Source organism: Rhinoderma darwinii, chromosome 3 (genome assembly GCF_050947455.1).
Source record: "Rhinoderma darwinii isolate aRhiDar2 chromosome 3, aRhiDar2.hap1, whole genome shotgun sequence".
Lineage (NCBI taxonomy): Eukaryota > Metazoa > Chordata > Amphibia > Anura > Rhinodermatidae > Rhinoderma > Rhinoderma darwinii.
Window position 1 is genome coordinate 307,570,466 of NC_134689.1, and position 1,121,777 is coordinate 308,692,242.

General features: G+C 40.3%; 1 protein-coding gene and 1 non-coding gene across 9 annotated transcripts; one reads left to right on the plus strand and one right to left on the minus strand.

The window, feature by feature from the left end:
• The first annotated feature begins 336,718 nt into the window (after positions 1 to 336,718).
• Positions 336,719 to 966,459, plus strand: NTRK3 (neurotrophic receptor tyrosine kinase 3). Of its 8 annotated transcripts, none has more exons than XM_075858201.1 (18): positions 336,719 to 336,926; positions 337,713 to 338,306; positions 517,865 to 517,939; positions 538,904 to 538,975; positions 618,070 to 618,138; positions 648,433 to 648,587; positions 650,699 to 650,841; positions 659,765 to 659,906; positions 661,524 to 661,820; positions 662,958 to 662,981; positions 663,532 to 663,602; positions 666,355 to 666,457; positions 770,386 to 770,574; positions 863,767 to 863,897; positions 906,818 to 906,990; positions 936,041 to 936,290; positions 959,128 to 959,286; positions 962,520 to 966,459. In XM_075858201.1, the coding sequence occupies exons 2-18, from the start codon at positions 338,065 to 338,067 to the stop codon at positions 962,703 to 962,705; spliced, it is 2,481 nt and encodes an 826-aa protein (XP_075714316.1). In that variant the 5' UTR covers positions 336,719 to 336,926; positions 337,713 to 338,064; the 3' UTR covers positions 962,706 to 966,459. The 8 variants fall into 8 exon arrangements, with proteins under 8 accessions (XP_075714316.1, XP_075714314.1, XP_075714318.1 ...); XM_075858199.1 differs by having other exon boundaries at positions 336,719 to 336,906; XM_075858203.1 differs by having other exon boundaries at positions 336,719 to 336,906; positions 936,041 to 936,284.
• Positions 573,889 to 574,042, minus strand: LOC142751140 (5.8S ribosomal RNA). The gene has a single exon (XR_012882721.1). It is a non-coding gene; the product is annotated as a 5.8S ribosomal RNA (ribosomal RNA).
• Positions 966,460 to 1,121,777: the final 155,318 nt, after the last annotated feature.

The window sequence follows — 1,121,777 nt, forward strand, 5'->3', positions numbered from 1 at the left end:
TTTCGGATCCCAAACTTCCCCAGTACCTCCCTTAAAGGGAACCTGTCACCAGCATTTCACCTATTGAACTTTACTTCTCCCTCACTGGCCGCTTCTATAAAAAGTTAATTGCCATTATCCCCGCTCCTAAACTCCTCTTCCGACTGTAAATATCGGTCTGCAAACGTTTTGCGCCTTTTATCGTAATTATGCGGTGTCCCTTTGTGCGCACACACCAAAAGAGGACATCAATGCACAAGCGCAGGATTTTGTGTGCTGGGGGAAGGCGAGGAGCTGTCAATCAAAAGTAAGGAGGCGAAGTAAACTTGGAAAGACTTGAGGAATGAAGATATGACTCTTTCCAAACGAAGATTTGACTCTTTTCAAATGAAGATCTGACTCTTTTCTGCTCATTAGCATACGGTGTGGGAACACTAAAAAGCTAAATACAAAAGCTACAGAGCCGACTAAGAAGACAATTATAGGTTATATTGAAATGATTTTTCACCCACTACCACCAGGTATACTCGGTTTAATAGGTGAAATGCTGGTGACAGGTTCCCTTTAAGTACCCCCAATGAACCCGATCAAATGCCTTCTCCACATCCAGGGTAAGAAGCAGAGAAGGCATCTGCCTAACCTCAACCTCAGAAATAATATTTAAAAACCGTCTGGTACTATCCACTGTTTGTCTCCCTTTTACAAATCCCACTTGATCAGGACTGATCAGCTGGGGAAGAATATCTGCCAGTCTACAAGACAAAATCTTTGCGTAGATGTTTAGGTCTGTATTTAGCAAAGAAATAGGTAGAAAATTAGAGGGGACATCCGGGGATTTACCTGGCTTAGGTAAGGGGACCACAAGGGCCTTTAACATTTCAGAGGGAAATGCTTCATTTTTAATTACCTCATTGAAAGTTTTAACCATATAGGGGGCTAAAATAGTTTTGTAAAGTTTAAAATATTCACCAGTTAGCCCATCAAGCCCAGGGGATTTATGGGCTTTAAGTGACATTATAGCTTCAACAATCTCTCCCTCCGTTATAGGTATAGAGAGGCTTTGTAGTTGGGTCTGAGAAATAGAAAGGAGATCTATTTGAGCTAAAAATCTCATAATATTATCTAGTTGAGGCTGCACAGTAAGAGGGTCATTTCTTAAATTATAAAGTGATTCATAATATTCGGCCAAAGTGTTAGCTATCCCCCTGGGATCCATTATACGTTTTTTTCCCGCATTATACATAAGGGGGATTCCAGATTTTACATCCCTTGTTTTAAGTTGCCTAGCCAATAATGCCCCAGCTTTATTACCACTCCAATAAAATGTCATTTTTAATTTTCGTAGGGCCAAATCATATTTATAAATATTCAGCTCATGTAATTGATGAGTAAGCTCCGAAATTTCGGCTGCCTGTGCTACTGAGTAAGAATTTTTATTTCATCTATGTAAAGTGCTTAGCCTAAGAAGTAGCTGACTTTCAGTATTTTTTGTAGATTTTTTAATAAGTGGCCTCTAATAGTTGCCTTATGGGCACACCACACAGTAGCATCTTTGACTTGACCATTATCATTATAAAGAAAGTATTCTTCTAACTGAGATCTAGATTGAGAGGCATATTTAGGATGACTGAGGACAAAATTATTTAGTCTCCATACAGAGTCCTGCGGCCAACTGAACTGCTCTTGTATAGACAATGATATTGGGGCATGGTCAGACCAGTCTAAACATCCTATCGAGACAGAGTGGATATGGTCTAAAAGAAACGCCATTCTAAGGCTGGGTTCTCACAGTGCAGATTTGCTGCAGATTTTGACAGAATTTTGTAAGCCAAAACCAGAATTAAATCCAAGAGAGCAGACCTATAAGGTGTCTCCCTTCCTATAATCTGTTGTCCACCTCCTGTTGTCAAGTGAAATCTGAATAGTTACAGAGCAGAGGAGATGGACTGCAGGAAGTGGAGGCATGTCTCTTCACAGCCTGCCCATAGTAGTGAGGGGGAGGAGGGAGCAGGGAGAGTGAGGACACACAGGTATGCTGCCCATAGACGTCTATGGAGAGGAGGGAGCAGGGGGAGTGAGAAGGGAGAGAAGACATCACAGACACTGGTGCCCATAGAAGTCTTTTGAGGGGGGAGTTGGAGCAGGAGGAGGGAGCAGAGTAAGAGACAAAGACACACACAGGCGTGCAGCAACTGCTGGTAAGAGTTATATGTCACCCCAGTGCTGGATTCTCAGCTACACTGCTCATTACTGCTATATAATGTCCTATAGTCTGCTGCTGCTGCTGCTGCTGCTACTGCTGCAGGATGCTCTCTTCTCTATTTGTTCTGTGTATGGTAGACATGACAGCAGTTAGGCCCCACCTACTAGCTCAGAGAAAACTGAGAATTAGAGATAGAACCTGCAGAGGGGACAACTGCTAAAAAATGTCAGATACAAGTCTTATAATGACCCGAAATAGTGTTATTCCTCATCTACACACATATGACAGCTCCTTCTGAAAAGTCACCTGAACAGTTAGGTACACTTTAAGAAAAGGGGATTTTATGACGCAAAATAGTAGATTTATGCTCTAAAAATTTTGTAGGATTTACACGTATCACCTTAAGCATATGGCATTATCAACAATGAGTACAACATTGTATTGAAATGTGACAACACATCTGACTGCCGTTCAATAAATAGTATAGAAGGCTGTCTTACATGCTATATTGTCGGTATAAAAAGCAGGCCCTAGTTGTTATTTGCTACATCTACTGTATATATCCTTGGAATAAATAGCATTAGTTTTCCTTTAAGAAATTACACTAATGTGATAATAATGCCTAAATTGGCATTTAATTCTCAATGTGTAAGGTGGTTGAAGGCTTGTTTTGGTGTATGGCCTTGCAGGTTTGTTACAGAAGAGATGGGACAGATACCAGGAGCTTTTGGCAATGAAACTATACCAGGCCGGAGTTAACTTCACACCCATCAACGCAGGCAAACAAACACTTCTCACAATTTAAAAGGCACAGTCTTGATAAAACCCCGGTCAGGAAAGTGGTTGATGGCTTGCTTTTACTTGTCTCGGACAGACCCAATGGCACTCCTCCTTTATGCCTAGGGCATATTTGGTGGGTTCAGGACTACTTACCATACAGCCTCGTGCCCGTAACCCACCACAGCTTACATGACAACACATCCCGCGAGGAAGCTCCTCTCCCTTTAACCCCTTAATGACCGGGCCATTTTGCACGTTAATGACCAAGGATTATTTTTTGTTTTTTCACGGTCGCATTCCAAGAGTCGTAACTCTTTTTTTATTCCGTCGTCATAGCCGTATAAGGGCTTGTTTTTTGCGGGACGAGTTGTATTTTGTAACTGCACCATTTTTGGATGCATATAATATATTGATTAACTTTTATTAACTTTATTTTAGGAGAGAATTGAAAATAAGCAGCTATTCCAGCATTAATTTTCACGTTATAAATTTACGCCGTTTACTATGCAGCGTAAATAACATGTTAACTTTATTCTATGGGTCGGCACGATTACGGGGATACCAAATATGTAAGGGTTTTATATGTTTTCCTACGTTTGCACAATAAAAAGCCTTTTAGAAAAAAATTACTTGTTTTTGCATCGCCGCATTTCAAGAGGCGTAACGTTTTTATTTTTCCGTCGATGTGGCCGTACGTGGGCTTGATTTTTGCGGGACAATGTGTAGTTTTTATTAGTACTATTTTGGGGTACATAGGACTTATAGATTAACTTTTATTTTATTTTTTATGGGGGGAATGGGAGAAAAGAGAGAATTTTGACGTTGTTTTTTGCGTTTTCTTTGGACACCATTCATCCGGCGGTTTAATTAATATGTTCATTTTGGGCCAAAAAAGTAGTTTTATTTGACTTTGACTGTAATTATTTTTTATTTTTTTTCACAAACTTTATTTAACTGTTTTACATTTTTTTTTTGTCCCACCAGAGGACTTCGCTATGCGATGTGCCGATCGCATATATAATGTTTTTGTATACTTATTATACCAAAGCATTATTGCCTGTCAGTGTAAAACTGACAGGCGATCTATTAGGTCATGCCTCCGGCATCGCCTAACAGGCAGATGCTGAAGGCAGACCTGGGGGTCTTTGTTAGACCCCCGGCTGTCCTGGAAACCCGACGGCGACCCGCGATTTGTTTGCGGGGGCGCCGATCGGGTGACAGAGGGAGCTCCCCCCTCTGTCAAACACATTAAATGCCGCTGTCACTATTGACAGCGGCATTTAATGGGTTAAACTGCCGGAATCGGCGCGCGCTTCGATTCCGGCAGTTGCAGCAGGAGCCATGCTGTGTATAACAGCCGTGCTCTTGCCGCTGATCGCGTGGGTACAGTCTCAGTACCCGCGCCATCACAGGACGGATATATCCGTCCTCCTGCGCGAACTAGCAGCTGCTGAGGACGGATATATCCGTCCTTCGGCGTTAAGGAGTTAAACACAACTGGCTCTAGGACCTACAGACTCAGGCCCAACTACTCGTGCTTGTCATACACATGTAGCTTCAGCAGCTCTCTCCAGCACTTTGTGTACAGCTCTCACAATAGCCAGGCTCCTCCACTGTTCCCCCCAAACACTGAACACTCACTGGCAGGAACACTGCCCTTTTATACAAGCAGTGCCTCCCCCAACGTCAGAATGCGGAATAGCAATGATGAGTAGTCTTGGCGTGGTTATGGCGCAGCAAACTAACTAAGATGGTGAACGGGCCGTTCGTCCCGGGGCAAAATACACCTAAAGCACGCCAACCATCATCCGCCAATCCTGTACAAATAAATATAAAGTTACAGATGAAAGCAGCACAAGACAACACAACACGTCTACTTTCTGGCACACCACTCCTGGGGAGGAAAAAAATTGCATAAACAGCATGACTCGAGGGCACAGTGCACATTATTAGGCGCCATCACTACCAACATAAATATTAAATAAAGCAAAGTCCCCTTTAAGAGGTGTAGAATATATTATGTATTTAATGGTTAGAAAAGTTAAAATAATAGGAACACGTCACAGACTAAAAATACAGTAGTTACATTATACTAGTTAGCTCTACATTTCCACCCACTGCTGTTTTAAAGGTTATGGAATTAGTTTCAAATGTTAAGCTTTACAGATCCTGTTTTTTCTTACACATTATGAACCAGCAGGGAATGAGTGACACCAACATTTTTTCTTATGATAAATTACATAATATTCTTGAGATCATATAATCTATCTGAATTTCTTCTGGTAATTTGATAATTTATTAAGGAAACCCCATTGTCTAAAATAGAGGGACTGCATAATCCCCAATAACAGTTACTTAATAACATTTGAGTCCTGACATGTATTGAGCTCCAATACTTCAGAATGTAGTGGACCGTGGCGACAAACTGTAGGATTGGGACATACATCTTTGATTTCCTAATACCCTGCATACATTAAGTGCAGGTCACTGTATGCCTACAACATTGATCAATTGAATGGGCCACACTCCGCTTTAGTCATTGTTTACAAGGAGTTAATGAGCACTAAGGATGAAACCTGCTGATCAATAACAGAAATCATTAGATGGGGAAGTCCACTAATGGGGTTTTCTGTAATTCTGCGAAAGGCAGTTTTCCAGTCATATTCAGCAGCATGATACAGAGTGACTGGGTGACAGGGATGATTTACTGAACATAAACTGTCACTTAATCCTCTATAGCCATAGTGACATTGTCCTGAAACATCAGAGGTGTTAAAAACCATTCTGTGGCTCCAACATGTTGTCTGGTACATGTACACCATGCACTCTGCTGACTGTCCTGTCATCGCCAGCAAAGTAAATAAATCAGTGAAACATAATCAAAATAAAATCATGTATTTTCCTCCCACTTCCTTGGAAGAAGTGCCAAGTGTTTCCCCAAGAGACCCCTCTCACTTTCTGCATGGCTGATTTACATTGACACAGAATAGCACTGTGAGCACAGGGGAGTGAGGACAACTTGTTGACAGATCTATTCTTAGAACATCTGTTTAGACGGGTGCATTTACTTGGAAACTGGGGATGGGAGGGGGTCTCTGGTTTGTAGGAAGCAGGGGGTCACATTATTTCCCAACTTTTACATCTTCATCAGCATGGTTTCCTCTCTGTATGATGCTTCTGTGTACAATGTAAAGAGCTGCATTAAAGCCATAGGGAAGGCATAAAGGTATTTGTGCAGTCATGTACAATGCAGAGAACAACAAGAATGTAAATCAGGCAGAAAGTATTGTTTGCTGCTATATAAAGGCATAGGAAATGATTAATTGCTTCATTTAAAATGGTTCATTCTTGGAACGTTGTTTCATGGGTTATGCAGCACAGCCTAAGGTATGCAATATGTTAGCATTGTATACAGAAGTAAATATTGAAAGAAATCTGTTTGTTTTGTGACAACATCCATATCAATAGCATTGCTGCTAATTGTCAGTATCTTGTATTAACTAGCAGTCAAAAACGTGTTCTGAAAAAGCAATAGACAATATACAGCTGAGATTAGCAGGCTTCAAAGAGGATCCTTCGCCAGATATAACATTACAAACTGCATACATTATTAAATATATCTCTTAGACCTGATGAAGCTGGTGTACTTATTTTGAAAATCCATATAAGAATGACTGTATAATCCTTTCTCAAGTTTTCTGGTCTAATATTAAAAGGAACATTTTATGAGACCATGTACATGCATGAGACCAAGTATATGCATGATGTCATCTAAATCTCCTCCCACCTAGAGCTGACAAGCATCTATAAGTGTCCATCCTCCCCCGCAACATGCTGAAATCTCACACATGCTCAGTACAAACTGCAGTAACTCTGGCTCTGCATTAAAAGAAAGCAGCAGATGGAGCTAGAACTGAAGCTGTAATTTCACACTAAAACTGCTGCTGGAAGATGGACTCTCTTACTGCAGAGCCAGGGAGACTGCCTCTTGTACTGAGCATGTGCAAGACTTCATGCTTGGTGCAGGGGAGGACACTGAGAGGAGCTTGTCCACTTTAGGTGAGAAAAGATTGAGATTACATTATGCATATACTTGGTCTCATAAAATGCTTATTTTAATATCAGGCAAGAAACCTTGAGAAAGGATTATAAAGCCATTTTGGCATTGATTTTCTAAGCAAGTGTATTAGTCTCATCAGGTCCAAGAGATTTATTTAGTAATGTATGCAATTTGTATTGTGAAAAGTTCTAGACAGATCCTCTTTAACATATAACATCTCTGCTGTTCCCTAGACCCATACTTGCCATCAGTTCCAATTTTCAAGAGACTGTCCCACAAACCAGACCACAAAAGGGATGTTTTTGGACAATTTTGGGGGGCATTCCAGGGTGGAAGAGCTGGTCCTTTTATATAATCTAATCATCCTTCTAATTTAATCTTTGAAATATTAAATCTAAAATACTGCTATAGCCTTGAGAATGTAGTGTGTATGTAAACCCCTTTTTAAATGGATATTTCAGGTTTAGCAAGTCAAGATTACAGGGGCAAACACAGGATTCCCCCCGATTATATTTACTTTACCAAATTTCTACATGTACTGTATTACACATTTTTACATGGGGTAGTCTTGGGGTTACTAATAGTATTTCTGTAATATCCCTGAGGGTCTAGTGCGTCTTAGTGGTTAATACGTAAAATCTCTGGCAGTCTATAATTGAGAAGCAGATAATATGGCAGTCTTGAATGGTGAAGGAGTTAATATTGATATCCATTATCCATGATGTTCTAGAATGATTATGGGTTCATATCTATTATCCCTGGAGATCTAGGGTGGTTTAGTGGTTTTATTCTATCTTGTCTCATACTACATAGAAAACTCAGAAATATATTAAGAATTCTTACTGTATATATGTGTCCCATTAGCTCAGCCATATCCCCCAACATGTTCCTGTCTGTAAGACAACTGACTGTAGCAGGAGCCTCCTCCCTCTGCTCTATCTTCTGTAGCACAAAAAGTTAACCATTTACTAGCCGAAAATGGGAGATCAGCAGGAAATTAACCTCTGCAGGATTTCTAGAGGGCAATATTATCTCTCTCTTTTTTCACTTATTTCTAGGTTGAGTTTTGTTTTTTTAGTGAAAAAATTCTGTCTGCTTGTGTTGTCTTAATGGGGACTGCTACAGGTCCCCATTAAACCCAATAATAACTCAATATGAATTGAGTTTCCCCTAGTGGTAACATAATTTTTGCATTCTGCTCAATGTTTTGTCCTAAACTGCTGCTGAAATTTCCTCATGGGTTATTTTTTTTATATAATGGAAAGTTAAACAATTTTCACATTTTCTTACTTTGTTCATTTCTCATGGCTTTAAAGATCTCTCATTTTGATTACTCCGTCATTGATTACTTGGAGGGGATAAAAATCGGTCCTGGTCATGTGATGGTAACTGTACCTGAAATGATCACATTCATTAATCGTAGTGCCGTATATCCTCTACACACTGTACCTGAAATAAGTCCTGCATCTGTGGGTCCATCACTAGACCAGGACAGATTTTTATCCACTGGAAACAAACAATGAAGGTTCCTATTGAATGATTGCAATTAGAGAACTTGAATGTCATGATAAATTGCTACGGAAAGTATATTAGAGAATTTTATACCTTTTAAATATACAATGAATAACCTTTATTTGCTAAAACAGTAATACCTCTCTATGCTGAAAGGGGTACCCATATTTAGACCCCTCTTCTATGAGCTAAAGTCAGGAGCTGCATCTCTCTGAAGGACAGCAGGTGTTCATTGGAAACAAAGCTTAGATGTGAGGAAAAGAACATTTACACAATGACTCCCCCAGTGATAACAGTTGATCACAGGGTATACCAGCAGGTTAAATCGCTGCGATCAGCTGCTGGCAGGGGGACGCACAGCGTTAAATAAGGTTAATTGAACAATGTAAATCTTCTCTCATTCTGTTTGCATGACAGTTATACAGTGTAATCCGAATTAAAAGCATTTAAATGCATAGTATTTATGACAGAAATGCTGCGTGTATACCTTATTAACTGAATTAGTAATGTCGCATAACATAACGAAATAACTTGTATAGTGTAGACTCTGCTGCCAGAAAGCAGGAAGACACAACAAAATGTATTTCTTGAATACCTATAATTATACGTGAGTACTAATCAAATATCCTAAACGGAATGAGTACCACAAGGTACAAATATGTACCATGGAAAAATATAAATACTTTATTACAATGATCATAAAAACATACTGGCCATCAAGACTTAAAAGCAATTTAACAAACAATTAAAAATGAGTATGGAGATACAATGGGGACTACACAAGTAACATGCAAATGACATATAAACATAATGTGATGAGGCAAAGTACAAATAAATTCATTCAAGAGAAATGTATGTACACTGGGTAGGTTACAATAGTACAGGAATATCATAAGGATAAATACCATCAATGAACTGCACAAGAACAGACCAGTGATACACAAGAATATTCTGAGCAATATTTAAACATAAGTCCAATATTGAAGTACATGGAATAAAGAGAGAGTTATAACCAACATAAAGGACCAAACACCTGTACCGACCCGTTTGTTGCATGGTGAGCCACAAAGCAAACTAACTCCACACACAACGCCCCGACGCGCGTTTCGCCGTCAGCTTTCTCAAGGGGTCAAAATGTATTTCTTGCTGGTGGCTCGTGTTTGTAACCACCAGAGACATCAGCTGTTTTGCCACATACAACTATTCTCTTTTTTCCTAGTACTATTAATGTAGACAGTATATCAAGACAGAATTGGGTAGAATGTCCTAAATAAATGAAAAATATATCTGTATCATTGTTACATAAATTTCAAGACTGAAATAGATCTCAATGACTGTCACCTAGGTATAAATTGATGAAAAATGGCTTCTTCACTCGTTCTATTGAAGGTAATGCCATGGAGGTGAGCCAGAGTTAGATTAATATGTAACTAATCTCAATTTTTTCCATTGTGCAGTAGAAGGTAGCCTACAGGGAAAGTTCCATCGGGATATGATTTGTGCAACATCAAATCACTTCTTTCCATGATACCGGTATAAACAGTGTCTTCAAACCTGTTGGAATTGCAGTAGAATGCTTCATAACAGTAGTAATCAAACACGATTTTTTATTCATGAACCAGACTGCCGTTTTAAAATGGCATGATTTTGTCATCCATCTGCTCTCTGTAATTTTCTCTCTCTCTGTCCATGTGCTCTGCTGATATTTATCCTGCTTATAACTGGAAAAGCTAACATAAAATTTGTAGCAATTTTAAAGGGAGGCCAATTTAGGGACAACATATTGCTCCTATGTGAAATAGTATCTGGCAGTATTTAAACATACTGGATATAAAGCTTTTTATATGGATTTTGCTTTCTTTACTGCGGATTCACTTACTCGGGAGAATATTATTATTATTATTATTATTATGATTATTATTATTTGCAGTAAGAAAAGTACTTAAAGTTACTATATAGGTTTAAAGAACATAGTTACATGTGTATTTTGGTTCAGGTCTAACAAATGGAAATTTAGGCAAATAACGACTAGAGGATGCAAAAAAAAAAATTAGGTAAACCTTGCTGTGTTCAAGCCAAACAAACAAAATGATGCCCAGTTTCAGCTTGATAAAGGGCTACAAATTATTTAATGTTTCGTTGCAATACTTACCTTCTAGGACTTACGGCTGGTTTCAAATAAAACATTTAATACGCATTTATCACTGGAAGTGTTTTCTCTTTTGTGTAGTAGATTGAACAATATATAAAAATCATGCAACTCTATTTTATAAAAACATTGGCCCACATTACTAAGGTTGGGTTCCCACAGTGCAGATTTGCTGCAGATTTTGCATGTATTTTTTAAGCCAAAACCAGGAACGGAACCTAAACAGAAGAAATATATAAATAAAGGCCTAGTGGGTTTAACTTTACACAGAATGTGCATGGATAAAAAAAAAACTACATTTTAACAGTAAGTAAATCACAAAGGTGATCTATATCAGGAATTATATTAGATTAGCATGAGTTGTTTAAAAAGTTAGCATCCAGAAGTCTCTTCTTCTCGTCCTACTACCTGCCCTAGTGACCCTATCCCCTCACATCTCCTCCAGTCCCTCTCCCCAGCTGTCACTAGTCACCTGACTAAAATATTAGACCTCTCTCTTTCCTCTGGTATCTTTCCCTCCGCTTTTAAACATGCCATTATAAACCCATTACTGAAAAAACCAACTCTTGACCCATCCAGCGCTGCTAACTACCGACCGGTCTCTAATCTGCCCTTCATCTCCAAACTCCTGGAACGCTTGGTCTACTCTCGCCTTATCTGCTATCTCTCTGCTAACTCCATTCTTGACCCCTTACAATCTGGTTTCCGTACTCTACACTCCACAGAAACTGCCCTTACTAAAGTCTCAAATGATCTCTTGGTGGCTAAATCGGACGGGAAATCCTCTCTCCTGATTCTTTTGGATCTCTCTGCAGCCTTTGACACTGTAGACCACAAACTCCTACTTAACATGCTCCACTCTATTGGCCTCAAGGACGCGGCTCTCTCTTGGTTTTCCTCCTATCTCTCTGACCGCTCGTTCAGTGTGTAATTTGCTGCTTCCACTTCTTCTCTTCCCCTTGCTATCGGAGTTCCTCAGGGATCAGTCCTAGGTCCGCTGCTCTTTTTTCTCTACACAGCTCCTATTGGACAAACCATCAGCAGATTTGGTTTCCAGTACCATCTCTACGCTGATGACACCCAATTATATACCTCTTCCCGTGACATCACCCCTGCTCTAATACAGAACACCAGTGATTGTCTGTCCGCTGTCTCTAACATCATGTCCTCTCTCTATCTGAAACTGAATCTTTCTAAAACTGAGCTCCTTGTGTTCCCACCATCTACTAACCTCCCTAAACCTGATGTCTCCATCTCTGTGTGTGGCACTACCATCACTCCTAAGCAGCACACCCGCTGTCTCTGGTTTATTTTTGACTCAGATCTTTCCTTTACTCCTCACATACAATCACTTTCACTCTCCTGTCATTTTCACCTCAAAAACATCTCCAGAATCCGCTCTTTTCTTACGGAGGAAACCGCCAAAACTCTCATTGTTGCTCTGATTCACTCTCGTCTTGACTACTGTAACTCATTACTAGTCGGTATTCCCCTCACTAAACTCTCCCCTCTCCAATCTATCCTCAATGCAGCAGCCAGGCTCATCTTTATGACCAACCGCTACACCAACGCCTCTAATCTGTGCCAGTCACTGCACTGGTTGCCCATCCCCTTCCGAATAAAATTCAAACTTATTACTCTCACCCACAAAGCTTTCCACAGTGCTGCACCTCCTTACATCTCCTCCCTCATCTCTGTCTACCACCCTACTCGGGCTCTACGTTCTGCCAACGACCTTAGATTAAAATCCTCCATAATCCGAGCCTCCCACTCCCGTCTCCAAGATTTCACTCGGGCTGCACCCGTCCTCTGGAATGCGCTACCCCAGACAATCCGATTAATTTCCAATATCCACAGTTTTAAACGTGCCCTGAAAACACATCTATTTAGACAGGCCTATAACATTCCCTAATCTGACTCCTTTCCATGGCCCTCCTTTTAGATTAGTCATCAGAATAAGATTCCCTCACACTCCTTCTCTTCATGTCCGTCATACACGGATACTGGCTGGTGACCGGCTCATGCAGCTTTATGTTACCACTGCATGTGTATAAAAATGGCCAGACCATTGTACCGAACAAACACTATTACACTTTGTGTCTCCCTTATGTCCTCATAGATTGTAAGCTCTTGCGAGTAGGGTCCTCACTCCCCAGGTTTGAATTGTAAATGAACTTTGTCACTATGTAATGTCTGATCTTGTTTGTTTCATGTCCCCTCTAAATTGTAAAGTGCTGCGTAATATGTTGGCGCTATATAAAGATTATTATTATTATTTTACACTTCCCTGGTAATTACACAAAATATAAGTCCCAATCCCTTAGGAAGCTGTAGATGTGTATTAGATGCAGAGCAGCTAGAAATGCTGTGTGTAACCTGCATATTTTGGGTACTTTCCTTCTATCTGCATAATTTATTTAAATGTTTATTTTGTCACTTTAAGGCCTCCTTAACACACAGAATTTTTCTGGCGTTTTAAACTGCACCAAATGTAAGATGCGGTTTTTTTAAGGCGTTTTTAGTGACTTTTTTGTGAAATTTTTATTTTGGTATTATTTTGTACATGCTTTTTTCTTTCAGTTTTTGAGGTCCTATAGAGAAGCCTTTGGAAAAAAATGCCATAACTAGGGCATGCTGCGTTTGGAAAAAGACGACACTATCCACAAGAGTGCCTCAAAAACACCAAAAAACAAATGGCAGTTGTGTATAGTGCATTTGATATTTAACTTTAGACTTTAATGTAACATCTGGCCGCAATTAAAACTGCATGAAAAAATGCTGCAAAAACCGCCATTAAAAACAACATGAAAAACGCAGTAAAACGCTGTGTGTGAATTCAGCTTATCTGTGCGGAGTCGACAGGCTCCTCTGGGTGTGGAGCTGGAGAAATGTGCTCTGACCAAGCAGCTCGCTCCCTCTGGCTGCTCTCTCTCCCCTCTCACAGCAAGTCTCACACACATGCTATGGCAGAGAGACTGTAATTTGGTGCCTCTCTACCTCCTCGATTTTCGATAACTCATCTTGCTGCTACTGAAAACAAGCTTTTTCACTGATTGGGGAGATGGGGGGTAAACAATCACCAAGTTCTCTTGTCTCAGTTGGTAAGGGTTGTGGTGGTGTCAAGAAACAGAAACTATTCAAATCTTTATTATGGGATATCCTTTCCTCTTTGTACACTTCTGTTATCATTTTACAGATGACTCCATCACTTGTCATCATGGAGCAGAAATATTGTAGCCCCAAAGAGTTAAATTACAAATACAATTTTGTTATAGTTGTGCTTTGCTCTTAAGCAAAATGTCTTGCTTATAATGGAAATTTACCGTACAAATTTTCTTCCTTATGTTGCAACTTTGATGCTTGTGCTTTTGTACATGACACACATATTTAATTAAAGTCTTTCTTACCTAATCACCAACATAATTATAGAGTAAATGCACAATAAATAGAAAGCTATGTTAACAGTAAACACGGGTAGATATGCACTATGCAGTGAAAAAATGATTCGTTATTAGTATAATTAAGTCTTTTGTTGTGTTTCTTAGTTAATATACTGCTGTAAATGAAGCTTTGTCCTGCGTCTACTGTATAACTGTTTACAGTACTGAATGTATACTTAGCATTTACAATTACAAATAAAAGGAGATACAATGTAATGAACTAGCAAAATACCACAAGAATAAGCACAGGATGGAAGGGCATGGAGCGAATAATGGCAGGCTACATGGTGCCATATAATTTTTGAGACAGCAGTGTATGGAGTAAGGACCATATTATCCGACTCAATACAAATAGATGGATGCTATCCGTGGCAGCACATAATTTGGATCTGGACGGTTGTATTTCCTGATTTGGTTCTGGACTGTTGTCTGTTTAGTTTAGTTTACTGTTCCAGTTGTAGCGTAGGGGTTGGCAAGAAAATAAGAACCCTTGACATGGGTTGCGAGCTTATGTATATCTGCCCTTTTTATATTTTAGCTATATTTTTTAAAATTTTTTTTGTTGCAGTTTTACTTATTTTAATATATATATTTTTTTAAGGCCATTTTCTTTTCTTGATGCAATATACAGGGCAGAAATACAAACCAATACCTCTTTATGGGTTGACAATAAAACATTAATAAAGTGAAGTGGCTTTTCAGTCACCCATTTTATAGATTGTACATGTAAATGTATTTATCTGTACAATGGGTTAAAAGAAGTACTTGAATGAATGTGGAGTCCTGCTTCGCCTTTTTTGGTCTTTGCTTCATATGACGCATACTACACATCAGACATACTCCACATGCACAATCCCAGCACACATACTCCACATGCACACTTACACCACACATAGAAAATGAACATTATAAACTTTTTTTTATCTTAAATTCTGCAATGTGTCAATATAACAAAATAATAAAAAAAAAAAATTAAAACTCATTAAATTCACGAGTACCAGAGTCTTGCTGCGGTCGGGGACCAGCCTCCCCCTGGTGTATACACCTGTACTGTTGAGGCGATGGCCCAGGCATGCCGTAAGGTGGCCTATCTTCGCTGAAAAATGACATAGAACTGACGTATTGATGATGTAGGCTAGATTGTTGAGGTGTTCTGGGTGGTGGCGGTCCATGGTCAAAGCTGCTCCCATCACCCGCCCTCCGATGGTATTGTACGGCCTGGTACGGCTCTCGTGGCTCTGGGTGTGTGGCGAACACCTCTACCACACCTAGCTTTGTGGACTTGCACCTGATCTGCCTCTCCAGGAGCACTTTTCTAAGATAATGAGCTAAGGCCAAAAAAAGTGCCAAATTGTGGTGCAGTTTTTCGGATAGATTGAGCGCTGAGGAAAACTGCAGTGAAAAAAATACAAAAGCCTGGCTCCTGCCAGGCCGGCCCTCTGGGATGAGGTTTTATCCCCTTGCAACCTATGAGGCACCAAGGCGGAATCCCTTCGTAGGCTGGCGCAAGCCATTGGCGTCATTGCGCCGGCATGCACAGGTATTCTGTTACTGCATCTTGTAGTCTGCAGGTGTAACGTGTCATGTAGTCTACAGAGTAGCAGAGCATGAAGCAGCCTCCCTGCTCTACAATAGTATTTAATTGTATTTGCATAATGAGGATGCAAATACAATTGAATGTGGCATTCGCCCGGGGCACCATGCCAATGCCCGATGCTAGCTAAGCCAATAGTATGTAAGGGCCTTCCAGCACTGGTCACAGGGGGTGTTTCCATGCAATTTGAAAGCCCCCGTGCGTGCGCCCCTCACTGTAGTAGCAGGGGCACGTGTAGTTAATTACATAGGTTACTACAGTAGATAGACGTGGTAATGTCTCTCCTATGTGCTTCTAACATGCAGGATAATCCTAAGGCTGGGTCCCCATGGGTCAGATACGCTACGTAAAAACTATGCAGTGTATCTGCCCTGGGCCCCGCCGGGTATTCCACTTAAATTGAAGGTAAAATCCACATGCACAAATGCGTGCAGATTTACATTGCACATACTGTGCAGATATCTAGCTGAATTGTTATCTAGACATCTAGGCCGCGTTTACACTGTGCGGATACGCTGCGTAAAAGCATGCAGCGTATATGCCCTGTGCGCTGCAGGGAATTCCGGGTGAAAAAGTGCACTAAATTGTGGTGCAGTTTTTTGGCCAAAATTTTTTGTAGATGACACTTTATATTTATAGGCACAAAGGAGCAATTTAGGAGCAATTTGCAGATACAGCATACCTGATCCGTTACGGATTTCATCCACTTAAATTGAAGGTGAAATCCACATGCAGAAATGCATGTGTATAGGCACAGAGGCGCAATTTAGGACAATAAAGCAGTATTATACCTCAAGATTCACTAGATCATAGTCCACTGTGGTGCAGTTTTTCTGGTAGAATTTCTGCTGCAGAAAGTAGCGCAAGAAAAAAAAATTCCATACCCCAGACGTAATCACGGCAAAGCGTCCCTCCGTTGTCTGTGCAGTCCGGCCTCCTGGGATGACATCGCAGTCCATGTGGCCGGCGATTGGCTGCAGTTGTCACATGGGATGAAACGTCATCCCAGGAGGCCGGACTGGAAGAAGAACAGAAGAAAGAGTGGCTATGACAACACCGTGGTGGTAAGTATAAGCTTATTGCAGCAATTCCGCCGCAAAAGTCGCAACACTTGGCTATCTGTTGCAGGTTTTACATCCTCTTTGAATTCAATTGAGAAAACCCGCAACAGAAAAGCAATGAAAACTTAACATAAATTGACATGTTGCGGATTTAAAATCTGCATCACAGGTCAATTTATGGATATTTTTCCGCAGCGTGGGAATGAGATTTTCTAAATATTATTCACTTTGCTGCTACTGTAAATGCTGCAGAACTTCCACACAGAATTGAGTTTACGCTATGTGGGAACCCAGCCTTAGGGTATGTTCACACATGGCAGGTTAGATGGAATTAATTGTAGAAAATCTGCAGAGTTTTACAGTAGCAGTAAAGGAGATTCGAACAAATCTCATCCACATTCTGCAGACAAAATATGCTAAAAAAACATTCAGAAATTGACCTACAGTGTGGTATTTTTATACACAGCATGTCAACTTATGCTCCCGGAATCGCTGCATGTTTGTTGCGTGTTTTACTCCATTGATTTCAATGGGGAGGTAAAAGTAGCAACAAATAGTTGTTAGGGTATGTTCACACGTAGTCAACAAAAACGTCTGAAAATCCAGAGCTGTTTTCAAGGGAAAACAGACCCTGCTTTTCAGACGTTTTTTTACCAACTCGCATTTTTCGCTGCGTTTTTCGTGCCGTTTTCGCGGCGTTTTTTACGTCCGTTTTTGGAGCTGTTCTCATTGGAGTCTATGAGAAAACAGCTCCAAAAACGTCCAAAGAAGTGTCCTGCACTTCTTTTGACGAGGCTGTATTTTTACGCGTCGTCGTTTGACAGCTGTCAAACGACGACGCGTAAATAACAGGTCGTCTGCACAGTACGTCGGCAAACCCATTCAAATGAATGGGCAGATGTTTGCCGACGTATTGGAGCCATATTTTCAGACGTAAAACGAGGCATAATACGCCTCGTATACGTCTGAAATTTGGCCGTGTGAACATACCCTTAGTGTCATAGCGAAGGCTCCTATTCTTCCCAGCTGTTCTTCGTGTTGCTGGCCTCCGGGGATGATGTTTCATCCCATGTGACTGCTGCAGCTAATCACAGGCTGTAGCGGTCACATGGACTGCAGCATCATCACAGGAGGCCGTACTGCACAGAGAACAGGTTGATGCCTTGCTGTGGCAACGTCAGTGAGGTAGGTATTGGCTTTCTTTCTTTTTCCAACTCTGTTTTCCCTGCCTGCACCACAATTTGGTGCGGTTTTTCGTCCAAAATTCCATGCTTGTTCTAGGTTGGATACGCTGCGTACTTTTATACAGCGTATCCGACCTGCGTGAACATACTCTAATACCGATCACATCTAATTTCATGAACGTAAATTTGAAATATGCATCTAAACACAACACATACATTTCATAAATAAAAGGCTACAAAGGTTTACATAGTCTTCAAAGTTTATGGGCCGGGCAATGATGTGAAAAAGTGATTTGTACACAGCCCAAGGCCGAATTCAGATGACCGTAGTATATGTCCGTGTGACGGCTGTTAAAACAATGGCCATCACACGGACGCATGTATTTCAATGGGGCCGTTCACACGACCATTGTTTTAACGGACCGTGTGAAGGGCCCGTTGAAATATAGCACATGTCCTATTTTTGTCCGTTTTCACAGATCCGCCGATAGATTCAAGTCTATGGGGATCCGTGAAAACGGGTCCTGCACAGGTGCAACTCGGACGTGACATATGGCTGTTTGTCATGTCCGAGTTTGCACTCATTCGTGTGAATCTGGCCTAAGACTGTCATGCGTGATAACTTCTCATAAAATCTCATAGCACTACATATCCAGCCAGAAAATTCATCATAGAATTTTTATTTTATTTTTTTGCATTATGATTAGTCTGCATTCAGTAATCTCCAATTAATAGTATCTGGAAAAACAGTGAAAAATTAATTGAAGGGAAGAAGTAAATCTAATATGGTGTGAAAAAGTCTTGATTTGGGACAGTTGTAAATTATGTAGACATGGTTATGTATCATGGGCTGGATGTTTAAGGTATCTGCTTCGATCCACCATGAATGTAACAGCCAAACTGATCTTTCATTGTAAAGTAATGTTTATACTAATACATCTCTCTGCCATTACATAGGTTATCTCTTTCTTGTAGAAGAAAAATAGTCTACAAAGCTGTCTAGCATTCTCCTTTTTTTCTACATTTGTGCTCCCAACCTACTCATGATCTTAACCAGTGTCAATCAGCTATCATCCTCCATTATCAAATTGTCTCACTCCTTTTGCCAGCACCTTCTGTGCTGCATACATCCTAAGGAATTATTTGCCTTAGGCCTCATGCACACGACCGTAGCCCGACCGTAGCCGTGTGCACGGCCGTGATTTTCGGGTCGGCCGGCTGCGGACTGTCAGCGGACTGTCAGCCGCAAGCCGCCCGCACATGCACATGGCCGCGGCCATTGTTTTCAATGAGCCCGGACCGCAACTCCGGACCGTAATAAGACATGGCCGTACTTTCTGCGGTCCGGGCTCCCGGGCCGTGCACGGACCGCAAAAACTACGGTCGTGTGCACGGCCCCATAGAAAAGAATGGGGCCGCAATTCTCGCGTGTATTTTCGGGGGAATTGCGGACGCAAAAACACGGTCGTGTGCATGAGGCCTTACTCCTAACATCTATAGCTGTAAGAGTAACTTGAAAGCTTATTTGTCACAAAATTACTGCTTCAATCCATGACCCACATACAGGTTCTTCCCGCAGCTTACAAATAGACTTAACTGGTTACCCATACTTCTTCATCTTCTTTCAACTCAGCATAGATACAAGCTGGGTAAATAGTTTATGCAGCTTTATTTATATTCCCCACATGAGAACTTGCTGGTTTACTGGACAAATCAGCATTTTGTTCCAATGGTGTCACTCTCCTCAACTCCTTTAGATTGAAAAATCTTACAGAGTCAAAGTTCAGCTACCTTGAGATTTACTGCATTTTGAACACTCTTAGTTGCCTCCCTTCAAACCGCTAATGTGTGTTTGGTAGGTTATCAGAAAGTATGGCACAGATGGAGGGCAGGATGATTATAGGATCAGACCACACCGGTTTTGTTTGTAGTCTGTGACCATAGAAACACTTAGGTCTGCATAGGAGCTGTAGACACTAACAATACTATTTGCAAATTGCAAAGTTGAATTACTTTTATTAGTAGTTGTATTAAAGCAACAAAAATGGTTGCAAAGGTCAGTCTCTAAAACAATATTTAAAGTGTATTATCTCTGACTGTCAATATGATTGGGTCTCCTTCATTCCCCCCGCCAAATTTTCCCTTAATAACCGGGTCAGTAACTCGTCAGGGGTCTCCCCCTTTTTCTGTAATTTTGGGTTTAATCCACGGTTCTCCTCCGTTTCACCTGGTAGTTCCAATAATCCCGAGGTAGATGTCGTTCATCAGGAACTGTTCACAGTCTGGGCCCAGGTTCAGAAGAACCTAGAGGCATCCCAGAGCATACAGAAGACTCAGGCAGATAGAAGACGTTCTGCTAACCCCTTGTTTGTGGTCGGGGATCTGGTGTGGTTATCTTCTAAAAATTTGCGCCTTAAAGTCCCGTCCCAAAAATTTGCTCCCGATATATAGGGCCGTACAAGGTCATTGAAGTCCTTAACCTTGTCTCCTTCCGACTGGAGTTACCCCCGTCTTTTCGAGTACACGACGTGTTTCATGCCTCCCTCCTTAAACGCTGCTCCCCATCCTTGGCTCCCTCGAGGAAACCTCTGGCCCCTGTTCTCACCCCTGAAGGGGTAGAATTCGAGGTGGCCAAGATTGTGGACAGCAGGATGGTCCAAGGCTCCCTCCAGTACCTGGTCCATTGGAGAGGATATGGGCCTGAGGAGAGGACTTGGGTACCCGCCCGGGATGTTCACGCTGGGGTATTGCTCAGGAGGTTCCATCTTCGCTTCCCCAATAAGCCAGGTCCACCTAGAAAGGGTCCAGTGGCCCCTCTTAAAAGGGGGAGTACTGTAAAGGATCTGCCAGACACAGCTTCTGTGTCGACGCCCGTGGGTAATCAGTCTGCACCTGCTCCTAAGTCTGAGAGAGTGACATGATCTTCTACCAGTCAGGCTGGGAGGCTGAGGAATGGGAGAGCCTATCACAGCCTGGCCAGACGGAGCTAGCTCCCGCCCTCTGTCTATTTATACCTGCATTTCCTGCTCCTCCTTTGCCTGTGATTCTTTTCTATTTCCTGGCTCTGCTGCTCCTGCTATGATTATTGACCTTGCTTCATTTTTGACCCTGGCTTTACTGACTACGCTCCTGCTCTGCGATTTGTACCTCATGCACTCCTGGTTTGACTCGGCTCGTTCACTACTCTTGTTGCTCACTGTGTTGCCGTGGACAACTGCCCCATTTCCCTTAGCTTCTGTGTACCCTTGTCTGTTTGTCGGTCGTGCACTTATTGAGCGTAGGGACCGTCGCCCAGTTGTACGCCGTCGCCTAGGATGGGCCGTGGCAAGTAGGCAGGGACTGAGTGGCGGGTAGATTAGGGCTCACCTGTCTATCTCCCTACCCCGTCATTACACTTATACTGTGCTTCTGAATATATTGTGCTTTAGGTATATTCTTATATTTATCCCACCCCCACCCTCCAACCTAGACTCCCTTTCCCCTCCAGCTGCTGATTGACACTTTTCTCCCTGTTACTAGGCACATGGAGAAAAGTGGTTGGTTCATAAATATATGAATATACTTGGACTCATACTTCCACCGCGTGTCTGTCACTTCTGTATCCTAATCTCAGACAGGGCAACATAAATATCTGATCGATTCGCTTTAAACTATGTTTTGACTTATTTCATCACAGTTTGGTTTGGTATGACAACGATGAAAGAAAAGTGTTTACTATGTAGGGTGGCTAAAACGCCTGGTGCCATTATTGGTTGCAATGTTTTGAAATTAGCAAGTATTTAAAAGGATCTCTGTACATCCGTGAGCTAGAAAGTGAAATCTACGTTAACCATGAGCTAAAGTAGATTTGCGCCATCATTTTATACCAGTTTAAATTTGTCAGGCCGTCAGTGGTCCCAGACCCTTCCACTAAGCTCAGCCTACTTCTTAGAAAGGTGTTGTAAGTGGCAGAACCGACACAAAAGTCTCAATTTTGACTGAAAATTGTGGCTCTTGTGTTGTTTGCAAATTTTCTATGCCAGAAAACTGACGATGAAAAGTTAATAAATTCCCCCCATAGTATTTTGGGGTTATAATAACTGAAAATCTGATTTGACCATGTAATGTTTACCGCGGTCTGAAGAGATTTGTTCTATCTCAATGATAGTTGTCCACAACTGGCTAACTGCTGAGAATTGCAAAGCTTTATATTTGAGCAATATTCTTATCATTAAAATGTGATTCCTGCAGAAAAATAGAACACTTCAAAGTGTCCTTTCTCATATTATTCCTAAATCCGGTGATTCGCATCAACCAATGATGATTTGGAAACAAGCAAGGTCGCTTTGGTACACGATGTTCTGATAAAAACAACCTGTCCAGCTCTGATTTCAGAAATCTCCTTTCTATAAAATATAGCTGTTAATTTTTTGCTGTGCTTTGTTTCTTCCAGTGTGGCAGAGCCTACGTATTTCCTAAAGGGAAAGAAAAATATATGTACTCAGTACCCACATGCCTGCATGATGACAATCTGTTGTGGGTTTAATAAGCTTGCAGATAACAAATTAACATTTTCTTAATGAACTGTTAATAAATGTATTTAAGCTCTCATGGTATGATGAACAGGTTCATTAAAAGCAATGTATCATTAATACATATTTACTGGAAATGAAAATGCATATGTGTGCACAGCCTGCATGGGGAAGTCACATAGATACACTATTGTCTAATGTGTAAGGGAGAATCCAGACTACAAATGTCAAGGACAACGATGATCAGGCAAGTTGGATTCCACATACACAATCCTTATGTTCTGACGGGAGATAATCTGCTGCCAGAGCTGTCTGATAGTGACTTGTTACATTCCCCTCACTGAAATAATATGGTAGGTTAGGGGAGATAGCGGTTGGCTGACAAATATCTTATGTGTATGACCAGGTTTAGCCATAATATATTGTTAGATAAACATCTCAACTAGAGGAAAATAATACAATTTAAAGAGGACCTGTCAGCTCTCCCGACGTGTCTATTTTAGCAAATACTTGTAGTCCTGCCTTATGCCATTACTTTGTGATTTCACCAAGAAATTTCTGAATAAATTTACAACTGGGTGTTGCCATTTCCCTTGACAAAGGGGCATGCTCCGACACAGTCTAAGGCCTCATGCACACAAAAGTATTTTTTCCCTCCCGTAAATACTGGCGTAAATACGGGTCCTTGGTCACATGTATTCGACCCGTATTGCACCAGTATTTACGGACCCGTGCCCGTAAATACGGATCCGGTGTCATCAGTATTCCATCCGTATTTACAGGCACGTATTCGCTGCAAAATTGCACTGCATTAATCGGCAGCCCCTTCTCTCTATCAGTGCAGGATAGAGAGAAGGGACAGCCCTTTCCGAGGTAAAAGTAAAAGAAATTCATACTTACCCGGCCGTTGCCTTGGTGACGCGTCCCTCTCTTGACATCCAGCCCGACCTCCCTGGATGACGCGGCAGTCCATGTGACTGATGCGGCCTGTGATTGGCTGCAGCGGTCACATGGGCTGAAACCTCCCGGGAGGCCGGACGGAAGGAAGAAGCAGGGAGTTCTGGGTAAGTATGAACTTCTATTTTTTTTACACGTTGATTTATATTGTGATCGGAAGTCACTGTCCAGGGTGCTGAAACAGTTACTGCCGATCAGTTAACTCTTTCAGCACCCTGGACCGTGACTATCCACTGACGTCGCCTAGCAACGCTCCCGTAATTACGGGTGCACACATGTAGTCACCCGTAATTACGGGAGCCCCATAGACTTCTATGGGCCTGCCCGTGCCGTAATTACGGCCTAAAATAGGACATGTTCTATATTTTTCAACGGCCCGGGCACCTTCTCGTAAGCATACGGGGAGGTACCCGTGGCCAACAGAAGTCTATGGGCCCGTAGTTACGGGCCGTAAATACGGGCGTTTTTACGTTCGTGTGCATGGGGCCTGAGACTGTGAGCACTGAAGTGGATAGGGACAGATTTTGCAGGAACACATCAAGTGATATAACTAAAGGCTCATGGTCTCTGGTGCAAAAGTTCCACTTGGACCACCCCGATGCAACTTTTCTTTACGGTCGCCATCCTTGGCATGTACTTATTAAAGCTGCATCGATGGGACTCTAAACCACTTCCTGACATTTGACATACATGTACATAATATTTAGGAGGGGGGTGAGTACAGATGTAGCTGTCTTTACCTTGACTTCTAACACATTAAATAAATAGTGGCTAGATCGCTTATCTTGACTTTTTCAATTACTTTTCAATGGCTTTTGTTGTGTGATATCACTCTGCAGCAAGTTATCAGAGTCAAGTTAAAGATGGCTACATCCGTATTGAGCGGGCTCACAGGACGCACCATATGCCATGGGTGTCTGCTGTATATTATAGCTGACACCCTGCTTTACATTAACTCAGATCCCGGCCATTTCCCCGCTTGGATGCAGCCGGTAAATCCCCCCTCTGTCAACCAGTCGGGCCCCTGTGACACAACAGGGCTTAGTAAGAGATAGCAAAAAGCGCAATACATAAAAGTTAGGTCCAGAATTATTTGGACAGTGACAGAATCTTCATGATTTGGGCCCTGCATGCCACCACATTGGATTTGAAATGAAACAACTGAGATGCAATTGAAGTGTAGACTTTCAGGTTTTATTCAAGGGGTTGAACCAAAATATCCTGTGAAACTTTTAGGAATTGCAACCATTTTTCTACACAGCCTCCTCATTTCAGGGGCTCAAAAGTAATTGGAAAAATTAACATTACCATATATAAAATTTGTTTTTTAATACTTTGTAGAGAATCCTTTGCAGGCAATGAGTGCCTGAAGTCTGGAACCCATGGACATCCCCAATCGTTGGGTTTCCTCCTTTGTGATGCTTTGCCAGGCCTTTACTGCAGCTGTTTTCAGTTGTTGCTTGTTTGTGGGTTTGTGGATCTTTCTGCCTTATGTTTTGTCTTAAGCAATTGAAATGCATGCTCGATCGGGTTGAGATTGCAGAATATTCCACTTCTTTGCCTTAAAAAACTCCTGGGTTGCTTTCGCAGTATGTTTTGGGTCATTTTCCATCTGTACTGTGAAAAGACGTCCAATCAACCTTGCTGCATTTGGTTGAATCTGAGCAGAAAGTATATCCCTGAACCCTTCAGAATTCATCCGGCTTCTTCTGTCTTCAGTCACATCTTCAATAAACACTGGTGACCCAGCGCCTTTGGCAGCCATGCATGCCCATGCCATCACACTGCCTCCACCATGTTTTACAGAGGATGTGGTGTGCTGTGGATCATGAGCCGTTCCAAGCCTTCTCCATAATTTCTTCCTCCCATCATTCTGGTACAGGTTGATCTTAGTTTAATCTGTCAGAAGTATGCTGTTCCAGAAATGGGCTGGCTTCTTTACATGTTGTTTGGCAAAGTCTAATCTGGCCTTTCTATTTTTGAGGCCGATTAATGGTTTGCACCTTGTGGTGAATCCTCCTGTATTTGCTCTCATGAAGTCTTCTCTTTACGGTAGACTTAGATACTGATACACCTAGTTCCAGGAGAGTGTTCTTCACTTGGATAAATGTTGTGAAGGGGTTTTTCTTCACCATGGAAAGGATTCTGCAATCATCCACCACTGTTGTCTTCCGTGGACATCCAGGCCTTTTGGAGACCACGAGATCTCCAGTGTGCTCTTGTTTTTTCAAGAATGTACCATACTGTTGATTTGGCCACTCCTAACATTTGTGCTATGTATCTGATGGATTTCTTCAATCAACTCCAGACCTTTTACCTGCTTAATTGATAATGGATTAATGAGGGAATAGCCCAAGCAGCCCATTAAATAGCTTTTGAGATAATTGTCCAGTTACCTTTGGTCCCTTGAAAAAGAGGCAGATACATATTAAAGAGCTGTAATTCCTAAATCCTTCCTCAAATTAGCATGTGAATACCTTCAAATTAAAGCTGAGTTTAAACTTTAAGCCCATATTGATTATATAACTGTATATTCAATATGTTTTGGTAAACCGCTAAAATGACAAAACGTGTCACTGTCCAAATAGTTCTGGACCTAACTGTATCAATACTGTATATAAGTATTGCAGTCTATTGTGCAAGTGATCTAAAGATCGCATGTTCAAATTCCCTCATGGAAGTAAAATACAATTTATAAATTAGTTAAATAAAGTTTTTAGGAAATATATAAAATAAAAGAAATGTTAAAAGTTTCTTTCTTTATTTCTCTAAAGCAAAGTAAACAATAAAATAACAAACATAATTGGTTTTGCTGCGTCCGTGAAAGTCCAACTATTATAATATAACATTATTAATCCATGGTGAACGCTGTAAATAAAAATATATTTTTTTAAAAAAGTCAGATTTGCTGTTTTGGTTACTTCACCCACCGAAAAAAAAAAATAGAATGAAATGTATTCAAAAAGTCACATGTATCCGAAATGGTATTAATAAAAACTACAGTTTGTTAAGCAAAAAAAAAAAAAAAAGCCCTCACACCGCTCCATTGATAGAAAAATAGAAAAGTTAAAGGGTCTCAGAACATGGCAACATAAAACTATTTTTTTTTAACACATGTTTTTAGTATTAACCCAAATAATAAAGTTAACATGCAATTTTTACCGCTTAGTGAACTCTATCAAAACGAAGCCCAAAAAACAATGGACGAATTCCACCCACATAATAATTGTTTTACGTTTCCCTAGTACATTATATGGTACATTAAATGGTGCAATTAAAAACTACAACTCGTCAGGGGAAAAACTGTGAATAGAAAAATAAAAAAGATGTGACTTTTGGAAAGCGGGGAGGAAAAAAACAAAAAATGCATGAGACAGGAAGAGACTAGGTAACCTATCAATGCTGCACTAGTAGCCAGGGGCCTTTCTATGGTCTTAAAAGTTCAGGGGAAAAAGCCCCAAGACGTATTTGTATAACTCAGTTGCTAAGCTCTATGTATGGCAGTATACCTTAAGTAATGCAATTACCAAATAATGGTAAGTTACCAGTTTTACACTGTGAAAAGTAAATACAGTACAGTTACATCAAGTCACTTACTGGTGATGTCTTCTCAGATTGGAGGCATTCATTTTCGCGTTTCTTCTCTATCTGGGCCCAGACTGCCACGACAACTTATCCCAGCCACGACTCGTCTCTGCACATAAACCCACCATCCTGCTGCAACCCTCAATGCCTCAGTGCACCCTACAAAATAATAGTGCCCCATTGTGCCGCACACAGTACTAGTACCCCTTTCTGGGCCCCACAAAGTAATAGTATCCCCATATTGCAGACCACATAATAATAATGCCTTCTCAGTGCCCCACAGTAATACTGCCCTCCCTGGTGCCCCCACACAATAACCCCCAAGTAATAACTGCCTCCTTTGTGCACCTGCACAGTAAAACAAATCCCCCATTGTGCTTATACAAAGTAATAATGCCCCCTTTTGCCACACAGTAGTTGTGCCATTCTTTGTGTCCCCATAGTAATCCCATTTTGTGCCCCCCCCAAAAGGTAATAGTGCTCCCTTTGTGCCCTCAAAAGGTAAAATTTCCCTCTAGGTATTAATACCCCCTGACGTCTGCACAGACAGACTGTGGGGTCTGCCACCACCTACCATTATTTCCTGACTGTACCCTTACTTTTTTATGTTCCCCCACCAGTGCAAAGGGGCAGCCTGTGCATCCTGAATCCTCCTTTCCTGATACCGCAACTCCAGAGCTTTAGAGAACCAGAGAGTTGGAGACAGGGAAGGAGGAATCAGTATGCACAGTATGCAGAGGGGGCTTGGCTAAGGGGCCCAGTCACAACTGCTACAGCCCCTATAGTTATGCCACTGCCAAAAGGTTGGCCCCACCATGTAAGTGGAACTAGGGTTGACGCCTCCCCTGCCCCCTACTCATTTGGACACATCCCCAACTGGTAATACCCAGTTGTATATTTTTTTATACATTTGTAATTGAAATAACAGAAGAACGACACAATGCAGATTTCTAAGAAAAGATTCGTTAGAATCGTTATTTTATGGGAAATGCAAGTATTTACTAAAATAGACACGTCAAGAGAGTTGACAGGTTCTCTTTGTAGACCTGCGTCATATACTACATAGGTGAATTCCCTATGCATCTGTAACGCAAACAGGGAACAATGCATAAATAATAATAATTCACTATAAACAATAAAACACATTATAAATTTGGAATGGTTCTTTTCTGTAATCTATAAATAGACTTTTCATTTGGTGACATTGCCTGGGTGTTACTAATGGAGCTTCCTGCCCCTCGATCATTGCAATGACATCCCCTCATTTAACATAAAGCCTTAATTACATGATCCCCGCATTGTTTAGACATGTCCCCTGCCTGGTGATTTACAGACCCAGGGCACTGCTCATGCTGGCACCCTCTGTGACAGTGCTTGTGCCTTTCATGTTTACTTACTATTCCCACCACATCTAAAACTGCACAACTCCAATCTGTCACTATACATCTTCTACCAGACAAGCAAGCGGAGAGAGTCAGCATAAGATGGAGGAGATTCTGCAGAAAGTACATAACTTTTACTAATTTCACCCAAAATAATGGAAGAAATCAAAATTACAATGCATGGCTTCACCAGTCCGCGTACACCATCACAGTGCAGGGGACTGCTATCTGCTGTTTTCTACCATACTGTATTATTTATCTAAATAGTTGTTCACTTCCATAAGTAAGCAGCTTTTTAAAATAAATCTAAGTTTCCAATGTGCCCATAGTTGCCGAGTAAGAGAATCTTTGCTTTCTGTATGAGATTTTGTATTGTTTTTAAAGACATTACATTCTAAAAATGGTAATGGAAAAATAGCAATATACACCTGTAGTACCAGTAAGTATTTCAGACTCTGCAATGCACCATTTACTTGAAAAATGAGACATTAATGCAAAACTAGTGCACTGAATTCAGCATGCTAAAACTATTCCAATTCTTGTTTTTTTCTTCTTGCTTTTCTGTCCTGTGTGTATGCATTTTATTTAGACCTTTTAAATCATCTATGTGCTAATCATGCAGCGTTAAGCACTCTTAACTCCGCCATTATGAAACATTACAATACTCTCCAAATATTTTATCTCATGGTTGGATCTATTTTAATACAGTTATGTTTGTTTATTGCATTATTTAATAGGCCCAATCAGAATATGAAATAGGATTCATCTGATAATGAAAATAAATATTTTTGAGTAGCTATTAATTTCATGGCTTTATACACAATTGGTGATGACCAGACCTTTCTTGTATTTTTTTTCTTCAGCTCTATTTCAACTTGTTTCTTTGGGGCTAATGATGAACACACAACAATTAGTGCTGATATTGGAAAATCTATGCTATACTTCCGTTCAAATGGCCCAAGTACAAGCTCATTGATAGAATTATTTAATCAGAATTGGGAAAATCATTGTCTGACATGCTCATAATTTCAGTTGTCAATGGATATTGTTGTGTGTTCATGCACGCTCTGAGTAAGTCACATAGTGACGAAACGCGTCAGAGTGCCGTTAATTCCCTAACGTTGCAAATGCCGGGAACTTGTGGGTTCAGCTGTAGCCGCCTCGATGGACACACACGCCGTTTATGCTCACTGGATTTGGCCGTATCCCTGGCCTCAACTTGGCAACCATTTCAATCACTGTGGATACAATTTGGATATAATAGCTTTGATGGACACACATGCCACGTATGCTCATTGTACCAGGGCCTTGTTCATTGGCCTAAACTTAACCTCAACTTGGCAATCATTTCAACCGCTGTGAAGATAAAGTAATTGAGACCAACCTATAAACCAATCCGCTGGCTGGACTTACTGGATAATTATGCGCAACCTATGCCAAGCCTGCCTTGATAAGGCATCATCATGGCGATACGTATATGGTTTGATTGACTTATGTTCTTGTTGGAAATATTTAGTCCCTTTGACATGCAGTTGAGCCTTGAATCCTGGGAATCGAACGTATCCGTTGTGGCATCAGGGGGGGTAATGTGAAGAAGGTCCTGGCACAGAAAGAATGTAGGTGGATTGTGCAACTAGGATCTATGGCACCGGCTGGACTTAACGAACAGCTGAGTTTTGCACTTTTCTTATGACGAAACTGTAACCGCCACACTACCAGCAGATCATTGTTTTATGACTTTTAAAATGCGAATTGTTTGTGTGTTTAGTTTTTAATGCATATAATTTTTTAGTAGGTATGAGATATACTGACCAGTATCCAGCAAAGGCATCCCTGTACCTTGACTAAAGCCCTGTATAATTGGACGACCCACTATGTTGCGAATCTCGAAGAGGATAACGTATACCCAGGACCTGATCTGTATAATTTGTGTATGATCCTGTTCTCACTCTTGCATAAGCACTCTTCTGTTGCCTGTTTGTTTACAGACAACCCTATATGACTGTCTATTATGGAACAGTCTCTTATATGAAAGCATTTCACTTGTAATCTGTTTACACATTCTTTATTTTATATTTTTCATTTTTATTTCTATAGTTGTATCAGCACTTTAGTTGCCTGTCTTATTTACAGACAACCCTACATGACTGTTGCTCTTGGCAACAGTCTCTAATTTATTTATTTTTTGCACTCTTAAGCCATTTATTTATCTTATCATTCTTTTTTACTACAAAAAACTATATTTTTTTCCATTTTTTTCTGTTTATGGTGTTTATTTGGTATATGTTGTTTGAAGATTAATGTATTTCTGACATGGAGGGTTTCTATGCTACTGAATGTGTGGCACAGTTGTGTCTTTAATTGACATATCAGATCCACATATTGATTTATATATATACACTCTCTCCATAGTACTCCTGTAGTCCAATATATACCATTGATCATTTATTTATCCAATCTAATAAGGTTATTTTTAGGCATTATCGTTTCAAGAAATAAATGTATCCCTTTTGTTCAATATTATGCAATATGAGCAGTGTTTCTGTTGAAATCGGCCCCTAATGGTACAAATAACACCTGTTGGTTTTAAAATGAATCAGATATATTCATCTGTATGTTCTGGTTATTCCCATTAAATTGTGAAGATACAGAGATCATGCAACATTAAAAGGGTTATGAAATGCTCTAATTGACTTACCTGCATATAGTGTTCTGTTCTGTCCAATCGGGTGCGCGCCTCTGACGTGTGCGACCGGGACTGGGTGAGGCCACGCCCGTCTCTCCTAGAGTGCAGTGCGCATGTCCGGATCGTTTGGTACGCGACCAGAGACCGGATTTGCGCCGCAGCACTGGAGGACGGAAGTGGGGCATGCCACACTTCCGGTTTCGCCATCGGATGCGCGCCAAGTGCGCCTGGCCGGGACAGAATACTGATAGTTTACACCTGATAGGTAGGGTATATAGGGTGCCCTCTGGCCTAACATACTACATCCCCTTGAGGAAGCGGACATTCCGCGAAACGCGCGTTGGGGCGCACACAGTGACCACCAGGACTCAGCCCAAGGACTCTTTATGGGTAAGACCACCTCAGTAATCTTTCACATAGGGTCTTGTTCAGACCCATTACCAGGGCTGCCATCAGGAATTTCTGGGCCCCATACTGCCAATGAGTCTGGGCCCCCGCCCCCTCGTTATTAGGAGGGGGGGTGAAATGTAAAGGGGCAGGAGGTAGGGCACATTAAAAAGAAAACTCTTTGGAGGAGCAGGGCAGAGACAGGAGGTGGGTGTCGGAGGGCAAAGGGGAGAGACTAAGTGCCAGGGCTGGGAGAACTGAAGGTAGCAGTGTTAGCCAGGGGGGAGACGCAACCTCACAGGGGCTCTGTGGAGTGACAGGGAAGAGACAAGAGACAGCGGCTCTGTGGGGGGCAAAAAGGGAAAGTGAGTGTGTGTGTGTGTGTGTGTGTATAGAATCTGTCAGGGTGTAGGAGGGCAATATAAACAAAAATCATTGCACTGAAGCCCTATACACAGCAGAGTCACTCACCAAAATGTAGTCCCTAAGATCTCCCACCGCCACGGGCATGTCTGGATGATGCTTTTGCATTCTCTTCACACGCTGCACACACGTTATCTGTGTAAAAACCACACAACAAAATTAATTCAGACACCAAACCAGAAAAAAATTCAGATCCTAGACCAGACCTGTTAGGTAATTCAGACACCTTTCCACCAGACCCCTACCTGTGGCCAGAGTTTAGCATTTAGACTTTTATCTACAGGGGAGTGTGTGTGGCGCTATCTACAGGGGGCAGTGTGTGGAGCTATTTACAGGGGGGCTGTGTGTGGAGCTATTTACAGGGGGTTGTGTGTGGAGCTATTTACAGGGGGTTGTGTGTGGCACTATTTACAGGGGTGTGTGTGGCACTATCTACAGAGGGGGGTGTGTGGCACTATCTACAGAGGGGGGTGTGTGGCACTATCTACAGGGGGGTGTGTGTGGCACTATCTACAGGGGGTGTGTGTGGCACTATCTACAGGGGGGTGTGTGTGGCACTATCTACAGGGGGGTGTGTGTGGCACTATCTACAGGGGGGGTGTGTGTGGCGCTATCTACAGGGGGGGTGTGGGGCGCTATCTACAGGGGGGTGTGGGGCGCTATCTACAGGGGGGTGTGTGTGGCGCTATCTACAGGGGGTGTGGAGCGCTATTTACAGGGGTTGTGTGTGGCGCTATCTACAGGGGGCTGTGTGTGGCGCTATCTACAGGGGTGGTGTGTGGCGCTATCTACAGGGGTGGTGTGTGGCACTATCTACAGGGGGTGTGTGGCACTATCTACAGGGGTGTGTGTGGCACTATGTACTGGGGTGTGTTTGGCGCTATGTACAGGCGGGTGTGTGTGGCGCTATGTACAGGGCTGTGTGTGGCGCTATCTACAGGGGGCGTGTGTGCTATGTGTATTTTTTTTAAATTTAACATTACTTTATGTTTTTACTTTATTTTTTTAAACTTTAATGTACTGGCATATATCTATATACGGATAGTACACAGGCAGTTGTTAGGACAGACCTGAGTATGCCCTAACAGGAAATATGGTAAGACAGCCCTGGGGTCCTTCATTGGACCTTGGGCTGTCTGCCCATATATGGTATGTCCCTCAATTGCGTCACAGGGATTCCTGTGACGTGATCCAAGGGGCATCCCCCCTTCTTATTTTCCCCTGAATGCTGCAGTCGGCTTTGATCGCAGTATTCAGGAGAATAGCGGCGGAGATGAGAGGTTTCTTTGATCTCTGCCTTTATAGGGTGGGACTGCGGCTGTGTAATACAACCATTGCCCCGCCCCGCACGCGGTCAGCACGAGGTGATGCGGGCGGTGCTGCACTAATGAGCGGCGGTTCAGGCACTGAAGACAGAACATGTGGGGGTGTTTTGTAGTGCGCCCGCCATGTTCTGTTTTCAGTGCCGCCGCTCATTAGTGCAGTGCTGGCCGCATCACATAATCCTGGCGGCGCGCACATGTCAGGACTCCGGAGCAGGGCCGTGACTGTATTACACAGCCGCAACTCCGCTCCCATACATTCATGTATTACAATATTGAGCTGTGCGGTCGCACAGCTTAGTATCGAAATACATGAAATAACGGTATCGAACCGTTTGGGGGTGCACAGTATCGAAACCGTATCGAAGTTTTGATGCATCGTGCATCCCTACTCAAGTGCAATCCTCCCTCCATTATTATCTCCTTCCCACTCTAGCATCATTTCCCTCCCTACCCAATGCCATCTCCCTGCCCCATTATCATCTCCCTGCCCCATTATCATCTCCCTGCCCCATTATCATCTCCCTGCCCCCATTATCATCTCCCTGCCCCCATTATCATCTCCCTGCCCCATTATCATCTCCCTGCCCCATTATCATCTCCCTGCCCCATTATCATCTCCCCGCCCCCATTATCATCTCCCTGCCCCCATTATCATCTCCCTGCCCCATTATCATCTCCCTGCCCCCATTATCATCTCCCTGCCCCCATTATCATCTCCCTGCCCCCATTATCATCTCCCTGCCCCATTATCATCTCCCTACCCCATTATCATCTCCCTGCCCCCATTATCATCTCCCTGCCCCCATAATCATCTCCCCGCCCCCATTATCATCTCCCTGCCCCCATTATCATCTCCCTGCCCCATTATCATCTCCCTGCCCCATTATCATCTCCCCGCCCCCATTATCATCTCCCCGCCCCCATTATCATCTCCCTGCCCCCATTATCATCTCCCTGCCCCCATTATCATCTCCCTGCCCCCATTATCATCTCCCTGCCTCATTATCATCTCCCTGCCCCCATTATCATCTAACTCTACCCCATCCCCATAGAAAGCAAAACTCTTCCCCACGTCTGTATTAGTTTACACTGCAGCATAGGATTGTATCACTATCAGCTCCACGACGGCTCTTTTCTCCTGTCCTGTGTAAACAGAGGGAGAAGACAGGTTTATTGCCACATGTTACACAGGACGGGAGATAAGAGCCGTAGAGTTGATACAATCCTATGCTGCGGTGTTAACATAATACAGAGGTGGGGAAGATATTTACTTTCTATGGGGGCAGGAGGAGATCTTTTCAGGAGGCTCCGGGCAGCAGCAGCCGGACACAGACATAACTTAGTACTCACTGAAGACGACGACTGCTGCTGCTGCTGGACGTATCCTCCAAGGCTGAGCTCATAACTCCCGCTGCTGTGATGTCTCCTCCCCGCACGCTGTCAGCTGTTGTGGAGGAGGAGGGGCGGGCACATCTCACTCTCCAGCGGGCCCTTACGTTTCATTCTGATGTAATGAACGGGCCCCTGCTTCGTGATGGGACCTGTTCCTTTCACCGAAATGAAATCGTAAGAGCCACACTGCCGTGAGTATATTAATTCCAGCGGCAGAGTGCGGGCCCCTTTTTTTAAAATTTATGCCCGGGCCCCTCACTGCAGTACTCCCAGTACCCCCCTGATGGCGGCCCTGCCCATTACCTTCATCTCTTGATGTCTGTTTTTGGGACCATTTATGTCCTGTAAACAGCATCTATGTATGCAAACAAACCTAACTAGTTTTATGTTATACTGGTGTTAGTCCTACCCCAAACCCATACTTTATAGGTTTATTATACTTACCTTGGCTTTCCTGACTTGTCTCTATGTCATTCTGTGATTGAGTTCTCCTACTCTTATACCGTTTTTTAAATGTTTGTTCATTGTGTATATTTAATAAAGTTTTGTATTGATACTTTTGGAATATATTGGCTATAGACTCTGTTTTTCTCATGTTTACAATTGAACTGGCTCTAAGTCTAACCATTGTGAAAATAACCGTTTGAGCCATGTTATGTATTTCATGTGGATTTGTCATCTTGTACCTTCTACACAGTTTGTGTCCCTTGTGCAATTGGCATCATTACCATTTTTTATTTGCGGATGACACTATTAGTGTATTTTCATCCCACATGGTATTATACCATTTAGGCTGATTGCCTTCAGTTTCCAGTTGCCATATAGGATTTATGTACATTAAATCCAATTGTTAACATGCTTTATGCATATACTTGACTACTAATATTATGTGCTTGCGAAAGACACTCTTTATGTGTAGCATATATTCATGTGCGTAGTATATTTTTATGCAGGTGACATTTTTTACTTGTGTTTTGTGAACCATGTTATATTTCACCCGCCGAGCTTGTGATGTCCATGTTTGTTATTTTTGGATGCAGGATCACACATGGTGATATTTTCTCATTTTTATCTAAATTTTGGCTAATAAAATATTTGATATTTTTATATAAGTGCCAAGCCGAGTGCCTCCTCTTTTACCAGGGTTTTTCCTATCCCCTCTTCCCCCTTTTTTGTATTTTATAAATTGCGTGTGTTTGCTTGACTTCTAACATGCTAGATAATATCCTAGTGATTTATTCAATAAATACACTTGAAATGACACAGAGAAATTAGATAATGCAAATAAATGTTTCTTTACTATGCTCTATCTATCTATCTATCTATCTATCCTATCTATCATCTATCTACACAATACACAAGAAAATGGCGACAGCACTCTGCGAACACCAATGCCGCCTAAAACACTATATATAAATAAATATGCATTGCTGCTAAATCTACTTACAATAGTGAGGTTCTTAGCGCACATTTTGATCAAATTGTGTGAGCCCACCTGCTACGACAAGGCAACCACACTTATAAGGTGGATCTCTATACTGCTCATACACCCTGTTCTGGGGCTAAGCCTGCAGAATATACTTGGGGATGGTAGGAACCAGCATTAAACTAATTAAAATCACCCTAGGGCAGAATGGGAGGAGTGCAAGATCAAAAATTAAGGCAGTCACTACTCCCACATTCCAGCAAAATGAAAAAACGTGTATACAGGTGAAAGTACACCTGTGTCTGCAAAACAATACACAAGAAAATGGCGACACCAATGCCACCTAAAACACTATATATAAATAAATATGCATTGCTGCTGAATCTATCTATCTATTTATTTATTTATCTATCTGATCAAAAAAATCAAATGATGAAACAGAACTCAAGGTTCTAGACAAAAAAGTGGAAGTCATAGAGTTGGACTGAAATGTTGCCTAAATGTGAATAAAGAGACTTTTTTTCCCACTGTAACTTTGGGGTGCTGCCTCATCTTTGGAGGTTTTTTTATTCTGCTGGGAGCCATGGGAGGAATTGCACCCCTAATGCAATGACTGTGTTGCTTTTTTTGAATGTTTACTGTCTATCTATCTATTCTGCTAAATGGTGAAGGTACACATCTCCTATCTGTCCATGCCTGTTTTTATGTAGCATTGAATATGATTCATTTTATAGATGTAGGTCTAACAGAAAGGTGAGTCACCTGTTGTACAGGTATAATGTTAGTGTAGGAACCCATGTGAATGGCGTTGTATCTTATTGTTCAATTGTATTTATTAGAAGAGAATTCTGTCCTCCATCTTGATCATTCTCTGATAACTATATGTCTCATTATTATTGCATCATTGCCCAGGCATCACATAGAGAGATAAGGTCAGACCACGTCTATCTGAAATTTTAGTTATATAGATCTTTCCAAATTTCAGGAGGCACAGGAAAATACACTGGAGAAGCTGCAGAGCCTGTCCTATGCAGCAGCATGCATGTTACAGGCAGTGAGCATCTCCAACACACTGCCAGGAGTGGCAGAGATGACTATTTGTCAATATCTCCACATCATCTACAGGAAACAGGAAGAAGCCTGGAGGAGACTTGGAAAAAACTGCAGAATGTACAGGACTATTCCGATATGCAGTTGTTACCAAGTGTATTCTTAAATCAGAGGCGTAGCTAGGTTCTCCAGCACCCGGGGCAAAGATTAAGTTTGGCGCCCCCCCCCCACCAACCTCTTTCCCGACATCTCCTTCCCCCTCGCCGTGTTTGTTTTCTCTACCAATCGACGTGTCATTTATTTTTATGTAACGCGAGCATAAAAACATTTGTACATTTTACAAGCAATATAGTTCTATACACAACACCAGAACCAAGTTCACTACATATATACAACACCAGCACAAATACAGCTCAATTTAGTGCAACCCCTGCCGTATAGGTGTGTACGGCGTAAAACTACAGCTCCCAGCATGGCCCAAACTATGATAAGGATATGCTGGGAGATGCCGTTTCACAAAAATAAATCCTATCATAATCATACCACCCATCATCTCGCTGCAGATCATACAGTGACTACAGTGATGATTAGAGGCAGAATAAACATTTACATTAAGTGACTCACCGATGACGTCTCAGATTCTAGTTCTTTTTCTCCATCCGGTCCAGACCTCTATGGTGGCTTCTCCCGGTCACAGACCATTTCTGCAGTTTGCTGCTCAGATGTCTTCAGCTTCTCACTTTTCCAACATTTCTGCACCTATAAATAAATATAAAGTTATCATTATACCACACACTACACCCCTAAATATAATAGTGCCATACACTGCACCTCTAATTATAATAGCACCATACACCGTGTCACACACACCCACACACACACACACACACACACTGTGCCCCCTGTAGATAGTGCCTGCCATAGAGCCCCCTGTAGATAGTGCCTGCCATAGAGCCCCTGTAGATAGTGCCCCCATATAGACCACCCCTGTATATAGTGTCCCACAAATAACTCCCCCTATAAGTGCTCTACAGATAGCCCACCCCTGTATATAGACCCCTGTAGATATAGCCCACCCCTGTATATAGTACTCTACAGATAGCCCAACCATGTATGTAGCCCCCCTGTAGATATAGCCCACCCCTGTATATAGTGCTCCACTAGATAGCCCACCCCTGTATATACTATATACAAGGGTGGGCTATCTGTGGAGCACTATATACAGGGATGGACTATATGTACAAGGGGGCTATATACAGGGGTGGGCTTTCTGTGGAGCACTATAGGGGGAGCTATTTGTGGGATACTATATACAGGGGTGGGCTATATATACAGGGGTGAGATATATCTACAGGGGGACTATATCTACAGGGGGACTATATCTACAGGGGGACTATATCTACAGGGGGACTATATCTACAAGGGGACTATATCTACAAGGGGACTATATACAGGGGTGGGATATCTACAGGGGGACCAGATCTACAGGGGGACCAGATCTACAGGGCTGGGCTATACACAGGGGTGGGCTATACACAGGGCTGGGCTATACACAGGGGAACTATATCTACAGGGGTGGGCTATATCTACAGGGGTGGGCTATATCTACAGGGGTGGGCTATATATACAGGGGTGGGCTATATACAGGGGTGGGCTATATCTACAGGGGTGGGCTATATCTACAGGGGGCTATATACTATATAGCCCCCCCTGTAGCTATAGCCCACCCCTGTATATGGTGCTCCATAGATAGCCCACCCAGGTATATAGCCCCCCTGTAGATATAGTCCCCCTGTATATAGCCCACCCCCTGTAGATATAGTCCACCTGTATATAGCCCACCTGTAAAGGATCTGCCAGGCACAGCTTCTGTGTATACGCCCATAGGTAATCAGTCTGCACCTGCTTCTATGTCTGTGAGACTGACTCCATCTTCCACCACTCAGGATGGCAGGCTTAGGAGTGGGAGAGCCTATCACAGCCTGGCCAGACGGAGCTAGCTCCCGCCCTCTGTCTATTTATACCTGCCTTTCCTGTTCCTCCTTGCTTGTGATTCTTCTCGTTTGGTTTCCTGGCCCTGCTGCAGCTACTTGAACTATTTGTCCCTGCTTCATATTGACCCTGGCTTACTGACTACTCTCCTGCTCTGCGTTTGGTACCTCGTACACTCCTGGTTTGACTCGGCTTGTTCACTACTCTCCTGCTCAGCGTTTGGTACCTCGTACACTCCTGGTTTGACTCGGCTCGTTCACCACTCTTGTAGCTCATGGTGTTGCCGTGGGCAACTGCCCTATTTCCCTTAGCTTTGTGTACCATTGTCTGTTTGTCTGTCGTGCACTTACTGAGCGTAGGGACCGTCGCCCAGTTGTACCCCGTCGCCTAGGGCGGGTCGTTGCAAGTAGGCAGGGACTGAGTGGCGGGTAGATTAGGGCTCACTTGTCTGTTTCCCTACCCCAACCATTACACCACACCTGTAGATATAGCCCACCCCTGTAGATATAGCCCATCCCTGTATATGGTGCTCCATAGATAGCCCACCCCAGTATATAGCCCCCCTGTAGATATAGTCCCCCTGTATATAGCCCACCCCCTGTAGATATAGTCCACCTGTATATAGCCCACCCCCTGTAGATATGGTCCCCCTGTAGATAGCCCACCCCAGTATATAGCCCCCCTGTAGATATAGTCCCCCTGTATATAGCCACCCCCTGTAGATATAGCCCCCCTGTAGATATAGTCCCCCTGCATATAGCCCACCCCCTGTAGATATAGCCCCCCTGTAGATATAGTCCCCCTGTATATAGCTCAGCCCCTGTAGATATAGCCCCCCTGTAGATATAGCCCCCTGTAGATATAGTCCCCCTGTATATAGCCCACACCCTGTAGATATAGTCCCCCTGTATATAGCCCACCCCCTGTAGATATAGCCCCCCTGTAGATATAGCCCCCTGTAGATAGACCCCCCCCCCCGCAGATACAGCCGCACACTTCTATTACAGTTAAAAAAATAAAAATAAATATTCAAACTCACCTTATTCCCGCTCCCACGCCGCCCGGCAGCCATGGAGACCTGCTCTCTTCTGCGCAGGTCTCCAGGGGGTTGAACACAGCGTCTATGAAAGGCGCTGATTGGCTGGGCAGGATGACTATCCCTGTCAGTCAGCGTCTTTCATCGACGGAAGCTTCACTGGTACAAAAGGTACCAGTTGCTTCATTCGTGGAAAGGCGCTGAATGGCCGGGCACGGAACGTGCCTGGTCATTCATTGCTTCTAATTGTACCTGTGTCCTTGCAACACAGGTACAATTATAGTGCAGGAGGAGGTGGCGCTGGCGCCCCCTCTGAACTGCGCCCAAGGCACATGCCCCGCCTGCCCCCCCCTAGCTACGCCCCTGCTTAAATTGTTGCTATGCAATGACCCAGGCACATTTTATTAGTCAAAAACCCACAATAGAAAGCGGTGGCATCAGACATCATAATTACAGGTGAGAATTTGCATAGAAAACAAAGTTCTACTGGAGTATAAACCTTTGATGGGCGCTTTTTTTCATTTAATAAACAGGTCAGTCAGTGTGATTGGTGTAACTTTATAATTAGTCTTTATTAAAAATTAGTTTGACTTTTTTATATACAGCTGCTCTGTATTCTGTATACAGAGCAGATGTGTATAGCGCTAAATCCTATTCCCATCAGGTCTGCGGGACCGACGGGTTCAGTGTTAACGGGTCCTGCGGGTCTCTGACACACAAGATCCACCTGTTATCCATCACATCTAAGTTCATATCTTGGATGTGATAGATCCATGCAAGACCCAATGTCATTGAACCCGTCAGGTCTGCGGGACTGATGGATTTAGGTCTATGGCTGCTCTGCATAGAGAATACAGAGCAGCTGTATGTCAAAAAGTAAAACAAATTTTTAATAAAGACTAATTAAAAAGTTACACCAAACACACTGACTGACCTGTTTATTAAGAAAAAAATGTCCATCAAATAACATTTAAACCTAAATGCCAAACTCATCTACAGTGGCAAAAGCAATGGAGTGAATTTAAGAATGGCTGTACGACAGCATTATGGTGTTAAAAAGTCGCAAAGTATGTGACGTTTTCCTTTTTTTATAAGTGCCCTGACACTTTAAAAAAAAAAAAAGTGGGTGGGACTTAGCATAAGAGAATGGGGACAGCCGTGGCTGATAAATTCACTACAATTTACACCAGAAACGGGTGGAAGTCATAGCGGAAATCTACGCCAACTTTTAGCTGGCATAGATTTCACTTTCTGACCTACAGACAGCTGTGACAGATGTGACAAATTTATTAAGAAGGGTGCACCTCTTAAGAAAATAGATGCTATGAAACATCAGTCTTACTAAATCTGCCCCAATTATTTTTAAACACTTAACATAATACAAATTTTATTGAAAATGGCTCATAGAATTTGATGTAATCCTAATTTAAGTCATAATGATACACTACTTTTATTTAGCAAAGAAATCGTGCAGCATTAAAAAGCATTAAAATTCTTTGACCCAAGTAAAATACCTTTTTTGGAGAGGACTCATTCTTTGCTTGTATTTTGAACAAACATTTACTTTGCATCTCAGTAGATAAACCTTCAGCCTAAAGTAGTCTAAGGCTATGTTCACACGGAGTATTTTGGGGGAGGAATATCTGCCTCAAAATTCTGTTGGGAACTTTGAGGCAGATATTCCTCTCCCTGCACGCCGATTTTCGCGGCGATTATCGTGCCGTTTTTCGCCCGCGGCCATTGAGCGCCGCGGGCATAAAACAGCGAGAAATACGTTTTCTCTTGCCTCCCATTGAAGTCAATGGGAGGTCAGAGGCGGAAGCGCCCGAAGATAGGGCATGTCGCTTCTTTTTCCCGCGAGGCAGTTTTACTGCTCGCGGGAAAAAGACGCCGACGCCTCCCATTGAAATCAATGGGAGGCGTTCTCGGGCCGTTTTTGCCGAGTTTTGCGACGCGGTTTCCGCGTCAAAAAACTCGGCAAAATACCCCGTGTGAACATAGCCTAAATCTGACAGTACAATACTGCTGATTGATGTCAGTGACTAATTCCCCTCCCTCGCCAGCTCTTAGTGTCATAGTGACTTAGTGTCAGCGGGGGAAGGCGCTAAAAGCTATCTGCAGTACGATGGACGGCAGTGTAGTCAGTGGTCGATCTCACTCTACTTGCTCAGGATAAATTATTTTTATTGGTGGTGCACTGATAGAGACCTGGGTAAGCCAATAACATTGCTTGCCCTGGGCTTTTTCAGTGAGTGCGGAGGTTACCGGATGGCTAAGATGTGGAATGGAGAATATCAAATGGCAAATTATAATATGGGTGGTTTTTATGACCCCCTCAGACAAATGAGGAAGTCCTTTTTCCCGCCTATTCAACCTGTGCAATGCCACTATATTTATATCACATAAAATGAAAAAAAAACAAAGTAATGGGGCTGACGCTCATAACCCAGTGAAAATTGTGGAAATTTTTAGGTCATACTATATGATATTACGGGTCAATTTACTAATATGGACCCTCAGTACCTTAAGATCGCATCAATGTCTACACTGCTGAAATGGCGTACCCTCTTTAGGTATAGACTTTAGAGAAATAATGGAGGGGGACTTTAGAGACACCGAAATAGGGATGGGATCAAATCAACCCCCTCTGGAAAGAGCCCGGGACCCGATAGCTTTACTTTAGCATTTTGCAATTTAAACCACCCATTTATTTTATGCAAAGCTAAGACATAGTCATTGTCTTTTAACCTTCATTAGTGATTCTTCTGTATGCACATATGTAATCACAGGCTTATTATCAGACTGTGCATTTATTTATAATATATTTATTAGATGCTACTAGTATTTTTTTTTTATTCTTGCTGATTAGACTCTATTCACATCTGCGTTAAATTTTCTGAAGTACAGATAGAACAAAAAAAAACAGAAGTGCCGAATCTATTGCATCACTGAAACTAATGACTTTAATGGTTTCTGTCGGGTTTCCATGAATGTATCCATTGTTATAGCATGCTGCACTTTTTAAACCGGAACTGCGATGGATGCTCCTAATGAAGCTTCCGACGCAGATGGGAACTGAACCTTTAAGGTGTTTTCCCATGAGAGTCATTTATGGCATATCCACAGGATATGTCATAAATGTCAGATAGATGCGGGTCCCACTTTTCACGTGACGTCTCTCCACCTCTAATTTGACAGTTTTTGTGTATTTACTTTTACCTGTATTTTCTTTCCAGAAATTCCGTGATCAAAGCACTGGTATGGAGGTAAAACGTATAGCCAACATTAAACTACCTTTCAAAGTACTACAGTATCACCTACTGATGTCGACAGTGCTGAGAATCTTCCCCAGTATTGTGCCTGGGTCTACACAACGTTACAAAGTTAGCATACTACCTACTGCTATATGGTGGTACTTTACAACTTGGGAGGTGCTGCACAATAAGGTGCTGTGTTTTTCTTCTATTTAGAGATATAATCTAGGGGTTTAATATCTGATGTCCAGTGACCGGAACCTTCAAGAGATGAGCCTATCATGTGCTAGCATCAGGATACATTTTCAGTAATATATATATTGCAATATGGAAAGTATGGATCATTATCCAGATCATATTATTGAGACCAGATGTTTGTGAGGAATGATACAATAGCTATCATTAGTTTATTTACAGATGTTTATTTACGTTGGGACGAGCTTAATTACTAGGTAGAGGGTCATATATTTAGCTTTATTTCCTGTTCTCTCTTTTCACTGTCTCCTGAAGAACTTTCTCTAATTTTATGGACTCTAAGAGGAAGGTTTTTAAAAGGTGTGTGCCTAACATAGTGCTAATGGCAAACATTGTATTTCTGATTTTTATAAAACTTGTAAACGGGATAGTGTGGGGATGTATAGGATTATATAAATGCCTAAGCCTTTCGTGGATACAAAATAAGAGTATTAAATATTTGCACTTGGAACAGTTTTCTAGATGAAGCAGGTGCTGCAGATGTGTCCATTAAGCCATAGATATGTTAACTAAAAGTTTTGGAGTCCTTACTGTCAAACTATGAAAACGTTTGTCAGAAATCCATCCTCTCAGATTGTCATCTTAGATTATTTTTACTGTGCATTGTATGTAAGGGTATGTGCACACGATGAGAGGCTTTTACGTCTGAAAAGACAGACTGTTTTCAGGAGAAAACAGCTGCGTCGTTTTAGACGTAAATGCTGCTCCTCGTATTATGCGAGGCGTCTGTGACGCCTGTAATCTTGAGCTGCTCTTCATTGACTTCAATGAAGAACAGCTCAAATTACGTTGCAAAGAAGTGTCCTGCACTTCTTTGCCGAGGCATTCAATTTACGTGTCGTAGTTTGACAGCTGTCAAACGACGACGCGTAAATGACAGGTCGTCTGCACAGTACGTCGGCAAACCCATTCAAATGAATGGGCAGATGTTTGCCAACGTATTGTAGCCCTATTTTCAGACGTAAAATGAGGCATAATACGCCTCGTTTACGTCTTAAAATAGGTCGTGTGAACCCAGCCTAAGGATGGTAGATGCTGAGTAGTTTTATGTTGAAGCACATCAAATAACTACTGTATAAGGGAATATATATAATATATATAATATATAATATATAATATAATCCTGTGCCAATAGTTTATTTTCTTGCAATGGCTGAATGAGGTGTTGCGCTGTTTAAGGCCCCATGCACACGACCGTACAATTAATCCGTAGTTACGGACCCATTTACTTCTATTGCCCACGGACACCTTCCCATATATTTACGGGAAGGTGTCCGTGCCGTAGAAAAGCTCCGCAAAAGATAGGACATGGTCTATTTTTTGCTTTTTACGGACTGTGCTGCCATACTTTATATGGGAGCACGGCCCACAAATGCGTGTGGCTGTCCGTGGCCATCAGCAACCAGCTGTGCCCGTAATCACGGACAGTGATTACGGGCACGGTCGTGTGCAGAGGGCCTAAATCTGCCGCTTAGCAGGACAAAAAAACTTGATAGCTGGGACTAAGTATAATTATTATTGTTACTAATAGTAGTAGTATCGTTATTCTTGCAAATAATTATTAGCCTCTGATCACACAGATCATGACTTCCACTTTACAGATATGACAGATCCATTATGAAACAGGCTGTGGCTATAAGTGGTGCAAAGGTAGCAGTCGCAGCCCGGCCCTTTTTCCAGAGTGGGCCCAGAGGCTTCTCTGCCACATAAGATGACACCAGTATTATACTGTGAATAGCACATGATTGGGGTAGGGGCTGTTCTGGATTTTTTGCATTAGGGTCCAGATGCTACAGTTACACCTCTGATTTTGATATACTTTATAATGGATTCGCATCCTAGCTGATTTATAGTTTTTTTCATGTCTACATTTATTTTCTACAGCATAGAATATTTTTAAATGTTTTTACCCCCCCCCCCCCCCCCACACACACACTTCTGGTGTAAATATATTGATAAACCTTCCCAGTGTTCTTACAGAAGCAAATCTTAGGGTAATGTTAACAGTAGAACATGTACCAGGGAATAGAGGGTTAAAATAATTTGCAATAAGCTTCTCCCTGAGACATGCATGTGCACGCAAACCTGGCATAGATAGCTATTATCAACAGTCAGAAATTTGCTCAGTTTGAGATGCTATGTCAGATCTAATCTCTCTTATTTATAGAAGTCTCCTAGTGTGGTTTCTGGATAGGTGCCTATCTTCACCTCAAGTAAAATGGGAAGGGGATCTATAAACCTATTGAGGAAGACCATTGGAATGATATGCTATAGAGAGTACCCAAACTATCATTCTCACCTTTATTTGTTATATAGGGTATACAGAACTCCAGTGTTTTTCATTAGAGATGAGCGAACCGGGACAACCGAACCCGGTTTCGGTCCGAACTTCCGGAAAAGTTCGGTTCGCAGCGAATCCGAACTTCACCGGGTTCGGCCGAACCCGTTTTGACCGAACCCGGTCAAAAATATTATACAAATCGGCAGCCACTTGTCTCTATCAATCACTGATAGAGAAAAGAGGCTGCTGATTAAAAATAAAATAAAAAGCATTTCATACGTACCTGGTCGTTGTCTTGCGGACGAGTCTCTCTTCTTCCTCCAGTCCGACCTTCTTTTCTGACGCGGCAGCCTGTGATTGGCTGCAGAGGCCTCTGCAGCCTGTGATTGGCTGCAGAGGTCTCTGCAGCCCGTGATTGGCTGCAGAGGCCTCTGCAGCCCGTGATTGGCTGCAGCGCTCACATGGGCTGCATCGTCATCAAGGAATGTCGGGCCGGATGTCGCGAGGGACGCGTCACCAAGGCAACGGCCAGGAGACCGGACTGGAGGAAGCAGGGAGTTCCCGGTAAATGTGAACGTCTTTTTTTTTTTACAGGTACTCTATATTGTGATCGGTAGTCACTGTCCAGGGTGCTGAAACAGTTACTGCCGATCAGTTAACTCTTTCAGCACCCTGAAGAGGGACTATTTACTGACGTCGCCTAGCAACGCTGCCGTAATGACGGGTGCACACATGTAGCCACCCGTCATTACGGGGCCTCATGCACACGACCGTAAAAACACCCGTTATTAAGGGTCGTAATTACGACCCGAAATAGCGGGCCCATAGACTTCTGTTAGCCACGGGTACCTTCCCGTTTTCTCACGGGAAGGTGCCCGTGCCGTTAAAAAGATAGAACATGTTCTATTTTTTTATTTTACGGGTCGTGCTCGTAATTACGACTCGTAATTACGAGCACGGCCGGCCGCTTTTACGAGCCGTGCTGTCATTATAAGGGTATGTTCACACGACAGCGTCCGTTACGGCTGAAATTACGGGGATGTTTCCGCCTGAAAACATCCCCGTAATTTCAGCCGTTATGGCATATGCAGGCGCTTGAACGCCGCGTCCATTACGGACGTAATTGGCGCTGCTATTCATTGGAGTCAATGAATAACGGCTCCAATTACGGCCAAAGAAGTGACAGGTCATTGCTTTCAATGGGCAGATGTTTGTCAGCGCTATCGAGGCGCTATTTTTGGACGTAATTCGGGGCAAAAACGCCCGAATTACGTCCGTAATTAGTGAGTGTGAACATACCCTGTGTTCACACGCACTAATTACGGATGTAATTCGGGATTTTTTGCCCCGAATTACGCCCGAAAATAGCGCCTCGATAGCGCTGACAAACATCTGCCCATTGAAAGCAATGGGCAGACGTTTGTCTGTTCACACGAGGCGTATATTTACGCGCCGCTGTCAAATGACGGCGCGTAAATAGACGCCCGCGTCAAAGAAGTGACCTGTCACTTCTTTGGCCGTAATTGGAGCCGTTATTCATTGACTCCAATGAATAGCAGCGCCAATTACGTCCGTAATGGACGCCGCGTTCAAGCGCCTGCAGATGCCGTTACGGCTGAAATTACGGGGATGTTTTCAGACGGAAACATCCCCGTAATTTCAGCCGTTACGGACGCTGTCGTGTGAACATACCCTAAATTTTATAGCAGCACGGCCCGTAAAATAGAAAAATAGAACATGTTCTATTTTTTTAACGGCACGGGCACCTTCCCGTGAGAAAACGGGAAGGTACCCATGGGTAACAGAAGTCTATGAGCCCGTTATTGCGGGTCGTAATTACGACCCACAATAACGGGTGTTTTTACGGTCGTGTGCATAATGGGAGCACGTCTTGGAAAAACGACCGGCTGCCTGTGGCCGGCCGTGCTCCTCTCCTGAAATACTCTGTGCTGCCTTAAACTCTGTGGACAGGTCAGGATCCTGTTTCTTTTAAATGCTGCTAGGGAACCCGCTCGATCCACTATATAAGGCTGCGCTACAGTGCAGCATTTAAAAGAAACAGGATCCTGACCTGTCCACAGAGTTTAAGGCAGCACAGAGTATTTCAGGAGATGAGCGTGCAGATTCAGTGCTGCTGTGAACTCTGCTCTTACCATTACGTAGCTCTCAGTCTGTTACCTCTCCTCCACTCCTGTCCTCAATAACACCTTCACATGATTGGCAAGTCACCACCCCGCACAAGATCCGCACGCTCATCTCCTGAAATACTCTGTGCTGCTGTGAACTCTACTCTTACCATTACGTGGTGACTTGCCAATCATGTGAAGGTGTTCTTGAGGACAGGAGTGGAGGAGAGGTAACAGACTGAGAGCTACGTAATGGTAAGAGCAGAGTTCACAGCAGCACTGAATCTGCACGCTCATCTCCTGAAATACTCTGTGCTGCCTTAAACTCTATGGACAGGTCAGGATCCTGTTTCTTTTAAATGCTGCACTATAGCGCAGCCTTATATAGTGGATCGAGCGGGTTCCCAAGCAGCATTTAAAAGAAACAGTGTGTGTGTTTGGGTATGTGTCTTTGTCTGTTTTTATATGTGTGTTTGTGTTTATGTGTGTTTGTGTATATATGGGTGTGTTTGTGTATATGTGTTTGTGTATATATATGGGTGTATGTGTATATGTTTGTGTGTAGATGTTTGTGTGTGTGTTTTTGTATATGTGTGTGTTTGTGTATATGTGTGTATATGGGTGTGTTTATGTGTGTGTTTGTGTATATATGGGTGTGTTTGTGTATATATATGGGTGTATTTGTATATATGTTTGTGTGTAGATGTTTGTGTGTGTGTGTTTATATATGTGTGTGTTTGTGTATATGGGTGTGTGTATATGTGTGTGTTTATGTATATGTGTGTGTGTGTGTTTGTCTGTTTATGTGTGTATGTGTGTGTATATCTTGTTGTGTTTGTGTATATATGTGTGTGTTTGTGTATGGTTGTTTGTGTGTGCGTGCGTGTATATATGTGTGTAGGTGAGTAGAAGTATTGTTATTGTTCACATTGATAACTGTTTTTTTATGTTGTTGCAGATTTTGATGTACCGATTGGACTACGTCTTCGATTCGTTGGACTACTGCGTAGATCTACGTTTTTTAAAAATTTTAATAAAATGGTTAACGAGGGTTTTGTTGGGGATTTCTTATTTCAATAAAAAAGAATTGTCTTTGTGTTTTTTTTAAAACTTTATTAGTGCCTAGATAATGGCAGTTGGCTGATTGACAGCGTCCATTATTAAGGCGGTACTTAGTGTTAGCCGGTGCAGAGGCTAGCACTAACCACCCATTATTACCCCGGTACCCACCACCACCAGGGGTGCCGGGAAGAGCTTGGTACGATCCAGTACCCGACCATCTGTTGTGATGGTCGGGTACTGGGGCGGCCGTAGGCTGGTATTATGAGGCTGGGAAGGGCCAAAAACAGTGGACCTTCCCACCCTTGTAATGCTAGGCTGCTGCTGCTGTGTTGTATCGGGCTGGTTATAAAAATGGGGGGGACCCCACGTCGTTTTTTTTTTGGAATTTAACAAATTTAACAATAGACGTTGGGTCCCCCACATTTTTAATAACCAGCCATATACAAGGCCGCAGCAGTCTGGCATTACATGGGTGGGAAGGGCCACTGGTTTTGTCCATTCCCAGGCTAATAACACTGTGTTGTATGTGGCTGGTTATGATAAATTCGGTGGAACCCCATGTCTTTTTAAAAAAAAATTAAAAATAAATAAATAATAAAAAAAAAATGACGTGGGGTCCCCCCCACTTTTATAACCAGCCAGATACAACACAGCAGCAGCAGCCTAGCATTACAAGGGTGGGAAGGTCCACTGTTTTTGGCCCTTCCCAGCCTCATAATACCAGCCTGCGGCCGCCCCAGAACCCGACCATCACAACAGATGGTCGGGTACTGGATCGTACCTGGCTCTTCCCAGCACCCCTGGTGGTGGTGGGTACCGGGGTAATAATGGTGGTTAGTGTTAGCCTCTGTACCGGCTAACACTAAGCCTCGCCTTAGTAATGGATGTTGTCACTCAGACAGCGGCCATTACTAAAGTGGTAGTAATAAAATTTGAAAAAAAAAAGACAAAGATATAGATAAAATATTTTATTGAAATAAAGCACCCCCAACACAACCCTCATTAACCATTTTATTGTAGAAAAAAAAAACGTCATCGAAGTAGTCCTCGAAACCGACGTAGTCCAAACACCAAACCTGTAAAAAAAATAAAAAATGAAATAAAACATGTTGTAAGCTTAGATTCAGTTTAATGTGTGATACTGACTGTTATACCATGTATAGAAGCCTGCCGTGAAGTTGACTTTGATACAGGGCGCCAGCAGACAGTATCATACATGGCCATACAGACATGTATACAAACAAACATACATACATGCAAACTATCATACATACATGCATACACACACACACATGAAACCATACATACAAACATGCAAAGATACATACATATATACAAGCATGCACAAATATACATGCAAACATAAATACATGCAAACATAATTACATACATGCACATATATATAAACATACATGCAAAAATAAAAACATGCAAACATACATGACAACATACATACATACATACATACAAACATGTATACATACATGACAACATACATACATGACAACATACATACATACATGCAAATATACATTCATGCAAACATACATAAATGCAAACATACATACATGCAAATATACATACAAACATGCACATATATACATACATGACAACATACATACATGACATACATACATACATACATACATAAAATGCAAACATACATACATACATTCATGCAAACATACATGCAAATATATACATGCAAATATACACATACATGCCAACATACATACATGCCATGTATGTACATACATACATGCAAACATACACACATGCAAACATACATACATGCAAATATACATACAAACATACATGCACATATATACATACATACATGACAACATACATGCATACATACATACATGACAACATACATACATACATGCAAACATACATTCATGCAAACATACATTCATGCAAACATACATACATACCAACATACATACATACATGCAAACATACATTCATGCAAACATACATTCATGCAAACATACATACATACATGCAAACATACATTCATGCAAACATACATACATGCAAACATACATGCAAATATATACATGCAAATATACATACACACATGCACATATATACATACATGCCAACATACATGCAAACATACATGCACATATATACATACATACATGACAACATACATACATACATACATACATACATACATGCCAACATACATACATGCCAAAAAAAAATAATAATACGTTCATACTTACTTTCCTCCTGTCCGGGCTCCAGCGATGACGTTTCATCCATGTCGCCGCTGCAGCCTGTGATTGGCTGCAGAGGCGGTCACGTGGGATGAAGCGTCATCCTGACGTGCGTGACCGCCACTACAGCCTGTGATTGGCTGCAGCGGCGAAAGGGATGAAACGTCATCGCTGGAGGCCGGACAGGAGGAAAGTAAGTACGAACGTATAATTTTTATTTTTTTATTACATTTAAATTGTATTTTCCGCGCGCCGAGCATGTACTGTCAAGGTTGCTGAAAGAGTTAGTGCAGCCCATTAACTCTATCAGCACCCGAGACAGTAGCATGCTCGGCGCACGTAAGTGACAGGTTCGGTCCGAACTAGTTCGGTCCGAATCGAACTTTTTTGTGAAATTCGGCGAACTAGCCGAACCGAACTTTTGAAAAGTTCGCTCATCTCTATTTTTCATGATATTAAAGTCAGAGACTCACCACTGCCGTAGATGTAAAATTAACCCAGGTACTCTGCCTCACATGATGTGAGAATGACGCGAACTCCAATGATCCTGGTCGGCAGTTTTAGAATATGTTCAGGATGTCTCGATTTCTGACCATGTCAAACTAGCGGCAGCTAGAATGCTTGATATGACTAAGAAACTCATAGCACAACACTAGATTACCGAACAGTCAACAACCAACCAAGACTTTAACCCCTTAGTAAAAAGCCTATTTTAAGCCTTAAAGGGAACCTTTCACCAGCATTTTAGCTATAAAGCCAGCAATACCTGGTGAAAGTGGATGAAAAATCATTGTCATCTAAGCTATAAATATGTTCTAAGTAAGCTCTGTAGCTTTAGTATTCAGTTTTTCAGTGGTCCTACACCGTATGCAAATGAGCAGAAAAGAGTCAAATCTTCATCTGAAAAGAGTCAGATTTTCATTCCTCCAGCATCTCAGAGTGGACTCCACCTCCTTCTTTTTGATTGACAGCTCCTTAGCCAGTCAGGGCCAGACAGTTGGCAACGGTGGGCGGGGTTAAGAAGCTGCATCCCAGAGGGAAAAATAATTACCATAAAAGGCGGGAAGAGTTTAAACGACGATATTTACAGACAGAGGAGGACTTCAGGAAAGAGAACAGGAACGAACTCTGGACAGCTGCGGCCATTGAGGGGTCAGGCGAGTTTAACAGGTAAGATGTTGATGACAGGATCCCTTTAAAGGGGTTTTCCCATCTTGGACAATTATTGCATATCCACAGGATATACCATAAAAGTCTGATAGATGTGGGTCCCACCTCTAGAACCCGCTCCTATCTCTAGAACGGGGCCCCCTAAACCCCGTTCTAGCTTTCTCAGCTTCCGCTGCCTCCCGGCCACATCCTAGTTAGGTGGTCGGGAGTACCGGAAACATCCGAGCTCACTGAGCTACGCTGTTTCCGTAATACCCATAGAAGTCAATGGGAGTTATGGAAAAAGCGTAGCACGGCGAGCTACGCTGTTTCCGTAGCAACCGAGTTGCTACCTCTTATTTCTTTTTTACACTTTTACTAACTAAAACCATTTTTTAATGGGAAAACGTTTTTTTAACTGTAATATTTATTCATAATTTTTATTTAACATTTATAACTTATTTGTTTGGTCCCATTAGGGGACTCCACTATGCGGTCTTTTGATCACTGCTATAATGCTTTGGTATATTTAGTATACCAAAGCATTATTGCCTGTCTGTGTAAAACTGACAGGCAATGCCTAAGCGTATGTGCACACGATAGTAGGCATTTACGTCTGAAAAGACAGACTGTTTTCAGGAGAAAACAGCTGCCTCGTTTCAGACGTAAATGCTCCTCCTCGCATTTTGCGAGGCTTCTCTGACAGCCGTAAATTTTGAGCTGCTCTTCATTGAGTTCAATGAAGAACGGCTCAAATTACGTCTGAAAGAAGTGTCCTGCACTTCTTTTGATGAGGCTGTATTTTTACGCGTCGTCGTTTGACATCTGTCAAACGACGACGCGTAAATGACAGGTCGTCGGCACAGTACGTCGGCAAACCCATTAAAATGAATGGGCAGATGTTTGCCGACGTATTGTAGCCCTATTTTCAGACGTAAAACGAGGCATAATACGCCTCGTTTACGTCTGAAAATAGGTCGTGTGAACCCAGCCTAATAGGCATATAGTCAGGGCAGGCCTGGAGGCCTTTGTTAGACCCCCGGCTGCCATGACACCCCATCGGAGGCCCGCGATTACATTTCCTCTGTAAACGACTTAAATGCTGTCACTAGTGAACGCAGCATTTAAGGGGTAAACGGCCGCGATCAAAGTAAACTTCAATCGCTACCGTTGGAGCAGGAGCCCGGCTGTCATCAGACAGCCAAGCACCAGCTCCAGCCTGCACGGGACACCCATGCAGGACTTAGACTAGGCTGCCGTGAAACGTTGGCGGCGGCCCAGCCTAAGGTCCCCTAGTGACCGCCATGAAAAGGCATATTGGCGGTCATCAAGGGGTTAAAGCAAAAATTATCTGGTTGTTTCCCATGGAAAAATATGTATACCTTGAAAGGAAAGCCATGGCCACATTTGAAAAAAATATGGGCCTCTTGGTTAAACACACCAGCTCTAGCCCCTTCCTCACTCATTAGAGAAATGGAATAAGGGCACGGCCAGTCGTGGTGGAATTGCTGTGGAATTCCGCTACGGACAGTCCGCAGTGGAATTCTCCAGCGGACGTTTTTTTACAGTGGTTTCAATACATTTTTAGGCCAGTTAGTTCAGACGTGGCGGAAAACTCTGCTGAGGATCATAGGCTGCGGTGCGGAATTTTCCCTCCGCAACATGCACTGTCTGTTGCGGAGTAGAAGCGGAATTTCACTGCGGATTTTGGCCTTTGCAATGCAAAAACTGAAATCTGTGGCAAGTCCGCTGTGTTTTCTGCAACGTCTGAATTACCTGGCAAATATGCAAATGTTGGTGCAGATTCGTTGCATAATTGCCCCAAATCTGCACCAACATTTGCAGCGGAAAATCTTTGCCAAGTCTGGCCGTGCCCTTAGGGGTAATCTAGGTCTTCAATTGACTAAGTGATTAATATCTGTCATAGATATTTTGACTGTACAAGCCTTCTTTTTATAAGCGGCTATATAAGAAATTAAGTACCTAGGACGACTAACACTTATTGTTAGGACTCTTTCACAGTATTTGCCTCACAAATACTGAGGCAAAATACTGATCAAAATACTGCTGTGTGAAAGAGATCTTAAGGTAAAGAACTCTTTTGAACTTTTTGTAGTGCATTACATGTGAATGTTCTGTTTGTGGGGAGGGGGTTTGGATAAGGTTTTGTTTCTGTATTAGAAAAATAGAAAATCTTGTAATGAAAATTACATCATTTAACCCCTTAGTGTCTAAGCCTGTTTTGGCCTTCAGGACCAGCCCCATTTTTGCAAATCTGACATGTGTCACTTTATGTGGTAATAACTCCAGAATGCTTTTACCTATCCAAGCGATTCTGGGATTGTTTTCTCGTGACATGTTGTACTTTATGATACTGAAAAATTTTTGTCATTAAATTCAATATTTATTTGTAAGAAACGCCAAAATTTAGAGAAAATTAGCAAAAATTAGCATTTTTCTAAATTTTAATGTATTTACTTGTAAAACAGATAGTAATACCACACAAAATACTTACTAGTTTATATTTCCCATATGTCTACTTTATGTTTGCGTCGTTTTTTGAACATTCTTTTATTTTTCTAGGACGTTACAACGCTTAGAACTTTAGCAGCAATTTCTCATATTTTCAAGAAAATTTCAAAAGGCTATTTTTTCAGGGACTAGTTCAGTTCTGAAATGGCTTTGAGGGCCTTATATATTAGAAAGTCCCCATAAATCACCCCATTTTGAAAACTGCACCCATCAAAGTATTCAAAACAGCATTCACAAAGTATTTTAGCCCTTTAGGCGTTTCACAGGAATTAAAGCAAAGTAGAGGTGAAATTTACAAATTTCATTTTTTTTCTTCAAAAATTCATTTGTAATAAATTTTTTCTGTACCACAGAAGGTTTTACCCAAGAAATGCAACTCAATATTTATTGCCCAGATTCTGCAGTTTTTAGAAATACCCCACATGTGGCCCTAGCGCGGTCATGGACTGAAACACAGGCCTCAGAAGCAAAGGAGCACCTAGTGGATTTTGGGCCTCTATTTTATTAGAATATATTTTAGGTACCATGTCAGGTGTGAGGAGGCCTTGTGCTGCAAAAACAGTGGAAACACCCCAAAAGTGACCCCATTTTGGAAACTATACCCCTCAAGGAATTTATCTAGGGGTATAGTTAGCATTTTGAACCCACAGTTTTTTTGCTAAATTTATTTGAATTAGTATGTGAATGTGAAAATCTACTTTTTTTGTGAAAAAATTAGGAAATGTTAAATTTTTACAAGGAATAAAGTAGAAAAAACACCAACATATGTAAAGCAATGTCTTCCGATTATAGCAATACCCCATATGTGGTAATAAATTGCTGTTTGGACCCACAGCAGGCCTCAGAAGAGAAGGAGCACCATTTGGATTTTGGATTTCTGATTTTGCTGGAATAGTTTTCAGTGCCGTGTCGCGTTTGCAATGCACTGGAGGGAAGAAAACCGTGGAAACCCACCAATAGTGACCCCATTTTGGAAACTATACCCCTCAAGGAATTTATCTATGGGTATAGTTAGCATTTTGAACCCACAGTTTTTTTGCTAAATTTGTTTGAATTAGTATGTGAAGATGAAAATCTACTTTTTTTCTGAAAAAAGGTAGCCATTTTTAATTTTTACAAGGAATAAAGGAGAAAAAGCCCCCCAACATTTGTAAAACAATTTCTCCTGATTACGTAAATACCCCATATGTGGTAATAAACTACTGTTTGGACCCACACCGGGGCTTAGCAGGGAAGGAGCGCTATTTGGCTTTTGGAGCTCAAATTTTGCTGGAATGTTTTTGGGTGTCATGTCGAATTTGCAAAGCCCCTGAGAGACAGAAACAGTGGAAGCCCCCCATTTGGGAAACTACACCACTTAAGGAATCTATCTAGGGGTATAGTGAGCATTTAGGCCCCACACGTCTTTTGCAGAATTTATTAGAATTAGGCAGTGAAAATTAATATCAACATTATTTCCACTAAAATGTTGAATTTTTTCAATTTCACAAAGGATAAACGAGAAAATGCACCCCAACGTTTGTAAAGCAATTTCTCCCGAGTACGGCAATACCCCACATGTGGTCATAAATGTTTTTTCATTAGAAAGTAATTAACCCTTTACGAACGGATTCATGTTTTGCTTTTTCGTTTTTCCTCCCCGCTTTCCAAGAGCCACTACTTTTTTATTTTTCTGTCAATAGAGCGGTGTGGGGGCTTATTTTTTGCGGGACGAGCTGTCGTTTTTATTGGTACCATTTTTTGGTACGATGCCATATCGGTGGACATAAACGGCTGTTTGGGCACGCTGTAGGGCTCAGAAGGGAGGGACGCCATTTGGCTTTTGGAGTGCATATTTTGCTTGGTAGTAGCTCTGGCGTTTTGCTGGTATTTCAGTTTATAATGTTGGGGCACATGTAGGCTGGGCAGAGTACATCAGGGGCATAATAAGAGGGTATAATAATGGGGTAAATAAATAATAATCCACAGATATGTGGCCAGTGTCGCACTGATAAATGGTGCCCGATCTTATCCACTTTTGGAACACTCTGCACATTTTGCATCGCCATAATCTGGGAGCCGGAACTTTTTTTATTTTTTCACCACCGGAGCCATGTGAGGGCTTATTTGTTGCAGGACAATCTGTATTTTTCATTGGTACCATTTTGGGGTACATGCGATTTTGTTGATCACTTTTTATTCAATTTTTCGGCAAGCCAGGTGACCAAAAACCATCAATTCTGACAATGATTTTTATTTATTTTTGACGGTGTTTACCCTGGGCTATAAATGACTATTATACTTTATTCTGCGGGTCGGTACGATTACGGCGATACCATTTGTATATACGTTTTTTTATGTTTTGCAGCGTTTGAGCAATAAAATAACTTATTTAGAAAATAATGTATTTTCTGTGTCACCATATTCTGAGAGCCATAACTTTTTTATTTTTCAGTCAAAAAAGCTGTGTAAGGGCTTGTTTTTTGCGGGACGGGTTGTAGTTTGTATGGGTACTATTTTGGCGTACATGCGACTTTTTGATCACTTTTTATTACATATTTTGTGAGGGGTGGTGACCAAAAAATAGTGATTCTGGCATTGTTTTTCGTTTATTTTTTTTGCGGCGTTCACTGTGCGGGAAAAATAATATTATAGTTTTATAGTTGGGGTCTTTACGAACGCGGTGATACCAAATATGTGTACTTTTTTTTTACGTGTTCATTTTTTTTCCTATAATGAAAGACTTATTATAGGAAAAAAAGCAGTTCTTGTTTATGTCACTTATAACTTTTATTTTTACACTTTTTTTAAAACATTTTTATTCTTTTTTTTACTTTTTTCACTTGTCCCACTAGGGGACACTTAGACTTGCAGCTCTGATCGCTGCTGGAATACATTACACTACACACGTAGTGTGATGTACTCTAACTGTCATTGTGACGTGACAGTCACACTGACAGGAAGCCTACGACGACCACCCTCGGGGTGGTCCTCATAGGCTTCTGTACATGGCAACCCGGAAGCCATTGTCTGGCGTCCGGTTGCCATGGGTACCATCGCCAGCCCCCGTGATTTCACATGGGGGCTGCCGATCGGCGCTAAAGACCTTAATTGTGGCGTTCAAAATCGAGCGCCGCAATTAAGGGGTTAACTGCCGATATCAGCGGCGACAGGCCGCTGATCGGCAACGGGGAGAGCAGGGCTGACACCCTGCACAGTTAACCGCCGCTGCGGTGTAGCGCCGCGCGGCGGTTAACTGTCAAAGCACTGACGTAACTGTACGTCAAGGTGCGCGAACTTACTGCTCACCATGACGTACAGTTACGTCATGGTGCGTTAAGGGGTTAAACAAATACATTTGCTCAGTCCAAACAACCAAGTGTTAGTATTCGAGGAGCCAAGGCTTAGCACTTTGGAGTGTAAGGGCACATTCAGACGTGGCGGAATTGCTGTTGAATTCCGCTGCAGACAGTCTGCAGTGGAATTCTGCAGCAGCCGTTTTTTACGTTTCTTTCTATACATTTTGAGGAAAGTTAGTTCAGACGTTGCAGAAAATAACTGTGCGGAAATTAGGCTGCAGTGCAGATTTTTCCCTCCGCAGCATGCTCATTACATTGCGGAGAAGAAGCGGAATTTCACTGCAGATTTTAGCCTTTGCAATCCAAAAACTGAAATCTGTGGCAAGTCCGCTGTGATATCTGCGACGTCTGAATTACCTGTCAAATATGCAAACGTTGCGTAATTGCCCCGAATCTGCACCAACATTTGCAGCGGAAAAATTCTGCCACGTCTGAACATGGCCTAAGGGAAGTAAGTTTAGCAAGGGTTAGAAATCGAAATAACCTGAGACTTCAAAATATTTAACATAAAATTTCAAGATGCCGACCTGTTAATGTCTTATACGAGATAGATAGATAGATAGATAGATAGATAGATAGATACGGAGACAACTGAGCGATCCCGCTGTGTATAAGCGTATCCCGCAGGTTCCTAAATTTGAGATCAGCAGAGAGATCAAGGTGATTCTAGATAAGGCGAAATGTGGTGGTATTATTGATGAACCCGGTTTTGTATACACTCCCTAAAATTCATAAAACGTTGACAAACCCCCCAGGTCGTCCTATTGTGTCTGGCACAGAATAAATTTTTTGCCACATAGCCATATTTCCGGACAGAATTCTTAGACCGTATGCCATAGAGGCTAGCTCATATATCAGGGATACTTCTGTTTTTCTGAATAAACTCGAGGGTGTCACTGTACAGACTAAGAAAAATATTTTACTTGTATCCTTTGATGTCACTAGCCTGTATACTGTTATAGATCACACTAGGGGGTTAAAAGCTGTAGAAAATTTTCTGAATATGTCCAGTTTTTCATCTGATTGTTGCATATTTCTTTTACAGCTACTGAACATCATACTGAGACGTAATAATTTTTTATTTGGGGATGATTTATTTTTGCAATTACAGGGCACTGCAATGGGGTCAAACATTGCCCCAATGTATGCTAACATCTTCATGCGTACCTTGGAAGAAACATATGTCTATACATCCCACCATTTTGAACATGTAGTCAAATGGTGGCGATATATTGACAACATCTTTTTGATATGGACCGGAGCCCTTGCAATGTTGCAGGAGTTTCACACTTTTCTGAACTCAATGGATGATGGGGTTAAATTCACACTGGTTTACTCAGACACGGAAATACAGTTTCTTGATGTACTAGTTAGGATCAAGGATGACATTTTCACCACTGTGCTCTTTGTTAAACCCACTGACTGTAACAACCTGCTCTTGTTCTCTAGCAGTCACCCACATAAGATGTTAGAGAGTTTACCCACCAGTCAGTTGATGCGGGTCAAAAGAGTTGTTAGTGATGTAGTCACCACTGAGAAAACACTTGACATGATGATTAATCGTTTTAAGAGACGTGGCTATCCGACGAGACTATTAAACAAACACAGACTAATGGTGGGTGACTTAGATAGGAATACACTCCTTGAATCTAGAGGCCCACGATCTGGAGCGGACCGTATCCCTTTTGTCTCAACCTATACTGAACGGAGTAATGACATTGCTAATGTCATCAGACGTCACTGGCCTATGTTGGGCAATTGTCTCCCTCAGGTTACTGAATTCACTAATCAACCGCTATTTTCATATCGTAGACTCCCGAGTCTTAAGGACAAACTAGTCAGAGCGGACACTGGTCCGATAAAAATAAAGAAGCAAATGTATCTGACTAAACCCAAAGTTGGCTGTTTTCCGTGTCTAAGTTGTGTCAATTGCAACTTGATGTATAAGGGATCCACCTTGGAGCACCCCACTACAGGTAGACTGTTCCAGATTAGACACTACCTTACATGTAATAGCGACTTTGTGATCTATGTTCTCCAATGTCTCTGCAAACTCCTTTATGTAGGCGAAACCACTTTGGATCTTAAAACTAGACTCAATCAGAATAGGTACACTATTAGGAAGAAAAAACTGGATCTTCCTGTATCTAAACACTTTACTGACTCTGGACACACTGAACAACAACTGAAATTCTGGATTTTAGACCATATCCCTCCACTTAGAAGGGGTGGTGACAGGACCAAGCTCCTGAAATTAAGGGAGTTACAATAGCGATAGCGAGGCTCGACTCTCTTAACCCGTTAGTGACCGGCCCATCGTGTTTCTACGTCGGTCACTAACAGGCTTTATTTCGATGCCATAGACTTTTTACGAACGCGGCATCGGAATAAAATAGCGCCGCCAGGGGGAGGTTTAGCTCCCTGCTCTCAGCTGCCAGAGGTAGCTGAGGGCTTGGAGCAGTGACTGGGGACCGCTGTTTGCGGTCTCCATACCGGCGATCACCAGTATTCAACGAATACCGGCGATCGCCGTTACAATAAATGTGCCCATGCAAATAATGATTTTATCTCCTCTCACCATGTATGTTTGGTGAGAGGAGATAAAAAAACTGCTGCTTAGGCCCCCTGCTGCCTCTGATCGTGTCTCCCCCCCCCCCCGTGCCCCCCGTCCCTAACTGCCGGGAAAAAAAGAAAAATGGCGCACGCATGCGCTGTGAGTCTAAGGCAGCTATTCTGCCTGTACATAGAAACTGATCAGGGACCCTGATAATTGGTCCCTGATCAGATGGTCACTGTGATATACCTATCACAGTGACCATAGTCCCATATTTTCACAATACAGCACAAGATTTGTGCTCTTTCCCTCCCTCCTCTCACTGTAGTTGATCTGTGAGAGGAGAGAGAGAAATACTATAGAAATCTTGTGCTGTATTATACTGTAAAATACACCACATACTTACTCGCCAGTGTTCCGATATTGTCCATAATCACCCCAGATTACCCGTAATCACCCCAGATTACTGGTAATTACTTGTTATCTCCGTAATTCTCTTTTTTATTTTGCTGAATTAGTTTTAGTTGCTGTAATTAACTGCGGTTTACCGTATTTTTTTATTTTTTTCCGTTAGTGTTGTGTCTATATTATATAAAAAAAAAAAAAATCCACAAAAAATGTAAAATACAAAAAAATAAAAATGTACTTGTTAGTTTAGTGTTAGAAAATAATGAACCGCAGAAGCCGCAGAATGTTCTCTGCAGAGCAGGCATACGCCATGCTATGCTCTAGCGGTTCCGGCAGTGATACGGACACTGCGTCAGAAGCAGAACTTGGCTCAGAAAGCGACACAAGTTCTGCTTCTGCCACTGGACCCCCCAGCCCTATGGTGGTGGACGCAGCGGTCACCGGTGAAGCGTCAGGAGCCGGGCCTAGTACTGCAGTCCCTCCCGCAATGTGGGATCCTGCAGTTTCTTTCTCCCCCCAAATTCCGCCATTTACAGCCACTCCAGGCATCAACTCTGATGTCACAAATTTTACCCCCTATAATTTTTTTAATTTGTTTATAGGCGATCAGGTCCTGGAACTAATCGTCCAGCAGGCGAATTTATACGCCAGGCAATTTGTCACCCAAAATCCCAGTACTTACTATTCCAGAGGATGGATCCCCACAACCGTCTGTGAAATGAAACATTTTTGGGGAATTACACTAAATATGGGGATAGTAAAAAAAACTTCTATCCGCTCTTACTGGGCTACTAGCGCTATCCATAACACCCCTGTATTTGCTGCTGTCATGACCCGAACGCGCTATGAGACACTAATGTGCTTCATGCACTTCTCGGACAACTCCCAAATCCCCCCCAAGAAGTGACCCAGGCCATGATCGCCTCAACAAGTTGAGACCCCTCATCTCCCTCCTATCTGAGTCTTTTCTAAATTTGTACACCCCAGGCCAAAAAATAGCGGTAGACGAGTCCCTTATGGCCTTCAAGGGCCGTCTATCGTTTCGCCAATATATCCCCTCCAAAAGAGCCCGATACGGAGTGAAACTCTATAAGGTGTGCGAGAGCAGAACGGGCTACACCTGTGCCTTTTTTATATATGAGGGCAGGGACCGCCACCTTAATCCCCCAGGATGCCCAGAGGATATTGGCATTAGTGGGAAAATTGTCTGGGAACTCATGGTGCCATTCCTACAGAAAGGGTACCATGTGTACACCGACAATTACTACACCAGTGTCCCCATGTAGAAGTCCCTCCATTCTGCGAATACAGGGGCCTGTGGGACGGTGCGAAAAAATAGAGTCGGCTTCCCTCAACAGCTGGTGTCCAGGCGACTAGTAAGGGGTGCGTCACTCTCATTCACCAGTGACCAGTTGCTCGCAATAAAATGGAGTGACAAAAAGGACGTGTACATGCTCTCCACCGTGCACGAGGACACCACAGTGGCAGTGAGAGAGAGGGGCGCTACCTCTGATAAGAGGAAACCGGTCTGCGTGGACTATAACAAGTTCATGGGGGTAGTCGATCTATCTGACCAGGTCCTACAACCGTACCTGGTCAGGCGCAAAACTAGGGCCTGGTATAAAAAGGTAGCGATCTACCTTATCCAGATGGCCACTTACAACAGCTATGTGCTGTACAAGACCCAGGGAACGCTCAGTTTCCTCCAGTATCAGGAGAAAATTATAGAGCACCTCCTGTTTGACTCCCCCGCACCTGGAGACTCCTTTGAGTCAGAGAATGTCAAAAGGCTCACTGAGCGCCACTTCCTTCACCCCGTCCCTGCCACTGAGAGTAAGGAATACCCCCAAAGGAGATGCCGGGTGTGCAGTAAACACGGAAGGAGGAGGGATACCCGGTTGTACTGCCCCATGTGCCCTTCAAATCCAGGCCTGTGCAACTACACCTGTTTTGAGACCTACCACACCGTTTCTAATTATTAATTTTATCTATAATTTAGGGAACACCAAAAAGGGTGGGGTGGGGAGATTCTTTTTAGGGAGTCAATTTAATTTATTCATATTTTATTTTTCGTTTCTGAGCTTTCCAAGGGAGGGAGGGATTCTCACGGGGAGGTAGTAAATTATTTATTTCAGACTGTAAAACAAATTTTCCCCTTTTTTGATTTTTTTTTATACATTTCTTGGACAATTAAATCCTGGACTTGATCACTCACAAATGAATACTGTTTATTGTGCAGGAGCCCACATTTGTCTATTCAGAACATGGACCCCACAAGTGTTCTTGAAATAAAAAAATAATGTGGGCATTGCATTTATTAGTAGATAAATCCAACACCTGCGGCCCGTGCCGCCCCTGAATTAGTGGAAGTCGTGCATTTTAGCAATGGTTACAAGAATAAATTGGGGATGTATTTCCTTTTTCTTATGACTATGTCCTGCCACATACAGCTGTTACATTCCTAATTCTGTACCGTGATACGGGCATGATATTTTTTTTTTGGAGGATCTCTAATAATCGAGCTGTTCCTTATCAATACACCATGGGCTTTGTTACGGTTCTTCTGGAAATACTGACATAATTTTGGGGATTAGTGATCCTTTACTGTTCCTATAGATGGTTTTGGACACTGTCCCTTTATATATTCTGTAGGTGATTGGTTGTTTTGTGCACATAGGGGTTTCTACCTTGCCGGGCAGGGGCCTGTTATGGTGTACCGCGTCACTTGGCACATTCGTCCCTCATAAGGATTGATGGAGCTAAAGAGACGTTGTACAACCAGTCACTGAAAAAAAAAAAGCTCGTCATGACAGCCCTGCAGGTGTTCTTCTATCTAGTGAACAGACTCGAGTTTGCAACATAGTTGGATACATTTTCCTCCATTTGTTTGACGATATTGCCCGTCACTCCAGTACAGTTTATTTTTTCCTCTCTGACTGATTTTATATTAGGACAGAATTCTGTCCACAATGACATCATAATGGCACCAACTGCTTCTTCAGCAAGACATAGTCATAAGTACAGGCAAATACGTCTATAGCGACATGTATCCATTATGAATACACGGCTTCACTTCTCTTCTGTATGCCGCACAAATTTATTAATGTGGCATATTTCTAACAAAATAACCTTCTACCACATCTCCTCTATTTCATGTGGAAACGTAATAAGAGTTTGGAGAAAACATTATATACCCATAGTGTCTGAAATGATACCCATTATTTCCTCCTTTAAAAAATTTTTGGTCCGCATGCCCACTACACCACTAGATGAATACCTTTAGGGGTTTAGTTTTTAAAATGGGGTCATTTCTGCGTGGTTTTTTTTTTTTGTTCAGGCAGCTCAATGCCTCTAAATGCATGATATGGGGCCTAGAATTTATTCAATTGTGCCCTGAAAGCCAAAGGGTGCTCCCTCTCTTTTTGGCCCAGCCACACGTCTAATAAGCAGATTGGGGCAACAATGAGAGTATTTTTGAAAACAGGAGAAACCGGGTGATTGATTTTGGGGTGTGTTTCTTCATTTTCATGTTCGCTTTACAAAGAAATCGGTCTTCAAACTGATACTTTTATGAAAAAAGTGAAGTTTAATTTTTTTTGACCTGCTATGCATTAAATTTAGCAAAAAACTGTGGGGTCAAAATAATTACTATACCACTAGATAAATACCTTAAGGGGTCTAGTTTTCTAAATGTGGTTGTTTATGGGGAGTTTCTATCGTTCTGGCAGCTCAAAACCTCTCCAAATGTACATTGGGGCCTAAAACATTTTCAAGCAAAATAGGAGTCCTGAAAGCCCCCGGGTGTTCCCTTCCTTTGGGGCCCTGCTGTGTGTCCAGGCAATGCATTAAGGTCACAATGGGGGCATTTTTGAAAACAGGAGAAACAGGGTGATAGATTTTGGGGTGTGTTTCTTCATTCTTATGGTCGCTTTACACAGAAATCTGTCTTCAAAGTGATATTTTTATGAAAAAAGTGTTTTTTTTTTTCCACCTGCTATGCATTAAATTTAGCAAAAAACTGTGGAGTCAAAATACTCACTACACCCCTAGATAAATACCTTAAGGGGTCTAGTTTTCCAAATGGGGTAGTTTATGGGGAGTTTCTATCGTTCTGGTAGTTCAAAACCTCTCCAAATATATAGTGGGGCCTAAAACATTTTCAAGCAAAATATGAGTCCTGAGGCCTCCGGGTGCTCCCTTCCTTTCAAGCCCTGCTGTGTGTCCAGGCAATGCATTAGAGTCACAATGGGGGAATTTTTGAAAACAAGAGAAACAGGGTGATAGATTTTGGGGTGTGTTTCTTCATTCTTACGGTCGCTTTATACAGAAATCGGTATTCAAAGTGATACTTTTATGGAAAAAGTGATTTTTTATTTTTTTTCACCTGCTATGCATTAAATTTAGCAAAAAACTGTGGGGTCAAAATACTCACTACCCCCCTAGATAAATACCTTAAGGGGTCTAGTTTTCTAAATGGGGTCGTTTATGGGTAGTTTCTATCGTTCTGGTAGTTCAAAACCTCTCCAAATATACAGTGGGGCCTAAAACATTTTCAAGCAAAATATGAGTCCTGAAAGCCTCCGGGTGCTCCCTTCCTTTCAAGCCCTGCTGTGTGTCCAGGCAATGCATTAGAGTCACAATGGGGGCATTTTTGAAAACAGGAGAAACAGGGTGATAGATTTTGGCGTGTGTTTCTTCATTCTTATGGTCGCTTTACACAGAAATCGGTATTCAAAGTGATACTTTTATGGAAAAGTGATTATTTTTTTTTTTTCACCTGCTATGCATTAAATTTAGCAAAAAACTATGTGGCAAAATACTCACTACACCCCTAGATAAATACCTTAAGGGGTCTAGTTTTCTAAATGGGGTCATTTATGGGTAGTTTCTATCGGGGTGTAGTTTGCAAAATGGGGTCACTTGTGGGGGTTTCCACCATTCTGACACCTATGAGCCTCTGAAAACCTGGCTTGGTGCAGGAAAACCAAATGTACTTCAAAATGTATAAAATTATTACTAAACTTGTAAGTCTTCTAAATTGCTCAAAAATTGTTATTTTTTTTCAAAAGTGCTGCCAAAATAGAGTAAAGAGATGGAAATATATATTTAATAAAAAAAATTGTGCAGGGTGGGCCATTTATATGGATACACCTAAATAAAATGGGAATGGTTGGTGATATTAACTTCCTGTTTGTGGCACATTAGTATATGGGAGGGGGGAAACTTTTCAAGCTGGGTGTTGACCATGGCGGCCATTTTGAAGTCGGCCATTTTATATCCAAATTTAGTTTTTTCAATGGGAAGAGGGTCATGTGACACATCAAACTAATCGAGAATTTCACAAGAAAAACAATGGTCTGCTTGGTTTTAACATGACTTTATTCTTTCATGAGTTATTTACAAGTTTCTGACCACTTATAAAATGTGTTCAAAGTGCTGCCCATTGTGTTGGATTGTCAATGCAACCCTCTTCTCCCACTCTTCACACACTGATAGCAACACCGCAGAAGAAATGCTAGCACAGGCTTCCAGTATCCGTAGTTTCAGTTGCTGCACATCTCGTATCTTCACAGCATAGACAATTGCCTTCAGATGACCCCAAAGATAAAAGTCTAAGGGGGTCAGATCGGGAGGCATTTCTTCTGCGGTGTTGCTATCAGTGTGTAAAGAGTGGGAGAAGAGGGTTGCATTGACAATCCAACACAATGGGCAGCACTTTGAACACATTTTATAAGTGGTCAGAAACTTGTAAATATCTCATGAAAGAATAAAGTAACGTTAAAACCAAGCACACCATTGTTTTTCTTGTAAAATTCTCGATAAGTTTGATGTTTCACATAACCCTCTTCCCATTGAAAAAACTAAAGTTGGATACAAAATGGCCGACTTCAAAATGGCCGCCATGGTCAACACCCAGCTTGAAAAGTTTCCCCCCTCCCATATACTAATGTGCCACAAACAGGAAGCTAATATCACCAACCATTCCCATTTTATTTAGGTGTATCCATATAAATGGCCCACCCTGTACTGTATGTATGTACATATGTGACATATTGCCGTTAAAAATAGGGAAAAATGATAATTTTTACAAAATTTCTTCATTTTTTCTATTTTTTTATTAATTTCTGTAAATCGTATCAGTCTACTTTTACCACTAAAATAAAGTACAACATGTGACGAAAAAACAATGTCAGAATTACTTGGATATTCAAAACTTTCGCTGAGTTATTCTCTGATAAAGTCACACATGCCAGATTTAACAAATCTGGCTTGGTCATTAAGGCCCAAACAGGCCCGGTCATTAAGGGGTTAAACCAAAAGGCTTGAACGTGGACTTTGCATTGGGTGGATTAGTGTAGATCCTCTAGACACTGGTCCTCATCTGTGGTACGAGTTGACATCTTTTTCCGTATACTTGACATGATAACTGAACTTTACTTATTTGATACTAATCATTCTCTTTTGTATTATAGATGAAGTCACATCTATCTGGATATCACTCCTGTGGACTCATTGAATCACCGCTATGTATCATCTGTATGGCTGGTCACCCTGCGATTGTGTTTTATTGTACTAATTTTCAAATTATTTGGTTGCCATCTATACCTGAGTGAGTTATGAGTTGGCTAGAGGCATGCATATCCTCCTATTGCTTTGACCCATTATGACATAATTGCTCACTAGTAATGTCCTTCATACACACTTACTGTTACCTTTGGGATTTTTGCGAATGCACTAAGACACGTATGTGTGGTATCCACGCATACAAGTGCCAGTGCTATCCCCTGGTTGGTGGTTGGTGACTGCTGATAGCGGACAAGCGACCTCCTCCCGTCCCCTTATTCTAAAAAGAATGTGATCCCCCTTCACTAGACTGCAGATGCTCAGTGTCTGGGTCCTGGTGATTTATACGCTCCGGTGCCTACCTTCTTGAGACTATCCTCAGCTAGTATGCATCCAGTAATTGCTATTAAAGTCTTTTTATAACATTTGGGCGCAGGCACAACGCTGCGCCAGTGTTCTTACCCTCTTTGCTAATATCCAAGATGACGTCCGCATTACCCAGATGCACAGTATGCATGCGTGAATTTGTGCTTCACATCCGGGACACCGTAGTACTTAGCTATACTTCCGCGCATGCGGAGTAGCGCTTCGTGGACGCCACCATTGTGGTTTGGTGATCGTGTCTCCTCAGGTGATATCGTTTTTAAACTAATGCCCCCTCTTTTTTTCTCTACGATTACACAGGTGTGTGTATCAATACTTATTGATACTTTACACTATATTGCACGTTTTTTGAATACAGTTACACTCAATATTGTATCGTTACTATTGTATCTATGTTGTTCCTACATGGATCTATCACAATGCAATTCTTATACTAATTTTATATTTTGACACTCTATGTACTTAATTACTGATTTTGTATTTGCTGATTGGCACCTTGTTTTATACTGCTGTGTGTTCACATGTCTTTTGCTTGAGAAAGGCTCTAGTGGATAGAGCTGAAACGTCGCACGTGGGGCAATAAAGTATCCTCTTTTTTCACTTAAACTACGGTGTCATATTCTATTACAGTAGCGCCAGCATAATCGTCAAACCAGTCCCCAGTACGGCTCAGGTATGTGTTACAATATCTAAATGTGGCTGTTTCTACCGCTTAATACCTTGGTACTCTTACTGTTCTACTGAATGTTTTAATGTGCCTGTGAATGTACTGTCACATTATGTATGCTTTCAAACTTAGGGGTAAGTCTTGCCCCACCGTTTCTAGTATATGGTTTTCCTACATACATAACCTATATGCTACCTATAGTTACTTACATCTATAACTTTGAGATATTGCCTTAACTACCTCCTAGATAACTGTGCACCTGAGACATCCACCCCATGGAACGTATAGAATTGAATTGATATTTTGCTAATCTTGCTAAACTGTTTTAATGTGCCTGTTAATGTACTGTTACATTATGTATGCTTTCAAACTTAGGGTATGTGCACACACACTAATTACGTCCGTAATTGACGGACGTATTTCGGCCGCAAGTAGTGGACCGAACTCAGTGCAGGGAGCCGGGCTCCTAGCATCATACATATGTACGATGCTAGGAGTCCCTGCCTCTCCGTGGAACTACTGTCCCGTACTGAAAACATGATTACAGTACGGGACAGTTGTCCTGCAGAGAGGCAGGGACTCCTAGCATCGTATATAACTATGATGCTAGGAGCCCGGCTCCCTGCACTGTGTTCGGTCCGGTACTTGCGGCCGAAATACGTCCGTAAATTACGGACGTAATTAGTGTGTGTGCACATACCCTTAGGGGTAAGTCTTGCCCCACCGTGCCTAGTATATGGTTTTCCTACATACATAACCTATATGCTACCTATAGTTACTTACATCTATAACTTTGAGATATCGCCTTAACTACCTCCTAGATAACTATGCACCCCATGGAACGTAATGAATTGAATTGATATTTTGCCACTCTTGATTCACTGACACTACCATTATTCACCTGACGACCATGCAATGTTATATCAAGATGGATCAGATATATTAGATTCTTCACTATACAACTACATGTAGCGTCAGCGACATATCTCTAACACTTGGTATCCACAGAGTACATTTCACTGTATGGGCCCACAGTTCCAAGATGCTTTAACACCGTATCTTCCTTTTTTATGGTAATTGTACCCATTCTTTGTATATATTTGTTTCAATACGACCTTTGTATGAAACATCCTATAATTTTGTATTTCTGTATGGAATCTATATAACATGCTATAAATACCTGTATATATTTTCTTAGTGCCCGACAAAAGTCTTACGACCGAAACGTTGCACATGTAGCCTCTGGTATATACTGCTAAATGGAAAAATAAATAAATCTACGTTGATCACTACTAATGTGTGCCGAATACAATTCTTTTGACCTATAACTGGGTTGGGACCCTATTTCAAGCACATGAGGAAACTGGTGCTGTCTGAACAAAACCACATGGTTAATAATGACACAGTCGGCTTGATTATGTCATCATGCCGACTGCGCCATTACGATGGATGACGCCGTCTGGTCTCTGACCAGTCCTGCGACGCTGGAGGAAGATGCGGGAACGGGGACAGGCGAGAATGTTTTGTTTTTTTCTCTGCAGCGTTGGGGGCAATAGCTATAGGGGGCATTATCTAGATTGGGCATTGTAACTGGCGCTATCTAAAGGGGACATTATCTATAGTGGGCATTGTAACTGGTGCTATCTACAGAGGGCATTGTGACTGGCGCTATCTACAGGGGACATTATCTACAGTGGGCATTGTAACTGGCGCTATCTACAGGGGTCATTGTGACTGGCGCTATCTACAGGGGACATTATCTACAGTGGGCATTGTAACTGGCGCTATCTACAGGGGGCATTGTTACTGGCGCTATCTACAAGGGGCATTGTAACTGGCACTATCTACAGGGGACATTATCTACAGTGGGCATTGTAACTGGCGCTATCTACAGGGGGCATTGTAACTGTTGCTATCTACAGGGGGGCAATGTTAGTGTGTGGTGTTTTACTTTACAGTGTTTGACACAATTTCAGGAGCACAGTGTATAATACTATTTTACAGGGGCACAGTGTATAGTACTATTATATTCAGGAGCACAGTGTATAGTACTATTATATTCAGGAGCACAGTGTATAATACAATTATACAGGGGCACAGTGTATAGTACTATTATATTCAGGAGCACAGTGTATAGTACTATTATATTCAGGAGTACAGTGTATAATACTATTATATTCAGGAGCACAGTGTATAATACAATTATACAGGGGCGCAGTGTATGGTACTATTATTTTAAGGAGTACAGTGTATAACACTATTATATTCAGGAGCACAGTGTATAATACAATTATACAGGGGCGCAGTGTATAATACTATTATATTCAGGAGTACAGTGTATAGTACTATTATATTCAGGAGCAGAGTGTATAGTACTATTATATTCAGGGGTACAGTGTATAGTACTATTATATTCAGGAGTACAGTGTATAGTACTATTATATTCAGGAGTACAGTGTATAGTACTATTATATTCAGGGGCACAATGTATAGTACTATTATATTCAGGAGCACAGTGCATAGTACTATTATATTCAGGAGCACAGTGTATAGTACTATTATTTTCAGGAGCGGAGTGTATAGTACTATTATATTCAGGAGTACAGTGTATAGTACTATTATATTCAGGAGCACAGTATATAGTACTATTATATTCAGGAGCACAGTGTATAGTACTATTATATTCTGGAGCACAGTGTATAGTTCTATTATATTCAGGAGCACAGTGTATAGTACTATTATATTCAGGAGCACAGTGTATAGTACTATTATATTCAGGAGCACAGTGTATAGTACTATTATATTCAGGAGCACAGTGTATAGAACTATTATATTCAGGAGTACAGTGTATAGTACTATTATATTCAGGAGCACAGTGTATAATACTATTATACAGGGGCACAGTATATGGTACTATTATATTCAGGAGTGCAGTGTATAGTACTATTATATTCAGGAGTACAGTGTATAGTACTATTATTTTCAGGAGTGCAGTGTATAGTACTATTATATTCAGGAGCACAGTGTATAGTACTATTATATTTAGGAGCACAGTGTATAATACTATTATATTCAAGAGCACAGTGTATAATACTATTATACAGGGGCGCAGTGTATAGTACTATTATATTCAGGAGTGCAGTGTATAGTACTATTATATTCAGGAGCGCAGTGTATAGTACTATTATATTCAGGAGTACAGTGTATGGTACTATTATATTCCTGAGTACAGTGTATAGTACTATTATATTCAGGGGTACAGTGTATAGTACTATTATATTCAGGAGTGCAGTGTATAGTACTATTATATTCAGGAGTACAGTGTATAGTACTATTATATTCAGGGGTACAGTGTATAGTACTATTATATTCAGGAGTGCAGTGTATAGTACTATTATATTCAGGAGTGCAGTGTATAGAACTATTATATTCAGGAGTACAGTGTATAGTACTATTATATTCAGGAGTACAGTGTATAGTACTATTATATTCAGGGGCACAGTGTATAGTACTATTATATTCAGGGGCGCAGTGTATAGTACTATTATATTCAGGGGCACAATGTATAGTACTATTATATTCAGGAGCACAGTGCATAGTACTATTATATTCAGGAGCACAGTGTATAATACTATTATATTCAGGAGTACAGTGTATAGTACTAATATTCAGGAGCACAGTATATAGTACTATTATATTCAGGGGCACAGTGTATAGTACTACTATATTCAGGGGCACAGTGTATAGTACTATTATATTCAGGAGTACAGTGTATAGTACTATTATATTCAGGAGCACAGTATATAGTACTATTATATTCAGGAGCACAGTGTATAGTACTATTATATTCAGGAGCACAGTGTATAGTACTATTATATTCAGGGGCGCAGTGTATAGTACTATTATATTCAGGGGCACAATGTATAGTACTATTATATTGAGGAGCACAGTGCATAGTACTATTATATTCAGGAGCACAGTGTATAATACTATTATATTCAGGAGTACAGTGTATAGTACTAATATTCAGGAGCACAGTATATAGTACTATTATATTCAGGGGCACAGTGTATAGTACTACTATATTCAGGGGCACAGTGTATAGTACTATTATATTCAGGAGCACAGTGCATAGTACTATTATATTCAGGAGCACAGTGTATAATACTATTATATTCAGGAGTACAGTGTATAGTACTATTATATTCAGGAGCACAGTGTATAATACTATTATACAGGGGCACAGTATATGGTACTATTATATTCAGGAGTGCAGTGTATAGTACTATTATATTCAGGAGTACAGTGTATAGTACTATTATTTTCAGGAGTGCAGTGTATAGTACTATTATATTCAGGAGCACAGTGTATAATACTATTATATTAAAGAGCACAGTGTATAATACTATTATACAGGGGCGAAGTGTATAGTACTATTATATTCAGGAGTGCAGTGTATAGTACTATTATATTCTGGAGCACAGTGTATAGTACTATTATATTCAGGGGCACAGTGTATAGTACTATTATATTCAGGAGTACAGTGTATAGTACTATTATATTCAGGGGCACAGTGTATAGTACTATTATATTCAGGAGCACAGTGTATAGTACTATTATATTCAGGAGTACAGTGTATAGTACTATTATATTCAGGAGCACAGTGCATAATACTATTATATTCAGGAGTACAGTGTATAGCACTATTATATTCAGGAGTACAGTGTATAGTACTATTATTTTCAGGAGTGCAGTGTATAGTACGATTATATTCAGGAGCACAGTGTATAATACTATTATATTCAGGAGCACAGTGTATAGTACTATTATATTCAGGAGCATAGCGTATAGTACTATTATATTCAGGGGCACAGTGTATAGTACTATTATATTCTGCACAGTGTATAGTACTAATATTCAGGAGCACAGTATATAGTACTATTATATTCAGGGGCACAGTGTATAGTACTACTATATTCAGGGGCACAGTGTATAGTACTATTATATTCAGTGTCACAGTGTATAATACTATTATATTCAGGGGCACAGTGTATAGTGCTATTATATTCAGGAGCACAGTGCATAGTACTATTATATTCAGGAGCACAGTGTATAGTACTATTATATTCAGGAGCACAGTTTATAGTACTATTATATTCAGGGGCACAGTGTATAGTACTATTATATTCAGGAGCACAGTGTATAGTATTAGTATATTCAGTAGCACAGTGTATAGTACTATTATATTCCGGAGCACAGTGTATAGTTCTATTATAATCAGCACAGTGTTATTATGTTTGGAGGCAAAGTGTATGATACTATTATATTATGAGGCACAGTTTATGATACTATTATATTTAGTGGCATCATGAGAAATTTAATCTTCATTTATAGGTGTGGAAATATTGGAAAAGTGAGGCGCTGAAGAAATCTGAGCTGCAAACTGCAGAAATGGGCTGTGTGCGGAAGAAGTCTAGACCGGATGGAGAAAAAAAGAGAAAAAGAGAGCGAAAAATAATCTGAGACATCACCTGTGAGTCACTAAATGTAAATGTTTATTCTCCCTGTGACTGATCAGTACTGTAGTCACTGTATGATCTGTAGCAAGATGATGGATGGTAGCATTATTATTTTTAAATAGCAACTCCCAGCATAACCTAACCATTGTTCAGGCTATACTGGGAGCTGTTGTTTTATGTCGTACAAATTTATACAGCAGGGGTTAAACTGAATTTGCAAATGATCTCTGTACTGAACTGTATTTGTTCTGGTTCTGTATATATGTGCTGAGCTCGGTTCTGTTTCTGCATATATGTACTGAGCTGGGTTCTGGGTCTGTATATTTGTACTGAGCTTGATTCCTGGGTCTGTATATATTTACATCCTCTTAAGGTAAAAGTAGATGTTAAAATCTACTTTTACCTTAAGAGAAGGTAAATATATACAGTAAAAACTAAACCCAAAAAACCATGGAGGAATCTCAGTTTTTTCCAATTCACCCATTATATGGTACTTTAAATGGTGCCAATAAAAACTACACTTCCCCCCCCGCAAAAAAAAATCCTTCACACGGCACTCCATTGACGTAAAAATAAAAAAGTTATAAAGCTCCTGACCAGTTTAGTGCCTCAAAATATTCTGCTTTCTCTCTTCGGTATGGTTCATTCTGCTTTTACAGCTAATTCAAAACTGTGCCAGATCTGTGTCCGCCTAAACAGAAATCTGCAAATATATACGGTAAAGCGTCTTCAAAGTTCTGGGGGGGGGGGTCATGTTACCCTTAATCCGCCCCTGCATGAATGGATAGATATTTTATGTCTATTTCTAGTGGTGTTGGCTTTGTATATTGCATTATATATTACAGCATATCAAGAGGGGCATATACCAAGTACAAAAATATCTGCCACCTGACACCGTGAGTCATGATTCTTTAATTGGGCTTACCTGGCAGTAAGAGCAGCCAACAATTTAGGTGGCAGAACATGACATGCAGTAATGCAGACTTCATTATAACCAAGGCTCCACTATGAAGAAGCATTTCTCTTACTACTTAAAGAGGCTCTGTCACCAGATTTTGCAACCCCTATCTGCTATTGCAGCAGATAGGCGCTGCAATGTAGATTACAGTAACGTTTTTATTTTTAAAAAACGAGCATTTTTGGCCAAGTTATGACCATTTTCGTATTTATGCAAATGAGGCTTGCAAAAGTACAACTGGGCGTGTTGAGAAGTAAAAGTCCAACTGGGCGTGTATTATGTGCGTACATCGGGGCGTGTTTACTACTTTGACTAGCTGGACGTTCTGATGAGAAGTATCATCCACTTCTCTTCAGAACGCCCAGCTTCTGGCAGTGCAGATCTGTGACGTCACTCACAGGTCCTGCATCGTGTCGGCACCAGAGGCTACAGTTGATTCTGCAGCAGCATCAGCATTTGCAGGTAAGTAGCTACATCGACTTACCTGCAAACGCCGATGCTGCTGCAGAATCATCTGTAGCCTCTGGTGCCGATGTGTCCTCGCTCGTCTGACACGATGCAGGACCTGTGAGTGACGACACAGCGTGATCTCTCGAGAACACGGCTGTGTCTGCACTGCCAGAAGCTGGGCGTTCTGAAGAGAAGTGGATGATACTTCTCATCAGAACGCCCAGCTAGTAAAAGTAGAAAACACGCCCCAATGTACGCACATAATACACGCCCAGTTGTACTTTTACTTTTCAACACGCCCAGTTGTACTTTTGCAAGCCTCATTTGCATAAATACGAAAATGGTCATAACTTGGCCAAAAATGCTCGTTTTAAAAAAATAAAAACGTTACTGTAATCTACATTGCAGCGCCTATCTGCTGCAATAGCAGATAGGGGTTGCAAAATCTGGTGACAGAGCCTCTTTAACCCCTATCCGCACCAGGACGTAACTGTCCGTCGTTGCGGGAGGTTACTTCCCGCACGAGGACGTACAGTTACTGAGTTAATCCCTGTGCACACTGTCGGCGACAGTGTGCACCGGGAATCGGGAGGTCAGCTGTCGCCGACAGCTGACACTCCCCTCTTGCCGGCCAGCAGTCCTTTGCCGCTGATTTCGGCGCATTAACCCCTGAAATTCGGCGATCGGGTGCAATCGCCGAATTTTAGGGGTTTCTAACATATCGGCAGACCCCCGTCCGAAATAGCGGGGTCTGCCGATAGTTAGTATGGCAAACGGAAGCCAAACAATGGCTTCCGGGTCTGCCATGGACGGAAGCCCATCAGGACCAACCTTCGGCTGGTCCTGATAGGCTTCCTGTCAGAGTGACAGAAAGTCACTGTGCCGTTCCCGATGCACACTGTCGGCGACAGTGTGCATCGGGAACTTGGAGATCAGCTGTCCCCGACAGCTGACACTCTCCAGTGTTGCCAATCAGCGGCTCATCGCCGCTGATTTTGGCAATTAACCCGATACATGCGGGGCTCGATTGCGATCTCCGCATGTAGCGGGTTTGTAGCGCATCAGCAGCCCCCATGCAATCGTGGGGGCTTCTGATGCTTGTGATGGCACCCGGGGCCAGACAACGGCCCCCAGGTCTGCCATGTATGTCAGCCTATGAGGATCAGCCTCTGCTGATCCTCGTAGACCAACTGTCAGAGTGACTGTGACGTCACACGGACAGTTGGAATACATTACACTACCTAGGTAGTGTAATGTATTCTAGCAGCGATCAAAGCTGCAGGTCAAAAAAAGAAAGTGTAAAAAGTAAAAAAAAAAGTTAATAAAAATGTTTTATAAAAGTGTAAAAATAAAAGGTTTTGTTTTCCTATAATAAGACATTTATTATAGGGAAAAAATGAAAACGTTAAAAAAAGTACACATATTTGGTATCGCCGCGTTCGTAATGACCCAATCTATGAAACTATAATGTTAATTTTTCCGCACGGTGAACGCCGCAAACAAAATAAACGGAAAACTGTCAGCATCGCTATTTTTTGGTCACCACCCCTCCCAAGATAGAGAATAAAGAGTGATCAAAAAGTCGCATTTACCCCGAAATGGTACCAATAAAAACTACAACCCGTCCCGCAAAAAACGAGACCTCCCACAGCTTTTTTGACGAAAAAATAAAAACGTTACGGCTCAAAATAGCGTGTCCCAGAAAATAAATTATTTTACAGAAACTTAATTTTATAGTGCAAACGCTGCAAAACTTAAAAAAATCTATACACATATGGTATCGCCACAATCGTACCGACCAGCAGAATAAATTAAAATGTAATTTATTGCGCACGGTGAACGCTGTAATAAATATAGAATTTAAAGCACCAAAATCGCTGTTTTTTGGTCACCTTAGCTCTAAAAAAGATCCTGAGGGGCCAAAATGCTCACTATACCCCTAGAAAAATTCCTTGAGGGGTGTAGATTCCAAAATGGGGTCACTTTTGGGGGGTTTCCACTGTTTTGGTCCCTCCGGAGCGTTGCAAACCCGACATGGCACTGAAAACCAATCCAGCAAAATCTGCGCTCCAAAATCCAAAAGGCATTCCCTCCCTTCTGAGCCTTGCTGTGGGTCCAAACATCAGTTTACGACCACATATGGGGTATTGCCGTAATCGGGAGAAATTGCTTTACAAATTTTGGGGTGCTTTTTCTCCTTTATTCCTTGTAAAAATGAAAAAAATCTATGTTTCCACAGAAAAATAGGTGATTTTCATCTTCACAGACTAATTCCACTAAATTCTGCAAAAAAACTGTGGGGTCAATATGCTAACTATACCCCTAGAAAAATGCCTTGAGGGGTGTAGTTTCCAAAATGGGGTCACTTTGGCGGGGTTTCGACTGTTTAGGTACCACAAGACCTCCTCAAACCTGACATGGTGCCTAATATATATTCCTAAAAAAAGGAGGCCCCAAAATCCACTAGTTGCTCCTTTGCTTCTGAGGCCGGTATTTCAGTCCATTACCGCACTAGGGCCACATGTTGGATATTTCTAAAATCTGCAGAATCTGGGCAATAAATATTGAGTTGTGTTTCTCTGGTAAAATCTTCTGTGTTACAGATTTTTTTTTATTACAAATGAATTTCGGCAAAAAAAATTAAATTCGTAAATTTCACCTCTACTTTGCCTTAATTCCTGTGAAACGCCTAAAGGGTTAAAATATTTTCTGAATGTGGTTTTGAATACTTTGAGGGGTACAGTTTTCAAAATGGGGTGATTTATGGGGACTTTCTAATATATAAGGCCCTCAAAGCCACTTCAGAACTGAACTGGTCCCTGAAAAAATAGCCTTTTGAAATTTTATTGAAAATATGAGAAATTGCTGCTAAAGTTCTAAGCCTCGTAACGTCCTAGAAAAATAAAAGTACGTGAAAAAAAATGATGCAAACATAAAGTAGACATATGGGGGATGTTAACAAGTAACTATTTTGTGTGGTATTACTATCTGTTTCACAAGCAAATACATTTAAATTTAGAAAAATGCAAATTTTTGCTAAAATTTGACGTTTTTCACAAATAAATATTTAATTTATGGACCAAATTTTTTCACTAACATAAAGTACAATATGTCACGAGAAAACAATCTCAGAATCGCTCTGATAGGTAAAAGCATTCCGGAGTTATTACCACATAAAGTGACACGTCAGATTTGAAAAAATCATCTGTGTCCACAAGGCCAAAACAGGCTGTGTCCTAAAGGGGTTAATGTATAGTACGTAAATTACAACAAATAGCTTATATATGATTACAGCATTTCTGCAAGTGATATAAGAAGTGGAAGAAATTGTGTTTATACAGTTAATCATATTGCATAACCTTACATATTATGATAGTTCCTTATCATAATAAAGATATGTATTATGTGATTCTTTACAAAAGATTTACATAATAAATATGTTCTAAGAAAGTCCAACTGGAAGTACAAAAACATTTTGCTATATAAACTTTAATGCTTTGTAAACTAGGTTGAGAACAATTGGTAACAGCCTTCAGTAGTTGTAACTGTCCTTGGAAATGCAGTCAATTAACTCAACTAAAACCGATTCTGATATCAGAATAAAACAATTAAATTTGTGATATAAATAATATGTTTTTTTAGCAAAATTATATGAGACGTAAATATGTTTATGTGAAAATGAAAGTGTAGTATGTGGGCGGGGGGGGCATTTTGAAGTAAATTATTTCTATAGAGATCTTCTGGGTATAGAATTTAATCTCTGTCACAATATGTTCTGGACTGATGAGTCAAAGGTGATTTTATTTGACTGCCTTAATGTTTGTTCCAAAGCAATGCCCTTGAAAAAAATAATATTGTACTACCTGTAACATTTATACATATACCCATTTAGGTATACTAGTAGGGGCTCTGTGCAGGGACATAAGTTAGTAGGGCTTCTGAAAGAGGAAGAAAGAAGCAGTCGGAAGACACAAGGTAACATTGGTGCAGCATAGGGCAGGCGAAAATGCAGAAAAAGTAGAAGGGCCCCCATAAGGGTAAAGGAGCAACACCATGGGGGGAAACAAAAGATTGCAGGGATTCCTGGGTAAGGGGAGGATAGACACCTTAGAAGGTGGGAAACAGCATGTGACACACTCTGTTAAAGGAATGGCAGGGAGGAAAAAAACAACTATTCTGGCTTGGGCTGTGTAGGGGGATAGGAGAGGGGAAATAGTGGTTGCCATAAAAGAGAAAATTTTTTTTATAATCCACTATAGCTGTTGCCTGTACAGAGACAGAAAGGCAGCAGCCTCAGAAGTACTCCCTAAACTCCCTAACTCGCAGTCTACCCTGCGTTCCACTTATTCAGCACTCAACAGCCTGACACAGACATGATGATGACTCACTGTGTCAATGTCAGAACTGCTGCTACTTTCTCTCTTTCCAGGCCAGTCACGGCGGTCCCAAAAATGGCAGGCTTACTTCCACTACTGCTTTTGTGCCTCCTCATCTCCTCCCCTCCTTACGCATAGCTACACAGTTTATGTCAATATAAAGGAGAAAACTGGAGTAAAAGAGGTACAGTAGCGGGGTGAAAGCGGCATGTCATACAAGTCACTGACTGTCTGACTATAGAGCACCGACACTGCAGTTCCTTGTTTACTTGGAGGTGGGGGGCGGACCATCATGTTTTTTCTTTGATAGAAAGAACGGGCCTCCCCAACCTCTACACAAAGTTCACATTGTGCTGCCTCTTTTAACAGCGTTCTAGTGCTGCAAAAATTGTGCCCCCACACACTAAGGATGCCCCCTTAGTGCCCCACATGGTAAAGATACCCCCTTAGTGCCCCACATAGAAATAATGCCCCATTAGTACCTCGCTCACAATAATGATGCACTTTTAATGCCCCCTTCAAAGTGATGATGCCCCTTAGTGCCCCTTCACAGTAATAATACCACATTACTGCCCCTACACAGTAAGGGTGCCCAATTAGTGCCCCCACATAGCATTAATGTCCCCTTAGTGCATCTCTCAAAGTAATTTGAAATAATAAAAGTAATAATCACCTAGCCATGTTCCCACAACAAATGAGGCAGCTAAGCAGGCGCAATGACGTCATGGCATTGCGCAAGCCTGCGCTCAGTATATATATATATATATATATATATATATATATATATATACATATATATATATATATATACATATACAGTGAAGGAAATACGTATTTAATCCCTTGCTGATTTTGTAAGTTTGCCCACTGTCAAAGTCATGAACAGTCTAGAATTTTTAGGCTAGGTTAATTTTACCAGTGAGAGATAGATTATATAAAAAAAACAAAAAAAACAGAAAATCACATAGTCAAAATTATATATATTTATTTGCATTGTGCACAGAGAAATAAGTATTTGATCCCTTTGGCAAACAAGACTTAATACTTGGCAAAACCCTTTGTTGGCAAGCACAGCAGTCAGACGTTTTTTGTAGTTGATGATGAGGTTTGCAGACATGTTAGATGGAATTTTGGCCCACTCCTCTTTGCAGATCATCTGTAAATCATTAAGATTTCGATGCTGTCACTTGGAAACTCGGATCTACAGCTCCCTCCATAAGTTTTCGATGGGATTAAGGTCTGGAGACTGGCTAGGCCACTCCATGACCTTAATGTGCTTCTTTTTGAGCCACTCCTTTGTTGCCTTGGCAGTATGTTTCGGGTCATTGTCGTGCTGGAAGACCCAGCCACGAGCCATTTTTAATGTCCTGGTGGAGGGAAGGAGGTTGTGACTCAGGATTTGACGGTACATGGCTCCATCCATTCTCCCATTGATGCAGTGAATTAGTCCTGTGCCCTTAGCAGAGAAACACCCCCAAAACATAATGTTTCCACCTCCCATGCTTGACAGTGGGGACAGTGTTCTTTGGGTCATAGGCAGCATTTCTCTTCCTCCAAACACGGCGAGTTGATTTAAATCAAAGAGCTCAATTTTAGTCTCATCTGACCACAGCACCTTCTCCCAATCACTCTCAGAATAATCCAGATGTTCATTTGCAAACTTCAGACAGGCCTGTACATGTGCCTTCTTGAGCAGGGGGACCTTGCGGGCACTGCAGGATTTTAATCCATTACGGCGTAATGTGTTACCAATGGTTTTCTTGGTGACTGTGGTCCCAGCTGCCTTGAGATCATTAACAAGTTCCCCCCGTGTAGTTTTCGGCTGAGCTCTCACCTTCCTCAGGATCAAGAATACCCCACGAGGTGAGATTTTGCATGGAGCCCCAGATCGATGTCGATTGATTCATATTGTATGTCTTCCATTTTCTTACTCTTGCACCAACAGTTGTCTCCTTCTCACCCAGCGTCTTACTTATGGTTTTGTAGCCCATTCCAGCCGTGTGCAGGTCTATGATCTTTTCCCTGACATCCTTAGAAAGCTCTTTGGTCTTGCCCATGTTGTAGAGGTTAGAGTCAGACTGATTCATTGAGTCTGTGGACAGGAGTCTTTTATACAGGTGACCATTTAAGACAGCTGTCTTTAATGCAGGCACCAAGTTGATTTGGAGCGTGTAACTGGTCTGGAGGAGGCTGAACTCTTAATGGTTGGTAGGGGATCAAATACTTATTTCTCTGTGCACAATGCAAATAAATATATATAATTTTGACTATGTGATTTTCTGTTTTGTTTTTTAATATAATCTACCTCTCACTGGTAAAATTAACCTAGCCTAAAAATTCTAGACTGTTCATGACTTTGAAAGTGGGCAAACTTACAAAATCAGCAAGGGATCAAATACGTATTTCCTTCACTGTGTGTGTGTGTATATATATATATATATATATATATATATATATATATATACTGAGCGCAGGCTTGCGCAATGCCATGATGTCATTGCGCCTGCTTAGCTGCCTCATTTGTATTGGGAACATGGCTAGGTTATTATTACTTTTATTATTTCAAATTACTTTGAGAGATGCACTAAGGGGACATTAATGCTATGTGGGGGCACTAATTGGGCACCCTTACTGTGTGGGGGCAGTAATGTGGTATTATTACTGTGAAGGGGCACTAAGGGGCATCATCACTTTGAAGGGGGCATTAAAAGTGCATCATTATATATATATACACTACACTGAGGTTGACCTTGTGATTTAATGTATCAACCTGTTCTTCCTTTTTATATTGTTTTGTTTATTTCTTGCTATGGTTTACTCTTTTGAGTACTCTATAGAGGTCCATTAAAATGTACATTCTATCGTTATGACATGCATATATGGAGAGACCCCCCGTTTTTTTGTTATATATGTTTACTTTGATCTTCTCAAAAAAATAAATTATTCCTAGTACCTGAAGAAGGTTACTAAGACCAAAACGTTGCACTCCGCCACTGGCATTAAGTTAAATAACAAGAATAAAAAATCTCTACTCCAATTGGTGTGCTGTAAACAATAATGTTTCTGTTTACTGATCGCAAACATAGATCTTAAAATTGTGAAGAAGAACTAAGACTGCGTTTACATCTGCGTCAAGGCTTCGTTCCGACGTTCCGTCAAAATTTGCAGCTCTGATTGGCTGCAGCGGTCACATGAGATGAAACGTTATCCCAGGAGGCCGGACTGGAGGAAGAAGCAGGGAGTTCTGGGTAAGTATGAACTTTTTTTTGTTGCGGGTTTTTGAAGGAAACATTAGAAATCTATATTTTGAGTGCCGCGCATGGTACACACTGTCCAGTGGTAGTCACTGTCCTGGGTTCTGAAAGAGTTACTGCCGATCAGTGCAGCCCCTTCTCTCTTTCCAGCACCGATGGTTTAGCTCTTTCAGCACCCTGGACAGTGACTACCACTGTACAGTGAGTACCATGCGTAGCAACGCTCCCGTAATTACGGGTGCACACACGTAGCCACCCGTAATTACGGGAGCCCCATAGACTTCTATGGGCTTGCCCGTGCCGTAATTATGGCCTGAAATAGGACATGTTCTATATTTTTCAATGGCTTGGGCACCTTCCCGTAAGCAAACGGGAAGGTACCCGTGGCCAATAGAAGTCTATAGGCCCGTAATTACGGGCATTTTTACGGCCGTGTGCATGGGGCCTAATTCAAGGTTTCAATGTTGCATTTATTACTTATTGACTTTTAAAAATAAAAAAGCAAATACAAAATATATGTTCTTTTTATGTGTTATAATGGTTGCACAAACACTTATTTTTCTTACTGCAAGTTTGATAATTAATGTTAAAGAACTCATTATAATGTTAAATATTCAGAATAATATTCCAAAAAGAAAAGACAAATGCATGCACTATACTCTCTGTTAAAGATAATCCTTCTGTGCTGAACTTAAAGGGGTTGTCTCACCAGACAACGCTTATGTATATTCTCTAGTAAACCACTTATGCCCTTCAAAGAGGGGGGACTCCATCTGCTCCAGACTCTCAATGTGACAGGGCCCAACGCATTACTGCATTACATGGCCGGCCATTCATTTGTTCGCCGGGGCTTAGATAAGCCAGCTCCTTTTAAAAAAAGTTATTATCTTCAGGAGACAATCCCTTTATAGACTTGGGGCCCTCTTACACGGCCCGACGTGGGCCGTGTAAATGAGCACAAATCAATGAGACAGCTCGTTTATCGGCACTCGTTTGCTCCTTTCACAAGGAGCTATGTATGTGGACGAGGTCTCAATACTACAATCGCTCGTCCCAACACATTTCTATCATGTCGGCAGCACATCTCCCTGTTTACACAGAGAGATGTGCTGCCGACAACAATAATATTTTCGGTTTCATAAACGATACAACCAACCGATGAACGAGACGTTACTTGTTCATTGACTGATCATTGCCCTGTTTACACAGGCCAATGATCGGGAACGAGCGTTCTATGAACACTCGACTGTGAATGCTCGTTTGCCAGATAATTGGCATGTACAAAAGGGCCTTAAAGCAACATATAGCTAATTTTGATAAAAATGTCTTACATATAAGGAAACCTAAATATTTTAAGCAAACGTATAGGGACAGTATGATACAAACCTTTATGTCTCCAAGGAAAGCATCACTTAAACAGGCTGCTTAGAGTCAGATCACCATTGGATGTTTAACAGGTTCCCGACCGCTGGCCGTATTTATACGGCCAGCGGTCAGGGTCTCTGAAGTCCGCCGTATAGACTATTTACGGCGGCACTTCAGAGACTGTGCACGCGCGATCGCGTGCACACAGCTCTGTGCCCTGGCTGTTGCTAACAGCCATGGGCACTGGGCAGAATGTCAGGGGTCAATCTTTTGGCCCCTGAACATCTGATCGCTGTGACAACCAATCACAGCGATCACATGCATTTCTGCATAGAAAACAGTGTGCACGCGATCGCGTGCACACAGCCCTGTGCCCACGCTGTTACCAACAGCTCTGGGCACTGGGCAGAGTATCAGGGACCAATCTGATGGTCCCTGAACATGTGGTCGCTGTGAAAACCTATCACAGCGACCACATTTGTTTTATTTTGACTTTTCTGGCAGTAAATCTCCTGCCTCTTTTCTTCTCCTCAAACATTGTTTCAGTTTGAGGCGAAGAAGAGACTCGGGAGAATTGCTGCCAGAAGATTACAGTTACAGTTACACAAAAAATACAGTTACACTCTAAAACATTCTCTGTATAGATAGATTTCTATCTATCTATACAATCTATCTATCCATCTATCTTTTTTTCTATATATCTACCTTTCTATCTTTTATTCTATTAGAATAGGCAGGTAGGGAGTATATAATTATATATATATCCACATATATATAATATATATAGCAATAGCGGTTTATTTTTTTGTTAGTGGTAGTGTAGATATATATAGCAGTTAGTTTGTGTGTTTTATATAAAAAAAAAAAAAAAAAAAAACAATTTGTTTAGTTAGTGTTAGTGTTAGTTACGTTATGGCGAGAAAGTTGTTTAGCGCCGAGGAGGCATACGCCATGCTGTGGTCTGAGTCGGAGACCGCATCAGAGATGGCGTCCGAGATGGAACCTGTTTTAGGTAGTGACGATGACAGCGTCACTTCAGGTTCATCTTCAGGGGACGTTGTCCCTGATGCAGTTGAAACTGCAGAACTTGAAAGCGCAGGGCCAAGTAGCGCTGTAGCACGGGACAGCCTGGTCCCTTCAGTCCAGGCTCTTGTATGGGCACCTGCCCCATCTTTTGGGCCTAGAATCCACGGATTTACTGCCACTCCTGGCATAACCGTGGACAATACAAATTTTGTCCAAATGGATTACTTCCATTTATTTATAACTGACAACATCCTAAATCAGATTGTCCACGAAACAAATTTATATGCCACTCAATATATAAGGCAGAAACCTTCATCCACCCATGCCAGAGATTGGACGCCCACCAATTTGCTGGAATTAAAAAAAATTTTGGAGCTCACCCTAAATATGGGTATTGTCAAAAAGCCCTCCATTAGGTCTTACTGGTCAACAAGACCCGCCCAAGCCACCCCAGTATATTCTGCAGTAATGCCCAGGTCTCATTATGAGACAATAATGAGGTTCCTCCACTTCAATGACAACGCACAGGCCCCCCCAAGTACCGATGCAAACCGGGATCGGTTGTTCAAAATAAGACCGCTAATAAATTCCCTGAATAATTTATTTCTGCAACTCTACACCCCTGAGCAGAATGTAAGTGTGGACGAATCCCTCCTCAACTTTCATGGCAGACTTAGCTTTCGCCAATATCTACCTTCAAAAAGGGCAAGATATGGCGTTAAGCTCTACAAATTGTGTGAAAGCGGGTCAGGATATACCACCGCCTTCAGAATTTATGAAGGGCGGGACCGCACAATAAATGTTCCTGGATGCCCCCCTGATCTTTACACCAGCAGTAAGATCGTGTGGGAGATAATGCAGCCTCTGCTTCACAAGGGGTACCACCTATACTGTGATAATTTTTATTCGAGTGTGCCCCTGTTTAGGCATTTGCATGCTGCAAGGACTGGGGCATGTGGTACCATGCGCAAAAACAGAATTGGTTTTCCACAGCAATTAGTGGGGAAGCGCATGGTAAAGGGGGACTCCTGTGCTTATGCATCTGAAGAATTGCTGGCGGTCAAGTTCAGGGATCGCAAAGATGTGTATGTGCTAAGCACGATTCATACCGCAGGAACAGTGGCAGTGAGGGAAAGGGGGGCAACATCGGACAAGCACAAACAAGTGAGCGTGTCCGAATATAACAAGTACATGGGGGGGGGGTGGATTTAAGCGACCAGGTTTTACAGCCCTATTTAGTAAAACGCAAAACTAAAACCTGGTACAAAAAAGTGGCCATTTATTTGTTACAGGTGGCCATCCACAACTCATTTGTGCTCTACAAAAAAAACAGAGGCAGAGACACGTACCTGGATTTCCAGGAAAAAATTATTGAAGGCCTCATTTTTTATGTTCAGGACACCCGAGAATGCCCCCAGTCTGAGGATGTCACGCGACTGACTGAAAGACACTTCATCAGTCGGATTCCCCCAACACCAACCAGAAGCAACCCTCAGAAAAAGTGCAGCGTCTGCAGAAAAGACGGGCACCGCAAAGATTCCCGATATTTCTGTCCCTCATGTCCCTCACAACCAGGCCTGTGCATTGAACCATGTTTTAAAAAATACCACACTGTTCTGCATTATTAGATTTTAGTTAATTCGTTGAAAATATATTTGCCCTACATTACGTTTTTATTTTTCCCCTTATTTTACTCCAAGGGTGAGGGAGGGAATGGGTGGGGGGTGGATGTCATGTTTGCATATTCTCTAAAGTTCATCTGCTGGAGAGCTCCATTTGCATAAACCTGCAATTTCTTATTTTAGAAAACCCAAAAAAATAAATTCCCATTATACCCCTAGATGAATATTTTGGGATTTCTGCTTCAAGAGCAGATATTTTGGAAGTGTTATAGAAACTCTGTTGAGTTTTGTAAAACCAGCTTTGAAAAAAAGCGATTTGTGAAATAAGCTTCTTCTATCGTCCGCCCTCCTACTTCTCTATGTGATAAATAAGACACACATATTTGGTATCCGCATGCTCAGGAGAAGTGGAAGAATGTGAAAGGAGATGAATTTTGTCCGTGGTCTATACTGTGTGTGAAAAATGCCCATGTAAACTGACGCATTTGCTAAAAAATTGCTAATTTTATTTTGATCCATCTTATTCAAGAAACATTCAGAAGAAAACTGGACTGTCTAAAAATATGATAAACCCCTTGAAGAAAACATTGTGGGGTCTACTTGCGTGAATGAAGTAATTTATGGGGTGATTCTAATGTTTCAGCAGCATTAGGCCCCCCAGAAAACAGTATGCGGCTATAAAATCAAATGCAGAATTCCTGGACCGAAAAGGCCAAAAAGCCTCCTTTTATGCCAAGCCCTGGCACATGCCCGTGAATAAAGCACACATATTTGGTATCCCCATGCACAGGAGAAGTGGAAGAATGTGAAATGCGATGAATTTTGTCCGTGGTCCATTTTGTGTGTGAAAAAGCTAGCATAAACAGACACATTTGTTAAAAAAAAAGGTAATTTTATTTTGTTCCATCTTATTCAAGAAACTTTCAGAAGAAAACTGGACTGTCTAAAAATATGATAAACCCCTTGAAGGAAACCTTGTGGGGTCTACTTGTGTGAATGAAGTCATTTATGGGGTGTTTCTAATGTTTCAGCAGCATTAGGCCCCCAGAAAACAGTATGCGGCTATAAAATCAAATGCAAAATTCCTGGACCGAAAAGGCCGAAAAGCCTCCTTTTATGCCAAGCCCTGGCACATGCCCGCACAGTGAATAAGGCACACATATGTGGTATCCCCATGCACGGGAGAAGCTGAAGAATGTGAAAGGAGATTAATTTTGTCCGTGGTCCATACCGTGTGTGAAAAATGCTAGCATAAACTGGCGCAATTGCTAAATTCTTGCATTTTTTTCCAATTTTGCCCACTTTAGAGAAAAAAATAAAAATGATATATACTGACAAATGCCACTAAAACAAAGCCCTATCTGTCCTTTAAAAAGAGTGTAAAATTCAAAGATGAACTTTATTCACCTGCTGAGTTATAGTCATCTAAAGAAGCGCATAGCAAAATTGTGACATTTGCTCTGGTCATTTAGCTGTAAAACAGCCTAGTCCTTAACCGGTTAATAAAGTGGACCCATGAACTATACGAGTTATGGGATTAGGGGCACCTAATACTGAGCAAAGCTGAAAACATTTTCTGTAATGTTTAGATTTGTCTCCAGTCTGCAGTTTCCGCATGGCCAAGTCATAATACTGACAACTCTAATTCCCGACTTGGTTTGTAATGTGACCACAAGTCTACTGAGAATGGAGAACCCAGGCTATGAATTCATTGCAAATAGTCTTCTGAACCTTATTCATATGGTAATAGTTGAGTCACTAAAAAAGCTAAGCCTGACTTGAATCATAGCTGTGATGTGAGGGACTCTATTCTGGTGCCAATCAGGTCTCTAGAATCTTTTCTTCAAAACTGCCGTTCCATTGTTTTCTGCCTGTTAATCTAGGGGAAAAGAGAAAGCTGAATGTTGAAAGGCCTGCCAGAGAATTCTAGTAGCGATTTCACTTGGGTTGCATAAAAAGCTAGATATACAAGCAAATAAACACACAGGCTTAACCCCTTCCCGCTCCTTGACGTACTATTACGTCATGGCAGCTGTATCGTTCGTGCTCCATGCCGTAATAGTACGTCTCGGGAGTAACGGCCGTTTCGGCTGTCCTCCCGACACATACAGGAGCTGTGACGCTGCTGTCTTGTTCAGCAGCTGTCACAGCTCCTACAGCGGGGACTGATCGCTGTGTCCCCGCTGATTAACCCCTTAAAAGCCGCGTTCTATAGAGATCGCGGCTTTTTAGGGGTTAAGCTGCCATCACCGGCCTGCTACGCGATAGCGGCCGGCGATGGTGACTATGGCAACCGGACACCAAACAATGGCATCCGGCTATGCCATAGACGGAAGCCTAGTGGGTCCTGACAACGTCAGGACCCACTATGCTTGCTGTCAGTGAGTAGCTGACAGTTCTAATACACTGCACTACGCATGTAGTGCAGTGTATTAGAATAGCGATCAGGGCCTCCTGCCCTCATGTCCCCTAGTGGGACAAAGTAATAAAGTTAAAAAAAAGTTAAAAAAAGATGTGTAAAAATAAGAAAATAAAAGATTTAAAAGTAATAAAAGTAAAAATCCCCCTTTTTCCCTTATCAGTCCTTTATTATTAATAAAAATATATAAACAAACAAATAAACTATACACAATTGGTATCGCCGCGTCCGTAACGGCCTGAACTACAAAATTATTTCATTATTTATCCCGCACGGTGAACGCCGTAAAATAAAATAATAATAAACCGAACCACAATCACAATTCTTTGGTCACTTCACCTCCCAAAAAATGGAATAAAAAGAGATCAAAAAGTCGCATGTACCTAAAAATGATACTGATCGAAACTACAGTTCGTTACGCAAAAAATAAGTCCTCGCACGGCTTTATTGATTGAAAAATAAAAAAGTTCTGCCTCTTAGAATAAGGTAACACAAAAAGTGAATGATTGTTTACAAAATGTATTTTATTGTGCAAACGCCATAAGACAAAAAAAAAACTATAAACATCTGGTATCGCCGTAATCGTATCGCCCCACAGAATAAAGTGAATATGTCATTTATAGCGCACGGTGAACGCTGTAAAAAAAAACGAAAAAAAAAACAATAGTACAATTGCTGTTTTTTAGTCACCGCGCCACTTAAAATAGAATAAAAACTAATCAAAAAGCCGCATGCACCCCAAGAAAACTACAATGCATTCCTCAAGGGGTCTAGTTTCCAAATTGGGGTCCCCAATGTTTTGGCACCACAAGACCACTTCAAACCGGACATGGTGCCTAATAAAAAAGAGGCTTCAAAATCCACTGGGTGCTCCTTTGCTTCGGAGGCCGGCGCTTCAGTCCATTACTGCACTAGGGCCACATGTGGGATATTTCTCAAAACTGCAGAATCTGGGCAATACGTATTAATTTGCGTTTCACTGATAAATCCTTTTGTGTTATAAAAAAAATGGTATAAAGAGGATTTTCTGACCAAAAAAAAATGTAAATTTCAAATCTACTTTGCTCTAAATTATTGTGAAACACCTAAAGGGTTCATAAACTTTCTACATGCTGTTGTGAATACTTTGAGGGGTCTAGTTTCTAAAATGGGGTATTTGATAGGGGTCTCTAATATATGGGCCCCTCAAAGCAACTTCAGAACTGAACTGGAACCTAAAAAAATAAATAAATGAGGCAATACTTCGCTTCTTACATTATACTGATAATGAGCCGTGCCCACCCCGAGATGGCCCCATTTTTGACCGTTTGTATAAACGGAGACCCCAATTAGACCGTTCCAGTGCCCGGTTTTCCCAAGCATACACCCCCGAGAAGTGTATTTCTATTGATGAGTCCCTGGTACATTTTAAAGGGAGGGTTCAATGCCGCGAGTACCTGCCGGGTAAGAGGGCAAGGTATGGCGTGAAGATGTATAAGCTGTGAGAGTGCATCAGGGTATACCTACAGGTTTAGGATATATGAAGGAAAGGCCACCCCCAAACAAGACTGCATCCTGGACTACAATAGGTACATGGGAGGGATGGACTTGAAAGATCAAGCCCTGAAGCCCTACAGCGCCATGCGGTGTGGTATAAGAAGCTGGCCGGGCACATCATACAGATCGCATTGTACTTCATACATGACTTCGCACTAGAAAATCCCCAGTAGGCCAAATGGTGGTCCTTTCCTTCTGAGCCCTCCCATGGGCCCAAACGGCAGTTTATCACCACAAATGGGGTATTGCCGCACTCAGGACAAATTGGGCAACAAAATTTAGTCTTTTATTTCTTGTGAAAATAAGAATTTTTGAGCTAAAATGACATATTATTGGAAAAAATATATATTTTTTTAATTCCCAGCCCAATTCAAATAAGTTCTGTGAAGAAACTATGGAGTCTAAATGGTCACGTTACCCATAAATGAATTCCTTGAGGGGTGTAGTTTCCAAAATGGGGTCACTTTTGGTGGGTTTCCATTGCTTTGATACCTCTGAGGCTCTGCAAATGCGACATGGCACCCGAAAACCAAACCAGCAAAATCTGTTCTCCAAAGAACACACTGCGCTCCTTCCCTTCTGAGGCCTCCCATGGGCCCAAACGGCAGTTTATTGCCACAAATGGGGTATTGATGCACTCAGGAGAAATTGGGCAACAAAATTGAGTATTTTGTTCCCTGTGAAAATAAGAAATTTTGGTAAAAAATTACATCTTATTGGAAAAAATGTCATTTTTTTAATGTCACAGCCCAATTGAAATAGGTGCTGTGAAAAAACTGTGTGGTCAAAATGCTAACAACAACCATAAATTAATTCCTTGAGGGGTGTAGTTTCCAAAATGGGGTCACTTTTGGTGGGTTTCCATTGCTTTGATACCTCTGAGGCTCTGCAAATGCGACATGGCACCCGAAAACCAATCCAACAAAATCTGGACTCCAACAAACATATAGCGCTCCTTTCCTTCTGAGCCCTCCCATGGGCCCAAACGGCAGTTTATCACCACAAATGGGGTATTTCCACACTAAGGACAAATTGGGCAACAAAATGGGGTATTTTGTTCCCTGTGAAAATAAGAAATTTTGATCACAAATGACATTTTTTTGGAAAAAATGACATTTTTTTCATTTCAGAGCCCAATTCAAATACGTGCTGTGAAAAAAACTGTGCGGTCAAAATGGTAACAACAACCCTAAATGAATTCCTTGAGGGGTGTAGTTTCCAAAATGGGGTCACTATTGGGGGATTCCTACTGTTTTGACACCTCAACACCTCTTCAAACCTGGCATGCTGCCTAAAATATATTCTAATAAAAAAGAGGACTCAAAATACACTAGGTGCTTCTTTGCTTCTAGGGCTTGTGTTTTAGTCCACGAGCGCAGTAGGGCCACATGTGGGACATTTCTAAAAACTGCAGAATCTGGACAATACATATTTAGTAGTGTTTCTCTCGTAAAACCTTCTGTGTTACAGAAAAAAAAAATGAATAAAATTGAAATTCAGCAAGAAAAATGAAATTTGCAAATTTCACCTCCACCTTGCTTTAATTCCTGTGAAATGCCTGAAGGGTTAAAAAACTTTCTAACTGCTGTTTTGAATACTTTGAGGGGTCTAGTTTTTAAAATGGGGTGTTTTATCAGGGTTTTTTTTATACATAGGCCCCTCAAAGCCACTTCAGAACTCAAGAGGTACCTTAAAAAAAAGTCTTTTGAAATTTTCTTAAAAATATGAGAAATTGCTGTTTATGTTCTAAGCCTTGTAACGTCCAAGAAAAATAAAAGAATGTTCAAAAAACGATGCCAATCTAAAGTAGACATATGGGAAATGTGAACTAGTAACTATTTTGGGTGGTATAACCGTCTGTTTTACAAGCAGATGCATTTAAATTCTGAAAAATGCAATTTTTTCAAAATTTTCTCTAAATGTTGCAATTTTTCACCAATAAACACTGAATATATCGACCAAATTTTACCACAAACATGAAGCCCAATGTGTCACGAGAAAACAATCTCAGAATCGCTTGGGTAGGTTTAAGCATTCCGACGTTATTACCACATAAAGTGAAATATGTCAGATTTGAAAAATGGGCTCTGAGCCTTAAGGCCAAAACTAGGCTGCGTCCTTAAGGGGTTAAAGCTGTGGTGCAGAGCAACAGGAAATAGCTTATAAATGATGTATGCGAAAGTCGGTATATCAGACTTTCTGCATTATGAAAACATGAAAGACTTTAACTCTGAACAGACATTTATTATTTAATTATGCAAAACAAATATTATATCAAACAGCATTTTCATGCAGAAAGGATGCATTCATGAATTCAGATAGGTTACATAAATGAATGCAGTATTAGGAACGATTAAAAAAAAAAAATCGCCGCTATGACCATTTTCCTAATCATAGACCAGCCTCTAAATGGGAAAATATTAAAATTTTTGCAAAGCTGCATAGGAATGATAGCATCAGCATATAAGAAATTATGTTTAGGGCACGTTCAGACGTGGCAGAGTTTTTCCGCTGCAAATGTTGGTGCAGATTTGGGGCAATTACGCAACAAATCTGCACCAACATTTGCACATTTGACTGGTAATTCAGACGTTGCGGATATCACAGGGGACTTGACACAGATTTCAGTTTTTGCATTGCAAAGACTGAAATCTGCAGTGAAATTCCAGTTCTCCGCAATGTAAAGAGCATGCTGCGGAGGGAAAATTCTACACCGCAGCCTCATTTCCGCACAGTTATTTTCTGCAACGTCTGAACTAAGTTTCCTAAAAATGTATATAAACAAATGTAAAAAATGGTTGCTGCAGAATTCCACTGCGGACTGTCCGCAGCGGGAATTCGACAGCAATTCCGCCACGTCTGAACGTGCCCTCATACTCCATTCTCCTCTCCACTGACTTAACCTCTGCCTGACAGGAGTAAAGATCTTGCCTAAGGGCACGGCCAGGCGTGGCGGAATTGCTGTGGAATTCCGCAGCGGACAATCCGCAGTGGAATTCTCCAGCAGCCGTTTTTTACAGTTGTTTCAATACATTTTGAGGCAAGTTAGTTCAGACGTTGCGGAAAACTCAGCTGCGAAGCATAGGCTGCGGTGCAGAATTTTCCCTCCGCAGCATGCACTGACTGTTGCGGAGAAGAAGCAGAATTTCACTGCGTATTTCAGCCTTTGCAATGCAAAAACTGAAATCTGTGGAAAGTTCCCTGTCTTTTCAGCAACGTTTGAATTACCTGTCAATGCAAATGTTGGTGCAGATTCGTTGCGTAATTGCCCCAAATTTGCGCCAACATTTACAGCGGAAAAACGCCGCCATGTCTGGCCGTGCCCTTATTCTGGATCAACATAATAAGTGCACAGTAAGGCCATGTTCAGACGTGGCAGAATTTTTCCGCTGCAGAAGTTGGTGCAGATTTGGGGCAATTACGCAACGAATCTGCACCAACATTTGCATATTTGACAGGTAATTCAGACGTTGCAGAAAACACAGCGGACTTGCCACAGATTTCAGTTTTTGCATTGCAAAGGCTGAAATCTGCAGTGAAATTCCGCTTCTTCTCCGCAACACGCTGCGGAGGGAAAATTCTGCACCGCAGCCTATGGTCCGCAGAAGAGTTTTCCGCAACGTCTGAACTAACTTGCCTAAAAATGTATAGAAACAAATGTAAAAAACGGCCGCTGGAGAATTCCACTGCGGACTGTCCTCAGAGGAATTCCACAGCAATTCAGCCACGTGTGAATGTGCACTAAGACCTCCTACTAGCAGGATGCTGCACAGTAGGAGACGGACCCCCCTGCAGCTCCACACTAAGCAGCTATCAGCACCCCATTAGCCACAGTATGGGGCTCCATATAGCTCGGTATTTTAAAGATATTTAATACACCCGATGGAACATGGATCAATTTTTTTTGTAGGGTTCATATAGAATCCAACATAAAAAATATTCCGTATACCTATGAAATTGGAGGCATATGAAGGTACAGTAGGGCCCATCAAAGTCTGTAGGTCTAGTATTATGTCTCTGTTCTACTCAGAGGGTTTACAGAACTGTAATAGAGACTCTGTATATAATATTTAAATAACATCATATTTTGATGTCAGAACCTAATAATTTTAATAATGGAGCTATATTGAAACTGCTCATATCTCGCTGCAAAAGTGTTCTTAGGGCTTATTTAGACGAACTTGATATACGTCCGTGCAACGTGCGTGATTTTCACGCGCCTCGCACGGACTTATGTTAGTCTATGGGGCTGTGCAGACTGTCCGTGAGTTTCACGCAGCGTGAAAGAAGTGCTTCCATGTGACGCGTGTGATTCGCGCAACAGCAGTAAAAAGTATGAATGAAAACCGAAAAGCACCACATGCTTTTCTGTTTACAAACATACAAACAGTGTCATAATGATGGCGGCTGCGCGAAAATCACACAGCCACGCATCATACGCGGCTGATACACGGAGCTGTTAAGTACCTTTTGCAAAACGCAGCGTTTTTTGCGAGTGCAAAACGCACACGCTCGTGTAAATCCGGCCTTAGAGGAAATTTCTTCTCATGCGCAGCTATTTAAAGAGTGTCTTTAGTAGCTGCAGTGTATATTATGCAGTACTATATCCCAGCTGCGGAACATCAGAATACACACCTCAGCCTCTGCAGACTTTTCTTTTAAAGGGGGTTCTGCAGCAGCTAACATGTGTGTTATGAAAAAATATTTTAACTCTTTTTATAAATGATAAAGAATATCAGTAGTCCAATCAGGGTTAGGGGATACAATATCTCATATACATTGGAGAATTCCTGTTTATGTAATTCGTAATATTTTAATGTAACTTAATCAAAAATTAACTTCCCTCTAAGTTTAATTTAGTAAATAAAATATTGATTTTATGCTTCTACCCAATCTCAAGTTTCTTAGTCTTGGAAATCCGGAACAAAATGTTATTGGGGCGGAAAAAAAAGCACAAATCCCTCCAGTGTGAAATAACAGAACAGTAAACTTACTTGCATTGTTTTAATTTAACAGAAAGTAAATGTTTTAGATAGAAAAAAACAACATTTTACGTTTTAGTATTCATTTGAGTTCACTTACAATATAATGTCTATTTTGATGGGTACTTTAGAACGCAGTGAAAAAACCTCAAATCCTCGTATTTCTATTATTATCTTTCTTATTTGATCCAACTACTTTTTATTTGAGCCAGACATTTGCAGTGCACTTTTTGTCCTTATCTGACATGTTATACTTGGTCATTATTTGTACGTAGCTATGACTCTTCAGTTAATATTAGCCCTTTGTGTCAGTTCACACGTTGCGTAAATACTGAGGTTTTTTTTTGCAACGCAACTTGTTTGGGTATGTTCACACGGCCTATTTACGGACGAAATTCGGGCGTTTTTGCCCCGAATTACGTCTGAAAATAGCGCCTCAATAGCGCTGACAAACATCTGCCCATTGAAAGCAATGGGCAGACGTTTGTCTGTTCACACGAGGCGTATATTTACGCGCCGCTGTCAAATGACGGCGCGTAAATAGACGCCCGCGTAGAAGAAGTGACCTGTCACTTCTTTGGCCGTAATTGGAGCCGCTATTCATTGACTCCAATGAATAGCAGCGCTAATTACGGCCGTAATTGACGCGGCGTTCAAGCGCCTGCACATGCCGGTACGGCTGAAATAACGGGGATGTTTTCAGGCTGAAACATCCCCGTAATTTCAGCCGTAACGGGCGCCCTCGTGTGAACATACCCTTACGGAAAATCCGCAGCAAATACGGTAGCAGCAAAGTGGATGAGATAGAACAAATCTCATTCACACGCTGTGTAAATACTGAGCGGATAAAACGCTCAGAAATTGACTTGTGGTGCGTAAATATATTCCGCAGCATGTCAATTGTATTTGCGTAATCGCTGTATATTTGCTGCGGGTTTTCCCCACTGAATTCAATGGGGAGTTAAAACCCGCAACAAATAGCAGTTTTTGCTTTTTTTTGCAGCGGATTCGCACCGATTAAACTGCAAAAAAACGAAACTCTGAATAAAAAAACCCACTATCCTTACCTAAGAGTCTGTGTTCCTTCTTCCAAGCCAGCCTCCTGGGATGATGCTTCATCCTGTGTGACCGCTGCTTCAGCCAATCACAGGCTGTAGCGGCGGTCACATGGATGAAACGTCAACCCATGTGGTTGGCCTGGATGATGTCAGAGGGCCAGTATCCAGGTATGACACCATCCCATGTGACTGCTGCTGCAACCAATCACAGGCTGCAGCAGTCTCCTGGGATGAAACGTCATTCTAGAAGTCTGGCTGGTTAATGCAGCAGTTTTCCACAGTGGACATTCCAGGAGAAAAACTGCATCACAGTTTGGTGTGCTTTTTCGTCCGGAATTCCCTGCGGTGGACAGGGCGGATACGCTGCTTGCTTTTACGCAGCGTATCCACCCCATGTGAACACGGCCTTGCTCATTAGGGTATGTTCACACGAGGGTGTCCGTTACGGCTGAAATTACGGGGATGTTTCAGCCTGAAAACATCCCCGTAATTTCAGCCGTATCGGCATGTGCAGGCGCTTGAACGCCGCGTCCATTACGGCCGTAATTAGCGCTGCTATTCATTGGAGTCAATGAATAACGGCTCCAATTACGGCCAAAGAAGTGACAGGTCACTTCTTTGACGCGGGCGTCTATTTACGCGCCGTCATTTGACAGCGGCGCGTAAATATACGCCTCGTGTGAACAGACAAACGTCTGCCCATTGCTTTCAATGGGCAGATGTTTGTCAGCGCTATTGAGGCGCTATTTTCAGACGTAATTCGGGGCAAAAACGCCCGAATTACGTCCGTAAATAGGCCGTGTGAACATACCCTTAGGCTGGGTTCACACGACCACATTAACGTCCGTAATGGACGGACGTATTTCGGCCGGAAGTCCCGGACCGAACACAGTGCAGGGAGCCGGGCTCCTAGCATCATAGTTATGTACGACGCTAGGAGTCCCTGCCTCTCTGCAGGACAACTGTCCCGTACTGTAATCATGTTTTCAGTACTGGACAGTAGTTCCACGGAGAGGCAGGGACTCCTAGCATCGTACATAAGTATGATGCTAGGAGCCCGGCTCCCTGCACTGAGTTCGGTCCGGGACTTCCGGCCGAAATACGTCCGTCCATTACGGACGTTAATGTGGTCGTGTGAACCCAGCCTTACAGTGAGAATATATTAAGGCTTTTATCAGGATTAAACATTCATAACTTCTGAACTGATTGTGGAAGTAACTAATAAGAGACTATTACAACATAAACATATAAATAATATATAATAATACGCAAGTATTTATAGTAAATACATTTAATAGATTCTTTTTCACGTACCAGACTCATGTTAATAATTGAAATGCAGCAGAGCTCTCACTGTTTGTAATCTAACCCCGCATTGCCTCAGTATCAAACATACTAATGCATATGTTCATTGCTGTGATTACTTAGCATGCATGGGATATGCAGATGGTAGAGAACTGCAACACTTTAATTCTCGGGTAGATCATCTTGAGTTTACACCATGTGTTTGACTGAAGATTAACAACAGAAATCCCTGCTGCTAAACCTTCTGTGAAAAGAGCAGCAGAGGCAGACATTCTGAACCAGGGATTATGGACAATATGTTTGACATACCGTAACTTAAATGGAAGGATTTTAAATGACCCCCCCCCCCCCTTCCTTTCTCCAGAATGCTCAGTTTACACTAAGGAGGCTCACTAGTTTTAATCCTTTGTTGATTAAATGAATAGGAAGTACACAGAGTAGAAACAAGCGGGCAAGACTCTGTGGTTGGAGTGCTGAGAGCCTTCTTGACATTAACTCCTGTGTTGTTGGAGGCCTGCCGCTGCATTGCCAACACATACCATGCAATTTGTGCAAAGCACACAGCACTTAAGTGGCCAGATGTAGAGAACCCTGTCGGATTAAGCTAATGAGAGTGGCAGGTGTCATGATCCTATCCTGTAGGTGCCAACGATGCCTGCAATGAACTGCACCAAAATCATCTGGCTTAATCTGCGGGATGGAAGAAGCTTCTTCTTTTTCACTGTTACTTGTTTTGAAAGATGTGAATTCATTTTCAGTGTTGTTGCACATCATACGTCTTAAGAACATTTCTTGTCTCCTGGTTCTATGTTAAACTACAACAGCCACTATACTTTATTTAAGGAGGATCTGTCGCTAGTTTAGTAATGCCCTTTCTCCTAGCTGATCTAATAGAAGCTGTTACATTGATAATGCTAGTGAAAATAGTGTCCCAAAACATTTATTATTTATTAAGTTATGAGCTTTTTTCTAAATATGTAAATGAGGCTATACTAGACAAGTGGGAGGAAACACCAGCGATTCTCCTGAGGCGGAGCTACCTCACAGCCTCTGATGCTGTCCTATCAGCATGAAGCTGCTTCACACAGTATGAGACACATTCTAGAGGGAAGGGATCACTTCAAAAACCATATCTCGGCTGTCGCGTCGTGCGGGGCCGATGGGATGCAGAAACCCACAAATAATTTATTTTCCAGTACCATTATATTGTACGTTTAATGGTGCCATCATACAAGCCCTCATACAGCTATGTCGATGGAAAAATAAAAAAGTTTTGATTTTTGGAAGGCGGGGAGGAAAAAACTAAAATTGGCTGCTTCTCCAAGGGTTTAACCCCTACCCACACGAGACAGTAACTATATGTCATCGTGGGAGGTTACTTCCTGCACGAGGGCATATAGTTACTGAGTCAGTCCCGGTGCACACTGCGACAACAGTATGGACCGGGAATCGGGAGGTCAGCTGTCACTGTGTCGTTCCCGATGCACACTGTCGGCGACAGTGTGCATCGGGAACCGGGAGGTCAGCTGTCCTCGACAGCTGACACTCCAGTGTTGCTGATCAGTGGCTCGTCGTCACTGATTTCGGCAATTAACCCCTTAAATGTGGCGATCGATTGCGATCGCCGCATATAGGGGGGTTTGAAATGGCAGGCGGAGGCCAGACAACGGCCTCTGGGTCTGCCATGTATGGAAGCCTATGAGGACCAGCCACTGGCTGGTCCTCATAGACTTACTGTCAAAGTGAATGTGACGTCACACTGATAGTTGGAATACATTACACTACCTTGGTAGTGTAATGTATTCTAGCAGCGATTAGTGCTGCAGGTAAAAAAATAAAGGGTAAAAAGTTAAAAAAAAAGTTAAATAAAGTTAATAAAAATGTTTTATAGAAGTGTAAAAATAAGTTTGTTATCCTATAATAAGTCTATTATTCTAGGAAAAAAATTTAAACGTTAAAAAAGTATACATATTTGGTATCACCGCGTTCGTAACGACGCAAACGATAAAACTATAATATTTTTTTTTCCCGCACGGTGAACACAGCAAACAAAATAAATAAAAAACTATGCCAGCATCGCTATTTTTCGGTCACCATCCCTCCCAAGATATAGAATAAAAAGTGATAAAAAAGTCGCATGTACCCCAAAATAGTACCAATAAGAACTAACACCTGTCCCGCAAAAAACAAAACCTTCCACAGCTTTTTTGACTAAAAAATAAAAAAAGTTATGGCTCTCAGAATGTAGTGACACAAAAAATAAATTTTATAGAAAAGTGATTTTATTGTGCAAATGCTGCAAAACATAACAAAAACTATATACATATGGTATCGCCGTAATCGTACCAAATTTCAGAATAAAGTAAAATGTAATTTATTGCGCACAATGAACGCCATAAGAAATAAAGAATTTAAAACGCCAAAATCGCAGTTTTTTGGTCACCTTAGCTCTAAAAAAAAGTAATACAAAGTGATCAAGAAGTTGTATGTACCATAAAATTGTACCAATAAAAGCTACAGCTCGTCCCACCAAAAATAAGCCCTCACACCGCTCAATCGACCAAAAAATAAAAGTTATGCCCCTCAGAATGTGATGATACAAAAACTTTTTTTTTTTAACAAATAGTCTTTTCTTTGAAAAAGTAGTCAAATATATAAAAAAAACTATATAAATTTGGTATCACCGTAATCGTATTGAGATGCAGAATAAAACTAAGTTATTGTTTTTACCGCACGGTGAAAGATGTAAAAACAAAACCCAAAAACAATGGAGGAATCATTTTTTTCCAATTTCAACCTGCAAATAATTTTTATTCAGTTTCCAAGCACATTATATGGTACTTTAAATGGTGTTAATAGAAACTACACTCCTCCCGCAAAAAAATAAGCCCCCACACCGCTCTATTGACGGAGAAATGAAAAAGTTATGGCTTTTGGAATGTGGGGACTGAAAAACGAAAATGAAAAAAACAAAAAAGTATCAGTCCTGATAGGGTTAATTAATTTCCAATAAAAAAACATTTATGACCACATATGGGGTATTGCCATACTCTGGAGTAATTGGTTTTCAAATGTTGGGGTGCTTTTTCTCTTTTATTCCTTGTGAAAATTAAAAAATTCAACATTTTCACGGCCTAATTCCACTAAATTCTACAAAAAACCTGTGGAGTTAAAATGCTAATTATACCCCTAGCAAAATTCCTTGAGAGGTGTAATTTCCAAAATGGGGTCACTTTTGGGGGTTTTCCACTGTTTGGTCCCTCCAGGGCGTTGCAAACGCGACAAGGCACCGAAAACCATTACAGCAAAATCTGCACTCCAAAATCCAAAAGGCGCTCCTTCCCTTCTGAGCACTACCGTGAGTCCAAACATCAGTTTATGACCACATATGGGGTATTTCCGTAATCGGGAGAAATTGCTTTACAAATGTTGGGGTGCTTTTTCTCCTTTATTGCTTGTAAAAATGAAAAAAAAAATATATGTTATAGCAGAAAAGAAAGATGATTTTCATCTTCACAGACTAATTCCACTAAATTCTGCAAAAAAAACTGTGGGATCAAAATGCTAACCATACCCCTAGAAAAATGGCATGTAGTTTCCAAAATAGGGTCACTTTTGTTTTTTTTATTACTGTTTAGGCACCACAAGACCATTTCAAACCTGACATGGTGCCTAAAATATGTCCTAAAAAAAAGGAGGCCCAATAATCTACTAGGTGCTTCTTTGATTTGGAGGTCGGTGCTTCAGTCCATTAGAACACTAGGGCCACATGTTGGATATTTCTAAAAACTGCAGAATCTGGGCAATAAATATTGAGTTGTATTTCTTGGGTAACACCTTCTGTGTTACAGAAAAAATGTATTACAAATGAATTTTTTCAAAAAAAATGTAATTTCTAAATTTCACCTCTACTTTGCTTTCATTCCTGTGAAACGCCTAAAGGGTTAAAATGCTTTCTGAATGCTGTTTGGGGGTGATTTATGGGGACTCTCTAATATATAAGGCCCTCAAAGCCACTTCAGAACTGAACTGTCCCTGAAAAAATAGGCTTTTGAAATTTTCTTGAAAATATGAGAAATTGCTGCTAAAGTTCTAAGCCTTGTACCGTCCTAGAAAAATAAAAGGACGTGTAGAAAAAAAACGATGCAAACATAAAGTAGACATATGGGATGTTAACTAGTAACAAGTAGATACATTTAAATTGAGAAAAATGCTAATTTTTGCAAATTTTCTCTAAAATTTGAAGTTTTTCACAAATAAATATTGAATTTATCGACCAAATTTTTCACTAACATAAAGTCCAATATGTCACGAGAAAACAATCTCAGAATCGCTCGGATAGGTTAAAGCATTTCAAAGTTATTACCACATAAAAAATACATGTCAGATTTAAAAAAAAAATAATCTGTGTCCACAAGGCCAAAACAGGCTGTGTCTTGTAGGGGTTAATTATGTTAACCACAACATCAACACAAGAAGTAAAATAAAAGTGAAACATAGAAACAACTAATCAAACGTTCAATGACAGGTGTCGCTTTTCTAGTCAAGGATAACAGTACAGTGCCACTATACAAGCACCAATATATCTAATAACTAGTATAGAAAACCCAGGTTTGCTAGCAAAATCAATGATGATAAGTATTTGCAAAAAATGTTATAAAAAAATCTGTGTGTTTTAAAACCTAATTCCCAAAATTTTAAACCTAAGAAAAATGCAGAAGCGTTTGCTGAATAATAGATTATTCACCTAGGGTAAAGGACAAGGACCTCCATCCATTTGTTACCCTATAATGTAGTAGATGTTACCTGCAGTCCTGTGTAACACCACAGATAACACAGTGATAACTCTCTGAGTACAGATAATGAAGATGTTACCTGCCGTCCTATGTAACACCACAGATAATACAAGGTGATAACTTTCTGAGTACAGATAATGTAGTAGATGCTACCTGCAGTCCTATGTAACACCACAGATAACACAGTGATAACTTTCTGAGTACAGATAATGTAGATGTTACCTGCAGTCCCATGTAACACCACAGATAACAAAGTGATAACTCTCTGAGTACTGATAATGTAGATGTTACCTGCAGTCCTATGTAACACCACAGATAACACACAGTAATAACTCTGAGTACAGATAATGAAGTAGATGCACACACAGAAATATATACACATACAGATACATATATAGGCACTTAGACACACAAATACACACACACACACACACAAAGACTCACATACACACATACTGGAACTTATCCTCACACAAACACAGTGACAAACAGACAAATAGAGGCAGAAACAGCAGACAGACTGAGCACTCACATCTCCTTCCTCACAGGCTTCTTGCAGGTCGGACTGTGGGCGGAGCTAACTGTACCTCGGACACCACGTCCTTGCCAAATATATATATGATATCACCATAACACCATTATTCTGCTGGTCAGTAAAAATTTATAATTTATTTATTTTATGTTTTACGACTCTTCTCAATAAAACCACTTTTTTTTAACTGTATGTCATGGCGGGTGGAGAGTAGTATAGGGCAGACTCAGGAGCTGATCCTGCTTCATAAGCAGCGAGTGTCAGCTGTGTATTACAGCTGGCACCTCGCTCCAATGGCCGGGATCAAAGATAACTCTGATTCCGTCCGTATAACCACTAAAATGCGGCAGTCAATAGTGACCATGGCATCTAAGCCATTATACTGAGGGGGTCCCCCTGTGCCATCCCATTGGCCCCTCTGCAATGTGAACTAATGAAGGTTCCCAGGACTTCCATGTTAGTGAAGGCTAAGGCAGGGCAAAATAGGATACTGTAAAAACGGCATTACATTGCAGCACATAGGTATTGCAATGTATTGTACCAGCAAACAATCACATGCTTACGTCCCTTAGTGGGACTAATAAAAAAAGTTTATGAAAATTTTTAACAATATACATAGAAAAATATATTTAAAGATTTAAAAACTCTTATTTTCCCATTTTGTACATAAAATAATGTCAAAAAAGACCAAACTATTACAATCTATAATATTGGTACAATTTCGGGCAGTGCTATTAACCAGAGATGTGCGCCGATAATTGCAGGTAGATCGGCGCTAGTTTAAAGGCCCTTTACACTGGCCAATGTAAACAGCATGGGGATGAACGAGCCCAGTCAAAAGATTGCTTAGGGGCCCAGTCTTTCCTAGTTATGCCTCTGGCTACATACATTAGATAAAAAATAAATAATTGAGTTTGCAGATACCATGGGTTACATGTTAAAGAGGGTATTGATTCAAAGATTTCAACTCGCATTAATTTCATAATTTATGAGACGCCAATAAATTGGTAATAACGTCTCCTATTAGATATTCTAATAACCTAGAATTCTCTTTTACAAAACTCCTTTTACACTGTGCTTTATTTTTTGCATATTGTAAATGAATATACCTAAACATACAATTTACTGGAATATTAAATTCCTCCCTCAAATATTGGAAAGATTTTAATATGTAATTCACAAATAATTGTTCATATATACCATGCTTAATACAAAGTTTTTCCCCTGATTCTTTATATTTTTAGCCAGGATCTTGCCTGTTTTTGCCCCTTTCACTAATTATTTATGCTCTGCATGCCGAAGAGGAGAATCCTGCTCCTCAATCTTTATCCATCACACATATAAAGGCAGCAGCAACATGAAGGACATCATACAGCAGTAATGAGCAGTTCCGGTAAGCATACATCACTGGGGTGAAATATAACACTTACAAGATTGCTACAGTAGTGTCTATATGTGTCTCTCTGCCTCTTTCTCTCTCTCTCACACACACTTTGCTCCTGCTCCCTCCCCTCTCCCAATAGACTTCTATGTGCAGCTGTAACCTGATCCTTCAGTGTCTTTAAGGGACAGATTTAGCAGTAAATTCAGAGTGAGTGAACAGAAGAGAGGGAGAAGTTAGGGAAGGAGCCTGCTACTTGGAGCCAGATATTAGAAAGTTAGGAAAGAAGGGGAGACAGTGGCGCTCCTCAGGGGCGATGTCGTTTAATGTACAATCTGTACCTTGAGAACTTTTGTCTAATACCACAAGACTCAAAAGTCGACCTATTCTCTGGTAGTAGGCATAACATCAAAGGAACCAGCGGTCGTGAATCTATATGGTAGCAATGTATACTGGCTGCTTCCTACTGCGATCCCTGGAAGAATAAATCCCTGTCGTGGGGATGGGATTGAATGCAGGGGGAATCAGAGAAAAAGTTCATGCAGTCTTTAGGTGACGGCGCCAGGCTAGTAAGAAAAATTGCAATATGTAAAATGTCTCTTTCTTTATTCGTGCAGACTACGCGTTTCAGGACCCTTCGTCAGGTCAGGTATAAATCGATAATTGATAAAAGATAGAGAAATTTTATACATATTGCAATTTTTCTTACTAGCCTGGTGCTGTCACCTAAAGACTACATGAACTTTTTCTCCGATTTCCCCTGCACTTGGAGAAAGAGACGATTTTCTACCTATTACTGAGCATAGGGAGAAAAGTGTCAAGAAAACTAGAACCTACCCTGATGTAAAGTCTCTCTTAATGATGTATAAACGCTGGTAAGTATGCCCCCCTCAACCTTCTCCCATCCCATGTACATTTTAAGGGTATGTGCACACACACTAATTACGTCCGTAATTGACGGACGTATTTCGGCCGCAAGTACCGGACCGAACACAGTGCAGGGAGCCGGGCTCCTAGCATCATACTTATGTACGATGCTAGAAGTCCCTGCCTCTCTGCAGGACAACTGTCCCGTACTGTAATCATGTTTTCAGTACGTGACAGTTGTCCTGCAGCGAGGCAGGGACTCCTAGCATCGTACATAAGTATGATGCTAGGAGCCCGGCTCCTTGCACTGTGTTCGGTCCGGGACTTGCGGCCAAAATACGTCCGTCAATTCCGGATGTAATTAGTGTGTGTGCACATACCCTAAGAGATAAACTGTATTAAAGATATGTTTAATCAAAACAAAAAAGAATGAGGAACCCCTCCCAGTTTGATTGGTATGCTCCATAATAGCAATCATCTGATCTCAATACTAAGCCCGGGAATTATGCATCTTCGGCGTGAGAGAGTGAAAAAAAGACAGAAAAAAACCCCCAAAAATCCATCCTATAGACTGCAAGTAATCCAAGACAAATTACATTGCTACGCTATTAACCCCTTCCCGACATCCGCCGTATATATACGTCGCTGCCGGGAAGATGTTCCCGCAAAGCACCGTATAGATACGGCGCAGTGATGGTGCGGGCTCAGGAGCAGAGCCGGCACCATCACCGTGGGGTGACAGCTGTATTATACAGCTGGCACCCCCCTGTAACTGCCAGGACAGGAGCTATTCTCCGATCCGGCAGATTAACCCCTCAGATGCTGCGCTCAATAGAGCTGGGTTGCTGTGGCTGTGGCAATCGGACGCCAGAAAATGGCGTCCGAGTCTGCCTTGTATGGGAGCCGATGAGGACCCGCCTGCGGCGCGTCCTCATAGGCTTGCTGTCAGTGAATAACTGACAGCGCTAATACACTAATACACTGCACTACGTATGTAGTGCAGTGTATTAGAGTAGCGATCCGGGCATCAGGCCCTCAAGTCCCCTAGTGAGACAAGTCCAAAAAATTAATAAAAATGTGGTAAAACAATAAAAACACACACATTTCAAATAAAAATAAAGCTAAACTGACTTTTTTCCCATAGTAAGTCTTTTATTATGGGAAAAACCGTAAAAATTAAAAAAACTATACATAATTGGTATCGCCGCGTCCGTAACGACCCAAACGACAAAACTATTATGTAATTTATCCCGCACGGTGAACGCCATAAAAAAAAACATGAAAAACAACGCCAGAATCTTTGTTTTTAGGTCACATCTCCTTCCAAAAAATGCTATGAAAAGTGATCAAAAAGTCACATTTACTCCAAAATAGTACTAATAAAAACGACAATCCGTCCCGCAAAAAAATAATCCCTGACACCGCTTTGTGCACGCAAAAATAAAAAAGTTATGGGTCTTAGAATATGGCGACACAGAAAACAAATGATTTTATAAAAAAAGTGATTTTATTGTGCAAAAGCCACAATACATAAAAAAAACTAGTGATCAAAAAGTCGTATGTGTTCCAAAATGGTACCAATAAAATCTACAGCCCGTCTCGCAAAAAACAAGCCCGCACACCGCTCAATCAACTGAAAAATAAAAAAGTTATGGCACTAGTAATGCGGTGATGAAAAACATCTCAATGCGCAGGCCGGAGGGGAACATTCCTTCAGTTTCAGGGCCCTAGTATTTAGGAACTAGGAAAGGTAAGGGACATAGCACATCCGCTGGAAGCGAGGGCGCCCGTATTATGCCAGCGCAAAACGTTCCCAGCAATATTTCCCAAACTACGAAGGAGAAAATGTCCCCAAAAGGTGCAGAGCGTTATAAAAGGGGGATAAGAAAGAAAAACGTTTATCAGTGTGACATCGGCCTGTGCATAACGGATCGCTTCACATCGTAACACACATCTATGGATAATTGTATTATTTACCACATTATTATACCCTCTTATTATTCCCTGATGTACTCCGCACAGATTACATATGCCACCACATTATAAACTGAAATACCAGCAAAACTCAAACAGAACTATTACCAAGCAAAATCCATGCTCAAAATGGCGGTCTTTCCCTTCTTAGCCCTACAGCGTGCCCAAACAGCAATTTATGGCCACAAGTAAGGCATTACCATACCCGAGAGAACCCGTTTAACAATTTATGGGGTAAGATTCTCTAGGGTCACAACATATTGTGCGGTGAATGGGCAGATCAGTGGAGACATTGCAATTTTCACTTTGCACCATGCACTGCGTATTAATTTCTGAAAAACACCTGTGGAGTCTAAATTCTCACTACACCCCTTGATAAATGCCTTTAGGGGTGTAGTTTCTAAAACGGGGTCACTTTTGTTTGGTACATCAGTGGTTTTGCAAATGCAGCATGGCGTCCGCAAACCATTCCAGCAAAATCTACGCTCCAAAAGATAAATACCGCTCCTTTTCTTGGGGTGTTACCGTACTCGGGAGAAATTTCTTTACAAATGTTGGGGTGCTTTTTCTTCTCTATTCCTTGTAAAAATGAAAAATGTTGATCTAAAACTACATCTTGTTGGAAAAAAAAATATTTTTCATTTTCATGGCTTAATTCTAATTAATTCAGCAAAAAACCTTTGGGATCAAAAGTTTCACTATACCCCTAGATGATTCCTCAGGGGGTGCAGTTCCCCAAATGGAGTCACTTTTGGGGTGTTTCCACTGTACTAGTACTACAGGGGCTCAGCAAATGTGAGATGGCGCCCAGAAACCATTCCAAAATCCAAATGGTGCTAGTTCCATTCTGAGCCCTACCGTGTGTCCAAACAGATGTTTGTGACCACATGTGGGGTATTGTTTTACTCGGGAGAAGTTGCTTTACAAATGTTGCAGTGCTTTTTCTCCTTCAGTCCTTGTGGAAATGAAAAAAAAATACCTAAACCTACATTTTCTTTGAAAAAAAATGTAGATTTTCATTTTTACGGCCTACTTCCAATAAGTTCTTTAAAACACCTGTGGGGTCAAACTGCTCACTGTACTCCCAGATAATTTCCTCATGGGGTGTAGTTTCCAAAATGGGGTCACTTGGGGGTTTCCACTGTTTTGTCCCCTCGGGGGCTTTGCAAATGCGACATGGTCTCCGCAAACCATTCCTGCTAAATTTGAGCTCCAAGAGCCAAATGGTGCTCTTTCCCTTCTAAGCCCTGCCGTGTGTCCAAACAACCGTTTATTACCACATCTGGGGTATTGTTTTACTCGGGAGAAATTGCTCTACAAATGTTGTGGTGCTTTTTCTACTTTAGTTCTTTTGGAAATGAAAAAAAATTAGCTAAACCTACATTTTATTTGAAAAAATGTAGATTTTCATTTTCATGGCCTAGTTCCAAAAATTTTTGCAAAAAAACTGGCGGGTCAAAATGCTTGCTACACCCCTAAATATTTTTTTTCACTTTTGGGGGGTTTCCACTGTTTTAGTTCCACAAGACCTGTTCAAAGCTGACATGGTGCCTAAAATATATTCTAATAAAAAGGAGGCCCAAAATCCACCAGGTGCTTCTTTGCTTCGGAGGCCGGTGCTTCAGTCCAGTAGCACACTAGAGCCACATGTGGGATATTTCCTAAAACTGCAGAACCTGGGCAATAAATATTGCATTGCATTTCTTGGGTAAAACTTTCTGTGGTACAAAAAAAATGGATTCAAAATGAATTTCTGGAAAAAAACAATGAACTTTGTAAATTTCACCTCTACTTTGCCTTAATTCCTGCGCAATGTCTAAAGTGTTAATAAACTTTCTAAATGCTGTTTTGAATACTTTGAGGGGTGCAGTTTTTAAAATGGGGTGACTTATTGGGGGTTTCTAATATCTAAGGACCTCAAAGCCACTTCACAACTGAACTGGCCCCTGTTAAAATAGCATTTTGAAATTTTCCAGAAAATTTGAGAAATTGCTGCTAATGTTCTAAGCCTTGTAACGTCCTAGAAAAATAAAATTATGTTAAAAAAACTATGCCAATCTAAAGTAGACATATGGGGGATGTTAGTTAGCAACATTTTTGTGTGGTATAACTGCCTGTCTTACAAGCAGATACATTTAAATTGAGAAAAATACTAATTTTTAAAAAAATTTGCTACATTTTGGTGTTTTTCACAATTAAATACTGAATGTATCGGGCAAATTTTGCCAGTAACATAAAGTCCAATGTGTCATGAGAAAACAGTCTCAGAATCGCTTGGATAGGTAAAAGCATTCCGGAGTTATTACCACATAAAGTGAAACATGTCAGATTTGAAAAATGAGGCTCTGTCAGGAAGGTCAAAAGTGGCCAAAGAGGGAAGGGGTTAATTGGAACATTATTGTCAACCAAGGCTTAACCCATCCAGCCAAAGGGCAGCATCCAATAGGTAAGAAAATAACAGTGTCTTGTCTTTATATATAAGCCAAAGTCTTGCTGGAATCAACATTGCATATGCGATGTTAGCTTTTCTCAGATGTCTTTTAACCTCTTTATATCTGGCACAACTCTTGAGTTTCCAAGTATTAGTCCGTGTTTTAACATAATCTTAGACCTGTAATATGAGAAATTCTCCAAGTCTCTGACTTTCCTAAGAATTGTATACCTGTCTTTTGAGCTCAGAAGTTTAAATATAATAGGCCTTGGATTGCCATCTGGGATAGGCTTCCTTGCAGGGATTCTCTTTGTCCCTCACCAAAATAGACTTCTGACAGCTGCTAAAGCTTTATATACAGTTTGTCAACCATCAACCCTTAATAAAAAAGCAATACAGTTTTTACCCAAGGCGGTTTCTTGGATTCCAATGCACCTTATGTTGTCTCTGCAAGACCTATCTTTGAGGTCATTAATTTTTGTCCCCAACTCCTGATTTGAAGATATAACTTTTCCATCTCTTTGTTGTTTTTAGATGTAAGATTCTCCAAATAGGGGATCCACCTCTTTGAATCGATCATTTTTCCATAAACTTGGCCATGTCAGCTCTTATTAAATTCAAGTTTTCTTTTATTTCTCCATCGTTAGACAAGTCCTTTAGTCATCAATTACATTTGTTTACCGCACATAGTATATCCCTCAGAGCAGGGGCCTCAGCAGTCACATCCTTGGTTGTTGCTGAAAGTAATTGTTCAGAGTCTATCTCTAAACCGTCCATCGGATCGCATACAGATCCATTTCTCCAGTTGCTTCTTCACCTTCCTGACCTTTCTTGCCCATACCAATATTCCCACTGTCAGTCCCGTCGCTATAAGGGACTCCAGGAGAGTCTTTGGATTAGGATTACATTTTTCCTGTTGTCAAGAGAGATTTAAAATATCTGTCCATTTTTTTACAGGGTATCTCCCTTTGATTTCTGTGGTGAGATCGACTGCTGCAGCTTACATATCAAGGACATCACCATTTTTCGAGAAAGGGAATGATTCAGCAATGAGCCAAACTGTACCCCCTGGCTATGCTGCAGATATTACATGTGCCTCAAACAGATATGCTGTAGAGTATTTTAGGTAGAGAGCAGCATCACTCTCCCTCTCTCTCACACTGGTAGCGCAGAACGCGGCCACAACATCCTTTCACATGCTCCTCCCCAATCATGCTGATTTTTAAGAAGGTCCCATTTAGGAAGGTTCTTACCATTGAGCCTGTAATCGACAGAGAATTCAGTCCAATTCTCACAAACAAAAGCCTTTCCTTCCTGCACCCTAATTTCTAAGCCACTTATTTAACGCCCTAAGCACCCACTGTTTTTCTAGTGGCACTGGTAGTTTTTCTGAAAATACTGGATTTGAGTTTCTCTCTTAGTATCCTGAAGTACATTTCAAGAATCTTCCATCTCCTGATGCCTTTGTCATTGGTACGATGTGTACTGATATGCAGTTTACAAGCTGCTCGTAGTTTCCGAATTTTCTCGTGTGGGTGTGTCCCTCCCAGTAATACATGCTGGATGTAAGGTCTGTGGGTCCAGGATGATGCTGCCTTCACTAGATCTCACCTCCTTCTACAGCACATGAGGGATCTCTTCTCTCTTGTGCTGACAGATACTGATGTTGATGAGCATTAGATTTCCCCCTCCCTCCCCTGCAGAGATTGGGGGTTCTCCTCTAAACTCATACACAGCTTGTGGGAGTCACCCTCTCTTCCCTACAGACTGCCAATTAAGACTCTCCTCACTATCTACACTCTAATACAGTTATGTTTGTGTGATCTGCCCTTCCTGAAGATTTGGATGCTTTCTTCCCTCTCCACACTCCTCCTCACCCTCCCTACTGGTATCTTTAATATTTAGAAAATTAAGGTAGAAAGCCGACACAGCCATAAGCTGTTGGATCTATGGCAGAAGCAGGCGAATAGGCAGCAACAAAATTATAGGAAAGTTTTAATAAAGGCCATTTGGAAAGGTGCTTAATTTTAATTAAATAAATATATATATATATATATATATATAAATATATATATATATATATACCCACACACACACACACACACTATATGGACGAATGTAGTGATTTATGGTTTTTCATTCAGTCTAATTGAAAAAGGGGTATAAAATAATAATAATAATATTCTTTATTTATATAGCGCCAACATATTACGCAGCACTTTACAACTTAGAGGGAACATGAAACAAACAATATCAGACATTACATAGTGACAAAGTTAATTTACAATTCAAACCTGGGGAGTGAGGACTCTGCTCGCAAGAGCTTACAATCTATGAGGAAATAAGGGAGACACAAAGTGTAACAGTGTTTGTTCTGTACAACAGTCCAGCCATCTTTTATACACATGGGGTGGTACTTAAAGTTGCATGATCCGGTCACCAGCCAGTATCCGTGTATGACGGACATGAAGAGAAGGAGTGTGAGGGAATCTTATTCTGATGACTAATCTAAAAGGAGGGCCATGGAAAGGAGTCAGATTAGGGAATGTTATAGGCCTGTCTAAATAGATGTGTTTTCAGGGCACGTTTAAAACTGTGGATATTGGGAATTAATCGGATTGTCTGGGGTAGCGCATTCCAGAGGACGGGTGCAGCACGAGAGAAATCTTGGAGACGGGAGTGGGAGGTTCGGATTATGGAGGATTTTAAGGTTGTTGGCAGAACGTAGAGCCCGAGTAGGGTGGTAGACAGAGATGAAGGAGGAGATGTAAGGAGGTGCAGCACTGTGGAGAGCTTTGTGGGTGAGAGTAATAAGTTTGAATTTTATTCGGAAAGGGATGGGCAACCAGTGCAGTGACTGGCACAGATTAGAGGCGTTGGTGTAGCGGTTGGTCATAAAGATGAGCCTGGCTGCTGCATTGAGGATAGATTGGAGAGGGGAGAGTTTAGAGAGGGGAAGACCGACTAGTAATGAGTTACAGTAGTCAAGACGAGAGTGAATCAGAGCAACAATGAGAGTTTTGGCGGTTTCCTCCGTAAGAAAAGAGCGGATTCTGGAGATGTTTTTGAGGTGAAAATGACAGGAGCGTAAAAATGATTGTATGTGAGGAGTAAAGGAAAAATCTGAGTCAAAAATAACCCTGAGACAGCGGGCGTGCTGCTTAAGAGTGATGGTAGTGCCATGCAGTCTGACTCTACAATCATTTTTTAAAGAATAAGTCATTCTAAAGAGCTCACTGAATTTGAGCATCATATAATAATGCTAATTGTAAAGAAACATTTGCAGAGAGTGCAAGAGGCTGAAATTAAAATTTACAATCGGTCTGTAAAAGTGAGGGATTTCAGTCCTGGGGAAATAATTCTTATCTTAGTACCCACTGTAGAAAGAAAGATCTCGGCCAAGTGGCAAGTCCCCTATGAGGCTGCAGAAAAGGTTGGTGAAGTACACCAACCAAGCAAAAGGAAGCCTTTTTGAAATTGAACATGAAGATTTGATCAAGTCCTGTGAGGCAGTGTCATCTGAGGTTAAAAGTATGCTTTTGACCTGAGTATAATCAAAGAGTCTAAAAGTGAGTGGGTAAGCCCAACTGTCCTAATTTCAAAGCCCAATGGTACGTGGATGTTTTGTAATGACTTTAGAAAATTGAATGAGGTTTTGAAATTTGGCGCTTATCCCATGCCCAGGGTGGATGAACTAATTGCGAGGTTGGGTAACGCAAGGTATATAGCAATGCTTGATTTTACAAAGGGTTACTGGCAAATTCCATTAACAGATGAGGCGAAAGAAAGACCGCCTTTTTAACCCCGAATGCATCGTGTCCACTATGTAGTGATGCTTTTTGGGTTGCATGGAGCCCCTGCTACTTTTCAGAGGTTGATGGACCTGATTTTGCAGCCACATCATGACTATACCGCTGCCTTCCTTAACAATCTGGTCATTTTTAGCGCAGATTGGAATGGCCCCTCTGTGAAGTCCAGGCCATACAGGATTCCATAAGTGATGCAGGCGTGACAATCAACCCTGACAAAGGCGCATTGAGGTTAGAAGAAGCCAGATAACTTGGGTACATCATTGACAGATGGTTAATCAAGCCACAGGTTAACAAAGCTGAGGCAATACAAAACTGGCCTAGGACTCTGACAAAAAACAGGTCAGGGCTTTTCTCAATATCACTGGCTACTATCATAGTTTTGTGCCAAGTTTTGCCTCAATTGCAGCTCCATTGACTGGTTTGACAAAAAGTGGTAAGTCAGTAATGGTGACGTGGACCCCAGAGGAATAGAAGGCTTTTCAAAGCCTAAAGTGTTCTCTATGCTAACAGCCAGTGCTCATAACCCTGGACTTTAGGAAGGAGATTGTGGTTCAGATGTATGCTTGTGATGCAGGTTTGGGCATAGTACTGTCACAAGTTATGAATGGGGAGGATCATCCGGTTATTTACTTGAGCAGAACGTTGACCTCTGCTGAAAAAAAATATGCAATTGTTGAGCGTAAATAGTTTGCAGTCAAGTGGGCACTTAAATTACTGAAGTATCACCTTCTTGAAAGAAAGTTTAGACTACTGTCAGATCATGCTCCCTTGGCATGGATGAAGCAAAACAAGGAGAAAAACGCAAGGGTGACTGAGTAATTCCTGTCGCTTCATCAGTCAACACCAACCAGAAGCAACCCCCAGAAAAAGTGCCGCGTCTGCAGAAAAGACGGGCACCGCAAAGATTCCCGATATTTCTGTCCATCATGTCCCTCGCAACCAGGCCTGTGCATTGAGCCATGTTTTAAAAAATACCACACTGTTCTGCATTATTAGATTTTAGTTAATTTGTTGAAAATATATTTGCCCTACATTACATTTTTATTTTTCTCCTGATTTTACTCCAAGGGTGAGGGAGGGAATGGGTGGGGAGTGGATGTCATGTTTGCATATTTTCTAAAGTTCATCTGCTGGAGAGCTTCATTTGCATAAACCTGCAATTTCTTATTTTAGAAAACCCCAAAAAATAAATTCCCATTATACCCCTAGATGAATATTTTGGGATTTCTGCTTCAAGAGCAGATATTTTGGAAGTGTTATAGAAACTCTGTTGAGTTTTGTAAAACCAGCTTTGAAAAAAGGTGATTTGTGAAATAAGCTTCTTCTATCGTCCGCCCTCCTACATCTCTATGTGATAATAAGGCCCACATATTTGGTAAACACATGCACAGGAGAAGTGGCAGAATGTGAAATGGGATGAATTTTGTCCGTGGTCATTTGCATTTGCTAAAAAATTGCTAATTTTATTTTGATCCATCTTATTCAAGAAACTTTCAGAAGAAAACTGGACTGTCTAAAAATATGATAAACCCCTTGAAGGAAACCTTGTGGGGTCTACTTGTGTGAATGAAGTAATTCATGGGGTGTTTCTAATGTTTCAGCAGCATTAGGCCCCCCAAGAAAACAGTATGCGGCTATAAAATCAAATGCAAAATTCCTGGACTGAAAAGGCCAAAAAGCCTCCTTTTATGCCAAGCCCTGGCACATGCCCGCACAGTGAATAAGGCACACATATTTGGTATCCCCATGCACGGGAGAAGTGGAAGAATGTGAAATGGGATGAATTTTGTCCGTGGTCTATACCGTGTGTGAAAAATGCTAGCATAAACCGACGCATTTGCTAAAAAAAAGCAGATTTTATTTTGTTCCATCTTATTCAAGAAACTTTCAGAAGAAAACTGGACTGTCTAAAAATATGATAAACCCCTTGAAGGAAACCTTGTGGGGTCTACTTGTGTGAATGAAGTCATTCAAGGGGTGTTTCTAATCTTTCAGCAGCATTACGCTTCCCAGAAAACAGTATGCTGCTATAAAGTCAAATGCAAAATTCCTGGACCGAAAAGGCCAAAAAGCCTCCTTTTATGCCAAGCCCTGGCACATGCCCGCACAGTGAATAAGGCACACATATTTGGTATCCCCATGCACGGGAGAAGTGGAAGAATGTGAAAGGAGATGAATTTTGTCCGTGGTCCATACTGTGTGTGAAAAATGCTAGCATAAACTGACGCAATTGCTAAATTATTGAATTTTTTTCCAATTTTGCCCACTTTAGAGAAAAAAAAAAAAAGAAGATATATACTGACAAATGCCACTAAAATAAAGTCCTATCTGTCCTTTAAAAAGAGTGTAAAATTCAAAGATGAACTTTATTCACCTGCAGAGTTATAGTCATCTAAAGAAGCGCATAGCAAAATTGTGAAATTTGCTCTGGTCATTTAGCTGTAAAACAGCCTAGTCCTTAACCGGTTAAAAAGTCTGTGGCAAAACTCAGACTTTCTAGATCTATTAATGTCTAGATCTATCACTGTCAATGCAGTTAAATAAGCAGTTTTCTTTATCAAGGATTCGTTCACATCTGCGTCACGGTTCTGTTCTGACGTTCAGTTGGAGCTTCCCGTCAGAATTGAACCCTGACTGAAACAAACAGAAACCGAAGGTGTCCGTTTGCATCCCCATTGATTTCAATGGTGATGGATCCGCAGCAAATGGTTTCCGTTTGTCTCAGCTGTGCAAGGTTTCCGTCGTTTTGCCGAAATGAATAGCGTAGTCGACTACGGTACTAATTCCGTCAAAACGACAGAACCCGACGGAACGTCAGAACGGAACCCTGACGCAGATGTGAACGAAGCCTTAGACTTATTTTTAACAGCATCAATGACGGCTATAACATTAATCCATTTATATTTTATTTATGAACCACTTCTCCAGATCTTTCAAACAATTTAAACCTAATCAGTACCATAAATGAAAAACTTTTTTAAAAATATATTTCTATGTACTATAAAAGGCATGTGCTATTTTATTATTTGTGTTTTTCTGTCCCTTTACCTATATTTTCATTTTGTACCCATCCACGCCACTGTTACTGTAGTCTTCTCAATGAGGGCTGCCTCTTCAGTTACTGGGAAAATATCATTTTCTGTGTTTTCATCCACCAATTACTTGCTCTCTTGACCTGTGCCCTACCTCTATCTTTTCTCACAGTAAGTAGAGTATTGCCATATGTTCCCGCTGGACAAGCTAAGGGTTACAAATAATATACAACTTAATAAAGACTAAAGACAATGCCATTGATTCTGTAAATCCAACATGTGTCGGATTAAAAAAATAAAAATAAATACAAGATAGAATTAACAGGAATCTAGAATATTTGTCAAACTGTGTTTTTATTTTTTTGGTTGATCTATCTCCTTTCCCATTCTTTGTATATACTGTATAGTATATGTATTAGATAATTGTACATCAATAAGGAACAATAAATAAAGGTTTTATAACTTTAACTTCATCAACCATAACATTTTGTTTTAAGTGTGTTTTCAATTGTAGCTGAAATCAATGGCAGAACTATTATTTTTTTTGCAAATCCTCATTGGGTCATGAGATATTTAAACTATAAACCCCCAAATATTTTTGTGAATATAAACAATATTGCTACCTTTCCCAGCAACACCCAACTTAGTATTGCCCGAAAGAAGAACCACAGTCATAACCAACAAAAAGCATAATGATGTAGCACCAATTTTTCATGAAATATTCACACAAGTAGATACTAGCAGTGCCGATGTAAGTACACAATAGGTAATGTACAGTGAAGGAAATAAGTATTTGATCCCTTGCTGATTTTGTAAGTTTGCCCACTGTCATAGTCATGAACAGTCTAGAATTTTTAGGCTAGGTTAATTTTACCAGTGAGAGATAGATTATATTTTAAAAAAAAACAGAAAATCACATAGTCAAAATTATATATATTTATTTGCATTGTGCACAGAGAAATAAGTATTTGATCCCCTACCAACCATTAAGAGTTCAGCCTCCTCCAGACCAGTTACACGCTCCAAATCAACTTGGTGCCTGCATTAAAGACAGCTGTCTTAAATGGTCACCCTTATAAAAGACTCCTGTCCACAGACTCAATTAATCAGTCTGACTCTAACCTCTACAACATGGGCAAGACCAAAGAGCTTTCTAAGGATGTCAGGGACAAGATCATAGACCTGCATAAGGCTGGAATGGGCTACAAAACCATAAGTAAGACGCTGGGTGAGAAGGAGACAACTGTTGGTGCAATAGTAAGAAAATGGAATACATACAAAATGACTGTCAATCGACATCGATCTGGGGCTCCATGCAAAAACTCACCTCATGGGGTATCCTTGATCCTGAGGAAGGTGAAAGCTCAGCCGAAAACTACACGGGGGGAACTTGTTAATGATCTCAAGGCAGTTGGGACCACAGTCACCAAGAAAACCATTGGTAACACATTACACCGTAATGGATTAAAATCCTGCAGTGCCCGCAAGGTCCCCCTGCTCAAGAAGGCACATGTACAGGCCCGTCCGAAGTTTGCAAATGAACATCTGGATGATTCTGAGAGTAATTGGGAGAAGGTGCTGTGGTCAGATGACACTAAAATTGAGCTCTTTGGCATTAACTCAACTTGCCGTGTTTGGAGGAAGAGAAATGCTGCCTATGACCCAAAGAACACCGTCCCCACTGTCAAGCATGGAGGTGGAAACATTATGTTTTGGGGGTGTTTCTCTGCTAAGGGTACAGGACTACTTCACCGCATCAAAGGGAAAATGGATGGAGCCATGTAACGTCAAATCCTGAGTGACAACCTCCTTCCCTCCACCAGGACATTAAAAATGGCTCGTGGCTGGGTCTTCCAGCACGACAATGACCCAAAACATACAGCCAAGGCAACAAAGGAGTGGCTCAAAAAGAAGCACATTAAGGCCATGGAGTGGCCTAGCCAGTCTCCAGACCTTAATCCCATCGAAAACTTATGGAGGGAGTTTAAGATCCGAGTTGCCAAGCGACAGCCTCGAAATCTTAATGATTTACAGATGATCTGCAAAGAGGAGTGGGCCAAAATTCCATCTAACATGTGTGCAAACCTCATCATCAACTACAAAAAATGTCTGACTGCTGTGCTTGCCAACAAGGGTTTTGCCACCAAGTATTAAGTCTTGTTTGCCAAAGGGATCAAATACTTATTTCTCTGTGCACAATGCAAATAAATATATAGAATTTTGACAATGTGATTTTCAGTTTTTTTTTTAAATATAATCTATCTCTCACTGGTAAAATTAACCTAGCCTAAAAATTCTAGACTGTTCATGTCTTTGACAGTGGGCAAACTTACAAAATCAGCAAGGGATCAAATACTTATTTCCTTCACTGTATATACATAGCCGCCAATTATTTGTATTACTTTATCGACTATATTTTCTGTTTAATGAATTTGTACAATGGTATAAAATTGTTACGCGGAGGTTTTCCATAAGGAAACAATGAAGAGAAATAAACCCAAAAAGTCTACAGTAGTTGTGCTAAACAATCACAGGTGTAGTTCTTAAAAAAAAAAAAAAAAAACTGACCAGGAATAAAGAATTCTGGGCCTTTTATATTTATTAGTTAGATTAATTGAAACTCACAAACTGTGTGGGGTCAAGGAAGAAGAAAATAATTATATGCTGACAGGAATTCGGAGGGTGGAAAAACGTAGCTTATCCCTTGGTGGCTGCAAACAAATCAAGTACCATTCTTACTGTAGCATTCGGGAAACAGGAATCATCACATGATCATACTTCAGTTCAGACAGCATTGGAGCCATTGACTCATGTCATCCTTTGATTTACCTCTGCTGTAATCTGTCACTTGTGTAGGTCTTCTCTAAATATAGAGAACATAAGTCGTTTTGAAATGCTTATTGAGCAATATAAGATACAGGGCTCTTATGCAATCTTTACAATGAAAGACCTTCTAGTATCTGATGACATACAAGTGCCTTGGTGTTTTTATCTTGTTTTATTGCATTGCAAACTGGAGTTAAAATGGATTTGATTTTACGTACAGGACCTGAGAAAATAGTACAAATTGTTACAGTGGAATTAAAAAGGGTGTCCAGATGTGCTAAGCTAATAAAGACATACCCCAAGAGACTTGCATCTGTAATTGCTGCAAAAGGCTCCACAAAGTATTGACGTATTGAGAAGAATACTTCTGTGGAAGCGGTGATGTGAAACGCACGTTGCCGTGCGGCGAGGTGTGATTTAAAGGATGTGGGACCATGGGCAGGCACGAATTTGCCACTAGGGGTACAGTGCCCAGTACATCCCCGACTGCAGGAAAAAAAAATTCCCCTAAAAAAAATTAACTGAGGCCTGACTGACTGGCAGTCAAGTCACTCATGAGGGGAAGAAGAAGGATGAGGTGGCAGAGTATCTCTTAGTGCTCTGCCCAGGGACTCTGGAGCTTTGAAATCTCCTGATGTCACTGTCCATATATGGACAGTGACATCAGGAGCTTTTCCAGGGCCAAAATCTCCTGGGGAAGAGCCTCTATTAGCGCTCTGTCCGTGGATTCCAACTCTGGGGAAGACCATCATTGTCCATATATTTCCCCAGGGAAGAGCCTCTACTAGCACTCTGCCCGAAACTCCAGCATTACTCCTGACGTCACTGTGCATATATGGACAGTGACATTAGGAGATTCCTATCGCTGGATTCCCCAAGCAAAGCACCAGCTAGCGCTCTGCCAAGGAACTCCAGCATGTATGGACAGTGACGTCAGGAGCTTTCCCAGGACCAGAATCCCGGGGCAGACACGCTACTAGTGCTCTGCCCGGATACTCTAGCACTGCTTCTGACGTCACTGTCCATATATGCGAACAGGGCATTAAAAAAAACTTATATAGTGGGTTATAGGTGTTTTTTTTTTTTTCATCTGTAATGATCTGCAGTGATGGCCAGGCACTGGAGCCGGCACAGGCTGGTATCATTAGGCTAGGAAATCCCAAACACCATGGCCTTTGGCAACCTGGTAATGCTAGCCTGCTACTGCTATGTTGTAACTGACTGCACCCCACGTCAGTTTTCTAAAAAAATAAAAAAATTGATTAATTGGAATAATGGGAAAGTCCAAGATTTTTGGAATTTCCAAGCCTAATAATACCAAAAAATAATTTCTTGAAATAATAAACCCTCACACAATCCTCGTTAACCATTTTATTGTGATAAAAAAAAAACGCATCATCAAATTAGTCGAACAACTGAACCTGTAGAATAACACAAACACAAAAAAAAATTGTAACACATAAAAAAGCAAAGCAATTATCATACTTACCTTTCCTGAGTCCAGCACTGGAGCCGCAGTGTCAGCAAACAATGCTGTTTCCGTAACTTTAGGAGTTATAGGGGTGTCAGCACTAAAATTCCCTAGGGCAGCATCAACTCTAAATATGGCCCTTACCATGGGTAATGTACCTTTCTGATTTCTTGGATTACTTATCCACTAAGTGGTGCTACACTACATTGAGTAGAAAGCAGAGTAGTCATATTTTGATGTTGGTGATATGGTATTGGTATGTGACAGTCTCTACTCCAATTTGTGCCATGAGTTCAATTTCTCCTTTTTTCACACCTGTCATTTTTTGGATTGATTCCTAATTTACCTCATGTTATTATAAAACAATTTTAATTGGTATAAATAAACGTTATGGCTTTTTTTATTTTTACGTGTGTAGCCTATTACTCCTTATTTGCTTTGTAGGTGATACATTAGGAGTAGGAATTGTAGCAGAAAAAAAGTTTAGATCCAGCGCAAAAAAATGAAGAGTTGTTCACGAATATGTTAAAATGGAATCTAGTTCCAATTTTATTAAATAAACGACATAAAACAGGGAGTCTTATTCCCCAGTGGGTAAGGTGGATGTAGGTAGAAGAAAAATGAATGCGTAGCCTACGCGTTTCAGACGATAGCCTCGTCCTTAGTCATGGCATATGATGTTTTGTTCCGCCATAAAATTACCATCCGTATTACAGTTTCGTCTGGCCCTATGCATTTCCCCAACTAGGAGTAGGAACACACATGGCGTAAACACTGCGGATTTTCCGCAACAGATTCATTGCGGAAAATCTGCAGCGTATTACAGTAGTAGCAGTGTGGGTACGTTTTCAACAAATCTCATCCCCACAAAGCGGAAATAAGCTGCCGAAAAAAATGCATATAAATTGACCTGTGGTGCTGTTTCTTCATCCGCAGCATGTCAAGTAATGCTGCAGAATCCCTGCTCTTCTGTTGCAGGTTTTCCACATTGAATTCAATGGGGTGCTTAAAGAGGCTCTGTCACCAGATTTTGCAACCCCTATCTCCTATTGCAGCAGATCGGCGCTGCAATGTAGATAAGAGTAACTTTTTTTTTAAAAAAAAACTAGCATTTTTGGCCAAGTTATGACCATTTTTATATTTATGCAAATGAGGCTTTCTTAAGTACAACTGGGCGTGTTTAAAGTTAATTCAAAAAAAAAAAAACAAAAAATATTTTCCAAAACATACCAGGCACTCTTTGGGATAAGAATAATTTTATATACATTTTTATTAAATTCCATATAAAAATATATTTTAAAGATTTTTCATATATAAATATATCTCTTTCCTCTTTTATCCATAATACAAAGATTTTTTTATAGGAAAAGAAAAGGGTTTGAGAAAACACATTTGTTTCAAACTAGATGTACATAATTTAAAAAAATGTCTCCTGGCCAGGATACCAACACAGACTTTTATAACATTACTTCCATTAATTTATCCCCCTCTAAACACAATGACATGTCATGATGAGATATCTAGGTAATAGGTGTTCTATACATAAGCCAAAATCAGACCCATATAAGAGATTAGCTATAAGAACCGGTTCTGAAGATTTTTTATCCAGACACCATTGGTCTCCATTCACACTTGCGCTTTTTTCTTTTTACTCCTTTTCTAATTTTGGTCCGAAACCAACAGAGACAGTTCCTCTTGTGTGATAGCAATGCAATTGTATATAAGGAGTTAAATATTCATCTTTAAATCTTCCTATACTCGGGGGCAGCCGAGATTTCACCCAAAGGTGAGCAAATTTAAGCAATGGAGCACGCTCCTACATTTAAGATTCGTAATCCTGCTATGCTGGTATCCACGTTAAATTTTTATTCAGACACCATTGGTCTCAGTTCACACTTGCATTTTTTGCTTTTTCCTCCTTCTTTTAGAATTTTGGTCCGAAACCAACAGGAGCAGTTCCTCTTATATAATAGCCATGCAAATATAGATAAAGAGTTGAATACTCATCTTTATGTTGATCTCGCAACTCAAGGTGGACTGAAAGTTCACTCTTTTTCACTATGTTCCTCCTCCTGGAGCAATTGTAGAGTTAAGGCAGATTTTAAAAAATATATCAATCGGGTTTTTCACCCCTTCAATCTCATCATTGGCAGATCACAATTCCCACATGGAAGGTTCTCCTTATATCCACTCCATCCACGGTCAATCCTTATGTTGAATAGCTTGGATCTTCCTATACTCAGGGGCAGCCGAGGTTTCACCCAAGGTGAGTAAATTATAGCAATGGAACACACTCCTCATTGGAGAGTCGGTATAGTAATATGCTGGTATCCACGTTGGTTTTTTCTGGCAACACTGGAGACTGCAAGACGAGGCAAGGTTGACATCACTACCTGCCAGGTGTAGACTAATTGATCAGCTGACATGTTTCATTGGTCTCCAGTGTTGCCAGAAAAAACCAACGTGGATACCAGCATATTACGATACCGACTCTCCAATGAGGAGTGTGTTCCATTGCTATAATTTGCTCACCTTGGGTGAAACCTCGGCTGCCCCCGAGTATAGGAAGATCCAAGCTATTCAACATAAGGATTGACCGTGGATGGAGTGGATATAAGGAGAACCTTCCATGTGGGAATTGTGATCTGCCAATGATGAGATTGAAGGGGTGAAAAACCCGATTGATATATTTTTTAAAATCTGCCTTAACTCTACAATTGCTCCAGGAGGAGGAACATAGTGAAAAAGAGTGAACTTTCAGTCCACCTTGAGTTGCGAGATCAACATAAAGATGAGTATTCAACTCTTTATCTATATTTGCATGGCTATTATATAAGAGGAACTGCTCCTGTTGGTTTCGGACCAAAATTCTAAAAGAAGGAGGAAAAAGCAAAAAATGCAAGTGTGAACTGAGACCAATGGTGTCTGAATAAAAATTTAACGTGGATACCAGCATAGCAGGATTCCGAATCTTAAATGTAGGAGCGTGCTCCATTGCTTAAATTTGCTCACCTTTGGGTGAAATCTCGGCTGCCCCCGAGTATAGGAAGATTTAAAGATGAATATTTAACTCCTTATATACAATTGCATTGCTATCACACAAGAGGAACTGTCTCTGTTGGTTTCGGACCAAAATTAGAAAAGGAGTAAAAAGAAAAAAGCGCAAGTGTGAATGGAGACCAATGGTGTCTGGATAAAAAATCTTCAGAACCGGTTCTTATAGCTAATCTCTTATATGGGTCTGATTTTGGCTTATGTATAGAACACCTATTACCTAGATATCTCATCATGACATGTCATTGTGTTTAGAGGGGGATAAATTAATGGAAGTAATGTTATAAAAGTCTGTGTTGGTATCCTGGCCAGGAGACATTTTTTTAAATTATGTACATCTAGTTTGAAACAAATGTGTTTTCTCAAACCCTTTTCTTTTCCTATAAAAAAATCTTTGTATTATGGATAAAAGAGGAAAGAGATATATTTATATATGAAAAATCTTTAAAATATATTTTTATATGGAATTTAATAAAAATGTATATAAAATTATTCTTATCCCAAAGAGTGCCTGGTATGTTTTGGAAAATATTTTTTGTTTTTTTATTTTTGAATTATTGCTCTCCGAAACGGCACCGTGCTATATATGGATTGCATATTTGGGATTTCTATTAGGTATGGTTTATAACCATTTCTTGTGTTTAGCTCGTGTTTAAAGTTAAGTACAAGTGGGCGTGTATTGTGTGTGTACATCAGGGCATTTTTACTTGTTTTGACTAGAAGTGTATGATGCTAACGAATCAGCATCATCCACTTCTCTTCGTTAACACCCAGCTTCTGGCAGTGCACAGACACACAGCGTGTTCTCGAGAGATCACGCTGTGACGTCACTTCCTGCCCCAGGTCTTGCATCGTGTCGGACGAGCGAGAACACATCGGCACCAGGCGACAGAGGCTACATCGACTTACCTGCAAACGCTGATGCTGCTGCAGAATCAACTGTAGCCTCTGTCGCCTGGTGCCGATGTGTCCTCGCTCGTCCGACACGATGCAGGACCTGGGGCAGGAAGTGACGTCACAGCGTGATCTCTCGAGAACATGCTGTGTGTCTGTGCACTGCCAGAAGCTGGGTGTTAACGAAGAGAAGTGGATGATGCTGATTTGTCAGCATCATACACTTCTATTCACAACGCCCAGCTAGTAAAAGAAGTAAAAACGCCGAGATGTACATACACAATACACGCCCACTTGTACAGAACTTTAAACACGCCCACTTGTACTTAAGAAAGCCTCATTTGCATAAATATAAAAATGGTCATAACTTGGGCAAAAATGCTCGTTTTTGAAAAAAAAAAAGTTACTCTTATCTACATTGCAGCGCCGATCTGCTGCAATAGGAGATAGGGGTTGCAAAATCTGGTGACAGAGCCTCTTTAAACCCACAACAAAGTAGTGTGTGTTGCGACATTTGCGGCAGAATGGCATCGATTCAACCGCAAAAGTCGCAAATAAGAAAAAAAAAATGTTATACTTAACTGCTTCTCCTTAACTCCGGCCTCCTTGGGTGACGTTTCATCCCATGTCACATGGCATGCAACGTCATTCCAGGAGGCCGGACCACGCACAGAAGAGAGGGAAGGGGTAAGTATGGACATTTTGGGTTTTTTTCCGGTGCTGCTTCTTGCATTGGAAATTTTGCCTGAATAAACGCACCAGAATGTGTGCAGATTTTTGGACAGAATTCCATGCGGTGTTCAGGGCGGATGCACTATGAAGCTTGCAGCGTATACACCCTGAATACGCTGTGTGTTCCTAATCTAAAGTTTCTAATTATTGTTTGTGTCACAGTAAAAAAATATTTTGCATTTTAACATTGTCCATTTTTTGTTTTTTGATTTTTGTTTTTCATTCACCGCCTTCTATGAAACATAACTTTTTTATTTTTCCATCAATGGAGTGGTGTTAAGGCTTGTTTTTTTAGTGGGAGGAGTTGTAGTTTTATTGGCACAATTTAAAGTACCACGTAATGTAATGGGGAACTGAAAAAAAAAATTCTATGTGGTGTGGAATTGGAAAAAACTGTGATTCCTCCTTTTCTTTTGGGTCTTTAATGGTCAATATGATTACAGCAATACCAAATTTATAGAGTATTTTTAATGTTTTACTCCTTTTACAAACGCAAAGCCATTTGTTAAAAGAAAAAATTGTGTTGTCATATTCTAAAAGCCATACTTTTTATTTTTTTTTTGCCGATTGATCGGTGTGTGGGCTTATTTTTTGAAAAATAAAGCCAATTGAGGGACAACACGAGCTTTAAGCAAAAAACTCAAACACAAAATTTATTAACACAAAAGATTAAAATTGCAAATATAATAAAATAGAGCGTACAACCTTCACAGAAAAAGAGGGAGAAAGAATAAGGCACGGTAGGTGAGATGGGGGACAAAGACTGTGTCAAGGTCCTACATATGAGACGTGCAGTTATATAATTGATTAATGCATCCCAGCACAGGTAAGTCATAATGAACATAGATTATCCAGATAGTAGCCAAATGTCATAATACACAGGTACAAATGCATGGTATGCTATGTAAATACATATAAACCCTAAGTGGGAAATGCTGACATAGTACAATGAAAGAATATACCAGCGCCGGAGAAGGACCGGACCCACATACACCGCAGCGCACCCGACGTGCGTTTCACCAAAGCTTCATCAGGGAGTTCCTGGCCATTATCGGTGTTCCTGGCCGTTAGTCCCGGGTGTCAACTTTAATTCACAGCTGACACCCGCAGCGTATGGAGTGGGCTCAGCGCTCCATACTTCTGTCCCTGCACCATGACGTACTGGAACGTCATGGTGCATTAAGAGTTTAAAACCTGTAGACATGTTCATGTTGTGTAAATCAAATTGTATAAACCCACCAAAAATCCATTTTAATTCAAGGTTATAATGCAACAAAAGCGGAAAAACACCAAGGGGATGAAAAATATCACAGGGCACTACAAACAGCAAAGCCTTCAACTGACCATACACATATAATAGCTGTCGGCAGAATGCTCATTCAGTCAACAGCTATTTCTGTAAACTCCACCATAAGCAGGGAAGTTTGGCTCGGCCGAACATGCATGTTTATTTCACAGTGTACAGTAGGGGAAGACACCTCTGGAACTTCTAGCTTATTTATAGTGGGAAATCCAGCATGAACGATTCCCCTTTCTCTTGGCATCTGCCATAGAGGGGACAGTCGGGAGGTTCCCATACAAATGAGATAGTTAGCCGATCCCGTCAATATGAGCAGGTTCAGACGACTTTCATCTTGTGTATGGTCAGCTTTAGTCCAATCACTGTATACAATAAAATACCCTATATCATAACCAGTAGCTTTTACTCATCATCTCTCATTTGATCATGTTGATGGCATCAGGGAAGCATGGACACTGCCTCATGTCATTTGTTATGTACTGTAGGTTCTGGTGGCCTTTCTATAACTGGTGTCAGGATCTCTTGTGTGATGCTTTTAGGTGTCGAACAATGACATGATAATTTTAATGTTATAACTTTTTCCTTTTCTTGTCTTTGTTCCTGAATTTTAGGTCCTGTTGACCATTTTTTGATGATTTATGAGTCTATTTGGAGGCCATTTATGCATTCTAGATGAACATCTGCACTATTACCTTCTCATCAGATGGATGGATATAATTAAATAAATATTTTGTGGCTCTTTTCTTTCTTTTTTTCTGTATTATCTGAATTATATATTCAGTTTATAATAATTTATTTCGTTTATATATGTGGTCATGTAGGCATGCCATTAATTTTTCATATTTTTTCTTTTTATACTGTTGGTTTCATATGTATGGGCGTAGGGGTATATTGCACATTGCACATTTTTATGTGTTTTATGTGTTTCATGTATGCATGCACGTACTTCACACACATATATATGTTTTTAACACAAAAATAGGATCTTCCTCGATATATATGTGTGTACCTCTTTTTGTACATCCGGGTTTGTATATACTCATATGTATATATGTGTATATATAGTTTTTCACATTTATTCACATATATTTTTCTAATCACTAGCAACTAAACACACAACATAGAGAATAAATAATGAAGGATTTATAATTCTCTTTTATAATTTATAATTTTCTTCTATGATCTTCACAAACATACACTAATTTATCATTCACAATTTACTTTACACACACTATTTTCATTTTTTCATATACTTTTGGATATATGGTCGATGTAGCACTATTTTTATTTATTTTTTATTTTATTTTATTTTTTTATTTTATTTTTTATTATTTTTTATATTTAAAATATTAATAAATTTTAGTTTTTATAATACAAGTTATGTGCATGTGTTGATATGTATGTGTGTATATTTCTTTATATATGGTTATATGTATATATGCATATTTTACCTACATAGTGTAATGATTAATTTATTTTATTGTACATAGTAAATGTGTTTTGTATGTTATGTATTATTTATTTACTTCGCAAATGCATTACCTGTTTGTCACATATTTATATATATATATGTATATATTTATATATGTATATATCTTTCGTATATATTGTATATTCATTCACTGTTGTCTTTGTTTTTATATGTACACATGTACACTATATATTATGAAATAGGGAAAGATTAGGGATAGGATATGTATTTTCATATCTGTATACAATGACATATAATGATTCTCAAAATGTGATGACATGCATTTACATTCTGAAACTGGGATACACAGCAGTGTATCTACGCACTTGTCTGTAGCTCCGATGTTTCTTTGTTGACATCCGCCAGATCATGTGACTTCCACGGCTGATTCGGTCATGTGACCGCTCAGTTCAGCTGGTCAGGCAGTCTACTTGCGGGTTATGTTTTGTCCCGATCATCGCCTGCGCATGCGCAGGCTTTTGACCTTCCTCATCTTGAACTCTGTGATGTGTCATGCATGTGATGTGATTGGCGTCTCGAATGCCTCGCCACTTGCCTCATTACTTTGGTCAGCTGTAAGTGATGAGGCTACTTACCAGCTGCGTACGCGATTGGTGCTCTATCTGTATAAATTCCTCCTCTTAGCTCTCTGGCACCACCCCCGGACGAAGGCTTTTCCGCCGAAACGCGCGTCGGGTGTGACGCCAGACAGCAGGATAACATACCATGGGTAAGACTCTTACATGTTACTCATACACCTTCCTCTATACCAGTTTGTGGATGGGCTAGGTATTTCTGCCCTATCCCTTATGTTTATAACCATCTACTATGATCTAGGACTGTGTATACTAATTGAAATTGATTTTTCAGTCCCCTTCTGTGTTATCCTTTTGAATATAATACCTTTATATTTATACACTGTGATCCATACCTGTCTGGCTTCCAAACATTTCCACACTGTGGTAATCATCCTTGATTTTAATGTGTGATATATGTTTTATGTTTTGTATAAATAAAGATCATTATGTTTATTAGTCAAAGCTGTGTATTGACTCCATTTTTTAGGTTTAGGTTCTGGTGGATCATGTAGCGCTGGAAAGATTTTAATGTGTCAAGAAAAACATTTATGAACTGGAAGTAAAATAAATATTTAGCTATGATCTGAATTACTGTGTATGATGACTCAAGGATAGTCAGATATAAATGAAAGTCGGATAATAATACTTTAAAGCATATTGTATTAGAACGTCTAAGGAGCAACAATAGAACCTTGAGATTATTATAGTGTAGGCTGGTGTAAATATCACAAAGAAGAAGAAACTTGAGATAATCCTTACGTCTCTAGGCACCTGCAGCTAATACTAATGAGTCTGAACACCTATACAGTTTGATGACCTCTGATCTCAGCACTGCCAGTCACTAATGTATTTCTTCTAAGCCCATTCAACCAATCAAATCTATTGTGTTTCATGCCACCTGCAGATGTTCATTCGATAACTATCACGCACACACGCATTAGAAATAAATAACCAGAGATGTCAGTCTGAAATCTTTACTAATTGGTTTCTCTAACTGTGAAGCATTTGTTAACTCTTGTTGTGCTTTCATGTTAAAGTTTTCTCCAGCTTCTTATGTACTGTGTTGAAATCAGGTCCCCAAGTTCTGATAATGGGAATTGTTCCAACAGGAGGAGCAGTGTTTGGCTGGATTTCTACCCCTATCAAAAATAATTTTAATTAAAAAATAATTTTAAGTATATGAAGCCATTAACTTAAACCCAGACTGTGTGTTAACTGGACTGCGCTTTGATTCTCAGCACATCTGAAGGTTCCACTAATTTAGTTTTGTCGCTATGTAATGTCTGATTTTGTCTGTACACATACCCTCTGAATTGTAGAGTGCTGCGGAATATTTTGGTGCTATATAAAAAAAGATTATAATTATTATATCTGCTTAGCTAACACCAGGACTACAGCACTGCTAAGCTCCGCCCATTCATTGTGCTAAGCCACACACCCTTGAACGGCTAAGCACGCCATCACCTGACATGACTGAAATGTAGGAAAACCCTCTCTAAGATTCTCGTACTCCTCAGCTTAGCATTGGAAAATGACTATAGGCTAAGTTGAAATGACTAACTACTGTTGGCTCTTAGGCCCCTCAACCGTTTGGGCCCCTGTGCAGATGAACCAGCTGTATCGGCGGTTTGCTCACCTCTGCCCATATGTATTTGGAAATGAAAACAGACAAGTACCCTCCAACTAGCAATAGTCATTCAACCTCTTTGACAATTTTTGTATCCTCTTTAATCTGATTCTGCCAAATTAAACCTTATTTTGTTTGACTCTATGAAAATAAGCTGATTGATGTGCAACCTGAAATTCCAAGAAGAAAAAGGGTTATTTCATATTGTGTTTTAGCCATTTTACACATCAAAGTTAGCAGTTTGTACTGTGGTGCATTACCCAAACTGCATTCTATATTTCACAGTAGGGTACAGTTACCATGAATCACTTGTATGTATATTTCACATGATCACCAATGAAAGAATATATTTGTCCAGAGGAAACCAATTCACTTCATAAGGGATTAAAAGAGAGGTTACAGCCAGAAATTGACAAAATGCCCCATATAACTCAATTGTCAGAGTTATCAGTGTTGCTGCACCTGTTAGTTGGATGCAACTCTTAACACTCAAGAGTGGATAATCATAGAGGGCAAGATACACAGTGGAATCGAGCTCGTCTCTTTCAAAGCCAGAATATCTGATCTTAGGTAGCCATTCCTTTTATTGATATTGTCACTCCACACCAATGACAGAATTATCCTCCTAAAATCTGCTGCGGCTAGACTTGCACTCTCCTCTATATTGTGTTCAGGCAACATAAGGGCTGTTTTTTTACTACAATGCTTCTTGAACAGTGTGACTTCCACCTCCTCCACTATACTTTTCCCACTGCCATATATAATAGAATGTGAATAAGGATTCTGTGTGTTATGGTCAGGGAGCTTCAGGGACAAACAATTACTAGATTTTATTGATTATTTCAATCGATGCAATTAACTCAATAGGGTATTTCCATCATGCCTGTCATGATAAAATAAGTGCATTGAGCTTATCTTTTGGGACATTTTCAAGCCTGGATTAAAAGACTTGATGCATTTCTGCTTCACTGCAAATTTATCAACATAGTCTCTAAATCTAATAAAGCAATATACACAGATGGAACATGAAATCCGATATAGTAACTGAAATGATTTCTAAGACTAGACAGATTAGCTTGAAGCCGGGACATGCAGGATCTATATTCTTTTGGCTAAATGAATACAATAATGGTTTTAGGTGACAAGTCTTGTAATATCAGACATTCAACTTCCTAGAGACATCATCACCTACATGCCTTTACTCTATTATATTTAAGAGTAATATGATTGCAAATGTCTTATTTTCTTTGTAGCTTGAATGTTTATTAAAGTGACCCTCTGGTTTAAAATGGAAACTTGTCCTAATACTTAAAGAGAAAACATAACTTATAGCCTTTTTTATTTCTGTCTTGTTTCCGTTCTAAGCTTCCTTATACCTTTTTTTTTTCACCTGTCATGGCTACCATACCTTCAGACTACCCTATGCACACAGTGGTATTTAGTGTGCCCGAGTAGTCTAAAGTAACTATACTAAGGTTCGTTTTAGAGAAGAGAAGATTGGATTTGGAAACTTCTGACAAAACCTAACAAACTTGATCCAAGTTGTGACATGTGTCTTAGGTGGCTTGGACATTGCTCATAAACCCACTGATATGATATTCATTGCTGCATTATATAAGAGGCACTTAGGAGAAAGAAAGAAAGAAAGGTTATATTGCAACAGAGAAGCCAACTTGGCACATAGATTTGTATCTGGTGAAATATCTGCATGGAGAAGAAGGAGAATTTCAAGAAATAAACGTACCTAGACTCGAACTTTGGACTCCCCAGTAATGATTTAAAGACTTAACCAATATGCTTAGAAGAGTTGATGCTTGCTCTAGTTTTGCCCAGTCATGTTTTTTCTAAACCTAATGATTAGTTAATAAATTGCACTTTCAATGAATTGCAATTCACAATAAATGTTGCCTTATAATAACCCAGAGCCTAGTACTTCCTGTGCCAGATTATTCAACTTTCCTGAGCGTATCTAATATTTTTCTCCTTATGTACCGAACCTTGGATTATGTCTGGCAATGGCTGATCTCTCTACTTGTGTACTGAACCCTGCATTACATCTAACCACAGCTAATCCCTATACTTGTGTGCTGAACCTTCATTACATTGGACTCTAATTAAGAACTGTGTCGAACGCCCCTCCTATTGGATTACAGGTCTGAGAACTATCATCATTACAGAGAAGTTGGAAGACTAAAATTGAAAAAGACATCAACAACATATCAGGCTCAGAATAAAGTATAATGGTTTCTTCTGAGAGTATGTATGGCTTAAATCTGTGTTGATGCATAGTTAATAACCAATGTTCCTCTGAAAATACTTTACTCATGGCTTGAAGTTTATGGCATGTCGTTGTTCTTCAAGTTCATGAAGCATAAGGAGTTTTTTAAGTTGTGGACACCACAGATTATATTTTTCCTGGAGCTTCTTCAGTGTTCTATAGGCATCTGTCAAAATTAGAAAATGTCCAGAACAAATAGTATACACAACAATGCACTCACTCTCCCAACCTTCTACAGGTTCACCATTGATAGCAATTATATTACAACAATTTCACACAAAAATCGCAGTAAAACATCACTAAATCGAAAAACAATGTTAGCTTCATTATAAGTGTTTACAAATTATGGAGATGATCAAATGAGAAGTATTTAAAGGAAATGTTCACCTTTGGGGATGGAAGGTGAGAGCTAGAGATGAGCGAACCGGGACAACCGAACCCGGTTTCGGTCCGAACTTCCGGTAAAGTTCGGTTCGCAGCGAATCCGAACTTCACCGGGTTCGGCCGAACCCGTTTTGACCGAACCCGGTCAAAAACATTATACAAATCGGCAGCCACTTATCTCTATCAATCACTGATAGAGAAAAGAGGCTGCTGATTAAAAATAAAATAAAAAGCATTTCATACGTACCCGGTCGTTGTCTTGTTGACGAGTCCCTTTTCTTCCTCCAGTCCGACCTTTTCTGACGCGGCAGCCTGTGATTGGCTGCAGAGGCCTCTGCAGCCTGTGATTGGCTGCAGAGGCCGCGGCAGCCTGTGATTGGCTGCAGCGCTCACAAGGCTGCATCGTCATCAAGGAATGTCGGGCCGGATGTCGAGAGGGACGCGTCACCAAGGCAACGGCCAGGAGACCGGACTGGAGGAAGCAGAAAGTTCTCGGTAAGTGTGAACGTCTTTTTTTTTACAGGTACTGTGATCGGTAGTCACTGTCCATGGTACTGAAACAGTTACTGCCGATCAGTTAACTCTTTCAGCACCCTGAACAGTGACTATTTAGTGTATGTGCACACACACTAATTACGTCCGTAAATGACGGACGTATTTCGGCCGCAAGTACCGGACCGAACACAGTGCAGGGAGCCGGGCTCCTAGCATCATACTTATGTACGATGCTAGGAGTCCCTGCCTCTCTGCAGGACAACTGTCCCGTACTGTAATCATGTTTTCAGTACGAGACAGTAGTTCCACGGAGAGGCAGGGACTCCTAGCATCGTACATAAATATGATGCTAGGAGCCCGGCTCCCTGCAGGGTGTTCGGTCCGGTACTTGCGGCCGAAATACGTCCGTCAATTACGGACGTAATTAGTGTGTGTGCACATACCCTTACTGACGTCGCCTAGCAACGCTGCCGTAATGACGGGTGCACACATGTAGCCACCCGTCATTACGGGGCCTCATGCACACGACCATAAAAACACCCGTTATCACGGGTCGTAATTACGACCCGAAATAGCGGGCCCATAGACTTCTGTTAGCCACGGGTACCTTCCCGTTTTCTCACGGGAAGGTGCCCGTGCCGTTAAAAAGATAGAACATGTTCTATTTTTTTATTTTACGGGCCGTGCTCGTAATTACGACTCGTAAGTACGAGCACGGCCGGCCGGCCACGGGCAGCCGGCCGCTTTTGCGAACCGTGCTGTCATTATAATTATAGCAGCACGGCCCGTAAAATAGAAAAATAGAACATGTTCTATTTTTTTAACGGCACGGGCACCTTCCCGTGAGAATACGGAAAGGTACCCGTGGGTAACAGAAGTCTATGAGCCCGTTATTGCGGGTCGTAATTACGACCCGCAATAACGGGTGTTTTTACGGTCGTGTGCATGATGGGAGCACGGCTCGGAAAAACGAACGGCTGCCCGTGCTCATCTCCTGAAATAATCTGTGCTGCCTTAAACTCTGTGGACAGGTCAGGATCCTGTTTCTTTTAAATGCTGCTAGGGAACCCGCTCGATCCACTATATAAGGCTACGCTACAGTGCAGCATTTAAAAGAAACAGGATCCTGACCTGTCCACAGAGTTTAAGGCAGCACAGAGTATTTCAGGAGATGAGCGTGCAGATTCAGTGCTGTTGTGAACTCTGCTCTTACCATTACGTAGCTCTCAGTCTGTTATCTCTCCTCCACTCCTGTCCTCAAGAACACCTTCACATGATTGGCAAGTCACCACGTAATGGTAAGAGCAGAGTTCACAGCAGCACAGAGTATTTCAGGAGATGAGCGTGCGGATCTTGTGCGTGGTGGTGACTTGCCAATCATGTGAACGTGTTATAGAGGACAGGAGTGGAGGAGATGTAACAGACTGAGCTACGTAATGGTAAGAACAGAGTTCACAGCAGCACAGAGTATTTCAGGAGAGGAGCGTGCAGATTCAGTGCTGCTGTGAACTCTGCTCTTACCATTACGTAGCTCAGTCTGTTACCTCTCCTCCACTCCTGTCCTCAATAACACCTTCACGTGATTGGCAAGTCACCACCCCGCACAAGATCCGCACGCTCATCTCCTGAAATACTCTGTGCTGCTGTGAACTCTGCTCTTACCATTACGTGGTGACTTGCCAATCATGTGAAGGTGTTCTGGAGGACAGGAGTGGAGGAGAGGTAACAGACTGAGAGCTACGTAATGGTAAGAGCAGAGTTCGCAGCAGCACTGAATCTGCACGCTCATCTCCTGAAATACTCTGTGCTGCCTTAAACTCTATGGACAGGTCAGGATCCTGTTTCTTTTAAATGCTGCACTGTAGCGCAGCCGTATATAGTGGATCGAGCGGGTTCCCCAGCAGCATTTAAAAGAAACCGTGTTTGTGTATGTGTGTGTTTGTGTATATATGTGTGTTTGGGTATGTGACTTTGTCTGTTTTTGTTTTTATATGTGTGTGTGTGTGTATATATGGGTGTGTTTGTGTATATGTGTTTTGTGTATATGTTTGTGTATATATGGGTGTATTTGTGTATATGTTTGTGTGTATATGTTTGTGTGTAGATGTTTGTGTGTGTTTTTGTATGTGTATATGGGTGTGTGTTTGTGTGTATATGTATATGTGTTTGTGTATATGTGTTTGGGTATGTGTGTTTTTGTTTGTATATGTGTTTGTGTATATGTGTTCGTGTATGTGTGTATAACTGTGTGTGTGTGTGTTTGGATATGTGTGTTTTTGTTTGTATATGTGTGAGTTTGTGTATATGTGCGTGTTTGTCTGTTTATGTGTGTGTGTATATCTTGTTGTGTTTGTGTATATATGTGTGTGTCTGTGTATGGTTGTTTGTTTGTGTGTGCGTGTATATATGTGTGTAGGTGAGTAGAAGTATTGGTATTGTTCACATTGATAACTGTTTTTTTATGTTGTTGCAGATTTTGATGTACCGATTGGACTACATCTACGATTCGTTGGACTACTGCGTAGATCTGCGTTTTTTCAAATTTTAATAAAATGGTTAACGAGGGTTTTGTTGGGGATTTCTTATTTCAATAAAAAAGAATTGTCTTTGTGTTTTTTTTTTCAAACTTTATTAGTGCCTAGATAATGGCAGTTGGCTGATTGACAGCGTCCATTATTAAGGCGGTACTTAGTGTTAGCCGGTGCAGAGGCTAGCACTAACCACCCATTATTACCCCGGTACCCACCACCACCAGGGGTGCCGGGAAGAGCTTGGTACGATCCAGTACCCGACCATCTGTTGTGATGGTCGGGTACTGGGGCGGCCGTAGGCTGGTATTATGAGGCTGGGAAGGGCCAAAATCAGTGGACCTTCCCACCCTTGTAATGCTAGGCTGCTGCTGCTGTGTTGTATCGGGCTGGTTATAAAAATGGGGGGGACCCCCACGTCGTTTTTTTTTTGGAATTTAACAAATTTAGCAATAGACGGGTCCCCCACATTTTTAATAACCAGCCATATACAAGGCCGCAGCAGTCTGGCATTACATGGGTGGGAAGGGCCACTGGTTTTGTCCATTCCCAGGCTAATAACACTGTGTTGTTTGTGGCTGGTTATGATAAATTGGGTGGAACCCCATGTCTTTTTTAAAAAAAAAATGTAAATAAATAAATAATTTAAAAAAATGACGTGGGGTCCCCCCCACTTTTATAACCAGCCAGATACAACACAGCAGCAGCAGCCTAGCATTACAAGGGTGGGAAGGTCCACTGTTTTTGGCCCTTCCCAGCCTCATAATACCAGCCTGCGGCCGCCCCAGGGCCCGACCATCACAACAGATGGTCGGGTACTGGATCGTACCTGGCTCTTCCCGGCACCCCTGGTGGTTTTGGGTACCGGGGTAATAATGGTGGTTAGTGTTAGCCTCTGCACCGGCTAACACTAAGCCTCGCATTAGTAATGGATGTTGTCACTCAGACAGCGGCCATTACTAAAGTGATAGTAATAAAATTTGAAAAGAAAAAGACAAAGATATAGATAAAATATTTTATTGAAATAAAGCACCCCCAACACAACCCTCATTAACCATTTTATTGTAGAAAAAAAACCGTCATCGAAGTAGTCCTCGAAACCGACGTAGTCCAAACACCAAACCTGTAAAAAAATAAAATAATGAAATAAAACATGTTGTAGGCTTAGATTCAGTTTAATGTGTGATACTGACTGTTATACCATGTATAGAAGCCTGCCGCGAAGTTGACTTAGATACAGGGCGCCAGCAGACAGTATCATACATGGCCATACATACATATATACAAATATACATACATATATACAAACATACATACATATATACAAGCATGCACATATATACATGCAAATATACATACATGCAAACATACACACATATATACATGCAAACTATCATACATACATGCATACACACACACATGAAAACATACATACATACAAACAAACATGCAAAGATACATACATACATATATACAAGCATGCACAAATATACATGCAAACATAAATACATGCAAACATAATTACATACATGCACATATATATAAACATACATGCAAACATACATGCAAAAATAAAAACATGCAAACATACATACATGCACATATATACATACATACATGACAACATACATACAAACATACATGACAACATACATACATGCAAACATACATACATGCAAACATACATACACACATGCAAACATATATACATGCAAATATACATACAAACATGCACATGTATACATACATGCCAACATACATGCAAACATACATGCACATATATACATACATACATGACAACATACATACATGCAAATATACATACATACACACATGCACATATATACATACATGCCAACATACATGCACATATATACATACATGACAACATACATACATACATGACAACATACATACATATATATACACACATGCAAATATACATACATTCATGCAAACATACATGCAAACATACATACATACATACAAATATACATACACACATGCACATATATACATACATGACAACATACATACATACATGACAACATACATGCAAAAATACATACATGCAAACATACATACATGCAAATATATACATGCAAATATACATACAAACATGCACATATATACATACATGCCAACATACATGCAAACATACATGCACAGATATACATACATACATACATGCCAACATACATACATGCCAAAAAATAATAATAATACGTTCATACTTACTTTCCTCCTGTCCGGCCTCCAGCGATGACGTTTCATTCATGTCGCCGCTGCAGCCTGTGATTGGCTGCAGAGGCGGTCACGTGGGATGAAGCGTCATCCTGACGTGCGTGACCGCCACTACAGCCTGTGATTGGCTGCATCGGCGAAAGGGATGAAACGTCATCGCTGGAGGCCGGACAGGAGGAAAGTAAGTACGAACGTATAATTTTTATTTTTTTATTACATTTAAATGGTATTTTCCGCGCGCCGAGCATGTACTGTGAAGGTTGCTGAAAGAGTTAGTGCAGCCCATTAACTCTATCAGCACCCTGGACAGTAGCATGCTCGGCGCACGTAAGTGACAGGTTCGGTCAGAACTAGTTCGGTCCGAACCGAACTTTTTTGTGAAATTCGGCGAACTAGCCGAACCGAACTTTTGATAAGTTCGCTCATCTCTAGTGAGAGCCATTCTGGTATGACATTCCTCAATTATCAACATTGTCACGAACACCACTCCCGGCACACGTGACTTGGATGCTACTGTAAAGGGGAACTCCGCTTGTCCAGTCTCCCTAGTACACACACCTATCGCAACAGGCTAATAACGAGTTAAAGCGTACCCCAAAACCAGTTCACACATCCACACAAAACGCTGCCACCACTTGCCGTATTAGGCCGACAAGAGCCTCCTCCTGGTAACGCACACGTTCACCCAGGCACACACTGAACCTAAATAGCATTCAACAGATTATGCTTTTCCTCTTCGAGGTTGTGGGTAGGTTTAGAGCAGCAAGGAACAAACTTATTAATTTTAAGATTTTATATACGAAAGTACAGTGCTTACAAAAAAGGTTACAAAAAATGATGTAAATAAAATGACATACATATAAGCAAAACAGTTACAAAATAAAAGAGAATAAAGCAAAGAATAACAGACCTCTTACGTATTGGATAGGTTAGAGATCCCGCTGAGGAGAACAGCTTGAATGTGGACAGAACTGCAATGTGGTCGCATCTCCTGTGGTCTGACACTGTGTATTTCTTGGTATACCACTATAAAGGGTCCAAACAAGACCCCTCACCCCTCCTCCTGGTCAGGTGGAAGGAGGATGGCTAATTACATGCAAAACAGGGAAAGTTGTCGGACACAATTCTAATCGGTCATAACTCTTTATATGAATCTCGTAGCGAGATACCATGTCCGACAAGTTCCCGGGCATATTTTAACCAACCCTGGCATACCAAACATGACTATGAAATATTAATAATTGTAACCAACATTCAGTTCTGGGGTTTCTCATGGCCGAGAATCCCTGCGCTTGAGACCCAAGGAGCGTCTGAGGTCCTGGATCATATACACCTAGCTGGGTTATATACAATATGAGTTATGACAGGGGGGGGCTTTGAAGGATTATATTTCTTTTGTCCCATACAGCCATTTCTGTAGACATGTGGGTGCTGGAGCCTCTCTGTCTGGCTTCCAAAGTATTGATTATATGAGCACCCAGGTGTGATGGGAGCCCCACAGAGACAAAGTTGGTCCTGGTGTTGTCATGCAAACTAATTTGATTAGGTCTCTGGAAAAGGACATCCTGATTATCCCCCACAGTCAGGGACATTTACCTGATGCATGGGCTTTAAAACATAACTCATGACACCTCTCCCTTTTATAGATGGCATGGGAGATTTATTCACAACCTGAAAATAAGGAAAATTACATCCCCAGAGGACTGGTTTATCACAAACATATTATATGAATGGATAACAGCAACATTAAAAAAAATATAAAAGGAAAAATAAACAGAGGTCAAATAAAATTAAAACATGGTGATGGAGTTAAAACCAAAAGTATGGGTGGGGCGTGGACTGACTGTAAATGGCGCCGGTCGCTTGAAGTGTGAGCTCCGACTTATTTTCCTCAACTAGCAACACAAACCCGCTTTAGTAGCTCCATTTGGCTCTCCTGCCTCCACTAATATCCCGACTACATCATGCCTCGTGGTAAAGAGAGATGGGTTAACTCTCCAGCAAAACTGAAAAGTTTTTCATCAAGGGGCATAATCCTGGAACTTCCTCCTCCCTTGTGGCGCCATCTCAAACAACAGTTTTCCCTGCATCCTCAGGAGGTCGGCTATCCAAAATGTCAGGACCTGAGGAAAGGGGTGAGCACTCTGATTCTCCTTTGGCTGTTATGCAATCTATGCTCAATCCGCTACACAACTCATTGCTTTTAGACTTTAGAGCTATGATAGCAGACATAACAAGAGAAATTTTAGAGTTAGGGGACAGAACGTCTCATATTGAAACTAAGATACACCACTTCACATAACGAACTGATTGATGTACATACTGTGCTAGAAGAGGAGGTGAATCAGCTTAGAAATAAGATATGTGAATTGGAGGACAGATCTAGAAGGAAGAATGTCCATATTAGAGAGATTTCTGAATCTGTTCCTGAGGCAGAGCTTGACTCATACTTCCAGAAATTGATGCAGGCTATGTTACCTGATCTCAGTATGTGAGACCTCAGTGTGGACAGAATTCACAGGATTTCCAAACCTAAACATCTGGCATCCTCCGTACCTAGAGATACCCTGGCTTGGGTTAATTTATATGGCCCTGTTCACACAGAGTTTTGTGACTAGTTTTTTGGTGTGGAAACCGCTCCGCAAAACATGTCAAAAACCGCCCGAAAATGACTCCCATTGATTTCAATGGGAGGCGGATGAGTTATTTTACCGCGAGCGGTAAAAAGGAGCAACTTGACTTATCTTGAAGTTTCCGCCTCCAAAACCCCATTTCAATCAGTCAGAAATGGGAAAAAAAAAAAACGCCACTTAGAGTGTTTTGACGAATTTTTGTCAAACCAATCTGCAAAAAACGTCTGGAGCAGTTTTTGCAGGAGGAATTTTCCTCCTGCAAAAAACTCTGTGTGAACACAGCCTATAAGACCAAAGATACACTTTTGCAGCAACTGAAAAGAAACCCTCGTATGCCTGAAGGATACGGGGACATCTCAGTTTAGTCAGACCTATCGGCTGCTACTTTGGCGCGTAGAAAATAATTCTCCACTGCGACCAAGATCCTGAGGGAAACTGGTATCCCTTTATAAATGGGGATTCTCTGTAAAGCTAATTATTCATAAGGAAGGATCCATGTTCACATTCAATACTCCAGATCAAGCTGAAGAACTCATACACACATGAAGACTACTACCGCCACAACTCAAGTCATCTCCTGTTAAGTCTCTTACTGCTAATAAGGTGGATGCAGAATGGGCTACAACCTGAAATAACTTTAATTTCTTTGAGGATATGTCGGACTTTGTACAATATTTTCCATTGGAAACCGCAATACCCGCATTATACTGATGGTCATTAGTGTTTGCTGGTTTCTATGCCTTTTAATTTTGCCGTTAATGTTATGTTTCAATGTTCTTTGTCAGCTACTTATGCTACTAAAAGATATATCTTTAGAGCTAACACTCCTTTTTTGATCAGTAATCCTATGTCAAGACCATGGTGATTAAGATCTTGTCCCTTATTGTGAGGGGATTGATTTCTTCATTCAAAAGGAGCCTAATGTGGAAAGAAATTGTACAGTCTAAATGTGATATTGTATGTATTCAGCTAACACATTTGTTGTCCACAGATTGTTTTAGGCCCTTTTACACTTAAAAGAACGCTCGTTTCCGATAAATGCCATGTGTAAACAGGGCAACGATCAGCAGATGAATGAGCAAACGCTCGTTCATCGGCTGATCATATTACTTTAAATGTGCAAAATATTATTGTTGTCGGCAGCACATCTCCCTGTGTAAACAGGGAGGGGTGCTGCCTACATGTTGCAAATGTATGGACGAGCGATTGGAGTAACGAGCGCTCGTCCCCATACTAGCTCCTCTCGTTGATCGGCACTCATTGCACCGGCCAAAATTAGCGGGTGTAAAAGTAGCTTAACTCATAGCCAATTTCCTTATATTGTGCACTCCACAACTGACACCAAAAAAGCTGGGGTGTGTATTATGGTGAAAAATTCTTTCGTTTTGGTGGATGATCATACATTTATTACTAAATAGGGGAAGGGAGGAGAGGAAAAGTGTGTGGTCTCATAATATAATATATAACTTTTAAAACGTTATTATATTATGAGACCACACTCTTTGCCTCTCCTCACTTCCCCTATTTAATCATACTTACCTAGGTGGCGCACACTAATGTGGTCTATCTCTCACATAATCTATTGTGTGATTTGATTGGTGGCCCCTTTCCTTATTACTGATCATACTGATCATACATTTATTAATCGCCATGGCAGATTTATAATTTTAGTCTGTACATTAAATGGCCAACAATTTACAATTTTATCACTATATGATCCAAATAGGGCCCAGACTATACTTGTTAGTATGTTACTTAAACATGTTAAAGAACATGAAGTGGGTAATTTGATTATGTGCGGGCATTACAACGCCCCTGTCAAACGAGAGCTTAACGCTCTTCTATTCCTAAATTGGAGAGGGAAGAGCTAGGTCGTCTTTTTTTAGAAGAACATTTACACGATGTGTGGCGCTATCATCACGCTAATGAAAGGGATTTTACATATTTTTCCCCTAGACAAACATCTTACTCTAGGATAGACTATTTTATAGTCAGACCTTCTTGTTTATCTATCTGGAGCAAATCGTCTATAAAAGATGTAACTTGGGCTGACCACGCCCCGATAACACTTACAGTAGAAGAGCAGTTTTCGGTTTACCACCTTGTGTCTGGCATCTCAACCCCTCTCTGCTTAAATTGCCCACCCACAAAGAAGAAACGTTAGCTCACTTGCGAGAATTCTTGAAGATTAATGACAATGGGGAGGCATCTAATGAAACCTTGTGGGCTACTCACATGGTATACATACGGGGAAGGTGCCCTATAATAGCGGCGTGCCAGGGAAAAAGAGAGTACACTCTTAATGCAGCAAATTGCTCAGAAAGAACTCGAAAATAAAAGATGTCCTTCTTAGACTTTGAGCAGTCATCTCATGCAATTACGTACTAAATTTTGTTCAGCATTGCTATATACATATGAACGTAACATGAGAAAATGTAGAACCAAATACTATGCCATTGGAGATCGAACCGGTGACCTTCTAGTGAATAGGGTAAAAAACCAAACTGCTAAATCTAAAATGTAATCTCTTGAGGACTCTACTGGGACTAAAATCAGACATCCGCATTGAAATTGCTAATTGATTTGCTCAATATTATGCACGTTTGTATAATATGCAATCAGACCCACAGACTTATCAACCCTCCTCTACAGACCCAAAAAATTTCCTACCCAATTTAAACCTGCCTTCAGTTTCACAAGACCATCTTGAGTCCTTGAACGCTCCTTTTATGTTAACTGAATTCGAGAAAATAATTATATCTAATGCTATTGTAAAGGATCTGCCAGGCACAGCTTCGGGGTTAACTCCCAGAACTAATCAGTCAGCACCTGAGAATACATCCCTGAGACTGACTCCTGCTTCCACCATTCAGGCTGGCAGGCTTAGGAGTGGGAGAACCTATCGTAACCTGGCCAGACTCAGCTAGCTCCCGCCCTCGGTCTATTTAAGCCTGCACTTCCTGTCCCTCGGTGCTTGTGATTCTTTCCTTGTGGTTTCCTGGCCCAGCTACAGCTCCTGCTATTTTTGTTCCTGCTCCATACAGACCCTGGCTTACCGACTACTCTTCTGCTTTTCGTTTTGTACCTCGCACACTCCTGGCTTGACTCGGCTCATTCACCACTCTGGTTGCTCACGGTGTTGCCGTGGGCAACGGCCCTTTTTTCTTGCTTGTGTTCCTTTGTATGTTTGTCATGTTTGTCGTGCACTTACTGAGCGCAGGGACCGCCGCCCAGTTGTACCCCGTCACCTAGGGCGGGTCGTTGCAAGTAGGCAGGGACAGAGTGGCGGGTAGATTAGGGCTCACTTGTCCGTCTCCCTACCCCCTGCTCTTACATAATCACAAGCCCATACCTAGTCTACCCCTGGTCCCTGACACCACTATGGATCCCCGTGAGACCCTGGCTCAGCAAATGCAGGGTCTCTCCCTACAGGTCCAGGCCCTGGCTCAGAGGGTCAACCAGCCTGATGCTACCCTGGTAGTTCCCCTCACCGCACCTCTTGAACCCCACCTCAAGTTGCCCGACCGGTTCTCAGGGGACCGGAGGGCTTTTCTCTCCTTTCGGGAGAGTTGTAGGCTTTACTTTCGTTTAAAGCCTCATTCCTCAGGTTCTGAGAGCCAGCGGGTGGGTATAATTATGTCCCGGCTCCAGGAAGGGCCCCAAGAGTGGGCCTTCTCCTTGGCTCCTGACGCCCCTGAACTTTCCTCCGTTGATTGTTTCTTTTCTGCTCTCGGACTTATTTATGACGAGACTGACAGGACTGCCTTTGCCGAGAGTCAGCTGGTGACCTTACGTCAGGGTAAGAGACCTGTTGAGGAGTACTGCTCTGACTTTCGGAAGTGGTGCGTAGCTTCTCGGTGGAATGACCCTGCCTTAAAGTGCCAGTTTAGGTTGGGTCTGTCGAATGCCCTGAAAGACCTGCTAGTTAGCTATCCCTCTTCTGACTCCCTAGACCAGGTTATGGCTTTAGCGGTACGACTTGACCGACGTCTCAGGGAACGACAACGTGAACGTTTATGTGTTTTCTCCTCCGACTCCCCCATGAGGCCTCCCGAAGCTCCGTTGCTTCGTTCCTCCCCGAAAGATTCAGAGATACCTATGCAACTCGGGGCCTCCGTGTCCCCCCAACAACGTAGAGAATTCCGCAGGAAGAATGGTCTCTGCTTCTACTGTGGGGACGACAAGCATCAAGTGAACAACTGTCCTAAGCGTAAGATTGCAGCCAGAGAACTTCCGCGTCTAAGTGATCATCGGGGAGGTCACTTGGGCGCACAGGTATTTCCCGTAAATATGAAACGTACTAAGATCTTGCTTCCCTTTCAGGTCTCTTTTGGTGGTAGGTCTGCTACCGGCAGTGCATTCGTGGATTCAGGGTCCTCTACTAATATCATGTCTGTGGAATTTGCTATGTCCCTTGCTATGCCTCTGATTGATTTGCCTAAACCTGTCCCGGTAGTGGGTATCGACTCCACTCCTCTTGCTAATGGTTATTTTACACAGCATACCCCTGTTTTTGAACTCCTTGTTGGCTCCATGCATTTGGAGCAATGCTCTGTACTGTTGATGCAGGGATTATCGTACGATTTGGTTCTAGGTCTTCCCTGGTTGCAGTTGCATAATCCCACGTTTGACTGGAATACTGGGGAGCTAACCAAATGGGGTAATGAATGTTGTACGTCATGTTTTTCTGTTAATTCTATTTCTCCCCCTAAGGAGGCGAATACGCTACCCGAGTTTGTTCAGGACTTCGCTGATGTTTTCTCTAGGGAGGCCTCCGAAGTGTTACCTCCTCATAGAGAATACGATTGCGCTATCGAATTGGTACCAGGACCTAAGCTTCCTAAGGGTAGGATATTTAATCTTTCTTTTCCCGAACGTGAAGCTATGAGAGTGTATATCCAGGAATCCCTGGCCAAGGGTTACATTCGTCCCTCTTCTTCTCCGGTAGGTGCTGGGTTCTTCTTCGTGGGGAAGAAGGATGGTGGTCTTAGGCCATGCATTGACTACCGTAGCCTGAATAAGGTCACGGTAAGGAACCAGTATCCCCTTCCTTTGATTCCTGATCTCTTTAATCAGGTTCAGGGGGCCCAATGGTTTTCTAAATTGGATCTACGGGGGGCGTATAACCTTATTCGCATCAAAGAGGGGGATGAGTGGAAGACTGCGTTTAACACGCCCGAAGGCCATTTCGAATACCTCGTCATGCCCTTTGGGTTGTGTAATGCCCCTGCGGTCTTCCAGAATTTCATAAATGAGATTTTGAGAAATTACCTGGGGGTTTTTCTGGTAGTGTACCTTGATGACATACTGGTGTTTTCCAAGGACTGGTCCTCCCACATTGAGCATGTCAGGAAGGTGCTCCAGGTCCTTCGGGAAAACAAACTGCCAAAACCGAAAAATGTGTGTTTGGGGTACAGGAGATTCCATTTTTGGGTCAAATCCTCACTCCTCATGAATTCCGCATGGACCCCGCCAAGGTTCAGGCTGTGGCGGAATGGGTCCAACCTGCCTCCCTGAAGGCGTTACAGTGTTTTTTGGGGTTCGCTAATTATTACAGGAGATTTATTGCTAACTTCTCGGTCATCGCTAAGCCCCTTACGGACCTCACTCGCAAAGGTGCTGATCTCCTCCACTGGCCTCCTGAGGCGGTCCAGGCTTTTGAGGTCCTTAAGAAGTGCTTTGTCTCGGCCACGGTGCTGGTTCAGCCCAACCAAATGGAGCCATTTATCGTGGAAGTTGACGCATCTGAGGTGGGAGTGGGGGCTGTCTTGTCCCAGGGTACCAGGTCCCTCACCCATCTCCGCCCCTGTGCCTACTTCTCCAGGAAGTTTTCGCCAACTGAAAGTAACTATGATATTGGCAACCGCAAACTCTTAGCCATTAAATGGGCATTTGAAGAGTGGCGCCACTTCCTGGAGGGGGCTAGGCACCGGGTAACGGTCCTTACCGACCACAAGAATCTGGTTTTCCTAGAATCGGCCCGGAGGCTAAACCCGAGACAAGCTCGATGGGCGTTATTTTTTACCAGATTCAATTTTTTGGTTACCTATAGGGCTGGGTCTAAAAATATTAAGGCTGATGCACTGTTGCGTAGCTTCATGGCCAGCCCTCCTTCGGAGGAAGATCCTGCTTGTATTTTGCCTCCAGGTATAATCATTTCCTCGATCGATTCTGATTTAGTCTCTGATATTGCTGCTGATCAAGGTGCAGCTCCCGGGAACCTTCCTGAGAACAAGCTGTTAGTTCCCCTGCAATTCCGGCTAAGGGTACTTAGGGAAAATCATGACTCTGCACTATCTGGCCATCCAGGCATCCTGAGTACCAAACACCTCATTACCAGAAATTATTGGTGGCCTGGGTTGCCTAAAGACGTTAAGGCCTACGTTGCCGCTTGTGAGGTTTGTGCTAGGTCCAAGACTCCCAGGTCCCGACCAGCGGGCTTACTGCGTTCGTTGCCCATTCCCCAGAGACCTTGGACACATATCTCCATGGATTTTATCACCGATTTGCCTCCATCCCAAGGCAAGTCGGTGGTGTGGGTGGTGGTGGACCGCTTCAGTAAGATGTGCCACTTTGTGCCCCTCAAGAAACTACCCAACGCCAAAACGTTGGCTACCTTGTTTGTCAAACACATCCTGCGTCTCCATGGGGTCCCTGTCAATATTGTCTCGGACAGAGGGGTACAATTTGTTTCATTGTTTTGGAGAGCCTTCTGTTTGAAGTTGGGGATTGATCTGTCCTTCTCCTCTGCCTTCCATCCTGAAACCAATGGCCAAACGGAGAGGACTAATCAATTTCTAGAACAATACTTAAGGTGTTTTGTCTCTGACTGTCAATTTGATTGGGTCTCTTTCATTCCCCTCGCCGAATTTTCCCTTAATAACCGGATCAGTAACTCGTCAGGGGTCTCTCCTTTTTTTTGTAATTTTGGGTTTAATCCACGGTTCTCCTCCGTTTCACCTGGTAGTTCCAACAATCCCGAGGTAGAGGTCGTTCATCGGGAACTGTGCACAGTCTGGGCCCAGGTTCAGAAAAACCTAGAGGTGTCCCAGAGCGTACAAAAAACTCAGGCTGATAAAAAACGTTCTGCTTACCCCCTGTTTATGGTCGGGGATCTGGTGTGGTTGTCGTCTAGGAACTTGCGTCTCAAGGTTCCGTCCAAGAAGTTTGCTCCCCGGTTTATTGGGCCGTATAAGGTCATTGAGGTCCTCAATCCTGTCTCCTTCCGGCTGGAGTTACCCCCGTCTTTTCGGATACACGACGTGTTTCATGCCTCCCTCCTCAAACGCTGCTCCCCGTCCTTGGCTCCCTCGAGGAGACCTCCTGTTCCCATCCTCACCCCTGAGGGGGTGGAATTCGAGGTGGCCAGGATTGTGGACAGCAAGATGGTCCAAGGCTCCCTCCAGTACCTGGTCCATTGGAGAGGATACGGGCCCGAGGAGAGGACTTGGGTACCCGCCCGGGATGTTCACGCTGGGGTATTGGTCAGGAGGTTCCACCTGCGTTTCCCCAGTAAGCCAGGTCCCCTTAGAAAGGGTCCGGTGGCCCCTCATAAAAGGGGGGGTACTGTAAACTAATCAGTCAGCACCTGAGAATATAGGCAAGGGATGCTGATAGGCAATGTCTTCTGGTCCCTAAAAAACGGAAAGAAGAACAGGTCACAAGACTCATAGGTACCTATGATTCCAAACAAAATGATATTATGCAGATACTGAATAGGTATTGGCGTATTCTCAGTTCTGATACAGATCTGGTAGATCAAATCACACAGAGGCCGTCTGTCACCTATCGGAGAGGGAAAAATATAAGGGACAGAGTCATGCACAGCTGTTTTGACCCCATTTCACCTAGGGGCACGTGGCTGGACAGACAAATACCAGGCACCTTTAGGTGTGGTAGTTGTAAAGCCTGTGATTTCATTTTTAAAGGTAATAGCTTCACTAGCGTCACCACACAGAAACAATACACTATTCGGGATTATGTCAATTGCAAGACTGCGGGAGTGGTCTACCTAATCACATGTCCATGCCCCCTTAACTATGTGGGAAAAACAGCACGACAATTTCGTCGCCGTATTAGGGAGCATGTTGGAGATATTGTCCATGATAGGGACACCCCAATATCTAAGCATGTGCATGCCAAACACCAAGGCCAGGCAGCATGTTTAAGGTTTCAAGCTATTGAACTTGTTAGACCCCCCAAAAGAGGAGGTGATTGGGATAACCTGATTTTACGCAAAGAAGCACAATGGATCCACAGACTGGAATGCATACATCCAGCAGGTTTAAATGAGCAGACTAATTATACATGTTTTATTTAACACTCCGTATGGACGACCTATCTCCCTTGGGTTGACCAGGGGGTGGGTGAGTTCATTTTTGCCTAACACATGTAGGTTTGAGATGGCCCTATTGGTCTGCCGTTTTTTAACGGCGATCGTCTCTCGGTCCCCCATGTCATGAGGGATCGTATTTCCTTCCACCCTACATGTGATTAATTACATTTTTAGTTGCTTTGTGAGGTAGCCTACTTGCGGTGTTTAACTGTCCCGCGAGATTTACTTACAATCCATTATCGTGTAGCGCTTACCTTCTCCTATTTTGGCAGTCTGGGCGAATTGTCCCTGACTTCTACTGCGCCTGCGCGTGCGGCTTGATGCGGCCGATGATGACCCCTGGTTGTCAGCTGACGGCGGGGGGTCACATGGGCAGGTGTCACTAATCGTGAGGGTGTGGGGATTGGTCAGTTCATGTTTGCCGCTAGAATACGAGGGGTGGAGTTTAGCGTTTATAGTAACGTAGCGCCTGCAATGAAGTATGCCGTTGACATCAATACGTGCATCTTTGCCGTGACGCACAGCAGAATATCTGCTGTTAAAGGATTCTATCGCTGGTGTGAAGGCCAGAGTTACCATTATACGGACCCCTGAGGATGAGTACCTGAAACGCGTAGGGTCGTTGTACTGTTTATGGAATGTTTGCATTGGGGATAGTCATATCGTGTTACACCCAGCACTAGGAGACCCGATCTATTCGGACGCCTGTGCTTTATTTTGGGATTGTACTACTGATGTGCCCTGGATATATGCTGTTTCCAGACATAATATTGTTATAAACACCGAGTTAGATGTATCACAATGACTCAGTGTTTTTTGTTTAATACGTTTTTTAACAATCACGGTGGGGCTTATGTCACAGTGGTGTGTTACCCCTGTTTTTAACTAGTTACTAATTAAAAGGTATTTTTTACTTTATTGTTACTTCAGTGAACTATATAATTTACTCATATTGTGGGAGCACAATTAGATTTCTATCAAACTAGACAGTGAAATCACAGTCTGGGCCCAGGTTCAGAAAAACCTAGAGGTGTCCCAGAGCGTACAAAAAACTCAGGCTGATAAAAAACGTTCTGCTAACCCCCTGTTTATGGTCGGGGATCTGGTGTGGTTGTCGTCTAGGAACTTGCGTCTCAAGGTTCCGTCCAAGAAGTTTGCTCCCCGGTTTATTGGGCCGTATAAGGTCATTGAGGTCCTCAATCCTGTCTCCTTCCGGCTGGAGTTACCCCCGTCTTTTCGGATACACGACGTGTTTCATGCCTCCCTCCTCAAACGCTGCTCCCCGTCCTTGGCTCCCTCGAGGAGACCTCCTGTTCCCATCCTCACCCCTGAGGGGGTGGAATTCGAGGTGGCCAGGATTGTGGACAGCAAGATGGTCCAAGGCTCCCTCCAGTACCTGGTCCATTGGAGAGGATACGGGCCCGAGGAGAGGACTTGGGTACCCGCCCGGGATGTTCACGCTGGGGTATTGGTCAGGAGGTTCCACCTGCGTTTCCCCAGTAAGCCAGGTCCCCTTAGAAAGGGTCCGGTGGCCCCTCATAAAAGGGGGGGTACTGTAAACTAATCAGTCAGCACCTGAGAATATATCCCTGAGACTGACTCCTGCTTCCACCATTCAGGCTGGCAGGCTTAGGAGTGGGAGAACCTATCGTAACCTGGCCCGACTCAGCTAGCTCCCGCCCTCGGTCTATTTAAGCCTGCACTTCCTGTCCCTCGGTGCTTGTGATTCTTTCCTTGTGGTTTCCTGGCCCAGCTACAGCTCCTGCTATTTTTGTTCCTGCTCCATACAGACCCTGGCTTACCGACTACTCTTCTGCTTTTCGTTTTGTACCTTGCACACTCCTGGCTTGACTCGGCTCATTTACCACTCTGGTTGCTCACGGTGTTGCCGTGGGCAACGGCCCCTTTTTCTTGCTTGTGTTCCTTTGTATGTTTGTCGTGTTTGTCGTGCACTTACTGAGCGCAGGGACCGCCGCCCAGTTGTACCCCGTCGCCTAGTGCGGGTCGTTGCAAGTAGGCAGGGACAGAGGGGCGGGTAGATTAGGGCTCACTTGTCCGTCTCCCTACCCCCTGCTCTTACAGCTATGCATAAGGCTCCAGGCCCTGATAGCCTTCACAATGGCTATTATAGAACATTCATAGATGTACTTACACCCTATTTGCTGAGTCTTTATGTCTCCTGGCAAGAAACTGGTAATATTTCTAAGATGGTATCTGAAGCCATTATTTCAGCCCTGTCTAAACCGGGAAAACCTCCAACTAAACCCGAAAATTTCAGACCCATAGCATTGCATCCAGTAATTTCTACTTTTTATTTCCACAGATCAGGTGGGGTTTGTCACGGGCGGGCAGTCTAAAGATGGAACAAGGCATATGATAGACTTTCTAGAAGTGGTTGAGCTGTCCAGGAACCCTAGTGCATTCTTGTCTCTCCACGCTGAGAAAACATTATAGGGTAGACTGTGGGTATCTGGACGCAGTTCTTACAAAATTTGGTATTTTGGGCTCGATTAAAAAGCTATTATGGCTCTATATGTTATAAATATTTCAAAAGTTTTAGCATTTGGTTTCCTGTCATCAGGATTTGATATTAGTAATGGTACTCGTTAGGGATGCCAGTTATCTCCAGTAAATTTTGCTATGATCATGGAGCCCCTGGCAGAACTCATTTGTTCTTCTAAGGAGATCTCGGGCATACAAGTGGAGGAACAGTTTCATCATTTGGGTCTGTATGATGATGATGTTATCATCCCCTTTACCAAACCGGATTCTTCCATCCTGGCTATAATGAGAGCATTGGATACTTTCTCTAAAGTCTCATATTATAAGTTAAATGTTTCTAAAATCCTTATTTTATTTCTCTTTTTGCCTTGCTGAAGGCAGAAATATCCCTTTGTATGGGTTGAGGAAGGCCTCCCATATTTGGGAGTTGAACTCTCTTTCCCCACTATTTGTTTAGTGGACCGTAATGTCAAGTTACTGATAAAACATCTCCAAGGAGAGTTAAAGAGACTAGCTAAATTAGATTTGTCTTGGATAGCTAGGATTCATACTTTTAAAATTATATATTTGCCAAAAATGTTGTATGTTATGAGATGTCTCCCTTTTAAGTTTTCTAGACAACATATACATATGTTACAATCTCTATTAGATCAGTTTGTTTGGGCTAATAGACATCTGAGAGTATCTCAGAATATACTCAATTTTCCCCTTAAATCAGGGGGTATGGGAGTTTCTAACCTCTCTCTTTATCATAAGGCCTCCTTGATTGACGCATTGCGTGATTGGTGGAACCCCATCTCCGATCACAGATGGGTACAAATTGAAAAGACCTTTACTAAATATGACTCTACTAGGTATCTTTTAAAGGCGGAATGTTTGAAGCTCTCTGAATTCCACTCCTCTCTTTCCTCTATGTGGACTACTTTATATATTTGGAGAGACTTGGTGAGAAAAAAATATTTGGTTCATATTCCCTTTAGATATATCACCATTAAGAGTTTTTGGAGTATCATATTCCTTACTCCAATCTACAGTATTGGATTTAGAAGGGAATTGATACCCTAGCTAAACTTTTTAGCATTTCAGTTTTCAAAACATTTGAAGACTTAAGTCGTGAAACAGGATTGCCTAAGTCTAAATTTTACCAATATTTGCAGATTCGACATGCTCTACAACACTGTCAGGCTAGCTAACTGCCTTGACCTGTACAGAAGTTTATATTAGGTAATAAAAATTGCACCAAAGGCATGTCCATTGCATATAAATGGTTAAATAACCTGGGAGGGGAAGTGTAAAGGGTTTGCCTGACACAGGTTCCGTGTCGATGCCCGGGGTTAATCAGCCTTCATCAGCTCAACGGTCTGCTAGAGTGACGCGGTCTGTTTCCACTCAGGCTTGCAGGCTGAGGATAGGGAGAACCTATCACAGCCTGGCCTGACGGTTCTAGCTCCCGTCCTTGGTCTATTTATATCCTCACTTGCAGCATGTTGCTTGCCTGTGATTCTCTGGTTTCCTGGCTCTGCTATTCCTGAAATTTCCCTCATTGACCGCTGTAACTTTTTGACCCTGGCTTGCCTGACTATGCTCCTGCTCTGTTTTGCTACTACGTAATTCGGCTCGTTCACCACTGCCTGTTGCTCACGGTTTTCCGTGGGCAGCTGCCCCTACTTCCCCTTTGCGTCTGTGTGCCCTTGTCTTGTGTTGTTTGTCTTGCACCTACTGAGCGTAGGGACCGTCACCCCGTGAACGCCGTCACTTAGGATGGGCCGTGCAAGTAGGCAGGTACTGAGTTGCGGGTAGATTAGGGCTCACCTGTCGTTTCCCTACCCCGTATCCATTACATAATCACAGGCCCTATACCTTTTCTTACCCTGGTCCCTGACTCTACTATGGATCCCCTTGAGGCCCTGGCTCAGCAAATGCAGTGTCTCTCCCTACAGGTCCAAGACCTGGCTCAGAGGTTCAACCAGCGGGATGCTACCCAGGTAGTACCCTTCACCTCACCTCTTGAAACCCAACTCAAGTTGCCTGACCGATTCTCAGGGAACCAGAGGACTATTTTCTCTTTTCGGGAGAGTTGTAGACTCTATTTCCTATTATGACCCCACTCCTCAGGTTCTGAGAGCCAGCGAGTGGGTATAATTAGGTCCCTGCTCCAGGACGGCCCCCAGGAATGGGCCTTCTCCTTGGCGACTGACGCCCCTGAACTTTCTTCTGTTGACTTTTTTTTTCTGCTCTCGGGCTCATCTATGACGAGACTGACAAGACTGCATTTGCCGAGAGTCAGCTGGTGACCTTACGTCAGGGTAAGAGACCCGTTGAGCAGTACTGTTCTGACTTTAGGAAGTGGTGTGTAGCTTCTCGGTGGAATGACCCTGCCTTGAGGTGCCAGTTTAGATTGGGCCTGTCGAACGCCCTTAAAGACCAGTTAGTTAGCTATCCCACCTCTGACTCTCTAGATCAGGCTATGGCTTTAGCGGTACGTCTTGACCGAAGTCTCAGGGAACGACGACTTGAACGTTCTGGTGCCTTCACCTCTGGCTCCCCTATGATGGCTCCACAGGTTCCGCTGCTTCATTCTTCCACGGAGAACTCGGATGAACAGATGCAACTCGGAGCCTCCGTGTCTCCCCAACAACGTAGAGATTTCCACAGGAAAAATAGTCTCTGCTTCTACTGTGGGGATGACAAGCATCAATTGAACTCCTGTCCCAGGCGCAAGAATAAGCAGCCGGAAAAACTTCCGTGCCGAAGTGACCATCGGGGAGGTCGCTTGGGCGCACAGGTATTTCCCGTTAACATGAAGCCTAATAAAATCTTGCTTCCCTTTCAGGTCTCTTTTGATGGAAGGTCTGCCACCGGCAGTGCCTTCGTGGATTCAGGGTCTGCTGCTAATATTACGTCTGTAGAATTTGCCATGTCTCTAGATATGCCACTAATTGATTTGCCTAAACCTGTCCCGGTAGTGGATATTGACTCCACTCCGCTTGCTTGTGGTTACTTTATGCAGCATACCCCTGTTTTTGAACTCCTTGTTGGCTCCATTCATTTGGAGCAGTGTTCTGTGTTAGTGATGCAGGGGTTATCGTCCAATTTGATTTTAGGCCTCCATTGGTTGCAGACGCATAATCCCACTTTTAACTGGAATACTGGTGATCTTACTAAATGGGGTAATGAATGCATGACGTCATGTTTTTCTATTACTTTGGTTTCTCTCGCTGAGGAGGTGATCACTCTACCTGAGTTTATTCAGGACTTTGCGGATGTCTTTTCAAAAAGGCCTCCAAAGAGTTACCTCCTCATAGAGAGTACGATTGCGCAATCGACTTGGTACCAGGAGCTAAGTTCCCTAAAGGAAGGATATTTAATCTCTCTTGTCCTGAACGTGAAGCCATGAGAGAATATATCCAGGGAAGCCTGGCCAAGGGTTTAATTCGCCCCTCTACTTCTCCGGTAGGTGCTGGCTTCTTCGTGGGGAAGCAGGATGGTGGTCTTAGGCCGTGCATCGATTACCGAAGTTTAAATAAGATCACTGTAAGGAACCAATATCCCCTTCCTTTGATTCCTGATCTCTTAAATCAGGTTCAGGGGGCCCAATGGTTCTCTAAGTTCGATCTTTGGGGGGCATATAACCTTATCCGGATCAGAGAGGGGGATAAGTGGAAGACTGCGTTTAATTTGACCGTTTGTATAAACGGAGACCCCTATTAGACCGTTTCAGTGCCAGGCTTTCCCAATCATACACCCCGAGAAGTGTATTTCTATTGATGAGTCCTTGGTAGATTTTAAAGGGAGGGTTCAATTCCGCGAATACCTGCCGGGTAAGAGGGCAAGGTATGGCGTGAAGATGTATAAGTTGTGTGAGTGTGCATCAGGGTATACCTACAAATTTAGGATATATAAAGGGAAGGACACCAGTATTCAACCCCCAGAATGCCCCCCCCCCCCTTACTGGGAGTTAATGCAAAAACTGTGTGGGATTTGATGCACCCACTGCTGGACCAGGGTTACCACCTCTACCTGGATAATTGTTATACCAGCGTCCCACTCTTCAACTGCCTCTACCTGGATCATTTTTATACCAGCGTCCCACTCTTCAACTGCCTCGCTTCCAGAAGTCATGAGGCACTGCTAGAAGAAATCTGAGAGACCTCCCTAAGACTCTGCTTGGGCAAACAAGAAGGGGTGAGAGCAGGGCACATTCTAGCAGCAACATATTGTGTGTCAAGTACAAGGACAAGAGAGATGTCACACCAGTACCCATGTACCTGTACGAGGTACCAGTACAGAGACCCCCAAACCAGACTGCATCCTGGACTACAATAGGTACATGGGAGGGGTGGACTTGTCAGCTCAAGTCCTGAAGCCCTACAGCGCCATGCGGTGTGGTATAAGAAGCTGGCCAGGCACATCATACAGATGGCATTGTACAATGTGTACGTGCTACGTCGATGTACAGGTCAGACGGGAACTTTCCTGGAATTTCAAGAGGTGATTATCAAGAACCTAATCTTTAGGGTCCAAGAAGGGGGACATCCCTTAGATTTTTAATCTAACCTGATGCACTCCACACAGCTTATCCCCCTCATCTTTCCCTTCTGAGCCCTGCTGCGTGCCCAGGCAGCTGATAACAGCCACATGTAGGGTATTGTCGTACCCGTGAGAACCAACATTACAGTTTATGGGGTGTATGTCTCCGGTCAAAATGCTCACTACACCTCTAGATGAATGATTTAAGGGTGTCGTTTTTAAAACGGGGTCACTTCTTTCGAGTTTTAACTGTACTGGTACCTCAGGGGCTTCTGCATACATGACTTCGCACCAGAAAATCCCCAGTAGGCCAAATGGTGGTCCTTTCGTTCTGAGCCCTCCCATGAGCCCAAACGGCAGTTTATCACCACAAATGGGGTATTGCTGCACACAGGACAAATTGTGCAACAGAATGGGGTATTTTATTTCATGTGAAAATAAGACATTTTCAGCCAAAACTACATATTATTGGAAAAAATAAATTTTGTTTTAATTCCCAGCCCAATTCAAATAAGTTCTGTGAAAAAACTATGCGGTCAAAATGGTCACAACACCCATAAATGAATTCCTTGAGGGGTGTAGTTTCCAAAATGGGGTCACTTCTGGTAGGTTTCCATTGCTTTGATACCTCTGGGGCTCTGCAAATGCGACATGGCACCCGAAAACCAATCCAGCAAAATCTGGACTCCAAAGAACAAATAGCGCTCCTTTCCTTCTGAGCCCTCCCATGGGCCCAAACGGCAGTTTATCAACACAAATGGGGTATTGCCACACTCAGGACAAATTGGGCAACAAAATGTAGTATTTTATGTCTTGTGAAAATAAGAATTTTTGAGCTAAAACGACATATTATTGGAAAACATTTTTTTTTAAATTCCTAGCCCAATTCAAATAAGTTCTGTGAAGAAACTATGGTGTCTAAATTATCACATTACCCATAAATGAATTCCTTGAGGGGTGCTGTTTCCAAAATGGGGTCACTTCTGGTGGGTTTCCATTGCTTTGATACCTCTGGGGTTCTGCAAATGCGACATTTCACCCGAAAACCAATCCAGCAAAATCTTAACTCCAAAGAACACACAGCGCTCCTTCCCTTCTGAGTCCTCCCATGGGCCCAAACAGCAGTTTATCGACACAAATTGGGTATTGCTGCACTCAGGAGAAATTGGGCAACAAAATGGGGTGTTTTGTTCCCTGTGAAAATAAGACATTTTTATAAAAAATGACATCTTATTGTAAAAAATTACATTTTTTTCATTTCACAGCCCAATTCAAATAGGTTCTGTGAAATAACTGTGCTGTCAAAATTGTAACATCAACCATATTTGAATTCCTTGAGGGTTATAGTTTCCAAAATAGGGTCACTTCTGGTGGGTTTCAATTGCTTTGATACCTCTGGGGCTCTGCAAATGCGACATGGCACCCGAAAACCAATCCAGCAAAATCTGGACTCCAACAAACAAATTTCACCTCCACTTTGCTTTAATTCTTGTGAAATGCCTGAAGGGTTAAAAAACTTTCTAAATGCTGTTTTGAATACTTTGAGGGGTCTAGTTTTTAAAATGGGGTGTTTTATCAGGGTTTCTAATTCATAGGCCCCTCAAAGCCACTTCAGAACTGAACAGGTACCTAAAAAAAAGGCTTTTGAAATTTTCTTAAAAATATGAGAAATTGCTGTTTATGTTCTAAGCCTTGTAACGTCCAAGAAAAATAAAAGAATGTTCAAAAAATGATGCCAATCTAAAGTAGACATATGGGAAATGTGAACTATTTTGGGTGGTATAACTGTTTGTTTTACAAGCAGATGCATTTAAATTCTGAAAAATGCTATTTTGTTTTCAAAATTGTCTCTAAATTCTGCAATTTTTCACCAATAAACACTGAATATATCGACCAAATTTTACCACAAACATGAAGCCCAATGTGTCACGAAAAAACAATCTCAGAATCGCTTGGATAGGTTTAAGCATTCCGACGTTATTACGACATAAAGTGAAATATGTCAGATTTGAAAAATGGGCTCAGCGCCATAAGGACAAAACTAGGCTGCGTCCTTAAGGGGTTAAAGACGTTAGGGCCTACGTCGCCGCTTGTGAAATTTGTGCTAGGTCCAAGACTCGCAGGTCCCGACCTGCGGGCTTACTATGTTCTTTGCCCATTCCCCAGAAACCTTGGACCCATATCTCCATGGATTTTATCACCGATCTGCCTCCATCCCAAGGCAAGTCGGTGGTGTGGGTTGTAGTAGATCGCTTCAGTAAGATGTGCCATTTTGTACCCCTCAAGAAACTACCCAATGCCAAGACGTTAGCTACCTTGTTTGTCAAACACATCCTGCGTCTCCATGGGGTTCCGGTCAATATTGTTTCTGACAGAGGGGTACAATTTGTTTCATTGTTTTGGAGAGCTTTCTGTAAGAAGCTGGAGATTAATCTGTCCTTTTCCTCGGCATTCCATCCCATAACTAATAGCCAAACTGAGAGGACTAATCAGTCTCTAGAACAATACTTAAGGTGTTTTATCTCAGACTGTCAAAATGCTTGGGTCTCCTTCATTTCCCTCACCGAATTTTCCCTTAATAACCGGGTCAGTAGCTCGTCGGGGGTCTCCCCCTTTTTCTGCAATTTTGGGTTTAATCCACGGTTCTCCTCCGTTACACCTGGTGGTTCCAACAATCCCGAGGTAGATGTCGTTCATCGGGAACTGTGCACAGTCTGGGCCCAGGTTCAGAAGAACCTTGAGGCATCCCAGAGCATCCAAAAGACTCAGGCAGATAAAAGACGTTCAACTAACCCCCTATTTTTGGTCGGGGATCTGGTGTGGCTATCTTCTAAAAATTTGCGCCTTGAAGTTCCGTCCAAGAAATTTGCTCCCCGGTATATAGGGCCGTACAAAATCATTGAGGTCCTCAACCCTGTCTCCTTCCGGCTGGAGTTACCCCCGTCTTTTCAGATACACAACGTGTTCCATGCCTCCCACTTGAAAGCTGCTCCCCGTCCTTGGCTACATCGAGGAAACCTCCGGTCCCTGTTCTCACTCCTGATGGGGTAGAATTCGAGGTAGCCAAGATTGTGGACAGCAGGATGGTCCAAGGCTCCATCCAGTACCTGGTCCATTGGAGAGGATACGGGCCTGAGGAGAGGACTTGGGTACCCGCCCGGGATGTTTATGCCGGTATATTGCTCAGGAAGTTTCATCTTCGGTTCCCCAACAAGCCAAGCCCACCTAGGAAGGGTCCAGTGGCCCCTCATAAAAGGGGGGGTACTGTAAAGGGTTTGCATGAGACAGGTTCTGTGTCGACGCCCGGGGGTTAATCAGCCTTCATCAGCTCCAAGGTCTGCTAGAGTGACGCGATCTGTTACCACTCAGGCTTGCAGGCTGAGGAGAGGGAGAACCTATCACAGCCTGGACTGACGGTTCTAGCTCCCGCCCTTGGTCTATTTATACCCTCACTTGCAGCATGTTCCTTGCCTGTGATTCTCTGGTTTCCTGGCTCTGCTATTCCTGCTATTTAGCTGATTGACAGCTGTAACTTTTTGAACCTGGCTTGCCTGACTATTCTCCTGCTCTGTTTTGCTACTACGTACTCTCCTGGTTTGATTCGGCTCGTTCACCACTGCCTGTTGCTCACAGTTTTCCGTGGGCAGCTGCCCCTACTTCCCCTTTGCTTCTGTGTGCCCTTGTCTTGTGTTGTCTGTCTTGCACCTACTGAGCGTAGGGACCGTCGCCCAGTTGTACGCCGTTACTTAGGACGGGCCGTGCAAGTAGGCAGGGACTGAGTTGCGGGTAGATTAGGGCTCACCTGTTGTCTCCCTACCCTGTATCCATTACAGGAAGACAGGAAATTACCATATGAGCTTAAATGGGAACAAGACTAACAGATTCATATCTCTGTGATTAATGGAGAAGAGCTTGTGAGTGGTCACATCCTGTTTTATTAATCATATCAAACAGGTGAAAGAAATATACTTACTTTGGTATTTAAACCCTTCTAGGTTGGCACATATTATATTCAATTTTGTGTTGGAGACAACGTGCCCAAATTAGAACGTTGGATCATATGTGGTGGTTGTGTCCTCAAGTCCAACCATTTTGGCATGGCACCTTTCAAGTTATTTCCTTGGTGGCTGGTCGCACAATATGACCTAGCCCGAAAATGGCTTTATTAAATATTAATGTAGCGGATCTATCCAGAGACATTCGCTGGCCTGCAGCACTCATATTGACATCTGCTTGTCAGTCCTTAGAAACATTGATGCCAAGATATCTAAATAGTTCCTTTGTTTCTAGCCCCTTAATCCCTGTATAATCTTCTCCCTGATCTATAGGAAAAAGTACTGATTTTTGCCAATTTATTTCCAATCCTAAAATTTTTCCAAATTTCTGTATCTGATCCATAACTCTAGGGAGGGAATCTACAATGTTTTCCAAAAACATCAAAATGTCATCCGCATATAATGCGATTTTATCTTCTATCCCACGACATCCGAAACCAATTATCTCTTTGTCTTGCCAAATTTGTGCAGCAAATGGTTCAAAATATAATGCAAAGATAAGGGGAGAAGGTGGACAACCCTGCCGGGAACCCCTGGTTATGGAATATTCCTCTGTCATACCCTGATATATAAGGACTCATGCCCTAGGTAACTTATACAAAATCTTTAGCCACTTTAAGAAATTGTTAGCAATGTCAAATCCCTCCGAAGTCTGCCATATACACAAAATCTTGCTTTGGAGTGTTATGTGTCTCTTTTCTGATTTTTTTGTATGATGTAGCTGTCATTTTGTTTTTGTTTTATATTTTTCTTTTATTAATAAAAACCTAATTGAGAAAAAAAATATATATATATATAGGTACAACATAACTGGCTTCAGGCTGGATTCATATTGTGCATTTGGGTTGCTTACAAAAAACACATCTTTTTAAATACCCACATTTTCGCAAAGTGACTCAGCTGTAAGCTTATGACCGTTAAATTGAATTGAAAACCAGATTGGAGCTTAAACACCTGGTAAAAATAAACAGGTATTGAAAAAGATGCATGCATTTTTAAGGTGCGTTCTTGGAAGCGTTTCAAAATGCAGCAAAAACACACAATGTTAACCCAGCCTTAGAATTGTGTTAAAACTGGTATTACCAAATTGTAATGTATCTAAATGATGACAGTGAAAAAGTACAGTAAAGCATGTTCTTTAGATGTCCCAGCCAATTGCTGAAAACTATATAAAAATGATGATTCTAGCACTAGCCTTTGCCTCCTTTTACTCAATATGGTAAGACTATGCTAAAATGATCTAAAATATACAGTAGACTGGAGAATATGTGAAAACTTTACTGCAAACCCTCTATTCCCCTTTTTGTACAATATAGTCCATTTTCTTAGACAAGACAAATGGTTTCTGCTTAAAAGTCTCTAAGTAGTTAATGGCGGACAACCAGTGAAGAATCTCATCATTAATTGCCTTTAAACCGATCAATCAACCTGTGCTCTATTGACAAATTTCTTGCTTCTAACTATATCTCTTGTTATAACCTAAATTAAATCATTTCCAAACACACTAAATAATTCCATAAACATTTATTTTTCTTAAATTAATGAATGTTTTTTTCTATCATCATGTACCTATCCACCCCAATATATATATATATATATATATATATATATATATATATATATACATATATATATATATATACTCAGCAAGAATTATGTTATTTAGTTATTCCTTTCTATCTGAATTCTTCTCATGGCATGGGTCATGTGACCACACTCTGACCTAATAAAATCTACAGCAGTTAATGTAATTGAGAGTCAGTCTCTTCACTTCCTGATTTATGGAATGTACCAAACAGGTTTTCCACAGAGGGAATACAGAAACTGTATCTAATTACTGATGAGCAGACACAACAGTTATTCGTCAGGAGGCTGAGCTGCGACCTCCTTCATTATACATAACTGTATGATAGTTACGTATCTGCTCATCAGTAGTTAGTGACAATTATTTTTATATCCTTTCTGTAGAAAACCTGTTTGGAACAGTCCATAAATCTGGAAGTGAAGAGGCTGACCCTTATCTACATTAACTGCTGTAGATTTTATCAGGTTGAAGTGAGGTCACATGACCCAACTGAAGAGAAGAATTCAGATAGAAAGGAATAGCTAAATAAGGTTATTCTCGCTGAGTATATATATATATATATATATATATATATATATATATATAAATATACACTACCATTCAAAAGTTCAATGTCGCTTAGAAATGTCCTTATTTTTGCAAGAAAAGCACAGTTTTTTTCAATGAAGATAACATTAAATTAATCAGAAATACACTCTATACATTGTTAATGTGCTAAGTGACTATTCTAGCTGCAAACGTCTGGTTTTTAATGCAATATCTACATAGGTGTATAGAGGCCCATTTCCAGCAACCATCACTCCAGTGTTAGAAGGCTAATCGATGATTAGAAAACACTTGAAAACCCTTGTGCAATTATGTTAGCACCGCTTTAAACAGTTTTGCTGTTTAGAGGAGCTATAAAACGGACCTTCCTTTGAGCTAGTTGAGAATCTGGAGCATTACATTTGTGGGTTCGATTAAACTCTCAAAATGGCTAGAAAAAGAGAGCTTTCATGTGAAACTCGACAGTCTATTCTTGTTCTTAGAAATGAAGGCTATTCCATGCGAGAAATTGCCAAGAAACTGAAGATTTCCTACAACGGTGTGTACTACTCCCTTCAGAGGACAGCACACACAGGCTCTAACTAGAGTAGAAAGAGAAGTGAGAGGCCCCGCTGCACAACTAAACAACAAGACAAGTACATTAGAGTCTCTAGTTTGAGAAATAGACGCCTCAAAGGTCCTCAACTGGCAGCTTCATTAAATAGTACCCGCAAAACGCCAGTGTCAACGTCTACAGTGAAGAGGCGACTCCGGGATGCTGGCGTTCAGGGGAGAGTGGCAAAGAAAAAGCCATATCTGAGACTGGCTAATAAAAGGAAAATATTAATATGGGCAAAAGCACACAGACATTGGACAGAGGAAGATTGGAAAAAAGTGTTATGGACAGACGAATCGAAGTTTGAGGTGTTTGGATCACACAGAAGAACATTTGTGAGACGCAGAACAACTGAAAAGATGCTGGAAGAGTGCCTGACGCCATCTGTCAAGCATGGTGGAGGTAATGTGATGGTCTGGGGTTGATTTGGTGCTGGTAAAGTGGATTTTTAAAATGAAAACACTCCAACCCGATGGCCTCAATGATGTCTCTGAGTCCACTCTGGATTAGCAAATGTCTCAATTACTAATATAGTATAATCTTATCATTTTCATTTTTATGTTTTATTTCAATATATGACATTACATTATTATGGCTTTACTGTTTTTTGACCCGCACTATTTGGTTCAATTTACATATTTATATATATATATATTTTTTTTTGCAACTTTGTGTTATGAATTATTAGTGTTTCAAATTTTTGCTTAATTTTAAGTTTCTCCTGCAACATTAGTGGTTGTTTCCGCAACTGGCACATACATGTTTTTTATGAATATATTCAGGTTATATGCCCTTGGTCGTTATTAAGTATTAATAATATATACTGTTAATTACCACTTACCGTCCTTTACAATTATATATTTCATCATTTCTTCATCATTTTTTAATTTAATTTTTGTTATTTCGTTCTCTACTCATTACTATTTACCGGCTGCCGACTTTACTATCTGCTTCACAGTGTATCATTATACCATACCTGATTCATTGGTTCACTAATTTCATATACAATATTTATATACATTGTTGTTACTCTCATTCCCTCATTAATGTGCATATTTATGTTTTTGGATTCTAAATTTATATATAGGACATCTCTTTCTTCCAAATTCGTTGAGCCACTAATTATGATTATGTTTTACCGGCTTTTGCCGGCACATTTGTTTCGTGTGTATAAGGATAATTCTTTAATTGCCTCTCTGACATTCCTGATTATTATGCCAGTATGCTGACCATTTATATATTTTTTACTTATTTTATTATATTCTTATTTTGTTCATAATTGTCTTATATCTTGCATTTTACCGGTACTCGGGTTTATCCGTTTATTTCACGGACAGCCCTTCATTTAGTTCTGCATCTCTTGTGATTCATTTGGTGCCACCAATTTCTTGTTCTTATTGTTCCTCAGCATATGAATTTTATCTTTCCTGTTTTATCATTCTTGATTGTTTTTAGTATGTATTGTTCATGTTTTCGGCCATGGTCTAACCTTTGAACTCTGACGTCACCAGAACGCCCTGCCCTCGTTCACATTGGCGGGTTTTTTCTGACTTTAGGTTTCTATTTAAACAGTGTTGTTTGTGTTCTCATTCATGACCTGATGAAGATGCCGGTGCGGCATTGAAACGCGTAGTCATTCACAATAAATTCAATTTTATTCAACCATCACCAATTCATCATTGATTTATCATATCATTCCGAAGTTGCTACTTCGTTTTCATCTGTGTGCAGCAGCGCCTTTGCAGACTCTTTTTTTCCAGCTCACCCGGCTTAGTATTTGCGGTCGTTCATCTTGGATCACCGGCTTCGAGTCCCGGCAGCAGCAGCACCATATCTCTCCATCGCTCAATTTTCATTGCTTTAAGGTGAGCATCACTCTTCTTAATTATCCATAATCATTTGGGTAACCTGCACTATGTGGCGCCGTGTTTCGTTTTCTCTCATCGTGCTGGTAAAGTGGGAGATTTGTACAAGGTAAAAGGGATTTTGAATAAGGAAGGCTATGACTCAATTTTGCAACGCCATGCCATACTCTGTGGACAGCGCTTGATTGGAGCCAATTTCATCCTACAACAGGACAATGACCCAAAGCACACCTCCAAATTATGCAAGAACTATTTAGGGAAGAAGCAGGCAGCTGGTATTCTATCTGTAATGGAGTGGCCAGCGCAGTCATCAGATCTCAACCCCATAGAGCTGTTGTGGGAGCAGCTTGACCGTATGGTACGCAAGAAGTGCCCATCAAGCCAATCCAACTTGTGGGAGGGCCTTCTGGAAGCATGGGGTGAAATTTCTCCTGATTACCTCAGCAAATTAACAGCTAGAATGCCAAAGGTCTGCAATGCTGTAATTGCTGCAAATGGAGCATTCTTTGACTAAAGCAAAGTTTGAAGGAGAAAATTATTATTTCAAATAAAAATCATTATTTCTAACCTTGTCAATGAATTGACTATATTTTCTAGTAATTTTGCAACTCATTTGATAAATATAAGTGTGAGTTTTAATGGAAAACACAAAATTGTCTGGGTGACCCCAAACTTTTGAACGGTAGTGTATATGTATATAAACCTAATGATAAAAAAAACTAGAGTTCTTCTTTAAAAAGGACTCAATATTGCCTGCTGCTGGGTAGGCAACTACGCTTGTTGATGATATCTATAAGGATTCAAACAATTTTGTATTCTTTCCCTGATCTCATAGGACCCAAGAAGGAGCCAACGTTGCGGTACTGTGTTGAAAATGGCATATTACAGAATATAACACCTACAAAAACACACATGCACAAAACGACTTAACTAGGCTATTGTTGGGTGACTTCCACGTTGGGGCGTAAAGTGGTGATCCATTGTGCTCAGATTGTTGAGTGGTGGGACATCAGTACTTAGGTTTTACAAGTGACTATTTCTTTACATAGGTTAGTAGGTTTGTAGACACTAAATGCCACGTTATGCAGCTCGGGTTTAGTGTTCTGAACCTGCCCACGGAAAAAAAACAAGTATTTTAGGAATACAGGTATGTCCTTCCTTACCTTTTCTCATATCTCAACATATCCTGTGATGTGTGGCACGGTGTGGTGTTATAGGTAATATCATCAAAAGTAGGTTATTAAGAGGTCAGTTCATAACTCCTTCTGACACAGAAGATACATCTGATTTACCTAAGAAATGCAGATCTTTGGCCATCAAAGGACGTCCACTGTCTGACAAATGTTTAATTGGCCCTTTCCTCACCAAGGTGCGAGATGTGTTGATTAAGAATTTGTCACCAGGGCCTGTATCTAGCCTTAGATAGCATTCTCACCCAGGGTTAGAAGTAATTGCCCACACATCCTGACCAAACATCTAAAGCTATGCAAATAGATGCCTGTGGTGTGTCTGCCATGTGGACAAGGAAAGCATAGGCCATTGTCACATGTTTCAAAGAAAATATGATACATCAAGGCAAACCCCATCATAATTGATATTTGTAGTGACCCACATAGCTAGTTATGATCAGGGGAAATAGCCCTCATATATATGTCAAATTCACATCCCTACACCCAGAGGAACTACCTAGAATTAGCTGTAGGCTAAAAACATGGGCCTATTACAGTGGTGTTTGATATGCCCTGGTTGGTAAAAATCTGCACAGGTGAATGCAGGTAATATTATATTTCTAGGGGATTCCAGCAAGAACACCTGACCACTTTTATTATTTCTCTATAGAAATACAACTGTGTAATGGGAGGAGTACACTTCATTATCATATGAACAGCCTCCTCTCAGTGACATCACCAGCTAGGGGACTGGGGGAAAAAACTGGGTTTAAAATGCCAGGAGAAGTGAGGGCCGGGGTCAGTCGTTGGGGATCCATATCTCGGTTGGAGTGACTGCCCATATTTTCAGCTGTCCCCAAAGCCAGGATATCACTTCTGTACATCAGTAAGGTTTTGTTCTGTTTCTCTTATCCCTTTTATTTTCATAAACTGTTTGAATGCATTGTAACTGTATGTATATTTTTCATCTTTTAATCTGACAACTTCTTTGTAATGCACTGCACTATTGTGTATTAAATTTGAAATATTAATAAGTCTCTTCCTTGCAGTCTTACAGAACTTAATCTTCCGAAGGTGAGGAACGTTACCTGTATTTTATGTTCCATTTAGATAACCTGTGTTATTGTAACTGGTGTTAAGGGAATATAGAGACGTAGGCCCCTATTGCCTAGATAAATATAGGTGGTGGTAGCATACTGTGGTATCAATTATTGGTGTGTTGGAAACCTATGTGAGTAATTTAGCATAATCCTGTCTTCTAGAGTAGGTGGGCGTGGATTTATGTGGTAAATTAATAAACTCAGTAGTGTAATTCATCCCTGTGTCGTGACCTGCGATCGGCGATCGTCACACACGGGATGACGAGCTTTGAAAGAAATCATGACTATACTCGTTCACTATACTCTGTCACGAGATGTCTGTGCTATGTGTCTATGTGTGGCCATCCAGTGGTTGTGATATTAATTGCAGCCTATCGAGGGTTTTGCTGGCACGTCACAATATTGTATGGAAAGAAGTTCTTAACCAAATTAAAGCAAAGGTAAGGGTGGCGACATCTGTAGTTTGGAAAATAAATTACTATATACCGAGAGATGAAGGGAGAGGAGTCCAGCTGCATGAGGCGCTTCACTGCATGCAGTGTACCGTTCTCTGCTTCATGTGTGCAATGATGCCGCTCCCAGGCTCATCACTGTAAATTGTAAGTTACTTTAACCAACTATTCCCAAAATGGGCATTTGCCCCTTTGCCCCTTTTGACTTGGGTATTTCAGCAGTGTTATCCACTCTGCATGTATATATATATATATATATATATATATATATATATATATATACAGTATATTACAGAATAAATAATCACCAAAAAGTCCATTGATTCAAACCTACATAAATAACTTTTGTAATTCATTTTTTAATGTTTTTTTTTTTTTTCCTTAATGTTTTCATTTTTGGCTTCCCCATGATAACACATCTTGCCTTGAGCAACTTGTTCAGTATTATCCTAGGGAAATTGTTTGGATGCAAATCTCCATTCACATCAATGTCCACATCTTTATATTCTGCTATTAAATCTGTTGTGAACATTTACATACATGTAGAATTGCATATGACAACGTTCAACAGATGAAGTGCAGGAATTGTTGTCATGGGGACAAAAGCATAGAAACTGTTCTCACTGACAGTTAAAATGAGCACCTTGTAACTACGGTATTGTGTCACTCCTTTCATTCTATTTAGATTATAGGCTCATTTGGGCAGAAGCCTCTCTCCTTTTTTCTTATTGTTTGTGCACTTGTTTTGATTATTTGTTATTTTACTTGTTTGTTACTTGCCCCAATTGTAAAGCGCTGCGGAACATGTTGGCGTAAAATAAATAAATATTATAATCCTTATTATAGTTTTATATGAAAGTGATCTGTAGAAGCGTTTTTTCCATTTTCTCCAGATGTCACAGCCTACTTTACAAATCTTCTTTAGCACTTTTCCCAATTGCATGGCTTCTATTTCTTGACTGCTATGGAGAAGTGGTGACCAGGTGACATGGGGCGCTTAAAGCGTTGGCATGAAATACACTTCTGTGTCTTCACAAGACTTGTCATTACTGATTTAAACATTTCTAACTAAAAAGCTATGCTACTTATTTTTTTCAGATTCTCTATAGATTTCCCTTGAGCAATCCCATCTCGGGCTAGAACTTCTGTATGTATCAAATGTTCTTAAAAAATTCCCTGTACACGCTTTTCTTTTATCCCAACTCAATTAGCATAACAGTTTGTTATGCGCTAATGAATGACAGGCTGGACGCAGTTATCTGAATATTACCACTTAGCACCTGCAGGCAGAAAAGTACAGCAGATAAATGAAAGAACTTCATGATTTGAATATTATTTGTGTCATTTTAACATCATGCTGCGGAGAAATAAACCGCCTTGTGAACAGGGAAACCAAACAGAATAATCACTGAAAACAATATGTATAGCTCACATAAAAGAAGACTTGATTTATGAGAAGGAGTTATGCAAAGAAGTGGAAGATCTAACCGTTGGATGAGCTATGTCTCTAACCCATAATATAAATTAAGTCAAAATTCAGAAACCAATCAAATATATGGACAAACACATAATGCTAGAATGATCATAATTGTGTAATTATGTATAAGACCAGAAGTCCTCAACATTTTGTAGGTTGTGAGCTTTTTTTGAATACAACAGAGCCACACTGAATATTGAAAGGGCCTATAAAAGATACAACCAGGTAAATTGGCTTGGATCCAAGTGTTGTCATTGACATGGTTTAGACCAGGGGTCTCAAACTCGGCCGGGTAAGTGGGCCGCATATAGAAAAAATGGGAAGTTGACGGGCCGCATTACTTTCAAATTTGATACAATACAAAATAATTGTTAATCAATTTGGTATTTGAACTACTATAACACTATATTACTAGAATAATAATACTACATTACTGTAATAATAGCGCTAGGTTTAAAATTTGAGATTTCTCCACGTGCTTATTTCAACAATCCAGCTTTCCAGTTTAAGTGTCGCTAAATGCAGTCTGGCGGCTCAGTTAGCACACATGTCAAGATTGGGCAGCCCCTTTTTAGATAGTGCCGCAGTGCCCTCTGTGGATGCTGCCGCAGTGCCCTCTGTGGATGCTGCCGCAGTGCCCTCTGTGGATGCTGCCGCAGTGCCCTCTGTAGATGCTGCCGCATTGCCCTCTGTGGATAATGCAACACACCCCTAGACAGCGCCCTCTGTAGATAAGGCCACAGTGCCCTCTGTAGATAAGGCCACAGGGCCCTCTGTAGATAAGGCCACAGCGCCCTCTGTAGATAAGGCCACAGCGCCCTCTGTAGATAAGGCCACAGTGCCCTCTGTAGATAATGCACTACACCCCTAGATAATGCCAGTGTCCTCTTCAGATACTGCCACACACCCACATGTAGATAATGCCACAGTGCCATCTGTAGAGGCTGCCACAGTGCCCACTGTAGAGGCTGCCAAAGTGCCCTCTGTAGAGGCTGCCACAGTGCCCTCTGTAGAGGCTGCCAAAGTGCCCTCTGTAGAGGCTGCCCCAGTTCCCTCTGTAGAGGCTGCCCCAGTGCCCTCTGTAGAGGCTGCCCCAGTGCCCTCTGTAGAGGCTGCCCCAGTGATGTCAGGGGCTTGCCCAGAGCTGGAGTCCCGGAGCAGAGCCGCTTTTGGCACTCTGCCTGGGATTCCAGCTCTGCTCCTGACATCACTGTCCATATATGGACAGAGATGTCAGGGGCAACCCCACAGCTGGAGTCCCAGGCAGAGCGCTAGTAGGCTCTTCCTGGGACTCCAGCTGTGTGCTCCTGACATCACTGGGACTCCTGCTCTGGGGAAGCCCCTGACATCATTGTCGATGTATGGACAGCGATGTCAGAGGCTTCCCCAGAGTCCCGGAGCAGAGCCGATAATAGCGCTCTGCCCGGGACTCCGCTCTGGGGAAGACCCTGACACACTGTCCATATATGGGCAGCGATGTCAGGGAATTCCACAGAGTCCCGGAGCAGAGCCGATACTAGCGCTCTGCCCGGGACTCCGCTCTGGGGAAGACCCTGACACACTGTCCACATATGGGTAGCGTTGTCAGGGAATTCCACAGAGTCCCTGAGCAGAGCCTGTACTGGCGCTCTGCCCGGGACTCCGGCTCTGGGGAAGCCCCAGACATCGCTGTTCATATGTGGACAGCGATGTCAGGGAATTCCAGAGTCTCGGAGCAGAGCCGATACTAGCGGCTCTGTGTCCCGCGGGCCGCAGATGACAGCCCCAGGGGCCGCGGGCCGCGTGCTTGAGACCCCTGGTTTAGACCCTAGTAGCAGTTCTTGCAATGCCATGACATTCCTGGTGCCACTCCTGTGTTCAGCTACATACAGTTGGGAGCTACATGTAGGAGGCCCTTATACTTGTCAACAGAAACGGACAATAGAAAGGGGGTTAAACTAATTCTTATTAAAAATTGGAGATTATGAGTGTTTTGAGACACATATGGCTCCCAAGCCATTGGTTGTGGAACACAGTATTAGACCAACAGGTGTACTTATGATATATGACTAACTGAGGGTGTCAGGTACCTAACAGGCCTTCATGAACATTCATTATGTCAACTACCAGATGTAATTTTACAATTTTAAAATGAAATATAGCATTCTCCTTATTAAAGTACAGTATTAAAAGAGATACTCTAAGTTTTACATAAACTAAATACACTCCTCATCATTGAAATGGCAAAATCAAGACGGGCGAAACATAGGGTTATGCAAATAGAGGAAGTAGAAGGTGTCGCTGAGATCTGCAAATGATCAAATTTTCAAGCATCTACCTCCAATCTGTGGCATGTGGAAGCGCAATTTTAAAAGAAAGATTGAAAGCAACATTATTTAGCCAATATGAAACCTCAAAAATCGAATTAAGTGGTGTGGGATGATTGTTTGTCGCCTCCTGTTCATCAAGCCAGCTATCACCACTTGGTTTATTACTCTGGCAGAACGATACGCGCCTAGGCCAAGATGTCAGCACTGTTGTGTCCCAGACGTTGGGAGAACAACAACGAATGGGAATGACAGCAATAGGTACACAGAAGTGAACTTCTGCACGGACGGATTGTCTGATTGGAAGAATGGTGCATATTGATCCTTCTGTACTGCAAGGGAAATTGGACGTCACATCCTAAACCTAGGGCGGAAACCAGTGTCAACACAAACCATCGGAAGGCGTTTGCACAACATTGGGCTACGAGTCAGACGTCCAGCTACAGGTTTTCCATTTACCACACACAACCGCTCTCAAAGGCTATCATGGTGCACAGCAAGACGGTAATTGAGGCTGGAATGGAGGACTATCCTCTTCAGAAATGAGTTCCGCATTTGTCTCGGATGCAATGATAGCCCAAGATTGGTCTGGAGACCACGTGGATAACGCCATGAAGAGACCTTCACAAGGGAACGTCACACCGGTCACCAGGTGGCATAATGTACGGTAGCCGGACCCCTCTAGTCTTCATTTCAGGTATACTATCAGCTCGGCATTGATTACAGCTTGCATTGATTTGGTGGTGGAACGAGTGGTATGGCCATTTCTCCAAAGTGTCCCAGAAGCCGTTTTTCAACAGCAAAACGACAGGTTGAATGTTGCTCGTGCTACTGTGAGCAGCCTGCGTGGCCTAAAAATGCTAACATGGCCTGCCGCGTCTCTGAACTTGTCTCTCATTGAGCACATCTGGGACACTATTGGTCGGCAATTGCAAAGGGAGCTGCCAGCAGCCAATCATGATGATTTGCGTGCCCAAGTGCATTCAGCATGGCATAACATTTCTCAGGCAACCATTACTAACCTCATTGATAGCATACTAAGGCATAAGTGCATGTATTTATGCGCGTGGCGCTCCTACTCAATACTGAATAAATCAAGATGTGTGGAATATTTTGTTTCCATTTTTTTTATTATTTGTATATCATTAACATGTCTATCAATTCTGTGATTTTTCACAATTCCAAAACTTTTTTTCTTCTTGGTGTTGCAATTTCAATGTTGAGGAGTATAAATAAACTAGTAAGATACTCTATGTGAAAATGTGGTAATTTAGAATTTACCTAGGGTACTGCAGCCACAGGTAAGAGTTTTTTGTTTCTTTTTTATTTATGTGCACAGAGATGTAATTCTGGAACAAAACATACGCTTGGAAGCACCATCTAGCAAGTGATGTCTTCACATACTGCTGGCTGTGATTACACAACACTACATGGGATCTGTATTCACACTAAATAGCCACTTTATTAGAGACACCGGCCATTTCACGAAAAGAGCTTCTTTGTATGGAAATGAGAAAAGTGGCCCTGGAGTGCAGCTTAAATTCAGGTGAGCACGTTTTCTGTGGATGTTTCAGTGGGAATCCATATTATAATGGAAAGAATTATCGATCTAAGTTACTTGAACGAGACATGGTCATCGGTGCTATACAAGTCTGGGCCAGTATTTCAAAAACTGCCAAGCTTGTGGGCTTTTCGCATGAAACAGTGTCCATAGTATACCAAAAATGGTGTGATCGAGGAAAAACATCCAGCGAAAAGGAATGCTGTGGACGTTAACAACTCGTCGACAAAAGGGGTCAGAGGAGAATGTCAAGAATCGTTCTGATGAACAGACGGTGCACAATCAAGCAAATTACAGCTGAACACAATGCTGGTGCTTCAACTAATGTGTCCAGCAACTCGTCATTTTTTAGCACGGATGGGCCATAACAGCCAACGACTAATTTGCCATTGCTATCTAAGGAAAACAGAAAGGTAAACATCCAGTGGGCAGAAGAGCGCAAAAATTATATCACTGAGCAGTGGAAAAACATTGCCTGGTCAGATGAATTCAGATTTATGTTGCACCATGCTGATGGGAGGTTCAGAATTTGGTGCAAGCAGCATGAATCGATTAACTCTTCCTGTCAAGTGTCAACAGTTCAGGAGGATGGTAGAGTAATGGTCTGGGGAAGTTTCTCTTGGCACACCCTGAGTTCTTTGATTCCTGTGGATGGACATTGGAACGTAGGGCTTTCCTAAGCATTGTGGCCGACCAAGTTCATCCCTTCATGGCAGCTAGAAGGATACTAGCGGCAACTACTTGCAGCAGAAGCTATCCTGTCCGCATAGCTCAATATTCTTGCCGAACGATTTCTACTCCTAGTAGAATCTCTGCCATGTCGAACTGCTGCGGTTCTAAAACCGAAAGGAAGTCCAATGCGCTACTACATGGGTGTCGCTAATAAAGTGGCCATATATATAGTGTTTATTTTCACAGTGATATAGATTTATACAATATGATCACATCCCTGTGGATGATGTAATTGTGTATCCACATGTCACATATAGTACTGCTACTCAGCTATATAGTATTGGGTGTCTATACCAAGAGTTAGGGCCTGGCCTTGACTACAACCTCTGTACCACCTATAGCAATATCACAATACATACATGCATAAAAATATCTATAGGAGCATGATACTGTGTATGCATAGGATCAATGTATGCACCTTGTTTATGTAAATTAATGTGTTGGTTTTTAAAAGTGTTAAAATGTTTTGTTAAATAATCTGCATTTAGGAAAGAAAAACTTCTGAGCCCCCTAATGTGCCATTCAGACGTAGCGGAATTCCGCTGTGGACAGTCTGCAGTTGAAATTTGCAGCAACCTTTTTTACCTTTGGTTTCTATAGATTTTTAGGTAACTTAGTTTAGACATTGTGGAAAATAACAGTGCAGAATTTAGCCTGAACCGTGGAATTTACACTCCTCAACATGCACTGTCTGTTGCGGAGAAGCAGCTGATTTTCACTACGAATTTCAGCCTTTGCAATGCAAAGACTAAAATCTGCGGCAAGTCTGCTGTGATATCCGCTACATCTGAATTAAGGGTATGTTCACAAGTGCACGTCCATTACGGCTGAAATTACGGAGCTGTTTTCAGGCGAAAACAGCTCCTGAATTTCAGACTTAATGGCATGTGCAGGCATTTTTCGCAGCGTCCATTACGGACGTAATTGGAGCTGTTTTTCTATGCAGTCAATGGAAAACGGCTCCAATTACGTCCCAAGAAGTGACATGCACTTCTTTGACGCGGGCATCTTTTTTACGCGCCGTCTTTTGACAGCGGCGTGTAAAAAAAATTACCATCTGCACAGTACATCGTAAAACCCATTCAAATGAATGGGCAGATGTTTGCCGATGCTTTCAAGCAGTATTTTTGGCCGTAATTCCAGGTGTAAAACGCCTGAATTACGTCCGTAAATAGTGTGTGTGAACATACCCTAACTGTCAAATATGCAAATTTTGCTGCAGATTTGTTGCGTAATTTCCGCAAATTTGCAGCAAATCTGAAAAGGAAATTTTCCATTACGTCTGAACATGACCTTAAAGTGAGCAATCTTCAGCTAAAGGACATAACCATGAATTTCTGTGCACATGCAATCACCAGGATGTACCAATACTAGAATACCATAATAAGGACATAATTGTAAGTTCATTTCTGGTAAGGGGTTTAAGGAATTATTTATAATGTAATTCCTAAGGATGGGAGAAATGTTTCATTTTTACTTCCCTGTATTCCAACAGCCATAACTTTTTTCGTAGAATCATAAGGTCTTGTTTTTTGTGGAATGTTTTTTAGATATTTTTTAGGCATTATTTGTGGTACATTGAAATTATCTTATTTTATAATAGTGGCGTGCCTTCAAAAACTATTCTACTATTATACCTTTCACTAGGGACACCTATTATATGTTTTTTTTTTCTTTTTTGTGATATTTGTTTAGCATGAATAATTGTTCTAAGTGTTTATTCAATTTTTTACATTTGTGGTTTTATTTTTTTATATTTACTTTATGTTTATTTAATTTTATTTAACTTCTTTTTTTTGTCCTGGTTGGCATTCGTTAGTGCATATCTAAGGTATACCCTAACATTCAATATCATAGGAAAGTCCTGTAGACGTTACTTAGGTCCCAGGCTGCCATGATAAAATAGTCAGCTCTGCGAAACACAATGTCGGAGATGACGGGTAAAAATAAAGTAGCCCCCGCCATTTGTTTCTACTCTTTAGATGCCGTACTCATTATTGATTAGTAATCAGTATTTGTGGTAAGGGGTTAACTAATTGTAGATAATGTAATGTGAAGGATGGTTTATTTGCTTATATTCTCTTTATGAAATTACATTATGAATTATCAAGCAGGATGCCGAATTACTAAGATATGTATTATGTGAAAGTGATTATAATAATGTTGAAATGATTTAGTTTCGTGCAGCAGCCATCTTGTCTGGAGTTCCCATCTTGGTTCTTTTGTAGTGAATAGGAAAGTCATTGTTCCTTTAATACAAGTAATGTTGATTTCATATGTTTTATCTTTCACCTTGGCTCCCATACGAAGCTTGCAGAGAAGGAACAGGGAGTGAGAAGGGAGGGTGGCAAATATGCGTGTGGGAAAGTCAACCCCATCTCCACGGGAACATTCTGCCCAAGAGAGATAAGGCCACCTGCAAACCTGATGTGTGAAGAATTATAATGATGTATCTGGAATGTATTGTATGTCTGTAATTGGCTGAATAAGAAATATTGTCACATTGTCTCTGATTGGTTAACCTCAAGCCTACACCCTTTTTGAATGATAGTATTATAGTTTGAGTTTGGAAATAAACCTTCAGAGGAGTATTTTGAGCATATCAGCAGCGTCTGTGTGTTTTCTTCTCCTCTCTCGATATATATCGGTGAAATATCCTAATTAGGATGCTGAATAATGGGGCCTGACATGAGAGTCTGTTTGGACTCGTATAAATTTCTGTCTAATATATTTTGAGCCATTGATTTCCACGACAGTAATTATTATATACATCAGCTAGAGTAACCCCATTGCTTGCATGAACACTCTGTTTACTTTAAAGGATCCTTATGTAATTATCCCCAAGTTAACAAAGGAAACAGACAGAGGACATTCATGATATACCTGTGTTAGTACACTTGTGTGCTTTTTACAGGAGGTTTTTATTTTTGTTCTGCAACTGATGTAAACTGATTGAAACATTGATGACAAACAGTACATCATGCACATGCATCAATGTCTTTTAATCCATCTCCCATTTAGCTAAATAAAAAAAACAAAACAAAAAAAAGGGATTCTTTCTAAAAAAAAAAAAAAATTGCAACAGGATTGATTAAGACAACTGTGCAAAATTCTGTACATTGGCATCAGTTTCAATCTCACATAAATTCCCCAATGGCAGCTATTCAGAGTAGACAGTGGTTGTCCATGTAATACATGGACAACTTGAGTCCGCTAGAATGAAAGTCCCTGCTTGTCAGCAGCTCTCCACTCTGGGTAGGGGACAAATTTCTGTTAGCCCTTTATTTTGTGCACTTCTTTGTACAATGCTGGATTGGGCCCCTACACAGACATCTAGATCTGTGAGGGTATGTTCACAAGGCCTATTTTCGGCCGTTTTTCGGGCCGTAAATGGTCATGTAAAAAACGGCCGCGAAAAAGAAGTGCAGGACACTTCTTGGGACGTTTTTGGAGCGGTTTTCATTGACTCTATAGAAAACAGCTCCAAAAATCGCGAGTGGCTTAAAAAACGTCTGAAAATCAGGAGCTGTTTTCTCTTGAAAACAGCTCCGTATTTTCAGACGCTTTTGAGTTTGCGTGTGAACATACCCTTACTGTTATTGGAAAATGAAAAAAAAATCGGTTCTCTGATTTTTAAAAAATCTGTGATGTCATTGATGTCATGAGATTAGCTGTGGCAGTGGTGGCTGCCAACATTTTATCATTAAACTCACTATGACTATGCAGGGGATTGAATCTCATTAGCAGGAAACAGATTCAGCCATTATAAAGATACATTATGATACATTAGTTAGCTAAAATTAAAAACAAAACAAAAGAACAGGAAATAAGCACAACATAGTTGTTTTTTTAAATTATTATTAATTTCCCTTTAAATGTACACTGATTCCATATATTTACTGATTCCATATATGTTATAGTGAGATGCTCTGTACAAATCATTGGTATTTTCCCATTATTTTCTCTATGGAAGCAAAACATGTTTATGCGCTATTCAAAATGTCCTAATTTACATGATTTGTTCTGAAATGTTGAGCAAGATGAAGGATTATGAGTCGCTTTTCAGCCAAAAGAGCATCAGAACTGACATTTTAAAAAAAATACACAAAGCGAGACCATTGATTCTCTGTTAGTGAAGGTGACCTCTTCCAGCGGTGACAACCTTCTATCAGATAACTTGTAAGTGGCAGGCAAAAGGCAGGCAACGACATCAGCAACTTGACACAATTCTGACACATTGTAAGAGAGCGTTTTGATGTGGCCTTAGAAGTGCGCTCTACAACGACACACACTGGGGTAAGAAATACCTTTTTCTATTGTCTGTAGTGTAAAAGATTCTCATTATACAATCGCTAAATGTGTTAACAAATTAAGCAAAATGAACGAAACACCCACATTACCTAATACTGATTATAGCTTTACTTTAAAAAGTTGGAATAAAAACACTATAATTGTACAAGGTATAGATGTGTCAAATGCTGCACTGTGCACAGTAAAATGATAATGGCACATATCACATCTTATAAGTATGGCAATAATTGAGTGGCACATTATGTACTGCTAAAAGGATCTGCTTACTGGAAGATAGAGAGCTATATATCATCACATAATAATTATGCACAGAGTACATGTTGTTCTGTTCTTAGATCGTCAATATTATTCCACACCTTTACATTTCGGAGCATGATATGGCTATAAACATCTTTACAAAGCAATGGCCAGTGGTTATACTAATGGGGTGTTAAAAATACCCTTTTATACAACTCAGCAGAGAAATACACAACGCTCTGGCTTCGCTGAAATCTTATGTCAAATTTATATCATGTTTTGTCATAAATGACTGGGGTGAGTACTAACTAGTCTAAGACACATCATAGCTTTTCTAGCATGCATACACCTTCAGTACAGAAATACCCTAAGATAAAATACATAAATAAAAAAATTCATGTAGACAACTAAATCAATCAAAGAACGGTGACAAGTATTCTTATGTAAACATATCTGGCATGAAATCTTCAGGGAAATGTATGTAAATGTATGTGAAGTATATCAAAGGCCATATTGTGACTCATTTTCGAATATCAGTTCCATGGAAACAAGAAAATATATATTAGATTACAATGCTGTTACTGCTCGCAGTTTACTAGCAACAGATATGTTTACTGGTGCATAGAAATGACACCTCAGGGCGGGTTCACACATAGCGGAATTTCACTTAAATTCCGCTGCGGACACTCCGCAGCGTTAATCCGCAGCGGAGCCGTTTCTCCATTGACTTTCACTTTAATTTAGCAGTGTTCGTTTACACGATGCGTACAATTCCGCTGCGGAGCATAGGCTGCGGAGCGGAATTTGGTGTCCGCAGCATGCTCTGTCTGTTGCGGAGCAGTGGCGGACTGGTTGCGGACTCATGGCGGAATTTCTCCATTGACTTCAATGGAGAGTCAAAATTCCGCAATGAAGTCCGCAGATCTTATGTGTGCTGCGGAGCGTATTGTTTTTACTACCATGACATTTCTTCATTCTGGCTGGACCTATGTATTTCTAGGTCTACAGCCAGACTGAGGAAGTCAATGGGGCTCCCGTAATGACGGGAGCGTTGCTAGGAGACTGTAAATAGTCACTGTCCAGGGTGCTGAAAGAGTTACGCGATCGGCAGTAACTGTTTCTGCACCCGGGACAGTGACTACCGATCTCAATATACATGTATCTGTAAAAAAAAATATAAGTTCATACTTACCGAGAACTCCCTGCGTCTGTCTCCAGTCCGGCCTCCCAGGATGACGTTTCAGTGTAAGTGACGGCTGCAGCCAATCACAGGCCAAGCACAGGCTGCAGCGGTCACATGGACTGGAGCGTCATCCAGGGAGGTCGGGCCGGATGCCGAAAGAGGGACGCGTCACCAAGACAACGGGCGGTAAGTATGAATTTCTTTGACTTTCACTAGGGAAAGTGCTGTCCCTTCTCTCTATCCTGCACTGAATAGGGAGAAGAGAAGCACTTTTCCTGCAGTCCGCAGCGGCCAGTCCGCATCAATTTTCTGCACATTTTGTGCAGATCCGCTGCAGAATCTGCAACGCAGATTCTGTGCGGCATTGATGCGGACAGTTGCGGAGGAATTCCGCCATGTGTGGTCATGCCCTCACTCTACTAAAAGCATATTATCATGTGAAATGTTTACTTTCCTACTTTGAGATTTTCTAATTTTTATAGACAGAAACATATTACAAGTAGGTATTATGTTAGGGACAATTTCCTTTATACCACAAATTGCTCCTGGGCAATGCTGCAAAATCTTTTTACGGTCACCCAACCATCATGTGCCATTTCCCTGCACCAAGTCCCTGCACCCCTTATAGTTATGTCCTTGATACCCAAACTTCTAAAGATGTAAAGAAACGTTGCCAGGTACTCCTTCTGTTCTGTTATATTGGCAATATTCACCTCTTGCAAAAACACAATAGGACATATTTACTGTTATACCTATATACTGTTGTTCCCTTGTATGGTACTCCAGTATGTCATTATAGTGTAGAATGCCGTTTGCTGAATACAGCACAGCTACTGACCTTTGCCAGGTTGTACTTAGTGTAGTTCACCACCACATTTTTGCATGAAAAGGTGAAAAACATAATAAAAAATTTGCACAGCTTGCGGCTTGAAAGTCATGCCACTTGTATCATGCAAAAATGTCTAGTGGACAGAGCTGAAACGTTGCACAGGACAATAAAGTACCATTTATTTTTCACTTGATTCTGCGGAGTGCTGCTCAATTTTTGATCGATCTCTCCCTCTCCCTCTCTCTCTCTATACGTACATATATATATATATATATATATATATATATATATATATATACTTTTTGATCAAAATGTGCACTAAGAACCTCCCTACTTGTAAGTAGATTAAGCAGTAATGCATATTTATTTATATTTAGTGGCTTAGGTGGCATTAGTGTTCACAGTGTGCTGTCGCCATTTTTTTTTCTGCTGTATATTTGCAGTCACAGGTGTTCTTGCACCTGCATACACGTTATGTATCATTTTGTTGGAATGTGCTGTTCAAATTTTTGTTGTGTTTATGTGATTCATATTTGTGGGGTTAGTGACTGCCTCCATTTTGTTCTTGCACTCCTCACATTCTGCCCTGGGTGATTTGAATTAGTTTAGTGCTGGTTCCTACCATCCCCAGATATATATGTAGGCTTACTCCCAGTTCTGGGTGTATGTGCAAAGTAGGTCCCCACCTTACAGAGGTCGCTTTGTCGTGGCAGGTGGGCAAACACTTTTTGATCAAAATGTGCACTAAGAACCTCCCTATTTGTAAGTAGATTTAGCAGTAATGCATAGTTACTTATATTTAGTGGCTTAGGTGGCATTAGTGTTCGCAGTGTGCTGTCGCAATTTCTTTGTCTGATATATATATATATATATATATATATATATATATATATATATATATATATACAGTGAAGGAAATAAGTATTTGATCCCTTGCTGATTTTGTAAGTTTGACCACTGTCAAAGTCATGAACAGTCTAGAATTTTTAGGCTAGGTTAATTTTACCAGTGTGAGATAGATTATATTAAAAAAAAACTGAAAATCACATAGTCAAAATTATATATATTTATTTGCATTGTGCACAGAGAAATAAGTATTTGATCCCCTACCAACCATTAAGAGTTCAGCCTCCTCCAGACCAGTTACACGCTCCAAATCAACTTGGTGCCTGCATTAAAGACAGCTGTCTTACATGGTCACCTATATAAAAGACTCCTGTCCACAGACTCAATTAATCAGTCTGACTCTAACCTCTACAACATGGGCAAGACCAAAGAGCTTTCTAAGGATGTCAGGGACAAGATCATAGACCTGCACAAGGCTGGAATGGGCTACAAAACCATAAGTAAGACGCTGGGTGAGAAGGAGACAACTGTTGGTGCAATAGTAAGAAAATGGAAGACATACGAAATGACTGTCAATTGACATCGATCTGGGGCTCCATGCAAAATCTCACCTCGTGGGGTATCCTTGATCCTGAGGAAGGTGAGAGCTCAGCCGAAAACTACACTGGGGGAACTTGTTAATGATCTCAAGGCAGCTGGGACCACAGTCACCAAGAAAACCATTGGTAACACATTACGCCGTAATGGATTAAAATCCTGCAGTGCCCGCAAGGTCCCCCTGCTCAAGAAGGCACATGTACAGGCCCGTCTGAAGTTTGCAAATGAACATCTGGATGATTCTGAGAGTGATTGGGAGAAGGTGCTGTGGTCAGATGAGACTAAAATTGAGCTCTTTGGCATTAACTCAACTCGCCGTGTTTGGAGGAAGAGAAATGCTGCCTATGACCCAAAGAACACCGTCCCCACTGTTAAGCATGGAGGTGGAAACATTATGTTTTGGGGTGTTTCTCTGCTAAGGGCACAGGACTACTTCACCGAATCAATGGGAGAATGGATGGAGCCATGTACCGTCAAATCCTGGGTGACAACCTCCTTCCCTCCACCAGGACATTAAAAATGGCTCGTGGCTGGGTCTTCCAGCATGACAATGACCCGAAACATACAGACAAGGCAGCAATGGACTGGCTCAAAAAGAAGCACATTAAGGTCATGGAGTGGCCTAGCCAGTCTCCAGACCTTAATCCCATCGAAAACTTATGGAGGGAGCTGAAGATCCGAGTTGCCAAGCGACAGCCTCGAAATCTTAATGATTTACAGATGATCTGCCAAAATTCCAACATGTGTGCAAACTACAAAAAAAATGTCTGACTGCTGTGCTTGCCAACAAGGGTTTTGCCACCAAGTATTAAGTCTTGTTTGCCAAAGGGATCAAATACTTATTTCTCTGTGCACAATGCAAAAAAATATATATAGTTTTGACTATGTGATTTTCTGTTTTTTTTTTTTTAGATAATCTATCTCTCACTGGTAAAATTTACCTAGCCTAAAAATTCGAGACTGTTCATGACTGTTCATGATTACAAAATCATCAAGGGATCAAATACTTATTTCCTTCACTGTATATATATATATATATATATACACATACACACACACACACACACACACACACACACACACACACACACACTGAATGGCCACTTTATTTAAGACAACTGTCCTTTCACTATTGAGTTTTCCCTGTATGAAATTTACACAAGTGACCCCAGAGTGCAGCATAAAATCAAGTGAGTACATTTTTGAGCGATTTGAACGACTTCGAATGAGCATTGGTGCTAGACTAACTGTCGAAACTTGTTGGGTTTTCTCATGCAATGGTGTCGAGAGTACCAAGAATAGTGTGATCAAGAAAAAGCATCCATGGAAAGTGGATCCTGTGGACATCAACAACCTGTCAACGAAAGGGGTCAGGGGAGGGTGTTAAAAATCACTCTGACAAACAGGAAGTACATAGCCAAGCAAATTGCAGCTGAATTCAACACCGGTGATCCAAATAACATGTCCGAATGTATAAGCTGAGCATTGTGGACAACCATGTTTATCCCTTCAAGGTAGAGGTTTACCCTATGGCTGAATGAAGCTTTAACGGCAACTGCAAGATCCTATCCTTTTCACATGGGCCAATATTCCTGCAAAACAATTTCAACACCTAGTGGAATCTATGCCACGACAAATTACAGCGGTACTGAAAACCAAAGGAGGTCCAATGCACTATTAGATTACTGTCTAATAATGTAGTCATTCATTGTATATGTCTAATGTATTTTATTTTTTTATGTTGTAGATAATTATTTTTTATTTATAAAGACTTTCCTGGGGAGGTCATATTTTCCTTCCTATACTGTTTGTGTAGACAGTATAGCAGGCTGTGTGTGCTTTATGCTAGCTGAAATGAATGGGAATTGCTTGACAGAGAAAACAGTGTCATAGACTATTACACAGGGCAGATACGCTGCATAAAAGTACACAGTGTATCCACCCTGACGGCCGCAGTGAAAACTGGAGTATTAATTTGTTTACAAAATGGTTCAAATAAAAACTTTAGATAGAATTATTTTCGGATAATGTATTCCCTTTATCTTCGGGAAATAAAAAAGATAATCATATAAATCATTAAATATTTTACCAGCATAAGTTCTAAATTAATTCAAGAAATATCTCTCAAAGAACAGTTTTATAACATCTTCATCATTTGGGTCTTTTAAAACAGGAAACTTATATTCTATTCATCATGACAACAGGGTAATGGCAGACTTCTCCGCTGATATACTCCTCTTCGTATATTCTTCAGGCTGAATGATAAAACTGGGAATTTCCATTCCAGGCACCATTAGCAGAAAGTGAGTTAAATATAGCGCTTTCTTAAAAGCTCCTGTAACTCTATGAAGAAATAAGATTTTAATTTGTTGCTTTCCCATCTTACTATAATATGGACTTAAATTTGAAAGCTTGAGGTCTGCTGTAATTGGTTATGTCATTGGAAATTAGAGAAAATTCTGTGATTCTCACTGTGATTTTCATTTATCCGGACCTGTAAACGTTCCTTTCCTTTTACTTTCTCATTGTATTAGACTGTGCAAACAGTATATATCTGAAAAATCCATAAAAGAGCGCAAAGATAATCTTCTGCTCCACATCTTTGAAAAATTTCCCAGCCTCTATGTCATTATGTTTAAGTAGCCTCTTGCCATGAAGTTAGCAGCACTACATGGCCAAGGGTGAATAGCTTTTCCAGAATATAAAGAGTGATGCATAAACAAAAATATGTATCACAATACAGGGCAATGAATAAATTAGATATTTCTAACTTCAAGCTGAATAAAAGCAGGTTCACTGGAGGCAAAGTTTGCACAAGAAGAAACAGAAAAACTATTTCAACTGAAGAGAGAAGCTTCTTCTGTTTGCTCTGAGCTCTTCTCAGTTTCAAAGTGATGTGTATGACTGTTTCAATACCTAAATCATGAATGTTACAGGAGATCAGTTAGTGACATTACATTACAGTACAATAAACTTTACGGTTGACAAAAGTATTAGTGTTCCACCAATGATATATCACAAAGAATATACCATGAGCTGTAGTATTGTATTATACGTCATTGTCATAGTGACAACTTAATCTGACAAGGAACGGAAATAATAATATTTCAACAAAATACATAAAATAAAAACATCAAAACAACATATTTATGATGGAAAATGGAAACACGGGGGGAGACTTATAAAAAGTAAGTAACAGAAAAATTGTCCTTTCTACCCACAGCAACCAATCAGTGCTGAGCTTTAATTTCTTAAACTGGTCTGAAAAAATGTGCGGTATGATTGGTTGCTGATATTGGACATGTGGAATGAAGGTTTCTTAAATCTTGTCCTCAGTATTTGCATATAAACTATATGCTGTCTCTACTTATTTAAGCAGAAAACATTTATACACAACTGCTGTGCACCGACGTAGAGATGTTGCAAACACTTTAAGAGCTTATACGCATGGCTACACTTTGTTCACAGACTTGTATATTGGCAATACGGATACATAGGACTATGGCCGCCATCAGGGCAGTACTGCTGGTATTCCAGTCAGGGGCCTGGCCACAATGATGAAAAGAAGGGGCCCGCCCGCTACTTTAAACATTTAATTGAGGGCCCCAGCACTAGTTACTTGGAGAAAGGAACCAACCCTGCAATGTAACAGGCCATTTTTTGCTTTGAAGTTACTTACGCTGGGGCCCTGAGAGGAAGATGCAAAAGCTTCGTATGGAGGAAACCACCCACCAGACAGGGAGGACGGAGGAAGAAGAAAGAGCTGGTGTAAAGCAGTGACACACTGCTCCCCTCCTGCCTGCAAATTGTACCAGGCAGAAGATTCCTCCAGGACAGGTAAGAGTAAGAAACTGTAATGTTATGTGTGGGGGAGGGGATTCTTTACAAATCGTTTTTGTGGGGAGGGGGAACTTAACTGTAAATGCTCTATGTTGGGGAGGGGATTTTTGTTTAAAACGTTTTTGTGGGCAGGGGCAACTTAACTGTTAATGCTATATGTGGGGGAGAGGATTTTGTGTAAAACGTTTTTGTGGGGGAGGGTGGGACTTGGCTGTCAATGCTATGTGTGGGGGAAGGGATTCATTATTAATTTTTCTTGGGGAGGGGGAACTTAACTGTTAGGCTGAGTTCACCCAGGGTGGAAATGCTGCGTAAAAGCACACATCATATCCGTTCTTTGCACCGCAGGGAATTCCGTGCGAAAATCTACAACAAACTGTGGTACAGTTTTTCTCTCGGAATGTCCGCTGCGGAAACTGCTGCATTCAGCCGGCCTGCTAGCATGATGTTTCATCCCAGGAGACAGCTGCTACAGTCTGTGATTGGCTGCAGCAGTCACATGGGATGAAACATCATCCCAGGAGGCTGCGCTGGACGGAGGAAGAAACACAGACTTCTGGGTGAGTAGTTTCATTTTCTGCAGCGGAATTGCTGTGAACCCATTGCAAAAAATTTTGTGCAGAAATTCCACAGCATTTACAGTAGCAGCAAAGTGGATGAGATTTTGTAAATCTCATCCCCACGCTGCGGAAAACATACGCAGCGTAAATGTTAATAACTTGATCTGCGGTGCAGAATTTAATTTTCCGCAGCACGTCAATTTATGCTGCATTTTTGTTGAGTTTCTGTTGCGGTTTTTACCCATTGAATTCAATGGGGATGCAAAACCCGCAACAGAAAGTCAAGTGTTGCAACGTTTGTGGTGTAATCTCAGCATTTACGCCGCAAAGATCGCAACTCCGAAAAAAAAGGTGTAGCCTTTAAATAGTTTTGTGGGGGAGGGGTGATTTCACCTTAAATGTCGTTTCGGGAAACTTATTTAGCATATATTCCATATATTCACAGGTTACGGTCATATTGCGTTTGTTTTTTTTTTGCAGAGTTATTTGCAAAACCATGGCAAATGAAATGGTTATAAAGCAATTTTACAAAAACTGTGATTTGACCTCGACGTATGAAAAGACCCTTGTAGTTTATTTGTGTAAGATAAGACTTTGCTGTAGATGATATGCGAGGGAAAAGTTCAGTTATAGTTTTTGTGCAGGGTAGGGTATATTCAGGGGTTGGATTCAAATTTTTAACAACAGGTTCCCTGTTTTTCGGACAAAGACATACGCGCCGTGGGGGTGTTTTGTGGTGTATCATGCCATTGAAAATTATTCTAATAATAAAATAAAACAATTAGGATATTCCAAATACCCCCTACATTAAAGTGGACTCTAAATAAAGAAATTCCCTGTCCAGAATGCTTTAGTGTGGATTGCCACACTATGTATATAATTACATAAGCATACAGGCCTACCCACACATTATATTAAACTCACCAATTACGTATAGGCCTATATGGGCACATTCAATATCCTAAGTGTGCTCAGCCCATTTAGTTAGGCTGTGCACATGAGAAGGGTGGAGGATAGTGCGGAGCACGCAGTAAGCCGCAACAACTCTCCCGGCTAATGCACAGATACGGTGCCAGGAGCAAGCTCAGTACATATATACAGCACCAGAACCAAGCTCAGTACAAATATACAGCACCAGAACAAAGCTCAGTACAGAAGTACAACACCAGAACCAAGCTCAGTACATATATACAAGACCAGAACCAAGCTCAGTACATAAATATAGTAAAGAGAACAAAGTTCAGTACATAAATACAGCACCAGAACAAAGTTCAGTACATATATACAGCACCAGAACCAAGTAAAGAACTTATATACAGCACCAGAACAAAACTCAGTACATATATACAGCACCAGAACCAATGGCAGTACATATATACAGCACTGGAACAAAGCTCAGTACATATATACAGCACCAGAACAAAGTAAATAACTTATATACAGCACCAGAACAAAGCTCAGTACATATATACAGCACCAGAACCAATGGTAGTACATATATAGCACCGGAATAAAGCTCAGTACATATATACAACACCAGAACAAAGCTCAGTACATACATACAACACCAGAACAAAGCTCAGTACATATATACAACACCAGAACAAAGCTCAGTACATATATACAGCACCAGAAACAAGCTCAGTACATATATACAACACCAGAACAAAGCTCAGTATATATACAGTAGTCCTTCTCAATAAATTAGAATATCATCAAAAGTTAATTGATTTCAGTAATTAAATTCAAAAAGTATCTCTCATATATAATATAGATTCATTACACACAGAGGGATCTTTTTCCAGCATTTTTTTCTTGTAATGTTGATGATTATGGTAACAGTTAATGAAAACCCAAAATTTAAGTCACTTTCACAAAAATTATTTTTAATACCGAAATGTTGTCCTACTAAAAAGTATGTCCAGTATCTGCCTCAATACTTGTTTGGTGCTCCTTTTGCATGAATTACTTCATCAATGGTGTGGCATGGGGGCGATCAGCCTGTGGCTCTGCTGAGGTGTTATCAATGCGGCGTGGCATGGAGGAGATCAGCTTGTGGCACTGCTGAGGTGTTATGGAAGCCCAGGTTGCTTTGATAGCGGCCTTCAGCTGTTTTGCATTGCTGGGTCTGGTGTCTCTCATCTTCCTTTTGACAATACCCTATAGATTCTCTGTGGGGTTTAGGTCAGGCGAGTTTGCTGGCCAATCAAGCACAGTGATACTGTGGTTATTAAACCAGGTATTGGTACTTTTGGCAGGGTGGGCAGGTGCAGAGTCCTGCTGGAAAATGAAATCTGCATCTCCATAAAGCTTGCCAGCAGAGGGAAGCATGAAGGGCTGGAAATGTCCTGCTAGACGCTGTGCTGACTCTGGACTTGATATAACACAGTGGATCAAGACCAGCAGATGAAATGTCCCCCAAACTATCACTGACTGTGGAAATGTCACACCGGACCGCAAGACACTTGGATTGACGCCTCTCCACTCTTCCTACAGACTCTGGGACCGAGATTTCCAAAGGAAATGCAAAATTTACTTTGTGAAGTTTCCACAGTCAGTGATGAAGCAACCTGGGCTTCCATAACAGCTCAGCATTGCCACAGGCTGATCGCCTCCATGCCACGCTGCATTGATAACACCTCAGCAGTGCCACAGTGCCCCCATGCCACGCCATTGATGCAGCAATTCATGCAGAGTCGGAGCCCCAACCAATTATTGAGGGCATAAACTGCACATACTTTTCAGTAGGACGACATTTCGGTATTAAAAATCATTTTTTAAATTGGGCTTATATAATATTCCAATTTTCTGAGACACTAAATTTTGGGTTTTCATTAACTGTTCCCATAATCATCAACATTAAAAGAAAAAAATGCTGGAAATAGATCCCTCTGTGTGTAATTAATCTATATAATATATGAGAGACACTTTTTGAATTGAAATATATATGTTTTGAGCTTGATTGTTCTGATATAAATGTACTGAGCTTGGTTCTGGTGCTGTATTTATGTACTGAGCTTGGTTCTGGTGGGTATATATGTATTGAGCCTGGTTCTGATGCTGTATTTAACCTCTTAACGCCGAAGGACGGATATATCCGTCCTCAGCAGCTGCTAGTTCGCGCAGGAGGACGGATATATAAGTCCTGTGATGGCGCGGGTACTGAGACTGTACCCACGCGATCAGCGGCAGGAGCACGGCTGTTATACACTGCCTGGCTCCTGCTGCAACTGCCGGAATCGATTCCGGCAGTTTAACCCATTAAATGCCGCTGTCAATAGTGACAGCGGCATCTAATGTGTTTGACAGAGGGAGCTCTCTCTGTCACCCCATCGGCGCCTTCGGGCCGTCGGGCTTCCATGACAGCCGGTGGTCTAACAAAGACCCCCAGGTCTGTCTTCGACAACTGCCTGTTAGGCGATGCCGTAGGCATGACCTAACAGGTTGCCTGTCAGTTTTACACTGACAGGCAATAATTCTTTGGTATACTAAGTATACCAAAGCATTATATATGCGATCGGCACATCGCATAGTGAAGTCCCCTGGTGGGACTAAAAAAATATATGTCAATCAGTTAAATAAAGTTTGTGAAAAAAAAAATTACAGTGAAAATCAAATAAAACTACTTTTTTTGCCCAAAAAGTGGTTTTATTTAGTAAAAGTGTCAAAACAAATCACACATACACATATATTATATCCCCGCGATCGTAACAACTTGACCAATAAAATGAACACATTAATTAAACCGCCGGATGAACGGCGTCCAAAAAAAACGCAAAAAACAACGGCCAAATTCGCTCTTTTCTCCCTTTCCCCCCATAAAAAATTAAATAAAAATTAATCTATAAGGCCTATGTACCCCAAAATAGTACTAATGAAAACTACACATTCGCCCGCAAAAATCAAGCCCCCATACGGCCACATTGATGGAAAAGTAAAAACGTTACGGCTCTTGGAATGCGGCGATGCAAAAACAAGTAATTTTTTTCTAAAAGGCTTTTTATTGTGCAAACGTAGAAAAAACATATAAAACCTCTACATATTTGGTATCCCCGTAATCGTGCCGACCCATAGAATAAAGTTAACATGTTATTTACGCTGCATAGTAAACGGCGTAAATTTATAAAGTGAAAATCAATGCTGGAATAGCTGCTTATTTTCAATACTCTCCTAAAATAAAGTTAATAAAAGTTAATCAATATATTATAAGCATCTAAAAATGGTACAATTACAAAATACAACTCGTCCCGCAAAAAACAAGCCCTTATACGGCGAAGTCGACGTAATAAAAAAAAAATTATGACTCTTGGAATGCGACCGTGAAAAAACAAAAATTAATCCTTGGTCATTAACTCTCGCTGAACCATTGAACTGTACTTTCCGGTTTGGCCAGCTGCTATCCCCGCTACGCGGTACGGCCCAGTGGGTCCATACCCCGCATCGTGACAGTACGCTCTGGCCATGGACCCCGCTGGCCAATTCAAGGGCTTTTCACCCTCCCAAGCCATGCAGGCGGATCTGCTGGATCTCCGAGCTAGGCAGGACCAGCTCCTCGTGGCCGTGGACTCTATGGCGCAGCAGCTAGGGACGCTAGTTGCCTCCATTCCTGCTTCTATACAAGTTCCTCAAGCCGACCCTCCTATTGCTCCTCCTGGCAGTTCCTGTACGGACCCTCGGTTCTCGCTGCCATTGCCCTCTCGGTTCGATGGAGACGCCAGTGCTTGTCGAGGGTTCCTGAACCAATGCCACATTCATTTTACCCTGCACTCTCGGGCATTTCCGTCAGATGGAGCCAAGATCGCATTTATCATCTCCCTCCTGACCGGCAAGGCCCTGGCATGGGCTAACCCTATCTGGGAACGTCAGGGACCCGAGAACCGAGACTTCCAGGAGTTCGCACAAGTATTCCGAACCGTTTTTGAGGAGCCAGGGCGAGTCTCATCAGCCGCCACCGCCATCTTCAACCTTCGCCAAGAGGACAACTCCGTGGGCGAGTATACTATTCAGTTCCGGACTCTGGCAGGAGAGCTATCCTGGAACAATGAGGCATTTGTGGCATCCTATTGGCATGGTCTGTCGCCCGAGATCAAGGACGAACTGGCTGCTCGAGACCTGCCTCCCGAGTTGGACGACTTGATTCTGCTTGCCACTCGGGTTGACATAAGGCTGAGGGAGAGATCCCATGAGGTTCGTCAGGAGCGCCGGCGCCCTAGACTGGCACCCAACTTTCAGCAACCCCTCTTGCCTGCTTCTATCGCTTTGCCCGAGGTTCCGATGCAAGTTGACCGACTAAAATTATCGGTCCAGGAGAAACAGCGCAGGCGCACCTCTGGACTGTGCTTATATTGCGGCCTCTCTGGCCACGTCGTGCTTCTGTGTCCTCACAAGCCAAAAACCCCAGCGCCTAGGCTTGGTTGGAGAGACAACCCTGGGCGTCAACACATTGAAGCAAGAACTCTCCTCCAAACTATTTATCCCTGTAACCATCATTGCTATCGAGAGGTCTCATCAGGTCTCCGCATATCTGGACTCCGGCTCTGCAGCCAACTTCATCTGCCAGGATCTTGTGGATCTCCTACAGTTGCCCACTATCCCGCTTGAAAGGCCGTTGATCGTTGCCTCAGTGGATGGACTGCCATTACCAGACCCAGTTGTGTCCATAACCAAGCCGTTGGAACTCCAAGTGGGAGCCCTTCATGCTGAGATCATCTCTCTGTTCGTCCTGTCCAAGGCCGTCAACCCCGTGCTGCTGGGGTTGCCTTGGCTTCGTCTGCACGCCCCCGTCCTGGATTGGAACTCTGGAGAGGTTCTCCAGTGGGGCCCGAAGTGTCTTGACCGCTGTCTGAGTCACATCCAGGCGCCACAGCCCGCTCCTCTTCAGTCGTTGGCAGGTTTGCCCCTCTGTTTCTCCATGTTCGGCGATGTCTTTAATAAAAAGGAGGCCGAGACCTTGCCGCCACACCGGGCATATGACTGCCCAATTGACCTGGTTCCGGAATCGTCTCCTCCTCGTGGTAGAGTGTACCCTCTCTCCTTGCCAGAGACCCAGTCCATGTCGGCTTACATCAAGGAGAACCTGGAGAGGGGTTTCATTAGTAAATCTTCATCCCCGGCCGGAGCAGGGTTCTTCTTTGTTAAAAAGAAAGATGGATCATTACGACCTTGCATCGACTACCGAGGCCTAAACCAGATCACGGTGAAGAACAGGTATCCTCTGCCTTTAATTTCTGAACTGTTTGATCGCATACGGGGGGCAACATTTTTTTCTAAACTGGACCTGCGTGGGGCCTATAATCTGACCCGGATTCGTCAAGGTGACGAGTGGAAGACTGCCTTTAATACTCGTGATGGGCATTACGAATACTTAGTCATGCCCTTCGGCCTGTGTAACGCTCCCGCAGTATTCCAAGAATTTGTCAATTACATTTTTCGTGATCTCCTGTATGTTTGTGTTGTGGTGTATCTCGATGACATTCTGATTTTTTCCCCAGACCCAGTAACTCATCAAAGTCATGTCCGCCAGGTGTTGCTCCGTCTAAGAGAGAATCGACTTTACGCCAAATTGGAGAAGTGTGTGTTCGAGAAGAAGTCTCTATCCTTCCTGTGCTACATTATCTCAGATCAGGGTCTCAAGATGGATCCCCAGAAGGTAAAGGCCGTCCTGGAGTTGCCACGCCCCCAAGGCTTAAGGGCCATCCAACGCTTTCTAGGATTCGCCAACTTCTACCGACTCTTCATCCCCAACTTCTCATCTTTGACAGCACCTATCTCCACCCTCACTAAGAAAGGTATGAATGCCAAGATGTGGACTCCGGAGGCTGAAGCCGCATTTGAATCCTTAAAGAGAGCCTTCACATCTGCCTCCATTTTGCACCATCCGGACGTATCCTTACAGTTTTCGTTAGAGGTGGACGCCTCCTCGGTTTGTGCTGGTGCACTGTTGTTCCAGAAAAGACCAAAAGGCAAGGCGGTGGTATGCGGCTACTATTCCAAGCTGCTTTCTCCCGCAGAGCGTAACTACTCGATTGGGGACCGGGAGTTACTGGCCATCAAACTGGCTCTGCAGGAGTGGAGACACCTACTGGAAGGCGCGGTTCACCCTATCCTGATCTTCACGGATCACAAGAATTTGACCTACCTACAGACGGCCCAGCGGTTGAATCCTCGTCAAGCCAGGTGGTCGTTGTTCTTTGCTCAGTTCCGGTTCGAACTCCACTACCGTCCCGCCGACAAGAATGTGAGGGCCGATGCCTTGTCTAGATCTTTCGAAACTGAGGACGCCATGGAATCTCCACAGAATATCATTGACCCATCCTGTATCTTCTCCGTGAATCCCCTGCAAGTCAGGACTTTTGTGCGTCTGGTTGACCGAGGAAGAATTCTTCGCTGGGGTCACAGCTCTAAGCTGGCAGGTCACGCGGGTGCTCGTAAGACCCAAGATTTAATCACCCGTCAGTTCTGGTGGCCCACGCTGCCCAAAGATGTCATGGACTTTGTCTCCTCTTGCACAGTCTGTGCAGCAAATAAAGTTGCTCACTCCAGACCTGCGGGCCTGCTCCAACCACTGCCTGTGCTTGTTGCCCCGTGGCAACATGTCGCTATGGACTTCGTCACGGATCTTCCTCCTTCTGCGAGTTGCAGTGTGATCTGGGTGGTGGTGGATCGATTTTCCAAGATGGCTCACTTCATCCCGTTGATCGCTCTGCCGTCTGCTACGCGGTTGGCTGACCTCTTCATACAGCACATCTTCCGTCTGCACGGATTGCCCCTGCATATTGTCTCGGACAGAGGTGTCCAGTTCACCTCAAAGTTTTGGAGAGCACTCTGCGGGCTTCTTGGTGTGAAATTGGACTTCTCTTCGGCCTATCATCCCCAGTCCAACGGGCAAGTCGAGAGAGTTAACCAGATTATGGAGAACTACCTACGTCACTTTGTGTCCAGGCGCCATGATGATTGGGTGCAGTTGCTCCCATGGGCAGAGTTCTCCTATAACAACCACACCAGTGAGTCGACCACATCCAGTCCATTTTTCATCATCTACGGCCAACATCCTCGTATACCTCTTCCTGTTTCTACAATGTCCCAGGTGCCTGCAGCCGACTCCACCTTCAGGGACTTTCTACAGATATGGCAACAGACCCGATCTTCTATCCTCTTGGCGGTGGACCGCATGAAGAGAAAGGCAGATACAAGAAGACGGGCGCCTCCGCATTTCCTTCCAGGGACTAAAGTCTGGCTGTCCTCTAGGAATATCCAGCTGAATGTGCTGTCATGCAAATTTGCCCCGAGGTTCCTTGGTCCCTTTGAAGTCCTGCTACAAAATAACCCGGTATCCTACAAGCTGCGGCTCCCCCCCACTCTCAGGATTCCTAACTCCTTTCACGTCTCCCTGCTAAAACCGATGGTCCTGAACCGCTACTCCAGGACTCCTAGTCCCACAGTGGTTTCTGCCGGCCCATCTGGGACTTTCGAGGTAAAGGAGATTGTGGCTACAAAGAAGGTGGGAGGAAGGACATTTTATTTGGTGGACTGGAGGGGGTTCGGCCCAGAAGAGAGGTCTTGGGAGCCAGAGGAGAACATCGATGCCCCTGTTCTTGTGAGGAAGTTTCTCTCTCGCTCTGGTCCCAAGAAGAGGGGGCGTAAGAGGGGGGATACTGTAGCGTCTATGGCCACGGCCCGTCGATCGGTCGTTAACCCCGACGGCCGTGGCCATGGACAGCTTACCTGCCTGCAGCGTCATCCCCCAGTCAGGCGCCGGCACTCTCTTCCGGATTCCGAGTGTCTCCGGCGGGTGCGCGCGCCCGCGCGTGCACGGCCTTAAAGGGCAAGTGCGCGCGTTTTTTGTAAAAAACTGTAATCTGGCCCAGGATGCCCTGGGCTATAAAAAGGGCTCTGCCCTCTTGCCCTTTGCCAGAGCGTTGTTAGTTTTCCCGTTGTTCGTCTTGCTTATGGTCTCCCAGTGAATTCCAGCCTCCCAGTGTACCTTGCTCCTGTAATCCGTATCCCGTATCCTGTTTCCGTGCTACCTAGTGCTATTGCCGTGCTGTGCTACCTACCGTGCTGTGCTACAGTCTACGCTATCCTGCTACGCCTCACCGAACGACTTCCCACCGCCTGGTTCTGGACGTGCCCGCCTCGCCACTGCCTACGATTGCCTCAGGTACTCTCGCTGAACCATTGAACTGTACTTTCCGGTTTGGCCAGCTGCCATCCCCGCTACGCGGTACGGCCCAGTGGGTCCACACCCCGCATCGTGACATTAAGCTCTGTATATACAACAGAAGAAAGAGCAGCTGATGTAGCCGGTGCCAGTGCTGTTAATATATCAGTTGATGTACTGAATTGGATGAATGTAGATATGGTCCAAGCTAAGTAAAATATAATAAATGTGCACAAGGCTCCGGGACCAGATGGGTTACACCCTAGAGTTCTTAAAGAACTTAGTTCCGTTATTTCTGTCCCCCTCTTCATAATATTCAGAGATTCTCTGGTGACTGGTATAGTGCCAAGGGACTGGTGCAGGGCAAATGCGGTGCCTATTTTACCCCGGGTAATTATAGACCAGTAAGTTTAACATCCAACATGCGAAAAATATTTTAAGGGGCTATTGAGCGACCTATATATAGGATGTGACAAAAAAGTTGTATATAAGTGGCAGCCAGCACGGTTTTACTAAGGACAAGAGTTGTCAAACCAACCTGATTTGTTTTTATTAAGAGGTGAGCAGAAGCCTAGACAGAGGGGCTGCTGTGAAAATAGTGTTTTTGGATATTGCAAAGGCATTTGACAGTGTGCCTCATAGATGTCTAATGGGTAAATTAAGGACTATAGGTTTAGAAAGTATAGTTTGTAATTGGATTGAGAATTGGCTCAAGGACCGTATCCAGAGAGTTGTTGTCAATGATTCCTACTCTGAATGGTCCCCGGTTATAAGTGGTGTACCTCAAGGTTCCGTGCTGGGACTAATATTATTTAACTTATTTATTAATGATATAGAGGATGGGATTAATAGCACTATTTCTATTTTTGCAGATGACACAAGCTATGTAGTATTGTTCAGTCTATGGAAGATGTTTGTAAATTGCAAGCTGATTTGGACACACTAAGTGTTTGGGCATCCACTTGGCAAATGAGGAATAATGTAGATAAATGTTAAGTTATGCATCTGGATACCAACAATCTGCATGCACACTAGGAGAGTCACTTGTTGAGAAGGATCTGGGTGTTCTTGTAGATCATAAACTAAATAACAGCATGCAGTGTCAATCAGCTGCTTCTAAGGCCAGTAAGATATTGTCGTGTATTAAAAGAGGCACAGATTCGTGGGACAGGTGTAAAGGATCTGCCAGGCACTACGTCTGGGTATACTCCCAGGATTAATCAGTCGACACCTGAGGCCAGAACTCTGAGACTGACACCGGCTCCCACCAATCAGGGTGGCAGGCTCAGGAGTGGGAGAGCCTATCGCGGCCTGGTCAGTCGGAGTTAGCTCCGCCCCCTGTCCATTTATACCTGCCGTTTTCTCTTCCTCTTTGCTTGTTATTCTTCTTGGATTCCTGGCCCCACTGCTGCCTTGCTCCAGCCTGCTTCTGCCGTGCTTCTGCCTTGCTTCAGTTCCGTTTATCCTGCTTCGCTCTGCCCCTGGCTTGCTTCCTGCTCCGTGCTCCCGTTTGTATACTCCACTACATCCTGATCCTGACTGGCTCATTCACCGCTCCGTTTCCTCGCGGCGTTCCGTGGGCTACTGCCCCTTCCCTTGCTTGTTCCCTGTTTGTATTCCCTTGCACTTAGACAGCGTAGGGACCGCCGCCAAGTTGTACCCCGTCGCCTAGAGCGGGTCGTTGCAAGTAGGCAGGGACAGGGCGGTGGGTAGATTAGGGCTCACTTGTTCCCTTCACCTCCTTCCTGCCATAACATAATAACAAGCCCATACCTAGTCTACCATTTCTTCTACGCTGACGCTATCATGGACCCCCTTGAGACCCTGACCCAGCAGATGCAGGGCCTCTCCCTACAGGTCCAGGCCCTGGCTCAGAGGGTCAACCAGTCTGACGCTGCCTTAGTAGTACCCCTCACCTCACCTCTAGAACCCGACCTCAAGTTACCTGACCGGTTCTCAGGGGACCGTATAACTTTTCTCTCCTTCCGGGAGAGTTGCAGACTTTATTTCCGCCTAAGACCTCACTCCTCAGGTTCCGAGAACCAGCGGGTGGGTATCATTATATCCCGACTCCAGGAAGGGCCCCAAGAGTGGGCCTTCTCCTTGGCTCCTGACGCCCCTGAACTTTCCTCCGTTGATCGTTTTTTCTCTGCCCTCGGACTCATTTACAACGAGACTGACAGGACTGCCTTAGCCGAGAGTCAGCTGGTGACTTTACGTCAGGGTAGGAGACCTGTTGAGGAATACTGTTCTGATTTTAGAAAGTGGTGCGTAGCTTCTCGGTGGAACGACCCGGCCCTAAGGTGCCAGTTTAGGTTAGGATTATCTGACGCCCTGAAGGATCTGCTGGTTAGCTACCCCTCTTCTGACTCCCTAGACCAGGTTATGGCCCTAGCAGTACGACTTGACTGACGTCTCAGGGAACGTCAGCTTGAACGTTTCAATGTTTTCCCCTCTGACTTCCCTGCGATTCCCCCCGAGGCCCCGTCTCCTCGCTCTTCCACGGAGGATTCGGAGGTACCTATGCAACTCGGGGCCTCCATGTCCCCTCGACAACGTAGAGAATTTCGCAGGAAGAATGGTCTCTGCTTCTATTGTGGGGACGACAAGCATCTACTGAACACCTGTCCCAGGCGCAAGAATAAGCAGCCGGAAAACTTCCGCGCCTAAGTGATCATCGGGGAGGTCACTTGGGCGCACAGGTATTTCCCGTTAATACGAAACGCAATAAAATTTTGCTTCCCTTTCAGGTCTCGTTTGCTGGCCGGTCTGCCACTGGCAGTGCCTTCGTGGATTCTGGCTCATCTGCTAATATCATGTCTGTGGAATTTGCTATGTCTCTAAGAATGCCTGGCCAAGGGTTTCATTCGCCCCTCGACTTCTCCTGTAGCTGCTGGCTTCTTCTTCGTGGGGAAGAAGGATGGTGGTCTTAGGCCGTGCATTGATTATCGGAACTTGAATAAGGTCACAGTAAGGAACCAGTATCCCCTTCCTTTGATTCCGGATCTTTTTAATCAGGTTCAGGGGGCCCAATGGTTCTCTAAGTTCGATCTACGGGGGGCATATAACCTTATCCGCATCAAGGAGGGGGATGAGTGGAAAACTGCGTTCAACACGCCCAAAGGTCATTTCGAATACCTAGTCATGCCCTTTGGGTTGTGTAATGCCCCTGCCGTCTTCCAGAATTTTATTAATGAAATTCTGAGAGATTACCTGGGTAATTTTCTTGTAGTGTACCTTGATGACATACTGGTGTTTTCCAAGGACTGGTCCTCCCACGTGGAGCATGTCAGGAAGGTCCTCCAGGTCCTCCGGGAAAATAATCTGTTTGCGAAGACCGAAAAATGTATGTTTGGGGTACAGGAGATACAATTTTTAGGTCAAATCCTCACTCCTCATGAATTCCGCATGGACCCTGCCAAGGTTCAGGCTGTGGGGGAATGGGTCCAACCTGCCTCCCTGAAGGCGCTACAGTGTTTTTTGGGGTTCGCTAACTATTACAGGAGATTTATTGCCAACTTCTCGGTCGTCGCTAAGCCTCTTACGGACCTCACTCGCAAGGGTGCTGATGTCCTCCATTGGCCCCCTAAGGCCGTCCAGGCTTTTGAGACCCTCAAGAAGTGCTTTATCTCGGCCCCCGTGCTGGTTCAGCCCAACCAAAGGGAGCCATTTATTGTGGAGGTTGACGCGTCCGAGGTGGGAGTGGGGGCCGTCTTGTCCCAGGGTACCAGCTCCCTCACCCATCTCCGCCCCTGTGCTTACTTCTCTAGGAAGTTTTCGCCCACGGAGAGTAACTATGATATTGGCAACCGCAAACTTTTAGCCATTAAATGGGCTTTTGAAGAGTGGCGTCACTTCCTGGAGGGGCCCAGACACCAAGTAACAGTCCTTACGGACCACAAGAATCTGGTTTTCCTAGAATCTGCCCGGAGGCTTAATCCTAGACAAGCTCGTTGGGCACTATTCTTTACCAGATTTAATTTCTTGGTTACCTATAGGGCTGGGTCCAAAAATATTAAGGCTGATGCACTGTCACGTAGTTTCATAGCCAATCCTCCTTCTGAGAAGGATCCTGCTTGTATTTTACCCCCTGGTATAATTGTTTCTGCCACTGATTCTGATTTAGCCTCTGACATCGCGGCTGATCAAGGTTCAGCTCCCGGGAACCTCCCTGGGGACAAACTGTTTGTCCCCCTGCAATACCGGCTAAGGGTACTGAGGGAAAACCATGACTCCGCACTATCTGGTCATCCTGGCATCTTGGGTACCAAACTCCTCATTACCAGAAACTATTGGTGGCCTGGGTTGCCTAAAGACGTTAGGGCTTACGTCGCCGCTTGTGAGGTCTGTGCTAGGTCCAAGACCCCTAGGTCCCGACCTGCGGGCTTACTACATTCCTTGCCCATTCCCCAGAGACCTTGGACCCATATCTCCATGGATTTTATCACCGATTTGCCTCCATCTCAGGGCAAGTCGGTGGTGTGGGTGGTAGTAGACCGCTTCAGCAAGATGTGCCACTTTGTGCCCCTTAAGAAACTACCTAACGCCAAGACGTTAGCTTCTTTGTTTGTTAAACACATTCTGCGTCTCCATGGGGCCCCAGTCAATATCGTTTCTGACAGAGGGGTACAATTTGTTTCCTTATTTTGGAGAGCCTTTTGTAAAAAGTTGGAGATTGATCTGTCCTTCTCCTCCGCCTTCCATCCCGAAACTAATGGCCAAACGGAAAGGACTAACCAATCCCTGGAACAATATTTAAGGTGTTTCATCTCTGACTGTCAATTTGATTGGGTCTCATTCATTCCCCTCGCCGAATTTTCCCTGAATAACCGGGTCAGTAACTCGTCAGGGGTCTCCCCGTTTTTCTGTAATTTCGGGTTTAATCCAAGGTTCTCCTCCGTTTCCCCTGGTTGTTCCAATAATCCCGAGGTAGAGGACGTTCATCGGGAACTGTGCACAGTCTGGGCCCAGGTTCAGAAGAACCTAGAGGCGTCCCAGAGTGTACAAAAGATTCAGGCTGATTGTAGACGTTCTGCTAACCCCCGGTTTGTCGTCGGGGATCTGGTGTGGTTGTCGTCGAGGAACTTGCGCCTTAAGGTCCCGTCCAGGAAGTTTGCTCCCCGATTTATTGGACCTTATAAGGTCATTGAAGTCCTCAACCCTGTATCCTTCCGTCTGGAGCTGCCCCCATCCTTTCGCATACACGACGTCTTCCATGCCTCCCTCCTTAAACGCTGCTCCCTGTCCTGGTCCCCCTCGAGGAAACCTCCTGTTCCCGTTCTCACCCCTGAGGGGGTGGAATTCGAGGTGGGCAAGATTGTGGACAGTAGGATGATCCAGGGCTCCCTCCAGTACCTGGTCCATTGGAGAGGATACGGGCCGGAGGAGAGGACTTGGGTACCTGCTCGAGATGTTCACGCTGGTGGAATTGATCAGGAGGTTCCACCTTCTCTTCCCCACTAAACCGGGTCCTCTTAGTAAGGGTCCGGTGGCCCCTCATAAAAGGGGGAGTACTGTAAATGATCTGCCAGGCACTACGTCTGGGTATACTCCCAGGATTAATCAGTCGACACCTGAGGCCAGACCTCTGAAACTGACACTGGTTCCCACCAATCAGGGTGGCAGGCTCAGGAGTGGGAGAGCCTATCGCGGCCTGGTCAGTCGGAGTTAGCTCCGCCCCCTGTCCATTTATACCTGCCGTTTTCTCTTCCTCTTTGCTTGTTATTCTTCTTGGATTCCTGGCCCCACTGCTGCCTTGCTCCAGCCTGCTTCTGCCGTGCTTCTGCCTTGCTTCAGTTCCGTTTATCCTGCTTCGCTCTGCCCCTGGCTTGCTTCCTGCTCCGTGCTCCCGTTTGTATACTCCACTACATCCTGATCCTGACTGGCTCATTCACCGCTCCGTTTCCTCGCGGCGTTCCGTGGGCTACTGCCCCTTCCATTGCTTGTTCCCTTTTTGTATTCCCTTGCACTTAGATAGCGTAGGGACCGCCGCCAAGTTGTACCCCGTCGCCTTGAGCGGGTCGTTGCAAGTAGGCAGGGACAGGGCGGTGGGTAGATTAGGGCTCACTTGTTCCCTTCACCTCCTTCCTGCCATAACATAATAACAAGCCCATACCTAGTCTACCATTTCTTCTACGCTGACGCTATCATGGACCCCCTTGAGACCCTGACCCAGCAGATGCAGGGCCTCTCCCTACAGGTCCAGGCCCTGGCTCAGAGGGTCAACCAGTCTGACGCTGCCTTAGTAGTACCCCTCAGCTCACCTCTAGAACCCGACCTCAAGTTACCTGACCGGTTCTCAGGGGACCGTAAGACTTTTCTCTCCTTCCGGGAGAGTTGCAGACTTTATTTCCGCCTAAGACCTCACTCCTCAGGTTCCGAGAACCAGCGGGTGGGTATCATTATATCCCGACTCCAGGAAGGGCCCCAAGAGTGGGCCTTCTCCTTGGCTCCTGACGCCCCTGAACTTTCCTCCGTTGATCGTTTTTTCTCTGCCCTCGGACTCATTTACAACGAGACTGACAGGACTGCCTTAGCCGAGAGTCAGCTGGTGACTTTACGTCAGGGTAGGAGACCTGTTGAGGAATACTGTTCTGATTTTAGAAAGTGGTGCGTAGCTTCTCGGTGGAACGACCCGGCCCTAAGGTGCCAGTTTAGGTTAGGATTATCTGACACCCTGAAGGATCTGCTGGTTAGCTACCCCTCTTCTGACTCCCTAGACCAGGTTATGGCCCTAGCAGTACGACTTGACCGACGTCTCAGGGAACGTCAGCTTGAACGTTTCAATGTTTTCCCCTCTGACTTCCCTGCGATTCCCCCCGAGGCCCCGTCTCCTCGCTCTTCCACGGAGGATTCGGAGGTACCTATGCAACTCGGGGCCTCCATGTCCCCTCGACAACGTAGAGAGTTTCGCAGGAAGAATGGTCTCTGCTTCTATTGTGGGGACGACAAGCATCTACTGAACACCTGTCCCAGGCGCAAGAATAAGCAGCCGGAAAACTTCCGCGCCTAAGTGATCATCGGGGAGGTCACTTGGGCGCACAGGTATTTCCCGTTAATACGAAACGCAATAAAATTTTGCTTCCCTTTCAGGTCTCGTTTGCTGGCCGGTCTGCCACTGGCAGTGCCTTCGTGGATTCTGGCTCATCTGCTAATATCATGTCTGTGGAATTTGCTATGTCTCTAAGAATGCCTGGCCAAGGGTTTCATTCGCCCCTCGACTTCTCCTGTAGCTGCTGGCTTCTTCTTCGTGGGGAAGAAGGATGGTGGTCTTAGGCCGTGCATTGATTATCGGAACTTGAATAAGGTCACAGTAAGGAACCAGTATCCCCTTCCTTTGATTCCGGATCTTTTTAATCAGGTTCAGGGGGCCCAATGGTTCTCTAAGTTCGATCTACGGGGGGCATATAACCTTATCCGCATCAAGGAGGGGGATGAGTGGAAAACTGCGTTCAACACGCCCAAAGGTCATTTCGAATACCTAGTCATGCCCTTTGGGTTGTGTAATGCCCCTGCCGTCTTCCAGAATTTTATTAATGAAATTCTGAGAGATTACCTGGGTAATTTTCTTGTAGTGTACCTTGATGACATACTGGTGTTTTCCAAGGACTGGTCCTCCCACGTGGAGCATGTCAGGAAGGTCCTCCAGGTCCTCCGGGAAAATAATCTGTTTGCGAAGACCGAAAAATGTATGTTTGGGGTACAGGAGATACAATTTTTAGGTCAAATCCTCACTCCTCATGAATTCCGCATGGACCCTGCCAAGGTTCAGGCTGTGGGGGAATGGGTCCAACCTGCCTCCCTGAAGGCGCTACAGTGTTTTTTGGGGTTCGCTAACTATTACAGGAGATTTATTGCCAACTTCTCGGTCGTCGCTAAGCCTCTTACGCACCTCACTCGCAAGGGTGCTGATGTCCTCCATTGGCCCCCTAAGGCCGTCCAGGCTTTTGAGACCCTCAAGAAGTGCTTTATCTCGGCCCCCGTGCTGGTTCAGCCCAACCAAAGGGAGCCATTTATTGTGGAGGTTGACGCGTCCGAGGTGGGAGTGGGGGCCGTCTTGTCCCAGGGTACCAGCTCCCTCACCCATCTCCGCCCCTGTGCTTACTTCTCTAGGAAGTTTTCGCCCACGGAGAGTAACTATGATATTGGCAACCACAAACTTTTAGCCATTAAATGGGCTTTTGAAGAGTGGCGTCACTTCCTGGAGGGGGCCAGACACCAAGTAACAGTCCTTACTGACCACAAGAATCTGGTTTTCCTAGAATCTGCCCGGAGGCTTAATCCTAGACAAGCTCGTTGGGCACTATTCTTTACCAGATTTAATTTCTTGGTTACCTTTAGGGCTGGGTCCAAAAATATTAAGGCTGATGCACTGTCACGTAGTTTCATGGCCAATCCTCCTTCTGAGAAGGATCCTGCTTGTATTTTACCCCCTGGTATAATTGTTTCTGCCACTGATTCTGATTTAGCCTCTGACATCGCGGCTGATCAAGGTTCAGCTCCCGGGAACCTCCCTGGGGACAAACTGTTTGTCCCCCTGCAATACCGGCTAAGGGTACTGAGGGAAAACCATGACTCCGCACTATCTGGTCATCCTGGCATCTTGGGTACCAAACTCCTCATTACCAGAAACTATTGGTGCCCTGGGTTGCCTAAAGACGTTAGGGCTTACGTCGCCGCTTGTGAGGTCTGTGCTAGGTCCAAGACCCCTAGGTCCCGACCTGCGGGCTTACTACATTCCTTGCCCATTCCCCAGAGACCTTGGACCCATATCTCCATGGATTTTATCACCGATTTGCCTCCATCTCAGGGCAAGTCGGTGGTGTGGGTGGTAGTAGACCGCTTCAGCAAGATGTGCCACTTTGTGCCCCTTAAGAAACTACCTAACGCCAAGACGTTAGCTTCTTTGTTTGTTAAACACATTCTGCGTCTCCATGGGGCCCCAGTCAATATCGTTTCTGACAGAGGGGTACAATTTGTTTCCTTATTTTGGAGAGCCTTTTGTAAAAAGTTGGAGATTGATCTTTCCTTCTCCTCCGCCTTCCATCCCGAAACTAATGGCCAAACGGAAAGGACTAACCAATCCCTGGAACAATATTTAAGGTGTTTCATCTCTGACTGTCAATTTGATTGGGTCTCATTCATTCCCCTCGCCGAATTTTCCCTGAATAACCGGGTCAGTAACTCGTCAGGGGTCTCCCCGTTTTTCTGTAATTTCGGGTTTAATCCAAGGTTCTCCGCCGTTTCCCCTGGTTGTTCCAATAATCCCGAGGTAGAGGACGTTCATCGGGAACTGTGCACAGTCTGGGCCCAGGTTCAGAAGAACCTAGAGGCGTCCCAGAGCGTACAAAAGATTCAGGCTGATTGTAGACGTTCTGCTAACCCCCGGTTTGTCGTCGGGGATCTGGTGTGGTTGTCGTCGAGGAACTTGCGCCTTAAGGTCCCGTCCAGGAAGTTTGCTCCCCGATTTATTGGACCTTATAAGGTCATTGAAGTCCTCAACCCTGTATCCTTCCGTCTGGAGCTGCCCCCATCCTTTCGCATACACGACGTCTTCCATGCCTCCCTCCTTAAACGCTGCTCCCCGTCCTGGTCCCCCTCGAGGAAACCTCCTGTTCCCGTTCTCACCCCTGAGGGGGTGGAATTCGAGGTGGGCAAGATTGTGGACAGTAGGATGATCCAGGGCTCCCTCCAGTACCTGGTCCATTGGAGAGGATACGGGCCGGAGGAGAGGACTTGGGTACCTGCTCGAGATGTTCACGCTGGTGGAATTGATCAGGAGGTTCCACCTTCTCTTCCCCACTAAACCGGGTCCTCTTAGTAAGGGTCCGGTGGCCCCTCATAAAAGGGGGAGTACTGTAAAGGATCTGCCAGGCACTACGTCTGGGTATACTCCCAGGATTAATCAGTCGACACCTGAGGCCAGACCTCTGAGACTGACACCGGTTCCCACCAATCAGGGTGGCAGGCTCAGGAGTGGGAGAGCCTATCGCGGCCTGGTCAGTCGGAGTTAGCTCCGCCCCCTGTCCATTTATACCTGCCGTTTTCTCTTCCTCTTTGCTTGTTATTCTTCTTGGATTCCTGGCCCCACTGCTGCCTTGCTCCAGCCTGCTTCTGCCGTGCTTCTGCCTTGCTTCAGTTCCGTTTATCCTGCTTCGCTCTGCCCCTGGCTTGCTTCCTGCTCCGTGCTCCCGTTTGTATACTCCACTACATCCTGATCCTGACTGGCTCATTTACCGCTCCGTTTCCTCGCGGCGTTCCGTGGGCTACTGCCCCTTCCCTTGCTTGTTCCCTGTTTGTATTCCCTTGCACTTAGACAGCGTAGGGACCGCTGCCAAGTTGCACCCCGTCGCCTAGGGCGGGTCGTTGCAAGTAGGCAGGGACAGGGCGGTGGGTAGATTAGGGCTCACTTGTTCCCTTCACCTCCTTCCTGCCATAACATAAGGGATACAATATTACCACTTTACAAAGCATTAGTGTGGCCTCATCTAGAATATTCAGTTCAGTTCTGGGCTCCAGTTCATAGAAAGGATGCTCCGCAGTTGGAAAGAATACAAAGAAGAGCAGCTAAACTAATAAGGTGCATATAGAATCTAAGTTATGAGGAAAGATTAAAAGAATTATACCTATTTAGCCTTGAAAAGAGACGACTAAGGGGGGACATGATTAACGTATATAAATATATGAATAGACCATACAAGAAATATAGAGAAAACCTTTTCCATGTAAAACCACCTCAAAAGACAAGGGGGCACTCCCTTTCATCTTGAGAAAAATAGGTTCAATCTGCAGAGGCGACAAGCCTTCTTTACTGTAGGAACTGTGAATCTGTGGAATACCCTACTGCAGGAGCTGGTCACAGCTTTAAAAAAAGCTTAGATATTTTCCTAGAAAAAAAAAAAATCAGCTCCTATATAAATGTGTAGAATTTTTGTTTCATCCCTTCCCTTTTCCCAAAACCCTTGGTTGTACTTGATGTACATATGTCTTTTTCAAACCATACTAACTATGTAACTATAGCGACCATTGCGACATTACATGAGCGACAATTGCAAAATTAGAAGAGCGACCATTGCAAAATCACAATATCGACCACTGTGACATCACAATAGCGACCATTGTGACATCACAATAGCCGCCTTTGGGAGATCCCATTAGCGACCAATGTTCCATTACAATAGCGAATATTAAGACATCACAATAGTGTCATCACTATAGAGATCATTGCAACTGTACAATAGCGACCATGGGGACATCACAATAGCAACCATTGTGACATCACAATAGCGACCATTGTGATATCACAATAGCAAACAATGTGACATCACAATAGTGAACATTGTGACATCACAAGAACGACCATTGTAAAATCACAATAGCGGCCATTATAACATTATGACATCACACTAGCGACAATTGCGACATCACAAGAGCGACCATTGCGATATCACAAGAGTGACCATTGCAAAATCACTATAGAGACCATTGTAACATCACAATAGTGGCAATTGCGATATCACAATAGCGGACACAGTGACATCGCAATAGCGACCACTCTGAAATGACAATAGCGACCAGTGTGACATCACAATAGCAACCAAGCGATTGGCGATCAACAAGCTGTATAGTCAATTGTCACTCGTTTTAACGGTGTAAGGATGTGTTCGCATCAGCTTTGGTTTCCGTTGAGGGGTTCCGTCGAACCTTTCCGTCGGAGGAACCTCTCAACAGAAAGGCAAACGGAAACCATAGGTTTCTGTTTGCATTACCATTGATTTCAATAGTAATGCTTCTGTTTCTTATGGTTTCCGTTTGTTACCGTTGTGTAAGGTTTACGTTTGTTTTGACGGAATTAATAGCGCAGTCAACTGCCTTTCCGTTGAAGGGTTGCTCTGACAGAAAGGTTTGACGAAACCCCTCAACGGAAACCAACGCTGATGTGAACAGGCCCTAAACATGGGTGAAATCTGCTTGTGTAAGATCCCCAAAGATGAAAGGGCTTTGGGTCTGTTGACATTAGCATCAAGACTTATGCTCTTAGCAGAAACTTGACAGCTTTGATGGGACCATTTTTAAATGTAACATAGCAAACCATGATGGGTACCATTGACTGATAATGGGCGGTCAGGTTTCTTTTGGGATCTGTTTTCCTGCTGCAGGCTACACTATTCTTGCTGTTAAAAAGCCAATGAACCCAGCACTAATGTAAACAGAGCTTGGGAGAGCATTATCAAAGATTAAATAAACTAGCCCTTAGTTGTTCTAATTATGTTTATCTAAGTATGTTCTAATTTCCTAAGATAGTTGCCTGTTGGTTATCAAAACCTATTCCTTTGACCATGGTGGGGAAAGAGAGTGAAAGTTGGTCTACGTAATCTTGTTCACGGACATATATACGGATATATAAACATATTATTTCTCTATAGATGAGGCCTACAGTAAACAAAAATAAAATATGTAACCCCTTAACCCCTTCCCGCTTTGGCCACTTTTGACCTTCTTGACAGAGCCTTATTTTTTAAATTTGAAATGTTTCACTTTATGTGGTAATAACTTCGAAATGCTTTTACCTGTCTAAGCGATTCTGAGATTGTTTTCTTGTGACACATTGGACTTTATGTTACTGGCAAAATTTTCTAGATATGTTCAGTATTTAATTGTGAAAAACAAAATTTAGCGAAAAATAGCAAAATTTTGCATTTTTCTCAATTTAAATGTATCTGCTTGTAAGACAGGCAGATATACCCCACAAAATTGTTGCTAATTTACATCCCCATATGTCTACTTTAGATTGGCATCGTTTTTTGAACATACTTTTATTTTTCTAGGACGTTACAAGGCTTTGTACTTTAGCAGCACTTTCTCACATTTTCAAGAAAATTTCAAAAGGCTATTTTTACAGGGTCCAGTTCAGTTGTGAAGTGACTTTGAGAACCTTATATATTATAAATCCCAAAAAATTCACCTATTTTAAAAACTTCACCTAGAAAGTTTCTTAACCCTTTAGACGTTTCACAGGGATTAAAGCAAAGTAGAGGTGAAATGTACAAATTAAATTTTTTTTGGGCAGAAATTAATTTTTAATCCATTTTATTTGTAACACAGAAAGTTTTACCACAGAAATGCAACTCAATATTTATTGCCCAGGTTCTGCAGTTTTAGGAAATATCCCACATGTGGCCCTAGCGTGCTACTGGACTGAAGCATCAGCCTCAGAATCAAAGGAGCACCTAGAGGATTTTGGGGCCTTTTTTTTATTAGAATATATTTTAGGCACCATGTCAGAATTGAAGGGCTCTTGCGGTGCCAAAACAGTGGAAATCCCCCAAAAGTGACCCCATTTGGGAAACTACACCTCAAGGAAATTATCTAGGGGTATAGTGAGCATTTTGACCGCACAGGTTTTTTTATAGAAATTATTGGAAGTAGGCCGTTAAAATGAAAATCTACATTTTTTCAAAGAAAATGTAGGTTTAGCGATTTTTTTTTTCTCATTTCCATAAAGGACTAAAGGAGAAAAAGCTAAATTTGAAAATCAATTTCTTCCGAGTAAATCAATACCCCACATGTGGTCATAAACGGCTGTTTGGACACACAGCAGGGCTGAGAAGAGAAAGAGCGCTATTTGGCTTTTGGAGCTCAAATTTAGCAGGAATGGTTTACGGAGGCCATGTCACATTTGCAAAGGCCCTGAGGGGACAAAATAGTGGAAACCCCCCGCAAGTGTCCCCATTTTGGAAACTACACCCATTGAGGAAATTATCTAGAGGTATAGTGAGCATTTTGACGCAACAGGTTTTTTGCAGAAATTATTGGAATTAGGCCATGAAAATGAAAACCTACATTTTTTCAAAGAAAATGTAGGTTTAGCAAATTTTTGCTAATTTCCACAAAGACTAAAGGAGAAAAAGCACCACAAAATTTGTAAAGCAATTTCTCCCAAGTAAAACAATATCCCATATGTTATCATAAATTGCTGTTTGGACACCTGGCAGGGCTTAGAAGGGATAGGGTGCCATTTTGTATTTTAAGCTCAAATTTAGCAGGGCTCTGAAGGGAAGGAGCGGCATTTGGCTTTTGGAGTGCAGATTTTGCTGCATTGGTTTCAGGGTGCCTGTGGGACCAAAACAGAAGGACCAAAGAAGTGATCACATTTTGGAAACTGCACCCCTTAATGCATTCACCTAGGGGTGTAGTGAGCATGTTAACCCCACAAGTGTTTTGTAGAAATTAGTGTGCACTTGATGTTGCAGAGTGAAAATTTAATTTTTTTCCATAGATATGCCAATATGTGGTGCCCAGCTTGTGCCACCATAACAAGTCAGCTCTCTAATTATTATGCGGTGTTTCCCAGTTTTATAAACACCCTACATATGACCCTAATCTTTTGCCTGGACATTTGACAGGGCTCAGGAGTGAAAGAGTACCATGTAAAATTGAGGCTTAATTTGGCGATTTACAAAGTATTGGTTCTCAATTGCAGAGCTCAGATGTGAAATAATAAAAAGAAAGTGACCCCATTTTGGAAACTACACCCCTAAAGGCATTTATTAAGGGGTGTAGTGAGCATTTCCACCCCACAGGTCTTTTTCATAAATGAATGCGCTGCGGATGGTGCAAATTAAAAATTAATATTTTCCCATATATATGACATTTCAGTGGCAAATATGTCGTGCCCAGGTTGTGCCACTGGAGACACATAACCCAAAATTGTTAAAAGGGTTCTCCCGGGTATGGCGATGCCATATATGTGGAAGTCAACTGCTGTTCGGGCACGCTGTAGGGTTCAGAGGGGAGGGAGCGCCATTTGGCTTTTGGAGGGCGTATTTTGCTTGGTAGTAGTATTGCTCGTGTTTCCGTTTATAATGTGGTGGCATATGTAAGCTCGGCAGAGTACATCAGGTGGTATAATAATGGGGTAAAAAAACAATAAAACAATCCATAGATGTGTGTTACGCTGTGGAGCAATCCTTTCTGCACAGGCCGGTGTCGCACTGATAAATGGTGTCCTTTCTTATCCCCCTTTTGGTCCACACTCCGCACCTTTGCAGTTTGGGGAATTTTGCTGGGAAGTGTTGTGCTGGTATAATACGGGCACCCTCGCTTCCAGCAGATATGTTTGGGCCCTACCCTTCCTGGTTCCCTAATTTTAGAGCCTTGATAAATCGCCTCTTGAAACATAAGAAATGTTCCCTTTGGACCTGCACAACTGCGTATTTTTTATTTCCTGACTTTTTGGAGCCTTAACTAATTTTATTTTTACTAATACCATTTTGGGGTACATGCGACTTTTTGATAAATTTTGATCCTATTTTTTGGGAGGCCAGGTAACCAAAAAAACTCAATTGTGGCATAATTTTTTTAAAAGCTTTTATACAGCGTTCACCATGCGTTATAAATTACATGTTAACTTTATTCTGTGGGTGAGTACAATTCCGGTGATACCTAATTTATAGCACTTTATGTTTTACAACGTTTTGCAAAATAAAATTACTTTTGTAAAAAGAATGTATTTTTTCTGTCGCCAAGTTGTGAGGACCATAACTTTTAACTTTTTCCTCGATGGAGCGGTATGAGGGCTTGTTTTTTGCGAGACGAGCTATAGTTTTTATAGGTACCATTTTTGGATACGTGCAACTTTTTGATTAGTTTTTATTCCAATATTTGTAGGGCAAATTGACCAAAAAACTAAAAAAAAAACTAGTGTAGTTTTTTACATTTTTTTTTTACGCTGTTCACCACGTGCAATAAATAATATAATATTTGTATAGCTCAGGCCGTTACGGTCGCGGGGATACCAAATACGTATGGTTTATTATTATTTTTCAATAATAAAGGACTTGATAAGGGAAAAGGGCGCTTGTGTTTTATTTTATTACTGGAAACTTTTATTATGTTTTCAAACGTTTACTTTTTTCACTTTTTTTTACACTTTTTTTCAAGTCCCAGTAGGGGACTTGAAGGTCCAGCTGCTTGATTTTTTTTTTCTAACACATAGCACTACCTACTTAGTGCAATGTATTAGATCTGTCAGTTATTCACTGACAGCAAGCCGATTAGGCTTCGCCTCCCGGCAGGGCCTAATTAGCTTCCGTAGTGGCAGAGCAGGAGGCCATTGTGTCTCCTGTTGCCATAGCAGCAGTCGGCAGCCCTGATTGCATGTTAGGGTTGGCGATCTGCTAGCAACCGCTAAGATGCAGTGATCACTTTCGATCGCTGCATCGAAGGGGTTAATGGCAGGGATCGGAGCTTGCTCCGGTTCCTGCCACTACAGGTGTAACATATAGCTGACATCCACCGCTGATGACGTCGGATCAGCTCCTGAGCCGGCGCCATCTTGCCGGCGGCTACAGAAGCCGTTCAGGCTCCGCCGCCAGGTGGGTCCTGAACGACTTACATGCTAGGCAGACCAGGAGGCCAGTATTAGGCGTCTGGTTGCCATTGCAGCCACCAGAGCCCCGGCAATTTAATTGCCGCGGTTCCGATGAGCTGCAAACACCTTAGATGCAGCGATCGCGTTTGAGCGCTGCATTTAAGGGGTTAATGGCAGGGATCGAAGCTAATTTCGGTCCCCGCCATTACAGCCGGATATCAGCTGTAAGATACCGCTGACATGCGGCGATGATGGCACCGGCTCAGCTTCTGAGCCTTTGCCATGCATTTGGCGTATGGATACGGCAAAATGCGGGAAGCACTGTCTTTCCATGGCGTACCCATATGTCAAATGTCCGGAAGGGGTTAATATCGAAGGTATTTTAAGCCTTAATGACCAAGCAATTTTTTTACGTTTTTCCATTGTCGCACTCAAAGAGCTATAACATTTTTAGTTTTACGTCAACATAGCTGTATAAGGACTTGTTTTTTTGCCGGACAAGTTGTATTTTTTACTAGCACAATTTTGGGGTACATGAAATTTATTGATGAATTTTTATTAACTTTTTTGGTGGTAATAGGAAAAAAAACTCTGAAATGTCACAACTTTTTTGTGTCTTACATTTACGTTGTTTACCGTGTGGTATAAATAACATAATAACTCTATTCAGTGTGTCGTTAAGATTGCAACAATACCATATTTATATAGTTTTTTAATGTTTTACTACTTTTACACAGTAAAAACACTTTTTTTTCCTAAATTATGTTCTTTGTGTCATCATATTTTAAGAGCCAAAGCTTTTTTCTTTTTCTGCTGTATTAGGGCTTTTTTTTTTGCAAGACGATTTTTAGATTTTATTGGTACAATTTTGGAGTACATGCGACTTTTTGATCACTTTTTATAAAAAAAATTTGAAGGCAGGATGATCAGAAAACAGCAATTCTGGCATTGCTTTTTTTTTTTATTCTTGATGGCACTCACCGTGCGGCTTAAATGCAATCATTTTGTAGTTGGGGTCGTTATGGACGCGGCGATACCAAATATGTGTAACTTGCAAAAAATGCGGCGTTTTGCACGTGCAAAAGGTCCATAACAGCTCGTGTGTCAGCAGCATATGATGCGTGGCTGCGTGATTTTCGCGCAGCTGCCATCATTATGACACTCTGTTTGCATGTTTGTAAACAGAAAAGCATGTGGTACTTTTCTGTTTTCATTCATAGTTTTGACTACTGTAGCGCACATCGCGCGCGGCACACGGAAGAGCTTCAGTGTGCCGTACACGGTTTTCACGCGCCCATTGAATTCAATGGGTGCGTGATGCGCGAAAAACCGGCAAAAATAGGACATGTCGTGAGTTTTACGCAGCGGACATGTCCGCTGCATGAAAATCACTGACAGTCTGAATGGCCCCATTGACTAACATAGGTCCGTGCGACGCACGTGAAAATCACGCACATAGCACGGACATATTACACGTTCGTCTGAATAAGCCCTTATAACTATGCCTGTCAGTGTAAAACTCTCTTTTATGGCCTAACAGTCATTTACTAAAGGCAGACCTGGGGGGCCTTTGTTAGGCCCCCAGGCTGCCATAGAAACCATCCGCACTCCGCTATTGCATCACGGGATGTTGGTGGGGTGAAAGAGGGAGCCCCCTCCCTCTAAAACCACTCAGATACGGTGGTCACTATTGAGCGCCACATCTGAGTGGTTAAACATGATCGAAAACCACTGCTAGTGGTCTCCGATCGATGCCCTGAAGTCCGAGGCTGTTGCGGGAAAACTTCTTCTGAAGTGCCGACGTGAAAAGGCGGTGCTTCAGAAGAACTACCCCTAACGGCCGACGTAGAAACATTATACACCGGTCGTTAAGGTTAATTGATCCATGAGCCAGAGATCACTCCTTTGGAACCAATTTATAACAAAGGTTATATGGGTAAATCGGAGCATTTTCTATGGTCAGTTGTTTAAGCCATGCTAGTAAGTTAAATTTAGCTGTGGTTCATGGACTCTGGATGATAATAATAACAATAATAATAATAATAATAACAATAATAATAACAATAATAATAATAATAATCTTCAGTATGATCATTTACACATGGTCATTAATGATAGAAAAAAATCTGAATAGATTTACCTTTTAAATATGAAAAAATAGTTCTCTGATCCTTTCAAGTGTTTATAATGTTGAACAACACAATTACTAGTTGTGTGGCTAGGTCTGTCAGGCTGTCGTAGTCAATGATTGATTTATCTATTCGCTTATGGAACAATCTTAGCATTATATATTACTATGAGGCTGGGTTCACAACACCATGTTACGTCCATAATGGACAGAACGTATTTCGGCCGGAAGTCCTGAACCGAACACAGTGCAGGGAGCCAGGCTCCTAGCATCATAGTTATGGACGATGCAAGGAGTCCATGCTTCGCTGCAGGACAACTGTCCCGTACTGTAATCATGTTTTCAGTACGGGACAGTAGTTCCATGGAGAGGCAGGGAATCCTAGCATCGTACATAACTATGATGCTAGGAGCCCGGCTCCCTGCACTGTGTTCGGTCCAGGACTTGCGGCCGAAATACGTTCCGTCCATTACGGACGTAACATGGTCATGTGAACCCAGCCTAAATGTTAGAGTCTGAGGACAGGTAACTGAGTGAAACACCAAACACAAATATTTTGAAACAATTTTGAAATTCAGTGATCCTGATTTATGGACTATGAAATAAATAAGGACTCCTCAAAGCATGGTTGTTATGTCCTTTAAATGAGCTGGAACAAATTGTGCATTTGAATGTCATGTTGTTCAAACATACAAACATAAATGGAGTGATGAGGTCTCTCACATAAGTTGTAAAATGATTTCTGAAATGAGAAGCGAAAAATCTGAGCTTTCACCAAAACAGAACGTGGGTTCAGAACATAAAGCGTCAGTTCAAAAGGAGTTCTTTGTGGCTGATTTTGACAATTTAACCACTTCAGAATCAGTGGCAAAAAACAGCTGAATTGGCCGACATTGATTTCAATGGGATGCAGAGGCGTCTCTTTTCCCGGGTGTTTTTTTTCCACTTTCGAGAAAAAAAACTGCATGTTCTTACTTGACCTCCCTCTGGGAGGCAGAAATCAAGCAATGGGAGATATAAAAACGGTGCTGCGCTAGTTTCTGAGCGTTTTTCACAGCATTTTTTGGCCTGCAGTCCTGGCATTAGATTCAATGGAGGAAGAAATTCTGAGCCACATTTTTTCTACCTGCAAAAAAACTCTGTGCGAACAGGGCCAAAGCCAAAACCAACACACAACAGTCTATACACATCTTCAATCAAAATATATAAATGAGAAGAGGAGCTACCCTGTCAGTAGTATACCGTACATTCTAGTATTATTATTATTATTATTATTATTATTAACCCCTTCCGGCAAAATGACGTGTCTGGTACGTCAGGATTGCAAGTAACTTAGTGCAATCCGACGTTCCAGGCACGTCCTGAAGATGAAGCGGGCACAGAAGCTGTGCTGGCTTTATCTTCAGTGGGTGTCAGCTGCAATGGCGGAAATCACAGTTACCTCCGATCACAGCTGTTTAAGCCCTTCAATGCGGCGGTCAATAGCAACCGCTGCATTTAAGTGGTTGACAGAGGGAGGGGGCTTCCTCTGTACCCCCGCGTCCCCACTGACCTGTGAGCGATGGCAGGGTGCTGATGTTTGCTATGGCAACCATGAACGGAAGCTTGTCATTGAAAGATGACAGTTGTGATACACTGCACTACATAAAAAGTGCAGGGTATTTTACAGGGGAACAGAAGATCAGGCCTTGAAGTCCCCAAGTAAGTGTAAAAAAAAAAGTTAAAAAAAGGAAAGCAAAAAATGTTTAAGAAAAATAAATAAATAAAAGTTTTATGTAATAAAAACAATAATCACCCTGTTTCCCTGATCAAGTCCTTTAGAATTGTCAAAAAATGAAAACAACTATATATAATAATCGACGTACTCGGAACGGCCTGAACTATAAAACTATCATGTTATTTTTACTGCATGGTGAACACCATAAAAAAATGAAAGAACAATTCCAGAATGAATTTTTTTGGTCACCTTGTCTAAAAAAATTTTTAAGAAAAGTGATCACTAAGTTCAAGTAGTTTATACTGCATGGTGAACACTCTGAGTAGTGTTTTCAGCCGTTTTTCGGGCTGTAAACAGCCCGAAAAACAGCCTAAAAATCAGAAGCAGAACGCCTCCAAACATCTGCCCATTGATTTGAATGGGAAAATGGCATCCTGTTCCGACAAGACGTTTTTTACGCCGCTGTTTTTCAAAACGGCCGTGTAAAAAAACGCCCGTGAAAAAGAAGTGCATGTCACTTCTTGACCCGTTTTTGGAGCCGTTTTTTATTGACTCTATAGAAAAAACAGCTCCAAAAACGGCCGTAAAAAACGCAGAGAAAATCGCGAGTAGCTTGAAAAACGTCTAAAAATTAGGAGCCGTTTTCCCTTGAAAACAGCTCTGTATTTTTAGACGTTTTTGATTTTGTGTGTGCAGATACCCTTAAAAAGAAAAAAACAAAATAGTGCTTTAAATACTGTTTTTTGGTTTCCTCGTCTCCGAAAAAATTGAATAAATAGTGATAAAAAAAAAAAAAATATCGCATGTACCCCAAAATGGAACCAAGAAAAATTACAGCTCCTTCCACAAAAACCAAGCCCTTACACAGCTCAATGGAAAAAGAAAACGTTATGACTCTCAGAACGCAATGATGCTAAATGATAGCCCAGACAATTTTTTTTAGGTCCAGTAGTTTTTCACTAAAAAACCCGCTAGACCCCGCAGGTAGACGCCGTAGATGCAGCAAAGATGAGGACACTTTAGGGCCTTGTGCTGCTTATAAGGCTAGTGAAGAAGTCAAATATTAGGCAATACTGGAGTGCAGATATTTAGTATAATACCCCAAAAACCCGGCCTGTGCATGCAGGATTAATTCAAAGAGTACCACACCAATCCATGGATTAATAATTTATTATTCATTCACCCCATTATTACATCATCCTTTTTTGCCCTGATGTACTCTGCCCAGCTTACATATACCCTGATGTACACCGCCCAGTTTATATATACCCTGATGTACACTGCCCAGTTTACATATACCCTGATGTACTCCGCCCAGCTTACATATAACCTGATGTACTCCTCCCAGCTTACATATACCCTGATGTACTCCGCCCAGCTTACATATACCCTGATGTACTCCGCACAGCTTACATATACCCTGATGTACTCCGCACAGCTTACATATACCCTGATGTACTCCCCCCAGCTTACATATAACCTGATGTACTCCTCACAGTTACATATGCCCCCCACATTATAAGCTAAAATACCAGTAAAATCGAAAACAAAACTACTACTAAGCAAAAGCTGCGCTCCAAGAGCCAAATGGCGGTTCGTCTGAGCCAGGCAGTGTGTCCAAACAGCAGTTTATGACCACATATGGGGTATTACTGTACTCTGGAGAACCCGCTTAACAATTTATGGGGTGTGTGTCTCCAGTGGCACAAGCTGGGCACAACATATTGGGCATTGAAATGGCATATCTGTGGAAATAGTCAAAATGCTCACAACACCTCGAGATGAATTTCTTGAGGGATGTTGTTTCCAAAATGGGGTAATTTTTCGGGGGTTTCCACTGCACAGGTACCTCAGCCCAATGCAACATGGTGTCCAGAAACTAATCTTTAAAAATCTCCACTCCAAAAACCAAATTGCGCTCCTTCAATTTAGAGCCTTCCTGTATGTCCAAATAGCAGTTTTAACCACATATGGGGTATTGCCATTACGTAACAAATTTTGTGTTGCCTTTTTTCCTGTAGTCCTTGTAAAAATGAAAAATGTTGTGCTAAAGCTACATCTTATTAGAAAAAATGTAGATTTAAATTTTCAAGGCCCAGCTCTAATAAATCTATAAAACACCTGTGGTGTTAAAATGCCCACTACAACCCTACTTTAATTCCTTGAGGGGTAAAGTCTCAAAAATGGGGTCACATTTGGGGACTGTACTGGTACCTCAGGAAGTTCTGCAAATGTGTCACCCAATTCGAAATGCAATTCAGCAAAATATGCGCGCAAAAAGCCAAATGGCGCTCCTTCTCTTCTGAGCCCTGCTATGTGTCCAAACAGCAGTTTGCGATCGCATATGGGGTATTGCTGTACTCCAGAGAAAACGTGTTACAAACGTTTAGGTGCTTTTTTTCCTATAGTCCCTGTGAAAGTGAAAAATTTTGAGCTAGAACTACATATTATTGGAAAAAATGTCTTTTTTTTTTCACGTCCCAATTCTAATAAATTCTGCAAAAACTCGTGGGTGCAAAATCCTCACTATATCCCTAAAGTAATTCCTCAAGGGGTGTAGTTTACCAAATGGAGTCACCCTTTATGGGTTTTCACTGTACTCGTACCTCAGGGGCGCTGTAAATGCAACATGGTGCCCAGGTATCAATCCAGCAAAATCTGCGCTCCAAAAGCCAAATGGCGCTCCTTCCCTTTAGAGCCCTGCTGTGTGTCGAAATATCAGTTTATGACCACGTGTGGGGTATTTCCCTACTCTGAAGAAGTTGCTTTACAAGTGTTATGGTAATTTTTCTCCTTTACACATATATTAAGAGAATGAAAATGAATGAATGAGAATGAATTTATGAATTAGAATATCATCAAAAAGTTTATTTATTTCAGTAATTCAATTCAAAAAGTGAAACTCATATTATATAGATTCATTATACACAGAGTGATTTATTTCCAGCATTTTTTTCTTTTAATGTTGATGATTATGGCCAACAGTTAATGAAAACCCAAAATGTAGTCTCTCAGAAAATTAGAATATTAAATAAGCCCAATTTAAAAAATGTTTTTTTAATACCGAAATGTTGGCCTACTGAAAAGCATGTACAGTATATGCACTGAATACTTGGTCGGGCTCCTTTTGCATGAATTACTGCATCAATGCGGCATGGCATGGGGGTGGTCAGCCTGTGGCACTGCTGAGGTGTTATGGAAGCCCAGGTTGCTTTGATAGCGGCCTTCAGCTCGTCTGCATTGTTGGGTCTGGTGTCTCTCATCTTCCTCTTGACAATACCCCATGGATTCTCTATGGAGCTTAGGTCAGGCGAGTTTGCTTGCCAATCAAGCACAGTGATACTGTGGTTATTAAACCAGGTATTGGTACTTTTGGAAGGGTGGGCAGGTGCCAAGTCCTGCTGGAAAATGAAATCAGCATCTCCATAAAGCTTTTCAGCAGAGGGAAGCATGAAGTGCTCTAAAATGTCCTGGTAGACGCCTGTGTTGACTCTGGACTTGATATATCACAGTGGATCAACACCAGCAGATGACATGGCTCCCCAAACCACCACTGACTGTGGAAACTTCACACTGAGGCAGAGTTACTAAATGGGCTCTTCAGCTTTGTATATACAACAGAAGAAAGAGCAGCTGATGTAGCCGGTGCCAGTGCTGTTAATATATCCGTTGATATACTGAATTGGATGAATGTAGATATGGTCCAAGCTAAATTAAATAAAATAAATGTACACAAGGCCCCAGGACCAGATGGGTAACACCCTAGATTTCTTAAAGAGCTTAGTCCAGTTATTTCTGTCCCCCTCTTCATAATATTTAGAGATTGTCTAGTGACTGGTATAGTGCCAAGGGACTGGCGCACGGCAAATGAGGTGCCTATTTTCAAAAAGGGCTCTAGGTCTTCCCCGGGTAATTATAGACCAGTAAGCTTAAAGGGGTTGTCCAAGATACCATCATATTTTCAATAACCCCTATAACCCCTTCCCGCACCTTGCCATTAATGCATGTCGAGGTGAGCAGTAAATTCGCGCCCCTTGACGTGCAGTTACGTCAGTGCTTTGACAGTTAACCGCCGCGCTTCGCTACACCGCAGCGGTGGTTAACTGTGCAGGGTGTCTGCCCTGCATTCCGTGTTGCCGATCAGCGGCCCATCGCCGCTGATTTCGGCAGCTAACCCCTTCGATGTGGCGGTCGATTCCGATCGCCACATCTTAGGAGTTTAGCGGAGATCGGCAGCCCCCACTTGAAATCACGGGGTCTGGCAACCGGATGCCAGACAATGGCTCCCGGGCTGCCATGTACAGAAGCCTATGAGGACCAGCCGGAGGGTGGTCGTCGTAGGCTTCCTATCAGTGTGACTGTCACGTCACAATGACAGTTGGAATGCATTACACTACGTAGGTAGGACAAGTAAAAAAAAGTTAAAAAAAGAATGAAAATGTTTAAAAAAAAGTGTAAAAATAAAAGTTATAAGTGACATAAACAAGAATTGCTTTTTTTCCTATAGTAAGTCTTTTATTATAGGAAAAAAAATGACACGTAAAAAAAAAGTACACATATTTGGTATCGCCGCATTCATAACAACCAAAACTATAAAACTATAATGTTATTTTTCCCGCACGGTGAACACCGCAAATAAAATAAATGAAAAACTATGCTAGAACCACTATTTTTTGGTCACCACCTCTCACAAAATATACAATAAAAAGTGATCAAAAAGTCGCATGTACGCCAAAATGGTACCAATACAAACTACATTCCGTCCCACAAAAAACAAGCCCTTACACAGCTTTTTTGACTGAAAAATAAAAAAGTTATGGCTCTCAGAATATGGTGACACAAAAAATAGTTTCTTTTATAAATAAGTTCTTTTATTGCACAAACGCTGTAAAATGTAAAAATAACAATAGTTTCCAAAATGGGGTCACTTTTGAGGGGTTTCCACTATTTTGGTTCCTCCAGTGCATTGCAAACGCGACACGGAACTGAAAACTATTCCAGCAAAATCAGAAAATCCAAATGGCGCTCCTTCCCTTTTGAGCCCTGCTGTGGGTCCAAACAGCAGTTTATTACCTCATATGGGGTATTGCTATATTTGGAAGAAATTGCTTATTATATGTTGGGGTGCTTTTTATACTTTATTCCTTGTAAAAATTAAAAATGTCTATGTTTTTTCAGAAAAAAAGTAGATTTTCATCTTCACATACTAATTCAAATAAATTTAGCAAAAAAACTGTGGGTTCAAAATGCTAACTATACCCCTAGATAAATTCCTTGAGGGGTGTAATTTCCAAAATGGGGTCACTTTTGGGGGGTCTTTACTGTTTTGGCACCACAAGACCTATTCAAACCTGACATGGTGCCTAAAGTATATTCTAAAAAAATGAGGCCCCAAAATTCTCTAGGTGCTCCTTTGCTTCTGAGACCGGTATTTCAGTCCATTAGCACGCTAGGGTCACATGTGATATTTCTAAAAACTTCAGAATCTGGGCAATAAGTATTGACTTGCGTTTCTTGGGTAAAACCTTCTGTGGTACTGAAAAAAATGTATTACAAATAAATTTTGTTAAAAAAAAAAATTTACAATTTTATCTCTACATTGCTTTAATTCCTGTGAAACGCCTGAAGGGTTAAAACACTTTCTGAATGCTGTTTTGAATACCTTGAGGGGTGCAGTTTTCAAAATGGGGTGATTTATGGGGATTTTCTAATATATAAGGCCCTCAAAGCTACTACAGAACTGAACAGGTCCCTGAAAAAATGACCTTTTGAAATTTTCTTGAAAATATGAGAAATTGCTGCTAAAGTTCTAAGCCTTGTAAGGTCCTAGAAAAATAAAAGGACATTCAAAAAATGATGCAAACATAAAGTAGACATATGGGAAATATAAACTACAAAGTATTTTGTGTGGTATTATTATCTGTTTTACAAGTAAATACATTTAAATTTAGAAAAATGCACATTTTTTCAAATTTTCTCTAAATCTTGGTATTTTTTACAAATAAATATTGAATTTATCGACCAAATTTTTTCACTAACATAAAGTACAATATGTCACGAGAAAACAACCTCAGAATCACTTGGATAGGTAAAAGCATTCCGGAGTTATTACCACATAAAATTACACATGTCAGATTTGAACAATTGGCTTCGTCCTGAAGGCCAAAACAGGCTCAGTCCTGAAGGGGTTAATGCATGTAAGTTATAAATGTAAATACATTTGTAATATAGTTACGTTTTCCAAAGCGGCCACGATTCCAGATCCTGCCGTGGGGAACTTGACTGGCAACGTCACTCTCTGCTCTGGCTCTGCCGCTTTGCTGATCTTGAATTCTTTGCCGGGTATACGACACGTCACTTGTGACGTGGTGTATATCGGCTTGTTCTGTTGTAACGCGCATGCGCGGCCCCTGCTGTTATCTCGAGAACAGCAGGGACCGCGAGAACAGCAGTGACAGCGCATGCGCGTTACGGGCTGTGAAGCAGAACAAGCCGATATACACCACGTGACAAGTGACGCATCGTATACCATCCGAGGTCTCTCTGGTACGAGACCGTGTGATCGGGAATGACATGACAGTGGAGGAGGCTGAAAAGGTGATGTCAGAGCTCATGTGAGCAGAAGGAAAAAGCAGACAGAGCGGAGAACAGAAGCAAGATTGCACGGGTAAGTATAGTATGCAATTGTAAATATGTGCAATGTGGTTTTAAATGTACAAAAAAAATAATCTCAGACAACCCCTTTAACATCCATTGTGGGGAAAATGTTTGAGGGGCTACTGAGGGACCATATACAGAATTATGTGACAAAAAATAGTATTATAAGTGAAAGCCAGCATGGTTTTACCAAGGACAGAAGCTGTCAAACCAACCTGATTTGTTTTTATGAAGAGGTGAGCAGAAGCCTAGACAGAGGGGCCGCTGTGGATATAGTGTTTTTGGACTTTGCAAAGGCATTTGACACTGTCCCTCATAGATGTCTAATGGGTAAATTAAGGACTATAGGTTTAGAAAGTATAGTTTGTAATTGGATTGAGAATTGGCTCAAGGACCGTATCCAGAGAGTTGTGGTCAATGATTCCTACTCTGAATGGTCCCCGGTTATAAATGGTGTACCCCAGGGTTCAGTGCTGGGACCACTATTATTCAACTTATTTATTAATGATATAGAGGATGGGATTAATAGCACTATTTCTATTTTTGCAGATGACACCAAGCTATGTAGTAATGTTCAGTCTATGGAAGATGTTGGTGAATTGCAAGCAGATTTAAACAAACTGAAAAGGATCTGGGTGTACTTGTAAATTATAAACTAAATAACAGCATGCAATGTCAATCAGCTGCTTCAAGGGCCAGCAAGATATAAGTATTAAAAGAGGCATGGACTCGCGGGACAGGGATATAATATTACCACTTTACAAAGCATTAGTGAGGCCTCATCCAGAATATGCAGTCCAGTTCTGGGCTCCAGTTCATAGAAAGGATGCTCTGGAGTTAGAAAAAAATACAAAGAAGAACAGCGAAGCTAATAAGGGGCATGGAGAATCTAAGTTATGAGGAAAGATTAAAAGAACTAAACTTATTTAGCCTTGAAAAGAGACGAGTAAGGGGGGACATGATTAACTTATATAAATATATTAATGGCACATACAAAAAAATATGGTGAAATCCTTTTCCATGTAAAACCCCCTAAAAAAACAAGGGTGCACTGCCTCCGTCTTGAGAAAAAAAGGTTCAATCTGCAGAGACGACAAGGCTTCTTTACTGTGAGAACTGTGAATTTATGGAATAGTCTACCGCAGGAGCTGGTCACAGCAGGGACAGTAGATGGTTTTAAAAAAGGCTTAGATAATTTTCTAGAACAAAAAAATATAAGCTCTTATGTGTAGACATTTTTTACCTTCCCTTTCCCATCCCTTGGTTGAAATTGATGGACATGTGTCTTTTTTCAACCGTACAAACTATGTAACTATGGACCGCAAGCAACTTTGATTGATGCCTCTCCACTCTTCCTCCAGACTCTGGAGACCTTGATTTCCAAATGATATGCAAAACGTACTTTCATCTGAAAACAGGACTTTGGACCACTGAGCAACAGACTAGTTCTTTTTCTCCTTAGCCCAGGTAATACGCTTCTGACATTGTCTCGAGGAATGCGACAGTTGTAGCCCATGTCCTTGATATGTCTGTGTGTGGTGACACAGTCCACGCCTTGTGAATTTCTCCCAGATTCTTGAATGGCCTTTTCTTGACAATCCTTTCAAGGCTGCGGTTATCCCTTTTGCTTGTGCACCTTTTACTACCACACTTTTTCCTTCCTCTCAACTTTCCATCAATACTCTTGGATACAGCACTCTGTGAACAGACAGCTTCTTTAGCAATATCCTTTTGTCAATGACTGTCTTCTGGACAACTGTCAAGTCAGCAATCTTCCCCCGTGATTGTGTAGCCTACTAAACCAGACTGTTGGACCATTTAAAAGCTTAGGAAACTTTTGCAGGTGTTTTGTGTTGATTCGCTGATTAGAGTGTGAAACCATGAGTCTACAATCTTCAACTTTTACCCAATATTCTAATTTTCTGAGACACTAAATTTTGGGTTTTCATTAACTGTTAGCCATAATCATCAACATTAAAAGAAAAAAATGCTGGAAATAGATCACTCTGTGTGTAATGAATTTATATAATATATGAGTTTCACTTTTTGAATTGAATTACTGAAATAAATTAACTTTTTGATAATATTCTAATTCATTGAGAAGGACTAGTATACATTGTTGATGGTCATTCTCTTTCTCTTTTCCCTTCAACTTTTCCTAGCATTATTGTCTTTTCTAGTTAAATTGGTGCTCCTATGATATGTCCAGAATAAGACAGCATCAGTCTGGACACTTGTGCTTCAAGATAAAGTTAGGCCTGATTTGGTTGATGATCCATCTGTTTTCTTTTCTGTCCACGGTACTCTTAGGTCATGTTCACACAGAGTTTTTTTGCAGGCAGAAACATCTGCCTCAAAATTCCTTCAGAAAATATTGGGGTAGATTTTGACCTGCCTGCACTTTCTTTGCCACATTCTTTGCTGATTTTTTTTTGCCACGGCCATTGAGCGCCGCGGGCAAAAAACACAGTGAAAAAAGTGCTTTCTCTGCCACCTATTGAAATCAATGGTCAGTGAAGGAACTGCGGGAAGAAAGAGCATGTTGAGGTTTTTTTTCCCCGCGAGCGGTGTTTCCCGCTCGCAGAAAAAAAAACGCCTCTGCCTCCCATTCAAGTCAACAGGAGGTGATTTCGGATGCTTCTTGGCACGGTTTCTGACGCGGTTTCTGTGTCAAAAACAGTTCCAGAAAACTCAGTGTGAAATAGCCCTTAGAAGTTTTAACCAACTCCACAGTTCAACACATATAATAATTCTGTGATGTAATTATTTTGGTTTGGGTACTTGTCCCTGCAGTAAATCTGCACAATACAGTATGCCCTTGTCAATTGGCTGGTATAGTTTACACAGAAAATGACTTGAGGCGCAGCGTAGCATAAGTACTCACGGGGGAAATATTTAGTTCTATGTCTATTTTTACATGAAAGGGGGCAAATAATATTGTGCAATTAAATGATCTTTCTGCTATCTATCTATCTATCTATCTATCTATCTATCTATCTATCTATCTATCTATCTATCTATCTATCTATCTATCTATCTATCTATCTATCTATCTATCTATCTATCTATCCTATTTTAATGAACATCTTAAAATGTGAATTGGCATACAATGACATAGCATGAAATGTGTAAGCGTACATTAAAGATCAGTCACAGGGGTTTCTGGACCTTAGCTCCAGTCTGCATGCTTGATTGCAGTACTGATGTATTACCATTTATACCAAGCTTGCAAACATTCCTATAGGTCACACTGAAAGATACCACTACACCACCTATGGCTAGCAACAGTGAAATAGATATACCAGTTAGAGGAACCATCTCACTGAGAATCCTGTAGTCTTAAATTGCTTTACTGCTATATGATTTCCATATAATCCCGACTTGGCTAACCTGTACAACCGGCTGCCTCTAGTTCTACTGTCCCCACTTTACCTTCATCCAATATCATCTGCCTCATTGTCCCGTTGGAAGGTATTTTCTTATAGCTTGCATCGCTTTACACATACCTGTGCTATCTTATCCATTTTGCAATTGAGTAATGGTGTCTAGTTTCGATTTTATTTTCCATTTTGCCACTTGTGACTGAATAGTCTCATTTTAATGGGCGCTGAGAACTTGTGAAGTGCTCCACCAATCCATAATGTTGGTGCCACAACATTAGCAAACAAGGGAGAGGGAGAATAGTCACACTGCTCATCTCTCTTATGTACCTTCTTCTAGACCCTCAGTTTCCGGAATGGGGTGGGATAGGGTAGTATGAAATAGCATAGAAGTCAGGAGCCTTTTTTTATTTTTTATATAAGTGGCCCTTTCTTCTATATACAGCTATTGCTGATAATTTATGGTATTCATATTTAACATATAATTTAAAGGCTATGTAAAACTTTGAAAGGCATACTTTTAAAATAAAAATCTGTGTGATTGTTGCAACTTTATAATTCGTTTTTATTAAAAAATATTTAATTTTTTTAGATACAGCTGCTCTGTATTCTCTATACAGAGCAACTGTATTGTTTGCTATGACCTGAATCCCACGGACCTGACGGGTTTAGTGTCAGAGGGTCCTGCGTGTCTCTGAACTTAGATGTGATGGATAACAGGTGGATCCTGCGTGCCAACGACACGCAGGACCCGCTAACACTGAACCCGTCAGTCCCGCAGACCTGACGGGAACAGGATTTAGCGAAAGATGCAGCAGCTCTGTATACAGAATACAGAGCAGCTGTATCTCAAAAAGTAAAAATAAGTTCTATTAAAAACTATAAAGTTGTACCAATCACACTGATTAACCTTTTCATTAAAAAAAATAAATAAAAAAAAATGCCTTTCAAAGATTTACATAGCTTTAATCATAATCAGATTATTTACTGGTTTATCACATCTATTTGCTAACCTGATTAAAAACTGATTAAATATTTGAATCCATATATTCCAATTAAAATTGATAAGGAAGAAATCCTTCCACAGTTTCTCATGTTTTATATGTGGTTTTCTCTAATTGTTAGCCTGATGAACAAAAAATAAATAGGGAAGTTCAGCTCTGCAGCATCTCTAAAATGACAATTTAGAAATAGAAAACATGCAGAGTCTTCATTAGGATGTACAGATCAGGTCCACATGGCTTATGACCAAACCACAGACCTTAAATGCTGATGTAGTGACCTGGTTCTGATAAACACCGACTCAGACCGGTAAATGCTGTCACATATTAAGATATTAGTGCATTACTATTGCTAATCATAAAACAGGCTTCTAATGTTCTGGAGTGAGTTTGCAATGATTGATGCAGGAAACCTGTGCCAAGCCACAAAATCCTTTATATATCTTGCAACATCCCAGAAGTCATGTTGCAGAACATCAAACCTAGACACATTGAACCAAATACCATTGACTCCAGTTACATAAAACCCACAGGATGTTTTACTGGATAATAACTATTATTCAGCTTTGATTCTTCCCTCTTTTTTTAAATTTCAGCCTTTTTTATGACTATGGCCGCATGCACTTTAGAGAATTATTACGAGCAAGGTGACTGTAACCATTTTATAACTGAGGCTGTGCTAACTCTAATGGGATTTTCATCATTTTAGACAAATTGCTGTTTTACTCGTTCTAAAATAGAAACTTGTCTTGTAAAAGTAGTCAGAAAAATGACAGATATTTCAATATATGTGGCTGATGTGTATTTACTAACCTGTACTTCAGCAAAAGCTTTGAATTGAATGGTAATGCCACATTAAACTCTTTTACTAGTCAATGTATCAGGCGTATACAAAACTGGGAAAAGTATGATCTACTCTTTTATTGACCTATCATGGCACGCTTCCTCCTGAAAGTCTATGATATAAGGCACTTGATGTAGCTGACAAAATGAAGATGTGATGAATGGGTTAAATAGCTGATGACAATCCACAGTTGTATTGATGCACTCATGAAAATGTGTTATTGTTAACTTCTTAACGACCAGGCCTATTTTGGCCTTAACGACCTGGCATTTTTTTTGTTTTTTCACCATCGCATTCCAAAAATCATAACTTTTTTATTTTTCCGTCGACATAGCCGTAAAAGCCGTAAGGCGATACCAAATATGTATAGTTTTTTTTTAATGTTTTGCTATGTTTGCACAATAAAAAAAATATATATTTGTTTTTGCGTCGCTGCATTCCTAGAACTATAACTTTTTTTAATTTTTCCATCAATATAGACATATGTGGGCTAGATTTTTTTTGCGGGAATATGTGTAATTTTCTTTCGTACTATTTTGGGGTACATGAGACATTATTGATTAACTTATTTTTTTTGGGGGGGTGAGTCGGAAAAAAAAATAAAATTACCAGGCCTATTTTGGCCTTAATGACAAAGCATTCTTTTTTCTTTTTTTATCTTTGAATTCCAAGATATATAACTTTTTTTATTTTTCTGTTGTAATACTCATATGAGCGCTTGCTTTTTTTCGGTGCATATAATATATTGATTAACTTTTATTAACTTGAAAAAAACAGCTATTCCAGTATTTTTTTTATTTTTTTTTGTGTTTTAAATTTACACCGTTCACTATGCGGCATAAATAACATGTTACCTTTATTCTATGGGTCGGTTCAATTACGGCGATACAAAATATGTTTAGGTTGTTTACGTTTTACTGCGTTTGCACAATAAAAAACCTTAATGACCGGGCCATTTTGCATGTTAATGACCAAGGATTATTTTTTGTTTTTTCACGGTCGCATTCCAAGAGTCGTAACAGTTTTTGTATTCCGTCTATATAGCCGTATAAGGGCTTGTTTTTTGCGGGACGAGTTGTATTTTGTAATTGTACCATTTTTAGATGCTTACAATATATTGATTAACTTTTATTAACTTTATTTTAGGAGACAATTGAAAATAAGCCGCTATTCCAGCATTCATTTTCACTTTATAAATTTACGCCGTTTACTATGCAGCGTAAATAACATGTTAACTTTATTCTATGGGTCGGCACGATTACGGGGATACCAAATATGTAAAGGTTTTATATGTTTTTTCTACGTTTGCACAATAAAAACCCTTTTAGAAAAAAATTACTTGCTTTTGCATCGCCGCGTTCCAAGAGCCGTCATTTTTTTATTTTTCCGTCGATGTGGCCGTATGTGGGCTTGATTTTTGTGGGCCAAGGTATAGTTTTCATTAGTACTATTTTACATAGGACTTATAGATTAAGTTTTATTTTATTTTTTATGGGGGGAATGGGAGAAAAGAGAGAATTTTGCCGTTGTTTTTTGCGTTTTTTTTCGACGCCGTTCATCCGGCGGTTTAATTAATGTGTTCATTTTATTGGTCAAGTTGTTATGATCCCGGGGATACCATATATGTGTATGTGTTATTTGTTTTGACACTTTTACTGAATAAAACCACTTTTTGGGCAAAAAAAGTAGTTTTATTTGATTTTGACTGTAATTATTTTTATTTTTTTTCCACAAACTTTATTTAACTAATTGACATTTTTTTTTTAAGTCCCACCAGGGGACTTCACTATGCGATTGCCGATCGCATATATAATGCTTTGGTATACTTAGTATACCAAAGCATTATTGCCTGTCAGTGTAAAACTGACAGGCAAACTGTTAGGTCATGCCTCCGGCATCGCCTAACAGGCAGTTGCGGAAGACAGACCTGGGGGTGTTTGTTAGACCCCCGGCTGTCCTGGAAACCCGACTGCAACCCACGATTTGTTTGCGGGGGCGCCGATGGGGTGACAGAGGGAGCTCCCTCCCTCTGTCAAACACATTAGATGCCGCTGTCACTATTGACAGCGGCATTTAATGGGTTAAACTGCCGGAATCGGAGCGCGCTTCGATTCCGGCAGTTGCAGCAGGAGCCAGGCTGTGTATAACAGCCGTGCTCCTGCCGCTGATCGCGTCGGTACAGTGTCAGTACCCGCGCCATCACAGGACGGATATATCCGTCCTCCTGCGCCAACTAGCAGCTGCTGAGGACGGATATATCCGTCCTTCGGCGTTAAGGAGTTAAACAAAAATAATACATCTTTGCATCACGACATTCCAAGAGTCGTAACTTTATTGCTTTTCTGTTGATGTTGCCATATGAGGGCTTGTTTTTTGCGGGACGAGGTGTAGGTTTCATCGCTAGCATTTTGGGGTACATATTTTTTGGGGGCGGTAGAGAAAAAAGTGATTTGGCCGTTGTTTTTGCATTTTTTTCTGTACAGAGTTCACCATGTGGTTGAATTAATGTATTAACTTTTTGTCGTTATAAACGTGGCGATACCATATATACATATTTTTCAAGTTTTGTTTTTATACCTTTATTAAATAAAACCATTTTTTATGGAAATATATGATTTTAGTTAATTTTTTCTGTTCACCTTTTTTTTATTTTTTCATAAACTTCATTTAACTGTTTTAAATGTATGTGTTTTATCCCACTAGGGGACTTCGCAATGCAATCTTCTGATCGCTTATATAATGATTTGGTATACTTAGTATACCAAAGCATTATTGCCTGTCAGTGTAAAACTGACAGGCAATCTATTAGGCCATGCCTCCGGTATGGCCTAATAGGCATATAGCCAGGTGAGACCTGGGGGCCTTTGTTAGGCCCCCGGCTGCCATGGCAGACCCTTCGGCGGCCGGCATTCACTATTGACCATGGCATTTAATGGGTTAAACGGCTGAGATTGAAGGTTTCTCCAATCTCAGCCGTTGCAGTGGAAGTCCAGCTGTCAGTCACGGCTGGGCTCCCACAGTGATTGTGTGGGCACAGCTTCTGTGTCCACGCGATCACCATCACGTACATCATATACCATCACGTGAAAATGCGGGAGGGGTTTAAACTACATTTAACTGTTTTGAATTATTTTTTTTTAGTCCCACTAATGGATTTGACAATGCGATCTTCTGATCGCAGATATAATGCTTTGGTATACTTAGTATACCAAAGCATTATTGCCTGTCAATGTAAAACTGACAGACAATCTTTTAGGCCATGCATCTGGCATGGCCTAATAGACAGTTACTGAAGGCAGACCTGGAGGCCTTTGTTAGGCCCCTGGCTGCCATGGTAGAAGACAATTGATGAAACATCCCCTACTATTGGTTATGCTTTGTATACAGGGGAGTACATTACTTATATCTGATCAAGATTCTTGACTTTTACAATTACTATTAATACCTGAAAGTTGCTTTCCTCTTTATGCCTCTACATTAAAATCAGTTACCTGCTCAGAGCATATTATTCTCTGGAGGGAGAATGAAAGCCTTAAATTCAATATGTACCCTTAAATAGGTCCAGAATGCTGAAGGAGCCTGAGGTGACCGGAAGGGGAGAATAGGAGCGGTGTAGTGAGTATACTTTTGGGACATTTCTACGCTAGATAACTCCCCCCCATAGATTTGAATGATAAACTCCTGGCTACCTACAGCCACCACTACAGGGAGCCTAGGAACTTACTGCACCTAGCATTCATACAACGGCATCTCAGCCTGTGGGATTTTATCATTTAACTGTAGGCAGGAGATTTGGAGCTCTGTATCAGAAAAAAAACAAAGCTTTAACAATTATAAAGATATACAGTATAAAAAAAAAAAATTTTTGACCTCAAAATGAGAAGGTATTAAAAGGTGAAGATTCACCTTTTTATTTTTTTTATTTTTACTGTATACAAGCCATGTAATGTTTATAAATTGAATATGGGAAAAAAATATCCATTATTTGCCTTTTCCAAATCAGAATAGGAAGCATAGTTAAAACACTATTGCATTTTAACCAAGGTAGTTGTGATGAAAGAAGCTATTCAACTTATGGACTAAAATTACATATGTCATAAAAGAGTAACCAGTGGGGATTCAACTGCTGTAACCCCCATGAAACCCGGGAATACGTGCGCCTAGTCCATGTTCTTGGTTGAGAGATGGGCAAGAATGTGCTATCACTCTCCTTTGAAATGAATATGGGCTACAGAAACTCTACAGTAAGCACTGTTGAGGACATACAAAACAACTAGCAGCAGTGGAGTGGGTCAGTTTCCAATGACATGCAGAATAAATACACCAACGTAACAAACAAGTCTATGGATTGGGTAGTTATTGCTCTAAGGTCAATAGGCATGACAAAGTGTTACAAGTACTGATTTCCCTTATGAGTAGAAAGTGTTGACAAAGTGTGACGTTCTGAAAATGGCACTACGAGAAGTGACTGCTCCCGGATTAGGTTTATGTGTTTGCATATTGTCACTAGGGAATATCTTGTTTTAGAGTGATAGCAATGGTGACCCTGTTTCAGGAGATTTTACATTCATCGAATAACTTGCTTACCCATTTGCCAAACTAATAATCTTTAACTACTCTACAACACACTGCAGCAGGTTTTGTAATTTGTCTGTCCTTTTTTTAACCTTGGACAGTATAACAATAGTTGTAGTCCAATAACTAAATACACACATGTAAACGCCAGATGCAACAAAGAGATTGTTGTAAAAACAGAAGAAGATTCCAACGGAAACAAATTGCCATTTTATGTCTCATGCTCAACGTAAATCAGGTATTTCCAAAGGAATTAATTAAATCAATATCCAACAGTAGATGCTGGCCAAAGCCAATGTGTCACCTGTAGTGTTTATACATAAACATCAATTAAACATTATTCAAATAGCAGACTTTTTCTAACTAGGGTTATTTATGACATTTCAGAAAAGATGCAATAAGTACAAGTAAGTAAACTTACATTTTTATAAGTCTAAGCACGGAAATCCTATAGAAGTGAATGGGAGTTACGGAAACAGCGTAGCATAACGAGCTATGCTTTTTCCGGAACTCGGGAGCTACAGAAACACCAAAGATTGCTGTGCTACACTGTTTACATAACCCCCTTCACTTATATGGGAGTTATGGAAACAACGAAGCTCAGCGAGCTCGGCTGTTTCTGTAACTCCGACCACCGAATCAGAAAGTGGCCAGGAGGCAGCGGGAGCTGAGCAAGGTAGAACAGGGTTTAAGGGGTCCCGTTCTAGGGCTAGGTGGTGGGACCCTCATCTATCAAACATTTATGGCACATCCGGTGGATATACCATAAATTTCCAAGATGGGAAAACCCCTTTAAGTTGAGAATTTCCACCTCAAAAATATTTATACAAATGTATGCAATATAATTATCTGTCATTTACATAGGAGCAACACATTCCACAATGCTTTAATGTACTAATTTCTCTTTATCAAACATAACCGCAAGGACCAATTTTCATGAGCAACAACAGTAAATGACCTATCAATATATATTTTTGCAAAAGTAGGCGATATTAGAAGAGATTGTGATTGAAGGCAACCAGACTCAAGAGAGGTCCTTTTGAAACGTTTATTGAAATAAGTGTCATAAGTACTATTCTCGAGCCGGGTTGCTTCCAATCACAATTTCTCCTATGCCTAGAATTAGCCATTTTCAGTACAGCCTTTTGTCTTCTCCTACATGTTTCTTCAACAGTTGTTTTGGATATGAGGGCTGAGGAGGCCTTGAAGCAGATGCGCCTATCTATGCTACTATTTAGAGATGTATTTATATGAGCACAACGTATCCAGGTGAGCCTATACTTATTGGGGACAAGGTAATCCTGGGGACATCACATGTTATGGAATTACTAGGAGAGCGATTCCCCAAAGGCCGCTGGAAATTAAAGGGAGAGAATGTGCATATAAATCCGCAACCTAAAATCCGCCACAACTTTGATCAACAGAGTCTACGGCTACTCCATGGTATTCGCCAGAGCGCACCGCAATGCGGGATGGTTTTTGCTGCATAGAACCAAGGTGGTTTTAGCAGAGTTCAATGTTGGATAAGAGGTGCAATGCAGGCAAATCTAAACAGGATAACCAGACAGCCAGAGGTAAAATAGAAAGTCCAAATCCATAAGCAAGTGGATACCAGGTAAAGCAGAGGTTAGAGTCAGCCGGGAGCAGATAATCCAAATCAGCAAATAAGGGGTTAACGAGAGACAAGCCGAGGTCAGTATTCCAAGAAGACCAAAAGTCAGAGGTATGGGGTTTAGTCAGAAACTTGATCAAAACACCTGAAGGTAAGGAAAATCACAAGCAAAGACTGAGTGAGAAGGACAGGTATAAATATTAAACCAAATCTGACAGGCAGAAAGATAGAGAAAAGAGATAGGCTCAAGGAAAAAACAGAACCACCCAGAAACCAGAACAGTAGTCATGGAGGTCATTAAAGGAATAGGTATTCCCTAACAGTACCCCCCTTTCTACAAGGGGCCACCGGACCATTAAACCTCGGCCTAGGTTTTAAAGGAAACTTTAAATGAAAGATCTTAACCAACCGACTTGCATGCACTGAATGGGCAGGAACCCACGTTTGTTCTTCTGGCCCATACTCTTTCCAGTGCACCAAGTAGTAGAGAGTACCCCTGACCCTTCTAGAATCCACAATCCTCTGAACCTCAAACTCCATATCTCCTTCTACCTAAACTGAAGGAGGAGGTTTCTTGAGAGGATTAGATGGCGGAATTTTTTTTTTATGGAGAGATTTGTGAAAAACATCATGAATTTTAAATGACGGAGGAAGAGCCAGACATAAAGATACAGGGTTGATGACATCAACAATTTAATATGGACCAATAAACCTAGGGGCAAACTTATGAGACGGCACTTTCAGCCGCAGATTCTTAGTAGAAAGCCACACCTTTTGACCCACACTAAACACAGGACCCAACGTACGTTTTTTGTTAGCATTTTTCTTTTGAATAACTTGCGAGACTTTCAGGTTCAATTGAACCTGAGCCCAAACTGTGCACAGTTTATTTGATTCAACTTGTACCTCAGGGTTATCACTAGAAGAGGTGGAAAATTAACCAAAACGAGGATGAAAACCATAATTACAGAAAAACGGTGAGGTATCAAGAGAAACATGGTGGCGATTATTTATAGCAAATTCCGCTAATGGAAGATATGAGACCCTTTCAACCTGGTTATCAGCAATATAACACCTACGATACTGTTCTATGGTTTGATTAAAGCGTTCAGTTTGACCATTAGTCTGAGGGTGAAATACAGAAAAGAACGATAACTGTATACCAAGTTTCTTACAGAAAGCTCTCCAGAAGTTAGCCATAAATTGTACACCTCTATCAGAGACAATATTTTCCGGAATACCATGCAGACAAACCACTTGATCAATAAATAATTTAGACAATGTTTTGGAATCAGGGAGTTGAGGCAACGAGACGAAATTACACATTTTACTGAAACAGTCCACCACAACCCAAATGACCGTTTTCCCTTCAGAATCGATGATAAAATCCATAGACAGATGAGACCAAGGTTTCTATGGGACAGACAATGGCAGCAGTCCACCCATAGAACAGGTTCGAGGAGTTCAAGTTTGAGGACATCACAAGCAAAGACATAGGAACTGACATCAGGCAAAGACGGCCACCAATAGAGCCACGAGATAAATTTTTTAGTACCCGTTATCCCTGGATGGCCACACAAAACAGAATCATGTAACTCATTGAGCAAACTAAATTTGATCTGAGGAGGTACAAACAACTTCCCAGCAGGAATGGTATGCGGAGCGAGTTGCTGACATTGTTTAATCTCAGTTGCAAGATCAGGTGATATTGCAGAAACCACTATCCCTTTAGATAAAATAGGTTCAGGATGAACGTCAGGGACCTGTGAGGAACAGAAACTTTGAGATAATACGTCGGCCATGGCATTTTTAGACCCGGGTCTGTAGGTTACAATAAAGTCAAACCTGGTAAAAAAAAAAAAAAGACAAGGCCATCCTAGCCTATCTGGGATTGAGTCTTTTGGCTGATTCTAAAAAAAAGGTCCAGTTTTTATGGTCAGTAAGTACTGTAATTTGATGTCTAGCTCCCTCTAGAAAGTGGTGTCACTCTTCAAACGGCCACTTAATTTCAAGAAACTCTCGATTGCCTATATCATAATTTTTTTTCAGTGGTAGAAAATTTGCGAGCACAGGGACGCAAATTAGTCAATATAGAAGATCTTTGGGACAACACAGCCCCCACACCTATTTCTGAGGCATCAACCTCAACAATCAGTAGCGTAGCTAAGGCGGGACAGGGAGGCGGTGGCCCTGGGCCCACTGAGATGGTGGGGCCCACTCACTGCGATGGTGGGGCCCTCCACTCGGCTCTTCTCCCGCCACTCCGCTCTTCTCTCGCTGCTCCCGTCACTCTCACTATGACTGTGCGCGGTCACTCAGTCATTCAAACTAGCAGACGTGTGTGCATGCTAGGCACGCTTCTAACGCTGCCCGCAAGGAACAGAAGAAGCCTGCCTGCGTGTGAGGAGAGGGTGCGCAAGCATTCCTCCCCGATGTATCTCGTTCTGAAATTATACATGGATAATGGCTGCCTTAAACAGGGATGATGGGGATTAAAACAGGGATGATGGCTGGACTACCTATCATGCCTGTATATAACCCCCAACATTCCTGTATATATCAACTATCATCCTTGTGTATAACTGTATATAACTCCCTTCATCACTGTATATAACCCCCATCATACCTGTATATATAAGCCTGGCTGGTATATACAAGGATGATGGAGGTTATATACAGGAATGATGGTGTTATATACAGGGATGATAGTTGATATATACAGGGATGATGGGGGTTATATATGGGGATGATAGCTGGAGCAGCCATCATCCATGTATATAGCCATCATCATCTCTGTACACAACCCCCTATCATCCCTGTATATACCAGACATCATCCCTTTATATAACTGTATATAACCTCTATCATCACTGTATGTAACCTCTATCATCCCTGTATATACCAGCCTGGCTGCTATATACAGGGATGATGGAGGTTATATACAGGAATGATGGCTGGTATATACAGGGATGATGGTTGATATATACAGGGATGACGGGGGTTATATACAGTTATATACAGGAATTATGGCTGGTATATACAGGGATGATGGTTGATATATACAGAGATTATGGGAGTTATATATGGGAATGATAGCTGGAGCAGCCATCATCTATGTATATACCCCCATCATCTCTGTACACAACCCCCTATCATTCCTGTATATACCAGCCAATATCCCTGTATATAACCCCCAACATCACTGTACAATACCCCCTATCATCCCTGTATATAAAGGTATATAACCCCCATCATCCCTGTACACAACCCCCTATCATCCCTATCATGGGGTTTATATATGCCGATGAAAGCTGAAGCAGCCATCATCCATGTATATAACCCCCATTATCCCTGTACAATACCCCCTATCATCCCTGTATATAACCCCATCATCCCTGTACACAACCCCCTATCATCCATGTATATACCGAGTAACATGTTTTTTAAATGTATTTTCTATGAATATATTAAAGTGTTTTTCTATCTGAATTATAATAGTTGCATGCTGTAGACCTAATTCTGAATGTACTTCTAGCCGCTCACCTGCTCTGCTTCTGGGATTTGTATATGATAAGGTTTATGTGATGGATTAGAGCCAATGTTCTCCTTGGTTATATTTGGCTAGTCTACTGCTTTCAAGTATCAAGTTGGTTTGGAAGTGTATCTCCTTTTGATATACCGCTGAACTGTTATTATAGTCTGCTATTAAACTTCTATAGATTAGGATGTGTCTCTGATATTGAGATGGCTGCCATGTCTTCTCCTGTTAATCATTCTTAATGTAATAGTCCCCTTCTTTTCTACTGTTTTGGATAATGCAGGAGATAACCTTTAACCAGTTCAGGACCGGGCTATTTTGAGCCTTCAGGACCAGACACCGTTTAGCCCTTTTTAGCACGTGTTAGTTAACTTAGTGACCAGCCCATTTTAGGCCCTAATGACCAAGCTATTTTATTCGTTTTTCTATAGTCGCATTCAAAGAGCTATAACGTTTTTATTTTTTCGTCTACATAGCTGTATGAGGACTTGTTTTTTGCGGGATTAGTTGTGCTTTTTAATAGCACCATTTTTGGGTACATATAATTTTTTTATTAACTTTTATTAACCTTTTTGGGGGGGATTATAAAAAAAACCTGAAATTCCGCCATTGTTCTATGCGTTTTTAAATTGACGCCGTTCACTATGCGACGTAAATAACATGTTACCTTTATTCTATGGGTCGGTACGATTACGGCGATACCACATATGTAGAGTTTTTTTTATGTTTTACGACTTTTGCACAATAAAAACACTTTTGAACTAAAATTATTTGCTTTTTCATCGTCGCTTTCCAAGAGCCGTGATTTTTTTCTTTTTCCATCAATGTAGTGATTTTTTGGGCTTGTTTTTTGCGGGACGAGACGTAGTTTTGAATGGTTCTGTTTTGGGGTGCATGGGACTTATTGATTCATTTTTATTATGACTTTTTTGGGGGGCAATGGAAAAAAATTGCAATTTCGCCATGGTTTTTTGCGTTTTTTTTTTTACGGTGTTCACTTTGCGGTTTAAATTACATATTAACTTTATTAATGGAGTCATTACGGTCGCGGCGATACCACATATGTGTACTTTTTTTTTTTTTTTACACTTTTACTAAATAAAACCACTTTTTATGGAAAAAAATGGTTTTATTTATTTTTTTAACTGTACTTTTTATTAATAATCTTTAATTCACTTTGATGACTTATTTTATTAGTCCCACTAGGGGACTTTACTGTGCGATCTTCAAATCGCTGATATAATGCTCTGGTATACTTCGTATACCAGAGCATTATTGCCTGTCAGTGTAAATCTGACAGGCAATCTGTTAGGACGTGCCTCCGGCGCGTCCTAACAGGCATATGTCCAAGGCAGACCTGGGGGCTTTTATCAGGCCCCCGGCTGCCATGACACCCCATCGGAGACCCGCGATTGCATTCGCGGGCCGCCGATCGGTGACAGAGGGAGCGCACTCCCTCTGTAAACAAAGTTAAATGCCGCGGTCGCTATTGACGGTGGCATTTAACAGGTTAAACGGCCGCGATCAAAGTAAACTTCGATCGCGGGCGTTGGAGCAGGAGCTCAGCTGTCATCAGACAGCAGAGCCCCGGCTCCTGCCTGCACGGGAGACCCGTGCAGGACTTAGACTAGGCTGACGTGAAAAGGCGTCAGCCTAGCCTAAAGCCCATTAGTGACCGACGTAAAAAGGCGTATTAGTGGTCACTAAGGGGTTAAATGGCTATAACTTATTTATTTGTTGGGCTAACGACGTGATTTTTGCAATGTTTTTTCCGTAGACAATGCAGGTTTCTTTTTTTATCATTTTAATACACATCCTTTTTGCTATTTTAGAATTTTTATTCATAAAGTTTAAAAATAATAGTAAAAAAATAAGCTATTTTAAGTTTCAGCTATTTTTTGGGGTAATAACATAGTTTTACCTCAAAATAGACCTTTTATTTGTGATCGTCATTGTCAACCGTAAATTTTAATATATTACATGTCTATATTAGGGTAATTGAGTCAGCGCTAGCGTTACAACAATGATTGGTGGGGCAGAAGTTTTTTTTGGGCGTGGGTATTTTATGTGTATTTATTATTTTTTTTAAATTGCGCTTTACTTTACTATTTTTTTATTAATATGGTCTGTCCCTCAAAGGTCAAAAAGGACCTTTGGGGAACTTCATATATTTTTTTCTTTCTTTTACACCATGCTTTTCCACTGTAACTGGTGCTGCATAGCAGCCCCAGTTACAGGGGAAATCAGCCCTCTCATAGTGACGATTGTCACTAATAGGGCTGTGCTGGGTCTAGTAAGACCCAGCAGCAGTCTGTCAGTAACGGCACCCGGCGATCATGTGACCAGTCACATGATCACCGGGAGGAATAGAGACAGCGCCGCTGCTGCTGTCTCTATTCCTATACACAGCGTTCATTGAGCGCTGTATAAAAGAGATTGGAGAATACAGAAGCAACGAAAGCTGCTTCTATCCTCTCCTCAGGGTCCCCGGCAGTCACTGACAGCCGGAGACCCGACATCCAGCTGCCCAATCGCTGGGGCAGCAAGTTAAAACCCGAGCAGTAAAAACTCTATGGCTCGGGTTTTAAGGACCCTGACCGCTGGCCGTAAAAACACAGCCAGCAGTCGGCAACTAGTTAAACTAGGCTATACATGTGTAATTTACTTAAGACAGCTTTTTATACTGCTCTCAAACTTTTAATTATCATGGATAATATAGCACCGCATACAGTACATCACTCCTGCTCATTCAGAATGATAACCACTATGATTAGGATGCGCCTCTGCATTTGTAAATATGCATTGGGGGGCCAACTGGGTTGGGGCCCACTCAGATATTTTAAGCCCTCCCTGTGCTAAACCCCTAGCTACGCCACTGCCAACAATAAAAGGACTAGAAAGTTCAGATTGAACAAGTACAGGTGCTTCCATGAAATACTGTTTTAGGGTTTCAAAGGCAGAGACCGCACTAGGTTTCCAATTTACAAGATCAGAACCCACTTTCATAAAATCTGTCAAAGGTTTGGCAATGGAGGAAAAATTATGAATACATTTTTGGTAATAATTAGCAAAACCCAAAAACCCCTGCAGAGCTTTTTGCGAAGTGGGTTGGACCCAATCAAGAATTGCCTGAACCTTAGTGGAGTCCATAAGAAAATCATGAGGACAACACATATTCCAAGAAATTAACTTCCTGAACTCCAAAAAGGCATTTTTCAAATTTCGCATAAAGACAATTTTCCCTGACTTGAAGGACGAACCTTAAATGTTGAACATGAGAGGACCAATCGGAAGAAAACACAAGAATATCGTCCAGATACACAACCACAATACCAGAGGCAATACCAGACAGAGCCAGACATTTTACCAATCTACACTGGAAGAGTATTGTGAACTCTCTGGACACATGTGATTTGCCAAGAGGGTTCAGAAACAATAATCTGCATATAGTGCTGGAGATCAAATGACCCATTCCCCCGTGGTTGATCGGGTGCTGTTTGGTGGTGGGATGGACTACGCCTTGGTCGGGCATCTGTAGTGTTATGAACATAGTACTCTGAGACTGAAAACTTGCCATTTGAGTGCAGTATCGGACTGGAGTACCTTGGGCCAATCAGAGGAAATCTTTTTTGAGGCCCACCCTTCAGCTATATAGAAATTATGCGACCACTTGTGTAGTAAAACCTCCAGTAAAACAAAGACCAATATTACCACCATTCAGTGAACATATAGTGGTATATACCAGTCCTACACAGGGGCTCTGCAGACCATATAGGTTAAAACAGTAAAGTTATATCCACTGACTCACTAGTGACATCTCAGATTAGAGTCGTTCACTTTTTTATTTTCTTCTTCATCTAGCTCGGAAGGTCATAACGCCTTCTTCCAGCCACAAATCACCTCTGCAGAATTTGCAACACAAACATCTTTGTCTCTTGGCTTTTCCAGTACCCTCCCACTTATATCCCACCCTCAATAAAAAACATTTATAGTGCCCCAGATAGAAATAATATCCCCTCTTGGTGCCTCACACTAATAGCACCACCCTTTAGGCCCCTCAGAGTAATAGTGCTCCTCTATGTGCCGCACCCTGCAATAGTGCCCCTAAAAAGTAACAGTGCCCCCTTTTGGCCTCACACAGTAATAGTGACCTTTTGTACTCCTTACAAAGGAATGCCTCCGTATGTGATCCCACACAGTAGCAATGTCCCCCTTTTTGCCCCATACAGTAGTGAGGTCCCATTTGTGCCCCCTATAGTAGTTAGGTCCCCTTTGTACCCCCATATAGTACTTGGGCCCCCTTTGCCCCATATAGCAGTTTGGCTCCCATTCACCCCCTATATAGTAGTTAATAGGCTGTAAGCTAGTATGGTGCACTGTATGCACCCATGTTACTGACACACTCATAAAAGCTACATTTGTGCAATGATAATACTAAGCAGCCACCCCCCTCTTGAATAGTGGAAGTGTGAGTGGGTGTTTCATCAGTATATTGCACCTGTGTGATCTCCCTCATGAGTAAGTATAGCCTATTCAGTGATTTTAAACTAAAATAGTTATTTTTCAGTGATTTGTTCCATATAGTAGTTAGGTCCCTTTTGTGCCCCTATATATTAGTTAGGCCCCCTTAGTGCCGCTTTATAGCAGTTAGGTCCCTTTGTGTCCCCATATAGTAGATAGGTCACCTTTGTGTCCCCATGTTAGTTAGGTCCCCTTTGTGCACCCCATATAGTAGTCAGGCCCTCTTTGTGCTGCCCCCATAGTAGTTAGACTATATAGTTGTTAGGCCCCCTTTGTGCCACCGATGTAGTTGTTATGACCCCTTTGCCCCCCCCCATAAAGTTAGGTTCCCATTTGCGCCAATTAAAAAAACAAAGAACAAAAACTCACCTGACCCCATTCCCACAATGAGCGATGAGGTCCTTTGCTGTGTCTTTGCCCCAGCGCGGTGACGTCATCACGTCACCTGCGCGGGACCCCAACATCCTCTGCGTCCTTTAGTAGACCACAGGCCTTTAACAACCTGTGGGCTACAAGCAGTTGCGTAACTACCGCTGTAGCAGCCGTAGTGGCTGCTACGGGGCCCGCAGCATGAGGAAGCCCGCCCAGAACGCCGGCATGGCCCCCCCCACATGGCCGGAGGCTCCACTAGCAGCCGCTATGGCTGCTACAGCGCGACGCCACTGAAGGGGTTGTTCCTACAAAATACATGCATCCCCTATCCACAGGATAGGGGACACATGTGTGATCGCTGGTAGCGATAAGGAGAACGGGGGACCGAAAGTCCCCTGAAATTCTCCATGACAAACCTCGGACTTCCGGGGTCTGTCGGCAGCTCCATAGAAATGAATTGTGCAGCGGTCGCGCCTGTGCGCATGCATGACCAGCGCTCCTTTCATTTTTATTGAACTGTGCAGACTCCGGAAGTCCTAGTTTTGTCATGGAGAACTTCGGGGGGACTTTCAGTCCCCTGTTCTCCTTATTGCTGCCAGCGATCACACGTGTCCCCTATCCTGTGGATAGGGGACACATCTCTTTTGTATGACAAACTATAGGCCATTTTTTAGGGGGGGTTGGGGGCTGTATGGCGTTACCTACAGGGGGGCTGTATGCCGTTATCTACTGGGGGGCTGTATGCCGTTATCTACAGGGGGGTTTGTGGCTGTGCAGCGTTATCTACAGGGGGGTTTATGGCTGTGTGGCGTTTTCTACAGGGGGGCTGTATGGCGTTATCTTCAGGGCCGCTGTATGGTGTTATCTACAGGGGGGGTTTGGGGCTGTATGGTGTTATCTACAGGGGGCTGTATGCCATTTTCTACAGGGGGCTGTATGGTGTTATCTACAGGGGGGGTTTGTGGCTGTGTGGCGTTATCTACAGGGGGGTATGTGGCTGTGTGGCGTTATCTACAGGGGGGCTGTATGGCGTTATCTTCAGGGCCGCTGTATGGTGTTATCTACAGGGGGGGTTTGGGGCTGTATGGTGTTATCTACAGGGGGCTGTATGCCGTTTTCTACAGGGGGCTGTATGGTGTTATCTACAGGGGGGTTTGTGGCTGTGTGGCGTTATCTACAGGGGGGTATGTGGCTGTGTGGCGTTATCTTCAGGGGGCTGTATCCCGTTATCTACAGGGGGGCTGTATGGTGTTATCTACAGGGCCGCAGTAAGGTGTTATCTACAGGGGGGTTTGGGGCTGTGTGGCGTTATCTACAGGGGGCTGTATGCCGTTATCTACAGGGGGGATGTACGGCTTTATCTACGGGGCACTGTAAGGCGTTATCTACAGGGTGGCTGTATGGTGCTATCTACAGGGGGCGCTGTGTAGCAGAATCTACAGGGAGTCACTATCTACAAAAGGGGGTTGTGTGATACCCAGTGGAGGGGGGGGCCCCCAGTCAAAAGTTTGCTATGGGGCTCAGTCTTTCCTAGTTACGCCCCTGGCTACAAGAATAAGGGGCGGGGCAGGGAGCCAACGGATCTTTGCTCTGCTGCTGGAAAGTAGCTTCTCGGTGCCTGGGACCACTAGAGGATCCTCTGATCCTCCTCTGGGCCAGTCCGACACTGTTTGGGTATGACTTATTTTATAGCTAAAAACTGTGTATAATGGGGCAGACTTATTAATACTTTCTTAAACTTAGACAGGATAAAATTAGACCAGACAGGCAGAAACTTCACCAAATTAATCACATTGGCGCATGTTGTATAATAAATTTTCCGTATCTTGCTAGACATGTTAGACACCTTTCTCCTCCTTAAGCCACCTTATGGCTGGCGTGCTGTACACCAACATTTTGTACCAAAAGAATGGTGCACCCCTTTAATAAATCTTGCACATTTTACGACTCCCCTTAGCAACACCCCTTTTTCAAATTGGCGAGGGAGGTGTAAATATTGTCTAAAAGACATATAGTAAATTTGGTGCTTTTTCAAAGAATTCTGTGACATTTTGCTTTGTAATTCTCACCCATTTTCTTATGAGTTGAGTGAAAGGCAGTTTTACTGTAAGGATTGGCTGGCTATAGGAAAATATTGCTTCTAACATCACTCTAGTACTAGTGGTACAGATCTATAGCTATCCCTAATAAAAAAATGAGACACAGGGGAAAAGGCCACTTCAAATGATCTATTCCATGAACTAAAACAGTGCTCCTTGTAGCATCTATTAAATGAAAGATAGGATAAATGCTAACGTCATTTTATGTTATTCATACTATTATACATTTTATATTATACATAATATACCATCTAGAGACCTTTGCCTTCACCCTGCCCTGACACCAGAGATTTGAACCTTTGTACCTTTACATTTAAAGCTGCAGTTATACAAAAATTTTAGATTTTACTTTCCTTTATAGTGGCTGGAAGAGGGAAAGACTAAGGCCATCATATATCATTCCCCAAGACAAGCAATGTTTTTTTAATAATTTTCCTTTATGTTTATTGTAAAGTTGACTTTTATGCCTGAAAAATAATTATTTGAATTATGCTTGTTGTTTTCAAATGGAAAATTCCATTTTACATGTGTTTTCTGCTCTAAATTATAAAAGTACTGCTGGCAAAATGCAGGTCATGTAATATTTCCAAAATTAGAATAGTTTCCAAGAACCTTTGTTTTTCAGACATAATGCACTCAACATTCCTGCCATTTCTTTAACACATGTTCCTTTTCTATTTTAATAAAAGGATATTCAAGTGCATGTACCTTAAGTACTAACTGTCAGCTCCCTGAGGACATAAGTCAAGAGTAATCATTTATAACATACTCCTTAGACTATACCTGTACAGTATGAACACAATAATTTGGTTGTACTTTAAGCCGGGGCTGGCATGTTACTGGGTACCACATACTGTTTGTGTGGCATTCACACTATTCAACTAGTCCATTGAAGCATGATGCCATTGTTAAATATATAAATACATAATGTTTTTTTAGCTATTTTTTCTAAACATTATTTTATTTTATTGTGCAGTAATAGGGATTCCCGTCTTTGGCATTTATGACATAGCCACAAGATATGCCATAAGTGCCTGGCAGATTTGAGCTCATCCTCAAGCACCATGCATCAAGAGCACTAGTTATTATTAAAACTGTTTCTCAAGGTTTGTAAAGCAGCAAGGATAACCAAACTAGGCATTCAATGGCTCAAGCTATTATGTAAATTTACCTAGCGCCCCATGATTTACTGTCTAAGGCTATGGGGTCCATTGGTTTATTGTCCAAATGCCTGTCCATTGTATAAATTTCTCAGTATGCTGTACCAGTGACTTTTCTAGTACAATACCTACACCCCGGTGTCCAGAGATTTATTGTTCTATCCCTCGATGTTCAGTGGTTTTCATGTTTATCCTAGAATTCAGTGGTTTTGATGCCTCTTCCTTGGCACATAATTTACTGGTATCAAATGGTTTGATGCCCCAGACTGTTACTTGTTACCAGAAATTTGATGTCAAGTCTACCGGTTTGGAGCCCTAGATCCTGGTGCCTGTGCCAGTTGTATGTTTTATGAGTGCAAGAAATTATGATATCGATGTCATCTACCGGGTAATCAGTTTCTTAACCCCTTCCCGCATTTTCACGTACATGCACGTCGGGGAATGCAGTCTGTTCGCGCATTCCCACGTGCATGTACGTGATGGTAATCGCCGCGAGAGCCCAGCTGTGACTGACAGCCAAGATCCCGCTGCAACGGCTGAGATTGAAGAAACCTTCAATCTCAGCCGTTTAACCCATCAAATGCCACGGTCAATAGCAACTGCGACATTTAAATCTATTGACAAAGGGAGGGAGCTCCCTCTGTCACCCATCGGCGGCCCGCGAATGTGATCGCCGGCCGCCAATGGGTTGCCATGTTAGCCGGGTGTCTAACAAAGACTCCCAGGCCTGCTCTTTCTGTATGCCTATCAGGCCTAATAGGTTGCCTGTCAATTTTAGGGTATGTTCACACGGCCTATTTTCAGCCGTTTTTCCGGCCGAAATATCGGAAGCAGAACGCCTCCAAACATCTGCCCATTAATTTGAATGGGAAAACGGTGTTCTGTTCTGACGGATCGTTTTTTGCGGCGTTTTTTACGTAAAAACACAGCGAAAAATGCAGCGAAAATCGCAAGTGGCACAAAAATCATCTGAAATTCAGGAGCTGTTTTCTCTGAAAACAGATCCGTATTTTGAGACATTTTTGACTCAGCGTGTAAACATACCCTTACACTGACAGGCAATAATGCTTTGGTATACTAAGTATACCAAAGCATTATATCTGCGATCAGAAGATCGCAAGGTGATGTCCCCTATTGGGACTTAAAAAAATAATTAAAAACAGTCAAATAAAGTTTTTGAAAATATATAAAAAATGTGAACAGTAAAAATAAAATAAAACCATTATTTTTCATAACAAGTGGTTTTATTTAATAAAAGTGTATAAAAACATGAAAATAACACATAAATGGTATCACTGTGATTGTAACGACACAAAGAATAATGTTAACACATTTATTCAACTGTATAGTGAACGCCGTACAAAAAAAACAACGGCAAAATTGCTTTTTTTTTCCATTCCCCAACCAAACAAATATAATAAAAGTTAATCAATAAGTCCCGTGCACCCCAAAATAGTAACGATGAAAACTGCACCTTGTCCCGCAGAAAACAAGCCCTCATTTGGCGATATCAACGGAAAAATAATAAAGTTACGGTTCTTGGAATGCGGTTATGCAAAAATTTATTATTTTTGTTTAAAAGGTTTTTTATTGTGCAAACGTAGTAAAACATAAAAAAAACCTATACATATGTGGTATCGTCGTAATAGTACTGACCCATAGAATAAAGGTAACATGGTATTTATACCGCATAGTGAACGGCATCAATATAAAAAATATGCAGGAATAGCGTTTTTTTCCAATTCTTTTCCCCCAAAAAGTTAATAAAAGTTAATCAATATAATATATGCACCAAAAAATACTGCCATTGAAAAACACAACTCGTCCCGCAAAAAAACAAGCCCTCACACGCCTATGTTGACGGAAAAATAAAAAAGTTATAACTCTTGGAATGTGAAGATGAGAAAAATAAAAAAGAATGCTTGGTCTTTAAGGCCAAAATAGGTCTGGTCATTAAGGGGTTAAATTAGGAATGATTGGCTATCATATTCCAGCTACCTCCTGATCTGGTTGTGCACAGTACTGTGTAAATATAAGGACAGTATCATGACGTGCCTTGTTCCACCATAGCCAGCAGTCTTTTAAACCATGCCCAAAAATGAAACATTTGGCATTGTTTTCATACATCAGACACAAAGTTTTAACTGACTGACGTACTTGGCAATCATGGACCTGTACAATGGTCAACCTGCATGATGCGGGCAGCGTCAAATCTGTGTTCAGGTCACATTAGAGTGGACACTTTACCAACAGTATTTAACTTAACCCTAAGAAACGTATTATTTTGCGGTTAAAATAGTGTGCTGTTGGTCAATGGTTACCTCATGTATGTTACAGTCATAATCATGATAGGATTTGTAGTCTCTCTTATTGTAAGATGTTAAATAGTTAGTAAAAGGGTAGTGTAAAAATCAACTTTGAGGGTATGTTCACACGAGGGCGTCCGTTACGGCTGAAATTACGGGGATGTTTCAGCCTGAAAACATCCCCGTAATTTCAGCCGTACCGGCATGTGCAGGCGCTTGAACGCCGCGTCAATTACGGCCGTAATTAGCGCTGCTATTCATTGGAGTCAATGAATAACGGCTTCAATTACGGCCAAAGAAGTGACAGGTCACTTCTTTGACGCGGGCGTCTATTTACGCGCCGTCATTTGACAGCGGCGCGTAAATTTACGCCTCGTGTGAACAGACAAACGTCTGCCCATTGCTTTCAATGGGCAGATGTTTGTCAGCGCTATTGAGGCGCTATTTTCAGACGTAATTCGGGGCAAAAACGCCCGAATTACGTCCGTAAATAGGCCGTGTGAACATACCCTGAGAGTGATCTTAAATATTTTTATTTTTTATCTTAAAAGTCTGCTCCTTTGTAGGATTTATTTGCATATTTAAATGAACATGGGTAGTTCACTTCAATAATGCAAAGTATATAGTAACAATTTGTAAAAACGATTATTTTATGTGCAGAACATCAAGGTTCCATATGATTCTCGGTTTGTGGGATTAGATAATTCCATCAATCTTTGAGTTTGGGAGATTTTATATACCAAAGTTTGTTTCAATTTGAGGATGTTGAATTTCAATATGAAGGAACAATGGGTTTAGCTGCATGGGTTTTTACTGAGTACTTTGAAAATGTCAGTGTGGGAGGAACAATGTAAGGAACATCATCCCAGTGAATATTAAGTCCTAAGTATAATTTTAGTTCCATCTACCATTTAAGAATAAAGTAAGGAGGTGCACATTATATTATATAGTTTATATAGAAGTTTAGAAGTTTTTTTTCCATGAAACCCTATAATTCCTTTAAACCAGGATAATGTATACAGTTTAGTGAGCCCAGACTTGTTTGTTGTTCCTCAACATTTTAATGATTCAGAAAATGCAATATAAATACCCTTGTGAACCAAACGTGATAGAGCGAGTATGGATTGATTATGATTAAAGGTGTTGTCCAGGAAAAAAAATTCTAACAAATGTCCCCCTGCCTTGGTTTGCCTTCCCTAATACCCCCTATTTAAATTCTAACCAGTTTCTGTTTGATCTCCATCATCACTGCTGCTCTTTCTGTTTGTTTACATCCCTTGCTTCTGTTCCTGTCTGTTTCCTGTCTTGTAACCCACCATACCCATGATCTCCTGCTGCATCTGAGGAGACAGTTGCACCCCACTTCCTCCAAAGCATCTCAGCTATTTGCATACTGCCACTCCCCTCTATGTTCACAGGTCCTTCCCTGCTCTAATTCCAGGCAGCTCCCTCCCTGCACACTGTCTTACACAGTAATAATCATCATTACCCTTTGTGTGAAGGCAGGGACTTCTCCTGGAGCGGAATCCTCGGCCACATCATCGGCTGCTGTGGCCGGGGATTCCGCTTTAGGAACAGTCCCTAACTTCACTGTCCATATATGGACAGTGAAGTCAGGGACTTCTCCTGGAGAGGAATCTCCGGCCGCTGTGTCCGGGGATTCAGTTTCAGGAGTAAGGGACAGCTCCAGGAAAAGTCATGGACTTCTCCTGCAGCGTAATCCCCGGCCACAGTTTCGGCAACGGTTTAGGGATTCCGCTCCTCCTCCTTCTCACATGCACTTCAGTGCGGGAGCTCCAAGAGTGAAGAAGGAGGAGGAGGAGGAGTGGACGACGAGACAGGAGGAGGAGGGGGCGTGTACTATGATTGATGACGCTCCGTGTCTTTGCTCAGCCAGCACTTCCTGCTGTGTAAAGACACGGCGCGTCATCAATTACATCTACAGGCGGCGGGACCAGAGGAGGCGGAGCTCTGAAGAGCTCATGAAACATCCGCCCGGCCCACTGCCTGTAAATGTAATTGATGACGCACCGTGCCTTTCCCAGCCGGAAGTGCTGGCTGAGCAAAGACACGGTACCTCACAGGAAATAAAAGATTTACCCTGGGAGCGGTCATGTGACAGCAGATCGGAACACGGTAACACTGGCACAGGTAAGCAGACACTATATTAGAAATGTTATTAAATATGACTAATTAAGTAAAAATTTAAATGAAATTTATTCCCTGATAACCCCTTTAACTAAAAAAGAAAAATGATAGGAAAGGTCAAACTTTTTGTGCAGAGATGTAATATCATTTGGTGATACCCATAAGTTCCTCAATAGGAAAATATAATTTGTGTAGTGATCAATGCTCAAGATAATAAATGAATAGTCTGGAAGTAATACACATCTGAGTGGAAATCAGGCTAATGCCTTTTACTATTTCAATTTTCAGATATAAGGGGTCATAGGTAAAGTCTTCACATCATTCTTTTCTTTATAAACTCATCTGGTAATTTCTTGATCTTTGGATAAATACAGAATCAATTATATAAACCTAATAATGGATAAGATAATGTTTATAAGTGACTGAAATATTGTTTTTATAATGTTACTTTTTCATCTTGTACTCAAAGGCAACAGATAGATATTGCAAGTGTTATAAAAAGGGGGAGAGGTTATGAAAACAAGGGATTTGGTAAAGGACGGGAGATGCGCTACAACTAGTTAGACTTAGGAAGCCCCATCTCATTTTTTCCTTGAATGCATGGCACATTTTTCTGTGTCTATAGATTAAAATTAATGATGCTGTCCTTTACTATGAAAGAGTCTGAGCTGGTTTTGCTATAGGCACTGAGAAGGGGACGTGATGGAATACAATGCCCTTTAATACATATCATACTAATTTCTGCATCAGGGAATTTGCTGGATCTTACTTGAAAATGTAAAATAATTATATGACGGAGCTCCTTAATTAAAACCAATAGTATAATATGGGTTCCTGTATAGTAATACAGCATTCAGCAAAATCTCTTTTCAGCACATTTGAGAAACCTTAACGTGAAAACCAGACTGCATATGCAATTGATTCAGGCTATTGACATGGTAATCAACATGGATTATTCAATGAAAATAAACCACTCCTAATACTCTTATTTATGAGATTATTTGATGTGCTCTCTATTATGTCTTTTGAGTCCTAAGGAAATATTTTATAGACTAATACCAAAAGTGACCTATTTGTTAAATGTGCATAGTCAATTTCTAGAAAGCTGTTCACTGCCATCACATGCATTTTTGCATTTTTTTGTATGTTTTTTATCTAAAGCAAACCTTGATCTAGCTGATGGACCTAATGTAGGTTGCAACATTTCAACTGTGAGCACAGTGGGGTTCAGGTACTTTCGTTACAGTGTACATGGCACAAGTTGAAAAAAAATGACTTATCCATACATTGTCCCATTTTCCACAAATATTTATGGCTCTGACAGTTTTTCAAGGGAGTGAATAGACATCTGCAGTACAGCAGAATACCGTATGTACAATAGATACAAATAAATGGTACATGAAAAAGACAGTCTAGACCTGCTGAAAGGTTTCCCCACAGTTCAAGTCGTCAATATCTCAATGAATACGATCATCAATGTTAAAACTGAAAAACCCCTTTGTTGCATATAATGTTTTCCAATACCCCTATGACCCATGTGAAATCAAATTACTCCCTTAAACATAATAACTAGTTGCATCACTGACTGTGGCGAACTCTGGCGCATATGGTGGAAAACTCTCCCAACATATATGTCTTATACACTTCAATAGCCAAACATATACCAAAAAAGGATACCTTGCGTCAACTTTATTGAAAAGTGCAGTTAGCTCCATTCTTTATTAAAATTGTATGTAAAAAAAAATCTGCATGGAAGTCGTATGCTACTGTATAGTCATACTGTTGTATATGTCAGGGTATACTGTATGTTCGGTGGACTGTTTTAAATTAGTCCACAAACATGGTGTAAAGTTTGTCTCACTATAACCAAATTCCTCCTATAATTACTTATCAGTCTTTCAGATCATTGTTTAGGGATATTAGCCCACTTGTCTTTGCAGAACTACTTTAATTTAAACAACTTCTTTCAGGTTCTCAAGAAATAAAGTTGTTAAAAAATATCAGTCGGGAAAAATGTCAAGGTTACTACGCCCTTTGTCTGGCTCTGGGGTTCCATAAAACCCCATGGAGTGATATTGGGGCAGATTGATCAATGTATTTATGACAGTTTTAAGAAGCCACTGCGCCACTCATTCCAACACGTGTGTGCCGGTGTCGGAAAAGGGAAGAGTGAATCTTTTCTGCCACTGTTTAGTTGTACATTGCTAATGAATATTGCATACACTGCACTTTGGGAGGGACTGGTGGGGCGAATGTTGCTCTACTTATTATTTATCTCCTCCATTTGATCCAAATGGAGCAGTCTTCGAACACTGTTGAATCTTCTCAAAAGTAGTCTACCTGCATAGAGGGATACACACCTCAAGGTGATAGTCAAGGGAGGTTTATAAATCCATTATATTTGTTCATTTTAGGGTCTGCACCTTCTCTTTTTTTCTTTCTGAATCGTTTTTTCAGTTTTCACATTGCGGGTAGAATATGTTTCTATCTCATACTGTCTGTCCTCCACTGTAATAGTCTGTCCTCCTTCTAATAGATGTTATATCGTTTTATACACGCACTATATAGTTTATTCAAAGTGTTATAGATATATCATGGAGTTTTAGTGAGGATGGGGTTAGTAAAAAGTCAGGCATGAGAAGAACATTGTGTATGAATGGGGTATTGTGAGAGCTGAGATATGTAAAGGAACAGGGCATTGAAAGGACGTCATGAAAAGACAGAATCTTGAAGTGAAAGCTGTTTAATAGGAATTCTGTAGAGAATTCAGGGAAAACAGAGAAGGCGATGAAGGATCTGAAAGAAAAGAAAGGCCAAGAAACCCAATATAGAGCTTAATAAGCAATATAATAAGATGAAAAAAAAGTATTGCCTTGTAAATGTAAATGTCACATGCACATCATGTTAAAAGAGTAAAAAATTTATTTGGTATTGTAAACTTAATCTATCAAATATCGATCAATTTATCTTTATTACTACTATTGATATTTGTATGTATTTGCTGAAGATTTTACTAGATCTAATCAAACACTACAACAACCAAACAGTCCAAAATAACTCCCTCCCGATAGTATGCCGATAAAGTCAAAAAGAGCGAAAGAAAAGGAGGAGGACAGTTATAACTATGCTTCACCCTTTCCCTGCAATGATCAGGAATACATTTCTAACTATTGTCTTTCGAGAGACAGATTCCATTTCTTCCGTGCCTCACATAATCTTGTCTTTATCCATTAATAATTGCTATCACATATTCTATGGTAGAGTTATTGTTTTAAAGATTGAATCCTGCCAGTCCTCAAAAGTTTAGCTATTGTTGCCTACATAAATGTGATACTTTGTGTATCGTAGCTTCTAAACAATTCATTATTTATTGCACTTGTTTTCAAAGTGAACTAATAAACAGACAAACCCCCCCCCCCCCCACCAGATATGGAATAGGTCCCCCTTAAATTCTTACCTGTACCTTACTTTACACCAACATTTATCTAAACACTGAGAATTTAGTCATCCGAACTGAATTTAAAGGTACAGTGTCATGATTTTTTTTATTATTATTATTAATTTATGTGTTTTTATTTAATAAAATATTATATTGACTTTATTTATTTTTTCACGCACAATGTTTTTTTTTTATTAACACTTTCTTACGGTACTGGGGGCTGCCATGTTTTATTTCATCTGTGTATGTGTCTCTTAACGACACATACACAGATGGAATACGGCAGCTACAGGAAATAGGACACAATGAATGGCTGCCGTCCATTGCCTCTGCCATCTGGCTCTGTACTGTGCAAGTGCAGTTCAGAGGGTCTCAGCAGAGAAGCTGGTTTGTAGGGGGAAAGCCGGCACCATTGTGAAGACCGGCCGCACTGCAGGTAAGGTGTATGTGTCTCTGTCTGTCCCTCTCCCTCTCTCACAGCCCACATTTTGGAGGCCCCCTCGCGACCCCCCCCGCACACCTGCTGTAACTGTGTGTGTGTGTGCGTGTGTGTCTGTGTGTAGCAGTGCTATGTGTGCGCGTATAGAAGAGCTGTGTGTGTGTGTGCGCGCGCACAGCAAAGCTGTGTGCGCGTGTGCGCGCTCAAAGCTGTGTGCATGTGTGTGTGCGCGCACAGCAGAGCTGTGTGTGTGCGCGCGTAGGAGAGTGCGTAGGAGAGCTGTGTGTGTGTAGTGTGCACAAAAGAGCTGTGTCCTATTTTTTTTAAAACGCGTGTGTAAAAAAGAGCGTTGTATGTACTAACAGCGCACTTTACCAATTATGTAAATGAAAAGCGTAATCAAGCATTTTTTTATGCGGTTTTTGGCACGTAAAATGCGCAAAAAAACGCAATGGGCAGATATTTGTAGTCGTTTGCGGCCCGAAAAACAGTCGAAAATAAGCCGTGTGAAAATACCCTTAGGGTATGTGCACACGTAGTGTTTTCAGCCGTTTTTCGGGTTGTAAGCGTCCCGAAAAATGGTTGAAAAATTGGAAGCAGAATGCCTATAAACATCTGCCCATTGAATTCAATGGTAAATACAGCGTTCTGTTTTCCGGGCGTTTTTTTATACCTCATTTTCAAAAAACGGCACATAAAAAGACGCCTGCGAAAAGAAGTGCATGTCACTTCTTGGGACTTTTTTGGAGCCGTTTTCATTGACTCTATAGAAAAACAGCTCCAAAAACAGCCGTGAAAAACGCGAGTTTGATTAAAATACAGCTCCATATTTTCAGACTTTTTTTTAGTAAGCGTGTAAACATACCCTTAGCCTTTTGGTGTGTCCTATAGCTTCTGCCAGCTGCCATTTGTAAAATCATTCCCAAAATGGGAGCTGTACACTGCTTAGCAATTTGAAGACACCTTTTCCCGGCTTGTAGCCAAAAATAGGGAGGGGGGGTGAGATTCCCTCCCACATTTACCAGCTGTGAGTCAGCTTGCTTTGCCTTATTCACCTTGCTGTAATTCTGGGAAGTGCTCCCTCTGGTGGCCAACATAGGAAAACATGTAAAATTATTACCTAATTTTTAATACATCCCACCATGTGGAAGAAAAAAAATACAGCAAAAAAATAAAAAAATATAAGAGAAATAAGTAACTTACTTACAAAAAAAAAGGTTTCATTCACAACACATTCCCTTTAAATACCAGGGATAACATTTTCTCACAGATTCCAAAGGAGGAAAAGACCCAAAGGTTACAGGTTACACACAATATTTCTTCACTACATCTTACGAAAACATCTAATAAGGATGATTGTTTCTTTCTCTTAAGGCCTCATTTACACGAGCGTGTGCGTTTTGCGCACGCAAAAAAACGCTGCGTTTTGCGTGCGCAAAAGGCAATTGACAGCTCCGTGTGTCATCCGTGTATGATGCGCGGCTGCGTGATTTTCGCGCAGCCGCCATCATAGAGATGAGGTAGTCGACGGCCGTCACTGTCCAAGGTGCTGAAAGAGCTAACTGATCGGCAGTAACTCTTTCAGCACCCTCGACAGTGAATGCCGATCACAATCTACACCAACCTGTGAATAAAAAAAGACGTTCACACTTACCATGAACTGCCTGCTTCCTCCAGTCCGGTCTCCCGGCCGTTGCCTTGGTGACGCGTCCCTCTCTTGTCATCCGGCCCCACCTCCCAGGATGACGCGGCAGGCCATGAGACCGCTGCAGCCTGTGATTGGCTGCAGCCTGTGCTTGGCCTGTGATTGGCTGCAGCTGTCACTTGGCCTGAATTGTCATCCCGGAAGGTCGGACTGGAGGAAGAAGCCGGGAGTTATCGGTAAGTCAGAACTTCTTTTTTTTTTTACACGTATATGTATATTGTGATCGAAAGTCACTGTCCATGGTGCTGAAACAGTTTAAGTCTTTCAGCACCGTGGGCAGTGACTGTCTCCTGACGTCGCGTACCCGAACATTTTTTGCCGGGTTCGGTTAAAACGAGTTCGGCCGAACCCGGTGAAGTTCGGTGCGCTCATCTCTAATTTGACACTCCGTTTGGATGTTTGTAACCAGAAAAGCACGTGGTGCTTTTCTGTTTACATTCATCCTTTTGACAGCTCTTGCGTGATTTTCGCGCATGCAACGCAGGACCGTCAGTGTGGCATGCGTTGTTTTCACGCACCCATTGAAGTCAATGGGTGCGTGTTGCGTGAAAAACGCAAGAATATAGAACATGTCGTGAGTTTTACGCAACGCACTCACGCTGCGCAAAATTCACGCATCGTCTAAACAGCCCCATAGACTATTATAGGTGCGTACGACACGCGTGAAAAGCACGCGCGTCGCACGCGCGTATAATACGCTCGTGTAAATGAGGCCTTAATGATAGTACACTTTAACCCCTTTATGACCAAGCTAATTTTGGCCTTCAGGATCAGCCCCATTTTTTCAAAACTGACATGTGTCACTGAATGTGTCACTGAATGTGATAATATCTCTGGAATGCTTTTACGTATCCAAGTGATTCTGAGAATGTTTTCTCATGACATATTGGACTTTATGTTAGTGAAAAATTTGGTCGATAAATTCATTGCTTATTTGTGAAAAACACCAACATTTTACAAAAATTTTACAAAAATTAGCATTTTTCTAAATTTAAATGTATCTGCTTGTAAAACAGATTGTAATACCACACAAAATAGTTACTATTTCACATATCCCGTATGTCTACTTTATGTTTGCATCATTGTTTGAACATTCTTTTATTTTTCTACAACGTTACAAGGCTTAAAACTTTCGCAGCAATTTCTCACATTTTCAAGAAAATTTCAAAAGGCTATTTTTTCAGGGACCAGTTCAGTTCTGAAGTGGCTTTGACGGCCTTATATAATAGAAAGTCCCCATAAATCACCCCATATTGAAAACTGCACCCCTCAAAGTAGTAAAAACAGCATTCAGAAAGTGTTTTAACCCTTTTAACCATTTCACAGGAATTAAAGTATTAAAGATTCTACTTTTTTTCTGAAAAAACATAGAATTTTCACATTTTTACTAAGAATAAAAGAGAAAAAGCACCCCAACATTTGCAAAGCAATTTCTCCCGATTACGACAATACCCAATATGTGGTAATAAACTGCTGTTTAGACCCATGCCAGAGCTCAGAAGGGAAGGAGCGCCATTTGGATTTTGGAGCACAGATTTTGCTGGAATGGTTTTTGGTGCCATGTCACATTTGCAACGCACTGGAAGGACCAAAAGAGTGGAAACCCCCCAGAAATTACCCCATTTTGGAACCTACACCCCTCAAGGAGTTTTTCTAGGGGTGTGGTCACTTTTTTAACCCAATATTGATTTTGCAGATTCTTGTGGAATTCTGGCATGAAATATAACATTTTCATTTTTTTTCACAAATGTGCAATTTCTAGGACATATTTTTTCCAACATAGTACATGTAACTGATGAAACGCACCTCAACATTAATTACCCAGTTTCTCCTGTGTTCAGAAATACCCCCACTTAGGCCATAATCTGCTGCTTGCACACAGTGTGGCCCCAAAGCAAAGGAGAACCCTTTGGCTTTTCAGGACATAATTTTAGCTTGAATGACTTGATAGGCCCCATTCTATGCCTGTAAAGGATTTGAGCTGGCAGAGAGATGTTGCATCCCTAGAAGTGACCCAATTTTAAAAACTGCACCACTAAGGTAATCATCTAGTGGTTTAACCCCTTAAGGACGCAGCCTTATTTTGGCTTTAAGGCTCAGAGCCCATTTTTTAAATCTGACATATTTCACTTTATGTGGTAATAACGTCAGAATGCTTAAACCTATCCAAGCGATTCTGAAACTGTTTTCTCGTGACACATTGGGATTTATGTTAGTGGTAAAATTTCTTCGATATATTCAGTGTATATTTGTGAAAAATTAAAATATTTAGAGAAAATTTTTAAAAAATTGCATTTTTCTGAATTTAAATGCATCTGCTTGTAAAACAGAAGGTTATAACCCCCAAAATAGTTACTAGTTCACATTTCCCATATGTCTACTTTAGATTGTCATTGTTTTTTAAAAAATATATATATTTTTCTTGGATGTTACAAGACCTAGAACATAAACAGCAATTTCTCATATTTTTAAGAAAATTTCAAAAGCCTTTTTTTTAAGGTACCTGTTCAGTTCTGAAGTGGCTTTGAGGGGTCTATGTATTAGAAACCCCCATAAAACACCCCATTTTAAAAACTAGACCCTCAAAGTATTCAAAACAGCATTTAGAAAGTTTTTTTTAACGCTTTAGGCATTTCACAGGAATTAAAGCAAAGTGGAGGCGAAATTTGCAAATTTCATTTTTCTTGCTGAATTTCAATTTTATTCAATTTTTTTCTGTAACACAGAAGGTTTTACCAGAGAAACACTACTAAATATGTATTGCTCAGACTCTTCAGTTTTTAGAAATGTCCCACATGTGGCTCTAGTGTGCTCGTGGACTAAAACACAAGCCCCAGAAGCAAAGAAGCACCTAGTGCATTTTGGGGCCTCTTTTTTATTAGAATATATTTTAGGCAGCATGCCAGGTTTGAAGAGGTGTTGAGGTGCCAAAACAGTAAGAATCCCCCAAAAGTTACCCCATTTTGGAAACTACACCCCTCAAGGAGTTTTTATAGGGGTGTGGTCACTTTTTTAACCCAATATTGATTTTGCAGATTCTTGTGGAATTCTGGCATGAAATATAACATTTTCATTTTTTTTCACAAATGTGCAATTTCTAGGACATATTTTTTCCAACATAGTACATGTAACTGATGAAACGCACCTCAACATTAATTACCCAGTTTCTCCTGTGTTCAGAAATACCCCCACTTAGGCCATAATCTGCTGCTTGCACACAGTGTGGCCACAAAGCAAAGGAGAACCCTTTGGCTTTTCAGGACATAATTTTAGCTTGAATGACTTGATAGGCCCCATTCTATGCCTGTAAAGGATTTGAGCTGGCAGAGAGATGTTGCATCCCTAGAAGTGACCCAATTTTAAAAACTGCACCACTAAGGTAATCATCTAGTGGTTTAACCCCTTAAGGACGCAGCCTTATTTTGGCTTTAAGGCTCAGAGCCCATTTTTTAAATCTGACATATTTCACTTTATGTGGTAATAACGTCAGAATGCTTAAACCTATCCAAGCGATTCTGAAATTGTTTTCTCGTGACACATTGGGATTTATGTTAGTGGTAAAATTTCTTCGATATATTCAGTGTATATTTGTGAAAAATTAAAATATTTAGAGAAAATTTTGAAAAAATTGAATTTTTCTGAATTTAAATGCATCTGCTTGTAAAACAGAAGGTTATAACCCCCAAAATAGTTACTAGTTCACATTTCCCATATGTCTACTTTAGATTGTCATTGTTTTTTAAAAAATATATATTTTTTTCTTGGATGTTACAAGACCTAGAACATAAACAGCAATTTCTCATATTTTTAAGAAAATTTCAAAAGCCTTTATTTTAAGGTACCTGTTCAGTTCTGAAGTGGCTTTGAGGGGTCTATGTATTAGAAACCCCCATAAAAAACCCCATTTTAAAAACTAGACCCTCAAAGTATTCAAAACAGCATTTAGAAAGTTTTTTTAACGCTTTAGGCATTTCACAGGAATTAAAGCAAAGTGGAGGCGAAATTTGCAAATTTCATTTTTCTTGCTGAATTTCAATTTTATTCAATTTTTTTCTGTAACACAGAAGGTTTTACCAGAGAAACACTACTAAATATGTATTGCTCAGACTCTTCAGTTTTTAGAAATGTCCCACATGTGGCTCTAGTGTGCTCGTGGACTAAAACACAAGCCCCAGAAGCAAAGAAGCACCTAGTGCATTTTGGGGCCTCTTTTTTATTAGAATATATTTTAGGCAGCATGCCAGGTTTGAAGAGGTGTTGAGGTGCCAAAACAGTAAGAATCCCCCAAAAGTTACCCCATTTTGGAAACTACACCCCTCAAGGAATTCATGTATGGTTGTTGTTACCATTTTGACCACAGTTTTTTCACAGCACGTATTTGAATTGGGCTGTGAAATTTAAAAAATGAAATTTTTTCCAATAAGATGTAATTTTTTTATCAAAATTTCTTATTTTCACAGAACAAAATAACTCAATTTTGTTGCACAATTTGTCCTGAGTGCAGTAATACCCCATTTGTGGTGATAAACTGCCGTTTGGGCCCATGGGAGGGCTCAGAAGGAAAGGACATCTATGTGTTTGTTGGAGTCCAGATTTTGCTGGATTGGTTTTCGGGTGCCATTTCGCATTTGCAGAGCTCCAGAGGTATCAAAGCAATGGAAACCCACCAGAAGTGACCCCATTTTGGAAACTACACCTGTTAAGGTTCTGCCAGGCACAGCTTCTGTATCTACGCCCATAGGTAATCAGTCTGCACCTGCTTCTATGTCGGTGAGACTGACTCCATCTTCCACCACTCAGGATGGCAGGCTTAGGAGTGGGAGAGCCTATCACAGCCTGGCCAGACGGAGCTAGCTCCCGCCCTCTGTCTATTTATACCTGCCTTTCCTGTTCCTCCTTGCTTGTGATTCTTCTCGTGTGGTTTCCTGGCCCTGCTGAAGCTTCTTGATATATTTGACCCTGCTTCATATTGACCCTGGCTTACTGACTACTCTCCTGCTCTGTGTTTGGTACCTCGTACACTCCTGGTTTGACTCGGCTTGTTCACTACTCTCCTGCTCAGCATTTGGTACCTCGTACACTCCTGGTTTGACTCGGCTCGTTCACCACTCTTGTTGCTCACGGTGTTGCCGTGGGCAACTGCCCCTTTTCCCTTGCTTCTGTGTACCCTTGTCTGTTTGTCTGTCGTGCACTTATTGAGCGTAGGGACCGTCGCCCAGTTGTACCCCGTCGCCTAGGGCGGGTCGTTGCAAGTAGGCAGGGACTGAGTGGCGGGTAGATTAGGGCTCACTTGTCTGTTTCCTTACCCCCATCATTACATAATCACAAGCCCTTATACCTCGTCTACCCTGGTCCCTCACACTACTATGGACCCCCTTGAGACCCTGGTTCAGCAAATGCAGGGTCTCTCCTTACAGGTCCAGGCCCTGGCTCAGAGGGTCAACCAGCCTGACGCTACCATGGTAGTGCCCCTCACCTCACCTCTTGAACCCCACCTCAAGTTGCCTGACCGGTTCTCAGGGGACTTTTCTCTCCTTTTGGGAGAGTTGTAAGCTCTATTTTGGCTTAAAGCCCCACTTCTCAGGTTCTGAGAGTCAGCGGGTGGGTATAATTATGTCCCGGCTCCAGGAAGCGCCCCAAGAATGGGCCTTCTCCTTGGCTCCTGGCGCCCCTGAACTTTCCTCCGTTGATCTTTTCTTTTCTGCTCTCGGACTCATTTATGACGAGACTGACAGGACTGCCTTTGCCGAGAGTCAGCTGGTGACCTTACGTCAGGGTAAGAGATCTGTGGAGGAGTATTGCTCTGACTTTAGGAAGTGGTGCGTAGCTTCTCGGTGGAATGACCCTGCCTTAAGGTGCCAGTTTAGGTTGGGCCTGTCGAACGCCCTGAAAGACCTGCTAGTTAGCTATCCCTCTTCTGACTCCCTAGACCAGGTTATGGCTTTAGCGGTACGACTTGACCGACGTCTCAGGGAACGACAACGTGAAAGTTTTTGTGTTTTCTCCTCTGACTCCCCCATGATGCCTCCCGAGGTTCCGTTGCTTCGTTCTTCCACGGAAGACTCGGAGGTACCTATGCAACTCGGGGCCTCCGTGTCCCCCCAACAACGTAGAGAGTTCCGCAGGAAGAATGGTCTCTGCTTCTATTGTGGGGATGACAAGCAGCACGTGAACACCTGTCCTAGGCGTAAGAATAAGCAGCCGGAAAACTTCCGCGCCTAAGTGATCATCGGGGAGGTCACTTGGGCGCACAGGTATTTCCCGTAAATATGAAACGTAATAAAATCTTGCTTCCCTTTCAGGTCTCTTTTGGTGGTAGGTCTGCTACCGGCAGTGCCTTCGTGGATTCATGGTCGTCTGCTAATATAATGTCTGTGGAATTTGCTATGTCTCTAGCTATGCCTCTAATTGATTTGCCTAAACCTGTCCCGGTAGTGGGTATCGACTCCACTCCTCTTGCTAATGGTTATTTTACACAGCATACCCCTGTTTTTGAACTCCTTGTTGGCTCCATGCATTTGGAGCAGTGCTCTGTACTGTTGATGCAGGGATTATCGTCCGATTTGGTTTTAGGCCTTCCCTGGTTGCAGTTGCATAATCCCACGTTTGACTGGAATACTGGGGATCTTACCAAATGGGGTAATGAATGCTTGACGTCATGTTTTTCTGTTAATTCTATTTCTCCCCCTGAGGAGGGGAACACGCTACCTGAGTTTGTTCAGGACTTCGCTGATGTTTTATCTAAGTAGGCCTCCGAAGTGTTACCTCCTCATAGAGAATACGATTGCGCTATCGATTTGGTACCAGGAGCTAAGCTCCCTAAGGGTAGGATATTTAATCTCTCTTGTCCAGAACTTGAAGCAATGAGAAAGTATATCCAGGAATGCCTGGCCAAGGGTTACATTCACCCCTCTACTTCTCCGGTTTGTGCTGGCTTCTTCTTCGTAGGGAAGAAGGATGGTGGTCTTAAGCCATGCATTGACTACCGTAACTTGAATAAGGTCACTGTAAGGAATCAGTATCCCCTTCCTTTGAATCCTGATCTCTTTAATCAGGTTCAGGGGGCCCAATGGTTCTCTAAGTTTGATCTACGGGGGGCGTATAACCTTATTCGCATCAAAGAGGGGGATGAGTGGAAGACTGCGTTTAACATGCCCGAAGGTCATTTCGAATACCTCGTCATGCCCTTTGGGTTGTGTAATGCTCCCGCGGTCTTCCAGAATTTCATAAATGGGATTTTAAGAGATTACCTGGGGGTATTTCTTGTAGTGTACTATGATGACATACTTGTGTTTTCCAAGAACTGGTCCTCCCACATTGAGCATGTCAGGAAGGTCCTCCAGGTCCTTCGGGAAAACAAACTGTTTGCGAAGACCGAAAAATGTATGTTTGGGGTGCAGGAGATACCATTTTTGGGTTAAATCCTCACTCCTCATGAATTCCGCATGGACCCCACCAAGACCAGGCTGTGGCGGAATGGGTCCAACCTGCCTCCCTGAAGGTGTTACAGTGCTTCTTGGGGTTCGCTAATTATTACAGGAGATTTATTGCTAACTTCTCGGTCATCGCTAAGCCTCTTACGGATCTCACTCGCAAGGGTGCTGATCTCCTCCGCTGGCCTCCTGAGGCTGTCCAGGCATTTGAGGTCCTTAAGAAGTGCTTTATCTCGGCCCCGGTGTTGGTTCAGCCCAACCAAATGGAGCCATTTATCGTGGAGGTTGACGCGTCCGAGGTGGGAGTGGGGGCTGTCTTGTCCCAGGGTACCAAGTCCCTCACCCATCTCCGTGCCTGTGCCTACTTCTCCAGGAGGTTTTCGCCCACTGAGAGTAATTATGATATTGGCAACAGCGAACTCTTAGCCATTAAATGGGCATTTGAAGAGTGGCGCCACTTCCTGGAGGGGGCTAGGCACCAGGTAACGGTCCTTACCGACCACAAGAATCTGGTTTTCCTAGAATCTGCCCGGAGGCTAAACCCGAGACAAGCTCGATGGGCCTTATTTTTTACCAGATTCAACTATTTGGTTACCTATAGGGCTGGGTCTAAAAATATTAAGGCTGATGCACTGTCGCGTAGCTTCATGGCCAGCCCTCCTTCGGAGGAAAATCCTGCTTGTATTTTTCCTCCAGGTATAATCATTTCCTCTATTGATTCTGATTTAGTTTCTGGAATTGCTGCTGATCAAGGTTCAGCTCCCGGGAACCTTCCTGAGAACAAGCTGTTTGTTCCCCTGAAATTCCGGCTAAGGGTACTTAGTGCGGAGTCATGATTTTTCCTATCTGGTCATCCCGGCATCCTGGGTACCAAGCACCTCATTGCCAGAAACTATTGGTGGCCTGGGTTGTCTAAAGACGTTAAGGCCTACGTCGCCGCTTGTGAGATTTGTGCTAGGTCCAAGACTCCCAGGTCCCGACCAGCGGGCTTACTACGTTCTTTGCCCATTCCCCAGAGACCTTGGACCCATATCTCCATGGATTTTATCACCGATTTGCCTCCATCTCAAGGCAAGTCGGTGGTGTGGGTTGTAGTGGACCGCTTCAGTAAGATGTGCCACTTTGTGCCCCTTTAAAAAGCTACCCAATGCTAAGACGTTAGCTACCTTGTTTGTCAAACACATCCTGCGTCTCCATGGGTTCCCTGTCAATATTGTTTATGACAGAGGGGTACAATTTGTTTCTTTGTTTTGGAGAGCCTTCTGTAAAAAGTTGGAGATTGATCTGTCCTTCTCCTCTGCCTTCCATCCAGAAACTAATGGCCAAACTGAGAGGACTAATCAGTCTCTAGAACAATATTTAAGGTGTTTTATCTCTGACTGTCAATATGATTGGGTCTCATTCATCCCCCTCGCCGAATTTTCCCTTAATAACTGGGTCAGTAACTCGTCGGGGGTCTCCCCCTTTTTCTGTAATTTTGGGTTTAGTCCACGGTTCTCCTCCGTTTCACCTGGTAGTTCCAACAATCCCGAGGTAGATGTAGTTCATCAGGAACTGTGCACAGTCTGGGCCCAGGTTCAGAAGAACCTAGAGGCGTCCCAGAGCATACAAAAAACTCAGGCAGATAGAAGACGTTCTGCTAATCCCTTGTTTATGGTCGGGGATCTGGTGTGGCTATCGTCAAAGAACTTGCGCCTTAAAGTCCCGTCCAAGAAGTTTGCTCCCAGGTTTATAGGGCAGTACAAGGTCATTGAAGTCCTCAATCCTGTTTCCTTCCGACTGGAGTTGCCCCCATCTTTTCGAGTACACGACGTGTTTCATGCCTCCCTCCTTAAACACTGCTCCCCGTCCTTGGCTCCCTCGAGGAAACCTCCTGTCCCCGTTCTCACCCCTGAGGGGGTAGAATTCGAGGTGGCCAAGATTGTGGACAGCAAGATGGTCCAAGGCTCCCTCCAGTACCTGGTCCATTGGAGAGGATACGGGCCTGAGGGGAGGACTTGGGTACCCGCCCGGTATGTTCACGCTGGGGTATTGGTCAGGAGGTTCCACCTTCGTTTCCCCAATAAACCAGGTCCATCTAGAAGGGTCCGGTGACCCCTCATAAAAGGGGGGGTACTGTAAAGGATCTGCCAGGCACAGCTTCTGTATCTACGCCCATAGGTAATCAGTCTGCACCTGCTTCTATGTCGGTGAGACTGACTCCATCTTCCACCACTCAGGATGGCAGGCTTAGTAGTGGGAGAGCCTATCACAGCCTGGCCAGACGGAGCTAGCTCCCGCCCTCTGTCTATTTATACCTGCCTTTCCCGTTCCTCCTTGCTTGTGATTCTTCTCGTGTGGTTTCCTGGCCCTGCTGCAGCTTCTTGATATATTTGACCCTGCTTCATATTGACCCTGGCTTACTGACTACTCTCCTGCTCTGTGTTTGGTACCACGTACACTCCTGGTTTGACTCGGCTTGTTCACTACTCTCCTGCTCTGCGTTTGGTACTTCGTACACTCCTGGTTTGACTCGGCTCGTTCACCACTCTTGTTGCTCACGGTGTTGCCATGGGCAACTGCCCCTTTTCCCTTGCTTCAGTGTACCCTTGTCTGTTTGTCTGTCGTGCACTTATTGAGCGTAGGGACCGTCACACAGTTGTACCCCGTCTCCTAGGGCGGGTCGTTGCAAGTAGGTAGGGACTGAGTGGCGGGTAGATTAGGGCTCACTTGTCTGTTTCCTTACCCCCATCATTACAACACCCCTCAAGGAATTGATTTGTGGTTGTTGTTACCATTTTGAGTGCACTGTTTTTTCACAGCACGTATTTGAACTGGGCTGTGAAATTTAAAAAAAATAATCTTTTCCAATAAGATGTCATTTTTGATCAAAATTTCTTATTTTAACGGGAAACAAAATACCCCATTTTGTTGCCCAATTTGTCCGGAGTGCGGCAATACCCCATTTGTGGTGATAAACTGACATTTGGGCTCATGGGAAGGCTCAGAAAGAAAGGACCACCATTTGGCCTACTGGAGCTTTTATGGTGCTAAGTCATGTATGCAGAAGCCCCTGAGGTACCAGTACAGTTGAAACTCCCGAGAAGTGACCCCATTTTAAAAACTACACCCCTTAAGACATTCATCTAGAGGTGTAGTGAGCATTTTGACCCCACAAGTATTGTGTAAAAGGTAATGCGAAGCAGATGGTGCAGTGTGAGATTTGCAATTTTCTATATATCTATGTCATTTCAGTGTCCAATATATTGTGCTCAGCATGCGCCACCGGAGATATACACCCCATAAACTGTAACTTGGGTTCTCCTGGGTACAGCAAGAGGTCTTGTGGTGCCAAAACAATGGAAACCCCCCAAAAATGGAAACCCCCTATTTTGGAAACTAGACCCCTTGAGGAATTCATTGTAGTTTTCATGGGGTGCATGCGACTTTTTGATCAGTTTTTATTCTATTTTTAGGTGGCGTGGTGACTAAAAAACAGCAATTCTACTATTGTTTTTTATAGTATTTTTTTACAGCGTTCACTATGCGCTATAAATTACATATCCACTTTATTCTGTGCGGCGATACGATTACGGCGATACCAGATGTTTATAGTTTTTTTTTAGCTACCATGACCTAATAGTACGTCCAGGAGCGGGAAGGGGTTAAGGAGTGTTTGGACCGCTAGGTTTTCATAGCCGGAATCATGGTATTTAGGTGGTAATTTTTTTACCAAATCTATTATTTTTGGGGTATGGTTGCCTTCCACAGCATATTAACCTGTGAAAGTGCATTTGCCAGTGTATGTAACTATGTCATGCTAACAAGGCAGATGACCAACAAATGTTTCAGTCCAAAGCTGTTCAGAACAGTTAAAGCAGGAAGAATTAAAATTAAAACTGTATTGGACTGAAGGACAATATTTTTGAGAACTGGAGGAAAAAGTTTAGAACTTGATCATGGTCACAGAATGAAAGAACAGGGCTTTATAATGTCACTTCTTTTTTTCAAAGGGACTGGTCATACAACGTCTCTTTAGCCCCATCAATCTCTATATGAGAGACGAACGTGCCAAGGGACGTTGGCACACCATTACAGGTCAATGACCGGCAAAGTAGGAACCGCAAAAACAACCAATCACCTACAGGCAGTGTCCAACACCATCTTTATGGACAGTAAAGGATCACCTATCCCCTAAGATACTGTCAGTTTTCCTGGAAGTATTTTCGGGTTTAACAGGTTGTGCAAAACCTGAACAAAACAACAAAAAAAACCATAATGTATTGTTTAGGAACATCTCATAAATTGAGTAACTTCCAAACATAAAGAACTATGCCCATATCGCCAAACAGTTGATAAGAATTGATATAACAGTTTTATATGGCAGGACATAGTTATAATAATAGGCAAACGCAGTAAAATTATTAAAAAATATATGTATTGAAGGCATATTTCATTTATATGAATTGATGCCGTCAAATAAATAATTTAATTTTTATCTCAAGTATGCTATTTCAGTGATTCCAACTGACCTTAATTTGAAAACTCTACACTTCAAAGTATTCATCTAGGCGTATAGTGAGAATTTTCTTGCATGATGAATAGGCCTGGCTTTGTGGGGAATGTCTCGCATTGGTGGATAGTGTCTCTTCTGATGTGTCACTGTGTGTGGGTATGTGGACCCACTAGGCCGCACCGCCGTAGCAGGGAGGCAGCTGGCCAAACAACAGGGAACCCCAGCAATAAAAACTCCTGCACAAGGGTACCTGGATAGTCCAGACAGTGGCCACAGCTCAGGCACGGATGGAGGTAGGTGTAGCAGGTAATGCCAGACATGGCGGATGACAGCAGGTCACGCCTGATGTGGCGAATCCCACTGGACGTGGCAGATGACTCCGGACGTGGAGAACAACAGCAGGTGCAGTACACACGACTCCAACTAGTAGGCACAGGAACAAGAACACAGCACGGGATACAGGAACAGGTAACAGGGCACAGGTAACAACTGGAACGGGAAACACTAAGGGACCATTTGCAAAACAGACTTGGGATATACTAACAACTCTCAGGCAAAGATCAGAAGGGCTGGGGCCTTCTTATAGTCCAGGAAATCATGTGAGTTGATGATGATGATTGTCTTCATGTGTGCGTGCTGGCCCTTTAAGAGCGGGCACGAGCGTGCGCGCGCACCCTACGGGACACAGTGGACCGGAGCGTAAGTGAGCGCTGGCGTCTCCTAGGATGGAGATGGGGACCAACGCTCACAGATCCATGGCTGCGGGCGTCCGGAGGTGAGTAAACCCGACGGCCCACGGCCATGGACGCTACATGATGCCTTTTTTGGAACACACCCGGCATCTTTTCTGCCACCCATAAAGCGGTTATAATCCAGTACGCAGGCAGGCTTGGCAGTTGTGGTGCTGGAGCCACGAAGTGGAACGTGGATTATGCTAGCCTTATGGACACTAAACAAAATGTGGACATATTTCTTGTCCTTATATTTCACTAGCAGCATATTCTCACTGCACATTGCTTTAAATCAGGGGTCTCAAGCACGCGGCCCGCGGGCTGCATGCGGCCCCTGGGGCTGTCATCTGCGGCCCGCGGGACACAGAGCCGCTAGTATCGGCTCTGCTCCGAGACTCTGGAATTCCCTGACATCGCTGTCCACATATGAACAGCGATGTCTGGGGCTTCCCCAGAGCCGGAGTCCCGAGCAGAGCGCTGGTGTCGGCTCTGCTCCGGGACTACGTGGAATTCCCTAACATCGCTGCCCATATATTGACAGTGTGTCAGGGTCCTGCCCAGAGCGGAGCAGAGCGCTGGTGTCGGCTCTGCTCCTGGACTCTGTGGAATTCCCTGACATCGCTGTCCACATATGAACAGCGATGTCTGGGGCTTCCCCAGAGCCGGAGTCCCGAGCAGAGCGCTGGTGTCGGCTCTGCTCCGGGACTCTGTGGAATTCCCTGACATCGCTGCCCATATATGGACAGTGTGTCAGGGTCTTGCCCAGAGCGGAGCAGAGCGCTGGTGTCGGCTCTGCTCCTGGACTCTGTGGAATTCCCTGACATCGCTGTCCACATATGAACAGCGATGTCTGGGGCTTCCCCAGAGCCGGAGTCCCGAGCAGAGCGCTTGTGTCGGCTCTGCTCCTGGACTCTGTGGAATTCCCTGACATCGCTGTCCACATATGAACAGCGATGTCTGGGGCTTCCCCAGAGCCGGAGTCCCGAGCAGAGCGCTGGTGTCGGCTCTGCTCCGGGACTCTGTGGAATTCCCTAACATCGCTGCCCATATATGGACAGTGTGTCAGGGTCCTGCCCAGAGCGGAGGAGAGCGCTGGTGTCGGCTCTGCTCCTGGACTCTGTGGAATTCCCTGACATCGCTGTCCACATATGAACAGCGATGTCTGGGGCTTCCCCAGAGCCGGAGTCCCGAGCAGAGCGCTGGTGTCGGCTCTGCTCCGGGACTCTGTGGAATTCCCTGACATCGCTGCCCATATATGGACAGTGTGTCAGGGTCGTCCCGGGCAGAGCGCTATTATCGGCTCTGCTCCGGGACTCTGGGGAAGCCTCTGACATTGCTGTCCATACATCGACAATGATGTCAGGGGCTTCCCCAGAGCAGGAGTCCCAGTGATGTCAGGAGCACAGCTGGAGTCCCAGGAAGAGCCTACTAGCGCTCTGCCTGGGACTCCAGCTCTGGGGTTGCCCCTGACATCTCTGTCCATATATGGACAGTGATGTCAGGAGCAGAGCTGGAATCCCAGGCAGAGTGCCAGAAGCGGCTCTGCTCCGGGACTCCAGTTCTGAGCAAGCCCCTGACATCACTGGGGCAGCCTCTACAGAGGGCACTGGGGCAGCCTCTACAGAGGGCACTGGGGCAGCCTCTACAGAGGGCACTGGGGCAGCCTCTACAGAGGGCACTGGGGCAGCCTCTACAGAGGGCACTGGGGCAGCCTCTACAGAGGGCACTGGGGCAGCCTCTACAGAGGGCACTGGGGCAGCCTCTACAGAGGGCACTGTGGCAGCCTCTACAGAGGGCACTGTGGCATTATCTACAAGTGGGTGTGTGGCAGTATCTGAAGAGGACACTGGCATTATCTAGGGGTGTGTTGCATTATCTACAGAGGGCACTGTGGCCTTCTCTACAGAGGGCACTGTGGCCTTCTCTACAGAGAGCACTGTGGCCTTCTCTACAGGGGGCTCTGTGGCCTTCTCTACAGAGGGCACTGTGGCCTTCTCTACAGAGGGCACTGTGGCCTTATCTACAGAGGGCACTGTGGCCTTATCTACAGAGGGCACTATGGCCTTATCTACAGAGGGCACTGTGGCCTTATCTACAGAGGGCACTGTGGCCTTATCTAGGGGTGTGTTGCATTATCCACAGAGGGCACTGCGGCAGCATCCACAGAGGGCACTGCGGCAGCATCCACAGAGGGCACTGCGTCAGCATCCACAGAGGGCACTGCGGCACTATCTAAAAAGGGGCTGCCCAATCTTGACATGTGTGCTAACTAAGCCGTCGGACTGCATTTAGCGACACTTAAACTGGAAAGCTGGATTGTTGAAATAAGCACGTGGAGAAATATCTCAAATTTTAAACCTAGCGCTATTATTATAGTAATGTAGTATTATAGTAGTTCAAATAACTAATTGATTAACAATAATTTTGTATTGTATCAAATTTGAAAGTAATGCGGCCCGTCAACTTCCCATTTTTTCTATATGCGGCCCACTTACCCGGCCGAGTTTGAGACCCCTGCTTTAAATTCTCCTTTTGGCAATGTCTGCCCAGGAGGGTTTTGAGGAGGCCCTTAGAATTTTATTTTATCGTGCCATAGACCACTGTCGCTCTTTCTAAAAGGCACATTTGGAGAGGGATGTGGTTCTAAAAATTGTCTATATAGACGTGATATCCCTGGCCAAGTAGAAGATGTATAAGATCCAAGACAATTTTTCCTCTGACACTAAGGGAAGGGGGGCACTCTGGGCGATCAATTTTGGAATCCTTTCCCTCATAAATCCTGAAGCAATGCGTGTACCCGTTGGAACTTTCACAGATCATATATAGTTTTATTCCATGCCGGGCCCTTTTATTTGGGAGTTATTGACGGAAGTGGAGCCTTCCTTTAATTTAAAACTGAAGAGACTCGTCGACCGCAATCTTTTTACCTGGGGAGTAAATTTGGTCAAATTTTAAATTAAAATGTTTATTGACAGGCCTAATTTTATATAACCTGTCACAATTTGGATCATCGGGGGCGGGCAGCAGGTATTATCTGTGTAGTGCAGGAATTTAAGGATGACCTCAAATCTTTTTCTGGTCATAATGGTGCCATAAAGGGGGGTATTACATAGGACATCAGATGACCAGTAGTCCCTAATTCTGGGTTTCTTAATGTGGCCCATATTCATTAACAGGCCCAAAAATTTGCAAAGCTCTTCTGGTTTTGTGGGGGTCCAAATTTGGCCTTTGAAATAGTAGGACGTGGGATTGCGGGCGAGAAATTGTTCCGCATAGAAATTAGTCTATACAACCATTACATTAATATATTTAGCGGAGAAAAATAATTTAAAAAAATCAAACTCTCTAAACCCTGTGGTCTCTACTTGGATTCCCGAGGATGCGGTAATGTCAGGAACCTGGGGGGCATAATTTGTAGCAGGCATCCATATCGCTTCCCCATCGGGGGAGCTGGTCAGAACCAGCAACTCTTCTGCGCTGCTGGGGGGGTTTATCAGACTAGCTAGACGAAGATGATGTCAGCACGAACTGCATTTCATCCTCACTAGCAGAGTCTGTATCTGAGTACAGCATAGCGTATGCCTCCTCTGGGCTATAAAATGTCTGCGCCATATTGCAGTAATGTACATTACAATGTAACAGATATAATTTTATCGTAACCCTAAAACGCAACTGTCCCTAAGAAAAAAAACATTATTTATAAAAAAAAATGTATATATATATTTTTAAATATTTTTTGTTATATTTTTTATGAACTAGAAAAAAAACTGGCACTCTCAAAAATGTAGGAGCAGGGGGGAACTGACTGGATCACTGCATAAAACTGTCACTGTATGTGTCACGGCAACAGTAAGGCTGGGTTCACACGACCTATTTTCAGACGTAAACGAGGCGTATTATGCCTCGTTTTACATCTGAAAATAAGGCTACAATACGTCGGCAAACATCTGCCCATTCATTTGAATGGGTTTGCCGACGTACTGTGCAGACAACCTGTCATTTACGTGTCGTCGTTTGACAGCTGTCAAACGACGACGCGTAAAAATACAGCCTCGTCAAAAGAAGTGCAGGACACTTCTTTCAGACGTAATTTGAGCCGTTCTTCATTGAACTCAATGAAGCACAGCTCAAAATTTACGGCTGTCAGAGAAGCCTCGCAAAAAGCGAGGAGGAGCATTTACGTCTGAAACGAGGCAGCTGTTTTCTCCTGAAAACAGTCTGTCATTTCAGACGTAAAACCTGCTACCGTGTGAACATACCCTGAAGGGTGGCTAACTGGGTGGATCGTACTGGACACTGACTTGGCTCAATGTTCTCTCACTGGTCAGTGAAGGGACGATCTGGGGGTAGTTAGGGTATCACCTAAAGGAATATGGTGCAGTAATTTAACTGTGGTAATGTGTAAGCGATTTGGGGATTATTTTATCATTACTGAGGCAGGAGAGCTCTGGAGAGATCTGGGAGGATCTGGGGAGATCTAGAAGAGATCTTTATTCACGATTCTTTTACTTTCTGACAGGGCTTCATACACGAACTCTCACAAGCTCTTTGACAGAAATGAGCTTGTCAGAGCCGATGATGAGAAGAATCCTGCCTCTTTTGTTTACCTATGCTGTGATTGGTCATTCAGTTTTGAATGACCAATCACAGTGATCGACGTCACAGGACCGCTCTCATTGGTCCTTTGCCGGTGAGTGGTGAATGTCTGTAGTCACTCGCCGCCGCGATCTTCCCCTTGTCACCATGTCATTTGACATGGTGACAGTTTATTGTCGTCGCGTAACTGTACGTGAGATGGCGGCAAAGCACCAGTTACGTGATTGGGCAGTAAGGGGTTAAATGACAATAACAGAGTTATGGAGTACTGTAGCTGGTATGGTGAGTGCCACTATTATGTGGGTACAGTACGAAGTATTATTTGGCAGCTGTATTATGATATTATATTCAACCTATTTGTTCTATCAACCTGTTAAATTAGGGTGGGTTTTGATAGGACGAAGACACACACAATTTTAGGAAAGTTAAAAGTATCTCCAGTGTTGCATAAAAAAAGTTTGCAGGTTTGTGCATACAGAAATGTAATGCACACTATATTAACAAATCACTTCAAAATCACGACGAAACGGCTATGTGTGGATTCACCATAGGGGTACGGCCACATGGAGTGGCACTGACCCGACCGCGATGCAGCTAACAACTGCACCGGCACCATGTTCTGTGCAGTTATCAAATAGCCTGTTATTGGCTGCACATTGTTGCGGGTAAAACTGTCTTTTACCTGCAAAATTGTGCGGCCATAAAGGATGTATTCATTCATGGCTGCCCGATTTTGCAGGTAAAGGGCCGTTTTACCCGCAACAATGCACTGTCATTAATAGGCTATTTGACAGCCGCACTGAACATGATGCCAGCATGGTTGTTGGCCACATCGCGGTTAGGTCTGTGCTGCTCCGTGTGGCCTTAACCTTAAGCATCATCATCAAATTAAAATGAGGTGCCTTTAATTTTCTAAATATACAACATGGTAGTTTTACAGTAACCCTAGCATTAAAGATTCAGCACTTCCGTTGTTAACCTGAGTGATGTGGCCCTATCTGAGGATTCCTACTCGGTACTATCTAAGGTTGGTTGAACTTGATGGACATGTGTCTTTTTTCAGCCGTACTAACTATGTAACTATGTAACTATGTAAGGGCCTTAATTTTGGCTTAAAAGATGATTTTAAATTTAGCGAGTTTGAGATTAATCTTTATAGAGTCATTAGGAAAATTAAATTGCATAAGTTATTCTCGGATAGCAATACCATACCTCCCAACTTTTGAATTAGGAAAATAGGGGCATTTTAAGCCACGCCCCTAACCACGCCCAATATCCCGCATCAACACATCAAATCACGGCCAGATCCTTCTGCAAATAGCACGCGCGCATTCCCACTGCGGATCTCTGGACTGACTGGATATCACAGATATTATGAATCCGGTTATATCGTCTTTCTGTTACTTTTCCTATCTTGGGTATAACATTTGCTCATCACGGCAGCAGCAGCTGCATGACAAACCAAAAGGCTGAGAACAATGAAAGTCAAGAGGGAGACCCTGTGGTTGATGACCTTTCAATTGACAGGTAGCAGAGTTACATGATGGGGATTTTTTTTCCAGTTGTGTAACTCTGCTACCGGTCAATGGAAAAATCATTCACCAGAGCCCCCCTGTAGATTTCTCCACACACAGCCCCCCTGTACATAGCGCCAGCCACAGCCCCCTGTAGATAGCTCCACACACAGCCCCCCTGTAGATCGCTCCACACACAGCCCCCCTGTAGATTGCTCCACACACTGCCCCCCTGTACATAGCGCCACACACAGCCCCCTGTAGATAGCTCCAGATACAGCCCCCTGTAGATAGCTCCACACACTGCCCCCCTGTAGATTGCTCAACACACAGCCCCCTGTACATAGCGCCAGACACAGCCCCCCTGTACATAGCGCCACACACAGCCTCCCTGTAGATAGCGCCACACACAGCCTCCCTGTAGATAGCTCCACACACAGCCCCCTGTAGATAGCTCCACACACAGCCCCCCTGTACAAGGCGCCAGACATAGCCCACTGTACATAGCGCCAGACACAGCCCCCCTGTACATAGCGCCAGACACAGTCCCCCTGTAGATAGCACCAGACACAGCTCCCCTGTAGATAGCTCCACACACAGCCCCCCCTGTAGATCGCTCCACACACAGCCCCCCCTGTAGATAGCGCCACACACAGCCCCCATGTACATAGCGCCAGACACAGCCCCCTGTTGATTGCTCCACACAGCCCCCTGTAAATAGTGCCAGACACAGCCCCCATGTACATAGCGCCAGACACAGCCCCCCCTGTAGATTGCTCCACACAGCCCCCCTGTACATAGCGCCAGTCACAGCCCCCCTGTAGATAGCTCTAGATACAGCCCCCCTGTAGATAGCTCCACACACAGCCCCCTGTAGATCGCTCCAGATACAGCCCCCCTGTAGATAGGTCCACACATAGCCCCCCTGTAAATAGCTCCACACACAGCCCCCCTGTACATAGCGCCAGACACAGCCCCCCTGTAGATAGCTCCCTGTAGGTAGCGCAACACAACCCCCTTATAAGAGGTAGCCGGCCCTACTGCTGCCACTCTCCGCTCTGCTTTCACTCACCGTCAGAAGAAGGCAGGAGTCTTGCGGCGGCATTCTCACTGGTGTCGATGCCGGCCCGGGAGTGGACCAGTCCAGTCACCTGACCAGTGAGGTCAGATGACAGGTCAGGTGACTGGACTGGTCCACTCCCGTGCCGGCATCGATCCCAGTGAGAACACCGCCGCAAGATTCCTGCCTTCTTTTGATAGCTGCTGCAGTCGTCTGGCATGCAGTGCGCCTGTTAGCAGCGATCAGCTGTTTTGAAACAGCTGCAGCGCCCAGCGGGACATTTTGCAGACCGCCCGGGACGGTGGGACAGCGGTGAGAAACCGGGACTGTCCCGCCGGATCCAGGACGGTTGGGAGGTATGCAATACTCAGATTTCACAGAAATGTATTGGTGAAAGACAGCTAAATATAGGATGTGGAAATTTTATGCTTAATACAAACCTCACACATAAGGATCGAAGATGTTTAAATATACTTCTTGATGTTCCAGAAAGAACTAATGACACAACAGACATGTCCAGTTCAGATTAGGGATTTGTGGGTGCCGTTGCGTCCACTTGGTCCCCTCCCTTACCTGCTGGTTCACCATTGAAAATCTTTTCACTACAAGTACTAAGGGATGTTCGGGCCCTGATTTTTCCAAAAGTCCAACTCGAATTTATCCCAACGTGAATCAAAAGCCCTCAAATAGCTTAGTAACCACAAAGATATTGTGGTAAAACTAGCAGACAAGGGAGGTAACATCGTTGTACTCCCAAAAGAATATTATGTTACAAAATCTATGTGTGAGTTAAATGATGAGGGTGTGTATGAGACATTGTCTAAAGATCCTACACTGATATATCAAAATTCACTGACTGGGTAGATAATGGCATTATTACTGATAAATTTGCTGAGAAGCTATTTTTTTAATTCCCCAAGAAACCGTATTGGTACTTCCTGCCCAAGATCCATAAATCCATGCAAAGTCCTCCCGGTCACCCTATTATAGCAGGGATTGGGTCAGTTCAGTGGCGTAATTACCGCGTTAACAGCTGTTGGCCAGTGGCTTGAAGGGGCCCGTGCCGCCAGCCGACACGCCCCCATATACTCGGTAGCGCTGCAAGCAGCCGTTATGGCTGCTACAGCAGTAGCGCCGCTACTATGAAGCCCGCGCCGCCGAGCCTCCAACAAGTATGGGCCAGGCGACACAGGCCCTCTCATGCCTGTAGGCGTCGCTAGCACCGGAGGGGGCCTCGGTGCTAGCGACAGCCAAATACATGCATTAGCGCTGAATAGCCGGGCATGTTCCGTGTCTGACCATTCAGCGCTTTACAATGATGCTGATTGGCTAGCGGCGCGATGACGTTATCACGCCGCTTCCACGCTTGAAAGGCGCTGATTGACGGGGCAAGCCATTCTGCCCCGCCAATTAGCGTCATTGGACGATGCTCATTCAACTCCTGCAGACCCGCTTACAGGAGAGCAGATCTGCATCGCCAGCGAACAGGAATGGGATCATATGAGTATGTTTCGTTTTTTTCTCATAAAACTGTTAATGGCATTATTTATAGTGGGGGCTCTATCTACAGGGGGCTCGTTTATATGTGGGCCACTATATACAGGGGGGGTCTATATGTGGGGATGTAGGGCACTAGCTACAGGGGGGGTCTGTATGTGGGGATGTGGGGCACAATCTACAGGGGGGTCTATATGTGGGGATGTGGGCCACTTTATACAGGGAGGTCTATATGTGGGGCACTATCTACAGGGTGGTCTATATGTGGGGCACTATATACAGGGGGAGCTATATGTGAGACACTATACAGGGGTGGGCTATATGTAGAGCCCTATCTACAGGGGATATATTTTTTAGGGCACTATCTATAGGGGTGGGTTAAATGTGGCACACTATATACAGGGGTGGGTTACCTGTGGGGCACTAGCAACAGGGTGGCTATATGTAGGGCACTGTCTACAGAGGTGGGCTATACGTGGAGCACTACCTATAGGGGAAGCTATATGCAGGGCATCACGGTGGCTATGGGGAACCATCTACAGGGGGCATGGTGTGTGTGTGTGTGTGTGTGACAGTGTACTATTATAATCAGGGACACCGTCTATGGTGCTATTATAGTTAGAGGTGCAAGAGGTGTTGAGAATCTTAACTTTGTTTATAGGTGCAGAAATGTTTTAAAAGTGAGAAGCTGAAGACATCTGAGCGGAAAACTGCAGAAATGGGTCATGGCCGGTTGAAATCCATCATAGAGGTCTGGACCGGAGGGAGAAGAAAAGAACTAGAATCTGAGTCGTCACCGGTGAGTCACTTAATGTAAATGTTTATTCTGCCTCTAATCAGTATTGTAGTCACTGTGTGATCTGCAGTGAGATGATGGGTGGTATGATTATGATATGATTTTTTTTTGTGAAACAGCATCTCCCAGCATATCTTCACCATTGTTCGGGCCATACTGGGAGCTGTAGTTTTACGCCGTACAAACCTATACGGCAGGGTGGCACTAAATTGAGCTGTATTTGTTCTGGTGCTGTATATATGTACTGAACTTTGTTCTGATGCTGTATGTACGTACTGAGCTTCGTTCTGGTGCTGTATATACGTATGAGATTGGTTTTGGTGCTGTGTATATATGTAATGAGTTTTGTTCTGGTGCTGTATATATGTACTGAACTTGGTTCTGGGGATATATTTATGTACTGAGGTCGGTTCTGGTGCTGTATTTATGTACTTAGCTTGGTTCTAGTGCTGTATTTATATACTAATCTTGGTTGTGGTAATGTATTTATGTACTGAGCTTGGTTCTAGTGCTGTATATATGTCAGAGCTTGGTTCTAGTGCTGTATTTATGTACTGAGCTTGGTTGTGGTACTGTATATATGTCAGATCTTGGTTCTGGATCTGTAGTTATATAGGATATATTTATAATAACAAAATTGCAGGGCAGATGGAATTGTTCTAAATTCATTGTATATTTAATTGGAATCTGTCAGGTAGTTTTAACCCCTTGAACCGCCACCATGCGGTAATACATGACCTGACAATATTTCCAAACATTCCCTTGTATGTTTTTTTCAGATGCAAAGCAAAATTCTTAAAATCCACTTTTAAAACGACACACACTATATGCTAATTACTCTTTAGAGGGTCACGGGGCGGTGCCGCTATCCTGAAGAGTAACATAGTCCTGAATCCAAACCCAACTTTCCATGTTTGAGTGACATCTCCCTGGCTGATGCAACTTTCTCGGATGCGACATTGCCTTGTACACAAGGGGGGGGGCTGTGTGGCACTATACACAAGGGGGAACTCTATGGCACTATTTACAAGGGGGGGGGGCTGTGACTCTATCTACAGGGGGCTGAGTGTGGCGCAATCTACAGGGGTCTGTGTGTGGCACTTTCTACTAAGGGGGGGCTGTGTGGCACTATATACAAGGGAGGTGGGCTGTGTGGTACTATATACAGTGGGAGCTGTATAGCGCTATATACAGTGGGGGTTTTATGGCAATATCTACAGGGGGCTGTATGGCACTATCTACAAGGGGAGGTGGGGGCGCTATCTACAAATGGGGTGTGCCACTGTCTATCGGCGGGGCTATATAGCACTGTCTACAGGGGGGCTGTATGGCACATTCTACAGGGGGCACTATTTATAAGGGGGCTGCTTGTGGCACCGGGGGGGGGGGGGGGCTGGTCAAGAGTATGCTATGGGGCCCAGTCTTTCCTAGGTCAGTTACTGAGCCACTCTCCAGCTATCTTGATTGGGTCTTGACGCCTATTTTGAAAACTGTCCCATCATTTATAAGTGACACTACTGACTTTCTAACTATATTGCATGATTTTGGCTGGAAAGAATGTTTCAGTTTAGCCTCAGTTGATGTCGAGAGCCTATACACCCGCATTCCTCAAAATGCGGGTGTACAGGTCGTAAGACATTAACTGTTGGATTCTGAGAAGGCCAATTTTGGAAACTTTACTTGTGAAGAACTTAAATTTGTACTTAATCACAATTATTTCTAGTTCAACGCGGTTTGATATCAGCAGAGGTCGGGTACGGCAATGGGTACCCCTGTCGCCCTGACCTTTGCCAATATCTTTCTTGCGGAATTCGAACAAAATAAGATCTACAATGTCTATAACCCCTACCTTAAGTGTTTACAACTATACCTGCGTTATATTGATGATATTTTAATTGTTTGGTCTGGTACCCTTCAGAAATTTGTAGATTTTGTACAATATATTAATGACAACCAGGTGAATATGAAATTTACCAGTAAATTCGGTGGCCACTCTCTTGAATTCTTGGACGTCTTAGACACAGCAGTAAGGGGTGAACTCATGACTAACTGTTATCATAAACCTACTACACAAATTCTCTATAGAACTACCACAAATTCTCTATTGAGATTTGACAGTCACCATTCATTTAATGTCAAAAGGTCTCTGCCCTATGGACAGTTTTTGAAACTTAGGAGAATCAATAGTGATGAGACTGTATTTGAACTTCAAACTGAAGAGCTATTTGAGAAACTAACATCTAGAGGTTATACAAATGCAATTCTTTGTAATGCTTAGTAAAAACAAAAAATCAAAACAGGTAGTCCCTATTGGGAATTAAACAGGATATTTAAATTAAAAACAGGAGCAAAAATACCAAAATAGATAAAAGATTTATCTTTTCATTCTGTCATGGCCCTATGAGAAACATTATAAGCTCGGCAATTAGGGAAAATTGGTATATGTTAAAAAATTATCCTCTTCTTTCTGAAGTCACGGCAAGACAACCTATTATTTAATTTAGAAGGTGCACAAATTTGAGAGACATTCTTGTGAAAGGGCGCTTCACACAAAATCCTCCCAAGAAAACATGGCTCAGTGAAGACTTCCCGAGAGGGAATTATAAGTTTTGCTATTGTATGTTTTGTAACCAAATTCGGCGGTCAAGATACCGAAGTTTAGGGGGTTTGACCATGCCTGTAAACAGTATTATTACTTGTAAAACCAAATTTGTGGTATATGTTGTTCTGTGTTCCTGCGGCCTCTTCAATATCGGGAAGACTATTCCCCTGATATATAAGAGGGAACACATACAGGAAATTGTCACAGGGCAGAGACCTCCGCGTCTCATTGAACATATTCTGACTATCATAACTAGAGATGAGCGAACTTATCAAAAGTTCGGTTCGGCTAGTTCGCCGAATTTCACAAAAAAGTTCGGTTCGGACCGAACTAGTTCTGACCGAACCTGTCACTTACGTGCGCCGAGCATGCTACTGTCCAGGGTGCTGATAGAGTTAATGGGCTGCACTAACTCTTTCAGCAACCTTGACAGTACATGCTCGGCGCGCGGAAAATACCATTTAAATGTAATAAAAAAATAAAAATTATACGTTCGTACTTACTTTCCTCCTGTCCGGCCTCCAGCGATGACGTTTCATCCCTTTCGCTGCTGCAGCCAATCACAGGCTGTAGTGGCGGTCACGCACGTCAGGATGACGCTTCATCCCACGTGACCGCCTCTGCAGCCAATCACAGGCTGCAGCGGCGACATGGATGAAACGTCATCGCTGGAGGCCGGACAGGAGGAAAGTAAGTATGAACGTATTATTATTATTTTTTGGCATGTATGTATGTTGGCATGTATGTATGTATATCTGTGCATGTATGTTTGCATGTATGTTGGCATGTATGTATATATGTGCATGTTTGTATGTATATTTGCATGTATGTATGTATGTTTGCATGTATGTATTTTTGCATGTATGTTGTCATGTATGTATGTATGTATGTTGTCATGTATGTATATATGTGCATGTGTGTATGTATATTTGTATGTATGTATGTATGTTTGCATGTATGTTTGCATGAATGTATGTTTGCATGTATGTATGCATGTTTGTATGTATATTTGCATGTGTGTATATATATATGTATGTATGTTGTCATGTATGTATGTATGTATGTATGTATGTTGTCATGTATGTATATATGTGCATGTATGTTGGCATGTATGTATATATGTGCATGTGTGTGTGTATGTATGTATATTTGCATGTATGTATGTATGTTGTCATGTATGTATGTATATATGTGCATGTATGTTTGCATGTATGTTGGCATGTATGTATACATGTGCATGTTTGTATGTATATTTGCATGTATATATGTTTGCATGTGTGTATGTATGTTTGCATGTATGTATGTTTGCATGTATGTATGTTGTCATGTATGTTTGTATGTATGTTGTCATGTATGTATGTATGTATAGATGTGCATGTATGTATGTTTGCATGTTTTTATTTTTGGATGTATGTTTGCATGTATGTTTATATATATATGTGCATGTTTGTAATTATGTTTGCATGTATTTATGTTTGCATGTATATTTGTGCATGCTTGTATATATGTATGTATCTTTGCATGTTTGTTTGTATGTATGTATGTTTTCATGTGTGTGTGTATGCATGTATGTATGATAGTTTGCATGTATATATGTGTGTATGTTTGCATGTATGTATATTTGCATGTATATATGTGCATGCTTGTATATATGTATGTATGTTTGTATATATGTATGTATATTTGTATATATGTATGTATGGCCATGTATGATACTGTCTGCTGGCGCCCTGTATCTAAGTCAACTTCACGGCAGGCTTCTATACATGGTATAACAGTCAGTATCACACATTAAACTGAATCTAAGCCTACGACATGTTTTATTTCATTATTTTTTTTTTCCACAGGTTTGGTGTTTGGACTACGTCGGTTTCGAGGACTACTTCGATGACGGTTTTTTTTCTACAATAAAATGGTTAATGAGGGTTGTGTTGGGGGTGCTTTATTTCAATAAAATATTTTATCTATATCTTTGTCTTTTTATTTTCAAATTTTATTATTACCACTTTAGTAATGGCCGCTGTCTGAGTGACAACATCCATTACTAATGCGAGGCTTAGTGTTAGCCGGTGCAGAGGCTAACACTAACCACCATTATTACCCCGGTACCCAAAACCACCAGGGGTGCCGGGAAGAGCCAGGTACGATCCAGTACCCGACCATCTGTTGTGATGGTCGGGCCCTGGGGCGGCCGCAGGCTGGTATTATGAGGCTGGGAAGGGCCAAAAACAGTGGACCTTCCCACCCTTGTAATGCTAGGCTGCTGCTGCTGTGTTGTATCTGGCTGGTTATAAAAGTGGGGGGGACCCCACGTAATTTTTTTAAATTATTTATTTATTTACATTTTTTTTTTTAAAAAGACATGGGGTTCCACCCAATTTATCATAACCAGCCACATACAACAGTGTTATTAGCCTGGGAATGGACAAAACCAGTGGCCCTTCCCACCCATGTAATGCCAGACTGCTGCGGCCTTGTATATGGCTGGTTATTAAAAATGTGGGGGACCCGTCTATTGCTAAATTTGTTAAATTCCAAAAAAAAAACGACGTGGGGGTCCCCCCCATTTTTATAACCAGCCCGATACAACACAGCAGCAGCAGCCTAGCATTACAAGGGTGGGAAGGTCCACTGATTTTGGCCCTTCCCAGCCTCATAATACCAGCCTACGGCCGCCCCAGTACCCGACCATCACAACAGATGGTCGGGTACTGGATCGTACCAAGCTCTTCCCGGCACCCCTGGTGGTGGTGGGTACCGGGGTAATAATGGGTGGTTAGTGCTAGCCTCTGCACCGGCTAACACTAAGTACCGCCTTAATAATGGACGCTGTCAATCAGCCAACTGCCATTATCTAGGCACTAATAAAGTTTGAAAAAAAAACACAAAGACAATTATTTTTTATTGAAATAAGAAATCCCCAACAAAACCCTCGTTAACCATTTTATTAAAATTTGAAAAAACGCAGATCTATGCAGTAGTCCAACGAATCGAAGATGTAGTCCAATCGGTACATCAAAATCTGCAACAACATAAAAAAACAGTTATCAATGTGAACAATACCAATACTTCTACTCACCTACACACATATATACACGCACACACAAACAAACAACCATACACAGACACACACATATATACACAAACACAACAAGATATACACACACACATAAACAGACAAACACACACATATACACGAACTCACACATATACAAACAAAAACACACATATCCAAACACACACACACACAGTTATACACACATACACGAACACATATACACAAACACATATACAAACAAAAACACACATACCCAAACACACATATACACAAACACATATACACAAACACACCCATATATACACACAAACACACACCCATATACACACATATACACATATACAAAAACACACACAAACATCTACACACAAACATATACACAAATACACCCATATATACACAAAACACATATACACAAACACACCCATATATACACACACACATATAAAAACAAAAACAGACAGTCACATACCCAAACACACATATATACACAAACACACACATACACAAACACGGTTTCTTTTAAATGCTGCTGGGGAACCCGCTCGATCCACTATATAAGGCTGCGCTACAGTGCAGCATTTAAAAGAAACAGGATCCTGACCTGTCCATAGAGTTTAAGGCAGCACAGAGTATTTCAGGAGATGAGCGTGCAGATTCAGTGCTGCTGCGAACTCTGCTCTTACCATTACGTAGCTCTCAGTCTGTTACCTCTCCTCCACTCCTGTCCTCCAGAACACCTTCACATGATTGGCAAGTCACCACGTAATGGTAAGAGCAGAGTTCACAGCAGCACAGAGTATTTCAGGAGATGAGCGTGCGGATCTTGTGCGGGGTGGTGACTTGCCAATCATGTGAAGGTGTTATTGAGGACAGGAGTGGAGGAGAGGTAACAGACTGAGCTACGTAATGGTAAGAGCAGAGTTCACAGCAGCACTGAATCTGCACGCTCCTCTCCTGAAATACTCTGTGCTGCTGTGAACTCTGTTCTTACCATTACGTAGCTCAGTCTGTTACATCTCCTCCACTCCTGTCCTCTATAACACGTTCACATGATTGGCAAGTCACCACCACGCACAAGATCCGCACGCTCATCTCCTGAAATACTCTGTGCTGCTGTGAACTCTGCTCTTACCATTACGTGGTGACTTGCCAATCATGTGAAGGTGTTCTTGAGGACAGGAGTGGAGGAGAGATAACAGACTGAGAGCTACGTAATGGTAAGAGCAGAGTTCACAACAGCACTGAATCTGCACGCTCATCTCCTGAAATACTCTGTGCTGCCTTAAACTCTGTGGACAGGTCAGGATCCTGTTTCTTTTAAATGCTGCACTGTAGCGCAGCCTTATATAGTGGATCGAGCGGGTTCCCCAGCAGCATTTAAAAGAAACAGGATCCTGACCTGTCCACAGAGTTTAAGGCAGCACAGATTATTTCAGGAGATGAGCACGGGCAGCCGTTCGTTTTTCCGAGCCGTGCTCCCATCATGCACACGACCGTAAAAACACCCGTTATTGCGGGTCGTAATTACGACCCGCAATAACGGGCTCATAGACTTCTGTTACCCACGGGTACCTTTCCGTATTCTCACGGGAAGGTGCCCGTGCCGTTAAAAAAATAGAACATGTTCTATTTTTCTATTTTACGGGCCGTGCTGCTATAATTATAATGACAGCACGGTTCGCAAAAGCGGCCGGCTGCCCGTGGCCGGCCGGCCGTGCTCGTAGTTACGAGTCGTAATTACGAGCACGGCCCGTAAAATAAAAAAATAGAACATGTTCTATCTTTTTAACGGCACGGGCACCTTCCCGTGAGAAAACGGGAAGGTACCCGTGGCTAACAGAAGTCTATGGGCCCGCTATTTCGGGTCGTAATTACGACCCGTGATAACGGGTGTTTTTATGGTCGTGTGCATGAGGCCCCGTAATGACGGGTGGCTACATGTGTGCACCCGTCATTACGGCAGCGTTGCTAGGCGACGTCAGTAAGGGTATGTGCACACACACTAATTACGTCCGTAATTGACGGACGTATTTCGGCCGCAAGTACCGGACCGAACACAGTGCAGGGAGCCGGGCTCCTAGCATCATATTTATATACGATGCTAGGAGTCCCTGCCTCTCCGTGGAACTACTGTCCCGTACTGAAAACATGATTACAGTACGGGACAGTTGTCCTGCAGAGAGGCAGGGACTCCTAGCATCGTACATAAGTATGATGCTAGGAGCCCGGCTCCCTGCACTGTGTTCGGTCCGGTACTTGCGGCCGAAATACGTCCGTCATTTACGGACGTAATTAGTGTGTGTGCACATACACTAAATAGTCACTGTTCAGGGTGCTGAAAGAGTTAACTGATCGGCAGTAACTGTTTCAGTACCCTGGACAGTGACTACCGATCACAGTACCTGTAAAAAAAAAGACGTTCATACTTACCGAGAACTTTCTGCTTCCTCCAGTCCGGTCTCCTGGCCGTTGCCTTGGTGACGCGTCCCTCTCGACATCCGGCCCGACATTCCTTGATGACGATGCAGCCTTGTGAGCGCTGCAGCCAATCACAGGCTGCCGCGGCCTCTGCAGCCAATCACAGGCTGCAGAGGCCTCTGCAGCCAATCACAGGCTGCCGCGTCAGAAAAGGTCGGACTGGAGGAAGAAGAGGGACTCGTCAACAAGACAACGACCGGGTACGTATGAAATGCTTTTTATTTTATTTTTAATCAGCAGCCTCTTTTCTCTATCAGTGATTGATAGAGATAAGTGGCTGCCGATTTGTATAATGTTTTTGACCGGGTTCGGTCAAAACGGGTTCGGCCGAACCCGGTGAAGTTCGGATTCGCTGCGAACCGAACTTTACCGGAAGTTCGGACCGAAACCGGGTTCGGTTGTCCCGGTTCGCTCATCTCTAATCATAACGATAATCCTAAAACAATGTCCATTGCGGGCCTTAAATGTATCAAAGTTCATCTGGAGGGAACAAACATAATATGTTCCTCCAGGCAGAAGCAGAATTAATCTTATGAGCAGAGGCTCTTGGCACATTGGGCTTGAATGGCTGCAATGATTTGAGTTAATTTCTAATCTAAATATATATCACTATAGAGATGTAGTGATATATTACATGTGATATGTCCCCATACAGGGAAATTGTAGACCACAACATTAATGGTACATGTCCTGTGATAGTCTGTCTCAAATGCTCAGGATGTGTTACTCTATTTAGAAAGTGAAGGATTAGCGGCTGACTTTAGGACCGCTTGGTCTTATCTATTACCATGATTTGTATATGTTTGTTTTGAGCATAGTATCCAGTCATTGTAATGACGTTTTGAATGCAACATTGTAAATTTTCTGTGCAAAGTCCAGACCACACGCAACAACTGAATTGTTTTTAATAATTTTTATACCTTTTGTACGTTATATTAAAGTTTTCTTATGTGTATATAAGGGGGCGTGGTCTGTAATAACGCCAAGGCCTTGACAAAGCGTGGGTACATGCGAAACAGCCATAGGCTTGTGCTCCACATCCATGCTGCCCTAATTCGTTTTTGCCTGAATAAAATACGAATAACCTGACTCAATGGTGAGTGCCGTGGATTTTCTCTACCTACATTAGTTTTACAGTAACCTGTAAGTTAGATATTGGGCCTCTGACTGTTTTTAATTATTTGATTATCAGAAAACCCAATTTACCATAAAAGCAAATACCAAATATTTAGTGAAGGGTTAAGCTGCACTTTAAATATAAAAATGTAGAGGATTTGATTTGTTAGAAAATAAAATAGAGCAGAATACAAGAGAATGCATCATCGCATTAACATCTCAGTAGTCATCACATGATTACATTTATTCCCAAACAAGCCCTTTGGCCTCATGCTTTTATATGATCATGAAAATCATTGAAAGCATGTAATATCCTTATATGTTTTAATAGGGGAAACTTTACTTTCAATATTATACACATTGGGACACATGCAAATATATATGTATCATTTTCAAATCGTACAAAATGTATTATTCAAATATATTACGTCCTCTTACAGTCTAAAGATATTATTATAATATAAATATTCAAATATATTTTGAAGCAGGGAATACATTATGTAATAACCTATATCCCCCACATTATAATATAATAATGTAAATCTGATATCCTACTAATACTTTTTCACTTCTTCCTCCTGCCAGGCTAGCTTTTCTGCCATTTTTAATACAAGAGGTTATCTGTCAGCACTAAGGCTCAGTGGTTAGCACTCTTGCCTTGCAGCACTGGGGTCCGAAGTTTAATTCTGACCAAGAGCAACATCTGCATTGCGTTTGTATATTTTGTGTGGGTTCCCTTCTGGTTCTCCAGTTTCCTCCAAAAACATACTGATAGGTTAATCTAGAATTCAGACTGAGCCGCAATGGGAACAGGGACCAATATAAGTGATGACAATCTCCGTGAAGCCCTGTGGAATACCGTATGTTGGTGCTATATAAATGAATAAAATAAATTAAATCTGTCCTCTAAATTTAACAAGTTCTATGTTTTCTTTCTTCTTTTATCAAAGATCTGCTTGAGCTGTCAAATCCTTAAGAATTTAAACTCAATAGTGGGAACTAAATTTTAAGAAAATGAATCCTTTCATGTGATGATATATATTCAGATTAAATGTATTATTTACAGACCATAGTCAGAGTAGATTGTGAGCTTTTGAGACAATGTAAAAGGGTTCTCCAAGACATTTTTTACTATAATAAACTTGACTTCAATGCTTAACATTTCCAATCACGTGTTTAAAAATGTTCCTCTCTTACTCTCTTATTAATTAAAACATTAAAACCAAGCTTTTATAGTAAAAGAAAAAAAAAAGTCTAGTCTTGGACAACTCCTTTAGGTTAATTAGGAACAATTACATTTAAGCAATTTCAAACGATGAACCGATATATCGTTATGGCATTATCTTTCAAACCAATAGCAGTAACATGGAAGATACTACAAGCCTGACTATACTTGCTTTTCTATAATCCCCTACCCATATCCATCCTACTCTGCCCTTCATATGTAGCAATGTGCCCTACAGATATATCACTGGAGAAAATAAATTTCTGACATGAACTTTTAAGAGCTGTGTCATTTGGTTTTTAACCCCTTAATGACCGGCATGTTTGTACCTTAATGACCAAGCCAGATTTGTCAAATCTGGTATGTCTGACTTTATCAGAGAATAACTCTGTTAAAGTTTTGAATATCCAAGTAATTCTGACATTGTTTTTTCGTCACATGTTGTACTTTATTTTAGTGGTAAAAGTAGACTGATACGATTTGCGGAAATTAATTAAAAAATAGAAAAATGGAAGAAATTTTGTAAAAATTACCATTTTCCCCTATTTTTAACTGCAATATGTCACATATGTACACACATACTGTACAATTTTTTTAATTAAATATATATTTCTATCTCTTTACTTTATTTTGGCAGCACTTTTGAAAAAATAAAATAAATTGTCAGCAATTTAGAGGACTTACAAATTGAATAATAATTTTATAAATTTTGAAGTACATTTTGTTTTCCTGCACCAAACCAGGTTTTCAGAGGCTCATAGGTCTCAGAGTGATGGAAACCCCCACAAATGACCCCATTTAGAAAACTAGACCCCTTAAGGTATTTACTTAAGGGTATAGTAAGTATTTTGACCCCACAGTTCTTTGCTAAATTGAATACATAGCAGGTAAAAAAAAAATAATTTCACTTTTTTTCATAAAAGTATCAGTTTGAAGACCAATTTCTTTGTAAAGCGACCATGAGAATGAAGAAACACACCACAAATTCTATCACCCTGTTTCTCCTGTTTTCAAAAATACCAACATTGTGGCCCTAATGCGCTGCCTGGACACACGACAGGACCCAAAAGGAAGGGAGCACCCAGAGGCTTTCAGGACTCATATTTTGCTTGAAAATGTTTTAGGCCCCACTGTACATTTGGAGAGTCTTTGAGCTGCCGGAACGATAGAAACTCCCCATAAACGACCCCATTTAGAAAACTAGACCCCATAACGTAATTATTTAGGTGTATAGTAAGTGTTTTGACCCCACAGTTCTTTGCTAAATTTAATGCATATCAGGTGAAAAAAAAAAAAATTCACTTTTTTCATAAAAGTATTAGTTTGAAGACCGATTTCTTTGTAAAGCGAACATGAAAATGAAGAAACACACCCCAAAATCTATCACCCTCTTTCTCCTGTTTTCAAAAATACACACATTGTGGCCCTAATGCGCTGCCTGGACACACGGCAGGACCCAAAAGGAAGGGAACACCCGGAGGCTTTCAGGACTCATATTTTGCTTGAAAATGTTTAGACCCCACTGTACATTTGGAGAGGCTTTGAGCTGCCAGAACGATAGAAACTCCCCATAAACGACCCCATTTAGAAAACTAGACCCCATAAGGTATTTATTTAGGGGTATAGTAATTATTTTGACCCCACAGTTCTTTGCTAAATTCAATGCATATCAGGTGAAAAAAATAATAATTTCACTTTTTTCATAAAAGTATTTGTTTGAAGACCGATTTCTTTGTAAAGCGAACATGAAAATGAAGAAACACACCCCAAAATCTATCACCTTCTTTCTCCTGTTTTCAAAAATACCCACATTGTGGCCCTAATGCGTTGTTTGGACACACGGCAGGGCCCCAAAGGAAGGGAACACCCGGAGGCTTTCAGGACTCATATTTTGCTTGAAAATGTTTTAGGCCCCACTGTACATTTGGAGAGGCTTTGAGCTGCCAGAACGATAGAAACTCCCCATAAACGACCCCATTTCGAAAACTAGACCCCTTAAGGTATTTATCTAGGGGTATAGTTAGCATTTTGACCACACAGGTTTTTCGCTAAATATATTGGAATTAGTCTGTAAAAATTAAAATGTACTTTTTTTCTGAAACAACATAGAAATTTTTATTATTTACAAGGAATAACGAAGAAAATGCACCCCAACATTTGTAAAGCAATGTCTCCCGATTACGACAATACCCCATATGTGGTAATAAACTGCTGTTTGGACCAACAGCAAGGCTCAGAAGGGAAGGAGTGCCATTTGGATTTATGATTTTGCTGGAATGGTTTTCGGTGCCATGTCGCATTTGCAATGCACTGGAGGGACCAAAACAGTGGAAACCCACCAAAAGTGACCCCATTTTGGAAAAACCTTCAAGGAATTTTTCTAGGGGTATAGTGAGCATTTACACCCCACGGGTCTTTTGCAGAGTTTACTGGAATTAGGGCGCGAAAATTAATATCAACATTTTTTTCCACTAAATTGTTGCATTTTCTCATTTTCACAAGGGATGCAGGAGGAAAAAAACAACCATTTTTTATAAAGCAATTTCTCCCGAGTACGGAAATACCCCACATGTGGTCAAAAGTTTTTTCATTAGAAATTAATTAACCCTTTCAGGACTGATCCATTTTTTGCCTTCTTAGGGCACGGCCAGACGTGGCGGAATTCCTCCGCAACTGTCCGCATCAATGCCGCACAGAATCTGCGTTGCAGATTCTGCTGCGGATCTGCACAAAATGTGCAGTAAATTGATGCGGACTAGCTGCTGCGGACTGCGGTAAAAGTACTTCCCTTCTCCCTATCAGTGCAGGATAGAGAGAAGGGACAGCACTTTCCCTAGTGAAAGTAAACGATTTTCATACTTACCGGCCGTTGTCTTGGTGACGCGTCCTTCTTTCGGCATCCAGCCCGACCTCCCTGGATGACGCGCCAGTCCATGTGACCGCTGCAGCCTGTGCTTGGCCTGTGATTGGCTGCAGCCGTCACTTACACTGAAACGTCATCCTGGGAGGCCGGACTGGAGACAGACGCAGGGAGTTCTCGGTAAGTATGAACTTATATGTTTTTTTACAGATACATGTATATTGAGATCGGTAGTCACTGTCCCGGGTGCAGAAACAGTTACTGCCGATCGCTTAACTCTTTCAGCACCATGGACAGTGACTATTTACAGACGTCTCCTAGCAACGCTCCCGTCATTACGGGAGCCCCATTGACTTCCTCAGTCTGGCTGTAGACCTAGAAATACATAGGTCCAGCCAGAATGAAGAAATGTCATGGTAGTAAAACCAATACGCTCCGCACCACACATAACATCTGCGGACTTCATTGCGGAATTTCGATTCTCCATTGAAGTGAATGGAGAACTTCCGCAATGAGTCCGCAACCAGTCCGCCACTGCTCCGCAACAGACAGAGCATGCTGCGGACACCACATTCCGCTCCGCAGCCTATGCTCCGCAGCGGAATTGTACGCAGCGTCTAAACGAACACTGCTAAATTAAAGTGAAAGTCAATGGAGAAACGGCTCCGCTGCGGATTAACGCTGCGGAGTGTCCGCAGCGGAATTTAAGTGAAATTCCGCCACGTGTGAACCCGCCCTTATTTTAGATTTTCACTCCCCGCTTTCCAAGAGCCATAACTTTTTTATTTTTCCATCAATAGTGCGGTGTGAGGGCTTATTTCTTGCGGGAGGAGCTGCAGTTTTTATTGGTACAATTTTTTGGTACATAAAAAGTGATTCAAAAGTTGTATTACATTTTTTTTTTAGAGCGAAGGTGACAAAAAAAATAAATAGCGATTTTGGCGGTTTCAATTATTACATTTTTTTAAGGTGTTCACTGTGCAAATTAAATAATGGTATATTGTAATAGTTCGGACTTTTACGGACGTAGCGATACCAATTTTGTTCATTTTTTTACATTACTTTAGAAGAAAAATGTGAAAAGGTGTTTTGTTTTTTTAACTTTAAAAAAAAAAAATTCTCACTACTAATAACTATAATTCTTCTACACATTTTATTAATCAATCCCCTTAGGGGACTTGATCCAGCGATCATTGGATCGCTGGTACAATACACTGCAATACTAATGTATTGCAGTATATTGTTATTCTTATAGGCTTCTGTAACAGAGCGATCGCTGTACCTGTCCGTTAGTACCGAGGGGGCCTGCTGTAATACACAGCCGACACCCGCAGCGTATGGAGCGGGCTCAGCACGTGAGCCGGCTCCATACATCAACCGCCGCATCATGACGGGCAATTAAGTCATAGTGCGCAAAGGGGTTAATGCGCAGCGGATGGTTCAAAGTGAAAATTGCAATTTTCCACTGATACGCCATTTAAGTGCATAATATGTTGTGCCCAGTTTGTGCCACAGAAGACAAATACTTCATAAAACGTTAAGCGGGTTCTCTCAGGTATGGCGACGCCATATGTGTGGGCGCAAACTGCTGCTTGGGCACGCTGCAGGACTCAGAAGGGAGGGAGCGCCATTTTGCTTTCGGAGCGCAGATTTTGCTTGGTAGGTTTCTGTTTTGGGTTTCGCTGGTATTTCAGTTTATAATTTGGGGGTATATGTAAACTGTGCGGAGTACATCAGGGCATAATAAGAGGGTATAATAATGGGGTAAATAAATAATATTTCATAGATATGTGGCCGGTGTCGCACTGATAAATGGCGCCCGATCTTATCCGCTTTTGGAACACTCTGCACATTTTGCATCGCCATATTCTGAAAGCCAGAACTTCTTTGTTTTTTCACCACCGGAGCCGTGTGAGGGCTTATTTGTTGCGGGACAATCTGTCGTTTTCATTGGTACCATTTTGGGGTACATGCAATTTTTTTTGATTACTTTTTATTAAATTTTTTTGCAATCCTGAGCAAAAAACAGGAATTCTGACACCGTTTTTTTAGGTTTTCTTTTTGCGGCGCTCACCGTACGCTATAAATGACATTTTTACTTTATTCTGCGGGTTGGTACGATTACGGCGATACCATATGTATATAGGTTTGGTCCTTTTTTTTAGCGTTTGCACAATAAAATGACTTATTTATAAAAAAAAAAAATTCTGTGTCACCATATTCTGAGAGCCGTAATTTTTTAATTTTTTAGTCAAAAAAGCTGTGTAAGGGCTTTTTTTTTGCGGGACGGATAGAAGTTTTTATTGGTACTATTTTCGGGTACATGCGACTTTTTGATCACTTTTTATTCTTTATTTAGGGAGCGGTGGTGACCAAAAAAATTGCGATTCTGTCGTAGTTTTTTATTGATTTTTTTTGGGGTGTTCATCGTGCGGGAAAAATAACATTATAGTTTTATAATTGGGGTCGTTACGAACGCGGTGATACCAAATATGTGTACTTTTTTAACGTGTTCATTTTTTTTCTATAATAAAAGTCTTATTATAGGGAAAAAAAGCATTTTGTGTTTATATCACTTATAACTTTTATTTTTACACTTTTTTTAAAACATTTTTATTAATTTTTTTTACCTTTTTAACTTGTCCCACTAGGGGACACTTAGTCTTGCAGCTTTGATCGCTGCTAGAGTACATTACACTACACACGTAGTGTGATGTACTCTAACTGTCATTGTGACGTGACTGTCACACTGACAGGAAGCAGAGGAGGAACGGCCGGAGGCTGTTCCTCCGAGGCTTCCGTACATGGCAACCCGGAGGTCATTATCTGACCTCCGATTGCCGTGACAAGCATCGGTAGCCCCCACGATCACTTCGTGGGGGCTGCTGATGTGCTTCAAACCACTTAAATGCGGCGACGGCAATCCGTCGCCGCACTTAAGGGGTTAACTGCCGAAAGCAGCGGCGATGGTCCGCTGTCCGGCGAGACTGATGTCTCAGCTGTCTAGGACAGCTGTCAACGCGGGTCTGTCACTCTGTGTTTACACAGAGTGACAGTTTGAAATGCGGACGAAAATGAACGTCATGGTGCGGGAACTAGCACCCGACCATGACGTTCATTTTCGTCCTTGGTCGTTAAGGGGTTAATGTCCTTTGAATTTTTAATGATAAGTCCCATTAACATTCTACTATTTTTGGGATGGCTTATCAACGTTTTACTAGTTGGATTAACTACATTCTCTTATTAAATCCCAGGAGTGCTGAATAAGAGGAGAAAATTGTCCACCACATATGTCACATACATTTCTTCATAATTCTCCAGATGTCAACCCAATAGCAAGCTTTGCTCTACATATGATCTCTTCTCTCGCCTATTCTAATCACCCATTTGTTACTCTCACTTTTCCCATGACTCTCCACTCCTGTGAAATGCTTTACTTTACTATGCGTGAATCCATACAAACTGAATTCACTTCATAAAACTGTGAATCTTGGACCTGGGAAAAAATGTTTTACCATCTTCATGGATGAGCAAATGTTGAAAAATTTTATTCTTCACTGATTATCCAAAATGTAATCTATTCTACCATCTCTATTACTAGGCACAGGCCTTCCGACACTCCTCTACTCTTCCAATCTTAAAATACAATCTAAAAACCTGTTATCGGTCATAACATTCACTTCAATACTAACAATCCACCGGTAATTGTAAGCCACGAGTGAATAAGCTCAAGCCATTAAATGCAATATAATATAGTGTGGGAAGATCTTTTTAATGTGACAGTGGCCCCCTTACCTCCTGAGTTGCCCAGGTTGCACATATGGTATGATGGCCCCTGATGTAAACTATCGAAGGCTTCGTACACAGTAGCGTTAGTATACGTTTAACTCTTTTCCGTCGGAGGAAGAGAGGATTGAAAGATTAAACGGAACAGTTCTGTTAGCATTACCATTGATTTCAATTGTTATGGTTTTGTTTTAGTTGCTGTCTGTTTGTATCCGTTCGGTAGGTTTCCCTTTTTTTTAACGAAAACAAAAGTTCTGCAGACTGCACTTTTGTTTCCGTTCAAAAAAACGTAAACCCAGCGAACGGAGACAAACGGAAAGCAACTGAAACAAAAGAATTACCATTGAAATCAATGGTAATTCTAACAGAACCGTTGCTTTCCGTTTAATGTTTTGAACCTCACTTCCTCTGACGGAAGAGAGGTAAACGTATACTAATGTTAACTAGTGTGAACTTAGCCTAATAAGTTGCACAGTGACATTGAGTTTATAAACATTTTGTGTTTGTTTCCATCCCCAATTCTTTTAGTGTTTGATTTTGCAGCTCAGCCTTATTCAAGCCTGAATGGGACTGAGCTGGAGTACCAAACATTGACTATGGAAAAGTGTGCCACTGTTTCAGAAAAAAACTATATTTTTTCTAATCTTGGACAACCCTTTCCAGTGTGTCAGAGCCGACGATAGTAAGGATAGACATGATAGTAAGGGTATGTTCACACGGCCTATTTACGGACGTAATTCGGTCGTTTTTGCCCCGAATTACGTCTGAAAATAGCGCCTCAATAGCGCTGACAAACATCTGCCCATTGAAAGCAATGGGCAGACGTTTGTCTGTTCACACGAGGCGTATATTTACGCGCCGCTGTCAAATGACGGCGCGTAAATAGACGCCCGCGTAGAAGAAGTGACCTGTCACTTCTTTGGCCGTAATTGGAGCCGCTATTCATTGACTCCAATGAATAGCAGCGCTAATTACGGCCGTAATTGACGCGGCGTTCAAGCGCCTGCACATGCCGGTACGGCTGAAATTACGGGGATGTTTTCAGGCTGAAACATCCCCGTAATTTCAGCCGTTACGGACCCCCGCCGTGTGAACATACCCTCAGAAGAACATACCACTCATAAAACACACAAGGAAAATTAATACATTTAAAGAAGCCATGCAAAGGGATAAAAACAAATAAAAATGACTGTATGCAGGTTAGTCACATAATTGCTGGCTGCTATACATCTTATACACATCTAAAGCTGCCTAAGGAAGGATTTATTTTTATATAAAGAAAGGTATGCTTTATTTTATCTTGAAAGAAACGTACAATTGCTTTCACACTGCCCTGATGTAAAAACGAATAATGTTTTTACTACCGAAAATATGATCATTAGTATCATTTCTAAATAAATTCAAGTCGCTCTTTTACAATCTGCTGTTTAGTAAGAAACTTTTAAGAAAATAATTTGAAAGGTGCATTTTTTCCTTATCCTAGTATAGATTTCTCTTTAGGGTATGTTCACACGGCCTATTTACGGACGTAAATCGGGCGTTTTTCCCCCGAATTACGTCTGAAAATAGCGCCTCAATAGCGCTGACAAACATCTGCCCATTGAAAGCAATGGGCAGACGTTTGTCTGTTCACACGAGGCGTATATTTACGCGCCGCTGTCAAATGACGGCGCGCAAATAGACGCCCGCGTCAAAGAAGTGACCTGTCACTTCTTTGGCCGTAATTGGAGCCGCTATTCATTGACTCCAATGAATAGAAGCGCTAATTACGGCCGTAATTGACGCGGCGTTCAAGCGCCTGCACATGCCGGTACGGCTGAAATTACGGGGATGTTTTCAGGCTGAAACATCCCCGTAATTTCAGCCGTAACGGACCCCCGCCGTGTGAACATACCCTTACTGTTCCATTAAAATGAGCAATTATTGTATATACAACATACATTGAGAGAAGCACATTTATACAGAGAGACAGGGCAACATCTTCTGTTTCTCCCAATAGACTGAATACTGTGTAAACTGGACATAACAAAACCTCCTAAAAATCAATATCAACATTCTTTTAGTGATATCCTAAAAATACTTTTTCCACTAGTTTCCACTGCTCAGACACAACTTGTATGCTAATGTAGTCATAAATACAAAGAAATCATGCAGTTACCTACAAAAATAAATCTGATGGTTATGAAGAATATTTTATAGAAGCGTTGAAAAACAAGGATACAGAGGGTAAATAATAATTAATAATAATAATAATAATAATAATAGATACTATGGAAGAAATCGTGAACATGACATTTAGAAGACATTAAGACCCAAAGAGAAAAAATAATATTCTGAAAAAATACTATTCATATAGCCAAAATCAATTTACAGACATCTATCATCAGACAGACCATTTTTTTAGTAGGACATCTATGACAGTCTGTGCAGCCAGAACAGAAATTATATGAGCCTTCGCCTCAATGTTTCTGGTTGGCCAAACAGGGGGGATTTATCAAAACAGGTGGGAAGTGAAATAATTGTCCATAGAAACCCAGCAGATTCCAAGTCCCATTTTTTAGAAGATTTTTTGAAATTGAAAAATGCAATCTGATTGGTTGCTATGCGCCGCTCCAAAACTTTTTCCGTTGCACTAGTTTTAATAAATCTCTCCCAAAATGTGCAATCTTTCAGACCAAATGTGTAATTTGAAGCTCCTGGACCCCAACTCAAAATCTGTAACAGGGTCTGCATCTACCATATGTCATTTATAATACTGGTGAACTCTTATGTGGGAGAGGGGCTTTTGTGCCCCCTCAAGTGCCAAGTCCTGGGAGGAACTGCTACCTCTGCACTGCTATAGCTTTCTGCGGTCATATGCATAAGCCCTAATGATAAAATTAAGAATTATATGAAAGTAAATATTTGTGGACACAGTAAGCCTTAGGCTGGGTTCACACGTGGCGGAATTTCACTTAAATTCCGCTGCAGACACTCCGCAGCGTTAATCCGCAGCGGAGCCGTTTCTGCATTGACTTCCACTTCTATTTAGAAGTGTTCGTTTAGACGATGCGTAACATTCCGCTGCGGAGCATAGGCTGCGGAGCGGAATTTGGTGTCCGCAGCATGCTCTGTCTGTTGCGGAGCAGTGGCGGACTCATGGCGGAATTTCTCCATTGACTTCAATGGAGATTCTAAGTTCCGCAATGAAGTCCGCAGCTGTCATGCACATGTTATGTGTGCTGCGGATGCGTCTTGCTTTTTTGCCATGACATTTCTTCATTCTGGCTGGACCTATGTATTTCTAGGTCTACAGCCAGACTGAGGAAGTCAATGGGGCTCCCGTAATGACGGGAGCGTTGCTAGGAGACGTCTGTAAATAGTCACTGTCCAGGGTGCTGAAAGAGTTAAGCGATCGGCAGTAACTGTTTCTGCACCCTGGACAGTGACTACCGATCACAATATACAGCAACCTGTAAAAAAATATAAGTTCATACTTACCGAGAACTCCCTGCTTCTGTCTCCAGTCCGGCCTCCCAGGATGACGTTTCAGTCTAAGTGACGGCTGCAGCCAATCACAGGCCAAGCACAGGCTGCAGCGGTCACATGGACTGGCGCGTCATCCAGGGAGGTCGGGCTGGATGCCGAAAGAGGGACGCGTCACCAAGACAACGGCCGGTAAGTATGAAATTCGTTTACTTTCACTAGGGAAAGTGCTGTCCCTTCTCTCTATCCTGCACTGATAGGGAGAAGGGAAGCACTTTTCCCGCAGTCCGCAGCAGCTAGTCCGCATCAATTTACTGCACATTTTGTGCAGATCCGCAGCAGAATCTGCAACGCAGATTCTGTGCGGCATTGATGCGGACAGTTGCGGACGAAATCCGCCACGTGTGGTCATGCCCTTATATTATACATTGTTATCCTGACCACAAATAGCCTGTAGCTAACAGATACAGAAAAGTAGATTATCAAATTGAGTATTTTAGGATGACCAGCAGCACAAATCAATAAGAGGATTTTTTCTTCTATCTGATGGTTGAGTACATGGGCTTATTTCTTATCCAACATAATTTCTCACCAGTATTAGTTAAAAACCAGTAAAAACTGGGTGATGAATTCGAGTCTAAGGGTATGTTCACACACAGAATCAAAAACGGCTGACAATGACGGAGCTGTATTCACTGGAAGACAGCGAAAATGTTTTTTGTGGCGTTTCTTGGAAAATGAAAAACAGCTCCGAAAACAGCTCAGGAAATAACGTGCTCCTTCTTTTTACAGGGTGTCTTTTTACGTGCCATTTTTTAAAACGGTGGCGTAAAAAAACGCTCCGTCTGAATTAAACGTCGTTTTTCCCAATTAATTCAACGGGCAGATGTTTGTAGGCGTTTAGCTAGTGTTTTTCAAGGCGTTTACGGCCCGAAATACACCTGAAAACTCTGCGTGTGAACATACCATTAGATTTTGGCATGTTCAATGAAAAAAGTAAAACTGCCTGTCACTAAACTGTTTAGCGCCATTCACACGTTCAGGATTTGATGAGTATTGTGGCATGGATTCTGCTCTAAAATCCTCATCAAATCCGTTAAGATTCCGTATCCAATGCATGTGAATGGAATTTTTGTAACCCCGTTCACATGCGCTTATTTTTGCGGATTCCGCACAGAAAAGTCTTCGGATTAGCCCCACGCAGATAAACCCAAGTCGTGTGGATCCGTGGCACATCAAACATCCTTTCCAGAAATCCGAAAATCATCCTTGGATTTCTGCCGCGGATCCTCCAGTAAATACTGGCAAAGCCGACACGTCTGAACAGAGCCTTAGAAAATATGTCATAAAGAGATATTGAAAGCCGTGTCCTAATGTGACCACAACATTATGGCGATGAATCTTAATGCCGTATCTGGTGCTTTTATCTTGGATGAATTTGTTTAAATGTATTACTGGTTGATGCAATTTGACAACTTCACTTTACAGTCTCTTGCAATTATACTAATCAAGGAACATGATCTTAAAAATCATCTTTCATCATCAGTCCCTAGTTTCCTCAGAATTATAACATTTAACTTGTATGTCAACAGAGGTAACATGAATCTTTAACAAACATTCATTTGCAAATTCTCTGTCATTTCTAACATTCTGTTTGCTTCAATTCTTAAGATTAAAGAGCAGGAGCTGCCAAAATTAAAAAGATTTAAAAATACACCGAGCCACTTCATTCATCTTCTGTATGAAAAATGACAACGGCAAAACCAAATGCATAAATTTTGCACATTTCTGTTTCATTAAGTGTAGATTATATTATGTGGAATATTCAGTGGTTCTGCTGGAGAAAAATGACCTATGTCAGTCAAACTACAGCTTTAGTCAATCACACATTCATTGCGCTTCTTTTTTATTCTGTTTTGTCTTAATTGCTTTCTTGTAGCACAAAACTTTTTGCATGTTGTACAAGAGTTTCCATATGAGAATTTGTTCTCTTTTCTTTTGGACAGGATTCATTAAAGTATACTAAGCTTTTCTACACTTTGACTAAGCCAAGCAAAGGCTTAGCAATCTTTAATGAATCCGGGCCACTGCTGTTAAATATGCTCACTCCGTCAACGTCAAGGTTCGGTAAACAACCAGTGTTTTCAATTAAGAATCTTCATACCAGGCAAAGGCACAGACAACTACAACAGGTTTTGGAAAACAAACTTACTTGGCTATCCTATTAAGCCGAGTTCACACTGTCCGTTTTTGTTGTGTTTTAAGCATGTGTTTTTTTGTTTTTGTTTGGGTAATGTCTCTCAATGGGAGTTCATCAACCAGAGCAAAAAAAAGGATGCTAAAAATGCAACAAAAACGCACAGTGTGAACCCAGCCTTAAAGCGGTTGTCCAGGAATACATTTTATTTCTATTTTAACTTAATATGACATGTACTATTAACTTCATAATATAATGTCTGTTTATATCTTGTGGTGTTACTTACTTCTAATGTGCGTTAACGTGACCGCACCGAGAGTAAAATTTTCACTTCCTCTGCCGTTTAGTGTCTTTGCTCAGCCAGCACTTCTGGCTGAGCTGATGCACGGCGCGTTATCAACTAGGTATACAGGCAGTGGGACCAGAGGCAGAGCTCTGAAGAGCTCATGAAAAAATCCGCCCGGCCCACTGCCTGTAAACCTAGTTGATGACGCGCCATGGCTCTGATCTCCTGGAAGTGCTGGCTGAGCAAAGACAGAGAATGTCGTCTCTGCTAGTACACGCCCCCTCCTCCTCTCTCTCGGCGTTCTCTCACTGTCTGCCCGTCTCCTCTCATCACCCACAGGGATGATGGGGTTATATACAGGAATGATGGGGTCATCATCCCTTTATATAACTCCCATCATCCCTGTGTATTTCCCCATCAACACTGTATATAACCCCATCATCGCTGTGTGTAACCGCCTTCATCCCCATATAGGATGATGAGGGTTTTATACAGGGATGATGATGTAATACACAGGGATGATGGGGGTAATACACAGGGATAATGAAGAAATACTCAGGGATGATGTAAGTTACATACAGGTTATATACTGGGAAGATGGTGTTATATCATCCCTGTACATTACATCATCATCCCTGTTTATAACCCCATCATTCGTGTGTATGACCCTAACATCTCTGTATATAACCCCTACCATCCTTGTATATAACCCCTATCATCCCTGCATATAACCCCCATCCCCCTGTATGATTACTAATGGGTGTTTGTGACAGTGCAGGGAGCTGAAGGACTGTAATTAGAGCAGGGAATGACCTGTGAACATAGAGGGGCGTGGCAGTATGCAAATAGCTGAGATGCTGTTGAGGAAGAGGGGGTAATGTAAGCAGTCTCCCCAGATGCAGCAGGGGATCATGGGTATGGTGGGTTACAAGACAGGAAACAGACAGGAACAGAAGCAAGGGATGTAAACATACAGAAAGAGCAGCAGTGACGATTGAGATCAAACAGAAACTGATTAGAAGGCTAGTAGGGGTTTTAGGGAAGGCAAACCAAGGCCAGGGGACACTTTTTAGAAAATATTTTTTTCCTGGCCAACCCCTTTACCTAGAAGATATAATTTGCATTTCTGAACCCAATTTATGTTTGATTGAATGCCTTTAATACTTGTCGTTTTTTAACTTTTTTTTTTTTACACAAGAAATAGATATACATTAATGTAAAATAATGTAACAAATGATGAACATTGCCTTTCCTTTAGTTAATTTTTCTTTATAACAATTATATAACTTTTTATTGCAGTAAGTGTTTTCGTCAGTTGCCAAACTGCAGTAAATGGCAAAGCATAGAATAAAGCTTTAACTGCCAATACCTGCTAGAAAACCAATGGTGTGTGTCACTTTGTTTAAATGGCTCCAGATGCTATATGCAGTTAGTATTAACAGATGTATGGGTATAAAAACAAGCTGCATTTAGATAACAAAATGGATTATGGATCTGAATATCCTGTAATAGTCTTTCAAAACCTTGTCTAATGTCGAGACCTGTATTAGCAGTAAGCAAACCTGGGTGGATGCCAAGACTCACTGGGCTTGCGGGACCCATGCTGATTTGGGTAAATGGATTGCCATGGGCCTCCTATCTACCCCACCCTAAGCTTGACATTATCTATGCTTGTGTAGCTCAGGGTGAGGTAGATAAGAAGCCCACTGTGACCTTGTTGCCCTAGCATCCTAAACACTTGGAGCCAGCCTTGCCTCATGTCATTTGTTTTGAAGAAGTCTATCCATTCAATTTCTACTGAATATTACTTGTGACAATGGGCATCTGACTATCAGCCACTCACCTATAGTTAGGGCTTTAGTGACTCAAGGGAAGGCAGCTTGTTACATTATTTCTAAAAAAAAGCTAGAAAACATAGGCATAAGAGGGTGCTAAAGATTTTTCTAACACTGCTCTAGTATCAGATGGGTATGAATAGAACAACTCCTTTCAGGCATTGCGATTCACTGGTAGAGCATATCAAGGTATGAGATTTACTGATTTTTGTATTTCCTGCAAAACCTTTTTTTTTATTTTTTTATGTTCACTCAAGTCCAAAACCAAACCAAATCCATCATTAGGTTTGAAAGCAATCACAAAGTAAAAAGACAAATGATATACATGTAATAGACTTTTTTTATTCTTTTTTTGAGAATGTTAAAATACTTTAACGTTAAATTAATGGGTTTATGGTGAAGTGGGTCAGGTGGGCCCACGTGTAATTGGCGGTGTGGGATCCCTTGGCCTAACTCAACAGGTTTTCTTGGCACCTGCACAAAGGGAGACTTTGGTTTATTCAAATAAAATATGTCATTAAGCATCTGTAGTTAGAGCTACAATGATTTAAAGGAAGGTGGATTCATTACGCTGGAAAACATGTCATTAAAACTTTACTCCATAATTTGGAGATACAGGTGTTTATTTCAAAAAGGGGCTTTTGATATTCAAAAAGTTAAAAAAAATTATGGGCATAATCCTAACAGATAAGGAATAAACAAAAGGGATACATTAAAAGGTTCCTTGAGAGCGGTTATCGAGCAAATATAGAGGCGCACATTGAACATGTAAGGCCATTTTTACAATAGAACATCTTCAAATGTTCTAAAAATCCAAAATTTAGGAGCTTGGATAGGATTAGTATTCATAAAAAATACGACTTTCATATTAAAAGTTGTGATGATTAATTATTTAATATATAAGGTTATGTTTATCGTGTACCTTGCCAAGGCTTTTTTAATATTTGAACACTACTGTACGTGTCAGAGAGAGATGCTATGATCCCATAATGCAGGTTTTATTTTATAGTTTGTCACTGTTCAAAATACTTCAATGGTTGTTGAAATAAACTTGATGTGTTGTTATGGACCAAAATAAAAACCTGTCAGCACGTCATTTTCTCTTCTTGCTATTATTTGAAATGAAAATGACTATATAGGTGTTTGAAAAAAAATTCTACAACAACTAATCCAACAAAATAACTCATCTATACACGTCTTGAGGAGAATTGCTAGCAAATTAAGGATACGTTCACATCACGCTATGGCCCTCCATTTGACGTATATGCCAGGAAAAGCTCCCGACGTATACCTCCAGTGGGAGGTTGCAACCTATCCCACTTTTTACTGTATACAGTTGTATGGAATATAATTCTTTTTTTGCGGTATACTGACGTATACCAAGATGACGGAGTCCTAAATGACATTCTTTTGGCTTCCGTCAGGGCATAATTGTATTAACGAGGTCTAGTAAAACCTATAAAGTAGTTTGATAGTATGTGTGCTAAGACTAGAACCATGATGTTCACATACAGATACCATTCGTTGCCCAGATTTTGCCATGTTAAAATAAGTATATATATTTTTTTACTGGTGCTATATTTATTGAATTGGTATAATGACAAATTGTATAACAACACAATTCAAGAAACGTTAAGGGTGGACACATGTGTATGAGTTTTGGAGGGATGAAGCTTCATTCAAAGGGGGAATTTATCAATAGATTTTTGTGCCAGAATTCTGGCATAGAAAAGTGGGTGGGGATTGTATAATTTGCAACTTCTCTTTCCTCTCGCCACTCCTGAAAGTGGAGAGAAAAGTGGGTGGGATTCAGCTGGAAGGGGTGTGGTCAACATTTGGTCCAAGATGCGCCAAATTTATTAAGAGGTGTGCTCTCCGAAGCACTTCAGATTAAGAATGACATATAAAACGCCAGTCCCCATTAATCTTCCCCAAAGTGTTCCTGCAGTACAGTAGGTCAGAAGACTCGCATGACCACCACCAGCACTTTGACACTGCTCATTCCACTATTTATGCCCTAGTCTGCAGGTTACTATTTGCCTGTATTTATTTTTAATATCATAACTCCATCACATGCAGATTTTTGTGTATAATATACTGGAGATTGTCCATACATCTGCAGTGTCCTTGTACTGTACTTCACTGTAATAATGCAATATTTTTTGTTCAGAATGTTTGAACGTAGCATTCTACAAAGAATAATGTCAGGTTATGTTTATTGATTTAGAATTTCTATGAAGATCCAACAGAGTTTTTTTTTCTTTGCAAGCACTTTAACTAAACAATCTTAGTAAAATATGCCATTGTAAGAGCCTTGATCATGGTCATATCTGAACTTCAATAGGAGACTACACATGAGGCAGTTTATTTGTATTTTTTATCTTTTTTTTTTTACATACAACTCAAAACTGGGTATGGGTAAGCTACAGTGGCTACATTTTACCACAAAATGTCAAATATATTTTAGAACATTCATTTAGTGCCTCCCTGTAGATTCCACAATACAGCCCCCTGTAGATAGCACCATACAGCCCCCTGTATATAGCGCCATACAGCCCCCTGTATATAGCACCATACAGCCCCCCTGTATATAGCACCATATAGCCCCCCTGTATATAGCACCATACAGCCCCCCTGTATATAGCACCATACAGCCCCCCTGTGTATGGCACCATACAGCCCCCCTGTATATATTACCATACAGCCCCCCTGTGTATGGCACCATACAGCCCCCCTGTATATAGCACCATACACCCCCACTGTATATAACGCCATACAGCCCCAACCCCCCCCCCCCCAAAAAAAAAAAACTGCCTGTAGCTTATGATTTGTCCCACAAAAGACATGTATCACCTATCCACAGGATAGGGGATACATATGTAATCGCTGGGACTTCCAGCGATAAGGAGAACGGGGAACCGAAAGTCCCCCGAAGTTCTCCATGAGAAACCTTGGACTTCCGGGGTCTGCGTCCGACAGCTCAATAAGAATGAAAGGAGTGACGATCACACATGCGCACAAGCGCGACAGGCGCTCCATTAATTTCTAAGGAGCTGCATGACACAGACCCCGGAATTCCGAGGTTTCTCATGGAGAACTTCGAGGGACATTCGGTCCCCTGTTCTTATCGCTGGGGGTTCCAGCGATCACACATGTATTCCCTATCCTGTTGATAGGGGATACATGTGTTTTGTAGGAACAACCCCTTTAATGACAGAGCGAAGAGATATCTCTCTGCTCCGCCGTAGTGTTCAGTGGCGTCGCTCTGTAGCTGCCATAGCGGCTGCTAGCGGAGCCTCCAAGCCATGGCGGGGCCCCTTCATGCCACGTGCCCCGCAGCAGCCGCTATGGCTGCTACAGCGGTAGTTACGCCACTGATAATAATCTTTACTTATATAGCGCCACCATACTCTGCAACAACAAACAAGTGAAATGACAAGTAATCAAGACAAATGAACAATGTTCTCTCATCTCATCATATTCTAAGATGTGGGGCGCAGGATAACTAGCTTTGAAAAAAAACAGGGTTTTTAAGCCACAGGATGTGAATTTATGCTGCGGAATTGATGCTCTTCAGTTGAAGGTTTTCACTATTAAATTCATTGGGGAGGTAAAACCCGCAACAAAAAGCTATGTGTTGCAAATTTTGTGGCGGAAACACTGCAAATTCACCGCAAAATCGCAAATGAAAAAGAAAAATTATTTTTAATTTGAAATTAACAATAAAGTTCATACTTAGTCCTACAGAGGCGATCCTCCCTTCTGAGCGCAGCCATGACTACGGCTGGGAAAGTATAAACTTTTTTTTTTTTATTTCTGCAGTATATCCACAGCGGACATGCCGCCCGAAAAACCGCACCAAAATTTAGTGCGGTTTTTCAGGTGGAACTCCCTGCGGCTACCTGTGCGGAGTGTGTTTTATCATGTAGTGTGTAGAATGAAGTAGGGAATTTAGAGCTAATTGGGGGAGAATTATCGATGCATTTATGCCAGTTATCTGGGGTAAAGAGGGCTTATCCGGGTTCGTACATTTTTTTTAATGGTTGCAAATGACCAGCATTAAAAAAAATAAGCAGGTCTGAATATATTCTGGGCTTTGATCGGAAGCCTCAATTTATTTTAAAGTCTGAATATACTTTGGGGTGTGAGTCTAGGGTATATATTTATTTTGGGTTTTGATGAAGGAGTCATGACCTGCCTAAGTAGAGTCGTGTGTTAGTGAACCTTCACTTATCCCTTCCTATCCCTCCACACCCACCTTTAGAAAAGACACGTGACACCGAGGTTGGATGTGAAATGGCCACAGCAGCCGTTTATTAATTTCACCGTTTTATAAAATACAATTTAAATCCGAAACATTCGGATAACTAATTAGGAATCCAACCAGAGAATTCCTCCTAATAATTCACATGACCCAACATGGGTCAGAATCATAAATAACAATTTAACGTTAACATTAATCCGAGCAGGGGAAGTCCTTGAAGCCATTTTAGATATTCCTTTTTAAACACCCCGAGTTAGCCATCTGCAACCACCACCAAGTAATTACCTTCAGCCGTAAACCAGCTCGGAGGCACCGCTCACCTCTGCAGATGGCTCCAACCACCAGAAGACCACTTCAAAGGGATAACACCCGATGAAGTCTTCAATCATGTACCTTTTTTGGGGGACGCATACCCCCGATGCGACCCCCCCACCATTTTGTACTGACTGACCTCAAGGACTCCACCCGCCAGCTGCTATGACACCTGGACCTGCTCCGAATGAAAATAAAAACAACATGTTAGATAAGCACACAGTAAAAGCAAAACACTCATAGACGAACTCACATAAAGACCACAAGGGATCAACAAACAAAGGGCGGGAGGGTGGGAGCTTATGCAGGTATATGTTACTCCTCCCGCTGCTTCCGGCTCAATGTCGAAAACAGCGCGAAGCTTGGTAACGGCCCCTAACTCCACCCTGCCTCTAATCCACCTCTCCCTCATAGTTAACCCTTCCCTACTAGGTCTGTCATGGAGGCTTCCCTCCTAAGCCTTGCAGGCTGTGTCCAGCCTCTTCTTATGCACCACTTGTGATTTAAATGCAATTGTAATGGCCGGAAGGAGGTGAAGGGAAAGTGAGCCCTAATCTACCCACCGCCCTGTCCCTGCCTACTTGCAACGACTCGCCCTAGGCGACGAGGTACAACTGGGCGGCGGTCCCTACGCTGTCTAAGTGCACAGGAAAACAAACAGGGAACATGCAAGGGAAGGGGCAGTAGCCACGGAACGCCACGAGGAAACGGAGCGGCGAACGGACAGTCAGGACCAGGACGAAGTGAGTACACCCAAGCGGGCAAGGAGACAGAAGCAAGCCAGGGGCAAAGCAAAGCAGGTTTAAGCAGAACTGCAGCAAGGCAGAAGCACGGCAGAAGCAGGCTGGAGCAAGCAGCAGTGGGGCCAGGAATCCAAAAGAATTACAAGCACTGAGGGAGAGAACAGGGCAGGTAATAAAGGACAGGGGGCGGAGCTAACTCCGACAGACCAGGCCGCGATAGGCTCTCCCACTCCTGAGCCTGCCACCCTGGTTGGTGGGAGATGGTGTCAGTCGAACAGGTCTGGCCTCAGGTGTGGATTGATTAATCCCAGGAGTATACCTAGATGAAGTACCTGGCAGATCCCTAACAGTACTCCCCCTTTTATGAGGGGCCACCGGACCCTTACTAAGGGGACCCGGTTTAGTGGGGAAGAGAAGGTGGAACCTCCTGATCAATACCCCAGCGTGAACATCACGGGCAGGTACCCAAGTCCTCTCCTCCGGCCCGTATCCTCTCCAATGGACCAGGTACTGGAGGGAGCCCTGGACCATCCTACTGTCCATAATCTTGGCCACCTCGAGTTCCACCCCCTCAGGCGTGAGAACGGGAACAGGAGGTATCCTCGAGGGGGACCAGGACGGGGAGCAGCGTTTAAGGAGGGAGGCATGGAAGACGTCATGTATGCGAAATGATGGGGGGAGCTCCAGACGGAAGGATACAGGGTTGAGGACTTCAATGATCTTATAAGGTCCAATAAATCGGGGAGCAAACTTCCTGGACGGGACCTTAAGGCGCAAGTTCCTGGACGACAACCAGACCAAATCCCCGACGACAAACCGGGGGTTAGCAGAACGTCTACTATCCGCCTGAATCTTTTGTGCGCTCTGGGACGCCTCTAGGTTCTTCTGAACCTGGGCCCAGACGGTGCACAGTTCCCGATGAACATCCTCTACCTCAGGATTATTGGAACAACCAGGGGAGACGGAGGAGAATCTTGGGTTAAACCCGAAATTACAGAAAAACGGGGAGACCCCTGACGAGTTACTGACCCGGTTATTCAAGGAAAATTCAGCAAGGGGAAGGAATGAGACCCAATCGAATTGACAGTCAGAGATGAAACACCTTAAATATTGTTCCAGGGATTGGTTGGTCCTTTCCGTTTGGCCATTAGTTTCGGGATGGAAGGCGGAGGAGAAGGACAGATCAATCTCCAACTTTTTACAAAATGCTCTCCAAAATAAGGAAACAAATTGTACCCCTCTGTCAGAAACGATATTGACTGGGGCCCCATGGAGACGCAGGATGTGTTTCACAAACAAAGAAGCTAACGTCTTGGCGTTAGGTAGCTTCTTAAGGGGCACAAAGTGGCACATCTTGCTGAAGCGGTCGACTACCACCCACACCACCGACTTGCCCTGAGATGGAGGCAAATCGGTGATAAAATCCATGGAGATATGGGTCCAAGGTCTCTGGGGAATGGGCAAGGAACGTAGTAGGCCCGCAGGTCGGGACCTAGGGGTTTTGGACCTAGCGCAAACCTCACAAGCGGCGACGTAAGCCCTAACGTCTTTAGGCAACCCAGGCCACCAATAGTTTCTGGTAATGAGGTGTTTGGTGCCCAAGATGCCAGGATGACCAGATAGAGCGGAGTCATGGTTTTCCCTGAGTACCCTCAGCCGGTATTGCAGGGGAACAAACAGTTTGTCCCCAGGAACGTTCCCGGGAGCTGCACCCTGATCAGCCGCGATATCAGAAGCTAAATCAGAATCCGTGGCAGAGACGATTATACCAGGGGGTAAAATACAAGCAGGATCCTTCTCAGAAGGAGGATTGGCCATGAAACTACGTGACAGAGCATCAGCCTTAATATTCTTGGACCCAGCCCTATAGGTAACCAAGAAATTAAATCTGGTAAAGAATAGTGCCCACCGAGCTTGTCTAGGATTAAGCCTCTGGGCCGATTCTAGGAAAACCAGATTCTTGTGATCCGTAAGGACCGTTACCTGGTGTCTGGCCCCCTCCAGGAAGTGCCGCCACTCCTCAAAAGCCCATTTAATGGCTAGAAGTTCGCGGTTGCCAATATCATAGTTACTCTCCGTGGGCGAAAACTTCCTAGAGAAGTAAGCACAGGGGCGGAGATGGGTGAGGGAGCTGGTACCCTGGGACAAGACGGCCCCCACTCCCACCTCGGAAGTGTCAACCTCCACAATAAATGGCTCCTCTTGGTTGGGCTGAATCAGCACGGGGGCCGAGATAAAGCACTTCTTGAGGGTCTCAAAGGCCTGGACGGCCTCAGGGGGCCAATGGAGGACATCAGCACCCTTGCGGGTAAGGTCCGTAAGAGGCTTAGCGACGACCGAGAAGTTGGCAATAAATCTCCTGTAATAGTTGGCGAACCCTAAAAAACACTGTAACGCCTTAAGGGAGGCAGGTTGGACCCATTCCGCCACAGCCTGAACCTTGGCAGGGTCCATGCGGAATTCATGAGGAGTGAGGATTTGCCCTAAAAATGGTATCTCCTGTACCCCAAAGACACATTTTTCAGTCTTAGCAAACAGATTATTCTCCCGAAGGACCTGGAGCACCTTCCTGACATGCTCCACGTGGGAGGACCAGTCCTTGGAAAACACCAGTATGTCATCAAGGTACACAACAAGAAAATTACCCAGGTACTCTCTCAGGATTTCATTAATAAAATTCTGGAAGACAGCAGGGGCATTACACAACCCAAAGGGCATGACCAGGTATTCGAAATGACCCTCGGGTGTGTTGAACGCAGTTTTCCACTCATCCCCCTCTTTGATGCGGATAAGGTTATATGCCCCCCGTAGATCGAACTTAGAAAACCATTGGGCTCCCTGAACCTGATTAAAAAGATCCGGAATCAAAGGAAGTGGGTACTGGTTCCTTACGGTGACCTTATTCAGGTTACGATAATCAATGCACGGCCTAAGACCACCATCCTTCTTCCCCACGAAGAAGAAGCCAGCACCTACAGGAGAAGTCGAGGGGCGAATGAAACCCTTGGCCAGGCATTCTTGGATATATTCCCTCATAGCTTTACGTTCAGGACATGAAAGATTAAATATCCTCCCCTTAGGAAGCTTGGCACCAGGCACCAAATCGATAGCGCAATCGTAATCTCTATGGGGGGGCAACACCTCGGAGGCCTCCTTAGAAAACACATCGGCGAAGTCCTGAACAAACTCAGGAAGCGTGTTTACCTCCTCCCGTGGAGAAATAGAGTTAACAGAAAGACATGACATAAGACATTCATTACCCCATTTGGTGAGATCCCCAGTATTCCAATCAAACGTGGGATTATGCAACTGCAACCAGGGAAGACCTAATACCAGATCAGACGATAATCCCTGCATCACCAGTACAGAGCACTGCTCCAAATGCATGGAGCCAACAAGGAGTTCAAAAACAGGAGTATGCTCAGTAAAAAAACCATTAGCAAGGGGAGTTGAGTCGATTCCTACTACAGGGATAGGATAAGGTAAATCAATACAAGGCATCTTTAGAGACATAGCAAATTCCGCAGACATGATATTAGCAGATGACCCTGAATCCACGAAAGCACTGCCAGTGGCAGACCGGCCAGCAAACGAGACCTGAAAGGGAAGCAAAATTTTATTGCGTTTAGTATTAACGGGAAATACCTGTGCGCCCAAGTGACCTCCCCGATGATCACTTAGGCGCGGAAGTTTTCCGGCTTCTTATTCTTGCGCCTGGGACAGGTGTTCAGTAGATGCTTGTCGTCCCCACAGTAGAAGCAGAGACCATTCATTCTGCGAAACTCCCTACGTTGTCGAGGGGACATGGAGGCCCCGAGTTGCATAGGTACCTCCGAGTCCTCCGTGGAGGGGCGAGGAGACGGGACCTCGGGGGGGATCGCAGAAAAGTCAGAGGGGAGCACACTGAAGCGTTCTAGCTGACGTTCCCTGAGACGTCGGTCAAGTCGTACTGCTAGGGCCATAACCTGGTCAAGGGAGTCAGATGAGGGGTAGCTAACCAGCAGATCCTTCAGGGCGTCAGATAATCCTAACCTAAACTGGCACCTTAGGGCCGGATCGTTCCACTGAGAAGCTACGCACCACTTCCTAAAATCAGAACAGTATTCCTCAACCGGTCTCCTACCCTGACGTAAGGTCACCAGCTGACTCTCGGCTAAGGCAGTCCTGTCAGTCTCGTCGTAAATGAGTCCGAGGGCAGAGAAAAAACGATCAACAGAGGAAAGTTCAGGGGCGTCAGGAGCCAAGGAGAAGGCCCACTCTTGGGGCCCTTCCTGGAGTCGGGATATGATGATACCCACCCGCTGGTTCTCGGAACCTGAGGAGTGGGGCTTTAGGCGGAAATACAGTCTGCAACTCTCCCGGAAGGAGAGAAACGTCTTACGGTCCCCTGAGAACCGGTCAGGTAACTTGAGGTCGGGTTCTAGAGGTGAGGTGAGGGGTACTACTAAAGCAGCGTCACCCTGATTGACCCTTTGGGCCAGGGCCTGGACCTGTAGGGAGAGGCCCTGCATCTGCTGGGCCAGGGTCTCAAGGGGGTCCATGATAGCGTCAGCGTAGGAGAAATGGTAGACTAGGTAAGGGCTTGTAATTATGTAATGGCCGGAAGGAGGTGAAGGGAAAGTGAGCCCTAATCTACCCACCGCCCTGTCCCTGCCTACTTGCAACGACTCGCCCTAGGCGACGAGGTACAACTGGGCGGCGGTCCCTACGCTGTCTAAGTGCACAGGAAAACAAACAGGGAACATGCAAGGGAAGGGGCAGTAGCCACGGAACGCCACGAGGAAACGGAGCGGCGAACGGACAGTCAGGACCAGGACGGAGTGAGTACACCCAAGCGGGCAAGGAGACAGAAGCAAGCCAGGGGCAAAGCAAAGCAGGTTTAAGCAGAACTGCAGCAAGGCAGAAGCACGGCAGAAGCAGGCTGGAGCAAGCAGCAGTGGGGCCAGGAATCCAAAAGAATTACAAGCACTGAGGGAGAGAACAGGGCAGGTAATAAAGGACAGGGGGCGGAGCTAACTCCGACAGACCAGGCCGCGATAGGCTCTCCCACTCCTGAGCCTGCCACCCTGGTTGGTGGGAGATGGTGTCAGTCGAACAGGTCTGGCCTCAGGTGTGGATTGATTAATCCCAGGAGTATACCTAGATGAAGTACCTGGCAGATCCCTAACAGCAATAGGTTATGTAATGCACAATGTAATGGAAGGCATATGTAAAACAATTCTGTGCATCACTTATCACACAGAATCTCCCTGATTTTGTGTAAGCCTGTGCCTAACTGTTCATATGATTGTTAGTAACTGTACACCTGTACATGACTGTCCGTATGAGTATTAGTGGCCATACACATGCCCATAAGTTCCCCTATGATTGGTAATGACAGTGTGACAAGCATGGGAGTACGCCGATCCCTGACTGTCCGTATGAGTGTTAGTAACCACACACCTGTACATGACTGTCCGTATGAGTATTAGTGTCCGTACGCATGCCCATAAGTTCCCCTATGATTGTTAGTGACAGTGTGACAAGAATGGGAGTACGCCGATCCCTGACTGTCCGTATGAGTGTTAGTAACCACACACCTGTCCATGGCTGTCGGAATGGCATGCCTGCCTACTTATGGACCAGTGATTGGGGCACCAGATAGCACTGGAGCCTGAGGTGAATAAACAACACATGGATACCCTGTGCTTGACTCAGAAATATGACTATTAACCCATTCACTTACATCACGGATGCTCCCATTAACAGTTTCACTACCAATGATAACCAAAGATAGTATCATATGTAACAGACGTTTTCTGCTGAGGACAAACCCCAAAAATCTGTGGCAACACGCGAATGAGTTACGTGCAGGTTTTGACATAGCTTTTCCCCAAATTTGACCACAGATTTCACCCTTTACATTGCAAAGAGTGAAACTTGAGGCCAGATCTGCAGCAAAATTATGTGACATATACGGGATGAACATTACGCTGTGGATTTTTTATTTTATTTTTTCGATTTTTTTATATGAATAGGATTTGTGTAAGTTCAATTCACTTGTGTGGGAGGAATTTCTGAAATGTGAATTTTCCCTATTGGAAATCTGCAACGCATCAACATGGGTGGGAGGGTGACGTTATTTTACTATTTGCCTTAGGCAGCAGAATGCCTGGGTACACCCCTGCAAATAACTAAATAGCAAAACGGACAGACTTCAGGAATAAAAAGTGACCTGCTGGAGTCCCTGGGCAAGGACCTCTTCTATTGGATATTTAATCCTTTTCCCATGTAAATGCCTAATCAGCCCCAGACGAGGAAATTACGTGAACAGCTATTCATATGTCATTTTCTGACAGTGGAAGAGAGCAGGATGGGAGCATGGAAGAGGCAGCTTTGTTTTTTTTCTCCTTTGAAAATTTGCACACGTCTATAGAAAGGCAATGTGGCTATTATTGCTAAGGGGTAATGTGGCTGTCATTGTGGTATTCTATCTGTCATTATGATGTAACTGTGGATGTCATAATGGGGACACTGCTGCTGTTATAGGGACACTGCCAAAGAATCATGACGAACGTTTGTGCAAAGTATTTGGGAAATGGTGATTATGTGTGAAATATTTACATGTACTACATGCACCAAATTCACCATCTCCATGATGTAATTTCTTAAAAGTAGACAGGTATACAAAACATCAATGAAGTGCCACATTGCAAAAAGTATCTTCATGAATAACAAAAGCAGTTACTTAAGGCCGGGATCACATGTGCCATTTTTGTCATGTTTTTTCAGCGATTATTAAAGATTTTACCTAAAAATTACAGTGAAACATCTGTCTATTACATAAAAAAACGACATATCAAAATGAGCATCAAAGTTGCAAAAAAAAAATAATGCAAGTGTAAACTCAGCATTAGGCCTTATTTACACGAGCGTGAAAATCACGCGCGTCACACGGACCTATGTTAGTCAATGGGACCGTTCAGACATTCTGTGATTTTCACGCAGCGTGTGTCCGCTGCATAAAACTCACTAAATGTTCTATACTTGGCCGTTTTTGACACATCACGCACCCATTGAAGTCAATGAGTGCATGAAAAGCACGCCCTTCACACAGATGCACTTCCGTGTGCCGCACGTGATTCGCGCTACAGTTGTTAAAGAAATCAAGTAAAAAAAAAGCACCACATTCTTTGCAGTTTATAAGCATCAAACCGCGTGTCATAAGGATGGCATATGCGTGAAAATCAAGCAGCCACGCACCATTCACTGATGACACACGGAACTGCAACGTGCGCAAAACGATGCATTTTTTTGCGCGCACAAAAAGCACACGTTCGCGGAAATAAGGCCTTAAAGTAAATGTCCACATTTAACCTATATCGTCTTTTGAGGTCCAAAGGTCTGTGCTGATTCATTTCTTGATATATCTACAGTATATAGTGGTCAAAGCTCCATTTTTCTGATACAACGCTCCAAATCCCCTGCATAGAGTTAAATGATAAAATTTTGGTTGCCTGCAGCTGCCACTAGCATTACTGCATACAGTTTTATTATTGAGTTTAATGAATAAATTGTATCACATTAGGCCCCATTCACACCCTCTTTCAGCCTACGTTTAAGGTATAAACTGGGAAAATTTCCCGACGTATACGTAAACGGAGGCTGTGACGGATGCCTAACAGTGGCATCTGTCACTGTAGACTATTATGGCATATGTTAAACATATATGTCATAAACTTTCATGTCCCTATTCATGATGCATACTTAAACACATTCCATTATACCCTATGGGTGATGGTTGCTACAGTTAGGCATCCGTCACAGGCATCCATCACCCATAGACTATTATGGTATCCATTTAACGTATATGTCATGAAAAAATATTAAAAATGACATAGCCTTTACGTTAAATGAGAGCACAAGCAAGAGCAGAAACACTTAGGGCATGGCCACACGTGGCGGATTTCCTCCGCAACTGTCCGCATCAATGCCGCACCTAATCCGGGTTGCGGATTACGGCTGCGGATCTGCCCAAAATGTGCAGAAAATTGATGCGGACTAGCTGCTGCGGACTGCGGGAAAAGTGCTTCCCTTCTCCCTATAAGTGCAGGATAGAGAGAAGGGACAGCACTTTCCCTAGTGAAAGTAAACGAATTTCATACTTACCGGCCGTTGTCTTGGTGACGCGTCCCTCTTTCGGCATCCAGCCCGACCTCCCTGGATGACGCGCCAGTCCATGTGACCGCTGCAGCCTGTGCTTGGCCTGTGATTGGCTGCAGCCGTCACTTAGACTGAAACGTCATCCTGGGAGGCCGGACTGGAGACAGAAGCAGGGAGTTCTCGGTAAGTATGAACTTATATTTTTTTACAGGTTGCTGTATATTGGGATCGGTAGTCACTGTCCCGGGTGCAGAAACAGTTACTGCCGATCGCTTAACTCTTTCAGCACCCTGGACAGTGACTATTTACAGACGTCTCCTAGCAACGCTCCCGTCATTACGGGAGCCCCATTGACTTCCTCAGTCTGGCTGTAGACCTAGAAATACATAGGTCCAGCCAGAATGAAGAAATGTCAATTTTAAAAAAGCAAGACGCATCCGCAGCACACATGTGCATGACAGCTGCGGACTTCATTGCGGAAATTAGAATCTCCATTGAAGTCAATGGAGAAATTCCGCCATGAGTCCGCCACTGCTCCGCAACAGACAGAGCATGCTGCGGACACCAAATTCCGCTCCGCAGCCTATGCTCCGCAGCGGAATTTTACGAATCGTCTAAACGAACACTGCTAAATTAAAGTGGAAGTCAATGGAGAAACGGCTCCGCTGCGGATTAACGCTGCGGAGTGTCCGCAGCGGAATTTAAGTGAAATTCCGCCACGTGTGAACCCAGCCTTATGAGTTCATTCCTGGATTAAAATCAGCTGTTTTTTTTTTTTTAAATGTGTGGGGTGCTGGTACCAAGTAAAACCAATAAATGGAAAAGGGTAGATTTTTTATATATATATATATATATATATATATATATATATATATATATATATATATATATTTTGCAATATTTGGAGGAAAAAGACATGGACCGCACAATCCACAATGTATACGTTGATCTGGGCCGCTAGGCATAATTTCTAAACATGAACATGAGGTTCTTAGTTAACATTTTGATCAAACTGTATAAGCCCACTTGACATTACATGGCGACCTCTTTTAAAGTGGGTCCCTACTCTAGCGGTTGCAGAACTGCATGGCGGCCACCATCACCGCAGCACCGCTCCTGCAGAGGGAGCAACCCAGGGGCCCAAAAGCACACATGCCATCAGACCGTGCCAAGCCTCCTTGGCTCTGGGCTACGTCCCCCCACAAATGCAGAAGTACAGCAACAGACACCACCATACAGCACCACAACATGTGAACAGATGGAATAAGTGGCTGACTGAGAACACAAGCAAGAGCAGAAACACTTATGAGGTCATTCCTGGATTAAAATCAGCTGGGGTTTTTTTCAAATGTGTGGAGTGCTGGTACCAAGTAAAACAAATAAATGGAAAAGGGTAGGTTACATATATATATATATATATATATATATATATTGCTATATATACTGTGTAGGGGCACTACAGGGGCAACATACTGTGTGTGTGGCACTTAGGAGACATACTATGTGGGGGCGCTAAAGGGAGCATTATACTGTGTGGAAGCACTATAAAGGGCATTATGCTGTGTGGGGGCATTATAAAGGGCATTATACTGTGGGGGGGCATTATGCTTTTTTATCGGGGATTTTTTTTATGATTATGTGGGGTGACGAAAGAAAATTTTGCACTCGGCGCCATCTATCCTAAGTCCAGCTCTGCCTGTGATGTATGACGGAGGAAAAAATGGCACCTTTTTGGCCTCCATCGGACTTTGGAATAATATGGACACATTTAGCATGTATGCCGGGAACATTTCTGATGTACACGCTAAACGTACATCCCGATGATGTGAACAGGGCCTAAGCATCTTCATAAAAATAGAATACTATAAAGATATATTGCACGAAATGATCAGCAGAGAATTTTGGACCTATGTAGATAACCAAAAATGGTGTTCAAGGGTGAACATTCACTTTAAAATACTTTACATACACTGATCTACAATCTCATCCATCTATAAAAGGATAATTTATTGTTAAACTTGTAAATAGTATAGGCAGTAAATGGTGATCATGCGGTTTGAAGGCAGGATTTTGACTTGAAGGCCTGTACAGTTAAGGGTTTAAGGGAATGAAAAAAAAATCGAATCCAATTAGAAATTAAAATAAAACCATAGAAGACAATGACGTATATTTACATGTCACGTAATGCGATTTGCTTTCACCACTTAGCTATATATTGCAATGTTTCATTGCCACAATTGTGCACTGAAATGTCATAAGCCGTTTGGCCAAATGGAGGTACATAAAGCATAGTACAGTACTTATTTGCATGTTTTAAATGACTAGAGCACAGATTATTCATTCTCCAATAGTTTGTGTTCTTAGAGTCAGTGAAATTATGTTAAATGACCTAAACAATATTGCATTGTGCCCGTCCACATATCATAACGTGAACTTGTATACAAACTGTACAATAATAAGAGTAAGGGTATGTTCACACGGCCTATTTACGGACGTAATTCGGGCGTTTTTGCCCCGAATTACGTCTGAAAATAGCGCCTCAATAGCGCTGACAAACATCTGCCCATTGAAAGCAATGGGCAGACGTTTGTCTGTTCACACGAGGCGTAATTTACGCGCCACTGTCAAATGACGGCGCGTAAATAGACGCCCGCGTCAAAGAAGTGACCTGTCACTTCTTTGGCCGTAATTGGAGCCGTTATTCATTGACTCCAATGAATAGCAGCGCTAATTACGCCCGTAATGGACGCGGCGTTCAAGCGCCTGCACATGCCGGTATGGCTGAAATTACGGGGATGTTTTCAGGCTGAAACATCCCCGTAATTTCAGCCGTAACGGACGCCCTCGTGTGAACATACCCTAACACAATCAGTGATCTTAGACTGCAATCTTAAACCCTGACATTAGGATAGATATAAGAGAACGTAAAGAGGCATAATTCAGACTGACATAAAACATTGCATATCTACAACATTCAATACAGCCTATTGATCTTAATACAGAAAATTATTACAGTAATTTGCAGCGCAATGAAAAGCAAAAAAATCAGTGACCGATGACTTGAAGTTAGTAAGTATTCGTCTTTTATGCTTTTCATCTTGTGACTTGCCGTAACTATTAATTTATCTTATATTGTGCATTGTGCTCAGGGTAATGTTCTTTTTCCATTGAACTAACAAAACCATGGTAAACATGGCCATACCGTGTAAAAGCAGTGTATTATTTGTCACACTATCTCTACACTAGTATTAAAAAGAAAAGAAAGATTTCAGGCACTACATCTCTCTGGCTATTATAATGAGCCAAACAAACATCAAAATACTTTGTTGAGCAGAAAAGTAAATTGCAGCAGTCATTATACTGTAAAATGCTTTATGGCACTCTTCCACTTGCGATCATTATCCTCCACATTAGAACTCAGATGTAATATTATAACTGTATTTAAAGAGGATCCAAACATCATATAACTAAAAATATATACATGTAGAAGGAATTGACTAGTTACACGGCTGATAAGGCGGAGATAAAAACAACAAATATGTATCTCCATTGATTTCAACATTGAATCTTGTTAATCGAAAATAACTTGTATGCATATATATACAAAAAAAAAAAGCAAAGCAAAAGCAGCACCGTTCCTCCAGTGTAGGGTGCACAAGTACCTGTTCAGACACACGACCAATGTCCCAAATACACAGCAAAATCCAATATACAGGTCAGCACTCCAGGTTCAGTAAAAAAATGGATCTTTTTAATCACCACATGCAACGTTTCAGCCCTGCTCAATGGGGCCTTTCTCAAGCCAAAACATTAAAACAGTTAATCACTATTTGGCCGAACTCAGACGAACGTGTGGAAACTCGAAAATGAAAAACTCCAGTTTTTAACGTCGGAGTTGCTCCCGTCTATCGAGGGATCCGTGAAAATGGAACAAAATAGGATATGTTCTATTTTTTAATGGACCCTTCACACGGTCCATTGAAACAACGGGCGTGTGAATGGCCCCATTGAAATACATGCTTCCGTGTGACGGCCGTCATTTTAACGGCCGCCACACGGACGTATACCACGGTCGTCTGAATTCGGCCTAACAAAGTGACTGGGGAGCTATTCTTTGCATCATAAGAATAAATCTAGCCTTTTCTTCACCTGGAAAAAAGATTTTGTTTGTTGCCCCTCCTCCATAAAGTAAGGAACTTATTCAGACTTGCGTATATTGCATAAGTATTTTGAAGCCAAACCCAGGAATGGATATGAAAAATACAAAAGGAGTGCAAATCTTTCCATTCAATTTTTTTTCTGTGTAGGCCCCACTCCTGGTTTTAGCTTATAAATAAAGATGAAAATATGAAAGTGGGAATTAGGGCTCATACATACAAATGTCTGAATCCTGATTTTTATTTTATCAGCTTGCCCTGCTCTCCTTTACCATGCAAAGTAAGTCTGCTGACAAAATAGTGTGAATCTCCCGTTAATAATAATTAAATAATTAACCTGTTCAGGACCAGGCTATTTTGAGCTTTCAGGACCAGGCACCGTTTAGCCCTGTTTAGCACTCGTTAGTTAAATGGCTATAACTCTTTTATTTGTTGTGTTAGCGACATGATTTTTGCAATTTTTTTTTTTATTTTTTTTACATTTTTTTAAAAATAAATTTCCGTAGACAATGCAGGTTTCTTTTTTTTAAATCATTTTTATACACATCCTTTTTGCTATTTTAGAATTTTTAGGCTTAAAGTTTGAAAATAGTAGTAAAAAAATAAGTATTTTTACTTTCAGCTATTCTTTTTTGGTAATAACCTAGTTTTACCCTAAAATAGACCTTTTATTTGTGATCGTCATTGTCTACCGTAAATTTTAATATGTTACATGTCTATTTTAGGGTAATTGGCTGTGGGCTAGTGTTACGACAATGATTGGCGGGGGGAACTTTTTTTGGGGGTGGGTATTTTATGTGTATTTATTATTAATTTGTTTTGCACCTTATTTTACTTTTTTTTAATTATTATTATGGCCTGTCCCTCAAAGGTCAGAAAAGACCTTTGGGGGACTTTATTTTTTTTGTTCTTTCTTTCACACCATGTTCTCCCACTGTAAGGCTGGGTTCACACGTGGCGGAATTTCACTTAAATTCCGCTGCTGACACTCCGCAGCGTTAATCCGCAGCGGAGCCGTTTGTCCATTGACTTACACTTTAATTTAGCAGTGTTCGTTTAGACGAGGCGTAAAATTCTGCTGCGGAGCATAGGCTGCGGAGCGGAATTTGGTGTCCGCAGCATGCTCTGTCTGTTGCGGAGCAGTGGCGGACTCATGGCGGAATTTCTCCATTGACTTCAATGGAGATTCTAATTTCCGCAATGAAGTCCGCAGCTGTCATGCACATGTTATGTGTGCTGCGGATGCGTCTTGCTTTTTTAAAATTGACATTTCTTCATTCTGGCTGGACCTATGTATTTCTAGGTCTACAGCCAGACTGAGGAAGTCAATGGGGCTCCCGTAATGACGGGAGCGTTGCTAGGAGACGTCAGTAAATAGTCACTGTCCAGGGTGCTGAAAGAGTTAAGCGATCGGCAGTAACTGTTTCTGCACCCTGGACAGTGACTACCGATCACAATATACAGCAACCTGTAAAAAAATATAAGTTCATACTTACCGAGAACTCCCTGCTTCTGTCTCCAGTCCGGCTTCCCAGGATGACGTTTCAGTCTAAGTGACGGCTGCAGCCAATCACAGGCCAATAACAGGCTGCAGCGGTCACATGGACTGCCGTGTCATCCAGGGAGGTCGGGCTGGATGCCGAAAGAGGGACGCGTCACCAAGACAACGGCCGGTAAGTATGAAATTCGTTTACTTTCACTAGGGAAAGTGCTGTCCCTTCTCTCTATCCTGCACTGATAGGGAGAAGGGAAGCACTTTTCCCGCAGTCCGCAGCAGCTAGTCCGCATAAATTTACTGCACATTTTGTGCAGATCCGCAGCAGAATCTGCAACGCAGATTCTGTGCGGCATTGATGCGGACAGTTGCGGAGGAAATCCGCCACGTGTGGTCATGCCCTAACTGGGGATGCACATCAGCCCAGTTACAGGGGAAATCAGCCCTCTCACAGTCACTATTGTCACTAATAGGGCTGTGCTGGGTCTAGTAAGACCCAGCAGCAGTCTGCCACTAACGGCATCCCGGCGATCATGTGACCAGCCACACCGGTAAAATCTTTTGTGTTATAGAAAAACATGAAATAAATAAGATTTTCTGACAAAAATAAATAAATATAGGAAGCACCTTGTCAGCGAAACGCGCATTGGGGCTTATGTGCTGGAGCGAGCACTGACCATCACTCTCTTATACTTATGGGTAAGCTGCTGCCATCTGCTTCATTTAGTATACTTTTTGCACTAGCACTTTATGAATACTATCGGTTTTCCTTAGCTTCTTTATCTTCACATTGATTGTTTATACCTTTCAATGAATCTTCAATTATTTAAAGGGGAACCTTTTACATGAATATATAATATGATCAGATATCTGGTAGCATTGTTAGGGCATGACCACACGTGGCGGATTTCCTCCGCAACTGTCCGCATCAATGCCGCACAGAATCTGCGTTGCAGATTCTGCTGCGGATCTGCACAAAATGTGCAGTAAATTGATGCGGACTAGCTGCTGCGGACTGCGGTAAAAGTACTTCCCTTCTCCCTATCAGTGCAGGATAGAGAGAAGGGACAGCACTTTCCCTTGTGAAAGTCAAAGAAATTCATACTTACCGCCCGTTGTCTTGGTGACGCGTCCCTCCTTCGGCATCCAGCCCGACCTCCCTGGATGACGCGGCAGTCCATGTGACCGCTGCAGCCTGTTATTAGCCTGTGATTGGCTGCAGCCGTCACTTAGACTGAAACGTCATCCTGGGAGGCCGGACTGGAGACAGAAGCAGGGAGTTCTCGGTAAGTATGAACTTCATTTTTTTTTACAGATAGATGTATATTGGGATCGGTAGTCACTGTCCCGGGTGCAGAAACAGTTACTGCCGATCGCTTAACTCTTTCAGCACCCTGGACAGTGACTATTTACTGACGTCTCCTAGCAACGCTCCCGTCATTACGGGAGCCCCATTGACTTCCTCAGTCTGGCTGTAGACCTAGAAATACATAGGTCCAGCCAGAATGAAGAAATGTCAAGTTAAAAAAGCAAGACGGATCCGCAGCACACATAACATGTGCATGACAGCTGCGGACTTCATTGCGGAAATTAGAATCTCCATTGAAGTCAATGGAGAAATTCCGCCATGAGTCCGCCACTGCTCCGCAACAGACAGAGCATGCTGCGGACACCAAATTCCGCTCCGCAGCCTATGCTCCGCAGCGGAATTTTACGCCTCGTCTAAACGAACACTGCTAAATTAAAGTGTAAGTCAATGGACAAACGGCTCCGCTGCGGATTAACGCTGCGGAGTGTCCGCAGCGGAATTTAAGTGAAATTCCGCCACGTGTGAACCCAGCCTTACCCTACTTGTACCATAACTGCTCATTATCAGTATAATGTAAGAAGCGAAGTATTGGCTAATTTATTTTTTTTAGGTTCCAGTTCAGTTCTGAAGTTGCTTTGTGGGACCTATATATTAGACACCCCTATGAAAGACCCCATTTTAGAAACTAGACCCCTCAAAGTATTCACAACAGCATTTTGAAAGTTTATGAACCCTTTAGGTGTTTCACGGGAATTTAGAGCAATGTATAGGTGAAATTTACATATTTATTTATTTTTTTCAGAAAATCCTATTTATTTCATGTTTTTCTATAACACAAAAGGTTTTACCAGAGAAACGCAACTTAATATTTATTGCCCAGATTCTGCAGTTTTGAGAAATATCCCACATGTGGCCCTACTGCGGTAATGGACTGAAGCACCGGCCTCAGAAGCAAAGGAGCACCTAGTGGATTTTGAGGCCTCCTTTTTATTAGGCACCATGTCCGGTTTGAAGAGGTCTTGTGGTGCCAAAACAGTGGAAACCCCCCAAAAGTGACCCCATTTTGGAAACTAGACCCCTTGAGGAATTCATTGTAGTCTTCATGGGGTGCATGCAGCTTTTTGATCAGTTTTTATTCTATTTTTAAGTGTACTTTTTGTGTTGCCTTATTCTGGGAGCCAGGACTTATTTTTTGCATAACGAACTGTAGTTTCGATCAGTACCATTTTTAGGTACATGCGACTTTTTGATCTCTTTTTATTCCATTTTTTGCGAGGTGAAGTGACCAAACAATTGTGATTGTAATACGGTTTATTATTATTTTCTTTTACAGCGTTCACCGCGCGGGATAAATAATGAAATAATTTTGTAGTTCAGGCCGTTACCAATTATGTATAGTTTGTTTATTGATTTATTTTTATTAATAATAACGGACTGATAAGTGAAAAAGGGGGATTTTTACTTTTATTACTTTTAAAACTTTTATTTTCTTATTTTTACACATCTTTTTTATACTTTTTTTTTACTTTATTACTTTGTCCCACTAGGGGACTTGAGGGCAGGAGGCCCTGATCACAATTCTAATACACTGCACTACATGCATAGTGCAGTGTATTAGAACTGTCAGCTACTCACTGACAGCAAGCATAGTGGGTCCTGACTTTGTCAGGACCCACTAGGCTTCCGTCTATGGCATAGCCGGACGCCATTGTTAGGTGTCCGACTGCCATAGTCACCATCGCCGGCCGCTATCGTGTAGCAGGCCGGCGATGGAAGCTTAACCCCTAAAAAGCCACGATCTCTATTGAACGCGGCTTTTAAGGGGTTAATCAGCGGGGACACAGCGATCGGTCCCGGCTATAGGAGCTACGGCAACTGCTGTACGAGACAGCAGCTGTCACAGCTCCTGCATGTGACGGGAAGACGGCCGAAATGGCCGTTACTCCCGTGACGTACTATTCCGTCATGGAGCGCGAATGGGATGGTTTCCATGACGGAATAGTACGTCACTTAGAGTTAAGGGCCCTGACCACTGGCCGTAAATACACAGCCACCTGTCAGGAACCGGTTAAACTTTATTGTCGACTCTTGCTGCTGGTACCAGTAGCGCCTTACACACCCAACACAAGGAGTACACTTCTCACTAACCCTTCCCAAGCTACGCCCCTAACCTACTGCACACTATCAGTCATTAGAGACTATGGTTTGCCACTATTGCTCTCAGACAAAGCCAAGAATCAATGATCTAAAAGTGTTGCCACCAAGTCAGCCAAGTAAGGCCTTGCTCACATAGTGCAGATCTGCTGCAGATTTTGCATGCATTTTTTTAAGCCCAAACCAGGAATTGGATCCAGGAGAGCAAAGGTATAAGGCCTTCCTTTATATATTTCTTCTGTTTAGGTTTTGTTCCTTGTTTCGGCTTAAAAAATACATGCAAAATCTGCAGAAAATCTGCACTGTGCGAACAAGGCCTAAGGAGACAGTCACATGCTGCAGATTTTGTTGTGGCGGTTTTTGATTTTCATGGGACAACCCCTTTAAATCTCTATTTTAATCTTTATAGATACCTATGAATTGATCTTCCAAGACTCAGCAATACCACAAGGTTGTGGTCTATTGATAAATACTTTTACCTTGTTTGTCACAGAATTCCTCATCCAGTTGTCTGATGAATGTGGAAAACTTTTCAGCTCTTGTAATAAAAAAAATTAATAATTAAGAGATGAAATGCATCATTTGGTCGCTCAATGATAACAAGTTCACACTTTTCTTATGTTTCAATATTTCTAGTTGTTGTATAGAAGGATTTATGTTTTATGATCACGTTTTGATAGGATTTTTGTGATCATTGATAGGTTTTTCAGCTTCTGACGACTCTCTTCAGATCAGAAGTCCCCCGACAATAAGCTGGTCATGGGAGATTATGCTGCCAGGCCGCTAAGTTGATCCCCTGAGGGTACTTAGTTGTGGTGGCATTTGTTGCCATGAGGTACTGTGAAATTTATGGATTAGTACTGTAAAAATTTGTTGTGTGAAATGTCTTTTTTTTTTCTCTTATTGGTATCAGTTTTTAATACCACAACAGCACTTCTATTTCACTACTGGCCTTTAGAAGGAAGTTATTAAAATTAATGAGGGTGTAAAATTAGCAGAAACATTCAGATATTAGTAAAATTGTGTATGATCATTGGACCATGGTATTTACTAGTCTATAACCTATGTGAAGTGACAGTTACTGATTATTTTTGATAAGGCTGGGTTCACACACTACATAGTGGTAGGAAACTGCACCATTACCACATGTAAAAAAAAAAAAGGAGACAAAAAATGTGTGAAAGCACAAATACATTATTACTGTTTTACTTGGCATCTACTCTGGCTTTTGAAATCCCCATTGCCATATGGGTACATGGTCAAATAAATTGTGTGAATCTTCTAGATCTTATGTTGAAGTATACAAGAGTCATTATGATTGATGGCCTCTTTAATGCCGTCTTATGTTTATCTTAAACATGTCACTTCCTTAATTTGTAAACAATGTGATTTATTTACGACATTTTCCTTATTAATATGTATATTATATATATATATAACTGTGATCTATAAAAAAAAAAAATAGCAAGGAGGCGAAATGTCAATATAATCTTTGCTGCAATGTCCCTAGTGGTGTAGAATGTAATAACATGCTGTTTAATAACATTATTAACAATGATGCTACACGCATTATGTTGTACAAATTTACAACTCCTTTGTAAATTAAGCTTGCTCTTAAGTTGTTGCTATAACCAGTATGGATATTCATATATGTAATTGTGTAAATTGCTAGACATATGGTTATTCAGAAATGTGGCTAGATCTTGCAAAGCATGTGATACCTAGTTGTTGTTTTTTACAACACACACTTTTGACAAAGTCATAGTGCATAGCAAGAAAAAAGAAGTAGGAACCAAAATTTTACAATAGGGTTCTGTATGTAGAAGGCATCGAACAGTACAACAGATCAATAACCTAATTTGTATGAAAAAACTCTGAACTAAACCACATCTCTCCCTGAAGTGTAGTTAGAATGTCATTATGAAGTGCTAAAATATCATATATACATATATATATATATATATATATATATATATATACATACATACATACATGTATATATACACATATATATACATACATATATACATACATATACACATATATATATATACATACATATACACATACATATATACCAGTAATAAGAGTTGTTCAGTCCTCTTACAGCAAGGAAATTGTAAGCAAGTTTATGGGAGAGCCTTGCGACTACCCGATGGCTGCAGTTCCATCTCCCGCAGGGGTTTTCCTCCAGCATCCCTGACTCCTGAGCACCACATCTACCTAATGATATAAGAGTAGGGGGATTCACTATCTACTAAGCAGATTTGTTATACAGGGGAAAAGCTGAATGTAAGTTCTCTATGGGGACAGTAATGCCGTCCATATTACTGGTAAGTGAAACGCTCTGTAATGAGAATCTCTTCTCTGGCTACATAGTAGATTTACTTCACAGTATTGTGTAACTTTCTGATAATTGACAATGCTGTAAGTCAATATTCCAATGAGCTTCCTGTAAGACACTTTATTCTTGCTGTTTGGTTCATGTTTCTAGAAGCTTTTCTACAGTTTCATGGAGTTGCTGCCAGTTCTGCTGCTCACTGTCCCCCTTGCTGTCCCTGCTCCGTGCAGAGGGGGTGGCAGCAGGCTCCTAACTATCTACAATTTATTTATTTTTAAAAATCTCCCCTCTCCCACTTTTGGGGGGTGGGGTACCTTTCTGTTGTGAGCAGAGCAGGCTGGGTGCAGATGGGAGCACGCCTGCCTGGCACTGAAGCTCCGGGGATAGTCCGTGCCGCTGATAATTGGAGCCCCTGCTGACTGCTGCTCCACCAATCACAGAGCTTGAGAGGAGAGAGAGGAGCACTGCAGAAGCGTCACTGTCTAATCACATCACTCATGCAGTAAGTTTATGGGGACTGGGGTGTTATTTGATGTGTTTTTCTTGGCATAGTCATGGGGTACACTACACAAGGGGAGGGGGTTATGAAAATTGAAACCTCTCCCTTGCATCCCTGCTCCTCTTCTGCCTTCACAGCAGTACAGTTCAGCAGTACTCCTCCAGCTGCAGTACATACAGGCTACTCAGTAGTCGGGACAAGGGGGGGGGGGAATCTGTGAAAAGTGTCTAGAAAGGGGTGTGAAGTAAAATGCACTAAAGTGCATTAAAATTGTGCTAAAAATTTGCGCAAAAAAAAACATTTGAAAGCTAAGCCAACCTAGAGCTGGTAAAAGCAAAGTATCTAGAATGTCTAGCAAGATGTGCAAAATTTGCCATACAGTGTGCACCACACTCTTCTGACTGCCTGATTTAAGGTTATGCTGTAAATCTAACCCATTGTGTATGTGTGTAATCTGTGCATAAAATGTGTATGTGTGTGTGTAATATCTGTATACATTGCATGTAATATCGGTATATATTGTGAATGTGTGTGTAATATCTGTATATATTGTTCATGTGTGTGTAATATCTGTATATATTGTGTAAGTGTGTGTAATAGCTGTATATATTATGTTTCTGTGTGTAATATCTATATATATTTTGTATGTGTGTAATATCTGTATATATTGTGTACGTGTGTGTAATATCTGTATATATTGTGAATGTGTGTGTAATAGCTGTATATATTGTGTAAGTGTGTGTAATATCTGTATATATTTTGTATGTGTGTGTAATATCTGTATATATTTCGTATGTGTGTAATATCTGTATATATTGTATTTGTGTGTGTATGTGTAGGTGCATGTAATATGTGTATGCATGTGTAAGGTCTTTATAAATTGTGTATTTGTGTATAATATCTGTAAACATTGTGTATATGTGTGTAATACCTATTTATATTGTGTCTGTGTGTGTTTTGTGTTATATGTGCATACAATTTGTATTTGTGCGTAGTGTCTGTGTATATAATGTATGTGTGTATTATGCACAGTTGTATAATGTGTGTCATATTTTTTGAGTATGAAGGGTGTTGTATTCTAAAACTTTTTTTATTATGTGCATTATGGCATATGATTAGTACTGTATGTCAACATTATTTACATCTACTGTATATGGCACCTTTTGTATGTATACTATATGGTAGCATTATTCATGTGGACAGGGTGTTGGCAATAATCATTGTTTTATGGTAGTATTATTTATGATAGATATTATAATGCAGTTGTGGATACCAATATGTTGGACGGGCCGGCAGAAAATTAAAAACAAGATTGAATTAGCATAATATCAAAAAGGACTATTGTCCTATATTATATCGGCACATTTTTATTAAAAACACAAAAAATACCCTGCTGGTTTGAAAGCAATGGGCATATGCTGCTGGCAAAGGAATTGGATGAGAGGTGTTTATCTAAAAAATAGACAGAATATATTTACCTTTTTAATACAATGCACCCAGATGGGTGAAATATAGAATAAGATATTAACTGCTTTATTGCAATATGAATGAAAATACATTTTATTAATGTGACGTAAGTTTTTTTTATTGCTGACCCTGTTTTGACCTGGAAACACTGATTGAGAATAATGTAAAATCATGGAATTGAGTATGGAATGATGGCCCCTTTAGGAAGTTGGCAAGGTGAAACCATCTGGGTACCAATCGCACTCCATGAGAAGTTTTTGTCTTGTAAGTTTGATATGGAGAGGTTTTAAATATCTGGTTCCATGCAGTCTTCTTGTATTTATTTCCTGATATTCTCTGTATAGAGCTGCTGAGACAATTCCAAAGCAGGATAATTGTGCACAGGCGCTGCGGCGCATTACCTTTGGCGCACTGGAAGTGACAAAAAGTTAAGAACAGCAAAGGAGTTTGAATCTTGACCCCTGAGGGCATCCTTACAAGTAGCAACGGAGTAGACAGGAAGACACCTCGAACGGGTAGAAGACAGGAAGACTATACAATCTAGTGACATGGTGAGAGGTTCATACGATCAAACCATTCAATTTCTACTCTGTGTTACCAGAGTTGAGACATCAATTAGCCCCGTGTCCATTTTTATATTGAAGTGTATTTATTTTATGCAGCATTGATGGTTATTTATTAGTGCTATATGTCAACACTATTTCTATCTAGTGTATACGGCAGAATTATTTATGTATACTGTATGGTGGCATTATTTATGCATGCAGGGTGGTGGTATTATGCATTAGCACTGTATGGCAGTATTTATGTGTACAGGATGGTATAATTTTTTTATATGTTTAAAGGTTGGCGGTATTATTCATTAGCCATTATTTAATCCCCATTCACATCACGTTTTTTGCCTACGTTTAATGGGAAATGCTTGGAACATATATGATAAACATAGGCTGTGATGGATGCCTGACAGTGGCATCTGGTACCCATAGACTATTATGGGATATGTTTACCGTATATGTCATGAACTCTCATGACCTTTTCATGACGTATGCATTAAACCAGGGGTACACAACTCACGGCGGCTAGTACCGGTCCCGTCTCTGCTGGACAGTAACACATCTGCCTGTTCATTGAGCTGTCTTTGTATGAACATCGCTGGGTCTGAGCACTGGAGTGCTGCTAAGTAAACCATGAGCGCTTTCCTTTACTGAAGGTGAATGCGCTTATTGGGTATTACAGGCTCCTGACCCTCATCCACCACAGAGCCTCTGCCACTCGGTGTCCTTCCTGCCCTATTTGCAAAGCCTCTGCCATCTTCTGTTCTACCCGATTCCTCCCACCACAGAGTCCTTGACCTTTTGTCCCTACCTGGTACTCACCTTAAAATTGCCTACCTCACTCTTGGGGGTGGGGAAGGGTCACAGAATTTCAGTTGTATGGAGCCCAAAAATTCTTTATAGCAGCCCTACTGAAGAGTGCCTGTCACATAGACATAACCTGTAACTGTGTGACAGGCACTCGTATTAAACAATGAGCGCTTCCCTCTGTAGTGCAAGAAAAAGCTCATTCTCAGACAGGAGGTTGGATGGCCAACATCGGAAGGGGCCAGAGGTTAAAATGTTTTTATTGCAGAAAGCCTCTTTGCCAGCACAGTCCTGTCCATTATTAATAGTTCTGGCAGAAGGCCCCCATTTTTAATAGTGCCGGCAGAGTGCCCCAATTATTAATAGTTCTAGTGGAGTGCCCACATTATCAATAGCGCTAGCAGAGTGGCCCCATTGTTAATAGTCCAAACAGAGCTGCCCATATTTTTAATATTGCCAGATTTCCCCTATTATTAATAGTTCCAGCAGATTGTCCCTATAATTAGTAGGGCCAGCAGAGGACCCCAATTATTAATAGTGCCTTCACTGAAAAAAAATAATTAAAAGAAATGATGCATTGTGCACGGGCCATCCTACAGGTCTGTAAACAGTTAGCGTTTCAAGCATTCAAAGTTTAATTGCAGCACATTGAAGTAACACAACCTGACAATGCAAACACAAACATCCGTCAGCCATGCACTATTTTGGCCCTAGCTTAACGAATACATGATTAAAATGAATGTGTACAGGGAGGTGACATTATTTATTATTACTGTATTTCAGCATTACTTAGGATCCTAGGATCTTTGAATTTGATTGGAGGTGGAGGAGACGAGCCCATCTTGGAGATTTGGGAGCATTAGGCTGGGTTCACACATTGCATATTTCTTGTGGAATTTCGTTTGCAGAATCTGGACTGAAATTCAGCAACAAGACACAGTACAATCAATGTAAGAGAATTTTTAGCGAACCCCATTCACTAACAGCATAAAAAAATCTGCAGCGGATGTTAGATATGTTGTGGATTTTCAATTCATGCAAAAGATTTCATCCATTGCAATGCAATTGGTGAAATCCATGGCTAAATCTGCAGTGAAGTCCGCCTGTAACACATGCAGAGTTTGGTGCGTATTTCTAGGTTGGTTCAACAGGGTAATATTTAGGCGATGTGTGAAATCGCCTTAGATTTGATAAGCGGGTGATGAGACCAGCCGATCACACTACAGGCACCACAACACTTCTGCTGCATTGTATGCACTCACTGTATTCACTGCTGCTGTTACCTCTGCTTCATCGCTCTCTTCTGCTCTAGCTGCATGATTTCCCTTTGTTGATCTTGCTGTCACTATTGTAAATCACTACTTTACTCCTGAAATTCAGATTTGTAATGTCAAATAATAACGTATGTTGCAGTGGGGTATTTTTTTTTGCCATAATGACCACCAGTAGTCAGCGGATGCACCATTAAACTAACCCAGCCCAAGTGACATATCCGTAATAGAAAAACTAGGACAATGTTGCTGTGTTTATGAATATTACAGTAGTGAATAAATATACCGTAATAAGTTGAAAATAACTAAATTGGGCTTCCTAACATCTAACTTTGATGGACTACCCTTTGAATAGGCCATCAATGTCCAATCGATGAGAGTCCAATACCCAATATCCCGACCATTTAGCAGAAAATGGGGGCAGTGGCACTAGCTTAAGTGGCACAACACCTTCAATGAAGTACCTGACATTGCATTACCTGCTCCCGCATATGTGGCTATATCTGGTACTGCAACTCAGCCCCTTTTACTTTAAGGCTGGGTTCACACGTGGCGGAATTTCACTTGAATTCCGCTGCGGACACTCCGCAGCGTTAATCCGCAGCGGAGCCGTTTGTCCATTGACTTCCACTTCTATTTAGAAGTGTTCGTTTAGACGATGCGTAAAATTCCGCTGCGGAGCATAGGCTGCGGAGCGGAATTTGGTGTCCGCAGCATGCTCTGTCTGTTGCGGACCAGTGGCGGACTGGTTGCGGACTCATGGCGGAATTTCTCCATTGACTTCAATGGAGATTCTAAGTTCCGCAATGAAGTCCGCAGCTGTCATGCACATGTTATGTGTGCTGCGGATGCGTCTGGCTTTTTTGACATGACATTTCTTCATTCTGGCTGGACCTATGTATTTCTAGGTCTACAGCCAGACTGAGGAAGTCAATGGGGCTCCCGTAATTACGGGTGCGTTGCTAGGAGACGTCAGTAAATAGTCACTGTCCAGGGTGCTGAAAGAGTTAAGCGATCGGCAGTAACTGTTTCAGCACCCTGGACAGTGACTACCGATCCCAATATACAGCAACCTGTAAAAAAATAGAAGTTCATACTTACCGAGAACTCCCTGCTTCTGTCTCCAGTCCGGCTTCCCAGGATGACGTTTCAGTCTAAGTGACGGCTGCAGCCAATCACAGGCTGCAGCGGTCACATGGACTGCCGCGTCATCCAGGGAGGTCGGGCTGGATGCCGAAAGAGGGACGCGTCACCAAGACAACGGCCGGTAAGTATGAAATTTGTTTACTTTCACTAGTGAAAGTGCTGTCCCTTCTCTCTAGCCTGCACTGATAGAGAGAAGGGAAGTACTTTTCCCGCAGTCTGCAGCAGCTAGTCCGCATCAATTTACTGCACATTTTGGGCAGATCCGCCGCAGAATCTGCAACGCAGATTCTGTGCGGCATTGATGCGGACAGTTGCGGAGGAAATCCGCCACGTGTGGCCATGCCCTTATAGGGCTGAGCTGCAGTACTAGGATAGGTCCATCCTGGAAAACTCCTTAAAGGGAAATTCTATTTTTTTTAATTAGTTTTTTCAGTAGCGTGAAAGCTACTCCCCAAAATTTCCTACCGGGCAACCTATATTTCTTTATCCAGCTCTGCTGCTCTTATGTTCCCCTTTTAACACCATTTTGCACTGTGTCATAGTCAAGTGCTGCATTCATAATTCTGCAGGCTGTAAATATGAACTCTCTTGTAATTCTTTGCTGGTTCAGTTCAGAACTGTATAGTAATCTAGTGTACAATAAACAAAATAACCCGCTGACATATAGGAGCGCAAAAACACTATGTTTACACCTCGCAGAAATTTCTGTAATTGAAAATTTGTTCCATACATTTGAATGGGGTTATTTTTGCAGCATGTACATGGACTTTTACAAACACCATACAGATGTATAGAAAGTCACAGAAATGTCTGCATTTTTTAAGAGTTTCTTTTGCAGTGTCAGTGGAAAATCAGCTTAAAAAACGCCTCAAATAGTGACATGCTACTTCTTTTTACGAGGCGTATTTTTCCACGGCGTATATGAAAACCGAGGCATAAAAAATGCCTTGTCTGAACTATGCAGCATATTTCACACTGAATTCAATGAGAGCTGTTTATAGGCGTATTGCATGTGTATTTCGAGGCGGATTATGCACCGAACTACACCTGCAATTTGCCTGTGTGAACATAACCATATGATGGATGTGTGCAGTGGTCTCCTGACACAGGACTGTGGCACACACAGAAACACACATATTAAAAGTTGCAAGTAGGCAAAAGACATTCAGAAAAAAAACAATCTGCATCCTACTCTCTGACCATAGACATTTATGGACATCTACCTTGGATAAGTGTCCACAGAATTGTTTGTATATATTCTCAAGTAGACTGAACAAACATTACAGACGTGTACGACTCTGTTCACATCTGCATTGTTATCTCCTTTTTTTGTCTCATCAAAGGAACAGAAAAATGGAAATAATGAAAGTGCTGGATCCGTGACATGACGACACTAATGGCACCAGATGGAACCTATTGACTGTAATGGGTTTCGTTGGGTTTCTTTCATTCTATCGAACAAAATAACACTGCATGCTGGACTATTATGTCCAGGATTTTGGGAGGAATCTGCAACGGAGGCTCAAAACAGAGCCTCTAATGCAGCATAACATGATGTACGTACATATATATATATATATATATATATATATATATATATATATATATATATATATATATATTATTTGTAATTGATGACTACTAAAATAAATTTGTTTACCAGAGCTCGAAAAAACCCTTAAAAACCTTACTCAAAATAGCATCTCTTTTACTATTCTTCTAATACTTAGTATTACTATAAATGTCTGTGTGTTTTGGGATCTCATAACAATATTATTGAATAGCTAGGATAAGCATAAGCAACAACGTTACTATAATCCAACCCAGTAATGCACTTTATATATGCCATTGTCACTTGAACATGGGTAACAAAGCATCAACTCATGCTCCTTATTTAAGATGTTGCCAATTTACAATTGAAGTGAGGCAGCAGTTCTGATTGACCACCCATTAACCGCTGCCACCCTATGGAGAACATATGCAACTGCACCAAACCATAAAGTGTAATAATACAATAATAACATTGTGTCTGGAGTGTTCAGCTATTCTGTTTTTTCAATTCTTTTATCTCTTGATAATGGTTTATTACATTCATAAAAACTAAGATATGTTTATTATTCAGAAAAATATGCAAAAACTGCATTAAAAAATAAACGCTAAAATACATATTTCTGGATAATAATCTATGACCAGATACATCAATGACGTAATCATATTAGCTATTAGTAAACGGTCACGGATACAGGAGAGCATCATGTTTCCATTGACATCCTCCTAATGTATGAATATATATTCTGTGCACTGTATATAATCTGTACAATCTATGGATAAATAAAACGAATGGTGCAGTAGGAGTATAATGCAGACTGTAGGGGGGGGGGGTGGATTCCACAAGTGTGTATGAAGTAGGGGATTAAGATAAAGGGGATTTTTTTTCATGCTGTCCTCCTTTTCATCATACTGCATAGAGAATTAGTTTTGGTGTGAGTGTGTGTGTGCCTGCCACTCTCCTCCCTCTCTCCCTCTCTCTCGCTCTCCTCATCCTGATCACACAGCTTTGATTCTCTGGCTCTCAGTAAACAGCTGAGACTCCCACCTTTTTTTTTCTCCCTTTCCTTTGGACAAGAGACAGCAGTTCGTGTTTGGAGCTACAATCTGCAGGGTCTGAGAGTGGCGTGCACCTGTATCCCCCATTAGCAGGTCCATCTTGTGTTATCATTGTGTGTATCTTTGTGTGTCTTTATATTCTTGTGTGTGTCTTTATATTTTTGTGTGTGTCTGCATCTAGCAAAAGAATCCGAACATTTTATATAGCAGCATCCAAGGGAGCATTGATGAAGGGCACAGCAAATTAAGCATTGCTAGGATCTACTTAGGGTGCTGTGCTTGCCAAAAATGCATCATGCATCTTAATTTGCTTCCTCTAGTTCATTGCAACATGCTGTAGGCTCTCACAGCCCCTGTTGCCTTTCCTTCCCCTTATTTTTTCCATGATACTTGAATCATTTTGGACATTTGCTGCAGATCTGGATGTATCAGATTAATATTACTTGAGAAACATCATGTCCCATCCCCAGTTCCCACGCAGCCTCGTCCACTGTAGACAAATATTCTCTGTCTTTTTTAGCATTCGATTTTAAAAAGCAACAAAATTTGTAAATTCCATGTCTCCCTTCCGTCCGTATCCCATCTTCATTACGGAAATGCGAGCAAGGTAATGATATCCAATGATGAAATAGCATCCTGAACTTTTTTTCTGTACAGCCTTGACTGTGCTCTGCAGAATCCAGGGATGAGGCAGGGAACATCCTGAATGAATGTGTCTCTTGCGGAGAAAACTGTCATTTTTTTATAGGGGAGGTGTAATGTATTTGTCTTTTTTTTTTTTTTTTGCATACATCAGGTTACAAATGGTGCTGTTTGATCTCTGATCTTGTATGTGTATCACTCCCTTTCCCTGATTCCCTCTCCCCGCACCCCACCTCCTCTCTTTCTATTTTTTGCAGGTGTGACAGTTTGAAATCTGCCCAGTAGGTGGGACTTGGTGACTTTAGCACCCGTTTTTTCTGTCTCCCCCATCTTCTATTGCATTCCTCAGAAGTCTTGTAGATCTCCTGGAAAAAAAATATACCAACAATCTGGAATCAACAAGACAGCAGCAGCAGCAGCAGCACCAGGCACTATGCATCTCTGTGGGCTGAAAGCAGTGTGTGTCTAAGCCATTTCAGGATGACTTTAGCTGCAAGAGGATTTTGCATCTGATTGCTTATCAAAAGAAAAGGCGAAGATATCTCCTCATCTTGGTTTGCTTCCCCTTTTCACCCCCCCTTTTTTTGGGGTTGAAAACATCTGTCTGAAATGGATGTGTCTCCGTGCCCTACAAAGTGCAGTTTTTGGAGGATTTTCTTACTATGGAGCATTTTGCTGGACTATATGGGTTCGGTTGTGGCTTGCCCTGTTAATTGTGTGTGCAGCAAAATTGAAATTCTCTGCAACAAAGTGGACAATGGGAACATATTCCCCCTCTTGGAAATGCAGGATTCAACTAATGCAACCACAAGCTTAAACATCACTGACCTCTCCAAGAACATAATCTCAATGTAAGTCTTTCATACCACCCTAAAATTCATATGTGCCATTTGCTCTATGATGGCATGGATTGTATTGTATCCAACACCAGGTTCATAACCCTGCCTTATTGATCCATGTTATCAGTTTATAGTAGAATTGTTACGCTGTGATCTTTATATACTATACACAAATAATCCTCCACTACCTCAATATAGCAATCTGCTTATTGCTTAACTAGAATGGACATAATCTGGTTTTATTGCCTAGAGCCATGGGAATACTCGTCATGATAGTAACTCTTATTATGTTCCATGGGAAAACACTCATATTTTTCTGCTTTATTGTCGCTCTATGTTGGGCTGGTTCTTGATTGGTTCGGAACTGAGATATATTACGCTCAATAAAGTGATATCTATCGTAGCTGTAGTGGCATATATAGTTGGGAAATAACAACAGCACAAAATGAGTATGCGGTAACTGGTTTACTATGAGATGGATCAGGTTGTTACCAACTTATATTTTCCATGTTGTGGAACATAATCGACATTAAGTGACAGAGCCAGCTTTATGTTGGGTATATGCGTAATCTCTAAGTGCATCTTGAAATTTGCTTTAATTCATTTATATAAAGAGATGGACACCCAAGACAGACAGGACGTGCCTTTGCTTCAGAACCACCCTATCCACAGCTAGTGATAACTGAATTGGGGACAATACACTGTTCAGCAGAACCCATTTTAATGCCTTTTTTTGTATCTTGCTGGTACTATTTGGGCAATGCAATTCCAAACTTATATACCAATCCAAAATAATTGAATCTCCTGTGGAGGCATAGAAAAAAGCTCTTCAAAGTTCTTGTTTAGTACCCTTTATCCAGATGCTAATAATGGGAAAAAAAATGACTGGCAGATTGGTAATGATGCAGATAGTTCTTTTCTATTTTCATGTTTATACTGTTGCATATGGTGGAGTGGCAAGGAATTAACTCGTGTGATGCTGCTAGAGGGCCCTGTGGAGATTAAAGAGTTAACTGCTTTTGTGTTTAACCTATTATATGTCCTATCTAAAGCTGTACTATGGTTAACATTCATAATGGCAGATCTACACTTCAAAAGAAAAATAAATCAAGCTCTTGAGTTCGTCATAAAAATGGTGTTGTAATAATTTACCGTGTAATGGCGGTAAAGTTCTTTAAGAGGAAAATATCAACTAGTGCTGGCATTATATAGTGCATGGAAATGCAGTAAGAATTGATGTTTTGGATAAGAATTATTAGTGCATTTTTCACCCACTGACAGCAGCACAGTAGAAAATGTTTCCATGTTCCAACTCCCATTTTCTGAAACCCGGTTGCTAGACAATTCTTGCATTAAAGCCGTTTCTGGTTGGAGGAAGGTTTACTGAATGTCTTGTCGTCAGGAGTTCTTTTTTTTTTTTTTTCTTATTCTTCTCACCATGCATTTGTGAAAGAGCCATGGAGATTTGCTTCTCCACCCTCTCATTTAAAACACAGCATAGTGTTTAAATATTCAGCTCACCAACTAGATCACACACTATAGATAATCCTTAGGAAGTGACGGCGTTATGGAAGTGTGCGGACAGCATGGGAATAAATAAATACCAGTTAAATGTTCAGAGGTGAAATAAAGCAGTATTCATGTCCACCTTGACTTATCCTGGCTCACCAGTATATGGCCCCTGGTTGTTCTTCGTGCCATCCAAGTTCATCTGTCAGCTGTTGCTTCCTCTGCCTCCAAATTGTAATATACTGCATTTTCAGGCATTAGTTGTCTTTGAGTATTGCAGCTTGCTTGATGGTGTGTGAGCAAATGGTCGAATGCCTCCTTACTCGGGGTCTATACATTTGCCATTCCTTAGGAACAGCACATTTAGGTCCATTTGGGCTGTGCAAGACTATTTGTTTCATTTGGCACTCAAGATATTGTGAACACGGTTGCAGAGTGAGAGATGGGAAACATGGAGGGGAGAATACGAAGCCAGGAATGTTGTGCTTGTTACAATGAATTCAGGAATGAGATTAAAAATAAACTTTAAGCAGACTGTAGGTTTTGTCTATAAAAATACATTTAATGGAGATGTAAGAAAAAAGTAATGAAGTAATACATTCAGTAATTTGCTTTAGTTGGTTGTAAATGTATGTATGTGGTAACGTATGTGCTGGATTCTAGTATAACCAGCTTGAACTCACTAAAACTGGGAAGTGACAATGACTTTGCTGGCCAAGTCCCAACAAGTGGCTGATGCGTGAGGAACACAAGAGATATTTAGATGCTTCGGTTAATGGAAAGCCCCAAATTATCTATTCTTATCCTTGCTAAGTACTGTTCTGTTGCCAAAATAACAGCTCTGATAATGATGGGGGTGAATGATGATCCTGATGGGAGTGATGTTGAGGGTGATGATTGTGTAACACTGTTTTAGTGTTGCGTCTCCTATTTTTCTCAAAGGCCTCATGACTTATTGTAGTTTATAGCGCTCTTAATCACTAATCAAAACTGAGAATATAAATTTCTTCATTTATATTCTTACATAAATCATTTACAGTTGGCAAATAGAGTGATTTTGTACAGTTGTATAAATGAAGTCATAAACATAGTGCTAGTCAACAATTTACAATATCCTAAAATAGTGTACAGTACAGTTGTTATTGGAGTGGGCCTTTCCGCCTACATCCCCACCCTGCAGTAGATTGTAACTCCACCCATGCGATAAACCATTTTTTTTTCTAAGAGGTAAATATTTGATCAATGTAGGGCGTTGTCTCTTTGTTTTATTCTTGGCCACCCAACTTTTTGCTTTCCATGCCACACAAAGGCAAAAGAAAATGTTTTAGATCATGCGACTATACGAATTAATTTTTGAAAACTATTCCATATTTTCTTTCATATTCTAGTTCTCTCTCCAAACACTGAAAAATATTGTGCCATTGTTGTGTACAATAAGTAGCAAACACATCTAAACAATATTTTAGTAGATGTAATTTTACGTTCCACTATTTTCTACCATACAGGACATGTGACATCAATAACATTCATGAGACTGAAGGTTTAAAAACTTTTTTTAACTATGGCAACCTAATGTGTCCTGGAAATTTACATCAACCAAACTCCTTAATGGTGAAGTCAACAGAGTCTACAGGGGCAAGTCTTGAAGTATGCCTGTTCTTAGTTGTGTGACTAATATCAGAAGATTCACTATGATGGCCCACTGAAAAATTGGGAAACCCTTCAAGATCTTTCATCCAGTACAGAGTAGTATTCTAGGCCAAATACAAAAAAGGTGACCAGATTATTTATCAGTATACAGCTGCAATGACAAATGGGGGCTAATAAGTCTGCCATTTAATTAAATAAGGAATCTTGCTTGATAATGTGCTATTGAACTATCATGAGATCTCCGGATAACTCTAAAGACCAATGTGAATCATGTTTTATGGTAACTTCCCAATGAGCTAATAGTTTCTTGGATCAACGGCACAACTGAAATGATAAAATCCAAATTATCTATTAAAATCCAAGAAAATGTAAAATCCAATCACGAGAAGCATTCCTAGATGAAAAGAACACGTGATTGAACGGGAGGATTTAGTATTGGCTTCTATCCAATCTTTGGCTAGGAATACCCTGCTGAATTCAGCCTTAACTGTGTGTTGTAGCTGTTGGAATTTAATACAATGGTCACTTGTTTTATGCAGAAGGTGGTACTGCTGTAAATGAGGAGTACTCTCATGAATGCTGATTCTATTCTCAAGAGAAGTGGGCTTCATCACTGCACATGAATGGAAAGTGAGATAGAGAGAATAAGCTTCAACCAGTGTCATTTCTCATGAATGATTTTTTTTCCATGGGCCCCAGCTGAGCCTTACAGCAGAGGTATAACTTGAAGCTGCTGGGCCCTGATGTGAAATCTGTAACAGGGCCCCCTCTTACCTACTCAGGCACTACGGCCTGGGTGCAAATGCTACGTCTGCACACACTATAACTAATGTCTATCTCCAAAAATATGTCTCTGCAACTGCCTGACTGATTTGTGGCCACCCAATCCCCAATTATACCCATATTTCTCACCTTATTTCACACTACAGTGAGTGTTCATACCTTTCTGGCGTAATTACTGTCATTTGTGACAGGAAGATTTGGAGATTTGCCTGAACAATATGTAATAATTTTAAGAAAACAATTTAGTATTGTATTGACCCCATGAATCCCATATCACGCAGATATCCTGCAATGTCGTAAGCAAGAGTCTGGTGACCTACACATAGCACCAGTGTATTTACAAAGTGGATGTTTGATAAAGGCATGAGGCAATAGTAATCAAAAATGGCTGCCAATGTCATGAATATACATTGTGTACATCATGACTAAATAGGTTCATTTTAAAAACTTTGCTTAAAGGGATTGTCCATGATTATAAAAACATGGCTGGTTAATTCCAAAAAACAGCACCACATCTGTCCACAGGTTGTGTGTGATATTGCGCATTCAATGAAGTTGAGCTGCAATAACACACACAATCCATGGACAGATGTGGCGCTGTTTCTGGAAGTAGGTGTCCATGTTTTTCTACTGCTGGACAATCCCTTTAAGCTACATTCTGGCTGCTTTGTTGAAATACAGCATAACCAACATTTCGATTGCTAAAATCAAAGCACATGTACCCAATCCGTTGCTCATGAAGAGTGTTTATAAATTCAATTTTACAAAGTCCTCAGTTAATTAGTCTTCTAGTGCCTGGTTCATTCTTTCTTTGTAGAAATGCAAGGAGAATAACCACAGATACATTTTACTGGATGTGTGAAGTCACAGCTTTTCATTTAAGACAGGCAAACGGAGGCCAGGGTCGCAGTCATTATGAGTGCCATAAACACAGTGTATGATGAACACAGAAAAAAAGTCATGTAGAAAGCAAATGAATGAGAAATAAAGTAGTCTTAACCATACATGTTTAGCACATACATTAGTACATGTTTAACACATACATTAGTACATGTTTAGCACATACATTAGTACATGTTTAGCACATACATTAGTACATGTTTAGCACATACATTAGTACATGTTTAGCACATACAACATTAAAAAATGTTGATGTTTGTATGATGTTCTACTACTCATAATAGAGATGATCAAATGGCGGATTTGATAAAGACGTTGAGCTTTGTTCAGTCATGACGTTTATAGTGATGGTACATGATGCATGTAAATAGTTTTATTACTTGACAATATGGCTGCCTGCATTTTGTATAGTAATGTTTGATCTTTGTTGGGCATCATTTATAAATTTTTATTTTAAAGCCTGCTGAACAACTTTTACATGGTACACCCATATTGAAAAGGCTCTTTCGATAAAGTGTTTTGACTTAAATACCATTAAATGTTGTTTTTTCACATTTTGCATTTATGGTATTTTGCTTATAAGATATATACTAAGCTACAGTGAGATAATAAGATACATATGATTCTAAGCATTAACTCATTGACTTGATTCTGTATCACATATAATATATATATATATATATATATATATATATATATATATATATATATAGTGATCTGCAGTATGAAAAAGCCTATGGGCAGAGGCATAGGTAAAAATGTTGGGCCCAGGACAAAATGATAACATTGCATATTGGCCTTAAAGTCTGCCCGGCAGAGTATACAAGAGTTCACATCTGAGCCATAAACATTAATTACATATATAAATCTATATACTACTTTACATTTTTTGCTTTGTTGTTTGGTACTTGTTTTAGCATAATTTATACTTTTTCTCAAAAATGTTGACCGTTTGTTCCTATTGTTATTAATTCCCGGCTATAGGAACACCTGTAAAAATATCTTTAAAAATCCAAGTGACCTATGTGGATAAAAGCAAACATAAAGCGGTAGAAAACTTTGATAAATAGATCCCTAAATCTCATACTGTAGGAGTGGTTGGTCTAGATTAAACTATTGAATGTTTTGTAATTAGTATTGATAGACCGTAATTTACTTTTTACATCCTGCCGATAGCATAATGCAGAGGTTATTGGAACTTATTTACGGCAAAGGATTACTTGCATGCTCGGAAACTCCTTAAATAGAATCATTTTATTGTAACACAACACTTTAAAGGTTAAGTCACGTTTCATTCAAATAGTTAATTTTGTGTCTCATTATCTAAGGTTTGGCATGGCCTGTTGATCTGTATAATGAAACCTAGCTTATATTAGTCCTATCACTTCAGTTATGTGTTTAGAAGTCTATAATGTGTCACTCTATTGATGTTACCAACCTAAGAACCCACTCTTTTCTGTTGGCTGATGGCAAGACCTTATTGACACTGTGCACCAACTTGGCCCATGTTACAGTCACAATCCTAGTACAAATCTGTTATTTACATCAAATAGTTACATTTTACTGTTGAGCATTGTCTTTATTGTTCCATAAAAACTAAACCCAGTTGCCTTTAAGAGCTGTCAAAGCTGAATTGTAATGCCAGTGTGATTGTGGACAATGTTCAAGTGTCACATATCACTTGCCAATGTCTTTGCCACCACCAATAGGTCGGTCTCAACAGTACATGAACATTTTTGACCCAGAGTTGCTTTGATGTCTGAGAAATATTACAGAAAAATAGTTTCTTCTCTCCAATACATCCAACTGCCATCCTATCACTTTATTAGTCTTCTTTAAGGGTCATGATTTCCAAGATCATCGTTAATCTTTGAGACAGCTCTCATGATGGTTTCATTCACGTCTCAGTTTCTGAGTATTGAGCTGGCTCTATTTGCAGCAAGTGATTCTGAAACATGACTTATTAAGTGACAGCTTTACCATAGCAGATTGATACTTACTACATTTCTTTTGTGGATCTAAATGTATCTAACCACTGATATATTTGACTATCGTCAAGAATTACAACTCTTGTATACAATTTATTCATACAATCTGCAAAATAATACTGTACTAGGTTTCTCTTGGGCTTTCTAGTATTAATAGACTTGGAATTGTCTAATATTTGGTAACTGTTTCCACTGCTTATGGTTAGGACACCTTCTGTGTTGGGAACCATACCGGTCTGTAAAGGATATTATGTCTGCGCCTCAGACTGCTCGGCCATGCTACCAGTCATATAAAGGATATTAAATATTTATATTTAAGCAAAGATACATTATTTAAAAAGTTATATACATACCAGTAAAGAAATGATATATTATGTATATTTCTATTTTTTATTTATTTTTGATTTTGCTTTCCATGCTGAAAGCTTTTGAATGTTGTCTGCTATTTTTAATCAGGTCAGCGAGTGCATCAAGAAGAAAGAAATCATTTATTGTTGATTGATCCTTTGTCTACTAATAAAGCCAATGAAAAGCGTACATGTTCATCTAAGCGTGTGACACAAATTGCAAAATGGAAGGATATCTTTAGGTCTAAACTATGTGGGTTATATTAAATAGGGTATATTTTACATTTTGCTATTTGTTCATTGCTATGACCAGTAATACATACTGTAGCATTGCAGAATCTATTTAAGAAGGACTAGGATTCAATGGTGATTGTGTTGATGGCTTTTTTTTTTACATTTTATATTTACCTCTGGGACTTTAATGATATTTCATCACGTATTACTATGAATTAAAATATGCAATAAGCTTTCGTAGTCCATGCCCATTTGATTTCGAATATTGGTTGCTAGAGTTAACTTTTTGTACAATGCCAGTTTTGTTGTTACATATCATTTCTACCTTATTATCCCAGACACGTTATCTTTGTTAATGTTACTTCTGCCAGTAGATATGGCCCTGTACTATAATAACCCACGAGGTATAAACTCCAATCATAACTATATGCTCAGCTGTATGCCAGGTGCATGTCTGAAGAACCTGCTTTTAGAGTTGAAGAAATGGATGATTAGATTTAATGGGTGGTTTTTGAAGTCAGTTGGACACTTTTATTCCAGATCACAAAATTACATAGTGTTTTTCGTTTCCTTTTTTTATTGTGATGATTTGTCAGCAATGCCTTTATCTATGATTGAGAAATAGAAGAACGGAAGGCTAGTATTTCACAAATGCAAATGTAATTAGCATTTTTTTGTCGTAACCTTGTAAATGAGAATGTACAAATTGCATTCATTCATTTCTTGTCAAGACTGGAGATGGAAGCCATTTTGTCAATATGATAAGGCCAACTAATGTTTTGAATAGGAAATCAATTGTGCCCAGATGGTGGTGCGCTGGAGCCTAAAAACAATGCCTGCATCACCCGTTACTGTAAGTTATATTAACCAATAACTGGAACGGATAATCCTTATAGAACAAACACCCTACAACTCGGCACAATCCTATACGAAGTGCACACATTATTATTTGTATATTTTACAACAAAAGTAAATACTATTCTGATAAATTATGACATACTATGTGACGGTTGGGTTTAGACCCTTACATGGTTCTTAAATGGGTTGTCCGATATAAACATCCGTTTTAAAATGTCTTTTAGGCAATTTCAGCTAATTGATCTCCACCCTTATTTGGAGTTTCATCTATTTGCCAGAGCAGAGAGCTGACATTGGCATTCATTGACACCCCGAGACCAGTGGCGTACTCACCGTAAAGACAGACCACACCATTGCAATGGGGCCAATGGTGAGAAGAGGACCCGGCTCTGAACTCCTCGTGCTTCTTGACATAGAACCATAGCATTTTACTGCAGCCACCACTAGGGGGACCTCAGTACAAAGTCATTTTTAACCGGTTCAGGACCGGGCTATTTTGAGACTTCAGAACCAGGCACCCTTTAGCCATTTTTAGCACTTGTTAGTTAAACGGCTATAGCTTTTTTATTTGTCGGGCTGGCAACATGATATTTGCAATGTTTTTTTCGTAGCCCATGCAGGATTCCATTTTTTGAAAATCATTTTTATATACATCCTTTTTGCTATTTTAGAATTTCTAGGCTTAAAGTTTGAAAGTAATAGTAAAAAAATATGCTTTTTTACATTTCAGCAATTTTTTTTCTGGTAATAATATAGTTTTACCCTAAAATAGATCTTTTATTTGTGACCGTCATTGTCTATCATAAATGTTGATATATTACATATATATCTATTTTAGGGTAAATGGGCCAGGGCTAGCGTTACGACAATGATTGGCGGGGGGAATGTTTTTTTTGGGTGGGCATTTTTTATGTATATATATATATATATATATATATATATATATATATATATATATATATATATTTATTATTTAGTTTTGTTGCATTTTATTTTACTTTCTCTTTTTATTATGGTCTGTCACTCAAAGGTCAGAAAAGTCCTTTAGAGGACTTTATTTTTCTTTTACACCTTATTATTCCACTGTAATTGGGGCTGCACAACAGCCCAAGTTACAGGGGAAATCAGCCCTCTTATAGCAACGATGACCCATCAGCAGCCTGCCACTAACTGAATGACGGCGATCATGTGACCAGTCACATGATCACTGGGATCGGGCACTGCCGCTGCCTCTATTCTATACACAGTGCTCACTGATCGCTCGGGCAGCCAGCTAAAACCTGCACCGTTTATCTACAATGAACGGCGGTTTCCGCATCCATATGATGTAAGATAGCAAGATAATCATACTTTTAACATAACAACTTAACAGTTTATTTTTAAAAAGCAGAAAAGGCAATAGAGTGGACAACCCGATTAATAAAGAAAGTATCAGTAAATATGTCAAAGCTCTCAGAAGGGGTGGCGCCCATGCTAAGTTTTGCTATGGGGCCCGATGATTTCTGTGTACGCCCCTGCCTGAGACACTCATTCATTGTCACTACAGGGCAGGGAAGAGCAGCAGTGCAGTGAAAATGTATTATCTTCTATTAAGTACAATACACGGAGACTACACAACACAACCAAGTCTAATTAAAGTGCATCTCCTGGAGCATATCATGCTATGTAGTGCTCATAGGATAATTAGCAAGTGACATTGCTGTCACTTGCTAATTGTAAATGGGAACCAAATTAGCACAATCTCTCTGAATCAACAATGCTGACAGTGTAGATTCTCTTGAACATGATACCCACTACACGCACATTCTATACTGTAGTATTAGGACTGCTTCTTCTATCCAAGAGTTTTTAATTGTCCTCTTTTTAGCCATAAAACATTTTCTTCATAGGTTGAGGTTTATCCAGCTATTGTAATTTTCTTGTAATTAAAGGCCAATTGCACCTGTCCCATATCTGGTCTATACCAATGTTCTTTATGAATGGTGTTTTAGTAAAATGTCTAAATTGTATCCAGTGTCTTATTAACCTCCAAAGCCATTTCTGAATTTTTTTTGTAACATGAACCGAATTTAAACACGTACAGTACATTGTGCCTAAGGCTATGTGAAAAGTGTAGAGACACTCAATATAAACGATAATTTTGACCTGATTGGTCACATATTGGTGCATATGTATTGAAGAATAGACTATAGATTAAACAAGTGATCATTAAAGGGTTTGTCTGGTTTAGAAAACCTATTGGCAAATACCCTATTAAGGAATTTTGAGTTAATAGATGAGAGTTCCCTGTTCAGAAACCTCATTTCCAGAACAGAGAGCTGCTACAAAGAGAGCTTCTCCTTCTGGAGGGTTGTGTATGTCCATGCATTACATGGACAGCCCATTCATTTCAATGCCTGTCTAATGCTTTATTTCTATTGCAGTGGTGCTGAAAGTAAATTAAATATTTCCTGCTGGGTTCCCCCACAGATCACAACTGATTACAGTCTAAAGTGGACAAACCCTTTAAGGATTGACTGTCCCCTTGTTTTAACCATTGATTGACGTATTTGTCTTATACTTTAAAACAGGAAGTTTTTTTGTTTTTTTTAAAATAAGGTCAAGCTTTAAATAGAACTATTTTTATGTTTAGTCTCACAGACCTAAGATCTACATTTTTATCATTTTTGTTGATGCCCACTAGTCAATGTTCAGCTATGCAATACAGTTTAGTATCCTTGTAAAGACTTACTTACAGTAACATATGGCTGTAGGACATTTGACACAATTGTGGGCATAACATATGTTCTTGATTCAAATTTACTAACATTTTTATATATTTTTTTTTTATTCTTTTATATGAGGTATGACTTATTTCTGGTGTCTGGTGCAGAACTGTACAGACCAGCAGGTTACATGATTCATATTTGTCCTGTAACAGAACATGTCAGTGAAGATTAGCACTCCTTTCTTATACCTGATCATACTAAATTGATAGGGAAAGAATGACATCTACAATATCAAGACAGATAACTGTAAGGAGAATCAAGTAATGGAGTCAAATATCTTAGCGTCTTTTAAATTAAGATGATAATGTTGTGTAGAGAGGTGGATGCTATTCGTATATGGAGATTTCACATGGGGTATAAGAAATGTAATGTGACAGACACAATGTCAATACAGAGACTGCCAGTAATTATTATTTACATTTTTGCTTATTTGTTTTTATTTGATAATATCTCTTAAACTTTCAATAAAAGTAAACATATACAGGTAAAAATAAGTTTATGAATTTGGAAACAAAGCCATGTTCTATCTAAACCAGATACCTAGATCATGTGACTCTTTTGCTGTATTTTCAAATACATGGAATTAAAATGCCAATCTTTAAAGTGTTTAATTGATTCATGTAATTAAAGCTTAATCAATTCAAGTACAAAAAATATGACTCTCTTCTAATAGTTTACTTGTTTTGATTCTACTTTATTTTCTGGATCTGATAGTTTTATCCTCATGACAACCCCTGTCCATATCCCCTATTAGGGCATTTGGAGGTTGTAAGTGGGGTCCCCCCACTCAGAACCCAGTCTATATGTCAGAGTATAGAGCCACTATGTAAGCGTGGCTCCCTCTCTGGCCGACTTGGCTTATTCCTGTATGACATGGTCACCATTTATTTGAATGGCTGGCTCGTAATACTACATTTTAGCTGCCGAACGATACTTTCTCCAGCTGATCACTCGTAGTTCCAGTTGCGGATATTATCAGTGTAAGCATTGTTTATTTACAGCAAGTTTCTATAGATTTGTCCATTAATGGATTATGCTGCATACAGATGTGTATGGGAGATTCATCCTGTGGCTGCTGACTTTGTTGTTATTCTCAGTGGTTTACTACGGCAGGGAGTAGACCAGTGAGTGAAGATATACCACTCAGATACACTGCGGGCCCCAAGCATCTGTTGAATACAACACTATATATCACGTAACCTATACATACAACTAGAAACACTGTGTCGGATACAGAGCAAAATAACGTGTCATGTGTCCTACCACATATGAATTTCTAGAATGGATATGTTTTCTTGCATGAGCAATTCACAATCCTTTGTCAGTGATGCCGCAATTGAAATTAATACATTATAGTATATAAAGTAATATAATAAAGCAAAGTATATAAAATCACCACACTATCAGAGCTGAAACTACAAGGTTGGCAAGTGTGACATCTGCTATGTGAATAGGGAACAGTGACCATTACAGAACCGATATTTACTCACCCAGGTGATCTGACCTGAGTATGTAGTATGAAAAATAGGGAAAATTCCATTAAACCTTTTGTATTATAATATGCAAATGTTCTTGTTTTATGAGGATATTCAACTTATATGTGTTTTTATTTTTTTTACACTTGTACATGGAGCTTGCAATCATCTTTAGATAATCCTATGTCGAATATTTAATACAATGAAGCACCTGTAATTGTGTTCCAATTTTAAGTGGGTGTCAAGTATTGGACTTGTAAGTTACTACCTTTGGTTTAAGCTTACCTGCTGTACATAGTTGTCAGTGTTAGCTACCTAACTGCTTTTTAACTCTGCTCCATAGGAACAAAGTTATGATAAGTGACTGCACCGTAGCTGCATTGGCCAAAGGGATTTTAAGGCTTCGTTCACATCTGCGCCAGTTTCCCGTTCCGACGTTCCATATGAGCTTTCCGTCGGAATGGGACCCTGACTGACACAAACAGAAACCAAAGTTTTTTGTTTCCATCACCATTGATTTCAATGGTGACGGTTCCACTGCAAATGGTTTCCGTTTTGTCTCGGTTGTGCAGGGGTTCTGTCATTTTGACAGAATCAATAGCGCAGTCGACTACACACAACCCTTGCACAACTGAGACAAACAAAAATTAGCACCAGATCCGTCACCATTGAAGTCAATGGTGAAGGAAACTGAAACCTATGGTTTTCATTTGTGTCAGTCAGTGCTCCGTTCCGACGGAAAGCTGTGATGTTGCGTCGGAACGGAGCCCTGGCGCAGATGTGAACGAAACCTAAGATAGTCTAAAATTCTCCTCCTGTACCATCATTTGCTCAGGCTGCAGCTTCGTCTTATTAAACTGTAGCTCCGTCTATTCAGATTTACCGCTAAGTACAAGCACAAGCCCACAACCAGCTTGTCTGGATGTTAGTGCACGGAGAGTCTATTTTAATTATAGTAAGGATGATAACTAAAACAACCGTGGGAAAAAGGGACTATCAGGCCATCTCTATGCATATATTGAGACAAAGAAGCTTCAGTAAGATGGATGGCTGGAGCTCCCCTTTAAATTACTTTTAATATCAAAATGTAAGCCAGAATTGTACTTTGATGATATTATTTGAAGCATATTTATTGCGAGTACTGTTCATTATACCAGAAGGAGAATAATCTCTACTTTGATCAGTAGTGTGTGCTTTAGATAAATTAAGATTTCTCTAAATCATTGACCTTTATGAACAGTTCAGAATCAGAAAATATAAGAATCTTACATTTTAACAAACTGACTTGTTTACTTCTACACAAAACTCAGAAAGCGACAAACTGAAATGATATTAAGTGACAAAACAGAACAGATAATGAAAAAAGAATTTGAATGGACGCCAAAGGGCAGAGCAAGAATTTTATCTTTTTAGTGTTTTACGGTGTGAAAACTTGCCATCCATGCCACAAGTTCTTGCTTGACACTTCTTCGAGTCATAAGGGAAAACACAGAAATCAATGACATATATATATTTCAAGTCTTGCATAATAAAGACACAGTAAATAAATATAATTTGACTGAATCATTTATAACAATAGCTCATAGATAATGGATTTGATAAAGATGCCTTTCACAGCAGATATACATCTTATATACTTGTAAATAATATTGCTGTTGGCATTGTATATAACAATCCTATAATGCATAGCTGGTTGTAGATTTTGTGAAACATCTCAGCATGTCCTGTCACAAATGCTTAGCTTTACGATGAATATACCAACTGTACATATTTTGATTCATTTTAGACAAAATCTTGATTCATTTGTTTATTTAGAAGCTGTTAAAGGGGTTTTGACCATCACATGAAGTAATGGCATATCGCTAAGATATGCCGTCACTTTCGGATTAGTGGGGTCCCATTTCTGAGACCCCCCACCGATCCTGAGAATGAAGGTGCCTTAGTTCTGATCTGGCTCTACACACCCATTTATTGTTATTCCCTGCACAGCGCCGCTCTCGGTCACCCACCGTGCAGGGAACCGCCGCACGCGCCCATTCAAGTTCAATGGGACTATACTGCAGCTCCCTGTAAAGTGGGTGGCTGTGAACGCCACCGAGAAGGGAAAATTTTGAAGGAATGCAGTGCAGTATCCCCATTTGTACATAGGACTGGAGGGGGTCATGGCAGCGATATGTCATCCTTTTATAATTTTATAACTTTATTTCCCCTACTTTAAATTATAAGAATATGAGAAGTCATCGTGTCCCTATAAAAGCATGAGTCCATAGGCCAAGTTAATTTCACAAAACACCCAGGTTACTTCTAATATTCTTTACCAGTTATAGTAGTGGTACATTTTTCCTTATATTCCACCCCCCAGCTGTTGCAGAACCTCTTTTTAATGAGTAAACAGGACATTCTTGTTCGTCATTTTTGGAATAACAACAATTTAGTTCAAAACCTGATATACTATTTTTATGACTTTAATTTTAATACAATTGATGTTCTGAAGCAGCAATATTGTAGAAATATGAATGAATGGGGTGCGGGTGGGAATTAAAGTTTTGTGTTTCTCCCTCTCAATGCTTTCTTTTGACTTGACCACCCCGACATAATGGTGTCATTGTTTTGTATGCTACATGCAGTTTTGTGAATCTGTAGTTACACTCTGTGCATGGACTTCTGCACAATAGGTCTATTCTTTTTCTGAATGTAATTCCTTATCCATCCTTACTAAGTATGATGCAATGATCAAGAGTTATTGAATGTGAGTATTTCAAGCATGTGCTTATGGTCAGAGGCCATATTATGTTTGGTTGTACAGTGCTATATGTATATATGTGTGACCACAATGGAACAAATGATTGTTATAGCTATCAAATCCTATAAGAGAGAGTTGTCCTTAAAATGGGGTCTAAGCATCAGCGGCATCACTGAGGGTTTTATTATAGTGCACAGTAAAGGAATTCAATTCTAGTGATCTGGAACCGGATCATACAGAATACTTGCTTATCCATCACCAGAAAATATAGTGAAATATTGAGATAGTCAAACGCAGAAAATCTCCCAAATGCCCAGCACTTTTAGTTTGTACATCCAGAAGTGGAAAGTATGGAAAAATTCTGAGTGATAACTCATTTGCAGGGAAATATTGCATACATATGCATTTTAAAATGTAATCCTTAAAATTGGTCCCAGAAAATAACCCAAACAATTAAGTAATTAATTATGGTTAACTGTAGGATTTTTTATCTAAAATCTGCCATATAAATTTCCTTTAACCCCTCAAGGATAATGCAAATTTTGGCATTGCGAACAGTACAATTTTTTTTATATTTCCCTCTTTGATCATAACTTTTTTTTACTTTTTGCTCGATGTAGCTGTATGACACTGTTTTTTGTGGGACCAGTTGTACTTCATGTAGGTGGCATTTTTTGGTACGTTTACATTATCGTTTAATTTATATATATTTTTACTTTGGCAAAAATGCAGAAAAAAATCAGTTTCGCTAAAGTTTTCATTATTTTTTTTTACACATTACACCTGTCATCATAAATAATGTTATACATTTGTTGTACAGGTTGTTACGGTCGTGACGATACCAAATATAACTGTAAAAAATGTGCATTCCTGTGTATTTAACAGATTTTTTGTGTTCGCTCACACACTTTGTGTCACACAGGACGACAATGCTTGTCCTTATGCGTCATGCACCCGCCGCTCAGGACGAGTATTCTCGTCCTGTATCGGCAACCAGTTAAATCCATCATGCATAATACAGCAAATGCAATTTTTGTATTCCAATATTTATTCTATATAACTATAATAAGTTGGGTTCAACTAAAATTGATTAAATATACACATAGAGAGAAAAAAGTGCTGGACCAAGCATGTACAAAACATATCAAATTTTATTGTAATTATCAAAAAGTTAAAAAGAAAACAGTCTACCAGTGCAAATCAGCCATGAAAGCGTGGGTGACCACCATGCTACCAAACAGTAAAGGGACACAAGTATTTCATATATAATGCATCAATCTCTAGTCGTATAGATCTGTAAATCCCATACAGTTTCAAGCAGTATGGACAAATGTCCGCCAAACCAACAAGGGAGAAAGTTGATGAATTAGTAGACCGTGTTTTCCCCAAAATCAGCGCATAAAGCATGTGGCATAGGTTAAACATGAGATACACCCACCAAACCTGACGTGCATTTAGCCAACACGCCTCAGACAAAGCAGAAGATTAAAAAATGTAAATCTTGTACTCCGCAATCCAGGGATCAAATGTTCTGTCTAAGATGTGCTGGTATGAATGCATGGAGATATATATATATATATATATATATATATATATATATATATATATACATATATATATATATATATATATATATATATATATATATATATATATATATATATATAATATGTGTGTTTGTGTGTGTGTGTGTGTGTATGAATAAGTGCCTCTAGCCCTTAGTGACAATGCTAGATCTGCATGCCGTGGTCACCTGTAAACCCACTAATGAGCAGCTTGATCATATACTGACCATTACTTAGCAAACAGCTAAAAAGATATATATATTAATGTATATTACACCGCTCTTCAAGGAGAACCCATAAAAAAAAAGCCAATTGAAGCTGAAGGAATACAGGGATCAGCTGCAAACTGGTGCCCCTTCCTTTTACCAATCACTGGGGATCTCAGGAACAGGATCCCTACAATCAGGACAGTCACCCTTTAAGTTCTATGGAAATTTTATTTGACATTTATGAAAATTATGTTTTTATTGTTAGTACTATATGGCCAGATTTGCCCCAGTCAACTGTAAGTGCTATTATTGTGTAGAAAAAAAGATTGGATTCCTCCAGCTCACCTTATCGCATGAGTAGACTTGCGCGCGGGTCCTCGTGTCGGCACACGTATGAAGTACAGGAAAAAACAAATGGATCCAGCGCTGTGTCCTTGAAGTTTGTTTAAAAACGGAAACTATTTCTGAAGCCATGACTAAGGACGCTGCATGCGTCAGAAACGCGTAGGCACCGCTCACACTGCCATGAATCCCACTATTCATTGAGAATATCTATTTGTAATGTTACCTGTTTTTATACCAATTTTTCATTAAAACTTGGAAATAGTTTCCGTTTTTAAACAAACTTCAAGGACACAGCGCTGGATCCATTTGTTTTTTCCTGTGCTATTATTGTGATCGGATTGTGTCTAGGAGAAACAACAGCTGAGCCACCAAGCAATAGACCACGCAAACTCAAAGAGCGTGGCCACTAGTCAAGAACAGTGACCAGGGAGCTTCATGAAATGGGTTTCCGTGGCCAAGCAGCTGCACATAAGTCTAAGTTCACCATGAGCAATGCCAAGCTGGAGTGGTGTAAAGGATATCGCCACTTAACTTTGGAGCAGTGGAAATGTGTTCTCTGGAGTGATAAACCACATTTCACTACCTGGCAGTCTGATGGACAAATCTGGGTTTGGTGATCGCCAGAACACTAACTACCGGAATGCATAGTACATATTGTAAAATATGGTGGAGTAGAGAGAATAGTCTGGGGCTGTTTTTAAGAGTTTTCGGTAGGCCGCTTATTTCCAGTAAAACGTGATATTAATTCTACAGAATACAAAGACATTTTAGACAATTGTATGCTTCCAACGTGGTGGCAACAGTTTTGGAAAGCCCCTTTCCTGTTCCAGCATGACAGGTCCCAGTCCAAAAATGAGGTTAAAACATACATGGTTTGACGAGTTTTGAGTTGAGGAACTTAAGTGGCCTGCACAGTTCCCTGAACTCAACCCAATCGAAGACATTTGGGATTAATTGGAATGTCGATGTTAAGCCAGACCATCTTGTCCCACATCAGTACCTCACCAAATGCTCTTTTGGGTAATTGGGCACAAATTTCCACATATACTCTCTAAAATCTTGTGGAAAGCCTTCCCAGAGGAGTAGAGGATGTTATAGCTGAAAAGGGGACCCAACTCCATTTTCATGCCCATGGGTTTTGGAATGGGATGTCCAACAAGCTCATATAGGTGTTATGGTCAGGCATCCACATACTTAAAACAATTAGTGGTGCTTAGTATTTACTGGTAATACATAAAACATATAAACATTATATATGTTCAATAGATAATGGGTGAAAATATTATGCTTTTCTACCTTCATTAAATGTGGAATGCGATAGTCATAAAGCTCTATCAACTACCCAATTAGTATACACCACAGTACAGAAAAGTCTAGTGAGGGAATGACATCGCAGTGAAAGATTTACAAACTGATACGTTTACAGCAGTTCTGATCCTTAATCGACATATATGTGTGGGAGTGAGCGGGGGATATTTATCTGAAATGCACCATGTACATGTCTCTTTATGCGGCAACACATATTGTGTGCGTGGGACTGAAAACTGAAGAATATGAGATACGGCATTATTTTCTCATAAATCTTCTCCGACCACAATATGAGCCAAGCTTTCCATTACTAATGTTGAACTGAGGCATATATTGTAATTGTAACGCTAGACGGTTTAACAGAATAACACATTTGTTCAATATAAAATACAATATAATTAGGTTAGACAGCCGATGTGGAATTCTCTGTTGTCTTGACTCAACAGATAGGGTAATTATTGGAATGTAGAGCGCATGTGTGTGTCTCTTTTTAAAGAAGTTGGCCTCCGTTTTTGAAGATAGAGACCGCGTATTGTTAAAACACCAAACAGTTGATCAAAGCTGCAAACCACATGTGGCATATGCCAAATGTATACTTGATTCCCTAAAATTAAAGTTTACATCTTTTCAAAAATAAAATGCTAAAACTCTATCAAGATGTAGTTCAGTTGTAGACAAACTATTCTTCAGAACTATTTATTTGCAAAACTCAGTCTTGAACAGTGCAATGCATACATAACTGGTTGTAGAGGGAATCTCCACTGTTGCAGAGGTCTCCTATACTGGTGCTTAGATCAGTTGCTTTGTTGGCTACTGATACGAATTACAAAAAAGCCATAAAGATTAAAAAATCTGTAGTTTGTAGTCAGCTTGTAAGGAGAAGTTTAGTAGGAAACCTCTGCATAAGTGGAGGTTCCCTTTAAACCATGGATAGGTTACTGTTTGTTTACATATTAATAATATTTTTATTATGATTATATATATATATGTATATATATATATATATATATATATATATATATATATATATATATATATATGTTCATATTGTGTTAACAACACTTATCAGTAGTGGTTATATGAGAGAATTAGTACTATATAGGAGTTTTATATATTTACTCATTCTACTATTTATTTCAAGTTAACATTCTCAGGAGACTGTGTTATCATATGCATTCCTTCTATTTTCTATACATACGTCTCGTGTGCTTCCTCCCAATCTGTCACCACCGTTCTTTGTCAGTGCTACTGATCAGTCTTAATGTCTCAAGAGGGAGCAGAGTTGGGAGGAGAAATTGAAAAGAAAAATAATTTAAGGCTTATGTTAGGTGAAGGGGGATTAATGATAAAAAATAATACCCCCCCCCCCCCCATTTTTCCCCTTGAACAAAAAAAATGAATTGTACAGATTTCTTTTAAAATGCCGCCTACACAAAAGGTCTAGAAATGGAAGTAGAATATGTAGAGAACCTGCCACTGAGCCTGAGACTGTGCATAGCTAGGCAATTAAAGAAGTATTTAATTTATGTAGGTATTTCCTAATTACAGCTTAAACAGATGCAAAAGCTCCTTGTATGTAATAACAATTGATAGGTTTATCATGGGTGAGTGCACAGTATTGCATGGTCGAGTTAGATAGGAGAAATCCCATGGGTGACGATCACACGATGGGTTTGGTGCTCCTATTATAAATATATATTTATTACAGTAATTGATGCACACTATAATATCACCTGTAAAACATTGTGTAGTTAATGCTCATCTCACATAAATGTCTTAAAACCATCCTGCAGATTATCCTTAATAGGAAGTATTTCATGAAAATCGCTTACTATGACCTGATTTACCTATTGAGCAAAATCCACCGATATATCAATGACGTGCATAATAATAATAATAAAAAAAACAATAACACACAACTATAAAATAAATAAAACCCAACAAAAATGTATTCAAAATAATATAAATATATTAAAATATTCAAAGAAATAATACGTTCATAAATACATGCACCTTCTCTTAGCCATCATCCTAAAGTTGTGCGCTTATTTTTCTATATGTTTAGCTTATTCTTTAGACAGTGAGAAGTTCTACGTAGGTTATCAAAGTTCTGTAATCTCTAATTCCTTCTACTTATCTTCAACCCCTTATGATTTCTTGTTTATTTAGTGAATCTTTTAGACTTTTTCTTATTTTTTAGTGTGAAGTGACATGATCCATTCTTGAGACAGTATTAAATGTAAAATTGTGATAAAAAAGAAACAAAAGTAAAATGTAAAAATCCCATCACATTCAGCATTATTCTTGTGAGAATGGCTTTGTCTGCAAAACAAAGAGGAGACTTTCACAGGAGTAGCTTAGTGCGTAAACTGTCTATTCAATGTTATGGGATGTCTCTGTGTTCATTTATCAGAGACACAATAAATGGACCCGCGGAATTCACACACTATACACCATGGATCATCAAATTAGAACTTGCCTGGTAAACATAGAGTGAGGGGAAAAAATGTGTCATCTGTTGGGATCCATGATAAATCAGCAGCTATAGTAATGTGTCTGGTATGCTCAGAAATAAGTAGGGGCGACCTCTAATAGTCATCTTAAAAAAAACGTAGGTGGTACCAAGTGCGGTCAATAAATCAGGCCACTAGTAGATTGTGACAGATGAGAAGCGGGATGTAGGATAATACCGGTGAACTAACAAACTGTTTCTCCTTGTGAATATATATTAATAATGCACAGCAATATGGCTGCCTCTATTACAAATAGGCCCCGGTTTATTTTTTTATCTGGAGAAGCACTGCTGTTATCAGGGGCATAACTATATGGTGTGCAGGAGTAGTCGCATCTAGGCCCTGGAGCCTAAGAGGGTCTAAAAGCCCTCTGTCTCATATGAGCAGTATTATAAAGCATGTGTTTTAGTTCTGGGGTCCCTGCTATAGATTTTGCCTTGGGGCCCAGGTACTTCAAGTTATGCATCTGGCTAGAATCTACACAGAGCATATTACTTTACATTGTTGCGGCCCTTTCTGGGCTCTTCGTGCCCCTGCCCCTCCTGTGCTTATCCAATACATACAGCAGGCAGCGTTAGTAAAAAGGTATTGTATTCACCTCCCCCGGTCTCCGGTAGCGTCCCTTCTCCCATTGGCTGGTGTCTGTTGGGCAGTCCTCCGGAGGCAATGTTTTGTCCCATGTGACTGCTGCAGCCTATGATTGAGGAGACCATTATTTTTATTTTAACGGGTTCAAATATTGGAGCACTTACGATTCACAGCAAATTTATTCAGAATTGCTCATCTCTATACAACAGCTTTGAAAAGTTTTTATACATCCCAAATGTCATGTCACAAATTGTAAATTATGGCAAACACTATAAGCCATCTTGGATATAACAGCATGCCTAAATAATAGGGGTTCACTTTCTGACCCACATCCCCTTGTGATTATACTTTTCAAGTGGCCATTTCTTTATATGCATGTATTGTATGTATTGTATTGTAACACTTGAGTATAGAAGTTGTTCTCTGGAAATGAACATAGGACAGCATTTGTCAGTGAATCCAAACAAGTATCTTATCGTCTTAAACTAAAGACTTGGGTTATGGAAACTATGTATATGAATTAGGAGCCTAAACAGCGAGAGGTATGAAGTGGTGTGCGCCTCAAAAAAATGTGTTGCATGTTACTCCAGCGGGCTCAATCGAAGACTGGTGTGTGAAATACCCGTCTTAGTGAATCTGCCCCAGACTGCCTACTGCTTCATGATACAGAGCCACAGAGACCGTGTGCCTGCATACAGGCCCCAAGTACACGTTTACTACTATGATCAGTTACAGGGGTTTCCCAGTCCCTAAAAATTTATGGCCTATCTTGAGGATAAGCCATCAATAGCCGATCGGTCGGAGTCCAACTCCCGGGACCCCCGCCGATCAGCTGTTTTGAAAGGGGACTCGTTTTGGTGGGGGACTAGTGATGACAGCTTGTGTAATTTACAGTCCCTGTAAGTTAGAATTAAAGGAACAGTGTCATCACAAATTATTTTTTTATATGTTAAAGATGTTAGTGCTTTATTAAAAACGTTTATATTTATTTGTGTGTTTGTGTTTTACTTTTTCTTATTTTTACACTTTTTCTTCCCTATGGGGGCTGCCATTTTTTGTTCCATTTCTGTATGTGTCGATTAACGACACATACAGACATGGAATACGGCAGCCACAGTCCCATAGGGACTGCGAACGGCTCCCGTCCCATTGACTTCTGCGCATGCGCCGCTCCCACACAGTCCAATTCGAAATTGGCGCCGTCCGGCGCCATTTTCCTGTGGACCTGAAGTCGCGGCCGGACAGTAATATTACTACTTCCGGTCGCGGCTTCCGGATTTGTGCACTTGGACCAGCGGCAGCAGACGGAGCGGACGGGCCGGAGGGAGCCGCGGCGGCAGGAGCAGGTAAGAGATTTCAATGTATGTTCGTGTTTGTGTGTGTTTACTACTGTATGTAAACCTACTACACTGTGTGTTAGCTCAAAAAATGGCGACACACAGTGTAGGAGGTTACACCGTTCAAACCCCTCGTTTATCCCGGCACTAGCCAGGATAAAGGAGGGGGGGATGCTGAGAGCTCACTAGAGCGAGGGCTTTTTACCCAATTTTGCAATGCTGCAATTTTGGGAATAGCTCCATCTAGTGACCAGAAATGGGAAATATTATAAATTAGAATTAATTTATAATATTTCCTGACTCGTGAAAAAAATAAAAAAAATTTGAACAATGTTTAATCACCCACACACTAAATGTTTAATTTAAAAAAAGCAAACATGTTTTTCTGGCAACACATTACCTTTAAATGGGTTTTCCAGTCCCTAAAAATTGATGGCCTATCCTGAGGATAAGCCATCAATAGCTGATCGGTCGGGGTCCGACTGTCGTGACCCCCAATGATCAGCTGTTTTGAAGGGGGAGTACTGCTTCCCCTTCATTTTTACTTGCTCACTGTGAATTGTCGACACTCATGTAGCGGCGATTCATAGTATTGCAGCCTTCTCCCATTGAAGTGAATGGGAGAAAAGGCTACAATACTGTGAATCGACCGCTAAATGCGTGTCGACGATTCACAGTGATCAGGTAGAAATAAAGGGGAAGCAGCACTCGTATGAGAGCTGCACCCCCTTTAAAACAGCTGATCGGCGGGAGTCCCGGCAGTCAGACTCCGACTGATCAGCTATTGATGGCTTATCCTCAGGATAGGCCATCAATTTTTATGGACTGGAAAACCCTTTTAATACTAACTCACAGGGATTGTAAATTACACAAACTGTCATGACTAGTCCCCTACCCCATCCAACCGTATATTCAGAAGCAGATCCTATACAAATATGCAATATTCCCTCATTATTTACAATCATGTAGATTTCTCATCTTTCTTTTTAATTCACTCACAATACCTACATTGATTATGTTTGCGGAGTCTCAGCAAGTTTAATGGCTGTTGTGTTTTATTTACACCAGACAGATCTTAATCTTTTGTAATGGAATAGTATTTAGCATGTGTTTGGCTTGTTGAAGTTTTTATTATTTGAGAAACTATTTATGGTGGTAATAAAAAATAAAGTTCAGTACAGAAGGTCATACATGTTTGTTATGAAGTCTCCATGAATACAATTTATATTCAAGAAGATGCGCCTAAAATACTATTAGCAAGTGTTTGTGTTTTTATGGAATGCAGATAATCTGTATATCCTGCAATGTCCACAAGAGGGCAGTGCACGGCACAGGAAAAGCACTTACTGTACTGCATTGCATTACTACTGTATACTTGGTATGAGCTTGCTATTTTACAAATCTGATCTGTGATAATACTACTGTATTTTCTCTAATCTAGCAAAAATCTGCTTGAGAGCACAGGGATTCATTAAACCCATACAGACGCCTCACTCCTGGGTCTCATCTCTGCCATAAACATATAATTACAAATGCTAAATAAACTTCAGTAATCAACCTCCACTGTACAGACAGGAAAGACGATGATTTTACTCTTATACATTTGCAGGCACTTTAAAAATTGTACTTTTATAAAGAAACAACATACCATAGACACAAGATTCCCAAAGTGAAGGGTATTAATAATTCAAAACAATCTATTTATATTCTATTTTCATGTAATTTTGCTTTGTAAATATAATTTGGTTGATTGAAATTGTACCAAAAGCTGCTATATTTTGGCAATGGCCCAAAAGATCATGAACAATTTCGATATAATTACACCATTGCTTTTCTTTATTGTACCCAGGGCAGAATATCTTAGAGACAGTAAAGCTTGCTGGTTATATTTATTGTTACTAATTTCAGTTGTCGCTTTTGCTCCTCAGAATTGGGGTATCAGGGGGTGTTAAGAGCACTATTACCCATAATAATCATATTCATCCATAGTGTCATAGGCAGCACGTGCAGTAAATTTAGGTTTAGGCCTCAATCACACAAGTACATTCTGTCCTGCCATATAGTGCCTTCGAATGGCACCGTATTTCGGGAATATTCCCCACTATAGTATTACATGCAATAAAGCATACCCGGATATATTTATTTTTTATTCGGTACAAACCAGACAGAAAAACCTCTGACTGCCTCAGTATGAAATTGGAGGCATACGGAGGTACAATACAGATCCCATACACTTTGATGGGTTCCTTATTATGGCTTTATACAAAGAGGTAATAAAGTCATAGTATGGCCGTGTGCACGAGCCCTTGCATGAACAGTATAAACATTTTTAACTTGATTTCTAATATGTTTGCTTAAATCGTATCTAGTTCCTACGGACTATATGCTGACGTAGGAGAGAAAATATGTATCCTGTTTCTTTGCCTAATACACATTTTAATTGGTTAATTCTACTGATAATATTTATACTGCAGATCTCCTACATGGGTTCTCACAGTTGCGTCTTCCAAAATGTCCATATTTTGAGCCAATCAATACATAGTGATAATGGGATCAAGCGGAGCTCTATATAATATGTACATCTGCTACCAACATCAATCCAGTACCAGACAGCAGAGTTCTTACTACGTAACTGTCACATAAACAGAGTATTTTGAGAGAGTATGGGCTGTAATTTTGCAGAGGAATTGACTGATGTGTGTTTTTTTAGCTTTCAATCAATATGTCAGTGCATATCAGGAATGGTGATAATTGCTTTGGTGAAACTGCAGGACCAAAAGTGGCGGAGCGTAGTAGATTGATGAGGTAATGTGTATACAGATGTAGCAGAGTTACATTTTTCATGTAACGTTGTAGAGCTTTATCATTTGTGCAGAACTAAGACTATGCAGATGTAGGAATGTTGAATTTGTTTCTAACTCTTTAGCACTGCATTGTCCGTGCATGATGAAAACTCCCCGAGTTAGGCAAATTTCAGGCATCAATAATATGGTAATACGGCTACACCCCTGGACCCCCTGTTTTGCTACTCTACTGGACTTAGATAATTCTACTGGACAAGAACCCTGTAGTGATCGGAGGTCCATGTGATGTAGCCTTGGTCTTCAGTTCTGTCATATTCCATGGATAGAATAGGTCAGCATTTACTGATATTCGTGTCAAAACATCAGACACCACAATGGAATCCCCGTTAGAGCCCGTTAGTCAATGGGGTTTGTCGGGCGCTGGTGGTGATGAATCTGGCACCGCCATCATGGTTCACGTTATAACAGAAACCATGACGCCATTGTTAACACAGCCTACAACGCTTACTAATATCCAGCCTTCTTATGGCCATCTGAAATTGGCCCTCCGATCATGTAAAAGTCTACTTGCATTGCTATGTGAATCACAATGTAGTTGTACAATGAGTTGTGCACAATTTCAACTTGCCACCCTGTTAACCCTTAAGTTTAAAAAAGATCATAGCATAAACCAGACTAGAACTAGGTTCAATTGAAAATGTATTTTTAACATAAAATTTCCTCATGAATCCTTGAAAGATTTACCAAAGTCCATTACTCACAGTATATATCTTGTAAAGATTTACTAAAGTTCAAGCAAATCCGTCTTAGGGATGAAAGCCAAGTAAGAAGTCCTGGTTTGTAAATGAGTTCTCAAGTACATACTTCAGACCCAATTAAGCACTGAATGTTAATTGATCTGTTGCGTAACAGGGAGTGTTGTGCTAAACTAAGTGTGAATGTTCCTACGTAATAAACCACAGACCCTGGGATTTTCTGTTAATAGGACTTTCTTTGCTGTCCATGTTATATTACATAGGCAGAAGCAATTCTCAAGCAGTTTTGAAAGATCTAGACATCTGGACTGGGAGGGCGCAGGTACCTCAGATGATGGACAATATGACCTACGCTGATGTCGGTGATTGATTGATTGATTGATTGATTGATTGATTGATTGATTGATTTGGGCTCCGAAACCTGGGACATCCTGAATGTCATAATAATGATAAAACATACCGTGTTCCAGGACTTGTCACCAGCCTCCAGATTTCATGGCTGCTGCTCAAAGTACTGACATAAAGACTGTGTGTCTCTTTCTGCAGACAGGATCAAAGGGGAAAAAGAAATTTAAACACTAAGCGGTGACTGGGAAGCCGCACAGAGAATGAGGATAAATTATATCGCTAAATTGGGAATTTGTCCTCCTTGGATTCATTCAGTGAACTAATCTATGCAAACTGCCGAGTGAATATGCAGTGGAAGGTGATAGAGACATATGATGGCCCCGTGTATTAGGGCTTAATGCTAGGACTGGATTATATAATGAAGAAGCAATCTTGGGTATGTTCGCTGAGAGGAACATATACATTTTATAAGAAGCGTGAGAGTGACAATGTACAGACTTGTAAGGTCTCATGCACATGGCCATATTTCAACTGTTTTCTATGAAGCCATGATAGGGCACTCATAGAAGTGCACAGAGTTTGAGTCATCTGCATGAGGCCTAAGATTCCATCTGTAATAAAGGTCTCATATTGTAGAAGTTACAAGATCCCATGGCAGCTCCTAACTTTAATTATCAGTAAGGAAAATCTATATTGAGCTTCATATAGTAATAGTAAAAGGAATAGAATACATTTTTTTAAATGGATAAGAAATTGAACAGAAAACATTGACCACATGATCTTCTGGCAGTTAAAGTCTTACACAACGTACCTCTAGTCCTTGTTAAAGGGGCGCTCTGACTTCAATTACCAGACTAAGTACCTTAATTAACTGACGAAGGGAACCTGTCACCATAATTTCACCTATTAAACCAGCAATACCAGGTGGTAGTGGATGAAAAATCATTTCTATATAACCTATAATTGCCTTCTTAGTCGGCTCTGTGGCTTTAGTATTCAGTTTTTAGTGTTCCCACACTGTATGCTAATGAGAATAAAAGAGTCAAATCATCGTTTGAAAAGAGTCATATCTTCATTCCTCAAGTGTTTCCGAGTTCACCCCGCCTCCTTACTTTTGATTGACAGCTCCTAGTCTTCCCCCAGCACACAAAATCTTGCGCTTGTGCATTGATGTCCTCTTCTGGTGTGTGTGTGTGTGTGTGTGTACAACGGGACACCGGATTATTACGATAAAAGGCCCAAAATGTTTGTAGACCGTTATTTACAGTCGGAGGAAGTAAAGTTCAATAGGTGAAATTCTGGTGACAGGTTCCCTTTAAGTGTTGCCAACTCCTTTGGCAACACAGCGCATTCACACCACTTTTGGTTGGCCTTCGTGACACAGTTTTATTGCCAAAACTAGAGTAAAAACTATTTTTTGCATTGGAAGATCAGTAGGAGTGAAGAAGCAGGGGCATGTAAATTTTTAGAATGATACAATTTTATATGCAATTCAGGGATAATGAAAAGTTGGGTGACAACCTCTAAGGACTTTGTAATGGCTTCCATTACTGGTTATCCTTTATAAATGACCTTGTAGGAAACCAGGATGAGTCAGAAATTGCTAAATAGAAAACAAAAACCAGATGTAGCAATCCTAAGGCTCTGTTCACATCAGAGTCCTACTTATCCCCCGTTCACCCGGCAAATGCCAAAAGAGTGTCCTTTAGGCATTTGTCGGGCCTGTATACGTCGGCATACTTTTTTTTTTTGTATAGAATACTCTAGTAGACTATGCTATTGTATACAGAGGGATATAGTAAAAAAAAATAGTTTATCACAGACCACCTGGAATCAGCTGATTTTGCCAAGGGAAGTTGCCACCGGCTGCATTTTTCCCTTGCAGTCACAGTTATTGGACAAATGTAGTATTACATGTTTGTTAGTGGCTCTCCGCTCTAGGTTCATAGAGTGCAGTAAGAAGGGGGCCTGCCCAAGCTCCCCCGCAGACTGCTACATAAGGCCCTGGCAAAGGTGCCATGGTGCATACAAGGTCCTGATGCCGGGCAGTAGCAAGGCATTATATTAGATACACTATACAACATCCTGACAATTTGGCCTAGTGTGGCAGTCTGAGGGAGATCTGGGACAGGCCCATTGTGAAGAAAAGAGGAATTATAATTTTTATTTTATTTCCAATCTGATGGGGGGGGGGTCTCTGATTGGGGGTATGGGGCCCAGATCTACAGTATATTGTTATGCCTCTGATAGAGTGGGTCCCGAGAAAGGGGCCCCTTCTTCTATGATGTTCTAAAAGGGCATATGTAATGGGATCATCAAGATAACACAACCCCTTTAAATAAGTAAGTTAACATGAGATAGATAGATATGACATAGATAAATAGATAGATAGATAGATAGATAGATAGATAGATAGATAGATAGATAGATAGATAGATAGGAGATAGATCGATCGATCGATCGATAGATAGGAGAAAAACCTTTATTTATCCTACAAGGGAAATTATCTCATTTTTCACAACTCCTCACATAACACATCAACAATAAACATTGTTCAACATAGTCATATCATACAACAATTGGACACCATACAATACTACACACAATACAATTCCATACATATTGATAAATAACTAATAATCCTTTACACAGACATACAAAGAAGAAACAATGAAGCTGCAACTTAGATTTCTTGTATTTCATTTTACATTTTCCAGTGTACTGTTTAAATGGTGTCATTGGCAACAGGTCGGCCCACACCCTCTGACATATGGAAAAACGAAGGTGTGTTAGACATTTCAACTAAGCAATTATCTCATATTTTTTACAATGAGGTTAGATTTCTTTTTCTTTTTCCTGAAACTGAGAATATAATGTACTTTCCATGTCTCTCCACATCCATACACGGATGTGAGTTTGTAGCTCGTAACACTCATGTGATGCTCTGTTGGGCAAACCTCAGCATTTCTGAAGAAAAGGGATGTATGGTGAAGTGAAGAGGAAGCCATTGAATGGTTCCACCACACACAGACACATTCTCATTAACTCAGTGTCTTGAGTTTTTATTAAGCCTGCGGGGAACTAGGTTAAGCCTAATTGTGTCTTATTTAACTTGGCTTCTTAGAACAACTAAACCATTTGTAACTTGGCCTCAGTCATGAAACTCACACGTTACTTGGCTTAGTATTTTCCTTTATAGTTTTTTCTTCTTGGTTAATGGTTTTAATCACTTGTATTGCTGTGATTTATTCATATACTTTTTAGAAAACATAATCCGGAAAGTTCTGTATTTGTATTGTCTCCCGTGAAGTGATGACAGTCAATTTGTTCATTTAGTGAGCTCCTTTTTGAGGCGGTGGAGGGTGGGGGATACATTAGCAAGTTTTGCCTGCACATATTAAGTCTATTGAAGAAGTACTGGTTGATGTTAAATAAAGCAAAACAAGAACTGCGAAATATCTTTTCAAACACCTGTCACTTGCCTTTATTCCGTCATACTGCTCTTTTCATATCTGTCAAGACAATTGCCTGACTATGAAATCAATGATCTGTTTGTGTCTTCCATGATCCATCATTTCTACTGTGCTTCTTTCTTTTACCTTCTGTTGCTTTTGTGTCTTGGAAGTTTTATTGTCTGTGTTTAAAGTTAGTAGAATATTTTGTCTTTATTATTTTTTAGAAGTTCTCCTGTTTGACTGCTATTATTTTTAGCTTGACATTTTTTACATTTCGCGTTTGCTTGTACGTGTTTTAAGTCTTATCATTTGAAAGGATTGTTAGCGGAGAGATATTTTTTTTTGTTGGAAGGATCTCTGGACCCCACACGTCTCAAACCTGTCCTGCTGGAACACCCCAATCAGTCATTCTTAGTGGGAAACACAGCGGGCATATCTTTCTCCTACTTTTCTCTGATGTGAACCACTCTTGTTTTTAGCAAGAAATATATGCACCTAGCATGTATATATGGCTTATTGATTCATTTGCTTATTGTTAATCCCCCTAAAAAAAAAAAAATCAATTGTGTTTTAATATATACATTCATTTCTGTGGTTTCTGGTATATCTGAATTTGGAAGCCACAACATCTACCATGACAGTCCCCATAGAGATCATCACTGGCACATACATTTGCATTATTATAAATACTCGGTTCGCTCTCTACTACAGCTCTTTTTTTTGGGCCATAGTAGTTCTATTGTACTTACCCCATGGACCATGAATATCATATTATTTCTGATAATCACATCTTTACCATATTTCCAGTATACTCTCTTAAAGTGAACCTGTCATTAGCATTTCACCTATTAAACCAGCAATACCAGGTGGTAGTGGGTGAAAAATCATTTCTATATAACCTATAATTGTCGTCTTAGTCGGCTCTGTGGCTTTAGTATTCAGTTTTTTAGTGTTCCCACACCGTATGCTAATGAGCAGAAAAGAGTCATATCTTCGTTTGAAAAAAGTCAAAACTTCGTTTGAAAAGAGTCAAATCTTCATTCCTCAAGTCTTTCCGAGTTTACCCCGCCTCCTTACTTTTGATTGACAGCTCCTCGCCTTCCCCCAGCACACAAAATCCTGCGCTTGTGCATTAATGTCCTCTTCTGGTGTGTGCACACAAAGGGACACCGGATTATTACGGTAAAAGGCGTGAAATGTTTGCTGACCGTTATTTACAGTCGGAGGAGGAGTTTAGGAGAGCGGATAACGACAATAAACTTTTGATAGCAGCGGCCAGTGAGGGATAAGTAAAGTTCAATAGGTGAAATGCTGGTGACAGGTTCCCTTTAAGAGCAAGTGGTGCCAAGCATTCAGGTTTTCTATTAATGTATATGTATAAAAAGTGATATAATACTGTACTTCCATGGGCCCATTTTATTCAGAAGCAAGCAGAGGGTTTTTTTTTCTCATGGATTTATACGGATTCAATGAGGAAAAAAACATGGCATGCTCCAATGCATGCTGTATTGCAAAGGTAATACCTTTAGAAGCATTGTTTCTAGGGAAAACAGTGCATCACAATGAGACTCTATGCAGCAGCAAATTAAGTGCCTGAGTCCAGAATAAGGACCCATAGGGGGTCTGTGTGCCACCATACAGGGTCCTTATACGCAGCATTTACATTCAGAATAATCAGTTTGTGTATGAGACCAATATTTCTGAGACCGCAGCGTGGCAAGTGTCCAGGTGGCAGTAATATTAGTGATATTAGTGACAGTGATATAAGTGCAGATGTTGCTGTGATTTATTGGTTTATTCTGCTGTTATACAGCAGGCTTTTAAATGTATCATATCATTATATGATGGTGGCAGAATGTTACTTAATGTGTCTCTTAACATCCAGGGTTACAAGGAGCAGTAGAGTCATATTGCTAATGTGTAAAATAATGAACATAGTGAATGGTCTCATCCGTCTGGTACTACAATTCCTAGGCTGGCAGGAATACAGATATTCCCACACTGCTTCCACATTTTATTGCACAAAAGTCATTTTTTGCCTAGTCACATCTGTATTCAACAGCAGTCGGCACAGGTGACCTCCACTTTCCAGAATACCATTTATTATGCAGTTTTTATCTTAGTGTCTCTGATTTTAGACTTGTATTGTCATCCGCTGTGATTTACCATATCTTCAGAATCTATGGACAGAGGTCAACTCAAAAACACAGCATGCATTAAATTGGAGCTAGCTACTGTATATAGTACATTGGCAAAACATGAATCATAGATCTATCCCATTTCTATCCATCTATCTATCTATCTATCATGAAAATTTGCATGTCTACTATACGATCAACATTGGTTTGGGCTGAGTTCACACTAGTGTCTAGAGTCACTTATTAGCTTATTCGTTTAACAACAGGTCCATACTGATTGGACAACTGATGCATAAAATAACACATTTCATTTGCTTTGCAATCTATTTGTCAGTCAAATAATAAAAGAAAGAAAATAGCCTCCTACCACCTTTTTGGGGGTTTGTTTCCCATTAAACTTTATGCAGACAAGATAAAGGATTACAAATACCACTCAAACTACAATCTATAATCCATTTACCATGAAATGGGTTGTCTCATGAGAATCTTATTACTTACTAGGGCATATGGCCTTTATAGAGTATGGTATCCCCCTCTATGAGCCAGAATGAGGTGCCGCTCATAAAAAGCAGCTCTCGGATGGTCTCGTCCCATACATGTATTACATAGTTGGCCATTCATTTCAATACCTGGCATGTAATAGAACTGTATGGGCAGACACAGCTTCCCCTGTTAATAAGGGATGTTTACACAGACTATTTTCAGCCGTTTTCGAAATACGGAGTCTGAATGCCTACAAACATTTGCCCAATGATTTCAATGGGAAAAACAGAGTTTCGTTCCCACGGGGCATTAAAAAAGCCCCTTAAAAAAGAAGTGCATGTCACTCATTGGGTCAATAGAAAAACAGCTCCAAAAACGGCAGTAAATAAACACATTAAAAAACGCTTGATGCATAAAAAACGGCTGAAAATCAGAGGCTGTTGTCCCTTGAAAACAGCTCTGTATTTAACAGCCGTTTTTAGTTTGCCATGTGAACATACCCTAACAGCTCATCATGGGGGTTAGAGAAACCGGGCTTGCAGCAATCATCTGATTGCTGAGTCGGCTCCGATTTTCAAAAAAGCTGTCTCTTGAGAAAACTCCTTTAACCCCTTGCAGCACCATGATGTAACTGTACATAATGGCATAGGTGAAGAAGTATGGATCAGTCTCACTTTGCACTAATGACTGGGTTTAGAGATACCTCGGGTGTTTAACTACTTAGCAACTACAATAGCGACGGCGTCATCCAAGCCGTTAGAAAGAGTCACCGTCACTACATCGCCCCCCCCCCGTGATATGATCGCTGGATGCTGATGGTTATCATTGCAGCCTCGGGGCCTACTGAGGCAGGGTTTATTAGGAGCAAGTAAATAGCACAATACAAATGCTGCAGGGTATTGTACCAGCAATCATTAGATCCCCTAGATGGTCTAGATTAATTTTTTTTGTTAAAGTTTAATAAAGGTTTTAGTTATATAAAAAAAAGTAAGGAAAACCCTTTTACCATTTTTCCAGAAAAGTAATGTAAAAATTAAAAAACATTAACATAATTGATATTGCTGCATTAGTAAAAGTCCAAACTAATATAAAAAAAATTTAAACCGCAGGTTGAACAGCTAAGTAAATAAAAAACACTTTCTATTTTTTGGTCACCCTAGCTCCCCAAAAAATGGAATTAAAAGTGATCAAATACTTGTATGTCCACCACAATGGTACCAATAAAAACTACAGCTCCCCCGGCAAAAGACACGCTCTCACACTGCTCAATCGATTGAAAAAAAAAAACTAAAAAAATGTATGGCTCTTTGAATATGGCGACACATAAAAAAATTATTTGTAACACATTATTTGTAAATGTAGTAATCATAAAAAAATAATAAAAAAATAAATAATATATAGACATATACACACACACACACACACACATACACACACACACACACACACACACACACACACACACACACACACACGTAGCCGACTTTATCTTAACTGGTATCGCATTAAATACACAATGTCAAGATCCTTTATCTTGAGTATTTAAATGGCTTTTCAATGGCTTTTGTTGTGTGATATCACGCGGCAGCACGTTATCAGAGGCAAGATAAAAATGGCTACATCCGTAAATATGGTGTCGGCAAAATTGTATTGATAAAGTCAACATGTAATTCTTACGGTACAGTGAATGCCGTAAAAAAGTTGATCAACTTCAATATGATCGATAATTATATGTCATAGAAGACATCAGAGGGACACAGTAAACGGTGACAGTTGAGCCATCAGTGAAGTTCACTAACCGATTCCACGGTTAGCGCAGAGATGCATCTTGTATGCACAGTGAATGCATAGCAGCTACATCTCGAATAGTAAACACAATTTTTAATAAAAGTCAATTACAAATATGTTTTTTTTTAATCAATACATACATTTAAAAAAAATGACCCTAAAGGGTTTCCATAGCCTTAAAATGGTTATTCACAATTCAGACATTTATGTCATAGCCACAGAATCTGCACCTATATCGAGAATGACCACCTCTCCTCTAATGCCTTATTCACACGACGGTCCCGACCGAGCTCGAGTGTCGGCCGATAAAATCGGCCGTTTTTCCCGGCCGGTTTGCATTAGTTTTGCATCCTTTCCGGACCGGGCATATCTGGACAGTGACATCAGGGGCAACTCCTGAAGGGGAATCCCCATGTGGCCGGTGATTCCACTTCAGGAAAAGCCCCTGTCGTCTGTGTCCATTTATGGACACTGAACGTTACTGGCTTCGCCTGGTGTGGAATCCCCGGTCACAGAGTGTTCAGGGATTCCGCTTCAGGAGTTTCCCCTGATGTCACTGTCCAGATATGGACAGAGACATCAAGCGCTCTGTCCAGGAGTGGAATCCCCGAACACACGGGGATTCCGCTCCTTCAGGGAGCTAAAGTGGGGCTAGCACATAGCAGAGCAGGGAGATACCTCCCTTCTCTGCTATAGTGGCGTCGCTACAGCAGTAGCAGCTGCTAGCGGCGCCATCGGCCATGAGAGGTGTCGCCGGGCCATGGCGCTTTTAAAACAAGCAGGGGAAGGGAGCCAGCGCAGTGCTCCCTTCCACCTGCTGTACACCCGGGCCCTGCCACACAGTGTAGAAACGTACCTCCAGCGTACAGCCATTCGTCCGAATGGCATAAACTGCTCCACCTCACATGCACTCTGCGCTGTGAGGAGAGAGCGAGCGACGGTAGACACGGCCGTCACTCGTGACACATTCCGGTAATGGCCGTGTATTACCCGGCCCCATAGACTTCTATGGGAGCCGGGCGGCCAGGTGAACGGGCAAAAATAGGGCATGCCCCATTTTTTGACGGCCGGTTTTCCCGGCCCGTCAAAAAATCGGTCGTGTGAATAGCCCCATTAGGGGTTTATTGTTCCTACTGCAGCCGGGTGATCGCCGTTTTATGAACGGCCGTCACCTGGCCGGGAAAGCCTGTCATGTGAATAAGGGCTTACTCCCTGCATTAAATAGGCAGCTCAGTAGCCGCCTCAGCATGCGAGAGAAGGTTCAGGTTATCCCCGTTCTCGATATAGGTGCGGGGCCATAATTTTTTCAACATCGCATTCGCATTTTATTTTTCCCCATCAACAAAGTCATATAAGGGCTTGTTTTTCGTGGAACGAGTTGTAGTTTTAAATATTACCATTAATGTACCATATAATATACTGGGGAACTGTAAAAAAAGATATTAATTGGGTGAAATGAAAATTTTATTTTTTTAAAAAAGCGATTCGCCCATTATATTTTGGGTTTAAGTTTTACAGCTTCCTCCGTGCGGTAAAAATGACTAACTTTATTCTACGGGCCAATACAATTACAGAAATACCAAATTTACATTATTTTTTTACCTTTTTATTTTATCTTTACTAAGAAAATTAAGTATTTGCTAAGAGAAAAATGTGTTTTGCGTTGCCATATTCTGAGAGCCATAACTTTACATTTTTTCCGTCGATGGCGATGCGAAGGCTTGTTTTTTGTACCATTTTGCAGAGCATATGACTTTTTGATCACTTTTTATTCCATTTCTTTGGAAAATAAGGTGACCAAAAAACAGCAATTCTTGAATTGTAAAAAATGTTTTTCCAACATCATTCACCCTGCGGTATAAAGAACTTGATATTTTACAAGTTCTGACTTTTAAGGACGTGGCGATACTAATCATGCTTACTTTTTTTTTATTGCTTATAAACTTTTTGTTTTTTTATTGTTTTTATATTTGTTTCTAACTTTTATTGAACATTTATTTACTTTTAACTTTTTTTTTGTACTATAAAATACTTATATATTGCTTTATCTGGCAAGACCTAGGGTATGTTCACACGGCCAAATTACGGACGTAATTCGGGCGTTTTACGCCTGGAATTACGTCCGAAATTACGGCTTGAAAGCGTTGACACACATCTGCCCATTGAAAGCAATGGGCTGACGTTTGTCTGTTCACACGAGACGTATATTTACGCGTCGCTGTCAAAAGACGGCGCGTAAATAGACGCCCGCGCCAAAGAAGTGTCATGTCACTTCTTCAGACGTAAATGGAGCCGTTTTCCATGGACTCCATGGAAAACCAGCTCCAGTTACGTCCGTAACGGACGCGGCGTTCAAGTGCCTGCACATGCCGTTACGGCTGAAATGACGTGGCTGTTTTCTCCTGAAAACAGCCCTGTAATTTCGGCCGTTTCGGTCGCTGCTGTTTGAACATACCCTAAATAATACGGCAATACGATCTGGAGGCGTTCAATAGACCTCCGGCTTCCTAGGCAGCAATCGACATCCCGCAATTTAGTTAAGGTGAGGGGGCGATCGGGGGACAGACGGAGAAGTTAAACAACCGATTTTGACGTTATCTCTGATCCCGGTCATTGCAGATGGGTGTAAACTGTTTGAAACAGCTGGCATCCACCGCGTATGGTGTAGGCTTAGCTCCTCAGCCCGTGCCATGTTGTGATGGCACACAACCGACGTTACTGTATGTTACATGTCGCCAAGGGGTTAAAATAATGAGACATAGCCTTGACAGGTCCATTTTTTTACTGTTTTCTGTGTTTTTGGGTTCCATAAAATGGATCCTTACTTCATAGATGTAAATTGCTGCAGTGTTGAGGCAGAGATTCTGATTGCATCTCCATGTAAATAAATTTGTGAATAAATTTGTAAATTGTGAAAGATTATCATAATTCAAGTACCTCCATTTTAACCCCTAATACACATGATATTTCCTTGTGGATAAGTTAAAATTATTGTTGCTGTCAGCTTCATTTTCTCACTTGGCCTAACACATTTTGCTAAAGTTATCTAACAGATCATGTATTAGCGCACTATGACACAGCGTAGGTTTGGTGACCTGGATAGATCGGTATCTTATGACAATCGCAGTGAACGTGTTGACTATATGACAGAAAGGGACCTGCCAGTTCAGAGGAGCGAGGCAAGCCTCACATTGCAACCTCAACCACACTGTTTCACATCAAAGAGTTGGCCTTGAGCTCTTTAAGTTGGGATGTTAAATGTCAGCTGCCTGCTCAGATTGCAGAGCGGAGGATAAATTATTACTGTTAGAAGCTAAACGGGACCAAGTGCCCTGGTCCTTGGGGTTAGTTGTCTTCTCTCCTTCATTATCACATATGTGTTACATACATTCCCACTGTGGGAGCAATGAAAACAACCATCCTGTCTATGTTATCTACATGTACAATCAGAAAATTCTAAAAAATGCAGTCAACATATGATTAACCCGATATTTAGTATAGACAAAAGAAAATATGCTGTATGTAATGGCTGCTCCCAGCACCGCGTACTCACCAGTTCGTGGCATCTTGTGACTTCTGGCTGGCCGGAACGTCTGCTATCTGTCCTGACCTACGCCTTAGTTTGGACCTTAGTTTGGACATTGCATCTATCCACTTTTTTCGTTCCTGGCCTGTCCAAGTTGGCCGTTGCCAACGTATACTGTTCTGAGGGTAGCGACCTGGGGATACTAGCGGCCAAGTCCACATTCTCCAATGATCAATCACAATTTGCTTCCCCTTGTGTCAGTGAATTGTAGAAAGCAGACTACCTTAACATATTTTTTATATCAAATTGCTGTATTGCAGATAGAATCAGGTTATATTGAGCTCCCACTATACAGTTGAATACAACACATTATTTATAGTCATGTAAGTTTTACATAAAGTGATAACATCACAAATAGCAACATGTGACATCAGCAGGTGAAGGTATAGTGTTTGCTCCCAGACCCAGAAGCTCTAAGCTATGCCTTTGCATAGTATATTCCCACATGGGAATATTCTGCTTTCTTCTACTTAAATATTGTCAGGATATTTGTTTTCTAAGATATACATTTTGAACGGAAAATACCAAAAATAGCCAATGAATGTAACCATTCGTTTGATCTGGTGCCCTTTCATAATACATTTTATGTATGCTGAAATATAAACCTACATATACATTGTTAGGTCACGCAAGGGCATGGTCACAGTCCAGAGCATTACCCTCAATATATTGAAATTCAACTCATAACTCTGCTCTCATTACGGAATAGGGAGCTGCGTATACCTTGCATTCATGATATATTTATACATACAGTGCAGATGAACTAGCTTGCCTGAACATTGGGATATTAAGAAACGGGAAGCAAAGTTTTATTTCGCTGACTGAATGCATTTGGTTAATGCACCGCTGATGACAAGAAAGCCTTCCTCTGTTTGCTATTAACATTGCTCAGGCATGATAAATGCGGCACAACGGCATAATTGTGAATCGAGGATTTGGGGCTTAGGTTTCTTGGCGGTCTATGCAGATGATGATCCAAGGTTTGCTGCTCAAGTGTGCTAGGTATGGCAGAGTTTGGCTTTCACTGCTTGGAAAGTTTCCAGAAGTTTGATTATTGGATTTAAGCTTGCTTACTTTGGAAATGATACCAGCTAGGTGTAGTTGTCTTAATGAGAGCTTTCTGCGATTTATTTCTTCTTATAAACGTGGCTTTTACATTTTCATTCTTCTGTTTAATTAAAGTCAGAATACACTGCACACTTTCACATTACAGCTAAATGATTTTAGAAGGTATTCCAATGACCATACACCGCATTGCCCTACACAGGATGGGCCTAAACAGTATTACCCTACACAGCACCGCCTGGCCCTACAGAACATGATCCTATAGCATAGTCCTACACAGCATGGCCCTAAACTGCATGGTTGTATTGCAATCTGTTATATTTGATTATTATATATAGTACAATACAGTAACATAGGTGAAACGTGTCATCTCAACTATCCTAACAATAGGATAACATTGCAAGGAGTGGATATATATATAATTTTGTGTGTATGTGTCTTAAAATGAGGACAATGTTTTTTTACTTTGTATGAAATCACTTGCCAAATTCACATTGGGTTTCACCATTCCTATTGTTATTATGGATTACCTTTTATCTTTAATAATTTATTTTTGTCTATTCCTATATAACTGGATTCAAATAGTCAGAAATTACAATGGGGTTGTCAGATATACATTACTAATTATAATAGGCTTCATGCACATAACCAAGCCCATAACTACAACCCGCAATTACGGGCACGGCCGGCCGCGGACAGCCAGCCGTTTTTACGTTCTCCCATTATAAGTATAGGAGCACGGTCCGTAAAATGAAAAAAATAGGACGTCCTATTTTTTTCGGCAGGTTTCTACGGCGTGGACACCCTTCCGTACACATACGGGAAGGTGTCCGACGGCCATATAAATTAATGGGCCCGTAATACTTTTTACAAATTTTATAATTTTGGGCCATTCGGTATGTGATATGCAAAGTTTACATTTTACATCATAGAACCATTATTCTCTATGAATTTAGTATTGGTTAACACAGTGTTTTATGTGTCAGAAAGAGTGGTTTCATTTAGAAGGATAGAGTTATTTTGCATAAGCATTGAAGATGTTCGGTATAATTGAACCATTAAAATGTTCTGAGCAGTTAGACAATTTTAGTGAAGCCTTTGACACAGTAACTCCAAGGTCTGGATCATAGAGGTCTGATCACATCATATTTTTATTATTATTCATGTTGTCATTTAAAGTTGTGTGTGTATAACTGATTCCCTCACGCAAGTCCTGAGTATTACAAAAGTTGTCCAGGATTATATAAAAAAAATGGTATTCTACTCTTGTCCATGGTCTATGTCTTGTATTGCGGTCAATCTTCATTTAAGTCAACAGGGCTGAGCTGTAATACCAGATGCATTCCATGAACATGAGTGGTGCTGTTACTGGGGAAAAAACTGACCCTTTTTTTCTAATCCTGGACAACCCCTTTAGCCAATGTACATTTAGTTATTCTGAGACCATTCCTATAGTTGCCTGTCAGAATGACGATATACTGCAATACATTAGTATTGCAGTATATCGTGCAAGCGATCTAACGATCGCTGGTTGAAGTCCCCTACGGGGACTAATAAAAAAAAGTAAAAATTAGTTTTTTTGTGTAAAAAAAATAAAAAAAATATTAAAATTTAAAAAAAAATACCTTTTCCCATTTTCTTCCTAGAGCATAGTTAAAAACGAAATAAATAAACAAAATTGGTATCGCCGCGTCCGTAAAAGTCTGAACTATTACAATATATCATTATTTAACCCGCACGGTGAACGCCGTAAAAAAAAAAAATATGTAAACGCCAGAATCTCTTTTTTTTGGTCACCTAATCTCCCACAAAAAATGAAATAAAAAGTGATCAAACCGTCGCATTTACACCAAAATGGTATTATTACAAACTACAGCTTATCCCGCAATAAATAAGCCCTCACACCACTTAATCGACGGAAAAATAAAAAAGTTGTGGCTCTCGGAATTTGGCAACACAAAATAAATCTTCTTTTTTACACTTAGGATTTTACTTGTAAAAGTAGTAAAATATAGAAAAAACGATATATATTTGGTACCGCCGTAATCGTATTGACCCAGAGAATACAGTTAACATGTTGTTTTAATTGCACAGTGAATTCCGTAAAAACGGTGCACAAAAAAACATGGAGGAATCAATGTTTTTTTCATTTTCTACCCCACAAATATTTTTTTCCCGTTTCCTAGTACATTATATGGCAAAATAAATGGTGCTACAAAAAACTACAACTCGTCCCGCAAAAATTAAGCCCTCCATAGGACTATATAGACGGAAAAATAAAGAAGTAATGGCTTTTGGAAGGTGGGGAGGAAAAAACTAAAATGAAAATCTGAAAAAGGGCTGCGGCGGGAAGGGGTTAATAACAATTTATTTGAGGGTCATTTGGAGACATTTCGGTGGAGAGAGTAATACAAGATTTATCCTGTCTGGAATGGTAGCTTGGTGCAACAGAAAGTTCTAGTAGCTATAATATTCTCCTTTATAGACCCATTCTTACCATTTTTGAGCACAGCCCATGGTCAAACATTCCAAAGGATAAACAGAAACACATATAGAGTAATACATCTAGTTACAAGACGCAGGTCATTTAATAGAGAGTGTGCCAGCAGAGACATAGTAATGGAAGAGGTGTTTGCTTAATTTATTTTCCACTTCACGCTTCCTATAGCTACAGGTAGCTGTGAGCTACAAAAAAATGTTCACACTGATTGCTTTTCTACTTTTCTGATAGAAATATCTACAGAAGAGTACATTGTCCAATACAAGTATTCCCAACTCTCAATGTTTAGTGCTAGAATTGAAGAAACTATTAATGTTGCCTGCTGAATCTAGGACATTTATATTGCTATAAGACATGCCCCTTCCTAGTCACGGCACGGTACAGTTTTTCTGTCGGAGTGTCCGCTGTGGAAAATAGCAAGTAAAAAAAAAAGCCCTTACTTGGCCGTAGTCATGGCGACGCGTCCCCCTGACGTCCTGCAGTTCAGCCTCACATGTGACCGCTGCACATGGGATTGGCTGCAGTCACAGGCTACCCTTCTGCTCCACGGGTGGTTTCTGTCCTCCCTGAGCTTGCCTTAGGACATCTGCGTTAGGTTTGACAGGTGTACCGCAGGAGCAGCTGTATATAGCGCTGAAAGCTCTATCCGTCAGGTCAGTGGGACTGACGGGTTCAGTGTCAGGGGGTCCTGCGGAAGGATCGAGCGGTTACCGATCACATCTAAGTTCATAACGTAGATGTAATGGATAAAATGTGGATCCTGTGTGTCAGAGACACAAGCTGGACCTGCTGACACTGAACCCGTCAGTCCCACTGACCTGACGGATAGAGGTTTCAGCGCTATATACAGCTGCTCTGTATACAGGATACAAAGCAGCTGTATCTCAAAAAGTAAAAATAATTTTTAATAAAATGTATTTAGGAAGTTGCACCAATCCCACTGATGCAATGTCAAAGGTGTACATAGCCTGTAAGTTTCCCTTTCCACAGTATTTAGTATTTTAGTATTAAGTTGTTATCAGAGTCTTATTAAATCCTGTATAATGTCCAGCTGGCTTTATGACAACTCATGTTCTGTACATGCAGAATAGCAGACGGATCAGATGTGAATTATGGCAGCTCGCCTTTGGAGAAATATAGCGAGAAACATAAGCTTGGCTTTTTTTTTTGCATTTTGAATAACATTTGGTTAAATTCTTTTCCACATATTTACCAAGTATGATTTCCCCTTTCAAATATAATGTATTTCATGTCCGCAGATGTGGAACGGAGTCCTCTTTCCTATTAGCGAACAGAGTACCTGTTAGGATATCACCAATAAGAAGACTATACTAGAGTGATGATAATCTGGACACGAATTCCAGCCATTACTCCAGCATTGTATTTGTTTTTGCATGTCGTAGAGCTTTGCCAATTTCGGCTGTAATTAATTATGTAGAGTTCGGTCTTTGTTCAGTATTTAAATAGATTTCTCTTCCAGTCATTGATTTCTTGCCATATGATGGCCACAACAGAATCCAGAAAACTGAGCCCATTAGGTATGAACTCTATATTAGATTATATATTTTTTATGGCTGTCTATCTCTCCATCTGTCCTCCCATCTGTCTCCAGGATAGAATAAGTAAAGTATATCCATACTCTGATTTTAAAAGACAAAAAAGAACATCTAAATAGTCATAAATTACTGCTTAAGCTGAATTTTTAATTCTTTTTTTATGTTTAAAATATGTAAATAAGGCTATTTTCACTTAATTTCTCTATGGGGGTGTAGTACAAAGCATGAGCATATGTTTGTTTTCCTTCATAGCTTTGACTTTTGGTTATTACAGAAGTTTTTTTCCGATATCATACATGTGGTGATGTAAAGTGGCAAAACCCAGTCACAGGTCACTTTAAACAATTTTGTTTTTTTGACTTCTTCACTGTGACTATGTAGGTTAGTCTGTCATCTAGATTTGCAATACCATATAACAATGAGCTAACAATGAGCTGTCAAGTATGACATGACGAATGTATTAACAACATGGTAAGCATAAGTTAAAGAGGTTGTACATCATTAGGAAAACATGGCTTATTTAAAAAAATAAATAAAAGTGCCACACCTGTCTACTGGTTGTGTGTGGTATTGCAGCTCAGTCCTATTAATTTCAATGGAGCGGAGCTGCAACTTCCAGAAACAACCTGTGGACATTAGTAGGACTGTTTCTGGTCAAATTAGTCATTTATCTATAATTCTGAACAATCCCTTTAATGTAGAAAGGAAAAAAGTCATCCTTTTAATTGACGTCTTTATTGATTTTGCTATACTAAGGGTATGTGCACACACACTAATTACGTCCGTAATTGACGGACGTATTTCGGCCACAAGTATCGGACCGAACACAGTGCAGGGAGCCGGACTCCTAGCATCATACTTATGTACGATGCTAGGAGTCCCTGCCTCGCTGCAGGACAACTGTCTCGTACTGAAAACATGATTACAGTACGGGACAGTTGTCCTGCAGCGAGGCAGGGACTCCTAGCGTCGTACATAACTGTGATGCTAGGAGCCCGGCTCCCTGCAGTGTGTTCGGTCCGGTACTTGCGGCCGAAATACGTCCGTCAATTACGGACGTAATTAGTGTGTGTGCACATACCCTTTCTATTGGCACTGTAACTACAAATAGGTTAAACTTGCCAACAGGATCTGTTTGTGTATGAATTTTGCTTATATGACCCTTGCTCGCAAACTAAAACTTTGAAACCATAAAACATATAATAAACCCTCCAAATTTTTTTATTACATGTTAAAATGAATGAGATCAGCAATTTGTAAATATGAACATTGAGTTTCTTAGATCAAATTTTGATGAAACTGTATAAGTCCGCTTGCCACTTCACAGCGTAATTTTCACATTTTCTTTTAACATTCACTTTAAGGGTATGTGCACACGATAACGTCAATTACAGCTGAAATTACGGAGCTGTTTTCAGGAGAAAACAGTTCCTGCATTTCAGACGTAATTGCTCGTACTCGCGTTTTGCGAGGCGTCCATTACGGACGTAATTTGGAGCTGTTCTTCATTGAAGTCAATGAAAAATGGCTCAAATTACGTCCCAAGAAGTGTCCTGCACTTCTTTGACGAGGCTGTTATTTTACGCGCCGTCTTCTGACAGCGACGCGTAAAACTACAGGTCGTTGGCACAGAACATCGTAAAGCCCATTGAAATGAATGGGCAGATGTTTGCCGACGTATTCGAGGTTTGTTTTTAGACGTATTTCGAGGTGTAAAACGCCTCCAATACGTCTGAAAATAGGTCGTGTGAACCCAGCCTTAATTTACCTGCAATTGCTTACTATATGTGAATTTCTACATATGTGTTGTAATAGCTTTTAATTCAGGGAAATCTCACTTTATATATTACGATTACTGATCATTACGTTTACAAAGCAACAAATTATGTTTCTGTCATCTTCTTGAACATATTCAAATGACTTTGAACCTTAAGAGCTTCTTAGCCGTGTATGAACTCAGTACCATGTTGAGAAATATTAATGCCTTTTGTATTAGTTTTTCATTGTCTTTTCAGATTCCATTTATATCAAAGTGTCTGCTCCACTGCTCAGCAATAATTACACTATCCAAAATGATAGAGGGGCTTCCTTTACTTTGTACATGTTTATGTAGCATTCCTTTAATACCAATAAATGACTACACGCTGAGCTCTAATAATCCGTAGGAGAAAGTGAGTCTAATGCGGTGACATAGAGTGGAATGTATGTACTGTTTACACGAACAGCAGAATATTAGACAGATGGGAAGACTGAACAAATGAGGCCATTAGATTATTCACTAGCAGAATGGGTGATATGGTAGCACATAAGTCCTCCAGCTAAACAGCAACATTTATGAAATGATACATGGGACTTAATATCATCTGGAACATATTTTATTAAATAGGGTGTGAGATAACCATGTGTCAAATAGCCATTGGCATATAAGACCATAACAACACATGGCATTACCCTAAACAAATCAGTGGTTTTGTCAAGCAGATTATGGATACAAGAAGCAGGAGACATGATGCAAGTTTGAGCCCAACTAAAAAGGTAGAAAACTTTGGTTGGAGGGGGTGCAGAAGAACTGACATCTCTTATAGCTGTACACCACATAGAGCCATTGCCCATCGCCTGTTATCCAGGATATCCCACCACTCATGGGTCATTGTGCCACTATATAATAATAACAACAACAACAACAATGCAGTTGACTGGGTTTTATCAAGATGGCTAAAAGGTTTGGAGAATGTTTATTTGGAAAAAATGCTTCTTACACTATTGAATTCAGATCTTTCATACTTTTGGGGAATATGATAAAAGAAAAATATAAGTAATGATTTCTATGGACTAATTTTAGCGGAATGGTTTTAGTATGGTGAGTTGTCTTTGCAACTTATAAGCTTAGGCTTCGTTCACATCTGCGTCGGGCTTCCGTTCATAGGTACCGTCAGATCTTTCTGTCAGGGGCACCCATGCAGTGGCGTAACTACCTCCGTAGCAGCAGTAGCGGCTGCTACGGGGCCCAAGGCATGAAGGGGCCCGTGTCGCCCGCCGGCACGGGCCCCCACCATGGCCGGAGGCTCCGCTAGCAGCCGCTATGGCTGCTACAGCGGGACGCCACTGAACACTATGGCAGAGCAGGGAGGTATCTCCCCGCTCTGCCATTAACTGGTTCCCGATCGCTGACTGTATTTTTACGGCCAGCGGTCAGGGTCCTTAAAACCCGAGCCATAGACTTTCTACGGCTCGGGTTTTAACTTGCTGCCCGCGCGATCGGGCAGCTGAATGTCGGGTCTCCGGTTGTCAGTGACTGCCGGGGACCCTGATGAGAGGATAGAAGCAGCTTTCGCTGCTTCTGTCTTCTCCAATCACTTGTACACAGCGCTGAATGCACGCTGTGTACTGGAATAGAGACAGCAGCAGCGGCGCTGTCTCTATTCCTCCCGGTGATCATGTGACTGGTCACATGATCGCCGGGTGCCGTTAGTGGCAGACTGTTACTGGGTCTTACTAGACCCAGCACAGCCCTATTAGTGACAATCGTCACTATGCGAGGGCTGATTTCCCCTGTAACTGGGGCTGCTGTGCAGCTCCAGTTACAGTGGAAAAACATGGTGTAAAAGAAAGAAAAAATATATATAAAGTTCCCCAAAGGTCTTCTTTGACCTTTGGGGGACAGAACATAGTAATAAAAAAATAATAAAGTAAAGTGCAAAAAAAATGTAAATAATAAATACACATAAAATACCCACCCCAAAAAAAAACGTTCCCCCTGCCAATCATTGTTGTAACGCTAGCGCTGACCCAATTACCCTAATATAGACATGTAATATATAAACATTTACGGTAGACAATGACGATCACAAATAAAAGGTCTATTTTAGGGTAAAACTATGTTATTACCAAAAAAAATAAATAGCTGAAATGTAAAAAAGCTTATTTTTTTACTATTATTTTCAAACTTTATGAATAAAAATTCTAAAATAGCAAAAAAGGTGTGTATAAAAACGATAAAAAAAAAGAAACCTGCATTGTCTACGGAAAAAACGTCGCAAAAATCACGTCGTTAGCCCAACAAATAAAAAAGTTATAGCCATTTAACTAACACGTTCTAAAAATGGCTAAACGGTGTCTGGTCCTGAAGGCGCAAAATACATGTATCCCCTCTCCACAGGATCTCCACAGGACATGTATCCCCTCTCCACAGGACATGTATCCCCTCTCCACAGGATCTCCACAGGACAGGGGATACATGTGTGATCGCTGGCAGCGATAGGGAGAACGGGGGACTGAAAGTCCCCTGAAGTTCTCCATCACAAACCTCGGACTTCCGGGGTCTGTGTCGGCAGCTCCGTAGAAATTAATGGAGCGCCAGTCGTGCTTGTGCGCATGCGTGACCAGCGCTCCTTTCATTTTTATTGAGCTGCGCAGACGACGGAAGTCAGAGGTTTGTCATGGAGAAGTTCAGGGGACTTTCGGTCCCCCGTTCTCCCTATCGCTGCCAGCGATCACTCATGTATCCCCTATCCTGTGGAGATCCTGTGGAGAGGGGATACATGTATTTTGTAGGACACACTGTAGGTCACATTTTTTTGGGAGGGGGGACGCTGTATGGCGTTCCCTACAGGGGGGGGAACGCTGTATGGCGTTCCCTACAGGGGGGGGTGGCTGTATGGCGTTCCCTACAGGGGGGGCTGTATGGCGTTCTCTACAGGGGGGGCTGTATGGCGTTCTCTGCAGGCTGTATGGCGTTATCTACAGGGGGGCTGTATGGCGTTATCTACAGGGGGCTGTATGGCGTTCTCTACAGGGGGATGTATGGCGCTATCTACAGAGTGGGGGCTGTATGCCGTTATCTACAGGGGGGGCTGTAAAAAAGGCACTATCTACAAGGAGGGGGGGTTGTGTGACACCCAGGGGAGGGAGGGCCCCAGTCAAAAGTTTGCTATGGGGCCCAGTCTTCCCTAGTTACGCCCCTGAACCCATGAATGGAAACCAAACAGAAACCATAGCTTTCCGTTTGTATTACCATTTATTTCAATGGTAATGCTTCCGTTGCAAATGGTTTCCGTTTGTCTCCGTTCTGTAAGGTTTCCGTTTCTTTTGGGCGGAATCAATAGTGCAGTCGACTACGCTATTGATTTTGCAAAAAAACCGAAACCTTACGGAACGGAAACCAGCAGCAACGGAAGCATTACCATTGAAATCAATGGTTATGTAAAAGGCAGCTATGGTTTCCGTTTGGTTTCCGTTCATGGGTTCCCCTGACGGAAAGGTCTGACATAAACCATGAACGGAAGCACGATGTGAATGAAGCCTTAGATTACACTATTTTCCATCATGAAGCTTCCACTATGACCATTGCATGGTATCGTCCTGGATTGAAGGAACACTCTTTGCAAACCTGATACATTGTGTTATGCTTAGTGCAGGGTCTGAGGGGTGATGTATGACACAGGGATTATCTCTTTGGTGTTAAATCATTGTATCATGCACCACTTTCTTAGGTCTCATGCACACAACCCGTAAGGGTTTTTACTGACTGCAAATATGGATCCGCAAACACGGATGCACATCTGCAGGCGTCCGCAATTGCGGGAGCGCCAATAGACTTCTATGGGCAAGTCTGTGCCGCAATTGCAGACAAGAATAATACATGTTCTATATTTTGCAGCTTATTTCTACGACCCAGACACACATCCGTAAATATTCCTGAAAGTGTCCGTAGCCTGTAGAAATGAATGGGTCTCCAATTTCATCCGTAATTACCTGATCCGTAATTATGGATGAAAACTAGAGTCATGTGCATGAGGCCTTAGGCTGTGCACTAGAGTAAATCAGTTTTGCCCAAAGTGTTCCCGTAATACCAGAAAATTGTAATTGTGCTCAATAACATCATCATTTACGATGTGCTTAGTGTGTGCTTAGTGTGTACTTAGTGTGTGCTTAGTGTGTGTGTGTGCGTGTGTGTATGTGTATGTTGTGATTTCCTATGTTCTAAGCAACCTCTCAATCCATGTACAGTAATATAAGATGTTCTTTCGGGTGGATATAAAAGTACGATTTTGAAAGAGCAAGTAGACTTCTGCTACAATTGGCTGCATGTCATTTGACAACACGGCAAACCCACTGTGTTATGCTTATTACAGGGCATTCCATGTCTCAGCCATTTAAAGGGATAGAATCTGTATGCCATGAACCGCTTCCTCAAACAACAGTGTATCATTTTTGTCAATAGGGTTCCATTAAGAATCATATTAGGCACACTTCACACATCTTAGTTATTATTATTATTATTATGTAGCTCTAGAAGTATACAGTGTAGTGAATAGGCCAAAGAAATGTGATCAAAGAACATCACAAAGTAAACCGTGCAGAGAATTGACACTGAGCTGAGAGCAAAGAAGGGGCAAGGAAGCTTGGCAGGACTTGAACTACACCTTTCTATGTCTTGCTGCAAGATGAAAACAAGTTTTGTAAAAATAGATCTAAAATAAGTTTTCTATCAAAATTTGAGAGAAAAAAAGCCAAATGTCCAGTTACATAGTAGTAAGCACTGGTATATAGCATATACAATAGACCCGTTACAATTAACTGATGATATATGGATATACTACAGATGTGGCAACATTTAACTTGACTATGACAAATTGCTGCAGTCTGATATGAAAAAACAAAAGGTATTGAAAAACCATTGAAAGGGCACATTCAGACGTGGCGGAATTGCTGTTGAATTCCGCTGCGGACAGTCCGCAGTGGCATTCTGCAGCTGCCGTTTTTTACATTTCTTTCCGTACATTTTTAGGAAACTTAGTTCAGACGTTGCAGAAAATAACTGTGCGGAAATTAAGCTGCGGTGCAGAATTTTCCCTCCGCAGCATGCTCATTACATTGCGGAGAAGAAGCGGAATTTCACTGCTGATTTCAGCCTTTGCAATGCAAAAACTGAAATCTGTGGCAAGTCCGCTGTGATATCCGCAACGTCTGAAATACCTGTCAAATATGCAAATGTTGGTGCAGATTCGTTGCGTAATTGCCCCAAATCTGCAGCAACATTTGCAGTGGAAAAATTCTGCCACGTCTGAACATGGCCAAACAGTCAAGTTAAAGCTTGCTACATATGTATGCCTAGTGCCGAGTCCTTGATGCCCAGGCTTATTGAACACTGATAAACATTCCATAAGTGCTCCGGCTTCATTTGAGTTCTGTTTCTATATGAGTTTTCCATCTTCGCTCCTTTTCTATTTTGTCAATCCTTTTGAGGCACAGTACAGGAACTTTCACCATATTCTTCTCTCGTTTTACAGTATTTCACTTGTTGCAGTTGTTTGACCTGGTCTTTGTCTTCTATACGCTTCATATTTATTGTCAATCATATCCAGGCAAACCACAGCTACTTATCTTAACTACTCCTTTAGTTCCCTTCAATTGATTTTTGACCATCCTGTTGCATCTTTCCCTTTTGGTTTTCATGTGCTTCACAATTTTGTCCCTCACTTGAAGTAATTAGTTGATCTCTTTCATGTGTAGATGTTTTCTGCATTATTCTCCTGCAGATTTGATGAGCCTCATAATAGTGGTTTACCTCCCTTGAAATGCCTTGTTGATCTGAAAATCTCTGTATTCATCTTCTTCTTAGGCTGCGTTCATCCTGAGTTTCATCCCTTGAAATGTTTGGTTGTCATTTTTTGTGCCTAGATGATCCCTTCAGCTCTCTCTCCTTTTGAGTTTGGTTGTCTTCAGGATGGGGTTCCTTTCTTAAAGTGGTTAGCTGAGTTCCTTCTTCTTGATGGACTTTTACTCAGATGACTTTTGCATCAGTGTGCTAGATATTTGGCCACCAGGCACCTCTCAGAGTGTGTATATTTTGACACTGTCCATGTTTCACATTTATGTCTTTTTGTCTTGCTAGTGATATTTGGCAATTCATTTTTTTTGTCTGGTATCTTTGAAGATCATCCGAAACATTGCAAATTTTCATTGCGGAATATGACAAAAATAAAGTATTTTTGGGAGCACTCTGGGAAAATGGGGGGGGGGCGACGACACAGATTTTTCATAATCTACAGTGAACCCCATTTATTCTTCTGTTGGTGCAAAAGTGGCCACTTGCCGTGTGGCTGTTTTATGATTCTTCACGCCAACAATACCCGCTTCTTCAGTGATTCCTTGATCTGAATGTGTATGTCTCACTCGTTGATGCCATTCCTTCACAGTTGTGTTTTGAACTACTTTGCACAGGCCTCTGAGTACGTTGTAGGACCAATAAACTTTTAAGGTAATACAATATGTCCAGCTGACAGTTGTCTTATTGCTTTTGGCATCTTTGATGGCACTTCGAAATGTTGGCATGGCAACATGCCATAGGTGTCGACATTTCTGTGGTCATGCATTGGACACAATTAATGCGAAGTACCTTTTAGATACCATTTCTCTGCAGATCTCCTTGATCTTTTCTGCATGTCTTCCAGACAATGGAACAAATAAATGCAATTGTTATAAAGTTTTGGCCTTTAAATTGATACGTTTGTTGCTCGAGTCTTAAGTAATATTTAAAGGCTATGTACATCTTTAAAAGGATATTTTTAAATAAATCAATGTTTTAGATGTTTCAAATTGACTTTTATTTTTTACAATACAGCTGCTATATATCATGTATATATAACCGCTGTGTCGTTCTCTATCAGCCGATTCTGTTAGTTCAGCTTAACTGACGTTCCAACTGAGATTGGGTCCTGCGTGTCTCTAACACCGATTAGTGAGGATCTCATTGCTCGGACCCCCACCAATCAAAACTTCTGACATCACTATGACATGTCAAAAGTTTTTTTAAATGTATAGTTACCCATTAAACATTTGTCATCTACTCTACACTTATGCAAAAACTCCGAAGTTTTATGCACACAAAATACTATAAAATATTGTGAGATTTTATATGACAAATGCTTTGAGACTCTTTGAATCAAATTCAATACTTTATTCCATTCTACTTCACTGATTTTCTCTTATTTCCTCTTCCCATTGTGTCTTCTGATTGAAGTGTATCTTACTTACCCATATATCTTTCAAGTGTTTTTATAATTGTGACAACAAGCCTTTTTGTTTGGCTTTGCTTAACATACACTCTAAACCTCCTTCCTCTACCGGAAAACGTTACTTTTCTTTAATATTTTTTCATATCCATCTTAATTTAATGTACAAAAAGTGATTCTCGTTTGTTAATCCAAATTCCCTTCATAAACTTGAAAATGATTTAAATCTAAGTCCCTAATATAATTGGTGCAAATATTGTATACCCTTCCCAGTCCACTCTTGATACCGTTTTATTTTAATTCCATTGATATAAATATTATATTTTTCCAAAACTTTGTCTTTAATCCAAAAATGTACACCCATAATTGTTTTCATTTTCCACCAATTAACAAATAAGCTGTAGAAAATCTGAATATTTTCTCAGGCTATGAGAGACCCCAAGTCCAAGGTTTTATCTTGGCTTTGACTGAAATAAGCAAATATATTAAAGAACTCTTTAAACTTAGCAGATATAGGTATCAAATTTTGAGCAGCGATAAAATAGAGTTTCCAATTGTGTAAGGATTGTCCTCCTTCACTCACCGGACACTGTAAATATTTTTTTTTACTTATTCTTGCTATTGTAGCCATTAACATCAGTGGAAGGCAGGATAGGAAAGATCTTGATCACTCATTGCCATCTTTTTGCATCCCCCCTGAAGAGTGTGATCGAAGTACAATATTTCAGTTCCAATAATTTACTTAAGCCCCTGTTTGTGAATGTCAGTAGTAGTCCTTTTCTATATGGCATATTGTACTTTCAGCTTAGTGGTCTTTTATATCTGATTGTACTGTTGATCTGCATTATTACGAGCACAATTCTAGTCCTGGATATTCTGAAGGGATTGTGTGGTTTAATTTCCTTAGCATCAACAATACACAATTATACACCTACACTGCAAAATTATGAAAATGTCAACTTTGAGTAGATAATAATAATGTTAACATTTAAGTTTTAGTTTTACTTTGAAGAGGCTGTTAATCGTTCTTTTGTTTCCTGGAATTATGGATTTAACATTTGCGCGGTTTGATTTACACTTCTGTTGCATGAAATGGTAAAGGCAGACTCCCTGGGTATTTTTCAGGAAAAGATCTCAATCCAAAGTTGAGCTAGTTTCATCCACAGAGAAGACTCGAAAACACGTAAAAGAGAAGGCTGTAAAGTCACCTCGATCTCATTAAGAGCTTCACTTAATCCCTCTCTCTATATGAGATGTTAACAGTATCAGATAATTGCTGCATCTTAAATAAGAGTGGATATTTAATGTTTATTACCCAAGGATAACCCAGAAAAGTACAAATATGTGATTATAACACAGCTATAATTTTATTTACAGCCCACATTTTTTAAACTGTCCACTCAAATACAGTTTTGATCTCTTATTTTCTTATCTGAAATTCAGCTGTTTAAATTCTTCTTTTAAACCAAATTGCCCTTGCTGCATTTATTGTCGTCACCACTTCATATTCTCAGTGATCACCCCATCATTCTGCGTCATAAATTATTAGACGAGTAAATCCATTGTATTACAAGGATGAAGTGTCTGGTGATTGGAACTGAACCGTAGTGTTTCCACCACACACTTGGATGTTTCCGATACTTGGATGAGTATCTTTGGCAACTGGAATAAATGGCAGAAATCTTGTCTACCAATCATGCTTCATGTTTTTTCAAGGATATATTTAAAGCAACATTCCAGAAACCCTAAGGACAGGTTCAGACGTGGCGGAATTGCTGTGGAATTCCGCGGCGGACAGTCCGCAGTGGAATTCTCCAGGGCCGTTTTTTACATTTGTTTCTATACATTTTTAGGAAAGTTAGTTCAGACGTTGCGGAAAACCCCGCTGCAGACCATAGGCTGCGGTGAGGAATTTTCAGTCCGCAGCATGCACTGTCTGTTGCGGAGAAGAAGCGGAATTTCACTGCGTATTTCAGCCTTTGCAATGCAAAAACTGAAATCTGTGGCAAGTCCACTGTGTTTTCTGCAACGTCTGAATTACCTGTCAAATATGCAAATGTTGGTGCAGATTTGTTGCGTAATTGCCCCAAATCTGCACCAACCTTTGCAGCGGAAATATTCTGCCACGTCTGAACGTGCCCTTATGCCTAGTGCAAGGCTTATAGGATTATCCTGTTCCTAAATCCCATTTCATAAAACCCTTTTAAGGAATTATCAGTTAATAGAAGAGTATCCACTATTCAGGATCCTCATTTCAGACAGAGTGGAGAGCAGTTATAATGAGCAGTGATCAGATGAAGGCCTGTCCTGTCCAACCCAATGATATGAATGAGCACTGTGTAATGCTTTATTTTTCCCTGTGGTGGCGCTGCAGGGAAATTAAACACTGCCAGGTTTGCCCACATATTAAAGCGGATTGCTCGAGAATGCTATGTAATTTGCTTAATGTCAGATGACCCTTCTAACAATTAGGGGTTGTTGAAAGCGGCGAATCCTTTTAAGGTAGCCGTGTATGGCACGGTAATTCTCTCTGGGTTTTCGTTTAATCACTGTGCCATGCAAAGGGATGTGTCCAATTCTTTATAATCTGTACAACAAATTTGTCTTGTGCAAGGCCTGGTGTGGCAGTGCATTACACAGGGATTTTCTCTTTGGCGTTCTTTAAATCCATTAAGGCCTACGCTAGTAGTCATAAGACAAAGTAAAAGTTTCCGATTAGTACATCATTATTTATGTCTGAATTGACCTCTATAAAACAGTCAATTAGCAGAAAACGGTTTTAATCTTTATCATTGTTAATATCCATCTCAATTTAATATACAAAAAGTGAATCTTTATATAATTGTTGCAAATATTGTATACCCTTCCCAGTCCACTCTTGATACTGGTTTATTTTAATTCCATTGATATCAATTTTATAATATTTTTCCAAATCGTTGTCTTTAATCCAATAATTTACACCTATAATTGTTTTAATTTTCCACTAATTAATTTATAAGCTGTAGAGAATTTTTCCACCTTTTCTTCCATTATATTAATCAATCACAATATTTTTCAGACTGTGAAACACCCCCAAGTCCAAGGTCTATCTTGGCTTTGACTTCACTTAGCATCTCATATAGAGAGAGAGATTAACATTATCAGATGTTTGCTGCATTTTAAATAGGAGTGGATATTTTATGTTTATTATATAGGATGACCCTCTCCAATACAGTCAATTAGCAGAAAACAGTTTTAATCTTTATCATTGTGATATGGTTTTCTATACACAACATGGTCCTTTTAGCTTTTAAATGTATATATTTTTACTTCTCAAATAAATTCTTAACAGTTTTTGTTAACTTCAAATATCAGTTAGAGAAATAGAAAGAATGGAGCCTAATTATTTTGCAGTTGTGTAGAATAAGAGTTAGCATCCAGTTCAAACAATTAAAGGGCCACTCCAGTCAAACATTAAAAATTCTGCTACTGGTCAGTCAGAAAGCTCAACAAGCCCCCAAAGTTTTATTTATTTGAATGGTGCCATTACAGAGTTTCCCGAGTGTTTCCAACTAGACCGCCGCTGAAGCCTGTGTTAACCATAACAATAGAGCTTGGCTGTCCTGATCCGCTGCTTGGGAGTCAGTAGATTAAATATATCCAAACATAATTTTACAACGATAACTACCCCCTACAGAATACCAATAGTATACCAGTGATTCTGGGGCTTGGATAATGTAAAGATGTATAAATACCAAATTTTTCTGTCAGTCAGACTCCATCACGCTTTGTTTTTAAATGACAGTTTTATATTTTCCTAGTCTGGGAGGATTTTAGTTGTGTTTACCTGCCCTCTGATATCTATGTAAGAAGAGAAAATGAACATAAGGGTCACTCAATTACTGGCCTGAAATTAATTTAGTCATGGAGGATGGCAGCCACTTGATTCTGCAATGTAGGAAATATAATACTCCTATCACAAAATACAGGCAGGATAACAAGTATAATGCAAGATACAAAATATAATACAGAATATAAAATTGAACGACAAACCCATGAGGCAAAGATCCCCACACATAAATACTAAAAACCTCCTATACAAAAAAATGCATGGGTAAATACCGCAAAGTACAATGTAGAACATATGTAGTTATAGCCAATAACAGGAAGCAAAGACTTTACAAGGTAAACGTAAGGAACACTTATAAAATTGATGTGTTTGCTAATTGTTTAATTTTTTGACTGGAGTGTTTCTTTAAATAGTAACATTAAAATGTCCAACAAGTCGTGAGGAGCAGTAGCATTCTCCTTAACCCCTTCCCACTGCAGCCAGTTTTGACATTCCTGCAGAGCCTCATTTTTTAAATCTGACGTGTCACTTTTTGTTGTAATAACATTGGAATGCCTTTACCTATTCAAGCGATTCTGAGACGGTTTTCTCGTGACACATTGGAATTTATGTTAGTGTTAAAATTTGGTTTATACCAAATTTATATAGTTTTATATAGTTTTTTTTCGTGTATTGCAGCTTTTGCATAATAAAATAACTTTTTTTTTAAATTATTTTTGTTTCCTGTGTTGCCATATTCTAAGACCCATAACTTTTTTATTTTTTGCATGGACAAAGCTGCGTCTGTGATTTTGGTACTATTTTGGGGTAAATGTGACTTTTTGATCACTTTTTAATCAATTTTTTGGGAGGAGATGGGACCTAAAAACAGTGATTCTGGCATTGTTTTTGTTTTTTTTGTTATGGTGTTCACCATGTGGAATAAATTACGTAATAGTTTTATCGTTTGGGTCGTTACAGCTGCAGCAATACTAATTATGTATCGTTTTTTGTTTTTGTTTTTTTCCAATTATAAAAGTATAAGGGTATGTGCACACGACCTCTTTTCGGCCGTTTTTCGAGCCGTAAACGCCCTGAAAAACGGCTGAAAAATTGGAAGCAGAACGCCTCCAAACATCTGCTCATTGATTTCAGTGGGAAAAACGGCGTTCTGTTCCAACGGAATTTTTTACGTGGCCGTTTTTCAAAACGGCTGCATAAAAAAAACAGGCGCGAAAAAAAAGTGCATGTTACTTCTTGAGCCGTTTTTGGAGCCGTTTTTGTATAGAGTGAATGAAAAACGGCTCCAAAAACGCTGCGAAAAACGCGAGTTGCTAAAAAACCGTCTAAAAATCAGGAGCGGTTTTCCCTTAAAAACAGCTCTGTATTTTCAGACGTTTTTTTAGTAAGCGTGTGCACAAACCCTTATTTTGGGGGTAAAAAAGGCAAATTTTGGTTTTTGGACTTTAAACTTTTTTGTATTTTTTTTATAACATTTTAACTTGTTTTTACTTTTTTTTTCTCCCACTAGGAGACTAGAAGGCTTGTCACATTTATCGCTATTCTAATACACTCCACTACATACATAGTGCAGTGTATTAGAGCTGTCAGTCATACACGGACAGCAAGACTATGAGGACCCGCTGGAGGCGCGGCCCCATAGGCTTCCGTACAAGGCAGACACGGAGGCCATTGTTAGGCCTCCGGTCGCTGGGGTGCGGGTGGCTAAAAACCACTCAGTTGCTGCAATCTCAATTGAATTCAGCATATGAGGGGTTAATTGGCCAGATCGGAGACTAGCTAACATACAGCTGACACCCGGCAGTGATGGTACAGGCACAGCTGCTGAGACTGCACATTCACCACAACATAATAGTACTGAAGTTTGCGGGAACCCCTTCCTGACACTGCCGTATATATACAGCAGATGTCGGGAAGGGGTTAAAACTTGTAACTTGTACACGACTGTAGATTTCATCAATCCGTAAATACTGCCCGTAAATATGGATCCATAGTAATTTCTAGTCATCTGTAAATCATCCGCATGTACAGACCAGTATTCGTACAGTCCGTAGTGTATTTGTAATGCATCCGTATTTACGGATCCGCAAAAAAAAGAAGAAAACCACAAATGATATGCAACATCTGCAAACCTGGTCTTGCCTAGCAACGTTTCCGTAATTACAGACGGCTATGGATGCACATCTTTAGCCGTCCGTAATTACGGAAGTGTCTATAGACTTCTAAGGGGAGTCCGTGCCGTAATTACGGACAAAAAAAGGACATGTTCTATCATCCCCACGGCACGGACACCCATCCGTAAAAATACGGAAAGGAGTCCGTAGCCCATAGAAATGAATGGGTCCGTAATTACGGGTCGTAATTACTGATGGAAAATACCTAAGACTGGATACACACAGATCTTTTTGCTGCATTTTTCATGCCGTTTTTGGAGGCTTTTTTTTATAGTGTGGCCAGATGTTACATTAAAGTCTTATAAAATATAAAATTAACTTCATACAACAGCATTTTGGTTTGTGCTATTTTTACACCAATTTTGTGGCAAATTACATTTTTTCCAAACCCTACATTCTTTGGCTGTGGCGTTTTTCCCTTAGGCTTCTCTACAGGACTTTAAAACGTCAGAAAAAAGCATGTACACAATAATACTAAATTAAATACTAAATTAATACTAAAATTTGTGTGTGAAGTAGGCCTAAACCCAATCTGTGCAGACCAGACAGAACTTACATTGAGGCTGGATTCACACGAGCGTGGCGTTTTTGCGGACGCAAAAACTCTGCGTTTTGCGCTCGCAAAAACCACTTGACAGCTCCGTGTGTCATCCGTGTATGATGCGTGGCTGCGTGATTTTCGCGCAGCCGCCATCATAGAGATGAGGCTAGTCGACGTCAGTAAATAGTCACTGTCCAGGGTGCTGAAAGAGTTAACTGATAGGCAGTTAACTCTTTCAGCACCCTCGACAGTGAATTACGATCACAATATCGAGCAACCTGTTAAAAAAAACAAAAACGTTCATACTTACCGAGAACTTCCCTCCCGGCCGTTGCCTTGGTGACGCGTCCTTGGTGACGCGCCTCTCTTGACATCCGGCCCCACCTCCCTGGATGACGCGGCAGTCCATGTGACCGCTGCAGCCTGTGCTTGGCCTGTGATTGGTTGGAGCTGTCACTTGGACTGAATTGTCATCCTGGGAGGTCAGACTGGAGGAAGAAGCAGGGAGTTATCGGTATGTCAGAACTTCTTTTTTTTTTACACGTTCATGTATATTGTGATCGGAAGTCACTGTCCAGGGTGCTGAAACAGTTTAACTCTTTCAGCACCCTGGACAGTGACTATCTCCTGACGTCGCGTAGCGGAATTTTTTTTGCCGGGTTCGGTCAAAACGAGTTCGGCCGAACCCGGTTAAGTTCGGTTCGGTTGTCCGGGTTCGCTCATCTCAAAGACACTCCGTTTGGATGTTTGTAAACAGAAAAGCACATGGTGCTTTTCTGTTTACATTCATCCTTTTGACAGCTCTTGCGCGAATCACGCAGTTCGCACGGAAGTGCTTCCGTGTGGCATGCGTGGTTTTCACGCACCCATTGACTTCAATGGGTGCGTGATGCGCGCAAAACGCCGAAAGAACGGACATGTCGTGACTTTTTTTCAGCGGACTCACGCTGAGGAAAAATCACGGACATGTCAGCACGGCCCCATAGACACATATAGGTCCGTGCAACGCGCGTGCAAATCACGCGCGTTGCACGGAAGTTTTTCCCGTTCGTCTGAATAAAGCCTTAGAAAGATAACACTTTTTGTACATGCAAGTACTCATAAGGTTATTATTGACGGGCTAAAAATAGAAGACACTGGGCTTATTAGTTTTTCTACTTTTTTTAAGTCACCTGCAGCTCAATGTGTTTGACGGAGAAGATAAAATCATTTTAGCAACATGATCACTACCCGTATACCGCGTTCTAACAGTTACGGTAGCACCATTATATAACTTTGCTGAATAAGACAACAATAGAAGGTAAGAATGCAAATGTCTTGTAGAGCTGGATTCACACAATGCAGTTGAGGTGCAGGTATAAAGGGTTGTATGATATTTTTTTTAAAAAAGGTTCTGCTTTTTCATTTTATTCCAGATACAGTACCTCTGGTCCATGGGCTGTGTCTGAACATTTTCATTTTGAACAAAGCTTTTTTATAATATAATATTTTTCCAATTGAAATGAATGGCAAGTGTACCATGTGCTGCACATATGTATAATATTATGCCACCTTCCTATATGTCATGCCTTATATTACCCTATGTCAGTCATTTCCAAACAGGGTTCAGGGCACATTTGGAACTGCTGAAGGTTCCAACAGAAGAGCAATTTTGTAAATGTCTTAAAACAGATCTATACTTGTGACACGTGTCATAAAATATTTCCCATAGCTTGTCTGACAGGAGGCTTGTCACAACAAAACAGCCATATGTAGAAAATTGAGCATTCACATTACATTATTTTCCGGGATTTATTTTTTTTTGGACATAATGCTAACTCACCAGCAATATTTTAGCAGTGTAGTTTGTTTAATCCCATCTGTTGCATCTATACATTTACATTTTTAACTCTTTGTTCATGGGCAACTGTGACATGGGATTCCCAGTCTAACTTCCAGTCCAGAGCTTTCTTTTCTGTGTAGACAGAAAGTCAGCCTTGCCTGTGTGGAGGACTTTATCTGAACTACAGGTTTATATCATCATCTTTAAAATCCCTCCTGATGTCTCTGAGACATCTCCCCTCCCCACCCTCCTGATTTCTTGACATGCATAGGGTGCTACTGAAGAGATAATTTCTGTCCTATCTAAGGCTCAGTTCACACAGAGTCATTTCACACGTTTTTTGACGCGGAAACCACGTCAGAAAATGCACCAAAAAACATTAGAAAATTCCTCCCATTGATTTCAATGGGAGGCTGAGGCGTTTTTTTCCCGCGAGCGGAAAAAAACACTTGCGGGAAAAAGAAGCGACATGCCCTATCTTCGGGCGTTTACGTCTCTGACCTACCATTGACATCAATGGGAGGCAGAGAAAGCATATTTTGCAGCGTTTTTGCCCGTGGCGCTCAATGGACGCAAGCGAAAAACTCAGTGAAAAACACGGCAAATGTCGTGCAGGCAGATCAAAATCTGCCTCAAAATTCCAAACAGAATTTTGAGGCAGAATTTTCTGCCTGCAAAAAACTCTGTGTGACCAGGGCCTTAGGGTCCAGCTGTTCAGTGAAAAAGTAGTTAATTTCCTACATTAAGGCCGCATTTACACGAGCGTAATATACGCGCGTGCGACGCGCGTGCTTTTCACGCATGTCGTACGCACCTATATTACTCTATGGGGGCATGCAGACAGTCCGTGAGTTTTGCTCAGCGTGAGTGCGCTGAAAAAAACTCACAACATGTTCTATAAATCTGCGTTTTTCGCGCATCACGGACCCATTGAAGTCAATGGGTGCGTGAAAACCACGAAGGTCGCACGGAAGCACTTCCGTGCGAACTGCGTGATTCGCGCAAGAGCTGTCAAACTGAATGTAAACAGAAAAGCACCACGTGCTTTTCTGTTTACAAACATCCGAACGGAGTGTCTTACAGATGACCGAACCGAACTTTACCGGGTTCGGCCGAACTCGTTTTGACCGAACCCGGCAGGAGACAGTCACTGTGCAGGGTGCTGAAAGAGTTAAACTGGTTCAGCACCCTGGACAGTGACTTCCGATTCCAATATACGTGAACGTGTAAAAAAAAAAAAAAGTTCTTACCGATAACTCCCGGCTTCTTCCTCCAGTCTGACCTCCCGGGATGACAATTCAGTCCAAGTGACAGCTGCAGCCAATCACAAGCCAAGCACAGGCTGCAGCGGTCACATGGACTGCCGCGTCATCCAGGGAGGTGGGGCCAGATGTCAAGAGAGGCGCGTCACCAAGGACGCATCACCAAGGACGCGTCACCAAGGCAACGGCCGGGAAGTTCTCGGTTTGTACAAACCTCTTTTTTTTTAAACAGGCTACTCGATATGGTGATCGGAATGCACTGTCGAGGGTGCTGAAAGAGTTACTGCCGATCAGTTAACTCTTTCAGCACCATGGACAGTGACTGACGACGGCTAGCCTCATCTGTATGATGGCGGCTGCGCGAAAATTACGCAGCCGCGCATCATACACGGATGACACACGGAGCTGTCAAGTGCCTTTTGCGCACGCAAAACGCTGCGTTTTTTACGCGCGCAAAACGCACACGCTCGTGTAAATGAGGCCTAACTATCTGCAGTTATACAGCTCTCATGATAAATACACTGACTGTAGAGTAGCTCTCTGTGAGTAATGTTTTCAGAATATCCTTAGTATCCTATGAGATGCTGCTTCACACGGCTCTCTCCTGCTTGTAAGGGTATGTTCACACGCACTATTTACGGACGTAATTCAGGCGTTTTTTGCTGGAATTATGGCCGAAAATACTGCTTGAAAGCGTCGGCAAACAACCGCCCATTCATTTGAATGGGTTTTACGATTTACTGTGCCGACGGTCATTTTTTTTACGTGCCGCTGTCAAAAGACGGCGCGTAAAAAAGACGCCCGCGTCAAAGAAGTGCCTGTCACTTCTTGGGACGTAATTGGAGCCGTTTTCCATTGACTCCATAGAAAAACAGCTCCAATTACGTCCGTGATGGACGCTGCGAAAAACGCCTGCACTTGCCATTACGTCTGAAATTCAGGAGCGGTTTTCTCCTGAAAACAGCTCCGTAATTTCAGCCGTAAGAGGTGTGCACGTATGAACATACCCCAAGAGCGGACATTGAGAAATCTTTCACAAGCAGGGAGTGGAGGAGACTGGTTTAAATTGTTTCACATGGGATTTACGGAGATTCTGCAGTGTGGAGCTGCATCACATAGGATACACTGGAGACTATAGTGTGAAGCAGCATCAGATAGGATACTGAAACTCTCTCATTTGAAGCAGAATCACTTATGATACAGTGAGGCGCTGCAGTGTGTAGCTGCATCACATAGGATACAATGAGACTGTAGTGTGAAGCAACATTACTATAGGAAGCAAAAAAAAGAATTGTAGGGTAATATGGGCAAAAAAACAGCGATTATGCAATTTTTGGGGGGATTTTGTTTTTACAGCGCCTATGAGGCGGTAAAAACTACATATTCACTTTATTCTACAGGTTGATACAATTACAGCAATACCAAATTTATATGTTTTGTTTTAGGTTTCACCACTTTTAGAAAAATAAAACAATTTGCTAAAAAAAAAAAAAATGTGTCGCCATGTTCAGAGAGCCATAACTTTTTTCTTTTTCCAGCAATTTAGCAGTGTGGCTTAAATTTTGCGGGGCAAGCTGTAGTTTTCACCTATACCATTTTGGGGAACATGCAACTTTTTGATCACTTTTCTTAAAGTTTTTTTGTAGAGCTAAGGTAACCAAAAAACAGCAATTTGCATGTTATATATATATATTTTTTTTTTAATTACATTTTTTTTACAGCGTTCACTGAGCAGGTTAAACAATGCTATGTTGTAATAGTTCAGACTTTCACGGACGCGGTGATACCAATTATGTTAACCTTTATTTTTTTAATATTGCTTTAGGGAAAAAATGGGAAAAGGTTTTTTTTTTTTTTAACTTTTTAATATTTCTATTTTTTTCAAACATTTACATTTTTTTTATTTAACATTTTTTTACTTTTTCTATTAGTCCCCCTAGGGGACATGAACCAGCGATCGTTGGATCGCTTGCTTGACATGCTGCAATACTAATGTATTGCAGTATATTGTGATACTGGGAGTCTCCAGGCAGGGCTTCAAAGAAGTACAAAGATGGCAGACCTGGGATCCTTTATTAGGCCCCCAGGCTGTCATGACAACCATCTGCACACCCCGATTGCGTGATTGGGGGGGCAATGGCACGTTGGAGTGGGGCGCTCCCCCGATTCTAACAATTTAATTGCCGCGGTCGTGATTGACCGCAGCATTTAAGGCGTTAAACGGACAGCATCAACGTGATCTTTCATTTCGCCCGTTGCAGTGAAGTGTCGGCTGTATAACAGCCGTCACCCGCTGAGTATGGAGCACGCTCGGCCTGTGAGCCCCCTCCATATTTCCCCTTAACGGCTGTCACATACTAGTACGTGACATGTCGTTAAAGGGTTAATGTAGTATGTGTTTCAATACCTTACCATTTTCAAGATCTTTTCTTGCAGTCAGTGATTAGAAGAAGCTGAAGCTGAAGCTGAGTCGGTCCGATCATCCCCGGATGTCAGCTGTATCTTACAGCTGACACCCTGCTGTAGTGGTGGGGACCAAAGTTAGCTTCGATCCCAGCCATTAACCCCTTAAATGCATCTTAGTGGATGGCAGCAGATCGGCAGCTCTGCCCTGCAATCGCAGGGCTGCTGACTGCTGCTATGGCAACAGGAGGCCTAACAATGGCCTCCTGCTCTGCCTTTACGGAAGCCGATTAGGCCCCGCCCATTCGGGAGCTTTGCAAATGCAACATGGCCTCCGCAAACCATTCCTGCTAAATTTGAGCTCCAAAAAACAAATTGCGCTCCATGCCTTCTAAGCCTTGCCGTGTGTCCAAACAGCCGTTTATGACCATATATGGGGTACAAGAAAACAAATCTAACAATGGCTTGGATAGGTAAATACATTCCGAAGTTATTACCACATAAAGTGAAACATGTCAGATTTGAAAAATGAGGCTCTGTCAGGAAGGTCAAAAGTGGGAAGTGGGTTAAAAAAATTTTTTTTTTACAATCAAAAGGTTAAAAATATAACTGAAAATGTGCTGCTCACACAGTATACTTGCGTCAGTTGGATATAATAATGACAGTTTTAATAAATACTGCCATTTTATTGCAATTCATCTTTCACAATATTTGTGCCCCATGCTCATTATTTTGCTTTCCCCTACACTGCGCCCCACTGTCATATAATAATTTATTTATTATGCCAATATTTGTGCTACATAGTTATCATAGTTATTAAGATTAAGGGCTGTTTTTAGCCCGAAATCGAAAAGGTGTACATGTTTTTACTAAAGATTAAATACGAGACGAATGTTTAGTTTCCAAAAAGCCAGCCTTCTAATTTTTAATAATCAAATTGTGAGCTGACTTAATCAGGCTTTATAAACATAAACTGGGTGATCTGAGATGCCATTCTTTAAATATATTACTACTGTATGCATACTTGCTCCCTTGGGGTAATATTCGCATAAGATAAGCTACTGCTTGCAGTCCTCCCTCACCCTGCATGTTCCCATATGAAAACACAGAGTAGCATAATTATCTGCTTTAGATTATTACTAAGACACAGTATCGGAGGAGTTTACTGGTCTTCTGACCCATAATAAAAATTTATGTTGAGGACGACTGTCAGTTGCCTCACTCTAACACCACTCTCGTCAAGAAGATCTCGCGGGCACTGCCAGTGCACCTGTGAGATGAGCGGCAGGAGCGGGGCTGTATTACACAGCCCTGCCGCAACTGGCGGGATCGGGAAAACTCTTATCTAGGCACTTAACTCATTCAGTTCTGCGATCAAACATAACGTCAGTACTGCACAAGGGAGAGATAATGGTGATTGCCGGTCCTGGAACCTGACAAGGGTCCCCAGGGATGCCTCATGTCATGTGTATGCCCTAACAGGTGCCTGTGAAAATTTCTATGCACAGATGCAATATGCGAGCATGCAGAAGTATGCCAGTGTATTGTAAGTAAAAAATAAAATATATATTTTTTTTATTTGATATATTTTATTTAATAAAATACATATGACATAAAAAAAACACATATTTGCTATCCCCATATGCATAACAACACATCTTTATATACATGTCAATTAACACAGCGATGAACAGGGTAAAAATAAATACATTTTTTGCGTGTAGCCCTAAAATTCATTATAAAAAATTAAACGATAATTTATACATACCATACCATATAATTTAATAAATAAAAAGTACAACATCTCCTGCAAAACTAAGGCCTCATTCAGCTACATTAATGCAAAGATAAAAAAAAGTTGTAAGGCCTGGAATAATGAGATGAAAATTTTTTAAATGTATCTGCTCCTTGAGCTTAAAAATAGCCTGATCCTTAGGCCTTATTTACACGAACGTGTTAAACGTCAGTGGGACGGCTATTGAAACAGCGGCCGTCCCACGGACCTATGTAATTCAATGTGGCCGTTCACACAGCCGTTGTTTCAACGGACTGTGTGAAGGGTCCGTGGGAACATAGGACATGTCCGTTCTTATCACGAATCCCTCCATAGACTCTCAACTATGAGGGATGCGTGACATCGCGTCCCGCAGCGCTGAGCACGAATGCACCTTGGACGTGAAAAACTGCAGTTTTTCATGTCCGAGATGCGCAGCACTCATGTGAATCAGGCCTTAGTAAGAACGCAGCCTTGTTTTGGTCATAAGGCTCAGAGTAAATTTTTCAAATTTGACATATTTCACTTTATGTGGTAATAACTTCGGAATACTGAGGGTATGTTCACACGCAGTGGTTTCAGATGTAATTCGGGCATTTTACGCCTCGAATAACGCCTGAAAAAACGCCCCTAATACGCTTACAAACATCTGCCCATTGCTTTCAAAGGGAATTACGATTTGTTCTGTTGAAACTTTATTTTACGCGTCACTGTCAAACTTCGGTGCGTAATATGACGGCTCGTCAAAAGAAGTGCAGGACACTTCTTGGGACACTTTTTGGAGGAGTTTTTCATTGACTCCATTGAAAAACAGCTCCAAAAACGGTCGTAAAAAACGCAGCGAAAAACGTGAGCTGTTAAAATAACGTTTGAAAATCAGGAGCTGTTTTTGCCTGAAAACAGCTCCGTATTTTCAGACGTATTTGGTCACTACGTGTGAACATACCCTTATACCTATCCAAGCGATTCTGAGATTGTTTTCTCATGAGACATTGAGCTTTATGTTTATGGTAAAATTTGGTCGATATAGTCAGTGTTTATTTGTGAAAAATAGCAAAATGTTGAGAAAATTTTGAAAAAAATGGCATTTTTCTGAATTCAAATGTATCTGCTTGTAAGACAGACGGTTATACCACCCAAAATAGTGACTAGTTCACATTTCCCATGTCTACTATATGTTGGCATCATTTTTTTAACATTCTTTTATTTTTCTAGGACGTTACAAGGCTTAGAACATAAACAGTGATTAATCATTTTTAATAAAATTTCAAAAGCCTCTTTTTTTGTAGGTACCAGTTCAGTTCTGAAGTGATTTTGAGGGGCCTATGTATTGAAACCCCATAAAACACCCTTATCTTGTAAACTAGTATTTACAGTATAAAGTATAAAGTATTCAAAACAGCATTTAGAAAGTGTATTAACCCTTTAGGTCTTTCACAGGAATTTAAAGCAAAGTAGAGGCGAAATTTAGAATTTTCTTTTTTTTTGTCAGAAAATCCTATTTATTCAATTTTTTTTTCTGTAACACAGAAGGTCTTACCAGAGAAATACAACTCAATATTTATTGCCCAGATTCTGCGGTTTTTATAAATATCCAACATGTGGCCCTAGTGCGCTAATGGACTGAAACACAGGCCTCAGAAGCAAAGGATCACATAGAGGATTTTGAGGCCTCCTTTTTATTAGACACCATGTCCGGTTTGAAGAGGTCTTGTGGTGCCAAAACAGTGGAAAACCCCAAAAAGTGACCGTATTTGGCAAACTACACCCCTTAAGGAACTTATCGAGGGGTATATTGGGCATTTAGACCCCACAGGTTTTTTGCTGCATTTTGTGGAATTAGGCTGTGCAATTGAAAATCACATTTTTCAGATAAAAAGGTACAAATTTTTAATTTTGGAGAAAAATCGCCCCATTATTTGTAAAGCAATTTCTACCGATTACGGCAATACTCCACATGTGGTCATAAACTGCTGGTTGGACAAACGGCAGGGCTCAGGAAGGCAGGAGTGCTATTTGGTATGTAGATTTTGCTGGATTGGTTTCTGGGCGCCATGTCACATTTGCAGAGCTTAGGTACCAATACAGGGGAAACCACATAAAAGTGACCCCTTGGAAACAAGACCCCTTGAGGAATTCATTGTAGTTTTCATGGGGTGCATGCGACTTTTTGATCAGTTTTCATTCTATTTTTTAAGAGGCGTGGTGACTGAAAAGCAGCAATTCTAATATTGTTTTTTATTCTATTTTTTTTTTACAGCGTTCACCGTACGCTATAAATGGCCTATTCACTTTATTCTGCGGGGAGATACGATTACGGCGATACAATATGTTTATAGTTTTTTTGTCTTATGGCGTTTGCACAATAAAATAGTTTTTATAAAAAAATCATTAACTTTTTGTGTTGCCATAACTTTTTTATTTTTCCATCAAGAAAGCCGTGCGAGGACTTGTTTTTTGCATAACGAACTGTCGTTTCAATCATTACCATTTTTAGGGACATGCGACTTTTTGATCTCATTTTAGTTCATTTTTTGGGAGGTGAAGTGACCAAACAATTGTGATTCTGGTGTGGCTTATTATTATTTGATTTCACGGCGTTCACTGCGCGGGATAAATAACAAAATACTTTTGTCATTCAGGCCATTACGGATGCGGTGATACCAATTATGTATAGTTCATTTGTTTATGTATTTAAATAATAAAGGACTGAGAACGGAAAAAAGGGGATTTTTATTTTTTAACTTTTTTTATTTTGTCCCACTAGGGGACAAGAAGATAGGAGGCCCTGATTGCAATTCTAATACAGTGAACTACATGCCTAGTTAAGTGTATTAGAGCAGTCAGCTACTCACTGACAGCAAGCATAGTGGCTCCTGACTTTGTCAGGACCCACTAGGCTTCCGTAGATGGCATAGTTAGGCCATTGTTAGGCCTCCGGTTTCCATGGCAACCATCGCCGCCCCCTATCATGTAGCGGGCCGTCGATGGTGGTTTAACCCCTAAGTAGGCGCGATCGCTATTGCATGCGGCTTCTAAGGGGTTAATCAGCGGGGACACTGATCAGTACCCGCTGAAGGAGCTGTGGCAACTACTTTACGAGACAGCAGCTGTCACACCTCCTGTATGTGCCGGGAGGACGGCCGAAAAAGCCTGTGACGTACTATTAGGTCATGGAGCGCGAATGATGTGGTTACCATGACGGAATAGTACGTCATGGAGCAGGAAGGGGTTAACGGATTAATGAAATAGTGAGATTTATGTATAACTACATTCCAGAGATCAAGGCTTGAATGTAGACTGGCATGATTCATTCAAAGTAACCAGCCCCTCTATAGTGGTAATATAGTCCTCTTATTTACCAGTTATAATCAATTCCACTAAATTTATTACCTAAGGGGCCTAAAAATTCACATTAGCATTAGGCCTGATTTACACGAGCGTGTGCGTTTTGCGCACGCAAAAAATGCGGTGTTTTGCGTGCACAATAGGCACTTAGCTGCGTGTGTCATCAGTGTATGATGCGCAGCCGCCATCATTTTGACACTCCGTTTGGATGTTTGTAAACAGAAAAGCACGTGGTGCTTTTCTGTTTACATTCAGAGTTTGACAGCTGTTGCGCGAATCACTCAGTTCGCACGGAAGTGCTTCCGTGTGACATGCGTGGTTTTCACGCACGCATTGACTTCAATGGGTGCGTGATGCGCGAACAGCGCACAAACAAAGGACATGTCGTGAGTTTTACGCAACGCACTTGCGCTGCGCAAAATACACGCACTGTCTGCACTGCCCCATAACCTAATATAGGTGCGTACGACATGCGTGAAAAGCATGCGCGTATATTACGCTCGTGTAAATGATGCCTTTCTCAGGGAAAAGGGTGTTCATACAAAGCTAAGCTATTTGAAAATATTTTGATAATTTTACCAATTTATAGTTAGAACACACACTTTTTGCAATTCTGATTCTCAATAATGTAATATAATTGAGAAGCAGCATTAGGTGGCTTGCAAATTTAGCATCAGTTAAATTGTCCTTATGCCCTGCCCTAGAATAGAGGGGGGGGGGGTCACAAAGCAGAGACCCCCCTATGTAAAAGGGGCTCCTGCTTTGGAGGACTCGAAACAGCTATGTATTACGTTGTTGCTTATTCGCTTAGGTCCCATGTAATAGTGCATTACCTTTGCAGCAAAGACTACTGTAAAGTCACCCCCCAATTTCCCTATGCTGATTGCCAGGGCTTGGGCAGCAGAACCAGCGATGGTCAGCTTATTGCTAGAGTGACTTCATTTTAAAACAACGTTTTCTTCATGAGACGCCTTTCGTTTTGGATAAATATTTTTTTTTTTTAGTTTCCAAAGGAGATTCTGTAAGGTATAGTTTTGCATGTAATCCGCCTTTATTTATCCTATTCCTGATAATTAGAGCTATAAGTAGTGGTAAGTTATTGATAATAGGCTCAAGGACGCTGTATCAATCAGGGCAGCACTTTTATGTAGTCGTATCTAAAGCCTATTAATAATTGTGATTACTGTTACAGCTTTTTATTGGTATAGATAGTCAAGATTTATAAACTTGTATATTTACACAAAGCAAATTACAGATAAAATGTTACCTCTTCTAACACTAACTGCAGAGGTGGTACCTTTTTAGAAAACAGTCATTCTAAATGAGAATTTACTGTGCATCTTGAAAACATGTTGTGCTGAACAGTGATGTCAAAAGATATTGACTGGGCAGAAGGTTGGAACATGAAGCAAGCTGATGGAGCGTCACACAGCCAGCACAGAGATAATTGGTTTCTAATTTTGTCATGGACAAAATGTTCATTACAATCAAAGTGTTTCAGTCCTTGAGAAACGGGGAAAATTAGGTCATTAATGTCCCTTTAGTAAGTGGCAGAATTTTAGTTCTTAAGTAATAGAATGCTTTATTTGTTTTCTTTTTTAATTAATATATATTAATTTGTTTGTCTACATCGTATAACAATGTAAACACATTTTTCATGTCTCTAATCAATGGGGATTTAGCTCATATTTGGGACGCATTTTATGCCACCTACGCTGTAAAACTGTGATCACTTTACTGTAAGGCTGGGTTCACACGACCTATTTTCAGACGTAAACGAGGCGTATTATGCCTCGTTTTACGCCTGAAAATAGGGCTACAATACGTCGGCAAACATCTGCCCATTCATTTGAATGGGTTTGCCGATGTACTGTGCAGACGACCTGTAATTTACGCGTCGCCGTTTGACAGCTGTCAAACGACGACGCGTAAATGGACTGCCTCGGCAAAGAAGTGCAGGACACTTCTTTGCCACGTAATTTGAGCTGATCTTCATTGAACTCAATGAAGCACAGCTCAAGATTTACGAGCGTCTCAGACGCCTCGCAAAATGCGAGGAGGAGCATTTACGTGTGAAACGAGGCAGCTGTTTTCTCTTGAAAACAGTCTGTCTTTTCACACGTAAATGACAGCTAGCGTGTGCACATACCCTAAAGCAAATAGAGGTGTCATTTAAAGTTTTTGCTTTGTTGTCCACAGGTGATCCACATCTCTGAAATTACACAACACTTGTGCAGTGCTATAAATCTATACAAAAGGGCTCATCCACGTGACCATATTATATCTTGTGCAACCTCCAAAGTTGTACGGAGATGTAGTAAGGTAACAAAGGCAGTCTACGGGGCCTATAGTGAGGCATATAGATCTTTTTCTGTTTTCTGATTCATACAAAATTGTCTGCTGTCAATAGTAATGAGCCATTATGGTATATAACAAACATATAGCAACTACTTGGCAACATCCACTGTTTAAATCTGTAAAGGTTGTTATTTGAGGTAAAAAAAACAAATATAGAGCAATATGTTAATAAATATGGTGCACCAGCTGTCTAACAAATCCCAGAAAATGGGATCAAATCTACTCAAAAGGCCATATTCACGGAAACAAGGGGAGGTCAAAATCCAAATTCTCACAAGCCACAATGCTATATAGGGGAGATATCATAGGTGCAAAAATAATGCTGAGCATCCACTCACACACCCATCATCCATGGTGACTGCCTAGTACTGCAACTGCACACAGATAATACGACTTCTTTAGGGTGCCAGTCACAAAGTCATACCAGCTGCATGTCTTATATTCTGATATAATTTTTACATATTTGTATCTTACTGCACATGATACATGGCCCATATAGTACTGGGACTAGGGAGGGATATACCATATTTGCAGAGACCTTGTAGGCAAATTGGTCCACCGCCATCTTAAAAACCATGTTTTAAAATTGCTGGTGGATTACAATGCACAAGGGAAATTGCCATTCACCATTAAACAACTTGCTTGAGAGCAGCTCTGTGACACGTTTCTCACACTCAACAAAGTAGTTGTTAAATATCAAGGTTCCTACATACTTTTCTTGCACAGGGGCCCTCTGGTGTCTATTTCTGTCTGTAACGGAGACGAACTATAAGGCCAAACGAGCGTGTCCAGTTTGCGTCCGCAAAAAAAAGCATATTTCATGCATCTCAGTTGCGTGTGGCATCGGTATGCTTTCTGTGTGGCATCGGTTTTTGACGTTCGTGCTTCTGCACTATTTTTTATTTTTTTCCTCATAATTTGTACAGCAAATGATACGTGAAAAACGGACATCACACCGATGTCGTCCGTGTGCTGTTTGTGTTTTTCACGCACCCGTAGACTTCACTGGGTGACATGGTCCGCAAAAATGGACATGCAGTGAGTTTCACACAACGGACACACGCTGCATGAAAAAACCTGCATATTTGAATAGCCCCATTGATTTACATGCGTCTGCATGCTGACAGTAATTTAAACAGACAGCACCCCGACGTAAAATACGTCTGAATAAGGCCTTAAGGTGGATACCCTGCGACCGCAATGTTATTTTAAGGCTGGGTTCACACGTGGCGGAATTTCACTTAAATTCCGCTGCGGACACTCCGCAGCGTTAATCCGCAGCGGAGCCGTTTGTCCATTGACTTACACTTTAATTTAGCAGTGTTCGTTTAGACGATGCGTAAAATTAGGCTGCGGAGCGGAATTTGGTGTCCGCAGCATGCTCTGTCTGTTGCGGAGCAGTGGCGGACTCATGGCGGAATTTCTCCATTGACTTCAATGGAGATTCTAATTTCCGCAATGAAGTCCGCAGCTGTCATGCACATGTTATGTGTGCTGCGGATCCGTCTTGCTTTTTTAACTTGACATTTCTTCATTCTGGCTGGACCTATGTATTTCTAGGTCTACAGCCAGACTGAGGAAGTCAATGGGGCTCCCGTAATGACGGGAGCGTTGCTAGGAGACGTCAGTAAATAGTCACTGTCCAGGGTGCTGAAAGAGTTAAGCGATCGGCAGTAACTGTTTCTGCACCCGGGACAGTGACTACCGATCCCAATATACATGTATCTGTAAAAAAAAATGAAGTTCATACTTACCGAGAACTCCCTGCTTCTGTCTCCAGTCCGGCCTCCCAGGATGACGTTTCAGTCTAAGTGACGGCTGCAGCCAATCACAGGCTAATAACAGGCTGCAGCGGTCACATGGACTGCCGCGTCATCCAGGGAGGTCGGGCTGGATGCCGAAGGAGGGACGCGTCACCAAGACAACGGCCGGTAAGTATTAAATTCTTTGACTTTCGCAAGGGAAAGTGCTGTCCCTTCTCTCTATCCTGCACTGATAGGGAGAAGGGAAGCACTTTTACCGCAGTCCGCAGCAGCTAGTCCGCATCAATTTACTGCACATTTTGTGCAGATCCGCAGCAGAATCTGCAACACAGATTCTGTGCGGCATTGATGCGGACAGTTGCGGAGGAAATCCGCCACGTGTGGTCATGCCCTAAGTTTGAATTTTTCTACACATAAAATAATTCTCCAGTGAGATTTCTAATTGGTACAAAAGGCGAAAAGACAGTGTAAACAGTCGCAACTGTGTCATGTAACAAAGCGTATCAAAATAGCGAAAGTATGAAAAGGGAAATATAAAAAGAGTGCAATAACACAGCATTGCAAAATCAGGCAGAGGTGACCTTGAGAGGACAAATGCCATAGAAAAGTAGATCAGGAGAGTAATTTGGGAGTCGTGTAGTATGTTAAGCGGTGTTGTAAGAGCTTTGGATATAGACCTCCCAATTTAAGCTTGAGATTCTTCAGTGAAAATTAAAAAGAGGTCCTCTACTTTATATGACCTGATATGCATACAGAGCGATTTGTCCTGAGACATGTCTGGAAGTGGCTTCCAACTGTTACTATAATAGGCACACACTTGAGCAAAAACCCGACCTAAGACGACAGTTATACTTGACACTTGGCGGCTATTCTCTGCATGTGTCTGTAGACTGATTGTGCTCAACACATATTGCTCCTTTCCAGGAAAACGGGGCTCCACAGGAACCCTATTCCTATGTTTTTTATACATAGCATAATGCTCTATATACTAACCACATCACGTAAAGCAGTGGACCGGTTACCTCGTCCCCATTAAAGTTCAAATATTTTTCAGTGCAAGTGAAGATACAATGTATGTGTATAGAGGATTAAACTGTGACACCATTACAACATGATCAGAGCCCCAGCCCATAAGAATTATTGGCCCATTACAAGGTTAAATTCTCTTATAGCATGCGCTGTATCTTTATATAACATCTGGAACATATTTACATGAAAAATAAACCTTTGAATCAATTCAAGAACAAAAAGTATAATAACAGTGGGTGATTTTAAAGCCAAAGGATAATGCAACTCATTTGCTTGCTTTATCTTTGTAAGTCAAACAATATATTTACCCAGCTAGAGGATATTTACTGCCATTGCACTTGTGTGGTTGTGTCTTTCTCTTCCTTATGCTTATTCAGACTCCAGCATCCTAAGGAAGATAGCCTACAGTGACTTTGAAATGGATTTGCCACGGCCCATTAACTTATTCAGTGAATTTAATGTGCTTTTTTTTTTCTCGCAAGCTCCAAGCTATTATTAGGGGGACAGAGATTTATAAAAGCTGTGCAATTCCTGAGCTTTAGTCAATCTTAATAAAACATTGTACAAAACTTCTATGATGCTTTGGTTGCAGGCAATTTGTACAATGATTGGTCATTTTAATTCACGGCTTGTGAACTGTTTTCACCAATATATCACAAGACTGTCCCACATTGCTTAAGGCTTACGAAATACTAGTTTAAATAATAATAGAAACGGCGCAACACAGTATGGTATATGCCTTACACTACAATCTAGAAATTCAAGCCCTCATTATTATTATTTCTGACTATTATTTTTCTAGGATTTTTGTTCTGATGTTGTTTTTGTTTATTGCTAAAGATCTGTGTTGTTCTGTAACCTAGTAACATTGGAATGACAAGGCTGATGACGGCTTGTGAACTGTCATCAAACTCTTCTGTTACCCAAGTAAGATTTACATAACTGTGAATATTGCACAGTTATCTAGATAAGAAAAAACTCTGATTCCATTGGATCATTATCAGGCACGTTCAACAAAGCTTCAATTCAATAAATGGTTTTCTGATTTTATTTTTGAGATTCCACAGAAGAGAATTCTCTAACCAACACTAAAGGTTTTTTGTAAACTTCTGAGCGTCGCAGTCCATTTGTTTCCAGAATCGGTGGGGTTATTAGTATTGATACAGTGTTAAAAAAAAAAGAAAATATATTTTAGTCTGTTGTATGGTTTATCTTTATGACCAAACTGAAATAAGAGAACTAAAAGAGAAAAAAACACATAAGCACGGCGCCACATCGTGCAGATTACCCAGAGGGGGTGATGGAAATAAGAAGAACTTGGAAAGTTAACTTATTTCCGTAATTCAATTCAAAAAGTGAAAGTTATATATTATATAGATTCATTACATAAAGAGTGATCTATTTCCATCATATTTTTCTTTTAATGTTGCCGATTATGGCTAATAGTTAATGTAAACCCAAAATTTTGTGTCGCAGAAAATTAGATTATTATATAAGCCCAATTTCAAAAATGATTTTTTTATACCGAAATTTTATCCTACTGAAAAGTATGTGCAGTATCTGCCCTCAATACTTGGTCGGGGCTCCTTTTGCATGAATTACTGCATCAATGTGGCGTGGCATGGAGGCGATCAGCCTGTGGCACTGCTGAGGTGTTATGGAAGCCCAGGTTGCTTTGATAGCGGCCTTCAGCTCGTCTGCATTGTTGGGTCTGGTGTCTCATCTTCCTCTTGACAATACCCTATAGATTCTCTATGGGGTTTAGGTCAGGCGAGTTTGCTGGCCAATCAAGCACAGTGATACTGCGATTATTAAACCAGGTATTGGTACTTTTGGCAGTGTGGGCAGGTGCCCACAGTGGACCAACACAAGCAGATGACATGGCTCCAAAACCATCACTGACTGTGGAAACTTCACACCGGATCGTAAAACTAAAAGAAAAAAATGCTGGAAATAGATCACTCTGTGTGTAATGAATCCATGTAATGAGTTTCACTTTTTGAATTGAATTACGGAAATAAGTTAACTTTTTGATGATATATATACTACCATTCTCTCGGTTATTGGGTTATTTTAACACCTACACATTTAGCCATGCTAAAAAACAGCAATACTACCTTTTAGGAAATATCCATATTTAGTCAAAGCCAACACTAATCTAATTTTTATCACACCCTGTTTTCCAATTACTACTAGAAACCAGAGCATGTGGCTGCCCAGCCAATCAGAGAGCTAAGCGCCATATTTAAAATGGAAGCAGATTGGCCTCAGTGCCAGTTATAAGTTTATTATCCATAACTAGGCTTATGTATCTCTCTGTTTTTATAATCATTTATTGACTCCTGAAAATATCTCACTTGTTTGACTTCTCTTCTGCTCCGCTCCCTACTATACCACATACTCAGCCTTGCTTGACCACTGTTGCCGAATTCCTGGCTGGTCTGACCTCTTACCCTCCTAATTTATTCTCTATAGTACCTTCTACGCGGCTCTGTTTGAAATCCTTTACCCGACCATTGGCTTTACCGATTAGGTTTACGCTTCATCCCAGGCACCATATCTGTCTAACTCCTATTGCCAACATCTGGGCTGTCTGACCACGCTCCAGTTCCATAAGTCTTCATTATACCTTTCTTGATTTGGTTCTAGGGACTTTTACATTTGTTTTTGCTAACAGAAAACGCACCTCCAACTACACCCTTTGGGTTTAATTCTCCTCCCGCTAGCCATAATCAATGGAATCAACGACAGGACCAGTTAGAGGCATCCGAGTTCCTAGTGCTGTGCTGTCCAATTGTTTTTTTTCCCTGGGTATCCCAGGAATCAGACCATTTCATAACCCACTTCAGTGTGCAACTAAATGCTAGGTTTAAGGCCTTATTTACCTCAATGTATTTTTCGTCGGTGGGTTATCCGTTTTAGAGAGTCAATAGGGCTTTTCACACATTTATGTTTCATTCATGCAGCGTGTATCTGATGCCAGAAACTCACAGCATTCCCTATTCTGGTCCACTTTTGCGGACTAGACTCGCCCTTTAAAGTCTATGGGTGCGTGAAAAAAAAACTAACAGCACACGGACAACATCCGTGTGTTTTTAGTTTTTAATGGATCAGTTGCTAACAATAGGCAGAAAAAAAAGAACAGTGAAACCAGGAAGTGCTTGCATAAAAGAAAAATGGACATGGAAAACGTATAACACACGGAAACCACAAGTACGCAACACAGACAGACATTCTTATGGATGAAAAATGGTCCATTTTTTGCAGATGTAAATCAGACATGCTCGTGTGAATAAGGCCTTTGGGTAATACACCCCTATGGATTATAACCTTTAAAACATTTACAGTTCATAATGAAACAAAATGTAAAGGGATTCTGTACTTTTAAGAAATGTACGTCTCCCAAGTTTATTTTTTATCTAAGGTTTATCTAAGGAGGATCAGATCTTGGCACATTTCCTTATGGAATGTTTCCTTTCTCCCAAACATGATGTGAATAAGGTCTTAGTTGAAAACTTCAAAATTAGTCTTCAACGTCAATAAATTGAACTTGCAGAATATGGACACACTTTATGTGTTCAATATTCTGTCAATGGAGCGGAAAGGGATAGATCGGGATGCCCTACAACCCAGGTGCCTCACTCCTCCATCCATCCATCCAAAGAACACAGGTACTGTAACAGCGCTTTTACACTGTCCAACTTTGGCATTAGAAATGAGCGCCGATCAACGAGACAGCTTGTTGATCGCCACTCCATTATTTCTTTCACAAGGAGCTATGATCAGTATTGTATGGGAATGAGCAATCGTTACTACGATCGCTTGTCCTCATGCAATTCCGTCATGTTGGCAGCACATTTCCCTGTTTACACAGAGAGACGTGTTGCCGACAACAATATTTTCCACTGCATAAACTATACGATCATGAACAGGCATTGGCGAGTTCATCGGCTGATCATTGCCCTATTTACACACGGCAATGATGAGGAACGAGTGTTCATATAAACGCTTGTTTGCCCGATCATTGGCTCGTGTAAAAGCGACTTAAGAGTCGTTTTTGTTCTTCTGATGAAGCCAAGGAGAGTAACCATGGGAAATTGTTTTCCCGTCTTACCATTATTGTTCCTGCTCATAATAGTAACAATTCAATGAATAGAAACTGTATCAGATAATTGCTAGTAATGCAGTTTTCTAATATACAAACAGCAGTTCAATGGAAGTGAACCATTGTTTCAATACGATGGGCAAATAATTAGTTTTGTGAGGTTGAATTGAAAAGTATTGTATGATTTACAGTTATTCCATTATCTGTAAGTATGATAATAAGGACTTTACAAGAAACAAAGACATAATATCAACTTATTTGCATTAGGGAGTCAGCCTTCACGTGTTAGCAATACTTCTTTTTCTGGGAGATGAAGGTTTATTTCTTCCTGATAGAGCCGGTGGATAAATCGACAAGTTGATTTTGTTGTTGTGCTGTAAATGTACAGCAGCTGGAAGGATTAATTAACAGAGGCCTTTACCAGAGATAGACCCGCAGACTTATCTTCTTATTAAATGAGTTTTAATGTAGATTCCAACTCTGCATATTTTAGCAGAAACACAGATGTAAGAAGTTCATATATATATAATGTTCTAGAGCACATTGCAAGTTAAAGGCAGTTAGTGCATATTAATAGAAATGTCAACTTTCTCTTCGTCTTTCTCAGTATTATATATTTCTGATTTGACCCTATGACACATTATTAGTATTCTCTAAACCCAGCACTCTTATAATACAATGTTCTAGTTACTATCCTCTGGAATCCTCTATTTTATTTAATATAACCACTGTCTGCAGGCTTATGTGGTCTAGACCTATTCTTTCTGAGAGATCTCTTTTTTACTATTCTAAACTTCCCTTTCATTTTCTAAATGGATTTTATCTGCTAGATGCTATTATTGGGCTCTTGAGTTTCTTTCATAATACTCCAGGGGTCTTTCTCTTGATTTCCATACATAAGAAAGCTAGTCATTCTGTTGCAAAATATGAAAACCTGTTATTATATCTTAATCCTCACCTTACTTTACTTCATGTGATGCAATGGGCGAGTTTCCATTTGAATGATAGATAGATAGATAGATAGATAGATAGATAGATAGATAGATAGATAGATAGATAGATAGATAGATAGATAGATAGATAGATAGATAGATAGATAGATAGATAGATAGATAGATAGGATAGATAGATAGATAGGATAGATAGATAAATAGATAGATAGATTATAGTTCTAAACTAATGTTCCTGGTATCTTTGATTGGTAGATTCTTATGGTAATAAATGACATTAAGCAGATGTGACTAGGATTACCTATTAGTTGATAGACTTTACTATGTATGAATATCGTTCAGACTAGTGATGCAAAATCCATCGAAACTTTGATACTGTTTGGATACTGTGCATCCCCAAATGGTTCAATACCGTTATTTCATGTATTTCGATACTGAGCTGTGCGGCCGCACAGCTCAGTATAGGAACATATAAATGTATGAGAGCGGAGCTGCGGCTGTGTAGTACAGTCATTGCCGCGCTCCTGAGTCCTGACATGTGCGCAACGGTCAGGATGATGCGATGCGGCCAGCGCTGCACTAATGATTGCCGACACTGAAGAAAGAACATGGCGGGCGCACTGCAAAACACCCCCATGTTCTGTTCTGAGTACCTGAACCGCTGTTCATTAGTGCAGCGCCGGCCGCATCTCCTCAGGCTGACCGCGTGCGCACTTACTGTCAGGAGCAGGGCAATGGCTGTATTACACAGCCGCAGCCCCGCTCTATAACGGCGGAGATCAGAGAAACCTCATCTCCACGGCTATTCCCCTGAATGCTGCGATCAAAGCTGACTACAGCATTCAGGGGGAAATAAGAAGGGGGGGATGTCCCTTGGTTCGCATCACAGGAATCCCTGTGACGTGATTGAGGGACATACCATATATGGGCAGACAGCCCCGGGTCCATTGAAGGCCCCCAGGGCTGTCCAACCATATTTCCTGTAGTTAGAAAATACTTAGGTATGTCCTAACAACTGCCTGTGTACTATCCGTACACAGGCTAATGTACTGAGATATAGATATATGCCAGTACATTAAAGTTTAAAAACTAAAGTAAAAACAAAGTAATGTTAAATTTAAAAAATACACATACACCTTTTTTGCAATATATAATTGGCGCGGCCGTAATAACCTTCACAACAAATTTTTTTGCATCATTTATGATGTGCACGCTGTAAAAAAATAAAATAAAAACTGCTTTCTTTCACTTATTGTGGGGCACGAGGTGTGATGAATTTAACCTCCATGTGCCTCACTTTAATAGTAATTAACCCAATCATGTATCTCACACATTAACCCATTATGACTGAGAAACATGATGGGGTTAATTACTATTAATGTGAGGCACATTCAAAATTCATCACACCTCGCGCCTAGCATCAGAAAACAAAATAACTTTTTTTTTTTATTACGGTTGGCAAAGTATCGTTTTGGGATCGAAATCGCAATACTACACGAAGTATCGGTATCGAAGTCCAAATTCTGGTATCGTGACAACCCTAGTTCAGACAATAAACAACTTAATCTAAATAGTCATTAAATAAATGTGATAAATGTGAGTCTACAATCCCATAATTGATTATATTAAAGGGATGAAGCCCACAAGGGCTAGGAACCCTAGCCACATGATGCCCATAAGGCTAGGAACCCTCTAGGAACCCATAGCCACATGAGCTGTCTCCACGGTACATACTGTATACCCTTGCAGCATCATATGAGTCTTTGCTAAAGGAAGGTGATTTACATGATTAAGAAAAATAAATGCCATATGTAAAAGAAACATGTCACACTGACATATTTTGTTAGACCATGCATAAATTACAGTTTAAACAATATAGTAATACAAAACTAGTACATATGTATGCTGTATATACTGTAGAGCAATCAGAGGTTGAAAAAGTTCCACTGAGCATTTGAAATACTACATTATTGGCCACACTATTGTCATAGTCCTGCTTCGTATAGAAAAAAAGATTTTGTGAACGGAGGCGTGTAAAATTTGGAAATACACTACAAATAGAAAAAAAGGTGTCTTTTGCAAGTGGTCAGGTATCCTTGACATGACCGGAGTCTAGGGGCTCTTTTATACCGGCCAATTATTTGGACAAATGAGCGTTCACAGAATGCTTGTTCTCGATAATTGCCCTGTGTAAACAGGGCAACGATCTGTCGATAAGCGAGCAAACGTTCGTTCATCGGCTGATTGTATCGTTTTAAATGCCGAAAATATTGTAAACAGGGAAATGTGATGCCGACATTATAGAAATGTATGGGGACAAGCGATCGTAGTAACGAGTGCTCGTCCCCATAATAGCTCCTTATGACAGGAGCAAAAGAGCGCCGATCAACAAGCGCCGATCTGTCTCGTTGATCGGCGCTCGTTTACACGGCCCACGTCCCGCCGTGTAAGACCACCTTTAGCATTTCATGTCTTTAAGCTTGCTGATCAACATCTCCAGTGAGATATTTCTGAAACATTGAGACTCAGAACAGGAAAGAGAGACACCAGATTTCTTGCTGTGTATATCTAGTTTACTGAGTGAAAAGGCATTGAAGCATCACAAGCAAGGTCTAAGGAAATTGATAAAGGGGTCGCAGAAGAGATACATTCATATACATGAATCTTCGGCTCTATGTCAATAACTTGGAGACAATAGTGGGATGTTGGAAATGTCCCATCGATAAATTATAGTCCACTGATATGATCAAAGTCCTATGCGTACTGTTGACATTCCTCCCTGGGGAAGAGGAAGGGTGGCATCCTACCACCAAATTCCATAATACGGACATTGCATTTTTCAATAATTAGCTTTTAAAATAAAAAAGGCTACATGATCATTTCCATACATAATGTCATTTGAAGGTTATATAGAGTGCAGCATTAATACATGTTAAGTTTCTTTAATAATAAGCTTGCCTGTGTTCATAGGATACATGATGAAAGCCCTGACACAGTCAGATGTCGGACTCCATTTTGCCTCTTTACTTATCAATTCTGCTTCGCAGGATCCAATTCACCTGTAGCATTATGATTCATTAGACCTGCTCTTAGTACAAAGTGGAAATATAAAAAATGTACAGCAGACAGACTAATTCAAGGCAAGCTGAGAATCCAGTAAAATACACAGCTTTTGACAGTTTGCTAGACTATTCTTTCCCTCCATGAAGTCTTCTAACAGTAAGAGGTAGAATAGACCATTTTTCTAAGCTGCCAGACATCCGATGTGAACACGTATGGTCGAGCCACCTGGGCCTCGGTGATCTCACAGAAGTAAATGAGAAAAACTGAGCATGTAATACTGTATGTGATGAGAACGTTAACTCAAAAAACAAATACCAGCACTTTGTAAACAGCACAGTATTAATTCAGCTGTTGAAGATTCCAGAAGATTACAATTTCTAACAATGGAATGAATTTGGTAATAGATTAAAATAGGTTTAGAAACATATGTCTTTGGGGGTTTGGCTATTTCCGTCAGTCCTATAGACGTTCAATGTAGTTAAGGGTGTATGCTTCACCTCCATTCAAGCGCTTCCTCACTGCTGTAGTGCAGTGAGGAGAAATGGTGGACTTGGGAACCCCATTCTAGTAATTGGTGAGGGTTCCCACGGTGGGACCCCAAGCAATTATACATTTATCACCTATCCTGTGGATAGGTGACAAATGTTGATTGTGTTAAAAAAAAACTTTAACCCCTTCCCAACATTTGAAGTATCCATACGCCAAAGTCGGGTAGGGGAAGTATGGAACGGGCTCACGGAGTGAACTTGCTCCATACGATGCCGGTGTCGGCTGTATGTTACGGCCGACACTTCAGAGTAACGAGTGGGATTGCGCTCGAGCGCGATCTCGCTCGTTTAACTCGTTAAATGCCATGGTCAATAGCGACCGCAGCATTTAAATCGTTAGAAAAATGGGGGCGACCCCTAACAGCTCATTGCGCAATGCAATCGCGGGGTGGTGATGGTTGCTAAGGCTGCCTAAGGGCCTAATGAACGCCCCCAAGTCCGCCATCTTTGTGCTCCTATTAGGCGCTGCCTCCGGCAAGGCTTAATAGAATCCTGTCAGAAAGACGATTTACTGCAATACATTAGTATTGCAGTATATCATGCAAGCGATCTAACGATTGCTGGTTGAAGTCCCCCAGGGGGACTAATAAAAAAAAAGTAAAAATGAGTCAAATAAAGTATTTTTTTTAATGTAAAAAAAATAAATTTAAAGTTTAAAAAAAAACATTTTCCCATTTTCAACCTAGAGCATAGTAAAAAATTAATAAATAAAAATAAAGCATCGTCATTAAAAACTACAGCTTATCCCGCAAAAATAAGCCCTCATACCACTTAATCGACGTAAAAATAAAAAAGTTATTGCTCTCGGAATTTGGCGACACAAAATAAATTACATTTTTTACACTTAGGTTTTTACTTGTAAAAGTAGTAAAATATAGAAAAAACTATATATATTTGGTATCACCATAATCGTATTGACCCACAGAATAAAGTTAACATGTTTTTTTATTGCACAGTGAATTTCGTAAAAACGACGCGCAAAAAACAATGGAGGAATCAGTTTTTTTCATTTTCTACCCCACAAATAATTTGTTTGCTGTTTCCTAGTACAATATATGGCACAATAAATGGTGCTACGAAAAATTACAACTCGCCCCGCAAAAATCAAGCCCACATAGGACTATATCGACAGAAAAATAAAAAAGTTATGGCTTTTGCAATGTGGGAAGAAAAAAACAAAAATGTAAATTTGAATAATGTCTGAGGCAGGAAGGGGTTAAGTATCTATGAAATATTATTAATTTTAAGCAACATTTTGTCTTTAGTAAATGAAGGATTGAAAATGGATGAATTTATTCATTGCTAGTCCAGTAAGTAATGGAAATGGCTTGCAATTATCGGAAACAAATTCATTGGCAATGTAAAAAAATGAGGCACGAGAATAGTCCCCAAATTAATTGTAATGCTCAGTCGCAAATTTCTGCAACAAATCTGTTCCATGTGAACTTACCCTATTGTCTAGTGCAGGGCCCAAGGGGTGGTGCATGCACAGGGATATAAGAATAAAAAAAAACATCAATGGGAGAATCCCTGTGTAATGCATTGTCTCATCTGGCCCGTTACTAAGCATTACACAGGGTATCAGTTTTGCCTGAAGTGTTTCTTTGAGGGCCTGTACAGGCTCTGTCAGACTCAGTGGGTATGTAGATATTCTCCCCTAGATGCAATGTTTCTAGGGGAGAATACCTCCGCACATATGGATCACGTCATGATTTGTTTTCTGTCAGGTTCGTAAGGAATTCGACAAATGAAACCACCATGTGCCTCTGTATGAAATTGGAGACATACAGACAGGGCTGATTCTAGCTTTTCTGCTGCCGGAGTTGAAAATTAACTGGCTGTTCTACATCACTTGCAGCCTCCTCCAACTCTTGCGGATGTGCCGTTGCCATGTACTTCCCTGGCATGTGCGGTGCAGCGATGAAGCCGAGCAGAGTACACCTCACTGCACGGTGCATGCCCAAGTAGCGCAAGGAAATGGCGAATCCAAGAAAGTTGGAGGCTGCTAGTGATGTATAACAGCCAGGGGGATGTCAATCAAGCATGGAAAGTTGGGTTTGGAGGGAGGACTATGTGTCTCTTCAGGATAGCAGCACTACCCCATAACCCGTTAATGAGTCATTAGCATATAGTGTGTGCCGTTGTAAAAGTTGATGTTTGGAAGAAATATTATCAGGTCATGTATTATCAAATGGAGGCGGTTTGAGGTGTTAAAACTACCTGACAGGTTCCCAATAACTATATAATGAATTGAAAACAATTCCATCTGCCCTGCAATTTTGTTATTATAAATATATCCTATATAATTACAGCTCCAGAACCAAGCTCTGACATATATACAGTACCAGAACAAAGCTCAGTACATAAATACAGAACCAGAACAAAGCTCAGTACATAAATACAGCACCAGAACAAAGCTCAGTACATAAATACAGCACCAGAACAAAGCTCAGTACATATATACGGCATCAGAGCAAAGCTCAGCACATACATACAGCAACAAATCTAAGCTCAGTACAAAAATACAACTTTAGAACCAAGCTCATACATATATACACCACCAGAACCAAGCCCAGTACATATAGTACAGCACCAGAACAAATGCAGCTTAATTTAGTTCAATTTCTGCTGTATAGGTTTGTATGACGTAAAACTACAGCTCCCAACATGGCCCAAACAATGGTAAGGTTATGCTGGGAGTTGCGGTTTCAAAAAAATAAATAAAAATCATACCACCCATCATCTCGCTGCAGATCATACGGTGACTACAATAATGATTAAAGGCAGAATAAACATTTACATCACAGGTGACGTTTTCTCAGACTTTAGTTGTTCTTTTTCTCTTTTCTTCTCCATCCGGTCCAGACCTCTATGATGACTTCTCCCGGCCACAGCTAATTTTTGAAGTTTGCCGCTCATATGTCTTCAGTTTCTCACTTTTCAAAAACATTTCTGTACCTATAATTGAAGATTAAATTCTCATGGTGCTACACACTACCCCCTAAATATAATATCGCCATACACTGCATCTCCAATTATAATAGCGCCATACACTGTGTCCCTGATTATAATAGCACCATACACCATGTGCCACACACAAACACACACACAGTGCCCCCTGTAGATAGTGGCCCCCATACAGCCCCCTGTAAAGAGTGCCCTACATAGATCCCCTGTAGATAGTGGCCCCATAAAGCTCCCTGTGCCCTACATAAATCCCCCTGTAGATAGTTGCCCCTATAGATCCCCCTGTAGATAGTAGCCCATGTAGATAGTGGCCCACATACGGCCCCCTGTAGATAGTGCCCCACATATAGTCCCCCTGTAGATAGTGCCCTAGATATAGCCCCCCTTGTAGATAGTGCCCAACATTTAGCCCCCCTGTAGTTAGTGCCCCACATATAGCCCCCGTGTAGATAGTGCCCCACATATAGCCCCCTGTAGATAGTTCCCGACATATAGACCCCTTTAGATAGTGCCCCCTGTAGATAGAGCCCCCCATAGATAATGCCCCTCACACTTTTAAGAGGAAAAAAAAACATTGCATACTCACCTGATCCAATTTCTGCATTGTCCTCTTGCAATGCAGGCATGCTTTCTTCTGAGCAGGTCTTTTGGGGCTAAATGTTGCAAGCGGCGCAATAACTTAATCGCGCCAATTGCATCATTAAAAGGTGCTGATTGGCAGAGCATTGAAATGCCCCGATTGGCAGGGTGCTTTGCCAATGACGCAAGCGGCACAATGATAACATCATGCCGCTTACGTCGTTGAAAGGCACTGAATAGCAGGGCACGGAATGTGACCTGCCATTAAGCGCTTATGGATGTAATTGTATCTGTGTCCTATAGACGCAAATACAATTATAATGCAGGAGGGGGTGGCGACGGCTGGTTTCAGTGGCGTCGCTGCCACCTCAGAGGCAGCAGGCCACCACCTAAGGCAAGAAACTCATCTCGCCTCATGGACGGTGCGGCCCTGAATGCAGAGGTATAGTAAAGGGCTTATGCACCACAATGGAAGCCCTATTATGGCTCCATACCAAACGGAGCTCTAGGTAACATTCAGATTATTTAAATATATGACAACCTATATATTGAAATTAAATATTTAGTTACGTGCACTAAATCGTAATACTTAAAATGTAACATTATTAGACACAGAGATGTTATTCTGTGTACTTATTTCACTGCAGGAAGTCTCCTTCCAGATCATTGTGGACTACTGTTTTTATTGTTGCATTTAGAATGAAATGAGGAACAATGCCTAAAGTTTTCACAGCTTGTCTCTTAAACCATGATGTAAGTGCATAAAAGGCTTTCTGTGGATCTTATCATTTGATTTAACTAGGCTCCTTTCTAAATCCTCTGCCTTGTCCAATTTATCCATCAACTGCTCCAGATGTTGGGTTTCTTAATAGTCTCCAAGTGCATTATTTGACACTTAATTTTTCATACATCCTATGTGAAACTCTCTCCAATCCCTCTTCCTCTCATCATTCAGTTTCCTGATCACATGCCAGTTCTTAAATGGTTTTGAAACATAACCAGCTGGAATATGGAATATTTCAGTTTAACAACAATAATTTTTGAAGACACCCCACCTCTGTTTACACAATGATGTGCCGAATACAAGACAAGTTTTAGGGTTAACCCAACTGGAGTTCATGATAGGAAATAATATATGAAGTTAGAATTGGTAATAATGGCTTGTATCTTAGTCTACTCCTCATTATAGACTTAGTATAGACTCCTAACATCTTACATAGAGCCAGTGACTAATAAATATGTAACAATGGGAAATAAAAGAAGGAAATTAGTAGTCAAGCATAAGAACGGGAAGGATGTGGCCTTACAATACCCCTGTTACAATATACACATACATGTAATTGTATTCTGGACTGGCTTGTTGTACTTGTAATAGGAGCTGGTGGAGTTGTTATTTGCATGTAGCATTGAGTTTTTAATGGAGGCATTCCAAAAACCCAAGAGAAAAGTTCATTTAGTGTGTTCTCCAACTGTGAAAAAATGTAATCGCTTGCTGTGTTTTGAGAAACCATCTTCAAAGATACTCACTGGCTTTGTTAATTGTGTCTCTAGTATTGAACCCAATGGCAATACTTTTAGAACTTTGCTTCCATCCATCAGCATTCCCATAGAGGACATTGTATGGATCTAAGACCTTATCCCCGTCAATGTTGATATCCTAGGCGATTCACAGCAGCAGCAAAGAGGTGGATATCGATGTGGATTGTGATTTTCATGCACAGTCTATTGTATAACAGTGGTCACTAGTGGGACCAGAAGTGTTCATATCAGGACAAAGAAGAAAAAAACTTGATGCCTACAAGGTTCCTGTTGAATTCTAAAGCCTGTGATTCCCATAGGTTAAAAAAGAAAAACAATTATCTATTATAGACAACAATATAAAATATAAACAATTAAAACATTTTAAAAATCTGATTGGATTCCATTGGCAACATCAAATATTTTTTTTGCACAAGTTGTTACACATAACCCCCTAAATGTATAATATTTTATCTCCCGCATAGTATAGACACAATGTACAGTTTTCAACATTATAGTACACAACAAACTAACAATACAAAGTACTGTATAGTAGTATGGCAGAACATTCTATTTAATGTGGGCATGTTTGCCTTCAATGTGGGTTATGTAGGTGTGCAGCTTACAACATTATAGTGATCAAATAATGTAAAGACTATATAAAATGTGAAAATCCAAGGAAAGTATTGAGATATAATAGATTAGTTATTTGATTGCATGCAGATTTTCTTGGGGTTCTTGGAATCCTGTTCTGAAGATAGCCCGGATATATCCTAAAACGTCAAATAATTGTCCTTGTAACAACTCATCTGGGAGGCAAATACCCTTCAAATGCACCTACATTGCATATTTTCCAGGACCTGTATAGTGTCACTGAGACATATTCATCCATACATACATAAATATGAGACATATCTTTATCCATTCTGAAGTGTAGCCAAGAATATATGAATATATTGGCTCCTCTTTTCTTTATTTTATTTCTTACATCATTCCTCATTTAACTAGAAGCACTTCTCAGACACATTGACCGGCCTTTGGTGATTTTTCCAGTTAACATATTCCATATGCTAAATCATTGCATATGTTAAATATTACTTTACACTATGCATGTGATTTGTTAAGTCTATGCTGATGGCAGAAGAAGTAAAATTAAGTTTTAGACTGACATTTTAATTTATGCATTCTGATGTTTTTTAGATATAGAAAATATATCAGTGAAAAATATGACTACTAATAGAGCAGCTTCGTAGACAATAGTGCTAAGTAGACAAGACTTGCTGTCGCTTTTAAGGAAAGTGACCACTAAGTAAAACCCAATATCGTGAAGATTTTTTTTAAATAATTTCCAAGGCAGACAATTTCCTTTTTTTTTTGTTTCATAAACTTAAAGGTTATGTTTTTATAAATTATTGTTTATATTTTTCAAATATGTTCCTACTGCTATAATGTGGCAATGTTTCCCACAATCTTAGTTATCAAACTGGACCATGGTATAGAAAACAATTTTGTTTCTTGCAAAAAATCGACACAAATAAACCAGCTGCTGGACACAGTGCCCAAAACAGGGGCCAGTGGTCTATCGGTGTGCAGTATTAGGGGTGGGGGCATGTCTCAGACTTTTAAAGAAGATCTTTATAGGAAAGTCTGAGACAGTGGCAGCCATTTAGAACACGGTAAAGCAGGGGACCACAGTGTAGGATCATGGATCATTGGAGGTTTGTTGGTAGATCCCAACGGTATAGATGGAATCCACCAACAGTACAATATCTATGAGGTCTTGTTATTTCAAGGACAAGGGTTCAATCTTTCCTTTTAATTGAAGATGCCCTAGGTTGTGCTAGGGGGTTCACCCAAGCTGAACATGCATGTCAGTGGGGGAAACAGGACTGTGAGGGAAATGGTTGTCCTTCAGACATCTAGTCATTCTAACCCATGGCGTATGTTACTTTTAGGATTTATGAAGATTCATAAACTGCATTGTTGTCTTCAATAACATAATGAGTGATGCATGTCCTGAGAAAATCTTTGGAGGAGCCATGAACTCCACTAGTTATTGTATTTAATCTTCTTCAACCGGCATAAGATATATACAGTATTAGATATATTGCCATTGTAAAATCTGTCCCACAATATAGCACATTCTGTTCACCTGTTAACATATAAAGGCAAAGAACCAGCACAGGTGTGAAACCCTTGAATTCTGGCACTACCATTGAACATATTGTAGAATTATCTATTTTCCTGATGGGCCAGTCCAACACTGGTGGAATACTTTCCAATCTAGTTCAAATGGTGAAATTACATCTACAGCAGTGTGTCTTCAGAATAATTTCAAGGTCACTAAGAAGACTGAAGGGTCTGATCCTTTAAAGGGATATTCTCATCACAAAAAGTGATGGTATATCACAGGTTATGCCATGACTTCATGGTGGATGGGGTTCAACTGCTGGAACCCCCACCGATCTTGAGATTGTAGGGGCTGCAGCGTTGATTTTTTTGCAATATGCCATCACTTTGTGTAATAAAATGATCCCTATAAAGCGGACGTGAATAAATATATTATAATATATATAATATATATTGAATTCCAAATATCTGCTGACCATTTCCTAAGAAATATAGGCAAGTACAAGAAAAAAGAATCCAGGCTGTATCTGTCACTCAAGCTGTCTATAGAAGTCAATCCATAGAACAGCTGGAACAAAGTGTGACTAGTAAAATTACCACAGGATTGTTTCAGCTCTTTCCAGCTGAATGCTCTGATGTGATTATACAGACAGACGGGAAGGTCTACATTCGGCTTTCACCTTAACACTATGTTTTGGCTCTCAGCTGTTTGTTTACTTGGTTTTGATGCTGTACATTTAAGACCTTGTTAAATAACCGAGCACTTTACAGATTGTACGAGGGTGATCTGCATAATCGAATACAAGCAAAAATCCTGGAATTTTTCTTGTGCGCGTCTATTCTAATAATTAGCGTTTATATATGGTTGGAGATTCATTTGGTCTCTATAAAAACAACAACATTGTAATTTCTTAATCTGTATACAATAGGCAGAGGTTTAACCCCTTTAAGACCAAGCTATTTTTGGCCTTCAGGACCAGACCCATTTTTTAAAATCTGACATGTGTCACTTTATGTGGTAATAACTCTAGAATGCTTTTACCTATCCAAGCGATTATGAGACTGTTTTCTCGTGACATATTGTACTTTAGGTTAGTGAAAAAATTTGGTCGATAAATTTATTGCTTATTTGTGAAAAACACCAAAATTTAGAGAAAATTTAAAGAAATTATGATTTTTCTCATTTTAAATGTATCTGCTTGTAAAACAGATAGTAATACCACACAAAATAGTTACTAATTAACATTTCCCATATGTGTACTTTATGTTTGCATCGTTTTTTGAACATCCTTTTATTTTTCGAGGACGTTACAAGACTTAGAACTTTAGCAGCAATTTCTCATATTTTTAAGAACATTTCAAAAGGCTATTTTTTTCAGGGACGAGTTCAGTTCTGAAGTGGTTTTGAGGGCCTTATATATTAGAAACCCCCATAAAACACCCCATTTTGAAAACTGCACCCCTCAAAGTATTCAAATCAGCATTCAGAAAGTGTTTCAACCCTTTAGGCATTTCACAGGAATTGAAGGAAAGTAGAGGTGAAATTTACAAATTTTTTTACAAAATTCATTTGTAATACATTTTTTTCTGTAACACAGAAGGTTTTACCTGAGAAATGCAACTCAATATTTATTGCCCAGATTCTGCAGTTTTTAGAAATGTCCCGCATGTGGCCCAAGTGTGCTAATGGACTGAAACATAGGCCTCAGAAGCAAAGGAGCACCTAGAGGATTTTGGGGCCTCCATTTTTTAGAATATATTTTAGTCACCATGTCAGGTTTGAAGAGGTCTTGTGGTGCCAAAACAGTGGAAACCCCTAAAAGTGACCCCATTTTTGAAACTACACCCGTCAGCGAATTTATCTAGGGGTACAGTTAGCATTTTGACCCCACAGGTTTTCTGCTAAATTTATTCGAATTAGTCTGTGAAAATGAAAATCTACTTTTATTGTGGAAAAACTTAGAATTCTCGAATTTTTGCAAGGAATAAAGGAGAAAAAGCACCCCAAAACTTGTAAAGCTACTTCTCCCGATTACGGAAATAACCCACATGTGGTAATAAACTGCTGCTTGGACCAACGGCAGTGCTCAGAAGGGAAGGAGCGCCATTTGGATTTTGGAGCACTGATTTTACTGGAATATTTTTCGGTGCCGTATCGTGTTTGCAATGCCCTGGAGGGACCTAAACAGGGGAAACCCCCCAAAAGTGACTCAATTTTGGAAACTATGCCCCTCAAGGAATTTTTCTAGTGGTATAGTTGGCATTTTGACACCACAGGTTTTTTGCTGAATTCATTAGAATTAGTCTGTGAAGATGAAAATATACTTTTTTTCTGAAAAAACATAGAATTTTCTAATTTTTATAAGGAATAAAGGAGAAAAAGCACCTCAACATTTGTAAAGCAATTTCTCCTGATTACGGCAATACCCCATATGTGGTAATAAACTGCTGTTTGGACCCACGGCAGGGCTCAGAGGGGACGGAGCACCATTTGGATTTTGCAGCTCAGATTTTGCTGAATTGGTTTCTGGGGGCCATGTCGCATTTGCAGAGCCCCTGAAGTACCAGTATAGTAGAAATTCCCCAGGTGTGATCCCATTTTGGAGACTATACCTATCAAAGAATTAAATTAGAGGTGTAGTGAGCATTTTGAGCCCTCAGGTGTTTTATAGATTTTATTAGAATTGGGCCGTGAAAATGAAAAAATTTTTTTTTCCAATAACCTATAGATTTAGCACATAATTTTTCATTTACACAAGCAATACAGGAGAAAAGACACCCCAAAATGTGTGACAAAATTTCTAAGTACTCCATATGTGGTTGTAAACTGCTATTTGGACATACAGCAAGAGTCTAAAGGGAAAAAGCGCAATTTCGTTTTTGGAGTGGAGATTTTACAAAATTTGTTTTTTACTCCATGTTGCATTGCGCTGAGGTACCAGTACAGTGAAAACCCCCGAAAAGTGACCCCATTTGGGAAACAACACCCCTCAAGGAATTCATCTAGAAGTGTAGTGAGCATTTTAACCCCAAAGGTTTTGTAGAAATTAGTGCACAGTGGATGTTGCAGATTTAAAATTGACATTTTCCACATATATGCTATTTCAGTGCCCAATGTGTTGTGCCCAGCTTGTACTACCGTAGACACACACCCCATAAATTATTGTTAAGCGGTTCTCCAGAGTACAGTAATACCCCATATGTGGTCATTAACTGCTGTTTGGGCACACTGCCAGGCCCAGAAGGAGCGCCATTTGGCTTTTGGAGCGCAGATTTTGCTTGGTAGTAGTTTTGTTTAGTGTTTTACTGGTGTTTCAGCTTATAATATGGGGCATATGTAAGCTGGGCGGAGTGCATCAGGGTATATGTTAGCTGGGTGGAGTGTATCAGGGTATATGTAAGCTGGGCAGAGTGCATCAGGGTATATGTAATCTGGGCGGAGTACATCAGGGTATATGTAATATGTGAGGAGTACATCAGGGTATATGTAAGCTGGGCGGAGTACATCAGGGTATATGTAGTATGTGAGGGGTACATCAGGGTATATGTAATCTGTGAGGAGTACATCAGGGTATATGTAATCTGTGAGGAGTACATCAGGATATATGTAAACTGGGCGGAGTACATCAGGGTATATGTAAGCTGTGGGGAGTACATCAGGGTATATGTAAGCTGTACGGAGTACATCAGGGTATATGTAAGCTATGTGGAGTACATCAGGGTATATCTAAGCTGGGCGGAGTACATCAGGGTATATGTAAGCTGTGGGGAGTACATCAGGGTATATGTAAGCTGTGCGGAGTACATCAGGGTATATGTAAGCTATGTAGAGTACATCAGGGTATGTGTAAACTGGGCGGAGTACATCACGGTATATGTAAGCTATGTGGAGTACATCAGGGTATATGTAAGCTGGGTGGAGAGCAACAGGTCATAATAGGATGATGTAATAATGGGGAGAATGAATAATAAAATTAATTATCCCTGGATAGTGACGTACGCTTTGAACCAATCCTTCATGCACAGGCCAGATTATTGGGTGCAGGAGTCGCACTTCTAAAGGGTGTCCATGGTATTGTACAAAATATCCGCACTCCAGCATTTTCTAATCTTTGACTTCACTAGCCCCATATGTAGCACAGACCCCAAAATGTCATCGTTTTCGCTGCATTTACAGGGTCTACAAATGGGGGCTGCAAATGATGACGTGGGGTTTTAGGTGAAGAACTGCTGCACATATAAATTAGTCTGGGCCGTCGTTTTGCATTATTGCGTTCCAAGAGTCATAACTTTTTATTTTTCCGTTGACGAGCTGTGTGAGTGCTTGATTTTCATGGGATGAGCTGTCGTTTTTATTAGTATCATTTTGGGGTAAATGTGATAATGTGATCAGTTTTTATTCAATTTTTTGGGGGGTGAGGAGACCAAAAAACAGAAATTCTCTCGCTGTTTTTTTTAAATCAATTTTTAACGCCGTTCTCTATGCAGTATAAACAACATGTTTCTTTATTCTGCGGTTCGATACGATTATGGCAATACCAAATTTATATAGTTTTTATATGTTTTACTACTTTTACACAATAAAAACCCTTTTTATAAATAAAATGTTTTAGTGTCACCATGTCCTGAGAGCCATAACTTTTTTATTTTTTTGTCGACAGAGCTTTGTGAGGGCTTGTTTTTTGCGTGACACACTGTAGTTTTTATTGGTACCATGTTTGGCTACGCGCGACTTTTTGATCACTTTTATTCCATTTTATTGGAAACAACGTGACCAAAAAAGGAAATTCTGGCATTGTTTTTTATTGTATTTTTTTTTACGGTGTTCACCGTGCAGGATAAATAATATTATATTTTTATAGGTCACGCCGATACGAACGCGGCGATACCTATTATGTCTAGTTTTCGTCTTTTTTTCCATTTTTATCTAATTATAAAGGACTTGATCAGGGACACAAGATGATTATTGTTTTTATTACATAAAACTTTTATTTATTTATTTATCTAAAACTTTTTTTAACCTTTTTTTTTACTTTTTATTTTACACATACTAGGGGACTGGAAGATCTGATCTTCTGATCCCTTGTATAATACACTGCACTTCTTGTGTAGTGCAGTGTATTATAACTGTCATTTTATAACTGACAGTTGAGCCTATTACGTCCTGCCTCGGGCAGGACTTAATAGGCTCCCGTACCTGGCAACCAGGAAGCCATTGCTAGGCTTCCTGGTTGCCATTGCAACCATCAGAACCCCGCGATTTTTCGCGGGGGGCCAACGGGGTACAGAGGGAGCCCCCTCCCTCTGTATCAATCACTTAAATGCCGCTGTCGCTATTGACAGCGGCATTTGAGGGGTTAAATGGCGGCGATCGGACATAACAGTGATCGCCGCCATTGCAGCGGGATGTCAGCTGTATATTACAGCCGACACCCGCTGAGGATGAAGCGCGCACAGCTCCTGTGCCTGCTTCATCCTCAGGGCGTTACTGTACGCCCATTTGCGGGAACGAGCCGCTAAAAAGGACGTACAGTAACGCCCATTTGCGGGAAGGGGTTAAAGGGGGTATTCCCAACACAGACATTTACGGCCTACCCACAGGATACGTCATACATGTCTAATAAATGCAGAACCCTTCATCTGCCCTGGTCAGGTGGCTGACATCTGCCGCATCCAGGCATAGAATGAATAGTTGCTCGACTGTTTCTGTAACTTCCATATCATATAATTTATTTTCCACTTGTATGTGGCGACTGGCCAGGTGATCCCCAGTTTTGGATATAAGGACAATGCCTAGAGCTGGGACCGGCATCTACGGTACATGTATAGTATATCCACAGGATATGCCTTAAATGTCTGAATTGGGAATACCCTTTTAACTTGAAGTTCCTGGGTCTGATGCAAAATATCTAACAGGGCCCCACAATTTTCATGCACTTTATAATAATACTGTACTCTTATATGGAAGAGGAACGGTTGGTCTCCTCAAGCACTAGTTCCCAGATGATACTACAACCTCTGAACTTCATATACTTACCACTTGAAAATGCACACTGCACAGGAACATATTTTTATTTTTGTAAAATAACCTGGCTAAGGCTGTGTTCACATTAGTGTTGGTTTACGTTGATGGGTTTCGTCTGACCTTTCCGTTGGACAAACCCCTCAACGGAAAGCCATACGGAAACTATAGGTTCCGTTTGCCTTACCATTGATTTCAATGGTAATGCTTCCATTGCTAACAGTTTCAGTTTTTCACTGTCATGTAAGGTTTCCGTTTTTTTTGCCGGAATTGATTCCATAAAAAAAGGAAACCTTACATAACGGTGAAAAACGGAAGCCATAAGAAATGGAAGCATTACCATTGAAATCAATGGTAATGCAAACAGAACCTATAGTTTCCGTTTGCCATTCTGTTGAGGGCTTCCTCCGATGGAAAGGTACGAAGAAACCCCTTAACGGAAACCAACGCTGATATGAACAGGCCCTAATGGACACGATGTTATCCTTCTATGGGTATAATAAATAATAAACACTGTTCACATCTGCGTTAGGACTCCGTTCATGGGTTCCGTCGGAGCTTTTCGTCAGGGGAACACATGAACGGAATCCAAACTGAAACCATAGGTTTTCGTTTGCATCACCATTGATTTCAATGGTGACAGATCTGGTGCAAATGGTTTCTGTTTGTCACCGTTGTTTAAGGGTTTTGTCGTTTTGACAAAATCATTACCGTTCGTCGACTGCGCTATTCATTCCATTAAAACGATGGAACCCTTAAACAACGGTGACAAATTGCGCTATTTGCACTGCATCCGTCACCATCGAAATCAATGGTGATGTAAACGGAAATCTATGGTTTCCGTTTGTTTCAGTTTAGATTACGTTCATGGGTTCCCCTGACGGAAAGGTCCGAGGGAACCCATGAACGGAGTCCCAATGCAGATGTGAACGAAGCCTTAAGTCACAATACAGAGATCATAAGCACAGTGATGTCACAATAAAAGAATAAAGTGATAACTGCACAGAGATAATAAAAGAAAGAGATAGCACAACACATGGGTAATGACCAAATTCAAATAAAAACACAGGAATTATATACACAATGAGGTCACAGTGCAGGGATGATGTACACAGTGACAATGACAAAACAGTGAGGTCACAGTATATGTGTAATAAACAATGCGAAGTCATAGAATTATTTATTGCACACAATGTGGGAATAATATAAACAGTGATGTCACTGTCACCATCGTAAAACAAGGATTAAGCACACAGTGACGTCATAGCTCAGAGATGGTGAGTACAGTGATATCACAGTATGGTAATAATGTGCACAGTAATGTTACAGAATATGGATAATGACACAGAAAAGGGATGATTATAAATAGTCATATCATGGCTAAGGAAGCAATGATGTTACAGCACAGGAATAATAAACAGTGCATCATAATACAAGGATGATATCAGAGCACAGAGGTAATGAACTCAATGATAAAGCTGAAGTATAATGCATACAGTCTGTACACTGCAAAGGGATGTCATTAGATAGATATCACAGTAGAGAAAACATGCGACATTTCTTCATGGGGCAGAATGACTGCTGGGCCTCTCAGGTCCTGTGCCAGGGTGTAACCTCTGCACCCACTATAATTACGACCCTTAACAATTGGTAAAGAATATCAGTTTAGTACCCAAGAAGGGAATGTACACCGTTGCAACCAATTTTCTATAATGCACTAATGTATCTAAAATAAAAAAATAGTGTTGATTTAAAATGTCCTATTAGATTATGTCTACAGCTCAATATGCATACACCGAAGGCCCCATGCACGGAGCGTATTCCAAACGAGTTTACTTTTGCCATATCCTGGGCCAATATGCGCCGGCATAACTTTTTTCTATGCTTTCCTATACAGAGACATACAGTAAAAAAAATTTATACCTCATGGTATGATTTTTTTTTTACTGTTGGAACCTATTGGCGACGTATGCAACTGTATGCCTATACTTGTATGTTGCAGCCTGCTGTCAGAGATACATAGTTGGGAATATTCCCGATGTATCTCTGAGGCTTTATTCAGACGAACGGGAAAAACGTCCGTGCAACGCGCGTGATTTGCACGCGCGTTGCACGGACCTATATTAGTCTATGGGGCCGTGCGGACATGTGCATGATTTTTACTCAGCGTGAGTCCGCTGAAAAAAAGTCACGACATGTCCGTTCTTTCAGCGTTTTGCGCGAATCACGCACCCATTGAAGTCGATGGGTGCGTGAAAACCACGCATGCCGCACGGAAGCACTTCCGTGCGAACTGTGTGCTTCGCGCAACAGCTGTCAAAAGGATGAATGTAAACAGAAAAGCACCACGTGCTTTTCTGTTTACAAACATCCAAATGGAGTGACATAATGATGGCGGCTGCGCGAAAAGCACGCAGCCGCGCATCATATGCTGCTGCTACACGGAGCTGTTAAGTGGTTTTTGCGCACGCAAAACGCAGCGTTTTTGCGTGCCCAAAAACGGCACGTTCGTGTGAATCCAGCCTGACAGGGGAAAAAATGAAGTGTGAACAGAGCCTAACTTACATTTGATAGGTCTGCATAGGAGCTATAGGAACAACACTGTAGGATATTTTTAATCAACACGATTTGCAAAGTTGCTTGATATTACTTTGAAGGGCGGATTTACACGAGCGTGTGTGTTTTGCACGCGCAAAAAACGCGGCGTTTTGCATGCGCAAAAGGCATTTAACAGCTCCGTGTGTCATGTTCATATGGTTCATATGCTTTTCCCGCAGCCGCCATTATAAATGACACTCCGTTTGGATATTTGTAAACAGAAAAGCACGTGGTGCTTTTCTGTTTACATTCATTTTTTTACTGCTGTTGCGCGAATAACGCGCGTCCCACGGAAGTGCTTCCGTGTGGTCCGCGTGATTTTCACGCACCCATTGACTTCAATGGGTGCGTGATGTGCGGAAAACGCTGAAATATAGAACATGTCGTGAGTTTTAAGCAGCGGACTCATGCTGCGCAAAAATCACGGACAATCTGCACTGCCCCATAGACTGTCAGAGGTCCGTGCGACCCGCATGAAATTCACGCTGGTTGCACGGACTCAAATCACGTTCGTGTAAATCAGCCCTTAGATGCATTTGAGCAATAAAAAAAAATTCAAAAAGATTTTTATAAACCACATTTTGAAAACAGAAAAATCATTTAAATTTCTCAAATTTTAAATTATGATCTTCCATCTCAATGCCTCATTTTTATTATATTATTTCTTTAAATTTTAGAGCAGGTTTTTGGAAAAAAGCACCCATGTATATTCTAATCCTGGACAATCTCTAATGTCATGTTCAGACGTGGCAGAATTTTTCCGCGCCAAATGTTGGTGCAGATATGGGGCAATTACGCAACAAATCTGCTCCAACATTTGCATATTCGACAGGTAATTCAGACGTTGCAGATATGACAGCGGACTTGCAACAGATTTCAGTTTTGAAATTCCGCTTCTTCTCCGCAATGTATAAGCATGCTCCAGAGGGAAAAATCTGCACCGCAGCTTAAATTCCGCACAGTTATTTTCCGCAACATCTGAACTAAGTTTCATAAAAATGTATAGAAACAAATGTAAAAAAACGGCTGCTGCAGAATTCCACTGCAGACTGTCCGCAGAGGATTTCAACAGCAATTCCGCCACGTCTAAATGTGCCCTAAGCCAATACCAGGACTAAATTCAAATAAGGGTTCACTCTTTGTTTTGGCTTAAAAAGGTATATAAAAAATACCTTGCACTAACCTGTGCAGTATAAACAAGGCCTTACTATGACCATGGCATTTTTGCTGCAGAGTAGGTGAAAATATCCTAGTGCAGATATGTTGAAGAAAAAAAAAAAAACATCTAAAAGGAAAAAAAAACACAAATAAGAAATGTGAAAGTAGCACATTCAATACCCTGCAGTGTTTAGGTCTTTTATGTACTAGTAATACGGCAGCACAGGTGACAGCCAAGCAGCCTGATATATAATGTTGCTGAAATTGGGACTTTAGACCACAAACAGGGGATAGAGACTCACTGCAGCATGAAATGTGGAGCAGGTGATCTGGGAGTTTGCTCTTGACAAGTTTATGTTCAGGTTTTTCAGCTGAGGCTTGCTATGTCATTGGCTTAGTAAATTTTCTTAACCAGCTACCATTTTACAAGCCGGGGAACAGAGGAATTTTTGGAACATTAAGTTCGGCCAGAGGATATGTGATCATTTTTTTTTTTTTTTAAATCAAACTGCTGTAAAAAATAAAGTTAAACCATATGTTTAACAAGGTCCATTTTATGGCCTGCCATCATATTCCTGAAACGGCCACAAGGGAATATCAACCTTCAGATAAAACCAATGTTACTTAAAACTTCATACATTTCTATACATTTATAAGACTTCAAGACAGAGACAGTTTTTTTTTAGTTACTGGGAAATATTTGAAGGTGCCTGTTCATTTAGTTTTTGAGTACATGGTACACTGGCGCCAGGTGTACGGGTTACCTAAGAGTGAATTCACGTGTGGCGTACAAATATGCCACAAAAGTCAGTATTAAATTTCTACTAGTGTAATTTCTTAATACATGCAGATTTTTCTTGGTTTCCAAATGTGGAATGACGATTGTGTATTTTGTGGCATTTTTGCTGCAGATTTGTGTTGCGGAATTTGTGGCAGATTGTATGGCGTCTTGTTAGAATTTAAAATAGGTCACATCCTTTTTTTTTCTTAGGTTAAACAAAAACACCCTTGCTGATTTTACAGCAAAATTGCCATGAAATCTGGTGCGGATTAGGCCAATACGGATTTCAATTAGGAATTTGAACTAGTCTATGAAAAAATCTCACATCCAATACCCGCAAGGGGTGGGCATGCTGCATACATTTATTGTTTGCTGTAGGATGAAATTTTTCCACAGCAGAAAATGTATACCACAAAAATCTTAAAGGGATCCTGTCATCAACATCTTACCTGTTAAACCCGCCTGACCCCTCAATGGCCGCAGCTGTCCAGAGTTCATTCCTGTTCTCTTCTTTCCTGAAGTCCTCCTCTGTCAGTAAATATAGTCGTTTAAACTTTTCCCGCCTTTTATGGTAATTATTTTTCCCTCTGGGATGCAGCTTCTTAACCACACCCACTGCCACCACCTGTCCGGCCCTGACTGGCTAAGGAGCTGTCAATCAAAAAGAAGGAGGTGGAGTCCACTCTGAGATGCTGGAGGAATGAAAACCTGACTCTTTTCAGATGAAGATTTGACTCTTTTCTGCTCATTTGCATACGGCGTGGGAACACTGAAAAATGGAATACTAAAGCTACAGAGCTTACTTAGAACATATTTATAGCTTAGATGACAATGATTTTTCACCCACTTTCACCAGGTATTGCTGGCTTTATAGCTAAAATGCTGGTGACAGGTTCCCTTTAAGTATTTACTCCACGTGTATATTCACCCTAAGGCCGGATTCACACGAGCGTGTTCGGTCTGTGATATACGGACCGTATGTTGGCAGTATATCCCGGACCGAACACACTTCAGGGAGCCAGGCTCCTAGCGTCATAGTTATTTTAATCATGTTTTCAGTATGAGACAGTTTCACCGCAGCAAGGCAGGGACTCCGAGCGTCATAGATAACTATGACGCTTGGAGCCTGGCTCCCTGAAGTGTGTTCAGTCCGGGAAATCCTGCCAACATACGATCCGTATATCATGGACCGAACGCGCTCGTGTGAATACGGCCTTATACACATACCAATTATATGAAAACAATTAAAAGCTGGCTTCACATCAGCATAATAAGTTTACCCCCCATATTATGGCTATAAATCCTGGCCCAACAGCTATGCTGTCCATTTAATACTGTTAGTTCAAGTCATCAGACACTCAGTCTTGCCAGGATTTGCGGCCATAATACGCTCTTGTGAAACCGGCAAAACATTTAGGCTCCCTGCACACAGAACGGAAATGCTGTCTATTTTTAGTGTCGATTTTAGTGGATTACAGTACTGGCCATATGGATAGGATTTGAACAAACCTCATTCACATGCTGTGGAAAATTTTCCACACGGAAATCAAAGCATGCTGCAGATTTTTAAATTGACTGTGAATCTTTCCACATGTAGAGTAGGAACGCACACAACGTATTCAGTGTGGATACACTGCGTTAGGCTGCGCAGCGTATCCACCCTGAACACCGCAGGGAATGCCGTCCGGAAAATAGCACCACATTGTGATGCGTTTTTCCGGCGGAATTTCCGCTGCGAAGTGGCGCTTGAAAAAAAAACATTCATACTTACCCCCTCCCTCTTCTCAGCGTGTAGTCCGGTCCCCTGGAATGACGTTGCAGACCATGTGACGCTGCAGCCTGTGATTGGTTGCAGCGGTAACATGGCCTGCAATGTCATCCAGGAAGGCCGGATTGGAGAAGAAGCAGGGAACTCTGGGTAAGTATAACTTTAATATTTATTTGTTTTAACTTGCGAATTTTGCGGCACATCATGGTGATTCCGCCGCAAATATCGCAACACACTTTGCTTTGTTGTGGGTTTAAGCACCCCATTGAATTCAATGGGTAAACCCACAACAGAAGAGTTGCGTATCCGCAGAATTAAATGACATGCTTTGGTTGAAGTAACCGCAACGCAGGTCAATTTATGTGCCGTGTTTTCAACGGATATTTACCGCAGTGTTGGGACGAGATTTGTTGGACTCTCACCCACACTGCTGGTACTGTAAAACACTGCTTATTTTCCGCAATGAATCCGTTGCGGAAAATCCGCAGTGTTTACGTTGTGTGTGTTCCTACCCGTAACATGCAGATTTTGCTGCAGAAAAATCCACAACAGATCTGCCATGTCTGTTGGTAACCTAAAGGGAATCTGTCACCATTCATTAAAGAGCATTTATGAGATTTTCACAGTATCATGCTTCAGTTGGTGCAAATCTACTTGCTAAACGATGTCTCACCCTTTTGATCTATGTTTGGTGCAGTAGAACTGCGGGAGGCCTGGGTTTGGGGGTCGTAATCTGGATGTTAGAATGTGGCCAATTTATAGGCGTCATTACTGCTTAATTACCTACTGACATAACACATGCAAATTGTGCTGCGGATTCACTGAAGAAAAATTCACAACAAACCGCCACTTGTGTGGCTACCCTGAGGCTGGATTCACACACTGCATTTATTTGTGTTTTCTGTGCCGTTTACACTGCGCTTTTTGCACTTGTTTCGGCCCCAAAAACATTACGCCCAGATGTTGCTTTAAAATCCATAGTTAAATACGAGAGAGCCTACATACCCAGGGTTTTGATTTGTATAGTTTTTGGGGTCAGTGGCGTATTTTTTTTGAAAAGCTCTAGGTATGGCGTTTTTTTCCATAGGCTTTTCTTCAGGACTTCAAAAACGCCAGGAAAACCCTTGTGAAAAATGACATTAAATAAAAAGACTCCACCAAATATTAATGTTAAAAACACTTGGCACATGGCATCTTTTAAAACGCAAAAAAAAAAGTAAAGGGGGCCTAGAGGTTTTTAGCCACTGCTGGCTTGCAGCCTTTGGTCATGTCCATATGATTATATCAGGCAAGCGGCTCAGGACCTTGAGTATACATTACAACTGTTAATACAACATTCAACCCGCCAAGCATGTCTTCTGCAAAAGCACAAATAGCATGAGGTATTAGTTCATACATTCTATCAGTGTATTCACAATTTTTCCCGCTGAGATTATGTATAGCTGAACTGCCATGACCCTGGCTATAGTTGATGCACGGTAGACCATTGGTTAGATGTGATTGATGGGGATGGACATTCACAGTTGACAAGTCAATCAATGAATTTTCAGTCTTAGGCCGGATTCACAAGAGCATGTTCAGTCCGTGATATACGGTCCGCAGGTCGGCCGCATCGTTATCTATGACGCTAGGAGTCGCTGCCTTGCTGCGGGAAAACTGGCCCGTATTGAAAACACGGGACAGTAGTTCCGCGGAGAGGCAGGGACTCCTAGCGTCATAGATAACGATGACGATAAGAGCCCAGCTCCCTGCAGTGTGCTCAGTCTGGGAAATGCGGCTGACCTGCGGACCGTATATCACGGACTGAACACGCTTGTGTGAATCCGGCCTTAAGGAACATCTTCACAATCTCATTCACATATTGCTGCTACTGCTAAGTATACTATGCAGGTGGATCTTACATCCATTGAAAACAAAGCGTATATCAGATCATTGATCCATATGTCTGCGCTGTTCTCACTACAGTATGCATGAAAGTGCAATGTTAGGCCCTGTTCACATCAGTGTTCGCTTTCCATTGAGGGGTTCCATCAGAAGACTGCGCTATTGATTCCGTCGAAAAAACGGAAACCTGCCGGAACGGTGACAAACGGAAATCATTAGCAATGTTTCCATCACCATTGATATCAATGGAGATGCAAACGGAAGCTAAGGTTTCCGTTTGACTTTCCGTTGCGGGGTTCCACGACGGAAACCTCAGACGAAACCCCTCAACGGAAAGCCAACGCTGATGTGAACAGGCCCTTACACAGTGTTCTGTGTTTCCTACTTCTCCCCTTTTGTTATTGAGCAGTTCATGTGGCCACATAGCAGTAAAATAGTCTTACAAGCAAATATCTATTCTTTATTGCATATGTGTCCACATTCTCAAAAGTATAGTCTTCAGTTTAGGTAATATATGGCACAAAATCATGTATCTGATATAGCATATTTACCTTTGTAATTCATATAAATAGTTTGCAGTATAGTAGACTTCATAATTTGACTGAGGAATTAGCTATGCACAGCTGTGAATACTTGTTAAACAACAGGTCAACCCATACTCAAAACCAAGAAGACACCTGACAAGAAGACCAGCTCTCAGCCGAGCCGTCAGTTCAGCTGAACCGACGGATTCGGCTCATAACGAACTATACAGCATCTATGCATAGAGGATACATATGTAGAAGCTATATCATAAAAACTATTTTTTTTAAATAAAAGCCAATTCAAAAATGTTGGTAAGTACCTAAAACATTGATTTATTAAATTTTTTTTTTTAAATGCCTACAAAGGTGTACATAGCCTTTAAGTCATCTCCCTTTCTTAAAGGGCCAGATCTTTTATCACTAGATTAGAAAGTATTTTTTATTTTCTTAAATATGTAACTATCCTCCTATTACTGACTGAGATTTACGATTTCCCAGGAGGTAGCAGGTACTCTTGAAGTCATGGTGTCGACTCTTTAACCAGTATTGTATAAATAAATAGTACTGACACACAGTATTCCACATCACTATTACCGTACTTTAGCCAAATAAAACGCATAAGTGTATGTTCACACGCTTAGCAAAAAACATCTGAATATAAACAGCTCCTGATTTTCAGACGTTTTTAAACCACTCATGATTTTCGCTGCGTTTTTCACTGCGTTTTTTATGGCCGTTTTTGGAGCTGTTTTCAATAGAGTCTATGAAAATCAGCTCCAAAATCGTCCCAAGAAGTGACCTGCACTTCTTTTTCATGGCCGTTTTTTAAAACGGCCGCATAAAAAAACGTCCCGTCAGAACAGAACGCCATTTTCCCATTGAAATCAATGGGCAAATGTTTGGAGGCGTTCTGCTTCCAATTTTTCGGGCATTTACGGCACAAAAAAACGGCCGAAAATAACCCATGTGTACATACCCTAAGGGCACATTCAGACGTGGTGGAATTGCTGCGGAAAGTCCGCAGTGGAAATCCTTTGCAGACAGTTTGTCCATTGGTTCCCACACCTTTTTAGTTATCTTCGTGCAGACGTTGCGGGAAAACTCTGCTGCGGAGCATAGGCTGCAGTGCGGAATTTTCCCTCCGCAGCATGCACTGTCTGTTGCGGAGAAGTAGTGGAATTTCACTGCGGATTTCAGACTTTGCAATGCAAAAACTGAAATCTGTGGCAAGTCCGCTGTGTTTTCTGCAACGTCTGAATTACCTGTCAAATATGCAAATGTTGGTGCAGATTCTTTGCGTAATTGCCCCAAATCTGCAGCAACATTTGCAGCGGAAAAATTCCGCCACGTCTGAACGTGCCCTAATAGACAATAGTGCTAAAAAAATGACATGGTCCTGGATCATTCACTCCATGCAGTTTGCAGATCTTGTCCTGGTGACAGTGTCCATGCGCTGCAAGGTGGCGCTGCAAGGTGGCACTGCACAATATTGCAATGCGAAACTAAAGCTTGCCAATCTCAAATCTTACTGTAGCTCAAAAACTGCTAGCTGTAAGGCCTCATTTACACGAGCGTGTGCGTTTTGCGCGCGCAAAAAACGCTGCGTTTTGCGCGCGCAAAAGGCACTTGGCAGCTCCGTGTGTCATCCGTGTATGATGCGCGGCTGCGTGATTTTCGCGCAGCCGCCATCATAGAGATGAGGCTAGTCGACGCCCGTCACTGTCCAAGGTGCTGAAAGAGCTAACTGATCGGCAGTAACTCTTTCAGCACCCTCGACAGTGAATGCCGATCACAATATACACCAACCTGTGAATAAAAAAAGATGTTCAAACTTACCATGAACTGCCTGCTTCCTCCAGTCCGGTCTCCCGGCCGTTGCCTTGGTGACGCGTCCCTCTCTCGTCATCCGGCCCCACCTCCCAGGATGACGCCGCAGTCCATGAGACCGCTGCAGCCTGTGATTGGCTGCAGCCTGTGCTTGGCCTGTGATTGGCTGCAGCTGTCACTTGGACTTAACTGTCATCCCGGGAGGTCGGACCGGAGTTATCGGTAAGTCAGAACGTCTTTTTTTTTTTACAGGTTCATGGATTTTCGGAGCGGAAGTCACTGTCCATGGTGCTGAACCAGTTTAACGCTTTCAGCACCGTGGACAGAGACTGTCTCCTGACGTCGCGTACCCGAACATTTTTTACCGGTTTCGGTCAAAACGAGTTTGGCCGAACCCGGTGAAGTTCGGTGCGCTCATCTCGAATTTGACACTCCGTTTGGATGTTTGTAAACAGAAAAGCACGTGGTGCTTTTCTGTTTACATTCAGGAGTTTGACAGCTCTTGCGCGAATCACGCAGTTCGCACGGAAGTGCTTCCGTGCGGCATGCGTGGTTTTCACGCACCCATTGACTTCAATGGGTGCGTGATGCGCGAAAAACGCACGATTTTAGAACATGTCGTGAGTTTTACGCAACGCACGCGCACTGCGCAAAATTCACGCATCGTCTAAACAGCCCCATAGACTATTATAGGTGCGTACGACACGCGTGAAAAGCACGCGCGTCGCACGCGCGTATAATACGCTCGTGTAAATGAGGCCTAAAGCTGATTTCATCGAGTACACATTATTAACATGTAAGGACACAGCTTAAACTTACAACCTTGCAAATCGATTGCAGATGTGAACAGCTTGACCTTTTTATCTGCCCCTTTCTTATTTGCTGTAGAACCTTTGACCTTAATTATGATATCACCCGGGCTTTTATTATTTTGTCACCAATCTGGAACATTTTGCTGTCAATGAGATAACAAGTGAGAGGACCACAGCTCTCCAATGGTCACTAGTTAACAGAATAATGTTGTGGGTAAACTTATTGATCTGTGTTTTCCGTTATATAGTTGACAGTGAAAAAATGTCCATCTTGTAGGAATTAAAATATGAGTTCTCTGCAGGCTGGGCGAGATGAGTGGCTACTAGAGACCACCGATGCTTCTTCTCTCAGATATAACAATATAATATCAAACAATCATCACATGAAATCTATTTTCCCCTGATATACAGTAAAGACCCTTTTACACGGGCCAAACATCGGGAAAACGAGCGTTCCAATGAATGCTCGTTCCCGATCATTGCCCTGTGTAAGTGGCAACGATCAGCTGATGAACAAGTAAATGCTAGTTCATCGGCTAAACATATCATTAATGCTGCCATAAATATTATCATTGGCAGCACATCTTCCTGTGTAAATGGAGATGTGCTGCCAACATGATGATGCATGGGGACAAGCGATCGCAGCAACAAGCGCTCATCCCAATGGATAGATCCATGTGAAAGAGTACGTAATTGTGATATATTCGTTGTGTAGTTGTAATATATTAGTTTATAGTCACACATTTTTACGGCTTATATTGGTCAGTGTAAAAAGACCCTAAATCATCTGATGGCAGTCTTTTTCAGTAACATTAGGTTATCGGCAGTTTCTGCTAGACAAAATTACAAATCCGCTCAAACGTAGGGATCCCCACTTGTAATATCTGAATGTGATCATGTCCTGGCACCTTTCTTTATAAAATACAGAAATCAAAGTTTTCTATATTTTATCCGGTTGTCCTTTTTTTTTTTTTAGGAAAACAAGTAAACAAAAGGCGAAATCAAGTAAAAAACAATAACTTCTGATATGTAAAAGATACATGTGAGATGGCCTGTAATCTTGCACCACCACTGATTTCCATAATGAAAGAGCTTTATATATAAGGTAGCATGTAAGTATAGTTTGGGCCCATAGCATAGGCATCGTACTGCAGATCCATACCACACAAATCTGTAATACAACCATTTTAATGGACCCATAATATATAATTAGATCAATGAAGATAAGCAAAAGAAAGAACATGGTAATAAATCCCAAATCCTTTCTTTGGGGAAGTTTTTCCTTGGTATGAAATCTATTCTTTGTATCAGTAATGTATCTGCATCACTAGCATAAATTCAGCTTTAGCCTGATTCTATATTGTCATAAGTAACAGCGGCCCTGGTCTATTTATTCAAATTTTACTTAGGAAACGTTAGCAGGTGAATTAGTATTCATGAGCAGTTCTTAACAAACCTACTACAGCACATGTCAAACTCCACAAGATCAATAATTTGTGTCTATCTCTGTACACCACAGGCACGTGCCCATGTCAATACTGTAAAAGTGCAGATCTATATGAATTCCACATAAAAAGAGAAAATTAGAGAAAATGATGAACTTTGTAGCTGCCGACACGAAACGTTCATCTGTATTTGTTCTGACACCAACGTCATCTCTTTAAAAAAAAACGATAAAAACTTCTTCCACAATGCTGCGAGAGACCGTCATAAGTCACCATTAAGCCACACAAGAAGTGAAAAGGTCATCAGCTCAGCTTTATTGAAATACAGAAATGCCTGTGAGGCAGCTGTAGGAATGAGCCGCTATCCAAATGAAATCCAGTGAGATAGCTGCCATTGTTATTGTGATCAAGACGATGATAAGCCGTCCCTTTCACAATGCATTAAAAATTGTAATTCAGTGATGGATGCTGCTAGACACCAGTACAGTAGCTTCTGCCAAGCTTGTTACCTCCAAGTCCACATGGGCTGCAAGAAAGACTATTTACTACCTGCTTCTCCCTGTGGGTTTTTCCTTTATGTTGTCTGCTTACAGCAAGCTAATGGTTAGACTTTACTATAATTACAATTTATGTGTATTGTGCAGAAGATATAAAAACTGCAGTATATAATTTACTTATTATGTGATGACATGAGAAGTCATGTTTAATAAGGTTTGCTGTGTCACTAGTCATTTGTAATAACCTCTTACTCACCACAGCGCTCGTCTCTGGAGACTAGAGACCTGGAAGAATAAAGGAGAAAAAGAAATACTGTTGTGTCATCTCCTACTTATCTAATATGATTCTACTGCCACTCAACTACTGAATAAGGAATACCAGACATATATTATATGAATATATCACAACGGCATACTTTTTCTTTATGTTATCATATACACGCATTTATGCCTAAAGCAGATTCCTATTCAAAAATGGAAATCTATGCCACTGAACAATCAATTGGATATACAGAGAATAACAGGACAGGCAATTCTCAGCTCCACTTCATAACATTTACTATTTTTCATGTGTGCTTATTATGCAGATAGTCATCAGTCTCAATAGCATGCAGCATATTAGTTGGGAGATGGTCCCATACCTTGTGACCTCAAATCTATCATTCTTGTGCTCCTACAATCCATTCTCAACTCCACTGCCTGGTTATTCCACCTCCCCTCGTTCCTCTTCTGCCTCTCCTTCTCTAAAAGTCCCTGCACTGGCTACACATTACTCAGTGAATATATTCCAAAATATGGACACTGACATACAAGACAGTACACAACATCTCCCCTCCATACATTTCTACCCTAATCTCCCCATCATACCTCCCCACGCATGATCCTAGCAAGAACATCTTTACTCTTCTCTTGTCTGTTCCTCCCAACACATCGTCTCCAAGATTTCACTAATGCATCCCCCACATAGTACCCCAATACAATATCTCCCCCCTTCAGAATTTTAAAAGCAACCCCAAAACTCATCGTTTAAAACATGCTTACAACCTGCAATATCTCTGTCTCCATAATACAACTATATAAGCAGCGTCCACCGGCACCTTCTAACTTCTTCCTCTTTAACAAATATGAGTATAATGATATCCAATCCGTTTGAAGGATTGAAATCCATTCAACTTTTATATTGTTAAAAAATGTTACGAATTTGTCCCTTTAAACATTCTCAAACTTTTTCTCTGGAAGGTTATGGTTACGTGAGCTGCTTGTGTTGCTTGTACCAGTCAGGATGTATATGATCATCATTATGCTTGATTGTAATAGTCTCTATTTAATGTCTTCCTTCAGCACATATGGCGATTACTATAGTAAACAGATACAGTACATATTTATTTTTGTTTGACTTATTTTTACGTATAGCTCATCATCTCCCATCAGCCCGAGGCCTTTAAAGTTCTTCCTAATTAATGGAAGTGTTTATTATTCCTCGGTACACTGATTAACCGCATCCCATAAGTCCTGGTAACAGTGAACGAGTACAGAGCACTTCTATGGGAAAGCTAAATTTAGGCTATGTTAGCACATACAGGATTTGCCAATGGCTAATGATCTATATTTTTAAAAAAATCTGCAGAAAAAATGTGCAACTTTTCTATGCAAAATCCACGGAAATAACGAACATGTCACTTTTTTTCCCATTAGGTGCAGAATGTGAGTGTTAACATAGCATTACAGCATCATGTGGTGGTTTATGTCATATGACATTAATTTGACACAGTGTCTATTAATTACAATACAGCCCCAGTTCCCAGATATTAGCCCAATGGGGAAACAGGTCTAAAAACGCCATCAAAAGCCATCTCAGATGCACCAACTCAGATATGGCTGTCACTTTCCTTCCACCATGTGGCAGAGATGGTCATATTTGGCTTCTTGCGTTACATACAGCATCTTGATTCTGGATTTTAGGACCATAAACAGACGAGGCAATTTGTTTTTATATAACCATAAGGCCATTTTCATTATTTATTTTATCGGTATTACATCCATTTTTTTTGGTCCATAGAACGGAGTTAATATTAATCTATGGATCAATTCACATGAGAGCATAAAATATGCACGTATTTTTTTATTAAACATAATATTTTGCTAAAATTTTTCAAATGGTACAATAAAAGGTAATGCAAAACATTCTAGGCATATCATGTGGTACAGTTAAGATAAAATATGCACGTTTTTTGAAACCGCAGCACTACTTTCTGTTTTGTGAATGGAAAACATCCCTTGAATATGCCATCATAGACGCACCTTGTCAAACCGTGACAGAATATTCAGTCAATTCACAGAAAACTCAAATAGATAACAAAAAACAAACAATACATATAAATTTGGATTACTTTCAACTGTTTGTTGCCTAGCACCACAGACAGTTGAGATTCATAACACTTCACAAGTCTGAAATGCGCGCCTAAGACAAAGTGTTTCACTGATGTTACATAGTTACATAGTTACATAGTTACATAGTTAGTACGGCTGAAAAAAGACACATGTCCATCAAGTTCAACCAAGGGAAGGGAAAAGGGAAGGAAAAATTTCTACACATAGGAGCTAATATTTTTTTGTTCTAGGAAATTATCTAACCCTTTTTTAAAGCCATCTACTGTCCCTGCTGTGACCAGCTCCTGCGGTAGGCTATTCCATAAATTCACAGTTCTCACTGTAAAGAAGCCTTGTCGCCTCTGCAGCTTGAACCTTTTTTTCTCCAGACGGAGGGAGTGCCCCCTTGTTTTTTGAGGGGGTTTTACAAGGAACAGGATTTCACCATATTTTTTGTATGTGCCATTAATATATTTATATAAGTTAATCATGTCCCCCCTTAGTCTTCTTTTTTCAAGGCTAAATAGGTTTAATTCTTTCAATCTTTCCTCATAACTTAAATTCTCCATGCCCCTTATTAGCTTCGTTGCTCTTCTTTGTATTTTTTCCAACTCCAGGGCATCCTTTCTATGAACTGGAGCCCAGAACTGAACTGCATATTCTAGATGAGGCCTCACTAATGCTTTGTAAAGTGGCAATATTACATCTCTGTCCCGCGAGTCCATGCCTCTTTTAATACACGACAATATCTTGCTGGCCTTTGAAGCAGCTGATTGACACTGCATGCTGTTATTGAGTTTATGATTTACAAGTACACCCAGATCCTTCTCAACAAGTGAATCCGCCAGTGTAGCGCCCCCTAGGACATATGATGCATGCAGGTTGTTGGTACCAAGATGCATAACTTTACATTTATCTACATTAAACTTCATTTGCCAAGTGGACGCCCAAACACTTAGTTTGTTTAAATCTGCCTGTAATTCATGAACATCTTCCATAGTCTGAACTATATTACATAGCTTGGTGTCATCTGCAAAAATAGAAATAGTGCTATTAATCCCTTCCTCTATATCATTAATAAATAAGTTGAATAATAGTGGTCCCAGCACTGAACCCTGGGGTACACCACTTATAACCGGGGACCATTCAGAGAAGGAATCATTGACCACAACCCTCTGGATACGGTCCTTGAGCCAATTCTCAATCCAATTACAAACTATATTTTCTAAACCTATAGTCCTTAATTTACCCATTAGGCGTCTATGGGGGACAGTGTCAAATGCCTTTGCAAAGTCCAAAAACACTAAATCCACAGCGGCCCCTCTGTCTAGACTTCTGCTCACCTCTTCATAAAAACAGATTAGGTTAGTTTGACAACTTCTGTCCTTAGTAAAACCGTGCTGGCTGTCACTTATAATGCTATTTATTGTCACATAATCCTGTATATAGTCCCTCAATAGCCCCTCAAACATTTTCCCCACAATTGATGTTAAGCTTACTGGTCTATAATTACCCGGGGAAGACCTAGAGCCCTTTTTGAAAATAGGCACCACATTTGCCCTGCGCCAGTCCCTAGGCACTATACCAGTCACTAGAGATTCTCTGAATATTATGAAAAGGGGGACAGAAATAACTGAACTAAGCTCTTTAAGAATTCTAGGGTGTAACCCATCTGGTCCCGGAGCCTTGTGCACATTTATTTTATTTAATTTAGCTTGGACCATATCTACATTCATCCAATTCAGTATATCAACTGATATATTAACAGCACTGGCACCGACTACATCAGCTGCTCTTTCTTCAGTTGTATATACAGAGCTAAAGAACCCATTTAGTAACTCTGCCTTCTCTTGATCCCCTGTGATCAACTCCCCATTACCATTATCTAGGGGTCCTACATGTTCAGACCTTGGCTTTTTTGCATTTATATGCTTGAAGAATTTTTTAGGATTTGTTTTACTATCCTTGGCCACCTGCCTTTCATTTTGTATTTTTGCTAATTTTATTACATTTTTACAGATTTTATTAAGCTCTTTATATTTTACAAAGGCTACAGCTGTACCCTCAGATTTGTATTTTTTAAATGCCCTTTTTTTGTCATGTATTGCCCCTTTCACAGAAGGTGTAAGCCATGTGGGGTTTAATTTGAGTCGTTTATACTTATTACCTGTAGGAATAAATTTTGCACTATAATAACTCAAAGTAGATTTGAAAATCTCCCATTTATCATTTGTTCCATTATTTGACATTAGTTCTTCCCAGTCTATATCCTGAATTGCAGCCCTCATCCTGGGGAAATTGGCTTTCTTAAAATTAAATGTTTTTGCCCTCCCAGCCTGCGTTTGTTTTTTACAGTATAGGTAAAATGTAACTATATTATGATCACTGTTACCGAGGTTTTCACGAACATTGACATTCCCAACAAGATCTGCATTATTAGAAATGACCAGATCCAACAGAGCTTCACCTCTAGTCGGGTCTTCCACAAACTGGCCCATAAAATTTTCCTGCAACAGGTTGAGGAAATGTCTCCCCTTTGCAGTTGAAGCCGAACCATGACACCAATTAATATCCCGGAAATTAAAATCTCCCATTATCACTACAGTACCCGCCTGTGCAGCCCGCTCCATCTGTTTATATATCTGACCTTCCATCTCCTCAGTTATATTGGGGGGTCTATAGATTACACCAAAAGTAATTTTTTCAGTGTTTACCTCCCTTTCTAGTTCCACCCACAAGGTTTCAACCTCCTCACAGTCTTCACCCACTATTGTCTCTTTCACACTCGCCTTCATATCACTTCTCACATACAGACATACACCACCACCTTTCCTATTTGTCCTGTCTTTACGAAAAAGTGTAAAACCCTGTAGATTTACAGCCCAGTCATGTGAAGAGTCCAGCCATGTTTCAGCAACACCAACTATATCTATATTTTCTTCCAGTATCAAGGCCTCCAGCTCCCCCATTTTGCTTGCTAGACTTCTGGCATTTGTGAACATACACTTTAACTTGCCTGTCAGTTGTTCACTTTTATTATCAGAAATGTGATTTGACATTAATCGGTCCTTTTTATTTACACTGATGTTTTGTAACGAAAGGATCTCCTTATCTTGTTGTCTAGTCCTCTCCCCACATTCTGTTTCTCCCCCCACCAATATAGTCTGACCCCTCTCTAACCTGGCTACCCCTTTTTTTTCTACATTGACCTCCCTCCTCAGCCCTAGTTTAAATACTCCGCCACCCCAGCTAGAATTCTCTCCCCCAGCACAGCGGACCCCCTTCCATTTAGGTGCAAATCATCTGCAGAATACAGTTTGTACCCCAATGAAAAGTCAGCCCAGTGCTCTAGGAACCCAAATCCTTCTCCTCTACACATGGTAGAAGTGAATTGACAGCTTACATTCTAATCAATCACTTCCATAAGATGACTGTGACCAAATACATCCTGCTTGTTATCATTTATAGCAGTTATATAGTAGATGAATGCATCAGGATAAAACTGTGCCGGGCAAACTTCACATAGGAATAACATCCGAGCTTTACAAAAAGATCACACTTTACAGCTGTCTCTTTGTAACGGCACGGTAAAGTAGGTTAAATGACTTGTAGATAATGATGTCATGTAATTGTTACCACACTGTCGTTACCTCATGAAGAAGTAATTACTGCAAATACATACTAATGGAATCCAGTTAAACAGTATATTATTTTTTTTATATATATAAATATATACTTCTTAACATTGAAGTTGCAACACCAAGGACAAGCCATAAGCTTAATCAAATCGAGGATGTAGCAGGTGTCGCAAAGATTTGCAAGTGGTTTGGGATGATTGTGCGATGCCTCCTGTTCGTCGATGTGCCAGTTATCGCCATTTGTCGCAAACTGAGAGGGACAGAATCCTTGAACTAAGAGACCTGGGTTTATCACTCTGGCAGATTACTACGTGCCTAGGCCGAAATGTCAGCACTGTTCAACATTGCGTGTCCCGGAGGTCAGGAGAACAATGAATTGGAATGACAGCAAGAGGTGCGCAGAGTCGAACCTCTGCACGGACGATCGTCTGATCGGAAGAATGGTGCATAGTCATCCATTCTGTACTGCAAGTGAAATTGGACGTCACATCCCAAGCCTAGGGTGGCAACCAGTGTCAACACAAATCGTCAGAAGGCGTTTGCACGACATTGGGCTACGAGCCATACGTCCAGATACAGGTGTCCCACTGTCCACACGCTACCACTCTCAAAGGCTATCATGGTGCACAGCAAGACGGCAATGGAGGCTGGAATAGAGGTCTATCCTCTTGAGCGATAAGTCCCACTTTTGTCTAGGACGCAATGATAGGCAGAGATTGGTCTGGAGACCACGTGGACAATGCCATGAAAAGACCTTCACAAGGGAACATCACACTCGGGATGGAATAATGTACAGTAGCCGGACCCCTCTAGTTTTAATTTCAGGTACAGTTACATTGATTTAGTCTCCAAAGGCTCCCAGAAGCCGTTTTTTAACAGGACAACGCCGGGCCGCATGTTTCTCGTGCTACTATGAGCAACCTGCGTGGCCTAAACGTGCTACCATGGCCTGCAGCGTCTCCAGACTTGTCTCTCATTGAGAACTTCTGGGACATCATTGGTCAGCAATTGCAAAGGAAGCTGCCAGCAGCCAATCTTGATGATTTGCGTGCCCAAGTACATTCAGCGTGGCATAACATTCCCCCAAACAATCATCAATAACCTTATTGATAGCATGCCAAGGCGTATAAGTGCATGTATTTCTACACGTGATGATCATACTCGATACGGAATATATCAAGATGTTTAGAATATTTTGTTTCAATTTTTTTCACCATTTGCATATCATTAACATGTCTATCGATCCTATGATTTCCACAATTCCAAAACTTTTACTTCTTGGTGCTGCAATTTCAAAGTTGAGGAGTGTAAATACAGTATTGTGCAAAGCTTTCAGGGAGTTAAGAAAAAATGCTGCAAAGTAAGAATGCTTAAAATGTGTTTAATAGTTTTTTTTCATCAATTAACAAAATACAAAGTAAATGAACAGAAGAGTAATCTAAATCAAATCAATATTTGTTGTGACTACCTTTTGCCTACAAAACAGCATCAATTCTTCTAGGTACACTTGCACAAAGTCATGGATTTTGTAGGGTTATAGCCAGGTGTATGATTAACCAATTATACCAAACAGGTGATAATGATCATCATTTTCACATGGAGGTTCAAACACACACATCTGTTGTTCGGAGAAGTCTGGCCAAAAGTGGTCTTCATGGAAGAATTGCAGCCAAGAAGCCATACCTTCAACATGGAAACAAGGCCAAGTGACTCAACTATACACAAAAACATAGGAACTGTAGTGCAGAAAAATAGCAGCAGGTGCTCTGGACTGATGAGTCAACATTTTTAATATTTGGCTGTAACAGAAGGCAGTTTGTTTGCCGAAGGGCTGGAGAGCGGTACAATAATGAGTATATGTCGGCAACAGTGAAGCATGGTGGAGGTTCCTTGCAAGTTTGGGACTTCATTACAGAAAATGGAGTTGGGGATTAGGTCAGGATTAATGGTGTCCTCAAAGATTAAAAATACAGGTGGATACTTATCCATCATGCAATACTATCAAGGAGGCATCTGATTGGTTGCAAATTCGTTCTGCAGCAGGACAACGACCCCAAACATACAACCAATGTCATTAAGAACTACAGGGTGGGCCATTTATATGGATACACCTAAATAAAATGGGAATGGTTGGTGATATTAACTTCCTGTTTGTGGCACATTAGTATATAGGAGGGGGGAAACTTTTCAAGCTGGGTGTTGACCATGGCGGCCATTTTGAAGTCGGCCATTTTGTATCCAACTTTAGTTTTTCAATGGGAAGAGGGTCATGTGACACATCAAACTTATCGAGAATTTCACAAGAAAAACAATGGTGTGCTTGGTTTTAACGTTAATTTATTCTTTCATGAGTTATTTACAAGTTTCTGACCACTTATAAAATGTGTTCAAAGTGCTGCCCATTGTGTTGGATTGTCAATGCAACCCTCTTCTCCCACTCTTCACACATTGATAGCAACACCGCAGAAGAAATGCTAGCACAGGCTTCCAGTATCCGTAGTTTCAGTTGCTGCACATCTCGTATCTTCACAGCATAGACAATTGCCTTCAGATGACCACAAAGATAAAAGTCTAAGGGGGTCAGATCGGGAGGTATTTCTTCTGCGGTGTTGCTATCAGTGTGTGAAGAGTGGGAGAAGAGGGTTGCATTGACAATCCAACACAATGGGCAGCACGTTGAACACATTTTATAAGTGGTCAGAAACTTGTAAATAACTCATGAAAGAATAAAGTAACGTTAAAACCAAGCACACCATTGTTTTTCTTGTGAAATTCTCGATAAGTTTGATGTGTCACATGACCCTCTTCCCATTGAAAAAACTAAAGTTGGATACAAAATGGCAAACTTCAAAATGGACGCCATGGTCAACACCCAGCTTGAAAAGTTTCCCCCTCCCATATACTAATGTGCCACAAACAGGAAGTTAATATCACCAACCATTCCCATTTTATTTAGGTGTATCCATATAAATGGCCCACCCTGTATATTCAGTGTAAAGAAGAACAAGGAGCCCTGGAAGTGATGATATGGCCCCCACAGACACTGATCTCAACATCATCGAGTCTGTAAGGGATTACATGAAGAGACAGAAGGATTTGAAGAAGCCTACATCCACAGAAGATCTGTGGTTCTCCAAGATGTTTGGAACAACCTTCCTGCCGAGTTCCCTCAAAAACTGTGTGCAAGTGTACCTAGAAGAATTGATGCTGATTTGAAGGCAACGGGTGCTCACACCAAATATCGATTTGATTTTGATTTCTCTTCTGTTTATTCACTTTGCAAGGCAATAACAAAAGCAACAGTTCCATTGCACAACGGACACTGCTGGCAGCCGACAGAACCCATTGACTTTAATGGGTTCCGTTGGCTTTCTGTCGGGATGTCCGTGATTGTACTGGCGACAAGCAATAGCACAGCATACTGCAATATTGTCTCCGGTAATGTAAAGGATCTGCCAGGCACAGCTTCTGTGTATACACCCATACGTAATCAGTCTGCACCTGCTTCTATGTCTGTGAGACTGACTCCATCTTCCACCACTCAGGATGGCAGGCTTAGGAGTGGGAGAGCCTATCACAGCCTGGCCAGACGGAGCTAGCTCCCGCCCTCTGTCTATTTATACCTGCCTTTCCTGTTCCTCCTTGCTTGTGATTCTTCTCATGTGGTTTCCTGGCCCTGCTGCTGCTTCTGAACTATTTGACCCTGCTTCATTCTGACCCTGGCTTACTGACTACTCTCCTGCTCTGCGTTTGGTACCTCGTACACTCCTGGTTTGACTCGGCTTGTTCACTACTCTCCTGCTCAGCGTTTGGTACCTCGTACACTCCTGGTTTGACTCAGCTCGTTCACCACTCTTGTGGCTCACTGTGTTGCCGTGGGCAACTGCCCCATTTCCCTTAGCTTTGTGTACCCTTGTCTGTTTGTCTGTCGTGCACTTACTGAGCGTAGGGACCGTCGCCCAGTTGTACCCCGTTGCCTAGGGCGGGTCGTTGCAAGTAGGCAGGGACTGAGTGGCGGGTAGATTAGGGCTCACTTGTCTGTTTCCCTACCCCCATCATTACAGGTAATCTTGGCCAGATCTGCGACGGAGGCCCGCAATAGAGCCTCCAACGCAAGATGTGAACGAGGCCTAGCACTTTTTGAAAGCACTCTTAACCCCTTTATGACCAGGCCATTTTGCACGTTAATGACCAAGGATTATTTTTTGTTTTTTCACGGTCGCATTCCAAGAGTCGTAACTTTTTTTTTATTCCGTCGACATAGCCGTATAAGGGCTTGTTTTTTGCGGGACGAGTTGTATTTTGTAATTTGTAACATTTTTAGATGCTTATAATATGTTGATTAACTTTTATTAACTTTATTTTAGGAGAGAATTGAAAATAAGCAGCTATTCCAGCATTAATTTTCACGTTATAAATTTACGCCGTTTATTATGCAGCGTAAATAACATGTTAACTTTATTCTATGGGTCGGCACGATTATGGGGATACCAATTATGTAAAGGTTTTATATGTTTTCCTACGTTTGCACAATAAAAAGCCTTTTAGAAAAAAATTACTTGTTTTTGCATCGCCGCATTCCAAGAGCCGTAATTTTTTTTATTTTTCCATCGATGTGGCCGTATGTGGGCTTGATTTTTGGGGCCAATGTGTAGTTTTCATTAGTACTATTTTGGGGTCCATAGGTCTTATAGATTAACATTTGTTTAATTTTTTATGTGGGGAATGGGAGAAAAGATAGAATTTTGCCGTTGTTTTTTGCGGTTTTTTTGGACGCCGTTCATCCGGCGGTTTAATTAATGTGTTTATTTTATTGTTCAAGTTGTTCCGATTGTGGGGATACCATATATGTGTATGTGTTATTTGTTTTGACACTCTTACTAAATAAAACCACTTTTTGGGCAAAAAAAGTAGTTTTATTTGATTTTGACGGTAACTTTTTTTTTTTTTTAACAAACTTTATTTAACTGATTTACATTTTTCTCTTTAGTCCCACCAGGGGACTTTACTATGCGATCGGCTTATCGCATATATAATGCATTGCTATACTTAGTATACCAAAGCATTATTGCCTGTCAGTGTAAAACTTACAGGCAACCTGTTAGGTCATGCCTCCGGCATCGCCTAACAGGCATTTGCTGAAGGCAGACGTGGGGGTCTTTGTTAGGCCCCCAGATGCCATGGAAACCCGACGGCGACCCGCGATTTCTTTGCGGGGGCGCCGATGGGGTGACAGAGGGAGCTCCCTCCCTCTGTCAAACACATTAGATGTCGCTGTCACAATTGACAGCGGCATTTAATGGGTTAAACTGCCAGAATCGGAGCGCACTTCGATTCCGGCAGTTGCAGCAGGAGCCAGGCTGTGTATAACAGCCGTGCTCCTGCCGCTGATCGCGTGGGTACAGTGTCAGTACCCGCGCCATCACAGGACGGATATATCCGTCCTTCGGCGTTAAGGGGTTAATTTGCAGCAATTTCCACAACTGCCTAAAACTTTTTCCCATTACTGTATATATTGTATAAATATACAGTATGTATGCTACTGCATAATTTACATGGTACACATTTATGCATTTGCAGAATCGTGGCTGCTTCTAGATAGTGATTGGTATCTATGGTTTACTGTATGTTGTTTTGTACATTGTTTGTACATAGCCCACAGTGGGTGGTATCCGGTCGGATTATAGCGTTAAACTATGCAGCATGATAGTAATGTTTTTATTTGGTCGATAACTGATATGTCATAATAAGAAATTGCAGACAGCACACAGACGTTTTTGTTAATAAATGTTCCCAGATGTGTACACAGAACTACACATATCCAGCTAGAAATACAGTTTATTGTTAGGGACAATTAGTGGGATGCCTCATCCACGCTTCTGCGGGAGAAATGCCATCATAGATGAATATGTAGATGATGATTAACTTTCTTATGTGGGACTATAACGGACCTCACAAACAAATGATTAATGGCGGCACATGGAATAGTAGTATAATCTAGTTACTGCAGTAATGGGGGAATTGTGTGATTAAATGGGTTACCCAGTTTAGAAATCCCATTGTCATTTACCGTATTAGCGAATTCTGACTTAATATAGGGGATCCCCTGTTCAGGATCCTCATCTCTTGTCCAGAGTCGAGAGTGGTTACAAAGAGCGTCTTTAAATGTCTCCCACTATTTGGTTCTCAAACGTTGGTAATTATGTTATAATGTAATATTATTCCTGTTACAGGGGTTGGGTGGGAGATAGGAGAAATACATTTATTGTAATTATTATTTATACTGCAAAATGCCTTTAATCTGGCAATGCAGCACAGTAGGACTGGGTTTAAAATGTAGAAAGCACAAAATAAAGACTGAACACAAAATATTCTACTATCACTTAACTTTTTAAGGCCTCCTTCACACACACACACACACACACTTTTAGTTCTGCATTTTAAAATGCATTTAAAAAACGCTGTTTATTTTTTACATAAGTTTTTAGTGGCATTTTTTATTTAGTGTGATTTTGTAAATATCCTGCTGCTCTTGAATTTCTATAAGGAAGGCTGCAGAGAAAAACACCAGTAAAAATCCATACATAGAGCATACTGCATTTAAATAAAAACACTACTTCCCAAAAACGCTACAAAAAAAACTGTGTATGAAGGCTTTCTCACATTTCACTATAGAATTTAAACTAACATCTGGTCACGGTTTTTACAATGCGCAAAAAAATGCAGCGGAAAACACCACTGAAAACCAGTCAAAACACTGTGTGTGAATGCAGCCTAACATTGTTTGTTAGTCAGAGGAATTTCCTAATTAAGGCTATGTTCACACGGAGTATTTTGGGGGAGGAATATCTGCCTCAAAGCTCCAAACGGAATTTTGAGGCAGATATTCCTCCCCCAAAATACTCCGTGTGAATAGCAATGATCGCGCCGTTTTTCGCCCGCGGCCATTGAGCGCCGCGGGCAGAAAACACGCTTTCTCCTGCCTCCCATTGAAGTCAATGGGAGGTCGGAGGCGGAAGCGCCCGAAGATAGGGCATGTCGCTTCTTTTTCCCGCGAGGCAGTTTTACTGCTCGCGGGAAAAAGACGCCGACGCCTCCCATTGAAATCAATGGGAGGCGTTCTCGGGCCGTTTCTGCCGAGTTTTGCGACGCGGTTTCCGCGTCAAAAAACTCGGCAAAAGACCCCGTGTGAACATAGCCTAACTCTCTCGGCTCAGCCTTTTACTTCTGCTTTTGAGAAATTCTACCTTATTTTTTCGTTTTTTGCTTGAAGTTATTGCACAATTACCAGACTTTCTGGACTTTCAAGTTCCAGAAGAAAGGAATTTCACGGTATCATCTTTTTTCTTTCCATAATTATATATAGTTTCATCAGCATTTTACTGTTCAGTGATGATTAATACAAAGGTGTATCTGTAGGAATCTCAAGTTATTTTTTTAGTTTTCCTGAAAAATAGGATAGTTATCACTATCTTATTTGTAGCCTGAGATGGGTAATGACATAACTCTTACCACGCTGTTGTTCCCTTCTCTGCTGTAAGTATAGTCCCAGATGAGTCATGTCTGACAGTATTATTGCTAAAGATACAGCTCATGCTTAGCAACCCATCTGCCCCAGATTATTTATCTCAATGCAGATTTACCAGATGAAGGACAACTTCAACCGTACATTTCTCTATCCTTAACTACTAGTGCTTAACAACACCTACAAAATGTGAAACTTTTTTGTAAGGGTCCTTTTACACCGGCCAATATCAGGCATAAAACCGAGCGCCGATCAACGAGACAGCTCGTTGATCGGCGCTCATTTAATCCTTTTACAAGGAGCTATGTGTGGGGATGAGCGATAATTACAACGATCGCTCTTCCCCATGCATTTCCATCATGTTGGCAGCACATCACCCTGTTTACACACATCTTCCTGTTTACACACATCTCCCTGTTTGCCGACAACGATAATATTTTGGGCAGCATATACAATAAGATCAGCCTATGAACAAGCATTTGCTCATTTATCGGCTAATCGTCACCATGTTTACACAGGGCAATGATCGTGAACGAGCGTTTAAATGAATGCTCGTTTGCCCAATCTTTGGCCCGTGTAAAAGGGCCTTAACTGTAAGGTCACGTTCACACTGTATTTTGGTCAGTATTTTGCTTCAGTATTTGTAAGCCAAAACCAGGAGTGGAATATAAACACAATGTTGTGATCTGTGGGTATGTGGACCCACTAGGCTGCATTGCCATAGCGGAGTAGCAGCTGGCCAAACAACAGTATACACAGTCTATGCAAAGTCCTAGTACAAGAGTACCTGTAATAGTTCAGACAGTAGCAGAGGCTTGGGCACAGATGGAAATTGACGGTAGATACGCCAAACGTGGAGGTTTATACCAGGCGTGGCAGATGACACCAGACGTGGTGTATGACAGCAGGCGTGGCAGATGGCACAACACGACTCCAACACTAGAAAGGGCACAGAAACAAACACAGCACAGAATACAGGATACAGGCAGCAGGGCACGGGAACAATGGGAACAGGATAACCTAAGGGACCATTTGCAAGACTGACATGGGAATACACAACAATGCTCAGGTAAGGAGTAAAAGGGCAGTGCCCTTTTTATAGTCCAGGGTGATATGGGGATAATTAATTAAATACATATGTGCGCGCTGGCCCTTGAAGGCTGGAAATGAGTGCGCCACTCACCCTAGAGACCAGTGCAGAGCTGGGCGGATGTGAGCGCTGGCATCTCCTGGGAGGGAGGCGCTAGCCCGGACATGGAAGTCTGCGGTCGCGGTTGTTTTGAGGGGGGGGTGAGAGAGACGGTCCGTGGCCGCGGACGTTACACACAAAGTATAGTGGAAAGATCTGTACCTCTTTCGTGTTTTGGACCCACTCCTGATTTTACCTCACAAATACTGATGAAAAATAATGAGCAAAATATTGCAGTGAGAAAGTGGCCTAATGTTGTATTTAGTGTTTTTCCCTTTCTGTGAGGGATTCCAATATTTTTGACGGCAAGAATAATGCAGTCTGCAATGCTGTTCTTGCCGTCAAAAAAAAAACAAAGCCTCAACGGAAACCTGACAGACATTGTTATAAGTCAATGGGACCAATTTGAAAACAAATATGTCAAATCCATTATAAATGGAACAAAATGTGAACAGTGCCTTACTTGACTTTCCAAAAGTCTCACTACAGTATATACAATCTTTTTTTCTTGATATTAGCACAAGTAAAAACATATATATAGAAAAAGGACAAAACTGAACATTATCTTCATGCAAACTTGTCACCTAAATATGACCTTAAATGAATATTGTTATTCAGTATATAAGCTTTGTATTCTGTAAAATGAGAGATCTGAAAGTGTTGATGACTTATTTTAGAAAGGGCAAACCCACATAATAGTGAGAAGTAACAAGAAAGAAATTCTCATTACATTTCCCGGATCCGCACTCACTGAGCAGATTTTACATTTAACACGACGGGATCATAGAACGTTTTACTTGTTTCATTGCAAGTGTGGAAGGAAGACACGATTCATCTAGGCAGAAGTTGACTATTTTTACATTTTCTAGTGTGATTCCAATTAAAGGCGTGAGTGTGAAATTAAAATGTGAGACTCTCCATGGTAACCCTAGCACAAGAGGCCTGTAATGGGGGTACCAGCCTCCTGCGCCCTCATGACATGATAGGGGTCGCAGCCCCCTCGCCTCCCACCATCTCCACGAGCCTTAGGTGTCCATTTGTGCTCTCAGCCCCTTCTGGGCCTCGTGTTTTCCCCCGTTTGTGTGACGTCAGGCCGCTTGCAGCAAAGGTTAGACATATGTCTTAGAAACAATGTGTAGAAACCGTAAAGTTAACAATGACCACTGGGGGGCAGTGGAACACAGCAGGAGTGAGAAAACAGACAGGCCATTAGGACAGAAAAAGGGAGGAACAAAAGCACAGATGAAGAGAGAGGGAAGGGGAAATTGGCAGGACCTCAGGAAGAGGAAGGAGGAGGAAAACAGGGAGGAGACTGGGGCAGGAGAGAGGATGCAGAGCGGAGTGGGGACAAGAAAAGAGGACTTGCAGTGTGACAGAGAGAGAGCACAGTGACCAGGCTGCCGCCATTTGTAGGAGAAGTATCCTTGGCTCAACGTTCCTAAAAGAGGACTAGCTGGACATTCACCACAGCTCAGCGGTGTCAGGAGACACAAGGGAAAAGACGTCATCTTCATCAACAGAGGAGCAGAAATCGGAGGTAAGGGTGGTATGCCGCGTGGTAGTGAGTAGCTCTCACTCTGACCCGCGGAGGCGCACGCGGTAATATATCCGCCGGACTCACGCCGTAGCCAAAGGGCGAGGGGCATAGCTTCCACCTTTGGGGATTCCGCAGTGTGAGTGGTAGCACCACAGTGATCCGCGGAGACGGCCCATTCCTTCTTGAGACCCGCCGGGCCGGGTCAGTGAGCGCCAGGCGCAGCCACCCAAGGGCGAGTGGGACTCCCACGAGGGCGAGGGCCCCAGCTACTGAGAGACTTGATTTGAATACTGCATTGTTTCTATTTGGCCTGTTTGAAATTGTGATTTTTCAGTAAACCGTTGATTAGAAAAGAACTGAGTAGTGTTGTGGTGTCCACGTTTAGTCTTACCTAACACGTGGCGTCACGAACAGGATGAGCCAACCAGGAACTTCAGCGGAGCCTGCCATCAGTGCCCCAGCCCCACCCCCAATTCTGTTCCCTATGGGGGCAGCCATGTTAAATGTGCCCAAATATGACGGAAAGAGCGTGACGCTTATGGATTGGGCTGAGAGGCTAAGAGCAGCGGCCCGACTCTACCAAGTACCTCCCCCACACCAAGCGGATCTCGCATTGAGCCTGCTAGAAGGAGATGCTCGGGCAGCAGTAGTAGTCCTCCCAGTCAGTCAAAGAGCGACCCTGGAAGACATCATCGCCAGGCTCGAAACCCTATACGGAGACACTACCTCAGTTACCGATTTACGAAAAAAATTCTATACCCGTAGTCAGCGGGAAGATGAATCTGTCCAACAGTACTCGGTCGCACTCCAACGATTGTGGAACCGACTTAGCAAGAAAGATCAAGAGGGGTGTGCGGCTGTTCCTGACCCGGACAGGGTGCTGCGGGACCAATACGTGTCTGGGTTGAAGAATAGAGCGCTAAGAAGGAGCCTCAGAGACTATATACGGACGGAGCCGCATACCGCCTTAGTGGACGTAGTTCGAGAGGCCATAGAGTGGCAGCGCGAGGGAGAGGATGGTGCTCACGTTAGTGTACACAACTCTACCAAAAGCGGACCACCTCCGAAAATGGACCCCACACCAGAGAGTGCTTTCCTCCGAGACTTTGCCAGGGATGTGAGGGAGTCCATGAGGGAGATGAGAGAAGAGATCAACCAGCTGAAGGCGGCAAGTTCTACCCGGGAGGACCGTCCTCGGCAGAGAAGATTTGATCCGGCCGAAATTCGCCGGTGTTGGGAATGTGGCCGACCAGGACACCTGGCAAGAGACTGTCAGGCCCCTAGGATGGAACGGCCACCTTTAAACTAGAATCACCCGCGGCTGAGGGCCAAGCGGCGGGGACCTCCAATTCCATCGGCCCGAATGATCAATATCACCGTATCGCAGGCAGATCGCCCATCTTACAGGCCCGGATAAAGGGGATAGACGTGAGTTGCTTGTTAGACACGGGCTCTGAAGTTACGACGATGGCAAAGGAAGTGTATGAGAGACACTTTGCGGGGTCTGATGAGTTGGAGAACCCTTGGCTCACCTTGACAGCTGCCAACAACCTCCCCATCCCAGTGGTTGGAATGACCTGGTTAGATATGGAGCTGTTCGGAAAATCAATCCCTAGACAGGCCGTGTTGGTCGTGCCTAACTATGCCCGGCCGGGTGTTCCCGTAATCATCGGCATGAATATACTACGAGAGTTAGACGGACTCCTGTTGCGGGAGATGGGAACCGTCTACTGGGAAAGAGTCGGCGGGAACACCCGAGTGCAACAGTCTCTTCAACAGTTACAGAGAATCTGCCGACAAAAAGAAAGAGTAGCCCAAGAGGAAGGACAAGTGGGTACTATTAGGTCACCCCGAGGAAAACCCCTTCAACTGCCCCCTAGACAAGAGTTAACGCTACCATTGGAGGTGAAGACACATCTACGGTTGAGGAATGCTACTGTGATAGTAGAACCACTTAGCGACGCCTCTCCAGCCTCCAACTGGATGGTGGGAAGGACCGTGTGCCGAATAGCGCGGGGCTGCGCCACCGTTCGGCTGATGAATCTGGATGATGTGGTGACTGTCATCCCTCCCGCCACAGCTCTAGCGGCAGTACATGTTATACGACCTCAAGATGTAACTGAGTCGGAACCCCACGGGCAGTCCAACGAGCCAGAGCCCGAGGAGACAGAGGAGGCTGGAGGGACACTGACCTGGCTGTGGCAACAACTAAAATTGCAGGGGGTGGCCCCCGACCCGGAGTCTGAACAAGCACTACGGGCGCTCCTACAACGCTACTTGACTGCTTTTGCTTCTCACGAGGAAGACTATGGCTGTACCGACGCTATAGAACACGCCATTCACACTAGGGGTGCAGTCCCAGTGCGGGAAAGATACAGAAGCATACCACCTGCATTGTACCAGGAGGTCAAAGACCTAATCCAGAAGATGTTGGAGGGCCAAGTGATCCGGGAAAGTACAAGCCCGTGGGCTGCGCCAATTGTGCTAGTGCGGAAGAAGGATGGCACCCTACGATTCTGTATCGATTATCGCCGACTGAACGCATGCACACATAGGGACGCTTATCCCCTCCCGAGAGTGGAAGAGTCACTCACAGCACTCCGTCAGGCTCAGTATTTCACTACCCTCGATCTAGCCAGTGGGTACTGGCAAGTTCCCGTTCGAGAGGAAGACAAAGAGAAGACGGCATTCATCACACCAATGGGGCTATTTGAGTGTAACCGGATGCCATTCGGGTTGAATAACGCCCCAAGTACATTTCAACGGTTGATGGAACACTGCCTAGGAGACATGAACTTCGAGTCCATCATGATTTACCTAGATGACATCGTAGTGTACTCCAGCACCTTTCCAGAGCACCTGGGTCACCTGGAGGCCGTACTGAGCCGTTTGACGAGGTTCGGGCTGAAACTAAAACCGACTAAATGTCGGATTGCGAGACAGAAGATCAACTACTTGGGACATGTAGTCAGCCCAGAGGGAGTGGCACCTGATCCTAGCAAGATTCAAGCCGTCATGGACTGGCCACCACCCAGCACATCTACCGAAGTGAGAGCCTTCCTGGGGCTGGTAGGATACTACCGGCGATACATCCAAGATTTTGCCAAGATTGCCGGTCCACTCCACGAACTGTTACGGGGGCAGCCGGCAGAACGGCGGGGGAAACAGAGTACATCGGTGGCCAACCGATGGGGCCCGACTCAGGAACAGGCCTTCCAACAGTTAAAGGAGCGATTAACGACTGCGCCCATCTTGGCATTCGCGGACTATTCACAGCCGTTCCAACTCTATACTGATGCTAGCCTGCACGGTTTGGGAGCGGTGCTGTCACAGAAGAGAGATGGAGTGGAAAGGGTGATTGCGTACGGTAGCCGGAGTCTGAGGCCCGCCGAGCGGAACCCCCTGAATTACAGTTCCTTTCGCCTTGAACTCCTAGCTGTAGTCTGGGCCGTTACGGAAAGATTTGCAGAGTACTTGACGGGAAGCCGGATAGAGATCTATACTGACAATAACCCGCTTGCTTATCTACACACCGCCAAACTGGGTGCACTAGAGCAGCGCTGGGTGGCACGCCTCGCCCGGTTTGATTATATAATTCGCTATAAGCCTGGGCGCAACAACGGCAATGCGGATGCCTTGTCCCGGAACCCGACAACGAACCCTGTCGGGGATCAGGATGAAGAAGTGGAAGAGGTGGAGATCCCGCCACTGCGGGTGGCAAGCAGGGTGACGCAACTGGAGGTCAGGAATGGAGGGCCCGAAGTGGGTGAACTGTACAGTCGTCTAGAGCGGCAGGAGAAACAGAGGTCTGATAAGGACCTAAAACATTTACATGGGTGGCTTCTGGCCAGACGGCGGCCGACAGGGTCCGAACGTGCTCAGCTGACACGAAGGGGATGCCAAATTGCAAGACAACAGGAGCGGCTGCTCCTTCGAGGTGGAGTCATTTACCGCCGGCTCTGGATGGCGAAAGAGCAACGAGTCGTGTGGCAATTGGTGTTGCCGATCAAAGAAGTAGAGTCAGTCTGCCGGACCCTACATGAGGTCGGAGGACACTTCTGCGCTGTGAAAACGGAGGCCCTGGTCCGAGGTTATTTCTACAGCCCACAACTGAGTGAGACGGTGGAGCGGATATGCAGGACATGCGCCAACTGTGCTATCCACAAAGGACCAGTGCAGACTACCGTGCCGCAGGCCATACACACGGGGGAACCCTTTGAACTGTTAACAATGGATTTCCTTACCGTCCATGAAGTGACCTCCGGACACAAATACGCATTGGTGTGTGTAGATCATTTCTCCAAATATGCGATCGTCATCCCCACCAGGGACCAGACAGCACCCACCACAGCCAAACTAATATGGACTCACGTTATACGGCCCTATGGGTGTCCACAGAGACTGTTAACTGACCAGGGTCCAAACTTCGAATCACAGCTGATTCAAGAGCTGTGTGTGCTACACGGCATACGGAAGTCGCGAACGACACCCTATCACCCTCAGGGCAACGGGGCGTGTGAACGCTTTAACCGGACTCTGTTGGGGATGCTGAGAACTTTGGGCGACGATCACCAAGAGCGGTGGCCTAATTATGTGGAAGACGTAGTATGGGCATATAATAATACCATACACAGTACTACTGGATACACTCCTTATCAGCTCATGTTTGGCCGAATGGGACGCCTACCAATAGCCTTACTCATGGAGCAACCTGAAGAAAATAGTGGGCGAACCCCGTCTCAGTGGATAGTGGAGCACCAGCGCAGGATTCAGCGAGCTCGAGATCGAGTACAAGCAGCAAGGAGACATGAACAACCCTCGATAACGGCCGGACCCAGCCAGGCCATAGAACCATTCCACCCTGGGGACAGGGTATTGGTCCGCAACAAACAAGCACAACGAGCCAGTAAGTTGGCACCACGTTGGGAGCGAGTGCCCTATGTCGTTATCCGAAGAGCGAGTCCACAACTCTCAGTGTACGAAGTACAGCGAGAAGACGGAAACGGCAGGGTACGGAAACTACACCGAAACTTGCTGAGACCCTGTTCGTTTCCAGCTGAGCAGATGAGGGAGCTGACACCGGCTACGGCACCTGACACTACCCCCGCTGAACCTAGTGGCGAATGGTGGGTAGTGGTCCCGGTCGCAGATGTCCCATCCTCAACAACAGGTGAAAGGGACCAAGAAGAAGGGACGGTACGTTACCCCCGTCGGGAGAACAGAGGGACCTTACCGTCCCGTTACAGGGATTTTGACTGTAGTGCCGGGGACTGCACTATTTCCTCAAGGGAGATGTGTAATGGGGGTACCAGCCTCCTGCACCCTCATGACATGATAGGGGTCGCAGCCCCCTCGCCTCCCACCATCTCCACGAGCCTTAGGTGTCCATTTGTGCTCTCAGCCCCTTCTGGGCCTCGTGTTTTCCCCCGTTTGTGTGACGTCAGGCCGCTTGCAGCAAAGGTTAGACATATGTCTTAGAAACAATGTGTAGAAACCGTAAAGTTAACAATGACCACTGGGGGGCAGTGGAACACAGCAGGAGTGAGAAAACAGACAGGCCATTAGGACAGAAAAAGGGAGGAACAAAAGCACAGATGAAGAGAGAGGGAAGGGGAAATTGGCAGGACCTCAGGAAGAGGAAGGAGGAGGAAAACAGGGAGGAGACTGGGGCAGGAGAGAGGATGCAGAGCGGAGTGGGGACAAGAAAAGAGGACTTGCAGTGTGACAGAGAGAGAGCACAGTGACCAGGCTGCCGCCATTTGTAGGAGAAGTATCCTTGGCTCAACGTTCCTAAAAGAGGACTAGCTGGACATTCACCACAGCTCAGCGGTGTCAGGAGACACAAGGGAAAAGACGTCATCTTCATCAACAGAGGAGCAGAAATCGGAGGTAAGGGTGGTATGCCGCGTGGTAGTGAGTAGCTCTCACTCTGACCCGCGGAGGCGCACGCGGTAATATATCCGCCGGACTCACGCCGTAGCCAAAGGGCGAGGGGCATAGCTTCCACCTTTGGGGATTCCGCAGTGTGAGTGGTAGCACCACAGTGATCCGCGGAGACGGCCCATTCCTTCTTGAGACCCGCCGGGCCGGGTCAGTGAGCGCCAGGCGCAGCCACCCAAGGGCGAGTGGGACTCCCACGAGGGCGAGGGCCCCAGCTACTGAGAGACTTGATTTGAATACTGCATTGTTTCTATTTGGCCTGTTTGAAATTGTGATTTTTCAGTAAACCGTTGATTAGAAAAGAACTGAGTAGTGTTGTGGTGTCCACGTTTAGTCTTACCTAACAGGCCTATTCCCTCATTCACATTTTATAGGTGTATCACCAACATGGCATCCCTAAACCATATCACAATCATAGTCAAGACATCTCATGAGCCTCACTGACAAAAACTTCAACTGCAACTAGAAAAATTATTTTACGTTACATGTAATATCGGAAAAAGGTGAGCAATATGTGGACCCTTTGCAAGAGTTGTAAACCTCTTTCTGGCATCAGACGTTTTCATCAGTAATAAATAACAAGGGAGTACTGGTCGCCAGTAAAGCAGTGAAGTTTCTCATAAACATTGAAAACTCACATCACTCCGTCTTGGCATGGGAGCTTGGCATTTATGCTCCATGTACAGTGTTTACTTTATGGGACCAAAAATGCTAATAAGGAACTGCGTGTGGGTTTACTGCGCTACTTTACAGGCGGAAGTAATGGAGTCAGTTGAATCATTTCATGCAGCTGTGGTTCCAAGTGTGGGTTCACCTTTCCTGAACTTAATCTTAGGCAATCGTATATAGAGCAATTCCCCACGTATATAAGTATTATAAGATTTACTCCCTCTACAAATGGGAGAATTTCAATAATAGACACCGTGGGGAGCTCTAAATTCTTCTCTGTCAGCTCTTCATCAGGTACGGCTGTTTTATGGAAACCTGTGTCTGTGAATTATAGGCATTCGTAAAATAGTTTGCAGTGGTTCAATGTTTAATTCTTCTTATCCACACATGCTGTACATTGTCCCGACTTTTCAAAGGAATGTAAGAGTCAATGTATATTAGGGAATTGCTTTGTATGCAGTATCCCCAGTATTATTAGTGAAGGTTCACCATTAGAGGTAAGATATATTGGGTCTGTATTTTTATAGCGTTCAAAAATGTAACACACACTAGATGCTGCGTTAAATTATGTCCAGACCACTTACAGTATGGAGTCTATGGAGAACGGACGATAGCCCATTGTGGGGCAGGTGCTGATGGGAAGTACTTTATTCTAGTCAGTTTTGAAGTCAAGGGCATACGTAGCGTAGAAACCCATGCAGCTGCTATGGAGCCTCTTAATAGAGTGTGCCCAGGTCATGTTGGTTTTATCCCTTATTTCAATGGGTTGTGAGAATTGTGCAAGGATCCTCTATCCACAGGTCTTGCAATGTTAGCAAACAATGGTTTGAGGAATTAAACATGGACTATGGAAAGGAGTTGGTGGGTTAAACAAGTTCTCCAGTCACAGGTGGTTAGGTGTGTCGTAGTGTTATCCACTATCCTAAGGGGCGGCACATCTTAATACTTGCTATTGGGCCCCCTAACCTTTATGTATAACCCTGGCTAAATTAGTGCAAAGAGGACATAGCATTAGAATACATAACATGTCAAGGCATTGCTACTTTTGCTTGAAGATACGTAAATCCATGTAGCAACAGTTTAAAAAAAATAGCAGAATTCCAATAGTTTTACCATATATATATATATATATATATATATATATATATATATACACTACTTGGTGGAATAGCCCGTAGGTTAGTAACTCTGTAAGGGCACGTCCAGACATGGCGGAATTGCTGTGGAATTCTCCAGCGGCCGTTTTTTACAGTTGTATCTATAAATTTTTAGGAAAGTTAGTTCAAACGTTGCGGAAAACTCCGCTGCGGACCATAGGCTGCAGTGCAGAAATGATATGTTTAATGTTTATACGCATAGCAGTACACATTGTAGTCATAAATCAAGTACCATGTTCAGGAGTAACAGCTTGTCGCCGGGTATATTTTTATAGCTGGTATCTGGCAGTCAGTAATAAAGGCTCTTGCAGTCGTGAATATCTGCTCCACCAGTAAACAAATGTCCATGCTTTAATGTTGCATTGGTAATTCTATATGGGGGTTAGGAATGAAGGGATGGCGCAGCCTAGAACTGATGTCTATAATGAATTATCTACATGTGATAGCCATGAAGTACGTTATAATAACCAATGACTTGATTTTTTAGCCTCTCTCCCTGTCTCAGATGTCTAGATTCTATCTGATTAGTGAGGAACAGGAACGGGCTGCTGAGATGAGCGCGTATCATCACCATCTGTTGTTTTCTGTGTATAAATGTTGGCAGAACATGTCTCAAACATCTAAAGAGAGTAAAAAACAAAATGTCAGCTCACATCAGCAAGAAATACTAATAGAAATTATCAAAACAATATAGATACCTGGCAAGTTGAAAGCTGTGCTAAGTCGCAGCTGTTCATTGTGTTATGTGCGCCAGTTAAAAACTCTCTCTCGAATTACTGAGTTTTGAGCTCGGCGCTCCGGATAATATTGACATTGTAGTCACTGCACCTTCTGACTTTTTGCTTTTACCTTGAATTTATACCACTTCTTCATTCCATTCATTGCTAGGCTAAAGTGTCAGACCAATTGGACAGACTTGATACCTGGAGTCTTCAGATAGGTATCCAGCTGAGCCTTCTCTAACGACTTATATGAAAAATCTCTTTTTCTCAAACTTCTTGTCAATCCTTGAGCATTCTCCACCTGCTGTGCCAACTTTCTTCTGAAAGGCAGCTTGCATTTATATTCTGCGGTTAGTGTGTCCTGATAGTACAATGCATATGCATCCTTCTGTCAGCAAGGCACAGGGAAAAATTGAGACAGAAACTTAATGTTCCTAAATATTTCATATACCCTTCTTTGAGACTTTGATCTGTAGTACAGTGGGGCTCTAACCTTACAAACCGAATAAAAAAAAAATCCAGAATTGCTATTACCTGTTCAAGTCAGATTTTTGTTCTTTAGGCACATGAGTACATTGCAAGATCTTCTAAATAGTTCACCTTTGCTCTACCAATTGGCAAGAACTAAGTAATAAAACTACTTGCATGCCTTCAATACTAAAGCTAGGGGCTTTAGATGCCTTCATAACCTTTGTATTCAGCATACTTAAATTAAGTCCCATCTTACCACATTATTGTTTACTTTTCTTTAAAAAAAAAAACTCTTAGGCTTCCATGTTTTTTCCATCTATGTGTGATCAACATATTGGAAATATTGGAAATTGCATTTTTAAATGATTTTATGAAGATAAATATATAGACATCTAGTATGTCATGTCATGAGTCATGACCATGTCCTCATCATGTGGTGCAGAGACAATCATTTTCAGCATGGCCTTACTTTTTGACCCCCATGAAACGCATGATAAAGTTTGGAGAAAATGAGAAAATACATTGTTTTCACAATTTTATATTATTTGGTGTTTCATAAATTTAATCTTACATTTTTGTTAGTTAGTGGTCTCTCTCTTTATTAACGCTGGATGGATTTGATACTTCAAGTGTAACTCCACTGATGCAGTTACTATTGGGTTAAAGAATATCTTCATACTCCCCCTTTATTGTTGCTCATTCTACTTCATATACAGTTTGCGTCACACTTATCTTACCTGGTAGTCTTTTATAGTTTACAATCCTTATGAGCTTTTGGTGGGGTTGTGCTTATACACAGCAGCCAATCAGAACAAGCAGAGCAGCAATGACCATTTCTGCCAGATCGTTTAGATTAAAAATAATTTGTCAATTTCTTCATAAGGAAATAAAATAACACATTTGCATAAGTATGATTTTGTATTTATTTTATAATTTACTTGCATTATGAAGCATTTTAAATTATTTTTTTGTAGTTAATTGTATATAACTATAAAGAGTATGTTAAGGTATCTACTTTTTTCTTTATTATAATTTTTTTGTGTTGTGCAGACATTTCGTTCCAAACTGTTTTGCACTAGACTTTGTTTACTTGATAAGATCCCCATGCAATAAAATGAAAACAAGAGCCTTCTTCTTGGCACAGTTTTAACTTGGCATTTCCTGGCAACTGTATGTCTAGATGGAGAAAAATGTCCGCAGAGCCAGAGCTCGATTTTCCAGGGAGAAGCATAAAAAAAAAGATTTATTAAGGAGGTTTACTATGTGAAATTGGCTGAACATTTGCATCCTTACCTACTTATTTTAAGATTGTAAAAGTTGCTGCATTGCTGTGTTGTTTCTAAAAAGTTATGAAGCCAAAAATGGTCATGTCATAATGTTTAGATTAAACCTAAAAAATAAAAAAACATACAGCGCATCATTGTGCAGATCACCTAGTCACAGAGTGGTGAAAAATGCAGATGGAATTGTACAGATCTGAGCAAGTTGTGCAAGCGACAGGCACAACCCTGGTGTGTATAAAGAAGATGTGCGTCGGCTGCAGCTGGGCTTCCGGCCGGCAGCCAAAACGTGCCTCCACTAGTAGACAGGATCAAGAAGTAGGACAAAACTAGAACCTCTATCAAAACGCTGCTGACTGTAAATTAAACAGTGGTGATATTGGTATATTTAAGATGAGTTTACTATTGCTACGTATACGTTTCGATGCTGAACTAGCGTCTTCCTCAGGCCAAGGACACATAATCTCCATAGAAGCTGCATACATTGGAGCCATAACAAAAATGTATGAAAAGTTGTACATACCCTATGTTTCCTCTTATTAAGGTTTGCTGAATGCAGCTCACCATCTTCTGAGGCGCTCCAATTCTACTATTTTCTCTCTCTCTCTCTTTCTCGCTCACTCTTTCTCTATCTCTCACTGTCGGGGCATGTTGGGAGTTGTAGTTTCACAGCAGATGGCCAGACACAGGTTCCAAATACTGATCAATGTCCATTAATTTAGTGATTATTTTTATGCAAATAGAGATAGCGTGTGTAACTGTGTGTGTGTGTGTGTGTGTATATATATATATATATATATATATATATATATACATATATATATATCCAGATCCATAGAATTCCCCTGTAACAAAGCTCTCTTTTATTGCCTGCTAAAGTCTTGCAGATACTTGTTTACCAGCTTCTTGAAAGATCTGCAGAACGTTGCTTTCTTCTATATCTTCACTGATCTGTGCATTCTGTACTGACACATTTTGCAAAGACTATTAAACTTGGAGACTGTGGAGACAAGGTATTGTTATTGCTGGAAACATTAACAACAAGCCAACCCCTGGATGCCGCACAATATGATGCTTTAAATAGAATATTGAATTGTTCTTAGACTAAATGTTTTTTTCTTTTATAAAAAACTATTTTAGCTATGATTGAATATAAAAGAATAGGGCTCTGTTCGGAGTTTGAAGCCTCGTCCACTGTCTCGGCAGATTAGATGGAAAGAATAGCCCTGCATGTAGTGCTGTTCTTTCAGTCAAAATGAAACCCCGATGGAGCCCAATGGAACCCATTATAAGTCGACAGGGTCCTTCGGGCACGGTGGTATTCGTCGTGCAATTGATCCAGCAGAGAGTTATAGCTTTTGTCATAAATGGCAGCCACAATGGTAGTGTGAACGCAGCCTAACAGAGTGTTGTGCATGAGACTTACTGTATTATTGCCATAGCTTATAAAGACAACTTATTTATCTGGAGCCTATACAATCCATAATGTAAAGTAACGAAGAATCTCTCATATTATTGTATAGATTGCACTATTACTCATAATGATGTTGCAAAAATCACCTGGTGAATTAAGGGCACGGCCAGACGTGGCAGAGTTTTTCCGCTGCAAATGTTGGTGCAGATTTGGGGCAATTACACAACGAATCTGCAGCAACATTTGCATATTTGACAGGTAATTCAGGCGTTGCAGATATCACAGCGGACTTGCCACAGATTTCAGTTTTTGCTTTGCAAAGGCTGAAATCCGCAGTGAAATTCTGCTTCTTCTCCGCAACAGACAGATTATGCTGCGGAGGGAAAATTCTGCACAGCAGCCTATGGTCCACAGCGGAGTTGTCCGCAATGTCTGAACTAACTTGCCTACAAATGTATTGAAACAACTGTAAAAACGGCCGCTGGAGAATTCCACTGCGGACTGTCCGCAGCGGAATTCCACAGCAATTCCGCCATGCCTGACCGTGCCCTAATAGTTATTTTTTGTTCTGTTTGCATTTTTGGTCCGGGATGCAAGTTCTCTGTTAAATAACCGTGTATGTTTTACTTTTAACTTTGTTATATGTTGTGTATATATATATATATATATATATATATATATATATAGATATATATATATATATATATATAGTTCCCCGTCACATCCAGTCTAATAGTCTAGAGAAGAGGGAAATAGTCATCTCTGTCTATTTCAATGCCTATGTTGCAGAACATGTAGTATTCCCAAACTATAAGGCCCTGTTCACAAGGCATGTATTTGACACGTTTTATGCACCGAAAAACGCGTCATATACACATCTTGTGAACAGGGCCTTATAGTTTGAAGATCTGAGAAATACATCGAAAAACACATGATTTAAGCTTCCCATAAACATCAATGGGAAAGCGCGCTGTTAGTGCATACAATGCGTTTTTTATGCTTCCTTGTTAAGAAATGTGTTGCGAAAAAAAGAAGCATCAGGACAATTCCTTGGCGCATAATACGCGCCAAAAGTGTGCGTTATTTCCATAGTCAATGGGAGTCCTAATTGTGCTTCAAAAATTCGCACTGAAAGCGCGCACAAAAGGCGTAAAATAACACGACAACTGTGTGAGAATTATTATAACCTTGCTCAATTATTGATTTGGGAGCCACATGTCACCTCTTGCATTAAGCTTACGAGATGTTGACTACTATTGTGCACCAATGATATCGGTGATGTCATAGCATTGTACAAACTTGCAGAAGAATTGTCAGAACCATATGACTTGCAGATGACATAGTTACATAGTTACATAGTTAGTACGGCTGAAAAAAGACACATGTCCATCAAGTTCAACCAAGGGATGGGTAAAGGGAAGGGCACATTTTCTACACATAGGAGCTAATACTTTTTTGTTCTAGGGAATTATCTAACCCTTTTTTAAAGCCATCTACTGTCCCTGATGTGACCAGCTCCTGCGGTGACTATTCCATAGATTCACAGTTCTCACGGTAAAGAAGGCTTGTCGCCTCTGCAGATTGGACCTTTTTTTCTCCAGACGGAGGGAGTGCCCCCTTGTTTTTTGAGGGGGTTTTACATGGAACAGGATTTCACCATATTTTTTGTATGTGCCATTAATATATTTATATAAGTTAATCATGTCCCCCCTTAGTCGTCTTTTCTCAAGGCTAAATAGGTTTAATTATTTTAATCTTTCCTCATAACTTAGATCCTCCATGTCCCTAATTAGCTTCGTTGCTCTTCTTTGTATTTTTTCCAACTCCAGGGCTTTCTATGAACTGGAGCCCAGAACTGAACTGCATATTCTAGATGAGGCCTCACTAATGCTTTGTAAAGTGGCAATATTACATCCCTGTCCCGCGAGTCCATGCCTCTTTTAATACACGACAATATCCTGCTGGCCTTTGAAGCAGCTGATTGACATTGCATGCTGTTATTTAGTTTATGATTTACAAGTACACCCAGATCCTTCTCAACAAGTGAATTTGCCAGTGTAGCTCCCCCTAGGACATATGATGCATGCAGGTTGTTTGTACCCAGATGCATAACTTTACATTTATCTACATTAAACTTCATTTGCCAACTGGATGCCGAAACACTTAGTTTGTTTAAATCTGCTTGCAATTCACGAACATCTTCCATAGACTGAACTATACTACATAGCTTGGTGTCATGTGCAAAAATAGAAATAGTGCTATTAATCCCATCCTCTATATAATTAATAAATAAGTTGAATAATAGTGGTCCCAGCACTGAACCCCGGTGGTACACCATAACCGGGGACCATTCAGAGTAGGAATCATTGACCACAACTCTCTGGATACGGTCCTTGAGACAATTCTCAATCCAATTACAAACTATATTTTCTAAACCTATAGTCCTTAATTTACCCATTAGACGTCTATGAGGGACAGTGTCAAATGCCTTTGCTAAGTCCAAAAACACTGTATCCACAGCGGTCCCTCTGTCTAGGCTTCTGCTCACCTCTTCATAAAAACAGATCAGGTTAGTTTGACAACTTCTGTCCTTAGTAAAACCGTGCTGGCTGTCACTTATAATACTATTTTTTGTCACATAATCCTGTATATAGTCCCTCAATAGCCCCTCAAACATTTTCGCCACGATGGATGTTAAGCTTACTGGTCTATAATTACCCGGGGAAGACCTAGAGCCCTTTTTGAAAATAGGCACCACATTTGATCTGCGCCAGTCCCTTGGCACTATTCCAGTCACTAGAGATTCTCTGAATATTATGAAAAGGGGGACAGAAATAACTGAACTAAGCTCTTTAAGAATTCTAGGGTGTAACCCATCTGGTCCCGGGGCCTTGTGCACATTTATTTTATTTAATTTAGCTTGGACCATATCTACATTCATCCAATTCAGTATATCAACTGATATATTAACAGCACTGGCACCGGCTACATCAGCTGCTCTTTCTTCTGTTGTATATACAGAGCTAAAGAACCCATTTAGTAACTCTGCCTTCTCTTGATCCCCTGTGACCAACTCCCCATTACCACTATCTAGGGGTCCTACATGTTCAGACCTTGGCTTTTTAGCATTTATATACTTGAATAATTTTTTGGGATTTGTTTTACAATCCTTGGCCACCTGCCTTTCATTTTGTATTTTTGCTAATTTTATTAAATTTTTACAGATTTTATTAAGCTCTTTATATTTTACAAAGGCTACAGATGTACCCTCAGATTTGTATTTTTTAAATGCCCTTTTTTTGTCATATATTGCCCCTTTCACAGAAGGTGTAAGCCATGTGGGATTTAATTTTAGTCGTTTATACTTGTTACCTATAGGAATAAATTTTGCACTATAATTACCCAAAGTAGATTTGAAAATCTCCCATTTATCATTTGTCCCATTATTTGACATTAGTTCTTCCCAGTCTATATCCTGAATTGCTACCCTCATCCTGGAGAAATTGGCTTTCTTAAAATGCAATGTTTTTGCCCTCCCAGCCTGCGTTTGTTTTTTACAGTATAGGTAAAATGTAACTATATTGTGATCACTGTTACCAAGGTTTTCACGAACATTGACATTCCCAACAAGATCTGCATTATTAGAAATGACCAGATCCAACAGAGCTTCACCTCTAGTCGGGTCTTCCACAAACTGGCCCATAAAATTTTCCTGCAACAGGTTGAGGAAATGTCTCCCCTTTGCAGTTGAAGCCGAACCATGACACCAATTAATATCCCGGAAATTAAAATCTCCTATTATCACTACAGTACCCGCCTGTGCAGACCGCCCCATCTGTTTATATAGCTGACCTTCCATCTCCTCAGTTATATTGGGTGGTCTATAGATTACACCAAAAGTAATTTTTTCAGTCTTTACCTCCCTTTCCAGTTCCACCCACAAGGTTTCAACCTCCTCACAGTATTCACCCACTATTGTCTCTTTCACACTCGCCTTCATATCACTTCTCACATACAGACATACATTACCACCTTTCCTATTCGCCCTGTCTTTCCGAAACAGTGTAAAACCCTGTAGATTTACAGCCCAGTCATGTGAAGAGTCCAGCCATGTTTCAGCAACACCAACTATATCTATATTTTCTTCCAGTACCAAGGCCTCCAGCTCCCCCATTTTGCTTGCTAGACTTCTGGCATTTGTGAACATACACTTTAACTTGCCTTCCAGTTTTTCACTTTTATTATCAGAAATGTGATTTGACATTTGGGCATTTTTATTTACACTGCTGTCTTATAACAAAAGGATCTCCTTATCCAGTTGTCTAGTCCTCTCCCCACATTCCGTTTCTCCCCCCACCAATATAGTCTGACCCCTCTCTAACCTGAGTACCCCTTTTTTTTCTACATTGACCTCCCTCCTCAGACCTAGTTTAAATACTCCACCACCCCAGCTAGAATTCTCTCCCCCAGCACAGCGGACCCCCTTCCATTCAGGTGCAAATCATCTGCAGAATACAATTTGTACCCCAATGAAAAGGCAAAGAAACATGGCAACGCAAACAACACTGCCAGTCCTGTCAAACTAGACTTTTTATACCAGCATAGTTTTGCTGCAACTTGGATTGTTAGACCTTATTTACACATTTAGCGCAGCATGCAGCAGTATTCTATATAATAAGAAAAAAAATGTATGGGATCCATTTTAAAACCGATCACAAATGATTATATCCACTATGGCTCCTGTTAAACATGTGTAAAAAGAGTCAAAATTGGCTGTAAAATGTTCATATATGTACAGTTTATTTTATGGCTAGTAGCATAAATAAGACAAAAAAAAAATAAGGAAAACCTCCACCTACAAGAAATCAAGTATGAATAATGATCAACTGCAAAAAATGTAAAGTTATTTGTAATGTGTACAGCCCTTCACATTGTGCATCTTGACATTTTCCATTTTATTCAGATGAAATATTGGAGGGATTTACGTAAAATAGAAAAGAAGTCCGCTCCCCCTACAAAGTATACATCTTGTAGTTCAATCAAGAAAAACTGTTTTATCATTCTATCATGTTGACTATTGTGTATGAATGTGGCTGGAAGGAAGGTGGTAATGTAGAAATTTATATTCAGCGGTAGCCTGCTGTGATTGTAATTAAAAGAAGAAACAGTCAAATTCGGAATTCTCTTTCTAAAAACAAATGGCAGTGTTCCCAGAAGAGAAATAAGTATATTGGCTATTGGAAACCATTTTGATTTTACATTGACCTAGAAAAATGCTTTCTCTGAAATACAATATGAAAAAACAATATGAAAGGAAACCAAACCAATTAGTATTCCACCAATGTGTGCCTGGATATTATGTTTTTTTTTTTTTTACTTCTGCCTGAAGGTGATTTGTGGGTGGATGGATGTGAAGTTTGGAACATTCCAAATTCTACCCGAACTTCTGAGATGAAGATTGTGCATGAATAAAGCAGAATGAATCATAAATACCCACACACAAGTACTCATAATGTTAATTTAAAGACAAAAAAACATAATTGAAAAATCTCTCCCACACACACAATAAAGAAATTGAAATGTAATTTATGGTTGTCGTTTCTAATGCAAAATGAAAAAACATGATGTATTTACGTTATTGTAAATGATAGAAAAGCTACAAATGAATAAATTGTACAGTCAAGTTTTAATATTTGGGGCAAAGCTACATCAGCAAATTACATTTCTTTTTTTTATTAAACAAAATGGCATTCATTGTGTACAATTTGCTTAAAGTGCTCAAATGGTTTAGACAACCCTATTGGCACCCCCTCAGCGAGGACTGTTAGTTGTCCCTTTAATGTCTGTGTGCTCGGTAAGGAAAACATAGAACCATATCAATAAAGAGCATTTGTCCATAGGATCCATTGCTTTAAAATTATGGTTGTGTTGAACAATATTATTATTATTACCCCTTAAAATAAAACAGCAACATATTCTCTGGAGCTGGAGCCCTTTCATGACCTCCTTTTCTAATGCCACCTCTAGCGTCTTGCCCCCTAGTTGTAATGGGTACTTTCTTTTTATGACGTTTTGCCCATCCATCTCCAGTGGGGCTCACCGTGTAATTTCTCTATTTCATTCACCCACACATACTAGAACATTTTTATATGGTACCTACTTATCCTCTCCTTGATACTGCATATGAGGAGAGCCTAAAATACTCAAAATCAACCCATGCAAACAGATGGAGGGAATGAAAACTCCATGCAGATGTGGACCTGGTTGGATTCAAATGGATGGTTTCAGAGACTCATGGCAACAATGAGGGGCACCGTATATAAATTACTGTTATAAGCTGAGTCCTTGGAAAGTTGTTTGTGCCCAATGACAGATCTGCATCCGATCAATGGAAGCCAGGATCAGGTCAGAGATCCATTAGCAATTTGTCAGTTTATCTTATGGTGTTTTATCTAAAACGACAACTTTTACAGACCAACAAGTCGTTCATAAAATGGCCACCTGATATCTCCAATGTATGGCCAGCTTTAGAAAGGTGTATGTGTTTTTACACATATATGCTCTGGCATTATTATAATGATATTTTATCAAGTAAAACCTTTTTGTTGCCTCTTATCACAAGGCAGCACAAAGAACAGTTATCATGCATGTTGTTACAAGTACATAAAAGTTTGCTTGTCTTGACAGAACTTGGCACATTTTGTTATTTAATGGCAGCAATTCCTGTATTTCTGCAGAAAACAAAAAACCCTGCTGTGTCTTTAAATAGACTCCAATTGGAATACCATTATAAGACGCAGTAGGGGACTAATCTGAGCAATCATGAAGCTAGGAGAGCAGAGGGTAATTTCTTCTTTTCAAGTTTAGGGAGTATTTATATTTTGGTAGGCTACTGGGACAGAAGTAGAAGACAATATGTAGACCTAAGTCACTTTGTAGTTGCTTGTATCTCTTACATAATTATCTGTTTCCTTCTCCCATAACATCAAATCAGTAGATTTAATTGGGATGTGAAAAAGTGACAAAAAAACTACCTGAGAGGTAAAAAGTTAGGATAAAATAGATTTTTTTAATTTATAAGCAGATACAAGGAGAAGAATATGCCGGATGCTGTACTGAATTGTGTCTGGGGAGCAATTATACTAAAGAAATGAATCTAAGGTTTGTGTGACTGTCGGGGTCCAACAGCTAATGATTATCAGTGAGGATTCTGGTACCATACATATGTATATTCTTGTCCTCTAGGACATGTGATCTATTTAAAGATAACCATGCAGTCCCATTTTCCAGACTGTCTTTGGTCAAATAACTTGTGTAAACCACATTGGCACTATTTCCATATCTAAAGCTTGCCATATCATTCGGCAGATATGATCTAGAGACCATCCTTCCTGGTGCTCTATACTTTTATAGTGCAAATCTCTACCACTTATTGGGTATATAGGTTTGAATTGAAAGTGTCATACCAGTTTTAAACATTATGTTAACATCTGAACAATATTTTGTGCTGATATAATGTCATAATAGGTATTTTTAGGGGTTGGAGCTCTGTTTTTCTGATACAGAGCTTCAAATCTCCTATAAATCATAAAGTCCTAGCTACCAGCAACTTTGTGGTGGCTGCATGCTGGTCAGTATCAGAAAAAAAGTAGTTACAACCCCTATAAAGATGTACAGAATTATGAAATTAATCAACACAGAATTTTGGATTGCCAAACAAAACAATGTTTAAAGCACATTTGACTCTTTCCATATGTCCCATAGACGTAAATGGAGAGAGCCACACGTACGTGAACATCTATCCTCATCCTACTCTCCTATTTGCAGCTGCCACTAACTTGTTCTGCACATAGTAGTTACTGGACACTTGGTTCTCCCGATTGGTGGAGGTCACTTCTGTGGATAAGCAATAAATGCATTGGGTCGGAACATCCCTTTAAATAACACTGTAATTTGTTGATGGAGATTACCACAGTCTGTATCAGAGTTGGCTGCTCTGCTGGCTTTTATTTGATCTCTACAATTTATAAATGCAGTTGCCATTTAAAGGGTAACTAAACTTAAAAAAAAACTACTGATGTGTTAGAAGTTTTGATGGGTGGGATTCTGAGTGCTGAGACCCCCACCGATAGTTAAAACAAAGCTGCAGAAGCGCTCGGGTGAGCACTGAGCCGGTTTTGTTTCTGATCGGCTTTTCTCTGAAAGCCGAGCAATTGGTGTACAAGCTGAATAGAAAATCTCTGAGTCGTACAACAATTACCCCGCTTTCTGAGAAAAGCGGATCAGAAACAAATCGGCACAGCGCTCACAAGAGCACGTCTGCCGCTTCCTTTTAGTGATTGGTGGGGGTCTCAGTGCTCAGATCCCCACCTATCAAAACTTCTGACATGTCACTGTGACATATCAGAAGCTTATTGAAGTTTAGTTACCGTTTAAGGCACCATCTTTTCCTCAAACAGTTAAGATACCATCTGTCAGCCAATAGGGTTAATATTATAATCATATCAGAGTTACTTCCTTGGCCTTTTGTGTTATATTCCAATCGGGTGGTAAATCAATTCATTACCTGCCCACTCTACCCTTAACAAACTGCATTTACCACAGACTAAAACAGACTGCCCACACACTGTAGATGTCACTTCATGTTCTAAAACATTATTTTTCTATAGATTTTACATAATTTCTCCTAATTGGAAAGCAGAATGTTTTCCATAAAAAGGAAAGGCAGTGAAACAAAATGGGAGCGAGTCAGAGACATTCTCCATCTTTTGTTTATTAGCAAGATTGAGGGCTTGTGTGTAGCGTGCAAGTTTCCAAGGACATGTTGTATAGTTGTTGTGTTATATACATTTCTTTTATATGTTCAGTTTTGTTTGGAGCATTTCTATGTCCTTGAGAACCTGACTGAGGGTAGCAACAAGCAAATTACAGTTCTGCTTGTAATTCATTATCACTAGACTGACTGTACATTAATTAGCAGATTCTGGATATGACAGATAAGGTGACTGTAAATGCCGGCTATGGTCTTAAAACTGGATTTTATATCCTATCACAGGCTGAAGTATTAATCAGAGCGAGAGAGCAGGGGAGGACTCCGCTCACTCATATTGTGTCCATTTCAGAAATTGGATGTGTGAAATAGAAATAAAATGACTGCATAAGAATCATCATTAATGCAGATTTATAGTCATTTTAAGGAGGTGCAGGAACAGGTCACTCAATATAAAAACTGAAAACATATGTTTGCCATCAGTTCTCCACTCAAACTTGTAAGAGAACAGAATTAATGTGATCACATTCCTTCCACCCCATTATTTTTCAGTGATAGTACAACAAAATAAGACAAACGTTAAAATGACAATACTTTGAAGTTGAGCAAACTAGAAACAATGAAGTGAATGGTTAGCTCTTTTAACCATTTTAAGGTGTTTCATTAAGGATTTGAGCAGGTCAGGACAACCCCCGCTGCCTGGCAATGATGGAGAGAAATGGTGAAGAACCCTGGATGACCCTAGATGATCGAGGCCATTAGGGCATTTGACTATTCTGCCCTTCCAAAAATGTCTTCCCATTCATGTCTGGATTACTGCCATAGATCCCAATGCATGTCAGAACATTAAATGGGAACTCTATGACCTAACCCACGGGGTGAAAATCTAGGAATAGAATCTCTATGTGAAATGTCAGGAGCCCTTCAGCACTGGAGATTTTCAGACAGTAATTTGAAATATCTGGAACAGCACTTACAATATTGGGCCTTTGATTATGAGGATAGTTTCAGACATTCTCAGCTAAAGAATTCTTGGTCCAGTACGCGGGTTCAGATGCTTTACAGAGTGTCATAGTTGTTGGAACCAGTTTGGGCCTCATCTCATGGACCTTATAAAATGTTAATTTTTTTCAAGTGTCACAATAGAGTGATAATCTAAATAAGGATATCCATAAGATCCTTACAAATTTTTATTGATGGCATATCATTAGGAATTTCCATCAGCATGTGACTATAGTGGGGTCCAACTGCTTGGCCCACTGATGACAATAACTAAAGCGCCAATGTGACTGGCTTTTATCGGACATAGTTCCACCTTTGCCCTTGTGCTGTGTCTAGTATTGCAGCTTAGTTGCAGATCAACCCTATTGACTTAGCAGACAGAGCACACAGACTAAGGTGGTGCATTGTCTAGTAAAAACCTAAATATCCATGGCATTCCACTAAGCATATCGACCCCCTTAGTTATCTTGATCTTGGGGTACTCATTGGTTGGCCCTGCACAGATAACATATTCATGGCTTATCCTAATGAAAAGTTATCAATCATTATTATAATGGAACTCCTATAAGGACAAGACTATCCAGCAGTACTGCAGAAGTGGTGTACAGTAATCCCAATCTCTGGATGCCTACTGGCTTAATCCTTTCTGGGCAATCTATGTATACGTTTGTATCACAACTGTAGCTGTCTCAAAAGTACAGTATCTTTTAATGAGTAAGTATATGATTATGAATAGTGTTCATTCCGTACTGAATATATCTAATATATGTAGCCCACAAAGTATGATTTTCTGGTTCAGATTAGAATAATTATGTTAACTCTGTGCTGTATGATGTACATCCAAGTAACTATCTGAAAACTCATTACTTTGCCCAGATATGCTCCCTCCTCTGACATGAAACATTTCTCCTGATGAGCTTTGCTTGTTACATATGCACAGATGAGCGACACTGTGTCTTTGTTGTGCTATTTCGAGAGGATTATGGCCTGTTATCTTAAACAGTTTATGTAAATGTCACTCATTAGATAGCAGCAGAAAGTGTATCGGATTTTGGGATATCCGCTATTAAATCCTTCCGAAAATATCCCTCCTCACCCGGTCACATGGTGAGCTCACATTGAACCTGAATGCTCTTTCCATTTCCTGGTCCTTTTGACAGCCAAATAGTTTGTAACAAACAGAGTTGGAATTTGCTTTGTTAATATAAATGAGGTGATGGAAATTTCCCCTGACTGATTAAATTGAAATCCTTCCAGTGGGGATTCTAGGGTTTAATTCCAACTAATGCAAACAAGATAATCAAGAGGAGAAATTAAGCATCTTGTTAATGGTGATATGGATTGCTTCAGTATCCGGGATATCTCATCATTGCCGTTGTGGTTTTATGAATGAGTGGCCTGGCCTCTCTAACTCTCAGATAAGGGTTTGATAAAATTGCAATACAGATCTGGATCTAGACAGGCTAGTGTTAACTCTTTGCGGCTATTTAGAAAATTCAACAAGAACCTGCTAGGATATCCTGCCGTTCAGGTTATCTTTAACTATCTCAATCCAATTAACCTCCAGGAACTACAGCTAATGTTTCCGAGATAACTATCTGGGTTGATTAAAATCCATCTCTGGAGATTATCTCACGGCAACTGCTTAATAATGTACAAAACCATTGCACAATGTTGACTTCTACCGAAGCAATCATAAAAATGTAAAAGTTAAAGGACAAATATCACCTATTATAAAAATCAAATAATATAATTAAACAATGTGATTGTTTTAAGTTCATTTCCATCTAACATCACATGAAATAACCTTGCCAACGACTAAGTAAATCATTCTGGAAAAGGTGTGTCATTACTTTTGGCAGTTGTGTAGTCCTGGTAGTACTCATGAACCAGGAAGCTCAGGATCAACAGAGCGATTGTGGGAGGGCACAAATAAAAAATTCTAAATAAAACATTATTGCAGGAAGCAATTCTATATATTTTGATACAATCAATTTGAAGCTTTAAAGAATAACTTTTTAAAATCTTAAAATAAAATAATATTCAGTACATTTAGTATTTCCATATACAGATATAAAAAGAAGCCAGCCTGGCGATCTGCTACGAGACCGGCTTCTCTAACCCCCAGTGATCAGCTGTTATGACATTAGAGAAGGCTTTTGTAATGTAGTATTTTATGGTGACCGTTCAAATGATTGGTAGACTATATTATAATGTATGGATTTTCCATTTTCTAGCTTGTTCTGGTTTATAGAAGGGTCTCAAGCCTTTATGACATCCATATGCTATAATAGGGTACGCGGGAAGGGGTTGTCTTCATGAAACAACCGCTTAAACTCTTTGGTGGCTACATTGTGTACGCATTGTTATAACTCAGTTTAGTAAATACTTATAGTAAATGTTTAGACAACATATTATCTCAAAGAGTTATCCCAAATAATAATCTCAGATCTGGTTCATCAGTATAAATAAATATACTTGAAAACACAATGTTATAAAACACACACACTGTTTAAAATATTGACACACAAGACACAGTACATAGCGTTTCAATATATCTGCGTGTCTGTGTGAGTGTGTGTCGTATACAGATGATATTCGATTATCACGGAAAATCTTCTGAACGTGCTTATGTATGATATAGTCAATTATTGCACATGGTTAATGTATTTCCTTTGCAAACAAATTCTTCCAGTATGAAGTTAACACAAGTTTGTACATTGATTTACATCTGCCGGATGATAAATAGTTCTGCAGGCTCCTGCTGTGTGGATTAAAGTGCGCACAATTGGATTTTTAATCACTTTCTCCCCAAATGCTAGATGTAATTACAATGTCTTCTTTGTCTTTATAGCGTTGGAAAATAAGGGTAAAGTTGTACCTACTTGGCATGGTGAGCACTTATGTGTATCAACATGTAATTGGGATGCTTAATGCTAACATCAAGGAATAAAATCGGGACAATATATTCAGGGCATTTATCTAAGTGTGGCTCTAGGTCAACTTGTACCTGCAAAGACACAAAAAATAACTGATGTTTCTTTGAAGACAGACTACAAGAAAATCTCCTGATGAATTATATTAGTCCTTAAAAGCAAAGGGAGAAAAATACTTTGGCGTATTTGAGTAACGCTGACCCGTAATGCAAGAGATTTGACATTTAAGAACAATCAATTGTATTCTAAAATACAGAGTTTCGATCTTCTATATGTCATGAATGACCATAAAAAAAACACTGCAATTACATTTGTCACAAGAAGATAGAGAAAAACAATTCATTTATTCACAGAAATAAAAATGATTTTTTTTTCTTAAAAAGCAAATGTCAAAGTGTAAATGTGTACAAACTAAGGCCCCATGCACACGACCATACCAGTAATTATGGGTACGGCCAGCCACGGACAGCCGTCTGTATTTACGGGCTGTGCTCCCATTATAAAGTATGAGATGTCATATTTTTTTCGGAAAGTTTCTACGGCACGGACACCTTTCCATAAATATATGGGAAGGTGTCCGTCGGCCATAGAAATGAATGGGCCCGTGATTACGGATCATAATTGCTGTTCGTAATTACGGGCGATTTTACGGTCGTGTGCATGGGCCCTAAATAAGTTTTTTTTCTACAGAATATGTATTAAAAGCCTGATAGATGGGGTTCCTACCACTGAGAATGCATTTGTTTGGTAAACGACGGTACCCCGGCCCCCATTCTATGAGTCAAGATGGCTAGTGATGGCCAAATCCAGAAGGAGACTTAAAGGAGAGATGACTACACCTGTGTAGGGCTCTATCCATCAAAGTCTATGGGAGTTACACAAACATGTGTGGTCACCCCTCCATTTAGTCTGCTCCTGGGTGCAGCACTACGTATTGCAGAACAGTGGTCAGGGGACCCCCATTCTTCCAATATAGAGTTATTTTCTAGTTCTTCAAAGGTATTTCAAATGTACTTATCTTCTAAAGGGAGACTGACACAAATTTTGCACCCCTCCCCCCGCACCGCTAACACCACTATTTAGGTAAAGGGGAAATCAGTGGCATCATACCTCTGTTAGGTAACCTACTTCTTGCATCACTGTAAGGCCAAGATCACACACTCAGTTTTGATGCCGTTTTTGGTGCAGTTTTTGTCATAGTTTTGTGAGCCAAACACAAGAATAGACAAAAAAGAAACACAAGAATAGACAAAAAAGAGATGCATAAGTCTTTTTTTAAACCTTTTATTCCTTTTGGATCCACTTCTGGCTTTGTCTCAAAAGACTGAGACAAAAACGGCACCAAAAACTGCATCAAAACTTGTAAGTGCTTTTGTCTCACACGTCGTAGGCAAAGTAGGTTCCAAGTGTCCTGCATCCTGAGTTCCAACCCCTCATCCCCTCCCCTTCGCAGTTGACTGTCAGATCTACTGGTCTACAGCCTCATCCCGAGCCATCAGTCAACTGCAAAAGGGAGGGGATGGGAGGGGTTAGGGCTCAGGATTCCGGACACTTGGGACGTAATTTGTATATGGCGCATACTTTTTGACACTGATTTAAGAACTAAGCTTTGTAACAGAGGTATGTAGCATCTGCCTTCTTCTAGACCTATCTAGTAGTGTTAGTGGTATGGGGGCCAAAGTAGTAACAGACATCTTTTAATTTGATGGTTGGCCTCTTTACTTACAGTCTGCCACGATTAGACAATGGCATAAATACTAATTCTTGAATGTAGTGTTATTATTAATAATGCTGCTTCTAGCAGTTGGGGTGTTCTTATAATAACCTGCAGGGCTGCATAGAATTTCAGATTTCCCATCATTCACTTGAAAATCTGTCAGCAAATACAGGCTATCCCATGACAACCCGCGGTCTTTGGCCAATTGGCTACAGGCTTTACTAAATGGAACATAAACTAATCTGTTCATTGCCTCGTATAGAAATGTTTTTCTGTAAGGCATATCTACAATCACATCCTTCTCCGTCATGATTTTAGTCTCGCTATAAATAATTTTTGCTCCAGATATCATCAAGATAATGCAGATAACCCGTAAAATACTCCTTATCCTGGTATATCTACATTTCATAAGTCATCTATGGAAATCTTGACCTATATTGTACTTGATAACCCATATGGGAGTTCGGCAATCCAACTGACATCCAAATATAACTCTGCTTCCCTGTCGCTAGTGGGAAAACTTACTCACAGGCACTTCTGTGGCAAATGACTCTTTATTCTTAGATCTCTGTATCAGCAGGTTTAAAGAATTAAGCAGAGTGCCAAATGTGCACTATTGGGATAAAGATAGAATATATTTCATGGCGTGACACAGCTCACTTATTTACCTCCAGCTGAGAGATGCAGAATTGGAATCTAATGTTCACCCAAGGCTCTGCATAATGTTATATTGGTTCTATATAAACTCACAGCAAATCCGATCAGATATTGCTTGCGCAAAATTATTTTTAAACAGCTATTGTTTTCATATATGAAACTTATGCAGAATTCCTTGGAAGCAAGATGAAGTACATTGAAACAAATGTCACGCTTCTGTCACATCCAAAGGTTTATGCATTAATAATATGCATTACGCACACATATTTTTACTTACATTGTTTCTTTAGTACCTATATAAATGTCACAACATGATTGTAAAGCAAACGTAGTGACATTTGCTTTAATATTGTCAGAAAACGAGGAACTTTATTGTACGGTATCACCTGCTGTATTTGCCGCTGATTGTATTTCAGAGAGTATTATTCATCTTTCTTTGGAACAGTGTGCAGCAGAGTTGCCAACATTTGCAGAGATGCTAGAAAGGTTTATTTGTACTTGCCTCCATCTTGAGCTATGGAGATGGTCACTGAACATGGTCATCATTAATATTAAGTTGAAAGAAAATGTATTCAATATTAAAAAATGGCTGTTTAAAGGAATCTGGTATAATCTTTTACATATACTATTGTTTTTCTTATTTTGCATTTTTTTATTAAAACTTTATATTTTCATGCTTTTGCTAAAGTTCTAAGACTTTGCACAAAGAAGTAGTATGTGGAAATCTCATAGCACACATTACAATATCATTATATTGCCTAATTTCAAAGGATGCTGACCAAGCCAAATGGTGTTCGAAATCAGTAAATGAAGGTACACTTCTATAGATCCGTAATGTGGTGCCCATAATCTGCTATGCATAGCATGCCTCCGATTTTACATGGAGACACGTGTTTGTTTTTTTCCCTCACACATCATATGGATCACGAGAGAAAAAAAAAATGTGGCATGCAGCTTCCCCTGCCATATTACAAAATCCACAACTGTGCCAATATGGACATCTACCCTATTCAGCCTGACGAAGGGCACATGTCTGAAACATTGCTGCAAGTTACACCTCACAGTGGTGTTATATTCGACATGGATTAATAATGCTTATATGAATTGATATCACCTGCTGACCCCTTTCTTTGTTGTGAGTGAATATTATATGGTAATATAGATTATAACCACCAGGATTTGCTATCCAAGAAGCCCTATCAGCAAGCAGAGATTAAGGTCTGAAAAATTTGGTTTATACTGAGTGCCTTCTCCTCTACCTTTCAATATTTTGCTATGGGACTCTATTATAACTTTGTAAAGGATCTGCCAGGCACAGCTTCTGTGTCAACGCCCATAGGTAATCAGTCTGCACCTGCTTCTATGTCTGTGAGACTGACTCCATCTTCCACCACTCAGGATGGCAGGCTTAGGAGTGGGAGAGCCTATCACAGCCTGGCCAGACGGAGCTAGCTCCTGCCCTCTGTCTATTTATACCTGCCTTTCCTGTTCCTCCTTGCTTGTGATTCTTCTCGTTTGGTTTCCTGGCCCTGCTGCAGCTTCTTGTACTATTTGTCCCTGCTTCATACTGACCCTGGCTTACTGACTACTCTCCTGCTCTGCGTTTGGTACCTCGTACACTCCTGGTTTGACTCGGCTTGTTCACTACTCTCCTGCACTGCGTTTGGTGCCTCGTACACTCCTGGTTTGACTCGGCTCGTTCACCACTCTTGTTGCTCACGGTGTTGCCGTGGGCAACTGCCCCATTTCCCTTAGCTTCTTTGTACCCTTGTCTGTTTGTCTGTCGTGCACTTATTGAGCGTAGGGACCGTCGCCCAGTTGTACCCCGTCGCCTAGGGCGGGTCGTTGCAAGTAGGCAGGGACTGAGTGGCGGGTAGATTAGGGCTCACTTGTCTGTTTCCCTACCCCCATCATTACAAACTTGTTATATTCCTGTTAGTAAAGCTACTTTTTTTCTGTTCATCAGTTTTAAATACCCCCACCGTCTGTGCATACTGTATTTTCTTGCTCTTGTTGACCCAGTCTTCTTACAGGTGATGTGTAAAAAAAATGAAGGCACCAAACAATTATAGTATAGTGAAACCCATCAGAGAGATTTAATGCCAGGAATTGGGGGTCACAAAAATGAATGTTATTATATTTTATTTGCACTTTACATACAGTATACAGTCACCTATACTTAGTTACTGGTCCTTCAGCTGCTGCATCCATGTATATAGGACCCTATATAGGTTTACAGCAATGTTTTTTTTAAATATTCTCTACGGTCTTGATGCCCGAACTCTGACCATCCAGTACTTTACCATAGCTTTTTAGTTTTGTTATAGTTTGTTTTAGTGTTTCATGGACTAGTAGATGGCAAAGAGCATGGTGACCTTATAAGTAGAAATTTCAGATAAAAACCCACACAAGATATTTTTGTGAATCTTTCTTTTTATTTGAATATCAATAATCAACAGTGTAAATAACATATAAGGTATTTTTAACATCTGCGTTGGAAGCTCCGTTAGGCTCCTCCATCACAGATCCAGCTTAGAAAACTGGAAACAATAGCGCAGCATGCTGTTCCATTGTTTCTGGTAAGACCACAAAAACCCCAATATAAACCCAACAAAACCCATTAAAGTCAATGGGTTCCATCAGCCGCTGCTGGAGTCCGTGGTGCAATGAAATCGGCACTTCCTTTTTGATCCTTGTTCTGCTTCTCTGATGGAGCAGAACAACGGATTGCCGAACGCTGGTGTGAACTCACCCTAAGGCCATGTTCAGACGTGGCGGAATTGCTGTTGAATTCCGCTGCGGACAGTCCTCAGTGGAATTCTGTAGCAGCCGTTTGTTACATTTCTTTCTATACATTTTTAGGAAACTTAGTTCAGACGTTGCGGAAAATAAATGTCGGAAATTGGGCTGCGGTACAGAATTTTCCCTCCGCGGCATGCTCATTACATTGCGGAGAAGAAGCGGAATTTCACTGTGGATTTCAGCCTTTGCAATGCAAAAACTGAAATCTGTGGCAAGTCCGCTGTGATATCTGCAATGTCTGAATTACCTGTCAAATATGCAAATGTTGGTGAAGATTTGTTGCGTAATTGCCCCAAATCTGCACCAACATTTGCAGCGGAAAAATTCTGCCACGTCTGAACATGGCCTTACTGACACTTTATTATAGTTTATTACTAGTCCATCATTGTTTCAGAAATCATTGTTCTTACGTTCTGAGTTTAGAGCCATTGGATCAAAAAATTCAGAGAAAGGTGAAGATATTCCCCAGAGAATTTAACCTCAAAAACTAATTTAACCCAGGATCAAATATCCTGCTGCATATTACAGTCTCACTTTAAAAGGGTTGTGTCATGAAGAAGCTGACACTAAATTGAAATTGGCATGGCGATCAGCTGATTACTGCAGGCCTTGTTTCAAAAACCCTCAACGATCAGCTGTTATTGCTAGAGGAAGCTGCAGCCAGCCATTCAACATAATATTACATGCCGGACATTTTATTAGTGTGGATGGGCAGGGTGCGCTAGAGCGAGAGCTGACAGGGAGCATCTTTATATTCTAGCTAATAGAGGGGTCCAGTGAGGGGGCACCCCACTATGATGTCTATATGTCTGAATAGATGTGAGTAATTAAAAAAATATATTCTTTTAATTCATCCACTCTTTTTGATTATTTTTGTGGTGTTTTAAGGGCATATTGCGTTTTGTTTTCTAGAGCATTGGACATATTTTTGTTACACCCCTCGATTCTCGAGGTGTTACATTTTTGTGGTGTATTTTTCCTATTTTTTTCAATACGAAAAAATGCAACACAAATTAACACACTTGTAACAATCCCTCTTATATTTAAGGGGGACTAGGAAAAAAAGGTCTGATTTTTTTCCATAAACAGAGCCATCTTCTAGACCTTATAGTTCTTCCACTTACCACCATACCTGTATTTTGGCAAAATTATCTGCTGCCATATTTTTGCCCAAAATACTTAATATGTTTTGCCTGTATCAGACCCTTCCCCCCCAACAAACAAACGTTAGTAAAATCCTGATACAACTATAACTCGTGAACACTTTGCAGTCACAATGTATATGACAACCTTCGAACCAACTGCTTGACCTCAGACAAGGGTATATGCAGTTTTTAATCTCTGGAAATGAATGTTTATTTATGGGTTACACTATGCCTTTGCATATTAAAATGTAATAGATATTAAAATGTATATTATACATCAAAACCATAAATGATGTATGACCAAAGAGAAAACAAAATAAAGTATTATTTTGAAGGTTTAGTTTCACCCTAATGTAATTCTCTTTTTACATGAGTTCTAAATTTAATGTCACTTAAACAGTATGTGTTTAGTGTTCACAAATGTTCATGTAAATAATCACGAGTAAAAATGTCTAATAAAATGCAAATGGGGACTATTTGTCTGGAATACAGAATTTACTGTATTTGTTGGCAACAGTATATGGCACGTCTGAGTTACAAGGGAAATAGTCTTTGGCAGGGTTGTTTCTGTACTTCTCAATGCTATATAAAATCAGTTTCATATACCTTTCAGTAACTGATTTGTTTTCTCATGCTTAAACTATTATAGTGTATCATAAGTCAATATACTAGTGCACAGGACAATACAGATACAATATCTGTACAATCCTATCATTTTTATAGGCCCACTGGCCTGAACTTGTATAGATACACTTAAAATACAAGCGAGGTACCAAAAATTGGAAGTGGCAGTGGTGCCCAGGGTGTTAGGTCATTGCTGTAACCTTGTTGTGACAATCACAGGTCATGTTATATTTGAAATGTTTACTGTTATTGTACTACTTGTAGATATTTCATGAAATCCAGACCAAAAATGTTTTCTTATTTCAAAATATAAATAGAGCACAATAATGTACGTCCTTTAAAGAGGTTTTCCACCCAAAAAGGAAAATTGGCCCTTATATTACTAAATCAAAATTTAGGACAGAATCCAACACTTGGGAATTATGTTTTATTTGATTAGAGGATATTGGTATTTTTCTGTTTTGTCATTGTGGTAACTTTTGCAATTACCCTATTTTTCGGACTATAGGAAGCAATATTTTTCCTGGAAAATGTGTTCTAATTTTGTGCTGCGTCCTATAGCCTGAAGGCAGACAACTAAGGCCCCAAGTACACGACCGTAATTGCAGACTGCAATTACGGTCCGGAATTATGGGCCCATTCACTTCTACTGTCCACGGACATCTTCCCGTTTATTTACAGGAATGTGTCCGGGCCATAGAAGTGTACCGCAAAAGATAGGACATGTCCTATCTTTTTACTTTTTATGGGCCGTGCTCCCATACTTTGTATGGGAGCACGGACCGAAAATGCGGGCGCCTGTCCGAGGCCGGCCATGCCCGCAATCGCTGCTTGTGATAACAGGCACGGCCGTGTGCATGAGGTCTAACAGTGTCTGAAGAAGCAGGGAAACTAAGCTCGGAGCGTCAAAGTTCCTTGCAGTGCAGTGTAATGGAAGCTGCATGTCCTGTGCTTTGTGTAAAAGATCTCTGTGTTATCTGCTCACTGATCAGTCACATCTTACAGACAGGATTCTGTCATCTCACTATTCAGTGAGCAAATAACACAGACATTAGTACACACAGCACAGTAAATCTGTGCAGGTACTGATCTGCAAGGACTTTCTAGCCACGCCCCCTCCTATGTACAGAGCAGCAAGAAGAGCAGATTTAACACCATTAACCCCTGCCTCTCCACACCTCTGTGGTACACCATTGTCTGAATATTACCCAGGAAATATACAGTTAAAGGCAAAACTTTTTTTTCTCCTCTTTTATGCTACAAATTATAGATTCGTCTTATGGTCCAGTGCGTCCTATAGTCCGAAAAATACGGTAGCTTTTCAAACACGTATAGTTAACTGTCTTTCTGGCATTATGTTCAATTAATAACAAAGTGACAAGTTACCGAGACGCTAATATAAAGGTGACAACTAACATAGTTGCACTTCCTGTTATCACTTTTGAATAAATGCCAATAGCGCTATAAGAAATTAAGTTTTGGGTGAAAATTCTCTTTAACCGTCATCATTGCATCCAAATAGACTGGATCACTCCTTCCCAGATTGGTAATGTTTAATATAAAAATTAGAAGGCAACCGAGTAGTCTTCAATTCACGCTATGGGTATACGTCGGAGGTATATGCCGGAAGCCTTCCAACGAAGTACACCTCTAAAATATGTCACTATATAGCCATAAAGTGGAATATGTCTTCCATTGGCCACAATGTTAAAAAATGTATACCATGTTTTATACGTTGTTATTGTGGTGTTCACTGTATATGAAAGCAGACTTTGATTTTGAACACACAGGCTCCATTCCTTCTAATCTAGTGCTTTACATGATGAGTTGGGTGTTTTGTGTTCGGAGAAATCCTTAGATTGAGACCCCAAGTTTGACAAATGTGCCTTTTTTTTTTTTAGTCAATTACTACATCGATGTAGGTGAATCAATTCGAAGATCTTAAGATTTATTTCACCAATTTTGTGCTCAGTCCGCTAACACATTTGCCAGCACTATGATTCGATTTGTGAACTTGGTGAATTAATTTGCTTGTTGTAAGTGAAGTGTCTTATTTGATATATGATCCATGGGCCAACGGGCAAATGACAATTATAATGTACTGCCTACCGTGCCATGGTTCAAAGAAAATAACACATAACCTGGGCTCGGTAGTGCCAAAGACTATTTTTACCCAATGAACTAATGTGTTCTCATGATGAAAGCAATGACAGTTGCTCCATCCTTCTAAATTTGTTATCCTTTATTATGGTCCCTGTGAGTATCACAGGGGGCGGCTGCAAGTGTACAATTTCTCCCTTATTAATTGCCCATGCGGTATCCAATTTTCACCAGATCAGTTTGCGTTGCCAGGTGATATAATGTACCGTATGTATGTGCCTGTGTACTGCTTTGCGCATGTATTACTACACTGCTTTCTTTTCTGATTGATTGGACTTCTTCTTCTTCCAATTTTTTGCTGTCATGTTAATTGTACAGCAGAGAAACATCCAGACATTATTACCTCATTATCCAGCACTTGGCAATACTCACGACCTAAACAACTTAGACATGAACTTCTCATGCAAACTTTTCCTGTAACAATTCCCAGAGTTGCCTGCTTTCTGCACTTGTGTGTTCTGAAAAATCATACGAGCATGCAGTTTCCGTGAGATTTTATAACAGCATTTAATCATTGCTAATGGCTTTGTGCAGTGTTATACAATCAGGGCCTTAGAACATTCTGTATAAATTAAATGGGATAGAGTAATTAATCTGTTATTGGCACCGGCAATCATTTTGCCGGAATGGGTTAGTTTATTTGATGAAGTCGGACAACTAAAAATGGCTATTACTGTACTCATTGGGATATTTATTTTATATTTTCTGAGCTTTTTAATTTTAGTTTTAAAAGATTAAAAAGCTGATTTGTTTAATAGATATATTTATAAATCAATAATGTGTACTCTATCAAAGAGAATATACGCTTTTGGATATATATTTTTATTTATTATTTTAAAGGGGTTATATGAGATTAGAATGAACTGCTCTTTTTCCAGAAACAGTGCCACCCATGTCCATGGACTGTGTCTGGTTTTGTAATTTAGCCCCATTCAAGTGAATTAGACTAAGCTGTAATACCAGATTCAACCAACGGAAAAGAGTGGTGCTGCTTCTGTTTTTCTTATCTCAGGCAACCTCTTCAAATATTTCCAAGCAGGATAAAGCTCTGTTCACGCTACAGTTGGTAAGTATATTCAGTGTTTGCATCGGAAGATACTCCCAGGGAATGCGCTTAACATATCCATAGATCCCTATACAGTGGGCCATTGCAAAAATATGTATATATCACTCTGTGTACATTTATTAACATAGGGGCCTATGGGCAAAGTATGCCACTGTGTGGCATATAGTAGCATATTTTAAAGGGAGAACTTGATGTGAATAGAGCCTTACCTTTTATTTTTCAGGATCTAAAAGTATTATTTGCTTAAAGGGATCACCATCATTTCACCTACTGAACTCTACTCACCCCTCAATGGCCGCTGCTGTCAAAAGTTTATTGCCGTTATCCTCTCTCCTAAACTCTTCCTCAAAATAATGGTCTGCAAACATTTTGTGCATTTTATGGTAATAATCCGTCAGCCTCGTACGCTCCGCTTCCATTGCCCACCCACCACCACAAGCTGGCCAGTCCTGAATGCCGAAATCTCGTCTGGGATAGCGCGCATGCACCCATCATGTATTGTCCGATACGCTTCCCTGCTAAATCTAGTTACTGCGCATGCACCCCTATGGTGTCCGCATGCACCAGAACAGGACATCAATGCGCAAGAGCGGAATTTTGTGAGTGCTGGGGGGAAGCGTGGAGCTGTCAATGAAAGGTAAGGAGGCGGGGTTAGCTCGGTAAGGCTTGAGGAATGAAGATATGTCTCTTTTTGAACGAAGATATGAATCTTTTATGCTCATTAGCATACGGTACGTAAACACAAACATAAAATTAATACTAAAGGTAAAGAGCCTATTGAGAAGATAATTATAGGTTACATAGAAACTATTTTTCACCCCCTTCTACCAGGTATTGCTGGTTTAATAGGTGAAATGCTGGTGACAGGTTCCTTTTAAATGGGCAATCGAAAAATAGACAGGGAGGCAGCACTTTAAAAAAACAGACAGCTTTAATCACCCGTATAATGTTTCTGTACAACATTACCTTTCTCAAGCATGCTACGGATTTCACCCTTTTCAATGTAGAAGTGGTAAAACCTGCACATAATGGATTTTGTGGCAGAAACGCTGTGGAAATACTGTCGAAACGCTGTGGAAAATCCACAACAAATCCTTTATGTGTGTGGGTTCCCTAAGGGTAAACCCACACGTAGCATAATTGCTGCCAAAATTACAACCAGATCTTCAGTGCAGAAATTCTGCAGTGTTTTTGCAACATAAATTCACATGCTGTGAAATTAAATCTTATCCGCTTTGCTGCTGCTGTAAATGCTACAGAATTTCCGCACTGAAAATCCGGTTGGAATTTCCTCAGTATATACGCTACGTGTGACCTTACCCTAACCGTTGTTTAAAGCCAGGTTAGGTGCATTTTGTAGCCCATGGAGATAGTATTTTCATTAATTTTAACCCAACATATAGCTTTATGTGTAAAAACTAGCACAGACAACTACTGGTAGTGTCATCCATAGCAACCAACATGATCATAGCTATCATTTTCAGACCTGATTTGAAAAAAAAAATATTAAATCTGATTGGTTCCTAAAAGGTGATTAATCTTAGACTTCTTTTCCAACATCATCTTTTGTAATCAACCAGGGAGATTATATTTTCAGTATCAGGGCTGATTCAGGCGAACGTGTGCGTTTTGCGCGCGCAAAATACGCTGCGTTTTGCGTGCGCAAAAGGCACTTGACAGCTTCGTGTGCCCTGTTCATATGGCTGCGCGGCTGCGTGCTTTTTGCACAGCCGCCATCATTATGACACTCCGTTTGGATGTTTGTAAACAGAAAAGCACTTGGTGCTTTTCTGTTTACATTCATTCTTTTACTGCTGTTACGCGAATCACGCGCGTCCCACGGAAGTACTTCCGTGGGGCATGCATGATTTTCACGCACCCATTGACTTCAATAGGTGCATGATGTGCGAAAAACGCAGAAATATAGATCATGTCGCGAGTTCACGCTGCGCAAAACTCACGGACAGTCTGCACTGCCCCATAGACTTGCATAGGTCCGTGCGACCCGCTTGAAAACCACGCGGGCTGCACGGGCGCAAATCACGTTCGTGTGAATCCGCCCTCACAATCAGAAGGGATTGTTGGGATTCAGTATGTCTTTGTTGCAGCTGTTCTTGGAAAGAATCATTGGTATCACTTATGTGTTTATTTGAAACAAGAGCATATTTTTAAAAAGTTTGTATGTTTTGCTATACAAAAGAGGATCTTGAGATCTCTTTTACTGATGTACTCTGAAAGACAGTTTTAAAATAAAAGCTTTTATTACATCTATTATGTTGTGGTACAGTACATTGCGTAACTGCAAACTAACACCTCTGCCCCCTCATGAGAGCTTGATGCGGTGTGAAGCCGACCACAGTTGTTAAATTGTTAATCACATTGTGCTAACAGCAAATGCAAAAGTTCTGTAGCTAAAATAGAAGTATTCTCCTACTGTATGTGAAGGGCTTTGTCAAAGATACAAAAGTTTCAGCACAGTCCAACTTAATTTACCTGCAGCGCTTTGGGTAAGTTCTGATTCCTTTTGCAGCAGCCATCAACAGGTTACGAGTGCCATATGGAAATCTTACTCAATACATGAATTACAGACACGGGCTGGTTGGGTCTGCTGAAATGGGTTGTCCGTTTTGGACAACCCCTACCTATGTAAATTGTTCTCCGATAAACTCTTAGCAGGGGAAGCGGACAGTAAGCGCTCAGAAAATAAGCATTGCACAGCGTCCATTAATATTAAGCATCCATTAATGAGATTCATAGACAATCTGGGTCTTCTAGAGTGAGAGCTACTTTGCAATTGCTTTTCCCTCTGGCTAAAAGATTGGGGTTCTGAGTGAAGACCCCATTCTATTATATCCATTGGTTAAAATAGGTAATATAAAAAAGAGGGGTTTCCAAAGCAGGCAATCCACTAGCCTCTATCTACTATCACGAAAATACAGATTGTATGGGGTTAACAGGTCCTGCATGCAGTGACAGGGAATTTCAAATGACAGTATTGGATTGATCCCATTTATTAATAGAGAATTTCTAGTGATATTAATAATTTTATTGGGGAATATCTAATTATGCCATTCCCTAAAATGATCAATAAAGTATCACTAATTAATGATAACAATATTATTGATTATTATTTATTATTATTATTATTATTATTATTATAATTCTCAAAATGTACAGGGATTTCATGGTAGCTTTTAAAGAGTCATGAGGGGGAATTGCTATCTTTAGTTGGCCAGAGAGGATGTTCTGAGCACTATTTATGCACTACAGTTATAGCAAAAAGGATAAATTCACATGTTGCTGATTTATTGCAGCCATTAATGTGATTAATACTTTTCTGCAACTATTTTTCCATGTGTGATATCAACCTAATAGTGATTGGATTTTAAATGCCATCAGGAAGGTTAACTAAAGATAATACTCAATGGAACTGATCATGTTAACCATTGACAAGAACATACAAGATCATACTTACTAATCAACCCACTAATCCTAAATCTTCCATTGTCCAATACTACAAATTAGAACTTGTGTCAGGATTGAAAATTTGTAGGAAATGATGAGCTCTGCTACTCGTATATGTAACGTTTAAAAGATATTTGTGCGAGTCACAGTCTTCCATTACTGCAGTGGTATTACCAATGATGGGTGTGCTAGTAGTTTTCATACAATAATATCTTTCTGAAGCTGTGCTTCTACTGTTACCAATTTTAGAGCGCTCTTTAGACATATTTTTGGGGTTAAAATTGTATATATTTTTATTTAGGAAGAACAGTAGTATATTGTTTTTCATATGTAAGTTATTATATTCTATTTTAGTACATTTAGTTTTTTTCCCCCTTGTGTTGCTGGGTAATTTATGTATAACATTATTAATGTTGTCTTGTTAAACTGGATGCCAGTTGCTGTTCCTGTAATAAACACAAATACAAAACATTAAGTAACCTATAATGGACTTTTACTAATGTCCCCGATTATTGCCGTTCCCCAGCTTATTAATGTAGAATATTTCAGAAAGTATATAATCCCTTTACCCACAAGACTATAGATACCTGTAGGCACGCACATAATTTCTGCTCATACCAATAAAATATACATTAATGCACAGAACGCTGGAACACTGATCTTTTACATTTTTTATGATGCATAGCTCAGTCTCTGGCCGTTCCCAGAGGAAACCTTGATCTCTCATCTTTCTTTTTTCTATATGTTTTATAATGCAATACAACAGCCTATGTGCCTGCGATATTAATTCAAATTGGAACAATGGGGATGCATGCAAACAAGACTACACAGAATCTAATGGGGGAGCTGTCATCCTCTCCTTATATTTGCCTGAAATTTGCAATTGCAGATGTTTAATTTTTAACATAATAGTGGTTATATAAAAGACAAGTTCAATAGTAAGGCTTAGGCTACATGGCTTCTGCTAGGTAAATTTTGTGTAATTCGAGTCATACAATTCTTTTTTACTCATCATAATAATAAGTGGAAAATTCTACTACAAATTGACAACTGTCCTGAAAAAGTGGCATTTTTGTTATTGACCACTAGTTAATTGGATTGTCACATTGTATTACTCAAAGTGTTTGTATGGATGAGACCAATGGTGTAGCTATAGGGTTTGCAGACATAGCAGTCTCACTTGGGCCCTGGTGCCTGAGGGGATCCAAGGGCACCTCTGCCACATAAGAATACGCCAGCTTTTTAAATAGTACATGCCATTGGGGGCTGTGTACGGAATTTGCATTCGGGTCCTGTAGCTTTACGTTATGTCTCTGGATGAGGCATAAGGAACAGCTATTTTGATTTAAGATGTCATCCTTAATTTCCCTGGCCTAAAGTATAATGCATAGAGCAAAGCCGTGTGCACAGAGCCTGTATGGCAGTGCACAAAAGAAAGCAGTATTCTCCCTAGTATGGAGCCGCACTGCCTCTTTGTGCTGACGCACAGGTTCAGTCAAATGCCATACATATGGAGCATTGCTTCTAGGGAAGAATTGGAATGCGATGAAGCATGCCAAATTGTTTTTTTCTATTGGATTTGTATGGGAAGAAAAAAAAACACTATGTGAAGTCAGAGACATGGAGGTACACTAAGGGCCCATAAATGTATGAGTGCCATATTATGGCTCCGTACAACTCTAAGGTTGCACAGAGCCGTAATATGACTGTGTGCATGATCCCTAAAAATGACAATCCCTTAACAATCATTTACCATCTGCCATTTTCCATTGTATGATAAAGAATAGATGCAACATGGAATTTGCTTCTTTTGCAATCAGGTGAAATTGAGTGACACACACTGTAGGCCAGATTTACAACTGTTTCTGAATCTATAAAGTGTCGAAAAATGTGCCAAATTTTTACGCAAATTGGCGCAGTTTTGATATTTGCACCTCACTGGACAGTTTTTAAAACTGATTCAAAAGCTGCGTGGTTTAGCGGGAAAGAGGCGTGGCTGACAGTGTGCGCCAAAAATGTGCCAAAAAACATGCACAAAATTCTGTCGCAAAATAAGCCAAATCATAAGTGGTATAAGAAGAGAAGAATGTCTAGCAGGTCACGCAAGATGCACCCAAATTATCGTGCAGCATGCATTACTATGATAAATTTGTGCCTGCCTGGTCTAAGTTTACGCTGTCTAACTATTAGGCAGCATTAGTAAATGTGGACCAGTGTAATTTAATGCATTTCAACAGTCATATATCAGTCGCATGGCTCTAGGTGCGGTGAATTGTCATGCCTCTAAAGACATCATATAGTTTAGGCTTCAAGTTTTAATTTACAATTAGCCTATTGCTACATTCCAGTGTAGATTATAGAATGCAAGAAGACACCTCATTGGCTAATAGTAAAATATAATGCTGAGCAAAACAAGTATTTGACATTAAGTATTTAAAGACCCTGTTGCTTCTGCAAAAAAATAAAAAATCTTTAAATCCTTAAAAAAAAAGGTAAAATGTCACAAATGCTATTTATACGGTGACCTTATATGGCCCACTGTTATGCGCCTTATCGTCTAAAGAGCTTACAGTTCAAGTCCACAAGACAAACATAAACATGACAGAGTTTGGCTTGCGGTCTTGGTGTTTTGCCCAGCTATTTCTTGAAGTCTTGTGAAATATACTCGGTCTATTTTTTGCAGGCTGAATATATCTACAAGGCAAGTGAGCGAGACCTTATATGGCTGTTCATGAAAGCCAGTTCATTTAGGTATCACGTGAATACGAGGCTTGATAAATGGCCTTGGTGATTGAAAAAGATACAGGTCCACTAGGGGAAATGCATGAATTTCCAAGAATGTTCACAAACCGCTCGTAGTATTTACTAACCACTGGAACGCTGCAAGGATCAGCTTATCTACACTATGAAATGGCTTTTAATCCGAGAGCAGAAAGCCAAACCACCCGAGAATACGCTGGATATGTAGTGAGAACGTTGGGTTGTGTTCAGAGATGTTGATTTTTTTTCTCCTCCACTTGTGTTTTCTGCATAAAAATAACAAGTCATTAAATCAGTTTGTTTATTATGGAATCAAGATATGGAAAAGATCTTCAGCACGTGTACCAGGACCCTTAAAATAGCTCACTAGTGGGTAGTAAGATTCATACAGCTGAGAATCACTGGTGTTTATGCAGCCTCCTCTGACGTGAGTTCTTAGAAATATATTACTTGTTTATTCCACTGATTTTCATAGGATCCTGAAAAAAAAATAACTTCTGAAAAGCAATATAGTCCGGCGTTGTCATGACAATGTGAAATGTGAAAAATGACAGGGATTAATGTACAATTACATAGTAGACGTCGAGCGTCACCTTCATGGCTGTATCTATTATTTATATATGCTTCTGGCTTGAGAATATAGATTGGAAATATCTCCCGCATTATTACATAGAAGAAGATTTTTTGTATTTTTCTTAATTTTAATTTTACATATTAGGACCAGTCATTATTCCATATACAGTCCACTTGTTCATGTGATAGTAAAATTTGTATTTTGAAATGTAGATATTTTTATTAGTCAGAAACACTGGATTGTTATAATAAAGAGACAAAGGGATGTTTGCCGTTCTAAAATAAGAAAAACCATGGCTGCTTTCTTCTAGAAACAGTGTTCCACTTGTCTATGGGTTGTCTGCTATTGCCACCCAGCCCCATTGAAGTGAATAGGGTTGAGCTGCATTACCAACCATAACCTGGTTGTACTTGATGGACCTTTTTTCAACCTTTGGAATTATGTAACCTGTTCGACAGCTGTGGCAGTGTTTTTAAAAGAAGGTAGCCATGTTTTTCTAATCCTATAAAACCTCTTTATCCTTTGAACAAGTGTTATGCCACAGTCATGTATCATGGTTTCCTTGCTTTACAGTTGGCTAGATACCTACAGGTTGGTTTTACAAAATAATTGTATTCATATCCTCCCTTGTTGGATTTAATCCCAATTTTGGTGAAAAAAAACCATTGGGTTTATAAAAGTTTCCAACGAGTCGACAAACATTACTAAAGTTTGAATTATAGCATACCAATATAGCAGAGCTAAGTTATCATTAGTCACTTATTGCGATTGGACTGAAGGTATTAGTCAAACAAGTGTCAAACTCCCTTTAAAAACTCATTTTAAAAGAATTCATTAAATTGTTGAAAGATGCCACAACAAAAGTAAAGGAGCTGTGGTTCTCTGTAAAGCATCAAACCCTTGGCTGAGAAATCCATAAACCCAATTATTGCGCTACTATATTAAAGATTTCAAGTATGTAATAGTGCAGCAATTGTGATATTCTAGTAACAGAAATGTTTGACCATTTCTAAATAATGTAAGAGCTTTACAGCAGGCTAGTGGCATTGAGGTCCAAGCTCCTGTACTATAACCATGTCACGGAGGCATGCCCCAGAAAAGATCAGCTACGTCATAGATGCCCAGCATTCTATGTGCTTAATTAATCACTGTGAAAATCCATTAAATGGCACCCACCATCTCACACCCACCATCAATGACTCTTACTAATAAACCTTTCAGAAGAAAACATGCAGCTTGTTGATCGTATTCATGAAAATATCATAGACATTTACGAAAATATTCCTTATTTAGGGATTTTGAAAATGAAGAGACTCACCTTATAATTTTATGTAGGTAAACCAATGGCAGAACATCATCTGGGTGCATCATTGGGATTTAGAATTCAGGATTCAAGAAACAACAAGACAAAACATTAAAAAAACCAAAAAACAATAAATCATAAAATAGATTCAACATGACCTCTGTTTTATAGGTGGTATAAGTAAAGCATTCTGGAGTATAACTAGTATATCTTAACGTTTTCATATCTAAACCCCACGTCTCCTATTCTTAGGTGATGGCATATGGCATAGCAAGGTGTCACTGAAGTCATAGCAACTTGATATATCTGGAGGGTGTCTATTCCTGGCATATCTTACTTTACACCTTTAGTTAGTCTGCAAGATAAATGTGAAAACTGATGCTGTGGTTTACAAAGAGTGAAAACCAGTTTGATGGAAGGCAATATTGATTTTTTTTTTTTCATCTAGTCATGTTGCCGGCATACACCTGCCACTCTAAAATGGAATGGTCTAAGAAAATAAACTAGCTCAGTTAGAGTTGAGTTTGTCAATGCAAGAGCCTAGTTCGTCATTCAACAGGATGGCTTGTGATATCACGATTTCTTGTTTTCCTTGGGGCTGCAGGTAAACCTGCTGAGGTATCTTAACTCAATAAGTTATCACAGAGCACAAAAGAGGCAGTTACATAGTTACATAATACATTCTGGTCTACTACATTGAAATTTCATTATTTGGATTACATTTTTTTTATATACAACAAATTTTTAAATCTACAAAAAAAAATGTCTGATCAAAAGAACCATAATGTGCTGTGCCAGTTTACCCTACATAGATATGGGATACATTCCCAGGGGTATTTGTATGTCTGCCTTCCTTATGAGCTATTTTAACGAATAAATGTAGTGGCTGGCAAAGGTAACATTTACATTCGGGCCCCTTTTCCTGGAGGGCCAATAATACCTGTAAGTATGTCAAATATTAACAGCTTGCTTGCTAATGGCACAGTATTGTAGTCATGATGTACAGACTTATATCACTACATAAATTTAACCTTATATAGGACCTTACATTGGGATGTAATCATATACAGCAGGATATAAATGCATCTCTGTTTAGATGGTGAGCTGAGGTTGAGCTTTAACACTGACGCCCAATGTACATCTTTCTTACCTTCCATTATTTAAGTGCAAACTCTTTAATGTTAAAGGAACAGTAAACTTAAATGATTTTAAATATCCCAGGCTACGGACAGATCGACTGATTGAAACTGATTGTTTTCATCAATGAGATGATTAACAGGAAGTCCATGAAAATGATGACTACAGTATTTCATGTATTTCCAGTTTAGAGAACCTCCGGAAATATTGACATACTTATTTGTAAGTTATTTAAGAGGCTCTTCATATAAGCTGTGCATTGAGTATAGGGTTCCTTTAAATGACCAACAGTGAGCAGCTTTTCTTCTCATTGTCTCACGACTTTGAGTAAAAGAAAACTATATATTTTGTAATATTGACAAGCTCCCTAAACTATTAAGACCAGTGCGAGAGCAATTTTGACCCCAACATCAATGAACAGTCTCTAAAGTATAATGTAAGCTCTATGAAGAATCTAAACATGATGTTTCTAATGATTTTACCTTGTGAAATAATGTAGCACCATCTGTGGATAAAGACTCTCTTGTTTACTATATAAAAGAATTAATGATGCCCTGCATTTCCTAGCTAGTCATTGGATTGTATTTTATGTTCTTAATGTTGGATACATTGAAAGCTGCAAATTTACTGCAAATAAACATTAGAAAAACAAGCAATAAAATAACTATGTAGTTTAAATCCCTATACTAATGCCTAGTGTTCCAGTTCCTCTAGGAATTGGGCTCCAGCAGATGATGAGCTATGTTACCAGTAACTGAACGTATCTTTTAGGCTTCAGGCACACGACAGAGCCATTTGTTGCGTGCCTCCGTACGACATCATACTACAGAGAATAAATGTATAATACAGCATCCAATGGAGAATGCCAAAGATATACAGAGGTATTGTAGGCTCACATATTCATATACAGGGTGGGCCATATATATGGATACACCTAAATAAAATGGGAATGGTTGGTGATATTAACTTCCTGTTTGTGGCACATTAGTATATGGGAGGGGGGAAACTTTTCAAGCTGGGTGTTGACCATGGCGGCCATTTTGAAGTCATCCATTTTGTATCCAACTTTAGTTTTTTCAATGGGAAGAGGGTCATGTGACACATCAAACTTATCGAGAATTTCACAAGAAAAACAATGGTGTGCTTGGTTTTAACGTTACTTTATTCTTTCATGAGTTATTTACAAGTTTCTGACCACTTATAAAATGTGTTCAAAGTGCTGCCCATTGTGTTGGATTGTCAATGCAACCCTCTTCTCCCACTCTTCACACACTGATAGCAACACCGCAGAAGAAATGCTAGCACAGGCTTCCAGTATCCGTAGTTTCAGTTGCTGCACATCTCGTATCTTTACAGCATAGACAATTGCCTTCAGATGACCCCAAAGATAAAAGTCTAAGGGGGTCAGATCGGGAGACCTAGGGGGCCATTCAACTGGCCCACGAGGACCAATCCACTTTCCAGGAAACTGTTCATCTAGGAATGCTCGGACCTGACACCCGTAATGACATAAATAACTCATAAAAGAATAAACTAACGTTAAAACCAAGCACACCATTGTTTTTCTTGTGAAATTATCGATAAGTTTGATGTGTCACATGACCCTCTTCCCTTTGAAAAAACTAAAGTTGGATACAAAATGGCCGACTTCAAAATGGCCACCATGGTCAACACCCAGCTTGAAAAGTTTCCCTCCTCCCATATACTAATGTGCCACAAACAGGAAGTTAATATCACCAACCATTCCCATTTTATTTAGGTGTATCCATATAAATGGCCCACCCTGTATATCCTTATGTTGTTTTCTACCATCAAGTTGCTAAAAATTCTTCTATTTCCTAATTTTACTTGTTTCTTCGAAACATGAGTGACAACATATATAGCTGCCATAAGTGCTTTCTTCCAGTTTTCTAATCTACCTAGTAGTTATGCAGCCATACATAACATAAACTACACTGCTTAATACCTGGACAGATTAGCTCGGAAATCTTTATCATAACCACCAAGAGGGGTACAATGACAACAATTTCTTTTAAAATAGGGAATAAACATATATAACGGAGTTAAGGATACAGAGACTTGACCAAAGATGACAACCCAAGGACTTTTATTGGGATTTTTTTACTTAGTGGAAAAGCTCTTTAACAACGTATACGGGCAGTGACGCGAGCTGTCGATCATCCTGTCGATCAGTTATAATTTATCTACAGTCTCATAAGAAACAAATTTATATCCACAGCATCTATCTATTCTATGGCAGATTTAACAGCCCTTTTACTGCCCTGGTAGCCTTCCCTACTGGTAATCATATAATATGCCTTTACTGTCAGTAAATGGCAGGTTTCGTCCACACAGGAGATGATGGGGTTAATATATATTCATTAAGTGAACATAGATTTTACAAGCTTTCTAGAGGAAAAAACTCATTAATTTCCCCCGGCACTCTGCAAAAGGCGTGCACTGCAATATTTAACACTTCAGTGGATGGTCTGTTTGCAATATGAGATGTGGGTTTCAATGTAGCTATTTTGTCATGGCATCTTTCAACAGATTTATAGATTTGCAGCACACAGTAATTTATCACATCCTTCTAGAGATTTTCTGTCATATTCTATAATTAATGTATGCGGCGAACATCATAATTTCATCCCAGCATGGCTACAGTTGCACATGCACATCCCTACGAGTAAAACTCTGTACCAAAACTGCAACAGTGTGAAATAGTTTTAATATATAAAAACTAGGACATTGGTAGTAAATTTATTTTAAACTTCACCTATACTTGAGAAAGGAAGCCATTCTGTAAATCGATCCAGCATTCATGTATTCAGATTACAGCGAAAAACTCAGATCCATGAGTCCCGGTCCTTAGCAGAATATGGAATTCCGTATTATTGAGCATCCACTTACAAGAAGTACACACATCTCGAGCATTAAAGGGTCAGTATAATTCTAACATATAATAATCTGTACTCTGACATAATTTGTGAAGAGACTCGCGGAGCACGCTGAGCAGTACAGTTGCTAAGGCAACGGTACGACGCCTGAAGAGTCTTGTGTATAAGCCTCTTTGGGTGTGATATGGTTGCATCAATTACAACTACTTATCCTATTGGGCTGGCACTTTTCTGCTGGACTGGAGAGTATGCTAGACAATTGGGTACTTTAGAATCAACTGTCTAATGTGAACCTGGCCTTAAAATCAAATCATTCAAAAATCTTTTACCTGTGACATTGTTAAAAATTCTATACATCTGTTCCTTATCTGATTCTGGAAAGGAAGGGTGACAAATATGACTACCATCACAGCTCCCACAGAGTAAACTGGGTGACCACCCCTAGAGGAGCTCTAAAAGTGGCCAGCTGGCCTTGTTAACCAGCTCTCTTAGAAGCAGATACAAATGTGTTGACCCCTTACTTTTTTTGAATTGCGCTGTTAGGGCATGGCCAGACGTGGCGGAATTGCTCTGGAATTCCGCTGCGGACACTCCGCAGCGGAAATCCGCAGCGGACCCGTTTCTCCATTGCCTTCCACAGCTTTTTAGTAGGGTTCGTTTAGACGTTGCGGACAATTCCGCTGCGGAGCATAGGCTGCGGTGCGGAATTTGGTGTCCGCAGCATACAATGGTTGTTGCGGACTGGTTGCGGACTCATTGCGGAATTTCTCCATTGACTTCAATCGAGATTCAAAATTCCGCAATGAAGTCCGCAGATGTAATGTAGATGTTATGTGTGCTGCGGAGCGTATTGGTTTTACTAACATGACATTTCTTCATTCTGGCTGGACCTATGTATTTCTAGGTCTACAGCCAGACTGAGGAAGTCAATGGGGCTCCCATAATTACGGGTGACTACGTGTGTGCACCCGTAATTATGGAAGTGTTGCTAGGTTACGTCAGTAAATAGTCACTGTCCAGGGTGCTGAAAGAGTTAAGTGATCGGCAGTAACTGTTTCTGCACCCTGGACAGTGACTACCGATCACAATATACATCAACCTGTAAAAAAAATAGAAGTTCATACTTACCGATAACTCCCTGCTTCTTCCTCCAGTCCGGCTTCCCAGGATGAACTTTCAGTCTAAGTGACGGCTGTAGCCAATAACAGGCTGCAGCGGTCACATGGACAGCCGCGTCATCCAGGGAGGTCGGGCTGGATGCCGAAAGAGGGACGCGTCACCAAGACAAAGGCCGGTAAGTATGAAATTCTTTTACTTTCACTAGGGAAAGGGCTGCCCCTTCTCTCTATCCTACACTGATAGAGAGAAGGGAAGCACTCTTCACCTGAATACGCAACGGCTAATCCGCATCAATTTAATGCCCATTTTGGGCAGAGCCGCAACAGAATCTGCAACGCAGATTCTGTGCGGCATTGATGCGGACAGTTGCGGAAGAAATCCGCCACGTCTGGGCATGCCCTTATACAATTTAAATGACACCAATTCAATACATTCTCTCGCCATCCGTCGTCCATACACTTCAATGTTAAAGAAATGTATACATATAATGTATATGTTTTTTACTGGATGGCTGTGATGTATGCATTTTTGTAAACATGGGAGTCTGGGTGACGGATGCCTGTTGGTTGGATGGCATCTCGCTCCATACATCTTGGGTTTTGTCAGATTTAGAGAGAAAATAAAATGGCTTTTACAACTGCTAATATTCGGCCGGTGCAGCGAGCGCCGATCAACGAGACATCATTGATCTGTGCTCGTTTGCTCCTATCGCACGGAGCTATGGATGGTTGTTACTCCGATCGCTCGTCCCCATACATTATTATCATATCGGAAGCAGGTTTCCCTGTTTACACAGGGAGATGTGCTGCCGACAACGATAATATTTGACTTTTTTAAAACGATACGACCAGCAGATGATCAAGTGTTTGCTCGTTCATCTGCTGATCGCTGCCCTTTTTACACAGGGAAATTATCGGCAATGAGCGTTCTATGAACGCTTGTCTGCCCGATAATCGCCAAGTGTAAAACCACCTTAACAGAGGACACATTCAACTTTATGGGAAAAAAAGAAAATGGTAATATCTTGCTTACAAATTCAGGTATTTTTTAAATTTATTTTAGGGGGAAATACTCTTGAACAAGGCAAATCTAATTATTGAACACCAGGTGGTCTAAGTCTTTTAGCCCAGACATTGCAAAAATACTCTCAGTAGAAGTGAAACCATCTGAAATACCTACATGCTCTATCATACACATATTTACATAAGAGAGGCAGTTTTTGCGTGGGTGAAAAATGAAAAAAGAATAAAAATGACTAGATGTTAAAAACATCAGTGCTTGTTCAGGAGAAGCTCATCACCATGTGCGAGGAACAGCTTAACCCTCTAGCTAGGCAGCAGACTGGGATGTCAGCACATAAGGAATTGTTTGGTTACGGGAAGATGTTCATGCAGATGGGTGGGTGATGAGACAAGGACAAATACCCCGGAAATGTATCTGTTTATACTTATGTAACATACAATCTAATCAGATCTCGTGCATTATGTGCCATTACATGATGAATATGTAAATGTAAAACGAGTAGATCACACGGAATCACTTTGTATTCCCATCACTTCCATGCAAACACATATATCTACATTCACCTTGCATTGAATAGTGTAAGGTTATCTTTCCAAGAATGAAGCTTTAGGCCCTGTTCAAACAGTCTTTTTTTTACGTGGTTTAGTTGCGTAAACTGCAGCAAAAAATGGCCGAAATTGCCTGCCATTGATTTCAATGGGAGGTGGAGGCGATTTTTTTTCCCATGAGCGACAAAACACGCTCGCAGAAAAAAGAAGCGACGTGCCCTATCTTGAGGCGTTTTCCACCTCAAAAACCCCACTGAAATTAATGGGAGACAGAAAAAAAATCAGCGGTTTCTTCCTTTGACTGTTGAAGAAAGAGGTAAAAATTTGCGCCAAAAAAATGCGGCAAAAAACACCTGCAAAATATAATCAGTGTGAACAGGGCCTAAAAGAGGATTTATTGATTTTCCGGAAATGAACCATAATGTTGCTTATCCTAACTATGGGCTTCCTCTTATAAGCCTAGCCATTTGTACTCAAGACTTCTCCTACCGTTATATTTTGTAGGTAACTGTCGGATATCTTTCATTGTCAGCCGGATTTGCGATAAAGTGTCTACTTATTCTGTTACCCATCCCACTTCTCCCTTCTCTCCGCTGTCTCTGGCAGTCAGATACTTATCATGTGTTGGATGGGTCAATGCATATAAAGTTTTTTGCTTGCATGTATGCTGTCACACCATTGTTATATTTGGAATAGTATGGTCAGAACTAGGGATTTCTGGACAAATCGTGAATATTGCATAATACGGATATATATACAGTGAAGGAAATAAGTATTTGATCCCTTGCTGATTTTGTAAGTTTGCCCACTGTCAAAGACATGAACAGTCTAGAATTTTTAGGCTAGGTTAATTTTACCAGTCAGAGATAGATTATATATATAAAAAAAGAAAAGAAAATCACATTGTCAAAATTATATATATTTATTTGCATTGTGCACAGAGAAATAAGTATTTGATCCCTTTGGCAAACAAGACTTAAAGAGGCTCTGTCACCAGATTTTGCAACCCCTATCTGCTATTGCAGCAGATAGGCGCTGCAATGTAGATTACAGTAACGTTTTTATTTTTAAAAAACGAGCATTTTTGGCCAAGTTATGACCATTTTTGTAGTTATGCAAATGAGGCTTGCACAAGTCCAAGTGGGTGTGTTTAAAAGTAAAAGTCCAAGTGGGCGTGTATTAGGTGCGTACATCGGGGCGTTTTTAATACTTTTACTAGCTGGGCGCTCTGAAGAGAAGTAACATCCTCTTCTCTTCACAACGCCCAGCTTCTGACAGTGCAGATCTGTGACGTCACTCACAGGTCCTGCATCGTGACGGCCACATCGGCACCAGAGGCTACAGTTGATTCTGCAGCAGCATCAGCGTTTGCAGGTAAGATCGACTTACCTGCAAACGCTGATGCTGCTGCAGAATCAACTGTAGCCTCTGGTGCCGTCACGATGCAGGACCTGTGAGTGACGTCACAGATCTGCACAGGTCAGAAGCTGGGCGTTCTGAAGAGAAGAGGATGTTACTTCTCTTCAGAGCGCCCAGCTAGTAAAAGTATTAAAAATGCCCCGATGTACGCACATAATACACGCCCACTTGGACTTTTACTTTTAAACACACCCACTTGGACTTTTGCAAGCCTCATTTGCATAACTACAAAAATGGCCATACTTGGCCAAAAATGCTCGTTTTTTAAAAATAAAAACGTTACTGTAATCTACATTGCAGCGCCTATCTGCTGCAATAGCAGATAGGGGTTGCAAAATCTGGTGACAGAGCCTCTTTAATACTTGGTGGCAAAACCCTTGGTGGCAAGCACAGCAGTCAGACGTTTTTTGTAGTTGATGATGAGGTTTGCACACATGTTAGATGGAATTTTGGCCCCCTCCTCTTTGCAGATCATCTGTAAATCATTAAGATTTCGAGGCTGTCACTTGGCAACTCGGATCTTCAGCTCCCTCCATAAGTTTTCGATGGGATTAAGGTCTGGAGACTGGCTAGGCCACTCCATGACCTTAATGTGCTTCTTTTTGAGCCACTCCTTTGTTGCCTTGGCTGTATGTTTCGGGTCATTGTCGTGCTGGAAGACCCAGCCACGAGCCATTTTTAATGTCCTGGTGGAGGGAAGGAGGTTGTCACTCAGGATTTGACGGTACATGGCTCCATCCATTCTCCCATTGATGCGGTGAAGTAGTCCTGTGCCCTTAGCAGAGAAACACCCCCAAAACATAATGTTTCCACCTCCATGCTTGACAGTGGGGACGGTGTTCTTTGGGTCATAGGCAGCATTTCTCTTCCTCCAAACACGGCGAGTTGAGTTAATGCCAAAGAGCTCAATTTTAGTCTCATCTGACCACAGCACCTTCTCCCAATCACTCTCAGAATCATCCAGATGTTCATTTGCAAACTTCAGACGGGCCAGTACATGTGCCTTCTTGTGCAGGGGGACCTTGCGGGCACTGCAGGATTTTAATCCATTACGGTGTAATGTGTTACCAATGGTTTTCTTGGTGACTGTGGTCCCAGCTGCCTTGAGATCATTAACAAGTTCCCCCCGTGTAGTTTTCGGCTGAGCTCTCACCTTCCTCAGGATCAAGGATACCCCATGAGGTGAGATTTTGCATGGAGCCCCAGATCTATATCGATTGACAGTCATTTTGTATGTCTTCCATTTTCTTACTATTGCACCAACAGTTGTCTCCTTCTCACCCAGCATCTTACTTATGGTTTTGTAGCCCATTCCAGCCTTGTGCAGGTCTATGATCTTGTCCCTGAGATCCTTAGAAAGCTCTTTGGTCTTGCCCATGTTGTTGAGGTTAGAGTCAGACTGATTAATTGAGTCAGTGGACAGGAGTCTTTTATACAGGTGACCATGTAAGACAGCTGTCTTTAATGCAGGCACCAAGTTGATTTGGAGCGTGTAACTGGTCTCGAGGAGGCTGAACTCTTAATGGTTGGTAGGGGATCAAATACTTATTTTTCTGTGCACAATGCAAATAAATATATATCATTTTGACTATGTGATTTTCTTTTTTTTCTTTTTTTATATAATCTATCTCTCACTGGTAAAATTAACCTAGCCTAAAAATTCTAGACTGTTCATGTCTTTGACAATGGGCAAACTTACAAAATCAGCAAGGGATCAAATACTTATTTCCTTCACCGTATATATATTTATATATATGTGTATATATATATATATATATATATATATATGCCTATTTGAGTGTGCTGCTTGCAACCTATACTACATTGGTCAGTAATAGTGGTAGTACTAATATTGTGCGTGATTAAAGCTGTTGTGTGTGAACATGGTCTATTATCAGTGGTTTAATGTTTATTATACCATCGGGAATGTTTCAAAAACACAAAAGCCTGTGCGGCTTTAGATTTTATATTAAAAAAAATTGCAATACGCAGTTTAAGGGTATGTTTACATCAGCGTCACCTTTCTGTTGATGGGTTCCGTTAGACTTTTTCGGTCAAAGGAACCCATGAACAGAAAGGCAAATGGAATCCATAGCGTCCGTTTGCATTGCCATTGATTTCAATGATAATGCTTCCATTGCAAATGGTTTCCGTTTGTTTCCCTTCCGCAAGGTTTCCGTTTTTTTTTTTTGTGGAAACAATAGCACAGTCGACTATGCTATTGTTTCCGCTAAAAAAAAAGCGGAAACAAACGGAAACCATTTGCTATGGAAGCATTATCATTGAAATCAATGGTAATGCAAATAGAAGCTATGGTTTCCGTTTGCGACAGAAAGGTCTAACGAACCCCCTGTTGTATAACTGCCCTATTAAATAATGTTGTACAGTGAGTAAATCATGTAATGATGATCACTAACTGCAATGTTCATTTTCATTACAGACACATAGAAAACTGGAAGGATTTACAGATTTTGAATGTAGTGGACATGGAACTTTACACTGAAATCCAAAGCCTGTGAGTACCAAACTTGCCCATCTAAATGAATGTAATGGTATAAAAAAGAACTCTTAAATTAATCAATCTTTTCATAGGTATATAACTTTCACATCCCCTCAGTATATTATGTGTTATTTATATATCATCAGCATATTTGATTGTACTGTAATCCTACAGAACGTAGTAAAGGACACAACACTTCTATCAAGTGGCACTCATGGGATTATTCATTTCTACGATGGTCAACTACATAGTTAACTATAGTCTAAAATATGTTCTTGGTTTTGTGGAGAAATCCGAGTGCCCTGAAGAAACAAATATATTAAGAGGCAGAACTACTAGATACTAATGCTCAATCAAAAAGATGAGTACATTCAAGGGGTTTTCCCATGAAGGACATTTATGACATATCCACAGGATATGTCATAAATGTCAGATAGATGCGAGTCCCACCTCTGGAACCCGCACCTATCTCTAGAACGGGCCCCCTAATCCCCATTCTAGCTTTTTGTGCTCACGCTGCCACTCGGCCACTTCCTGATTACATGGTCGGAGGTTACAGAAACAGTGTAATGTGCTGAGCTATGCTGTTTCCGTAACTCCTAGAGTCCTGAATGGCAGTTACGGAAGCAGCGTAGAATACGAGCTACTCTGTTTCCGTAACTACTATTCAGTTCTATGGGTGTTACGTAAACAGCATAGCTCAGCACATTACGCTGCTTCCGTAACTCCCAATCATGAAATCAGGAAGTGGCCGAGTGGCAGCGTGAGCACAAAAAGCTAGAATGGGGATTAGGGAGCCCGTTCTAGATAAAGGTGCGGGTCCCAGAGGTGGGACTCGCATCTATCTGACATTTATGACATATCCTGTGGATATGTCATAAATGTCCTTCATGGGAAAACTCCCTTAAATAGCATGTGCACTGCTTATCCATAGACTAGCTGTATCAATACTGTACCAATGGATGTATTGTATAGGACTCTATACACCTGCAGCTCTGATTGCAGACCATATTAGCAAACAATGTACATGTCAATTTTTTTACATGTTCTTGAGTACATGTAAAGCATGCAATAACCCCTTTACAACTTTACTTCCAAGTCTACAAAGCTGCAGTAAGTAAGCTGACAGTTGTCATGCCACATATAGAATCCCATGCTAATACCTGTTTTTTGGGATATAGATAAAAAAGCTCCTTGTATCGGGCACTTCCGTGTAACTGGTTTTTCGTTCACTACAGACCCATTAAAATGTTTTTATTTGACATAGCGTAGGTAAAAAACGAATGACGTTTAAAAAGATAAAATAATGGATGGACTGCAACACGTTTCAACGCCGGAGGAGCGCCATTTCTCCCTCTTTTTATACCCTTTTCCAAGCATGCTAATACCTGTGTAATTATATAATATCATGCCACTATTCGTTCCGAAAAATAGTCTCTATATAACCTCTGTGACATACCGTATAAGAGACTTTATTATTTTCTAGCTGTATTGGCCTTTTTATTTTTTACTATAGAGAAAAGGAACTGGCAGGATTTTAACATAAGACTTTATCTGATATTGTAAATTAAGTTGTTTGCAGAGCTCCCTGTCTTGTAAAACTGTGGGATTCTCACATAAAACCCTCACTTACAGATACTGGCCCAAAGCCTTGTGCCTGACAAATGACATTTGCCAAACAGAATGCGTTTAAGTGAATCAGAGCAGCATCAACATACTTTTTAATAAAAAATAAAGTTAATTTAATGTACAACATTTAGTAAATTGTATGTTTTGTATAATATAACATAACTCTCTCTTTTTGAGTAATGCTAAAATAATTTGTCAACTGTGTTATGCTCGTACCACCCCTTGTTAGTTAGAGTTGGATACAGGCTATGCTCTAAACCTAATAGGTGCGGGCAATGTTGGACTGGAGTACCTTAGGCCCACCAGAGGAAATAGTACTTGGGGCCCACCATTCAGCTCTATAGAAATAATGTGACCATTCTTAAATGTGTAGTAAAATAAAGACCAATATTATCCCCATATTTTGATCATGTAGTGGTAGATACCAGTTCTACACAGGAGCTAAGCAGACCATATCAGTAAATACACTACAGTTACATACAGTGGCACACAGGTGACGTCTTCTCAGAGTCGTTCATTTTCCTTTTTCTTCATCAACTAGCTCAGAACGCCATGACAACTTCTTCCAGCCATGACTCGCCTCTGCAGAATTTGCAACACAAACATCTTTGGCTCCTCACTTTTCCATCACCCTCCGCATTTATTCACCTCTGTCTACAAAAACTCGCCATTTATAGTGCCCAAGATTGAAATAATGCCCACTCTTGGTGCCTCACATTGTTTTAGTACCCCCTTTTGTGCTCAACACAGTAATAGTGCTCCCTTTAGGCCCCACACAGTAATAGTAACCGCCACACACAGGAATGCCTCCTTAGTAGTTAGGTCTCTTTTGTGTTACCTATAGTAGTTAGGTCCTGCTTTGTGTCCACATATACCAGTTAGGTCCCCCTTTGGGCTCCATATATTATTTAGTACTATTTTATGTCCCCATGTTAGTTATGTCCTGATTGTTGCCCCTTATAGTAATTATGCTCCCTTTGGCCCCTATATTATAGTTAGGCCCCTTTGTGCCCCTATATTGTAGTTAGGCCCCTTCTTGCCCCTATATAGTAATTAGATCCCTTTGGTGTCACCATATAGTAGTTACATCCCTTTTTGTGTCCCTATATAATAGTTAGATCCCCCTTTGAGCCCCCATATATTAGTTAGGTCCCAATTGTACCCCTATATAGTAGTAAGGCCCCTTTTATGCCCCCATATAGTAGTTGAGCCTTCCTTGTGTCTCCATATAGTAGTTAGGCCCCCTTTTTGTCCCTATATAGTAGTTAAGACACCCTTGCGCCCATATATAGCAGTTAGGCCCCCCTTGTGCCACCTATATAGTAGTTAGGCCCTGTTTGTGCCCTCTATATAGTTGTTAGGCCCCCCTTATGTCCTTATATAGTGGTTCGGCCCCATTATGCCCCCATATAGTAGTTAGGTCCCCTTTGTGCCGTGCATATAGTAGCTAGGCCCATTGTGCCCTCCAAATAGTAGTTAGGCCTCTTTGTACCGTCTATATAGTAGTTCAGCCCTATTGTGCCCCTTTATAGTAGTTAGGCCCCTTTATGCTGCCCATATAGTAGTTAGGCCCCCTATGCCTTACATATAGTAGGTCCCCTTGTGCCACCAAAATAGTAGTTAGGCACCCTTTGTGCTGGCCATATAGTAGTTAGGCCCCCTTGTGCCCACCATATAGTAGTTAGGTCCCCTTGTGCCCTCCATATAGTAGTTAGGCCCCCTTATGCCCTCCATATAGTAATTAGGCCCTCTGTGCTTCCCATATAGTTGTTAGGCCCTTTATGCCATCCATATAGTAGTTTGGCCCAATTGTGCCCCTTTATAGTAGTTAGGCCCCTTTATGCTGCCCATATAGCAATGACATCTTCACGGTACCCTGGCCGGGATGCCAACGTCCTACTGACCTCTAGTAGGCCACAGGCTACTAGAAGAGTAAGCAGCGGGGCAGGGTGCCAATGTCTCTCTGCTCCATGGCCGGAGAGATGCAGCTCAGTGCCTGGGCCCTATCTGGGGAACCTCCGCAACTATCAGACATTTATGGCATATCCTATGTTAAACCTTTGCTGACCCATGACGAAACTGTAGATCACTCGGTGAGGGCAAAGTTTGGAGCGGGCTCACGTGCTGACACGCTGCTCTAACGTCCAGGAACAGAGGCCACTCTGTTATTGGCCAATTAACTAGTTAAATGCCGCGGTCAAATGAGACCGCAGCATTTAAACCGTTAGAAGGAGGGGGGCGGCCCCCTCCGACATCCCATCGCACCTCGCTCAGAGCCGTTGGAGCCATGCCCACAAACTGAAACAGAATAAGAGCATATCTATGTAGCTGCACCCCATCTACCCCAAAATAATTTTTTTTGAAATTATTCTCTCTGAAAGATCAACCGACTTTTTATAAAATGTGTGTGTGTTTTTTTTTATAGGGCAATTCAATTGTGAGACCCAGTGTTGAAAAAATGGAAGCAACTCAATATATTCTGTGTACAGCACTGCATAATGTATTGATATTAAATAAGTAATGGGAAATAAATCAAAGAATGAATAAAGTCCACCAGCGAGATTGTGGCTGGGGGGGGGGGGGGGGGGCGGGCTTGTGCAAATTTAAATGCAATGTACTTATTTTTTACATTTTTGAATAGCTTTGTAATCATGATTAAGATTTTATTAATGTTGAAGTTAAATTAGGCTCTGCTCACTGTAGTGTCAAGGCTACCATTCCAAATGAAGCAATGACAACTGTGACGGATTTCTTTTCAAACGTATTATACCTAACAGATTCCATTGAGTTAGAATCGGATTCAGGTTTGGTATTTTTCACAACAAGAATAGCACTGCAGACTGTTCTTTTCTTGCTGACAAAAATACTGGAACTCCTGATGAAAAGGGAACTATTAGGCTATATTCACACGACAGTGAAAAAATGTCCATTAAAAACTGATCAACTGTCAGTTTTTCATAGCCGTTTTGCATCAGTGTGTCTCCAAATTTTCATCCATTTCCAGTCCGTCTGTCCGTTTTTAATAGCCGTTTGACATCCATTTTGCATCAGTTTTTCATGGGCGTTAAAAAAACGGATGAATTTAATTTGTCAGACTTTTTTTGTCCCAACCCCCTGAAAATACCCAAAGGAAGGTCATTGTCATGATTGTTTCACAGCCCCCTGTATATGATGACACACAGACCCCCTGTATATGATGGCACACAGACCCCCTGTATATGATGGCACACAGACCCCTATATGATGGCACATAGATCCAATGTATATGATGGCACACAGACCCCCTGTATATGATGGCACACAGACCCCTGTATATGATGGCACACAGATCCCCTGTATATGATGGCACACAGACCACCTGTATATGATGCCACACAGACCCCCTATAGATGATGCCACACAGACCCCCTGTATATGATGCCACACAGCCCACATGTAGATGTTGGAACACAGCCCCCCTGTAGATGGTGGCACACAGCCCCCCTGTAGATGATGCCACACAGCCCCCTGTAGATGATGCCACACACAACGCTCCGGAGATAGCACCACCCCCCCTCCCTGTAGTAATCTTCCAGGACTGTCTCTGTAAATTCAGGACAGTCCTGAAAAATTTGCTACAACTGACAACAATGCCCCCTGTAGTAGTGCCACACTACCCTTGTAGTGAGCGCAACAATAGCGGACATTTAATTCCGCCTGAATGCCCTACATACTTATCGATGCAGCGCCGTCTACTTCACGTGTGGTCTCTAGTCTCACGGGTTCTGCAAAGGTGGCGTGATGACGTCATCTCATCGCCTTCGCAGCATGCATTGCTGCATCGGTGATTATGTGTCATCGTGCCGCCAATAGCCAGCAAGGGAACCAATAGCTTCCATGCCTCTTGAATCCCCATGTCACAGATCCGTTTTTAACGGTTGTTGCATGTATTGACAGCCGTTGACTTCTATGGGGCCCGTCTGGCCGTGAAAACGGACAATAATAGGACATGTTCTATTTTTTGACGGTCATTATTCACGGGCCGTTAAAAAAAACAGCCGTGTGAATACACCCATAGAACATTATTGTTCTGAAAACGCCCGTTTTTCACTGTCCTTTGAATAGGGCCTTTTACATGGACCAGAAATGGGCCAGAAAAACAAGTGCCGATCGACAAGACAGCTGGTCGATTGACACTTGTTAGCTCTTTTCACTAAGAGCAATGATCGGTTATGTATCATGTCGGTATGTTTACGCAGGGAGATGTGTCCCGCCGACTAACGACCATTTTATTGGCCGCCTAGATGAGCAGATCAGTGATTAATCATTCATTGGCTGATCAATGCCCTGTTTACACAGGGCGATCATCGGTAACAAGCGTTTATATTAACGCTCGTTTGCCCGATCATTTGCTTATTTAAAAGGGCCCTCTGGTTATCCATTCTTTCATTAGCCATGCAATACAATTTTTGGATAGGATGTGTGTTTATAATAATTATGATATTTGAGCACACTCTATAGTTAACATGTAAATTAATTAACCACTGCTTCTAAATATCTGAGTTCATGCTTCCTGTCACTGCATGAATAATCACGGTTAAAATGCAATTCTGTAATTTCCCTCCCTCTTTTCTTCCTTGGATCCATTACTGGTGATATCCATAGGAGGCTTCTTTAATTGGCAGACAGGGCACATACTCCGAGCATGGATTCTCTACCCTTCTTTATACTGTGTAGACACATGAATATGGAAAATCCTGAGATCAATTGTTTGTAAAAAAAAAAACTGCTAATAAAATGTGTTTATGTTGTAATTATGGAGACTTCTATGGTCATATATTATTTATAGTCAAACTTGTAAGAAGCAGAATCAGTGGCAATGGAAATGACCTCTGAGAAGACAATGTACAAAAAGTAGTAGATGGCAAAGCCATCTGAGGGGGAGCGACTTTCATAATTAATGAATGCTTTTCCTGAATTTTTCACTGACATGTAATCAAATGTTAATGCTATTTAAACCAAATATAAGAGCTTTGCTTTTAAAATTGATCGCTTTGATGCCCTATTGATGTAACTAATGGGATTCATTTTGATGCTGACAAATTCCTGTTTAAGCATAAGTCATCACCAGCTACTGGTATATGAGGTTGTTTGCTTGTACTGTATAGCCTCATATGATTGAAAGGTTTAAAATATATGATCTCCAGAATCCAAAAATGTGATGAATTATAAAAAAGATTTTTAAATTGGCATTTGCTGGACAGAATATTTAAATTGCCTGGCATCTATAAAAAGTCACATTGTAGTGACAATGTCTATTTTAATTTAAAATGACATGACAGGTAGAAAATTTGAGTTACAAATTTAGCAGTAATGGATTTTATTAGATAAATACTAAGTAGGACAATCAATCTATTTCGATCTTAGGCCCCATTTACATCACATTATTACACTACGTTTGGTGTACTGTATATGCCTGGAAAAGCTCCCGACATATAAAACATAGGCAGTGACGGATGTCCTAAGGGTATGTTCACACGGCCTATTTACGGACGTAAATCGGGCGTTTTTGCCCCGAATTACGCCCGAAAATAGCGCCTCAATAGCGCTGACAAACATCTGCCCATTGAAAGCAATGGGCAGACGTTTGTCTGTTCACACGAGGCGTATATTTACGCGCCGCTGTCAAAAGACGGCGCGTAAATAGACGCCCGCGTCAAAGAAGTGACCTGTCACTTCTTTGGCCGTAATTAGAGCCGTTATTCATTGACTCCAATGAATAGCAGCGCTAATTACGCCCGTAATTGACGCGGCGTTCAAGCGCCTGCACATGCCGGTACGGCTGAAATTACGGGGATGTTTTCAGGCTGAAACATCCCCGTAATTTCAGCCGTAACGGACGCCCTCGTGTGAACATACCCTAACAGTGTCATCCATCAACCACAGACTATAGTGGTATCTGATTAACAGATACGTCATGAACTGGGGTCATGAGCGTTCATGGCGTATCCATTTAATGGATACCGCTATAGTCTATGGATGACAGATGCAAATATTACGCATCCATTTAACGTATCTGTCATCCATAGACTTAAATGGTATCCAGTTAATGTATGCGACAGGAAAAACTGTAAAAAAAGCTCATGACATATAAGTTAAACGTATACCTGTAATGTATGTCATGCAGTGGCATTTGTCAACCATAGGCTCACTTGTTAAAAAACGTATACCACACGATATACATCCTGTTTGCCGGATCTAATGGGTTGGAATACTATAGTCTACTACACTATTCCATACTTAAAAAAAGGTATACTGACATATACTTTTTTTTGGCCTCCGTCGTGCTAATGGAGCCCTATATGTACACGTTTAGCGTGTACATCGGGAGTTTTCCGGACATACAAGCATACACATAAAAATAGCGAATGAACCTTATGTGAAAGGGGCCTAAAAGTGTTTTTTGGGGTTGTAGTAACATGGTGTTAAACTGTGAAATAAATAAATGCTAAGAAAAAACTTTGTTTTATATGTTGTGTTTCATAGACCTCAGCATTTTCAAAATCTATGTTTGATATCAGTGAATGGGAACATTCAAAGGCTGAAAATCCATACAGATATAGTCATAAATGTACACAACTGAACTGTAGTTTGGTACAGTCCATCTGTTTAGGTGAGATATATTAATCTGCAGTCCATCAAGTTCAACCTTTCTCAATAAATAACACATCATTCATTGCTTGATTGACCCCTTAGTTGCTCGATTGACCCACTTAGTGACCAGCCTATTTTAGGCCATAACCCCTTCCCGCAATTTCACGTACAGTTATGTGATGGGAGATGGTGCTTTCCCGCAATTCCAAGTAACTGTACGTGAACAGATGGAGCTGGCTCAGGAGCTGAGCCAGCGACACCGCCGGGTGACAGCTGTATGTTACAGCTGTCACCCTGAGGTATCGGCCAGGACCGGAGCTAGCCGTTCAATAGAGGTCGCAGCATGTGAGGAGTTTATAGCCACCGGCACCCCAGCAATGCGATTGCTGCAAAGGCGATCGGAGGGCTAATACTTACATCCCGGTCTGCCAGTAACGGAATCCTCCTATGTCCCGTCGTCGGCGGGGCCCAAGAGGCTTCCGGTACCATCGGCAAGATGGCGCCTGCTCAGCTTCCGGCTCAGAAGCTGAGCCTGCGTCATCAGCAGTGGGTGTCCGCTGTTTGTTACAGCGGACACCCGATCTATCGGCAGGAACCGGAGCTAGCTCCGATTCCTGCCATTAACCCCTTCAATGCAGCGATTCAATGCAATCGCTGCATCAAAGTGTTTTGTATGAAATCGGCAGCCTGCCATGCGATGGCAAGGCTGGCGACTGTTACTATGGCAACAGGATGCCTAACAATGGCTTCCTATCTGCCATTACAGAAGCCGATTAGGCCCCGCCCGGAGGCGGAACCTGATCGGCTTGCTGTCAGTGAACAACTGACAGTTCTAATACATTGCACTACATAGGTAGTGTAATGTATTAGAACATCAAAAAAACAGTTGGACCTTCAAGTCCCCTAGTGGGACTAAAGAAAAGTGTAAAAGAAGTAAAAATAAAAGTTGTAAAAAATACAATAAAAGTTTCAAATAATAACACAAAACACAATCGCCCTTTTTCCCTTATCAATTCATTTAATATTGAAAAAAATAATAAAGCCATACATATTTGGTATCGCTGCGACCGTAACGACCTTAACTATAAAAATATTATGTTATGTATTCTGCACAGTGAACGCCGTAAAAAAAAAAAAAAAAATACTGACATAATTGCTATTTTTTGGTCACTTTGTCTTCCAAAAATTGAAATAAAAAGTGATCAAAAAGTCTCATGTACCCCAAAATGGTGTCTATAATAACTATAACTCGTCTCGCTAAAAACAAGCCCTCATACAGCTCCGTCGACGAAAAAATTAAAACCGTTATGGCTCTCACAACTTGGCGACAGAAAAAATCCATTCTCTTTACAAAAGTTATTTTATTGTGCAAAAAGTTGTAAAACATAAAAAAGTTCTATAAATTAGGTATTACCGGAATCGGACTGACCCGCAGAATAAAGGTAACATGTAATTTATAACGCGTGGTGAACGCTGTGTAAAAAGAACTAAAAAAATATGCCAGAATTGCTGTTTTTTGGTCACGTTGCCTCCCAAAAGAAAAGGATAACAAGTGATCAAAAAGTCGCATGTACCCCAAAATGGTACCAATAAAAACTACAGCTCGTCCCGCAAGAAAAACAGCCCTCATACCAGTACATCTATGAAAAAATAAAATTAGTTAAGGCTCCAATAAGCCAGGAAATAAAAATATGCAGTTGTGCAGGCCCGAGGGGAACGTTTCTTCTGTTTCAAGTGGCGAATCATCAAGGCCCCTAAAATTAGGGAACCAGGAAGGGGAGGACCCAAACATATCTGCTGGAAACGACGGTGCCAGTATTATACCAGGACAACACTTCCCAGCAAAATTCCTCAAACTGCAAAGATCCTGAGTGTGGATCAAAAGGCGAATAAGTAAAGACCATTTATTAGTTCGATACCGGCCTGTGCAGAAAGGATTGTATCACAGCGTAACACACATCTATGGATTATTTTATTGTTTTTTTTACCCCATTATTATACCACCTGACTATGCCCCTTATATACTCCACCCGGCTTACATGTGCCCCCACATTATAAACGGAAACACCAGTAAGACTCAAAACAAAACTACTACAAGCAAAATCCACGCTCCAAAAGCCAAATGGCGCTACCTCCCTTCTGAACCTTACAGTGTGCCCAAACAGCAGTTTACTTCCATATATATGGCATCACCATACCCGGGAGAACCCTTTTAACAATTTTTGGGGTGTGTGTCTCCAGTGGCACAAGCTGGGCACCACATATTGGCATATCTATGGAAAAAATCCCATTTTTACTCTGCAACATCGAGTGCACACCAATTTCTGCCAATCACCTGTAGGGTTAATATGCTCACTACACCCCTAGGTGAATACCTTGAGGGGTGTAGTTTCCAAAATTGGGTCACTTCTGGGGGGGATCCACTGTTTTAGTCCCACAGGGACTTTGCAAATGCGACATAGCGCCCAGAAACCAATCCAGCAAAATCTGTACTCCAAAAGCCAAATGGCGCTCCTTCCCTTCTGAGCCCTACTCAGTGCCCAAACAGCAGTTAATGACCACATATGTGGTATTGCCATACACAGAAGAAGTTGCTTTACAAGTGTTGGGGTGCTTTTTTTCATTTATTTGTTGAGAAAATGAAACATTTTCAGCTAAAACTACGTCTTATTGAAGAAAAAGGATTTTTTTTATTTTCATTGCCCAATTCTAATAAAATCTATGAAACACCTGTGGGATCAAAATGCTCACTACACCCTAGATGAATTCCTCAAGGGGTGTAGTTTTGTGAATCAAGTCACTTTTGGGGAGTTTCCACTGTACTGGTACCTTAGGAGCTTTGCCAAATGGCGCTCCTTCTCTTCTGATCCTTGCCGTGTGCCCAAACAGAAGTTTATGACCACAAATGGGGTATTGCCGTACTCCAGAGAAGTTGCTTTACAAATGTTGTGGTTCTTTTATTCCTTTATTTGTTGAGAAAATGAAAAATTTTGAGCTAAAGCTACGTCTTATTGGAAAAAAAGGATTTTTTTTTTATCTTCACTGACCAAAATGCTCACTATGAAACCCCTGTGGTTTCAAAATGCTCACTACACCCCTAGATGGATTCTTCAAGGGGTGTAGTTTCCTAAATGGAGTCACTTTTTTGGTGTTTTTACTGTTTTGGTCCCTTAGGGGCTTTGCAAATGCGACGTGGTCTCCGCAAACCATTCCTGCTAAATTTGAGCTCCTAAAGCCAAATGGCTCTCTTTCCCTTCTAAGCCCTGCTGTGTGTCCAAACTGCCGTTTATGACCACATGCAGGGTATTGTTTTACTCGGGAGAACTTGCTTTACAAAAGAAGTGGTGCGTTTTCTCCTTTTAGTCCTTGTGGAAATTAGGAAAAATTAGCTAAACCTACATTTTCTTTGAAAGAATGTAGATTTTCATTTTCACGGCCTACTTCCAATAATTTCTGCAAAAAACCTGCGGGGTCAAAATGCTCACTATACCCCTAGATAATTTCCACAAGGGGTATAGTTTCCAAAATGGGTTAACTTTTGGGGGATTTCCACTGTTTTGGCGCCGCAAGAGCCTTTCAGACCCGACATGGTGGCTAAAATATTTTCTAATAAAAAGGAGGCCCCAAAATCCTCTAGGTGTTCCTTTGTTTCTGAGGCCTGTGCTTCAGTCAATAAGTGCACTAGGGCCACATGTGGGGTATTTCTAAAAACTGCAGAATCTGGGCAATAGATATTGAGTTGCGTTTCTCTGGTAAGACTTTCTGTGTTACAAAAAAAACAGATGAAAAATGAATTTCTAAAGGGTTAAGAAACTTTCTAAATGCTGTTTTGAATACTTTGAGGGGTGAAGTTTTTAAAATGGGGTGACTTATCGAGTGTTTCTAATATATAAGGCCCTAAAATCCACTTCACAACTGAACTGGTCCCTGGAAAAATAGCCTTTTGAAATTTTCTTGAAAATGTGAGAAATTGCTGCTAAAGTTCTAAGCCTTGTGATGTCATAGTAAAATAAAAGGATGTTCAAAAAACAATGACAATCTAAAGTAGACATAAGGGTGATGTTAATTAGCAACAATTTTGTGTGGTATTACTATCTGTCTTACAAGCAGATACATATAAATTTAGAAAATGCAAATTTTTGCAATTTTTCACTAAATTTTGGTGTTTTTCACAATTAAATACTTAATGTATCGAGCAAATTTTGCCAGTAACATAAAGTCCAATGTGTCACGAGAAAACAATCTCAGAATCGCTTGGATAGGTGACAGTATTTCTGAAGTTATTACCACATAAAGTGAAACATGTCAGATTTGAAAAAATTGGCTGTGTCCTGAAGGGGTTAATGACCAAGCTATTTTTTAAAAGTTTTTCCATCATCTCATTCAGAGCTATAAATTTTATATTTTTGCGTCGACATAGCTGTTTAAAATCTTGTTTTTCGGTACAAGGTGTATTTTTAATAGCACCATTTTGGGGTACATATACTTTATTGATTAACTTATATTAACTTTTTTGGGGTGAATAGAAAAAAAACAGCAATTTCGCCACACTTTTTTGCGTCCTAAATTTACACCACTTACCGAGTGGTATAAATAACACAATAACTTTATTCAGTGGGTTGTTATAATTGCAGTGATACCAAATTTATATAGTTTTCTTATGTTTTACTAGTTATATACAGTAAAAACTAAATTTTTTTCACAATTATTTGTTTTTGTCTCTATATTTGAAGAGCGATTTTTCCGCTGATGCAGTTGTATGAGGGCTTTTTTTTTACGGAGGGACTTAGTTTTTATTGGTACCATTTTCGAGTACGTGCGACTTTTTGATGACTTGTTATCACCTTTTTTAAAGGCAGGATGCACAGAAAACAGCAATTATTGCATTGTTTTTAATTTAATTTTTTATGGCGTTCACCGTGCGGGTTAAATAATGTAATAATTTCATAGTTGGGGTTGTTGCGGACGTGGTGATACCAAATATGTGCAACTTTTTTACTTTTTATTTTGTTTTTTCATGATAAAGCACTTTGTAAGGCGAAAAAGTGGGTTTTTCATTTATTTTACTTTGGATTTTTATTTATTTATTATAAAATGTTATTAAACTTTTTTTAAAAATGTTATTAGTCCCACTAGGGGACTTCACTATGCGATCACCTGATCACTTTTATAAAACACTGCAATACTTCTGTATTGCAGTGTATTACTGCCTTTCCGTGTAAAACAGACAGGCATCTGCTAGGCCCCTGGCATGACCTAGCAGGCATTAACTAGAAGCAGACCTGCGGGCCTTTATTAGGCCCCTGGCTGCCATAGAAGACTCCGGCACCCTGCGATCGGATAGCAGGATGCCAGTGGGGTGAGGGAGGGAGCCCCCTCCCTCCAAAACCACTCAGATGCTGTGCTTGCTAGCTGTGAGCAGGGAGATTTAACTGCTCCCCGCTTCTTTTATGTATTCCGATGCAGTGCCATAAAAAGGCTACTGCATCGGAATAAAGCCTGTTAGTGGCCACAATAAAAACACTCATCAGCGGTCACTAACGGGTTCATTATAACCCTCAATGCCATTTGTCAGTAAATAGTCATCTAGACTTTTTTTTTTTAAATGCTGACATATTATCTGCCATTACTACCTGTAAGGGCAGTGCCTTCCATGGTTGCACTACTCTCTAACTGTGATGAACCATTTCCTATGTTGATGTCGCCTTTCCTCCACATGTAAAGAATGTCCCCTGGTCCTTTGTAAAGTCCCGGAAAGAATAAATCATGTGCTGTTTTTTGTATTAATCACACATACATTTTAATAAGATCACCTCTAAGGCATCCTTTCTCCAAGTTAAACGAGCCCAATATTTTTACCCATCCCATTTAATAATCTAGTCGCTCGCCTTTGAATCCTCTCCAGTTCTCTTATATCCTTTTTACAATGTGGAGTCCAAAATTAAATCCCATATTCAGAATGTGACCTTACAATGGATTTAGAGGAGTAATATTACATTTGAATCACAGATTTTTTTTATTGCTCATTATATACACACGTTAGTTGACTGATCTAAGTTATGCAACCCAAAAAAGATTGTTTGCCGGCAGCACATCTCCCCATGTAAACAGGAGATGTGCATCTGACAGTAAACAAATGCATGGACGATTGTTCTTCCCCATGCATTCTAATCATTACTCCATTTAAATGGATCAAACAAGCGACAATCAGCATACTGTGTTGACGATCAGCACTCGTTTACCTGGTAGAAAATCTGCCTATGTAAAACGGCCCTTATACATTATGTCAAAATGCAGTTGTGTGCAATAGGACTCGGCCCGCATAGATTTTTAGCCTTTTATATAATTAATATTCCAGATTTTATTATGTTTGACAAAATGGCCATTGGATGTCCAAAACTAAAGTTGCATTTTAAATATTCTATTTTAAATATTGTATTTTTTATTTAAGGAAATACATTTACAGTTTTTAAAATTTCATCTTTTTTTACATAGAAATATTCCATCAGATGCTTATATTCAGAAAAAATATAGATCAGAATAGTAAAGGTAGTATATACAGCGTATCTCCATGGAATGGTTGTGATTTATTACAGCTGAACAGCATTATGCAGTGATACTCTGTCAGTGTTCCAGGTAAAAATTGTTAGTTACCATATCCCTGACATATTCAGCAAGGCAATTGGGGGAAACAAGTTCCTTCTCACCTCAAATATGGAGAAAAATATACGGTTACAAATGTAGAAAACCATTAACAACAAGAAGATCAAAGGACCCAATCAGCACTGATTGCAACTTTAGGCAAAAAGAGTGTTTGCAAAAGAGCCAACGTTCTATAATTTCACATAGCGGATCTTGAACACAAATCATGTTTACAATGGCTTATGGCCTAGAATATTATGTGTAGCGGCTTACAGAATCACACCGGAGAAGGCCGTGCAAAAAAAGGCCAAAGATGCTGATGGCAAAAATCAACATGTTGTTTTTCAAAGCAAAGCTACAAAGTTTGACGAACATCATAAGACTTGTTGTATGGATTACACTAGGAAAGTATCTATAATTAAAGCTCTCATTCTGAGCACTTGCGATGCTGCGAGCGCAGCCGTACAGTATTAATATATAGGATCTAATTGTCTGTTCAAATTTTTCTTAGTTATATATATTTCTGGGAGAGCTGGGTCACAACTGGTATGGCCTTTACATTTCTGAATGTGCCTAATTTACAGCAATACAAAGGCAAAGGATGTCTCTTGGCAGATTTACCATTTAGTGATAACCGTATCCTAGCTTTCCTAGAAACAGGAATTATACAAAACAACTGACCAGAAAGTTTAAAAAACTCAAGGCTATTTTTTTTGTGTTTTCTTCGGAGACAGTGAGGGTCGGGTAACTCTTCTTCTTCTTCTTCTTCTCCAACTGTTCAAAATGTAAAATGTTTACAAAGTGGAGAATTTTCTCTATATGCCATCACCGAGATCAGCCCCCTTGGGTCATCAATGATTGTCACTGCCCAAATAAAAAACTTTCATGTGTGTATGTTTGCTTTCCTTTTAACTCTACCCATACATGTGAAATAGCTGGCTCCCCTGATCAACTCCACTATAAACATACACACTTTATTTAATAGTTAGAATAATAATAAAAAATTAAGCAAGTTGAAATCCTTGTGTCCCCCCAACGACTGATGTCACTACACAGTTACACTGCCCTCGTAGACCATAGATTATTGACTGAGCCCACCAAACTTAGCTAAACCTGCCAACATTTATATGATATGTAGGGCCACTTGTTCAAGAAGCAGTCTATGCACGAGAGTTGTTCTTTCTACTGTATCTTGTGACAGAAAGTTTCAACCATTTTCAGTCATCTTGGAGGGTATTGAGAATTGTCTTAGGTCAGCCAGTCACCTAACATGAATATGACCGACTGAATGTAATGACAAATAAAATATATTATTTTTATTACGATGATAGAATTGAATCTATGTTTTAACCGCGCTAGTGAAGTACATATCAAAACCACAAAAAAGGCCATACTCACTAGGTAGGTGGGTGGGTGAAAACCCGTTCCCATCAGGACGCAGACGGGTCAAAGAATGCTGCAGAAGGAGTGTGCATTAAATAGTGATAGCCCCTCCCACTAGTCTTGAGGGGAGTGGCGGACTAAGTGCTCAAAGGTGTGTGATAAATGTGTGTCAGTGTAGTGCTAGGGTGTGAATGGATGGTAAAAAATAAATATGTATGTATGAAAGTGTCAGAACTGTGTAATAATGTAATAAAAATAAATGTGATGAATAGGGGTCAGTGCTGTGAATAGTACATGGGGTGTCAGTACTATGTGTAATACGTGGAGGGATAATGTGCTGGTCGTCAGGCATGGCGTATCTTGCCGAATAACAGCCTATTTGTAACGCCGCTAGTGTTAGCTAAAGCGGGCTGCTCTGCATTCCAAACCAAACGCCAGCACATCATGCCCTCCCAGCATATAAGACCCGGCTGCGTCCTGAAAAAAAGTGTAGTATACGTAGTAAGAAATATCCATGAAACATGGGGTATTAGTTGTTATTTTGGCCAAAATACGCAAAGCTCGCAACCCAACGTCAAGGGTCCCCAGTGCCTTGCGAGTCCCTAACCAGAACTTTTCGTTCCTAATTTAAAAACACAAACAGAAAAAATGGGACATAAATATCAAAACCACAAAAAAGGCCATACTCACTAGGTAGGTGGGTGGGTGAAAACCCGTTCCCATCAGGACGCAGACGGGTCAAAGAATGCTGCAGAAGGAGTGTGCATTAAATAGTGATAGCCCCTCCCACTAGTCTTGAGGGGAGTGGCGGACTAAGTGCTCAAAGGTGTGTGATAAATGTGTGTCAGTGTAGTGCTAGGGTGTGAATGGATGGTAAAAAATAAATATGTATGTATGAAAGTGTCAGAACTGTGTAATAATGTAATAAAAATAAATAAATAAATGTGATGAATAGGGGTCAGTGCTGTGAATAGTACATGGGGTGTCAGTACTATGTGTAATACGTGGAGGGATAATGTGCTGGTCGTCAGGCATGGCGTATCTTGCCGAATAACAGCCTATTTGTAACGCCGCTAGTGTTAGCTAAAGCGGGCTGCTCTGCATTCCAAACCAAACGCCAGCACATCATGCCCTCCCAGCATATAAGACCCGGCTGCGTCCTGAAAAAAAGTGTAGTATACGTAGTAAGAAATATCCATGAAACATGGGGTATTAGTTGTTATTTTGGCCAAAATACGCAAAGCTCGCAACCCAACGTCAAGGGTCCCCAGTGCCTTGCGAGTCCCTAACCAGAACTTTTCGTTCCTAATTTAAAAACACAAACAGAAAAAATGGGACATAAATATCAAAACCACAAAAAAGGCCATACTCACTAGGTAGGTGGGTGGGTGAAAACCCGTTCCCATCAGGACGCAGACGGGTCAAAGAATGCTGCAGAAGGAGTGTGCATTAAATAGTGATAGCCCCTCCCACTAGTCTTGAGGGGAGTGGCGGACTAAGTGCTCAAAGGTGTGTGATAAATGTGTGTCAGTGTAGTGCTAGGGTGTGAATGGATGGTAAAAAATAAATATGTATGTATGAAAGTGTCAGAACTGTGTAATAATGTAATAAAAATAAATAAATAAATGTGATGAATAGGGGTCAGTGCTGTGAATAGTACATGGGGTGTCAGTACTATGTGTAATACGTGGAGGGATAATGTGCTGGTCGTCAGGCATGGCGTATCTTGCCGAATAACAGCCTATTTGTAACGCCGCTAGTGTTAGCTAAAGCGGGCTGCTCTGCATTCCAAACCAAACGCCAGCACATCATGCCCTCCCAGCATATAAGACCCGGCTGCGTCCTGAAAAAAAGTGTAGTATACGTAGTAAGAAATATCCATGAAACATGGGGTATTAGTTGTTATTTTGGCCAAAATACGCAAAGCTCGCAACCCAACGTCAAGGGTCCCCAGTGCCTTGCGAGTCCCTAACCAGAACTTTTCGTTCCTAATTTAAAAACACAAACAGAAAAAATGGGACATAAATATCAAAACCACAAAAAAGGCCATACTCACTAGGTAGGTGGGTGGGTGAAAACCCGTTCCCATCAGGACGCAGACGGGTCAAAGAATGCTGCAGAAGGAGTGTGCATTAAATAGTGATAGCCCCTCCCACTAGTCTTGAGGGGAGTGGCGGACTAAGTGCTCAAAGGTGTGTGATAAATGTGTGTCAGTGTAGTGCTAGGGTGTGAATGGATGGTAAAAAATAAATATGTATGTATGAAAGTGTCAGAACTGTGTAATAATGTAATAAAAATAAATAAATAAATGTGATGAATAGGGGTCAGTGCTGTGAATAGTACATGGGGTGTCAGTACTATGTGTAATACGTGGAGGGATAATGTGCTGGTCGTCAGGCATGGCGTATCTTGCCGAATAACAGCCTATTTGTAACGCCGCTAGTGTTAGCTAAAGCGGGCTGCTCTGCATTCCAAACCAAACGCCAGCACATCATGCCCTCCCAGCATATAAGACCCGGCTGCGTCCTGAAAAAAAGTGTAGTATACGTAGTAAGAAATATCCATGAAACATGGGGTATTAGTTGTTATTTTGGCCAAAATACGCAAAGCTCGCAACCCAACGTCAAGGGTCCCCAGTGCCTTGCGAGTCCCTAACCAGAACTTTTCGTTCCTAATTTAAAAACACAAACAGAAAAAATGGGACATAAATATCAAAACCACAAAAAAGGCCATACTCACTAGGTAGGTGGGTGGGTGAAAACCCGTTCCCATCAGGACGCAGACGGGTCAAAGAATGCTGCAGAAGGAGTGTGCATTAAATAGTGATAGCCCCTCCCACTAGTCTTGAGGGGAGTGGCGGACTAAGTGCTCAAAGGTGTGTGATAAATGTGTGTCAGTGTAGTGCTAGGGTGTGAATGGATGGTAAAAAATAAATATGTATGTATGAAAGTGTCAGAACTGTGTAATAATGTAATAAAAATAAATAAATAAATGTGATGAATAGGGGTCAGTGCTGTGAATAGTACATGGGGTGTCAGTACTATGTGTAATACGTGGAGGGATAATGTGCTGGTCGTCAGGCATGGCGTATCTTGCCGAATAACAGCCTATTTGTAACGCCGCTAGTGTTAGCTAAAGCGGGCTGCTCTGCATTCCAAACCAAACGCCAGCACATCATGCCCTCCCAGCATATAAGACCCGGCTGCGTCCTGAAAAAAAGTGTAGTATACGTAGTAAGAAATATCCATGAAACATGGGGTATTAGTTGTTATTTTGGCCAAAATACGCAAAGCTCGCAACCCAACGTCAAGGGTCCCCAGTGCCTTGCGAGTCCCTAACCAGAACTTTTCGTTCCTAATTTAAAAACACAAACAGAAAAAATGGGACATAAATATCAAAACCACAAAAAAGGCCATACTCACTAGGTAGGTGGGTGGGTGAAAACCCGTTCCCATCAGGACGCAGACGGGTCAAAGAATGCTGCAGAAGGAGTGTGCATTAAATAGTGATAGCCCCTCCCACTAGTCTTGAGGGGAGTGGCGGACTAAGTGCTCAAAGGTGTGTGATAAATGTGTGTCAGTGTAGTGCTAGGGTGTGAATGGATGGTAAAAAATAAATATGTATGTATGAAAGTGTCAGAACTGTGTAATAATGTAATAAAAATAAATAAATAAATGTGATGAATAGGGGTCAGTGCTGTGAATAGTACATGGGGTGTCAGTACTATGTGTAATACGTGGAGGGATAATGTGCTGGTCGTCAGGCATGGCGTATCTTGCCGAATAACAGCCTATTTGTAACGCCGCTAGTGTTAGCTAAAGCGGGCTGCTCTGCATTCCAAACCAAACGCCAGCACATCATGCCCTCCCAGCATATAAGACCCGGCTGCGTCCTGAAAAAAAGTGTAGTATACGTAGTAAGAAATATCCATGAAACATGGGGTATTAGTTGTTATTTTGGCCAAAATACGCAAAGCTCGCAACCCAACGTCAAGGGTCCCCAGTGCCTTGCGAGTCCCTAACCAGAACTTTTCGTTCCTAATTTAAAAACACAAACAGAAAAAATGGGACATAAATATCAAAACCACAAAAAAGGCCATACTCACTAGGTAGGTGGGTGGGTGAAAACCCGTTCCCATCAGGACGCAGACGGGTCAAAGAATGCTGCAGAAGGAGTGTGCATTAAATAGTGATAGCCCCTCCCACTAGTCTTGAGGGGAGTGGCGGACTAAGTGCTCAAAGGTGTGTGATAAATGTGTGTCAGTGTAGTGCTAGGGTGTGAATGGATGGTAAAAAATAAATATGTATGTATGAAAGTGTCAGAACTGTGTAATAATGTAATAAAAATAAATAAATAAATGTGATGAATAGGGGTCAGTGCTGTGAATAGTACATGGGGTGTCAGTACTATGTGTAATACGTGGAGGGATAATGTGCTGGTCGTCAGGCATGGCGTATCTTGCCGAATAACAGCCTATTTGTAACGCCGCTAGTGTTAGCTAAAGCGGGCTGCTCTGCATTCCAAACCAAACGCCAGCACATCATGCCCTCCCAGCATATAACATGCTTTTTGTAGCTCAATTTTTATCTTTTTCAGTCTTTTTGCATTTCTTCCATATAGCATTCACAGATTTAATTTCAATATGTTAAATAGCTGATAATGTAACATTATTATAATGCTTATCTTTTGCAGAACAATCATGAACTCTGGACTGAGAAGCATACAGCCACGGGCGTTTTCCAAGAATCCACATTTGCACTACATGTAAGTTGATATATTAATTTTTACCTTAGTAGGATAATTAAGCTTGGCTATACAATTTTTATTGCAGATTCTTACATATTGGCAGATACTGTATAGATAAGAACACTTATATGTAAAAACCCTTACAGAATTTCTTATACATAATAGTATGTTACCTATTTAAAGGGAATGTGTCATCAGAAAATGACCTATTATTTAAATCAAGTTTATACGGTAAACATAATTTGTAAGAATTTTTAGTGTTTTTTTTTTATTTTCTATGTCATTATCTATATTAAAAAATTATCCTAAAATCTTGCCATTTTCACTCTAGCCACTAAGCCTTATAATAGACTGTTCTGTAGAGATCACTTCTCAGCACTCATCTCATTATCATCACAGGCAGGATTATGCTGAAAGGTAACACCTATAAAAAGATAACACAGAATACACCATGATAATAGGTAATGGACAAAGCTCCCCTCCTATCACTTCCTGCACAGTAACAGAGCATGCCTAAAAAACTTTCCCATAATAGTCAATGGGTCAGCTCCAGACCATTGTTTCCTATGGTCCATGTGGGTGCTGTAAAGCATATCTCCAAATGCTGTTAAAAACAGCTCAAGCAATATGGCTGTCCCCATAATCATGTAGAGAAAATAGAATAACAACATTGAGAGTCAAAAAATAAAAACAGATTAAAAAAAACAAATTAGATGTTTCGTTATGTTTTAATTAGTAAAAAAATAAATATATATAGGTGATACAATACCTTTAACAAAAAATGTCTTAAAAGCTTTTTTCCACATATATTTCATTTTATGGAACAAACCTTCCGACCTGTTTATTGTGAGGGGATTGGAATATTCTGCTGCTTCCCTTTTATTCCAGTTGATCTAAACTACAAAATGTCTTTATTTTTAATTTCCGCTCATAAAGTTTTCCAGTTTTGTCACCTGAATAAGTGATCAAAGCTCCAATGATTATCTCATCATATCAAAGCGCCAAACAGACCATTTACCTATCCCAGCAGACATAAAATTTTCATTAACTTTTCTAGTTCTTTTTTTTCCATGGATGATCACTCGAAGTTGAAATAAAAGAAGAACAAAATTAATTCTTCCCGCACCTGCTGAGATACTGAAGGATTTATGTCACTTTAGAGTGTAGTTTCAATTTTGGCTACGCTTAACTCACAATGAAATTCTGTAAAACTGTACAAGGCACTCCTATATCTACTAATAAAATACGATAGATAGATAGATAGATAGATAGATAGATAGATAGATAGATAGATAGATAGATAGATAGATAGATAGATAGATAGATAGATAGATAGATAGATAGATAGATAGATAGATAGATAGATAGATAGATATTAGATAGATAGATAGATAGATATTAGATAGATAGATATTAGATAGATAGATATTAGATAGATAGATATTAGATAGATAGATATTAGATAGATATGAGATAGATAGATATGAGATAGATAGATATGAGATAGATAGATATGAGATAGATAGATATGAGATAGATATGAGATAGATAGATAGATAGATAGATAGACAGATGCCACTGAAAGATTAATCCCTACTGTGATCAGAGGCTTTGTTTAATATTAGAGGGGTCTGCATGACATTCTTGCCTTCACACCCCTCTGTCTAAGGACCTCAGGTCCAAAAAAAATTGTTCTTCCCTCACTGTCCTTTTCAATCCTGAGAAATGTGCCATGACCCTCAGGCTGTTTCTCCTTCATAATATGGGACCTTATACCGATTATGTACAAATGGTATTAATAATGCATATAACTAAATGCAAGACTCTTGTGTAGCACTGTCTGAGCATATTGGGGCACATGTACTAATGCAATCTAAGATTTAGACAGCAAAAACTTAAGGTGGTCTTACACGGCCTGACGTGGGCCGTGTAAACGAGCGGCGATCAACGAGACAGCTTGGTGATCAGCGCTCGTTTGCGCCTTTCACAAGGAGCTATGTATGGGGACGAGCGCTTGTTACTATGATGGCTCGTCCCATACATTTCTATCATGTTGGCATCACGTCTCCCTGTTTACACAGAGAGATGTGCTGCCGACAACGATAATATTTTCGTCACTTAAAACTATACGATCAGTTGAGCTCATTCATCGGCTGATCGTTGCCCGGTTTACACAGGGCAATTATCGGGAACGAGCGTTCTGTGAGCGCTCGTTTTCCCGACAATTGGCTTGTGTAAAAGGGCCCTTGGACCAGGCAGTCGGAATTTCATCACAGTGGTGAATGCTGTATGATAAATTTGGCACATCTTACTTCACCTGCCAGACACTTTTATCCTTCTTATACCACCTTTGATTTGGCATGGTTTGCAACAGAATTGTGTGGCAGTTTTTGTTGCGCACGATGGGGCACGATCAAATGCTCCTATCGCCAGAAGCAAGGTGTTAAATCAGCCCTTTCTTACCTAGATTTCCCCCCAGATCTGAAGTGTGATGATAATACATAACAGACCCGGATCTATTTGGCCTTAACTCGACATTCCTAAATGAGGACTTTGTTTTTCTTTGACTAATGCGTCATTTCTTGTAATCTAAGTGTTCCAAATTATGTTGTGCTTTGTACAGCCACACATTGATTTTTTTCTAAAAAGTCTAAAGACTGAACATTTAGAATTACAACTTAAACATTGTAAACATGTCCTCGTGAATAGGAACAGCCATTTAATTGAATTTGATATCGGATTTCAGAGGTTCATAAACTTTACTAGCTAAATAAATCTTTGATTTAATTTCTGGTTTTAAATTGCAGTTATTTAGGGCAGATGATGCTGGGTTTAAAGCAATGCGGAATTTTGCAAGTCTTTATGAAGCTTATTACAGGACTGAATGTGACTTCTGAGCATAATACCAGGGGTGAAGCTTGACTAAAGTGACAGTAATGCACAGATGTCTCCTCTTCAGTTTGTTCATATTTGTATTGACATCATTCAGGAATATGAAAGCTCTTCCTGCTCATCTAAAAAGAAAAAATTCAAAACAGATCTCCATTGCTTCTCATTGGCTAGAATGGGAGAGGCTCTTTATCCGCCAGATGGAATCGAAATTATTGAACGTAATCTTGATGCATCAGTTGACCTTTGCTTTCAGACAATGGCTAGAGCTAGAAGACCACATGTTCCGCTTGGTGAGATGAGCTGTCACATTGCAACATCAGATGCTGAGCTGAATCATAAAGCAGCTTGGCCAAAACATGGTCATAGTGTGATGAGTGAAAAAAATGTTCTGAAACAATGGGCCGGCTCTCCCCTTCACTGTATTGCTAATGTTGTAACATCAATGTTATATTCAAAGCTGCATACAGAACAGCACCAGAGGAGCAGCAGTGTCGTTTTCTCCAAGGATAAATCAATGTTTTTGCAATGTTAGAAAGATAGGAAGTAGAAAAATTACTCCAGTCATGAATGGGATGGTGGCACCAAGACCTCCTGTCACCGTAGGTTAGGAACGTGCTGGTTTCAAGACCTTCTGTCACAGGTGGTTAGGAGCGCAGTGGCGTCAAGCAGCACTTAAAAAAAGGTCTCTTTTTTTATCTTTTGCGATCTTCTATGTACACTACTGAATAAATCCCAAAAATGGAGCAAGGAATCCTGATCGATCAGGAGCTCCAATTATAAACCGTATAGGAAGGAATTGTGGTAGCACTCCTACTTCAATGAAGTAAGAGGATCCTTATTCACTCATATGTTTCAACTCCAGACTAGAACCTTTTTCTCCCTTTAATGCTTCATTCACACGAGCGTGTCCGATTTGCGTGTGCAAAAAACAAACCGTATTTCCTGCATTTCATGTCCGTGCGCCGCCAGTGTGCTTTCCGTTCTGCATCAGTGTGCTTTGCGTGTGGCATCCGTTTTTCACGTCCGTGATTCTCCTCAGCAAGCACTTCCTTTTTTTTTTGAGTTACATGATGGGGATTTTTTTTTTTTCAGTTGTGTAACTCTGCTACCGGTCAATGGAAAAATCATCCACATGAGCTCCCTTGTAGATCGATCCTCACACAGCCCCCCTGTAGATAGTGCCATACACAGCACCCCTGTAGATAGCCCCACACACAGCCCCCCTGTAGATAGCTCCACACACAGCCCCCTGTAGATAGCTCCACACACAGCCCCCTGTAGATAGCTCCACATACAGCCCCCCCCTGTATATAGCTCCACACACAGCCCCCCTGTAGATAGCTCCACACACAGCCCCCTGTAGTTAGCTCCACAGACAGCCCCCTGTAGATAGCGCCACACACAGCCCCTTGTAGATAGCTCCACACACAGCCCCCCTGTAGATAGCTCCACACACAGCCCCCTGTAGTTAGCTCCACACACAGCCCCCCTGTAGATAGCGCCATACACAGCCCCCCTGTAGATAGCGCCACACACAGCCCCCCTGTTGATAGCGCCAGACACAGCCCCCCTGTAGATAGCTCCACACACAGCCCCCCTGTAGATTGCTCCACACACAGCCCCCTGTAGATTGCTCCACACACAGCCCCCTGTAGATAGCGCCACACACAGTCCCCTATTGATAGCGCCACACACATCCCCCTGTAGATAGCGCCACACACAGCCGCCCTGTAGATAGCACCACACACAGCCCCCCCTGTAGATAGCTACACACACAGCCCCCCTGTAGATAGCTCCACACCCAGCCCCCTGTAGATAACTCCACACACAGCCCCCCTGTAGATAGCTCCACACACACAGCCCCCCTGTAGATAGCTCTACACACAGCCGCCTGTAGATAGCGACACACACAGACCCCCTGTAGATAGATACACACACAGCCCCCCTGTAGATAGCGCCACACACAGCCCTCCTTTTGTACATAGCGCCACACAAGCCCCTACCCCTAGTACATAGTGCCACACAACCCCCCCTTGTACATAATGCCACACAACCCCCTCCCCCCTTGTACATAGTGCCACACAACCCCCTCCCCCTTGTACATAGTGCCACACACAGCCCCCTGTTGATAGCGCCACACACATCCCCCCTGTAGATAGCGCCACACACAGTCCCCCTGTAGATAGCACCACACACAGCCCCCCTGTAGATAGCTACACACACAGCCCCCCTGTAGATAGCTCCACACCCAGCCCCTTGTAGATAGCTCCACACACAGCCCTCCTGTAGATAGCTCCACACACACAGCCCCCTGTAGATAGCTCCACACAAAGCCGCCTGTAGATAGCGACACACACAGCCCCCCTGTAGATAGCGCCACACACAGCCCCCTTTTTGTACATAGCACCACACAAGCCCCTACCCCTAGTACATAGTGCCACACAACCCCCCTTCCCCTTGTACATAGTGTCACACAACCCCCCTCCCCCCTTGTACATAGTGCCACACAACCCCCCTCCCCCTTGTACATAGTGCCACACAACCCCCTCCCCCCTTGTACATAGCGCCACACACAGCCCCCTGTTGATAGCGCCACACACATCCCCCCTGTAGATAGCGCCACACACAGTCCCCCTGTAGATAGCACCACACACAGCCCCCCCTGTAGATAGCTACACACACAGCCCCCCTGTAGATAGCTCCACACCCAGCCCCCTGTAGATAGCTCCACACACAGCCCCCCTGTACATAGCTCCACACAAACAGCCCCCCCTGTAGATAGCTCCACACACAGCCGCCTGTAGATAGTGACACACACAGCCCCCCTGTTGATAGCGCCACACACAGCCCCCCTTTTGTACATAGCACCACACAAGCCCCTACCCCTAGTACATAGTGCCACACAACCCCCTCTCCCCTTGTACATAGTGCCACACAACCCCCTTCCCCCTTGTACATAGTGCCACACAACCCCCCTCCCCCTTGTACATAGTGCCACACAACCCCCTCCCCCTTGTACATAGTGCCACACAACCCCCCCTCGAACTTATACATAGTGCCACACAACCCCCTTATACTTTGTGCCACAATGCCGCCAGAGCGGAGAGCGGTAGAGGTAGCTGGCACTACTGCTGCCACTCTCCGCTCTGCTTTGATGTCACTCACCGTCAGAATAAGGCAGGAGTCTTGCAGCGGCGTTCTCACTGGTGTCGATGGCGGCCCGGGAGTGGACCAGTCTAGTCACCTGACCTGTCACCTGACCGGTCAGATGAAAGGTCAGGTGACTGGACTGGTCCACTACCAGGCATGCATCGATCCCAGTCAGAATACCGCCGCAAGACACCTGCCTTCTTCTGATCGCTGCTGCAGACGTCCGGCCTGCAGGGTGCCTGTCAGCAGCGATCAGCTGTTTTGATACAGCTGCAGCGCCCAGCGGGACATTTTGCAGACCGCCCAGGACGGCGGGACAGCGGTGAGAAACCAGGACTCTCACGCCGGATCCGGCATGGTTGGGAGGTATGCTAGATACAACCCATCACCAGGTCTGGGATGTTTTAGAAGAAAGCAGCCATGTTTTTTTATAATTGTGGTTGACCCCTTAAACTATAACATGGTTGTCATTTGCATTGCACGATCAAATGAAGCCAGTTGTTTCCGATCATGGAGTGTGAATTGGAAAATCAGATGTAACTGCTCTCTAGTCAAACTCATTATTTTGCAACCATGTAGGTACAGAAATATAACAGCGTACAACACTAATTGTTACCATTTGTCTCAATAAGAATAATTCCTTTATGTGTATTATTTGTTGTATTTACATGCAAGAGGTGGAATTTGCTATTTATTAATGATCTCTTTGTTCACTGCACAAAGTATCATTGGTTCCTCATCATTTTGCATTCCCTATTAATGGATTGGAATTCAGTCTTAGTACTTTCCTCTTCTCAAGTGATTGCAATTCTAAAGGACAGAAAATTATTTTCTATATTAATTGTATCATTAAAGAGGCACAACTACTGCTATTGAAATATTAGAAATTATTTCCATGCATAAAAAGATAATATTTCTTTCCCTATTGAGCACAAGTAACTGAACTGCTAAATGTAAAAAAAATGATTTGTGAAATTTAGTCAACCAGTTATAATATAGATGATTACATATATTTAATCACTTAAAGGGGTATTGCCATGTTCGACATTTATAGCATACTCACAGGATATTCCATATATGTCAGGGAGATGCAGCTTTCACCTCTGGGACCCTCCCCTATCTCAAGAATGTGGGTCCTCTGACCTAGTCCCACCTGGTTAGGCGGCCACTGACCACTACATCCAGGCGAAAAATCTATGGAGAGGTGGGTGGGAATTACGAAATCAGCTGAGTATTTGTCTGTTTCCGTAATTCCATAGAAGTGAATGGAAATACCCCTTTAAGGATGTAGCCAATTTTGACCTTAAGGAACACATTGCCATAGCTATATAATATTTGATGTTACATGTACATTGGCATTATTTTATTTTCTGTTAGTTGAATTTTTATGCCATTTTTACCATTCACCTTTAATTTAGGCTTGGGCTCCACAACTCCACGGCGAAGTGGGGTCGCCGACGAATCAGCAAAAATATGGCTTTGCCACAACTCACCCTCAACCTCAGAGTATCTCATGAGGAAAAAAATACTTGACACATTCTTGAAAATTCTTGACACAATCACAAGAATTCCAATATAATCAGCATTCTTGCGATCATTGCAAGTTTTTTTTTTACACCCTCATAAGAAAACATAGAGATTGCATTGAAGTGCCACACTTTTAGTGACTTGGCCTAGCCTTATTCTCTGGGTTGTTAAGGAGATACCAAATAGGTATATTTATATATGTATTCATGTACCCCAAGGCTGAAAGTACATATGTACAAAACTCTGTGATGCAATCAAAGGGATGCCCCTCACCTATGTATATGCATTGGTCATTATAGATAGTGGAGAGACTGGAGGTTACCCTTTTCCTGGCTTTTTACAGGGGCCTCGGATGATCTTTATGTATGTCCAAATTTAGGAATTTTCAACGTACCACAGTTAACGTGGTACATGAACTGCAATACCAGCACAGCACTGTATGTAGTGCAGAACTGTAATGGGGCTCCTGTAGAGGTGCATGAGGCTTCTACTGTACCTCCATATGGGTTTATATGAGATCGAAGGCATACAGAGTTACAGTAGAGGCCCCATGCACAAAACCAACAAAAAAAGTGGTGGCATGCTTCATCCAATGCCGTATGTGTATATGAAGCAATACTGCTAGGGAAGAATATCTCCGTACATACGGTACGTGACGCTGCCTTTACAGTGCAATCAAAAATAGACAGGGAAGCAGCACTTAAAAAAAAAGGGACAGATTTAATCACCCGTGCAACGTTTCAGTACAACAGTACCTTTCTGTTGTACTGAAACGTTGCACGGGTGATTAAAGCTGTCCCTTTTTTTGGAAGCACTGCCTCCCTGTTTATTTTCGATTGCCCAGTATTGAGGACCGTGGACATGGTCCTATTGAGGCGTGCACCCACTTGTGGTCCGGTGCTGTGGAATTTTTCTTGTTGGTGCCTTTACAGTAACACACGGACATGAGGCTCTGTACTAGTTGCACTGCCATACAGGCTCCATACAGGCTTCGTGCACATGCATTGTGCACATGGCTTTGCCATGTGCGTGACCCCCTTACACTGTAAAAGTTTAGCTAATAAGTTAAATGTGCAAATAAATGTGTGAGAGTGGAAATAAAATGCATACAGATTCCAAAAATTAAACAGCCAAATTGTCCTTTAATTTTGAGTTTACATGGACAATGCAACAACATGCTGTATATTTTAAATCAGATAATAAAATTAATTTATTTACAAAGTCATCCAACACTAATATTTTAATTGCAAAATGTTATTTAAAAGGGCAAATAACCTTGTGAAATCTACCCAGTCAAGAACAGTAAAAAGTAGTGCTGTAAGTCATTGTTTGAAGAAAACTTTTATGTGTACTAGAAATGTAATTAAGAACAGTTTCCCTTCTACTCCTCGGAAATAGGAACAATATACTTTATGATCCATATTTTAACGTCTGCAGCCGCAGACTGCAACCTCCTCTCATCCTGCCGACGCCTTTCTTCCCAGAGATGCCAACACATGCGGCTGTCGCGACCTGCAGTGACCACTAGGATGTGCACGCGAGCACAGTCCTGGCCTTAAAGGGCCAGCACGCACAGAATTGTCTAATCACCCTGGACTATAAGAAGGGCTCTGCCCCTTCACTCATTGCCTGAGCGTTGTTGTGTTTTCGTGTATCAGTCTAGCAAATGGTCCCTTAGTGTTTTCTTGTTCTCAGTGTTCCTGTTCCTTCTACCTGTATCCCGTGCTACCTTGTTCCTGTTCCTTAAAAGAGTTGGAGTTGTTTTGTGTTACACCTTGCCTGCTGTCTGCTGCCAAGGTCCCATCTGAGCCTAGTCATCGCTACTGTCTGTACTACCACAGGTACCCTTATTCAGACTATAGACTTTACTTGGTACACTGTTTGGCCAGCTGCTATCCCGCTACGTCATTACGGCCCAGTGGGTCCACATACCCACAGAACATGACAGTACGCTCAGGCCATAGACCCAGCTGGTCAACCCAAGACTGTGACGACATAACAAGCCATGCAGGCAGATATGCTAGTCTGCCAATAACGAAAGGACCAACTCCTCAGGCGGTGAACATTATTGCACATCGGCTGGATACGCAAGCTGCAGTTCCCCTGACACCTGCTCCTATTGCCTCTGCTGTTCCTCCTGCTGCACCTCCTGCCAATACTAACTCCCTGACTGCACCTCCTGGCAGTGCTGACCCCCGATTTACTCTGCCACTACCTCATTGCTATGATTGAGATGTGAGGACCTGCAGGGGATTTCTGAACCAGTGCCAGATCCACTTCAGCCTACATGCCGAAGCATTTTCTACTGATACATTTGAAGTTAAAGGGATCCTTGACACCAAAAACTAGGAGGAGGAACCTTCCATCTAGTGGATTGGAAGGGATTTGGTTCAGAGGAGAGGTCCTGGGAGCCAGAAGAGAACCTCAATGCCCCTACCCTCATTAAGAAGTTCCTCTCTCGCTCTGGTCCCAAGAAGAGGAGGCGTAAGAGGGGGGATACTGTAACGTCCACTGCTGCAGACCTCAGACTCCTCTCATCCTGCCGACGCCTTCGTTCCCGGAGATGCCAGCACATGTGGCCGTCCTGCAGTGACCACTAGGGTGTGCGTGCGAACGCAGTCCCGGCCTTAAAGCGCCAGCACGCACACATGTTTAGAATTGTCTAATCATCCTGGACTATAAGAAGAGTCCAGCCCTTTCACTCATTGCCTGAGCGTTGTTGTGTTTTCCCGTGTCAGTCTAGGAAACAGTCCCTTAGTGTTTTCTTGTTCCCAGTGTTCCTGTTCCTGCTACCTGTATCTCGTGCTACCATGTTCCTGTGCCTTAAAAGAGTTGGAGTTGTGTTGTTTTACACCATGACTGGTGTCTGCTGCCAAGGTCCCATTGGAGCCTAGCCATCACTACTGTCTGTACTACCACAGGTACTCTTGCTCGGATTATAGACTTTACTTGGTACACTGTTTGGCCAGCTGCTATCCCGCTACGGCGGTACGGCCCAGTCGGTCCACATACCCACAGAACGTGACACATATATTGTCCATAGTCATTTAACTGTACGTTATTTTGTATTGTTGTTGTGTAAAGCTGTTTGAATTGTAATAGTGTTAGCATCATACAGTAGATATTGCCTTGAAGAACGTTTTACCTGACATTGCAAATGAAAGCGAGAGTTATGATAAGTGCAAACAGGGGCATTCTGATATACTCTTTGTGACTTCCTTACAGAAGCTTTTAAGTTGGTCATATCTGATGCTATTTAGGCAACATTGTCAGGAGGCCACATGGTAAAAATAACAAATCAAATGTCTAGTATTCAAAGTCGAAATGCATTGAATTATCAGAAAGTTGTTTTGTCACATTTGACCTGCCACACACAAATTGTTTTGATACCATTTCTGTGCTTTTTCACACAAAGTTATCTAGGAGGAAATAATACACTGTTCGTTTAAAGAGACTCTGTCACCACATTATAAGTGCCCTATATCCTACATAAGCAGATGGGCGCTGTAATGTAGGTGACAGTAATGCTTTTTATTTCGAAAAACGATCTATTTTAAACCACTTTATGAGCGATTTTTTTGCTTTATGATAATGAGTTTCTTAATGCCCAAGTGGGCGTGTTTTTACGTTAGACCAAGTCGGCGTTGTACAGAGGAGTGTATGACGCTGACCAATCAGCGTCATACACTTCTCCCCATTCATTTACACTGCACTAGCGATATAGTTATATCGTTATGTGCAGCTACATACACAAACACTAACATTACTGTAGTGTCCTGATAATGAATATACATCACTACCAGCCTGGACGTGGTGTTTATTCAGAATCCTGACACTTCTGAATCTTTTCTGTGAGATTCCAGCAAGGCAAGCGTAATCTTGCGAGATTACAATGTAACCTGTCATTTCAAACGAGATTACACTTGCCTTGTTGGAATCTCACAGAAAAGATTCAGACGTGTCAGGATTCTGAATAAACATCACGTCCAGGCTGGTAGTGATGTATATTCATTATCAGGACACTACAGTAATGTTAGTGTTTGTGTATGTAGCTGCACATAACGATATAACTATATCACTAGTGCAGTGTAAATGAATGGAGAGAAGTGTATAATGCTGATTGGTCAGCGTCATAGACTCCTCTGTACAATGCCCACTTTGTCTAACGTAAAAACACGCCCACTTGGGCATTAAGAAACTCTAGGCATAAAGCTAAAAATCGCTCATAAAGTGGTTTAAAATAGATAGTTTTTCTAAATAAAAAGCATTACTGTCACCTACATTACAGCGCCGATCTCCTTATGTAGTAGATAGGGCACTTATAATGTGGTGACAGAGCCTCTTTAAGAAGAGGAGCTTGGCCAGATTATAGGGTGAGCAAATGTAGCAATTGCCTGGAGGCTTTCACCACCTGGGGTCCTTAGGGTACAGTATCAATCCTAGCAGTTCATTTACTAACAATATAATACTGCTTAAAAATTCTGCATTTGTTTCTTTTAATTATGTGCCACTTTCTATTAGGGATAGGATGCTGCCAGCATTACGCTGGCCTACATTAGTTTTCTTTTGCACTAACAGGTCAGTGATGTCATGTACCACTGTGTGTGTGGCATGTAAGATGTAAAAATACATTTATCATGACATATTAGTTAATAGAGATATCTCTCTATAATATATACATTTATATCATTCAGCCATAACATTAAAACCAGTGTCAGCCATAATATTAAAACCACTAACGTTTATTAACTCTTTACAATGGTGCTTGACGAGAGGTGGGATATATTATGCGGCAAGTATATAGTTAGTTCTTGACGTTGATGTGTTGGATAAATGTAAGTTTAAGAATCTGAGCGACTTTGACAAGGGCCAAATTGTAAAGGCTAGAGGACCAGGTCAGAGCATCTCCAAAAGGATAGGTCTTGTGGGGTGTTCCCAGTATGTAGTGGGAAGTACCTAACAAAAGTGGTTAAAGGAAGGACAACTGAGGAACCAGTGACAGGGTCATTGGTGCCCAAGGCTCATTGATCTGTGTCGGGATCGTCTGATTCGATCTTACAAAAGAGTTACTGTAGCACAAATTGAACGAAGCCAAAGTCACATGTTGAAAACCAATTTACAATGCAACAGTGATACCTTTACCATAGTTCCTATGTTGGAGTTTTGTAGAAATCTCTATAAATAAACTCAAACTTGTAAACTCAGTGTAGCCAACAGCATGTAACTGTACAAGATATTGTGATCAATGTATCATTGTAAAAGTTCTTGCTGTAAAGTCTGTCACCTGAACATAGAAAATGACTTGTAATAAAAGCTAGTTCAAAAAGTAGAAAACCCCTGGGCACTCTCCGGCTTTGCCGTGTATTACAATTAAGGTTGTGACACAGATCTTAAAATGTTCTGTATAGAGTCACCTTTCTGAAGTTCTAACAGTCTTCGGTAGATTCACTGGAAATAAATGGCAAATAAATATCCTCAAATAGGCAGCAGATGAGCAGAAATGAGAAAAAGCTAATTTTTCATTCTATACCTCGCGTCATCTCCCAGCAGGGGTCAGGGAAGTGCTTTGTGTCTCCATTTACAAACCCCCCATTGGTACCTGCTGTGATGTGCTGAATGTTTTTTTTTTTTATTATTTTATTTTAGTAGCTGCAAATAAAACCATTCATTTCCTTCAAGTGTATTTGAAAGCAGTCTCAGTTTCTAGAATTATTCTCTAGCATAATGGTTCCTATGAAACGGTGTCTTTCCAAGTTTAACCCAGATTGAACCTTTCAGTAACATAAGTTGGATGTTTTTCAGACACCATGTCTCGGTTTTTATCTTATCGGTTTTTATGATTTTGTAACGTTTATTAGAAAATTACCTCGCACTTGACATTATTTTCACTCTTCTCATACTACAGAAAGCACATTTATGGCTAAAAGTTTCTGGTTAACTTCCCCAGTTCTTCTGCCAGGTACAAGGCTATATGACATTGTGGCTAGCAATGTATCCTTGGCCCTCAATGTTACTATGGCATTGTGATTTGAAATTTAGCGTTGACCCTTGTTGTCACTAGAACCAAATATTGTATAACATAAGTGGAACTTTGCAACTGTATCATTTGTGTTTAATGCTGCCTTGTATGACAGGGCACTTCATAGCAAAAATCGATCTACAGTCTGTACAGTATCACTGGCAATTGTGGCAACATAAACAACGTATGGATTGGGCATTGAAAAGAAAAGTTGAAACTATGGTCACTGTAGTATTATTGGTACTTGTCAGTAAGTTTAATAAGATTATGCCCTCTTAGGGCATATGCACCACATGGGGAGGTCCACTCCTCTGGCACTGTATCTGAATTCTTCCTGCAGTGGTTCTTAAGAAGATCTGTTGCCCTTTTTAAGGTAAGCCTATTACAGGGGACAGGTCTGCTGTACTAATAACGGCACAAATAAATATTATCCTGTTTGTCTAATAGAGCCTGACAAAGAATTCAGATGACTTTTTCACCCACCTCTTCCATCCCTACTCACCAGTTACTGATGGCCACCGTGTATACATGAAGAATCATGATGGCAGTCAGTCACTGGGGAAAGGGAAGAGGAGGCGTACTCATAACTTAGAGTTTGGTGTATTCTTTGTTAGACTCTATTAGCCAAACAGCACAATATAGTTTTTGTGTCATTTAGACTAATAGTATAGTGCAGTGCTTCTCAAACTGTGAGGCATAGCATCTCAAAAATCTACATTTGAGCAGCATTGTCCCCCTGTCACAGGACAAGATTATTCTAGAAGTTTTCTATCACAGACATTCTCTATACAGAGTGGAACAGGAAGTTATGGAAGTTATACCCAGCAGGAGTATGAAGAAGGTATGCGTTGTGCTGTCACATTGAATGTCGCTGGAAACTGTGGCAGGTACTGACGGTACTTTACCGGTCCCTCCTTTTGGCAAAGCTAGTGAGACCCCACAAGAAAAAGTTTGAGAAGCCCTGGCATAGCGGACCTGTCCTTGTAATATCGTGCCCTTAAACAAGGCAGCGTCTTCAGGTGACAGATCTGCTTTAAGGACTGATCTGCGGGGGGTCAGAAAAGGGAGACCTGCGGCAATCTGCAGATTGCCATGCCATCTCCAGGTTAAGAAAGGAGTTGACTTCATCACACATTTGTATTCATAACCTTTTGCTTTTAACTTGTATGATATTGAGAGTAATTCTGAAATATTATAGATGCTTCAAGCAAGCTATAACCCTAACAAGCAATTACTTTCTGTTTATGTATTACATAGTGAGATCATACGTCTGTGCTCTCCTAAGCAATGCTTCCTAATAATCCTTCTTAGTCTATCTCCTGTTGATGCAACCTTCCCTATTCTTATTAGTAAAACGGAAATTTCCATGCATGTCACGAAGCATTACGCCCATGCCCTGGGCTGCTACCATAAGCAGAGGTGTCATAGCATCTTAATCAATGAGCAAGTAACTTTTATTGTAGATGGCACATGTCTATTATACATTTTTTCCCCGCAGCTATTTATCAGTCAGTAGGAAAGTCACATGCAACACTCCCAATCCGATCATTAGAAGGAAAAGCACAGTTGAAAGGAAGAAAGCGAATGTGACTGATATTTTCGGTACGTGTTGTCGTAGCTCTTCACAACTTCCTGCATGCCTCAGTGGAGCTCAGTCACGAATGGTGGATAATATGTCAGATGCTATTACCTGACAAACACGACAAATAGAAGAGAGATACAAACTGACACTTTCAATTATTGTCCGGTGGCACTTTAGAAACAGTGTCTGGGTATATGTAATGCTAGTGTATACCTTTTATTTCCCCTCCTGTGTATTGGATAAATACCCACTCAACAGTCGCCTCTGAGATGAGCAATGGAATCTTGGTTTTATTTTCAAAGATATAAAAAAATGAAATTTACAAGATTGTAGAAGAAAAGAGTAGAGCTAAGAAAGGCACTTCACGTTAAATGGAGACATTAGTAAGAAGTTCAGTTTTTAGTCAAATCTATTCACGCTGGTGTCAAGGGTTTAATTTCTATTGGATGGTTATTTAATGGTTATCATCGGTATTCAGTACCATCAGGTTCCGTTCCATTCTTTTTTTTTTTTTTCTTTTTTTTTGTGGTAGAATAGCATAGCAGACTATGTTATTCTGCTGATCAAAAGCACCAAACCGATGCACACTGATGGCACAAAAAATCGCATTTAAGTTAATGGAGATGCTAATGTAAAAGTTTCTCTACGTATTTCTAATAAAACGATGGAGCAGAAAAATGTGGAAAAAATAGTGTGGCCCTTAGATGCTGCTATAGGACTATGAGAACAAAGTGTTCTTGTTCACAGCAATCATTCAGACCTAAAGTGGTTTTACAGGTTTAGAAAAACATGGCTGCTTTCTTCCAAAATGAGGGATTCATTGAATTTGAGCTGCAATACCAGCTACAACCCATGGACAGGTGTGGCACTGTTTCTGGAGGAAATCAGCCCTTTTAGCTTTCATTTTCTAGAAAAAAAATCCATTGGTTGCTGTTGTCAACAAGGACATTTTTCTGTGGAAGAAAGGGACATGCAAATACATACATGAGAATCTTCTGTTTCTAGAAACTTTGTGTCCATGAAATGTAGATGATACATTTAATACAAAGATCTATCTGTCCAACCAACACGCTTATTTAAGAAACAGGAGCAGCAACGATGTAAAAGACAATGTCCCAAATTCTTCAAAAGTCATATATTATAAAAACATTCATTGCCCTCTAGGACATATGGATGGATATAGTAGTATACACTTTCCTACTATTCCAGGAATAAAGTCAATCCCCACCAGCTGATTGTTGCACTTTTAATACAAGATCTTCTGTTTTATATATCCACTATGTTGTGATGTATAAAACACATAAATAGTGCAATAAAAACTTTCAGCAGGTAGTATATACTCAAAGGGGTTTATTATACTCCCCAATCAGCGTTTAAAACGGGCATATGAAAGCATATATTCCACATGGCATCCATCATAAAAGCAGCCCAATAGAGGCACTCATAGGCTTGGACTGACTTCCGTTCCACATAGCAGATGCTGTAGAATCCAGGTAGTCAGGGTGCAGGTCACGTGATCTTATGGCGGCCGGGAATGGAGCGGATAACTTTACATTAAAGCCACCGGTAAGAGAATTGCTTTCACTACCTTTTACCTAACCTACTTTGCAAACAGTGGGAAAGTAAAAAATATTTTCCTTGAGTTCTTCTTTAATCAAAAAAAGAGATTCCGTGAAGAAAAATCATATTACACGGAAATATTTAATTTTTAGCTGTCTCTGCAGAGGTTTCCTACCTTTAGGGTGTGTTCACACACGGCAGATTTGTTACAGAAATGTCTGCAACTGAAAATCTGTTCAATACCTTTGAATCGTTTTTTTTTCTCCAACATGTGCCTACATTTTTTTTGCCTACATTTTTTTTTAAAAAACACTCATTTGTATGGAACAATCACAGAATTTTCTGCACCAAATACGCTACGTGTGAACATGCACATATTTAGTATGTTTTAGTTTTCTGTGATCATTTGATAATCTAGTGTTAATAATCCTGCAACACTTGTTAGGTCCCATTAATGCCTGAATTTTACTATATATGTTACAGTTAAGATGTTTTTTCAGAGATGAAGGATTTTGGGAGCCATTAATAAGTTATCCAACATGACACCATTTATTTAGGCAATTTCTAAGTGTGTGTGTGTGTGTGTGTGTGTGTGTGTGTGTGTGTGTGTGTTCGTGCTTTGGTTGCTGCAAATAATTTATTACAATTAATATATAAAAATGATTTTTGGCCTATGGATGTAGCCATCTTTAGCTTGATTCTGATAACTTACTGCAGGGTGATATCACGCAACAAGAGCCATTGAAAAGTCATTGGAAAAGTCAAGATAAGAGATCTAGCCACTGTTTATTTAATGCGTTAAAAGTCAAGGTGAAGACGGCTACATCTGTACATCCAATATGACACATTTTCTGTAATGTAGCTACAATCATACATACAGAATTTTTCTTGCATAAATCCATTCCACGTGTCAATATATGAAACTTTGTAATGAATTTTATTAGGGAAAGTGGCATCTTTCTCATATTCCAGCTGTCTGCAGTTCTCCTTTCCATGACAGTCTGCAGTTCTCCTTTCAACATCTGTAAATGTTAAGAAACCTTCTCAGTTACCAAATGGAAGGAGGACCCAACTGTAGTTTTTCACTCAGTGTTTCAGTAAAACAACATAAAGGGGAGAAGGAAGAAGGAGCAGCAAAGGGAGACATTTGATTGGCTTAGAGAACACCGAGCATCTCTTACATCACACCAGGAAGAGCCTGCCCACGCAGAAGGTAACCAACAGAGGGAAGGAACAAGGCCCATAATACTCGGATTAGTCATAACATTAATTGCTGCATTAAATCTAAATCTGTGGCAGCCGCCTACAGGTGACATATTCAGATGTCCATCCTCTTATGTAGATCTGAATATTTCCCAAACTAAGGCTGGGTTCTCACGTCACGGTTTAAATTAGTTTTTTTTATCACAACTCACGTAAAAAGCATTTAAACCGCAACACGAGAACCCAGTCCTATAGTGCTAGTGACATGTATTGATATCCCCACCCACACTCACTAAATGTATATATAATTTTGCGCAGGGAGGATAAGGCTTATATCTTTCTGACAGTGTTTTTCCTTACCAATGGCTGGCAAAAGCAGGTATACAACCTATACATTTATTGCACATGAATAAAACCATAAAAAATAACTGCCCTTGTAAAGTAATTTTGTAGTCTTCTCAAGATGCCATAAAGGGATATTGTTGAAGTTACATTATGGAAATTCAGTCTTTATGGCGATTATTAGACAGTAATGAGTGCTTGAAGTTATTTATATGGCAGTATACATTATTCTGTTTATAATTTCTCACATACCATGCAGTACAGAATTGACAGCTTTTTGTTTGCTCAAGGTATTCTGAAGATAAAGAATGACTATTGTTCACATTATCTCAGTTGAACCATCTCAGCTCACCAGGTCATTGAGGTCCCAGCTTTCATCGTTCATCGATAATTAGATGACATCACTTGGGAAAACAATGTCTTGAGATTTCTAGATAAGAAAGACAGGGCTGCCAGTCATTCCGCAAATGACCTTGAAATATGATAACCTTGAGGTTTTGATGGCTAAGAACACAATTTAGCCATATAGAGCAGAATGAAGGAAGTTCTTGCATGACATTCTTCTGACGCAAATAAAGATTTCTCCATTTTGAGAAAAGGAGGATAATCTCAATTTACATGGATTGCTGGTTGAATCACAATGGCAGCCTCTACTACATAAAGCCTAGTCTCAATTTAGACATAATCTTAATATTTAAATTTGTGTATAATATTTAGTAACTTTGCATATTCTTAACATATGTCGTACTGATCTTGACTTATGTCGTACTGATCTTCATTATGTTTTCTTTTTAACCTTATTTAAAACTCAATTCTGTTGATTCCTACTTTGATTCCGTCACCTCTTTAAGGATAAACATTTGCTGTTACAACTCAGCCCGATTCACGTGCAATACCAGACACAGTCAGGCTATGTTCACACAGCTTATTTTCGGAAGTTTTTTGGGCACGGACAAAATACGGCCGAAAAATCGGAGGCAGAACGCCTCCAAACATATGCCCATTGATTTCAATGGGAAAAACAGCGTTATGTTCCGAAGGGGCGTTTTTTTTTATGTGACCGTTTTGAGAAAACGGCGTGTAAAAATACGCCTGTAAAAATAAGTGCATGTCACTTCTTGAGCCGTTTTTGGAGCCGTTTTTCATTGACTTTATAGAAAAACAGCTCCAAAACGTCCGTAAAAACGCAGCGAAAAAAGCGAGTTTGCTTAAAAAACGGCTGAAATTCAAGAGCTGTTTTCCCTTGATACCAGCTCCATATTTTCAGATGGTTTTTAGTAAGCGTTTTTTAGTTGTGCTGCTGGATGCCTCCTCAACCCAGATAGAGAAATGTTGCATGCAACCAAAATCTGCAGCATAGAGTCTATATATGGGATGCAGAATATGGACTGTGGTAAACAGTGGAAGGTTGCTGGCAAGTAAACCACACAAAATGTACCTGGCGGCTCGGCTTTACGTTCAAATATATAGCTGCCAGCATAGTAATTTGATTAAAAGAGTGAACTTCGACAAACACCTTGCTAAAGACATCAAGAGCCCTGCTGGATTATTTACTTGCACACTGTGTAGGAAAATAAAAAGCAACTACTACACCTACCTAGATATCATTGCTGCAGAGCTGGTGCATAGTGTCCATTATGCTATATCTCTGATCTGGAGGGAAAATGCTAGCATAGCAAAAAGACACACATCACCAGTAATTGCAGGACATCTATTCCTGTAATATACACAAAAGTATTAAGCTCTGCATGTGTGACCCATAGGCCTAGAATGACATTGTTATACAGCAGTTTTAATCAGGGGTTTCCACTTTGATCCGTAACTATATTGACCACAGTGCCCTTGTTGTCAACCACAGAAACCCCATATAGTGCCAGTTAGGGAGCCCCCATTTAGTACCAGCTCCATAGCCATCATATATTGTTAACCACAGAGCTGTACATAGTGCTACAGAACCTTCATTGCTAACCGGAAAGTGCTTCTTATAGAAAGAACCAAAAGTAAAGGCAAAATAATAACTCATTATAAATTCTAGAAGGAGTCTGTAATGAAAAAGGAAGACTTGCGGTATCAGCCATTACATCAACCTTGACTTTGAACTAAGCATGTACTCCACCTTGAAAAGCTATGTAGCTAAATTCCATTGCCCATGAAGCTTTACTACGCAAAGTCTCCACGCACAGACACAATGAAGCAACCTAGACATGACAAGTTTACTTGCTACAATCAGACTTACACAGGCCTGGGATAATGTCACATTTGAAGTCATTTCTATTTCTGTTGGCTTTTAATGTTCTTCTTCCTTTACAAGTCCCTGGATCCCAGCTGTGCGATCACAATTACTAGATGAGCACTTCCTGTTCCATACTAATTGTGCAGCCCGCTGTTAAACCAGAAAATAATGGCTCCAAAGAGGTTTTTTTTTTTACATTAGAATATGAAATCTAACAAGTTTAAGGGCAATGTTTAGGAAGCTCAGAATCATGAGAGGTAACCTCATTTAGTGTTTGACACTGAGTTCTTCCCACCTGGCAATTTACACAGGTTGGTTCAATAATGGCATTCATATCTAAGGCGTCCCAACAGATATAATGATTAAAGGCAAATTAATCTCATTTCATCTAATCCACATATAATGTATACAGTGGATATAAAAAGTCTACAAACCACTAATAAAATGCCGGGTTTTTGTTATGTTACAAAATCAGTCCACGATGAATAATTTCAGAACCTTTTCCACCTTTAATGTCACTTACAATTTGTACAATTGTATTGAAAAACAAACTGAAATCTTTTAGGGTGGAAAAATAGAAATAAAGAACAAAAATAATGTGGTTGCATAAATATGCACACATTTAAACTAATACTTTGCTGAATTACCCTTTGACTTCGAGGGCATCTCCTGGGTTCACCCCTCTTCAGGTCACCCCACAGATTTTCAATGGGATTCAGGTCTGGGCTCTGGCTGGGCCATTCCAAAACTTTGATCTTCTTCTGGTGAAGCCATTCTTTTGTTGATATGGAGGTATGCATTGGGTTGTTGTCGTGCTGAAAGGTGAAATTCCTCTTCATCTTAATTATTTTATCAGAGGCCTGCAGGTTTTGTGCCAATATTGACTGATATTTGGAACTTTTCACAATTCCCTCCACCTTGACTAAAGCCCAGCTGCAGAAAAACAGCCCCAAAGCATAATGCTGCCTCTGTGTTCTTTTGGTGATGTGCAGTGTTGGCTTTGCGCAAAACATACCTTTTGGAATTATGGCCAAAAACAACCTTGGTCTCATCAGACCATTGCATGTTTTCCCACATGCTTTTGGCAGACTTGATGTAGGTCTTTGCAAAACATAGCCGAGCTTGGATTTTTTTCTTTGTTAGGAAAGTCTTCTTTGCCACCCTACCCCACAGCCCAGACATATGAACGATACGGGAGATTGTTGTCACATGCACTACACAACCCAGTACCTGCTAGAAAGTCCTGCAGCTCCTTTAATGTTGCTGTAGGCCTCTTGGTAGCCCCCCGGACAAATTTTCGTCTTGTCTTTTCATCAAGTTTTGAGGGACGTCCAGTTCTTGGTAATGTCACTGTTGTGCCAAATGTAATCCACTTCTTAATGACAATCTTCACTGTGTTCCATGGTATATCTAATGCCTTGGAAGTTCTTTGGTACCCTTCCCTTGACTGATGTCTTTCAACAATCAGATCCCCTTGATGCGTTGCAAGCCCTTTACGGACCATGGCTTTTGCTGTCACATGCAACAAAGAAAATGTCAGGAAAATCCTAATAGAACAGCTGAACTTTATATGGGGTTACTCAGAATCACTTTAAATAATGGCAGCTTTGTACTGACTACTATTTAACAGGAGTTTAAATGTGATTGGCTAATTCTGAACACAACCACATCCCCAATTATAAGAGGGTGTTCATACTTATGCAACTACATTATTGTAGTTTTGTTATATTTATTTTTTCCCCTCTAAATGATTTCAGTTTGTTTTTCAATGGAATTGTACAAATTATGGGTCACATTAAGGGTGGAAAAAGTTATGAAATGATGCATCTTGTACAATTTTTTGACACGACAAAAACCTGGCATTTTAAAAGGGGTGTGTAGACTTTTTATATCCACTGTATAAGGGACATTTTGCATGTTCTATTGTATTACCACTACAGCCAGCTGCTTAAAGAACTACCAATTGCACAGATTTATAAAAGCTAAAGCAAAATAAATGTTGGAGTTGGAGTTGTCGTCTATAGTGACTGGTTTAGTAAATGTTTTCCAACAAATGTTTGCAGTACTTCTCATAAAAACCCCAATAGTTTTACTATCTTTTCAGACAGTACATGTTCATTATAATCCTATTCCTCATTCAGACATAACATTACTACCACTGACAGGTGAAGCGAATAACATTTATTATCTTGTTACAATGGTACCTATCAATGGGTGGGATATACCATATTAGCCAGCGAGCGAACCGTCAGTTCCAGAAGATGATGTGTTGGAAGCAGAAAAAATGGACAAGCGTAAGGATCAAAGAGACTTTGACAAGGGAAAAATTGTGATGGCTAGACGACTGGGTCAGAGCATCTCCCAAAGGACAGGTCTTGTGGGGTATTCACGGTATTCAGTGGTTAGTACCTACTAAAAGTAGTCTAAAGAAGGACAATCGGTAAACCAGTGACAGGGTCATGGATGCCCAAAGTTCATTGATGCGCGTGGTGAGCGAAGGCTATTCTGTCTGGTCCAAACAAACAGAAGAGTTACTGCAGCACAAATTGCTTAAAAAGTTAATTCTTGTTATGATAGAAAGGTGTTTTCTCATTTTACCAGGATGTTTCATTCTCCATTTATGTCTAAAGCTAAGATTCAGAATTCCACAGATTTTTGTTGTTGTTGCCAGAACATATATAGGGGCTGCAGCAGCATGGAGGACATTACACAGCTGTAATGAGCAGTGCACCGGAGAATCCAGCACTAGGGTGAGAAATAACACTTACCAGGAAGCTGCAGCACCTCTGTGTGTTTATGTTTCTCAATCTACTACTGTGTTTGTGTCTCTCTCCCTGCTCCTTCTCCCCCTCCCTTCTTCATAGACTTGTATAGGCAGGCACTGAAGAGATACACCCCAAATATTCTGGAGTCCATTAATTCTGCTCTGTAACCAGCAATGGATTTTGCTTGGCAATAGGGGGTGGACAGTAGATTACAGGAAAAGAGACACCTAGTGGCAGTAAATTCACACAGAATTTGCATGGATAAAACAACAAAATTTTAACAGAAAATAATTGAGTTGATCTATATCAGATAAACTATTAGATTAGCATTAAATTAGCATAAATTGTTTTAAAAATGTCCATTTAAATATTTGTAAGTTACTTCTGTAGATTTTAACTTGCTAAAAACAGAAATATGTTTTTATAAATGGGATAATTTAAGTATATGTTACATGTTTCTGTCAGAATTCTAAACTATATCCAGTAATATAAAATAAGCATAATGTATTAAGAAAAGCTAAGTAGTCAAATAGAAAAAGAATTGCAGGTCCACAAGGGGACAAGAGGAGTAAGAAAACAACTAAGCCTAAACCTAATGTGCATGGCTAGTTTTGCATTGCTTCAGAAAGATATGGTTGCATTGCAACATTGCATAGTTAAAGTATTCTAACAAGATTATTTCGATTTGGATGTAATACGAGTAAGCTCTTCTCCAGTATTGGAATGGAGTTGCTTCACTGGGTTATTCAACCTTCATGATCTTAACTTCTCAGCTCATATTTATGGAATTGCATTCAATGACTTTAAGGAAAGCCCCAGGGTGGCAGCGCTGGATCTTTATATCTAGTGCCACATTATCATATGCAAAATAATGCGTCTCTTAACATATGCCTTCTATGTAATTTCACGTGGGCTTATTTTGACACATTGACGTAAATGCTCCCACATGAGGTTCCATATTTAATAGCACTGAATAACTTATCTACTTTTACACTCTTCTTCTTGTCAACTTCTGTTAGCAAAGTGTTTTATTACTGAAATTTAATGTATTTGGTGATTAGTATATTGTAATAAAACCTGATGTTGTCCACACAATGCCCATTGCTTTAAAGAAAGTTCTGTTTTGTAGTTATAGAAAATAGAAAACATCAAATATATAAAGCATTTAAACAAAAAGGACACAACAGAAGCAAACTAAAAAAAATAAAAATTCATCTGTATGTACTGTACCATGTTAAAATACTACAAAAATCCTCCCTGAAATTCAAGAATTACCTGAAAAAAGGTTCCTGAGTTTCCACTTGTAGGAAGGGGGTTGTCTGGGCATGGGATATTTTTTCATACTAATGACCTATCCACATGATAGGTCATCAGTATATGATTGGTGAGTGTTCAACTCCTGGACCCCACATTGATCATATGTCCCAGCTGCCTCTGGCTTGGGAAGTTTGGTAGTGGTCCATGCTGGATGCAGATGGCTCTGACCACTGTATAGCAGTCGTTATTCAGTACTGCAGCTCTGCTCCTATTCACTTCCGGCACCGACCACTGCAAATCTTTCGATGCTGGAGGCAGCCTGAACAGCTGAGCGGTGCGGGGTCCGGGTGTCTGACCCCCATCGATCATATACTGATGACCTATCCTGTGAATAGGTCAAAAGTATAAAAAAAAAATGCCCCATGCCCAGACAGCCCCTTTAATACACTTTTCAGTTGTTTCTGAGTTATTTTGTTCTTTTACAAGTATAATGATGATGTAATGAAAGCTGCCATTATACTACCTATAAAGTTGTCACCAAGCTTTACACAGACACTATGTGAAAGGGCTGTTACCAGCATATCTTCCCCCACTACAGTGGTCCTTCTTCAATCTTTGGAGGCCTGTTGTCATCATACCAACTTTTAAAACCCCTTAATCTTACAGTACATTTCTTTTTCAAGCTATTATATTTTTTATATTTTTTTCTTCTCCTCCTTCGTCTTCTTTTTATTTATTTATTAGAGGAAATATATCATTAAAAAATACCATATTTCTATCAAGCTTTATAAATGTATTTTTTAAATGTAATGTTTATTCATTTTTATGTAACTGGTCATACAAAAAATCCTGACATTTTCCAGTTTTTCAGCTACTGGAGTAACCACAATAGTGTGAAATTTCCTGTTTTCTGTAGCTCAGCTATCAGCTGTGTAGAACGGGGTAGGGCTAACAGATTCATCCCTTTATCATTAGAGGGTGGGGGATTCTATGACATGGTAGCCCTATTGCACTTCTAAAGGCAAGATAGCAACACCATGGATCAAATACTTAGATAAGGCTCTGTTGGCTTTTATTTTGTCACTCGCTGGTCTCAGGAGGAAGGTACTGCGCTCCATCCTTTCTTGTAGATTGTATTAGTCTATAGACACTTTTATTTCCATTAATTCCATTCATTGCAACTACCATAAAGCACACACATCCTTGTACAATGTCTGCATAGAAATACAGGAAAATGTGTGTGCCTCAAAAATGGCAACACTAAAATTAAACTAAAATGAAATACTTGATACATTAGATTAGAGAAAAAAGAAATTGCAAAAAGATTGAATACTTCTTTATTGTTTTACAATGTGCTGTGCCAAGGATGATCATGGGATTATACACATTATTAATTAGAATGAAATGTTAAAACAAACACACACCATAATTATGATGAAGCATTATCGGAAAAGCAATTCAGCACCAATTATCAAGCCAAAGGTGGTTATTCATTAATCTGCCTGACTAAGACGATTAAAAACAACTTTATTGACTCTCATCATTAAAAGGTGTGAGCTACTAGTCCATTTGGACTTTTTTCAGGCTCTTGACAAGAGCACTCGGTGGAGGTGCGGCGGTTATTCAGGGTTAGTGTTCTGTCCCTATTCTCATTCCACCTCCTAATTTTTCCCTAATACCATGTACATCTTATCAACTAGTTTGTTTGAACCATACTAATTCAGGATCACACTATCCACGGTCCGCTCGATGCTCTATATATGGATTGGGTGATTTAAGTTTTTTACATAGCTCTCATTTATTTAATGATCCAAAGACATCCGCATGTTCAGACATCTTGTCACCAGTGGTAAAAATCATAAAGGCAAATGATTTTTGTAGTGATATAAACATAAGGAATCATTTACACTCCACACCCACAAATTACAGGACACATTACATAGCTATTAATGTCCAATAGTCTAGAAATATGCTAAGTCTTTGGATATAAATGTGGTCTATTAAGTGCTCCAGTCTCTTTGAGAATTCAATACACAAACCACCACCGCTATTTGTCTAAGACATAAGGCATCTTTATATAAAGACAGTGGATTTTTCATAAAGTCTCTACATGAATTAATGTTTATTTTACCCTCTCTGATCAATAATCATTTTTGTAATTTTAACCTTGTAGCAGCAAGGCATTTGGCATTTCCATTACTTATCCACTAATGTTGTGCACTGGTTTATATTGTGTAGGTATGTAAGCTGTAATCATCAAATGTTTAATAGTATATAAAAAAAACTGGCCTAAGACATTGTGGTACAATTCTATTATATATCAATTTACACAAGCCTACAAGTAAACCTACTGCATTAGCTTAACTCAATCTGTTATCAAAATGCAGAAACAACACAGTCTCTAATAAGCAAATGACAAATAATATGCTACTAAGTCTGTATCTAAAACTAATAATGGACAACACTAAACTAATTATCTTCCCTCCATTCTTTTCCAAACCACTCCCTAACATCTATCTAGCTGTAAGTGGCACTATCATTGTGCCTACTTCATAAGCTTGCTTGCTGCCTTGGTGTAACCCTTGAGTCGGCCCTGTCCTTCAGCCTCACATCCAGAACGTATTCATGTATTGTTCCCTCTTGTGCAACATTATGACCCTTAAGACCCTACAACCATACCTACACCTCTACAATCCATCAGACTTGAGTTTTACCCGTCTGCTACTCTATGCCCATCTCTTTACCAGCATAAAACCAGCCTAAAATAAAACTCAGGCAGTCTATCTTCTATTTTTCTTTTTTGGTGCCTTGTTCTATGAAAAGATCATGATGGTTAGCGATCCGTTACTCTCTTTATCCCCTCCACTCCTGTTTATTCTACCCCTCTTACATTTCCATATGTTCTTTTCCTCGCTGTGTCTGTCCATGCCAACTGTTTGGTTTGTAGCCTAAACGTCTTGTTTCCCAGACTTCAATGGGGAATCTAACACTTACCTGTGGTCTAGGCTGGTCAAGACCCTTTGTTATATTGCCTTTTAAATCTTAAGTCATTTCCTACAACAACAGGGGAATTTTACCTGTGTACATGTTAATGTATGATCGTGGTTACCTTACGGCTGGGTTCACACAACCTATTTTCAGGCGTAAACGAGGCGTTTTACGCCTGAAAATAGGGCTACAATACGTCGGCAAACATCTGCCCATTCATTTGAATGGGTTTGCCGACGTACTGTGCAGACACCCTGTAATTTACGCGTCGTCGTTTGACAGCTGTCAAACGACGACGCGTAAATGGACTGCCTCGGCAAAGAAGTGCAGGGCACTTCTTTGCCACGTAATTTGAGCTGTTCTTCATTGAACTCAATGAAGCACAGCTCAAGATTTACGAGCGTCTCAGACGGCTCGCAAAATGCGAGGAGGAGCATTTACGTGTGAAACGAGGCAACTGTTAACAGTCTGTCTTTTCACACGTAAATGCCTCTCATCGTGTGAACATACCCTTACATATATGCCTTATATGTGCAGATGATACATTGAACATATTTTTTTTTTCATATTTCTTGTACTCGGATTTTGTATCACATGCTTCTATGGCTAATTTTGCATAACAATGACAAAAGCCTGTCATTTGAAAATAAAATTAAACAAAATAATAAAAATGTATTGCGAGTTACAATAAAACGCTAACTTTTATGCTATAAAACAATTCCCTTCTTATAGCTACCCTAAATTTAAGACCTCATATACTAATAGTCCCTAGCTGAACTCTACTCTTTCTCCACTTATAACTACAAACATTTTCTATTCTCTGCAACTTTCTTTTTCTCACTATAAGATTTGTCCTATAATCACAAAAAAAAAAATCCTCATTAACAATTAGCCATATGTCCTCTACTTCCACACTAGGTGTTCTCCATCCTCTTAGAATTTATGTTAACTTGTATGTGATTCTTATTTTACGTTTATATCCCGTCTTTTTTATAATGTACAACTCTAAAGAATGTTAAAGCTTCATAAATGAAAGATAATAGTGATATGTCTAATTGGATAGAGGAACGTATATGATATAAGGTTGATGAAAGATCACCGCTTCGTGCAAATCCAAAATGACGGTACATATATTATCAATCACTCCTAAAGATATGTTTGCCACTTTGGACAAGAAGCTGGAAGGTTAATTAGCAGAGTGCTAACACTATTGATATCCATTTATAAGGACACTTTGAGGGATGGATGGTGCGTTCCTTATCACGACTTTCTTTTCTTCGAAAGAATAATACAAGCAACACTTGTCATATTGTTGAAATCATACAGTTTACTACAGAAATATCAATCCTGTCGTAACCGAAGTCTTATGTCAAAGTAATGTGACTGAGACACGATGGATCCTGAAATTCTATTTCAAAGTCCTATGGTGACTCTAGCAAGACATTACCAGGTAGCTGCAGCTTACATTCTAGTGCCGCTTCTATCAAACTGAAGTGTTTTGCTCAATATATATGTCATACATATGTATTCTGGTGGAATAATGTAAAACATTGTAGCCAGAGGAAGGATCATGAATTCTTAGGCACCATGAAAGAAAAGGGCAAAATTGAAAAAATTGTGAATTCCTATTAGCTAGCTATAAATTGAAGATTTTTATATGATATCCATACAAAAACAGAGAGTAATTTGCACTTCTAAGAAAGGTAATCTTTGTGTTGATGCATCACAACTGAAGGAATAGTTTGTTCTATCATGAGTATGGATTAACTTGTTTCTTAAGCCTTTACATATCAGAGTAGATCAAGAATTAATAGTCCTTGTTTGCTTTATTCTATTAATGGATGAAACTGCAGCCTATCTGCAAATCACAAGCCCATGGGTATGTTCACACTGGGCAGATAAGCACCCAGAGTATTCGCCCTTGTCGTCGCAGGGAATTCCAGCTGAAAAACCGCACCAAATTGTGGTGCAGTTTTTCAACCAAAATGTCCACTGCGGAAATCCTGCACTGAAAAATAAAATGGATACTTACTATGGCGACACTTCCCTCCAGCGTCCTGACGTCCTGCAGCCCTGGGATGACGTTTCATCCCATGTGACTGTTGCAGACTGTGATTGGCTGCAGCAGTCGTATGAGATGAAACATCATGTCAGGAGGTCGGCCTGGGCAAAGAAACACAGATTTCTTGGTAAGTATAAGATTTTTTCTAAGTTGCGTTTTTTTGAGGCGGAATCATTGCAATTCCGCCGCAATAAAATGCAGCATCTGCTATTTGTTGCGGGTTTTACCTCCCCATTGAATTCAACGGGGAAAACCCACAACAAGTAAGCAGCGATAACGCAAATACAATTGACATGCTGTGGATTAAAAAAGCAGCACTGCCGGTAAATTTCTGAGCGTTTTTTCCACTCGTTATTTATTTGTTCAAATCTCATCCACTTTATTGCTACTGTATTATGTTGCAGATTTTCTGCCACGATATCCGTTGCGGAAAATCTGCAGTATTCACGCTATGTGTGTACTTACCCTTTAAATAACAAGCCGGAGTAATTATTAGCTGTAAAGGTGCAATATAAGGCTGTTCTGTCTTGGAAAATAATTTTCATTCCAAATGATGAGCTTGAAGTAAACAGAATGTAATAAGTGTTCCACACGTTTTTTGAAGATTTGGCTGCCAGCGTCATAACCATGCTGTGACAAGAATACCTGGCACCAGCTAAGTATGATGGATTTCAAGGGGACTGTAGAAGCTTCAGGCCAGGATAGGTGGCGGCACTGTACATGTATCCCTCCTCCTATGAATAACACATGCTTCTACTTGTTATTCTTTGAACACGCTTTATGCCGAACGGGAATCAAATAGTCACTTGAATTGCTTTTCCTTTGTTGCTAAGCAACAGGATCTTCGACAGATGCAGAAACCTGATGGTTTTATTTACCTTAGACTGCGGACTATTTGTCAGTCCACCGGTATCTTGGAACACTAATTGCAGACAAGATCAAAATGAATAAGAGATAAGGGAGGAACGATTCCACGAAAAATGTGGTAGGAACTGCTTTGGCTGTGGATATATTAAAATAATCTTTATCATTTTCTCAGTTTAGTCTGTTATCCTGATATTAATTATTCTTAAAGGTCAACTGCATTCATTAAAATATCCTTCTGTTCAACCAAGTTATCTGAAAATTAATTGGAAAGTGTTTCGTAGCTGACAGAGAGCTCTATACATGGTGCCAGCTTGCATTGCATTGTTGTTTTTTTCCCACCACGAACTTTCAAAACTTGGCGTGAAGGATGCACTGAAACAAAGCTGGTGTCTCGAAACCTCCATACTGAAATGACTGCTGTGACAGACTGAAAGAAGGAGGTGGCATTTATATGAGCAGAACATAATGAATGTTAAACACCCGGACAAGCTCAAGATCCTTATGTAAAGTTAATAGTGTATTTTTCCTTTCTTAATACAACGCTTGCTATAATCCTTTAAATGGTTCTCAGCTTGTTAATCCAACTTTTAGAAAAGACATACTGTATTCTGACTGACTAGATTGTTGGCAGTATGACATTTTATTCCACCTTTTAGTCTTGCATTAGAGATATTTGTGAGTCTCATGGTAAGAGAAAGAAATGATTTTGGCTGTCCTTCCTCCTGTTCTAGATCTCCAAGAAATTGAAAAGTAAGAGGGATAAAATATTGTCAAACTTAATTGGTACAATACATATTAATCATGGATGATAAACGCTGAAAATGGATTTTAGACTTAGATAATTAAATTGATTATATTCTATTATAACCAAGTGAAGCCTAACCCCAGGGACGTAGCTGTAGGGGGTGTAAAGGTAGCAGTCACAAATGGCCCTGGTGCATGAGGGGGCCCATAAACCCTTCAGCCACATAGGAAGACAGCAGTGTTATAAATAAAATAAAATAAAAAGATTGAAAAAAACCATAGATTAAGCCAAAATATTGCATGGTAACATGGATGAAATATCTTATTCATCTACCCAATGGAGAACAGAGAACATCAAGACGAAGAGTTTTCCGGTTTTGACAACTTTTTCATGACATAATTATCAATGAGCAATTAACCAAATAATGTTGCACATAATTGATTTACTATTCAAATATAGTCATCTAAACTAAGCAAATAAAAACAAAACGAAAATCAACAGGTAATTGCTCTCACATGCTGAGTACGCAAAACTGCAGTGTCCATTGGGTTCTGTTCACACTGCGTCTGGGGCATACATTTGGCATGCAAACGTTTAATACTAGATAAAAAGGTATACTGACATACAGTATACATGACAAATGTATGTCAAATGGACACTCTTTTGTCAGGTTTGGATAATGGTAGTCTATGGGCACTTTGAAGTGCTTCCCAATGTATAAACCCAATGTAAAGCCCAAGTGCAGATTTAACAAAACATTTTTGCTCAGTGTTTTAACCCTGAACCACTCACTATCACCTTTTACAGTAAGCGTTCATCAGTAATTCAGACTTCCTTTGCACAAGTCACCGTAATGGCACACTATGGATCTGTGTATGACAGGCACACCTTGTGTTTGTTTCATTGCCTGAATAGTAACAATATCAGAAAAAGGACCTGCAGCACTCAAAGTTTCCAAAACTGTGTCGGTTTTTATTCACCAAGCATGTAGCACTTGCAACCTTTCAACCCAACATGGGTCTTTATCAAGCAAGGGCTACATGCTTGGTGAATAAAAACCGGCACATTTTTGGAAACTTTAAGTGCTGCAGTTCCTTTTTCTGATATTGTATCTCAAATTGTCTCCTTTGGACCTGGGACATTTTTGCTACGTGCCCCACCCATTATTGGGAAGTTGTCCTCTCCTGCTGATGAAATCTATCTGGTTGTGCTGCTGATCTTCCAGAAAAATCGCAAATTAACAAAATATATGTTTTATTGGCAATCCACAGATAAATGGTAGTGACGTTTCAGTCAAACAATCAGACCTTTTTCAAACTGTCGGATTGCGTGCCTAGAATTTTCAATAGAAGATAGTTTAATCTCAGCGTGTTGTTCTGCGACGTCCGTCGCCAGTGTAAGGGTATGTTCACACACAAACTCAAAAACGTCCGAAAATACCGAGCTATTTTCAAGAGAAAACAGCTCCTGATTTTCTGGCGTTTTTGAAGCTGAAAATGAATTTGGAGCTTCTTTTGAGGCTTCTTTTCAGGCTTCTTTTGAGGAGTTTTTTTGAGGCATTTTTCATAATGTGCAATGGAAAATCAGCTCCAAAAAATGCCTCAAGAAGTGACATGCTACTTTTTTTACGGAGCATCTTTTTACACTCCATTTTTTTAAAACAGTGGTGTAAAAAGACACCCTGTATCAACTAAATGCTGTTTGTTCCCATTGATTTCAATGGGCAGATGTTTGTAGGCGATCAGCTTCCGTTTTTTCAGGCGTTTTTCTAGGCATAAACGCCCCGAAATATGCCTGAAAACACTGCGTGTGAACATACTCTTAGAATAAATGGCGCAAAGAACCTCAATATTGTAAGTACGTTCAGCAGTAATATTTATTTAGATTTAGTGGCTTAGGTGGCATTAGTGTTCGCAGTGTGCTGTCGCCATTTTCTTGTGTGCTGTATAAATTTGCAGTCACAGGCGTTCATGCACAAATTTACACGTTTTGTTTCATTTTGCTGGAATGTGTTTTTGATAGATAGATAGATAGATACAACTTTGAGATATGGCTTACCATAGAAGCGCAAGTGCTCATTACACCTATGGATATATAATTACTTGCATTAAAATGCCCATACGCATTAGGCAAAATTCACAAATTTCGGCTGGGAATCAGCGGCTTATTTCCCTCTCCCCATTGAAATAAACATGCATGCTTGGCCGACAACAGTAATAAGCAATATTCATGTGTATGGCCACCCTTGCTGTAAAACCAAAGCCTTATAATGTAATGTAATTGTTTTTCTTTAACATTTATCAAGCTGATAAAAATAATGCCGTTTAGATGTGCATTGCTTATGCTCTTTCTTTGTGCCTCCCTGCAACAAGTCCTTGCTACAGCTGCTGGACATTGTGAACATCCACAGTATGCTCTGTTAGCATGTGCATATTGAAAAGGGCAAGTGCATGAGATGTCGTTGCTAGGGAACACTACATATGCATTGAAATCAAGGACAAGGTTTATTTAGAAAGAAATACAGAAGGCATCATGTAGCTTTTCCAAAAAAAACAATGGAAATATTCTTAGGGTAAAAGCAGAAAAATAAATCTTGAAAATGTTTTCAAAAGTAAGTTACACAAAATTATAAAGGTGTGGTGTAGCATATCTAATCTCTTTCGCTCAAAGACTATGACAGTCTGCAAAATACATATACCTGAATTACAATAAGTGTCGGACTGGAGGACTTTGGACCCACAAGGGGAAATCATTCTTAAAGCCAACCATATAACTATATAGAAATAATGCAAGACCACACTTAATTGTGTAGTAAAACGTGTGTAGTAAAACAAAGACCAATATTACCACCATATAGTGACTATATAGTGATAAATACTAGTCCAACACCGACATTCTGCATACCATATAAGTTAATACAGTACAATGAAATGTGTGACTCACATGTGACGTCTTCCGAGATTGGAGTCGTTTGCTTTCCCTTTTCTTCTTCATTTGTCCCAGAACTACATGACAACATCTTTCAGCCATGACTCGCCTCTGCAGAATTAGCAACACAAACATCTTTGACTGCTACCCATCTATTCCTCCCCCGTCTACAAAAACTTGCCACTTACAGTGCCCCAGATGAAAATGATGCCCCCTCTTGGTGCCCATATAGTAATAGTACCCCCATTTGTGCTTCCCATAGTAACAGTGCCCCCTGTACAGTAATATTGCTCCATTTAGATCACGCACAGTAATAGTGCCCCCAAAGAGTAATAGTGCAACCTTTGTACTTCCTACATAGTAATGACTCCTTATGTGCTCTCAAACATTAGTAATGTCTCCCTTTTGCCCCCAAACAATAGTCTGCCATCATACAATAGTAGCACTCTTTTGTGCCCCATAAAGTAGTTAGGTCCCCTTGGTGCCCCCATATAACAGTTAGGTCCTCATTGTGCCCCCATATAGTAGTTAGGTCCCCCTTTGTGCCTCTGTATAGTAGTTAAATCCTCTGTTGTGCCCCATATAGTAGCTAGGTATCTGTTTTTGCACTCATATAGTATTTAGGTCCCCTTGTTTCCTCTATATAGTAGTTAGGTCCCCTTTGTACTCCCATATAGTAGTTAAGACCTCCTTTCTGCCCCATACATTAGTAGTATTTTTTAGTGCCCCATATAGTGGTTGTCCTATATTGTGTCTTCAAATAGTAATTAGGTTCATTTGGCACCCCAATATAGTAGTTAGGTTGCGTCAGCGACCCTCAGACAGGCGTAGCCCCGGGAGGAACCCAGGGCTACAAGGTGCGTTCAAAGTGTTGATGATCAATGTGTCCTGCAATTCACACAAATTCTCGCAGGTAGCTGCGTTCTTCATCGACGTGCGAGCCGAGTGACCCACCGCTAAGTATTGCTTCACAGTAGTTAGGTCCCCTTTGTCCCATATAGTAGTCAGTTCCCCCATATAGCAGTTAAATCCCCCTTTGTGCCCTCACATAGTAGTTAAGTATCCTTTGTGCCCCCATATAGTAGTTAGCTCCCCCTTTTTGCCCTCATATAGTAGTAAAATTCCCTTTGTGTCCCCATATAGTAGTTAGGTCCCTCTTGGTCTCCCATATAGTAGTTAGGTTTCCTTTGTGCCCCCATATAGTAGTTAGTTCCCCTTTTTACCCTCATATAGTTGTTAGGTCCCCTTTGTGCCCCCATATAGTAGTTAAATCTTCCTTTGTGCTCCCATATAGTAGTTAGGTCCTTTTTGTGTCCCCATATGGCAGTTAACTCCACTTGGGGCCCCCATATAGTAGTTAGGTCTGTCGGTGTGTCCGCATATGGTAGTTAGGTCCCCTTTTGTGCCCCCATATAGTAGTTATCGGCTTTTGGTGTCCTTATATAGTAGTTAGGTCCACTTTGTGCCCCAATATAGTAGTGAGGTTCACTTTGTGCCGTCATATAGTAGTTAGGTCCGCTTTTCACCCCATATAGTAGTTAGGTCCCCTTTGCGCAAATTAAAAAAAAAACAAAAAAACACACCTAACCCCATTCCCACGACAAACGGCTGAGTCCTGTGCCTTCTTCCTGAGCATAGTGTCCGCAGTAATGTCATCTCATCACCAGCGCCGGGACCCTGATGTCCTCTGCATCCTCCCGAACTCTAGTAGGCCACAGGCCTTAAACAGCCTGTGGCCCACAAGAGTAAGCAGTGGGGCAGGGAGCCAATGGCTCTCTGCTCCTCCATAGTCAGTGATGATCCGGGACCACTGGCGAGCCCCCTTTCCTGACTTGGCCGACTCCCGGGGCCAGAGAGATGCAGTTTTGTCCACTAGTGGACAAACATTGGATTGGTGCTTGGACCCACCAGAGGATCCTCCGGACCTTCAGTGGGCCAGTCCGACGCTGATTACAATGATTAATATATTTAAGTACAGTAATGCATAGTGTTAAACATAGTGTTTTAAGAATTCATGTTCTGAATATCGTAGATTTACCTGCAATCCTATGTAATACCTAATTACGCATAGTAATATCATAATAAGTTAAATCGTTAAATCATTTAATGCACACTCTCTCTCACGTTAGTTAAGTGGGCTCATGGCTAACCAGGGACTGATTATAGGGAGAACACCAGGGTTTTTACACATCACAGTTCTGTTGAGATTTTTTTGAAAATTAGCAATATTGCAAATATCATGCAAGACCACAGCAAAATCAAAATTAGGAGGTGGGCATGAGCTTGATCAAGCACCGCAGAGGAGGAAACTGGCAAGTGTGTATTATATGTGTATGGTGTATGTAGTCTGTGCATGTAGTGTATTCTGTGTGTGTATAGTGTAGATAGTGTAGTGTGTGATGAGTGTGTAGTGTCTGTGTGTAGCGGGGTGAGACTCGCCATCTGGCAGTACTAACAAATGCCAGATGTGCCTGTGTTCATTGGGCTTGGAGTCAGCGCGTGACAAAATTATACCTGCTTACTACCGCCATAGCAACAAAAGCGGCTTCTACCGGGAATGTGGAACCAAGGAGACCCACCTCTGGACGTTATCTATTGTATTTGATTTACATAAGTGATGGGATTCAAATCTAATGGTTAAATGGGTTGTCTGAGAGTTAAATAAAAAAAATATGGTACTCACCTGTTAAATACCCTGGATCTGCTCTGAGGTCTGAATTTATTTTGGGGCCTGGTCTAGGGTCTGAATTATCTCTGGGATCTGGCCTGGAGTGGGGTTTGGCTTCATTTTAGGGTCTGGTCTGGGTGGGGGGCTGAATTTATTTAGTGGTCTGAATTCATTTTGGGGTTCTTGTAGTAAAACCCAGATAAAAATGTCTTAATTGTGTGCTACTGTTGCCGTTAATAAACATTTTAATTATGATGGACCCACAACAGATGAAACATCTCACCTTGCATGACTGACATAATAGGGAAGATAGAATCAACTTCCTAGGTTTGAGAATCACAGTGCCCTTGATAATAAAGAGTAAGACCTGGTAGCTTTTTTTTTCAGAACACAGCAGGATCCATCCATTATCTTTTAGTGGTAGTTCCCTATTTCTTTCACACAATTTAAAACATTCGGCTATCTGGGTAGGATCTATGGAGGTGGTTCATGCTGATCATCTGCTTTTCGTAGTTTGCATAAAGCTGGGTGACAACTTCTCAGGGTACTAACCACCAGTAATGACTATCAGTTGTGACTATACATCTGTTACCCATAAATATGACCAAAATGACTGAAAATACTAAATAGCATGTTAAAGTCACAACATGAAGCTCCGAGGCTTATATCTCCATTTCATGTATTTTCGTTGAAAATATTATTTAATAAAGTCATATATGAATGAACATTATTTGTTGTAGTTTGGCAGTGCAGATAGACCCATACAAGACTGCCAGATGGCATTAAAGCAGTCATGTCCATCAACATGGCATTCTGAAAGAAGGAAGGTGATCTCCATTTAGCAGCTGTATGGATTTGCATGGCTGGGCAGCAAAATTGAATTGGGCTGAATTCAAGGAGAAAGAGACATAGGAAATTAAAGTGAGCATGAAACATGGAAGAATAAGTTGAGTGTGTTAGCCAAATGAAACCATGGCTGATATGCGGAATTATTTGATGAGATTTCTACCACAGAGCTTTGACGCAGTAACTTAAACTTTGATAATTTGTAGAATTTCTTCAATAACACTATTGTAGCAGATATTTATTCTCATGATAGAATATTAATAAAAAGAAAAACATAACATGCCATTAAGGGTAATTCCGTGCTGTAGTGAGGACTTGTTCACACTATATTACAGCATGAGAAATTCCTAAGTGATGGAGGATAAATTTATAGTCATCCTTCAGCAATCTGCTTAAAGGGAAACTCTGAGCAAATCTGAAAATGTTGTTTTTGCCCAGATATTAGGTGCCATTACAAAGTTTGACTTACTATCGGAACATAAACAAAAAGATCCTCGCTACCTCTCTGGAAGCTTCTGCTGATGTCAGTGCTATGAATTTCCAAGCAATATTGTTATGAGCCCCATGGAAATCTGTATGGGAAATAACCCTTTAAAGGGGTTTGTTCACAAACATGATCATAGTTACATCTTTTCTCAATAGAAAGTAATTAGAAAGATTCCATTGGTTCTGAGTTTCAACATACCTTTTCCCTGTCGGGAGTATTATTGTGTCTTTTTGTTGCCCGTATATGAGACCATGATGCATTTTTCTGTCTTTGGTCATGAATGTATAGATCCCAACTATATATTTTGTCAAACCCCCCTCCCCCCTGTACGCATGCACTGCCAGCATATGTGCTATTTTTATGCCCCCCCCTGCAGCTTTCTGATGTACTCAGGGGGCATTCAGAAAACTCTGATTCTGCCCATCCTAATTGTGAAAGTGAAGGTCTAATAAAGACTAAAGGGAGTATCAGCTGTAATATGAATTGTAACTCAAAATGACATACAGTAACACGTCACTCTGGGGGAGGGGATTTTGCACACTTTACTAAGATGAGAACAGGCAGAGCTCGAGAAGAATCATGGGAAATGTAGTCTGTGGAGCCGCCCACAGAATGGAGATTTGCAGGGAGAAGGAGCAGAATCTCAGGGGACCGTTTAAAGGCAGAAAAAGTTAAAAATAATAATAAAAATAATTTACTACCATAGAAAATTATTGGCGTTATGTTTTTGGAAATAAAGTTCATGGGTAGACCTCTTTAATAAAAATAAAGTAGATCACTCTAAATTGGTGATCACATGCAGGGCCGCCATCAGGGGGGTATTACTGGTACTCCCGTCAGGGGCCCGGCCACATGGATGAAGTAAAAGGGGCCCGCCGGGCTGCCGTCGCCCCCCTCGGACTGTTGCCCCCCCTCGCAACGCTCACGGGCCCCCCCTCGCAACGCCCGCGGCACCCCCCTAGCGACACCCCCCTAGCGACACTCCCCTAGCAACACTCGCGGCAGCCCCTGCATACCTGTTGTAGCTTCACTGGACGGGGAAGATGCAGCATGTGCTGAAGCTGCGTGTGGAGATCCCGCCCCCCAGCTCCTCTACACTGCCGACCGGACCTGCAGGCTGGTGAGTATGTGCCCCTATCCATCCTGATTCCCATCCCCCTGACCCCATTTGTAGATTGTATAAAGTTGGTTAAAAAGTTTTTGGGTATTTTTTCGTTTTCCTAGCTTTTTTTTGCCGCGATTTTCGTAATCGCGGCAAAAATGGCGCAGTTTTGCCGCAATTATATAAAAATCACGGCAAAACCGCGTGATTTGTGCCGCAATTACGAAAATTGCATTAAAAAAAAAGATACAAAACATGAAAAGTGCTGTTAGGCTATATTCTCATAGTGCGGTCAAGTCACGTTTTTGCAAAAATTGTGGCAAAAAAAATGGGATTTCACCGCACTGTGTAACTAGACTAAGGCCTTATTCAGACGGCTGCATTTGGTCCGTGACATACGGAGCGTGTATCGGCTGTATCTCACAAGCTGACCACAATTCATGGAGCCGGACTCCTAGCATCATAGTTATCAGTGTTGCTGGGAGTCCCTGCCTCTCTGCGGGATTACTGTCCCATACTGTAATGATGCTTTCAGTACGGGACCGGGGACAGTATTCCCACGGGAAGGGAGGGACTATGATCATAGATAACTGTGATGCTAGAAACCCGGCTCCCTGAACTGTGGTCGGTCCGGGAAATATGGCCGATACACGGTCCTTATATCACAGACCGAACATGGACATCTGAATAAGCCACTTACTTGCCTCCTATTTTTGGTGCGGATTGCGCACTGAAAATTCACTACAAATTACAATATAAGGCCTTATTCACACGAACGTGTTATACGTCCGTGATACTTATTACGTCGCACGGACTTATGTTAGTGAATGGGGCCGTTCAGACTGTCAGTGAATTTCACGCAGCGTGTGTGCGCTGTGTAAAACTCACGACATGTCCTATACTTGCCCGTGGTGCGGGCAAATCGTGCACGGTACACGGAAGCACTTCCGGGTGACGCGTGTGATTCGCGCTACAGTAGGTAAAGAAGTGAAGGGAAACATAAAAGCCCCCCCTTCTTTACTGTGTTGTAACATCAAAACAGAGTGTCATAATGATGCCGGCTGCGCGAAAATCACGCAGCCGCGCACCATATGCTGACGCCACACTGAACTTTTGCTCGGGCAAAAAAGCCTAAGGCGATATTCAGACCAACGTGTGTGAAATCAGACGTGAAGAACTGCCGTTTTTTGTGGCCGATTTGCAGCCGTGCGGGACCCGTTTTCACACATCCCTCATAGACTTGAGTCTATTGAGGGATCCGTGAAAACGCACAAAAATAGGACATGTCCTATTTTTTTACAGGCCCTTCACACGATCCGTTAGAACAACAACCGTGTGAATAGCCCCATAGAAATACATGCAGCCGTGTGACGGCCATTAAAAAAACGTCCTTCACACAGACGATTAACACGTTAGTCTGAATAAGCCCCAACTCATGTGAATGGGGTTTGTCAGAACCTCATGCACGTGCAGCATTTCACCCCACAAATATTTTTTTTTCAGCTTCCCAGTACATTATTGCGGTACAATAAATGGTGCCATGAAAAACTACAACTTGTACCGCAAAAAACAAGCCCTCAAGTAAAAAAAATTATAGCTTTTGGAAGGTGGAGAGGAAAAAACAAAAGTTAAAATCCAAAAAATGGCTGAAGAGGGAAGGGGTTAAATAAGCTGCATGCCTATTAGCCCTTATTCACACGACAGGGTTTCCCGGCCGGGTGACGGCCGTTCATAAATCAGCCGTAACCCGGCTGCAGTAGGAACAATAGACCCCTAAAGGGCTATTCACACGACCGATTTTTTGACGGGCCGGGAAAACCGGCCGTCAAAAAATGGGACATGCCCTATTTTCGGCCGTTTACCCGGCCGCCCGGCTCCCATAGAAGTCTATTGGGCCGGGTAATACACGGCCATCACCGGAATGTTTCCCGAGTGATGGCCGTGTCTACCGTCACTCGCTCTCTCCTCCTCACAGCGCAGAGTGCATGTGAGGAGGAGGAGTGTATCTCATTCAGAAGAAGCGCTCTATGCTGGAGGTAACACTGTGGAGGTACTGCTATAGCGACGTCCCTGCTCTGCTATGTGCAGGGGTACTGTGTGGCAGGGCTGGGGTGTACAGCAGGTGGAAGGGGGCGCTGCGCTGGCTCCCTTCCCAAATCGCCCTGGCCCGGCGAATCAGCCTCCTTTCCGCCCTGGCGCTTCTTCAGGCATCGCTAGAGCTATAGCAGCCATAGCAGCTGCTAGCGGCGACACCTACCATGGCCGATGGCGCCGCTAGCAGCTTCTGCGGCTGCTACTGCAGTAGCTTCGTCCCTGCTCTGCTATGTGCTAGCCCCAATTTAGCTCCCTGAAGGAGCGGAATCCCTGTGTGTTCGGGGATTCCGCTCCTGGACAGAGCGCTTGATGTCTCTGTCCATATCTGGGCAGTGACATCAGGGGAAACTCCTGAAGTGGAATCCCTGAACACTCTGTGACCGGGGATTCCACACCAGGAGAAGCCAGTAACGTTCAGTGTCCATAAATGGACACAGACGACAGGGGCTTTTCCTGAAGTGGAATCACCGGACACATGGGGATTCCCCTTCAGGAGTTGCCCCTGATGTCACTGTCCAGATATGCCCGGCCCGGAACGGATGCAAAACTAATTAAAACCGGCCGGGAAAAACGGCGGGACACTGTCGTGTGAATAAGGCCTTAGGGTATGTTCACACAATTAGCAATTAGTTTTTTTTAAGCAAACTCGTGTTTGCTCATCCACTTCTCTTCGTTACCACCCAGCTTCTGGCAGTGCACAGACACACAGCGTGTCCTCGCGAGATCACGCTGTGACGTCACTCACTTCCTCCCACAGGAACTTCATCGCGTCGGACGAGCGAGGACACGCTGTGTGTCTGTGAACTGCCAGAAGCTGGGTGTTAACGAAGAGAAGTGGATGATTCTGATTCGTCAGCATCATACACTTCCATTCACAACGCCCAGCTAGTAAAAGAAGTAAAAACGCCCAGATGTACACACACAATACACGCCCACTTGGACATAACTTTAAACACGCCCCGTTGTACTTAAGAAAGGCTCATTTGCATAAATATAAAAATGCTCATAACTTGGCCAAAAATGCTCGTTTTTAAAAAAAAACACGTTACTGTTATCTACATTGCAGCGCCGATCTGCTGCAATAGGAGATAGGGGTTTGAAAATCTGGTGACAGAGCCTCTTTAAGGCCCCTTCACATCGTATTGTTGCCCTAAGTTTATCGTGTAGTCAGGAAATCTCCTACCTTACAGTATAAACAACGTAGACAATAATTTACAGGGCTCCATTATGTCCTTTTAGCCTCTGTCGGGCTGGTGGACGTCGGTTTACCTTCTTTTTGAAGGATGAAATGGCGTAGTAAACTTTGTTATTCCGGAGTCCCCAGGCAGCATCACAAGTGCTCTACCCGTGGACTTTGTCCCTGGGAGCTCCTGACATCACTGTCCATATATGTAAAGTGACATCAGGGGATTCTCCAGGGCCGGAATCCCTGGCCAGAATGGTGCCGACGCTCCGGCCGTGTACTCAGGCTTTGTGCAGCTTCGGACGTCACTTTATGTATATGGACATCAGGAGCAGCGCCATAGTCCCTGGGCAGAGCGCTAGTAGAAGGCTCCAGCCCTGTTCATGGACAGTGACTTCAGTAGTTTCCCCTGGGCCATTCCCCAGGCGACGTATCCCACTATATGCCATACAGTCGGATACGTTTTAGCTAAATAGATCAAAATCCGGAGCATGAACCGGTCACTGCCGGCTCCATGGTTTCCTTCACTGTAATTGACATCAGCACCAAAATCATTTAATGCAAATAACGTACAAACGTGAGCGCCACACTTTCCGTTGCCCACCCCCGGTAATGGAGGGGGGGCCAGACATCATGGCTGTATGGGGCCCAGAAATTCCTGATGGCGGCCCTGATCACATGGTCTGTATATATAATACACTCAATACCTGTGGTCACCAGCATTTATTCTGTGCAGCACAAAGGACTTGCTCACAATAAAAAGAAGCAATATGATGGTGCCATGTCTCTACATAAACTAAGAGTACAGTAATAGCAGAAGGGTAGGAGGACGATGAGATGGAATAAATAATGCAGGTAGTATGTGGCATAGGGCTGAGGATTGTATCTTAGGCAAAAATTACATATCGATGTATTATTAGGATTTCAGGCCTCTCCTATGTTGTTTATAATGGGGTTTCAAAGGTCTCAGATATAACATGAAATTGGAAGTGATCATTACCAGCCTGGAAATCAATATATATAATACAGAATCATTTGTCCATGATCATTTGATTTTTTGCCTTTGTGCAAGACCGTGTTCTTTTCTCTTGAATTTGTAAAAAGGCAAAATGTAGGCAATCTGCATTCATTTCTATTTTAAATTATGAATCAGACACAACATCTTGGGTAATGAAAAATGTGCTTAGCTTTCTGACATTTCAATTAAAGGCAATATTTACTGATCATGCTACATTTTGAATATGTAAGATTATTTAGCACCAGAGAATTGGTTATTAATGTTATTACATGTATTTCAGGAATAAACTGATTTTTTTTTAATTCAGTAAATGCAAATGAAGAACTGGAGGTAGTGGTAATAATTATCTGAGTGTGACTCTTTCATATAAATTATGCATCTTCATTATATTATCTACTTAAAACATTGTGTAGCCAAAGATATACGTCAATCTTGGACCAACTTTGAGTGTTTAGAGCAAAAAAGCAATTGTTATAAATTTGCGTTCACGTTTCCAAGCTACATTGGTGGGATTCATTCTACCTTTCTGGTGACATTCACATTTATTGTGTTTTCTCTGCAACAGTTTTTACTGTTGAAAGTCTGCAGGGATGCCACAACAGCTTCCCATACACATTATATTATTTACAAATCTTTTCAAATGGGATTTGTCCATTTATAGCGATTGTAGGCTTAAAGAGATACCCACCACCTCCAAACCTAGCCCACATTGTAACCATGTTCTTCAATTTTTCCTTAAGCATTATCAAATTTCTAATAATCCAGCTTCCGTCCACCATCTTCATTGGAGAAATCACAGTCTGCTCCAGTAACTTAGGGTACCTACTGTACATGTTTCATGATACCCAAGCATCACATACAGAGGTGTGGCTAGATCACATCTATCAGAAGTTATAGTCTTATTCATCATTCCAAATTCTGAGCAGGATGCTGAATAGTCAAAGATCCAGGTCTAAAACACAGAAGTAGACACAAGAGAGATTGCAAATTGTGCCATGTGCAGCAGCATGCATGTCACAGGCAGTGTGCAAACTCCGAGAGAGACAGAGATGACTAGTGGAAAATAGTCTGACATCTATAGGGAATAGCCTGGATGAGATTTAGTGACAAGATCAGAGTACACGAGTGCTAAGAAGATTTGAGGTTTTCACCAAATGTACTTTTGGATTAAATTTGTTGCTATGCAAGAGCCCAGACACGTGTCACTTACCATATCAAGAAATGGCCAGTGGCACATATTGGATGAGCTTCTGAACAATAGTCGTCCGGCTGGTGCATTGTATTCAATGTTGTTTCCCTTCTGGAGTGTTTTTTTTTACATCATTAGTTATTGCATTAAAATAGTTAAGATATCTAAGGCAGATACCGTACACCCCAAATAATTTACCTGTACGTGTAGCAGTGTAGTAGAAAATAAACCGAGCCAACAATTAGGACGTGTGCCGCTCATTCTGAGTAATTGAATCATTAATTGAAAGGGGTTGGTTCAAAATAATAGCAATGAGGAGTTAAATTGGTGAAGTCATTCATTCTGTGGAATAACAGGTGTAAATTGTGGCCCTTATTTAAGGTAGGAGGGTGGCAAATGTTACACATGTTGGTTATAGTGCATTTCATTCTGAAATACTGGGGAAAATGGGTTGTTCCAGACATCGTTCTGATAAAAAAAAACGTACTTTGATTAAAAAGTTGATTGAAGGGGGAAAAACATTATAGAGAAGTGCAGAAAATTATAGGCTGCTCAGCTAAAGTGACCTCAAATGCCTTAAAGTGACAACCAAAACCTGAAAGATGCGTAAGGAAGCCGGGAACTACTGTTCGAATGGATCGAAGAATAGCCAAAATGGCAAAGGCTCAGCCAATGATCACCTCCAGAAAGATCAAAGAAGATTTGAAGTTACCAGTGAGTACTGCTACAATCAGAAGACGATTAAGTGAAGCCAAGTTCCCAGCAAGAACTCCCCGCAAAGTTCCGTTGTTGAAAAAAAGATATGTCCTGAATAGGTTAAAATTTGCCAAGGAAAACTTTGACTGGCCCAAAGAGAAATGTCGCAACATTTTGTGAACTAATGAAAGCAAAATTGTTCTTTTTGGGTCTAGTTGCCACAGACAGTATGTCAGATGACCCCCGAGCACTTAATTCAAGCCACAGTACGTTGTGAGGACAGTAAAGCCTGGTGGTGCAAAAATCATGATATGGGAATGTTTCTCATACCATGGTGTTGGGCATATTTATCGTACACAAGAGATCATGGATCAGTTTCTGAGGAGATCATGTTTCCCCATGCCAAAGAAGAATTGCCCTTGATATGGGTGTTTCAACACGACAAAGAGCCAAAACACCCCAGTAGGCGAGCAACATCGTGGTTACAGACAATCAGGATTAAGGTAATGGAGTGGCCAGCCCAATCCCCTGACCTCAATCCCATAGAGAATTTATGGGATGACATAAAAAATGTGGTTTATGATGAGGCAAAAACCAAAAATGCAGAAGAACTGTGGAATGTCGTCCAATCTTCCTGGACTGGAATACCTGATGAGAGGTGCCAGAAGTTGGTCGCCTCAATGCAACACAGATGTCAAGTAGTTCTCAGAAACAATTGTTATGCCACTAAATATTACAGATGTAGCCATCTTTAACTTGATTCTGATAACTTGCTGCAGCGTGATGTCACACAACAAAAGCCAATAAAAAGTCATTGGAAAAAGTCATTGAAAAAGTCAAGATAAGAGATCTAGCCATTGTTTATTTAATGCGTTAAAAGTCAAGGTAAAGCTGGCTACATCTTGTAGTTCAGTAAAGTGAAATCTGAAAATGAAATTGAGTTTATACATTGCATTTTTGAGTTTTTAAAGAAAAATACTGGCACTGCTATTTTTTTGAACAGCCTAATATTCCTTTTTCTTTACTTTCTTTAAAAGATGAACCCTTTCACGCCGCAGCCCTTTTTCAGATTTTCATTTTCGTTTTTCCCTCCTCACATTCCAAAGGCCATAACGCTTTTATTTTTCCGTCGATATAGTACTATGAGGGCTTGATTTTTGCGGGACAAGTTGTAGTTTTTCGTAGCACCATATATTTTGCCGTATAATGTACTAGGAAACGGGAAAAAAAATATTTGTGGGGTAGAAAATGAAAAAAACTGCGATTCCGCCATGGTTTTTCGTGCGCCATTTTTACGGAATTCACTGTACAATTAAAACAACATATTCATTTTATTCTATGGGTCAATACAATTACGCCGATACCAAATATGTGTAGCTTTTTCTATATTTTACTACTTTTACAAGTAAAAACCTAAGTGTAAAAAAGAAAATTTATTTTGTTTGGCTAACCCGTGCGGGTTAAATAATGATATATTTTGATAGTTCAGACTTTTATGGACGCGGCGATACCAATTATGTTTATTTATAAAAAAATTTACTATGCTCTAGGGGGAAAATGGGAAAAGGGTTTTTTTTTGAACTTTTAATATTTTTATTTTTTTTACACAAAAAAAAAACTTTATTTAACTAATTTTTACATTTTTTATTAGTCTCCCTAGGGGAATTCTACCAGCGATCGTTAGATCGCTTGCATGGAGGCAGAGCTTCATAGGAGTACCAAGATGGCGGACCTGGGGGACTTCGTCAGACCCCCAGGCAGCCGTGTGAACCAACGGCTCCCCCCGATCTCGCCGCGGGGGGGCCGTTGAGACGTTACAGGAGGTCGCCCCCCTGTTTTTAGTAATTTAAATGTTGCGATCTCTATTGAACGCGGCATTTAACGGGTTAAACAAGCGGGAGCGCGCTAAAGCGCGATCCCGCTCGTAACCCGGAAGTGTCGGCTGTAACACACAGCCGACACACTCACTCTATGGAGTGGACTCAGCCCATGAGCCCGCTCCATATTCCCCCACCCGGCGTGCGCTGTATATATACGGCGGATGTCAGGAAGGGGTTAACATAAACTTAATGAATTTTGTTATCGTTTTGATTTGGAATTCAATGTGTAATATTTCCGGTGCATTTGCACTTAGGCAAATACAAAATAAAATTTATTATAATAATTTTGCGCTTTATTTGCATTTTTAAACTCACTGCTTTTTTTGTGTATATATATATATATATATATATATATGTGTCAATCAGGATGGCTGGCAATGTGAAAAGCCTGAGACCTAAAAGAAATTGAATCTTTGACATTTCGTTAGCGGCTCTGATAGCTTACATGTGGTGTTTAAACTACGATTTAGATGCACATTGCTTCAGAAAATATTCCTGCCCTCTAGAATACCCTTTAGCAATTGTTCTCTTTACATTGGCCAAGGTTCGTATGAGTAAATAACCAAAGAACACAGGATGAGTGGAAACAATTCAAGGAAAATGCATCCTGTGCTTATGTTCATTTCATGTGTACATAATGCCCGCTTCATGTGGATAGAACATAAGCAGAGCTCCATTTCTGTAAATTAATCTGAAGTGTAATGCTGCCTTTATTGTCATTTATAGAATTTCCTCTAGAAAAGTCCAGTTTGGGGTGCCAACAATTTAGTCTGTTTATAATTGCTGGGATTGTTTGGTTCATTTGGGAAACATACAAGTGCTGAGTGGCACATGTTAAAAAAAAAGCATCAGGTTGCACATTGGGGCTGCTGCCTACCAGGGTAGCATAAAGAACAGGTGGCTGCATTGGCAGTGATTGTTTGCATGAATGTGAAATATTTGTAAGTACTAATTTGCAAAGAAATGCCTGGCAAGGCTAACAATCCCATTTGTCGGCAAAGCATGAAAGCTGTTTACAGACACCTTACTGGTATAATCCAATGTGAGGCAGAATTAAGAATCACTTGAGCTTAGTTTAAACTTTTGCAATTCAATAATGTTACCATAATGGATGATACATTTATCTGAAGTACGCTACCCACATGGCAGACGTCATTTAGCCAGCATTTAACCAATTGAGCTAAAGGGGTTTTCCTGTCGTAGACATTATGGGAACCACCTCTCTTTTCAATATCTATCTTAACGTGTAAGATTTGTCACCACCTGGCAGAAAAGGGTTTAGAGGGCCCCCGTTCTCCTTATAGGTGGGGAGGGGGTCCCAGAAGTAGAACCCCCATCTAAAAGACATTGATGGATTATCTTGTGGATATGTCATACATGTCTATGGTGAGAAAACCTCTTTAATAAATCCACAGAATTATAAGTGGTAGTGCATTGATGTTGAGTCTTCTGGTGATGATAAATGGCAGAGATATAGGCAACCACACCTGGTTAGGGCTTGTGGGACCTCCCCTATTTGCCACAAGGACAGTCAGGAATTGAGAAGAAAAATGTTATGCTTCAACATATCTAAGTACACATGTGGTATGTAACTATCCACATTGTTTGGAATGTATTGAAATATAATACAAACTCATTATTTCTCTATATTATACCTTTAGAAAACTGTCTTATGTGTGATCTTAAGTTGTATTTTTTGTAAAATGTGTGACCTATTTGCATCGTAATCCTGAAAACAATTGGAATATTGGCAAATAAATACTGGACCATGATTGGCCATTTGTTGAGCTGGGAGTGTTGAACATTATTACAAATATATTTGCACTCGATAGTCTTTTAGGCTGTTTTTCCCGCTAGTTAGTGTCACGTTGATTTTGTGGACCCACTGGGCCATACCACCTTGGCGGTATGTCAGCTGTCCAACAGGGCGCAGGTCACAGTCTATAGTTTGTATAGGGTACCTGTGACAGCTCGGACAGTAGCAAGGCAGGCTCGGCTGGGACTAGGCAGCAGGTACACGTCAGGCGTGGAGTAGCAGGGCAGGCATAGATACAGCACAACACGACTATAGCTCAGCACGGCTCTTGACCAGGATAGCACGGGATACAGGATACAGGAACACGAACAGGGAACACTGGGAACTGGAAAACACTAGGAGACCATTTGCTTAGACAAACTAGGATGAGACAAACAACGCTCAGGCATTGCAGAAAGGGGCTGGACCCTTCTTATAGTCCAGGGTGCTCATGGGCTAATTAGCATCAAAGTCTGGTGCGCGCCCTGCCCCTTTAAGTGCGGGCACGAGAGTGTCGCGCACAACCTATGGGACCCAGCCGCGGTGAGTGGAAGTGAGCGCTGGCGTCTCCTGAGGAGGAGACAGGGGCCAGCGCTCGCCGACCCATGGCTGCGGCCATCAGGAGGTGAGTGAACCTGATGGCCCGCAGCCATGGACATGACAGTGAGCCTGTGATTATGTGATCTTGTGTATACAAGTGTGTCTTTCCTTATCTTATCTCAAACCTAACATATTCCGATTTGGCCATACACTGGTTGACACCAATAGTAGGTGAAACCTCTTTACGCTCCTCAAACTATTGGTATAACCTTAGTTCTATCAATGAAAAAATAACTTTCCTGTTAGTGGAAAGTTATTTTTTTTTAGAAGAAGAAATAGGAAAGATTATATTCATCACATAGATCTTTCAAGCTATTGAAAAACACCCATATTTAACAGGCAGTTCTGATAATTTAAATACATATTACCAGCCCAGTCACAGTTATTGTATCTTAGCCTTGACCCCTCCAGAGCATTTTCTGGTACTCTGGTGAGCAAGTTCGACCCTGATCAAGATTCACATAGCTCCCTGAAATTCAGTATTAGCTACATGCTATATAATTTGTACTATCATAGTAATAGCAATGAGTAACTGAGGAAATCCCTGATATAAATGTTCAAATATTACCTGCACCTAACCAGTTGCTTTAATATTCTAAAATAACAAAATATATGCTTCTCATCGGTTCTAAATACCCCAATTGATGTCAATGGGTCCTTTTATGAAGAATAACTCTTTTGTACATGTAGTAATACTACAATGAGAACCACCAAAAACTTTAAATGGCCTTTTTTCATTTACAAAAAGTGTACATGATAAAATAGTATATCAGTTGATTGAGCATGGTAGACCATTCAAGTGTCTTGGACAAAACTTGGTTTACTATATTTACTAATAAATGAAGTAGTGAATTGTTTTTCTTGGAAGGAGGTAACTTTTTGGTGCCTATTGGTTCAGTCTTCAATATGAAAATTTCCCTATTGAAGCTAGGATGTTCATCATAGAATCTAAATATATTTGCAGGTCATTTAAACACTAGACATCTGTTGAATCACATAATCTGAATATGTTGAACACATATATTTAGGGAAATATATTTTCAGAGCTGCACATTAATTTGCTAAGTTTAATATTGACAACAAAGTATAGTACGTTTTCTCTAATTGGAAGATTTTATTATTCAGGGCAAGAATAAGGATTCTTATTTTCTAGTATGAGCAAGCCAAGGAGAAACATTCCATAAGAAATTAGAAGTCATTTCAGTGTTACTGATTTAATATAAGCTTGAATCAGTTGCTTGTGGGCACAGGAATATGTGCTTCTTATTTTAGCACCATTACCAGTTCTTGATAATATAGAAACTAAAAGCACTTTGCCACATTTTAGAGTTGTTTAGTGTTCTCAGCTTTCTCCTCTTTTGTTGCTGGGATATTTTACAGCAGAAGTAAAAAAATAATTGTTTGTTATTTCATCACCATTATAAGAAGTACTTATTGCTTTTAGCAACATAGGGAATTTAAGTCGTTTGTCATATTTAGAGGCGTGACTAAAGCATAGATATTATTGTTATAACTAACCTGCCTCTAAAAACTACTGATTCCCAGAAGTCACAGATCTGCTAAAAAAAAAAAAAAATTATTGAATGTTTTACAAGATTGGGAAAAAACAACAAAAAAGCTTCTCTATGGGCGCTGCCATGGGTAGAATTGTAGAAGATAATGCTGATAGATAATTTCTATCTATCTATCTATCTATCTATCTAGAATCCAAAAATCAGGCAGCACTCCAAGGTATAAGCAAGGTAGAAAAAGGTGCTTTATTGGTCCATATACACACGACGTTTCAGCTCAACACAGGAGCCTTTCTCAAGTGAACAGATTCATGTCATGACCACACATTTATAGGAGAACCAATGTTATAAAAAAGTAGTGCCAATAAAATGCAACAACACATATAAGGTTGCCAAAAGGTACATAGTGAATTCATATATGCAACATTAAATGAGTGAGGAATGTGTTAAAAAGATACTATCACAACAGGACTGTAATACATAACATAATACATTACAGAAAGTTATATAGTTTAACAATCTTTAAATTGTATATAATTAGATAGGATCGTGCACATGTGTAGATATCACTACACTTGAGGGACTCACCGAGAATAAGGATCCTATCTAATTATATACAATTTAAAGATTGTTAAACTATATAACTTTCTGTAATGTATTATGTTATGTATTACAGTCCTGTTGTGATAGTATCTTTTTAACACATTCCTCACTCATTTAATGTTGCATATATGAATTCACTATGTACCTTTTGGCAACCTTATATGTGTTGTTGCATTTTATTGGCACTACTTTTTTATAACATTGGTTCTCCTATAAATGTGTGGTCATGACATGAATCTGTTCACTTGAGAAAGGCTCCTGTGTTGAGCTGAAACGTCGTGTGTATATGGACCAATAAAGCACCTTTTTCTACCTTGCTTATACCTTGGACTGCTGCCTGATTTTTGGATTCTACTACAGCAGGTCTGTTAGCCCTGACCTGGGCAGGTCGGCACCAACCTATGATTTACAAGGCTGTGCAGCTGACATTGTATTTAGACTTTATCTATCTATCTATCTATCTATCTATCTATATATATCTATATGTCTATATATCTATATGTATATATATATATATATATATATATATATATATATATATATATATATATGTATATATATATATATATATATATATATATATATATATATATATATATATATATATATATATTGTAATGGCTATCCTTTATTTTTATTAGATGCAATGCACTTCAACCTTAAACTGAGATCTTCATCAGACATAATAAAAACAACATTCCCCTTTCCATATATAATACATATCATAAAGAGGTGGGGTTGGTAGATTGGGACAGTGTAGTTTTAAATGTAATATATGTTGAAAATTTGTAAAGGATGATACATATTTTTGAAAGTTCAGTCTTAAAACGTCTCATTGGCCTCCGTTGATAAAGAAATGCCTGCGAATTGGCGCAGACTATGGAGGCCTAAGAGGAACACAACATTACACGGATAGAAGAAGATTGGCAAGGAAGCAGCACTCAAAGATAGAAAATGTATTCACCAAGTTTTTTCACCACCTTTCACCCTCTCTATAAAGGCATTTTCAAGGGTACTGGTGCGGTGAGAAAACTTGGTGAATACATTTTCTAATATTGAGTGCTGCTTCCTTGCAAATCTTTTTCTATTGTTTATGAGGAGTGGTCGCTCCTCTGAAGCCCTGCACCAACTGTGAGGTTAACCTGCTAGGGTGCTGTTCCATACATATTTGCTTCTTTACATTACTTGGATAAGGCTTCGTTCACATCCGCGTCAGGGCTCCGTTCAGACGTTTCGTCTGAGCTTTCTGTCAGGGGAGCCCATGAACAGAACCCTGACTGAAACACAGGTTTCTGTTTGAATTACCATTGATTTTAATGGTGACGGATTAGGTGCAAATGGTTTCCCTTTGTCTCCGTTGTGTAAGGGTTCTGTAGTTTTGACGGAATGAATAGCGCAGTCGACTACGGTGTTGCGTCTGTCAAAACAATTCAACCCTTCCACAACGGAGACAAATAGAAACCTTTTGCACAGGGTCCATCACCATTGAAATCAATGGTGATGCAAACGGAAACCTATGGTTTCCATTTGTTTCAGTCAGGGTTCTGTTCTTGGGTTCCCCAGATGGAAAGCTCCAACCGATTGCCTGAACGGAGCCCTGACACAGATGTGAACGAAGCCTAAGTACTGTAGTTGCTAAAAGATTTTTTAATAAATAAATAGTTACAGTCATAATAAAATGCCTAAAAAACTCCACAGATTAATTCCACAAAACATCACATTGCTTTGAGAAAATTACCATTGTTACTATTTGTCAATGGCAATTACCGAATCTCCAATGCCTATGGACCATTGCAAAATGTGAAACATGTGTAGTAGCAAATACAGAAAGGAGTCTCCGTCATCAAGAGATGGTATGTTGTTGTTTTAGTGCAAACAAAAGAAAGTTATGATTTCTTCTTGTGTTGCTATAGTTACTCTAACTGATTCAGTCGCAGGAGCTCTACGAATAGCAGAAGAGGTATAAGAGATTGAACTAAGAAGCTGCATCAAATCGGCTATACTGACTCAATCATTTCATTTCATCTATTGGGGATCAGGAAATGTATAGCTCCAATACGACACATGTTTATTTAATTCAGCAACACGATTATGTGTTTATACTTTGGTATTTATTCTACAGGGGCTACCTTGATCTTTGTGAAGGAAGAGCCATGGTATTTATATTGAATCTATACATTTCAAAGATCCATTTCTCCTTTTTTGTTTCCTTTAAGCAAGGAAAAATGTATGGTCGGGGGAGGCAAGGTGGTCAGGGGAATTAGCAGAAGCTCTGTACACTTAATTGAAGATGCAATCCATCCAATGACAAACACTTTTTTTTACTTAAGAAGGCACCCTAGATCTTGTATGGAAAATTATTATACTTAATACATTTTAGAAGTTATGATTTATAATGTATTCTGAAAGTCATATATATGTCTCAACCCTTTCCCTTGCTTGAATCTGGTTGATGACACAAATTTCTAATGAAATGAATTCAATACAATATCGCGACATGATGGCACAACCCTTGACATGCTGCAATTCTACTCACAACCACTAGGTGGCCACACATAGACACATGTGGCATATTCATATTCAAAATCTTGTTTTATTTCAAACTAAGCATCTCACGCCACACATCTTGGGATATGTTGAGATAAGAGGAAAGCTAAGGAAGAACACATCTGCATATATACATAGTAAGTGTACAATTCACTTGCCAGCCTTCTGTAACATAAATTATAAAGCTCCAAACTTCCTGGTAGAGAAATGTTGGCTATACAAATAATAATTCTTTATTTTGGGTGAAAATTTACCCCTTAGAAACATCTGGGCTATTTAATGAAAAACAGGAACGTTAGTAGTTTTGGAATTGTTACATTATATCAGATCAGGTTATCTAAATGTTGTAGCTCTACGTTTCCGTTTATTAGTAAATGTGCCGTCACACTGTTGTAGCATATTTTACAGCCTGGGAAGACTCAAAACCCAGTCTGGTCTAAGGTTTGCACAAAATTTCTACATGTTTGTGATTGTATTATATATTACTTTTGTTATTCTTGCATACAGGATTACTTGCATTACAAAGGGAAATGTCTAGGGACAGAAATGGCCTCGGTGTTTATTCTGCAGTAGACTGTGTTTGCTTGTATTCATGCCTTGAATCTGTAATTTTCTCACCAGTACGTCCCTTGATATATTTTCTTACTCTGTTTAAGATTTTACATTGTTTTAGACATTTTAATGATAAGGACTGACTCTGACAAGGTCGGATGACCTTTCATAACAAGTGTTCTACACTCAAAATAGAAAAAAAAGTGAGAATTTTATTTTTTTAAATTAAAAAAGAAAACAAAATACTGAAATGGGTTAAAAATTTGCAAAAAGAAGCCAGAATGTTGTTGTGAAGAGAACTATTTCCTGTTTGCTTATAGATTGGAACACAGATAAGTCTCTTTTGTTTCCTTAGTGATATTGAAAGACTGGCAATTTCCTTGGCTCACTGGAAATTCAATTTTCTCCTCAAATTCCTTGCTTAATGTAAAAACAAAAAAACTTTCTTTAACTCTCTATGTCAGGGGTGCGGAACCTTTTTTCTGCCAATGGCCATTTGGATATTTATAACATCATTCTCGAGCCATACAAAATTATCAACTTAAAAATGAGCCTGCTATATTTGGTCAAACATTTAATTAACTCAACCCTAATGTGATAACTGGAACTGTTTCTGTTTGGTGAGGTGTGTGATGTTAGCCGATATTGATGATGTTGCTACTGCATCGGTCGGTCTGTTGCGCAGTTTTGAAAAGTTTTGAAAAGAGCCGCTCGCAGCAGTAAGTTGTTCTGACTTACTTAATTAAAAGGGTTTTTCCATCAGGGACTTTTATGACATATCCACTGGATATGTCATAAATTTCAGATAGATGTGGGTCCCAACTCTGGGACGGGGCCCCCTAAACCCTGTTCTACCTCTCTGTGTTCCGGCTGATTTCCGACCATGAAGAAGAAAACAGCGTAGCTCGCTGAGCTACGCTTTTTCCGTAACTCTCATAGTAGTGAATAGCAGTTACAGAAGCAGCACAGCATGCGAGTTATGCTATATCCATAACTACTATTCAGTTCTATGTGACTTACCGAAACAGCTTAGCTCAGCAAGCTATGCTGTTTTCGTCTTCATGGTTGGAAATCACACGAGTCAGCCACAACACAAAGAGGTAGGACGGGGTTTAGGGGGGGGCCCGTTCTAGAGATAGGTACGGGTCCCGCATCTATCTGCCATTTATGACATATCCTGTGGATATATCATAAATCTCCTTGATTAAAAAAAAAAACTTTAAGTCACCTGACCTCACTTCATGCCTTTAGGACAGGCCCTATCCTATGTCTACACTACTGCTAAATTTCTACATTTAGACCTCAGCTAAGTTTCAAAATTTTAGGTCAGGAGCAGGAGGAGGGCAGATGGAGTCAAGTACTGTCATTCACTACTAGTGAATGAGGATGCGGCGGTTTGAGTGAGGTGCTAAGTGCGTGCCGGCTCGGGAATGGTCCAGTCCAGTCACCTGACCTCACGTCAGGTGACTCAGGTCAGGTGACTAGACTGGTCCACTCACAGGCCGGCACGCACCGGCCTCACTCAGACCGCCACCATACTTGGCTTAGATTGCCGCCCTCACCCTCATCCTCAATCCTAAATGTGAGTGAGTATGGTGGGAATGACACGGTGGCAGCGACGGTCAGAGTGAGGTCGGGGCGTGCTGTGACGGGAGTCGACCCGTCCAGTCTCCTGATCTCATGACATTGACGTGAGGTCAGGTGACTGAACTGTGTCGGCCGGGGACTGGACCAGTCCGGTCATCTGACCTCACATCACTGACTTAGGTCAGGTGACCGGACTTGTCCACTCTTGGGCCGGCACGCACAGACCTCACTCAGACCACCGCCATACTTTGCTCTGTCCGGCCTTCTCCTGCTCCTAAATGTGAGTAGGGGGGATGGAGCCAAGGAGGGAATGACATGGCGGCAGCAGCGGTCAGAGTGAGGTCGGGGCGTGATGTTATGGGAGTAGACCATCCCAGTCACCTAACCTCACGTCACTGATGTGAGGTCAGGTGACTGGACTGTGCCTGCCCGCGAGTGGACTAGTCTGGTCTCCTGACCTGAATCACCTGACCTCACGTCACTGACTCGGGTCAGGTGACCGGACTGGTCCACTCTTGGGCCAGCATGCACCGACCTCACTCAGACCGCCGCTGCCATACTTGGCTCCGGACAGAACCAATTAGTGAATGATAATGTGGCAGGATGGTCTGAGTGCGGTCGGGCTGGACCAAATGATCCCGTGGGCCGGACGTTCCCCACCCCTGCTCTATGTGCAAGTGAAAGCCCGGTAAATAAGGGAGTAGTGTTAGGCCAAATGCACAAGATGCGTATTAAGTGCGGATTTTTAGCGCAGATTTTCCTGCGGCATGTCCACAGCGTAATACATTACCCACAAAGGAAATTAGATTTAAAGTATTCTCATCTACGCATTACGGAATTTTTCTGTACGTAAATTGAAATATTTCAAAATCTGCAACATGTCAATTTATCTTGTGTTTCCGCTTGTGAATTGTATCTGACAAGTTTATAGAAAAAAATGCAGCAAATCTGCAGCAAAAACCTGCACGTATTTCCGCATTAATTTGTAAAAGACGCATCTAAAAACGCATAAAAAAAATACTATTTTGAGCAGATTTTTACCTGCTGTATTACCTGCGTTTACCTGCAATTTTGATGGGGATTTTCTTCACTAAATTATGCAACATCTGCATGTAGCCTAAAGCTACAGTGTCTGTTTTTTACATTTGTGACAGATTTTGCATGGGAATACTTTAGTTTGTTAATTTGTCTATCACTGGTCCGGGAATTATTAATTACAGTAAATCTCTTAGCAAGCTATAAAAATTATATGTTGGATACACAATACATGTCAAAATATACCCTGAACCTATAAAATTTCACCAAGGAATTTTAATTCCTACCTGAAGGATATTGACTCATAAATAAAAAATGGAAATTGTCCAGCTATTAATTGGGACAATGGACATATCTGAATACAAACAATGGATGCAACAAATTCAGCCAATAAATAATTATGATATTGTTAAGCTGGCCATACACATAAGATTATGATTGGCCGCCATGTGGATGATGAATCATAGATTGTATTGTTCACTCCACATCCACCTATCAACATGTCCGACTGAATTGACAGATAACAAAAACTCTAACCCATAATCAGCCATTTGTGCCATATAAACAAAATTTCAGCCGACAACCGGATGAAAAAATTCATCATGACTGGTCATCTGTTCAGCAGACATCAGTCGGTCATCGACCAAACATTGTTTGAAAATTTGACACCAATTATTATTTCTGCCATCTATTGTATAAGGTCAGCTTAAGTATGCACTCACCTCTCCTTAAAAATGTCTATAAAACTAAACTGAATATATCAGAGCTTTGTAAACACAGGCCTAAATACTGACAAATATGTCTCGCTTGTACTACATGACAAATATTTTTGTAAAGCGTTCTTGTTTATTTTGTTTTGGTTTTCATTTAAAATAGTTTCTTACAATTCAAAACTAGAAAAGAAAAACTATATGTATAGAAATAGTACAGTTCTCATTGCATTGTAAAATATTTCCACATATTAATGGAAAGGGCCATAAGAATGAATTGTGAACGTTATGCAAGGTGATCCGAGAAAGAATAAAGTGCTGGCTTATGTATCAGTCCCAGTTTTTTCAGTTGCAATTTTTTATGGTTCAGTAAATTCCCTCGCCTCGGTCGCTCATTACCATAATAACTCGGCTATGTCTTCTTCAGACTCTATCATAAAGGATATAAAATGGTTTCTTATATAGAGTAATAAGGAGAAGAGTTATGTTCTAGAATGACCATTCAAAACACAGTTTACTAAGCCATACACTTTCATTCTCTTCTATTACTCGCTTTGATTATGAACAATCATTTGATATTAACATAGCAGTTACCGTCTTAAATGGTAAATTATACTAAATTATACTTATGGCATCTTCTATGAGGTCTAATAATGTCATTTTCCCAAAGGTCACTTGCCGTTCAATTTCCAGTGTAACTCTTTCCTGGCAGCAAAGAGATGTTTTTATGAAGAATAAAAGTGTACTAAATGGCTGTTACTATGGTGTGTGCTATGAACTTTAGTAATGTTATAATTTTACCAATGTCCACCTTTTACTGTTTGTGTTCACAGAGCTATTACAGTCATTCCTAAAGGAAAACAGTGATGATCAGGCTTAAAAATTGTTGAATGAAAATGTGTAAATACCTTTATTTATTTTAATAAGGTCACATGAACTTTTATCACTCTTTGTTAGAACTTAGTTGTCATAGATTGTAGTCCCCTGACAACGAACACCTACATAGGTCTAGTCTTCAATCAGATTCGCTTCAGCTCACAAAGAGAGACATTCCTATAGACACAATATTGTATTACGAAATTGTTGATATTATTATGATTAGAGATAAAGACAATTTGGAATTTACCTATTGGTAAAGATTTTATTATATATCCGTATTTCCTGTTTAGAATACTGGAGGATGGTTATTTTAGTCATATGGTGGAAAAATGGCGCTTTAATAGGAAATAAGGTACAATTGCCAGTCAATGAATCAGCATCAACCTGCAAACTTGTTTATCTCTACCTATGATCATTTTTGGGGTTCCAAGCAGCAGCTTTACTTTAATAGATAAAACAGTTTACTGTAATTGGTGTTAAGAATTTCAAATATCAGGAATACACTTAAAGTCATAGATGAATGGTAAATTATGTGAAGTTTTACCATTACAATAAAGTTGTATTCAAACTTGACCCCATAATATACTAGCATCTGTAACTACAAACTCAAAGTAAACTTCTGTGCTTTATAACATGTAAGTAGGACATGTCCTAAAACTCTAATCATTAGAGCCAAACCCTATAAGTTCCAACAATGGTCTACCCTAACCAGCAAAACAAAGGGGGACATGGTCTCTATGGGTGCCATAAAATGTTTAAATGAAGGTCATTCGTTTTCATTGACCCACATAATACTGCACTTTATTAAAAGTGGAACTGCTGATTTTAAATATGAACATATTATTTAAAGTTTTTTTTTAAAATTTTCCCTAATGCATTATGTATACAGGGATCAAATATATTTTAAGGGAAAATGATAATGTTTAGATTACAGATTTAAAAATATAACAAAAAGAAAAGAATTCCATACTGAAACATAAACTGGTCCGGGAATTATTAGATTGCATATTTGTATGGGGCAGCCATCTGAACTTAGTAAGCTACTGGCTATACAAAAATGACTCCTTGATTTTTGCTAAAAATGTTGTGGGCATGCTCTGAGACATGTACAGAGGTCACTGCAGGGAGAGGAAGGGGGTGACCTGCCTGTCCCTCATTGTCAGTGGTGTTACCCTGTATTATCTACCTCATGCCCTCTGATGTCTGATAACTAATTACCCTCTGCTTAATCTAAAAGGGATCGGAAGGACTGCCATAGTGAAAACTGCCATATTTCAGCATATATATATATATATATATATATATATATATATATACAATACTACATTTAAACAAAAACATTTTAACATAAAAATCTTGATTAAAACAATAGATGATTTTCTGATAACAGATTATCTCTCTTCTTTTCTCCTATCTCGGATGTAAAATCTCTTTATCCCAACAGCTTTCCCTTCTGTATATTGCAACGCTCAACAGCTTGTCAGGTTTCCTGACAGTTTTAAATGGCATCTGTTTTTTTGGCATTGTATATACCATAGCTTTACCCAGCCTTGGCTCTTCTTTATGCTGACATTGCCAGACATTAATAAACTGAGCCAAAGCATTTTTTAATACAGCGGCTTTAATTTATTTGAAGACATTGATATTTTTTTTCGGTATTACAAGAAACCTTCACATTGTCATGTAAAGAATTGCAGTGTGATTTAGTTTGCTTCAGAAGATCTTGCGTTTATTTTATGGCTGAACAGTAGATTCAGTATGTTGGATGTACTAATCTGTATGGATCATTTATCAGCAGCAACTGTTGTGTTCTGTGACTTATAGACTTTTAGCTCTTCATGTTTCGTATTATGTTGGAATTCATGGATTTACAACTTTTTGTTCCAAAAGTGGCACTTTAAATCTCTAGCAGATGTCCCGAGCTAAGTCAGACAGCTTACAAAATGTTTTTGTTTTGTTTTAGCGCTAAATTTCTTTACTTTAACTTATTTGTTGTAGCTATAATTGCATGAAGATCTAACTGTGTGACAATATCACACTCTACTTCTATTACTATACTAGTAAACCATATGAAATCATATGGATAGGTATTTATTATGTATCTATTATGTTGAGCACTTGGATTTATGTTTGGTTTGAGATAATGGGAAGCAGATTTTAGGGATATTTGGATGCAACACTGAGTAAAGTGTACATGGAAGAGAGGATCTGTCACCAGTGGAGTACCTAGTGGAGTACAAAATCTCTAACAAATGCTAAAAGCAGGTAGAGATTGGTTTGGAATGCACTAGATCAGAGAAGGTGCACGAATAGGGTCCCAACCCAATCGTATTTTAGAGAAAATATTCGGCACACTGAGTCGTGAGTTTCAATTTCTTAGAATTTATTATATTAGATGCCAGGGGTTTGGTGCGTGCAACGTTTCGGTCAAAGGACCTTCGTCAGGCACTCGTTCCCCCAGGTCACTGGTATATCCAGATGATCGGTGCTGTCCTCAGAATGGCGCCAAAAAAAGCGGAAACCCGCCATTCTGAGGACAGCGCCGATCACCTGGATATACCAGTGACCTGGGGGAACGAGTGCCTGACGAAGGTCCTTTGACCGAAACGTTGCACGCACCAAACCCCTGGCATCTAATATAATAAATTCTAAGAAATTGAAACTCACGACTCAGTGTGCCAAATACTTTCTCTAAAATGCTAAAAGCAATTATTTTCATGTTATAACTAGAAATGTCATCTTTGTAAACTGTCCTTGGCGAGAGGAGTCCAACTTTTCATGTGTAGCTGTTTAGTCAATCACATGACAAATACGCAAGACTACTTACCATGTGATAAAAAGTTGAGTGGTACTTCACCTACCGGGGATGATTTCTAGCAAAACTTGTATTGATAGCAGAAATTAAATGTAAAAATAGATTTTCAGTTTTTTCATCAAGATTGGCTTTACTACCTCTAACTAAAGTAAAGTTTTGGCAGTGCTCCTGAATGCTAATGGTTAATAACTATGTTTTGTTTTTTTCTTGTAAACTCAGTGTACTTCGGTTTCTGGTACAGGAAGAATGCTATTGTCAGCCATATTACCTCTCATGGGGATTATTTATCTGTCACCAAGTCATCTAGATGGTTTCTCCCAAGAAGTCAATCACAGCGAGAGAGATCTCTTGTCACTCTCACTGTACAAAGTCATCTTAATTGAAACAATACTGTTCGAGAGTGAAATTTAACTTGATGTCAGTGATAAGTCTTTTTTTAAATCTTTGGAAATACATTTTAAAGTTTTCATTCAATGGCGAAATTTAAGGTTAAACTAAAAAACATATCAACAGTACAGAGCTGTTTAAACATACCTTTTATGTAGGGTTTCAGTAGCAGCATGATTGAAAAACACAAGTTATCAGGGCATTCCCTAAGCCTGAAGTGCCCTTGGCTCTCTGCAGTAAGCACTCCACAAGCTCTCCCCTCTGCTCTTGAGCATCCATCCAAGAGACCACTACAGCCATCACTCAAGAGAAAAAGGATGTTGATATGATGCTGAAAGGGGGGATTGAAGTTGAAAATAATACTAGGCTTACCTCTCTGAGTCATTCAGACAGGGCAATACAAGTTTTTCTTCTTAATCAAGCCTATTTAACTCCAAGTATTCTCAATAAAATTGGATATTATGACAAAGATGCATGCTATAGTTGTGATTTGCCAAATGGTGATTTTATTCATGTACTTTTGTGTTACTCCAGACGGAACAGGTACTGTGCCTGAGTTATGAATTCTCTCCTGGACATTTTTAAAACCTATTTGAATCTTAAACTAGAGATATGTATTCCGAGGAAATTTTTATATTTTTGATCCCTTTCTCCAAATTGTGATCTCGAGAATTTTATTTGCATCAAGGAAATTATTAGCTAGGAATTGGAAGAACAGGTCAATTCTCTCTCTTGCAGCCTGGATAAATGCTATTGACCGTTTAATTGTATTTGAAAAATGTACATATACTCATAGAGGTAGTCTAGAGCATTTTTTTTTAAATAAAATTTGCAATCCTTGGATTAATCAAATCGTTTTTTTATGCTTATATTAAAATACAGAGTAGATTCGCAACGGTTTACTGATATAGTTTTCTTTTTTTTTTTTGCTTTAAAATTAAAGTTAACATTTTGACATGATATTGCATAAATGAATGATTATGTTTTATATTAACAAGAAAAAAAAAAATAAGCAATGAGGGAAGTTTCTGGAGGGCTTGCTGCAAAGAGCTGAGGGTACATAGGAAACACCCAAATGGCACTTCCAGAAAGCGGTGTGCGTCAGATTAAAATTTCCGTTTCTTACTAATGCTGCCACTAAAACCCTACATAAAGGTTGTTTAAACAGTTTTCAAGGTCTTATATTTAGTACTGTCAGCAGTTTTGCAGGTCCATAGTCGTAGCTAGGATTTCCTTCATTTGGGGCAAAGATTCTGCCTGCTGCATTTGCTCTGTGTCCAGGGCTATAGCTACAAGAGGTGCAGAGTTAGCAGTCACAGCAAGGATCTGGTGCCTAAAGAGGCCCAATGGTTTCTCTGCCACAAAAGAAGGCTTCAGTAATAAATTTAACATGGTGGGTGGGGGTTACTGTAACAAATGTTGCATTGGGGTCCATGAGCTACAAGTTATGCACCCCCTCTCACACAGTACCGAGAGCCCCCCGATTCAACTACAATGTTCACATTCATACCACTTGTAACCAGAACGCCTAACACATCCACCAGCCATGTCTTATCTTTACTAGCTAGAAAAACAAGTATCTTCTTTTTAGTGTTTTTTCTCCCTATCTGTTCAGGTGTACTATTCTTATACTCTCATATGTCAAAATGAAAATGACATGTGCACATTGGGGGAAAGCATTGTCTCTAAAACTATTACTTTTGCATGCCTCATTTTATTTCTGACCCATTACAACCCTAGGAGGTCTTATACCTTCTCCGTATGATGTGAACTACAGCTCCTCCTGAAAGAGTCTGAAACAATAAGGCTACATTCAGACAAGCGTGTGCAACCTCAGTCGGGAAAAACTTATGTTTTTCACGTCCGAGATGCACCCGTGCGGGATGCGTTATCACGGATAGCCCTTAGAGTGAAAGGATTACCACCAGTCAACTGAATCTACGTCTTCATGCTGAGCACCTTATCTGAAGCAAGAACAGAAGGATAAGAAACGTATATATTAGTCCACTTTCTACGGCCTAAATTGTTTCCTTAGATACTTCATAATTCCTCTTGTAGCTTTCTAAAGATGATCTTCCATTGGAAATTGAAAAAGGGGGTCTTTTATTAACCTTACTCACTTATGTAAATTTCCTAATCATTGTGCCACTATGTTATTACCACTGTGATCCTCCATCTGTGTTCCATCTCCATGTTTTTCATTCCCCTATTTTTTTGTTTCATAATACTCCAAATGTAAAATTTTAATTAACAACAATTATGAGAATAGGACTTTGAAAGTGTGGTAGTGGTGGTTGTAGCATTTTTATCACTTTTGATCAGGTGACCTTTATAGTGTTGAAGGACATTCAGGCCACCCTGAAAGTAAAGACATATACAGTATAAAACTTGTTTTGTTTGCTCCTTCATCGGATGATTGTTGCCCTGTTTGCACAGGACAATAATCAGGAATGAGCGTTCATATGAATGTTTTTTTGCACGATCGTTTGTCATGTAAAAGGGCCTTAACTCTTGCTTTCATTTTAATGCACTCTAGAAGGCTTTGATTTAAAAGAGTCCTACTTTCACATCCATTCTGAAAATAACCTCTCTGCTTCCATTGATACATAAAAGGATGATAGCTGCTGTTTTGTTGTGTTTGTGTAGTTCATTTAATTGTATTTTTAATTGAAAGGATCTGCTCTACAGTAAGTCACTTAAAGGACAACAAACCCATTTCCTTAGACTCAAAAAGAAAATCATATGCATTAACATGTAAAAAGGTTGAAAATGGAAAAGGCACCGTATCTTCAAAACAGAAATTAAATGTAGTTTACATCACTAACAGGCTCTTACATGTTGTAAGAGGGTATTTTAGTGACGGATTCACTCTACAGACATAACACAGGTCAATTGACTAGGCAAAAGCTGACCATAAGCTTTAGGGTATGTGCACACACAAAATTAAAAAGTCTGAAAATACGGAGCTGTTTTCGAGGGAAAACAGCTCCTGATTTTCAGCCGTTTTTTTTAGCAACTCACGTTTTTCGCTGAGTTTTTTACGGCCGTTTTTGGAGCTGTTTTTCTATAGAGTCAATGAAAAATGGCTCCAAAAACGGCTCAAGAAGTGACATGCACTTCCTTTTCACAGGCGTTTTTTACGCGGCCGTTCTCAAAACGACCGCGTAAAAAACACCCCGTCGTAATGGAACGCCGTATTTCCCATTGAAATTTCAATGAGCAGATGTTTGGAGGCGTTCTTACTCCGATTGTTCAGCCGTTTTGAAAGGACAGCGATCAGCTAATAAACGAGCAAACACTCCTTTGTCGGCTGATCAAATCTTTAACCCCTTCCCTCTTTAGCCACTTTTGACCTTCCTGACCGGGCCTCATTTTTCAAATCTGACATGTGTCACTTTATGTGGTAATAACTCCGGAATGCTTTCACCTATCCAAGCGATTCTGAGATTGTTTTCTCGTGACACATTGGACTTTAAGTTACTGGCAAAATTTGCTCGATATGTTCAGTATTTAATTGTGAAAAACACAAAAATTTAGCGAAAAATTGCAAAAATTAGCATTTTTCTCAATTTAAATGTATCTGCTTGTAAGACAGGCAGTTATACCACACAAAATTGTTGCTAATTAACATCCCCCATATGTCTACTTTAGATTGGCATCGTTTTTTGAACATCCTTTTATTTTTCTATGACGTCACAAGGCTTAGAACTTTAGCAGCAATTTCTCACATTTTCAAGAAAATTTCAAAAGGCCATTTTTACAGGGGCCAGTTCAGTTGTGAAGTGGTTTTGAGGGCCTTATATATTAGAAACCCCCAAAAAGTAACCCCATTTTAAAAACTTCACCCCTCAAAGTATTCAAAACAGCATTTAGAAAATGTCTTAACCCTTTACACATGTCACAGGAATTAAAGCAAAGTAGAGGTGAAATTTACAAATTTCATATTTTTTTGCAGAAATACATTTTTAGTACAATTTTTTTTATAACACAGAAGGTTTTACCAGAGAAATGCAACTCAATATTTGTTGCCCAGTTTCTGCAGTTTTAGGAAATATCCCACATGTGGCCGTAGCGTGCTACTGGACTGAAGCACCGGCCTTAGAAGCAAAGGAGCACCTAGTGGATTTTGGGGCCTTATTTTTGTTAGAATAAATTTTAGGCACCATGTCAGGTTTGAAGGGCTCTTGCAGTGCCAAAACAGTCAAAATCCCCCAAAAGTGACCCCATCTGGGAAACTACACACCTCAAGGAAATCATCTAGGGGTACAGTGAGCATTTTGACCGCACAGTTTTTTTACAGAAATTATTGGAAGTAGGCCGTGAAAATTAAAATCAACATTTCTTCAAAGAAAATGTAGGTTTAGCGATTTTTTTTCTCATTTCCACAAGGACTGAAGGAGAAAAAGCACCATAAAATTTGTAAAGCAATTTCTCCCGAGTAAAACAATACCACACATGTGGTAATAAACGGTTGTTTGGAGACACGGCGTGGCTGAGAAGGGAAAGAGCGCTATTTGGCTTTTGGAGCTCAAGTTTAGCAGGAATGGTTTGCAGAGGCCATGTCACATTTACAAAGCCCCTGAGGGGACAAAACAGTGGAAACCCCCCACAAGTGACCCCATTTTGGAAACTACACCCATTGAGGAAATTATCTAAGGGTATAGTGAGCGTTTTGACCCAACAGGTTTTTTGCATAAATTATTGGAAATAGGCCCTGAAAATGACAATCTAAATTTTTTCAAAGAAAATGTCGGTTTAGCTAATTTTTTCTCATTTCCACAAGGACTGAAGGAGAAAAAGCACCATAAAATTTGTAAAGCAATTTCTCCCGAGTAAAACAATACCACACATGTGGTAATAAACGGTTGTTTGGAGACACGGCGTGGCTGAGAAGGGAAAGAGCGCTATTTGGCTTTTGGAGCTCAAGTTTAGCAGGAATGGTTTGCAGAGGCCATGTCACATTTACAAAGCCCCTGAGGGGACAAAACAGTGGAAACCCCCCACAAGTGACCCCATTTTGGAAACTACACCCATTGAGGAAATTATCTAAGGGTATAGTGAGCGTTTTGACCCAACAGGTTTTTTGCATAAATTATTGGAAATAGGCCCTGAAAATGACAATCTAAATTTTTTCAAAGAAAATGTCGGTTTAGCTAATTTTTTCTCATTTCCACAAGGACTGAAGGAGAAAAAGCACCATAAAATTTGTAAACCAATCTCTCCCGAGTAAAACAATACCCCACATGTGGTAATAAACGGTTGTTTGGAGACACGGCAGGGCTGAGAAGGGAAAGAGCGCTATTTGGCTTTTGGAGCTCAAGTTTAGCAGGAATGGTTTGCGGAGGCCATGTCACATTTACGAAGTCCCTGAGGAGACAAAACAGTGGAAACCCCCCACAAGTGACCCCATTTTGGAGACTACACCCATTGAGGAAATTATCTAGGGGTATAGTGAGCGATTTGGCCCCACAGGTTTTTTGCAGAAATTATTGGAAGTAGGCCCTGAAAATAAAAATCTACATTTTTTCAAAGAAAATGTAGGTTTAGCTTATTTTTACTCATTTCCACAAGGACTGAAGGAGAAAAAGCATCACAAAATTTGTAAAGCAATTTCTCCCGAGTAAAACAATGCCCCACATGTGGTAATAAACGGCTGTTTGGAGACACGGTGTGGCTTAGAAGGGAAAGAGCGCTATTTGGCTTTTGGAGATCACATTGAGCAGGAATGGTTTGCGGAGGCCATGTCACATTTGCAAAGCCCCTGAGGGGAAAAAACAATGAAAACGCCCAAAAAGTGACACCATTTAGGAAACTACACCTCTTGAGGAATTCATCTAGGGGTGTAGTGAGCATTTTGACCCCACAGATGTTTCATAGAATTTATTAGAATTGGGCAGTGAAAATAAAAACAATCCTTTTTCTTCAATAAGACGTAGCTTTAGCGCAAATTTTTTCATTTTCGCAACAAATAAAGGAAAAAAAAGAACCCAACATTTGTAAAGCAATTTCTACCGAGTACGGCAATACCCCATATGTGGTCATAAACTGCTGTTTGGGCAGACGGCAGGGCTCAGAAGGGAAGGACCGCCATTTGGAGTGCAGATGTTGCTGGATTGGTTTTTGGGCGCCTGTGGGCCCAAAACAGTGGAAACCCCCCAGAAGTGACCCAATTTTGGAAACTACACCCCTCAATTACATTTACCTAGGGGTGTAGTGATCATTTTAACCCTGCAGGTGTTTTGTAGAAATTAGTGTGAACTCGATGTTGCAGAGTGAAAATGGGATTTTTTCCACGGATATGTGGACAATATGTGGTGCCCGGCTTGTGCCACCATAACAAGACAGCTCTCTAATTATCATGCTGGGTTTCCTGGTTTTAGAAACACCCTACATGTGGCCCTAATCTCTTGCCTGGACAGTCGACCAGGCTCAGGAGTGAAAGCGTACCATGTCAAATTGAGGCCTAATTTGGCGATTTACAAAGTATTGGTTCACAACTGCAGAGGCTCAGATGTGAAATAATAAAAATAAACCCCTGAGAAGTGACCCCATTATGGAAACTGCACCCCTCAAGGCATTTATTAAGTGGTGTAGTGAGCATTTTCACCCCACAGGTCTTTTCCATAAATGAATGCGCTGCGGATGGTGCAAATTCAAAATGTATATTTTTCCCTAGATATGCCATTCAGTGGCAAATATGTCGTGCCCAGCTTATGCCACTGGAGACACACACCCCAAAAATTGCTAAAAGGGTTCTCCCGGGTATGACGATGCCATATATGTTGAAGGAAACTGCTGTTTGGGGACGCTGTAGGGTTCAGATGGGAGGAAATGCCATTTGGCTTTTGGAGCGTGGATTTTGCTTGGTAGTAGTTTTGTTTGGAGTCTTACTGGTGTTTCCGTTTATAATGTAGGGCATATGTAAGCCGGGCGGAGTATATAAGGGGCATAGTCAGGTGGTATAATAATGGGGTAAAAAAAAACAAGAAAATAATCCATAGATGTGTGTTACGCTGTGAAGCAATCCTTTCTGCACAGGCCGGTGTCGCACTGATATATGGCGTCCTTTATTATCCCCCTTTTGATCCACACTCCGCGCCTTTGTAGTTTGGGGAATTTTGCTAGGAAGTGTTGTCCTTGTATAATTCGGGCACCGTCGCTTCCAGCGGATATGTTTGGGCCCTCCCTTTCCTGGTTCCCTAATTTTAGGTCCTTGATAAATCGCCTCTTCAAACAGAAGAAATGTTCCCCCTCGGGCACAACTGCATATTTTTTTATTTCCTGACTTATTGGAGCCTTAACTAATTTTATTTTTCATAGACGTAGCGATATGAGGGCTGGTTTGTTGCGGGACGAGCTGTAGTTATTATTGGTTCCATTTTGGGGTACATGCAACTTTTTGATCACCTTTTATCCTATTTTTTGGGAGGCCAGGTAAACAAAAAAACGCAATTCTGGCACAACTTTTTTTTTTTTTTTTTTATACAGCGTTCACCACGCATTATAAACTACATGTTAACTTTATTCTGCGGGTCAGTCCGATTCCGGCGATACCTAATTTATAGCACTTTTTTATGTTTTACAACTTTTTGCACAATAAAATTACTTTTGTAAAAAGAATGTATGTTTTCTGTCGCCAAGTTGTGAGAACCATAACGTTTTAATTTTTTTGGCGACGGAGGTGTATGAGGGCTTGTTTTTTGCGGGACGAGCTATAGTTTTTATAGGTACCATTTTTGGATACGTGCGACTTTTTGATCACTTTTTATTCTAACATTTGTAGGGCAAAGTGACTAAAAAACAGAAACTCTGGTAACGTTTTTTACGTTTTTTTTTTACGCTGTTCACCGCGTGCAATAAATAATATAATATTTTGATACCTCAGGTCATTACGGTCGCGGCGATACCAAATATATATGGTTTATTATTATTTTTCAATAATAAAGGACTTGATAAGAGTAAAAGGGGGATTGTGTTTTATTTGATTACTTGAAACTTTTATTGTTTTCAAACTTTCATTATTTGCACTTTTTTTTACACTTTTTTATACTTTTTTTACACTTTTTCTCAAGTCCCACTAGGTGACTTGAAGGTCCAACGGTCAGATTTTTTTTTTTCTAATACATTGCACTACCTATGTAGTGCAATGTATTAGATCTGTCAGTCATTCACTGACAGCAAGCCGATTAGGCTTCGCCTCCCGGCGGGGCCTAAATCGGCTTCCGTAATGGCAGATCAGGAGACCATTGTGTCTCCTGTTGCCATAACAGCAGTCGCCAGTCCTGATTGCCTGTCAGGGCTGGCGATCTGCTAGTAACCGCTACGATGCAGCAATCGCTTTCGATTGCTGCATCGAAGGGGTTAATGGCAGGGATCGGAGCTAGCTCCGGTTCCTGCCGTTACAGGTGGATGTCAGCTGTACAGTACACTTGACTTCCACCGCTGATGACGCCGGATCAGCTCCTGACCCGGCGCCATCTTGCCAGCAGCTACGGAAGCCGATCAGGCTCCGCCGCCGGGCGGATCTTGACCGGCTTCGGTGCTAGGCAGACCGGGAGGCCAGTATTAGGCCTCCGGTTGCCATTGCAGCCACCGGAACCCCGGCAATTTCATTACTGGGGTTCCGATGAGCTGCAAACACCTTAAGTGCAGCGATCGCGTTTGAGCGCTGCACTTAAGGGGTTAATGTCGGGGATCGAAGCTAATTTCGGTCCCCGCCGTTACAGCCGGATGTCAGCTGTAAGATACAGCTGAGATCCGGTGATGATGGGACCGGCTCAGCTTCTGAGCCGGTCCCAAACATTTGGCGTACATGTACGGCAAGATGCGGGAAGTCAATGCTTTCCATGACGTACATGTACGGCAAATGTCGGGAAGGGGTTAATGTGACCCCAAAATGCTTGCTTGTCAGCGGCACATCTACCTAAAAACATAAGAATGTATGACGATGAACAATCTTATTCAGATTATTGATCTGTTTAAATGGAGCAAATGATCGACATTCTGTATTGTTGATCGGCGCCCTCCTTTACCGCGCAGAAATTCTGCCCATGTAAAAGGGCTCTTTGACTGAGAGGAAGGATCTGCACATGTATGACTGGCATAAGTGTGTTCTTTAATTCTCTATTTCTTTCGTTTATATGTCTAAATCTAGCCATAAAAGTAGAAATTACAGAACGTTTAATAATTAACATAGAATCACTGATTTCTATGTTCAAAGCGCCTCACAGTGCAATATCATTTTCAACCCCCAAATACAAATACACCATTATGATCAACAACTTATTTCACTATACCTGTTTTCATGGCAGGAAATACCATATTGTAAAAAGCTTTGCATATTACATTCCAGCATTCCTTCCCATCAATCTAGTTCTATACTAAATTATGCAAAATGGTCAATTTTATAATTACAGCAAAAGAGAACAAATTCATCTCAATTAGTTAATACTGCAGGGTATTCTGCTCTGTCAGTTACTGCCGTAGTAGCAGGACATTGTATTCCTTATTTATTATCCTCAGCTTCCAAGTGACATCTTGCCAATCAGGTTTACCCTTGAAGGTACAGTCAGAGATATTCATGCAGTGCATACAGGGTATAATAATAGGGTATCATTAAAAGCAGCTCTGGCTTTTTTCTTCTCAGTAAGTGCAGTAATCTGCTACTGCGTATACTGTATATTGGATGTCATGGCAGAGAATGTCTGCCAGCTTTGAGACTACTGCTTTCTTCTATTGCCTATGGGTCGAAACGGTAGTCTGACATCTGACAAGGGGCATGAATCTGTAGGTAGAGTGGGACAAACTTATGTGATGTATTTTGCATGACCACCCTCTGCTGCCTACACTGGTGACCAGGAAGAAAATACTGCTTGTTTCTGACTCTCCGCTTTGCGATAAAGCATTTAAAAAAAAAAAAATATGTGCAATATGTTCAGCGCCAATCGAGAGTTCCAATAATTTGTTCGCCAGAGATTCACTGTAACTAAAATAGTGATGGCAACACTAATGTTGCTTACCAATATAATCAAATCAAATATTTGCTTTCAATAGGTCAGGTTCATGCTATGTGCTGTTATATTAAAATTAGGAAAAGAGGGGAATAATAATTTGCTGATTTTAACACTTATTACCATTGTATCATTAATGATCACAACAATATTTACTATTCTACAATTTGCATTCCTTGTATGGTTTATGTTCAATGTAATGACCATTTGCAGAGAAAAGTTTACAAAATGCCCAATAAATGTTCCAAATGTGTAACTAGATGATTTTGTAACCATAAAGTAGCTGAACTATTTGTGTGTCCCATACTTCACCCCACCCCTTCATATAGAGGAAATATCTACTATAACAATTTTTTTAGGCACGACTCCCCCCCCCCCATTGTGTGCATCTAAGTCAAGATAAATAGACACTAAAGGTGATATTACACGTCCCAACGTGGGCCGTGTAAACCAGCGCCGATCAACGAGACAGCTTGTATGAGCTAGTATGGGGACGAGCACTCGTTACTAAGATCGCTTGTCCCTATACATTTTTATCATGTCGGCAGTACGTCTGCCTGTTTACACAGGGAGATGTGCTCCCAAGAACCATAATAGTTTAGGTATTTAAAACTATGCAATCAGTCGATGAACGTGCGTCTGCTCATTCATCGGCTCATAATTGCCTTGTTTACACCGGGCAATTATCAATAACGAGCGTTTTGTGAACGCTCGTTTGCCCAATAATTGGCCGATGTAAAGGGGCTTTAACTTTCAAACAACTTTGCTTATCTAATTGCATACCTGATATATATCGACTTTATAATTTACTGGATTCACAAGGCCCTTTTACACCGGCCGATAATCGTCCAGTTCAACGAGTGCCAAGCAACGAGACATCATTGATCGGCGCTCGCTTGCTCCTGTCTCACGGAGCTATGGATGGGGACGAGCGGACGTTACTCCTATCGCTCGTCCCCATACATTATTATCATGTCGGCAGCACGTCTCCCTGTTTACACAGAGAGATGTGCTGCCGACAACGATAATATTATACTTTTTTTTAAAACGATACGATCAGCAGATGAACGAGCGGTTGCTAGTTCATCTGCAGATCGCTGCCCTGTTTACACAGGGCAATTAACGGCAATGAGCGTTCTATGAGCGCATGTCTGCCTGATAATCGCCCAGTGTAGCTACACTGCTCAATAATCTCCTCCATGCTGCTGCAGCTTCTGGATATATATGTTATACATAGAGATAGGAGAGCAGGATTATACACTTTTATGTGTGCAATGTATAGAATACATGATAGCTGTTAGGCTCCAGCCAGTAGCTCAGAGAAAACTGAGAATTAGAGATAGCGCCTGCAGAGGGGAAAACTGCTAAATAATGCAGAATACAAGTCATATAATGGGCATAAATAGTGTTATTCCTCATGTACACACTTATGGCAGCTTATTCTCAAAAGTCACCTGAAAAGTTAGGTATGCTTTAAGTTCTACTTTAGTCAATGTAGTGTTTGCAATTTTTCAAATAAAATTAGCATTTTATGTCCTTTTTTATTTATTTTGTTCATATGTGCTGCAGGGTTCACAGCTCCATATTCATTGGAATGAGCATCTCTCAGATCCTCTGGAGAATGTTAATATCAGAGAAGTTACATAAACTCCTGTCACATTTTTAGCAGTGCTATAGAAAAAAGAGAACAGATACTCTATGTATATCATTTTATGGAAAAACAGTGTCAAGAGGCTCAATAAATATTACAGGCTTCGATAAACTTTAGATTTCTGACTTTGCTGCTGTACTCGTCCTGATATCGTTATTTTGTACTAGCGAGTCTAGTCTTACAACTTCTCCATAGATTCTGCATGATGATGTAGATATCCAATTAATTATTAACCCTTACTTTACAAATTAAGGTAAAGAGAAAAAGATTTTCCCAGAGGGTTTCTTTATCTATAGTTCTACAGTAAGGGTATGTTCACATGGCTTATTTTCGGAAACGGCTGAAAAACGGCTGAAAAATCGGAAGCAGAACGCCTCCAAACATCTGCCCACTGATTTCAATGGGAAATATGGCGGGATGTTCCGACAGGGTGTTTTTTTACGTGGCCGGTTTGAAAAAACGCCCGCGTAAAAAAACGCCCGCGAGAAAGAAGTGCATGTCACTTCTTAAGCTGTTCTTGGAGCCGTTTTTTATTGACTCTATAGAAAAATAGCTTAAAAAAACGGGCATAAAAAACGCGAGTTTGCTTAAAAAACGGCTGAAAATCAGGAGCTGTTTTCCCTTGTAAACAGCTCCGTATTTTCAGACGTTTTTTAGTAAACGAAAAAACTCTAAGAAAGTGTTTTCAAATATATTACAGATTCTTTTTGGGAGTTGTTCTTCCTCATGCAATATGATTTCCATTATGGTTATAATAATACACCTGCTCATCTACATCAGATGAATGTTGCTTTTGACCCATAATATTTAAGCTTGTTTCTCTTATAGCTAATGCAGGAATAACAAAGCATAACTACTATAGACGGACTTATAGTGCACTTTCAACTCTAGAAGTCTGCAGTAGGTCAAGTGCTAAAGGTTCCTACTAAACACACCCAAACCTATACATCAGATGGCCACACCTTGCTTGTTCCAAGCCAAACAATAACATTCAATCAATCCGGTAGGCAGTTCAGTGGAACGGACTTCTAGCTCATGCTTATACATTGGGAGCAAGGTGATAAACTATTATTCCCTCGTACATTTTCTCTTTTGGGCAGAAATAGGGAACAGTCGACTGGTCTTTACAAAGGATCAGTCAAAAGACAGAACTAAGTTAACTATTAAAGTCTGTCTCCCGTGGATTGCGGACTTCTGGACATTTTTGGGACTGTATTCAGTTGACTGGCATCTTAAGTCTGTTCTGTAAGATGCATTTGCCTCAGTGTGCCAATGCACAAACATGCATGCCTGCTCACTGCAGCCAACACGTTACGGGACATACCTAGGATAATGTTTATCTGCATTCAGACAAAAAAAGACGTGAAGGTCTGAATTACACTTTATTAAAGGGGTTTTCTAGGCAAGAACAGTTGATGGCCTGTCCTCAGGATAGGCCATCAATAGCTGATGGGTCGGGGTCCTACTCCCAGGACCGCCACCGATCAGCTGTTTTGAATGGGGGAACATCGCTAGTACGAGCGCTGTTTCCCTTTATTTCTTCTTGCTCACTGTGAATCTTCGACATACTTGTAGCGGCAATTCACAGTATTGCAGCTGTCTCCCATTTACTTCAATGGGAGAAAAGGCTGTAATACCTGTGAATCTCCGCTAAATGTGTCGTCGATTCACAGTGAGCAAGAAGAAATAAAGGGGAAACAGCGCTTGTATGAGCGCTGCGGCCCCTTCAAAACAGCTGATCAGCGGGGGTCAGACCCCGACCCATCAGCTATTGATGGCCTATCCTGAGGATGGGTCATCCATTTTAACATTAAAAATAATGAATAATTATTAGAAAATCTGGAAAAGGCCATGTATGATCAAATGACTAACCTTGCATTTACACTGTAATGAATAATTACAGCTTTATTTAAAAATCCTCCTGCAAGACTAAGCTCTTGCATTTTTCCAAGCATAAGTGTAGAACATCAGAAACCATGACAAAATCATTACCTTCTACTATTTCACCATTATTTTGTGCTATGTAGTTGTTGGAATATTCATATAGGATTTTAAAAAGTAATTTTACATTGACAAAATAGTTTTGTCTTTTCAGTCCTCAGAATCATTTGAATGGAATGATTGATGCTTTTTTGCAGGAATTTGGAATACGTTTTCAACATGACTTGAAGCATGTAATTGGAAGGCATTACAAAAAGAATATTTTGCGAAATGCTACGACACACTATTGTGTTGTACTCTGAGAAGCTGTAGTTATTTCAGCATTGATCTGGGAATGCAGAAATCCTTTGAAAGATAAATAAAGGTCCAAAGGAAATCAGCCATTCAAGAATTGTTTAATTTGAAGTTATAGGAAGATTCTTTCGGCTCACAGATACTTTATCTGTATTTAAGTTTTGGAATGTTCAAGTTATCTTTGATCTGATAAAGATATAATTGTGTTACATTGTATCTTTCGCCTAAGATTTTGTTCCTAACTCCCTTGCACCATGATGTTTTTGTTTTTTTTGCATCTCTTAGCCACTTTCAGGTACATTTATCTGCAAGTAGCCGTTGGCAATGCATCTGTCACTTGCTCAGTGCCAGAATTATGAATAACATCTCTATGCACTTATCTCTTTGCAGTAAAGACTTTTCATAATTAATAATGGACTATAATGAAATGTGGCCAATAGAACTGGAAATTTTTAACTAACTGGAAAATCATTTCTGCAGATACCATCAGGTTTTTCTTGCCTTCTTGGACAGAGATTGTTACTCAATACTTGTTTTGTATCAGTTTCCTTCCTTGAATTAAATGGAACGACCTCTGATGAATGAGAATAATTGTTTAGCAGATTAGCTACATGTTCATTAAGATATAGATCTAAATGAAATACATGCAAACAGAGGGCAGGCCCCCGGGAGTTCTCTTGAATTTCCGGTTGGAGTATTGTAGGGTAAATCACAAATATGCATAGACATTAGCAAGTCATTTAATTAGAAATCTTCATGTAAGTACCACTAATTTTAAACAAATCCAAAAATAACCGTTTTAATTAACATAATAAATTCACCTAACATTGAGACACGCACATGTGTCAGGGGTCTTTATTCAGTGTATTACCTAGTCTTGTATATACAAAGTATATTGTATATAATATATAAATATATCTGCTTAATTCATCAACTAACCTGATCTGCAGATTTTGCTACTCACAGAATATAAATAGATTTGTCGAGCATTAGAAATGCACAACCTTGGTTTGCACAATATAGTCTAATGGTAGGCAGGTCACAAATGATTTGGCAATTAGAGAAACTTTCAGATAGGTTTCCTTATTTCCATTATTTTACATAAGCTGAACCTGTGTTGTCTTAAGGCCCTATTACACCGGCCGATTTTGGCCGGTGCAGCGAGCACCGATCAACGACACCGCTTGTTGATCGGCACTCGTTTCCTCCTGTCACAAGAAGCTATGTATGGGGACAAGCGGTTGTTGCTCCGATCGCTCATCCCCATACATTATTATCATGTTGGCGGTGCGTCTCCCTTTTTACACAGAGAGGTGTGCAGCCAACAACAATAATATTTTACTTTTTTTAAATGATACGATCAGCAGATGAACGAGCGTTTGCTTGTTCATCTGCTAATCGCTGCCCTGTTTCCTCAGGGCAATTATCGGCAGTGAGCGTTCTATGAATGATCATTTGCCCCATAATTTCCCAGTGTAAAACCCCCTTTAGGCAAGATTCACATACCACGCTTTTGGATCCTGTTTTAAAAGAACCTTTTTTAATGTTGAAAAAAGAACAGTACCTTTCAACACGATGCAAAAACATTGTGAACATTGTGTGTGAACAGAGCCTTACAAGTCATTGATTGTTTCTGTGATACTGATTACATTATTGCATTAAGAGGACCTGTCAGCTCACCTGACATGTCTGTTTTAGTATATAAATGTTTTCCACATGAAAAAACAATTCTGAAGCATATTTTCTTAGAAATCTATGTTGATCCGTTTCTCTGTTGTTTTTCTTAGAAATGTAGGAATAAATTCACAGCTAGATATTACTAGTTGAGGGGGGGTCAACACACAGACTGAAAATGTCCAATCAGTGTTGACAGAGTGAGACTGTGCAGGGTCAAGCCCATTTGACAAGGGGAATTGTAACACCCACTGTCAATTTATTCATGCATTTCTAGGAGTAATAACAGAGGAATGGCATAATGCAAAGTTTTTCAAAAATATGTTCCAAAACTGTTATTTCATGGGGAATACAAGTATTTACTAAAACAGACATGTCAGGAGAGGTGACAGGTTCTCTTTAAAGGTATTGTTAATTTTGGACAACTTCATTTTAGCTGCTAGATCACCCAATTGAAAATGAACGCGGGAGAGGTTCGCCCATGCTACCTTTGAACTAGGGGGACTAGCTGTTAAGTGCTAATTTCCTATATTTATTTATTTCAGTTACTTATATAGCGCCAACATATTACGCAGCGCTGTACAGAGGTCCTCTTTTACTGTCCCCATTGGGGCTCACAATATATACATCATCGTTGAAGGTGGAAATAATTATTAAAACTTTATCCAGAGGCTTAACTGCAAACACCTGGGCCCTAAAGCAAAATTTGTATCAGGGACCCCACCTATCATGTCTCATTTATAATAATAATGTTTTCTTATGTGGCAGAGGCTCCTTTGGGGCCCTCAGGCATCAGGGCCTGGTATGACTGCCATCTCTGCACGGCTGCGCCCTTTACAGCTACGCCCCTGTTTTTATCTGCCCATTTTTTTCAATGGATGGATGAGATCCTTTAGGGAACCCCATCTATTACATACATACATAGATACATAAATACATCTTAATAGGGTATATGAAAAGGAGCTATTTAGCACAAGCAACATACAGGCACTGCAGATAGAAGCTAATTGTACTGTATTGTATTACTATAAGATATATAAGATGAATACAATTTTACTTCTAACAACATAACATGACTGATAAAATGTGGAAGTATTTCTCAGCGGTGTTTGTCTAGATAACATTTAAATAAAGTCATTTTTTTTTTTCACAGGAATATTTGGTGTTGTATATTGTTAGAAATTTCTCTTTAAATTATTACAATATTTATAAGCTTGCTTTTTATTTTATTTCTTTAGAAATCTTTCTGGAAATCGATTGACAACATTATCTTGGCAGCTTTTTCAACATCTGGAGCTTAATAAATTGTAAGTGTAACTGTTTGAGTTTCTTTTATTTTTAATTGTCAGCTCATTTCCTATAATGCAAAAACTGTTGGATACTTAATAATAAATATGTCAATAAGACCAATAATGGAACAAAAATCTTTAAGTTGTTTATTAGCAAGGGGTATCATTTACGGATTTGTCAGTCTTTTGCAATGGGTCTGGCTTCTCTACCCCCTGCCTACTATTGTATCTGAAGAAATGAATGACAGCGTCTGGCAGAGTGGGCTCTCTGTGGCCCTAATAAAGCATATGTAAAGGGCTATCTACATTATTAAGTTCATCAGCCATGGAAAGTGTAATCCATGCAACATAAAATAAATCTGTCCCCCTTCTCCCAATGGGTCAGGGTCCTAGAGGGACCAATTTGGCGTCATGTGGATATGCCATAAATACTAACAATGAGACTACCCCTTTTATGAACAAGTAAATATTTGATGGTATGCTTGTAGATTATATGTTATATTATATGTGGGTTACATATATAGTGTATCTATACTGTATATCGATAGAAAAGGTAGTATGTGACTAAATTCTTCAGAAGTTATAATTACTGTCAGTATCTTTATCTTAGATCATGCACAATTTCACCTTAAATTATTGGGGACGGTACCTCTCCAAAACCCACTCTATCAGTTTTAAGATATATTTTTCATTCACTAGTGATATTTGTCTATTTATCTGAATGTTATTAATTAAAACCTTAATTTTATCTCAAACAATAATCACTGCAGGCACAATAATAATAATAATAATAATAATAATAATAATAATAATAATAATAATATAATTTTAGAGGGCTTGTCCACTTTGGACAATGACTTTTTGTTTAAAGGGTCCATTGACTATAATCTCATCATTTAAAAGATGAACTCGAGCACTCCTTGTGAATATGCAGAAAAACAATTTATTTGAAGTAAGGCAATATAAGTGATATATAAAGTTTCAGACACAATCTGGCCTTTGTCAAACTCTGCAAACAGAAGCAGAAACAATATATTTAAGGAACAAAAAAACAAGTATACATGTCATTTCAGGACAGTGGTATATATACATATAAATGTGTGGATATCACAAGAATATGGAAAAATTTTATACAATGCACAAACATAGGAAATAAAGGACCTAGCATGATCCTACATGTGGATCATCTATGGCCAGGGTGGAGGCCAAAAAAATTTATATCCAATATAATCACTGAATAACATTGCTGAACCTCCATAATGATGGGGAAGATCAGTGGTATTACTCATTTTATTAGGTCTCCCTTCTAGAAATCAATGGAGGTATACTCCAAAAATTTGGTGTAACAGCTAAGGATATGCAGCTAATACGACATCATGAATCAGTAGAGTGAAGTAAAAGTAAAATAAGAATAACAGTCTGGAAATAAATTATAAGCAAGTTAGCTAAATACTGTCGGGCTACAAGAACCACTTGTACGCTATACACTATAGTGAATTCATATGTACTCACCTATTGCTGCTGGTCTATAGAAAACTGTTAGTGATGCTTAGCGCTGTGGAATTGGTAGCTAGTACCATTGGTATGCGTATCCTGGGGATGGGATCACTGGTAGTTTTAAATAGGGGTTGGTTTGGCGCCAAAGTATAAAGTGATGATGTCCCTGGTATCGTGGATGTCATGTAGATTGTCTCTGCCCAGGCGCCCTGAATGCGTAAGTGAGCTCTCTTCAAACAGCCTACAGTTAGCTGGAGGTGGGCATCTGTGCACTGTGACTGGTATCGGAAAAGTGGCGCATGCATCATGGGTGCTTAGCTCTAACTGGCTCGTAGTAACGAATTATAAGTGTCGGCGCATGCGCATGTCAAACTCAGCTGACTCTACAGATATGCTGGAACATTGTCAAAAGGAACACAATATGTAAATGTAGGTGAACATAACTTAATGCAATGGATAAAAGAGGAACCAACTAGGTGTATATCACAGAGGGAAATATAGTAATGCAATGAAGAGGTTGTGTGTGGGGGAAAAGGGCGGAGAATGTTTGCAGAGTTTGACAAAGGCCAGATTGTGGCTATATATCTCTAAGGGTATGTTCACACGCTTAACAAAATACGGCTGAAAATACAAAGCTGTTTTTCAAGGGAAAACAGCTCCTTATTTTCAGCCGTTTTTAAGCAACTAGCGGTTTTTACGGCCGTTTTTGGAGCTGTTTTTCTATTGAGTCAATGAAAAACGGCTCCAAAAACAGCTCAAGAAGTGACATGCACCTCTTTTTACAGAGCGTCTTTTTACGCACCGTTATTTGAAAATGAGGCGTAAAATAACGCCCTGTCGGAACAGAACGCCGTATTTCCCATTAAAATCAACGGGCAGATGTTTGGAAGCGTTCAGCCCCCGCATTTTTAGCCAAACGTCTGAAAATAGGTCGTGTGAACATACCCTAATATTGCCTTACTTCAAATAAATCATTTTTCTGCATATTCACAAAGAGTGCTTGAGTTTATCTTTTAAATATTAACGGGGTGGGAATGCTACCTGGCACCCAGACATCCTGCAGAGTGCCACAGATTTGATCTACGTATAAACTCATAATTGTGAGGAAGTGTGTAAATCTCCTGTAGCACCACCACAGGGGAAATCAAGCATTACACAGTTCTCATGAAAATCAATTGGCTGTGTATTGGATTGACATGCCAGGTCCTCCTGAGATAGAAACAATCTTTGCAACCGCTCCGGCAAATTTATGAGGGTTCTGAACAGGGTACTTGCCTTTATTATTTCAGAATTTCCTCATAAAGGGATTTTAGAATGAGTTTTCTAAACCGGAAAACCCCTTTAAAATATTCACAGGGAACCAAGCAATGGCTGAGTAGCAATGTACAATTCCAGTGTACACAACAAGGTACCATTCAGCTGTATACAAATAATTCTATGCTAGGAGTTCAAAAGTTTTCAACATTGTCTATGGCATTATTGCTATAGTTGGTATAGGTCAATACAGTAAGTTGCTGTCTTTACTGCCAAGACATTCCAATATCATCTCAAGTAACTGTACAATTAAAAATGAATCACAAAATCGAACTACATTGAGCCTTCAAAGGATAGAAAATAATACCATAAATAGTTAAAGGACAATAAATAAGTCAGACAGATGCTTTTTCCCCCCTTAGGAATGGTAATTTCTCAAATATTTCCACTCCTAAAAGCTATGCCAACATAAAAGAAAATAATGTTTTCAATAATGTTGGCATCAGACTTCATAGTTGGGGGCACTTTCAAAAATAGTTGATGCCATTAACTTTAATCGTCTGTTGCCTAGCAGTGCTTTTCCAGCCAATTTGTCACTGAGCCATTTAAGCACCTGCAATTTTAGAGATCCCTTGAGATACCTTCTATAACCTCTTTAAGATATAAAGACCTCTTTGACAGGAAAATAAAGGCTTCTGAATGCAGGGCGCTGAATTATTGATAAAGCGTTGAACACTTTTTTCAAAGAATAATTGGATGTTAAATCAATTCTATATTTCGCAAGCGGATATTGAACGAGTTTTCAGATGTTGAGCAACACATGAGATAAGAAAAAGTAGTCTAAGCGTCTTCTTAAAATGCGGACCTAATCATCATTAATCTACAGTATCTGTAGATTAAATATGGCGGAAGTACTGAAGATAAAACGGCAACAAATACTGGTTAACAGTCATTGGTGGAATCCTTGCTGCCAACCATTTTCTGGGACTCTTATTGGATAAACACATGATTCTTTATATTGAATAGACTTAATTTTCTAAGAAATAATTGCACAATGAAAATCATCTCATTCTGAATATCACGTTTAATAGCTATTTTGTACTGTAATTGTTAGGTCTTTAACCTCTAGTTAAGCATTATTAATTATATTTTCTATGTTAAGACTAAACGGAATCAACATCAACACAAATAGAATTTCATTGTACTCCTAGATGTACTGGAAAGTGTTTTACGTTATATTCAGAATCGCAGCATATAAAATTTTAAAGATATTTGTACTAGAATAGTACATTTTAAGCAGAAGCATACATTTAAGATGCACATTAAGTAAACATCAATGTTCTCCGTATTGAGCCCTCTTGGCCATTCAGAACCAGCGAGGAGACTTTTCCAGGTCTTCCCTTCCTATTAGGGCTCATTCAGACGAGCGTTATTCTTGTCCATGTGCTGTGCGTTTAAATAACTCACAGCACACAGACCCATTCATTTCAAAGGGGCCATTCAGACATGCGTGAGTTTTCACGCAGCGAGTGTCCGTTGCGTGAAACTCACTGCATGTCCGATATTTGTGTGTTTTGCGCACCTTGTCGTCCATTGAAGTCTATGGGTGCGTGAAAAACACGGACAGCACACGGACGACATCCATGTGTTGTCCGTGTTTCACACATCAGTTACAAGGAAATGCAGGGAAAATAAATAAAAAGAAAAGTGCTTGCACGGACGTAAAAATGCATGCCACATGCAAAGCACACTGATTCCATACGCAATACACACTGATGGCATGCTGACATGAACTGCTGGTAATACGCTGCGTTTTTTACGTGCACATATCGGTCACGCTCGTGTGAATTTAGCCTAAGATGCAGTCAAATATGGAAGTGCTGTGAAAAGTCTTTGAGGCATTATACAAGTCTTATTTACACAGGCCTTTGACTACACAGGACGGCAGGAACAAAAAAAAAAAGAAAAAGAAAAGAAATTAAAATGTTTCTGAAATGCATTTCATTAGACCAAATCAAGTATATCAGTTTACCCAGCTAGATCCTAGCCCAGGATTCCAGATTACTCTTAGGGCAAGACCAGACGTGGCAGAATTGCTCTAGAATTCCACTGCGGAAATCCGCAGCGTACACGTTTCTCCATAGCTTTCCACACCTTTTTCGTTAGGTTCGTTTACATGTTGCGGACAATTCCACTGCGGAGCATAGGCTGCGGTGCGGAATTTGGTGTCCACAGCATACACTGGTTGTTGCGGACGTGTAGCGGACTTGTTGCGGACTCATTGCGGAATTTATCGATTGACTTCAATGGAGAGTCAAAATTCCGCAATGAAGTCTGCAGATGTTATGTGTGTTGCGTAGCGTATTTGTTTTACGAACATGACATTTCTTCATTCTGGCTGGACCTATGTATTTCTAGGTCTACAGCCAGACTGAAGCCCCATGCACACTAACGTAAAAACGCCCGTAATCACGGGCCGTTATTACGGCACGGGCAGGCCCATAGAAGTCAATGGGGCTCCAGTAATTACGGGTGATAACGTGTGTGCACCCGTAATTACGGGAGTGTTGCTAGGCGACGTCAGTAAATAGTCACTGTCCAGGGTGCTGAAAGAGTTAAACGATCGGCAGTAACTGTTTCAGCACCCTGGACAGTGACTTCCGATCACAATATACATCAATCTGTAAAAAAATAGAAGTTCATACTTACCGAGAACTCCCTGCTTCTTCCTCCAGTCCGGCCTCCCGGGATGACGTTTCAGTCCAAGTGACGGCTGCAGCCAATCACAGGCTGCAGCGGTCACATGGACTGCCGCATCATCCAGGGAGGTCGGGCTGGATGGCGAAAGAGGGACGCGTCACCAAGGCAACGGCCGGGTAATTATGAATTTCTTTTACTTTTACTAGGGAAAGGGCTGTCCCTTCTCTCTATCCTGCACTGATAGAGAGAAGGGAAAGTTCTTTCACCTCAATACGCAATGGCTAGTCCGCATCAATTTAATGCCCATTTAGGCAACGCAGATTATGTGCGGCATTGATGCGGACAGTGGCGGAAAAAATACGCCACGTCTGGTCATGCCCTTAGTCCACACCTGCCAAGCCACGAGGGCTCCTCATACTGTATGCTATAGTAGATTTCACCCCACTTTGGGGGGTTCTTTAGTGGGTTAACATTACTCTATAAGAACATCTTGTAGAGGTCTTTAAGGGCATATTCAGACGTGGCGGAATTGCTTTTGGTTTCCGCTGAGGACAGTCCACAGTGGAATTCTGCAGCAGCTGTTTCTTACATTTCTTTCTATACATTTTTAGGAAACTTAGTTCAGACGTTGCAGAAAATAACTGTGTGGAAATTAGGCTGCGGTGCAGAATTTTCCCTCCGCAGCATGCTCATGTGGCAAGTCCGCTGTTAAATCCGCAACGTCTGAATTACCTGTCAAATATGCAAATGTTGGTGCAGATTAGTTGCGTAATTGCTCCGAATCTGCACCAACATTTGCAGCGGAAAAATTCTGCCACGTCTGAACATGGCCTAACAGTGATGGAAGATTTTTAAAGTAAGAAGCCATAGTAAAAGTCAACTCTATTCATTTTGAAACAATTGTTCCAGATATCGTGCTAAGTAATACAGTAGATTTGCATCTGGACACATGGGATACTGCATCATTGGGTGATTTCCTTCTTATCTACAATTCAGAATGCATTTTTAGTGCTGGACTAGCGGGAGTGCTGGGCCATCAGGTACAAATTTATGCTATTTGTGCCATTTGTCTCTAGAAACACAGCACTGATTTATTATGTCTTGCTAATGCGCCAAAATATCACACAGAAGCTGATAAGTAGAACATCACTTTATCACCTAAAATCAATACTAAGTGTTGTTATGCAAAAATAACAAACATAGAATCAATTGTACTTCAGAGCAACCTCATAGCCCTAATCAATATGACCTCTACAGTATGGGAAGACGATGAGCGAAATCCGGTTCTCAGCCCAAATAATACTGATTCTTCATTACACACTGTAAACACAGCAGCAACTCCCCTGGTCTTCTCAGTGGGAGAAATGCTACCTCTGATGACAGAAAAAAACACCTAAGGAAGAGGCATTATTGCAGTACACATAAGAAGAGACAAGGGAAGCCCAGAAGTAGCAGAGCTGACAAAGCTACTCTTAAGAACCTACAAGATGTCGCCCAGACCTAACAAAGTCTATCATAGTATTGTAGCTTCAAATACAATGACCTAGTTGACCTTGTTGAGGAAGGCTCCGGGGACTGTGTATGTAGTAAATGTTGTATACTGAAAACATGACAGAGAATAAGATCTAAATGAAGCTGTTCTGTATAGAAGTGTAAATCTTCATAGGCTATGCTACTATATTTTACCATGAAGGTGAACCAAGAGTGAAATATACTGAGGGATATTATCAAGAGGTCCAGATACCAGCACATTAAAAAGAGAACATGCTTTGGGTTCTTGACAAACTGTGTTTTACTTTCATGTTAAGAGCTTTTGTAAGGAATTAGTGGTAAAATATGAAAAAGTGCCTCAACCTATGATAGATACACTCATAAAAAAGAGTATGAGTCAAAAAGATCTTAAGTGCTGTATAATATTATTATACAGCATATTATATTATATATTATAAGAATAAATGAGTCAGTCTTATCTAAACTAGCTTTTGATTAGGCAATGCAATAATTTATTTGTTAATCAGACTTATTGGATGTTCATGTGTTAAGGCGGTCATACACATTAAATAACATTAAATAACTGTTGGCAGGCCACTCAGTCGGCCGACGGTTATTTCTCCAGCCCTCCAATAAACATCCCAGTCATCTTGCATGAGTATGCATGTTTACCAGATAACTCTGACAGCTGCTTCTCCGTTGGAATAAAGGATTGTACATGTTGAAATCTACTATGTCTGATCCTTCTTTCCCCCGACATCTGCTGCGGGGGAGAGTCGGGTGGCTCCCATACACATTAGATGACTGGCTGATCCTACAATCTGTTCTGTCTAAGAGGTATTCCCATCGTAGACATTTATTGCATATACTCTGGGCCTTACCTCTAGGACCTGCACCTATCTCTAGAACAGGGGTCCCCTGACCCGGTCTCGCCTGGTAAGGGGGCCACCGCACCCAGGAAGAGAACGAATGGAGAAGTGTTTGGGATTATAAGTAAATGGGCGCTGCGGAAACAGTGGAGCACAGCAACCTCGGCTGTTTCCATACCTCCCATTCACTTCTATAGGAGCTACGGAAACAGCATAGCACAGCGAGCATGACTGTTTCTGTAATCCTTGATACCTCCTCTCCGCCTGGGTGTGGCAGCTAGAAGCCACCTCAACAGGCCGGATGGGGGGGGGGGGTTATGTAGATATGTAGATATAGATAAGTGTAGGTCTCAGAGGTATCCATACAAGGTCTCCATGACAACACTGCACTTGAAAGAAAGTTAGAAGAGGGTTTGTTGTCATCAGAATCCCTCAGTAGTACAGCTTTTAGGCTTCATACTTACCAACATTAGGGCGTGTCCACACACAATGGAATTACTGCAACAATTCTGCTGCGGAAAAAACACACAGTTTCCTGGGGTTTTTACAGCAGAAAATGGAGCGTATTTTGCTGCGTTTTTCCTAATGTTAGGAGATGGAGACATCTTCTCTGAAAAACGCAGCAATTCTGGCCACTTTCCACAGCAGGAATTGACATGCTCCGAAAAATACGCACCGCAGGTCAATTTCTGCTCAGAATTTTTATGCAGCGTGTGGATGAGATTTGTTAAATCTCATCCACTATGCTGCTACTGTATACTGCTGCGTTTTTTCCAACCAAAATTCTGACGCGGCAATTCCTCAGCGTGTGGACGAGCCCTTAAAATCCCCCAAAAAATCAGGCCATTTTAAATCCTGTCTCTATTCTGTTTAAACACTTCCAAAACGGCTGAAAAGCAGCTACATTTCAAACAATTTTGCACACATCCACACCTTTTGAGGTCCGGTTGGCAGGATTCTCCCACCAAAATCTGGACTGTTGACAACTCTGAGTCTTTGGACCTATAATTTCAAGCGAAATGTTAAAAATATATACAGTATATTTTTTATTTTTTAATGTACACTAGAAGTCTGTTTTAAAATTCTTCTGGTATTTCTCTTTAAGGGCTCATCCACACGCTGTGGAATTGCCGCGTTTTTTCCATACGGAATTTCGAACAGAAATTGACCTGCGGTGCGTATTATTCCCACCGCAGCAAGTCAATTCCTATAGCGGAATGTGGACAGAATGCTGCGTCACCATCTCCTTGCATTGGGAAAAACGTAGCAATTTATGCACCATTTTCTGCCGAAAAAAAAAATGCAGGAAATGGTGAGTTTTTGCCACGGCGGAATGTCTGCGTTTTTCAACCGAATTGCTGCAGAAATTTTCTGCAGCAATTACGTTGTGTGGGGACAAGCCCTAAAGGTAAAAAAACAAAATACAGTAATAATAATAAAGCCTTAATGAGATCCTCCAACAACTAGTTTGAGTGTTGATGGTTCCAAGTAGCAGGTAATAGGTTTTCCCGCAGAGAACAATGTCCACCTTTAATGAATAAAGTCGATTTTGAAATATTTTTTATTATGATATATTGACATTATATTGTATTTTACTATTAGGAAAAAAGATGCCTGCAATTGACTTGGTATTATTGAGCTTTGCAGAGCAGTGCAATGTATCTGTCCCAGCCAAAGGCTTCCTTGAGTCTTCTGAGTAATATATTCTGTATATTTGTATGGTGCAAGCTGAATTTTAGAGGGCAGGAAAATGTTTGAAGAAAAGTCTGTGTGTTGCTCTAAAGTTCATGAGAAGGGTAATCACATCTAAAGTGGCAGGTTCTGCGCTTATTTGAATGACTCGAGGACAAATTCTATCATGGGCCAGGATAGAATATAAAATTGATCTTTTATAAGGAAAAAACGACACATCAAGAAAAGGCAAATCGGGTTAGGATGTATAGGTCTGTGCAAGGTAATGGATTCAATTATTGCCTATAACCTTATTCTCTATGGCCTGCAATGACTAAAATAAGAGTAGACTGCCCTTCTTTTTACCAAGAGTTTAGCAATAGATGTCCTGTTGTCTTCCAGCTGAGACCATAATTATTAACATTGGGATCAAAATTACATGAAGGAAAGTTAATGAGATGGAGAGGCATCAGTCGGCCATTTCAATTACCAAAAATTAAGCAGATATTGTCTAGGTTATCTGATTGTTGTCCAGTTTTCATTTGTGTTTTTTTTTTTTTTTTAATTTACAGAGTACTTAGAAATATGTGCATATATTCCAAAATATGCATGCTCCATTTAGCATAGATAGGGAAAAGGCTCCCATAATAAGGTCATAAGGGAAATGAGATGTTAATGATAGCAGTGGTAATGGTTTTATTAATTTAGACAAGACTACTTTGCACATTCTTATTTGGCCTTGGTAGATTTAATGAGGTTGCACATAAAAAAAATGCCTCACAATGTATGGTAATGTAATGGTCATTTTGTAGAAGACTTTAGTTATTTGCATTGGTGCCATTTAAAGGGTAACTAAACGTTTGACAAACTTCTGACATGTCATAGTGACATATCAAAAGTTTTGATTGATGGGGGTCCGAGCACTGGGACCCCAAAAATCGCTAAAACGAAGCTGCGGAAGTGTTCGTGTGAGAGCTCAGCTGCTTCGTCTGTTCGGCATTTTCTGGAAATCAATGTATCGGAGTACGGGCTGAATAGAAAGTTTATGTGCCCGTACTCCGATACATCGGCTTTCGGAAAAAGCCGAACACAAACTAAGCGTCTGAGCGCTCACACGAGCGATTCGGCCGCTTTGTTTTAGCGATTGGTGGGGGTCTCAGTGCTCGGACCCCCACCTATCAAAACTTCTGACATGTCACTATGACATGTTAGAAGTTTGTTGAATGTTTATTTACCCTTTAAGATTTATTGAATTCTCTGTTTCTTATATAGCGGCAACTTATTCTACAGTCAATTATGAACTCCATTCAGATGTTGCCCATGGTCTAATTTGAACCTAGAATCCCACTGCTATACACTGAGCCACTATGCAATGTATTAACAAAGTTACTTATCTTTATTTAGCTCAATTCTATATTTAAACTGTAAAATGGGGTTGCATATCTATTTTCTATGATTATTATTATTATTATTATTATTATTATTATTTACTTCCCTTTGTCTAACTTTAATGGTTTGCAAATGAAAAACCTTCACTTACTACCCACATTTTCCTGCCTGTTACCAGTTGTATTTAAGACATAGTAGCATTACATAGACAATCCACCTTTTCTTTATCTCTTTCAAATGACAGAACATAATTTTTTATAATCTATAGCATAGTGAAAGAAGAAGGCCAAGTTCATGTTGAATAAACAAGGATATACAAGACATGATCATACACCCAATATATTACTACCCTGTTTTAAACAGAGCCATTCACAATTCCATGCTGTTTTAATGTATTCCTTTTCATAAAAATAATGGTCAAATATATGTGCATATCTCATATACTATTCATTTGATTACCTTTTTATATAAAACTATAACACAACCCTATAAAGCCGGAAATTAATGGAGCATTTGAGATTAAGGGAAGATCTCCAAAATGTGAATTTGGTATCTGTAATAACAATATATTACAGATATTTTTAGTTAAAGAGGCTCTGTCACCAGATTTTGCAACCCCTATCTGCTATTGCAGCAGATCGGCGCTGCAATGTAGATTACAGTAACGTTTTTATTTTTAAATGAGGCTTGCAAAAGTACAACTGGGCGTGTTTACAGTAAAAGTACAACTGGGCGTGTATTATGTGTGTACATCGGGGCGTTTTTACTTCTTTTACTAGCTGGGCGTTAGGAATGGGAGTGTATGATGCTGACGAATCAGCATCATCCACATCTGTTCGTTAACACCCAGCTTCTGGCAGTGCAGACACACAGCGTGTTCTCGAGAGATCACGCTGTGACGTCACTCACTTCCTGCCCCAGGTCCTGCATCGTGTCGGCCACATCGGCACCAGAGGCTACAGTTGATTCTGCAGCAGCATCAGCGTTTGCAGGTAAGTAGCTACATCGACTTACCTGCAAACGCCGATTCTGCTGCAGAATCAACTGTAGCCTCTGGTGCCGATGTGTCCTCGCTCGTCCGACACGATGCAGGACCTGGGGCAGGAAGTGAGTGACGACACAGCGTGATCTCTCGAGAACACGCTGTGTGTCTGCACTGCCAGAAGCTGGGCGTTCTGAAGAGAAGTGGATGATACTTCTCGTCAGAACGCCCAGCTAGTAAAAGAAGTAAACACGCCCCGATGTAACGAACACAAGACACGCCCAGTTGGACTTTTACTTTAAACACGCCCGGTTGGACTTTAGCAAGCCTCATTTGCATAAATACAAAAATGGTCATAACTTGGCCAAAAATGCTCGTTTTTTAAAAATAAAAACGTTACTCTTATCTACATTGCAGCGCCGATCTGCTGCAATAGCGGATAGGGGTTGCAAAATCTGGTGACAGAGCCTCTTTAACGGTGGTTATCTGGTTTAGGAAGCCAACTTCATTAAACCCTAATAAGGAATCTTGAGTTAATAGAGGGGTCCCCCGTTCTGGACCCTCATCTCTTGACTGGAGCAGAGAGTAGCTACAAAATGTCTCTTCTTTAGGCGGACACGGCATGTTTATGCTTCACATGAACAGCCAATTGATTTAAATGAGAATTTTGCAATGCTTCAGTTAATCTGCGGTTGCACTGCAGAGAAATTAAACACTTGCTACCGAGTCCCGCAACAGATTGCAATTGATCGCTGGGGGTTCCTGCAGTGGGATACTTTGTGATCTACTTATTATCATGGATCCTTCTAACAAAAAAGTTTTTTCTTTCCAAAAGCATATAACCCCTTGAAATGGATTAAAAGCCATATTATTTCAGACATGGTCGTTATAAACCACAGCCTGCTTAGTACAAATTAACATGACATTTTTCAGTGTAAAATTCCATAGTTTATTCCATATTACAGCCAACCCTTTTAATATCTGACACCTGTAGCTTTATTAATAAAACTATTTATATATGCATACCTGGAACTGAAGCATCTATATTTTACATGACACAACACAAGATGGTTGGTGGTAAAAACACAGTATCCTAAAGATTATATTTCTCTTGCAGTTTTCTTGATACAAATGTTTTCTTAGCATCCATGATAGTTAAATGACTTTTACCTTTAAAGACGTCTACGCATTATCATAGAAGAGCTGAGACATCTGGTAGCTTTACAATCCATATTTTTAGCATGCCTCTGTGTAAATGAACGACATTAATTTCGTGTAAATTGGCAAGCTCTCTATTTGCAGTAAAGTTTAAATTGTGTCAGTAGAGGCTTCCAGATTAGCAGACCCCATCCTGGGTCTGTGTAATGAAAACAGCAAACAGTTATTTATCAACATTTGCTACATTTCCATGGAAAGCAAGGCAGTCTTGCCACCAGGAGCCATGTGTTCCTGATGCTTGGAGCTGCTGATAAATGAGCCTAAGAATCTCTAAGAAACAAATTGCATTTTTAATCATCAAAGTCTAATGTCGCAAGCCAAACTTTATATTCATTCAACCTTTCCGTCTGAAGGTCATTAAAGTCCAATATTAAAGTGTATATGTTATCAATTTTTGGGGTTTATTCAGTACTAGTTTATGATATATTTTCTGATGGACTTTAAGGTAAATTATATTTTGTACTTTTTTAGTGTCAATTTTTACCCGTTTCCCGGTAACTTGCACTTTGAAGTGAATGAGTCTAAAAGGTTGGCTTGTGTGAGAACTAGTCTAAAGGCTGGAACTGCAGTGAGGGCTCTGACCAATCAGATTCAGCAGAGCATGTCAAGTGACATGATCAACCAATAAGCTGCTATAGCTAGTATACTAAGAGGGCTGGACAAGGGTGCAACCCCTAATGAATATTCACCAGCAGCCATTTTGTTCTAATATAAAGATAAAAAGAATATATTATATGATTTTATATTGAGTTTGCAAAATACATAAAAATGCTCTTTAGTCCACTTTTCATTAGTGTTTTTTCTACGTTACCAGGGATTGGACCTACTTGACAAAAAAGTAGAAAGGAAGTTATGTTAAACCATGCTGTTTCCAATTAGAAATCGTAGCAACGATATACCATGGTCAAGATTTTAAAAATAATTCACATTTTGAAGTGATAATGGAAAACTCTTTTACTAGTACCCCCTTTTAATAGTGCACCCGAATGTACAAAGAATCAGCTATAAGAGAGCGTAATAAGAAGTCCGTGGGAGAGGACGGGACGTGATAAGGTCAGGAAGGTGGGTTTTGACAACCACTGTTTATCCCCCTGTATCCGAGGGCACCATTTGCCGTGGAAACTACTGCCTTAACACCCCTAGTAAACGAGAATGTGTGGGACAATTACTAAAAAAAGAATACTAGAGACTATATAGCAGGTTGGGTCTATTTTGTGAAATGCTGTATTCTGCCTTTAGTGATGAAAGAAAACTCCTCAGAAGCATTGCTTTCCTTTAATCTCAAACATGGAAATGTATGCACTTTCATACTAAAATCCTGTGTCTTGTATTCACCCATATCAGTCTTTTTCACACAGACTGCAGTGATGGGACCTGTTTATTTGCTTGCAATGAATGCTCCCAGAATCCTAATTTATAGGCCGAAGTAAATTATACTAGCTGTAGTAGTAAAATGAAAAGACGATGGGAGCGATAATTAACAAATACTGTCCCTAGAAACAGGCAATAAAGCAAAGCTTGGGCAGACGAGGCACTGGAACTTCCAAGTGGTTGGTGCTTAAGGCAATTGCCCGGCCTGCCCTACTCAAATGCGTTGGCACAGTAACTGCTGAAATAGCATAAAATTGTTGCTTTGGGGAGGGAATATCATATGCAGAATAAATAATATAATTTTTTTATTTATTTATTCCTTAAATAACACTTAGATATTAATGGCCTTCATGTAATTTATATACCAATCTGTCTTGTTTTTTTGCTTTACTGCTGCACCTGTGTAAAGTCCTACATTAATCCTCTAGATAAGCGTTATGAAAGTAACAAAGAGCTGTGCGAATGTAAAATATGTACAAAAACCCTCACACGGAGGTAAACCGGAAACTATAAAGACGTTCTCATTTGCACAGGAGAATGCTGGAGTTGTCTGTAGGGATGTCAATTAATCTGCAGCAATTTTATTAGCTGACTGAGACGTGGCCATTAAACATATGGCGCAAACTGAGTGTAGTATATTTGATTAGGACTGGAGGAAAGGAACGCCATAAATGAGAACATGATAGAAAAAGCTCAGTGAAAGAGTTAAGCCGAGAAGCTCTTCGTACTGCTTTTTTTTTGCTTTCTTTTCATTTAACAAGTTATTGCAAGGTTACATCTGCTTTCAGAGTATGTTCCCGTGCTATTAATTTTCGGGTTTCACTTCGGAATGACTAGGGAGATTGATGTTTATGCACACTAGGGAGACATGATGGAAATAAGGATTTGGTTTTTTTAAATCAAGTGTCACGATATTGAAAATCTGTTTCTAAGGAGAAATCCTGGATTACATTTTCTTTACAGACATCCAGGCAAATGTATTTATTTATTTTTTTAGAAGATGTAGAATGTCAACCCATTTGCTTTGTACATGTGATTGGTGTGTCCAGGTTCAATGTAATTTTCTTTTTATTTTAAATAGATACGTAAAGCACATAACATCTTGACCGCAATAATAAACATTTGACAGCTCTGACCCTACTTTACCAAAAGTATCAAATGCTACAGTGTCTACCACTGGTATTAAAGCCTTTGAACGGTATCAGGAGTCAAGCATTTCAAAAGCTGCAATAATCATTTGCCAGGATGCCTTTAGGGCTTATACACATGGGCGTAATATGGCTTAGTACAACCTCCGAGTTGTACAGAACCATAACACAGCACCCATACAAGTGTACCCCGTACTGTTCATCTGTACGCCTCAGATTTCAACTTGAAGCATATGGATATTTTTTTATGCCAGATTCCATACAAATCCATGGCTTCTTTATCCCCTAGAAGTATTGCTTATAGGACAGAATATTTCTGTAAATACGGCATCTGTATTGTGAATATATCTTTTAATAGCATTGTGTACATGATTAAGTTTGTACTTTTAAAGATTATATTTATTTAATCTGACCACATACACTGAGATGACATCGATGGTGTGTAAAGGTGTTTCTCTGCCCTAAGATCTCATGCTTTGCCACCTGTATAACAGCATTCAATCATTCCACTCTTTATGAGAAAAAAAAAAGGATCTCATAAACTCAGGGAGAATTTACATCATGTTAGAAATTACATTTTATGGTAGAAATTATTTCAATCAATAAAAGCACTCAATACCTGATTCTCGATGTTATTGTTGCCAAGCCATAACATTGAAGCCATAACATTAAAATAACTTTAAAGAAAAAAAAGCACACAATGGCGCAACATAGGGCATCATCTCATGATAAATAGGAGAGGCAGGAAAGTAAGAGGGGGCACGACAACCTGGTAGTCAAAAAGCGCAAGTGCTCGTTCGGGAAAATGTTAGCCATGGGTCTTTCTGGGTGAAGGGTTTGTCCCAGATAGAGAATAAGCAGTATCTAATGCTGTGATCAACTAGCATATTCTGAGTGCAAGACAGCGAAAAATTACCCTTTACGAAGGCGCTGTTCCCTTTGCAGTATTAAGGATGATCCTCTGGAGTCATGCAAAGGTTAACCTTTTATTAATATTGTAACATGCAACGCGTTTCAAAGCCGGACCAGCTCCTTCATCAGGCAGATTTACTTTTTGTCGTGTTCCTCAAACAACACCTAAACTATTTTTGCAGTGTGGAAGGGCACATTATCCTGTTGAATGAGGCCACTGCTATTAGGTAATACCATTGCCATGAAGATGTGTACCCAGTCTGCAACAATGTTTAGGAAGGTGGTATATGCTAAAGTGACATTCACATGAATGCCAGGATATAAGGTTTCCTAGCAGAACATTGCCCATAGCATCACACTGTATCCGCTGGCTTCTCTTCTTCCCATAGTGCATGCTGGTGCTGTGTAAGCAGCGCTGCCCACATGATGTAAAAAAAATGTGATTCATCAGTCCTCGACAACCTTCTTCCATTGTCTCATGGTCCAGTTTCGATGCTTATGTGCCCATTGTTTGGCAGCGGACAGGGATCAGCATGGGCACTGTCACCGGCCTTTGGCTACACAGCCTCAAATGCAGCAAGATGTGATGCACTGTGTATTCTGACACCTTGCTATCAAAGCGAGCATTAACCTTTTTCAGCAATTTGTATTATAGTAGCTTTTCTGTGGAATCGGACCAGACGGATTAGCCTTCCCTCTCCGAGCACATCAATAACCGTTAGGACACAATGTTCCTCTCGCAAGTTCGCTGCCTATCCTTCCTTTGACCACATTTGGTAGGTACTAACCACTGCATATCGGGAACATCCCACAAGACTTGTCGTTTTGGAGATACTCTGAGCCTGTCGTCTAATCATCACAATTTGGTCATTGTCAAAGCTCAAATACTTACAACACTTGCCCATGTTTAAAGCTTCCAACACATCAACTTTGAGAACTGACTGTCCATTTGCTGCCTAACATATCCCACTCCTTGACAGGTTCCATTGCAACAAGATAATTAATGTTATTCACTTCACCTATCAGTTATTTCAATCTTATGCCTGAACATTGTATATATACTGTATATAAAGACAGTTGTTAGGAATGTCGTCAGTTTTTGGGAAAAGAAAGCTGACCTATACTTTAATAATGTTAATGAGAACACAATACTGAGAATATTACTTACTCTTACACCACAGATACTTAATGGGAAATTCTAATTCTAATATAATTGATAATACTACACATTTAACATCATTTAACAAATTAAATGAATCTTTATATTAGTAATGTATTTAATGTTTCTGTATCATTTAACATAAATTAACATGTTCATAGTTCATGGGTGTTGCTAGGGTCTTAAAAGTTATGGGGCACCAGCCCCGAGACATATATTTTAGATTGTCTTAGCAGACAGTATCATACATGATAGGCCTAAGGGTATCTTCTATATGAGGGTATGTTCTACATTACTATAATAATACTACATTACTATAAAAATGCTACATTACTATAATAATAGCGCTAGGTTTAAATTTACTGGAAATTTGCGAGTTTACTCCACGTGTACATTAGCAATTCAGTTTTCCAGTTTAAGTGTCGCTAAATGCAGTCCGGTGGCTCAGTTGGCAGCATTTGGCAGACACAAGAATGTCAAGATTGGGCAGCCCCTTCTTTAGATAATGCCACAGTGCCATCTTTAGGTAGTGCTACAGTGCCATCTTTAGATAGTGCCACAGTGCCCTCTGTAGATAGTGCCACAGAATGTGATGTCAGGGGCAACCCCAGAGCAGGAGTCCCAGGCAGAATGCTACTAGCAAGCATAGTCTCTGCTCTGGGACGCCTTGTCTGAGGAAGCCCCTGACATCACTGTCCATATATTGACTATAGTGACTTCAGGGGCTCCGCCAGCAGAGGAATCCCCGGCCAAAGCGTCGGCAATGCCCTGGCTGGGGATTCCACTCCTAGAGCGAGCCCCAATAGATCTATCTACAGGGAGGGTGTAGCGCTGTCAAACCCGATGGGGGGGTGCACAATCTACATGGGGCTGTTTGACGGCATGGAGGAGCGCCGGCGCGCTCCTCCTTCAGATTGCTCTACCTTCCAAAGAAGCTATGGTGCCATGCAAGACAGATGACAGTCTCAGTGGCCGCATGCGGGCTGCGGGCCACGTGTTTGAGACCCTTGGTTTAGAATATAAAAATTGAGGTATACAGAAACTAAATAATAATATTTTTCAGTATTCTTCAATTTTTTTTATTAATCAGCTAATTGATGTACATTTATTATGCCCTCATTTCAATTAGCTGTGCATGGGCAGGGGCTAGGCATAGGTTACACAAAAAAATATAACAACCTACCAAGCAAGTAGAACTCTCCTGTGCTATCCCTGTCCAGAAATGTGCTGCCTGTGAGCCGGGAGCGGACACTTGCTCCTCTCTGTGCTGATGGCTGACTGACGTCACGTGCCTACACTCCCTGTCTCACTGCACTATTGAGCGCTGCACCGGAGAGGAGGAGTCAAACCTGGTAACCACTACGCATGCTACCGCAAGCCGGAGGCAGCAGTGAGTTAAGGAAAAAAAACTTTATTTTTTTTTTCTTAAGGAGTTTGTCAGCGGTTCGGGGCAGTCAAATTTTTATTCGGGGCACAAGCCCTGGTTCTAAATGCCTAGCGACGCCACTGTGATAGTCGACTTGGATTTCAACTAAATGGGAAAACTATAAACAGAGTGAATGCCAATTCATTATGATCTATATGGTGAATGGCTGCAGCCATGGTACTGTACATAACACTCAGAAAAGGGGATGAATAACCAGGGGCTTGCCCTCACTTACTACTAACAGTCATATTTCCATCTGAGTCCATTGGTCTCTTTGCATATGTTATATTAAGACACAACTTTTTTCTTAGTGAGCACTGTGCAATATCCCGAGTAATAGCAGTTTGTCTCCAAGAGAACAGCCAAGGGCATATTTATAGGGGTTGCAGAAGTTGCGATCACACCCAGACTCTAGAGCCCAAGAGGGCCCAAATGGTCTTGGCCCCATAATGCCTCAGGAACTTAAAGTTATCCCCCTTGCACTAGCAATATGAAATGCCGTTGTCTTAACCAGATAACTTCTCTAAATGATATAAATGTTCTATGCTTTTTGGTAAAACGCTGAAACAACATAGATTAATAGATAAATTAATTTAATATGTTTTAAGAGATTCTAAAATAAAAGATCTGAAAAGATTAACAATGCTTTCACCATATCACTCACTCAAATCAGCCCTCATTTAATAATCTCTGCTGAACTTTGCTGAATATTCTGCAAGAGATAGTCAACTGTTATTCACCTCGCCTGGCATTTGTGACGAGTCCTGGCAAGTGTCTCTATCGTCCAGTCCAGTTACATTGTATCCGCTTCACCACGGCCGGCTGGGTCTGTTTGCCAGTGCCTCTGGCACCCGCTGATGACACCTAGTGACCTATTTATAGGAGAATCAGCCTGCCATTCCTTGCCTGCGGATGAAGGTACATTCTTTATTTGACTATTGATCCTGACCCTGACCTCGGTCTTGTTCATGGATTACGCTCCTGTCTCGACCTCGAAATTGTCGCTTGGTTCCTGTGGCTTCTTGTATTGACTGCTGGCCTGACTCCTCACTACAGTTCTGTCTCCTCCTCCGGCTTGTTGCTTCCTGACTAGTAATCCACTGGGAACCCTTGGCTATGTTTCTGACTTCTCTACCGCTCACCATTGCAATTGGTGACTATTCTGGGTACCACGACCTGGAAATCCGACCAGGAAATTCCATAACTTCTTGCACGGGTTAAGGATTTTCATAGGCTCTGCACCCCAGTCTAGCTAGCGCCAAACCGATTGCAGCTTAGAGGATCCACTTCTCTGATGATGAGAAATTTAACATCACAATGGCACTCAAATGAAAATGACTTCTAAAGCCACCATAATATAATCATCCTTCTAAAATGTGTTATGATATTTCATTGTTTCAGCAGTGACGACAGCATCTTCCTCTTATTTCTCAAGAACTGTCATCCCATATCACGAGAGACAAGTGCTTTTTTATTGTTCAGGACTTTTAAATAAATCTCTTTAGAAGTCTACTAGTGACACCCTGGAATTACTTGTCACTCTTCGGTGTGTTTTATATTGTAGATTCACAGACATTCTGTTCTGCTTACTGGTTGGTTAAAATCACCTTATTTCAGATGACTGGAAAAAGAAAACAAAGCTTAGGGGCATTCCTCTGCAGACCAAAAATTGTGCTGTCTGATGACATTTACATCAGAAAGAATATGCCCCATTACTTCATATTCATCTGTTCTTTGTATTAAATGAACAAACATGGGATCTCGATTGGAGCCCTGGGCCAGGTATTTTTTATAAAATGTATTGGATTTGTTAACCCCTTAACACACCTTGACGTAAGTGCACGTTAAGGTGAAGGAGGAGAAGTATGGAGCGCGCTCACGCACACCATATGCTGCAGGTGTCAGCTGTGTTTTACAGATAACACCCATCACTAACGGCCAGGAACAGCGGTCACGCTGTTCCTGGTTGTTTAACCCCACAAATGCTGCGGTCAATCGCGACCGCAGCATCTGAGGCATAATAGAGAGGGGGCGGCCCCCTTGGACAGCTCATCGGTGCCCCCACAATGCTATCGTGAAGTGCCGATGGTTGTCATGGCAGCCCAGGGGCCTAATGAAGGCCCCCAGGACTGTCTTCACCCTGCCTCTGTTAAGCCCTGCCAGGCAGGGCATGGCAGGGTTAAAGAGGCTCTGTCACCAGATTTTGCAACCCCTATCTCGTATTGCAGCAGATCGGCGCTGCAATGTAGATAAGAGTAACGTTTTTTGTTTTTTTTCAAAAACGAGCATTTTTGGCCAAGTTATGACCATTTTTATATTTATGCAAATGAGGCTTTCTTAAGTACAACTGGCCGTGTTTAAAGTTATGTCCAAGTGGGCGTGTATTGTGTATGTATATCTGGGCGTTTTTACTTCTTTTACTAGCTGGGCGTTGTAAATAGAAGTATATGATGCTGACGAATCAGCATCATCCACTTCTCTTCGTTAACACCCAGCTTCTGGCAGTGCACAGACACACAGCGTGTTCTCGAGAGATCACGCTGTGACGTCACTTCCTGCCCCAGGTCCTGCATCGTGTCGGACGAGCGAGGACACATCGTCACCAGGCGACAGAGGCTACAGTTGATTCTGCAGCAGCATCGGCGTTTGCAGGTAAGTCGATGTAGCCTCTGTCGCCTGGTGCCGATGTGTCCTCGCTCGTCCGACACGATGCAGGACCTAGAGCAGGAAGTGACGTCACAGCGTGATCTCTCGAGAACACGCTGTGTGTCTGTGCACTGCCAGAAGCTGGGTGTTAACGAAGAGAAGTGGATGATGCTGATTCGTCACCATCATACACTTCTATTCACAACGCCCAGCTAGTAAAACAAGTAAAAACGCCCAGATGTACACACACAATACACGCCCACTTGTACTTAACTTTAAACACGCCCAGTTGTACTTAAGAAAGGCTCATTTGCATAAATATAAAAATGCTCATAACTTGGCCAAAAATGCTCGTTTTTGAAAAAAAAAACGTTACTCTTATCTACATTGCAGCGCCGATCTGCTGCAATAGGAGATAGGGGGTTGCAAAATCTGGTGACAGAGCCTCTTTAAAGAGGCTCGGTCACCACATTATAAGTGCCCTAAGAGTAAATGAATGGAGAGGAGTGTATGACGCTGATTGGTCACTGATTGGTCAGCGTCATACACTTCTCTCCACAACGCCCACTTGGTCAAAAGTAAAAACACGCCCAGTTGTCTATTAAGAAAGTCATTAGCCTAAAGCTAAAATCGCTCATAACTTGGTGAAAATAGATCGTTTTTCTAAATAAAAACCACTGCTGTTATTTAGATTACAGCGCCGATCACATTATGTAGATAATCTGGTGACAGAGCCTCTTTAACAGAAGCCGGTAAAAATGACTACACACTGCAATACATTAGTATTGCAGTGTATTGTACCAGCGATCGCTGATTCAAGTCTCCTAGGGGGACTAATAGATTGTGTGAAAAAAGTTAATTAAAGTTTTTAGTAGTGAAAAAAATTAACATTTCAAAAAAACACCCTTTTCCCATTTTTGGGAAAAAATAAACAAAATTGGAATCACTGCATCTGTAAAAGACCAAACCATTACAGTATAGCATTATTTAATGCGCACAGTTAACGCCGTAAAATTAGTAAAAAAAAAAAAAAAGCAGAATCGTTGGTTTTTGGTCAACTTAGCGGTGAAATTTAAAAGTCGTGTGTGCTAAAAGTAAAAACCACAGCTTGTGCCGCAAAAAATAAGCTTTCACACTGCTCAATCGCCAAAAAAATAAAAAAGTTATGGCCTTCAGAATATTGAAAAAAAAAACTTATTTTTTTTCTTTCTAACAAAGATTTTTTTTTGTGAAAGGAGTAAAACAAAAAACCTATATAAATCTGGTATCTCCGTAATCGTATTTACCAGCAGAATAAAGTAAATTCGTAGTTTTTACGGCACGCTGAAAGACGTAAAAACTAAACCAAAAAGAAAATGGAGGAATCACGTTTTTTTTCCAATTCCACCACACATAGAATTTTTTTTTCAGTTTCCCAGTACATTATATGGTTCTTTAAATGATGCTAATAGAAACTACAACTCCTCCCGCAAAAAACAATCCTAAACATTACTCCATTGATGGAAAAATAAAAAAAGTTATGGCTCATAGAACGCGAAGAGTGTAGAACGAAAAAAAATAAACATGGCTTGGACTGTTAGGCCATGTTCAGATGTGGCAGAATTATGTAGATATCTGTTTATTATATCTGTACTGTGACATCACAGTGTTTATTATTTTTATATTGTTACATAACTTTGTTTATTATTCCTGTGGTGGGATTTTAATGTGTGCATTATCCAGGTTCTGTGACATCACTGTAAGAATTATTCCTATGCAATTACATCACCGTTTTAATATTAGGTACTGAGGTCACAGTTGTGTCTGGGGACTAGTGGCTGAAGTGGGCCAATGGTTATAAGAGGATAACAGTACTACAGATTTTGCATCGGGGCCCATGAGTTTCAAGTTGTGCCTCTCACAGCACTATTTATATCTACATGTAGTTTTTTCCCCGCTAAAGTTTGAAGGGGTTGTCCGAGATTAAATAAATTTGTGTTAATGCTTGTAATTTATAAATGTAAATACATTTGTAATATACTTACATTTTCCAAAGTGGCCCCGTTTCCAGATCCTGCCGTGGGGTACTTGACAGGTGACATCACTCTCTGCACTGGCTCTGGCCGCTTTGTTGATCTTGAATTATTTTCCTGGTATACGACACATCACTTGTGACGTGCCGTGTGTGGGCTGTTCTGCTTCACAGCCCGTAACGCGCATGCTGTGTCACTGCTGTTCTCGAGATAACAGCTGGGGCCCGCGCATGCGCGTTACAACAGAACATGCCCATACACAGCACGTCACAAGTGACGTGTCGTATACCCGGAAAATAATTCAAGATCAACAAAGCGGCCAGAGCCAGTGCAGAGAGTGACGTCACCCGTCAAGTTCCCCACGGCAGGATCTGGAAAAGGGGCCACTTTGGAAAATGTAAGTATATTACAAATGTATTTACATTTATAAATTACAAGCATTAACACATAGTCATTTAATCTCGGACAACCCCTTTAAGTTCAGTGGATCACTCAATTACATCTCTGTGCTTTGGCTCCATTGTACAGAATTACATACTGCACAATATAAGCTATGTACATGTTAATATAACCCCCACGGCCAAGTTAGGAAGAAAAACTATGGTAATTATTTGGGACTACAAAGGGCCATTACCCCCCCCCCCCCCCCAGGCCTCCACTACAGTACTAATCTGTAAGATACTACAATAGGACAAATCAACATATTTTTTATATATCCTATATGGTTGAGTCTTGACATGTTTGGACACCAAGGGCAGATTGCTGTGGCCCCTTCACTGTTGTACAAGTCACAGCGGTAGTTCTGGTGTGCCTGGTACTACAGCTTACCCTAAGCACAGCTACATTCACTGGAATGCAGTTGTCATTGTTTTACCATTGTTTTGCTGCTGCCTTGTAGATTGGTGGTCTATATTAGCTGAAATATTGCAATTTAAATGTCAACTTCAGTAAACCTGAAGTTCATTAAACTCTTTCCTAAAAATATGTATTGACTTGGAAAAACAAAACAGTTCCAGTTTTTTAGAGTAAATTATTCTACTTTTATTTTTGGGCAGTAGCATGATAAAAAGAAATGAGCGAATCGATTCAACAAATTTAATTTTAACCAAACTAATTCAAAACTTTTGGGGCACGTGGTACACAAATTGGCAAAATGGCCAGTCACAGGCTGCAGCAGTCACATGGGACAAACTTACGTCCTCCCAGCAGGCCGCATGGGACGCATCGCAGCAGCAGTCCCATATGATAAAATTACGTTATCTCAGTAGGCTGGCAGGGATGTGTCGCTACTGGTGACATGGGGAGGTATGGTATTTTTTTGTATTTTAGGGTTGCAATCGCAAGTCCCCTGATTCCCCTGTTTGACTCCCAGATGTCTACGACTGTATCGGGAAATTGCCTTATCTCTAATGGTCAATTCTTCTAGTCATTTCTGAAAACAATATATTTCTACTGGTGTTGTGGTGGATTGTCAGGCTCTAGAAAAAGCTACTTTGTCACATAAAAGGAACATTTCACTTGTGCTATTTATACAAGGAATTATCAAGAACATCTGAATCATTGACGTACATTGCTATGTGGATCACATCTCACTATTAAGGTGTTTTTTGGTCGTTTTTGTGCTATCTTTTAATGCTCTATTAAATAATCTTTCTGGAGTCTTTATTAGAATTTGAGCTGTTACAGTATCCAGACTGTCGTGCATTTGCATCTATTTCTTAATAGAGTCTATTAGTTTAACCATTTACTAGAAACCTTATTGATCTATTTCAAGTCAGTTGTTTCAGTACTAAGAACCAGGTCCTTTATGACTGATGTTGGGTATTTAATACTGAAGCCATGCTGTGTCAAGTCTTATAGCATATAGTGTAAGCTGTGTTTAAAAAAATCCATATATCCTCAAATGCTGCTCCATCTATATGTATATAATTATTAAGGATGCAACCAGCGAGTGACAACAGCACATCTCAGTGTTCTAGTGGAAATCTAGCATTGTCATTAATACTGAAATAAATTCCTGTTAAAGCATATCTATATGAACCACGAGTACTACAGATCCCATTATCCATTCCAGGATCCAAAGTGCTGCTACTGCATATGAATGTCAATTATAGTTGACAACCATAAGATAAGTCCTTTGTCACTATGCAACTCAAATACATTTGCAAAAAGCTTGACTTAAAACTTATTTATTAAAACTGGTCTACTAGAATAACATTTTCAGTAAGTTTTCTTAAAGGGTCTTGTCCAGTCACAAATAATTGATGGCCTATACTCAGGATAGGCCATCATTATCTGATCAGTCGGGATCTGTCTCACGGCACCCCTACAATCAGCTTTTTTAAATGGGCCGCAGTGCTCGTACGTGCGCTGCTTCCCCTTCATTTCCTTTGCTGCTCACACTGTGAATCACAGACACACTTGTAGTGGCGGTTAACAGTATTACCGCCTACTCCCATTGAAGTAAATGGGAGACGGCTGCAATACTGTGAACCGCCGCCACAAGTGTGCCGGGGATTTACAGTGTGAGCAGCAAAGGTAATGAAGGGAAAGCAGCGCACGTACGATCGCTGCGGCCCCTTCAAAACAGCTGAATGGCGATCAGATATTAATGGCCTATACAAAATTTGGCACATATTTTGACACTTTCTAGACTTAGACACAGTAGTAAATTTGCCCATTATCTTCTTTTGGCAAGCTCTATGTTATATTCCTATAAGGGCATGTGAACAGGATACATTGGATACAATTCTTAGTTCTGGAAATTGTAGGCATTCGGGGTGTAGCTATAAAGGGTGCAGTAGTAGCAGTCGCACCTGGGCTCTGGTGCCTCAGGTGGCACAGAGGCCCCTCTGTCACATAAGAAGACATTGATATTATAAATGGACATGGTACAGTAGGTAGGGAGCACTATTAAAGATTTTGCATTGGGGCCAAAAAGCTTTCAAGTGTCATAGCAAAGGGTCTGAATACTTATGTCCATGCAAAATTTGAGTTTCTAATTTTTAATCAATTTGCAAAAATGTCTAAAATTCTGTTCTCACTTTGTCATTATGGGGTATTGAGTGCAGAATGATGGGGGAAAACTTGATTTTTTATATTTTATTTTAGCACAATGCCTCAACATAACAAAATGTGAAAATAAGTGAAAGGGTCTGGAGACTTTTTGAATGCACTGTATATACACTTTATATTTATTATGCATTTTTATTATTCTAATTGCATTACTGCTATAATTATTATGTTTATAAATGTGAGGTTCTTAGCTCTGTTTGATCAAATTGTGAGAGCCCAACTGCCACGACAAGGCTGAACACTGAACATTATGTCTATATAATAGAACAAGTACCTCACTCTTGGGACTAAGACCACCCCTATTTAATAGAGAGATATCTAGAGATAGCGACGATATTTTATAATAGATATATAATGAAGTGTTAACCTATGGTTTTATTGCTGTAAGAGACAGAATTATGACATTGATAAGTTTGCATTATATTTATAGCACGTTAAAAAAAATATGTATTATATACATATTGTATCATGTATTATAGCAAATTCTAAATCCCAGTATAATTTACAACTTGTATCATGATTTTAAAAATTACAATTATTGTTTTTTTTACTATATGTTTAAGATAATGTCTGTATCACTTTTATGTACGAGACTATTAAGTGTGCTGCATTATTTCACAGTTAAATTCTCAATTGCATAGGGATTTTAAGTTAAAACATCCTTCTAGTTATGAGGAAATAGATGTGCAGTATTCGGAAGCACATTAAGGAAAATAATAACTGCATCTCTTCCCATAAACATTGCCCAAAATAGTTGTGTAAAATGCGGCATGAATAAATAATGAGGCAAATGTATAAATAATCTATAGAACAAAAACGTGGCAGGTTTGTGGTGTTAAATGGATCCAGTAAATGGCAAAAGATCATTTGTGCACAGTCCTCCCAAGTGTCTTTCGATTAAGACAAGTTACATCACTGGCATTAATGCAGGTTGTTAGTAAATTTAGCCCCTGAGCCCATTGGTCTTTAATTATTAATGCAGACTTCATTAATTATCAACAGAAATGCCAGACACTATATGATCCACTTTATTGGTTACTGTAGTAGCGAGTTAAAGCTCTTGCCATGTAGCTTTTATCACTGATAATCATCGGAATAAGAGCCATTTTCTCAGTCCCTGGGGCACAACATCATAGTGACATGATCATTTTGGTTGTAAAAAAATTGTGCTATCAGGATAAGGACAGGCCTATGCTGATTTCCATTCATTAGGTTAATCTCGGATGCTCTATCATTATGACACCACAGAAATGTCAAGTCAGTTAAAGGGCCGTCATTATTATCATTAATAATAATAACTATAGTAGCTGGGCAGATATTTCCATAATCTTAAACATTAACCTTAACGTAAAATTCCCAGTAAATATGTCTATGGCACTTGAGTTATTCTCCTCTTTCAGGTTTTTAAAGGGGTTGTACAAGATTAGAAAAACATGGCTGCTTTCTTTCAGAAACGGCACCACATCAGTACATAGGTTGTTTCTATTATTGCAGCCCATTAATATGTGACTGAGCTGCAATAACACACACAACCTGTGGACAGGTGTGGCACTGTTTTTGAAAGAACGCAGCCAATTTTTTCTGATCCTAGACAACTCTTTTAAAAATTCTAGTTGGCTGTTTTATAGTTGTCTCTTTTTTCTTTCGTTGCTATTCAAGTGATAACCACTAATGGCCACAGTTACGGTTTCTGTTTGGGTTGTCATCCAAGCTTTTCCAGACTCCTCAATGTTAATTCTGACTAAGGGTATGTGCACACGAGAACTGTCCTTTACGTCTGAAAAGACAGACTGTTTTCAGGAGAAAACAGCTGCGTCGTTTCAGACGTAAAAGCTCCTCCTCGCATTATGCGAGGCGTCTTTGACGCCCGTAATATTAAGCTGCTCTTCATTGACTTCAATGAAGAACGGCTTAAATTACGTTGCAAAGAAGTGTCCTGCACTTCTTTGCCGAGGCAGTCAAATTACGCGTCGTCGTTTGACAGCTGTCAAACGACGACGCGTAAACGACAGGTTGTCTGCACAGTACGTCGGCAAACCCATTCAAATGAATAGGCAGATGATTGCCGACGTATTGGAGCCGTATTTTCAGGCGTAAAACGAGGCATAATACGCCTCGTTTACGTCTGAAAATAGGTTGTGTGAACGCAGCCTTACTGGTAGTATGAGAGCTCAGGCTGTACATTTAGGCTTGACCTCTGCTGTGGACGATGTAATGGTCGACATCATTTCTCAGAAAATAAATGCTAAATAAGATTTTTAACAATAAGAGGACAAATCAAGGACTTGTTTGTAGTGATGTTTTTTCTTTCTAGTTTAGGCAGAAATGCTCGTGGAGATACAGCTCCACATAAATCACTGTTAATGAATTACCATAAGGATTGGTTGTTGCCAGTCTTACTATAGATCGCTTACAGTACCCACATTAAAAATGATCTTCCTAGAAGAAACCTGGTGTGAAAGTGCTGGGTGTGCGTCCTCAATATGCACCTTTATACCTTCTTCTGTTTTTTGGTCAAATACGGCGGTCTGCGCTGGAACAAGGAGCTTCGTTGTGGTTACCTGCTACATATTTGGAAACTACCCAACCAACGTACATATATATATATATATATATATATATATATATATATATATATATATATATATATGTGTATATATATGTATATATGTATATGTATATATATGTATATATGTATATACATTTTTATATACATATATATATATATATATATATGTCAGGATTACTTTTAGGAGTTTTTCAACCATAAATATTAATGATCAGTGGGTGTGTCTAAAAATAAGCAGAAGGGTTTGCAGTGATTTACTGAGGCACTTTATCCCTTGTCTGTATATCGTAGGCATCAAAGTGGGTACTAGTGGTCAGACCCCCCGTCAATCAAACATTGATAGCATATTTTATTCATATGTCGCTCAATATTTTTTTCATGAATAAAATCAATGGGAAACTTAATTTTCCTGGACTACCCCTTTACATTTCATAATGATGTTTTTATATTGTTGCTCACATTTCAAGCAAGGCACATATTTTATGTATGACTTTGTGTGTTTTAGTGCTTATATAGGACTGTAACTGTAGCTTCTATTTTTACTGGACACTAACTGAGCCATCTGTGTTATTTAAAAATCTGGCCGGTGCACGGCCACCGCTGAGAACTACTGACACAGCTTACAGGTCATTACACAAAACTTAGTTAAACAAAACAAATGCTCCAAAGTCCTTAACTTAATCTAAAATATAAAAGACCAAAGTTGTCCTCTGTGATTTTGCAGGTGGAACAGATTTATCTTTTTTAGAAAGGCATTTGAGGTGACATTTAGCAATGCGTTCCAAAGTGTCCTTAAGTGTACTAATCCCCATAAGAAAATAAGGACGAGAAGAAGCATTGCAGGTTTCCGAATGCCACTGCCAACTGTCTATATTACTGTTATGTATAGATTCCCACTTACCACCATCTCTGATTGTATGCAGGATAATAGAAAGCAACCAGTTCACTTGCAGCTGCGACATCCGTTGGATACAGATTGCTTATACAAAAAACGAGGCGAGCTTGAGAGAGCAGAACCTCTTCTGTACGATGAAAGGCCACAATCTCACACTGCATAGAATGAACATCTCACAGTGCGGTGAGTGGTTATTTAATTACAATTATGTATGTTTAACATTATAATTGGGGTTGCTGTTATTGCCGTTGTGTTTTACTTTACCACCAGTCTAACCTAATAAATGATGAGAACATGATCAGTATTGATAATGAAGCAGTGATGTAACCAATGGAAGTATCTTTCTTATTGCCCATAAAGCTGCGACTGGTGAAGCATCCATCCAACAATTTTTGCATGCACAGTTTTCCCATGTCAGTCATAAAAGATCTTTTACAGCTACAATTGGTGTCTTGGTAGACTTGCACGCTAGTGCCGTTCTTACGCTGTTGTAAAAAAATATGAAACGTTCAAAGGAAATGAACACTTTTTATATGCACTGATTCAGGTACTGGCAAAAAATGATAGACAATATATTTTTGGAATATTCTCTTCTCATTGACTCCAATTGGGGAAGGGGGCATGGCAGGGAAAAATTATTTTGTACGATCAATGATTTCCAGAATAAGAGAGCTCTGTAGAGCTCTTAAACCACTTTGCACTGCTCAGAGATGTCTGTTACTGATAAATTGGCTCAAGAATGTAAGCAAACCCGTCATTGATGTGGATGGACTTTTTCACAAAATGTTGTGTCTGATTTCTAGTAACACCAATGCCTGTTTCTCTCTGTATTCTGGGAAGAATTGGTACAGACTGCACCGATATGCAGAAATAGCAGCACATCCACAATATTCGGTTAAAAAGTAGAGGCGGGTGCAGAGCAGTCACTAGATGCGGGTCCACGAACCTCCATAGACATAAAACAGAAAAACCACAGCACTCTAAGATAAAGTTGAATTTGTGAGTTTATTTGCCCTACAAATTGTATACTTCACCCATGTGATCCCTTCACATTTGTCTACGATGTACCAGAACATTTTGACTGGATTTCAAATTTAAAGACGTAGTTTGAAGAAATGTCCCACCTCCACATTGGAGTTGATGAGAAAAGAAAATGACACATAAATGCCAGGGATAAGGCATGTTGTGGCTGCATTTGCCCTTGCATAACTACCTCTTGTCGAGGGGAAGATCTACCATAAGAATTGCAACTGGAAAAAAACAGGGATTCAAAAAAGCACAGTACATAACCACATTGTGCGAGAATTCATATCTCGCCATTGTTTTATATGCAACTTCTGGCCATAAAATATATGTAAAACACTGCAACCGACAAATTCACACAAATCCATTTAATGAAGCCGATCCTAACGGATGAGAAGAGAGATTTATCAGCATGGCTAAATTCTCAGTTAACGTAACAGTAGAGCAATGTCCCGTCCATACCACAGTAGAGCACATAATCTAAAATCATTGTAGAAATATGAGCTATACTGTTTGTATATGGCTTTGTGCTCTCTTATCGGGTTCTTTCATTGGAGTTTGTATTTTAAGAGACAATAACACAAGTCGTTTTCAGTATGCAGGTATGATGCTGATTTAACTTATGTTATCACAGCTCCCGGTGGCATTGAGCATCTTAATATATTCCGGACTTCTTGTCTTCCTAGAGGATTAGCTGCTGTTATCGAGATAAATAATTCTCCCTGCCACTCGGAGTTGTATTCTGCGCGGCCTGCCAACAGGTGTTGAAGAATATGCGATCAATATAATCAGCTTAGTGCAACAGTTTAAGGTTCTTTCGTTTTGTTTGCAAAAAAAATGTAAAATCTGAAGACGATCCCTTATTTTCAAGTACTTTTTATGTCGCTCTGTGAGCTGTGGATGTAAATCCTCTATATTAATGTATTCCTAGTCGCATCTTCTGGATTAGGAACCCAGAGCAATTACAATTGTTGATCACATTGTTGCGGGTAGGTTTTTATTTTTTTCCAGCTCATATCAGCAAAGGTTTCAAGATTATAAATTGTGCCTATTAGGGGAGTGCAATATAATCACTAAATTGTCCATTGGGACTTAAGATAGGAGCACTTAACTATTTGGAAGGATGGAATGAAAACATATCTTGTAATAATACGATTTTTAGAGGTATACTTTACATTTGTGAACTCGTGAACTCCACAGCAAATCCTATTTTTCCAGAAGAGGTAAGAAGCAATGTGGTTGTTGTAAATGTTTCTTTTTTCTACACACAGACGTCCCGGAGGTCAGTGTCAGTCACAGTAGTTTAGAGGTACACGAAGGAGACAATGCTGTGGTAACCTGTAATGGCTCTGGATCACCTTTACCGGATGTTGATTGGGCTGTTTCGCACCTCCATTCAATAAGCACACATCAGGTGAGAAGAAAAATCTATAGATTCTATCCATAGTTTCACAGTCATTTAGGCTGAAAAAAAAGAACCATCTAGTATAACCCAAGATCTTGCAAGCTATTAGTAAGGCTACATTCAGACGAGCATGTCCGATTTGCGTGAGTAAAAAACGCAGCTTTTCTCCTACATTTCTTGTCTGTGTGTAATATGCAATGTATTGGCATCAGTGTGCTTTGCGTGTGGCATGCGTTTTTCATGTCTGTGCAAGCACTTAATATTTTTTTTACATTTTGCTTTTCAATGTATTTGATGTGTGAAATACGGACAGCACACAGATGTCGTCCGTGGTTTTCACGGACCCGTAGACTTCAATGAGCAACTAGGCGCACCAATATAGGACATGCTGTGAGTTTCAGACAACGGAGACCCGCTCCATGAAAAACAACGCATGTGTAAATGGCCCCATTGAATTGCTGTGAGTGATTTCAACGCACAGAACACGGACGAGTAGTACGCTCGTCTGAATGATCCCTTGGCTAGTAAAGACATTACTTGTAATACATGTTTCAAGAAAGGCATATAGACCGTCTCAATTAATTTAAGGGTAATGCCGTGTGCATGGACCGTGAACAGTGGCACACGCAGTCCTTATGGACCTGTATTGTGCACTGTATAAAGCCTCTATAATATTCTGTCCTATTATACTCTGGTACTGTGCCCTAGAAGCCATGCTTCTAGGTGAGATTTCCTCCATAAACAGCATGCCAAGCTGCATGCCATATTTTTATTCTCTCACAAATTTCTCACTATGAATCTGTAAGTATATAGTGGTATAGTATGGGCCCACAGAATTCTGTACGGGTGCTCTAATAGGCTGAGTTCACACAGGGGGGATACGCTGCATAAAAGCATGCAGCTTACCTGCCCTATGTGCCGCAGGGAATTCCAGGAGAAAAACCATAATAAACTGTGGTGCAGATTTTTTGCCCAGAATTTCCGCCGCGGAAAACTGCAGCACTTAGCAGGCGGCCTCCTGGGGTGACGTTTTATCCCAGGAGACCGCTGCAGACTGTGATTGGCTGCAGCGGCAGTCACATGGGATGAAACATCATCCCAAGTGGACGGAGGAACACAGGCTTCTGGGTAAGTATGAGATTTTTTTTTTTCTGAGTTGTGTTTTTTGAGTTGGAATCCCTGCGAACCCACCGCAAAAAGTGCAACAACTGCTATTTGTTGTGGGTTTTACCTCCCATTTAATTCAATGGGGAAACCCTGCTACAGATAAGCAGCTTTTACACAAATATAACTGACATGCTGTGGAATAACATTTCGCACCGCATGTCAATTTCTGAGTGTTTTTTCCGCTCAGTATTTACGCAGCATGTGGATGAGATTTGTTTTATCTCATCCACTTTGCTGCTACTGAATTTCATGCTGAAAAACTGCAGTATTTACACAATGTGTGAACTGACCCTTACAGATCCATAAAACATTGATCCATAATATGACCGTATGAATGAGGTTTAATAAACCAGACACCATAGCATTGACAAACAGTTCTATTGTCTCGCTGCTCCCACAGGATTGACATCTTGCTTCCTTTAGCTATTAGATGTGCCCTTATAAAATGGCCTCGGTATAACACTTCCTGCCCCGCACCGTAATAATAAGCTGCGTATCGCTTGTTCATTCCCAAAAACTGCTGTACTATGAGGGCATGTTCATATGCTTACTAAAAAACGTCTGAAAATACGGAGCTGTTTTCAAGGGAAAATAAATCCTGATTTTCAGCCGTTTTCTAGAGTCAATGAAAAATAGCTCCAAAAACGTCTCAAGAAGTGACATGCACTTCTTTTTACGGGGCGTCTTTTTACGCGCCGTTTTTTCAAAATGGCTGCGTAAAAAAAAGCCCCGCTGGAATAGAACGCCGTTTTACCCATTGAAATCAATTGGCAGATGTTTGGAGGCATTCTGCTTCCAATTTCTCAGCCGTTTTTCATCAGTTTACAGCCTAAAAACAGCTGAAAATAAGCCGTGTGAACATACCCTTAAGGCGTAGTTATGGTGCGGGGTTAAGGAGCTGTACACACCATTAATTGTGGGTGTCAGCTTTATTACCTGTTTAACATTTAAACCCTAAGGCCAGGACCACACACAGAGTTTTGATACAGTTTTTGGCTCTTTTTTTGAGCCAAACACAGGAGTGGACACCAAAGAATGGAGATGCATCAGTCTGTACACCTTTTCTTTCCTTTAGATCCACTTCTGGCGTTGGTTCAAAAAACTGCACCAAAAAACTGCATCAAAACTCTGTGTGATTTTACCCTCAGATGCTTTGGTCAATAGCCACTGCAGAACTTATAGAGTTTAAGAAAAGGAGGGGACTCCCTCTGTTAGGCCAGATTCAGACGAACGTGATTTGCGTCCGTACAGCCCGCGTTGTTTTCACGCGGCTCGCGCGGACCAATACAAGTCTATGGGGCAGTGCAGACAGTCCGTGTTTTTTGCGCAGCGTTAGTCCGCTGCGTAAAACGCATGACACATTCTATATTCAGGCGTTTTTCACGCATCACGCACCCATTGAAGTCAATAGGTACGTGAAAATCACGCATGCCCCACGCAAGCACTTCCGTGGGACAAGCGTTATTCACGCAATAACAGTAAAAGAATGAATGTAAACTGAAAAGCACCACGTGCTTTTCTGTTTACAAACATCCAAACGGAGTGTCATAAAGATGGCGGCTGCGCAAAAAGCACGCAGCCGCGCATCCATATGAACAGGGCACACGGAGCTGTCAAGTGCCTTTTGCGCACGCAAAACGCAGCGTTTTTTGCGCGCGCAAAACGCTCACGTTCGTCTGAATCCGGCCTTAGCCCAACAATGCCCAGTGGCTCGATCACAGGGTGCTGATGGGTTACGATTGCAGCCAAGTATTGTCGCATTCATAACAACCAATAGAATAAAGATAACTCTTAATTTATACCACACGATGAATGTAATAAAAAAAAAAAAAACAATAGCAGATTTTGTTTTTTTGTTTTTTTTACTATTTCCCTCATAAAAGCTGTATGCACCCTAAAATTATACCCTTATCTGGCCATATCAATGTGAAAAAAAAGTATGGCGCCCAGAAAGCAACAAACTAAAACGTTTATTTTTTTTTCATAAAACATTTTTATTGTTCAAAAGTACTTAAACACAACAATCACAACACACATATTTGGTACTACCGCTATCGTAATGACCCGTATAATACATTTGACACACTGTACCATACAGCGCATGGCGTACATAAATAAAGCAAAAAACAGGTATTGCTTTTTTTCCCCTTAAAAATTTTATAAAATTTAACAATAAATGATATGTGCCCAAAATGCTGACATTGAAAACTACAACTCATCTGACTTGAACAATTTATAATGATTGGATATGTATAATTATGGTGTCATTTGGTAAAACTGACAGCTTAATCCTTGCAGCACGCAGCCAGGCTGTGAGTCCGATGTATTTATGACATGCAGGATCCCCCCAGCACCCTGCTCTCCATAACTGTGCATAGGGAGAATTCTGTCATTCAGCAGCATGGGGGTTGAGGTAGTGTGCGTATCATGACTACACCGGACCTAACAGCGCTGGCCGCGTGCTGCAAGGATTAAACTGTGAGTTAAACGACACCATAATCATACATATCTGATAATCATAAATAACAGACACATTGCTTAAATAAGCAAGCCTGTCACTACTGCATGCTGCTCTCAGAGGGGACAGCATGAGTAGATGAAAGGTTCCCTTTAAAGGGGTTTTCCAGCCAGTAAAAATTGATGGCCTATCGTCAGGATAGCCCATCAATAGATGATGGGTGCAGTGCTCGTACGTGGGTGCAGCTTGTGAAGTGGGTGCAGCACTCGTTTGACACGCATGTAGCGGCGATTCACAGGTATTGCAGCCTTCTTCTTCCATTCACTTCAATGGGAGGAGAAGGTTGCAATACCTGTGAATCGCCACTACATCCGTGTCAACCCCGACCCATCAGCTATTGATGGCCTATCCTGAGGATAGGCCATACATTTTTACTGGCTGGAAAACCCCTTTAAGCACAATTCTGCCAACCTTTTGTGGCATTGCACATCACCCATTCCCTTAATTGCTCTGGTTACCTAAGGCTTTGCCTACTCCAGCTCTGCTGTATCTTTCTTCTAAACTTCTGGTCAAAATTTTACACAATAGGTGAGATTTCTCAATAGTCTTGCAAGATGCATAAATTTAGGAGTCAGTGAAATAGTGCAAATTGCATAAAATTGTTTAAAATACATTTGGTGCAACTCACTAGGCATGTCACATACATTTCCCCCTCATGGCTATCATACATTTACACCAATAATTTTGCCAATAAATAGTGCACGCCTTTAATCAATTTGGGGCATTTTACAACTCTTAGTTACATTTCTTTCTCTAGACATTTTTCAAAACTGTAAAATATAGAATAAAAAGTAAAGGAGTCTATGCAGGAAGTGGGGAAGTAAAGAATGTTAAATGGTAACCTTTCAAAAACTTCTGACATGTCAGTGACATGTCAGAAGTTTTGCTTAGTGGGGGTCTGAGCACTGAGAAGCCCACCCATTGTGAATCGGCAGAAGCGATGTATGGACCCATAGACTTCCTTTTCAGCCTGTACACCGCTCGCTCAGCTTTCCGAGGAAACCCAATCAGAAACGAAGCGGCACAGCGCTCACCCGAGCGTGTCTACCACTTTGTTTTAGCAATTGGTGGGGTTCCCAGTGCTCAGACTCCCACCGATCAAAACTTCTGAGATGTCACTATGACCTGTAAACATTTTTTTAAAGTTTAGTTACACTTTAAGTACAGTGCTTGAGGCAAGGGGTGGAACATGACCAAGTACTGCATACCAGGAGAAGAGCTGTTGGAATAATCTAGTGACAGACATAACGCACAGCTCTCTATGGGCTACCATTACTAGCCTGACCTACCAATGAAAATTGTGCATCGGACAACAATAATGAGAGGAGGTCTTGTGGAAACTTTTTGATTCCACTTTTCTTTGTTTTCCCTCATCCACATCACTTTAACTCATGACATGCACAAATTCTCAAGGACGCGTGACAAGTATACTTCTTTTTATGTTAATACATTAAAGGCTTTTACTAACTTTTATGTGAAATAAAAATCTGAGTCCATCAGATGTTTTTGATACAACGTTAGCTGTCACACTAGGTAATATATAGAAAATTTAGCAAAGTGCTGCTTAGCTGAGCAGTTGTGCAGTGAACTGAATAGTAATCTCCTATTTATATTTTATAGGGGTGGGAACCTTGTCCATCCCCCTTAGTGAAGTGCAGACAAGAAGGTCAAGAGACTTAGTATGGCATCTGTTCCATCTGAGTCCTGCAGTAGGGACGTACAGTAACTGCAGTCGTCCTGTCTTGTCTATTACTTGGAGCATGTCAGACGTATCAGGCTAAACCTGTCAGTTGTCTCTTTTCATTCTCTTTCTTCTGAAACTCATCTTATACTGTTGACTTTTTCTTTTGTGTCAAAACATTACCATCATCTACATTTCATACTGTGAGGATAAATGCAAGCTCTTTTTCTTATAACATTCATAAACTTATCCATGGCAATTAACACATTTCATCCAAATGTCATTAAAATGTCATAGAAAGAGTGTGTGTTATAGATTTCATACAGAACTGCTATATTTTATAGAGATTTACGCTCTTCATATCACGATAGCTAAATTTCTGAAATCCCTTTCTAATGCCATTGATCATACAGGTTGTGAAAGGCAAATCAAATCCATATTCTATTTTATCATTAAGATCTAATTTTGAAGCTTAATATTTAGTATTTTTGTCTGATGTAATAAATGTAATATCACATGAACAGTAGTATTGTCAGTCTTGGAGGCGTAGCTTGAAGCTACTGGACCCCCAATGCAAAATCAGAAACAAGGTCCCCCAAGCTTTCTTTGGTCATTTATGGTACTTGTGTCCTCATATGGGTTCAGAGGGATCTTTTGGGCCCCCTAAGGCTCCATAGCCCCGGTGCAAATGCTACATATTCACACCCCATAGTTATGCCTCTGGTCAATCTTGCATTATTATTATTACTTATTATTGTATCCATAATTATGGATTTTATGTAAGGGTTTTGCAATAAGGACAATTTTATTAAATGTATGAACTCATAACAAGACCTTAAATACTTGGTAACCATCTTTAAATTCAAGAGGATTATTATTGCGTAGAGGATTATTACTTGTAGCATAATTATGTTTTTCAATTGGACATTTTCCAAATGCAATAACTGGCTGAAAGTGATGGCTCATTGACGACATTCTCTTTGGCGTCATGGTGTCCATTTATAACAAAGTCATGACCGTAGTAACGGATCTGTTTTCTAGCGATCCAAATAGACACTTATGGACCCCATTGACTTTAATATAGTCCTTTGGGTTTCAGGTCTTTTTTTAAGGCAAAAATAATGCTGCAGAGTGCCCTATTCTTGCCATCATAAATACCAGAAAGCTTAGCCGTACATTTGATTATCAAAATTAATGTTTGCCTTTTTAGGATCTGGCTGTATATGGTCTATAATATGTAACAATTTAAAAGTAGTTGGTAGAAGACATATCAAACTCAAAAGTTGTGGTAAAATGTCAGAATAGATATCAATAAAAAGGAGGGCAGAGACAAGATCAGATATTATGGAACCATTGTCTACATAAAATGGGTATATACTGCTACTTTATGCAAGAGTTTAGTAAAAGAATAATTATACAGTATGATGAAGTTGATTTTCAGCACTTAGAATAAAATTCTCAAGATCTTTATGATAGCTTACATTACATACATCTTCAGCAATACACGCTTATGTGTTTCAGATCGATAGTATAATTAATGGCCAAGTGTTATAAGTTATAATGTTATAATGTTATATATGTTATAAGTATGTATTTTTAGAGATGTCCGTAATGTACAGTAAGCTGTACTAATAAACCTTCTTCACTTTTATCCTGAGTACTGGACATCAACTCAATTGTGATGACCTTCTTTGGACTCCACAGTGTGAATGCATCTGGGTGAACCTAATATGATTGCAAAGAGCCAGGGACTCTTTTTGTAGCTAGAAGATGACTTCACGCAAAATTTCAGAATGATTGCTAATCATTTTCCAACACTAAATTTTCTTGATTTATTGTTTGGGGCTTATACATGTTATGATATTTTTACATTGGCTACAATACTGCTTTGTAGATACATATAATAAGTAGAAATGAGCAAATAGATTCTACACAAATCAAATTTGTTAGAATTTCCAAAAAGCTTAGAATTTTCGGGAATCTGAAACCTTTGGGATTCATCCTGCACAAATCGCTCAAAATTGCAACTGCCATTTCACAGATCAGAAGAAGACAGAAAAGAAGGATCACATGACATCAGGTGGAGGCCTGGCAGGCTTCCTCATAATACCTTGCAGGCAGCTCTCCTTTTGGCACAGCCAATCATGATGGGTATAGGTGTGTCACTGATGACTCAGGGAATGACAGTCATAGCAGTCGTAGCCACTATAAACAGCCCAACCAGCAAATGCTGCTGCTTTGTGGGGAAACAAAGAGGAGAGAGAGGATGTCAGACAGAAAGTGAGAAACAGCTAGTAAAACACAAAATACAGGCAGACAATAGATTAGTGTCAGTAAGTGTGTTTCATAGTGAGGAGAAGAGAATAGATAATTAGATTTACAATAATTTGATAGAAAGGTAGATTTTAGAGGGAGATAGGAGTCCGTCAGTAAGTTAGTTAGGCAGGCACAGGTAGCCATTACTGTGAGTGAGTGCTGCTGCAGCTATACAATTCTTACATTTGTGAATCACCAATTTTTATCACATCATTTTCAAATCATCTTCAATAATAATCCTAATGCTGAAAGTGTGTCGCTGTCTTCTAAAACAGACTTCACAGACGTTATGTCACTCATTATTTTTCATACATCTGATTGCTTATAATAGATTTTGAAAACTGTGAGAAATTGATGCAAAGAGTGGTTGGTGAAATTGTAAAACTTTTCATTACATTTTCATTTTCTTTTTAAAGTGTGTGTTTTCCAGCCCCAGATAGAGACAACACTAATATTTATATTCAATGTTTGTAAACATTGAGCATAATGTACAGAAACTAGTGCGGAGAAAGTAGCAACAAAGTTGTACATTCTAACAAATCTAACTTTTTATTTATGCACTAGTTATTATACATAAGACCATTGTTTCCTGCTGTTAATATGAGGAGTATTAACAGTCAAAAAAATCCTTCCATGACGTAACAGTCTGTTTATTCTGTACTATTCATTTAAAGTAAAGCAAGGTAGATGTTTTCCATTACAGATGTTAATAAGGCATCTCTGAGTTTCTATTCTTCCATCGAACATAGGCCTTTGCATTAGAAGATAACATCATATTCACTCTGTTTGTTTTAGTCTTTCTAGATAAAGTCTAAAACACTAATTATTATATCTCAGAATATTCTCATCTCCATTTTAAGAAAATTACAGATTTGAATAGATCTATAATGCCTTCCACAATTGCAAAGTTCGAAAGTATTATGAACAAACACATTTTTTTGTTAATTGTATGAATTCCCTTCTATTGTTTATATGGAAATTGTATTATAATTTGACTTTATTCTTACAATTATAGAGATAAAAATATAGTTAACATTGTAAGGGAAATAACTAGGTACAAAAAAGACATTTGTAGAATTGAATTCTCTTCTCTCTGCTGAAATCTCCTTTGATGTCATAATGAAAGCAGCTTTTGTTCTTCCGTGCAGATAACTTCACAGCAATCTTTTTGCATTTGCTTTGTTCAATTTTTAACGGTTTTCTTGTATATTTCTTTCAATGCTTCCCTGACATTCTCGTGGTGACTGCAGACTAATGTCAACTGGACCAATGTGCATTCCATTAACCTGACCCTAGTCAATGTCTCTGGAGAGGACAATGGCTCCAACGTAACCTGTATTGCAGAAAATGTTGTGGGGATGACTAAAACTACTGTGTCACTCACTATCTACTGTAAGTTGGAGTGATAAAATTTATTTTTAGATACTCTTTAAACTGTAGCAAGTCTGGAATAGCTTTGCTAACTCTGTAGATACATACCTTTGTCTTTGTTTTGTGTGGCATGCACATAAATGTTGAGTACTGCATCTGTGTCACTTATTTCTTGTTTACACCGTATACATAAGGGTACTTATAGTTACAAAAAAAAGGCACACTCACTCTGTAGAGTGTAGTACATATTTATCACCCAGAAATGTTTAAATGGTCACTTTAATTGTCGTTTTAAGAAACCTTGCATAAATTAACAGTAGAAGCGAATATAAGATACTTTGTTTTTTTTTCACAAATTCACTTCTTAAACTCCCCCTGCCTCCTGCACTTTTCATTCATTCACAGTTCACTGCTAAAATCCATCTTGAGAGACAAGATGGATTATCATCTCACTGAGCGATCAGGTTACATGCTGAACATAGAAGTCTATGGAGAGGGGAAGGGGAGGAAGCTGCTGGAGGGAGACTGAGGCAGAGAGACACACAGAGATGCAGCTGCAGCTTCTAGTATGTGTTTGTGTCTTACTCCAGTGCTGGACTCACAGCTATACTGCTCATTAGTGAGTAGAAGAGTTGTCCTCAGCAGAAATGAGAGCTGAAATCTGAATTATTCCTATGGGCATATCCCATTTTTCCCTGCATTAGTCAGTGTAATACTACACCTTGCATATTTTCTCTCCGTTAGTACCTCATTCAAAAATAAAATTAGGCTTCAATATGTTCATTGCTGAAGTAATAGGTAGTTTATTAAATGTTGAAACATATACTTATAGAATTAAGGACAAATTTATATCTACATGGGCCCATATTTATTCCATAACATTCAAAAATGGTTATATTGATTGTCCCATCAAGATAATCCTTTTTCAAAATGAAGCCGACCTGGCAATCATCTGTGTCAAACCATACATTTGTAATGTGAGTAATCCATGCCATCCATTCGAATAAATAGCCGACCTTGTAATATATGGACGGGCCGGGTTAAAAAAAAGTGAGAGTCGATCTTTGTTAGAGGCTCTTGACTTTAGCTAATATAGGGAAATCCAGAGCATTAACAATGGCTGGATTTTTGCATAGCAAGAGCCCACTTGACCACAAGGCAACCATCATCACTATGCTTAGGTTTCAATGTAATGTTATGGCACATCCTTTTGCTTATAAAATGATGTAGGCACAAACCGTACTAGCTCCATGTCTCTCGTTGTATGGTGAGTTGTGATGCAGCCTCCCATATTCTTTCACACAATAATAAGAAATAAGCTCCATGATAGAGAAGCCAATGAGAAAAACATGGCTGCTGGTTTCAAAAACTGAAAGAAAATTAAGTCTTCATAATGAAGTGTGTGCAATTTTCTAATATAAAATGGAGTGCTAGTTACCTCCCAAAAAAATAAACAAATAAATAAACCTTGAAAACATTGCTAATACCAAAATTCCAAAAACAGTTACAATATACAAACTGAAATAATTTAGACATTTTCACAAGGTCTTTACCACGTGATTCAACTTTTATGATGTAGCTTAGTGCAGTATTTCAAGATGCAGAAATTGAACTTTGTTTCTCCCTCTTTATGTGTAGATCCTCCCCGGATATTAAGTTTGAGAGAGCCAGTGGTTCATTTGGAGCACTGCATTGAGTTTACGGTTCGTGGGAATCCTTACCCAGTTCTGACCTGGTATCATAACAATCAGCCCCTACGACCGGTGGATTTCATACGTCAAGAGGTCTATAAGCAGGATGCGCCCATGGAAGGCTGCCTATTATTTAATAAGCCTACACATTATTATAATGGAAACTATACACTGATTGCTAAAAATAAGTTTGGAATTGCTACCCAAACAGTTTATGCACATTTTTTGGAGCAGCCATACCCTGGTGAGTTGACATTCCCGTTTAACTGACTCCATAGTAGTTTTCTTGCCTTTGCATGAATGTCCTATCCCCTGAACATCCGATAAAAATCGACTGCATTTTCTGATAGAATAGAGATCATGAAATGTATCTTAATTAATAAGTTCATAGTTACAAAGCTTTTATATAGATGTGTGTCTCATGACCTGAGATTCTGGGGTTTATAATGTTTTGGTCAAAATGTATTCACTCCTGATTCTCAAATTAAGGGCTTTTGCACACGACTGAGCACTTTCCACGGTATCCTAGTGGCACCCGATACTATTCATGGACCCATTCACTTCAGTAGGTTAATCGGGAGCATAAAAACAGACCCGACTCTCCAATCCGTGGACGAATAGAACATGTCCTATCTTTCCACGGATCACAGACGGGACTCGGACAGCACACACGGCCATGTGCATGAGCCCTTATAGATCCCCACAAAGTTATCATGGAGTTAAGGTTGTAGGCATTAAAGGAGAGGCCAGTTTCCGCCTTGCTTTAGCATGAGAATTATACATTCTAGTCACATTATGGTGTTAGAAAATTCAGGGGATTTTCAATGTTAATATAATCTGTTGAACTTCACAAAACCATGATCTTTCTTTACCTTTAATGAAATGCAATACATATTTTACTAAATTTAAGCCATGCTACTTGAATTGGAATGTGATAAGCTGGTATTGCATGAAACCATTTTGTCTGGTGTGCCTGCAATATTCTTGTCTCCATATTTATCTTGTAGGTTTTTTTGTTTTTTTTTGGCAGAACTTGTTATTTATAATTAAAATATGACTACCCTTAAATACTTTAAATTTGCATCTATTTACTGTCTATTGGTCTAGTTGGCTTTCTATCTATCTATCTATCTATCTATCTATCTATCTATCTATCTATCTATCTATCTATCTATCTATCTATCTATCTATTCCACATAATATGATCGTGTATATATTCTTTACAATGAGTAGTTAAATGTAAATACTGGATATTGATAAACACTTTTTCACCTATTTTAATAGCTGTACCCAGTTAATCATCAATATTACAGTGCTCTTAGTTTTGCATGTACAGTTAGTTCTGATTTACTAAATCTGCCATTTACTGTGCTTTTTACAGAAAATACTGATTATTTTGTTTCAGGTACGTATTTGTGCTTATTGCTTTTTTTTTTTTTAGTAAAGTACATGATCCTTCTACATTAAGCGCAATTTACTAAATAGATTTGATGGGCTTGGTCCCTTTTACCAAAGGCCTAATAGATCATGTTGACAGCAATGCCAAAGGGGGTCTATCAGGGAATTCCCTTTACTCACCAATACATATTTGGCCAAGAACTGTTAACTTTATATTCTTTCTAAATAGAACAGTAGTCTCCTGGGCTATAAAGTAGGAGGTTAAGGTCATGATAGAAAACTAACCAGAAGGCTATTTCTCTGTAATAAGTTTGAAGATGTCCATATTTGATTATGTGTGAATTTTATTACAAAGGTTCTTAAACCTCTCAGGGCACATGTACATTTATATTCAAAATAAGACGGGTCCCCAGACAGCGAAGTGCACTAGTATGTCTGCTGGTATCCAATTATCTGAACCCTGAGATAAAAATAGTTGGTGGCCTTTTCAGCAAGTTGTGCATAAGAAGAATAATAATATATTGTTCATAGAATTATTCAACTCCTTTTTTTTTCAGTAGCAGATCTTGGAATAAGTCCCACGCCTCCAATCAGCGTGACTCATAAACCAGAAGAGGACACTTTTGGCGTGAGTTACATTTTGATGTCTTAAGAAAACACAGGCTCAGCTTTTTAACATATTTCTCAACGCGAGTGCCTTCTGTGCAGATAATAAACTGAATATAAAGGGATCTTTGAACAAGTCCTGCTAATGATCATGCAAGTTATGGTAATGTGAAATGTGCAAATCACAAGGTCTGTTGGTTTGCATTTTCATAGAGTGTGTGGATATTTATATAGGAGAAGTACTTCTTAAACCCTAACTCCACTTGTCGATAACCCAATTGTAATACAACATCTTGTAACCTGGGCAGGTCGCTTTTCACTCATGCCCTTCTGCTTGTTCTGATGGCCTCCTTCTTCCCAGCTGTCAATGGCTTCATGTAACATTGACCATGCTGTTTATACATATAATAGATATGATATATGTGGTTACAGAGGATTTCCTATCAATGATGTAAACAGGAATAAGTAAGACAGTTCCTAGCATACTTTTTGAGTACAGGTGACAAATAATGCCGGTATGTTGCGTAAGGTTAAGTTTTGTACTGTTGGCAAAAACTCAGTGACCAAATGAAGTCAAGCTTTAAGAAAATAAGCCACTCTAGTATGATTCATTCAAATGCATAAACCTTATTATTTTCTTTGTATTTTTCAGTATGGTTGCAAATAGGCTTAAAATGTGAGAAAAATATGAATTCTGAGCCTTTTTAGGTTGCTAAAGCAGTGGTACATACCAATCGTAGGTAGAATTTTTTTTGTTGCTGCATAAACTCGTTTTTATTTAGTTCTTAAACTCTATACTTAAATACCCTGACCAAGGTAGAGTATCTTGTTGGCACCCAGGCCACAAGTCTATCCACTTCCCCATCCATACCGCTGGCACCATCATCTCCAAGCATCGGTTGCACATAAATAGCCATGTTACGTACAACCGATGAGTTGGAGCAGACAGTGCTTTTCTTTCCCATACATAGCACATACAGAAGACCTTGAGAAGTGTGTATTTTTATTTAAAAAAGTGTTAAATAAATTGTTATTACTGGAGTTTGGCTCACCAGATTGTTTGAGACAAATATATAGTTGAGACTTTCCATCTGAAATAAGTAAAGCGTAGCAATTATAGGGGTATTAAGGTTTCGTATTGGAGCTTAGAACACACTATAAACCAGTACACACATGAAAAGTGCATTCAGGTAGCTACAGTAAAGTCATTAATAGAAATTGATACTAAGGGTATGTTCACACGGCCTATTTACGGACGTAAATCGGGCGTTTTTGCCCCGAATTACGCCCGAAAATAGCGCCTCAATAGCGCTGACAAACATCTGCCCATTGAAAGCAATGGGCAGACGTTTGTCTGTTCACACGAGGCGTATATTTACGCGCCGCTGTCAAATGACGGCGCGTAAATAGACGCCCGCGTCAAAGAAGTGACCTGTCACTTCTTTGGCCGTAATTGGAGCCGCTATTCATTGACTCCAATGAATAGCAGCGCTAATTACGGCCGTAATTGACGCGGCGTTCAAGCGCCTGCACATGCCGGTACGGCTGAAATTACGGGGATGTTTTCAGGCTGAAACATCCCCGTAAATTCAGCCGTTACGGACCCCCGCCGTGTGAACATACCCTAATACTGTTCATCCAGCATTCTTTTAGGCTGGGTTCACACGTGGCGGAATTTCACTTAAATTCCGCTGCGGACACTCCGCAGCGTTAATCCGCAGCGGAGCCGTTTCTGCATTGACTTCCACTTCTATTTAGAAGTGTTCGTTTAGACGATGCATAACATTCTGCTGCGGAGCATAGGCTGTGGAGCGGAATTTGGTGTCCGCAGCATGCTCTGTCTGTTGCGGAGCAGTGGCGGACTCATGGCGGAATTTCTCCATTGACTTCAATGGAGATTCTAAGTTCCGCAATGAAGTCCGCAGCTGTCATGCACATGTTATGTGTGCTGCGGATGCGTCTTGCTTTTTTGCCATGACATTTCTTCATTCTGGCTGGACCTATGTATTTCTAGGTCTACAGCCAGACTGAGGAAGTCAATGGGGCTCCCGTAATGACGGGAGCGTTGCTAGGAGACGTCTGTAAATAGTCACTGTCCAGGGTGCTGAAAGAGTTAAGTGATCGGCAGTAACTGTTTCTGCACCCGGGACAGTGACTACCGATCCCAATATACAGCAACCTGTAAAAAAATAGAAGTTCATACTTACCGAGAACTCCCTGCTTCTGTCTCCAGTCCGGCCTCCCAGGATGACGTTTCAGTCTAAGTGACGGCTGCAGCCAATCACAGGCCAAGCACAGGCTGCAGCGGTCACATGGACTGGCGCGTCATCCAGGGAGGTCGGGCTGGATGCCGAAAGAGGGACGCGTCACCAAGACAACGGCCGGTAAGTATGAAATTCGTTTACTTTCACTAGGGAAAGTGCTGTCCCTTCTCTCTATCCTGCACTGATAGGGAGAAGGGAAGCACTTTTCCCGCAGTCCGCAGCAGCTAGTCCGCATCAATTTACTGCACATTTTGTGCAGATCCGCAGCAGAATCTGCAACGCAGATTCTGTGCGGCATTGATGCGGACAGTTGCGGAGGAAATCCGCCACGTGTGGTCATGCCCTTATACAGGTGCATCTCAACAGGGTAATTTCTAGTATTTATCATAGCTCACAGTAAGAAAAAAAGTTGGGGGGAATTATGCTGTAAATGACATGTCCTGAATGTCCTAGAAATTATGAGAGCCCGGAGACCTCCAATCCATAAATTATATTGCATTTTTATTTCAGGTCTCCATAGCAGTTGGTCTTGCAGCTTTTGCATGTGTCCTCTTAGTGGTCCTGTTTATTGTCATCAACAAATATGGAAGACGTTCAAAGTTTGGAATGAAAGGTAAGGAAAACTAGCACATATTTCTCCATGGCATCTATTCAGCAGCCATTTCAACATATCAGCTTTTATTTCTGTCCTTTATATGTGCCCTTCACTTTCCTGTTTAATTATGAACTTTTTAGCTGCATTTATTAGCACATATGATAAATGGATTACAAATTTAGTGTGTTTCCTTATCAGAATATGTGCTATGTAGCTCTTTAGTAATGAACATGCAACAATGTGCAAGTTTGTGCTCAAACCTATGAATCAGCATGGTGGTACAATGACAAAGGGGTTCATACGGTTACCTTGCAACACTAAAGCCATCAGTTTGTTTGTTTGTTTGTTCTCCCTTTATTGATTTGGATTTCGCCCAGTAAAAAGTCCTGGTTATTTCGCTTTCTATAAAACAACTTCAGTGTAGGTTAGAGAATTTTGAGTAGAGCATTTTGTCTGTAAGGGTCCTCTTACATTGCCTGACATGGGCAATCAACGAGACAGCATGTTAATCGGCACTTGTTTCCTCCTTTCACAAGGAGCTATGTATGGGGACGAGCGATCGTTACTACACAGGGAGATGTGCTGCCCACAACGATAATATTTTCGGCTGCATAAACTATACAATCAGTCAATAAATGAGCGTTTGCTCGTTTATCGGCTGATAATTGCGCTGTTTAAACAGTGTGAACGCTTGTTTGCCCAATAATTGGTCAATGTAAAAGGGCCTTAAGTTTATTAGGCGATTTTCCTACAACTACAGTGATGGCCAGGGGCGTAGCTAGAGGCTCATGGGCCCCGATGCAAAAATTCTTACTGGGCCCCCCCCCCCCGCAAACTTCTCATGGCCGACGGTCCACTTTCAGCTGCATCGCTGGGTCTCCTAAGTGACCCAACAATGCAGCACTAGCAGCCGGGGGCGTCACTAAGGCTGGGTTCACACACACTATTTACGGATGTAATTAGGGCGTTTTAGCATTGAATTACGTCCGAAAATGCGGCTCAAAAGCGTCGGCAAACATCTGCCCATTCATTTGAATGGGTCTTACGATGTTCTGTGCCGACGGTCATTTTTGTTTACGCGTCGCTGTCAAAAGGCGGCGCGTAAAAAAGTGCCTGTCACTTCTCCAGACGTAAATGGAGCCGTTTTCCATGGACTCCATGGAAAACCAGCTTCAGTTACTTCCGTAATGGACGCAGCAAAAGACGCCTCCACATGCCATTACGGCTGAAATTACGGTGCTGTTTTCTCCTGAAAACAGCACCGTAATTTCAGCCGTAACGGACGCTGCCGTGTGAACATACCCTCAGGGCTTAAAATGTCCGGGAAAATAGCCCCAATACATATGTGTCCGCCCCAAAAAATAGTGTGTATATGAGACAGCATAGCATATCTATAGCACTACGACCCTATAAACTATGGATAGGATTAGATACAGTGGCTGAGCAGACAGTATCACACATGATAGGATTAGATACAGTGGCTCAGAAGGCAGTATCACACATGATAGGATTAGATACACAGCTTAGCAGACAGTATCACACATGATAGGATTAGATACAGTGGCCCAGCAGACAGTATCACACATGATAGGATTAGATACAGTGGCTCAGCAGACAGTACCACACATGATAGGATTAGATACAGTGGCTCAGCAGACAGTACCACACATGATAGGATTAGATACAGTGGCTCAGCAGACAGTATCACACATGATAGGATTAGATACAGTGGCTCAGAAGGCAGTATCACACGATAGGATTAGATACACAGCTCAGCAGACAGTATCACACATGATAGGATTAGATACAGTGGCCCAGCAGACAGTATCACACATGATAGGATTAGATACAGTGGCCCAGCAGACAGTATCACACATGATAGGATTAGATACAGTGGCTCAGCAGACAGTACCACACATGATAGGATTAGATACAGTGGCTCAGCAGACAGTACCACACATGATAGGATTAGATACAGTGGCTCAGCAGACAGTATCACACATGATAGGATTAGATACAGTGGCTCAGAAGGCAGTATCACACGATAGGATTAGATACACAGCTCAGCAGACAGTATCACACATGATAGGATTAGATACAGTGGCCCAGCAGACAGTATCACACATGATCGGATTAGATATAGGGCCCAGCAGACAGTATCATACATGATTGGATTAGATACACAGCTCAGCAGACTGTATCACACATGATAGGATTAGATACAGGGCCCAGCTCGCTGACATTTTGCTTCTTTATGTGTTACTGATTATTTTTGTGTTTGTGTTTTTTTTACAGGTTCGGTTGTTGGACTTCGGATTTGAGGACTTCAATGACGGCGTTATTTTTATTCTCAATAAAATGGTTAATGAGGGTTGTGTTTTTTTATTTCAATAAAATATTTTTTCTATGTGCTTGTATCTTTTTAAACTTTATTACTACCGCCTTAGTAATGGCCGCTGGCTGATTGACAACCTCCATTACTAAGGCGAGGCTTAATGTTAGGCGGTGCAGAGGCCAACACTAAACCCCATTATCACCCCGGTACCCACCGCCACCAGGGGTACTGGGAAGAGCCGGGTACAAACCAGTACCCGACCATCTGTAGTGACGGGCAGGCACCGGGGTGGCCGCAGGCTGGTAGTATTAGGCTGGGGAAGGCCAAAAACAGTGGCCCTCCCACCCTTGTAATACTGCCTGCTGCTGCTGTGTTGTATCTGGCTGGTTATGAAAATTGGGGGGGACCCGACATCGTTCTTTCCAATTATTTTTTTTTTTATTTTTTTTTTAAATGACGTGGGGTCCCCCCCATTTTCATAACCAGCCAGATACAATAAAGCAGCAGCAGGCAGCATTACCAGGATGGGAAGGGCCACTGTTTTTGACCTTTCCCCTCCTGATAATACCAGCCTGCGGCCACCCCAGTGGCCAACCATCACTACAGATGGTCAAGTACTGGATGGTACCCGGCTCTTCCCAGCACCCCTGGTGGTGGTGGGTAACGGGGTAATAATGGGGGTTAGTGTTAGCCTCTATACCTGCTAACACTAAGCCCCGCCTTAGCAATGGATGCTGTCAATCAGCCGGCGGCCATTACTAAGGCGGTAGTAATATAGTTTAAAAAAAAAAAACACAAAGACATAGAAAAAATATTTTATTGAAATAAAAAAAAAAAACCACACAGCCCTCATTAACCATTTTATTAATAAAAAAAAAAGCTGTCATCGAAGTAGTCCTGGAATCCGCCGTAGTCCAACGACCGAACCTGTAAGAAAACACACAAAAAATGATTAGTAACACATGTGGTAGGGTATGTGCACACACACTAATTACGTCCGTAATTGACGGACGTATTTCGGCCGCAAGTACTGGACCAAACACAGTGCAGGGAGCCGGGCTCCTAGCATCATACTTATGTACGACGCTAGGAGTCCCTGCCTCGCTGCAGGACAACTGTCCCGTACTGAAAACATGTTTACAGTATGGGACAGTTGTCCTGCAGCGAGCCAGGGACTCCTAGCATCGTACATAACTATAATGCTAGGAGCCCGGCTCCCTGCACTGTGTTCGGTCCGGTACTTGCGGCCGAAATACGTCCGTCAATTACGGACGTAATTAGTGTCTGTGCACATACCCTAAGGCTTAGATACAGGGCCCATGTGTGATACTGTCTGTGGGACCCTGTATCTAAGCCTACCACAAGGTAGGCTTAGATACAGGGTCCAGCAGACAGTAATCTTATACAGTATAAGATTACTGTGTGCTGGGGCCCTGTATCTAAACCTACAGTGTGGTAGGCTTAGATACAGGGCCCAGCAGACAGGATCACGCATGGGCCATGTATCTAAGCCTACCATGTGATTGGCTTAGATACAGGGCCCAGCAGACAGGATCACACAATCTGTGATCCTGTCTCATGGGCCCCCTAAGCCTGATACATCGTAGGCTTAGGGGTTGTGCAGTCCCTAAACATTGATGGCCTATCCACAGAATAGGCCATCAATAGCTGATGTGTCGCCCGGGACCCGCAAATCAGCTGTTTTGAAGGGGCCGCAGCACTCGTACGAGAGCTGCTTCCCCTTCATTTCACTACTCGCTCACACTGTGAATCGCCGACACCGATTCACAGTGTGACCGGAATGAAGTGACAGGAATGAAGGGGAGCAGCTCTCGTACGAGTGCTGCGGCCCCTTCAAAACAGCTGATTGGCGGGTCCCGGGAGTCAGACCCCGCCAGTCAGGGCTAACCTTACCTTCCTCTTCGGCCGCGGCGGGAGTTCTGTAGTCTCGATGCTGTGCGCGGCGGCATAGCGCTGAGACGTCATGCGCTGCGCACAGCGCTTGACGTCAGGACCTCCGCTGCGATCCGGAACCAGGAAGGTAAGTAAAGTATGTTACTATAGTAACAGGGGCCCGCGGCCCGAGTTACTATAGTAACTTTTTATTGATGTGGTGCGGGGGGCCGTGGGCCCCCCTGGCTTCGGGGCCCGGTCGCAATTGCGACCGCTGCGACCCCTATAGCTACGCCAGTGGTGATGGCTCAATACAATACTTGGTAATTTTGTTAGAAATTACCTGGTCTCCCATCTGCAAAAATCCTAAATAATGGGTTACTAAAATATGCTACTCTTTGGGCTCTCCTAGTTCCACTTCCTCTACATGATCCAACCTTAAGTTCCTGCATGGAAGGGTTGAAGGATTCCCAACATTCTCCCTATATATAAATAAATGGTATGTCTTCTGTATACTGCAATATCTGGCACAAGGAAATGTTATAGAAGGCTAGGTGAAGCATGACACCACTCCCTGTAGGCAATATTGGTGGTAGAATATAGAAAAAAATACTAACCTGGAGAACTCAGTGAGATCTTAACATCATAGGACTCCAACCAAATAAGAGTTTTAATTTTCAGTTTTACATTAAGGCCTTTATTATTTATACTACAATTTGTATATATAGTATTATAAGTGAACGAATAATATACAATTTTGTATACTGTTCATAAGAGTATAAATGTCAAATAATTTACTTTTCATCTCACTCATTCAAAATTGTCTTCATTTAACCCCTATAGTCATTCTAAGGACATGTGTCAAATACTGTTGGCGTTGAGCGAAAAAAACAAACAAATAAGCACATACTGGGATCACTCTGGGATTTAGAAACTAAGTTCTGCAACTTTGGCATTTTACTAACTGGTGACCTCTATATTAACTACTAGAGAATTGTATTGTTTTTGCTTACATTGCAAGCCACAATACTCTGTATAAATTCTCGGTTTACATAAGAGAAACATAATCTTGTGTCTTTCAGTTCTATGCCCGTGGTGCAAGCTCATACAGTTACTGGGTTATTCGGCATTGGGAATTTAGCACAAACTTTGAAACTTTCCTTCTGGTATAAGGAAGGGCAGCCTGTGTTTGACCTCTAGAATTGATCTGCCTTTAAATTGCAGTTACAAAAGATTTGGTTTTATCAATTACACTGAAATAATACATAATAGGGATGTAGCTCCTTGTTAAACTTCAGTGGAGATCCTTGACTTGGCGGTATGCCACCACCATTGAATTTTCTTCCTCCCCTGCTTGGAGTGTCTTGTTAATATTGAGTAACAGATGCAATGCTTCCTTTCAAATCTTGTGTAAATTAGCACTGAGGCATTGGGTAGAGAAAAATGTGATCTAACAGGACTCACTGTTCATTAGATTAAAGTGAAAGGGCAACATTCCAAAATTATAGCAAGTCAAATAAAGAAATATAATAAACAAGGTATATATTAATGTTCTCTTGTTTACACACACACACACACACACACACACACATACTTCAGGTAAATTTAATGAGTGATCTTAAAGAATATGCACACTTTTACAATTTTTTTAAATTAAAGGGGTTGTCTACTACTGAACAACTGATGACCTATCCACCAGATAGGTCATCACTATATCAGCGGTGCAGGGCCGACACACAGAGCCCGTACCATTAAACCGCTCCGGCTGCCTCTGGGAACCAGATGTTATGGTCCAATATGCAATGTATGGAGCCGATAAAAACAAGGGGACATATATACACAAAAACACAAAAAAAGGCCATATTTACAAAAGGACACAGACAGGTCAGAAACGCTGATGAAGGAGAGTGAGCAGGTGCTTTAAATAATAATAATAGCCAATCCCACTAGACTTGAGGGGAGTGGCGTGTGGCGCATGGGAAAAATAATAAATTAATTGTGTATGTGCAAGTGATAATAATATGAGTGAAATATAGGGGGCAGTAATGAGTATAGTGCCTAAATAAAAATAATAAATGAATAGTAGGGTGCCAGTGTGTGAAACATGGAGGGATAATGTGTAAGTCATAAGGTGCAGCGTGTATAGCCAGGCAGAAGCCTATTTGTAACGCCTTGATAATACATAGAGCGGGCTACCCTGCTTACTATGCCAAACAACAACACACCATACTCTCCCAGCATCAAAGACCCGGCTGTGTCCAAAAGAAGCAAATATAAGTAAGCATGAAAAATACCTGGGGTATCAGTAATCATTTTGGCCAAAAGGACGTAAGCTCGCAATCCACGACAAGGATCCCTGGACTTGCGAGTCCCTAACTGGAACTTAATGTTCCTGATACACAAACCATATAGATAAAAACAAGGGGACATATATACACAAAAACACACAAAAAAAGGCCATACTTAAAAATGGACACAGACAGGTCAGAAACGCTGATGAAGGAGAGTGAACAGGTGCATTTAAATAATAATAGCCACTCCCACTAGTCTTGAGGGGAGTGGTGTGTGGTGCATGGGAAAAATAATAAATTAATTGTGTATGTGCAAGTGATAATAATATGAGTCAAATATAGGGGGGAGTAATGAGTATAGTGCCTAAATGAAAATAATAAATGAATAGTGGGGTGCAAGGGTGTGAAACATGGAGGGATAATGGCTATACACGCTGCGCCACATGACTTACACATTATCCCTCCATGTTTCACACACTTGCACCCCACTATTCATTTATTATTTTTATAAAATGAACTATCCCTGTTTACACAGGTAGATGTGCTGCCGACAACGATAATATTTTATTTTTTAAAACGATACGATCAGCAGATGAACGAGAATTTGCTCGTTCATCTGCTAATCGCTGCCCTATTTACACAGGACAATTATATGGCAATGAGCGTTCTATGAACGATCGCTTGCCCGATAATTGGCCAGTGTAAAACCGCCTATGTTCGGGCCTCAGCGACGCACAGCAGCAGGATACCTTAAGCCTGCCCTATCTCCCACCCGCACAATTGTCGCTGTTTTCGATGTTGCAGGGATTTTATTTGTTTTCCAAATCTAACTACGGCATCTAACTACGAATGATGCTGACATACATCAGACGAAATGGGGCTAAGTACAGTAGTGTATTCACTTGTACTGATAACAAAACCCATGTTTCAGTGTGATTGTTAGTTCAATACTGTATATTGCACACTATTGTATATTGCTATGTGTGTGTGTGTGTGTGTGTGTGTGTGTGCGTGTGCGCGTGCGGTACTTTATGAGCTTAATTCTGGGTACGGTTCAACTAATAACTCTTAAGTGATTTCTCAGCTTCTAAGGCATTAAGTTATTAGGTCCTGTTTAGGCAGAATAAATGGTACCTGCCTTTAGAAGTATGTAAGACATTTATTTAGCCAGACTCTCTTCGCATGGGTCATATTGTATATCTAGCATGCTGTTCTTGCAAAAATGATTTCAGGCTGCTGGTTTTTTTTTTTAGGTCAGTTTTTTAGAGAAGAGGTCATACAAAAAGGAAGCCTATTTTTCTTCTCTTTTTAAATAAAACCTGAAATACTATATTGTTTTGACTCTATCTGTATATATATATATATATATATATATATATATATATATATAGATAGATAGATAGATAGATAGATAGATAGATAGATAGATCTATATCTATATATATATATATATATATATATATATATATATATATATATATATATATATATATATATATATATATACAGATAGATAGATACATGGAAACCACAATTTAATAAATCTCACCCCTCCTTTTAGATGCAAAATGTAGTTGTCATACCTCTATGCTTCTGACAACTGAACTTTGCGGAGGAAATACTAAATAACATAAAGGGTGGAGTTTAACACATATTTGTCGGCAATGAAAAAAGTTTTGGTCTTGTGTGTGTGTGTATTTATGTGTTTTTTTTAAATGATGGCTTCTATCTGTCTTCTATGATGTCTTCTATCTAAGGAGGGAAGAACTGCTTTAGGACATGACCAGACGTTGCGGAATTGCTCTGGATTTCCGCTGCGGACAGTCCGCTGCGGAAATCCACAGCGTACACGTTTCTCCATTGCTTTCTTCAGCTTTTTAGTGAGGTTTGTTCACACATTGTAGAAAACTCCGCTGTGGACCATAGGCTGCGGTTCGGAATTTGGTGTCCGCAGCATACACTGGTTGTTGCGGACGTGTAGCGGACTTGTTGCGGACTCATTGCGGAATTTCTCCATTGACTTCAATGGAGAGTCAAAATTCCGCAATGAAGTCCGCAGATGTTATGTGTGCTGCGTAGCGTATTTGTTTTATGAACATGACATTTCTTCATTCTGGCTGGACCTATGTATTTCTAGGTCTACAGCCAAACTGAGGCCCCATGCACACTAACGTAAAAACGCCCGTTATCACAGGCCGTTATTACGGCACGGGCAGGCCCATAGAAGTCAATGGGGCTCCCGTAATTACGGGTGACTACGTGTGTGCACCTGTAAGTACAGGAGCGTTGCTAGGCGACGTCAGTAACTAGTCACTGTCCAGGGTGCTGAAAGAGTTAAACGATCGGCAGTAACTGTTTCAGCACCCTGGACAGTGACTTCCGATCACAATATACATCAACCTGTAAAAAAAATAGAAGTTCCTACTTACCGAGAACTCCCGCTTCTTCCTCCAGTCCGGCCTCCCGGGATGACGTTTCAGTCCAAGTGAAGGCTGCAGCCAATCACAGGTCACATGGACTGCCGCGTCATCCAGGGAGGTCAGGCTGGATGTCAAGAGAGGGACGCGTCACCAAGGCAACGGCCGGGTAATTATGAATTTCTTTTACTTTTACTAGGGAAAGGGCTGTCCCTTCTCTCTATCCTGCACTGATAGAGAGAAGGGAAGTACTTTCACCTCAATACGCAACGGCTAGTCCGCATCAATTTAATGCCCATTTTAGGCAGAGCCGCAACAAAATCTGCAACGCAGATTATATGCGGCATTGATGCGGACAGTGGTGGAAAAAATACGCCACGTCTGGTCATGCCCTTACGCTTTATGCTTAAAAATGTGCAGATTTTTGCGCACGCCATATTTGTGCAATGATTTGCGTATTTTTACTTCTCTCACCACTTTTAAAAAGTGGCGAGACAAGTGGGTCGACATAGTTTATACCAAAATCTATGCTTGTTCACAGCTATTTACCCACCCCCTTTGTTTTCTTAGCATCATGATTTTGGTGGTAAGATTGGTGTACAAAGATGGTACTTATGGCAACAAAAGATTGCTTAACCATGCCTCCTTTTTTAAAACTCTAAGGTTCCTCTTACATGGCACGACGTGGGCCATGTAAACGAGCGCCACTCAATGAGACAGCTCGCTGAACGTCGCTTGTTTGCTCCTTTCACAAAGAGCTATGTATGGGGATGAGTGCTCATTACCATATGTTCCCATACGTTATTATCATGTCGGCAGCACGTCTCCCTGTGTACACAGAGAGATGTGCTGCCGACAACGATAATATTTTGTGCTACATAAACGATACGGTCAGTTGATGAACGAGCGTTTGCTAATTCATCGGCTGATCGTTGCCCTGTGTACACAGGCCATTGATCGGGAACGAGTGTTCTGTGAATGCTCGTTTGCCCGATAATTGGCCCATGTAAAAGGGACTGAAAGGCTGCTGGTAGTTGATGTAAAAAATTGAGTATTGTGTTGATATGCCATGTGAATTTACTGCCTCAATTTTTATATATTTACTCCCTTCCTTGTGATATGGTATTTGATACATGACTGTAAGGCTGGGTTCACGCGACCTATTTTCAGACGTAAACGAGGCGTATTATGCCTCGTTTTACGTCTGAAAATAAGGCTACAATACGTCGGCAAACATCTGCCCATTCATTTGAATGGGTTTGCCGACGTACTGTGCAGACAACCTGTCATTTACGCGTCGTCGTTTGACAGCTGTCAAACGACGACGCGTAAAAACACAGCCTCGTCAAAAGAAGTGCAGGGCACTTCTTTCAGACGGAATTTGAGCCGTTCTTCATTGAACTCAATGAAGCACAGCTCAAAATTTACGGCTGTCAGAGAAGCCTCGCAAAATGCGAGGAGGAGCAATTACGTCTGAAACGAGGCAGCTGTTTTCTCCTGAAAACAGTCTGTCTTTTCAGACGTAAAAGCCTGCTACCGTGTGCACATACCCTAATAGTGAATACATGGAGATCAAATCCCTTACAATGTGCGGGTAAATTACACTTGTAGTCGATTTTTAATTTGAGTTTTAAGAGACTGGGCTACTCCAATGTAGAAATTAAGTTTATCCTTAACTTGGCTGGACTGAGCTAATCCAATATGTAGATAATGAGTTTTACTTTGACTAGGTTGCACTGGATGAATTTAATATGTAGACGGTGAAATTCTCCCTCAGTAGAGCGGGCTGGACAAATCCAATATGTAGATAATGAGTTTCTTCTTGACAGGACTGGACGACTGGACTAATCCAATACACAGACAGTGAATTCTCCTTGACTGGAATAATCTAATATGTAGAGAGTCAGTTTATCCTTTACCAAACTGGATTATTCCAATATGCAGATAATTCAGTATAGGATCTTAATTGTGAACCAATTATTTAGACAAACTATTAAAAGCTGTATTCAGTTGTATGTATATAAAGCTTTCTGATGTACTTTGTATTTAAATTCTTCAACATTTTTAAGATCTCTGCTTGCTATCAGTGAATTGACATTCCTGTTTACATCTAGAGGTTTGAATTAATGGTTCATTAGCCCTTTGCGGAATAGGCCAATTTTGGCCTTGAGAACATGAACAATGTTTTGTACTTTTACCTTTTTACATGCTGATGGTCAGAACTTTTCTATTTATTTTTTTTTTAGTAGGCAAACCAGCAAATTTTCTATTTCTTGTTTGACAGGCGAATATAGTCAGACAGCGCTGAGATCCTTCAATGGAGCCGCGGCTGCCTACCCATACAAGTAATTGGCCCTGATCAAGTCACAGGCAATATCTGTGACACTTTCAAAGGGGTCCCGCTCAGTTTTACCCTTTGTATGCTGCTCCCTACGTTGTTTGCGGTATACAAATGGTTAAACTACGGAGATAACGAGTTTTTCTTATCTCCGCCATTAAAGTGGGGCTGCGGCTGTGTATTACAGCCATTGCCCACTCCTGAATGCATGAGCACAGTAAAGGCATGTTCAGACGTGGCAGAATTTTTCAGCTGCAAACGTTGGTGCAGATTCGGGGCAATTACGCAACAAATCTGCACCAACATTTGCATATTTGACAGGTAATTCAGACGTTGCAGAAATCACAGCGGACTTGCCACAGATTTCAGTTTTTGCATTGCAAAGACTGAAATACGCAGTGAAATTCTGCTTCTTCTCTGCAACGTCATGCTGCGGAGGGAAAATTCTGCACCGCAGCCTTATTTCCACACAGTCATTTTCTGCAATGTCTGAACTAACTTTCCAAAAAGATGTATAGAAAGAAATGAAAAAACACGGCTGCTGCAGAATTACACTGCGGACTGTCCGCAGCGGAATTCAACAGCAATTCCACCACGTGTCAATGTGCCCTTAGAGTGCCCGCGCTATCAGCATGACGCGTATGCTCATCATGATGGGGCTACTGCCTGCCGCTCATAACAAGCATACTCGTCATAGGATGTCAAGTGGTTAAGTGTATTAGAGCTCTTACTTGAACTGTGTACCTCTATGTGCAGCAGATTATCAGGACAACTTTTTTAACATCTACATGTAAACACATTTTCATACTATAGAAAGTTGCACAACTTACAATGAAATTATTTTATAGGCCTGCGATCAACAAATCACTTTAAATCCTTTTAAGAGGGCAGAACATGTCACGCTTCATGACCATGAGTACTGAACATTTTTAATGCACACAGCTTGTCAATGTTCTGGCTTGGGGACTGAATCAACAAAGAGTTTACATTGTAAAAAAAATAATTCAGTGAACGGAAAGCATGTTTCAAGCACTTCAAGCATAGTACCAGTTCTATATACGATAAAAAGCCTACTGCAATATATATGTTTAATGCTTATAAATGGATGGATTGATGGATGTGCATCACGGGAATATATTTTATTAATCTTTAGCGCTTAGTCTTTTGCCATTGTTGAGTGAATATATCAATTAAAATGCCAGAGTGCGAGAGTTTTGTGGAAGACATTATCATGTCAGTTGAGCGGTCAAATGGAAGAAGATAAGTTTTTATTTCCCAGGCAGAACATAAAAGCAAAAGAAAATATATTCAGCACACACTATCAGGAAGCCTTTTAAGAGGCCCATCACTATCAATTCATTTGCTATTCATTATAATACTTCTGATCAAAGCCCATTCATCTGATATTTATGTGGATGTCAAATGTTCTTCCAAAGCTTCTCCATTAATTTAGCATTAGTTAATAGGTACTTTAACATAAAGTGGTTGATTTTGATGGGGGGGGAGGGGTAGCATTAGAACAGTAGTTATAAAAGATTAAAATGAAATATGGACATGTACATAGATGCTGCATGTTTGCTTTATTGTTTTTTTTATAATTTTATTTTCTCATGTAATTGTTTTAGTACTTGTGTTGTTAATAAATACATTTACTTTGGTATTTATATTTATATATGTGATTTGTTTTATGGGAATAGACATGCATGCAAATGGTTTTACGGTAAAATGTTACTATATGGAATTGGAGTGTAGTGCATGCAATTTGGTATTATGTTTATTGTTTGGCTTCCCATCTATACTGTAAGGGCACATTCACACGTGGCGGAATTGCTGTTGGACAGTCCGCAGTGGAATTCTGCAGCAGCCGTTTTTTACATTTGTTTCTATACAATTTTAGGAAACTTAATTCAGACGTTGCAGAAAATAACTGTGTGGAAATTAGGCTGCGGTGCATAATTTCCCCTACGCAGCGTGCTCATTATGTTGCGAAGAAGCAGCAAAATTTCACTGCGGATTTCAGCCTTTGCATTGCAAAGGCTGAAATCTGCAGCAAGTCCGCTGTGATATCCACAAAATTACCGGAGAAATATGAAAATGTTGCTGCAAATTCGCAACGAATCTGCAGCAACATTTTCAGCAGAAAAATTCTGCCACGTCTGAACATGGCCTATATGTATGAACATGTTGTATTTTCACATAGAACGACTAAAAACAATTCTAAGCATCAAAACATGCTGGATCCTTGATCGCTAATCCAAGGGCTGTTGTTTAAAGTAAACACCACTTTTTTTATATACCTAAAAAAGTCCAAAACTCTGTGCCGATGAATGTCTTAACGGGGTTATCCCACCATCTAAAGTTATTTTTTTAAAACCCCTTGACCTAAATACCGTATTTTTCGGACTATAAGATGCACCTGACTATAAGACGCACCCAGGTTTTAGACAACAGAAAATAGGAAAAAAATTTGGTTAAAAAAAATTTGTTCAGTTTCACCACATTTTGAGAGCCATAACTTATATTTTTCCATCATGTGTGCGATGTGAGGGTTTATTTTTTGCAGGACGAGCTGTAGTTTTAATTAGCACCATTTTTTTTGGTACGTACGATTTTTTATGACTTTTTATTTCATTCTTTTTAGCGCTATGGTGACCAAAAGACAACGATTCTGGGTTTTTAAATTATTTTTTTTATGGCGTTCACTGTGTGAGTCAAATAATTCTATATTGTAATACTTTCAGACGCAGCGATACCAATTTTTTTTATTATTTTGTTAGTTTTACATTGTGCTTGGGGAGAAATGGGAAAAGGGTTTTTTTTTTTTTACTTTTAAAAAATGTTTACACTCCTGAAAATGTCTCTTACTTTTTTACACATTTTATTAGTTCCCCTAGGGGACTTGAACCAGCGATTGTTAGATCGCTGGTACAATACACTGCAATACATGGATGGGTTAAGGAAGCAGCGTAACTCGCTGAGCTATGCTGTTTCCGTAACTCCCATAGTAGTGAATGGCAGTTACAGAAGCAGCGTAGCATGCAAGCTATTTCCGTAACTACTATTCAGTTATATGGGAGTTACGGAAACTGCGTAGCTAACTCGACCATGTAACCAGGAAGTGGCCGGAAGACAGCGGAGGCGGGTAAGATAGAACGGGGTTTAGGCGGCCCCGTTCTAGATATAGATGCGGGTCCCAGAGGTGACATTTATGACATATCCTGTGGAACCACTATAAATGCCGCGGTTGCAATTGACTGCAGCATTTAATTAGTTAAACGGCCAGGAACAGTTCCTGACTGTTCCTGGCCGTTAGAGCAGCGTGTCAGAAGTTGACACCTGCAGTGTATGGAGCGGGCTCAGCGCGTGTGCCCGCTCCATACATCATCCCCTCCTCGCTCCATGATGTGCCAGCACATCATTGGTCGGGAAGGGGTTAAGTAAGGATCGGTCAGGGAGCCTGGCGCTGCCGGGTCCCTTGATTGCCGACTATAAGACGCAGGGTCTTGTTAGCAAGATTTATTCTTGTGAAAAACCGCGTCTTATAGTCCGAAAAATACGGTAGCGTTGAAATACAGAGTATTACATGCCCAAATGCACTTAAGATGTGCTTTTCGTCTATTTGTTCATTCTCCGGTTTCTCCGTTGGTTTGCCTCTCTGCACTGAGGGAAAAGGGGCGGTTTTGCATCGCCTCGCAGTGACCACCATTTTAGAGTGGGAAAGAAAAACATTTCCCAGTAGCCCAGAGTCTACTGAGCCCACGGATGCGCCGACTCACTGCACAGGGAAAGAGCTCTCTGCTTGACCGACACAGAAAGAAGTACTGGCAAACAAAACCATGAGTTGCCAGGCATAAACAAGCACAAACAATGTGGTACTTTGGGGGTAAGTGCTCAATAGTAATGAGTTTTAGCTTATTAAATGTATTTGGACGTATTAATAATTTTACTAATACTAAATGAGCATAATTTTTTTAACTATATGTCTATGTCTATATAGGGGATCGCTGTATGTCTATATAGTGGCAATCGCTGTTCCCTGCAGTTAGTCCTGGGTGTCAGCTATAAAAAACAGCTGATAGCAGCAGCGTATGGTGCGCGCTCTAAGCCCGTGAGCACGCACCATACTTAGATTAAGGGTTAAAGAGTAGACTTTCACTTTAAAGAGAAGATGTTTATTTATGTACTTTAGAACCAGCTGATGTAAATTCCCTTTAGCTGGGTTCACACATCCTATTTTCAGACGTAAACGAGGTGTATTATGCCTCGTTTTAGTCTGAAAATGGGGCTACAATACGTCGGCAAACATCTGCCCATTCATTTGGGTTTGCCAATGTACTGTGCAGAAGACCTGTCATTTACGCGTCGTCGTTTGACAGCTGTCAAAGACGACGCGTAAAATGACTGCCTCGGCAAAGAAGTGCAGGACACTTCTTTGCAACGTAATTTGAGCCGTTCTTCATTGAAGTCAATGAAGAGCAGCTCAAGATTTACGAGCGTCAAAGACGCCTCGCATAATGCGAGGAGGAGCTTTTACATCTGAAACGAGGCAGCTGTTTTCTCCTGAAAACAGTCTGTCTTTTCAGACGTAAAAGCCACTTCTCGTGTGCACATACCCTTTTGGTCTCTTTCACACAGCAATATTTGGTTCAGTATTTAAAGGCCAAAACCAGGAGTGGAACATAAACTGAAAACGTATAATGGAAAGATTTGCACATCTTCTGTATTTTTTGACCCACTTCTAGTTTTGACTTACAAATACTGATGCAAAATACTGACCAAAATACTGCAGTGTGAAAGCAACCTTTCACATGTGTTAGGGTATGTTCACACGTCCCATTTTCAGATGTTTTTCGGGCCGTAAACATCTGCCCATTGATTTCAATGGGATAAACGGCATTTCGTTCCCACGGGTGTTTTTTTACACGCCATTTGTAAAATTGGCACGTAAAAAAACACCCCGTAAAAAAAAAAGTGCATGTCACTTCTTGAACCGTTTTTGGAACCGTTTTTCATTGTATCAATAGAAAAACAGCTCCAAAAACGGCCGTAAAAAACGCCTGATGCATAAAAAACGGCTGTAAATTAGAAGCTGTTTTCCCTTCAAAACAGCTCCGTATTTTACAGCCATTTTTGGCATATGGCAGATTTTGCTTCAGAGATTTCTTAGACTGTCCCAATTATCTGAAAGAAACTTGCAGAAATCCATGTGCTTTCCGCCAAAACAACCCCATTCAGATCAATGGAACTTCTTTTCAGCCGCAGAAATTTCTGTGATAAAATCTGCTGCGTGTGAATCCTCCCTAGGCCTCATGCACACGACCGTAAAAACTCCCGTTATTACGGGTCGTAATTACAACCCGTAATAACGGGCTCATAGACTTCTATTGGCCACGGGTACCTTCCCGTTTTCTTACGGGAAGGTGCCCGTGCCGTTAAAAAAGATAGAACATGTCCTATTTCAGGCCGTAATAATGGCACGGACAGTCCATAGAAGTCTATGGAGCTCCCGTAATGACGGGTGGCTACATGTGTGCACCCGTCCTTACGGCAGCGTTGCTAAGCGACGTCAGTAAATAGTCACTGTTCAGGGAGCTGAAAGAGTTAACTGATCGGCAGTAACTCTTTCAGCACCTTGGACAGTGACTACCGATCAGAATAAAGAGCAACCTGTAAAAAATAAAAATAAAAGACGTTCATACTTACCGAGAACTTCCTGCTTACTCCAGTTCGGTCTCCCAGCCGTTGCCTTGGTGACGCGTCCCTCTCGACATCCGGCCCGACGTCCTGGCCATCCCTGGATGACGTTTCAGCCCATGTGACCGCTGCAGCCAATCACAGGTCAATCACAGGCTGCAGCGGTCACATGGACTGCCGCGTCATCCAGGGATGTCGGGCTGGATGTGAAGAGAGGGACGCGTCACCAAGACAACGGCCAGGTAAGTATGAATTTCTTTAACTTTTATTACAGAAAGGGCTGTCCCTTCTCTCTATCCTGCACTGATAGAGAGAAGGGGCTGCCGATTAGTGCAGTGCTATTTTGCCGCCAAAAACGTGCCCGTAAATACGGGTGGAATACGGGTGACACCGGACCCATATTTACGGGCACGGGTCCGTAAATACTTGTGCAAAACGGGTCGAATACGTGTGACACCGGACCCGTATTTACGCCAGTATTTACGGGTGGGAAAAAATACGGTCGTGTGCATGAGGCCTAACTCGGTAAACCTTACTCTGTAATCAACCACTTTATGTTAAAGTCTCTATCATTAACTATTACTAAATTAATTAAGAAGCATCGGAAGCATATTTCCCACTTTTACTTAAAAACTCAATGCAGGAAAACTACAGAAAGAAGGACTGAAATGAAGTAGATGCAGCCAGTGACTACTGCAGAGACATCTTAATAAGAAATAAAAGGACTTTATAGACATTGACGAGATAATGTGATGTATAAACATCAAGGGAGTTGTTGAAGGTGTCTTATATGCCAACTTGATGAAAGACTAACAAAGCAGAGGCCTGTGGAGATACAGTTCAGAGAGAGATAGGAGCTGTTAGACTAAGGATAACAATAAAATACCATATAAAATAAAATTAAACCGTGTACATTTATTGATGTAGAAAGTATTCTGATGTAATTTTGACTTTCCAAATTCTTTGTTTTTTTTCAAAAAATGTGATTCAGTATTTCTTTAAAAAAAAAAGATTCATTATAGAAACAAACAAAATGAAATGGCACTATTGATTGAAGGAGATCATCAATACAACGGTTCCCAATAAGTAGATATCAGTATTTATATCACTGTATGTATCATCTCAAAATTTCTATATAATGGTCTGCAGCTTTTAATTAGTATTTTATAGAGGGATATTATAGATAGGCATTGTAGTTGCTGTGTACGATCTCTTGTTAGTGTTACATAGTTACATAGTTACATAGTTAGTATGGCTGAAAAAAGACACATGTCCATCAAGTTCAACCAAGGGACGGGAAAAGGGAAGGAAAAATTTCTACACATAGGAGCTAATATTTTTTTGTTCTAGGAAATTATCTAACCCTTTTTTAAAGCCATCTACTGTCCCTGCTGTGACCAGCTCCTGCGGTAGACTATTCCATAGATTCACAGTTCTCACGGTAAAGAAGGCTTGTCGCCTCTGCAGCTTGAACCTTTTTTTCTCCAGACGGAGGGAGTGCCCACTTGTTTTTTGAGGGGGTTTTACAAGGAACAGGATTTCACCATATAGAAATGAACTTATAGGGGGATTTCCATATAATAATTTTAAGACATATCACTAGGATATGCCATAACATTTTGATCTCTGGGGCCCTCACAACAACAATAAGAACGAAGGGACCGCAGTCCTTCGGTTTATTTCATCTCTTAGCCACCTGCTGGGCTGAGAACGGCAATACACACCATTTAAACTGCTTCTCCTTCATTCTGAGGATCGGTGGGGGTCTCGACAGTTAGACGTACACCAATCTGTATTTGATGGCATATCCTAGCGATTGTATTGTGGGGGAACCCCTTTAGGTAGCAGAGGTAGATATAGTTGATGGAGCCATTTTATTGTTTGGATTAGCCTGAAGGTGAGTACTCTGCTACATCAATGTAGAGACATAATTGGAACAATACCTGATTTATATCGATGAAGCCTTACTAATATTCATAAGTTACAACACTATTAGTCAAAGTCATAGCTTGGATGTCATGGGGCTTGCTACAAAGGCTATATCTGGATCATCCACCTAACTGTGTATTACTTCACTTTTGTCTGTGTTTGTTCATGATATACTATGTAGAATCTGTATAAAATATATTCAATTATGTAGTAAAACAGCTCCTTCTAGCAGGATTACATTATCATGCAGTTGGAAAATGTCATGGTGCCATGTTATCTGCTCTTTTATTGCTGGGTGGTCTATACCTTTACAGACTCTTTCGGGACACCACTGCATCCTAAACTAAGTATTCAATCAGAGTTATCTTGAAAAAACTCAGTGAAGGTTTAAAAGTTTATAAATATTGGTCAAATTCGCAATTGCACACAGTGTGTAGACCAACTTTGAGTACAAACATACGAACTTGAACTACATTAAAATTACCTAGAAAATACATTGTATTACCTATGATTTACCTATTCTGATTTACAGCCTGTAAAAAAAAAAAAACATGCTGCAATCACAATTCTGCATGCTTCAGAGCTGAAATCTCCCAGCAATTTTTGCTGTATTAATGGTTTGCAAAGCACTTGCTCTGCTGATAAGCCCTCTGGGAAGTGAAATATTTACCTTAAATACTGTACGGTAATCTGATGTAGGACACTAACTGTGCTTTTACACTGGCCAATTTTGGCCATAACAACGAGACAGCTCTATGATCGGCGCTCGTTTGCTCCTTTCACAAGGAGCTATGATCAGTAATGTATGGGGACGAGCGATTGTTACTACGATCGCTCGTCCCCATGCATTACAATCATGTTGGCAGCACGTCTCCCTGTTTACACTGGGAGATGTGCTGCCGACAACGATAATGTTTTCTGCTGCATAAACAATAAGATCAGACGATGAACGAGCGTTTGGTCATTCGTCAGTGATCATTGCCCTGTTTACACAGAGCAATGATGGGGAATGAGCGTTCATATGTAAAAGTGCCCTTACTGCTTTATTGGAACTCAGCTACGCTATTAGGGGTGTAACTGTTAACAAGCTTCCGGAGAATAATACAGTTTAGAAATCAAGATTAGTACCAGATACTATAAGTAATGCAATATTTTTGCAATGTTACTTCATTTAATTATATCTATATATAAACTGGATATAGTGTTCAAAGGTGAACATAAACTTTACATTTTGTCATTTTATGCATATATAAATAAGGCGACCAAACCACATTTAGATCCATAAACCAATGTTTTTTTCATTATTAAAACAGGTGTTTTTGTCTAAGAAAAATGTTCAAGCAGAGAATATCCGTGAGCTCACTGTACTAATATACAGCGTGGTGAAACACTGGTTTGTTTCTTCCTCTGCATATCCTTCAAAGTTAAACATATTACTTAAGGAGAGCAGTATTCATCAGTCAGACTTTTAAATTGATGTGCATGTAAGACGTTTAAGTACAGTCATGAAATTGGACTATTCAGGGTTTGGATCTTGGCCAGAAATCCTTGCTGCTCTGCTATAATAGCAATAACAATATAATAGCAAGCAGCCTCATGGGAGTTTACTGTCTTCTATGTTGCTTATATCTAAGGGAGTGGGATGCTCAGACTTGGATTTTAAATAAGTAGACAAGGATTAGAAAAGTGATCCTGTGTGCAAGTGTTTATACATGGCAACGGTCACAGATTAGTAATTACTTCCACTGTAAAGATCTCATTGGGCCATTAAAGAGATGTTCTGTAAGTGCCATGTTCCCAGACGGACTCTAAGTGGAATTCAATACTCTCTTGTCTTTGATGAGTCTCTTTTGGTGTATTATTGTCTTGCAGTAAGTAATTCCATTGAGTTCATTCTGTTATACTGTACTTTGTAAATAATACTTCTGTCCAATCTATTAGAAATGAAGCTTATTTGGGAAGGAATCTCTATATTACAGCGTTCTGTCTTTTTACATTTTATAATCTATAGTTGACATATTTATCATATTAAAGTTTATATTATTATCTGCAGTTATTGAGATGTTGCCCCTATTTCAATTACATATTGGATAATGTCACCCCTATGATAAATGATAACAATATTAGAAGTCTTGAGGAGTAAGCCGCAGACAGAGTGCTTTTGTACAGGACAGAGAACTTCAAAGTGACTCCAATATTCCCAATAATTTATAGCAAAGGAACATATCTCAGCTCTTGCAGAACCTATTTTTAAAGAGAAAATCAGAGTTTCATAGAAATCACTGACAGAATGATATAAACCCCTTGTCCTTCAAGACGAGCAGCTGCCGGGACTCTGGTGTCTATCGCTGTTCCAGCCATAGTGGTCCCATTTTATTCTAGTTACAGTGTACACCCATACAGTCCTAGTCAAAGTGTTCCCACCATATAGTGCCAGTGTGCTTCCATCCGCTGCCAGTTACAGTGTCTCTCCAGTGCCAGTTCACAATGTGCGCCTAGTACTAGCAACAACCCCACTCAATACCATCCACAATGTTCTCTATTGCCAGCCTTAATAACCCACAGTGCCAGACACAATTCCTCTTATTTAGAGCCACAATGGACCGAGTTTCAGATAGAATGCACCCAGGGGTGACAGATTGCCAGCTAGAATAAAACTCTGTTCACATCGGCGCTGGATGCTCTATTAGGAGCCTCCATCACAGTATTCAGTGTTTTTGACGAGTAAATAGTACTGCATGCAGCAATATTTTTCTGGCCAAAATGACAGACACCTTGGCGGTACCCGACAGGCTCCATTATAGGTCAATGTTGTCAGTTGGGCTACGTTGGTGTCCATCATGTTTTTTAGAAGCCACAATGTAGATGTGAACAGAGCCTACTTCCCGACCATAGTATCAGCTGCAGCTGCTCCTAGCCACTATTCTCTTAGCATTCCTCTCTTCTCTGAGTTGTTCACAACTGCTCCTGTGACTTCTTGTCCTGTCCCGACAGCAGGTAGCCCTCCCGGGCCACCATGGCACCCGGGACGCAATTTTGCTGACACAATTGTTCCCTTCAGTGTTATTAGTGCATTTTCAAGATGTATGAAAGATACAGTTATTACCAACCCATTTAATATGCTTGTCAGACAAACAGACATGTCAGTGCTTCCTAGTGTTCCAGCTGACCCGCAGCCAATGTGAAGTGTCTGTGGTTTGAGTTAGAGAGAGAAAATGCTGTAAATGGAAACTAATACATCAGATGCATTCTATATACCCAGCTTCTTTTACACGCCACATATTAAATGCATCAGTCATCCTCTTTCTAAGCACAGGATTCTATTACTGCTCTAAATCTGCAATCCTGGCGAAATCTTACTACAATTAAAAACAGAACATAGTGAAATTAATCATTCGAATATCATGATGATATTTTAAGAGTATTAAACTTCATTTCTTGCTTAACCCCTTGCTGGTGCATATTACATATTAAATAATCAAGATGAAAATGACTGCTGTGCTGCAGAGAAAAAAGGGTTAATCTGAATTCCCTTTTACATTTTCAAAACTACGGATTTCACAGACTTGTCTGTGGCGTTGACAGGAGTACAATGGAATCATATGTACTTCATAACCAGATGCATTTTGAGTGATGACGCAGATTAATTATTTCAGTTTTATTAATTTCAGAAGTCAGAGATAATTAATGTATAAACAACTACTAGTTGAGGAAGGCATATGATGACAGTAGGATTCGGAGCATGAAGCTCTATGGAGAGATCATGAGGATTCCTCATGTATATTGTAGTTACAATGCCAGACGTGGGCACATAGAAGGGATACGGTTTGCTTTGCCTTCAGGGCAGCATGTAGAGTTATGGTTGCATTCATTTTATTCATGCATTAAATATGAGCGTATATTGTTCTTACCAATATCCGCATCACATAACAAATGGTATAGAATGATTGTCACCACATTGTAGGTGAAGCATCTACAACTAATACATCTTGTAGCTGGTCATGTAATGACTTATTGTGAAGCACGGTCACAGCCGGAGATCAGTATTATTTGTAAATGGAAGTAGAATTTAAAGGGCCACCAAGGTATTCAAATCCAATTAAAATGATTAAGATATGAGTGATCAGAGCTTGTAGATATTCTGTACAAAAATAGCGGACTACAGGCTGCCATTTGTTCTTATTTTTGGATCTTGAAAGCCATTGTTGATAAATGCCAAGACCTTGAGATGAAGGTGAATCAGATTATACAGATTAGATTTGTGTTTTAGTGCCAATTTAATCTGTTTCAGAAGTCTGTTCCTTTTTTATATAGCCTGAGATGTCTGAGGGGAATTGTTTGCATGGTTGAAATTGCACAGGACCAAGAACTCTATGGATCCCCATAGCTATAACTTTGCTGAACTTGTATGTCTAATTCTCTAGTATAAGCTTAGACACTGTGCCTGATCCATCACACAATGGCTAACAGCGAAATCCAATAGACACCATTGATTCACAGAAGGGTCCATTGGGTTCCCCCAAAGATTGCATTTTTTTTTACAGAATTTACGACAGAGCCTCCAATGCAAATGGGAAACACAACCTTTATCAACACTATTCCTTTTGTGAATAGAAGCTGGCAGGTAATAAAGGAGGGCAGCAGTGCAGAAACAAAATTCCTTACTAGTGACCTGCAAAAACATCAGCATAGCAGTCTATATAGTGCCCAGTCACAAAATTTATCTGTTAATGGGTTGTAAGGTAGCACAAGGAATACAACAGTTATTTATAAAAAAGTATATCAGAGAATTAATTAACAGATGTAGCAGAACTGAATTTATTGATGTAGTGGAAATGGGCAATCTTACGTATACTCCACAGTATGCCAGAATGTAGTACTGGTGTGACGTGATCCATCTGGTTGTGCACACCAGTTGAGGAAAACAATGCAGCTAGTGAAAAGTGTCCAAAAGCCATTTTCCCAATTTCCAACACAAAGTGTATGTCCACATGTGACAGATTTGTATCAGAAATTTCTGCGACTGAAAATCCGTTCCATATGTGAATTGAGTAGTTTCTGTTCATGCACATGGATTTCTATAAATTTTTTCTATAAATTTTCATAATGAGTTAAATGGAGCTATTAGGGTCATGTACCCGGGGCAATACATTATTGAACTCTAGTCCCTCAAATTCCAGTTTTCCATGTGCTATGTACACTATAGAGTACATTATTAACACCACGGGCAATAACAATAGGGCAGCATGTTACTGGGCTGTACAGAAGAATTGTGATGTCTCTCTCAGAAATCACTTCCACCTCTGCAGTCATTGGCTAAAGCTGCAGCTCACAGACTTCCTGCTCTACCCGCTCCCTGCATGCACTCTGCACATAATACATAATATATGAGCGCTCTCTGCTCTGTTTAATAATATTCTCCCTAATGTGGGGTAAGCAGCTAAAATGGAGAAGAAAGCTCTCAGTATTAACAGTACTACGGAAGCATTGCCAATAGGATAATAATTATTAAAATTGGGATTTGTTATTTAAAGAGGCTCTGTCACCAGATTTTGCAACCCCTACCTGCTATTGGTTATGACCATTTTTGTATTTATGCAAATGAGGCTTGCTAAAGTCCAACTGGGCGTGTTTAAAGTAAAAGTCCAACTGGGTGTGTATTATGTGCGTACATTGGGGCGTTTTTAATTCTTTTACTAGCTGGGCGTTGGGAATGGGAGTGTATGATGCTGACGAATCAGCATCATCCACTTCTGTTCGTTAACGCCAAGCTTCTGCCAGTGCAGAGACACAGCGTGTTCTCGAGAGATCACGCTGTGTCGTCACTCACTTCCTCCCCCAGGTCCTGCATCGTGTCGGACGAGCGAGGACACATCGACACCAGAGGCTACAGTTGATTCTGCAGCAGCATAGGCATTTGCAGGTAAGTCGATGTAGCTGATGCTGCTGCAGAATCAACTGTAGCCTCTGGTGCCGATGTGGCCGACACGATGCAGGACCTGGGGCAGGAAGTGAGTGACGACACAGCGTGATCTCTCGAGAACATGCTGTGTCTGCACTGCCAGAAGCTGGGCGTTCTGAAGAGAAGTGGATGATACTTCTCGTCAGAACGCCCAGCTAGTAAAATAAGTAAACACGCCCAGATGTAACACACATAATACACGCCCAGTTGTACTTTTACTGTAAACACGCCCAGTTGTACTTTAGAAAGCCTCATTTACATAAATATAAAAATGGCCATAACTTGGCCAAAAATGCTCGTTTTTAAAAAAAAAAACAAAACGTTCCTGTAATCTACATTGCAGCGCCGATCTTCTGCAAAAGGAGATAGGGGTTGCAAAATCTGGTGACAGAGCCTCTTTAAGTAGTTCCCTTAGATATCCTGGCTCCAAGGTGAAGCTACAACAGTAACATAAAACAAAAGAATACAATATACTTGTCCTAATAAAGTAAAAAAATGCAGGGCATCTGTTCCCATATCCATGGTAGCTCTGTTGATATAGTAATATATTGGTTTCATAGTATTGACATGGTTTATTCTTTTTTAAGCCAATAGCTGACGAATAAACAACCACTTTAATAGTCACAAAGCTTCAAGGAGCTACTATAAAAAAATATTTTAAATGTTTCTCATTATGCCAACCTTATGAAAACCTTATGTCTAATCTTGCCCGCTTCTGTCATTTGTTATCCATCTCACTATTAATTATTAGTTATCAAACAACGCACCCAATAACTCTTATATGGTTCTCAGTTTGGTCACTGCTTATAAATGTTTCAAAGCACAAAGTTGTAAAAACATTTCGAAAATGGAAAATAGAGGCCAAACGCAGGAGAATAATAGAGCACAAGCAATAGGACTGATGCCAGTGTGTCCTGATTGACCTTGATGAATGTTAATAGCCCAGTAAATGACTGAAGCCATAATTGTAAATTGTATTTTTATGAAAAATGCCTATTCTCTCTGTCTTCATTTACTCCTTAGCAACGTTAAAGATCAGTTCAGCAGAGCATGGAGACAGCAAGGCCTGTTCTGAGCCAGCGAGGGGAGTGTGTCCTGCTTCATTTATGTCTTAATTGTTAACCCTATTTTATAACGTACAAGTCAGTCTCCTACATAACGCCATAAAGTATAATAGCGTGCGGTTAAATCGATAGCCAATAAGCTGCCAATAAAAGGTTTTGAAAACAACGGTTTGTCTAGTGCAAAAGTGCATGTATATATATAAGGACATGCTTACTTGCACAACAGCCTACAAGATATGGACATATGGGACTGCCCTTTTAAAGTTTTTGGTGCCTATATGGAGTGTGATTATAATATTATTAACCCCTTGCCGCCACAGCCATTTTTCGGTTTCTCCTTTTTTTTATTCTCCCCACCTTCAAAAAGCCAAAACTTTTTTATACTTCTGTCAATATAGCCTTATGAGGTCTTGCTTTTTTGCAGGATAAACTGTAGTTTTAATTGGCACCATTTAAAGTACCATATAATGTACTGGGGAAAAAAAATATGGGTGGGATGGGAAAAAAACGATTTCTCTATTGTTTTTTGGGTTTTGTTTTTACGAAATACGATTCAATATGATTATGTTAATACCAAATTTCTATCGTTGTTTTATGTTTTACTACTTTTACAAAGAAAAAAATAATTGTCAAGTAAGAAAAAAATGATGTCGCCATATTCTGAGAGCCATAATTTTTTATTTTGTCTGTCGATTAAACGGGTGAGGGCTTCTTTCTTGTGGGACATACTTTAGTTTTTATTAGTACCATTTTACGGTACATTGGACTTTTTTTTATCCCTTTTTAGTCAATTTTTGGGGAGACAAGGTGGATAAAAAAACAGCAATTTTTTTTTACAGCGTTCACCATGTGGGTTAAATAATGTTATATTTTAATAGTTTGGACTTTTATGAATTTGGCAATACCAATTATGTTTTATTTAAATGGTTTTTACTGGTTTTATTAGGCCCCTAGGGGATTGAGCCAGTGATTGTTGGATTGCATGGATACTTATAAATTGCAGCATGCTGTGTTTTTTATTGGCTCCTATAAAGCCCTGCCTCTGGCAGGGCTTAAAAGGAACAGAAAGATGGCAGACCTGGGGGGTCTTCAATAGGCCCCTAAGCTGTCATGACAACCATCAGCACCCCGCGATCACGTCATATGGTGGGGGGAGATGGACTGTTGGGAAGTTTTTAGATGCCACGGTTCCTGTTGACGACAGTAACTATGGGGTTTAACAAGCGGAATCGGGGTCATCTCTGATTCCGTCCATTTTGAAGTGTCAAATGGAACATACATCCAACTCCCGCTTAGAATGAAGCCCGCTCCATTCTTCTCCTTGTCGTCTATGACGTAACTGTATGCCATATGTCGGCAAATTTACACTGGACATTTAGATCACAGTTTGGTGTATGCAGCCTGGGATTTAGGACACAAAGCTGTTGGCATCGAAAGGGGTTGAGTTGATCCAGACAGACCCCATTATGAACAGAACCTAAATGAAATACAGTCAACTATACTTATCATGCAGTCATCGTCTAGTCTACCACACACATTCATTATGGACACTTTGCACTAAATTTGGCACATAAGTAAATCACATTCTTCTGAAGGTTTTAGACTGGGTTTCAGCTCTCGAGGACCTACCGTTCTTGACATATTCACAAAAGAAAATATGACACCACTGGCTTCCACATCAGGCGCTTTTGAAGGTTTAGACCAGATTTCAGCTCTCTAGGACCTACAGTTCTCGACATATTCACAAAAGCATATATGGCACCACTGGCTTCCACATCAAGGACCTTCCCCCATATCACATCAGATGACCTGTATTGGCCAATAGAAGCTCACAGGTCCTTCATTCTTAGCCTCAATCACATACACACAGTTTTAGACCAGGTATCCATAACAACCAAGCCATTTTTCTTTACTCGATGTGTTACTCGCCGTAACCGAACTGCACCTAAGATTGAGCATTCTCATAAATTGAAACCCTTTCATATCAGTCATGCCTCCAAAAAGGAACGCTGCACTTAGACGAAAGACTCCTGTGGCAAAACGCATGGCTGATGCCCGAGCTGCTGAAATCTCTCAACAGAACCAAGCCTGTGGATTTCAGCATTCTCATAAATTGAACCCCTTTCAGACCAGTCATACCTCCAAAAAGGAACCCTGCACTTGGACTTTATTGGATATGTCGGCTTCATATCAGTAGGAAATTACATTTTTATCCATGCACACAAATAACAGATAAATGGACCAATGTGAATCCGGGTAACCCTGCTGTTCTATATTGTAAAAGTGAAGGTCTGTTTGTCCCCTATAGGCATCCAAATGCCTGAAACATTTGACCCCAAATTTGGCACATAGGTACATCGGGTGTCCGGAAAGGTTTTCGTAAATGTCCCAACCTTGCCATTCTCAGTTATCAGCCATTATAGCAAATGTCTGTTTGTCCTCCTCTATAAGCATCCAAATACCTGAGCTATTTGACCCCAAATTTGGCACATCGGGTGTTCAGGAAGGTTTTCATAAAGGTCCTGACCTTGCTGTTATTCTCTGTTATTAGCCATTATCATATGATTACGATCCAATACTATAAAAGCGAATACAGACATTCGCTTTTATAGTAAAGATGTTTTTATCTGGCAGTAGCAGGTAGTGCACTTTACGAGATAATCCTAGATGTGAAGGTATAGGGAAGTGGTTACCCATACCAACCAATCAGATTACTGACTGCCAGGAGGAAAGCTGCATTACTAGCTGCAGGGACTTCTCTTGCCCAAATGCAAGCTGATCAAAGCATCATACTGCTACTCGAGCTGCTGTAACTCCTCAGCAAACTCAAGCTTTCTCAGCAACAGATCAGTCAGGTGGCTCTCAGAAGGGCAGAGACTCCTGCCCGAACCCAGGCCTGTCAGCAAGCTGATAGAGCACATCATGTTTAGCGTGCTAATCAGTGGGCTTTCATGCAAGATGCTGTTTCCAATTATGTTCCAACCATAGTCTATGGCCAACTGGTAATAAAACTGCCAATGTTGTTAATTAACAGTCTCTGTCACAGTCTTATGTCTCCATCTCCTATCAGTTTAGCTGTTAGGTATTTAGGAACTTAAAATTTAAATAAACAGTGTGTAAATGCCGGGGTATATGGGGCTACTAGCGATTTCCCCGTAAACCAAGAAAATACAAGGGCATAGATTGGCCTCCTGGGCTCCCTTGGAACAAATCCAATGAACACACAAACAGACAGACCGACACGTTATACCCGTGCAGCGCCGGGTACTTTTTCTAGCAATCTTATATTTTCGGCCGAATTTAAGGATATGTTCTTCCTCCGATAATGGCAAAATGAGCAGCAGATAAACAAATAATGATAAAACTAATAATTCTAAAACTGTACTTTAGTCTCATAATGTTTTAATAGGATTATATGTGGATTGTAATAATTTGCAAATCATCTGTTATTAATCAAGACTAAAAATAAAGATGCGGCTAGAATAATAGAATCATGATTAAAGCTTGTATGACCTTCGCTTCACAGACCTTAAATCCATTGTCCAGAATTAGGAAAACATGGATGCTTTAATCCCCCCAAAAAATGCACCACCATTGTCAACAGGTTTTGTGTGGTATTGCTGGTCAGCCCCATTGACTTCAAAAGAGCTAAGCTGCAATACCAGACAACCAATGGACAGGCATGACGCTGTTTTTGGAAGAAGGCAGGGATAGTAAACATCAGGGCATGTCTGCCTAAATAGTGGTAGCCTTTGGATGGATGTGGCCAGCATGTTGAACCCTGAATCATTATTTTTTATTATATTATTCTTCTTAGACTTTTGTAACTTCCGACTTTTGACATGGTGGCACGGTGTCACATCCACCTTGCACCACTGTTGTCACTCAGGAGTAAGAATTCTACGAAAGGAAACAATCTGCATGGAGTTGATGTGTACACTTAGCTATTATGTTCTTCTAGGTACTAAAGTTTCCATATTCCAAAACCATACCAGCTTACTATGAAATTGACTCCACTGTGTGAGTATGTGTGAGTTAAGATGTGCTGATTTAAAGCTGGTCATAGACATGAGATTATCACTGACTATTCCTAAGGATTCCAGAGGGATCCACTGTCTCATGTCTATTGTGACTGTGTCAAAAAGTCTCATATTAGGGGAAATAAAGGTCAAACAGTTTGTATTGTTAACCTACTTAATCCTATTGTTTAGAACTTGTATAAGATATGTCAGACAGCCATTTATCTCCCTTTAGCCATAGAAATAATATACCTATTCGTTGAGCTGAACAGAATTTTGATGAGGATACTAGGAAAGAGATTTGTTGGCTTAACGTTCGTTCATCCATGATGTCTTATGTCTATTGCCAGCTCAAGTCCGTATACAAAGCTGTGGAAGGAGTATATAATAGTAATAATAATTAATAATAATAATAATGTGCATCCCTCTCCATACACTCTCTAGGCATCCATATAAATAAGATGGGGAAAAGCAAACTCTACATATAGTAGCAGAACCTTTTTTTCATGCAGATCCACTATGGAGTAGATCAGGCTGCTCGGGGAATGTTCTGATTAATTGCCATAGCTTTTAGCTTATAGCATGTCAATACTGATCTCTGTGCGTGAAGATGTTTCCACTAGCCCTAACAACAAGATTGTATTTTCTGTGTTTTTCTAGTGATATGTGTAAGTGATAATTAGGTTTAGAATATCTTTTTGTGTTACATATGTGCAAAATGAGGTTTGGGCAGATGTGCTCGAAGTCCCCTCTGAGCGCTGTATTTGGAATAGAACAAGCCTCCAGCAGAGATATGCTTGATTAATTACAAAGCCGTTGAGGCAAAACCAGAGGGTTCTCAAACTGAAGCTGGAACCAGCTGTTTACTGAATTCCAAACACCTGATTTACAGCATCATCGATAAGTGCAAACTGAAAATGAAATTTGTAGCACATATTGATTCATGCTGTCGATCACCTCTCAAATCATTTCTTTGGTTTTAATTTCTGCAGTGCACTATGTGTTTGTGTATGTTTGCCAAAAATAAAATGTCATTGATTTTTATGGAGGTTAATGTTTTGGTTGGCTTTTACTGTGTATTGTTTTTAATGCAAAGTACAGTAAATTGGATTATGTAATGTTTCTGTCCCATTAACGTCAATGCAGGAAAAACACAACAACAAATAATTCTAGAACTGCATTTTTATAGAATTAGGGTATCTTCACACAGCTTATTTTCAGCCGTTCTTCGGGCCGTAAACGCCCCGAAAAACGGCTACAAATACGGAAGCTGAACGCCTCCAAACATCTGCCCATTGATTTCAATGGAAAAAACGTCATTTCGTTCCGACGGGGCGTTTTTTTGTTACGTGGCCGTTTGAGAAATCAGCGGGTAAAAAAAACGCCCAGTGCATGTCACTTCTTGAGCCATTTTTGGAGCTGTTTTTCATTGTCTCAATAGAAAAACAGCTCCAAAAACATCCGTAAAAACGCATCAAAAAACGCTTGATGCTTTAAAAACGGCTGAAAATCAGAGGCTGTGTTCCAATGAAAACAGCTCCGTATTTTACAGACGTTTTTAGTTTAGCGTGTGAACATACCCTAACTGTTTTTTAGGTGACTTTCAGAATCAGACATCCTGTGTGTGTACATGAGGAATAATACTATTTCTGACCATTATATGACTTGTATCCAGGACATTATATGACCTGTATCCCGACTTTTTCAGCAGTTTTCCCCTATGAGGGCTCCATCTTTTAAAAACTGTATGAGGTCTCTCATACACAGCACACAGAGAAAAGAAAGGATCCTGCTCCCCTAAATGTATGTGCACACGATAGCTGCCTTTTACGTCTGAAATTACAGACTGTTTTCAGGAGAAAACAGCTCCCTCGTTTCAGACGTAATTGCTCCTCCTCGCATTATGCGAGGCGTCTTTGACGGCCGTATATTTGAGCTGTTCTTCATTGAATTCAATGAAAAACTGCTAAAATTACGTCCAAAGAAGTGTCCTGCACTTCTTTGACGAGGCAGTCATTTTACGCGTCGTCGTTTGACAGCTGTCAAACGACGACGCGTAAATTACAGGTCGTCGGCACAGTACGTCGGCAAACCCATTCAAATGGGCAGATGCTTGCCGACATATTGGAGCCATATTTTCAGGCGTAAATCGAGGCATAATACGCCTCGTTTACGCCTGAAAATAGGTTGTGTGAACCCAGCCTAACTGTGAATCTAGCACTGGAGTCAGATAGTAAGAGTCTTACTAGAAGTTTCTGCAATATCTGTGTGTATATCAGTGACTCTGTGTCTCTGCAGCAGCTGCTTCGTCCTCCTCCTTCCATTCTCCTCCCCATAGACATCTATGGGCAGCAGCTGCAACCTGCAACCTGATTTCTCAGTGAGACTGTTAGGGCATGTTCACAAGTGTCGGAATTGCTGTGGAATTCCGCTGCGGACAGTCCGCACTGGAAATCCGCTTCAGACAGTCTGTCCATTGGTTTCCACACCTTTTTAGTTATCTTCGTGCAGACATTGCGTACAAACTCTGCTGCGGACCATTGGCTGCAGTGCGGAATTTGGTGTCCACAGCATACACTGGCTGTTGCGGACTTGAAGATGCGTACTTGTGGCGGAATTTCTCCATTGACTTCAATGGAGTTGCAAAATGACGCAATGAAATCCGCAGATGTTATGTGTGTTGCGTTGCGGATTGCTTTCGCGAACAGGATATTTCATCATTCTGGCTGGACCTATGTGTTTCGAGGTCTATAGCCAGACTGAGATGGAATGTTTTAAAAGAGAGCAGGATGTACTCTTCACCTGAATCCGCAACGACTAATCTGCAGCATTTTACTTCACATTTTAGGCAAAGACGCAACGGAATCTGCAACGCAGATTGTGTGCGGCATTTATGCGGACAGTGTCTGCAGAATTCTGCCATGTTTGAACATGCCCTTAAGGGTATGTGCACACGACCTATTTTCAGGCGTAATGGAGGTGTTTTACGCCTCAAATTACGCCTGGAAAGACGGCTCCAATACGTCGGCAAACATCTGCCCATTGCTTGCAGTGGGTCTTACGATGTTCTGTGCAGACGAGCTGTAATTTTACGCGTCGCTGTCAAAAGACGGCACGTAAAATTACGCCGACTTCAAAGAAGTGCAGGACACTTCTTGGGATGTAATTGGAGCCGTTTTTCATTGACTCCAATGAAGAACAGCTCCAATTACGTCCGTAAAGAACGCCGCGAAAAACGCGAGTACATGCAAAAACATCTGAAATCCAGGAGCTGTTTTCTCCTGAAAACAGCTCTGTAATTTCAGACGTATTTGGCGTTGTCGTGTGCACATACCCTAACTCTTTAACCCACCTTGATGTAAGTGTGCGTCAAGGTGCAGGGGAGAAGTATGGAGCGTGCTCCATGCACTGTGGGTGTCAGCTGTGTATTACCACTGACACCCAGCACTGATCTTGCTGTTCCTGGCCGTTTAACCCCTCAAATGCTGCGGTCAATCACGACTGCAGCATCTAAGGCATTATAAAGAGGGGGCCAGCCCCCTCTGACAGCTCATCTTTGCAGCCACAATGCCATCGTGGGGTGCTGATGGTTGTCATGGCAGCCCAAGGGCCTGATGAAGGCCCCCAGGACTGCCTTTACTCTGCATCTGTTAAGCCCTGCTTGTGGCAGGGTTTAACAGAAGCCGGTAAAAATGACAATATACTGCAATACATTAGTATTGCGGTGTATTGTACCAGCGATCAAATGATCGCTGGTTCAAGTCCCCTAGATTGTGTAACAAAAAAGTTAAATAAAGTTTAGTAGTGGCCCTTTATTTTTTTTTAATTAAAAGTTCATAAAAACATTTACTTTTCTAACAAATAGTTTTTTCTTTGTAAAAGGAGTACATTAAAAAACCTATATAAATCTGTTATTGCCGTAATCGTATTATCCAGCAGAATAAAGTAAATTTGTCATTTTTATGGCACTGTGAAAGACGTAAAAACTAAACCCCCAAAAAAATGCAGGAATCTCAGTTTCTTCCAATTCCGCCCCACAATGAATCTTTTTCACTTTCTCAGTACATTATATGGTACTTTAAATTGTGCTATATAAACTACAACTCCTCCCGCAAAAAACAAGCCGTCACACCACTCCATTGACGGAAAAATAAGGCTCATAGAAAGCGGGGAGTGTATAACGAAAAAAAATTAAAATGGCTTAGACTGTAAGGGGTTAATCATCACTGCCTTACTGAAAACTTATTTTACCAGTGAATTATCAGTGAGTGATCAGTGCATAAGGCAGTAGGAAGGAGAGGTGGTTGATAAGTGGAAAAATATTTTTTTTTCTGTAATATTCTACAAAGTTTCTTATCTAATTTTGCACTATTTATCTATGGAAAAAAAAGTTGAAATGACCATTAGGGTATGTGCACACACAAAATAAAAAATGTCTAAAAATACGGAGCTTCTGATTTTCAGCAGTTTTTTTAGCAACTCTCGTTTTTCACTGCGTTTTTATGGCCGTTTTTGGAGCTGTTTTTATATAGAGTGAATGAAAAACAGCTCCAAAAACGGCTCAAGAAGTGACATGCACTTCTTTTTCACAGGAGTTTTTTTTACGCGGCGTTTTTAGAAAATGAGGCGTAAAAAAACGCCCCGTCGGAACAGAATGACATATTTCCCATTGAAATCAATGGGCAGATGTTTCTAGGCATTCTGCTTCCGTTTTTTCAGGCGTTTTTCGTGGAGTAAACGCCCCGAAATACGCCTGAAAACACTATGTGTGCACATACCCTGACTCTATAAGAGGAACCCCCAATGGCATTTTTGGAGCAGTTTTTGTTGTGTTTTTAGATTCTATAGTGATGCTTTACTAGGGTTAGCTTAGGTTTACAGCATTTATTATAGTGATATTCAATAGCAAAAGCTGGTCTGTTCAGCTATTTTTGGAAGTGTAGTCTTTAAACAAGGCGTTGTGCAGTAAACTGATGTAGGAGAACATAACTTCCCCATAATGCATTGCATCTTAGTAGCTCAGCTACGCTGCAAGGGTATGTTCACATGCAAATTCATAAATGGCAGAAAATGACGGAGCTATTTTCAGAGAAAACAGCCTCTGATTTTCAGCTGTTTTTGAAGCTGAGGCGTTTTTTTCTAAATGTTTTTGGAGCTGTTTTTTTATTGACACTATGAAAAACAGCTCAAGAATGAGGGCATGTTCACACGGCCTATTTTCAGCCATTTTTCGGGCTGTGAACACCCTGAAAAACGGCTAAAAAAGAGGGGCTGAACGCCTCCAAACATCTGCCCGTTGATTTCAATGGGAAAAAAGGCATTCCGTTCCTACGGGGCGTTTTTCTAAAAACGGCCATTTTTGGAGCCATTTTTTATTGACTCAATAGAAAAATGGCCGTAAAAAATGCCGCAAAAAACGCAAGTTTCTTAAAAGACAGCTGAAAATCTGAGGCTGTTTTCACTTGAAAACAGCTCTGTATTTTCAGCTGTTTTTTGTTAAGTGTGTGAACATAGCTTAATACTAATCTTTATGTATATATCACCAACATATTCTGCATCACTTTACAATTCAGGGGGTACATTGTACAGAGAATAAATATTGACAAAAGTAATTTATGATTCAAACAAGTGGAGTGAGGACCCTGCTCATAAGAGCTTGCAATCTATGAGTGACATTCTCCTTCTTTTTGCGTGGCGTTTTTCTACACAGCGTTTTTTTAAAGCAGCGACATAAAAAACATCCCACCTGAACCCTCAGGGTATGTTTATACACTGTGTTTTCAGGTGTATTTTGGGCCGTAAGCGCCTAGAAATTGGCCTGAAAAAACAGTAGCTAATCGCCTAGAACATCTGCTCATTGAATTCAACGGGAAAAATGGCGTTTCATTCAGACGGAGCGTTTTTTTTACGCCACCGTTTTAAAAGATGGTGCGTAAAAATGCCACGTAAAAAGAAGGAGCAGGTCACTTCTTGAGCCGTTGTTCATAGTGTCAATGGAAAAACAGCTCCAAAATCGTCTAGAAAACACGCCTCAAAAAACGTTTTCAGCTTCAAAAACATCTGAAAATCAGAGGTTGTTTTCACTGAAAACAGCTCTGCCATTTTCCGTCGTTTTCACTTGTGTGTGCGAACATACCCTTAGAGTATGTACACAAGTACAAAAAGGAGTGGCTGACAATGACGGAGCTGCTTTCAAGGGAAAACAGCCTCTGATTTCAAGGTGTTTTTTGAAGCTGAAAATGAAGCTTTTGGCTGTGTTCACACGACCTATTTTCAGACGTAAACGAGGCGTATTATGCCTCGTTTTACGTCTGAAAATAAGGCTACAATACGTCGGCAAACATCTGCCCATTCATTTGAATGGGTTTGCCGACGTACTGTGCAGACAACCTGTCATTTACACGTCGTCGTTTGACAGCTGTCAAACGACGACGCGTAAAAATACAGCCTCGTCAAAAGAAGTGCAGGGCAGTTCTTTCAGACGTAATTTGAGCTGTTCTTCATTGAACTCAATGAAGAGCAGCTCAAAATTTACGGCTGTCAGAGAAGCCTCGCAAAATGCGAGGAGGAGCATTTACGTCTGAAACGAGGCAGCTGTTTTCTCCTGAAAACAGTCTGTCATTTCAGATGTAAAAGCCTGCTACCGTGTGCACATACCCTTTATTTCATTTGAAGCTTCTTTTGAGGCTTTTCTTTAAAGGCGTTTTTCATAGTGTCAATAGAAAATCTGCTCAAGAAGTGACATGCTACTTCTTTTTATGAGGCTTCTTTTTACGAGGCTTTTTTTAATTCAGCAGAGTAAAGGTATGTTCACACAACCTATTTTCAGCCATTTTTTTTCGAACCGTAAATGCCTTGAAAAACGGCAAAAAATGCGGGGGGGCTGAATGCCTCCAAACATCTGCCCATTGACTTCAATGGGAAAAACGGCGTTCCATTCCCAAGGGGCATTTTTTACACGCCCGTTTTTATAAACGTCCTTGTACAAAAAGGCCTCGTAATAAGAAGTGCATTGACAATAGAAAAATAACTCCAAAACGGCCGTAAAAAACGCCGCAAAAACACAAGTTGCTTAAAAAACGGCTAAAAATCAGAGGCTGTTTTCCCTTCAAATAGCAGCTTCGTATTTTCAGACGTTTTTTGTTAAGCGTGTGAACATAGCGTCAAAATACACCTTATGTGAACAGCACAGTGTATTTCCCATTAAATTCAATGGGAATTTGTAGGCGTTTTGGTAGTGTTTTTCCAGGCGTATTTCAAGGTGTTTATGCTCATAAATACGCTTGAAAAAATTATGTGTGAACATACAGTACCCTCAGGTTTGTGTCTGTTGAGTAATCTCTACTTAACCAGCTGAAAAATTGTTAAATTGTGAATAAAAAACGTCTGGGCTATAATACAGGATGTAACTCGGGATCAGTACAAGATCAGTCATGTTATATATTTATAAAGTTACTTAACTTTTTCTACATATTTAAGTTCTCTTAATCCCATAAAGTTTATGGAGCGGCAGTGCTCATGCTGTACCGCAGCTCCATCCAACTCCTCACCGCGGTTATGCTATTGTGGAGGGATGGAGGACTCCCCTGTTCTCAAAATCTATGGGATCCCAGCAATTGGAACACCACCGTTCTAAATTATCTCCTTTATATAAATCATTAAAGGGGTTGTCTCAGCATGGGGCGGTTCTTCATTCTAATGATCTATCACAGGATAAGTCATCAGTATATGATCGGTGGGGGTCCGACACCTGGGCCCTGCACCGATCAGCTGTTCCAGCTGCCTCTGGGCAATAGAAGCTATGCAGTGTTCGGTGCTGCAAACAGAAGGCTCTGACCACTGTATAGCAGCCTTGCTGGGTTACTGCGGCTCTGCTCCTATCCACTAGAATAGGAGTAGAGCTGTAGTACAGCAGCACAGCCGCTATACAATGGTCAGAGCCTTCTGTATAACTTGCCGTTCCGGAGCCAGACAAAACAGCTGATCGTTGCGGAGACCTATCCTGTGGATAGGTTATCAGTATGAAAAACCACCTCATGCCCAGACAACCCCCTTTAAATAATTGGCTTTTAATAAATACTATCATACTTTGCTTCTTCTAAGACTCTATGCATTTGTTGTGTTACTTTTGACTATTGACTAGTCAAAGCCCTGAATTTATTACATTTTCTTATTTTCAATAGCTGCCATAATCATTTTATAGAACAGCTATTACGGGCACCAAAGAATTGACCAAGAGCAAGTGGTTAATGGGTGCTAATGTAATCCAATGAAGACATCTGCAGTATTTTCACATAACTCAGAAACCGCTTTGCACTTTGTCTGCTTTATTGGCTTATACATCTCTTTCCAAATTGTGTTCCTGCCAGTGTCTTCCACAACCTTGAGCAGCTTGGTATATCATTGCTGAAGAACCAGGGCATTCAGGGACAGTAGCACATAAGTGATTATAGCACCTTGTCCCACCCATGCCTTTTTCCTATTTGCCTTGAAATTTTAATGCACAGTTTTATTATTGGTTGTTATAAATAGGACACATTGGATTGATATATGTTTTGAGCAACGCATGCATCAGCAGATCTGAAAATGGACCAGGGCTGTGGCTTATAGCTCTGTCAAAGTGTCACACAAAATGTGAAAAATAAAATGCTGACTAACCAAGCAATACTCCAACATTCCCATAAAACACAACTGACTATATACAGTGCCTGTCCGCTCTGCACATTTGGCAGCAAAATATAATTTCTCAGTTATGACCAAATTAATAGACATGTAAGATAATGCTATAAACCAAAGCGCCAGTTTAAGTTAATTTCTACTATTACATGGGAGAATTGCATTACAAGCCATTTCAAGTAGGGATTACTCCCTTTACAATCAGTAGCAACAGGATGTAACAAAACGAGGACAAGTGTCTACTTACCTTGTCCGATGCTCCCAACTCTTAGGCCGGGTTCCCACTGTAGCGTAAACGCCGCAGAATTTCCAAAATGGAATTGTATGCGGAAATGACGCAGCATTTACAGTAGCAGCAAAGTGGATGAGATTTAGTAAATCACATGCCCACGCTGCGGTAAGAAAAAGCAGCGTAAATGTTAATAAATTGACCTGCGGTGCAGAATTTTATTTTGCAGCTTGTCAATTTATGCTGCTTTTTTGTTTTTCTGTTGTGGATTTTCCCCATTGAACTCAACAGAAAGCCAAATGTTGCTTATTTTGCGGCATAATTGCAGCGATTATCTTGCAAAAATCGCAACTCCGAATTATGAGCGCTTTTTTTACACAGCGGAAATTCTGTGATTTTTTGGACAGAAGGTGTTGCGGGTTCCAGGCTGGATACGCTGCGTGATTTTTACGCAGTGTATCCGACCCATGGGAACCCGGCCTTAGGCAGGCTTTCCTTCCCCAAACGTATCTTTCCAGTGGTCGGTGTGAGGAACTACATGCTGGTGCTCCCTATAGTGGTCAATGTGTGGAACTACCACCAAATTAGAAGACGTACATCTTTGTCACAAACTAGTACAATTGAACTCCTATCCTGAGAACTATAACCCGCTGTATCTGAATCTTTCTACTTGTGTACCTGAGTTCGGCTTGTGCCTCCGTTTCTGAACCATTGCCTGTGACCCTGACCTTGGCTTCGTTTAACTATTCTCCTGGATATCAATATCGATCTCCAAGTAGCCACGTTTAGGTCTTGCTCACACAGTGCAGATTTGACATGTAATTCTTAAGCCAAAAACAGGACCGGAACCTAATCAAAAGGAGTATATAAAGTAAGACCTTTAGTTTGTCCTCTCCTGGATTAATTTCTGGTTATGACTTAAAAAATGCATGCAAAATCTGCATAAAATCTGCACTGTGTGAACAAGGCCTAAGGCCCCATGCACACGACCATAAAATATCCTGTAATTGCGGACCGTATTTACGGTCCGTAATTAGACCCGTTCGTTTCTATTTCCGACGGACACCTTCCCGTATATTTACGGGAAGGTGTCTGTGCCGTAGAAACTTTCCGTAAAAAATAGGACCTGTTCTATTTTTTTTTATTTTAAGGACCGTACTCCCATACTTTATAATAGGAGCACGGCCCGTAAATGCGGACGGCTGTCCGCAGCCGGCTGTGCCCGTAATTAAGGGCCGTGATTACGGGCACAGTCATGTGCATGGGGGCTAAGGGAGCAGTTAGAAGGCCACGACCTGCAGGCTCCTGACAGTAAAGTCAATACCATCGTCCGGTGGTACCTGGTGAAAATTAGGGGGCTGTTGGACACCGCACATTAAAACTTTCAGCACTAACCCTAAACTGGCAAAAAGGAATCCTATACATCCTGGCAGGTTCATTGCACAGGGCAGTTTACTGAAGGAAAATGTGTATCCACCAAGCAGTTGTAATATATACTCTTAGACCTTATGAACACACATGTATTACAGCCTTGTGCAGCCTTAAAATTGTACAGATGCATACAGAGTTTGCCATATTTCCTGTGACACATATTAAGAAGAATTTCTCCCCTAGAATAATTGCTTTAGAGAAGAATGTCTACGTAATACGTAAGGAGTCACATAAGGGCGTAACACATAGTAGTAGCATGTATGTACAAGAGCTCTTGGTGCCTCCATACAGCCTTTGTGCTAATGACATAGCATCAGGTCCTAGGGCTTCCACAGATGAGTGTATTGCAATTATATTTAAAAACTATGCACACTATATCTACGACATTGAAAAAAATATTTTTTTATATGTTAGTGGTTACTTTGATTAAAAAAAGTTGCACTAAGTTTAAGGCTGCAATTTCCATTCCTTCATTTAATCTCAGAACCACTGATACAAAGTTTGAAACCTTATCCTTGTTTCAGACTTTTCTGCTGTAGGCATGTTCATCCCAATAATACATTCTGGATGTGAATTCTGTGAATCCTGGATGCTGCTGTCTTTACTAGCTCTTCCCCCCCCCCCATCCCCAATCCATTTACATCCTCCTCCCTCTCCCGCTGCTCACTATAAGGGTATGTGCACACACACTAATTACGTCCGTAATTGACGGACGTATTTCGGCCACAAGTCCCGGACCGAACTCAGTGCAGGGAGCCGGGCTCCTAGCATCATACTTATGTACGATGCTAGGAGTCCCTGCCTCGCTGCCGGACAACTGTCTCGTACTGTAATCATGTTTTCAGTACGTGACAGTTGTCCGGCAGCCAGGCAGAGACTCCTAGCATCATACATAACTATGATGCTAGGAGCCCGGCTCCCTGCACTGTGTTCGGTCCGGGACTTGCGGCCGAAATACGTCCGTCAATTACGGACGTAATTAGTGTGTGTGCACATACCCTAACACTGAGAAAAGAGTGGGAAGAGCAGAGAAAGACGATACAACCAGGAGCAGTGTGCTGTCGAATCTATGTCAGAAGTAGCAGGACAACCAGCTAGGTGAAATAGTTATACAGACTCTACAGCAGCAAAATGGTAGGAAATTAGTAATTTTGCATTTAGTAAGCAAATGAACAAAAAAATAAATTGTTGGTAGAAAGGTGACCATAGCCTTTAAGCACCTGTACTACAAACTTAACACCCAGAACCTCTTTAATTCTATTTAACTGAATATAGATCACCTTAGATACCCCTGATTGTATATGGTTGCAGCACAGTAGAACAGATTAAGGGCATGACCACACATGGCGGAATTCCTCCGCAACTGTCCGCATCAATGCCGCACAGAATCTGCGTTGCAGATTCTGCAGCGGATCTGCACAAAATGTGCAGAAAATTGATGCGGACTGGCCGCTGCGGACTGCAGGAAAAGTGCTTCTCTTCTCCCTATTCAGTGCAGGATAGAGAGAAGGGACAGCACTTTCCCTAGTGAAAGTCAAAGAAATTCATACTTACCGCCCGTTGTCTTGGTGACGCGTCCCTCTTTCGGCATCCGGCCCGACCTCCCTGGATGACGCTCCAGTCCATGTGACCGCTGCAGCCTGTGCTTGGCCTGTGATTGGCTGCAGCTGTCACTTACACTGAAACGTCATCCTGGGAGGCCGGACTGGAGACAGACGCAGGGAGTTCTCGGTAAGTATGAACTTATATTTTTTTTTACAGATACATGTATATTGAGATCGGTAGTCACTGTCCCGGGTGCAGAAACAGTTACTGCCGATCGCGTAACTCTTTCAGCACCCTGGACAGTGACTATTTACAGACGTCTCCTAGCAACGCTCCCGTCATTACGGGAGCCCCATTGACTTCCTCAGTCTGGCTGTAGACCTAGAAATACATAGGTCCAGCCAGAATGAAGAAATGTCATGGTAGTAAAAACAATACGCTCCGCAGCACACATAAGATCTGCGGACTTCATTGCGGAATTTTGACTCTCCATTGAAGTCAATGGAGAAATTCCGCCATGAGTCCGCAACCAGTCCGCCACTGCTCCGCAACAGACAGAGCATGCTGCGGACACCAAATTCCGCTCCGCAGCCTATGCTCCGCAGCGGAATTGTACGCATCGTGTAAACGAACACTGCTAAATTAAAGTGAAAGTCAATGGAGAAACGGCTCCGCTGCGGATTAACGCTGCGGAGTGTCCGCAGCGGAATTTAAGTGAAATTCCGCTATGTGTGAACCCGCCCTTACTATTCAAAATGTGCAAGAATTCTGTCTTAAATTGAGGCAGAATATTGGTGTGGGCCACGTTTATTAACTGTTTTAGACACTTTTTTGACATGCTCAATAAGGAGGTGGGCCTTTGCGTGAAAGTAGATGTGCTCTTGCAGAAAGGGAATACTGCTTAAAATGTGACGCCGGCTTAAAAAAGGTCTGTAAAAGTCTGAACTATTGCAATATAACGTTATTTAACCCACACGGTGAACGCCGTAAATAAAATGCCAGAATTTCTGTTCTTTTGATCACCTTGCCTCCCACAAAAAAATGTAATAAAAAGTGACCAAAAAGTTGCATGTTCCCGAAATTGGTACCAATAAACTCACACAGCACAGTCAGCAGAAAATGGTGAAACAAAACATTTTTTTAACAATTTGTTTTTTTCTTTGTAAAAGTAGTAAAACATGAAATTAACTATATAAATTTGGTATCTCCATAATCTCCTTGACTTATTAACTTGTCATTATTACCAATTGGTGAGCGGTGTACAAACAAAACCCAAAAACCAATGGAGAAATTGCCATTTTTTTTCCCATTCCACCCAAAAATATTTTTTTTTTATAATGAATGGTGCCGTAAAAACTACAATTTGTTTTGCAAAAAATAAGCCTGCAAATTGCTATATCGACGGAGAAATAAAAAAAAGTTATGACCTTTGGAATGCAGGGAAGAAAAACAAAAATTCAAAACCAAAAAATGGTTGCGGTGACAAGGGGTTAAATACACGTGCAACTGCATATCATACAACTGGATACATCTGCCCATTTACTTATAAAAGCCTAAAATGTAGATTATAACAGAAACAGTTAAAATGTATGAAAATGATTGACAGTATAAACTTGTTAATTGATTTTTTTTAAATTTGAGAATTAATTTCTATTAAAAACAGATTTTCACCTGTGTGAATTATGATCTTTGTCAATCACGAGTATTTCTATTTTAGCACTTTTTAGAAAAGTGTTATCACACCGTTAGCAATTTGGGAATTCCTTAATGCATAGGACATGAATCTGTGTCATGTGTTAATGAAGCACTTTGTTCATTAACACCATTCATGGCTTTATGCTTGTGACAATCGATATCCTTATTCTAGAGAAATGCAGGAGAAAAATGGCAAATTTACAAGAATAGCAGAAAGAAAAGACAATATTTGTAATTGTCACAAATCTGGGCAAGACTTCCGTGGGCCCTGGGGCACCCCAGCTGCTGCTCATATTCCTAATGATAATGTTGTTTGTGTGACTGTCTTAGTAAAGAATTGGAATAATTCTATACTGTGACTGGTTAAAGATTATATTACAATTTTGTAACAATGAGAGGGTCGATGCAACAAAACCCACAATTAGGTGACAGTGCCACCTTGAAATCTAGCTAGCTCCATAGAAAATAATACCTACAGTACCACCTAACAATAGAGTTGTTGACATCTGATCATATTATATTTGGCGGGTTAAATAGTGGAAGTGGAGGCAGTTGCTGTGTAGCATTCACTCAATCACTTTTCCTTTGTACTCATTTTTATAAATCTTTCATTAAAAGGGTTGCCCACTTTGGGCAATCCCATTTTGTTAGACGGGACCACAGACTATAAGCTGATGATTCATCATAGTGATGTCTAATATTTACCAATGATAGTGGGTGAACACCATTTACAGGGATTTCAAAGACCACCCAATTTAGGTAATGACAAATTTGAACAATTGCCATGACCTTGAGTGCTTGCAGTGTGCTTGATAACCTTGAAGTGTTTAAAAGGGTTGTTTGAGATGAGAAAAAGGGTCTGCTTTTTATCCATAAACTTTTCCACTCTTATCCATGGTGTCACGATCCGTGGGTATGTGGACCCTTTAGGCCGCATCGCCATAGCAGCTGGTCAAACAACAGTCTATACAAAGTCCTAGTACAAGAGTACCTGTAATAGTAAAGACAGTAGCAGAGGCTTAGGCACAGATGAAACTTGAAGGTAGATGACACCACACGTGGCGGATGATATCAGGCGTGGCATATGACGCCAGACGTGGTGTATGACAGCAGGCGTGACAAGTGGCACAACACGACTCCAACACTAGATAAGGCTCAGGAAAAAACACAGCACTGGATACAAGATACAGGTAGCAGGGCACGGGAACACTGGGAACAGGATAACACTAAGGGACCATTTGCTAAGTCTAACATTGGAAGAACGCTCAGGCAAGGAGTGAAAGGGCAGAGTGCTTTTTAATTTTCCAGGTTGATCATGGGCTAATTGTTAATATTTGACATGCAGAGCGGAGCAGAAGTGAGTGCTGGTGTCTCATAGGAGGGAGATGCCAGCCAACACTCACAAGTCCATAGCCGCGGCTGTCGGGGGGGGGGGGGGGGCTGCGTACGAACGAATGTCCACGGCTACACATGGCCTTTCTCTGGTACTGTTTAACATCACACTTTATTTGTCATTTGCCAACAAATACCCTTATTCCTCCCTATTAAAATGTAACTTTTATTATTATTATTGTTAAATTCTTATTAGGAATTTTCTAGTAAGAATTTAACAATAACACATTTTAATAGGGTGGAATAGTTCTTTTTTTTGCCAAAAGGCAAAAAGGGTGTAATGCAAATTGAGTTACCTGAACCAACATATAGAGTCCATATTAAAAATTGTAGTTGGTTGGTACTGTATTGCAGCTCAGCCTCATTCAACCCCTTAAATGCCACTTTACCTACTGTATATGACACATGCCACAAGCAATTTCTATGTCTACACACAAAATGATGGGATAGATTGGATATGATCTGAATGACACTACAAATAGCCTGTGGTTTAATAAGTTGTGGTAAATGTCAAATGATAAACATATCTGACAGTGAAGGCAGAGTGCCAGTCTGGCAAATGGTTCCAGTTGGCATCAGCATATTCTCAACTGTGTGTTACTGTAGGGCTTTCTTTCTCGCTTTGTGTCAGCAGGCAAGTGCATAATATTTCTGCGCTAAACCAATGAAAAGCTCACAGAGTACTACATCTCTTAAAAACAATAGAAACTGGGGAGGGAACCTCCAGCTCACCTGACACACTCCAGTGTGTTGTGGATAGCAGCCAAGTTTACGGACGCGGCAGTCGTCCGAAACGCGTAGGCCCCGAGGACACTTACCTCCACTTCTTACACACCCAGGACTACATACAACTGGACTTCCTTTTAACCCAATCCATTAAACTTGGAACAGAAAATCCATTTTAATTCTACTCAGCGCTGGATCCTATTTCTTCCTTTCTTACTACATCTCTTAGCTCCACTCATGCGAAACCCCCCAAAAAATTGTTTCAGCTGTGTTGTAAGTGTGAGGTACCAGCTATTAATCTTCTGATGTTGTTTATGTGCTTGTAATTTGTACGATCCAGCTGAAAATATGGTGTAACAACATGGATGCTGTGACACCTGCAGCATTTAATGAGCCGGCCCGTCTGTCTCTTGTTAGGAGCCCCTTGTCAGCCATTTAGCACCTGTGCTGTCTGGAGGTAGCTGTTTATTTAACCCAGAGAATACGGACAGCCCAATGACTCCTGGTGGAGTGCAACTGTCGGCATCTTCATGTTGATTTCTTTTTCATGCCGTCATTTACTACTGAGTCAGTGCTAGGATTGTGTATATAGCTAATCCTATGCTATTTAAAGGAGCATTAAACCCGAAATACAACCGTACACAAAGAGCTGCTAATATTTAAATGTTTCTGCAGGTTTTTAGAGCTCGACATACTGTGCGTGATATGATAAAGTGATCATGGGAATTGGGCACTACAGACAGTCTCTCCCCAGCCTAAAATGGTTCTTTACAGGAATAAATATAATGAATTTTAAACTGGATAAAATATCTAATACTTCTAGACAATGTTAAACTAAAGTACCATGGGCCCACTAAACAAAATGATCCAAACCTTCATCTTTGTAGACGCTTCCAATTAATTATTTCAAACACAAGTCACATCTTCAGTAATGACTGAAAGGCTATGTACACATTTTAAATAGTTTTTGTGGGGGGGGTTTTATATAAAAAATATTCATCAGTGTTTTGTGCAACTTTCTAAATACCTTTTTATTAAAAAAATATTTTAACTTTTTGAGACACAGCTGCTTTGTATCCTGGATACACAGCAGCTGTATCTCGCGCTGATACCTGTATCCGTCGGGTCAGTGGGACTGATGGGTTCAGTGACCGCAGGTCCTGTATATCACTGACACATAGGATCCACCTGTTGTCCATCACATCTAAGTTTAAGTTATCGATTACATCTAATTTCATAACTTTGATGTGATCGATAACAGGCGGATCCTGCTTGACCTGCTTTCACTGAACCCGTCTGTGCTGCTGACCTGACGGATTCAGGTATCAGCACACGATACAGCTGCTCTGTATAGAGTAAACAAAGCAGCTGTATCTCAAAAAGTTAAAATATTTTTTAATAAAAAAGTATTTAGAGAGTTGCACAAAGCAAGGGCACCAATGCAAAATCTGTAATAGCCTCCCCAACTATCATGAACTATTTATAGTACTGGCCAGCTCATATGAGGCAAAGGGACCTTTTTGGCCTCCCTAAGGCTTCTTTGCCCGCTGCAATGGCAACCTCTGCACCCACTACAGTAGCGCCCCTGCCAGATAATAGAGTATGCTGGTGTAAAATTATATTCACATCCAAACATAAATCTCTGTGATAAAATATCTCCTGTGGGACATTTTTTTATATTTATTAATCTGAGACATTTTTATTTACATGTCCCATGGCTGAAATACATTTTGTTTTTTGAATGACATCCAGAAAATATTTGAACTTCGATGCTTTTTTTTTTTACACTTTGTAAATTTTATTTCATTATAAACATCTTCTTAAACTACTACATATTGTGTGAATGCAAACTAAATATATTTGGTTGTTATATCTATATGAAACAAAATATGTTTATTTCCTCTCTATGCAGGTAGTGTCTGACAAATAAAATCTAATTGTCTGGATAAATTTGCAGGGTTTAGAAATCATAATGTGAAAGAGCCTGTTTTAATGAAGTGAAAGCCTAGGAATAATTTGGAGCAGGATAAGTGCATTGTAGAAGTCATGTTCTAATAAACCACGGCATTAGAAGAAATTGAATTCACCTAATCAGTTTTTCAAAATGATGCAAAATAATACCAAGATTTTTTATCACGCACAGATATCTGTAATGCCTAAACCTCATTTAGAGTGGGCAGTCAGTGAACGCTGGGAACTACTAAGCACCCTCAAGTATAATTATTACCTTGCCATGTACCTTCAAGTAGGAAAAAAGTTAAGATTTAGATCTTATACACATAGCCTAGCCGTGAGCACAAAGCCGTACGGCTGTGCACAGAGACCACACAGCCTCCATGTGCTACTGTACAGGTTTTGTTAGGTGCCATATGTACTGAGGTATTCCCCGCTAGAAAGAATGCATATGGTGTAAAATGGATAATGCCACAATTAAATGTCTGAGGAATTTGTATGTAATTCAACAAAAACATCTCTACATTATTTAGTATGAAATTGTAGGCATACCAAGTTACAGTAAAGGGGGTTTTATGGGAAACATTAATATTTTTCTCATAAGTTTGTATGCATACAACCTCTTCATGTCTGATCATAAAAGGGAACAGAATCTATTATCCCCATTATTATTAATTCAGATAAGACATGCACAGTTGTGGATGGAAAAGGCTCACTTGCCCAAATGAGCCCTTTTCATTTTTCTGTAGGTGACCCAATGGGAGAACTTTTTCACCTTCTGTAAAGCTGTTGTGAATGTCTGTTACATATTTTCTATGAATTTCACATTCCCCCCATGTTTTGACCATGGCCATAGTTATATAAAAATGTGATTTAGGATTTTGTAAAAAATTTTGAAATCATAAAATATCCCTTATACCAGATGTTTTATTTATCAGTAAATAGATGGACTTATGTATTTTTCCCCACTTTTAGCCCACAAAGGAAATACATGTTGACAACAAATAGAATTTGAAATTCAAAAGTGAAGTAAGGTGTAAGAAAAACAGAAAATAAAGCCCTGCAGGTATTATTTTGATGCAGAGAATTCAGATTTCACAAAAGGACATTGCTTTTAGTAGCTTCTTCATCACCACTTTATCAAAATAAAAAAGTAGCGCAATCAATTCCTGCCGGGTCGGCAGAGAAAATCTCACATTACTATGATGGCAATCATTGGCACTTACATATATCAGGCGTACCCAGTAACGACAGTTCCAGCTCCTAGTGTGTATTAGTAAGCCAGCCTGCACAAACACTATAACACCTTTATTTTCATATGAGCCACAGCAACAACATAAATGAATTGCTTAGATCTATTGTAGCTATTTAGATTCAGATGTAATATGGGGAACTGGAAATTCCTAAGTACTCTGCGTAGCATGAGAAGAAAAGGAGTCTCGGCTCCCATCCTGGTACGGCTTTATCAGTCTACTCTCTAGCCAAGGACAGGAGGGTTCTAGAGTTTGTTTCTTCTTCCTCCACATCTTTAAGAGGTAAAGGTTGTGTTATGCCCAGGCCAGATCTATATCTATCTATCTATCTATCTATCTATCTATCTATCTATCTATCTATCTATCTATCTATCTATCTATCTATCTATCTACCTACCTACCTATCTATCTATCTAAAACTATATCTGTCTGTCGGTCGGCCATCCATCCAAATTTCTTTATTTAAAGTAGTTGCCTGATTTGAACAGTCTCTTTTAATTAGAAGACTCACATGATTAGTAGCTAATTATATTGTATCCAGCTGTTGGAACCCCCAGAAATCAGCTATAATCTTTGGGGTAACGTAGCAGCAGTGTTTAATTCCCCTACAGCTCCACCACAGGTGAAATGAAGCATTACACAGCTTCCATTAAAAGTAATGGGCTATCTGTGTACTGTAGGGACATGACTGGTCCTCCAGAGCAACAGATTCTCTTTGTAGCCACTCTCTGCTCTGACTAATATATGATGATTGTGAACGGGAGACCCTCCATCTGTTAAATCAGAATTCCGTAATGAAATTTGAAAATGAAGTTTCTAAATCAGACAACCCCTTTAAATATCTATAGTTCTGGTATTCTTTTCACAAACCAAGACATCTGGATTAATTTATGAGTTATAAACCATGGCCTGATAGTATCTAAACTCTTCTTTTTTTACAAATTGCTGGTAAGTTCACTACTAATTCCAAGAAGCTGCCTCTTCTGTCTAAGCCAAGGATTATACTAGGGATTAGTAATATGAGTCAATCTGAAGGTGTGAGTATGGAATAAAACATAAAATACAACAGTAATACCACTGGGTTCGAAAGGCTGATCCTACATCTAATACAACTACTTAACACAGGCATGGAAGGCGTAAGTGTGAATGAGTTACTGGGACTAAAAATGAAGCCTTAGCACTTTCATCAGACTGACTAACACTATTGTAATCCAGAAAGAGTTGAAGTTGCTGTAAGTGTATATTCCCTGTGCTCCATAAAACATGTCATTATGTCATTTCTATATTATGCATCTGTAGCACATGTGTTTATTAGCTGCTAAAACGCCACATAGAGGTGATGCAGGCTCGTGTTTCTCTGGTTTGGATTATGAAGTGATAAGCCAACCATGGAAAGGATCTCTCTTAAGATCCTCTTTTCTTATACAGTAACATGGAATCCTTATCTTCAAGTCCATAAATGATATATACACAGCTGTGAAGAGCAGTCTTGTAAAGGGTACTGCCAGTAAGTTATTGTTCTTCTACCTAACATCTGTATTAGAGGAAAAAACGAAAAAAAATAATATGTGTTTATATATAGATGTTCTATTGCCTGTCATATTATAAAGACTCCAATGAAGCTTCCTCGCGCATGTGACTAAAATCTGAAGTCCATGGGGAGCCAGATCATAATTCAGATATATTAAAATCTCTGGACGGTGCTTGATAAATTTACTTCATGCTAGGAATAGTGGGGATCTCTGCATCCACACCTTTACAGTTGTGGCCTCATACCTGTCTATATTACATGTCACATGTCTGAAGAATGTCTACCTTTTAATATTATTTGATTTTTAGAACGAAAATTTTGTGGGGAATAATTTTACATTTACTGCACCCTGTTTGGCGCCACCTGGAGTTCAAAGTGTAGAACAATAAGCATGTTTACCTAATGAGCTGAGTGTTTGTGGACACGCATGCTCACTCACCCACAGACAGTTCTCTGCTTAGGGTTCCTCTGGTCACTGCAGAGCATCCAATAGAAATAGCTATTTGCCAGTAGCATGGTAGTATAGCTGAGGATACTCCTTCTCAGCTTATCAGGACTGTATAGCTCTGCATCCTGACAGCTGATATGAACAAAGCACATACCCAATCACTCTTTATTGTTTTATTTCATTATATTTTCATTGGCTTCTAAGGAAGTGAATGGATGTACACAGTATATACCTTCACTATTTTGGATCCCATGTTATCTATATCTGTAGGAAAAGTAAGAAAGGAATATATTGCCAGTTGCCAGAGGGAGAAGGAGACTGATTCTGCTCAGAGTCTCTTCCCCTTCAGCACAGATTAGCAGCAGCACACAGGAGGATATAAGGATGCCAAAAAAGATGAGAAAGATATTCTATTAACAGCATTTCTGGGCTTTTGGTCTGAAAATGATTAATGGGATAATTCCTCCAGTGGTGGCTGCAGGAAGCCCGGATTGTATAATTTAACTTAATAGCTACAGTATGCATGGAACTTTAAATTCTGTGTCAGAATAACATCACAATAAAGACAGAATATTGACTTAATCCACACAGAATTTTGGGAATTTAGATTAAATTTGGATTAAAACAAAACAAAATAATAATAATAATAATAATAATACTCATTGGTGAAGTTTCACTTTAAGCTTAAAGAGGCTCTGTCACCAGATTATAAGTGCCCTATCTCCTACATAATCGCTGTAATGTAGATAACAACAGTGGTTTTTATTTTTGAGCAAGTTATGAGCAATTTTAGATTTTTGCTAATTAGTTTCTTAATAGACAACTGGGCGTGTTTTTACTTTTTACCAACTGGGCGTTGTATAGAGGAGTGTATGATCCACAACACAGTGTGATTGCGCAGTGAAAGAAGCTGGGCTGGAACAGTGAGAAATGTAGGACACTGATTGGTCACTGATTGGTCAGTGTCATACACTCCTCTGTACAACGCCCAGTTGGTAAAAAGTAAAAACACGCCCAGTTGTCTATTTAGAAACTAATTAGCATAAATCTAAAATTGCTCATAACTTGCTCAAAAATGATTGTTTTTCAAAATAAAAACCACTGCTGTTATCTACATTACAGCGCCAATCAGATTATGTAGGAGATGGGGCACTTATAATCTGGTGACAGAGCCTCTTTAAATGTATTTCTAGAAGAACGAGGGCAGAGTGAACGGAGGAAAGTTGCCCATAATGAGCAATCTAATTCCAATTGTCATTTTTCTAATACAAGTCAAAGATGAGAACTGCTGTGGTTGGTTACTGTGGGCAGCTCCTCTGCCTTTTATTCCTTCATTAGTTTTCATACATGAGGCCCAATATATTGTATATAGATTTGTCCAGACTTACCTTTGTTGGAATTTGGTTGAAGACTCCAATTTCTAATGAATCAAATTCAATACAATATTGCAACATGCTAGCTAAACTGTTGACAGAATGCAGCCCACATCACAACCACTGGGTGGCCACACATATAGCATTGACATCTCGTGATAGTATCGCAAACTCGTGTTAGTTTTTTTTTTTTTTAAAGCTCGTGGCACATATCTCAGGAAATTTTTAGATATGAGGAAAGGTAAGAAAGGACACATCTGTACCTAAATATACTTATAAGTTTGTAACTAGATCCACCTGTTTTTATCATTCTCATTACTACAGCAGCTGAATGTCTAGACATTTGGATTAATTATGTTGCAATGTAGCTTAAACATAGTATTATTCAGTGTATGCCCTAGCCACTCGCTGTACAACGATGCTTCACAATGTGATCTTGTGGAAGAGACTAACATAAATATGATAATGTTTATAGCAAGTGTGTGGCATGAGAATAAAATAAAAGACCTAACATACAGGCCGAGCAGCTCCGACACTTAATATTCCGGGGAACAAAGCATGTGTTGAGTGAGCAATAAGGTACACCAGCCAGCTGAAAGTACAGGCGGCTTTATCTTGCATTCAGTCAGGACATGATGTCCTTATACCTTGTGCATCTGTCTTAGAAGAGACAACGGAGCTGACACTGCAGAAGATATTGTGTTGTTGGTTACGCTACATCTAGCATCTAGTCTAAATTAATATTTTAGTATTGGTTTGAAGCAGCAGTATCCCTTATGTTCTAAACATCAATACTATAGCCAGGGGCAAATGCTAGGTAACCACAAGGGGGAATTCCAACTTAAATTAAAAATAGATAAAATAAAACACAAATTTATTACAAGTGAAATTTCAGAACAAACTACAGCACCAGGAATATAAACTTCATAGATAATTGTTTTTCAATGTAATAATAGCAAATTATTTATGCAATTTCTAGTATGTTTGTTATCTGTCCTTTTATAAGTAATATAGGCTTTTTCTTTTTGAAGTTATTCATATTATTTTATTATTTTCCATACTCATAAAAATGGCCTTGATTATGTTTGTAGTGTATTTTCCATTTCTCTCAGTGCATTGCTTTCATCACTGCTGTCAACTGGTGGTCTTTCATTGTGGTTCTAAGGCTTACAGTTTGCCTCAGGATTTTCTTTGGCTCTACTGTATGAGTTCTTTTTTTATTGGGTTCCTGAGAGTATTTATTTATATTGTAAACTATTCAGCTGGGTCCCTAGGTGTCCAATGTTGTGTTATATTAGAACTTTAGTTCTGTATAGTAGAATCTAAAAGTTTTAGTAGTTGTAATAATATTTTACAAAGCACAATGGAGAATTTGAAGAAGTTTTCCATAGTTGGTGCAGATGCAGAATATATTTAATAATTGCCTTTTGTAGAACAAAAAACCCAAAAGGAAATTTTACCGCCAGCAAAATTTTGGACAAGCCCTGGTCCACTGTCTGCTGGAGTATGTCATAATACTCACATTTTCAAAGCTATAATGGGAAATTGTATGTAGTTGTTCTATACAGCAAGCGTGATGGAAACAATATTATTGAAATCTGATCGTTTCATGGGGGTACAACTTTGTCAATATATTAGCTGTGACAGGTTGTACCCATATAATGGGGATGCAACTATTAAAGTTGAATGTTGTGGGACTGTGTCATGCCAAAAAATGTTGTTGTACTTTCCGCTGTTTCATTGAGTTGTGCACGATTTAATGTGTTCTTATGACAGTTATAAGACGTTAAATGGCATTTAACAAGATTCTAATGATAAAATGAGGATGAAATGTTTAAGACTTGATAATATTTTTATTTGTATTTTTCATTTAGTATATTTCAGTGCGTTTTGTATGATAATATGTTCATTTATATTGCTGTGCTTTTATCATTAGAAGATAGTTGTGCATATATGCATTTTCTAAGCCTACTACCCCGTTGGACATTCTGCTACTGCTATTTTTACCTTGAACTTCATGAGTATTGATTTTTTGCCTTTCGCACCGTGAGTTGCTGATTGTAACAACATGTGGGTTTAGTAGCTAACCATTCTTGCTGTGTCGGTTTCTGTCTGCAAAGATACTCTCAACTGTTTGCTAGACACTTAGATTTGCTGAAATTTGTACTAAAGTAGAACATGCACACTGCAGTTTTTCTTGTTTAAAGAGGCTCTGTCACCAGATTTTGCAACCCCTATCTGCTATTGCAGCAGATAGGCGCTGCAATGTAGATTACAGGAACGTTTTTATTTTTAAAAAACGAGCATTTTTGGCCAAGTTATGACCATTTTTGTAGTTATGCAAATGAGGCTTGCAAAAGTCCAAGTGGGTGTGTTTAAAAGTAAAAGTCCAAGTGGGTGTGTATTATGTGCGTACATCGGGGCGTTTTTAATACTTTCACTAGCTGGGCATTCTGATGAGAAGTATCATCCTCTTCTCTTCAGAACGCCCAGCTTCTGGCAGTGCAGATCTGTGACGTCACTCACAGGTCCTGCATCGTGACGGCCACATCGGCACCAGAGGCTACAGTTGATTCTGCAGCAGCATCAGCGTTTGCAGGTAAGTCGATCTTACCTGCAAACGCTGATGCTGCTGCAGAATCAACTGTAGCCTCTGGTGCCGATGTGGCCGTCACGATGCAGGACCTGTGAGTGACGTCACAGATCTGCACCGTCAGAAGCTGGGCGTTCTGAAGAGAAGAGGATGTTACTTCTCATCAGAATGCCCAGCTAGTGAAAGTATTAAAAACGCCCCGATGTACGCACATAATACACACCCACTTGGACTTTTACTTTTAAACACACCCACTTGGACTTTTGCAAGCCTCATTTGCATAACTACAAAAATGGTCATAACTTGGCCAAAAATGCTCGTTTTTTAAAAATAAAAACATTACTGTAATCTACATTGCAGCGCCTATCTGCTGCAATAGCAGATAGGGGTTGCAAAATCTGGTGACAGAGCCTCTTTAAGCAAGAACATGTGTAGTGCCTTAAAAATAAATCATTGCCAAGAATTGATAGCAGCAGAGAGATAACAGGATTGGGCCCTAGTGTTGGTCTATATAGGTTATATCAGTGGTCCTCAAGAGACCCATATTTGAAGATAAGGAGATCACAGTAGGTTTTAAAGAAATAACAAAAAAGATTTGACCAAAATAAAATTCAATTTACAATCAGTTTCTATTAAGAACAAATTAAACAACAAACAGAAAGTTCAGTATAAAAAATAAGAAGTTTTAAGGTTATTTTTCTAGTCAATGTCCAGTGCTGAATGTAGTGCCATGTGGTTGTGGTATCATCCTGCTGAGCATCCCATTGATGTCAAATTCCCTGCCTGAGAACCCTGGCAACAAGGAGTAATGCTATTACAGCTCTTGTATTATTGGTGCACGATACAATAGTCACTGCCGCAGCGGCAGCCAACAACCATGGAGGAACATGCAATTAATTGGAAAGGAAATAATGATAAATAATAAATTTATTAGGGATCACAGGGGTTTTAGTAGGTTAACTTACTTTGAGATACTGCTAAAAAAAATTTGTAGGTCATTGTATGATGATTTTAGGCTGATGTAGGACTTGCAGAAGCAAATTTAGAAATTACGCTCCTTGTATTTATGTATTCACTCGTATCTTGTTAAATGTAATAATCCTGTCTATATAAAGCTCTATATACAGTACTTGCCTACTTCATTGACAATCTGATATGTTAGGGAAAAGTTCATGCAGGTATTTGTTTTTTTGCTAATCACAAAGTCAGTACACATATGTACCATGTATCTCACTCTCTACTGGTGATGGTAACCTTTTATGATTTTTTTAATTGTAAGTTATTCTTAAACACTTTTATTTTTGCCATTTGAATGCTTTAATGGACACTAACTTTTCAAACAACTTATGCTATTCTAATAGTATACCTGATATACATCAACTTTGTAATTTTCTTACTGTTAAAATTTAGTTGTTTTATCCATGCAAATTCTGCGTGAAGTTACTGCCACTAGGTGTCGCCCTTCCTGTAATCTACTGTCTGGAGTAGGGGGAGAAAGCAGGAGCAGAAAGAGACACAGACACTGCCCAAAGAAGTCTTTGGAGATGGGAAAGGGAAGCAGGAGGAGGGAGCGGGAGCAGAGAGAGAGAGAGAGAGAGAAAGACATGCTGCCCATACAAGTCTATAGAGAAAGGAGGGGTGCAGGAGAAAGGGCCAGGAGCAGAGACACAGACGTGCAGTAGCTGCTCATAGTAAGATTTATATCTCACCCTAGTGCTGGATTCTTAGTGACAAAAAGTAGAAAAAGAAGCCTCCAGCTCACCTTGTTTGTTATTTTGCTCAGATGAACCCGCACGGATCCTCGTGTCGGCACACGATAAATAGATAACAGCGAGAAAGAAGAGTTGGATCCAGCGTGAATGCGTATAAAATGGAAACTCGTTCCAAGTTTAATTATTCAAAGTCTAAAATAGGACCTGGTTGAAGTGTAAAATCCTGAGGTGTGAGGAGAGATATCGTAGGTGAAATGAGCCTACGCGTTTCAGACGCTTCTCGCGTCCTTAATCATGGCTAATGATTTTACACTTCAACCAGGTCCTATTTTAGACTTTGAATAATTAAACTTGGAACGAGTTTCCATTTTATACGCATTCACGCTGGATCCAACTCTTCTTTCTCGCTGCTGGATTCTTAGCTTCACTTCTTATTACTGCTGTATAATCTCCATGATTCTGCTTCTATATATGTGATAGAGATAAAAGAGCAGTACTCTTGTCTTCTCTGTGTGCGGTCAATAGAAGGCATGATAGCTGTTAGGCTCCGCCCACTATCTCAGAAACAACTGATAACTAGAGAGAGGGGAAAACTGCTAATTAATGCAGAATACAAAATATATAATGGTCAGAAAAAGTGTTATACCTCATGTACAGATGTAGCCAAGCTCATATTGACTCTGATATCTTGCTGCAGCGTAATATCACACAAAGATTCAGCTTTACTCCCTGCTTATATATTCAGTTGCTGTAGTATGTAGAAATTACGTAGAGTCCATTTATAGTGGTTTATTACATTATAAACTGGCTGCATAATGATCAGTTTCTTGTGACACTACTGGAGGTGAAAACAACATGAGAATCTAGATTGTGACAATAAATACTGGCCTTACATTTCTTAGACCTTCTTCACACATGACTTAATATTTTGTAAATAAAAAGCTGCTCCAAATCTGCAACACAGGTCACTCAAGCAGTTGCCGTTTTTGCAGCAGAGTTTGTTAAAATTGATGCCTATGGGTGTTAAAATTTCCCTAAAAACACCACATCTAGAGCATGCTGGGTTTTAAAAAGAAGCACCACAGGGATCAAAAATAGCAAATAATGTCACAAACAAAAACACATTGGGGCAAATTTACTATTGCTGTCTAATATTTAGGAAGACAGAAGATGCTCCAAATTGATCAAAGTGGCGCACACTGTATGATAAACTTGGCACATCTTTCTGCACATGTTAAAAACGTTCCTTTTCCTTATTGGTTGGCTTAGCTTAAGGGCCAGTTCATACAGAGTTTTTTTTACAAATTTTTTGATGCGGAAACCACATCGGAAAACGCGCCAAAAAACTGCCGAAAATGCCTCCCATTGAAAAAACAGCTTGTGGGAAAAAGAAGGGACATGCCCTATCTTTGGGCATTTACGCCTCTGACCTCCCATTGACATCAATGGCAGAGAAAGTGTATTTCACGGTGTTTTATGCCCGCGTTGCTCAATGGCAGCGGACGAAAAACGCCCTGAAAAACCCCCACAAAAATCTGCATGCAGGCAGAGGAAAATCTGCCTCAAAATTCCAAACAGAATTTTGAGGCAGATTTTCCTCTTGCAAAAAACTCTGTGTGAACCCAGACATAGCCAGATTTTTAAGCCACGCCCATTTCTGTTAGACCACATACCTTTAACTCCATGCTACTCGCATGTTGAGCACTGAACAAAACAGTACCTCATACTGACTAGCAGCAAACATCGGTCCACTACATGTTTGGCTAAGGAAAAAGCACCAAGGAAAACGCCACTAAAGCCAGACAAAAATGCTGTATGTAAATCCAACCTTAGGCCTTATTCACATGAATGGGTTAAATGTCCGTGTGACGGTTGTTGAAACAACGGCTGTCACACGGACCTATACAATTCAATGTGGCCGTTCACACAGCTGTTGTTTCAACAGACCGTGTGAAGGGTCCGTGAGAAAATAGGACATGTCCTATTTTTTCACGCTTCACACATCCCTCCATAGATTCTAGTCTATGGGAGATGCGTGCTATCGCGTTCCGCAGCACGGGACGCACCTCGGACGTGAAAAACTGCCGTTTTTCATGTCCGAGATGTGCAACGCCCGTGTGAACATAGCCTTCGGTAGATATTTATCCAACAAGTCAATTTATCGAGGACTTTTCCTTTGTCACTTTTTTTTTTGTCTGTGATCAACTGTAAATCACTTATTATTTTTGTTGCATTTAGTTTAATTATTCTGAGTTTGTTTTACTATACTAGAACATACAATATCAGGGCTAAGAAAATAGCCTTAAAAGAGTAAATAAAAACACATATTATGTCGGAGGTCAGTTCTAAAACATAGCTTTACTGGGAATTTCCCATCAGCCCCTGCAGGAGAGAATGTTTCATATTTAAAATTGGGCCACCAGCCCTTACTGAGTCATTTTGATTTTTACAAGTGCTTTAGAACATTTTATATTTCCATATTAGTTTTCAGCACCCTGTGAGGACAGGACCATAGGGCCTTGGTTATTTGATTTACAATCACAGTACTTATAATAGATTTTAACTACAGTATTTGTAAATTGCAAGAAAAAAATGTAAAAACGTAAAAATAAGTCTAAAAGAGCAAGTAGTCTGTTCTGATGGGTTAATATTTTATATTACAATGTTTTTATTGCAATGCTGTGTTTTTTACCAGCATATATGCAGTAGTTTATATGTTTTATTATTCCTTACCTCAAGCTAAATTTCTTTAATTACCAACGTGTGACCCTTTTTCTTATTGCATATTAAATCAAAATAATGAGATAAAGCCTACAGCAGTAAACACCCTCTATAATGTCTTCTAGTGAGAAGAAGGTCCTGGTAAATTTTCTATGTTTTTTTCCTGTCTAAATTTCAAATCTTTCTTAGGCCGCTTTCACACAACAGTATTTCGGTCAGTATTTTGCATCAGTATTTGGACCTACGCAGAGAAAATGTATAATATAAATATTTGCACCTGTTAAGTGTTTTGGACCCACTCTTGGTTTTGGCTTCCAAATACTGAAGCAAAATACTACCATGTGAAAGAGGCCTAATAGGGGATTCTTTCTAAGGACTGGCATTTCCTTAGAATAATTATTTACAGTGGTGGACAAAATTGTTGGTACCCTTCCGTTAGAGAAAGGAAAACCCACAATGGTCAAAAGTAACAAAACGCCCAGTTGACCATTAAGAAACTAATTAGCATAAGTCTAAAATAGCTCATAACTTGGTCAAAAATTATCGTTTTTCAAAATAAAAAACACTGGTGTTATCTACATTACAGCGCCAATCAGATTATGTAGGAGATAGAGGCACTTATAATGTGGTGACAGAGCCTCTTTAACAAGCATATTTTACATTTTGTGTCTCCCTTGTTTCCTTATAGATTGTAAGCTCTTGCTTACAATCCTCACTCCTCTTGTTTGAATAGCAAATTAGTTTTGTCAATATGTAATGTCTGATAATGTCTGTACATGTACTCTTTGATTTGTAAAGTGCTGCGGAATATGTTGGTGCTTTATAAATAAAGATTATTATTATTACTATTATTATTAATAGTAATTGTAGTTGCTATTTGAAAAGTGGAATCTTCCATTTACCTCTTTGCATTACACTCTCTCATCTAAATACAGGAGAATTTAAAGAACTGTTTACCTCTCCTATACTTCCCAACTCTTTTATGAAATAAGGGTGACAAGACCCTTGGGCTAGTTTCTTCCTTCCCTTTGTTAGCATGGCAGTAAGGCTGGATTCACACGAGGTCATTACGTCCGTAATTGACGGACGTATTTCGGCCGCAAGTCCTGGACCGAACACAGTGCAGGGAGCCGGGCTCCTAGCATCATACTTACATACGATGCTAGGAGTCCCTGCCTCGCTGCCGGACAACTGTCCCGTACTGTAATCATGTTTTCAGTACGGGACAGTTGTCCGGCAGCGAGGCAGGGACTCCTAGCATCGTACATAACTATGATGCTAGGAGCCCGGCTCCCTGCACTGTGTTCGGTCCGGGACTTGCGGCCGAAATACGTCCGTCAATTACAGACGTAATGACCTCGTGTGAATCCAGCCTTAATGTAAGTTTGGACTAACCCCTTGATAAGAAGAACAAACCCAGACTTGCCCCATTCTCCCATAGCTCGTGTTAAATAAATAAACGTCTTACCAATTTTTTCTTCTATTGTTAAATATTTGTTTTATTATTTGTTTTGGGGGAAAAAATAGATTTTCCTTTAAGTAATTTCATTTACTATATCTTTACATTTTTTCTATTTCTCCTGTTCATCCCACGGGTGAGAGACATTGTATATCTGATAACCTGGCGTCCTTATCAACCATAGTTTACAGATGTTCTTTGAAAACCAGCTTCAGGAACGTCAGAGAGGCTCAAACACTTCCACTAGGCTGATGGGTATTTCTGTAGCAGAACTAGATTAAAGGGAGCTTGAAATGCCATGGAGTAAATTAATGCCAGAGACTATGATGATTTCAACAATTTCAGCTAACTTTGGAGACAAGTTATGTATATCAAAGAGGGGAACAATAGGACGGTTATTTAAACTCCCTGAAAGTGTTTGCTGTCTTCTTTCTGCAATTATTGGGACAGCTGTATGACTGATCTAAAGCAACAGGTTGTGGATTATTTGACCGGAATAAATTATTTCAGATTTTAAACATATGGCAAATACAATACAGTGCAATATATCAGGCTTTCCAGTCCACCTAAAAAAAAATCTTAACGTGAGGACAGGACAGTGGCGTAACTATAGGTGTCGCAGTGGTCGCAATCTCCGACCGGGCCCCCCGCACCACGTCTATAAAAAGTCACTATAGTAACTGGGGCCTATGTAACTGTTACTATAGGGACTGACAATTCACTTACCCTCCTCGTTACGGAGCACAGAGGAGGACCTGACGTCTGTTCGTGTCATGACGTCACAACACTGTGCGCTGCGCACAACACCCTGACACTGGATGGAGTCAGGATCTCTGCTGCGGCCAAAGAGGAGGGTAGGTTTAATATCACTGTCTGCTGGAGCTGATTGGCGGGAGTCCCAGATGTCAGACCCCGACCCATCAGCTATTGATGGCCTATCATGAGGATAGGTCATACATTTTTAGGGTCTGGACAACCCTTTTAAGCCTACCATGTGGTAAGCATAGATACAGGGCTCATCAGACAGGATCACACATGGTGTGATCCTGTCTGCTGGGCCCTGTATCTAAGCCAACCACATGGTAGGTGTAGACACATGTCCCATGTGTGATCCTGTATCTAAGCCTACCCCATGATAGGCTTAGATACAAGGCTCCTGCAGACAGTAATCTTATACTGTATAAGATTACTGTCTGCTGGACCTTGTATCTAAGCATCTTACCATGACCACTTGGTAAGATTAGATACAGTGAAGGAAATAAGTATTTGATCCCTTGCTGATTTTGTAAATTTGCCCACTGTCAAAGCGGTGAAGTAGTCCTGCGCCCTTAGCAGAGAAACACCCCCAAAACATAATGTTTGACAGTGGGGACGGTGTTCTTTGGGTCATAGGAGCATTTATCTTCCTCCAAACACGGCGAGTTGAGTTAATGCCAAAGAGCTCAATTTTAGTCTCATCTGACCATAGCACCTTCTCCCAATCACTCTCAGAATCATCCAGATGTTCATTTGCAAACTTCAGACGGGCCTGTACATGTGCCTTCTTGAGCAGGGGGACCTTGCGGGCACTGCAGGATTTTAATCCATTACGGCGTAATGTGTTACCAATGGTTTTCTTGGTGACTGTGGTCCCAGCTGCCTTGAGATCATTAACAAGTTCCCCCCATGTAGTTTTCGGCTGCGCTCTCACCTTCCTCAGGATAAAGGATACCCCATGAGGTGAGATTTTGCATGGAGCCCCAGATCGATGTCGATTGACAGTCATTTTGTATGTCTTCCATTTTCTTACTATTGCACCAACAGTTGTCTCCTTTTCACCCAGCGTCTTACTTATGGTTTTGTAGCCCATTCCAGCCTTGTGCAGGTCTATGATCTTGTCCCTGACATCCTTAGAAAACTCTTTGGTCTTGCCCATGTTGTAGAGGTTAGAGTCAGACTGATTAATTGAGTCTGTGGACAGGAGTCTTTTATACAGGTGACCATTTAAGACAGCTATCTCTAATGCAGGCACCAAGTTGATTTGGAGCGTGTAACTGGTCTGGAGGAGGCTGAACTCTTAATGGTTGGTAGGGGATCAAATACTTATTTCTCTGTGCACAATGCAAATAAATATATATAATTTTGACTGTGTGATTTTTTTTATTTTTATATATATAATCTATCTCTCACTGGTAAAATTAACCTAGCCTAAAAATTCTAGACTGTTCATGTCTTTGACAGTGGGCAAACTTACAAAATCAGCAAGGGATCAAATACTTATTTCCTTCACTGTACATGGCCCATGTGTGATCCTGTCTGATGGGCCCTGTATCTAAGCCTACCCTATGGGATTAGATACAAGGCTCCAGCGAACAGTAATCTTATACTGTATAAGATTACTGTCTGCTGGACACTGTATTTAAGCCTACCTTGTTTTAGACATAGATACAGGGTCCAACAGACAGTAACAAACATGTGGTAGGCTTAGATACAGGGCCCACGTGTGTTACTGTCTGTTGGACTTATGTTTGTTTTTTATGTTTGTGTTTGTTTACAGGTTCGGACGTTGGACTACTTCGATTACGGCTTTTTTTATTATCAGTAAAATGGTAAAAAGGGTCTTGTGGTGGTTTTTTATTTCAATAAAATATTTTTTCTGTCTTTGTATTTTTTAAAAACTTTATTTCTACCTCCTTAGTAATGGCCGCTGGCTGATTCACAACATCCATTACTAGGGCGAGCTCAGTGTTAGCCGATGGAGAGGCTAAAATGAACCCCCATTATTACCCCGGTTCCCACCGCCACCAGGGGTGCTGAGAAGAGCCGGATACGATCCAGTAGCGACCATCTGTAGCGATGGTTGGGCACTGGGGCAGCCGCAGGCTGGTAATATCAGGCTGGGAAAAGCCAAACAAAATGGCCCTTCCCACCCTGGTAATGCTAGCCTGCTGCTGCTATGTTGTATCTGGCTGGTTATGAAAAATGGGGGGGGACCCCACGTAATTTTTTTTTGTTAAAAATAATTGGATAAAACTATGTGGGGTTCTCCTATTTTTTATAACCAGCCAGATGCAACACAGCAGCAACAGCTTAGCATTACCAGGGTGGGAAGGGCCATGGTTTCTGGCCTTTAAAAGCCTGATAATACCAGCCTGCGGCTGCCCCAGTGCCTGACCATTACTAATGAGGTCGGGTACTGGATCACACCTGGCTCTTTCCGGTACCCCTGGTGGTGGTGGGTATTGGGGTAATAATGGGGGTTAGTGCTAGCCTTTTAACTGGCTAACATTAAGCCCCGCCTTAGTAATGGATGCTGTCCATCAGTCAGCGGCCATTACTAAGCCGGTAGTAATAAAGTTTAAAAGAATACAATGACAAAGAAAAAATATTTTATTGAAATAGAAAACCCTCACAAGACCATCGTTAACCATTTTATTGAGAATAAAAAAAAATTCCATCCACGAATCCGGAGTAGTCCAACAACCGAATCTGTAAAAAAAACACAAACACACAAACATAATTAGTAACACATAAAAAAGCAAAACAATTATTATTCTTACCTACCAATGTCAGCGAGCTGGGCCCTCCATCTAAGCTTATCATGTGTGATACTGTCTGCTGAGCCACTGTATCCAATCCTATCCATAGCTATAGGGTCGTAGCGCTATAGATATGCTGTCTCATGTGTGTATATATATATATATATTTATATATATATATATACACATACATACACGCATACACATTTTTTTTCTGGGGGGGACATATGTATTGGGGCTATTTCCCCTGACTTTTTAAGGCCTAAGTCATGCCCCTGACTGCTAGTTCTGTATTGTTGGGTCGCTTTGGAGAACCAGCGATGCAGCTGAAAGCTGCAGGCTGTCGGCCATAAGAAGAAGTTCGGGGGGGGGGGCAAGAAGAACTTTTGAACCGGGCCCATGAGCCTTTAGCTACACCCCTGGGACAGCACCTACCAAGGGCATAAAAGTCATGCAGTTGTAATGGGATCCTTAGGAGAGGGGCTACGCCCAAATTATTATTTAGTTTTTGTATACTCTCTGCTATTAGGTGGAGAGGACCTGTGCAGCATTCCCCTCTCTAGAGGAATTGTGTTGCTAGAAAAAAGGAGATGTGGAATTTACCCAAGGAGTATAGAAAAGGGGTAGAGGAGGAATCAGACGCCAGACCCTTCTGTTCTGGGTGGCAAAACCAAGCACCATAATGGGAGGTGGCATTTAATTTTAGCTATGGAGACCCTGTCTTCTACATGTGTGCCCTTTTAGTGCTTCTGAGGGGTCATTGAGGAGGCATGTATTATTTATATACATCTAGGTACTGTAGACTTTACCTGCCACACCAATTGGCAATATATAATGGCCTAAGTCATTGTAAGTTTACAAACATATAAGGTAAAAAAGCAGAAACTTGTGTAAAGAATGGATAATATAGAGATAATATAAGGAAAGACTAATTTAGAAATAAAGGTTGTCTGAGTTTTTCTTTAAGGGCTGCTTGTACAGCAGCATTTTTACAAGAATGTTGAAATATTTTTGCTTTCTATACCTATTGTGGCTTTATTTTCCTTGAAAAAAAAAAATCACATTCCCTCCAAGCTATCTCTTTAGTACTTCATCCTTCTATGCCTCAGTGTTGATCTTCTGAGCAGGGTGGTTTTGCAATTCAAGTGGCCAATTATTTCATTTTGCCATCATGTCTTCCCATGTCTATGTGTCTCAAAAACCCATTATTAATATATCTGCATCGCAGGAAATAACCTCAGGCAGGAATGATGAGAGTAAAAGAAAATAGAAAAGTATAACATTATGTAGTAGGCACTTGGTATATCAGTGAGCACATACAGCGTGCCCTGTAACCGTCCGTTTGTGTGGAGTGTGCACCAAATTTAATTTATCACTGTGTAGTGGTGCAAAATAAACAGGCTATATTACTATATAAAAGAAAAAAACGGGCTATATTACTATATAAAAAAAAATTAACGGATTATATTACTATATAAAAGAAAATAAACGGGCTATATTACTTAACAAAACAAAATAAACGGGCTATATTACTAAATAAAACAAAATAAACGGGCTATATTACCAAATAAAACAAAATAAACAGGCTATATTACTATAACTAACAAGACCTTGAATTATAGCCATAATGGATTGACATTTCAAGGTCACATGACCTTGAATTGTGGTGTAAAACCAAAAGGGGAATAGAGTCAGAGAAACGAGACCCAGGTTGTGCTTGCTACAAATAAAATTGGCATTTTTTGTTAATTTTTTTTAAGCCAGTCGTTTGATGAGCTTAATTTCCTTCCAATGCCATGCAATGCAAAAATGATTCTTAGTTAAGTCCTATTTTTGCTGTCTTCATTCTGGTGCACAAAAACTAGCAAACTGCCAACAGCATTTTATGTAATAAATTATGGGCAGGAGCAGAGCTCCAAGCCAAATTCTTATGAGTATGGGTCACTGAGATTTAACAAACAGAGACGGATTTCACTGCTACCTGATTCGGCGCAGCCCTTTGGCAAGTGGAAGCTGTTGCATTTTGTAAACATCTACCCAGCTCTTTTGTGGATTTCAGTAACCCATGATAAATGTGTTTTGCAGAAACTAACATCCAGTGTCACCATGATTCACATGGATAATGATCAGAAATAGCTGTACTTGGATGCACACTGGATTACACTTGCAGATTTAGCAGAGCTGAGTTTCTTCATTTGGTACAACCCCACAACTCATGGTGATATCAAATGTCAAGTAAAGAACTGAACTTAACCTGGCAAACATTCAAGTATATTGTGTTGACAATATATAATTGACTACAGTATCTGACAGTGTATGCCCGTAAAATGTATTAGTGCAAGCTTGTATTGATCTCTGTCCAACCGACTGTAGGCCTCTTGGATCTATGTAAAAAGGATTATTCAGAAGAAAAATATGATTGTAGACCCTATGTTTATGGCCAATAAGATATAATAGAACAGCCATATGGCATATCTTTTGATGAATCATAACTTATGGTAAGATATGTATTGTGTTCTGCAATATAGCCTGTAAATGAAAAGCGTATGGGCATACTATGATTAGGCAAAAGGACAACTGACAAAGGCATTGTAGGCCTGGTAGTTGATACCCAAAGAGGATAGCAAAAGAAAGTGTCCAATAGTCTATACTACAGTTAGTCCCCATGCAAACGACCTTAGATTTCATCCGCAATTAAGGGCCGTGATTACGGGCACAGGATAGATGCATATTTCTGACAGTCAAGTAGGATAATCTGCCTTTGTCAGTTTCCCCCAAAATTAGACATCCATATGACTATTGCGTTCTGCTCCATGATGTAGCTTTCACCTCTACGCACTTCTTCACTGCAGTCCCTTTCATGCATAGAAACCCAAAGCTTCCTCTGAGGCCCCATGCACACGAACGTAAAAACGGCCGTAATTACGGGCCGTAATTACGGCACGTTTTTACGGGCCCATGGACTTCTATTTGCCATGGGTACCTCCCCGTATGCTTACGGGAAGGTGCCCGTGCCGTTGAAAAATATAGAACATGTCCTATTTCATGCCGTAATTACGGCACGGGCAGGCCCGTAGAAGTCTATGGGGCTCCCGTAATTACGGGTGACTACGTGTGTGCACCCGTAATTACGGGAGCGTTGCTAGGCGACGTCAGTAAATAGTCACTGTCCAGGGTGCTGAAAGAGTTAAACGATCGGCAGTAATTCTTTCAGCACCCTGGACAGTGACTTCCGATCACAATATAGATCAATCTGTAAAAAAAAAAAGACGTTCATACTTACCGAGAACTCCCTGCTTCTTCCACCAGTCCGGCCTCCTGGGATGACGTTTCAGCCCATGTGACCGCTGCAGCCAATTACAGGCCAATCACAGGCTGCAGCGGTCACATGGACTGCCGCGTCATCCAGGGAGGTCGGACTGGATGTCAAGAGAGGGACGTGTCACTGAGGCAACGGCCGGGTAAGTATGAAGTTCGGAAAGGGCTGTCCCTTCTCTCTATCCTGCACTGATTACTGCAGTGTAATTTTGCAGCGAAAACGTGGCCGTAAATATGGGTGGAATACGGGTGACACCGGACCCGTATTTACGGGCACGGGTCCGTAAATACTGGTGCAATACGAGTTGAATATGTGTGACCAAGAACCCGTATTTACGCCAGTATTTACGGGAGGACAAAAATACGTTCGTGTGCATGAGGCCTTAGGCTTTCAAAAAGTGGGCATTTGGTCTACCATAAAATCTGTATTTATGGATATTTCATATACACCTATGGGCAGGTAACAGTGATTAGAATACATTTACTTGGAATTTAAAGAACTGCTTTTATTTCTACATCAACCAAAATGGTCTGTGTTCAGTGTGTATTCCATTTTTTTTCCTATGTTAGTTCTGATAGGATGATACTTATATTGATCTTTTTGAAAAACAATTCACCCGATACAATGAAATCATGGTGATGCTCTTGTATGGGATAATAGATAATAGATACACTGTCTAAGACATTGTGCTAATTCGACAAGTTAATATTAGAGTACCGTTTAAGGTCCTTATGAGGAAGATCACCCATATCAGAAAGTCTTTAAGTGTCATAAGCATAATATAAAGATATATACTACCCTATAAACCCTGTACCATGAAGAAAAAATGAATAGATGTTTAAGAATAAACATAATGACCAAATGGAAAAATGTCCAAAGGAAATTAATTAGTACTATGCAATAGGATTACGGGGTCAAAGCATTTACATTCCAAAAGTAATTAGAGAAAATAAATTCATATTGATCCAATCATAAGTGCATTATTACACACATTTGTGGCTTTTCGTTAATTGCGACCTTGATTTTGTTAGAGGTTAGATTCTAATTTGAAAATTGACATTTCATGTCATTGATTTTGTGCAGGCTGCTTGTTTACAAAAAGAGAGACATTTTGAAAATCAGAGGATGAAAGAGAATTACTATATGTGTGATTCCTTGTCTCATTTTTAATAGGCTCTTTATAAAATGAAACAGTGTTCTGATTGGATGTCACAGGCAACTGCTCCACTTTTCCTGTACACCAGTTTTGATACAATTCTCCCAATGTATTTTACAACTTTTCGACCAGCTTTGTCTACAAGCCCTCTATTTTACAATGTCACTGCTAGGTCGGTTTACTTCAAGATATATGATTAAAACACCAATATATTTCATGATATCTGCTGTAATTATCCTATTATTCAGTTATAATCAGAACATGTCATCAACATAATAGATATTTTTAGGAAATGTAGCAAGAACTTTGTAATTTACATTACTCACCCTTTAACATTTGTCTTAAGGCTCTGGTTATTTCTTATAAATACTTATTAGCTTTAGATACATTTTAAAGTAGCATATTTCTTTTCTTTTGTTTTTCTATGGAGAATGTATGACACATGTTTTGTATTTTTTTTTTTAATCTATGTATTCTATGGTTTTTGAAGGGCAATAACTAGGGAAGTTCTTCAAAGCTCAGTCTACGGCAGTTCTTATGAAGATCTGCTACTGCAACTAACAGGCAATGTGGTCATTCCTACAAAGTAATGTACAGTACTTACGTGTATAAAATCTATAATCAAGCAATACTGCCAAACTGAATAGAAAGCATTCCTTATCTACTAACATACGGAAACTGAAAACTAACTGTTTTCATAGGAAACTCTGCACAAAAAGTTCCAGGTACAATAATTGACCCATATCTGTTTATTATATATTAATCATATCACCCAGGTTACTTGATTTGAAGATTTATATTGTGCTTAGTGACTAGTAGGCAGTTGTTAAGTTACATCCTAATGAATATTCGTTTTGCCCAGAAAATACATTCCCAATCGTAATATAGTGAAGTTCATGTTAAACGAAACTTCAAAGAACTTGTGATCAATCAGTTTTCATACAAGAGTCATCGCTTCAAACTGTGGATAAAGCTGGATGCTTTAACAGTTTAAAGGCTCTGGACTGAATTGTTTGCTTTATTCTCATTGACTTTTAAGTGTCATCTATAGCAGCCGTCTTACTCATGATACTAGAGCCTCCACATCTGTATAACGCCACTTTCACACGCCAGTATTTTGCATCAGTATTTGTAAGCCAAAAACAGGAGTGGAACAAAATCAGAGATAAAGCAAAATGGAACAATTTACACCTCTTTCCGTGTTTTAGACCCACAGCTGGTTTTGGTTGACAACTATCTATGCAAAATACTGACCAAAATAATTCTATCTGAAAGTTGTCTAAAAGTAACAAATATCTCTATAGTTTTTTCAGTGGTTATTCCAGCATGAGAAGCAGTTTATACCTACCAGAGGTTCCATGGATATCTCTTGACTTCTGGCATTAGTTTACCCAACTTTGTTCTAGTTTCAAGGAGTAATCTAGACATTCTGGATTCGTTTTTACAATCTATGTCCTGTTAGGACTATGCTCTATGTCCTTACTGGATAGTTTGCTTCTAAGCTAAAGAGTTTTAGCTTATAGTTCCGTATGCAGAGCAAAAATATAGGTAAATAATGATACCTGGTAACAATAATAAAAATAAAAACATTTACAAACTTTTAGTTGTGTTGGTTGTACGATGGAAGTAAAAGTAAAGTAATGATACCTAATGATGGCCCAATAGTAATGATGGCTAATGTGTCATAATAAAAGCAGAAAATTGTGACCCCCCTTCCATAAATGTCGAAATTTAAATCCAATGGTCAAGTACTCTGTAGAAGGTGATCATTGTTATGTATAAGTCAGATATTCTCATAATGTAGTCTAATTTAGCAGCCTACTAAAGACAGATGATAGATTAGATAGATAGAGAAAAAAATAACAATTTATGGTTCATATATACATTTGCACTCCTCTACAATGTGGCTAATTCAGTGGGTCAATTCATACTCTAGGCTTTAACAAAGTGGATCTGTGGAACACAGCGCTTATAATGTAGCTTGCTCTTCTAATCTCCAGTGAATGTTTGCATCAAAGTAGGACTATAAAGGCCATTTCTCTTTCAATTGCACATTGGAACTACATACATAAAAAAACAGCGCCAGACCATTATCCGTCCTCCACCAAATTTTATAGTAGGCACAATGCATTCCTGTAGCATTCTCCTGGCATCCATTAAACTCAGATTCCTCCATCAGACTGCCTGATAGTGAAACTGGAATTAGAAAATGTTTCCAGTGCTACAGAGTCCAGTGGCGGCGTGCTTTATACCACTCAAGCCGATGCTTGGCATTGTGCATGGTGATCTTGTGTACAGCTGCTCGACCCTGCAAACCCATTTTATGAGGGGCCAACTCTCAGTTCTTGTGCTGATGTCGATTCCAAGCAATTTAGAACTTTGTAGCAAGTGATGAAATACAGGCCACTTTTATGTGCCATTCGCTTCAGCACTTGCCAGCCCCACTATGTGAGTTTGTGTGGTCTACCACTTTGTGGCTAAGCTGTTATTACTCCTAGACACTTTAATTTCACAATTATAGTACTTACGTACCATTGACCGAGGCAGATGTATCAGATTAGCCAATTTCACAAACTGACATCCTATAACAGTGCTACGTTTAAAGTAATTGAGCTCTTTAGTAGGATCCATACTACTACCAGTGTTTATCTATGTAGATCGTATGGCTGTGTGCTTGATTTTATGCACCATTTAGCATAGGTGTGACTGTATCACCTGAACTCAATCAAAAAAGGGAGGTCTGATTACTTTTAACTGTACCCTGAATCACAAAACCAATTTATAATTTCACTTGCCATAGGCCAATATACCCCTTGTTGTCTCATTTACAACAAATGTTCTTAATAAATAAAAACAAGAGTAATTATACCAGTTTACGTAAATCTTGACAATCGTTACCTTTCATATTTAGTTACTGGAATTAAGATATGCCTAACAACACTAAAAACAATGTAGTGATTCTCCGTTGGCTGTAACGAGTACGACCTTGTCCAGAAGGATAAGTTCAGTGAGTCAACAGCCCTCGGCAGGATGTATATTGTGTTTAATGATGCATGCTGATTTATTCACTGAGAGAGTCTGCTAACGGCATCAACTTGATTCAGCAGGCAGCCAACAGGAGAAGGTTTTTTTTTTAAATAATAGAACTGAAAAATATACAGTAGCATTGACTGATATAAAACTGATCGGAGATGTGTAAGTGCAATGAAGGGGTGATTTTATGAAGTCTTAAGCCTGTAATGCAGTGACACATCTGCTCTCCTTATCTCTCCATCACATAAATATGATACTTTACTTGAGTGTTGTGGAGAGAGGGGCCAGTTATCTCCCCTAGAAATTCAATGGTTTCTGATTACCGTTTCAGATCATTTAAATATATCTTTCTGAAACTCTCATCTCCATAGAGAACGTAATCGTGTCAGCAATAAATGATGTAGCTTAGAGATAGCCTTGTCAGCTTAATTGATCTTGAGTCATTGCCTCCCTTGTCAGAACTGTCTGTCTACTTACCCATAATCCCCATCACTATGAGAGGCTGTCAGGAATATGGGACCTCTTCCAGCCTCGCCTACATCCAATAACATTATGAAATTGAAACTGACACTTCCATTGGCATTAATTTCCATAAGAGATTGGAGCCAGAGGCCAAGTGTTTTGGTTGTGTAGCAGTTGTATGTTTCAAGCAGTCCTGAATTCCATCCCTGCCAAATATTCAATGGATGAGAATAAGATGACTATCCTGAATTCTACTCACTATTCTACTATGTACTATCCTAAATAGAATGCAAATAGAATGGATGCAAAAATGGTGATATTCAAAGATGTAATATTTTACTGGTAGATATAGCACTACTAAAACTGCAAGAATAAGACAGTGAACAGATAGATTTAAAACATCAAATGTGCAATTTAGGAGCCATTTTGATGACCCTCGGAGCCCATTTGAATATTTAGAACTTCCAAAGTCATAGAAAACAACCAAAATTGTAGCGCCAACAGTACATTTCTAGGTTTATTGTCTGTTTGGTTCCTGTTGTAGTTTTAACTTAGTTGAAAAAAAAAGATATTACATTATATGCTGTAAAGATGGGAAGACAAAAAAGAACAGACCCATTACTTACTTTTCGGCTATAAATTCCATGCTCAACTGTTTAGTTGATAAATGTTTGATGCTATACATTGGATGCAAAAAGATGAAAAGAGGGATCAGATCCCTATATCAGTCTATGGTCTGTATTGGCATTTTAAAGGTTTATGAACATCCTAACACAGAAAGAGGTTAAATGACCTTCTAAATACTTGATCCCTCTCATATACAAACACAGTGGATGAACTTTCTTTTAGGCGTTGATGGATATAAATCCATGTATATTTACATTATGACAAAAGAGTTTTAAAACAATGCCAATAAATGTGTTTTAAGGATTCCATTCAGATCTAGGATTATGGTACATTTTATTAAAATAGCTGAATTTTGTTGGGAGAATATAAGTAACACCACAAAATTGCCGCCAAAGTGGTAAATCAAGGTGAAGCCAGAACAGACATCATACAGAATGATAACTCCACATGGAATTGCTCATTAGGTACCCTGAAAACAAAATTATGTAAAGTTATTAATTACAAGACTTTAAATAAGTTTCATTGATTTAATTTGTGAGGTGAACAAACGTGCAACTATTTCTCTACTCTAGCTTGAAAATGCTTCCATGGAGGAAGTGAAACGTTGCTGTGTTGGGTGAATAAATTCACATTTTTTGCTGAGTGCTGCTTCTAGTCTCGTTTCTTGGATATATGCATGAGGAGCACGTCACTCCTTATCTTTGAAGCTAGCACCAACCGTTTTCTTGGCTATTTACGCAGTGCTGCTCCTATCCCCTGTGCTACTGTATATATATATATATATATATATACATATACATATATATGTGTAAATATAATTTTGGCTAGTACTTCTGCAACAGAAAACTGAAATAGACTTTCACGAAGAGCACACAGTGATTCATCGCATTTCTGGGTACTGAGTCTCTGGCACAATAATCTTCCCTTTCTTTATTGTACTTGAAACATTTTTAAATAAGCATTATATCTTTGGATGGTAGAGATCATCAATGCAAATCTGTGCAAATTTTCTTTGCCACTAATATCAAAGCATTTTGAACAAAGGAAATCTCAGTGACATAGAGGCCACTGTAATACATTTGAGTATAGGATCTTTTGATTGCTTTTATTGAATGTGCAATTTCAAGTCATTATGCCAGAGGAGCAGTGGCCTCGGTCCAGATTTAATTTGACCTCTCATGGTCCCTGAAATTATTCTTTTATGAAGTGGTGTTTGATGACATGAAATATCAATGTGTTCTAGCCAAATTGGTAAGAAAAGTCTAGTTACTGGCCAGCTGAAAAGACAATGAACTGTACATTCTGTACTAGTATAGTTATTGATAAAATTAGAAATATTTTCATTATGACAGTATTTTCCATTGACATTAGCAGAGCAAAACAAAATACTGAATATTTACTTTATCTAATCTGCTTTATCTAATCTCTAAATTATAGTACATGGATATTACATATCCACTAACTACCCTGTACTTGTTGAGTACAAGTGACAAAACCATACAACGTCTCAGTCAATAAAAGTTTCACTCGTTAATAAATATGTCCCAAGAATGTCTAATATGTGGTTGATCTGTTTTGAATTTGTGTATAAATAACAGATGGAAGGAAAACACCCCTAAAAGTATTTGACTTCTTTGTTTTTGAAACATGGCCTAAAGTGTAATTACACTTTCATAAAACTTTTGACACGTCATAATGACATGTTGGATGTTTTGATCGGTGGAGGTCTGATCCCTGAAATACCCACCGATCACTAAAACTAATTGTCAGAATCGCTCAGGTGACTGCTGTGCTGCTTCGTTTCTAATCAATTCTGTTCGGCTCTCCTCAGAATCGAGCGAGCGGTGTACGGACTCATAGACTTTCCGTTGAGCCTGTGTAACGCTCGCTTGGCTTTCCAAGTAAACCAGCAAGAGCCGTTCAGAAACAAAGCGGTACAGAGCTGATTTGAGTGCTTCTGACTCCCACCGAACAAAACTTCTGACAAGTCACTATGATACGTCTAAAGTTTTATGAAAGTATAGTTACACTTTAAGAAATTGACTTTGTGGTCTGCCCTGGCATATTAAGCTGGCCATATACATTAGATAAATCTCAGCTGATCCCACTGCTTTGTAGAGAAACAGACAACAATGTAATGTGTGTTGGATTATCCTAACTGTGGCCCGACTTCTGCCACCACGGGCATGTTAGATTTTAACATCTCTGATCCTTTGTTCCCTGAGAGATAAGCAGTTACAGATATGACTTATCCAATTTTATGTATTGAAATAACCTTGCATGTTTATGGGGGATATGCTCGGCTATGGGCAGGGAAAGATAAAGTTGCCCCTTAAGATTTATAAACAGTATATTATTATTAACAGTTCTAAAATGCATAATTCTATTCCTCATCTGCCAGTGTGTCTTCATCGTGATACATTGGCATGTCAGCAGATAAAGTGAAGTTAGACTCAAATTATTGTTCCTACTTCCTGCTAAAAGGTGACAATTGTACAGTAAGTGGCCATTTCTACTTTCCTAAAATAGGAGCATTTGTAATTTAGTGAACAGAATCATAGTTCATGGGCATTATTTTAGATCCTGATATGGTATGCTGAATACCCAAACAGATTTTAGCCATAGAACGAAAAAATAGGAGGATTCCTCCAGCTCACCTTATCACGGGTGTAGTTTGTTGATAGCGCACGGGTCCTCGTGTCGGCACACGAATAGCATAGACAGGAAGGTATAAAAGTGGATTCAGCGCTGAGTTTTGTGTATCTGTTAAAACGGAAAACTTCTACCAAGTTTGATTCAAAGGATAGTTAAAATAGTGAAAAAATATACACGAGTATTTCCAGAGTACAACAGGTGATTAGTGGTATAGGCGGTGCCTACGCGTTTCAGACGCTGACTGCGTCCTTAGTCATGGCTTATTGAATAAAAGAAGAAGTTTTCCGTTTTCACACATACACAAAACTCAGCTCTGGATCCACTTTACTACCTTCCTGTCTAGATTTTAGCCATACCGAGCTCCTGAAAGTTTCAATAGGGTTTTCAGCTGATTATGTGTTAAGGCATATCAAATAGGTTTGGGACCATGATCCCCAAAATGAGGGGTCCCACAAACGTCATCCTCGGCAGAGAGCTGACTGCATAAGCACTCACACTCCATGAGAATAAATAGGATATGCGGGAAAAGTCAAGCTATTGCAATAAAACTTAATCAGTGTAAAACCCCTTTAATATCTGATTGCCTAGTTACTATGATGGGGATAAAATGAAATAGAATTCATGACATTCAACTACTTGTTTCAGAAGCAAAAATAAAGTACATTTACAATTAGTCAAACCCGCAATTAGTTTCAGACTTCCACAGCAGAAAATGAGTGAATTAAGAACTTGAGTAGTGGTAATTAACCTTCCCGTGATTCGGATCCTTTATCTTGTGCAATGAAACCTCCTCTCCTTGTGATAGGCCATTTCTGACGGAACTGTAGCAATGAGAAGAGTTTATAAAAATTCATCTAACGAACAGCTGAGATTAGATATCTATGGTGGTGTTATTCCTATTGATTTGCTGTTGTATTTGTACTGAACGGTAAAGAGCAGACATGCTGAAAATCAATTGGATGCTGCTTTTCTTCCCACTCCTTCCACCGTGTGGCTCAGAATGAAATGCTTATATCATTTTTATGATATGTCTATGCCAGGGATGAGTAAGTCAGGAGATTAAGCATTGCTTCGGACTTAACTTGGCCACTGCCCAGCACCTCCGTCATTACATTTCACCGTACTCTTCAGCGGAAGCAAAGTTGTAGAGTTTAAATGTTGCAATAGCGATATCATTGACATTGTATTGCAAGTATTTGTTATGTAGAATGATAGCCCCCTTCTTGTGTAATACTATCTTAGGTCATAGTGCAAACCAAAGTACCCAGACTGAATAAACTGCTGCTATTCAAGCTCGTGTTCAGCAAAAACATATTATTTTGTGGTAGCAGCCAGATTAGATGTTTGATCATTTTAAACCAAAGGATTATCACATTTGTGAGTAATAAAACTAGTGGCATGGTTTGGGTAAAGTAAAGACATAAATTAAGTTCAGCCCAAAAAATGGTGTGTTATATAGCATAGTGCACCATTGGAACACCCAACTTCACAGTCCTCACAGATGTGCAAGGAAACTACTTCAAGAAATCCACCGCTGAATCACCATGTAACATGCAGATTTTGCCGCAGATTTGCAACAGTAAATATCTGTGACAAATCCATGGCAAAATTGGCATGCTGCGGGTTTGATGAAAATAAGTGCTAAACAATTACCTTGGGGACAGGAGAAGGTGTTCTTGTATATATGAACTTAATTTTAGGACTGAAGTATTTTGAACTTTTTTTGTTACTTAAACATACAGGTATTGTTATATACCCTGTGTAATTTGGATTTCAATTTAGTCTTCATTTTCTTTTCCTTTTGACCTAGCAAATAAAAGAACATGTTATTCCCAGTGCACCTCATTATTACACCTTAGACTTTTGACAAGCGCCATTTTAGTTTTCCTTTTCTTTTCCTTTTTAGTGAATATCTATCTATCTATCTATCTATCTATCTATCTATCTATCTATCTATCTATCTATCTATCTATCTATCTGTCTATCTGTCTGTCTGTCTGTCTGTCTGTCTGTCTGTCTGTCTGTCTGTCTGTCTATCTATCTATCTATCTATCTATCTATCTATCTATCTATCTATCTATCTATCTATCTATCTATCTATCTGTCTATCTATCTGTGAGAGCTTAACTAACAAGATCTCACACAAATCTAGATACTTGTTAACAAAGTTTATATAAATTGCCCTTCTAGAATGGAAGTAAGTTGTAGAATAAGCAATGCTGGCATGGTGCCCATATCCCCTAATAAAAATTAAGAAATTGATTTTCTTTTGTTAGCCTCACAGTACACGACTTGGCTCCTTTTATGAGACTGTAAATCCAATGCATCCCTAAGCAGAAAAAAAAACCTATGTTATCTGTTCTGTTTTTACTCACTCGGGTATATGAAGCCTAATTTACAATATTTGCTGGCATGAAGCACCACTGCGTACAAATCACTATTTCATTGCATTTCCTATAACATACAGTATGTTGATGACAGGCTTAACTGATAAATCCACATCAATCCATGCTGAATAGAAATGTTCATTGCAGAGACTGGTAGGATTTTGCAATTTAAGGTTGAACAATTTTAGGTTGAACTTCCAGGTTGAACTTCCAAGTTGAACTTCCATGAAGTAAATACTTTAACATTGTGTATGAATATTAAAAGTTTGGAAATGTACATTCTTGAAATGGACTTACTATAACTTTTTGAAAAAAAGAAGATGCAGATGTAAAGTTTGCCAGTAAAGTAATTGGTGAAAGTAATTCTGTGGAGCACTGCAACAGAATACGCAGTTATAGGCAAGATAATAAACAACTTGTCATGTGCATGTGATAAACCAATGACAAGTTTATAGAACATGGCCAGACTAGCTGGCACAAAGAGTTTAAAGGTAGCAAATGTCTGCATTATTTCACATTGGCTACAAATTTCAGCACAATAAGTTAGGGGCTTGAAAGGTTTCTGCAGATACCAGCGAAAACCTATTTTTTACTGACTACTTATTTTTAAAGGGGTATTTCAGTCCAAATAGACTTCTGGCGTATGTTTATCAAACAACCTTAAATAGCCGTTTTGTGTTAGCAGGGTCCCTTTAAAATAAACTCATCACAGGTTGTCCCACTGTTGGGATGCCCAGAATTCAGCTGCAATCTACAGAGGAACAAGTGGGTAAGTGTTAAATTTTCATTTAGCGCCACCCCAGGGGAAATAATGAATTGCATAGTGCTCATTGAAATCAATGGACCGTCCGTGTAATGAGTGTACATGCAAAGTCGTCCAGTGGTAGAGACGCTCTTGGTAGCCTCTCTCTGCTTTAGCGATTTGACTAAGATCCCAAATGAGGGACCTCTGTAATTGGGTATTTGAAAAGACAACCACTTTAAGACATATTAAAAGATAATATTAATGGGGGTGTATAGGCTGGCAATAAGGCGTCTTATTCCTCATGTCATCTTGTGTAACTCAGTTCTTGATCAGTATAACTTATGAGAAATCATGGATGTAATTCCCATTTAACCTTCTCGTAAAAGAATAGAGCATGGGAAATAAGGCCTCATGTATTAGATAGTCAATGAATTAAGGATTTCAGATGTTGTCCATACTTTCAATGACACTTGCATTCTGGCTGACCTACAGAAAACCTTTTGGCATTGAAGACTGACTGGTTTACTCAAGATGATATCACTTCTAACTTGCAATTCTGGCGTTGCATTGTTGTCTCCCACTAAGGACATTTAGTGGATTTATAATGTACTTAATGGATTGTGGAGCATACACCTATGTATCACAGGACTCAGGGGTATAACAACAGCCTTCTGAAATGCCTAACACTCTGAACAATTTCCTGTAAACAGGATAGCATATCACAGGCACAGCAACTCAATGTACAACAACAATGAGAAAATTCAAGTTTATGTTGTGAGATCATAGCTACTTACAATGTAAGGAGCTTCAATCTAGGAATTTGATCACTTTCGTTGAGTTGTAATGGCCTCTTTGTATGAAAGATATTACATTACTGTAGTTATGGGAATGGATATAATTTACTATCTGCTTGAATGCATTATATTCTACAAACTACTGCCAAGTTAACTACGGAGCTTTTTTGGGGGTTTTGTATGTCAAATAAAATATAGTTTTCAATTTAACAACTGTAAAATGATTTCACTGATAAAAACTCAAATTACACTCATCATCTTAAAAACAATATAAAATATTTTAGCATCCAAATTTCTATACATCTTGCACTTTCTATGCAGGATTAATGGAATTGATTATTGTATTTCTGTTACTACCTGGTTCCAGCGGTACCAGATGCCTTCTCCTGCTTCAGCGACAAGCTCTGCCTTCCATTGCTACCCTGCTGGATCTGGTCATGGCTCCCCTCCTCTACATGGCTGACTGCGTTTGGTTGCTAGAGGCACCAGCTCTCCAGAATGACGTCGGCCCTAGTGGCCCACTTTAAGGGAACCCTAGCCTTTACACCTTGTCTGCAGATCCTTTGCTTGGCTATTGTTCTTGTTGCTATTTGACTCTGTTCCTGACTCTGATCCTTACCCTGACCCTGATTTAGTTCCTAGATTCTGCTCCACTCTCGCCCTTTGGATTGTTGCCTGGTATCTGTAGGTTCCAGTCCTTGTATTGACTTTGGAACTGTTTTCTGACTACGGTTCCATTTCATTCTCCGGCTAGCCTCAGACTGACTGCTTCCTTACTGATGACCCATGGCTACATTCCTGACTTTGCTGAAGCACAAATGCCAATTGGTGACTATTCTGTGAACCACAACCTGAGAATCGACTGGAAAAGTCTATACCTTCTTGTGGGGGTTAAGGATAAATAACTGGGAGATTCCATACACTCTGCAGCCCAGTCTAGCTAGTTCCAAACTGATTGCAGCTTAGTGGATCCATTTCTCTGCTGAGAAATGTAACAATTTTGTATTGATTTGGAAAGAGAAGAAAAAAGCATCCATGATTGGATGTGGCCTGGAAAATGTGTCATAATCTACTTTGAGGATTGAAATGCTGTATTCTGTTATTAAATCATTGTGAATTACTGTAGTAAAATGCTCAACATAGAAAATACACACAAAAATATAAACACCAAAGTTCCTTCCTTAATCTCCTTTTTCCCTTCATCCTATTTTATCTCATATTGCAATAAGAAATATATAAAGAATTTCCAGGAAGTAAGCCATATTACCCCTCCTCCTTCTCACACTCGTATGTCAGACTATAAGTAAACTGGCTGTAGCAGGAGCCTCCTCCTTCTGCCCTGTCTGCAATAATGGACACGTAACGCTAAACCCTGCCTTCTTGACCAGGATTCTTCCCTCTCTGTCATCTGCCAGCTTAAAATTGGAGAGAAAAGAAGGAAATTAACTCATTTTTAGGAGTGCTCGTATTTCTATAGTTCTATAAAGGCTGCTAAATGACACGCTTTATGCATTATGTTCATAGCATATTATTTTTTTTAGAAATCTTCCTTGATTAGTGTGGTAGCCAAGGAGTTGACATTTCTAAATTTGACAAATTTGTCCATTTATTTAATTTACCTTTATATATTAAAAAAAAGAATACCCCTTAATTACTCGGGCCAACCTTTTTTAAGTACAATATACAATTATCAGTTACTTTATTATATGCACACTGTTTTTCTGTTGTAAAGAGAACCTTATTGACACATTACACAAATAGATTGGTTACTTCTTGGACACATCAACTGTGCGTATCTGTGTGCTGTCCTCCCACATGTACACCCTAAGAGTGACACTGACCACTATGTGCCTTGATCTACTTAAGCCTTTCCAGATCTTCACAGAATTTGTTATCAAGACCGTTAGCCAGAACTTGGCTGTACTTCCCATCCTTGATGTATTTTTGTCTGTTCAGAAACCAATCTGGGATTTTGTACTGACGAGAATTCTGCATAATTGACACCACACGCTCAACCTCATCCCCAGTCATTTGTACTGCATAATTTGTGAGTTCAATGTCAGCCTTACATAGAACCACGTAAGCGTAACGGTATGGTTACATGTAGCGTAAATACTGCAGAATTTCCGACCGGATTTTCTGTGAGGGAATTCCACAGAGAAATGGATATGTTGCAGACTAAGAACCCACGCCGCAGATCGCCCTTCATTGCTTCTGATTTTTGCCGCAATTTGTTAAAATCTCATCCCCTGATATTGTATTCTGTGTCTAAAACCCTTAATGGAATTAATAATGAAGACAGTCATTCTTTGCCCCTCAATGTTGGCGTTCAGGACACACAGAATCTGCAAAAACTTCTAAGGGATTAAGAGCATCATAAGTGTCAGGGGAAGAGAGCTAAATGTACACAAATGATGTAACGCAATTACCAGGCCTGTTCTTCCATAATAATTCATTTGCACATCCACCTCTTCAATATGCTAGAATGAGATGATAATTATTACCACTACTTTAACTTCTACTTACTATTACACCTACTACTATTACTAAATATACTTATACTAATAATTAGTATAATAGACTACAATAAGGCATATTGAAATTTGTGTTAATTAATAAGGAGATATTAGGAATGTACCAGTTAATACAGAAGAAAATATACAGTACATTTTTATAAAGATTACATTTTCTTTATGAGACATTAGTTATTACAAATGAATTCAGCTCATTTCAACTATTATAAATAAATTGATACCTAAGGATACAATTTAGCTAATTTTTTATAGCCAGAACCATTAAAACTGCTCTATATAAACTTAATAAACGCTTATACATCTTTTTTTTTATTTGTCATTTATTTTCTAAGCACCTAAGCTTAAACTGTATCTTTAAGCACGTCAAACAGACACAATTTTATATTTAAGCACCTTTTAAAAAATTTCTAGGAAAAGGATTTTGAAGGAAGCAACACGATTAGTATTGATTTATTTTCTTATTTATATTCACAGATGAAGCAGAAATATCTTTGTGTAGAATCCCATAAATGTAGCAAACTGGTCACTTCTGACTAAATTAACCCCAGACACGGCCTATCTTTGTTTTTTTCATTTTAGTTTTTTCCTCCCCGCCTTCCAAAAGCCATAAGTTTTTTTTTTCCGTTGACATAGCCATATGAGGGCTTGTTTTTTTGCGGGACAAGTTGTAGCTGTTCATGGCACCCTTTATTGTACCGGATGAACTGGGAAACTGAAAATAAATATTTGTGGAATGAAATGGGTAAAAAACTGCGATAATGCAATTTTTGGGGGGTTTTGTTTACACAGCGTATATCAGGCAGTAAAAAATACACGTTCACCTTATTCTATGGGTTGATATGATTACGGCAATACCAAATTTATGGTTTTATTTTATGTTTTACCACTTTTTGTTTTTAAATAGTTTTGTGTCGCAATATTATGAGAGCCATAACTTTTATTTATTTTTGTCAATTGAGCGATATGAGGGTTTATTTTTTGAGGGACGAGCTGTTGTTTTGATTGGTACTATTTTGGGGTACAAGCGACATTTTGATCACTATGGTGACAAAAAATAGCAATTTGGGCGTTTTTTTTTTTTTTTTTTACAGCATTTACCGAGCAGGTTAAATAACATTATTCTGGAATAGTTCTGACTTTTATGGATGTGGCGATACCAGATATGTTAACTTTTATATTTTTTTCTAACATTACTTTAGGGAAAAAATGGGAATTTTTTTTTTTTTTTAACTTTTAATATTTTATTTTTTTTACTACTGAAAACTTTATTTCTTTATTTTATTAGTCCCCCTAGGGGACTTAAACCAGCGATCATATTGCAGTATATTGTCAGTTTTACAGGCCCTGCAGCAGGGCTTAGTATAGACAAACAGAAGGCAGTCATGGAGGTCTTGATTAGGCCCCCAGGATGCCATGACAACCATTGGCACCCCTCTATCGCATCGCGGGGGTGGGTGCGATGAGCTGTTGGCGGGGGCCATCCACCTCTTTTTAGCGCCTCAGATGCTGCAGGCGCGATTGACTGCAGCATTTAAAGGGTTTTTACGGCCAGGAAGAGCTCGATCGCTTTATTTTTTAAAATACAAGTTCTATGTATCCTTTATACATAGGTGTTGTAAAGAAAGAAGCTATTATGTTTGCTTTATGGTAACAGGACTCCTAGATAGTAACTAATATGTCCCATATACTCCCTTGGAGTGCAGCTGTAGCGAGACTCTTCGGCATCACACCAAAGTCAACTGCAGCTTTATAACACCTTGTTATCGCATTAAGTCATACAAATTGTACAATCCAGTGTTCTGCTATGGAATTAAGAGTTAAGAAAGAGTCCATTGCCATCATGTGGCCCTGGCCTAAGTTTCAGCTCTGACTCTATAAATGGGGGTGGTGGAAAAACCTCATTCATATGTCTCAGGTATCGGTTGAAACTGGACTTCAACAACAGGTGCAAGACAAGTAATATAAGCAACTGTTAGAATGCAACTTGAAAACATCAAGTTTGTTGCTTGTGTGGAGAGAATTTCAAGTTTATGAAGCATTAGTAATACTATACAGTATCTAGGGAGCTCAGGCCAGTGGTGAGCAAATACTACATGACCGGCACATGCTACTTAACTAGGATTTGGGTTTGATCAGCCAAAATTTGTATTTCTAGGACAAAAAGATGTGTTCATATTTGTTTGCTATTGCTATGGTGATTGTTTTAATACACTATTATTATAATTTAATTATAATCCTATGAAACAACATCTGTTCTTTCTTTATAGTAATTATTTATTATTATAGTCCACCAAACATCCCCAAAATAGATTTCATATTTGTGTTTGTTAGTGAACCTGCTGTAGATAATTAGATTACGACAAGAGGAAATAAAATATTGAAGTTCTCAAAAATTTCACAAGCCCGGTCTCGCGTTTTCAGATAGTGATTATGTGCAAGGCAAGGTGAGGAAGCAATACACTCAAAATAGTAACTGTGATTAATTCTACAGATGTGGATGACTGAACACATGACAAGGAAAAAAATGATAGCTCATTTTGGTTACCATGTTTGTGAACCATAATTACTTATAATCCTCGCTCACAACTGGGAATGTTTAATTATACTTGGGTGATTTAAATAAAACATAAAATGACAAAGATGTGTCGCTGATATTTACACAGGAGACAGTGTACACTTTCTCCCAATGGTAACTAATTGTGACCTCAATCTTGTAGACAATGTTCATCCATCTAATTCTACAATAATTTCATTTTTAACATAATTTTCTGTTCATATATATTTTCTAGTTTATAGGATTATTTGGAGAGTTTTGTGATTCTATGAATTATAACTAAAACATGATAATTCAGGTATGACTGCAGATAACCTCTATATTAGACTCACCCACTATATCCCACTATCTAGAAAGATAAGCAACATATGTACCCACCCTTACCTTTTTGCCTAATTTTGGTAAAAGGCTATGTACACCTTTGAACCAAAAAATATAAAAATAACAAAAAACAATGAATTAGTTAAAAGTTTAATTATTTCAAACAACTTTTAAATTGGCTTTATCAGATATTTTTTTTACTTTTTAAGATACAGCTTCTACGTATCCTTTATACATAGAAGCTGTATCGCTCTGTCAATGTTGATTGCGTCAGGTCAGCTGAACTGATGACTTGGCTTAAAGCTGGTACTTCGTGTCTCTCATACACAGGATCCAGCTAATAACAAGCACATCTAAGTTCAGCCGACCTGACGGAATCAGCATTGACAGAATGATACCGCTTCTATGTATACAGGATACGTAGAAGCTGTATTTTAAAAAGCAAAACAAAAAATTAATTAAAGGCATTTTAAAAGTTGTTTGAAATCACATACTTAAAACATTGATTTATATATTATTATTATTTTTTTTAAATAAGGGTTCAAAGGTGTATATATAAGCCTTTAAGGACTCCAATTTATCATGAAGTAAAATCATTACAATATTGCAACATGCTAGTAAAACCCTTGATAGGCTGCAATTCACATCACAACTACTGGATGGCCACACAGACAAATACAGCATCTCGTGACAGAGTATCACAAAATCATGTTTTTTTTCAAAGCTGGCCATCTCACACAACAAATCTCAGAATATGTAGAGATAAGAGGAATTTAAATACACCCCCCCCCCCCAGAAGGCTGCAGAGAGAAATAGAAGAGATAATCTATATATATATATATATATATATATATATATATATATATATATATATATATATATGCATTAGGGTATAAAACATCGTTATCCGAGGCAAGCTACGCTTGTTTAACCATAAACCGATGGTTCACGCATATGAACAGATATCCATTTATCTCAAATTTCATAGAATTTACCCAGCTCATTCTTACATTGATAAATCCTTTTTTTTTCAAACCATATTTACATGATACTCGATTTTTCCAATTCAAAAAGGGAGGTATCTGTGGAGACATCCAGTATTGCAAAAGCACCACTCTTGCTATCATTAGCAGCCTCAGGACCGCCATTCAGTAGTTTCTAGGGATCTTGAGGCCATTCATGTCACCAAGAATAAACAATTTGATATTTAAGGATATATTCAGTTTATAAGTGCAGTTAATCTCATCCATAATAATTTTCCAATTACGCAGTAGCTTTGGGCAACTCCCATATAAATGTGTAAGATTTTTATTATTAGAAAAACACTTTGGACATTCTGAAGTCGACCTAAGGCCCATTAACACTAACCTGGTAGGAGCATAGTGTACTCAATTAAGTATTAGCCATTGGGTAGTCCTGTGTGAACAATCGTAAGAACTAACTTTTAACAATCTATTGGGGTATCTAATGCCATTTCCCTGCCCCATTTTGCTCTAACTGGAGGCCAGTTTCCACACATGGATATTTCCAAAATGAGTTTATATGTCCTGGAGAGGCGACCTGTAACATCCCCACCACTATGCAAAAACCCAAGAAATCTGGAATCGGTGACCTTCAAGAATAGGGGTTTAGAGAGATTAAGCACAAAATTATTTGACTGATAATAAAAAAATGTAAAAAATTGTATTGTAATTGTAATTCGTAAGTTGTATGATAAACTTGTAGTATTGAATAACTTTAAATAACATTTATTTATTAAAAGAGATAAGAGGAAAGGTAAGGAAGGACACATCTGTAGGAGTAATTATCTTGAAGTGGTTTTCTGAAATCTGGGTGAATTTGTTAAAACCCTTTTACAGTGATGGATATAAGAAAAAAAAAATCTTTTAAATATTTTAAAAATTAAATATTTTCAATATTTAAATATACTTAAATCTTGAAAAAGACTGTTTCCACCCTTGTGGTCCGCTGCTTCCCTCACTATCAGTCCTCCAGGTATTGATGTCATGCTAATTAAAAGGGGTGCATCCAGCACAGTAAAGGAGTTCTCTGAAATTCATTCAGATCCTGTAAAACTTCCTGAATTTAACACAGAACCTAGGTTCCAAGTCAAGGAAAGGGTAATTTTTTATCCTGATGACCAAACAGCTCCTCTGTTTCTAAGACCCCTCTGCGTTATATGATAATATGTAGGATATTGGCTTAACTATAGCCACCCCTTAATGTTCATAGTTTTAGTAGAATAATTGTGTTTTGTGAGGTTTTAGGTCATAGAAAAAAAGAATCAATAAACTTTTTTCTTCCCTTATAATAGTGGTGTTTTAAGTTGAAACTTCTTGGTTTGGATTCCCAAGGTTAATGCTATAACTTAATAGTAATTTAGAATAAAGAACATTTTTCCATTGACAGACAGTGCCTCTATTATCGCTTACAAATGGACTCGGTCATTATATGGGTGACAAATGGACTGTGACAATTTCACAGGTGTTCATGTTTCTTTGAGATCATACATCTCTTGTTGAAGTACAAATAAGCGCCCTTAGTGATTAGGTTGTGATGCCATCATCACATTCCTTCATATAAAATGCTACTGTCTCTCTTGTTTGACTTACCGAAGGTACAAGAATGAATTATGGGTACAATGATGCAGTGATACTGAGCTATAAGTTATCATTTTGTTACAAATCATACCAGATGTATGCAAATGGGAAACTATAGATCATACCTAATATAGTCTGCTGAAATAACCAAATTCATCATTTTAAAGAAAGAACACCTATAAGAATGACACCTTAATTGAGATTTCTTGAGAAACACTTCTAAAATTGTTTGCATCTTATAACAATAAAATCACTGGATATCTTGTTTGAAATTTCCATTAGATTTAATTATACTTTTTGAAAGTGATGGAATAAAAAACTATAGCAAGATGTTTCTATTTCCTAACTTGGATGGTTTTTCCTAGCTTAAGTACTCTACCATCCCCTTTTACCCTTTCGTAGAGGAGAGGGCCTACGGTGCCTGCACTACCTAAAGAGAATTGTTTTCCATAATGTTTTGATAAAATCTGAGCTTTTAGAAATGAGTAGCACAGTCGCTCAGTGGTTAGCACTGTTGTCCTGCAGGACTGGGTTTGGATCTGACCAAGGGCAACATCTTTAAGGAGTTTGTGTGTTCTCCTTTGACAATTTCATCCCACACTCCAAAAACGTACTGGTTAATTGGCTTCCTATATAATTGACCCTAGTGTATGCATGTCTTACATAGGGAAATTAGACCGGGAGCACTACTGGGGACAGAGAATGATGTGAGTAATGATAATCTTTGTACAGTGCTGTGAAATATGTTGAAGCCATAAAAGTGAAGGGAAATAAATAAACATGAGCGAATCAATTCTACACTAATCAAATTTGGTCGGAATTTCCCAAAAGTTTAAGATTCTACAAAATCTTGAACTTTTAGGGTTCCCAACACACAAATTGAAAAAAAAAAAGGATCTCGTGACCTTAGGCGGGCTTCCCTATAATGCCTTGCAGGCAGTCTTCCCAAAATGCACTGCGGTTCTTCCTCCCCCTAGCACAGCTAATTTTTCGGGTATAGGTGAATGACATTAGTAATTGTGGCTTGGTGTTAAAGAGTTAAAAAAAGGGTTGGATATCTTAAAAGATATCAGAGAGTTAGACACAAGTTTACAGGGGCACTTGTGATTCTCATCAAATTTATTCAGACCAAATCAAATCTAACAGCCGATTCGATAGAACTAGAACCAAAACGATTTTTGAGAAATTTGTTTATCTTTACAAAAATATTAATAAATATCTGTTGTTATTTTGAATATCCGTTATTCCATGCACAGCCATGTCCCGCCAGAGGAATAACTTGAAGCTCCTGGGCCCGAATGCAACATTTGTAACAGGGCCCCCTACCTACTATGTGCCACTTATAATACTGGTAATGTCTTATGTGGCAGGGGGGGCTTTAGCCCCAGGTGTGACTGCTACCCGTGTAGCCCCTGATACCCCCAGTTCTAATATATTCCAATAAAATTCTAAATATTTAAAAACATGTCAATTGTGTTTAATATTATATGACCGCTGCATTTCTTTAAAATATATATGCCAGGCTATCATCTATTTAAAAATATATACTTTCATATACATTAAGTGTTAGCTTCCACATGCATGGAAAATGTTATAAGTAACTTAAGAACAGCTTCATAACTCTCTATAAGCCTGTCTCTGTAGGTTTAGCAGAAAAGGATTATATTAGCAAATTCTACAAAAATAGAACATGAGTTCACTAGAGCCCTGCCCTGATTTAATTCCATAACATACCATGTTTTTTTGAATTGCTTACCTTTCAGAAAGGCTTAAGGAGTTGGCACAGCAAATTGCTTGCCCTTTTACTGGCTGCATGCCATTGGCAAAGACTGTTTCAATGATCCTTGCAGATTCCCTGGCACGTGGCACTAAGACTACAGCACACAAAATGCAATGAAACTGACGGAAATCTAATTAGTATATAAGGGATTAAGCAATGTGGAAAAAAATGATTTCATCTTTATGTCTGCATTTCAGCTCAGTTTATCGTTTAAGTGCCAGAAGGTTCTGGCAAAATGTTTTTCAGATTTTTTTTAAATCCAATATGCATATAATTTGCATTGGAAGAGATGGAATAATGTCACCTAGTGGCTAAAATACAGAAGATTAAATGTGTGCATACTTTTCAATGAGGAGTTGTAAAGGCTCTGTAATTTATTGATCCAAAATATTTGAAATAAAAAAAATTACCTAACTATTCAATTAGTTTTAATTAAAAATATATACGGTATATACATTTCTTTTTACTTCAGCTCCTATACAGACCTCTGCTTCTTTATGGCTACAGACTACAATCTAATGCTGATCAATCATGTGTTACTCTACTCCCTCAGATGTCAGGGTGGTCAGATGGAGGAGTGTAACACATGCAGAATCAGACTACACACAAAGTTTGAATAAAGAGTATGGAGTACTGAGTACTTTTTGTTGGTTTGTTTATTTTTTTTGTATTGGTCTTAATCCCTTGGCAACATGTGACGTAACTGTAAATTACACCCACGCACTGGTAGTATGAAATGGACTCACTGGCTGAGCCCACTCCATACTCAGCGGGTGTCGAAAGTATTTTACAGCCGACACGCAATGGCCGGGATCAAAGATAAATCTGATCATAGCTGTTTAACCACTTGAATGCTGCGGCCTAATGATGGTACCTAGGTCTGCTATCTTTCTGCTCCTATTAAGCCCTGCCTGAAGCAAGGGATGGATTTTGTTTGACTACAAGGGTTAGACAGCAGATTACAGGAAGGGAGACACAGTGGCAGTAACTTCACACAGAATTTGCATGGATAAAACATATGCATTTTAACAATAAGTTTTGTTTTTTTTAAAAGATTTTTATTGTAAGAAAACAGCATTAGGCCTCATTTACACGAGCGTGTGCGTTTTGCGCACGCAAAAAAATGCAGCGTTTTGCGTGCGCAAAAGGCACTTGACAGCTCCGTGTGTCATCAGTGTATGATGCGCGGCTGCATGATTTTCGCGCAGCCGCCATCATAGAGATGAGGCTAGTCGACGTCAGTCACTGTCCAGGGTGCTGAAAGAGTTAACTGATCGGCAGTAACTCTTTCAGCATCCTCGACAGTGAATTCCGATCACAATATACACCAACCTGTGAATAAAAAAAAGACGTTCATACTTACCAAGAACTTCCTGCTTCCTCCAGTCCAGTCTCCCGGCCGTTGCCTTGGTGACGCGTCCCTCTCTTGTCATCCGGCCCCACCTCCCTGGATGACGCGGCAGTCCATGTGACCGCTGCAGCCTGTGATTGGCTGCAGCCTGTGCTTGGCCTATGATTGGCTGCAGCTGTCACTTGGACTGAATTGTCATCCCGGGAGGTCAGACTGGAGGAAGAAGCCGGGAGTTATCGGTAAGTCAGAACTTCTTTTTTTTTTTTACACGTTCATGTATATTGTGATCGGAAGTCACTGTCCAGGGTGCTGAACCAGTTTAACTCTTTCAGCACCCTGGACAGTGACTGTCTCGTGACGTCGCGTACTGGAATTTTTGTTGCCGGGTTCGGTCAAAACGAGTTCGGCCGAACCCGGTGAAGTTCGGTGCGCTCATCTCTAATTTGACACTCCGTTTGGATGTTTATAAACAGAAAAGCACGTGGTGCTTTCTGTTTACATTCAGTTTGACAGCTCTTGCGCGAATCACGCAGTTCGCACGGAAGTGCTTCCGTGCGGCATGCGTGGTTTTCACGCACCCATTGACTTCAATGGGTGCGTGATGCGCGAAAAACGCACGATTATAGAACATGTCGTGAGTTTTACGCAACGCACTCGCGCTGCGCAAAATTCACGCATTGTCTTCACTGCCCCATAGAGTAATATAGGTGCGTACGACACGCGTGAAAAGCACGCGCGTCGCACGTGCGTATATTACGCTCGTGTAAATGAGGCCTTACAATGTAAAACTTAAAAATACCAAAGTAAACAAATATACAAATAGAAAACATGAAACATAAAACAAAAACATAGTACATGCGTGCACAAGTAATATTGCAGTATTCGGAGAAAAAACATATATCTATATGAGCAGATAATCAAGTATAGTTATACACATTAGATGAGATAAAGTAACATAAAAAGAGCTTCTGCATGAGGATTAACCCAGAGGAGATAAAGAGATTGGGGTATTCAGGAACACTAATAATGGTTATGGAAATTTTCTGTATTTTCTCCATGGCCCCCATATTTTCAAAAAGGTATCCCTGGAATAGTTTTCCCAATGAGAAATTTCTTCCAATCTATAAATTTGGTCTACTTTAGTAAATTGCAAAGTTGATATACATCAGGTTTACTATTGAATTAGTATAAGTTGTTTAAAAAGTTAGTGTCCATTTAACTCAATTATGTGGGACAGTACAATTATGAGAATACCAAATTTATATAGTACTTTTACAAAATTAAAACTTTATTGAAAAAAATGGTTTTGTGTAGCCTTATTCTGGGACCCTTAACTGTTTTATTTTTCTGTCGATGAGGTTTTGTGAGGGCTTATTTTTTTTGCTTGAGTTCATACAACTATTTTGGGTTCATACAACTTTCTGATCACTATTTATTACATTTTTTGGGGATCCTAGGTGAGCAAAAAACAGCAATCCTGGCTTTTTTTTTGTTGTTACGTCATTTCTCTTGTGGGATATATGACATTATATTTTAATAGTTTGGAGATCATTATAGATGCGGCAATACCAATTATGATTATTGTTTACATTATTTTAAATAAATAATGGGAACTATTTTTAACCTTTTATGGTTTATATATATATATATATATATATATATATATATATATATATATATATATATATATATATATATATATATATTCCTAAAAACCTTTTTGAAACACCTTTTAAAAAAAAAATTGAAGTACCACTAGGGGATTTGAACATGTGATTTTTTGGATTGCTTGTGCAATACACTGCAATTCTTATGTATTGTCATTGTGCTTTTACTGTCCTCTTGCAGGGCTTTATAGGAGTGCTAACATGGCCGACCTACAGAATTTCGATGACAACCTATTGACAACCCACAATTGCGTTGGAGGGGGCAATGGGATGACATCTGACTAACAGTTTAGATGTTGGTATTGACCATGGCATCTAAGTGCTTAAGCAGCTAGGATTGGAGCGGAGAGTTAGAGTAGGTTGTCAGGTGTAATTTACAGCTGGGACTCACTGCATATGGAACGGGCTGACCTCCTAACCCCACTCCTTACCATGATATCGGACTAATGGCTTAGATGTCGCAGTTACTATTGACTGCGGTATGTAAGTGTTTAAATGCTTGGGATCGAATGATAGTGAGCAGTTTGTCAGCTGACATCCGCTGTATATAGAGTGGGCTCCGTTCCTGAGCGCGCTTCATACTTCCCCCTCCTGACTATGACATACATGTACATACATGTCAGGAAGGGGTTCTGAGACAAACTGGTTGCAAGATATAGGAAAATTGACCACCCCCACTGAAAAGTCTATGGTTATTAGTGTATTCCTAGCAATCCGTTTTAATATCACAATCTATTATATATCATCATATCTTATCAAGAGTTTTTAGTTGTCAGTTTTCATTATAAAATTGAAAACACACGGAACAAAACTAAAAACATGGAACAGTCATCAGACATGCTTGAACTTTTTTTTTTTCTGCAAACGATATTGGAATATTTGTTGGTACAGGAGAGAATACTTGCATGTATATAGCAGACATGTTACATTTAATCTAATAAACCCTTTTAGTGACAAATTAAGCTTTTCTACTTCTGTAATTTAATTATTTATCGGGCTTCTCCCTACCCAAGAATATAAATATGAATGTTATAAAAGGCCTTAAGAATTAGTATTCAAGACCTGAACAGTCAGATACCTTAGTGTCTGTTCAAGTCCAGAATGTATGACCCATGATTCATTGACTTATAATCAGTAACCAACTAACATCGTTGACTCTGGGACACGAAGAACCTATGTGGCATCAGAGATTCCTGAGGGGTCCTGTACTGTTTAAAAATGAAAGCCAAATCCATTAGGAGTGCTAACCACAGATTATTAGCCATCTGTTTATACATATTCAAATGCCAACTCATTAGGAATAGAAAAAAAATAGACAGGATATTTAAGGCGGTTAAATAGTAAGGTATTGACCGGCAGAAGAGCAGCATGAGCAACAGGGAATAGATTTGACAAGATTTGCTAGTTTATGTGCATAAGGTGTGGGGCCTTAAGGCATTCATTTACAATGTGCCCAAGTAATGTAAAATACATAGTGTCACCTTGGACTGTGTTCTTGGAAACTAGGAGATTTACGTTTTTAATACTAGCAACATATTAGCAACTAGTTAATAATATCCTTAATATCAGAATATTTGATATTTGTTATTTTGATTTATAAAATGTAGGGTCATGGATGTATTATCTAACACATGCCTGTCTATACACACAACAGTCCCCAACATCTCGAATCAGGACCTATACTGACATGGACTTGGTATTGCCACCATCGTCTTAGCTGATATTTAAACTGGGAGGCCGGTAAAAGTAAAACAATTTTTACCGCCAATGGCAATTGACTCTATTTTTGCATTTTAAAACAGTGTGTGCGCGGTCAGTTTCCTTCCAATTTGGATTGTATACTCCTCCTTTGCCGGTTCTCCCAGAACTAGGAATGTCAGCTTCATCAGGACTAGGTCAATTGTTAGCTTGGCAATGGTGGGAGTTTGCAGCGGGCAAGGGAGTAGAGAGCCAGGAATACTCACATTCAGCAGCAGGACATGTGCACCCTCCACGTCTGCGCAGCCCCGGGAGTCAAGAGTGGAAGAGGAGGTTGACTGAGTTACAGTCATTGTCTGTCTGAGGCACCGAGAACTAAGTGAGAAATCAATATGAATTCGTACTCCTAAATCCTCACCCACTTTTCATCCATGTCGGCGTGTATTTACACATGCCAGATATGTGGTTTTATTTTTGTTGTGATGTGTGCAAATTTTGGAGAAAAAACTGTCACAAAACCAGCACGTTTAAATGCACACCCTGAACCTGGTTGGTATTTTGGGGTGGATAAGGTAGCATTCTACATGGACTGTGCATAACAAAATGTATACACTTGTTGTATTGAAAATAATTGACCCTTCTACACTTCTGGAGAACTAGTTAAAATAGTCCCAAACCGATTAGTAAAATTAAATAATTATATTAAGCACAAACTACATCCCGTTTTATACAATCAATCCTTATCTAGTTGTGATACTATTCATGGTTACAGCTGGTCTGTGGAACAAAATAATATACATGATGATAAAACATTTACTGTACCTGTCTCACTGGGAGAATTTCATAGATTTTTGCAATACTTATTATTTCTGGATTCTCAAGGGGTTAAAGCAGTTTTGTGTTTTAGCAGAAGAAACAGAAATATGGGGTGCCTAAGGAAATAAGTTATAACTGTGAGAAAAGTGACAGGATCAATAAACCATCTTAGTTTGGAGAAACGAGATGGAAAGCAGTGCATTAGAAGGTGCTGGGAAAAAAAGAAAATATGAAAAACAGCATTTTATTATTGGTCTCTATTCATCTCTGACTCAGAGCAGTTGTGTTTGATATGTTTAAGATAGGCACCATGATAGACCTGAGGTATAAGGATCACATGCTCCTTACTTGCCATTTACCAATATTAGCAAAAACAATCGTTATGTTTTGGCAGTAGAGGAGATTTCTTGGTATTTTTATAATGTACGCAGATTTTGTTTAAAATACATAATGTTAAATGTAGTGAAACATGCCAAGAATCTACACATGATTGGGCTGTAAATCTTCAGTGTTTCACACTGTTTCGGTAAGACAGGGCAAATATTATGGCCTTATTACGGCCGTGTTCTGCGATCCGAGCTCATTGAAAATAATGGCCGCGGCCATGTGCACAGCCCGCGATTTGCGGGCGGCTCGCGGCTGTCACTCCGTGGCCGGCCGGGCCGGAAATCACGGCCGTGCACATGGCTACGGTCGTGTGCATGAGGACTTAGTCTGTATGTGAGAAGTGATATGAAGACGAGTATGAAAGAGACAATAGTGGGTGAAGATTGGCAGAATGTTGAAACTTTTTGGGTGGAATTACAAAGGGAGGTAAACACTCAATTTTTTTTGGGTGTAATCTATAGAACCCCCAACATCACTAAGGAGATGGATGGTCAGCTATATAAACAGATGGAGCAGGCTGCACAGGCTGGTACTGTAGTGATAATTACTCAGATATAAGACGTAGATTTTAATTACCGGGATATTATTTGGTGTCATGGTTCGGCTTTAACTGCAAAGAGGAAAAAATACCTCAACTTGTAGCAGGATAATTTTGTGCCCCAGTTTGTAGAAGAGCTGACAAGAAGTGATGGTCTGTCAGAGCAGGTAATTTCTAACAATGTAGTGCTTATTGGGAATGTCAATGTTCGTGAAAACTTTGGTAATAGTGACAACTACATAATTTCAGTTTACGTTTACTGTAAAAAACAAACGCAGGCTGGGTGGGCAACAGCACTTAATTTTAAGAAGGCCAATTTCCCCATGTTGAGGGCTGCACTTCAGGACGTAGACTGGGAAGAACTAATGTCAAATAATGGGACAAATGATAAAGTTAAGTGCTTACAATATTCTTCGAGCAATTAGACTGTAAAATTTATTCCTATTAACATGAGTATAAACGACTAAAATTAAACTTGTCATGGCTTACACCTACCCTAAAAAGAGAAATAAAGGCCAAAAATGGCAATTGAAAAATATAATTCTGAGGTTTTAGCTTTAGCTTTAGAAAATTACAAAGAGCTTATTCAAATCTGTGAAAAGGTAATAAAATAATCAAAAATACAAAATAAAAGGCAGGTGGCTGAAGATAACAAAACAAATCCGCAAAAATGCTTACAGTATGTAAATGCAAAACACAAAAAACAAAAAACAAAGTCAAAACATGTAGGTCCCCTGAATAGTGGTAATAAGAAGTTGGTCACAGGGAATCAAGAGAAGGCAGAGTTACTAAATGGGTACTTTAGAAAGAGCAGTTGATGTAGGCGGTGCCAGTGCTGTTAATACATCAATTAATATACTGAATTGGCTGAATGTAGCTATGGTCCAGGCTAAAGGCCCTTTTACACTGGCCAATTATCATGCAAACTATCGTTCCTAATGCGCTTGTTGCCGATAATTGCCCTGTGTACGGCAGTGATAAGCAGATAAACGAGCTCATCTGCTGATCGTATTGTTTTAAAAAAGTTAAATATTATTGTTGTTGGTAGCACATCTTCCTGTGTAAACAGGGAAACCTGCTTCCGATATGATAATAATGTATGGGGACGAGCGATAGGAGTAACGCACGCTCGTCCCCATACTAGCTCCTTGTGACAACGAGCTGTCTCATTGATTGGCGCTCGTTTACACAGCCCCAGATGAGCCGTGTAAGAGGACCTTAAGTTAAATAAAATAAATGTGAACAAGGCTCCAGAACCAGATAGGTAACACCCAAAAGTTTTTAAAGAACTTAGATCAGTTATTTGTGTTCCCGTGTTCACAATATTTAGAGATTCTCTAGTGAGTGGTATAGTGCCGAGCGACTGGGGCAGGACAATTGGGGTGCCCATTTTCTAAAAAAGCTCTAGGTCTTCCCTGGGTAATTATAGACCAGTAAGCTTAACATTCATAGTGGGAAACATGTTTGAGGGGCTATTGTGGGACTATATACAGGATTATGTGACAAAAAAATAGTATTATAAGTGACAGCCAGCACGGTTTTACTACGGACAGAAGTTGTCAAACCAACCTGATTTGTTTTTATGAAGAGGTGAGCAGAAGCCGAGACAGAGGGGCCGCTGTGGATATAGTGTTTATGGACTTTGCAAAGGCATTTGACACTGTCCTTCATAGACGTCTAATGGGTAAATTAAGGACTATAGGTTTAGAAAGTATCGTTTGTAATTGGTTTGAAAATTGGCTCAAGGACCGTATCCAGAGAGTTGATGTCAATGATTCCACAGAATTAACTAATTTGCAATTAAGCAAAAAGAAGCCCTAATTTCTGGCTAGCTTCAAAATGTATAAGCTAAAATATAACTTTTATTGAATATTCCTGAAAAAATAGTGTAGTAAACAACAGAGAAAGAAAAATTTGGGAATTCAAGATGATGATAAAATTCCAGTCATTGACACAAGGACTCAATCTAACACCTGGATTTATGAGCCACTACATGGACACACATAACAAACCCCATCAGACTGACTCCAGATGCATTATCTCCTAAGTCATCACCCTTATAACCTTAGTTTTATTCCCCCGGCTTATCCTAATGATGTATCACCTCATGTACTAATTGTCCTTGTATAACATCTAAAGGTTTTGCTTTTTTCTAAGTCATTCATTTGTTAACCAGCCTGAAGAAGGAGCATTTGTGTACTCTGAAAGCTGCATATATAACTTTTATGGTTAGCCAATAAAGGTATCATACCTACTATACTTTTGTCTTTTTTGACACAAAAGTATTTAACATTTTATATTGAATATTCCTAAATGAACAAAACAAAAAAATCACACATGTTAAATGTTAGCCAATGCTTACTGACAGTAAGAAGTTTGTATGGCACGTTGCCAGAAAAGTACTGGGTCAGTACGATACTACTGTATATGAATATTGAAACAGCGCCTGCAGAACGCTGTATTGATATAGGCAAGATAGAAACTGTAGCTAACTGCCAATAGAGCAATGAAATTAAAACATAAAGAGTAGCCCCCCCCGACATGTTTCACTACAAACGTAGCGTCCTCAGGGTTAGCCCTATTTGAACCCCTGAGGACGCTACTTTTGTAGCGGAACTGTCCCGTTTATCCAATATTTGTGGACGTGGTCATGGAAATAAGCCCTCACACCACTCTACTGATGAAAAATAAAAGAGTTATGGCTCTTGGAAGGTGGGGAGTCAAAAACGAAAATCAAAAAATGGCTTTGCCTTGAACCTCTTTGCAACCAGCACCTCAATTTTCATAACTTTTTTATTTTTGCATTAATTTTGCTAGAAATTATGCAAAATTCTACCACAGTCCCTGTCTGTATAACCACATTCTTTATTTCCATGACCACGTCCACAAATATTGGATAAACTGGACAGTTCCGCTGCTCACTACCTGTTCAGATATTATAGCCCTGGCACTTTTTATTTAGTCTATGATCTACAATTATGATCTGGGTGATCGTTCTTAACAAGTGACTCTCCCAATTTTACTCTCCCTAGGATATATGGTGCATGCAGATTATTAGTACCCAGATGTATAACTTTACATTATTTATGAAACATTTATGTAATTTATATTTCCGTCAATAGAGTGGTGTGAGGGCTTATCTTTTTCGGGAGGAGTTGTAGTTGTAGTTTTTATTGGTAGCATTTAAATACCATGTAATGCGCTGGCAAACTGAAAAAAATATTATTTTGCAGGCTGAAATTGCGATTCCTCCACTGTTTTTTGGGTATTATTTTTATGGATTTTACCGTGCAGTAAAAACGACAACTTTATTCTGTCCCTCCAATTTTTATATATTTTCTTATATTTTACTACTTAAAAACAACTTTTTGTTAAAAAAAAAAAAAATGTTTTGTTTCACCACATTCTGAGAGCCATAACGTTCTTATTTTTCCGTGGATTGAGCAGTGTGAGGGCTTATTTTTTGCGAAACGAGCTATAGTTATTACCAATTTTTGTTACATATAATTTTTTGATCATTTTTTATTATATTGTTTTTTTAGAGGTATGTTGACCAAAAAAAACAGCGATTTTGTAATTTTAAATGTTTTATTTTTTACGGCGTTCACCGTGCGCGTTAAATAATGCTATATTGTAATAGTTCAGAGTTTTACGGACGCAATGGTATCGATTTTGATTACTTTTTTTTTCTTACATTACTTTAGAGGAAATATGGGAAAAGGTTTTTTTTTCCTTTAAACTTAAGTTTTTTGGAACATTAAAAATAAAACTTTATTTAACTGATTCTTACTTTTTTTTATTAGTCCTAGGGGACTTAAACCAGCGATCGTTGGATCTCTTGCATGATATACTGCAACACTAATGTACTGCAGTATATCGTGATACTGACAGTCTCCTTTGGGCTTCAAAGGAGTACAAAGATGGCGGACCTGGGGGCCTTCATCAGGCCCACAGGCTGCCATGACAACCATCGCTTGATTCTAATAATTTAAATGCTGCAGTCGCGATTTAACCCCTTCCCGACATTTGACGTATCCATACGTCATAGCTGGGTAGGAGAAGTATGGAACGGGCTCACGGAGTGAACCCACTCCATATGACGCGGGTGTCGGCTGTATGTTATAGCCGACACTTCACAGTAACGAGCGGAAATGTTTAGCGACCGCGGCATATAAATCATTAGAAAGAGGGGGCGACCCCATCTAACAGCTCATCGCGCCCCCCTGCAATGCAATCACGGGGTGACAAATGTTGCTATGGCTGCCTAGGGGCCTAATGAAGGCCCCCAGGTCTGCCATCGTTGTGCTCCTATTAAGCGCTGCCTCCGGCAGGGCTTAATAGAAGCCTGTCAGAAAGACGATATACTGCAATACATTAGTATTGCAGTATATCGTGCAAGCAATCCAACGATCGCTGGTTGAAGTCCCCTAGGGGGATTAATAAAAAAAAGTACAAATTTGTAAAATAAAGTTGTTTTTTTTATGTAAAAAAATAAATAAAAAAAAATGTAAGTTAAAAAAAAACCTTTTTCCCATTTTCCCCCTAAAGCATAGTAAAAAAATAAATAATAATAATCATAATTGGTATCGCCGCCTCAGTAAAAGTCTGAACTATTACAATATATCATTATTTAACACAAAATAAATTTAATTTTTTACACTTCGTTTTTTACTTGTAAAATATAGAAAAAACTATATATATATATATTTGGTATCGCCGTAATCGTATTGACCCATATAATAAAGTTAACATGATGTTTTAATTGCATAGTGAATTCTGTAAAAACTAAGCCCAAAAAGACAATGGAAGAATCACAGTTTTTTTAATTTTCTACCCGTCAAATATTTTTTTTCCCATTTTCTAGTACATTATATGGCACAATAAATGGTGCTACGAAAAACTACAACTTGTCCTGCAAAAATCAAGCCCTTATAGGACCATATCAATGGAAAAATAAAAAAGTTATGGCTTCCAAAAGGGAGGAAAAAACTAAAATTAAAATCTGAAAGTTGTTTATGACGGGAAGTGGTTAAGGAATCAAAGTTTCGCCCATTGCAGTGAAATGTCGGCTGTATAACACAGCTGTCACTCGCTGAGTATGGAGCGCGGTCAGACTGTGAGCGCCCTCCATACTTCCCCTTAACCCTTATCATGTACAGTTATGTGATAATGCATTAAGGGATTAAGCAGGTTGTTAGCAAAGAAAATGATATTACTATAAAAGCATATTTTATGTTCCGTCTCCTCAGGTTTGAATTGTAAATTAACTTTGTCACTATGTAATGTCTGATATTGTTTGTTTCATGTTCCCTCTAAATTGTAAAGTGCTGCGTAATATGTTGGCGGTATATAAATAAATATTATTATAATTCACATCAGGACTGAGCAAGTAATCTGTGTCATATTACTGTTCAGTAATAGTTAGGAAATATTAATTGTGTGTTCCAGCGGAGCTGCTAGGGTCTTAAAAGATTAGGGCCACAAGCCCCAAGGTATACTACCCCCCAAACAAAAATGTGGCCTGTGGTCTACAACAGATAACATTGGGGAGGGGAGATGATGGCACCCTGCTCTGCCATTGTATTCAACTGTGTAAAGTTAAAAGGGGCAGGGCATAGAGGGCCTCTTTTAAAAGCGCCCTGTTGTGCCCTGCCACGCAAAAAAAAGTCCTGGCGCACCTTGTCCCAAAATACAGCGCCAGTCACAGGACCCTCAAAACAATAACGGCCAATGGTAGTCCAGCATTAGAACATGGTGGGTTTATACCTGTATAATGATTGGCCAAAGTGGGCAATGTTAGTCAGAAGGGGTCATACCTGGCCAACTACTTCTGCACCTGCCAGACTATAAATTATCTCTTATACATCACACTGTTGTGTTGGTGGCCGAGTAGACAAAACAATACTTATTATATACACCACAATCCACAGGATTTTCCACTGTTATTATCACTTTTAAAACAAATGCCCTGTGGACCGGCCTTATAAAATCTCTGACTGCTTGGCTCCAGTTTAACTTTTACTGCACCAGTGAACAATATAATGGCTGTTTGCTGAGAGCTAAAGATGTTTGGAATGAGTCATTTGAAGCAAACTTTAGAGTGGGATTTATTAGTATATGAGTCACTTGCTATGGTCTAATTCCCTTTTCCTTGTCAATAAAAAGCCCAAATCAGTCAGACATAGGTCAACTGTATAACACTGTGACATAGAGCTAAAAGCCAGAAAGTAGATCAGTCATATTTAGAACGCGTCCTTATGGAATAGTCTATTGTAGATGCATCCTATCAACAAATGATTGAAGAAGTTACAGTACACATACAAAATTGCTCTATGAAAAAAATGAATACAATTAATTAAATAATTAATAAAAGTTACAAATATTTGGTGGGTATGTTATAGGAATTATTTGCAGCATGGACATTCAGTAATTGATAATACAAAAATTCATACATCTTTGTGTTATAAATCATCACTAACCTTTTCAGTTCAATTACTTCACGCATAGTAGAAAAAAGCCTTCGTCTTGACTTGGGAAAACATTCAACAAGCTCCTGTTGATGGATCTATTATTAGCATAATATATGCCTTAATATCCATCAGCAGCCTAGCGCTCTAACAGATAAATACACAATGTATCTGTTAGGTTTCCATCTGTTAATACATCATTTTGGATGTGAAGGAGCTAACAAACATCAGTTATCATTTAATTTATAAGTAGCTAGCCCTGTGTATCCTCACAAGCCATAAGTGGCATAAAAACAAAGCCATAATCAGATCCTTCAACATCAACTAACTTGCTTGTGGACTATTTCTAAAAAGCAACAGCATTTTTATTTCTAGTGTATACTGCACTATATAAAAACAAAGTAAAATATAAGTGTAAAGTGCAAAAAACGGATGGTTTCTCATAGATTTTACATCTGATGACTATATCGCTTCTGTTAGTCGTAGAAGACATTTCAGTTTAACTCTTTCATGTAGGCGTTGATTGTGGAGCAGTAGTGCCCAGTTCACTGCTGGAATGAGTTATATAAGAATTCTAAAAAGTTTTTTAAAGGTGTAAAAATACAAAAGTGCCATCTTTCAAGTTCATTATTTATTATCCTGTGTTTCTACCTGTATCGGGTTTGTGCTTTGTGAGTGGAAAATGAATTATACATCAATCCTTATACTGAGCAATCTTATCCATGCACTTCCTCCGAATAAGGAAACATTTCTTAACAAACCAAAAATTGTATGTAGACAAATAATTACAAATTTATAAAGCCCAAAGCATTTGTAGAAATCCAAGATTTAGTTGGAAGAAGGCGACTGTGATTAAAGCCATCTAATTCCAAGTCTGACATTCTCCCTTGTGTTTGTGTTTTTTATTAATTTCCAGCACAACTTGTTTATATAAATTATTGATGCTTATTTGCAATTACAGTGCTAAAAGGTTTATTAATACATACAGCCGGCATTCAATAGCTTACAAACGAGGCCAATAATTAAATATTCACATTAGCTTAGAATTTGCAGAAATATATTTTTTACTTCATTATATAATATATTAACTTCAGAAATACATAAATGTATGACGTATTACGTAGCAGTAAATGTTATACAGCAGTTAGGTCAAACTGATACACAAAAGGACTTGAAGATCCATGAGTTGGGGGACCAATAGGGGCCTTTAGGCTAAGCCGTATCCAATTTCATGGGCAGTATGGTGTCTCAGTGGTTAGCACTGGGTCCTAAGTCCTCACTGAATCCTAGGTCCTAGGTTCCAACCAAGGACAACATCTGCATTATGTTCGCCCCATGTCTGCGTGGGTTTCCTTGTACGTTTTTTTTTAATGAAATTATCCCTACTCTGTTTGAGTTTGAGGGAAATTAGACTGTGAGCCCCATTGGGGACTGGGACTAATGTGAGAATAAATTCAATGGAAGTGGATCATTTACTCCTAGGTTTTATCACTTTTTGAGCTATTCCATTGTATGCATTAAAAACAGCAGACTTTACTATAGGCTTTGGAATAAATTATTTTGGCGGGCCTAGAGTAATATCTGCCTGCTACATGAGCGATATTGAAGCATATGGTTAGAAAGCTGACCTTCAAAATTTATTTTGAACCTACGTCTTTCATTGTATTGCTAAGCACATTGGTAAAAGCCATTACCTGCCGTTTATCATTTTAACAAAGTACTTTTTCAATAATTATTTCTTTCTACATTACGTTAGTTTTAGGGATTTCATTAATCTACAGTAAGAAAGACAACATTGCATGGATTACATAATCATTACGTATTAATTCATTAATCCAATTGTTTTGTCATTCTAAAGGTCCTGTCGCTGTGATAAGTGGAGAAGAAGATTCTGCCAGTCCCCTCCATCATATTAACCATGGCATTACGACACCAAACTCCTTAGATGCGGGTCCAGACACAGTAGTGATTGGAATGACTCGGATCCCTGTTATTGAAAATCCTCAGTATTTCCGTCAAGGCCACAACTGTCACAAGCCAGACACATGTAAGTATGACATTTCTCATAAAGTATAGTGCTGAGTATAGCAGAGCTGGGGAAGTCACATTAAGAGACTTTGATAGTAGTCGAGGCTTAAGTTTGACTTTGTGGTGTGTTTATGGGTTTGTTGTGTTCTAGATATTATACTGCATATATCTAAATAACTCATTAGAACCCACCATGTTGAAATTAGATGACAGAGCAAATAATAGATATTGAAGTATATGAAGCATGATTTTTTTTTATCATGTGCAGTAATAATGTAGGTTGGATCCCCATATTCTAGTATTCTGCTGAAGATCACATGTTAAACGTTTTATGTTTCAATGCCACCATAGCTCTGATTTGTCAATAATTGTTGTATTACTTATATGACTCTCTGTTGTTTATCATTGAGTCCCTTTTTCTATATAAATCCATGGCCCTTATTTATGAACTCACTTTCTTGATGAAGTGTACAAAATGACTCCATAATGTAACTTTTTGCATCCTAAACCTCAATAGACTAGTTATTATATTGTCCATTTCCATAACTTTTTAGAGCTATTACCGGTACATAATATATTATGTGACATTACACAATACCTACAGATATATAGTAATTTGTATAGAGCTTACTTGTTCAATGTCCATTTGAAATAGCAAGTGTTACACAAACACCCCTCTCTTTGATCAACCTTCTTAAGGATCTATTTGCCCGATGACAGGACAAATCAGACATGGTATAGCTTTGTTAATAATAATTAGAACTTCCGTCACTTTGATTTGTACATAAAACTTATGACATGAGATATCAATAACTTGGATAGTCTCTTAGGATATCACTTTTTAGTATCCCAACTCAAGTCAGGCTGTGGTGGCTTCTTCTTTCTGCTTTCCTCACCCTGTTGAGGTAGAATACTGTGAGGCATGGGGCTTTTCAAGGAAAAAAAAACCTTCTCAACAGTTCTTCAGGGTTACAGATGACATAGTTGACGGCATGTTTTCATTAAGAGTTTGAGCTAGGCCATACAATTTCACCTTCATCCTTGCTTTCTGCATTCATTTATCTTTGCATATCAACATTTCTTGTTGCTTTTACTGTTTGCTTTACTTCACTGTTTGCTTTACTTCTTTAAAGTGCAATACTAATTAAAATATATTGTGTTCAATGGTGGATTTTGCAAAAGTAGTATACATGTATATATATATATATATATATATATATATATATATATATATATATATAGATATATATATATAGATATATATGTATAGTTCACAGTGTAACCAATGTCAACTCTTGAAGTATGTGGAAGTTTCTGGCTCAAGAACATATATGTTTGCTATTTACACATTTGCCAAAGAGATAATATTTCTTCAACAAGCTGAACTTTGTGGAGTACCAACTTCTGGGAGGGGAAGCTTTATTGATGTTGCTTAACATTATGAAAAACATTACTATATCTTAACTAAGTTTAGAGAATGATCCTGAATATCTTTACTTTTAGTTGGGCATCTTCGTTGGTATACATAAGAAAAGGAAAGCTGCATTTGTATTATTTACTGAGTTTCAGATAATAGATAACGTTAATATGTAAACTACAGTAGATACTTACTGAATAAAATATACCAAAATAAATTTGAACCTAGTATTAATATTAGGAAGGCCTTTGAATAAAATCTCATAAGGGCCCTGTTTTTGCTGGTTATACCAATATAGCCAAACCAAGCCCTTCTGATAGAATGAACATTAGAAAACAGACTAATTATCAGAAATTTATACTTTATTTGCTATTGCTTATATAGTACCAACATATTCCGCAGCAATGTACAGAGATTTCCACCATTTACATCAGTCCAATTTTAGAAGCCAGTTAACCTACCAATTTGTTTTTTGAGTGAGGGAAGAAACCAGAGTACCCAGAGGAGACAAACACAAACACACGGTGAACACACAAACCTGATGCAAAGGTTTAGGCCTGGGTCCAATTCATACTAAGAACCCCAATGCAACAGTACTGACCAATGCGCCACCGTTCTACCCTACATTTGCTGGCATTTATGCAGGTAAATGGGAGTCTTTATTAGTTGCTGGTCCATGATACCACTTCCCAACCATATCAGTAACACTTGGCAGAAGTACTGACACTTTTATGGCTTCAATATTTTTAATTTATTGCAACCACTTCGTATCTTCATGACAAGGCTGTCCATACGACTGCTAGCAAAATCACATTGATATTTACTAAAAGTTTTAGCTGTAATACAAAGTAGATTCTTTGAATACAATACATATCACTCTCAATGTCCTTCTCCTTGTTTTAAATTACATTTTGTATTCTTTGTTCATGCATATGTCCTATTTATTCTGCTTACCAGCTTCCTTTTCATAAAAGGGCATGTCAATAAATGTTACTAAGTTACAGCCATTGAAAAACAACTCCTTGATACACTATTAATAGAACATTGGCGTGATGTAGATTTCTGTCCACCCTATGCTAACAAAAATTGCTTATGGCATACGATGACGGATGCTTATTTATTTCCACTTAGTTCAGCGTAATAGAGTCAGATCTGAAATATTGAAAACAGGTTTATGGATACTGATGTTGGGATAGAAGCAGCTTGGAACAATTTTCAGTCTCAGTTATTTTTCACTTATAATATAGCGGTCATTAGTGTACTGCTAGAAAGAAGGGTCGTGAGGACAAGTATGTCGTATCTGCTGTGATCTACAATCCTTCTTGGCTTTGCCTTGATCTTAGCAAATGAAGCTATTAAAAAGTAAAAAGTGATGTCACTTATCCAAGCAGGTGGGGAAAAGAACAGTGAATCACTTCTGGTCATTATGCAAATCGAAGAAAAGAACTGCAGCATTCGAGATAATCCAATAAATTGTATTTGATTTATTCACCAAGCATAAAAACACTTGCAACATTTCAACCCATAAATGGGTCTTCATCAAGCAAGACCCATTTATGGGTTGAAACGTTGCAAGTGTTTTTATGCTTGGTGAATAAAGCAAATACACTTTATTGGATTATCTCGAGTGCTGCAGTCCCTTTCTTCGATTTGCATATTGATTGTTTCCCTTGGACCTGGGATTCTTTGCTGCGTGCACCCCCCATGATTGGGGAGTTGTCCTTTCCCGCTGGTAAAATTTTTATGGCTGTGCTGCTGTTTTCTTGAATATCTATCACTTCTGGTCATTGCCATAGCAATTGAAATTGCAGAGGTCACATTTGTAAGTATAGCGAGTCCTAATTTCTAGAGCAGTGGATGCCCCTTTCCACCTATATTAGTATTATTATGATATTAGTAAAGTACTATGAAAAATGGGAAAATCAGAAAAAAAGTAATGCCTATAGGTTGGTTTCTTGTACTGTCAATCTGTTTCAGAAGGACAGTTGTAATGTGCATTCAATGAGTTTGCACAAAGCTAATATAAAGTGATGTAGGCATCGATTGTATTATTAATTCAAAAGTTCAAATGTAAGTAGCAAAGAAGGACAGCATTATCCAGATCTCAATCAGATCGAGCATCTTTGGAATGTGCTGAAAAAATAAGTTCTATCCATGAAGGCCTCACCTCGCAACTTACAGGAATTAAAGGATCTGCTGCTAATGTATTGCACGAGATACCACAGGACACTTTCGGAGTACTTGTAGAGTCCATGCCTTGACGGTCATAGCGTTTTTTGTGGCATGAGGGGTTGTTTTTCAGGAGTTGGTCTAGGCATTTTAGTTCCAGTGAAAATAAATCTTAATGCTTCAGCATACCAAGACATTTTGGACAATTGTATGCTTCCAACTTTGTTCGAACAGTTTGGGGGAAGACTCCTATTCTGTTCCAGTATTACCATGCCATAGGGGAACAAATCAAAGTCCATAAAGGCATGGCTGGGTGAGTTTGGTGTGGAAGAACTTGACCGGGCAGCACAGAGCCCTGACCTCATCCCCATCGAACTCCTTTGGGATGAATTACAATTACAAGCCAGGCCCTTTCATCCAGAATCATTGTTTGACCTCACTAATGCTCTTTGTGGGTGAATGGGCAAAAATTCCCACAGACACACTCCAAAATCTTGTAGAAAGCCTTTTCACTAGAGTGGGAGCTGTTTTTGCTCCAAAGAAGGGGGGGGCGGAGGGCGGCGACCAACTCCATATTAATGCCTATGGATTTAGAATGGGATGTCATAAAAGCTCCTTTAGGTATAATGTGTAAGGTCCCAATATTTTTGCCCATATAGTGTATGTACTATCCTTTTAATGATTGCAAGACCTATACATATCATTTGTTTGGATCCATAAATCACACTTTGATTATCTCTGAGCAAGGACAAATGGAGTTCATATGTAGATCCATGTCAACATAACTAATGTGTTAATCTTTGTACAAATCTCACCCTATTAAAATAGAACTAACTCTATAGTATATACATTAAGATTCATTTATTTTATTCTATTTTAAAAAAAATAGCTGTTAAGTTGTCCATAATGGTTTGTGGAAAAGGCAGTGAGACCTTGCTAAGCAATGACACTGCTGTTCAGCTCATAGCATGTTGTGTTTTGTCAGCTGTGAATAATAGCATTTCTTGATACGTGAAATACACAAAGGATTCTGCAGCTGTACACCTTTCATTAATCGTATGCACCACAGTTCAAGACAAACACTCCATAATGTCTTACAGGAAATAGAGGTTAAGATGTGCTAAATCTTTGATAAATACAAGTCATTTAGGATCAAGAACCGTTTGAAACCACAGAATTTGAGCCAAAGAGCAATTTTTGCCAATGTCTTTTTTATGCCAATTCCCATGGAATATTTCGATATTAGAATAGAAAATTGTTGCAGGAAGGAATTATTATTTAAGTAAAAAGAATTACAAAATAATTAGAGTTGCAAATGTACTGGACAAATCTTTACTCAGGAGAGTTTGATGAACTTTGGGAGAGTTTTTCTGGGATTTTGGTATTTGTAAGGAACTTTATAAAGGAATATTTTTGCCTGTGTTCCCTAATCTCCAACTTATGTCAATAAATGGCAGAACTCATTATAACATGTCTTTGCCAGGTCTAAAAAATAATCATACTCAATATTATGACATAGCATAGCATTACATCTCTACTCTCATATTACTGTATAACTAGACACATTTGCGATTCAAAAGTTTGAGAAAGTAGAATAATGGCCGCCATATTAGTTGTCACTCACCTTTCTCAGACTAGATAGTCTATTTCGTTTTTTCTTATATATAACAACTTAAGGGAAGACCTCAAGAATTTACAATTCTTATTTTTTTTCAAAATAAAAAATAAATGTAGAGCTATACATTAAGCAAATTTTCATAAATCAAATTTCACAGTACGATATATATATATATATATATACAACTGATGAGGCTATTGCAATTCTGATGTCCTTCACAAAATGGATCATTGATCCTTTCACATAAACTCATTGATTTAAAAAAGAATGAGTTAGCAGTAATGGCATTTCCACTAGTGGCCTCGAAACCAAGGTATACCACATAATGACAAAGTATAAAGTATTACTTTTGTTTGCAATGATAACTTAGGAGAACAAATAATTGAGAAATGTGTTCTTTTACCACACTAGTTCCTATGAAGCATATTGGCTTTTTCTGTTGTTCTGCAAATGTTAAATTTTCTAACATGACAGAAAATAATATTGGTAAGGATCCCGAAAGTTGAGACACCCACCTATGCTCTGAACACAGTATTCCCAGCTCTAGGAACTCTTTAGCTCTTACTGATATATCTATAAATCTATAACTTGGAGTTAGGCCTTATAGTAGGAGACGTAAGCACTCAGTTTGCTGGTTCTGTATAACGCTCCATACGTCACTCTATTACAGAATGATTCTCCTCTAGAAATAATGCTTATTGGAGACTAGCTTTGTAATATAACATTCAATTGAACATGATTTTTTTTCTCCAGTCAGATTCATTCAAAATCCATCTGATGCCACGTGAAGTGCCATATTTGCCTGTACTAGCACTGCTTCAGTACTTCTATAGAGAAATATAGGCCAATATATGGCACAAGATTCTGAACAAGACTGACATTTTTTTTTACGCCAGTCTATAAAGGAGGCAGTTGGGGTGATTTGTGTAAAATGTATTAAAAGGCGCAAGTCTTTTTAACAGTATAACAGTGAGGAAATGAAATCTACTCCTGCTATGAGCAGGTGTAGATTTGTGACACGTCCTCTTATTTCACATAATATAAATATGGCCTAAATGATGTCTCCTTTGGAAACCATGCCCGCTTTTCTCATTGCTCACAAATTTGGCAAGCAACATGAAAAGTCACAAATTGTAATGCTAAAATGGCGCACGTCATCACTTGTGACATTTTAGTGTACTGTCAGGCCAGGATGCTTGTAATATATAGAAAGACAGCTGGATTCTAGTGAGGAAAGAGTGGAAATGAAACCTTAAGCATTAATAAATATGTTTTTGGCATAGTACATTAAGACTTGGATGCATTTTTAATGTCTGAGAAAACTGATTTATAATAATACACACTTAAAGCTGTAGTACAAATAATTTGAACTAATAAAAAATTACAGATAAATTCAATGAAAAGTACTAATAATTTTACATTGCCAGGGAAATGACTGGAAACTCCCAAAATATTGTCAGTCACTTGTACTGATGACGTTTTTCTGCTATACATATTCAATCTAAACTTGGTCACCACTGTAGAATAAAAAAGCTATGGCAAAGTATTACTAGGATCAATAATATGGAAACAAGAAAGCTTCATACGAAAATTATATGGAAATGTAGGCTTTGGTTGACTAAATTCTTTTAAAGAGTTACTCCATCTAAAATATTAAAATTCAGTTCAGTTACTCCATGTAAATGCTTCTGTGAAAAATAAAGGTTCCTGAAGAACTTCTCATACCCCCTCCTTCACCCATGAAAACAAGCATATGGTAATATGTTCAGTCCTATGCTGAATTACAGGTTATACAACATGACATCATGTTGAGTTGACAAAAAAAACAAGCTTAGCTCCTTTACCCTTACATTGTATCACACATTTAGTCTACTCACATCTATATACCTATTCATATTTTAAACAATGTTATTATGTTATTTTATTATACCATTCCCCACTTTTTCTTGGCCTTCTTTGTAAAACAAATGTAGTTTGCAAACCTTGATTTTGACCCTGTCCTGTTCCCAAGTTGTCATCATGCTTTGTGTTTGGACACTATTTTACAGTTACCATATATAACTATTATATTTACAATTTGAGTAACTGTGTGAACACATTGCATTACAGATGTAGCAAACTTTAACTTGACACTTTAAACACAAAACCAACAAAGAGAACTATGCACAGAAATATAATCAATAAATATGTATTTTATTAATGTCCATAGACATACATGGTAATACAAATAAAATATCACTGTGCATACATTACCCATGAGTTCCAACCCAGGATCCTCTACTGTACAATCCCACCATAGCTGTGTAATGATAAAGTTATAGTAGAGCAAAGGCTGCCCCATTGTTACTTATATATACACACACGTGCAGAGTGAAAACCATGTAAAGCACGCCAGGGTATACAGACCAAACAATCCAATGTTGGAAGAGAAACCCCAACACGCATTATCTTCTATATCAGCGTTGGCTCAGCTCTGCATTTTATAGTCTTTATACCAGGCTCTGTACAGTAATCTGATGTAATCTGCATTATAAATTCTCAGCTAAACTGTCATGGATGCATCTTCCAAAAATTTGTTGACTGTTTCTAATAACAACCAGCACCATTGTGATGGTAGTACAGACTCAAGATCAGTATTAGGTGGAATGTATTTATGAAATTACTCAGCTTTTTACGTAGGTGGACATATGCTTTAATATCCTCTATTTATTTTGGGCATGTGTAGGACAGCCCAAAATATAGGGAAAAATGGTCTCTATCTGATACACGTATATTGTCTTTGGAGCGGGGTATTTGATACCAAATTCACAATGGCAGATTGTCAGAGGTAAAACGGATAAACGAGACCAGCTACAGTATAATTTTGTATGCAAATTTCGTAAGGCTTTGGCTGCTGTGCCTGGAAGAAGTAGAATCAATGACAGTTAAAATAAAGCACACACAAGGGTTTTCTACATGGAAATTAAGCAATTAGTGCTGCTAAATGTCAGGTCTTAATGTTATCTTTCTTGACTCAAGAAATATCATCAGCTTTCACTGTCAGTTTGCTTTATGAAAGGGTGTTTTTGAATGTGAGTAAAATGTTGTGTTGTAACTCGCTTGTTAAGTCAAAGCCGTTTAAGTAGAAAAAAGAAAACAATTCTAAATTGTAGAACGGCTTTAAGCAGCTTCATTAAGGGCAACCTCATATTTGCGTCTTGGATTCCTTTACCCTCCATAGTCTAAACAGGCATTGCCAAGATGTTCTTCTCTTAGAAAACTTTAGTTCCAGACCAAATACAACACATATTTAGAATAACTCCAAGGCTACAAAACCTTTCCACTCTTACGCAATCCATAAATGAAATGAGAAATGATTTTTTTCATCCACAGCACAATGTTGGCAATGTTAATCGTGCATCAGTACATGACAAGTATTGTAAATATCAGGTGTAAGACTTTCTGGATCAATGCAACATCATAAAGAACACATTCAATCCCAGCAGGAGGATGAAGTAGATTTTTCCTGAGGGCAGTTAGAGGAGATATCGCTTAAAACAGCAACGTCAACACGACTGTCAATCTCTGAAATACACCAGCAGCTACAATGTGAAACAAACACAGTGTTGTCAGACTTTCCAGTTCTCGGATTTATTTTTGTATTCAATTAATAAATACTGGAATAGCACAAACCCTCTATACTACAGTATAACAATGCATGCAGTAGAACAATAGATAAAAGTCATTAAATCAACTCCAGGTCTTCAGGATTCTTTTGCCAGACTTTTGATTCTTCACGTTACCTTCATTTTATTCTTGTCCTCCCATGATAATGGTTACCCAGATAATTAGGTCAAGTTTTCATGAAATCGGGCAATGTCTCTAGCCATATCGATTTCAAGCCTCTGCTTGAGCCAGTATGATATTAATCCTGGACCCCTTAGCGGTCCCTCAGGATTGCTGAGAAGAAGCCTTTTTTAATTTCGGTATAGTAAAGAGAAGAACACAGGGAAACAGTTAAGTGAATGTCACAGTTAACATGGATGGGCTGACAGCCACAAATCTAATTATGTTTGTACACATTCTTGGTTGTTAAGGCTTGTCATGTTAGCAGTGGGATGAGCTGAATGTGTAATGTTGCCAGATGTAATGTATACATCCAGTTGTGTTCAACTCAGGACAATGATATGAAGACTTTAGTCCCCTATGTATTAAGAACACAATGCTGTAGAACGCAGTCTGCATAGCAAATCAACTCAACGAAACTGAACAGTATGGGGGGCAATCATAATACTGTTTGTACAATAAAATTATTGGTTCACCGTGAGTTGTTAAAAAGGGACTCAAATAACAATGTTTTGGGTCAATTGCAATTGAATATTGGAGCCACTTTAAAAATTGCACTGGGGAACTGGATTTCCTAATATTATGGTATTATTTGATTAATAATATGAGCAAATATAATCTGTGTATATCATTGTCAAATATGTTTACACTATATAAGGTGAATAAAAAAAAAATAGGGATGAATTGAGAGATATTATGTTAATACACCTTTTGGAGAATATCAATTATCGACCAGTACCCTGCAGGATTTGTCAGTAAGACATAAAAGGTGATTATGGCAGCCTGTATTTGTCATAGAGATAGTTGTGATACCTAACATCGTGACAGCCTCTCGAAGAACTTCATAGACAGAATACAGGCTGCCATAAATGGTGCCTGCCTTCTGCTGGTGGCATGGTTATTATAAGGGTATGGTCGTACCCTTAGGGTATGTTCACACGCTTAGCAAAAAACGTCTGAAAATATGGAGCTATTTTCAAGGGAAAACAGCTCCTGATTTTCAGAAGTTTTTTAAGTCACTCGCGTTTTTCACGGACGTTTTTGTTGCTGTTTTCAATAGAGTATGAAAAACGGCTCCAAAAACGTCCCAAGTAGTGATCTGCACTTCTTTTTCACGGCTGTTTTTTTACCCGGCCATTTTGATTGAAATCAATGGGCAGATGTTTGGAGGCGTTCTGCTTCCGATTTTTCGGCCGAAAAAGGGCCGAAAATAGGCCGTGTGAACATACCCTTAGAATCATTAGTACATTACAAATTAGTTAATGGCAATGTTCCAAATTTGAGGGTTAAGGCTCATGAACATGAGCACATTTGGGGTCCATATGGGTTCTACATGGAAAAGGTCTTGAATGTTCATCTAATGTTAGTCTATGAGCGCATGCACAGTGCAGTATATTTATGGACTTGCACATCTTTATAGCATGCCATATTGACACTGTATTTTCATACAGTCAGGTACATGAGGCCTGTCTAGAAGTATGCAGTGAATTTTCAATTCCTTGTTATTGCCCAGTGATTCTATCAGCAGATTCAGTTCATGTTTGCTGGCAGATTAATAGAGAAACAGAATAGAATTTGTGATTCCCCTGCAAATCTGCATTTCAGAAAGCGTATAATTCCAAGAATACCATTATACTAAGAAATTGCTGTGGTGAACCTACTTTTAAGCTCTATTACTGTAGTAACACTTATGACCAGAGAGTGGAGATGGAGAATTGCTAAATGTGCAACGATTGATAAACTTTACCATGCTGTAATGGCAGGGGGTAGGGAGACGGACAAGTGAGCCCTAATCTACCCGCCACTCTGTCCCTGCATACTTGCAACGACCCGCCCTAGGCGACGGGGTACAACTGGGCGGCAGTCCCTGCGCTCAGTAAGTGCACGACAAACACGACAAACATACAAGGAACACAAGCAAGGAAAAGGGGCCGTTGCCCACGGCAACACCGTGAGCAACCAGAGTGGTGAACGAGCCGAGTCAAGCCAGGAGTGTGCGAGGTACAAAACGAAAAGCAGAAGAGTAGTCGGTAAGCCAGGGTCGGTATGGAGCAGGATCAAAAATAGCAGGAGCTGTAGCTGGGCCAGGGAACCACAAGGAAAGAAACAAAAGCAATAACAAGCACAGAGGGACAGGAAGTGCAGGCTTAAATAGACCGAGGGCGGGAGCTAGCTGAGTCTGGCCAGGTTACGATAGGCTCTCCCACTCCTAAGCCTGCCAGCCTGAATGGTGGAAGCAGGAGTCAGTCTCAGGGATGTATTCTCAGGTGCTGACTGATTAGTTCTGGGAGTTAACCCTGCTGTGCCTGGCAGATCCTTTACACATGCAGTTAATTCTGTGCAACTCTTCACAATTATGAGGATAGTTTAGTTAAAGGGGTTATCCACTACCAGACAACTGATGACCTATCCACCGGATAGGGATAGGTCATCAGTATATCATTGGTGCGGGTCCAACACCCAAACCCCGCACTGATCAGCTGCTCCGGTGGACTGCGGGCACCGGATGTTATGGCACATTATTCAATGTACGGAGCTGGAAGCAGTTGGCTCTGTACATTGCATAGCGGCTGTGCTGCCAAATTGCAGCTCTGCTTCTATTCACTTGAATAGGAGCAGAGCTGCAGTACTTCAGCTTGGCTGCTATTCCATGACTGGTACTATTTGCTTCCAGCATGGACGTCCGGTGCCCGGTGGCAGCCGGAGCTGCTTAAACAGAACCTGTCACCAGCATTTCTCCTATTAAACCAGCAATACCTGGTGTTAGTGGGTGAAAAATAATTTCTATATAACCTATAATTGTCTTCTTAGTCGGCTCTGTAGCTTTAGTATTCAGTTTTTTTTAGTGTTCCCACACCGTATGCTAATGAGCATAAAAGAGTCATATCTTCATTTGAAAAGAGTCATATCTTTATTCCTCAAGTCGTTCCGAGTTTACCCCGCCTCCTTACTTTTGATTGACAGCTCCTCGCCTTCCCCCAGCACACAAAATCCTGCACTTGTGCATTGATGTCCTCTAATGGTGTGTAGGCACAAAGGGACACTGGCTTATTATGATAAAAGGTGCAAAATGTTTGAAGACCGTTATTTACAGTCGGAGGAGGAGTTTAGGAGAGGAGATAACGGCAATGAACTTTTTATAGCAGCGGCCAGTGAGGGATAAGTAAAGCTCAATTGGTGAAATGCTGATGACAGGTTCCCTTTAACGGTGTGGGGACCGGGTGTTGGACCCCCACATATCATGTACTGATGACCTCTCCGGTGGATAGGTCATCAGTTGTCTGGTAGTAGACAACCCATTTAAGGAGCATTTCGTCATAAATTCACATATCCATCAGTAACTATAAGTTCTTGCATTGTCCTCTTCTGTCAAGTTCTATTCAGTCATCTCTTAGATCTGTTTTTGGCCCACCAAACCAGCTTCCATAAGAGTGATCACCCAACTCCTGAATAACAAATCCTCCTAGTTATACAGTGATATGGCAGTGGATGATTTTTTTTTTTACATAAATAAGAATAATTAGCTTTTCTGGACCCTATTAAAGCTAGGGGATAACTTCTGTGCGAACCCTGATTCTGGCCATACCAGTCATCCTCCAGCTTTTCAAGAAACGTATGTAATTAAGAAAGAGTTAAATATATATATATATATATATATATATATATATATATATATATATATATATATATTTATTTTTTTTTTTTTATTTTTTTTATCAGTAACTTAAATATATCTTTGTTAACAAATTGACATAGGAAGTTAACTCTGATATATGTTTTTTTTAATTCCTAAAGTAACGCTTTTATACTATTATACTATTGTGAGCGAAGATTTAAATAAATAGACTAAAAAGTCTCAAGGCCCTTTTACACGGTCAATTATCGGACAAACGAGTCTTCATGTGAACGCTCATTCCCGATTATGGCTCTGATCAACCGATCATCGGCTGATCGAATCGTTTATGCAGCAGAAAATATTATCGTTGACGGCAGCACATCCCTCCCATGTAAACAGAGAGATGTGCTGCCGACATGATGGAAATGTATTGGGACGAGCGATCGTAGTAACAAATCACTTATCCCCATACATTACTCATCATAGCTCCTTGTGAAAGGAGCAAACGAGCGCCGATCAACGAGTTGTCTCGTTGATCAGTGTGTGTTTTTTTTACGGCCCATGACTGAGGAAAGATGAAGGATTTTGGCAGAGCAGCAGTAATATATCAAGGACAGAGTAACCCCCTAGTAGTTTGCCATACTGCTTGAGTTACAGAACATTTCCCCATTGTCTGGGTGTTGTTACCATTGTCTCTGCCCCTTACAGTAGAGCCAAAAGACCCAAAAAGATTGTGCAGGCAAGAGGCCAGAAGAAAATGTCATCCTAACACTGTCAAGTGTGTAACCTTAGTCATACACCACATTCTATCATCTACATTCTTCGCATGTCAGTGCCTGGATCTTAAAAACAAAGTAATTATTCTCAAGTATTAAGATTATCACGACTCTTCAGTAAAATGATATTCCTTATGCCAGCTGGCAGACCTTGTTTGTGATCTGAGAGACAGGATGGGGTAAGCTAACATGATTTTATTACATTTTTCACGCATTAACCATGATATTTCAATAATTAATTTTGAGCTGATGAATAATGCAGTTGGTTGATCTAAGTAATCACTACACTTTTTAATATAGCAAATCTCTTGTGTGGAATATTTGTACTGAATAATCAATGTTACAATAACAATACTTTGAGGCTTGCCCAACGTTTCAATTTTATTCTGTCCTGGAAAATAACATAAAGTGGATTTTTAATGGTAAAAAAAAAATCAAAATGGAAGCGTCTCAATGGTTAACGTCATTACAGTTATGACATTTCATTTGGACACTAATAGCGCTACCTGCTATTAGAGTGGGCAAAAAATCCCTGACAACCATTTCTTCTCCCTGACTGTAGCAAGATATGGTTAGGGCCTGTTCACATCAGCGTTGGCTTTCCGTTCCGGGGTTCCGTCGGAGGTTTCCATCGGGTGTACCCCGCAACGGAAAGTCAAACTGAAACCATAGCTTCCGTTTCCGTCACCATTGATATCAATGAACTTTTATATGTTATTTGTAGCATATATTCAGTTAATAAATCTCAGGAAACTATTGGGGGAAATTAGTAGGCATTATACAAAACACATAAATAAAAGATATCGGATGCTATTGTATCCATCTAGAAAATATTAGATTTACAGTATGTTATATCCCTTCAACCGATTGAATGATACTGTATACGTCAGTGTAATAAAGTAACAGGCATATGTATTGTAATGTTTATTTCAAAAGTAAGCGATTACGGCACATTTGACTGTTTTAATATGAAAGAATGAACTGGGTTGATATAGCCAGCACGTGATCTTGAATGTCCTTCAATCTCTCAATTGCCCCAGACAAAAATACAAATCTTGCCAATAATATTTTTCACATTGCGTTTGCAATTTCTGTTTGCAGTATGCACTGGGAACTTTTCTGGTGCATGTTTTAAATGTATCCATAGGCCCCTAATTTCCCAACAAAGGCCAAAATAGTGTCCTTTTGGTCTCCATTGGGCTGGAATACATTGGTATACATTTTTTTCTGCTGTATGGAATAGCGCAGTCTGCTATTCCATACAGAAGTACCCAGTCATCGATGGACACTGGAAACACAGTGTTAAACCATTCTAAAAGGGTTGACTACCTCTTCCACTACAGATAACCATCCTGTGTCTGTAAACCACAAACCCTCATGCGCTTCCTACCCTTTGTATTCAAGAAGATTGACTACATTAATGTTAACCATTTTTTATTAACATCATTCCATGCTTTGAACTCAGAGTATAAGCTTGAGGCTGAAGCAACAGCCTTGGCCAAGCACAATTTATAAATGTCTACAAAAACCTACGGATTACTCTTTGATCACTTAAAGAGACGTCTTTAGTCATAAATGACATCGATAACAATTGTCCAATACAATCTATTTAATTGAATTGTCCCATTAGTATTAAACCACTTTACCCCATCAAGACCGTGTGTCATTATTAAAATCAGGGTTGCAAAAAAAAAAAATGATGTCTATGTTCTTCAGAGGTCATAGACATCATTAGACTCGGCTGTCTCTGCCAACCAAAGATTTGAGACTTGGGTAGGATCCAGTTGTGTTTGGTGAATATCTGATGATAAAGATGTGGTTTTGCCCAGGAGCTTAGCCTTAAGCTCCGGGCAAAAACGATAGGTTGTTCTACCTACAATGGCTTCATGTACTGCCATAAATGATGAGCACGTTTTATAGAATCTGCACACACGAAATGTATTCATACCTATCATGACTTTATCACTGCACAACCCAGTAAAGGGACCAGGTGCAATTGTACCTCTAGGTTTTGCTACCAATAAAATGGAGAGACTAGTCAAATGTCTACTAGGAATGTCATGGCCATTTAATTATTTACAGCCAAAGACTTTAAGATATTCATGCCTTAAATCTGCTGTTATTCTTTAACTCAACAAATGAATTCTCTGTATTGCAAAAATATGTACAATGCATGTAATATCCTCCCTGTAATTTTGAATCTCTCATCTAAAGCTCATTACTCTGCTTGGTACTTGCATTAATTACATAGATATGGCACAGATACTTTTTTTTTTGCTGTTTAATCTCATAAATATGGTTTCAATGAATCAGCCATTTGCATTCTGTCTAAATAAATATCTAAATTGCCCCTGAGAATAGAGCAACTGTTATCGTGAGTTTATGCCTAATCCTCAATAGATTTCAATGCTAAGAAGCTCAAACTGTCTTCCTCCTCATGTGATAAAAACAGCTGCTAAGCCCGGCTGCTTCTTCAGCCATTTCCCCTTGCGTATACAAGATGGGTTGTAGAAAATGCCATTTCCTGCCTTAAGTAAAAATAAATCAATTATAATCTTGTTTAAATGATGTTGGTTAAACTGTGGCAAACTACTGTCTGAAACAAATGGAAGTAACAAGGCTTAAAGCAATGATATCTGCCGCTCTGCCCATTACATGGTTTGGTGGTTGGGTTTGGACTGTTGAATCATTAATGGGGAGAAAAGCTTTTACAGACTTAGACATTGTTGACTACTTAAGTATCTCCAACAGTGTTTTGTATTTGCATTGTGGTCATAAACATCTCCGTAAATGGGCCTGGGATCAATATTGTACAAGAAGGAATTGTGGTCATGGTTAGAAAGCATGTATGGGTAACTAGGAGGCCAGTATAAGATTCAATTGACGTGTACAGTACATGAATTATAGAGTGCCAGTAGAAATACTTCAATACAAACCTTGCAAATTGGATCAAATCTGTAAAATATTCAGGCAAGCACACAAAGAGTTTGCTGCGTACATTTATTATTATACGTATATTTTTTTTTTATTGTGGTTACAAATCTCTACATGTAAAATCGTACAAAGATACAGGTAAGCTGAATGGTTTCTTGTAATGTTAACCATAGCGTAATTCAATTCTATGCACATGTGATAGACTATCTCATGTCCGCTATTTAAAAGGCATTCTGGTTTTAATAAATAAAGATTATGTTTTGTTAAATGGGAAGTTATGACATTTTCAAATACACTTTATATAGAGCATATGGAAAGGGGTTGCCTTAATTAAAAAACAACTTTAATAGTATTTATATTTAAACATATTAAAGCCCATTGAATTATTAGGTGATTGAAATTAAATGGATAATAAAATAATACATTTCGATCTAGTGACGTCGGATGTATAAAATGATCAGAAATACAGTAGAAAAGTCTCTGCTAAGCAATGTAGCTGTTTTAAGTCCCACAAGATACATGGTCTAAAGGTCAAAATTACTTTTTATCTATATGATATGTCTAGCACTTTTTATCGTTCATCACTAGAACAGCAAAGTTTTATTGTATAGTGAATGTGGACTTGTCACCATTAAAACAGATCTCCAGCTTCCTAGAACCACTGTTCTTTATCTAACATGCAGAACATATTGCACCTCTTTCAAAACAACAAACAAACATAGCTGACCTTCTAAAAACATCAAGTGTCCCTAACATGTCATTGTAATACGCAGGAGTTTAACATCTATATGCTACAGTAATTATTATGACATCACAGGGTGGCATCATAATAATGCTGCCCTATGTAAGCTGGAGTTTAATCATATGGTGTCATCATATGGAGCCCTGTACGCGTATAAATATTGTGAAATAAGACATTCTAATAATTCTGCTGGTGCCATAACATGGTTCCCTGCCGTTCAGAATATATTACATCACAGGATGATATCATAACAATGCTGCCCTATGTAAACTGGAGTTTATTCATATGGTGTCATCATATGGAGCCCTGTACTCGTATAAATATTGTTACATACGACATTCTAATAATTCTGCTGGTGCCATAACATAGTTCCCTCCAATTCAGAATATATTACATCACAGGATGACATCATAACAATGCTGCCCTATGTAAACTGGAGTTTATTCATATGGTGTCATCATATGGAGCCCTGTACTCATATAAATATTGTTACATAAGACATTCAAATAATTCTGCTGGTGCCATAACATGGTTCCCTGCAGTTCAGAATATATTACATCACAGGATGACACCATAACAAAGCTGCCCTATGTAAACTGGAGTCTATTCATATGGTGTCATCATATAGAGTCCTGTACTTGTATAAATATTGTTACATAAGACATTCTAATAATTTTGCTGGTGCCATTACATGGTTCCCTGTACTTCAATATTTATTACATCGCAGGATGACATCATGTTAATGCTGCCCTATATAATCTGTCGCTCCAGGTGGTCAAAGCTCATTAAGAGATGAAGATAAGAGGCCAGCATTGCCTATGGAGAGAGTAACATCATAATCATAAGGTCCCCATGAGGACGACTGTAATGGTTAAAGTAGTTATTAGCTTTATTAGCTACTAGCGCAATTACTTTGCAAATAATATTTTAAAAAATTACGTTGACCAAAGCCCAGGGATTAAGATCTACGTAATGAAAATAAGTACTATGCACACCAATATGGAGTTATTTATCCGCCAATCTTACAGCGCCAGCGACGCAGGACCAGCATTGACTAAAGTGCCTGAGGAAGGTCAAGGTTTTGACTGAAACGTCGCACTGTCACTGGCTACAAATAAATAAATGATTTGCTTGTATAAATAACTCCATATTGGTGTGCATAGTACTTCTTTTCTCTACTGGATCGGGTTGGGCCCCTACTCAAGCACCCACGCCATTACCTAGTGCTATCCGAACCTTGTAACTAAGATCTACGTAATAACACATTTTATATTGTATGTCTAAAGAGCTGTAAAATATGAATATAGCTGGTTATCTGATTTTGTAAAAATGTAATGCTTTTTGGTCATTTCGTACATTGATGTAACATTTATAGGTGCTGTTTTGTCTTAGCTTAATAGTATTAGATGAAAAACTGGGTGTTTATTAAGTCAAAGAAATGACTGCAGATACTATTTCAGTGAATAAGCTTCTTTTCACTGTGCAGTCAAACTCTTTATTATGCTCAGCTATTATGTATGACATTATGAGGCGTGAAGCCCATTGACTGATAAACACAGTAAAAAAAACACATTTTCGGCTCTGATAGAGAACTATTGTTTCATATTCTGACAAACAATCATTTATCAGCCTAACTGAACTGACGTAAGTGCTAATGTGCTGAAATTTCCCGTCCTATTTGTACCTATTTATAAACCCCATTTGCTGCACTTCTCAATGATATCCAGGGCATTCATAGCATTTAGTTACACTGTGAAAACATATTCTAATTTTCCCTGTGCTAGATGCAAGGATTGACCTTGTAAGACAGAAATATCCTACTCAGATAGGTGGATTTACAATATATATATATTATTGTCCTGTCCTATTCACCATGTGACACTACCTATCATAGAAGATTTAGGGTAGGTTGTGTAGCTATCCGACATCCCTTTTTTATTTTTTTAAATGGAATTAAAGTTATCCTTATGTCTAGGAAACCTAAATCCTTCTATTAATACAATGCTCTGGATCTATTTGCCGCAAAAGTGGGTATTAATGATATCAGCAGATCAGCACTCCTTCCATGGCGGCCTCCATCAACCAGAGCACTAATGGTCCATATACTGTACCTATCAACCTGTCAATATGAAATGCACAAAACACACTTCCATGTTAGCAAAACCCATTTTTTTTTTATTCTAGAACATGGTAATCCATAAGACATTATAGCACTAAATATTTACAATTCTATACCGTATGAGCTGTAAAGCCATGTCTTTTCAGGCACAAAATTTGCATGTGGATTTTGTTGCGGGTTTGCTAGCCATTTCCCCATAGTAAATGTTCTGCTGCGTGTGAACTTGCCTTTATACTACTCTTTATAGCCCTGTGTAAGGACCTTTCACATCACGTTCGCACATCCTGTTCAAACGTCAGTTTGTGTTTGTTTTTTTTACCTTTTCAAACGGATTTGTTAACGGATCTCTTTGGTTTCAATGTGGCTTACGTTATGGTTCGAAATGTCCGTTTGTCTAAGTTTTACAAGAATATAGGATGCACTCACGATGTACAGATGTAGCCGTCTTTATCTTGACTTTTAACGCATTAAATACACAATGGCTAGATCCCTTATCTTGACTTTTTCAATGACTTTTCAGTGGCTTTTGTTGTGTGATATCACGCTGCAGCAAGTTATCAGAATCAAAATAAAGATGGCTACATCCATAGTTTTGAGGTGCCTGATGAAAGGGATTTCCCGCATCAATAATAGAAGACAATCACGGCACTCTCTTCAGCAGTTTCATGAATTAAAGTGATATTTATTGGATTCACAATTAAACATGTGATTTCCTTAAAGTGCATAGAAACATGTGTAGAGCGGCAAATATAAGGCCATTTCGGACCTTACTCTCCGAGTCACTGAAAACAGAAAGAAAAACATCACTAACTATGCACTAAAAACTATTTAATATTTGTCGCTCTACACATGATTCTTTGCACTTTTTGGAAACCGCATGTTTGATTGTGAATCCAATAAACCTCAATTCAATTCGGAACCCGTCTTTTTAACCTGACAAACAAATGGAGACTGTCTCATTTTCTGTCCTGTTGAACAACTGGATCCTGATGTATCTGTTTTTCAGTACAATGCAAATCTATGGCAACAGGATGCTACAGGATCGGCATCGCATCAGGTTAGGTTCACATCATTTTTTGGCATCCTGTTGTACCATCTTGTTTTACATGCCTTTTTTTTCATGATAAATATATATATATATACACACATAGTAGATCCAAAATACTCAGAGTCAAGTGCTGTCCGAAAAATTCTTGTGGAGCACCTATTAGGACAGAGCGTCTTTACAACAGATCACATGAGATCGGAAATACCTATGACTTTTAGAAAAGTCCACCCAGGGAGAGAAAGACTATCAAATGGAGACGAGTTCCGAGACTTCTATAAGAGAATGTCTCATCCATCTAGTGGCGGAAAGCATCCATAAAGTGCAATGTCTTTTAAGTCAGCTATAACTTAAGGCATCCAACATAAGAGAACGTTCATCCGTAACTGTATCCGTTATATCCATGCCATATAATGGTCCCAAGGCTTCAACAGAGAAATGTTTCATTGGTCAAAGGATTAAGACAATCCATTCATGGGGAGTGGTAACTTTATAAACTGTGACTAGGATCATTCAAAATGAGAAGAAAAAGAAGACGTTAATCTGTAACTCTATCAAGAGTATCCAAACGATGCACAGGTCCTAATGGAAGCTAATGTAAAAGATCAAATCTATATACAAATATACACAAGGTATACACTACTTATAACGGATTATAACGCCTCGTGTCTCTGCATTATGCATGAGAAGGTGGTAACCAATGGAAGGTAGGTTGATGTTTCCACCAGCAGTCAGATTCCAGCTTTCCTTTTTCATGGCATAACAATTAATAAAATAAGTGATGTAATTGCTATTGGTAATATAGAGAATTTTTAGCAGATATTATGCAAGAGGCCCAATATTTCCTTACTGGAGGTTTTATGAAAATCAAGCAGTACCTTTGTACAATAACATGTTTTTATTCTTCACCTTTTTAAGATCTCAGTTTGCTGTCTGTGAATGGAAAGATTTTTGTTTAAATCTAGAGCCTCAAAACCTGTCGTGATCATTTCAAACACAAGGACACAACTTGTTACAAGAGAGAGCTCTTTAAAGCATGAAAGATGATACAGCACTCTTTATTGAAGCATACACAAAGTTAGAGACACCGTTCCAGCAATACAACATTTTCACGCTTCCAGGCTGATGTGCCCTTATTCTATGCCCTTGAGGTGAGGTGACGGGAATTAGGACAGACTGTATGTCCTTCTGCAGTAAGGAAATAATGAGCAATGCCTCTGTATTAGTTAGACATTATCTGAACAGGCTTTGATCCTAAGAATATAAATGGAGATCCCTTCCGTTCACTGACAACAAGCAGGGATCTAAAAAAAAATAAGGAATTGTTACTAGCGGCCTTTCATTAAAAAACCCAAAAAATAAACAGCGTATTTTTCTTTACTAAGTACAGAGCAGATGGATAATAAGTCGTAGCCAAGCGTTATACTTGATAAACATAGTGGTGTCATTTATAGGGCTCCTTTTGTTGCCTCTTGTAGCGGTGATCAGACGCTGGTTTCTCTAGATGTTTTATTATAGACATAACTTTCCTCTCTCATAACCAGTTGTGTGTAATAGCCAGTAGAGGAGTCATTGAAAAGATGAAACTGTCTGAAACTAAAGTCCTTCAAAACGCTATCATAAACCACATTACAATATTCTTGTACAGGTGTGAATAATGATTTCCCTTGGTCAGGTCACCATCTAGTCCAATTAATTCCGTCAATGACACCTAGAAAAAAATACTGTCTACCTCTGCCGATCCTTCATAAAATGGAAAGGTTTATTTCTACTATTTAACGCTCAGGTTTTCAATTAAACATGTTTCCACCATAATACATTGTACATGCCACATGTGCAGTCTGACAGGACACAACAGGGCGTATATATTTAAATGAAACCTGTAGTGTACATAAAGATGTATATACACTAACATGATTTAGAAGATAACCCTTCATAAGCTTTTATATTCCCATGCCTAATATAAGAAGTGAAAATGAGCTTATCATAACCATATAGGACTTACAGGAATTCCTGGATGTTGAGAGTGGTAGTTTCAGTGCCCATCAAGGCATCATGACAGAATACATTAAAGAGGTTTTGTTCTTATAATAATTGATGTCTCATTGCTAGGATTTGCTAAAACCCCATGTGATCATGACCCCATTTGACCATGACCTTGGCCACTTTGGATTTTACCAGGCGCAGAGCCACCTTGGCAATGCACTATGTCTGGCGTTGCAGCTCATCCCATAATGAATTCCTTCAATGGACACTAACTTTTTAAACAACTTATGCTCATCTAATAGTATACCTGATATAGGACAACTTTGTATTTTGCTTACTGAAAAAATGGAGTTGTTTTATCCATGCAAATTCTGTGTGAAGTTCCTGCCACTAGGTGTCTCCCTTCCTGTAATCTGCTGTCCATCCCCTGTTGTTAAAGGGAAGGAAGTAGTAGCAGAGAGAAACACACAGACACACTGCTGGAAAGATTTCTATTACACCTCAGTTCTGGATTCTCAGCTACACTGCTCATTACTGCTGTATAATCTCTATGCTGCTGCAACTTCTAGATATGTGATAAATAGGAGAGCAGGATTCTCCTCTTCTCTGTGCGCAGTGTATAGAAGACATGATAGCCGTTTGGCTCTGCCCACTAGTTTTGAGCCTGAAGAGGAGAAAACTGGTAAATAATGCAGAATACAAGTCATATAATGGTCAGAAATAGTGTTATTCCTTATGTATACACATATGACAGCTTCTTTTGAAAATCTCCTGAAAAATTGGGTACCCTTTAATGTTTGATACCAGACACAGCACAAAGACAAGGGTACCACTGTGTCTGGTAAAAGCCAAGTGGCTGTGGTGCAGCGATCAGCGATGAGATTTCAACAGATTGGTCTTCTGACTATATTTTTGGCTGATACCACTATGAATATGTACAACCAGGAACAAATAAATATTAACAGATGTAGCAGTGAGAAGGGAACACAACATAATTTTCATAAAGTTCTATCTGCCTTTAATTTGCTGATCATCCAGGTTATGGCCATCTGCCTGACAAAAAAAATCCTAAAATCAACATCTAAGATGGAGCTCTTTTGATTTTCTGTTTCTAGCAGTCAGAATACCAAAGGTTAATTGGAATCCTATATGTTCATTGTTACGTTGCAGTGTTCATTTATTTTAGTTTATTCACTTTGCAATTACAACCTTCCGTAATGTAGCAGAAATAATTGGGTAAGCATTAGAAATAAGATAAAATGACTATTAATTAGTAAGAATTAACTATCCTCCTCAAAAGTGCTAATCAGGCTTCCCAAGGATTTCCCCCTTGTATATCATCGCACAGTTGGAATGGTAAGATTCTTGTTTTAATTTTACATAAATTAATTTGAAAAACAAAAATGTCATTAGCAGAAGTCAGGAACAAGAACAGAGATTTTAAAATAGAATGAGGTTTCTGCTTTTTCATTTTTATAGTGGTACGCAGCAGAAAAAAGTGAAGAGTGCTTACACAGTGCTTGGGCACCAAGCCACGAAAAACCATTTTCTCTCCCTTTCACACACATTTTTCGCTGTGTTATCATAGACCTTAGTTTTATAAACACTTTCAATTTAATGCTCAGCACTTATTGTCATCTACTAGAGTTTGGGAGTATTAAAGCAACTGCTAAAGAACATCTCAAATGTTCTAACAAATCTTATATTGTTTTCCCTGATCTTTAATGCATTATGTAAAGTGAATAAATAAAAATCGTGCAGATTAAAATGCAAAAATACCAATACAGAAAAAGTGGCCATTCTGCGGAAATTATTCATGTGCTAGTTCTGGATGGATTGTGCATTTTCAAGTTGATGAAGAGGATAGAATAAGACAATGTTTTTGTATAAGGCACATTTAAAGTGGAACTGCACCTATGATGATCTAGGTTTGGTTAAGTAGAATGGGTGTTGCAGCGCAATATGGACTCTGATATGCCGCTGTATTGGGGTCATCTGAAATTGACTCCAATGATAAGTTTGCAGGAAAATAATGGGATATTTGAAATTCACATCAGCGGTACATATTATTATTATTAGATGACCCCACAGATAAAGGGGAATCATAATATTATATTAGGGGATTTCTGTTCATTCAAAAATATACTGTATAGACCAGGGGTGGGCAAACTTTTTGACTCGCGGGCCACAATGGGTTCTAAAATTTGACAGAGGGGCCGGGCCAGGAGCATTTGGAGGGAGTGTTTGGGCCGGATATACTAAAGCATTAAATGTAGTGTGTGCAAACCTCATAGCACAGTAAGAACACTACAACCCAATTTATTAACTGTCTTTCAAATGTGAAAAATAGCCCTTATCAGTTAATAAATTTGTCTCAAGGAATATGCAAGATATGGCATTTACATACTATTTCGCAGATACTGGGAGGAGGAAATGTAAATAGATTAAAATAACATACGCACTGTGATTTATCAAGATTGCGTCTGTTTTTAATAAGTTTCAATCGAAGGTGCAAAGTTAAAGAAATCAACATTTATTGAAAAATGGAATCACTTTCAACATTCAAAACATATTATTACACAACGAAATACTCAAGCTCAATAATATCTACTTGTGTTAAACTCCTTCTCTTTGGTCCGCTCATTTTCACAGAAGGGCTTAATGGTGACGTGAAACGAAGTGAAAATTAAAGTGAAATAAAGAGAAATACGCGCCACATTAACAACGGTCAATGTGTTTTGAGTGCGCCATCTATTGGGAAAACGTGGGCATTGCAGGGAAAGGGGAAAAAAAAGGAGGTTTTTACTATAATTTGGACAAGTTCGGCGGGCCGGATTAAAAAGCCTAACGGGCCGTATGTGGCCCGCGGGCCGTAGTTTGCCCATGTCTGGTATAGACAAAAGTATTTGGACACACCTCCTAATCATACAATGCAGGTATTTCATTCAATCTCATTGTCACAGGTGTATAAAATTCAGCACCTAGACATGCAGTCTGTCTTTACAAACATTTGTGAAATAATGGGTTATTGTAAAGAGCTCACTGAATTCCAGCGTGGTACTTGAATAGGTTGCCACCGTTGCAACAAGTCAGTTCGTGAAATTTCTTCCCTCCTGGATATTCCACGTTCAACTGTGAGTGGCATTATTACAAAGTGGACGTGTTTAGGAACCACAGACACTAATCCACAAAGTGGCAGACCACGTAAAAATATAGAGTGGCGTCACTGAGTGCTGCGGCTCTGCTGATTTAATAACTGCAGAGTTCCAAACCACCTCTGGCAGTAACATCCGCACAAAAACGTCATGACATGGGTTTCCATGGACGAGCAGCTGCATGCATGGATGGAGTGGTGTAAAGCACGCCGCCACTGGACTCTGGAGCACTGGAAACGTGTTCTGTGGAGTGATGAATCACGATTCTCTATCTGGTAGTCTGATGGACGAGGCTGGGTTTGGTGAATGGCAGGTAAATGTTACCTGGCTGACTGCATTGTGCCAACTGTAAGGCTTGGTGGAGGATGGATAATGCTATGGGTTTGTTTTTCATAGATTGGTCAAGGTCTCTTAGTTCCAGTGAAGGGAAATCTTAGTGCTTTAGCATACCAAGACATTTCAGACAACTGTATGCTTCCAACTTTGTGGGAACAGTTTGGGGACGGCCTTTTCTGCTCTGGCGTGAGCATAAAGCAAGGTTCATAAAGACATGGTTGGGTGAGTTTGGTTTGGAAGGACTTGACTAGCCCACACAGAGCCCTGAACAGAGATTGCGAGCCAGGCCGTCTCATTCAACATCAGTGTTTTATTGAAAGTCTTTCCAGAAGAAGGGAAGCTGTTTTAACTACAAAGGAGGGACCAACATCACATTAATGCCTATGGACTTAGCATGGGATGTCATAAAAGCTCCAGTAGTTATAATGTGTAGGTGTTTTAATACTTTTGTCCACCATATAGTGTATCTTCTTAGCTTTAATATATTTCTTTTTTTTTATAATTGTATGTTTTTATTTTCATTTATCATAACATAAAAATACAAAACCGCAGTAAATACAGACGAGTAGATACATCATGTTCGAGCAAAAGAAAAACATTTTGCATAGTATACTAATCATGTTTACAGAAGTCAACACCTTATTACCACAGTATAGCATATGGATTCCATGTGCGGATTATCCATTATCCATTTATATATCAGAAAAACATCAATGAGGTTATTGTCCGCTCTGAATATGTAATAAGGAATGTGAAGCTTAGCTTTTACATCAATTCACATCTGTATCCATCGCCTACATAAGGTAAAGATTGATTCCAACAATACTAACATGACAATCGACAGACACACTAGGGTAGGGAAGGGATAAGGTAAAGATGTAGCTTAGGAGATATCTTATTCTCTATATTAAACCTGGATGTACTTTAAGAACAATGGTCCCTCTCATGGCGGTCTAGAGGAGTCGTACATGTCCCAAAGCCTCCACACACTTGTAAAGCGGTCTACGCAATTATTCAGTGAGGCCGTCAGTGATTCCAATCTCTTAACCTCCTTGATTCTGTTATAAAGGGCATCTAGCGTAGGAGGCGTTTTGCGTTTCCAATTGGCCGCAATAAGACATTTCTAATCTGGATGCTGAATATAAAACCTAGAAAACTATTTTATATTCTATACATGTTAGGAGGTGACAATGCCATGTCTGGTTTAATAGAATACTCAATCATAACATTAATTCCTATCTTTTGACAAATTTGTTAATTAGGTTTACGTACTGTATCATAATTACGTCTTGATGACACTGGCAATTTTTTTAAATTTATTCGTTTACATTTTTAGTCATAGTGATAGGATAATATATTAGATGGCTTTACACTTGGGAGTAGGTTTCTACATTTTCTGTGCAGATTTACTATTGTTATGGCTCCAGATTTCTGGCCTAAGTTGCACCTTCTTTTTGGCACAGATAATTTTATCAATGAAATGCGCCAAAAAGAACAGATGTTTGCAACTCATCCAATAAGGGGATGTGGCTTAGCAGAAAATGGGCGTGTCTTAAGATGCCCCAAATTACGCCAAAATTTGGACAGAAAAATGTGGACTAAAACCAAGGCCAACCAAGAGGTGGTATAAAGTTAGACTCCGTGGCTAAAGGTGTGCCAAATTTACAATCCATATATATAAACAATTTACAATCCAGTATGAGCCACTTTGATAAATTTGGTGCATCTAGTCTAATTCTAAGCTGTCTATATTAACACCTTCCAGCTGCAGCCACTTTTGACCTTCCTGACAGAGCCTTATTTTTCAAACCTGACATGTGTCAATTCATGCGGTAATTACTTTGGAATGCTTTTACCTATCCAAGCGATTCTGAGATTGTTTTCTCGTGACACATTGTACTTTAAGTTAATGGTAAAATTGGTCGATACATTCAGTATTTTGCGAAACCACCAACATTTGGCGAAAAATTGCAAACATTTTAATTTTTCTACATTTAAATGTATGCCTGTAAGACAAATAGTAATACCACACAAAGTTGTTGCTAATTAACATTTTCTATACATCTACTTTATGTTTGCATCGTTTTTTGAACATCCTTTTATTTTTCTAGGACGTTACAAGGCTTAGAACTTTAGCAGCAATTTCTAACATTTTCAAAAACATTTCAAACTATTTTTACAGGGACTAGTTCCGTTGTAAAGTGGCTTTGAGGGGCCTATACAAAACAAACCCCCATAAATCACCCCATTTGAAAACTGCACCCTTCAAAGTATTCAAAACAGCATTTAGAAAGTTTCTTAACCCTTTAGGCATTTTACAAGAATTAAAGAAATGTAGAGGTGAAATTTACAAATGTATTAACTTTTTTACAGAAATTCATATTTAATCAATTGTATTCTGTAACACCGAAGGTTTTACCAGAGAAACACAACTCAATATTTATTACTCAAATTCAGCAGTTTTTAGAAATATCCCACATGTGGCCCTAGTGCGCTAATGGACTGAAACACAGGCCTCCAAAGCAAAGGAGCCCCTAGTGGATTTTGGGGCCTTCTTTTTATTAGAATATATTTTAGGCACCATATCAGGTTTAAAGTGGTCTTGTGATGCCGAAACAAAGGAAACACCCCAAAAAAGACACTATTTTGGAAACTACACCCCACAAGGAAATCATCTAGTGGTGTACTGTGCATTTTGACCCCACAGGTGTTTCGTAGGTTTTATTAGAATTTGGACATGAAAATGAAAAACGTAGGTTTAGCTCAACATTTTTCATTTTCTCAACAAATAAAGGAAAAAAAGAACCCTAGCATTTGTAAAGCAACTTCTCTGGAGTACGGAGGTACCCCATATGTGGTCCTAAACTGCTGTTTGGGCACACGGCAACGATCAGAAGAGAAGGAGCGCCATTTGGCTTTTGGAGCAAAGAATTTGCTGGATTGGTTTCTGGGCACTATGTCGCTTTTGCAAAGCCCCCAAGGTAGCAGTGCAGTGGAAATTACCCAAAAGTGACTCAATTTATGAAACTACACCCCATTATAAATTCCTCAAGGTGTGTAGTGAGCAATTTGACCCCACAGGTGTTTCATAGATTTTATTAGAATTGGACAGTGAAAATAAAAAAAAAACTTTTTCTTCAATAAGACATAGCTTTTGCGCAAATTTTTTTCATTTTCTCAACAAATAAAGGAAAAAAAGCACTACTAGCATTCTGCCTGAGACTCCTGCTCTGCTCCTGACATCACTGTCCATATATGGACAGTGTTGTCAAGAGCAGAGCAGTGTCCCAGGCAGAGTGCTAGCAGCGCTCTGCCCGGGTCTTTGGCTCTGGGGTTGCCCCTGACATCACTAGCTGTATATGGACAGTGATGTCAGGGGCTTCCCCAGAGTCGGAGTACCGGAGCAGAGCCTTTACTAGCGCTCTGCCCGGGACTTCAGCTCTGCTCCGGACATCACTATCCATATATGGACAGTGATGTCAGGAGCAGAGCAGGAGTCACAGACAGAGTGCTAGTAGTGCTCTGCCCAGGACTATGGCTCTGGGTTGCCCTTGACAACACTGTCCATATATGGACAGTGACGTCAGGGGATTCTTCTGAAGCGGAATCCCGAGCCAGAGCGTCTGCAATGCTCTGGCTGGGGATTCCACTCCTAGAGAGAACACAAAAGCCTTACAACTACAGGGAGGGGTGATGTGTGGCACTACCATGGAGGGGGGTTGTGTGTCACTGCCAGGGAGGGTGGCTGTGTGGCACTACCTGGGAGGAGGGGGCTGTGTGGCACTATCTGAGGGCACAAAATTTATGCGGGTACAAACTTGGGGCCTAACTTCTATATGGGGGCATAAACAGGGCCTAACATCTATATGGGGGCACAAAGTGACGTTTTCTGCCATTTTACTGCTGCCGTGAGTTCCCCTGCAGAGGGACCTACTAAGTCTGTGTCGCTGTGTTTCCCGGTTTTGGAAACACCCTACATGTGGCCCTAATCTTTTGCCTGGACAATCGACCAGGCTCAGGAGTGAATGAGTACCATGTGAAATTGAGGCCTAATTTGGCGACTTACACAGTATTGGTTCACAATTGCAGAGGTTCTGTTGTGAAATAATAAAAGAAACTCCTAAGAAGTGACCCCATTTTGGAAACTACACCCCTCAAGGCATTTATTTAGGGGTGTAGTGAGCATTTTTACCCCACAGGTCTTTTCCATAAAGGAATGCACTGCGGATGGTGCAAAGTAAAAATTTACATTTTTCCCTAGATATGCCATTTTTGGGCAAATATGTCATGCCCAGCTTGTGCCACTAGAGATACACACCCCAAAAATTGTTAAAAGGCTTCTCCCGGGTATGGCAATTCCTTATATGTGGACGTAAACTGCTGATTGGGCATGCTGTAGGGTTCAGAGTGGAGGGATCGCCATTTTGCTTTTGGAGCGTGGATTTTGCTTGGTAGTAGTTTTGTTTGGAGTTTTACTGATATTTTAGTTTATAATGTGGGGGCATGTGTAAGCTATGCGGAGTACATCAGGGGCATAGTCAGGTGGTATAATAATGGCGTTAAAAAAAAACAATAAAATAATCGACAGGTATTTGTTACGCTGTGAAGCAATCCTTTCTGCACAGGCCAGTGTCGCACTGATAAATGGTGTCGTTTATTATCCCCTTTTGGTCCACACCCTGCACCTTTGCAGGGTGTGGATATTTTGTTGTATGTGTTGTTGTCCTGGTATAATACGGGCACCTTGCTTCCAGTAGATATTTTTGGGCACTACCCTTCCTGGTTCCCTAATTTTAGGGTCTTGATAAATTGCCTCTTGAAACAGAAGAAATGTTCCCTTCGGGCTGGCACAACTGCATATTTTTTTATTTCTTGACTTATTGGAGCCTTAACAAACTTTACTTTTTAATAGTCGTAGTGGTAATGAGGGCTGTTTTTTTTTTTTTTTTGCAGGACGAGCTGTAGTTATTATTGGTACCATTTTGGGGTGAATTTTTGATCACTTTTTATCCTATTTTTTGGGAGGCAAGGTGAACAAAAAACATAAATTCTGGCATAGTTTTACAACTTTTTGCACAATAAAATTACTTTTGTAAAAAGAATGTATTTTTTATGTTGCCATGTTGTGAGAACCATAACTTTTTCATTTTTTAGTTGACGGAGCTGTATGAAGGCTTGTTTTTTTGCGACACCCCACCATTACAGCAGGGTGTCAGCTGTAACATATATCTGACACCCGGGGATGGTGGCACCGACTCAGCTTCTGAGCCGATGTCCACCATTTGTCGAATGGATACGACAAATTGCAGGAAGCACTAGCTTTCCGTGATGTATCCATATAACAAATGTCGAGAAGGGGTTAAATACAGTATTAGTAAATCTGCACCATCATTTATTGCAGCCAGAATATTAGAAATAATTTTCGAGATTTACTAAAACTATAATACGGGCACCCTCACTTCCAGCAGATATGTTTGGGCCCTCCCCTTCCTGGTTCCCTAATTTTAGGGCCTTGATAAATTGCCTCTTGAAACAGAAGAAATGTTCCCCTCGGGCCGATACAACTGCATATTGAATAGTAAATCTGGCCCAATGTTGTATGGACCAAAAATATAAAACTTTGTAATACACCTTTCCAGTTCTGCTCCATTCCCCTGCTGCTGGTCCCTGGGATGTCCTGGTTCTCTTGGTTTGGAATGTCATGAGTCATGTATGTTGTGAGGTCATATAACCACAGCAACTGCTGTGAAACGTGATGTTTCATCTACAGTGACGTGATGTCCCTTCATAACATAAGACTGGCAGCGGACCCAGCAGACTAGTGGTGGAAGAATTTAGTGGAATTGGAAAGATAATTATATTAAGTTTTAAAAAGAGAAAAAAGTGGTTTGTTTAATCCATATGTGACGTTTCAGTCCTGTACAGCACCTTTCTCAAGGCTTGAGAAAGGTTCTATACAGGACTAAAACCTCACATATGAATTAAATAAACCACTTTTTTCACTTTTGCAATTGCTTTTCCTTTATTTTATCGTAAGAAGTCCCTTAGCATGGATCTTGGAATTTGCACCCGCTCTGCACATACAGTGTTTTTGAGTGCTGCTTTGGACTTTTCTATATATTACGTTTTGAATATTTATATTTTAGGTCCATATAACATTATTTAAAATCCCCCCAAAAAATTTATTTAAAACGGTTTGCTACCCAGTGAAGAAAATCTTTCAAAAATATTCACTAAAGTGAACCTCCACCTTTGATGATACTTTATAATCCTATTAGGGAATTGCATAATTGGCAAATTTACATATGAAATGTTAAACTGCTTTCTGTACAGAAGAAATTATCTGATAATAGATCTATAGGACAGTAGGTAATCCACAGCTGAGGTAGTCCTCAGCTAAATGTGGTATTTAAGTTAAGGATCGTTCATATGAATGCTTGTTCCTAATCATTGCCCTGCGTAAACAGGGCTACGATCAGCCCGTTCATTGGCTGATCGTATCGTTAACGCAACACAAAATATTGTTGTCGGCAGCATATCTCCCTGTGTAATTGCACATCCCCTTACATAGCTCCTTGTGAAAGGAGCAAATGAGCACCGATCAACGAGCTGTCTCATTGATCGGCGCTCATTTTTACGGCCAATATTGGCCGATGTAAGAGGACCCTTAGGCTGTATTTTGTCAAAGCAGTGCTGACTACTAGCAGATACAGTATGCTGATTTTTATCGTTAGATATGATATTCCCAAATATCATTAAAGTGGTTCAAAACTCAGCTTTACTAGAGGATGGATTGCACTACAGTAATGTCCTGGCACATTTTGATACAAATTGGAAGTTTTCGATATTTTTGTCAAATACTATATAAAACATGAAAAGGAACAGTTCAGGTCTCTTCAAGAATCTATTCAACCAGCTCCTGTGGACTGAAGCTGTTAAGGAAGATTGTATACATCCTTGTTGTTATTCTTTCATCTAGTACTCTATGTTCACATTGGTTCAGGGTGGGTAGAACATCCCTGCAGTTAAATGATGGCATGTGTGGGAAGATAGCAATTGAAATTCACATTCCACTCTGCCACCTCTTTGGTGATGTTCCGCACATTCAGTCAGTTTAATTACCATGCCCATATAGAACTTTATTCCTTCAGCCATTTCACACCGACGTTTCTTCAAATCATCACTATCATAATACAAAAAACAACAACAACATTATATTCACATGTCCTCACAAGAATTCAATTTATTTGACTTATACAGTAGTTACATAGTTACATACAGTAGTTACATAGTTACATACAGTAGTTAAATAGTTGCTAAGGTTAAAAAGGACACAGGTACATCAAGTCCAACCTATAATCCTACTATGTGGATCCAGAGCAATGCAAAAACCCTTTTGCCTAATTATAGTGAAAACCGGAAAAACCGGTCATTTAAGCTAGTGAGGCCCAACTGATGACCTGGGGGCGACATGCAGCTCTTGTGTATCTGATGTATTGGCCCTGGGGATGGCAAATTCATTTGATTCAGCTGCCTTTAATAGGATAATTATAAGGTACGAGGGCATGTCCGACCATAATGTAGAGAAGAGCCACTTGGTTGTCTCCTCTGTTATGGTGGCACTATGTTGTGCATAGATTTCTGTGTGTATGTATGTGCTTTTTTATATGCCGGTAGTCTGTGTTCCCTTCTTATGGTTTTTTTCAGGGAACAATAGATATTAGAAGATATATATACATATATTTTTGTTTTATCTAAACCTGTTTTAGGTAAAAGAAAATCTATGAAGAACACATATATGGAGAATACAAATATATCTGTAAAAAAAAGTCATATGTGTGTGTATTTACCCCTTGAATCGGCTGAACTGATGTGTGGCTCTTTGATGGAGTTAAGGGCCACATTTGAGGCCCCAACAATATGTCAGGTTGCCACCTACTGCTTTTCAAGGATTTGTCTAGTATATAACCTTTTCAGATTTCAGGTCTTCAGATCTTAAGTCAGATGATACATAAGTCCTGCTCCTGGTAAACATAGCAATCAGGTGTCAAAAGAACCTCCTCTTACGAAAAAATGAAACACTAAAAAAATTGAGTGTCTATATTTTTCAATAGTTGCCAGTTGAGAGCAATACATTATATTACAAAATCATGACTATGTTGAATGTAATTATTTCACTCTTGCCTTGCTTTTCCCCCTCTTAATCTTCCTGCAGTGTCTCTTGCATATGCTGTACTTAATTCTATAATTCTCTCACAGTAGTTCTTTAGCCCTCAAAAACGGCATGTAAATTGTAATGTATACAAACTACCTCCGCTCTACTCGCTGGGGGTTATGGAAACAGCTGAGCACTCCCACTCATGCTTGACTGCCAATCCATACAAACTCCTCTTCATGGCTGTCATGCAAGTGAGGGAGAACGGGAGACTTGATTCCTCCATACAAGTGATTGTCGGGGTTCCTGTGGTCATTCTGTGGATAGATAATAAACGTTGATTAAATTCCTTTGATATTAGATGTTATTAGGTTGATGTTTATAACTCCACCAATACGTTTAAACTTCATATTCTGTTGATTTCCTGTTAGCATTCAGGATACATGATCTCCTAAAAGTTGCTGCTGGATCAGTGTCTGTATGAAGCATGCTTGGTAATGTGGGAGATTTATTACAGAAACTAAGCATTGGTCTGCCGTAGAAACTAAATGAATAAATCAAATCTTCCATATCCTACAGTGCATTCATGTACAATGTCATCAGGCCATTCACACCTTTGGGCCTTATGCACACAGCAATTCTGTTTGCATGGAGCCTGTATTGCAGTACACAGAGTGCCTACAGGTGCCTGCATGTACCACCATATAGTGCCTCCGTGAGGAACTGTATTCTTCCCACGTAGGATTCTGGCAAAAATACCTTTATAATATGGCATGTGATTAAGCATAATAACGTTTTTCTGATCCTGTTTCACGCAAAATCAGTGAATAAAACCTTTGTGTGACTCCGTCTATCAATGAGTTAGTACAGCAAAAAGGTGAGGGGATAGCGGCGTTCCTCCGAGACTATTATGAGGTGGTGAAGTGTAGATAGCCGGCTGCCACCCACTGCAGTCCCTTGGTGCTAAATCCTTAGTACCTGGGACAAGGTGAGAGTCAGAAGGTGAAGAGAGAAAAGTATACTGACCTCACGAAGGGACCAGTCCGGACCAGAAACGCGTCGTCTTCTCAATAAAAGATCTCCTAGATCCTATGCACTTGACTCCTTTCCTGATCCTCTTCAGCCTGTCGCCAATACCCGTAATTACACTGCATTTTTTCTCTACACCTTCTGACTCCGTCTATCAATGGCCCTCCCTTACAGTTTGGGACCATAGATTTCGATGGATGCCATATCTGGGATGCCTAAGTCTGCTCTTTTTCATATGCAATCCTCATGCAAGTACTGACATTCCCTTTCTTAGGTATATAGTAAACACATAAAACTCTCTCACACAAACTGCTATGTTAAGACTGAGCCACCCAGGAAATCCCCATATCATTGGCCTGTATCTTTTATAATATTTCCAGCATTATCCCTTACTTTACTCTACTGAGAAGTAGGCATAGGGCATAAATATTTATAGTTAAAGATGACTGGTCAGATATTGAGAAATGCGTGGAGATCCACACATCTTCTTGTCGCGTCCATAGTGATCTAGTGCATGCCTTCACAATTAGAACTTATGTGTTGGTTGGCCATTTAGCTTCTGAAGTAGTATTAAATAAATGGAGATGTACCCAGCACTCGTAGTATAAAACTTCTTATTTTATTCGGTCAAGTTTAAAACATGGTTTCAAATATTGACAAAGACGCTGACGCGTTTCAAATCACTCCGGCTCTTAATCATAGCTATGTCTTCCTCAATATTTTAAACCACGTTTTAAACTTGACCGAATAAAATAAGAAGTTTTATACTACGAGTGCTGGATACATCTCCATTTATTTACTACTGCCTTTTTGCATCTGCTGCCGACCCAGATGATCCCTTTGTATCTTCAAGCACCATTCAGATTTCAAACATGGCATGAAATGATCTCAGGAAACGCAATGGAAATGCTGTGATCGAACCTATGCAAATTTATACTTTTTGTATATTCATTTTTATCTGAAGTAGTCACAATATTCACTACTTCTTATAATATGCTTTAGTTCCCCAGAGAAAGTATATACATTTTCTAATAACTGGGGTTCGACATTGTAAAAGTGAGCATCCGGCTCCGTTCACATTTGCGTTGTGAACCTTCGTCAGGGGTTAAGGAAAGCTTTCCAGTATTTTTCATGACAAATATAACACAGCCACATTATTCTGGCAGTCCAAAATACTGGATCCCGGCAGAACCATGCTCCATTAAAGTCAGTAAAGTCCATCAGTGACTGCATCCATTGTACAAAGGATCCTTCCCAGCATCATAGCTTCTATTTTAAATGAAAACCATGATGCTAGTGTGAACAAAGTCTTAAAGGGATTGTGTCATGACTCGCCCTCTGACCCCGTCCCACCTGGCCGCCGCATCCAGGCGTTGCATCAGTGCACCGTAGGACGGGTTTTTTAAAGCAACGTAACTTATTGAGCTACTGTACTCTACTACTGTAACTCCCATAGAAGTGAATGGGAGTTACGGAAACAACAAAGTGCAGCAAGCATTTGTTATTTTATTTTTTTTCTCTGACTGTGATGTGCAAATAAGCACAAACATTTCTTACTATAATAAACTATTTATGTTGTTTTGCAGTAAAAAAAATAATCATTAGCACAATTATTATCATCCTCATTGTCATCCTTATCATCAATGTCATTGTTGCATCATTTTTGCAATACATTTGAATTGGTGAATTTGGCAGGTTTAGGCCATTATTTAAGATCTAGCTCTGAACAAATTTTTTTCCTGTTGATGCTAAATTGAGCTGCCTATTTCTTATATTTCTTATCTATTATCTTGAAAAAAAAAATAGTTCATGAGGTTTATGAGTTTGAAAACTGCATTACCATGAACAAGCTGCTCTGGCACAGATGTTATGCGAATAATGAAATATTTTCACTTTTACTTGCCTTTTCCATTTTTCCATCATAATTGACCTGCTGTCTGTCTCTTATTTCCTAACTAAAAAAAAACAACACATTTTAAAGTGCAATTAAAATTACGGCCCTTTCTTATATTAGGAAATAAATTTGCCCACAGCAAACTGTTTAATTCGTATGATAGTTGAAAAAAGCCCATTTACTTTTTCCTGTCTCTTTTACTCTCACTGGACTAATTTATTACGTAATATTTATTTGCTTATTTTTCCTTAAAGTACCTTCCTATTTTTGTTTTCCCTTCCTTTATTTTGCCTTTGTTTTTTCTTTTTTTTTTTAGGTTTCAGAGAATATATGTTGAACACAATAAGCCTTCCCGGACACCCCAAACCTCTTAACCAAGGCATTTATGTTCACGACGTCGGTGTTTATTTCAGCAAAGGACGCCACGTCTTTTAAGCCTCTAAAGTTCCTTGTTTATGTTGTCAAGTTTAGGCTGTTCTCTCAAAATGTGAAGGGAGGCACAGAAAACTTTTGGATCAAGGTTTCACAAGACTGCACTAGTCCTCTGTTGTAAACTTTTGATACGACGGAAACGTATTTCTGTCAAAAGATAAATGTTGCTTTAACTACAGTAGCTACTGCTTTCAAAATTATCCAGACATGCCACAGCAACAGCAGCAGGAGCAGCAACTTATAATAAAACAAAGGAGACAGACTCGAAAGGAGCCATCTTTATAATAAACACTAGTTGTATTTGTTTAAAAAAAAAAAAATCCTTAGTCGTGTTTTTCCTGTTTGGAATCTGTGTTTGAGTTTTCTGTGATCCTGTGACTTCACATCACCTTAATAATGATGTCATCACCATTTGAAATGGCAACCTAAAGAGATCTCATAAAGCAGGGCCTTGTATGTCATGGAAGTCTCTAAATAATGAAGACTGGTAAGAAAAGGTCATCGTAGGTTTCTGCTACTGTGCAAGCGACACAATGAGAAGTGAAATCTTTTTTTAACAGGAGAAATTGTAATTATTTTTCAATGAAATGTTTTACAAATCTTTTGTGCGTCAGAATTTTTATTATTTGTATTATTTCCTTTTTTAGGGGTAAGATGTGTGTTGGGGGGGCATCATGTGAGGTACAAATTATACAGTCATGAAAAGCAATATTTGCTTTGCTTAAATTGGTATTTTTTAGGGAATGGTACATGGAATTTCAAACTCCACTGTATTCACCCTTTATAAACCATAGCTCAAAATGTTTATCATCAGTAATCTTTAAAAAAAATTAACCATGATGACAAATGGTGAAAGGGCCCCAAATAGTGAGAGGTGGATAAAAGTTCTTTAAATGACTAGACAAATATGTAGTTAGAATTTAGTATCCTTTGTTTAGCTTTTTGTCAGTTCGATGCAAATCAGGGTGAACATAGAAGAGTTAGACCAAGCATAACCACACTAAGATCTCAAACAAACATGCAGTACACGTGTCCTCCCTTAACTTACCTCTGAACCTGACATATCCCGAGATGCATGGCGTGAGATAATAAACAAACGTGTTCAAAAGAATATGTCCCTGACGGGTGCAATCTGTTAGTTATTTGTCGCCTGTAGACTCCCATGTTAAAAAAAAAACATATCATTTTAATATGGGAGTCTACTTTTTAACTGAATTGCGAGAGAATGTATTGAATTGGTATCATGACATATTATATAACAGTGCAATTCAAGAAAAGTTAAGGGTGGACACATCTATATATCATATAGAAAAGCTCCATGTGAACAGAAGCCTTATGGTGGCACATGGAGTATATATGGTTTTGTACTATGGAGCCATATTTTGTGTGCCACTGTTTGGTGCCTCTATATGGCACCGTGCTATAGAAGTATTCTCCTATTGAGGCAATTCTTCTAGGGGAGAATATCTTTGTAATATGGCTTTTATTGGAACATGCCAATTCCTACGTATCATATTGGAGTCATATGAAGGTACGGTATGGGCCCAACTCAGAACTTGTTTGAAGCCGGTATATGGTGGTTTGCATGAAGCCTTAGGCTGTCATGCAAACTTTTTATTTTATTTAAAAAAAAAAAGGAAATAGGACACCTAAACAGCAAAACTAATGCTGCACTTACTTAATTTGTAACCAATGTTCTGTCATTCACTTTGTTTAATATGCATGGTTTCCACTTCATTATTCAGCATCGGATTCTACAATCCCTGTAACAGTATCTCTTTTGCCAAAGGGAAAAGAAAGGAAGCTCTACAGATAGAGAAAATTGTAATTTGTGCCAACATATCCATAGATTTTTAATTGCATTATTTGCCATGAAATATCTGCCAAGTAAATTTTTCCTTTGTCATAGTGAATAGAATATGTAGTATTAAGCAGGATCAGACATACAGCTCACAATGTCCATCAGCCTGAAAATACCCATATAATATAAATATAATATAAAAGTAACAATGCAAAAAATCCCAAACTGCGTTCCTTTGAACCATTGTGCCTGAAAATGTGTCTGTATGTATGAACACTTAGAAATATTACTACAGACAAAAGCTGTTTTTGTATGATAATATACCCAAATATAATTATTCCAGATAATATTAAATAATGGATATTAGAGAAATATTTTGCTTATATTACACATTCAATTTCTGAATAAAATCTACAGTTTAAAAAAAAAAAATTGAAGATATTCTGTTTAAAATGTTAAATTGTGCCAAATTCCACTTTGTTATATTTTATATCACATTCATATTATTTAAGAGAGGTAAACATAATCATTAATTTATATCAATTTAAGGGCATTCGTCATAGGGTCCTATAAAATATTTTCTTTGTATACAGAACTTTATGAATACAATACAAAAAAACATGGGGTGGGTATGCTAGGAGGATTTTTTCTTAAAGGGCTTGTCCACTTTCATCAAATTAATGTTATTTTTTTGTACAATTACAGGTTAAACAATTTTCCAATATACTATTTGTATTAATTCCCCAGGGTTTTCAAGATCTCTTCTTGTTGTCATTAAGTAGGAACATTCATTGTTTGCTTCCAGTGGATAACGTTTTGTCCATGGTTATGTGCTGGACACACAGGTGCACTGCTCGTTACAGTTACAGTATCTGTATCAGAGCTACCATAAGTTTTCTAACGACCCCAGCACCTGTGTGTCCATCACATGACTATGGATAAAATTGTATCCACTGTAAGTAAATAATGAATGTTCCTACTGAATAACAACAAGCAGAGAACTTGAAAACAATGAGGAATTAATACAGAAAGTATATTGGAAAAATTTATAACTTTTCACGAGACAAAAAATAATATTAATTTGCTGAAAGTGGACAACCCCTTTAAGTAGAGGAAACCCACACTGGTTCAGGAGAAGTACACATGTCATGGGCACTTGATTTCAGGCCAATATAGAGGACTTCCTGGCTTGGATTGAGTGCTTTGTTGAGCGTACATGATAGATATGCATAATCTTAGAAAGCTACTTCCTCTCTATGGTATATGCCCACCTGTGAGCGAACAATGTGATAAAATAAATATAGCTCCCTCTGTAAACAGGGATCTGTAGAAACCCCAATTTTTTTGTCTTGTATACTGGGCATAATGCACTAAATAGAAAACAAATAAAATATAGTAAGGGACCAGATGACAGCTCTGCTTTAAAGGGAACATATCAGTACAAATATAATAGCTTGCATATTTGGCTATGTTTACTAATGTTAAGATCCATCTTTCTCTAATATTGGCTACACTGAATCAGCAAATGTAAAATTTAGAACATTCGTAATATATCTGTGTTACATTTTTTTACTTTCTGCCCTTTGTGTAGAGTTAAATAAAGAAAAAAAATGACGTAGCTACTATTGATGAGGCTAGACTTTCTTATTAGATTACTTAATATTACATATACTGTATTCATCTGCTAGTAAGCACAGCTGACCGAGATATTTACACAATCCATTATTAGAAGATAAAGCTATATTAATATTTTTCAGCAATGCTTTTTGATGTTTTACGGATAAAAACAGTTTTTGAGTCAAAATTGAAACTTTACTACATAAGATCAGTCCATTTACATAGGAAATTATTTTTATAATAAAGTACAGTATGTGATTTCATTTTCTGTTATTAAAGGAGTTGGCTTACAGTATGACAGACATTGATGGCATATAATTAGCATTTGATTAGTGGAGATCTGACCCGTGTGACCACCACTGATCATTGGAACAAAGTGGTAGTGACGTTAATAAAGCGTCATGACACTTCTTCCCCTGTCATATCCATTATAGTCAATGAATGACCATGGGGCCTTCGGGAAAAGGCAAGTGTAAACAAAAGGACACAGAGCAGGGGTCACAGTGGCCGCACTCCCACCGGTCAGACATTGATGGCATATCCTAATGATATGCTATCAATGACTATCTTATTTAATATTATACTATTGATAATCTTTTTCTACTGGGGCCTCACCAGCCAACATATGTGGATGCCTAGGCCTCATCCTCGGTTGTAGTCCATTCTAAGATTTTTCAAAATTACCTCAATTTATCTTAAGATTTGTCTCCTGTACCCAGTAAATCAGCAAAATAAGCACAAAATTAGTCAATTACAGATGTAGCTATCTTTATCTTGACTTTTAACACATTAAATACACAGTGTCAAGAAACTTTAGCTTGGCTTTTTTAATGGTTTTTCAATGGCTTTTGTTTTGTGATATCCAGCTGCAAAAAGTTATCAGGGTCAAAATAAAGATGGCTGCATCCGTATATTGCTAAACCACCAGTTAGGCCTAGTTCACACAGACTTTTTTGACAGGCAGAAAAAATCTACTTCAAATTTTCTTCAGGGAATTGGAGGCCGTATTTGAATTGCCAGTGTTGATTTTTTCAGCGTTTTTTTGCCACTTTTTTTGACCGCGGTTGTTGAATCTAAAGCAAAACCCGTGGGGAAAAAAAACGCTCTAAACGAACGCTGCAGGTCTCTGCCTCACAATGATTTCAATGGGAGGTCAGAGACGGAAACCAATCGAAGAAAGAACATGCCAAAAGCCACCAGGGGAAAGAAAAAAACTCTGCCTCCCATTGAAATGGGGGGGCGATTTGGGGTGTAAAATCTGACACCTCAGCTGTGCCTCACCCACAACTGAGGGACACGGGCAAAAGGGAACACCAGATGGTTTCCACTGTGTATAGCCAAATTGAATCATATTACATAGCCAACGTTTTTTTTTTACGCTGCACAAAAACACGAAAAGGTAATAAAGATATATTATACTTCTTATACATTTGCTAACTATAGAGCCAATATTAAAAGGTGGACCTTCACTTTAAGCATAAACAGTCTGTTCAACAATTTAGTGATCACCAAAACAATGTAATGTACCATGTTAATGAACTGCAGGGAAATTCTATTTTACAATTTTATTTTATTTTTGCCATTTTATTGGATCAATTATCTAATTACTATTGAATTGAAATTAAAGGCTGATATTTTAATTAATATTATTACCTCACACTCAGCCTATTTAAAAAAAAATGTAATTTTAATACAATGAATATTGTGCCATAATATAGAAACTGGTTACACAATTCTTGTGTATTCTAAATATATTCATTATATACAGTTTCTTAATAAACACTTTATTTTCTATGACATGCATCTGTGTTATTTAACTGTTCAGCACTGTTGATTTGTATCTGATGTACAAGGGCAGCATGCTTTAGAATGAAACAAAGGGCTGGCAAATAAAATGGTAGATTATTTGTAAAACCAAGTTCCCATAGGGCATTTTAAGTGTGTTTGCCGCCCAAAGTTAAAAAATCGTACAACGACATCTAAATACGCTATTGTTATCCTTTATATAAATCATGTGATATGTTAATGAGGATCTGTCACTAGTTTAGTAATGTCTAATCTCCTAGATAATCTAATAGACGCTGTCACACTGATAGTGTTAGTGAAAATTGTGTCCCAAAAAGTTTATTATTTTAGAAGTTATGAGCTTTTTTCTAAATATGTAAATGAGGCTATACTAGACAAGTGGGTGTCAACACCAGCGATTCTCCTGAGGCGGAGCTACCTCACAGCCTCTGACGCTGCCCTATCAGCATGAAGCTGCTTCACACACACAGTGTGGTTCTGGTGGCATATGAAAGATGAGATTATAATCTTTCATATGGCACCATGATCGCAGTTCTAGCTGTGACACAACTAGAGATATCACCAGTTGAAAACACAGTCGGAATGGAAACTGTATACTATATGATCACGCTATGTTGCTGGGCTGGAAAGAGGAGAACTGTATGATGCTGATTGGACAGCGTCATACAGAAAACATTATGCCGACCAGCGTGAAAATTATGAGTAACCCCCATTTGGCAAGTATACCCAAATTAGCATATTTAGAAAAATAGCATAACTGTGCAAATAGTAAACGTTTAAAAAAAAAAGCACTGTAGTTATGAGCATCATAGTGGATATTATATTGGTTAAGAGATAGGGAATTAATAAACTAGTGACAGATCCCCTTTAAGTAAAGTCAGAAGGTACTAAACATTACCCTGAACATCTGTGACAGAAAGGACAAGTGTTTTTCCTGTTAATGTTTTTTTTTATAACGAATCTTGTATTTAATTAGTTACGTTTATAGTACAGGGGCCTGTTTAAAAGTCATAGATTATATTATATGAACGGCAGTCTTGGAATTTTTTAATTTCTTTTTAAAGAATTTGTTGTTTAGTCTAATGCCCGTGACTGTGTGCATTTTGGCCCATAATATGTGTAATACTGAAATGTATTGTGCATGGTCTTAGTTCTGTGTGGGGTACAGTGTGCTAAAAAAAACCTCAGGAAAACTCTGAAAGAGCATGCTGTGATTCTTTAACGGGAAATCGGAGAAATTGACTCACATTTTATACAGTGGTATGTATGGTCCCATTGAAATGCATTACCACCGAATTCGATATCCATGTGATACAGATCCTAAGGCCGAAGCCTCAGCTTTCAAGAATCTTATTCTAGAATTGAGTAAAAGGTGTTTTTTTTTAATTAACATGATTTAATTGGAAAACCGAGTGACAATTTGAGGAGCAGATAATGAAATTTTATGTATTTTCTTTCATGCATTGCATCATATGATATGGAAATTGAATTCATGATAGATGTAAAGAAGTGCCAAACACATCACAAGTTCTTGTAAATGTGATATTGCCTGTTGAAACCTTTCCAGTCCTGGGTCACAGAAAAGTAATCTTGGGCAGTGGAACCAGTCAGGCATTTGCTTTGCTTTTTTTCCCTCAAACAAGAAATGAGAGCGGGATTCTTGTATATTTCTATATATTTTTTCATCTGGATCATGTGTATGTTTAAGATATGACTCCACCATGAATCGCGATAAAACTATAGAATCAACACAACCACTCTGCAACTTCAGTGGTTTTCTGTAAAAAAAAAAATCCCTTCAAGCTACCTTGCTACCTTGCACAAATCCAACCATGTTTTTTTAAATGTTTTTTTCATACAGAAACATTAGGTTTTGCTCACTATAATCCCACAGTTTAGCGGTAACTAGTGGGCAACACTGTGCTGCCATGGAGCTCTAGCCACATGTTCCGTGAAAATGCTTGCAAACTTCATGTGTAGTAACTGTTCTAAAGCTATGTGTGGTCCAGTTTCAAAAACTGGACAAAAATTACTTCGTAAAGAGAAAGAAATAACAAAATAAGGGTCAATGATATAATTGACTGCTGGTGGCATGTGCCCTGGGTGCTGGCTGCCCGAGGGAGAGGGATGGGGTCACCAACAATCTGCTTATTTAAAAACAGGGCTTGGGCTGTAAACTGAATCTTTACCCTGGGTGAAGAAAAGCCTAGATACAACTATTTACTAATTTTGCATTTGAATGATGTAGTAATGATTTCAGGCGACAATTAAGGCATTCATGCATATGTTGTCGATTTCAGATTAGCAGGAAGTCACAGCTCACACCTCTCAAAACATACAGGTTACTATCTCGCTAATAAGGTACTACTGTCCTTGTAATGTTCCATAGTAAGGTAGTAGTTCTCCATTTATGTGTCTTCTCAATCAATGCTTGTCATTGGTCTACTGTGGGATCTGCATCAACCAAGAGCTAGAAAACCCCATGTAAGGGACCAGAGTGTCACATAGTGGGCACGATACTTCTGTACTCTCTCACATTTCACCATTCATCAACTTTATTTGGTTTTTAGAACATGAAAGCTGAATTTTAGAAAATTTGTTCATAAGGGACAAATTATTCTGGACAAAATAGAATCACAGCATCACAAATAATTAGAAAAATGATCGGATAGAGGATTATTCATCTCTAATTATCAGTAAATGTGCTCTTATTTTGGAGCCTGTGACTCAAATGAAAATACCAAGTGGGATTATCATCATGACTAATTTTGACAGTGTTTTGCAGTAAATAGCAAATGGCTTTTTATAGTCTGAGGTTGTCATCTTAACATATTTTCTTTAGCGCTGTTCTTTTATAACCGCTGTTTGCTTAAATGCTGTATCAAACAAAACCACTTCTATTGTTCAACAGAAGGCAAAATCACTTCTAAGTGCTATTTAAATTAACTACACGTAGTAAAAATAATAAATACAACCATCATCACCAACAACAAGGGCAGAAATATAGTACATTGTTTTATTAATTGATTTATACTTCTTTATAGATGTATATGCTAAAAACAATGACACTGCACAGTATCCAGCTGTATAATTAGATGCATGTTAGATGTACTGTGTGACTACTAAAACATAGAGGGACTTTTTTACATGGGCCAATTATTGGGCAAACGAGTGTTCACAGAACGCTCTTTTCCAATCATTGCTCTGTGTAAAGAGGGCAATGATCAGCCGATGGACAATAAAACGCTTGTTCATTGGCTGATCGTATCGTTTCTGCAGCAGAATATATCGTTGTCGGCAGCACATTTCCCTGTGTATACAGGGAGACGTGCTGCCGACATGATAAAAATATATGAGGATGAGAGATCATAGTAACGAGCGCTTATGTCGTCCCCATATATTACTGATAATAGATCCTTGTGAAAGGAGCAAACGAGCGCCGATCAATAAGCGGTCTCGTTGATTGGTGCTCGTCGTTACGGCCAAAATGGGCTGGTGTAAAAAGATTCTTAATGACACAATAACTTATACACAACAGTATAATAAAAGAGTAATGTCACATTGCTGTTGAAGAACCCTACACATTCCAATATCTCTGCTGGTGCATAATCTTTACAGGTTGTTTCTTTCCCATTCCACCAAAGTCACCTGTGGACACATACCATAAAACGTATAGTATTAACTTCCAAGACAACATATCACGTGATCTAGCTATAGGCAATCACCATTTTTGTTTCGCTGTTTATACTTGATACAATCTTAAAGCTCATTCACCTCAGGATCAAAAGTTGAATCGGATATTGATTGATACTGGTAGCGTCAGAATTTTGTTGGTGTCAGTTATGCAGCAATGAAGTCGGCAGTATTTATTTGAGGTAGTTATTTTTTATGGTAGTTAACCCCTTCCCGCTTTGGCCACTTTTGACCTTCCTGACAGAGCCTCATTTTTCAAATCTGACATGTTTCACTTTATGTGGTAATAACTTTGGAATACTTTCACCTATCCAAAAATTCTGAGATTGTTTTCTCGTGACACATTGGACTTTATGTTACTGGCAAAATTTGCTCAATACATTCAGTATTTAATTGTGAAAAACACCAAAATTTTGTGAAAAATTGCAAAAATTAGCATTTTTCTAAATTTAAATGTATCTGCTTGTAAGACAGGCAGTTATACCACACAAAATTGTTGCTAATTAACATCCCCCATATGTCTATTTTAGATCGGCATTGTTTTTTTAATATCATTTTATTTTTCCAGGACGTTACAAGGCTTAGAACTTTTGCTGCAATTTATCACATTTTCAAGAAAATTTCAAAAGGCTAATTTTACAGGGGGCAGTTCAGTTGTGAAGCGGCTTTGAGGGCTTTTTTTATATTAGAAAGCTTAATTTTATATTTTAAAAGCTTCACCCCTCAAAGTATTCAAAACCGCATTTAGAAAGTTTCTTTACCCTTTAGACGTTCCACAGGAATTAAAGCAAAGTTTTGTAGAAATTAAATTTTGTAGAAATTAAATTTTTATCCATTTTTTTGTAAACACAGAAGGTTTTACCAGAGAAATGCAACTCAATATTAATTGCCCAGAGTCTGTAGTTTTTAGAAATATCCCACATGTGGCCCTAGTGTACTAATGGACTGAAGCACTGGCCTCAGAATCATAAGAGTACCCAGTGGATCTTGGGGTCTCCTTTTTATTAGAAAATATTTTAGGCACCATGTCAGGTTTGAAGGGCTCTTGCGGTGCCAAAACAGTGGAAATCCCCCAAAAGTGACCCTATTTGGGAAGATAGACCCCTCAAATTATCTAGGGGTATAGTGAGCATTTTGACCCCACATATTTATTTCAGAAATTATTGGAAGTAGGCCGTGAAAATTAAAATCTACATTCTTTCAAAGAAAATGTAGGTTTAGATATTTTTTTCTAATTTCCAAAAGGACTAAAGGAAAAAAAGCATTTGCAAATTTGTAAAGCAATTTCTCCCGATTAAAACAACACCCCAAATGTGGTCCAATCGGCTGTTTGGACACACGGCAGGGCTTGGAAGGGAAGGAGCACCATTTGGCTTTTGGCGCTCAAATTTAGCAGGAATGGTTTGCGGAGGCCATGTCACATTTGCAAAGCTCCCGAAGGGACAAAACAGTGGAAACCTCCCACAAGTGAACCCCTTGAGGAATTAATCTGTGGGTGTAGTGAGCATTTTGAACCCACAGGGGTTTTATAGATTTTATTAGAATTGGGCAGTGAAAATAAAAAAAATCCTTTTTCTTCAGTAAGACGTAGCTTTAGCTCAAAATTTTTAATTTGCTCAATATATAAAAGAAATAAAGAACCACAACGTTTGTAAAGCAATTTATCCTGAGTAAGGCAATACCCGATATGTGGTCATAAACTGCTGTTTGGGCACACAGTAGGGCTCAGAAGGGAAGGAGTGCCATTTTGCTTTTGGAGTACAGATTTTGCTGGATTGGTTTCTGGTTGCTATGTTGCATTTGCAGAGCCCCTGTGGGACTAAAACAGTGGAAACCACCCACAAGTGACCCCATTCTGTAAACAAATCCCCTCAAGGTATTTACCTAGGGTTGTAGCGAGCATTTTGACCCCATAGATGTTTTATAGATTTTATTAGGATTGAGCAGTGAAAAGAAAAATAAATCCTTTTTCTTCAATAAGACTTAGCTTGAGTTCAACATTTTTTATTTTCTCAATAAATAAAAGAAAAAAAGAACACCAACGTTTGTAAAGCAATTTCTCCTGAGTACGGCAATACCCGATATGTGGTCATAAACTGATGTTTGGGCACACAGTAGGGCTCAGAAGGGAGGAGTGCCATTTGGCTTTTGGAGTACAGATTTTGATGGATTGGTTTCTGGTTGCTATGTCGCATTTGCAAAGCCCCAGTGAGAGTAAAACAGTGACCCCATTGTGGAAACTACACCCCTCAAGGTATTCACCTAGGGGTGTAGCAAGCATTTTAACCCTGCAGGTGTTTTGCAGAAATTAGTGTGCACTCGATGTTGCAGAGTGAAAATTTTATTTTTTCCATAGATATGCCAATATGTGGGGTGCCATCATAACAAGACAGCTCTCTAATTATTATGCTGTGTTTCCCGGTTTTAGAAACACCCTACATGTTGCCCTAATCTTTTGCCTGGACTATCGACAGGGCTCAGGAGTGAGAGCGTACCATGCGAAATTGAGGCCTAATTTGGCAATTTACACAGTATTGGTTCACAATTGCAGAGTCTCTGATGTGAAATAATAAAAGAAACCGCTGAGAAGTGACCCCATTTTGGAAACTACACCCTCAAGGCATTTATTAAGGGGTGTAGTGAGCATTTTCACCCCACAGGTCTTTTCCATAAATGAATGTGCTGCAGATGGTGCAAAGTAAAAATTAAAATTTTTCCCTAGATGTTACATTTTAGTGGGAAATATGTCGTGCCCAGCTTTTGCCACTGGAGACACACACCCCAAAAATGGTTAAAAGGGTTCTCCCAGGTATTGTGATGCCATATACAGTATGTGGAAGTAAACTGCTGTTTGGATATGTGGAAGTAAACTGCTGTTTTGGCACGCTGTAAGTCTCAGAAGGGAGGGAGCGCATTTGACTTTTGAAGCGTAGATTTTGCTTGGTAGTAGTTTTTTTTGGAGTTTTGCTGGTATTTTAGTTTATAATGTGGAGCATATGTAAGCCAGGCAGAGTACATCAGGGGCATAGTCAGGTGGTATAATAATGGGGTAAACAATAAAATAATCCATAAATATTTATTACGCTGTGAAGCAATCCTTTCTGCACAGGCCGGTATCACACTGATAAATGGTGTCCTTACTTATCTCGCATTTGGTCCACACTCCGCACCTTTGCAGTTTGAGGAATTTTGAGTTGTCCTGGTATAATACGGGCACCCTTGCTTCCAGCAGATATGTTTGAGTCCTCCCCTTCCTGGTTCCCTAATTCTAGGGCCTTGATAAATCGCCACTTGAAACAGAAGAAATGCTCCCCTCGGGCCGGCACAACTGCATATTTTTCTTTCCTGACTTATTGGATCCTTAACTAATTTTATTTTTTCATACACGTAGTGATATGAGGGCTGTTTTTTTGCTGGACGAGCTGTAGTTATTATTGGTACCATTTTGGGGTACATGCGACTTTTTGATCACTTGTTATCCTTTTTTTTGGGAGGCAAGGTAATAAAAAAAACAGCAATTCTGCCATAGTTTTTTAGGTTTTTTTTATACAGCGCTCACCACGCGTCATAAACTACATGTTACCTTCATTCTCTGGGTCAGTACGATTCCGGCGATTCCTAATTTATAGAACTTTTTTATGTTTTACAAGTTTTTGCACACTAAAATTACTTTTGTAAAATGAATGTATTTTTTCTGTCGCCAAGTTTCAAGAGCTATAACTTTTTAATTTTTTCGTCGATGGAACTGTATAAGGGCTTGTTTTTTGCGAGACGACCTATAGTTTTTATAGGTACAATTTTTGGATACGTGCGACTTTTTGATCACTTTTTATTTAAATTTTTGGAAGACAAAGTGACCAAAAAAAAAGCAATTCTGGCATTATTTTTTAGTTTTTTTTTTTTACAGCCTTCACTGCGAGGGAAAAATAACATAATATTTTTATAGTTCATGTCATTATGGACGCAGCGATACCAAATTTGTATGGTTTTATTAGGTTTTTTTCAATAATAAATGACTTGATAAGGGGAAAAGGGCGATAGTCTTTTATGTTATTACGTGAAACTTTTATATTTACTTTTTTGACACTTTTTTTTTACACTTTTCTTTAGTCCCACTAGAGGACTTGAACGTCCAACTGTTTGATTGATGTTCTAATACATTGCACTACCTATGTAGTTGCTGGGGTACTGGTGGCTAAAAACTCCTCACATGCTGCGATCTCTATTGAACGCAGCATCTGAGGGGTTAATTGGCCGGATCGGATGCTAGCTCCGGTCCTGGCCGATACCTCAGGGTGACAGCTGTAACCTGCAGCTGGCACCTGGCGGTGATGGTGCGGGCTCAGCTCCTGAGCCCGCACTATCACCGCAGCGTAATGGTACTGCGCTTTGCGGGAAGCCGTGCCCGACAGTGCCGTATATATACGGCGGATGTCGGGAAGGGGTTAAGGTGTATATCATGTAACTCCATGTTTGTGTCTAATGAGTAGAGGAGGCCCTTACTATTGTCCAACTGTCAGAGGAAGCATATAGTACTCTATGGCATGGGCATGTACAAAGACCCTGTATGGCAGCCCTGTATGGGTCTGCATTGAAAGATCTTCCCACACATGCAAACACTTTACATTTTGTAGGTAAGGCTGGGTTCACACGAGCGTAATGGACGGAACGTATTTCGGCCGCAAGTACCGGACCGAACACATTGCAGGGAACCGGGCTCCTAGCATCATAGTTATGTACGATGCTAGGAGTCCCTAGTCAATTTATTAATAAATAAATTTGAATTTTAATATTTCTCCCCTGTTTCACTTATACTTAATATGCAGCACTTGCATTAGTAGAACTGATGAATAATCTTTTCAGAAAAAAATATCTTCATCTTTTTGAAAGCTTTATTATTAAGTGAGTATGTCACAGATCATTTAACTTAACCTTACTGGCACAGGCAGACTACTGCAGTCCTCGATGCTTTCCTAATAAATCTTGCTAAATAGTACACATTAATAGTACCAATAACATTCCCCGCTGCTGTAAATCATAAATGCTTGGGATATGTACAACGGGGAGATTGATCTAGTTATAGCTCAATTTCAAAACTTGCATTAAAATATTTTATTCTTGCACACAAGTAATTAACGGAGATCTCTATTTAATTAACTATTTGTGCACAATCTCATGAAGCCCAATTGAAACTCAACCAAATTCATCTCTTAGGGTCGCAGGGTGAAAGAACATAATTTGCAGCTTAGTTGTCCATGCAATGAACCACACAGCCTTGGCTACTTTGAATTAACTACAAGGGAACCATTATCATGAAAGACATCCTATAACATCTGTAAGCAGAGAACTACAGGGTTTAGAGTATGATGCATGATCCCCCTTATTGCAGTTGACTAGCCAAGAGAGCTGGCTGAGGTAAGGGAAGTTTCTGTACTTATTGCAACTTTCATGTTATTAGAACATCGTACAAATGCAGGACTTTATTTGAGTTTATAGAGGCTCTGTCGCCAGAGTATAAGTGCCCTATCTCCTACATAATCTGATCGGCGCTGTAATGTAGGTGACAGTGTTTTTTATTTAGAAAAACGATCATTTTTGATCACGTTATGAGCAATTTTAGATTTATGCTAATTAGTTTCTTAATAGACAACTGGGCATGTTTTTACTTTTTACCAACTGGGCATTGTAGACAGGAGTGTATGAGGGTGACCAATCAGTGACCAATCAGCGTCATACACTCCTCATTGTTCCAGCCCATTGTTCTAGTGTGATTGTACAGTGAAACAAGCTGGGCTGGAACAATGAGAAGTGTATGACGCTGATTGGTCACTGATTGGTGAGCGTCATACACTTCTCTTCACAATGCCCAGTTGGTAAAAAGTAAAAACACGCCCAGTTGTCTAGTAAGAAACTAATTAGCATAAATCTAAAATTGCTCATAACTTGCTAAAAAATTATTGTTTTTCAAAATAAAAACCACTGTTATCTACATTACAGCGCCGATCAGATTATGTAGGAGATAGGGCACTTATAATCTGGTGACAGAGCCTCTTTAAGTGACTTTTAAATATAAGTATCACATGGCCGTCTTTCAGCATCCATATTATGGCCACAACATCTGGAAACATGGAGGATCCAGGTGTTACAGCAGTAATATGACCTCTAAAATGGGGCTATATTATGGCCGTGTAAAACCGACTTTAGGACTGCTAATGACATTCATAAATATGTGTGTTACTTGTGATGTTTAACGGCATTTTATTAAACCAATTATGTTTTTGGATGGCTAATGATGGGATGGCTAATGATGTACTGTAGAGCTGAGTTATAGTGAAGCTTGAGCCATGTCCCATAGGCAACTTTGTTATAGTAAGCTCTTGCGCAGCAATTTACCAGAAATCTCTAAGGTTGTAGTGGAACAATATTATGATCTGTGACATGACTTTTGGATGCTGATTGGAGCATCTTTGGCCAACAATTAATTGACCATAGAAGTGGAAAAGAGCCGTATAAGTATTAATAGACTAGACGTCGAATATCAAAACTGTCTTGTTGACTAGAACAACAAATCATAGTATATATTGCATAATATAGTATTTAGTTTTTTGGTATTATGTAGCTATGGCCAACAAGGTCTCTTTTTATTTGTGTCAGTTTTGTGTAGAACAACCGGTATAATATTCGCAGAAAATTGGAGTGAGTTTGGAGACTCAGTGGAGAAGAACATTTTTCAAGATTCGCTCATCTATAGAGATGGTAGAATCGATTTACCAGGTTTGAAATTCCCAGAGAATCGAATAGGAAAATCCTTCCAGTAACTATTGTTCCACCTTTAACAACAATAATTTCAACCCAACACTTCCTATAATGTTCTACTAGTCTTACATTACTGTTATCAATGTTCGTTCTCTCTTTGCATTGCTGGTTTATTCTGGGTTATAGCTGATTTTTTCAGGTGCTCTTGGATATCATTAGTTTTGAGTTATAAAGTTTTCTGTGTTCATTGTCCTGCTGCATAACTAAACTACACCACAACCTATGGACCGACAGGTCATGTCAAAAGAAGTCTTATAAAGTTCCTATATGCCGACATTTTATTCCTACTGGTTGTCATTATAAAAAGGTATGTGGTGTGGACTTAAATGAACATTTAGGATTTGACAAAGGCTTTGAATGTGCTGCCTGGTACATTGTGAAACTGATGAACAGCTTTATTATAATATGCTGGCAGAATAAAGCTAGACAACAGCCATGTATAAAAAAAAATCACTGGATCTCAAATTATATTGTAAAATAATTAGGCAATATAATGTAATTACTGGGAGACGTTTATAAGAAAAGAAAAATGTCACATTGGACGCTACGGACAACAACAATATTTTTCTTTGCCTATTTTTATAAGTAAATGTACCCACTTATCCTTTGTGAACCTGTATTAGCAGGGGTTACGCACTCCTCCTGTTTTTCATTGCCCTCTTTTGAATAAAATAATAAAGGAGAACAATATATTCCACATTTTTACTATAGCTTTACCATAGTTCCAATTCTAATTTGAAGCAGATTGCAGTTTATTACAAGGTTGAATTTGAGAAAAGTGACATCCACAGGGTATCAAAGTGTATGTGCAGCAAGGAAATTACTAAATATATATATTACCTATATTTATCTACATATTGATTGTCCGAATTGCTTTTAACCCCTTTCAATTATAAACACTGAATTGAAAGATAGTTCATTACTTGGGTGTACACAGTTACTAATATAGTGCTCATGCTTTCCAATGATTATAGTAACACTCCACATGTAAAGCATTCCACATGTCCTTTTCTGTGCTTTCTTCTAGAATTGCTCCATAAAAAGTGAAAATAAATACAAAATTCACGCTAATTAGAAATAATGTCTATTGTACCCATTGATTGGATTCTAAAATAATGTGTATCAGCAGAGCTCCACTTTCTTCCCCATGCCTCCCATATGGCGAAAGAAGAATCAGGCATGTTGCATTTCAACATGCCCGCCCTTTGTACCCTTTGACCAGAGGAGTCCGGCTGCGGGTGATTCCTCTTTCCCTATAGAAATAAACATGCGTGCTCAGCTAATCTGAGGAGACATGCCAGGACAGATAGTAGTTTTATGTATTTTTTTTTACTTTCAACTTCTATCTCCGGAGGCAATCCTTTCATATTACATTCAGGGCCGGAAGTGTTGAAAACGTATCATCAATACTAACTACCAATCACGTAAGCAACACAGCGGTTGACTATTCTGATATGCAGGAGAAATCCAAAGTAGTCAACAGATTTTTGAAGTGCTTATTGCAAGGAAAAGAGGTTGTCTAGCCTTCAACTTATGTTGTTTTTTTGTTGTTTTTTTTGGGCGGGGGGTAATCTGTATAGAAAAACAAAAACAAATTGCAATATATTTTCATTCAAAAATGTTCTTCTCTCCACCGATGCTGGTCTATAACAATTTTGGGTGCTCCTAATAGTAGTAGGTCCATGGTGATATTTATGTTTCCAGGCATGTGACATCTCCTGATTTTCAGACATTTTTTAAGCAACTTGCGTTTTTCGTGGTGTTTTTTATGGCCTTTTTTCTAGCTGTTTTTCCATAGAATTAATGAAAAACGGCTCCAAAAACGGTTCAAGAAGTGAAATGCACTTCTTTTTTGCAGATATCCCCCCCCCTCCCCCCGTTTTTAAAAACGACCGAGATTAGAGACTCTGGAATACGATGTCCAATAGAGCATGCCACAATTATTTTTTTCTGACGGATTCATACGGTACGGAATTCATTTGGAATCTGTCAGACAAAAACTTTTGTATGAAATCTGAAGCATATAGAGGTGCAGTAGGGCCCATGGCCCTATAACTCAGAAGTTGTATTGTGCCGTAAAACGATTGTGTGCATGAGGCCTTAAACTAATACCAACAGTCTTGATGGTGAGGCATAGGAAGATGTAAACGACATTCTGAGGCCTCATGCACACAACTTTGCAATATTTACGGTTAGTAAATACTGTATGGTTAGTAAATACTGCGGAGTGTCACCCGCATTTACAGCCATGCTAACAGTAATAAGTATTGGAGCACAGTCCGTAAATGTGAAAAATAGGACATAAATATACAGGAAGGTGTCCGTGGCCGATAGAAATAAATGAGTTAGTATTTTATCCACAACTACGGACTCATAATTGTGGTAAAAACTACGGTCGTGTGCATAAGGCTTTACAAAGCCTACAGGAAAGATCTTATTGCCGTCTATTTTCAAAAATGGACTTGATCACTGACAGGTAGCGATTAATCTCTGTTCTATCATAATCCTTCTCACAAATACTGTGGGCAGACGATGGAGATACATATATATATATATATATACCTATATATATCTACATATATATATGTATATATATATGTATATATAAATATATATATATATATATATATATATATATATATATATATATATATATATATATATATATATATAAAAGAAAGTAGCACTTCTAAGCATAATTCAGGCTTGAGAAAGGCCCTGAGAATGGGCTGAAATTTAGCATTCAAATGGATGGATAAACCACTTTTTGTACTTTAAAACGCTACGGGAGTGCTGAGATTTTTCGTGTGTGTGTATATATATATATATATATATATATATATAGGTATTGCAGCAAGAGGTGCTTTCAACCTCTTAGATATAGCGTATAAGAAAGTAAGCACTAAATCAGACAGTGATTTCAAAAAGTAGAAAATTGTGTTTTATATTTTTCAATGTCAATTGACAGAAAACAAATGCAATAAAATTGCCAAATGTGAATAAAATATTTCACCCATCTGAAGGTAAGGCTCTGCTCACATCTGTGTTGGGGTCCCGTTCTGACATTCCGTCGCAGCTTTCCGTCAGAACGGGACCCTGAACAGACACAAACTGACACGAACGGAAACCAGAGGTTTCCGTTTCCATCACTATTTCAATGGTGGCGGATCCGGTGCCCATGGTTTCCGTTTTATCTCTGTTGTGCACCAGATCCGTAGTTTTGCCGGAAAGCAATAGCGTAGTCGACTACGCTATTATTAAGCTCATTATTAAGGTCAGAAACCTCATTGCTTAACTATTATTTGTTTTAATTACACCAGTGAAGGGGTGTAATATATTTAGCAGCACGTCAACAGTCAGTTCTTAAAAATGTATGTGTTGTAGGCCGGAAAATTTATGTGTTGTAGGCAGGAAAAATGGGCAATCGTAAAAGAATCTGAGTGATTTTAGCAGGCGCTGTTTAGCCGCAGAGTGCCCATTCTGACCCCTGGTTGCCATCCATCAGAATTGGACCATGGAACAATGGAAGAAGGCAGCCGGGTCTGATAAATAATTTTTTCTCTTACATGATGGGGACGACCGGGTGCCTGTACGTTGGTTATCAGGAAAAGAGATGGCACAAGGATGCAGTATGGGAAGAAGGCAAGCTGGAGAAAACACTGTGATGCTCTGGGAAATGTTCTGCTGGGAAACCTTGGGTCCTGACATTCATGTGGATGGTGCACAGGATAGTGCGCTCTGCCGCACTGCAAAAATTGTTCATGAATGGTTTGAGGAACATGATAAAACAAGTCTGATCCATGGAGGCCTCACCTAGAAACTTACAGGACTTAAAAGATCTGCTGCTAAGAGAGAGATTGAGCACTATGAGCGTCTTATGCTTTGCATTCTGTATTTTATTACATGAAGATATTAACACCTGGCCTGTTAAAAGGAGTTATTCCTCTCCTAATTGTATTCAGGAATATCACATTGAAATCACTAGCTTTTTCCTTCGCCACGCTTGCGCTCAATACCTTTTTTGCAGCACTGAAAGATTACAACAACACAATGGAATAGCATTCAGGAGTAATTACAAAGTGTTGATAGACGGGCTAAACTTAATACAAGACAATCCTGTGATGAAGCTATCAAGAAACAGTAAGCACAGCTTTTCTCCACCAGGTTCTTCTGATTCAGCAAATATAATAGAGTCTTAGTTCTAGAGAGTTGTATAGTAAATTTGATGAGCTCCTAGGGGTAATCACAGGGAACTCTAATGGCGTCTGCTTAATTGTACATTATTAAATAGAGGAGCCGGATACAGTAGAAGACTACCGCTGCAATAATCCAATGTGTTAAAGCTGACTTTGTCAAATGTAGCCAAGCTCAAGTTTGTCATTGGGCACAATTATTGGTCTACATAAGTCTTCAGGTAAACCAACATTATCCTAAAGAGGAATTCTACAAAATCTTTCCTCTATACAAAGCATCAGCAATCGCAGGGTATATTTTGCCGCCATTTCTCATAGTCATTTCTCTTCAGATTCCAATCGAACCAACCACTGTTCGTGAACGAATCTATAGGCTGCGCGCTCACATTTGTGGTTTTCTACAGGACTGCAGGTGAACTTTCGACATTACGGTAACTAAATTAATTATGATGATGCCAACACTACGTAGCTACAGGGTTAAATGCTCTACTACATCTGTAAACTTATTTTTTTAGCACATTTCGTGCTTTCAATACAGTTTCTACACTAATACTGCAGCACAAAGTGCTTACTACAATGCACTGTGCCTAGAGGCCAAATTAGTTGCCAACAGTTTTCAGATAAATATTGTAGAAAACAATATATTTGAAGGTCAGGTCATGCTTATAGCGAACCGGGTACTTATATTACTTATTACAGTATTTCTCTGCATCTAAAACCAATGTGAAGCAACCAAGCAAAATCTCCTTCAGCCTTCTCTCAGAGGCCCTGCCTTATTATTTATTGCAGCTGCTCCTTATTTTTATTTTTTCTTATTCATTTAAGTGGAACAGAATCTGTCAGAAATGGAAAACAGCTTTGCTATAATTTAAAATGAAGTTGAAGTGATTGCCAGCTTCTGTGGCAAACATACATTGGATTTTTGGACACGCTTTAAAATGACAGGTTATTGGTGTAAAACTTGTATGTGATGCAGTATTTGAACTATTGTACTATGGTATATAATAAAATCCAAGGCTTATATTTTTTTCCCATGCTGCTTTGGGTGACTTCTTCTGTCCAATGGACCATGTGATTCTTTTTTAACGTCTTGGTTTAGTATTTGAGGTGATCAAAGTCAGCTCTTCGGTATAGTATGGTACTACATGTCTTGTACTGCTCTTCTCCTGGTCCAGGATAAGCTGCTCCTTTTGGACACCAGGTGAGCGCAGGTCCATTTTATTTTTCTGGTACACTGTGTACAGGATCATTAAGAAGCTTATGTCTTCATCAAAGAAAGTGACTTACAGTGCCCAGTGGCTTTTTCTGACTTTTCTATTCAAAGATTTGCGTCATCTGGGTTAGTTATGTGCTTAATCAATCTTTATTTTTTCTTATTTTTGGTTGACATTTTGGGGTCTTTGTTCACCATAGAGTTATGGTCCAAAGTTACTGCAACTTATTTTTAACTTACATTGGCCATCCCGGAACCAACTAATATTGTAACTTGAAGGACCACTATATAAATAGGACAGCCACTACATTATCTTAAAGGGATTATCCAGCCCCTAAAAATTGATGGCCTCAGGATAGGCCATAAATAGCTGATGGGTCAATGTCCGACTCCTGAGACCATCGCCGATCAGCTGTTTTGAAGGGAGTGCAGCGCTCGTAGGAGCGCTGCTTCCCCTTAATTTCTTAAACACTGCCAATTAATCTGATATTATTCTTATATATATATATATATATATATATATATATATAGAGAGAGAGAGAGAGAGAGAGAGTGAAGCAAAAAATGGAAAAAAACAGCACACCGCACAATACTGAAAATCAGGCCATGTGACATTACTAAAAACAAGGTTAAATCAGCTCCTTACCCTTGAAATAGATAGCAGGATTGTAGAACAAGTAACAGCACCAGGACTTCAAAGTAGGTGGAGAGTTGTTGGTGCAATCACCAAAAAGTGAGCAGCAACGTTTCGGCTCACATCTTGATCAAGGGTCCTCACTCCCCAGATTTGAATTGTAAATGAACTTTGTCACTATGTAATGTCTGATATTGTTTGTTCCATGTCCCCTCTAAATTGTAAAGTGCTGCGTAATATGTTGGCGCTATATAAATAAAGATTATTATTATTATTATTATTATTATTAAGATGTTAACAGAAACGCTTCTGCTCACTATTTGGTGATTGCACCAACAACTCTCCACCTACTTTGAAGTCCTGATGCTGTTACTTGTTCTACAATACTGCTATATACATATATATATATATATATATATATATATATATGTATGTGTGTATGTATATATATTGTATAGACATATATATATGTGTATATATACATATATATCATTTTTTTTAAATATTTATTTCCTGTTAGCCCAGTTAGCCGTCCATAATCATCCACATCAGTCACTGTCTCCAGTTGGTCTTATACATACACAAGGATATATTATGGAATCCGTACTGATAACCTATCACTATGGTTTTGTAGGGTGAACAATGATGGGAGTACACAGTTATAGGCTGAGGATTCTCTTGTACTTTATTAGAACTTTTTAGACTCACTGCAAGAAAATAAAAGCAACACTAAAATGTTTGTGGAGCTCAGAACATTACAGACTTTTAAGACATGAGCTAAGGAGACAATGACTTTTAACACATGTGCCCTACACCATTATAAGAAAGCAGACGTTTGAATTTTGTTTTTCGAAGCTTTCAACCTCTTTCCATTTTGACTTTCACTTTGCATTACCACAGTTGAGCAACACAACAATTCCACCTAATGAGGTTTGACGGGAAGCAGAATTCATGGTGACTTACTATCTGTAATTTGCCATTCAAGTAGTTTCTTTTTAAGACTCTAAAATGTCTTTAATGAATACACAGCGGGCCGAGATTTCCTTTAAAATGCGATTGCTAATTCCACACAAACACAAGTGTTTAGCTGAGAAAACTCTACAAGTTGATGTGAAACAAATAAACAGCAGTCCTGACGTACACGACGCAAGTAAATATAACCCTTCACAGTGGGCTAATACACCCACCCGCAGCTGCGACACATATCCGCAGGGCACCGAGCTCATGAAGACTTCCTGAACATCACAATTCAGTTTTATGATATGAAAGCTCATTGATTTATTCTTCATTTTGCAAAGTATACCATGTCTACTTTTCATAACCAGATATTTTTAATCCATAAAAAATGGTGAAAATTAAAATGAGGTATTGCAGTCCTATGACCATATGTCATGAATTGCAGGACCCTCGCTGATGTCAAGAAAAAAGTTCACAAAACAAGTTTTTTAATAGTCACTCCAGTCAAAAACAAAAAATTAATCTTTTGGTCAGAGTCATAGAGCAAGCACCACGTTTAATTTACCTGAATAATGCGATTATAGAAATCCCCTTCTATCCTATACTAGGCTACAGCTGAAACCTATGCTGCCATAACAATAGAGTAGTGCTGTTCTGAGCCATTTGAGAGTCAGTATAAGAAATATACCCAAACAACATCGTATGATTTAACAATGATGACTACCCTCCGTAGGACACCATTGATAAAGCTTGGAGAATGTTAACATATATAAACCTCTAATTTGTCTGCCAGTTAGTCTCCATCATGCATTGTTTGTAAAGGCCAGTTTTATTTGCCCAGCCTGAGAGGGGCTTAGTTTTTGCACCCGCTCACTTGTGTCTATGTAAGGGGAGGTAATTAAGGGGGTTTTACTATAAGCAATATTTATCACCTATCCACAGGATAGGTGACACATATCTGATAGGTGGGGTCCGACTTCTAGGATCCCCACTGATCCCAAGAATGGGATTACCTTGCGATCCCTGTGAGCCCCAATTGAATGGACAAGTACTGCACATGCTTGTCCACCACTCCGTTAATTTCTATGGGACTGCCGAGCGCTATCTTAGGCAGCCCTATAGAAATGGCCGAGCATGCGCAGTACCACTCCATTCATATGGGGCTCACAGGGACGGCAAGGTGAGCACATTCTAGAGATCGGTGAGGGTCCAAGCGGTTGGACCCCCACCAATCAAATATTTATCACCTATCCTATAGATAGGTGATAAATATTTATTATGTTAAAACCCCCTTAACATTCAGCTGACTCAATTGTCATGGAGGTAGCAGCCACTTGATGCTGCAATGTGAAAAATATGTAGTCACAGCAAATAACACCAAATAATTACAGCAAAGGAACACATATAAACATGACGTGCTGGCTGATTTTTCATTTTTGGCTTAGGTGTTCCTTTAACGTTGGACAGGGATGTAGGTGCAGAGGTAACAGATGTACCCAGGCCTTTTTTGTCTGAAAAGGTCCAAAAGGCTCACCTGCCACATAAGAAGACTAGTACTTTAAATGACACATTATAGGTGGCAGGCCCTCTAACAGGATAAGTTACACCTCTGATGTTGGGCCTTGTGTACAAGTGTTGACAGCATTATGATGATTTGTGATGATGAATATGGAAGATAACTCAAAGTTCTATATAATCTAGCCCCATTGGAGATAGGAACTGATGTGAATGATGACAATCCCTGTACATCACTGCAGAATTTATTGGCCTTATTCAAGCAATGGGAACTAAATGAGAATTCCAAAGCAGCAAAAAAAAAAAATATGGGCAGTATTTAGTATATAGGCAAACTAGACTGCGGGTCATATTATTTTTATATATAAATACGGCAGAATTTATCATACCTCCTGCAACTTTTTCTGACTTTTTCAATTTGTGTAGGACAGCTATTTGTTTAAATTATACGTATTGTTAATATTTTCGTATTATTGTTTTCCACTTGTTTTTACATACCTTAAACACTAACAGTATATGGATTTTTCAGATTAGGAAATCAGCGCAAAATGTATTTTTCTTTCGAATATTTTCCTTTGTTATAGGATGTATTCCAATTCATGTCCGTCACTTCAGGTATATGTGCATGAGGCCTAACACTAGACATTAGTGCACACAGTACTGCCCATTCTGCTACCATTGACTGTATTATAAGTAATATATAAAATATAAATAATCTTTAAATAGGCGGAGATAGAGAATATTCAGGTGAAACTATTATAAAAAAATACATCTACTGATAGAATAATCTTACCTTTATTTCTGCTGGCTTTCCCAGCTAGTAATACAAGCTAGAGCAATATCAAACATTTCCAAGTTGTCCCCTTCTGTGATTTTAGTTTCATGATTTTATAACAATATCCATGCCAACTTTATATGCCTGTTCCTAATTTTACATTTGCTAGTGCTTGTAAGTCCAATTTAAATAGATCTGAGGGATTTCCTGCTGACTTTCTGCATGGTTCTGCTCAACCAAAAATCATGAAAAGGTAAATTGCTTTTTCTCAGATCAAATGGTGTTTCAAATGAATTCAATAGACATTCATGTCACTTTTTGAAATTTGTATTTGTGATCATTACATATAGATTTTTTTAAGGCATTCTTTCAAGTGAAACTCAACACAATAATTGAAACCACTTATATTGAAACTGTGCCTACAAGTCATGTACTCGCCTATTTGATAGGGGTAATGGGATAATGTGGAACACTATACCGTTGTTGTAGGATGATGTCTCATAGACAGTATGTGCAGCAGTACTTGTAGCGATGGATGATGTGTAATTGAATTAAGGAAACTATGTGGTCAGGATGGATTTTTTTTTCCCCCGTGATAAGTTTAATACTGCAAATGCTACCACCAAAGACATATTCATTATTTATCTATCTTGTACCGGCAGTCATGTTAAAGAAGGTCTATTTTAACAATGTGGGCAGAAAACAATTAATTGTCTGTAAGACTTTTGTTTTAAAAGCTAAATAGCTGTATTGATAAATGTAATAAGCGTTTTGACCAACATCACACTTCATTGATAAAATGTCCCAAACACATTTTTTTTTTTGCATATACAAAAAGTTCTTGGAGTTTGTGATCCATTAAATATAGATCTTACCCCAAACGTTGCATACACGTGAAGATATTTTCTGAAGTCTATTTATTTCCTTAAAGGGGCTTTCCCACGGGGGACATTTATGACATATCCACAGGATATGTCATAGATGTTAGATACATGCAGGTCCCACCTCTGGGACCTGCACCTATCTCTAGAACGGGGCCCCCTATACCCCGTTCTAGCTTTTTGTGCTCACGTTGCCTCCCGGCCACTTATTGATTACATGGTCGGGAGATACGGAATTTTCGTAACTCGCTGAGCTATGCTTTTTCGGAACTCCCATAGAAGTGAATAGTAGTTACGGAAACAGCGTAGCTCGCATGCTATGTTGCTTCAGTAACTACCTTTCACTACCATGGTAAGTATGGAAATAGTGTAGCTTGGCGAACTACTGTTTCCGTATCTCCCGACCATGTAGTCAGGAAGTGGCAGGGGGTCAGCGTGAGCACAAAAGGCTAGAACGGGGCTTAGGGGACCCCGTTCTAGAAATAGGTGTGGGTCCCAGAGGTGGGACCTGCATCTATCTAACATCTATGACATATCCTGTGGATATGTCATAAATGTCCCTAATGGGAAAACCCCTTTAAGGTAGATGTGAATATCTAATGAACATATACCTAAGCTATTGTGATTGTGTTGGAGCATTATTCTAAAAATATACAGTATATTCCACCGTGCTAAAACTTTAGAGAATGACAATCAATCATCTATTATGAAATGTTCCCTGTCACTCACTTAAGAACAAATGTTCTAACATGGAAACTGAAAATAGTCACAAGATTACTATTCCTTATATGAGCACAGTACCCATCATATACCATGGAGTTGTCACATCATGTCCATGTAAAAAGCAGCAGCACACATTTTGGTGCTATGATGAGGTAAGTATCACACACACCTGCTCTAAATGTTTTTGAATAAACAAATTTTTAACCAGTTCAGGACTGTTTTGAGCCTTCAGGACAAGACACTGTTCAGCCATTTTTAGCACACGTAAGGCTAAGTTCACACTTGCGTAGTATAATTCGTTACACTTAGGCCTCGTTCACATCTGCGCTGGGGTCCCGTTCTGACGTTTCGTTGAAACTTTCCGTCAGAAAGGGACCCTGAACAGACACAAACTGACACAAACTGAAACCAGAGGTTTTCGTTTCCATCACCATTGATGTTTTCCGTTTGTCTCTGTTGTGCACCGGATCTGTAGTTTTGCTGGAAGCAATAGCGTAGTCGGTGTCAGTTTGTGTCTGCTCAGCATCCCTCTGTTTTCCGTCGGTGTCAGTTTGTGTCTGCTCAGGGTCCCGTTCTGACAAAAACCTCAGACAGGACGTCAGAACGGGACCCCAACGCAGATGTGAACAGAGCCTTGGTCTGCGTCCACATCTGCGTCAGGGCTCCATTCCGGCAGTTCGTCAATTGCGTAGTCGACTACACTATTCATTCCGTCAAAACAACGGAACCCCTGCACAACGAAGAGGAACGGAAACCATTTGCATCGGATCCATCAACATTGAAATGTGTCAGTCAGGGCTCCATTCCGACGGAAAATTTTGACGAAACGGAGCCCTGACGCAGATGTGAACGCAGCCTAAGGCTGTGTTCACATTCCCAGCTGTGTTCCGTTGAGGGGTTCCATCTGAGGTTTCCGTCGGGTTAACCCCTCAAAGGAAATAAAACAGAAACCTCAGCTTCCGTTTCCCTCACCATTGAACTCAATGGTGACGGAAACCTAGCTAATGGTTTCCGTCTGTCACCGTTGTGACAGGGTTCCGTCATTTTGACGAAATCAATGGCGCAGTCGACTACGCTTTTATTTCCGTCAAGAACAATGGAACCCTGTCACAACAGTGACAGACGGAAACCATTAGATAGGTTTCCATCACCATTGATATCAATGGTGAGGGAAACTAAAGCTTAGGTATCTGTTTGCCTTTCCGTTGAGGGGTTAACCCGATGAAAACCTTCTACGGAACCCCTCAACGGAAGGACAACGTTATTGTGAACAGGCCCGAAGGCTTCGTTCACATCTGCGCCAGGGTCCCGTTCCATCGGAGCTTTCCATCGGAGCAGGACCCTCACTGACACAATTGATTGTCACACATTGATTTGAATGGTGACTTATTCGGTGTCAATGGTTTCCGTTTGTCACCGTTGTGCAAGGTTTCCGTCATTTTGACAGAATCAATACTGTCAAAACTGTCGAAACAGGACCCTGGCACATATGTGAACGAAGCCTAACATAATGGAAGCAAACGGATGCTAAAGGATGCAATTAAAAATCCCATTGATTTTAATGGAATTTTTTACGGATCAGTTTTTATCAGTTATTTTAATATAAAAGCGGATCAGAGTAAAGGATTATACAACACAAGTGTGAGCTTAACCTAAGTTAAACTGCTATAAGTTTACAATTTTTGGGAAAAGCGACGTGATTTTTGCCATTTTTTTTGGAGACAATTCAGGTATATTTTATACACATCTTTTATGCTATTTTAGAATTTTTAGCAGAGGCGTAGCTAGCAGGGGGGCAGTGGCCCTGGGGCCACTAAGATTCTGGGGCCCAGGGGTGGGCTGGGCCGTGGTGTCATGTCCCAGTTTCAACTGTATCTATGTCCTCAGGACGTAGATACAGTTGAATCCAATGCTGAAGCAAGGAGCCGTCACCTCCCTGCTCCAGCATTCACTGTGTAAGGATGGCTGTGGAAACAGGAGCGATGCAGTGACGTCATCGCACCCATCTGTGCCGAGTCACACATTGCACAGACCAGAGTAGCAGAGGAATCTCCTCCACTTGCCGTGGGAATGGGAGTAGGTGACTATTTATTTTATTATTTTTTTAATAGGCATTATGGGGGTATTATACTGGGTATGGTGCACAGCTATGGGGGTATTATAATGTATGGGGGGCAGCTATGGGAACAGTATACTGTATGGGGGCATTATACTGTATGAGGGAGGTTATGGGGGAATTATATTGAATGGTAGCAGCTATGGCAGCATTATACTGTATGGGGGAATCTATGGGGGCATTATACTGTATCGGGCAACTATGGGGCATTATTCTGTGTGGGGGCGCTATGGGCATTCTACTGTGTGGGGCAGCTATGTGGCATTATACTTTATGGGGGCAGCTATGGGGGCATTATACTGTATGGGGCAACTATGTGGCATAATTCCGTGTGGGGGCGCTATGGGCATTATACTGTGTGGGTCAGCTATTGGGCATTATCCTGTATGGCGGCATTATCTTGTGTGGGGGGACACTATGGGGCATTATACTGTGTGTGGGACAGCTATAGGGGCAGTAAACTGTGTGGGGTCCAATAAGGTGCCATTATACTGTGTGGGGGCCACCATAGAAGCATTTTTTACTGTGTAGGGGCCACCATGGAAGCATTTTACTGTTTAGAGGGCACTAAAGGGGCATTATTCTATGTGGGGGCCCCTATGGAAGCATTATACTGTGTGGGTAGGCATTATTTTGTAGCTCACTATGCTACGCTGTTTCCGTAACACCTATTCACTTCTATGGAAGTTTACAGAAAAAGAGTAGCACAGCAAACTAAGCTGTTTACATAAGCCTGACCCTGCCTGCAGTTGTAAAAATGCCTTGGGGGCCCAATGAGTTTGGGCTCACTAAGATGTGTTTTGCCCCCCTTGTGCTAAACCCCTAGCTACGCCTCTGAATTTTTTCGGGTTATAGTTTGAAAATAATAGTACAAAAATATTTTCAGCTAATTTTTTCTGGTAATAATATAGTTTTACCCTAAAATAAGCCTTTTCTTTGTGATTGTCATTGTCTACTGTAAATATTTATATATTACATGTCTATTTTAGGGTAAATGGGTCAGGGCTATCGTTACGACAATGATTGACGTGGGGATCTTTTCTTTGGGTGGTTACTTTATGTGTCATTTTTATTTAATTTATTTTCACTGCAGTTTACTTTTATTTTTTTATTATTATGGCCTGTCCCTCAAATGTCAGAACAGACCTTTGTGGGGCTTTATTTTTTGCGCACCAGCCCCAGTTACAGGGGAAATCATCCCTGTTAGGGCGGATTTACACGAACGTGTAATAAGTCTGTGCAACACGCGTGCTTTTCATGCGCGTCGCACAGACTGATGTTAGTCTATGGGGCCGTGCAGACAGTCCGTAACTTTTGCGCAGCGTGAGTCCGATGCGTAACACTCACGACATGTCCTATATTTGTGCCTTTTTCGCGCATCATGCACCGATTGAAGTCAATGGGTGCGTGAAAATCACACGCACCACACGGAAGCACTTCCGTGGGACGCGCATGATTCACGCAACAGCAGTAAAAAGTATGATTGAAAACAGAAAAGCAGCACGTGCTTTTCTGTTTACAAACATACAAACAGAGTGTCATAATGATGGTGGCTGCGCGAAAATCACGCAGCCGCGCATCATATGGTGATGACACACGGAGCTGTCGCTGCCCCTATTCTATACACAGCACATATTGAGTGCTGTGTACAAGAGATCAGAGAACACAAAAGTGGTGGAAACTGCTTCTATTTCTCTCCATGGTGCCCGACAGTCACTGACTGCCAGGCAACAGATATTTAGCTGCCCGATCGTTCGGGCAGCCAACTACAGCCCATGACTTAAATATACTATGGCATGGGTTTTAAGTACCTTGACTGCCCGCCATATAATTACAGTTGGAGGTCGGGAACCAGTTAAGTAACTTTTTAGTACATTAAATTGAAAGGTTTCCAAAAAAAAGGTTCATGACTCCAACATATCCAAACATTTTGCATATCCAAAGAAGCATAGTCTGTCAGCTAGACTTTATGATACAAATCCAAGTCTAAATATACAGTTAAAAGAACAATAAAGCAGAGCAATTTCACTATATTTATAAATTATTTTGGAAATTTCAACTGATAATGGGCAAAATGGTGAAAAATAACTAAAAGGTAATGTGGACAATGATATTTGTGGACATATAATTTTAAGTCATATATCACACTGAAATACTGTTCTTTAGGACCCTTAAAGCATATAGTATACACAGATACAAACAGCATTCCTCCATAATTTGTTACAACATTTTTCCATGGTCCTAGTGGTGTCATGTTTTGAGGGTGGGTCCATCATTAAATATCTCACAGCTATACCCTAGTGTTATTGGGAGAGTGTAATGATGACTACTTAGAGCAGCAGCTACTGTTTGTTTTTCAGTCATTTACTTCCCCACAATAGACTGTAGCTTGAGAATCAATCATGCTTTTGCAGGGCTTATTTACATGGACGGGCAAATCACATTTTTTTCACGGTCTCAACAAATCAGTAGGCAATTTAAAAAAAAAAAAAACACTATTTGATCACTATTTGATCGTGTGTATTGACCCTTATGGCACATGCTCATTACTGTATTATGGCTTCCTGCACTTAGTTTCAAGAATGGGGTAAAAATCCCATCATGTGAGATCAGGAAAGCTTTTCCCAAAGCATTGTTAGTGAAAAGATATCCTGAACTCCCAGGATGACTATCGATCATATTATGGGACCTTACGGCTCAGAAGATGCAGTATATATACTGGGTTTAGGTCTTTTGATTAAAGTGATTCTTCAGAACTTTAACATCGATGGCCTTATTTTGGACAAGCTGCAGTACCGCACACAGTACTCGTATGGACAAACCACTGTGCCAATGTAACCAACAACAACTCACTCGAGAGCCACAGCTCTTTTACTGTACTGATCAACGGGGGTCCCGGAGGTCAGACTCCCACCAATCGCATTAATGTCCTTCCATGAGGAAAGGACATAAATTGTATACTCCGGAGAACTCATTTAATAATGTGAATGTAAAAACAGAAACTTATAAGCAATTCAATTTGCTAATTTATCAATAATTGGACTAAATATGAAGTAGGTAGTCATACGCCCTCCACACACACATACAATAACGAACTACTGTAGGCAGGGGTTACAGGTTATATTACCGCGTCTTACCAGGAAGCTTCAATATAGTGGAATATATTTAGAAATCTGGCAGACATGGTGATAAATGAATCTTGAATGAGCCATATTGTGTTTGAAAACATGGACAATTTTCATGCACAATTGCCCTTCTTTATTGAAAAGGGTGTACAGTGAAAAATAATAGATTTGTTCTCGCTTACATTCAGTGTACGTTATTTAGTGTGAATGATATTTTCTCCTGGAAGTACATTGTTCATAGACAGCCATCTTTTATGTTGCTCGACATCAATATCATAGTTCAGTGGATTGCTTCTAGTACAAATTGTGTGCAGTGATACATCACGCTAATAAAAAAACATTAATTCCATGCTCTTTTTAAAGCACCAACCTCATCCTCCTGGAACAGGTCATCATTGGGCTGAAGTTTCTTGGTAAAGTAAAATAAAAATAGTTTTGTACATTGTAATCCATCTGTTTCTGGGAACTGTCGTCAATCATATAGTCCTGTAACATATGTAACCTATAACTTGACCATTGTGTGCCTATAGTTCTTCGGGAATATTAGTAAAAGTAAAAGATTAGAAAAAATAACTTTAATTTTTTTTCAGAAATAGTGAAAAAGAAAGGCTTTTGTAATTGCACATGCAGTTGGCAGATTTTTGTCTGTTAAAAATGGCTCAACTTTTATCAGACGTGTCATAGTCACATCAGTGTGCGCAAATGTAAACGATTGGAATGCACTTGCTTTACATTGGCATCCTTCAAAAAGCATTACTTGAGGTACTGAAGGTTATAATATAAGTACAGTGGTAATATATACAGCTATCGAATAAATATTCCAGCAATTATGGCAGGTATGAAAATTTTGTACCCACCAGTTCAAAATACACATAGTAGACTTACCTGGTGCTAAAATGTTGCAAAATAAATGCAATGCCGCAACCTACACTTTCTGTAGTTAGCTGACCAACAGTAATGTAAAGTAGAAAATGCTGTGTGTACTTTATAAAGAGGTGCAAGTCAGTGCTATTATCGGGCATGCCCACAAAACAATATGTAAAATGTAACAGCAGAAACAGAGTACACAAATCTCCAGGTAAGGCTGAGTTCACACCTGAATCGGTGTTTCCACTGCTCTGCTAATGTTAGACGAGCAGGACAATGAAAAAACAAACAACGGATGCACCGGTTCCGTTGTATGATAGACACCACCGGCGGCTGACGAAACCCATTGACTTTAATAGGTTATATCGGGTTCCTGTTGGGGTGTTCATGGTTTTACTGAGAACAATAGCGCAGCATGCTGCGTAATTGTTTCCAATATTTTTGGCCAGATCTGCGAAGAAGGCTCCTAACAGAGCCTCCAATACAAATGTGAACGGGCCTAAGGGCGGGTTCACACATAGCGGAATTTCACTTAAATTCCGCTGCGGACACTCCGCAGCGTTAATCCGCAGCGGAGCCGTTTCTCCATTGACTTTCACTTTAATTTAGCAGTGTTCGTTTACACGATGCGTACAATTCCGCTGCGGAGCATAGGCTGCGGAGCGGAATTTGGTGTCCGCAGCATGCTCTGTCTGTTGCGGAGCAGTGGCGGACTGGTTGCGGACTCATGGCGGAATTTCTCCATTGACTTCAATGGAGAGTCAAAATTCCGCAATGAAGTCCGCAGATCTTATGTGTGCTGCGGAGCGTATTGTTTTTACTACCATGACATTTCTTCATTCTGGCTGGACCTATGTATTTCTAGGTCTACAGCCAGACTGAGGAAGTCAATGGGGCTCCCGTAATGACGGGAGCGTTGCTAGGAGACGTCTGTAAATAGTCACTGTCCAGGGTACTGAAAGAGTTACGCGATCGGCAGTAACTGTTTCTGCACCCGGGACAGTGACTACCGATCTCAATATACATGTATCTGTAAAAAAACATATAAGTTCATACTTACCGAGAACTCCCTGCGTCTGTCTCCAGTCCGGCCTCCCAGGATGACGCTTCAGTCTAAGTGACGGCTGCAGCCAATCACAGGCCAAGCACAGGCTGCAGCGGTCACATGGACTGGAGCGTCATCCAGGGAGGTCGGGCCGGATGCCGAAAGAGGGACGCGTCACCAAGACAACGGGCGGTAAGTATGAATTTCTTTGACTTTCACTAGGGAAAGTGCTGTCCCTTCTCTCTATCCTGCACTGAATAGGGAGAAGAGAAGCACTTTTCCTGCAGTCCGCAGCGGCCAGTCCGCATCAATTTTCTGCACATTTTGTGCAGATCCGCTGCAGAATCTGCAACGCAGATTCTGTGCGGCATTGATGCGGACAGTTGCGGAGGAATTCCGCCATGTGTGGTCATGCCCTAAATGTTTTTTCTAAATGCATTTTACACATATATATACATGGATTTTCATTTAAATATAATATGCAAAGAGCTGATTGAACATTTCTACAATAAACTGAATATATTGATGATTAAAATAACGTATTTATTTCCCACCTCTGGTCCCAAAACTCGCCCTTTCATTGTTGATTTACATGCTAGCGGTGTGGGATTTGGAGAGGGATAGGAAAGATTTAGAACACCGCTGACACGTCAATCAACCATGAAAGAGCGTGTTTTGGGACCCGAATGACTCTGCAGAAATCCAGCAATGCCCAGGTGATTCTATAGAACTCAGCTTACACTGATTTAAAAGTTAGTGTTTTACTTTATGCAGCATCGAACAGAACATAGATGGCCATTATTATGAACATATAACCGAACAACAAAACAGGTTGGTGATGGTTCAGGGTCCCAAAACGAGTGGACAGGTTCCCTTTAAAGGAACACTTCAGGCAAAACTGATGCTCTATGAGGGTATGTTCACACAGCTTATTTTCGGCTGTTTTTTGGCCCGTAAATGCCCGAAAAATGGCCGAAAATCAGACGACCCATTTTTTTACGCGGGGCATAAAAAATGGCCGCGAAAAAGAAGTGCAGGTCACTTCTTGGGACGTTTTTGGAGCCGTTTTTCATAGACTCTATTGATAACAGCTCAAAAAACGGCCATAAAAAACGCTGTGGAAAACGCCACGAAAATTAGCTTGTGTGTGCACATACCCTTATATAAGTCCATCTCAATGAATTAGAATATCATCAAAAAGTTTATTTATTTCAGTAATTCAATTCAAAAAGTGAAACTCATATATTATATAGATTCATTACACACAGAGTGATTTATTTCCAGCATTTTTATCTTTTAATGTTGATGATTATGGTAACAGTTAGGCCTGATTTACACGAGCGTGTGCATTTTGCGCTTAACAGCTCCGTGTGTCATCAGTGTATGATGCGCGGCTTCGTGATTTTCGCGTAGCCACCATCATTATGACACTCCGTTTGGATGTTTGTAAACAGAAAAGCACGTGGTGCTTTTCTGTTTACATTCAGAGTTTGACAGCTGATGCGCGAATCACGCAGTTCGCACGGAAGTGCTTCGGTGCGACCTGCGTGGTTTTCACGCACCCATTGACTTCAATGGGTGCGTGATGCGCGAAAAACGCTGAAATATAGAACATGTCGTGAGTTTTACGTAGCACACTCACGCTGCGCAAAACCCACGGACTGTCTGCAATGCCCCATAGAGTAATATAGGTGCGTACGACACGCGTGAAAAGCACGCGCGTCGCATGCGCGTATATTACGCTCGTGTAAATGATGCCTTAATGAAAACCCCAAATTTGGTCTCTCAGAAAATTTGAATATTAAATAAGCCCAATTTCATAAATGATTTTTAATCCCGAAATGTCCTACTGAAAAGTATGTACAGTATATCCCCTCAATACTTGGTCGGGGGTCCTTTTCCATGAATTACTGCATCAATGCGGCGTGGCATGGAGGTGATCAGCCTGTGGCACTGCTGAGGTGTTATGGAAGTCCAGGTTGCTGTGATAGCGGCCTTCAGCTCGTCTGTATTGTTGTGTCTGGTGTCTCATCTTCCTCTTGACAATACCCCATGGATTCTCTATGGGGTTTAGTTTACTGGCCAATCAAGCGCAGTGATACTGTGATTATTACACTAGGTATTGGTACTTTTGGCAGTGTGGGCAGGTGCCAAGTCCTGCTGGAAAATGAAATCAGCATCTCCATAAAACTTGTCAGCAGAGGGAAGCATGAGGTGCAACGCAAAGATTGCTGTTTTCTCTGAATCTTGCCTTAACCCCTTCCCTCTTTAGCCACTTTTGACCTTCCTGACCAAGCCTCATTTTTCAAATCTGACATGTTTCACTTTATGTGGTAATAACGTCGGAATGCTTGTACCTATCCAAGCGATTCTGAGATTGTTTTCTCGTGACACATTGGACTTTATGTTACTGGCAAAATTTGCCCGATACATTCAGTATTTAATTGTGAAAAACACCAAAATATAGTGAAAAATTGCAAAAAATAGCATTTTTATCAATTTAAATGTATCTGCTTGTAAGACAGGCAGTTATAACACACAAAATTGTTGCTAATTAACATCCCCCATGTGTCTACTTTAGTTTGGCATCGTTTTTTGAACATCCTTTTATTTTTCTAGGACGTTACAAGGCTTAGAACTTTAGCAGCAATTTCTCACATTTTCAAGAAAATTTCAAAAGGCTATTTTTACAGGGGCCAGTTCAGTTCTGAAGTGGCTTTGAGGGCCTTATATATTAGAAACCCCCAAAAAGTCACCCCATTTTAAAAACTGCACCCCTCAAAGTATTCAAAACAGCATTCAGAAAGTGTTTTAACCCTTTAGACGTTTCACAGGAATGAAAGCAATATAGAGGGGAAATTTATAAATTTCGTTTTTTTTTGCAGAAATTCATTTTGAATCCATTTTTTGTGTAACACAGAAAGTTTCACCAGAAAAATGCAACTCAATATTTATTGCCCAGATTCTGCAGTTTTTATAAATATCCCACATGTCGCCCTAGCGTGCTTATGGACTGAAACACAGGCCTCCGAAGCAAAGGAGCACCTTGAGGATTTTGGGGCCTTGTTTTTATTACAATATATTTTAGGCACCATATCCGGTTTGAAGGACTCTTGCGGTGCCAAAACAGTGGAAACCGCCCACAAGTGACCCCATTTTGGAAACTACACCCCTTGAGGAAATTATCTAGGGGTATAGTGAGCATTTTGACCCCACAGGTTTTTTGCAGAAATTATTGGAAGTAGGATGTGAAAATGAAAATCTACATTTTTCACAATAAAACGTAGGTTTAGCTCATTTTTTTTTCATTTCCACAAGGACTAAAAGAGAAAAAGCACCACAACATTTGTAGAGCAGTTTGTCCCGAGTAAAACAGTACCCCACATTTGATCATAGACTGCTGTTTGGACACATGGCAGGGCTTAGAAGGGAAGGAACCCCATTTGGCTTTTGGAGCTCAAATTTAGCAGGAATGGTTTGCGGAGGCCATGTCACATTTGCAAAGCCCCTGAGGGCACAAAACAGTGGAAACCCCCCACAAGTGACCCCATTTTGGAAACTACACCCCTTGAGGAAATTATCTAGGGGTATAGTGAGCATTTTGACCCCACAGATTTTTTGCAGAAATTATTGGAAGTAGGATGTGAAAAATGAAAATCTACATTTTTCCCAATAAAACGTAGGTTTAGCTAATTTTTTTTCATTTTCACAAGGTCTAAAAGAGAAAAAGCACCACAACATTTGTAGAGCAGTTTGTCCCGAGTAAAACAGTACCCCACATTTGATCATAGACTGCTGTTTGGACACACGGCAGGGCTTAGAAGTGAAGGAACCCCATTTGGCTTTTGGAGCTCAAATTTAGCAGGAATGGTTTGCGGATGCCATGTCGCATTTGCAAAGCCCCTGAGGGCACAAAACAGTGGAAACCCCCAACAAGTGACCCCATTTTGGAAACTACACCCCTTGAGGAAATTATCTAGGGGTATAGTGAGCATTTTGACCCCACAAATTTTTTGCAGAAATTATTGGAAGTAGGATGTGAAAATGAAAATCTACATTTTTCCCAATAAAACGTAGGTTTAGCTCATTTTTTTTCATTTCCACAAGGACTAAAAGAGAAAAAGCACCACAACATTTGTAGAGCAGTTTGTCCCGAGTAAAACAGTACCCCACATTTGATCATAGACTGCTGTTTGGACACACGGCAGGGCTTAGAAGGGAAGGAACCCCATTTGGCTTTTGGAGCTCAAATTTAGCAGGAATGGTTTGCGGATGCCATGTCGCATTTGCAAAGCCCCTGAGGGCACAAAACAGTGGAAACCCCCCACAAGTGACCCCATTTTGGAAACTACACCCCTTGAGGAAATTATCTAGGGGTATAGTGAGCATTTTGACCCCACAAATTTTTTGCAGAAATTATTGGAAGTAGGATGTGAAAATGAAAATCTACATTTTTCCCAATAAAACGTAGGTTTAGCTCATTTTTTTTCATTTCCACAAGGACTAAAAGAGAAAAAGCACCACAACATTTGTAGAGCAGTTTGTCCCGAGTAAAACAGTACCCCACATTTGATCATAGACTGCTGTTTGGACACACGGCAGGGCTTAGAAGGGAAGGAACCCCATTTGGCTTTTGGAGCTCAAATTTAGCAGGAATGGTTTGCGGATGCCATGTCGCATTTGCAAAGCCCCTGAGGGCACAAAACAGTAGAAACCCCCCACAAGTGACCCCATTTTGGAAACTACACCCCTTGAGGAAATTATCTAGGGGTATAGTGAGCATTTTGACCCCACAAATTTTTTGCAGAAATTATTGGAAGTAGGATGTGAAAATGAAAATCTACATTTTTCCCAATAAAACGTAGGTTCAGCTCATTTTTTTTCATTTCCACAAGGACTAAAAGAGAAAAAGCACCACAACATTTGTAGAGCAGTTTGTCCCGAGTAAAACAGTACCCCACATTTGATCATAGACTGCTGTTTGGACACACGGCAGGGCTTAGAAGGGAAGGAACCCCATTTGGCTTTTGGAGCTCAAATTTAGCAGGAATGGTTTGCGGAGGCCATGTCGCATTTGCAAAGCCCCTGAGGGCACAAAACAGTGGAAACCCCCCACAAGTGACCCCATTTTGGAAACTACACCCCTTGAGGAAATTATCTAGGGGTATAGTGAGCATTTTGACCCCACAGGCTTTTTGCAGAATTTATTGGAAGTAGGCCGTGAAAATGAAAATGTAAATTTTAACCAATAAAACGTAGGTTTAGCAAAATTTTTTTTCATTCCCACAAGGACTAAAGGAGAAAAAGCACCACAACATTTGTAGAGCAGTTTATCCTGAGTAAAACAGTACCCCACATGTGGTCATAAACGGCTGTTTGGACACACGGCAGGGCTCAGAAGGGAAAGAACACCATTTGGAGTTCAAATGTAACTGGAATGGTTTGCGGTGGCCATGTCGCATTTGCAAAGCCCCTGAGGGGTCAAAACAGTGGAACCCCCCCACAAGTGACCCCATTTTGGAAACTACACCCCTTGAGTAAATTATCTAGGGGTATAGTGAGCATTTTGACCCCACAGGCTTTTTGCAGAATTTATTGGAAGTAGGCCGTGAAAATGAAAATGTAAATTTTAACCAATAAAACGTAGGTTTAGCAAAATTTTTTTTCATTCCCACAAGGACTAAAGGAGAAAAAGCACCACAACATTTGTAGAGCAGTTTATCCTGAGTAAAACAGTACCCCACATGTGGTCATAAACGGCTGTTTGGACACACGGCAGGGCTCAGAAGGGAAAGAACACCATTTGGAGTTCAAATGTAACTGGAATGGTTTGCGGTGGCCATGTCGCATTTGCAAAGCCCCTGAGGGGTCAAAACAGTAGAACCCCCCCACAAGTGACCCCATTTTGGAAACTACACCCCTTGAGTAAATTATCTAGGGGTATAGTGAGCATTTTGACCCCACAGGCTTTTTGCAGAATTTATTGGAAGTAGGCCGTGAAAATGAAAATGTAAATTTTAACCAATAAAACGTAGGTTTAGCAAAATTTTTTTTCATTCCCACAAGGACTAAAGGAGAAAAAGCACCACAACATTTGTAGAGCAGTTTATGCTGAGTAAAACAGTACCCCACATGTGGTCATAAACGGCTGTTTGGACACACGGCAGGGCTCAGAAGGGAAAGAACACCATTTGGAGTTCAAATGTAACTGGAATGGTTTGCGGTGGCCATGTCGCATTTGCAAAGCCCCTGAGGGGTCAAAACAGTAGAACCCCCCCACAAGTGACCCCATTTTGGAAACTACACCCCTTGAGTAAATTATCTAGGGGTATAGTGAGCATTTTGACCCCACAGGCTTTTTGCAGAATTTATTGGAAGTAGGCCGTGAAAATGAAAATGTAAATTTTAACCAATAAAACGTAGGTTTAGCAAAATTTTTTTTCATTCCCACAAGGACTAAAGGAGAAAAAGCACCACAACATTTGTAGAGCAGTTTATCCTGAGTAAAACAGTACCCCACATGTGGTCATAAACGGCTGTTTGGACACACGGCAGGGCTCAGAAGGGAAAGAACACCATTTGGAGTTCAAATGTAACTGGAATGGTTTGCGGTGGCCATGTCGCATTTGCAAAGCCCCTGAGGGGTCAAAACAGTGGAAACCCCCCACAAGTGACCCCATTTTGGAAACTACACCCCTTGAGTAAATTATCTAGGGGTATAGTGAGCATTTAAAAAAATGTTTCAATTAAAATCCATGGATGTGTGATAAACTTTGAAGCACTCTTTTATGCACAGGCCAGGTTTGTCGGGACAGGTTTCACAATGATAAGTTGTGTCTCGTCTTCTCCCTCTGTTGTAACACACTTTACACCTTTTTTGGCTCCTTCCCTTTTTACCAGTGGGGGGGATTTCGCCAGGAAAGTGTTGCCCTGGTACAATACGTGGACCATCGCTTCTAGAAGTACTGGGGCTCTCCCCTTCCTGGTCCCCAAATACAAGGGCCTTGATAACCGCTTCTTGAAACTGAAGGAATGTCCCTGTCCGGCCTGCACATCGGTATAGCACGTAAGCGTTATACAATGCCATCTGTACCACGTGCACGGCCAGCTTTTTGTACCACGTCTTTGTTTTACGCATGGCACTGTACGGCTTCAGTACTTGATCAGAGAGATCAACACCTCCCATGTACTTATTGTAGCCGAGGATGCAGTCTGGCTTGGGGGTCATTGTGGTGCTACCTCGGACAGGGACAGGGGTGATGCCACTACCGTGTATTGTGGTCAACATAAGGACGTCCCTCTTGTCCTTATACTTGACCAGCAACAAGTTATCGCTGTGTAGTGCCCTGCTTTCTCCTTTTCTTAGGGGTTGCCCAATCAGATTTTTAGAGAGGCCTCTCTGATTTTTGCGCACGGTGCCGCATGCTACAGTACTTCTGGTGGAGAGGCATTTAAATAGTGGGATGCTGGTATAGAAGTTATCCACGTAAAGGTGATAACCCTGGTCCAGCAGTGGGTGCATCAAGTCCCACACTATTTTTCCACTAACTCCCAGGACAGGGGGGCATTCTGGAGGTTCTATCCTGGTGTCCTTCCCTTCATAAACCCGAAACCTGTAGGTGTACCCTGAGCTGCTCTCGCACAGCTTGTACATTTTAATTCCATACCTCGCCCTCTTGCTTGGCAGGTATTGGCGGAATTTTAGTCTCCCCTTAAAATGTACAAGGGACTCGTCTATTGCTATGTTCTTTTCGGGGGTGTACACTTCCTGAAATTTGGTGCAGAAATAATCAATCATTGGCCTGATTTTGAATAGGCGGTCGTATGTGGGGTCATCACGGGGCGGGCACTGTGCATTATCATTATAATGCAAAAATTTCAGAATAATTTCAAATCGTGCCCGGGTCATTGCCATGTGGTATAATGGGGTGCTGTATAAAATGTCCGCACTCCAGTATTGCCTAATCTCTGGTTTTTTTACTAGGCCCATATGTAGGACAAGGCCCCAAAATTTCATCATCTCCGCTGCCTCTATGGGGGTCCACCTAGCAAATGATGACGTGGGGTTTTGGGCTAAAAATTGTTGGGCATATAAATTTGTTTGGGCCGCCATTACATTAACAAAATCCTCAGTGAAAAACAGATTGAAATAGTGAATTTCTGCGAGGCCTACAGTCTCAAATAGAATTCCAGAGCTCCCTGTGAAATCTGGAATGTGAGGCTCATAATTATCAGGGGGTGGGTTCCACAGGGTATCGCTCATTTGGGGGGTTGCCTCAGCTGATGTCCTGGGGCGTCTTTGCGGGGGTTCCTCATCACTGGATGAGGATGATGAGGTCAAGATGAATGGGGCAATTTCCTCTTCTCCCTCGCTGGCCGATTCAGTGTCAGAGGCCAGGATGGCGTATGCCTCCTCAGCGAAGTAGAGCCTTTGAGATGATTGGGCCATTTTTATTAGGGGGGTATGTAGTGCTTCAACACGTGTAATACTCTTTATAGAGGTGGTTTTGTATGTTGTGCTTTTACACGTGTAATATGAAATTTATAGGAAAAAAAAAAGAAAAAGAAGAGAAGAATAAGAAAAATTTAGGAGAAAGAAATTTATTGAACGTTCAATATAGAACTGTAAAAAAAACTGAGCTACAACTGTGTCGCTACGCTATCAGAAATTTAGTGAACAAATTTCAGTTAAAAAAAACTGAATGTATGTCACTAAATGGACGCTGACTATAAGATGTAAATTTATACTAAAACTGTCGCTACGCTATCAAAAATTTAGTGAACAAACTTCAGTTAAAAAAAACTGAATGTTCGTCACTAAACGGACGCTGACTATAACGCTATAAATTTATACTAACTGTCGCTACGCTATCAAAAATTTAGTGAACGAACTTCAGTTAAAAAAAAACTGAATGTCCGTCACTAAATGGACGCTGACTATAAGATGTAAATTTATACTAAAACTGTCGCTACGCTATCAAAAATTTAGTGAACAAACTTCAGTTAAAAAAACTGAATGTCCGTCACTAAACGGACGCTGACTATAACGCTATAAATTTATACTAACTGTCGCTACGCTATCAAAAATTTAGTGAACGAACTTCAGTTAAAAAAAACTGAATGTTCGTCACTAAACGGACACTGACTATAACGCTATAAATTTATACTAACTGTCGCTACGCTATCAAAAATTTAGTGAACGAACTTCAGTTAAAAAAAAACTGAATGTCCGTCACTAAACGGATGCTGACTATAAGATGTAAATTTATACTAACTGTCGCTACGCTATCAAAAATTTAGTGAACGAACTTCAGTTAAAAAAAACTGAATGTCCGTCACTAAACGGACGCTGACTATAACGCTATAAATTTATACTAACTGTCGCTACGCTATCAAAAATTTAGTGAACGAACTAAATGTCCGTCACTAAATGGACGCTAACTATAAGAAGTCAATTTATTCAAACTGTATAAAAAAATATATAGCTAGAACTTCTGCTATATATCTTTTTTTACAAAACGGACGTCAGTAAACGTCCGCTACTCTAATGCTAGTCTTTTTTTTTTACAGTTTTATAAAATGAAGAAAAAAAGGCCAAAAAAAAACCTGCGTAAACAAATTACCACTGAGGCTGATTATTAGACTCAGCACTCAGTAGCCGCAGGGCGCACGCAAAAAAAAGGTGCAGTAATAAAAAAGGCCAAAAAATAAAAAAAATTACCACGGATGCTGATCAGTGATGGCGGTCACTGATCAGCACTCAGTGGCCGCAGGGCGCACACAGGGAGGTGCAAAATACAAAAAAAAAGGAAGTCCTGTGCCAAAAATTGGCGGTCAGTGATGGCGGTCACTGATCCGCACTCGGCGGCCGCAGGACGTAAAAAGGGAAAGATGGGGAGGGTGGGATGGGGGGGGAGGGTACAGGGATAAGAAGTTTAGGAAAAAAAACAAGTGCTGCTGCTAAAAAAAAAAAAAATCAGCAGCAGCACAGTTGATGATGATGACGGTTCACTCTTCTGCAGGAAGCAGTCGGATGAAGACGTCACAGCAGGATCGCAGCACAGAAGGCCTCAGATTCGGTAAGTTGGCTTCACAGACGGTCACACCAGCTCTGCTCACCGTTCCTAACCGGAATGAGGTGGGCAGGGCTGGTGTAGGGTGTTTCAAACACCCGCCATGGCTGCGATTGGTCGGTCGGTGCTGACCGACCAACCATAGCGATCTGGGGGCTGGCATCACCGCCATTTTTTACATGGAACATGGTAGTCATTGGTGCTGTCCTAGACAGCACCAATCACCACCATATCACTGTGCCCTGTGGCACAGTGATTGGCAAAAGCCGCAAACAGCCGCAATTGGCCGGTCTGAATTGAACGGCCAATGGCGGCGATCGCCGATGCGGGGGGGAGGCGACACCCCCCTGGGCATCGTGTACAGATGTCCTGCTGTTATGAACAGCAGCCATCTTTACTTTAAAACTTTTATTTTTGATACGGTAACCCCTTCTGCATTTGACGTACATGTACGGCAAGATGCGGGAAGTCAATGCTTTCCATGACGTACATGTACGGCAAATGTCGGGAAGGGGTTAAAAACAATGTGATAAAAAGTGATCAAAAAAGTCGCATCTACTCCAAAATGGTACCAATAAAACTACAAGTTTTCCCGCAAAAAAAAAGCCCTCATACAACTGCAGCGGCGGAAAAATAAAAAGTTATGGCTCTTCAAATATGGATATTCAGGAGGAAAAATATTCATTGTTCCTGTGGCGTGGAGATCACTATTTTCTTCGTGCACCTGGGAGGGTGAGCTGACATTTCTACTTTTATTTATTTCTTCAAATTTGGAGTGTTTTTACTGTGTAAAACTAGTAAAACATACAAAATCTATATTCATTTTGTATCGTTGTAATCGTAACAACCCGCTGAATAAAGTTATTGGGTTATGTATACCACATGGTAAATGGCGTAAATTTAGGGCGCAAAAATGTGTGGCTAAATTGCTGGTTTTTTCTATTCCCCCCAAAAAAAGTTTATAAAAGTTAATCAATAAATTATATGTACCCCAAAATGGTGCTGCTAAGAAAATACAACTTCTCCCGAAAAAAACAAGACCTTATACAGCTATGTCGACAAAAAGTTATAGCTCTTTGAATGAGACGATGGAAAAACGTAAAAAATAGCTTGGTCATTAACGCCTAAAATAGGCTGGTCACTAAGGGGTTAAAGGAGGTAATTCTGATAATAACAACAAATTAGATAATATGTTATGCAATTTCCTAATATATTCATATTGTGTGTGAAACGTAATTGATAAAGTAAGATACTGGATCTTTTAGGCTAGATTCACACAAGCGTTTCCGTTTTGCGTCCGTAAAAAATGGACACGTTTTTCTTGCATTGCAGTTCCATGTGCCGTCAATGTTTGTTCCGTGTGGCGACAGTTTTTTTCTCTGCGTTTCAGGAAACTGGTGCTTGAATCACGGACAGCACACGGATGTGCGTCCATATGTTGTCCGTGATTTTCATGCACCCTTTCACTTCAATGGGTGCGTGATCCACAAAAAACGCACAAGAATAGGACATGCAGTGAGTTTCACGTAACGGAAACACGCTGTGTGAAAAACACTGCATGTTTGAATGGCCCCATTGATTTACATAGGTCCGTGTGATGGCCGTTGTTTTAACGGCCGTCACACCGACGTATTCAACATTCGTGTGACTAAGGGCTCGTTTACACGAGCGTGTTATACGTTCGTGCGACGCGCGTGAATTTCACGCCCTTCGCACAAACTTATATTACTCTATGGGGCCGTGCAGACAGGTGCTTGAGTTATACGCAGCGTGAGTCCGCTGCGAAAAACTAACGACATGTTCTATATTTGTGCGCTGTTCGCGCATCACACACCCATTGAAATCAATGGGTGCGTGAAAACCACGCATGTCACACGGAAGCACTTCCGTGCGACCAGCGTGAATCGCGCAACAGCACTGAAAAGGATGAATGAAAACAGAAAAGCACCACATGTTTTTCTGTTTACAAACATCCAAACAGAGTGTCATAATGATGGCGGCTGCGCGAAAAGCACGCAGCCGCGCATCATACGGGGCTGACACACGGAGCTGCTAAGTGCCTTTTGCGCACGCAAAACGCAGCGTTTTTTGTGTGCGCAAAACGCACACGCTCGCGTAAACCTGGCCTTCGGCCTTTGTCTGTGTTTTATGTTCGGCTCTGTATCAGTATACCAGTACACTGGCCAATACAAACTTGGTTGTCCACTTGTCCACAAGGCTGTCTTTTTATAGCTACATCTTTCTGCAGATTTGATTTCTCTATTACAGGACTGGGTTATCTCTTTTCAGTTCAGCCACGGCTTATCGCAGAAAGCAGACATTGCTAACTCTTGTGCTCAGTTCTGGCACACGAACACTGTAAAGGTTGAAATTATTCCTTACAGAATGACTTTATTTTTTTTCTCATACACCCACATATTACTTTTATGCGGCAGCCTTTTGTAATTCTTCCAAAAGAGAAAAATCTGTCCATGGGTGGTAGAAAGAAATCTTTTAAAGTAATTAATTTCAGTAAATTGTTTATTTCATCAATACGATTTGCAAATATCAGCAAGACATGTGCACAATGAACAGGGTTGAATTTGCGGGAAATCTTTGGGGGAATAATAAACAACTTTAAAAGGATATTATACTTTTTTTCTTTAAATAAAGCTCTGTTTAAAGTGGAATAATAAAGCACAAATTTGGATGTTTTCATTCTGGTTTCCATGGCTATTTACAGGGATATAGGTATATATAAGAAAAAAAGAAAGGCCTGGAAAAGGCCTGAAACGTTGCTTTAACATGAGTGAATAAACCACAATTTTCAGTGGATATTTGGAGTGCTGCAATTTGTTTTGAACTTAGGGGACGTTCAGACGTGGCAGAATTTTTACGCTGCAAATGTTGGTGCAGATTTGGGGCAATTACGCAACGAATCTGCACCAACATTTGCATATTTGATAGGTAATTCAGACGTTGCAGAAAACACAGCGGACTTGCCACAGTTTTCAGTTTTTGCATTGCAAAGGCTGAAATACGCAGTGAGATTCCGCTTCTTCTCCGCAACAGACAGTGCATGCTGCGGAGGGAAAATTCTGCACCGCATAATATGGTCTGCAGCAGAGTTTTCCGCAACGTCTGAACTAACTTGCCTAAAAATGTATAGAAACAAATGTAAAAAACGGCACACTGGAGAATTCCACTGCCGACTGTCCACAGCGGAATTCCACAGCAAATTCCGCCAGGTGTGAATGTACCCTTACTGGATTACATGTGACCCCTGGTCAAGGTCTGACATGCCGAAATCTATAACTAGCAGTAGGCAGAGGAGACAGACAGAAGCTGCACATAGGAATAAACTGAGACTCTGTAGTATGAGTACAGCAGTTTTATGTCATGATCAGTGTGATGAGACTACACCCCCTCTGCTTCTGCAAAGCCAGAGGCATGATGGGAAATGTAGGCTGCATAGAGGGACTATATCAGAAGAGACGAATGTACCAAGATGGCAGACAACCTATAAATTACACATGAACTAAAACAGGTATACACAACGCATTCACAGTAGCCTCTACATTATTTTTTTTAATAATAGCCTATGCTACACTATATAGGCAAAAAAAATGCTTCTTTAACCCCTTAAGGACGCAGCCTAGTTTTGGCCTTAAGGCTCACAGCCCATTTTTCAAATCTGACATATTTCACTTTATGTGGTAATAACGTCGGAATGCTTAAACCTATCCAAGCGATTCTGAGATTGTTTTCTCGTGACACATTGGGCTTCATGTTTGTGGTAAAATTTGGTCGATATATTTAGTGTTTATTGGTGAAAAATTGCAAAATTGTAAGAAAATTTTGAAAAAATTTAATTTTTCTGAATTTAAATGCATCTGATGGAAAAACAGACGGTTATACCACCCAAAATAGTTACTAGTTCACATTTCCCATATGTTTACTTTAGATTAGCATTGTTTTTTGAACATTCTTTTATTTTTCTTGGACGTTACAAGGCTAAGAATATAAACAGCAATTTCTCATATTTTTAAGAAAATTTCAAAAGCCTTTTTTTTAAGGTACCTCTTCAGTTCTGAAGTGGCTTTGAGGGGCCTATGTATTAGACACCCCCATAAAACACCCCATTTTAAAAACTAGACCACTCAAAGTATTCAAAACAGCATTTAGAAAGTTTTTTTTAACCCTTCAGGCATTTCAAAGGAATTAAAGCAAAGTGGAGGTGAAATTTGCAAATTTCATTTTTCTTGCTGAATTTCAATTTTATAAATGTTTTTTTCTGCAACACAGAAGGCTTTACCAGAGAAACACTGCTAAATATGTATTGTCCAGATTCTGCAGTTTTTAGAAATGTCCCACATGTGGCTCTAGTGCGCTCGTGGACTAAAACACAAGCCCTAGAAACAAAGAAGCACCTAGTGCATTTTGAGGCCTCTTTTTTATTAGAATATATTTTAGGCAGCATGCCAGGTTTGAAGAGGTGTTGAGGTGCCAAAACAGTAGGAATCCCCCAATAGTGACCCCATTTTGGAAACTACACCCCTCAAGGAATTCATTTATGGTTGTTGTTATCATTTTGACCACACAGTTTTTTCACAGCACCTATTTGAATTGGTCTGTAAAATAAAAAAAATGAAATTTTTTTCCAATAAGATGTCATTTTTGATAAAAATTTCTTATTTTCACAAGGAACAAAATACCCCATTTTGTTGCTCAATTTGTCCTTAGTGCGGCAATACCCCATTTGTGGTGATAAACTGCCATTTGGGCCCATGGCAGGGCTCAGAAGGAAAGGACCATCATTTGGCCTACTGAAGCTTTTCTGGTGCTAAGTCATGTATGCAGAAGCCCCTGAGGTACAAATACAGTTAAAACCCCCGAGAAGTGACCGCATTTTAAAAACTACACCCCTTAAGACATTCATCTAGAGGTGTAGTGAGCATTTTTACCCCACAGGTACTGTGTAAAAGATAATGCGCAGCAGATGGTGCAGAGTGAGATTTGCAATTTTATATATATATATATATATATATATATATATATATATATATATCTATATGCCATGTCAGTGTCCGATATAGTGTGCCCAGCATGTGCCACTGGAGATATACACCCCATAAGCTGTAATGTGGGTTCTCCCGGGTACGGCAATACCCTACATGTGGCTGTTATTAGCTGCCTGGGCACACGGCAGGGCTTAGAAGGGAAGGGCCACCATTTGGCCTACTGGAGCTTTTCTGGTGCTGTCATGTATGCAGAAGCCCCTGAGATACCAGTACAGTTGAAACCCCTGGGAAGTGACCCCATTTTAAAAAGTACACCCCTTAAGACATTCATCTAGAGGTGTAGTGAGCATTTTGACCCCACAGTTACTGTGTAAAAGATAATGTGCAGCAGATGGTGCAGCGTGAGATTTGAATTTTTATATATATATATATATATATATATATATATATATATATATATATATGCCATTTCAGTGTCCAATATATTGTGCCCAGCATGCGCCACCGGAGATATACACCCCTTAAATTGTAATGTGGGTTCTCCTGGGTACGGCAATACCCTACATGTGGCTGTTATCAGCTGCCTGGGCACACGGCAGGGCTAAGAAGGAAAAGATGAGGGGGATAAGCTGTGCGGAGTGCATCAAGGTAAATTAATAATCAAGGGCTGTATGATAAATGCTAAAACAATCTTTCATACAGAGCCCTGTTTTTTTGGGACACGTGTCACATTGGTATATTGTGTCCTTCCTGATCCCCCTCTTATAGCAGACTTTGCACCTCTTTTGACTTTTTCCCTTCTTGCCAGTTTGGGGAACTTCTCCTGGAAAGTGTTGCCCTGGTACGATGCGTGTGGCCTCGCTTCCAGAAGTACTGGCTGCTCCCTCTTCTTGGTCCCTAAAGATTAGGTTCTTGATAATCACCTTTTGATATTCCAGGAAAGTTCCACTCTGGCCTGCACATCGACGTAGCACGTACACATTGTACAATGCCATCTGTATGATGTACACGGCCAGCTTCTTATACCACACCCTCGATTTCCGCATGGCATTGTAGGGCTTCAGGACTTGATCTGACAAGTCCACCCCTCCCATGTACCTATTGTAGTCCAGGATGCAGTTTGGTTTGGGGGTCTCTGTACTGGTACCTCGTACTGGTACATGGGTGCTGGTGTGGCCATGTATTGTTGTCAATTCAAGGACATCTCTCTTGTCCTTGTACTTGACACACAATATGTTGCTGCTAGAATGTGCCCTGCTCTCACCCCCTTCTGAGTGTTTGCCCAAGCAGTGTTTTAGGGAGGCCTCTCATATTTTTTCTGGCAGTGCCGCATGCCACAATATTTCTGGAAGCGAGGCACTTGAAGAGTGGGACGCTGGTATAAAAATTATCCAGGTAGAGGTGGTAACCCTGGTCCAGCAGTGGGTGCACCAAATCCCACACAATTTTTGCATTAATTCCCAGTAAGGGGGGGCATTCTTGGGGCTGAATACTGCTGTCCTTCCCTTCATGTATCCTAAATTTATAGGCATACCCTGATGCACTCTCGCACAGCTTATACATTTTCACGCCATACCTTGCCCTCTTACTCGGCAGGTACTGGCGGAATTGAAGCCTCCCTTTAAAATGTACCAGGGACTCATCAATAGAAATACATTTCTCGGGGGTGTATGCTTGGGCAAACCGGGCACTGAAATGGTCTAATAGGGGTCTCAGTTTGTACAAACGGTCAAAACTGGGGTCATCTCCGGGTGGGCACTGCTCATTATCCGTATAATGTAAGAAGCGAAGTATTGCCTCATAACGCATCCTGGACATGGCCATACGGCACATCGGGGTGTGGTATAAGATGTTCGTGCTGCAGTAGGTCCTAATTAATGGCTTTTTCAGAAGCCCCATATTCAAGTGAAGTCCCCAGAACTTGCACAACTGTGCTGCATCTACAGGGGTCCACCTGTGGGATTGGGCATAAAATGATGTGGGGTTCTTAGTAATATACTGTTGGGCATATAAATTAGTCTGGGACACCATAAGATCTATAAAGTCATCAGTGAAGAAGAACTTGAAAAAGTCCATCTCACTGAGCCCTGCCGTGTTAAATTTTATCCCTGAGCTGCCCGTGTACTCTGGGATTTGGGGCTCATAAATGACTGGTGTGGGGGTCCAAATGGGGTCACTTCGCTCTGGGGTTTCAACTGCGGCGGGGTCATTTCGCTCGGGGGTTTCAGCTGTAGTGGTGGTCCTGGGGCGTCTCCTAGGGGGCTCCTCTTCTTCATCACTGGATGAGGAGGTGGATGAGTAAAATAGAGTCTCACCATCCGACGACTCTGTGTCGGAGGCAAGAAATGAATATGCCTCTTTGGCACTAAATGTCCGTTGGGACATGATTGTTTGCTTCCCTAACTAGGAGCGATAGGCTGCTACCTAAACCAGCCAAAAAAATCGGTGATTCTATAGAACGAGTGGGCTTCCCTGAGGCTAAACCAAATTGGGGCGAGGGTTCCTAACACTAAACCTAACTAGATTTTATTTGAACTTCCCTGAGACTAAATCTAACTACGGCGACTTTTCCCTGACACTAAACCTAACTAGATTATTCCGAGCTTCCCTAACACTAAACCTAACTACGGTGACGGGTGCCTGACACTAAACCTATTTAGATTATTCTGAGCTTCCCTGACGCTAAACCTAACTACGGTGATGGACCCCTAACGCTATATCTAACTACGGTGACGGATTTCTGAAGCTAAATTCCCTGACGCTATACCTAATTACGCTTTTAGACGGTTCCCTGACACTAACCCTAATACTAAACTAACCAGTTAAATTGTCTAAATGAACTGTTTTTTTTTGTTGTTTTTTAAATTTTATTTATTTTGTTTTTTTATACTTTATAAGAAAAAAAACAAAAAAAATAGTCCCCAGGAACCAAGAAATTGGTCCTGAAGACTAAGAAGTGGTCAGTGATAGGCGATCACTGACCAAAAATGTGGGAGGTGGGATACAGAAAAAAGTTGTTTATTGTGTCTTTTTTTAACTTTTTATGACTTTTTGTATGTCTTTTCTCTCTCTATCTTCTTCACACAACCGCTCTGAACACCTCGCTATCACCAACAGAGGCGTTCAGGGCGGATGAAGCAGGAAGTGAAGTCAGGGAGAGGAAGTTTATACATCGATCACCGCTATTGGACAGTTACTCACTGACTGTCCAATAGCAGCGATCGTGGAGGCGGGACCATCGCGACAGGTCCCGGCGTATTGAGCTGTGATAGCCTGCTGCCCGAAACAGCAGCTGTCACAGCTCGTGTACGCGCCGATGGAAAATGGCGATGCATTTTGCCTGTGACGTACTATTCCGTCATTGAGCGCGAACGGGGCGGTTTCCATGACGGAATAGTACGTCACTGAGCGTTAAGGGGTTAAGGTTTAAAAATATTAGAATCATAGTTTATATTATCGGCTAAGTAGAATAGTGCAAGGTCCAAGTGTTTCTGCCATGGCTGTACTCTATTAGGGTATGTTCACACGGCAGCGTCCAATACACCTGCAATTACGGAGCTGTTTTCAGGCGAAAACAGCTCCTGAATTTCAGACGTAATTGCTCATACTCGCGTTTTTCGCTGCGTCAATTACGGACGTAATTGGAGCTGTTTTTCAATGGAGTCAATGAAAAACGGCTTCAATTACGTCTCAAGAAGTGACATACACTTCTTTGATGCGGGCGTCTTTTTACGCGCCGTCTTTTGACAGCGGCGCGTTAAAAAAAAGCCTGTGTGCACAGAACATCGTAACCCCATTTATTTCAATGGGCAGATGTTTGCCGGCGATTTGGAGCCGTAATTTCGGACGACTAAAACGCCCGAATTACGTCAGTAAATAGGGCGTGTGAACATACCCTTACACTCAAGTGAAACTGGTTTGACTCACGCTTGCATTGAATTCTTCAGGACAGAAACCGTTAATTATTATCAAGCAATAGCGAACACTGGTGGCTTAGGAATGTTGGAATTAATTAAAATGCCAGTGTATTCTGCAACTGAATTTATATAGTATGAAAGCAATGAAAAAAATTGTAAGACATCAGTTTTGGACCTACATTGTCATTTGAACACCTATATTAGACATGAACCATTATCGTATAGCCCCCTGGAAGAAGCTACGTGCGAAACACCTGTTGGGGTTGATCGCCCCATAGTTCTGCTCTGTATGCTTCCTTAATTGTACCTTTTTGCTGTCTGTTTTTTTTATATTACTTTGCTTTGGATGGTTTCTATCCATATTCATTGTATTACTTATATACCAGTCTTTGCATGCACTTTACTATAGAGGCTGTAGGACCTGACCTATGTGGGGATCCTTTTTGTATGGGTAATGTTACTGCCAATGTATTTATTTTTAATGATTTTGTCTTTCAATAAAATATTGTCTATTTTTTGCTAATAATGGTTCATGTGTGATTTCTCATATAGGTGTTCATATTCGTATATCACACGGTTCATTTGAGTTGCTATATGCATGTATTAGCCCAACAATCTTAGTAGGTGTTATGCTACATTGTCATTTGTAGCAGGCATACCATATTTTACTCCAGTTTTACTTCCGGTTAGGATAAAATAATGCCAGATTATCGAGTCGCAACATTTTTTGCTTGTAGGAACAATAGTGACGCTAGGGCAACTCTTTAAGGCTCTACGCTTTAGCCTTAGGGTATGTTCACAGGGAAAACTAAAAAACGGCCGTAAAATATGGGACTGTTTTCAAGGAAAACCAGCCCCTGATTTTCAGCCGTTTTTAAAGCATCAAGCTTTTTGTGATGCTTTTTTTACGTTTGTTTTTGGAGCTGTTTTTTCTATTGAGACAATGAAAAACGGCTCCAAAAATGGCTCAAGAAGTGACATGCACTTCTTTTTTACAGGGTGTTTTTTTTACGCGCTGTTTTTACAAACGGTCACGTAGAAAAATGCCCTGTGGGAACAAAATGCAGTTTTTCCCATTGAAATCAATGGGCAGATGTTCGGAGACGTTCAGCCTCTGTATTTTTAGCCATTTTTCGGCGCTGTATGGCCTGAAAAATGGGTAAAAATAAGCTGTGTGAACATACCCTTATGTGTACTCTAATCAAAAGGTTGAAGATTGCATTTCTCAGTTAGGGCACATTCACACGTGGCAGAATTGCTGTGGAATTTCGCTGCGGACAGTCCGCAGTGGAATTCTCCAGCGTCCGTTTTTTTTACATTTTTTTCTATACATTTTTAGGAAAGTTAGTTCAGACGTTGTGGGAAAACTCCGCTGCGGACCATAGGCTGCAGTACAGAATTTTCCCTCCGCGGCATGCACTGTCTGTTGCGGAGAAGAAGCGGAATTTCACTGCGGATTTCAGCCTTTGCAATGCTAAAACTGAAATCTGTGGCAAGTCCGCTGTGATATCTGCAACGTCTGAATTACCTGTCAAATATGCAAATGTTGGTGCAGATTCGTTGCGTAATTGCCCCAAATCAGCACCAACATTTGCAGCGGAAAAACTCTACCACGTCTGAACGTGCCCTTAAGGAAAGCTGAGAAATTATAGACCAGGTGGCCAGGGATGAAATGTCCCACTAGAGGATTATCCGATGGGTTCAAGCTCTGGGGCAATTAAAACTAGAGACAAACTTGTGTTGCATAGCTGTAAGTTGGGCCAAAGGCACTCCATTGCAAAACTGCAATTGTACTGCTACAGAATCCCCAGATATGTAATGTTATATATTACAATTTCTACTATCTACCTGTGTTTCCTCAGAGCCATCTCAGACAACTGCAGCAGAAGTAGATTTTCATTGTGATGGAAAACAAGGGTCATACATATTTTTAGAAGAATGTATTAGATTTTAGGGATTATTTTATATTTTTTGATCCTATGCCCACCTCAATTGAAGTTAAAACTTATTATGCTTCACTGGATACAAAAGAACATTGAACAAATAGAAAAGTCCAGACACAAGAGTATGGAGTAAATACATTATATAAAAAAGTTAATAGGAAACTTGCAAGCAAGTTGACATCACGCAGCTGTTACGAATAAGCAAAATGTCAGTGCTGTAATTGCCCAGATGTATTGTTCCATTATTCCAGCTCAGAAATCTGCTGCTGTGTAGTAAGCTGCAGACCTAGGAATGTTAATAATTTCAGATAAATGAAAGTTGCGTGTTTCTACTACTACACCAAGTAGATTTTTGCTGAAAATACAAGTTTCCCGTTCTGTAATTATAGAATTCATAGATGTACTTGACCATATTCTACGCAAGCAGCATTCTCCTGTGCTGCCTGTGATCAGTTACCTCCTAGGTCACCATTATTTACTGTAACCACACATTACAGTTGCTAATTGTGCGTTACTATATGCCATCCAATATGTATTTGGCATTTCTCATAAATAGTTCAAAGCCCCCACTAGGATATGTCCTAACTTGCTTAGGGCACATTCAGACGTGGCGGAATTGCTGTTGAATTCCGCTGCGGACAGTCCGCAGTGGAATTCTGCAGCAGCCGTTTTTTTCATGACTTTCTACACATTTTGAGGAAAGTTAGTTCAGGCCGTTGCAGAAAATAACAGCAGAAATTAGGCTGCGATGCAGATTTTTCCCTCCGCAGCATGCTCTTTCCATTGCGGAGAAGAAGCAGAATTTCCCTGGGTATTTCAGCCTTTGCAATGCAAAAACTGAAATCTGAGGCAAGTCCGCTGTGATATCTGCAACGTCTGAATTACCTGTCAAATATGCAAATGTTTGTGCAGATTCGTTGCGTAATTGCCCCAAATCTGCACCAACATTTGCAGCGGAAAAATTACACCACGTCTGAACATGCCCTGATTGTGGAAGCCAGACCCCTTCGAATCCCAAATCTAGCGTTGCATAGGTACTGCAACTCAACCCTCTAAACCTTAAAAGGAAAAAGGCCGTGGCGCTTATAATAATCTTCATGTAAAGTTCTGTATTTTTGTGAATACATTTCATTATTATTATCATCACTGGTTCTGAGAAACAGTTTACAATATAGTTTAGATCTGTATTGCATGGTAATTTATGTGTCTAGTTCTACAAAACTGAAATATTTATGTTTGTTTTTCTCATGCAGATGTACAGTACATTAAAAAGAGGGACATTGTTCTGAAGAGGGAACTTGGCGAAGGAGCTTTTGGGAAAGTGTTTCTTGCTGAATGCTACAACCTCAGCCCAACCAAAGACAAGATGCTTGTAGCTGTCAAGGTAACAAAACAATACTACTTTTCTAAGAATAAAAAGTAAATGTTACTTTGTTCTAAGCATAATTTAGTGGAAATAAATAACCATCATATGGTATTTGAAACCGTAAGCATTATACTTCACAGTCTTCCTAATAGACGAAAAATACATATTATATAGCTGTCCATATGAAAATAGTATTTTCCTAACGTATTGGTCAGAAACGCATAATCAAGACATTCTACTGGGCTATGCCATAAAGAAACTTTTCTACAGTTGAAGTGAAATTCCGGTCTTTAACCCCTTCCCGACATTTGACGTACATGTACGTCATGGAAAGCATTGACTTCCCGCAAAATGCCGTACATGTACGTCAAACGTTTGGCACCGGCTCAGAAGCTGAGTCGGTGCCATCATCGTCGGATCTCAGCTGTATCTTACAGCTGACATCCGACTGTAACGGCGGGGACCGAAATTAGCTTCGATCCCCGCCATTAACCCCTTAAGTGCAGCGCTCAAACGCGATCGCTGCACTTAAGGTGTTTGCAGCTCATCGGAGCCCCAGCAATGAAATTGCCGGGGTTCCGGTGGCTGCAATGGCAACCGGAGGCCTAATACTGGCCTCCCGGTCTGCCTAGCACCGAAGCCGGTCAAGATCCGCCCGGCGGCGGAGCCTGATCGGCTTCCGTAGCTGCCGGCAAGATGGCGCCGGGTCAGGAGCTGATCCGGCGTCATCAGCGGTGGAAGTCAGCTGTACTGTACAGCTGACATCCACCTGTAACGGCAGGAACCGGAGCTAGCTCCGATCCCTGCCATTAACCCCTTCGATGCAGCAATCGAAAGCGATTGCTGCATCGTAGCGGTTACAAGCAGATCGCCAGCCCTGACAGGCAATCGGGACTGGCGACTGCTGTTATGGCAACAGGAGACACAATGGTCTCCTGCTCTGCCATTACGGAAGCCGATTTAGGCCCCGCCGGGAGGCGAAGCCTAAACGGCTTGCTGTCAGTGAATGACTGACAGATCTAATACATTGCACTACATAGGTAGTGCAATGTATTAGAAAAAAAAAAATCTGACCGTTGGACCTTCAAGTCCCCTAGTGGGACTTGAGAAAAAGTGTAAAAAAAAGTATAAAAAAGTGTAAAAAAAAGTGCAAAAAATAAAAGTTTCAAAACAATAAAAGTTTCAAGTAATCAAATAACACACAATCCCCCTTTTACTCTTATCAAGTCCTTTATTATTGAAAAATAATAATAAACCATATGTATTTGGTATCGCCACGACCGTAACGACCGGAGGTATCAAAATATTATATTATTTATTGCACGCGGTGAACAGCGTAAAAAAAACGCGTAAAAAACGTTACCAGAGTTTCTGTTTTTTAGTCACTTTGCCCTACAAATGTTAGAATAAAAAGTGATCAAAAAGTCGCACGTATCCAAAAATGGTACCTATAAAAACTATAGCTCGTCCCGCAAAAAACAAGCCCTCATACACCTCCGTCGACAAAAAAATTAAAACGTTATGGTTCTCACAACTTGGCGACAGAAAAAATACATTCTTTTTACAAAAGTAATTTTATTGTGCAAAAAGTTGTAAAACATAAAAAAGTGCTATAAATTAGGTATCGCCGGAATCGTACTGACCCACAGAATAAAGTTAACATGTAGTTTATAATGCGTGGTGAACTCTGTATAAAAAAAAACAAAAAAAGCTGTGCCAGAATTGCGTTTTTTTGTTTACCTAGCATCCCAAAAAATAGGATAAAAGGTGATCAAAAAGTTGCATGTACCCCAAAATGGTACCAATAATAACTACAGCTCGTCCCGCAACAAACCAGCCTTCATATCGATACGTCTATGAAAAATAAAATTAGTTATGGCTCCAATAAGTCAGGAAATAAAAAAATATGCAGTTGTGCCCGAGGGGAACATTTCTTCTGTTTCAAGAGGCGATTTATCAAGGACCTAAAATTAGGGAACCAGGAAGGGGAGGGCCCAATCATATCCGCTGGAAGCGACGGTGCCCGTATTATACCAGGATAATACTTTCCCAGCAAAATTCCCCAAACTACAAAGGCGCGGAATGTGGACCAAAAGGGGGATAAGAAATGACACCATTTATCAGTGCGACACCGGCCTGTGCAGAAAGGATTGCTTCACAGCGTAACACACATCTATGGATTATTTTTATTTTTTTATACCACCTGACTATGCCCCTTATATACTCCGCCCCGCTTACATGTACCCCCACATTATAAAACACCAGCAATACTCAAACAAATATAGTACTAAGCAAAATCCGCTCTCCAAAAGCCAAATGGTGCTCCCTCGGCCCTGAACCCTACAGCGTGCCCAAACAGCAGTTTCCTTCAACATATATGGCATCGTCATACCCGGGAGAACCCTTTTAAAAAATTTTGGGGTGTGTGTCTCCAGCGTCATAAGCTGGGCATGACATATTTGCCACTGAATGGCATATCTAGGGAAAAATATAAATTTTTAATTTGCACCGCAGAGCATTCATTTATGGAAAAGACCTGTGGGGTGAAAATGCTCACTACACCCCTTAATAAATGCCTTGAGGGGTGCAGTTCCATAATGGGGTCACTTATCAGGGGTTTCTTTTTATTATTTCACATCTGAGCCTCTGCAGTTGTGAACCAATACTTTGTAAATCGCCAAATTAGGCCTCCACTCCGCATGGTACTCTTCACTTCTGAGCCCTGTCATATGTCCAGACAAAAGATTAGGGCCACATGTAGGGTGTTTCTAAAACCGGGAAACACCGCATAATAATTAGAGAGCTGTCTTGTTATGGTGGCACAAGCTGGGCACCACATATTGGCATATCTATGGAAAAAAATCCCATTTTCACTCTGCAACATTGAGCGCACACTAATTTCTACAAAACACCTGCAGGGTTAAAATGCTTACTACACCCCTTGGTAAATGCATTGAGGGGTGTAGTTTACAAAATGGGGTCACTTCTGGGGGGTTTCCACTGTTTTGGGCCCACAGGTGCCCAGAAACCAATCCAGCAACATCTGCACTCCAAATGGCGGTCCTTCCCATCTGAGCCCGGCGGTTTGCCCAAACAGCAGTTTATGACCACATATGGGGTATTGCCGTACTCGGGAGAAATAGCTTTACAAATGTTGGGTTCTTTTTTTCCTTTATTTGTTGAGAAAATGAAAAAATTTGCGCTAAAGCTACGTCTTATTGAAGAAAAAGGACTGTTTTTATTTTCACTGCCTAATTCTAATAAATTCTATGAAACATCTGTGGGGTCAAAATGCTCACTACACCCCTAGATGCATTCTTCAAGAGGTGTAGTTTCCTAAATGGAGTCCCTTTTTGGGCGTTTTCATTGTTTTGTCCCCTCAGGGGCTTTGCAAATGTGACCTGGCCTCCGCAAATCATTCCTGCTAAATGTGATCTCAAAAAGTCAAATAGTGCTCTTTCCCTTCTAAGCCCTGCCGTGTGTCCAAACAGCCGTTTATTACCACATGTGGGGTATTGTTTTACTCGGGAGAAATTGCTTTACAAATTTTGTGGTGCTTTTTCTCCTTTAGTCCTTCTGGAAATGAGAAAAAATTAGCTAAACCTACATTTTCTTTGAAAAAATGTAGATTATTATTTTCAGGGCCTACTTCCAATAATTTCTGCAAAAAAACTGTGGTGTCAAATCGCTCACTATACCCCTAGATAATTTCATCAATGGGTGTTGTTTCCAAAATGGGGTCACTTGTGGGGGGTTTCCACTGTTTTGTCCCTTCAGGGGCTTTGTAAATGTGACATGGCCTCCGCAAACCATTCCTGCTAAATTTGAGTTCCAAAAGCCAAATGGCGCTCTTTCCCTTCTCAGCCTCGCCGTGTGTCCAAACAGCCGTTTATTTCCACATGTGGGGTACTGTTTTACTCGGGAGAAATTTCTTTACAAATTTTATGGTGATTTTTCTCCTTTAGTCCTTGTGGAAATGGAAAAAAAAATAGCTAAACCTACATTTTATTTGAAAAAATGTAGATTTTCATTTTCACAGCCTACTTGCAAAAATTTCTGCAAAAAACCTGTGGGGTCAAAATGCTCACTATACCCCTAGATAATTTCCTCAAGGGGTATAGTTTCCAAAATGGGGTCACTTGTTGGATGTTTTCACTGTTTTGTCCCCTCAGGGGCTTTGTAAATGTGACAAGGCCTCCGCAAACCATTCCTGCTAAATGTGAACTCCAAAAGCCAAATAGCGCTCTTTCCCTTCTCAGCCACGCCGTGTCTCCAAACAACCGTTTATTACCACATGTGAGGTATTGTTTTACTCGGGAGAAATTGCTTTACAAATTTTGCGGTGCTTTTTCTCCTTTAGTCCTTGTGGAAATGAGAAAAAAAATCGCTAAACCTACATTTTCTTTGAAGAAATGTTGATTTTAATTTTCACGGCCTTCTTCCAATAATTTCTGTAAAAAACCTGTGCGGTCAAAATGCTCACTATACCCCTAGATAATTTCCTTGAGGTGTCTAGTTTCCCAGATGGGGTCACTTTTGGGGGATTTTGACTGTTTTGGCACCGCAAGAGCCCTTCAAACCTGACATGGTGCCTAAAATATATTCTAACAAAAATAAGGCCCCAAAATCCACTAGGTGCTCCTTTGCTTCTGAGGCCGGTGCTTCAGTCCAGTAGCACGCTACGGCCACATGTGGGATATTTCCTAAAACTTCAGAAACTGGGCAACAAATATTGAGTTGCATTTCTCTGGTAAAACCTTCTGTGTTATAAAAAAAATTGTATTAAAAATGTATTTCTGCAGAAAAATATGAAATTTGTAAATTTCACCTCTACTGTGCTTTAATTCCTGTGAAATGTTTAAAGGGTTAAGACATTTTCTAAATGCTGTTTTGAATACTTTGAGGGGTGAAGTTTTTAAAATGGGGTGACTTTTTTGGGGTTTCTAATATATAAGGCCCTCAAAACCACTTCACAACTGAACTGGCCCCTGTAAAAATAGCCTTTTGAAATTTTCTTGAAAATGTGAGAAATTGCTGCTAAAGTTCTAAGCCTTGTGAGGTCATAGAAAAATAAAAGGATGTTCAAAAAACGATGCCAATCTAAAGTAGACATATGGGGGATGTTAATTAGCAACAATTTTGTGTGGTATAACTGCCTGTCTTACAAGCAGATACATTTAAATTGAGAAAAATGCTAATTTTTGCAATTTTTCGCTAATTTTTGGTGTTTTTCACAATTAAATACTGAACATATGGAGCAAATTTTGCCAGTAACATAAAGTCCAATGTTTCACGAGAAAACAATCTCAGAATCGCTTGGATAGGTGAAAGCATTCCGGAGTTATTACCACATAAAGTGACACATGTCAGATTTGAAAAATGAGGCTCTGTCAGGAAGGTCAAAAGTGGCTAAAGAGGGAAGGGGTTAACTCCTTAAGGACACAGCCATTTTTTGATTTTTGTTTTTTGTTTTTCACTTCCCGCCTTCCAAGAGCCATAACGTTTTTATTTTTCCATCAATAGAGTGGTGTGAGAGCTTATATTTTGTGGGAGGAGTTGTAGTTTCTATTTTTAGCATTTCAAGTACCATATAATGTACTGAGAAGCAGATTTTTTTTTAATGCGGGCTGAAATTGTAAAAAACTGCGCTTCCTCCACTATTTTTTGGGTTTTGTTTTTACATCTTTCACTGTGTGGTAAAAACAACAATTTAACTTTTTTCTGTGGCTCAATACGATTACGGTGATATCAAATTTATATAGATTTTTTTATATTTTACTACTTTAAAAAAACAAAAACTATAAATAGTTTTGTATCACCACATTCTGAGAGCCATAACGTTTTCATTTTTCCATGCATTGAGCGGTGTGTGGGCTTATTTTTTGCGGGACGAGCTGTACGTTTTATTGGTACCATTTGTTGGTACGTATGACTTTTTGATCACTTTTTATTACATTTTATTTGGGAGCTAAGGTGAGATTTTGTCGATTTTTAAAAATCTTTTATGGCATTCACCGTGCGCGTTAAATAACGCTATATTGTAATAGTTTCGACGCAGCAATACCAATTTTGTTTCCTTTTTTTGTTTTTTTACTAATGTATTGCAGTATATCGTCATTTTTACAGGCATCTGTTAAGCCCTTCATTAGGCCCCTGGGCTGCCATAACAACCATTCTCACCCCCGATCTTGTTGCGGGGGGCGATGAGCTGCTGGAGGGGGCCGCCCCCCACTTTTCAATGCCTGAGATGCTGTGGTCGCGATTGACCGCAGCATTTGAGGGGTTAAACAGCCAGGAACACCCACAGCATATGGAGCACGCTCCACACTTCTCCCCCTGCACCGGGATGTACTGGTGCGACCTGGTGCGGTAAGGGGTTAAAGGCTATATACACCTTTGAACTGAAGTTTTAGTGTTTATTTGCTTCCTAAATACTAAATTAAGCAACTTTCTATATAGTCTTCATTAAATATATTCTACCATTTGGCTGCTGTATAATCTGTGTAACTCCTGTAGACAGTTGGTCTCCTGCAAATTTTTACTCAAATCCGTCAGTCCACTGCTTCTGACGGCTGACTCAACTGCTTTACCCCCTCTCTTCTCTCAGTGTTAGAGATAGCAGCAGGGAGTAGGGGGAGATTGTACATAACTGATAGCTTATGTTTTCAGGAAGGGAAGATCATGAAAGCTGCATAGTGCAGATAGGGAGGAGAACACACAAGCTGTCAAGATGCTTTCTCTATACTCTGACCTGCTGTGTACAACACACCCCACTGCTGCTATCTAAGGGTATGTTCACACGCAGTGTTTTCAGACGTAATTCGGGCGTTTTACTCCTCGAATTATGCCTGAAAAAACGACTCCATTACGCCTACAAACAACTGCCCATTGCTTGCAATGGGATTTACGGTGCTCTGTTTCCACAGGGCTTCATTTTTCGCGTCACTGTCAAAATACGGCGCGTAAAAAGACGCCCGCGAAAAAGAAGTGCATGTCACTTCTTGGGACGTTTTTGGAGGCGTTTTTGATAGACTCCATTGAAAAACAGCTCCAAAAAGGCCGTAAAAATACGCCGCGAAAAACGCGAGTTGCTACAAAAACGTCTGAAAATCAGGAGCTGTTTTCGCCTGAAAACAGCTCTGTATTTTCAGAAGTTTTTGGTCACTGCGTATGAAGATACCCACTGAGAGAAGGGAGGAGCCCTCCCAGAACCCTCTTTTAATCGGTGAGGGTTCAAGCACTGTGACCCCCACCGATCACTAAAGTGAAGCGGCAGAAGCGCATGATTGAATGCTGTGCCGCTTCGCTTCTGATCGACATTTCTCGGAGTGGTGTACGTCCATACACCGCTTGCTCAGCTTTCCAAGAAAAACAGATCAGAAACTAAGTGGCACAGCGGTCACTTGAGTGCTTCTGCCACTTTGTTTTAGCGATCCATGGGGGTCTCAGTGCTCGGACCCCCACCAATCAAAACTTCTTACATTTCACTATGACATGTCAGAAGTTTTTTAGAAGTTTAGTTACACTTTAAAGGGGTTTTCCCGTGAGGGAAATTTATGACATATCCTGTGGATCCTGTCAGATAAGTACAGTTCCCAGAGGTGGGACTCACATCTATCTCTAGAACCGGGCCCCCTAAACCACTTCCTTACCATGGACTTTCCGTAACTCATAGTAGTGAATGGCAGTTACGGAAGCAGCATAGCATGCGAACTACGCTGTTTTCGTAACTACCATTCAGTTCTATGGGACTTACGGAAACAGTGTACCAGAACCAAGCTCAGCACATAAATACAACACCAGAACCAAGCTCAGTACATATATACATCACCAGAACAAACCTCAGTACATATAAACAGTACTAGAACAAAGCTCTTTACATATATACAACACCAGAACCGAGCTCAGTACATAAATACAGCCCCAGAACCAAGCTCAGTACATATATACAGCACCAGCACAAATACAGCTCAATTTAGTGCAAGCCCTGCTGTAGAGGTATGTATGGATAAAACAACATCTCCCAGCATGGCCCGAACAATGGTAAGGATATGCTGGGAGATGCTGTTTCCCCCAAAAAAATATCATACCACCCATCATCTCGCTGCAGATCATAGAGGTACTACAGTACTGAGTAGAGGCAGAATAAACATTTACATTAAGTGACTTAACAGTGACTTCATTTCAGATTCTAGTTCTTTTTCTTTTTTCTTCTCCATCTGGTCCAGACCTCTATGACTTCTCCCGGCCACGACCCATTTCTGCAGTTTTCCGCTCAGATGTCTTGGGCTTCTCACTTTTCAAACATTTCTGCATCTATAAACAAAGATAAAGTTATCATGGTGACGCACAATGCATCCCTATATATAATAGCCCCATACACTGCACCTCTAATTATAATAATGCCATACACTGTGTCCCTGATTATAATAGCACCGTACACTGTGTCCCACACACACACACACACACACACACACACACACAAATAGTGCCCCCTGTAGATAGTTCCCCCATAGAGCCCCCTGTATATAGAGCCCCCATAGAGCCCCCTGTAAATAGTGCCCCACATATAGTCCCCCTGTTGATAGCGCTCTACATATAGCCCCCTGAAGATAGCGCTCTACATATAGCTCCCCCTGTATATAGTGCCCTACATATATTCCCTCTGTAGATTGTGTCCCACATGAAGCCTCCCCTGTAGATTGTGCCCCACATATAGCCCCCTGTAGATTGCACTCTACATATAGCACACCCTGTATATAGTGCCCTACATATAGTCCCCATGTAGATTGTGTCCCACATAAAGCATCCCCTGTTGATTGTGTCCCACAAATAGCCCCCCCTCCTGTGAATAATGCCGCCCACACTCTTTAGTTGAAAACAACAAAATTGACATACTCACCGTGATCCCGTTCCCGCGCCGTGCTGTGTCAATGCAGGCATGCTCTCTTCTGAGCAGGTCTGCTGGGGCTGAGCGATGCCATCACCCCGCTTGCATTGTTGAAAGGCGTTGACTGGCAGGGCAGAATGGCATGCCCCATCAATCAGTGCCTTTCAACAAGTTGAAAGGCGCTGATTGCCGAGACAACTCATTCTGCCCTGCCAATCAGCGTCATTGTAAGGAATGTACCCGGCCATTCAGCGCTTATGTATGTAATTGTACCTGCGTTCTATAGACGCAGGTACAATTGGTGCAAGAGGGGATGGCGGCGGCTGGTTTCATTTGTGCCGCCGCCCCCGCAGAGAGGTAGCAGGGTGGACAGTGTGGCCCTATTCCCTCTTAGCCCGCCCCTCCTCCCCATCTGAATACCTTGAGGGGTGTAGTTTCCAAAATGGGGTCACTTCTGGGGGGTTTCCACTATTTTGTTCCAGCTTTGCAAATGCTACGTAGCGCCCAGAAACCAATCCAGCAAAATCTACACTCCAAAAGCCAAATGCCCCTCCTTCCCTTCTGAGCCCTACTGTGTGCCCAAACAGCAGTTTATGACCACATATTGGGTATTGCCGTACTCTGGAGAAATTGCTTTACAAATGTTTGTTGTTTTTTTTTCCTTTATTTGTTGAGAAAATGAAAAATTTTAAACTAAATCTACATCTTATTGAAGAAAAGGGATTGTTTTTATTTTCACTGGCCAATTCTAAAAAATTCTATGAAGCACCTGTGGGGTCAAAATTCTCACTATACCTCTAGATAATTTCCTCAATGGGTGTAGTTTGTGTCACTTGTGGGGGGTTTCCACTGTTTTGTCCCATCAGGGGCTTTGCAAATGCGACATGGCCTCCACAAACCATTCCTGCTAAATTTGAGCACCAAAAGCCAAATGGCGCTCTTTCCCTCCTGAGCCCTGCCGTGTGTCCGAACAGCCGTTTATCACCACATGTGGGGTATTGTTTTACTCGGGAGAAATTGCTTTACAAATGTTGCTGTGCTTTTTTTTTTTCTTTAGTCCTTGTGGAAATGAGAAATAATTAGCTAAACCAACATTTTCTTTGAAAAAAATTAGATTTTAATTTTCACGGCCTAATTCCAATTCTTTCTGCAATAAACCTGTGGGATCAAAATACTCACTATGACTCTAGATAATTTCCTTGAGGGGTGTTGTTTCCCAAATGGGGTCACTTTTGGGGGATTTCCACTGTTTTGGCACAGCAAGAGCCTTTCAAACCTGACATGGTGGCCAAAATATATTCTATTAAAAAGAAGGCCCCAAAATCCACTAGGTGCTCCTTTGCTTCTGAGGCCTGTGCTTCAGTCCAATAGAAAAATATTTCCTAAAACTGCAGAATCAGTGCAATAAATATTGAGTTGCATTTCTCTGGTAAAACTTTCGGTGTTACAAAAAAAATGAAAAAAATGTGTAAATTTCACCTCTACTTTGCTTTAATTTCTGTGAAACGTCTAAAGGGTTAAGAAACTTTCTAAATGCTGTTTTGAATACTTTGAGGGGTGAAGTTTTCAAAATGGGGTGACTTACTGGGGTTTCTAATATATAAGGCCCTCAAAGCCAGTTCACAACTGAATTGGTCCCTGAAAAAATAGCCTTTTGAAATTTTCTTGAAAATGTGAGAAATTGCGGCTAAAGTTCTAAGCCTTGTAACGTCCTAGAAAAATAAAATGATGGTCAAAAAAATTATGCCAATCTAAAGTAGACATATGGGGGATATTAATTGGCAACAATTTTGTGTGGTATTACTATTTGTCTTACAAGCAGATACATTTAAATTTAGAACAATGCTAATTTTTGCTAAATTTTGGTGTTTTTCACAATTAAAAACTTAATGTATCGAGCTAATTTTTCCAGAAACATAAAGTCCAATGTGTCACAAAAAAACAATCTCAGAATCGCTAGGATAGGTAAAAGCATTCTGAAGTTATTACCACATAAAGTGAAACATAGATGTCTAATGGGTAAATTAACCCCTTAATGACGAGCCTATTTTAGACCTTAATGACCAAGCCATTTTTTAAGTTTTTCCATCGTCCCATTCAAAGAGCTGTAACTTTTTTTTTTTGCGTTGACATAGCTATATAAGGTCTTGTTTTTTGTGGGACAAGTTGTAATATTTAATAGCACCATTTTTGGGTACATAGAATTTATTAATTAACTTGTTTTTAGGGGGGAATAGAAAAAACCTGCAATTTTGCCACACTTTTTTGCATCCTTAATTTACGCTGTTATTCAGTGGGTTCTTGCGGTTGCAACGATACCAAATTTGTATAGTTTTTGTATGTTTTACTACTTTTACACTGTGAAAATACTTTTTTTCAAAATTATTGTTTTTGTGTCTCCATATTTGAAGAGCCATAACTTTTTTATTTTTTCACCGATGCAGTTGTATGAGGGCTTTTTGTTTTGAGTGACGACTTGTAGTTTTTATCGGTACCATTTTAGAGTAGATGTGACTTTTTGATCACTTTTTATCACATTTTTTTTAAGGCAGAATTCAAAGAAAACAGCAATTTTTGCATTGTTTTTTACATTTTATTTTTTACAACGTTGACCATGAAGGTTAAATGATGTAATAACTTTATAGTTGGGGTTGTTACGGATGCGGCGATACCAAATGTGTGTCACTTTTTTACTTTATTTTGTTTTTTAATAATAAAGCAGTTTGTAAGGGGAAAAAGTGGGTTTTTTTTCCCCACTTTTTATTAAATTTGACATAGCAGGCATACACTACAGGCAGACCTGGGGGCCTTTACTAGGTCCCCGGCTGCCATAGAAGACACTACACCCGGCGATCTTATTGCGAGGTGTTGGTGGGAGAGGGAGGGAGCTCCCTCCCTCTCTCCAAAACCACTCAGATGCGGCGCTCGCTATTGAGTGCCGCATCTGAGGGTTTAGAGCAGGGCTGCCCCCACCCCTCAGCTACCTCTGGTAGCTGAGAGCAGAGAGATTTAATGGCTCCCTGCTCTGTTTATTTAATCAGATACAGTGCCGAAAAAAGGCTACTGCATCGGAATAAAGCCCGTTAGTGGCCGCCGTAAAAACACTATGGGGCGGTCACTAACAGGTTAAGGACTATATTTTTAGAAAGTATAGTTTGTAATTGGATTGAGAATTGGCTCAAGGACTGTATCCAGAGTGTTGTGGTCAATGATTCCTACTCTGAATGGTCTCCGGTTATAAGTGGTGTACCCCAGGGTTCCATGCTGGGACCACTATTAGTCAACTTATTTATTAATGATATAGAGGATGGGATTAATAGCACTATTTCTATTTTTGTAGATGACACCCTGCTATGTAGTATTGTTCAGTCTATGGAAGATGTTCGTGAATTGCAAGCTGATTTGGACACACTAAGTGTTTGGGCATCCACCTGGCAAATAAAGTTTAATGTAGATAAATGTAAAGTTATGCATCTGGGTACCAACAATCTGCATGCATCATATGTCCTAGGGGGAGCTATACTGGGGGAGTTACTTGTTCAGAAGGATATGGGTGTACTTGTAGATCATAAACGAAATAACAGCATGCAATGTCAATCAGCTGCTTCAAAGGCCAGCAAGATATTGTCGTGTATTAAAAGAGTCATGGACTCACGGGACAGGGATGTAATATTACCACTTTACAAAGCATCAGTGAGGCCTCATCTAGAATATGCAGTCCAGTTCATAGAAAGGATGCCCTGGAGTTGGAAAAAATACAAAGATGAGCAACGAAGCTAATAAGGGGCATGGAGAATCTAAGTTATGAGGAAAGATTAAAATAATTAAACCTATTTAGCCTTGAAAAGAGACGACTAAGGGGGACATGATTAATTTATAGAAATATATTAATGTCACATACAAGAAATATGGTGAGATCCTGTTCCATGTAAACCCCCTTAAAAAACAAGGGGACACTCTCTCTGTCTGGAGAAAAAAAGGTTCAATCTGCAGAGGCGACAAGCCTTCTTTACTGTGAGAACTGTGAATCTATGGAATAATCTGCCTCAGGAGCTGCTCACAGCAGGGACAGTAGATGTCTTTAAAAAAGGCTTAGATAATTTCCTGGAACAAAAAAATATTAGCTCCTATGTGTAAAAATTTTTCCCTTCCCTTTTCCCATCCCACGGTTGAACTTGATGGACATGTGTCTTTTTTCAATCGTACTAACTATGTAACTATGTCAGATTTGAAAAATGAGGCTCTGTCAGGAAAGTCAAAAGTGTCCAAAGAGGGAAGGGGTTAAAATGTAATTACAAAAATATTTCTCATAGGTAACATCATTGATTAACGCAATGACCACTATTAAAGCAATTTCTCCACTGTTACCCGAAACAACCTTGTAATTAATTCATTGAGACAAGCTAATTACAGTATTCACAAGGAAGGGCAGACCAATTCCAATTATCACTCAGTACCCCCAAATTACTGGCATGTCCAAAACATTAATCTCAAAAAAGAGAAAATAAATTGGAAAAAAACCACATTACATTGCATTTTAACACAACTGCATATTTTCAAGGTGGCACTTGGAAAGGAATAGACAGAGCAGGAGCTTTTAGTTACTAATGCTAGCTTGGCAGAATTACATTGCTGTAAATTCAAGGGAATATGTCGCAATTTTAATAAATATTTGTATTCTTATTTTTTTTTTTGTATTTTTTTCCCCACATGCTAGGAAATATTAAAATATAAATAACTAGAAAAAGTACCTGGTGCTGCCCGGGTATAACATGTCGGTCTGTCTGTTTGTGTGTTCATTGGATTTGTTCCAAGGGTGCCCAGGAGGCCAATCCATGCCCTCGTATTTTCTTGGTTTACAGGGAAATCGGTAGTAGCCCTATATACCCCGGCAGTTATACACTGTTTATTTCAATTTTAACTTCCTAAATACCTAACAGCTAAACTGGTAGGACGTGGAGTCATAAGATTGTGACAGAGCCTGTTGATTAACAACATTGGCAGTTTTATTAGCAATTGGCTATAGACTATGGTTGGATCATAATTAAAAACAGCATCATGCATGAAAGCCCACTCATTAGCACGCTAAACATTATGATGTGCTCTATCAGGTTGCTTTCTGGCCTGGGTCTGGGCAAGATTCTCTGCACTTCTGAGAGCCACCTGTCTGATCTGTTGCTGAGAAATCCCGAATTTGCTGAGGAGTTTCAGCAGCTTGAGCAGCAGTATGATGCCTTTGATCAGGTTGCAGTTGGGCAAGAGGAGTCTCTGCAGCTAGTAATGCAGCTTTCCTCCTGGCCATCAGTAGTCGAATTGGTTGCTATGGATAACCGCTCCCCTGTACCTTCCCATTTAGGATTATCTTGTAAAATGCACTACCTGCTACTGTCAGATAAAAACATCTTTACTATAAAAGCCAATGTCTGTATGATCGTGATCATGTGATAATGGCTGATAACAGATAACAAGAGCATGGTCGGGACAAAAACCTTCCTGAACACCCTATGTGCTAAATTTGGGGTCAAATAGTTCAGATGTTTGGATGCCTATAGAGGACGACAAACAGACATTCACTATAATGTCTGATAACAGAGAATGGCAAGGTTGGGACATTTACAAAAATCTTCCCGGACACCCGATGTACCTATGTGTCAAATTTAGGGTCAAATGGTTCAAGCGTTTGGAGCCTATAGAGCACAACAAACATTCACTTTTATAACATCAAACAGCAGGGTTACCCGGCTTCACACTTGTCCATTTGTTTGTTTTTTGTGTGTGGTTTGAGGATGCTCAAATTCAGCATAGGTACAGTTCATTTACAGTGAGTAACACGTAGAGTAAAAAAAAATGGCTTGGTTGTTATGGAAACCTGGTCTGGAACTGTGTGTATTTTAGTGAGGCTAAGAATGAAGGACATGCGAGGTTCTATTGGCTAATACCGGTCATCTGATGTGATATGGAGGAAGGTCCTTGATGTGGAAGCCAGTGGTGCCTTATATGCTTTTGTGAATTTGTTGGGAACGGTAGGTCCTAGAGAGCTGAGTTACATGATTGGGAATTATTTTTCCATGTCATGTCTAATTACCAGGTAACGCTTTCATTGTACTCCTCCGCGGGGAAAGATTTTTCCCTCTGGTGGATGATGTTGGTTCACACGATATCGACAATTACGGCTGAAATTACGGAGCTATTTTCAGGAGAAAACCGCTCCTGCATTTCAGACGTAATAGCTCGTACTCGCGTTTTGCGAGGCGTCAATTACGGCTGTAATTTGGAGCTGTTCTTCATTGAAGTCAATGAAAAATGGCTCAAATTACGTCCCAAGAAGTGTCCTGCACTTCTTTGACGATGCTGTTATTTTACGCGCCGTCTTTTGACAGCGACGCGTAAAATTACAGGTCGTCGGCACAGTACGTCGGCAAACCCATTGAAATGAATGGGCAGATATTTGCCGACGTATTTGAGCCGTGTTTTCAGGCGTAATTCGAGGCGTAAAATGCCTAGTTTACGCCTGAAAATAGGTTGTGTGAACCTAGCCTTACATGACAGGGAAAAATTATTTCCCATCATGTAAATGTGCTACCTGACAACTGAAAAGTCATCTGCCAGAGAGCCAGAGAGGAAAATGGGAGAGTTGTCTAAGTTTGGAGCAAAAAGAGGTTAAATGAAGCTAAGTTGAATAGTCATTTTCAGTTCTGTTAAATAAGCAATGGTCCATATTTATAAAGTTTTGATTATACTATGTATTAACCCTTTTGCGCACCTGGACGTAGTAGCATGTTTTGGTGCGGGGTGTGATGTTTGGAGCAGGCTCACGCGCTGAGTCCGCTTTAAACACTGCTGAGTGCTGATGGTTGTCATGGCAGCCCAGGGGCCCCCAGGTCTGCCTTCACTCTAACTCTGTTAAGCCGTGCCTCTGGCAGGGCTTAACAGAAGCTTGTAAAAATTTAAATATACTGCAATACATTAGTATTGCAGTGTACTGTACCAGCGATCTAACGAAAGACCTGATCTAACAGGTCTTTCCTTTACAGTTTAGGTGAGGACAAGTGCCATACTCATAATCTATCAATTCAAGGCACTTATATTTATGCCAAGATGATGACTATAGTTAAGTTAGGCACATATAAGACAACAGGGCCAACTGTCCCTATAGAATGCAGAAATAGGGGTCTCTGCATTCATCAAATTCACACCAATTGTTGATTTTTTAATATTATCATCTATTAATAAAGATTTTATATTAACCCCTTCGCGCACGTAAATGCAAGTCCAGATGAGCAGTATCTTCACGCACCTGAGTGAGCAGTTACGTCCGCACTTTAACAGTTAAACGCCATGCGGCGCCCATAGCCGCTGAATTCGGCAATTATCCCCTTAGATTCCGCGGTCTATTGCAATCGCCGCATTTAAAGGGTTTAGAGCACATCGGCAGCCCCCACATGCAATTGCGGGGGCTATCGATGGCTGTCATGGCAACCGGAGGCCAGGCAATGGCCTCTGGGCTGCCATGTACGAAAGCCTATGTGGACCAGCCGGAGGCTGGTCCTCATAGGCTTCCTGTCAGAGTGACTGTCACGTCACTATGTTAGTTGGAATACATTACACTACTATAGGTAGTGTAATGTATTCTAGCAGCGATCAGAGATGCATGTCTTCAAGTCCCCTAGTGGGACAAAAAAAGAATAAGTAAAAAACAATGCCAGAATCACTATTTTTTGGTCACCAGCTTTTCAAAAATATAGAATAAAGCGTGATCAAAAAGTCGCATGTACCCCAAAATAGTACCAATAAAAACTACAACCGGTCCCGCAACAAACAAGCCCTTACTCAGCTTTTTTGACTGAAAAATTTAAAAGTTATTGCTCTAAGAATATGGTGACACCAAAAATGTATTATTTTATAAAAAAAGTGATTATATTGCGCAAACGCTGCAAAGCATAAAAAAAAATATATCCGTATGGTATCGCCATAATCGTATCGACCCATAGAATAAAGTAAAATTTAAATTTATAGCCCAGGGTGAATAATAAATTCATTTTCAGAATTGATGGTTTTTGGTCACCTTGCTTGCCAAAAAATTGAATAAAAAGTGATCAAAAAATCGCATGTACCCCAAAATGGTACCAATGAAAACTACAGATTGTCCCACAACAAATAAGCCCTCACACGGCTCAGTTGGACAAAAATTAGAAAAGTTCTGTCTCAGAATATGGCGACGTAAAATGGGCAGAGTGTTCCAAAAGCGGATAAGATTGGGCACCATTTATCAGGGTGACACCGGCCACATATCTGTGGATTATTATTTATTTATCCCATTACTACACTCTGATGTACTCTGCACAGATTGCATAGGCCCCCACATTATAAACTCAAATACTAGTAAAACCCCAAACAGAACTACTACCAAGCAAAATCTGTGCTCCAAAAGCCAAATGGCGCTCCCTCTCTTCTGATCTCTACAGCGTGTTCCAAACAGCAGTTTATGTCCACAGATCCATCGCCATACCCGGGAGAACACGATTAACATTTTATGAGATATTTGTCTTCAGTGGCACAAACTGGGCACAACATATTGTGCATTAAAATGGCATATCAGTGCAAAATTGTAATTTTCACACTGCACCATCTGCTGCGCATTAACCCATTCACGCACCATGACTTAATAGCATGTCGTGGTTCGGGGGTGATGTATGATGTGGGCTCACGCGCCATACACTTAGGGCATGACCACACGTGGCGGATTTCCTCCGCAACTGTCCGCATCAATGCCGCACAGAATCTGCATTGCAGATTCTGCTGCGGATCTGCACAAAATGTGCAGTACATTGATGCGGACTAGCTGCTGCGGACTGCGGTAAAAGTACTTCCCTTCTCCCTATCAGTGCAGGATAGAGAGAAGGGACAGCACTTTCCCTTGTGAAAGTCAAAGAAATTCATACTTACCGCCCGTTGTCTTGGTGACGCGTCCCTCCTTCGGCATCCAGCCCGACCTCCCTGGATGACGCGGCAGTCCATGTGACCGCTGCAGCCTGTTATTAGCCTGTGATTGGCTGCAGCCGTCACTTAGACTGAAACGTCATCCTGGGAGGCCGGACTGGAGACAGAAGCAGGGAGTTCTCGGTAAGTATGAACTTCATTTTTTTTTACAGATACATGTATATTGGGATCGGTAGTCACTGTCCCGGGTGCAGAAACAGTTACTGCCGATCGCTTAACTCTTTCAGCACCCTGGACAGTGACTATTTACTGACGTCTCCTAGCAACGCTCCCGTCATTACGGGAGCCCCATTGACTTCCTCAGTCTGGCTGTAGACCTAGAAATACATAGGTCCAGCCAGAATGAAGAAATGTCAAGTTAAAAAAGCAAGACGCATCCGCAGCACACATAACATGTGCATGACAGCTGCGGACTTCATTGCGGAAATTAGAATCTCCATTGAAGTCAATGGAGAAATTCCGCCATGAGTCCGCCACTGCTCCGCAACAGACAGAGCATGCTGCGGACACCAAATTCCGCTCCGCAGCCTATGCTCCGCAGCGGAATTTTACGCCTCGTCTAAACGAACACAGCTAAATTAAAGTGTAAGTCAATGGACAAACGGCTCCGCTGCGGATTAACGCTGCGGAGTGTCCGCAGCGGAATTTAAGTGAAATTCCGCCACGTGTGAACCCAGCCTTAGGGTGTCAGCTGTGTATTACAGCTGACACCCGGGACTAACGGACAGGAAGAGTGATCGTGCTGTTACAGGAGCCTGTAAAAATTACAATATACTGCAATACATTAGTATTGCAGTGTATTGTATCAGCGATCTAATGATCGCTGGTTCAAGTCCCCTAAATGGACTAATAAAATGTGTAAACAAAAAGTAAATAAAGTTATTAGTGAATAGAATGAAATAAATATTTAGTCCCCAAAAAATAATGTAATGTAAAAAATAAAAATAAAATAATTAATTGGTATTGCTGCGTCCGTAAAAGTCCGAACTATAACAATATACCATTATTTAACTCGTGCGGTGAACAATTTAAAATGCCAAAATCACAGCTTTTTAGTCACTTTAGCTGTCGAAAAAAATGTAATAAAAAGTGCTCAAAAAATTGTGTGTACCAAACAATGGTACCAATAAAAACTACATCCTGCAAAAAATAAGCCCTCACACCTCTCAATCGACCAAAATATTAAAAAAGTTATGCCACTCGGAGGCATGGTGAAACAAAACTATTTTTTTCTAACAAATCGTTTTTACTTTGTTAAAGTAGTAAAATATTTAAAAAAAACTATATCAATTTAATGTCACCGTAATCGTATTGATTCGCAGAAAAAAATTAAGTTGACGTTTTTACTGCATAATGAAAATCGTAAAAACTAAACCTAAAAAACAAGAGGAATTGCAGTTTTTTCCAATTTCAGCCTGCAAAGAATTTTATTTTCAGTTTTCCAGTATATTAAATTGTACTTTAAATGGTATCAATAGATGCTACAACTCCTGCCGCAACAAATAAGCCCTCACACCACTCTATTAACGGAAAAATAAAAAAGTTATGGCTCTTGGAACTGGGGATGGAAAAAACTAAAACGAAAAAGAAAACAATGGATCAGTCCAGAAAGGGTTAATTAATTTCTAATAAAAAACATTTATGACCAAATGTGGGGTATTGCCGTACTCGGGAGAAAGTGCTTTACAAATGTTGGGGTGCTTTTTCTCCTTTATCCTTTGTAAAAAAGAAAAAAATTCAACATTTTAGTGGAAATAATGTTGACAATCATTTTTGCGGCCTAATTCTAATAAATTATGCAAAAGAGCTGTGGGGTCTAAATGCTCACTATACCCCTAGATAGATTCTTTAAGTGGTGTAGTTTCCCAAATGGGGTCACTTTTCGGGTGTTTCCACTGTTTTGGTCTCTCAGGGGCTTTGCAAATGTGACATGGCACTCGAAAACCATTTCAGCTAAATTTGAGCTCCAAAAAGCCAAATAGTGCTCCTTCCCTTCTAAGCCCTGCTGTGTGTCCAAACAGCAGTTTATTACCACATATGGCATTGTGCCGTATTTGGGATAAATTGCTTTACAAATGTTGGGGTGCTTTTTCTCCTTTATTCCATGTAAATTTAAAAATGTAGACTTTTTTTCAGAAAAAAAAAGTAGATTTTCATTTTCACAAACTAATTCCAATGAATTCAGCAAAAAAACTCTGGGTCAAAAGGCTAACTATACCCCTAGAAAATTTCCTTGAGGGATGTAGTTTCCAAAATGGGGTCACTTTTGGGGGGTTTCCACTGTTTTGGTCCTTCCAGTGCATTGCAAATGCGACATGGCACTAAAAACTATTCCAGCAAAATCAGCGCTCCAAAATCCAGTGTCTCCAAATAGCAATTTATTAGCACATATGGGGAAATTCTGTAATCGTAAGAAATTGCTTTACAAACGTTGGGTTGTTTTTTTCTCCTTTATTCCATGTAAAAAGTAAAAATGTCTATGTTTTTTTCAGAAAAAAAAGTAGATACCGTATTTTTGGGAATAAATGTTGCTAAAAAGTCCCAGCGTCTTATAGTCCGCAGTCAAGTGACACGGCATCGCCGGGCCCCATGACCGCTTCATTACTTAACCCCTTCCCGACCCATGACGTTTCGGCACACGCTGCTATAACGGCCAGGAACGGCAATTTCGCCGTTCCTGGCAGTTTAAATGGCTTGTGCCATAAAACACACGCATCCCCATATGCTGCTTCCGTAACTGCCATTCACTGCTATAGGAGTTAGGGAAACAGCATTGTTGTGCTGTTTCAGTAACTCCACATGTAACCAAGTGGCCGCTGGTTAGTTCCCTAGGGGAACTAATAAAATGTGTGAGAAAAAAAACCTGTTACATAAATTTTAGGGAGTGTAAAAAAATAAATATTAAAAATTCCCCCAAAAACTTTTCCCATTTTTCCCCAAGCACAATGTAAAAAATAAAATAATTTGGTATCGCTGTGTCCCTAAGGCTGGGTTCACACGACCTATTTTCAGGCGTAAACGAGGCGTATTATGCCTCGATTTACGCCTGAAAATACGGCTCCAATATGTCGGCAAACATCTGCCCATTCATTTGAATGGGTTTGCCGACATACTGTCCCGACGACCTGTAATTTACGCGTCGTCGTTTGGCAGCTGTCAAACGACGACGCGTAAAATGACTGCCTCGTCAAAGAAGTGCGAGGAGGAGCAATTACGTCTGAAACTACGGAGCTGTTTTCTCCTGAAAACAGTCTGTAATTTCAGACATAAAAGGCAGCTATTGTGTGCACATACCCTAATAGTCCGATCTATTACAATATATACCATTATTTAACTCGCACGGTGAGTTACTCATAAAAATGTAAAACATCAAAATAGTTTTTTGGTCACCTTAGTGCTTAAAATATGAAATAAAAAAGTGATCAAAAAAATCGTATGTACCAAAAAATGGTGCCAATAAAACTACAGCTTGTCCTGCAAAAAATAAGCCCTCATACCGCTCAATCGATGAAAAAAATATAAAAAAATGTTGGCTCTCAGAATGTGGTGAAACAGAATAAATTATTTTTTAACAAATAATTTTTTTCCTATTTTCTGTTGTCTAAAACCTGGGTGCGTCTTATAGTCAGGTGCATCTTATAGTCCGAAAAATACGGTATTCATCTTCACAGACTTTTTCCAATGAATTCAGCAAATAAACTGTACGGTCAAAATGATAACTATACCAGTTGATAATTTCCTTAACCCCTTCCCGCTCCTTGACGTACTATTACGTCATGGCAGCTGTATCGTTCGCGCTCCATGCCGTAATAGTACGTCTCGGGAGTAACGGCTGTTTCGGCCGTCCTCCCGACACATACAGGAGCTGTGACGCTGCTGTCTTGTTCAGCAGCTGTCACAGCTCCTACAGCGGGGACCGATCGCTGTGTCCCCGCTGATTAACCCCTTAAAAGCCGCGTTCTATAGAGATCGCGGCTTTTTAGGGGTTAAGCTGCCATCGCCGGCCTGCTACGCGATAGCGGCCGGCGATGGTGACTATGGCAACCGGACACCAAACAATGGCGTCCGGCTATGCCATAGACGGAAGCCTAGTGGGTCCTGACAACGTCAGGACCCACTATGCTTGCTGTCAGTGAGTAGCTGACAGTTCTAATACACTGCACTACGCATGTAGTGCAGTGTATTAGAATAGCGATCAGGGCCTCCTGCCCTCAAGTCCCCTAGTGGGACAAAGTAATAAAGTTAAAAAAAAGTTAAAAAAAGATGTGTAAAAATAAGAAAATAAAAGTTTTAAAAGTAATAAAAGTAAAAGTCCCACTTTTTCCCTTATCAGTCCTTTATTATTAATAAAAATATATAAACAAACAAATAAACTATACATAATTGGTATCGCCGCGTCCGTAACGGCCTGAACTACAAAATTATTTTGTTATTTATCCCGCACGGTGAACGCCGTAAAAAAAAATATTAATAAACCGTACCACAATCACAATTGTTTGGTCACTTCACCTCCAAAAAATGGAATAAAAAGAGATCAAAAAGTCGCATGTACCTAAAAATGCTACTGATGGAAAATACAGTTCGTTACGCAAAAAATAAGTCCTCGCACGGCTTTATTGATTGAAAAATAAAAACGTTCTGGCTCTGAGAATAAGGTAACACAAAAAGTGAATGATTGTTTACAAAACGTATTTTATTGTGCAAACGCCATAAGACATAAAAAAAAACTATAAACATCTGGTATCGACGTGATCGTATCGCCCCGCAGAATAAAGTGAATATGTCATTTATAGCGCACGGTGAACGCTGTAAAAAAAAAAGTATACAAAAACAATAGTAGAATTGCTGTTTTTTAGTCACCACGCCACCTAAAAATAGAATAAAAACTGATCAAAAAGCCGCATGCACCCCATGAAAACTACAATGGATTCCTCAAGGGGTCTAGTTTCCAAATTGGGGTCACTTTTGGGGGGTTTCCAATGTTTTGGCACCACAAGACCTCTTCAAACCGGACATGGTGCCTAATAAAAAGGAGGGCTCAAAATCCACTAGGTGCTCCTTTGCTTCGGAGGCCGGTGCTTCAGTCATTACCGCCCGAGGGCCACATGTGGGATATTTCTCTAAACTGCAGAATCTGGGCAATACGTATTAATTTGTGTTTCTCTGATAAATCCTTTTGTGTTATAAAAAAAATGGTATAAAAAGAGTAAATTTCACCTCTACTTTGCTCTAAATTCCTGTGAAACACCTAAAGGGTTCATAAACTTTCTAAATGCTGTTGTGAATACTTTGAGGGGTCTAGTTTCTAAAATGGGGTGTTTGATAGGGGTTTCTAATATATGGGCCCCTCAAAGCAACTTCAGAAATGAACTGGAACCTAAAAAAATAAATAAATGAGGCAATACTTCGCTTCTTACATTATACTGATAATGAGCCGTGCCCACTCCGAGATGACCCCAGTTTTGACCGTTTGTATAAACGGAGACCCCTATTAGACCGTTCCAGTGCCCGGTTTTCCCAAGCATACACCCCCGAGAAGTGTTTTTCTATTGATGAGTCCCTGGTACATTTTAAAGGGAGGGTTCAATTCCGCCAGTACCTGCCAGGTAAGAGGGCAAGGTATGGCGTGAAGATGTATAAGCTGTGCGAGAGTGCATCAGGGTATACCTACAGATTTAGGATATATGAAGGAAAGGCCACCCCCAAACCAGACTGCATCCTGGACTACAATAGGTACATGGGAGGGATGGACTTGTCAAATCAAGTCCTGAAGCCCTACAGCGCCATGCGGTGTGGTATAAGAAGCTGGCCGGGCACATCATACAGATGGCTTTGTACAATGCGTATGTGCTACGTCGATGTGCAGGCCAGAGGGGAACTTTCCTGGAATTTCAAGATCTAATCTTTAGGGACCAGGAAGGGGGGGCACCCAGTACTTCTGGAAGCGAGGCCACACGCATCGTACCAGGGCAACACTTTCCAGGAGAAGGTCCCCAAACCGGTGGAAAGGGAAAGAGTCAAAAGAGGTGCAGAGTCTGCTATAAGAGGGGGATAAGGAAGAACACAATATACCAATGTGACACGTGTCCCGAAAAACCAGGGCTCTGTATAAAAGATTGTTTTAAAATGTATCATACATCCCTTGATTTTTAATTTACCCTGATGCACTCCGCACAGCTTACCCCCCTCATCTTTCCCTTCTGAGCCCTGCCGTATGCCCAGGCAGCTGATAACAGCCACATGTAGGGTATTGTCGTACCCAGGAGAACCCACATTACAATTTAAGGGGTGTATATCTCCGGTGGCACATGCTGGGCACACTATATTGGACACTGAAATGGCATATACATATATAAAATTGCAAATCTCACACTGCACCATCTGCTGCGCATTATCTTTTACACAGTACCTGTGGGGTCAAAATGCTCACTACACCTCTAGATGAATGTCTTAAGGGGTGTAGTTTTTAAAATGGGGTCACTTCTCGGGGGTTTCAACTGTACTGGTACCTCAGGGGCTTCTGCACACATGACTTAGCACCAGAAAAGCTCCAGTAGGCCAAATGGTGGTCCTTTCCTTCTGAGCCCTCCCATGGGCCCAAAGGGCAGTTTATCACCACAAATGGGGTATTGCCGCACTAAGGACAAATTGGGCAACAAAATGGGGTATGTTGTTCCTTGTGAAAATAAGAAATTTTGATCAAAAATGACATCTTATTGGAAAAAATATCATTTTTTTCATTTCACAGCCCAATTCAAATAGGTGCTGTGAAAAAACTGTGCGGTCAAAATGATAACAAAAACCATAAATGAATTCCTTGAGGGGTGTAGTTTCCAAAATGGGGTCACTTCTGGTGGGTTTCCATTGCTTTGATACCTCTGGGGCTCTGCAAATGCAACATGGCACCCGAAAACCAATCCTGCAAAATCTGGACTCCAACAAACACATAGCGCTCCTTTCCGTCTGAGCCCTCCCATGGGCCCAAAGGGCAGTTTATCACCACAAATGGGGTATTGCCGCACTAAGGACAAATAGGGCAACAAAATGGGGTATGTTGTTCCCTGTGAAAATAAGAAATTTTGATCAAAAATGACATCTTATTGGAAAAAATATCATTTTTTTCATTTCACAGCCCAATTCAAATAGGTGCTGTGAAAAAACTGTGCGGTCAAAATGATAACAAAAACCATAAATGAATTCCTTGAGGGGTGTAGTTTCCAAAATGGGGTCACTTCTGGTGGGTTTCCATTGCTTTGATACCTCTGGGGCTCTGCAAATGCAACATGGCACCCGAAAACCAATCCTGCAAAATCTGGACTCCAACAAACACATAGCGCTCCTTTCCGTCTGAGCCCTCCCATGGGCCCAAACGGCAGTTTATCACCACAAATGGGGTATTGCCGCACTAAGGACAAATTGGGCAACAAAATGGGGTATGTTGTTCCCTGTGAAAATAAGAAATTTTGATCAAAAATGACATCTTATTGGAAAAAATATAATTTTTTTCATTTCACAGCCCAATTCAAATAGGTGCTGTGAAAAACCTGTGCGGTCAAAATGATAACAAAAACCATAAATGAATTCCTTGAGGGGTGTAGTTTCCAAAATGGGGTCACTTCTGGTGGGTTTCCATTGCTTTGATACCTCTGGGGCTCTGCAAATGCGACATGGCACCCGAAAACCAATCCTGCAAAATCTGGACTCCAACAAACACATAGCGCTCCTTTCCTTCTGAGCCCTCCCATGGGCCCAAACGGCAGTTTATCACCACAAATGGGGTATTGCCGCACTAAGGACAAATTGGGCAACAAAATGGGGTATGTTGTTCCCTGTGAAAATAAGAAAATTTGATCAAAAATGACATTTTATTGGAAAAAATATCATTTTTTTCATTTCACAGCCCAATTCAAATAGGTGCTGTGAAAAAACTGTGCGGTCAAAATGATAACAAAAACCATAAATGAATTCCTTGAGGGGTGTAATTTCCAAAATGGGGTCACTTCTGGTGGGTTTCCATTGTTTTGATACCTCAACGCCTCTTCAAACCTGGCATGCTGCCTAAAATATATTCTAATAAAAAGAGGCCTCAAAATGCACTAGGTGCTTCTTTGCTTCTAGGGCTTGTGTTTTAGTCCACGAGCGCAGTAGGGCCACATGTGGGACATTTCTAAAAACTGCAGAATCTGGACAATACATATTTAGTAGTGTTTCTCTGGTAAAACCTTCTCTGTTACTAAAAAAAAATTGAATAAAATTGAAATTCAGCAGAAAAAATGAAATTTGCAAATTTCATTTCCAATTTGCTTTAATTCCTGTGAAATGCCTGAAGGGTTAAAAAACTTTCTATATGCTGTTTTGAATACTTTGAGGGGTCTAGTTTTTAAAATGGGGTGTTTTATGGGGGTTTCTAATACATAGGCCCCTCAAATCCACTTCAGAACTGAACTGGCACCTTCAAAAAAAGGCTTTTGAAATTTTCTTAAGAATATGAGAAATTGCTGTTTATGTTCTAAACCTTGTAACGTCCAAGAAAAATAAAATAATGTTCAAAAAACGATGCCAATCTAAAGTAGACATATGGGAAATGTGAACTAGTAACTATTTTGGGTGGTATAACCGTCTGTTTTTCAAGCAGATGCATTTAAATTCTGAAAAATGCTATTTTTTGTAAATTTTCTCTAAATTTTGCAATTTTTCACAAATAAAGACTGAATATATCGACCAAATTTTACCACGAACATGAAGCCCAAAGTGTCACGAGAAAACAATCTCAGAATCGCTTGGATAGGTTTAAGCATTCCGACGTTATTACCACATAAAGTGAAATATGTCAGATTTGAAAAATGGGCTCTGAGCCTTAAGGCCCAAACTAGGCTGCGTCCTTAAGGGGTTAAGTGGTGTAGTTTCCAAAATGGGGTCACTTTGGGTGTCTTTACTATTTGGCCCCACAAGACCGAATTTTACATATGAATTTTGGCAAAAAATGTAATTTGTATATTTCACCTCTAGTTTGCTTTAATTCCTGTGAAACGCCTAAAGGGTTAAAACACTTTATGAATAATGTTTTGAATACTTTGAGAAGTGCAGTTTTCAAAATGGGGTGACTTATGGGGACTTTCTAATATATAAGGCCCTCAAAGCCACTTCAGAACTGAACTGGTCCATGAAAAAAATAGCCTTTTGAAATTTTTTTGAAAATGTGAGAAATTGCTGCGAAAGTTCTAAGCCCTGTAACGTCGTAAAAAAATAAAAGGGCGTTCAAAAAATGATGCAAACATAAAGTGGACATATTGGATATGAGAAATAGTAACTATTTTGTGAAGTCTTACTATCTGTTTTACAAGCAGATGCATTTAAATTTAGAAAAATGCAAATTTTTGCTAATTTTCTCTAAATGTTGGTGTTTTTCACAAATAATTATTGAATTTATCGACCAAATTTTTGCACTGGTTCTGTCACCAGATTATAAGTGCCCTATCTCCTACATAATCTGATCAGCGCTGTAATGTAGATAACTACAGTGGTTTATTTTGAAAAATGATCATTTTTGAGCAAGTTATGAGCAATTTTAGATTTATGCTAATTACTTTCTTAATGACCAACTGGGCATTGTGAAGAGAAGTGTATGATGCTGACCAATCAGTGACCAATCAGCCTCATACACTTCTCATTGATCCAGCCCAGCTTTTTTCACTGCACAATCACACTGTGCACAATCACGCTGTGCAGTGAAAGAAGCTGGGTTGGAACAATGAGAAGTGTATGATGCTGATTGGTCACTGATTGGTCAGCGTCATACACTCCTCTGTGCAACGCCCAGTTGGTAAAAAGTATAAACACACCCAGTTGGCCATTAAGAAACTAATTAGCATAAATCTAAAATTGCTCATAACTTGCTCAAAAATGATCGCTTTTCAAAATAAAAACCACCGTTATCTACATTACAGCACCGATCAGATTATGTAGGAGATATGGCATTTATAATCTGGTGACAGAGCCTCTTTAAAGTCCAATATGTCACGAGAAAACAATCTCAGAATCACTTGGATAGGTAAAAGCATTCCAAAGTTATTACCACATAAAGTGACACATTTTAGATTTAAAAAAATCGGCTTCGTCCTAAAAGCCAAAACAGGCTCAGTCCTGAAGGGGATAATACTTAGGGCGGATTCAGACGAACGTGATTTTCGTCCGTGCAGCCCGCGTGGTATTCATGCGGGTTTCACGGACCTAAACAAGTCTATGGGGCAGTGCAGACAGTCCATGAGTTTTGCGCAGCGTGAGTCCGCTGTGTAAAACTCACGACATGTTCTATATTTAGGCGTTTTTCGCGCATCATGCACCCATTGAAGTCAATGGGTGCGTGAAAATCACGCATGCCCCACAGAAGCACTTCCGTGGAACAAGCGTTATTCGCACAACAGCAGTAAAAGAATGAATGTAAACAGAAAAGCACCACGTGCTTTTCTGTTTACAAACATCCAAATGGAGTGTCATAATGATGGCGGCTGCGCAAAAAGCACGCAGCCGCGCATCCATATGAACAGGACACACGGAGCTGACACGCTGATGCCACACGCGCAAAACGCAGCGTTTCGTGCGTGCGCAAAACGCTCACGTTCGTCTGAATCCGCCCTTACTGTTATGCAACCACACACTTTTCCACTTTTCCCCTTCCCTTTCATTACACTGTTCATTGATTAATGGTGTACACCTTGTGTGGTTTTCTGCATAATTAGTGTTTAAAATTTGGAGGGCAATTGCCAACTCTCGCTATAGGGTTAGAAAAACAGAAATGAAAAAGCAAAAAATTCCTCAGTGCACTAAGGGTTAATAAGACAGCAACTGTGACATTGTGAGTCATTTATCACTAGGGGACATTGGTTAAGAATGGTGAATGGTAGTTGTTCATTTGTCTATGTAGAAATTGTAATAGTTCTTTCCTTATTACTTTATAAAATGTGAGAACATAACAAAAGAAAACACCGAAATTCCCTGTTCCATTATACCTTAAGATATTGCTGCATCATTACAAGGAGAATGACACAAAAATGTTCTTAAAAAAAATAATATCAACAATGCAAAGGTATAAATCGACTAGAACTAATAGACTATGTCAGACAAGGATGGATGATTTCCCATCTGCAATATGTAGCTATCATTTGTCCAAATATTCTTGGTCATGCTATATTTGTAGAATAGTTAATTAACTTTTTTCTCCTATTCATAGCAACTAGCAGATTGGAGGAACATGGTTATAGGTCCTGCAAAGAAAAAACATGGTTAGTTAACAGAGCAAATGAAAATAAAAAACAAATCATAGTAATACATTTTAGGTATCGACAAAGATTGTTGTAAAAATGCCACGCTACTGAACAGGTAAAAACTAGATGATCTGTAGATTCTATAAATGATGAAAACAAAATAAGTATAATATAAATCTAAAGCATAAAAATAAGTGATAACAACATACACGCTAGAGGCCTTATTCTGATTTAGTCCACACCACATACTGCACCCAATTATCCTACTGTACTGTATGTCTTCTAACGGGAATCAGATTTATGTGATAACTTATCTGATAATCAGTGGGCACAAATCTGGGAGTCTACTTGTAAGAACACTCAATACACGCTGATGTTGGAAACATCCCTATTTAAATGATACTTAGTCCCCACCAGAATAGTCCATGTAAATTCAGGCTACTCTCCTACTTGTTTTAAGGGGTGCAAATCTCCAGAACATAAGTTACATACCTGGTGGACCTGACCTTGATTCAAGAGACTTTGGATTCTATTTCCTCATCCATTCAGTCACTGGCCATAATTTGCGGATGGACCTGTGTGGGTTCTCTTAAAAAAAAATATTTCGGATATAACACAAATAAATCTCATTTTTTTTATTGCCCCACTAAGCAAACAATTGCTTATGCATGGAAAAAAAACATTCTGCACTTCTTTGAAAACAAGAGGCGTCTAAGTTGGTTCATGCTAAATGAAAAAGTGACATTGATTCTAGCAGATTGTCATGATAATTTCCTGATAGTCTAGACTAAGTGAAGTAGTAGTTTGGTGTAGTAGTTTGCTCTCAGCATAATGAGGTGCAACAGTCCTCCTACGCTCTACTCTATTAGAATCTCTACCCTGTAAGAGAACCATCCTCCCCTTTTTTTTAAATCTTATTCTTCCCCTCTGTTGCTCCCCAGTATTAAAGGATTTTTCTGAAACCAATTTACTCACTCCTATTTAACTGAACATCTAAAATTAATGCAGTTTGTAATATACTTGCGTTTGCATTGTTGTTTCTAACACCCTATTCCAAAGCCGTCTCCAAACTTAAAATCAGAACTTCCAGCACTGCCCCGTACATGCCCCATACACTATACACTGAGCGAAGGGGTGGACCGAATCCTCTTCCTCAGCTGTCGCTGAGCATGCGTGGTTGCTACACAAACAGTGTTTACCATGCATGCCCAATCTTATGCTATCAAAGCACATGCGCAGAATTTAGGCAATGAGCCTTACAGGAAACGGCTGACAGGAGGAAGTATCAGAAGTAAGCAAAGCACAAATCGAGCACAGCGCGCGTGCAGTAAGTAAAATGAATCTAAGAAAAAGCTGGGCAGTGTTCTTACACCATACCTAACAGGAACATTTTTGTATCCGAAAACCCCTTTAAGCTGCCTTTGTCCAAGCAATCCATTCAGGTTAATACGTGTCTTATTAAGTTGTCATACACAGTAAATATACAGGAAAGGCATACACCTTATTTCAAATGAAAAACTGCCAAATTAGCTTACCTTTTAGTGTTATTAGTTCTTAAATTATAGGCCTGAAGCCTACATCATTTCTGTTCCTGCCCCCTTAATAAAATATTCTCCTATAATTTGACCTTGTTAACTTTTATGTGGAGAGATGGACATAGGCATCAGAGGGTCCTTATCTTCTTAGGTAATCTCCCTTATAACTCGCTAGCAAATTTTGCTTCCAAAATAAGTGGAAAATGGGAAGGGACATGCTTTGTGATATCAATACCCGCTACTGAACATTCCAGGGGGTGTTATGAAGGCATTGCAAACTTAAGCCGGCCCGGCAAACAATTGAACACCCCAGCAGTTAGCTATTATAGCCAGGAGAAGTTGATAACAGAATTATATGGCGCCATTCAAATAAATTAATTGGCCCACAAGAGTGGAAGCCACTCTTAGGTTTTCCCTCTGGTTTATAGAGGATGGGCTCAAGCAGGGGACCCTCCTCTACGATGTTCTTGTGCCCTAAAAGGGCATATGGGCAGCGGTTATTTTTGTTTGATAATTCCTATAACATCTTTCACATTCTGGGAGAGGAACTTTGCAGTTACAGCTTTTTTTTTTTGCGATCTTTGGTGTCTATAACTGATAAATACATAAAAAATATACCTTTTATATTTTATCATAGCCTTACAATTACAGAAGCTCCGTGGTTTTATGTACTGGTCCTTATGAAAGTTGGTGAGCTAGATGTTATGTATTCAAGTCTCGCAAAGCTGTGAAGCTGAAAAATAGACTACAATACATAGATAACCGGACACAATCTATTACTTGCAAGTCAGGCATGCAGAATAGGGCCTTGTTGCTTTCTTTGCTGTGCACCAGCTTCAGTTCAAGTACCTTTTGTGATACTGCAGTCTCTGTTATATCATTTTATAGACCTTATACCAGATCTATAATTGGACAATTCTAAAGATTATGTGAGGCTAGCATAAGCTTGGTGTTTGGATGGGCAACAATAAAGATAGTTTCTGCTTCGAGAAGCTCCTATGTCCATTTAACAAAATAAAGATACGCCTCAGTAGTTTTGCAATGTTGGTTTTCTATTCCAACTTTTGAAACAAGCTAGAGGAAAGGCACTAAGATATTAGGGTTTAACTCTTTAATAATAGCTATGTAGGCAAGGCCCCTTTTTTTCTAATAAGAAAAAAACTGTTATCCTTAGACAAATAAATCATTGTTCTATGGAAAGTCAATGAATGATTACATCAAGAAAGATGCTTACTTATAAATACTTTTTGTAAACTCAGTTTAGGTTGAAGGGCAACTATCAATTATTATTTTTTTTAATAATGTATAGGACAGGCAAATTCAAGAAATATTGCAGAAATATTGCAACATACTTTATTAACCAATTCAGACTCCTTTCATTGTAATAATGTCCCTGAACTGCTGCCCCTATCCTCAGCTTCTGCCCGTTGCTAGGGAAAATCCGTATTCAGTGCCGTACACATTGAATGCAGCTTATCTGTGTGGGGGACACTTCATGCTGTCGGCTCCTGAAACGTGACACAAACATTTCTTGAAATCGCCAGCCTTATACATTATAAAAAAAAATAAAAAAAATATGATACTTACTTATTAAATAAAAGAGGACTTCCCTCTCTAAGTCAGAGAGGAGAGTTGCTTACAAGCAGCAGCTCAGTCCCTGGCATACCTTGTTCGTCCATGGACGGTCATTCATTTTAATGGAGGCATGTAATGCTACATCTTCCCTGCAGTGGTGGCCACTGCATGCCAAATGAGCAGCTAACGTAAACCTCCCCCTGTAAAAATCAGTTGTGTTCCAGGTTCTTTTTTAGGGGTTGTCATATTGAAATGGTTGTGTGAGATGAAATAACATCTTTTATTTTATTTTAAAAAAATATATATATATCACTAACAAATAATTAAAGTCTAGCTATTAAGTCAGTAGCATATTGATAATATCGCTGACATGTGTCTGGCTAAAAATGTAATTAAGGGATTAAATTAATGTTCTGTATTTGTAAATGGTAATAATAGACATTTCATAAAAAAAACGAATTTATATATTTGTTCAGTAGACCTTTTCAAAGCTTATCGAAACCTGTTATATTTAGCACCACTAACAAAAACATCAGCCATGAGTAGGCAATACAAGGCACAAATAGAGGACAAATACCGAATGACGCATCTCATAACTTCTATGGAAGCAGCAGAAATAATCACAATGCCATCTATTTCTTGTTATATAAAAGTAATAACAGCAAAATACGTGAAGCACAACAAATGGCTACTATTATTGTAAATAGGGAAAGAAGCCTTTTCCGATGATGCGCTGGTGAGATGGAATGGGACTGTAGATATTCCACTACAGATATGTAAACAGATGGCTGGGTATCCTATGTTAAAGTCAAGAACAGTCTTGTGGGTATAGCCTGACTCTGGTATATGATCCACTTGGCAGTGTTCTCGCCTGTGCTATGGGACCACATGAGACCTAGTATTTGCAGTTTGGTCTGATTGATGACAGATATGTGATGTTCTGAAGTTATTATTCATGGCAGGGATTCTTTAGATTAACAATGCTGACTGATGTTTCCATCGTACGGATGCTCATCTCCGTCTAATCACTCTCACGCGCTCCTCTGTGTAATAAGAACCTTCTTTATTTTGCATTTCACGGCCTGTGCCCTGCTAGATATGTATGGCATGCTGCTGTCATTAGGGCTCTCAGTTCCACACAATGATTAATAATTAAAATAACTGCTTGCCAGTCAGCTTTCTTACTTACAGCACAAAATGTTATTGATTTTTTGTTTATTAAATTACAAGCTTCACAGAGATACCATATTGGAAATGACACATTGAGACTTTCAAAACAATAGCAAAAATGAACTCTACAATTACCTGCTATTTTCTTGTCATTCTGTTTCCTGTTACATGTTAAACTAAATACTTCTCAATTTGTAGTACCACATGCACTGGTGTTTTTAACAATTATATTTTAAATATTAGACTACTATTAGCAAGGCCCGTTACAATGTACCATAGTCTCCTCTCCCGCTCTCTGACCACAACCTTCTCTCCTTTATTATCAAATATTCTCTGCCTCCTCAGGTCATGCCTACTTATCAGACATACAGAAATCTACATGCCATTAACACTCAGAAACTCATAGACAGTCTATAGTCCTCATTGTCCCCTATCTCTTCCTTCTCCTGTCCCAATCTGGCTGCCAAACTTTACAGTAACACTCTCAAAAATGCATTGGATGAAGCAGCGCCCACTACACTCCGAACCACCCGACAAAGACGACGACAACCATGGCGCATGCCTCAATCCCGCTTTCTTCATCGTTGCTCGAGATGTGCCGAACGACTATGGTGAAAATCTCATTTGGCTGCAGACTTCCTCCATTACAAATTTATGCTCAAAACTTACAACTTTGCCCTTCACCGCGCCAAACAAGTCTATTTCACTTCTCTCATCTCCACACTATCTAATAATACAAAATGCCTCTTTGATACTTTTCACTCCCTCCTTAGTCCTAAAGTGCAGACGCCAATCACAGATCTCAGTGCTGAAGACCTGGCCACTTATTTTAAAGTTAAAATTGACAACATCCGGCATGATATTATCTCCCAGTCCCCTAGTAACATCGATCCCCTTCCTTCCCGCACTCCCTCTTCTTCACTTTCAGCATTTGACCCAATAACAGAAGAAGAAGTCTCTAGGCTCCTCTCTTTTTCTCGTCCTACTACCTGCCCTAGTGATCCTATCTCCTCACACCTCCTCCAGTCCCTCTCTCTTTCCTTTGGTATCTTTCCCTCCTCTTTTAAACATGCCATTATAAACCCATTACTGAAAAAACCTACTCTTGACCCATCCAGCGCTGCTAACTACCGACCAGTCTCTAATCCGCCCTTCATCTCCAAACTCCTGGAACGCTTGGTCTACTCTCGCCTTATCCGCTATCTCTCTGCTAACTCCATTCTAGACCCCTTACAATCTGGTTTCCGCACTCTACACTCCACAGAAACTGCCCTTACTAAAGTCTCAAATGATCTCTTGGCGGCTAAATCGGACAGTAAATACTCTCTCCTGATTCTTCTGGATCTCTCTGCAGCCTTTGACACTGTAGACCACAAACTCCTACTTAACATTCTTCACTCTATTAGCCTCAAGGACGCTGCTCTCTCTTGGTTTTCCTCCTATCTCTCTGACCGCTTGTTCAGTGTGTCATTTGCTGGTTCTACTTCTTCTCCTCTTCCCCTTACTATTGGGCTTCCTCAGGGATCAGTCCTAGGTCCGCTCCTCTTTTCTATCAACACAGCCCCTATTGGAAAAACCATCAGCAGATTTGGCTTCCAGTACCATCTCTATGGTAATGACACCCAATTATATGCCTCTTCCCATGACATCACCCCTGCTTTGATACAAAATACCAGTGATTGTCTGTCCGTTGTCTCTAACATCATGTCCTCTCTCTATCTGAAACTGAATCTTTCTAAAACTGAGCTCCTTGTGTTCCCACCATCTACTAAACTCCCTAAACCTGATGTCTCCATCTCTGCGTGTGGCACTATCATAACTCCTAAGCAGCACGCCCGCTGTCTCGTGGTTATTTTTGACTCAGATCTTTCCTTTACTCTTCACATTCAATCACTTTCACGCTCTTGTCATTTTCACCTCAAAAACATATCCAGAATCCGCCCTTTTCTCACGGAGGAAACAGCCAAAACACTCATTGTTGCTCTGATTCACTCTCGTCTTGACTACTGTAACTCATTACTAGTCGGTCTTCCCCTCACTAAAGTCTCCCCTCTCCAATCTATCATCTAATGCAGCAACCAGGCTCATATTTTCTTTGCCAGTCACTGCACTGGTTGCCCATCCCCTTCAGAATAAAATTCAAACGTATTACTCTTACCCACAAAGCTCTCCACAGTGCTGCACCTCCTTACATCTCCTCCCTCATCTCTGTCTACCACCCTACTCGTGCTCTACGTTCTGCTAACGACCTTAGATTAAAATCCTCCATAATCCGAACCACCCACTCCCGTCTGCAAGATTTTTCTCGTGCTGCACCAGTCCTCTGGAATGTGCTACCCCAGACAATCAGATTAATTCGCAATATCCACAGTTTTAAACGTGCCCTGAAAACAAATCTATTTAGACAGGCCTATAACACTCCCTAATCTGACTCCTTTCCATGGCCCCCCTTTTGGATTAGGCATCAGAATAAGATTCCCTCACACTCCTTCTCTTCATGTCTGTCATACACGAATACTTTCTGGTGACCGGCTCATGAAGCTTTATGTGTACCACCCATGTGTATAAAAAATGGCTGGACTATTGTACAGAACAAACACTATTACACTTTGTGTCTCCCTTATTTCCTCATAGATTGTAAACTCTTGCGAGCAGGGTCCTCACTCCTCTGGTTTGAATTGTAAATTAACTTTGTCACTATGTAATGTCTGATATTGTTTGTTTCATGTTCCCTCTAAATTGTAAAGTGCTGCGTAATATGTTGGCGCTATATAAATCAAGATTATTATTATTATTAGTCACATAATAAACGTCATTATTTGAGGTAGTGCTTATTCTCCTAATTAATTATAGGACACATAGGGGTTTAAAGTGACTTAACCAGGGACGTCCAGCCTGGGGCTTCGCCCTGCAGAAGAATGACGCAGAAGAAGTTAAAATGTAATGTTACTTCCTTAAAGGTGCAAATCTTGGTGCTTACCATATGTACAGTCTGTATGCATTAACGGTTGCGGAAGTTCAGGCACGTAACTGCATAGGTTTCACTGACAAAGGAGCACACATGTTTGACAGTTATAACGACAACTTTATACACTCTATACAGCCCGCCTTACTCTTATGGCAGTGGGGATTTTCATCTGGTATGGAACGGTATCTGTCACTCACTGAAACGTACAAACATCGACCTCACCATATTAAATTGTAGTGTGGGGAGACCTGCTTGTCTCAGATCCAGGGTGCAGGGAAACTCCATTCTCCAGTTGCAGGGACTACCATTGCAGGGAGCCATTCTCACGCCCGCTTATCCTAGGTGCACAGCGAACGGTGCACACTCACTCTGTCGGACCCCAGCACTTTGCCAGACTACTGGTGCCATTTCAACTTTCAGCAGATCACATGCTCACCAGCTTCCACCACCCCTCTGGGACTAACCTGATTTCTCAAAAGGACCCGCATCTTTACATACAATGTTTCTTAATACTGCGCAAAAAAATCTGTCCACAGCTGGTACACTTCTGTGGCTCCCCTTAGTAGCCTATTTTTCCCTCACTTGGCAGTCCTCCTGGCCCTTGTTGTCTTAATGGGACTCACTCAGTTGCTTCTACTGCAGCTTCGTCTCCTCAGTTCTTACAAACAGACAACTCTCCTCCTTGGCTCCACATCACTCTGCTAAAGCCCACAGTGTTTCTCACAGCACTGTCTACAGCTAGCACACTCCACCTGTTACACTACCTCTGACTCTGGGTCTGTATAAAGTGGCTTCCACCGCTTATCCCAGGAAGTGCACAACTATCTTTATTCTCCTAAGAGTAACAGGATCTCCTAACAATCCATGTGGTTTCTTCCCTACTCTGATCTCCTTTTCCAGTTGCCGGCCCATTTTTATGGCCGATGCAAGAGGGCCACCTATTGGCAGAAGCACACAACACATGACAACCATAACATATAAACAGTGTAAAACTGTGCAGTAGTAAAAAACAAATTAAAAAAAACTATATATCTATATATAACAGTGCAGACCGCAACACAGTTCAACAGCACTGTAGCTTTACTCTGCTTACAGTCATCATAAGTATTTTTAAAAGGGCAGCAATCTGGAAAAATAACAGTCACAAACATATGTACACAAGTCCTGGCCAAACAGTAATTTTTAAAGGTTGGCTCTGGTCAGACTCTATAGTTAAAGTTTTTCTTAGACTGGCGTTTTATACGACAGTCTAAAACCAAAATACATTGGGGTAATATGTGCAAAATGCATTAAGAGGTGCACGCATGTTAATAAATTTGGAGCATCTCTGGCTGTCTCCTGATCTATGGTACCTTGGGCCATGTATCTATCCAGAATGTCAGTGGCTTTTGTCATGATTCTACTTGTTGGATCATGATTAATGGGTTTGTAGACTGTCATATCGCCCAGCTGTCTATTAACTTCCTCCATGTAAGTGGCCCTATCCATGACAACAATCGCCCCGCCTTTGTCTGCGGGTTTAATAATTAGATCCCTATCACTCGTGAGTGAGAGTAAAGCTTGCCTCTCAACATTGTTAAGATTGGACTGGCATTTAAAAAGGCTTAGGCCAAAGTTGTGGCAGAAAGCTTCCACATATCTGTGGACCAGTCCAATGAATGTTTCCAGTGGGAGTGAGTTTTTTGGGGGAGCGAACAAACTCTTGTTCCTCAATCCCAGTTCTTTTGAGGTGATCGTGGAGGTCACACTTATCGTTATATGGTCCTCTAGTCTTCGGGTTCCCCCTTGGTGGAGAAAAAGACCCGTAGACGTAAGGTTCTGTAAAAGTGGTTTAGATCCATGTCCAACTGGAAATGATCATACCTGTACGAGGGGCAGAAGGAGAGACCCTTCTGTAATAGGAGGAGTTCTGCTGGGCCTAAAGATTTAGAGGAAATGTTCACTACCAGTGATTGTGGGGTGCGAGTCATACCTGCGACCTTGTTGTCATCAATCGACTTGTGTCTTCTGGTCCCACCTCTCCTCGTCCTCTTCTTGGGCGTCTGCCCCTGCGCTGATCTAAAAATGGTGTCTGCTTTGGTTCTGATAGCCAGGATAGTGGTAATCGGCTCCTTCTCCGCCCGATCCGGACTGTGACGAGCCTGATGACTGGTATGGTATTCTTCGTTGTTGCCGTGATGATATGAATCCCTCTTGCCATCTGTAAACTCTATTTCTCAGGTAGTCTTCTTGGTCTCTTTGAAATTAGCTTCTTTTGAGGGATTCCACCTCACTTCGGTGTGTGCTGAGATTCGATCTTAATTTGTTGTCAAATTCAGTGAAATCTGAAGTGGATAGGGTAGCTCTCAGTTGCTGTTCGGAGGCTGCTATCTTCTTCTGGAGATCTGTAATATTCTATTGTAGATACGACATGGTCAGTGTCATAAGATCAAAGGAGCATTTATTAAGTATGTGCTCGAATTGTGTACAATAATCCGGGTCGTCTTTGAAGATGGTAGGCTTGATTGGAACGCGCAGTCCTCTCGGGATGCCTTGAACTTTGATGTACTCAGCTAATTTGGCGCTGTGTAGCTTCTGGTTGATCAGTTTCTTTGTGTTCTTTTCGTGGTCTCTATTACGAATTTCCGTTGCTGGGATCTGGAGGAAGTCTCTGGATGTGGTGACTGAAGATAGGATACTGTCTGTTTCTTCCTTGTTGTAGGAGAAGGTCGGATTGGACATCATAACCGTGCTGGTCTGAAGGGGAGGTACATATGTGGTTGTGTTCAGATAGCACCAGTCTCTTCAGGTGCTCGAAATAGGGTCCCAACCCAGATGTAGGTCAAGAAAAGTATTCTGCACACCATGATTGTGTTCCACAAATATTTTTATTAATTTCTCATGCCAGAGGCTATATGTGCAACGTCAACATTTCGGTCGTGAGACCTTCGTTGGGCACTGAGGAAACATATACATGTAATTTATAGCATATGAGTTTAGAACATTGACATATATCACACTAAAGGACATGTCATACATATACTGAATATATCATTGTATAGGTAAACTGGGTCAATATTTACAAAATGAAAGAATGAAGTTTAAAAAGACAAAACAACAGGAAGATACAGTTACAGATATCCCAAGAACAGTCGCCACAGAGGGAATGGTAGTAGTAGTTAATGTGTCTGTAGGCTAAAGCTAGTATTGGTCCATTAGTACACATCCAGCTTCCCTGACCAATGTTGATGATAGGGGTGCCCCTTGTATACGGGGATCTATGTAAAGGTTAAGGAATGTAGAATTGGATGTAAAATTAAACGTAAAGTCATGCTCACAATGGCTGGAATAGATGTGTATAGTCACAAGTACAGGACTATGTGGTAGCTAGTAGGTAGGTAGCAACTTTAATGGGTAGTGATCTCTGAATGTATTAAATCAATGGCATACACTATAAAATATATCAATAGAAACACACTATAGGAATAAGATGCATGCAACTTCAATACGGGGGAGCCATGCGTGCAAGGTGCATTAAGCAATGTGCGCACCTTTGCAGAAAATGTTCTGTCCTTACCTGAGCCATACTGGGGATTCGATCAGCGTATATATCGCGTTTGTAGTAGCGCTACTTTCAAATGTGTCTGGCGGCTTACCGCTCTTGAGGGCGCTAGTAATCCCTAGTTACTTCCTGCCTTTTAACATGCTGCTTGGAGGACGTGAGTGATTGGTTGTAACGCATCGGCCAAGATGGACGTACGTTCCACCGAGAAGTGTATGTGAGGCGTGGAACGCATGCGCATGCGCAGATTATACATGGAGTCTAAAATTCCAGGGAACATCGCTGCCGCTCAGTATGAAGATGTAGTGTCTTGGTAGACATGATAAAGGGAAAATATGGTATATGAGCTGGTGTATCACCATATGTAGAACAAATAGCAACGTTATATTTAAGAAAATGAGAAAATAATGTAGTCGATTACTAAACAGGTTGGCTCTGGTCAGACTCTATAGTTAAAGTTTTTCTTAGACTGGTGTTTTATACGCCAGTCTAAAACCAAAATACATTGGGGTAATATGTGCAAAATGCATTAAGAGGTGCACGCATGTTAATAAATTTGGAGCATCTCTGGCTGTCTTTGCGCTAGCGATTGAAATCTATGCCTGCTATGAGCAGGCATATATTTGCATCATAATTTATGCCAATTTGTGATGTAAATTATGGTAAATCTGTCAGACCAATGGTGCCCTGTCCCCTCCACTAGACCCCATCCAGTTTTTTTTTCTACTTAAAAAGTGACCAGAGAAGCATACAACTGCAAAAAGTCGCAAATTATTGCGCAAATGTGACATGTACCATAATTTGCAACTTTTCAACACCAGAATTGTGGCGCAATTTAATAATACATTTATCTACTTAAAGAGGACCTGTTACCTCTCCTGACAAGTCTGTTTTAGTAGATACTTATATACCCCATACCATACCATTTCTAAAGCATCTTTTCTTAAAATTCTGTGTTGTACCATTCCTCTGTTATTCCTCCTACAAATTAATGAATAAATTGACAACTGGGTGTTACCAGTTGGGGGGGGGGTGTCCCTACACAGTCAGACACTATCCAAACAGACTGTTTAGGGACATACCCCTTTTACAAGGAGACTGATAACACCCAGTTGTCAATTTATTCATACATTTCTAGGAGGAATAACAAAGAAATGGTGCAACGCAGAGTTCTAAGAAAGGATTCTCCAGAATTGTGATTTTATGGGGATTACAAGTTTTCACTAAAACAAACAGGAGAAGTGTCAGGTCATCTTTAATGACCTTCAAATTGCCATTATTGTCATAGGGAGAAAATAGAATTTAATATATCCCTTAGAACACTATGCATGAGGACGTGAAACAGGTTCTGAGTGAGAATAAATATATTTTTTTCCTATGACCGCTACAGTTTACACTTGTATCTTATGCATGATTTAATAGCATCTTTAACCAGTGAAAGGACCAGTTACCCTGTTGAAATGAATAGACTCCAAGGCCCTGAAGCAATAAGTTTGTAAAGAAATCAACTCCTTTTTATGTAGTCTTGACAGATTTAAAGCTGGGATTAAAAATGTACTTTCACAGATCATGATCCAAATCAGCATAAAACTACACGAAAATATGATACTTAGTGAAGTGTGGGTTTCTGGCATATCATAGACTTTTATGGAAATAAAAAGCAATTCCAAGAAGAATACAAACTGCCAAATAAGACTCAGAGAGTCGATGGGTTTTAAGATTATGAATATAATAAATCTGGATTGTAGTCTTTTGAGAGTTTGTATCTCTAAGCCTGGATGAAGCTTATTCTAGAGATGTTTTACATTCTATGATAGTACAAGTTTGATTCTGATCCATCATTTAAAAAAAAATAAATAATAATCTCAATGTCTTAATTATAAAAAAGAAGTATTTTACTATATTATAAAACGCTATGAAGCAATATGAATGCTTGAAGAAATCTGTATACAAAGGAATATATCTTACCTAATTATACCTCTGTGACTAAACTGTAAGTTGTATATCATCTATCAGCTACTAAGCACAGCAGGAAAATAGAGAGGAATATTAAAAATGAATTAGTGCATCTTATGTATATACATTGTAGCCTAAAGGCTGCATTTACACCTCCAAAACATAAAAAATAACTAGTACAATGGATGTTATAAGATTATTTTTAAGACTGTATTAAATGCATACCGCATAAATAGTCTCATTATTTCCAATATTATTCCTACTCCACCTTTCCCGAAAATGTGAGTACAAAAATTTGCCAACTTATCTCTACAACCATATATTTAAAGGGTTTGTTCTGACGGGGAATATGGACATCATAAAGGCTGGCACCCTGCTTGGGATACCCTTTTATGACCTAGAAAGGAAAGTCATCTGCTCTAGTGGACTCAAAGTGACAACCAAATGAGAGGCCACCTACAACTTTTCCCAGCGATTAAAGGGATTCAATGTGGTTAGAGAAGCCGGCCCATGGCAAGTAGCTAATTAATAGGGCAGTTTCATTTTAAGAGAGGGTCATCTAAATGGGATCACCCCTTTAACAATTGCCAAAATACCAGTATAAAAAAGAATAGAATAGAAATTGACCTTAAAGGGGTTGTCCAGGATTAGAAAAACATGTCTGCTTTCTTCCAAAGCCACACCTGTCCATGGGTTTTGTCAGGTATTGAAGATGAGCTCCGTTGAAGTGAAAGTGGCTGTGCTTCTATACCACACACAAACTTTGGACAACTACGGTACTGTTTTTGGAAAAATTCAGCCATGTTTTTCTAATCCTGGACAACCCCTTTAGGCCATTACAATTCTAACCATGCTCAGCTACTATTGTTGCAAGGACCAAGAGCTTGGACAGTACACTAGATTTCCAAAACTAATTGTGAACCCTTCATATAGGAAATTCATGGCAGTTCTAACTGAAGTGGTGGTTATTGTTATTTAATGCCGCTATATCCAACTGAAAACTGTAAGTTCTGATGGATTGTTGCCTTTTTCCTTTAAGGCTTTGAAAGACCCTACACTGGCAGCCCGCAAAGACTTCCAAAGAGAGGCAGAGCTCCTTACCAACCTACAGCATGACCACATTGTCAAGTTCTATGGCGTGTGTGGTGATGGAGATCCACTTATCATGGTGTTTGAATACATGAAGCATGGAGATCTAAATAAGTTCCTAAGGTACGTTCTTTTAAGCTGTGGTGTATTGAATCAACAATAAAATTAAGCTGCTGTTTACATTGGTGTGTGTGTAGTAAGTATACACATACAGATGTAGAGATCTTTATCTTGACTTTTAACGCATTGAATACACAGTGGCAAGAAACTTGACATTTACTTTCTCAATGGCTTTTCAATGGCTTTTGTTGTGTGATATCAGGCCGCAGCAAGTTATCAGTCAAGATAAACTTTGCTACTACTGTAAAGTGTCTTAAAAGGAAGACACATTAGGACACACCTCAAACTACATACTAAATTAGGGAAACCTGCAAAAACTGGGGGCAAAAAGCTTTAATATAATACAAGTGCATATGCAGCATTCTCAACACTAGGTTTACTCGCAAAACTTTCTATGACAGTTTTCATAAGAGGCATAATAGCGACTGCCTCTAAAGAGGTCGCAAATTGCGACCAGGCAGCGGTTGCGATTACGATTGGGCCGCGGACCCCGCACCGTGTCTATAGAAAATTACTATAGTAATTGGGGCCTATGCCATAAAATACATGGACCCCTGTTACTATAGTAATACCACTATACTTACCCTCTTTTCCGAGCGCAGCAGAAGTCCTGACGTCTTCTCGCATCATGACGTCACGACGCTGTGCGCCACGGTTGACGTCACGATGCTGGATGATGTCGGGACATTCGCTGCACCGAAGAGCTGGGTAAGTGTAACATCATTACTGCCTGCTGGAGTCCTGTATCTAAGCCTGCCTTGTAATAGGCTTAGATACATGGTTTAACAGGCAGTATCACACATGGGCCCTGTATCTAAGCCTACCACCGGTGTCACTAATGTGTTTTTTGTGCGTTTGTGTTCTTTTACAGGTTCGGTTGTTGGACTTAGTCGGATTCGAGGACTACTTCGATGACGGCTTTTTTATTTTCAATAAAATGGTTAATGGGGGTTGTGTGTTTATTCAACAAAATATATTTTTCTATTTCTTTGTACTTTCTTTTAAACGTCATTACTACTGCCTTAGTAATGGCCACAGGCTAACACTAACCCCCACTATTACCCCAGTACCCACTGCCACCAGGGATACCAGGAAGAGCTGGGTACGATCCAGTACCCGACCATCTGTAGTGAAAGTCAGGAAATGGGGCGGCCGCAGGCTAGTATTATTAGGCTGGGAAAGCCCAAAAACAGTGGCCCTTTCTACCCTGGTAATGCTAGGCTGTGTTGTATCGGGCTGGTTATCAAAAATGAGAGGGACCCCACGTCTTTTTTTTTTTTTCTAAGTGGCATAAACGTGGGTTCACCCTATTTTCACCTGCTAACACTAAGCCCCGCCTTAGTAATGGACGCTGTCAATCAGCCAGCAGCTATTACTAAGGCGGTAGTAATAAAGTTTAACAAAATACAAGGACATAGAAAAAAATATTTTATTGAAATAAAAAACCCACACATCCTTCATTAACTATTTTATTGAGAATAAAAAAGCCGTAATTGAAGTAGTCCTCGAATCCGACGTAATCCAACAACCGAACCTGTAAGAAAACACAAATACACCAAAAGATTAATAACACATACAAAAGCAGAGCAATTCTAATACTTATCTTTCCTGGGTCCAGCGCTGGAGGCGCAATGTCAGCAAGCTGGGCCCTATATCTAATCCTACCATGTGTGATACTGTCTGCTGAGTCAATGTATCTAATCCTATCCATATCTATAGGGTCGTAGTGCTATAGATATGCTGTCTCATATATATATATATATATATATATATATATATATATATATATGTATATATACACACACGCACACAAATATTTACACGCACACACTTTTTTTTTGGGGGGGGGTGAGCATATGTTAGTACAAGGATGCTTACTGCTGGGGCTGTGTATCTAAACCTATCATGTGTGAGACTGCCTGTTGGGGCCATGTATATAAGCCTATTATGTATGATACTGTTTGCTGAGACAAGGTGGGTATGTGGGTCTACCTACAGGGGACTGCATGGAACTGTCTACAAGGGGGATGTATGGCAGGGGGACTGTGTGTGGAAACATACAGGGGGGTTGTGACACGGTGTCTTTGATTAGAGCCCGAGACATAACTTTGCTTGGGAGCCCAGAAATGCCAAATTTGCCCCTGAGGGTTAGTACAAGGATACTTATTGCTGGGGCCCTGTATCTAAGGCTACATTCACACGGGCGTGACAGATTTACGTGCGTAAAAAACGCACGTAAATCTATCCGTGTGCGTTGCATTTTTGCATCAGTGTGCTTTGCCTGTGGCATGTGTTTTTTTCATGCAGTTGCAAGCACTTTTTTTTCAGTGTAATTGATGCGTGAAGCACGGACAGCACATGAATGTCGTCCGTGTGCTGCACGTGGTTTTCACGCATCCATTGACTTCAATGGGCGACTAGGTGCGTGAAATACACCAATATTGGACTTGCAGTGAGTTACACGCAATGCACACTCGCTGCATGAAAACTCACGCATGTGTGAATAGCCTCATTGACATCAACGGGTCTGTGTGTATGCGTTATTTCAACGCACAGCACACGGATGAGATTCACGCTCATCCGAATGAGCTATAAGCCTAACATGCGTGATACTGTCTACTGGGGCCATGTATCTAAGCCTATCATATATGATACTGCCCGCTGAGACAATACATCCAATTGTATCCAGCGGTGCAGCTATAGGAGCCTTAGTCTTACAGATATGCTATCTCCGATATTTACATATATATATATATATGTAAAAAGAATATATTTTTCGGGGGGGGGGGGGTAAATATATGTCTCAGGGCATGTGCCCCTGATCTTTTAAGACCCTAGCAACGCCCCTGGCTTAGTCCCTTACATTTAATCTAATAGATGGTATGAAGCTTGTTTTAACATGGCAGTGGGCCCCTTACCTACTGGGCCCCTGTGCAGCTGCACAGGTTGTACATATGGTAAGTTCATTATACCATCATATTAATGAATGAAAAAATTAGAGTTTTCTCCTCTCTTTAGAAAAAATGATCTAAAGTTCATTGGTATAAAAAACATTGATTTATAAAATTTGGTATAATGTGTAAAAATATGTATTCATTTCATTGTTAGGGTATGTTCACAAGCAAACTCAAAGACATCTGAAAATACGGAGCTGTTTTCAAGTGAAAACAGCTCCTGATTTTCAGAAGTTTATTGAGCATCTCGCGTTTTTCGCTGCATTTTTACATCCGTTTTTGGAGCTGTTTTTCAATAGAGTCAATGAAAACTGGCTCCAAAAAAGTCCCAAAAAGTGACATGCACTTTTTTTTGGCGGGCGTCTTTTTACGTGCCCTTTTCGGAAAACGAGGCATAAAAAAAACGCCCCGTTGGAACAGCACGCCGTATTTCCCATTGAAATCAATGGGCAGATGTTTGTAGGCGTTCTGCTTCCGATTTTTCAGCCGTGTTTCGGGACATTTATGGCCCGAAAAATGGCTGAAAATACTGCGTGTGAACATACCCTTATAGCTATAGAGATCAATGGCTGTTGGTTTATACAAAAGTTATAGACCCATATGCCTTGCTCCTGTTAAAATGCAAGGCAAATTCTAGCATACATTATCTGATAAAGTAGTTCACTGTTAGAACAGATTTCAGATAGTATTGTTTTGTCATTGTAGGCACATTGATGCATCCATCACATCGCTTGTATTTCCCTGTTGTAGCAATGTTTTCTTGTCTGAGGGTGACTGTATTCTTCCACAATTGACAAATCTGAGGATAGTAAGAAATGGGTTCTGAGTTTAACTTGACATAAAGCTTGCAATAGATATATCCGTGTTCTAATTGTACCACTTTTAGAGTTTCTGTATGCTTCTCTTCAGGTTTTATATTTAAACAAATTATATTTGAAAAGTCCCATTTGCAATATGTGTTTTTAGACTTGCTTTTCCCTATGTTAGGCTTAGTTCACATCTTTGTCAGGGCTCCGTTCATGGGTTCGGTCTGAGCATTCCGTCACGGGAACTCACGAACGGAAACCAAACTGACACAAATGGAAACCATAGGTTTCCGTTTGCATTACCATTGATTTCAATGGTGACGGATCCGTTGCAAATGGTTTCTGTTTGTCACCATTGTGTAATGGTTCCTTTTTTTTGACGGAATCAATAGCGTAATCGACTGTGCTATTTGTTCTGTCAAAACAACGGAACCCTGTCACAACGGTGACCAACGGAAACCATTTGCAACGGATACGTCACCATTTCAAATGGTTTATCTTTCCATTGAGGGGTTAACTCGACAGAAACTTCAGACGGAACCCCTCAACGGAAGGGCAACACTAATGTGAAAAGACCCTTAGTCTGCGCATGTCCAGAAAAAGAACAGATCTATTAAACATAATGCATAACTGATACAAACGGATGGCATATCAGTTTGTATTCGTCTTCCATTGACTTCAATGTTAGGGCCTGTTCGCATCAGCGTTGGTTTCCGTTGAGTCTGCAGTCTGTGCTATTGGTTCTGTCAAAAAAACGGAAACCTTACACAACGGTGACAAATGGGATTTATTAGCAACGGAAGAATTACCATTGAAATCAATGGTAATGCAAACGGAACCTATGGTTTCCATTTACCTTTCCGTTGAGAGGTTCCTCTGACGCATAGGTCAGATGGAACCCCTCAACGGAAACCAATGCTGATGTGAACACAGCCTTACAAAGAAATGGAAAGGTCCTTTCTGTCATTTTTGACGGAAACAATACCGCAGTAAAAAGAAGAAAGAGTGGCTGATGTAGCCGCTGCCAGTGCTGTTAATATATCAGTTGATATAATGAATTGGATGAATGTAGATATGGTCCAAGCTAAATTAAATAAAACAAATGTGCACAAGGCTTCGGGACCAGATGGGTTACACACTAGAATTCTTAAAGAGCTTAGTTCAGTTATTTCTGTCCCCCTTTTCATAATATTCAGATTCTCTAGTGACTGGTATAGTGCCAAGCAGAAATAGAATGCCGACAGCACACTGCAACACTAATGCCACCTAAACCACTAAATATAAATAAATATGCACTAAAGCTAAATCTATTTATAATAGGGAGGTTCTTAGTGCACATTTTGATCAAAAAGTGTTTGTCCACCTGCCACGACAAGGCGACCTCTGTAAGGTGGGAACCTACGCTGCACATACACCCAGAACTGGGACTAAGCCTACATATATACCTGGGGATGGTAGGATCCAGCATTGAACTAATTAAAATCACCCAGGGCAGAATGGGAGGAGTGCAAGAACAAAAATGGAGGCAGTCACTAACCCCACATATATGGATCACATAAACACAACAAAAATGTGAACAGTATAGTGCCAAGGGACTGGCGCAGGGCAAATGTGGTGCCTATTTTTAAAAAGTGTTCTAGGTCTTCCCCGGGTAATTATAGACCAGTAAGCTTAACATCCATCGTGGGGAAAATGTTTGAGGGGCTATTTTGGGACTATATACAGGATTATGTGACAAAAAAATAGTATTATAAGTGACAGCCAGCACGGTTTTACTAAGGACAGAAGTTGTCAAACCAACCTGATCTGTTTTTATGAAGAGGTGAGCAGAAGCCTAGACAGAGGGGCCGCTGTGGATATAGTGTTTTTGGACTTTGCAAAGGCATTTGACACTGTCCCTCATAGATGTCTAATGGGTAAATTAAGGACTATAGGTTTATAAAATATAGTTTGTAATTGGATTGAGAATTGGCTCAAAGACCGTATCCAGAGAGTTGTGGTCAATGATTCCTACTCTGAATGGTTCCGGTTATAAGTGGTGTACCCCAAGGTTCCGTGCTGGGACTAATATTATTTAACTTATTTATTAATGATAAAGAGGATGGGATTAATAGCACTATTTCTATTTTTGCAGATGACACCAAGCTATGTAATATAGTTCAGTCTATGGAAGATGTTCGTGAATTGCAAGCGGATTTAAACAAACTAAGTGTTTGTGCATACAGTTGGCAAATTAAGTTTAATGTAGATAAATGTAAAGTTATGCATCTGGGTACCAACAACCTGCAGGCATCATATGTCCTCGGGGGTGCTACACTGGGGGATTCAATTGTTGAGAAGTATTCTGGGTGTACTTGTAAATCATAAACTAAATAACAGCATGTAATGTCAATCAGCTGCTTCAAAGGCCAGCAAGATATTGTCTTGTATTAAAAGAGGCATGGACTCGCGGGACAGGGATGTAATATTACCACTTTACAAACAATTAGTAAGGCCTCATTTAGAATATGCAGTTCAGTTCTGGGCTCCAGTTCATAGAAAAGATGCCCTGGAGTTGAAAAAAATACAAAGAAGAGCAACGAAGCTAATAAGGGGCATTGAAAATCTAAGTTATGAGGAAAGATTAAAAGAATTAAACCTATTTAGCCTTGAAAAAAGATGACTAGGGGGGGACGACATGATTAATTTATATAAATATATTAATGGCACATACAAAAAATATGGTGAAATCCTGTTCCATGTAAAACCCCCTCAAAAAACAAGGGGGCACTCCCTCCGTCTGGAGAAAAAAAGGTTCAACCTGCAGAGGCGACAAGGCTTCTTTACAGTGAGAACTGTGAATCTATGGAATAGTCTACCGCAGGAGCTGGTCACAGCAGGGACAGTAGATGGCTTTAAAAAAGGATTAGATAATTTCCAAAACAAAAAAATATTATCACCTATGTGTAAAAATTTTTACCTTCCCTTTTCCCGTCCCTTGGTTGAACTTGATGGACATGTGTCTTTTTTCAGCCGTACGAACTATATAACTATGTAACTATGTAAGTTTAATAGTAAAAAGTATAAGCATGGCAAAAGGCATTTGTAGTGCACTTATGAGGTTTTTCATAGGCACTCTTCCCACAACTACCTCTGCTGATATGTATGAACTTATGTCTGCATGTTAGATTTTCTGAAATACTTACTCCATTGTTGTGTCTTAAGACAATTAATACATGAGCCTTATTATTTGATAAAGGATTGTTGTAGAAATACTAATGTCACGAAGGGTTCGTGGACCCACTGGCCCATACCGCCTTGGCGGTATGGCAGCTGGCCAACAGGGCGCAGGTCAAAGTCTATAGTTCGTATAGGGTATCTGTGGCAGCTCGGACAGTAGCAAGGCAGGCTCGGCTGGGACTATGTAGCAGGTAGATAACAGGCGTGGAGTAGCAGGACAGGCGTGGTATACAGCACAGCACGACTACAGCACAGCGTGGCACTTGACCCGGTAGCACGGAATACAGGATACAGGAACAGGGAACACTGGGAACTGGGAAACACTAGGAGACCATTTGCTTAGACAAACTAGGATACGACAAACAACGCTCAGGCATCGAAGCAAGGGGATGGGCCCCTCTTATAGTCCAGGGCACCCATGGGCTGATTACACATTAAAGTCCGGTGCGCGCGCTGCCCCTTTAAGAGCGGGCACGAGCTTGCGCGTTTACCCTACGGGACCTGGCCAAGGTGAGTGAAAGTGAGTGCTGGCGTATACTGAGGCGGAGACTGGGGCCAGCGCTCGCAGACCCTTGGCTGCGGCCGTCAGGAGGAGAGTGAACCTGACGGCAGCAGCCACGGACATGACAGCGAACACTTGAATTTTGGAAAAAAAACAAAACTATAGTGTAACTATATAGGGTTCAGAAGTTGCCGTCGCACCCAGGCCCTAGAGCCTAATGCCACGTTCAGTCGTGGCATAATTGCTGTTGAGTTCCGCTGTGGACAGTCCGTAGTGGAATTCTGTAGCAACCGTTTTTTTACATTTGTTTCTATACATCTTTAGGAAACATATTTCAGACGTTGTGGAAAATAACTGCGGAAAATTAGGCTCCGGTGCAGAATTTTACCTCCGCAGCATGCACTTTATGTGAAATTTCACTGTGGATTTCAGCCTTTGCCATGCAAAAACTGAAATCAGTCCACTGTGATATCTGCAATGTTTGAATTACCTGTCAAATATGCAAATGTTGGTGCAGATTCGTTGTGTAATTGCCCCGAATCTGCAGCAACATTTGCAGCAGAAAAATTCTGCCATGTGTGAACGTGGCCTAAGGGAGCCCAAAAGGTTCCTCTGTCTAATAAGAGCAGACCATTACCATAAATGTTATAAATTATTGTATCATAATTGCGTGCCCTGTTACAGATTTTGCATTGGGGCCCAGGAGCTTCACGTTACATTTCTGCAATAAATACTAGCTCTTGGTCTTGTTTTTTGAACTTCTTCTGATCTCCTTAGCAGTGAACTCCTGTTGAAAAATTGTTTGTGAGCACAATACTGCAGATTCTTTATATGCAAAAATAATACAATTGCCACAATAATAATATTTATTTACGACATTCTCCTCATGATAGCATGCACCCAGCAGAATATTAAAACTGCACCGAATGGATAATTAAAACGGCTTGAGCGTGCTCGCTTTGATGGTATTCTCCTATTACACGGAAATCATGTTTTTAAACTTGTTATGGAGTGGTACTTACCTCTTCAAATAATTACAAGTGTTCTGTGCTGGTATTTAGTAAATTGGACCCTTGATATTTTCGTTGTTTTGAATGATAAGCACTTACATAATTGCACAAGGAGCTGTAACATTACTACACTGCTCTGTGGTTTTCACATCATTTGTAAATACATTTCTATTTAATGAAAACAGTTTCTTTAAAAACTAAAATTATCCCCCATTAATTTTTAAGACATAGGCCCACATTTACTAATGCTGTCTAAGGCTACATCCACACAACAGGGAAAAATGGCCGTGTGACAAAAAACACCGGCCAGTGCGTTGCCGATGTTCTGGCCGAGTATTTCAGTATCTCAAAGCCCTAACATCAGTCAATATTTATACAGTGAAGTCAGGGGCTCCTCCTGGAACGGAATCAATGGCCAAAGGGTTGCCGATGCTATGTCCGGGGATTCTGCTCCTTGAGAAGCCTCTGGCGTCACTATCCATTTATGGACAGTAACATCAGGGGCTCCTACAGGAGTGGAATCCCAGCCAGAGCATCGGTAAAGTTCTGGCTGGGTATTCTGCTCCTCGAGGGAGCTCTTCAAGGGAGTTTGGCACTATCTACATGGGCACTGTGGCACTATATGGGAACTATCAAGATGGACACTGTGGCATCATCTACATGGGCACTGTGTGTGTCACTATATACATGGGCACTGTGGCACTATCTACGTGGGAACTGGCACTTTATATGTGGGCACTATGGCACTTTATATGTGGGCACTATGGCACTATCTACAGTGAGCTTTGACACTATCTCTGTGGGCACTGACACTATGTGGGCACTATCTACAGTGGGCACTGTGGCACTATCTACAGAGACATTGCTGCACTATCTACATGGGCAAAATGGTCATAAAAAAATTGACAGTTGATCAGTTTATAATGGCCATTTTTTGTCACTGTCGTGTGAATGTAGCCTTATACTTAGACAGTGAACACTTAGACAAGGCAGGCTCAGCATGCACCAAATTCATTACAGTGGTGCACGCTGCGTGATCAATTTAGTGCATCTTGCATGACCTGTTAAACACCTTTCTTTACCTTTACTTTTAATTTGGCTTTTTTTTGCACCAGAATTTTGTGCCAGTTTTTTGGTGTATTTTTGGCCCACTTTGGCACATTTTAAGCCACCCTTTATTTCTGGAAAGCTACGCCTCTTTTATGCTAAGCCACTCCCATTTTTCAAAACATTTTTTTAAAAGTGCCCAGTATGCTCAATATGCCCTAATAGAGCATATTGACATTTTGATGTGTATACCACACATCAAAATGTCAATATGCTCAATTAGGGCATATTGATGTTATAGAGGTGGGATCTGCCGCTCATGACCCCCTTTATAAGTCAGAGAAGAAGCCGATACATATCAGTGACTCTGCTCCGATGGAACCGGCCCATCTCGGTATCTCCACAGAGGAAGAGACAGTGAGAAAGTATTATCTGTTCCTATATCACAGGTATTCTATGGAACAGCACAGCTCCCATTAAGGCCACTCCTGACATTGTAAATACAACCTATTACAAAATAATAATAATGATATAAAAAGGCAGCAATATTCAGGTGTATGGAAGGGGCAAATTATAAGGTAACAATATTCAGGTGTATGGAAGGGGTGAGTTATAGTATAGTTTCCTATTGAACTGTTTTTATGTTATGGAGATGACTAGATTTAGCATCTGTTTATTGGTAATTCATATTGAATTATTTTGAGTGTCCTGGCCTTGAAAAGTTGTGCAATTATTATTATATATTCATGTAGTGCCATTAACCCTTGTAGCACTTTACATAGCACAATATTGGGGTAATGTATTGTAACAGTTACAAAAGACTGTGTTATACAGATATATGAATAGTACATTATGTAGAAGCCCTGTCCATAAGAGCTTACAATCTATAAACTAGACATTAATATTTACCCCCCTAATAAGTGCTTGGAAACAGTTTCTATTTTCAGAGAAAAAGTTATTCTATCTGACAACACCAACAATTTGCTGAAATATTTCATCACTAGTCAGAAACTTTCAGCAATTCCAAATCTTCCACTTCCTTAATTTGTTAGCTGACCATATGAATCAATTTCCCAGATCCGCATCCTTTGAACTTCAATGCCGCAGTAATCCTCTACAAAGGGGAAAGACATGTTCTTTCTGCTCAACCCTCAAAAGCCCCTCCCCAGAAACAAAACTACCCTTCATGCAAAAAAATGGGAGCAAGATCTTAATATCTCTATGTCTCTCAGGACAATGGTACCACTGTTGCACTACGGTCTCACAGGGTAGTCTAGTGGTCAATTTAATGGAAACATCCATCAAAATACTACACAGAACATACACTAGCACGTACCAGCAGGGCTGTATACAATCTATTCTTCAATATCACCTATGTTTTTCAGTAAATGTCAGTCCATTGGCACCCTCCTATATATTTTTTGGACATGCCCCTTAGTTTTCATCTTCTAGGCTTCCATATCAGGATGAGCAAATTTACCAAAATTCATTTGAATCGGCTGTCCAATTCAGTTCTATAAATTTGCCGTAAATTGCCCCGATTGCCCTGTCTTGAGTCTCTAATGTCTTCAAGGATTGTATCCAAGTTGGATACTGTCCTAGAAGATATCAGAGAGTCAAGAATTTGCGATTCCACCCCTAAAATAAAAAAAATAACATCCTCACCTCGCCTGGCATAGTGACGCGTTCTTGCCGGCCTTCTGAAATTACGTTATGTTGTCCCATGTGGCCGCGGCTGCGACGCATCCCTGATGGCCTCCAGGGATTACATTGTTCTGTCCCATATGACCGCTGCAGTTAATCACAGGCTGCAGCGGTCACATGGGACAACATAGCATAACATGGTACATGTACATGGAACATGGTACAAAACAACGTCTTCTAAGGGGGCTGTCAGGGACGCGTTTCAGCAGGGGTAGCAAGGAGCAAAACGACGTCATCTCAGGAGGTCGGCAGAGACGAATCGCTATGGGAGACCAGGTGAGTATGGTATATTTTTATCTCTTTTTCTCCCCTCTTCCTCTTTCTAATCTGTAAAATGGCAGGGCAGCCATTATTTGCTGTTTCGTATGCGGCAAACCCAAAAAGTTTCCAATTTCGTCTAATGATGTTCTGATGTACTCCGCTTTTTGGTTGACTATCTTACTAAGTCTATGAATTGCATTGCATGGTCTAGGCTGTTATTACGCCTAAATCCAAAGTGTGTAATGATAAGTGAATTCCATACTGTACAGAAACTACATGCTTGCTTACTTTTTTTAGACAGATGGCATATCAGAATTGCATTGTTCTAGATCAACCTTTGGTTACTACATAGAAGACACTACGAAATGTATAAACAAATTGGGGCAGATTTATCAATGTATTTATGCATTTTCTTGAGTAAATACATTGAAAAATCTGGTGCTTGGGCTGAACACCCTATTTATAAGGCACCGCTGGAGGAGAGACTGGCCTAATGCTTGGACAGTGCATAGTAAATCGCTCCACTGTTTTTATTTACTACATGTATAATATGTATCTTATCATTTAGATGACAATATAAAGTTACTATCAAGTATCGAGAGATACTATCGATCACACTGTAAATACAAGATTTTAACATTTCTATTATTTCTTCTCGTTGATATTTCCAGTCACATCTTTTGTTTCACTTTAAATATTTCCTTCATCTTTTGACATTACTTGCTGAAAATGTCTACTTTTTAAATGTGGACACTGGCTTGGACCTTGTGAAGTACTGTCCCAGGAGGCCTGCAAAGCATTTAATCACCAACATGGTCGACAGTTTAAAATTAAAATGACTTCCCTGCTGCATCGGTCACCTTTATTGTTCAATGTTTTCTCCACAAGGCACAATGAACTGCAATAAAACCTCTGGAACTTTATTTATGATGCTGTTCCAAGAGAAGCTGGTTATAAAGTGAGCTCCTCTCATTTTACTGCTTTTCCAATTTTTATTGAAAGTCACAATTAAACTCGGACAAATTCAGTTTATAGTCTTTTAAGAGGCCACCATCTCCTCTCTTGGAAAAGACACTCTGAGTTGTTAAATGATGTAACAGTCATTTTGGGCAGAGTAATGGACCAAAACCATAGAAAATACTCAGCTTGACCCTTTATGTGGTTGGATTTCCTGTTTGTTACAAGAAAAAAGGCTGTATCTTTAACGCTTATGTACTGAGTTCATTTTAATTTGAGGAATGGGGAACATGTTGGAAAGGGACTATACTGAGCAGCTCTTATTCAGAATTTACCTTTAATGTGTTACAATGGCAATAAATACTGAAGTGCTTCATATGGACAGTACTGCATATTCTAGTATAATAAGCTGGAACGCACCATTGCCTGCCGGTGTATTCCATCTATAGATACTGCTGTTGCTGTTTTTATTAGGCTTTATAAAGGAATGTTGTAAAATACTTTGGTATGTTTTCAGAATTAGCGTGTTGCAATTTTTCTTTGCATATTGGTCTTTAAATTAGCAAGTGTAAGTTCAGATGTGGCGGAATTGCAGCAGATTTGTAATTTGCAGATTTCAAAGCGGTAAAAATGAGTGTGGTAATCTGAGCATCCTGCAGATTTCAAAGATCACAGCATACTCATTCTTGTGCAGAAATGTTGTGGATTTTCACAGTTGATTTCATGCTTTGCACTGCATAGAGTGAAATCTGATGCAAATGCACTGTACAATCCACAGCAAAATATGCATGTAATACATGTGAATTGTGCAGAGGATTTACCATGGATTTGCGGTGAAACCATGGCTACATGTATACTTATCTTTAGATCAGGACACCATAATGCTTTTTATTTGCCATGTATTAGGCTGCATGCCTCTGCTGCAAACTCCCACAGACTTATCGGGTAGAACATGTGACCCCACAGTCCTCACTATAAGTCAGGCGCCGGTGGTATCCATTGTAATGTTTCGTGGCTTCTGTATTAAACTTTAGTAAGAAAACAAATTCTCCAGATGTAAGAAAACTGTCTCTCCAGTGCCACCTACAGGTGGCTACCCTGTTAGTCAAATTTGGGCCCTTTTATAAAGCCTTGAAACACGAATCCAGACACAATTTTGCATACTTTTTTCCAGGATGCTTTGCCCGTAAATGGACACTAACTTTTTGAACAACTTATGCTAATATAATAGTATACCTGGTATAAATATATATAAATATACATATATATATATATATATATATATATATATATATACATATATATATATATACATATATATATATATATATATACATATATATATATATATATAAATACATATATATATATATATATATATATATATATATATATACAATCAACTTTGTAAATTACTTACTACTAAAATGTAGTTTTGTATCCACGCATATTTTCTGTGAAGTTAATCTCACTAGATGTCTCCCTCCCTGTAATCTGCTGTCCACCCCTGCTATCAAGCAAAATCTGTCTCAGTAGTTACAGATGGACTGCAGAAGGTAGGGGTGTGTCTCTTCACAGCCTGCCAATACAGGACAATGGAGAGGGTAGGGGAGCAGGAGGAGGGAGCAGGAGCATGGAGAGAGAAAAAAAAACCAACATAGACACACTGCCAATACAAATCTATGGAGAGAGGAGGGGGAGCAAAGGGAGGGAGCAGTGAAAGAGAGGAAGAACAGACTGTTGCAGCTAGAGCTTGATTCTCAGCTACACAGATCATTAATGCTGCATCATCTCCTACATGCAGCTACAGCTTCTACACTCCTCAACATTGAAATTGCAACACCAATAAGGAAATGTTTTGGTATTGTAGAAATCACAGGATTGATAAACATGTTAATGATTTGGAAATGATAGAAAAATGGAAACAAAATATTCCAAACATCTTGATTTATTTAGTATAGTATGAGCGCCACACGCAGAAATAAACACAATTACACGCCTTGGAATGCTATCAATGAGATTATAAATGGTTGTCTGAGGAATGTTATGCCACACTGGATGCACTTTGGCACGCAAATTATGAAGATTGGCTGCTTGCAGCTCCCTTTGCAATTACTGACCAATGATGTCCCAGATGGGCTCGATGAGAGACTAGTTTGGAGATACTGCAGGCCATGGTAGGATGTTTAGGCCACGCAGGCTGCTCACAGTAGCATGAGCAGCATGCGGCCTGGTGTTGTCCTGTTGAAAAACGGCTTCTGGGACACTTTGGACAAATGTCCGAACTACTGCTTCCACAGCCAATTCATTGTATTGCTGAGCTGTTAGAGTACCTGAAATAAAGACTAGAGGGGTCCGGCTACCATATATTATGCACGCCACTGCATAATCCCGGGAGTAGGACTGGTGTGACGTTCCCTTGTGAAGGCCTCTTTATTGCCCAAACCAATCTCCAGCTATTATTGCATCTGAGACAAAGCGGGACTCATCGCTGAAGAGGATAGACCTTCATTCCAGCTTCCATTGGCGTCTTGCTGTGCACCATGATTACCTTTGAGAATGGTGGCGTGTGGTCAATGCAACACATGTAGCTGGACGTGTGGCTCATGCAAATACTATTTAATGGTTTGTGCTGTGATATCTTAGGATGTGATGTCCAATTTCACTTGCAGTACAGTCATTATGCACCATTCTTCCAATCAGATGATCTGTCTGTGCAAAAGTTCGCCTCCGTTCAGCTTTTGCTGTCACTCTCGTTCTTTGTTGTTCTCCCAAACTCCGGGACACACAGTGTTGAACAGTGCTGACATCTCTGCCTAGGTGCATAACGATCTTCCGGAGTGATAAACCAAGGTCTTTTAGTTCAAGGATTCTGTTCCTCCCAGTTTGCGACAAAAGGCGATACCAGGCACATCGACGAAGAGGAGGCATCACACAATCATCCCATACCACTTGATCTGACTTTTGAGGTTTCATGTGGCTAAAAAAACGTTACTTTCATCTGGCTTTTATGCCTCTTCCACATGCCACAGATTGGAGTGAGGTGCTTGAAAATTTTATCATTTGCAGATCTTAATGACACTTGCTACTCCTCCGATTTACATAACCTTACAGCTTGCCCTTCTTGGTGTAGCAATTTCAATGTTGAGGAGTGTATGTATATATATACATATATATATATATATATATATATATATATATATATATATGTGTGTGTGTGTGTGTGTGTCTGTGTGTAATAGATAGAGATAGAAGAGCAGGATTTTCTTCTTTTATGTGTGCAGTGTATAGAAGACAAGATAGCTGTTAGGCCCCGCCCACTATCTCAGAGACAACAGAGAATTAGAGATATAGCCTGCAGAGGAGAAGACTGCTGAATAATGCACGATACAAGTCATATAATGGTTAGAAATAGTGTTATTCCTCATGTACAGATGCAGCCGTATTTACATCTTTTAACGCATTAAATAAACAATGGCTAGATCTCTTATCTTGACTTTTACAATGACTTTTCAATGGCTTTTGTTGTGTGATATCAGCAAGTTATCAGAATCAAGTTAAAGATGGCTACATCTGTACACACATATCACATCTTATTCTGAAAAGTCATCTGAAAGGTTAGGTACATGTACCTGTTATTTTGGGTCATTTGACCCGCTGTCTGTCCGTTTCTTGCATCAGTAATACGAATGCTAAAATAGCTGTCTAAATGACAAAGTCTCACTGCAAACTGTTTGCAGTGTACCTTAAAAAAAAACAATGGGAAATGCTTATAGATGCCGAAAGAGTACCCTTTTCGCATCCACCGTGCTAGTTTTCGAAGACATGGCCGGCCTTAGGTACGGACCATTGTGGTCGCACAGGATGCCACCCGCCGCAAAGTAAGGGGGGCACCACCGGATGTGCATGCCCCGCACCATGTCCACTCCTCGGGGCGCCACCGGGTCAGGGGCCACTCACTTACTGCACCAACCTCAATACTGGCTGCCCCGCGCCCTAGCCACCGCTCATCCGCTCATCCTGTCCTGCGTCCTGAATGATGAGAAAGGCGTGATGACATGATACAGGACACAAGACAGGGAGGAGACACCGCACTTTCTATGCATTTCCAGGCTTGGTGGGGACATTAAGGAAACATTTCTCCAGGGCGGCTTCAGCTCCAGCAGCACCAGTGAGCAGTGTTTGTCAGAAGCCCAGCAGGTCAGTCACTGGTTGTGGGTTTTGGTTGAATGGGGGCACTGATGGGGGTCTAAAAAGAGTAATAATGGCAAATAGACAGGGGATTCAGGTCCACCTTGGTACCCATTTGACACTTACTGCCCCTTTAGTGTTCTTCTGTTCAGTGCCCCCTTTATTGCCATTTGCCATTTTGTTGCCCCTTTATTGTTCTTCTGCGACAAAAGATTCTAAAGGGGCAGTAAATGGCAAATGGGCATCAAGGGGCCACCAAACAGAAAGACGGTAAAGGGGCAATAAGTTGCAAATGGGCACCATGGTGGCACTGAAAGACACTAAAGTGTTAATAAATGTCAAATGGGCACAAAATTCAGTGTCTTCATAGTGCACATTTATCATTTGTTGCCTTTTTAAACCCTGTTCAGATTATGTTAAAAGCTATGTACACCTTTAAAAAAAATGTATATATTTTTTAAATAAAAATCAGTGTGTTTGGTGCAACTTTGTAATTACATTTGAGGCTTCGTTCACATCTGCGTCAGGGCTCCTGACTGAATCAAATGGAAACCATTTGCACCGGATCCGTCACCATTGAAATCAATGGTGATGCAAACTATTGTTTCCATTTGTTTCAGTTAGGGTTCCGTTCTGACAGAAAGCTCAGACGGAAAGCCTGAACGGAGCCGTGATGCAGATCTGAATGGAGCCTTATTAAACTATTTTTACTTTTTGAGATCCAGCTGTTTTGTATTCTGTATGCAGAGCAGCTGTATTTAGTGCTAAAACCTGAGTCCGTCAAGTCAGTGGGACTGACGGGTTTAGTGTCACCGGGTTCTGCGTGTCTCTGACAGTTCATAACTTAGATGTGATCGATAACAGGTGGATCCTGCGTGTCAGAGACACGCAGAACCCGCTGACACTGATCCCGTCAGTCCCACTAACCTGACGGATTCAGGTCTCAGCACACGATACAACTGCTCTTTATACAGGACACAAAGCAGCTGTATCTTAAAAAGTAAAAATTATTTTTAATAAAAAGTATTTAGAAAGTTGTACAAAACACACTGACTGATTATTTAAAAAGCAAACAAAAAAAACTATTTCAAAGGTGTGCCTTTAAAGGGGTTATCCGGAAAAGAAAAAAAATATATATTTTGTTGAAGCAGCAAGAGGAGTAAGGCTGGGTTCACACTACCTATTTTCAGACATAAACGAGGCGTATTATGCCTCATTTTACGTCTGAAAATAGGGCTCCAATACGTCGGCAAACATCTGCCCATTCATTTGAATGGGTTTGCCGACGTACTGTGCAGACGACCTGTAATTTACGCGTCATCGTTTGACAGCTGTCAAACGACGACGCGTAAATTGACTGCCTCGGCAAAGAAGTGCAGGACACTTATTTGCTACGTAATTTGAGCCGTTCTTCATTGAAGTCAATGAAGAGCAGCTCAAGATTTACGAGCGTCACAGACGCCTTGCATAATGCGAGGGGGAGCTTTTACGTCTGAAACGAGGCAGCTGTTTTCTCCTGAAAACAGTCTGTCATTTCAGACGTAAAAGCCTGCTACCGTGTGCACATACCCTTAAAATGAAACAAAAAATATCTTATACTTACGTTTCTCCTCCCTGACGTTCCTGTGCTGGGGGCTCCCGTCAGATCTGTTCTCTGTTTGTATATAGCGGTGACTTCATGTTAACTGTACACCACCGCTGCAGCCTATTAATAGCCTCAGCGGTTTTCAGCTAAGACCAGTGATGTACTGCGGCGGTGATGTACTATCAACGTGATGTCACCGCTGCAGCCACTCTGTGTGCAAACAGAACAGAGATGACAGAAGCCCCCAGCGCAGGACCATATGGGAGGAGAGAGGTAAGTATGGGCTGCTTTTTTATTTGAAGCCTCCTCTCCTGCTGCCACATAAAAAGTTTAAACCTGGACAAACCCTTTAGCCTCTTAATACTATCCGTCTATGTATGGCGGATGTGCATTCTAACAATATTGCACGTGCCACTGTGTGTTATCTGTGGTGTTACATAGAACTGCAGGTAGCACTACTACATTATCTGTAATCAGAGAGTTATCACTGAGTGTTATCTGCAGCGTTACATAGGACTGCAGGTAACACTAATACCTTACCTGCCATTAGAGAGTTATCACTGTGTGTTATCTGCAGTGTTACATAGGACTGCAGGTAACACTAATATAATATCTGTAATCAGAGAGTTATCACTGTGTTATCTCTGGTGTTACATAGAACTGCAGGTAGCACTACTACATTATCTGTAATCAGAGAGTTATCACTGAGTGTTATCTGCAGCGTTACATAGGACTGCAGGTAACACTAATACCTTACCTGCAATTAGAGAGTTATCACTGTGTGTTATATGCAGTGTTACATAGGACTGCAGGTAACACTAATACAATATCTGTAATCAGAGAGTTATCACTGTGTTATCTGTGGTGTTACATAGGACTGCAGGTAACACTAATACAATATCTGTAATCAGAGAGTTATCACTGTGTTATCTGTGGTGTTACATAGGACTGTAGGTAACACTAATACGTTATCTGTAATCAGAGAGTTATCACTATGTGTCTTATCTGTGGTGTTACATAGGACTTCAGGTAACATCTACTACATTATCTGTATTCAGAGATCTATCACTGTGTTATCTGTGGTGTTACATAGGACTGCAGGTAACATCTGCTGCACTATCTGTACTGTGAATGTATGTGCCTGTGGGGGCATATATCGGTCTGTATACCTATATATTTACCTATATGTATTTATAGCTATTTATATGACCCATTATATGTGTATGTGTGTACATGCCTCGTGTGTGTGTGTGTGTCTGTGTGTTTGTGTGTTGGTGTATATATATACACGTATGTATATTTGCCTGTATGTCTAAATATGTGCCTCTATGTATGTACAGTATATACGTTCCAGTATGTGTGTGTCTATATATGTGGTTAATTTTTGGTTTGTGGAGGTCAGCAATAGAGAATCCAGCACAGGGCGGCATCCAACCTAAGGCGGACCTGTTCGAAGGTGTTCCTCTTCTTTTTCTGTACTGGAAAGCACAGCCGGCTCTGGTTTTCTATACAGTCGGGCATAGCAAAAAAGTATAACGGATGGAGGCATGGAGTATTTCTCAACCTATACATGAAACAAATTCCCTAAACACAATCTGAATAGAGCCTATTTTGAACTACAAAATTTGGTTTTGGAAAATAATCCATAGTAGATAAAAATAGCTGGAGAGTTACTTGATATGCACCATTAATATAAATGAATAATGCCAAAATTAGATATGAACAAATTGCATCTGCATTACGGCTTTCTGAATTAGTCTTGCAATGCAGGAATCCCCTTTGTTTCTTGGCAGAGTTAATAGTTGCCTGCCCAAAGCCGAAAATCTGAAAATAAATCTAACTTACTGTAGCAAAAAAAAAATAATCTAAAAAAAAATAAAAGAAATAGAGAAACACTAGTAATTGTTGCATCAAAACAGAATTACATCATTCAAAGCACATCATTTCCTGCCCTTGGATATAAAAAACCTAAAACCTGAAATAAAACATGTCTTTCTGAATTTCTTCAAAGTTATTATTTCCATATGACAGATTAAATCTCCATATTTATGAAGGGTTTTTAAAATCTCTTCACGCCTCATGTTCACTTTCAAGTACCTGGCAATGGCAACGTAGGTTTTCTGTAGACTTATTTAATGTATGAAATGTGAATAAGCATATAAAAGAATTTCCTCTTGGAGAAGTAGAAAATAAAACTATGTTGTAGGTCTGGGCGTTTTATGATCTGAGTTAAAATAAAATATTGTCCTCTATCTCACTTTTTCCGATATAAATATTTCTACTTAAAATATGATACATTTTATAAGTCCAAATTTACTTGTTTATACAGAAAATGTGTGTGAGGCACTGTATGTAATAAAGAGTTTACAGTATATTCAAGTATGGTTGTAAATGTATAAACATGGATATATCAAATGGATGCAATAAAATGTGTTTAATACAATTAAATAATACCTTATTAACAATTACCTCTTATTAACTATCACCCCGAAAAAAATGTACTTCTGGATTAGATATGACAATCGTAGATTAAGAAGTCAATCAACTTCCAACCTTGTTATTGCAGTAAACAACATAATTTCCATTGGATGTGTCATACAAGCATAGTAATGGCCCTTTTACACCGGCTGATAATCGGCCAATGCAGCGAGCGCCGATCAACGAGACATCGTTGATCGGCACTCGTTTGATCCTGTCACACGGAGCTATGGATGGGGACGAGTGGTTGTTACTCTGATCGCTCGTCCCCATACATTATTATCATGTCGGCAGCGCGTCTCCCCGTTTACACAGGGAGATATGCTGCCGACAATGATAATATTTTACTTTTTTAAAACGATACGACCAGCAGATGATCGAGCATTTGCTCGTTCATTTGCTGATCGCTGGCCTGTTTACACAGGGCAATTATCAGCAAAAAACGCTTGTCTGCCCGATAATCACCCAGTGTAAAACCCCCTTAACACTTCAATGTCACCGTCCATTTAGAGGCAATTGGATTTGCTAAGTTTTAGATTGACTTCTGGCAAATGTAAGAAAGTAAAATGATCTAATCTCTAATATTGACTTGATACATTTACAGTGGTGCACATTCCGTTGCTCTACAGCATACAAATGAACTCAACAAATCCATCTTCAGTAAGCTCCTGTGCTCTAAGGCCCCATGCACACGACCTTAAACTGTGGACCATACTACGGTCCGCGGTTTTATGGACCCATTCGGTTCTATTGGCCGTGGACACCTTTCCGTCGTGTCCGTGCCATAGAACCGTGCCGGGAATTACGGAGCATGTCCTAATTTTCGTATTTTACAGGCCATGCTCCCATACTTTGTATGGGAGCACGGCCCGAAAATGCGGGTGGCCGTCAGCGGCCAACCGTGCCCACAATCGGGGGCTGTGATTACGGGCACGGCCGTGTTCATGGGGCCTTAGTGGTGGATGCAATCAGTCAGAATTGTATCTTTTAACTCTATGGCTTTGATAACTAAAAAGATATGTAATGAAATAAGCCATCACAGAATTATGGGCCTAAAAGTCTGATCTCCACTATTAACCCTTTCATTGCCATGATCAGCGATGATCGTGGCATTCAAAGCCAAAAATTAAGGGGTGGACGCCCCTTTGATTGCATTACAGGGAATTTCTGCGACACAATCAAGGTTCATATCTATTATAAGCAGACCGTCCAGAGTCCAATGAAGAGCATTCTTAGGTATGCCCTAACAACAGCCTGTGTACTATCAGTACACAGGCTAATGAACTAGCATATAGATATATGCTAGTACTTTATCGATAAAAACAAAATATCTAAATTAAAACAGACCCTAAGAGACCAAAAAGTTAAATGAATAATAAAAAGTAATGTTTTAAATAGATTGATAAAAAACACACACAATTTTGCTTTTTTTTTTTTTTTTTACCATAATGTATAAGTCTTAAAACATAAAATAATTACACATATTTGGTATCATCACGACTTTATCATGAATTATGCTATACATTTATTGTGCAGGTTGTTACATTGTTGTCATTTATGATAATTGGTGTATGCTGTAAAAAAAAATATTAATATAAACTGCAGCAGAATTTTCTTTTTTTCTGCATTTATGCCTCCCCCAAATTTTTTTTTAGTATAAAATAAAGTTCTAATTTATATGTACCAAACAATGGCACCTACATAAAGTACAATATGTCCTGCAAAAAACAAACCTTTTGTAACGACGTCGGCTGGCCACAAGACATCAGGTTTAGGCTTCACCTATAGCAAACAAAGGACGACAATAGGGCTGAATTGTGAACCAACTAGACAGATAAAGGGAAAGGAATTATAGACCATCTGTTACAGTACTGACAGGCAACAGGAATAGAACAAACAGTGACCTACCGAATTAAGACAGTGATGGAACAAGATGATGATGATGTCAGACAGATGATGGGTGATGATAACAGTCAGATGATGAAAACTGAACGGGTGATGGTATTTGATAACAAGCTAACCCTAACTAGCTTTGCCTATATCTATCCGAGGAGCAGTTTCTAAGCACTGACCCTAACACCACATAACGTAACCTCGCTGTCCTTAACAATGTCCCTAATAGAGTCCCCAATTTGCCGACACTGTCCCTAACAGTACTATAAAGTAACATCTATAAGAAGCAGAAGCAATGAAAACAACACAAACAAACTTAGGGAAATTAGGCTAGCAGAAAATAAACCAATAAAACAGGATACAACTAACCAATAAACAGGACTAAACACGGAAGCAAACACGGACTGAGGAAATACTTAGGCAGAGCTGCAAAAACACAACACTAATACTTAGGTAGAGCTGGAAATATACAGCACTAGACTGGAACACACGATCAGACTAGCACATGGCAAACACACATAGCAAGTACTATAAACAATGCCCTCACTTTGAGGCCAGAGGTTTCTTAAGGAGAGGCAGACTAATCTGGTCGCTTTCTCTAAACGAGCCACAGGCTCACATCATTGTGGTCATCTAAACCTACACTGTTGAATCAGCTGTGCAGCAGTTGCCTAAGCAACTTCCCCAGCTACTGCTCAAAAGCTAGGAGATGACGAGCATACAGGAATAGATCTGTTGCTCTTAAAACATCCTCATACAGCTACATCAAACAAAAATAGACAAGTTATCACCGCCAGAATGCAAAGAGTAAAGATCAAAAATTGTTCTGGTCCGCAAAGGCCGAAGTTGGCCTAGTCCTCCAGGGGTTAAGGAATTACTGTTTATGCAATTATCCAACATATTTTTAAATTATTCCAAATCACTTTTTTCAACCTTCCAATGTAATTTAAGATTCTTATTTATTTGTATATCTAGAATACACAGCAGTCATGTATCAAGCTTTCAATATTACAACTTGTGGGTTAAAGTGTACACTTGGAGATTAAGATTGGAACAAATTAAAAAGAATAACACATCCATTCGTCATATAGCTTTATAGTTAAATTGCATTTTGTTTTGTTGCTGCCTACTGTAGCGCTTTTTTTTTTTTAATAAGAATATATTAGGAGCTTTTATGCATTCAGCTTTTTCTATAGAGGACCTGAGCCTACCAATATGAAAACTTGTGGAACATAGCTTACAGAGACTAACTGTGTAGCAGATACAGTATATTGGGGGGTACAACACAATGGGAATAGCTAGCTGTCACCGGTGATGAAAGCATTCAGAACAAATAATAAAAAAGCAACTTGGGACCTAATTATTTTATATACTTTCTCATTCTGTATTCAACCACCTTTTCAACACCTACAGTATTTACACATACCAATTTTCACTTCTGTACACTACTGTAACTTTTTCAATGCTGTATCTCTTTAATACTCCACACTTTGTGTTTGCATACAGGATGTAAGCACAAGTCATCCAGTTCACATAGCATTTTATAACATGTTTGTTGTGCTTCCATATGAATGGCACATAGAATAAAAGAAGCACTTCTACATCTTGTATACATATCCAATGGACTGACAGCATGCAGAATGTTTTCCTGTTTTATTGTTTCTTTCAGATTACATAGTATGGTGGAAATTTATTAAGACTGGCGTTTCATGTGCCAGTCTTAATAGTAAGAAAAGAAGTGGGAAAAACTCTTAATAAATGTGTTGCATCTTCTGGCCGGGCCGTGGCACCATGGTCATTAGCCATCAATTCACCTCCATCACTGATAAATTAATAATTAAAAAAAAACACATACTCACCTCATTGCTCCCCTTCTCCCTTCTGGCTCCCTTATCACTGCTGCTCATACAAGGTTCTGATGCCGAGCAGCAACAGGGCCTTATATGTGATGAAGCACTACATCCTCATCAGTGCTGCATCGCATACAACGTCCTGATGCTGCCCGTCATCATTAGGTTGTATGAGCAGCGCTGGACTGATGAAAGAGTCGGAGGGAAAAGAGTAGCATGGTGAGCATTATTTTTATTTTTAAATTTAATTATTTTTATATCCAATGGGGGATAGCTTAGTCAATGAGGGGCAAGGTATAGGCCCAGCATGAGCCTCTACCTTGCTACACTCCATAGAGTAGAATCTATGCCAGCTAGAATTCTGGCATTAATTATAATTTTTTACGTAAATTATAATAAATTTGTCAGGCTTCTGTGGCCATGTCCCCTTTCCACAAAAGTGGTGAGGGTGGCAGAAAGGACCAAATTTCGACTTTTGGCCATTTTGCAACTTTTCTACTCCAAAAATTTGGAAATGTTGATACATTTTCCCATGTGTTTACTACTTCCCTGATTTTAAAGTGCTGTGAATATATAAGCACTATTTATATCAAAATAAACACTAAAAATAATAATCATAAGTTAACCATTGGGTGCGTTCATTGTAATTTCTCATATTGTTTTTCTCGCCCTTGAATCACAGGTAATTCCTTCCTGTCAGGCCTAATTCACACGAACATGTAATACTTCCGTGTGACGGCTGTTGAAACAACGGCCGTCACACGGACCTATATAATTCAATGTGGCCGCTGTTTCAACGAAGCGTGTGAAGGGTCTGTGAGCAAACAGGAAATGTCCTATTTTTTTTGCACTTCATGCATTCCTCCATATACTCTAGTCTATGGGGGATGCGTCCCTTTTATCCCTCTCATAGTGCAGAAACTTGCCTGAACGGTGTCTTGAGCAGACCATACACATTCAAGCTGGGATATGACTTTATGAAAATGTAAAAAAAATAAATAAACACAAACAACTTTGTCAGAAAGGTCACTCGTATATTTAGCTGAATACTATATATCCAGATGGAGCAAATCTCCCAACACAAGACATAATCTCACAACGCAAAGTTCTGTAGACTTACTATCATTCTGGAGTGAAAAATGTTAAGCGTTCCAGATCAATCTTCTGAACCTTTTTAAGATTTCCTCTATCTGTACATTGTGAGAATTTGTTCTAGTGAACATTTCAGATATAGATTAGTAAATGCTACTATTATACAAATATTTTGTTTTCTGTAGTATGAAAATATATATGAGCCTATTTAATAAATAATATATACGATGGAATATATGTCACAGTTCATACATTTATACATTATATACATCTGAATCAAGGATGAAATGTTGAAGGTAAAGGGTTTGATATCATCAGTTTTGGAATTCCCTTACAAACCAATGGTATTGCACATGTTTGGTTTTACATGTTTCTGGTATGACTAGAAAGGAACAATCTAATTCTTGAGCTTCGATCCTCTAGGTTTTGAATAGATATGATAGAATATTTTGGACATTTTCTAGATTTATAGCAAATACTAATCAGAGGGATTTGGATTTTGGAGAATCAATGGTGGATAGTGGATTCAATTGTATTCAATTCAATTCACTCATCTTAGCCCTAGTACCCATTTGTATAGTGAGGTAGAATTGTATAAGATGATTACATCACCATACTATGTTAAAGAGGCTCTGTCACCAGATTTTGCAACCCCTATCTGCTATTGCAGCAGATAGGCGCTGCAATGTAGATTACAGTAACGTTTTTATTTTTTAAAAACGAGCATTTTTGGCCAAGTTATGGCCATTTTTGTATTTATGCAAATGAGGCTTGCAAAAGTACAACTGGGCGTGTTGAAAAGTAAAAGTACAACTGGGCGTGTATTATGTGCGTACATCGGGGCGTGTTTACTACTTTTACTAGCTGGGCGTTCTGATGAGAAGTATCATCCACTTCTCTTCACAACGCCCAGCTTCTGGCAGTGCAGACACAGCCGTGTTCTCGAGAGATCACGCTGTGTCGTCACTCACAGGTCCTGCATCGTGTCAGACGAGCGAGGACACATCGGCACCAGAGGCTACAGATGATTCTGCAGCAGCATCGGCGTTTGCAGGTAAATCGATGTAGCTACTTACCTGCAAGCGCTGATGCTGCTGCAGAATCAACTGTAGCCTCTGGTGCCGATGTGGCCGACACGATGCAGGACCTGTGAGTGACGTCACAGATCTGCACTGCCAGAAGCTGGGCGTTCTGAAGAGAAGTGATACTTCTCATCAGAACGCCCAGCTAGTAAAAGTAGTAAACACGCCCCGATGTACGCACATAATACACGCCCAGTTGTACTTTTACTTTTCAACACGCCCAGTTGTACTTTTGCAAGCCTCATTTGCATAAATACAAAAATGGTCATAACTTGGCCAAAAATGCTCGTTTTTTAAAAATAAAAACGTTACTGTAATCTACATTGCAGCGCCTATCTGCTGCAATAGCAGATAGGGGTTGCAAAATCTGGTGACAGAGCCTCTTTAAGTCCGCACACAGTGCTGGTTTGCACATTTGTAGCATCAAGAACCTATGGGAAGGAGTAGGAGTTTGGTATGCTATATGGCTTTGCTATATTTTTACTCTTTTAGCTACTCTACTTCTGTCGGAATTCATAATAGTCGCACAATGGTTCAACATCTGTCTAAAACTAGATAAGAACAAGTGTCTTATATTTACTAGCTATAATAAGGTTGATGAACCAGGGTAATATAATGCAATGGTTATTAAGGTGCAAAAAAGACACCACAGTCATCAAGTTCGAACTCTTATCCTGCAGTGTTGATCCAGAAGAAGGCAGAAAATTGTTGAAAGGTAGTTGCCTACTGCCTCATATTAGGGGTCAACATTTCTTCTCTGGATCAATTATCTCTCTTCTTAACCAGATCTTCTATTTCTTGAAGTTAAATAAATTATTGTTTCTTGAATAATTTACATCAGTGTCGTCCATCTGGAATTAAAACTAAAAGAGATATTTATTTTTTCTCTAACTTTGTAGGCGCCTGACTGTAATAGCCAATAAAATCCTGCAACGTGCATAATTCTGTCCTTCAGTTGCAAGACCCCCCACCTGCTACCGGTTCTGTGACATGAGTTACTTGTAGTTTTTCATTAATAGACTTCTTTATGCTGTAATTACTTGAAAGCTCCTTATTATCAAATAATTTTTAGTGGAGTATTCATCCATATTGCACCACTTTGAAGGTATTTATTAGAATAAAAATATAATAACTATCATTTCAATGTTGGCAGATAAGAACAAATTGTATATTATTTATAATAAATGTACATTTATTTTTAAGTAAAATAAATAAAATAAAAAAAGTGAAAACCAATACATACATGTAGACTATTCTCCACATTTGTTATGCCTTTTAGGCTGTTGGTATATTCAAGTAGCGCATAATACCTAGAGTAAGGAATAAAACTCTCAGTAAAACACATATATGAATGTGCAGTGTCTCAGGAACATGGACTGAGGCAATATGTTTTGTTGCTGCTGACAAAGGTAGTTTGTTTCATGTCTTAAATGCATTGTGCAGTATACTCAGTGCAATTTCAATCCGCTCCATCTCAGGGAAATGGGTTTATGATGGGCAAAATGCGTAAAAAAAAAAGTGCTGACACGTAAAGGAATTGTTGTCTGATTTATTAGGCAGTATGTCTTTGGTAATATCTTAGTGCGGTTCATGTGATTTTGTATCGTTTTTAGAGAGTGCTTGTTTGTATGAAATACTCTTGCTGCATCTTGTTAGGAGATTGAGAGGAACCCCTGGGATATATGGAAGTAAATTGGCAATGAGATACAATTCACTGATATGGGTTTTGTGGAGTTTTAGAAATGCAGTACTATAAAGCAATGAAATATTTATTCATCCTAGGATCAGATGAAAGTATAGATCAGTATAATAATATTCAAAACTTATATGCCATTACGTAACTTTTAAAGAACAAAATGAATTTTTTTTAAGTGAGATCAGTTATGCCTTAAGGCAAAGATCAAAATTGGCTCCCTGTTAGATTATCGTGTTTTGCAACCCAGAAGGGCCTGGTATGTTTCCCACTTCACGCTCCCTCTGTGACACTATGGCCAATCCTCTACCTCCTTCTATACTAACAATGTATGTAGTTCCTTTTGAGAGGGTTGTCCATCGCAGGACCTCATTACCCAGTAGTAAAATGGATGCAAAACCCAGGGCTGGACCCCCTCTTTCTATGGGCCTCATAGTAGCTGCATGTGCTGTCTCTGTTGTACGTACACTCTTGTGGGAATATTAAAATGATAACTTACAGCTCTTTGTTTTTGGTGTGTGCTTGCACTTTAGATAAGTGCACAATTATTTTTGACCCACAAAAAAATTACTTCTTGTTTATCTGTGGTCTGTTAATAACTAAGGTGTGATATTGGTTATTTAAAAATAACACAGTTAACATGTTTTTTTTATATTTAGTCTATTTATGATCAAGCTAATTTTGGCTATTTATGATAAATCTAAAATACAATTATTTTTTTCTTTTCAGAGCTCATGGACCAGATGCCATGATTCTTGTTGATGGTCAACCTAGACAGACTAAAGGAGACTTAGGTCTGTCCCAAATGTTACACATTGCTACACAGATTGCTTCAGGAATGGTCTATCTTGCATCTCAGCACTTTGTTCATCGAGACCTGGCCACCAGAAATTGCTTGGTGGGCGTAAACCTTCTTGTCAAGATTGGTGACTTCGGCATGTCGAGAGATGTCTATAGTACGGACTACTACAGGGTAAGGGTAATTGTCAAATTTTATATTCATATTTAATTAATTCAAAATTTATAAGTGTTATGATTACCTTGCAAATATTTTTTTTATTATGACCCTTAAATTACAGTGTGTATGTGTGTGTGATTGTGTGTGTGTGTGCGTGTATGTGTGTGTGTGTGTGTGTGTGTGTGTGTGTGTGGTCAACTACTGCCATAGAAGTCAAATCATATTTGTAGTCTTAACATGTACATACATTTTATAAACCAGGGGTGCACAACCTTTACTGTTCAGAGAGTTATGTTGTACAATTGCACCACTCCTATGGGCCTTAATAAAACTTACAGGAGCATTCCTATCTGAGACATTTATGGCATATTAAAGTACAAGTTGGGGGTTTCACTCCTGGAACTTCCACCTATCAGGAGAGTGGTATACCCCTGCTCCCATTTGGCATTGCGCAGAAAAAGAGATGAGATGGTTGCACATGTACACTGCAATCTCCATTGTAGTTTATGGCAGTTACCAAAACAGCTGAGCATTTTACATATTCCATAAATTGCATTTGCATGCGTGGCCAGTGCTCCAACTTGTCTCCTCTCTAGAATACCAAACTTACAGATATGCCATAAAAGTCTTAAGTGGGAATACTCCTTTAAAGGAGCAGTCTGGGTAAATTGAAGCACTGTGTTATGTCTAATGCAGGGCTTGAGGGGATGGTGCATGACACAGAGATTAGAAGAGCACCACAGACAATACATGGCCTGTCATGGTCTGCACTAAGAATAACACAGTGACAATTTTGCCTGGATTGTTCTTTTAAGCTACTTAAAACATAATTCATACAGCCCTAGAGTTCTCCATAACAGTACCTGCCACACAGTGCCCCCATAACAGAGCACGATTAGTATTTACATTTTTCAGGTAGTTAATTTTAATTAGTAAATAGTTTTTAATTTTCGAAATCCTGTACTGATATCTATGATCAGTGTATGGAAGAGAAAACTTTGCCTTTCTGAATTTATCAGGAAACAGGCAAGTATGCCTGTATCCTGACTCCTGAAGGTTGGGTGGCGCACAGAACAGCATTCAGTGGAGGGAGCTATACAAATCTAATGCTGACTGTTATATATCTCATACACTCTTATACACTCTATCAGCACATCACCTTGCTGTTCAAAATTGTTACCCTTGGAAATATTTTGAATTGTACATTGAGTGGGTACTTGGGGATTGATCACATCTGTTTGAACCAACCAGATCCTGTACATTTTAACCCCTTCCCCCTGCTGGCATTCTGGGCCCTAATGTCCAAGCCATTTTTTAGATTTTTCCATTGTCACATTCGAAGAGCTGTAACTTTTTTATTTTTGCGTCGGCATAGCTGTATAAGGTCTTGTTTTTTGCGGGACGACTTGCAGTTTTTATTGGTACCATTTGAGAGTAGATGCGACTTTTTGATCACTTTTTATCACATTTTTTTTAAGTCAGGATTAACAGAAAACAGCAATTTTTCCATTGTTTTTTATTTTATTTTTTACGGCGTTCACAGTGCGGGTTAAATAATGTAACAGCTTTATAGTCGGGGTCGTTACGGACGCGGCGATACCAAATATGTGTAACTTTTTTGCTTTATTGTAGTTTTTTTTAATAGTAAAGCATTTTGTAAGGGGAAAAGCTGGGTTTTTCATTTATTTTTTTTCACTTTTTTTTTTTATTAACTTTATTAAACTTTTTTTACTTTTTTACTAGTCCCACTAGGGGACTTCACTATCCTCCGATCGCTATTATAATACACTGCAATACTTTTGTATTGCAGTGTATTACTGCCTGTCCGTTTAAAACGGACAGGCATCTGCTAGGTCATGCCTGCGGCATGATCTAGCAGGCATTCGCTGCAGGCAGACCTGGGGGTCTTTATTAGACCCCCGGCTGCCATAGAAGACACAGACACTCGGCGATTTTATCGCCGGGTGTCAGTGAGATGAGAGGGAGCTCCCTCCCTCTCTCCAAAACCATTCAGATGCGGTGCACGCTATTGTGCACCGCATCTGAAGGGTTAAACAGGTGAGATCGATACTAATATCGATCTCACCCGGCAGAGCAGGGACGCCCCCAGCCCTCAGCTGCTTCTGGCAGCTGAGAGCAGGGAGATTTCACGGCTCCCTGCTCTGTTTACTTTATTCTACAGCAGCGACGTAGTTTGTCGGCGCTCTAGAATAAAGCCCACTAATGACCGCCGTAAAAAGACGTATCGGCGGTCATTAAGGGGTTAAACATTAGAATCATCATTGACGGTACACAACAGGGAATCTAGTGTAAATGCTGCATTGTCCTGTGGTTTCCCGTAACATGCAGTGAATAATAATAGTTATGAATCAATGTGTGCCAAGAAAGGGGAGATATGTTATTCACATGTACATGTCGGGTTCTTTAAGTGGTAATACTTATCTGTAAAAATTAAGTTAGCCGAGGCAAAATGTACACGGCGCAGCCATAGGGGGTGCAGAGGTAACAGTCACACACGAGCTGTGGTGCCTAATGGAGCCCATAGGCTCCTTAACCACATAAGAAGACACCAATATTATAAATGGCATATGGCTATGTCAGGCCCTGTTACAGATTTTGCAATGGGTCCAGGAGCAGCAAGTTATGACTCTAAAAATAAATGTCATCCTCCGTGTACATTTCCTTTTACTATTAAATAATGTCACTTTATAGGGGGAATGCTATGCTGATGGGTAGATTTTTGTAACGTTAATCACTATTGTTTTCATTTGTATTTGATGGTTGCATAGGAAGTCTCTGTTCATATAACGCCGGCAATGAGCAATCGATGTATACGTATGGAGAAATTCACGGCCTATACGCCAGCGTTCCTATAGACTTCATTAGCCAAATCTATACCAGATGAGTGGCCTTTCGGGATATGTTTGGCTGGTATTTGTCAGTATACCTATTTTTAACTGTATTAGAAACTGTAGTCAACTAAGCTCTTCAATATAAAAGGACCTTGCAAAGAATGTATACCGTGTTCTATATGGTTTTCTAAAATGCCATACATTCACATGCATCTAGGAAATATGGTTGACCTACTATCCCTGGTTCTTTGTGTACACAATCTAACATTCAGAACCTAAAATTATACTTAAAAAATTATATAAGTAAATATAAATTTAAGCTTGCTGCAAAAGCCATATTAGTTCAGTATTGTTGACGTTGTAGTTAGTTTTAAAAATTTTTTTTTTTTTTTACTGCAGTCAATAGTGTTCTATACACTGAAAAATCTATGAAAAATCTATCGCTTTATAGATTTTTGATATAGCGAACTGTCTTGCAAAATGCTGGTTAAAAATAAAATAGAAAGTGATAATGGATAAAAATGCAACATACTGTGTTTGGAAGTAAGGCAGATAATGTTCTGTTATATTTACATGGAAGTAAAAAGTACATACAGTAAAAAGCTGCAAATGTGTGAATGAGCTCTTGTTCTAAGAAGAAGGTTCGATCCACTTTATGTGACATAAAAAGTATTGCTAATGTATGGACATGCAGTATGCTGTGCTGCTAAGAATATTCTGAATGGCTATTATGTGATTGTTTTTTGGGGGATTATATTATTATTGCTTGAAACATCAGAGATGATACCTTACACCCATGTTCTCCAACCTGTGGCGCTCTAGCTGTTACGAACTACTACTTCCAGCATGGCTGTCAGTTGTAGTTTTGCAGCAGCCTGGAGACTGACCCCATCATCAACTTCACATGGGTAGTAGCAACTTACAGTTTTCTTATTATAGACACAATTCAGTACGTGGACACTCTATTGCTTATAGTGCACATTATCTCTGCTGGTACATTTGCCAACCCTTATTCAGCCACTACTTTGGTACTGCAAGATATATAAATATGTTATATAAATAAATACATCATATACAAGTAAATCCCCAACATCCACTAATAAAAATATGTTTTATATTCTAATTATATGTTTTCTGACTTTATCTCGTGTGTGCGTTGTGCGTCATATCTTTTTTACTAAGCATCTACAAAGAGATTCTCTTGCCTGATGTTTGCCTCTGCTAAACAACAAATCCCCAAATGATTATGTGACACTAAAAGACATTACATTATACTGGAAGGCATTAAAATGTTTGACAAAAAGAGTAAACATAAATGACGCCAGCTCTGACACCTTATAAATGCCTAGCCCCTCAGAGCTTTGTGTGCTAGAAGAAGCCATATGGAGCAGACTGAGATCTCTCAGGCCTAATCTGTTTTATAAGTGCATATGTTTGAGAAAAATCCCGTATGTCTGAGAAAGTGTAGCAGAACATTAAATGACTTGGTAATTAAAAGGATGACTGTCCTTTCCATCACAGTCCCTACTGGGTGATCCTGAAGGGATATTTGGAAAAGTGGCCTGTGCCGAATCGTTAATGCTTCAAAACTGAAGTAGCTGCATTAGTCCCTCTGGAATAATGAAACTTGACTCAGCCAAATGATTTCACATTGCGTTTCATCCTTCCTTTTGTATATTCCCCCAGAGGAACCTTTATCATTTTCTCCGCACAGTCAACTCACTATTGCACTGCAGAAGAGGGACCACACAGAAAAGTTTGTTCTATAAAACACTGTGTCTCCTGGGTGCCACCTGACGTATTTTAGGCTGAATAGTGCTAATTGTTTCCAGCAGATTTTTAGATCACATCCAAATGATTTTTTTTCTCCCTCATTACACTTTGGAAGTAAAATGTACAATGTTAGGCTGTTTCATATCAATACCTCTAGTTAGATTACTTACACATCCATCGATTACCTTAAAAAAGATTCTTGGCAAACGTTAGTTTGCGTACTCTTTCAGAGAGGTGACTCACTTATTGATACCAGTTCAGTTTTGTGACAATAGTGCTTGGAAGTTACAGTGTACCCAGATTAATTTTGTTATAGTCTATTTGTTAACATTATTTTGTGTTCTTTTTTGTTGTTGTTTGCTTTGTTTTCAAGCAAAATATAATGTACTTTAACAAATAGTTAGCCAGCCTAGAAGCAGTTGGCTGACACGTCTCGTAGCAGCAGTTTGACCATGCAGTTTGGCCCACCCACTGACTGCAATCTGTCAATTCAAACTGGCATACACCCCTAATAGAGGTAAAGTATGTTGGGAAAACTTATATTTCTCCCATTTTTAAATCCACCGCATGGTTTTGCTAGAATAGAGGCATTAAAAAACTGCACCAGACCTATGTAATAAGGGCCTGTTCAAACTACACACATAAACCGATATACACTGATCATCTATAACATTAAAACCACCTGCCTAATAATGTTTAGGTCCCCATTGTGCCGCCAAAACAGTTTTGACCCGTCGAGGCATGGACTCCACAAGACCACTAAAGGTGTTCTTGTGATATCTGGAACCATGAGGTTAGCAGCAGATCCTTTATGTCCTGTAAGTTGTGAAATAGTGCCTCCATGTATTGGACCCATGGATTGGGTTTATTCAGCACATCCCAAAGATGCTTAATTGGAATGAGATCAGGAAAATTTGGAGGCTAAGTCAACACCTTGAACTCCTTGTCATGTTCCTCAAACCATTCCTGAACAATTTTTGTGGTGAAGCAGGGCGCATTATTCTGTTGAAAGAGACCATTGCCATTGGGGAATACTGTTGCTATGAAACGGGGTACTTGGTCTGCAATAATGTTTAAGTAAGTGGTGCTCTTCCTTGCACCACTTTAGTTAGATACTAACCACTACATATTATGAACCCCCTCACAAGACCTGTCATTTTGGAAATGCTCTCACTCATATAGCCATCACAATTTGGCCCTTGCTTAAAGAGGCTCTGTCACCACATTATAAGTGCCCTATCTCCTACATAAGGAGATCGGCGCTATAATGTAGGTGACAGCAGTGCTTTTTATTTTAAAAAACGATCTGTTTTCACCACTTTATTAGCGATTTTAGATTTATGCTAATGACGATACTGAAGTGTTTAGACAGTGAATAGACATTCCACGGGATGTCTATTCACAATCCCTGCACTTCGTTACTGTTTCTGTGGTACGTACAGCAGAGGAAGCGTAATCTCATTGTAACCTGTCATCTACAGCGTAATCTCGCAAGATTACGCTTGCTCTGCTGTAAATACCACAGAAAGAGTAACGAAGTGCAGAGATTGTGAATAGACATCCTGTGGAATGTCTATTCACTGTTTAAACACTTCAGTATCGTTAATGCGTTAGTATAAGACAGCACATAGTGATCTAAAAGGATCCCTATGCGCTGACTAAATGAATGGAGAGGAGTGCATGATGCTGATTAGTCAGCGTCATACACTCCTCTGTACAACGTCCACTTGGTCTAAAGTAAAAACATGCCCACTTGGGCATTAAGCAACTCATTAGCATAAATCTAAAATTGCTCATAACTTGCTCAAAAATGATCGCTAATAAAGTGGTGAAAACAGATAATTTTTTTTAAAATAAAAAGCACTGCTGTCACCTACATTATAGCGCGATCTCCTTATGTAGGAGATAGGACACTTATAATGTGGTGACAGAGCCTCTTTAAAGGAACAGTGTCATCACAAATTATTTTTTTATATGTTAAAGATGTTAGTGCTTTATTAAAAACGTTTATATTCATTTGTGTGTTTGTGTTTTACTTTTTCTTATTTTTACACTTTTTCTTCCCTATGGGGGCTGCCATTTTTTGTTCCATTTCTGTGTGTGTCGATTAACGACACATACAGACATGGAATACGGCAGCCACAGTCCCATAGGGACTGCGAACGGCTCCCGTCCCATTGACTGCAGTGTACGGCGTCTGTGTGGGAACTGCGCATGCGCCGCTCCCACACAGTCCTATTCGAAATTGGCGCCGTCCGGCGCCATTTTCCTGTGGACCGGAAGTCGCGGCCGGACAGTAATATTACTACTTCCGGTCGCGGCTTCCGGATTTGTGCACTTGCACCAGCGGCAGCAAACGGAGCGGATGGGCCGGAGGGAGCCGCGGCGGCAGGAGCAGGTAAGAGATTTCAATGTATGTTCGTGTTTGTGTGTGTTTACTACTGTATGTAAACCTACTACACTGTGGGTTAGCTCAAAAAATGGCGACACACAGTGTAGGAGGTTACATCGTTCAAACCCCTCGTTTATCCCGGCACTAGCCAGGATAAAGGAGGGGGGATGCTGAGAGCTCACTAGAGCGAGGGCTTTTAACCCAACGTTGCAATGCTGCAATTTTGGGAACAGCTCCATCTAGTGACCAAAAATGGGTAGTATTATAAATTAGAAATAATTTATAATATTTCCTGGACTCGTGCAAAAAAATAAAAAAAATTTGAACAATGTTTAATCACCCACACACTAAATGTTTAATTTTTAAAAAAAAAACATGTTTTTCCGGCAACACATTCCCTTTAAGTCAGATCCTTACACTTGCCCATTTTTTCTGTTTCCAACACATCAACTACAAGAATTGACTGTTTGCCCGCTGCCTAATATATCCCACCCCTTCACAGGTGCCATTATAACAAGATACCTATCAGTGGTTTTATTGTTATGGCTATAATCGGTGTATGTCTCCATTCATAGAAATAACAACAAGTCAGTATATGATTAAACGTCACCTTCTGTCACTGCTTGTTCTTCTTCTCCCTGAATCAGTTGTTTCATGTTCCCTGCACCAGTGTGGTGAATATTATGTACATGTGCACACTGGGAAGCTGCAAACTTTACTGACAGTGCATACAGTACAAACCAAAGAGGCAGACCAAGCAGTTGTTATTGCACCCGTGAAGAAAGGGGACTTAGCCCTGGTTGGTGCCATACCCTTTGTTACTGGGTGGTGAAAACTTCTGAAGGAACCCCCTCTTCAGGGGGACCGCGTTGTAAGCAAACAAGGGGGAAAGGGTGTGAAATTGAAAACAAACACCAGGCCCTTCAGAACCATAAGGGGGGCAACTTTGATAATTGCAAAGGGGCTCTCACTCTTCCATGTACACAACTGCTTGCTGAACTTAGATCACCATAGAACTTTATGGTAATAAAATTTAGATTCAGTAGAACCACTGAAGGTGCTGGTATATTTAGCATTCACTGTATTTTTAAAGTGTTTAACCTGTTTATGACCGATCATACAGCTTTGCACGGCGTTCATTAAAGGGATTTACACCACAGCACCGTGAAAAGGTGTTGCTGTGACATATTTACGGCACGGGTGTTCTGTTCCAGCTAGAATGGGTGCTGGGAGGTCAATAGTGATGGCAGTATCTAAGGGGTTGGGGAGTGGGCCATTTGGCCAAAGGCAGGGCCTAATAGAATGGTAAAAAGTATGGTGACATTTCAGATTTTTTTCCATTACCCCGCCAAAAAAAGTTAATCAATAAATTATATTTTCCCTTAAAATGGTGTCAGTAAAAAATACAACTTGTCCTACAAAAAAGAAGCCCTCACACGGCTAGGTTTACGGAAAAATAAAAAAATGATGGTGTTTGAAATGCTACGATTAAAAAATCACTCTGTCATTAAGGCCCAAAATAGGCTGGTCACTAAAGTGTTAAAATCCAGATAAAAGTAACATATGTTAAAAGACTGTCAATTTGTTATTTGTGTCTAGTTTGTTCTTAACCATGCATGCAATAGAGGAAATATAGGTTACTTATTTGAAACCTAGGCGTATGTGGGACTTTGCACATAAGAAGACTAGTCTACTTATTTTGATACATTACACCCATTCACATCTCAGCTTTCAACCCAATCAACTGTATGTCCTTTGAGTCCTACACATATGCTGTCTGAAACTAAGCCTGGCAAAATTGATTTTCTTGCCCTTTGGAAAATGAAATTCCTTTTTGAGAAGAGGCAAGCGAGTGTTTGATTTATGCAGCCTTATGATAATTAAAAGAGCACTAACCATTTTCCCTTGATTGAAAGTGTAGAAATAATGATCTCTAAAATACCGCCTTCAGAGTCTCAGAGAGAATTTAGCATCATGAGATCCACTGGTCCAATGGAAATGCATGTCAGTGTTCAGCCAGTCAGTGGAAAGGAGCAGATGTCAGCTCCGCTATGGTTTACCACACATCATGGGCACTCAGAACGTTCAATGTTAATGAAACACGCACAGGCACATAATGCTTCCCTCTAGAAATAACTTGCACAATGGAATGTTTTTGTCTATTTTTTTAGCTCTCTTTCTCTTAAAAATGTTACAGAATTTTATTGATTTACAAAATGTATTTCATACCTTAACTTTAATGAAACTAAACTAATATAAAAGGCAATTGCAGAAATTGGCATGTACTGAAATAAACATATTTTTAGATATGCCCCTAAGAAGATGCATATCAACAATAAATCGGAAAAGCTACAAGGATGTAAAATTCGGTCGACATACAGAAACATTACTCCAAATATACAGTGAACAATTGAATGAAATGATGTTGATTTTGATAGCAATACAATTCGTTAAAGCCTTAAGTACGTAGTTATATTAAAACCAACTATTTGTAATAAAATATTTTAATGTATCACAGAAAACAAGTAAGTAATAAATGATAAAGATAAGTTTATTATAACATTTTTCTCAGACAGGGTATCTGGTGCTTATCTTAGCAGCTATGGACAACTTTTTTGCAAAATGTCTTCATTTATATTTTTACATCTGTTAAAAATATTTTTGTTATTGGTTTTTATTAAAAATTGTGTATCACTTTCGTTCTGCAGCCTGCTTGTATTACAATACATAGCAGGCTGCAGAATCCCTTTTACAGTGAAATACGACATACAGCTATCTGACTATCTCATGCTCCAGCGGCATCTGTGATGTCCTGAATGCCGAGCTAAGCTGAAGCATGATCAAATCAAAGTTTGTCAACACAAATACATGCAAAAGATAAAATAAAAAAATGTCACCAAAGGTGTCCATACCTATTTGAGTGGATCTGTCAACTTAATATGCTGCTCTTGGTAAGGGCTGCATATTACAGGAGCATGTCCGTTCTGGTATTAGCCAAAACAGCAAAAAAAATATTGTGCCATTTGGCAAATAGGAATGGTCAAAGAAAACACCAGACTCCTAAATATGAGTCCGGTGTATTCATGAAGAGAGCACTGTCCTCATGAATACACCGGACTCATAACTAGGAGTTTGGTGTATGCTTTGATTGCTCATATTAGGCAAACAGCACAATTTGTTTTGGGCCGATTCGGCTATTAGGAGAAAGGACATGTAATATAAAACCCTTACTTAGTGCAGTATATTGAGGTGACAGATCCACTTTAAAGTACATAACTATATTGAACCACTAGATTATACTATGCTGCAGGTATAAAAAGGTAAAAACTGAGATGAATAGATGTGTATCTGTATTAGTATGACAACATCATACACTATAGTGTATATCCCAATAAAGGGAAACATTACATATTTTTTACTTATGTACCTTAAGACGTCACGTGGGGATTCGGTATACCAAATTTCATATGGGTGTTGGAGCCTTAAATATCAATATTCAAGCTGTCCCTATATCTCCCTGAGATGCACCCTGTGAAGTTACTGGAGGTGCCACCTTGAAAAGGACGCCACTGCTCTTTAAAGGGGTATTCTGGTTACAACAAGTTACCCCCTATCCGTAGGGTAAGGGGTAACTTGCTGATCGGTGTGTGTCAGATAGCTCGGACCCCCACCGTTTATGAGAATGGGGAGCCCGAAGTTGCCCGAATCCCAGGTTTGAGCCGAGCGGCAGGTCGCTCATGCACACTTCCATTCCATTCATTCTCTATGGCAGCGCCCGAAAAAGCCGAACACTGCAGTCGACTATCTACGGATAGGAGGTAACTTGTTGTAACTGGAATATCCCTTTAAGTACTAGACTCTAAATCTCTTCCTAAGTAACCTTAATAGTTACTCCGTGTGTGTTCCCAATACATGCCGTTCAACAGGGTACTTTTAAGGTAGCAAACTAAGAAAGGGTTGTAGTCATCCAGATGTGCCATATTTGTGGTTTGATGTGGAACCATCTGATATTGGCATATATACCAAAATAATAGGCTCCTTTTAGAAAGAGCATCCATTTAAGTCTTTTCAAAGGGTGTTGTATAAAAATTAAGGTACCTCCTATTCTGATCGGCCTAGAGGCACCACATTCTCTTTGCTGTGACTTATTATTTGCTCTTTATTGTTTAGAATTTAGATATTTTGAGGTGTTCTTTTTTTATTTGATTTGGATCTAATTCATTTGATTTTTTTTATGTAATAATACCTATTCTGTGCCTTTCTGTTGTTTTATAGCATACAGAATGTTGCTGACCCACTATACTGTGGACATAGATGATAGGTGGGCTGCACTGCTTTAACCCCTCTGTTTGCTAGGATGACAACTTACTATTTAGATGATTAATGGGCCTCCGAGCATTCTCAAGCAGGACATCCTCTGTGACCTTGGCTCATCTGTTTAAAGAAGTCTCAGTGTTCATAATGCCTATGCAGATTGGATTGCAGCTCAACTGTACGCAAAATAACCTTATAAAAAACCGCTAAAATATCAAATAAAAGGAGAAAAATTGATTTGTCATAACTGCCATAAATTGTCCATTTAGGATCATATAGTAACTTAAATACTGACCTTTAGATTATGACATACTTCTGATTTTAGGAGACATTTATGCTAGTTGTGTCATCATGAGTCACATAACACACCAACAAGTAAACCAGGACTCTCATTTCTTATAGACATGAATATGACTTTCAATGTCTTTCTGCTTTTTTACAATCTATTCAGAATAGGTTGTAAAGGGCTTTTATTGTACAATAAATAAAGTAAGTGTATTAATCTGTATAATTATGTTAGGCTGTAGCATTTTATTAGCTTGTCTGTGTGTTTCAAATTATCTTCGTTTTTTACCTCAGAATTAGCCATCATTCAACTGCTGTATCTATCTAGTTCATTTATAGCAAAATCATAATAGGTATTTAGCCAATTAGTATTTTTCTTTCATTCACTGAACATTGTGTGGCCATTAAATAAAATAATAGCGCACTTCATCATAGCAATTTGCGCGCATTTGACTTCCCTGTATTGCTAGAGCCTTTTAATATACAACAATGATGTATGTTGATCAAATCAAAACTTATACCCACATGAATAAACATAGGGGTTAATAGCACATGGCTGGTCTGTACAAATCCCCAAATCCCCGGGTTGTACATGTCCTTAATACGGTACCCCTAGGCTATGTTCACATGGCGCATTTCTCACACGGATCCTGAACCTCCCGAATCCGCTAAGTGGACATAGCCATAGAAGTCTGTCGACCTATACTGTACCTCAATATGCCTTCAATTCATACGCACGCATGAAGTGTTTTTTTTTCTCTTGGAGTCATAAGGCCTTACAAAGCATGGCAGGGAGACAAAAGAACCATGGATTACACCATTAGCACAATTTTCGAGATTTACAAACTGCAAGTTCACAAATCTATTTATTTTGCAGGGAGAGGGTGTAGTGTTTACACAATTCAGTTTTATTGTTTTTTGTTTGACGTACACAATGTCCCATACTGTGTGCATCATTGTTGACAGCATACCCCCTGTTTACACAGGAAGATGTGCTACCGACAACAATAATATTTACTGCCGCATAAAAGATGTGATCAGCCTACAAACAAGCGTGCCGTTCCCCTCATCATCGGTCCGTGTGAAAGGGCCTTTACGGCGGTTCTGTAGAAAGCATACAGCCTACAAAGAGGCTGATTCACTAAATGAACCTATGACCTGTTACCACTTTTTACTCAATGAAAAAATAATAGGTGTGTGTAGATCAGAGCCTTAACACATTTCCTACTGCCAATTTGTATTAGTTCTGAAGGAATTCCATTCTACCATACTTCTCATATTAAACCTCTCTGCAGTCACGTGACCCATAAGCATATGATTGTCGTTAAATGGTGCCTAAATTCTCAAGTGACTTTTCGAAGTTGTCATATCTGTGTAAATGAGAAATAACACTATTTCTGGTCATTATATGACATGCATTGCACATTTTTTAGCAGTTTTTACCACTGCAGGCTACACTATAATTCACAGTTGACTCTGAGCTAGTGGGCGGAGCCTAATGAATATCATTTCTTCTATACACAGCACACATAGATAAGGGCAATCCTGCTCGCCTATCTTTATCTATAACAAATATAGAAGATGCAGCAGCATGGAGGAGATTATACAACAGTAATGAGCAGAGTAGCTTAGAATGTAGCACTTACCAGGAAGCTGAAGCAGGTCTGTGTCCTTCTTTATTTCTTTCTTACTCTACTCCTACTCCCCGCTCCCCTCACTCGCTGTTCTCCTACTCCTTATTCCTTCTTCCTCCTCCCCTCTCCATAGACTTGTATTGGCAGCATGTCTGTGTATTTCTCTTTCTGCTCCCTCCTCTTGCTCATCCTTCCCTATAGTCAATCAAGAGAGACATCCGCACTTTCTGCAGTCTGTCAATTCTGCACTGTAACCACAGACTGACTTTTCTTGTTATCAGGGGACGGACAGCAGATTACAGGAAGAGAGACACCTAGTGTCAGTGACTACAAACAGAATTTGCATGGATACAATTTTTAACAGTAACTAAATTACAACGTTGATATACATCAGGTATACCAATAGATTGGATGAATTTGTTTAAAAACTTAGTTTCCCTTCTGATGTAGTAAAAGGATCTCATCTCCGGGGTTTTCCATATTCATATATTCCTTTTAAAGTATCCTTATGCTATCTTCTGATAGTACATGTTAGGGCATACTTTTAGAAGCCCTGATATAGAACACTGGTTAAGAAAACTGATTTTCAAATACCCTATTAGGGAATTCTAAGTTAATAGTGGGGAATCCTCTGGTCAGTCCCTCAACTATTAGCCAGAGCATAGAGCAGCTACAAAATGTGTCTCTCGCTCTGAAGTACCCGGAACAGTCATGCATTATTTGATTTCAATGGTAACTATATAATGCTTCCTTTCTCCTACAGGCAAACTGAATGCTTGCTGCCAGGTTTACCCACATATTACAGCTCATGGTGTCCCTGTGATCAATTTATCATCAGGGTATCTTTACCAAAAGGAATTGCCTAAAATGGAAACCCTTTTAATGTATTGTATAGCCATATTTCCGTTTCTTGAGCTGGGAGCTGACAATATTTTTTTATGCGTATGAATAGTTGCTCAATAGTAAGCAACACTCTTGAATGAAATAACAGCACTCTCTAGTAATGTTGCGTTTAGGGAACCGGACCTTGTTCACACTGTCACAACTAATGATGAAGAAAGGTATGGTTGAAAGAGCGCATACAGTATAGCGCCAAGAGGATAAAAGCTCTTATCATTGCGGCGCTGTATGCAACTATTCCTTTCTTCTTAGTTAGTTGTGACAGTGTGAACTAGGTAGGTCAGGGAGGACCTAAAACAGCAAAAACGAACACAGTCAGAACTTCCTATTGTTTAAGAACCATGTACCGTATTTCTGAATGCATGGAACTTACTTTGAGAATTTTTAATAAAACCTCACCCTAATTGCAATGATACTAGAGAGAGGTGTGATTTTCTTCTAGATTATTAGTGTGGGTTTTTCCCTCTCTATGATCACCTCCCCGCAGCCCAACACAGTTAATATGAAAGCAACCCTGGCAACATGGACAACCAGGAGTGTCCGTTACAGGCTGTGGTGTCTGTTGGGAAACATTAGGAAAAAACATCCATTGCCTTACAAACAGTAAGCTCCAAAGTGATTCATTATCTTATTTATTACCTAAAGACATTTCTTCTATATATAATTATTATATACTGTGTATTTGATTAGAACTTAGAATCCAGAAAAAAAAAAGACGCAAGAAAAATTATATTAATATATTATGCTTTGCTTTTTCTTTTCTTCCAAAGACAGAAAACAAACATGAACCTATGAATGCTTTTAGGCAGGCATATTGTGTGCAGCAATGCATAACAAATTCTATTTGTGCAGTTTTATCATAGAATCTTTCTAGGAGGCTTCACAGTTGCATGAATATATTGAAGCACATAACAATAGCAGAGCAAGACCTCATTGCTTTATTGCTTAATTTTAAAGCAATGAAGACTAATTTTATTATATTCCCTTGTATCTGAGTATTAGCAAATCTCAAGTATTTAATTAGCCACACTATGCAAACATCTAACACATTAAATAAACAACCTCTTGAATCTTTGCCTTTGCTTAAATAGGCAAATAATGTCTAAACATGTGGTGCCGTGCCCATTATTGTTTCCTATTATCAATATACTAGCGGCAGAGAGATTTTTCTAGTAAACGGCATAACAATGAGCTCCCTATAACAATACTAATGTTAACAATACATTTATTTGCATTTAATATTGGTCTAATCTACACTGAAGACCTACATTGCCCATGTAAACTCATGAATCTAATTAAGCTCCACAAACATCCTAGTTGTAATTAATGAAGATGTCTTAAAATCCTAACCTAGGGAGTGACATCATTACATTGTCAGATTTGAAATAATACTGTCCTATAAATTCTGCTTATAATGCATTCATATTAAAGTGAATGCATCTGGCAGTGCACAGACACACAGCGTGTTCTCGAGAGATCACGCTGTGACGTCACTCACTTCTGCAGCAGCATCGGCGTTTGCAGGTAAGTCGATGTAGCTACTTACCTGCAAACGCTGATGCTGCTGCAGAATCAACTGTAGCCTCTGGTGCCGATGTGTCCTCGCTCGTCCGACACGATGCAGGACCTGGGGCAGGAAGTGTGTGACGTCACAGCGTGATCTCTCGAGAACACGCTGTGTGTCTGCACTGCCAGAAGCTGGGTGGTAACGAAGAGAAGTGGATGATGCTGATTTGTCAGCATCATACACTTCTATTCACAACACCCAGCTAGTAAAAGAAGTAAAAACGCCCAGATGTACACACACAATACACGCCCAGTTGTACTTTAGAAAGCCTCATTTGCATAAATATAAAAATGGTCATAACGTGGCCAAAAATGCTCGTTTTTAAAAAAACAAAAAAACTTTACTCTTATCTACATTGCAGCGCCGATCTGCTGCAATAGGAGATAGGGGTTGCAAAATCTGGTGGCAGAGCCTCTTTAACCTAACCCTGATAACTTGCTACAGCGTAAGAACTTACCACTTAACGGAACAAAAGCCATTGAAAACCCATTGAAAAAGTCAAGTTAAGGTTTCTTGCCACTGTGTATTTAATGTGTTAAGTGTCAAGTTAAAGATTATTACATCTGTACCCCATAAAAAATATTAGTTAACAAAAAAGGATTTCCAAGTGAGAACCCTCATCTCTTTCCTATAGTAGAGAGCAACTAAAAAGTTATTTTCTTGCTCTGGAGGACCTGGCACACAGACAGTACATGAATTTCAATAAGAACCGTGTAATGCAAAATTTCCATTGGCGTAAGGACACACACATTGTAAACACGCACGGGATTTAATTGCAGAAAATCTGTAGCGTAGTCCAGAAGCAGCAGTGTAGAGGAAAAAATCCTCTGTTCTAAGCGCAGCTCGACCTCCTGGGATAACGTTTCATCTCATGTGACTGCTGCAGCCAATCACAGGCTGCAGCAGTCACATGGACTGCAGCGTCAACCCAAGAGGCCGGGCTACACTCAGAGCAGAAGGATGTGTCGCTATGACAATGGACAACGGGGTAAGTATGAACTTTTATTTTTCCTAGAACCATTTCCACAGCAGAGATGTGCGGTTTTTCGGGCCGGAATTCCCTGGGGCATCCAGGACGGATATGCTGTGTGCTTTCATGCAGCGTATCCGCCCTGTGTGGATTAACCCTTGTGGTTGCACTGCAGGGGAATTAAACTCTTGTTGCTGGATTCCCTTACAGAATACCGCTGATCTAGGGGTCACAGCAGATCACCTGGGGATCCCGGTAGCAGTACACATTGTGATCAGCTTATTGCCATGGGACCCTTCTAACAAAAAGGGACTTTCTAAAGTGGACAACCCCTTAAAAGCAAGAACTAATGTATAGCAAATTCTAGCTGTGTCAAAATGACGATGCATGTTACTCAAGTTCTTACTTTTAAACAAAGCAAATAGAGAAGTAGAATACGAGTAATAGTGTGTAGAAAACAAGTATCACCCTGTTACTTTATATTGTCGTTCTGTATCTTACTGATCTCTGATTCTTTTAAGTTTGCTTTATTGTTTAGCACCAGCCTTGGGGCTGTTCTATTACAAATAACTGTGTATTTCGGTCCTAGGGCAGAGGTTGGTGGCCGGACTGTTCTTTAATAAGCCAACGTGTAATGCTCACAATATGATGCCACAGAAACAAATAAGTAAATAATAGAAACACAGGGTATATAGGAACAAAGAAACATTTCTCCTGGACCATAGGTGTTTTTTGGTTTTTTTTGCCTCTGGAAAGGTTCTGTACAATTAGTTTTAATGCATTAGATGTAGATATGTTGTATAGATGCAAAAATCATATAAAATACAGTTAAAGGAAAACAAAGCAAAAATGCTATAACATATATACAATATATAAATGCAGTGCATGGTTTTTCATGTATGTGTGACTGAGAATTAAGTATTGATAAAGTACCAATGTACTGTTAGCGTATCACAGCATTAAAGTAAAAGAACAGAGATATTTATTTGCTTAAAGGGGCAACACCACTATTTTCTGCTAACTCAATATCCATTATTTAACCCATTGAATCCCTATGGTGGAAGTGAGATTCCTATTGCAGTCCATTATAGCCTACTGTTTTGGCCTTAAGGACCGAGCATTCTTTATAATTTGTTCATCGGCCCACTCCTAGAGCCATAACATCTTGATATTTACATCGACATAGCTGTATGATGATGTTTTTTTTACAGGATAAGTTGTATTGTTCAATAGCACCATTTTGGGGTCCATATAATTTATTTATTAACTTTTAGGGGACTGGGAACAGATAGCAATTCTGCCATTGTTTTTTTGTGTTTTAAATGCACAATGTTCCCCAAGTGAATTATATAACATTCCAACTTTGTTCTATGGGTTAGGAAAATGACGGCGATGTAAAAAATGTATACGTTTTTTTAGGTTAAAGCACTTTTTCACGCAAAAATATACCTTTGAAAGAAAATAATTTGTTTTTGTTTCGGCACATTTCAAGAGCCATTTTTATTTTTCCGTTAATGTAGCCGTAGGTGGGCTTTTTTATGTGGGAGAAGATTTAGTTTTTATTATTATCATTTTGGGGTTCATGGAACTTTTTCATTCGTTTTAATTTTTTGGGGGAAGGTTGAAGAAAAATGAATTACTTAGTTGTTTTTTGTGGTTTTTTTTTGCATGGTGTGCATTATGCGGATTAAATAATGCATTAAGTTTATTGTTTGGGTCATTACGAATGCTGCAATACCATGTATATGTATTTTTTTTTTTTATACTTTTTTTTTTTTTTAAAACAAACATTTTTATAGAAAAAAATACTTATTTTTTTATGTAAACACTTTTTTTGCTTCAATCAAAACATTTTTTAGTCCCACTAGGGGACTTCAGAATACAATCTTTTGATCGCTTCTATAATGCTTTGATATACTTAGTATACTAAATCATATTTGTCTTTTTAGTGGAAAACTGACAGGCAACCTATTAGGCTGTGCCTTTGGCCTTTGTTAAACCCCTGTCTACCATGTCAAGCCATCGACTGCCCATGTTCACGTTCGAGCCCCCTCCCTCTGTCAAACCACTTAAATGTCATGGTCAGAAGGATGTGCATGTATGAGATTCTGCAGCAACTAATTGCCGCAGATGATGTACATGCATGTGATTCTGTGTTCAGGGGTTTAAGACTTTGTCCCACAAGGGGCATTTATCACCTATCCACAGGTGATAAACGTCTGGTCACTGGGGGCCCCACCACTGGCACCGACCAATAGAACATGGGTCTCGAGCCCCCCGTTCCTCCTCACTGCGGTCAAATTTCAATGGAGCAGTGGTCACGAATGCACCCTTCAATTTCTCTGGGGGTGCTGAAAATATCTGAGTACAGCGGTTGTGCAGTGGGAAGGAACTGGGAGCTTGGGGCCCCTTTTAGTGATCGGCGGGGATCCCAGCGGTGGATAGGTGAAAAAAGTGGATTGATGATAAATGTCCTCTGTGGGACAACCCCTTTAAGCAAAATTGGATGACTTTTTCCTCTACCATCACTACACACAGATTCCGGCTAACAAGCATAAAAATAATCTATTAACTTCTGTTTTTATGTTAAAGGAACATTCCGGTCAAAAATAAAAAATCAGCCGCCACATCATGTTTATATGTGTTCCTTACTTTCACATTGTAAAGTCTTTATGCTTCCTGTTATATGCTGTTACAATATATTTTCTACCTTGCAGCATCAAGTGGCTGCCATCCTCCATGACTCAATTTTTTTCAGGCCAATAATTGAGTCAGCCTTATGTCAATGACATCTTCTAACATAGATATCAGAGGGCAGGTAAACTCAAATAAAATCCTCCCAGACTGGGAAAATGTAAAACTTGCAGTTAAAAACAATGTGCGATGGAGTCTGACTGACAGAAAAATGAGGTATTTATACATCTTTACATTATCAAGGGCCCAGAATCACTTGTGTCCTAAGAGTATCTTGCAGAGGAGTAGACATCATTGTAAAATCATGTGATCTATTTCCTATACTGATATTGAAAGGGATCAGGACAGCACTGCTCTGTTGTTATGGCCATCATTGGCATTAGTTGAGGTCTAATATGGGACACCAAGAGATATATGTAAGTAGAATTATTCAGGTAAATACAACTTTGGGGAATTAAAGAGCTTTGTGACTATGACCAACTGCTGAATTTATTTTTTTTTTTTACTAGATTGAGTCTTTAATTATTACTGTGACCTAATATTTAATTTGACCTTTCTATGTACTGTACTTATTTTATTTTGGTTCTCTTCACACATATGCAATGGGTGCCATCATTTTAAATTCATAAAAGTGGTTATCCAGTTTAGAAAACCCATTTTTATGTAGCCTATTAAAGAATTCTGAGTTATTATGGGGGGTCCTCTGTCCAGGATCCTTATCTCTTGACCAGAAAAGCAGAGAGTGGAGAGCGGTTACAGAGGACATTTAATGCTATGTTAGACATTTTGTGTTCTGTATTACAAAGGCAACCTAATTGATATGATTCGACACTGTGTAATACTTAGTTTCACCTACTAAGAAGTAAGGATTGTCCAAAGCGTAGAACCACTTCAACACTATTCAGGTTCTACAGAAGAATTATTAGATCGAAAAAGAATACCAAATAGATATATAGACCCACAAAACTTCCCTCAATGCGATAATAAAGAATATCCATTCAATATAGCAAAAACTACAAAATTATTTAAGACACAAAACAGTTGTACATACAATTTAAAAGCACCCATAAAAACACAATGTACATAAAATAGTACAGAAAAAGGATAGTGTATAATCGTAAGGCAGGATATATATGGTGGTATCATATGTCAAGATCACTCAATATCATAGCATATCTTGCATGTGTATATCCACTATATGTACATCAGTTACTCAACATAGAGCCATGGTAACACCTAATCAATGTCTAAAATAATCAATGTCTAGATTCAGACCATGCATCAAAAGGTGTTGGACAGTGTATGGGCAATTGCAATGGCTTATGGTGGGTGCGTTTCCTTTTGATGCATGGTCTGAATCTAGACATTAATTATTTTAGACATTGATTAGGTGTTACCTTGGCTCTATGTTGAGTGACTGATGTGAATATAGTGAATATACACATGAAAGGTATGGTATGATATTGAGTGATCTTGAGATATGATACCACCATATATATCCTGCCTTACGATTATACACTGTCCTTTTTTTGTACTATTTTATGTACATTGTGTTTTTATGGGTGCTTTTAAATTGTATGTACAACTGTTTTGTGTCTTAATAAAGAATTATTTTTTTTTTTGCTATATTGGATGGATATTCTTTATGTACAGAAGAATTGTCCTGCCCAACATTTATTATAATAGCAAGAATGGAATCTATCAAATGTTCTTTGTCAGCTTTCTGGTATAGAAAAGTCGCAAATGCATTAAAAGTCACAATTGGCCACTTTTAATGCATTTATGCCTCTTACGCCACTTTAGCATAAAGTGGACAAGGCTTATGGATGGCATGTGGCCTTACAGATTACCCTTTAATTTACACCAGAAACTGGAGTTAATTATAGGCAAAATCTACGCCAGTTTGTAGCTAATGTAGCTTTCGCTTTCTGGCGGGTGGACATCAGAAGATGCAACAAATTTATTAGGAAACATGCACCTCTTAATAAATTAGCCACATCTTACTCCTGCAGGCTTTATACTAAGATTGGCATTAGCAATTGGCATTATTGGCATACTGAGAGCTGTGTTCCCGAATGCAGAAGTTGCTGCATCTGCATTCGGGTATTGGCTAGAGAACTCTGTGATGTCAGTAATGATGTCATAGGGATTCCATGTGCAGAGGGACTTGGAGGGATGCAGAGAAGCCGCAATCTGCATCTACTTTGTATGTCTGGCTTTACAGATCACGAGTAAATGTGATTTAATGGGCTGGTACCATTACATCATTGTTATTAGTGATCTGTATATGGAGAGATCAGGGAACATATAAATGATGTGTTCCCTGCTAACCTGTGCCTCTATAGTAAAAAAAATAATTAATAATTAATACAGTAAAATGTAAATAAATAAAAATAAATAAATAAATGAGAAATAAAGGAATAAAAAAACTGGATAAAATTAGTGCACACCTCGCAAAAAAAGGGGAGCACATCTAATTTTGTGCCTTCACTAAAAAATCCCTGTACTTGGATTATTATCACCCATCTACAGATGCTGCGTCTATAGCTAAGGGAGATACTGTTCATTTAAAGCTTAAATAGTGTTTTTGCGACATCTTACATTACACAATGTACACATATTTTACATTGCTATGTGTGGGAGAATACATTTCTGGGCTACATTTAATTTATTAAACAAAGAACATTAAAACATAACATGAAAAAAATTCTTTCTGTTTCGGACCATTTTTCCCTGAGAAAAGACATACAAAATTTATTGATATCGGCTCCAATTTTAAAAGAGAAGAAAGCCCTATGTGTCCCTCAAAAAAAAAAAGAAGCTATTTTTTTGGGGTAAACTAAGAAATATAAACCAAACTAACCTCTAGAACACAGCATTCCAAAAGGTGAAATTTTGCTCTGGTTATGTAGGTCCCAAACACCCCATGTCATGAAAGGGTTAAATAAAATAATTAACACTTAGTATTGGGTAAATGCCATTTTATATGGAGCAATGATCGTGAGTATGGGGACAAAAGATCGTTATTTCTATCATTCGTCACCATACAGTTTGCATTATTTGGCAGCACATGCCCTTGTTTACATGTGGAGTTGTGCTGCCAACAAACCAAATCTCTGCATATGTAGACATTTTTGCCTTTCCAAAAATTTTTATGCAGTTTGAGCAGTGATGTGGATTACAATCATAAATATTTGAATTTCCACTTTAGTTGCCATGGTCCTGTTTTGAAGACAGGGGCATGGTTAAGGGGCTAGGTGCCAAAAGGGGGTGCCAATAAGCAACTTTGTCTTCACCAGGATATTTGGGAAGGGGGCAGCGAACTGAACCTCTGCCCCAGATGAGGCAAAATATAGCTACAGTTCTGTTAAACAGATGATTCCCATTGGTCAACATATGGTGCATATTGAATCTTTAAATATTAAAATTATGTAGATGTTACAAATCATGTTTGATCATTTTCTATCTCTTCTGTAGGTGGGAGGTCATACAATGTTGCCAATCCGCTGGATGCCTCCAGAAAGTATAATGTACAGAAAGTTTACCACAGAGAGTGACGTGTGGAGCTTTGGTGTTATCCTTTGGGAAATATTTACATATGGAAAACAACCATGGTTTCAACTCTCAAACACAGAGGTATAACGCATGCTTTGACTCCAATACATCTGTAATACATATAATCATCTGTAAAGGGCTATCCTGCGAAAAATATACAGCTATGAATTAAACGCAGTAAGATATGTAGGCCTTGGTAGTAGACAGACAGACAGACAGACAGACAGACAGACAGACAGATAGATAGATAGATAGATAGATAGATAGATAGATAGATAGATAGATAGATCGACAGAAGAAGTATGTTATGGTCCTTACTCAGTGAACTTACGTTATATTTCTACACATCGGAAATTAATGTATTTCTAAAGCACCTAAACATGAAATTATTTCTGTCAGAACAGTTAAATGACAGTCTTATTTTACACCAGGACAAACTAGGGCAGTGTCTACTTTGATTACATCTGTGGTATGCCCCTTGACCGGTAAACATTCTCTACTCAACAAGCACATAGGGTTGAGCTTTCAGTCATAAACAAAGACTGTCTGTGAGTTGTACTACAAGATAGTTGCATTCATTGTTCAAAACAGAGGAATTTCACCTAATTTTAATCTTAATTTTTTTTAGATTTGTGCAAATTGTTTCTAAATGCCCAACTGGGTGTTTTTTTTTCTATTCACCAAGTGGGCGTTGTATGGAAAAGTGTATGACGCTGACCAATCAGCATCATACATTTCTCTTCCTTCACCAGAGCGACGAAAGACTGAACGGACATCGCCTCCAGCGGTGCCAGGACATTTATCCGAATCTGCAGCGGCTGGAGGCAATGTCTGTTCAGTCTTCCATTGCTCCAGTGGAGGACCTGCAGGAAGAAGTCCCGTGACAGCGTGATCTCGTGAGATCACACTGTGCTGTGAATCAAGCTGAGCTGGAGTGAAGAGAAGCGTATGACACTGATTGGTCAGTGTCATACACTTTTCTATACAACGCCCACTTGGTGAATAGAAAAAAAAAACGCCTAGTTGAGCATTTAGAAAAATTTGCATAAATCGAAAAAATTTCATAACTTGGTCAATAATAAACATTTAAAAACAAAAAAAAACTGTAGTTATCTACTTCAAAAGCGCCTATTTGATTAGGTAGGGGATGTTATAAACTGGTGACAGAGCCTCTTTAACTTTCGTGTTCTTTTGAGAATAAAAGCTTGCAATTGTGAATAATTAGGGTAAACTGAGAGAGACCTATATTATAAGCATTATTATTATTATTATTATTATTATTATCATACCTTCCCAATGTATATAATGCAGAGCAGCAAGAACACCTAAGAATAATGCTTGCTATAAAGTTACTCAAGGATTCCAAGCAGTGTGGTTCCTCAGAGTAGGCAAGCACACTTTTAGGGCGGGTTCACACGTGGCGGAATTTCACTTAAATTCCGCTGCGGACACTCCGCAGCGTTAATCCGCAGCGGTGCCGTTTGTCTATTGACTTACACTTTAATTTAGCAGTGTTCGTTTAGACGAGGCGTAAAATTCCGCTGCGGAGCATAGGCTGCGGAGCGGAATTTGGTGTCCGCAGCATGCTCTGTCTGTTGCGGAGCAGTGGCGGACTCATGGCGGAATTTCTCCATTGACTTCAATGGAGAGTCAAAATTCCGCAATGAAGTCCGCAGATCTTATGTGTGCTGCGGAGCGTATTGTTTTTACTACTATGACATTTCTTCATTCTGGCTGGACCTATGTATTTCTAGGTCTACAGCCAGACTGAGGAAGTCAATGGGGCTCCCGTAATGACGGGAGCGTTGCTAGGAGACGTCAGTAAATAGTCACTGTCCAGGGTGCTGAAAGAGTTAAGCGATCGGCAGTAACTGTTTCTGCACCCGGGACAGTGACTACCGATCTCAATATACATGTATCTGTAAAAAACATATAAGTTCATACTTACCGAGAACTCCCTGCTTCTGTCTCCAGTCCAGCCTCCCAGGATGACGTTTCAGTCTAAGTGACGGCTGCAGCCAATCACAGGCCAAGCACAGGCTGCAGCGGTCACATGGACTGGTGCGTCATCCAGGGAGGTCGGGCTGGATGCCGAAAGAGGGACGCGTCACCAAGACAACGGCCGGTAAGTATGAAATTCTTTTACTTTCCCTAGGGAAAGTGCTGTCCCTTCTCTCTATCCTGCACTGATAGGGAGAAGGGAAGCACTTTTCCCGCAGTCCGCAGCAGCTAGTCCGCATCAATTTTCTGCACATTTTGTGCAGATCCGCAGCAGAATCTGCAACGCAGATTCTGTGCGGCATTGATGCGGACAGTTGCGGAGGAATTCCGCCACGTCTGGCCGTGCCCTTAAAGTGCAGATGGCAAATTTAAACCCCTTCAAAGATTTTTTTTTTGAAGTTTCCCCATGGTAATAAGGTTGGGAGTTACAGCTGTAGAGACTGGTTATAATTCTCTTATTTCTATAATGCATTATTCTATTATTTTTCTATATAAAGTAGGTGGAATAATGGACATCCACATGATATACAGTATAAATATTGATTGCAAGTATGCTCCCTTCCAAAGTGTGAGAACTTTTTAAAATCTCTTGGAAGGTGCTGATTCTCTTGTCGGAGATCCAGTTCATAGGGAATCTTAAGGGCAATTTTACCTGGGAAACGTATGCAAAAGAGCTCTCCTCCAGAAGGAAAAAACTGGCTCACTAGTACCACTTATAGGTAATTACCCTGTAAGTCATCGCCTTGAAAAATAACATTGCCTTAAAGCATAAAAGCCAGAACAGAGATGGGTTACTGATGGGTGTGTCTTGTTTGGCTCCCTGTCAGCCCGAAGACTGCTCACATAGAACATCTATGAGAGCCGTTTTTACCCAGACAAGAGGCAACGATCATTGCCGAAGGTGCAAAACGCTCAGTTGAGCACTTCTGCACCTTCGTTTCAGCAACGGTGGGGGTCTCAGCACCCAGACCCCCACCGATCCAAACTTGATATGTCTCTATGACATATCAAAAGCTTGATGAAAGTGTAGTTACTCTTTATGTTTTGTTGGTTTCTCTTTTATTAGAGAAATATACCAAGGAAGGGACGGTAACAGCCAACCCTTACAGCAAACAGTCAACTCAATGCAAACAGCTGATCCAAAGACAGTAGGAATTATGTTTTCTTAGAAGACTGCCATAAATACAAGATTGTCTTGCTATTAATTATGCCTATTTTATCTTTTTTTAATCTTTTTTTTTTATCAGTGGAACTTACGTTTTCAAGCTTCCAGTTATATTTTACATCATTTTCATTTTACACTATTCTTTCAGGTTATTGAATGCATCACGCAAGGACGTGTCCTGGAGAGACCACGAGTGGCTCCAAAAGAAATCTATGACATTATGCTGGGGTGCTGGCAAAGAGAGCCACAGCTACGGTTAAATATCAAAGAAATCTGCAAAATTCTTCAAGCCCTGGGAAAGGCTTCTCCAATTTACTTGGACATTCTAGGCTAACCAAGGCCAGTTCCAAAATTGTTACACCCTGGTTAACCCTCTTCTTCCCTTTTTCCTGCTTTTCCGAGAAAATGTCTTCATATGGGGAAAAAAAGACAAAAACAAAAAAAAAACCCAACAAAAAAACTTAAGTGCCTGCAACACATTATAACACAGAAGAAAGCCTGTAAAAGCAGATCATTTTTTTACATCTTCCACCAATACAACAGAAAAGGAAGACTCTGCTATTACAGACTTAACGAAAAATAAAATTAAGATATTTGGAACGTTAATTATACCACTACACATGTGGTTGTCCTCTGTCTCCTGTTTAACCAGTGTGCACAGCTCAGTACTCAATTAAATGCTTAAAGACAATCCTGTTCTGAAACTCCACAGTGGCATCAAGCCTTAAGATGAAATAGTCAATGGAGCATTTAACATTTATTGCATACACAGTGGTGAATTGCAGCAACCAAATGTGTTGTCTCCCTGAAAGGAGTACAAAAAATTTATGATCTGCGTGTATATTCAGAAAAGAAACAGCGACAAAACTGCAACTGAGATTAGGATGGAAAAACAATTCAGCCATTTTTTGGAAGCTGTACATTTACCTTCTCTACTACAATACTTCTAAATTTATGAACAATTTTTATAATCTGTTAACTCCAAAATGTATAGGATTTCTGATTTCTGGAAAATTAATTGGTACCTACGGGTAAAAACAGTATCTTTGTTTAAGTAAATTCAGTTAACTTTTTTTATATAAATAGTTTTTTTTTAGTTTTTGACAAAAAGCGATATTTGACCACTGCAAGGGAAAACAACAAACATTGTGGTTTTATTTCTAAATGTAATAATGACCACCTTATACCTGTAACCGGTATTACAAATGGTATAAAAGTTTCACACAAGTACGCAAATATAGGAATTTTGTCAAGGGAAATGTCTAGTAGGGAATGGATGGTTTTTGTGTTATTGTCCTTCCTACTTTTGGTGTTATGGGGGTTGTCTTTGTTTTCATGTAGTGTGTCTCAGGTCTGAATTACAGTTCTATGGGAAGTCAGTTTTCCGTGACTCCCACCGTCATGATTATATAAGTATCCTAATAATATGAGGACAGATTTATTTTCATAAATGAAAGAATCTAGAGAAATAGGATTAAATGTTTTTATTATTATTTATGTAAGCATAGAGGAGGACATTTTATTGAGGGATATATTCATGTCACCATCCCATTTCCGGTCTTAGTTCCCCATATACATTTTTATAACAATATATGTAAGATAATTGTACCTGTGCTGAATTATTATAGCATTTACATGGCTGAATAACTTTACTTTTTTTTGTTTTTTCTTAATATACTACAATACATTTATCTTATTTAATCCATTGACTTGATCAGAGGCTAGGATGGAAAACAGACTGGCTAAGAGATGACTGCTTAAACCATACCACTACAAACTAAAATCACCTCCCATAATTATCCCCCCCTCCCCCCGAAAAAAATAAATAAAGGAGCCAAGCATCTACGTTTTCAGTCCAGGAAAATGATGGGCATGGAAGAAGTTAGCATGCCAAATCAATGATGGATTTAATGGTTGGATTGTATTGGAAAAACAAAAGTTGGAATTACAATTTAAAAAATAAAATTGGTCAAATTACCATTCATAATGTGTGGACATACAAATTATCTTTTCAAATAATGCCACTGTTATATTCAAGTGGATATAATCATCAAAGACACTGCAAGCAATGTACTTTAAGGAGTGTTGATAATGCCAGAACTAAGAAACACAACTGTAGACTTAAAATGTTAGCCTTTTGTGGCCGAGGTTCCCAAACATAACCGGCTATATTGTTCTGCCAAAAAAGAGTCTATGATATTGAAAGGCAGAAGCAAAATATCAAAAACTTTCTTATTGACACTGTTCTGATGAGACCTTATGTAAGAAACCTGACATGCTGGATGTAAAGACGAATAAACAAAATCAAGCAAACAAAAATGGAATGACTCCTAGAAATAAAAAGACTTTGGCAACAAGGTATTGGAACTGACACCTTCAGCATGTTTATATGCCATGATAAACTCATTAATCTCGTGATAAGCTCATGAATCCATGGGAGAACAATAACAAATTAATTAAGGAGAGGTCGAAAAAGATCTGTTATCCTTTCTCTACCAAATTGAGCAGTTATTGCAAATGACAAAGGGATCGTAAAAACGCATAGTACTGAGGAAGAAGTACTATAGTGAAGAGTCCACTAGCGGGGAAAATTGCCATTCTGTTATTGTTTAGTTGATGCATACTAACACTATCATTCTACAAAAGAACAAAATAAGCAAATAAATTCAGCATGGATTCTGGTTCAGAAGCTGGCACAGTAACACAGGCCTTCAAATACCAAGTACATGCCCATTTTCTGGAATCTATTGCTATAATATTCTTTTCATCCATGTGTTGTTCGATCTACAGCATTTGCATAATTGTACAGTGTGCTGTTTGTTTATATTTCATTTGAGAGCTTTTTCTTTGACCTTTTGTGGCATTTTATGTGTGTGTTCTGTAGTCCTATAAGAATGACATAAAAGAAATCACTGTGCCGCGTATGTAAATATCCATTCCCTATCACTTGCGCATATAATATAAGTATATATATATATGGAAAAAAAAAAGAGAAAAACGTGAAGACAAGTTGATCAGCCTCAAATAACAACACTGACTTACTCATCTTAATGGAGGATATCAGCAACATTTTATTCAGTTACCTGTTGGTCTCCTAGTGTAATTGGAACATTCTTTGTTTAACCTGCTGAATGTTACATGGATATATTTATCTTGTGGTCTTGAAACTCAATGGGGTTATCTAGGCTCCACCTAAATTAATGTAAGATTTTTTTTCTATTGGTTAATATTGCAGGTTTAGACTTGTAATGGCGTGGTTTGAGCCCCTGCAATCTACTTTGCCTCCATCTGCTCACAGAGCAATGTCATTTCAGCTTTGGGGTCAGAGTAGTAACTTGAAGCTCCAGAGGAGTAACTTGAAGCTCCCCCACCTACCATATGGCACTTATAATTCAGATGTCTTCTTATGTGACATAGAGGCCTCTGGGCCCCCTCAGGCACCATGGACTGAATGCGGGTGATTTCTCTGCATCCCTATAGCTACACCACTATTTGGAGTAACTTTTTAGACTTGTTGCTCAGTATACACTACCTAATAGCTACAACTTTTTTTTTCACAGGAGGTTGTCAAACAGTGCCTCAATGCCATCCCGTCTGTACAAAACTAACTTGGCATTTATCTGAGGGTAACAAATTAGACAGCGGAGCTTGGCACTACTCACACTACATCCATCTGTTCATTTGCTACTGTATCAATCAGATTTTTGAAAAAATAGATCTAGTGGAAAACATTAAATCCAAAACTCCTTAACAATTGTCTGATATCACATGGTTCTTTATTGTACATTCATTTTATACAACGTTAGGCACAGCTTTTTTTTATAGAATGTCCTTTCTTGGGGTCACATTGATGGATTTTTATGTTTATTAATAAACTGTACAATTAAAAAGATGAGATGTCATACAGTATATGAGGATTGCCCAAATCTTCCTCATTAAAAACAACTTAAAAATGATTAGTGTAGAGTATAATACATTTTTATTACTATTGAACTTTGCTTAGATTTCATCTAGTTGATCATGTATCCAAATTATATATAAGTGATGAATTCCATAACTGGTTGGCACAGTGTTAATTATCAGTTAAAGAGGCTCTGTCACCACATTATAAGTGCCCTATCTCCTACATAAGGAGATGGGCACTATAATGTAGGTGACAGCAGTGCTTTTTTTAAAAAAAAAATGATCTATTTTCACCATGTTATTAGCGATTTTAGCTTTATGCTAATGAGTTTCTCAATGGACAACTGGGCGTGTTTTACTATTGACCAAGTGGGCGTTGTACAGAGGAGTGTATGACGCTGACCAATCAGCGTCATACACTTCTCTTCATTCATTTAGTCAGCGCATAGGGATCCTTTTAGATCAGTATGTGCTGTCTTATACTAACACATTAACAATACTGAAGTGTTTAGACAGTGAATAGACATTCCACGGGATGTCTATTCACAATCCCGGCACTTCGTTAATGTTTCTGTGGTAGTTACAGCAGAGCAAAGCGTAATCTCGTTGTAACCTGTCATTTACAGCGTGATCTCGCGAGATTACGCTTGCTCTGCTATAACTACCACAGAAACATTAATGAAGTGCAGGGATTGTGACTAGACATCCCGTGGAATGTCTATTCACTGTCTAAACACTTCAGTATCGTTAATGTGTTAGTATAAGACAGCACATAGCGATCTAAAAGGATCCCTATGCACTGACTAAATGAATGGAGAGAAGTGTATCACGCTGATTGGTTAGCGTCATACACTCCTCTGTACAATGCCCACTTGGTCAATAGTAAAACACACCCATTTGTTCATTGAGACACTCATTAGCATAAAGCTAAAATCGCTAATAAAATGGTGAAAATTGATAGTTTTTTTAAAATAAAAAGCACTGCTGTCACCTACATTATAGCGCCCATCTCCTTATGTAGGAGATAGGGCACTTATAATGTGGTGACAGAGCCTCTTTAATAACAACTTTGGTACAGGTACTCGTATTGAAGATTCAATCCGTTCTCGATTTGCTATTTGATCATTATGCAGGTACTTTTTAGCAGTGGAAATGTGAATTTCAACATTGATGAGCAAATATGGGAATTAATTATCTTGAAGAGCACAGGCACAGCCCAACTCTAGCTATCTCATCTGCTTGACACTACTGGCAAATGCAACATAAATTGCCTAAGTCACAGTAAGCTGCAGCGTCACTCTTGTGTTAAACACAGATGCTAGGAGATGACAAATCTCCTTACCGTAACTGTTAAGGTATTGAAATAAGCTGAATCCCAAAGACTGCAAACAGGTTGGGACTGGAAATAGGGAAAAATTGGCACAAATTCATTCCAAACACAAAGCAGAAAAAAATTGTTAATTTCCTGCCGACTGGGTAGAATTGACTCCTGTACTAAGACTTCAGAAGATCTTTCTTTCCAAGTAATTTCTGCACAGATGACACTGACATCCAAGTTAACCTCTAAGCAGGGTGTTCTATAGAGAGGCTGATTGTAATGCATATGGCAATGTACATCTCTTGGCACAGTAAATCCCTGTTGAAACCCACCATATCTATGTTCTGTTATGTTTATCTTTTTTCCTCTCGAGTTTCTGTATGCGGGAGGAAGAAGCTAGTTTGTAAGAGAGATATGCAGTTTGCTCTGTCTGACCTTAGCATCTTGTATTTGTGACCATTCTCAAACAAGCACAGCTGCAGATCTAGGCATCATGCCAATCTGACGGTAGATATGGCCTACAACTTCTCTAGGGATAATGTACAAATAAAGGGAACAAGAAATCTAGCAAGCAGTAAACACCTCTATCTTTACTGGCTGATTACAAAACTTGATGGAATAAAGCCATGCTAAACACAGAATTATTAGATTATTTTTGAAAATATGTATTATTTATATTTATTTAAAGTATTCATCAATACAGTATTGTGAGTGGTGATTATTTGTTAGTAGGTGTTGTGAAAGTAGTCTGCGGACCAATCAGTATTTTGCAGTCAAATACCCCTTTGAGTTGCCATTAATGGTATAGTGTATACTCAAGCTGCTATCCAGTCATTCCGCATCGCTGCCAAAGGAAAGGGTCAGGTATTCTGGTCCACAATTGGGGATGGTCAACATGCTTTCATTCATCTATTTAGAAAAGGCTTTGTAGAACCAGATAGCATCCAATGGATTCTTCACTTATAGACATGACTTAAAGAGGAATTCCCAGGTCAGACATTTATGACATATCCATTGGATAGTATAAAAGATAAAGTCATTCAGCACCTCCCAACAAAGTGAAATAAATAAGCAGTTGCTAATCTACTGTAATGCAAAGCAAACAAACAAACAAACAAACAAACAAACAAACAAACAAACAAACACAAAGATAATGTAGTACCCTGTGGGTGCTAAAACACGGCTGTATCTTTGTGTTTATATCCACAGGATATGCCAAAAATGTCTGATAGTTGTGGGTCACATCTCTGGGAAATGCATATGTCTGGCGAATGGGGGTTCCCTGAACATCATCCCAACTGATGAGGTGGCAACGGATAGTTTGAAAATGAAAATTCACAACTTTCCCATTATTTTAAACATTTTGCATCAGAAACACTAGTGGTCATCAGCACCATTTCTTCATCCAAACCCATGCATATGACTATAGAATATGAAATCCAGATCAACTAATATATTAGTCGGAATAAGTTATGAAAGTTTCAAACCTACAAGAAGGAAAGAATGGAGTGTGAGTGCTCCATCATAGCAAGGATCATATGAGAACATGATATGTACAACATTGTGTGTCGGGAAGTACCTTCATGTCCTACTGTTCTTCTGTTCTTCGGTAACCATCTTGGGTTTCCATTATTAGTTGTAAAAGTATGTTCTCTGTAGTACATATACATTATATGATGTCAAGCAATGATATACAGTGGTGAAACAAAATTTGAACACACCTGCTCCAAAACAGTTTCTATGGTTGTTTGATATAGTTACAGATGAGCTTATTGGTCAGATTGCATAAAATGTTAAAGGCATATTCCCATGAAAAGAAGTGATGATTTATTGCTAGGATATGCCATGATTTTATGATTGTAAGCGATCCGCCTGCATAGTGATGCACCCACACACAAGCTGGCCAGTTCCATTCAAGTGAATGGGGCAGTGTTGCAGGTCCCTACACAACAAGTGAACAAGAGCGCCACTCTTCAAGGAAAAACTGTACAGGAGCCGCTTTGCTTAAATAGCACAGTGGCACCTTTATTTTGATAATTGATGGGGTCCCAGCAGTTGGACCCCCACCAATCAGAAAGTCGTGGCATATCTTAGCAATATATATATTTTTAAAGTGCCAGTACTGGCACTTTAAAAATATATATATCCCTAAAGATATAAACCAGTGAATTTCAGAATTGTACTAGGGAGAACTACATGACATTTATATACTCAGTGAATTATATCTTAGCAATATGGATCAATTCTTATCATGTGAATGCCCTTTAAAAAAGTAAATATATATATATATATATATATATATATATATATATATTTACATATCTATATAGATATATATATCTATATAGATATATATATTTAGCAATAGGAAAAAAGGCAGCACTCCGTAGTTTAAAGTGAAAAAGCGCTTGAGAAAGGCTCTAGAGGACAGAGGTGAAACGTCGCACATGGGGCAATAAAGTACCCTTGATTTTTTTCACTTTAAACTACGGAGTGCTGCCTATTTTTTGATTGCTGTATAGTTAGGACCTTGGTCTGTTCCCTAGGGCTTGCACCCAGATCCTATCGGTGCTGCTGGATTTGTTGTTTTTCCTTCTAGATATATATATGTATATATATATATATATATATATATATATATATATATATATATATATAGATACAGATATATCTATATAGCTATATCTTTATGTATATATATATATATATATATATATATATATATATATATGTATCTGTATCTAGATATAGCTATCTAGCTATATCTATATCTAGATAGATAGATAGATAGATAGATAGATAGATAGATAGATAGATAGATAGATAGATAGATATAGATCTATATATAGATATAATTAAAGGAGTGATATCTATGTCACAAGCCCATTTCTGTCTCCTTTTAATATATGCATATGACAAACCTACAGCAGAAAAAAGTATAATTCTCATTAGAACTTGCGCCAATAAATAATTCTATTTTAGACAAAAGTACCGGTCAATCCGTTATATATTATCAGGTAGCGTTCCATTGATATGCAGAATACATATTAATAAACAACATTCTTTCATTTTATGGCTAGAAAAGTAGTAATACTGGTAATGTCTTTCTGGAAGGTGTTGGCTAGCACTAATACAGTCATTAATGGCAGATTTCACATAAGTTCTCATCTGCAGAAAAAGATCTGTAAAATATTGAAGTGTAATAATGCTGCAGCTCATCCACCAGCCCACTGGCCATTCTTATCCATTGCCAGATTACAGACCTGGAAAGCATTGTCCTGTTTGTTTTACTATTTGTTTAGTTATTCTAGAATGTCATTGCTTTAATAGAATGCATAAATAAATGATGACATAAGAGCAGTCTAGAAATAAAAACAAAGGTGCATTGGAGATTTCACTAGAATAGTGTCTATTTGTTCCAGACAATTAACTAACAAATATAAAAAGCTAGAGGTCTCATTTCAGAAGCAATCAGTATTGTATTGACGTTAGCAGTTATATGCGGGAAATAATTTTCTTGTCTCTTGTATTATTGATGTAATAAAGTAGTCTATATAAATCTTAGATTTTTTTATTTAATAGTCATGTATTTCATTATGTTTCTTCATTATAACACTTGACAACTGTGAATAATTTAAGAGGTGAGTTGTCATTCAACTTTTATTAGTTAACATTCACTGCACTGAATGATAGGTCAAATGGTCAATATTGTATGTCACCTATTTTTTTTTCTATTGCAAATTTCTGATTAAAAGCAGATTTAAAAAAAAAAAAAAAAAAGGCTCAGGGTCCCATAACATTGTCAAATAGGATTAGAATACATATACCTTACAATAGTCCAGTAAAGCAGTCTGAATAGTAAAGCTTTCAGCTAGTACAAGAATTAAGATGGAAAGTTCTCTTTAACAGCTACCAGCATGGCTGGTTTCATTATATGTCCCATTTTCCATAAAGAAATAACCCTCTGCATAGAACAAAAATGCAAAAGTTGTAATCAGCAAACACATTATGTATTTTCTTTCTGTTACTAATATCTACAAATATGAACAGGATTTAAACTTTCCTTTTGTAATTTCATGGTTTTCTTAGTATTATTTTCTGTCTATTTATTATAGCTGCCAATCTGGTAAAGAGCATTGTTGGAGTCATTTTGAAATACAGATGTAGCAGAGTTGAACTCTGCATGAAATATTTTTTTTTTGCATTGTGATAAGTAAGTAATCTTACTCAATACATGTATCTCCAGTATGCATGAACCGGCAAGGTCTTAGCTTTATAAAAGTTCAGGAAAAACGGATGGCACAACTAATCCAGTTGTTTTCAATGGCAATCAATTGTGCCCTTTTAACCACAAAAGCATCTGGCCTGTCTGACATGAATGTTTCATGCTAAGTCCCTGCCTGGTGGGTTGTAAAGCCTTTGGTTTTAATGTCCCATCATATGGGAATGACAGATACTACATATGGGTCTGATGCATCCATCCATCCATCCATCCAGCAGAAGAACTGATCCCCTGTATAATGCATGTGAATGAGCCCTTACACTGGATAGCATGATGAGACGTTCCACAGACAAACACAGCTTTAGTAAATTAACAAATATAGCTCTGCTACTTCGGTAAATTATTAAACAAGATACTAGTTTGCAAATGGTTAATGAAAATAAATAAATTTTAAATCCTTATATATTTCATTGGAGTAGGGAGTAGTGTTAAGAAGTATACTTACATTTGAATAATTGACTTTTATGTTGGTTTTTTGATGTAGTAATGTGCCACCAGCAGCCCAGTTGGTTCTAGGCGGTTTACATCATTATACTGCTTTGAAAGTCGATACAATTTTGTGAACCATTTCAATTTGTGATCCAATTTTGAAGTTTTTCGAATAAGTCTCTATAATAAGTGGCACTTTTAGAATTAATCTCATAGTATGGAGAATTGTGTCATAGGAAATTAAGCTGCAGTACGTTACTAACAAAATGCCCTTACCTGCGTGTTTGTGGACCCCAAGGCAAACCTCTCAGGGATATAATCACTGAAGGGGTTATTTGTTTTGGACAGCCTTTTTGTCAGAATGGTCACCCAATAATTTGAACACGGGGTATCCTGCTGCTGTGGCCCCCCCCCCCCCCAAATTAGCTGTAATCTGCAGGTGTCTCCACAGAGGAAATGAAGCACTGCATAGTTCCAATTGATATCAATGTGCTGTCCATGTAATGAATGTACATGCCGGGTCCTGTTATTTTCCAACATTCAAATAGACAAATTGAATTTACAAAAATTACTATTTTATTAAAGATATCCAATTTATAGAAGCTGAATTTTGCCAATGTAATAGATAACAGTCATAAATCTGTTGATTATTTAACAAATCTTAAGATTTCTAATGAATGTAGAAATGGATTTTGCTTCCACCTTTGTGGGGTATTATTCTATAGAGAATGGCTTCATAACAATACCAACCAAGTCACAAAAATTAGGTAAACTTTTCTGAGAAGTGAAGCTCATGGTATTGCTTCTCTTAAGGTTTTTATATGCAAGAATGGGATAACATTGAGCTAGTATTCTTTCATTCTGCTTGTTGTTGTTGTTGTTGTTGTTGTTGTTGTTGTTGTTGTTGTTATTATTAAGTTAGTTTGCCAAGACTCTAAAGTATTTTATGTTCAGTCTTTCTTAACGCTCATGTTTGTTGTCTTGTAAATCCCATGACCGATTTCTATGTATATATTCCACATTTAATAGTACATCATAATAAAAGGTAAGATTTGCAAGTCAAAAATTTTGCTGAAATCTGAAATTCTCTAGCAATTTGTTTCCTTAGATGAGAACACACTCCAGTTAGGTATAATTTCAGCACCATGGACAGCAGAACCTCTTGCTTGTTACTACTTCATTGCTGTTGTAGTGATATCTATTCATGAGGTAGATTAGAAAGTTTTTACAGTATAATATCTGCCTAAAATCACCCCTTTTTAACTTATAACATGCTGCATATATTGATAAGGAACTAGAAAGGACATAAATTGTTACTAAACCACACTCAATACTTGATCCCATAACTATGACCTTGAGTGATCATATCTCCTTGCAGTCACAAAGTACTCATACAGCATGAACATCAAGTGAATAACCACTAACCACTACTTGAGTCATTAATTACTCAGATTTACAAAAATTATTGACACCAATTCTTATAATTGAGGGGATTAATTGAGCTTTAGTAGACTTTTATTTTTCCTTAACTAAGGTTCTCTTAGTGGGCATTATGTACATTATTTCCACTTTATTTTCCTGCCACTGCACTCAAAAGTGCAATATTAGAAATTGGAAATTCACATTATACATGTCTTTTTATTTTTTAATGATAGAAGTGCTTCTTAAATTTCCATTAACATGGAGTATGAAACCTAATACTGCACCAAAAGTAGTCTATGGCACCCTACTGTATCTTCCAATGCCTTTGATTTTGGCATGCTCCATTGAATGCTGTATTACAGGCATACATACCTCCTTAATATGTTGCCATACAGGGACACTATATGGTGGCACATGGAATTCTTACAGCTGCTTAGTGTAGAGTCATAGGAACTATGTGTGCCGGATACATCTTCGGTACACATGGCTCTGCTGTGTGCCTGAGTCCTTAGGGCTATGTACACCTTTGAAATTGTTTATATGTATGTATATATATATATATATATATATATATATATATATATATATATATATATATGTGTGTGTGTGTGTGGTTGGTGCAACTTTCAAAATACTTTTTATTAAAAATTATCTTTACTTTTTGAAATACAGCTGCTTTGTATTCTGTATACAGAGCAGTTGTATCTTGCGCAGAAACCTGTATGTGTCAGGTCCGAGGGACTGACGGGTTCAGTGTTAGCGGGTCCTGCATGTCTCCGACACGCAGGATCAAGCCTCTATCAATCACATCTAATATATATATATATATATATATATATATATATATATATATAGAGAGAGAGAGAGAGAGAGAGAGAGAGAGAGAGAGAGAGAGAGAGAGAGAGAGAGAGAGAGAGAGAGAGAGAGAGAGAGAGATAAACATTAAACAAGTATTTGATTCAACCTAATGCTTTACAACTCATGTCCTCTGTGTATCTAACAGGAAACATAAATGCTGGCTTTGTATTGTTTCTTGAAATACATGGAATACACAGCCACAAAGGGGTACATAGTCTAAAAAAAAAACAGAACCGCACACGATTTGCCAAACCAACAATTATTATAATTTAATTTACTTCAAGTCACAACTAAACTGATGGTACAGTGCAGCTCAAATAGGAAATTACAGCATCATTGCAGCCCACATCAAATCAAGAGCTATTTATTAGCAATATTTATTAGGTTGCTCAGCATATAAATAACCCTTTTTATTTCCAGGGGATGTGATTTTGTAATGCTGGATGGTATAGAAACTTCACTGAATGATTTTTGTCTGACTGTTTTCAACTGCACATAGTACATCCTGTCCTTACTTAGTGCTAATGGATGTCTAACATTAAAATCACGTACCTTTAAAATGAATGAGGGTGTCATGTAGTTTAGTGCTGCGTTACATAAATGTCTGATGGTGCTGTGTTACCAGCCGAATTTTAATGTAAGTAAAGTTACAAATGTCATCATTGATGATAATAATATAGAAAAATATTTAATTAAATACATTGTGGATGAATTACATTATTATTTCAGTTACAATTTTTCCTTCTCATGAATTTACTACTGTTACCAGATATATTTAAAAAAAAAGAAAAAAAAAATGCTGTCAACTGAATGAAACAAAATTGTTGCAAATAAGAACGCCCTGCTGGAATTTCAGATGTGACATTCCTTCCATCATAAATTAAATACATCTTGATCTGCCTGTGTTCTTCCTTTCTCCGTTACAGTGTTCTGGGGTTGATGATTTTATTTTTGATATATAGAGGATGTATAGAAAGGTAAGTCAAGCTACAAACACAAATACATTTACAGTACATTTACAGATCTACATAGCCTAAATTATGAGTTAAGCAGTTTTGCAAATATATTGTTTTACTAACTTGGAGTTACATCTATAAGCCCATTCTCACCCAGAGCTGCAAACACAAGTCTGTTGGATACTGAGCTCCCAAGCAGTGCCTGCTTGTTCAGTGTCTGCATAGAGCTTGCACTGTTGATTTCCATTCTGGGACCTGTTGTTTTATACCAGACACTGCACAATAACCTTCTATAGAAATAGCTAACTCCTTGAAAAAAAGCAATGCAGCGCTAAGCATTGCATTATAGGATCTGAGCAAATATGTTGAGGTTGTGTCTGTCAGCACACTGTTGACTGGTTCCAGAGGCAACCAATGGAATTTTGCTATTAAATTCTGTAACTCAGAAGTAATATAAGATAAGTAATCCAATGTATTTGCAAAATGATGCATATTTTTATCTAGATCTATTCAAAAACATTCATAGGGAAACATTGATTCTCGACTGGCTAAGGAAATTGAAAACCAAGCAGAAAGAATTGAAATACCTAATTTTTGCTTTTTTTTTAACTTTAAAACTTGTGTGGCATTACATACCTATGCAAAAAAAATATTATTTCCCTTTTATTGCTAGATGAGACTACCCATTTTCAGGAAATTTAAAGAGAGATCGAAATATAACCTGTTTTTAATTCACTGCTCTTTCCGTATTTACATGAGTGTATTTCAGAGTATTTCAATCAGAGGTTGATTTTTTTTTTAAATACCTATAGTTAGAGCTTTTGAAGAGTGAAAAACATTCCCTTGGGAAAGGTTTTCTTTTTTTCCCTACTGAGATCTATTTTTTATTGGTAAAAGAATGTGGAGTGAAATATAAAGCTCAAATACATTTATAATTTAATTAAGAGCTAACCGTCAATATGTGGTCTGCATCTTGTTAAGATGTATGGTCCATTAATAAGAAATGCAAATATGTCACATTTTCTAAATTGTTTAAAGTTTGACATTACTTAGAGAAAAATATATAATAAAATAATAATGTATATTGTTAAATAATTTATTTTATGTTGATTAGATTTAAAAATGAAAACAAAAAAATACCCATCACTGATAATCATCTCCATATTTATTTACTTGTGATAAAATGACAAGAATATAGAAATATATATTTTTTTTTTGTGTTGGACCTGCATTGATTGAATGTTAATTTTCTATGTAGATACTGATATAAATAATTAACTTCTTAATTTGATTTATTAATATGTATTTTGTCTATGCTGCAGCACAAGTTCTCTTTTTCTTATGACATCCCCCTAAAATGCAAGAAATTATAACTATTATTTTTACATTTAATTATTTACCTTTATAGAAAACAATATTTAAAGACAAATTTATAGGGAAATAGTCTGAATTCTATTTTAAATTATGAACGTAGTAGATTCTACATATCATCTGAATTTTGAAAGTCATGGTAACTGTATTCTGTAATGTCCTGAGAGTGGCTTGTAACTGTGTGGATGTGGCTTGACCCATCTGTGCCATTTTGTATATGTTGTGGCCACTGGTTTATTACATTTTTACTAATTCTGTAAACGGCATCCATTACTAAACATTGCACCCTCTCTCTGCGTGTATTAGGTAAAATCTGTTTTGTAATGTGTACTCCATTGAACCATGACATCCCATAAATAAACAACATTATAACATGCAACAAGTCCTCTATGATTTGAAGTGTCCCTATTCAATAGACTGTATATATTAAAAATCAGCATCATAATAATAATATTATTCATTATTTCATCAGAACCTGGTTTAAATGGGCTCTATTATAGCTGCAAATATTAAAGGGGTTCAACACAATTCTAGTATAATAAACAAGCAGGTCTCCAAAGTTCTGATCAATAGAGAAACAGCCATATCTGTGTTAGAAAATTGATAGATAATACAATGTTCCGGCCCTTTTTTCTGTGCGGGCTCAGATGTACTTGCATAGGGTGTAACCTTGTAAGACCCACTTGCAAATTCTTTTGCTTAGCTGGAAGAAATTATTGTAAAACCCAATTAAATGTATTTTACAATTAATTAATGAGCTGTGACACATGCAATATAAAGTGATAATTTATTATGTTAATATCATTTACATTTCCAATTTATTCACTTAAATCCTAACTTCTTTTTATTTTACCAGCATTGACCCGATATGACTGGAGTTTAATAAGTTGTTAAAATGTATTAAGACATACAGTGCTGTACTTAATAGACATGCTTCAACACAGATTTTCAAGCAAATGAAATGCAGGTACCAGTAAGTGGCGATAAAGAGGCCTCATCCTAGCATTAAGGCTATACTTTCTGCACTTCAGCTAATATCTGTTACAACTGATGTATATAGAGAGGTCATATAGAGCTCCTAAGTATAAAACTACTTTGCATTCCTTAATCATTGCCAAGTATGTCTTGACCACTGTGCTTTTTTATTATAGAAGCATGAGAACAAAGCCAGAGAAGTCTCAGGTGCCTGTTAGCCTATACATGTAATACATTACCGGCCTTGGCATAGTTGATCTGACTTAATATCTTCACTTGTTGCTTGGTCTGACTCGCTGGCACCTGAGTTTTGCCTTCTTTATTTTCTATTGGGAGCAGTTTTTTTGTTTGTTTTTTTAAATAACAATTGCTTTTGGATTATAAACATGTATTTTAGCATTTTTAGTTGTGTGTTGGGACCTCATATGTTGTGCTTGATAACTCAGAATGGATTAGAGAATTACAAAGAATATCCTTTATGACCAGGCTAACCTTGGCCCAATCATGAGTTAATGCATGTATACAATTATTTTGTTGAAGCAGGACGTATGGTTTGCGGGTGATCAAACAAGTGACAGTTTTGCTTAATTGCCTTAGTACATAGACCTGGTGTCTGGGAATTATTTTTTTCCATAGTTCATTTTTTAAGGTTTGTTATTCTTCGCTCAGCACATGTTTTTTAGATGACTTGACATGTTATTGATCCGATTAACACAGTCTTTATATTTTGTTAATTGTCATACCTGGCATGCTGTTAACTGAAGAAACGGTCTAAAAACGAAATGTTTATATCGCAACAGAGAACATGAAAAAATACTAATTTGTTTTATTAAGAACACCAAAGCCATCATTGCATACAACGCCTTCTTCTCATTCCCTCAGCAAAATGATTCTCCTGTATGTTCTAAAATCAGTCCAAAGGTTCTCTAGTTCCACCTTAAGAACATAGCTTACTGCTGCATAAAAAAGGTGTACACTTCCTTGAATTTTGTTAAATGAAACTTTTTTAACTATATATAAATATATATATATAAAATCATAAACAAACATCTTACATTACTGCTGTAAATAATCATTTACTGTATATGTCTCTGTTGTCTTCTTATCCATGCTGTCATAATCTTCAGTGTTATGTTACTTGCCCCATCTACTGATTGATGAACGCGTAATTAAACATGTATCCTGACATAGTTTATGTAGGTCTCTTCTCAAAATAAAGTACAAAAGATCAATTCTGTCTGTGTATTGTATTTATTAATATATACATTTCATTAAAATTTTGGAATTGCTGCGAAGACAACTCCATTTACATATTCTGAAGCTAGACGTGTGGTGATCAGCTGATAGCCAGGCCGGATTCAGAAACCCTCGATTGTCAGTTGTTATCACGGGAGTTGTAGCTGGCCATATATTTCCCTTGCTGTGGCCGGGCTGGGTCCGCCAGCTGTTTGTGAGCAGCTCTTCGCTCTGGCCCATAGAGAGGGGTCCCTAGTAAAAACCTCCTTCTATGATTTCCATATACCCTGTACGTCCAAGTGAGACAACCTCTTCTTCACCAGGTTTGAGATTTTCGGCAAACCAGAGTAATTTAGATTTTGTCGACCCTAAAAAAAACAACTTATATGTTTAATGTATAAATGTTTTTACTGGATTGCGTGAGATTATATTGAATTGGAATCATGACAAAATGTATAACTTAGCGCAATTCAATTCTGCACTCAAGTTTTTTTCTTCAACTTTCTCTATCGCCTCTTTTCTCCCCTCTACAGGGAAATAATAATTATATCTGACAAAATTGTAAAAAAAACAAACAAACAAAAAAACATGTATAACGTAAATTATTTATGTCTAAAAAGTGTTAAAACTGTGATGGATATATTTTAAAGAAATTGATAACAAATATTTAATAAAAGAAAAAGTTAAACGGGGACACATCTGTATGTGCAGCTGTCCAGCCATGGACGCAAATTCATGAAACTTCAGATGAACTGTCCTTGTGCTTTTATTTTTAAGAAGCCGTTTGAAAAACCAGCAGTAAGTGTTTCAATTTAAGACAGCCAATTTTTGCAGGCTATATGAATCAACTCTCTGCGTTCCTATTTAGTGTGTTTTTGTTGCTCTTAGACCTTTTTACTTTGTAGGAAGTGCACTTATGGTTGACATGAGCAGCTCTGACAGTAGATTTGATTTGTTGAAATGGTGGCATCCAATATTACAGCGTTAAAAGTTCAAAACAACCCCTACTACTGCTTGGATTGTTTGTTTATTTTCTAGATTTTATGAAGGAATTATTAATGGGTATAGCTAAAATAGTTAAACCAGCTACAGTAAATACTGCAATATGAGTGTGGAATTTCACAAGATCAAAAGCAGAGCGAAGATAATCATTTGTTAAATTCTTAGCATCATATTTTCTGTTACTGTTTTATTTTGAGACTTCCTCCTGAAGGTTATTTCTTTACTTACCTTGAGATTTATATGCATTCATATAACCATCTGATGATCTAGAATTTCTGACAATATAGCACCTATCAAGTCCTATTGCTACCGGATTAAAGGAATTTGACTTCAATTAGAAAGGGTGTCCTTATATTTTTGGTCATATAATGAATGTATCATATTTGTATAACTAATCAACATATCTGCATGTTTTTTAGATTTTTCTGTAATGCCTTCTTCTTCTCTTAACTCTATCCTTTTTCTATATGTTTTTTATTACTTTAAATATTTAACTTCACCAAAAGCCATATAGATTTGCATCTAAGGCATGGCTCCCAATCATCCTTAGTTATGTGGATGGTTGGGATGGAATTTATGAAAAAGATTATGTTCTTGCTATGTTCCACTAGGGATGGAAAAAAGGTTAATAAGTAGCAAAATACAGAGTGGTTCCAGGTCTCCCCATACATAGGGAGTACTGAGTCCCATAGTTTCCGGCTCCTGTATTAGTTGCCATGGTTTCATGGAGAAGCCTGTAGGTTCCCTAGAAATACCCTACTCAATTTTAACCTGTAGGGGGGCTTAATGGCTATGGAAAAGAAACTAAGCATGAAAGAGGTACATTCACAATGCAATTATGAGCATAGCACCAGAGTTCTACCTCAGTGATATAAATGTGTTCAAATGTGTTTTCCAAGGAATATCAACCATATGGAACATGTTTTGGAAATAAAGTGAGTTTGTTCTCTATGAATTGAGACTTGTGACGCACTCCGTATATGTTTAGGTGAGCTGAGGTGCAAAGATTGATTTGTGCATGCATGACATAATTATTATCAGCCGAGACCAGATGGAGAGGAAGGAGGGAAGGAATCATGTGGTTTGTATAAAGTGTCCAGGAGTCACATTGTACCAGAAGAGGCTGCAAATCATGGAGGGGGTCTCTGTATTGTATGTGGTATATTATAACTGGTGATGGGATCAAGACATCTTCGTGAGTACGCTATGAGTAGTATCTACTCACCATCACTTTTGAGATTCAGTTAGTTTATATTTGAAAATGGACAATAGAAACAATAATGCAAAGTATACAGAATATCTATACACATTGGTAACAACTTACATATTAATGTACATAGAAGAACAAGACATAAAAAGCCTGATATGAATACATAAAATAGAATAATACAAAAACAAACAAATTTGGTGGTGAAGAATATACCAAGAAAGGCATATTGGATAAGAAATCAAAATTTCCCTGCTTGAGGATCTACAGGGTGGGCCATTTATATGGATACACCTAAATAAAATGGGAATGATTGTTGATATTAACTTCCTGTTTGTGGCACATTAGTATATGGGAGGGGGGAAACTTTTCAAGCTGGGTGTTGACCATGGCGGCCATTTTGAAGTCGGCCATTTTGTATCCAACTTTAGTTTTTTCAATGGGAAGAGGGTCATGTGACACATCAAACTTATCGAGAATTTCACAAGAAAACAATGGTGTGCTTGGTTTTCCCGTTACTTTATTCTTTCATGAGTTTTTTTCAAGTTTCTGAATACTTATAAAATGTGTTCAAAGTGCTGCCCATTGTGTTGGATTGTCAATGCAACCCTCTTCTCCCACTCTTCACACACTGATAGCAACACCGCAGAAAAAATGTCTCCCGATCTGACCCCCTTAGACTTTTATCTTTGGGGTCATCTGAAGGCAATTGTCTATGCTGTGAAGATACGAGATGTGCAGCAACTGAAACTACGGATACTGGAAACCTGTGCTAGCATTTCTTCTGCGGTGTTGCTATCAGTGTGTGAAGAGTGGGAGAAGAGGGTTGCATTGACAATCCAACACAATGGGCAGCACTTTGAACACATTTTATAAGTGGTCAGAAACTTGAAAAAAACTAATGAAAGAATAAAGTAACGGGAAAACCAAGCACACCATTGTTTTTATTGTGAAATTCTCGATAAGTTTGATGTGTCACATGACCCTCTTCCCATTGAAAAAACTAAAGTTGGATACAAAATGGCCGACTTCAAAATGGCCGCCATGGTCAACACCCAGCTTGAAAAGTTTCCCCCCTCCCATATACTAATGTGCCACAAACAGGAAGTTAATATCACTAACCATTCCTATTTTATTTAGGTGTATCCATATAAATGGCCCACCCTGTATATTGACAGTTACATATAGTGTATTGGAATAAAATAAGGTCTTATAAACTAATAGAGTGTTTATGGAGAAGCAAACGGACATGAGGCAGGTCCATTTAGGGGGCCAAATTATGCAAACATTTTTATCTAAGCCCTCTAGAGTAGCGAAGTATAGTTCATATTGGAAATTTAAGAAAACTCTATTGAGTACTTCTGAGAGGCTCAACGCATCAGTTGATTTCCATCTTTTAGCGATGTGAAATCTTGTAGCAATAATATTTTGTCCCGCTAGCCACCTAAAGTCTAATGGCACAGAATCTCATTGTAGATCCAGTAAAGCTAGTGTAGGAGTCGGTTTACATTTTATTCTCTGAGATATCATTGAAAATAAGTTTCAAAACGCATAAACAGATTTGCAAGTCTACCATAAGTGATATATTGTACCTCTTTCTCCAACACAAAGGTGAAGCACGTAGTAACATATGTTGTAAGCGAACTGGAGTAAGATACCATCTAAATTGTATTTTCCTAGCCACTGACAAATGGTTGACATATTTTTAAATTCTATTTATATGAGATAAAGCATCTTTCCACTCATCCTCAAAGAAATTTAGTCCTAGGTCAGTTTCCCATCGGGTCATGAGTAACTAAAGCGTTATAGGCCGAAGCCAAACCCTTCAGGAGGGTCTTCTCAGAGTCTAGGAATTTCTGGAATTAAGTAGGAATTCCAACTATCATATTGCCTATAGTATACTTTTGAAGTATCGTATCTGCAGAAACGTTTTAAATTGGTTCTTTGGAATCTCATACTTACATTGCAAGTCGCTGCAACATCAGAGTTGTGAACCCTCATAGATATCAGTTATAAGTTTGACTCCCAGAGTAATCCATAGGGAGAGATCTACATTAGGGATCCAATAGGATAAGTATGATATTTGACAATCTTTTAAAGAACCATTATATATCTTATAAACTGAGAATGCTTTACCCCAGGTCAGGATCATGTGTTTGGTAGTCGGCAAAAAATGCTTATTTGTTTGAACCCCAACTAGAATACCCAATAAAGTAGCTTTTACATCCGAATTATGAACAAAGTCAGTTTCCAATGAGTAAATACACCTGAACTCCAGCAATGTTTGATAGCCGATAATGTTGCTGCCATGTAATAATAGTATACACTTGGAACTCCTAAACTGCCCCTAGAGACATGTGTCATCCTTTGGAAATGTGTGCCTTCTTGTTTGCCCATATAAATTTAAGTAGCACATTTTGGATGTCCGTCAAAGTTGCCAATGGCACTTGTAAAGGAATAGTGCGTAGATTATAAAGTATTTTGGGCATGAGCCACATTTTGGTTAAATTAATCCTGCCTATCCAAGAGATTATAGCATCTCCAACTTGCATTATCTGAGCCTTGAGAGTGGATACTAATTCCTTATATTTCAAACTGACAGTTTGAGTCGGATCTGCCGTCAATTTAATACCTAAATAGGGTATGTTTCCATCAGACCAGATAAAGGGAACCAGGGTAGAAATGGTCTGTTTAAAAGAGCTGGATACATTTATGGCTTAAAAAAGCATCCCCAATTGGAAGCCATCTACACTATATGAACAAAAGTATTGGGACACCTACACATTATACCTACAGGAGCTTTTATGACCTCCCATTCTAAATCCATAGGTATTAATATAGAGATGGTTCTCCTTTTGCTTCTAAAACGGCTTCCACTCTTCCAGTAAGAATTTCTACAAGATTTTGGAGTGTGCCTGGTAAAATTTTGCCCATTCATCCAAAAAGGAATTTGTGAAGTTAGACACTGATGTTGGATGAGAGGAACTGACTTGCTATCTCCATACTAGGTAATCCCAAGTGTGTTCGATAGGGTTGAGGTCAGGGCTCTGTGTGGGCCAGTCAAGTTCGTCCACATTAAACTCACTCAACCATGCCTATATGGACCTTGCTTTGTGCACTGGGGCGCAGTCATGCTGGAACAGAAAAGGGCCTTCCCCAAACTGTTCCTATAAGTTTGGAGGAATACAATTGTCCAAAATGTCTTGGTATGCTGAAGCATTAAGACAACCCCTGAAAAACAATCCCATAGCATTATCTGTCCGCCACCAAAATGTACAGGTGGCCCAATACAGTCAGACAGGTAACGTTCTCCTGGCATTCACCAAACCCAGACTCGTCCATCAGACTGTCAGATAGAGAAGCGTGATTTGTCACTCCACAGAACACATTTCCATTGCTCCAGAGTCCAGTGATGGCGTGCTTTACACCACTCCTTCCGACGCTTCGCATTGTGCTTAGTGATGTAAAACTTGCATGCAGCTGTTCGGCCATGGAGACCCATGCCATGAAGCTCCCAGCGCACAATTTATATGCAGATATCAATGCCAGAGGAGGTTTAGAACTTTGCAGTTATTGAGTCAGCGGAGCGCTGGCGACTATTATGCACTATGAGTCTTAGCACACGTCAATCCCACTCTGTAACTTTACGTGGTCTGCTACTTCATCGCTGAGTTGCTGTGGTTCCTAAACGCTTCCACTTTGTAATAATACCACTCACAGTTGATCGTGGAATATATAGGAGAGAAGACATTTAACATACTGACTTGCTGTAACAATGGCATCCTATTACAGAAAAACGCTTGAATTCAGTGATCTCTTTAGAACGACCTATTATTTCACAACTTGTGACTGACTGTATGGCTAGGTGCTGGATTATATACACCTGTGGCAATTGGATTACATAAAAAAACACCTGAATTCAATGATTAAGAGGTCTGTCCTAATACTTTTATTAATATAGTTTATGCGTTGGATATATCGCATTCTCCATGTACGTAAAATACACAGAAAAGCAAATGATCTTCATTTTCCAAGAATAATTAAAGCATTGTGAATTGATGTAGAAGTGATTTACGTTCTCCTAGTCATTCTTACAAATGTTCCTGCAATTAGTAATGTGTTTTATCACCACGTATCTCTGGAGACACACTTGCAGCTTCTCATAATAGTCTAGTTGAAGTAAACTTGTTTCTTGTACTGGCCCAAAGGGAGGACACAGCAGGCAGTTTTGAATGTATTTGGAAGAGGTCCAGAACATGTTAGTTTGCCATCTGTTACATTTGACTTTTTTATTTTCAGGATAATTTTTTTGGCTAGCTTGGGAAGTACATCGCTATATCATATGGTGCAGCGAATGAGCCGACCATTGCATGAAAAATCTGTATGCTATAAGTGCGACTCACAGAAATCAAATTATTTGACCAAACAATTAAAATAATACATTTACATTATTGTTTTACTTTATAGTCTATTAAATGCATACAATCTATACACAATAACCCATAAAAGAAGCTATAAAGCATCATCAATTACAACAGGAAGATTAAGTTATGTGAGATACAACAGATGTTCAGCTTTCTAAACAAATCATATAAATAAAGATTTCCTATTCTCTACAACAATTAACAAAGATAACTAAGATTAATGTTTTGTCCAAAATAGTTATGAATTTTAAAGCAAACATACACGTAATTGAACAGAATGTGCATTAAACATAAAGATAATTTTAGGCATAGGCTCTAAGGTCAACCCACAGGGAATAGGGATGAGCAACTTTTTGACGTTTGCAACAAATGCAGCTTTTTCACGCCATTTGCCAAAACAGAACAATTTCTGATTTGCCATAGTTACATCTTCCAATGAGCCAATAAGTCAGAGCAAAAGGAAAAAAAGCTCTGTCAGCATAGTAGCAGCTCAGCTGGATGCATTACATAGCTCAACAGCCTGCCAGAGTGATATAGGTCCGGCATTAATCTTCATCATCATTCATCATCATCATCATCATTACATAGACACACAGTAGAAGATTACCCTGTGCACCTTATATGCCCCCCTCAAATACGGTACTAAAGTTGTTGAAATCATGACTTCACCAATAATTACTAGTCGAATCCTCTAGCCCTGTTGATATGGGATTCATTCTTTAAGTTGCTGCAGAAAGTGGCTTCATAGGGGGCATTTATTAAGGCGTTTTATGTACCAGTCTTAAACTGAAGTTCCTTGGAGTAAAATGGGCCAAATTTATTAAAAGGCCCATTCACTTTGGTGCACCTTGAACTGTCCAAAAGACAGAAAAATAAATCTATGCCTGCTATGAGCAGGCGTAGATTTGTACAAAAAATTGTGATATTTTCTGTCTTAAGTAAAAATTAATCTGTTGGAAAGTTGTTGGCTGGGCAACCTCCCAGGAAACAATTCCCACTTTTTCACCACTTTTGTAAACTGGTGAGTGGCGAGAACAGTGACAAATTTTAGTGCATGAATGGCATGTGCCAAAATGTACAGTTTTTGTATGCCACAATACTGGCTTGGTAAATTCCCCATTAGTGTTTGAGTTTGACTTTCCTTCAGGACGTTGACAAAAAGTCCCCCAATATGTCCTTAAATCAAGGATTCAAAAACCACGACATCCAGTAGCAAGCTTTGTCTTATATTTTGTGGATATGCTTATCACTCATAAAGGAGTCTAGCATGCAGGAAGCCTGGCGTGGCAAGACAGATGGAGGACACAAAAGCATCATTCTTCATCTGGAATTCTTCATCTGGTTTGTTGTCTTGGACAAATTCAACATGTTTGCAATTGATAAATGTGGGATCAGCGTGTCCTTCTGTCTCAAGCTGGCAGCAAGTGGAACATCTTGTCCTCTTACCCATCTTAACCCTCCTTAACAAGAAGCAGGGACCTTTCTAGTCCCTCTTGCGGAGTGCTCCACGGCATTATGGCTTGTAGTCAGATTAGGAAGAAGTATAGTAAAAATGGATGTAAAATTATCTAAAGATTCAAAGTTTGCATACTGTGTATACATTTGAGTTTGCAGGGTGCTGCTGTGACTCTGTGTCTCTTAGCCAAATTTCAGGAGTGACCAAGAACTGAAATATTATGTCATTAAAATACCAATAGACTCCCACAGTGGAAGAATTGCTTCTCGTTTTAATGAATATCTGTGACATAATGACATCATAGGTTTCCTTGATTTATACGGGGAATTGAGGATGCTGAGAAAACATAATTTAAGTCTTCCTTGCATATCTTCGAATTCAGATTGCTTATAACAGTGATCGAATGGGCAATTAATATTAGATTGTTGTTGTTTCTAAGTTTAAGGCTCTATTTACATCTGCTTCTGGGGCTCTATTAGGAGCCTCCGTCGCAGATTACATCATATTTGGCAGACAGAATAGTGCAGCATGCAGCGCTGTTTTGTCGGGAAAATTAAAGAAAACCATGATGAAAACACAATGGAACCCAACAGGTTCCATTTGGCACCATTGGTTTCTGTTATGCATCGGACCCGGCGCTTCAGTTTTTCTAACTTTTCTGTTCCTATGACGGAACAGAAAATGAAAAAGCGAGCGCAGATGTGAACAGAGCCTAACGTGCAAGGAATACACATGTGATGTCTTCACTGCATTGCCTCATACACAGTTGAAAAAAAAAATAATTATAATGCCATCTATAAAATCATCTATAATTTTTTATTGACAGTCATGTGATAATGCATCTGTTTCATGTAGAAATTAAGCCATGCCAGGGAGTATGTGTCTTCCACTTCTTTTGGTACTTTGCTTGCCCTTTTCTGAAGGGAATTTGTTTCATTCTGAAATTATTCTATACAAAACAGGAAGGCAACAACCCATTTGTCTGCTGCTATTCATAAAGAGTTAAAGTGTCTGATGCTCCGTATATTTAGCCCTGTAGTAGTATGTCAATACACAGTAGGAACTGAAGCTATTTTGCCTGATCAAACTAATTGTGTTTCCAGGGATCTCTCTTCTACAGAGGTTAAATATTTATCTGGTACATGTGCAATTCTCTAACAAAGACGAATACTTCTTTCTACACAACTTGTTGCTGCAAGTCTGTAAAAAGTTTATGTATAAACTCTGATATCAAGTCCAAGGCCAGCCAAGAGCACCTTTCATTATATATGTCAGGGTCGGTATATCAGATTAATTTTGTTGCTTTCTCCTTGCATAATAAAGTGCCTTGTCTCTTTTTTGTAAATAAAATGAAAAGGACAGAACATGACTAAGTTACCGCACAAGTACATTACTGCATAAGTAATCACACTGAGCATTTCCTCAGAATCATTTATCATTCGAGATTTATTTTTCTTTTTACCCAACTAGAAAGTTGAAGTGAGCAACTTATTAAAAGTAGAACAACACATACAGTGTCCTATAATGACACTTTAGGTTTAGACTTATTGACCCTATAAATAGAGAGCGGGATCCATGGGGTCTCTCTCCATCATAATGAAAGGTTAATAGGGTCACAATCACGGGTTAACAGTATTATGCCTGAATGACTTCCATTATTTTATACTTAAAAGTAAAATTTTTCTGCAAAATGTGATTAGTTTCTGTTCTTTCATTTAGGATCTATTCTGTCATGGATTCATGGAGGTGGTCGGATAAGATGCAATCAGGGTTTGAGCAGTTAGCACAAAAAACATGAGAATTATGCAATATAACATCTATCAAGTGGACCTGTCACCATGAATTAACAATTCATGATTCACAGACTCAGTACATGAAATATTCTCTACAGTGTGCTTCAATAGCTGTTTTTTCTTTCATTAAATATCCCTTAGTGTTGGCAACTTTACAAACATATTGATTATATTTATTGTCTTCAAGTATAAAAGGGTTTTCCCACCATTGCTACGATATACCATCACTTTCTGATCGATGGTAGTAGATAGTGGAGCCACAGGGCTACTTAAAGAGGCTCTGTCACCACATTATAAGTGGCCTATCTTGTACATGATGTGACCGGCGCTGTAATGTAGATTACAGCAGTGTTTTTTATTTAGAAAAACAATAATTTTTGACGGAGTTATGACCTATTTCACCTTTATGCTAATGAGTTTCTCAATGGACAATTGGGCGTGTTTTCGTTTTTGGCCAAGTGGGCGTTGTACAGAGGAGTGCATGACGCTGACCAATCAGTGTCATACACTTCTCTCCATTCATTTACTCTGCACATAGCGATATAGCTATATCACTATGTGCAGCCACATAAACACACTATAACATTACTGCAGTGTCATGACAATGAATATACATTACCTCCAGCCAGGACGTGATGTGTATTCAGAATCATGACCACTTCTCTGCATGTCTCTGTGATTTACAGCACAGCACAGCGAGATCTCGCTGTAAATGACAGTTTACAGCGTAATCTCGTGAGACTACGCCTGCTATTCTGTAAATCACAGAGATGTGCAGAGAAGTGTCAGGATTCTGAATACACATCACATCCTGGCTGGAGGTAATGTATATTCATTGTCAGGACACTGCAGTAATGTTAGTGTTTGTGTATGTGGCTGCACATAACGATATAGCTATATCACTATGTGCTGTATAAATAAATGGAGAGAAGTGTATGACGCTGATTGGTCAGCGTCATACACTTTTCTCCACAACGCCCACTTGGTCAAAAAGTAAAACACGCCCAGTTGTCCATTGAGAAACTGATTAGCATAAAGCTAATATAGGTCGTAACTCATAAAAAACACTGCTGTAATCTACATTACAGCGCCGATCACATCATGTACAATATAGGCCACTTATAATGTGGTGACAGAGCTTCTTTAAGTGCTGCTGCCTATTCATCGTTTGTTCCTTCACAGCAGCACTCCCTAGCAGGGACTTCAGAACAGCCCAACTCACTTGACTTAAGATCTTTCGTTCTCAGTATTGTCAGGGGTTACAGAGGTTGGAGCTCACAGATTATAACATTATGGCATATCCTACCGATATGTCATAATATTACATGATTTGCATACTCCTTTGAGACTTATGACATCATATTGTACAGTTCTACATAACATTCCATAGCAGTGTTGCTAATTGTATTACATTAACCCCTTCAGGACAGAGCCGGTTTTGGACATGCGGACGAAACCGATTTTTTCAAATCTGACATGTGTCACTTTATATGGTAACAACTTGGGAATTCTCTTAGCTATCCAAGTGATTATGAGACTGTTTTCTCGTGAGATATTGTACTTTATGTTAGTGAAAAAAATGTGGTCGATAAATTCAATATTTATTTAAGAAAAATACCAAAATTTAGGGAAAATGTGCAAAAATGTGAATTTTTCTAAACTTAAATGTATCTGCTTGTAAAACAGATAGTAATACCACACAAAATAGTTACTAGTTAACATTTCCCATATGTCTACTTTATGTTTGCACCGTTTTATTTTTCTACGATGTTACAAGGCTTAGAACTTTTGCAGCAATTAATCACACTTTCATGAAAATTTCAAAAGGCTATTTTTTTAGGGACCAGTTCAGTTCTGAAGTGGCTTTCAGGGCCTTATATATTAGAAAGGCCCCATAAGTCACCCCATTTTGAAATCTGCATCCCTCAAAGTATCCTAAACAGCATTCAGAAAGTGTTTTAACCCCTTAGGTGTTTCACAGGAATTAAAGTAGAGGTGAAATCTACAACTTAAATTTTTTTAGAATATATTTTAGGCACATCAGGTTTGAAGAGGTCTTGTGGTGCCAAAACAGTAAAAAAAAAACACAAAAGTGACCCCATTTTAGAAACTACGCCCCTCAAGGATTTTTTTAAGGGTTTTTTTTGCTGAATTCATTGGCCTTAGTCTGTGAAAAGTAGAATTTTTAAATTTTTACAAGGAATAAAGGAGAAAAAGCACCCAAAATTTATAAAGCAATTTCTCCCGATTACGTCAATATGCCATATGTGTGTGTTAAACACACAGCAGGGCTCAGACGGGAAAGAGCGCTACTAGGCTTTTGGAGCTCAAATTTAGCCGAAATGGTTTTCGGGTGTCATGTCGCATTTGCAAAGCCCCTGAGGGACCAAAACAGTGGAAACCACCCAAATGTGACCCCATTTGGGAAACTACACCACTTAAAGGGAACCTGTCACCAGCATTTTACTGATTAAACCAGCAATACCAGGGGGTAGTGGGTGAAACATAATTTCTATTTAACCTAAAATTGTCTTCTTAGTCGGCTCTGTAGCTTTAGTATTCAGTTTTTGAGTGTTCCCACACCGTATGCAAATGAGCATAAAAGAGTCATATCTTTGTTTGAAAAGAGTCAAATCTTTGTTTGAAAAGAGTCATATCTTCATTCCTCAAGTCTTTCCGAGTTTACCCCGCCTCTTTACTTTTGATTGACAGCTCCTCGCCTTCCCCAGCACACAAAATCCTGCACTTGTGCATTCATGTCCTCTTCTGGGGTGAGCGTACAACGGGACACCGAATTATTACGATAAAAGGCGCAACATGTTTACAGACCGTTATTTACAGTCGGAGGAGTTTAGGAGAGGGGATAGCAGCAATGAAATTTTGATAGCAGCGGCCAGTAAGGGATAAGTAAAATTCAATAGGTGAAATGCTGGTGATGGGTTCCCTTTAAGGAATCTATCTAGGGGTATAGTGAGAATTTAGACCCACAGGTCTTTTGCAGAATTTATTAGAATCAGGCCGTGAAAAAGAATATCAACATTTTTTCCACTAAAATGTTGAATGTTTTCATTATCACAAGGGATGAACGAGAAAAAGCACCTGTAAAGGATCTGCCAGGTACTACATCTGGGTATACTCCCAGGATTAATCAGTCGACACCTGAGGCCAGACCTCTGAGACTGACACCTGTTCCCACCAATCAGGGTGGTAGGCTCAGGAGTGGGAGAGCCTATCGCGGCCTGGTCAGTCAGAGTTAGCTCCGCCCCCTGTCCATTTATACCTGCCGTTTTCTCTTCCTCCTTGCTTGTTATTCTTTTTGGATTCCTGGCCCCACTGCTGCCTTGCTCCAGCCTGCTTCTGCCGTGCTTCTGCCTTGCTTCAGTTCCGTTTATCCTGCGTTGCTCTACCCCTGGCTTGCTTCTGCTCCGTGCTCCCGTTTGTATACTCCACTACTTCCTGATCCTGACTGGCTCATTCACCGCTCCGTTTCCTCGCGGCGTTCCGTGGGCTACTGTATTCCCTTGCGTGTTCCCTGTTTGTCTCCCTTGCACTTAGACAGCGTAGGGACCGCCGCCAAGTTGTACCCCGTCGCCTAGGGCGGGTCGTTGCAAGTAGGCAGGGACAGGGCGGTGGGTAGATTAGGGCTCACTTGTTCCCTTCTCCTCCTTCCTGCCATTACATAATAACAAGCCCTTACCTAGTCTACCATTTCTTCTACGCCGACGCTAACATGGACCCCCTTGAGACCCTGACCCAGCAGATGCAGGGCCTCTCCCTACAGGTCCAGGCCCTGGCTCAGAGGGTCAATCAGTCTGACGCTGCCTTTGTAGTACCCCTCACCTCACCTTTAGAACCCAACCTCAAGTTACCTGACCGGTTCTCAGGGGACCGTAAGACTTTTCTCTCCTTCCGGGAGAGTTGCAGACTTTATTTCCGCCTAAGACCTCACTCCTCAGGTTCCAAGAACCAGCGGGTGGGTATCATTATATCCCGACTCCAGGAAGGGCCCCAAGAGTGGGCCTTCTCCTTGGCTCCTGACGCCCCTGAACTTTCCTCCGTTGATCGGTTTTTCTCTGCCCTCGGTCTCATTTACGACGAGACTGACAGGACTGCCTTAGCCGAGAGTCAGCTGGTGACCTTACGTCAGGGTGGGAGACCTGTTGAGGAATACTGTTCTGATTTTAGGAAGTGGTGCGTAGCTTCTCGGTGGAACGACCCGGCCCTAAAGTGCCAGTTTAGGTTAGGATTATCTGACGCCCTGAAGGATCTGCTGGTTAGCTACCCCTCTCCTGACTCCCTAGACCAGGTTATGGCCCTAGCAGTACGACTTGACCGACGTCTCAGGGAACGTCAGCTTGAACGTTTCAATTATAATGGTGGTTTCTCTTGGCTCAAATACCCACAAAATCTCTCTCAGACCGGAGCAGGCAAAACTAAATTGGGTATGATCCAACAAATACCCTAAATAGCATATATAAAGTACAGTGAAGTTTACCGCTCAGACGGCACTGGTAACAGTCCAATATCATTCAGTATAGACACTCTCTCCCAGAAAAATGCAGTGGACAGTCCGCAATCCAATGAGGGTGTGGATGGTAATTCTTATCCTTGTAGTTCCACCAAGCTCCTTATCGTCTCCCTCCACATTCAAAGAACTCCTGGTAGGAAAAGGATCTTATGTCTCTAATAGATGGAAAAAGGAAGACACATAGTGCAACACCCTCTGAAAAAGATTGCTCCACGCCAAGTTTAATCCATACTCACAGAAGTAACAAGAAATAAAAGCATCAAGGTAAGTAAAAATCTTTAAAATTTCTAGGCGGCACGCCAAACACTCTCGCCCGACCCTGGGTTTCGCCCTTCCGGCTTCCTCTGGGGCATCAGAGGAAGCCGGAAGGGCGAAACCCAGGGTCGGGCGAGAGTGTTTGGCGTGCCGCCTAGAAATTTTAAAGATTTTTACTTACCTTGATGCTTTTATTTCTTGTTACTTCTGTGAGTATGGATTAAACTTGGCGTGGAGCAATCTTTTTCAGAGGGTGTTGCACTATGTGTCTTCCTTTTTCCATCTATTAGAGACATAAGATCCTTTTCCTACCAGGAGTTCTTTGAATGTGGAGGGAGACGATAAGGAGCTTGGTGGAACTACAAGGATAAGAATTACCATCCACACCCTCATTGGATTGCGGACTGTCCACTGCATTTTTCTGGGAGAGAGTGTCTATACTGAATGATATTGGACTGTTACCAGTGCCGTCTGAGCGGTAAACTTCACTGTACTTTATGAACGTTTCAATGTTTTCCCCTCTGACTGCCCTGCGATTCCCCCCGAGGTCCCGTCTTCTCGCTCTTCCACGGAGGACTCAGAGGTACCTATGCAACTCGGGGCCTCCATGTCCCCTCGACAACGTAGAGAGTTTCGCAGGAAGAATGGTCTCTGCTTCTATTGTGGGGACGACAAGCATCTACTGAATACCTGTCCCAGGCGCAAGAATAAGCAGCCGGAAAACTTCCGCGCCTAAGTGATCATCGGGGAGGTCACTTGGGCGCACAGGTATTTCCCGTTAATACTAAACGCAATAAGATTTTGCTTCCCTTTCAGGTCTCGTTTGCTGGCCGGTCTGCCACTGGCAGTGCCTTCGTGGATTCGGACTCATCTGCTAATATCATGTCTGTGGAATTTGCTATGTCTCTAAAAATGCCATTTATTGATTTACCTTATCCTATCCCTGTAGTAGGTATCGACTCCACTCCTCTTGCTAATGGTTATTTTACTCAGCATACTCCTGTTTTTGAACTCCGTGTTGGCTCCATGCATTTGGAGCAGTGCTCTGTACTGGTGATGCAGGGATTATCGTCCGATCTGGTATTAGGTCTTCCCTGGTTGCAGCTGCATAATCCCACGTTTGATTGGAATACTGGGGATCTCACCAAATGGGGTAGTGATTGCCTGATGTCATGTCTTTCGGTTAACTCTATTTCTCCCCGGGAGGAGGTAAACTCGCTTCCTGAGTTTGTTCAGGACTTCGCTGATGTGTTTTCTAAGGAGGCCTCCGAGGTGTTGCCCCCTCATAGAGATTACGATTGCGCCATCGATTTGGTGCCTGGTGCCAAGCTTCCTAAGGGGAGGATATTTAATCTTTCATGTCCTGAACGTAAAGCTATGAGGGAGTATATCCAAGAATGCCTGGCCAAGGGTTTCATTCGCCCCTCGACTTCTCCTGTAGGTGCTGGCTTCTTTTTCGTGGGGAAGAAGGATGGTGGTCTTAGGCCGTGCATTGATTATCGGAACTTGAATAAGGTCACAGTAAGGAACCAGTATCCCCTTCCTTTGATTCCGGATCTTTTTAATCAGGTTCAGGTGGCCCAATGGTTCTCTAAGTTCGATCTACGGGGGGCATATAACCTTATCCGCATCAAAGAGGGGGATGAGTGGAAAACTGCGTTCAACACGCCCGAAGGTCATTTCGAATACCTAGTCATGCCCTTTGGGTTGTGTAATGCCCCTGCCGTCTTCCAGAATTTTATTAATGAAATTCTGAGAGATTACCTGGGTAATTTTCTTGTAGTGTACCTTGATGACATACTGGTGTTTTCCAAGGACTGGTCCTCCCACGTGGAGCATGTCAGGAAGGTCCTCCAGGTCCTTCGGGAAAATAATCTGTTTGCGAAGACCGAAAAATGTGTGTTTGGGGTACAGGAGATACCATTTTTAGGTCAAATCCTCACTCCTCATGAATTCCGCATGGACCCTGCCAAGGTTCAGGCTGTGGCGGAATGGGTCCAACCTGCCTCCCTGAAGGCGCTACAGTGTTTTTTGGGGTTCGCTAACTATTACAGGAGATTTATTGCCAACTTCTCGGTCGTCGCTAAGCCTCTTACGGACCTCACTCGCAAGGGTGCTGATGTCCTCCATTGGCCCCCTGAGGCCGTCCAGGCTTTTGAGACCCTCAAGAAGTGCTTTATCTCGGCCCCCGTGCTGGTTCAGCCCAACCAAAGGGAGCCATTTATTGTGGAGGTTTACGCGTCCGAGGTGGGAGTGGGGGCCGTCTTGTCCCAGGGTACCAGCTCCCTCACCCATCTCCGCCCCTGTGCTTACTTCTCAAGGAAGTTTTCGCCCACGGAGTGTAACTATGATATTGGCAACCGCGAACTTTTAGCCATTAAATGGGCTTTTGAAGAGTGGCGTCACTTCTTGGAGGGGGCCAGACACCAGGTAACGGTCCTTACTGACCACAAGAATCTGGTTTTCCTAGAATCTGCCCGGAGGCTTAATCCTAGACAAGCTCGTTGGGCACTGTTCTTTACCAGATTTAATTTCTTGGTTACCTATAGGGCTGGGTCCAAAAATATTAAGGCTGATGCACTGTCACGTAGTTTCATGGCTAATCCTCCTTCTGAGAAGGATCCTGCTTGTATTTTACCCCCTGGTATAATTGTTTCTGCCACTGATTCTGACTTAGCCTCTGACATCGCGGCTGATCAAGGTTCAGCTCCCGTTAACCTCCCTGGGGACAAACTGTTTGTCCCCCTGCAATACCGGCTAAGGGTACTCAGGGAAAACCATGACTCCGCTCTATCTGGTCATCCTGGCATCTTGGGTACCAAACTCCTCATTACCAGAAACTATTGGTGGCCTGGGTTGCCTAAAGATGTTAGGGCTTACGTCGCCGCTTGTGAGGTCTGTGCTAGGTCCAAGATCCCTAGGTCCCGACCTGCGGGCTTACTACGTTCCTTGCCCATTCCCCAGAGACCTTGGATCCATATCTCCATGGATTTTATCACCGATTTGCCTCCATCTCAGGGCAAGTCGGTGGTGTGGGTGGTAGTAGACCGCTTCAGCAAGATGTGCCACTTTGTGCCCCTTAAGAAACTACCTAACGCCAAGACGTTAGCTTCTTTGTTTGTGAAACACATTCTGCGTCTCCACGGGGCCCCGGTCAATATAGTTTCGGACAGAGGGGTACAATTTGTTTCCTTATTTTGGAGAGCTTTTTGTAAAAAGTTGGAGATTGATCTATCCTTCTCCTCCGCCTTCCATCCCGAAACTAATGGCCAAACGGAAAGGACTAACCAATCCCTGGAACAATATTTAAGGTGTTTCATTTCTGACTGTCAATTTGATTGGGTCTCATTCCTTCCCCTCGCCGAATTTTCCCTGAATAACCGGGTCAGTAACTCGTCAGGGGTCTCCCCGTTTTTCTGTAATTTCGGGTTTAATCCTAGGTTCTCCTCCGTTTCCCCTGGTTGTTCCAATAATCCCGAGGTAGAGGACGTTCATCGGGAACTGTGCACAGTCTGGGCCCAGGTTCAGAAGAACCTAGAGGCGTCCCAGAGCGTACAAAAGATTCAGGCTGATTGTAGACGTTCTGCTAACCCCCGGTTTGTCGTCGGGGATCTGGTGTGGTTGTCGTCAAGGAACTTGCGCCTTAAGGTCCCGTCCAGGAAGTTTGCTCCCCGATTTATTGGACCTTATAAGGTCATTGAAGTCCTCAACCCTGAATCCTTCCGTCTGGAGCTGCCCCCATCCTTTCGCATACACGACGTCTTCCATGCCTCCCTCCTGAAACGCTGCTCCCCGTCCTGGTCCCCCTCGAGGAAACCTCCTGTTCCCGTTCTCACCACTGAGGGGGTGGAATTCGAGGTGGCCAAGATTGTGGACAGTAGGATGATCCAGGGCTCCCTCCAGTACCTGGTCCATTGGAGAGGATACGGGCCGGAGGAGAGGACTTGGGTACCTGCTCGAGATGTTCACGCTGGGGTATTGATTAGGAGGTTCCACCTTCTCTTCCCCACTAAACCGGGTCCTCTTAGTAAGGGTCCGGTGGCCCCTCATAAAAGGGGGAGTACTGTAAAGGATCTGCCAGGTACTACATCTGGGTATACTCCCAGGATTAATCAGTCGACACCTGAGGCCAGACCTCTGAGACTGACACCTGCTCCCACCAATCAGGGTGGCAGGCTCAGGAGTGGGAGAGCCTATCGCGGCCTGGTCAGTCAGAGTTAGCTCCGCCCCCTGTCCATTTATACCTGCCGTTTTCTCTTCCTCCTTGCTTGTTATTCTTTTTGGATTCCTGGCCCCACTGCTGCCTTGCTCCAGCCTGCTTCTGCCGTGCTTCTGCCTTGCTTCAGTTCCGTTTATCCTGCGTTGCTCTACCCCTGGCTTGCTTCTGCTCCGTGCTCCCGTTTGTATACTCCACTACTTCCTGATCCTGACTGGCTCATTCACCGCTCCGTTTCCTCGCGGCGTTCCGTGGGCTACTGTATTCCCTTGCGTGTTCCCTGTTTGTCTCCCTTGCACTTAGACAGCGTAGGGACCGCCGCCAAGTTGTACCCCGTCGCCTAGGGCGGGTCGTTGCAAGTAGGCAGGGACAGGGCGGTGGGTAGATTAGGGCTCACTTGTTCCCTTCTCCTCCTTCCTGCCATTACAGCACCCCAACATTTGTAAAGCAATTTCTACCAAGTATGGCTATACCCCAACATGTCGTCATAATATATATTTTTTTTAGAAATTAATTAACCCTTTTCAGACTGATCCATTTTTTGTTTTCCCTTTTTTATTTTTCCCTTCCTGCATTCCACAAGCTATAATTTTTTTATTCCTCCATAAATAGAGTGGTGTGAGGGCTTATTTCTTGTCAGAGGATTTGTAGTTTCTATTGACACCATTTAAAATACCATTTAATGTACTCATTTAATGTATTCTTTGCAGGCTGAAATTGGAAAAAACTGCGATTCCTCCATTAGTTTTTTGGGTTTATTTTTTTTAATTTTTTGGTCGATTGAGAGGTGTGAAGAATTATTTTTGCGGGACAAGCTGTAGTTTTTATTGGTACCATTATTTGGCACACACAAATTTCTGAGCAGTTTTTATAAAAAATTTTTTAGAGCTAAAGTGACCAAAAAACAGCACTTTTGACATTTTAAAGTCTTTATTTTTTACGGCATTCAGGGCATGACCACACGTGGCGGATTTCCTCCGCAACTGTCCGCATCAATGCCGCACAGAATCTGCGTTGCAGATTCTGCTGCGGATCTGCACAAAATGTGCAGTAAATTGATGCGGACTAGCTGCTGCGGACTGCGGTAAAAGTACTTCCCTTCTCCCTATCAGTGCAGAATAGAGAGAAGGGACAGCACTTTCCCTTGTGAAAGTCAAAGAAATTCATACTTACCGCCCGTTGTCTTGGTGACGCGTCCCTCCTTCGGCATCCAGCCCGATCTCCCTGGATGACGCGGCAGTCCATGTGACCGCTGCAGCCTGTTATTAGCCTGTGATTGGCTGCAGCCGTCACTTAGACTGAAACGTCATCCTGGGAGGCCGGACTGGAGACAGAAGCAGGGAGTTCTCGGTAAGTATGACCTTCATTTTTTTTTACAGATACATGTATATTGGGATCGGTAGTCACTGTCCCTGGTGCAGAAACAGTTACTGCCGATCGCTTAACTCTTTCAGCACCCTGGACAGTGACTATTTACAGACGTCTCCTAGCAACGCTCCCGTCATTACGGGAGCCCCATTGACTTCCTCAGTCTGGCTGTAGACCTAGAAATACATAGGTCCAGCCAGAATGAAGAAATGTCAAGTTAAAAAAGCAAGACGGATCCGCAGCACACATAACATGTGCATGACAGCTGCGGACTTCATTGCGGAATTTAGAATCTCCATTGAAGTCAATGGAGAAATTCCGCCATGAGTCCGCCACTGCTCCGCAACAGACAGAGCATGCTGCGGACACCAAATTCCGCTCCGCAGCCTATGCTCCGCAGCGGAATTTTACGCCTCCTCTAAACGAACACTGCTAAATTAAAGTGTAAGTCAATGGACAAACGGCTCCGCTGCGGATTAACGCTGCGGAGTGTCCGCAGCGGAATTTAAGTGAAATTCCGCCACGTGTGAACCCAGCCTCACTGTGCGAGATAAATACTGGTATATTATAATAGTTTGGACGTTTACGGACGCAGCAATACCATGTTTGTGTATTTTTTACATTACTTTAGAGAAAAAATGGGAAAAGGTTTTTTTTGGACTTTAAATATTTATTACATTTTTTTCACTTATAATAACTCTATTTACTTTTTTTTTTACACATTTTATTAGTCCTGGGACTTGAACCAGTAATCATTAGATCGCTGGTACAATACACTGAAACACTAATGTATTACAGTATATTGTCATTTTTACAGGCTCCTATAACAGCGCGATCGCTGTTCCTGTCGAACAAAAACAAATGGCAGCAATGGAAGCTGCAGGTGTGCTCACCCAATAGGTTGTCCTAGGATCTGTAGTTCTTCAGTTGGAGTGCAGTTAGAAGAAGGGGGCTTGCAGGAAGGCAAGGATTCAATAAATAGAAGAGTTTTTGAAAGAAAATCCTCAGCACATCCACATTTAGAAGAATATAAAAATAACTTTATTTCGGCATAGAATAAAAGTCCATCGGACACAGGTGGGACGTGTTACAGCAGTAACACGTCACACCTGTGTCCGATGGACTTTTATTCTATGCCGAAATAAAGCTCTTTTTATATTTTTCTAAATGTGGATGTGTTGAGGATTTTCTTTCAAAAGCTGTTCCTGTCTGTTAGTCCCAGGTGTCAGCAGTAATACACTGCTGACACCCGCAGCATATGGTGTGGGCTCAGCCCGTGAGCCCGCTCCATACATCACCCACCACATCACGACATGAGATTAAGTTGTGGTGCACGAAGGGGTTAATGCGCAGCGAATGGTGCAGAGTGAAAATTGCAATTTTCCACTGAATATGCCCATTTATTGCACAATATTTTGTGCCCAGTTTGTGCCACTAAAGACAAATACCTCATACAATGTTAATCGGGTTCTCCCGGGTATGGCGATGCCATATCTGTGGATGTAAACGGCTGTTTGTGCACGCTGTAGGGCTCAGAAGGGGGGGGGGGGAGCGCCATTTGGCTTTCGGAGTGCAGATTCTGCTTGGCAGTTGTTCTGTTTGGAGTTTTACTGGTATTTCAGTTTATAATGCGGGGACATATGTAAGCTGTGCGGAGTACATCAGGGCATAATAAGAGGGTAAAATAATGGGGTAAATAAATAATAATCTGCAGATATGTGGCCGGTGTCGCACTGATAAATGGCGCCCGATCTTATCCGCTTTTGGAACGATCTGCACATTTTGCATCGCAATATTCTGAGAGCCAGAAGTTTTTTATTTTTTCTCCAACGGAGCTGTGTGAGGGCTTATTTGTTGCAGGACAATCTGTAGTTTTCATTGGTACCATTTTGGGGTACATGCATTTTTTTTATAACTTTTTATTACATTTTTTGGCAAGCAAGGTGACCAAAAACCATAAATTCTGACAGTGTTTTTTATTCTTTTTTTTACGGCGTTCACCTTATAAATTACAATTTTACTTTATTCTGCGGGCCAATACGATTACGGTGATACCATACATATATCGTTTCTTTGCAGCATTTGTGCAATAAAATCACTTTTTTATAAAATAATAAATTTTTTGTCACCATATTCTGAGAGCCATAACTTTTTTATTTTTCAGTAAAAAAAGCGGTGTGAGGGCTTGTTTTTTGTGGGATGGGTTGTAGTTTTTTTTGGTACTACATTGGGGTACATGAGACTTTTTGATCACTTTTTATTCAATTTTTTGGGAGGGGTGGAGACCAAAAATATAAGAATTTTGGCATTGTTTTTTACTTATTTTTTCGTGGTGTTCATCATGTGGGAAAAATAATATAGTTTTATAGTTTGGGTCATTACGAATACGGTGATACCAAATTTGTGTACTTTTTTAACGTGTTCTTTTTTTTCCTATGATAAAAGACTTATTATAGAAAAAAAAGCAGTTTTTGTTTTTGGAACTTTCAACTTTTATTCTTACACTTTTATAAAACATTTATATTGCCTTTTTTACATTTGTTTTTTTTGTCTCACTAGGGGACTTGAAGATCTGCAGCTCTGATCGCTGCTAGAAAACATTGCGCAACCTATGTAGTGTAATGTATTTCAGCTGTCATTGTGACGTGACAGCCACTCTGACAGGAAGCCTATATATATATAAGCTTCCATACATGGCAGCCTGGAGGCCATTGTCCGGCCTCCGGTTGCCATGAAAACAATTGGCAGCCCCCAAGATTGCATGTGGGGCTGCCAATCTGCTCTAAACCCCTTAAATGTGGCCATCACAATCGACCACCATATCTAAGGGGATAATTGTCGAACTCAGCGGCGATGGGCCGCTGATCGGCAACAGGGAGAGCAGGGCAGACACCCTGCACAGTTAAAAGCTGTTGCGGTGTTAACAGTTAAAGTGTGGACGTAACTGCACGCCTAGGTGCGCTGAGTTACAGCTCACCTGGATGTGCATTTACGCCAAGGTGCGCGAAGGGGTTAATGATTGTGGAAATTTGTTGAAAGTTTTAGACTCCTTTCGCTGACAGATAATCTTTTATTTCTATCAGGGTATGTTCACAGGTATAATTTTCTTTTTTGCCACAGTTTTTATTGCATGTCTGGGAATCTTTTGTTGTTATTTGTACCAGAATTTTTTTTCCCAAAAATGCCACTAGTGAGCTGCAATGACCCCTCACCAAGCTTTGAAGGCACAGCATTTATAGTTGGATATCAGTTTATGTTTTAAAAACGGAAGTACACTTGATAATTATCTAATTGGTATCTAACACAAAGCCAACTGTAGAAGTATTAGGTACGTCTCTCAATGAGGTTGTATTCTTTTTACAGCTCCCTAACAAGTATCCAAAGTAAACTACCTAGTCTCCCTTGAATGCATCCCTTACAGGTATCCGCTATACTGCATAGATGTAGCCATCTTTATCTTGAGTCTTAACACATTAAATATACAGGGTGGGCCATTTATATGGATACACCTAAATAAAATGGGAATGGTTGGTGATATTATCTTCCTGTTTGTGGCACATTAGTATATGGGAGGGGGGAAACTTTTCAAGCTGGGTGTTGACCATAGCGGCCATTTTGAAGTCGGGCATTTTGTATCCAACTTTAGTTTTTTCAATGGGAAGAGGGTCATGTGACACATCAAACTTATCGAGAATTTCACAAGAAAAACAATGGTGTGCTTGGTTTTAACGTCACTTTATTCTTTCATGAGTTATTTACAAGTTTCTGACCACTTATAAAATGTGTTCAAAGTGCTGCCCATTGTGTTGGATTGTCAATGCAACCCTCTTCTCCCACTCTTCACACACTGATAGCAACACCGCAGAAGAAATGCTAGCACAGGCTTCCAATATCCGTAGTTTCAGTTGCTGCACATCTCGTATCTTCACAGCATAGACAATTGTGTGCAGCAGATGTGCAGCAACTGAAACTACGGATACTGGAAGCCTGTGCTAGCATTTCTTCTGTGGTGTTGCTATCAGTGTGTGAAGAGTGGGAGAAGAGGGTTGCATTGACAATCCAATACAATGGGCAGCACTTTGAACACATTTTATAAGTGGTCAGAAACTTGTAAATAACTAATGAAAGAATAAAGTAATGTTAAAACCAAGCACACCATTGTTTTTCTTGTGAAATTCTCGATAAGTTTGATGTGTCACATGACCCTCTTCCCATTGAAAAAACTAAAGTTGGATACAAAATGGCCGACTTCAAAATGGCCGCTATGGTCAACACCCAGCTTGAAAAGTTTCCCCCCTCCCATATACTAAAGTGCCACAAACAGGAAGTTAATATCACCAACCATTCCCATTTTATTTAGGTGTATCCATATAAATGGCCCACCCTGTACAGTGGCAAGAAACTTTATCTTGACTTATTCAATGACTTTTCAATGGCTTTTGCTGTGTGATAGCACGCTGCAGCAAGATATCAAGATGAAGATAAAGATGGCTACATCTGTACCTTTATAAGGACTACAGCATGGCATTAACAGTAGTGTACCTACCATAGCGGCAGACCATGTAAACTGCTTCCTTGCTATTAATCACACCATCATACTATTTTCCTGTATCCAACACTGCATAGAATTTTAGTTCCCATTTAGTTCAGTATTAAGTTCATATACAGTTTGCTTTCTCTAGTGGCAGCCAAAATGTTATGATTTAAATTGACTGTGTGAAGGTGAAACGGAGTTGGAATTTTATGTTTGATGAATGCAGCTCCGACCCATACACAAAAATAAAATTATGAAATTATAGTGGACATTACCTTTATTTAATAAAAGATTGTATTGTATATTTAATGGAATAGGGCTTGGATTTTTTTCCCTTTTGAGGCAAAAATGGCCAAAATTTGCTTTGCCTTTCTCCTGTTCAAATAGCTAGATGTATGTCACTATGAAAACGGATCCATTATTATTATTATTATTATTATTATTATTACTATTATTTTATAAAGCACCATAATGTTTTATTATGCTTCACATAGCATAATATTGGTAACACATTGTAACAATTACAGAAGAAAGAAAAACAGTTACTCTAAAGAAATACATTTGCAAATTAAGTAAGTCTATGTAGACAAGTAATTATTGTTTACTATAATCATACTTAAGTAGTTCTACATTTTGGAAAACCTGTAGAAAATTGTAATGAACATTTACAAATTATAAAATTGAGAGTTTGATGCTTTGAGCAGTAACTTAAAAGTGAAATTATACTAATCAGAAAGTTACTTTACAACTGAGCTTAACCCCTTAAGGACACAGCCTAGTTTGGGCCTTAAGGCTCAGAGCCCATTTTTCAAATCTGACATATTTCACTTTATGTGGTAATAACGCCGGAATGCTTATACCTATCCAAGCGATTCTGAGATAGTTTTCTCGTGACACATTGGGCTTTATGTTAGTGGTAAAAATTGGACGATTATTTCAGTGTTTGTTGGTGAAAAATTGCAAAATTTAGAGAAAATTTATAAAAAATAGAATTTTTCAGAAATTAAATGCATCTGCTTGTAAAACAGATGGTTATACCCCCCAAAATAGTTACTAGTTCATATTTACCATATGTCTACTTTAGATTGGCATCGTTTTTTGATCATTATTTTATTTTTCTTGGACATTACAAGGCTTAGAACATAAACAGCAATTTCTCATATTTTTAAGGATAAAAAGATGCTCCTTGGGGCGGGTGCTCTGGCGTGAATAGTTCACTAATTCCACGTAGTCGTGGGTGTAAAACACAGGTTTATTTTAAATACAAATAAAAATAATAAAAGATTGTGCTGCAATGCGTTTCAACCTTGTGCCGAAGTCTTTGTCAGGCATGTGAAATTTCCTACAAAACATCATCTTAAATAACCCGATCATATGGTTCACGTCCAGGTCAAACTGTTAGGGTATGTTCACACGAGGGCGTCCGTAACGGCTGAAATTACGGGGATGTTTCAGCCTGAAAACATCCCCATAAGATCAGCCGTAACGGCATGTGCAGGCGCTTGAACGCCGCGTCAATTACGGGCGTAATTGGCGCTGCTATTCATTGGAGTCAATGAATAACGGCTCCAATTATGGCCAAAGAAGTGACAGGTCACTTCTTTGACGCGGGCGTCTATTTACGCGCCGTCTTTTGACAGCGGCGCGTAAATTACGCCTCGTGTGAACAGACAAACGTCTGCCCATTGCTTTCAATGGGCAGATGTTTGTCAGCGCTATTGAGGCGCTATTTTCGGACGTAATTCGGGGCAAAAACGCCCGAATTACGTCCGTAAATAGGCCGTGTGAACATACCCTCAGGGTTAGAGTTTGTTGTGGGAGTTTCATTACAGGTACGTATGTGTTGATTTTTTTCCTTTTAAAAAGATTCCGAGTTATCTCTGTCTGGTATTTCAATTTTTTTAGTTCAGTTTAAAATCTATGCTAATGGCAATGATAAGATTCACTTTGCCGTCTTTATTCTGACAAGACATGCTTTTTTATATAAAATGAAGATTTGTATGAAAGATAGCTAGAAGTATACTAGTGATATAATGTAAAACTTGTTTCACAATTGGTATCTCACATGCATACCGTGTACTTATATGTAGGTTTTATATTATGTAATCCTTTTATTTTGTATTAAGATGGATTGCATTTGTATGTTGCTGTGAGGATCACAGCTGTCATTGTTCTTACTGGTTCATATTCATTGGTTCATAGCATTTGTCTGCACATCAAAAAGAGGTGTTTTTGTTTAAACATTCATAAGTTTATCTCTGCCAACTGATTTGGTTTAGTATATTTTTCTTTTAGGATGTAGATGTTATTGGATAGTTTCCTTTAACCCCTTCCCTCTTTGGCCGCTTTTGACCTTCCTGACAGAGCCTTATTTTTCAAATCTGACATGTTTCACTTTATGTGGTAATAACTCTGGAATGCTTTTACCTATCCAAGTGATTCTGAGATTGTTTTCTCGTGACACATTGGACTTTATGTTACTGGCAAAATTTGCCCGATACATTCAGTATTTAATTGTGAAAAACACCAAAATTGAGCGAAAAATTTCAAAAATTAGCATTTTTCTCAATTTAAATGTATCTGCTTGTAAGACAGGCAGTTATACCACACAAAAATGTTGCTAACTAACATCCCCCATATGTCTACTTTAGATTGGCATCGTTTTTTGAACATCATTTTATTTTTCTAGGACGTTACAAGGCTTAGAACTTTAGCAGCAATTTCTCACATTTTCAAGAAAATTTCAAAATGCTATTTTTACAGGGGCCAGTTCAGTTGTGAAGTGGCTTTGAGGTCCTTAGATATTAGAAACCCCCAATAAGTGACCCCATTTTAAAAACTGCACCCCTCAAAGTATTCAAAACAGCATTTAGAAAGTTTCTTAATCCTTTAGACATTGCGCAGGAATTAAGGCAAAGTAGAGGTGAAATTTACAAAGTTCATTATTTTTTTCCAGAAATTCATTTTGAATCCATTTTTTTTGTACCACAGAATGTTTTACCCAAGAAATGCAACTCAATATTTATTGCCCAGGTTCTGCAGTTTTAGGAAATATCCCACATGTGGCTGTAGTGTGCTACTGGTCTGAAGCACCGGCCTCAGAAGCAAAGGAGCACCTGGTGGATTTTGGGCCTCCTTTTTATTAGAATATATTTTAGGCACCATGTCAGCTTTGAACAGGTCTAGTGGAACTAAAACAGTGGAAACCCCCCAAAAATGACCCCATTTGGGAAACTACACCCCTCGAGGAATTTATCTAGGGGTGTAGCAAGCATTTTGACCGGCCAGTTTTTTTGCAAAAATTTTTGGAACTAGGCCATGAAAATGAAAATCTACATTTTTTCAAATAAAATGTAGGTTTAGCTAATTTTTTTTCATTTCCAAAAAAACTAAAGTAGAAAAAGCACCACAACATTTGTAGAGCAATTTCTCCCGAGTAAAACAATACCCCACATGTGGTAATAAACGGTTGTTTGGACACACGGCAGGGCTTAGAATGGAAAGAGCGCCATTTGGCTCTTGGAGCTCAAATTTAGCAGTGATGGTTTGCGGAGGCCATGTCGCATTTGCAAAGCCCCCTACGGGACAAAACAGTGGAAACCCCCAACAAGTGACCCCATTTTGGAAACTATACCCCTCGAGGAATTTATCTAGGGGTATAGCAAGCATTTTGACCGGCCAGTTTTTTTGCAAAAATTTTTGGAACTAGGTCATAAAAATGAAAATCTACATTTTTTCAAATAAAATGTAGGTTTAGCTAATTTTTTTTCATTTCCAAAAGAACTAAAGTAGAAAAAGCACCACAACATTTGTAGAGCAATTTCTCCAGAGTAAAACAATACCCCACATGTGGTAATAAACAGTTGTTTGGACACACGGCAGGGCTTAGAAGGGAAAGAGCGCCATTTGGCTTTTGGAACTCAAATTTAGCAGGAATGATTTGCGGAGGCCATGTCGCATTTGCAAAGCTCCTGAGGGGACAAAACAGTGGAAACCCCCAACAAGTGACCCCATTTTGGAAACTACACCCCATGAGGAAATTATCTAGGGGAACAATGAGCAGTTTTACCCCACAGGTTTCTTGCAGAAATTTTTGGAAGTAGGCTGTGAAAATGAAAATCTAAATTTTTTCAAATAAAATGTAGGTTTAGCTAATTGTTTTTCATTTCCACAAGGACTAAAGGAGAAAAAGCACCATAAAATTTGTAAATAAATTTCTCCCGAGTAAAACAGTACCCCACATGTGGTAATAAACGGCTGTTTGACCCCACAGGTGTTTTACAGAACTTATTGTAAGTAGGCCGTAAAAATGAAAATCTACATTTTTTTCAAAGAAAATGTAGGTTTAGGTATTTTTTTTTCATTTCCACAAGGACTGAGGGAGAAAAAGCACTGCAACATTTGTAAAGCAACTTCTCCCGAGTAAAACAATACCCCACATGTGGTCACAAACATCTTTTTGGACACACGGTAGGGCTCAGAATGGAAGGAGCACCATTTGGATTTTGGAATGGTTTCTGGGTGTCATGTCATACTTGCTGAGCCCCTGTAGTACTAGTACAGTGGAAACACCCCAAAAGTGACTCCATTTGGGAAACTGCACCCCCTGAGGAATCATCTAGGGGTATAGTGAAAATTTTGATCCCAAAGGTTTTTCGCTGAATTAATTAGAATTAAGCCATGAAAATGAAAAATATTTTTTTTTTCCAACAAGATGTAGTTTTAGATACACATTTTTCATTTTTACAAGGAATAGAGAAGAAAAAGCACCCCAACATTTGTAAAGTAATTTCTCCCGAGTACGGTAACACCCCATATGTGGTTATAATCAGCTGTTTACATATATGGGAGCATTCAGAAGAAAAGGAGCGGTATTTATCTTTTGGAGCGTAGATTTTGCTGGAATGGTTTGCGGACGCCATGTTGCATTTGCAAAACCACTGATGTACCAAACAAAAGTGACCACGTTTTAGAAACTACACCCCTAAAGTCATTTATCAAGGGATGTAGTGAGAATTTAGACTCCACAGGTGTTTTTCAGAAATGAATACGCAGTGGATTGTGCAAAGTGAAAATTGCAATTTCTCAACTGATCTGCCCATTCACCACACAAGATGTTGTGCCCCTAGAGAATCTTACCCCATAAATTGTTAAGCGGGTTCTCCCGGGTATGGTAATGCCTTACTTGTGGCCATAAATTGCTGTTTGGGCACACTGTAGGGCTAAGAAGGGAAAGACCGCCATTTTGAGCATGGATTTTGCTTGGTAATAGTTCTGTTTGGGGTTTTGCTGGTATTTCCGTTTATAATGTGGGGACAAATGTAATCTGTGCGGAGTCCATCAGGGCATAATAAGAGGGTATAATAATGGGGTAAATAATCCAATTATCCATAGATGTGTGTTACGCTGTGAAGCGATCCGTTATGCACAGGCCGGTGTCACACTGATAAACGGTTTTCTTTCTTATCCCCCTTTTTTAACACTCTGCACCTTTTGGGGACTTTTTCTCCTTCGTAGTTTGGGAAATATTACTGGGAAAGTTTTGCGCTGGTATAATACGGGCACCCTCGCTTCCAGCGGATGTGCTATGTCCATTCCCTTTCCTAGTTCCTAAATACTAGGGCCCTGAAACTGAAGGAATGTTCCCCTCCGGCCTGCGCATTGAGATGTTTTTTCATCACCGCATTACTAGTGCCGTAACTTTTTTGTTTTTCAGTTGATTGAGCGGTGTGCAGGCTTGTTTTTTGCGAGACGGGCTGTAGATTTTATTGGTACCATTTTGGAACACATACGACTTTTTGATCACTTTTTATTTCATTTTTTGGTAAAGGAATTTAGCAAAAACAAGCAATTCTGGAATAGTTTTTTATTGTTTTTTTTATCGGCATCCACAGTTTGCCCTAAATTACATGTTAACTTTATTCTGCGGGTCGATACGATTATGGCGATACCAAATTTATATAGTTTTTTTTATGTATTGCAGCTTTTGCACAATAAAATCACTTTTTTTATAAAATCATTTGTTTTCTGTGTCGACATATTCTAAGACCCATAACTTTATTATTTTTGCGTGCACAAAGATGTGTCAGGGATTATTTTTTGCGGCACGGATTGTCATTAGTACTATTTTGGAGTAAATGTGACTTTTTGATCACTTTTTATAGCATTTTTTGGAAGGAGATGTGACCTAAAAACAAAGATTCTGGCGCTGTTTTTCATGTTTTTTTTTTACCGTGTTCACCGTGCGGGATAAATTACATAATTGTTTTGTAGTTTGGGTCGTTACGTACGCGGCGATACCAATTATGTATCATTTTTTTTATGTATTGCGGCTTTTGCACAATAAAATCACTTTTTTTATAAAATCATTTGTTTTCTGTGTCGCCATATTCTAAGACCCATAACTTTTTTATTTTTGCGTGCACGAAACGGTGTCAGGGATTATTGTTTGCGGGACGGATTGTCGTTTTTATTAGTACTATTTTGGAGTAAATGTGACTTTTTGATCACTTTTTATAGCATTTTTTGGAAGGAGATGTGACCTAAAAACAAAGATTCTGGCACTGTTTTTCATGTTTTTTTTTTACCGCGTTCACCGTGCGGGATAAATTACATAATAGTTTTGTAGTTTGGCTCGTTATGGACGTGGCGATACCAATTATGTATAGTTTTTTTGATTTTTACGGTTTTTCCCATAATAAAAGTCTTACTATGGGAAAAAAGTCAGTTTAGCTTTATTTTTATTTGAAATGTGTGTGTTTTTATTGTTTTACCACATTTTTATTAACTTTGTTTTACTTTTTTTACTTGTCCCACTAGGGGACATGAGGGCCTGATGCCCCGATCGCTACTCTAATACACTGCACTACATACATACACATACATACATGTATTAGCGCTGTCAGTTATTCACTGACAGCAAGAGTAAGAGGACACGCCGCAGGCGGGTCCTCATCGGCTCCCGTTCAAGGCAGACTTGGACGCCATTTTCTGGCGTCCGATTGCCACAGCAACCCAGCGATTGCATCACTGGGTTGCCGGTCGGATGAAAACCTGGGTTTTCATCTATTGAGCGCAGCATCTGAGGGGTTAATCTGCCGGATCGGAGAATAGCTCCAGTCCTGGCAGTTACAGGAGGGTGCCAGCTGTATAATACAGCTGTCACCCCGCGGTGATGGTGCTGGCTCTGCTTCTGAGCCCACACCATCACTGCACCGTACATATACGGCGCTTTGCGGGAAGCACCTCCCGACAGCGCCGTATATATACGGTGGATGTTGGGAAGGGGTTAAAGAGCGTTATTTGTGTGTTAGTAAATATCGGTCTATGATTTTTATTTTATTTTGAACAATTCATAGATTCATAGATTCAGAGACTAGAGAGAGACGTAATAGAAAAAAAAGCAGCTAAATTCAAACGAGACCGACAGGATTATGCCTGTCAAAGCTCGGATATACCAATCCCGGAACCCACTGTCACAAAACACAAAAAACAGCCATTTTACTATCATCATACTCGGATTAATGGAAACCCCAGACCCGATAAGGATACAAACACAAACACAAAAAGAATACAATAGAAACATCTATAGAAGAAGCACCCTTACATCTTATCATGAAAACACAGATAATAGCAACACTTATAGAAAACATAATGACAATATGACTGAAGCTAGACAAATAGACCAAGCATCAAAGAGTGTAGAATCATGGATCCCGCCCAACGTCAACTTACTCCCTCTTTTCCCCAAAGCTACATCAGAAAAGTCACACATAGACATGTCATACCACACCAACTCTATTGACAATACATTTTTTACCACCCATGACTCACCAGATGGTACCAACACTACACTTCATTGGATAGGAACTCTCTTTCATAATGACAAACGTTCAGAGCCGGCTTTCTCTTCCCCTTTAGTCTTATATCTAAATGAAATCGAAAGACCCAGTACAAACTCCTCCACCCCAGAGCCAGACTCGCCAAACCCCTCTCCATGCAGTACGCTGACAAATGTTTCTTTTTTAGAATTCCCTCCAGTCCCAAACATCAGCCCTCATACACACACTCCAAAGAAAACAACACTGACAAAGAATCATGTCATCACAAAATATTTTCGAGCTCTTCCGAACCAAATACATCCACCCATGTCTATAAAAAGAAAACAAAGATCAGAGGGTGCAGAGGAGGGAAACAAAGAATCATACAAAAAAAGCAGGGAGGATTAACAAAAACTCCTCGCAAAATAACAGAAGACTCAGATAAATATAAGAAATCTAACAATATTTTCAACCTATCTAAACACACCCTCAGAGAGGAGGAGATAGACCTGCTTTCCAAAGGTTTATCATTCTGCCCCACACAACAAGCAGACGAATTCCAATTATTTTTAGACCTCAATAATTTTATTAGAAAACTCACACTACAACGTCATTTTGCCATTGAAGCAGGGAAACCTAAACAGATGGAAAATAACACTAATACAGAAGATCCCTACACACACTTCCAAGTAAATGGCAAATCAAGCTTTTATCCATTACACCACAGAGGCAATTTCCTCTAAACATTTTATGCATTAGTATCAAATGATATGAAAAAAATCAATAGGAAAATAACACGCAGTCAAAGTAATCTCAGCAAAGCGGAGAAGAAATCATTGAAAGATCTGCAAAATAACAAAAACATAGTAATAAGATCAGCAGATAAGGGAGGAGGAATCGTGATACAGGACAGAGAGGTCTATATTCACGAAGCAGAGAGAATACTATCCAACTTGAAATACTATGAAACACTTAAATTGGACCCTTCAGATCAGTATGAAAGGGAATTCCTAAATTTAATAAAAGTAAATTTCGAAGAAGGCATTATAAATAAAAAAGAAAAATCATTTTTAATAACAATAAATCCCAAAATACCATTCTTCTATCACCTGCCCAAAATTCATAAAGACAAAAATAACCCCCCAGGAAGACCAATAATATCAGATATAAATTCACTCACTAGTCAATTGTCACATTATATAGACCTACACCTGCAAAACCTTGTAATGAAACTACCATTTCATCTCAAAGATTCCACGAGTTTAATCAGAGATTTACAAAAGTATAATTGGAAAGAAAATTACACTCTGATGACCCTAGACGTTACTTCTCTGCATTCCAATATAGACCATACCCTTGGAATTAAGGCGACTCAATTATTTTTAGAAAATAAAGGCATGCTACCAAAGAAACAAAATGCCTTTCTACTAGAAGGACTACATTTTATTCTCACTCACAATATTTTTAAACACAACTCAAAACTGTACAAACAAACAAGGGGCACAGCAATGGGGACACGGGCAGCCCCCAGCTATGCCAATGTGTTCATGGAGCACTTTGAATCACAGAATATAGAGAATGAACACATGTATAGAAACAACATTGTCTATTACCGCAGATATATTGACGATCTCTTTTTCATATGGTCTGGTACCGATGAAGAAGCCAATTGTTTCATAAAAACTCTAAATAATAACACATGGGGAATCCAATTTACCCGGAATATATCTAAAGAAAAAATAGTATTTTTAGATCTGGAAATTAGTCATTCTAGTAATAAATTCATAACCAAAACACATTTTAAGGATACAGATAAAAACAGTTTCTTGAATTTTAAAAGTGCACACTATAAAAGATGGACAACAAATATTCCACATAGTCAATATAGAAGGATAAGAAAGAACTGTTCCTCAACAGAACTATATAAAGATCAATCTAAAATTCTCAAAGAAAGATTCAAAGGGATAGGTTATCCTTCAAATCTTATTAAATATGCATACCAAAAAAATGTGGGTACTTCTCAAGAAACCTGCCTTATATAAAAGGATCATTCAAAACAGAATAAAGAAAACCCGATGAAAAACTATTCCAGTAATTTTATCACAACTTTTAATCATGACCATAATATTATCCGAGGTTCATTACAAAAACATTGGAGCATTCTTCAAATGACCCGATCTTGAATAAAATCAGACCCTCAAAACCAGGTATAATATTCCGTCAAGGGAGAATAATTAAAAACATACTGGCACCAAGTAGATTGAGGACAAATACCTCTATCTCCATCCCCAGTTATACCCCGAAACCCACAGGTATTTTTAAATGTGGAAAAATAAACTGCTTATGCTGTTTAAGCTTAAATGCAGGTAAGACAGAAGTTATGTCGAACGTAACGAAAGAAACATTTCAAATTGACACCTTTATGTCCTGTGAAACCGATTATGTGATATATATGATCGAATGCGAATGTGGATTACAATACATCGGGAGAACCACACAGACATTGAGAAGTAGATTGAATGGTCACCGTTTTAATGCCAAAAACGGATTTCTGAAACATAGCCTATCAAGACATTTGCTATATAATCATAAATCAAATTTCAATAATATAAGAATTTCTCCAATTGAACAAATAAATCCAAAAATACATAACAGAATTTCCACTTTAAACAAACGTAAATCTTTCTGGATTTTCAAATTCGAATCTCTGAGTCCAAATGGACTCAACGAGAAATTAGATTTGGTTTAAACCAAAATAGTAGAATATAAAAAATCAACTTCATGAGTCCGCAGAAAGTGAAAAATTAGAACAAAAAATCATCAGAATCTATGAATTGTTCAAAATAAAATAAAAATCATAGACCGATATTTAATAACACACAAATACCGCTCTTTAACTGGTTGCCGACACAGGACGAGTATGCTCGCCCTGAGCGGCGAGCACTTTGCGCATTAGGACGAGCATACTCGTCCTGTGCGACAGCCGTCCCTGCGCGCATCTGTGCGCGCGATCGAGAGCGGGGCAACGGCTGTAATACACAGCCACGGCCCCGCTCTGACACCGGAGAGGAGAGAAACATCTTCTCTCCGCCGTTAACCCTTTGAACGCCGCAATGAAAGCTGATTGCGGCATTCAAAGAGGGGGGACTACACATTGATCGCATCACAGAATATAACTGTGACACGATCAAAGCCCATAACTCGTATGGCCAGACAGCCCAGGGTCCATTGAAGGACCCCAGGGCTGTCTGAACATATTTCCTGTTGTTAGGGCATACTGAGGTATGCCCTTACAACTGCCTGTGTACAATCAGTACACATGCTAATGTACTGGCATATAGATCTATGCCAGTACATTACAGTTACAAAATAAAAATCTAAATAATAAATCCCTTTATGGGATTAAAAAAAAAAGTTAAATGAATGTAAAAAAAAATTTATGATAAATAAATAAATAAAAAGTAAAAAAAATACACAGAAACACACATTTTTTTATAATACATAAACTTTTTAAAATATAAGTCCCAAAACATTAAATAATATAGACATATTTGGTATCGCCACGACCGTAACAACCTGTACAACAAATGTATAACATTATTTATGATGATCGGTGTATGGTGTAAAAAAAAATATATTAAAACTGCAGCGGAACTGCTTTTTTTCTGCATATTCGCCAAAATAAAAATGTATAGAAATTAAACGATAATATATTTGTACCAAAAAATGGTACCTACATAAAGTACAACTCGTCCTGCAAAAAACAAAGTCTCATACAACTACGTCATACAAAAAATAAAAGAGTTATGAGCGTCGGGATGCAAAGAGGGGAAATGTAAAAAAATTGCTCTGTCCTCAAGGCCAAAATTGGCCGTGTCCTTAAGGGGTTCAAGGAAACTATCCAATAACATCTACATCCTAAAAGAATCATATACTAAACCAAATCAGTTGGCAGAGATAAACCTATGAATGTTTAAACAAAAACATCTCTTTTTGATGTGCAGACAAATGCTAGAGCGACTATTCCGGCAATTTAAAAACCAATGAATATGAACCAGTAAGAACAATGACAGCTGTGATCCTCACAGCAACATACAAATGCAATCCATCTTAATACAAAATAAAAGGATTACATAATATAAAACCTACATATAAGTACCCGATATGAATGTGAGATACCTATTGTATCTTTCATACAAATCTTCATTAGATATAAAAAAGCATGTCTTGTCAGAATAAAGACGGCAAAGTGAATATTATCATTGCCATTAGCATAGATTTTAAACCAAACTGAACTAAAAAAATTGAAATACCAGACAGAGATAACCCGGAATCTTTTTAAAATGAAAAAAATCAACACATACGTACCTGTAATGAAACTCCCACAATGAACTCTAACCCTGACAGTTTGACCTGGATGTGAACCATATGATCGGGTTATTTAAGATGATGTTTTGTAGTAAATTTCACATGCCTGACGAAGACCTCGACGCGAGGTTGAAACGCATTGCAGCACAATCTTTTATTATTTTTATTTGTATTTAAAATAAACCTGTGTTTTACATCCACGACTACGTGGAATTAGTGAACCATTCACGCCAGAGCGCCCGTCCCAAGGAGCATCTTTTTATCCTAATTTCTCCATTCAAAATGACCACGAGGAAGAGGTTTTCTGTGATGGATCCACTCGCCGTTGTTTAGCTCTAGAGGCAAGCACAGTGTGTACAAGACCGAAGGTGGACAAGCACCTGACAAACAACAAAGTTAAGTTGTGCTGACGACCCTGCACAACTTAATCAGGTGAGCCCTACAAAATCAGCTCACGATTGAATTTTTCACCTTATCTATACGTTATCACCTTAGAGGAGCGCCGTTTCTCTCTTTTTTTGTCTTTTTTCAATCATATTTTTAAGAAAATGTCAAAAGTCTTTTTTTAAGGTACCTGTTCGGTTCCGAAGTGGCTTTGAGGGGCCTATGTATTAGAAACCCAGATAAAACACCCCAGTTTGAAAACTAGACCCCTCAAAGTATTCAAAACAGCATTTGGAAAGTTTATTTAACCCTTCAGGCATTTTGCAGAAATTAAAGCAAAGTCGAGGTGAAATTTGCAAATTAAATTTTTCTTGCTGAATTTCAAATGTATTCAATTTTTTTTCTGTAACACAGAAGGTTTTACCAGATAAACACTAATAAATATGTATTGTCCAGATTCTGCAGTTTTCAGAAATGTCCCACATGTGGCTCTAATGCGCTCGTGGACTGAAACACAAGCCCCAGAAGCAAAGAAGCACCTAGTGCATTTTGAGGCCTCGTTTTTTATTAGAATATATTTTAGGCAGCATGCCAGGTTTGAAAAGGTGTTGAGGTGCCAAAACAGTAGGAATCCCCCAAAAGTGACCCCATTTCAGAAACTACACCCCTCAAGGAATTAATTTATGGTTGTTGTTACCATTTTGACCACACAGTTTTTACACAGCACGTATTTGAATTGGGCTGTGAAATTAAAAAAAATATCATTTTTTCCAATAAGATGTCATTTTTCATCAAAATTTCTTATTTTCACACGGAACAAAATACCCAATTTTGTTGCCCAATTTCTCCTGAGTGCAGCAATACCCCATTTGTGGCGATAAACTGCAGTTTGGGCCCATGGGAGGCCTCAGAAAGGAAGGCGTGCTGTGTGTTCTTTGGAGTGCAGATTTTGCTGGATTGGTTTTCGGGTGCCATGTCGCATTTGCAGAGCCCCAGAGGTATCAAAGCAATGGAAACCCACCAGAAGTGACCCAATTTTGGAAACTACACCCCTCAAAGAATTCATTTATGACTAATGTGACCATTTAGACCCCATAATTTCTTCACAGAACTTATTTGAATTGGGCTGGGAATTAAAAAAAAAAAAAAAAATTTCCAATAATATGTAGTTTTGGCTGAAAATTTCTTATTTTCACAAGAAATAAAATACTCCATGTTGCCCAATTTCTCCTGAGTACTGCAATACCCGATTTGTGGTGATAAACTGCAGTTTGGGCCCATGGGAGGGCTCACAAGGAAAGGAGCGCTATTTGTTCTTTGGAGTCCTGATTTTGCTTGATTAGTTTTCGGGTGCCATGTCGCATTTGCAGAGCCCCAGAGGTATCAAAGCAATGGTAACCCACCAGAAGTGACCACTTCCATGTACCTATTTTAGTCCAGGATGCAGTCTGGTTTGGGGGTCTCTGTACTGGTACTTCGTACAGGTACATGGGTACTGATGTGGCCATGTATTGTTGTCAATACCAGGACATCTCTCTTGTCCTTGTACTTGACACACAATATGTTGCTACTAGAATGTGCCCTGCTCTCACCCCTTCTTGTTTGCCCAAGCAGAGTCTTAGGGAGGCCTCTCAGATTTCTTCTAGCAGTGCCGCATGCCACAGTACTTCGGGAAGCGAGGCACTTGAAGAGTGGGACGCTGGTATAAAAATTATCCAGGTAGAGGTGGTAGCCCTGGTCCAGCAGTGGGTGCACCAAATCCCACACAATTTTTGCATTAACTCTTAGTAAGGGGGGCATTCTGGGGGCTGAATACTGGTGTCCTTTCCTTCATATATCCTAAATTTGTACGTATACCCTGATGCACTCTCGCACATCTTATACATCTTCACACCATACCTTGCCCTCTTACCCGGCAGGTACTGGCGGAATTGAACCCTCCCTTTAAAATGTACCAAGGACTTATCAATAGAAATACAATTCTCGTTGGTGTATTCTTGGGAAAACCGGGTACTGAAACGGTCTAATAGGGGTCACCGTTTATACAAATGGTCAAAACTGGGGTCATCTCGGAGTGGGCGCTGCTCATTAGGAGAAGCGAAGTATTGCCTCGTTTTTATTTTTTTTTAGGTTCCAGTTCAGTTCTGAAGTTGCTTTGAGGGGCCTATATATTAGAAACCCCTATGAAACACCCCATTTTAGAAACTAGACCCCTAGGTGTTTCACGGGAATTTAGAGCAAAGTAGAGGTGAAATTTACATATTTATTTGATTTTCTCAGAAAATCCTTTTTATACCATTTTTTTCTATAACACAAAAGGTTTTACCCGAGAAATGCAACTTAATATTTATTGCCCAGATTCTGCAGTTTTGAGAAATATCCCACATGTGGCCCTACTGCGGTAATGGACTGAAGCACCGGCCTCCGAAGCAAAGGAGCACCTAGTGGATTTTGAGGCCTCTTTTTTATTAGGCACCATGTCCGGTTTGATGATGTCTTGTGGTGCCAAAACAATGGAAACCCCCCAAAGTGACCCCATTTTGGAAACTAGACCCCTTGAGGAATTCATTGTAGTTTTCTTGGGGTGCATGCAGCTTTTTGATCAGTTGTTATTCTATTTTTAAATGGCCTTGTGACTAAAAAACAGCAATTCTACTATTGTTTTTTATAAAAAATGTTTTACAGCGTTCACTGTGCGCTATAAATGACATATTCACTTTATTCTGTGGGGCGATACGATTACGCTGATACCAGATGTTTATAGTTTTTATATGTCTTATGGCATTTGCACAATAAAAATACTTGTTGTAAAAAATCATTTACTTTCTGTGTTACCATATTCTAATAGCCAGAACTTTTTTATTTTTCCATCGAGAAATCCGTGTGAGGACTTATTTTTTGCGTAACGAACTGTAGTTTCAATCAGAACCATTTTTAGGTACATGCGACTTTTTGATCTCTTTTTATTCCATTTTTTTGGAGGTAAAGTGACCAAACAATTGTGATTGTGGAACGGTTTATTATTATTTTCTTTTACGGCGTTCACCGCGCGGGATAAATAACAAAATAATTTTGTAGTTCAGGCCATTACGGACGCGGCGATACCAATTATGTATAGTTTATTTGTTTGTTTATAGATTTTTATTAATAATAAAGGACTGATAAGGGAAAAAGGGGGATTTTTACTTTTATCACTTTTAAAACTTCTATTTTCTTATTTTTACACATCTTTTTCACCTTTTTTTTAACTTTATTACTTTATCCCACTATGGGACTTGAGGGCAGGAGGCCCTGATCGCTATTCTAATACACTGCACTACATGCGTAGTGCAGTGTATTAGAGCTGTCAGCTACTCACTGACAGCAAGCATAGTGGGTCCTGACTTTGTCTGGACCCACTAGGCTTCCGTCGATGGCATAGCCGTACACCATTGTTAGGCGTCCGGTTGCCATAGTCACCATCGTGTAGCAGGCCGGCGATGGTAGCTTAACCCCTAAAAAAGCAGCGATCCCTATTGAACGCGGCTTTTAAGGGGTTAATCAGCGGAGACGCCGCGATCGGTCCCCGCTGTAGGAGCTGCGGCAACTGCTGTACGAGACAGCAGCTCTCACAGCTCCTGTATGTGTCGGGAAGACGGCCGAAACGGGCGTTACTCCCGTGATGTTCTATTGGGTCATGGAGCGCGAACAATACTGCTACCATGACCTAATAATACGTCTAGGAGCGGGAAGGGGTTAAATCATTAAACACCATTAGGCTATGTTCACACGGAGTATTTTGGGGGAGGAATATCTGCCTCAAAATTCCGTTTGGAACTTTGAGGCAGATTTTCCTCTCCCTGCACGCCGATTTTCACTGCGATTTTCGCGCCGTTTTTCGCCCGCGTCCATTGAGCGCCGCGGGCATAAAACAGCGCGAAATACGCTTTCTCTGCCTCCCATTGAAGTCAATGGGAGGTCAGAGGCGGAAGCGCCCGAAGATAGGGCATGTCGCTTCTTTTTCCCGCGAGGCAGTTTTACTGCTCGCGGGAAAAAGACGCCGACGCCTCCCATTGAAATCAATGGGAGGCGTTCTCGGGCCGGAAACCGCGTCGCAAAACTCGGCAAAATACCCCGTGTGAACATAGCCTTAATCTTTATGATTTTTGTAACATCTATTGCTAAAAAAAAGAGTAGGTTGTAACAGTGGTGCACAACCTGAAGCCTGTGGGTTACATGCGGCCCACATTGCAGCTTTGTACATGCTTGTTTGTATCCCGGTAGCTCAGAAAGAAATGGCTGTGAAAAGTGTTGTCGCTTTCTCTTCCCTGCACCGATCATAGCTGCCCTCTAGTGGTTGCTCATATGTTTCTTCCATGTGAGGTAGAAAAGCAGTGGTGAAGAGAGGCACGCAGCCTGGGAGTAGGGACAGATAACTGCTAATATTACACTGATCAGATGATAGTAATAGGTTCACAGTGTGACTGGTACTATTATAGGGCAGGTAGTACCAGGAGAACTGTCTGTCTGGCTTTGTAATATGAGTACTGGCTGGCACCGTTATGGGGGCACTGTGTGACTGGCACTGTTGTGGGTGCAACGGTGTGGCTGTATAAGTAGTATTTTAAGCAACGTTATGCCTAGCGCAGACCATGACTGGTAATCTGTTTGGTGCACTGTAAATCCCAGTGTCATGCACCACCCCTGTGGCCCTGCACTAGGAACAACATAGTGCACCAGTTTTACTCAGAGTGCTTCTTTAACCCCTTCTCGCCACAGGCATTTTTCTATTTTAATTTTTTCCTCCCCTTTTCTTAAAGCTATATATTTCTTATTTTTCTGCTGACATATCCGTATAAGGGTTTGTTTTTTTGTGAGACAAATTGTAGTGTCTGATAGCACCATTTGATATACTACTGTATATAATATACTGTAAAAGTGGCAACATTTTTTTGTTGAATGCAAAAAACAACAACATTTCCACTATTGTTTTCTGTGTTTTGATTTTACACTGTTCAGTTTTAGTAAAAATTACATGTTAACTTTATTCCATGGGTCAATACAATTGTGGTAATACCAAATTTATATACTTGTTTTTTATGTTTTGCTACTTTTACAAAGTCAAAACAATTTGTTAAAAAAAATGGTGTCGCCATATTCTGACCTTTTTTTACTTTTAAGATTTTTTATATTGTTCAAAACTTTATTAAATGTTCTTTTACATTTCTATTTTAGTCCCACTAGTAGACTCGAACATACAATCACTTGATCCCTTGTACAATACACTGTAATACTTATGTATGTCAGGGTATAACACTTTTAACGGTCTCCTATTAAGACCAGGATTAATATAAGGAGTAACATGGCAGACCAGGGAATCTTTATTAGGCCCCCGGTTGCCATGACAACCCATTGGGAGCCCACCATCCGTCTCGTTGATCGGCACTCGTTTTCATGGCCCATATCGGCAATAAGCCGATATAAGCTCGAATGTTGTTTGCGTAGATTACATAGATAAGTCTATGTGTATCTATATTGCATGTACTAATTATTTATGATATGCATACATTAATAAGATATGCTATAAGCACCTTTGCCTGGAAAATATATACTTTTTAAAATTGTTTGACTTGACGTACAATATAACTATAAAGACTGACAAAGATCATTGACAGATTTACATTGACTTTTATATACAGTAGATGGTTACAGACTAGAGAAGTTTCTAAACTGTGAAATTATTTGGGAACCTCGGAGCCCTGGATTACCAGGGGGAAAGAAGTGCTAACTTGTGTTGCTGGGAAAAGCTATTTTTTATCCCCACCCTCAACAAATTTGGGCCATCATAAATAATTATGTAGTATAGGAGGTTGTAGCTGCTTCTCTGCTGGTGTTCAAATTACATTTTTTTGTCTTGAGGACTGGAGGTCCTGAAAGTGGTAATTGCTGGTAAATATGGCATTAGTGCCATTAGTGCCAGGTTTCAGTCTACCAGGGTTTATAATTTTTCTTATAAATAATTGATGCTCTGATATTTGATTATGTTCCACTATAGACACTGCGGATTACTATTTTAACATATGACTGAGGATATTCATATGTGTATTTAGAGGCCTAACAAGCCTAGTTGTGTAACCACAATTCCTGGGAAATCAATGGAGCCAGTTACAATTTGATTCACCTACTCCATAAAGTTTTTATTTTTTTTCTCTTTTATCTTGCACAGAACCCTACATAAATATTTTGAAATGTTACCTATAATAAATGACATAATATTACACAGATATTAAAATAACATATTTGTTTCCATTTGCCCACTTTACTATCTTTCACAAATTTTCCATATTTCTTTTCAGCTCAGCTTGATTCATTTAAGCATCTGTCAATATTTATTTGATTTTTACTGCTATTATTGCTGTTCCCAGATTATAAATTCATTTGGGAATGTCGACAATTTTCTCACCGATTACAAAATCAATGTTTATGTCATATTTCTCAACAATACAAGTCTAGGCAGCCAGTGCAGTTTTTTGAGTCAGAAACATTAATAAAGATTGACCAGTATCCAGTCATTATGGGCCTTGGCAGATAATAAGTTCTGATAGAGGCTTAAAAAACCAAAAATTCACCTCTTCTTCGTTCTCACGCTGCTTCTCTTCCAGCTCCCCGCTCCAGAATGGAGTGGCCAAACAGACACTGGAGAGTGGTATCACCAGCTGTGCCCACCAGCTCCATTTGCATAGATTTTTGCTTACATCTATTACAGGCATCACCACAGTTTGAGACTACTCATTCCCCCACTCTGGAGAAAAGGTAGTCTTAAAGTGACGGTGACATACGTCGAGTACATGGTAGCAGCTTAATGCTCTTCGAATGAGGCTGTATAACTTATAGCTCTTACATCATATCTACAGTGACTGCCACACCAGTCACTTTAAATTTCCAATTTTTTACAAACACAGTTCTGTTATACAGTGAGGGCTAGGTATTGTATTTGCATTTTTTGTGCTACGATTTCAAGTGCAGAATTGGACCTTACTCAGATTTCAAGCAGAGCTTGGCTGGATGTTTCACAGATTGATGATGAGTTTGGAAAACCTTCGGGCTGTAAAACTTGAGTAGTCAGATCTCTTTCTAAGTATGCAGCAGTGTAAGACAGCAGGGAGCATTGACTTTCATGAGCTTCACTTTGTATCTCTGTTCTTCTCTAGCATTACCAGTAATATGACATTGCTGGTGACTCGTAAGCCAGCCATCTTCCTCAAGCATCTTTATTTCGTTTGGCAGATCTTATTTTATAGTTTCTGACCTAATATTAATAATAGAGACTGAAAGTTTTTTTCAGATAATACTTTAGCCAAGACTAGTTTGAAGTACTTATTTCTATTTTATTCAACTCAAAGCTTTCAGAAAACCTTTCATGCCATATAAAACAATTTCTCCTCTTTTGTAATGACAACTGTCTCCCTTACAGAAAAAAATAATTGGTAATAGTCAAGCATGAAAAGCACTCAACACAATTTTTTCTTAAAGAAAATTAGCAATTAAAATGAGACTCAAGAACATTTAGGAAACAGTCAGATCTTGAATGGGTTTTTCTTTTTTGTTTCTATATTTAACATTAATTTAAATTAAGGAGTCACAATTACTACAACAATGTGTACCATGTACAGTACTGTTTCATAAAAAGTTTTGTTTTGTAAATCCACTTCGTTTCAAATACATAAATACCCTTGGATCTCCTTTCCCTAAAATAGGTAGTTCTCTGAGACGTATTTAGTGTTACTTAATTACTGCTAATATTATGCCATAGGTGAAGAGGGGGGTTGAAAGCCAAAGGTAACCCTAAGGGTATGTTCACACGGCGGGGGTCCGTAACGGCTGAAATTACGGGGATGTTTCAGCCTGAAAACATCCCCGTAATTTCAGCCGTACCGGCATGTGCAGGCGCTTGAACGCCGCGTCAATTACGGCCGTAATTAGCGCTGCTATTCATTGGAGTCAATGAATAGCGGCTCCAATTACGGCCAAAGAAGTGACAGGTCACTTCTTTGACGCGGGCGTCTAGTTACGCGCCGTCATTTGACAGCGGCGCGTAAATATACGCCTCGTGTGAACAGACAAACGTCTGCCCATTGCTTTCAATGGGCAGATGTTTGTCAGCGCTATTGAGGCGCTATTTTCGGGCGTAATTCGGGGCAAAAACGCCCGATTTACGTCCGTAAATAGGCCGTGTGAACATACCCTTAAAGATTACAATTCAGCTCTCCTGACATTTCTGTTTTAGTAAATACTTGGATTTCTCATGAAATAACAATTCTGTAGCTAAATTTTGAGAACTCTGCATTGTACCATTCCTGTTATTCATTCAGGAAATGTATTACTAAATCGACAACCGGGCATTACCATTCTCCTTGCCAATAGGATGTGTCTTTACACAATCTGATATTTTTAGCACTAACTGGACAGTATCATTGTATGTAGAGATACACCAATTGACAAGGGTTATGATAACACCCAGTAGCGTATTTTTTGTTTTATGAAGCTCCAGTGCCTTATTTTCCCCTCACTGCTACTTGTCATAATCCTGACAGCCAATTATTATACGTATGAAGCCGTATACAGCTCTAATTGGCAAAAATGCAAACTGCAATACATGACTCTCTAGGGCAAATGTAAAAAGTCAGAAAATCCAGCAGTTCTACAGGCTATTACTGGAAGGGTGGATTCACATGCTGCAGATTTTGTTGCAGAAATTTCTGCGACTGCAAATCAGTTCTATTTATCTGAATGTGTTTTTCTTTCTGCAGCAGCACCTGGATTTCAGCAAGTTTCATTCAGACAATTTCTGGAATAAAATCTGTCGCGTGTGAATCCACCCAAATGCTTGCACAGCTAAGGAGATTATACCTTACGATAACTTGTAATACGGACTTGCTATTCATTCAAGGTTTCCCTACATTTTGTATTTTTATGCCTTTTTTCCACACTAGGAAGTAAAGTCCCTAAATACATAATACATACATTACACATATAATTGCTATCTGCTCTAGTTTCTTGGTGTGGTAAATTTGTTATTTTTGTGCATTCGGCAAGTCTGCTCCAGTTTAGCTTCGCTGTTTAATGAAACGAAGATATTTTACAATTAAATGAGTCAAACTGTTGCTGGATCAGCAGAGGCACTACAAGGGAAATTATTCATTTTTACAGATATTAATGCAGGAAATATAGAATAATGCTATAAAATGCAAGAAATTAAATTCCATGTGTTTAGAATGATGGCTGTAAATAAGGAGTGTGCCATGTACTAAAGATGAATCTAAACAATTCTATCGCAACAAAACTGTTAAGTAACATACACTTTAGATAAAGACAAACAGTCAAGTTACAAGTGACAAATTACTGAAGCTGTTAAGAAAAGCTCACGGAAGTTGTCAGATCTGTAGGGATTTACGTAAGGGAACCTACCGCAAACATATTAGTCTTAATGTTTTCTTGCTGCTGTTCTGTGTAAATAAAAGAATATAAGTTATTAAATAAATGGTGGCTTCATGATTGCTGCAAAATAAGACATTTTAAGCTGTGATCTACACATCACCGTTAACTGCGAGAAAAACAAAAAAACAAAACAGGAAACAGTATTATTACTCTAAAAAGTCTTTATAAAAGAGTCCAAACAGCATTAGGAGAGACTTACAATAACCTCGTTTCAAGGGGTGAATCCTGAGGATTCTTTGGACTCTTTATCAAATAACCTTTTACAAGATTCTATGATTCAGAGTCCAAACTGATTGTCACACTCCGGAAGGAAAGAATGAACTGATACTAAACTTCAATGGGGACCCACAAAAAAGGTCCATGGTTCCCGTTCTTAAAACTTATGACACCTTTACCCACTTGTATCTACAGCCTCTGGAGGAAATATATTAGACTGTCTTTGAGAATTGTCTATTCCAACAACTTATTACTCAAGCAGGAATTAAAGGCTATTAGCTAAAGCAGTATTTCTCAAAGGTTGCCAACCATGTACTCCATGCTCAAAAATATGACTTCAAACTACCCCCGAAGACATGATCATACACTGGATTGTAACTATTAAAAGAACAGCATGAGGACAGTTTGAGTACCCCCTAGAGACATGGCTTGTAGCCTTTGGGGGACAGGTACCACTGGTTGAGAACTAGAAGAATTATTAAATCAGTGCTATGATACTGAACAGAATTATTAAATAAGTGTTAAATTTTTCCTCAATATAAATTTTATTCAGGCCGATGGCTTGTAGAAGGATAAAGACACTTTAGTCACTCTAGTTGTATCTGTCGAAGACACTCGGCAGTCACACACCTTTCAACTTCTTAGGTTTACGTAACTATTAAACAACACTTATAACAAGTTTCATCTGTAAAGGTAAAAATATATTAAACACTATAATCTGAAGATTCTGCATTACCAGAGATTGTCACCATTCAAGATCGGATATATTCTCTAACTGCTGCTACGGCACTATGATCTGCTTTGTTTGAAGTAGATGGGGCTCTTCTGCACCTCTTCTCTAGAAACACTACTTCTTGTAAAGACATTAGTTGCTAGTTTCATTATCTATTTGTAATGTGTTGGGCTACAAGAGATGCAGAAGTTAAAGGATACACAGACAGTTGTAGTAATAAATTATGTCTTATTAAGATAAACAAATGGTACTTAGCTTCCTGGACACAGGGGTGGATCCAGGATTGACTTGAAGGGAGGGGTTGAAAAAACAGGTATGCGCTGTAGTGCTTTACTTAGTCACGAATCCTTGCCACTCCCTTGAATACGTAAACGTTACCATCAGCAGAAGGAAAATAAACGGGTAACGTAGAAGTAGCTTAACACATGGTCAAGGTTAGGAATCACTTTTTGAAGGACAACAGTACGCTACCACTATACCAGCACCAATATAACCAAAAAGATTGGATTTACATGCGCCAGATTTTGTTGCAGAATTTTCTGAGACTGAAAATTAAACTTTATTTATCTGAATAGAATTTGCAAAAATCTATGTGTTTGTTGCAGAAATAACCTAATACGGATTAATGTAACTCATTTTCAAAATCTGCCACTAGTAAATCCATCCTAATACTGCTAAGCAGTGACCATGTAGTGGTCAGATACCAGTACTACACAGGCGCTCCACAGAGTAACATTTTACTGCAGACCATACAAGACAAAAAAAGTACTGATTAGATGCAGTCACAGGCAGAATATAAAAAAATTCAAGAGGATCTGTCAGCTCCCCTATCTATTTTAATAAATATTTGTACGGCCCATGAAATAACAATTCTGGAACATATTTTCTTATAACTCTGCATTGTGCAAATCCCCTGTTGTTTCTCCTGAAAATGTATGTGTTACCATTCCCCTTGTCAAAGGTCTGTGTCTCTATACATCTGACATTGTCCAATCATTGCTGACAGTATCACATTGTGTAGGGATGCAAAACCGGCCTTATGGGTGCACAGGGCGCATCACTCCAGTAGGTGGAAGGGGGCGCTGCACTGGCTCCCTTCCCCTGCTTGTGTTTCAGAAGCGCCTGGGCTCGGCGACTCAGCAGTTGCTTTTTCGCCCGGGCGCTTCTTTACTCAGTGGCATCGCTACCTCTATAGCAGCCATAGCATAGCGGCTGCTAGCGGCGACACTGGGCATATGGGTTCCCACATTCAATAGTATCTGCATCCTTAGTACGCAGAACTATTAAACACTATAGCAGAGCAGGGAGGTATCTCCCTGCTCTGCTTACTACGAGTCCAGTGGTTCCCAACCGGGGTTCCGCTGCACTATGAGAACCCTCCAGCGCAAAGTGCATGTGAGGAGGAGATTTTTTTGCAGCCCCCTTGTAGATAGCACCCCCCACCTCGGTAGATGGCACCCCCACCCCCCCTTCCTGTAGATAGCGCAAATGTAGCTCCCTGAAGGAGTAGTCGCTGATGTCACTGTCCATAAATGGACAAAGATGTCAGGGGCTTCTGCTGGAGTGGAATCCCCGGTCACAGCATCGGCAGCGCTGTGGACGGGGATTCCACTTCAGGAGTTGCCCATGATGTCACTGTCCATATATGGACAGAGACATCAAGCGCTCCGTCCAAGAGCGGAATCCAAGGCCACAGGGGGATTCCGTTCTTTCAGGGAGCTACAGTGGCGCTATCTAAAGGAAGGGGACAGAGGTCAGCACCGGCAATCTGACTAGTCTGCAGCTAGGCAGCCTCAAATGCAGAAAGTTGCGATGCACTGTGTGTTTTGACAACTTTCTATAACAGCCAGCATTAAAAGGTTTTCCGCATTCCTCACAAACTTTGAATGTAGCGGCAGCACGCATGCTCGGCCGCCACTTCATTCAAAGTCCTTCTGACTGCAGTAGAGCCATTCGGAGGAAGGGGGGTTTGGGACCCCTTATCTCGCAATTGGGTCCATATGATGATAAGAGAGTGATCAGTGATCAGACAATTGTCACCTATCCGGTGGATAGGTGTCAATTGTGGATTCAGGGATCACCTATTTACATTTTCTCAGTATTTTGTGCTTCAGTAGGTATTCTGTGGGATTGGACCAGATGGGCTAGCCTTCATTCCTCACGTGAATCAATGAGCCTTGAGCACTCATGACCATGTCAGTGGTTCAGCGGTTGTCAATGGGTCCGTCAAAAAAACTGAAGGCACGGAAGTCATCCGTGTGCCGTCCATGTGTAACGGAGACGTTGCCTAGCAATGGCCAGCCGGGCATAGGTACACATAGAGATATATTGCACTGCACTAATCGGCAGCCCCTTGTCTCTCCAGCAATGATAGAGAGAAGAGGCTGCTGATCAGTGCTGGAACTCAGCGATAGAAAGAAAAATAAGTTCATACGTACCCTGGCCGTTGTCTTGGTGACGGGTCCCTCTTTTGACATCCCGTCCGACTTCTCTGGGTGACGCGGCAGTCCATGTGACCCCTACAGCCTGTGATTGGCTGCAGGGGTCACATGGTCTGAAACGCCATCTCAGGAGGCCGGACTGGAGGAAGAATCAGGGAAGCAGGGAGTTCTGGGTAAGTTGTAACTTTTTATTGTTGCGGGTGTTTTTTAATGAATATATAATCTATATTGTGAGCACTGCGCATGGTACTCATTGTCCAGCGGTATTCTCTATAGCAAAGGGGCTACACTGAGCGGCAGTAACTCTTTCAGCACCTTGGACAGTGACAACCGCTGGACAGGGAATACCATGTGTGGCGCTCACAATATCGTGTTCATAGTGTGAATAGGAATAGTTTCCTCTCGGAAACTGAAACACGGAAGTGTACACAGAGTACACACGGGAAGCACACTGATCCAATCACGAACACACGGACCCGTGAAAAACAGCCGTGAAAACGGTGATGGAAGTGTGCATGAGGCTTTAATGAGAGAAAGTAAGCATTTGGTGCTTTATTTTTACCCACCTAAGGCCTTTTTTGGGACTTCAGGGTAGAAATTTTTTTTGTTCTTTGATTTTTTTTACACTGTTACCATTTGGTAGAAATAATGCATTAACTTTGATTTACGGGTTGTTATGAATACAGAGAAACCACATATGTACAGGGTGGGCCATTTATATGGATACACCTAAATAAAATGGGAATGGTTGGTGATATTAACTTCCTGTTTGTGGCAGATTAGTATATGGGAGGGGGGAAACTTTTCAAGCTGGGTGTTGACCATGGCGGCCATTTTGAAGTCGGCCATTTTGTATCCAACTTTAGTTTTTTCAATGGGAAGAGGGTCATATGACACATCAAACTTATCGAGAATTTCACAAGAAAAACAATGGTGTGCTTGGTTTTAACGTTACTTTATTCTTTCATGAGTTATTTACAAGTTTCTGACCACTTATAAAATGTGTTCAAAGTGCTGCCCATTGTGTTGGATTGTCAATGCAACCCTCTTCTCCCACTCTTCACACACTGATAGCAACACCGCAGAAGAAATGCCTCCCGATCTGACCCCCTTAGACTTTTATCTTTGGGGTCATCTGAAGGCAATTGACTATGCTGTGAAGATACGAGATGTGCAGCAACTGAAACTACGGATACTGGAAGCCTGTGCTAGCATTTCTTCTGCGGTGTTGCTATCAGTGTGTGAAGAGTGGGAGAAGAGGGTTGCATTGACAATCCAACACAATTTAAAGCTGAGTCTGCTCTTTAACCCATATTGATTGTATAACTGTATATTCAATATGTTTTGGTAAACAGCTAAAATGACAAAACTTGTGCCACTGTCCAAATAATTGTGGACCTAACTGTATACATATATATTTAATTTTTTTTAAGATTGAGAATTAGAGCATTAAGAAATGCGGAACATGGATTAAAGGAACAGTGTCACGAAAAAAAAAAAATTGATATCAATTTGCATTTAGTGTTTTATTATAAAATCTTTTATTTATGTGTGTGTTTGTGTTTTACTTTTTTCTTTTTTCTAACTTTTACTTCACTATGGGGGCTGCCATGTTGTTTTTCATCTCTGTATGTGTCGATTAACGACACATTCAGACATGGAATACGGCAGCTACAGTCCATAGGAGTCAATGAACGGGACCCGTCCCATTGACTTTGCACTATGGCTCTGTCCTGCACAGACGCAGGTCAGAGTCACACAGAGCAGAGCAGCTGTTTGCAGGGAGAGAGCAGGCGCCATCTTGAAGACCAGCTGCACTGCAGGTAAGATGTGCGTCTCTGCATGTCCCACTCTCTCTCTCACAGACCCCCGCTCTCGTGACCCCCGACGGCCCCCCCCCTCAAACGGCCCCCCCCTAACGCCCCCCCCGACGCCCCCCCCCGAACGTCCCCCCCCGACGGCCCCCCCCTTGTGTGAAGGACACATGAAGAAACTGTTCTGGGAAAGCACTGAACGATAAATCTCTAGTTGTGCTGAGACTGTTTGGGGATGTGACTAATGAACCTCTCAGTCTCAGCACAACTAGAGAGATTTACCGTTCAGGGGTCTGGGAAAGCTGGGTGACCACCATTACCCCTCCCACTGGAGTGTGAGAGGTTCATTAGTCACATCCCTAAACACTCCAGTATGAGGGGTAATGGTGGTCACCCAGCTTTCCCAGACGCAGATATAACCAGGAAAGGGCTGGATGGACGGGCTGAGGGTGCACAGGGTTTTTGGTGATCCCCCTCTGTCATGTGATCGGACCTAGGTTACCGGTTCATCAGACGGGGTTCATGTGACTATAACTCTGTCCATAACAAGAGACAGTGAACTCAGGACAAGCCCTGCCCTCATGCCGTAGTTGTGGTTCTGTCTGCAGTGATGGCGGTGGGTGGCTCTGACACCCGCCTCCCCCGTTGGGTCATCTCAGGACAGAAGGGGTGTCTGGACTGGAGACACAGCGCTGCACCTGTCCTCAGGTCGTGTCTGGTATTGCAGTTCACCTCCATTGAAGTGAATAGGACAGAGTTGTAATACCGCACACGACCTGAGGACAGGTGCGGCGCCATGTTACACCTCGATTTAAGCCTTAAAAGACGGCTCCAATACGTCGGCAAACATCTGCCCATTCATTTGAATGGGTTTGCCGACGTACTGTGCCGACGACCTGTAATTTTACGCGTCGCTGTCAAAAGACGGCGCGTAAAATAACAGCCTCGGCAAAGAAGTGCAGGACACTTCTTGGGACGTAATTTGAGTCGTTTTCATTGAATTCAATGAAGAACAGCTCCAAATTACGGCCGTAATTGACGCCTCGCAAAACGCAAGTACGAGCAATTGCGTCTGAAATGACGGAGCTGTTTTCTCCTGAAAACAGCTCCGTCATTTCAGACGTAAATGCAGTTAGTGTGTGCACATACCCTAAGGGCATGTTCACACACAATGTTTTCAGCTGAAAAATCGGAAGCAGAACGCCTACAAGCATCTGCACATTGGTTTCAATGGGAAATATGGTGTTCTGTTCCGACAGGGCGTTTTTTACGTGGTAGTTTTCCAAAAACAGCACGTAAAAAGACGCTCGACCAAAATGAAGTGCACATCACTTCTTGGGACGTTTTTGGAGCCGTTTTTCATTGACTTTATAGAAAAAAGCTCCAAAAACGGCCGTTAAAAAACGCGAGTTTGATTAAAAAATGGCTGAAAATCAGGAGCGGTTTTCCCTTTGTTTAGTAAGCGTGTGAACATACACTTAGCCTTTTGGTGTGTCCTAGAACACACCCAAAATGGCTGACGGACACTGCTTAGCAATTTGAAGACACCTTTACCTGGCTTGTGAGAGGGGGGGGGTGAGGATCCCTCCCACATTTACAGCAGCTGTGAGTCAGGTTTGCCTTATTCACCTTGCTGTGATTCTGGGAAGTGCTCCCCCTGGTGGCCAACATTGGAAAACATGTCAAATTATTATTTAATTTTTAATTCTTTCCACCATACGGAAAAAATAAATAAATACAGCAAAAAACGTAAAAAATATAATAGAAATAAGTAACGACACTTAAAAAAAAAGGTTTAATTTGCGACACATTCCCTTTAAGGACAATAGACATCCTGACAGCTTAGAGTTAAAGTCATTCCGTTTTAAATCCAGTGACCTTGTGGTTTGAGGCAGAACCACTCAATATAGAGCCATCTGTCTCAAAAAATTTGTTGGGGAAATAATGGTAGAAATCTACCGGTAGTGTTTTTGAATAAGTGGAAATCAACCATACATTTTCGAGGCATAACCCATTAGGAATTCCTGGGATCCTTTGTGTTGTTTACTTCAAACCAAACAGAAATATGCTAAACAAACAAAATGTAATGTTTAACTTTGGTTTCCACCACAAATTGTTTTGTATAATGTGTTTGGTATTAGACATTGTTTAACTTTTTAACAACAGCATAACTTACAGAAATAACAGTATGTCTCAAGTTTCTGTTTTGGCAAAATACATATTTTGGCTTGTCTGTCCTAGGCACCATATGAGATTTTGCCATGTGTTGTAGTTAAAGAAGTACAGTGGTCGCTCAAGTTACAATATTAATTGGTTTATGGACGACCATTGTGAGTTGGAAATTTTGTAACTTGAAACCATCACTCCACTGCTCAAGTGACTAGGAGCAGAGCTGCAGTACTGCAGAACGACCACGATACAGTGTACAGAACCATCTGCTTCCAGCACCAACCACTGCACAACTTCCGGTGCCGGAAGCAGCCGGAACAGCTGATCAGTGTGGGGTCCTTGCTTCGGACCCCCACCGATCATATATTGATAGGTCATCAGTATGAAAAACCGCCCCATGCCCAGAGAACCCCTTTAACCAACAGTGTATACAAATTACAGTTACAAAAGGACAATACAAAGGAAGGTAAAATAAAAAAGAAAAGATTTCATAAAACAAAACTAAGTGCATGTACCTAAAATTTGTGTTACAGACATTTCTGCCAGTAGAGATTAGCGTTCAGTCCTTGATTTTGTCCTTTATCCAGGGAGCTGTGGTTTGATGAGCTGTACTATGGCTCCACACACACAGACTCACAGGAGATTTTATGATACCAAACGACTGACTCCGCTAGGTAGCTATTGGGTAGCATATTAGCGACATACCTGCTTTCCTGCCGTTACTGCTTGCATTAGTGGGGTTGGAGCACTAGATGCTTTTCTCTTTCGGGTTTCTTGGGCATGACACGTGGCAGAATCATTTTTTTTTTACTAATGCAAGCAGTTACAGCAGGTATATCCCTAATCCGTTACCCCGATAGCTACCTAGCGGTGTCAGCTGTTTGGTGGCATAAAAAAAAACCTGACAAACTCCCTTTAACATCTAGGTAAGATTTTAATACATTTTCCCTGGGCAAACACACCCTGCGTTACCTCAAATGGATCCATGGCGTACTCATTGGGGAGAATTTATCAAGACTGGTATTTTATATGCCAGTCTTAAGCTAAAAAGCGATGGAGGAAGATTCGCCTAATTTCTTAAGAGGTGCACGTCCCTTAAGAAGTTAGGTGCTTCTCTGGCCATCCATGCCCCAGAAAGTGAAATCTACAACAGCTAGCACAGATTTTTGCTATAGTTTACGATAATCTCTGGTGCAAATTATATTAAATTTGTAGGGCCGTTGGTGGCCCCACCTCCTCTTGCTTAGCACCAGCAATTTTTTATAAAGTGTAATATAGGATTTAAAAATTATAAATTAGCTATTTTTTTGTGCAAAATTTAGACTTTTTTGCACCAGAAAGCTGGGGTAGAGTGTTTAATAAATTCCACATCAGTCTCTAAACAGAAGGCCAATATTGATAATATATGGGGAACCTACCAAAAGGTTTACCCCACTTTAGTAGCGTTAAAAAGTCACAAACTCTGCAGAATTTCTGCAACGGAATTCTGTGTGGAAATTCTGCAGCAATTACAGTAGCAGCAAAGTGAAAGAGGTTTTGCAAATCTCAGCCACATGCTGCAGAAATAAAATGCAGAAGAGTCGTGCGGAAAGTATTGTGCATTGCGACTTTCAAATCCGCAGCATGTCGATTTATGCTGCGTATTCTGTGCAGAGATGCCGCATGTTTGGCCCACAGACTTTAATGGGGAACAGGGGCGTAACTAGGAATGACTGGGTGCCATAGCGAACTTTTGATTGCCCCCCTCCTCCTGGGTGCCACACACAGCCCACCATGTAGATAGTGCCCCCTGTAGATTGTGCCCCCTGTAGATGTGCCATACATCCCCCCAGAAGATTGTGCCATTCAGACCCCTGTAGATAGTGCCATACAGTCCACATGTAGTTTCTGCCATACAGCCTCCCGTAGACAGTGCCATACAGCCCCCCCTGTTGATAGTGTCACACACCCCTTGTAGATAGTGCCAGCCTCCCACCCCCGTAGATAGTGCCCCCTCCCCCCATTGTAGACAGTGCCATACAGTCCCTCATAATATTAGTGTTCAATTTATTTTTATAGTCATATTGATCATCTTTTACTTTTATATCTATGACAATTATAGAGTTTTTCCATCAATCCCTTTATTTATGCCAATTCCCTATTCTCATGTTTCTATTTCAAGAATGTCTTTATTAACACTTTGTTTCACTGAGTGTGTAAATTGTACTGTATGTGATAAAAGTAATCTTTATTATTCAAACCAAACTCATTCTGAAAAACCCGAAAGGGTTTAAAATTCCCCCCTCTATTTTCCCTAACGTTTAAGCAAATAACTTTATTAAAGTGTTATTCCCAAGATGAGTCTTATTTTTTTAAAAATGCATCCTAAACCTAAATAACATTCTTCATCTAGTGTTGTAAACATTTTTTAAAAATTCCTTCCCTAACTACCTTTTTTTCCAACTAGATAATGCAGCTAGTGCTGGTTATCTTTTCTAAAAGGGGGAGTGAGCGTCTCGATGTCAATCAAGCCGCTCTGCACTGTGCACGGTCCCGACGTTGCTAGATAATCTAGTTCTGGCAGCATCGGGAGAACGATCGTCTCAACCAGGCATGGTAAGCGTGGTTGAGACGACCCCCCCTATTCCCTTTTATATAGTTTTATAGTGCCACATTGTATTTCACAGCACTCCCCACCCCCCCTCCCTGCAAGCCCCCGCAACCCTGCACGGTAACACGCTCCCCCCCCTCGCGGAAAACCACTTCCCCCTCGCAGCACGACCGCCCCCCCTCGCCATAAGCTACACCCCCCCGCTACAACCCTTCCCCCCGTGTGAACACCTACCTAGTAAGCTGGACCTGGAGCCAACCGCTGATACATCCACCCGAGAGGTGGCTGGGCCAGCATCTAATGCGCATGCGCGAATAAGCGTGTTCATGAGTACTATAACCTATATATACTCATAGCCAATTCACTAAATTCAAGATTTCACATAATCCATATATATTAAACCGAAAAGAAAAATCTCGACATAATAATATTATATCAAAATATTTTTATTTTTACTTTATTAAACATCAATAAATACAAAACATACAAAATTAACCCCCTCCCAAGTATATACTATAGACATATAAAATATAATTAAAAGAAAGTGTACCAGGTTCACAAAATACAGTATCAAAAATAGTTATATATAGAGAAATAATTCCTCCCAATAGAGAATCACATCCCAGGTAAGTAAAAGCTTATATCATGTGTATGAGTATCAGACTGACAGGTCCCTCCAAACAGTAAAGTATAGCAACCATGCTTAAGATAATGGAGACCTAATCAGAAACAAGCTATAGGCAGTTAGAAATAGAACACAATACCTGTTGAGGACATGATACTGGTGGGATAGGACACCTGGACACCAAGCACCTCGACGCGCGTTTCGCAACCTTCGTCAGGAGGTGTTCATGAGTACACTGACATCCTTTCCTAAGTACGGAGAGGATATCATTGTGCAAGTGCGGCCACCACTAGAAGAAAACAGTGGTGGCCGGATCCCTGGACAACGAGGAAGAAACAAAGATGCAACGAACAAGACTTTGAGAGAAAATCCCAGGAAAAGTACATCATTTAGAAAATAAAGGTAATTACAAAAATGTATATCTTTACATGGTTGAGAAAAAGAAATAGATTTATAAAGATGGAAATAACCCTTTATACCTTACTGCACTCAAATTTTTTTAATCTACCATCTTATACAATTCTGGTAGTTTATTGTTTTTCCATAAAGGCGTGAATGGTGCGCTAGTATTTTATCTTAATTTCTTCTTACACTCTTCCCAATCTTTAAACACCATTTTACTAGTCCGAAATTGTTGATGAAGTTCAAGAACCCCTACTTCTGCCTGCAAGACTGAGGGCACCTATATCACTGAAGTGTTTATTATGATACAGATTGCTCAACAATCCTGTATTGTCACATCTTTCACCCCATAGAATATATTGCATCTGTGCGGACAGAAAGTAGCATGAAAAATCAGGAACAGTAATCCCTGCTTGTTTTTACGGGTTTAGTAAGATATTTATATTTTAATTTGTTGAGTCTTGTGCTTCCATATTAGATCGTTACATATTGTTTGCACAAATTGAAATATTTTCTTTTCTTTCTAAATTGGACAATTTAATAAAAAATATAAAATCTGTTGAAGGATCACCTTTTTTATCAGGCTAATTCTTGCTGCCATAGATAGAGAGGGTAATTTACACCATATTTGAAACCTATTTCTAATCCTTGCGAATAAGGGAATAATATTCAATAGCACATATTGCTTCACATCAACCAATATGTGTTTACTTAGATACTTTAGGCATTCCCCTTATTTTAATACAGAGATTTTAATATGGATTTTCATGAAGTTTTACTTTAGAGGAATACTCCAGGAAAAATGAATACGCTGGCCCACATTTACTAATGCTATCTAATCGTAAGACAGCGTAAACTTAGACTGCTCAGGTACAAAACGTGCCAAAATTATCATGGTGGTGCATACTTTTTGATGATTTAGGCACATTCTGAATGTCCTAATAGACACTTCTCTCCTCCTTTCACTTTTGAGTTGGCTTATTTTTGGCACATATTGGAGCATTTTAAGCCATGCCCCTTTTCAATGAGCTACGCCCCTTTCCTGTTAAGCTACAACCTCTATTTGGTACACTTTTAAAAAGTTTGGTGAGGTGCAAATATCAAAATTGTGCCAAACTATGCCAAACTGTAGAAAGTCTGCCCCTCTGTGTTATGCCTAGTGCCGTGCCTGAGGGATGGCGCATGACTTCCCTAAGTGACATTGGAATCCCTGAGTCAAGCACTTCCCCTTCAGCCCTAACACCAGACATAATGCATATCCTGGAGTGTATGTTATTTTGTATAAACAAGTTCAAATTACATGTTTAGGAAGGTTCCTAATGAATATAATGAATTTCAATTATCCGGAGCTTTTAAAAACTTTCCTCAAAAATAACAGTTTGTTGCTCCGCTGAGAGGACTCTCTTACCTCTGTGGTATATGCTGCCATGGTCTTGCATTTTGTGCAGAAGAAAAAATCTCAAGATCAAATACAAAATCAGTATGTGAAGTAAATTATTTAATTTCATATCAAATATTAAATATATGTCTGATGTAATAAACTGCAGGAGATGTTGAGAGATATATGGTATTTGAAAAAAATAATTTATGGTACAATTAGTTGTACCATTAGTTGTTGCAGGGAGAGAATATAAAAGTTTATCATTACACCATGAAGTCATCAGCTACCATTGTATTTATTTCTACAGAAATACCTTTTATTTGTATAAAAATTTAGTCAAATAATTATAAGAATGGAAACAATGTCAACACATTTGACAATCTAGTGCAATTTTAATATTGTGACATTTACAACAATCCTATATCACCTTCATTGTATTCACTGCATGTGGTAGTTGAAAGACTAACACTTATTTTTTACAGTAAAAACGTCCTCATGGCCCTTTCTAGAAAGTTCCTGCAACATCTCTTTTTCTCTTTTTAATTGCAGCATTTAATGCAAGAAGAAATGGTCTAGGCCACTAGGGTTTATGGTCTGTAGAGATGAAGGGTGGGCCCTCAGAAAAATTCCATCGCAGAGATGACCAGTTAGTGGTGCCCCTTTTTTTTGTTTTATTTTCTATATCACTATCTATATTAAAAAGAAATCCTGAAATCTTGCAAATTTTACACTGGCTACTGAATCCACTTTGCTGCTACTATATTATGCTGCAGATTTTCCTCAACAAAATCTGTTGTGGAAAATCTGCAGTATTTACTCTACATGTGAACTTACCCTTATAGTTGGAGTCAGATAATATAGGAGCACACCACTGACAATAGGTAATGGCGACTGCCAACCTCGTCCTCCTGCACAGGTTACAAAGCATGCCCACAACAACATATTTTGTTTTCTGACTACGTTTCCTATGTTCATGTGGCTGCTGTAAAGCAAATTTCAGAACTGCGTTTCACAGAGAAGAGTAGCAGCTCAGGCAAAATGGCCACCCCCATAAAAAACATAATAATGTATAAAAAATATACAATCGATAACAAACAAAGTAAAAACAGCTACAAAATTAATATGCTTCAGTATATAGTTTTAATTAGTAAAATGAAATCTAGGTGATACAAACCCTTTAATGAATAACATTGTTCTAGGATTTCATACTTTAACGCAGAATAAGATGCAGTCACTTTGAGAAACTCCCTGTCTTCATCCTGTATCTGCTTTTCCCAGACATCTGGCATTTTTTGTAAACTGTAAACTGCACAATCGCCATTAAATAGAAACTTGGACATAATCTCCATATGAGCAGAATTCTATTTAAGGAACAGAGGGTTTGTAGCTACCTCCTTGTTTTTTAGCTTGCTTACTTTTCCAAAGTGGTTGTGATGGTAATTCATTTTGTCATTAAAATGTGGATTTAATTTCTGGGATAAGTTATAGCTTAAAATAAACAGTCACTGTTTTATCTAACAGCGTTTTTATAGCAGATGGATGCTATCCAAATAGCATTGATGTTGTGGATTGCATTCTACTTCAGTTTGACTTTTTCACTTTTAATCATTGTGCTCCTACCTGTGTTTTTTTTTTAACGCGCATCTGTCTAATTAAAATGCTTAAATATGAAATTAAGTCTATGGCTCCACTAAACTTCCTGATGTTTAAATAGCTGACAACTTTAATTCAGGCCTACCAAAGAAAACAAATGTGCCACAGTGCATACTATTATTTAGATAAAATAATAGATATTATTCTTCATGTATCTATGCCAACTAGATATGTTCTAGCATTAGAAGCTGATAGCCCATAATTAATTATGTTCATGAGTAAAAGTCAGAGGAGGCCCCCTTTTTCTAACAGCTTAGATGTTGCTGCCGCTATTGACGTTTTCTCAGTAGGCCATCAGGGATACGTCTCTACGGGAGACCAGTGGAGTATGTCATTTGTTTTTATTCCTCTTCTCCCCTCTTTCTTTTACCTGAATTTTTTTTGTACCCTTCTCCAGATCTATGCCTCCAAACAAGCCTGTCTCTTAGCTCTACATGCAGTTCTTTACTCCTCATGGCTTGGTTTTTGCTCTGATATGCATTGTCAGCTGTGACCTTATATAGACAGGGGTGTGTCTTTCCAAATCATGTCCAATCAAATGAATTTACCTCAGGTGACTCCAATAAAGGTGTAGAAACATTTCAAAGATGATCTAGAGAAATGGGAGGCCCCCAACGCTAAATATAAACTGTAATAGCAAAGGGTCTGAATACTTACGGTACATCTATGCGAAATTTGAGTTTTTCACTTTTAATAAATGTGCAAACATTTCTAAAATTCACGTGATGCCGATTGCTAAAATGCCTTGATGTCACTCATTCATCACCCATAATCCTATGCAGGTCTATGTATGGGTAAGTCAACTCCATCATCACTATCAGAAGGATGGCAGCGGGGTGGACTTTCAACATCTTCAACTGAGCATACAACGATTGGCTTCCAAGACGCATGCTCATTTCACCTTCCCGTTGCACCTATGCCCGTACTCAACTACAGAAGCCACTGGCCATTCACAGCTCATAATAACTGAACATTGATTTATTTCACATTGCATGCTCAGTCCTTTTTCAGACGCATAGCATGCTGGGAGCGGACCGGAAACATACACAGACCGGAAGAGCATAATGAACAAACGGCAAAGTAAGAAGAAGGGGCAACATTTGGAGGGGAAGCCTATTTATTTTATTTTTTTTAAAGTACTTGCGTGGGTTTTGGATGGCACAAGTAACGTGGCAAATATAATTTTTAAAAATCAGATTTGATCGCAAAATCTGCTTTCTTCAAGGCCTAGAAATTGAGGATTGTGATGTATTGTGACACTGGTTGAAGGAAAGGGGACTGACAACTACTCTGAGCACATTTCTGTCACTTTTACAGTCTTCCCATACCCCTAAAATTGTATTTATATAATAAGATGCACATAATCTAATGTTTCAGGTTTGCATTGTCAATATAATTTTAAGATTCAGGTACAGATGAATGGCTTTTACACATCAGCTATTAGAATGTGAAAGGGCTTCTTGTGAAATTATCATCTTACCACTTAAGTCAACAGCAATGATCCAGTAACAGAATATAGAACTTAATGCCACATTGTTTTATTACTATAATTACATCAAGCGCACAGTAACTGTCCTGAAGGATAAGATTAAGGGAAGCTAACCTTGTGAAATTTGGCGAAGACAACCTGAATTTATGTACTGTTTTGGTGTGTTTGGACATTAAGCTCAATTTCTTTGCTTCTTGAGCAAAACTGGGTCATAAGAAAAATACAGCTGGCAACATAGATCAGCCTGAGCCTGCAGATGTGACCAGCATATATTTCTAAAACTATCCATATTGCTTAAAAATACCTCACAGGTTTATCTATAAGGAACTGATGCTTTCATGCTGTGGGATATTGCTTGTATTATTTCATTGATTTTATTTAAAAAAACAAAACAAAACTGGATATATTTTAGAATGAGATGTTCTTTACTGATGTGGCCATTTTCCTTTGGACTAGAAACCCAATTGCAGTACAAAAAAATAACTTTAGTTTTAAGCAGTAAATAGGAATGTTCTATAACTCATGTGACTGTTTTGCTGCCAAATAATCAATACTCATTGCCATAATTCATGAAACTATGAATGCAAAGATGTATCTATAGGGTAGTGCAGTAGTAGCAGTTGTACCTGGGCCCTGCTGCCTGATGTAAAATAATAATTTGGTTTCAGGAGAGTAGACAATGTGGTAAAAAATAGTATATGGTCTACCTCTGTGGAGATAATTGAAAATGTTGCAAAATCCTTTAAGATTTTAATTGCTTCTTATCTCAACCCTCCCACCTCCTCAATGCTGCCTAAAGGCCCTAATAGATCGGCCAATTTTGGCCGATGTAGCGAGCGACGATCAACGAGACAGCTTGTTGATCGGTGCTCGTTTGCTACTTTCACACGGCGCTATGGACGGGGACAAGCGGTTGTTACTCCGATCGCTCGTCCCCATACATTATTATCATGTTGGCAGCGCATCTCCCTGTTTACACAGGGAGATGTGCAGCTGACAATGATAATATTTTACTTTTTAAAACGATACGATCAGCAGATGAACGAGCGTTCTATTAACGCGGGTTTGGCCGATAATTGCCCAGTGTAAAACCCCCTTAAGGCCTCATAAACACAGACCTATTAGGCTGGGTTCACACGTGGCGGAATTTCACTTAAATTCCGCTGCGGACACTCCGCAGCGTTAATCCGCAGCGGAGCCGTTTCTCCATTGACTTCCACTTTAATTTAGCAGTGTTCGTTTAGACGATGCGTAAAATTCCGCTGCGGAGCATAGGCTGCGGAGCGGAATTTGGTGTCCGCAGCATGCTCTGTCTGTTGCGGAGCAGTGGCGGACTCATGGCGGAATTTCTCCATTGACTTCAATGGAGATTCTAATTTCCGCAATGAAGTCCGCAGCTGTCATGCACATGTTATGTGTGCTGCGGATGCGTCTTGCTTTTTTAACTTGACATTTCTTCATTCTGCCTGGACCTATGTATTTCTAGGTCTACAGCCAGACTGAGGAAGTCAATGGGGCTCCCGTAATGACGGGAGCGTTGCTAGGAGACGTCTGTAAATAGTCACTGTCCAGGGTGCTGAACGAGTTAAGCGATCGGCAGTAACTGTTTCTGCACCCGGGACAGTGACTACCGATCCCAATATACAGCAACCTGTAAAAAAATATAAGTTCATACTTACCGAGAACTCCCTGCTTCTGTCTCCAGTCCGTCCTCCCAGGATGACGTTTCAGTCTAAGTGACGGCTGCAGCCAATCACAGGCCAGGCACAGGCTGCAGCGGTCACATGGACTGGTGTGTCATCCAGGGAGGTCGGGCTGGATGCCGAAAGAGGGACGCGTCACCAAGACAATGGCCGGTAAGTATGAAATTCGTTTACTTTCACTAGGGAAAGTGCTGTCCCTTCTCTCTATCCTGCACTGATAGGGAGAAGGGAAGCACTTTTCCCGCAGTCCGCAGCAGCTAGTCCGCATCAATTTTCTGCACATTTTGGGCAGATCCGCAGCCGTAATCCGCAACCCGGATTAGGTGCGGCATTGATGCGGACAGTTGCGGAGGAAATCCGCCACGTGTGGCCATGCCCTTACAGCTCCTTAAATGGGGCCATAATTCGAAACCCATAAAAATAAAAAGGGCCCTACTCTACGTCCATAGAATCAGTTCTATGCACTAATACAGCTGAACATGGACTGCATATAGGCGCAGATACAGTTAAATATGGTCACTGATGATACCTAATCCTCAGCTGGAATCGAACAACAGTGTGAGGGTATGTTCACACAGCATATTTTCAGGCTGATTTAGGATTTGCCATTTCAATGGGCAATACAATGTGCTGTTCACAAGAGGTGCATTTTTAAGCTACTGATTTAAAAAAATGCCTTGTAAAAATAAGCCTCGTAACAAGAAGTAGCATGTCACTTCTTGAGGCGTTTTTGGAGCTGATTTTCCATTGACGCGATGAAAAACGTCTCCAAAAACATGTAAAAAAAGCTTCAAAATAAGCTTCAAATTAAAAAAAGCTTCATTTTCAGCTTCAAAAAATGCTTTGAAATCAGAAGCTGTTTTCCCTTGAAAATAACCTTGTAATTCTCAGACAATTCTTTTTGTACGTGTAAACATTCCCTCACAGTCTGAGAAATGGCTCCCTGTATTCTAATGCAGTTACAATGTGAGTATATATTTCAGTGTTTGCATTGTTAAAAAAAAATATTAAAAATAAGTCATAACCAGTATAAGGCTGGGTTCACACACCCTATTTACGGACGTAATTGGGGCGTTTTAACCTCGAATTACATCCGAAAATACGGCTCCAATGCGCCGGCAAACATCTGCCCATTCATTTGAATGGGCTTTATGATGTTCTGTGCCAACGGTCATTTTTTTTACGCGCGTAAAAAAGACGCCCGCGTCAAAGAAGTGCCTGTCACTTCTTGGGACGTAATTGGAGCCGTTTTCCATTGACTCCATAGAAAAACAGCTCCAATTACGTCCGTAATGAACGCTGCAAAAAACGCCTGCACTTGCCTTTACGTCTGAAATTCCGGAGCTGTTTTCTCCTGAAAACAGCTCCGTAATTTCAGGCGTATCGGACGTGTACGTGTGAACATACCCTAACTGTAAGCCCTGCCTGTAAAAGTTTTAGTTTATTGACTCAAGTGAATAGTCAGGCAGGGATGTCACGATACCAGAATTTGGACCGATTTGAACGGATACTTCGTGTAGTATTGCGATTTCAATACCAAAACGATACTTTGCCAACAGTAATAAAAAAAAATAAAAAAAAATAAGTTCTTCCATTTTCTGATGTGAGGCACGAGGTGTGATGAATTTTGAATATGCCCTTACATTAATAGTAATTAACCCCATCATGTTTCTCAGTCATAATGGGTTAATGTGTAAGGTACATGATGGGGTTAATTACTATTAATGTGAGGCACATGGAGGTTAAATTCATCACACCTCGTGCCCCACAATAAGTGAAAGAAAGCAGTTTTTATTTTTTACAGCGTACACATCATAAATGATGGAAAAAAAGTGTTGTGAAGGTTATTACGGCCGCGCCAATACCGAATATGTGTATATTTTATGTATTGAGACTTATTTTAATGTTTATTGTAAATAAAGGTGTATGTGTTTTTTTTTTTCATTTAATATTACTTTATGTTTTTACTTTATTTTTAAGCTTTAATGTACTGGCATATATCTATATGCCAGTACATTAGCCTGTGTACTGATAGTACACAGGCAGTTGTTAGGACATACCTAAGTATGCCCTAACAACAGGAAATATGGTAAGACAGCCCTGGGGTCCTTCAATGGACCCTGGGCTGTCTGCCCATATATGGCATGTCCCTCAATCACGTCACAGGGATTCCTGTGATGCGATCCAAGGAGCATCCCCCTTCTCACTTCCTCTTGAATGCTGCAGTCAGCTTTGATCGCAGCATTCAGGGGAATAGCGGTGGAGATGAGAGGTTTCTCTGATCCACACCGTTATAAAGTGGGGCTGCGGCTGTGTAATACAGCCATCGCCCCGCTCCTGACAACAAGTGCGCGCGCAGTCAGCATGAGGTGACGCGGCTGGCACTGCAATAATAGGCGGCGGCGCAGGCGCTGAAGACAGAACATGGGGGTGTTTTGCAGTGCGGCCGCCATGTTCCCTGTCTTCAGTGCCGCCGCTCATTAGTGCAGTGATGGCCGCATCATCCTGACAGTGTGCACGCTTGTTAGAACTTAGGAGCGGGGCAATGGCTGTATCACACAGCCGCAGCCCCGCTCTCATACATTCATGTATTACTATACTGAGCAGTACGGCCACACAGCTAAGTATCGCAATACATGAAATAATGGTATCGAACCGTTTGGGGATGCACAGTATTGAAACAGTATCGAAGTTTCGATGCATCGTGCATCCCTATACTCAGGGTATCTTGGAAATCTTGCCTCTAGGTGGGAAGCACCTGGCTGGCACGCATTACGCTAATGAAGTTTTTCTAATAAAGCTGATTCATGATTTTGCTTACTACAATTACATTTTTTTCTCTGCCTTAGTGCTTGGCTGTTGGAGTCCTTCCATGCAGTGAAGAACAAAACTGAGACACCCTCTCAATTTTCTCACCACCATCTGGAATTCAATTTCAGTCATTTCTGTTCAAAATAAACTTCTCCGCCAGGACTGGGATCACAGTACCTCACTGTACACCAGTATATCTGAACCATGTCTGTGTGCTGTCTTTTATCTTACAGGCTGCTTAATGCTTGAGAAATCATGCTTCTTTTAAAGCATTTATGACTGCATACAATATTCTCCAATAACTCCTGAGACAAGGCCTGCTTTCTGTTCCGATATACAAGAAATATGTTTAAAAAAAATGAGACAAGTCTGAATATCAGTGTCTTTAAAGACTACATAGTCAGACTCCTCTTTACAATTTCTGTGAATCTATACTTTGTGTTAACAACTGTTCTGCACAGGCAAAGATTTTAATTCCAAAAATATAGAAAGATACTTCAAAGAAAAGGCTCGCTTGAAAAATCTGGGACATTTCTCCATTAAGCTTCATTTGAAGCTCTCTAAACACCAGTGGGGCTTTCTTAGTTCCCTAGTCAGAATGGAGAACTTAGTGTAATAATATAATAAGGCAAACTAAGGCCACGTTCACACTAGCACGTTTCCCTGAATGACCCTGACATGTCCTGCAAGAGATGTCAATGGAGGACAGTTGTGACCTTTCTCTTTGGCTGCCCGCTGATGTTATCTAGTTTATTGCTAAAAAAGCAGACTGTAGAGAATATGTGAACAAAGGTTACAGCTTATGTTCAACTTTTAGAATAATTTTATAGTTATATGTAGATAAAATCGAAATAAATAGTTAATGTGAATCGGTCCAAAGAAAATAAAGTACATCTACACCGCGTTCCAAATTATTATGCAAATTTTCTTTTTCGCTGATTTTCCTAAATAGTCGATGCAAATGACAGTCAGTATAATCTTCAAGCCATCAACCGTTGGAGTATAATGCAAATTTTATTGAACAAATCTCCTAATGATAAGAGTTTTTTTTTTAGAAGTAAAAAACTCAAAATGCACTGTTTCAAATTATTATGCACAAAAGAGATCAAAACATTTTAAAGGTTGTAAAGAGAACTAAAATGGTAATTTGTTGAATTTGCAGCATCAGGAGGTCATATTTACAGAAATCAAAAGCTCTTTCAATCAAAAAAAAAACTTAACAGGCCAAGTTACATGTTAACATAAGACCCCTTCTCTGATATCACCTTCACAATTCTTGCATCCATTGAATTTGTGAGTATTTGGACAGTTTCTGCTTGAATATCTTTGCAGGATGTCAGAATAACCTCCCAGAGCTTCTGTTTTGATGTGAACTGCCTCCCACCCTCATAGATATTTTGCTTGAGGATGCTTCAAAGGTTCTCAATAGGGTTGAGGTCAGGGGAACATGGGGGCCACACCATGAGTTTCTCTCCTTTTATGCCCATAGCAGCCAATGACACAGAGGTATTCTTTGCAGCATGAGATGGTGCATTGTCATGCATGAAGATAATTTTGCTACGGAAGGCACAGTTCTTCTTTATGTACCACGGAAGAAAGTGGTCAGTCATAAACTCTACGTACTTTGCAGAGGTCATTTTCACACCGTCAGGGACCCTAAAGGGGCCTACTAGCTCTCTCCCCATTGATTCCAGCCCAAAACATGACTCCACCACCTCCTTGCTGATGTCGCAGCCTTGTTGGGACATGGTGGCCATTCACCAACCATCCACTACTCCATCCATCTGGACCATCCAGGGTTGCACGGCACTCATCAGTAAACAACACGGTTTGAAAATTAGTCTTCATGTATTTCTGAGCCCACTGCAACCGTTTCTGCTTGTGAGCATTGTTTAGGGGTGGCCGAATAATAGCTTTATGCACACTTGCAAACCTCTGGAGGATCCTACACCTTGAGGTTCGCGGAACTCCAGAGGCACCAGCGGCTTCAAATACCTGTTTGCTGCTTTGCAATGGCATTTTAGCAGCTGCTCTCCTAATCCTATTAATTTGTCTGGCAGAAGCCTTTCTCATTATGCCTTTATCTGAACGAACCCGTCTGTGCTCTGAATCAGCCATAAATCTTTTCACAGTACGATGATCACGCTTAAGTTTTCTTGAAATATCCAATGTTTTCATACCTTTTCCAAGGTATTGCACTATTTAACACTCTTCGGCAGCAGAGAGATCCTTTTTCTTTCCCATATTGCTTGAAACCTGTGGCCTGCTTAATAATGTGGAACATTCTTCTTAAAGAGGCTCTGTCACCAGATTGTGCAACCCCTATCTGCTATTGCAGCAGATAGGCGCTGCAATGTAGATTACAGTAACGTTTTTATTTTTAAAAAACGAGCATTTTTGGCCAAGTTATGACCATTTTCGTATTTATGCAAATGAGGCTTGCAAAAGTACAACTGGGCGTGTTGAAAAGTAAAAGTACAACTGGGCGTGTATTATGTGCGTACATCGGGGCATGTTTACTACTTTTACTAGCTGGGCTTTCTGAAGAGAAGTATCATCCACTTCTCTTCAGAACGCCCAGCTTCTGGCAGTGCAGATCTGTGACGTCACTCACAGGTCCTGCATCGTGTCGGCACCAGAGGCTACAGTTGATTCTGCAGCAGCATCAGCGTTTGCAGGTAAGTAGCTACATCGACTTACCTGCAAACGCCGATGCTGCTGCAGAATCATCTGTAGCCTCTGGTGCCGACACGATGCAGGACCTGTGAGTGACGTCACAGATCTGCACTGCCAGAAGCTGGGCGTTCTGAAGAGAAGTGGATGATACTTCTCTTCAGAAAGCCCAGCTAGTAAAAGTAGTAAACACGCCCCGATGTACGCACATAATACACGCCCAGTTGTACTTTTACTTTTCAACACGCCCAGTTGTACTTTTGCAAGCCTCATTTGCATAAATACGAAAATGGTCATAACTTGGCCAAAAATGCTCGTTTTTTAAAAATAAAAACGTTACTGTAATCTACATTGCAGCGCCGATCTGCTGCAATAGCAGATAGGGGCTGCAAAATCTGGTGACAGAGCCTCTTTAAGTAGTTTTCCTTTGATTGGGCACACCTGGCAAACTAATTATCACAGGTGTCTGAGATTGATTACAATGATCCAAAGAGCCCTAAGACACAATACCATCCATGAGTTTAACTGAAAAACTAATAATTAAATGTTTATGACACTTAAATCCAATGTGCATAATAATTTGGAACACGGTGTATAAAATGCTCATAGTAAAATGCTATTGAACTCCTTTCGGCATACAGGTGCCGGGTCTACCTCTAGACCCCAGCAAGCAGCTGACTTATCTGGGGAAAAAATTGTCTTCAACAGCTTATTTCTCCTGCAGTGGCTGCTACAAAAAAATATAGTATTGCATATGGCCGTTCAAGTGAAAGGCAATCCCTGTAATGCATGAACACACTGGGACCCCCAAATCTTCTGCTTTTTACTGCATCGCCGCCCTGCCTCATATAGAGGCATCCCTAATAAGGCACAAGGAAAGGGGTTGTCGAGATTAAAAGGTTCCCATCTTGTCGTCTCATAGGCTGCAGGTCTAACACCCCCAGACGAAGGCATCAGCCAAAACGCGCATCGGGTCTGGGGTCTTTCCTGTGCAGGATTATTAACATGGGTATGTATCTTACTCTAGTTTTATGTCCTCTTCAGCCCTGTGGCTACTTGAATCTGTGACGATGCCAACGCTCTAACCGACATTGCACATATGCATCTGCTCTTTGACATGTTTTTCTACTTATATGTCGCGATCATTAATTTGACACATTGCTAATTTATGTAGAAACCATTTATATATGCACTATCTATTCAGTTGTGTATGTTCGCCCTGTCCTCAGCTTTGCATCCAGATGTCTGTATATTATACTTCATGCATATACATACCTTGACCTTATTGTATTTTTCCCTGCACAGGCTGAAGCCATGTTTTACATTGTTTGACTCATTTTTAAGTGTTTTTGTATCTATCTTCTAATAAAGTGATTATTTTTTACAATAATTTATTATCTTTTGTGGTATTATTGACCTCTTTGTAGGTTGTATTCAGATATTTTCGGTCAATGCACCAAGTCACGCTTGGTTGACCTGTTTGGATGCCCCTGTAAATATTAGATGTATGAGAATTATTCTCTTACTGTCTGACATACTTTGTATCACTGTATTTAGAGGCATTCCTCTCGTTCCCTGTATGTACAGATAGGCTGGGTCTAACATGGCTTAAGAGGCCTGCTGTGCAGCTCTGTTTGTTGTCGAAAACGGGGCTAGGTGAGTGCAAGTTGTGTGGCACTATCTACAGGGGTGTGGCACTAATTACAGGGGGTGTTAGGCATTATCTACAGGGGGCACTGTGGCACTATCTATGGCGGTGTGTGGCACTATCTACAGGGGGTGGCACTGCCTACAGAGGGCACTGTTCGGCACTATCGTCAGGGGGCATTATGTGGCACTTTCTACAATGGGTGTGTGGCACTATCTACAGGGAGTTGTGCAGCACAATCTACAGGGGGCATTGTGTGAAGCACTATCTATAGGGGGTGCAGTGTGTGGCACTATGTACAAAAGGAATTGTGTGTGGCACTATATAGGGGAAGTGTGACACTTGCCTATCGACAGTGGGCACTACGTGGGGCATTCTGTACAAATGTTTTTTATAAGGGCCACCAGACATAACATTGCTTAGGGCCCCAGAAAGGCTAAATCTGCTTCTGAGGGTAAGTACAAAAAAACTGACTGCTGAAACCCTGTATCTAAGCCTACCTTTTGTGATACGGACTGCTGGTGCACTGTATTTGAGCCTATTATGTGTGATACTGTGTGCTGGGGCCATGTATCTAAGATTGTCATGTCTGATGCTGACTGCTCTGGCACTGTAAATAAGCCAATCACATGCAATACTGTCTGCTAAACCGATGTATCGTATTATTTGGACTATAAGATGCAGATTCTCTCATAGGGTCTGAGCTGTAATCTCCTGTTGTGTCTTATCTCCTGAAGGCAAACAGATGCCAGGAGCAGGAGACTGAGCTCCGAGCTTCAAAGGGCCTTGCAGTGCAGTGTAATGGAAGCTGCATGTCCTGTGCGTTGTGTAAAAGATCTGTGTGTTATCTGCTGACTGAACAGTCAGATCTTACACACAGAATTCTGTCATCTCACTATTGAGTGAGCAAATAACACAGACATTAGTACACACAGCACAGTAAATCTGTGCAGGTACTGATCTGAAGGACCTTCTAGCCACGCCCCCTCCTATGTACAGAGCAGCAAGAAGAGCAGATTTAACACCATTAACCCCTGCCTCTCCACACCTCTGATGTCTGGTGAGTTCAGGGGAGGGTGAGATCACTATAGCGGCCAATTCTGTGTCTGACATGGTTATGGGGCACTATGGCTGGCATTGTATTGGGGTACTGTGGTCCCCTATTGTCTCAATATTACCCAGGAAATGTACAATTAAAGGCAATAACTTTTTTATCCTCTTTTATGCTACAATTTATGGGTGCTTCTTATGGTCCAATGCGTCCTATAGTCCGTAAGTCTATCATGTCTGATACTGTCAGCTGAGCTGATGTATCTAAGCCTATCATGTGTCATACTGTCTGCTGAGCCACTGTATCTAAGCCTATTGTGTGATATTGTCTGCTGAGCTGTTGTATCTAATCTTAAAATGTGTGATACTGTTTGCTGAGCCGCGGTATATAAGCCTATTGTGCGATACTGTCTGCTGACACAATGTATCTAATCCTATCATGTCTGATACTGTCTACAGAGACAATGTATCTAATTATATCCAGTGTTGTAGCGATAGGGGTCGTAGTCTTACAGATGTGATGTCTCTGAAATAGATATATATATTTTTGGGGAGGGGTGTAAACATATGTCTTGGGGCTTGTGCCCCTGATCTTTTAAGACCCTAGTAAGGCCCCTGGTATAGATACAGATTATGTACCTTGTTAACGCAATCATGGGCCAAAATATATTAGACTGAAATTTGTAATGGGTATGTCAACCGATACCCGCCCTCCAGTGATTTATCCAGTTTCCAAATCATAGGTGATAGATATATATATCTGAGAGAAAAGATGACACAAGAGACCATGCTTGTATGCTCAAAATCCTTCTCTGCGGTTTATTGATCCAAACAAGTATATAAGTATAATGACAGGAAAGGTGTAGGCTTTGGTTTCAGCCAATCATCTACAATATGATAATGACTCTGATTCAGCCAATGAGAATATTTCAATGCATTATAATAATTCTTCACCCTCCAAGCCAGAGGTGGCCTGAACCTTGTCCCATGGGAAGACACACATTTCAGAAACACAAGTTAATTTGTCTCCTTCTTATCTCACCAGAGAATGGAGACTGCAGATAAGTTTAAATCATTTAAACAGAGGGCTGAATCCCCTTCCCTCATAGTAAACAATGTCATTGTTCATTCGGCCAAGGCTATTTGATCTGCTCCTTACAAGAGTAATAAAACATTCAATTCAAGAACACATAACAAAATTGCTTCAGGACGCTGCTGACATTTACTTTTTACTTATTAATCTCAAGATGTCTCCTTCAGGCCAAAAGATGGATTCCAACGATCCAAAATGGACGCCTACCATACAAGATGGAGTCCATGCAAAATGTTATCTTTTAAACATATTCTAATCACTTTCACATTTCCCACCTTTTGTTTATATGAGGACATTTTGCATCCACGTCAGGTACTTAAAGGAGGGCTTATCCCCCCTTGAGGACTTACCTAACCGTTTCACCTCATCCCCTGGGCATGTCAACAAAATTCCTTCCCATAATTGTTTCACTCATAGGGTACACTTGATCAAAAGATCCAGTATGGCGGGTAATCATTTTAACCTTTGCTGCGAAGCATTGCCAAAGTTTTGTCAGGCCTCAAAATATGAGCCTCAGAAGCAAATATAATGCAATACATAATAAACCTGCAGGACACTCTAGAGCAGACCCATTACCCATCCCCTAACACCCTTAAACCAGTTAGAGGGATTGAGCCATGACAACCAATCCGGCCACTCCAGGTTCAATCATCTTTAGAATTGTCTTTCCTGAACTCTTCCTTTATTTTCTCAGCTTTATCTACAGTCATACTTGTCCTGCATAATGCCAGTAGGGTCTATATAATGGCAACAGGCTGGGACAACTACTTGGCACATGCACATCCCCCCTTGGGCAGCATTCAGAACATCAAACACATAATCTGTAACTGTGTCAAATCTGTCGGCTACTTTCTCTATATTATGAGCATTTTTTACTTTTAAACCTACTAATATTGGCAATAATCCAAACTTCTCCTCTATGGTACTTGTATTGGTCATAATTGTCGCACGGTCACTTACTGTCCTAATGGGACTTTTACCCCTGCAGATATAACAAGTCATGGGCAGCATCTTCCTCAAACCTAAAGACACCCGAGTAACATAACCTCCGGGCTCTCATTGCTGCCATGTACTTCTTACTTATGAGTGACAACAACCAGTGACCTTCACCTCACACCTCCACATAAAACACCTCAAGTTGTTATTCACAGTACCGTGGCATGTTTACATACATTATAATTATAAACCTCAGACAATATAAACAATAGGGCCTCAACTTATAAAATAATGCTATCACCAATCTCATACTATCACCCTTCTAGGTTTGGGTCCCATCAGTTTATTGCCAGTCCTGTACATCATCGTCCTCTTCTTCTTCTGTCTTCTGCTACTGCTGACGGATTCACTCAGGTCTTTGGTCTTTACTTTGAACTTTGCTGATGTCATCAGGACTTGGTTTGGTCCTTCTCATCTGTCAGACACCGTCTCTTTTAGTATAAGTCACCGGGCTGTACATAGCACCTTATGCTGTGAGCCTGGGGTGAGATCCCACGTAGACGGATTAGTGGCGTTTTATTGTGACTACCACAAACCCTCCGTATCTGTCCTCTTCCTCTGGCAAGTTACTTGTCTGGGCGGCTGCTTAGAATTGTGACACTGCCGTCAGTTCATGACAAACGCGTTGTACTGGCTCAGGCTGCGCCTGCCGCATCTCAGTGATGGAGTTCATCATATTAAAAGTCTTCTAGTTCATGTTTACTGGCACTTGCCGGGGACCCCCAACCCTCGTCAATTGTTAAAATAAATGCTACTCTGGTGATAACATCATCCGCATACACTATAAACGTTGTTCTAAGTACATACAATAATAATGTCAGGCCCTTAAACTACATCAAACAAACACCTTTATATAAGAAAAACTTCTCTGTTCCACTGGACAGTTACCTAGAAGATGTGTAATTACTGGATACATTATATTTGCACTTGGTGTTACACTTTTCAGCAGGATTTATATCTTATTCTCAGCTGATTACCTTTAACAGCTCCAACTCACAGAAATATTCAATACAGATATCATACGTTTTATCTGACGAGTGTCTCAAACCAATTTTTTCCTACTCTGGTTTGTATTGCCTTGGAAGGCCTCTCAAGATCTGTTCTCTTCGTGGGAGGCGGGTATGATAAGGTTGGCACCGGTCTGCCAGGACTGTTCTGTAGGCAAATCAAACAGCTCTAACAGAATTTAGCAGCAACAGCTGTAAAACCTGGGACATACCAATTAGATCTCACCATATCGATCCTTGCAGTCTTGGGGCATATGTGAGGTCATACCCCATCAATACAAGTGCCATCAAGAATGCCTTGGGTGGTACCAGTTTACCTTCCTTTATCCGTCCACATTCTGTTAGAATCTGGTTTTCACGCCTTCCGCTCCCAGTTGGACTCTTCCTGTGGAGAACAATCTTTTTCATCACATAATCATTAATTTATCTTAATCAGATAATTCAGTTGAAGAAAAACATTAACAATGGCAGATTTATGTTAAACGTTCACACTGGGCAGTAACTAAAACTGATACATACAAACTGATTCTTCTTCTTTATATATTTTTACTGCACAGAATCCTTTCACAACAAAAATATTTTCAAATAGGAATCTACTTGCACTAAGTAGTTATCATTTACACAAACATAATACTGACACATGCCTCCAATAGTCCAATGCTAAGGCTGGTCCAGAACTTTACATAAAACTTTACCTCAGTATTTAATATTCCCACAACACTTCTTGAATACAGTTATTAAACAAAGTTTGGAATAACATCTGGAGAACTGCTGACATCTTATCATTGTACAAACACCAGTTCAATGCTTGGGAGAACACAATTCCCCTGTCACTACACACAACGTCTGGAGTGGGGAAGATACTGGCCGGGCTTCAGGCCCCCCCTGAGAACAGGTCTACACACACGAGCACATTGTCATACACTTCTACCTCGTGTAGTTGTATGTTCTGCAGTCGCTGGGACGAGTAATTTGGCCGGGCTGCACTTTTCACAGGTACCATTGCTGTTTTACCTATATCACACCGTGCACACATCATGCCGGCTGCTACAAACCTAGAGGTGGCATTATTGTATCCAGGGACAAGCCAATTTACTGATACCTGGCTGCACATACTCTTGTTGTCAGTTCTGTCATCTCTTGCTCTCTCAATGGGCTTACCCGATGATCCAATAAAGTTCCTACTACCAATGGGCCCATAATTGTGGGCGATACCAAAAGCGTACCTAGAGTCAGTGTAAATGTCGGCCGTCTTACCTTTTGCCAGGTTACAAGCCTCAGCGAGCACCTCCAGCTCCGCTCCTTGAGATGAACAAGAAGTTGAGAGTGGTTTCTGGATAATTTACCTGGTGCCTCGTATCCTGTCTTGTACATACTGTATATGATCAAGTATTTCTACATTACAAATTTACATTTAAAAAAACCCATGTCACATATAGATAGAACATCTCAAAGGGGTGGCGTCTTCATTCTCAAAAATAAAACCAAATATTATACACTTCTCCACACTCATCTGATAATCCAGAATATTTGTAAATCTCACTTTTATCAGGTTCTGTAAATACTTGATTAATACAAAAACAAATAAAAATTATTCAAATCTTGCATAAAATTAACAATATTCAGATAATTTTCACCTCCTTCCCAACTAAATCTGTAAAGACTCATAGTCTCTTACACAATACCTCATATTGGGTGGAGACTACAGCACAGCATACCCAGTGCCATATTCACCGTTCTGGAGAAATCTACACAAAAACCTCAACATTTAGGTTACTGTCATACACATTTAATCTGGATTACTCATTGGGGTCTCATACAAATTTTGTAGATCTCCTGGAACCAAATTCATTAATTCCAAACAAAATAAAATTGTACCTGATCCGTCCCCTCACTACTCCCCATTTTTGGACTCTGCGAAAGTAATGTAGCAGGGTTCAAAACTACATCTCTCAACATAATAAGGTTGGACACTATCTGGGGGGCACTTGTTTTCCCCCTTTTAATACACAATAGCCTAAAACAAAAGTGACTTTCTCCTGACAAAACAGCATGTTATCTTTTTAGATACCTTGCAACCATTTACTTATAAAACCTCATACATTTTCAAAAATGACATTTAGTCAGCACTATAGCACTTCCTATGCATATGTAAAAACAAGAACAACAACTATAATTCTTTATCCAATAAAACAGAAAATAATATATCTGCTAATATTAATTACTGCAAACCAATAAACTATATGTGGAAGTAGGGAACAGTAGGGGTACATACATCTTCAAGACCCCGTGTTTCACAATATCTGTATTTTAATTCATTTGAATTAAGTTCAAAAGATTACGACATTAAATCTTATCACATCATAACACAAAAATATGCAGCGTAACTTTTATCTTTTATGTAGACAAATTCTGACATAATATTTTACACACTCGGTACTTACGGACAACAGCGCATGCGCAAAGATAAGAAACATTCCTAACCACTGCAACCAGCGAGCGGCCTTTTCCTGTCTCACACATATAACCCCCCTTTCCTTCAGGCCAATGCTTTTCTAAAATGACTCCAATTTAACCCTATATACAAAATACTAAGTACTGCTATTAAAAATGTGAACATACAATATAGATCTAAAATCAGTGCAATATTGTAATCACTTGTCTCATCAGTCCATGCTCTATATATAAGCTTATATCAGTCTGCTTTTCAGACTTCACACTGCACAGTTATATCACACACATGTTACATCACACAGCCCCTCCCCGTTACAATCGATATTAGTCATCATCATCATCATCAATTCCTTATATGCAGCACTCCGGATTTATTTTCTGTCTCTGTCTATTCACAAAAAGCCATTTATTAACATCCACCTACATTTTTGAACAATCAGCTCATTTGATCACATATCTCATCCTCCCCACTCAGCCGTTTACTCTGTGGGCTGTAGTCCGGGGATTTGCTACGTATGTTGGGCATCATTTCTTTAAGGGCCTTGGGTGTGCGCCAATACCAATGTCCTTCACTGTAATTGTGTAGGTAGTTATACTACTACGACACATGTGGGTCATTCTTTGCTTTGAACACAGATTGTTATGTTACAACGGTACTCATTTCCAGCGGTCTGATTTTAATACAGACTGACTGACTTGGATGTTATACTACATCAAAAGTTCATACCAGATTATCAAATGCGTGCTAGAAATCAGTCTGTACTGATCCCCACCTTATGCCAGTCTGACAATGCATACAACTGGTTGTTAAGGACCCTTACACATAATATTACAAGCTGGCAGTGTGTGCTAAAAGTGTATCAATGATTATTCAAAACAACATTCAAAAAGTTTTCCCTATTGCACTGGGTAATGGTACATACACCCTTATCACACATCTCACATGCACTTTCATATATATTCATTTGACTACTACAATCCTGACAAAGAACCTATTATTACAGAACCCCTTTTAGTTGTTATAGCGTCTTCTTCCCCTGTTTGTCACAATAATCTTTGGCTGTACGTCACACTACGGCGCTTCCCCTGTTGCGCTGCTCTCCAAGTTCTCCATTATCAGGACTTAACCGCAGAAGTCCTTGTGGTACTAAAAGTACTACAGGATATTACCTACGAATATCCAACCAACCTTTGTCACCTACGTACAAATTCTGCCACCTACGGACAGATTGTGTCACCTACGGACACATAGTACCACGCCGAGCCAGGCGTCCCCGTCACTCGACTATAGTAGAGCAAGCAGGCAACAGGAAAACATTCCCCTTTGATCCTTAACAGTTTCTACACAACAGCCAAATAATAAAAAATAAAATTTTGAACAGACCTATAACAATTCACAGTTCATTGCAGGTTCACTACACAGCATTCAGCTTCCTCATCTTAAACAGACAGATATACGCCATGGATTCACACTACCTCTGCACAAGTTTCTCTCTTTTTTTTTCCTACGTCATCACATTTCACAAGAGGGGGTCACGCATTCACTCCTTACATCTTCTGTTCTCACAATCTTAACAATTTCAATGTTACAATTTCAATGTTCAATGCCGGCAAAAATTCTCCCATACCGTGAACCTCCAAGATTCACACATCTGTACAACAACTCAAGATAACGTACGTATCTGCAATCATTCATCACACTAAAAGCTTTCAACATACCTGCTGGATAAACACTGCGTATCAGGAGATGTGACGTCATGACTGCTAATTCCGGCCTCGACAATGAATGAGTGAATCATGTTTGTAAGAATAAGCTTCTTACGTACCGGCCGGTTTTTTATTTTCACTGAGGCAAATGCCGTCAGGCCTCCAGCGACAGCGTATCAGACGAGCAATCTCCCGCGTTTTCGGCACCAAAAACTGTTAACGCAATCATGGGCCAAAATATGTTAGACTGAAATTTGTAATGGGTATGTCAACCGATACCCGCCCTCCAGTGATTTATCCAGTTTCCAAATCATAGGTGATAGATATATATATCTGAGAGAAAAGATGACACAAGAGACCATGCTTGTATTCTCAAAATCCTTCTCTGCGGTTTATTGATCCAAACAAGTATATAAGTATAATGACAGGAAAGGTGTAGGCTTTGGTTTCAGCCAATCATCTACAATATGATAATGACTCTGATTCAGCCAATGAGAATATTTCAATGCATTATAATAATTCTTCACCCTCCAAGCCCCAGGTGGCCTGAACCTTGTCCCATGGGAAGACACACATTTCAGATACACAAGTTAATTTGTCTCCTTCTTATCTCACCAGAGAATGGAGACTGCAGATAAGTTTAAATCATTTAAAGAGAGGGCTGAATCCCCTTCCTCATGGTAAACAATGTCATTGTTCATTCGGCCAAGGCTATTTGATCTGCTCCTTACAAGAGTAATAAAACATTCAATTCAAGAACACATAACAAAATTGCTTCAGGACGCTGCTGACATTTACTTTTTACTTATTAATTTCAAGATGGCTCCTTCAGGCCAAAAGATGGATTCCAACGATCCAAAATGGACGCCTACCATACAAGATGGAGTCCATGCAAAATGTTATCTTTTAAACATATTCTAATCACTTTCACATACCTATACATAGTCTCCCGGCCATGCCCTTTTACAGGCTGCAAGCACTCATTTGTTATAAGCCCTGCCCGCAGTTGCGTCACTTACGTGATGCTTGCACCACCCCGCACCACCCTTTGCCAAGGACTGGAGCTGCATGGTGAAGTTTCAAATGGCACAGACGTCTTGTGCCTTGTGCGGTGCTGGCGCCATCACGCTGGGAAGGACACCGGCCTATTCATAGAAAAATAGCAGTTTCCCATAGAAACCAGTCACATTTCACCATATATTTTCCAGAGGCCCCTATGGAAAATAAAATCTGAAATCTGATTGGTTGCTATGGAAAACTACTATTTTCCTACTGGCAGTAACACATCAATGAGGGAGAATTATCAAAAGTAGAGTAAAGGAAAATAGTAGTGCAATGAGTGCAATGGTATCTTCGTTTTTTTTTCTCATTTAGCAAAGACGAACCTACAGTCATTACATGTCATTTATCATCTATGGGTACAGAGCAAAGAATGATGGACATCGAATGTAAGTCACTGCTTTTAATGTTTAACTTTGTAGACTTTTTTTCTAATATCCCAAGCACTCAGGTTTCTATTTTGTGGGGCACAGTTTGTAATAGGTTGTACTAGGCTTCAGATGCCTAGAAGCAATGTCATGTAGCAGTGGCGGATTAAGTATACCATAGACCCTGGGCTGTTCCACAAACTTGTGCACCCCTTTCCCCCCGGCCGCTCAGCCGTGTCTATAGTGAACACCACCTTTTTGTGCGAGAAATTGACAAATGGGTATTACGATTCCTCTTGTCACAGGGCTGTGTCCCTACATACTGACAGTCGTGAACCATCGCTGACAGTATCACGCTGTTCAGGGAACTTCCTCTTGACAATGGGAATGGTAACACACATTTGTCTATTAGTCCTGGGTACACAAAGATATGTAGAATACAAGGATTTCCTACAACAGACCTGTTAGGAGAGGGGAAAGATCCTCTATAGATGCAGTGACTCACAGGTGGCGTCTTCTCTGATGGGAGTAGTTTTCTTTTCTTCTCCATCTGACGCAGAACGTTATGGCGACTTCTCCTGATGAGACATCTTTGCCCATCACTTCTGCAGCCATTTCTAGCCTCTAAGGAAACACACAAATTTAGACACCAAGGCCCAGGCCCATACATTAAAGAGGTTGTCTGGGCACAGACCGTTTTTTTTTATACTGATGAACTATCGATGTGCCTGGACAACCCCTTTTACACGGACTAATACATTTGGACCCCAGACTAGATCATAGAATATATACTGACCCAGACCTTCTATTGCAGTCCCCAGACCAGACCCCCACTAAAAAAATAGAGACCCCAGAACAAGCACCCTAAATAAATACAGACCTCAGACCGGACCCCAAAATAGACCCCAGACCTGACCCCCTACACTAATAATGACCCCAGACCTGACTCCCTTAATACAGACCCCAGACCAGACCCCTAAATACAGACCCCAGACCTGACCCCCTACACTAATAATGAACCCAGACCTGACTCCCTTAACTAATACAGACCCTATACCAGGTCAGCTAAATACAGACCCCAAACTAATACAGACCCCCTAAATACAGACCCCAGATCCCTTAAACTAATACAGACACCAAACTTCCTAAATACAGACCAGACCCCCTAAATACAGTCCCCAAACCAGGACCCCTAAATACAGACCCCACACCAGACCCCCTAAATACAGACCCCCTAAATGCAGACCCCCTTAAACAAATCAATCCCCTTATACTTACATAGCAGCTCTCCTCAGTCTTCTCTGTGGAATTTTGCTGCTACTGCTGCTGCTGCTCAAGGTCCTGCGGTCATGTGACCAGCAGGTCTCTAAACTGTAGTAAGAACTTCAGAGATAAGGTCATGTGACCTTATGTCTACAGGTCCTTATGCAGGACATATAGAATGCCGTTTCGTAGCAGCAAAATCGCGGCAAAAACTAGACAAAACTACATTTTACTTTGGGTGGCCATGGGCTCCCGGGGAGCCTCGAACTCCGGGCAGCTGCCCAAAACGCCCTATGATGATCCGCCATTGTCATGGAGGGCCCCAAGTTAGGGGGGCCCCATCGTAAAAAAAACTGCTCAATACTGCTGGCAGCCTTAATCTAGCCCAGCAAGTTCAACACACAAGTTTCTTACAGTCTGTATTATAGTACAGAGCTGCGTTCACAATTCTGCTGGTTACAATTGGAAACAGGTGATCAATTTGTTAACAGTTGCTCCCCTAGCCACCTAGTTGACCTCCTATTATCCTATCAATGCAGTTTCGAGGATGGAGGGGTTAGTATAGGCTATGTAGATAAAAGAATAGTTTGGGCTGGTTGAAATGAGGAAAGTGTTTTTATATAATGTTGATATGTGTTTGATAACAGTGAACTGCCAGAATACATGAGCAAAAAGTCTTATACATTTTTTCACATTTTTAAAGCACATTAACCCATCAGTGACCACCAATACGCCTTTTTCACGGCTGTCACTAACGGGCTTTATTCTGATGCAGTAGCCATTTTACTGCTCTGCATCACAATTAAGTAGCACCGCCGGGAGCAGTTAAAGCTTCCTGCTCTCAGCTAGCGGAGGTAGCTGAGGGCTTTGAGCAGACCTGCTCAAGTGGGCGGGATTTAATCAACATCGATTCCGCCCGCTTAACCCCTCAGATGCGGCGGTCAATAGCGAGCACGGCATCTCAGTGGTTTTAGAGGAGGGGGCTCCCTCTCTCACCCCATCGGCACAACCGCGATGCGATCACGGGATGCCGATGGTTTCTATGGCAGCTAACAAAGGCCCCCAGTTCTGCCTTTAGTAAATGCCTATAAAGTAAGTATTCGGCACACAAGGTTGAAGTTTTGAAAGAAATCTTGAAATTTATTTATCAATAGTAGTTGATGCCAGAGGCTTAGTGCAACGTTTCAGTCATAGCAAGGCCTTCATCAGGCACTATAGAAGCAAATTATATTGCAAACAAAATATATTAGCATCATACAGATTCATATATTTCAGAAAAAAGAATACAAAATAAAACAAAATAAAATAAGAACAGTATCTACAACACGTACTCAGACATGTGTACATTAAGGTAATAAATCATATAGAATAGGATAATATATATATCAGTCGATAAGTAAAACAGGGATTATAAAGATATATTATATATGTACATCGAGAGAACGTAGGAGACAATGTCAGGGATTTAAGCAAAAGTATAGTAGAATTTCTGGTAGAATCTGTGATTGTTATCAACACAGCGTTTTGCATACATTCTAAGGAGCAAAATAAGCATCAGCAGGAGGCATAAATAGAAATCGGTAATTGATCAATCTTATTGGGCTCGGTTTAAGGAGAAGAAATGATTATATAGTTGTTATATGAGTATATACCATTTATAGTATAAGTATGTTATTCACTGTAAATATAGGTAGCATTCTACTTATATTTACCGTGAATAACATACTTATACAGCTGCATCGGCAGAAAAATAAAAAGCTATGGCTGTTAAAAAACGCCGAGACAACAACAAATAATTTTGAAAAAAATGTTTTTTTACAGTGTCAAGTAGTAAAACAAAAGAAAACTATATCAATTTGGTATCGACGCAATCAAACAACCCACTAAATAAAGTTATTAGGTTTAGGATGCAAAAAAGGGTGGCAAAATTGCTGTTTATTTTTCTATTCCCCCCAAAAAAAGTTAATGAAGGTTAATCAATAAAATATATGTACCCCAAAATGGTGCTATTAAAAAAATACAACTTGTCCCACATACAGCTATGTCAATGCAAAAATAAAAAAGTTATAGCTCTTTGAACGTGACGATGGAAAAACGTAAAAAATAGCTTGGTCATTAAGGCCTATAATAGGGTGGTCACTAAGGGGTTAAATACTATGTACACCTTTGAAAGGGATGTTTTTATTTTTAATAAAATGTCAATCAGTGTGTTTGGTAAAACTTTATAATTAGTTTTTCTAAAAAATTATTTTTACTTTTTGAGATACAGCTGCTTTGTATTCTGCATACAGAGCAGCTGTATCGTTCGCTAAGTCCTGAATCCGTCAGTCCCGCGGACATGACGGGTTCAGTGTCAGTGGGTCCTGCATGTCTCTGACACATAGTACCCACCTGTAACCTATCACATATAAGATATGAACTTAGATGTGATGGATAACAGGTGGATCCTGGGTGTCAGAGACATGCAGAATTCGCTTTCACTGACCCGTCAGTCCCGCGGACTTGACGGGAACAGAATTTAGTGCACCATACAGCTGCTCTGTATATAAAATACAAAGCAACTGTATCTAAAAAAGTTAAAAGAATTTTAAATAAAAACTAATTATAAAGTTGCACCAATCACACTGACTGACCTTTTTATTTAAAAAAAATAAATAAATCCCTTTCAAAAGGTTTACATAGCCTTTAAGGGGACCATGGTTAATTTTCTGCTAATTCGCCTTCAAAACATTACTTCAGATAGCATTTTCCTGCCCCCAGATGGTGGGATGTTAACCTCTTTTAATGCACAAAAGATTTGAAATGGAATTTGAAACTATTGGCTGAAAGCTATTGAATGATATAGCTGTATTCATATGCAAAAAGCAACTAAAACGGTTTACAAACTCCATAAAGGATGTCTAGATTCAAATCTATATTATTCTTGGAAAGCGAATCTCATCATATTTCTCTGAATTAAATCCTTAATGTTTGCTCATTAACTTTATGACCATAATTTCAATACATTTTATTATCTGATTGAAGAAAAAAAAAAAAGAAGGGAAATCCTGATTGCACCTGACAGTGTACAGATATTCTCTGTTCATTGAGAATGAGAACTCTCTCTTAAATAAATCATGCATGGCTCCAGAAATGACCTATGGCATTTGCTGTTCTTTTTCTTTAACAAGGAATAACAGTCAAAGTTTGCCCCTGCCCCATTATTGCCAAAGGGTCTCCCAATACATTGATCCTCTTAGAGTGAAAAGGTTAATCTGATTACAAAAATACAAAAAGGACAGAACTGTAGCTTTTCTTCAACTAGGGTCAAAATTCCATGAGGACCCCCGCCAGCATATACACTCACACCTAGAAGTTATCCACCTTTCCCCCCAAAAAAGGTAGCTTTTATATATATATATATATATATATATATATATATATATATATATATATATATATATATATATAAAATGACACGCAGGACCCGCTGACACTGAACCCGTCAGTCCCACTGACCTGACAGATTCAGGTTTCAGCGCTAGATACAGCTGCTCTGTATACAGGGTACACAGCAGCAGTATCTCAAAAATGAAAAATAATTTTTAATAAAAAAGTATTTAGAAAGTTCCACTGATAGACATTTTTATTACAAAAAAATTATTTCAAAGGTGTATAAAGCCTTTAAAGTATTTAAAAAAAAAAAAAAGCGTATTTATTGAATAATAAAGTTATACAACGCTCAAGGATTCACTAGTTAGGGGAGTGGGATTTCCTATTATTAGGAAACCATTTCTCTGTGCTATTTATGAAAAGCCTAGTTAAATATTAATACTGCCGCCAGTAGAGGAAAAATTGCACACTGTTTTATTATTGTGTCCAATGGGAGCTGTATAATTCCTTATGTAGTTAGCGCCCCCTAGTTGTGGCTGCAGGCAGAATTTTATCATGTAATTATAGTTGTGTGAAAGGGAACAAGATTTAGAGCTGCGCCAGATTTTATTTTTCTACCTATTTAATATAATTAAATTACACACTTTCCTGCCCTAAGCCACCTATATTAACTAGTGCACCATCTCATTCCACCAGGTATATTAGGTGTTCACCAAGGCTACCAATCGTCCATAAATTACTGGGCAATATGTATAATGGGGAGGCATTTTGCAATCTCCACCGTGGGCACCAACCTGCTTGGAAACCCTTCTTTTAAAAAAAAAAATATATATATATACAGTACTGTTAGTTCCCTGAGATAGGATCCCTTGGTTAATTTTACTATATAATCGCTCATCCTAACACATTTGTTTTTAACAACATTGACAAGTGAAGATGTCTAATAAGCGAAGAAATAAAAAAAAGAGGTTTGATGAAAAAACGTACTGCTAAAAACACATAGCAGGAAACTTGAACTAATATCCCATCTCCATGAACATATTTCCCCTTTTCTCCCGTGCCTAAAAAGATTCTTGAGTAAAGGAGTTGGCAATGCAGAATTGTAGATAGAGAAAAAGCTACTTGTGCTCTAATTACATTTTTATTATTGTCATACTATTTGAATTCCGAAAAAAAAATTCTACGCATATTATTTGTAGCACAAATGTAGTTCTTACAGGTTTTACTGTTCCCTAAGGCAAGGGAAAAAGAATGACAAGATTTAAAGTAGTTGTTTGAATTGCATATAGTTTTCTAATAAATGTTTGTAAAATCAGACAGATTTTTAGAAACAACCAGAACAGTTCAGACTGAAGTAGTATACAGAGTGGAAAAGAAAAACATCAAACGTTGTTCACGAAAAGTAAGAATTAGTCATACTGTGCCAAGTGAGGACTGGTGTTCTGCACTTGTGACCTCAAAAATCATGAGAGGATACACCTAGAGGGGTATTCCGATTTTTGCAAATAAAATGTTTTCTTTGTATAATGAAAAGTTTTTTTCATAAATTCCTCACGGTTTTCAAGATTTCTCCTTGCAGTCATTCAATAGGTACCTTCATCATTTACTTCCAGGGAAAAGATCTGTCCTGGTCATGTCGTGGGAACACAAGTGCATGACTTATTACAAAGTACAGCTCTAATATCTATGCACACGACCGTGCTTTTGTGTCCGCAATGTATCCAGATTTTGCAGGTAATTGCGGACCCATTCATTTCTATGGCCTCATACACACGACCGTGGTTTTCACAGATCCATGTGGGGGCCGCGAACCCGTGCCTCAAAAACGCAGGACGAGTTATTTTACGGTTCCTATTTGCGGCTTTGCAAACTGGTGAGATCAATTGTTTTTGTTGCAGATCTGTAAATCCTGATGACACGCGTGCAGAACGAAAGTTTTTTTTTTGCGGACAAATGGACCAGGGTTCCGTGGTTTCGGGATCCGCAAAACCACTGTGGTCGTGTGCATTAGGCCTTAGGTCCTGTTTACAGAGCTAGGATTTGCAGAAACAAATCTGCTGTAGATTTTAAGTGAAATCTTCGGCTAATATTCAGGATTTCTGCCATGGATATGCATGAAGATTCACACGTGAATTCGATTTATTGAAGTCTAAGGAAGTTAATTTGCAGCTTTTCGGAACGGATTCTACGTAAAAAAGATTATATTTCTAACGGTAATCCGTTTTTCCATAGTTCTAACAGCAACACAATAATGGGGTATTTATGCCCCTGTGGCCTGGGAGTACAGATGGAAATTTAGGAAGTAATACCACCACCAACTATAAAGTCTGAACTAGAACCTCCCACTACTGTGTTTATTATAAAGTAGTAGACTAAATCAGGGTGGGACGCTTGTGCTTCTGTTAGGACTAAGAAAAAAACAGGTTAATGTTATAAATCATAATTTCCATTACATATGACCTACCTAGTGTATGAAGACTGGATTCCTCCTCTGAAAAATGGTCAGGGGGGGGACAGTGGAAGGGAGATAACCTGCATTGCATTATGAAAAGAGGGGGCTCTAGTAAGGTCTTAATTTTAGCCGAGCCTTTCTGAAATCTCTTTATCAGAAGATTTTGGGAAATAAGCTCGACAAGAATAGCCAAGATGGTCGCCACTTGCACTCTCAGAGTAAACAGGCTTAGGCCTATTCCAATTTACTTCTTAAGTAAATCCAGAAATGTATTAATAGAGGAATTAACTCCATCTACATCCTCAGCCGAACACCAAGCTAGAAATATAGGATTAAAGGGTTATTCCAGCCTCTAGCATTTTTCATCTATCTACTGGATAGGTGAAAAATTCTAGATTAGCGGGGATCCGACCGCTAAGACCCCAGCGATTGCAAGAGTGGGGGATCCCGGTCACTTGTTCCCCCAGCTGCAAGCTGGCGTCTTGGATAAGTTTTAATGGAGCAGAGTCTGAGCACACACGGTGTCTCTTCATTCAAAATCTATGAGCCTGATGGAAACAGCTGAGTGCCCTATAGGCTTTGAATGGAGCAGCAGCGTGCATACCTGGTCTCCGCTCCAATCAAACTCCTCCTAGCCTGTATGTAGCGCCTTTGGGGTTCCCTCTAGGAGTGGAATCCCCAGCCAGAGCATTGCCGACGCTCTGGCTGGGGATTCCGCTTCAGTCGAAGCCCCTGACGTCACTGTCCATATATGGACAGTGTTGTCAGGGGTAACCACAAAGCCATAGTCTCTGGCAGAGCACTACTAGCACTATGTCTGGGACTCATGCTCTGCTCCTGACATCACTGTCCATATATGGATAGTGATGTCCGGAGCAGAGCTGAAGTCCCGGGCAGAGCACTAGTAAGGGCTCTGCTCCGGTACTCCAGCTCTGGAGAAGCTCCTGACATCATTGTCCATATGCGGCTAGTGCGGCAATACCAAAGCCAAAGTCCCAGGCAGAGCACTACTAGCACTCTGCCTGTGACACTGCTCTGCTCCTGACAACACTGTCCATATATGGACAGCAACGTCAGGGGCTTCCCCAGAGATGGAGACCTGGAGAAGAGCCGCTTCTAGCGTTCTGCCTTGGACTCCTCCTCTCCTACTGACATCACTGTCTATATATGTACAGTGATGTCAGGGGCTTCCCCAGAGACAGAGTCCCGGAGCAGAGGCACCGTCTTTCCTCCTGACATCACTGTCCATATATGGACAGTGATGCTGTGACGATGGCAGCCGCAGCACCCGGAAGCCAAGGGTAATGGGCCCCGGCACTTGCCCAGGATCGCCGGGTGCTGACGCGGGCCCTGCATATACCGCCTGACTCAATTCATGCCTGCACCGACTTCTTCTGATATAGATAGAAAGCCGAAACTCACACCAACACCTGGAGGTGTTATGGTGCTGGAAAACTGTTGCAGGTGAGCAGACAAAATAGTAACGATTCCTACATTAAAAAAAAGCATTTTCTGTCCTACACTGTCTATTGGACAGGAAAAACCACAATGATGGGAGGGGCTATGGCAGCCATTTTTTTTTAGCTAAGGGGAGTGGGTAATTACTTAAAGGGGTTTTCAGAGTTATTTAAAAAATTGGCCAAGGTATAGCTATTATAGCTATTACAAACCTCACCGATTTTTGGCATTCCAGCGCCGCTACTCCGTTCCTCCCCGCTGCTGTTTATTGACATAGGTGCAGCGATGACATGCCCATATGCCCACATGATCGCTGCTGTCAAGCACTGGCCTCAGTGATCCTGTGCCGTATACCCACTGAGACCAGTGATTGGCTGCAGCGATAATGTGGGTATACAAGCACATCATCGCTGCAACTATGTCAATACACCAGGGCAGGGACGACTGGGGCAGTGACGCTGGAACGACGGGTGATTTTCACGCGTGTTGTACGGACCTATGTTAGTCTATGGGGCAGTGCAGACAGTCCGTGAGTTTTGCGCAGCGTGAGTCCGTTGCGAAAAACTCACGACATGTCCTATATTTGAGCGTTGTTCGCGCATCACGCACCCATTGAAGTCAATGGGTGCGTGAAAACCACGCATGTCACAAGGAAGCAGCTCCGTGGGACAAGCGTGATTCGCGCAACAGAAGTGAAAAAGATGAATGAAAACAGAAAAGCACCACGTGCTTTTCTGTTTACAAACATCCAAACGGAGTGTCATAATGATGGCGGCTGCGCGAAAATCATGCAGCCATGCATCATATGGTGATGACACATGGAGCTGTTAAGTGCCTTTTGCGCATGCAAAATGCCGCGTTTTTTGCGTGCGCAAAACGCACACGCACGTGTAAACCAGGCCTAAGGCTGGGTTCACACGACCTCTTTTCAGACGTAATGGAGGCGTTTTACGCCTCGAATTACGTCTGAAATAACGGCTCCAATACGTCGGCAAACATCTGCCCATTACTTTCAATGGGCTTTACGATGTACTGTGCCGACGACCTGTCATTTTACGCGTCGCTGTCAAAAGACGGCTCGTAAAATTACAGCCTCGTCAAAAGAAGTGCAGGACACTTCTTGGGACGTTTTTGGAGCCGTTTTTTTCATAGACTCCAATGAAAATAGCTCCAAAAATGGCCGTAAAAAAACGCCGCGAAGACGCCGCGAAAACCGCCGCGAGAAAAGCGAGTTGCTCAAAAAACGTCTGAAAATCAGGGGCTGTTTTCCCTTGAAAACAGCTCCGTATTTTCAGACGTCTTCTGTTAAGCGTGTGAACATACCCTTAGGGTATGTTCACACGGCAGCCTCCGTTACGGCTGAAATTACGGAGCTGTTTTCAGGAGAAAACAGCTCTGGAATTTCAGATGTAATGGTATGTTGCAGGCATTTTTCGCTGCGTCCATTCCGGACGTAATTGGAGCTGTTTTTCCATTGTGTCAATGGAAAACGGCTCCAATTACGTCTCAAGAAGTGACAGGCACTTATTTGACGCGGGCGTCTTTTTTACGCGCCGTCTTTTGACAGCGACGCGTAAAAAAAATGACCGTTGGCACAGAACATCGTAAAGTCCATTCAAATTAATGGCAAATGTTTGCCGACGCTTTGGAGCCGTATTTTTGGACGGAATTTGATGGCTAGAAAGCCAGAATTACGTCCGTAAATAGGGTGTGTGAACCCAGCCTTAGGCGTTTTTCGCGGAGTCTATGAGAAAACGGCTCCAAAAACGTCCCAAGAAGTGTCCTGCACTTCTTTTGACGAGGCTGTAATTTTTCGACAGCGACGCGTAAAATGACAGGTCGTCGGCACAGTACATCGTAAAGCCCATTGAAAGTAATGGGCAGATGTTTGCCGACGTATTGGAGCCATTTTTTCAGACGTAATTCGAGGCGTAATACGCCTCCATTACGTCTGAAAATAGGTTGTGTGAACCCAGCCTAACAAGTCCTGCACGTCTATGACATGACCAGAACACATTTTTATCCATTGAAATAAACAATGAAGATTCCTTTTGATTGACAACAAGCAAAGATCTTGAAAACTGTTAGGAATTGATACAGAACGTATATTAGAAAATTGTATAACTTTTCATTATGCAATAAATTAATTTTATTTGCTGAAACAGAACAACTCTTAATTTTACAGTGTTAATTATCAAAGCATGTAATTGTGTATTATGTACACTAAAAGGAAAAATCTGTCTGCTTCAATAACTGTTTTAGAGAAAATAACAAGTGAATTCACCAATACTCTTGGGTAATGTCAAGTTGCACTGGTCACTCATGTGTATATCCACAGAGAACTATAGGTCAGAAAAGTAATTTTAAGTTTTGCCTAAAGGTTAAAGAGAATCTGTTAGCCGTTCTGACCCCAAAAAACTGGCAACAGCACTATATACAGTTGGGTCCAGAATTATTTGGACAGTGACACAAATTTTGGCATTTCAGCTGTTTACCAAAACATATTGAATATACAGCTATGTAATAAATATGGGCTTATAGTGCAGACTCTCAGCTTTAATTTGAGGGTATTTACATCCTAATTAGAGGAAGGGTTTAGGAATTACAGCTCTTTAATATGTAGCTGCCTCTTTTTCAAGGGACCAAAGGTAATTGGACAATTATCTCAAAAGCTATTTAACGAGCTGCATGAGCTATTCTCTCGTTAATCCATCATCAATTAAGCAGGTAAAAGGTCTGGAGTTAATTCCAGGTGTGGCATTTGCATTTGGAAGCTGTTGCTGTGAACTCACAACATGAGGTCAAAGGAGCTCTCAATGCAAGTGAAAGACCATCGTTAGGCTGAACAAAAATTAAGAAATCCATCAGAGAGATAGCACAAATGTTAGGAGGGGCCAAATAAACAGTTTGGTACATTCTTGAAAAAAAAGAGCGCACTGGTGATCTCGTGAACTCCATAAGGCCTGGACGTCCACGGAAGACAACAGTGGTGGATCATCGCAGAATCCTTTCCATTGTGAAGAAAAGCCCCTTCACAACATTTACCCAAGTGAGGAACCCTCTCCTGGAAGTAGGTGTATCAGTATCTAAGTCTACCATAAAGAGAAGACTTCATGAGAGCAAATACAGAGGGTTCACCACAAGGTGCAAACTATTAATCAGCCCGAAAAATAGAAAGGCCAGATAAGACTTTGCCAAACAACATCTACAGAAGCCAGCCCAGTTCTGGAACAGTATTCTTAGGACAGATGAAACTAAGATCAACCTGTACCAGAATGATGGGAGTAAGAAAGTATGGAGAAGGCTTGGAACGGCTCATGATCCAAAACACACATCCTCTGTAAAACATGGTGGAGGCAGTGTGATGGCATGGGCATTCATGGCTGCCAAAGGCACTGGGTCACTAGTGTTTATTGATGATGTGACTGAAGACAGAAGCCGCCAGATGAATTCTGAAGTGTTCAGGGATATATTTTCTGCTCAGATTCAACTAAATGCAGCAAGGTTGATTGGACGTCACTTCACAGTACAGATGGACAATGACATACTGCGAAAGTAACCCAGGAGTTTTTTAAGGCAAAGAAGTGGAATATTCTGCAATGGCCAAGTCAATCACCAGATCTCAACCCGATCGAGCATGCATTTCACTTGCTTAAGACAAAATTTAAGGCAGAAAGACCCATAAACAAGCAACAACTGAAGACAGCTGCAGTAAAGGCCGGGCAAAGCGATTGGTGATGTCCATGGGTTCCAGACTCCAGGCAGTCACTGCCTGTAAAGGATTCTCTACAAAGTATTAAAAAAAAAAAACATTTTATTTATGGTAATGTTAATTTGACCAATTACTTTTGACCCCCTGAAATGAGGAGGCTGTGTAGAAAAATGGTTGCAATTCCTAAACGTTTCACAGGATATTTTTGGATTAAACCTGAAAGTCTACACTTCAATTGCATCTCAGTTGTTTCATTTCAAATCCAATGTGGTGGCATGCAGAGCCCAAATCATGAAGATTGTGTCACTGTCCAAATGATTCTGGACCTAACTGTAGATTTCCGCTATAATTTGCTCCAGTTTCTAGTCCCTTCCAAACAATATAGGTACAATAAATACTGAGGGAATGAGGGAAAATGGATGTTGTAGAGGCGGGTCATCTGTTCAGAACCCCATTAACCTGATTGGAGAGACGCTAACAAATAGAAGCTCTCCGGGACATGTATATGTCCACTATTTATTTGAACGGTATGTAATACTACATTTCCAGCCAGGGATATCAACTGTTCGTCACAGGTTTCAGAAGCTGGACCTATGGTGATCAGCTTGTCACTAAAAATGGGGATCTCTTTATGAGAGAACTCTTTTGTACATTCTATTAGGGTGATTCTTGGATTGGCACCAGTAACTGTATTACAACTTAAACCCTTCACTTTGCATGTAAGAAGAAAATGTGAACAAGGCCCTATTCACACGACAGGGAAACTCGGCCGTGTGGCGCCCGTTTATTTAACGGCCGTCACACGGCTGCCGTAAGAAGAATAAACCCCAAATGGGGCTATTCACATGGCCAAGTTTTTGATGGCCCAGTAAACCGGCGCATCAACAAATGGAACATGTCCTATTCCCGGCCGCACGGCTCCCATAGAAGTCTATGGGGCCGTGTAAAGCACAGCTGTCACTTGGATGTGATCTGAGTGATGGCAGTGCCTTCTGCCGCTCACTCTCTCCTCCTCCTCACAGTGTGAAGTGCATGTGAGGAGGAGGAAATTTGTTTGCTCGCTGTAGGAGCAGAATTCCTAGTTCCCGTCCACAGCATTGCCGAAGCTGTGGCCGGGGATTCCGCTCCAGGAGAAGTCCCTTACTTCACTGTCCGTATATGGACAGTGACATCAGGGACTGCTCCTTAGCGGTCCCCTACTGCTGAAGCGGGATCCCCGGCGCTGTGGCCAGTGATTCCGCATCCAGAAGCAGTCCCTGACGTCACTGTCCCTACAGTGGCGCTATAATAATAATAATAATAATAATAATAATAATCTTTATTTATATAGCGCCAACATATTCTGCAGCACTTTACAATTTAGAGGGAATATAAACAGACAATATCAGACATTACATAGTGACAAATCTAATTTACAATTCAGACAGGAGGATTCAGGACCCTGCTCGCAAGAGCTTACAATCTTTGAGGAAATAAGGGAGGCACTATCTACAGGAAGGGAGGGCGTGTGCCATGTACAGGGGGTTGTGCCATCTACGGAGGTGCTATGTACAAGGGGGCTGTATGGCACTACCTACAGGGGACTGTGTGGCACTACCTGCAGGAGGGCTGCACCTAAGATGAGCATTGTGGGCCATGACTACTAGTGAATATGTGATGGTAAAAGACCAGTGTGTTACAACGCCACACTAAGTCTACTTTTATACTGCAGTATCTTGCTTCAGTATTTGAAAGCCAAAGCTAAGAGCTAAACATAAACAGAGAATAAAATATAATCGAAAGATTTACACCTCTTTCCATATTTTGGACCCACTCCAGGTTTTGGCTTACAAATACTGATGCAAAATACTTCACTGTAACAGTGGCCTATTTACTCACAGTATTTTGTTGCATTTTTTGTGGGGTTCTTTCGTTGGCATTTTTCACAGCTACATCTAAAATGTTTTCTTTTGTGCCATTTCTGGGGTCAGTGGCATTTTTATTAAAACGCAGCATGCCCTGGGTATGGCGTCTTTCTCATAGGCTTCTCTACAGCACTAGAAGAAAGCTAGAAAAAAATGCATGTACTAAATAACACTAACTAAAAATACTGTTAAAAATGCATGAAAATGGCATTTTTTAACATGCATTTTTTGTATGCACTTGAAGCACCAGACAAAAAATTGTGTGGGCCTAATACTCCTGTCTCCTGTACAGTCCAATGCTCTGTTGATGGTAAATGCCCTATGAAGATAAGCAAATTTCCGTGCAGCAATCCTGTCTGAAAGGATAATGACATATTTGTAGCACTGAATACATTTTCTCGTGAATTCCTGTCTGCCTTTTGCTTTGCATAGCAATTGATATTTTCGGAATGGCTTCAGATATACTAATGAAAAGATCATTTTTGAAACCATTAACAAAATTGGTGTGAAGAGCTAAGGGAAGGCAGTCTATGCAAAGAGATTAATTAAGGTAATTTGTGTGATCATATTTTAATTACATGGTTATTGTAAAGACTCTGATAACAGGGCACCTGGTTCGTTCTGAATAGTTTCAATTCCATACCTGGTGTGTTGTAGACATAATATAGGACAATGGATGTGTTATTTACACGTCATTGTTTCCCCCATAATCAGTTCTATTCGGTATTTCAAGACATAAATAACAATAAGAATTTTCTAGCTATAACATGAATTAAAATCTCTTTGCAGCTCAAATGTACCTAGCGGCAACTTTTTTTTTTCTTCAAGCCCAGTGAGCTGCATTGTGTTAAAGTGGAATGGACGAGAAAATAAGAATACAGGTAAAATTGGATGAATTGTTCTTCTTGGAACATTCGACAAATATTATATATGTTCACAAGTGGTAGATTTGTTGCAGACATTTGTTTAACTGTTTAATTTATCTTAATGGGATTTGCAGAAATCCATGCACATGCTGCAGAAACAACCCCAATAAGACATGTAGACTGGATTGAAGTGATTGCGTTTCTTACATGTGGTTCCAAAAATGCAGTTTTTTCGATTGAAGTAAAAAAAAAACTGCACTAAAACTGCGTTTGTGAGGGCACATCAAACCACGGAAAAAAAACACCAACAATAAATACCTGCAGTTTTCTAAAGTCTAATTCAGACGACGGTAGTATATGTCCATGTGACGGCCGTTAAAACAACCATGTGAAGGGTCCATTAAAAAATAGAACATGAACTATTTTCTGCAGTTTTCACGGATTCCACGATAGACTCAAGTCTATAAGGATCCGTGAAAACAGGACCCGCATGAGGGCAACTCGGACGTGAAAAATGGCTGTTTTTTATGTCCGAGTTTGCACTCGTTCGTGTGAATCTGGCCTAAGGCTGTATGCATTTTTTTTAGGTCTCCTTCACACACACACACACACACACTGCTTTTTAAGCATTTTAAAATGCATGTAAAAGATGACTTGCATTTAATGCGTTTTTAATGGCGTTTTTTTACATGCGTTTTGAGTATCCTTTTTTATTTTGTGTCTTTTTTTTTAATTCACATTTTTATTGAAGATTATATATGCATACAATGAAAGAAAGATCAAACATTATGATGAGTATAATCTCTTTAGCGTTCACGCAGGAACTCAATTGTACAGAGCAAACAATTAAGCATTATGCATCAGTATGCAGTAGATAGTACAATGCAGTAGAAGCAGGAATAAAACAGGGGAAAACACAAACAATGCTCATGTATGTAATATATTCAATTAAAGAACGATACAAAAGATGCCGTCGTCAGTCAAAATGTTTAATAGATAGATACATGTTAAATAGATAGAGGTATCCTGAGCTTGGACCAAGGGGTGCACACTAGTAGCCTTCTACCGTAACATGAGAGGAGGGGAACACATAAATTTAACTAAGGATTTCTGTTCAGATAGTAGGAATTCCAAACAGACCATCTAGAGCTCAACTGGACCACAGTATGTGAGCTAATGGCTAACAGTCTTTCCATACTATAGGCAAATTGAACTGTATGACAAAGTTCGATGGTGGTCAATGGAGAACTAGATTTCCAAGATTTTGCGATCATAATTCTTACAGCTAGAATGACATGACCTACCACTATACGTAGGGGCAATGGGATATCTTAAATTCATAAGAAGCAAAGTGGTAGTTCAGCTGTTAATGGAATATGTATTCCCGTTATGTCTTTAACCCCTTAACATACGCCTTTTCATTGTGGTCATTAATGGGCTTTATTCTAGGCTGCTGCCTTTTCACGGCGGCAGAATCAATGTGCTGCACGGGTCTCCCGTGCAGGCTGGAGCCGGGGCTCGGCTGTCTGATGTCAGCCGGGCTCCTGCTCCAATGGTAGTGATCGAAGTTTACTTTGATCGCGGCCGTTTAACCCTTTAAATATTGCAGTCATTAGCGACCGCTGCATTTGAGTTGTTTACAGAGTGAGTGAGCTCCCTCTGTCACCCATCGGCGGCCCACAAATGCAATTGCGGGCATCCGATGGGGTGCCATGGCAGCCGGGGGCCTAGCAAAGGCTCCCAGGTTTGCCCTGGTTATATGCCTATTAGCACGCTCCAAAGGCACGTCCTAATAGATGCCTGTCCGTTCTTTACTGACAGGCAATAATGCTCTGGTATACGAAGTATACCAAAACATTATAGCAGCGATCTGAAGAATGCATAGTGAAGTCTCCTAGTGAGACTGAAAAAAAATGAATGTGAAATAAAAATGAATAAGGTACACATTAAAAAAAATAAAAAAAAAATTTTGCCATAAAAAATGGTTTTATTTAGTAAAAGTGTAAAAATAAAATAAAAACTACACATATATCGTATCCCCGCAATCGTAATGACCCAAAAAATAAAGTTATCATATTATTTAAACTGCAAGGTGAACCCCGTAAAAAAACCGCAAAAAACAACGGCAAAATTGCTATTTTTTTCCCATTTTTCCCCAAAATAATAATAATAAAAGATTAATCAATAACTCCCATGTACCCCAAAATGGTAGCAATGAAATCCCGCAAGAAACAAGCCATATGGCGACATTGACAGAAAAATAAAAAAGTTATAGCTCTTGGAAAGAAGCGATGCAAAATAAAATTATTTTAGTTTAAAAGTGTTTTTATTCTGCAAAAGTAGAAAAACATAAAAAAACTATACATATTTGGTTTCGTCGTAATCGTACCGACCCATAGAATAAAGGTAGCATAAATGTAAAACGCATAGAACAATGGCTAAATTGTTGGGTTTTTTATATTCCCCCCCCCCCCAAACAAGCTAATAAAAGTTAATAAAAAAATTCTACAAACCCCAAAATGGTGCCAAAATACAACTCATACAAAAAACATGTCCTCATACAGCCATGTCAACGTGAAAATAAAAAAAAGTTATAGCTCTTCGAAAGTGACGATGGAAAAACTATAAAAATTGCTTGGTCATTAGGGCCCAGAATGCAAGCAGGGGGAAGGGGTTAAGAAGAGAGGTTACAGCTTTCCAAAAGGCATTGACTAAGGTGCAATCCCACCAAACATGAATATAAGTACCACTATTTCCACAACCTCTCCAACAAAACTGCGAATATGATGGGTTTATTCTTGGTATATGTGTGAGATACCATCTAAGGATGATTTTAAATTATGTTTCCCAATGGCTCGCGCCTTTAGATATAGTTCTTAAAGCCTTAATAGCTCCATACCAATCTTCCATTTAAATAGAAATCTGCAAGTCCTGTTCCCATTTAAGAATATAAGACGGTCTGGATGTTATATTTCATTGTTTGAGCAGTTTATAAAACAGTGAAATACCACGTATGCTAGGATTGGAGGAGGAAAAAAATCCAAATACATATTTGCAAAAATGTATAGAAATCCCTAGCTGGAAGAGAGTATTAGTGGGATATAGACTCATAGGTGCGTATGTGGGAGTAATTGTATAAGTGTCCAATTTAATTCAGGCCAGCTGCGATCCATGTGCGTAGATCTAATTCAGGGACCAAAACATTTAAGTAATGTAAATGTAAGTCCCCCAGTGTGGTATGTTCAAGTGTAGACATACAAGGAGAGACTATATTACCCTGAGGTAGATGCAACTACACTAAGCAACTTGGAGCGCCCATTACAAAGCGGACTTTTAACGGGAGACAGTAATGCAATCAGAGGACAACCTAATGAGGAAGATTGAATTTCTGCCCATCTATTTATAGGGGACGGATTCCACCAAAATTTGGTTTGATCCAAAACTGCTGGTAGCTAATATTTCTTTAAATCAGAAATTCTCATTCCCCCCTTGGTCCAAGGTCTAATCATAGTGGAGAAATGAATTCTGGGTCTGTGACCTGCCCAGATGAAATCTGTCAGTATTTTTTGTAGCTTTGCAAAATAGGCAGTAGGCATAGGTATAGTTACAGTCCGAAACACATATAGTATACATATAGTATACAATTATTTTAACAATCGTACTCCGGTAGCGCAGGTAAGGAGTAGTTTATTAAATCTCTGTGTTAGTTGCAAGGTTTTAGACAGCAAGGGTGTATAACTGTATGTAAAAAATTCTTACTAGAACTTAAGGTGATACCTAGATATGTGATACATTTGTCTTGCCATACATATGGGTAGCTAGATGTTAGAGAAGATTTAGCCAGGGGATCTATACCTACATTTCAAATTTGAGATTTGTAGGGATTGATCCTATAATAGGATACTTTCCCAAATTCGTCGATTGTGAGTTGAATTTCTGGTAGAGAGACGGTAGGTTTAGTAATGTAGAGGATGACATCATCCGCGTAAAGTCCTATGACATGTGAAGAAACACCAACCGCAACACCATGAATATTACAATTGGATCGGATGTGTTGCGCGAAGAGTTCCATCACAAAAGCAAAGCTCATTGGCGATAAGGGACACCCCTGCCGTGTGCCATGGATAATATTAAAGCTACCAGATAAGAAAGCTGAGGTAAGTACCTTGGCCGAAGGATATGAGTATAATGCTGAATGGCAGCTTTTATCATCCTTTGAAAACCAAATTTATCCAACATAGCAGACAAGAAAGCCAATAGACCCTGACAAACGCCTTCTCTGCATCCAAAGCAAGAAGCAGAGAAGGCGTTCCAGAAAGCTCTGCTGTTTGAATAAGATCAAAGAAGCAGCGAGTGCCGTCCGCTGATTGTCTACTGGACACAAATCCCACTTGATCAGGATCAATGAACCTAGGTAGAATATGTACTAGTCTCGTAGCCAATATCTTGGCATATAATTTGAGGTCTGTATTGAGAAGCGAAATCGGTCTAAAATTGGCTGGAGATGTCTGGTCTTTTCCATGCTTAGGCAATGTGACTATAGTTGCCGACAGCATTTCAGGTGGGAAGCATCCGTGTTCCGTGGTTTTGTTAAAGCTAGTCGTTAAATAAGGGGATAGGATACTAGAGAATTGCTTAAACTATGCATTCATAAATAAGTCCGGACCTGGTGACTTAAAAAGTTTCAGTGTGGCGATGGCCTTCTCAACCTCTTGGGTGGAAATAGGGGACGACAGGGAATGCATTTGAGCGGAAGTTCTGGAAGGGTAACCCCATTAAAAATAACTATCAATATCTTTCACTGTTGACTGATGTACAGAGGGATCTTCCTGTAGATTATAAAGGGAACTATAATAAGATTGAAATTGATTCGCTATAAGGCGAGGATCTGATACTTTCTTACCTTGTTTATCTATCAGAAATGCTAAACGGGAGTTCGGAGATGATTGTTTAATCCGTTTGGCCAGAAAAGCGCCTGCTTTGTTATTAGTTACATAAAATTGCATCTGCAACCTCTGCAAAACTATACATATTTGGTTTCGTCGTAATCGTACCGACCCATAGAATAAAGGTAGCATAAATGTAAAACGCATAGAACAATGGCTAAATTGTTGGGTTTTTTATATTCTCCCCCCCCCCCCCAAACAAGCTAATAAAAGTTAATAAAAAAATTCTACAAACCCCAAAATGGTGCCAAAATACAACTCATACAAAAAACATGTCCTCATACAGCCATGTCAACGTGAAAATAAAAAAAAGTTATAGCTCTTCGAAAGTGACGATGGAAAAACTATAAAAATTGCTTGGTCATTAGGGCCCAGAATGCAAGCAGGGGGAAGGGATTAAGAAGAGAGGTTACAGCTTTCCAAAAGGCATTGACTAAGGTGCAATCCCACCAAACATGAATATAAGTACCACTATTTCCACAACCTCTCCAACAAAACTGCGAATATGATGGGTTTATTCTTGGTATATGTGTGAGATACCATCTAAGGATGATTTTAAATTATGTTTCCCAATGGCTCGCGCCTTTAGATATAGTTCTTAAAGCCTTAATAGCTCCATACCAATCTTCCATTTAAATAGAAATCTGCAAGTCCTGTTCCCATTTAAGAATATAAGACGGTCTGGATGTTATATTTCATTGTTTGAGCAGTTTATAAAACAGTGAAATACCACGTATGATAGGATTGGAGGAGGAAAAAAATCCAAATACATATTTGCAAAAATGTATAGAAATCCCTAGCTGGAAGAGAGTATTAGTGGGATATAGACTCATAGGTGCGTATGTGGGAGTAATTGTATAAGTGTCCAATTTAATTCAGGCCAGCTGCGATCCATGTGCGTAGATCTAATTCAGGGACCAAAACATTTAAGTAATGTAAATGTAAGTCCCCCAGTGTGGTATGTTCAAGTGTAGACATACAAGGAGAGACTATATTACCCTGAGGTAGATGCAACTACACTAAGCAACTTGGAGCGCCCATTACAAAGCGGACTTTTAACGGGAGACAGTAATGCAATCAGAGGACAACCTAATGAGGAAGATTGAATTTCTGCCCATCTTTTTATAGGGGACGGATTCCACCAAAATTTGGTTTGATCCAAAACTGCTGGTAGCTAATATTTCTTTAAATCAGAAATTCTCATTCCCCCCTTGGTCCAAGGTCTAATCATAGTGGAGAAATGAATTCTGGGTCTGTGACCTGCCCAGATGAAATCTGTCAGTATTTTTTGAAGCTTTGCAAAATAGGCAGTAGGCATAGGTATAGTTACAGTCCGAAACACATATAGTATACATATAGTATACAATTATTTTAACAATCGCTACTCCGGTAGCGCAGGTAAGGAGTAGTTTATTAAATCTCTGTGTTAGTTGCAAGGTTTTAGACAGCAAGGGTGTATAATTGTATGTAAAAAATTCTTACTAGAACTTAAGGTGATACCTAGATATGTGATACATTTGTCTTGCCATACATATGGGTAGCTAGATGTTAGAGAAGATTTAGCCAGGGGATCTATACCTACATTTCAAATTTGAGATTTGTAGGGATTGATCCTATAATAGGATACTTTCCCAAATTCGTCGATTGTGAGTTGAATTTCTGGTAGAGAGACGGTAGGTTTAGTAATGTAGAGGATGACATCATCCGCGTAAAGTCCTATGACATGTGAAGAAACACCAACCGCAACACCATGAATATTACAATTGGATCGGATGTGTTGCGCGAAGAGTTCCATCACAAAAGCAAAGCTCATTGGCGATAAGGGACACCCCTGCCGGGTGCCATGGGTAATATTAAAGCTACCAGATAAGAAAGCTGAGGTAAGTACCTTGGCCGAAGGATATGAGTATAATGCTGAATGGCAGCTTTTATCATCCTTTGAAAACCAAATTTATCCAACATAGCAGACAAGAAAGCCAATAGACCCTGTCAAACGCCTTCTCTGCATCCAAAGCAAGAAGCAGAGAAGGCGTTCCAGAAAGCTCTGCTGTTTGAATAAGATCAAAGAAGCAGCGAGTGCCGTCCGCTGATTGTCTACTGGACACAAATCCCACTTGATCAGGATCAATGAACCTAGGTAGAATATGTACTAGTCTCGTAGCCAATATCTTGGCATATAATTTGAGGTCTGTATTGAGAAGCGAAATCGGTCTAAAATTGGCTGGAGATGTCTGGTCTTTTCCATGCTTAGGCAATGTGACTATAGTTGCCGACAGCATTTCAGGTGGGAAGCATCCGTGTTCCGTGGTTTTGTTAAAGCTAGTCGTTAAATAAGGGGATAGGATACTAGAGAATTGCTTAAACTATGCATTCATAAATAAGTCCGGACCTGGTGACTTAAAAAGTTTCAGTGTGGCGATGGCCTTCTCAACCTCTTGGGTGGAAATAGGGGACGACAGGGAATGCATTTGAGCGGAAGTTCTGGAAGGGTAACCCCATTAAAAATAACTATCAATATCTTTCACTGTTGACTGATGTACAGAGGGATCTTCCTGTAGATTATAAAGGGAACTATAATAAGATTGAAATTGATTCGCTATAAGGCGAGGATCTGATACTTTCTTACCTTGTTTATCTATCAGAAATGCTAAACGGGAGTTCGGAGATGATTGTTTAATCCGTTTGGCCAGAAAAGCGCCTGCTTTGTTATTAGTTACATAAAATTGCATCTGCAACCTCTTATAGTGATAATCATGTTTCGCTGCTAACAGTGTTTGTAATTGTAGTCTGAGCATACAAAGTTTTAGGGAGCGAGATAATAAGGAGCTGTTTTATTTTGAGATTCTAGATGAAAATTATTCACTAATAAATCATTAGTACCTTTAACATGTTTTTTCTTTACTTGTGCGCAAGCTTGGATAAGAATTCCGCTTTGTGGGCACGCGGATTATCTCCAGACTCCTTGTTGATATCAAAGTATGACGTAAGATCACTCTTACGTTTTGTGGCAAAATCTGGGTGATTAAGGATATGGTCATTTAATTTCCACTGAGAGGGAGATAAGAAGGAAAATTGTTCCTGAAGCGTAATTAATATAGGGGCATGATCTGACCATGTGATGATCCCTATACTGGAAGTGGACGACTGTAGGAGTGCAAGATTATTTAGTAGAAATAAATCTATTCTGGAGTAGGAGTTGCGAGAGGGGGAGAAGATCAAACAATCTCATTCATTAACGTGTTGACATCTCCAGATATCCTCCACAATGGAAGCAGCCAAAGTCGTAATAAGTCATCTGTCTATGGCGGAATCGAAGTCAGGATCCAATATTGTGTTGAAATCCCCACCGATAATTGTGAGACCTCTACTTACGTCAGTAATTTTCTAATCAATGGAAGACCAGAATCTGGAATGTCATTTGTTTGGAAAATAAACATTAAACAAAGTATATGTTATGTTATTGATATCACAGATTAAACCTATATACCTGCCATGAGGGTCTGTTATATATTCATGAAGTTTGAAAGCGACAGAATTACATACTGCAATTAGTACACCCTTGCGCTTAGCGGTACAGGAAGACATGTTAATATGAGGGAAGGATTTATTAATAAATGTTGGAGTTTTATGTTTGTGGAAGTGTCTCTTGGACGAATAAGATGTCACATTTAAGTGATTTGGCCTCCCTCCACAGCATACTTCTTTTGAAAGGACTATTAACTCCTTAGTGACCAGCCTATTTTAGACCTTAATGACCAAGCTAGTTTTTAAATTTTTACATCATCTCATTCAAAGAGCTATAACTTTTTTATTTTTGCATCGACATAGCTGTATAAAGTCTTGTTTTTTGCAGGACAAACTGTCATTTTTAATAGCACCCTTTTAGGGTACATAGAATTTATTGATAAACTTTTATTAACTTTTTTTGGGGGGCAATAGAAAAAAAACTGCAATTTTGCCACCCTTTTTTGCATCCTAACTTTACGCCGTGTGGTATAAATAACACAATAACTTTATTCAGCGGGTTGTTGCGATTGCAACGATTCCAAATTTATATAGATTTTGTATGTTTTACTACTTTTACACAGTAAAAACACTTTTTTTTTCAAAATTATTTGTTTTTGTGTCTCCATATTTGAAGAGCCATAACTTTGTATTTTTTCGCCGATACAGTTGTATGAGGACTTTTGTTTTACGGGACGACTTGTCGTTTTTATTGGTACCATTTTGGAGTAGATGTGACTTTTTGATCACTTTTTATCACATTGTTTTTTAAGGCAGGATTCAAAGAAAACAGCAATTTTTGCATTGTTTTTTATTTAATTTTTTTACGACGTTCACCGTGCGGGTTATATGATGTAATAACTTTATAGTTGGGGTCGTTACGGACGCGGTGATATCAAATATGTGTAACTTTTTTACTTTATTTTGTTTTTTAATAATAAATCAGTTTGTAAGGGGAAAAAGTGTTTTTTTCTTTTTTTTCAGTTTTTTTTTAAAACTTTTTATTCAACTTTTTTTTACTTTTTTACTAGTCTCACTAGGGGACTTCACTATGCGATCGTCCGATTGCATTTATAATACACTGCAATACTTCTGTATTGCAGTGTATTATGGCTGTCTGTGTAAAACAGACAGGCATCTGCTAGGCCATGCCTCAGGCATGACCTAGCAGGCATACACTATAGGCAGACCTGGGGGCCTTTATTAAGCCCCCTGGCTGCCAGAGAAGACACAGATATTCGGCGATCTTATTGCCGGGTGTCGGTTGGAGAGAGAGGGAGCTCCCTCCCTCTCTCCAAAACAACTGAGATGCGGCGCTCACTATTGAGCGTCGCATCTGAGAGGTTAAACGGGTGAGATTGATACTGATATCGATCTCACCCATTAGAGCAGGGATGCCCCCAGCCCTCAGCTACATCTGGTAGCTGAGAGCAGGGACATTTAACGTCTCCCTGCTCTGTTTATTTATTCCGATGCAGCGCTGTAAAAAGGCCTATGCATCGGAAGCCCATTAGTGGCAACTGTAAAAACACTATGGGGCAGTTACTAACGGGTTAAGCCCTTTAACATTTAACGAAGCTACCGTTAGTGCCATTGTAAGTTATGATATTAATGCAGACGAGTATTACAAAACATAACAATAAAGTGAGAGCACAAAGGAATGATAGAATACATGAGCACAAACAGAATAAACAAAAAATAAACAGCAATAATGAACAAGTGTCCATAAATTCTTGGAGCATTTCATGCACTGTAGTTCTCAAGGGGAGAGATATAGAATGAACAGTCCAACAAACGGCTCTAAGTACCAGACATAGACACAGGTAAACTAACCTGAGATAGCACAGTGTAGAGTTTCAAGTATTCGGTGTTGACTTAGCCCTCGATTTTAGATCGTAGGAGGATGGGAACTGTTACTCTGGGAGATATTCCAGCGTTGGAGAAGTTCCAGACCTTCCTCCACCAATGCAGCTATAGTGGAGGAGCCCTGTCGGGAGATGAGTAGTTTGGTGGGGAATACCCACTTATATTTTATGTTGTTTTCACGGGTTTTCGTCACTGAATGAAAATCTCTGTGGGCTTGTAAGGTTGCTGCTGAGAGGTCTGGAAAAAGGGAGATGGAAGTGAACGGGGTCGGAAGAGTACCCATTTTGCGAGATTCAAACATTATTTTTTCTTTTACATGGTAAAAGTGAACTCTTGCTAAGGTGTCTCTAAGGGCTTTTTCCAGGGCCGACTTAGACTTCGGAATCCTATGAGCCCGATCAATAGAGATATTCAGGTCAGACAGATCCGAGACTACAGTTATAAACAGGTGTTTCAGAAATGCAGAGAGTTCGGATGGAAGAACATCTTCAGGGATGCCCCGTATTTTGATGTTGTTGCGCCTCGACCTATCCTCGAAGTCAGTGGCTCTACTTTTCAGCCATTTAACTTCCTCATCCAAGATGTTATGTGTGTCCACTAAGTCATAGTGTGCCGATGAAAATTCAGCCATTTTGCATTCTAAGTGGTCAGTGTGGTCGCCAATATCATTAATGATAAATTGAAGTTTATGCACTAAGGAGGATACACTATTGTTGATGCCATTTTGTAGCATGACCAGCATACCTTTCATGGTGTCCACCGTGACAGGGGCATCTGATAAGGGAAATTCGGAGATATCACATTGGTGTTCTAGGTTTGAAGAGAATAGCAACTCTGATTCAACTGACGGGTTCCGTTTACTCACCGGCCCTTTGCTGGCTGGAGAGTCCGGTACAGAAGGATCTGAACGCCTCTTAGTAGTAGTAGGGTCATGCTTGAGTCACCTGTTGAGACATTGCAAGCACTTGGGGAGAGTCATGAGAGGAAGAGGTAGCAGGACATCTCTGCAATGATCCATTCGATGAATCCCCAGAGACAGGAGGGGAAGTATCAGCAGTACTGAAGAATTCAGTACATTTTCTAGGAGCGGTTTTAACAAGGCATCTTGTCATGGTGATAGCAGTTATGTTAACGCCAGATATAGTTGAAATAATAGCTGATATAATTCTGCACAGGTAGAGCCAAGCAATAGTCCCAGTTAAGTAATTGTCAGGTGATACTCAGTGAAGTAGATAAATGTATATGCAAGTAAAGTGATAAAGGAGTCTTATTTCAATGACTGCAGTCTAAAAGAGTAACAGGAATTTATGTCGGTTTAGCAAGGTTTAGAAAGTCCAGCCACTAATTTTAATTTCAATTAAATAGAAATATGACAGGTAATGCCATTCAGGCAAACGTGGCACTATGTACTGCAAGATGCCAAGGTGTAAGTCTCCTAGTGACCACGTCTTTTTGACCAGTACTGTGACTAACCTTACAAGGTAGGTGCAGTCCGTGACTGCCGACCAACCTGCCCAAGGAGGAGACACAGGGTCCAATGGAGCTACTTCAGATCACACCGCTAGTAGTGTTCCTACTCGTTTCTGCAACGGCGGAGAGTCCAGGCAGTCATTGGGTGAGGCAGGCAATGTTAGAGCAGCTTCACCTCGCGGTGAGAAAAAGGCGTGAACAGCACTCTCAGTGCCGGCCTTATGGAATCGCTCCATTCCCCCCCAAAACAAGTAGAGGCTGGTAATCAAGGGTGACAGTTGGATGCAGGTGAGTCAGCAATGGTTAACGATAGCTTGGAGCTATTTCGTTAGTTGCTATTGTCGCTGTGAGCCGCTGATAGGGCATATTCAGACGTGGCAGAATTCTGAGGACACTGTCTGCATCAATGCCTCACATAATCTGTGTTGCAGATTCCGTTGCACCTTTGCCTAAAATGTGAAGTAAAATGCTGCGGATTAGTCGTTGCGGATTCAGGTGAAGAGTACATCCTGCTCTCTTTTAAAACATTCCATCTCAGTCTGGCTATAGACCTCGAAACACATAGGTCCAGCCAGAATGATGAAATATCCTGTTTGTGAAAGCAATCCGCAACGCAACACACATAACATCTGTGGATTTCATTGCGTAATTTTGCAACTCCATTGAAGTCAATGGAGAAATTCCGCCACAAGTACGCATCAAGTCCGCAACAGCCAGTGTATGCTGCAGACACCAAATTCCGCACCGCAGCCTATGGTCCGCAGCGGAGTTGTCGGCAACGTCAGCCTTAGGCCTCCTTTACACACAGAATCTTTACGGTAATTCAAACTGCTTAAAAAAACGCTTTTAAAAATGCTAGAGTTATTAATAAGTAACATACGTTTTTTAAGGCGTTTTTAGTGGCATTTTGGTGGTGTTTTTTTATTTAGTGTCATTTTATACGTGCTTTTTTTTCTGGCGTTTTTGAAGTGATATAGTGAAGCCTATGGAAAAAACGTCTGGAAAAACGCCATGCCCAGGGCATGCTGTGTTTGGAGAAAAACTCCATTAACTACAAAATTGCCTAAAAGACGCCACAAACCAAAACACAGTTGTGTGTAATGCAGTTTTTTAATTTTCTTATAGACGGTAACGTAACATCTGGCCGCACTAAAAAAATGCATAAAAAAATGCTATGAAAAATGTACAAAATGCAGCACAACGCTGTGTGTGAATTCAGACATATGGTGTTTTTACTGGCATTTTTAGTGCTTTTTTAATGTATTTTTGTACATGCTTTTTTTCTGTAGTTTTTAAGAAATATTAAAAAAGTTCATTTAAGTATATGAAGAAAAAACACATATCTGGAGCATTCTGGGTTTGGAAAAAAACACTGATTATAAAAAAAAACACAAACCAATAGACTATTGGAAAAGAGATATCCCTTTGTTTTTATAGACTAACAGCAAACATCTGGCTTTGAAAAAAGCAAGAAAAAAACGCTGCTGAAAAAGTTTTAAAATATTGCTCCTAAATGCTGTGTATGAATCCAATCTTTAGGCACTTGCGTTCTAATCTAAAATGTCCCATGAATTTATTTCTGAAGAAATACCGTAGTCTATGATGGACATAAACTTTATTAAAATCTAAAACGGTGGCAGATTATACACGCAGTAAGAGTTAAAGCAAACAGAATGTAAAAACAAAGAGAGATAAACAATAACTCAGACAAGATAAAAATGTAAGCACAAAATATGTTCTGTACAAAAGAATCTCTAAATCCCAATATAATTAAGGAACTAAGGAATAAATGTCTAATTGCGAATGATGCTAAACATGATTTGAGCCTTCTATCTTTAGTAATTGTTTTTGTAAATGTAAACCCAACTCTTACAATTGAATTGCAAAAATAAACTGCTCTGTTCCATTACTATTGTTGTGTACTTACTAGATGAAATCCTATGTCAATTACACTATGTGATATCTACTGTAGGTCTAGGTAAAACATGTAGAACGGTACACAATTGGGAGGTATGTATGGCTTCTGAGAACCTAATATCTCTCTTCAACAAACTGATCATTATTATCAATACAGTAAATATCCCACCAACATTTTTGTTTTTTCTTTTAAACCTAATTCCACAAGCTGAAAGAAACTGACCTTAGCAACCGAAGGTCTGCTCCGAGTAGTATCATGACTTCCATTTATAATGGCATATATTATGACAGATATGATGGATCTGTTTTCGAATAGATCCCAACAGAACCCAACGCATCATGATCCCATTGACTTATAATGGGTCCCTTCAGGTTCCTTTTTTTACAGCAAGAATTGCTCGGAAGACTGCGCTATTCTTGCTATCAAAAGCAGCAGAACTCTTGACAGATAGAGCATAACACAAATATATATATGTGTATGTATAGATATATATCGATAGATATATACTGTATATATATATATATATATATATATATATATATATATATACATCCTGAGTCCATTATTTGGTGGCAGCAGTCTACTGAAGCTAGCCAATATGATTTTGTGTATATTAGTGATTTCATTATGCTCATATTAATAAAACACCAGAAAAGAACATTGCTTGAGTGCTTAGACCAATTCTATTGCTGATTGTTATTTATGTTTTTCTATAATTTTGTGCTCTATACAAGACTGTTTATTATGACCATCCTCTTCCGGGACAGTCAATAGGCCTGTCCACATAACTTTTTATGAAGTGACATTTCCTCTGTTGAATGGCCAACAGGGAAATGCACCCTAGTGTGGGCAAAGATTAACCTATGTCTCCATCACCACCTGCAATCATCTATGCCAACAATGCTATCTACACTGTGAACTGCAACAGACTGAATGTATCTTCTGAAGTGACACAGTGTAGCAGATATGTCAAAAAACATTGAGAGAATTAATATTAGCAATAAATGCCAATTCAAAACATGCATAGGCATTGAAGCAACATTCCCCAACCCAACCTGTGGCTCCCCAGCTAGTTATGAGTGTAAATACTTATGTGCCCTAGTGGGGCCAAACTGTAATATTTTTGCCCCAGATACACTTGAAGACACCGATTCTATGGTGAAACATGTCGGCGGGGGGGGATTGATCTTGTTTTCAGAACGCAAATTGGTTCTGTATATTGAGGAATAAGTTATACGAGCTGCAGATGCACACCAGTGTGGGCTATATGTATATATATATAATATATATATATATATATATATATATATATATATACACATAGAATTTATATTATTTGTTTTAAATGCAAATAATTATGTTACATATTGTGTGGTCCGATATATCAGCACAGCAGATAAAAAGTACAGAACCCCTTTAAAAAATATAAGTAAAAACTGTAAGTTCGGAAAAGGGGAAAAAAAGGCTTTAAAAAAAAATCAGCAATTAACAAAATGATCTCTACTCACACAATGTAAAAATGTATTTACTCCGTATGATGATCGTATTGTTACAGTAACGCAGGTGGAGACGCAGGATGTTATGTTGATCTTTAATAACAACTCATTTTGCATTTGTTGTGTTCTCAGCATGTCTGCCCTTAAGCCATGTAAACCACCCTTTTTATATATCCTCTGGTGATAAATCAAAGATCTACAGACTAGTGAGATTTTCCTCACATTGCTTTTTGCCAAAAAGCTTCAAACTGTTCTCAGGGGACATGATGTAAAAGAAATCTTAAATATTCTTGGTTTCAGACAATCGAAACCTAGAACAATAACAACAAAAAGACTTTTAAAAATGTACTTGAGAGTCAGTTTCTAAGACTAATCTAAAGCAGCTTGGATACAATATCCATCTGTGATAAATTATAGGATACAGCAGTGTCCTGCCAATAGCACAAAGGTCAGAAGTGCAGTCTAGTAATACTGAAAGATTATGGCAGCATTATGTTTTATATAAGGATAGATAGTGGAACAGAGCCTGCCAAAATCAGACTCCCATTATTCATATCTGATCTAGCTATATCCGATGCTGAACCCATAATAGTGATGGTGCCCTTGTCCTTGAGATGGACAAGTCATTTAAAGATAAAGTATACAAGCAAAACGGAAAAGTACACACATGCAAGGAGATTAATTCCTGGTGTTATTGGGTTGTCTGACCACTAGATTTTCCTCCATAGCCATACATCATAATCAAATGTAGAAAGATGAGAAACTGCTATGCATTTTCTACATGGACTACATGGTTTTCTATACAATGTTGTGTATATGAGGAAATTGCCCTCCGTGATAACTGCTTATCCTTTCTTTCCCAAGACGCAGAAAAATGAGTCACAAAGGTTCAAAGTGTACCTGTTATGAGACGTGTGCACTTTAAAGGGAGCCTGTCAGTAGATTTTAGGTAATTAAAACAACGTCACGCTGCTTTAGTGCTTGCAAATACCTTAGTCAAATGGCCAATTTTAAAAGGGGTATGTCTACAATATGTAAGAAAGATAAATTATAACTATAAATCGCTTACCTGGAGTCAACATGGCGGTACTGGAGCGATGGAGAGTCATAATGTTCTGACTGTTATTACGCCCTTTGTTCCTTGATTGACAGCGCACTCAGCAGAGCTAGCGAAGACTTTGCCCATACGCAGCAGGACGTCAACCAAGGCAGAATGGGCGTGATAACAGCCAGAACACGGTGACTTCTCATCCCTCCAGCACTGCCCCGATGACTCCGGTTACGCATGAATGAGGTCTCAGGCACATCATGCAGATGTCCCTATTTAAAGGGGACCTGTCAGCAAGTTTTAGCTCATTAAACCGAAGCCATGCTGCTTTAGTTCTTGCAAATACCTTTGTAGACATGCCCCTTTTGAAACTGGCCATTTCATTATGTAAAAGAAAAAGAAATTGTAACAATACAGTAATCACTTACCCGGAGTCATTGGGGCAGTACTGGAGGGATTAGCAGTCACAGTGTTCTGGCTGTTATCACACCCATTTTGCATTGATTGACGTCCCGTTCGGCAGAACTAGCAATGACGTTTCGCGCCCCGCAGGACGTCAATCAAGGCAGAATGGGTGCTGAGTTATAACTTCTTTTTCTCACGTGTAGTAAAACTGCCAATGTCTTTTTTATTTTATTGCTGCATAATCATAACCAGAAAAATGACCAATTCAATAGGAGTAAAAAGCTTCTTACAAGTATAGACAGAAAAATCCACCCCCCTGAAAGAAAACTCCCAGATGTTAGCATCTGGAGTACATGGAGCGGGTGGTCTGTTGTTAAAACCTCTGCTGCTCTTTTTCATTTGTGGCAGCAGGAGTGGTTTGCGAGGGTGGACGGCAATTACATTTTCATCTCAGGCAGCAGAAAAGCTAGAATCGGTACTGATCTCAACATGCAACGGCTCTGTGATAAGAACAGCCAATTTGAACAAGCAAGCTGTAGTGTGGTAGGAACAGAGCAGCAGCTACAGCTGTGATGAGAAAATAAGTGGCTTTCTGACTTAGCCCAGGTTCCCAAAGGTCGAATACGCTGCGTAAAACTGCCCAGCTTATCCGACCTTGAACCCGCAGCACATTTTGGTCGAAATTTCAACTAGGGGGTCCATACTTACCCCGGCCGTTGTCCTGGTGACGCGTCCCACCTTTGCCATTCGATCCGGCCTCCCTGGATGACGCTACAGCCCATGTGACAGCTGCAGCCTGTGATTGGCTGCAGCGGTCACATGGGATGAAACGTCATCCCAAGAGGCAGGACTGGAGGAAGAAGCAGAGAAATCTGGGAAAGTATGATTTTGCGGCAGAATCGATGTGATTCCACCACAGAAGTCGCAACACTTGGCTTCCTGTTGCGGGTTTTGCACCCCCATTAAATTCAATGGGGATAACCTGCAACAGAAAAGCAACGAAAATGCAGCATAAATTGACATGCTGCACATTTCAATTCTGCACCACAGGTCAATTTATTAACGTTTTCTCAGCGGTTTTTTTTCCGCAGCATGAGCATGAGATTTTCAAAAATCTCATCCACTTTGCTGCTACTGTAAATTCTGCAGCGTTTACACTATTTGGGAACCCGGCCTAAGACTTTCAATAGACAATGCAGCAATAGTGCAGACACCAATCACAGCTGTGCCCTAGAAACCCATTCTAAAAACCAGCTAAACACTGGAAAAAAATAAATGAGTAAGCATCACCCAAAGTAGCAAAATCATAACATTCAGACGGGAAAAAGAAAAGATATGCAGAATAATTAAATGCTGTTCTAAAACTGTGTTTCTCAACTCCAGTCCTTAAATGCAGGCCATGTTTTCAGGATTTCATTAGTATTGCACAAGTCATGTAATTATTGTCAATGCATCAGGAATTGACAGAGATGTTCTGTCTAAGGGATATCCTCAAATAATTACCTGTTGGGGGGACTGGTGCTAAGAAACACTGCTCTGAAACATTTGTATGCATACAATGCCTTACCAGTTGGTTTTAAATTATTATTGTTATTATTATTATTTATATTACTATTATTATTATTATTATGAAGAAGAAATAAATAAAATATTTTTTTAAATGGCTAGTTTGAGGTGATCTCAACAAACATCAGGACATTAAATTACATTTCTTCAAGATTCAAAGAAGATTTCCAGCATCCATCATTTAATATTCTGTGGCTTCATGTTTTTTTTTTTTGGGGGGGGGGGGTTTCGAACATGTTCAAAGCAGATATCTAATGGAATGTACATATACAGTATATGCACGCCAGACTCAATTCTGTACCACCGTTCCTTATATCTCGGGAGGGAGCATCTTGTTGCCAGCAATTAGAGTCATGAAGCATATTCTAAAAACCTAGACAAATAGACGTGAGCTGTTTGGGACAGAACACTGAGCACTCGCATGATAATGATTAAAAGCGAAGACTGCTACACAAATCTTAAAAGAAACATTGTGCTGTACAGAGTGTTCTTATTTAAATTGCACTCTGAACCTGCAAACTGTCACATCCCACTTATCTTCAGATTGAAATGTTACACTAATTTATGTATACAGTGTACAATGGCTGGAAAATCTCATCCGGTCAGGTCAAGCATTGAGACAGTTACCAGTTCTTTACCATAGCAGAGTAATTCTATACACTCTTCTATCATAAGTCTGACAAATAAGCAGAATGTTTGATCATCCGGCACCTGTCAGGTCCTGAAAATGCTGGATTAATGCAACGTTTCCGGAATTAACAGAAGTATTATGTGGGGCCATGAGAAAAAAATTTAAGTAAGTAATAGGTAGCAGTCTTTAACCTTACTGAAGCCCTAAGAAGTCAAGGAGTTTATTTAAAACAGTGACCCTACATACAGAACATATTGTAAAGCACTTCACACAGCAAATACTTATATCTAACTATATATTGTAATAAACATGTAGCAAATAAGTGGTCTAGAGTGTTGTAACAGATCAATGATAGCCAGAAACCCTCCAATGGTATTCAGAATCAGATTCAGAATTTTTTATTACTTTGATGTTTTTGTTTTTTCTTCTGCCCTTGTTTGGTCTGTATATCCTGGCTTGCTTTACATGGTTTTCAGTTCCTCATGTGTATATAGTGTTAACGCTATGTCTGCACATATATATAACTAACAGTGGGGTAGCTATCCTTTGCACTAGTAGCACTTTATCATTACACAGCTATGGTGGGATTGTACAATATAGGATCCCGGGTTGGGACTCTTGGGTAATGTATGCATGATGATATTTTATTTGACTAATAGTTGTTTTATCATGTAGGTCTATGAACATTACTAATATATATATATTTATTGGTTATATTCCTGTACATTAGTTCTTTTTTTGTTGATGGATACCGTTCTAAGTGCATAATCTAAGTGTATTCTTATATCACAATTCATATCAATGAGGTTGAGACTACAGCTAAATAGTAACATTTAATAGTGCTAGAGTTGCTGTTAACCGGAGGATTACCGCAACACGAGTGTTTGTGTGTGTCTGAGGGAAACTTTAAGGGTTGTGGCAATTCTGTGATTTGTATGATGCCGTATAGCCCTAGCCTATAGTCTATTCTCTAATTTCAATTGAATTGTAACTCCTCTACAGTCTTCAAAATTATGACCTTTATCATGTAGAAAAGAGCGAAGTAATGTCTAGTCAACATTCCCTGTCATGCAATCATGTTTGGTATAATGTATCCTCTTCTTTTTCCACAAGTACAGACAAAGATAAGCAAAGCTACATGAGAGGATTCACTGGTGAGAATTACATTTACAGGTGTAGTAATTGAGTTGTATTTTTATGATGTGAGACTTTGATCAAATCGGGTTTTGATAAATACACCAACTAGTCCACCATAAAAACTAAACATTGTCCCTTTTTTTCCTATTAAACTCAATAACTAAAAAAAACTTTATTAATTATTTGAATAGAAAATGTTGCATTTCTTAGATACTGCAACAGTAGTTAAAGAAAAAATGTGTTGAAAACCAGAGGGTTTTTATGTGAATTCTTAAGGCTTTAATTATTTTTGGCTTTATGACATATTTAAAGGGGTTGTCCACTACCAGTATACTGATGACCTCTCCACCAGATAGGTCATCAGTACATGATCTGTGGGGTTCCGACACCCGGACCCTGCACCATTAAGCCGCTCTGGCTGCCTCCGGGCATCGGATGTCCATGCCGGAAGCAGATAGCTCCGGTCATGGAATAGTGGCCGAGCTACAGTACTGCAGCTCTGCTCCTATTCAACTGACTAGGAGCAGAGCTACCAACTGCTTCCGGCTCCGTACATAGCATAATGTGCCATAACACCAGAGCAGCTGATCGGTGCGAGGGTCGTACCCTCGCCGATGATATACTGATGACCTATCCGGTGGATAGGTCATCAGTTGTCCAGTAGTGGACAAACCCTGTAAATACGTTTGCCTGGGTGTTTGCATCACAACAGCTAATACATGCCTCGGGTGACAACAGTAGATCAAACAGGATGATGGAGACCATGAGGGTTCCCTATTTAAACACATTGGTGGGTGTCTGTAAACCTAATATGATGCCTCCTACATCATCACAACACCTCTTTCTTAAAGAAGCCATACAAGGATATTGGAGGCGCAATTCTTCCAGGTTTTCTCCAGATTAAGATATGATGTAAATCACATTGAGATCAGAGTTAACTACAATCATTGCTCCATTTGAATGAAGCAAACTTGTGTTGATTGTCAAGCTGTATTGTTGTTCGGCACTCGTTTAAAGGTGGTAAACACGGGCCAATGTATGCCCATGTAAAATCATCTTTAGGCTGGTCTGTAAACTATTCCAGACTTGCCTGTTAACATTACACAGTCCCAATGTTTCTGTGTTCAAGAATGTTGTCCTGTGCACCAGGCTACATGAGCTCATCAGCGGGTAGCAGTCAATAGGATGCATATTTCATGCCTGTTTTCATAAAACCCCTTCTCGTGCATTCTTCTGTAGACTATGCATGGAAACTGTTGTCCCTGTGGCACTGCAAAGTTCATAGCAATGACTTTTGCTATACCCTACCTGTGTTGTTTGTTAGTTAGAGACAAATAATGATCTTCTTGTTATGTTGAAACGCTTGAACAACCACTGCTAAAGCATCTACACACATTTCCACCAGGACTTTAAAGAGGCTCTGTCACCAGATTATAAGTGCCCTATCTCCTACATAATGAGATTGGCGCTGTAATCTAGATAACAGCAGTGGTTTTTATTTTGAAAAACGATAAATTTTGAGCAAGTTATGAACAATTTTAGATTTATGCTAATTTGTTTCTTAATAGACAACTGGGCGTTTTTTTTACCTTTTTACCAAGTGGGCGTTGTACAGAGGAGTGTATGACACTAACCAATCAGTGACTAATCAGCGTCATACACTTCTCTCCATTCATTTTTAGCAGTACTCGCAGCACGGCGTGATCACCTGAATGTTCCACAGTACAGATGTAGCCATCTTTATATTGACTTTTAACGCATTAAATACACAGTGTGAAAAAAACTTAAACTTGACTTTGTCAATGACTTTTCAATTGCTTTTGTTGCATGATATCACGCTGCAGCAAGTTATTAGAGTCAATAAAATCTTGGCTACATATGTGAAAATATTTTATGGATAAATGAGACAAAAGTGGTACTTTTTAGCACAAAAGCACAAAAGTACCACTTTTGTCTCATTTATCCATAAAATATTTTCACCCCTAGTGGGCAACAGTCCATGACCTCAAGGTGAAGAGATGTTGTGTGATGCAACAAGACAATGACCCAAAGCACAGAAGTAAATCAACTAGAGAATGGTTGAAAAAGAAAAGGGTTTGTGGTTTGGAATGAACCACGAAACCGTCCAACCGCGGACGTGGAAAAACTGCCGTTTTCATGCATCCCCCATAGACTAGAGTCTATGAAGGAATGTGTAAAAATGCAAGAAAATAGATCATGTCCTATTTTTTCAAGGACCCTTCACACGCTCTGTTGAAACAACGGTCGTGTGAACGGCCCCAATTAAATACATGAGTTTGTGTGACGGCCGTTGTTTTAATGGCCCTCACACGGACGAGATACACACTTGTCTGAATGAGCCCTCAGATTCCCTCAAGAGTCCTTATCCTAACCACATCAAGATTCTGTGGCATGGCCTGAAGATGCAGTGCACACAAGACATCCCACAAATATTGATAAACTGAAACACATTTGCAGGGGGGAAAGGTCCAAAATTCCTCTTCAACGTTGTGCTATCTTATTTGCAGTTACAGGGATCTTTTGGTGGAAGTGATTGCTGCTAAAAGGAGAACTACAGGTTATAAAATTCATGACCAGTACAACTAAAGGCCCTTTTACATTGTTGATCAGCAATCGTTTGCTCCTGTCACACTGAGCTATGGATGGGGACGAGCGGTCATTACTCCGATCGAGGAGAAGGCACATGTACAAAATTGCGCACACCCAAAATAATAAGAAAGGGATACGAAAAAACGGGAATGAAAAGACAAAACTTTATTATACGCTGCCTACATTAAAAAACAGAAAGAATCAGCAAACCTGTAAAAATGAAACAGGAAGCAAACCACAGGCAGAAATCTCAAATAGGATTCCAAATGGGACAATATGAGCCAATATCAAAAGAATACAATACAATAGCCGTTTCAATGTATTATGTGCAACTAGTAAACCTGGAAGGTAACCACATGCTGAACCGCACAAGATTACAAAATGCAAGAGTGCAAGATATCTATAACCCAATGAGGAAAAACTATAGGCACACAAATATGAGTATATATATATATATATATATATATATATATATATATATATATATATATATATATATATTTGCTTGGTGAACCTATCTGCAATAGGTGGGTATTATATGTATTATATGCTCTCCCTATATTGTATATGTGTAACATCTGACTTATTTGTACGTTTACATTCTATTGTCTTGTGTTTGTATAAATTAGAGATCCACATCTCTAAATCCTATTTCTAGGGCAAGCATATTTCTACATGCCCGTGTACAAATGTTGACTATATACAAATGTCCACAAATTTTAAATGTAGGATGTGGAGTAGGCATAAAATGTAGATGCTACTGTACAGAAACCTATATAAAATAATTTAAATGCAATATTTTTAATTATTGCACAGGTGGTAGAGAGTCACAGGATAAGGGAAAAAGATAAAACTGTTCTGAACATATTTATGGTTTAGCGATATAGAGGTGAATTGATTAGAGGGGTTGTTCCAAAATTAAATGTTATCCCCTAACCGCAGGATAGGTGATAACATGCTGATCGGTGGGGGCCGACTGCTGGGACCCCCACGATCGGAGGACGGGGGTCTCCTTCCTCCAAATAATTGGAGCGGCAGGTCGAGCATGCACCCTGCTACTCCATTCATGTGGCACTATCAGAGACAGCTGAGCACTGTATAATAGATAGATAGATAGATAGCCAGGAGGTTGCATAATTTCTGCTATAATTTACGCCAGTTCACCTCTTAATAAACTTGTCACATTTGGCCTGTCCATGTTCCACTGTGTGAAAACTACGCCATCCAGAAGTTTGCGTAGAGTTCCGCTACAATTTTCACTAGTATCTGGTGAGAATTAAAGGAAGGTAATGCATTGAGCCGTGGGTGGCACCACCATTACTGCTAATCTCTGCTCACTTTTTTTAGAAAAGTGGCGAGAGCGGTAGAACCTGCCCGAAATGTAACAATTTTTAGACTTTTGAGCCGATTACAGCTTTACTACTAAACTCCATCTTTAAAGTGTCATGGGATTTAATCAGGCGTTGCCAAGAAGTGCTGACATACTGTACAGTGCAGGACTTACAATTACACTGCACCACTAGGCTTTCCAATTCACATGAATGGGGAAATTGAAGTTTAGTTATCGAACTGTGATTACAATTAGGTACATCCCAAGTTAAGAACATGACAGCAAACTTTTAATACAAACATAACAGAGGAAGGGGAATTAAATAAATAAAAAATCCATGCCGTGTGTTTAGGGCACAATTATAATTGAAGCCATATTGTTACAGTAGAATTATCTAAACAGCCGTGCCATGCAAAGATAAAAAAGTATAGCTGTTTACTTGAAGCTAAAAGTGGAATTTCATCTACAAAAATTATTGGAGACATGCAGCTAATGTATAAACAAAATTGATCTTGCAGATGGCTAAAACTAAATCCTTCTGTTTGGTCTTTTGCTAGAGACTCTGTGGCAAGTGTCAAAAAGAAGTTATGTTTTCTTGTCCTTGTGCCAAGGTAGCTAAAGCGAGTGATTCTCATATACATAATAAACCAAAAGGTTATAGAAGCATTGAATGTTATCCAAGAAACTGTCTTTAAAGTAAAGAAGATGTAACTGCTGAACCAAGGTGCTGCGTCATATTAACGTTATAGCCATCATTCCATTATCCACTGAATAAAGAGTTCAAACTATATTTCCATTGGTTATAATCATATTACCATCAGTGCTGTCAGAGTGTGCAAGACAAAATGATACTCTACTATCACATACTGTATACCAATCCTATACTTACCTACAGGAAATATATAATTTCTATGTGCTTGGAGCAGCAGTGATCACTCAGCTTGAGCTATATCCCATATTTACTAAACTAAGACATAAATTGTGCTTTTTTGAAGACAGTGCCCCTGTTCTCAAGATTTTGTGAAGTGTACCAGGAAAATGTTGTCATGGACAATCCAAAATATACAACCACTATACAAGTGACTTTCATATGTAAATACATTAGACACGAATTGAAGAATTTTTCCTTTACATTCTGTACAAAACAATATATAAAAATTTAATTTAGAAGTTAGTGACCTCTATAGTGTAGAAATCGTTATTAACATCATAATTAGAGATGAGCGAACTTATCAAAAGTTCGGTTCGGCTAGTTCACCGAATTTTCCGAAAAAGTTCGATTCGGACCGAACTAGTTCGGACCGAACCTGTAATTTCCGTGCGCCGAGCATGCTACTGTCCAGGGTGCTGATAGAGTTAATGGGCTGCACTAACTCTTTCAGCAACCTTGACAGTACATGCTCGGCGCGCGGAAAATAAAATTTTAATGTAATAAAAAAATAAAATAATAATATGTTCATACTTACTTTCCTCCTGTCTGGCCTCCAGCGATGACGTTTCATCCATGTCGCCGCTGCAGCTAATCACAGGCTGTAGTGGCGGTCACGGACGTCAGGATGACGTCAGAAGGCCGGCCTCCAGGGATGACGCTTCATCCCATGTGACCGCCTCTGCAGCCAATCACAGGCTGCAGCGCACTACACTACACTACACTACACTACATGAGCAGTAAGAAGAAAAGTGACGGGATCGTTCAAATCTTCGTGGGAACGTCTTAGGTGAGTTTATTTATGTATGTATGTTGGCATGTATGTATGTGTATATGTGCATGTATGTTTGCATGTATGTATGTTTGCATGTATGTATGTGGGCATGTATGTATGTATGTTGTCATGTATGTATGTGTATATGTGCATGTATGTTTGCATGTATGTATGTTGGCATGTATGTATGTTGTCATGTATGTATGTATGTATGTATATATGTGCATGTATGTTTTCATGTATGTTGGCATGTATGTATATATGTGCATGTTTGTATGTATATTTGCATGTATGTTTGCATGTATGTATGTTTGTATGTATGTTTGCATGTATGCATGTTGGCATGTATGTATGTTGGCATGTATGTATGTATGTATATATGTATGTTTGCATGTTTTTATTTTTGCATGTATGTTTGTGCATGCTTGTATATATGTATGTATGTATCTTTGCATGTTTGTTTGTATGTATGTATGTTTTCATGTGTGTGTGTATGCATGCATGTATGTATGTATGATAGTTTGCATGTATGTATATATGTGTGTATGTTTGCATGTATGTATATTTGCATGTATATATGTGCATGTTTGTATATATGCATGTATGTATATATGTGCATGTATGTTTGCATGTATGTTGGCATGTATGTATATATGTGCGTGTTTGTATGTATATTTGCATGTATGTATGTTTGCATGTATGTATGTTGGCATGTATGTATGTTGGCATGTATGTAAGTTGGCATGTATGTATGTATATATGTGCATGTATGCATGTTTTTGTTTTTGCACGTATGTTTGCATGTATGTTTATATATATATATATATATGCATGTATGTAATTATGTTTGCATGTATATTTGTGCATGCTTGTATATATGTATGTATGTATCTTTGCATGTTTGTTTGTATGTATGTTTTCATGTGTGTGTGTGTGTATGCATGTATGTATGTATGTATGTATGTATGTATGATAGTTTGCATGTATGTATGTATATATGTGTGTATGTTTGCATGTATGTATATTTGCAAGTATATATGTGCATGCTTGTATATGTGTATGTATGTATCTTTGTATATATGTATGTATGTATGTTTGCATGTATGTTTGTTTGTATATATGTCTGTATGGCCATGTATGATACTGTCTGCTGGCGCCCTGTATCTAAGTCAACTTCGCGGCAGGCTTCTATACATGGTATAACAGTCAGTATCACACATTAAACTGAATCTAAGCCTACGACATGTTTTATTTCATTTTTATTTTTTTATTTTTTTTACAGGTTTGGTGTTTGGACTATGTCGGTTTCGAGGACTACTTAGATGACGGTGTTTTTTTTCTACAATAAAATGGTTAATGAGGTTTGTGTTGGGGGTGCTTTATTTCAATAAAATATTTTATCTATATCTTTGTCTTTTCTTTTCAAATTTTATTACTACCACTTTAGTAATGGCCGCTGTCTGAGTGACAACATCCATTACTAAGGTGAGGCTTAGTGTTAGCCGGTGCAGAGGCTAACACTAACCACCATTATTACCCCGGTACCCACCACCACCAGGGGTGCCGGGAAGAGCCAGGCACGATCCAGTACCCGACCATCTGTTGTGATGGCCGGGCTCTGGGGCGGCCGCAGGCTGGTATTATGAGGCTGGGAAGGGCCAAAAACAGTGGACCTTCCCACCCTTGTAATGCTAGGCTGCTGCTGCTGTGTTGTATCTGGCTGGTTATAAAAGTGGGGGGGACCCCACGTCATTTTTTTTTATTATTTATTTATTAATTTTTAATTTAAAAAAAAAAAAACATGGGGTTCCACCCAATTTATCATAACCAGCCACATACAACACAGTGTTATTAGCCTGGGAATGGACAAAACCAGTGGCCCTTCCTACCCATGTAATGCCAGACTGCTGCGGCCTTGTATATGGTTGGTTATTAAAAATGTGGGGGACCCGTCTATTGTTAACCAGCCCGATACAACACAGCAGCAGCAGCCTAGCATTACAAGGGTAAGAAGGTCCACTGTTTTTGGCCCTTCCCAGCCTCATAATACCAGCCTACGGCCGCCCCAGTACCCGACCATCACAACAGATGGTCGGGTACTGGATTGTACCAAGCTCTTCCCGGCACCCCTGGTGGTGGTAGGTACCGGGGTAATAATGGGTGGTTAGTGCTAGCCTCTGCAACGGCTAACACTAAGTACCGCCTTAATAATGGACGCTGTCAATCAGCCAACTGCCATTATCTAGGCACTAATAAAGTTTAAAAAAAAACACAAAGACAATTCTTTTTTATTGAAATAAGAAATCCCCAACAAAACCCTCGTTAACCATTTTATTAAAATTTGAAAAAACATAGATCTACGCAGTAGTCCAACGAATCAAAGATGTAGTCCAATCGGTACATCAAAATCTGCAACAACATAAAAAAACTGTTATCAATGTGAACAATAACAATACTTCTACACACCTACACACATATATACACGCACACACAAACAAACAACCATACACAAACACACACACATATACACAAACACAACAAGATATACACACACACACACACACATAAACAGACAAACACACACACACACACTCACACACACACATATACACAAACTCACACATATACAAACAAAAACACACATATCCAAACACACATATATACACGAACACACACATATACACAAACACACACACACACATATAAACAAACACATATACACAGTTATACACAAACACAATGAGATATAGGCACACAAATATGAGTATATATATAGATGGCGTCCGCATTACCCAGATGCACAGTACGCATGCGCAAATTCGCGCTTCACATCCGGGACACCGTAGTACTTAGCCATACTTCCGCGCATGTGCAGTAGTTGCTACGTGGACGCCACCATTGCGGTTTGGTGATCGTGTCTCCTCAGGTGATATCGTTTTTAAACTAATGCCCCTTTCTTTTTTCTTTATGATTACACAGGTGTATCAATACTTATTGATACTTTACATTATTTTGCACGTCTTTTGAATACGGTTACACTTAATATTGTATAGTTACTATTGTATCTATGTTGTTCCTACATGGATTTATCACAATGCAATTCTTATACTAATTCTGTATTTTGACACTGTATGTACTTGATTACTGATTTTGTATTTGCTGATTGGCACATTGTTTTATACTGCTGTGTGTTGACATGTCTTTTGCTTGAGAAAGGCTCTAGTGGATAGAGCTGAAACGTCGCACATGGGGCAATAAAGTACCCTCTTTTTTCACTTAAACTACGGTGTGCTGCCTGTTCTTTGGATTTCTGTATAACTGGGAACCTGGTCTGCTCCCATGGGCTTGCACCCACATCTTTAATATGGTGCTGCTGGACCTTCTGTTTTGCTGTATTGGTCGACCCACCAGCTTGCACGGTATTTTTCAAAAAATGTTAAAAAAAATTCTCCTCTTCGTTCATTATGAATGGAACGAATAGTACTTTATCTCCCGATGTATTTGCTTATACGGAGGGTGATGCAGAACGGATACTGTTGGGCCTCAGTGGTGATGTGGGCTACCTAACTACTCCATCTTCCACGGATCTCAAGAGGAAACTAGAGAATGAGTCTAAAAGAGCGAGTACCTTGCAATTGCACCTGTCAACCCTTGGGGAGTATTATAAGCATAAAACAATTCCTAGAGGGATGTGGTCCAATCTTGGACCCAATCTGTTCTCACAAATTGAATTTTTCTGTAATCACTTTAAGCAACTGTAATGTCAGGGTAGGGAGACAGACAGGTGAGCCCTAATCTACCCGCCACTCAGTGCCTGCCTACTTGCAACTGTGAAGGATGATTTATTTGCTTATATTCTCTGTATGAAATTACATTGTGAATTATCAAGCAGGATGCCGAATTACTAAGATATGTAATATGTGAAAGTGATGATAATGTTTAAATGATTTAGTTTCGTGCAGCAGCAATCTTGTCTGGAAATCCCATCTTGGTTCTTTTGTAGTGAATAGGAAAGTCATTGTTCCTTTAATACAAGTAATGTTGATTTCGTATGTTTTATCTTTGACCTTGGTTCCCATGCGAAGATGGACAGGGAGTGAGATGGGAGGATGGCAAGTATGCGTGAGGGAAGGCCTCCCCCATCTCCACGAGAATATTCTGTCCAAGAGAGAGATAAGACACTTGTAAACATAATGTGTGAAGAATTATAATGATGTATTTTATTGTATGCTTTTTACTGAATAACAAATATTGTTACATTGTCTCTGATTGGTTTACCTCAAGCCTACACCCCTTCTGAATTTCAGTTTAACAGTTTGAGTCTGGTAATAAATCCTTCAGAGCAGCATTTTGAACATTTCAGCGTGTCTGTGTGTTTTCTTCTACTCTCTCGATATATATCGGTGAAATATCCTAATTAGGATACTGACTAATGGAGCCTGGCCTTGAGAGTCTGTTGGGACTCGTATAAATTTCAGTCTAATATATTTTGAGCGATGGATTTCCACGACAGTAATGGTGCCGAAACCCGGGAAGATTGCACGTCTGATAAGCTGTCACTGGAGAGGTCTGGCTTTGCATCTGTGAATTACAAAAAACCGCGGTAGGTAAGGAGCTTATTCTTACACCATTCACACATGTATTGCGTAAGTCTTGGAATCTAGCTGTCAGACGTCACTTCTTTATGGACGAGACTCCTTAGTCAGAACGGGTTGAAAGATGGATCCAAAAAGGTATGTTGAAGCTTTTTGTGTGATGAAGGATTGCAGGTGTGTACGTGATCTTAAACTGTCGATATGAAAGACATGAGAGAATTTTTGCCAGCAATTATATTGTTAACCAGGAAAATTGTAAAACCTCCGCCTTTGGAATGCAGTGACGTAGCGCATGGTGGAGAGAAGTCGTAACTCACATGTGAAGTATTTGAAATGAAAAGATTGTAGTCTGGACTGTGAGGAAAAAACAAAACTTCTGCTTGCTGCTTTGTTGTAGCGTCATTTGTTATTTAGTTGTGTAAAATTGTTGAGGATTAATAGTTGTTCTGTTACCCGTTTGTCTGGGATTATAGTTGGGAGGTACTGACTGTTTGTAGGTGAGATAGTTGTGAGTAATATCATGTAGTACCACAGGGGCTTCAATGGTTAAGTCCTGATAATGTAGAATCCAGTGCAAGGAGAAGCAATTGTGTCTATATTAAATTTGCACTCAATACCATTACCCAGTGCAACAGGGAAAACATTGAATACTGTATTAGAAAATCATTTATATTTTCCTGGCTCATTGCCAGACAGTGATATTGTGTGTAAGGGTCCATAAACCAGTTGTATGCATTGCCAGACTGGCATAAGGTGGGAATCAGTACAGACTGATTTCTAGCACATGATAATCCGGCATATACACTTTGATGTAAAATAACATCCAAGTAATTAAGTCTGTAGTAGAATAACATCAGACCGCTGGATTGAATACCGTTGTAATATAACATCCTGTATTCAATGAATGACCCTGACACTTATCCCAGGTGCCACCGGTGTCGTAGTAGTAATTACAGTGAAGAACATTGGTATTGGATCAGACCCATAGCCCGTAAAGAAATTATCACCAACATAGATAACAGCCCCCTAAACTACAACCCACAGAGTGAACGGCTGAGCGGGGAGGATAATATATATATGTTACCAAATATAATTTGCATGTGAAACCATTGCAAAGTGCTAGAGGAAAGAGTTTGGGATATATGCTACATCACAGGCTGTATGAACCGAAAGACACACCCCGGCAGCAAGTGTTCTGCATAAGTGAAGTGTTACCAACTCCTGCTTGAATCAATGGAGGTTCATGAATATCGATTGTGTTGAAGAATTTGCTCTTGTAATTGTTGATTGGCAGCATTTTGTCTGTTCTTGATGTTCAATACAGTGAGGGATCAGAGGATCCTACTGCTAGAATGTCTGGAGGAACGACTTTTGATATCGTATTGGTAAGACAGTCTAGGAGATAGACTGGTCTGAGATATCTGTCGGCAAACGTGGCATAGCCTGTTTGCCTGGAGGTGGGGGATTTACCGGAAATCACCCTACTGCTCTCCGACCATGGGGTCAGGAGGAAGTTGGACAAAGATGCTTTGGGGCACTGGTCCCGGCCAACATTAGAATGAGCAAAAGGAGCTGGGGCTTTAATTGTAAAGTATGTGAAGGCAAAATAACACACTGAAAAAAATTGTTGAAGAGGCTGGCAGCCGTAAGAAGGATGTTTGCATGTGATCAGGTGATTACAGGTAGTTACAAGTAAGATGATGTGAGAAAGAACAATTTAAATACAGGTGTAAATTTTCATTGGAAGAGTGAAGAAAACGGAGCAGCCGGGTACATTGCAGTGACTAACGTGGGTCAGAACGGGGGGAGTGTAATGTAACATATGTGATGTGACATCTGTGTGATATGTGTAATGTAACATGTGTGATGTGATGAGACATCTGTGTGATGTGTGTAATGTAACATGTCTGAAGTTTGAAACTAATGGCCACAATAAAAGCAGAACTATATTGTATGTTTCCTATTTTTAACAGCAGTAATGTCTAAAAATGTTAGTGTTTTGTGTATGGGGTTAAAATCAGTTCCACTTTTTTCATTTTTTATGCAACGTGTGTTATCTTCGCGCACGCGCAGTCGTCTGTAACTACACCAAGCGAGAAAAATATTACAGCCGGCTGGATCTGTTTGTAAAAAGATAAAAGCTATACTGCAGATTAATGTGTTATAATGTGATAAGATTTAATGTTGGAATGTTTTGATGTTGATTCAAATGAATTAAAATACAGATATTGTGAGACACGGGGTTTTGAAAATGTATGTGCCCCCTCTGTTCCCTATTCTTATGTACAGCTTATTGGTTTGCAGTAATTAATATTACCAGATATATTATTTTCTGTGTTATTGAATAACTAATTACATTTGTCTTGTTTTTGTTTTCACACATGAGGCGCGTGCTATGGTGCTGCCTAAATGTTATTTTTGAAAATGTGAGATGTTTTACAGGTAAATGGTTGCAGGTCATTTTAAAGATAAAATGTATTTTTGTCAGGAGAAAGTAATCTTTTTTGTTCCAGGCTGTTGTGTATTACAGGGGGATAAGCTAGTGCCCCTCCCCCCCCCCCCCGATAGAGTGCCTAATTTTATTATGTTGATATGTAGTTTTGAACCCTGCTACATTACTTTCGCAGAGTCCAAATAGGAGGGAATGGTGAAGGGACTGATCAGGTAGTTTTGTTTTGTGTTTTATTTTGTTTTGAATTAATGAATTTGGTTCTAGGAGATCTAAAAAATGTGTATGAGCTTCAAGGAGTAACCCAGATTAAATGTATATGACAGTAACCTACATTTTGAGGTTTTTTCTGTGTAGATGGTTCCAGATCCTTCCAGAACGGTGAATATGGCACTGGGTATGCTGTGCTGTAGTCTCCACCCAATATGAGATATTGTGTAAGAGACCATCCCCCTCCAGCCAATTTACACAGGAGGCAGAGGTGACGTCACTCACAGATGAGTCTTTACAGATTTAGATGGGGAGAAGGCAAAACAAAAAAATTGTTTGAATATTGTTTATTTTATGCCAGATTTCAGTAACATATTTTGTTTGTTTTTGTATTAATCAGGTATTTACAGGACCTGGTGGGTGGGATTTACAAGTGTTCTGGATCATCAGATAAATGTGGAACAATAAAACTCCACCCTTTTGAAATGTTCTATCTATATGTGACATGGGTTTCCAATGTAAATTTGTAATGTAGACATACTTTATCATATACAGCATGTGTAGAACAGAATACGAGGCACAAGGTAAATTACACAGAAACCACTCTCACCTTCTTGTTCATCTCAAGGAGCGGAGCTGGAGATGCTCGCTGAGGCTTGTAACCTGGCAGAAGGTAAGACGGCCGACATTTACACTGACTCTAGGTACGCTTTTGGCATCGCCCACAATTATGGGCCCATTAGTAGTAGGAACTTTGTTGGATCATCGGGTAAGCCAATTGAGAGAGCGAGAGAGGACAGAACTGACAACAAGGGTATATGCAGCCAGGTGTCAGTAAATTGGCTTGTCCCTGGATACAATAATGCCACCACTAGGTTTGTAGCAGCCGGCATGATGTGCGCACGGCATGACATAGGTAAAACAGGAAAGGTACCTGTGAAAAGTGCAGCCCGGCCAGATTAACAGTCCCAGCGACTGCAGAACATACAACTACCCGAGGTAGAAGTGTATGACAATGTGCTCGTGTGTGTGTAGACCTGTTCTCAGGGGGGCCTGAAGCCCGGCCTTTATTTTCCCCACTGCAGACGTTGTGTGTAAGTGACAGGGGAGCAATGTTATCCCAAGTATTGACCTGATGTTGGTACAATAAGATATCAGAAGTTCTCTAGATGTTATTCCAAAGTTAGTTTGTTTAATAATTGTATTTAAGAAGTGTTGTGGGAATATTAAATACTGAAGTTAAGTTTCATGTAAAGTTCTGGACTAGCCTTAGCATTGGACTATTAGAGTCATGCGTCAGATAAAAGGTACAGAAGTGGAATATTCCCATTTGAAAACATTTTTAGTTATTTGTTTTTTGTCGTTGTTATTGTGAAAGGAAAATTCTGTGCAGTGTTTGTGTGTATATATATATATATATATACATATAAAGAAGAAAAATGAGTTTGCATGTATCATTTCTAGTTATTGCTCAATGTGAACGTTTGATGTAAAGATGTTATTTGTTAATGTTTTTCTTCAAATTAATTATTTGATTAAGATCAATTAATGTTTATACAATGAAAAAGCTTGTTCTCCACAGGAAGAGTCCAACTGGGAGCGGAAGGCGTGAGAACCAGATTCTAACAGAATGTGGACGGATAAGGGAACGTGAACCGGTAACACCCAAGGCACTCTTGATGGCTTTTGCATTGATGGTGTATGACCTCACATATGCCCCAAGACTGCAAGGATCGATGTGGTAAGATCTAATTGGTATGTCCCAGGCTTTACAGCTGTTGCTGCTAAATTCTGTTAGAGCTGTTTGATTTGCCAACAGAACAGTCCTGGCAGACCGGTGCCAACCTTATCATACCCGCCTCCCACAAAGAGAACAGACCTTGAGAGGCCTTCCCATGCAATACAAATCAGAGTAAGAAAAATTGGTTTGCGACATTTGTCAGATAAACATGTGGAATCTGTGTATATTTTGGTGAGCTGGAGATGTTCCAGGCAATCAGCTCAGATCAAGGTACAAATCCTGCTGGAAAGCGTGACACCAAGTGCAAATGAAATGTACCCAATAATTACACATCTTCTAGGTGCCCTGTCCATTGGAACAGAGAAGTTTTTCTTATATAAAAGGTGTTTGTTTGTTTGATTTAGTTTAAGGGCCTGACATTGTTATTGTATGTACTTAGAACAACTTTTATAGTACGTAGATGTTATCACCAGATTAGTAACAATTGACAAGGGTTGGGGTTCCCCAGCAAGTGCCATTAAACATGAACTAAAAGATTTTTAATACAATGAACTCCATCACTGAGGTGCAGCAGGTGCAGCCGGAGCCAGTACAACGCGTTTGTCATGAACTGACGGCAGTGTCACAATTCCAAGCAGCCGCCCAGACAAGTAACTTACCGCAGTAAGAAGACAGATGAGCGGAGGGTTTGTGGCGTCACAATAACACTCCACTAATCCGCCTACGTGGGATCTCACACCAGGCTCACAACATGAGGTGTTGTGTACAGCCCGGTGACGTAAACTAAAAGAGACGGGGTCTGAAAGATGAGAAGGACCAAACCAAATCCTGATGACATCAGCAAAGTTCAAAGTAAAGACCAAAGACCTGAGTGAATCCGTCAGCAGTATCAAGTGTTCTAATCAGAAGACAGGAGAAGAAGAGGACGATGATGTACATGACTTGTCAATACACTGGTGGGACCCCATACCCTAACCGGACATTGGTGATGGCATCATATTAGTTGTGGCCCTATTGATATATTGTTTGAGTTTCATAATCATAATATATAATTTCTGTAATTTAATATGAGAAAAAGGGAGGTTTGTGAAGGATGATTTATTTGCTTATATTCTCTGTATGAAATGACATTGTGAATTATCAAGCAGGATGCCGAATTACTAAGATATGCAATATGTGAAAGTGATGATAATGTTTAAATGATTTAGTTTCGTGCAGCAGCCATCTTGTCTGGAGTTCCCATCTTGGTTCTTTTGTAGTGAATAGGAAAGTCATTGTTCCTTTAATACAAGTAATGTTGATTTTGTATGTTTTATCTTTGACCTTGGTTCCCATGCGAAGATGGACAGGGAGTGAGATGGGAGGATGGCAAGTATGCGTGAGGGAAGGTCTCCCCCATCTCCACGAGAATATTCTGTCCAAGAGAGAGATAAGACACTTGTAAACATAATGTGTGAAGAATTATAATGATGTATTTTATTGTATGCTTTTTACTGAATAACAAATATTGTTACATTGTCTCTGATTGGTTTACCTCAAGCCTACACCCCTTCTGAATTTCAGTTTAACAGTTTGAGTCTGGTAACAAATCCTTCAGAGGAGCATTTTGAACATTTCAGCGTGTCTGTGTGTTTTCTTCTCCTCTCTCGATATATATCGGTGAAATATCCTAATTAGGATACTGACTAATGGAGTCTGGCCTTGAGAGTCTGTTGGGACTCATATAAATTTCAGTCTAATATATTTTGAACGATGGATTTCCACGACACAACGACCCGCCCTAGGCGACAGGGTACAACTGGTCGACGGTCCCTACACTCAATAGGTGCATGACAGACAAACAGACAAGGGTACAAAGAAGCCGGGGAAATGGGGAAGTTGCCCATGGAAACACTGTGAGCAACAAGCGAGGTGAACGAGCCGAATCAAATCAGGAGATGAGCGAGGTACAAAAACGCAGAGCAGAAGAGTGGTCAGTAAAGCTAAGGTCAAATACAAGCAGAGGGTCAGTAGTTCAAGAAGCTGCAGCAGGGCCAGGAAACCAGCAGAGAAGAATCACAAGCCAAGGAGGAACAGGAAAGGCAGGTATAAATAGACAGAGGGCGAGAGCTAGCTCCGTCTGGCCAGGCTGTGATAGGCTCTCCCACTCCTAAGCCTGCCATCCTGGGTGGTGGAAGATGGAGTCAGTCTCACAGACATAGAAGCAGGTGCAGACTGATTACCTATGGGCGTTGACACAGAAGCTGTATCTGGCAGATCCTTTACAGCAACTCTCTACCAAGTTTGCTTTAGATATTATTCTGCTGAATTTGGAATTTTTACAGCAAGAGATACAGACGGTGCAGAACAACATGAAGGAAGTAGATGCTGCATTGAGAACGGCGATTGACAACCAGGACTACAACAAATTTTCGGAGAATCTAGTGACACAAATACAGAGATTAAAGACCGACCAGGAGGAAATAAAAAGAAGAAAGTGGAACAGGGATGCGGATGATTACCAGAAGGGGAGAGTCTACAACTGGCAAGATGACGACTACAGGGATGGATCCAATACTAAAGTTAACCGGAGACGCAAGAGATCGGTGGTATCCAACAAAGCTGTGGCAGGAGATTCCTTTCCTTTTTTGGGGGAGAGCCCGGACACTTCTACACCAGCAGGAAGCGTACCAGGAGAGGGGGTAGAAGGCACGGCTGGCGGATCAACCTACAGGAGGAACAGATCCAGACAACAAATGAGGAGGGGACCAATGGAGCTGAGGAAACGATAGTGATCAACATCTCCTCTAAGGTATTGACTGAGGTACAAACGTTACTTCTGAACAAAAGGTCTTTCATTCTGTCCAGAAGCTTGTACTGACTGGTTCAAGATGGAAACAGATTTATTTTGTTTTTTTAGGTCTATTAAACTTAAATGGTGGTTTTCTGAGAAACTTAGTAATATACCTGCTAGGAGTTCAGAGCTGAGTCTCAAGCAAGTTGGTCTCTCTAAAGGTAGTAAATGTATACCCTCGTCCAATATGCCTGCTATTGAGGCCTTCATTTCCGCAGTTAAAAAAAAGATATTGAGGCTATTAAAACCTGTCCTGATTTTTGTAATAAATATGCACATCCCAACTTAACCACAAAATAATTTGAGGCCCTTAATGAGCTAGTGAAGGATACCAGTATCACAATTAAACTGGCCGATAAAGGTGGCACGGTGGTGGTTATGGACACCTTTTTATATTTGAATGAGATACGGAGACAACTGAGCGATCCCGCGGTGTATAGGCGTATCCCGCAGGATCCTAAATTTGAGATCAGCAGGGAGATCAAGGTGATTCTAGATAAGGCGAAATGTGGTGGTATTATTGATGATGATAGTGTGGCATCCCCCAGGTCGTCCTATTGTGTCTGGCACAGAATCCATTTTTTGCCACATAGCCATGTTTCTGGACAGAATTCTCAGACCATATGCCATAGAGGCTAGCTCATATATCAGGGATACTTCTGATTTCCTGAATAAACTTGAGGGTGTCACTGTACCGACTAAGAAAAATATTTTACTTGTATCCTTTGATGTCACTAGCCTGTATACTATTATAGATCGCACTAGGGGGCTAAAAGCTGTAGAAAATTTTCTGAATTTGTCCAGTTTTTCATCTGATTGTTGCATATTTCTTTTACAGCTACTGAACATCATACTGAGACGTAATTATTCTTTATTTGGGGATGATTTCTTTTTGCAATTATAGGGCACTGCAATGGGGTCAAACATTTCCCCAACGTATGCTAACATCTTCATGCGTACCTTGGAAGAAACATATGTCTATACAGCCCACCATTTTGAACATGTAGTCAAGTGGTGGCGATATATTGATGACATCTTTTTGATATGGACCGGAGACCTTGCAATGTTGCAGGAGTTTCACACTTTTCTGCACTCAATGGATGATGGGGTTAAATTCACACTGGTTTACTCAGACACGGAAATACAGTTTATCGATGTACTAGTTAGGATCAAGGATGACGTTTTCACCACTGAACTCTTTGTTAAACCCACTGACTGTAATAACCTGCTCTTGTTCTCCAGCAGTCACCCACGTAAGATGGTAGAAAGTTTACCCATCAGTCAGTTGATGCGGGTCAAAAGAGTTGTCAGTGATGTAGTCACCACTGAGAAAACACTTGACATGATGACTAATCGTTTTAGATAGGAATAGACTCCTTGAATCTAGAGGTCCACGATCTGGAACGTACCGTATCCCTTTTGTCTCAGCCTATACTGAACGGAGTAATGACATTGCTAATGTCATCAGACTTCACTGGCCTATGTTGGGCAATTGTCTCCCTCAGGTAACTGAATTCACTAATCAACCATTATTTTCATATTGTAGACCCCCCGAGTCTTAAGGACAAGCTAGTCAGAGCAGACACTGGTCCGATTAAAACAAAGAAGCAAATGTATCTGACTAAGCCCAAAGTTGGCTGTTTTCCGTGTCTAAGTTGTGTCAATTGCAACTTGATGCATAAGGGATCCACCTTGGAGCACCCCACTACAGGCAGACTGTTCCAGATTAGACACTACCTTACATGTAATAGTGACTTTGTGATCTATGTTCTACAATGTCCCTGCAAACTCCTTTATGTAGGTGAAACCACTTTGGATCTTAAAACTAGACTCAATCAGCATAGGTACACTATTAGGAAGAAAAAATTGGATCTTCCTGTATCTAAACACTTTACTGACTCTGGACACACTGAACAACAACTGAGATTCTGGATTTTAGACCATATCCCTCCACTTAGAAGGGGTGGTGACAGGACCAAGCTCCTAAAATTAAGGGAGTTACAATGGATAGGGAGGCTCGACACTCTTAAACCAAAGGGCTTGAACGTGGACTTTGCATTGGGTGGATTAGTGTAGATCCTCTAGACACTGGTCCTCATCGGTGGTACATTTTGACATCTTTTTCCGTATACTTGACATGATAACTGAACTTTACTTATTTGATACTAATCATTCTCTTTTGTATTATAGATGAAGTCAAATATATCTAGATATCACTCCTGTGGACTCATTGAATCACCGCTATGTATCATCTGTATGGCTGGTCACCCTGCAATTGTGTTTTATTGTAATAATTTTCTAATTATTTGGTTGCCATCTATACCTGAGTGAGTTATGAGTTGGCTAGAGGCATGCATATTCTCCTATTGCTTGGACCCATTATGACATAATTGCTCACTAGTAATGTCCCTCATACACACTTACTGGTACTTCTGGGATGTTTGGGAATGCACTAAGACAGGTATGTGTGGTATCCACGCATATAAGTGCCAGTGCAATCCCTTGGTTGCTGGTTGGTGACTGCTGATAGCAGACAAGTGACCTCCTCCCGTCCCTGTATTCTAAAGAGAGTGTGATCCCCCTTCACTAGATTGCAGCCGCTCAGTGTCTGGGTCCCGGTGATTTATACGCTCCGGTACCTGCCTTCTTGAGACTATCCTCAGCTAGTATGCATCCAGTTATTGCTATTAAAATCATTTTATAACATTTGGGCGCAGACACAATGCTGCACCAGTGTTCTTAACCTCTTTGCCAATATCCAAGATGGTGTCCGCATTACCCAGATGCACAGTACGCATGCGTGAATTCGCGCTTCACATCCGGGACACCGTAGTACTTAGCCATACTTCCGCGCATGTGCAGTAGTTGCTACTTGGACGCCACCATTGCGGTTTGGTGATCGTGTCTCCTCAGGTGATATCGTTTTTAAACTAATACCCCTTTCTTTTTTCTTTATGATTACACAGGTGTATCAATACTTATTGATACTTTACATTATTTTGCACGTCTTTTGAATACGGTTACACTTAATATTGTATAGTTACTATTGTATCTATGTTGTTCCTACATGGATTTATCACAATGCAATTCTTATACTAATTCTGTATTTTGACACTGTATGTACTTGATTACTGATTTTGTATTTTCTGATTGGCACCTTGTTTTATACTGCTGTGTTGACATGTCTTTTGCTTGAGAAAGGCTCTAGTGGATAGAGCTGAAACGTCGCACATGGGGCAATAAAGTACCCTCTTTTTTCACTTAAACTACGGTGTGCTGCCTGTTCTTTGGATTTCTATCTATCTATCTATCTATCTATCTATCTATCTATCTATCTATCTATCTATCTATCTATCTATCTATCTATTTCATAGCTATCTATCTATGTATCTATCTATGTATCTTTCTATCTATCTATCTATCTATCTATCTATCTATCTATCTATCTATCTATCTATCTATCTATCTATCTATCTATCTATCTATCTATCTGTCTATCTATCTCATATCTATCTATCTATCTATCTATCTATCTATCTATCTATCTATCTATCTATCTATCTATCTATCTATCTATCTATCTATCTATCTATCTATCTATCTATCCATCTATCTATCTATCTATCTATCTATCTATCTATCTATCTATCTATCTATCTATCTATCTATCTATCTATCTATCTATCTATCTATCTATCTATCTATCATCTATCTATCTATCTATCTATCTATCTATCTATCTATCTATCTATCTATCTATCTATCTATCTATCTATCTATCTATCTATCTATCTATCATCATCATCTATCAATCTATTTAAGTTTAGAATATATAGTAAAATAATCCATGCCACAATGATGAGTTGGAACTCAAAGTTATAATTTGAAGGTTTGCTGCTATTTCAGAAATACACAGCTATTGTATGTACACCGCAATGTTAACATCTAATTGGTGTTTTGCTACAGAGAAGTACATGAGAGAATACATATTTCTAATGTATAGTTTCAGGTTGTCTGAAAAGATGTACAGTACACATGTGTAAAATGTAGGTCATTTCATTACATACAATAAGATTAATTTAGTCATAAAATATATTCTTTGAAAGAGTGTATCAGTTATATATATATATATATATATATATATATATATATATATATATATATATATATATATATATATATATATGTTGGAGGACTTTTCATTTTAATTTTTAATGTTTTACTATAAAGAATTGGCATATATCTGTATGCTAGTACATTAGCCTGCATACTAATACACAGGCTATTACTAGGGCCTTTTACAACAGGCAAATATGGTCAAATAGCCCTGGGTTCTTTCAATCAACCTTGGGCTGTCTGCCCATAATATCTATTAGCCTTGATCAAAGCATTGATTGTGGCATTCAAAGTGTTAAACAGGAAAGATCAGAGGTTTCTCTGACATCTGTCATTAGAGTGGGGCCTTGGCTGTGTATTACAGTTATTGCCCTGCTCCTGATCTCAAGGGGCATGCTTGTTGTCCCCGCACGATCCGCAACATGAGCATACTCATCCTGAGGTGACAACTGCCTGCCGCTCAGGAGGAGCATACTCGTCCGGCGTTGTCGAGTAGTTAATACAGATAACTATATCAGCTTTCATTTTCATGGGCTGTATAGGAGAGTGGGCAGCCATCTGTGCCCAGTTATTAAAGGGGGCTAAAACTTGAATTTCTCTTGCAATCCAAGCTTCATACTGCTAGCGTGTGATAAAAAATAAAAAAACAGTGACCCTGCAGCTACCATGTATAAATATAAACATCTGATGACAAAACATTATTGTACAGCTTTTAAAACATGTAATCTAAATTCCCAATGCAATTTTGCATTACCTCATAAAAAAGAATATCATATGTACAAAAGTTCCAAATGGTAATTTTAGTAAGTAATACTTAGCTCTTAAATATGCTATTATGTCAGCCTATATAACAAATCAAGACCATGACACAGGAACCGTGCGCTATACACCTGCCAGATTCATCTCTCATTATATGAAGAACCCTAAAAAGCCATTACTTCCTGGCTTTTCATATATTATACATCTGTTTAGATTTCAAAATACATGCAATATATTTCCTGAAGCATTAATACGGGGGACCATTAATATTACTTTCCTGTATTGAATAGTGAGAATACAGCTGGATAGTGGACAATTTATCAGACCATCAGGATGCAGAACACAACAAGGGAATTTCGGCTACTTCCCACTAGGAGTTATAGCCAACCATGAGAAATAAAATAACTGTTTTTGGACTAAGACTTCCCCTGTCAGGAAACATCTTTCATACTGTGATACATTTCTTTATTTTCTTAGCTCATTGTCTACAGATGAAGCAATGTTTCACATTTTGTCCTTTAGTGTTTTATTGTGTGTAACAAAGTGCATCATATTTGTGCTTCTGAATAAGAGATAAGCAAATAGGTTCAATGGGCTCAATATTGTGTTTGCAGCATTTGGCGAATTGCAAACAAAATTATATTTACTCCCAGCAAATAGAAAAACTACGGAGCCCTATTCTTCCCATAGAACTCAATTAAGTCTAAAAAATTGGCATCTGTATAGTGTATAATTGTATTCTGACATAAACAGTCCTAATTCATAATGTGAAATATACTTTATTGCTATTAATTTATTGTTTAATAAAGTTCCTCTCATCCTGATTAGTATTGTTAGGAAGGAAATATGTGCTCTACTGATCTGACTGCTTGAAGGTGACCAAAGTATATTTAAAAAAAAATTATATTAAAATAAAGTATATTATAGTACTGTACCGTTCATTGACAGCTTATGCACTTTTGGATACAAATCCAGACAGCTTGATTGGGCTGCCGGTGATATTCTGGACACTGTGCAGTTGCAGTAATATCCTGCAAGAACAAAACAGGCTACATGTTAAAGTGCATAAATATTAATGTCTCACAGTACACTCATAAACCCACCATGCATTGCCCTAATAATAGTGCTATAAAATTCTAAAATAATAGTGTTCAGGTCCCAGTTGCCATGTATCATAAATTTGCAGTTGCTGTGAGTCATCCTGAGGAGGGTAGTTTATGTCCCTAGATGGCAAAACCTCAAGGTGCTGGAGGCTCCAGGGCATTTGTCATTTTTGCTATAGAGTATCATAGTTTATAAAGCCGAAAAAAGGCATACTGTATCTGCATCCAGTTCAACCTATTATTCTGCAATATTCATCCAGAGGACGGCAAAACGTCCATGAGGCAAAATCCAATTTTCCTCATCCTAGGGAAAAATTCCTTCCTGACTTCAATATGGAAATCAGAATAAATCCTTGGATCAATGAACCACATAGCTTGTAATATTGTTATACTCAAGAAAAGCATCCGGGCCCCTTTTGAACTCTTCAGTGAAGTTCCATAGGCTTACTGCCCTTACAATAAAGAATCCACATCTATGTTTCTGTAGAAATCTTCTTTCCTCTAAACGTATAGGAGGTTTCCTTGTTAAAGTTACAGAATTGGGTATAAATAGATCTTGAGATAGTTCTGTACTGACATTTGATATATTTATACATAGTTATAAGGTAACCCCCTCAGCCTTCTTATTTCTAAACGGAATAACCCTAATTTTGATAATCTTTCTTGGTACAGTAGTGAACCCATATAATCCAGCCATAATATACTGCACTGATGCAGTGCATTTACATCACAACTCATGGGATCCTTTATATCTATACTTACACTGTTTATTTTTAGACCAAATAGCACAAAAAAAAATATTGCTCATTTGCATAATATCCGCTAAGACAGAATATAGTGCTGAGGCTCCCTTACTAATAATAACAAGCTACTATGTATACAGGCAGATACACAGTGGCCGTGGGAGTGTTCTCATTGTTACAGTAGACTCATGTTCTAGATTTCAGTCCACCAATACACTCCCTTATCGCTTCTACTAAACTGGCCAATTTCACCCAACCATTTTCTTACAAACTAATCACCAAATAATACCCGGAGACTATGGTTTGTATTAGTTTAGCCATAGAAGCCACTTTATTAACAAAACAATGGTATCATGTGTAAAAAACAAATCTCAACAAATCGTAACACACCCATGCAAGCATCAAATGGAAGGGATCCTTACAGCGCCAAAAACCTGGTGCCAATATGTCCACACACAGTCTCAGGAGCACTTTGACCAATCGCAGATGGCAATTTTAACCTCCACAACTCCCAGGGACACTCCACTGCAGGACCCCAAAATAAGTCAAATCAACCATGATAATTCCATATAATTCGGAGGGGACCATACCCATGATGAATCCACCCTCTCACCCAACAATTTAACAGCAAATCCAATGATCCTTAATCTGCCAACCCTCTGCTATGACTCGACGTAACCTGCCACCACAACACCTGGTGAAATAAGACAGAATCAACCATAGGAAAACATACATAAAAGGCAATAAACATAACAATTTAAATGTAAAAAAAAAAAAATGGGGAGGGCGGGACATTTTGCAGCTTCTTCACTACACTGCCCTGCCAGAAATTCCCAGGAAGGAATATAAATGCTTTCCCACCTAGTCCCACCCACTAACTCTTCCCCACGCCTCCCATTCCTACAAACTGAATCATGCCGGCCTTAACCCCACGGATTTAAGCCTGGATCCGGCCTTCTTTAACTAAGGGTCCACTATATTCTATATTAGCTGCTGTGCTTTTAAACACAGTTGATGCAGCACTTCCCTGACATATACCGGCCAAATGTTTGCTAAATGGAGACCTCTTTGGCATATGTCCGGCTAGTGAAAGTCTACGAGCATGTTAGATGTATACATTGGAAGAATTTACCAGTGTATGCGCCAAACATTCATCCTATCGTTACAAAGTGTTCACTGTTGAAGTTCATTCCCTCACATAATAACTTTCAAACTATTTTGCCTATTTAAGACTTAAACGTTTATGTACACCACATTTGTAACCTTATTTTTATTGCCCTAATACATCTAAAAAAATAAAAATACAGCATTTTTATAAATAGTCTTGCTTAAAAATGTCCTATTGTTTTGTGTCTACAGCTCCTTTGCAAACCTTTGTGTTTCCATGGTTACAGACTATAAACTCCCACTTCTTGCTTAATTACTCTGTGATTATGTACACATTTGCAACCATTTATTTTGTAGCTCTGATACATCTAAGATAAAAATGTAAAGCATTTTTACAAATAGACACTACAAACTCCTACTCCTTGCTCAATTACTGTATATTTATCGAGGGAAAGGTAAAAGGGCGCATGACTGTGGGAGTATATGTACATACCCTATAAATGTAGTCCATACAGAAACACTTGAAGGAACCCATTTCATATTTTCTATATTCAGTTGAAATTATATGTTAGTTTATTTTCTTAAACATTCACTTGCATAATGCTTAATTCGGAGGAATATTTTCAACCAACTTTTTAAAGCGTTTGTTTATGTAAAGGATGGGAAAATATCCCTTTTGAATATTTGCACATACAGAAAGTACAGTCATTGCATGCATGCCAACACTGAGCTTATCAAATGAAAGTGTGAAGTCAATTTAAATTAAATTTTTATATGCTGAGAAATTCTTATTACCTTTTGTCTTCCCAACTTAGTTATGGAAAATTGTGGAGTGCCATGCTTAGCAATAAACCCATAGTCACTCCGCTAAAACCTTGTTCCTTTCACCACCACAGCTTTTACTCCATTAGACCTGTCACTGTCTATGAGTATGACAGGTTGAGGTTGGATTTCATTGCTCATCTATAGCAGTTTGGATATTTATTTTTGTTCCTTTTTTTTTTGTTATTTTGTTGTCACACAGAGTATTACAACTTGAAGGGATTTGCTATCAGCATGGCAATGGTAAATGTGCACCATTCAGCTAAAACATTAATAAATAATGCACGTTACATTGAATTCCCCTTCCTAAGGATGAAGGCAGCTGCATGATCCACATTTACATACTGGTCCCTAGAATCACTAGGTATATTTATTTCATATTCAACATGCATAAAGTATAAAAATAATAACAATAAGAAAACATTATCTGTTACCCCTTGGGGATAAGAAACAGATGTGTTCAGCAACCGCCTTCCGTTTCATAAATAATATTTGAATGCATTCTAATTCCTAATAACATACACTATGTCTTCTCACAATCCTGATGATGTGATAATCGTTGTTCATGTCTTAAAGTGTAATTCTGTAACATTCATTTTATTAGATT

Bases quoted from the DNA above. Each gene is read 5' to 3' on its own strand.
- NTRK3 (XM_075858200.1), top strand. From the start codon at position 338,065: ATGGATGTGTCTCCGTGCCCTACAAAGTGCAGTTTTTGGAGGATTTTC. The intron at 661,821-662,957 runs GTGAGTTGACAT...TGCTTTTTACAG, and splicing joins TTTGGAGCAGCCATACCCTG to AAAATACTGATTATTTTGTT. The intron at 666,458-770,385 runs GTAAGGAAAACT...GTCATTCTAAAG, and splicing joins TTCAAAGTTTGGAATGAAAG to GTCCTGTCGCTGTGATAAGT.